General features: G+C 44.4%; 18 protein-coding genes, 1 long non-coding RNA gene and 1 other non-coding gene across 40 annotated transcripts; 12 read left to right on the forward strand and 8 right to left on the reverse strand.

The window, feature by feature from the left end:
* Positions 1-5,907: 5,907 nt before the first annotated feature.
* On the forward strand, positions 5,908-109,798 carry ECE1 (endothelin converting enzyme 1). 2 transcript variants are annotated; one of them, XM_074377250.1, is made up of 19 exons: positions 5,908-6,321; positions 60,419-60,505; positions 68,427-68,568; positions 73,587-73,799; positions 82,023-82,144; positions 83,348-83,494; positions 84,645-84,710; positions 85,685-85,876; positions 91,337-91,479; positions 92,732-92,846; positions 97,382-97,492; positions 98,733-98,831; positions 99,314-99,391; positions 100,874-100,977; positions 103,416-103,526; positions 103,977-104,044; positions 104,856-105,046; positions 106,484-106,579; positions 107,271-109,798. In XM_074377250.1, the coding sequence occupies exons 1-19, from the start codon at positions 6,319-6,321 to the stop codon at positions 107,445-107,447; spliced, it is 2,265 nt and encodes a 754-aa protein (XP_074233351.1). In that variant the 5' UTR covers positions 5,908-6,318; the 3' UTR covers positions 107,448-109,798. The 2 variants fall into 2 exon arrangements, with proteins under 2 accessions (XP_074233351.1, XP_074233350.1); XM_074377249.1 differs by lacking the exon at positions 5,908-6,321 and adding an exon at positions 60,045-60,195.
* A 26,690-nt stretch (positions 109,799-136,488) lies between these two features.
* EIF4G3 (eukaryotic translation initiation factor 4 gamma 3) lies at positions 136,489-464,428 on the forward strand. 9 transcript variants are annotated; one of them, XM_074377251.1, is made up of 36 exons: positions 136,489-136,990; positions 222,047-222,122; positions 262,740-262,868; positions 304,486-304,581; positions 305,926-306,039; positions 309,598-309,630; positions 320,473-320,652; positions 321,216-321,330; positions 328,432-328,529; positions 330,519-330,641; positions 343,199-343,307; positions 349,101-349,940; positions 376,804-376,892; positions 380,997-381,243; positions 383,362-383,495; positions 384,758-384,877; positions 385,258-385,368; positions 390,861-391,031; positions 396,954-397,151; positions 410,952-411,098; positions 411,536-411,772; positions 412,813-412,917; positions 414,467-414,599; positions 417,474-417,568; positions 419,446-419,539; positions 420,838-420,955; positions 422,693-422,913; positions 424,640-424,758; positions 429,277-429,449; positions 434,915-435,040; positions 436,193-436,274; positions 439,104-439,202; positions 447,668-447,814; positions 451,944-452,025; positions 453,495-453,641; positions 455,019-464,428. In XM_074377251.1, exons 1-36 carry the CDS (start codon positions 136,785-136,787, stop codon positions 455,198-455,200), a joined length of 5,496 nt encoding a protein of 1,831 aa, XP_074233352.1. In that variant the 5' UTR covers positions 136,489-136,784; the 3' UTR covers positions 455,201-464,428. The 9 variants fall into 9 exon arrangements, with proteins under 9 accessions (XP_074233352.1, XP_074233353.1, XP_074233355.1 ...); XM_074377252.1 differs by having other exon boundaries at positions 343,202-343,307; XM_074377254.1 differs by lacking the exon at positions 385,258-385,368.
* Positions 464,429-468,931: 4,503 nt separating this feature from the next.
* Positions 468,932-502,121, forward strand: HP1BP3 (heterochromatin protein 1 binding protein 3). Of its 7 annotated transcripts, none has more exons than XM_074377259.1 (13): positions 468,935-469,087; positions 473,919-474,114; positions 474,534-474,633; positions 477,296-477,449; positions 478,784-478,943; positions 481,345-481,488; positions 483,444-483,524; positions 484,390-484,544; positions 492,542-492,632; positions 496,802-496,961; positions 498,337-498,448; positions 499,776-499,889; positions 500,321-502,121. In XM_074377259.1, exons 2-13 carry the CDS (start codon positions 474,019-474,021, stop codon positions 500,613-500,615), a joined length of 1,662 nt encoding a protein of 553 aa, XP_074233360.1. In that variant the 5' UTR covers positions 468,935-469,087; positions 473,919-474,018; the 3' UTR covers positions 500,616-502,121. The 7 variants fall into 7 exon arrangements, with proteins under 7 accessions (XP_074233362.1, XP_074233363.1, XP_074233360.1 ...); XM_074377260.1 differs by lacking the exon at positions 468,935-469,087 and adding an exon at positions 469,492-469,641; XM_045518464.2 differs by lacking the exon at positions 468,935-469,087 and adding an exon at positions 469,663-469,748.
* An 8,437-nt stretch (positions 502,122-510,558) lies between these two features.
* On the forward strand, positions 510,559-522,940 carry SH2D5 (SH2 domain containing 5). Its single transcript, XM_074377263.1, has 10 exons — positions 510,559-510,637; positions 514,335-514,466; positions 514,795-514,875; positions 515,355-515,429; positions 516,470-516,616; positions 518,374-518,622; positions 518,785-518,959; positions 519,360-519,468; positions 519,911-520,070; positions 520,730-522,940. Exons 2-10 carry the CDS (start codon positions 514,380-514,382, stop codon positions 520,931-520,933), a joined length of 1,287 nt encoding a protein of 428 aa, XP_074233364.1. The 5' UTR covers positions 510,559-510,637; positions 514,335-514,379; the 3' UTR covers positions 520,934-522,940.
* Positions 522,941-524,175: 1,235 nt separating this feature from the next.
* KIF17 (kinesin family member 17) lies at positions 524,176-567,157 on the forward strand. Of its 2 annotated transcripts, none has more exons than XM_074377264.1 (16): positions 524,176-524,774; positions 530,138-530,284; positions 531,199-531,300; positions 536,579-536,768; positions 539,598-540,050; positions 542,095-542,204; positions 546,289-546,436; positions 547,997-548,532; positions 549,516-549,596; positions 550,034-550,132; positions 550,447-550,658; positions 552,821-553,052; positions 559,878-560,136; positions 561,218-561,288; positions 563,047-563,167; positions 564,330-567,157. In XM_074377264.1, the coding sequence occupies exons 1-16, from the start codon at positions 524,544-524,546 to the stop codon at positions 564,506-564,508; spliced, it is 3,171 nt and encodes a 1,056-aa protein (XP_074233365.1). In that variant the 5' UTR covers positions 524,176-524,543; the 3' UTR covers positions 564,509-567,157. The 2 variants fall into 2 exon arrangements, with proteins under 2 accessions (XP_074233365.1, XP_074233366.1); XM_074377265.1 differs by having other exon boundaries at positions 561,221-561,288.
* Positions 567,158-567,272: 115 nt separating this feature from the next.
* Positions 567,273-576,379, forward strand: DDOST (dolichyl-diphosphooligosaccharide--protein glycosyltransferase non-catalytic subunit). Its single transcript, XM_010957428.3, has 11 exons — positions 567,273-567,477; positions 567,688-567,798; positions 572,130-572,216; positions 573,081-573,184; positions 573,322-573,416; positions 573,696-573,789; positions 574,068-574,216; positions 574,620-574,767; positions 575,516-575,636; positions 575,755-575,861; positions 575,942-576,379. The coding sequence occupies exons 1-11, from the start codon at positions 567,324-567,326 to the stop codon at positions 576,089-576,091; spliced, it is 1,320 nt and encodes a 439-aa protein (XP_010955730.1). The 5' UTR covers positions 567,273-567,323; the 3' UTR covers positions 576,092-576,379.
* A 206-nt stretch (positions 576,380-576,585) lies between these two features.
* On the reverse strand, positions 576,586-593,465 carry PINK1 (PTEN induced kinase 1). 2 transcript variants are annotated; one of them, XM_074377266.1, is made up of 8 exons: positions 592,991-593,463; positions 585,824-586,111; positions 584,371-584,471; positions 581,447-581,629; positions 580,765-580,928; positions 579,734-579,861; positions 579,151-579,387; positions 576,586-578,327 (listed from the first exon to the last, which is right to left on the reverse strand). In XM_074377266.1, the coding sequence occupies exons 1-8, from the start codon at positions 593,384-593,386 to the stop codon at positions 578,070-578,072; spliced, it is 1,755 nt and encodes a 584-aa protein (XP_074233367.1). In that variant the 5' UTR covers positions 593,387-593,463; the 3' UTR covers positions 576,586-578,069. The 2 variants fall into 2 exon arrangements, with proteins under 2 accessions (XP_074233367.1, XP_074233368.1); XM_074377267.1 differs by lacking the exon at positions 579,151-579,387 and having other exon boundaries at positions 592,991-593,465.
* Positions 593,466-600,784: 7,319 nt separating this feature from the next.
* Positions 600,785-621,257, reverse strand: CDA (cytidine deaminase). The gene is made up of 4 exons (XM_010957430.3): positions 621,034-621,257; positions 609,670-609,781; positions 604,697-604,754; positions 600,785-601,038 (listed from the first exon to the last, which is right to left on the reverse strand). The coding sequence occupies exons 1-4, from the start codon at positions 621,185-621,187 to the stop codon at positions 600,922-600,924; spliced, it is 441 nt and encodes a 146-aa protein (XP_010955732.2). The 5' UTR covers positions 621,188-621,257; the 3' UTR covers positions 600,785-600,921.
* Positions 609,830-612,876, forward strand: LOC123617538 (uncharacterized). The gene is made up of 3 exons (XR_006725687.2): positions 609,830-610,589; positions 612,226-612,341; positions 612,613-612,876. It is a non-coding gene; the product is annotated as an uncharacterized LOC123617538 (long non-coding RNA).
* Positions 621,258-645,669: 24,412 nt separating the features above from the next.
* On the reverse strand, positions 645,670-648,606 carry FAM43B (family with sequence similarity 43 member B). The gene has a single exon (XM_074377268.1). It carries the CDS (start codon positions 647,723-647,725, stop codon positions 646,739-646,741), a length of 987 nt encoding a protein of 328 aa, XP_074233369.1. The 5' UTR covers positions 647,726-648,606; the 3' UTR covers positions 645,670-646,738.
* Positions 648,607-674,116: 25,510 nt separating this feature from the next.
* On the reverse strand, positions 674,117-674,280 carry LOC123617608 (U1 spliceosomal RNA). Its single transcript, XR_006725780.1, has one exon. It is a non-coding gene; the product is annotated as a U1 spliceosomal RNA (small nuclear RNA).
* A 2,105-nt stretch (positions 674,281-676,385) lies between these two features.
* On the forward strand, positions 676,386-683,603 carry MUL1 (mitochondrial E3 ubiquitin protein ligase 1). Its single transcript, XM_010957431.3, has 4 exons — positions 676,386-676,598; positions 679,734-679,821; positions 680,251-680,371; positions 681,648-683,603. Exons 1-4 carry the CDS (start codon positions 676,479-676,481, stop codon positions 682,375-682,377), a joined length of 1,059 nt encoding a protein of 352 aa, XP_010955733.1. The 5' UTR covers positions 676,386-676,478; the 3' UTR covers positions 682,378-683,603.
* A 12,206-nt stretch (positions 683,604-695,809) lies between these two features.
* CAMK2N1 (calcium/calmodulin dependent protein kinase II inhibitor 1) lies at positions 695,810-698,469 on the forward strand. Its single transcript, XM_010957433.3, has 2 exons — positions 695,810-696,683; positions 698,260-698,469. Exons 1-2 carry the CDS (start codon positions 696,518-696,520, stop codon positions 698,328-698,330), a joined length of 237 nt encoding a protein of 78 aa, XP_010955735.1. The 5' UTR covers positions 695,810-696,517; the 3' UTR covers positions 698,331-698,469.
* A 108,383-nt stretch (positions 698,470-806,852) lies between these two features.
* VWA5B1 (von Willebrand factor A domain containing 5B1) lies at positions 806,853-843,167 on the reverse strand. Its single transcript, XM_074377820.1, has 21 exons — positions 843,029-843,167; positions 841,328-841,480; positions 839,839-840,109; positions 837,386-837,531; positions 836,389-836,520; positions 835,484-835,608; positions 831,615-831,791; positions 827,364-827,474; positions 825,352-825,554; positions 824,800-824,914; positions 823,159-823,344; positions 821,065-821,248; positions 820,048-820,238; positions 817,639-817,840; positions 816,852-817,166; positions 815,103-815,240; positions 812,535-812,648; positions 810,387-810,461; positions 809,684-809,753; positions 808,943-809,060; positions 806,853-807,418 (listed from the first exon to the last, which is right to left on the reverse strand). The coding sequence occupies exons 1-21, from the start codon at positions 843,165-843,167 to the stop codon at positions 806,924-806,926; spliced, it is 3,660 nt and encodes a 1,219-aa protein (XP_074233921.1). The 3' UTR covers positions 806,853-806,923.
* Positions 843,168-939,833: 96,666 nt separating this feature from the next.
* Positions 939,834-949,351, reverse strand: UBXN10 (UBX domain protein 10). 2 transcript variants are annotated; one of them, XM_074377269.1, is made up of 2 exons: positions 949,211-949,351; positions 939,834-944,027 (listed from the first exon to the last, which is right to left on the reverse strand). In XM_074377269.1, exon 2 carries the CDS (start codon positions 944,011-944,013, stop codon positions 943,171-943,173), a length of 843 nt encoding a protein of 280 aa, XP_074233370.1. In that variant the 5' UTR covers positions 944,014-944,027; positions 949,211-949,351; the 3' UTR covers positions 939,834-943,170. The 2 variants fall into 2 exon arrangements, with proteins under 2 accessions (XP_074233370.1, XP_074233371.1); XM_074377270.1 differs by lacking the exon at positions 949,211-949,351 and adding an exon at positions 949,000-949,204.
* PLA2G2C (phospholipase A2 group IIC) lies at positions 948,366-970,859 on the forward strand. 2 transcript variants are annotated; one of them, XM_010957435.3, is made up of 5 exons: positions 948,366-949,056; positions 957,653-957,768; positions 959,704-959,848; positions 961,521-961,624; positions 970,472-970,859. In XM_010957435.3, exons 2-5 carry the CDS (start codon positions 957,729-957,731, stop codon positions 970,639-970,641), a joined length of 459 nt encoding a protein of 152 aa, XP_010955737.1. In that variant the 5' UTR covers positions 948,366-949,056; positions 957,653-957,728; the 3' UTR covers positions 970,642-970,859. The 2 variants fall into 2 exon arrangements, with proteins under 2 accessions (XP_010955737.1, XP_074233372.1); XM_074377271.1 differs by lacking the exon at positions 948,366-949,056 and adding an exon at positions 953,380-953,722.
* Positions 970,860-973,341: 2,482 nt separating this feature from the next.
* On the reverse strand, positions 973,342-993,019 carry PLA2G2F (phospholipase A2 group IIF). The gene is given in 6 exon segments (XM_010957759.3): positions 973,342-985,464; positions 987,584-987,693; positions 988,612-988,756; positions 992,187-992,236; positions 992,905-992,968; positions 992,971-993,019. Coding segments are annotated over 6 exon segments (615 nt in total). The 3' UTR covers positions 973,342-985,267.
* Positions 993,020-1,010,234: 17,215 nt separating this feature from the next.
* On the forward strand, positions 1,010,235-1,017,297 carry PLA2G2D (phospholipase A2 group IID). Its single transcript, XM_010957436.3, has 4 exons — positions 1,010,235-1,010,384; positions 1,012,975-1,013,119; positions 1,013,736-1,013,842; positions 1,015,185-1,017,297. Exons 1-4 carry the CDS (start codon positions 1,010,345-1,010,347, stop codon positions 1,015,328-1,015,330), a joined length of 438 nt encoding a protein of 145 aa, XP_010955738.1. The 5' UTR covers positions 1,010,235-1,010,344; the 3' UTR covers positions 1,015,331-1,017,297.
* Positions 1,017,298-1,037,680: 20,383 nt separating this feature from the next.
* Positions 1,037,681-1,047,932, reverse strand: PLA2G5 (phospholipase A2 group V). 2 transcript variants are annotated; one of them, XM_010957437.3, is made up of 5 exons: positions 1,047,903-1,047,932; positions 1,044,589-1,044,638; positions 1,043,275-1,043,419; positions 1,039,813-1,039,919; positions 1,037,681-1,039,111 (listed from the first exon to the last, which is right to left on the reverse strand). In XM_010957437.3, the coding sequence occupies exons 2-5, from the start codon at positions 1,044,626-1,044,628 to the stop codon at positions 1,038,987-1,038,989; spliced, it is 417 nt and encodes a 138-aa protein (XP_010955739.1). In that variant the 5' UTR covers positions 1,044,629-1,044,638; positions 1,047,903-1,047,932; the 3' UTR covers positions 1,037,681-1,038,986. The 2 variants fall into 2 exon arrangements, with proteins under 2 accessions (XP_010955739.1, XP_045374330.1); XM_045518374.2 differs by lacking the exon at positions 1,047,903-1,047,932 and adding an exon at positions 1,046,082-1,046,393.
* A 25,145-nt stretch (positions 1,047,933-1,073,077) lies between these two features.
* PLA2G2A (phospholipase A2 group IIA) lies at positions 1,073,078-1,078,785 on the forward strand. Its single transcript, XM_010957438.3, has 5 exons — positions 1,073,078-1,073,179; positions 1,075,416-1,075,464; positions 1,075,659-1,075,803; positions 1,076,160-1,076,266; positions 1,078,309-1,078,785. The coding sequence occupies exons 1-5, from the start codon at positions 1,073,168-1,073,170 to the stop codon at positions 1,078,449-1,078,451; spliced, it is 456 nt and encodes a 151-aa protein (XP_010955740.2). The 5' UTR covers positions 1,073,078-1,073,167; the 3' UTR covers positions 1,078,452-1,078,785.
* Positions 1,078,786-1,112,897: the final 34,112 nt, after the last annotated feature.

Genomic DNA, 1,112,897 nt, shown 5'->3' on the forward strand with positions numbered 1-1,112,897 from the left:
GCACCAAGCACCTCTTCCCCATGTGACCAGTCATGTTTGCTAAGTTGGTCCTGACATTCTCTCCCTCCTACCTGATCCACCTTCCCCAACCTTGGCCCAGTCCTGTGCCCTATCCATTCCTCTATGACCTGACTCTCTCCAGCTGTCAACCAACAAATTCACATTACAAAATGTTGTTTATGATCAACATCTCCTCATTTACAAAAGTGCAGTGAAGTGGCTGCTCAGTGTTAAAGCAAATGTTATAAAACTTGAATTTAAAAGACAGATTGAAAGCCATTAGAAAGAGATAAGAAGAAATCTATTAGGGTTCTGGACTGAATTAGTAATTGAGGTTGAATATATAATCTACCTGAGAGCTTCCTAGCAGTCAAAGCAGAAGGGGAAATATACTGGATTAGAGTCGTCTGATTCTGGGGTGACTTGGTCCCTTGAAAAAACACGTTCCTACTCCCTCAGTTAAAAAGGGCTGTATATAAAAGAGCTGCTATTGGCAGAGAAGGCCTTTGAGGAAATGGCTTTCTGCTCTCTCTGCACTCCTGTCCCCCAGCAGTCTCTGTGCTCGTCCCAGCTAATTCTCAGGCATTTCTTCTGCTTCACTGCTCCAGCCTGGCCTACTTCCCCTGGCTCTGGGTCTGCAAGAGTAGTGGTTCTCCCATCAGCAGAGGTGTTAAAACTTGGGCCAGGTGACCTCTGTGGGGGAAACGGCAGAGATTTATAAACTAAAAGAGTGACTAGAACAGGAAATTTCTATCTCACTCAGGTCCAGCCTTCAGGGTCTGTGAATTTGCACGTAGGTAACTGAGGTGCAGACCAGATCCCCACCACAGCTCCGGCTCCCGTATGGTCCTTTAGAGAAAATACAGTTGAGTTCAAAGTCCATGACACAAGTTAAAAGCTGCTTTACCCTGGATTAGGGACCATGTCCCACTCAGTTTTAGGTTCTTAATGCAGAAAACAGGGGGAATGCTTACCACAAGGAATTGTGGGTTCAACGACAGTGCATACCTAACTTTTATTTATGTATATCTCTACCTGATCACACGCAGGAAGGGATTTGAAGCTCCTTTAAAAAAATAAATAAAACTAAGCAACTGTGTTCACCAGAAGATTAAAATAGTAGAAAAGTTATCTCATTCCAGCTCCTCCACTTGCTGGCTGTGTGACCTTGGGCAAGTTGCTTCACCTCTCTGAGCCTCAGCTTCCTCATTTGTGAAATAGGAGCATAGTAGTACTTGCCCCATTGGGGTATTGTAGAAATAAATTAATTAATATGGAAGAGTACTTAGCACAATGCCTGGCATATAGTAAGTAGATGATACATTTTAGCAGTTGTTATTGTCATTATGTAATCTCATTTTTTGTATTAAAAAAATAATAACCTGGGTAAAGCTGAGCCACTTTGAAGCCAGTCTCAAATCCCATCTGAATTAGAAAGAAACACCCGTTTTCCTCCCCCTCCCTGAGAAAAACATTGAAAAGCAATTTAAATATTTATTCAATTCTTTTGAAAATGTTAAAGCAGTTTTCATTAGTAACCTCAGTAAAATTTCCTAACACTCCTTTTTCTCTGTTTCTTTTTTCTCATCTTCCCTCCCGCCCTCTGCACACAGCCTCCAAATCTGCATTCTGAATCCCTCAAATGCTCTCCCAAAGCTCAGGCTGCACTGCTCTCTTCTTGGCCCCTGCTCCAGCCTCTCCCACCTTTTCCCACCTGGCAACTTCCCTTTCTCTCCTAACTTGTTTCTTTCCCCGCTCTCCACCTGTTACTCAGATCCACAGGATAAAGCCTGGCTGAAGCTACCTAAACTACAAAGTTTTCTTCCTCAAAGACAGGGAGGAAAGGAGGTTATGAACAGGTTAATAATGTTTTTCCTCTCACAGAACAGACACACATCTGTTAATACAGCTAAAGGCAGAATCACACCAAGGAGTGTGCAGTGGTTAATATTTGAGGAGCCGGGTCGTAGGGGATTTTTTCCCTATCATATTCATTTCCATATTGTTTACATTATTTTACAGGGAGCACATACTAATTGTACTTGAAATCAGAAAAAAAAAAAAACCAGATCTACTTCATTTTTGAAATTAAATACAGGAATCAGGGCAAAAGGAGAGAATAGCAGGAAGAAGTAAAGCAAAAGCAGGGATAATGTACGTATCCAAAATGTATTCCATTGGTCCTGCATTTAAATCATGCCAAGTGCCAAGCATGGGGCCCAGGGCGCACTTGATAAATAGCAGCTGTTGTTGGTCAGGACTTAATGGACCTCCAATCCCTCACAGAAACTTAAACTGCCCCATTGAATCAGAGTAGCTGGTGGCCCAAGGGGGAAAGGGTCAGGCTAGCACATCCTGGTCCCCAGCCTCACCCCAGGCGGCCTCTCTGCAGGGTTGGATGAGTCAAGAAATAGTCTAATTGAGTCTGACAAGCTCTGCCTGCCCCTCCTGGACCAGCCTCCTACTGGGCTCCTTCCTGAATATTTCCTCTTAGACAGGCTGGTAGGTTGGTGCATCTGTCGGGGTGTGGAGGGTGTCTGTTCCTGGGGAGTCTGGTGATGCCTCTAGGTGCTCTAGACTCTAGCTTCCATTCAGTTATAGAAGGTAAAACAAAATAAAAAGTTAAATAGCTCTTATAATGGGTCTCCTTCTGTCGCCAGGCCTGTGGGCTGCCTCGTTTGTCCAGACTCTGTCTGACTTGGTACGTGGCATCAGCACACCTGCCTCCAAATCAGTCAACCACTAAGGATTCCTTGGGTACCTACTGTATACTAGACATTACCGAACATCTGTTCTGTACAAGATGATGACAGAGGCAAAGCGGAAGACGAATACCAATAATAGCTGTTGCCATTTATTGAAGGCCTGTGAAAAGGAAGCCTCCCCACATATTCTGGAGCATTCTTCTTGGGCCCTGGTGAATCCTGAGGCTGGGATGGCTAGAACCTATACCTAGACTTAAATGTCAGGTACCTCTGAAGTCCTCACTCTCTGCAGCCTGGCTAATCAGAAGCCTGGCCACAGTGATTGGCCAAGGAATGGACACACGTCTCAACAAGAACCAGTGAGACTCAGCTGGGGGAATGTTGTTGGAACTGGTGAGAAGAGAGTCCCTGTTTCTGTTGGAGCTGCTGAGAGACTAGGATGCGTGGCTGGTGTTGCTGGCAGCCACCTTGTGATTGTGAGGAGAGAGTCTGCCAGAGAATGAGGCCAATGGAGAGGGACAGAATCTTGAGAGACAGAGAGAATGACACTGAATCCTGACGACATCATCTGAGCTCCTCGATGCAGCCATCCCGAAAGCTATCTCCACCCCGTGCTTTCCCGTTTAAGTTGGGTCTTCTGCCAGTTTGAGCCCTGGTGCTCTGACTGCTGTGCCCAGAAACCTGAGTATTTGGAGGAATTACCCCTCGCCATTGAATCTATAGGCATCTGACGAGGAAAACATATTCTTTTGCCACCCAACCACCCACGTTTCTGTCAGAGAGTACAGTGAGCCCACAAATGCCAACGGAAGCAGCATGATGCTAGTGAAGGAGCAAATCCTCTTAGACTGGCTGTGCCACCTTGGGGAAGTCACTTCCCCTCTCTGAATATGAATTTTCCTCACTTGTAATATGGAGCTAGGATGGGAATCATAGCATCTATAGAACACAATTGTTCCCGGAAGGCTGTTTGGTGGAGGTGAGCCCTGAGGATCCCCAGAGAGCTGGGGGTTAGGGTCAGAGCTGGCAGCGAACCCCACTTGTTTTCCCCTGAGCAGCACAGGAATGGAAAAGATTCAGCCATGGCGTTGGGAGTCCTTGGTTCTATTCCTGGTTCTGCTGCCAGTCCAGGGAGTGGCTTTGGACAAGTTCCTCTCCTGCCGATGTACCCCTTTCACAAGTAAGAAAGCCACACCCTTTCTCCTCTGTTTGCTCCAGAGTCAGATCACATCTTGTTCACTGCTGTAGCCCCAATACTCAGCCTGGTTCCTGCCTTGCTCATGGAACCTTCGAGAATGCCCATCATGTGAGTGAATTAAATGTGGCCAGGATACTTGGCCTTTCTTTTTGGAACATGCTGTTGGAGTATAACATATACAGAAAAAAGTCACAGATCCTAAGGAGTTTTCACAAACTGAGCACAACTCCGTACCCAGCACCTCCATCCCAAAACGGAGTCCCCCTGGTGCTCCCTTTCCAGTCATTCCCTCCCCAAAGGTATCACTGGCCTGACTTCTGACAGCATCAATTAGTTTTGCTTTGAACTTTATATAAATGAAACAACGCTTAACGTTTTCCAGTGGTTCATAGCTTACAAAGGGCCCGCATGTATGTACACTAACTCACTACATCTTTACATCAGTACTGTGTGGTGGGCAGGAATTACAAATCCTATTTTACAGTGGAGAAAACTGAGGCACAGAGAGGAGAAGGGACTCCCGCAGGATCACACTGCTGGCAAGTGGAGAGCCAGGACAACTGGTTCCATTTTTGTGTCTCCCTGGATCTCAGAATGTCCCTCTAGGCATCAGGAGTATAACATATACAGAAAAAAAGTACAGATCCTTAGGATCTGTGATTCCCAGGAATGGTCAGGAATCAGAAACCAGACCAGGCCTGGGCAGCAGATGGTATAAGTTACCAGTCCTCCAGGATGGAGAGAGGGTCTGGGCCTTCAGGTCGAGAGGAGATCTGCTCACTTTTAGGGCATGGCCCAACCCTCTCTTCTTCCAGTCTGTGGCACTCAACAAGTGGTATGAATTCTGACAAGTGGTCCTTCTCTCTGTATCCTTCCCTCCACACTGGAGAATTCAGATTGTTGTTGAATGGAAACAGGGAGACTTCTCATTTCCACACTCACTTCCCTGCCCTCCAGGTGGCCATACATACTGCCCCCGAGCAGAAGGTCCACTTTGGAACCTGGCGCTGTGTGCCTAGACCTCTTTACATGTCCAGAGTCACTGTGGGCCAGCTCCTGAGCAGGGGTTGCTGCCAGCTACTCCTACTCCCCCTCCTGGCATTAGGTGCCCTGTCTTCCAGAATCTACCTCTGTCTCCCATGGCTGGTAGACAAGATTCCCCAGGTCTTTCCTTCTGGTCTCCTAAATTCTTACACATCCTTCTAAGCCCAAACCCCACCTCCTCTGGGATGTCTTGGTCTCTCCTGAATATCCAATATCATGCCCCCCTGCACATTAGTTTCTCTTTCTCAACACAGCAGAGATAATCACAAAATCACACAAACAAAAGACACACTTTCACCACACACACAACCTCTCTCGCAAAATGAGCTATATAACAGAGTTGCACCAAATAACAGCCATGGCCTTCTCATGTGTGCACATGTACACAAGCACAAACCGTATCGCAAAACCACAGGGGTTTGGTCTCTACTTGTTTATAGCAGGGACACAAAGTCTCTTTCTACCCACACCGACGTGCATGGACTACAGGCCACAGATATACAGATCACACATCATATAAATAGAGACACACACCTCCTTCACTCAGGCACTTACACAACCACATGTAGAGGCAGTTTATCCCCTGGACAAACAAACGCACAGGCCACAGGCATGATGATCCATGAGGCCTCTCTGCTTCCCTCCCACCTCCCCCTCTCGCCCTCTCTCACTCTTACACACACACACACACACACACACACAGACACACACACACACACACACACACGGAAGCACACAGTAACAAATCCCCAATATAGACAGTCTCTGTCTTTCTGGCACACGTAAACACACAGGCACGAGGGATCCAACCCTCCTCCGCTTTTCCTGTCTCCTCCTCTCTTCCCTCCTTCCCTCTTACACACACACGCACACACACAAATCCACATAAACACACACACAGCTGCAGCGCCCTGGGTCACACTGTGCAGGCGCCAGGCAGGAGATAAAGGTCGCCGAGGTTCCCGAAGCAGCGCACCGGACACAGCTTAGCCGCTCCCGGGGCTCCGCCTGTCTCTAGCCGATCTCATTGAGGTCTGGACGCCGCACCCCGAAGCCGGACACGCCGCCAGCACCCACCCTCGGGGGTCCTCACATCGCCGGCGCCTGGGCTCCAGCGCGCGGAGAGTTAAGCGCGAGAGCGGGCGGGGGAGGCGGACTCCGGGCGTGATTGGCTATTCTGCCCGGGCCCCGCGCCCCGCCATTGGCCACTCGGCGGGCCCGCCTCCTGGGACTCGGCGCCCAAGCCGCGCTCACTCGCGGGGGCCCAACGCGCCGCGGGGTAGCTAGCCGCGCCGTCCGTGGAGCGCGGCGGGCCAGGAGCAGGGAGTGGGGCCCGGGAGCGACGCGGGGCCGGAGCAGAGCGCGCGAGCTATGGTGAGTGAGGCGCCCCGCCCTCCTCGACTGTCCCCGGTGGCGGCTCCGGGGTGGGACGCGGGGCCTGCCCGGCTCGCGGGGGCTGGGCGCGGGCTGCACTTTCTGAAGGTGTGGAGTCGGGGGCGCGCGGGCAGGGCTCGGCTCGCCCGGAGATGCCGCGCTCGGTTCCGTCGGGGGCGGCCGCGCGGGGATTTGTTCTGGGCGGATGGACCCGGTTGGGTTTGGAGGGCTCGGGGATGGTTGATTCAGTTCGGGGACCCTCGATGCGGTTCTGGTCTGGTGCGTCCGAAAGTCCCTGGACCCGGCCAGGCTTGGAGACCCTCGGGTGGGTCCTTAAGGCGGTTGGGGACAATCCGAAGCAGCTGGATTTGATAGGACGTGAGTGTCCCAGGACGCTGAGGTAGGTCTGGGGCTGAGGCTCCGCTTGGGGCATCGTGGTTGGCCACGCTAAGGGCTTCCGGAGGGCTAGGTCGGGCACTCTGGACTGTGGCTCCACTGTGCCCTAAGCGGGTTGAGAGTGGAGACGGGGCGGCCAGGTTGGCGGCTGTCAGAAACCAGGGGACATTTGGGGGCCCTAGGCCCAGCGCTCTGGTCTCCCCAGCATCTCCCAGTAATGGGTCCTCAGAAGAGGGGGGTTGCTGAGGCTGAGCACTGACTCGGATGGGCGGTGGCACCAGGGAGAAGGGAGCTGGGCAGGGAGATTTCAGGGGGGTTTCTGAAGTCTCAAGAGAGAAACCCCATTTGGTTGGGCTGGACTTGCTGAGGTTGTTTTAGGGAGGAGGGTTGCCTCTGGAAGGAAAGCTAAGACCTTTCAGTCACCCCTCTGGGCCTGGTGATCACCTCTCCACCATGCACCGAGGCCACCTACTTGTCTGTGGCTTCCTTCGCATGGACGGGCCCCTCTGATTCTCTGGTCCTTTATGTGCCCTGTGGAGTGGGTACAAGTCACCATGGAGGGCCTGAGGAGGGCATGTGCCAGTGACGGTGGCTGCCAGTCCCAGGGATACAGCCACCTCCAATTCTCTGTGAAAATGCTGCCAAGCCTGAGGGGCCTAGGTGGGGGCAGGATAGGACCCCCTGTAGACTGATAAGTCCCTCCCCCCCACCACCACCCAGTGACTCCCCAGAATCAGCTCCTGCTCTGCCCAGGGCTGGAATCCCTTTACAACATCCCTTTCCTCTTCCCTCCAAGCCAGTCCCCTCTTTTCTTGCCCCATGTGTGTCTGTCTCTCCTGCCACTTGCCTCTCCAGAGTCAGTAATGATGAAATTATGACTTGACTCCACACCTAAACGTGCTTAAAGACCATCTTGGACCCAACCTACCTCTTTGATCTGAAACCTCTCCCCTGGATTGCTCTGCTTGGACAGTTTTGGTGGCAGGGTGCTCACTCCCTGTGGACTGACACATGATTTAAGGTCTCAGTATGTGGGCAATAAAAAGGAGTGAAAATTTGGGGTCATATCATTCCCTCTGCCTCCAAGCCCACCCAAACCTGAGTTACTCAGAGAGAGAACTTTATTCTCCTTAAAAGCCGGTAAAGAAAAGGTCACCTTCTTTTGGTGACATTTTTCAGAGCCTAACAACATGAGAAGCCTCCCTGCCTGTCCGGAAGATCCCTGGCTTTGGGATCAAACACATTTGGGTTTGAATTCTGGCTCCTCTTCTTCCCCAGAGGGACTATGGTCAAATCATGTCATCACCTCTGAGTATCAGTTTCTTCATCTGTGAAATGAGATGATAGGGATGGCGTGGGGATTCAGTGACATAACCCAGTGAGAGCACTTTGTTTCCTTTCTTGGACAACCTTAAGCTCAAGTTGGGAACTTCTGCCTGACATCTAACCTATTTGCTAAGTCTGAAAGAAGGATTAAAGTTTATCATGTTGTGGGGAGAAGTAGGGGAGAGTGGTACTTAGAGAATCATTCATTTGTTCATCATTCAGCAAAGATTTATTAAACCCTATATGCGAAGGCCTGTCTAGGGAGGAAAAACCTGCCATAAACACTGTGTTAAGACAGCTTCCACCGGTCCATAAATGTTCACACCATCCTTACACTAGGTGGCATATCTTTAGGCAAGGTAGAGATAGCCTGCCAAGTGAGGGCTTCCCTCTGGATAGAGAGGTGGGAGAGTGTCACTGCACAGGTGGCACCTGAGTTGGAAAGAGCATCCCAGTTGGGGGAACCATGTGAGCAGAGGACCAGAGGTGTGGGAGTACAGGAAATACCCTTGAAAAGGCCAGAATGGGGCTTGCCTGGCCTGGGCATCAGAGAACCAGAAAGGAGGAGAGGGCATGGGCAAGGGATGTTGCTGGGCCAGATGGTTGGAGGCTTAGGCAGACTGAGGAGCGGAGCTCCACTGTGGATTGTTGGTCCACTGTGAGTGGGTGGGGTGGAGACTGACGTCAGGCCTCCTTGGCCCCTGTCATTTTGGTTTCCCCTAAACACTCGTCCCTGTGCTCATTCCTGAGGTGGGGGTGACTCAGGGCTGCTAGAGTGTTTATTCCTTGGATCTCCTGCTCCATGGGTTTGAAACAATTCAGCGTTCCCTCCATCGTTGCCAAGTTTTCCCTGGCCCCTGGGTTCCTAATGGGGCTCCTTTGGAGAACGTGCGGGCTGTTTCCTGTTGTCCTGGCTCAATCTCCCTGATGGTCCCCAGCTCCCCGCCCAGGTCTCTCACCCCTTGGCAGGAAGTCAGTGCTGTTCTCAAAGGCCTCAAGTGGACCCCTCAGTGCAGGCTTGAGAGGAGAGTTCTACGGAAGCTTTTTGTATCTCCTGTCTCTGGTTGTCCCCATACCAACCCAGCAGCAGGCCCAGAGAGGTGACAGAGATTGCCCAGGGTCACACAGCAAGATAGTATTAGAGCAGGCACAGACCTCCTGGATGTTTAGAGGGTTACCGAGCAGACAGGCATTCCCAGTCTGCTCGTGTGGCGCCTTGAGAATGTTCCTTTACATTCTAAGCTCGGGGCTGAGCTCAGAGCCACAGCTGAGGGTTGGGAATCATCTTTATTGGAAGTGGCTGAGTTGAGGACAGGGCCCAGCTCCCTGGTTTGAATCCTGGCTGTACCCCCAACTTGCTATGTGATTTTGGATCAGTTATTCCCTCTCTGTACCTCCTTTCCTACCAAGTGGATTTGCTCCTTCGTAGGACAGCATGAATATACTGTCTAAGATACAATGTAGAAATGCTTGCAAACTATTAAGAACTTGAGGGAAAGTATTATTTGCAGGCGGGAGGCCAACCACATGCCCCCTGAACCAGTCTGTATGGGATTCCCAGAGCACAGAAATACCTTTCCTGGTGTGGCCAGAGCCTGTGCTGATAACTGGGTTATTGCTAAGATTTTGGTAAATAGGCATGTTGTTAATTTTTGTTGGAGAATAAATACATTGTTTCCCAAGCAGAATTGGAGAGACCAGGCCCTGTCAGGGGAGGAACAGGATTTGAGGAGTAGGAAAGTTACAGGGTGGGTTCTACAGAAAAATTCCAGGCATTAGCTAAGACATGGCAGCTTGACTAAAGTCCACACTTTGATGTCAGTGGTGACAGTGAGGGAGGAACCATCAGCAGATGTTTACAACTTTCGGTTCCTCTCAGTTTTGTTTTGTTGTATTTTTTCAGTTGAACAGGTAAGTACCTCTGCCCTGGTCAAAGTGCTTCATTCATTCATTCTTTCACAGACAGGTATGCCTGGCATAATACCAGGAGTTAGGGCTGTGGACAGTGTGAATGAGACCCGTAGGTCTGTCTGCCACAGTCTGGCAGACAGGTAGATCTGGAGTAGGAAATTGCAAGCGTGATTTCTGTTACCAAGGAGACATGTAGGGTGCTGGGGAGCAGATAGGGCAACCTGGCCTGGGGATCAGAAAAGGTTCCCTGAGGATGTGATGTTAAGGTTGTGGCCTAAAGAATGAACGGGATCAGGAAGAGCATTCTAGGCAGAGGAAGCAGTAAGTGCAAGATGGGACAAAACATGGTATAATTCATCAGCAGGCTCAGAATGTGATGCTTGAGAGGTGAGCGGGACCAGATGCGTGTAGGGAGGGCTGTGTTAAAGATTTGGGGCTAGATCCTAAGGGCAGTGAGGAGCAACTCAGGAGTTCAGAGTGAGGGGAGTGACATGGTCAGGTCTGCATTTTGAGATGATCACACAGGCTGCTTTGTAGAGAATGGATAGGAGGGACGAGGCTGGAGGCTGGGAAACCAGTTGGGAGGCTGCTCGAGTGGCCCTGGGAGATATGACAGTGGTCTGGACACCAGTCACTGCCCCATCCACCCCACACGACACCTCCAACATGCTGCCCAGAATGGGCAGTGAAGAGAGGAGGAGCTGTGACCCCAGAGGTCCCACGAAGCCCCCTGCCCTGTGGAGCTTCCGCTTCTCATCCTTTCATGCAAATAACCAGCGGGGCTCCTGGCCTCAAGGAACTTTGATCTCAAATGGGAGAAAGGCGAAGTTTCTAAATGGCTCTGAAACAAGGTAGAAAATGATAAGTACCAACCTGAGATGCAAATCCAGAGTCACCTTGGCCATGGGGGTGTATCAAGAAAGGCTTCCCAGAGGAGGTGGCATTTGAGCTTCCTATGGCAACAGTTAGTGGAATGGAATGTTTTCCTAGGAGCCAAGCTTTGGAGAGATGAAAACAAGGAGATATTTTACTGTCCTTAAAGTGTTATAATCTGGGGGCAAAGTTTAATGAACAACCAATGCTGACTGAACCCCACTTCCCAAGAGTGGTGCTGGGAGTCTAGGGCCTTGGGGTTCTGCCTTTTCCCCAGGGTTCCTGAGGGTAGGGGTGCCGGCCTTTCTTGGCTCCCTCTTCCCCACAGGACTCCTGGGTGGGTTCCTGAGAGGGAGATGTAAACAGAGGAACAAGTTTCTGGAGACGACTCAGCAAATTAGCTGAGGAAGGATCCAACTTCAGGGCCCAGAAACAGGAAGGTGGGCCTGGCTGCTGGATCTTAAAATCATGGAGTGCTTGTGTTAAAAGGGGATTTGTAACTGTCTAATTCAGCATCCCCATTTTATAGGATGGAAGACTGAGGGGTGAAATGAGCCTCTACCACGTACCTGGCACTTCAGATAACCTTTTTGATCATTACACCGACCGTAAGAAGTAGATTTATCCCCATTACAGAGCTGAGAAGGCTGGGGCTCAGAGACCACTTTGAGAATTAGGAACTAGAATTGATTCCTCAAGATTCTGGCTTCAGTCCCAAGCCGCCACCCAGTCTAGCAGAAACTGCCTTCCTGGGAATGCCCCTGGGGGACAGGGCTAAGACCAGAGGCCTTGGGAGCTAACTGGGGCTGGCCAGGCTGCAGTGTGGATTATTTACCTTTCACCTTTGCACAGCACTTGACAGTTAGTGAAGTCCATTCCTCCCCACTCACCAACCTTCTTGAGTCCCACTGCCAGTAAGTGGCAGAGCTAGGACTTAAACCCAGGCCCGTGCCTCCCAGCCCAGACCCGCATCTCCCGGCTTTTGGCACTGCCCCGAGAACCCCGGCTCAGGTCTCCAGTGACCCCATGACTGGAGATGTCCTTAGCTCCCTCACCACATGCCCCTGTGAGTGTGAGGAGTAGCCCCTGGCACCTAAGGCTCCCCTTTCCTGAGCTCCTCCCCACAAGCTCCTTTGCCTCCTTGGTGGGGAAGGCATGAGGGTGTAGGAGTAGGCGGAGTAGGGTTACAGTGTAAATACCATCATGTCAATATTTACCTCTGCCTGAGACCAGAGCCTCCGCCACCCTGCCCGCTGCCTCCCACTCGCTGCTGTCCAGGTGCACATGGCCTTGCTCCAAGGCTCCGATCTGGTCCCTGAAAGTGAGGCCAAGGGTGGAGATCTAGGTTCCAGACCAGCTCTGCTGCAAACTTTCCAAGTGGCCCTGAGCAAGATACTCCCCCTTCTCGGACCTTAGTTTTCCCATCTGTAGAATGACATGCCCAGAACAGACCAATTCAAGGGGTCTTTTCAGCAATGCCATGTAGGATTCCAAGCATAGTACTCTGGTGCAGAGCACGGCTGTGAAGTTGGCCAGACCGGGGTTTGAATCCCAGCTCTACCACTTCCTCACCATGGGACCGTGGGCAGGTCAGTTAACCCCTTTGAGCTTCGGTTTCTCCATCTGTAAAATGAAATCCTGACTACCTGTTTTGGAGGATGATTGGTGAGGATTAGTGGGATGACTCAATGTGCATAGCTTTTAGCACCCAATCAAGTGATGGTAATGGTGGTGGCGGTGGTTATTCCAAATAAACATTGTTGTGATTCTCTGGGTCCAGACACTGGGTTGCATCACTTGGGAACTGGAGCCAAGGGTGGGGACTCTAACCTCAAGCCTTCCTGATACTCGGGGCCACTGACTGGGCTGGGGGAACCCAGAGGTTGAAAAAGCCCATTGGTTAACACCACACACACACACACACACACACACACACACACACACACACACACAAAGCTTCCTACACTCTGGGGCTCCTTTTTTGGGGCAGAGGTCTGGGGCTGAGATGACCTCAGAGATTTGTGGCAGTAAGAGGGGTGAGGAAGGGTGGAGGAGACAGAGTGGGGAGGAAGGATGCACTTCCGAAGCAGTTATTTAACAGAAGCTCCGAGTCCAGTTCACACATGAGCTGTTCCCTCCAGCCCAGGAAAAGAGGGGGCGCGGGGTAAGGCCTGGCAACCCCAGGATGTGGGGAGGGACTGGGCAGGCAGGGAGGTTGGGGCTGCCAGTCAGCAGAAGTGGGCCCTGGAGACCAGGGGACCCAGGGTCAAGCCTGGCTCCCTCATTTTTTGCTCTCATTTTGGACAGCGTGTTACCTCTCTAAGCTTCGTTTTCCTCATCTCTAATTTGGAGATGCTGGGACATATTTTGTACGACAGTTGGAACCGTGTTATTAGATGCTCTTTCAGAAGAACCCAGCTCAACCCTGGCACATACAGGGGCTCAGCCCGATCAGCCTCTTTTATTATCATGGTCACGAGAACCACACGCCGGTCCTCGTTCTACTAGTTTGGGGGCTTCTTGAGGGCAAGACATGCGTTTTTGAAAAGTGTGGTATAATTTATGTGAGATGTAGATACACCTTGTACAGCTCGGTTTTTACAGATGTACACACCTGCATAATCACCACCTCGATCGACATACAGAACCTTTCCACCACCCCAGAAAATTGCCATGTGCCCCCTTCTATCAGTCCCCCTGCCACAGGCAGCCACTGTCCTGCCCTCTGTTACTCTGGTTTCACCTGGTTTTGAACTTCAACTGCATGAATTCATAAAGATGCACTCTTGGGTCTGGTTTCCTTCAGCGTCAGTCAACACTGAACGTTTTCAGTCTTGCCACACTGTTGCCAGTATCCATGCCTTTTTAGGTTCTATTGCGTCCCATTGGGTAGATATGCCTGTAAATGTCCATGGATGACATTTGAGTTGATTCCAGCTTGGGCGGCTGTGACATTCCCGCTCGTGTCTCTTGGGCGGGTCCTAGAGGTGGAACTGCCAGGTCGGAGGGTCGATGTGTGTTTAACTTTCTCGTAGAAACTGCCACGCGGTTCTGGGGGGAGTACAACTCACCTCTCTGCTGAGGGGCCTCACCTAAAGTAGTTTCTGGATGAATGTTTTTTGAAAGGAGGATGGAATTTGAGTCCTTTCTTTGTCTTACTGTGTCAGATCCACACTGTCGTCCCTGCCTCTGCCCTCAGGGGCTCTGTCTCGACCCTGAGCTTTATCTGGGCACCAGTCATTTCTCAAGGCAGGGAGGGAGTCCTGGCCCTGGAGACCTCAGGCCACTGATCAGCTGTGTGACTGTAGGCAAGTCCCTTCCCCTCTCTGGTCCTTGGTTTCCTCTTCTGCAAAACATGTGTGGATTGAATATTTCCCTGGCTCCCGGTTTCTGGTGGGCTCCCCTCCTTTGGGAGCTATTTGCTCCCAATTGTTCTGTGCTTTTCCACCGCTAGGGTTGTACCTGTGCCACTGGTGACCTCCAGCCATCCTGCATCTCTGGGGAAGGACCATCTGGGAAAGTGGGAAGGCTCTTCATTCTTGGGAGCCTCCCTAAGCACCTCATTGTGAATCAGTCCTCCCTAGGTGAGAGGCCCCCCCAGAGCCATGGGGTCCCCACCCATGGAGGCTTTGCAGAGACAACGGGGCAGACCTGGGTCGGAATTCTGGGCTCTGTGACATTGGGCATTTAGCCCTACCTCTCTGAGCCCCTGCATCCTCATCTGCAGGGTTATAAGGACAAAATGAGATCCTCCATCATTGTGTGGACAGAAGTGGATGGGACAGTAAAATCCCCACCCTTATGGAGCTACATTCTAGGGGAGGGAGCCAGAGACTAAACAGGCAAACCAGCCAACCAGAAAGATCACTTCAGAGAAAGGAGAGAAAGGAAAACAGTGATGTGCTGTGAAGTGGGGAGGGGGATATGCTAAACAGCCAGGGAAGACCCTCTGAGCTGAGACCTGCAGGATGAAGAGGGGCAGCCAGGCAAAGACATGGGAGAGGAGAGTTCCAAGGAGAAGGAAGAGCAAGTGCAAAGGGCCTGAGACAGGGATGAGGGATTGGAGGCAGGAAGGCTGATGTGGCTGGGCAGAGGGAGCAAGGGGGAAGTGAGAAGAGATGGGCACGGGGAGCCCGGTCATGCAGGGCCTTATCAGGTGTGGGGGAAGTTGGCATTTCATTCTAAGAGTCATGGGAAGCCACTGCAGGGCTCCAAGCAGGGGGATGACTCACTTTGGCTTATGTTTTAGTAAGGCCCTGGCTGCTGTGTGGGGGGAATGGCCTCTAGGGGGCAGGAGTGAGGCAGGGAGGCCAGCATCTGGTGAGAGTGGGCCCCGGAACTTTCACCTGTCCTGAGGGCAAGGAGGCTTCTGTTACTCTAGGATGTGAGATTTTAGCAGCTACCTCAGAGAATGGGAGAGAGGTAGTGGGGGGATCCCAGGTGCTGCAGGGTGCTCCTGACGGGGGGGCACGGTGGGTGGGCCACACGTGCCTTTGGAGCTGGCTAGACTGGTCTAGGAACCGCCACTCGAACTCAGCCTTTCGAGGTGAGCTTGGGATTCTCCCTAAGTGACCACTTTCCCACCACCTCAGGCCCCGGGGACCCAGGAAATGGAGCCAGAAGGACAGAGAGCCAGAGCCTGCCTCCCCCACTTCGGCACACCCTGGAGGAGGAAGTGATGGCCTCAAGGGCATGCCTGGCCCCTCTGCCCTCTGGACTGCTGCTCCCATGGCCCGGCTCAAGGAAATCCTGTGGCTTTGTGGTTTCTGGGTGTCCAGGGCTGGGCTGAGGCAGGAGGCAGCCACGAGAAAGTGGTACTTCATGTTTCCCTGCCGCGGAGTGTGTGGTTACTCGGTATCCTGCTGGGCTTCTGGGGGTTGTGGGCAGGGAGGAGGAGGAAAGGGCATGGGAGTTCACAGAGTCACAGAAGATCGGAGTGGAAGTGGGACTTAGACGTCATCTAGACCAACCTCCTGGGGAGACAAAGGCCCAGAAATGGAGAGACTTGCCTGAGGCCACACAAGTTAGAAACAGGACTTAGACCTTGATCTCTGACGCTCCTTATCTGCTACTCTTTCTGGTTAAGATGTGGGTTTCAGAGCCAGACTGACCTGAGTTCTAGTCCCAGCTCTGCCACTTAATCCCAGTTGGGTGATCATGAGCCAATGACTGTCTCTGAGCCTCAATTTTCTCCCCTGTGGAATGGGATGATAGTAATTCCTTTCTCTTGGTGTTGTTTTAAAGAGCGGCTGAAATGATTCATGTAAAATTGTAAAGCTTATAGGATGGTGCATGTAGTAGGTCCTTGGTAATGGGAGCAGTTTTTAATGTAATAATAACAGTAACATTACTGTTGCAGTTCTGTCGTTCTGAGCCTTGTGAAGAGCTGGAGAGACTGGTTGCATGCTAGGCTTCATTTGTGCTGTCTTCTAGTTCTGGTGAACCCAGGGAGGCTGGGAGGTGAGGAAATTCTCATCGTCAGTCCATCTCACTGCTGGTTTATTTTACTCCCCCTTGTAGTTGGGAGACCCTTTAACAAGGCCCTAATTACAACCACCACCCCAACACACACACACGCACACGCACACGTATATGCATGCAAGACTTAGATGGGCTGGAGCTGTTCTGTCTGCCTGCAGCCTGAATAGGGGGCAGACAGGCACTAAATGCAGGCTCAGGATGGAAAATTAGGCAGCTCCCACCTTCTGCACCAGGTCCTACCACACACTCACTGATTCCTGTTTATGCAGCCTGGCCTGGGGGGTCAAGAGCAGGGGCCATGGGATCGACTTGAACTTGAACCCTGGCTCCACCACTGATTTGTTGTAAAGGACCTTTGAGCAGGTAAGTTTTCCTCTCTGAGCCTTGGGTTTCCCATCTGCGGAGTGGGGTTAACAACCACTCCGGGGTGGTTGCAAACATTAAACAAGAGAAGATGTGCTGGGAGCATGTGTGGGGCATCCTCCACACTCAACTCTAAGAGGTGGGCGTCGCTAATTACCAAACTCATTAGCCTGTTCCTCCTTCCACAGCTATTCTCAGAAACTTCCATGAATATGCCCCACTCATGCATCATATGTTCCCACCGCCCCCTTCACTCCCCATCTCCACTGCCTTCTGTCAGGCCATAGGTCACCTGGGGTGAAATTTCCCACTCTTTTTTGTCTTCTGCACCAACACAGATGGAGAGCTGGGGCCAGCCCATCCGGCCCTCTCTCTCTGGGCTGCTGCTTCCATAGCCTGACTCAAGGAAATCCTGAGGCTTTGTGAGCATTTCACAAAACCCCACTCCGCATCACCTTGTGCCGGGGATGGGGTGGGAGACGGCACAGTCGCAGGCTGCCTTAGCAAGCTCCCGGTCCCCAGGGGAAGCTCGGCAGGAAGGCTCTGATCCAGTTCAAGCATGGACAGCAACGGCCGGGCAGGTTGCTTCAAAGAAGACTTTCTGGGGTTGGTGACACTTGATGATTCCTTGAGAGAAATGATATGTTAACTTCTGCCTACCTTTGGATTTTTTTCTCCCTAATCCTTTTGTTCTTTCCTGCCAAGTGCTTACCCATCTCAGCTATTATGTAAAGATAATCATGTTTATTGTTTATTGAGTATTTACCTTGTACCAGGCACAGGGCTAAATGTTCTATGATATCAATTCGCTTAATCCTCACATCAAACCTAGGAAGTATTTTTTATTTTACCCATTTTATAGGTTGGGAAACCAAGTCACAGAGAGGTAATATATCTCTCTCTGTCAGTAAGTGGTGGAGCAAGACTTGAGCCCCAGGCAGTTTGGCCACAGACCCCAAGTTCTTAACCACTCTGCGACAGTGTTTGTCTGTCACCAACTTTCCCCCACAGTCCTCATGACTTGTGGCAGCCTCGTGGACTCTGAGCACTTCACCTTCCATGGGAGTCCTTTGCAGCCAGCAAAGGTGAAGAAATTGATAGGAAGTCTTTCTGTACCCGCCTCCCTTAAGCATCAGCTCTGGAGAAAAAGGGATCTGAAAGTTGAAACCCTAGAAAACAAAGGGCCTGTATCTGGGAGAGGAACAGGGATTAGAAGATAGGCATTTAGTGGGGGAGAGAAGGGGAACTAAGAAGGAAGAAGTTGGAATTCAGGCTGAACCAATATTCCCTGAAAACTTCTTCTTTGCCAGGTGTCGGGGATCTCTGCCCTCCAGGAACTCCCAGGCCTATGGGAGAGATAGGCAAATCAACACACAACAAATCAAAGGTCACAGCCTTTAAAGGCTGGAGGAACGAATGACCCAGGGAGGTGATGTTTGAGTTGGGTCTTGAAGGATGTGTAGGAGTTTGCCAACCAGGTGGAGCCTGTAGTGGCAGAACCAGAATTTAAACCTGGACAGTCTGTTTCCAGAGTCTGTGATCTCACTCACCACAGCCTGACTTCACTGCCCTGCGTGGCCTGGCCTTGGGAGATCTGATTCTTTTGGTCCTTGGCCATTCAGTGCAGGGCCTGGACAACTGTCCAACCATTTCCCATCCAGCCCCTGCTTCTGTCCTTGCAAACCCTGCCGCCTGCCCCTTCTGTAAGGGTTGGGGGTGATTGACCAGCCTTCCATGGTGAGTCTCTGCTCTCTCTAGATGGCCAGCATGTGTGTCCTGAGAAGGACACACAGATTCCACCTCCAGTGCACCTGTTGCCACAGAGGAGGCATGAGGAGACAGTGATTTCCTGTTTCGTTTTTCAGCTCTCCCCGCCTCCCCACCCCCAGCACCTGAAACGTGCTTTGCATAAGGCACTTCCTCAGATCATTCTGACAACCCTGGCAGGTAGAGGTTGGTTGTCACCATTTTAAACTTGCAGAAGGCAACCAAGAGAGGTTGAGCCGCAAGGGTCATAAGCAAGGAGAGTCCAGAATCTGCTCCTCAGCATGTCTAACCCCAAGGCCTGTGCTCACGTTTTTAAGCTCAGGAGGAAGCAGACCAGTGCATGACAGGCCTGTGCCTTTCTGGTGAAGATGCTCTCACTCCCATTCCAGATAAGCTCTGGGCTTCTAATTCGTGCCCCAGGAATTGCAGGTTAGTGGTAAGAGTAAGACCACACTGTTGCAGTGCTTCTCAAACTTGAGTGTGCCTGAGAATCACCAGGAATTCCGGTTACAGATGACATTTCATTGCCCTTGCCCCAGGCATTCTGATGGGGTGGGATATGGGAACCGACATTTCCAGTGAATTCCCTGATTCTGAGGGTGGTGGGCCAAAAATCACACTCTGGAAATCCTGACTTATTACATATCTGCTCTGGGCCCAGCACTATCCTGGGCCTTTTGTTTTGTTATATCAGACATCAGAACGTTGCTTGGTGGAGGATGTTGGTGCAAAAGGAGGTAGGGGGTCTGGAAAGAGATTTCTACCAGTCATAATGCAGGCATTTGTAACCAATGTGTCTAAAGGGTTCATTTAATCTTCAGGTTAATCAGCTGAGGAAACTGATGCTCAGAGTGGTTCGGTGATTTGCCCAAAGCCAAAGAGCTCAGAGTAGCAGAGCTGGAATTAGAACCCAGATCCCTCAGCTGCCGATACCTGTGTTCTTCTCTGTACCCCACACTCCCTCTTTCGCACACTCCCACACACACAGTCTTGGAGGCATGGAATCCAGGTAAGTATGAGAAGATTGGTGGTGGTGGTGGTGGTAACTACCATTTATTGAGCAGCCGCTATGTACCAAGCATGGGGTATAGGATGCTGAGCACATAGAAGTGGTCTTAGGTAACTGCACAGACTTCCAATTTTGAGCAGGATGCTGTGTGAGCTTATGTCAGCAACCTGTCCCAGGAGGAGCTGGTGGGAGAGCAGTGGCAGAGAAGACATCTCTTAGGAAGAAACATTTGAGAAGAAATCTGAAGGATGGGTTAAGTATTAACCAGGTAAAAAGACAGACAGAAAAATATTCTAGGCCAAAAGAATGGTATGTGCAAAGGTCCTGAGGTGGGTGACCTGTAGCATGTTCAGCATAGTTGGAGTAGAAAGCAAGGAGCAAGTGAAAGTGACCCAAGGTGAGGCTAAGAGGTTGTCAGGGGCTGGGCCCCGTGGGGCTGAGTAAACCAGGTGGGAGATTTGGACTTCATCCTAAGAGCAGTGGAAAGTAGAAAGCCGTGTGTGTGTGTGTGTGTGTGTGTGTGTGTTTTCAAATCAATAAACTTTAGGCTTCATTTTCTTCTATACCTAAAGACCCCATTTAAGCCTGCTGAGGAAGAAAAGGCAAACATCTATTGCTGGCAGGGTGGAGGGCTCCCTGGCCCTGGAAGGGGTGCCAGCAGGGAGATGACAGTATCTGAATTGCCTTTTATTAAACTTTCTCTGGCTACCCAGTGGACGTGGGCTTGGGTGAGGGGGCAAGAATGGAGGTGGGAGATGGTCCAGGCCAGACTGGTGGTAGTGGCGGGGGAGAGGCAAACAGAGATACTGAGGGATGGAGTTGATGTGGCTTGGTGATTGATTGGGGTGGGGCAGGGGATCCACCCCATTTCTCTGACAGGTGAAAACAGAGCCCAGAAAGCTGTGTGAGCTGCTCTGGGTCAGGGTCACACAACTCGTTAGCTGGCCCTCCAGCAAAACTCTGACTCAGGGCCCAGATTCCTGGTAGCTGGTTTTGCAGAGTCCTGTTTCCAGGCCTTCTGGTGGCTGCACCCCTCCCTGTGGCCCCCAGCTCCCCCACTGTAGGGTCTTTTAGCTTCAGGAGAGGGGGAGGCTTTATGGGCACAGATTCTGTCTTTGAAGCATCTAATGGGGGAGTGGGCGGCACTCTGACCTCCCGATTCTTTCCTTGTGACCTCTGCAGGCCAAGGCCCTCCTCAGGCTTTGAAGGAGTCCACAGAAGTGGGGCTGGGGTGGGGGCTGGAGCCACTGTGCCCACAAAGCCCCTCCTTGGGTGGGGGTGGGGGCCTTCCAAGGATCTGAGGAGGCCCCCTGCTGTGGAGAGAAGGGACACACGAGGGCTGGGCCTCTGCCAATGGGGGTCTCCCCAGAAGTAGGAGATGCCCCCTCATCCATACCTCTTGGACACAGGATACTGCTGGCTGCCATTTAAGATTCCCACCTCCTCCCCCCGCCGCCTTCCCCAGTTAACTCTCTCTGGCAAATAAGACCTCTGAGATGTTTAATTAAATGAATTTCTAGCTCTGCAGGCCTCTCCCCTCCTTCCCACCCTGGTATAAACAATCCCCTCCTGGGATCCAAGACAGCTGTACTACTCTCCTGTCATGAACCTCACCCACACCGTATTACAGCCCCCTTTTCCTCTTTAGGATTCAGGCCCCCCTTTTTTCTATCTAGGTTCTAGAGCCTGCTCTCCCCTCAGGACCCTTCTCCCTGAGAATGGCCCCTGGATCTTGGACCCAGGCCTGATCTCTCTTTGGGGGCCGGGTTCCCTGCATCCTGGAGATGAGACACCTATACACACCCCCCCCACCAGTCTCCTGGAGTTCTGTACCCACCCCCATCCCTGGGAATGGGCCCTTCTCACCCTTACACATAGTAGGTGCTCAAGAAATGTGTTCTCTTCCTCCCACCACGCCCTCTCCGAGCTCCCCACTTTATGACCCCTCCTGAGCCTGTCCCCCACCTCACTGCCCAGATGGGTATTTTTGCTCAGGAAACCGTGTGCTTAGTGGCAGTTGAGCCCGGAAAGCAGCTACTGTTAACTCAGAACATCAGGTGGAAGAAAGATGAGGGCCGAGAAGGGCCAGGGAGAACACTCAATGCTACTGGCTCAGCCCCCTGGTCCTGATATCCTGTTGGGTCAGGATGAGGCAAGTTTGGGATCAAAGTCCCCTTCCCAAAGCCAGGAGTTCCGTTATGGAAATCATTGCACTGGCGGGAAACGGGCAGCAGGTCTGGAAATGAGGTAGGTTGGTGTAAGAGCCCTAGTGGCTTCTTCGAGAAGGAAGCCCGGATCTCCTCAAGCCTGTGGCTGCTGTCCGGAGGACAGTGCCAGGACCCCTGGTGTTAGTGCGGTTCTTTGTGTCACCCATTCTCTTTGTTAGCCTACCTGCCTGCTCCATGGAGCAGGTGTAGGAGCCGCAGTTTAGTGAGCATGAACTTTGCTCAGGGCCCTGTGGCAAACAGTGTGTGCACTGACTCATACCATCAGAGTCAGTCTAAGGAGATGGGTCCTCTCTTGTCCCCACTTAACAGGTGAGGAAGCTGAGGCTCGATGAGGCCTGGTGACTCAGCCAAGACCACACAGCTTAGAGCCAATAGCTCAAGAGTCAGAGTTTTTTGCAGGCTCCTCTGCAGCAACTAACTTCAGGGCTAGGGCTGGGTGTGCTTGTGGCTCAGAAGGGTTGTCAAGCAGTGAAGAGAGAGGAGGCAGGCCAGGGAGGATGAGAGGAAGGTTGCTGTGGAACCCTGACTGGAACCAGGGGGTCTCTGGAAGGAAGCAGGTGGTCCCCTGTGGGTTGGGGTCAGGCAGCTGGAGGCAAGATTGGAGCTGGATGAGGAGCTGGCACAGTTCTGTCCTCCGGGCACTCAGACGCTTTCACTGTGACTGTTACTCCTCTCCCCCGGAGGGGAAGCTCTCAAAGGCAGGGAGCAGACACCTGTGAGACGTGAATAAAGGGAGGGTGCAACCCCACAGGGTTAAAGTAGGGGAGGGGTCGGGATGGGGAACAGCCTTCCTATGCCAGGTGGATAGTCCTGGAGCCAGTGCAGGGTTCATATTGTCATTAGGGACATGTCTCTAAGTGTTAATGCCAGCTAATGGAGAAATAGAATTCAGTATATAAAATTGCACTTTGCACGAAATTCTGACCCCCATCTATTGGTTAATGTGTTTCTTTAAAGAACAAAACCTGGAGCAAAACGTAAGGGAGCATTTCTGCTGGTGATCAGAGATCACCACTGAAGAGGAATTTTTCCTTCTTTGGTGATTTGTGTTTTCTTGCTGTCCCCAGGTGGTGGTGAGCTCATTCAGGGAAGTCCAGAGGAATTTTTCTTCTCCATCAGGTTCCATTTGGGCAATGCCGGGTGACACCCAGTGACACACTCGAGGTTGGGTGAGGAAAGCCAGGCACACTCCACTAGCGGCTCGTCTCTGCCCCCTCCGCCTCCCGTTGTCTCCCCTTCCTGGGGCCCAGAGCCATCTCAGCCAGCATGGGCAGGCAGATGGGTGACCCAAGGGCTCGTCCAGCCTGACTCAGCCTGGCCCTGGCCCTCTTGGGGGAAAAAATGAGTCATTTCTGAAATGCTTCTCTCTATGTGGAAAGAAGGGGAAAGGAGTGGGGGTGGGGAGAGCCCCTCTTGGTTTCCTCCAAACTTGTTTCTCAGCCTATGAAGTGTACCCTGGCCACGGAGGGAGGGATTCCAGAGCGACTGTTGGATGGGGCAGCCAGACCCAGTTAAGTCAATCAGCTGCAGCTCCGACAGTGATCAGGGCCACCCTGGATGGAACTGTGCTGAGCTGAGCAACTTAGAAGGCCCTTCCCCTTGACCGAGGCTGACCCCTCACCCCTTTCTCTGCCCACGCAGCGCCCCGAGGGGGGCACGCTAGTCCTTTCTACCACTGAATCACTCTTAAACTTAATCAAGTTAAGAAGGGGGCTGTCAATTACTAGTTGATGAGTAGAGCCTCTTCTGAGGATTTGGAAATCTGGCTTTAGCAAGGGAGAGAGGTGTGACGGATTCCATCAATTAGTGATGTCTGCCAGGGCCTGGGCCCAGGGGTGCAGGGTGGAGAATGTGTTCCTAATCACTTTTCCTGGAGAGGAACTCGTGGGCCTGGGTTCACTTTTATGCTCTCCCCCCGCCCCCTGCCCCCCGGTTTCCCTGTTACTTCCTAGGCGACCTTAAGTAAATCATTTCACCTCTTTGAGACTCACTTTTCTCATCCATTAAACAGCAGATAATTCCCACCCACAATTGCGACAAACGAGAAAGGAGCAAAGCAGCCTTATTTCCTTTGAGTCTTTGCTCACCTGTCACTTTCTCAGAGGGGCCTTGCTGGTTACCCTACTGAAAATTGTCCCTTACCTCCCATCCTCTGTCCCCCTCCCTGCTTGAATTTTCTCCTCCGCCCTCACTACAGTTGAACATCCTCCCTATTTGATTCATTCATTTTATTTACTCGGTCTCTTCCCACTGACATGCAAGGATTTCTGTGTGTCTTATTCCCTGGTTTAGCCACCTGGAACAGTGCTGGTGCATGGCAGGCACGTAAATATTTGTAGAAAGAATAGATGAAAAAAGTAAATGGAAAAAAAAATGAATGAATGCCTCTGAGCCCAGGGCACAGTGGGAGCCATCATCCTCCTCCAGCCGTGGTACTCTGGACGGCCGAGCCCTTTCTGTGCAGGTCAGCTTGTTCACTTTGGAGACTTCATGATTTATTTTTATTTGAGGGTGTTTCTTACCAGAGCTTGGGATTGCCCTGGGGAATATCATGGGGACTTTTATAGTACAATTGAAAGGTGCCGTTTTGGAGTAGAATGCAAAATTGGCATGAATTTTTAAGAATTTTTTTTTTTAATTTGAGGCATCAGCAAAAGCTTTTCATCGTGTCCTCAGACTTCCCTGGCTACAGATTCACTCTCTGGGGACCTTTGGGAAAGTGTGAGGAGGCTGGGTTTTGGAAATGACTCCAACCTCGAAGCCCCACGGCCTGCCCTCCCTCCTGAGCCCCTGTCAGGGACTTCAGCAAGCGTGCGTGGTTTCCCCTGGGGCGCAGATCCCAGCACATCTCATCCTGGGGCACAGGCCAACTCCACTTCTTGATGCCCCCTACCCTGTTGCTTTTTCTCAAGAGACTCTGTCTCTGGGACTGGAATCCTGAAACCAATACCCTCTCTCGCTGCTTTTTTTTTAAATAAGCATTTCATTTTTGAATAATTTTAGGTTTACAGAAAATTTGCAAAGATGATACAGAGTTCTTGTATACCCCTCGCCCAACTCCCCCTCATGTAATATCTCACATGAGCACAGTATGGTTGTCAAAACCAACCATCATTGTTTCTTTCCAGTTCATTAAATCCACATTCTGTTTGGATTTCACCAATTTTTACACTAATGTCCTTTTCTGTTCCGGAATCCCATCCAGGGCACCACTGGTAATCGTCCTGTCTCCTTAGCCTCCTCTGGTCTGTGCCTGTTTCTCACTTTCCTTGTTTTCCATGACCTTGGCAGTGTTAAGGGTACCAGGCAGGTATTTTGCAGAATGTCCTTCATTTTGGGTTTGTCCTGTGGCCTGTTTGTGATGCCTTCATCTCTGTCCACTGCACGTTGGAGTGGTCCGCAAGGCTATCCCTTTTCCTCCACCCTGGACTCCACCTGTCCTCGCTTTCATCCCTGGTGAAAGCCACCTCTGCACCCGCCCTCCTGCCATCCAGACCCAGCTTTGCCTGCCCCAGTGTCCTCAGTCAGTGGACCTCTATTCACAGCTGGCTGCATGGAGTTCGAGGTGCCACCCAGATGCCTCCTTGACTGAGTTGTCTCAGTGTTCTGCCTCCCCTCCACTTCTTTCCACCCTCACCCTCTGTCATTCACCTTCTTGTCTGGATGAAGGCAGAGCCTCCTGCTTGCCCTCCCTGCCTCCAGCCTTGCTCCTCCAGCCTTTCCTCCTCACTGTAGCTCAGCCAGCTTTCTGAAACACACATCTAGCCCTGTCATCATCCTGCTTAAAACCTTTCCAGTGTGCCCCATTGTCCCGTGGGAAGTTGAATGCCTCCATAGGAATTCTAGGGGTTTTGTTACCTAGTCCTTGCCCGTTTCTCCAGCCTCATCTCTGACCTTTCCCTACCCTGTCCTCCCTGCTTTCTCCCCAGTGCAGCTTACTCTGCTCTCTACCACGTCCACCCCTTTGCATGGGCTGTGTCCTCTTTTGTCTGTTTCCTGCCATTAGAATGTGAATTTCAATGAATATATGTATATATGTGCATGACTGGGACATTGTGCTGTACACCAGAAATTGACATGTTGTAACTGATGGAATGAGGGAAGGAAGGAAAGAAGGAAGGAAGGAAGGAGAGAAATATAGAATGTGAATTTCAGGAGCGGAGAGATCTTAACCTGGCTCCATTTCCCTGTGGTACCTTGGACAGTGCCTGGCACATAGTAGGTACTTGATAAATACCTATTAATCAATGTGAGAAGAGCATGGGGCAAGAAAGCGCTTTCTCAAATAATCTCAGATACACATGAAATTGCAGCAGTGACAAATGCCATGAAGACAAGGGTCCTGGTGCTGCACGTGCCTGTAACAGGGAAATCTGACTTAGTTAAGGTTAAAGAGGGCTTCTCTGCAGATGTGACACTCTGACTGCTATCTGAGGGAGAGGTGATGCAATTAGGAGGGAAGGGAAGAGCATTTTAGGCACAGAGTGTGTGCAAAGGCCCTGTGGTCTAAGGGACTATGAAGGACTAAAAGAAAAGAGAGTTACGGGGGCCCAGGGTTGGGAAGGTGAGAACATGTGAAATGAGGCTTAACAGGGTGGCAGGGCCAGGGCCTGAGGTGCTTGTAGTTTTATCTTTATCCATGGAACAATATGAAGCCATTGAATGGGGTCTGAGAGAGAGAGAGAGAGAGAAAATCATGGTCATGTCTAAGCTGTGTGACCTTGGACAAGTCCTTTAGTCTGCCTGAGCATCAGTCTCCTTGTCTATAAAATGGGGACAGAACCACCTACTTTACAGGGTCTTTGGTGGATAAAAGGAAATAAACTTAAAGCACTTTACCCCATTGTGGTGCATGGATGGGGGTCTGGTTTCCTCCCTCCCTCATCAGCTCTCCCCTGCCCCTTGACACCCCAGCTGCAAGCAATGAAAGAGTCATTAACAAGCTCTGTTCACAGCCCAGCCATCCTCTTTGCTCGTGATGCCTTCCCTTTTCCCTCTCATCTCAGGAGCCCGGGGCTGTCCCTGCTGGCTCTGCCCAGCAGGGAGGAAGGTGATGCCTGACTGTCCCTCCCAACCCAGACCCACCTGCTGCTCCCTACAGCCTGCCTCTCCCTGACTCCTGCTGGGACCAGTGAGCTACAGGGAAGCCAGCCGATCCATTAGGCTTACTCTGGGGTTTATGGGTCTGGGTGTGGAAGGGCTGTTCCTGTTCTGATAACTCAGGAACCCTCCTAGCCCCGCCCACTAGCCCTCAGGGCAGCACCGATCCTGCTCTGTGGCAGTAACGCCGTCATTTTTCAAGCACCCTGCTGTAGGTGCTCTTGATTGCTATGTTTAAGCCACAGGCATTCATGCAAGGCACATATCAGTGTCCCCTGTTCACAGATGAGGAAACTGAGGCCTGGGGAAGGTAATATGATATTCCCAGATTCCCATAGCTTGTTGGTGGCAGAGATGAACTGAAAGCAGGTCAACCTGACCTGAAGATCCAGCACCCCATACTAACTCCTGTTGGACTTGGAGGTCAAGGACGCTGGGAGGGTCCTTTGAGGTTAGCAGCCAGTGTCTCTGAATGCAGGTGCTATTGGCATTTTAAGAGCGGTAGTTTTTACTATACTGCAGGATTGTCTCACATACAGCAGGAATTTAGCAGTTGTGGCCCCCAGAATTAAATGCTAATATTCCCCAGTCCCTTGACAACCAAAAAATGCTCCCACATGTATACAGAAACTCCTTGGAGAGGCAGAACTGCCGCAGATTGAGACCTGCTGATAATCCAATAAAAACAATGGTAAGAGAAGGCAGATTATTTGCTCCAGGTCACACAGCAAGTGAGCATCAGGGATGGGTTTGAACTTAGGACTTGCAGAGTCATGCTCTTATCACTCCATGTGATGCTTAGAAGGACAGAGATGAGCCCCACTGGCTAGCAGCTGACGAGGAAGCCACTGGCTGGTGGTCAGGGAGGATTTCCACCTCTGTGCCCCATGCCTTGGGTCCACTGCTGTCCCTGGCACCCAGACACCTTTGTTGGGTTTGCCTGCATCCCCTTTCCCTCGCCTCTTTTCTCTCCCTCCATCACCCATAACCTTGTGCCCTTGGACTGGGCCCATCATGCCCCTCCCCTAGCCTTGATTTCTCTCCTCAGTCTTGGAATTATCCTTATCTTTCATGGAGTGGGACCATTTAGAGGATCAGGTGACAAAACTAGTGTGAAGAAATTGCTGGTGTGATGCCAGGCATGTCCTACAGGCTCAGGGCATGTTTTCTAACTCTGAACCCTGTTGTCCTTCCCGACTCCATTCTCTGGCTGTCCCCCTGTCCTTCTTCCTCTGACTCTCCATCTCTTGAGTTTTTCTGTCCTCGCCTGGCTGGGTTTTTAGGCCAGCTTCTGATGCCCAGGGCCAAAACAGCACCACCTCCCTGTCTCCCATGCCAGCAGTTGGCACTATCATTTTTGTCACCAGGCCTGGGACTTTGGGGTGGATCGCATGGAAGGAGGGGGCACAGTCCCAGTTTGTGTCCTTGAACTGCCCTTTGCACTGGACAGAGGAGAAAGGCTAACTGGTCTTCTGCCTTCAGAGCATCCTCTGGTGTTTCCATGGTAACTATGCAGCCAGGATTCCTCGGCTCCTGCTGGTCAAAGGGCCACCAAATTCCCCCAAAGGGTGGCTACAGTCATGGAAAGGAAACATCTGTTAGGAGGCCAGAGATGGGCAGCACTGACCTGTCCCAGTTCTTAGAGAGGGAAGCAGTACTCGAGTCAGGTGAGGTGTAAGGTCTCCTGGTTTCATCCACATACACCCCTGTCCCCAGTTCATCTCACTGGGAAGCTGCCCGTGACTTCTCTCTGAGCCTTGGCATCCTCATCTGTAAAAAGGGGATGTAATGCTGCTCTCAGAAGTCATCCCAGCTTCCCCCGTGAGCCACGTGGGGCTAGTGGTCAGTGAGCCTGGGCAAGCTCTCCTGGAAGCCTCAGACAGAGAGGAGAGGGGCAGGACCAGACCAACGAGAGGTGGCCAGGGACACAGCTCTGTTTCGTTAGGACTTGGAAATCAGACAGATCTGCCCCTTCCAAGCAGTATGGTCTTGAGGAAACACTCTCCCTTCCTTCTCTCAGCTTCAGTTTCTTTTTCTCTGAAATGAAAATAATTCTTCCTATGTGACAGGATTGCAGGGAAAGTGGAATAAGATATTTGTGGCACGCCAAGCTGGGTGCCTGGCCTAGTATACAGTAGGTGCTCATTAAGTGTTGATGACCTGTGAAGGCCTGGCTGGCCACAGCCTCACAGGGAAGGGCATTTCTGGTGGTCAGCCCTGTCTGCCCAGGCTTAGGGCCCCAGAAGACCCTCTTCCTGGGCATGACTGCCAGGCGCCCCCAGGATGTACTCCTCCCATGGGGAGTTCCTCTTGCGTTATTAACACCGACTTCCCCCGGAAGGCCGAGCCCCTCTGTGTAAATGTCCCCAGCCCGTTATCTGGCCTTCCTTGAAGGCCCTTATCAATTTCTGGTTTGTGTTGGGCTGTTTGTGTCCTATCTTATCTCCGCCAGGAGACAGGGGCAGCCTGCTGAGTCAGAGTGACCTGAGTTTGTGTCCCCAGCTCTGCCACTGATTGGCTACGGGATGCTGGGCAAGTGACTTCACCTCTTGGAACCTTGGTTTTCTCCTCCATAAAATGGGGATAATAATGCCCCCAGCACCAGGTGGTCATTGTGGATTACAAGAGAAATGTCACACAGTGCCATGGCATGGGGTAGACGATGAGTCAGCGACAGTCCCTCCCCACTTTTCCAAACCAGGAGCCTAGCAGCAGCACGGTCCTACAGGCTCGAACCCAGGACTGGGGAATAGAATCACAGATGGTCAAGTCATCCCCCAAGCAATGGGCCGCTGAGCCTCAGGCAGCTGGAAGTTCCCAGCACCCCCATGGCCTAGAGGAGGCTGGGACCTCAGAAAGCCTACCCAGAATGAAGGAAGGGTGGGAGGGGAGACACGGCTGAGGCCCCTACAGGGACATGGACAAGCGTGGAGGTTAAGAGCACGGTCTCTGGACCGAGCACAAACTTCCTCCATCCACAAGGGCTGTGTGACCCCAGTAAGTGACGACCTCTCTGGGCCTCAGCTCTCCACCTGCGAAATGGGGGCTAATGATGCACCCTATCTCTTGGGGTTGCTGTGCAGAGGTGATGAGATAATGCGTGGGGAAAGCTTGGCACAGTCTGACCAAGAATTTCCTATTTATTTTTAAGAAGTGCTCTCAAAGGATCACCAACTACTTAGCCAAATTCCTCAATTACCCATAAAAACAAAAAATAAAAAAAATTAAGATCTAATTTTTCCAATACCTTACAAGAGGCAGGCACTGTGCTTAGCACCTTCATCATGTTATCCCATTTAATTGTCTCTGTCACCTGTCACCCATTTTGTAGATGAGGAAACTGAGCCCTTGAGAAGCTGGGCCACCTGTCCAAGCCCGCACGGCTCTTGACTGCCAGAGCCTTCTCTCTCTCACTTTGTCCTTTTCTGGAAAGTCATGGACTAGATTAGGGTGTCTTGTCAGGCGTGAGCTAGCTGCAGCAAACCCCAAACATGGTACATGGGGAGAATCTGTAAACAGAGGATCCGGAGTGGGGTGGAGGCGCCTGTGGAGTGAAGACCAGCCTGGGAGGCGAGTGGTCTGCAGGAAGCTGGAGGCAGGAGCCGTGTGACCGTGTGTGTTTATTCAGCCTGTTCCAGGCAGGCAGGGGGCCCTGGCTGGCCAGTGTAAACATCCGGACTGCTTGTTGGCCTGGTAGGGAGTTGGGCAGCTGGGGAACCAGCAATCAGGGCCTCTTCGTGCCAGCTTAATGCTGGGGTGCCCTGTAGACAGCATTTACTGAGCACCTAGTGTACGCCAGGTCATTTACACACATCTTAATCCCAGCTTTACAGCAGCCCTTTGGGGCTTCTTTTATTGTTCTCACCTCGCCGACGAGGAAATGGAGCCCTGGGAACGGTACAGCCACAGCTCATTTGGAAGCCCACGAAATTTGGCTTGCTGAGAGGGCGAGTTTGTGAAAACGTAACTGAGATGATACTCCTTTGCGCTGACCTCCCTGATACCAAACTTCCCGTGCAAACTCTGTTGGGACCCTAATTCGCTTTCTCTCCCGTTTGAGATGTGCCCACCCGGCAGCTGTAGTTCTTGCTGTAATTACCTCCTCTGGTTCAGGACTACTTAGCACATCCTGGAGTGTGGGACTGACCAGGCCGAGGAAGGCCAGTGTGACCCAGCTCAGGGGTGTTCCCCTTTCTCACCCAGGAAAGGAGATTTTGCTGTTTCGATTATGCAGGCTAGTGGAGTGGATCTGGTAGGTTGATAAGACCTTTGGTATCATCTCACCCATTTTACAGATGGAGAAACAGAAACCCAGAGAAGAGAAATGTCTGCCCCAAAGACTCACAGTGAGTGGCTGAGGCAGAGCTGGTGCCTAGGTCTCTAGGGAGAACCCCCCTGTCCCGGCCGGCCTTCGTTCACGGGCGTGGGACAGCGTTAGGAAAGCAGGGATGAGGTAAATATGTTTCCCAGATGCGTCACGATCTGAAATTGAAGTTCACAGCCTCCCCCATTCCCTTCTTCTGCCCTCTCCGAGCTGTGCCCCAGAAATGCCCTTGGGCTCTCAGAAACTCTGATAAATTCCTGTGCTTCTGCCAGCAGGGTAGTTTCACTTGGTTGGTGTGGCTGAGAGCCCATGCAGTGTCCCCTGCTCCCACCTCCTGCACTTTCTGTCCCAGGTCTTATCCTGCTCCCCCTTCCCACATTTCCCCCACCCAGATTCATCTTGAAGTCCAGCAGAACTGCCACTTGGGTTGTGTCAAAACTGGGAGGAATCGTTTAAATATCACAGTAGGCAGTGCCCGGGCACCGGAGTGAGCTGGCTGATGGCTGTGGGGTGCGCCTGTGAGGCGCAAACCCTGTGTGCATGTGTCCTCCACCCCCACTCTGAGAGGGAGGTGGCAGTGGCCCAATCGAAGGTTAAGAACATTGAGGTCACATCCCAAGCCTGGATTTGAACCAGGAGACAGACGCCCAGGTCCACACTCTCGGTTACACCTGTTAGAGCCTGGCCCCTGCCGAAAGTCGCTCCAGAGGATTTGTTTGGGTACAAGGTGGTGAAGACTCCACTTTGAGACTGAGGAGCAGGGTCTCAGGAGAGGCCAGCGAGAACTGGGCAGGGAGAGAGCCCAGCTTTCCTGCCCAGCTCACAGCGGGGAGGGATGCTGAGAAGGCCAGGGACAGAGAGGCTGAGGGGGGGTGGGGGCAGTGGAGGGAGTCTAGCCAGCCCAGGCCCAGGGCTTCCTTTATGTATCTTGGTCAAGGGACCAAGATTGCCCAACCTCCGGAGCCCCATATGCGTCACCAGTTAAGAATCACTGGCCTTGGGACAAGTAAATCCTTTTCTCGCCTTAATCTGAAGCCTGTGGACTGGCCCTTCTCCTCCAGCCGCTCACTTTGGGAGGGCACCACCCCCCCCACCAGCCCCGACAGCAGCAAGAACAGTAGCAGCTGCTGCGCGGCCCCCTCCTGTGCACCAAGCCCTACTGTGTGCCTGGCCCCACTGGGCACCAGGCCCTTTACAAACACAGCCTTGTTTGGTTCCCAGAAGAGTCGTGGGAGTGAGCAGAGGGTCTTAGGTAGGATCCCCACTTTACAGAGGAGAAAACTGAGCCCTGCAGCAGCAAAACATAGTTTTGGCTTTCAGTCCAGGCCAGTCTGTCTCCAAAACCCATGCCTTTTTTGGTGTGGGGCAAAATATTTCAGACACATAAAAAGCATAGAGTTCAGCAAAAACAAACACTGGTGAACCAGTGATCCATCTTAAGAACTAGAACATTCCAAATGCAGTTGAATGGCCCACACAGGTCCCTCCCTGATCTCATTCCTTACCAGCCCCTCTTCCAGAAGAAACTACTCTCTTAAATGACTACCTCGATTCTTTTACTAGATGTTTCTGCCTCCCCAAATGATACACAGCGTTGCTCATGTGTTTTGAAGCTTAAATAATCGGTACAAGGCTATATATTTACTCCTGCAGCTCTTCTCTCTTTGCATCGTGTTTGTGTCCAGTTTATCTGCAGTGCTATGTTGTTTGTGCAGCTGCGAGAGTCGGCCCGTTAGGTTGTTTGTCATTCACTCATCGGATGATGCTGTGGGGCTTCCTTGTCCCTGTCTCCTGGTGACCACGGGAGAGTTTCCAGGTATATGTATGCTATTTATGTTAAGGAGGGCCATCAGATAAGCCCACTGCATCACAGGACTCTTTGCTGAAAGAACTGACCAACAACTGGGGGCTTCTTGTTCTAAGAGTTAAAAGCTCCTTAATGACAGGAGTGTTAGTGTTTTGTTTGCTATAGCACCAAGAGCAGTGTCCGGCACAGAGCAGGTGCACCGTAAATATCCGATGACTAAGTGCCGGGCCCATTTGCCATCTTAGTCAATCTGCTGGGAGGAAGGGTTCCTCCCCCTTCACAGATGAGCTGACTAAGGGTTTGGAGGGGTTAAGTCGTGTTCCCGAAGTCCCATAGCCAGTCACCGCGTCCGTCAGCTCCAGAGCCTGAGCCATTTCCCAAGCCCAGGCATCCCCCCAAATTGCCTGTGTAGTCAGAGTGGATCACAGAGGCTGGGAGCTGCTTCTGATGCCTAGTTGCCTGGATACAAGTGCTAAGGGCTTTCAAGGTGGTCCAGAGCTGGTAGAGTAAGGTGGGGCCAGTTGGTTGATCCCCTTTGGCCTGCAATGTCACCACAGGGTTGGGAGTGAGTGACAGCTTACCTCTGGGGTTGACCCATGGGGGAACTACAGAGGTTGGGACCATGCTAGGCTCAGGATTCAGATGCAGTCAGTGGGAAGGACCCATCACAGGGGAGGCAGCCTGACCCAATGGAAGAATCATTTGTGTGGGGAATGAGCAGACCTGTATTCAAACCCCAGGCGTGCCACTTACTAGCTGTATGACCTTAGGTAAGTCTCCGAAGTCTTATTAGCTCCATCTGTTGAATGGGGATATATTGACTTTCTCTTACAGAGTTATTGATAGATTTAGAATTGAGTGTAACGATCTTGGCACAGTACCTGGATAGTAAGTATTAATTAAGAGTGAGGGGGCCAGGATATCCTGTTAGTGATACATACAAATCCTACAGGCTTACACTGATGGGGCAGCTTAGGACACAGAGGAAGACTTCATGGGGGAGAAGACATTTGATCTGGGTTCCGAAGGGTGAATAGGAGTTCTCCAAGCCAAGGGTAGACTATGGGTCAAGTAATTTCTGTGTCCTGACTAGCTGTTGAAAGGAACATCATAATGTTGCTTGCAAAAAAAAAAAAAAAAAAAAAAAGCAAATGTGAATTACTTACAATTTGATCGAAATCACAAGCCTGTGAAGTGGTACAGACCACGTGCTGACTACACAGACAAAGAGTCAAGAATCAGCGGTATTGGGATCAGCGGAACATGGGAAAACTGGGCCAGGGCAGTCAGGAAGTCTTGGGGATGGGTGGTGAATGAGAAAGGAAGACAACAGGGAGAGGGGCTGCCTGATTCTTGGTTTCCTGGTTGGGCTGGGTCAGGAAAGGGGCCTCCCCAGCCTGGCATGGGACTAGGGACAGATCTCACAGTTTCTGGCAGAAGCTCTGCTGTCTGTGTCACCAAGACTTGTGCTGTTTTCTCCTTTGGAAGAGAAGAAAAATTGTTCCTAATTGTTAATTGTGCAATTGCAAATTGGCTGCTGAGCTGGGCTGAGCAGAAGCCAACCCCAGAGGAGGGAGGAAGGGCCCAGGCTGCACGGCTACAGAGCCAGGAGTTCAGGGGCCCAGGAGGGGTTTTGGGAATGCCGCATGTGAGTGTCCCAGGCAGAGACACCGCCTGGCCTCGTCAGGCCTCCCTGCCCAGAGCTCCCACTCCATTCGGCAGCATACTGCAGTGCCTTAGAGTTGGGTGACCTGGGTTTGAATTATGTCCACTCACCAGCTGTGCAACTTTGGACTGGTTACTTAACCTCTCTGTGCTTGTATGTCCAGATCTCTCACTTGGGCTTGCTGTGACAGTAAACCAGAAAACACAGGTAACGTGCTTAGCACAGGGCCTGGATGAAGTCACTGCTCGAGATGGTTTTTGTTGCTGTTGCTGTTGTGGTGGTTGTTATTTAACAGCAATGGCAGCAGCAGCATTGTGGCCACTACCTGCCATCACTGCCTCCGTGACCCAGGCCACGCTATTGCTCAGGTTGAACCCCAGGGTCATCCCAGCTGCCCCTACCATCTCTCCGTGAGCCAGGACATTCCGGTGCCATCATGTTAGCATCCAGTGTCCATCATAGCCTTTCCCATTGACAGTGCCCCTCTTAGGAGGGGGTGGAACTTAAATTCCTGTGTGCCTTTTCATGGATTGTCTCCTTAATTCTCACCCTGTGAAAGGAGGTTCTCGTGTCCCCATTTTATAGATGAGAAAACGTGCTCAGAGAGGTGAGCTGCCTTGCCCAATATCACACAGCAGTAAATTACAGGGATCCAAGTCCTGCTCTCTCTGCTCCAAAACTTTTGCTTTTCCCGCTCCAGGATTGGGGGAGCCGCTTGTTTCTATGGACTCTGAGCCTGGCACTCTCCCTTCCTTTAGTCACCCTCCACTCCCTTTTTTGTCATGTCCCCCTGTCCCTGGTTCTCCACCCCCTCAGCTCTGCGTGGCACCTGGGGACCACTCTGGGCCAAGACTGCAGATGGGGCAGCTCATGTCCCCTTGAGCCAATACAGCCATCGCTCCCCCACTGTCAGCAGGAATCGCGTCCCTTCTCCCCCTAGGCATTTCCTCCCGGGCTCCCTGGGAAGCGTGACACATGTGCGGTGAGGGGGGTAATGGGGACCAGATGGGAGGCTGAGCCTGGGGTGGGCTTTGTTAGGCGGACATTCCTGGTCACTGAGGCAACGCCAGCTTAGGAGCATCTGGTCTGGCCGAGGGTCCACCCAGATGGGCTGGGGCTAGACTTGGGGCGCTGCCCTCCCAGGAGGCCTTGGTGTTGTGGCAGGTGGGAACAAGCACTTCTTGCTGAGACAGGATTTCAGGATCCAGGAGGGAATAATGGGGGCAGTGGGCACAGTGGAAACAACAGGGTGTTCAGAGCCAGACCTGGCATCCAGTCCTGGTTCTGTCACTTTCTATTACTGTAACCCAAGCAAGTCACTGCCCCTCTCCTGGCAGCAGTTTTATCATCTGCAAAGTGGGAGACAATGATAGCGCTTACCCCACAGATGCATGAGAGAATCGAGTAAACAGCAATGCCAGGCTCAAAGTGCTTTACGTATTTTATTTAGTCCATTCTCCTAGGCACCCGTGAGAATGGTGCCGTAATGATCTCTGTTTTACTGATAAACTGAGGCACAGGGGGTCACATCCCTTGCCCAAGGCAGGCAGGTAGTAGGAAGCAGAGGTGATTTCTGAACCCAGGCTGCCTGGGTCCGAGGTCCACCGCCCTCCTACTGCCCCGTGGTCCTGCCTCTCCTCTCGGTGACGTGTGTGATGACGTAAGAGCGAAGGACTATGTGGGCTGGCAATGCCACATGCTCTTTTTCCTGCTCCCCCAGAAGCCTGTGCCTTGGGTAGCCTGTAGGGCAGGTCTGCTGAGCTTATAAGTGGGTGAACGGAGGAGTCGATGGGCATTGGGAACATTCTTGCACGTTGGGAGAGAGGAGGCGCCAGGGTAGTGACCCTCCAGGCCTTGCGGTCTGGGCAGCCAGCCAGACGCCCCCCAACTCTGAAAACAACAGTCCCCACTCCTCAGGTCCTTGCTGTGTGCCACACATTTTGTCCACATTCTCTTTGTCTACAGTCTTGCCCAAGATCATAATGTGTGTCTTTGGAAGAAACTGGTTTGGAATGTACGTCCAACTGCAAAGCCAGAGCCCTTTCCCCACAGGGCACTGGTTTGGGGGCCATCTTCTGCTTCCTGAAGGATGGATCACAGTCTCTTTGTCAGAGAGTCTTCTTTTAAGATGACTTTTGATGATCGTGGTAGAGGGAGGAGGCTGCAGGGTGGTGTCAGAAGAGCCCAGACCAAGATTCTCATCCTGGTTGGCCCCTCTGGTGACCTCTTCTACTTTTTGAGCCTCACTTCCCTCATTTGTTGAAAGTGGTTTACAATTAGGGAGCAGAGCTCAGGGCTAGAGTGCCCAGATGACTGAGCCTTGGCCCTTTAAGATTTCACAGCTCAGTGCGTGGGACAGCCACATACATTGTCCCTGAGGTAGCGTAGCATGGTGGGATCTGGTAGCGTGGTGGAGGCAGAAGGCCAAGGAAAACTTGTGGGGCTGGGGTGTCAGGGGCGATGGCATGGACACACCCTGACTTCTATCTGCCAGCTGCCCTTCCACCTCCTCCTCACAGTGACCCCTTCCTTGGGAAACTGCCCTTCCCCAACACCTCATGGTATCAGTTGGGTGCCAATCACAGGATCTGGTCCCCCCCTCTTTACAGGTAGGGCACGTGAAGCAGGCCTGGCCAATCAGAGTTCTTCCCTGAGATTGTAATTCAACACAGGGAGAAAGAAGGGTCCTTTTCTCTAGGGCTCTCAGCTGCCAGGAAGCCTGGCCCCCTTCTCTGGGCCTGAAGGATGTCTAAATTCAGGAGATAAGAGTAAGGGTAACACACAGAGGGAAGGTGAGGGATGGGATCAGAGGGAGGGAGAGACCCCAGCAGCAGCATCTCAGCTCCTGGGTCTCCTCCTGCCTGTGCCTGATCCTCCTCCCTCTCCAGCAATTGCAAGTTCAGGAGTTTGCTTTGTTAAAAACTCAGTTCAAGTTGGGTTTCTGTCACTTACAAGCCTGAGGGTCCTGACTGAGGAGGTTTCACCCAGGAGGTGGCATTTGAACTACGAGTTGAGGGAGTTCTTAGGATACAGAACAATGGGGAAGTTGTGCCAGACAGTGGAAGCTGGTGGGAAAGACCTGATCATGACCCCCCTGGGGGCAGGGCAGAGGGTGATGTCTGGGCAGTGCCTGATCACACCCTTCTAACAACCCAATTAGGTAGGTACTATGGTTTTACCACTTTACAGGTGAGAAAATGAAGGCACAGAGAGGTTAAGTAACTTGCTTATGGTCACATAGCTTGTAAATGATAGAGCTAGGATTTGAACCCAAGCAGTCTGGCTCCAGAGTTTATTTTCTGAACCACAGAGTGGGAGTAACCAGCCCCTGACTGTGGTTCTTTCTGTGGAACTCCGCATCTCGTGGCCCAGTGAGGACGAAACTGCAGTGCCCATGGATGGTACATGGCCCAGAACCCCGGAGCCCCAGTGTGGCCTGGGCGATGGCGATGGCGAAGGGAGGGAGGGAAGGCCCTGTGGGTTCTTTCAGAGCAAATGGGGTGCTCCCCCGGCCCAGTTCCAGCCTAGGCGAGGCACTGGGGCCAGGTTCCTGCCAGGCGCCCTGCTGTTTCTGCGCGGTGATAATCTCCAGAAGCAGTGAGTGATGGGGCTCTGGCTGTGTCCGGCTAAGCCCTCGGCAGGAGGTCAGTAACTCTAAGAAGCTCTGGCTTCTAGCCGAGGTACTGGAGAGTTTTAAAACCACTCCCAGCAGGGGAGGCCCTGGGCAGGCCGGAAAGGGAGAGGTTCTCTGAGCTGCGGCCTTTGAGAAGGAGCCCTGAGGACCATCAGCATCAGTCTGCAGCTCCAGCCTGCCCCAGGCCCAGATACCTCCCAGGTGTCAACAGCTTTTACCTTCCCCATACAGAGTTAGGGAGCGTCAGCCCCACTTTACAATTGAGGAGGTTGAGGCTCAGCCAGGCTAAGTGGCGTGCCCAGCGTCACATAGACAGATTTCCTAGGTCTACATCCAGGACTCTGGACAGATTCACTCCTGCATCTTCATCCTCATCCCTGATCGGAAGGATTTCTGGAACACAGGCCAGAGCCCCCTCAGGTCTCCTGGCCCTTCTCACAAGACATCTTTCCTCTTCTTATCCCCAATTCCACAGCAGAGATTTTTCCTCAATGAGAGTGTACATTTCCATTACTCCGAGGGAGGGTCCCAGCACCCCTGAGAGTCCTACCCAGGTGGCCTCTGGGGCAGGGGCTGAGGATGAAGGCTTCCATCTGTGTTCCCGAGTCAGGGCCCTGGCAGGATATGTAAGGGGCAGCTGGTCTTGCTCGTTAGACTATAGCTCTGAGACAGGAGTCACTTCAGTTGGTGACAAAGGAAAAGCCATTTAGGCTGAGCTTCAGAAGGTTAGCCCCTTCAGAGCAGAGCAGGGAGCAGGGCTCTCCAGGTGGAGGAAACAGCGTAAGCAGAGGTGGGAGGTGAAGCAGTAGGCGTGCTCTAGGGGAAGGACTGTGGTTCCCACGTGGGTGGAGGGGCTGGATTACAGCGCTGTGTACAAGCGGGGCAGCAAGTTTCTAGAGGTCACCTGTTCTGATCTTCTTGGGGATCCAGAAGGTATGTGACCCATTGGGGTCCTAGGAAAACAGGCTCTTCTCTTCTGTCCTGGCCCTGATCTCGGCCACACAAGGATGCTCAAGGTGGGTTCAGGCCCCCAAGTGGGCAGGGGCCTCTCCCCTGGGCCTGGCTGCCTTCCACCAAGGCTTCTCTATCCCTTCCCATGTCCTATCGAGACTGCCACCGTGGAGCAGCAGCCCCCAAGTGGGCACAGCCTGGCCATCGCAGCGGGTCTGGTCTCTTGGGTCTTAGGGTAGAGCTTCCACCTCCAGCCCTCACTTGTTTTTCATCAGTGGTACAAAGAACCCCAAACTCAGTTCTAGAACCAGAGCCCCAGACCTGACAGGGACACATGACCAGAATGGCCCCTGGGGTACAAAGAAAGGTCTCCTGGGTGCCCCCGTGCCCCTGACCTCCTCCCATCAGTGATGGTAACACTGACATCTGAGAGCTGCCCTTTGGGAAAAACTCTACACTGGCCACTGTGCTTGGCACCTTCCAGCCAGGGTCTCATTTGACACTCATGACAACCCTGCAGGAAGCCACTGCTCTCCTTCTTGTGTAAGGGGGAACCGCGGCTCTGAGAGGTGACATGACTCGCTCAACGTTACCATTACAAACAACTAAGCTGAGCGTATTTGACTTCAAAGTCTATGTTCCCATCCATGACACGGTTATTCTAACTCTGAGCCCTCAGAGCTGCTGTGTGGAGCAAAAACGAATTAAGGGGAGTGATTAAGCAGGAGACCCAGTGTTCTATGTCAACAAGGACAGGAGTCCTGAGTCCAGGAGCTGACACACTGGACCTGGAAGGAAGGCGAGGATCTGGGTGCAGGGAGACAAGGGCCCATCAGTGGCCCTCAGTCATCCTAAGCCTGAGGACTCCTTCGCTACCACTGAGCCCTTAGCATCCAAGGTGCAGTCATGTGAGGCTTTGGAAGGAGAGTCCAGCAGCCTGACTTCTGGTCCTGTGTCCCTGGTGCAGCTTACTCAGGGGGCTTCCTCCTTCTGGGCCTCAGTTTATTCATCTGTAGAATGGGTTGGGATGGGAGTCAGACAAGTCTCACCCCTCCAGCCACACTGCCCTTCTTCCTGCTCCTTGAATTCTGCCCTTGGTCCTACCTATGGGGCTTTGCCTTGGCTGTTTCTGCCTGACACCCCGTTGGTCTTGTTTCCCTTGACACATCACCTCTCACAGAAGACCCCTCCACTCCCCAGCGTCCCCTGCCACACTGCCCTGCTGTGCTTTCTTGTAACACAAGTCACTCTCTGCAGTGAGGCACTTGGGGTACTGGTTGGATTTAGGGACTCCAGAGTCAAATTGCTTGGGTTCAAATCCCAAAGTCCACCCCTTAGAGCTAGATGATCTTGGCCATACCTCTCTGTACCTCAATTTCCTCACCTGTAAAACAGGGTCAGTAGTAACACATCTTATTATTTTTGTAAGGATTAAAAGAGAAATGCATTAAAAAGCATTTATAGTATTTGACATACAGTAAGCACTCAATACATGTTAGATGCTATTATTATAACTCTTAGCAACATTGTTTAGTATCTCCCATATTAATATTCAAGCTCCTGAGAGCCAGGACTTTGTCTTGTTCAGTGATGTATGTCAAGATATCAAGTATACCATGGAGCCATTTCCTGGGACACAGTAGGTGCCTAATAAATATTTGTTGAATGAGTGATGGATAGATGAGCGCTGACCTTCCCAGCTTTTAGGAGGCTCTGTCTGGCTGGATATAGAGAAGGATGGATGTGGGGAAGACGCCCCTGGGTCAGCCCCGCCCCGCCCCTCCTCAGGACCTGGCCAGCCCTCTCGGCTCCCAGCAGCCCCCACGGTGGGCCCCGTCCTGGCCTGCCCCAAAGGGAGTCCATCTCCTGCAGGGCAGAGGGGGCTCTCTGGGGAGGAAGGCGCTCCCCGTCCCAGCCACCCTGACCGCTGTAGTGTCGTAGGATCCTACGCAGTTTCCCAGCTCAGATTCCAGCGGGCAGGCATGAGGGCTAACGTAGATTTTCCCCTGTGCTCAGCAGCCCGCCCTCTCAGACCCGCAGAGCTGGGCCCAGCCTGCCTTCTCTTTCCCACTGCCCATGCCCCCACCCTCACCCTGCAGTTTTCCAGAACTTTTCTTACAACCAGAAATGCCCACCACTCCCATGCCTCCCTTCTGTTCTAGGATTCATTGTGGGACTGCTGGCATGTCACTGCCCCTGCAGGGTTCTTCTTGTTCCTGGTGGTCTGAGCACCCCTAGAACATCAGTGCCCGATCCTAAGAGGGAGGGAGAGATCGCTATGCCATCATCTGTACAGACGACACAGAGGCTCACAGGCGAGGTTCGCCGGAGGCCCCACAGTTGGAGAGGGCCAGTGTAGGGATTCAAACCCAGGTCTCACCATTTGCTGCTTCTGTTTTCATTCATTCATTCAGCTCAGTCAGCGTCAGGCACTGTGTGGCAGTGATCACAGCCATGTAGCCAGCATGAACACCAGCGCCGTCCAAGAGAACTTTCTCTGATAAGGGAGATGTTCTGTATCTGTGCTATTAACTGTGTCTGGCGGTTGAACCCTTGAAATGTGGCTAGGGCAAATGTGGAATTGAATTCTTAATTTTAATTTTATTTTAATTTCAATAGCCACATGTAGCTCATGGCTACTGGGTAGGACATTATGGGTCTGAGCAGTCATTAATGGCCTTGGACTGTGGGTCTCAAACTCAAATGTGAGCAAGGGGATGGGGTTGATTTCCCAGGGGGCACCCTAGGTTCTGCCTTCTTTCCCAGTTGTCAGTATATTAAACTCACAGTTGTTTGTTTCACACCCACAAAGGAGTCAGTCACTATTTTCTTTGAAACATGAGACCCTTCTGACCCATCTTTCAGTTTTCCACTTTTTTTCTTATTGAGGTGTAACTTTAATACAGAGTCAAATGCACAGGCCAGAAGCAAACAGTTGGATGAGTTTTGACAGATGTAGACACCCATGGAACCACAGTGGAACCAAGATATAGGACATTCCCAGAACATTCCCATTTCCCCAGAAAGGTCGCTCGTGCCCCTTTCCAGTACGTCCTGTCCTCAAAGGCAACTGCTGTTCTAATGTCTGTCACCATGGATTAGCATTGCCTGTCTTTAAGCCTGCCAGAAATCGTTTTCCCAATTTTGAAGGAGGGAAGGGTGTAAGAAATATTTCTCTTTTCTCTTTGTAAAGAAACAGAGCCCCAGCAGGATGAAGAGTGGCAGCCAAACCTGGGCCACAGTGAGGAGGAGATGGGGTAGAGTGAGGGGGGCATGTGTAGTGCCCCAGAGACTTGGCCGGTCCAAAGGGGGCAGCCGTTCCTCAACTCCAGCTGGCTATTGCCACTTGAGAATGTGGCCCTGGCATTGCCAAGTCTTTTTTTAAAGGAAGGCTGAAAAATACTGATTTTCATGTAAAATCTCCTAAATGTTGGCATTTCAAAGCCTTTTACAAAGCACCGCAGGCCAAATAATTCACATCTGTGGGCCAGACTTGACCAGGGGACTGCCAGTGAGTTCTGCCTTGAGATAAGCAGGACGTTAGTAACAATAATATTTGTGGAGTGGTTCCTTTGCTTTAGGTCCTGTTCTGAGCACTCGGTGTTATAAGTCATCTGTCTAATCCTCCTAACAATTTATTAATACATCCATTTTACAGATAAGTAAACTGAGCCGTAGAGAGGGATTAAGTGGCTTGCCCAACGTTACAGAGCGAGAACTTGGCTGGCATGTGAACCCCGACTGTCTGCTTCCCGAGTCCACGCTCCAGCCACTACTCCTCCTCCCCTTGAAGGGCAGGATGGGGGGTGCAGCTGCCGGGGATGGTTATGCCATTTAGGGTGCAGATTTGCCAGCCAACAATGCTCCCATCCTGAATGAGTGATGAGAGAGGCTCAGCCCCACCCACTGGGACTGCCCTGGCATGGGTAGTTTTCATGTCCAGGCACTTTGGCTGTCAGTTAGTGGAGCCCCAATTTTAGGAAGTGCTGGGAAAGCAGCCAGGGGTGGGGTTGGGAGGATGGAAGCCTGGCTGATGCTTGATGAGGATGTCAGGGAGTGCTGGGCAAGTGGGGACAGAAGCAGCAGGAACCTGGCAGGGAGAGGGAGAGCTCAGGCCCGGAGGGTGGCAGGGAAGAGGGGGAGGTGATGACAGAGAAGTCAGCCAGCCGGCCCAGGGCCAGGCCGGGCTGCCACTGTGGGGAGCTGATGGTTGGGGCATCCCCACCCTCTGGTGCTTCGTTCAGACAAGCCTGTCACCAGGGAAAGTTGGGAAAGGGAAGATGAGGATCACCAGGAGAAACAATGCTGCGTTTCCATTATCTTCCAGTACCTCTGCGGTAGAGGAAACTGAGGCCCAGAGAGGGCACAGCCGGGACCCAGACTTGCCTTCTGGCTCCCACTCCAATGCTCTTTCTGCTCCATTTGCCACATTCCTCAGGACCTGGAGTTGTGGAGAAAGAGGGTCTGTGGTCACCAGCAGGGAAGTATTCCAGAAGCCCGAGGGACATGACAAAGGGAGGCCAGACCTTCCCCTCTGCCCTTATCTGTGTCACTGAGCCAGGGCTTGCTGTAAAGAAGCGCTAAATAAATGTTTGCCTTTTTTTTCTTCCCCCAATTTGATCTCCACACCAACTTTTGAGAGATGTACTCTTACCATCACCAATGAGAAAGCCGAGGCTCAGAGAGGGGAACATCACTGCCAGAAAGTCATTGGCAGGATTGAGAGATGTACGTAGACCACTTACCACCATTCTGGTGCACAGCAAAGGATCCTGGGCTGTGGGCCAGAGGAGAGATGAGGTGGCTGGACTGGTCAAGGAGGACCTCTTGTATGAGGTAACACAGGGCTGGGCTTTGGGGTGGGGCTCAGCCTCTCAGGCTGCTGGTCCCCCGAGGGTTGTTTCCTGAGTGAGACTGAATGAGGGCACCACTACCTGCCAGAACACCAAGTGACCCGGGCTGGTATCCCAGGTCCCTCACAAGCCTTCCAGCCACCTCCACACCAGGGGAGCCCTCCAGGCCTGGCTCCAGATCCTGTGTATTATGAAGGGGCAGCCTCGCCTTGAGGTCACGTCACCTCTTAAGCCTCAGTTTCCTCATCTATCAAATGGGTACAGTGCTACCCACCATGCAGGATTGTGGCGAGGACCTGGCATATGAGAGGTGCTCAGTAAACAAGCATCACAGAACCCCTAGGAAATAGCTATTGAATTGAATTGGACTTTTAAGGACTGGACATGTCCCCAGTGTAACCCAGGAAAGCTTGACCCACCGTTTCACACAGAACTAAAAAATCCCAATGACAGCTTTTTAACTTGCATGCTTTAGAGGGTCAGGAGGAGCCACTCACCCCTCTTCAGCTATGTCTACATTGGACGAGAGTTCTAGGGAGCCAATTTGCCATTAGTTATTTTCTCCCCCACACCCAAGAGCAACAAGCACTTATCGAGCACTTACTGTGTGCCACTTGCTATGCCAAGCCCTTCCGCTACATCATTTACACAGGAGGAAACAGGCTCAGTAACTGGACCCTGGGCCCTCGGCCAATACATGGTGGCATCGAGATTTGAACCTACACAATCTGGCTTCAGGCTCTGTGCTCTTAGGAAGGGAAAATAATCTACTAGAAATAAGTGAAAATGTTAATTTGGGGCAGCTGTTCACAATTGAGAAGCTTTTACGTACATGTGATTCAGTTTGATCCTGACGTCACTGGATGAGAGTGGTGTTATCATGCCCATCTTACAGTTGAGGACAGTAAGGCCCAGAGAGGTGATGTGACTTGACTGAGGCCATGTGGCTGGGCTGGGATGTGGGTCCATCCACCTGACTCCAAGTCCAGTGCTTTTCCCCCTCATCAGCCACCTCTTGGGGAAACAGTTATATGGCTTGAATGATGACAGCCAGCAGGACCCAGTGAACTCTCCCATAGGCGTGGCCCTGCCTGTCGCACAGCTACCATGCACCCCACCACCCTGGGCGGGCCTCATCCCAGCCCCAGACCAGTGTTTCTGCATCCACCTCCCTTGGTATCAGAGCTTTAGAGCCATCAGTTCTCAGAGAAAATTACAGATGAGTGATTTTCAAACTTTATTCCTTGGAACCCCTGAGGAAACCAGGTCCAGGGTCAGGATACAAGGTCATTGAATTCATAAGTGGAACCTCCACTTATATCTCTTCTGTGTTTTGGGTTGCAGTGTGAAGTCTTTTTTAATAAAGGACTCTGTGGGACCTAGATCCACCCACCAACAGACTGGAAGCCCCTGCCACAACAAAAGGGCTCACACAACCCACATAGGGGGCATCCCTGGAGCATACAACTCTGGTGACTGGGTGGGGGGGTCTGCTGGCTTCATAGGACATCCCCTATGAAGGCCACTTCTCCAAGACTGGAAATGAAATCAGACTACCTGATGCATAGAAATAAAAACAGATTTAGGCAAAATGAGGCAACAGAGGAATATGTTCCAAACAGACAAACAGGATAAAACCCCAGAGGAAGAACTGAGTGAAATGGAGATAAGCCATCTACCCAATAAAAAAATTCAAGGGAATGAGCAAAAAGACATCCAATGAATTTGGCAAAGAAATGAATGAATACAATGAGAAGTTTAAGAAAGAGTTAGAAAATACAAAGAAGAACCCAGCAGCTGAAGAATACAAAAACTGAAATAAAAAATGCACTAGAGGCAATCAACAATAGATTAGATGATACAGGAATGGATCAGTGAACTGGAAGACAGAAGAGTGGAAATCGCTCAAGCTGAATAGACAAAAGAGGAAAGAAGTCTTTTTAAAATGAGGATAGTTTAAGAAACCTCTGGAACAACATCAGACATACTAACATTCACATTATAGAGGTCCCAAAAGGAGAAGAGAGAGAGAAATGGGCAGAGAACTTATTTGAAAAGATAATAGCTGAAAATTTTCCTAATCTAGGAAAGGAGACAGATAACCAGGTCCAGGAGCACAGAGTCCCAAACAAGATGAACCCAAAGAGGTCCACACAAAGATATACTGTAATTAAAATGGCAAAATTTAAAGATAAAGAGAGAATCGAAAAGCAGCAAGAGAAAAGCAGCTAAATTTAAGGGAACACCCTAAGAAGATCAGCTGACTTTTCAGCAGAAACTTTGCAGGCCTGAAGGGAGTGGCACAATATATTTAAAGTGATGGAAGGGGAAAACCTATAACCAAAGATACTCTATCCAGCAAGGCTATCATTCAGATTTGAAAGAGAGATAAAGAGTTTTGCAGATAAACAAAAGCTAAAAGAGTTCAGCACCACAAAACCAGCTTTACAAGAAATGTCAAAGGTATTTCTCTAATCAGTAAGAGAAAAGGCCACAACCAGAAATACGAAAATTAGAAAAATGAAAAATCTCATTGGTAAAAGCAAATATACAGTAAAGGCAGTAGGTCAACCACTTACAAAGCTAGTGGGAAAGTTAAAAGACAAAAGTAGTAAAATCATCTACATCCACAGTAAGGGACACACAAAACAAAAAGATGTAAAATATGAAGTAAAAAACATTAAATGTGGGGAGGGGAAGTAAAAATGCAAGGTTGTTAGAATGTGTTCTAACTTAAGAGATTATCAACTTAAAAATAATCACATATATAGGTTGTTATATATAAACCTCATGATAACCACAAACCAAAAATCTGGAATAGATAGACACAAAAAAAGAGAAGGAATCTAAAAATTAAACACTAAAGATAGTTATCAAGTCGTAAGAGGAGAGAGCAAAAGAAGAAGAACAAAAAGAACTACAAAAACAATCAATTAACAAGATAGCAACAGGTGCACACCTATCAGTAATCAATACTTTAAATGTAAATGACTAAATGCTCCAATCAAAAGACATAGAGTGGCTGAATGGTTAAAAAAAAAAAAAGATCCGTATGTATGCTGTCTGCAGGAGACTCACTTCAGATCTACAGACACATACCCTGAGAGTGAAGGGGTGGAAAAGGTATTCCATGCAAATGGAAATGAAAAGAAAGCTGGGGTAGCAGTACTAATATCACACAAAATAGACTTTAAGACAGGGACTGTAACAAGAGACAAAGAAGGACATTACATAATGATAAAGGGATCACTTAGAAAAAGATAAAGCAATTATAAATATATATGCATCCAACATAGGAGTACCTAAATATATAAGGCATATATTAACAGACATAGAAAGGAGAAATTGACAGTAACACAACAACAGTAGGAGGCTTTAACACCCTGCTTATTTACATCAGTGGGGAGATCATCCAGACAGAAAATCAATAAGGAAAGCCTGGCCCTAAATGACGTATTAGGCCAGGGGGACTTAGTAGATATATATAGGACATTCCATGCAAAAGCAGTAGAATATACATTCTTTTCAAGTGCACAAGGAACGTTCTCTAAAGTAGATCACATGCTAGACCACAAAACCCGTCTCAATGAATTTAAAAAGACTGTGATCATACCAAGCATCTTCTCTGACCACAATGCTATGAGAATAGATCAACTACAAGAAAAAAACTGCAAAAAACACAAACACATGGAGGCTAAACAATATGCTACTGAACAACCAATGAGTCACTGAAGAAATCAAAAAAGAGATTTTAAAAAATACATGGAGACAAATGAAAATGGAAGCACAATGATCCAAAATCATGGGATGCAGCAAAAGCTGTTCTAAGAGGGAAGTTTATAGTGATACAAGCCTATGTCAGAAAACAAGAAAAATCTCAACTACCCTAACCTTACACCTAAGGGTACTAGGAAAAGACCAAACAAACCCTACAGTAAGTAGAAGGAGAGAAATCATAAAGATCAGAGCAGAAATACAGACTAAAAACAATAGACAAGATCAGTGAAACTAAGCTGGTTTTTAAAAGATGAACAACAAAGATGGCAAGAATATATAACCAGGAAAAGACAGACTCCTCAATAAATGGTGTTGAGAAAACTGGACAGCTGCATGCAAAAGAATCAAGCTTGAACTACTGTCTCGCACCATATACAAGAATTAACTCAAAATGGATTAAAGACTTTAAGACCTGAAACCATTAAACTCCTAAAAGAAAACATAGGCAGTATGCTCTTTGACATTTTTCTTAGAAATATTTTTTGGATATGTCTTCTCAGGCAAGGGAAACAAAAATGTGACCACATCAAACTAAAAAGCTTTTGCACAGTGAAGGAAACTATCAACAAAATGAAAAGGCAGCCTACTAAATTGAAGAAGATATTTGCGTATAATATCTAATAAAGGGTTACTATCCAAAATATATAAATAACTCTTACAACTCAACATCAAAAAAACAAACAACCCAATTTAAATGATGGGCAGAGAACCTGAACATTTTTCCAAAGAAGACGTGCAGATGGCCAGCAGACACGTGAAAAGATGCTCAACATCACTAATCATCAGAGAAATGTAAATCAAAACCACAATGAGATATCACCTCATACTTGTCAGAATGACTGTTATCAAAAAGGCAACAAATAACAAGTGTTGACAAGGGTGTGGAGAAAAGTAAACCCTTGTGCAGTGTTGGTGGGAATATAGATTGGTATAGCTACTATGGAAAATAGTATGAAGGTTCCTCAAAAAAATTAAAACTAGAACTGCTATCTTATCCAGCAATTCCACTTCTGGGTATTTTTCTGAAGAAAACAAAACTTCTAATTTGAAAAGATATATGCACCCCTGAATTATTTATTCATTGTGACATTATTTAAAATAGTCAAGATATGGAAGCAACCTAAGTGCCCATTGACAGTTAAATGGATAAAGAAGATGTGGTGTATATGTATAATGGGGTATTACTCAGCCATAACAAAGAATGAAATCTTGCCATTGCGACAACATGGATGTACCTAGAGGGTGTTATGCTAAATAAAATAGGCCAGTCAGAGACAGACAAATACAATGTGATTTTACTTACATGTGGAATCTAAAAAACAAAACAAATGGACAAACGTAACAAAACAGAAACAGTCATAGATACAGAGAGCAAACAGGTAGTTGCCAGAGGGAAGGCAAGTGGGGGGATGAGTGAAATAGGTGAGGGAGATTAAGAGGTACGAACTTCCAGTTACAAAATAAATGAGTCATGGGGGCAAAATGCACAACATAAGGAATATAGTCAATAATATTGTAATGATTTAGTATGGTGACTGATGCTAACTAGATTTATTGTGATCATTTTGTAATGTATAGAAATATCAGGTCACTATATTGTACACCTGGAACTATCATAGTGTTATAGGTCAATTATACTTCCAAAAATAAATAAAATAAAGTAAGATAAAATAAAAACTGTATATGTTAACTTAAAAAAATAATAAATAAAAGTCTCCGTGGGGTTAAATATATACATATACTTTCAAACCACTGTTTAAATCCAGTAACTACCTCCCCATTTTACAGATGGAAAAACTGACTCAAAGCACATGATTTTCCCATAAATGATGATAATGTTCTACGCTTTTAAACTTACATAGCCCTCACAATCCAATGAGGGCAATACTTGCCTCCATTTTACAAGTGAGGACACTGAAGCTCAGATTGTCAAGTAGCTTACTCAAAGCTTAGAATCCCAGGAACCTACCTCCCAAGTTCACACTTAAGCAACTCCCAGCCTGACAGGCACACACCTTCCCTATTTATCCTGGAGAGAGGAAGTCATTTGCTGAGGCTCAGGGTAAGGCAGTGTCAAAACTGGGACCAAAATGTATATCTCCTGTCTGCCAGCCCAAGCTCTGATTACCTCCTACTGACCAGGACATCGCTGGGCTGGAAAGGGAAATGAGCAGGCCTGTATGAATCCTGGCTCTATTCCTCACTGGCTGTGTGACTTTGCACAAGTGAATGGACCTCTCTGAGCCTATTTCCTCACCTTAGAAAAGGGATAATAGGGCCCATATCACGGAGTTACCATGAAGGCTAAACAGAATCATCCACATGAGTCAGTTGGCATAGGTCCTGGTGCAAACGGTGAGGGCCCCGGCCACCCTCAGTTCAGGGATCCAAGGAGTCCCCCAAGCTTCCTGCCCCACCCACTTCCTCCTCCATCTTCCCAGCCCTCACTCACCCACCTGTGTAACACAAATAATAATTACAACCATTTCCATAATCTGCTGCCTGGTTGAGCCTAATTACTGGGCAGCTCAGTCATCACCATTATAAATATCACTGAGTAAAACAGATTAACTTTGTCTTAAGTTTCATGTGATTAGATCAGCAAATTGCTTGGGCACGCTTGCCCAGCCTAGTCATCCTGCACAGCTTAGGGCCCCCTGCAGGTTTCTGGTCAGTCTTGAGCTTCATGCTTGGTGGTAAGAGTGGACAGGAGGTGATGCCTGAGGGGTAAGGATGGAGCGGGTTGGGGCTGCCATCTTATTTGTCATAATTGCATATTTGGGGATAGATAAACCTGGATTCTAACTGGGCTTTGTTAGTTACCGGATGTGTGACTGGGCAAGTTACTGAGCCCCTTGTGTTAACAGTTGTTTTACACTGTGTAACGAGGAAGAGTGAGGGTGGCGCCTGACGTGTCATAGGTCCTCTCAGTTCCTCCCTTTCCCATCTTCCATCATCCTCAGGATGACGTGAAAAGCCAGCCCTTTCTGAACCCCCTGCCACACACGCTAACATCTACTGAGAGCTGCTTCTCTGTGAGGCACTGCTGTGGACTCTATGCATCTTACTGTATTTAATTATGTAAAAAGACCCTATGGAGTAGATACCATAATCATCTCCATTTGATAGACAAGAAAACCAAAGCATGGAAAGGAAGTGGAATGACTTTGTCAAGGTCACACAGCTGCATCTGGCTGCTGGTCACTCTCTTGGGATGAGATGCTAGAAGGCCATCCAGCTGCCGCTGGGGAGCACAGAACAGTGGTCACAGTAAAGTCCGAGAAGGCTGCCTACAGGAAGGTGCGTCTGAGCTGAGGGGTTAACCGGGGGAGAGGGAGAGAAAAGCCCTCCCAGGCAGAGGGCAGAGGCTCTGGAAGAGGAAGCATGGTGTGTTTAGGGGGCCAACTGTGCATATTTTGCTGAGGTTCGAGCACATGAGGGAGGACCGAGGAGGGAGGCTGGAGAGGAGCCAGGAGCCAGATCGGGGCTGGGGTGCGGGGGCTTGTTGGAAGCCCAGCCAAGGCTCTTGCTTTCTTTGGCCAGTTCCAGGGAGCCTGTGTACGAAGGAGAGTGACTGGATCGTATCACTTCGCTTAGAAAGTTCTGCTGGGAGCCAGCTGGGAGATGGGGGGTTGGGGGTAGCGATCATTAGGGATCTAGAGGGTCTAACCAGGGAAGGCTTCCAGGGAGAGGAGGTGGCAGAACCTAGTGGGCCTGGACAGAGGGGCAGAGATGACAAATGGAGGCTGTCAGGCAGGTGGGGTGGACAGAGGCATTGTAGGAGCTGTGATGGAACCTGGACAGTCTGCGGTGTGGTGGGTGGCCTGTGTTGGGGAGTAAGGAAGAGGATGCTGGCCAGGGCGGGGGCTTGGATGTAGGATTGCCTCCCCGGCAGGTGCTGAGGCTGTTGGTTGGCAGTACTAGTAAGGCTCCCAATGCCTCCCTGAGCCCCCAGGCAGGTGAGTCAACACCTGGCCAAGTGGGTGAGTGTTTTCCATCTCCCTGCATGTGTGGGCGAGTCTCCCACTGCCAGCATGTTAGGGGGAGCCCAGCCTGGGACTCGTGTCCAGACCAGGGTGATGGACTTGGCTGGAAGGGCTACCACCTTCTCCGAGGAGGTAGTTTGCAGTCTTGACCTCCCATGTATGCTGTGTGCCTTTGACCGTCTGGTCTTTAAGTCTCACCTTTAGGCCTCCCCTAACTCCTCTCTAACCTCTCCTAACAACCCCTTAACTCCTGCCCACCTTCCCACTTTGTGCTCAGGTCTCCAGTTCCATCTGACACAAAATGGCTCCTCTCTCCTCCACTCTCATCCCCAGTTATACCTCTCCCTATTTCCCACATCCCGGACAGGCAGCCTAGTCTCCAGAAGAGGTCAGCCTAGAGAACCAGGCCCCAGGGTGGCACAGGAAAAGAGGAAGAAGCCCTGAGAGGGTCAAGAAGATCTAGATTTGAGTCTCAACTCTGCCACTAACAGGCAAGCTGCCTCCTTTCTCTGGCCTCAGTCTTCTTATCTGTGAAATGGGGCTCCCTGGGCTCATTCCACAAATAAGATAGGGTATAAAAGAACCTTGAGAACTGGGCAATGCTGGCTTGTATTGGTGTTGATGACTTAGTTTTCTATTAGGGGACAGCCAGTTATCTTTTTAAATAAACATTTTATTTTGGATTTATAGCATTATTGGGAAGACAGTACAGAGAGTTCCTTTACATCCAGTTTCCCCTGTTGTTAATATATTATGTGCTTCATTTGTCACAGTGAATGAACTGATATTGGTACATTATTACTAACGAAAGTCTATACTTTAGTTTTCTTTTTTCAAGTTGCTGAAAAACTTTTTAAATTTTTTAAATTCATTTTTTAATTTACTTATTTTACTGAAGTATAGTCAATTTACAATGTGTTAATTTCTGGTGTACAGCATAGTGATTCAGTTATATATATATATATTCCTTTTCATATTGTTTTTCATTACAGACCATATAAGGTATTGAATATAGTTCCCTATGCTATACAGTAGGACCTTGTTGTTTTGCTGTTTTATATACAGTAGTTAGTATCTGCAAATCCTGAACTCCCAATTTATTCTTCCACCCCTCCCCTTTCCCCCTGGTAACCATAAGTTTGTTTTCTATGTCTGTGAGTCTTTCTGTTTTGTGAATAAGTTCATTTGTGTCATTTTTTTAGACTCCACATATAAGTGATACCATATGGTATTTTTCTTTCTCTTTCTGGCTTACTTCACTTAGAATGACAATCTCCAGGTCCATCCATGTTGCTGCAAGTAGCATTATTTTATTCTTGTTTATGGCCAAGTGGTAGTCCACTGTATAAATATACCACAACTTATTTATCCAGTCATCTGTCAATGGACATTTAGGTTGCTTCCATGTCTTGGCTATTGTAAATAGTGCTGCTGTGAACATTGGGGTGCATATATCTTTTCAACAGAGTTTTCTCTGAATATATGCCCAGGAGTAGGATTGCTAAGTAAGTCTATTTTTAGTTTTTTAAGGAATCTCCATACTGTTTTCCGTAACGGCTGCAACAAGCTACATTCCTACCAACAGTGTAGCAGGGATTCCCTTTTCTCCGCACTCTCTCCAGCATTTTTAATGATAGCCATTCTGACCGGTGTGAGGTGATACCTCATTGTAGTTTTGATTTGCATTTCTCTGATAATTAGCAATATTGAGCATTTTTTCATGTGCCTGTTGGCCATTTATGTGTCTTCACTGGAGAAATGCATATTTAGGTCTTCTGCCCATTGGATTGGGTTGTTTGGTTTTTTTGTTATTGAGTTGTATGAGCTGTTTATATATTCTGGAGAGTAAGTCCTTGTCAGTCTCATCATTTGCAAATATTTTCTCCCATTCTGTAGGTTGTCTTTCTGTTTTGTTTATGGTTTCCTTTGCTGTGCAAAAGCTTATACGTTTAATTAGGTCCCATTTATTTATTTTTTATTTAATTTCTATTGCTCGGTAGACTGTCCTAGGAGAACATTACTCAGTTTTCCTTACGTTTTTGCCTAATATCCCTTTTCTGTTCTAGGATCCCGCAGAGCATACCCCATTACATTGAGCTGTCATGTCTCCTTAAGCTCCTCTTGGCTGTGGCTGTTTCTTAGACTTTTCTTGTTTTGATGACCTTGACAGTTTTGAGGAGTCCTGGGCAGATATTTTGTAGAATATTCCTCAGTTGGGATTTGTCTGATGTTTTTCTCATGATTAGACTATGTTAATATGCTTTTGGAAGGAAGGCCACAGAGGTAGAGTACCGTTTTCATCACATTATGTCAAGAGTCCACACTATGTATTGGTAAGTCATATTGGACTCATTGTTCTTGATGTTAGCGTTGATCACCCAGGAAGTCAGTTGTTTTTGCCCTGAGTATAGCAGCAGAGCTCAGTTCATGCCAAATGTTGGCTGAACTAAGGCCAAGATCAGAAAACATGGACAGAGGCGGAAGCAAATAGGAAAGGTGTAGAAGGAAGAAAAGTGGGTATGAGGTGGGGGCTGTGGTGTGTCCCGCAGGGGCCAGTTCACTTGGGGATGGGATGCCCTATACAAGCAGTTTGTGTTTCAGCTCACTTAATTTTTACAATGACCCTTTTTTTTAAATGAGGAAACTGAGGCTTTAGAAGGAAAATGACATGGTCATAAGAGCTGGGGATCCTGGGGATGGGCCCAGGTCTATCTTCATTGCCTCGTTACCACTGCTGAATAAATACCTGGAAGCAGCATTCCCAGGAGAATAGATTTGGAAAGGGGTGTTTCTGATAGAGGTTGTTTTTTGCCTTTTAAAATTATTTTTTATTGACATATAGTTGATGTACAATGTTATATGTTAGAGGTGTACAATATAGTGATTCACAATTTGTAAAGGTTATGCTCCATTTATAGTTATGATAAAATATTATGTATATTTCTGATACAAGTTGTTTCTGATTCACTTTATTCCACAAAGGATTCGTGATGGGTTATGACTAAAACACATTTAATAAAATGGAAAATCAGGATCAGAGAAAATAGAGTGGAAAATGTGGACAAGGAAAAAGCTGAACACAAAGACCAGAAAAGTGCCCATAGTGAGTTTGTGATTTGTCCGTGAGCTTCCTGGCAGCCAAGGAAAAAGGGATCCAGGCCAGTTCCTGTGATTCCTGTTATCAGAAAGCAAAGAAGCAGTTCACTCCTCCAGGAACTTTGTGGTAAATTTTAAAAGAAATTAATCACATGGAAATTTCTCATGTAAACACTGAGCAATGTAATGAATAATGTAATAGTGGTAATAGATGTTACATGATCTCATCTTCAGAAGTGATAGCCATATTTTTATTATATGCCCCTTGACCCCAGTTGTCCTACTTGAATTTCACTTGATTGTCATCAAGCAGCTAAACTCTGCTGTTTCTTCTTTGTTGAAGTCGCAGATGCTTTTGCTCTAGTGAAAATCGTGGATAGAAATTAACCAGTTACCGATATACCCGGTTCTGTGCTGAACACCGAGAATGGAGGGAAGTAAGATGATTGTTGTCCACCTCCCAGGTCCCTTGCTGGGGTAAAGACACCTGGACAAAGGCCTGAATAAAATACAGGTGCTATGCCTCCCGTACACTTCTGACTGGGGAGGAGTGGGGACTTCATGGAGCCGGAGGTAGGCCAGACATGGAGAGCAGTAGATGGGGTGGAGGGGGCACAGTCTTGGAATTGGGGTTGTCAGTCACAGGACCCTTGAGGTAGAGGACCAAGTCCTACTCAGGGCTGCCTACCCCCCGCCCCACACCCCACCCCGGCTTGCAGCACAGGGCGTGAAAAACATCAAGGACTCAGCAAACTCCTTTGGAGTGATCCACACCTGCAGGGATAGATTGGGGGCAGGGTGATGGCCACACACCTGAGAGGTATGTGGAGGGTGAGCCAGGAGTGGTAGGTTGGGGCCAGTTGAGGGAGTCCTTGAATGTCAGGCTAAGGAATTTGGATTTTGTTCTTTAGGCAGTGGGGATCAATTGGACGCTTTTGAACCTTGTGTTTTATAAGTGATGATGATACAAATAATAGCAGCTAACAGTGGGTGCATGCTGTATGTGCAGCACTGTTCTAAGCACTTTATATCAAACTCATTTAAGTGTCACAACAGTCCTGTAGGGGAGATGCTATTATTATCATCCCCATTTTACGGATGAGACAGCTGAGGCCACACAGCTGGGAAGTGGCATAGTGGGAATCTGAACTGAGGTTTAGAACTAGAGCTTTTACTCACTCTGTTGTTGTGTTTGTTAAATATAAGTGTTTACATATAGCATGAGGGTGTACTGGGTGATATATAAGGATTTAACAGATCCCAGCTAATTGCTGGCATGAGAAGCAAGAATTGATGTGGTCTTTGGCCACAAAGGGCCGCATCTCTAAAGACTAAGGCTGAGAAACAGAATGTAAAAATGGCTCAGAGGATGTGGTCAAGGGGTCCCAAGCCTCCAAATTTCACCAAATTTCTTACAGCTGCTCTTTTTTTTTTTTTTCATTTTAAAATCAGGGTAATGTATTAAAGATATATTTCAGATATGTATTTTAAACTGAATCAGAATAAAAGAAAAATTATTCACTTTTAATAGATAGTATATATTTTGAATTTCAAATGATTGTAAATATTTTCAACTCTGTATTTTGAAAAATTGGAAACCTACAGGAAAAATGGAAAGAGTAGTATAATGGATACTCATATCTTTCAGATTTACTAATCATTAATTTGTTACAGCTGCTCTTTTTTTTGCCTCTGACAGGCTCCTAGATTCCTTTGAAGATCCTCCCTTTGGGCAAACCAACCACGAGAGGCATCTGAGCGATTAACGCAGTCAGGGCAGATGCCCCGTGGGGTCATGCCCGGTGCCACTGGGCCAGAGGCCTTTGTCATCGGAAACACATGAGTGTTTATAATACTTCTCATTTCTGTCCACCCCGGGTCTTTGACTTCCACAGGGTGGGGTTTCCAGAGCTGGGCACCATCACACTCTCATCTGGCTTTCATCACCTTCTCTGTGCAGCTGGGAAACTGGGGACTGACTGTGGTTCCTACTCTTCTATGCTTGGTCTCTGCCAAGCCATTCTCATGAACACTAGGCCCAGATTTCTTGTCCACGGCTCAGGGAGGCAGGGGGAGGAATGAGCAGATCAGAGACTCCCCACAAAACAATAGCTGTTCTTCCCTTTTCCTGAAGCTCGCTGGCCGCAGGTGTCCCCACAACCGCAAATGAGGCAATATGGGGGAATAGCGCTGGCCGCCCTGCCACTCAGGGCCCCTGGACTCCATGAGGTCCCTACCTGAAGAAGCAGCTCCCCCTCCACAAAGAGCACAGGACCAGGAGGCCAGGACCCAGGTTCTAGGCCCAGCCCTGCCACTTACTAGCCGAGCAGCTGGGGTCCTCTGGAGGTAGCATGGGGAGGTCAGGCAGCTAGGATTCACATCTGGCCCTCTCCCTCTCTAGCCAGGTGACCAGGAGCCAGGGAGGGGGCATGGCTGCTGCCTCCCTAATCCTCAGTCTTCTCATTTGTAAAGTACAGGTGATGACTCCCACCTCACAGGGGTCAGGAGAGATAAGTTTGGTCTGCCCAGCCCCTCGTCCCCTCCCACTTCTCCTGTGAAAGGGAAGTGACACCTGCTGAGGCTGAGGCTTTTGGTGGGTGTGGGGATCCAACAAGACATTGAATGGAAGGCCCCGCCCGGCTCTGGGCGGTTACAGAGATAGGGCTGCCGGTGTAGCTGGAACGTCACTGGCTGATTGGGGCCTCCTGTGCTCCCCAAGGAGCGGAGCAGAGCTGGCTAAGCCGTTCCCACGTCTGAGGTGGGTTCAGTTTCACTCCCCCAGCATGCGGTGTTTCAGGAAGGGCTCCTCATCTTTTGTGTGCTGAAAAATAAACAGTTCTCCTTCTTCGTGGATTTCTGCTTGGGAGGTATGTGAGCTTCCCTCCTCATCTGTCCCTGGACAGGCTGGCCTCGGCCCCTGGGATGGGCCGCCAGCCTCCTCACTTGCCTCTCACCTTCACTCTAATGCCTCTGGAGGCTCCAGCCTCAGACTAGGCCTTTGGGGGTGTAGGGCCTGCTGAGACACAGCCCCTGCCCTCAGGGTTCTCCTATTTAAGGTGCTGGGTGTTTAATAGAAGGAGGCAAGGGATGGGGGGCTTTGGGAGAACACACAGCAGGGGACCAGATGCCACCTGAGGTCAGCGGAGCTTCCCAAAAGGGGTGATCTCTGAGATGAGACGGAAAGAGGAGGCATTGCTTCACTGCCCCTGCGCCAGTTACTTCCCCAGCCTCAGTTTCGGGGGGGGGGGTTGCTGATACCTGCTTCAGAGGGAAGGGCCAGAGGCTTACATGAGACGACTGGTGTAAAAGAACAGATGAATACCTCATACCCCTAAGTGCCCAGGACATAGTATAACTGCTGCACCAGGCAGGCGTGATGTTTGGTGACTTGAATTTCTTTTTCAAGGGTCTCTTGCTTGGGCGGTTTACACCGGTTATTTAGTGTAGCCTAGAGTCCTGGTTTTCGAAAAAGCCCAGTTCTAACCCAGGGTGAAGTGAAGCAGCCTGGGAGCCCTTTCTCTCTCTCGGGCGGCTAATGGGAACTCCTACACCCAGTGGGAGAAGACCCCAGAATTTAAATTCTCCCCACGTACCCTGCCTCCCCGACTCCTTCGACATGTTTCCTTTGTCTCTGGGCGTTGCAAAATTAGATGCACAAGGATTTAAAGGCACTTCCCCAGAGTAATTTTCACTTCCCTTCCATTTGTTCCATCACTCATTGTAAGTTTATTGAGCATGTACAGTATGCAGAGTGATGGGGAGTCAGGGCCCAGCCCAGAGTAAGCTCACAGTTCTGAGGAGAGGGAGGGAGATGGAAGGAAAAACCAAAATACATAAATGAATAACAGACTGCAATAAATACTATAAAGGGGAAAATGGGTTGCAGTAATTGAGAATTTGGGGGGTCTGTTTAAGGCAGTTGGGACATTTGAAGAGATGACATTTAAGCTCACATCTGAAGCAGGAGCTGGCTATGGAAGGAGTAGAGATGAGGAAAGAATGTTCCAGATAGAGGGAACAGCGCTATAAAGGTCTTGAGGGAAGGAGAAACTTGGAGAATCTGAGGAACAGAGGGAGGGCCAAAGAAATTGGAGCCTGAGTGAGGTGGGGAGCAGCACCAGATGGAGATCAGGGTGCGCAGGGGTCATGGGGACTAGAAAGGGGACTGTCACTGCAGAGTTTTAAGCAAGGGTAACAAGATCAGAATTCCCTGTCAAAGGCTCGCCCTGGCTACTGAGAGGGCTGTAAGAGGGCCTTCACACGTATGTGTGCCTGTGAGAATTAAATATGAGAATGACCAGAAGCACACTTTGGAAAGCTGAAAAAAATGTGCAGGATTCCAGATCTCACTGGATAGGTGGGTCCTTTGGGAAATGGCTGGGTTAGGGTTTTCTGGCATCTTGGGTGGAAGGGAGAGTGCTGGGTGCCCAGAGTCCCTACCTGAGCACCCCACATCTGAGAGAGCCCACTTTTCCAACCTAGGTCACAGGGGCCCTGAGAGGCCTCTGGGGGTGGGGAGAGAGCACCTGATTGAAGCTCTTGACTCCTGTGAGGGAAGGTGGAGGGTCACCTTCCTAGTTTTTGACTAGCCCTGAAGCTGGGGTTCTTAATGTTTTGGGAGTAAGGTCACACCTTTCATCCTGGAGGCAAGCATGGGCTTCCCCTCCAGCCACCCAAATGCACACACACAACATTCTTCATTCTAGGTCAGGGGAGTTCTCTGGAATTTTCTGAAATCATCATGAACTCTGGCTTAAAGACCCCTGAGCTAGAGGAAGGGGGAAATGAGAGAGGAGGCATATGCCTTTTCTATTCTACCTTTTTTTTTTTTTTTTTGGCCCCTAATCTTTCTAGCTCCGATGGGGAAAACCCCTTGGCGCCCCTAAGGGACAGCGGTGAGAAGAACCTCTCTGTTGACTGTCGTGGGCCAAATTAGGGGCAGTATCCTACTACCTGACTTTTGGTATCTGCTGGTGAAGGCGGACGTAATGTTGCTTAGAAGGAGGGATTGCTGCGAGCCCCGTTCCTGCCCGCTAGGGGTTGGGGGATCTCTCTCCCGACCTCTGGGAAAGGGAGCAGCCTCCATCTCCCCGGGGACTCGCGGGCCTTGGGGATCTCCCCGTGGGGCTAGAGAAGGAACCGGGGCGCAAGGATCAAGCCCCGCCCGCGAAGGTGGCGCAATGCCGGGCCGGCCCCGCAGCCCGGCCCGCCCCAACCAGAATAGCGGGCGCGCGGTGGCAGCGGTGGGGACCCGGGCCTCGCGGGGCGCAGGATGCGGAACGTGTGGCCTCTACGCCCGGTGGCCACCGTGCTGTCGGCCCTGGGGGTAAGGCGCGGCGTTGCATGAGCTGGGAGGAGGGTGGTGGAGGGAGGCGGGACACCCCCACCCCTCTGCCGCGGGCCGGTCCGTGGGCCGGTCTCGGTGTCCCGGCCGGGGCGGGGCGGGGCGCGGCGGCGGAGGCAGCGGGTGGCCGCTTCCCCATTCTCCCCATTCGGGCGCAAGAGCCATGGAGACGCTGAGAGAGTCTGTGCTGCACTTGGCCTTGCAGATGTCGACCTACAAGCGGGCCACGCTGGACGAGGAGGACCTGGTGGACTCGCTCTCCGAGGGTGATGTGTACCCAAATCACCTGCAGGTAAGAGCCCCAGCCCTCTGAGAGCCCCCAGCCCGGGCCTACCGAGCATGCGTGCTGGTGCCGCCCCCGCCCCGCCCCCATCCTGCTGTCCCAGACGGAGGGGGCCGTGCCAGCCCCGCAGCAGCTCTGGGAGAAGCCTTTCTGGGGTAGAAGTGTCCCTGAGGCACAGGGCTCCCCTCACCGGCCTCCCCTCCCCAGCTCCGCTTGTCCCCACATTCTCCTGACCACCTGCTACTGGGGGTACAGCACAGGTGGCAGAGTTGAAGCATCCTTTGGAGGGAAGTTGGTCCAGTTCTCTTTTCACAGAAGAGGCTGTCCCTGAGTGCTGAGAGACTTGCCCAAGGCCACACAGACAATTACTGACAGAGTCTAAAACTGTCAGTTGTAGCCTGGAAAGCCTTGGAACCCCCCACAGCCCTGGGCTAACCGGAATGGTTGGTCACCCTGTCTGGTGGGCATTACCCCATTCTTCCTCTTTCCCCTCAATCTCCGAGTTTCCTAGGGGCGAGGAGAAGGAGACCATCCTCTGCCCGCTCTTTCCCTGCCCCTTTTCATTCCACTCAGGAAGCCTAATTCCTCCCCCACCCAAGGTGTGCCTCTGTGGGCCTTGAATATGCCCACTGCCTCCCTGCCTGGTGGCAGAGCAGTGAGTGTGGCTGCTTTCTGCTCTTCTCCCCCTGTGGAACTGAGCTGACCAGGACCTCAGCCCTGGTGGGTTTGTTCTTAGGCAGGTGAGTGGGAGCTAGTTAAGATATGGAGGATGCCCGCTGGGGCCCTGTGACCTAAGTCCTGAAGAGCCCGCTTAGAGAAGAGCTGGAGCAGATCCGTCTAGGAGGACTTCTGCCACGCTGGCCAAGGGAGGAATTGAGGAAAGTCTTGGGGCCACCCAGTGAACTGACACCAAATCACAGCTCCTCTGGAGGGCAAGCTTAGGGTGCGTGGAAACTTGGGCTTCCAGGCCCAGCTCTACTCAAGCACTCCTCTTAGAAGCTGGGATAATACTACTAATAAAGGGAAATAGCATTGATTGAGTCCCTCCTCCAGGCTAGTTAAGTAGTCCCAGGGAGATCAAAACTCATGGCTCCAAGTGGTCTGCCTGCTGGGATGTGGCATCCTCCCCTACATCATGCCACTTAGCCCTCAAGACCAACCCCATGAGCTGTGGGGATTACTGTTCCCACTTACAAAATGAGGAAACTGAGACTCTGAAAGGGGAGACAACTTGCTTTAGGTCACAGAGCTAGAAATCTGGGAGAGAGAAATCAAACCCAGTCTGTCTAGAACCTCTTCCCTGCGGACCCTTCTTAAGAGGCTAAATCCAGCAGGAAATTAGATTTCTGTGGCAGACACTTTTCACCAATCAAAGCAGAATCTAATCAGCAGTCTTTTGCAGTCTCATCTTTCACAGAAGGTTCTAAATATATCAGCACAAAGGCATTTCGGAATTCACAACAAAATAATATGCTGTGTTGTTATCATCTTAACAGCAGCCCACATGGGTATAGCCTTTTTCAGGCCGCAAAGTACATTTACCTGCCCAAGGCTGCCTGGCGGAGTAGAGGCAGCCAATCTCTGAATCCAGGGGCCCAGGTCTGAATTATGACTCCACCTGTGATCTTGGGCGAGCTGCTTTAATCTCTTTAAACCGCAATTCCCTCATCTGTAAAATGGGAGTTAGAGAAAATGGATGTAATTCGTATTACGGGGCCTGCTAGGATTGTTGTTGTTGTTTTTATGATCTGTGAGGTAAGGGCCCCTGTGGCTGTATTACACATGATGAAGCTGAGTCTCAGAGAGGTCAGGGACATTCCTGTGGTCACAGAGCTATCATGTGGGTTGGAGTGCAGTGTTGGCGCTCTTACACCAAACTGCCAAACTGGGTATATTGTCCCCTTTTACTACAGGAAAAGCCAACAGGCTTGTGCTGAGGATTTGGAGGCATTTCTTTGGGTCCCCAGCCTGGCTTTCCTTGAGCTTCCGCAACTTCCCCAAAGCAGAGGTGAACTAGCTAACAGTTGTTCTGAGAGTCAAGAACCTGTCTACCTCATCATACAAGGAGAGTTTTGTATTCATTTTATGTTTTTAATCATTGGGAATTTTTTTCCAATAGAAAAATGTTACATGCTTATTTGTGGAAGAAAATAGAGTCAAGGATAAAAAAAGATTTACAAAGAAAGAGTAATCCCACCACTCGGAGATAACCGCTTCCAGTTTTTCACATTTGCTTGTGTATATTTTAGAACATAGTTGGGCTCACTCTAGGTAGACAATGTTTTGTCCTGCTTTTTTTTTTTTTTTTTTAAGTTAATGCCACTTCATAAACACTTTTCTATGTTGTTAAAAACTTCCAAAACATGTTGCTGTTAAAAATCATAACACTTTATGGTACCAATGGATAAAAATACATTTAGTCTTCTGCTACAGTTGAACAATAAGCCGAATAACTATAACACTGTGAATGCCCACCTTGTAGCCTTTCAAATAATTTCCTTTGAGTGATTGCTAAAAACACAACTGCTCCCTCAATTGTAGGCTTTTTTTTAAATGGACCCAGTCCCCCCAAATCTCCCTCTCTTGACAGGCAGCCATAAAAATAACTACTTGATTTTTTTTGAGATTTTTAAGACCATTGTTTCTAGAAACTCCAAAATTATGATTCCAATAATAGTAAATGGAATTTTGCATGTTTCATCCAAATTTGCCACCTTTTTTCCTGAACATGCCAACGAAGTATTGTATATCGCTGGAGCAAAGTTCTACCTGTACCTTACCTGAAGGGGTTTTTCTTTTCATTTATCTCATATTTGAGGCACAAGTTAATTGCAATCCATGAAAAGTGGTCACTGTGGTCTGAGTAGAATTTAAATCCTGGTGTCTCTAACATGGAGCCCCAGCTTTGCCTCGCATGGGCTCTGAAGCCTGAAAGCTACTCTCTTAAACAGCTCTTTTTGCAAAATGGGGTTAACATTACTAAACCACCTCTCAGAGCTGTTTCAAAGGTTGAAATGAGACAATATAAGTGAAGGCGTTTGTACACTGCCCAGAAAATGCATTTAGCTGTTTTCAGGATTATTATCAAAGCTCACCAGGCGTGCTATCTCAGTGATGCCCTAAATATAATAGCTTTGCGTCTGTTCTGCTCAAACCGGCTGCCTGGTCTCCCCATGTCCCAGTACATACCATTTCAATGGCTCAAAAGGCAATAGCTAAAGTTACACCTACAGCCTAAACTGAGGAGCAAAAGGCCACAACTGTTTACCAGAACCTTTGAAACTCACCCAGTTACTCCTAAAAATTAATTTTTGCAAGAAAAAGGAAAGCTGAGATACTTAATTCTTAGCAGTGGTTTTCTCATTTTTTCCCCTCGCCATGCACAGAGCTGTCTTTTGCAGGCAATTTCAGGGACAGTCCCACTTAGTATTTTAAAAAGATCTCTCTGCTTTACCAGGAGACCCTTTCAACTCCAGCCACCTATTAGAGCCTTATACTTTTGGCCTTAGAGTTGTTCTAGGATCTGAGATGGTCAGACCTGGCCCCTAATCCAGCTTCTTCATTTAAAAAATGGGAGACTTGGGGGGAGTGGGGAGAGGGTATATAGCTCAGTGGTAGAGTAGGAGCCTAGCAAGCACAAGGTCCTGGGTTCAATCCCCAGTACCTCCATATGAATAAATCCATAAAACCTAATTGTCCCCTGCTAAATATGTACAGTGCTGTATGTCAATTATATCTCAGTGAAACCAGAAGGAAAAATTTTTTTTAAAAAAGAGACTGAGGCCTAGAGGCTGCCTAGCAACACATACAGGGTCTTGATAAAGTCGAGACTGACCTTTGACTTCTCAGGTTTGTGCCCTTTCTCCCGTGCCATTGGGCCATCGGCAGCTGGGTGTTCTGGGGAGCAAAGAGTGCAGGAAAGTGCTGCTTCTAACTAGTAGACTTTGATTCCCATTTAGTTGCAAGGTGACCCCTCACCTACAACAGGTACTACTTTAAGCTCTTTTCAGTCATTGGAGGAGAATCAGGCAGGGGCACAGAGGGGCAGGTGGGGCTCAGGGAGGAGGTGGGGAGGACAAGGAAGCATTCTAGTTTCACTCTGGCCTGGCCCCAGTGGCCTCAGCCAAAAGTCTGCCCCATGGAAACCGTACTAGAAACTTCCCCAGCCTAACACCCTGACGAAGACAGGATATCACGCAGGGCCAGGCTGTCATGGTCTGTGTACTCTGAAAGGCTGACTCTGAGGCAGGCAGGCAGGCAGCCTGGTCTCCCTGACAGCCATCAAACGGTGGTCTGGTCTTTGGGCAACAGGGGGTAGGCTCCCCGCCAAACCCTTGGCCAGACTGACTCCTGTTCATGGCTCCACGCAGCCCAGGTCACTGGGGGACCTGGCAATGGCTCAGGAGGAGACTCTGCCTTCCCTCCAGACCCCCTGCTTCCTTTGAAAACCAGGCTCCCCACACCTTCTGCTACTGGCTTGTCTCCGGGGCCCCAGGCGGCGGTGTCCCGTCCTCGCCGGCAGAACTTGTTCTTGCCTTGTTCTTGCCGTAAGCCTAGGTGAGCCAGGCCCTCACTTCTGTAACCGAATATTTATCCCTCATTAGGGCTTTGTTCCCTTGGCGGTGGAAACCCTGGGAACTCCTGGGCTGGACAGCTCGACTGTTTCTCTCTTTCTCATTCTCCAGCTCTGTCTATTTCCTTCTCAGTCTCTCTCGCCACCTCACTTTTGAGGGCATCCTTTCCCTTCTGTCCCTTTCTCTCTCTGCCTCACACAACAGTCCATACGATAACTAAGCCAGCCAGTGAGCTGAGCATTCACAAGTTAACTCCATCTTCCAGGCATCAGATCTGCTCCTTGGCCAATGCCACCTCCCAGTTACCTCTCTGGGGACACTAATCCTCCAACCCTCCAAGTTGCTGCAGACCCTTCTCTTGTGATCAACCTGCCCTCATTTCTAAAAGGCAGGCTCTGAAGGAGGAAGAACAAGGACAAGACGGGCTCAGAGAGGAGAAGGGACTCACCGAGCCAGACAGCAGCTCGGACCCGCAGCCCCAGCCCTGCTCACCACACCCAGGAATTGGACGGCCTCTCCTGGAAAGGCCTCTTGGTCCCAGCACATGCCTCCCAGCAACTCCTCCTGTCCCCAGGGGATGGCTCTGCTTTTCTTCAGCCCTCAGAGACGAGGCTTGACCAGAAACTACGAGACCCCTCAGCCTGGCAGTACAAGTCGTGCAAAGAAAAAACAAAGGCTAAAAACCCTATTTTCAAATTCCATTTGCCATTTCTGCCTGGAACTATGAATTTTTAATTTAATCCTGACTTAATCCTAATTAAATTTTGCAGTGAACACCCTCTGTTTGCTTGACATTAAACAGTGAGGCTCAGCTCGACTTTCTGCTTCTGGGGGGCAGCATGGCCATTGGGCTGAGGCTGTGGGTTTTCTCAGCTCTCTCTCCCTCTCACCCCCACTTCCTGTGTTTCTTCTGCCACCAATACTCATACCCACTCTTAGGGATGTTGTGAAGACAGAGTAGCATCCTCTAGCAACAGAATAGAATTAACACAATGCTGGACACACAGAAAACACTTAAACATTAGCTGCCATTAATTGTTACTTTTTTCCTCCCCTCCCTCTGTTGTTTCATCTTCCCCCTTTTATTTCTTCTTTCCCTCCCTTTCACCTCCTCTGGTTCCCCAACCTCTGTCCACAGAAGAGAGAGTTTCCTGCTTCCCAGCCATGACAGCTGTGCTCCTGGCCTCCAGGAGCAGTGGGTGCCTCGTCAACCAAGGTCTCTCCTCGGCTTAGCTTTTCACCCCTCTCCCCCGATGAGCTGAGCCTGGATAATGAGAGGCCTAGAGGAGGAGGCAGAGGGTGAGACTAGTTCAGGAGCAGGACAGCTGGAAGAGTGAGACTAGGTGGCCATGTCCCCACACAAGCAGCATCTGCTTCAGATCCTTTGGGGCCCCCCTGAATTCATTCCAGTGCCCAAGGTCAACTGCCTGAGAGAATTCATGCCTCTGAAAAAGCACTTTGTAAACGTCCAACGCTGGGACCGTGTTAGCATCGTCCCAGGCTATCTATGCGCTGGGCCCGCCCAGCTCCCAGTTGTCACTTAATGGCAGTAGCATGGTCAGAGTCTTTGTTTCCCACATTTTAAAGTGGGTTCTTAAGGGATTTCAGGAGGCGACACCCCTCCCTCTTCCTGACACAACTGCTTCAGTGTCCGAGCCTCCTGGACCTCCACAGAATTGTCACCAGGCCTCAGGTTCCTTTTCTCCGTTTTAGAACCCTTTTTCTTCCCCCCACAAAAAGTTCTTGTCTTCCTTTTTCTCTAGTGCAGCAATCCCCAGTCATTTCCTGTTCAGAAAACACCCAGGGCTGACCATGAGGCCCGTCAGTGCCCTTCCTGAAGGTGACCAGTCTCAGATCCCCAAGTGCCATTGTGAGGCCCCCTGAGGGCCGTGACCTGGCTCTCAGAGGCGGCCACCCCCTCAGCTGTTGGGGGGGGCACTTGCAGGTCAGAGGCTGGGTCTCCTCCTCTCCCCAGGCAGCCCCCACCTCTCCCCACCTCCTGGCAGGCTGTGTAGGTCTCCCTGCCTCCATGCCCTCCAAGCTTTGCTCCCTCCACCTTGGCTTTTCCAAAGAGTAAATCTAATGATGTCACTCCAGCCCTCAGGAAGAGATGCCTGGTCTTTAAACTGGCTTACGGTGCCCCTTAACACCCAGGGCGTGCCCCACTTCCCCTTCCCCATCCCCTCCCTGTTCACCTGGCCAGCTGCTACTTAATCTTCAAGACCCAGCCCAGGCACCCACACCTCTAGGAAGCCCTCCCTGACTGAACCCCTGCCCACCCCAGTCTGTTTCTTTATCGGCCTCCCTGCTGGGCAGTGAGCAGCTGAAAGCGAGAGGGTCCATCTTCCAACGTGGTCCTGAGTTCGTGCTCAACTGTTGGCACGTGGCCGCAGTGTCACTGAACTGGACCCCACCTTCAGGGGACCCTTCCTGTCCTGTGGCCCTGGCTTTCGCAGGAAGCACCCCGTGGAACAGAGGGGAGCCCCCAGCTGGCCTTGGGTGTGAGGGCCAGGCTGAGGCCTCTGAATGCTGTTGGCTGGTGTGTCCCTCCTCAGCCTGCAAGGCCCTGTCACGCCCTCCACTTCCTCTCATTGTGCCTCCTTTCCTGTTTAGCTGGACTGTTAGACTGGGGATATTTTTCCCTCCCTTTGAGGACCTGCCCAAATAGAGCTATTTCTCCATTGTCTCTCCCCTGACATCTCCCAAAATTCTCATCTCTGACCCCTGGGTGGGCTCTGGAATCAATACACTTGGGCTCGAATCCGAGCTCTACCCTTTAGATGTGTGATGAGAGGCAAGGATCTCAACCTCTCTGGACTTTGGTTTCCTCATTTGTAAAAAGAAACTAAGAGCACGGCCCTCATGAGATTGTGAAGGTTTCATCAGCTAAGGATGTCTGTGTCCCTGGGAAGTGTGAGCTGTGGCTGTGTCATCCTGGTGGTGGTTCCACCCCAGCCCTGTTGAAGCGGGGGCTCGGAGGAGAGCCCAGCTGGATGCTCACTGGATGCCTGCGAGTCCAAACATCCTGTTCTCTTTTGAACTCCTTACTGGAGAAACAGGGAAAAGCTGATCTTTTTTTTTTTTCTTATACCCGTATCGGGTGACACAAAAAACACAAGGCCGGCTGGGTTGAGCTTCTTGACTCTGATGTTTAGGAGCAAATCTGAGCTGCTGAGCAGAGTGGCGGTTCTCTTCCTGGATTAGGACTGATTCCGTGGGAACAGGACCACCCCTGAGGCAGGAGCGCAGCCCGGATGTCTCCCCGAGGCTGGGGCCTGCCACGGAGCCCCCTCCTCCTGGGCAGGGGGCGCCCATGGCTCACATCCTCCCCGCCCCTCCTGCCTCCTTCCCTGCAGGTGAACTTCCGAAGCCCCCGAAGTGGCCAGAGGTGCTGGGCTGCACGGACCCAGGTGGAGAAGCGGCTGGTGGTGCTGGTGGTGCTTCTGGCAGCAGGACTGGTAGCCTGTTTGGCAGCTCTGGGCGTCCAGTACCAGACAAGTAGGTGCCTCGTGGGCGCATCGTGGGCTTCACTCATTCCTGCCCTGGCCCTGTCCACTTGTTTAAGGGGCTTCCCCAATCAAGCCGGGCCCAGGAGAGAGCAAGGTCTGGAGGGCTGAGGTTTACCAGGACAGAATGAGACCTGGGAGGTGGGCGGATGGGCGGTGGAAAGGTTTTGGGATCAGAATGACATGAGTCCAAATCCTGGCCTGGCAACGTATTGTGCATGTCACCTTGGACAAGTCACTTCAGCGCTCTGAACCTGTGTCTTCTCTGCTTTAAATGGAGAAAACAGTGCCCAGTTTGGGGATGTCTCTAAGGACTAGAGTTACTGTATATCACATACCTGGTGCCAAATAGGACTGCTCTAACCTTAGCTCCAGGTACTATTATTGTTCAGATGTGGGCTAGTTGGACACAGACTGGCATCGTCCACCATCCACAGTTCCAACAAAATAGCAATAATGGCTTCCGTCTACCGAATACTTTCCATGTACCAAATACCGCACCTCTCCTGTACAGATGTAATCTCATTTCCTCCTCACAGCAACCCTGCGAGGTGTGGTTGCTTCTGGCCCCATTTTCAACATGAGGAAACTGAGGCAGCGAGACTCAGTGACGTGCCCAAGGTTATGCGGCTAGTGCGGGAGGGAGGGGAGCAGCTGGAATTCAGCCGCCAGCTAGCAGGCCCCAGATCTCAGACTTTGCCTCCTTTTGTTATTCATGGTACACCCCAATGTGTGTTAGTGACCCCAGAAAAGCTGTCCTTCTGTGATCCAGGGGGCCTTTGTGTACCTCTGTCCTACCTTGTATAGCAGCGTGATCCGACCCCACTCTGATCCTGCGGTCAGGGATCTGAGGCTGGTTCTCTGTGTCTGGCTGAGTGTGTGTTGCAAGTGCCTCACACAGAGTCTATGCTCAGTAAGCTCTCACGGAAGTGCGAAGGGCAGATCCAAGTTAAAACTAAGAATGGGAGTCCAGACAATTCCAGGATCTCTCGCTCCCCTGTGTCCAACATCCAGCTTTCTGGTGGCAGTAGTCCAGCTGGTTGAGCAGCCTCTGGGGCTTTGCTCAGAGTTTAACCCCATCGACTTGGTCACCTGGCACTTAACCCATCAGAGCAATGGTGAACCTTCACAGGATCTGGGAACACCAACCCCAGGCTTTGTTGAACCTTCTCCACTGTGAATTTGCTGACCTGAGTGGGTGGCCATGCTGGACTGGGATGGGGAAGGGCTTTGGGGGCCTGGAGAGAGGGTAGGACTCCATCTGAGTCATCCTTACATCCCTCCTGTATCATTTACTCATTCATTCATTCATTCTTCACTCCATAAACATTTGATGAGTGCTTACTCTATTTCAGGCACCTAGACGGTACCTGAGAAGCAAGTGCTTAATTATTTAACTCTAATGGTTTGTAGATGTTTCACCACATGTGCCTAGCACCGCCGGTACAACGCATATCTGATTGATTGATTGATGATTATCAGGCCCTTAACCCTATAAGCTTAGCTTAATTCCTGCGTGCCATAGTTGTGCACATACTTTGCAAAGTGAGTAAATAAATGACTGAATGAACAGAGAACAGGAAGGAGGACTAAGCTGAAAATAGCCTTTACTGATGACTCTTATCCTGCAGCCGCCATCTTGCTTCATCCTAAATCAGCTTCAGTTCAGAAGACCCTGCCGGGCAGTGTAGACGTAGCCAGCCTCGTCTGCCCAGCTCTTGGCGCTGTGCCTGGGGAGTAGGTGAGACTCCAGCAGGCAGCATCACCCTGAGATTGCCCCTAGGCGTTCCCAGGATGTTTCTCCACCAGAAACCAGAAGGGAGCTCCCAAGGGCTGGCTCCTAGCGATCGGGCCCCAATACTTCTGTCATTGCCAGACGGAGCCCACAGGGAGGAATCTCGCTTCTTTCTCTATCCCAGCCCTCGCAGGGCCTCAGAAGGTTTTTCCCAGCCTGGACCTGGCTGAGAGGAACTCTTCCTCTAGGGTGGAGCTGGGCTGGGGATCAGGTGACCCTTGAGCCAACCCATGTGTCTTTATCAGTCTTTATCAACTGCCTGGACCTGCGCCTGGGAAAGCCGTGGTCACCCCAGATAATGACAGTAACCTCATTACCCAGCAGCAGGTGCGGCATTGGCCACCTCTGAGCAAACATCGGGCCAGTCAAAGCAAACTCTGATGACTCCGAAAGAACTCACCTTTAAGTTATGTCTGGGCACTTAAATACCACTTTCCTGCTGTGCCTCCTTTACAGGAACTTACAGATGCTTTGCAAACAGTGGCAGAAAAACAAACAATAAATTGTCCAGAAAATATTCTGCATGACTTATGTAGTGTCAAGGCCAGGCACTGTCCGAACAAGTGTCTGTGAACTATGAATTAATTAATCAAATATACATTAGGTACCTGCTGGGCCAAGAATAGTTGGGAAAGGATCTACAGACCAATAATTAGTCAAATAATCAAGCAATTGTTGCTTAAGTACCATCTGGGGACCTCGTCCTGTGCAGACAGAGTATGTGCTCGGTGAAGTACTCAGACCTCTCAGACTAATTCCTGGGGACTGGTTTCTTATTTTGAAACCAAGTCCCCCTGTGATAACTAGAAGAATCAGTTTCTCTCTGTGTGTCTCTCTCTTGGACACACACATAAGCATGCACGCACACGCACGCGCGCGCACACACACACACACACACACACACACAGATTCTGCTGTGTCTTGCTCCCCGAGGATCACCCTCTTACAGCCAGCTGTACTCTGGGTTTTCCCACCACCCAAGATTTCAGCAAGCTTTACTTCCTGTAGTTTGTTGTATAAAAACAATAGGTATTCTTTTCCTTTTCCAAATATGAAGTTATATCATAATAGTGAATAGGCTTTTTCAGACTACTCAGAAATTCTCTTCCCCCCATAAAGATTCTAGTACATTCCCTAAGTTAGGAAGTGGGGCCTGCAACCCTAAGAGCTCATCTAGAGTGATTTAAAAGGGTGTCAGGCTCCCACCATTTCCGTTCTCTGTTTTCGTGTCTAATGGCTCAGTAATTTTTGTTGTATAATCATCTCAAAACAAGTAATAACCTCAAAATACAGTCACCCTGATTTTTTGTGCTGTTGTGCAGCCCCTCTGAGCCCTTTGTCAGCCTTCACGACTTTGTGTTTGTCATCTGATATTAATAAGCCCACAGGCCACCCAGCCCTGGCTGGCACTATGTTTCTGAGTGAGGCGAAGACCACCCCTGCCAGCATGTTCATTCTCTTCTGCTCTCTCAGGATTGGCCTGGGAACATCGGACCCTAAGACTCCAGGGAGCTGGGCCCCTGCCCAGTCGTGAGGTTGTTTCATCGCCGTGAAATTGGTCCTACTGTTCTCCCTCCAGTCTAGATGGAGAAACCATGAGGCTCAGAGGGATGAGCTCACTTGCGTAAGGCCAGAAGCAAAGAACCCTCTTAGAACCCAGGCTTAAGAAGGAGCCTCCGACGCCTGCCCTGCCGCACTCCTCCCCCTGCAGTGGGGAAACCAAATGTGCCAGGAGGGCCGCAGCAGCCCCGGTGTCCAGCCCAGGGGTGGTGAGGGAACGCAAGGAAAGCCCAGCCTTGGAGTTGCCGAAGCAGCATGGAGTGGGTTCAGCCTGGGCTCTCCGACGCAGCAAAGTGGCCTTGCTCCGTTCACTTGCTCAGAGCTTCAGTTTCCTCATCTTTGAGCAGGGGTGCCGCACCCCTATCAGTAAACAACCCCTCTTGTTGTTGGTCTGCTTGTTCCGCTGGGCCTGTGTTCTTAGTCACAAGCCTCCATCTCCTGTGGGCAGGTGCACCTTGCCACCTCGGACTAGGCCATGGCTAAGGTTGCCCACAGTTCAGTTCATGTGCTTGAGCCTACCCCTCAGCCTCACAGCAGGAGTCTGGCCCCTCCTTTTGCCTCTGGCCTTCAGTCTTCCCACCTCTGCCCCACAGCCTAAGAGAACCAGCTCAGAGGAAGCTGATTTCCCTGCTCATTGTGTGTTTCGGGGGCACTTGTAGGATTTGGCAGCCCTCCCACTGCCCACCTGCACCAACCGCCACTCCTCATGCTGGCATCTGGCAGGTGGGGCTGCCCTGCCTGCTGCCACTGGCGGCCAGTCATCACCGGAAGAGCTCCCTCCAGGCCCTTAGCAGGCACAGGGGAGAGAGGGTGAGGTTCAGTTCAGATCCCACTGGCTATTGGACAGGGTACCTAGCCTCTCTGGGCCTCAGTTTCCCCATATGTAAAAATGGCCTTAAGCAAAATGATCTCTTAAGGTGGTTTCATTTTTATTTTTTTGAAGATTCAGTGATTTTCCTGCCTTGTACTCAGTGGGAATGATTTTTCATAGTTTCCTTCTATTCCTAATAGTCTCTTGTTCTCCCTAAGTCCCGGCACCATATTGTCTGTATCACCCTCTTGGCAGGAACTAAATATCCTCAGTGTATGCTTGTAGAATAAATGATGGACGTTTCTCCTAATGTCGTCTTTTCATTTTTCTTGTATGATGTTTGTATCCCCAACTAAATTATTAGCTCTTGAAGGAAAAGTCTGTGCCTTTTATATCTCTCACCACACACGCACACACGCACACACACACACACACACACTGCACTCAGCAAAGAATCTGGAAGATAGTAATTATTTTGTTAAATAAATGAATGCATGAATGAGTGAATGAATTTGTTGAGCACCAGGAAATAATAATAATAAAAAAAAATCAATGAATATTTGTGGAAGGAAGGACTGATTTAAAAAAACACCTTGGTTCTGAGTACTTTTTAAAGCCATAGACAAGATTTCAGACAGCTAGACAGAAGTCTAATTTATAAGCGAGGAGATCATGAGTTTACAGAAATCTTTTCTCTGTAGTGGTCTAGTGATTGTCCAGTTCCCAATCTGGTCAGGGCTGGGGTGGGGTGTGGCACCCCAGGGTCCCAGGCCACCTGCACTGTATTCCCATAGCCTCCTCCCTGCTAACCCTTCACTGGCCTCTTGTCCTTGACCCCTGCCAGGAACCCCACCGGTGTGCCTAAGTGAGGCCTGCATATCAGTGACCAGCTCCATCTTGAGTTCCATGGACCCCACGGTGGACCCCTGCCAGGACTTCTTCACCTACGCCTGCGGTGGCTGGATCAAAGCCAACCCAGTGCCTGATGGCCACTCGCGCTGGGGGACCTTCAGCAACCTCTGGGAACACAACCAAGCCATCATCAAGCACCTCCTCGGTAAGCACTCAGCAGGGGACCAGTGGATGGGCAGCAGGGGACCAGTGGATGGGCTGCAGGGGAGGGCTGTCTGCTGGACCTGCCTGGCCAGGCCCGGTGAGAGGAAGACCTTGGCAGAATGGGGAGATGAAAGGCTTTCCTATGAGATAGGAAAAGAGTGAGACTGGGTTGGAATGTCTGCCCCATCACTCATCATGTGAGCCTGAGGAAGGTGCTTATCTCTGAGCCTCACTTTCTTCATCTATAAAAACAGGAGTAATAACACCCAAACGGCGGAGTTTCCAGAACTCAAGCACATGCACGTGAAGCAATAGTGTGGTATGTGTGGCACATAGTAGGTGCACAGGAACTGGTAGCTTTAGTTGTGGCTTTTGTGGCTTCAAGCTGTGGCTTAGTTTTGGATCAGTATTGCCTGTGAGTTTTACAAGTTGTGAGCAAAAGGAATCAAGGCTGAGCACACTAGATTGGATTTTAAGGTTGTGAGCTGATAAAAGTTTTAACAGTGGTTTATCTGCGCGTTATTCATCGTAGGCATTGTCTTCCTTAGCCTCATGGTTCTCAGGCTTGCATGATACGCCGTCTAGCCAAAGTTCTTCTCTTTATACCTTGTTAGGCCTTCAGCACCTCTAGCTGACCTTGGCGTTGGTGGTTTTATCCTCAGATTAGAATCCCACGTCTGTCTTGTTTGCAGCTGTAGCCCTGGTTACATGTCTGTTGAATTACCGTCTGCCCGTTGGGGTGCTCCTCCACGGGCAGTCAAAACGCCCTGTGCTGTAACCTCTAAACGTTCTGACTTAAACCCCTTAGAGCCGAGACCCTCGCCACCCCTGCTTCCTAGCTGACCCCCGCCCCATCCTCGGACCCTAAATGCCGGGAGAGGCTAAATCATGAAAAGCCAGTCAGTTAATCCATCAATGGCAGGACTTAGATGCAACAAATACTTATTAAGTTAAGTTTTTAAAAAACTCTCATAATACTCAAAGTAGATAAATTGAAGAAGACACCGAAAGGGGACAGATCTTCTCAAAGGGACAGAAACCTTCCTATGAGACAGGTAAAGAGTCTAATTTGATGATCATGAATTCCAGGCAACTGTGTCTTTTAGAAGAAAGTAGGAATAAGCAAACCAGGTTAAGGAGACTTTTCCTTTCTTTCCCGTCTCAGCCCCAGGGGTCATGGCTGCTGCAGGGTGACACCCACCCGCAGCTTCTCCTTGGCCCCCAGCAGCTCCTGGGTGGGCTCCTCGGCAGCCCCTGCTTGTCCTCCTGGGGGTCAGAGCAGGGTGGTGGGTGGCAGTGGGGCCGAGGGAACTCCATACGTCAGGAACAGCAAAGCCCCCTGCCGGCTTTATGCCATCCAGGTGCCTTTGGTAGGAGACCGAGACTTTCATTTCAGCAAATCTGTCTGTGGTAGCCTGACTGGAACTCAGGGATGTCCCTTCCCTAGCACCTAAAGACACAGGGGCTAAGCTGGGACCATCAACCGAAGCAGGAGGGTAGTCCAGGCAGGACAACAAGATGGGCTGGTGTCCCTGCTTTGGTCACCAGGACCTGGGTTCAAGTCCTGGCTCTGCCATGAACTGTGTGATCTTGGGTCAGTTACATAACCTTTCTGGGCTTCTTCTCTCATCAGTAAGTACAGTGAGAACCAGGCCTCCTCCAGGTTATGAAAATTAAATGGGAAAATATCTTTAAAGTGCTGTGCCTAGGCCGGCCATATTATGGAGGCTGCTGTCTGTGTTGGTGTCACTGTTCTTATTATCACCTTTGACCTTTGCCCGGCACTTGTCAGTTTACAGAGCTCTTTTGTAGATTCCATCTTACTTGACCCTGTGGGGTAGGAGCTAGGAAGGTATTGCTCACCCCACTTGACAGATAAGGAAACTGAAGTCCCGAGAACTCCTCGAGACAGGCTAGGAGGTGGCAGAGCTGGGGCTGCCTGACTCCTGGTCACGTGTCCTTTCCCTGTCCCACACCACCTCCTCCAGGTTCAAGGGGCGGTACGGCTCCCTGCCCATCTTGTTGGAGACGTCCTGCAGGAAGCAGAGAGCATTGAGAGCCCAAGAGAAAGAGGCTGACACTTGTTGAGTGTCTGCTCCCCACCCTGCTCTGTACCAGGCTCTTTATATCCGCTGCCTCCTTAATCCTCACAGCTACACTGGGACTGAGGAACAGTGGTTCCCATTTTACAGATGAGGAAACTGAGAGAAGTTAAGTAACTTTGCCACAGACACCCTGCCAGTACAGAATGGAGAGGGGCTCCAGCCCAGGGGCAGTTAGCACTGAGAGGGGATGGGAAGCAAGGCGTTGGGCCCTCTAACTCCCAGTCAGGCCCAGAAGCAGCCCTTTTATAGGGTACCCGTGGGTCCTGATCCTGCTGGTTCTGGGGCTGGGTCTTTTCAGGAGGACCTTGGGTGTAGACCAGGACAAGTCCATCCTCCTGCCCCTCTCCCCAGGTGGCAGGGCCTGTGAGGAGTGGCCTCCAGTTCTGGGCTCTGGCCTTACATCCACACTGTCCCTGAGGGTCAAGGTGTGGTGGGGGAACTGCACTGAGCTGGACATGGAACAGCCAGAACTCTGCGTTCAAGCCCCTGGCCCTGGGGCCACAGCCTGGTGGTTATCAGGAGCCCAGGCATGCTAGCTCACCACGTGTGACCTTGGAAAAGCGACCTGGCTTCTCTCCAGCTTAGCTTCACTATCTGTAAAATGGAGATAATGATGCCACCTGACACTCAAGGTTACTGTGGAATGGTCTCACATGTGATGGGTCAGAGTGCTTAGCACAGAGCCTAGCACCTAATAGGTGCTCAGCATAACAGAGCTGCCCTTCCCGGTGGTGGAAGGTGAGTTCCAGCCCAGACCTCTCCCTGCAGGCTGTGTGACTGCAGAGAGGCTGAGGAGCCTCTCTGGGCATCAGCTCTTCCCCTCTAAAGTGGGAACTCACTCAGAGCACTGGTAGGATTGTTCTAAGGGTTAATTGGATGACTGAAGAAAGAGTAATTATTGCTTATTTTATTTCCTGTAGAAGCACTGATGGACCCTGTTATCAGGGAAGGGGGTACAGGGCATATCCATAACCATGCTGGGTTGTTTACTTGTATTATTTTATTTAAATTATGGAATAGGCTGTATCTGCCCATTTTCTAGATGAGATTCTTAAATACAAAGGAAACGTATTTCCTAGGAAGTGGTAGAGCTGGGATTCAGCCCCAGAACAGTGGGTCCTCAGACCTGTATTTTTTCTCAGCTGTACACACTGAGGTCACAGAGCAGCCCAGAAATACAGTTTGCCAACCTCCTTTCCCCCGTGGCTGCATGACTGAGTTCTCCAGGCTGGGTGAGACCTGGCCCAGGCCCAATGAACACAGCAGCTGGAGTCACCTCCTGTCGTACTGACCAAGAGCTTCCTCACAAGACCTATCCTGGCTTCCCCTCCCCCTGGGCTCACTCCTGGGAACTGGTCTGGAAACAGCCCCTCACCTGTGGGCCTTCATACCTGGGGCTTTGATACCTGGAAACTCCTGAAGGGACAGGAAGCGGGTGAGTGGGTGACCAAAGTATGCAGGAACGTGGGCTGGTGCATTCTTGGGCTCAAGGCCAGGCTGGTTTCAGCTCCCCCAGACGTAGAGGTCAGCCAGCAGGCCTCAGGAGAGAGCTGGAGCTGAGGGGATTGGGACTCCAGGGGTACCTGGCTGTCCAAGCTGGCCTGGGGGGTGGCTTCTCTCGGAAGAGAAGGACCATTCAGAGGCTGAAGAGGGCTGGGTCAGCCAGCTGGGCGGAACAGCTATTACCAGCATCTTGCTGTGTGACCTCGGGCAAGCCGCTTCTTTCTGTAAACGGTGAATTCATTCTGGCTCCCTGAGAGGAAATCCAGGCAGATCTGTAGCAGGTGGGTTGAACCGGACCTAGTGCCACTGTGGCATGACCTGGCAGCCTCATGGCTAGAGGCGGGTGACCCCAGATGCATGAGACATAGATACCTCACCCAAAAGACACTGCACCCACCCGAGCTACCAGCTTGGGCTGTCTTTGTAGGAGACAACGGTGTGTCCTGCCTTTACCAGAGGAAGGATGCAGCTGAACCCGTCACCCCTTAGACTGGGCCTTGCCTTACGCTTTCCAGCTTGTGCTTTTAGCACAGACTGTTCCGCCATCTAGAAGGCCTACCCCACCCCTCCCTATCCTGCAAGACGTTTCTCAAACCTGCTTCTTCTGTTATGCCTTCCGTAGCTACCAAATGGCCTCTCTGGACTTGAGCTACAATTGTACGTTGTGTGCCTGTCATATTTACTATATTTTATGTTATAAGAAGAATGGCATGCAAAGAAAAATTGATCCCTGCATGTTGTAACCATGTGCACAACACAGATTCCATAAAGAATGTTAGCGGTCTCCCTTTCTTCTACCCCTGATGCCAGTCTCCCTGAGAAATACAAATAGCATCATTCCAGTAGCATTGAATCTGGCCACATCAATGACTTGGCAGTTAGTCATGTTGCCCTGTGACATCGCTTCTATTTTTATTTTGATTTGTTTTTCCAATATTTACTGTCTACAGTACTTTCATCTTCCTGTGCATGTTGGAATCTCTATGGACAAGGTCTGCATCTGAAATGCTTTCTATTCAATATTGTGCTGGCAGCAGTGGGCCTTTCTTTCTGTTTGGGAAATGGTCAGATGGATTGATTGATGGATTGATCCAAGGATGGGAGTGGGTATCCAGGGCTTCTTAGGGCGGCTGGACTGCTTCAGGTCTGCCCCTGGTTTTCAGGTGAACCTGCAGGAAAGAGAAAGGGAGGCACAGAGAGCTTAGGCCTCTCTTCTGGCCTCAGCCACTCACTGGTGTGACCTTGGACCAGTTACTCAGCCTCTCGCCAGTGGAAACTGTTAAGACAAGATTTACACCCACAGCCACACCCACACACAGAGGAAGCAGTTCAACTTCCCAGGGAGGCTTAAAACCATGTGGGTTCAAATTCCAGCGTCCTGAGTATTAGCTCTGCCTCCCTCGGCGAGTCCCTTCATCTCCTTGTATGTCATTTTCCGCCTCTGTGAAATGGGGCAGCAGTATCCACCTCAGGGCGTCAGTGTGGTGATGAAAAGATCCCAGCACATGGCCGAACCAGCAGTGGTCATCAGTAAATGGCAATGGTCTTAGCTTGATTTTTGTTCTTCCACAAAAAAGGCACCTCCTTATCAGCTCCTCCTCTTACCCTCACCAGGTGGGGCTCCCAAGGCCAGTGTCTGAACTGCTTCTGTGTTTTATCTGAAACAAACGCTGGTCCTGTCCTGATGTGGAGTCGGGCCCCACATGGTCCTGGCCAGCCAGCCCAGCTGCCGCGCAGAGAGGGTGGGGTGCTGCTGCTGCCGAATATGCAGTGACCCCCATCCCTGCAGCCCGCCCAGCTGCGGGAGCGTTTGTTTCCTCCCTGGGAGCGATGTGGGAAAGGGTGTTCCAATAAAAACTCCCAGAGGAAGAAGCGGGCCGATTAAACGGTGTGCTGTCTTTCCTCTCTGGGACTTTGGGGAAGTGACTGAGGAAGTTTCTGGAATTCTGGGTGCCTGGGAGGAAGTACCCAGGCTGTTGGGAGCCCTGTTGTCTGGCCCTGGACTGTCAAATTGTTTCCATACCCCTGGGGCCCAGGAAGTGCTACCATCTCCAAAAGGTGGCCCCTTGCTGGGTCATGGAAGCCGCCCAGTTGATTCCTCCTGGCCTGCTCCCTCCTTCGGGGAAGTAAACACAGGCAGGCTGTCTTAAAGAAAACCAGGCTTTTAACTGTGACTGATTTCACTCTGAAACCGTCTCCTCCCTCAGGCTGACGTGACTGATGCCTTTCTCTGCGGAGTTCCCAGGACACTCCTTCAGTTAACACTCAGCAGTTATGTACAGTCCACTAACTGTGCCAGCATCGTGTAAGGCATAACCGTCTTTTCTCACTGTAAGGAGCACAGCCAGGCTGTTTCTTGGGAGCCTTTCTTTGGGCCTCTTATCTAGGTGGCCTTGGGGCCACCGAGGAGGGAAATGCCAGCTGTTTCGAGGGCCAGAGCACACAGAGCGTGCCTCCCTCACTGCTGGCCTGGCATTTCAGGGTCATGGCCAGAGCCACTGTGAGCAGTGGGATGCCGCTTCTGGGGTCTGGTGAGCAGTGACGGTTCTTCAAGAGCCTAGCTGCTGGGGGATGTTGTTACCGAAACTAGACCCCTGGGAGGTGGGTGGGGAACCCCCTTTGCTTTCCCTGATGTTCTGCTTCCTGAATCTGAGGAGCAGGGAACAGTCCAGCTTCCGCCACATCTACCCTCCCCCTCCAGAAGGCTCTTCTCATGCTCCGGCAGGGCCTGGGGGACAGCAGGTGTTTCCAGGGCCTGGCAGTGGTCGCCTGTGGTCTCCATCCTAGCCCCTCAGCACGCAGGCCCCTGGACCTCTGTCTCCATATCTCCCTTCAAACTAGCCCCAGGCTAATCCCATCCGCTGTTCAGGGCTATCACTCTGACTTCAGCAAGTGATGCTGTTTATGGTAAGACTTGAGGGGCAGGGGAGCCCATGGAACAGAGCTGGGAAAGCTGATTAGACTGATCAGGAAATGACACTTGCCCTTTGAAACAGGCTGCACCAAATGGATTTCTTTTCTCCAAACAGCTTGCTCAGTTTTCCTCATACTGTCCATATTTCCCCAAACCTGCTGCCCTTTCCCCTCATTTCTACCTGGTGAATAACTTTTCATCCTTCAGAACCAGCTCAAACAGTGGAACGTCCTCTGGAGACACCCCCACCCCAACCCTCCTCATACCACCAATGGGTGTGACTTTTCTATGGGTCTCAAAACCATTGGCATTAATCAGAGCACTCTCCTGTCGTGCAGTCACACCTGTGTCACCTTATGACCAAGGGCTCTCTAGGGGCAGTAATGGATATTATTCATGTCCGTAAAGCCTAGTGCCCAGCCTGGTGCCTGGCACCCAGTGGGTGCTCCGCATTGAGGCCCTTCATTAATGAGCATCTGAGGAGAAGCTTCCCAGGCAAGAGGGCCTCTGAGGGGCCTTGAAGGCTGTGTGGGGTTTGACAGTGTCCCACGTAGAAGGCCAGGGTGAGTTTTCTCTTTGTGTGTTTACTTGTTTGTTGCCTGTGTCCTCACTCTGGAAGGGAAGTTCTGTGGGGACAGGGATGTTGTCTTTTGCGTCCCCAAAGCTTCCACAGAGCCCAGCACAGGGAAGGCACCTAGTATCTGTTTAGTGGATGAATGGATGAAGTTCTGCCAGAAGTCTTCATGGTGGAGGCAGGGTTTAGGGGACTCTTTGAAGGAAGCAAAAGAAGGAGTTTCAGGGTCCAGGAAGAATGAGTATGAAATGAGGAAAAGTGGCTGGAGCAGTGAGGAGCTCCCCAGGGTGGGGAGCAGAATGGACCGAAGGAGTGGAGGGGATCGGGGACCCCGGCGGGGTCTGGAGCAGGGCGCTGAGACAAAGGCTCAGGCCCAGGAGCCCTGGCACGTGGCAGATCCTTCGTGCCCTGAACTGTGGGGAGCGGTCACCTTCCCTGGGTGCCGACGGGACCCTGCCCCTGGCTTGTGCACGTAGAGGAACATGGCCCTCAGCACGTGGCATCCAGACCAGGGCACCAAGAATAAGGAGAAGGGACAGAGTCTCCCGGGGGTCCTGGTGTAAGGGATTGAGATGCTGCTTGCGGGGGTTGGGAAGGAACATGGCAGACGGCCTCTGCATCAACTCCAAGTCTGATGAACACACCCGCCCCTCTCAGGGAGAAGCGGAAAGTCAGTTCATAATGAATGAGGCCTTTAAAGCTTCCGTCCAAGTCCAGTCATTATCGCAAGAAAGGTCATCTGGGATCTGACGACCAAGATAGGTCCCTGTCCCACGAGCCGGGCGGGGGTGTTTGGGCCACGTACTGGCTGGCGGAAAAGGCAGGCTGTCCTCCTGCTGGGGGGCCTGTGCTGCCAATCCAGGGACATGTGTGTGGACCCATCCAGCAGAGGGGGAGAAACACGGTCCTGACTCGCAGTCACCTGAAATGAGGAGTGCCTCTGGTGTGCCCGGCCTGCCCACCGGCGGTCACATCCCCATCATGACTGGGTTCCTCACCTGCACCAACAGGCAGAAGTCCAAGCTCTTCTCACAGCTGAGAACACCGAGGCTCTGAGAGACACTTGCCCAGGGCCACCCAGTGTGCAAGTGGGAGCGTGTTGCAAACTGCTGTCCTCTGTCATTCCAGAAAACTCCACTGCCAGTGTGAGTGAGGCGGAAAGGAAGGCCCAGGTGTATTACCGTGCGTGTATGAATGAAACCAGGATTGAGGAGCTCAAGGCCAAGCCCCTGATGGAGCTGATCGAGAAGGTGAACCCTTGCCCTGCCCCTCCTCCAGCCCTCTCCCTTTTACCCCTGTCCCGTCCCCATACTCCTCTTACCCCTGCCCCCTGCCCCAGCTTCCGTCCCAGCTCTCAGCTACCACCAGGACCCCGCCACCTCACCCCTCCAGCCACCTCACCCACCTGGATCAGAGTCTGTCTATCTGCTGACGGGTCGGGCTGAGTGTGTGTGCGCATACGTGTGCACCTCGGCATAGCCGGGAACGTCTTGTGTCGTTGTGTGGGGATATATGTCACGTGTGTGTCTCTGGGCACCTGTGAGTGGTCCACAGGCCAGCTTTACAAGGAAAATGTTTCTCTATGTTGCCGCTTCCTTTTCCTCAGAGGGCATGTTTGTGTGTGAGGTGGGGTGTGTTCTGGAAGGACCAACAGAAAGCCTTGGATCAGAAGCAGAGCCCTCCCTGTGAGGAGGGCCGCACTGACCTGGGGCCTCCGCGTCCTGCTGAGCAGAATGAGTCTTTTTCTTCCTGGGCACCTTCCAGTCAGCTTCAGATGGACTCTGAGGGGACTGCCCAAAGCCGGCCGGGCTACCCAGCACACATGGAAGGGTGGCCTGGGTGTTTTCTGGCAGCCTTCTGCTCCCTCCCCCAATTCCTCTTACCCCTGCCCCTCCCCCTGCTGGGTGGGGCACTGGCAGATGGGGAGCTGTGGGCACTGGGGAGTGGACAGTCCCTCCCCTCTGGCACAGGCCTCACGTGCCAACACTGACCCAACCAGGGAAGACTGAGGAGATTAAAAAAGTCCCAGCTCTGAGAGAAACTCAAATCAATCATAATTCATCGACCTCTTAAAAAATATAGACCTTTTTTTTATGGACACAGTTGAATTTCTGATGTAATAGGAATTATATTCACTGTAGTTCATTGAGTATTCAAAAGTGAACAGAGTACAGGAAAAGTCTCCTTCCCATCCCCTTCCCCAGACACCTAGGGAGCAGCCACATGTGGCTTCATGACTCTCCTGTTTAGGCTAAGTCTTTGCTCCCTGGGGATCTCCGGCTCACTGGCTGGAAACCCCTAATGAAAACAGACAGTCCCTTTCATTTGCTCCTGAGGCTCAGATAGGCCAGGGGGCTGCAGAGGGTCACAGAGCAAGTCAGCCGCAGAATCAGAATCTCCCCCGGGGTCTCCCACCACCTCATCCCCTCCCCATTCCCTCTCCATCCCCACAGCTTGGGGGCTGGAACATCACTGGGCCCTGGGACAAGGACAACTTCCAGGACACCCTGCAGGTGGTCACATCCCACTACCGCACCTCGCCCTTCTTCTCCGTCTACGTTAGCGCCGACTCCAAGAACTCCAACAGCAACGTGATCCAGGTGAGCTGGCCTGGAGGCCCAGGAAGAGGACGGGGCATGATCTCAGGGCCTGCTTAAAGTTTAGCAAGCAGCGGGGTAGGGGGCTTGCCCTGGGCTGCAGGTTTCTGGTTTCTGGGCCTTGGTTATTTCTGCAGGCTCCCAACTGTGAGATTTTTGCAGGCAAGAGGTTGTGAAAGGGCAGGCTTGTCTTCCTTGAGTGGGTGGGCTCACTGCCGCACAGGTGAATCTTTGGGGTTCTGATTGGTCACTGTGTACCCCAAGAGTGATGTCAATTTCTGGGCACAGCTGGAGCCACCTCCTGGTCTCCCCACCTCAGCCCCCAAACTTCATGGCTCTGCTTGGGATGGCTTTGAGTCCATCTCTTCCTGCCAGAGCCTGCCCCAGACTGAGTATCAGAACACCCAGGGGAGCTCCAGCCCTGGTCTGCCCATCCTCAGATGCAGAGGCAAGAGACCCAGGCTGGGGGTCCTGAAGACTGAGTTCCCACCCACCTCTGCCACTCACTCACTGTGTGACCTGGGGCAAGTGCCTCAACCTCTCTGAGCTGCAGTTTCCCTATCAGTCAAATGAACTATATAACACCCACTCTAGGTAGCTCAAAGTGGTTCTGATAAGGGTCAAGTAGCTATCAGGGACTGACCCTCCCCACCCACCCAGCAATCAGCAAGCCCCTCGCTGGCACTCTGTCCTTGAATTTTCATCCCAGCTCTGAGGGTTAGATGTTATTTCCCCTATTTTCCAAATGAAGAACCTGAGGACCAGAAAGGTTCAGTAACTTGACCAAAGTGACAGAGCTTGTGAGTGGCTCTCAACCGCTCACCATCTTGGGAAGAGTAACGAGGTAGAGGTGCTCTGCTGAGCCTCGGAGGAGTTTAAAGAGGAAGGTGGCTCCGTCTGGCCCTTCAGAAGGGCCTGGAATCTCTGCGTCTGACCACGTGTGTGGGAAGGAACACAGCCCCACATGTGTCTGTCCCCTCACTGGGGGCCCATACTGGGGTGGCCTCAGCTACCAGCCTGTGCTCCTGCTGGGGCCTGAGCTAGTTCTCTCTTGCTATGTGCCAGCTGTCTCCACGGTGGGCAGAGGCCGTGCCTGTGCAGGTGTGTGCATATGTGACAGGTTATCCCCTCTCATTCCTGCCTTTCTCTCCAGGTGGACCAGTCTGGCCTGGGCTTACCCTCAAGGGACTATTACCTGAACAAAACTGAAAATGAGAAGGTAGGTGTGCCTCTTCAGAGAGAGTGGCTCCTGTGTAGCCACCTCTCTCCCTGGTTTGTCCCCATCAGGGTCCCCTCAGTGTCCACACCTGTGCAGGTCTTTAAAGCTGAAGGAGCATAGAGGTGTCACTTACCTAATAAATGATAGACAGTCCCTGGCAGGGAAGGGATGTCATTTGTCCCCATTCTAGATTGAGGCTTTTTCACATTCAGGCACCATGGACACAGTGGGCAGGGGACAAGTGTCATTTGTCCCCATTCTCAAGCAAGGCAGTGATAATGGCCACCACCTCTTATACACATTACCTCTGGCCTTCCAACTAACCCTGAGATTCTCATCCAGGTCCACTAACTCCAAAGCCCGCACCTCTCCCTCCCCCGGCTGTCTTTCGTGATGTCCTGGGGAGACCTGGTCTGAGGTTCATTGTCTGTGCATTCATGATCCCACCCCCTTGTACTGAGCAAGTTCCTACTAAGTGCCTGATGCTGGGGAGAAAACGGTGAACAAGACTGGCCTGGTCCCCGCCGCACAGGACTCTGAGCCTAGGAGGGGAGGCAGATGTTGAATAACTAACCACCGGATTAGCAGCATGATGACAAATTATGATAAGGGAAGGGTGAGCTGAGAAAGTAACCCAGGGACCTAATTCAGATGTGGGAGCTTGGTAGAGCAGGGTGGTTCAAAAGAAGCATACCCCAAGAACTGAGAGATGGCCCCATTGGTGGCTGTCCTGTGACAAGTGTCCAGGAGGGAGTGTGGGCCAGGGCAGGGCTTTATCCTGAGAGCCACAGGGAACCAGTGAAGAGAGGCACTGCCAGAATCATTCCTGAAGCTAGTTTCCAGCATGTTTTCCGGGGTCAACACCCAGCCCCAACGCTCCCTGCACTGGGCTGCAGCTGGCCTGCCCCACCCTGTCCCCCTTGTCCAGTGGGCAGTGGCAGCCTCTGATGGATGGGGGGTGCCGGGTCCCACAGGTGCTGACGGGATACCTGAACTACATGGTCCAGCTGGGGAAGCTGCTGGGCGGAGGGGACGAGGACTCCATCCGGCCCCAGATGCAGCAGATCCTGGACTTTGAGACGGCGCTGGCCAATATCACCATCCCCCAGGAGAAGCGCCGGGACGAGGAGCTCATCTACCACAAAGTTACGGCGGCCGAGCTGCAGGTAACTGAGCTCTGCATGGCGGTGGGGATAGCCATGGAATTCAGGACGTAGGGCGCCGGGCTGGGGGTGTTTACACTTACTTCATCAGACCCTCAGGACAGCCCCATGAAGCAGGGGTGGTTGTTATCCTCAATTCACAGATGGAACTGAGGCTCAGAGAGGTAGAGTTACCTGCTGAAGGCCACACAGCTGGTGACTCCGAAGGTAGTCTCTTGCCCTACGCCAGGCTGCTTCTCTGAAACAGCATTTACCTGGGAAGACTCTGTGGTCATAATAGCTCACGTGGATTGAGCATTTCTGGTCTCGAGCTCAGTTGCATCAAGTCTGGTGTACAGCAAATGAACGTGAGGGGTGGGTTCTGTCGTCACCTCCCTTTTCCAAGCCAGGGGGTTAGGTGACGTGTTCCTAGGTGGCAGTGGAGCTGGGCACTGGACTCAGGCTTGGCTCACTGAAGCTCTGCTCTTGACCGAGACCCCTGGCGACCTCCTGGAGCTGTAAAATCCGAATTGCAATGCTCTCTGTACTGAGTGTAACCCATCTGAGAAGACGGCCCCTCTGTAAGTCAGCCTCTACCAAAGGCTGCCCCCTGGTGGCTACTTGGGACTTGCAGGTGGTGAATTGATGGCCTGCCGGTTTGTTCCTTCTTTCCAGTTCATGGCAGGTTGGTGTCCAGCCTTCTCCCAGGTTCTGGGGTCACAGAGGAACCAGCACAGTGACTTTGGCCAATATTCCCATTTCCTGCCATGGGATGCTTGGCTGGGCTCGCTCTTCCACTGGGAAGGATGTCCACACCTCTCCACCAAAGTGCCTCCTCCCTTTTTTCTTCCTCTTCCCAGCCAAGTCCTGCCCACCCATTAGAGTTTGGCTCGTTTCCTCTCCTTTTGTGAAGAACACCTGGGCCCCTACCCCTTTGTCTCCTCCGTCCCTCCCTCCGACAAGAGTCTGTGGGGCCACCTTGGGGCTTGATCTTGATGTGCTTCCAGGCAGGTCGGGGGCACCAGTGCGGAAAGAACCCCAGTCTCATTGCTGAGTGCCTTGGGCAAGAGAGGCAGGACCCGGGGGCCAGGGGCAGGACGAAGTCGGGGAGGGTAGGTCTAAAGATTGGGTGAGCAGTAGCTGGGCAGACTGGGTGTCCCAGGCAGAGGTGCGGTCCACGCAGAGGCTGGGGATGATGGCAAGAGAGCCTGGCCTCCTTCTGGGGGCCAGCTGCCCATTAGGTCCCCAGAGAAGCTGGCATCAGGGTGAGTGGTGCTGGCTGGGTTGTTATGGAGATGAGCAGCCTGTGTTGGGCACCATCTGGCACTGTTTTTCCGCTCTGAGGCCAGGAGGTCAAGGGAGATGCTGTTTGTGCAACATGATTTGATTTCATCCAGTTGCCCAGTTCTCAGCCCAAGAGACTCTGGCCATCCCTCCCCACAACGGTGGCCACGATGCTGACTGACAGCCTGAGAGTGGGCGAGGAAGCACAGTAGCCCCGGGCACATCTGCCCCAGCTCGGGTTCCAGGTTCTAGCCCCAGATGTCCTGTCACCTTTACTTTTGCTCTGTTCTTCCAAGCAAGAAAGGAAAGGCTTTTCCTCCCACCCAGATGCAGAGCTGCCAGCATGGGGAGGCTTTTAGCAGAGGCAGCAGCCAAGCAGTGGTGTGAGCCCCGGGCTTGGAGTCAGAACACCACTCCAGCCCAGCCCCACCATGAGCCTTGGGCAAGTCACATAACCTCTGATTTGAGCCTTAGTTTCCTTCCTTGTAAAATTGTCTTCACTCACTCATTCACACCTGCTCTGTTCTGGAAGACAGAGAGAAATGAGGGGCAGCCTCTGCCCTCATAGGGGCAGTGGTTCTCACCTCCAGGGCACAGATTTCTTTGAGGACAGGTTGAAAACTACTACATTTCTCCCAGAAGAAATGGGCATGGGTACATAGAAAAAAAAAATTGTGTCTAGCATCTCAAAAAGTTCTGGACCCCTGAAGCCTGGTGCCCTGGATGGGTACTGGCTGGGCCTGCCCGGGGGCTGCATGATGCTGAGACGAGGCAGAGGATGAGGGCTCATTTTGTAAACTGCCGTGTGTGATTCTAACACATTACAGTGATTGTTACCAGTATTATTCCTTTGCTGTTGATGATGACAACCCACGTCTCCAGCCCTGAAGAATTTGATTCTCGGACAGAAAGTGTCTTTGTGTTCCCTAGTATCCGGAAATTTGGTTTTCTTCCTGTAGTCCAGGTGTCTCAGGGAAAGGTGTGCCACTTTTTTCACAATGTCCTTCTAGGCTCGCCCACGGAATGCCGGGTGGTTCTAGCCTGGCCCCCAGCAGCAGAACCTGAATTCAGAGCCATGAATCAGACATCTTTGTGTTGCTTCTCTAAGGGCCTGAGGACCTTCCCATGCCTTTCCAGGACCTTCCACACCAAAAGCTGATTGGGAATGAGCCCCACCCTCTGCTCTCAATTCTCCAGCTGAGACAGAGCCTAAGCGCATCCTCTTTTCTCTCCCACTTTGCAAGCCCACTTGAGCTGGGTGGTTGGTGACCAGCAGTTCTCTTTGGCTGCGGGTGTGGAAAATAGAGCTCATTGGTGTGCCCCAAAGGATTTGAGTCACAAGTGGAATGTCTGGTTGGTTAAAACAGCCATCTCCATGGAGACAGGCACACGTGTTTATTTTAGGAGTTCGCTAAAGCAATAAAGATTGAAAATGTGACAATCCTGGTATTGAACACACCTTATTTCAGAGTCGTGGAAATTTACCTGCACAGAACACCTGCTCTCCTAAAGGAACAGGCTTGGGTTAGGTATCTAGAAATTTATCACCACCTGGTATCTATACCCCGATCAGAGAGTTCTAGTCGCCTGCAGTTCCTGAAGCTCTTGTTAATTGTACAAACAACAACATTTTGTAAACTTAGCAATTTTCCCAGGGGTCTTTGCCAGCAGTCGTGCAGTTGGGTGGCTCTAAGTCCATCTCACCTGGACACTTTCAAATTTTGCAGCCACAGAAATTTGAGGAGGAGCTCCAGATGTTACCTGCTTGGGAGTGGCGGGGAGTGGCTCCTGCCAGGAAGAGAGGGTGGAATGGACAAGCCAGGGAACAAAGAAACTCAGTTTATTGAGTAAGCCATCCCGAGAGGCACAGAGCAGCCAGGTGTTGGCAGGAATCGTTTTCTCCATTTTAGAGGAAGGGTGCAAAGTGACTTGAGGTCCCAGAGCTGGTTCATGGTGGGAACCCCAAACCAGGTCTCACTCCCAGACAGGGCTCTTCCTGTCATCTTGCTGCCAGACAGGCAGGGGTGTGCTGAGGCTCCCTGGGCCCTGCTCTTCCGACCCCGGTGGGTGGTTTGCAGTAGGTCATGGTGGGAATACAAATTGTTCCCCATCACTGAGAGCCAATTGTTAAATGTTTACCGGCACACCACGGCCTGCAGGACCTGCCCTCCTCTGTCACCACGGCCCACAGGACCTGCCCTCCTCTGTCCTTTGAGGTCCTTGTTCCCCAACAGCTGAGCAGCCCTTTAAAACCAGACAGACTGTGAAGTGGAAGGTTTTTATGGCTGTCTCTGCCCCTGAAGGCGTTAAAAATATTTACCACAGGTTATGGATTCATCGATGTTACCGACTGACATGGAATAAGAGGAGACACAGTGACAGCAACTGCACTACTGTTGGTCAAGCCCCTCTCATGCCAGGCACCTGTGCACATTCTTAGTTGATCTTATGTATGAAAACCATTTATAACGCATCTCTCACTTCCTCCATTTGTCTTGCATTGGCCTTTTTTCAAGGGAACAGAGAACAGAGTTTGGAATCAGGCCCAGGACTGCTCTTAGGAGACCTTGAGCGATGATTGTAATAGCTAATCAATGATTATAATAGTTAACATCAACTGAGTGCCTGCTAAATGCCAGAGACCATTCTAAGCGATTGACATTACAGGCATTTTTGCTGTAACACAGTGCATGCAGTCCTGAAAAACCTTGCGTCCTGTAAAATGATGGACCAAAAATAACTAAAAATAACAGAACATATGGGAAAAATAGTACCAGAGCAGACCATTCAAAAGTTGTATAACTTTGCTTGAGAACATCATGCTGAGTGAAATTAGCCAGTCGCACAGGGACAAGTACTGTGTGGTCCCACTTACATGAGGTAGCTAGAGTAGTCCGATCCATAGACAGAAAGTAGAAGGGTGCTTGTCCCGGCCTGAGGGAGGGGCCTGAGGGGAGTTATTGTTTAATCAGTGCAGAGTTTCGTTTTGCAAGGTGAAATCTGGGGATGGATGGTGGTGATGTTTGCACAACGACTAGAAGGTACTTAATGCCACTGAGCTGTACACTTAGACACAGCTAAGGTGGTAAATTACATTGTGTGTATTTTACCATAGTTTTTTTTTTTTAAGTTATGTAGCTTGTAATCAAAACACTTACAAGACAGTAACTGGGACCTTGAAAGGTAGCTCAGTGTGGCTGGAGGCTGCCTGGTGGGAAATGGAACTGTGGGCTGTGGACACAGACCCTGCCCACGGACGGGAGCTCGGCACGGCGGGGCTGCCCTTAGGTGGGCCCAGGGCTGGTGCAGCCTGCTGGGGGCTGGGAGTGTGCCTCTATGGGTAGGGAGCCCCAGGAACAGGTGCTCGTTTTTAAATTATCTCAAAATAGAGCTGACAGCTTCCTGTGTGTGCATCAGCTGAGCTGAGAGCTCTTCCTTTCTTGCTGAAGGATATCATCCTACCCTTGCTTTTCCAGATCCCTTGCCTGAGAAAAGCCCCCCGTGGGAACACTTTACACACCCTACCACTGTCACCTTTGCAGTTACCAGGCATCTAGAAGGCTGATCGTGTAGAAGCTAACTGATGATAGGGAAGCACCTGTTGAGTAGAACAGACGGGATTAGCTTGTCTCATCCTCCCACCAACCCTGGGAGGTGGGTTCTGTGATGAAGACAAGCGTCACTTTCCAGATGAGACCCTGGAGCACAGAGGGGTTCATCCGCTTACTCCAAGTCACACAGCTAGGAAGAGTATGAACCCAGGCAGTTTGGCTCCAGATTCTACACACATCCATCACAGACCCATCTGAGGCTTAGTTTCTCCATCAATAAAGTGGGGATAACGGTACCTGCCGCCGAGGCTTGTCGTGAGGTCCAACTGAGAGAAGCTGTGTGAGTCTCTTGCAGTGGCGCCAGAGGGGATTGACCAACAGTAGCGGTGGCTGCCGTCATTGTGTCTCTCTTACTCCTTGTCAAGTGTCAGGTGGGTGTTTGGCGCCTTGCGGTTCTGTGTAGTGTCTCTGATGGAACTCAGGCAGCTGTGTTTGCCCTCTGCCCCTACCCTGGCAGCCAGCGCCCAGCTCTCTGCTTTATCTGGGGCAGGGGAGGCACAAGGACGCCTTCTTTGCAAGAATGCCTGGGAGACCTGGGCTCTGAAGAGCAACAGCCCAGCCAGAGCCACGCTTTCCTCTCCCCTTCCAGGCCCTGGCGCCCGCCATCAGCTGGCTGCCCTTCCTCAACACCATCTTCCACCCCGTGGAGATCAACGAATCCGAGCCTATCGTGGTCTACGACAAGGAGTACCTGGGGCAGGTCTCCGCCCTCATCAACAACACGGACAAGTGGTGAGGGCGCCCGGAGGCCTGGGGCGGGCCCCCGCGGTCACACACATTCTCAGCCCGGGAGGGCGACACGCTGACTCAGGACAGCAGGCCCTGGGCTGGCTTCCTAAGAGGCAGCAGGGCACTGCTCCCCTCCGCCCACCAGCTTGGTGGCCCGGGGCACATTTCTTACCCTTTTGTGGGTTTGTTTTCCTCATCCATAAAATGGGGATATAAATAGCACTGACCATGTAGGGCTGTTGTGAGAACTGAGTGAAATATTTGCTGTGAAGTACGTCAACACAGTGCCTGACACTGGGTGGGATGCAGTAAATGTTAGCTAATGTTTTTAATTAATATTTATCATTTTAATAATTTTTTATTTTATTTATTTTTGAGGGGGGAGAGGTAATTAGGTTTGTTTGTTTATTTTTAGTGGAGATACTGGGGATGGAACCCTGGACCTTGTGCATGCTAAGCACACGCTCTACCACTGGGCTATATACCCTTCCCCCCATGGTTTTTTTTTTTTGTTTGTTTAAAGATTTGTTATAGAAATTGTTTTGAACTACAAGGGAAAAAACTCCAAACTTAAAATTACCGAAAACACTCATGTTGCTCTTCTGGGATGTGTATTCATGTTTGTAGTGAAGCATGTTTGTGAAAGAGACAGAGGTGGATTTTCTAATACACGGTTCCTTTTTTTTCCCCATCATTGTGACTACATATATAGTCTGCTTTTCCCTTGACCTGAATCATAAGCATCTTCCCTATGTCATCCCAGACCCTCTGCAGGTCTCATTTTTCAAGGCTATCTAATATTCCATCAGATATAAATATGATTATTTATTCACAGTTCCCCTGTTGTCAGACATTTAGCTTGGTTCCAGTTTGAGGGTGGGTGTTAGCCATAGTGAACACTGTATCTCTGTGTGCTAAGGTGACTTATTTGCAAAGGTGACAACAGCCACAGATGGTTCTGTGTGTCCAGGGGGTGAGGGCAGTGAGAGCTCTCATTCACGGAGGCCTTGGCCCAGCTGGCCAGAGCTTCCTTTCCTGCCCTTCCAATTCTTGGGCCCCCTTTCCTGTCTCTGGCCTTCTGGTCAGGACATCTCCAAGCTTTGGAAATAGACGCCCCTTCCCCACTCCAACCCAGCAGCACACCCCATCCAGAGTGAGTCTCCATGGGCATCCCCTAGAGGTCGGGGGGCGGGAAATACAGCTCAGTATCCAGCCCGGGGCACTTCTGAGCCTGTCTGTCCTGCTCTCGCCCCAGCCTGCTGAACAACTACATGATCTGGAACCTGGTGCGGAAGACAAGTTCCTTTCTTGATCAGCGCTTTCAGGATGCTGACGAGAAGTTCATGGAAGTCATGTACGGGACCAAGAAGGTGAGCCTGTTAGCGTGCGTTTCCACCCACGTGCTGAGCTCCTCCTGTGCACCAGGCCCTGGAACTCGTGGCGGGTAGATAACAGGCAGAGAATGAAGAGGGCCACGGGAGGGGTCTGCCCTGGTGTTCCTGGGCACCCAGGAGGGACCTAAGCCAGCTGGGAGTGGGCAGAAGCTTCCAGGAAGAGGTGATTACACTGAGTCAAAGTCTAAAGAAGACAGCAATTTAGCTAATTTACAGCAAAAGGTGGCTTCTAATCTCTCCCGCCTCCTTCTCAGTGGTGATGTTGATACAGGCTTTCCTTGTATAACTCATGTGACCGTCACATCCCTGCGAGGTGGGTATGATTATCATCCCCCTTTTACACAGGAGCCCCCCAGTAATAGTACTTCCTCCCCATAAACATAAAACCCTTGGGGCAGTCCCTGGCTTCTGGTAAGTATGACACGAGAATTCACAGATGTCATCCTACCAGGCCCCAGACCAAGTGGTCTCCACCACCTTTAAATGCCGCACCGTGACCCCGGCCCGCCAGCTACTTCCACCTTCTCCCCAAGGAAGTGGAGGTCATCTTCTCATTTGTGTGTTCATTGACCCCCTTCCACTATGTGCCAGGCTCTGAGCCAGTGTGAAAACACAAGACACATGAGTGGGATCTGTGCCCCAGGACCCCCACATGTGTTGAGGATGCTGATAGAAACTGATCAGTCCGCATATGTGCTGATGGGTTACACCAAGCCAGGGCCCCAGAGCAGTAGAGGCTGGCATGCCAAGCCCGCCTGGCACACCCTGCCCCCACCCAGGACAGCCGCTTGCAAGACCCGGAGGGCGGACAGAGCTGGCTCCAGCTGGACCCTGCCCCAGCAGCCCCACCCAGAGTCCAGTGGAGTGGGTGGAGCCAGATAAGGGCTGGCGGAGACTGGCAGGATGTGGGCACCTGCCTCCCGCCCCGGAGTTCATCCTGGGAAAAGTTCTCCTTTTCTCTCCCTCCCCATACACCCACCTCTGGCAGGAGGGGACCTGAGGGAGAGGGTGGCTGGAAATAAGTCCTGCTCCTGACAAGAGGGGCTTCCGATGGCACCATGGGGCCTCAGCTGCAAAGGCCATGCTGGCCCTGCAGGAAAATGTGAGGGAAAGACTTGGCTGCCCTGCCCGTCTTCCTACTCCACCTGCTCTGACCTTAGACCAGCCCTGGGTCACAGACATAACAAGGCATGGACTCTGACCCCTGGAGCACTTGGTCTCCCAGGGGGCTTTATTCAGGAGGGGTCTGACCAGGACCCGGGATGGTAGTTATAGAGACGGCTCTGTGTGTGGAGCACACACCTCCATCATCGCATTCCCTCCCGGACTACAGATGAGGAAACTGAGGCTCAGGGAGTTAAGGGGATTTCCCAAGTCACCCAGCAAGGAAGCAGCCAAGCTCAAATTCAAACCCAAGTTTAGATGACTACAACTGTTAGCACTCTGGTCTACTCACTATTAGTAGTAGGTGGTGGCAGCAGCAGCAGTAGTAGTAGTGAATAAAATATATCATTAATGGATGTTTACCCTTTGTAGGCATTATCTCACCAAGTTCCTACAACAGTGCTGTGTGGTAGAAACCATTATCATCATCCCATTTTGCAGATGAGGAAACTGAGGCTCGATGAGGGGGAGGGACTTGTTCTGAGTCACACGGCTCGTAGGTGGAGACTCTCAATTCTAGCACATCTGATTCCACAGCCTGTACCCCTAAGCTCTGTGCCACTCAGCCTCTGCTCTGCAGGAACCAAAAGTTAAAATTGAGCTTCTTGGTGGTTGCCAGGGGCTGCAGGTGGGGAGGGGGTGATGGGAAGTTGTTGAATGGGTACAGAGTTTCAGGTTTGCAAGATGAAAAGTTCTAAAAATCAGCTGCACAACCAATTGACTTAACACGACTGAACTGTATACTTAAAGTGGTTAGGATGGAAAATCTTATGTGTATTTTACCACAATGATGGATGGACGGATGGATAGATAGAGAGATAAGGTGAATGAACTTCCCTGGGCCAGGCTCAAAGCGCAAGTTCTACTCTAACCAGCAAGGTGCTGAGAGCTAGTGGGAGGCCTTGGCAGAAGCAGGGGCAGCTGGGAGACCCTGGAGATGGGAGGCTCTGAGCCAGGAGTCACTAGCTGCCCCAGGACTGAGGGGTGGAGAATGCTGCTCATCTGTCTCTCATTCTCCAGCCCTCCTCACCCACCACGTGGCTGCTTCTGGGTCCAGGCCGGGTCCACCCAGCTTGTGTCCAGCACAACTCAAAGCACAGCTGAGCCGTGTGACCTTGGGTAGTCCTTGTGCTCTCTAAGCCTCAGTTTTCTCATCTGTTGTTTGGGATCATTCCTGACTTCATCTCACAGGACCCTTGGGAATGGCCTCCATTTGGGAAAACATTTTTAGTTTGTAAAGCCATGTAAGGCATCTAGTTGTCCATCCTTGTAGGGAGGTAATAGCACAGAACTTTGGGTCAGAAGACCTGAGTTTTTACAATGCTTCCTCTAACCACACAACCTTGGGCAAATCACTTAATTAGAGCAGGGGGCTCAGTCTTCCCATCTGTGAAAAGGAGTAACTAATCGCTGCCTTATGCACCAGAGGGTTGTCTGGGATTCCACGACGGGATCCCCATGGTCTGCTTTAAAGGCCAGCGTTCTCCGCACTCCACACACGCGAGTTCTCTGTCTGCAGAAAGGCCCGCAGAGAGTGCCTGCCTCGGAGGGTTATTGGGAGACTGCTACGGTGTAGGGCCCAGCAACCGGTAAATACTTAATTCACATTTACTACATTGCTGCTGCTGTCATGTTTATTACACATCTGTCTCTCCCCCTGAACGTTCTGGGCGTTTCAATTGAGCCCCTTGAGGACAAGGCCCACGGCCAGTTCATTTTTCGATTCCAAAGGCCTAGCACAGTCAGGGTGCAGCAGAACTGCTCAGAGAGTGTGGCTGTGTGAATTAATGAACGTTTGCATAAATGAGTGGGTTTATACAAAGAATCCCCTGAGAAGACCATGAATAAGAATTGGCCCGTGATTCAGCCGTCCCAGCCTGGAGCCTTCACAGAGCCCAGGAGTTAGACTCCACCCCCCGCCCCAGGCCTGACCTCCTGCGAGGTCAGCCTCAGCCAGATCCAGGCGCAGCCCCGGTCCAGCTGTAGACTTGGAAGTGGCAGGTGGTGTTGGGGGGAGGAGGAAGTCATCCAAGTGGACACATGGAGGGGAGAGTTTAAAAGAACTTGGGTCACTGAACTTTGAGAAGGCTGGTGTGCCTTTTTCTTCCTTCCTTTCTTCCATCTTGCCTTTAAGACATTTTTTTTTCACTACAGTGTAATTCGCATACAATAAAATGTATACATGAAGTCCACAGTTCAGTGAGTTTTGGCAAATGAAACCACCCATGCAACCAGCAACCCAATCAAGACAGAGAACATTTCCATCACCATTTACCCAGTGTGCTCTGCGCAAGAGTTCCCTGCACCCCTTTCTTATCAGCCCCCCTGACCCCGCACCCTGAGAGGTGGGTGTAGGTGGGATCACACACCGTGTGGGCTTCTCTTGTTCAGCATGACAGCTGTGAATTCGTCCATGTTGCGTACAACAGTAGTTCCTTCCTTTGTGTTGCCAAGTCGGGTGCTGTTGTATAAAAATACCATATTTTGTTTATCCATCTGCCTGTCAATGGCATTTGGGTTGTTTTCAGTGGGTGGCGATTATGAAGCAGGCGGCCCTGAGCCTGGGTGGTTTTGCCACCTGTTTTTCAGGGTGCAGAGGACTCAGCTTCCTCCGTGGCACAGGGGTTCATGTGAGCAGGGCCACCGCCTGTGTGTATGGACTGTCCACGGAGGCTGCCTGGGCAGGGGAGCGAGCAGGGCTGAAACGAGCCTGAATGTTTCTCATTGCGCCCAGCAACACGAGGCTGCAGTCCCAGGGGCTCCCGTCTCCAGCCACAGAGACGTCCTGGGGGCTGGTAGGTGGGCAGGACTGAGGTCAGATGACCCCACTGAAGTCCCGCAGTGTTACTGTGGCGGTTTTCTCTGAGAGGCTTTCGGTGGGGTTGCGGTGCGTCTGGGGAGGTTTTCCTGTTGCTCAGGGGGAGACAAGGTAATTTCTCAAGGTTCTTTGCCACCAGGATCCTTAGCCTCCGGAAGGCAGGACGAGGTAGGGGCAGGAGCAGGGGCATAGGATCAAGCACATCTCAGTTCCAGTTGCTGTGGGACCCTGACCAGCGACTTCCCTTTGCTGAGTTTCTGTTTCCTCATCTGCCTCCCAGGTTCACTTTGATGGCCCTGTAGGATACCATTACCATTTGTGAAGTGTGTGCAGGAAATAGCAGATGGTGGTGATGAGGGCTCTTCCGTGGCCTCTTGGTCCAGTGCCTTAAATAACTTCTACCGGCTCAGAAAAGGTCACCCTCCAGGTCTTCATGGAAGCACCGGCCCAGCTGGTGCCACCTTCCAGACAGATGAGGGTTGGGAAGGAGGACTGGGGCCAAGTAACCCCTCTGACTTGTGTTTTCCAGACCTGTCTTCCTCGCTGGAAGTTTTGTGTGAGTGACACAGAGAACACCTTGGGCTTCGCCCTGGGCCCCATGTTCGTCAAAGCCACATTTGCCGAGGACAGCAAGAACATCGTAAGTGCCTCGCACATGGGCCGTGACATCGCGCCTGCGACGGCCCCTCGCGAACTCGACAGCCCACACTCTGGGCTGCTCTAGACCTTCCTTGCTCCTCCGGCCTTAACTCCAAGGTCCCGTTTCCTAAAGGCTTGACTAATGTGAGTTACCCGCAGAAGCTACTTGGATTGAGCGCCAGGAATCTGATCTGCAATATCTCATGTAACCCTTGCCGCAGCCCAGCAAGGTTATTCCGGGCATCTCCACCTCCCAGGGGCATGATGTTGGCAGAGCACTGTGACCTAGAGATGGACATTTTTTTCTTACTCCATGGGTGACGAGCCGAGGAACCTCATGGCTGAGCTCCTGGGGACAGCCAGGCTCCAGCTCAGATCCTGGCTTCACCACTTCCTGTCTGGGTGACTTGGGACAGTATTCTCACTCCACACTTAGTGTCCATCCCACGGGCGGAGGTTAAGTGACGTGGTACCCATGGAGAGCACCTGGCACAAAACTAGGGCTCAATGAGTGGTAACTGTTATGTGGTTGGTGCAGGTTTAATTGCTGACATTAACTACATAGATATTATCTACAGGCAGGGTTAGCAAACTGAGACTCACATGACCGTGACCTGCCTGTTGGCGGTGGGTGCAGGTTCTGAGCCGAGCTCTGTGGGCTGTCAGCCCCTCTGCTTTTTCTGCCGCGTGACTCCACCTTCCCCACTCTAGATCCTTGGGCCTCTGGGACCGTTTGTGACATTATCACCCTTGAAAGCAGCCGTTCATCTCTAGCCTGAGCAGAGCGTTTCTGAAACTGCTCCTCAGAACTCAACTTCTCTGGGTTTTAAAGCCCAGTCCATCAATAAGGAATTCTGTGGTCCAATAAGTCTGAGAATGGCTGCATATCCCAGCATCTCTGTAAAGAACTGCTGTACACGGTACACATTAAAGGCTCTGAAAAGTCCTCCAGCAGAGAGACTTTTCCAACATTCCCAAAGCGTGCTCTGAGCGTACTTGACCAGGGAGCCCTGTTTACGGAAGTCCAGTCTGGTCTTGCAGGACGTTAGCGTTCTGAGGAACAAGGTTGGGGAAACACACCTGTGGCCCCTGCTCCTTTGCCCAGCACCTCGGAGCATGAGGCTTGGAGCCAGGATCTGAGTTTAGTCTCTGGCCCGATGTCATCCTTCTCCATGGGGTGCCCATTGCATTTAGGCAGATCTGGTGCCCAGACCTCACACGTTCAGCTTCTGTCACCCCAGGCCAGCGAGATCATCCTGGAGATCAAGAAGGCATTTGAGGAGAGCCTGAGCGCCCTGAAGTGGATGGATGAAGACACTCGGAAGTCAGCCAAGGAGAAGGTGAAGCTGGCCAGGGGTGCTTGCAAGGGTCCTGCACAGGGACAGCAGCCGCAGGTGGAAGAGGGTGGATGAAAGAAGGACTAGTTCTATCCAGTGGGTGCAGCAGGGATGCTGTCCTGCCTTCGGGCAGTGGACAGTCCAGCAGGATGGGGGGACAGCCTTGAACATGTGATCGGATTAGTGACTGTATGAAAACACACTGTGCTGAGTGTGCGAGGGAGGGGTGCAGGGAGATGTGATGATAGATCAGACGTGGTCCAGTGGTGGTGGGGGGGTGGCCAGGAAAGCCTTCCGTTGGGAAGTGACATTTAATCAGAGTTCCTGAGGATAAGTAGAAGTCAGACAAGAGAGGATTCTTTCCAGAAAGGGACTCAAAGTCCCTGAGGTACGAGGAGCCTGGCCCTGTTTCCCCTTGGCCCAGGCCCCGAGCCCGGCACCCACAGAGCCTCGCTGGGCACTCAGCCCTCTTTTCCCCTGCCCAGGCGGATGCAATCTACAACATGATTGGCTACCCCAACTTTATCATGGACCCCAAGGAGCTGGACAAAGTGTTCAATGACGTGAGTGGCCCCCAGCCTGCCCTCTTGCATTCTGGAATGCTCCTGGGGGGTACACACTTGGGAAAGGGCAGAGCTGAGTCTGGGTGGGCTGCTGGAGACACCACGACCCTCAGGACATCTCAAGATGATGTGGTGTGGGGCTTGGGGATGGGTCGGGCACTCGGGAGCTGTTCTCTGCTCCTTCCTCTCCTGGGCCACCCAGCAGCCCCTGCCTCCCTGGAGCCACCAACAGTCAGTGCCCCACAGTCAGTACCAGCACTTCCACTTAATGAGTGGGAAATACCAGGGGAGGGGAAACAGACCATAGGAGCTGCAGAGAGAATTGGCACCCCTGAAACATCAGGGGGCAGAGCACAGGGTGGAGAGCCCCTCGGATCCCTCCCAGGCCCCAGAGTTACCTCCTGTCCCTGGGCTCCTCCCCCACCTTCCCAGAGAAACCTGGGCCTCTCATTTGGACCTTGAAATGCTGCTGGGCAAGAGGAAGCATAAATCCCAAATGCACGTTTGAGCTTAATTTAGGCAACAAGAGTAGTTGAAATACCCCTGGTGGTTAGAGCTTTTGGCAAATCACTCCTGTAAATGGACTGTGCTTCTGCCTCAAAAGACAAAGTTTTATATCCTGTAATTGAAATGTGTGAATTCAGGCATTTTTGAAATTCTAATAACCTCTCAACATGGTTGTATTTAAAACCTAATAATATTAAAATTACTTCTGAGACTATAGGACTCATTCTGCAGCCTTCTCCCTTGAGAATAATTGTAAATGCTTCAGGATATCATGAGATGAGGGGCTCCTGGAGGCAGACCAGGTAGACACCCCCAGATTGCTGTCCTGCTTCCAAGGGCCTAGCATTTTACCAGAAAGCTCCGGAGCAGATCTAAGGGAGAACCTTGCACCTGTCAAGAGCTAAAAGGCCAGAGTGGTGAGGAAAGTGTGCACTCATGCCTGTCCCTTGGTGTTTCCCCATTTGATTTATGAGATCTGTGCTGGCCATTGTGGTAGCCACTAGCCACAGATGGCTATTTAATTAAAATTAATTAAAAGTTGCACTAGCCACATTTGAAATGCTCAGTATCCACATGTGGCTGATGTCCATACCTGACCACACAGGTGTAGAACATGTCCATCATTGCAGAAAATTCTGTTGGACCCCGCTGAACATATTTCCTGCCTAAGTCCCTGATGCTGCTACCAGGGCATCCCGCTGCCCTGAGACACTGCTGGGTGCTGGGCGGTCCTGGGCGAAGCTCTTACAGTGTGTCCTTGAAGTGGAGAGGGTGCCAGGCCCCGGCAGGTTGAGGGCCAAGGCAAAGGCCCAAGCCCGCATCCCTGAGTCCTCCATCCTAGTCTCTGCCCTGGGGACCAGTCCCCTAGCCTCATAGAGCCTCAGCTTCCTCAGTTTTAGAAGAAGGGGTTAGAAGAAGGGGTTTGCGTTCGAGGACCTGAGCTCTGACCCTGTGATTCTGCTCCCTTATGTCCAGTACACCGCGGTCCCAGACCTCTACTTCGAGAACGCCATGCGGTTTTTCAACTTCTCGTGGAGGGTCACCGCTGACCAGCTCCGGAAAGCTCCCAACAGAGATCAGTGAGTGCCTGGGCCTCACGGGGAGGGTGCTGGCTCACGCAGGCGGGTGCCATGGGCCAAGCTCACCCTCATCACGCACGAGCCACGTGCAGGCTGTCACTCTGAGGAGGGGGTACTGTTGTCATCCACTCAGAAACTAAGGACTGAGGATGTGCTGCCCATCCAGGAGCTGGGATGGCCCGAGTCCGTGTGCCCTTAGCGCCCAGCCCGTCGGCAGAGCCAGCTTGGCCTCTGTAGTTGAGTGGACCTGGCATCACTGCCCAGCTCTGCCACTTCAGCACTCGGATCCTTTGCTTCATCATCTGCAGATAGGATGGGAGGAGTTAACAGCCTCCTCAGAAAAAGTCATGCGTAGTCAGCCTAGTACCAGTTCTCAGACCTAGCTCCCTCCCTGCCTGAAACATTCTGCCAGAAACAGCTTACCATAAAGTGAAAGCAGCTTCCCTTTGCCTCTGGCGCCCCCTTGTGGACGACAAGGATTTCAGCTGTTTCCTGTCTTCAACCGGAGTGTCCCCTAAACGTACGAAAAGGCAATTTTTATCTCCAGAATATGACACAAGCCCTGCCCCAATGTTGTGAATTCACTTGAAGTCTTTTAATTTAGTTTAAATTTTTCTATTTAAGTGTAGTCTCCTACTCATTAATTGTATCCACCCCTTATCACATCTCTGTGGGGCTCACCTGGAGGAAACAGAGTGACTGTCTAGACTCTTCGAGAAAATGTCCTTCCTGTCTCACTCCACTCCTCCCTGGCCCTTCCCCCCAGCACCAGAAAAACCATTGAGAGGCCACATGTTTCATTACTGTATACCATCAGGGCCCCTTCTACACTCAAAAAAACCGTTGAACCCCAGGAAGCTCTTTTGTTTGTGGGATTCTCACGTCCACTTCTGCCTTCAGTCTGTTGCAATGTATTGCTTTGAAATATATAAAGAAATTCTGGTCTCACACAGACATGTAGTTGGAAAAGGGAGGGATATTTTAATAGTCTTCCTGATATTTGTGCACATCCTTCATGGATACTACACCAAAACGCGGCAGGTAGTAATTTCTCACAGGTTCATTGCACTGCGGAGTCTGATACCATATTCATAAACTTTTCATACTCTGTTATGCTAAAATCTATCGGTCTACCTTGCACTTTGAATGGACCTTTTACCCAAGCGTGATTCTGTAACACCATGCACTGGTCATTGGGAAAATAATGCTTCACTGATTTACCTATCTTTCAAATAGTGACAATTTCATTATATCAAAGAAAAAGAAAGATATTATATGAAAGATATCAAAGAAAAAAACCCCACATTTGTCAATAGCCTCGCTGGCCTCCAGAGAAAAGTCTCGTAAGTCTTGAGCAGCTTTCAGGTTTGCAGTGGCCAATATAAGTTTTTCAAATTCTTGCTTGAAACTTGTTTTTTTTGAAACCTTGAATTTTTATTGTTGGCAACAAAGAGTATCAGTAGTTTTCCTTGAGGTGATGAGGTTATGTTTTCCTTTATTTATTTTCAAGAAAACGTCTGTCAAACACCGGTCATCCTCTCGAGTACAAATGGTGCTCCGTGAAAAAAGCAGAAGTGCTTGCGAGTGCTTCCCATTTGGTCACACGGAACAGTGAAAGACTGGTGCTCAAGGGTCTAGATTTAATAAAATTAATAATTATGCTGCATCATCAAGAATGTTCTTAAGTGAAAATGGCTTTTTTTTTCTGGTAAAGAACATAGTGACCACTCAAACAGCTGGCGCCACCACCTTGGTTCAGCTTAAGGCTCCACAGTTTTACCCTCTGTTGCTTTTAGATCATCAGTGGAATGTAATGGTGGGAAAAACAATTAACATCTCAGTATTATTATGAAAACAGTTCTGACCTCACAGACCCTCTGAAAGGGAACTGAGAAATTCCTCCCGCCCCCGCCAAGTATCCACAGACCACACTTTGAGAACTGCTGATAGACACATTTTGAACCTAGACGGTAATGACGTTTCAGTATCTACTGGACCGTCTTGCTTTTGCAAGGGTCTCCGTGATGTGACATCATGTGATGTGACATCTGTAACTAATTCCTTCCTTGTAGACATTGATGTAACTGATTCTTTTTTTTTTTAAACTTTTTAAAACATTTTTAACTTCTTTTTTTTTTGCGGGGGGGAGGTAATTAGGTTTGTTTATTTACTTAATAGAGGCACTGGGGATTGAACCCAGGACCTTGTGCGTGCTAAGCATCCGCTCTACCACTGAGCTATACCCACCCCCCACAATTCTTTCGTTATAGACACTGGGGTGTTTCCTAGTTTTCCCTTCTCAGAAGCAGTGCTGCTGTGGATGCCCTTGTGCTTGTGCGCCCTTGGGCCTGGGGTCAAGGGGCATCCACAGTTTTAGGGCTTTCCCCACTTGCCCTCCCACCAGCAGCGCCCCAATCTCACGTGTGTGTCGCCTGCAGGTGGAGTATGACCCCACCCATGGTGAACGCTTACTATTCACCCACCAAGAACGAGATTGTGTTTCCGGCCGGAATCCTGCAGGCACCGTTCTACACCCGCTCTTCACCCAAGTAGGATGCTCCTGGTGCTCCCGCCCCCTCTCCTCCCCCCACCCCTCAGCGGCTCCCCCGCCCAGCCCAGCCCTGGGCCCGCAGCTGACCACACATTGAAGCCAGTCTCACTGGGCACTCTTTCCTGCTGGCCCGGGGAACTTGGGACTTTCAACCCAAGCTGGCCCTTGGGCAAAGGGATTGAACCACCCAGGCCTCTGTTTGCTCGTTTATAGGGTTGGTTACCAATGCCTAACTCTTTGGAGATGACCCCAGAGGGCAGAGTGGCTGGAGCATCTAACATGGTGCTTGGCATCCGGTGGGCACAGGCTGACCACAGCCGACTCACCAGCCTCTCACTGACTCAGGGGCCGGGCTAGAGCCCTGCAGACCTCTGCCACATCTCCAGGCCACGAAGCACTGGTCCCTCCCCTTGTGGCCTCACTGCCACCTTCTTGTCCTCCCCTCCAGGGCCTTAAACTTCGGTGGCATCGGCGTTGTTGTGGGCCACGAGCTGACTCATGCTTTTGATGATCAAGGTACGGGTTCCTTGGTGTTCCCTGCAGATGGGCCCCCACCAGCTCCCTGGCCCTGCTGCTTCTGCTTTTTCTCCCTTCACATCTAAGGGTCTTAGCCTTGGAGACAGAAGGATCTGGGTTCAAATCTTGGCCCAGCTACCTGCCAACTGTGTGAATTTTAGCAAGTCCCATCATTTCTCCAAGCCTCTGTTTCCTTATCTGTAAAATGGGCATGATGATCATGTGGTGGCTGTGAGGACTGGATCAGACCCATGCAGAGCACCCTGCTCCCTGAAGGTGTCCGGTGCTGGGATGGGGACTAGTTGTCAGTGGGGACCGAACATTTCTCCACCACTCCGGAGACTTCTCTGCTCCAACCACAATCAGAAGAGTTAGCTCCTCACCAGCTAATGTCCAGAATCCCCCTCATTGCCTCCTGCACTGGGGACCCCAAGCCAAGGAGGAGGAGGTGGGCCCTTGGAGGCTGGGCCCTGTCCTGTGACCCTGGCACTGCCAGCAACTTTCACCCCCTCCTGGATTCAGTGTCAAAGGCTCTGAAGCAGCCTTGACCGCGAATCCAGCTCCACCGAAACGTGAATGTGCTGGTTGTTGGTTGGGATCACTTTCCTCCATCCCTCCACCCCCACCCAGGCTGGCTCATTCATCCAACTCCTTTAGCACCCAGACTGGCCTCGTCTCCCCAGTGCCGAGTGGTACATGGGTGGTAGGTGGATGGACCATTTCTTACTGGGAGGAGAGGCACCACCAGCAGGACAGGGCCCGGCTCTACCTCTTCCTCCACCTGAGCTGATGCTTCCCTCTGACCCCGCAGGACGAGAGTATGACAAGGACGGGAACCTTCGACCCTGGTGGAAGAACTCGTCCGTGGAGGCTTTCAAGCAGCAGACCGAGTGCATGGTGGAGCAGTACGGCAACTACAGTGTCAACGGGGAGCCCGTGAATGGCCGGCACACCCTCGGGGAGAACATCGCTGACAACGGGGGCCTCAAGGCGGCTTATCGGGTGAGAGGCCCCCCAACCCACACACCCCAGGCCCAGGTCTGGGTCTGTCCAGATGCCTCTTGGTTAAGGGTCACTGCAGTGGCTCTGCGGGCCTCAGTTGCCACATCTGTGAAATGGGTGGCCGCGAGGACTGATAGAAAGGGTGTCCATAAGAACATCAGCCCAGAGCTGGCACACAGGCTTTCTAGTCTCAAGTCCTGACTGATGGAGAGGCACCAGACAGGGATTGGGCCAGGCCCACCTGAGGACCTACCTTACTTACATTTGCAGGGGAAGCCACCACTGATTCAGGCTGCAGTGGGCCTAGGAAGGGAGGGAGGGGACACAGGTCATGGAGCCAGTTCCAGTTCCAGCCTTGGCTCTGGAGTAAGTCACTCAGCCTCCTGGAGCCTTGGCGTGCGTGGCTGCGCCTACCTAACCCCTGTGTCTCCAGGTGTCAGAAAGATGGCAAGTGGCAGCTTGGGCACAGGGCCTGGTCCAGGGCGGCACTCAGAGATGTGAGTGGAGAGATGTGAGCAGGGCCCAGGGTGGAGGGGATGCTGGACCAGAGTTTTCTGTTGGCTGAGCCAGGAGCTTGGGTTTTATTCTGGCTACACTGGGAGCCACTGCAGGGTTTTTCAGTAGAGGAATGAGATGATCTCATTTATCATTTATAACAGGGGTCAGCAGACCTGCAGCCCATGGGCCACATCCAGCCCTCAGCTGGATAAATAAACAAAAATGTAGGGGGACCCAGCATACCCATTCGTTCCCATGGTGCCCATGGCTGCTCTCAGGCCGCAGCTGCTCCCCTGAGTCACTGCAACAGGGACTGAAGCTGAAAATATTTACTCTCTGGCCCTTTACGGAGAAGTTTGCAACCCCTGCTTTATGAGGATGACTTGAGCTGCTGTGTTGCGAGGGGATTGGAATTGAACAAGTTTGAGTCAAGGAGACTAGATAGAAAGCTGTTGTGAGATTGTCCAGGCAGGAGCTGGGATAGAGCAGGGGGCAGGGTGAGAAGTGGTCAGACTGGGGCTGTTTGGTGAATTGAAAGAGAAGAATCAAAGGAGAGTCCTGGGGTTTGGGCCGGAGTAACTAGGTGGGTGGTGGTGGTGGTTACTGTGATGGGAAAGCGTGTGTGTCTGTGCGTTTGGGGTGCAGCTGGGATGCCTGCTGAGCAGTTGAATGCACAAATCAGGGAAGAGGCTGGAGCTGGAAAGTGCATTTAAGAGCTGTCAATATTTAGATGTAGATGGTATTTAAAGCCACGGGGTTGGATGAGCCCCCTTCCGGAGTGAGTGCAGGTAAAGAGGACAGCTCCTCTAGGCTGAGCTGGGCCCCCAGAAGCCAGCCCCTGTCCCGACAGGGTGGACCTTCCGGGACCCCCCACGCAACCCCACCCCACCCTGCCTGCTCCTGTGTCACGGGGACCCTGAGCTCTGTTCCCTCCCCCAGGCCTACCAGAACTGGGTGAAGAAGAATGGGGCCGAGCAGACGTTGCCCACCCTGGGTCTCACCAATAACCAGCTCTTCTTCCTGGGGTTTGCACAGGTGAGTTCATCAGGGCAAAGCCACGCTCAGGCCACATTCTGCCGTTTTGATGTCCAGGAGTTCTGAGAGCCAGGAGGCAAGGTCCTCCAGCTTAGAAGCCCTCACACGTTGGTCTGTCCGTGTTTGCCCTGTAAGAAGACGAGCTTCGTCATTAGAGAAATTCAAGGAGGGGCCCAGAGTGCTGTTGAAAAGAATCCCTGCATCAGGTAGATGAGAGGACCAGGTGATTGCTAAGGGCCTGTCTAGTTCTGGGGCCCTAGAAATTTCTTAAACTCTAGCTGCCCCAGGGCGCCCCTTGAGTTGGCATTCAGCGTATAGCCTTCTGTTGGTGCCCAGAGCTACCAGGCCGTTAGACGTTTGTTCTGCCTGGGAAGTGCATGATCTGGACTCAGCGCAAAGTGTTCAAACTGGTTCCAGGGCAGAATCCTTTGTTCAGATGCAACATAACACAGATGCCCAGGACAGAACGGGCACTGGTCTGGCTGCAGGAGCACCACTGGGGGCGACTGTGGTAGAGAATGCTGGGGTGGGGGCACCAGCCCACTGTCCCTTCCTTACCCACTTGGCAGGCCTGCTCGACCCCCAGGGGTTTCAGAACCAGGTGCGTTCCCCTGCTGCTGTGATGGGGCCAGTCTGGTGGCCTCAGGGCCCTGCAGTGACCCTGGCCTCTCCCTTGTCACCCCCTGCAAAGGTCTGGTGCTCCGTCCGCACACCCGAGAGCTCCCACGAAGGTCTCATCACCGATCCCCACAGCCCCTCCCGCTTCCGAGTCATCGGCTCCATCTCCAACTCCAGGGAGTTCTCAGAACACTTCCACTGCCTGCCTGGCTCACCCATGAACCCTCATCACAAGTGTGAAGTCTGGTGAGGGGCGGAGCACCAAGAGCCAAGACGGAGGACGAGGGGGAGGGGCTGAGGACAAGTCCCCGGGGGTACAGCCCACAAGGCTGCCCCTCCATCAGTGTCCAGGGCATCACCCAACCCCCTTGGCCGCCTCAGGAGGGTTTTCAGCTGGAACCAAGCCTGTGATGTGGGTTCTCATCATAATCAGAGATATGATCCCCTGTGACGAAAACCCCTGTCATCCCAGGCACGCGTGTGTCAAGTCTAACGGGCATTTGGGCGTCAGGCTGGTTACTCACCAGGCCTGGGCCCCACGCCGACAAGGGCAGTGGGACAGCCCCCTGCCCACATTCAGTGGCAGATACACCACAAATACCACTGTGTCAAATGCTTTAATGATATATTTTTGGGGAAACTGTTTTTTAAACATTGTGGAATACACTGGAAGTCTTCAGGGAAATAATACATTTAAAACACTTTTTTTTTTAAGGAAAGGATTGGTATATTTATTATGCTCTGTTTTTCTAAATAACCTGTGGACAAGGGAAGCCCCACTGATTCGCCCCTCTCTCTCCCTCCCCTGCTGCGAGGTGGGGCTGAAGTGGGATCCCCAGCCACTGAGCAGGTCCCCACATGGAGAGCTGCTTCGTGGTTTCAGCGTCCTCCTCCTCTGGTTCTTGGTCCCATGATGTCAAGGAGAGACGGAGGGAGGCCTGGCAGGGGGAGGGCTGCCTCAGTGTGCCTGCCTCTGTCCCCAGGGTCCAGCCATGGGAACCCTAGCAAGGATCCCCAGAGTCGCAGCAGGGGACTGATGGCTGCATGAGGCCAGGTCAGGCCCTCAAACCCTGTCTGGAGGTGCCCGAGCACCCTGGATCCAGGACACAGGAGCCCTGTGAGGCTGCCACCCCCATCGGGGGTTCTCTGTCACACATAGTCGTCCTCTCCCTCTCTTCTGTTGACCACCCCATCTGAGTCCCGAGGCATGCTGCCTCTCTGCAGCATCCCCCATCCCAGCCACTTCGGAGTCTGCCTCGCAGACCCTCTTCCTCCAGGGAAGGAGACAGAGAAAGCAGGTCTCATCTCCCAAGGGCCCAGATCCTCCCTTCCAAGCTCCGTCCTCCAGCACCGGCCTGGGCCCGGCTCCCGCAGCCAGCCCCACTCCGTTCTCCAGTGCCTTATCTGAGGCTGCATCTGGGCTCCCCTGAAAGGAGACAGCCCTCCGCCCCAGGGGCCCCTTGGCCTCCTCAGTGAAGCCCCCAAGTGTCCTGACTGGAACACAAGGCCATACCCCCTACCCCCGTGCCCACAGAGCTGCCCCTCGCAGCAGCCCAGGAGCTCTGGCCCGCAGGGCAGTGGCACCGAGGGCAGGAGTCTGAGGAGCCCGCAGACTTGCACCAGGTTCAGGCCCACTGTCGGCCCCCTGGTATGAATCAAGACGACACTTGGATCCAGATGGACTCCTCTTCCTGGGGGATGCTTTCAGTCACAGGAGGCTGCAAGGGGAAGGTTCTCCAAACCTGGTCAGTCTGGCCTGAGGTGTCAGGGGACCAGGAATGTCGTCCCCTCCCTGAGGCCACAGTTTCTCGGGACCGCAGGCTCAGGGGCTCCCCCACCTGGTGGAGCAAACATAGCCCCGCTCCGGCCGTCTGAGGAAGCAGGCAGCGGTGACTGCGGCAGGACAGCCAGCGTCCTCCTCTGCTCTCCCTGGCAGCCCGGGCCCCTGGGACAGGCCCTGCGGCACAGCGCACTCGCCTCGGCCAGGAAGCCAGAATCCTGCTTGCCAGGAGGAGCGGACAGCTCAGCCCCCACCTCGCCCACCTTCAGATCAGCCCCAGAGCTGGGGCAAGGGTGTCGGGAGTAGCTCCAGATGAGGCGCCCGGTCCCCACGTGCAGCAGACCTGGTATCTATTCAGAGGGAAGAGATACTTGGTCCTGGTGCCCTCCCAGCACCTCCTCTTCCAAACCCTCCTGCCCGCCGGCCTTCCCCGTGGAAGGTCACAGTCCTCCGGTGTCTGTCGGCACCGTGAACTGGGGCCTCCCAGCCAGAAGCAGGTGTCCAAGGGCTGAGGGTCCAGCCAAAGGGAATGTCCACCGTCCTCATCGCTTCAGGAAGTGGCGAGGCAGGGGGAGGAGGGTCAGGCCCAGCAGGGATAGAAACAAAGGCAGCATCCTCACCCCCCTCCCCCTCCAGCGCTGGGCAGCTGTCCTCTGAGAGACCCCCTCCTCCTGGGCCCGGGGAGCCACAGGGCTGGCTTCTCCGCGGGGACGTGGATGTGGGGTTTGGAGCTGGGAATCTATTTTTTGTATTATCATGTTTTGTGCTACTGTAGTTTTGGTGTGGCACTATTGTAATTGAAATAAAGTACTTGTACTGAGGGCCGTGTGACCAGGTGTGTGTCCTCCCAGGGCCGTGTGTCCTGTGGAGCTGTGGGAGGGCCCCCGGGGCCAGCTGCACCCCCTCCCCAGAGCAGAGGCCTTGGGGCCTGTGGAGAAGGTCACTCAGCACCTGTGCCCACCTTACCGTTCTCCCTTCATCCAGACTATCGTGTGAGTGCCCCCGGCTGGGGAGAATTATACATGTCACCACATGGACTCAAGGGACCTCCTAGTAAAAATTTTTCTGTTACCTTGAAGCAAAGGGTGTCAGCGGTGGGTTTCTAGGCCTCAGATGCTTGGGCAGGTCAGACAGGAGTAGGGGAATTCAAGGAAGTTCAAGAAAGAGTCTCTGATTGACACTCATGCCTCCACCTGGGTTTTGCATATATTCTTCCCTCTGCTTAGAATACTCTTCCCTGACTTCTTTTGGCTGTAAACACCTATCCATCCTTCAATGCCCAGCTGGGCATCTTCTCTGGGAAGCCCTTCCTGACCTCCAGTCCAGATCGGGTGGCTCATACTGGCTTCCCTCTTCTACCAGAGTACTTAGTGCCAGGGCTACTGTAACAAAGTATCACAAACTTTGTGGCTTACAGAACAGAAATGTATTGTCCCACAGCTCTGGAGGCTAGAAGTCTGATGTCAAGGTGTCGGCAGAGTTGGTTCCTGCTGAACGCTGTGAAGGAGAGTCTAGGCCTCTCGCCTGGTGTCAGGTGGTTTGCTGGCTGTCTTTACTCCTGGGCTTGTAAAAGCATCGCTTCAGTCTCTGCCTTCATGCCACAGGGCACCCTCCCGGTCTATCTCTGTATCCACACCTCCCCTCTCTCTAACAAGGACATCAGTCATACTGGATTAGGGCCCACTTTAATGACCACATTTTAGCTGCATCATTATATCTGCAGTGACCCTATAAGGTTGTATTCTGAGGTACTGGGGGTTTCAACTTCAGCATATGACACAGCCATAACACAGAGGCTCCAACTCTAGGCTACAGAGGTGCCTGCACCATCTGCAGCAGCCCAGTGCCTGGCACAGGACCAGCCAGTGACTGTTGGATAAAGGATGGAAGGCTGGGGGGGTGGCTGGGTGGATGGACAGATAGCTGTAAGTAAAACATGACTGAGTGGACCATCTCCCAAACCCACCGATGCCAGAGAGAACGAGCGCAGTGGGCTGGGGTAACCTGAGAATACTTCCTGGAAGGGAGAGGTTTCAACCAAGCCTTGACTGAAGGGGAAGGATTGCAATTTGCACCCAAAAGTGGGTGGCGTGATGGCCTGAGCAAGCGCCTGCATAAGGGGCAAAACTCCACATCCTGCCTTGCTTTAAAAGGAGTCATTTCACTTCTCTTAGACTGAGTCATTCTAGAAGTAACTCTTTGTATGTGTGGGAATTAGCATAGGATAAAGGAAGTCCTTCAAGTCAGTTGCGAAACGATGAACCACTTATAAATCACATTAGGATATCCACTCAGGAAAACATGAATCTAGATCTGGCCTCCCCGACACAATTCGCCCACACAGTGATCACAACAATAAATTCTGCAGGTACTAGAGACCTTGTGGGGGGAGGGTATAGCTTAGTGGTAGCGTGCGTGCCTAGCATGCACGAGGTCCTGGGTTCAATCCCCAGTACCTCCTTTAAAAAAATAAAAACCTAATTACCCCCCCCACACACAGAAAAATGGAGACCTAAAGATGCAGTAACTATAAAAGTATAAGATAAAATACAACAGAAGATATGAAGACTTTGGATAGTCAAAGCCGTTTTTGAAAAAACAACTATTCACAAGTATGAAGCTAACTGTAGGATTTCTAAAAATATAAACAGTCAAGAAATGAAAATCTGCCATAACCCCACCACCCGAAGACATACACACAAAGATACAAGTGAAGGGAAAAAAAGCATAAAGGCAAAAACATACATTTGGCAACATTAAAACTTATTTTTTTTATAAACAAAGTACAGCAAGTAAAATTAAAGGACAAGTGACAGATTGGAAGAAAAAATTTGCAACCTGCATAGCTAATGATCCAGAATATACATAAAACAACTCACAAAATAAAAAACCCAACCAGCTGAAAAAGCTAAAGATTTAAAGAGATCATTCAGAGAAAAAAAAATACAAAAAGAAAACAAATTTTTTGAAAAGACAATCCCACTAATAATACAAGAAATTCATTAAAATTACAGTGAGGTGACACTTTTCACCCATCAGATGGGCAAAAGTGAAGACATTTGATATTAAGCATTGGTGAGGATGTAGGGAACTGAGTACTGCCACCCACAAAGGGCCAATTTGACAGTATTTATTCAATGTCAAGTGCATTTATCAGGACTTCCAGGCTTAGAGGACAAAAGTCCCTAATTTCAGGTCTACTTGCTCACCCTCCCCTGAAAAGAATGTAAATTGACAAGGAAATAAAATCACACACAAATCTCCAATTACCTGAATTAGAGAAATAATCTGAATTCCAACAGAACTCCCACCACATACAGCTGCAAGCCTGTGGGTGCAGAGAGTGATGGAGAGAAGGTTTCAAGAGACCCATGAAAAACAGTAGAGGGCGTGGCCATCTTAGATGAGCCACAGATAAAAATCCCTCAGGATGCTCAACACCAAATGTCAAAATGCTGGCCACAGTTGAGGCATAATAGCCCCTTGCAGCTCCAGCAACAGGGAGGACTTTGGAAAGAACAGAAGGGGTAGCCTTGGAGTAGGACTGCCTCTTGGAGAGAATCAGATACATAGAGTAGGGGTGATCCCTGTGTAGATGTGATAGTGAAGGAAAGAAGGGATTAAGAAGGGAAAATTAAGAATTATTTTTAAAAAAACGAGAAAACTAGTATAATATTGTAAGTCAATTATACTTCAATTTAAAAAAAAGATAAAATAATAAAAGTCAACTCTCCTCCCACCCCCACCACTACCGCCTCCTCCACACCAACTATAAAGGATGCTGAACAGAGGCAGCAGGACGCACAGCTTGAATAAGGAGACCTATCCATGAATGAATAGGACTGTAAAAAGGTAGATCACATGCATTCAAAACCACTGTTAAAAAAGAAAACAAATGCAGATCAGAGCATCTCAGCTGAAGAAAACTGTAATACGACACTCCAGACTGACTTAAATTTCCTCAAATAAGCACTTAGGGAGGTGGAAAACAACCTCAAATCAGAAATACGAAAACTAACGACAGAAACGGACCAAAAAAAAAAAAAAAAAAAAGGAAGAAATGGAATGAGAGTTGCTGTTGATCTTGGAGAAGAAAATAACAAAATGATATCATACATGTAGGTTAAACTAAAAGGTCCCCTAGGGAAAATGGATCCAAGTGAAAACTTAATAAAGGACACTGAAGAAAACAGAAAAACAACCAAGAGGGTGAAAATTAGATAAGAAGTAAAAACGGTCAGAGAGAAAATGGCTAAAATGAAAGACAGGCAAAGAGCTAACATTTAAAACTGTAATCCAAGAAGACTTTATAGAAATAAAAGACCTGGATCTACACATGAAGAGGGCTTGCTGGGTACTATGTAAATTGACACCGAGTAATCAACGCTAAGATAGATCCTGGTAAAGCTAGTGGACTTTAAAGACAGAAAACCATCAGGGCCTCCAGGCAAAAATGTGAAATAACTTAAAAAGGCAACAGAAGGAAATTTACATCAGACTTTAAAAAAATACATCATACATTGTACGAGGTACCTAGAAAGGACAAATGCATAAAGACAGAAAACAGAGTAGAGATTACCAAGAGCCTGGAGAGAGGGGGGATGGGGAAGTTACTGTTCAATGGATACAGAGTTTTTATTGGAGATGATGAAAAAGTTTTAGGTATAGAAAGTGGTGGTGATTACACAACATTGTAAATATATGTAATGCCACTAAACTGTACACTTATGAAAGGTTACAATGATAAATATTATATATACTTATATGTATTTGACACAATAAAAAATAACATACAAAGCAAGTCAATAGTGGAGCAGCATTCTCAGGAAACTTACAGAAGCAATCCAAGGATGTTACATTGAACCAAACTGTCCTTCATATATCAAAACTACAGAAAAACATTTGCACAGTGAAGGAAACGGTCAACAAATAAAAAGGCAGCCTACTGAATGGGAGAAGATATTTGCAAACGATATATCCAATAAGGGGTTAATATGCAAAATATACAAAGAATTCATACAACTCAACATTAAAAAACAAACAACCCAATTTAAAAATGGGCAGAGAATCTGAATAGACATTTTTCCAAAGAAGACCTACAGATGGCTAACACACATGAAAAGACGCTCAGCATCATTAATCATCAGGGAAATGCAAATTAAAACCACAGTGAGATACCACCTCACACCTGTCAGAATGGCTATCACCAAAAAGACAACAAATAACAAGTGTTGGCAAGGATGTGGAGAAAAGGGAACCCTTTTTGTAAATTGGTACAGCTATTATGGAAAACAGTGCGGAGATTCCTCAAAAAATTAAAAATTGAACCAACCATACAATCCAGCAATTCCACTCCTGGGTATTTTTCCAAAGAAAACAAAAACACTAATTTGAAAAGATATGTGCACTCTAGCGTTCGTTACAGCATTATTTACGGTAGCCAAAACATGGAATATGAGGTCAGGAAAAGTGTCTCCCAATGTCTCTCTACTGTTTACCCTGGTTCTGGATGGATGAGCCAATGTAATTAGCCAAGAATTGGAAAAGCAAAAATAAAGTGATCTCTACTTGCAGATGACATGATTGTGTACCTGGAAAACCCTAGGGAATAAATGATAAAATTAACTTAAAAGAATTCGTCAAGGTAGCAGGTTATAAAATTAACATGTAATAATAAATGACATTCATATACACAAATATTAACCAATTAGAAGACATAATAGATGAGGAAAACTCATTTACAATAGCAACAACAGAAAATAAGATTCTTAGAATAAACTTAACAGGTGTCAGTGCCCTTTAAGCAGAGACCCCCAGGAACACACCGATGGTTGGACAAATTGGAATTATTACTTGTATCAGAGAGCACGCACATTACGCGGACTGTAGGGTGTCTCAGTGAGTGGGTATTGGAAAATACTTATTATAGGATTTGGTCTTGTGGTAGGTGATCTGGAGGAGGGTTTAATGAATTGGGGCTTTGCTTGGGATTGGATGCTGTCAGGAAGTGAGAATACTTCTGTGAATGATATCTTAATAAATCTCATCCAGTAGGGAAAACTAGACTGAGGTTAAAGGCAATTTTTAATGTTTTGACAGATAAATTTTTTAAGCTCACAAAACAGTTTTAATTTTCCCCAATTTAGCTCCTCAAACTACACTTAATTTCTAAATAAAGACAATAACAAAATCACACATCCACACAAACATGATACTACTCTCCTGTATACAACCAAAACACACCAACCCTTCTCAAAAAGAGGATGCCAAGTCTTTGGGTAATGTTCACTTTTCACCTTTGATATTCTGTAACTTAAATTCTGGATATAAAATTAACTATTATTAATGCATCTTATGTTAGATTATAAGAGAATAAGAGCAGGAAAAAACCCAGAAATATTTGGGTAATATATATACAGATACATCTGTAACAAAAAGGAAGAAATGTTCATAACTATTTCAGTCCTTGTTTCTGCAACTGGTCATGTGATCAGAGCTGGTCGTTATAACTTCCTTCTTCCAATCCTCGTTCCGTATTTCCTTTGCCCTCAGCAAGCCTCTCAGTTGATCGTGATTCTTTGCCTGGTGGAGTGACCAAAACCTTCATTCTTGAAAGGTCTGGACCATTAATCGTCCTGCCTATTTTGGGTTGTTATGGTTTTTCACTGGCTTTAGTCACAGGACATGATGCCCTAAGGAAGCTCCTTACATCCAGACATACTCCTCCTTGTCACCACCGTGGAGCAGCAATCCAACTTCCCCTTGGTAATCAGGATCAACTGCCCCAACCACTACAGTAACCTCCTTCTCTGCCTGTTAATCCTGAGGCACAAGAAGCCCAAAGTGGCCAGGTGGTAGTCTGTTTCCGGTTCAATGTACTCACTGTCACATGACGCCTGGTGGAAACATTCCTCCCCTGGAACCAAGACCTCTAGACCAGCAGAGTCTAAGGCCACAGGGGACAGGAACCAAAAACGTTGCAAGTAGATGACCAGGCATAACAGTGAGACGAGCCGCTCTCACTTCCGCCCTTTGGTTCCTGGCCCTGTGAATCCTGCCTGTGAGGAAAACAGCACCATGTATTGGACACTGACTCAGAGCATACAGAGCATCCCTAGTCCTGCGAGATACTGCCCGCTAGGTGGTGCTGTCACTGAGTCTTCAAAAGGCCAGTACCCCACTCTGTCAAGCCAGCTGCTTCAGGATAATGGGGAACATGATAAGACCAGTGGATTCCATGAGCACGGGCCCATTGCCAAACTTCATTTGCTGTGAAGTGAGTTCCTTGATCAGAAGCAATACTCTAAGTCCATGGATGGTAAGTTTGGCAGAAGTATAGTGTTCAAGGAGGCAAATCCAGAGTAAATGTCTATTCCAGTAAAAACAAAGCACTTCCCCTTCCATGATGGAGGTGGTCCAATGTAATCAATCTGCCACCAGAGAGCTGACCGATCTCTGTGAGGAATAGTGCTATATTGGTGACTTAAGTGTTGGTCTCTATGCTGGCAGGCTGGGCACTCAGCAGTGGCAGTGGCCAGATGGACCTTGGTGAGTGGAAGTCTACGTTGCTGAAGCCATGCATCACCTCTGTCCCAGTCATGACGGTCACTTCGTTCTTGAGCACATTAGGAAATGACAAGACTGGGTGAGGGAAAGAGGCTGAATGGTACCCACAGAATGGGTCCCCCTATCCACTTGACTAATCAAATTGTCCTCTGCTGAGGCCGCCTTTGGAGAGCATTCACATGAGACACAAATATCTTCACGTTCTTTGCCTATTCAGAGAGGTCTATCCACATATCTCTTTCCTGACCTCCTTGCCACCAACTTTCCTATCATATTTTTTCCAAGTCCCTTACCATCCTGCTAACCACTGGGCACAGCCTAGGAGTCACTATAGATTCATACCTCTGGCCGTTTCATCTTCTAGGCAAGATGAATGATCAGGTGCCCAGCTTGAAGTTCTGCCCACTGGAAGGGCTCCCCTTCGGAGACGTCCCAGAAAGAGGCTGTACTGCTGTAGATGTTTACTTTGTGCAGAACCATCTGCAAACCAAGAGTGAGTTTTCTCTTCCCCAGTCAACTGGTTGCCAGGAACTCTCCAGAAGGCCTAAAGGGTGGGCTTGGAGAGTGAAGGTAATATCGCCGGAGTAGGAGTCATGAGGATTTGGGCCACTTCCTTGTGGAATTTACTCGTGCCTTCAGGGCCTCTTTAGTCACAGTATGGAAGATACCACCTCCGCTTGACAATGAGTACTGCCGTATTGCCCACTTTTATGGCTTGGTGGGTCAGGCCATACCTAGTTCATGATGAGCAGCAATGTGGTGACCTATGGTCAAGTGGCCAGTAGCAAGCCAAAAGCTGTTTCCCAAAAAGAGAGTAGTCACCTACAAAACCCTAAGGGTTTGGGCTGTGACTCACCTATGGGGACCTGGCAAAGGCTCCAAACAGCTCCATCTGCCAGTGACACCCCAAGTGCCACTGGATCTGCGGGATCTTGTGGCCCAAGAGGCAGAGCAGCTGACACAGAAGCCTGGACCTGTTTCAGAGCCTTCTCCTGTTCTGGTCCTACTCAAAACTAGCAGGTTTGAGGGTTAATTGGTAAGTGGGCCCTAGGAGCACACCTAAGTGAGGAATGTGTTGCTTCCAAGATCCAAAAAGACTCACTAGACGTTGTGCCTCACTTTTGGTTGTAGGAGGTGCCAGAAGCAACAACTTGTTCTTCACCCTAGAAGGGGTATCTTGACATGTCCCACACCCCTAGACCCCTGGGAATTCCACTGAGGTGGGAGACTGCTGAATGGCTGTGGGGTCTGTTTCCCACCCTCTGACACACAACGGTCTTACCAACGTCTAGAGTAGGTGCTACTTCCTGCTCACCAGGTCCAATCAGCAAAACATCCGTGATGGACCAGGACGATGTCTTGTTGAAGGGAAAGACAATCAAGGCCCCCTGGGGACTAAATCATGACCCAGGGCGGGGGAGTTGATATGTACTTGAGGAGGGACGATGGAGGTATATCACTGGCCTTTCCAGCTGAAAGAAAAGTCCTTCTTGGGGTCTTTACTAAGATGTATCGAGAAAAAAGCACTTGCCAGGTCAATGGCTGCATACCAGGTTCCAGGAGGTTATGGACTAAATGTTTGTGTCCCCCCAAATTTATATGTTGAAATCCAAACCCCCAGTATGATGGTATTAGGACCTGGGGTCTTTGGGAGGTGATTAGGTTATGAGTGTGGGACCTTGTGAATGGGATGAGTGCCCTTCTTTATTAAAGAGACCCCTATGGGGACACAGCGAGAAGATGACCCATCTCTGAACCAGGAAGTGGGCTCTCCCAGACACTGAATCTGCCAGCACGTTGAACTTGGGCTTTCCAGCCTCTGCAACTATGAGAAATAAGTGTTTGTTGTTAAAGCCACCCAGGCTGCGGTATCCTTGTTACAGCAGCCCGCCTGGACTGAGACACAGGGGACGTGCCGATTTACCCACGCCATGAAATTGGAGCAACAGCTGCAATGGAGTCAGCGTCTGATTACGTTTATGAGAATCCACTGTCGCTCTCCAGGGTCTCTCTTCTGCACAGGACAAACGGGCAAGGTGAATGAAGATGTGGTGGGAACCGCTGTTCCAGCACCTTTCCAGTCCTCGATGGTGGCAGCAATGTCTGCAGTCCCTCTGGGAACGTTACAAATTTGGTAGAGATGGTGCTGGTGGCTTCCATTTGGCCTTTGCTACCATAGTAGCCCTCACTGCACGGATCAGGGAACAATGTGCGGATTCTGCCAGTGGCTGAGTATGTCTATTCCAATTGTTCATTCCAGAACTGGGAGAATAGCCCCAGGGTGTAGTTGAGCAACCACCGGGCAAACTATAAATTGCACCTGAGCTAAAATTCCATTGATCACCTCACCTCCTCTGACCGGTGGACCACAGTGGCATTTTGGGGTCAGATCAGAGCCAGTGTCCAGGAATCCCTGGAAGGTTTGATTACTTCCTTTTCCCCAATGCACAGTCACTCCAGTAAACAGCCAGAGGCCCCCTTGGGGAAGGCTGGTAGAAAGATGATCAGTATAAATTTTTGGCAGCGGAGCAGGGTCCTTCCTCCAGGGGACCCATTCTTCCCTCAGTTCAGTGGGTTCTGGACCTCCGGGTCTGTACACTGGTACAAGTCTAAGAATTGACTGAAAGGCCGTGACTGTTTTGGTGATTCAGGTCAGACCTCCGTTCACCCAGCCTAGAACTCTTGTGCTTATATAGACCAAGTAAGAGTTCAGTAGAAGTCTTACCTTTTCTTTTCCTAGGGACAATGTGATCAACTAGCCAATGCACAGGTCTCTGTAAGTCAGAGGATTCCGGTTGCTGCTTCAGCTCTGCTGGCCATTTCAGTAACCATGAACATCTTGTCTTTGCCAAGTACGTGATGCCACTTGACCCTGCCACCCAGGATCTCATTATCCCCATGGATTAGGGATCCCAGCTCAATGGTAACAATTGCCACTGTCATTTCTGACCTAAAGAGAAAAGAGATCACAGCTGCTGGAGCTCCTCTCACAAATTTATTGACCATAGTGGTGAAATGTGTGTCCTCTGGGTTCTCCCATGCGGGTAAGTAGGTCTTCCATGACAAATCCACACTGATAGCTTCCACTCAGTATATCAAGGTAGTTCTGCCATCTCAACTCATTTACGACAGGCCACCGTTGGGTACCACATTTCACTCAACCAAATGCATCATTAGAGCCCCTTTAACTCCTTGAGCTAAAACACAGAATCCATAATCTCTGCTTAGTGGGGCCATACAGCAGAGGCTGTCACATCTCTCTTGTCTGTCGATGGCCAGAGAGTAAATATCTTAGGCTTTTCAGATCTATCTGTCTCTGTCACACTCCTCAGTTCTGCTGTCAGAGCACGAAGGCAGCAGCCACAGACAATACACAAATGAAAAGAGCATAGTCTGATAACATTTTCTTCATGGACACTGGAAATTCGAATTTCATATAATTTGCATGTGTCTTGAAATATGACTCTTCTTTTGATTTTTTCAGCCATGTGAAAATGTAAAAAATATTCTTACCTTGCAAATTGTACAAAAACAGCAGAGGGGCCCATAGGCACAGTTTGCCAATCCTTGCCTTGGGGTTTAGAATATACATATTTAATTAATCCCAATTTTCAAGTAATACGTTACTTCACATACAGTGAAAGAAACTTACAACAGTATATTCACAAATCCTCCCTCCCATTTTCTGGGTATTCTTGTCATACATTTTACTTTTAAATGTTCTATAAATCCACATTTGCTTTAGATAGTCAATTATGCTTTAAGGTGATTAAAATAATCTAAACATGCCTTTTATATTTACTTTTATTTTAACAATTTCTGGAGATCTTCATCTCCTAGTGTAGCTCCAGATGCCTGTGCACCGTATAATATTCTTCCACATAAAGAACTTCCTTTAAGATATCTTACTATAGGTCTGCTGGTAATGAAATCTGCCAGCTTTTGTTTATCTGAAGAAGTCTTTATTTCACCTCACTTAAGAAAAAATTATATTCAGTAAAATTGACTTTTTTTGCATAGAGTTCTATGAGTTTTAGGACATTTATAAGGTTCTGCAACCACTACAGTCAGGATGCAGAAGAGTTGTGCTTTCATTAAAAAAGAAAAAAAAAAGCTCTTTTATTTTGAAATAATTCATAGGAACTTGCAAAAAACAAGCTCATAGGAAGTTGCAAAAAATAGCATAAAGAGTCCTGCATACCCTTCACCTAAATTCCCTCAATGGTAATATCTTGCCTAACTGTTGTCCAATATCAGAACCTAACATTGCCAATTCAAGAAACTGACATTAGTGTATTATTGTTAACCAGAGTTATTAAGACCTTATTTACATTTCACCAGTTTTTATATGCACTCATTTATCTGTGAGTGAGTGTCTGTGTGTGAGTGTGTTGTTGTGTGCAGTTTTATACCAAGCATGGATTCATGCTACCAGCACCTTCATTTTGGAAAAATATTCTTGCTGCATATAGAATTCTGGGTTGACATTTCTTCAGCACTTTAAAGATGTCAGTTTGTTGTCTTTCTTTTTTTTCTTTTTTTTGGGGGGGGTAATTAGTTTTATTTATTTATTCATTTATTTTTAATTGGAGGTACTGGGGATTGAACCTAGGACCTCATGCATGCTAAGCACGTGCTCTACCACTTAAGCTATACCCTCCCCTCCTGTTATCTTCTGTTTGTATAGTTTGTCTAGCTATTAGCATAACTGACACCATCTTGGACCCGTTCAGTACCTCTTGTCCTTCCACTGGCCCTTCCTAGGGCTCTACTGTGTAGCAACTCTCTTCTGTGTTGTCAAGGGCTCTGTAGTTAATAGATACTGTTTAATAATGGTTAGGACCAGGTGGCTGCTATGCTCCATTCGTTCCCAAACAATGATGAAGACCTTTGCTGATGTAGTCCTCACACCCATGAGACTAGTTACCCATTCACAAATCTTGACTTAGGAATGTACGTCCTGTTTCCAAGCACGTAGCCCCACACCCTAGGTTAACTATAAAATTGTCCCAGAGGCCCCCTGACAGTGCGAAGTGCAGCTGTGAATGCTTCTGGATCACTGTCTGCTCAGTTCAACCCTGCGAGTAAGTTATCCTATAATAAACCGATCCATTGATTACATGGAGCTGCCTCCCTTGTTTTTCAATCTCAGGATACCTTTCTAGTTCGGTGGGCACTTTTTGTTCCCTCTGTCCTCCAACCTTGTTTCCCATAAGAAGTCCGCCGTGATTCTTATCTTCATTTTTTGTACATAATATTGTCTTTTTTTCCCCTCTGTCTGCCTGCAGGATTTTCTCCTTATCTTTGGTTTTCAGCAGTTTGACTATGATGTGTCTAAGTGTTTTTGTTTTCTTACCTGGGGGAGACACTGGTAATCCCATTTGGTGTTCTTTGTGATTCTTACATCTCTGGTTTGATGTCTTTTATCATTTTGGAAAAGTCTCCTTCACTATCTCTTCAAATATTTCTTCTGCATATTCTCTCTCTCTTTTCCTTCTGGGATTCCAATTACACATATATAGATCATTTGATCTTGTCCCACAGCTTTTGGATGCTCTGTTATGTGTTTTGTTTTTTCACCTGTTTTTCTCTTTGTGTTTCAGTTTGGATAATTTCTATTGAACTATATTCAAGCTTACCAACTCATTCCTCAGTTTTGTTGAGTCTATTGATAGAAAGCATTCTTCATCTCTGTTACCATCCTTTTCTTCAATTTCTAGAATTTCTATTTGACTCTTATAGTTTCCATCTCTGCTGAAATTGCCTGTCTGTTTATGCATGTGGTCCATCTTTTGTTAGCATTTTTAACATATAAATCATGATTATTTCAGAGTCCTTATCTAATAGTTTCAATAACTGCATCATTTCTCAGTCTATCTTGGTTGACTCTTTGTCTCTTGACAGTAGATTTTTTCCTGCTTTTTAGTGTTTTATAATTTTTGAACAAATGCCTGACATTGTGTAGAATGGTAAAGACTAAATTAAATAGTATTAATTCCTAGAAATGGACACATATCTTCTTCTGCTGGGCAATTAGTATAAGATCTTAGTCGGTTTAGTTAGGGGTTGAGCTGGTTTGGACTTTGTTGTTCCTTCAGTTACCTTCATTGCACCACTGGCTTCCAATTCTTCTAGCATCATCTCAAACTTAGGACAAGGACTGGGTTGCTGGAGGGATTTTATCAATGCTCCTGCTCTGCCTCTCATCTTTACATCCCTTGGGCTGGTGGCTATTGCTTGTTATTTGGCGCTTGCTATCCTGGTGGAAAGGGGCTTATCTCTAGTCCTGATCCAGCCTCTGTCTTTAGCAAACTGTATCAGGCGTGGGGCTTCTTCAGTGATCCTGCTCCTCCTCCCCATGGCAGCAAAATTCTGTCTTGTATCTTTGTCACATCCTATGTGAGAGAGTTTCCTGCCTCCTCCCCAATGGTAGGAGCCTTGTAATGGTACTGACATAGGATCCGGGTACAGGACGGTTTCCTTCCCCTCTGACTTCTCCAGCTACAATGGGTCTTCACGTGTGTCCTGGGGTAAGGGTTTGCTGCCTGTCCCCAGGAGCTTCAGATTTTCTTTCTACAGAGGGAAGGGTCCTGGTGAGGTTGAGACATCCCACACTCCTTACAGCTGCAGCCCCTCCCTTCCTCCAGGTCTGTACCTGATGGAGGTCTGTGGAGAAAAAAACCCACAAGACGGTACAAACTCATGTTCTGTCTGCATCTCCTGGGGGTCTACACATGGCCTGCAGCAATTTATTACAAATTTTCCCTGAATCCCTTACACTTTTGGCATGTAGTTGATGCACAGGGCATACTTATTGTCTATTTGGAGGAAATCATTGAACTTTTCTGAGTGTTTCTGTTCCTGTAAAACAAGACTGATAATGCCCACCTCACATAGAGCTCACATGAGGTAATTGTTCTGAAAAGGCTTTGTTAAGTGGAGAGCAGCAAACACACATACAGGATGACTGACCCGGGGGTCTCTGCTTCCTTAGCTGTGCTAAGGTTTGGAGGCAGAGTTTGGGAAGTGCTGTGAGAACCAGGATGGAGAGAGAGGAGGGTGTGGGTGGTGGGTACAGTGGGGAGAGTGGTGGGAAGAGGCTGCAAACCAAAAGGTAAGCTCCCATTCAGTCTGCTTGGATTTAAATCCTGACTCCCACAGTAAATCTCTATGCTATCTGTGGCAAGTTGAAGAACCACTCTGAGGCTCAGTTTCCTCATCTGTAATATGGGTTTTGAGATTTGTGATAATTTAATTAGTTAATACTCGTAAAGAGTTTAGAATAGTGCCTGGCATAACATACTTAATAAAATATCAAGGTTCTTTTGTTTGTTTTGTTTCATTAATTCCTTCACTCACTTATCCATCAACAAATACTGAGAATCTACTATGTGCTAGGACTTGTACCCAGTGCTGGAAATATAGCATTGAATGAGATAGGGTTCTTGTTGTTAGCTATAAAGCAAAAAAAAAAGGGGGGAGTGGGGTATGACACATCCAAGGCAGCAGGGAGTCTGCACCTGGACCTTGTGTACCATTTCCTTTTACCTCCAGAGCACCAGGACAAAAACCTGGTTCTAGAAGGGTGGTTTCCTAGTGAATTCAGGGAGCTGCTTCTTGCTAGTTTTAAGATATGACCACCAGAGGGCGCAAAAAACCCAGAGACCTTGAATCAGCCCTGGTTCCCCTACCGGCACTGAATCCTGGGACCCTTTCCCTTGCTCAGTTAGGTGGCTGACTCTGAGGCCAACAGGAGCCAGCCTTCAGGTCCTTAATTGTTTTGTTAGAAAGCGGTGAGTAAACTGAAGGAATCCTGGACTGGGAGCCTGAAAATGTGAGTTCTAATCCCTTCCCCACAGCTCCCTGCCTCAGGCAAGTTACTTCACCTCTCTTAGATTCCCCCACTGGTCCGTATCTGCACGAACTCTTGCCGCTGTTTTCCCTTTTGGTCCCCCATCTGACCCAGGCCCCTGGCTCTCATTTCAGAGAGAGCCTGTGTAACACAGGGGCTCAGAACCTGGTGTTTAAGTGACTTGGGTTAAATTCTCATTCCAACCACAAACCAGCTAAGTCACATTGGTCAAGTAACTTCACCTGTCAAAGCCCCAAGTTTCCATCTCTGCTCAATGGGAATCCTGGCACATCCCTTGCATGAGTGCATACTGATGTCTTTAAGTACTTAGTGCAGTTGCTGGTACATAATAATTGCTCAATATACGTTTATTATTCAGATAGAAATTTGACTCACATTCATTAAGTGCTTACTTAATGCATCTCCAGGACTGGGGCTTTCCTAGTAATTCCTTTTGTGGCTTTTGGAAAGATTCCTTCCCTTTTCTGAGCCTTAGTTTCTCCAATAGAAAAATAGGGGGTGAGATGACAGTAGATAATCAGTAGGAGCCATTCCAGCTTTCACATCCAGCTGTTTCTGGTTCCCTCCCTCCTACCCCCCTCCCCCTACTTCCTTCCTTTCTTCCACCCAGCCATCATTTATTCATTCATTCAACAATTATTTATTGAGTATCTACTGTATTCCAGATGCAGGAAACAAAACAGACCCACATCAAAACAGGTGTCCATTGCTGACAGCCAGTCTATTGGAAGCGTGTTTGTTCAAAACCTTCTTTGTCTTCTCTTCCAGCAATCAATCTTGCAGGTTATTTCATGTTTAAAACAGGGAAAAAATTGTGCCAAGAGTTTATTTCCGTGCATCTCTGTGGCTGTGTACACACATACATTTATATATAACATTTGCAGCAGCGTTGTCATGGGAACCATCTTTTGGTGTCTCTGGGCATGAAGGCTGCCTGTGAGTGGAGGCGCTTTTATGGAACACCCCCTGCATGCACTTTTGTGTGGCACAAAATCCTGCTGGGAGAGTTCCCCCAAGAGCCTTTGTCGGCCCTTTTGATCATTGCTGCCTATTTTTCTCATTGATCTTGTCGGATGTGAGTGAAATTGACTGGGGGAACTGAATGTCAAGCTCGGTGACTGGTAGAGCAAGATCCTCTGGGACACCTGCCAAGGAGCGGCGTGGATAGGTCAGCTTGGGCTTTTGTCTTTTTAAACCCTTGATTTGGGAATGTTTAAGGCTTTGGGGAAGACTTGGATGAAAAGACAAAAGCAGCCAGGGAATGTATTTTCAGAAACGACAGCTGCAGCAGCCGCTTTTGAACTTGGTAGGCAGTGCCAGAGCCAGGAGGGGCAGAGTGCTGGCCAGAGCGAGAGAAGGGACTCTATTCACCCCACGCAGTGCCGATGGGCCTGGCCTCATCCTGGGCACTTTGCATATGTTATCTCCTGTAATCCTCGAATCCGCCCTGTGAGATAGACACTGTGGTTCTTAGCAGAAAGCTGGGATGGAGAGGAAAAGGGGCCTAGCCAGGAAATGGCAAAGCTGAGAGATTCAAACCCCGCTGGGCTGACTCCAGTGCCAGGGTCCTGGCCACTATGTCATGCCACTGGACCACTCTCTGCAGCCAGGTTCCCCTCACCTCTGGGCCAGGGGTTGGGGGTTGGGGCATCCAGGAATGGCAGTCCAGAGATCCAAGTTATCACAAACCCCAAGTCACAGCGGCAGATCCAATCCTGGGCGGCCATGAGATGAACAAATCAAATCTATGCAAATATTACCTTCACCCTAAGTATAGGAGCAGGCTGGTATTTTGGTTTTGTGAGAGCTTACTGTGCACCTGGTATCATTTCACTGCTTTATTGTAAAGTCTGTTGAGACCAATGCCAGCTTATCATTACTCTATTACAGATAAAGAGACCGAGGTACAGAGAGGTTAAATGTCTTGCCCAAGATCACACAGCTCAGCTAAGGAGCTGAGATTTGTACCCAGGCAACCTGGTTCTGGCACCTGAGCTCTTAACTACTGTGCCTTCCTGGTCCGTGAGTTAGGGTTCTTCAGGTCTGCACAGCTCTACAACCGAGCCACAAGGACTCTCCCCTCCCCAAAGAGTGTCAGTCATCTGAGAGATAAGGAAGAGCTGCAGGGAGAGGGAAGAGGGGTCTCTTTTACTGATGATCTCCTATGTATCCAGTACTGTGCTTTCCACCTCACAATTTTGCTGGAACATTGGAAATACTATCATCCCCTTCATACAGATGAGCAGAAGCAAGGTCCAGCAGGGTGAAGTGTTTGCTAAGGTCTCAGAACTGGGATTTGAGCCAAGACCTATGTTTTCCAAAACCCAAGCCCGATGCTGCAGAAGAAAGACAGCACTACCCTGGGCCATTCTCCCATATTTCTCACCTATTTGGGGCCAAATAGGTGTTCAGATGTTCTCCTGAGAGCAGGGAGGGCCACTCCAGAGACCCTCGTCTGGCAGAGGAAGCTGATCTGCCCAAATACAGGTGCTCCCCCAAATCTGCCAGTTGGGTTACACCCAGTAACTCAACCAGCATCCACCCCTTAACTATTTTTGGAGCACTTCCTAGTGCCAGGCTCTGTCTGGGTGCTGGGCTTCCAGCAATGAAAGCGAGTCATGGTCCCTGCCATCAGGAGCTTACTTTCTAGCAGGGAACAGCCATGGTACAAGTGAGTACATGTGTGAGAAATGTAGGGCACTGTGGGTCTGAATAACAGAGACCACTGGGCCTGGGTTGATAACTGATGTGGGTGTTTATGTTTATTTCAGGGACACCTTCCCGGCACTTTGGCTTGAGAAGGACAGTCATATCCCTTAGTGCTGTGGGCTAAAGCTGAAAGCTGGCCACTTTTACAGCGTGAAATGAAAGAAGTTCCTATTTCCTTTATGTTCAGAAAACAGGTTGTGATACTTATCCCCAAGCCATTTCCAGCTTCGTAGAAGAGATAAATAAACTAATCTTTACTGAATATTTATTATGTGCCAGGTACTAGGCTACATAAGTCCCTTATGCATTACAGTGCAGTAGAATCACAAGAGAATGTCCCAGCACAGAAGTAGCAGAAGGCAAGGATAGATGAAGTTTGTGTAGGAAGGAGGTGAATCAAGGAAAGTTTGTCCAGTAAGATGATACTTGAGCTGGGTTTTGAAGGGTAAGTAGGAGCTGGCTAGGTAATTCAGGAGCAGGAGACAGTTCAGGGTACATGTCAGCAAGGAAGTGGTGGAAACTGAGGGTGCGGAGATTACTAAGGGCCAGATGCAATGGGGCCTTAAGTAGCTGGCTAAGGAACCTGGTGGCCTCTATACAGTCCCCCCTTACCCTGCATAAGGGTGAGAACTAAGCGTCTTCTTCAGTTTCTCTACTCAAGTGGAAGAAAAGGCTTGCAGCAAGGGTAGGGGGAAAAAAGCATGACTGCCAAATTTGGGAAGCTGAAAAATGTTCATCTGCAGAATTAATTCTAAATTGCTGCTATTTTCATTCTCAGGCTGGTGGGAAAGGGAGAGCATAGCAACGCGCCTCAGCCTTTTCCCAGGTGTCTGGAGTGCTAGCAGGCCAGGCCAGGCCAGGCTGACAGGCCAGCTTCCACGGAGATCACTGGAGTCACCCTGGTGCTTGGCACCAGCTGTGGGCATCTGGAAATACAGCTTCCTCTCCCAGTCATTAGATAGGGGGAAAATCAGAATCCAGGATTTTCCCAAGGCAATAAACACTGCAAGATGAGTAAATGGCATTAGGCTTGACAAGGGCCAGGGGAAAGCTGGACCACCCAGGGTAGAAGGACGTGGTTTCCAGATTCCCAGATTCAGGATGGGATATGTGGGTGACTGTGTGAAGTCCCTTGGTTTAGAGAGTGCGGGAGGCCTGCTAGGCCAGGTTTAGAGACCTTTCGGTAGGGCAGACCCAGTGGCAGTGCAGGCTGATCTCAGCAAACAGGGCAGCTCAGCAGACCTGGTGTGTAGGGGGTTCTGCTAAGGCCTGGCACCAGTGACATCAAATGCTGCCCTGCCCCAGGCCTAGCAGCCGCCTCCTGAACGTCTTGGGTGACAGCCAGACATGGGAGGAAGGGAGGTCCTGTTTTGATTCACCTCCTTTGTGCAGGCAGTATTGGTACCCAGACCTCCACTGGGGTGTTATGAGGGTTAAATGAGTTAATATGTGTAAGGTGCTTTGCCCAAGGCCTGGCACATAGTGAGTGCTCAGTAAATGTTAGTTATTGTTTTTATCAGCCAGATACACTAGTGGTTGCTTTCTGCTTGCTAGCTTATTTAATCCTTACAACAGCTCTAGAAAGTAGGAATTAATAGGTAAAAAGAAGTGTTTGCTTTTTACAGTTGAGAAAACTGAGGCCCAATGGGGTTATGTAACTTGCTCAAGGACATATAGTTAAAAGTGGCAGAGCTGCAAAGAACATCTATAACTCAACAGCAATAAAAAAAAAAACACCTAATTTAAAAATGGGCAAAGGACTTGTATACACATTTATCTAAAGAAGGTATCAGATGATCAGTAAGCACATGAAAAGAAAGATGCTCAACATCACTAATCATTAGGGAAATACAAATCCAAACCATAGCGCAATTCCACTTCACACCTTTTAGGAGGGTTATTATTTAAAAAAAAAAAAAAAGGAAAAATAAAATAACAAGTGTTGGTGAGATGTGGAGAAACTGGAACCCTTGTGCATTGTTGGTAGGATGTAAAATTCAGCCACTGTGGTAAAACAATATGGTGGTTCTGCAAAAAATTAAACTTAGAATTACCATATGGTTGAGCAATTCCACTTCTAAGTATATACCCCAAAGAATTGATAGCTGGAACTTGGATACTTGTATACCCAAGTTCACAGCAGCATTATTCAAAATAGCTGAAAGGTGGAAACCACTCAAATGTCCATTGACATATGAATGGTTAAACAAAATGTGGTATATCCATTAAATGGATTATTATTCAGCTTTGAAAAGGAATTATATTCTGACACATGCTACAAGATGGATGAACCTTAAAGACATTACACCAAGTGAAGTAAGTAAGCCAGACATAAAAGGACAAGTATCAAATGATTCCATTTATATAAGGTACTGAGAGTAGTGAAATTCGTAGAGACAGAAAGTAGGATGATGGTTGCCAGGGACTGAAGGGAAGGGAGAATGGGAGTTATTGTTTAATGGACACAGAGTTTCAGTTTGGGATGATGACAAAGTTCTGGAGATGCACAATGTAATGACTGTACAACAATGTAAATACCACTTAATCCATTGAATTATACACTCAATAATGGTTAAAGTGGTGAGTTTTATGTTGCGTGTATCTTACTACAAAAAAAAAATTTAAAGAAAAAAATGTGGCAGAATTGAGATCGGGATCCAGGTCTATCAGTCCTTGGGCCCCCTGGAATGGTTTCTTGGACCCACTTTCTCCTTTCTAGGAAAATGTACTCCATTTTTGTTCAAAACTTACAGGAGAGAGAAAAGCAGTGTCTTGATGATGATGGACACACCCAGTAGGAATTAGTTCTATTTTCCAAACAAGGCATTTGCAGGTGATGGCAACTTGAAGGACAAGCTAATTCTGAATTCGGCCCAAGCTGGGTCAGAGAATGGAACGCTGAAGAGTCAGAACATGGCAACTGTGCTCCATCCCCTCCATCCTCCTCCCACTCCCACTCCCACCACCTGTGCTCCCATAGCATTCATCATTTTGTGTCAGTCAGTCAGTCAGTCAACAAATATTTATTGAGCACTCTGGTATTCTGCAAAACAATTCTCAGACACTAGCTAGGTAGCCTATAATTTAACTCAATTCTGACACTATACCTGAAGATAGCTTCAAATCCCATAGCTAATTTATAAGGGATGGTCAGGGAAGGCCTTTCTGATAAGGTGAGCTTAAGAGCTCAGTCCTACAAGGTTGCCCCCCATGTCCCCCATTTCAGATGCCAGTCACAAGCCCAGGTTGCTCCCTGTGCTTCTGATCCGCTGGCTAGAGATTGGAGGTTCCCATGACCCCCTCCTTGGTCTCCATTAATTTGCTGAAGCAGCTTACAGAACTCAGAGAAACATTTTACTTACTAGATCATGGGTTTATTATAAAAGGATATAAATCAGAAACAGCCAGATGGAAGAGATGCACAGGACAAAGAATGGGGAAGGGGGCGAAGTTTACAAGCCCTCTCTCAGCACCTCCGTGCGTTCACCAACCTGGAAGCTCTCAGAACCCTGTTTTTGGGTTTTTATGGAGGTCTCATTACCTAGGCACGAGTGAATTCAATCTCCAACCCCTCTCCCCTTCCAGGGAGTCAGGGAGTGGGACTGAAAGTTCCAACCCTCCACTGGTAACCAGCCTCCTCCTTAGGTGACCTAGGGGCTTTCCAAAGTTCACTTCATTAACATAACAAATGACACCTTACTGCTCTCTTAGGAAATTCCAAGGGTTTTAGGAGCTCTACACCAGAATGAGATGAAGACCAACCTCTTATTATAAATCACAATATCACAAGCACACAGCACATGTCAGGCACTATTCTAGGACCTGGAAATACAGCAACGAACAGACAGAATCCCTACTCTCCTAGGGCTAACACTCTAATGGGGAGGGAGGGATAGATCATAAACTCATGAATATGTAAATATGTCACTTATCAAATGGTGATAAGTGTATGAAGGAAATTAAAGTAGGTTAGGGTAGGTTGGGGTTGGGGGTGGGTTGCTAATTTATAAGCGATGGTCAGGAAAGGCCTCTCTGATAAGGTGGCATTTGAGTAGAGACAAAGAAAGTGAGGGTGAGCAGTGCAGATATCCCAAGGACAGGAAGCAGAAAGTGCAAAGGCCCTGAGGCAGGGAGTATGCTCACATAAAAGGAACATCAAAAAGGCCAGTGCTAGGGGGAGGGTATGGCTCAGTGGTAGAGCATATGCTTAGCATGCATGAGGTCCTGGGTTCAATCCCCAGTATCTCCATTAAAGTAAATAATAAATAAATAAATTAATAAACCTAACTGCCCCCCCCTAAAGAAACAAGAAAAAAATAAAGAGTTAAAAAAAAAAAAAAAGGCCAGTGCATTAAAGGAGACTAGTAGGAGAGAAGCTCAGAGAGGTAAAGGTGGGGGTGGGAGACGGAGATCACACAGGACCTTGTAGTTCATTGAACAGATTTTGCCTTTTACTCTAACTGGGAAGGGAAGGCAGTGGAGGGCTCTGAGCAGAAAAGTGGCATGATCTTTAACTTTCAATGTAAATTATTAGGGGTATTATTTAACTTGTAGGCCCAGTTACCTATCTCTCTTCCCTATTGGATGTGGCCTCACGGTCCTCCCCAGGGGCCCAGTACAGTGCCTAACACAGAGCTATCACTCAGTAAATGCTTGTTAAATGGGTTACAAAGGTTGGTTGTGACTCCAGAGGCACACAGAGGGGAATGGCCTATGCCTGAAGTGGGAAAAGACGGGGGGTGGCATCCGACTTCTTAATGAGAGGATGATACCAGATTGTGACAAACACCTCAGCCAAGCAGTGAAAAGCGGTTGTGAGTGTCATTCCTGGTTCTGCTGCTCACTTGTGCATGATCTTGAGAAAAATCCTTTCCTCTCTCTGGGCTCTGTCCCTAAAACCAGGACACTGAGTAAGGCGATCCCTACAGCACCTTTGGTCCTGACTAGATTCTACTATAATACTTAAAAAGATACTGTGGTAAATACAAATAACAGAAAATTTACTTATTTGACCATTCTATGATACTCTTTGTTCCCTCTTGCATCTGAGTGAAGCTGAACCTCTGCTGCCACAGTGGCTGGTGGGGCTGTGGTCACCTCCAGGAATAGCTGAGAAGTGGAAGGCCATTACACACACTCTGGGCAAAGGGGTGGGACAACTTGGCTCTGGAAGTGGGAGTGGCAGCAAATTTTGCCCTGGAGGGAGCAGGGCAGGAATGAAGCTTTGCTGACACGCTTACCAGGTCCTGGATCCTGATGGTCCTCTCTACAGACCAGTTCCTTTAAGTCTTGCTTTAATCCTTTAAAGGCAGACCTCTTGTGTTCATTTTGCAAATGGCCCAGAGAAGTTAAGAAACTTACTTAAGGTTGATCAGCTACTCTGTAAGATTAGAATCCCAGATCTATCTTGAAGTTTACAATCTTTGAAAGGAACTACCACCCTCACAGGGCACTCTAGCACTGGGCCCTGTGATGCTGGGAGGGGCCTGCTGGCACAGCTCTTTACTGAAGAACATGGCTGATTATGAATGTGCCTGCAGTATAGGGAATGGGGCAAAACATTTCTTTACTTTTCCCACTGGGGCTTCTTTCTTTCCATCCATGTCCATTTCACATGGGGGCCCTGCAGTCACTCCTTCTTTGGTCTTTCTTCCTTCTCCTCCTCCTTCTTTTCAAAACGCTTTTGGCCTTCCACCTCTATGTCTTAACTGCCTAGGGTCTAGACATTGGGCCACGAAGGTCCACACCCAGCTCTACCTCATCAGGCCTTGGGGGATGGATGTTTGCATTTCTCAGGAGTGCCTACTAACACACAGCCCTTCTGTGCCTACTACAGATGGCTTCTGTTGTGCTAAAAGGCCAGTCCCCTCCAGGAGGAGAAAAATGTAAGGGCCAGAAAATTCCAGCCTGCAACAATATTTTCAAAAGTTTTCAATTAAGAAATTAAGGGGTCCCGCTAAGCCCAATCTTCAGTTCACTCAGAGAAACAGTGACCACACATGATAACCACTAAGCAAAGCACCATCACCTAGCCACAAGGAGATACATAAGCCAAGTCTTCACCTGTCTGCTGGCTCTTTGAATGAGGATGGAGAAGTATTTTGATTCTAGGAGGGAATGCAGGTCTCTGCTGGGGGCTCATGGTGCGCTGGCTGGTCAAAAATACAACACTCCTCCTGTAAGCTTGCATTGCCTGCTCCAGGGTCCTCTCACCTTTCTCTCTCCCTGCGCAGTCAGGTCCAGCCTAGGCTCTGCGGTACCCAGGACTTCTCCAGGGTGGCATGAAATCCTCTGGAAACACAATTATTCTGTCCTTCAGCAAGTTTCACATCCTATTTATAGAGTGCTAGATATCAGGGATATTTTAAACGGCTAAGTAATGTTCCTATATAAATGAATAATAACAGCTAAAATGTATCCAACTGTTACTATGAGCTCCGAACTGGGCTAAGTGCTTTGTATTTGTTGTCTTATTTCTCATGATAGGGGGTAGAGTCTCCATTTTACAGATGAGAAAACCAAGACTCTGAGATGTTCAATGATTTCTCCAAGGTCATACAACTAATCAGTGGCAGGGCTGAGAATCAAATTCAGATAACTCGATACTAATGGCTGTACTCTTAATTGCTCCACATTGAGCTGTAAGCAACCACTGCTGAGAGAGCTTAGAGAAGCGGTGCCTATCTCAGCCTGCGGAATGAGGAAAGGGTGCCTGGAGGAGGTAAGGCCAAACCAAGACTTGAAGCAGGAACAAGAATTAGCCAACAGGCTGAGAAGAGATATGATGGTTTGGGGTTGTAGTCTGCATACAGGCCCCAGGGCGAGGAGAATGGCTTTGTCTGCAGTAGACCAGCTCTGTCTGCAGGTGGCTGCAGCTCTGGATTTGAGGTGTAGAGTGGCAGGATGGAAGCAGAGTCCAGATCCTGAAGGATCCTGAGTCTAGAATGGATTCAAAGACAATGCGGAGCCATGGAGGGCTCTCAGCAGGCAAGTTCAAAAAATCAGCTTTGCTTATTGACAGTGCCTCTGGCCACTGTGGGGAGGTTGCTAAGTGGAAGGCAATGTGGCGAATGAGACCTGGAGTCAGACACCTCGTGTTTGAATGTCAGCATTTCAGGTTGAAAGTTATACAAGTTGCTTCTTCACATCTTTGAGCCTTTACTGGTAAATGGGGTATAATACCTTGTAGAGCTATTAAGGTAAGTAGGAGTTAATCTAAGCGAAATGTTTAGCAGAGTTGTACCCTGGCACCTAGTAGTGTTCAGTAACTATTAGCCGCTCTGTGTCAGATGGGAGGTGTTGAGCAGGGCTGTGCTTTTCAATGAAAGGATGCCTTCCTCATTGATTGCCTGGGGCCAGAATCTTTATCAGGGACTTTTACATTATTTTGCCCAAGGTCTATCCGATAATGCTCATAAAGTGCTTAGCAAGGACCAGACACACAGTAATCACCTGATGCTTGTAGCTATTATTAAGTTAGAAAATGAAACTAGCTCAGAAAAGAATAACAATTAAGCAATTATCAGTCTGTTATCACCCTAGTGTAAATGAGAAGCTAAATTCTTTCCTGGGAACCGGTTTTCATTGGGATAAGGAAGTTGGAGACCTGGGACACAGAAGGAGAATCTGCGGAACTGCAGGACCATTTGGAAATTTTTCCTGGAGCCAGTCATGTCTGGAGAAGAGCAGACAATCCAATCTCAGGTAACCAGGGGGTTACAAATCCAAATGGTTAGGATTCTAGAGTGTGAAGGAACTCCTGTCTTCCGGTCTGGAGATGCGGAATGACACTTCCTTTTTAATACTAGGAACTGTCAAGTGCTTGTCAGAAAGATACAGTGATGGGTTGTGGTATCACCCTCTTCCAGATGCTTTTTTCCAGAGGGAGCATTTGGGGCTCCTAGGGATTGTCAAGAATTAAGCACCCACTATGTGTAGAGCTTTATGTGAATTGGAAAAAAGAAAAAAAAAAAAGCAAGGCAGTGTGAAGCAGTATAGCAGGAGGCAAAATCTGACTCTTACTCTGATTTTGTCTCTGCCAACTGCACTCTCCAGGTGACCGTGAGAAAGCCTCTTGTCCGTTTTGAGCCTCAATTTCCTGAGCTCCTTCTGTTGTGTGATGGTATTGAGCCTCCCAGAGTCTCAGTTTCTTCATTTGTAAAATGATTACTACCTATTTCACAGGGCTGTGTGAGATAATGACTACGAAGTGCTCAGAGCTTGGAAACCATTATTACCTGGATTGCTCCCTGATCCCTGCAATTCCTTTGCACTCAATCTTCCTGTGCTTGGGCAAGATCCCCTTTGGGGATGGGGTGTGTGGGGAGGAGATGGGGTGGTGCTGGGGAGAAAAAGAGCTTATTAACAAGTATTACCCCGGCACAGGACACTGGGGAGCTGACCACTGGCTGCTGGTCAAAGGGCGCTCCAGTCTCCGGGCAGGCCTTGGAAGAATCCGTCTACAGAACCCTAAACTAAGGAAGCTGATTAGATAAGGCGGGTCGGATTAGGTCTCCAGGCAACTTGGGAGGGAGCAAGTTTCATTCGAACGAAAGTGAATTTCAAATTCAGTCTTGGCTCTGTCCTCTTCTGGCTGGGTGACCTTGGGCCAGTCACTTTTCCTCTCCCAGCCTCAAGGTGTTCTGGAAACGGGCTCCTCATCCCACTTACGCCTCTGAGTGGACAGGGCGAAATGTCGACACAATGGATGGGAACTGCGTTAAGGGCCGGCGAGTGCTGTTTGTTATGCTAATAGGTGCACGCCGCGGGTTCCTATGCAGCAGTTTCACTCTTGTTAAGCGGTTCCTTCCACCGTAACAGAGGTGTCTCGCCTCACCGCCTCCCAATCCTGCGGACCACAGGCTCCAGTGCCGTTACCATTGTTCTCTGAGGCTGGGCGGCAGGGGAGGGCTCTCGCGGACCAGACCTTGCCTTTAGTCTTTCCCTCCGCCCCGCACCCTCGCCGCAGCCAGCCTGGGAAGTCCCCCTCACCGATCTTTCCCGAGGAAGCGAGTCAACCCCAGAGAGATCCCGAACAGCGGCCGAAGACGCCCCCGAGTGTTTCCGAAGAATCCCGACCGCTCGCAGACTCCGGAAAGAGCCGAAGAGGCTTCCCACCCTCGGCCTCCCGAGCCACTCCGAAAAGACCCGAAGTTTTCCGAGCGGCCGTCCTGCCGGACTGCTGGAGGCGGCCGCAGCGCCATGTTGGATGCTCTGCTCGTTGAGTGAAGAAAATCCGCCGGCATCGTCTGAGCCCCGCTACCGAGAAGGGCGCCGCTTCCCCCGAGAAGGGGGATAAAGACCCCCCGCCGCCGGCCCATGAGGATATTGCCGTGAAAGGTCCGGTCTCTCCGCCTCCTGCCCCCGCCGGGTCCGGCCCCCCCCCTGGGGTCGCGTTGTCACGGAGACCGGCAGCCGGTGGTGCTGGCCCGCGGGGCGGCTGCTGCTGCCGGCGGCGGCGGCGGCGGCGGCGGCGGCGGCGGCGGCGGGCGTGTGTGACCGGTCCCGGCCCCCTCCTCCTCCTCCTCCCAGCCTCCCCTCGGCCCCCCGCTCCCGCCGCCTCCCCGGGTCTGCCCCCATCCCGCCCCCCCGCTGCCCCCGGCCCCTGCACCCCGGCGCGCCCGGTCCCGCTCTGGGGGGGTTGGTGGCTTCGCTTTGCCATGAGTTTACCGCAGAAACCGGCTCTGAAATCAGGCTCAGCGGCTGCAGCAGGAACCGGACCCGGCACCGGAGCGGCGGCGGCGGCGGCAGCAGCGGTACCGCCTCCTCACCCGGCGGCAGCAGCAGCAGCGGCGGCGGCGGCGGCGGCGGCAGCGGCCCCTCCTCACCCGAACATCAGGGCCCTCCAGACCCAGGCGCCCCAACAGTATCCTTTTCACCTTCTTGTCGGTCCTTCGGCTCTCTTCGCTGCAGACCAGGGGGCTGTGGCCCCCTCCCCCGGGGAACCCTCCTGCCCGGCGCCACAGCCCAGCCAGGGAAGGGACTGCTCCTTCAGCCCACGCACCCGGCTTGACCAGAGCTTTTGGGGGTGTCCCGGCAGCAGCACTGCGGGGGACCCCAGGACCCTCTGCACTACTGTGAAAACTAGCTCCACTCGGCCTCTCTTCTGCAGCCCTTCCCTTTTAGAACTGGGGGACCCTTCCCCCTTCTTCCTCTCCTCCCCTAAACCTCCTCCCTCCCCCACCCCCCCTTTATTAGGCCGAATTTGCTGGTGCCTGGGACCAGCCCTGCAGGGAAGGCTTTTCTCTGATTGTTGTGACTACACCCTCTTCTCCCTTAAGCTCCCCCTGCAGCGGGCATGGCGGGCTTCCCTAATTAATATTATTAATACATAATAAACTTTATTGGTAAATTTCCTGTTTGAAACTAAGCTCAGCTCTTTACTGAGGTAAGTTGGATTTTAAATCTACGGTGAAATTTTGCAGAAGGGACTCTGTCTGGCTAATGTTTTTAAGCGATTGGGGGAGTTGTGATGTGGTTTGTGGTGGAAGGCGATCTAAGGAGGAAATGTTACACCGGACACTTCCCTGTCTTTGACCTTTTTAAAGGAAGAGGAAGTTAACCGGCATTACCCATCACCCCCAAAAGTCTCACTTCTTGGAAGGCTTGTGTTATGCTGAATATGTTTAAAGGCCTTTAATTCACTCTTTATAGTCCTGATGTCTAGAGGATACCAGGGCTCCTGGAGGAAAGTCTAGTATTGAATGTGTTTAATTTCATGTTACTTGGTCAGTTGTAGAATTTTTGGACAGCTTTGATTGAAAAAACTTGGTGACGAGGTATTTTAAAGACTAGCTGGTGAAGGTAAAACATTGAGTTTATGAATTCCATGGAGGTTTAGAAAGGTATTATTACCTACCTGAGAGTAAAATTTCATCATTCACCCCCCAAATCTGTTGTATTTGTGTAAATCAATAAATACTGATTAGATGTTAGATGTGTTTTTATATTTGTGTAATCGTGTGTTTGACTTTTAGAGAGATGAGAAACTTAACTGCTGTGAGGTCCACAGATTATTTCACAGTCTGTAGTTTGATTCTTGTCTGTATCTATTACTTCGAGAAGGGAAAGGTATCTGTCTTATAGAGTCATTTCAGGTCATCGTTTTGGTTTCTGTCAAGTTTCATTTTCTCTGTTCTTTGAATATTGTTAGTCCACATTTTTTTCAGTCCAAGTGGTGTGGCGCAGAGTAAGATAAATTCCATTCCAGTGTGATGTGTGTACTGATTTCATAATGTTTAACTGCATGATTCTGTTCAATTAAGAATTGTTCTCTGTTGAGAATGCTTGCTTAGTGATCCCTTAGTGTTGCCCATGGAAAATCTGGTTAGTTTGATCAGTATCCCTAATTGCTTTACTGTGGGGGAAAAAGGTTGGCTAATATGCTTATTTACTTCAAGGTGGATTTCAGTGCTGGATCTCTTAAACATTATCTTCAGTTAATGCTTTGTGAATTCAAATTCCTTTCTGATTTCAGTCACTTTTTTTCGGGCTTGATTGCCCATAGTTGATTGGGGCTGTAAGTTTCTATACTGTACCACCAAATAAATTATTCATTACCTGCATCTTGCAGCTGTTTTGGAAATTAAACAAATGAAAGGAGTCCAGTAGTATGTGTTCTTGACTACAAAGTGATATGTAAGGACCACAGTGCTGAGTATGACAGTGCTTGGTGAGTTTAGTGGTGTTATTTGACTGGACACAAAGAGCTGTGACCTCAGTGTTTCAAGTGTGCTTTTTCCCTCAGTGCATTCCACAAAGGAAGGACTGTGAGTTGGTTGCAACATTAAAGTAGTTACTAATACTGCAACAGTTGTTAAAGGGGACAAATTTAAGATGTAATTTCCAAAGGAAATAATTTTTAGGTCTGTGTGTAGTAATAGGATACTTAGTTTTATGTGGCTTTAAGTTACTTGGTCGCATGTCATTGAAGTTAGAATTTTTTCTTTTTGATGTATGTGACAATTCTATTCTCTTTGCTTTCTTTACACAATGAAAGGTTACAGTTGCTAAAATCTAGAAACTTGTATATCTAATGAAGTATAGATTATAGATTTCATTAGAGAGTACCAATGGTATAATGCTGTCAGTTGTAATGGGGAATTGGTTAAAAATGGATTGAAATAGAGCATTTCTTTCCTACACTGAGGGAATGTGGAACTTTGCATTTGTTTTTGAAGAAAGTGGTTATGGTATGGTAAGTTGATACACGTTGAAGCATTGAGACTGGAATGCAAAGCTGGAGTTGCTCTTTCTGTGGCTTGATTAAATCTCCAGTTCCTCAAAATATACGGGTGCAGTTGTGTTTGAATTGAATTAGTAAGTTCAGATAGTATTTTAAATTTGTGAAACTATTAGAAGGAAATTCATGTCATAAGATGTCCTTCATTTGTACTTAGTGTTCAAGTGGCAAATCAGAAAGGATAGTGAATTTGAATTTAAACGGAACCTGCTTAAGTAGGCATCAGCATGGCATGGCAGGCTCATAAGGCCAGGCCTTTGACTGCTGAGAGGCAAGGGATGGGGCATGGTGGAGGGTGGGCGGGGATGGTGGGGAATGAAAGAAGATAAACCGTGATATGAAAAATGCTAATGGCACAGAAGAAATATACTTAGAGTTTTCATAACATAATCCAATATGAATAGTTTATGAAATTGGCACTTCAGGATACTTGCCTTGAGATTTGCTCACCCCAATATGAGGTTCCAGGAGGCTCTATTGAGAATCTTAACAGTGATTCTTAATCTTTTCTGGGTAACAAACAACTTTGACATTTTGATGAAAGCTTGTAGACTCTGTACAGAAAACTGTCCATGCACAGAAAATCTTATTTACGTGTTCAGAGGGTTCTTGGGTCGCCATTAAAAGCCTAGTTCTTTAGATGGAAATTGCTCACTCTTGAGATAATTAAAAATAAATGAGTTTGAATTCAGGTGCCCAAATAGTTCTGACTTAAACAGAACAATTTTGCTGTCTGTGATGAATACACAGTGTTCTATTTATATGAAAAGACTTCAGGATGTAATTTCTCTCATGGCTGCTGACACTTCTGGGGAGTCTAGTTACTCTTTGGGGGCAGTCGGTCTGGTTAAAATCAGAGCAGTGGCTTCTTTGAAGGAACTAAATTTGGTAAAAGCCAATGGTGACCTGAAAAAAACCTGTGTCCTCAACTGTTTTATCTTAGTTATGACATATATTAAAAACAAATACTCCCTTTTATTTGGTATTACAGTTTTACTTTTTTTGTATTGTGTTGATTTTCAGTTTTATCTTATAGGCTGAAGGCAGTAACTTTGCTTTCTTTTTTGCTTTTAGCAAAGTTAAATCTGAATAATAATAGTGTTCATTTATTGAGAGCCTACTGTTCTAGGAGCCGTACAGAAATGATTTTCTTTAATTCTTGCAAGAACTCTAGTGAGGTAGGTACTTTCCCTATTATACAGGTGAGGAAACTGAAGTTCAGAGAAGTTAAGTAACGTTCTCAAGGTTGTCTATGTAGTAAGTAGTGGACTGCAGTTCAGACCGTAGTATGAGCGACTCCAAAGCTTATGAATGTCTTTTCTTCTGTGTCACGCTATTTCTTACCAAGACTGCATGTGGAAGTGGGAGGAAGGATACCCTCCCATATTTAATAGCTAGACAAAGTCTGTATACAATTAAGGAGCTCTGTGGAGTAGTCTAGAATGCAGTGATACTGTACTTTGTTTTAATTAGTTCATAGCCACATACTGCTAGACAAGTAGGTTATCTTTACCTCATTGAGCCTTAAAGCATAGGAATAGGCCTGCCACATTTGATTCAGTGCATGTTTCTGCTTGTTTAGATGTTAGCAAGGCCTCCGGCAAAATACCTTTATAACTAGCAACTGGAACTCTATAACTCATTCAGTGGCCAGTATTCTATTTACTTCTGAGTCCCACCATCAACAAAGATGAATCTGTGCTTTTAAAGAGCAGATCCTCTTCTAGGATCTCCTGTGCAAGGTGGAGATAAAGAAGGATGAAAGTTAGATGCCTGAGTTACATCAGCTCTTGCCTCTTGCTGCTGCTCCCTGTCTTAGGCTTATGGGTATTTTCTGTCAAACTCTGAGAATTTAAACCACTTAAGGACTGATACATTCCTTTTCTACGTTGGGGTTTTTGATAAGATTTTTATGGAAAGTCCTGCTGAAAAAATGTTTTAAACCATATGATTGCCACCTTTTAGCCATTTATTTTGGGGCTTTAATCTAAGTGGCAAGTTTAAAAATTCATTTGCTCATTTATTCAGCACCCACTGTGTGCCATACTCAGTGCTCAGTCTGGAGTTGAAATCTTTGCCCTCAAAGAACTAGTTCCAGACAGGTAAATGAACAGAATACCATGAGGCAAGTACAGTAACTCCTACTCTGGGGGAAGGAGGAATTAGGACTTCCTAGAAGAAGTTGACATCTGAGCTAAATTAGAGGGATGAGTAAGAATTACCCATGGTTTACAGAGCTTTCTCCTTCTGCCAGCTGACTTTCCCCAAGTACACTGCTGTTGCTGCTGCATAGAATTTTAGTACTAAATGGATTTCAGGCATGTTTCAGGTTTTCATCAGGAGCAGAGAAACTAGAAGGAGGTACCAGAGAACATGACAATCAAAACATGACAGTTGCCATAGATTCAAAGTATCTTTTGCATCATAATAGGAAGATTAAAGTATGAGAAGATACATACCAGACTGCATCTCTTTGTTTGGCTCTTTGCTGGTCTCTTTGCCACTCATTGCATAATAACCCCCTCCCTTCTGACACTAGTCTTTGGTTTGGAAACAGTACCTGCTAACCTTAATACATAAGTGGATTTTGCTTGGTGTATTGAGAAGTACACCTGATTTGGAGTAAAAAAAATCTGGATTTGAGTTTGGCTTTTCCATTTTAACAGATGTGTTATCTTGGACTAGTCACATAACTGCTTTTGGCGTCGGTTTCCCCTTTAAAATAAATGGGTTAGGCTAGTTTACTAATGTATCCTCTTGACTTATAGTGGCTTTCAGTTCTGAAGATTATGGTTTGAGGTTTCTTTTGTTCTTGTGTGTAGATGGGAAGGATTTATAGAGACCTATTAATGGTTTCTTAGTCTGATGGTCAATAACACATTTCTGTGGTGACTCACTGGTGCTAGAAGCATTCTAAGATGGATCACAGGGAAGGCAACTTACTCATATAAGAAGCCACCTCTGTTTTTGTCTTACTAATGTTAGATTTAGCTAAACACATCTGAAATGCCTCTGTGACTTTAGTAGTGAAGACTACATGGCTTGTCGTGGGATGGCTTGAAGCCATAAAATAAGGTTGCCATGGTCAGATGCTGGCTTGCTCTGAGTGATGGTACAGTTAGTTCATTATGAGGTTATAAGGGAAAGTAAGTTCTGAAATGAACTCTTAGGATGAGACACAATCTATTTTTGCTTTAGGATTAATATTTTGAGCTAATATAAAGTATTTCTCGATTATTAGCCAGGCGCCTGACTTCAAGCAATGTGTAAACTGCAGCTAAGATTTACGTGGATGAAATATTGCAGGATCCCAAGCTTATTCTGAATTCTCATATGGCTTCTAGTTCTTTGGCTTACTGCCAATCAGAAGGAATTTTTCACTCCTGTAGCCTTAGCTGAAATTTGAGATAGTTTAAACTATTTAAGGTACATTTGAAATTTGTCAGTTTTTATGATTTTTATTGACTAATAGTTGTTTTGTACTTTTTTAAGCCCCGTGTGTGTGGGTGTGTTCCCTGACTCTTCTGAGACATTAAATTTTATTGATAGAGAATGTAAGCTCCATAAAGGCAGAGATTTTTGTCACTTTTGTTCACTACTGAATTGCCATCATCTATAACAGTGCTTAGCAGGTAGTAGAAAGTCTGCAAATATTTGTTCAATGAAATGTTGATTAAATTAGAGTCTGGGAATCAGTTTTAAGATAAGTTTTTGGATAATATAGATGGCATCACAACACTCTTAGCACTCAAAGCCACCCTAAAATTGTTTACACTGACGTGTAATTGAATTGAAAATAGTTCCATAATTCATTTGAGATGGAATAAGCATTGATCCACTTTACAAAGCCATCTAAAGTGGCTGAGTTGTATTTGAAGTATCGATACTGAAGATTAGAGTTGGTATAAAAGCCAAAGAGAAAAAACATTTATAGTCAAGTATTACTATTAAAATTTTTCTTTTATGATTTTAAGAGTAACACATCATCAAATCAGAAAATTAAAAAAATATAGAAAAGTGAAATGTCACCATAATTTTAGTACATAGAAATAACCACTGTTAATATTTTAGTATATTTCATGTCATTTTTTTCTGTAGACTTCAATTTTAATAGACTTAAAATTTGTCCTGTTTTGTAATGTAACTTAAGATCAAATTACATACAGTTTTGTATCTTGCTTATTTTGTTACTTAACTGTCAGCCAGCAAAAACTACTTTTTGAATAGTTTTATTCTTCATCAATTTGGGGTAAACTATTTTTGTTTCTTTGGAAAGGTTTTCTGGAGGATATTCTTTCACTTTTGGCTTATAGCTCAGAAGTTATGACTGTACATTAGAAAGAAAGGGGTCAAACCTTTATCAAGAAGTCAAACTTTTTGAGTTATAGCGCCTGTCATGTTTTGTATTATTTATGACATTAAAAGTTGATGTAACTTCATAGGTTTCCCCCCCTACAATTATGTACTTTTAAAAAATTGTCCCTTTGAATCCATCTTCATCCATATTTTCAATCATACTCAAAAAGAAAAAAAAAGACGTGGTCATGGTGGTGTTTGCTAACTATGAATTGTATACATATAATTGTGATATTGCCTTGATTTCTTTAATTGGGCAATAGAAAATAAGTACAGCCAGTTTTGAGGGAGAATAGAGTTTTTTACATTGAGAATAGAAAGGATTGAATCTTGAAGGTAGAATAGAAAGGGTGAGTAAGATGACTCCTGACTCTTTCTAAGTCCTAAAAGATAGCATGTAAGAAATAGAATTTGAACAGAAAGATGGATTTTAAAAAAAATTAGAAAAGTTTAAGACAATATTCAGGGTTTGGCAGGGCAGAGGGAAATGGATTGTGGGGAGTGAATGATCAGCATGAACAAAGATTTGGGCTTGAAATAAACATGATGTGTGCTGGGTTGTAAGGGTCCTCCTGATCATCTTGGAGTGGAGGATTCTTAAGGTAGAATGCTTGAGATAATGGATCTAGATTCTAGAGGGCTTTGAATGAGTATAAGAAGAGGTTAGACTTCACTTGTGTAAAACTGTTAACTTTTTTTTACACAGCTTTATTGAGATATAATTTGCATACCATATACAAGCCAACCATTTAGACTGTACAGTTCAGTGGTTTTGAGTATGTTCACAGACTTGTGCAAAACCATCACCACAATCAGTTTTAGAATATTTTCATCACTTCCAAAAGAAACCCATTAGATTTACCAGTTCCCCCCAGTTCTCTCTACCCTAGGCAAGTACCAATCTGCTTTCAGCCTCTATAGAGATTTGCCTATTCTGGGCATTTCATATGTGAATAGTATACAATATGTGGTCTTTTGTGAATAGGTTCTCTCATTTTGCATAATTTTTCATGGTTCATCTGTGTTGTAACATATTTTAGAACCTTTTTTATTTAATTGTTGGAGAATATTCCAAGTATTGTATTTTCTTTGTTCAATCACCTGTTGATGGACATTTGGGTGGTTTTAACTTTTTTTACTGTTATGAATAGCTATGCTATGAACATTTTTGTGTGGATCTATGTTTCCATTCTTGAGTATAAACCTAAGAGTACAGATGCTAGGCTTTATGAGGTAACTCCATGTTTAACATTCTGAGGAACTGCCAAACTGTTTTCCAAAGCGGCTGTACCATTTTATGCTCCTATCAGCAAAGTTTGAAGGTTACAACACTTGTTCATTATATGTCTTTTTGCATATAGGCCATTCAAGTAGGTGTGAAGTAGATCTCATTGTGGTTTTGATTTGCTTTTCCTTGATGGCTAGTTACGTTGAGTATCTTTTTGTGGGCTTACTGCCCATTTGTCTTTGAAGAAATGGCTGTTCAAATCCTTTGCCCAGTTTTTAACTTGGTTATCTTTTTATTATTGAGTTGTAAGAGTTCTTTATGTATTCTGGATACAAGTCCCTTTTCAGATAAAATATTTGCAAATATTTTTTGTCATTCAGTGGGTTTTTTCACTTTCTGGATAGTGTCCTTTGATGCACAAAAGTTTTTACTTTTGATGAAGTCCAATTTATTTATTTTTCTTTTGTCCTTGTGCTTTTGTATTGTGTTAAAGAAGGCTTTGCCTAACCCAAGGTCACGAAGACTTCCTTGTTTTTTGCTAAGAGTTTTTACAGTTAGGTCTGTGATTCATTTTGAGTTAATTTTGTGTATGATGTGAAGTAGGGGTCCGAGTTAATTCTTTTGCATGTAGATATCCAGTTGTTTCAGTACTATTTGTTGAAAAGACTGTTCTTTACTCATTGAATTGTTTTGGCACCTTGTCAAAAATCATTTGTATTTCTTCTTCTTTTTTTAATTGGGAAACTGATGATGAAAACAGTAGTTTTGAAGATTTATTTGTTAGAAGTGTACAAGATGAAATAAGGAACAGGAAAGATTAAGAGTAGGAATGGCATCACAGAACTACATGTAAAGTTTTATAATCCATTAAACATTTGAGATTTAGAGAGGTGTGCTATTTATAAAATGTGGCCTGTTGAATAAAGGAACTTTGTCTATTTCTGCCTTTTGTATAATACCCAGGAAACAAGAGAGCTGCTCGAGATTTTACCTGCTTCTGTTATTAAGGTAAATTCCTATTAGGCAGTGATAGCTTTGTAAGAAGTGAAGTATGGGCATTTGACTACTTTGCTGTCTGGTGAAGAATTGGAATTGTAAGTTACGAATTCTTGGGTCATTATTTTTCAGATAGAATGTTAGTTCTGCCTAAAGCATTTGTGTAGTTTTCAAGTTAAATTTTTTTTTTGTTTATTAGGTTATAGTCTCAGATTTTTCTAATGTATATATTATAAGGAAACAAAATAGAGAAATACTGCTCATCTCTAACAGGATTCCTTTTGCTGTTTAGGAAAAGACCATATTAAAGAAGAGGCTTTTTATAACCTTTCAGGTCTGATAAAAACAGGGTTTGTATGAAGATGTCCACATATAAGATATTTCTTCAGTGACTTGAAATATTACAGTGTGGGAATGGGTTGCTGATTATTAAAAATTATGTATCTACTTTTTAAAAGTTTTGTAAATTATGCATATCTTTAGCTTAGCTCTTACTAAAAATGCAAAAGAAATGGGTCTTAATCTGTGTAGAATTTTAATGGCATCAGTACCTGATTAATATTATTGAGTCTTTGAAGCTAATATGTCATATTCAGCTGACACTTTCAATATTACATTGTTGGTCTTTTTCAGAAATAGTTGAATTTGGAACTAGTCCAATTTCTTGAGGTAACTGCTGTTTCAAGAGCAGACAGCAGAGTACTTGACCTTAACTTATTACCTTTAATGCTGTGACTGGGTGGTACATTTTAGGCAAGGTAGTTAAAGCTGAATGCTGCTCTGAAAAGTCAGTGATTTCATTCTTCACGTTCTTTAAAAAAATCATTATTAAAAGATTCAAGCATATAATTATTCATTAGCTTATTTTCCCTCTATAAAAATCTACTTTGGGGATCTCCTGTTTCAGCTTTCTGGCCCCCTCCCTCAGGGGTGTTTGTTTCAGAGGCTAAGGGAGATGAGGATGACTTGCCTAAGCGTCAAGTTGATGACAGCTCAGACTAATTTGAGATCTTTACACGGACCACTTTGACCTCCTAGTAGGGTAACCAAAGATCCTTTTAGTCCTGCAATGATCCTGGTTTGGATAGTTAATTATGTGGTCACACTACCTGGTAACCATTATGTAGCTAAGAAAATTTGAAGTCTTTATGCTATGCTATTTCTAGATAAGCTACTAAAATGCTTTGTGAGGCAACAAAACATTTTATATCCTTTGGTCCAACAATTTGTATTTGATCTTTTGGTTATCATAAAGGTCTTTGACATTAGCATGTGAATTAAATAGGAGCAAAAGTATTGTCAGCCCGTCTTTAAAAAAATAGCAACTTATTTGAACTAATTTCAGACTTACAGAAAACCTGCCAAAATAGTAGGAAGAATTCCCTTATATCTCTCATCTCCTTCCCCTAATGTTAACATCTTCCATAACCACAGCATAATTATCAAGAATAGGAAATTAACATTGATAACAGTATTATCAGCTAAACTGCAGACCTTATTGGAATGTTTACCAGTTTTTCCATTATCTTTTTTTCTGTTCCAGAATCGCACATTGCATTTAATTGTTATTTCTCCTTAGTCTCCTCTAGTTTCTAATTGTTCCTCAGTCTTTTCTTGTCGTTCATAACCTTGATGTCTTTGAAGATTATCAATCAGTTATTTTGTACACTGTCCCTCAGCTTGGGTTTATTGGATGTTTTCTCGTGATCAGAATGAGGTTTTACATTCTGGGAAGAATATCAAAATGAGTTCTTTTGAAGTATATCATGCCAAGAAGTGCATGATGTCGATATGGAATGATTACTTTGATTATTGGTTAAGTTGGTATCTGCAGGTCTTTCTACCTTATAGTTACTGTCTTTCCCTTTGTAGTTGATAAGTATCTTGTGGAAGACTTTGCAAATAATGTTTCTTCTCAAATTTTGACCCACCAGTTTTAGCAACTGGTGGATCTTATGTGCAACATTTATTAAGTTTGTGGTTGCCTAATTGGGATTTTCTATTTTCTCTTTCCTTCTACGTTTATTAGTTGTAATTCTTCTGTAAGGAAGAGTTCTTCTCCATTTATTTATTTATTCTATTATATAGTTATATCATCGCAAAATCATGGATATGTATTTTATTCTGAGAGTTAAAGTCCAGTACTATCATCATGTATTTTGTTGCTCAGATTAATTCACGTGTGGTCATTAGGAGTGCCTTCAGATTGGCTCCTATGTTAAGCATTTCTTTACTTTCTGGCACCACAAGATGTTTCAGGCTCTTTTTTTTTTTTTAATTGAAGTACAGTCAGTTACAATGTGTCAGTTTCTGGTGCATAGCACAATGTCCCAGTCGTGCATAGGTATACATACATTTGTTTTCATATTCTTTTTGTTTCAGGCTCATGTTGTATTTTTCCTGCCTCAGTGCTGGGATCACCCACTTCTCTAAGAAATCCTGGTTCTTTTTATTGGAGAATGGCGTTAGTGACCAAGATCTGGGCCTACGTGTTTCATTATTAGTGGAATGTCATTGCTTCTAGGCCCTTTTAACAAAGTTAGGAAATATATGTATGTATACTAACCTACTTATATACACATTATCTGTATTTCTGTATTTGTATACACATTAAAAACGCTGAATTTACGCTGATAGCTCTAATTCTTCTGTAACGTCACTCAATTTAACATTCCCATTTTCCTTATTTATTAAATACTCCAACAATAAGAAACCTGGCTCTCATTATCTACAGTGTACTCATTTGTTTAATTATAGTATACACACAAAATAATTTGAGAATTGCTAACCCTATTCCTCTACTTTTGGTTTTGATTGTTTATTTATGGATATGTGATTCTAAAAGTCAGAGTTACGTAAAAAAAGATATACCCAGAGAAGTGTTACGCCTCCTATTTCTGCTTCCCAGTTTCTGTTTCCCCTTCTTTCCAACCGGTACCTGTTGGTAACCAATCTCTGTGATTTCTGGTTTATTTTTCCTGTGTTTCTTTTACACAAATGAATAGATTCCTGTACATTTTCTAATATACCCTTTCTTACATGAAGGTAGCTGTATGTCATGGTGAATCCTATAACCTCTTTGAGTTCTAGTTTTTCTTATCTATAAAATGAGGAAAATAATACCTCCTTCCTTTTCAAAGGATTATGATATGATTGAGATAATGGAAGAAAATTCTTTCTAAACTTTATGATGTAGTTTATAAGGCAGTAACCTTAGTGGTTTTTGTCCAGGGAAGTAATTCGACTTATTTGACATTTTAAACACAGTACCAGAAGCTTTTGTTACTGGGAAATAATTTGAGAATTAAAACATAGCTTTTTTGGTGGTGGTGGTTCTAATTTTTCATTTTCATTATTTTTACCAATTTCCAGTATGGTTTTAGGTTATCACAGTGTATCACATGTAATTACTTAATTTTTTGTTGTTAGGTTGGCCAGCATCTGAGTTCCCCAAGAATCACATTTCTAATTTATATTAAAACTTGGTCAGATTTTAAAAATATTCCTTCTTCTGTTAGCAGAGTAGATGAAGGAAGAAATGTGTAGAGGTTTTTTGTTTTGCTTTGCTTTTTTTGTCTTTTTTGCTCCCAGAGACTTGAATTTGAAGGGCTTTTTATGTTTAGGTTGTATGGGGACCTGCAGTTTTAGTGTCTTTCCTTCATATCAAACAATTTGATTTAGTCAGAAGATGTAGGTATTTTCATATTCTTTGAGTTTACCTAAGAATAAATTCTTTTGATGAGATTTAAGGTCAAAGATGTACTCTAGTTATCCCTATGGAACCCATGGATGAAGCGCCTCTATTTTTACTGGTGTTAAATTTTGAATGCCAGGTCTGGTGAGTTGTTTTACTTGAAGGAGCTAAATTGAAATAGAAATTTAGTTATTGTAAGTTATAATTAATATGTACTTTTAAAATCACAATCCTCTTTCTTCAGTAAACCATATATTTATCACAAAGTCTAGGTAAGTCTATGCATGCTTTTAGTGAAATTTAGGTTTCAGTCTGCTCATAAGGGGACTGTGTGTGAAAATTAGTGTCAATGATAAAGACAGTTGTTAGAAGCCTCCAACTGGCAAATGTTGGTCACTCTTTGTAATTTTTCTCAGAATATTTGGAGAGGAAAATCAGTTTTCTTTTGTATTCCAGAATCATAGTTATGGAAGTAGCTTAGTTGCTATTCAGCTGAAGCCTCAACTGAATAGAAAAGGACAACTGATAATGGTAAGGTTAGGATGCTCAAGGGAGAGGGAAAGAAGTATTGGAATCTTGAGAAAAGAATAAGAGAAGTCGAAAAGGGAAGGGAAATAAATACTGGTCATTGTTTTGATATCACAGATTAAGCTAACAGTGCGTGAGGCTTGGTAGACACATAATAATTACTTACTAAATGACCAGAGGAGCAAGTTTTTATTAATAATGATATGTGCTGCCTGTTCAAGGAGGTACAGAAGAAACCTGAAATATGCTGTCTGCCTCTTAGATACTCCAGTCAAACAGTTAAATATTTAAGGTGGTTTCTAAATGGAGGTAGGAGATGAGAGGCCAGAAAGACCAGTGAGGATTAGAGCAATGGGAAGTAGCATTTGGGTAGACATAGGGGGAAGAACATTTATGGGTGAGGGAAAATACATTTACAGCAGTTAGGAAATGGTACAGGATGTGTTTGGGTAGGCAGAAGACCTGCTTGGCTGAAATGGAAAACAGTGAATGTGTGGTGACAGTTTTAGAAACTTTTGGATATCTGGCTAAATAATCTGTACTTTTATCTTGTAGCAGGTGGAGATTTTTGAAGGCTTAAAATCTACTAACATGTTTGGTCATTAGAGGAAGATGAAGATTGTGCTGGATGGGTTGAGATACATAGGAAGCATGGAGACTGTATGCTAGGTCCGTTGGAGGTTTTCCAAGGTTTTACTGCTGCACGTCTAAGCTAAAGGGAAATGAAAAGGAAAGGATGACCACTATATCATGAAAATTATCAAAGGAAGAAACATAGAGGTTCGAATATCCTTGATAAAAGAAAGTAATGAGTTAAAAGTGGCTCCAGGGCTTTAAGACTGGAAAATTATGCTGTCACTGATGGAGTAAGAAAGATGCAGGATTTAATTTATGTCATGTTTTGAGATAGTGTGCAGATAAATTCAGTTTAGGACATGTTAGGTTTGAAATGAATGAAATGTCTTACTCATTTAACAAATGGAGACAACTGGACATGTTTGGAAATAGGGAAATGAACGTCACACGAACAGAAAGATCTAGGAAAACAAATCTGTGAAAATACAAGCATAACAGAGAGCGTGAAGGGAGAAGCAGAGGTTCTAAGTCCATTAAGTGTCCAGTGATTTGATGAAGATGATGAAACTGTAGAAGAGAGGAAGCTGCTGAGAGGAAAGAGAAGAAAGGACAGTCTTTTTAATCGTTCCAGATTAGATTCCCACTGAGCTTTGTGTAGTGAGAAAGTGACATTTAATACTTGACAAGTAGCCTTTTGATTTGAACTCCCAAACTCTTCTTAAATAATTGTTACATTTAAAGAATATTGGGGACTGAAGAAAAATTCCTTTCTCTTTCTCTGCAAGCCTAAAATTAGTCATTGATGGGCTTTGGTTTGGGTATTTATATTTGAATCTGTACTTTTGCTTATTTTCTATAATAATGGCATATTTCATAATAAAAAACTTAAAAAATATTGAAGTCACTTAACTACCTTGGCTATTCATAGGCTATTATTGGGGTTCCGGGCAGCAGTTATTACAAAATCATTAATTTGAATTCACATTTGTAATAAAAGATCTTTATATGCTAATCAGGAATTAAGCATAGCTAAATGAACTCAATGTTACCACCCTTAATTGATAAGTTTTAAGCAGAAGAAAAGGAACTGATCTCTTAGTTAGCTAGTCTTTGTCTTCTTATTGTGGATTGCTGTATAATTTCTTAGGCTTTTTGTAATAGTGAAAATATCTTGTGGATGATGAATTTGTGGACCTAAGGCTTACAAGTTGGGAACTTTGTTAGTCCAGTATTTGTACTAACTGGGAACTGGTGATTTGGCAAGCTGTTTCACATGGAATGTAGAACAAAGCAGAGCTGGGATATTTCCTCCATAGATTCTCTTTAGAAATCTATTTTCTTATTTGTGTATTCCAGCTTAATCATTCAGTAGATGTTTATTGAGTACTGACAGTGTGTCCTGGGCTCAGCACTGAGGAATTAGAAATAAATGATAGTCTTTGCCTTCAAGAAGTTTACGGTCCTAATGCAGGAAACAGATATCTAAAAGGGTAAGTAAACAGGAATCAATAAGTACAGGGCCTGTGGGAGCTCTGAGGAGGGTCACTTGACTTAAGGGGGTAGGTGGGAGGAAACTGGAAAGAATGAGGGGAGAGGCCTTCTGGAGAAGGGGATACTTCTAAATTGAATCTGGAAGGATGAATGAGCCATTTGAAAGACAGTGGTGGGACAGAGAATTTCAGCCAGGAATCAGCACATGCAGAGACTCAGGGCAGTGGCAGATGACTTGTTCGTCATTGCTAGAATAGTAGTATGGAGGGGAGAAGTGGATAATCAGAGGCCACAGAAAGGGCCATGCAAGCGATGCTGAGGAGCTTGGATTTCACTCAGGTGACAGTGCAGAGCCATCAAAGCTGTAGGCTGGGAATAATGTGGTCAATTCGTGTTTTAGAAGGACCCAGCTGGAAAGTTGTTAGGGAGGATCGGGGTATATATTTGTAATAAATAATTCAAATTGAAGATTGATGGATGAGTAACAACTTATTACTTGGGACTTTTAAGATAAATTGTATGTACTTTTCCTAAGGATGACTTTCAGTTTGTCTACTTTTTTCTCTGTTGTTTTCCGAAATGTGAAACGTGCATAGATATTTTTATTCAAGAAACTTGAGCTAGGTAAATCTCCATGGTTTTTTAAAAATCAACCTGCTTTTGAAGATAACTTGGACTTCATATATTTAAAAAAATAGATACAGTTCTGATTTAAATTTCAGCCTTTGTTTACAGTTGGTGCATGGTTAGTAGCAGATTCATAGCACATAGTTTGTAAGTTTGTAGTTGAAAAGGCATATTATTTTGGTATCAAATAATAGCACACTTAATAGTGAAAACATGCTGGCTAAAAGGGCATCTTTTGTCATAGTACTAAGGGGATATGTAGATAAAGGGTGTTGTATATATCTGTATCTCCTTGTTAGTTCAACTAGGAATATTAGGTTAATTTGACTGTGTTTGAAATGAAAGGGAAATTATTCAGATGTAATGCCTGGAGGGTCCATTGGATATGAAACTAGAAAACAGAAGTTGTTTTCCAGTCTAATTAATTCATTGTTGGAAATCACAACTTTGAAAAATATATTTGGAGGGGTCCTTAAGACAGAAAAATTCTTAGGATCTGAGAAGTGAAACTGAGTTGAAAATACTCTAAACCAGAACAGGAGAAGGTAATTCCATTGAGTTTCAGGTTGTTTGGCCTCTCTGGTTCTCTCAAATATAAAGATTAGCAATTCATATTTTATCCACTTGTTTTCATTTCCTTTAAACAAGCACTGAACTGTGCTTTAAATAGTTAACAGCATTGTATGATTAAAATAAAAGCCTTTAGTTGTTTTTCTTGTTGGAAGCACTTTTCCCCATGTCTGAGCATGTATAACGTTAGTAGTCTATGAAGAGACCTGGGTTATTGCAATCATAGGCACACTCCTAGTTGCAAGAATGGTTTTTGAATGTTCTTTTAGGCACTTATATTAGTTCTGCTTTGAGAAAAGAGATTGTTCACTGTGCTTTAGGAGCTGGTAGCTAAGTCTCATTCTTCTTAGCCCTTAACTAAGAAAAATGGAGCTTGCTGACAATAGGTAGTTTCATAGGCTTGTGAAACCCGACAGCATGTTCAGCATTGTAAACAATGGCAGCTGTCTTTTGCTGGCTTCTGTGTTGTTCGAAGTGTAATGAAACTGCTTCTCACAAATGGCTTCACCTGCTGACTCATCTTCCAGCCCCTAAACAACCATAGTATCCAGCATTATTTAATGCTGGGATTGAGAATAAAAAGAATCAGCATCTTAGAACGTGAGGGTTGGATTGGATCATGGAAATCCTTTGTGATTCAGCCCCTTCTCAGATGGCCTCAACTATTAGAAAGAAAGGTCATGGTGGTGGATACCATATTTTGATAGTTATAAGAATTAGTGCTACTGCTATTCATAGTGCCATTAGAATCTTCTGAATGATTGAGGACTTTTTTCTGTCTAGAAGTCTTTGTAATGTACTTTTTAACTTCCCTTCAGAAATAACACACAATTCTGAAAGTGGCTGTAAGGCACTGGTACAGGGGCAGCACACATTTAATGCCTGTTATATACTGCAGGAGGACTGTGGAAAGAAGTAAAATGAAAGATTGACATTGTCCCTGAAAAATTTCCAATCTAATTAGAAAATAAATATGAGAAAGAAGTGAGAAACATTTAGGAGTCAACTTACTAATGTGTGTGTGAGCTGATTTATCTGATACTAACATTGTGAAGGAGGCATATATAAATTTGATGTGAAAATATCTCTTGCAGAAGTGAAAACATCCCATATATTTTAATCCTGTAGATTGGAGATTATACTCCAGGAAACTGATGTGAATTTTCCATAGACAACACAGTGTTCACTGACTTAACAGTGGTTCTCAGATTTTTTTTTTAATCTCAGAACTTCTGTACATTATATTATTGAGGACCTTAGAAAGCCTTTGTTATTGGGCTTTATCTGTTCATATTTACAATATTAGACATTAAAAATTTAAAGGTATTCACTTAATAAAAGACAAACCTATTATAGATTAACTTTGTTTGAAAATGAAAAGTATTTTTCAAAATGAAAATTATGAGTGGCATTTTATATTTTTGCAAATTTCTTTAATGCCTCTATAATGCTTAATAGAATACACCTGGATTCTCATATCTGCTTCTGCATTCATTCTGCTATACAGTATTTTATTTGAAGAAAATTGGTCTCACACCAAATATGGGAAGGAGATTGAGGAGGAAAGGAGTATTTTAATGTCTTTCTTAAAGGCTTGTTTCAATTTGGAACCAGAAACCACATCCATGAACTTTTCATGCACTTATTTAAGTGGTTTGTATTCCATTGGCTTGTATTGTGCTTTGAATGAATCTTTTACCCATGGATGATTTTGTAACATCATACACTGATCATTTGGAAAATAGTAGTTCACTAAGTTATGCAGATTTTTCAAGTGTTGTTATAGTTCATTATACAGTATTTGGAAAGTTCTCGAGCTTATGGTGGTAGATACTGGCTCAGCCGTGACTTGTGAAGTCTGGAAGGGTAATTGAAGTTGCATTAGGAACCGGTCTTTGGGTTGGAGGGAGGTAGACTTCCATTTCTGTGAAGAAGCTCCATGTTGAAGGCCCTGAAAATGGGGAAATGGGGCGTTTTATTGTCCTTGTTATTTTTCCTAGCATTAGCATGTTTGACTCATTCCATTTAAGGGATACAGAACCGGAAATAGATGGCATTTCAAATAAATTTGTTAACCCAGAGGAATTTCTGTGATGGAATGTGCAGGTGTACTTTTGAGCATGGCTGCTCTAAGTGCTTATTTCCCTGTCAGTTATAGATCTGGGAGTCTTTCAAACCTCTTGTAAGCCTTTTACTCTCCCCATCCTCCAATCTGAAGATGGACTTCCGAAATGTCCACCTAGAGGCCTGGATCCATTTTACCTGACAGGATTGCTATCAGTTCTTCTCCAGGCTCTGCCACTGTCTTTTTTTGTTTGAAGTTAGTCTCTTTTATTAAACAGATATTTAAAGTGAGACAGACTAAAATGAATCTCTTTTCCAAGTGGGGTAGATGGGACAGTTTGACCTAGGATTTTGCTTCTTGTGCCCCTAGGCGATGTAACAGAAACTGGATTGTTGTTTTATTAAATTTTGTTAATATTCTAAGGGATTGTTCCAGTATATCTCCAAAGATTACTTTGAAATCAGTCTTTTTTTAATTTGTTTTTGTTTTAATATCATCTGCTTTTGCAGAATTGTACTTTGAAAGTCAGTGTTGAAATAAAATTCTGATTGTTATTTATAATAGCAAACCTTTTGAAACATGCTAAAGATCTAGTAGTAGGGTTCTTGGCAAATTCTGGGCTCAGTATGCATCTAAATTCTATGTAACCCTTAAAAATGTTGCAGAACATTTACTGACATAAAAAGGTCCATGTTTATTCTGTGGAAGCCAATAAAAAATAGCATATATAATCAAATTTTTAGTATTTAGAAAAAGTGCTTGCCAATACAACAGTGTTCATAGAGTTATTTCTGGTTGCTGGTGAGATTGGACGATTTTCATTTTCTTTTTGTGCTAAGTGATTTTGTTTATATTAACCATGTATCACTATTAAAGATCAGAAAAATAAAGCAGTTTCTATTTCAAAATGAAACTAAGCTAAAATAGGACTCCTTGCAAGTTCCTCATTCAGCAAAGGCAGATTAAATTATATCCATTATTTTAAGAGAGTGAAGAGCATTTAAGATACAGTTGCAGATTTTCAACAGGGAATCAAGGGAGAAAGGGGGCATTTTTTGGCTAACTATTAAGTAAAAACTTATTATGAATTTTGTTCCCCAAGCATTCTGATTAAGTTGGTCTTTACCATAATAGCAATACTTGTGTCTATTTCCCCGAATGTGTTTTCATGACACCAAGGGAAAGGGTTTAAAGAACTTTAAAATAGGCATCATTAAAAAAAAAAAAGGCCTTTTTTTTTTTTTTTTAATGATGTGACACATTAGTGCAACATTTTTTATGATGCCTGTTATTTGTTACAGAGTTGTACTTGCTGTCCTGACTTTCATCTGGGGCTGCAGCAGGGCTGAGCCAAAAATGGCTGCTGCTGCAGCATGGGCAGATATAGCATAGGACTCGGCTGCTTGGTTCCTGTGACCAGGCATGAGGAGGAGCAGCCTGGAGAGCATGCTCTAGGTCAGAATTCTCTTAAAGGTTGTTGCCAGGAGAATTGGGCTTTTCTTGGGAAGGAGATGCTATATTGCAGATTCTACTTTGCAGAGGGAATGCCACTGTGTATTGGGATTTATAGCCTTAGCAGGGAAACCACCCATTCTCGATTTCTTAGCATTTGCTGTCCTTCATGGAGCAGAATTTGCCATTTTTAGAAAGCAGCAAGGCTTACCTGTCTGTTTCAGTTGATGATAGACAAGTGTCCAGAATGACAGTGATTGCTGGCTTGGTGGGTAAATTTACTAAATGGGTAGCATTTCCCTCAGGGACAGAGTGGATGGCATATAGTAGAGGAGTAAAAAGGTCTGTTCCTGTGTGTAGCTTGCGTGAGGAGTACTGTACCATGTCAAAAGTAAACCTTAAATGTTAGGTGAGAGATGGGGTAATGATTTGAGTAGAGAATTGAAGTTGCTGTTTGTGCTGCTCAGGCCACTCCCTGGAATAAATGCACTGCCATTTGGATGGGCTGTGTTTGTGCCTGAGTTTCTGTCCTTTCTGCCTTTGACTGGAGATGGGCATGATGTAGAAACACTAGGATATGCTGCTCAGCAACCAGTAGGATATGGTATATCTGGATGGGCACTACTTCGTTCATTTCTCTTGTAATATGAAGAGAAAAGGCTTTTCTGCTTTAAAAACAAATAGAAATTCCCACAGAAAAGCCATATGTGATTACTGTAAAAATCACAGGAAAAAAAAATCACTCATAGCTCTACCACTCATTGGTAACTGTTGTTAGCATTTTGATGTATTTCCTTAGAGGAATTTTTTAATATATGTATGTATTTATCTATATATGTGTTGACATATATGTGTTTATGTACATATATTCATATTTGCATAGCTGCTAATCATACTGTGAATAACTTATTTTTTTGACTTTAATGTATTGATATATACCCATTTCAATAAACATTTTGAGAGGGCTTCTTTAATGGCTTTATAAAATTTTTGTACATGGCTGTACAACAATATACTTAAAACATCTCTTATCACTGAATTATTCAGTTCACCATTTTTTTATTAAAAGAAATGCTGATACTAACATCTTTGTGTATAATGTTTTTCAATATTTCAGATATTTCTTTAATAAAGTAAAATTTACTGGATCAGCAGTTGTGAATATTAGGATGATTAATGCATATTGCTATTTTTACCAGCATTAAATAGTCAAGTTTTTCAGTTTTTGTCAATTTAATAGGTGAAGATTATATAGTTTTAATTTGCATTTCTTATATTACTAATAAGATTCAGTTGTTTCTCCCACATTTATTAGCTTTTATTTACTGTTTTGAAAATTATCTTTATATTCTAAGTTCATGTCTTTATTGAGATCTTAGTTTAGGTTCAAAACTTACAATGAATACAAATTATATTGATTTATACCTCTATATTATATATTTAAAACCCTTCATTTCCACTTCCATCCTTAGAGGCTATCACAGTTGATAGTTCAGCATGGGGTGAGGGAGAGAGGTGGAGGTTTTTAGATGGACTCTGGAACTGGACTCTGTGGTTTGTTCTTACTGCTGGAAATGTGAAGTGATCTTGGAGGGTTTCAAGTCCCATAGATTATATATGTGGGTTAGTGGCTGTGTATTTTGGGAAAGCAATTTAACCTTTTCGTGTGCCTGTATCCTCATGTAAAAGGGGTTATTACAGACTTTAGTGCCTCAGGTTGTCGTGAGAATTAAATGAGTTATACACATAAAGTGCTTAAAGTAGTGCCTGGCACTTTGTGTTATATAGTAATATAGTAATAGCTATTACTTTGTTACGTGTATTGTTAAAACGATTGTAAGTGGGATTATACTGCATATGCTTATTGATTGCTTTTTCATGTATCATATAAATCTTTCACATGTTGATACATAGATTATTTTGTAGTCATGCCGTAATTTATTTAACTCATTTGCTGTTGATGGATATTTGTATAGTTTCTAGGGTTTTTTCTTTTTGTGTGTGTGTGTTAAAATCTGTAGTGTATATCCTTTTACACATGTTATTTTAGTGGAGTGGAGTCCTGTACATTGAATTGCTGAGTTGAAGGGTACGTAAATTAAAAAAATTAAACATTTAATGATTACCTTTTCAATGTGCAGTAACTTTTGTTTTCTTTTTAATGTGTGTGGCAGTTCTGTCTTATTTTATGACTGGAATATTATCTTGAATCTTTCCATAAGTACTAATTGGAAATTAAAAAAATATCTTTTCCTGTTCCCTGAACCATCCCTCTCCCTCTGGGGTTGGTTTTTTTTTTTCATCTTGGTTCTTTACTTTCTTAATGTCTGATGATTGTTAGTTTCCATTCATATTTGTGAATGAAAGATGAGGTGGATTAGTAGCATTAGTTGGCAGATGGATTCCCTGCAGTGGGTAATAGGCTTCTCCAGAAATGAATGTTGTCTTTAAGTTTTGTGGATGGGGTCTGACACCATGGACAGTTTACTATATTTGTGCCTTTATTTTCTCTTTGAATAATTTTTTTAAAGGAAAGTATTGCTAATAAAAGTGGACTGAGTTCTGTTAAGCTAGTTCATGTTGACAATTTTGCAATATAGTCAGCTTTTTATTATTTGCATACTATCTGCTTTGTGGAGTTTCTCATGCATAATATTTTCCAGATACATTTCAATTATGATTTTGGACCCATATCTTCTCACAAATAGATTCTGTGAAGTGGAAACCCTAAAATTTCTAAAAATATCCATCTCTTCAGGAAAGTTACTAATTTTTGAAGAATTGAGGTTTATTTTTGCATTACCGTTGTTGCATTGGTAGTAGTACTTTCTTTTTATTTTTTATTGAAGTACAGTAAGTTACAATGTGTCAATCTCTGGTGTACAAGATGATGTCCCAGTCACGCATATATATATTCATGTTCTTATTTTTTTCATTAAAGGTTATTACAGGGTATTGAACATAGTTCCCTGTGCTATACAAAAGAAACTTATTTTAAAATCTATTTTTATATATACAGTGGCTAACATTTGTACATCTCAAACTCCCGAATGTATCCCCTCCCACCCCTTTTCCCCGGTAACCAAAAGGTTGTTTACTAAGTCTGTGAGTCTGTTTCTGTTTTGTAGATGAGTTCATAGTGTCCTTTTTTCTTTTAAGATTCCACATATGAGTAATATCATATGGTACTTTTCTTTCTCTTTCTGGCTTACTTCACTTAGAATGATGGTCTCTGGGTCCATCCATGTTGCTGCAAATGGCATTATTTTACTTTTTATGGCAGAGTAGTATTCCATCATATAAATATACCGTAACTTCTTTATCCAGTCATCTGTCGATGGACATTTAGGTTGTTTCCATGTCTTGGCTACTGTATATAGGTAGTAGTACTTTGTAATTGGAATGAAAAACTCCTATGACTGTTAATTTTTCTCATAGTCAAGTCATTAGATAGTAACTATTGTCCTCGTCTAATAAACCAATTTAACATTTTAACATTTTAAGGATAAAGCCAGATTTATGATTTGTATACCTCAGTGTTAAAACTTTGTTTGCCTTTCATATACTGTAACTTTTAGCCTTTCAGAGTTTTGTGAAATTTGCTATGTTTTGATATGGAGACCTGTATGTAAATACATTATAACTGTGGTATTGAATACTAGATAATTGAATAGTTTCAGTAAGACCTTATCATTTAAACTTGAATATTTGTTTCCCTCAAGTGACATCACAATTTATAATTTTATTTCAGATGAATTAAATTTGATAAAATCTGAACTATAAAATGCACTTGATACTTTAAAAGATACTAGTGAGGAACATTTAGAAGAAAAAGCAAAACTTTGGAGTTGAACAAACTTAGGCTCTGGTTCTGTTGTTAATAGTCATATGATCTTTTGCAATTCCCTTAATTTAATGTTTTTGAGCTTCAGTTCCCTTGACTGTCAGAAGGGGCTGATGATACCTCACAAGTTGTTCTGCGGGTTGAATTAGATCCTGTCTGTAGAATACCAAGTATACTGTCTGGTTCATAGTTGGTACTCAAGAAATGATACTGTTATTAATCTAGTCTATTTTAACATTTTTTAATTTTAAAAACTAAAAATGGATCACATCATGTATGTTGTTTTATAGTGTTTTTTTTTTCCCCTTAATTATCTGGATCAGTTTTTTGTGTCAGTAATAATATCTGTCCCAATTTTTTGAAGTTAGAATTCCTTACTGAGAGTATGCCTTAACTTATTTTTAATTAATTTCCTGTAATCTGTTTGGGTTCTTTTTCTTTTTTTCTTTTCTTCTTCTTCTTCTGTTTTTTTTTGGTTTTTGGTTTTTTAAAAAATATTTCCCCCTTTTTTCCCCCATGGAAATTCTGGGGATTGAACCCAGGACCTTGTGCATGCTAAGCATGCACTCTACCATTGAGCTATACCCACCTCCCATTTGGATTATTTCTATTTTCTTCTGTTATGAAGTATGCTGCACTAAACGTTCTTATACAGATACTTTTTGTACTTGCAAAGGTATTTTTGGGAGATAAATTACAGAAGTAGATCAAAAGATATGAAGAGAAGTATGTTAAAATTTGAAGTAGATCATAGGTTATGAACATTAAATATTAGCTATTGTGAGTTTTCAGTAGTTTGGTTCCTGGTTCCATTTAGATCTTTATTGTTTTTCTTTTTTACCTTTTACTTTGTATTATTTTCCTTTATTAAATGCGTTCTAATTAGCTGCTTTAAATTCTTTATAGCAAAGTGGGAGAAATAAGTTGAATGGCATTAGTTATAAAAGGGAACCAGGACTTTTTTTTAAACCACAATTTTCCTATTTGGCCAAGGAAATAATACATTTAAAATCCTGAATTATATAGCTAATTTAGCTCCCCCCCCTTTCTTGTTAGCCATATAATTTGTTCATGTTTTCTATTTTCAGTAAACTTACCCATTTAAATTTTATTCCAAAAGAAGGTAGCCTTTAAAAAATACACGTGGGAGCAGCTGCTGCTAAGAAAAACTTGAGTATATTTTAGGTGGTAACCAGTGACTACCTGAGTTCACTCCTAAATTGAATAGAATTTGGTCCATTGGAATTGAGCATGCAAATTTAGGTAAGTAAAATTCATAGATGTTGAAATGGGAGCTTACTGGAAAGAATCTAGTTGATTTATTACTTTGTGCCTCATCTGTACTGATTGTCTTAGTTCCTAGCAAATGTCTGATACACAAATATAGGTGGAGTTATTAGGGCAGGCTACAAAACATGAGTCATACATTCCTCTGATCTCTTGTTAGGGACTGTGAGCTCATTCAGGACAAAAACTCTTCTTTATCTGAGATGATAATTAACAAATCACTGATGGATTTGAAAAATAGTAATTTTCTTGAAAATGTGTCTTCTTTCTTCCTGACATTGATTATTGTTGTGGATTGATAATAAATATTGAAAGTATTCTTAAGAAAGTAATCTATGAGTCTACATATTGCATTGCCTTTAAAGTTTATGTCATTAAACCATAGCTTTTAAAAATTTTTTTTGAAAACTCACACTTACTGTAAGAAATTTAGACAACACAGGAATGTATAAAATAGAAAGTGTACTATAGTATCTTAAGCATAATCTTAATTTTTTTTCTTTTGGAAGTTAAAAAATAAACTTACATCTATATATACAGAGGGGAATTTTTTTCTGAAATAGAAATGAGATTGTACTGTTTAAACACACACACTCACTATTCTGCAGCTTGCCTTTTTATTCAGTGTGTCATATAGACATCCTTCTGTATACCATTGCACAGAAAGAGAGGCAATTTGGTGAATGGTTAAGAGCCCTGGTGTCTGGAGCTCGACTGTTGGGGATGAATCCCAATTTTCCACTTACATAGTGTGATGTTGGGCAGACTACTTTGCTGCCATGTACATTGGTTTTCTGTTTTGAAAAACAGGAATGGTAATTGTTCCTAGGGTTGTTTGAGAACGTTAACATGTAAGTGCTTGTAACATTTGGCCCATGATATTTAGCTTAATAAATGTAAGCTGCAATGATTATAATACTGGTATTCCTCATTTAAAAAAGTATTCTGTAATACAGATTTACTGCATTTATTAAACCATCCTTAAATTGATGAGGAAGTGACTGTACTTTAAAGCATCTTATTTTTCCCCTGGATGATTTTAAAATGTTGTTTGGTTTTTATTTAAGTAACACAACTATTCTTGCTCTTAATTCCTTAACTGAAGAGCTTAATTGACGCTTCAAAGCTTTCATAAAACAAGGAAGTAATTAAACTGTCTTTCATTCCTAACCCTGAGTATGTCTGCTTTTCTCAGATCCCATTTTGTGCAGTTTGTTGATTAGTCTTGTTTTCAAATGGTAGTCTTCATGTCATCCGTTGTTAAAAATGGCATTCTCTTATTTTTATCCTTTTTTGTAACCTGCTGCATAAATAATTCTACCCGTGCTATTGAGACCTTGAATTTTAGTGAAATAAAAAACATTTTATCATTACTACTCTGCTCTTATTTTAGTTTATTGCCATCTTTGCAATTTGAAAGTCAGTTTGAAAACTATTTTATCATTGTATTGGTCATCCACAAATGTCCAGAGAACATTTTATTTTTCCTGACAAAGACATATTGTGATACACTCTTGATGAGAGAAGTCAGCATAAAACAGATTGAGAGAATGTGTTTAAGAATGTCAGAAATAATAATTTTTTAGTCATTGAAGACTAAAAATATTTTCATTGGACTTGATTGAGAGAAGTAATCTTTTACTTTCTTTAACTGAAGAAAATGTCAACTTAATTACCATAATTTTAGGGTTGTAGTAAGGCTAGGATAGTACTACTCAATTTCGGCTGCTTCTTGGAATAATTTTTGCAATTTAAGCAGTATACAGATTTCTTCTGAATCATAGTTTGGAGTTGGGGTTTTAGATATATAACTGAAAACTCCTGGCCTAGAAAATCGAAATGATCAATTGTTAGTTAATTGGTCTTAACAGATTATGTAAGGGACATTAAATTAGCTTAGTTGTTTGGATTGTACGTTTTCTGAGAGGTTTGAGTACTAGCACGATGCTTGTTGTTGGATATGGAGTCTGTTCCTTATTAAGATTCTTGATTTTTAATAATCAAGAAATGATTCCTTCTCAGTAGCAATGTTGTTTATGTTTCATTTCTAGATTCATACTGAACTAGGGCTTGGCAAATAACTAGTGGAAGATGTTCTTTCCTTTTGAAATAGATTGGTTCTGGGACCTGGTAAAAAGTTAAAGGGCAAACTGGGCATTTTGCATTTGACATCCTCTTAGAACTTGGAATATTTTATTACCAGTATCTGATTTAGTCATATTGATAAATGGGCACTGACAGCCTTTATCTGTTTTCTTTCCTGTAATGAAGTGAACTTTCATAATCCAGCAAAGTTTATCGTGTGCAGGGCTTTGTGCTAGCCCTGTGTGCAAATGAGCAGGGCGTAGTCCTGCTCCTGTTATTGCTGAGGATTATTAGGATTACTGTAAACCTGCCTAATGGTTTTAAACAATGATGTGTGCTGCAGAAGTGAATGTGTTAACATACTCTTGAGTGTATAATGGAGAGATTCCTTGATTTTAGTCGGAATTCTTCTTCTAAGTAGCATGTTACCAGATCCTTTACCTTTGTGGCACTCAGAGGTGTCAGAAATCTAAAATTCTGTCTTTTAAGCGTGTCCTTTGTCGGCCAGGTGAACCTTGTGATCCAAGAAGGCTGCTCAAGCTCTAGGCTGTAAGCTTGCATTTCAGGTAGCATGAAGGAGGGGAGAAAAGAGATGCTTCCTCTCCTAAAGGGCACTTGCCAGAAGATTGATATGCCATTTTTACTTCTATTGATGAAAGAGAGGAGAAACAAAAATGGGTGGCAACAGGCAGCCTCTGGCACATGGGGTTCTTATGAGGATATGTCCAGCAGAATGATGAGCTCATAGTGGGTACTTAGTCAATGGTAATTTATAATGTTTTAAAATTCAGTTCTTTGAGTACTAAACTGCCTAGTTTTTGCTCTACTGTATATACATCCTGGAGCTCTAAGAAGAGGGTGGCAGCTATACCTGTTAAGTCAAACAGCCTCTTTCTAAATTGGCTGTAATCTTTTTGACCACACAAATACTCACATGAGACAGTTAAACAGCAGTTTATTAAAACTAAAACAAGTCTGTTCTATATTTGCTAGCGGTAGAAAAGAAAGATAGGAATGAAGTAGGTTTCTTAAGGTGTAGTTTGGCCTAAATGCTTCTTACACCAGCCCACACACCTACATGCAAAAGAATTTTAAACAGTATAATTGAGTCATAACCCAAATAACAGAATTATATTTTGATAGTATATTGTATTCAACTTTAAGGTACTCACCGGTGAAATCTTTGTTAGATATGACAGAGAATGTTGAAATCCTAGTAATGAACTTAAAGATTAAAAGATAGTGGAAATGAATGTAAGATGAATCTTCATAAGAGATTTTCAGCTGTTTGCTCCCTCCACCTCCAAGTTCATTACTGTAAAATTACTGTTTTATTCTAGTATGAGTTTTTATAAAAATTAATATTTTTGAAATATAGTTTTTTCTTTTTATTGAAGTACAGTCAGTTATAATCTATCAATTTCTGGTGTACAGCACAATGTCCCAGTCATGCATACACATAATTATATTTGTTTTCATATTCTTTTTCATTAAAGGTTATTTCAAGATATTGAATGTAGTTTCCTTTGCTGTACAGAAGAAACATATAATTTTCTATTCATTAACATGAGTAGATACAAATATTGAAATGAATTAGAGAAATATGTAAGATGTATATAAAAATATAAATAAAATATTTTTATGATGCTGACCATTTGTTTTCTTTCCCTTTTTGTATTATAAGAGTTCTCATATCATTTCTCATACTTTATTGAAAGAAGATTCAGCTATAGATTTGGTATTTTCTGATTTAAAAGCTTTCTTGTAACTTAAGATATAAGAAATTAGATAAAATCCCTACAAAAGAGAGATTTGTACCCTTTGAAAAATAAAATTCAGTTTTTACCTAAGAATTTGAGTCTGAGAACAGCTCCTGGTACACAAGTATTATGTCAAAGCAATGTATTTGTCAGTTCTCTATTTTAATAACATCTTAGGATTTATTGCATTGAATTTGCTTTTCTTATAGTGAAGCAATAAAATTACTCTTTTTGTTCTATAGTTTTATAATTTATGACAATGAAAATATCTTAAGTAGGAACACTCTGGTTTTCCTTCAGGTAACATTTTCAGAGTGACAGAAGTGATTTCATTTTATTGAAAAGCAAATTATTTCTCTCCTCTTAGTTTCACTTTCAGTGTTTATGTTCTAACCTTGTCATTAGAATTATGTTTCCATTGAAAATATTAGTAAATATTTCTGCTTTCAGTTTTAGCTACCTGTTATTTGGGGCTTAACTGAAATCTATTCTGACGTAGGAATAAATAGATTCTCACTTTGAGAATAAATAGTTTATGTGAGTATATTATGGAAAGAAAAAGTAAACTGCCAATGAAAATATTTAAGTAGTATATTAGGGTTTGTAAGGACAAGCTTAGGATCTCTTACACAAGACAGAACTTTGGTGCCTAACTTAGAGTTTCTTGACCTCTTATTAATGCTTATCATTACTTTTTAAATGTAGACTATTTTGATATTTTGGATACTATACCATAATTCTGTAAAAAACGTAAGACTTCTGGCTTTTTGTGCACTCTGCTTTTTCTTTTCCCTTACCTACTTGGTCTGCTTCCAACATCTGTTCTTCTCTGTGGGTTATTTTACTTCTCTCCGTTCAGCCTCTTACTCTGTAAAATTGACTACATTAAATTAATTCCAAATTCCTTTTTGGCCTTTTAATTTTATTAGCCTGTGATTAGGGTAGAAATAGTCCTACAAAACCTTTTTTTCTTCTTTCTTGACTATTAAGCATCTTTTTGTTACTAAGCTTTCTTTTATGCACAGTAGGGAAATATGTGGAGGAAAGGGGTTGGTTGATAACTAAATAAACCTTAGTAATAATGAGTTATCAAAAAAACCTGAAATTGATATTAGAGACAGTCTTGCAGAAGAACTCCCTTACTTTGATTGTATTGCTTATTATTTGGATTTGGTGCACATTCTAAACATTTTTGTTTCTACCCCTTCTCTCTCAGAATAATAATTCTGTTAGGAAGAAGTGTGAAATAGTAGGCTATTCAGGTGCCTCCAGAATAAAGGAACATTGCAGACCAGAGGTGTCCAATAGGACTTTCTGTGTTATTGAAAACAGACTGTGTCTACACTGTCCAGAATGGCAGCCACTAAATATCTGTGGCGATGAATACTTGAAAGGTGGCAAATGTGACTGAGGAACTAAATTGTAAAATTTAAACTAAATTAAAATTTAATTTTAATTAACTTAAATTTATATTTAAGTAGCTACATGTGGCTAGTGGCTGCCGTATTGGATAGCATAGCTCCATGTTATCCATTCAACCAATAAATATTTTTTTGACCACTCAGTGATAGGCCCAGCATTGTCTTAGGTGCCAAATATATTAGGATCCCATAGTATGGTGAGGGAGAGACAAAGAGGTAAATGTAGTATGTGTGATAGTTGGTATATTAAAGAAAAGCACAGGATTCTGTAAGAGCATAGGTACTGGTTACCTAATCCAAGATGAGGGTGGGTCACGTTGGGGGTGCTCTTATGTCAAAAGAACTTGGGTCAAATATCCCCTTGTATTATTATTTTTATTTTTTTTTAGAGGAATGGTGCACCCAATTTTATTTTTATTTTATTTATTTCATTTTTTTAATATAAGTACAGTCAGTTACAATATGTCAATATCTGGTGTCCCAGTCATGCATATACATACATATATTCATTTTCATATTTTTTTATTAAAGGTTATTACAAGATAGTTCCCTGTGCTATACAAAAGAAACTTTTTTTTTTGGCTGACAAAAAATCAGAGAATGAACTCTTTATTCTCACGATTTGTAACCAGAAGTGTTTTCTTTTAAAGGCTTTTTATTTTATTTTATTTTTTTAAATTTTATTTTATTGAGTTATAGTCAGTTTACAATCTTGTGTCAATTTCTGGTGTACAGCACAGTTTTTCAGTCATACATGAATATACATGTATTCATTTTCATATTTTTTTTCACCGTGAGCTATTACAAGATCTTGTATATATTTCCCTGTGCTATACAGTATAAACTTATTTGTCTATTCTATATATACCTGTCAGTATCTACAAATCTCAAACTCCCAGTCTGTCCCTTCCCACCCACCTCCCCCCTGGCAACCAGAAATTTGTATTCTATGTTTGTGAGTCTGTTTCTGTTTTATATTTAAGTTCATTTGTCTTTTTTTTTTTAGCTTCCACATATAAGTCATTATCATATGGTTTTTTTCTTTCTCTTTTCTGACTTACTTCACTTAAAATGACAATCTCTGGGTCCATCCATGTTGCTGCAAATGGCATTATTTTTTTCCTTTTTATGGCAGAGTAGTAGTCTGTTGTATAAATATACCATAACTTCTTTATCTAGTTGTTTGTCGATGGACATTTAGGCTGTTTCCATGTGTTGGCTATTGTGCATAGTGCTGCCATGAACATTGAAGTGCATGTATCTTTTCAAATTAAGAGTTCCCTCCGGATATATGCCCAGGAGTGGGATTGCTGGATCATATGGTAAGTCTATTTTTAGTTTTTTGAGGAATCTCCGTCCTGTTTTCCGTAATGGCTGCACCAAACTACATTCCCACCAGCAATGTAGCAGGGTTCCCTTTTTTCCACACTCTCTCCAGCATTTATTATTAATGGACTTTTGAATGATGGCCATTCTCACTGGTGTAGGGTGATACCTCATTATAGTTTTGATTTGCATTTCTCTCATAATTAGTGATACTGAGCATTTTTTCATGTGCCTATTGACCATTTATATGTCTTCATTAGAGAATTGCTTATTTAGGTCTTCTGCCCATTTTGGGTTTTTTTTTTTTGTTATTAAGTTGTATGAGCTGTTTATATATTTTGGAAATTAAGCCTTTGTCAGTCACATCATTTGCAAATACTTTCTCCTGTTCTGTAGGTTGTCGTTTTGTTTTGCTTATGGTTTCCTCTCCTTGAATTATACACCGGTAGTGAGCTCACTGTGATTCTTGTTCTGTTTCAGTATCACCAAGGGATATGGGATCACCTGGGTCATTATTGTGTGTTTGGAGTCAGCACTAGTGTTTTTGTGCTTTAACTCTGGACTAAGTATAGCATTGATAGGTCTTCATCATTTGTGATAAGATGAACTATTTCTCTTGTGAAAATCTACACAAAATTCTGTAAATCACCAAGGCTGCAGTTTGAAGTGGTTACTTTTAAGAGGGTGCAGTTCAGGCAGCTTTTCTAAGGCTGCTTCTTGACCTCAGATAACATTTCCTTTGTGTTATTAAGATCTGGAGTGGGGGGAGGATGTAGCTCAGTGGTAGAGCCCATGCTTAGCATACAGAGGGTCCTGGGTTCAATCCCCAGTACCTCCTTTAAAAGTAAATAAATGAGTAAATCTAATTACCCGCCCCCTGACAAAAAAAAATAAAGTACTAGAAAGGAGATTTCCTTGGTTCTGTGATTCTTGACCATATATAATATGGAGATCCTTGGGGTCAAATTTCCTGGGCTTTGGGACTTTTACATATGCATATTGAGTAGAAGAGTAACAGTTCTTTGGCTTCTTTCCAACTGACCTTTATCTAAGTTCTTCTAAAGATGAGGGAATGCCTAGTCTTTTCTTGGGGCCTCTGGATGTCATTTATAGTCTCTTTGGATCCATTTATAGTCTCTTTGGTTTGATAGATGGGAAACCTTCTCAGCCATGTAAATCTTCTCTCAGGGAAGGAGGACCTTCAGAATTCTCTCTCCTTGATCTTACTCTGGTTTTCATTTTCCTTCAGGAGTCTCTTGAGGAACTTAGGTCGGTGTGAATCATGTGAATTAATTTTCATGGCTTCTCTTTAGATACTGAAGACCAAAAGCTTTGACTTTTAATCTCAGGGGACAGATTCTATAAGAATGCATTTATAGGTGATTTAAATGGATTGCATTCATCGGTTAAATACTTTGTTTTTAGGATGTTTTAAAGTTTATTTTTCTAATTCTTCTAAAAAGAGCTTGGGTTTGATACTCTGTTATTGTTTTGATGAACTGTGGTATACTGGGCTATTTCTAGTGTAATTCTATGTGATAGGAGGAGGAACAATTTTATTAAATATTAATCTAGGAAAGTAAAGTTTGTGTTTTCAATTTGTTGGGTTAATGAGTGTCATTGTCAGACCATAAACGTGTACCCCAGGTAATTAGAATTCTGACAACATAGATCCTTTTATCTCTTCATATTTGGTTTTTAAAAAGGTTGAATTGGATTTGGTTACAGATTACTCAGCTAATACTTTTGAAATTTCAGTCTGTGATTTCAATTCTGCTAATACTTACTGAATACTTTTGAGGTATAGTATGTATTCAGTTTTATTTTTTTATGGATCATTTGTTGAGTAGAAACAGGTAAACCAGCTATATAATTTTAGATTTTCCAGTTGCCATATTAAAAAGTAAAATCAGGTAAAATCAATTTTAATAGCATACTTAACCCAGTATATCCAAAATATTATCATTTTAAAATATGATCATTATAAAAGTTATTAGTAAGATACTGTATTTTACATTCTTTTTTGAACAAAGTTTTTGCACTCCAGTGTATATTTTACATTTATAACACATCTCTGCTTTAAGTAGCCATATTTCTAGTGCTCAATAGCCCCATGTGGCTTAGAGGTTACGTAGTGAATAATGCAGTTCTACAGTATATTATAAAGGATAAATACTGCTTTCCTGTCTGCTTTCAGAGAGGACCAAGACTAGCAGAGCTGGAGGCAAGGGAAAGGATGAAGGGGAGGAGCTATATGGCAGAGAGTACCAATCAGTAGGATGATACTTCACGCCTCTTTCCAGCTCGGTTAGTTGCTCTACTGACAGCTATAGATAAATTTACTATTTATTTTCTTTACTAAACTAACTGTTTAAGACAGGAACTGGTTTTTGTTTCTATTTTCTAAGATCTGCCAGTTCTAGGCACAAAGTAGATACAAATAAATGCTTACTAGAAGTCTGTACTGAGAACAGGGAGCTTTTACACATTGCCTGTTAAGATTTTTGGCCTAATTTATTGCATTTCTGGCAGCTCGATGTGTTTTGTCACTCATATTAGTTACACCTGTATTCCTGAGGTTATTCCACAAGTTGGGAGTGGAAGAAAATTTATACACTCTCAGGAGAAAGTCCACATGTGAAGACTTTACAGTTCCTAAATATTGACATAGACAGTGTCATATTTTTTGCATTTTTATACTTCAACAGTTGCCACTAATAATAACTAACACTTGCTGAACATACAGACTGTTCATTTTTTGGTCCCTTTTAATTTTCATAATACTGCTGTAGGTAGGTGAGATTGACTTCATTGTATAAATGATGGAAATGGGTTATACTGTCTTCTGTTACAGAAGACATTTACTTATGATAGAGTTAGTGTGTGAATTTAGTGTGTGTGGTGGGATATATTTCTCTAGAATCTATAGTAATAATATGATAATTATGTTTTATATAAAATTTACATTTGTGTTCAGGGAGATGCAGAGTGGGGTATCTGCTTTGAAAATGTATCTTGATACAATGCAGATACTGTATGAAAATACACCATATATAGCAAACCCAGGTATCCATCAACCAGCTTCACAAACAAAATATTATCAATATATAGTCAAAGACCTCAGTGTGTACCTCCTTGATCACTTGATTCATTCATCAGAGGTAACTGTAATCCTGAATCTGGGACTCGTTAATGCAATGTATTTCTTTATACATTTACTACACATTTATATTTGAGTTTTCCAGATCTTTTTAGTTTTAATTCAGCTGCAGAAGAAATCAGAATTATTAGATCTAAGTTGGTTTGTGTGTATTTTTTCAGCCTATGAGGATTTTCTGAATTTACTTCCAACTTGGTATTTCTGGATAGAGTTATTAAGTCATTTGATTGAGAAATAGCAACATTTTGTTTGAAAGAGCTAATCTAAGTACTATTGGCCAATATTTTGAGCTCTTAAGGTTTTTATCTCCTAAAGGGTAGAGATAAGACAATTTCAAATTATTTTGCACTGTGAATTATGATTCTTAGAGATTTTTTATTAAATATAGTCTATTAATAGAGCATACAAGAAGCAAGTGACATTAAAATACACAGTGGAAATCTAGGAATATTTAATGACTAGGCATGATGCATATGACAACAGTGACCTTTAAGGCTCTAAATTCTGATATCTCTACTTCCTTATCCATAAATGGCAATAACAGTACCTGTGTTATTAGGATAATGGGGAGGACTAGAGTATATAAAGCGCCTTAAACCATCCTGAGTGCTTTTTATCAGCATATCAGATATTTTTCAGAACTTGGTATTTGTGGCCTTTGGATTTAAATAACTGCCTGAAAACCCAGTTTATTATTAGCCTCTTATTTAATTGTTGGAGTAGGTGATGAGTGGAACATATAAGCTATAAGCTGCTCCTTTTTGATTGTTATTACTGTGAAAAGGTGGGGCTGTGGTAGAATGTAGGACTGTGTTTACTTCTTGTTTACCATGCATTCGCTTTCCTGTAAATAGCAGTAATACTGCAAACTGGTGTGGTATAGGCACCAGCTTTGAAAAAAGAAGGGTTTGTTTGACTTCAGCCCTATCTGTAAAGTGCAATACCGTTTAATTTTGGTACATTGTCATTTTTGTTTAATAGGATTTTTTTTCCATTTGGAACAAAAATAGCACTGTTCATAATGGGAAATTGGAAGCTTTAGATGATGTGAAGAAAAAAACCAAGCATAATCCCACCATTCAGGGAGAACCTTTTTTTGGATTTAGCATTTTTCCTACTTTTATTTTATTCTCTTTTAATTTTTTCAGTTTCTCTGTGATATTCTAAACTGTAGATTGGATAAGAAGTAATCAGAGTTAGCAGTAAGGGTTTTAGAAGGATGTTTAGAGGATAAACTTCCATTTGAGTGTTAAGGCAAATAAATATCTGAATGTTATAGAAAATAATCTCTCAGTTTTTTAACATTTCAAGGGAAAAGACACTTTTTACCATGTTCATTGCATTTCACATAAAACTATCTAGTAGTATTTATTTTTAGTTTGGCATGGAGAACATTGTTTAGATTGATGGTGATCTTTTTGTTGCCTTTATTATGAAAAATACTTTTCCTGCATATAGAATTATGGGTAGAGAGTTTTTTTCTGTTACTACTTTTAAGTAGTGAAAAACATTGTCTTCTGCCTTGCATGGTTTCTGACAAGATCTACTGTAATTTTTATCTTTGTTCTTGAGTATGTTATGTAATATTTCCCCCACGTCTGACTGCCTTCAAGCTGTTTGACTTTGATGTGGCTAGGAATGTGTGTGTTGTTATATATTTATCCTGCTTGGAATTTCTTTAAGCTTCTTGAATCTGTTTGATAGCTCTCATTATTTCTGGAAAATTCTTGGCCATGATCTCATCAAGTATTTCTTCTGCCCTAGTCTCATTTATCCTTCTTGAGACCTCATTTATATCTCGCAACATTGGATCCTCTATTTCTCCATGTGTTTCAGTTTGGCTAGTTTCTGTTAATGTGTCTTCACGTATCTTCAAGTTATTGATTCTTTCATCATCTGAATATGTAGAAGGAATTCTTTATCTCTGACATTGTATTTTTAATTTGTAGCATTTCCGTTTGACTTATAGAAGTATTTTCCATCTCTTTGCTGAAATTATCTGACTGTTCATGTATGTTGTCCACCCTTTTCACTAAGTCCTTTAACATATTAATCATAATTTAAAAACAATCTCTGTCTGCAGAATCATCCCTGAGTCTACTTGTATTGATTGCCTTTTCTCTTGACCATAGGTTGTTTTCTTTTTGTGTGTGTACCATAATTTTTGTTTTTAAGTGTTAGGCATTGTATACAGAACAACAGAGACTGAGCTAGATAGTATTTATGCTTGGAAATGGGCACACCCAACTTCTGTTGAGCTGTCAGTGTGATGTTGAGTCAAATTACTCATGAGTTTTACTGATTTGGGGTTTTATTGTAATCATTACTTTCAGTGCACCACAGGTTTCAAAGTCTTGTAGTGGTGGCTTCTCCTAGTGGTAGAATGCTGTTGCTTGCTACTTGGTATTATGATTGTTGTGGGGGCAGTAATTCTGCTGCAGCTTCAATCTTTTGCAGATCCTGTTCACCTGGGCGTCGCCAGTGGGGCTTTGTCATTGTTCCTTCTCCTTGTGGCAGCCATTGTTTGCCTTGTTTTTTGGATTGGGTTTCCTGCCTCTCATCTAGCATTAGGAGACTATTGCTTGGTGTATAAGTGTGGGATCCCAGGCCCAAGATGGTTTACCACCTCTCCCCACAGGGATAGAGGGATTTGCTTATCTCCTAATCTCAGTAACAACAGAGGTTTGCCAGTGTCCTAGGATAGAAAGGGTTTGTTGCTCGTTCTCCAGTGACCTAAGATCTTTGCTTCATAGGAGAAAAGGATATGGGGAATCAGGTGGGGCTTTGTGCCAGTTCCCAGCAGTGACTGATCACCTCCTGAACTCCTCTGCCACTGAGTGGGGCTCTCTCTGGTCTTTTGCCGTGAAACCAGTCTTTCTCATGAGTATCCTATGGAAGCCAGTGGAGAAAAACTTGCAAGTGAGTGCAGACTCCCACTGGGTCTAGGGCACTCAGTTAGGAAACTGGTGTGCCAGCCTATACCCTTTAGGAATTTAGTAAGCTAATAGCAGATTTCCTTTTTCTTCATTGTATTATAATTACCCCTTCTCTCCTGGTCTGCTATGTGTCTTCTGTCCTTTATTGGAGGGCCTTGTTTCTCTTTAAAATTCAGTTCATTTGGTTGCCTTGCAACTTCAGCAATCTCTGATGGGCTCAGGAAAAATTGTGGTGTTTTAGACTATCTGGGCTTTTCTTCTTTCAGAGTGGGTGCCATGTTTTTGTAGCTTTCTATATCTTAAGCAGAAACAGAAATCTAATAGTAATCTTTACAGTTAATTAACCTGCTAAACTTCATTTGAAGAAGGATTCAAAGTGGTTTACAGAAGTACTTGAAATAATGATAGATGGTAAAATTAGATAAAGGTCTTAGCAGTATCCTTTTAGATATGTTGCTTCAGGCAGGGGAAACAAAAGCAAAAATAAACAAATGGCATACTATCAAACTAAAAAGCTTTTGCACAACAAAGGAAACCATCATAAAATGAGAACACAACAGGGGGAGGGTATAGCTCAAGTGGCAGAGTGCATGCTTAGCATGCATGAGGCTCTGGGTTCAATCCCCAGTACCTCCTCCAAAAATAAATAAACCTAATTACCTCCCTCCTCCCCTGTAAAAATAAAAAAATAAAAACTTATTAAAAAAAAGACGAGATAACAAGTGTTGGCGAGGATGTGGAGAAAAGGGAACCCTTACACATTGTTAGTGGGGATGTAAATTGGTGCAGCCACTATGCAAGGCAGTATGGAGATTCCTCAAAAAATTAAGAATAGAAAATCATATGATCCAGCTAACCCACTTCTGGGTATTTATCCAGAGAAGATGAAAGCACTAATTCAAAAGGATATATGCACTTCTGTGTTCATTGCAGCATTATTTACAATAGCCAAGGTTTGAAAACAACTTAAGTGCTCATCAACGGATGAACAGATAAAGAATATGTGATACACACAGACACAGACACGCACTCACACAGTGGAATACTACTGAGCCATAAAAAATGAAATATTGCCATCTCTTACAACATTGATGAATCTTGAGAGTATTTTACTAAGTGAAGTCAGAAAGAGAAAGGCAAGTATCATGTGATTTCATTCTTAAGTAGAATATAGAAACTAATAAATAAAAAGTAAAAGAGCATCCAAACCAAATAAAAACAGATACAGAGAGCACAGTAGTGGTTACCAGGGGGGGAGGGGAAGGGCGAAATGGGTCAAGGGGATTAACTGTGTGGTGACGGAAACTAAATTTTTGGTGGTGAGAGTGCTGTAGGGTATACAGAAGTAGAAATATAATGTACACATGAAACTTATGTAATGTTATAAATCAATGGTACTGCAAAAAAAACCATAAAGAAATCAAAGGAAAGGGGAAATAAGGATAGGGATTAAAAAGTAACAACAGACAGAGTATAAGTAGTATATAGAAATGAATGCTAGACCCTGGATGGTTGTTGGTTGTGCATTACAGATTTGGATCTGGGCTTCATGATGACCAAAACAAAGTTGCATGATTGACATTGCTGAAACTTAATATAAAGATATTTTCATTAGTGCCTATATATATATACACACACACACACACACATATATATATATATATATATATATATATATATGTATATATATATACACACACACACACACACTTATTTATTTATTTATTGAAGTATAGTCAGTTTACAATATATCAGTTTGTGGTGTATAGCATAATGCTCCAGTCATACATGAACATATGTAATACTTGTTTTCATATTCTTCTTCACCATAAGTTACTACAAGATATTGAATATAGTTCTTTGTACTATACAGTATGAACTTGTTATTTATCTATTTTATATATATGAGTATCTGCAAATCTCAAACTCCCAATTTATCCCTTCCTACCCTCTTCTCCCCGGTAACCATAAGTTTGTTTTCTATGTCTGTGAGTCTGTTTCTGTTTTGTAAATATAGGTTCGTTTGTCTTTTTTTTTTCCTTCTTAGATTCCACATAGAAGTGATATCATATGGTATTTTTCTTTCTCTTTCTGACTTACTTCACTTAGAATGACAATCTCCGGGTACACTCATGTTACTCCAAATGGCATTGTTTTATTTTGTATGGCTGATTAGTATTCCATTGTATAAATATACCACAGCTTCTTTATCCAGTCATCTATTGATGGACATTTAGGTTGTTTCCATGTCTTGACTGTTGTAAATAGTGCTGCTGTGAATGTTGGGTGCATGTATCTTTTTGAATTAAGGTTCCCTCTGGATATATGCCCAGGAGTGGAATTGCTGGATCATATGGTAAGTTTATTTTTAGTTTTCTGAGGAATCTCCATACTGTTTTCCATAATGGCTTCACCAAACCATATTCCCACCAATAGTCTAGGAAGGTTCCCTTTTCTCCGCACACTCAGCGTTTATCATTTGTGGGCTTTTCAGTCATGGCCATTCTAGCTGGTATGAGGTGATACCTTGTAGTTTTGATTTGCATTTCTCTGATAATTAGAGATACTGAGCATTTTTTCATGTGCCTGTTGGCCGTTTGTATATCTTCATTGGAGAATTGCTTGTTTAGGTCTTCTGCCCATTTTTGGATTGGGTGGTTTGTTTTTTTGTTACTAAGTTGTATGAGCTGTTTATATATTCTGGAAATTAAGCCTTTGTCAGTCTCATCTTTTGCAAATATTCTCTCCCATTCAGTAGGTTGCCTTGCTTTGTTTATGGTTTCCTTTACTGTGCAAAAGCTTATAAGTTTAATTAGGTCTCATTTGTTTATTTTTGCTTTTATTTCTATTGCCTGGGTAGACTCCCTTAGGAGAACATGGCTAAGATTTATGCCAGACAATGTTTTGCCTATTATTTTCTTCTAAGAAGTTTATAGTGTCTTATGTTTAAGTCTTTAATCCATTTTGAGTTTTTTTTGTGTGTGTGTATGGTGTGAAGGAGTATTCTAACTTCATTGATTTACATGCAGCTGTCCAGTTATCCCAACACCATTTGCTGAAGAGACTGTCTTTACTCCATTTTGTGTTCTTGCCTCCTTTGTCAAAGATTAATTGACCGTAAGTGCGTGGGTTTATTTCTAGGCACTCTGTTCTGTTCCATTGATCCATATGTCTGTTTTTGTACCAGTATCATGCTGTTCTGATTACTATAGCTTTGTAGTATTGTCTGAAGTCTGGGAGGGTTATTCCTCCAACTTCGTTCTTTTTCTTCTGTATTTCTTTGGAATTCTGGGTCTTTTGTGATTCCATATAAATTTTAGGATTATTCTAGTTCTGTGAAAAATGTCCCGGGTAATTTGATAGGGATCGCATTAAATCTGTAGATTGCTTTGGTTAGTATGGCCATTTAAAGAATATTAATTCTTCCAATCCAAGAGCATGGGATATCTTTTCATTTCTTTAAGTCATCTTTTTTAAAAATTATTTTTTATTTTGGGGGGAGGTAATTAGTTTTATTTACTTTTGGAGGGGGTACTGGGGATTGTACTCAGGACCTCGTGCATGCTAAGCATGTGCTCTATGATTTGAGCTATACCCTCTCCCCTTTTCTTTAAGTCATCTTTAATTTCCTTGGTCAGATTTATTCCTAAGTATTTTATTTTTTTGGATACAGTTTTAAAAGGAATTGTTTATTTTCCTTTTCTGATATTTCATTGTTAGTGTGAAGAAATGCAACTGATTTCTGTATGTTAATTTGTATCCTTAGTGCCTTTTAAATGTAGGAAGAACTTTAACTTTTACTGACAGAGCTGGTAGAGTGAATTATGTAATATGTAAGACATATTTTTAATATAAATATTTGATATTCTTAATCTGTACTGTTTCTTTGTTTAGTGTATTGTATGTATTTTTCTCATGCTCTCTCCTGGAGGAGCTGGGTAATTTCATGAATGTTAATGCCTGACAGTTCATGTAAGATGCTAGCTCTATGGCAAATGGTTTTTGAGACAGTTGCTGTTTGAATCTTGGAGTCCTCAAAACAAGCCATTAATATATTGTTTCTCGGAAGCCAGGATGGCCTTATGCAAAAGTCGGATTAAGGAATTTATTTGTCTGTTTATTGGACAAACATTGCATACCAGCTAATATGCATTGTATTAAGAATAGAAGATAGAGCAGTGAAAAACAAAAAGCACTTTTTCCCCATACCTGTGTTGTAGCAGGGATATAAAGATAGTGCCAAATATGTAAAGTCATACGGTAATAAGTGCTAAGTGCAAAAATAATGCAAGATACAGAGAAGTTGGAGAGAGTTGTATCTTTACATAGGGTGCCAAGGAAAGCTTCTTTTAAGAGGAAATTTGAGCAGAGATGAAGGAAAGGGAACTTTCAGTTGTGGGGATATCTGCATATTTGCAGGTAGAGTGTCAGGCAGAGGAAACAGATACAAGGTCTCTGTGGTTGGCCCATGTACACACATTTGAGGCAGCTAAAGGAGACCAGTGTAGCTGAAGATGAGGAAGTCGGGGCAAGTTCATGTAGGCCCTTGTAAGAAATGGTAAGGATTTTATTCTGAGATGGGAAGCCATTGAAGGGTTCAGAGCAGAGACATATTTATATGACTTTTGTAGGAGTTATTCTGATGGAGAAGACCCTGTTTTCTTCCAGAATACTTATTTAGTTTCCTAGGTAGTATCTTAAATTTTACTTCTACAACATTTTTCTTTGAGCTTAAGGAATCTATTCTTGTAATAAAATAGGAATACTTCCAGAAGTCTCTAAATTATATTCGGTCATTTATCCATTAAGTTATGTTATTTGTGATTGAGGTCCTGTCTTTTGCTATTTTAAGATACTAAAGACGCTTGTTACCTATGGGGGGGGGGGGAGAGAATGCCACTAAGTGGGGCAAAGTAGATTAGAACAGAGGTGAGAGTTCCAAGGGCAAAATCAGCTACTTCATCAGTTGCCCTAGGGCCTTCTCTGTTAATGTGTTAACTCTGATACCTGATGCCTTTGTTTCCCTTATCTTGACAAATGTTTAAGTCTCTTCAACTTAAGAATTAATACTTTATGTAAATGCAGTGTAGTATTGTGGTTTAAGAGTAGGGACTCCGGAGAATTCTTAGGTTTGAATCCAGTCTTGGGAAAGCACTCCCATCCCCGCCTCACTCCTTTTCTGTACTTCAGTTGTCTCATACTGAAATGGAGCAAAATAATAGAACTTTTCTCCTAGATTTGTTGTAAATGAATTAATATGCATAGAGAAGGGCCTGGCTTAGTAAGTGCCTAATAATGTTAGCCATTATTATTATATGGACTGTGTAACCATAAGACTTACATAAGGAGCCTTTGTCATTGACAGTGTGAGGTCAGTGTTTCAACAATGTTTAAACACTGTTTCTAGGTCTTCCCTGTTTATTTTTATTTTACAGTAACTTTGTCAGCAATTGAATCATCTTGATGGAATGTGCTAACTCCCAGAATGCATCAAGATACGCCTGGTTCATTTTTCAATTTTGAAATAAACTAGTGACCACTAAAATTTTAAGTGTTACTATCTTCCTGAAATTGGTCTGATATTGGAAATACAGAGATAATTTGTTCTTGAATAATTAATCCAGTTAGATTTATATGGTAATGAAGCATCTTAATTAAAACTCCTGCTCTTTGTTTATCATATTAATCTGACTTTTGAAGATTGCTCAGATGTGTTAACATGTGATATACTATTGTATTTTAGTGTTAGAGCTTTAATACCAGTTTAAAAAAAAAACAACAAACTTTAAGGTAGTTAGATCTAATTATCGGAAGTTTTTGCTTTGCAAGCTCAGTTCTCCAGGTGTGAAGAACCGTCATGTTATCTTATCATAAGGTGATCATATTATTATACTGTATAATTCTATTTCTTCTTTTAAAAAGCTGTTTTTTATATCTCATAAGCTCCATATGCATAAGCCGGATTTGATCTTTTACATATTATCATTGTGTAATGGGCATATTGTTATTGTGAAATAAGTGGCTTTAAGTGGATATATAATTAAAGTAAATTACTTGACTCACATTCATATTTATAGTAGCTGATATTGCCTGGGTACAGTTTTTGGTAACGGTGTCACTTTGAATGTGGTCTTGTAGAGCTTGTTTCTTAACCTAGATAAGTTGAAACAGTTAACTGATGTGGAGATAATTTTAGATCTACTTGGTGTTGAAGAAGCACAAAATGAGAAAACACCATAGTAAAAGAAAATCATGACTAGTGTATTATCCTCTCTCCCTTTTTTTGATTAGCAGTTGAGAAAAGGAGTGCCTTAGTATGTGTTTTCATAAAAAATGAAGATCTTTGGTTTGACCAGTTTAAAATGGTTAATATTAATCTTACTCAAATAATTATAATATTTAACTTCTTAGGAATATATTTTGTTGTCTGGCCAAAATGAATGCCATTTTATGCTTTCTTTAAGGAGTGTACAGTATGGAGTTTCCTCAAAAAACTAAAAATTAGATCTACCACATGATCCAGCAGTTCACTTTGACTCCTGGGTATATCTGAAGAAAACAAAAACACTGATTCAAAAAGATACATGCACCCCAGTGTTCATAGCATCATTACTTAGCAGTAGCCAAGATATGGAAACAACTTATATGCCCATCAACAGATGAATAGATACAGAAGGTGTGTGTACACACACATACACACACACACAGTGGAATACTACTAGATGAATATAGAAGATAGGATATATGTGCTCACACACACACACACAAGGAAGTACTACTCAGCCATAAAAAAGAATCTACAGAGTGAAACTAGTGAACATAACAAAAAAGAAACAGACTCACAGATTTAGATAACAGACTAATGGTTACTAGTTGGGGAGAAGGGAGGGGGAGGGGCAAGATGGGGTAGGGGATTAAGAGATACAAACTACTATGTTTAAAATAAATAAGCTACAAGGATATACTGTATAGCACAGGGAATATAGCCAGTATTTTATAGTAATTATAAATAGGATATGTTATTTAAAAATTGTGAATCACTGTGTTGTGTATCTGAAATTTATATAACATAAATCAACTATACCTCAGTAAAAAATTAAAACATAACACCTTCAAAAAAAAAGGACTGTACAGAAAAACTTAAAAGCCAGCATATTGAGATTTCAACCAACTTTGGGTATGACAGTTTGAGAAGGTTTCAGAATTCTGAAGAATCTGTTTCTACTGTAGGCAGTCAAGTCTTCCAGTGAGTTGGCCTTCTGTAGAAGCAAAATAAAGCATACTCTTTAAAATTCCATAGTACATTACAGGCATACCTCATTTTATTGGACTTCACTTTATTGTGTTTCACAGACTGCATTGTCAGATAGTGGTTAGCAATTTTTAGCAATAAAGTGTATTTTAATTAAGGTGTATAGTTTTTTTTTTACATAATGCTATTGCACACTTAATAGACTACCGTATAGTATAAACGTAACTTTTAAATGCAGTGGGAAACCAAAATCTTTGTGTGATTTGCTTTATTGTATATTAACCATGTTGTGGTGGTCTGGAACTGAGCCTGCAATATCTCTGAGGTATGCCTGTGTCAAGATTTGCTGGCTTTCTGGTGTTTGAAATCATAGTGCCTATATAACACTCAGTAGCATACTTTTACTCCAGGTTCTTGGATGGTGGTTTGAATGTGTGCCAAATGAAATATATTTGTTGAAAGCTGTCATACACCTTGCATATTTGAAAGAAGTATATGATATTTGAGGTATTTGAGGAAGAGAATATGTATTTCCAATCCCTGAATTAATGCCTTGACCATCAGAAAGCTATGTATACCACAGCATTTCTATGTTGTAGAAATATGTTCACTATGTTGTCATTTAATGCATACTCTTTGTTATCACTGGATTAATAGTGATAGAAAATGATGTTTTTTCTCTTTTTCATGGGCCTTTGTGGAAGAATTTTACTTGATTATAATCTAGGAAAGAAAGTTTTTTTCAGGTAGGTTTCCTGCTGTTTAATAAGTTGTCCAGTGCTGTTTGTCTCCAGCTTTTTTTTTTTTTTTAACTTTAGTGCTAGTAAGTTTTAAGCCAGTTTTTTTGGACTCAGATGCTCTAAACTATTTCAGTTTAGGTACTGAAAGCATCAATTTGATTGATTCCTTTTTTTCCCCCCTCAAGTGTCTTGTCTTGTGTTATTTAAGTTCACCACCGTCTCAGAGTCATTGTGGACTAGGGCCGGTAAAAAGAATTGCAGGTCTTTTGAGACTAGGTAGATGTCTTCCAACCTTCAGATATTTTGATAATTTATCATTAAGAGAGAATGAGGAGGATCATGAAGACATCTCATAAGAGAAAAACCTGGGCATAAAACAGAACAGCAATTTCTGGAGGGTTTTATTTTTAATTAGAATTGGATTATATTACTCTTTTATTTACGTTCTTATTTCCAAGTGTGTAGTTTTGCCTTCATACATGATCTTGGCTTGTAAATAAATCCCTGGTCTCCAAAATCATTATGATTCATGTCTTGCCTGAGTCTGAATCTGGAGTTATTTGAAACTCATCACTGTTACCAGTGTAAACGCAGTTACGTATCATTCACATGTGTAATGCAAACTGGCAGACTAGGCCCCCAGCTGATGTATTAAATGCACTGTAAAGAAGTTTTTCACACATTTAAACCGTGTTATTTTCTTATATAAAAGTGTTCAGTATTATTGGCCTAGAGTATAGTAGTTGAATCACAGATGAACTTGAAGTAGCCCAGATTGAAAAAATCTGTTTTTTGACTTGGCAGGAGTGCATTCTGTATCTGTGTGCTAACTGCTGAAAGTATTGAAACATTAGGTATGTGAAAGCACATTAAATAATGAGATGTTTATTTTAAAAGCAGCAAGTTTTAAATTTGTAACTATTTTTCCAACTAGTTTATGATACATGATAAAATGTCATTCTCCTCTCTTACCTTGTACTTCATAACTGATAATAAATCAACAGAAAAAATAAGTTACATGGTTTGAATTTGTCTTTTAGTTTTTGGTTTTCCAGTACATATGAGGATAGAAATTATTTGGCCCCTTAAAATATTATGTGATTTTGTTTTTAATTAGTAATTACAATTTATTCTTTGGCATAAAGGAATTTTCATATAATGTTGTGGAAGAGGTACTGTTTCCAGAACTCATGTAAATTCCTTTATTCTTTCAAATTGAAATGTAGCTTTGTTTAAGCTTCTCTCCAGTCCTTAAGTTTGTTGTTTATAAATACATGAATTTATTCCAGCGGAGAAATAGAGCATGATGGCCATAGATTTCATTGGAACTGGAGTTCAGGTGACCTGGGCTGAATCTCTGCTCTAGCTCTGTGACCTTGGGAAAGCCACCTAACCTCTATGTTCCTCAGCTTCGTAATCTGTAAAATTGGTTTAATAATACCACCTATTTCACAGGTTGTTTTGAGTCTTAAGTGACAAGTGCGTGTGCATGCTTAGTGTGGAGCCCAGCTTGCAGGGAGTGCTCAGTAGTGTCTGCTGTTACTGTTGTGTTAAATTTTATCATTCTTCACCCAGTACCCTGCCAGTGCTGAGAGGCTGTTTTCTCTAAAGCAGCAGCCCTCTCTCTCTTACTTTAAGCATCCTCCTTCATCCCAGGAGCAGATTGAGGTAGAACAATTGGCTTTGGTTTTTATAGCATAGGTGCATGTTCTTATTGAGCTTCAACTTTAAAATATGAAACTTTTCCCCCTTTATTCATGCTAATTCTTAGCTTGGGCACTGATGTGGGTGTTTGAAATGGTGGAGTAGTTATCACTGATCCCTTAAGTATTAGGAGATGCTGGGGATATCCAACTAAAACACTCCGGTTATTCCGTGTTCTTTCTTATGCACTGTGAAACACATGGGGGAGTTGAAATACCATTCTTTTAAGGTAAATGAAACTTGTAAATATATACATTTATAATAATAAATTATATAGCTGTTTTTTGTATTTATAGTCAGTAAATACAGTTGATCTTAGAAAAGGGAAACCTGAAGGCGAAAGTAGTCATAAAATACTTCGTCAGAGAGGAAGGTTTTAAACTCAGTCTTGAAGAATGGTTAGGATTTGGGTGAGTATGGAGGAGCTAGATGTTGATGTGGCAAAAGTATACAAGAGAAAATTAATGTGGTATATTCAGAGAGAACTAAAGGAAAAAGAGAAAACGCCCAAAGCTAACATTGCACATCGACTCTATGCCATCTACAGTATAAGAGATTAATTTATTTAATCTTCACAGCAGCTCAGTTTTTACACATGAGGTTTAGAAACTTGGTCATACTTGGCCATAATGCTGCCTCCTAATTTTGTTATACTTGGAAGAATTGTATTTGTGCAAAGATGAAATTTATCTGTTGCTGTGTAGCAAACCACCAGTCGTAAGTGAATGTCACAATAAATTTCTGCATACTGCAAACAGCAGTATAGAATATGAGCAGTAGAATATTATGAGAACCACAGATCACCCCTCCCTCCCCACCTTCCCTTCCAGTCAATATCTGCTTGCACTGACCTACTTCTAACAACATAGATTATTGTGTTAGTTTTTGAACTTTATATGAATGTAAACACACAGAATTTTCTGTGTCTGGTTTCTTTTATTCAGCATTGTTTGCGAGATTCATAGCAGTTATATATAGTTGTAGTTCATTCATTTTCATTGCTGTAATGCTTTTTAAAAAACAGACTTAGCTGAACCTAAAAAAAGATTTTTTTTAAGAAAACAAAGTTGATTTTGTTTAGCATACTAGAAATACAAATGGATTTAGATTTTTTCCTTAAGAGACACTGAAAGTATGTGTAAGGTTCTAAGCTTACATGATTAAAAGTAATTTGTAGATGCTAAAGAATACTTTTTTAAAGGGCAAGTTATTTTTCTAGCTTATTGTTGACATAATCTGAAGTATTAGTCTTAGAAAATTGTCAACAGCTATTCAAAACAAGTACATTTTCTTTCCCATTTTTCTCTTTAAAAACAACAAAGAATTTTATGAAGACAAATGCTGTATGATCTCACTTATATGTGGAATCCTAAAAACAAACAAACAAAAAACCTCTAAAAAACAAACCAATAGAAAACCAGCCTCATAGATACAGAGAACAGATTGATGGTTGCCAGGGCTGGAGGGCGAGGGTTGGGTGAAATGGGTGAAGGAAGTCAAAAGTACCAAATTCCAGTTATGAAAAAATAAGTTACAGGGATATAATGTAAAGCATGGTAACTATAGTTAGTAATAATACCTGTAGTGCATATTTGAAAGTTATGGAGAGTAAATTAAAAATTTGCTTCAGAAGAAAAAAAACTATGGTGACAGGTGTCTACTAGATTGTTGTGGTGATCAGTTAGCAGTACATACAAATATTGAATCATTATGTTGTACACCTGAAACTAAAATTGTATATCAGTTATACCTCAGTTAAAAGAATTTTATGAAGGTAGTACAGGGGAGTAATTAGGTTCAGTGCTGATCTGAGCTGAGGTCGAAAATCTTGGAGTGAGATTTAAATTAACTTCATCCTAAGCCAGACAAAGAATACCAAATGGTCATTTCATGTATGTTATGAGTGAATGATTCTCAACTAGCTTGGTCTAGGTTCCACAGACCACCTATTTAAAAGTATATATTTTTTCTACCACAGATGTTAGTGGTGCTGAACTTTAATGGAGTTGATGCCTTTGATGATTTTTGTTAAAAAATGAGAAATGAGAGTGACCATAGTTGGAAGGGCACACACCTTACTATTTTTTAAAAATGTGTGGCTGGGAAATCAATGGTAGAGAACACAGCAAAGGGAAGGAAACTGCAAAATCTCCTTCCCCTCTGTTTTATACATTAAGACATTTTACATACACTAAAAGGTTTTAGTTTCCTCTCTTCATCTGTTTCTTAACCAGTACAGGTAGTTTTACTGACTTAGCTGAGAAGAGTAAAGCAGTGGGAATGTAAGATAAGGAAATAAGCATTCTCATTCCACTTCCTAGTTCTTCATGAAAATACTTCTGTGCTTGTTTCTATACTCAGCTTCCTTTGTCAGTTGTCCTTTTACAGAGCTCCGTCTCATCTTTTTGGTCCTTTCTCCATTTCCTCCCACTTCTCTCAAGGTTCCTGCTCCATTACTTACCTTGGCCTTCCTCTCTTTTCACATGCACATAGACTCTAGTGCTGAACCCTTCCCTTGTGTCCATAACCTGGTCAGAACTTTTCTGCACTAAATGTACCTTTTTTCAGCTGCTGCTACTGGGGGAGCATTTTGGCTAAGTATGTTCAAGCATTTCAGTGTTTTTGTTTGTTTGTTTTGTTTTGCTTTTTAAACTACAATATTGCAGAAAGATTGGCCTCTACTTGCTGTTTCCAAGTTCCTCATCACTCATTCAGATACCTTACTCTGTACCATTTGGCTTCTGTTCTTTAGTTGTTCTTAACCATGGCTATGCACTGGAGTTACTTGGAAAGTGTTGAAAACCTGCATATCACTTCTGGATTTAGTTCTGATTTAAGAATTAAATAACTCTAGAGTGCAGCCTGAGCATTGAGAGTGTTTTAAATCCTGTGCAGGTGTAGCTATGGCTGAGGACCAATACCTTGATTGAAATCACTAGGCATCAGATTGATTCCCTTATCAAGTCAATCCTTAGAACCTGACTGAATGAGTGTATTCTTGGTTCTATTGGTAAGAAGCCTTCTGTGCTTCTCTTCAGCCTCAGGTGAGAACAGAGTTAATAATTTGAAAGTCTTTGACACCAGCGGTGCTTTTCTTGCACTCTCTGTATTCCACTGGGTAGCTGGCTAGATACATTTCTGTTCTACTGATGCAACTGTCCCTAGGTACAAGTCCCAGAGTCTTGGACTGGATGGAGTAGGAAGCCCACTTTTTCTTGGGCACAAGCTGAATTTTCTAGTCTAGCTTTTTTTTTTTTCATTTTTTTAAGTCTAGCTTTTGTCAGTAGTAAAACTGGCATTTTAATTCTTCTCTCACATCTGTTTCTTCTTTGGAACTTTGAAGGGATAGGAGTATTGATTGCATGAACTCCCATCAAATCCCAACACATGGTGCTGCTTCATCCCTTCTACCTTCTTTGTTAGAGTAAGAGTTACCAGCAGAACTTGGGATACATGCAGTTTAGAACAGGGCTTGTCTTGCAGAGCTTACACCTTGAAGGAGAGGAGACAAAATAGCTTGAGCATGCACAGTGACACAATTTCAGATCCACTGATGTGAAGAAATGGCAGCAGTGCCTATTATATGGGGTAAGACAGGAATGTAGGGGGAAGAGAGCATGATCCCCCCATGTTGTTTGTCAGATTTGGTCTTTGGTTCTCACTTTCTTCCGTATACGTTTCTGAGATACGATCTGGTCCTATAGCTTTAAACTTTTTCCTAAGATGACAACAAATCTGTACTATTTCTTCTCCTGGCCCTTTGCCTGATTGCCTGCTGTGTGTTTTCTCTTGGAACATTCTGCAATTATTTCAGACTCAGTAAGGAGATAGTGCTCAGTCATAAGCATCAGCAAAACTTCAGTTATGATCTTGACTTTGCCATTGACCTACTTTGTGGCCTTATTTGGTGACTTTCCTGTAGAAAGAACATGGTAGAATTGGAGTCTTTTATAGCTCTGACATCATAGGACTTCTTAATCCTGCGTGGACCTCCTGTTTACTTGCACTACACATGCCGGTCACAATATGTAGTCATAGCTTTACCAGGTACATTCTTGTTTCCCTTACTTAGAATGTCTCTTGATCTTTTACTTCTCTATCTTAAACTTTCTCTACAATCCATTTCAATCTTGTAGGATGGTTCTTGATAATCACAGTCCACCAATATTTCCTTGTTTTATGAATTCCTACAGAATCATTGATATCATTGATTGGCATGCCTCAAAAAATTTCTTGGATGGCTGGTTATACACGTTTTTTTAAACCACATTGTACGCTTTTTGAGGATGACTGTGTTTTGTAGTATAATGCCTTACACAGATGAGCATTTAATAATTCCTTTTTACCCTCTTGTACCCTAGTTGCCTAGTGTATGCTTTGCTCATAATAGGCATTCACTAATAAGTCATTGCAGATTACTTTGTGGTCACCTTTGCTAACATTTAGAATAGGTGTGTGTCACATTTCAACATGAAATCGTGATTTGAAAGCCTCTAATGGAAAAAGTTATGTGTATTTTTTCCAAAATGTAATTAATGTGAATATTTTGTTTGCATACAACTTTGTGACTGTTTACATCATTTAATAAAACATCTACACCCTTCTTTCTTTTTCAGCTTTTGTTTTGTAATTTTTAATTTCTTTAGTACTTGGATATGTGAAGATTAAAGCCATAGAATGAAAATGTCATTTGCTGAGATGTTGACATACAGTCAGCTGGTTTTATTTAAGCCCCAAGAGGGTTGGAACTTTATGTTGTTAATCACTGTCTCTCGTGTTCCTAAAATTGATATCTGGGATGAAGTGGGCTCTTAGTAAATATTTGTTAAATGAATGAGTGAGTGAATGAATGAATAAAGCTTACAGAACTGGAAGTATTTATGCTCTTCTCTGTAGCTCTGCATTGCATTTAAACTTTATAAGCAGAGGCATGTCTTACTGTATCTGTTTTCTCATTCCTTGGTATGGGAAAACCAGATAAGCAGTGGGTTTCAACCAATAGAACCTCAAATTTGGCTTGTGTCCTCTTTTCTAATGGTGTGATGGATGGGACTGAAGTTTAAATAGGGTAGACTGGGATAGTGATTCCGATGGTGATGTCAGTTAAAGGGGATTGGCAAAGAGGATCAAAGGCCAAAATGGAAATGGTAGGGGGTAGTGTCATGGAACTAGGAAGGCTGAGAACATACAGTGGAGTGGGCAGGTTACAGCTGGTCTGGAGGAACTTTGGAGATGAGGAGTGGATATCCTGCAGTAACTTTGTCCTGGGCTCCATAGCAGACTTGAATGATCAGGTCAGGATCTGTCAGAGAGGTAACATCTTTTTACGTTAGAGTCACAGAGTACACGTTAATAAGAAGGAAACAGTAATAAAGAGGAATAAATATGTCTCCTCTTATTAACTCTAATCTTAGATTTGTGTTTCAGATTTCATCTCATTTTTCAAAATTTAAAGTTTCACTTTTGTCTTCTAGTTACATGAAAGCTCCCCTGAGAAGCAAAATAATCCTGTATAGTTTTTTAATCTTTTTTTTTTTTTAAAGGGAGTTCCAGTCTTTGCCAAAGCTTATATATCATTTGTATGAAAAGATGATTATAGTTTAGGGTTATTCTTATGGTTTGGAAGAAATTAATTTTCTTTCAATTTGATAGGCTTTCAATGATGCACTTTGTCTTTAGGAAGTTATCCCTAGACTGCTGCATGCTAGGGATTGTAGTCTTGAAGATGTACAAATGATGATCACTTTTTTTCTTTACCTTTATTTACTTATAAAATTGAAGTGTAGTTGATTGATTGAGGTATAGTTGATTAATCAGACACTTTTGAAAATCACCATGGTATTTTGGACTAATAACCTGATCAGGCCATTATTAGGGAAATTTCATATTCTGTCAGAGTTTCATTAGCATTACAGAATTGAAATCAGTTAATTTTTAGTACCGGAAGGAAGTAATCTAAATTGTTAATGGTGACTATCACTGGCTTGTGATTGAATGATTTTTAATTTCTTTTTATAATCTTTTATTTAAAAAATTTCAACAAAGCATACATATTTTATAATGAAGTTATTTTTGAAATACTGTAGTCAATACAGTTGACCCTTTATATCTCTGTGTTCTGTGTCTGTGGATTCAACCAATTGCAGATGGAAAATGTGCTGGAAAAAATTTCAGAAAGTTCCAAAAGCAAAACTTGAATTTGTCCCACACTGGCAGCTGTTTACATAGCATTTACATTGTATTTATAATTCTTTACTCGCAATTCCATTGTATTAGGTATTATACGCAATCTGTAGATGATTTAAAGTATATTGGAGGATGCAGGTATTACACCATTTTATACAAGGGACTTGAATATTTGTGGATTTTAGTGTCTGTTGGGGGTCCTAGAACCAGTCTTTCATGGGTATCGAGGACGATTGTACTAGTAAAATACATGATTTAATAAGGGAAAGGTAGGGTCGTAATTGTATGTACACTGTGTTAAATTTTTAAGAAAATGCATATGAAGGATAAAGGACTGGAACAAAATAGACGAAAGTGCTAATAGTGGCTTAGAGAAATGGAATTGTGGGTAGTTTAAAATTTTTCTATTTTACAAATTTTGGTAATATGCTTATGATATGAAAATCAGAGGAAGAGGTGGCCACTTACCTTTCTTAGGTAACATATTTTGAAGCAGTGGTTTAATTTATGAAATTGACAACAATTCAAAAAGCTTAATTAAAAGTCACAACTTAAGCCAAAGTAGTGGATCTTTCCCGTTTTCTATCAGATACGAAACATAGATGATGTGTAGGGTGAGGGAGAAGTTAAGATTGATTGCGGCTGCTTCATTGGGCTTCTGTACAGATGACGGTGCTATAAACAGCAACAGGAAGTACTTTAGGGGTAAACAGTAGAGTTGTCATAGATTATGGCCATGTTTGAGAATGGGCCATTTCAGGAGGACATGATTAGCAGACAGTAAGACATTTTATTACTTAGAACAATCTGGGTTTAAGTTACAGATTTGTGAGTCATAACTGTAAAGACAGCAAGTTGAAGTGTGGGAAATGCTAACTGCATTCAGAATCAAAGAATTTTGATGTCTGAGCAGTGAGGAAAGGAGTTGCTGCTCACAAATTGTTCTTTTCATCAAAACCTTTGTGTGTCATGATTGCTTTTCATAGTGACAGCTTAAAGGTTGGAAGGCAATGAAATGGTCTCTAATGGCTAATGTACACATGTTTGTTATAGTTAGGACTCGTCGTAAAAGAAGCTAAAAGTTTCCCTCCCCAGCTCATTGGGTTGAGGTAAAAGATGTTTCACAAGGCCAAATGGAAAAGTGAAAGTGTGCTCAGGTGGTATTTTTGATAATTTATGTTGACTCTTGGGTCCAAAGTTAAGTTCTCACATTTTTTGAAATTTAACGGTATCATAGCATGTGTGTACATTGATAAGTTGAGGAAATGGAATATATATGTACCTGTACATGTATATTTTTCAATTATGCTAGGATCTGTACTGCTTTGTCAGTAATTTTATTTTTAAATATTACTATATAGGAAGCATTTACATTTATTATAATGAATGAAAATTCTGTAAGTACTACTACTACTACTAGTAATGATAATAATTGCTGTCATTTGTTGAGTGTTCACTAGGTGCCAGACTTGTTATGAGTACCATATTATAGGTTAGAAAACTAAGCTTGGTTGTAGATGTGGGATTCTAGCTCAGGTCTTAACTGTAAAGTTCATACTGTTGCTCTTATACTGAGATGTGTGTTGGGTACAGTGAGTTGTTGAGATTTATATTCATTAGCGTGTCCCCCCACCCATCAGTTGGAATATGCATAATTTTACGTTCGTGTCTTGAATCTCAGCTCTATTAGGGTATATTTACTGAACACTGCATATATAATGTGTTGGATTTTTGTTCTTTGATTTTTTTCATCAGAACTTGAAGTGCTGTTGTTAGTATATAATTTGACCTAATTTTACTTATAAAGCAGTGATTACCGGATTGTCACAGGTTTAGTGAGATGTAACTGAAAGGAAATGGGGGAAATGAAATATGGGCTGCACTGATAAATAGTTGTACAGAATAATAGATTATATAATTTGTTAAGTGACATGTCATTTATCTAGCATGTATATTTTAATTGACTCCATTGTGTGAAATTAAATGCTGAAAATGTCTTCACAGATGGCATGTTAGACTAAATAGTACTGTTAACACTTGATATATGTATTCCCTCCATTTTATAACTTTCTTTCATCTAACAGTCTTTATCATTGTGTTAAATATGACCCATATTTAGAAATTTGATTCTCCTTTTTTAAACCTACAGGAATCTGACATGTTAGATAATTTTAGAACAATTACAATGATTAATTTTAGAAGCAACTTTTAAGAGTTGTTAAAAATGATAACGTACATGTGTAGAAAACTTCTGGAGAAATGAATGAGAAACTTGACAGTGGTTACCTTTAGGAGAAAAAGATTGGATGACGGAGGGTACTTTATTCCTTACATCCTCCTGTGGCAGTACTCTCTGCTTTGTATCCTCTTTACCACTTGAAAAAAATCTTTTTTTACCAGTGATCAGGTGATCTTAAAAGAACTAGTTATAGATAATAGCACAAGCAACCACAAATCTGTAGGCTGTGGATGTAGCTATAGTTACTTTACCCTGTTTTCAAAGTACATGATATTTACTTCTTCCTTTTGTTTAACAAATAAATTTGGCTGCTGTTTTTGTTCTTATTATATCCCTTTATTGTCACAGAAATACCGTTTCATTTCAGGAATCAGTATGATTTCCAGAAAATTATTTAGAGGCCATTTGAGACTAGTACAAGATTTATTTATTTGCAAATCATAATCCAGTAAAAATGAGGTTGCAAACTGTTACATGAATTCGGCTTTTTATTTTCTGCTGTCATTATAAAAGAACTTTAGCTGTGTGACCTTCAGCACGTTATGTAATTTCTGAGTCTTTTTCTTTTCATTTAGACATTCTTTTTTGTAAGATTATCTCCCAGGACTCTTCCAAATCTCTGATTTTATAATTTCATATCCACTTCAGCTGAAAAAATGCAATTCAGTAATTCTTAAAGGATATTACAAGCGAAATTTTTAGTTAACAGAACTCCACATGACTTCAGAATAAAGTTTAATTATTAAAATGCATTTGCAATCTGATTTGTCTTATAAGTGAATTCTAATGTATTGCTGCATAAAGTCAGCCATATGCATAATGAAATCTTAGTTGTGGAGTGGGATTTTGAAATGAAAATTTCCAGTAATGAAGACATACTAACTTTCTGTGTGTATGTGTGTTTTTAAAGCAAATTAGCATTTCTGTTTTTAATATTAATTCTTAATTCTAGAGAAATTTCTTTGTTTAGAACCTGTAAAGGAAACGGTGTCTTATGCCAACTATAGCTTCATAACTATACAATGGGTTATCAGTCAAATTTAATTAAGCTATGACAGCTTCTTTCACCAGCTTTCCTTCAGTTGGTTAAGTTATGGCAGTGAGGAAAATGGTTATGATCCATACCCTGAGGGTTTGCTCTTTTTGAAGCAAGTATAGTGTACTGAAATGCAAGGTCTCTGTTGTGAACCTGTGTTAAACCTTGAACTGTTGCCTTCATTAGAGATTCTCCTTTGGTTACTTGGCCTTTGGAAAAACATTTGAACTAAAAAATGAAAGGTCTTTCTTAATTTAAGAAAAAGGATTATCATTGCTGGAGTCTAAGTTGGGAGCCTGATGATTTTATTTCCTCTGTAGTTTTCTGAATGAATTGGATTGAAAGAGTCAATGTGCAAGAGAAAAGCAGTTCCTGAGATTTTGTTTAATAGTAAAGTGAGATGTAGTGTAAGCAGGGTACATGAGTCCTTTTTGCTGATTTGTGCTAATAGACAAAAGACTGGGTAGCTACATGCTTGGAAAGCTTTTTCTGTGCCCTTGCAGCCTTCAACCCTACTGTAACCAGGCAGCTGAGGAGATATCCCCTAAAGTGGCAGAACTCCCCATCCTCCCTCTTCTCTCCACCGCCCCCCGCCCCTTGCTATATAGTGGGACATTCAATGGCCTTGCATTGACCAGAAAGACAAAGAGTGCTTTCATACTCAGGGTTTAACCATGGCCGGTGTGCTGGGCCTTTGTTAGGACTTGCACTAGCCCTTTCTCTTTCACCACCCCCAGTCTTATTGTTCACACTTTGCAGCAGCAACAGTGTCATTTTTAGGATTTTACCTCCTTACTTACAAATAAACAGTTGCAAGAAGAAAATCCAATTTCTTTTAATGAAAAATGCAAAGAAGAGCAAAGGTTAATTTCCTCCTGTGGTTTTTTTGATAAAGACAGTGCCCTGTTACAGCTAAGTGCTATAGTGCAAGACTTGATCTTGTTGAAATTATTCTCTGTCATTTAAAAAGTAAAGTCAAAATGAACTTTATTTTTCTTCTCTTTTGTATGGCTGTATCCCTTCTAACTTACTATTGGTGCTTGATGTTCATTCATGAAATACAGACAATCTTTTTCACCAGTGTCAGATGGTTTTTAAATTACTCTTATGTTTTATTAGATAATATAAAGTGGAGAATTTAGATGGTTATGCGGATTATTCAAAGAATGTGTTTTGCCTCAGTTAACAGGCAAAAGTTAAGTGTTGCTTTTGTCCTACATTTTGCTTATATAGATGTAAACCATTGAGACAAAATAAACAAAAGTTATTTTTAAAAACATGCTACTTTTGGATAGATAAACATTAGAGCTGGACTATATTTTACAATGTTATTTTTAATTCAGTTTTATTTTTGATTTTTTTCAAGGACTCTTTTTAAACACATGTGATTCATCTTTCAATGAAATTTTATGCATGGAGAAAATCAGAGAATGATGTAACAACGAGTAGTGCACATACCACCAACTTTGTTGTATTTGTATTCTTGAGAGATTTTAGAGAATTTGTTGAACCTTAAAAGTCTTAAATCTGTGTCTTGTGAAAGTTTATGCTTTTTTTTTTGTTTCCTTATCTGTCACAAGTTTTTTTCTTAGATGAGTCATTTGTTAAGGTGAACCAAATGAGTGCCGTAGTTCATTACCCTTGATACAACACAGTAACTGCTGGAAAGTATTTGGGACCAATTTAGGTTCTATTTAATAACCTCAGTATTAAACAAGTAAATATACTAAATTTTTAGATGTTGAAAGCTTGGTTGTCGCATATTCTAAGAAGGAAGTGAAATATTAACATGATGAAAATATATGTTATGTAAGCTGCTATATAAATGTGTAGTTGAAATTTGAAGAAAATTTCTGTTGTCAATTGGTTCAGCTGCTACTGGTACCTCATTTTGACCTTTATGCTAGAAAGAGGAATTGTTCTTAGAGGTCTTAATATTAGTGGTGTTTTGTTGTTTGCCTGCTGTATATCAGGCACTGGGTTAAATGCCTTAAATAAACTGTGTATCAACTCTCTGAGATAGATAATGTTATTGTTCTCATTTTCCATATGCTTAGAGATATTAAATGTAATCCCCCTCCCCCCCAAAATTACACAGGTAGTAAGTGGAAGAACTCGAATGCTAAAATCAGATTTGTACTTGAAAACACTGAAGTGAATAAACTGCCTCCTGAGGTCAGTGTTGTTAGAACTGTTGTAATAAACTTTTTGACACAGTCTGAATTTGATCTGTTTCAGGTATATCCGGGCATCAAGTTGAAGTATATTCAAGTTCTTCGAAACATAGGTGTTGGCTGGAGTTACTGGTTCTACTTTATAGATTAAAGGGCTTGTGTGGAAGGTGTTTGATTCAACCCAGAGCTTTTAGATTGAATTGGTGCCATAGTCTCAGTCTGTCTCTGTTGCTGTACCCATTCCAGACAGGTATCTCATGAGGTGGATGTTTAGCTTCCTAAACCTGAAGCTAGAGAAAAAGAGAAGAGGGTTGGGTGAAAGGGAGAACGAAAGAGTCTTTGTTTTTCCAGTGGGTTGAACTGTATTAATGAGTGAGGGTTGTATTGGAAGAGCTTAGAGTGTAAGATCCTAAGGATGAGGTGAAGGAGAATGACATGACCCTGGCCTGAGGCCAGACAGAGTGGCTATACTGGGGAGATAGTAGAGAAGGCTGCCATCGCTCCATTTTAGAATTTTACTAAATATGGGCTTAACATAATATACTGCAGCATACATACCAGTTTGTTCTTTCTTTCAGAAAGAATGTTAATGAGTAATCATATTTCATTTCTCAAATGCACAGTAGTTCTCTGTATGAATGGAAAGCCCTTTGGATTTTTTTATGACCTCATTTGATGACCATTTTTTGCATTAATTTTGCCTAACTACGTTTATGGGGTTTTCTGGTGCCCTTACTTACTTGGAGCTCTGTGCTTCTGGCTCTTTCTAGATTTACTCTGTTCTAGGAATTTTATTCTGGATATTAGCGGTATTGCAATTATGTTCCTGCCATCAGGGGGCCCTGTGAGAGAGAGTATGATTTTCCTAGGGTAACAGAGGTAGAGATCAGAACTATTTTAATAATTATTCTAAGATATTTTTTGCCTTTTTCATTTTATTGACATAGTCACTGGTAGTGCAAAACCAATGGTGTGAGTCAAACTGCTGGTGCCCTAGCATGAATCAGGGTGGTGCTACCAACTGTTCTAGTAGTGATTGTATTCTTCAACAACATGCCTTCTCAAAAAAACAAAACAAAACAAAACAACCTCAAGTTTTACTTAATGTCTTTGATGAAACAGTAAAACTTACTCATTTTATTAAATCTTGACCCTTGAGTGTACATTTTTTAATATTCTCTGTGATGTAAGTACGCATAAAGTATTTCTGTTGCATAGTTGTCCAGTAATGGTTTCAATGAAAACCACTTGTGTGAGTGAGTTGGAGGCAGAACGATCCGCTTTTTTAATGTAACACCATCTTTACATTAATGATAAACTATGATTATTCAGACTTCTGTGGTTAGCAGACATATTTTCAGAAATAAACCAATATGTCTGCCTCTCTGAGGAAAACTGTAGCCAATGATAAAATTAGAGGTTTCAGGTGAAAATTAGAATACTGAAAACTAGTATCTGCCACCATGAGTTTGACAGATTCCCAGTATATAATAGACTTCTGATGAGAAATCAGTGGTGATATTAACAGATTTGATTTTTTAATAATTGTACAATGAAAATGTGTCTACATCTGGAAAATCTGCATAGCTTAATGTGCCAATATTTTCCAGATGATCAATGCATGCTGTTACAAAATCATGCATAGGTGAAAGATGCATTTAAAATGCGATCTAGAACAATTAATTTGAGTGTAATTGTGTATGAAAAGTTAACATGGTTTTTAGATTCCAGATTGCACATAACCTTTAAAAACTAACACTTGTCAAGTTTTGGTGTAATAACAAAAAAGAATATGCACAATTATCAAGAAAAACTATTAATATACACCTCTTTAGGTTCCTCAGTAATTTTTAAGTATAAAAGATTTCTGATGAGATCATAAAGTTTAGAATCCAAATTATATCATCTCAACAATTAAAGCTATCATTTCTTAATTCTTGTTATTTTAATGAGGTAATTGTTTTAAAGGAGAAATAAGCTTTGTTATAATTTATTAATAATTTAGTTACTATAATTAAATTATTTGTTAGTGATTATATCAGACATCTCATGTGTATAATTTTTCACTAGAATCTTGCAGAGTATAAGTACTATTATTCCATTTACAGATAAGAAAATTGAGTCTCAAAAGCTTAAGTAACTTGCCCAAGAACACACAACTAGTAAGTGGTAGAGCCAGGATTTTAATCTGGCATCTTGACATTAGGATTCACATTCTTAATCACATAAAGTGTTTGTCGAAATGACCTTTCTCTTAGATTTAATGTCAGTTAATATTAAAAATTGTATGTAAGATGATATTTACTTATGTCTTCTCAAATATTCTTTCATCTTTTTCCTCTTTCATAAAGTTTTTCTTCCTTTTATCTACTTTTTTTTTTCTCTTAAGTATAGCATGGAAGTCAAAGATAAAGGTAACAGAAACAATATTAGTTGAGTGTCTGCCGTATTTTAGATATATCCTACTTAAACTCTTAATAATAATTCTTTGAGACAACTGTTACCATTTATGAGGAAACTGAGGTTTGGAGAGGTAAAGTGACTTTCTTAAGAAGTAGAGAAATCAATATTCAGAGTCAGGCCTTATTTTTCCTTAAAGGGGTTGTTCACCTTCCATTCTTACCTGTTTCCTCCCAGGCAGCATGGGTAGGAGAAAAAGGGGGAAATCAGCACTTATTTCTCTGCCCAGGTCTTTTTCTTTTTTTCCCCTATTCCCTGTCTCTGCAATCCTACAGAGTTTTTCTTTCTTAAACTTGGGTCTCAGCGTTGTTGATGCCTTTCTGGACTAATTGTGATCTGTGGTGACTGCAGCATGGCTGCCTGGAAGAGAGGCCAGGTATTTACGATTTAGGTACTTTGATTTGATGTTTGAAGCAATATGTATACTCTTTTGGGAGATGCTTGGGCTGGCTTGAATGCCATGTCCTTTTTTCCATTCTTCACATGGGAAAGTGATCCTTTTGGTAATTTGGACTAAGACTTATATTTTGGCAGAGTAATCCCTACCCTAAAAGCCTTTATCAAGACAAAAAGAGAAGCAAACAACTTTGGGTTCTGATTAGCTTTGGAATAAATTTCCTTGTGGGAATTATTCAATCAAGGATTCTTATAAAAAATCTTTTGTCTAGTTGGAGAAAGGATGTTAACATAAAGAATAATGAGGAAGTGTCTGAAATGTTCTCTCATAAGATACCCTTTATTGAACACCTACTATGTACTGAGTTCTTTGTAAGGATTATTTATCTAATTTAATTAACTTAGGATAGTTTTCTGAGGTATTACTTCACGTCTCCTTTTGACAAATAATAAATAGGATAACTGAGGCTAAGTGAGAGGAAGCAACGTATGATCTCTTATTACAAAGTAGGGACACCTGGAATTTAAACCAGGTAGCAGTTGGGAGTTGAAAGGATTTAGATTAGTAGAGGGAAGAAGGAAAGGCATTCCAGGCATTGGGAGTTGTAAGATCAAACAGTCAGGAAAAAGCCTGATGTTTGTTATTTAGGAGAGTGGGAAATGAAAATTATATGGAGCTCCCATGTAGTGGTGGTAATCAAATCACAGGATTTGGACTTGGAGGTAAAAGAAAAAATTTACTGTTCATTGATGATCATGGTGTTTTCAGGGAGATTGACCTGATGGTACCATACTGTATAGATTGAAGAGGAAAAGACTAATCAGGAAACCCAGGCAGCTACTGCAGCTAGAAAGTAAAGATGTGAATTGAAGTGGTAGCCATGGCTTTGGGAAAGGGATGGTTTCTAATGGCTTCTAGAAAAATTACAAAAGTAGTATAGAGAGGAAATTGAATCAGTTTATAGGCTAAAATTGCATTAGCTTGCACATTAGTTAATAATTGGGCTGCTGCTATTTTGAATTAGAGGTAGTATATATTGACCCATTTTTAGCCAGTAGAATTTTTTTTCTTGAATAAAAACGTTTTAATGCAGTAGAATTTATGTAACATACTGACTTTTGGGCATTATAATTAATATGCATCTCTGCAGAAGTTATTAATAAGAATATAACTGGTACAGTGCTATAGCAGTTGGAAATTGAATAATAGGAGAGTGTGGTTGGACGTTTTGTACACTGTGGTGTACTGGTGGTGGTGAGATGGTGGTGGCTGCACAGTCAAAATTACTTATAAAAATCTATTTTAAAGGAGTCATGTCCATAGAGAACAAACTTAACGGTTACCGGGTGGTTAAAGGGAGTGGAAAGGGATAAATTGGGAATTTTAAAATTGCACCTCTTGGGAAGTGATGGAAATGTTAGCTATCTTGATTGTGGTGGTGGTTTCATGGGTGTATACATCTATCAAAATTCATCATTGTACATCTGAAGTAAGTGCAGTTTACTGTACATATTACTGTACAATATTACAATAAAGGTGTAAAAAAAAAGCAAAGGAGTCATGTCAAATACCACCATACTGTGTCTCAGTAAGTCTAGCATGGTGAATTTTTCTTCCCGGTTGTATTTCTTCCCTGTTTGAGCACAAGATAAATTCACTGTTAGTAGAGGCCAGGTTATAGAACAAGTACATACTCAACGTTAGAAAAAAATTTAGGATTTGGGGAACCAAAGAAATTAATAAGTTTAGATCTCAGATCTCATGCTGATTCTGGAGCATGTGCTCCTTGAGTGGAATTGTGAGAGTCAGCACTGTACACATTTCCCTGCATCTGTCTTCCCCTCTATCTTCCTTGTGGCATGGCTGAATTTGTGTAATTAAAAGCAGGAGCCATGAGACTCTGTACCTATATAAATATATACTCACACCCATACACATTGCGTTTTATTTATATATGATAATAAACTTGACAACTCTACTAATTTCCACATCAATTCTAAAAGGAATGTTTCTTTGTATGTTATATAACATGAGTTACTTAAATTTGAATTAAAGAGTGATTTGTCACTTTTGCATAGTCTGCCTTGAGCCCACTTCCTCCTCTTTCCAATTAAGTTGAGCAATAACTATTATGATGAGATGATATATTTGGGGCAAAGCATATTTCTAGATCTCAGAGTAGACACTTTATACGTACTTATAAAAATGGTAAGTATAATGTTTCTGTTAACTTCTATATTCACTAAGCCTGTTACAGACATCTTTTAACTTAGCTATTTTTATATTGTGTGTTAAAATACAATATTTGTAGATGGTAAAAAATTCAAACAGGACAAAAGACTGTATTACAGTGAAAATGAAAGCTCCTTCCTACCCTCAATTCCCTAGTTGTTTTTCTCAGAGGCAGCCACTGTTGGCAGTTTCTTTATGCTTTCAGAGATGTTTTGTGTGTGTGCAATCACATAATAAAGCGTTATAAACATTTAAAAATTGCAAAGACATCAAATTTATTAAATTTTGCTAGGTATGCAATAGAAAAAATTTTTCCCTTAAAAAATGTAACAGGTATACATTTTAACGGTGAGCTAGGTTATAGGTTTTAACTCCGGTTTTATGGTTTCCGAGTTGTGTAAGCTAGGACAAGATACATTTAAACTTTTACCTTTATGTAACTTAACATTTTTTTGGCCTCTCATGTATTTATAATTGTATGCAATTGTTTTATTGTTATTATTTTATTAATAGATGGAGAAACCATGTTGTTAGTTACAGACAGTAAATTCTGAGCATCTCGATGACTTGTTTTCATATGACTTTTGTTTACATTTAATTAGCAGAGCTAGAAAGTATCCAGAACCCTTAATTGATTAAACCATCAAGCTTAGAGGGAGGCCAAGTCTACTTTAGCCTAACTTGGAATTATATTAGTCTGGAACCTTGATGTAAATGGTGGAGGCTACTGGGAGAGAGATGGGGCAGTAGGACAGGATAGGAGTAGTTTTTGTGAATTTTAAGTATTCATAATGTGGTGGCATTGTTTGATTTGAAGCATTATGCAAGGTTAGAATTTCTGTATACCTATATCTATGGTTGTACATTAAGTACCAAAATATATGACAAGCAACTAGAAGTTATTTTTTATAAAATATCATTTGATCTTTTATACTAAAGTGTGCTATTTGTGAATAAAGAAAGGTAAATCTGTTAAATTCTAGGAGAGACAACGTTTAGATACCCCTTGATTTAGGTTTATTTAACACTTATCATCGAATACATGTCAGATAACAAAGGAGCTCATTTGATTTGGAAACATCATTAGAAAGATAAGAGCAGAAGTTTATTGGTATGTTTTATGTAGTTCAAATCATTCTCTCCTTTGCTCTTTTTGTTCTTTCTCAGTTTTCCAAATATTTGTATCTTTCTAGTCTTACTGCTCAAATTTATTTTAAAATCACTTTATAAGCCTGTTATCTTTGAGAAGAATGTGATTTTAAAACATTTTTTTGGAAGACTCTTAAATTTATACATGTGATATTGGATACATAGTAATTACTTTGGCCTGAAATTTATGGAAGAAAGTCATCTTGGCTATGCCCATTCTATGGAAGAACATAAAATCTGAAAAACTTTGTTTGATCATTTTTATTGTAACATACTTTCCTTTCAGAATATTATGTTGAAAAGAAATGCTGCTGACTGCTTTAAAAAAGAAAACTTCTTTCTCGGAATTGGACATGTCTAGAATGAGAAAGGGAAACGTTGCCTGCAGTTATTGCCGTACCTCAGAATCACCAAATAAAGTTACACTGACTTCATATGGGTCTGTGTCTTAAGAAATTATGTTTAGAGAGCTAGTAGTTTGTAGGATTTTTTTCTCTGTGAGGGCATTTTTATTGAATATTGAAAGTAAATTATAATGATGTAAAAATTGGTATTCTTCTTGTTGCTATTATTTTAACCAAAAGTTAAAGATAACTTAATCCGTTTTTTGGGTTCATGATTAAAAATTGACTTCTGTTATTATTTGTTCACTAAGTATTGCTAGGGGACCTGCTCCCTTGGGTGGCTGTGAGTAGAGGGAGATTGAGTTGCAGAATGCTTTGCTGCTTTTGTTGGCTTGGAATTTGCAAGTAGACGGAGTGTTGAAAAATATTTCCAGTCCACTTTGATATTATTGAGAATGATGACTACAGAAGAAGGAATAGAATTGTATTTTCTGAGTGGTAGTGGTTAGTATTTTTTATTGCCATTGATATTCATCGGATCATTTTTTAAAGGGGAAAATTACATTTAGTCAAAAAATTTCAAGTGGACAATAGACTTTGGAGATAAGTTTTGCTAGTAAAAGGATATTAATTTCTCCCATAAGTCTCCTTGATAGCTGGCATGGTGGGAAAGATATTTTTAGTAATTTGACTTCCGGCATGTGACAGTTTGGCAAATTAATTTGGCTAATGATACTAGTTCCCATATAAATACGAAAACAGTTTCCTCTTTCTGACACTCTTTCATATAAATCACTTTGACTTGAGAACTGTTCATCTGGTAAACTGCTCACCTTGGGGAGAACAATTAAGACAATTAACAAGTTTCATCTGAGAGAGAAATTCTTTGAAGGGGCGAGTAAATGTCTATCCAAATTGGTAAACCTCAGTGTCTTTCAGGATTTTGTCTGATATGAAACAGGTTGCATTCTTTTTAACTTCCTTTTTCATATCTCACAGTATCTGTCAGATGCGCCCAAAGACCTTTTCCTTACCACATCTTTCAGTTTCTCTTTTGTAAGCTCTAAAGAGTGAAATAGGAGACTTCTTGATGCTCTTAGCAATTGATAGGAATCCGGGAGAGCTGTCTTGTCATATGAATACAGAGAAAGAAAACCACAGTCTTTATGGAAGAGCTGCTTGAAATAATTAAATATTGCCTATTATGTGTCAAGCACATCACAAGCCTTGTTTTGTTAATTCTTCCCAGCATTCCCACAAAGTATAGATGAGGAAACTAAGGCTTGAGATGATGAGATCATTTCCCCCAAGATAATCTAGTAAATGAGGAAGCTGGGATTCAGTTCTGGTGTTTCACAGGTCCAAAGACTTTGCCCTTCCTGGTGTGTCACTTGTTTGTCATTAGTACTTAGGGATGTGCAACACAGTCTAAAAGTGACCTGAATAGTTCATTTTGTCCTAAAATGTATCTTGTGTTATTTTCAATGATGGATTAAAGAATTTATTGCCCATAACATTAAGTTTTCATTACATGATTTAATAGGAGCCCAAAAGCTCTTGCCCTGAACCTTTTTTTTTTTTTGCAAAAGATACTTCTATAAACTTGATTTAAAGTGAGATACTTGTATTTGTATTTTATTCTTTTATATTTGTATTTTATGCTTTTTCTAGTTTGAAAAAGTGTTTTGATACGGAAGCAGACAGTAAGGAAGAAGCAAAAGTGCATACTAGATATGGTAGTAATATTTTGAAAAAGTTATTCTAAAATCTGTTCTCAATTAAAGCATTTGAATCTTGAAATAAGAGCTACTTGCAGAGAATTGAGTGGATCTGAATATGAATCAACCTGCTTCATCATCAGATTATCATTTTCAGAAATTAAAATGTATGTAGGTTATCATTATGCTTGTTTGTGCCTTTATGTTTTAAAGTTCTGCTTTAAAATTTGTTATAGTCTGAAATAGGCCATACATTTTTCATTTTAATATTATGATAAATGTGTTAATTCTTAAAACTAGTATTAATTCCTAGAGGAATTTCTGTATTTAAACGCCAAGAACTGTGTAACTGATTTTTCTCTTTTCACTCTGGCCACCAGAAAGCTAAGAGCCAAATTAATGGCCTAACTTCTGCAATATTATGGGACCTTACAGACCCCTAGTCTGTCATATTTGCTTTACTGTCATTTGAATCCTTGGTACAATAAAGCAAGGAAAAAAAAAATGGCAAAACAAACTCTACCGTGACCAAAGCTGAAACAAAATAAGAGAATAAAAGCCTTGAAGTTTTTAAAAGAAAGATGATAAAGATTTGTTTCTTTAATGTGTTAATGAATTTACATTTGTACTTGTATTTAAGCCTTCATATTCATAAATTTATAATAAAATGAAATATTTACCTTATAAACTTAATAGTGTTCAACACTGACAGGCTGTAATGGAGTAATAAAATTGAGAGCTAATATTAACCTTTTCTTCTACCCTCTACTGTCCAATAACCTTACTATAATGACCAGTGAAACAGGCAAAGGTAGAAGTAGTTACATGTATTTATGTTTAAACTAGATAATATATATATGTAAACCAGGTATTCACTTTCTGAATAATAGAATTGACTGTACATCTGTTCTAAATACTCAGGGTTATTTTTATTATTTAAGAGATGCTTTCTTCAATAGCAGGTGGTGAGAGTTCCTTTGTTTTTTCTCTCTAGGATTGTAGCTCTTTTCAAGATGCTTTTTGTTATTAAATAATAGGAAGGTCTGAGCCATGTGTTTATACTTTTGAGGAGAAGTTAAATTATTCTCATATTTTGTGATTTTTAATTAGAAGTTTCATACTCTTGGGATTTAGTGTTTGGTCTAAATAGTGGGTTTGATTTTCCTCACTCATTTGCCTTTTAATCCACCTTTAAGGATTGTGTTAACCTCTTTTCTGCCTGTCTAATTCAGGGGTCAAAGTAAACCTTGATATTTAAGACCTAAGTTTGAGAAATGCAAGTAACTTACTATAGCTGTATACAGCTGACTAAAATTGAGCATAACTCTGCTTTTATCCAGTCCCCCTTCCTCTCAGTAGGAAAATATTACTCATTCCCTCCTCCTTTAAAAAAATTCTAGTAGTTTGTATATGTAGCTATAATGCTTACATCAATATTGTGACTTGTTTCATTAATAAAAGATAGCATAGCTATCTTGTTGTTTGCCCTGCTCTGGAACCTCAGAACTTAGATTATCTTTTAGCCAGTAAGACTTGTGACTGTAAACACTAAGCCATTTTCAAAATTAGATAATTTTTAAAATAACCACCATGATAGCTAATGTTTGTTGAAGTTTGCTGTATGCTAGATGCTTTTAAATTCCTTTACTGTATTATTTCATTTCTAGGAGGTGGTTTCCATTTATTCATACTTTATTTTTTTAAATGCTGAGGAGATTTTAGCCACACGTTGGCTAGAGTATAGCAGCCCATGTGGTCTGAAACTTTTGATTCTCAGTGTTTCCTGAAAGGCTGGCAAGTTGATTACCCTTGTCCTGTATGTCAGCAGTTAGTGTAAAGAGACTGTCATGGATGCAACATTCATTTCACTTCCCTGAATAATGATATGGTCCTTGGCTGCTACCCTAGTACTACTGCATATTGTTGATTTTCCTCCTACCTGGACAGGATCCTTTGCTGATTCCTCCTTTGTCTCACCCTCAGGACTATGGTCTTTTGCTTCTTTCTTTCTCTTCAGTTTAAATGCTATTTTTATGTTGATGACTTTCAAGTTTTTGTATCTTTGTATCAGATTTTTAGCCTGAATTGCATGTTCATATATCCAGTTTGCATATTTATATCCCTTCCTGGATTTCCAGTAGGCATTTCAGACCTTGATTTTCTCTTCACCACTGCTTCAACCTGTTCCTTCCCAGTTTTGGTAATTAATATTGCTGTGTACCTAGCAGTTCAAAGTAAAACATCTGTAAGCCATTCTTTGATTATTCTTTTCCTTTACTCTTTTACTCTTACACAGTAGCAAATCCTGCTTAAACTTGTCCTTTTCTCCATTTATGTCTACTATCCCACTCTCTTCCAGGCCACAGTCATCACTTACCTAGACAACAGCTAGTCTAAGTAGACTTCTTATTTCTTCTCCTACCCTTCTCCAGTCCATTTTTTCATAAATAATCAGAAGGGTCCTTAAAAAGTACTGTTAGTGTTATGCCCTTCCTCAGTTTAAACTCTGCCATTGTTGCCCATTGACCTTAGATTTCATATTGTTTATCAGGCCCTACACAACTTTGAATGATGTAGCTCCTGCTTAAGTTTCCAAACTTTGTCACTACCACGTCCTACATACTTCCTTCACTCTAGTCTCGTGATCTTTGAACATATAGTCCTTTCCCATTTCTGGCCTTTGCATTTGATGCCCACCTTCCTGGAATGCTCTTCTTGCTCTTTGTAGAATGAATAATTTGCATCCTTCAGATCTCAGTTTAGATGTTATCTCTTCTACCTTATCTAGAATACTGTCACTCATTTCTCATATCATTCTTTGTATTTCATACCACTTTCACCATTTTAATTATCTGGTTTGTTTACTGATTTTTGGTCTGTCTGTCCTGAATAGAATGTAAACACTATGAGTTTGGTGACTTTGCCTATTTTGTTTACTACTTTTGTAGGTACTCATAAAATACTTGTTGAAAATGAATGAATGAGGTTACTAGCTGCTTAAAAGCCAAATTCTTGCATTTGTCCTTCTAATAGCAGTTTCCTGACCATGGTTGTATCATATTACTTCTAATTTGGGGGCTAGAAGAGGGAATTAACAGGGATTGAATATCAAATACCAGGAATTGTGCAGAGAGTGTTTTGTTTAATGACTTAGTTAATCCTCAAATCAATTCATGAATTTTTAAAAATTGAAGTATAGTTGATTTACAATGTTGTGTTTCTGGTGCAACATTGTGATTCAGTTATACATATATAGATGTATTCATTCATACATACATATATATATATATATATATATGTATTCATTCTTTTTCATATCCTTTTTCATTATATTTTTACTGTTACCATTTTAAAATTGAGGAAGCTGTTGCCTAGAGGTTAACTCTTGACTACACACTGTACTGTGGACTAAAGCTAGGAATGGAACCCAAGATTGTCTGAACCCAGAGCCTCTAAAACACAAAGCATTAGGAAAATTCTGTGGAGAAGCTGCTAATAGGCAGAAAAGGAGGATTTTGATCACTTAAAAAAAGAGGAGGTGGATCTTATTTCTTCATGTTTCTTTCCTCTTCTATCCTTTCACTATTGTAAGCCAGTCCTTTTAGTCACCGTTCACTCATCCTGCACTAGTTGAAATGAATCACATTCTCCGTTCTCTTGAGAATTCTTTGTAACTTTCTACAGTCCTCTTAAAGTAGGATTTTTAAAAGTTGAGCAATAGTTAGGGAGCAGGGAGGATTTGATACTCCTTTTTGGCTGCCTCCCTGCTGTTTAAATAGTGAACATTAGGTGTAGGGGACTTAGAGTATCTAGTAGTCGTTGAAGTTTAAAGGGGACAGGGAAGAGGAATAGAACGCAGCACAGAAGCAGAGTGCAGCTGGCCATGTGGACTGAGCTACTGGACTGCTGTATTTCAGTCTATTATAGTACATTGAATCAAATAAACCACAATAATGTTTGTCTCAAAACATTAAGGAACATTAGTGAGGCATTGTACTATAGGGAGATCAGTGTGTTTTTATAAAAATAGATCTTTTTTTAGAAATACATGCAGGTATTTTCCCTTTGGAATAGTAAATTTGTCAGAATGAAAAGCACAGTGTGAAATAATTGACTTCCATAGTAATTTTTAGTATTATTGAAGATGGTTTAATAGGAAAGAGAATTGAAATGAAATAAATTTGTCTTTTTGTTTCTTTTAACAGGGATGGATATGTTAAAATTATCTTTTCTCTTGACATTTATTTGTTTTACCTTCTTTTGTTTTTATTATTATTGTTATTACTTGAGATTATGGAATAAAATTACCTAAGGATTCACTGTCATTGTTACTGAATCAACATTTTGATGTGATCATTGGCATATCAGAAATTGCTTTAGTTATTGAAAACTAGTCTGAGTTTAAACCATATGTACACTCTAGTTGTTTGAAATAATACCACTAAGTTTTATTAATGATAATTTCAAGAATCTCACTGGTGTCAGTCTTTAACATAGTACTGTATCTTCTTCCATCTACATCGTGGGTGAATTCAGTTAATGCTTGGAAACTCAAGGTTTGTGTTGTCAGAGATTATTGTATAACTGGGCATTTATTATCTTAAGTGGGCAGTCTTGTGTAGAATGTTGGGGAAAATGGTCCACTAGCCAGGGGCCTATTTTTGTAAATGAGTTTTAATTGGAACACACCATATCCATTCATTTTACCTATTATCTACAGCTGCTTTTGCATCACAACAGGGTAGGCCAGCAGTTGTGACAGAGACCATGTGGCTCTCGGGCTCATACAAATCCCATGTATGCATAAATATTTACTATCTGGTTTCATAAGAGAAAGTGTGCTAACCTGTGGGTTACATTATTAGCTTATAATTTACCAGAGCAAACTTCCATATTATATAGTTTTCCACCTTTGCCTCCTTATCTCGTTACTTTTAATAATTATTTTTCTTTCTTTATTCTTTTCCTTGGTCTGTTTTTTGATTCACTTACTCTTCTATCATCTCCATTCTATTATTGATACCACCAGTGATTTTTTAAAAGATACAGTATCATTTACTTCCAAAATTTCCACTTTCTTTTTTTCTTGTAGTTCGTATAGATCTTCTGAGGATTTCTCTTTTCATTTACTTCAAATGTTTTTACTTTTATCTCTTGGAGCATAGTTATAATAGTTGCTCTGTGTTCTATGATAATTCTAACAATTCCGAGTCTTTTCATGGTTGGCATCTATTAATTGTCTTTCTCCTAAGAATTGGTTACATTGTCTTGGTTCTTTGTATGTCAAATAATTTTGGGCTATGTCCTAGGCATTGTAAATGTTAAGCTTTATAAATTCTGGATCATTTGGAGAATATTCTTTGAGCAGGCCATTCGGCCTTGTTAGATTTGACTGCAAATTCCTGAGAATTGGTGACATTTTACTATGTTTGTATGTTGAGTAATTTCAGATTGTATCCTGGACATTAAAAATTTTGTGTTTTGTAGATTCTGTGTCCTATTATAATCCTTAGAGAATTGTGATTAAAACTTTTTTTTAAGCAGACAATCAACTTGATTAGGCTCAGGGCTCAAGTTTTGTCTCTGGGTAGGGAGTGGGGGCGGTATTAATCTTAGGTCATTTTCAGAGCTTTTAATATGTTGCTTTGAATCTGTCCCATTTATGTACAACTCAGAGGTGAATCTGGGGCTTGTGTAGGTTCATGCAAAGAATTAGGGATCCTCCTTCAGTTTTCTTCTTTGAAATTCCCTTGATATTCTTTGGTTCACGAGGACTCTTTCCTCCATTTCCTCTGGCCAAGAAGAAGGGGTTTCTGGAGTATCACAGTGCTCTTTCTTTAATTCTGACCTACTTAGTATTTTTCCCCTGCAATGATTTAAGTTCAGATGAAATTCTTATCCTTGCAGTGACCTCTGGGAAACTTAGATGAAAAAATTAAGCGTATGATTAGATTTCAAAACGAAATGAAATAGAATCAGCATGATGAAATTAAACCAGGTGCAAATGTATTTTGTTTACATTCAAATGATGGATTATTTATGCCCAGAATGAATCAGGTGTGACTTTGTGAGAATTTTAGATAGAAGGAAAACTCATGGAAAATAGTTTATTATAGGCAACATGAATATATTAATAAGCAGAGTTATGACGTAAAGAGAGCTTACACAATCTATGGTTGCACTGATGATAGAATAGTGTCTCCCTTCTATTTTGCTTTGATAGGATTACACCGCATCTGCCTCTTGAGGAGTAGTCAGAAAGAAGTGAGTGTTTCACCTGGAAAAGACTGAAAGGAGACTTATTTAACAGTGCTCAGATATTTGAAGGATTTTCCTGTCAGGTAGAGTGTACTAGGTGTATAGAATCCTTGCATTTGATGTTAGGTTGACTAGAGCAATGAGAGCCTTCTGAATATGATTTGGTGTGGTTTTTATTGTTGATGAATTAATGATGATTCTTTGTTTTGTGAAGTTATTTCTACATTTAAATGCGGATCTCTTTGTTACCGTTTTTTTCTAGTGTACAGAAGTATTTCGACTTATTTCTAGGTACTCTAACTAAATCTCCCCTTTGGTATATTGGCAAGCAGTATTGTTCCCCTGTTTAGCATAGGTGTCTTTGGCTTGGGTTTGTTGGCTATGGATAGAGAAGGATATTTTCCAGATATTACTGAAAAGAGAAGTTTGTCCATAGTAGTGTCAAGAAGCAAGCTGAGCAAGTTTCCATATTACAAGGTCATTAGGCAGTTTCAGGAGACTATAAGATCCTATATTGCTTTCTGCCACTGGAAGAAATTTAGTTTGCTGCACAAATCCAGGTATCCATTTTCCTGTGGGGTACTTGTTTTACTATATTTTGTGTAACACTTCTCTTTGTTTGTTATGTAGATAGGGTGAGCCATACTTCTTTTAAGTTTATAGGACTAGATATGATGATGAAGCATTTTGAATTTATGACTCTCTTCTGCAATGTGCTAGATTCTGGAGATAGGGTAGTAGACAAAACAAAGTGCTTGCCCCAACATGGAGTTCTAATATTATTTATTTTTAAAATTTGTTTGAAAATTACGTAACGATGTTATTCACTTTTTTGGTAGCAGCTTTATTGAGATATAATTTCACATACCATAAAATTCACCCATTGAAAATGTACAATTCATTGGTTTTCAGTATATCACAGACTCATGCAACCATCACCATAGGTTTAGAACTTCTAGATTACTTCAGAAAGAAAGCCATATCCTGTAGCAAACATCCCTCCTTCCTGCATTTCCATCAATCCTCTATGGACTAAGCATCCACTAATTTTTTTTTAAAATACTTTTTTGTCTATGGATTTGCCTATATAAATCGAATTATACAATATGTTGTCTTTTGTGACTGGCTTTTTTTTTTTTTTTTTAACTTAGCATTATGTTTTCGAGGTTCATCCATGTTGTAGCATGTATCAGGACTCTCATGTCTTTTTCTTGCCAGGTTAAATTCATTATATGGATATACCTCATTTTGTTTATCCATTCATTGGTTGATGGAAACATTGTTTCTACTTTCTGGATGTTGTAAATAATGCTCATATGAATATTCATGTATTAGTTTTGTGTGACTTTATCTTTTTATTTCTCTTAGATATATACCCAGGAATGAAATTGCTGAGACATATGCTGACTCTGTTGCTTAACCTTTGGAGAAATACAATAGTCATTTATTTTAGATACACAGTTCTATGAATTCTGACAATGCAGGGTTTTGTAACCCCACCATACTGAAGATACGGAAAAGTTCCATCACCAGGTTACACTTCTTCAGTGCCATCTCTTTGTAGGTAAACTCTCCCCTACATCCCAGCCCCTGGCAACTGCTGATCTTATTCCACCCCTATAGTTGTGCCTTTCCCAGAATGTCACATGAAAAGACTCATAGCCTTTTTGAGTCTCACTTGTTTCACTTAATTAGCATTTGAGATTCATTCATGTTGTTATATCAATAATTCATTCCTTTTTAAAGCCTGGTAGTATTCTGTTATATGGATGTACCATATTTCATCTCTTTACCAGTTGAAGATAATTGGGCTGTTTGCCCTTTTTGGGCATTGTGAATAAAGCTGCTATAAACCTTTGTACTTAGGCTTTTGTGTGAGTATAAATTTTCATTTCTCTTGGGTAAATACCTATGATTGGGATTGCTGGGTTGTATGATATATGTATGTTTAACTTTATAAGAACTGCCAAACTGTTTTCCAAAGTGGCTTTACCATCTTGTACTTTGCTGACCAGCATATGAGATTTCCAGTTGTTCCTCATCCTCAGCACTTGTTATTGTCATTTTTGTAAAGCCAGACTAATAGGCATGGTGATAGCTCGTTGTGGTTTTAATTTGCATTCCTTAATGACTAATGATGTTAAGCATCTTTTCACATGTTTATTTGCCATCTGTATATCTATTTTGGCGAAGTGTCATTTGTTAAAAACTTCTGCCCATTTAAAAAAAATACTAGGTTGTTTTCTGTTGAGTTTTGAGAGTTCTTTATATGTTCTAGATAAAGTCCTTAATCAGATACAAGATATTGCAGATATTTTTCATATTTTATGTCTTTGTTTTCTTAATAACAGTGTCTTTCACAGAGCAGAAGTTTTCAATTTTGATAACTCCAGTTTATCAATTTCTTTTTGTTTTATAGATCATGCTTTTGGTATCATATCTAAGAATTCTTAGCCTAATCCATAGCCACAAATATTTCCTCCTGTAGTTTCTTCAAAAAAAAAAAAAAAAGAGACACAGATGAAGTTAATTTACAAAACAGAAACATACTCACAGACGTAGAAAACAAACTTATGATTACTAGAGGGGAAAGAGGGTGGGAAGGGATAAACTGGGAGTTTGAGATATGCGGATACTAACTACTATATATAAACTAGATAAACAAGTTTCTTCTGTATAGCACAGTGAACTATATTCAGTAATCTATAATGAAAAAGAACATGAAAATGAATATATATATATGTATATGTATGACTGAAACATTATGCTGTACACCAGAAATGACACAACATTGTAAACTGCCTACACTTCAATTTTAAAAAAGTTTTATAGTTTAAAAATTTGCATTAGATCCATGATTTATTGTGAATTTTCCTGTCAGGATAAGATATAGGTTGAGAGGTTCATTGTTTTGCATATGATTTTCCAGTTGTTCTAACATCTTCTGTTGAAAACAGTATTGTTTCTCTATTTAATTGCCTTTGCACCTTTGTGGAAAAAAAATTTACTAGTTTTGTATGGCTCTATTTCTGGATATTCTGGTCTGTTCATTGATCTATTTGTCTATCCTGCTGCACTGCACTTGATTTTCAGATGTTTTAAGATTCAGATGTTTCTTCTGTGCTTGCTTTCGTTTTGTTTTTTTTTCAAAGCTAGAAACTTCATTTTTCCTTTCATTAAAAAACCCCCACAAACCTCAATTTTCTTTTATGTATGGATGACTTAGAGCAAGCAGTATTTCAAATGCATGAGTCATTCCTTCCTTCCCATCTGGTTTTGTAAGCCATGGTTTAACCACAGAGGTAGAGGATTTACCATGTGGGGGTAGTGTAGGAAATGCTGTGCCCCCTCTCCTAGGGATACATACTGAAAATAGTTGCACTGCATGCAGGTCTAGATGATTACCATTGTCTGCATCATCCTAGCACTGCACTGTATCTATGAAAATAAAGTTTCTCACTCCGTCTACCCCAGAAAGGAAATAAAAATCAGAAAGAGCTAGAGTCATTGATAAAATTTCCATGCAATTCGTACAGAATGGTAATGCCAAACCAGAAGAACCAGGAAAATCTTCTCTGGCTCTTCATAGTCAGAATTCTTTATTTACTTAAAAATTTTTTATTTGTTAAAAAATTTAAAAATTTAATTTATTTTAAAATTTATTTTTAAAGCCTGTTTTATTGTGGTAACATACACATATTCTAAAATTTGCCATTTTAATCATTTTTAAGTAGAATTAGGTGTCATTAAGTCACGTTGTACAGGTATCATCGTCATCCATCTCCAGGACTTTTTCACCTTCCCTAACTTGTCATGGTTTTTTTTTTTTTTAGCCTAAGTTCTACTGGAATTTTAGAACACTACACTTAACAATTTCATGTGCCTGTTACATTTTTAAAATGCTCTACTAGTTCAGGGAAATGTGAAAGCCTGGAAAGTTTTACAGAGCTCAGATTTATATCCAGAAAAAAACTTGGCAGCCAGCTGTAGAATGTCCAGTAAAGATTGACTTTTGTCATATGTGAATGACTAGCTTATTTAGTTCTTTTTTGAGGATAGTTTTGAAAAATCTGTCTAATGTATGTTCCCCACCTGTTATTACCTGTGTCTATAACCAGAATAATCTGGCACATGAGCATGTTTTATTATGTGGTTATTATCCAAGGCCATTTGAGTGGTTCAGATGATACAGATGGAATTGCTAACTTCATTGTTGTTTTTGAAATTTCTTCAAGGTGGGCATTTTTGAAGAACAGGGGTACTTTGTTGCCTTCTGCCTTTGCTTTGTCATGTGGATTGGACTGAATGTATTTTAATCAGAATTGAGTGTTTTAACACTTAAATACTAGTCTGTCTTAGAATTTGAAACTTGAGGCTAAAAACTAGCTTTGAAATTTGTGAGAATATCATTCTTTTTCCATTGTGTACCATTTTGTCTCACAAACACTGTATTTTTGTCTTGGGTAGAAATGTTGACAGCATGGTCAGCAGTCATTTTCTTTGTCAATATTGGTCTTTTTTTTTTTTTTTTTTTTTAAACCTTCTATGCAGAGTATGTTTCTGGGTAAACTTAAATGTGACTGTCAGGAAATCAATTTGCAGTACGTAGTGAGTTGTGCCAGAGCCGGAACAGGGGCATTTCCGGCCAAGCACTTTGAGACTGATGTCTATGAATTTGTTAAAAAAAACATGCGTTATAATGGTTCCTAGTTGTTAACATTCAAATGGTGATTTCCAGAGACTTTTACAGGTAAACTACAGTGGGAAAGAAGGTATAGGCTTGCAATTCCAAAATCAAAAGAGCTTAGGGAAACTAATTTTCTTTTTTGGTAAATTGGCTAAAAAGCTCTGGACAGAAAGTCAGTAGCTGAACATTCCTTTATTTTGCAGTAGAAATATTAATGTATTTGATACAGGGTGCTGCCTTAGACACTGCTGGAGATGTTATATGGTAGACAGAATAGCTACTGTATTAACTTTCTAACAGTGGAAAAGTTCTGAATTCCAATAAGGGGTTTTGCCCCTGAATTAACAGCCCAACATTAAATTGAGTTGGAAAAAAGGATTAAAATTGGCTAGTTTCATTTCTATGCTGTTTCAATGGTAAAAAGATAAGCGGCAATGAAGAAAATGTTGTATTTCTTTAAAAAAATTTTTTAAACACATTCTTGTATGGATTCCAAAGTTGAAATAGGAGGAGATAGGTCATTGCGTTTAGGTTTGAAAACTTAGTTTCTGTTTTGCTTTTGTTCATACAGAATTACTAAAGTTTTGACCCTTGAGATTTCTGTAGTTGCTAGGTAGGGACATTCAGTATGTTCTGCTTTTGGGGGCATTTTACATGCTTGATGTCTACACTTGACAACTTCAACCTCTAATTTAGTCCTATGTGTTTCATCTTTCATAATAACATGCATCAATCTAATCAGCATAGTTTCATGCTTGGGTTTGAGATGGTCTCTGTCTTTGGTGCCATTTAGGTAAGTAGAAATTCGCTTAGGGTGCTTTACTGTTACCAGCTGAAGGCTCCATTCTGAAGTTTGCTTCTCTTACTGATTTATAGTCTCTGGTAGTACAGCTCTAGCCTTTGTCTTTTATGAAGCTTTTACCCAGTGTAGGAAAAGTTTAATTTTTAAAAAACATTGTAATAAAATATACATATATAAAATTCACTCATTTAAAGTGTACAGTGCAGTGGTTTTCAGTGCATTCACAGATACATTCAGCTATTACCACAGTCAATTTTAGAACAATTCATTACCTCAGAAAGAAACCCCATACCTCTTGGCTGTCAGCTCCGTATCTCTCTATTCCGCCTAGTCTCAAGCAACCACTAGTCTTTCTGTCTTTATAGCCTATTCTGAACATTTCATAAAGATCATATAATACGTGGTCTTTTGTGACTGACTTCTTTCACTAGCATGTTTTAAAGTTCATTCATATTGTAGCATGTACTAATACAGTTAACCTTGAACAACATGGATTTGAACTGCACAGGTCCATTGTGTGGACTTTTTTCAGTAAATACTACAGTACTTGGACAGTTCTTGGTTAAATCTGAGGATGCAGAATCTCAGATATGGAGGGCTGACTAAAATTATAAGCAGATTTTCAGCTATGTTCGTAGGTTGGCGTCTATAATCCTGTATTGTTCAGGAGTTAATTACACTTCATTTCTTTTTATTGCCAAATAAAATTCCACTGTATATACCACATTTTGTGTATACTTCCATTTATCAGTTGATGGGCAGTTTAGTTGTTTCCACCCTTTGGCTATTATGAACAATGCTGCATATATATAAATACTTATATACAAGTTTTTTCCAGGACATATTATATTGGGTATATACCTATGAGTGAAATTGTTAGGTCATATTGTAACTTAATATTTAAGCTTTTGAGGAGCTGTCAGACTGTTTTTCATGATGGTTGTACTATTTTGCATTCCTACTAGCAGTGTATCAGGGTTCCAGTATCTTCACATCTTTACTGATTCTGGCTTTTATATTAAAGCCATTCTAGTGGGTATAAAGTGGTGTGTCTCTGAGGTTTTGGTTTGCATTTCCATGGTGAAATTGAGTATCTTCTCATGTGCTTTTTGACTGTTTGTATATCTTTGGATAAATGTCAATTCAAATCTTTTGCCTATTTAAAAAATTGTATATGGGAGGTGGCTGTAGCTCAGTGGTAGAGCACATGCTTAGCATTCAGGAGATCCTGGGTTCAATGCCCAGTACTTCCATTAAAAAATGTAAAAAAATAAAATATTTAAAAACCAAACAAAAAAATTTTTTGTGTTTTTATTATTGAGTTGTAAGAGTTCTTTATATATTCTGGATACAAGTCCTTATCACACATATGATTTGGAAGTATTTTCCCCATTCTGTGGGTTGTCTTTTCACTATCTTGATGGTGTCTCTTGAGGCACAAAAGTTCTTAATTTTGTTGAAGTACAGTTTATCTATTTTTTTCTTTTGTTGCTTGTTCTTTTGGTGTCTGTCATATCTAAACAGTTCGTTGCCACATATGAGGCTGTGTAGATTTATCAATATGTTTACGTCTGAAAAATTGATACTTTTAGCCTCTATACTTAGGTCTTTGATCCATTTTGAGTTGATTTTTGTATATGCTCTGAGATAAGCATCCAATCATTGTTTTGCATGTGTCTGTCCAGTTGTCCCTGCAGGAGAGGGTGGTTAGTTAATCAGTTTCTTTATGCAGCAGATCTGAAAAATTCCAAAGAATATAATTTCGGACTTTCTTAAATTATTTTTTAAACATCCCGAGTTAAACATGACGATTTTTTTTAACAATTAAAAATTGTATAGACTATTTATTCACTTTGACTAGTGCGTTTTCTTTTTAAAGGTAGGTTAAATTTTCTTTTGTAAGGATTGTTTTCAAAATATGCTGGTTTACTGAAATTGAATTTCTTTAATTTTTTGAAAGGCATATCCCTTATGGGTCAGAACTAGTGATAAAGGGAATATACCTATTTCTAAAGCAACTATATTTGAAACAATGTTTCTTTTGAGAAATCATGTGTGGTATCTTGTGAAATGGGGTATAGTTTAGAAAATCTGCCCTTATTCTTTTATGTTATGTAGGTTATCTTTTTCATTATCAAAACTATGTAGAAAGAAAGTAGAGAAGGCATAAATTGACTGACATAACCATTTTGCTTTAAAGCTTAAATAAGAAATAATGCAGAGAAGGATCTTTTTCATTTGTTTGCATCTCCTGAAATTAATTACCTCTGTCTTCTCTAAAGCAGTATTTGTGTACCGTTGCTTTCTCTTTCAGAGGCAATGATAACTTGAGGCCATTACTTTAAGAATATTGCTTGTACTGAGCATCCAGATAGCAGCTTCTCTTAGAGTGGAGTGGGGCGGAGTTTAGAAACATTCACTCGGAACTTGAAAATGGAACATGAGTATTCAGCAAACTGGAGGAAGATTTCTATTGACTTTCACTACTTGTTTTCTAATTTGTCAAAATCTACCTTTTGAGGAGTTGCTGACTTCTAATCAAACCCAGGGTCAAATATGATCATCATAGATCAAGAAGCTTCATCCTGATGAGAGCACATCATCCTTGAAATTTCAGTAAACATCCGAGCTTAAAAAAATTACTAGTCTCGTCCTTTTTTTAATAGTTTAAGTAGGAAACATTCAAATCATTATGTAATCTCCTCATAGATCCTTAGATTTCTCTGTTGAAATTTGGTCTCTGAAAATTTTTTATCTGCCTACTTGATGTTTAATGTGGAGAGCCTGTAGTAAGAACTATAGTAATCAATTTAGAGTCTGTTGTATTTTAATACTATTTAACTCTCAAATTTTATTTGTTTCTGAAATTTGTCTTTTGTTAATTTTTTATTAGAAAGAAAGTGGGGAATTAGAATTTTTTTTAATTTATATTTCTACTTAGTCTTATTAATTCAGGTATTATATACTAGCTGTCCACTCTTGTAATGATTATGTTTATATTTCCTAATGATGTATAAATCAGCAGTTTGAACTACAAAAGTGTCAAGTACTATATTTTAGTCATGAGATTTAAAAAACACAGTGTGTTTTGGAGCACTGCACATGCATACTACATCTCTCACTGATTGAATTAGAATTTTAAGTGGTACTGTGAGAGGCTGTTTGCTTCTTACATTGAGCTGAAAGGGAGGTAAGCATCTGGTGATTTATGTTGGAGATACAGAGCTTGGTAACCTTAATGGCAGGCAGAATTAGGAGAAAGTATGTAGTGTAAGAGCTTTACATGCATGTCATTTCTTTGAATTTGCCTGTTTCCGGAGAAAATGCCTAGCAATGCTTATCTCATACTGATTTATCTAGACTTTTAGTGAAGTGGGCTAAACAGCCTAGTTGCAAATTAATACATTAAAAAAATTGAGGTATAATTCACATATCATAAAATTCACACTTTTCAAATGTACATTTTTTTTCTTTACCGTATTTATGGAGATGTGTAACTATCAACACTAAGAATTAAAGGAGAAAATTGCTTCATTAAAATAAGTTCCCTTGGTATCCTGCCTTACGTGCCCAGTCTATAGTAGTAAGTGTTCATTTGCCAGTGGGCAGATGATTCAGCTTAGGCCAAGAATTTGGGACTTTTAGGAGTTTTAGAGTGACACTCCATTGACTCTTTTATGAGATGAAATACTAATTGAGTTCTGTCTTGCAGATAAGGGCAACCATATTTTGACCAGATTGTGATACTGCTTTTTACTATGCTATGAAGTATTCTGCCCATGGGCACATTGGTATCATAGGAAGAGCACTGTCTTTGGAATACAGAGAAACCTGGCCTGACCACTTAACTCAGTTAGCCTTGTTAACTTGGGCAAATTACTTCATCTTGCTGAGCCTCAGTTTACAGGAGATACTATAAAATGATTCATTGAAGACAGCATAATTAGGCTTACAGCATGCTCTAGATTCAGATCTCCTCTACTTTTGTTTTCAGCTTTCTTTTTTATAGAACTATATTTTTGTTTTAAAATATTTTTTATCCAAATGGTCTTGTTTTTTCTCTTACTTACTTAATTTTAGTGGCAGTACTGGGGATTGAACCCAGGTCCTCATTGCAAGCTGAGCATGCGCTCTGCCACTGAGCTATACCCACCCCCTATCCAAATGGTCTTTTAAGAAACAGTTAATTTATTAATCCACAGCATTCTGCAGATAGTTTACAGAGAGTGAAATAAATGAAGTCAATATTCCTTTTCTGTGGCCATGGAGAAGGAATGTTTGTTACTGGATTATTGGCCAAGTATGTGGTTGTCTGTTTAGAAATCTTGTAATTATAGTAATAATGTTAGCCAATAAAGTAACTAATAGAAATCCATCCCTTGTAAGGTTAAGTGGTATGGCTCAGCTTTTGAGGCCTAGTACCGGTAACTCATTTGAGAACTTATTCCCACACAGTGACAGTTAGCCCTAGTTCAAAAAAATACTAGCAGTTGCCTTTGCAGGAGAAAGAATGGTCTCACATTTTCTGCCATTCATGTGACTACAATGCAGAACTGTAATTCAAAGAAAGTTTTATTTTAGCTAGGGATGATCTTCATTCTGAAAGAACTAATTTAAAGGACTTGGTCCTAAAACCTGCTAGGCTTATGTTTTCTACATTGTAAACATATATGTCTAGTTTCTTTGGATGAAGCAGTTCCTTTATGAGATGTTTTAGCTTTGTTATTTCTCAGTGCAGCATTTTAAATCAATTCTTTGTGTGCAGGGGACAATGGCAATACCTTGAACTGTTGTCTGAGAGCGCTAGTTTAAAGAACTGTCTAGAGACTGTACAGTGTTAGTAATTTTTAATGACTAAAGCAAAGGGCTTTTTGTTTTGTTTTATTTCCCTCCTCCCACCTGAGTATACTGTTGCTACTTGGATATAAAGAATCTTACTTCCAATGATTCTTTTCAGACCTCTGCAACTTGTGGTCAGTCATTCATATAAAATTATTTGCAGCTGTCACTTTATCTGCCAAACCATTTCATTGAATTAGAAGGGAACATGGTGTGAGAAGTATTAAATATTTGTTAGGTTGAAGGAAGGATTGTGTCTCATTTTGGGTTTATTACATTTATAGTCTCTCTTTTAAAATACATCTAGATTATACAAATAATTTGTATTTGTTGCAGAAAAGTCACATGATACAGTTATGTAATCCTGTCATTCAGAGATAATTGCTATTAATCTTTTGGTGCCAGACTTTCGGTTGTCATTCTTAAGAGGTAAAATATTACCTTATTGGGTAGAAGAATTTACATTTTTCAGTGTTGAAGCTGAATAAAATGATAGTCTTTTGTCTTTTAAAGAGTGTTCTGACATGTTGAAGTATTTTAAACTAAATTATGGTGGAGAGCCTCTTTTTAAAAATGGGGAGTTGGGGGGTGGATATGGGGAAAAGTAGCAGCTGAAATAGAAAAACAAGGAAATAATTGTATTCACCATTCCTGTGTAGTTAGCAGAACAGACTGGGCCTTTGTCAGCGATTTCCACATTGATGAATTAGTCTTATCTTCCTGAATATCCTGCTTATGCTTCCTTAGTCTTTTGCTCTAGAAAGTAAAGGTGGTAGATTCTCATCATGGGCCTAAAGTTAGGAGGCTTGTTGTATAATTTTATTTGTTTTCAGTTTCCATGGAGTCTTTATCATGGGAATCACTTTTGGAGAGATTGATCTAATCACATTAGGAAATTTGAAATACTTTGTTTTCCAGTTTCTGTGGAGTAGTAGCTGTGTAATCCCACTAATAGGGTGACAGACCTTGGGTTATTGACAATAAATATAATGGTCGTAATTTTCTCTTACTGCTAATGCAGTCCATTTTTGCGTTCTCTTATCCTTAACTCGCTGTGCTAGAATTCCTAGAGGACCTGTGCAGCAGCCTCTGGAGGATCGAATCTTCACTCCTACTGTCTCGGCAGTGTACAGCACGGTGAGTACCTCAAGGTTGTTTGTCAGATTGTGTGTGTGTGTTCTTTGCGCATGAGCTGTTGATACTATAGCAATGTTTGTTAGACTGCCACGTGATAGGTTTTTGGCAAAAAGTTCAGTAAAATCTCAAATAGAATTAGATGTATATGATATAATAAAGTGAATAGATCTTTCCCCCCATCATCTTAATTTAAGAAGTAGAGATGAAACAAACATTCTGTTAAGATAGATTGACTCATACACCTGTGGTCTTTTCCCTCCCTTTTCCTCCTTCCATAAATACTGTGATTCTTTTAGGACACTGAGTTTTAAATTGGGGGGGGGGGTATTTTTTCTTAAATTTTAACAAGTATTGCTTTTTTTAACTTCAGTTTTTTTTTATTTTGCTTTTTTCCATTTCTGATTATATATGAAAGATGCAGAAAATTTGGAAAAGAGAACAGCGGTTTTAATGGGAAGAGATTTAAATTTTTATGTTAAATGATTCAAATTCATAAATGAAGGGAAATTTAAAAGTTAGAGGATGAAAATAATAAAATCAGAAGTAATTTTCAGGGATCTTAGAATGAGCTTAAGGGAATTTAGGGGAGAATTGGGGAGTTAGACATATCGTTTTAATGTTTCGTTTCATCATGCCATTTATTCCTAGGAATATAGACAGGGTGCTTTAAAGCAACAGTGTAGTGAGGGAGATGAGTAAAAAATTGTAATCTACAATGATATGATAAAGCAATAATTCTTATCCTTTTGGGTTATTAATTGTAGAATCTGAAAATAGTCACAATGCTTTCTCCTCAGAAAAGAGCATAACCTCAAAAAAGAGCAAAACATCCTAACCCAGTGTTTACATATAATTTCGGAACTTCACAGATGTCCATCAGGCCATTCATAAGGCCCTTATTAAGAGTCTTTGATTAACAATATGAACATGCTATTATATGGGAAAGGAAGAAGTCACTTTGTTGAAGAAGTGACACTAAGCTGGAAGGTATAGGACTTTTCTAGGCAGCAAAGGGAAGAAAAGGCTGCCTAGGAAGTGAAGAGCTAGGGGCATAGTTAATGGAATGGTCAGTAATCAGTCAAATATGGCATGTGTATTAAGTTTTGTAGCAGAAGTAGAGATGAGATAGGTGAGTTTGGAGGTTTTAAGGTTGACCTAAAGAGAGAGAACTTAATCATGCAGGTAATGGGTAAGGTGATTATTTTTCCTGGTTTGCTCAAAGCAAGTCTCAGTTTACATGTATTGTAGATCAACTAAACACCTGTTAATTACTTTTTGAGCCCCCTTTAACTCTTAAAATGGGTCCAGTTTGGATGATAAACTGTCTGGCACCCAACTAATTGGGAACCTTCAATTTACATTAAAAAATAAGCTTTGATTTTTTTCTGGCACAAACTTTTTCTACGACAGAGTTGTTTGTTTAAAGCACTGAGTTTACAGGCAGCAAAATTTTGTCAGGCATAACTCTTAAGATACAATTTTTCCTAATTATGAAAGTATACCTTCAACATTAAATTATTATATTCAAAATTAGGATAGGAAAAAGAAGAAAATGCTGGTTTATTCTTATTTGTTATTTTATATTATGATGTTAGCTTTTCGTACGCTATTTGAAACATTTCTTTAATAAATGGTTGTATGTTGTTTTGTTACAAGAATTTTAACATTCACTCAACATTTGACAGATCATTTCTTAAGCTTTTAGTGTGTGTCAGATACTGTTCTACGTCTTGAGAATATTGTGAGCAAACTAAACCTGTAGTTCTAATGGAGCTTGCTTTTTTTGCAAGATAGAAGATAGTAAAAAATATATATGTGTGTGTGTGTGTGTGTGTGTGTGTGTGTTTTGTTTTTTGTTTTTTTTTTGCAGTATACTGTTGGGTAGTAATAAATGCCTTGATGAAAGTGGGGTGTAAGGTAAAGGGATAGGGAATGACTGGACATCCTACTTTAGCTAGAGCTCCCAGGGAAGTTCTGTCTGAAAAAGTGGCATTTAAATAGACACTTAAGAAGTAAGAGAGTGAGCTCTGCAGATTTTAGGGAAAAAGCATTTCTGGTAGAAGAAACAGCAGTACAAAGACACAGAGATAGCATCTGGAGCGTCAGATTATGTAGGGCACTGTAGATCATGGAAAAGAATTTGGATTTTAATCTAGATGTGATGGAAAGCCATTGGAAACTTAGGAGCAGTAGATCTGAATTTAAAGGAGAATAAAAAGGTTACTATAGCTACTCTATAGAGGGTAGACTGATGAGGGCAATTGGTTGCGGTTGTGAAGTGGAAGCAAGATCAGGTAAGAGGCTACTGTAGTAATACAGGCAGAAGATAATGGTGGCTTGCTCTAAGTTTGTAGCAGTGAAAGACATGAGTAGTGGGTTTGGTATATGTTTTGCAAGGAGAGTCAGTAGGATATGATTATAGCTTGGATGTGGGGGAAAGAAGGGGAAAGGAAGATATCATGGATTGTGGCTTGAGCAACTGAGTGGATGAACATGGGACTATTTATAGAAATGAACACTGGGTAAGGAACAGGGTCTTTGTTGAGAAAAAATAATATGTGAACATTTTTGTGAAGAGTTAAAAGCATTAGGTTGTTTCTAGTTTTTCCTGTTATGAATAACTTATTTGAATTTAAAACCTTTTCTGTATTTTGGATTATCTTTGTAGAATAACTTTAGAAATGTAATTACTGAGCTAAAATGTAGGCTTATTAATATTCCTCATAAATAGGGACATGATGTGACTTTGTAAATTTAGTACTTTGGAGAGATCATCAAAATCCTGTGATACAGTGCCTGCTGCACAGTTTATATGAAATGTTTTGCATTTTAAGGTTTTGAATTTATTTTTTGAGTTGGGTCAAATTTGACTTTTACTGTTAAAAGCTACTGCCATATGTGTCATTCTTCAGTTAATTAAAAAGTGGGTGTGTCAGTTACATGTAGTGCCTATTGTGGAAGGCACTACAAGGGAGTTTTAGACAATAAGTTACCTTAAAATATAAGTCTGTGCTTTTTGATCAGTTTTTTCCATTCTTAGTAATTTAAGTCTCTGCCTCATTTTTACAATATTGTTGTGTACATTACGTGAATGAGTAGGAGGGTAGTTGACCGAGTGCTTAGTCCCCACTTTTCTCAGTCCCAGGGTTCTGTATTGGTCATTATTCCTCTAGTGTCTGGGTCCATTAGCATCATTTCTGTGTCATAAAGTAAAGGCTAATCTTCAGTTCACCACCTCTTGGCTCAGCATACGGTGCCCATATGTCACTGTGAGTTGGTTAAATTCCTTGAAAGGCAGAAGGACACCTGGACAGTCTTAAAAAGTTATACAAAGGTTTCACTTTTTAATGTCTAAATGGTGACTGTATGCCCTCATGTCAGCCATTTTAGATAAGTTCTCTGCTGATAAAGAAGTATCAAAAGTAGCTCTCAATTTTCATAATGCCTTCATATTATGTTTTAGCCTGCTTATTATTTATTATAGTCTGGTTTATTTAAGTTTTCACTTAGAACATTTATCAGAGATGAGAGGAATGCTTTTGTTATTATTCCTCATTAGCCATAATTACGTTAGAGTGATCATATGAGAAAGAAATAAAGCCAATATTTTTTAAACTCTAGTAAGAGCAGTATATATTACATGGTAGAGAGGAGATGACAAACTAAAGAGGCACGAGCTAATTTGAAGTATATTCATTAGTAACTGTCTTACAGGCATGCTTCTTAACAACAAATTATGAAATTATACCGTGTTGTATATTTTTATTTATGTAGTGTGCCCTCCATATCTGAAGGTTCTGCATCCTCAGATTTAATCAACCATGTATTGGAAATATTTGGGAAAAAAAATTCCAGAAAGTTCCAAAGAGCAAAACTTGAATTTGCCTTGCTCTGGCAACTGTCTACATATCATTTACATTGTATTTACGATTATTTATGTATCATTTACATTGTGTTAAGTATTAGAATAATCCAGAGATGATTTAAAATATTAGAGGAGGACGTCTATGTATTATATGCAAATCCTAAGCCATTGGATATAAGGGATTTGAGCATCCTCATATTTTGGTATCCGTGGGGCATCTATGAACCAATCCCTCTCAGATACATAGGGATAGCTGTATATCTTATCTAGAGAAATTAGATTTTATGACTGTTAAGTCAATATTTTCCATATTAATACAGAGATAAATTTATTAAATTTTTTTCTGAAATAGTAACTGTACTATATAAGAAGCAGCAGTCTGTATTCTGGGGTACTGGAAAGGTTGCCTTATTAATAGCTGCTTATGAAAAGTTTCTGTAAATTATTTAATTTGAATAAGTTACTCCTTAGTTTCATTTCATTTCACAGTCCTTTTCAGCCAGTTTGTAACTTACAAAGTTTTAGTTTTGTCTTCCTGTAGCTGTGTCATGTAATTAGAAAATCATGCTTTTATGTTTTTTTTCCAAGTCACTGTAAGTGTTGAGTAGGCCAACATGTCAGTGGAGACCCCTGCACAGAGACAGAATTAACATGGGTTGATGAACACTCCTTTAGCATTGGTGTCCAGCCAGATATAAATCCACTTAATTGACCTATAATCCAGCACAGAATAACAATCCGTTTTTTTTCCCTCAGTGGTAAAACACCAGTTGAATTGACAATTTGTTTATTTATACTTAAAAAAATAGCTTTATGGAGGTATGCTTGACATACAGTATATGTAGTGCTTATGATTTAAATATATGTAAAGGGGTACTATTTAAAGTGTATAATTTGTTAAGTTTTAACGTGTCTATACCAATAAAAATCTCTACCACCATCGAGAAAATGTACATACGCATCACTCCCAAAAGTTTCCTCATGCCTCTTTGTCATGTCAGCTTTCCTTTCTACTACCTTCCCTCATTATTGGTCTGCTTTCTGTCATGGATTCATTTGTATTTTCTAGATTTTGTTTTTTGTTTTTGTTTTGTTTTGTTTTGTTTTTTCACTCAGTTTAATTAATTTGTGATTATCTGTGTTTCTGTGTTTATCAGTAGTTTATTCCTGGGGGAAAAATTAAACTTTAGACTTAATATTTAGGGTTATCATAATCAGATAGTCCATAAATAATTTTTTCTCCTAGCAATAGAGTTTGGTTTTTGTTAAACATAATGTGAATCGTAATGATTATACAATTTTATAGGGTTTTTTATTAATATAACATTGTATTGTAAATGATTCCTGTGCTGTTACGTGGCATTTCTAAACAGTATGTTAACAGCTTAAGTAGTGTGTCAATGAGGTGAACCATAGTTCACATAATAAATTTACAAACTAGTGTTTGCTTTAAAGATTCCCTCTTCTTAATTTTCTAATAACTTTGTGATATGACTTTGTGGTATATAGATACATATGTATATATTTTTCCCTATTTAAATAGGATTGTTTCCTTTGGCCCACATTCCCCAAAAAAGCATTCCTTGGTTAAAATACATGTACTTTACAGATACTTCATATTCTTCACATATTATAAAGTTGTGGCTCTTTACATTGCTATAAGCAGTATGGGAGTCTGTCCATTTCATTTTATCTTGATAGTTTCAGGTCTTGCCATTTTTCTAATTTGATAGGGCAAAAATGCTGCTTGACAATTCACAGAAGAGGAAAATAGGTTAAGTGTGGGAGAAGGCTTATTTATATTGATAAAATAATGACATCATCTTTTGTTGATAAAATTAGCAAAAATTTAATTATATACCCATTTCTCACTTGTAAGAACATAATGTTTAGGAATTTTTTAGGACTTTTTTCTTAGCTTTTTAAACTTTTTTCCCATAAAATTTTTGAATTATTTGGTACAGAAAAGGAATGAAATTTTCCTGTTGTGGGAAGAAGGTTTTAAGAAAGATTGCATTTTAAAAATAATTACTGTCACTTTTCTCCAATAGCATTGCTTAATTATATTTGACTACAGTTAGAAATCCGTATTTTTATATTTGGAATTTAAATAAAAGATGAAAATCACATTCATATGTATATGTGTATATATATTTTTTTATTTTTATTTTATTGAGTTATAGTCAGTTGACAATTTTGTGTCAATTTCCAGTGTAGAGTACAATTTTTCAGTCATACATATATTCATTGTCACATTCTTTTTCACCGTCAGCTACCACAAGATCTTGTATATATTTCCCTGTGCTATACAGTATAATCTTGTCTATCTATTCTGTTTATACCTGTCAGTATCTACAAATTTCGAACTCCCGGTCTGTCCCCTCCCCCCCACCCCCTGGCAACCACAAGTTTGTATTCTATGTCTATGAGTCATTTTCTGTTTTATATTTAAGTTCATTTGTCATCTTTTTCTTTTTTTTTTTTTAGATTCCACATATGAGTGATATATGGTATTTTTCTTTCTCTTTCTGGCTTACTTCACTTAGAATGACATTCTCCAGGGACATCCGTGTCACTGCAAATGGCATTATGTTGTTGTTTTTTACGGCTCAGTAGTGTTCCTTTGTGTAAATATACCACAACTTCTTTATCCAGTCATCTGGTGATGGACATTTAGGCTTTTTCCATGTCTTGGCTATTGTAAATAATGCTGCTTTGGACATTAGGGTGCAGGTGTCTTTTTGAAGTAGGGTTCCTTCTGGATATAAGCCCAGGATTGGGATTCCTGGGTTATATGGTAAGTCTATTCCTGGTCTTTTAGGAATCTCCATACTGTATTCTACAATGGCTGCACCAAACTGCATTCCCACCAGCAGTGTAGGAGGGTTCCCTTTTCTCCACAGCCTCTCCAGCATTTATCATTTGTAGACTTTTGAATGATGGCCATTCTGACTGGTGTGAGGTGATACCTCATTGTAGTTTTGATTTGCATTTCTCTGATAATTAGTGATATTGAACATTTTTTCATGTGCCCATTGATCATTCATATATATTAAAACTGTATAAAATACACATAACATAAAATTTACCATATTAATAATTTCTGAGCATACAGTTAAGTCATTTTAAATACATTCACATTGTTGTGCAAACACTGTTACCATTTATCCCCAGAACTCTTCATCTTAAAAAACTGTACCTGTTAAATGACAACTTCTCAGTCTCCCCTCTCCTCAGACCTTGGCAAACACCACTCTAGTTTTTTCTATTTTGCCTACCTTAAGTACCTTGTATAAGTGGAATTATACAGTATCTGTCTTTTTTTGTGATTGGGTTATTTCACTTAGAATGAAATCCTCAGTGTTCATCCAGTTTGTCACGTGTCAGAATTTTCTTTTCTAAGGCTGAATAATACTCCATTACATGTATATAGCACATTTTGCTGATCATTCCTCTGTCAATAGACACTTGGGTTGCTTCTTCATTATAGTTACTGTGAAGAATGCTGCCATGAACATGGGTGTACAACTGCCTCTTTGAAACCCAGCTTTCAGTTCTTCTGGGTATATACTTTTTGTTTTTTTGTTGTTGAGTTTTAGTTGTTTTCTGTATATTCCGATATGAATCCTGTATCATATATATGAGTTGCAGGTATTTTTCCCATTCTGTGGGTTGCTTTTTTATTCTGTTGATAATGTCTTTTGATGCACAAAATTTTTTTCATTTCCAGGAGGTACAAATTGTCTGTTTTATCCTTTGTTAGTGGTGCCATTGGTGTCATATGAAATAAATCGTTGCCTTGCCTAATCCAATGTCATGAAGATTTTGTCCTATATTTTCTTCTGAGGGTTTATTGTTTTACATCTCATATTTAGGTCCTTGGTCCGTTTTGAGTTAATTTTTCTGTATGATATTAAGTAAGGTCCAACTTCATTCTTTTGCATGTGGACATCCAGTTTTTCCAGCATCATTTGTTGAAAAGACTGTTCTTTCCCCATGGAATGGTTTTGGCACCTTTGTTGAAAGTTGTTTGATCATATATGTGAATATTTATTTCTCAGGTCTCTGTTCTCTACTATTATCTGTCTTTATGCCAGTAGCACACTCTTTTGATTACTGAAGCTTTGTAGTATGTTTTGAAATCAGAAGGTGTGAATCCTTCAGTTTTGTTCTTGTTCAAGATTGTTTTGGCTGTCTGGGGTCCCTTGAAATTCCGTATAAATTTTTTCTTTTAAATAATTTGCAAAGATGTTTAATCAAAGGAAAACATGTAAAGGTGGGAAATAGGCAAGGTCAGAAATATACCAATACCAATGTTAATGACATTAACATGAGTCTTCTCCATTTTAGTGCTGTAACTAGTGTAGAAAACACATCATAACCAGTAATTCAAAATAATAGAAAAATGAACAGTGCTCTTAAATATAACTATAAGGAATTATAATTGGTAGGTAAAACTCTAATCTTAAATATTATAGCCATGTGATATCCATATAACTTAATTTTAATATTGCTTGGGAGCATATTCAGAAGAATAATTTTATTTCTATTTTGAGTATATAAAAATGTTATTATGTTATATTAACAAATAAGTGTTTTAAATTTATCCTATTCTACAAATCCATAAAAAAATTTAGAATGGATTTTTATATTTCTGCTAAAAAACATCATTGGGATTTTGATAGGAATTGCACTGAATCTGTAGATCACTTTTTTTTGCATTTTAAAAATTTTGATATTTTATTTTAGTTTTACTAATTCAAGTATAATCAGTTACAGTGTATCAATTTATGGTGTAAAGCACAATGTCCCAGTCATGCATATAACTGAATGAATATTTGTATGTATTCTTTTTCATTAAAAATTATTACAAGATACTAAATATAATTCTCTGTGCTATACTGAAGAGTTTGTTTTTTTTTTAATCTAATTTTTATATATAGTGGCTAACATTTGTGAATCTCAAATTCCCAGATTTATCTCTTCCCATCCCCTTTCCCCCAGTCATCATTAGATTGTTTACTATGTCTATAAGCAGTTCTCCAGTGAAGACATACAAATGCCTAGTATAGGCACATGAAAAAAATGCTCAGTATCACTAATTATCAGAGAAATACAAATCAGAACTACAATGGGGTATCACCTCACACCAGTCAGAATGGCCATCATTCAGAAGTCCAAAAACGATAAATATTGGAGAAGGTGTGGAGAGAAGGGAACCCTTCTACACTGCTATTAGGAATATAGTTTGGTGCAGCCATTATGGAAAACAGTATGGAAATTCCTAAAAAACTAAAAATAGACTTACCATGGGATCCAGCAATCCCTCTCCTGGGCATATATCCAAAGGGAATTCTAATTTGGAAAGATACATGCACTCCAGTGTTCACAGCAGTACTATATACAGTAGCTAAGACATGGAAGCAACCTAAATGTCCGTTGACAGATGACTAGCTAAAGAAGTTATATATTTATATAATGGAATATTACTCAACCATAAAAAAGAATAAAATAATGACATTTGCAGCAACATGGATGGACCTAGAGATCATCGTTCTAAGTGAAGTAAACCAGAAAGAGAAAGAGGAATACCATATGATATCACTTATATGTGGAATGTAAAAAAAGAAAAAAAGAGGACACTAATTAACTCATCTACAAAACAGAAATAGATCACTTTGGATGGTCCTGACATCTTAGCAATATGAAGTCTTCCTACCCATAAACGTGAGATGTGTTTCTGTTTACTTATGTCTTTAATTCCTTTCAGCAATGTTTTGTAGTTTTAATTGTAGAAGTCTTTTATTTCTTAAAGTTAATTCCTAAGTATTTTATTCTTTTTGATGCTATTGTATATGGAATTGGTTTTTTTTTTTTTTTTCATTTTATTTTAAGATTGTTCATTGTTTATGTATAGAAAGTCAACTGATTTTTCTGTGTTGACTTTGTATCCTGCTGTTTTGCTGAATTCATTTCTTGTTTCTAAGAGGTTTTCTGAGTGGAATCTTTAGGATTTTCTACATATGAGATTATATCACCTGCAGATAGTAATTTTACTTCATCAATTTGGAGGTCTTTTATTTTTCCTTCCTTTCTTACTTCCCCACACTTTTTTTCTTTTTGCCTAATTGCTCCGGCCAAAACTTCTATTACAGTGTTGAATAGAAGTGGTAAAAGCAGACATCCTTGCCTTGTTCCTGATCTTTGAGGAAAAGCTTTCAGTCTTTCACAGTTGAGTATAATATTTGCTGTGGATTTTTTTTATATATTGCTTTTAGTATGTTGAGCTAATTTTCCTTCCTTTGTATTCCTAGTTTGCTGAGTGTTTTTATCATGAAAAGATACTGAAGTTTGTCACATGGTTTTTCAGCATTGGTTGAAATGATGCAGAATTTTTTCTGTCATTCTGTTGATATGTGATGTATTACATTGACTGATTTTCATATTTGAACTACCTTTGCATTTCCGGAACAAGCCCCAGTTGGTCACAATGTATAATCCTTTTAGTATGCTGCTGAATTGTTTGCTAGCATTGTGTTCAAGATTTTTGCATCATTTTTCATAATATCTCTTATGAATGATCTGTGGTTTTCTTACAGTGTCTTTGTCTGGCTTTGGAAATGAAATAGAATGAATTAGGAAGTATTCCCTCCTTTTCAGTTTTTGGAAAAAGTTTGAGAATAATTGTTTGGTATTAGTTCTTTTTTTTTACATGTTTAGTAGAATTTACCAGTGAAGATATCAAGTCCAGGGCTTTTCTTTGTTGGGAGTTTTTTGATTACTGATTCAATCTCCTTACTATTATAGGTCTATCAGATTTTATTTCTCTGTGATTTAGGCTTAGTAGATACTGTGTTTCTAGGAATGTGTCCGTTTTATCCAGATTATCCAGTTTGTTGGTGTTTAGATATTTTCTTAGTTTGACCATTGATTTAATGTTTAACTCAGAATTCTCCAGTCATTTGGACTATCTAGATCAATGATTCTCAACTGGAGATGATTTTGCCCTCCAGGGGACATCTAGCACTATTTGGAGATGTTTTTGATTGTCACAGTGAGGGATGGGAAGTGGAACGTTAGTGACATTTAGTGGCTAGAGGCCAAGGATGCAGCTAAACATTCTAAAGTGCACAAGACATTTTTACAACAATTATCCAACCCAAAATGTCAGTGATGCCACTGTTCAGAAACCCTTACCTAGATTTTTCTTAAATGTTAGGCAGAATTATCAAGATTACTTATAATTTAAAAAATTCATTTGTTCAGCCATTATTTGTTGAATACTCACTATGTATCACAGTAGATTCTGGGAGAAAAACATTGATATAAAAGTAAAAAGTAATAAAAATTGTAGTAAGTGCTTTGAAGGAAATAAATAGGATATAAAGTTGATAACAGAATCATTCTTATCTGGTATGAGAGGAAAGTCTGAAAACATGGCATTTTAGGTGATATCTGAACCATGAAGAGAGAGGGTTCAGCCCTTCATGTGTGGGGAGGAAGCACTTTCCAAGTAGATGAGTTTAGTGCTCTGGAGATAGCACAGGATGGGATGCTTGAAACTGGTGCCTGCTGAGCACCATGGTAGAAGCATGCCTGTTGAGGACTTGAAATGTGGCTAGTGTGACTGATGAGCTGCATTTTAAATTTTATTTAATTTTCATTAACTTGATTTTAAGTAGTTGCTTATGGCCACCACATTGAGAAGTGTAGCTCTAGAAGGTGACAGGGTCCAGATCATGGCAGTATTTTAAGGTATTTGGATTTTGACATGCAGAATGAGTCACAGAAGGGTTTCAAATATCAGTGTCACATGATAAGATTTAAATTATAAAAATATTTTGATACTGTATTAGTGGATGAATGGGAATTTATAGTTTACATGAGGATGGAATGTATAGTGGTTAAAAGCAGCTATGTGGATCTAGAATCTGACCAAAGGGTTTCAGATCGTGGTCCTTCCTCATAGCAGCTGTGTCATCCAACAAATTACTTAACTTCTTTGTACCTCAGTTTCCTTCCTCATTAATAAAATGGAAATAATTATTGTACTCATCTCAGAAGGTCATTATGAAGGTAATATGAGACAAATCCATTTAAAACTAACAGAGCCTGGTATGTAGTCACCATTCAGATAATGTAGCGGTGGCTGCTACCACCATCACCACTCTACTTTTCCACTCTTGGAGTATGAAGAAAGGACTGACGACTCTTACCAGTCCTTTGAAACTACAACTGGAGAGGCTTGATGTGGTGTTAGATAAAATGCTTATGTGTTTCACTTTAATAATGTGGCTTTTAAAACTTTAGTATTTATCATAAATATCACATAAGGTTAACTTTTGGAATGTCTAACTTTATTAAAATAAACAAGTAAACTCTTTCCTTTAATAAATTAAGGGTACATCATAGAAAACTGAGAAAATTAGGGGAATAAAAGAATTGTATCATTACCCATGTGTAAAATACTGTTAACTTTTAAAAATATTTCCTCTTTTAGTCAGCCACTGCCTATTTTTAGACATGCTGTTTATTTTTAATAATTCTATGCTAATTTTTATGGTCAAAATAATGTAATTTATAGTCATTTTAATAGTGCTGCTCAGATACTGTAATTGTAAATTATTTTCAGCTGTTTTTATAAGTTATTTCCTTCTCTCTTTTTTTTTTTTTTTCGCTATGAATTTTTCTTTCATTATTTACAGGCAGACAGGTCCAGGATTGCGTATACATGGACAAATATAAACATACTTTATTTACCATTTTGCTAATTGGCATTCACAACCCAAGAACAAGGTTTACCTTCTTTTTCTTTTCTTTTCTTTTCTTTTCTTTTCTTTTCTTTTCTTTTCTTTTCTTTTCTTTTCTTTTCTTTTCTTTCTCTTTCTCTTTCTCTTTCTCTTTCTCTTTCTCTTTCTCTTTCTCTTTCTCTTTCTTTCTTTCTTTTCTTTCTTTCTTTTAAATTGAGGTATAGTCAGTTTACAATGTTGTGTCAATTTCTGGTGTACAGCACAATTTTTCAGTGATAAATGAATATACATATATTCATTTTCTTATTCTTTTTCACTATGAGCTACTACAAGTCCTTCTCATTGTCTTTGACTTATAGGGGAAAGTAGAATTTGAGAACTACCTCAAAACTGCTTTTCAAATGCCAGGTTTTATAGACAGTTGTAGGGGATATAGTTATTACCTTTGAAAACATCAGGGGGATGTCAGGACTATATGGAATTATGTGGATTAGTACGTTTCCTACATTAGTTCAGTCATTTATTTTGTACACTAAATCTAACTAAATTGAATTTTAAACTTAATATGAATTTCATTTTAGCTAGTATTGAAAATCAAACAGTTGTATTTAAGAACCGGTTATACTCAGGTACAATTGGTGATAGTGGTCACCAGAGTATGCCAACTGTCAAGTATAATGAAATAGAATAAATTAAATTTATTCCACAAATGATAAATACCAGCTCACTCATTTTCAGGTTCTTTGGGAATTTCTTCTGACACTTATAGTAAAGGTTCAATCTGTAATTCCTCTCTGGTTATTTGTGAATTATCATTATGCTGTCAGACATCTTTATTGAATGTGAATTTACTTTTAATATCCTAAAACTACCCTTTACCCAGTTTTTGAGCTGTTCTAATTTATGTTGACATTTCTGAAGGTTAGGAAATGATAGATGTTTTTCATTTTATGTTTGTGCATGCATGTTTGGTTTGGCTTTCAAGATAATAGTAGGTTTTCTTCATTAATAAGTTGACTTTTTAAAAATAATAGTTAAAAGGGATATAGCTATACCTGTACCATGGAGTGTAAGTGTTTAGAAGAATGAAGTAGATGTGTGTATTGATTTAGAAAGATCTCTGATGTGTTGATAAGTGAGGGGGAAAACATGTCAAATAATAATTATTATTGTATGGTTGCATTTATTTATGAATTTTTTGTATTTGTAAATGTGCAGAAAGATTTGGAAGAATTCATATCAAACTGCTAACAGTTTTACCACTAGGGAACACAGGGGCATTTGGGAGTGTCATTGGGCACTACTACTTTTCATTCTTTTTAAACAGGAAACATTTACATATTATTTTAGCAGTTAAAGACAGAAAGTAAGCTTTTAAGTCTTTTTTCTCACAATCTTTATGGTAGTGATCTGCCATGTGGATTGGTAGTAATTTTACCCTAATTCGGTCAATGGATGTAAATTTTTTTTACAATGATCTTAAAATTTTCCCTGAAAAATCTAAAGATAATACTGGATCAGCAGTAATAAAATGTGGCTTATAGTTTTCTATTGTGGTCTTTCTATTTTTTACCAAATTTTTAATATAAGAGAGTCAGCTGAGTCTTAAGCCTTGTATTACTTTGTTTTTTGGGTTTTTTTACTGCATGTATTTTAAGATTTACATATGTGTTTTGTTTCTAAGGATGTTTAGAACTTTAGCTTTTTAAACTTATGTAGTTATCAAAGGAATAAAGCCAACCACAAGGTAAGAGTTAATTCAAAAAGATACATACACCTTCTATTAGCAGCAGCATTATAATTGCAAAGATATGGAAGCATCCTAAATACACATCAATAAAGAATGATCAATAATGAATGAATAAAGAAGCTGCAGCATATATATGTAATGGAATACAACACACCCATAAGAAAGAAGGATTTGCCATTTTCAGCCTTTCATTCACTGTTTTCCTTTTCACTTCAAAAACCAGAATTTTATAACTGGCATAAACATTTCCATTGCATCAAAAACAACAAAATACCTAGAAATAAACTTAACCAAAGAGGTTGCCTATACTCTGAAAACTGTGAAACATTGATGAAGGAAATTGAAGATGATAACAAAGAAATGGAAGGATACATATCTTGTGTTCTTGGATTGGAAGAATCAACGTGATCAAAATGGCCATGTTACCCAAAGCAGTCTACAGATCCAGTGCAACCCTTGTCAAAATACGACATTTTTCACAGAACTAGAACAAACAGTTCCAACATTTATATGGAACCATAAAAGACCTCGAACTGCCAAAGCAATCTTTTGTAGGTATTTTTCCCCCTCTCTTTCTTCTTTTTGTTCTCTTTTCTTATGGTTTGATGACTAGAGAAGTTCTTTTAATATTTACTGTAAAGCTAGTTTGGTGGTAGTGAATTCTTTTAGCTTTTGTTTATCTGTGAAGCTTTTGATTTCTCCATCAAATCTTAACGAGAGCCTTGCTTGATAGAATATTCTTGGTTGCAAGTTTTTCCCTTTCATCACTTTAAATATATCATGCCACTCCCTTGTGGCCTGTAGAATTTCTTCTGAACAATCAGCTGATAATCTTTTGAGAATTCCCTTGTATGTTATCTATTGCTTTTCTTTTACTAATTTTAACATTTTCTTCTTATCCTTAATTTTGTCAATTTGATTACTATGTGCCTTGGTGTGTTCCTCTTTGGGTTTATCCTGTGTGGAACTCTCTGCATTTCCTGTACTTGGGTGACTGTTTCCTTTCCCAAGTTGGGGAACTTTTGGTTATTATCTCTCCAAAACTTTTCTCAGATTCTTTCTCTCTTTCTCCTCTTTCTGGATCCCTATAATGCAAATAATAGTGTGCTTCATGTTGTCCCAGAGTTCTCTTAAACTATCCTCATTTCTTTTCATTCTTTTTTCTTTTTTCTGTTCTGCAGTAGTGATTTCCACTAATCTGTCTTCTACCTCATTGATCTGTTCTTCTGCCTCATTTAGTTTATTCTTGGTTCCTTCTAGTGTGTTATTCATTTCAGTGATTTTATTCTTCAACTCTGGGTATTCTTTATATTTTCCAATTCTTTGCTAAAAACTTTGCTCTGTGCATCTATACTCTTGATTTCTCCGAACATCTTTGCCATCATCATTCTAAACTCTTTCTCAGATAAACTGCCTATCTCCTCATCACTTATTTCTTCTGAGATTTTATCTTCTGTTTTGGCCTGGGAGATAATCCTCTGCTGCCTCATATTGTCTCTTTTTCTATTTATATGTTTAGGTAGGTTAGGTACGTTTCTCAGCCTTGGAGAGGTGACCCTCTGTAGGAGATGTGCTATGTGTCCCAGCAGTATACTCCTCTCTTGTCACCCAAGGGCCAGGATCCAACTGGCCCCAGTGTAGAGTCTGGCCTCTTTGTGGATTGCTTCCACAGGTCTTAGGACTATTGTTTTCTTATTTCTGGTTTCTGCCCCCTGGTGAATGAGGCTGGACTAGAGGCTTCTGCACGTTTCCTGGTAGGAGGAGCCACTGCCTGCCCACTGCTGGGTGTAGCTTGGTCCTGGACCTCTGGTGGATAGGGCCCTGTATATAGGTGTTTGTGACTCAGGAAGTCTGCTGATGGGTGGGGCTGTGTGCCCATCCAGTATGTTGTTTGACCTCTGGCTTCCCTACAGGCTGTTGGGTGGGGCTAGGTCTTGGTGATAATGATCCAATCAAGATGTTAGTCTCCAGGAAAGCTCATGTAGATGGACACTCCTGGAATGTCCACCACCAGCTTTTATGTCTCCTGAATGAGCTGCAGCTATTCCCTACCTCGCCAGGAGAACTTTCAAAACCAGCAGGCAAGTCTGGCCCAGTTTCCTATTAAATCAGTGTCTCTGCCCTTCAACCTGGCACAGGTGAGAGTCATGCATGTGAGATTAATATTGTGTAAATTTAAGATGTACATGCTGATTTGGTACTTTTGTGTTGCAATATGATCATCCCGTCATATTAGCTAACCTCCATCATGTCACATGATTACATTTCTTTTTTGTAGAGGGAACATTTAAGATCTACTCTGTTAGCGAGTTTCAAGTATATAATACAGTATTGTTCACTCTGATAACAATGCTGTGCATTAGATTTCCAGAATTTATTATCTTTTTACTGCAAGTTTGTATCCTTTTACCAATATCTCCCCAATTCCCTAATCCTTTAGCCCCTGGTAACCACCATTTCATTTTCATTTGTACTGTTCAGATTTTTTAGATTCCACATATAAGTAATATTATATAGTATTTGTCTTTTTCTGTTAGATTTATTTCTCATAATGCCCTCAGGGTTCATCCATATTGTTGAAAATAGGAGGATTTTCTTTTTTTTAGTGACTGAACAATATTCCAGGGTATATGTTTATACACATACATAAAACATCTTCTTTATCCATTCATCTGTTGATGGACTTTTAGGTTGTTTTCATATCTTGGCTATTGTGAATAATGCTGTAAAGATGGGAATACAGATATCTTTTTGATATCTTGTTTTATTTCCTTTGGATTTATACCCAGAAATGGGATTGCTGGATTATATAGTTGGCTGATTCTACAAAAATATGTAAGATACCAAAGATTGAGTACATTTCATCATTTCCTGTTCTTCCTGGGCTCACCTTTTACTAACATTTTCAGGTTTTACTTTTATAAAAAATTCATTCTTACCCATCATGACAGTATCTTCCTTTCTTTAGACAAGTCTCATGATCAACATTATCAAATATTTATGAAATCTAGGTGCTGCTACAAGTGTATTATTTGTCTTTGTTAAAAATGTCTGTTAAGTAGACCTAGTCTATTTTCTATATTACTTTTCTTTCTAAATAAAAGTTTATCTGTTGTAAAAATACAAGACATTTAACACAGAAGTTAGATTTCTGTGGCATCGTAAATACAGCTGAAAAAGCCTCTGGCCTCTTGGAGCTTGCTATCAGGGCTTAAACAGTGGAGATACAGCAGAGTTATTAAGGATATTGAGACAAATTTAATTCATTAAGTGTTTATTGAATGATATCTGTGTGCAGATTTTTGTGTCAGATAGTATGGGATAACAGTGGTAGATAATATCCTATCTTTAAGAGTTTTCATTTTATCAGGTTAGATGGTAACACGTATTTTAAAGTACATATTAGAAAATGAGAACACATTAATTACTATATAAATTGGAACAAGTATATGTAAATAAATAAGATTTATTGGTATGGTTATCAAGGATTCTCATTAGGTAGAAGTACTTGGATGAGTGGAGCATGGTTGTAACTGTTCAATGGAGAAAGAAGATAACTTAATAAACTCTAAGAAGCCATATAATGCAGATGGGGAGAATGTTGGGACTGTATGTTAGTTGAAGTGGGGGTAGGTGAACATATTCCAGTTAAAATCCTTGGAGGTGGATGATCACAATATTGCTCCATAGTGTAATGAGTTATGACACCCACTCTCCATGCAGTCAAAAATGCATGTATGACCTAGGGATGTAAAAAATTCAGCATATGTGGTCAGAGGAGTTCATCGTGAGGAAACTGACAGGATACTTCATAGAACATCTCCTTCATTATCATCACTAACACTGAGCACTTACTACTATGCACCAGGTGCAATTCTAAGCTCTTCACTGATATTAATGCATTTAATTCTTGTAACAAAGGCATGGAGTAAGTATAATTATATCTCCTTTATTAGTTAGGGTAACAGACACAGGTGTGAAGTATCTTGCCTAAGGTCATCCAACTAGTAAGTGTAGAGGCTGGATTTGAACTCAGATGGATGTCTAACATTTATTGAGTGATACTGTGTCCCAGGCACTGTACTAAGCTCTCCATGCAGTGCATTATTTAATCCTTATGACAACCTTCATTTACAAATAGGGAAATGAGACTCAGAGAAGTTATGTAATTTGAGTACAGTACTGCAGTTTTAGGAGAGTTCAGGGATCCTTTGAACCTAGGCAAAGAGCCCTCATTGATAAGATTCCTTGCTCTAGTCTAGACCACGTTCAGCCTTGCAGAGGCACTATGTTGTATGCTTTATGATTCTGAGTATATGTGTATGTATATACATATATGTGTATATTTTACTTTATACATTGTATGTTAAACTGATAGATACCTTATGAAGATTTTGCTTTTCCATCTTGAGGTAACGTTTTTTTTTAAACATTGGTATATGTGGAGCTCATTTATATCCTGGTTATTAAAAATTCTGTATCTGTTTTTCTGCCTATCTTGGTGTCTGCTGAGTAATGACATTTATGAAAGTTAGGATTCCTTGTTGTTTATTTAATGTGGATTTGCTCGTTAAATGTTAAATCACATACCTAATTAAAATATTATTTAATATATATTCACTTGGTTTTTATCCTTCAAAAGAAGGATTAACTTTAAAGATGGAAAGGGTGTTCTGTTGTTAAATGTAAGTTATAAGTGGCTTTTGAATTTCTCAGATAAGCAAATGGTAGAAACAATAATTAAATCCTTTAATGTTAGAGAACTTGGAAAATGTGTTCTTTAAACTCTAGGATATTCCCTGTAGGGCTGTTTTACAAAGTATTATAGGTACTGCTATAAAAAGAAGAAACTACTGATAGGGACCAATTTAAAATAAAATGAATCATAGGAAATTAGTTTGTCATAAGTAATTGTTCGGTAAATGGAGTTGTAATTATTTTAAGGAAAAAGAAGCAAAGAACATTATTTCAAGATACGAATTTATTATTGCCATAAGTTGGCATAAGTAGAGAGGTCATTTTTGACTGTATGCTTTGATAGACATGGAAACATTTAACTTCATTTCATGGAATTTCCTTTTTATGTTTTAAAAGCGCATTCTGGCTGTCAGGGGAATATTATAGGCAAGAGATTAGGAAGAATTAGCATCTTTGTTGTGCCATTCTGTGGTTTCTTAATTGCTGTTTGGAATGCAGAATGTTCAATAGAAGGGTGTTTATTTAACTGTTGAAAATCCCAAAGAACCTTTATGTTATTAATTGTTAGATTTGTTAAATCAGCAGTGTATTTTTATTCTTTTCTTGTTCAGTAAGAATTTGTTTAGTAACTTTAAAAAAATTTAGAAAACTTAATTAGGAGCATGTGTCATGTATTTATTTCAGACTTTTAAAGGCCAATTCAGAGAGTTTTCTCTTGGTTAAGACATTTATAGAAAAGTAAAGGGAAAAGGTCTAATAGTGAAATATATTACTAAAGATTATTAGACTGACTGAGTCATCCAGTCAGCTAGGATGGGTGGGAATCTTTCTGGAAGTGGTCTTAATCTCATTAAAGTCTTTTGAATGTTGGTCAAGCATTTTATCAGGAGTGCTAATTATTTTTCAGAAGAAGCTAATAAATTACATCACACACAAAAATTTTAACACAGACCAGGTTTAAGGGTGGATTTCTTTCTTCATGTTTATTATGTGTTGGACTAGGTTATATGGAAGAAAATGTAGTAGGAGAGAGGGTTAACTTACTTTGTGTGCTTATACTTTGGCTGGAAAGAAAAATGTACTCACAGAAATTCAGCAGTTAAAAGAAATAGAGGAAAGGAATTTAACATTTCGGTGGAAATGAAGAAAGTCAAAACAGTAACTCTAAACAAAAGCAAACTCCTTAGACTTGACAATGCAGAAACTGTATAAGCACACCAAAGCTCATGTGCTTTCCCTTTAAGGAGTTTTTCAAATCGTATCTTGTTCATTCATCAAACATTTTTTTCAGCATTTGCTTGTAGAGCATTGTGCACAGCACAAGGGATACAGTACTCCTTGCGTTGAAGATGCCTAGTGGGCAAGTTGAAAGTGATCGGTAATTTAAGATAATTTATGATAAATGGTGATAGATGTAGACAGAGAAAGTCTTGCTGTTTTTGCAAGTGTGGAACAGCAGCGTGAAACACAGGCAGGAGACAGCATGTTGAGGAATTATCTTAGGAGTGGTTAGGTTTCGTTCAGTTTCTAAGGATAAGGAGAAGATACACAGGTGAGAAAAGGTATACATGTTTGTATGATTGGAGAGATACTGGAGAACTACCAAAAAAAAGTATCAGAATATTGTTTATTGAATTTTGAAGCCCATCTTAGATTAATAGAGTTAATTGTAAGATAGTTAAATTGCAGCTTTAGACTATAGTGCTGTATTAGCTAGAAGTCATAGCTAATTACTTGACAGCAAACGCAGATGCAGAAGAGAGTGTACACTGTTTGAGGGCTTACTGACATTCCATTAATCTTTATACTTTTATAAAGCTTGACATTCGTAATGATGAATTTGTGTAACCAAGAAAAAAATTTAGATTACATTTAATGTACGATATTAAAGATTTCCATCCAAAGTAATTATAGAGTAAAACACATTTTGCTTATTTCAAGAGATTCATTCCTAGCTATCTGGAAAATCTGGCATTGCAGAATGAATGACTTATTCTCCAAAGACTGCAAGAAGCTAAAGTTGTATCATAACATAGTATACAGTGTTCATTAAGTGTGATAGGAATGCAGGGTAAAGGAAGAACAGAGTGGGTTGATTAAGTCGAGAAAATGCTTTTTACTTGTTTTGGGAAGAAGGCACATTTTAGGGATAAAGTTATTTATAAATGATAGTGTTCTTTTGTATCATCATACTCAGCAATAATATAGCATAGATGCATATATGTCCAATAATCTGCCTTCTTCTAATTTATGTTGTAACTTGGTGGACTAAATAAAGCAGATGCAATCTGTAGGTGCTATGAATGTTAGTGAAGACTTGTCAGTGTTGTATTTAGGTTAGTGGTTCTTAAAACTTCAGCTGCATCAGCATTCCCTCGTGGGGCCCAGCCTGGAGTTACCGAATCAGTAGATCTGGGATGAGGGCGACTAATGTGAATTTTCAGCAAGTTCCCAGTGATGCTGATGTCACTGGTCCAGAGACCACAGATTGAGAACTGCTTGGTTAGGTATAGTGCATATCCTACCTGTGCCTCTCCCCATTTGTACAATGAAAAGCAAAGTAGCAGTTATTTGAACCCCAAACTGGCTTATGCTTATATGCTTAATACTAGGATATTAGTTTAAGTAACAGTTTAAATATTTGTAAATAATGAAATACTACAAAAACTACCTTTTAAAAGCACTTTGTATACCAGACATTATGATGTATTTTATCTCATTTAGTGTGTTCAGTGAATCTGCAGGATAGTCCTTATTTTTCCCTTTTACAGATGAAGAAACTGAATTTAGATAATTTGCTTATATAGTTTTTGTGTGACGGAACCAGAATTTAAACCCAAGTCTTGGACTGAAAGACCCATGCTCTTTTGTTACGGCTGTTATGCCTGCTTGTAAGATAACTTGAATTAGTTTACCCTCTGCTTATTTTCCTGGTTTCAAGCTTTTTATCTGGAACCTGATGATCTTTGACTCATCTTCTGTTATAAGAGCGTGTATCATGTCTCATGTGACTTGGACCTGTGTCAGAGCAACTTAATATTGTGACTTTGATAATGTAATTGAATTTATGTTTATTTCTAGTTGAATACCAAGTTCATAGTTCTGATACCTTGGAATTGAGAGCAGAATTCACTTACCTTTATCAGTTAGGTAAACAGTTAAGTAGCAACTGGATGAAGATCAGCAGAAAGAAAGTAGACCATAAGTTTAAATGAAATTAAGTTGTAAAATGGGAAATGACTAATACTATTACAGTTTGTTAAATCTATACCAGTAATCTCCCAACTCACATATAGCCTTGTCTGTGGTAGAAAGCTAAGAGCTTTGATAGCGGGACTTTTGAACATGTAAAAGCCATCACCCCTCAGGTCAGTTTTTAGTGGTTCCTATTCTGAGAGCAATGGCCTACAAAGTATGTATGTCTTGAAAAAGTAAGGAATTAATTTCTTATGCTTATGTGTAGAGTGCTATTGGTTTTTATATATAAAGATCATCTTAATAAATGATTGGGTTAGTAGAATAGAACTCCTTATCACTCTCTGTTCCTTTTATCAAGACTGTCATCCCTAATTGGTGAAGGTTTTACTGCTGAATCAGGAAAGGACCTTAGAATCTAAAGACAGTTCTCTGGGCTACTATCAGCAATGAAAGAAATAAAAGTCTGCTTACTGTCTTACCCTGCTTCCATTATACTACTTTAAGGCTCCTGAGGTATTCCCGGTGTTTATGATTTGATATTCTAAATCAGTTCTACTGCCAAATAGTTATATTATAAATAGTGAAATTTGGTAGAATTAATAATGTAGTGTAATAGTTATACTTCAGTGTCTGGCCTTTTATCTGTAAGCAGTGTCATAAGAACTCCTTATGTCCTGTCCTTGTCCAGATAATGAGAATCACAGTGATGATGATTCTGTCTGTGGGGAGAGAGAGGGTAACATGAACCTTGTCTTTCTCAGCAATATCATTGGCTTACGTAGGATTTTTTATACGCCAGTCTGGAAACCTAACTACCAAATTCCAAAAGCAGGTTTGTTCACTATAGAATTAATGTGTGCCCGCTAGATAAAAAATGAAACGCAGAGAAATGTGTAACAGGAAAAAATGACCCATAATGTTGCTACCAAAAAGGTCATGCTACTCATTTTGACATGTTTCTTCCAGTTGTTTTGCTGTGCACTTAAGAAAAAAGTACTTTTGAAATCAGTTTGTCACAATTTAATATCCCTCTTTCTTAAAATTATAAGCAACTTCTCATTAAAAACAGCCTTTCTAAATATGTATTTTAAGGATGCAATTATCCATTCCCCAAGCGGTTATATATATTTTTTACTGTTATAAATACAGTGTTTAAGCAGCTGACTCACAGCTCTAATTTTTTTAACTAAATAATACCAATTAAGAAAAAAAAATTTGTGAAGAGAATGAAAATCAGCCATTATCTTATTTCCCAGAGGAAGCTCTATATGTAGAGAGAATTCTTCCTATGCTTAATACTTTAATAGACATATGTAAAATATACACATATAACCGTAAAAGTTATACATATATAACTTTACAAAGACCTTTGTTGATAATTATGTGTACTGTTTGTAAGTTACATTTTACCTTAGCGTATATCATATATATTGTTTCATGTCAAGATAGGATTATACGTCTTTTGGTGGGCCCTGATTTGTGTCATTAAATACAGAACTACATCATAGTAAGATTTTTGGCTATATTGGTGCTGTGAAGAAAGCACTTTTAGATTTCTTATCAAGATGGCAGAATAATAGGACCATGAGCTCACCTCTCCTGGTGACTACAACAGAACCACAACTGACTGCTGAACAGCCATTGAGAAAAAAGACTGGAGCCTAGCAAAACAGATCTTCTTCAACTGGAAACATAGAGAACCACAGCAGGATGGTAGGAGGGGTGTACTTGCAATATAATCAAGCCCCATACCCCCCAGGTGGGTGACCCACAGGCTGAAGAACAATTAAGTTGCAGAAGCTCTCCCACAGGAGTGAGAGTTCTGAGCCCCACGTCAGGCTCCCCAGCCCAGAGATCTGGCTTTGGGAGGAAGAGATCCCAGGACATCTGGTTTTGAAGGCCAGTGGGGCTTAACTTCAGAAGCCCCACAGAACTGGGGGAAACAGAGACTTCATTCTTTTGGGAAGCGTACACAGAATCTTGCACATGCCAGGTCCAAAGGCAGAGACAGTGATTTCATAGGAACCTGGGCCAGACCTATCTGTTGGTTTTGGAAGTTCTCCTAGGGAGGTAAGGGTTGGTTGAGGCTTACCCAGGGGACATAAAAGCTGGTGGTGGACATTTCCAGGAGTGTCCATCTACATGAATTTTCCTTGAGGCTGACATCTTGATTGGATCATTATCACCAAGACCTAGCCCCACCCAACAGCCTGTAAGGGAAGCCTCAGGTCAAACAACATACTGGGTGGGAACACAGCCCCACCCATCAGCAGACTTCCTGAGTCACAAACGCCTCTATACAGAGCCCTATCCACCAGAGGTCCAGGGCTAAGTAAGGTTCACCCAGCAGTGGGCAGGAAGTGGCTCCTCCTACCAGGAAACGTGCAGAAGCCTCTAGTCCAGCCTCATTCACCAGGGGGCAGAAATAAGAAAACAACGGTCCCAAAGCATGTAGAAGGAATCCACAAACAGAGGCCAGACTCTACACTGGGGCCAGCTGGACCCTGGCCCTTGAGTGACAAGAGATGAGTGTACTGCTGGGACACATAGCACATCTCCCACAGAGGGCTACCTCTCCAAGGTCGAGAAATGTAATTAACCTCCCTGAAAATACAAAAAGGAAGACAGACAAGATGAGGCAGCAGAGGTATGTCCACCAGGATAAGGCAGAAGATAAAATCCCAGAAGAAGAAATAAGTGATGAGGAGATAGACAGTTTATCTGAGAAAGAGTTTAGAATGATGATGGCAAAGATGTTCAGAGAACTCAAGAGTAGTACAGATACATAGAGTGAAGTTTTTAGCAAAGAATTGGAAAATATAAAGAGTACCCAAACAGAGTTGAAGAATAAAATTACTGAAATGAATAACACTCTAGAAGAAACCAAGAATAGACTAAATGAGGCAGAAAAATGTATTAATGAGGTAGAAGACAGATTAGTGGAAATCACTACTGCAGAACAGAAAAAAAGAATGAAAAGAAATGAGGATAGTTTAAGAGAACTCTGGGACAACATGGAGCACACTAATACTCGCATTATAGGAGTCTCAGAAAGCAAAGAGAGACAGACAGGACCTGAGAAAAATTTTGGAGAGATAATAACTGAAAAGTTCATCAACTTGGGAAAGGAAACAATCACCCAAGTACAGGATGTGTAGAGAGTTCCACACAGGACCAACCCAAAGAGGAACACACCAAGGCACATAGTGATCAAATTGACAAAAATTAAGGATAAGGAGAAGATGTTAAAATTAGCAAAAGAAAAGCAACAAATAACATACACGGAAACTCCCATGAGGTTATCAGCTTGTTTTTCAGCAGAAACTCTTCAGGCCAGAAGGGAGTAGCACAATATATTTAAAGTGATGAAAGGAAAAAACTTACAACCAAGAATCATCAGTCCCTCAAAGCTCTCAGATTTGATGGAGAAATCAAAAGCTTCACAGATAAACAAAAGCTAAAAGAACTCACCACCTCCAAACCAGCTGTACAACAAATGTTAAAGGACCTTCTCTAGTCGTCAAAACACAAGAAAAGAGAACAAAAAGAAGAGAGAGAGAGAGAAAAGAAAGACCTACAAAAACAAACACAGGACAGTTAACAGAATGGGAATAACATATATAGTGATAGTTACCTTAAATGTAAGTGGTTTAAATGCTTCAACCAAAGACATAGACTGGCTGAATGGATACAAAAACAAGACCCATATATATGCAGTCTACAAGATAACCCGCTTCAGAGATAGAGACACATGCAGGCTGTAAATAAAGGAATGGAAAAAAGATACTCCATGCAAATGGAAACCAAAAGGAAGCTGGAGTAGCAATACTTATATCAAACAAAATAGATTTTAAAGACTGTTACAAGAGACAAAGACACTACGTAATGTCTAAGGGATCAATCCAAGAAGAGGATATAACAATTGTAAATATATATGTACCCAACATAGGAACACCTCAGTATATAAAGTGATTGTTAACAGAAATAAAAGGAGAAATCGACAATAACAATAATAATGGGGGACCTTAATACCCTACTTACATCAATGGAGAGATCATTTAGACAGAAAAATCACTAAAGAAATACAGCCCCTAAATAACACATTAGACCAGATGAACTCAATTGATATCTATAGAGCATTCCACCTGAAAGCAACAAAATGCACATGGAACATTCTCCAGAATTGACCCCATGCTGGCCCACAAAGCTAGCTTCAGGAAATTTAAGAAAATTGAAATTGTACCAAGCATCTTTTGTGAAAACAATGAAAACAGTGCTATACTTATAGCAAGGTTAGAAATCAACTACAAGGAAAAAAAAGTACAAAAGCTGCAGACATGGGTAGGCTAATCAATACGCTATTAAACAACCAATAGATGGCTGAAGAAATCAAAGAGGAAATCCAAAAATACTTTGAGACAAATGAAAATGAAAACACAACAGTCCAAAAACCTCTGAGATGCAGCAAAAGCAGTTCTCAGTGAGAAGTTTATAGCAATACAAGCCTACCTCAGTAGACAAGAAAAATCTCAATAAACAACCTAACCTTACACCTAAAGCAGCTAGAGAAAAAAGAACAAACCTTAAACTTAGTAGAAGAAAAGAAATCATAAAGATTATAGAGCAGAAATAAATGAAATAGAGACTAAAAAAAAAAAACAGTAGAACAAATCAATGAAACTAAAAGCTGGTTCTTTGAAAAGAAACAAAATTGATAAACTTTTAGTCCGACTTATCAAGCAAAAAAGGGAGTAGGTCCAAACTAATGAAATTAGAAATGAAAAAAGAAATCAACACCGTAGAAATACAAGGAATCATGAGCAGCTATACATCAACCAAAAGACAATGTAGAAGAAATGGACACTTTCTTAGAAAGGTACAATTTGCCAAGTCTGAACCTGGAAGAAATAGACAATATGAATAAACCAATTACCAGTACTGAAATTCAATCAGTAATTAAAAAACTCCCAACCAACCAAAGTCCAGGACCAGATGGCTTCACAGGTGAATCCTACCAAACATTTAGAGGAGAGACACTATTCCAAAAAACTGCAGAGGAAGGAACACTTCCAAAATCATTCTATGAGGCCATCATCACCCTGTTAACTAAAACCAGACAAAGATATCCTAAACAAAGAAAATTACAGGCCAATATCACTTGTGAATATAGATGTAAAAATCCTCAACAAAATACTAGCAAATTGACTCCAACAGTGCAATAAAAGGGGGAATGATCAAGTGGGATTTATCCTAGGGATGCTGGGATTTTTAACTATCTGCAAATCAGTGTAATACACCACTGTTATAACTTGAAGAATAAAAACCGCATGATCATCTCAATAGATGCAGAAAAAGCTTTTGATAAAATTCAACATCTATTTATTATAAAAGCTCTCCAGAAAGTGGGCATAGACGTGACATACCTCAGTATATAAAGGCTATATATGATAAACCCACAGCTAACGTCATACTTAATGTGGAAAAGCTGACTTCATTTCCTCTGAGATAAGCAACAAGACAAGGATGCCTACTGTCGCCTCTTTTATTTAACATAGTTTTGGAAGTCCTAGCCATGGCAATCAGAGAAGAGAAAGAAAGGGAATCTAAATTGGAAATGAAGTAAAATTGTACTGTTTGCAAATGACATGATATAATACATACAAAACCCCAATGAAGCAACCAGAAAACTACTAGAACTCATCAGTGAATTTGGTAAATTTGCAGGATACAAAATTAATATTGAGAAATCAATTGCATTTTTATACACTAACAACAGAATAGCTAAAAGGAAATTAAGGAAACAATACCATTTACTATCACACCAAACCTATCCAAGGAGGCAAAAGACTTGTACTCTGAAAACTATAGGACACTGATGAAGGAAACTGAAGATGACATAAACAAGTGAAAGATATATTATACCATATTCTTGGACTAGAAGAGACAATATTGTTTAAAAAAAGTTAAAAAATGGATTAAAGAGTTAAATATAAGACAAAATTTACTATAAAACTCATAGAAGAAAACATAGGCAGAACACTCTTGGACATAAATCCAAGCAATGTATTTTTTGAACCAGCTCTTAGAGTAATGGAAATAAAAGTAAACAAATGGAATCTAATTAAGCTTAAATGCTTTTGCACAGCGAAGGATACCATCACCAAAACATAAAGACGATCTACAGAATGGGAGAAAGTATTTACAAATGATGAAACTTACAAGGGACTAATTTCCAAAATATACCAACAGCTTATATGCCTTAATATCAAAAAACCAACAACCCAATCCAAAAATGGGTAGAAGACCTAAAGAAGCAGTTCTCCAGTGAAGACATACAAATGGCCAATAGGCACATGAAAAAATGCTCAGAATCACTAATTGTCAGAGAAATGCAAATGAAAACTACAGTGAGATATAACCTCACCAGCCAGAATGGCCATCATTAAAAAGTCTACAAATGATAAGTGCTGGAGAGGGTGTGGTGAAAAAGGAACCCTCCTACACTGTTGGTGTTAGTGTAGATTAGTACAGCCACTATGGAGGACAGTATGGAGGTTCCTTAAAAAACTAAAAATAGACTTACCATGTGATCCAGCAACCCCACTCCTGGGCATATACCCAAAGAAAAATATAATTCAGAGAGACACATACTCCCCAATGTTCACAGCAGCACTATTTAAAATAGCCAAGACATAGAAGCAACCCAAATGTCCTTCAACAGATGACTGGATAAAGACTATGTGGTACGTGTATATAATGGAATACTACTCAGCCATAAAAAATGATACGATAATGCCATTTGAAGCAACATGGATGAACCTGGATATTCTAAGTGAAGTGGACTGGAAAGAGAAAGAGAAATGCCATATGATATCACTTATATGTGGAATCTGAAAAAAAAGATACAAATGAACTAATTATAACTTAGATTATTGATCTCTTGAATATGGGTAAGCACATGTGACTGTCCTTTATGATGGGATTACTGCATTCTGTTGATTGTTATTTTGTGGTTGGCTTTATTCCTTTAATAACTAAGTTAAAAATGCTAAAGCTCTAAATTGTTCTTAGGAACAATGAACAATACATATACATAAATTAAAAAAATGTGTAGTATATTGTATATATGTATTTATATGCAATATATTGTATATATGCAGTCAAATTGTAACAGTTCTACCTAATAAAGATGAAAAATGAAAAACAGTTTCAGGAGTGGAAATGTTTATAAATAATGGTGTTCCTTTTGTATTATGATTTATATAACTGGTCATCTTTTGATGGACATTTGGGTTATTTCTCTATTGCTTTTATAATAAAGACTGTGATGAACATCCTTGCTTTATTAATCTTTGTTATTTTGTTAAATCTTTATGATGATTCTTAAATAGCTGATTAACATTTATCCATCTTTTGAATGAAGACAGAAGTATGGAATATATATGGGTTTTTTTGGTGAGAAGGTAGGGGAAGTAATTAGGTTTTATTTATTTATTTAATGGAGGTCTTGGGGATTGAACCCGGGACCTTGTGCATGCTAAGCATGTGCTCTACCACTGAGCTATATCCACCCTTGGAAAACATGATTTTTAAAAAGCAAATAACATGGAAGGGTTTATAAGGAAAAGAAAAAAAAAAAAACCTTGTCTGCTCTTCCTTCTCCAGTCTTACCCTTCAGAGGCAGCCACTTTTAACTATTTTTGCTTTTAGTTCCTTGGGCATTAACTCTGTATCCCTAAATAATGTAATTTTTCTACTGTTGTTTGATTCGTCATTATCCATTTATTCTTCGCTTTGATAGATGATGTTTCAGTTTTCTTATATAGTTCTTTCTTTTCTGTTTCCTCCCAACATAGGTAGCGGCTCGGTCCCCTAACAACTAAGCAAACTTTTAGAACATACAATTTGGACACTTGATGAAGAGATAGTTATACTCTAAAATGAAACAGTGCTGTTTTGTTTATAAATTCTTCATTCTTCCTAACTCTTGCTTTTTGATCTTTACTCTTTTGTCTGATTTTTTCCCTTTGTTTTACCTGTAAGAGAATTTATACTGTCAACTCTTATATTAAAGGAGAATGATAATCTCCATGAATCTTTCTTGTGAGATTCTCAGGAGCTCCCGAATGGCATCTAAATAAAACAGACTAAGCCTTGGGGAAACCATCTCTGTATCTAATCTGAATACTGTAGAGTTTTAGGTATGGTGTCAGTTTTCTCCTTTTTACTGTCTAAACTTGAATTATATTCATAATACTAAAAATCTGGTTCTAAAGGGGATGGGCATCCTTTTTGGAACCAGTGATGATTTCGTTGAAGAGTCTTTATTAGAGGATATAGGGGTTTATGTCATTACAGAATCAGTGAATTATTCATTCTTTGACTAGTCAATGATTCAGTGTTGCATTTTAATTTGTTAGAGGTTTCATGATCTGCTCTTAGTTCTGATGTACTTTTTGCTAATTTGTTTTTGTGGGCCTATCAACAAAGCAGATACAAGTGAATTAAAGAGCTTTGTTATCTCATGCATATGCCTCAACTGATAAAATCCCTTAGGTGTTATAAGTAATGTAAACTGACCCAAAACTCAATTATTTCTTCTTAATTTAATATTTTTATATTCTAAAAATAGTCATTGATCTTGTAACATATATAGTACAAACCCATGATATCCATGCTTAAAAATGCACTAGATATCTTGTTGAACTGTGTTTTTTTAAAAATAGTTTGTATGTTCATATAACGGTCTTTAAGAATCTAATATTTAATTTGTCGGTAGGAATATTACTAGCTTCCAACTTCTGTGTATCAAGCACTATGTTAGGTACTCTTGGAAATGTATCTCTAATCTTTCATTACATCCCTCTTAAGATTTCTTTATTTTGTAAAGTAAGAAAGTAAAACTCCTCAAGTTATTTGCTCATAGTAACACAGCTATTAATGACAGAGCTGAAGTTCTGTAAGGTCGTGTTTTCTCCTATGGTATTTTCAGTACCTCAGTTTCTAACATACAGAAGAATAGATTAAACCAAAAAGAATAGTAACTGAGATAGAAATGTTGAGCATATAGTTTGTTATTGTGTCACCAAAGCCAATGATCTGAAGTTAGGTTAGGTGAGTAGGATGGAATAACTTCTAGATCTGCCATGTCTTTTCCTGCAGTCAGATGTGAATCTTCATAACTTTCCTGTTGTTGCCTTTAGGTATTGTGATGTATTGCAGGTAGGAGCCATAGGTTAACTGTGAAACTCTTGGCTAAAGTTATTTCTTGAATTGGTCTCTTTAAATTAATTCCCTTGTGAAAATCATCTTCTTTCCCATAACTACCCAATTTTGGGACATTTTCATTACCCCAGAAAGAAATCTGGTGTCCCTTATTAGGTCATCACTCCCCAACCCACCAGCCCTAGGCAGCCACTAATCTATTTTCTGTTTATGATAGATTTGCCTATTCTGAACGTCTCGTATAAATGGAATCATACGTATCTGGTTCTTTGTGATGACTTAGTTCTCTTAGCATCATGTTTTTATTGCTGAATTTTATCTTTTATGTGAATATTTGATACTTCATTTATCTGTTCTTCAGTTGATACTTATTTAAGTTATTTCTATTTCTTGGATGTTAGTAATAATGAACATCCATATACAAATTTCGTTTTGGTGGACAAATGCCTCTCTCTTATCCTTAATATAAATAAGGTAAGATTGTATCCTCATTTAAAATTTTCAGTGGCTCTTCCTTACTGAGAGCAAAAAATAAAAAAATCTTAGGAAGGAATATGTAGTCTTTCTACAGTCAGGCTGTAATCAGGCTACAGTTGTAACAGCTTCATTTCATTTACCTCTCTCTTTCCCAACCCTTTCTAAGGAGAATCCCTTAGCTATTTGCAGAACATGTTTTCCTTCTTATCTCTGTACTCAATAATTTTCTTTTCAAAATAAGATCTCAAATTCTTGGTCTGTACTGAAGCTTTTTACTTCTCAAGGTGCTACTCAAATTTCACCAAACCCTTGCACAATTTCAGACCCAGTTACTTTGTTTTTTAGCAATACTTTATACATCCTTATAGCATTTATCAGATGATTTATTTACTGTGATCTTCTTTCTATTGGAGCTCCTTGAGCACAAGGGCTATTTTTATAGCGTAATACAGTGCCTTACGAGCGCTGATGCTTAGTCAGTGTTGACTGCATGACAGAGGAGGTAAAATTAGAAATTGTATCAAATTGGTTTGTATTACAGTTACTGCATGCCCTCTCTCCTGTCCTTTATATTCTGTCCTAACATCTGCAGACCCATTATTTAATAAAAACAATAACTTTTGTTATATGTCAATTACACTTCAATTTAAAAAAATAACTAACCAACCTAAAAAAATAGTTGTTGGGTCTTCTCTGTGGTGCTAGGTCCATATTGATCATAGGATTGCTAAAGTTAGATTGATTGCTCTTCAGTTACCTTTTGTTTTCAAAATTATGAGATTCTGAACTTGATTTAATTTTAATTCAGGACATTACTGATTTACTCGATGACAATGTTGTTTTTTCTTTTAGAGTTATAAGCAGAGAAATTAATCAGATAGATTCTGCTGAGAGAGTGGAGCACTGTCTTGAGTATGCAAGAATTAACACTGACCAAATAGATCCAGAAAGAAATTTAGCTTTGGTTTTTGCCCCCAGTTTATAAATTTCAGACTTTTCATATTTTCATCTGCTAGTTTTCATAATTATCTTAGAGACTACCTGAAACTTTGATAATGAACCTACTTCCAAATTTATCCTCTCTCGCCCTGACTCCTCTTCTGAACTTAGATTCATATATTCAACTGGCTACTTACCACTTTCATTTGGATATCTAATTGGTATATAAAACTTTACTTTTGGGGGAGGGTATAGCCTAGTGGTAGAGCACATGCTTAGCGTACACAAGGCCCTGGGTTCAACCCCTAGTACCTCCATATAAAAAAAAAAACTTAACGATTACCGCTTTCCATAAGTCTGTTCTCCCTATCTCACAGTAATAACCTACACCCACCTAATATTTCACACCATAAACCTAAAGGCCAACTCTAATTTCCGTAACAGTTATCACATTTAAATATATAATTATTTTATGTTATTGTTACCTTATTTCCTTCAGCTAGAATGTAAACTCCATGAAGGCAGAAATTGTAGTTTCTATCCACCTAGTTTTGTATCCTGTGCACCAGTGCATGGCATTAAATTTGTTCTCAATAAATGCATATTAAATGAGTGAATCAGTCATCATTCCCTTCTGTCCCTTTCCTTCAGTAGGGACAGAGGTAAAATTAGATTAGTAGCAATTTCTGTTGGCTCTGCCTCTAAGATACAATCCAAATTGGTCTACTTTTTTTTATCTTTATCTTTACTGTTCTAAGCCACCATCAGTTTTGGCCTAGTTTAATGTGATAGCTTTTAAACTAATCTGTTTCCATTCTTGTACTCTTCAATTCTTTTTTTTTTTTTTTTTTTCACAAAGCAACCAAAATGATCTTTGGAAAACATCAGATCTGGTCACACTTAGAATTTCCAAAAGTTTTCTATTCCACTTAAAACAATATCCAGGTCCTTACAATGCCTGTAAGCCTTTAAGTAATTTTGCCTCTACTTCCATCTCTTTTTAGCCTCATGTTCAGGGGACAACCCCCACCCCCCACCCTGCAGGTAACAATTTAGTCACTCCTGCTCCTTGACCTGTTGCTTGTCAAGATCTCAGGGTCTTATACCTGTTGTTTTCTCTGCCATGTGAGTTCTTACCCCAGTTTTTCTTCACTACATAACAAATCACAAAATTAACTTCTTAAAATAGCAACAATTTGTTATCTCACAGATTCTTTGGGTCTTGGGTAGCAGGGTCCTCTGCTCAGGACCATGCTGAAATTAAAGTGTAAGCAAGGACTGTATTCTCATGTAAGGCTTGGGATTCACTCCCATGCTCATTGGGATTGCTGGAAGAATTTATTTCTTTGTAGTTGTAGGACTGAGGTCCTTGTTTTCCTAGTGGCTTTTGGTTGGGAATTGCTCTTAGCTTCTAGAGACTACCTTCAGGTCCTTGCTGTGTGCCCCTCTCACAACCTGGAAGTCTGCTTAGTCTTTAAGAATAGCCGGGAAACATCTCTCTGATAATTCACTGTGTTTTAAAGGGCTCGCCTAGTAAGTTCACATCCACCCAGAATAATCTCATTCTTGATTAACCTGAAGTCAGTTGTTTAGTTACGTGGTCACAGGAGTGGTGGTCCATCATATTCACTGGTACTGCCTGTCTTAAAGGGGAGGAATTATACAGGTTGTGTGCACCAGACAGGAATATTGAGAGCCATTTTAGAATTCTGTTTACAACAGTTTGCCCTCTAGCCCCCAGGATTCGTATGTGGTACACTCTTAGTTACCTATTATACCTAGACATGTTTGGAGGGCAGATGTTTTTTTCTTATTTTTACTTCATTGTTACTGATCCATGGTAGGCACTTACAGTTAACGTTGAAAAAACAGCTAATTTCTTTGTCTTTCTCTTGTTTCTGTTGCCATTTACTAAATATGAAGAGAAACAATCCTCAAAATTGAGCCCAGTGCTAACAGGGTCCGTGATAGCACCGTCCATGATAACATCTGTTTGCTTGAGTACTTAAGTATTACTTGAATCGTACAAAATTGCCTTTTTCTAAAATATGGCCAGCAACTTATATATCTGAAGTTTCATATGGTTCAACCTAATGGAAGTGTGGCTATGAGTAGAGAAAAAGAGAAGTCATTTACTTTCTTTCTTTTTTTCTTGGTGGTTGGTGGGGATTGTCAGTGGTAATATCAGAGAGAATTTGAAAAATGTCATGATACATAGTAAAAAATTTTCTCGTATCCACTGTAGTGCGCCTTTTTAGTTGACTAGGCCAGTTTTTATTTATTTCCCAATATCTGTAATAAAAAATATCTCTAGACATTGGAAATAAATGATCTGAAGGTAGTGCGCCTTTTTAGTTGACTAGGCCAGTTTTTATTTATTTCCCAATATCTGTAATAAAAAATATCTCTAGACATTGGAAATAAATGATCTGAAGGAAGAACTAGCATGATATTGGAAGACTAATGAAAAGGGGAAACTACTTACCCATTCAGCTGCTAGAGGATCATAGAGTATTGAAGTTAGCCAAGGGAAGAAAAGCTTTGGAATCTTTCCAGTCTACCCCAAATTGAACTTGGTCATTTCTATGGGGGAGTTGCAGCTGTTGGAATGTTTTTAGATGACTTCACTAAATAAACTTTATCTTGGGATAAAAAAGTAAGTGATGGCATCTTAGAATAAACTATGTGCCCTTTTTACCTTTGTATGAATCTTTTTTTTTTTGCTGAAAACGTTACTATTACTTGATAGCAGTCCTTTGTAATCCTTTTAGTAAAGATTTAATTAGGGGGGAGGTACCACTCAAGAGATAGAGCAAATGCTTAGCATGCATGAAGTCCTGGGTTCAATCCCCAGTACCTCCTCCAAAAGTAAGTAAATAAATAAACCTAATTACCTTCCCCTCCCCCTAAAGTGTATTTTTAAGTACCATATATTTATCACACATTATATTATGCAGTATATGCATGTTATATGTGCAATGAATAAAAATACAATGCTCCATATATGTTTTATGTATAATATTTAACAATATATCTGTAGTCAGTCAGTCTAGAATCCACCCACAGTCTATACATAAGTACTTCATTAAAATTGAAAGTTTATATTTGGTGATCATTATGAGGTGCCCCTAGATACCAGATTCACACACTGGCAGCCTGTGTACTTAATCTGTAGATGTACTTTATTTGACTTGTACAATGTTTTGAAAGTCAGGAAAATTTCTTATAAAAATCCTTAGTTTTAGTTTTTCTTGCGAACTTGGAAAATACTGCACAACCTATCTGGAATTTCTCAATGGCAGCACTTGGCTACAGCTGAGTATCTTGAGTATTTAGTGCCCTCTGCGACGGTTGGGCATTCTCTCCAGTTCTCCATAGTCCCTACTCCCTATTGCTTACACCTAGCCCTACCCCCCAACCCTGTCTGTTTCCTGCATGGCATTTTCATTGCTCTGGGGTCATGACAGAATGATGATGTTCAGGAAACTTTAATTTTTAAATTATTATTTGAAAATTGTTTTTGTATGATAGCTCTTAATTGGCCAGGTATTTTATCAAATCAGGTAATTAAGTGCTGAATAAATCAACTTTTTATTTAATGGCTAATCTTAGTTTCCATGGTCTTTATGGTTTACCATTACATTTTCAAAAGATTCTTCAGGTTATACTAGTCAGCAACCACCAAATATCGTTGATTTTATAGGAGATGCTTTTAGGTGGAAATCTTGAGCGAAAATTTACTAGCTAGCTGAAGTTTTCACTAAGTCAGAAATTTAGAGGATTTCTCTCTTTCATCAAAATTTATTTTCTTTTCACATTCTTTTTACTCTGTAGAGCAACAATATAACTAATAAGAGTGTAACTAATATTTTACCTCAGGTCTTAAGTAGTTTGCTTGTTTTTTTCTCTAATCTTGCTTATGACATGAAAGAGGATTACATTCCTACAAGTGCGTAGAAAATAAATGTAGAGTTTACCAAATAATTTTAAAGCAGTAATTGTGTCTCACCTCCCAGGTGTAAAAAAAAAAAATTATGTGGCCTTTACGGATCACAACTCCTTCTCTTCCCAAAGTAATATATCTGCCTTAAGAAAAATTCCCTGCATTTATTTACACTATCGCCATCCATTTATGCATTTCTAAAGTAACATAGTCAAGTTTTGTTTGTTTTGGAACTCTTGACAGACATCACACTTTTTGTATTCTTTTGCGTTCTCTTTCACTCAGTGTCATTTATGAGAATCATTCAAGTTGTGACATGTTGCTCTAGTTTTAAAATTAATTTCCTTGTAGGAGAATATTTCATTATTAATCCATTTTCCTGTTAATGAACAGTCGTGTTATTCCCTATTTTTGCTACTAAGAACAATGCAACTATGAACATTTTTGTACATGTACTGTGGTGCACATTTTCCTGTTTCTCACAGATGTATACTTAGGAAGATCAATACCCTAGTCCACCTTTCCAATTATTGGAAAGAAATTGGGGATGAAGTAAGGGCACTAGGAACAGATGACATCTTCCTTCAAAAAGTAGAGGAAGCGAGGAAACTCTCCAGATGGGGAATACTGATTGAGAGGTGCTGAACAGGCAGGACCTGGAATCTGGCCCTCAAAGATAGTAAGCTCTATAGTGCCCTAAAAGCAAACATGTAGTGTGTAATGCAGTGTGATACTTGTAATAGGAGTCTTTTTAAATAAAATAGAGCACAGTGAAGTTCAGAGGCCTATTGCCTGTAGTAGCTTTTTTAAGGAAGAATTTTTAAGAATGACACAATTCTCCTAGTTCTCCTATTATTTAGATATACCTTATTTTGATACAGATTTGTTTTCTTTGGCTTGCTTTTATTAGTGGAAGCTCCCAAATTTGGGAGGGAGCACCCTACTAGAATATATAGTACCAAAGGATTCCTGCATTGGCTAACCCGTTAGGAACAGCAAAGACTGCACACCTCAGAGATATTTGCTTGTAAAGGTGTTTTTTTATTGCAGGCTTTAAGGAAATTTTTAATGGTAGCTATAGCATGTATTTTTGGCTTTGGCAAAATGCCTTTTCTCTTTATGTCAAAAATTTGTAGTTCATGGGGTGATAGAATACTCTTAGAAAGTACATTCAAACAGTTTTTAGGGAAAAATGAACCAGATGGACACTAATCTTTATCTGAAATCATTGATGTGTAGTTCTTTTGGTCTTTGTCAGTAGTATATAGAAGAATCTCTTTACAGTTGTGAAGAGTGTGTCTTTTCTTTTTTAATCCTGATTGTTTTACAAATTCATTTCTATTTTGTTACTTTATTTTCCCAAATTCCCATTATTTGCTATCATATGTAGTAGTGCTATATATAACTTTAAGTTCCTAATTTTTGAGGTAAGATTATTTCTTCGGGATATGTATCCTATTTTTGGAGTGTGGTTTTAAGGCAGTTGTGACACATTGCTCTGTAGTTCTGGGAATGTGCTAAACTGATTCACAGTATCCTATGTCCAGTTTCCCTAGATCCCTGCCAATACTGGAGTGAAGTTTTTAAAAATTTACTCTTGTTTATCAGTGACATGCATGCGATAGTATATATTAATATTCATTTATTCTTAATAGCAGTTTAAAAAACGTTTTTCCATACTATGATTTATTGTCCTTGGTAGGTTTAATCTTTGATCGTTTTATCAGGATGAATTGTAGAATTGATCTAACATGGCTTTTACATAGCTCTCATATTATTTCATTGTGCAGATTTTTTTTCCTAATCTTAAAAATATCTATCCATGTGATGCTTTGCTTTAGTAGAATATCAAGATAATCTTAAGCATGTGAAACAAGAATATAAATTTATAAAGCCTTGTTGGTGAGATATTTGCTTGTAAGTAACTTTATTTCTGGTTATTAATTTTCTAAAGTAGATGTTTAAATAGCAATCTGATTTTTTATCTTTGAAAAATTTCCCTGATGAGATTTATAAATGCTGTAACATTTCATGGTAAACCTCATTCCCTTATAAACATAATTTTTACTCCAAATTGGAAACAAAGTTTTTCAAGAAAATCATAAAACTATTTAAAATGCAGGGAAGAAGTTAAAGACAACATAAGTTTTAAACTTCAGTCACATTTTAGCATCATTCATGTCTCTTTTAGCCTGTGAACTTTTGACTGTAGTTAGTTCCCCACAATTCCATTTTGTTTCAACTTTGGGGACATGTAGCTGAGCCTTCAGGTGTTTGCATTAGACATGAGGGATTCTAGGGTTACGTTACCAAGGAGTAGAGCTTCTGACTGAATGAATTCCAGGGAAATCTAATGTCATTTGGGGACCACTTTCATTTCTCCCTGGGTGGAGGTTTTAACTCTGTGGTAGAATTTAGGGGATTTAATAACTTGGATAAAATATCTAATTGAATGCTATCATTTCTTTGAATTATGTATGTAGGCAACAGTTGCCATTAGTTCTTACTTATAATACATTCATAAAGAACACATATACTACTTTATCACAATTTTGTCTTAGTATTTTAATACCTGGAGTTCAACATAATTGGTTTTTGCCATAATTCTATGTATTTTATTCATTTAAAATGATTCTAGGAAGAGGCTTGTAGTTTCTACCAGATTGCAAAATGGTTCATGCCCCACCTCCAAATCTAAGAACCTCACAGTAGGAGAATGAATTCTTTCATATAAATGACAGCAGAATTGACCCCCTCCCCCCCAATTTATGGAGGTTTGCCACACTGTTAGTGCTAATGTGAGTTAGACTGTGAGAGAGCTGGCTAGGGCTGAGTGTTGGACTCTAGAAAGGGGCCTGAATGAGGTGGCTTCATATCCGTCACAGGCTGATGGGCAGTTTATTGCTAGCAAAAAGCGGGGAAAATATAATTTTTATTTACATAAAAACATATGCTAGTTATTTTTCTGTTGTACAAGTTTATGACTGTTGAACTATATTAGAAAATAAAAATGAGAGGAAAAAACACCTGTATGCTTTCTGTTAAGATCTTTGTGTATCTTCTTACAGATCTTTTTAATGTGACATATATCCTTGTGAGTATGTGTATATGTATGTATATATTATATATATGCACACATACGTAGACATAGATATACATATAGAAGTATATGTACATGGGCATGTACATGTATATTTAGATGTACTTTTTTAAAAACAAAAATGAGATTATGCTCTATAAGTAACTTCTTTTTGTTCAGGTTTATTGGTATAATTTACCTAAAGTTCGCCCTTTTTAGTATATAGTTCTGTTAGTTTTGACAAGCACAGAAACATGTAATTCTCACTACATCATGATATAGAAGTTATGTCACCCCTCAGAATCCCCTTGTGCCCATTTTATAGCCATCCTCTCCCCTTGCAATCATTTATTTCTTTTTTGTTCCGTTTACAAAATATATAAGTGGCATCGTACGTTATATAGTTTCTAGTCTGGCTTCTTTCATTTAGCATATTCTTTCCTTTAAGGTTTTTGGTTTTAGATTATGCTTCAAGAATCTTTTATCAAACTGATGAAAATATTCATGTCCATTTTTTTCTAGGAATTTCATTGTTTGGGTTTTGAAATTTTAAGCCTTTAGTCAGTCTGGCACTTATTTTAGTATAAATTATGAGTTAGAGAATTCCATTTATAAAAGTTATTTATTTTAGCAATATTTATTAAGATTGAGTTACTGATACAATACTCTTACTAAATATTGATTTCCTCACAGGTAACACAAGTAGCAAGACAGCCGGGACCCCCGACCCCTTCCCCTTACTCAGCACATGAAATAAACAAGGGGCATCCAACTCTTGCGGCAACGCCCCCGGGACATGCATCGTCCCCTGGACTCTCTCAAGTAAGAAAAACTTTTTTTCCTAAAAGTAATTTCTGTGTAAAAGCAGCATTTCTGTTTTTCTAAAGCAAACTTTTAAACAATAACATGCAACATTACTTGAAGAGTAACTTCTGTTTTGCCTGTTTCTTTTTTGTCTTTTACATTTTTTTTGACACACCTCTCATAATGGTGGCTACTAACAATTTTACACATTTCATCTATGGAGTCATTCAAACGAATGAGTGATACTTAGTTTTTTCCTTTTTGTTGTTTTAGAAATTAGAGTATGATTCTAAAGTTCATTAAAAATCCTACAAAGCACTTGTTTGCTTTTCACTGTGTAATCTGCTAGTCTCCCTTCTTGCTTTTTGGTGGAGTATTGGTGGTTATCTTCTACTTCCATAAAAGGTATGGGTGTCTTTCCCTCTTAGTAATTTTTTTATTTGTTGGTTTGGTTTTGTAAATAGATTATTGGAATTTATTCGGTTTAAAATTTTGTTGAACTTTTAAAGAATAGTGAACTCCTTAGTTTATTTCCAATTAATAGGCACGGCAGACATCGAAATGCTGTTTAAGAAGATGTCACTGTGTGTCCCCTGCATTTTAAGCCATTTCCAGCGGTTCACCTTACACCAGCTCACCATTATGTGCTTGTTTGGGCTTCCTTGTGGTTAAGAGTGGGCTAGAGTTATGAAGTCTTACTGGAATGTAGAGAGTCAAGCCAGTGACCTCGGTCCATGCTGTGTGAGATTGTCAGTATTTACCCTTAAGAACCATTTCTTTTAATAAGGAAAATTAATTTTATAACATTATTTTCAATTTGGGCTTTTATATTTTAGATCTTTTAGAGCTTGAATAATAAGAGAGATAAAGAAGTGCTTACTAAAAATAATGCCTAAAGCTGGTGATTATAAATCAGGGGTTGATTAATGATAGTTTAAACTATAGAATGTTTGGAGAAGGAGTGTACAACTTGCCAAACCATGATTGAAAAGCTCTATTAAAGAATATATAAATTAATTTGGGCTTGGTACTATGCTTAAACTCAGTCAGGATTATTCCCATTTAATTTTGAGTTTTTAAAGTAAAACATGTCAAAATAAACTCTTAGTTGTTCAAGGTGAGCTTCTTGTGTTGGTTTTTATGGCACTGAACAGAACCACCCAAGCTATTCATAAGGTATATTGGTCTGAGTCTCAAGAGGAAAGAAAAACTAGTGATTTAAATAGGGAAAGTTTAATATGAAGGAGTATTAAGTATAATAGGGGATTGGAGTAATAAGGAGATTGGCTAATAAGAAAGAGAATGCTGAATGATATAAAAATAACAAATATAAGCATTAGCTGCTTCTCCTGGCGCTGAGACAGAGTCCCTATGGAAGAGCCTTCTCCACGCTGTTCTCAGAGAGTGCATGATGTAGCACACCTAATAGTAGAGAAGTCATTGTAGTATCATACCAGTGCCACATGCTAGAAACCTGTGAAACTTGCTGGAAATTCACATTATGCCTTACGAAATACTGAGGAAAGCTGGCTTCTATAGCACCAGTTCCTTTAGCAAAGAGTTGCTGCAGTGCATAATGGCTTCAGGCTCCTTATAGCGTCTCTGTTTGCCACAGACACTTTAGATAATCTTGAATCTACAGGATCACAGGTCCCATGCGGTCAAGCAGCTTGTATGCGCCTAAAATTGCTGCAGAGCCTTCTTTTATTCTGTTCCTCCTTCAAAACTAGAAACCTCCCAGGTGACTTTGTAGGTAGGTCAAGGTGTAGCAACTACTCAACTGTAGTGTATGTTGTCTCCAAAATCTAAAAAAGGCCTACCAAACCTTGTGCCTCTTTTTTTCATGCTAGTGTTAGACAAGAGACTGCTTCCTCTATCTTGGGCTGAGATCCAGACCTTGTCAGATAGGGTGTGATGCGGTTCTCAGAATGGTACAGAAGTTGCTGTGGTGCCACGTCAGTGGAACTTACTAGAAATTCACCCTCTGGAACTTGCCAGAATTCTGCCCTCTAAGGTGCTGAAGGAAACCTCTTCATAGGGAGGTTTCTTAGAGGAGGCACTCTGCACAAAATGGCTCTTGAAGGTACTGTTAGTGGTACGTACCCATGGGTACTGCTGGCTGCTGCACACTGCAGCAGAAACCTGGCACTGAGGAAGCTGTGCCCCCTAGGGCAGTGGCACTGTAGAAGTCAGGTTCTGGAGAAACCAGGTTCTGGAGAAGCCTTCGTACCACAGGAGCCTGCTGTGCATGCCCATAGGAACTGGGAAGCAAAACCCTTTCCTCCTGCAATATCTTTACAGTGCCCTCTGCTGACAAAGCTTAACATTGTGCCAGATGCATTTTCACTGTACTGCCAAACAAGGTGAATTCTGAGCTGAAAGGCCAGCAGTTGATAGCTGGCACATAACAGGAATAGCTTAGCTTTCCATTGCAAATTCTTGCTGTTTAAAGTTGTGATTTGACCCCAGCAGTTGACACAAAGCTCTTAAGTGTTCTAAAAGACAGGGCTGCTTGCAGATGCATAGTTTGCATTTGAGAAAGGATGCTCTAGCTGTGGTCTCAGTTGTGGAGCCCACAAATGCCTTTCTGTATGCCATTTTATTAGTTGCCTTTAGAAATAAGACTACATGAATCCCAGGGAGAAGGGTCACCAAATATTATCTTGCTTTACTTTGTGGTCTGTTTTGTTCCCATTTTGCCTAATCTGATGGATGAACCCAGTAAATTACACCTAGTTCACTGCACGCCTTTTTATCCCCTGACAGAGGCAGCCTTGTATGGATTCATTTGTCTCCTAACAGTGTCTCAACTTCTGTTGATAGAGTGAGGAAGTTTTTCTAAATTGTCATATCTGGAGGAATGAGGAGTTCTGTGGGAAACTCAGTCTCCTTAGGTTTAATAATTGAGATGTTTGTAGATCATTATGGAAAACTGAGCCTCCAAAATAGAGGAAAAAAGTAAAGCCTTAGAGTCAAACAGACTCCAGGTTCTGGGACTTGGTCTGTCACTTTGTTACATCATATTGTGTAAATTATTTAATATCACTAGAAGTTGGTTTCTTCATCTGCTAAGGGGAGAATTAGAATTCTACCATTCTTTAAGAGGGTTGTTATGAAGATTATATAAAATCCTGTCTCAAAACAGGACGTGCTAATGCTTTCAGTAAGTGATATTTGTTATTTTCATGCCTGTTCATCTTGGTTCTCTTCAGGATGTGTGCGTGTGTGCATGTGTGTACGTGTGTGTTTGTCTAAGTCATCTAATTTGGCTACCTGAGTCTGGTATTAGTGTGAAATTCAGAAGCTCTCTCCTGCAGCTTGAGATGCCTTCCAGATCTTTGCTTATCCCTTAAGCAAAGGTAAAAGTAGAGGCCAGTTTTGGTCATTTTCTGCTGGCAATAGTGTGGTTTATTCTTATACACAGGACTATTACATTTAAATTAAATCAGCTGCAGAAAATATTAAACTTCTTTAGCCACATGCCCTTTCTGAAGTGACAGTCTCCCCTTCTTCTGTGAATCAGATCTTTTTGTCTCAAATAGCTACCTGTGTCTGTGACTCAATATTAGACACTAAATCAGTCAATTATGGTCTAAGTGAAAGCAGCTAAGCTGAAGAAAGGTGAATTTCATAGCTTTGAAACATAAAAGAGGGAAAATGTAGAAAATTGCTCCCAGTCTCTTCCTTACATCATCAGCGGCAACCTATTTACCTGCTTCTTTTTCTTCAGAATAGGATGTAAACATATGTGCACAAATGAGAGGTGGTTCTTGTCTCTGGCTACCACTCATCTGTTCTAACAAGTTGTGTAAAACCTCTCCCAGAGTTTCCCATGTAGGTTTACTTCTTTACCTCACTTACTTCCCATAGTTTTAGAAGAGAAACTCACTTTAGTGTTGCCAATCTTTGTTTTTAACCTAGCTGTGACATTCATTTTTTTTTAAAAGATCTTTATGGATTTGAAAATTGCACCTTCAATTCAGCTACAGAAACTTGCATTTGCCAGTAAATTTGGGGATAGGAAATAGAGCAGGTAAGTTTTAAAGAGAATCAGAAACTGGAGTGGTATCACTATTCAATTCAAAGTGCTTGTAACTTTTCCTGCAGAAATTTATATTCCACTTGTGTCTGTCAGCTCAAGCTTGTAAAACAAAATAGCATAGCCTGAGTGGCTTAAACAACAGACATTTCTCACATTTCTGTATTCTCGGAAGTCCAAGAGCAAGGTGCTAGCTGATTTAGTTCCTGATGAGAGCCTCCTTGGATTGCAGAAGGCCGTCTTGCCTCCTTGCTATGTCCTCACATGATGGAGAGAGAGAGGGAGGGAGTGAGGCAGGGGGTGGAGGGAGAGACAGACAGACAGACAAGTAAGCTTTCTGGTGTTTCTGAAAAGCCACTAATCCCATCATGAGGGCCCCAACCCATGACCTCATCTATATCTAAGGCTCTGTTTCCAAATATCACATTATGTGGAGGGGGATTAAAGCTTGAATGTATGAATTTTTTATAGGGGGCAGGAGGGACATAACCCCATCCATAGCACCATTTATGTGATTTAGAGAGCTGTCGGGGAGGTGGGCAAATAGGACTAAGGGAGAAAGGTGAGGAGAGAGGATAAGTACCATAGACATGTAGAATACTGTCCCAAATTTAATCAGGCATATGGGTGTGTGTTCTTATCCAGATTAATCAGGGTGGGGGGTTCAATTTTCAGAATGTGGAAGAAGGGAAAGGGTTAGCTTAATATAGGATAATTTGTTTTATCAGTGATCAAATGAGAAAGTTTACTTGAGGTATTTTGCTAACTACAAAGTGAAGTTTAGAAAAGCTAGCATCTTTATAGTACTAAGAATCATGAATTTCAGTGACTCAATACCCAACAAAAAACAGACAACACCACACATCATGTAGCTGTGTGGTAATTTTGATTTTGTCAAAGAAGAGTGAAGGAAAGGTTAAGTTATATTTAAAGCAAGTAGAATCAATTAACTGTAAACAATGAATTTTATAGATGGTTAGAATAATAAAATGTTATATTTACTTACCAAACTAACAAAAATTTCCACTCAATCCATATATTTATTTACTGTTCCTTTTCAATTCCTTTCTCATTTCTCAAATGTCTGATGATGCTGATAACTAGGTAACAGGGAGAGCTAGATCTGCATAAAAATTTTTCATTGGTTGATGGACCATCATTTTTTTTTTCTTTGTGAGGAATGATAAACTCTCAAACTACCTGAATGCTCTCCATCTTGTATGGTATCCTTTCTGTCTGCCTAGTATTTTGTTCCATAGGTACCTAAGTAGGTGATATAAAGGAGAAAGAAATTATGTTGCCAATATTTCATTATATTTCACAAGCAAAATAAATCTCCTTTTCAGTTCCCTGTCACTCCATTTTCAGGTCCTACACTGTATTACTCAAGACTCTGTTTTTTATTACTTCAAATCTTATTACTCTGGTCATCATTAAAATAACCCATCTTCTTTCGTAGTTCAGTTTCAAAATTTTGACCTGCTTGTTTAGTATAACTGACAGTGTGACGGCTTAATTAGTTTAGCAGAGCAACTGTTAAAGTATTTTCAGGACAATGAAAAATAAAACATACTAAGTATTTCAAATTGAGGGGATTTAGTATATGAATTTGTTATACTATCTGATTGATTGTCAAGGGGACACTGAGGTAATCCAGAGATTATTAACTGAAGGAAGCAGCAACATCCCAGAGGAATGAAAATGGTAGTCTTGTCAGAACCTAGGAGCTTAGAGGAAGGGCCCTTTATGGGACTGTTGCTTAGACTTTCGAGAAGGGAGCTATATGTGCAGGTTGGTCGTTAGAAACTCATGAGAGAGTGAGGTGAGACTGTTACTTTGAATATCAAGTGTGCATGCCTGTCTGCTGCTAGCATCTCTAAAGGGCTCTCAGAGACTAGAGATCTGAATGGAGCTAGTGTCTGGAGCCGCACTGATAGAAGGTGAGAGCACCCTCTGACTTACAGAGTGGATTAGAGCTGAAGGACAGTAGATAAGTACTGGCACAAATAATGGTAAAAGGATATATAATTTCTCTAACAATAAAGAATAAAGTGGGGTCATAAATTCCATGAATTTAACGAAAGGCAGGAAAGTAGATATTACAAAGTAAATGTGATAAAAACATATTGGTAACTATAATATTAATAATAACGTTAAATTCCCCTGTTAAATAGTGATTCAGATTGGTCAAAAACTGAAATCTAGGTATATGCATTTAAATGTCACAGAGAAAGAGTGAAAGCAAAGCACAGAAACATTAAAAGAAAAATGCTAATAAAAAGAAAGCAGGTATAAGCAGCTTTTAGAAGTCAACATAGACTTCAAGGCAAAAAACTACATGGGAGAGAGAATTTTGAACAATATAAAAATTTAATTTCTAGAAGATGTAACATTATAAACTCTTATTTATTTAATAATTGGTTTAGAATATATATACAGCAAATGTAAAAAAATTGAAAATGACAAATTCATAATCAGTGTGAGAGATTGACGTCTCAGAGAAATGAACAGTTAGTAATCATAGAGATCAGGGATTGACAAACTGTGGCCCAAGGGCCAAATCTGACCCTGTCCTGTTTTTGGTAAGTAAAGTTTTACTGAAGTACATGCATACTAATTTATTTATGAATTCTGCTTTTTTGCTACAGTTGTAGAGTTGAGTAGTTGCAAGAGACTCTGCAAAGTCTAAAATATTTTCTATCTGGACCTTTACAGAATAAATTTGCCACCCCCTGACATAGATTAGGAAACTGAAAAGACCAGACAGTGAATATTTTGGATTTTGTGGACAAGATGGTCTTTTGCATTTTCTTCTTCTTCTTTTTTAACCCTTTAAATTTGTAAAACCCATTCTTGGCTGGCCTTACAAAAGCTACATGTTAAGTGCCAGTTTGCCAATACCTGATGTAGATAAATGACACAGATAGTAAATTTGTTTTTATATAATATATATTTTAGCACAAGAATGTGTGTGTATATATCTCATATATATGTATGAAAGAAATTTTCTGCACAACGAACCAAGATAAAAATAATCGAGGATATCAATGATTTTCACATCGTAAGTATCAAAGTTAAAAAATATAGAGAGAATGTTTTACTGATACAGGTTAGATAAAATATTAAAAAGCCTATGAATAATTTGAATGAAACAATAAATTTGTTTTTATAAATTAAGAAGTTTTTCAATTTCAATTAAAACTTTTTTCCTAACTACTCAAGGAGCATTTATAAAGTTTAACCATATGTTAGGCAACAGAAAAATGATAAGTTGCAATCACATTTATATTATTTCTGAATATCTTTTTATAGAAGTTAAAGCCTAATAACAGAAGAATAACAAAATCTAAATAATGTTTAAGCTGAAATTCTGCAGAACATAATTGCTGTTTTTTTAAAAAACTTACCAGAATAATTTATTTTAGTTGAACATAATTTTAGATTTTTTATAGTCTTAAACATAATGTAGGGTAAAAAAATAATAAAATCAATTTATTAGGAAATTTTAGAAACTCTTGACTGAACAGAAAATGTTATCTTTAGAAATGAATGACAAATAGCACTTTGTATCAGAATTTGTGGGATGTGTATAAACTGTTACTTAGAGGAAAATGTGTAGCCTTACAGAGATACATTAGAAGATAAGAAAAATTGAAAGTAAATAAATCAGTGGTCTAAATGGAAGACTATTATGTTGTAATTTAAGGATTATAGGTTTTATTTTCATATGCATACAGACTGTAATTCTTGTTCTGATGGTGTTGACTGCAAAGAGTAGCTATAAATTTCCTCAGTGCTTTATCTGCTTTAACACCAGGAATCAAGAGCTTTTATATAGTAACAAATTCTCCTCAATAATATTTATAGTTTTGAATTTGCCACCTTGTCTCTGCTGTTGTTCAGATATGCTTCTTTTGATAACAGGAAACTTGATGGTGTCAGAGAAAATTCGTGTGTGTGTGTGTGTGTGTGTGTGTGTGTGTGTGAAACATTTACATTTCATTAGTGATTAGTGAGCATCTTTTCTTGTTCTTATTGGCCATTTGTATATATTCTTTGGAGAAAATGTGTTAAGTCCTTTGCCCATTTTTTAATTGGATTGGTTTGTTGTTGTTGTTGTTGTTGTTGAGTAGTAATGATTCTTTATGCATTCTGGATTCCTTGTCAGATAGATGATTTGCAAATATTTTCTCTCATTTCGTAAGTTGCCTTTTCACTCTGTTGATAGTATTCAGTGCACAGAAGCTTTTAATTTTGATGAAGTCTAATTTATCTGTGTTTTTCTCTTGTTGTCTGTGCCTTTGATGACATACCCAAGAAACCATTGCCAAATCAGCAGTTACTTTTGTATGCTAAATGCAGTATAGACTAACTATTGTATTTCTTCTTAGCTTTTAAAATTGTGTACACATACTGATTTTCTGTAAATAGTAGCAGGTTTAGAGAAAAATGTCTTGTTACCAAGAGGATAGGCCTATTTGAAAGGAACGACAGAAATACTTAACTAGTATGTGACCAATAGCTGCTAATAACAACCCCACTGGAGTGAGAGAAGTCACTGAAACCCCAGCTGCCATGTTCAGAAAGACAATGAAAAATTCCAAGGGCAATTAAGGGTTCAAAGAGTATATCAAGATTCACATTGAGAGTTAGGTAAGTGGGATACAGAAGTGATGACTCAGAAGCCACCTGGCTTATTTATATAACCATTTGGTAACATTTAAGACCGGAGTAGGAAAGGACGAGAGACTGGCCAACAGGCAAAGAAAGTAAGTATCAAGGACCTGGAAGGCATTATTCTACTATCTCCTCTTTGATTTAGAGTGATCGTCTTTTAACCTTAGCAGCAATGAAGTTAGAAAATATAAAACCAAAGGAGGAAAAATCACTGTTGAAGTACATATTAGAAAAGGGATTGGGGGTAGGGGATAGCTCAAGTGGTAAAGTGCATGCTTAGCATGCACAAGGTCCTGGGTTCAATCCTCAGTATCTCCATTAAAAAATAAACAAACAAACCTAATTACCTCCCCCAAACAAATTTTAAAAAAACAAATAAAAAAAGAAAAGGGGTTTACAAAACTTTGTACAACTTACAGAAAAGATCAAAGCTATCAAAAAGCTGGATGCATATAAAAGGCATAGTTCCCCAAATCTCTGTGTTCTCCTTAGTTTGAAAAAACCTTGAAGTATATAGATTTCTAGAAGAATGACCACCACTTGAGGGTCTTTGAAAAAGACAGTCTCACGCTAGAAGCTATTCCTGTAATAAGCTCTAAAAGTAGATCTAATGCTGTAGGAATCAGATGGACAGATTCTCCTAAAAAATACCCACTCTTAAGCAAATAAGGGACAGTGAGTGGTAGGAGGATCTTGACTGAAAACATTGAGAAATGATTTCAATTAAAAGCTGTCCTTCCTAATATAACTTGAATTATGAACCAGTATTTTATTATGTACTATTATCAGGTTCTGTATTTTAGGGTAATATCTTGATGGTAGATTACCTTACAGATTAGAGTTTTCAGAGCATTTCTCAATTACTTCACTGTTTATTTTATCATTACAATAACCCTGTAACAGATACGATTATCTCTGTTTTGTAGATTGGGAGGGTCAAGTATGAAAAGTGATGAAACGAGTTGTTTCAGGACCATTGGTAAAAAGATTGCCTCCATAGCTCCAGGCCCCAACTCTTGAAGTTCTTCCTAGTTTTCCCATAATTCACCATAATGCTTTATTTTAGGTTCATTTTAGACAAAGTAGGCTTTCATAAATAATTTTGGGAGTATAGCCACTACTTATAACAATGTTTTTAAAAGCAATATGTTGCAATTCTTAAACAATCAACATGAAACAACTTTGGGAAACATAAATTTGCAAAATTGGGCTTCATAAAAATCCAGCCACGCAATATTCAAATTTCTGTTTCTTAAATGTAGAGTCACATGTCTAAATCTGGAATTCAATAAACTAGTAGAGGAGGGAGTGGTCATAACAGGGAAGCAGCAGAATCTAGAGTGAAAGCTTTGTCTGGTGTGACAAGTAAGAGGAATGGGAACTCTAGGTGAGGATGTTGAAGATGAGAAGTTGAAGAAGAAGCTGTCAAGAAATCAGAGACTAAATAAAAGTGAAGGTAATGGGGTGAGAAAGTAGGAGAGATGATAGTGGTAGTTAGCAGTAGAAGATATAGGAGATGTGATGAAAGGCAGATACTGACTTTGGAAGCGGAGAACCGGCAATGCACAGATGACAGAATACCTTTGATGCTTGGGAAGTTGGTGAACCAGGCTCTGAATTCTCCTTCTAGGTAGATCAGTGCTGTTAGCCCAGCAACTTGCAGGAACTGATACTGGGGTTGTGGGGGGAATTGGGTTATTATGCTGTGTAGGGAAAAGCTAAGCTCTGAATAGTATAGTTACTATTGTAGGAACACTGGTAGCCTGTCAAATCTAGCTATATTGTGAAAGCCATCTTATTATATGAAAGGCAATAAACCAGAGCATTTAAATGTTGAACTAAGTATAAAGAATACAGAAATGGTGGTAGATTCAGTACATTATTTCTCTGCCGTATATAATGTCACTGCTCAAAAGTGAAAAAGAGATCAGTGGTTCTCAATTTTGTCTGCTACTGGAATCTTTTGATGCCTGAGTCCCATTCTTCAGAGATTCTTTAGCTTGGGAGAGGCCCAGGTAATTCTAATGTTAAGACAAAACTATGGAACAGGGAATACCTACTACCTAAATGAGACTTCTAGGTCTTCTCTGCTGGGAGAGGTTTTCAGTGAAAGGAGCAGAAATCACCCCCATTCTTAGACCACATACAAGCATAATGAATTTCTTAACTTGAGGAAAGTGGCTTTGGTGATTGAGAAGTCATTTCTATCTAGTATCTACAAGGGATTGTTAACTTTTTACAGGTAATATACTTAGCATTACACTCTGTACTCACATAGTTTTTACGGTGTTGATAATGTATGCCAATTTATTTTGATGATAGAATCAAATTTTCTCCTGACAGGTGTTGTATAATTGACCCTTCTAACACAAGCAGAGTAAGAGTATGTTGGTTGCAGGTGCTTTTGGCATCAGTAGATCAAATCTTTCTGGATATAAAGCTACAATAGAGTGGTTTTCAGATTTTTTGAAACATCAAGTTTTTTTCCTCCATGTAACTGGTACAGTGCTTGAACCATAAGTAACTCCTTAAATCTTGAACCATAAGTAACTCCTTAAATCTTTGGGATGAAAATGACTTTAAATGAAATTTCTGAAAGTATAACTTTTTAGCTGTTTGTAGTGCTTTATTTGGATAAACAGATAAGTTTTTTTTTGTGACAGGTAGTATTAATTGTTTTGTATAATTAAGTAGAATTTTATTTTACAAGTACAAGCTTAAGTAAAAAAGAGCCAAATATTCTGTTATTACATTCTTAGAGAGCTTATTCTGAGGAAGGCTTATTTTGAGGAAGCGTCTGTGAATCTTTTCTCAATATTCTAATGGTACTGTTGTCACGAATTAAATAATTAAGACTGAATTTCTAAATCAGAAAAATCTTTTGTTAAGATATGGCAGGGATTTAGATTTTTAAAAACCAGTTCAGTACTATATTGAATATAGAATTTATTATCTTTTCTGAGCAAGTGATTTCACTTTCTGGTCTGAATATTACCAAAATATAATCCACAGATAAATTTTATATAGAGTCAGGGTGGTCATTAGGTACAAAGAAATACTGTTGCTGAATAACTGATTTTATGTGTTAAGATATTTAAAGAAATGTAGTGTGAGAGGTTAAGTTTTACCATTCTTTGTACTAAGTATTTCATTTTACAGAGTGTAATGTGAAATCAGTTTACTTGTCAAAATTGTCTCCTAAGATTTTGGTATTGTTTCTACAGTAGGTAAATATTTCTAGAGTTGGATTGAAGGAGTGGCATGACAAGTACAGCTGTTGAGATGGGTGATGAATGACATTAAAGTGCACTTCAGTTTGTATAGGGTTAATGCTCATTAAATATCTGATTCTGAGGAAAAAAGAGTAATTGAATGGTCCTAATGCAGAATAAAGCACATGTTAAGACTTAATGAATGGTTGAATTGCCTAAAACATTCATTTAAAAAGTCCAAAAGCCACAATTAAGTAAGAGCAGTATTTGTGTTAGATAACATTAAAATACAGCCTTTTTAACTTTCTAGCAGCCACATTTCTGGTGTTGAAGAGAGACTCCATTCAGAAATGAATAACCTCTCTCCTGGAGTAGTCTTGAAGGGGCCTTGAGTACAGCCCAACAGTTGAACTGTGATAAAGTGCCAGAAAGATTTTCTGTTGATCTAATTTTAAAAAGAGATTGATCATATTGTCTTTTTTTTTTTAATTGAAATATACTCAGTTTACAATGTGTCAGTTTTTGGTGTACACCATGTTTCAGTCATACATATGCATACATATATTCGTTTTCATATTCTTTATAGGTTACTACAAGATACTGAACATAGTTCACTGTGCTATACAGAAGAAATTTGTTTTTTATGTATTTTGTATATGGTAGTTAGTAATTTGTAAATCTCAAACTCCCAATTTATCCCTTCCCACCCCCTTTTCCCCTGGTAACTGTAAGTTTGTTTACTATGTCTGTAAGTCTTTTGCTATTTTGTAGATAAGTTCATTAGCATCTTCTTTTTTCTTTTGTTCTTAGATTCCACATGAATAATATCATATGGTATTTTTCTTTCTCTTTCTGGCTTACTTCACTTAGAATGGCAATCTTCAGATCCATACATGTTGCTGCAAATGCATTATTTTATTCTTTTTTTATGACTGAGTAGTATTCCATTGCATAAACATACCACAGCTTCTTTATCCAGTCATCTGTCCATGGATATTTAGGTTGTTTCCATGTCTTGGCTATTGTATGTAGTGCTCTGTAAACATTGGAGTGCATGTATCTTTTCTAATTTGAGTTCCCTTCAAATATATGCCCAGGAATGGGATTGCTAGATCATATGGTAAATCTGTTTTTAGTTTTTTAAGGAATCTTAATACTATCTTCCGTAATAGCTGCACCAAACTCCATTCCCATTAGCAGTTAAGAGGGTTCTCTTTGCTCCACATCCTCTCCAGAATTTAACATTTGTGGACTTTTTAATGATGGCTGTTCTGACTGGTGTGAGGTGATACCTTATGGTAGTTTCAATTTGCATTTCTCTGATAATTAGCGGTAATTGAGCATTTTTTAATGTGCCTGTTGGCCATTTGTATGTCTTCATTGCAGAATTGCTTGTTTAGGTCTTCTGCCCATTTTTGGATTGGGTTGTTTGTTTTCTTATTAAGTTGTATGAGCTGTTTATATATTTTGGAAATTAAGCCTTTGTCAGTCTCATCTTTTGCAAATATTTTCTCCCATTCCGTAGGTTGTCTTTTTGTTTTGCTTATGGTTTCCTTGGCTGTGCAAAAGCTTATTGGTGCAGCCACTGTGGAAAACAGTATGGAGATTCCTCAAAAAACTAGGAATAGACTTACCATATGACCCAGGAATCCTGCTCCTGGGCGTATATCCAGAAGGAACCCTGCTTCAAAATGACACCTGCACCCCAGTGTTCATAGCAGCAATATTTACAACAGCCAAGACATGGAAACAGCCTAAATGTCCATCAACAGATGTCTGGATAAAGAAGATGTGGTATATTTATATGGTGGAATACTATTCAGCCATAAAAACTGACAACGCCATTTGCAGCAACATGGATGTTCTTGGAGAATGTCATTCTAAGTGAAGTAAGCCAGAAAGAGAAAGAAAAATACCATATGAGATCACTTATATGTGGAATCTAAAACAAACAAACAAACAAACAAAAAAAACCCATAAATACAAAACAGAAACAGACTCATAGACATAGAATACAAACTTGTGGTTACCAGGGGGACGGGGAGGTGGGAAGGGACAGACTGGGATTTCAAAATGCAGAATAGATAAACAAGATTGTACTGTGTAGCACAGGGAAATATATACAGGATCTTGTGGTGGCTCACAGTGAAAGAGAATGTAACAATGAATGTATGTATGTTCATGTATAACTGAAAAATTGTGCTCTACACTGGAATTTGACACAACATTATAAAATGACTATAACTCAATAAAAAATAAAGTTAAAAAAAAAGCTTATAACTTTAATTAGGTCCCATTTGTTTATTTTTTCTCTTGTTTCTAGTGCCTGGGTAGACTGCCTTAGGAGAACATGGCTAAGATTTATGTCATAATGTTTTGCCTGTATTTTCTTCTAAGAAGCTTATAGTGTCTTATGTTTAAGTCGTTAAGACATTTTGAGTTTATTTTTGTGTATGGTGTGAAGGAGTATTCTAACTTCATTGATTTACATACATCTGTCCAGTTATCCCGACACCATTAACTGAAGAGACTGTCTTTACTCCATTTTATGTTCTTTGCTCGGTTGTCAAAGATTAATTGACCGTAAGTGTGTGGGTTTATTTCTAGGCACTCTGTTCTGTTCCATTGATCCATATGTCTTTTTTTGTACCAATACCATGCTGCTTTGATTACTGTAGTTCTGTAGTATTGTCTGAAATCTGGGAGGGTTATCCCTCCATCTTCATTCTTTTTCTTCAGTATTGCTTTGGCAATTCTGGGTCTTTTGTGGTTCTATATAAATTTTAGAATTATTCTAGTTATGTGAAAAATGTCCTGGGTAATTTGATAGGGATCACATTAAATTTGTAGATTGCTTTGGGTAGTATGGCCATTTATCAATATTAATACTTGCAATCCAAGAGCATGGGATATCTTTTCATTTCTTTAAGTCAACTTTAATTTCCTTAATCAGTGTTTTGTAGTTCTCCTCGTATACATCTTTCACCTCATTTATTTCTAGGTACTATACTTTTTGCATGCGACTTTAAAAGGGATTGTTTCTTTACTTTATTTTTCTGATATTTTATTGGTAATGTAAAGAAATGCTACTGACTCCTGTATGTTAATCTTGTATCCTGCTACCTTGCTGAATTCTTTTATCAGCTCTAGGAGTTTTTATGTGGAGCTTTTAGGGTTTTCTATATACGTGTCATCCACATACAGTGACAATTTTACTTCTCTTCCAGTTTAGATCCATTTTATTTCTTTTTCTTGCCTGATTGCTAGGGCTAGGACTTCAAATAGTATGTTGAATAGAAATGGTGAGAGTGGGCATCATTGTCGTATTCCAGATTTTAGGGGGAAGATTTTCAGCTTTTCACTGTTGAGTATTATGCTGGCTGTGGATTTGTCATAAATAGCTTTTATTATGTTGAAATATGTTCCCTGTATACCCATTTTGGTAAGCTTCTTTGTCATAAGTGGGTGTTGAATTTTACAAAATTCTTTTTCTGCATTTATTAAGATCACATGATTTTTATCTTTCTTTTGTTGATGTGGTATATCATATTGATTGATTTGATTGATTTGCATATGTTGAACCATCCTTGTGTCCCTGGGATGAATCCAGCTTGAACAATGTATGATACTGTTTATGTGTGGTTGGATTCTGTTTGCTAATATTTTGTTGAGGATTTTTGCATCTGTGTTCATCAGTGATACTGGCCTTCAGTTTTCTTTTTGGAGTGTCTTTGGTTTTGGTATCAGGGTGATGGTGGCTTCATAGAATGAGTTTGGGAGTATTCCCTCCTCTTCAGTATTTTGAAAGAGTTTGAGAAGGATCAATAGGAGTTCTTCTTTGTATGTTTGTTTGAATTCCCCAGTGAAGCTTTCTGGTCCTGGACTTTTGTTTGCAGGGATGTTGTTTTTTAATTGCTGATTCTGTTTCACTTCTAGTGATTGGTGTGTTCAAATGATCTATTTCTTTCTTCTTTCTTCTTTTTTTCCCAAATGATCTATTTCTTTTTGATTCAGTCTTGGTGGACTGTATCTTTTTAGAAACTTGTTCATTTCTCCTAGGTTGTTGCATTTGTTGCCGTATAGTTGTCCGTAGGTTTTTTGTATTTCTGTGTTGTTGGTTGTAATTTCTCCATTTTCTTTTCTTATTTTGTTTATTTGTGTCCTGTCTCTTTTCTTCTTGGTGAGCCTGGCCAGAGGTTTATCGATTTTGTTTACTCTTTCAAAAAACCAGCTCTTGGTTTGATTGATTTTTTCTGTTGTTTTTTAAATCTCTATTTTATTTATATAATCCCTGATCTTTATTATTTCTCTCCTGCTGACTTTAGGTTTTGTTCATTCTTCTTTATCTAATTCTTTTAGGTGGTAGGTTAGGTTGTTTATTTGAGAACATTCTTATTTTTTGAGGAAGGCCTATATCTCTTTGAACTTCCCTCTTAGGACTGCTTTTGCTGCATCCCATAGATATTGTTGTGTGGTTGTGTTTTCATTGTTTTTTTGTCTCAAAGTATTTTTTAAATTTCTTCTTTGATTTCAACATTGACCTATTGGTTTTTTAGTAGCATGTTATTGAGTCTCCATGGAGTTGTTTTTTTCTCATTTGTTTTTCTGTGGTTGATTTCTAGTTTCATGCCATTGTGGTCAGGAAAGATATTTGAAGTAAATTCTGTCCTCTTAAATTTGTTGAGGCTTTTTTTGTGCCCAAATATGTGGTCTATCCTAGAGAATGTTCCATGAGTACTTGAAAAGAATGTATATTCTTTTTTGGGGGGATATAATGTTCTAAAAATAGCAACCAAGTCCACGTGGTTTATTGTGTTATTTAGTTATCTCTGTTGCCTTATTTATTTTCTGTCTGGAAGATCTGTCCGTTGGTGTTAGTGGGGTGTTAAAGTCTAGTATTACTGTGTTCCCATTAATTTCCCCTTTTATGTTTGTTAGTATTTGTTTTTACATATTTAGGCGCTCCTATATTGGGTGCATACGTGTTAATGAGTGTAATATCCTCATCTTGTATTGCATTTTTGATCACTATATTGTGTTTTTGTTTATCTTTCTTTATGGCTTTTGTTTTGAAGTTTTGTCTGATATGAGTATTGCTACTCCTGCTTTCTTGTCATTTCCATTTGCATGAAAAATCTTTTTCCAACCTGTCACTTTCAGTCAATGTGTGTCTTTAACCCTAAAGTTGGTCTCTTGTAGGAAGCATATGGTAGCCTCTTGTTTTATTATATATCCTGCCACTCTGTGTCTTTTGATTGGACCTTTTAGTCCATTGACATCTACGGTAATTATTGATAGATGTGTGTTGTTGCCATTTTGAACTTTGTTTTCTAGTTGATTCGGTATTCCTTCTTTGTTCCTTTTGTTTTTGTTTTTCTTTTTGTGGTTTGATCATTTTCTTTTGTATTAGCTTGATTTCTTTTTGGGTTTTTTGGCTCCATTGTATACTTTTGATTTGTGGTTACCCTGTTTTTCAAGTGTGTTAACTCATTACTGTATCTATCTACTATAGACTGATAGTCATATAGTCTCAAACACATCCTAAAAAGAAAAAAAAAACCCTACATTTTCTTGTTCCCCTCTTCCACCTTTTATGATTTTGATGTCCTCTTACATCTTCATGTTTATTCTCTTGCAGCTCATTGTAGTATCACATTTCCAATTATGTTTTTCTCATTTCTATAACTTCCTACTTCTTTTCTATTTAGAGTAGACCTTTCAGTATTTTTTAGGATAGATTTAGTATTGCTGGGTTCTTTTAGTTTTTTGTTGTCTGTGAAATCATTATCTCTCCTTCTCTTTAAAAGGATAGACTTGCTGGATAGAGTATCCTAGGTTGCAGCTTTTTCTCATTCAGGACTTCAAATATATTTTGCTGCTCCCTTCTGTCCAGCAGTGGTTGTGTAGAGAAGTCAACTGAAAGCCTTATGGGGGTTCTCTTGTAAGTAACTCTTTGTTTTTCTCTTGCTAACTTTAGAATCATTTATCTTTAACTTTGGCCATCTTAATTATATGTCTTGGTGTGGTTCTGTTTGAGGTCTTCTTGTTTGGGACCCTCGGTGCTTCCTGTACGTAGATATGTTTTCTTCTTTAGGTTTGAGAACTTTTCAGTCATGATTTCTTCAAATACCTTTTCAATCCCCTTTTCTCTTCTCTTTCTGGGACTCCTATTATATGTAGATTTATATTATAATATAGGTCCCTTGTATTGCTTTCATTGGTTTTTACTTGCTTTTCTGTCTGCTGTTCTGATTGGGTGACTTCTGTTATCCTGTCTTCTAAGCAATTTATTCGTTCTTTTGTATTAGCCAGTCTGCTTTTTACTGCCTTTATCTCGGCTCTTATCTCAGCCATCGAGTTTTCTGATTTTAATTGGCTCTTCTTTATAGTTCCTATTTCTTTTTTTTTTTTTTATATATATAGCATTCTGCATTTCTATTCATAGTCTCTCTTACTTCCTTCAGTGCTTTTATCACCCCCTTTTTGAAGTCATGTTAGTAGACTGTCAAGGTCTATTTCATTGATTGTTCTTTCAGGGGGCTTCTCTTGTTCTTTTATTTGGAATTGTTTCCTCTGCTTCTTCATTTTACTTAAATTTATGAATGTAGGAGTAACCGTTATCTACTGTGGTCTTCAAGGGCTGGTTTTGTTGCTGCTGCTGCTGCTGCTGTTGTTGTTGTTGTTGTTGTTGTTGAAGTGGGAACGTTCCTGTGTAGACTGTGCATGTCTAATAATTTTGTTGTGAGTGATTGCCATGTCTTTCTTCCATGTGTGTTGGCTGTTATTCCTTTGGTTGAGGGTGTAGTTGGTGTTTTGGTGATCAGAGCCTGCCCTGGTTGTTGTTGTTGAGCGGGGACTTGTTTTTTGTTCTGTGGTTGTCACAGCCCAGACAGGGGCCACAGCTGCTCCCCAGTTGTTTGAATAGGCTTCCAGACCTGTTTCTGAGCTGTAGTGTGTGGTGGGCAGGGTTGGAGCACTTCAGTTGGGAAAAAGAGCTGCTGAGTATACCTCCACAGGAGATGTTCACGGGGAAGTGCCCTCTGTGGTGTTGTGTGTCATTTGTTATGTGGGCTTACAAAGTACTCCTTGTTAATGCTGTCCTTGTGTCTGCCTTAGCCATAGGAATGTCAGCAGCCCAGTCTGGTGTCCCTCAGGTTCTATGCCTGCAGAGCCACCAGTGTAGATCTGCCAACTTCAGGCACTAGGACCTGCTGTAGTGAGTGTGCAGTCACACACCTGGATCTGTGGTGCGCCACAGGGTCAGTGCAGACCCAAGCCCCGCATTTGTGTATGGTACACAGGCCTCCTGTAAATGCTGAACCTGCCCCCACCATGCCTCAGAACTCCACTCGTTGTTTGTTCATCTTAGAGGCATGAGTCCAGAAAGGCACCAGTGGAGCCAATCTGCCCCTCTCTGCCTGGAGTTGTAATCAAATCTCAGACCTGCCTGTGAAGTTGCAGGGCCCCTGGGTGTGGATTCAGGTTTTAGCCCTGCCTCCACCCAGGAGTTGTCCACCAGCAATTGTGATGACTGTGACTGAGCCCTGCCTCTCTTCTCAGGAGAACGTGCCAACAGTGGTGCCTAGGAAGCCCTCTAGGCTAGCGGAGACAGTGGCTATGGCCCTGCTGTGTTGTGCCCCTCCCCTCCATGCACACCAGCAGTGTTGCTTTTCTATGGGGCTCCCAGCTGTTATGTTCTGTACACACTCCCAGCCACAGCCCATACCACACTCCAGCCCCCTGAAGCTGTCTCTAATCAGTCAGCCTCAGCCCCCTCCCTGGGCTCCTCATAACAGCTTGCCCCAGCCCACCCCCATCAACTTGTGGCTAGGGCTGGGGATCATAGGGACCCTTTATGTTGCCTTCTCTCAATTCTGCCTGCCAAACGGCTGCTGTTTTCTCCTCTGAGCCTTGGGAGCTCCCCCTCTGTTCCCACTGACCTCCCGGCTGGAGAGGGTGTGAACGCTTCTCCTCCTTTGCTATTCCCTCTCTGCAGAACAGGTCCTGCACTGATTCCTTTTTTTCCGCTACTGGTTTTTGTGAGGCATCTTCTTGTATTTTGAAGTAAGAGGTATTCTGCCAAAGTTCTGTAGATGTTCTGTGCAAATTGATGGTCTGTAGATGTGATTCTTGGTGTATTCATGGGAAGGGGTGAGCTGTGAGTCCTTTTACTTTGTCATCTTGGTGCTCCCCCCAGTCATATAGTCTTCACATTATTTTTTTTTAAGGTAAAGAGCTCCACCCCCATATCCAAAATATAAACCGTGAGAAAGAATTCTTAGTTTGCCACAGTATAAAGGCTGCATTATAGGCAGTGAAGTTTCTTTTTAGAAAGAGAGACCTGGCTGTGACTCCCAGTTCTACCATTTATTAATTATGAGATCTTGGATAAGTTAAACCTCTCTCCAAGTAGAATTTTGCCATCTATTAAGTGGAAACAACAATACTTACATCATAGGACGATGTGAGGATTAAATCAAATAGTAGATGCAAAGGCCTTGACAAATGCTGATGCTCAATAAATGTTCATTGCATTGTCTATGTTCATTGCATATGTCTTTGTAATATTTAACACTTTTTTTAAAGTTGAAAATTAATTTTAGGGAATGAATTTTTATCTACCCTTGCATTGCATTTCAATATCATGTTTCTCGGACTTTTTGTAAACTCTTTAATACCAGTTTATAACTATATTCATCATTACTGGAAACTAGACCTTGCTACATAGATGTTTTCATTTTATCACTTAATACTGTTAAAATTTTTATTGGTTTGACTGTCGCTGTATTTATTATCCTGGAAAAATTATATGAAATAAAAAACCTCACATCTCAGGCAAAGCTGATACATACAGTGGTTCAGAAATCCCAAGGTAATTACTCAGAAAGCCATGGTAATAACCTTGATGCTATCTAAAAACACAGGTTCATCTGTGAACTTTTCCAGAAATCGTTCATTAATGTTAACCGTCAAGTAAACATTATAGTACAGAAAATGGAAATAGCCTGTGTAGTGGGCACATGTTATTTAGTTTTTTGAGAAGTAGTCCCCATTTTGTTATGATTTATTTGGAAAAAAATTCCAAGTGTTAAAACAGATCATTAGTTTCTGGTTTATGTATACCATCTTTTTATTTTGTGAGGTATATTATGGCCTCCCACTGGTTCTTCTCTACCACCTTCTAACTCTTCTTTTTGCCACTTATTCGTTGCTATGTATAATCCTCAGAAAAAGAAATTATAGGTGATATTAATCCATTGTTGTTACTTTTTGTTGGTAACTGTTTTAGTGGAATTCAAAATGAAAGCATTTGAAAATCATACCTGAAATGATGACCTGGTATTTCTGCAAAGGTTATTTATTTTTGCCCTGTCTTACTGTAGATCAGTATCATAAAACATTTATTTTGATAGGCGAAATATTTTTTGCTAACTGTATCAAATAAAACAAGAATTGTTCTGCTTGAAGACAGGAGTAGGAGAAGGGATTGGAGGAGAGATGATGCACTATCTATTAGTATTGGGTAGATTAATTGTATTTTGTTTTAGCCGAAGCTTGATTCAGATTTATCCCAAGTCATCTATTAGAGCCATTCTTTGGATTAGAGAGACTTTGATTTATAATGTACATACTTTTAATTTATTAGATGAGCCATGTCATTAGGAGTAAACAATTCTGCCAATGATTGAGTAGTAGTAAGACAACCCTAATGAGAATCTGTCTGGGGAGAAATTATTGTTTTTCATCTTTGATGTTTATCATCTTGCTAGATATTTATGAGAATGAAAAATTATAAGAAATTAAATGATCTGCAGAAAAATGCCTGTGCTATGTTCCCAGTGTTATGGCTGACAGCAAAAGGTGGACCTAATAACAAAGAGGAGCTAGGAGTCTATATAGATTTATTGTGGTAAATAGGATTTATATAGTTTGAATACTCCTCAAGCCTGTTTGTAAAGGCATGTTATTGAATATACTTTTTTCCTATGTATCAGTTTTACTGTTAAGATGATCTGTTTGAATTAATAGCCAGATTTTCTTAGAAGGCCATCATTCCCACAGTACTTGGATGCCTGATATTTGTAGAGTGTATCCTGTGTGCTTAGGTACAAAGGGTTTATTTGAAAAAGGCTACCTCACAAAGTTTAAGGAAGATGGTCATTATCCTTAACAACTGCCAACTTTGTGCTTAATCCATTTATTTCTCTGAGAAGATTAAATATTCCAAAGTTTATGTGATATGTATTCTGAGCTCCTAAAGAGGCTTAGTCCTAGAATCAGGGAACTTGCCTTCTACTGTTTATTTGCTTACCTGTATATTTTGATTCCATGGTAGTTATAGTGCTTGTAGGATCTCTGGATGTTAATGGACCTTCTTGAACGGTCTGTTTCTAGGTCTGCAACCTCTGGATCAGGTTACTTTTGCATCCTATCCTTGAACTCTCTCACCCTTTCTGTCTCCTTACTCTCTGGAAATTTAGGTAACATGGCTTTCCTAAAAGTCCTTTGAAGTGGATATTATTAGTTTTTTTAACTTTCTTTATATCTTGGGAGGCAGGCTCAGCATTGTTCTGGTCTTCATTTCTCTCTCTCAGTCCTTGACCTATGACTCATGTAGCAAATGCATATACAGCTTTCCTTATTGCTATCATCACTGATTTTCCAGAGTAAATTTCCACATTCTTTAAGGATTTTAGCATTTGGTGCACAATTTACTTTTCCATTTTACTTTCTGGATCTACCATGAGAATGTCTAGCATTCATTTTTGCCACATCAAACTGTTGCTGTGGGCTCCTGGATTAACCCTCCTTTCTTCTCTTTTTTTATTTTCCCAGAGCAACCATATATGAACATATATTGAGCAACCCATATGGATACAGTCTTAACTTGCACTGTTTAATACAGTAGCCAGAAGAGCCACCTGTGGCTTTGAGCACTGGAAATAGCTAGTGCAAATTGACATGTAGTATAAAATATAAAATACAGTTGTCCCTTGGTATCCGCATGGGATTGGTTCCACGACCACCCCCATCTCAGCTACCAAAATCTAGTTATGCTTAATTCTCTTATATAAAATGGCATAATATTTGAATGTAACCTATGCACATCCTCCCATTTACAGGCATACTGTGGAGATACTGTAGGTTCAGTTCCAGAGCACCACAGTAAAGTTGAATATCTCAATAAAGCAAGTTGCATCAATTTGATTTCTCAGTGCATATAAAAGTTGTATTTACACTTTAGTAAATGTATGCAAAAGCATTGTGTCTAAAAAAAGTACTTACCTTAATTGAGAAATACTCTATTGCTAAAAATGTTAACCATCATCTGATGGTGCAGGATTGCCACTGTCAGTTTTAATAATATAATAGCCAGTTATTTTACCAGCAAAAGCAGGTTTATTCGGGAATAGCCAATGGCCAGTGGCATTGCAGTTTGGAAAATGTGCGTTAATGGTGTACCAATCGGCAAATTCAAAGAACAAGGAAGGGGGATTTACTTTTTATAGGGGAAAAGGGGGAGTTGGGAAGGGCTGTGATAACCAAGGAGTCCACTGGAGGAATCTGGGAGTCCAAAGTATGGAGGCTTCTCATCAGTTGGGCTACTCTACTCTGATTGGCTGGACTGTTGTGGGGAGAGAGGTATTTTCTTTCTGCTGGATAGTAAAGTAGAGGCACCTGTTTGTTGGAGTGGAGGCTTGTGTCTCTTCGTGTTTGGAGCAGTTGATGATGCTTGGCAGGACATGAGAGCTCCCCCAAATGGCCTGTCCTGACTCCAGTTTTAGCTGAAATTTCTTTAGTTCCATACCACAGACCTTAAATTGGGAAAAATAGCAGTATCTTTGAAATGCAGTAAAGTGAAGCACAGTAAAATGAGATATGCCTGTACTTTAAATCATTTCTAGATTACTTAATAATACCTAATACAATGTAAATGCTATGTAGATAGTTGTAAATACAATTTAAATGCCATATAAATAGTTGCTAGCCTGCAGCAAATTCAAGTTTTGCTTTTTGGAACTTTCTGGAGTTTTTTTCTGAGTATTTTCGATCCATGCTTAGTTGAATCTGTGGATGTGGAATCAGTAGATACTGAGGGCTGACTGTATACCAGATGTCTCAGGTTTTATTATTGACTCCAAGTTGAAATTTTTGGTATATTGGGTTAAATAATATATATTACTAAAATTAATTTTACCTCTTTATTTTTACTTTTTCTAATGTGGATACCAGAAATTTTTAAGTTACTTTTGTGGCTTGTATTTTATTTCTGTTGAAGAGTGCTAGTCTACATCTAGTTTCTCCCAAGAACTGCTCTGCGTTTGAACTTGAAGTCTGCAGTTTCTCTGATCACAGCTTCCTACATCCATCCACCTTTCCCATGTTTAGTCCTGTTGTACCTGTTTTGCATCCTGTGACCCTTTAATTCTTTCATCCCTTTCCATTCTAGATGTGAGAAGCCTCTTGCTTTCACATTTCTCTTGTTTAGCCTCCTTGATCTTATCATTAGTCATCATTAACCCTTAGTTCCCTTTTTCCCCTCAGTTCTGTAGTTTGCCAATTCCCATCCCTGAATCAGTCTAACCAAGCAAGTGTTTTCCTCTTTTCCAGCTAGAAGGATGAAGGGTTCTACTGTAGAGATTAAAATGCCTTTGCTGATGTACTTTATTAAGAATTTATGATTTCTTAGTATAGTTAGACAAAGCTTTACTAAGCTGTAACTTGGCTGTTTGGTAATCCTATTAATCATCATGAACTGACTTGTGAACTCAGTTATGTCCTGCACTGTACTTTGATTTGCACCAGGTTGACCACTAACAGCCTATCAGGCTCTATACATTGTATAGCTTCTGAAGTTATGCATTGTGTTAGTCTAGCTTCTCCATTTTTAATTCTTCCACTTACTTTTTTTTTAAAGCACCTATAGTTTTAATAATTATTATGAATATATAATTGTATAAAAATTGAGTATGTTACATGTTCAGTTTGAAAGAATAATAAATAAAATAACTACCACTCACCTTAAAAAATAAGTTATCAATAACTTTGAAACCCTCAAATGTGCTCTTCCTTTAAGCCACACCCCCCTCCTTTCTCTCTATAGGTAACCATTATCCGGAGTATTATGTTAATTGATATTTTGTTTCACTACTTGTTTTTGTTTCCCTATACTTTCACTGGTATCAGCAGATTGAAATTCACATTCTGAATTAACCAGGGCAAGTTACTTTATTTCCTCTGAACCTGTTTTCTTATTTTAAAAATGATTTACTTCAGGGAGGTTTTGTACAGTTAAAGTAGGTATGTGCCTGGTAAACAGACTTTAAAAAGGGAGTTTAAGACTCTAAGTAAAGGGAGTTTATGCCCCATCCTTCAGAGACTACATCAAGAATGTCTGTTTCAAATAATTTTTCATTATTTGGTCTTGAACACTAGGTGATCTCATCTACTGTGGTGGCAAAAAGTTGGTTTTACATTGTTGATTGCTAGATCGTAACTCTGGTCTAATTACTCTGTACACTTTTATATCTAGGGTTTTCTTTGACAGCTAAAAGTCAGCATAATACAGTTGAATTTATCACTTTTTCATCCAAAGCAAAGAAAATAGCTAATGCAAAGACATTAAGAGAAAATAAACTTGGTATATTTGAGGGAAATAAATAAGGCCAGTGTAGGGGAGGGTATAGCTCAGGGGTAGAGCGCATGCCTTAGCATGCACGAGGTCCTGAGTTCAATCCCCAGTACCTCCATTAAATAAGTAAATAAATAAAGCCTAATAAGGCCAGTGTGGCAGGAGAGTAATGGGGTATGAGGTGAGGTCCCAGGGGTAGCCTGGGGTCCAATCATTTTTGGCCCTTTATGCATCCTGAGCTACCCAATCCTCAGACCTTGGTGCATCAATTTCCTTACCCCTTATATCTAGTTACTTGGAAAGTCCTGGTATTTCAGTATACTAATTATCTCTGAAATATGCCTCCTTTGTCTAGTTTTATTACTTTAGACAAATCCTTATCATCATGTACCTAGACTATTATGAAGCCCCCTAAGTGGTATCCCTGACACATACCCTTTTTCCAGGACTCCATATTATTGTAATAGTCCATTTCATTTAACAAATCCACTGATATTGCTGACCTGTCCAACATATCCTGTGGTTCCTTTTAAGGAAAAATCCTTACTTACCTTGACACATCTTTTTAGTTCAGCTTTAATTTCAATTCTGTGGCCACACTCTGGCTCACCCAGCCCTGTGCTCTGCCATCATTGACCTTTTCAGAGTTCAGCAGACTTTTCCTGCTTTTCCACTCTCCAGGTCTTTGTACTTCTTACCCTCTTTGTTTTGCCTATACATGGTGCTCCTCTTCTCATGTGGCCAACTGCCCACTTACCTGTCCATTGATCATTTAAGTATTGCCTGTGGCAGCTCTCTAGAAATCTTTTCCTGGGAAGAATTAATCAGTTTCTGCTTTGCTTTTTGACATGTTACTCACCCTCCTTTAAGCACTTCCTATATTCTGTTAAAGTTGAGTTAGGTGAATTGTAAATTCCTTGAGCACAGGAACTTTATTTTATTTCCAGAACTTCTGTTGATGCTGGGGGAAAAAATTGTGTTGCTGCATTTTATATAATGTATGTTGTGAAGTTTATTTCATTCCAAAAAAAGTTTTTTTGTGCTTGATGTTTTCTATTGATGATACTATTAGTTAGCGTCCTCGAAGGAAAGAGAATCTCAAGCAGACCTTGTTATTTGTAGTTGAAGTCAAGAACCCAGAATCATGTCATTCAGGGATACTCTGGAAAGAAAATCTCGGGGATGTGTTGGTCATGTCCACAAAGAGCGTAAGCTGTATGGACAGTGCAGTAGTTAAGTACCGTCACCTCTGTGTCAACTGGAGAGACATATTCTTCTCCAGAGTAGATTGGCCTAATTGAGATGAAGTTTGCCAGCCTAATTAGCCTACTGTTTTTGCTTATCTTTGTTTTTGTATTGTCAGGAACACTCATTGTGTTAATTGGGGTGGAGGTAGAACTATGTGATTCCTAAAGTGAGCTTTATCGTAAACTGGTTGGTGTTACTGAGGGGAAGTTTTCAGGGATTGGGTGAAGAAGCCAAGTGTTGGGGTGAGACAGAAATTTCCACTGAGTTACTGAGAGCAGGAAGACTATTGGTGGGTGACTCAGCTGTTTTTTTCTAAACTGGTCTCATGTGGTAGAAAGTGCATGATGTCTGTTTATTATCAGCAGAATAAGTACTCTGAGAGTCACATTACACAACAGGCATAATGTTTATTTAACTAGCTCAGTGATAATCTAAAAATAGCTTGAGAGGATTTTTATTTTCTTACTACATTTAGCATCCTAAGATAGAAAAAGCATGATGGAGACTCATTGATGAGGGCTTTCCTTTACAGATAACTTTGAATATATAGTTGACCAATACTATTTGACTTCTTTCAATGCAAAGATAAAAGCTTTGGTATTTAAATATAAAAGATTAGGAAGAGAAAATGACTTTCTAATTATCCAGAAAATAATTCTACACAATTATAATTTAGCTTGTATTCTGGACAGATACTCATTTTGGTTGCTTCAGGGACATCATTGAATTATTTATGTGTTAAATTTTTACATAGGAACGTTTTTCCTTTTTGTGAAGTTAAAGCAAATGCTTTTTTGAAATAGAGACGTTAGTGCTGTATATTTGCTGGATTTTTTTTGTTAATATCAAATTATGATAATAATAGTTTTACTCTGATTTTCTTGATTTTACTTAACCTTGTACTCAGGGTTTTCACCACTGTACTGTAATTGAGTCTGTCAGTGTGTCAAAATGTGATTATTATTACCTGGTGTACCTATTTATATGCTTGGCTCTGAAAGAGAAAGCACTTGGAAGCCTGAGTGTATCAAAAAATCATAATCTGCTCATTTGTCTGTGAAGCAGTGAGTCTCTCTGATTTATTCTTTTTGACATTTGAGTGTTGCTCTTCATGGTGCTGCATATGCAGCATATGAACTTGAATCTGAGCTTATTTCAAAAGGGAGAGGGAAAATGGATTCATTAAGAAGAAATAAGTGCCAGCATTGTATTTACAATAATGTTTAACTAAGTGGATATTTAATTAGTTTAATAGTCAATAGAATTACATTACTTACAGTGCTTGATACTGTCTATATATAAAGTGAGAAATACATATCTTTTATGGTGGATTAAAAAATTGCTTTTGCTTTAAACATTATTGCACTGTTTAAATTTGTTTCATTCTGTGTTTCAAAAAATATTAAGCAAACATGAGAGGATTTAAGTTTTTATTTCAAATGTTTACTAGAATTTCGTATTTTAGCATCTTTCTAGTTAATACAGTCATTAGGAATTTAATATACCTAGAATGGTATATTAAGGTACATGCCTTCCAGTTCACTGCATGTAAATGGGACCTGACTTGAACACCATTGTGAAAGTAATTCTGAAAATTGCACTGGCCGTTTGTGGTCCCATACCTGCCCTTACCTCCATAGATAAATAAAAAATTGGTCATTTCTCAGTGTTAAAATTATCTGGGCCTGAAAACCTAAGGTTCAGCCGTGGTGCTTGGGCATACTCCAAAGAAGAAATAAGAAAATGACTTCAGGTGAACTCAACTATTCCAGGGGAGATAAATTCAGATTTGGGAAAAGAGAAAGTGGTTCTTTAGTTCTTGTCAGATTGGTAGTTGCAACATAGGAAAGATTAGGAAGAGAAAATGGCAACAGATATCCTACTGAATCCCAAATGACATGCAGAGACAATGTTTTCCCCTGTAATGGAGGAATGATTTCTGTTTCCTGTAGTCATTTGTAATGTGTTTTTGATGATATCTGATGGGGGAATTCTTTTTATATTCAATTAATACCTCTTTACGAAGTAGTTAAATATGTATTCTGCCTCGGTCTGATTCTTCTTGTTACCGTCCTTTCTTGGAAATAAAAGATAAAAACTTGATTTTTCCTTTCACTGAAATATAGAAAAAAAAATATATATATGCATTGTGTATTGTGCAGACTGTAAAATGATGATTTTAAAATCTGCATTAGGTTTTTTTTTTTTAATAGGTAGCTACCAGTTTCAAGTGGATTGCCTTGCCATATCAAGTTATCAGTGTTTAGAGAGGTCTACTTTATCAAGGACTACTTAAAATTCAACAATATATAAATAAGCAAATATATATTAGTACACATGTACAAATATGCATTAATCTGTCAACAAATTGATGAAGTTGAATAAATGCACTTGAAACAAACTTGTTTGTGATCAGACTTTGTGATAATGTTTGTTGACACTTAAAATGTTTTTAAATTATGGTGAATACACATAACATAAATTTTACTATATTAACCATTTTTAAATGTACAATTCAGTGGTATTAACTGTATCCACATATTTGTTCAACCATCACTACCATCTATCTCTGGAATTCTTTTCATCTTGTACAACTGAAACTGTACCCATTAAGTGATAACCCCAATTCCTCGCTTCTTCTACAATCTGGCAACAACTGTTCCATTTACTGTCTCTAAATGTGACTAGTTTAAGTACCTCGTAAGTGGAGTCATACACTGTTTTGTTTTTTTGTGAATGGGTTATTTCATGTAGCATAATCCCTTCAAGGTTCATTCATGTTGTCACACGTGTCAGAATTTCCTCACTCTTTATGACTGAATAATACTCCGTTATATGTATATATGCCACATTTTGTTTAGTCTCCTGTCATTGGACACTTGAGTTGTTACCACCTTTTGACTATTGTGAATACTACTGTGAACATAGGTATATAAACATCTCTTCAAGAGTGTGCTTTTAAATCTTTTGGGTATATATTCAGAATTGCTGGGCTATATGACAATTCTGTGTTCAATTTTTTGAGGAACCGTTACCCTGTTTTTCATAACAGCTGCATCATTTTACGTTTCTGCCTGCAGTGCACAGGGATTTCTCCACATCTGCACCAGATACTTGTTGTTTTATGTTTTTTTTAAGTAACCATCCTAATGGGTGTGAGATGGTTTGTCATTGTGATTTTGATTTGCATTTTTCCCAGTAATTAGCAATGTGGAGGATCTTCATGTACTTATTGGCTGTTTGTGTACTTTCTGTGGAGAAATGTCTTTTTCAAGTCCTTTACCCATTTTTCAGTAGAGTGATTGTTTTGTTGAATTTTAGGATTTCTGTATATTAACTCCATATCAGATAATACGATTTACAGTTATTTTCTCCAGTTTTGTGTTTCCTTTTCACTCTGTTTTTGTGTGTTTTGGTGCCTAGAAGTTCTTAGTTTTGATGTTATCCAGTTTATCTGTTCTTTTATTTCTTGTATTTTGGGTGTCACATCCAAAAAAAAAAATCATTGCTAAATCCCATATCAGAAAACTTTTTCCGTATATTTTCTTCTAAGGTTTTTATACTCTTAGCTCTTAGAACTTGGTCTTTTATACATTTTGAGTTAATTTTTGTATATGGTGAAAGATAAGGGTCCAACTTCCTTATTTTGCATGTGGGTATCCAGTTTTTCCAACACCATTGATTGTAGAGATTGTCCTTTACTGGGTAGTTTTGACACCCTTGTGAAAAATCATTTGGTTATACATATGAGGGTTTATTTCTAGAGTCTTTATTCACTTCCATTTGTCTGCATGTTTGTCTTTATGTAAGTACCACATTGTTTTGATTTCTGTAGACTTGTAATAAGTTTTGAAATTAGGAAGTGAGATCTCCATTTTTGTTCTTTTCCAAGGTTATTTTGGTTTTTCACTGTCACTTGAGATTCTGTACGAGTTCTAGGATGAATTTTTCTATAACTACAAAACATGTCATTGGGATTTTGATAGGGATTGCATTGAATCTGTAAATTGCTTCTGGAAGTATTGACATCTTAATAATAAGTCTTCTAATTCATGAACATGGAATCTCTTTCCACTTATTGTGTCTTCTCTAATTTCATTCAACCACATTTTGTAGTTTTCAGTGTACAAGCCTTTCATCTCCTTGGTTAATTTTATTTCTAAGCGTTTATTCTTTTTAATGCTATTATAAATGGAATTTTTTTTTTATTTCCCTTTCGTATTTATTGTCAGTGTATAGAAACAACTGGTTTTTATGTGTTTATTATTTATCTTGTAACTTTGGTGAATTCCTTTATTACTTCTAACAGTTTTTAAAATGGAATCTTTAGGATGTTCTACATAGATTATATTATTTGTGAAGAGATAATTTCATTTTTCTTTTTCTATTTTAGGTTCCTTTTATTTTTTTTTCCTTGTCTAATTGCTTCAGTAGGATTTTCAATTCTGTGTTAAATAGTTGTGAAGGCAGGAATCTTTATCTTATTCCTGATTTTAGAGGAAAAGCTTTCAGTCTTTCACCAATGAGGATGATTTTAGATGTGAGCTTTTCATATATAGCCTTTATTATACTGGAGTAGTTTCCATCTATTCCTACTTTGTTGTTGAATTTTTTTATCATGAAAGGGTGCTGAAGTTTACCATAAGTTTTGTTTGTTTGTTTGTTTTGCATCAGTTCAAATGATCATGTGTGTGTTTTTTTTCTTCTTTATTTTGTTAGTGTGGGGTATTATTGATTTTATTTTAATTGAAGTATAGTTGATTTATAATGTTGTGTTAGTTTCTAGTGTATAGCATAGTGATTCAGTTATACATATATATGTTTCATATTCTTTTTCATTATTTGTTATTATAAGATATTGAATATAGTTATCTTGTTGTTTATACATAGTAGTTTGTATCTGCTAATCCCAAACTCGTAATTTATCCCTCCTACCCTTCTCCCCCTTTGGTAACCATAATTTGTTTTTTATGTTTGTGAGTCTATTTCTGGTTTGTAAATAAGTTCGTTTGTATCATTTGTTTGATTTTACATATAGGTAGTATCATATGATATTTGTCTTTATTTGACTTACTTCACTTAGTATGATAACCTCTAGGTTCATCCATGTTGCTGCAAATGGCATTACTTCATTCTTTTTATGGCTGAGTAATGTTGCATTGTGTATATATATATATATATATATATATATATATATATATATATATATATATATATATATACACCACCTCTTCTTTATCCATTCATCTGTCTGTGGACATTTATATTGCCTCCATGTCTTGGCTTTTGTAAATAGTACTACTATGAACATTTGGGTTCATGTATCTTTTAGAATTGGAGTTTTCTCTAAATAAATGCCCAGCAGTGGGATTGCCGGATCATATGGTGACTTTATTTTTAGTTTTTTAAGGACTCTCCATTCTGTTTTCCATAGTTCGCCAGATTACATTCCCACCAACAGTGTAGGGAGAGTTCCCTTTTCTCCACAACTCTCTCCAGCATTTATCATTTGTGGACTTTTTAATGGTGGTCATTCTGACCAGTATGAAGTGATACCTCACTGTAGTTTTGATTTGCATTTCTCTGATAATTAGTGATACTGAGCATCTTTTCATGTGCCTGTTGGCCATCTGTATGTCTTTTTTGGAGAAATGTCTATTTAGGTCTTCTGCCCATTTTTTGACTGGATTTTTTTTATTATTATTATTGAGTTGTATGAGCTCTTTGTGTATTCTGGAAATTAAGCCCTTATCATCAGTTGCATTGTTTGCAAATAATTTTTCACATTCTGTAAGTTGTCTTTTCATTTTGTTTATGGTTTCCTTTGCTGTGCAGCTTATTTGGGGAAAAAATTGCTAAAGTTTATGACAGAGAATGTTTTGCCTATGTTCTTTTCTAGGAAATTTATGGTGTCCTGTTTTATGTTTAGGTCTTTAAGCCATTTTGAGTTTATTTTTGTGTATGGTGTGAGGGAGTGTTACAACTTTGTTGATTTACATGTGGCTGTCCAGCTATCCCAGTACCACTTGCTGAAGAGACTATCTTTTCTCCATTTTATAGCCTTTCTTCCTTTGTTGAAGGTTAATTGACCATAGGTGTGTGGGTTTATTTCTGGGCTCTCTATTCTGTTCCATTGATCCAAATATCTGTCACTGTGCCAGTACCATGCTATTTTGATTACTGTAGCTTTCTAGAATTGTATGGAGTATGGGAGGGTTATACCTCCAGCTTTGTTCTTTTTCCTCAGTATTGATTTGGCAATTCTGGGTCTTTCGTGATTCCATATAAATTTTAGGGTTATATGTTGTTCTGTGAAAAATGTCATGTGTACTTTGATAAGGATTGCATTAAATCTGAATATTTCTTTGAGTGGTATGGCCATTTTAACAATATTAGTACTTCAAATCTAAGAGCATGGGATAACTTTTTATTTCTTTAAATGATCTTCAGTTTCCTTTGTCAGTGTTTTATAGTTCTCAGCATATAAATCTTTTCACCTCCTTGGTCAGGTTTATTCCTAAGTATTTTATTTATTTATTTTTTGATGCAATTTTAACAGGAATTTTTTTTTTTTACTTTCTTTTTCTGATATTTGATTGTTAGTGTAAAGAAATGCAACAGATTTCTGTAAGTTAATCTTGTATCCTGCTACCTTACTAAACTAAACATACACAAAAATGTGTGTATGTAAAACTGGTAAAGCTGAAGAAGGTTGATGGATCATATCAATGTCAATTTTCTAGGTTTAATATTGAACTCTAGTTATATAAGATAGTACCATTTGGGGAAACTAGATTAAGAGCATATGGAGATTCTTTGTATTATTTTTTAAACTCCATGTGAATCTATAATTATCTCAATAAAATTTAATAATTTTTACTGTCACATAAATGACATTCTTCGGTACTGGCTTTTTTTTTCTTTCTTTAGATGAGTGTGGGAGTGAGGAATACAAGGCCTACCATTGCTTTGATTTTTTTTTTTTCTAAGGCACCAGTAGTTTTACCCATCTTGTTTTTCTATCACTAGTGCAAACTTCAACCTAATGACATTATGTTAGCATCAATATTGTGAGAATATTTTATCTCCTAGACCTGATAAAGTATCAGGGATGCTCGGGGCTCTGGTCCACATTTTCAGAATCAGTCTCAATAAAGCTTTAGTCATTATTTAGCTGAAGAACACAAGTACAGTTGGCCCTCTGCGTTGGCAAATACTGAACCTGCAGATATGGAGAGTCCACTGTACTAAACAATTTTATATGAGAGACTTGGGCATCTGTGGATTTTGGTATCTGCGGGCATCTAGGAAGCAATCTCCTGTGGATAGCAGGGGACAGCTCTAATGTGCTTAAGACTACATGTACAGTTCAGTGATATGTCTCTCTCTCTCTCTCCAGTGTTTTATCTTGTAGTCTTGTTTGTTAGATGTTAATGTACTTCTGTAAAGTTAGAGTTACATTTGTAATGATATAAGATGAGAAGAGTAAAACTTTGGAATTAACAGTTTTCTACATCTGTGCTATATAATATAGTAGCATCTAGCCATATCTTGATATTTAAACTTAAATTCTAAGTGATTAAAATGCATATAAGTACAATTTAAATTGAATCTGGTTGTAGAGTTTGTTTTACAGATGAAAATGTTCTAGATATCTTTTGCACACTATGCATATAGTTAACATTACTGTACCTTTGAAAATCGTTAAGATGGTAAATTTTATGTTATGTGTTTTCTACCACAATAAATTTTTTTTACTTAATAAATTTATTTAAATAAAATTAAACGTTGATTTTTTCAGTTGGGCTAGTTACATTTCAATCATTCAATAGCTCCATGTGGTTAATAGGTACTAAATATATACTATATTTATATTTATATCATCACAGAAATGTGTATTTACACTGATTGTAGAACACTCAGGAAGACAGTTCTTAAGGGGTTGAAAGTGCTTGGAAGCATTGTGGATGCCAGCATGGTCAAAGTGCTGGTCTAGACTTTAATGTATTGTCTTTACTTCTCTGGCCAGATTTACTTGTCAAACATTTATTTGATAGAAGAGTTTCTCACTATTTATATCCTGTAGTAGCTAGTTAATAAGAATGAACACAGATATATACATACATATATAGAGTATAGTTATAAAGAAAAATTCTGAAATGAAATTGACAACTTTTATAAACTTACGGTTTATTTAAAAAATAATTGGTGTATCTTTAGTTCATCTTTTTATTCAGATTTTAAAAAGCATTTCCAGCTCTAAGATGATAGAAATAGATTTGCCTCTGATACCTTTACAGTTTCATGTTTTACATTACAATATTTTTAATCAATTTGAATCAATTTGTTTGGTACTGTGAGTTGATTATATATATATATATATATATATCTCCACCTTTCCTCTTGGTTGATTAATCATTCCCACAATTTATTAAGTGATTTTGGTATTTCCTTAATGATTTGAAATGCTACCAGTATGTTCTGTATATACATGTGCTTATTTCAACATTCTCTCTCAATACCTTTCTTTTCCATATGATTAAATGCTCTTCTGTATCTTTTTCAAAGACTATGAAGGATTATACTCTATGGCTGAGTATAATCTGTATCTATCTCTTTATTGATTAAATTAAAAATTTCTTGAAGGTTAAAAAACCGGTAACTATTTATCCTTGGCCTCATTTATGTAATTAGCCCACAGCATAGTGTCTTCTTTGTGTTATACTTCCATAAGTATTGTTGATTTAGTTTTCATTGTGATTTATCAGAAGACATTTCAGTTGTTTCCCAAAAATATTTAGAACTTTGCAAAATACAGACCTACTGGATTTTGTGGTTTGCTTTGCTTTTTTCTGTCACATGAAGGGGAAGCTAGCTGTAGGACAGAGGTTATCTTCAGTATGTTTTTATTATAAAAGTAATCAATTCTTTTGATACATGAAAAAGAAAAAACAGACATAGGCATATATACTCAGAGATATTGAGGGTTTAGGTTCAGACCACTACAATAAAGTGAATATTGCAGTGATGGAGGTCACACAAATTCTTTGGTTTTCTAGTGCATATAAAAGTTATGTTTACATAATACTGTAGTCTATTAAGTTTGCAGTTACATTATGTCTAAAAAATAAATGTACATACCTTAATCAAAAAATACAATTGACCCTTGAACAATACAGGTTATTGGTTCCAGGACACACCACAGATACTGAAATCCATGGATGTTCAAGTCCCATAGTTGGCGGTTATCCTTGGTTTCACATCTACGGATTCAGCCAACCACAGATTATGTAGTAATGTAGTATTTATTTATTTCCCCTCAGTTTTATTGAGATGTAATTGACAGCACTGTATCAGTAAAGTGTATAGCATAATGATTTAACTGACATACATCATGAAGTGCTGTAGTATTCCATGTATAATTGGATTCACACAGTTCAAAACCCTGTTGTTCAAGGGTCAACTGTACTATATTGCTAAAAATGCTAACCATCATCTGAGCCTTCAGCGAGTTGTACTTTTTTAGTTGGTGGAGTATCTTGCCTCGTTGTTGATGTTTGCTGGCTGATCAGGGTGGTGGTTGCTGAAGGCTGGGATGGCTCTGGCAGGCTTTTAAAATAAGACAGCGTTGAAGTTTGTCTCATCAATTGACTTTTCCTTTCATGAACAACTTCTCTGTAGCATGGAACGCTATTTGATAGCGTTTTACCCACAGTAGAATTTCTTTCCAAATCAGAATCGATCCTCTCAAACTCTGCCGCTGCTTTATCAACTAAGTTTATGTAATATTCTAATCTTTTATTGTCATTTCACAGTCTTCACAGATCTTCACCAGGAATAGATTCCATCTCAAGAAGCCACTTTGTTTGCTCATCCATAAGAAGCAACTCCTCATCTGTTGGAGTTTTATCACGAGATTGCAGCAATTCAGTCATATCTTCAGGCTCCACTTATAATTCTAGTTCTCTTGTTTCTACCACATCTGCAGTTGACTCCTCGCTGAAGTTCTGAACCCCTCAAAATCATGCACGAGGGCTGGAATCAACTTCTTCCAAACTCCTGTTAATGTTACTATGGTGGTCTCATCCCATGAATCACAAATGTTCTTCATGGCATCTAGAGTGGTGAATCCTTTCCAGAAGGTTGTCCATTTACTTTGCCCGGATCCATCAGAGGAGTCACAATCTATGGCAGCTAATAGTCTTACGAAACATATTTGTTAAATAATAAGACTTAAAAGTCGACATGACTCGATCCATGGGCTGCAGAATGGATGCTGTGTTAGCAGGCATGCAAACATCATTAATCTCGTTGTACATCTCCATCAGGGATCTTGGGTGAGCAATGATCAGGTTCACTGTCAGCGAGCAGTAATGTTTTAAAAGGAATCTTTTTTTCTGAACAGTAGGTCTCAACAGTGAGCTTAAAATATTCAATAAACCATGTTGTCAACAGATGTGCTGTCATCCAGGCTTTGCTGTTTCATTTATAGGACACAGGCAGAGTAGATTTAGGAGAATTCTTAAGGGTCCTTGGAGTTTTGGAATGGTAAGCAAGTACAGACTTCAACTTAAAGTCACCAGATGCATTAGCCCCTAACAGAGAGTCAACTTGTCCTTTGAAGCCAGGGACTGACTTCTCTCTAGCTATGAAAGTTGTAGATGGCATCTTCTTCCAATAGAATATTGAAAAAGTCTGTAGTTTGGTATGGCCACCTTTATTCATTACCTTAGCTAGATGTCCTGGATTCTTCTGCATCAGTACTTGCAGCTTCACCTTGCACTTGTCTGTTATGGTGATGGCTTCTTTCTAAAGCCTCATGAACCAGCCTCTGCTAGCTTCAAACTTTTCTTCTTCAGTTTCCTCACCTCTCTCAGTCCTCATAGAATTGAAGAGAGTTAGGGCCTTGTTCTGTGGTAGATTTTGACTTAAAGGAATGTTGTGGCTTGTTTGATCTTCTAGCCAGACCGCTGAAGCTTTCTCCTTATCAGTAATAAGGCTGCTTTGTTTTCTTATCATTTGTGTGTCCACTGATTCACTTCCATATTCATTTCCCAAGAACTGACTTTTCCTTTGTATTCACAACTTGGCTAACTGTTTGGCACAAGAGGCCTAGGTTTTGGCCTGTCTTGGCTTTCGACGTGCCTTCCTCACTGAGCTTAATCATTTTTAGTTTTTGATTTAAAGTGAGAGACATGAGACTCTTCTGTTCACTTGAACACTTGGGGGCCACTGCAGGGGTTTTTTTAATTAAATTAAATTTATTTTTTAATTGAAGTATTGTTGATTTATAATGCTGTGTTAGTTTTGGGTGTACAGAAAAGTGATTCAGTTGTACATATACATGTGTATATTCTCTTTCAGATTCTTTTCCATTATAGATTATTACAAGATACTTAATATAGTTTCCTTTTGCTATACATTGGTCCTTGTTCATCTGTTTTATATGTAGTAGTGTGTATATGTTAATCCCAAACTCCTAATTTATCCCTTCTCCCTACCCCTTTCCTGTTTGGTAACCATAGTTTGTTTTCTATGTCTGTGAGTCTATTTCTGGTTTGTAAATAAGTTCATTTTTGTCATTTTTTTAATGATACCACATGTGAGAGATATCACATGATATTTGTGTTTGACTTACTTCATTTAATATGATGATCTCTAAGTCTATCCATGTTGCTGGGGGCAATTACTTTATTCTTTTTTATGGTAAAGTAATATTCTATTGTATATATGTATACATGTATGTACACACTACATCTTCTTTGTCCATTCACCTGTCGATGGACATTTAGGTTGCTTTTATGTCTTGAATGTTGTAAATAGTGCTGCTATGAACATTGGGGCTGATGTATCTTTTTGAGTAATAGTTTTGTCCACACTGCAGGGTTACTGGGCCTAATTTCAGTATTGTTGTGTCTCGGAATAGGGAGGCCTGAGGAGAGGGAGAGAGACAGGAAACAGCAGGTCAATGGAATAGTGAGAACACAAACAACATTTATGGATTAAGTTGCCAACTTATAAGGGCGCAGTTAGTGTCACCTCAAAACAATTACAGTAGTAACACCAAAGATCACTGATCTTGGGTCACTATAGCAAATATAATAATAATAACAAAGAGTTTAAAATATTGTGAGAATTACCAAAATATGACACACAGACATGAAATGATCAAATTCTGTTGGGAAAATGGGATTGATAGACACGTTTGATGCAGGGTTCCCACAAACCTTCAATTTGTAAAAATCTCAATACCTGTGAAGTGCAGTAAAATGAGGGGCAATAACATGGAGTGTGCCTGTAATACAGAAGTGTATAAAATAAGACCTCCAAGTTGTATCCTATACCCCCCCTTTCAGTTCCCATGTCTTTGAAGTAGCAATGTTAAGTTTGCTATGTCTTCCCCAGACATCTTTACTTTCTGAGTATACTCGTGCGTATATCCAAAAACCCCACACAAATAGGGTTCTTTTATACTTAACTAATTCTGCTTTGCTTTTGTCACTTAATATTATAGGTATTTTCCATGGCCGTCTATGTATATTTATCTCATTCTTTTTTAAGATTATACTACATTCTCTGTTTGTATATTTCATACTTTAATCTCTCTCCTATAAATGAAAATAGCAAGTCCTTTTTTTTTTTTTTTGCCATTGTGAATTTATCTTTAGGGTAAATTTCTTGAAATGGAATTTTGGAGTAAAAGAATAAATTTATTTAGAATTTGCTAAGTATTACCTAATAGCTCTTTGAAAGGCTCTGGCAACTTAATTTTTCAGTCAGGTTTGTGTATGTATGTTCACACTTCCACAATATTGAATTTAGCCTTTATGACTTTATTTACTTAAGGAGAACAGATTGTTTTGGAACAGGAGAAATAATCTTTCATCTCTGTGTTATATGTGAAGTGTTTAGAATGGTGTCTGAAACATAGTAAGAGCTATATAAATGCTATAATTATTTTTGTTGGCTTAAGTCCATTGTATTGTATTTTGAAAATTGAAAATCTTTATCAGTTTTTTCACATGTTTATTTTGAAAACCATCCATATCTGGACCTAAGATGCTGTTAGTGTGTTGTTGGTTGTAATGGAATTCACCCTTAGATTTTTCTCTTTAATTGTCCAAATCAGTTTTACAAATAGTTATAATGGACTTAAAGGTTATGTATGCAGCACAAAGTGTAATTTGATTGCCTTGTTTTCACTGACATTCTGTTAACAGATTGTCAGTTATAGTACCATTTGCTAATCCTTGTTGTTACCTCCAGGTGATAAGAAAGGGTCAGTGACTTAAGAGTGTTTGTTGAAACATGAAAGTAATGATAAAAATGAGAATATAAGTCTATACTTCTTCTAAACTTGTACAGTGAACTAGATTGCTGTGTAAATATAAAGTATTCATGTATATATCCTTGAAGAAGTAAATCTTTGTGATAATTTAGAACATATTTGAAAAGGGAAAGTACAAAATCTATGACGACTGTCAACGTGATACTTGATTGCTTTAACCCTAGTTCTCTGTGCATTTGGTGTTGTGAAACATGTTCATAGAATGTTCCCAAACTTTTGCAGTAGTTTTCAATAAAGCATAATAGTATATTAAAGTTTTTCCAGAATAACTTAATTAATAAACTTGTAATTATCATGTCATTAAATTCAGAGAAGAGATGAAAAGCATAGAGACATCTTTCAGTTTTACTCCCTGCAGTCACAGCAGATATGCCATATCATTTCTATGAAATTTTAAAAACCAGCCACAAAGAATGGAAAAACTTTCTGAGATAAAGCTGAGTGAGCTATTGGCAAAATTCTTTTATCAATGCACCTATTAATATATTCCTAATGGCACAATCACATACATTGTGAAAGAAACTCACTTCCATGTATAGCAGTCATCAGATACTATGGTTTGCATTCAAGTGAAATGGCTTGTCTACGGAGTAGAATCAGCTCTTGGCACACATACAATTTAAATATAAGAAGGAATACTTGATTAATTTTTGTGTTTAAAGGAGTAATTCCAGGCTAAAGGAAAGTAAGTTCTTTGTTTTATTCATAATAATTTTGAGAGCAGTGAGAGTCTCAGTACTGACAGGACCAGCTATATGTGTGGACAGTAAGGGTGGCATTACTGAGTGATAGAACTTGTGCCCAAATGTTATTTCACATACTTCTTTTGCAATCAATTATAAGTGTGTAGACTTACAGTCTCCAGTGTTGAAGACTTTAGTGAAAATTTTGAATAAGATTAAATATAGCTATCATGCACATTTTCAGTATATTCAGTGAAAAAAATTAATTGCTCTTCCTTTCTGTCATACACTAGCTATGAAAGGACAAAGTTTTCACTTAACTTTTTGAAGTGTTGGAAGAGATAACATTTCTCTGTGTTTTCACAAGTGGTATCTCAGTGCTGTATTTATCTAGATAGCCAGAAGCTTATGCTTCAACACACCACCAACTGAATGTTGAGAATAAAGTACAGTAGTCTTATCTTTAGGTTCACTTTTCAAGGTTTCAATTAACTATGGTCAACCACATTCCAAAAATGATAAATGGAAAATGCCAGAAATAAACTATTCATAAATTTTAAATTGCTTGCTATTCTGAGTAGCGTGATGAAATTTCTTCTCATTAAGAGATTTAAGATAACCTCTAATAAATGCACTGATTCTGAATTGCTGGATATTATGATGAAGATAAGTTTTTAAAAGTAAAGCTGTAAAACCACACTAATAAACACTTTCCTACATTTTTTAACACTTTGAATTTGAGTTACCATGCTAGATTTATTCAAATTATGATATTATTATGCCATTCTTTGACAGACCCCTTATCCCTCTGGACAGAATGCAGGTCCAACCACGTTGGTATACCCTCAAGCTCCTCAGACAATGAATTCTCAACCTCAAACCCGTTCTCCGGTAAGTAAGCAGAAGCTTGGTCTAGATAATATTCTCCATCTAAGCTTGTGTTTGTAGTAGCTTAGGTTCTTTTGGCTAATATTTTTACTTGATTTTGGAAATTCATTACAAAGACAATTTTTAAAAAATTACTGTTATTATTATTATTGGATAGCATTGCATTTTCAGGCCTTTCCTGTAGGAATAATTTAAATTAATAAAAAGAAGAAATGGAACTTTTTATCTTTTACTTTTCTGTGGCATTTAAGTTCTGGTTGCATTCAAGTTCATTTCAGATCTTAATTTCTTAATTGTACCGTTCAAAATTCAGGAGTGTAAAGCATGATCTTGAAAGTAAATTAAATTTCATTAATTGGATTTTGAAATTCTATTGGTTTGGGAGGTAAGACTTCTGAATTGGTGCTGTTAGATCAGTTCTAAACATTTGACAGTGTGGGCATATGCATGACATGTACCAGTGGTGTATTTATTTCTTCAGATGGTAAATACATTGTCGTACAAGTGTAAATGCTATCATCCTCTTTGCTCATCCTTTAAGTGGATTGCAATAAGCATTGCAAAGACTGAGAATTTACTCAGAGTTCTTCCTTCTGTTTCACAAAAGTGTGCAGTAGCTTCAGCTGTTCATTCCTTCGAAGGTTGTTTCCTGCCCTGCATGATTAGTTTTTGCTAGAAGGTGCTTCTGTAATATCTCACATTGTATGTCACGCTCCTCCATGTATCTCAGCTCTGTGTTTTCCTCAGAATACAGGGATCTTTTGGTTCTCTACCTCTGCTTTTGGCCTGTAGTACAGGAATATTTCATTGCACTAGCTCCTATTCATTTGGTTTTATGCATGAATTCAGAAATTTTGATATGTGTGACAATTTCTCAAAGAACTAGGAGATCATAGAGTTCACTGTTATCCTCTTCTATCTTCCTTTTCCCTATTGCCCTGTTCTCCAATACCTGTTCTTAGATCCTGGTTCTCCCTAGGGGGTGGAGGAACCATTCTAAAGAGGTGGGACTTTGGTCCTAGTTGCCTGTTTGCTTGTCTGTTTTTGTCATTGTTATTGTTGTTGTTGAAATGGTCAACAAGATGTCTGATGTAAGTTTTGTTCTGAGAGTGCTCGGGAATGCGGACCCTTGACTACTTGGAGTGGGCCTGAGATCTCGCCAAATTAATTTAGCCAGGCCCTGGTAAAACATGGAACATTATGGTAAACTCTTATTGCAAAGAATTCCATGGCCCTCTTTACTTCTCCCTCTTTATAATTATTGGAAGAAAAAAAGAAATTTACATGGTTAGAACTGGCTCGAAACCTGACTGAAGAGCTGCATCTCTAAACCAGTTTTTTTGACAGCCCAGCAGAACAGTGCCAATACATTGCACAGACAACTGGAAGAGGAGGAAGGTTTTGGAACAGACTCCCGTTTACAGGTCCTTGGCTGGAAGAGGCTGGATAAAATACTGCATTGTAAGCAATATAACAAACTGTACTTCTTGCAGGCAGTGGTGCCTCTGGCACTCATTATTTTTGACCACATCCATTTATTGGCTGATGAACAGAAATGCATTGATTGCTTCCTCTCTGAAAGTCTAACCTAGCATGGCAGTTTCTGCCAGGCATAGTGGGGAAAAGAATAACAAATTGGGTGGGTCTTCTCTATTACTGGGAATTAGACAGGAGTAATTTTTGGTTTAGATTTTTCTTTATTTGAAACTTGAAGAGGAATATCCCTTTCAGATAAATTTGATTTTTAAAACAAATTTCAAGGTTTCTTTTTCCCTCTTTCCATTTTATAATTGAATATCAAGGGGGAAACTGCCTATGATTGTCAGCCATTTTTCTGTGGTCATAAACTCTTCAGATACTGTCCTCTATGCAGTTTTTGCCATCTGCTCTGCTAGTGACCATTACCACCCCCATTGCTAAAAACCACACACATAACATTCCATTACATACCCCAAAACAAGTGCAAGACTAGCAGACCCCATACTACTCTTGCTTGTTGTTTTGGGTCCAATTTTCTTTATTTCATTTGTGTTGGTGCTGGGAGGGTGAAGCTGGGATATAGAATTCAGCAGGATTGCATTTTCTTTTTACATCCCAAGTTGCCATAGTCTAGTCTCATCCATCCCACAGCTCAGCTGTCCCAACTGGTGAGGAGAGGTAAGCTGTTGCACTAAGGAAGGGACCTTCCCATGGCTTTGTAGAGCAGCTAAAGCTTACTCCATTCTATTTCTGCATTAATGGGCCATTGGCAATTGCACAGTTTAGGCTTTTCTGTTCTTCCCTGGACAGCTGCCTTTGCAATCCAACTGACTTCAAATGGCCCCCCCTCCCTGCTTCAGGTGACCTTTGTGCCTGTATTTCTACATGATACTTAGGTCTTAGTTAAATTTATATTGTTGGAAGTCTTGTTTAAAAGTAAGAAAATGTTGATAAACTACTGCCTGTTCCATTTTTCTGGTTGTATTGGAAATCTTTAAACCATAGTTTATTTTTTAATGGCCTCCAAAATGGTGAAGCTATTGAATGCTTAATTGGGAGAGGGGGACAGTTTGGCATTTGCAGTAACCTGTAACCATGGGTTATTTTTATATTTTGTGGTGCCAGGTGCCAAAGTTACATCAATGTACGTTGGCCATGCTCAGTTACCAACTGTGCATGGAAGAGTGAGTGAGTGGGTGGGTGGGTGGCATTAAACATCAGATTTGAGTTCACAGAAGGCTGCTTTCCTTAATATCTACAGTCCTCACCATCTTAAAGACCCCTCCTGAAAAAAAAGAAAATGAAAAAAGAAAGAAAAGTTTCTGTTTTTAATAGGAGCCAGCAGCGACTACAGTTTGTTCTGTTGCTTACAGTTACCCATAGGATTAAGACTATTGTTCCAAATGAAAAACTCAATAGCCAATGGTGACTAGTGCAAAATAGACTAGGGTACTTTCCCACTAACTTGTGTTTTTTAAAAAAAATATGTGTATAATTTTATAAGGTATTCCTCTTGCTCACAGAAAGTTCTCTTTTGATTGCAACATTCCAAATCTATAAAGTTTCAGCTTTTATTTCAGAGCCTTAGAAATGGGGCCTTTCTGTGGAACAGTGATAAGACAGGTACTGCTGTACTCAGGTGAATTTTTTAACGTGGCCCTTCTCTCCCATTTCCTTCAAAAGTGCATGAAGAAACATCTCACTTCCACCCCCTACTTTAATACCACCTGGGTGATATTGCCTATTCTTGAAACTTGGTGTCAGTAGTAGAGGTATGATATATCTTCCTTTCATAATTGGAAAACTGAAAATATAAGACTTCAGTTTCTTTGAAGAGAAAATGTTCTGCAAGAACTATAGCTGCCATTATCATCATTCTGGAAAGCTATTTTACAGTGGTTATTAGCAAATATAATGGCTGACTAACGTACCCTAATCATATACGTCATCAAGAGCTTGTTAATTTATGCTGAGTAACTTCAACAAATGTGTTAAGGCACTTTTCATTCCTTGAACAAGAGGTGATATTTTAGCTTCTAAGGTAAATTTTTGATAGAGCTGTCTTCAGTCGTATCCTACGTTGTGACCTGTACATCACTACAATTTTTGGAAAATGTTTTATATTGAATAATGGCAATTGAGGAAGTAATTCCAAATTCTTACATATACTATTGCACATAACTTAAATTCTGAGTATAAGGGATTGTTTCTTAGTAATCTTCAGTCTACTTCTCCCATAGTAATGAACTAACAGAAGGAATGCTCTGTGGGAAATAAAACAACTGAAGGAAGATTTATATTTTAGCTCCTTAAATATTTTAAATAAAAGCCATGTATGGTTTGCATTCAAAACTACTTACTAAATATTTTCTTTTCACTGTTAAAGAGGGCGGTTAACATTTCAGTAGTTAATGTGTAGGTAGCCAGTATATGACATTACATGCCCAAATAGTTTTCTCTGTTTTTTTTAGAAAGTCACTTTTGGAAGCCCAGTTTTGCCCTGATGAAGAATTATTTGATGTTAGAGGTTTTGTATTTAAAATTTTATGGGTGAAAAAGCTTTTTCTTCCATTCTAAGTTAGGGAAATTCAGAGTTGGAATATGTACTATCTGATTTCAAGTGCTTTATGATTTAGCTAAGGAGTTATGTTTTCCTTTGCTGTTATTCTTGATATTAGATAGCACTAGGTACATGTGTACAGTGTTGTGCTGTTGTGTTTAAATAGTATTGAGGTTTTGACTTCTACTCTTTTTTTCTTCTTAAGTCTGTAATAGTACCACTTTGATTAATCATATTAGAGAGTGATATTCTTTAATACTATTTGCTTTGATATGCCTGATATTAAGCTTTTCTAGTTAATTGCATTTAAACATATATACATAATTATTTCTATACTTAAATATATATTTATACATTATAAACATCTATTTATATGTTTATAATATGTAAATTAAATTTTAGTCTTTAACTCTAAGGAATAAAGGAAGATACTGAAACTTCCATTTCATGTGTTTACCCTTTAAACTTAAGTAAATTTGAAATCAGTCCATTTACATTCTTTATTTTACTATTGAACATTTTAATTACCTCCAAGCTGTTTCTTGTAATGTAAAAGTATTTCTCATTCCCTTCAGCTATATCAGTTGCATAAGCATACTTGACTTTTCATGTTTGTCTTAATATAACCACTTAGTGTTTCAAACTTTCTTTTGCTTTATTTTAGGGTTAAAAAAATTCCTATCAGAGAAGCACCCTTATGTGCCTAACAGCTTAGCTGTTTCTCTCCCAGCTGATAGATGGCAAACTATTTTGGGTAGAGGTGTTAACCTGTTGAATCTTAGTACCTGTCTGTCACTGTCCTGCAGCAAAGCTTTGACTGTTTGTGTTTTTTTTTTTTTTTTTTTTTTTTTTTTCTTGTGGGTTTTTTTTGTTTTTTTTTTTTTTCCTTTTGGCATATTGTGTGACATTTTGGTTTTTGTTGTGGTGTTTCTGACTCTTTGTGCCTTTCCTTTTGTGTTTGTTTTCCCTCCTTTTCTCAGTTTGCAGCGGGGCCTCGACCTGCCCATCATCAGGTACTGTACCCTTGCCCCTTCGCTATTACCCTTAACTAATAGGTGGGGGCTTTAGTAGCTGCTGGCTCTTAGAATGCTGCCATTCCATGGAACCACTCTACTCTCTCCAAGAGTAGCTTCAGTCTGTTGTAATGTAGTTCTTCTTGTCTTTCACTAATTTCATAGCATTTTGTTATTAACAAACCAGTTTTGCTTCTGTTTATGACACAATTTAAAAATAATTTAGTTTTTTTACTTTCTGAAAAATAATTGCTCTGAATTTAGAGAACCTTAAAAAACTTTGGATATATTTAGCTGTCATAGATTTTGTGGATATCTATATTAAATTTAAATTTAACTAAATGGAACAGGCAACATTCTAAGGGTTTTCTGTTAACATTCTGATGTAACTTGTATTGATGTGTATAAAATTGTGTTAGTATTTCTAAAACCATTTAATCTCAGTTACTAACTTAGACCTAATAACAAATTGATTCACAATAATATACATTCATTTGCTGCATAGAATTATCTTTATTCTTAGGATACATAGAAAATAGATACCTTACTTAATTTTAGTATTTTTAGCCTATTGGTTCTTTTAAATGAAGCATTATATGAAGTAAAATTTCAAAAATGTATATGCGAATACTAGTTTATTTAATAGGAATATACAGAGGGCATAGTTTGGGAGAAAGAAAAAAGACTTACAGGGTCCCCGTCCCCCCCCCCCCCCCCGCATAGCTTTTTAATGCATTGTTCTGAAACATTTTCTCATTCTATAGTAGAAAGAGCCTAGGCTTTAGAATCTGACAGATCTGGGTTCATATTACCAGCTCTACTCTGTAACCGACTGAATCAAGTAGTTCTTTTTCTGAGCCTCAGGTTCGTCATATGTAAAGTTGGGATAAATACCCTTTACATTAGAGATAATATGCTTACATCATCTGACATAAAATAAGTAACCAATACGTGGTAGCTATTTTTAATATAGTTGTGCTACATAGTATAGTTTGATAAAGTGAGAGAAATGTTACCAATATTTTTACCTGTGGTGTCATATTTAGAATTCTTATTACTGAGTAAATGGATATTGTTTAATTGAAGACTTTCATTTTCTAGCAGTGATTTAATATGAGACTATTTCTCAAAAGACAGTCTTTCCAGTTTAGGTGATATAAAAGCCAAGCAAATTCTAAGATGTTAAAGACACTTTTCAGGAGAACTCAGAGGTGATTGTGTGAAGTAGATGGCAGTTCTTTGGATTTGATAAAGAAATAAAACTCAGGAGTACTTTTTTAGTATCTAGAGATAGGATTGTTAAAGTACTTTAAGAGCTTGGACTTTGGTGTCTGCTGGATCTAGGTTTAACTCTTCCTTATGAACTGAATATTCTTGGGTAAATTATTTACTGCTCTCAGCCTCAGTTTCCTCATCTGTAAAATAGGGACGATATTAATACCATCTCAGGACTGATGTGAAGAATAAACGAGATAATACAAATAAAGTGATTAGTAGAGTGTTTTGTCATATACTAAGAATCTAGGGGGTAAGATTACTAATAATTTAAAAATAGATAAATCCCTTAAGTAAAAAGATTGATTATAAATGCTTTTAACATGTATAGGGCCATCGAGGCCAGGTTTATATTTTAGTCAGGGATCAAGCCAGATACTCCTGACAGAGAAATCTGGATGATCTCTGCTTAAGAAGCAGAGTAAAAAGAAACTATTGATTAAAAAAAAAGGTTTCTGAGCTCCTTGATATAATAAGGCAAAGTGTTTCCATTATTTAGGTTCAGTAGCTGTGGTCCTCCAACAGGGATATTCTATTTAAGCCTTAATAATTATCAGCTTTGGGAAAATTTATTTTCTAAAACTTTCTTCTGAGCCTAAAGGCTTGTAATACATTTTATCTTTATTTAATCCCAACAACCAAGGAAAACTTTGAGGAATCTTTGTGAGAGAAAGTTAATTTCTGTCCTGAAATCATTTTTCACATGTAATACAACTCAAAGTACTGGCAGATGAGTCCTTCATTGATTTGTAGAATGCTTGCAAAATTATGACATGTTTCAAGCATTAAAAAAGTAGAACTATGTATGTGTATATATTTATTATTTATTCATTAGCAAGAAAAACACTTTCCCACACTAGTTCTTAAAGATGGGTTCTTGGGGTGCCACATAAATCCAGAGCATTGCTTTGGGATATAAAAGCTTTAGGTAGCTGGCTGCTTTTATTCTGTTATTCTTCCTTTCTAAATACTATTACATTTTTTTTCCCACTATACCTCACAGAATTAAGTGAGTAAGGAAATACATAACATTGGCTCAGGCTTCAGCAGTAGCTACCTTGGAGAAACAGAGGAGGGAAGGAGTGTGGTTGAAGTGGCTCTGCTGAGCAAGTAACTGAACCAGTGTTATGGTGTGACAACGAGTAAATTGTTAGGAAAAGTTTGCAGTTTTGTGTCCATGGATGTAGGGGTCAGTTTGGCTTGTTTCACTGCGGAATAGGTATTGGCATTTGGATGGAATAGCCAGTTACGAAAAACTGCCTTGTATATTGCAGTTTCTTCAGCAACCTTTGGGCTAGTAGAATTCCCCCAGGGACAATTAAAAAAAACAAAACAAAATAAAAACATCTTAATGCATTTCCCTCTATGGAGACGATACTGTTTCCCATTTGAGAATCACTGGCTGAAGTCTGTATTTAATAAATGTCCTCAAATCTAAAGCCAGGTAGAGACCTAAACCCTGAGAGATTCAAGGAAAAGGAGATGCTTATAATACAAAACAGGACATAGAGACTCGCATTATGGAAGTAATACAATTGAAAACAGACATTGAGTGGTACACAGACAATACATTTTTTAAAGGGAAACATCTATGTCCTGGGATATTTTGGTTTCTTGTGCTTAGGACTCAAAGTTGAATTGAATGTACAAAAGGTTTTTTCATCTATGGCTGTTTGCTTTGGCCAGAAAGAATTAACTCAAGGGTTAGAATTAGTCTTGAATAGTTAGAATTAGTGAATAGATTTCTCATTTCTCCTTTATTACATTGTTCACCAGTGGCTACCTTTCCAATCATATATCCTTTCATTATTTGCTCTTATTTTTTCTTACAAAATAATCTGATGCTGGGTGATGTTTCCTGTGATTGTTGTTGGTAAAGTCCAATAGTATATTTATATATCTTTATATATTTAATGTACCTTTTTGTGAATGCTGAGTAACAATTGGTTCTGTCAACATCTCAAGGAAAAAAATTAACTGCTATTTAGGCAAGCTATTTGAAGGTAATTGCTTGTGAGAAGAAAGCACTGTTATTCAGTTTAGTAATCTAGAACCTATGTATTTTTTCTTCTTTGTCAAATGAAGTTATCTGAATTAAACAAATAACAAGACTTTAGATAGTAAACATTTTTCATTTAATAGAACCGAGAAACTGCTATAGGGTGTGTTTATTTCTTAGAACAACTTTTATTTAGAAGATCTTAATGTATGGCCAGCCAAGGCTCTTTTTTAAGTCCCTCTAGTCAGGGATACCGTGTTCTAATTAGGATTATGTCACCACATCATCTTCCTGGTACCAATAATTTTTGGCTTTTGCAGGGATTCTTTAGTTTAGTAAGAATGTTCTATTCTTTTTGCATTTTATAACCTGAAGAGAGCTTTAGCTTAGTACACAGTTTTCTTCAGAGGTAAAAGAAGTAGTCCTAAGTTACTCTACATGCAGATACTCTTGGCTTTAGAATATGTGAGCTATTTTTACTCTGATGTTTGAAAATCCCAAAGTAATTAGAAACTGAAAGAACAGAATGTACACCCAGAATTAAAACAAGTCACCTGGTGTATAATGTAGATCTGGCTTGTGTTATTAATTTCATGTCTTTGGCCATCCAAATTTGTGTAGTTGTGGTTTAAAGTTACTTATGTTCCTGTCTTTATTTTACTTTTGAATTTCACAAGAAATCACAAGTGTTGGTTATGTACTGTGCCTGAGTAGCCTTTGCATTATGAGAAAGACCAGGGAATTTGTATTTAAAAGTGTTCGTGGAACAAAATATTCTGCAGTATGTTGATACATGCTTTTAGTTCACATAGTGTTAAACGCAGTTGGATTTAGTATAAACAAATAATAAGCTTCATAAAACTTAACAGTGTTTGGCATCAAGGAGTATGTTACCTAGTGGCAGGCATCGAAACTATGCATGTTTTACTCTTGTAGTTTGGTTCTTTTTGCAAAAAGATTTTAAAAAAGGAAACAGCTGGCTTATGCTGATCCACCCCCCCACACCCACCCCCGGTCCGTACCATTATGACCTTTAAAGATTTCTGAACCCACAGTTGTGCTGTTCCATTTGAAGTCCTAGTCCTTGGTAGAGAAATATTTGTATTGGTCCTAGGCATTTTGTTTGATTTGAAAAGTGAAATAAATGAAGGCTTTGGGGCCACGCCTGGCATATTAAGAGTTTAATGAATATTACTAGGAAGTCAAATCAAGCATCTATGCAGTCTTATCACCAGAACTCTTAGATTTTCAGAGATTGATGTGTGTCAGTGATGGGCCGTTTTTTCTGGTGCCTTACTCACAAGGAGTTTAGAGTTGTAGCAGAGACAGTGAAGAAAATACAGGTTGGGAGTTGGCATAACTGAAATTGTGTTACTTTTACTACGAACTAACCTTGGACTTCAGCTTTCTTATCTGCAAAATGGATAAAACATGCTCACAAATGTACTACTGAGGTGTTAAAATAACTGTACCTATCTCCTAAGGGTATTGTGAGGATTAAAAGTACCTGCCTGTCACAGTGCCTGACACATAATAAGCCCTTGATAAGTGTCAGTTTCCTTTAGTAGTGAGACAGCCTACCTTTCCCCTTTTCCCAAGCTATTTTTACCTATGATTGAAGTGTTCTATAAGGATGCTCATTTCCAAGACTCTACATTATAATCTGACAGAACACCTTCTTATTCCTGACAGAATCCTTAGAGTTTTCTTTCTTCCATCTGACATAATCCTCTAAGGTAGCACTTTCTAACAGAACTTTCTGTGATGATGAAAATCTTTTGTATCTGTGCTATTCACTATGGTAACTACTGGCCGCATGTAGCCACATTGAGTGTTTGAAATGTGCATTGTAGATGAAGAACTGAATTTTTAATTAAATTTTAATTTAAGTAAGTAAATATGACTAGTGGCTACCATATTGGATGGCTCAGTTCTAGGGCTTACATCTTCTAATTTTTAGTGAAAGAAACCTAAATTACACGATAATATAGGCTATGTGCAGGAAAACGCAAAGAATTTAAAATAAATAATTTATACGCAGGAACGCAAAGAATTTAAAATATAAAGACTTTAAATGAATAATTTATAATGAAATAAATTGTTGTAAGTCAGCAGAATATCTGGTTGATACATGAATAATACCCCATTATGTAGACTCTTTACTACTTGTCCCTTTGTAACTTGTCAGAAAATCATAGTACTATCATTTTTCCCAGGAGTACTTAAAACTTTTTAAAGATATTAACCAAAAAATTTCTTAATTGAGAATCTTACTGTTTATCCCTCCAGTAGGTTGAACTGTATGCATACCAGAAAGCTAGGGATTTCAGAATCATATTTTAGATATGGGTTTTATTGCTTTGCAAATTGATGAGTACTAATAAGTAGTTTTGTGACATAGGAAGAACTAATGTGATTAAATAAGATTTTTCTAGTTGCTAAAAATAAATAGGTGTTTTTAAAAGAATTTCTGATTATTATATAGTGTTTTAGAGATATCTTTGTCTTTTGATGATTTTAGAGAGCAAAGTCATGAGAAATGGTATATTTAACAACATCTTTAAAAAGCGTTTATTGCCAGTGTTATTGCTAGGAAACTTTGGTAATGGTATAATTACCTCATTTTTACAAGGATTTTCCAAGAAACGTTTTCCTTCCTACTTCTAGTGTATTTCTGTGAACATCAGCAATTATGAGTACCCTAAGTTCAGCCTCTGTTTTATTTAAATGTATCCTAGCCCTTTGGAGCTGCCCAAAGTACCACCTCAAATGAAGGCTCTCACCTTCCTCTGCCATTCTCCTGGCATACTAGTGGACCGTTGAAAGATTTAAAAAACTTTAAACAGAATGAGATCAAGTTTGGAGATAATACTTATGTTGTGCAAGGTTCTTCTCTGCCTAGCCCATTTCAGCATTTTAATCAGTGACTTGGATTAATACCATACCTGTCAGATTTGCTGATGGTCATGTAGTTTTGACATTGCTTAATATATTAAGAATCCGAAAAAGTCTGTACAATCTGAAATGATGGGTTGAAATTAGCCAGATAAATTTTTAAAGAAATAAAATACTAATCCCTATATGAGCTTCAAAACATAACAGTAAGAGTATATCTAAAAGTGATTTATGTATAAAGAAGATTTAAGAGTTTTAAATGATTATAACTCAGTACTAATTGATAGTAAAGTGCGGTTGACGAAAGAGCTCTTGCGATTCTTATTCATTGATGGAATCATAGGTAGCCAGAATAAAAGGGATATATTTTTCCTTCATTCAGCAACAGGTGTTTATTGAGTGGGGGCCAGGTACCTTCTGGGGAGACCTGGATATTTATGTTTGGTTCTCTATTTAGTGAGACTTTGAGCAATGGAAGCAAACTGAGGGGATAAAGCATTTAAAAAAAAAAAAAGAGTAAGCTGGTCAGGGTATTAAAAAATGTTGGTTGGAAGGACAAGGGCTGGAGGATGGTGGTTGGCTTGGAACAAAAAATAGATAGTGATGTAGAAGTTAGCAGTGATGGCAGTCTTCAGATTGCTCAGAGGTTTGTCACTTATGGACAAGAGGGATTTGAGTTCAATGTGATTTTTTGAGATAGACGTCAGACTAGAGGGTAGATGATACAGAGGGAAAATTTTGGAGCCAATGGAAGAAAGACTTTTGCAGTGTCAGAACTCAATTTAACGATGAAATGGAACTGTGTCTTGAGTTGCTAAAGTCTCATAACCCGAAGGCATTGTCATACAAGAGAGTCAAATTTCCAGTATATGATTAGACTTAGTGGCCTGTACTCTACTTCCAAAACAGGACAGTTTGATTCTTTTAATGATTCTTCATCACTCAGCAGTGGGGAAAAGGGATTCAGAAGCAATTGCAAGCAGTTTGAGAAAGCCCATTCACATTCACACATTCTTTTTAATAATCTGTGTTTTGCTGCCATGCCTACCCATGGAATCTTAATTTCCTTCACCACTATTAAATCTTATGCTATATTTACAATTGAATGGTTAGGAGGGAGTACAAAAAAGAAAATCCATATCTTTTTATTTCTTTTGCATATCCAGCCATTACACCTTATTATACCTTTTCTAGTCCTGTAGATACTAGAACTTTGGGGGGCGGGGTAGGGAGAGAGAGAGAGAGAAAAACAGAGAGAGAGAGTAGTGGTGTACTTTTTAAAGGGAAAAACAAGCTCCAAATGGCCTGTCATTGTAAAAATCTTATTGCATTGAAGTTGAGTAGAAATAGTCCTGCTAAATGTACCAGGAATAGAAAAGCATATGAACAAATTTCAATTACTCTAAGGGAGATAGAAAATTAGAGTCTTGTAGGTAGAGGAAATTTGTTTTCCCGAATGATAAACATGAATTTCGTGAGATAACTGATGGAATGTTTTTCATGCCAAGAATCGGTTTCGGTTGAGGGATGGGTACCCATTAGTGTAGTTTGACAAACATCCTTCCACATCCCTTTATTTTTTGGAGGAAAAAAAAAAGGTTTCTTCTGACTGACATCGCTTGTTTGAAATTATGAAGGACGTTCCATTTCATGAGAGGTAGAGTGTGTAACAGTTAAAAGTGCAGACCCAGAACCTAAATGTTTTTAAATTACACATGGGAGACCTTTAGCAAGTTCATCTCCCTGTCCCTCGATTTCCTCATATATCTAAGGGTGGTGTTAATAATAGTACCTGCTTTAGAAGTTTGTTGTGAGGATAACTTAACATAATGTGAAGTATTTAGAGAGGTACTTGGTAGCTAAAAGTGCTATATGAATCTTTACTATTGCTATTTAATGTGCCTGTGTAATACATTTTTCTACTTAGCTTCAAAGCTGAAATCTTAGTTTATAAAAAAAAATTGTATGTCCCCATAACCACAAATTTTGTGTTTTACTGGCTCAGCTGTATGTTGATATTAGGAGTATCATTAGAAACACCTAATTTTCTTTCAAAACAACTGAAGAAAAGAGTCTTATACTATTCAGAAATCTCCTTGAATAAGATGTAGTCTCAGTTATTCTAGGCAGGCTGGTTAAAAATTCCAGCAGAGCAGTTGGAAAATAGTGGCAAGAAAAGTATTCACATATAATATAATTAAAATTTATGGGAAAACTTTACCCATTTCTATGTTTTTTGCTCTGTATAAGTTACTAGATTAGTTTCCTTTCTCTCTCCCCCACAACACCATGTATCTAACCACAATGGATCATCCATTTGATACTCTCCTCGTCTTGGCTGCCCTCTAGAGTTTATGGAAAAAGATCTTATAAAATTAATCTTTTTATCCACTATGTCTAACATCTAGTAGTGCTCAGTGAGTTGAGCCAGATGAATGACCCTCCTCAATGAGTTGATCCAAATGAATGCCCCTCCTCTCCCTGAGTCCTGTAACAGTTTTGTGGCTCCCAATATATTAACCGAGTTATAAAAATGCTAAAATTCACTCCTGAAGTGTGTTTACAGCTCATACACATTGATGAATAATAGATTCTATTTGCTATGTAATTAAGAGACATGAAGTCTGGAATGGAAAGTTTATTAGTCCAGTGTTCCTGGTGGCAGCTGACATAAGTTCTTTTGTCTGTCACCAAAGCTGTGTCAGTGAAGATAATTTGAAGAATATTACTGTCATTGTGGCCCAGCTCAGGTGCCTGTGTTACCAACCTTGCCTCTTGTATTTTCTTTTCATCTTCACCAACTACTTTCTGTGGCTTCTGCCATCTGGTTCCCCCATTCACTCCATTCTCCTGCTATTCCTTGCTGTCTATTGCTTTTCTGTGACTTATCCTCTTTAGGGCTTTCTTTGCCCAGGAGTATTAGGGCTGAATGGGAATGAGCCTTGGGCACTGGATCCCAATTCTTCCAATTCAGCACAAGGTGAAAAGTTACTTCCTCTACCACCTGTGGGTAGCTTGATGCTTAAGAGTAGGACATGATAAGACCTGAATGGACCCATGCCTTTATTTGAATCAGTAACAACACTCATGTCTGGACTTGTGAGACAAATCAGGAGATTTTGAAGCTAGACCACGTTTTCAGACTATTACTATATTTACCCATTTTAAAGCTATAAGTGACCTCTTATATACCTGGTTTGTTGAAAACAGCATGTTTCTATCATGAAGAGTCTGGTGTATGTTGAAAAGTTTAGTTATATCTTAGGACTTTTGCAAACTTTAAAATAACAAATGGCACTTCTATTATTAACTCTCATCTCCATTGAAGATGGAGAGTAGATCACAGAAATGCTAGATAACTAATGCCGTATCACATAATGGGAAGTCCCTGAGAGTCAAGAATGGGAATCAGCGGTTCCATTTGTACTTGTACCACTAAGCATACATTTCCTTTCAAGCTGTTAAGACTTGTGGCTACTATTAGAATATTTTTGTTGCTGGACTTACTTACTTTGGATTAAATGCCATTTGATTCTTCAATTCCATGTGTCCTTGAATTCTCAAGTGGAGAATTGTCATTCTGATTTTCTAATCTTTCTTCTCCTATTTTTACTAAATAGAAAGGTATTTTTGTTGAGCTGCATGCTATGTCCTACCCCTTCCTACTGATCTGTAAGCTTTTCCATTGGCTTTCTTTCTGTTTCCTGCTGCTTTCTTGCTTCATATTTGAAGGGAGGATTCAGACCCATCCAGGTAACACACTACTGGTTCTGCATGGCCTCTTTATTACTCTATCCCCTTAGTATTATTATTAGAGTAAGACTGATTGTTTGCTGATGAATACATGCATTCATGGTGGGAATTTGCTATTGGTATATTGTTTCAAGGCTTTTAAGCCTGCAGTGAGAACCAGAAATAACCACAGATACTGGTTGCCGTTTGAGACATTTGAGCTCTGCATCTTCCAGACCATTCTCAATCCTGTCTAGATTCTCCACCTTTATTGCAAACTATTTGAGAAAGCAAAATTGAGTTCAGTTTAGTATGAAGTTGCCACTGTTTTGAAAATGCTTTTCCCATCATGTGACAATTAGCATATGACAACTCTACAGATAGTTTTAATTTAACTTGACCTTGATAGACTGAGATGAAAATTTTTATGTCCAGAGAGATTTCTTGTTCTTCTAAATATTTTCTAAATTACTTGAATGGTAGTTTTTTAGGGGACTACTTTAACTTTTAATAAGTTGATAATGAACCACCTACTCTTTATGAAAGAATCAATGCTTTTATACAACAGAAGAACTTTTAGAGAGATACCAACTACCCCTTATGTCATATTTTACCACACATTTTGAAATTCATAATTATGGTGTGGAATTTTTTGTTGAAATTAGCTGAGATTTCATTTTAAAAGTGAGGCTGCCCTGCTGTTTTCAAATGAATGACATTTATCAAAACTTGACCTGGTGTGCCTAAGCCTCATGTGGAATGTTTTTGTGAACCCAAATGTAGGCACTTAAGTCTGTTTTTATGTATATTGTATTTTTTAATTCACACTGATAAGATTTTTATAAGTGGAAAAAAGAAGAACGCACAAGATAATAATAAAATTCACATACTCCCATTTGTAAAAAAAAAATAATAATAAATATTTTTTTCTCCCTCCTTAGTTTTTCCAGAGGCCTCAAATACAGCCTCCTAGAGCTACCATCCCGAACAGCAGTCCTTCCATTCGTCCCGGTGCACAGACACCCACCGCAGTGTATCAGGCCAATCAGCACATCATGATGGTTAACCATCTGCCCATGCCGTACCCAGTGCCCCAGGGTCCTCAGTACTGTATACCACAGGTAAAGTATCTCTCAGATCCATGTGGTCCATCAGTAGAGTGGATCGGAGGGAACAGGGAGAGTGGGTGATGGCATTGGTTTTTAGTGATGTATGAACTTTTTTTGTTGAATATGAGTCTAGCCATTTTGTTAGTTTCTATAATATTGTAAAGAGATATTTCTATATCTTTACTTAAATTTTTCTAAGATGATAGAGAAATTGTTTTTAATCTCCTAGCTTTCCCCCAGTCTCTTACCCACAACCTAAATAGCTCTAAAAGAGACTCAGTAATTAACTGTTCCAATAATATCATTCAGTGTCATTGAAAGCTGTCAGCCTGAAATAATTTTACAATGATCTGATGTCTGCCTGTGCACTGATTTGCTGTATGGCTTTACCTAAGGCACATTTTTTTTTCCTTCATCCTCATTGCATCTTAATGGCAAGCAAGCATTTTGAGTATGTTTAACAAAGTGGCTTCACCTCATTTAAATGATTCTTTTACACACACACACATGCTTTATTTTTCCATAGTAACCTACCATCATATTAATTATAAATGTATGTAATTTTTCTCTTCTAGTACCGTCACAGTGGCCCTCCTTATGTTGGGCCCCCACAACAGTATCCAGTTCAACCACCAGGGCCAGGTCCTTTTTATCCTGGACCAGGACCTGGGGACTTCCCCAATGCTTATGGTAAGTGTGAAAAATTGAGCAATTTCTGTTAATTTGCTGTGTTTGTTCCATTGTGTTGTTTGCAGTTTAGTTTAGGCAGTGAGGTTTAGTGATGTGAAGGATTTTTAAATAAAATGTTGCAAACAGTTATGACCCAAAAGCTACTTTTTAGAGAGTGGCCTTACCAGGAAAGAATATTATAGAAATATACGTAGTTGGGGGAGAGTATAGCTCAGAGGTAGAGTGTGTGCCTAGCATGCATAAGGTCCTGGATTCAATCCCCAGTACCTCCATTAAAAATAAATAAAACTAATCCCCCCCCCCCAAAAAAAACCAAAATGAAATATATATCATTAATTACATCTTCTGAAGGAGCTGGTAATTTTGTTGCAAATAGCCCATGTCTCAAGGTTCTGATGTCTGCTACCAACTCATCATTACCTAGATTTTTAGTGGATTTTTGCTGATAACATAAATTTACCATATCTTCTGTCCATGATTTCTTTTGCTCTAAGTATTTACTACCATTTACTAAAACATTTGTTAATGTTTTCCCTCTAGAATGTAATACCCATGAAGGCAGGGAATGTTACTTGTTTTGTTTGCTGCTATGTTCCTAGCACCTAGAGACTGGTGGGCACATAGAGAATATATATGGGATGGTTAAATGTAACTCAGTATACCTGTTATTCCTTTTCTGCAGAATTGTGGTAAGGTCTGTGTCATGAGGAGGTTTTGAGGACTAATTAAATGAAAATGCCTTGATAAAAAAATTTTTTTAATGCCTTGAAAAATTGTATTTGTTTTTAATGTAGTGAAACAAGCACTGTGCTTATACTTGGTGTGTGAACCAATACTAAACTAAGGAGTAATGAAAATTCCTTATTTTTATTTAATAAATTTGTATCACATACTACACTTTTATTTTTACTCCATAGAAAGTGATTTCTAAGGGATAAAATCAGCAAAAGTAGAAAAATTAAGCTTTAAGATTCAGTCAGCATTGATCTTTTCCACTACAGCAAGGACTGATTAAAACTTTAATTTGTTATTTTAAGATGGTGCTCTGCTACAGATAAACACGTATCTGCTGACTAATTTCCTGGCATTGGGATTTAGTGTCTTAGTTAATAACCTTTACAGAAGAATTGATTGGTGTTAGAATAGCTCAAGAAGGTTTCTCTTAGTTTTGAGATGAAATAGGCAAAGCAACCAAGTGTTACCTAGCCTTTCCTTTTTTAGAAAAGGAAAACCTTTCTGTTGCTTGTATGTTTATTTAACACAGCTTTATTAAGTAGTATTTTTACTAAGAAATACTTGGTATTTTCAGAATAATGCATGTTACATATATATGAGTTTTAAAGGAAAATAGTATATGCATATTACCCAGCTTTGACACAGAAAATTGCCAGTACTGTTGAAGTACCTGTGCACCCCTTGATTTAGCTTTAAGGCACAGTTTTTGCACAAGTCTAGTGCTTTTGTATTGGTACTTATTCTGAAAACTTAAATCCAATTAAAATTATTTTTAAATGTAAAATTGGCTGTAGATATTATCTAGAAATTTTTGAATAGAAAAACTTTACGATGAGATTATCAGTCAGAGTAAACGTGGTAAAATTAACTTTCTTTTTTAATCTCATGTTGCAAAGGGAATGCAAATTGTAGTTTCGAATTTATGAAATCATTTTGAAAGGTGTCTCACTGAATTTTAGTCTATTTATTTACAAAATTATATAAATGATTTTTTGGCTTAGGGAATGTCATCATTATTATAGGTCTTTGCTAGCCCTCTTTCTTGCTCTTAATACTGCTGCTGCAATATATATAGAAACAATACAGATGAGTTTGCTAGTAGGGAAATATTTTGGTTGTGTGTGTGTATATATAAACATGGTATTATAACATTTATTTCTATTATATAAAACCATATTTGTATATTTTTGCAAAAAAGCAGTATGTTGAGATGCAGTTGTATTTCAGATATTGTCGATGTCTGTTCCTTTTGATAGATATTCTTTCTTTCCCAGGAAATTTTTAGGCAGATCCAGTAGATAATCAAGTAGGTAGTTGATCACCTGGGTTAAAACAATACTTCCATAGTTTCCTTAAGCTTAGAAAAACATCTTAAAATCATTTTTCATTATGAAAGTAACCAAGTTAAGGATGAAAAACACCAATAATGTAGGACATAAAACATTAGAATAACCAATTTTTCTCCCTCCCTACTCCCTAAAGAAATAATGATTTAGCAGATTGATACATATTTTACCATTCATATTTAAACAATTTTTAATGCAAATGGGTACAAACTATTTATAATGTTCTAAAACATCCTGTTTTTTCCCATTTCACAGTATATTCATGGACATCTTTCCACTTCACTACCTATAGAATTTTAAGTTACATGGTATTTCATTTAAAGAATGAATCATAATTAATCGAGTCCTCTACTGATAGAAGTTTAGATTATTTTCATTATTTGGGCAGATGTTTTAGTTTTAAAGCCTATTGCTAGTTAACATACTTTTATCAGAATCAAAAGTTGTAATCAAATAGCTCTTACCAATTGTAGGTCCTTCAGCTGTAACTCCTTGGGGCAGCTGTCCTGGTCTTATGTATGGTCTAGAAGCCTTCAACATTCCCTATTTCCTCTTCTTGAACTCTCCCTTTCTCTTACCTTTCCACTCATTTCTTAATTTCCCCTCTGCTCCTGATGCATCCCCTTTCCTCTTCCACCTTTCCTGTCCTAGTCTTGGGTTCAGGTTAAAAGTGGGTATGGGGATAGGATCCTAATTTTGTGTTCTGAAGCTGGAGTCCTCTCTTCTAGGACAGAGAACCTTTCTATATCTGAACTGGCAAAGAACAAATCTGAGATTTGTTACTTCTTGCCCTATTGTTGGAGTTTGTGAGTTGAATGGCATTTTCCCCAGAGTTCTTAGTTCTTCATCCTTAACTTTGCAGTTCACTCCAGCATACTAACAGTTTACTTCACTACTTGGTTTAAATCTTGAACAGTGGTTCTCAAAGAATATTCTTAACTACATTGAAGTTCAGGAACTAAGGTCATAGAATTCTATTTATACAGTATAGTGCTTGCAGTGTTTCTACAGTGTTGAGGAGAAATGTAAGTAATGAATAGTATTTGCTCAATGTCACTTTTCAGTTTTTCTCTTATTAATGTTTCTTAAATATTTTGATGCCTGTCATATCAGAAAACTACCTCATGGAGACTGAAATTATTTCTAAGCCAACCCTAGAGGGTGATTGCCTAAGATGAAAAATATAGTTTTGAGAGAAAAGGGGTATGGTTAATGGTAGCAGTGATGTTGAGAAAGAGAAAAAAAATCTGAGAATTTACAATTCTCAATGATGGTAGATGGTCCCATTCTGTTCTCTCTTGCTTCAAACCAGTATACTCTCCTTTTTTCTCACTGCCATGTCATTTCCCTTTCCTCTTGTCATCTTCTTTCTACTCTTTTCTTGAGTCTCACTGGGGCTTGGGCACCTCGTTCAGCTAATAAGAGCTGACGGAGTCATCGTTCTCCATGGCGTGTGAAGGTGGGAAATGTTTTTGGCATCTGAAATCAGTTTGTGTTTTTGTGGAGCAATAATACTGTATCTGGTGATATGGTTATATACCACATTATTATTGTTCTGGGTATATTATGGCATAGCTTGATTTCTTTGTGCTAACCTGCATATTTAACTACTATGTTTATCTTTGTTTCTATGGAAAACTGAAGGTTTTGAAAGGCTTTTGAGGATCTGCAATATGTAAGACATTGTGCTAGGTATTTTGTGGAATACAGATTATTGAAATAGTCTCCTTGCCTTTCAGGAATTTACTTGTGTGATATTTATGCTTGGGGTTTTAGCAGTGAGAAGAAGTCTAAATATTGACTAGACCAGTTGTTCCCAGATCTTTCAATATTCTAGGCAAGTGAAATAAATATAAAATAAAGTAAAATTAAGGAATAAACACACATGACTATAACATTTTAAATTTTGCCAGTAAGACTTTGAAGAAAACTACTATTTATTGTCAGTATCATAGTTCATATAGGAAGGCTGTTTTAACAACAAAGGAGTAGGACTGAAATAATTTCCAAAAAAGTGAACGATCCTTTCTAAAAATGTCAAGTTGGCAAGCCTATAGTTGTGTGTTTGTGTGTATATTTCATGGCTATTACTGCGTAAATTTTGCCGTATATCATTGACACCTTTCTTATACACTGAAGTTAGGGGAACCACTGATCTAGAATAGGGGTCAGAAAACTTTTCATATAGAGAGCCAGATAGTAAATATCTTAGGCTTTGCAGCCATATGGTCCCTCTTGCAACCATTCAACTCTGTCGTTATAATGGGAAACCAGCAATAGATCATAGATGAACTCTGTTTGTAGGTGTCTTCCCATAATACTTTGTTTGTAATAAATGGTATTAGTCCTTAGTTGACAGGCTCCTGATCTAGACAAACCTGCAACATTCCATGCATAAGAGGTTCAGAGACATTTAAGTAACTTGCCTAATTGATAAATAGTAATGCAAAAGTGATTCACATTTTTAATAGATAAAATAAGTGTTTTTAAATGTCCCTGCCTATAAAAGAAGTGGATTAGATTATAAAAGAAAACAATTGTTTGGTAGGGTGGAAGGCCTCCTCTGCTGGGGTCCACAGTTGACCAGATGTTTTACTAGTTTAGTGTTTAAACCCCCTTCCCCACTGTATTGAGATTATCCTATTCTGCCAAGTGTGTTCAGCAGGTATTTATTGTACATGTATTGTACATCAGCCTGTGCCCCAGTCATGTTGACTCAAAAATATTTCATTAGAAGAATCTAATTTTTTTTAAAGGAATGTTTCACCTTTTGGATTTTATAGCTTTAAAATGTGACAAGCTGAGCAGATTGTATTGCTTGTCTAGCAGCATTTGAAACCAATTTTAGGGGTTTGTTTTCTGAGTCTTGGAGCTAGTGACATAATATAGTAGCATAGAGATGCTTATTTGAGCTCTACTTTGATGATAGTTTACTAACTACTAGAGGATAACTAAGGATTTTTTTTCTTTTTATGTTGAACTTACTGAAATCCTAATCATGTTTTTAGATTAAATACTGTTTAGATCTTTTCCAAATCTGATTCTTGAAACCTAATTGATACCTGCAAAATTCTGATATTGCAAATCATACTGCTTCCAAGAAACTTCCACGTCAAGATTAATATGATGATGGTGGGGATGGTGATGATGTTGATGATGACAGTGATAATAAGAGCCTACAGTATTTGACTTCTTACTAAAGTACCGAGGATTTGATTACCTTCATACTCATTTTTTTCCTTCTTGTTACTCTGACTGCTATCCGTGTTCTCCCACCAAAGGCCAGTCTTCACTTGTACACTAGATCCCTTCATGTAGCCATTAAGGCTGTTACTCTAGCAGTTCTCTTCTCTTTCCTGCATTTTAATTTTTTTTTCTTTCTGCCAGATTAGTTCCATTCGGATATAGGTATATTGTTTTATTCCTATCATTTAAAAGAAAGGTTTTTTGACTCAATATTTTTGTCCAGCAATAGTCCATTTTTGTGCTTCCTTTTATGGCAAAACTTTTAAGAAAAAGAACTGTCTATATTCACAGTCTTCATTTTCTTTATCTCATTTACTATTGAACCTACCCTAATGAGGATGAACACCGCCACCCCCACTCACAAAACTTTTATCAAGATCACCCGTGAATTCTACTTCAAAAGGTGAAATCTTAGTTGACCTGTCAGCACCATTTGACATAATAGAGCACTCTCCCCATTCTTGAACCATTTTCTTCACTTTAACTGCTGCCTTAATTTTCCTTTTCATCTTCTTTGTTGGATTTTCTTCGTATCTGTGGCCTCTAAACAACATAAGGTACCCCCGAATTTAGTCCTTGAGCTTCTTTTCTATTTGTACTCATTTCCTTAGTTATCCAGTCTCATGGTTTAAATGTTGTCCATATACTCCAATTCTGAAATGGATACCAAATCTCTGACTCTGGACTTGTGTCTCTTTCTGCCTACATGATATCCCCTTTTGAAGATCTATTAAGAATCTCAAACATCACATGTGCAAAATTGAGCTCTTGATTTTTCTGCCTTAGATTCTATTCTTCTTCCAGTTTTCCTCATCTCAGTAAATAAATAAATAGCACAGTAACTTTTAAGTAGTATCTCCATTCATCCATTTGCTCAGACGAAAGACTGTACAAATTTTCCTTGAAATTTCTTTCTCTTACACCCACATGCAATCTATTAGCGAGTCTGTAGGTTCAGCCTACAGAAGTATCCAGTATCTGACCCCGTTTTATCACCTCTGCTATAAGCACTCTGGTTTAGTAGTAATTATAATAATAGTCAAAATTTTGAAAGTTAAGGATTCATTGAAGTGTGTAGGGTGGGTGGAGGAAGAGAATTTCAGGCAGAGGGGCAGTATAGTCAAAGACATGAACAGTGTTGAAGAGACTGGTGTACTGAAGGGATGGGAATAGGTTATAGGTAGAGCAAAGGTATGGAGTTCAAGAATGGTGGAAAATGTAGTTAGAAACCTGGAGCCTGGATTCCTAGAATCTGGACTTTATCCTTAGGCTGCTTGTCTCGTTTTTTTTCAGCCCCAACAACAGGACATTCGCCAGGCCTAAATGGTAGTTCCCTATGAGAGTGGTTCTCCGTTAAGTAGGATGCAGAATTAGAACATCCCCAACCCCCAGGATGATCAGATACATTCTCCTGCCTTTGACCAAGCCTACGCGCAAAACATATTCACACAAATCCTTGTTTGAGAATCACTGTTGGAGGCAGTGGGTCCCCAGGATAGATTTTTTTAAAGTGGTAACTGGTGGCAATCTGCAGGAGTTGGTTATTTAGTTGTTTTTTATACTGGATGCTGAAGAAAAGATAGGTGTTTATGACTGTTTAGGAATTGCTCCTTTACCACTTCAGTAAGGGGAGCTAGTGAAGTGAAATGAGTTAAGAAGAATGCTTGTTTTTATTTGACTTCTTAAAATTGTCCAGATTCACCTTGCCATTAGTAGTTTTATAGTGGTTGACAAATAACTGAGTGCTTCTTTTCATTCTTTTCTAATTCTTTAGGAACGCCTTTTTACCCAAGTCAGCCAGTGTATCAGTCAGCACCTATCATAGTGCCTACGCAACAGCAACCCCCTCCAGCCAAGAGAGAGAAAAAAACAGTAAGAAATTTTTATTAATTTTTTCATTTTAAAATAGAATGTCCACTTACTTATCAAATAAGTTTACCCACAGCTGTAATCATTATTCATGTCAGTTCACAAATGACTGCCAATTTTTATTCCTCCTTTATATCCTTACCACTATACCTAGAGAATTTGTATGGGCATATAACTAGATGTTGCAAGTACCCTTTGCTTGACGTCAGTTTTCAACATGTGCTGAGCTAGATATGCTGAGTGACAGTATGCCCTCCAGCTTTAGAACTGGGAAGGTTCATTGTGCTAGGGTCTCACTAAGTGGGAAGAATTTAAGCTCAGTTCTTACATCCTTATTGTCTTTTAATTCTGGTCCTAATTAGCTCTATATTCAAATATGAACTGACAGGGAAAAAAATACCACAAGAGAAAATGTATAGAATATTAAATGAGAAAAATCCTTCCTATGGAATAGATTTATTTGAAGAAACAGAAAGCAGAATTTAGAAAATTTAATTGTTTTTAATAAATTACAGAGACTTTATTTCTGTCTAGTAAGGCAGGCCCAAGAGAATTAGAGTGTGGTAATATGAAATTCGCATTGTAGAATATTTTGTAGAAGAGTGGCTTACAATCTGTTATCCATCAGAACACACAAAATGGGTGATGTTTAATAGAGACTCCCGTGGTCACACAAATAAAATAGGTGGGAACAACATCATAGCAACATTCTTGAGACTACTCTCACTGAATAAAAATTAATTAGGTTTAAACCTTTGGTTCTTTTTTAATAGAGACAAATTATTTGTGCACAGATTATAATTAACATGACATGCCAGTGTATTGTGACACTGTAGTTGAGAAGCTATGCTTTGGAAATGTTGAAACAGCATGGTAGAATGCAGAAAAACTAATAAAGAATGCAGAAAAACTAATAAAGAAGATAATGAAAATGAAAGATAGTATTAATAGTTATTACTGAAGAAGAAAGAACAAATGAATTGTAAAAGAATACTTAAAACTATAGTAAAAACAAGATTTCATAGCTGAAAAAATAGCTGATATTAGAAATCTTATTAAGGAACTACTTTCCCAGAAGCTTCTGAATCTGGATGGTTTTATTAGTGAATTCTTTGAAATTTTCAAGAAGCCAGGGCTACCTTGATTAAGCTGTAGATGTAATGACAAGCAGAGGGGGCTTTGATGTCTCTGCACTGTCCCAGGATGAAAGGCCTAGACCCAGGTACTTTATCTCCATTATAACACCATCTCCGCTGATTGATTTCTACAAGCATAAGTAGCCTTAGAAAAAAAGTTAAAAGACCATACACGCTGTTCTGTGTCTTGCATCTTTTCACTTACCAATACATCTTGACAGTCATTCCATATCAGTACATGTAGATCCATCTCATTTTTCCTACTGGCTGTTTCGTATTTAATTGTAAGGACGTAGCTTAGTGTTTTGATTACTGTGTTCTTAATCAGCCTTTAGGATCTTTCTGTGTCTTTGCTGGAAAAAAACAGTACTTCAGTGAGCATCTTTACATGCATGTATACGGCTATCCATAGCATAAATTCCTCTTCTAAGTCCTAGGATATGTATATTTTTTATTTTGTTAGAGAACCACTTAAAGCCTGTAAAACTTTAGAGTAACTTCCATATTCTAAGACTGTTTTATGAATCTTGTCTTATGTTAAGCATTATAAATTATGTCAGTCATTTTGGCAGTGCTTATAAGACAGTGTTAATACTTTGGCTTTTTGACCTAGAAATTCAGCAAACTAGGTTTCATTTTAGCTTGTTGTTCTAATTAGTTCAGGTCAGAACTAATGACCTAAATTTCTTTGAGCGACCCCATATGGTTCTGTGATTGAAATACAATTAGATGTGGTGATTATCAACTTTGATATTTGACAGGTTTCCCAGTTTGCACCTTTAATACATCATATACCTATAAATCTACTACATAGACACCCATCTGTAAATATGCCATCTTGTTTGTAACCTTATAGATAAGAATTCGGGATCCAAACCAGGGAGGTAAAGACATAACAGAGGAAATTATGTCTGGAGGTGGCAGCAGAAATCCTACTCCACCCATAGGAAGACCCACGTCCACGCCTACTCCTCCTCAGGTGAGACAAGGGTGCCACGATGGGTGATGGTGTGTGTTTGTTCACTAACCTCTGCTGAACTCTTTTTCTGTAGTCACTTGACCATACTTTTTATTTCCATCAGTTGTCTCATAACCTCGAATATCTAAATGATATTTAAACAGGCATGTCATTTCTCTTTATAAATTGTTATAACTTCCAAATTTTTATTGATAGTATTTTATGTATTATCTTCACATTCAGAGCATAGCTGCTGCCACTCTTCCTAATAAATTATTGTTGCATGGTACCAAAAGGAGCTGTGTTCCTTTGGAAACCTTATCATTTAATGAGTATTTTATGTTTTCAGTATGGAGTCTTAGGAATTAAATGGTGCATGCTATGTTGATGCAATCATTAAGGTTGAGAATTTAAACATTTTTATTGAACAGTATCATTTAAGATGATGGCCTGTGTTATTCAGAGCATATTTAGATGTATTATAGATATACCTCTTACTGTTTAGGACTATATAAATGAACTTTCTGAGTAGAGGAAATTATTTCTTTATTTATACTTCTTTAATTATTTACGAAGGTTATTATTAAGTTCTGTCAAACGTCTTTTTGTGCCTATTGCAGAATGTGGTTATTATGGTCTTTCAAGAGTTTACTTTCTCGCTTTTGGAAATCAAGACATTCCAGGAGGAGCTGAAGTTTAGTAAACTACCATAGAGAATGGACCCCCCAAATTTGACAGGATTCTGATTTCATCACTTGGTTACTTGAAATTTTGCTAAACCATTGAGAGAGGATGAGTGATTTTCAAATCTTCCAAATACCTGAAAGGAATGCCCAACATATAAAACAGATAACACCAAAGTTATGAAGGACTAGGGGCTGCTTACTTCCCTCCTCTTGTGGCTGGATGGTGAGGTATTCCTCAGAGCCTAGTTTACAAACAGGTGATATGGATGATCAAATATAAAGTGTTTCAGAATGATAGACTATTGACTTGATTTTCATAGTATGGGTTAAAAAGAAGTTCTTTAAAAATTGAAATCACAAATAGATTTCTGAGTTTAGAGCCCCTTGAAAATCTGTGAATTTTGAGTAAGCCTAAAACTTGGAATTTTGTGTAATGTTGTGTTTCACTTGGAAATGATAATACTCTCTGGCTGACATTTATCTCAACCTTCCATCATCTAGTTAAGTATAATATGTAATCATCTTAGATATATAAATTGTAAGATTATACTAATGATTGTTACTAGAACCTTTCACCATTCTTCATCATTTCCCCAGGGATATTCCAAATCTGGAATGATTAAAGAGGCCTTATACTTAATCTTGTCCCTGGAAGTGAATGTGGGGCAAAGCAACATTTACACATTTAAATTACTTACTTACGTGCTCTGTTAGGTAGCAGTATCCTATAGCAAAAATTTAGGATTGGTTGATCAGGGCAGTTCAGTTTTGGCCTGTATTTTCCCACATTAATTAAAATACTGTTATTGTCAAACCATATAGTTGACAGCCTTTTGTTGATTTGTGTTTAAATCCTCAATTTAAATATGTTTTAGTGTATCTTTTTGCATTTTAATTCCGTTTGGAGTTTGTTTTTCTTGATCTTACTTGATCCCACCTTCTTCCAGTTATCTCTCGGTCTTTAGTCACAGGAATCCTTTTGCTCTTTGTCTTTCCCTAGGGATCCCGGGCCTGAATACAAATATATGTGTTTGTGTAATCATAAAGCAAATTAAATGTACACTTTTAATTGATAAAGTTCATCAGGCACTAATTATAATGCTGATAGTTCTTTTGAGGTATAATTTGTAATGAAGCATCAGTTTTATTTTATTAGGTAGTTTGCATTTAAATCTATACTTAGCAATCTGTTGTCTTTCCAAATACATGAAATTCACAGAATGAACAAATAGCTTTTTAACAGAAATATGCACTAGAAATACTCCATTTTCCCCTTAAGGAAAACAACAGCATAAGCCTGATGATGGCAACTAATACTTGGCTTCATTTTCCAGAAATTCATAAAGAATGTGGTGCACATAGAATAGGAGAGGTCATTAATGCCCAATTGTTATATCGTGTAAAAATGTTTACCCAGTGTTTCAAAAGAAGCTAAAAATCTCTATTTATGTTAAAAATCTGCAACTTTTAAATGGCAACTAATTCTACTAATAAATAACACTATGCCAGCCAAATAAATCCATTAGGTTAGCCTAAAGACTATTAGTTTGCAGCTTTGGCCTGATTCTAAATAGATCCTGAACCACATTCTAGTTAGTAAGACTGCAGATGTTGTCAACCCTGTTCACAATTTATAACTGAAGAATAAATACTGTATTGCTTTTGGCTTTACAGAGCACCTGCTTTGGGTCACAGTTGCATGTGCTGTGAATAGCAAAGCCCCTTCCATGTCAGTAATTCATCACAGTCTCTTTAAGGGAGACAGAGGACACTTAGAGATATATGACTGATCCTCCTGTGAAGTGTATAGAGAGAACTATGAAAACACAGAGGTGACCAGGTGGGTCATAGTTACAGTAGACTCAAATGTGTTGGATCCCAGAAACATATTAATGGTGGTACAGGTGAGATGGTACAGGGGAGAGGTTTAAAGCTTTGGCTTAGAATCAGGTTTACTCGGTTTCAAGTCCCAGTTCCACAACTTAATTTTGTAACTTTAGCCAAATTACTTGTCTTCCAGAACCTTAGCTTCCACATTTTAAAATATGAGGAAAATGTAATGTATCATATAGAATTATTATAAGGATTAAATGAAATAAATACTTAAAATTGCTTAAGCTCAGGACATGAAAAGCATTCAGTAAATGTTATCTGTTATTAGTATTACAATTATTGTTATTTCAGGAGCCACAGAGAATGACTGGAAGAGTCTGGGAAGGCTTCACAGCAGAGATACCGCTTGTTCTGAGTTCCCAGATTAGTATTCACAAAATGGAAAGAAAGAGAAGCGTATTCCATACAGAGAGGCAGCATGTGCAAAAAGGCATATGGAGAATGGAAATTGGGTGAAGGGAGATTATTGCCATTTTAGTCAGTAAATTGGGAAGTCAGTTGAAGGAGAAGAAGCCAGTTACAGAAATACTCAGCAGTTGGTTACTAAGTAAGAATTATAAAAAGGGTTACCATATAATTTATCTAAATTGGGGCAGTTTTATAAATGAATGGGGATGCTATTAGTCATTTTGCTGGGACAACAGGCATAAACTGATACTGTCCAGGTAAACACATTGCATGGTTCCCCTAGATGTAAGAGAGAGGGAAGAGTCAGAGGTGACTCTTCTTCAAGCCTGGATAGCAGGATTTATAGTAAAACATAACATGCAATATATGTGGAGATGTTTGAAAAGGGGGATAATGAGTCTGATTTTGGCAAGCAATCATACTAGGAAGAGTTACTTGAGAGAAACTGCATTGAAGAAAGAGAATGGAGAAGAGAAACAAGTTTTGCTATTGCTGTTTTTGTCCTGAAGAGTAGACTGAAGTTAAAATTGTCCTGCCTCCTAAGTTTTAAAATGTTCTCTGGAGTAACTTCTTGAGATTTTGTATCTCAGATATATTATACACACACACACACACACACACACACACAATGTGCACATATGTGCCCATTCAGGTGATCTCAGTACACAGGCAGAGATGCAAGGCTGGACATCACAGTGTACTGGGATGCCTGGTGCTGCTCTCCACTCTGTCACTTAGACCTTGAGTTAGAACATTAAGCCCTTTAAACTTCTATTTTTCTCATCTGTAAAATGAGGGGTTATAGTAAGTAATCTCAGAGACCTCTTTTAGTTCTTATATATTGAAGTTGGAAAGAAGGAAATATTTTTGTTACTTTCCTTCAGCATCAGAATCTCTCAGCTATATATCTGTTGTTGAGAGCAATGAGGCACAAGGAAAATTTTCATATTAAGAGATATGTTGACACAACATTGTGAAATGACTATAACTCAATAAAAAAAAATGTTAAAAAAAAAAGAAATATGCTAGCTGCCTGAAAGTCATTATGGGATCCTGTAAGGTAAAAATAAATGCATGGTGTTGTACAGTCCTCCCTATCTGTGGGTTCTGCATTCACAGAATGCAAAAATATTCAGAAAAAAACATTCCAGAAAGTTCCAAAAATCAAAACTTGAATTTGCCATGCACTGGAAACTGTTTATATAGCATTTGTATCGTATTAAGTATTGTAAGTAATATAGAGATGATTTAAAGTATGTGGGAGGTTATATGTAAATACTTCATCCTTTTGTATAAGGAACTTGAGTGTCTGAAGATTTTGGTATCTGTGGGCTGTCCAGGAATCAATCCCCTGTGGATAGTGAGGCAAGGCTTCCAAAATTGCCTGCTTCCAAAGGGGTTATATATTATATCACTTAATTTTTTTTCCTGAACTGTATACCTTCCTTTCTCTTCCTACTCCCTTTTGTTTTCTTTTTTCTGTTTTAAGAATTACTTATAATAAAGCAGAGTTATAACTTGGGAGAGAGTCCCGTGCCATAGAGTGTAGGGACAGATAAAAGGTTATTGACTGATGGCACATCTTAGGGAAGATACAGCCTCTCCTGTCTTTTGGTCAAATGACCAAAGTCAGCAGATTATTCAGTCTTTTGAAGAGCTTCTTATATACTTGGTACCTGGAAATCATCGCCATTTGTTACCTAGTTCATTTTATAGTGTTAGCAGTAATAGTTAATTACAGTTAGGTTCTAAAGTTTAGATGATAATACTCATTTTGTAAGTAATATGTACAATAAGTAGGTAAGTTTCTGCATAAAGAATTTGGATACACCTATGTAATGTATATAAATCTAGTCTTAATTTTTAAAATGTCATTTTATCATCTTAGTCATAGGCACTGATGAATTAATATTCTCTACCTTGAAGCATATAGGAATTGATTTTTTAAAGTGATGTCTACAATAAAGACAGTGGTTATTGAATTAAATCACATCATTCTTCATCTTTAATTAAATCATTTTTCATTAGTAACCTCCTTTGACTTAAAAATGGTGCTTTTCAGTAGCCTAGAAAGCCTGTAAACTTTGAACAGATAACTAAGCTGAGGTGGACTCTCTCAGGGGTTTTTAATGAAACGTCATGATGAACTCTTGCTGACAGCAGTTGCATTGTTTAAAATGAGTTTCTACATGGACGGTTATAGAGAGGGCCCTACTTAGAGGTGTAGAGCAGGGTTGTTGATTTTATCAGGTCTGTCACCAACAGGATTTTGTAAAAATGTCCTGAGTTTTTTAATAAAACCAAGAGTCTCCAGCTTCAGTGCCTGTTGGAATTTCCTAAAGCAAGAAACAAAATTTGACTTAAAGCCACTTTTGAGATACCTTATCTTGGAAGCCAGTGGAGCAAGTGTATTTTCAGTATTTTTTTTTAAATGATTCTTTATTTTTACTTGAGCTATGTTTTTTTTTTATGAGTCTTCACCAAATTTTGTGAAAGCCTTAGTTATTATTAGTGGTATGACTTTACCTTAGATACATTAAATCTGAATTCTACTTATAAAGTATGCCTTGAATTTTTGCATGTGTAGTAAAATTCCTATCCCTTACCACCTACTGCCAGTCAGACATTGAACAATGGTGTTGCATCTCATACTCATCTAGCAACTGTGATGTTTATAGTTGTAGGGGATCACAAGAAGTGTTGGAAGAGATTTTAAGAAACTGTCAGGTTCAGTCTTATGTCTGTTATTAAAAGTATATTTTCAAAATTAGAATGACTTTAGTTTTGCATGTATAAAAATTAAAAATCTTCATTGGAAGAGTCATAAGGGAAAAATTTTAACCCTAAATCTTATTACTGAGAGTTAACTGTGTTAACTTTTTGGTGAATATCCTTCCATACATCTTTTAGTGCGTGTGTGTGTGTGTTTGTGTGTATCTATCTCCATGCCTATAATTTAATATAGTTGGGTTCATGCCATTTTATAAGTACTATTTTTTTCAGTGATCTTGCAGAAATACTCATGTTTGACTATAGGTATTGTAATTTTTGATGGCTGTGTGGTATTTCTTTGTTTGGATGTACCCTAGTTTATTTAACTGATGTGTATTTCTGTTCTTTCTTGTTTGTCACTAATAGTAACAATGCTATGATGAACAACTTTGTGTACTTATTTTGGGTTATGGTGTTGTTACTTACCCTCTAGAAATGTACCAGTTCATCTCCCAATAACGGTATATAAGGGAATACCCCTTTCCTTGTATTATTGCTTATTTGATAGATTTAAAAACCATCTCATGTAATTTTTATTTATTGATTTGTGGAGTTAAGAATTTTGATGTTCACTAGTTACTTGTGTGTGTGTATGTGTATGAATTACCTATTCATGTCTTTAGTACATATTTCTTTTGGGGTGATGATTTTTCTGTGATGTATAAGCATTCTTTAAATGCTAAAGGTCTCCCTTTACTATATGTAATTTTTTTTTTCTAGTTTGGTGATTGTGTTTTAAATTTGTTAATGGTGCCTTCTATGACGTAGAAGTTAAAAATTTTTTTTTATTAAAGTATAGTTGATTTACCATGTTGTGTTAATTTCTGATGTACAGCATAGTGATTCAGTTATACATATATATCTACATGTATTCCTTTCCATATTCTTTTTCATTATAGGCTATCACACAGTATTGAATATAGTTCCCTGTGCTATACAGTAGGACCTTGCTGTTTAACTGTTTTGTATCTAGTAGTATCAGCAAACCCCAAACTCCCAATTTAGTATTCACAGATTTGTTTTTCCCTAAGTAACTTACGATTTGGGGTTCATACTTTGAAAGATTTTCCCATCCAAGATAATAAAACTAATGTATATTTTCTTCTAGTATTTAGGTTTGATTATTTTTCTTTTATCTTTGATGTGGAATTAATTTTGATGTAGACATAAGTTTTTGATCCTGCTTTTCTATTTTTCTTCTTTTTTTTTTTTCTTAAACTGAATGGCTTGTCTCTGTTTCAGTATTATTTATTGAATAGTTCTTCATTGCCTCCTTGTTTTTAGATGTTGTTTTGATTATTTGCTGAACTATCATATGTACCTGGGTCTGTTTCTGGACCTTTATATTTTATTGATCTGTTTTAGTAGTGTTACTATACTATCTTAAATACTATAGCTTTATAATATCTTTTACTATTTTAGAGTAAATTCCATCCACATTATTCTCATCTTTTAAAGTGTGTTATTAATGTTTATCATCTCTTCTCCCCCTGCTCCCCGCCCACTGGAACTTTAAAGTCATTTTAAGTCCTCTAGTTTAGCCTGACAGCTTTTACTTTGAGTGTCTGGGTTTCCCTCATCATTCCGGACACATTAGCAATCTTTCTTTGCATTCAAGGAAGAGGCTTTCTATTGCAGATGTATGTTTTATCAGGTTCATGTTTAAAGAAAAAAATACATTTTCATCAATCTGAATGCCTTTAACCTGGGTGTTCATTCTTTAGTTTGTTACATTGTTCTATTATTATTTTATACCTTTTTGAATCACATATTTAGGCCACCTATTTGTTTATAAAGGCATTTGAGTTTGTGAACCCTGTTACTATTTCTTGAGGTGTTTGGTGTGCTCCCCTGGTACTTTGTTTGTTTTCAGTAAATTATACCACAATATACTTCACTTGCTCAGATAATAAACCATCTTCAAGTCATCTTTAAATGTTTATTTCATATTCCACAACCATGATATCAGCAAGTCCTGTCTGGCTCATTCTCACCACCTCTGCTGCTACTCTTACTCTCTAAACCACCTGGATCTCACCTCTGAACAACAGTAAATTTCTTACTCATCTCCTTGCTTCTGTCTTGCCTCTCTGTCTATTCTTTTTATTTATTTTTTTATTGAGATAGAATTGACATATCCCATTACATTGGTCTTAGGTGTACAACATAATGATTTGATATTTATATATATTGTAAAGTTGTTACACAATATCTAATTAACAGCTATCACCATACAGAGTTACAAAAAATTTTTATGACAACTTTTAAGATCTACTGTCTTCTCAAAACTTTCAAATATGCAGTGCACTATTATTAACTATAGTCACCATTCTGTTTATCACATTCCCTTGAGATACTTATTTTATAGTTGGAGGTTTGTACCTTTTGACCTCATTCACCCAATTTTCCCAGCCCTACCCCCTGCCTATGGCAACCACCAATCTGTTCTTTTTATTTCTAAGTTTGGGGTTTTTTTTTTTAAATTATTTATATAAGTGAGATTGTAAGGTATTTATCTTTCTCCATCTGATTTATTTCACTTAGCATAATGCCCTCAAGGTCCATTCATGTTGTTGCAAATGGCATGATTTCATTCTTTTTTATGGTTGAATAATATTCTGCTCTGTGTGTGTGTTGGGAGGCAGGGGGTTATTCTTTAATGTTTTCCTTGAAAGAGTATAAGCTCCAGAAGCTAAGAATTTTTCTGTTAGTCACTAGTGGGTTCTCAGTGTTTTATACATAGTAGACACCAGAGGGTAACACACACACACAGACACGTACACAACTTTCTAAAGAATGAGTGTGGGAGAATTCTCTCCCACTTAAGAAAGCATTTTTTAGTCCTTTTTCCTGGTGTCATTTATTACTATTTTACTTCCTAATCTTTATAATGTTTCTCAGTTGGAGGGGGATACTTGTTTGTCCCCAGGATTTATATATGTTAAACACATGAGATATTTATTACAGTGATTATTTTCAAGTCATTGAACGGGACTTTGAAAAATCAGTTATACATAAATGATGAAATACGTGAAGCATTCAAATAGCCTCTTATGATAATAGTAAATTACATCAGCAGCTTGCTTACATTTGTATAATTCTTTGGATTCTCTGGCTTGCTCTCCGTGAATTGTAATAGGGGTCAGCAAACATTTTCTATAAAGGGCCAGGTAGTAAATATTTTGGCATTGCAGCCAACAGTCTCTTTTCACCACTACTGAAACTCTGCCATTGTAGCATGAAAGGAGCCATAGACGATATGTAAATGACTAGCTGTGGCTGTTTCAATAAAACTTTATAAGTTTCCTGTAATTTTCATGTATCAAGAAATGCTGTTTTTCAAAAATTCCCCCAACTATTTAACAATGTAAAAACATTTTTTATGGGTAGCTCAAAAACAGGCCTGTAACCCCTGGACCATAGTTGCTTGTTGGTGGCCTCCTGTCTAAAATTACCTCTGTACTTAAGCATCCTATTATGTACAACTTTAAAATAGATAGTAAAGGAAGGTGGCCCCTTAGATGTCAATTCTATCTCAGTAAAAAAATAGATAAAAAGAATAGGCAGAGAGGCAAGACAGAAGCAAGGAGATGAGTAAGAAACAATGTGGGTTATAAAAAGAGAAACGAATTTTAAATTGTACTAAGAAGTATTTAAAGACAATTCCAGATTTTGCTGCTTGTTTTGCTTGTTGGTTTAACACTTTATTATTATTTTTTTTAAAAGATCTTCCAGTGTTTGGGCCTAAATCTACCATTATCCTTTGAAGCCAGTACTTCAGATTTAATATGTAAATCTTCAACAGAGTAGATGCTCAAGTAGAATTTATAAAGGAAATTCACTTCTCAGATACTATCAAGTATCTAATATCTTGCCATACTTTAAATAAGCTTCCTTATCATTGTATTTGAAAAGTGAGAAATGTTTTTTCTTCTGCCAGTCAGAGCTTTGATTTTGAAGTTTGATGTGGAGGAGAGAATTTAGCATTGACATAACTATGATTGCAACAATGTGATGTCACCAAGTCAAGCCTAACCTTTTAGCTCTGACTTCTTGAGCATCTTTATTATTTTATATTTTGATACCAACTGTCCTTCAAGAATGATTTTTATAAATTTTCGCTCCTACCAGTAGTGAAAGTGACTGAAGTGCAGTGATTTTGAAATCCCCTAAATATATTCTCAACAGTATAGATCGTGTTACCCAAGTTCTCTAGCTACCCATAGGTTTCATTTCCTTACAGGGATCAAAATGTGTACAGCATTGTATGTGATGTTTTGATTCACAATATTAAGTGTGTTTCTTGGTTTTTCTGACATCAGTTAGGTAAAATAAGCCATGATTGTGCTTTGGAAAGGTAAGGGCCTTCTTCATAACAGATTGTTTACAGTTATTTCAGTAGGAGAGAGCAGATGAAATTAGAGGTTAGCTAAAATTTGAGATTATCCTAAATAAATCTAAAACAGTAATAATTCATATTGTCAACATATTAATATGTTATTTTCTTAGTCCTTTCAGAGGCTTTGAGAATGTTAAAGCTGAAATGCACTGTAGGATCTTCAATCCCTTTTCATTTTACAGCTGAGGAAACTGAACTTTGCTAGCATTCTGTGGCTATGTAACTATGTACTGGATACTTGGATTTGGAATTGTGAGTTAACCAACATGTTATCTCACTCCTTTCTTATAAATCTTTATACATACAATCTTTCTAGGGTTTTCTTAATAGAAAAATGTCTGTGTAGTTATCTAATATGATCAAAGGTATTTTCATCTTAGATTGAGAAACTCTCGAATCTGTACGGATTTAAAGGTATCAGTAGCCTTTTACTGTCTTAAAAATCTCACCTTAACCATGGATGCCGTTTGTTTCGGTGATCTACTTTCAGCAGTTACCGCCCCGCCTTTTTTTTTGGTTATTAATTTCCTACACAATTGAAATAGTTAATATTTTCTTTCTTTCAGGTAAATGACACAATTTGCAGATCTTTCTTTCCTGGGATATGTGGATAACTATTTAATAAATGCTAAGTAATATAGAATCTTTCCTTTGTTCTAGAGCTGTTTTCAGCCATAGAATTGAACTGGGTCCCTACAGTCGTTCCTCGGTATCCACAGGGGATTGGTTCCAGGAGCTCTGCAGATATCAAAATCCGTGGATGTTCAAGTCCCTTAAATAAAGTAGCTAGTACAATTGGCTCTGTGTACCTACGAGTTGCACTTCTGTGGGTACAGAGGGCTGACTGTTATTTTCACTTACAGCTATGAACCTTTCCTAAATTTTGAATTTTAACAATAGAATTTTTTTCCTGTTAGAACTAAGGATTCAGAGTAATCACGGTACTTCTATCCATTTGGCCATGATTCAAAACAGTAACTCTTCATTTTTTTATATATGGAAATATAATTTTAGTAGTCTTCATTTAGAAGTAATTGTGGAATATGAATACTTTTCATGGTCTAATAATATGTGAAATAATAGTGTTTTCCCCACTCCTATCTATTACTCTGTACATCATATATAATCTTATGTAAACGGCATGTTGTACAATGTGAAAAGCATTATTTAAATGACATAAGTGATAGGTGTTTAAACTGATATATTTCATTTTATATTCCTACTCTTTGTGAGCCTTACTGACTTGAAAATATTTTTCATTAACTCCCACTTTAAAGTGGCCCTGTATACAAATTATGCACACATTAATTTCTCCCTCCTTTCCAAGAAAAAAAAAAATCAGAATTGTGCAGGGAGCTCTGCTCTGACAGCACTGATAGAATTCAACGTAGGCAATCATAGCTATCAAAAAAAATGATCTTAGATCTCCGAGGAGAGACACTGCTTTGTTGTGTGGCTTTTGTGTAACGCTCAAATCCAGAGCAAACACCCACCTGGAATGTGATGTAGAATGAATGTTCTTGTCCTTTCTTGTGTAATTTTGTGTAATTCTTGTTCCCTCTAAGTTGAACAATGGCTGCAATTTTTTCAACCTACTCGGCTACAATTCTGATGGGCATTTTTGATTCCATATACTGGTTGAATGAAAATGAGAATTTCCTCTTAGCTCTGAAAATCGAGGTATTTTACTTAGATTTCTGACTCTGAAAAGATACCATCCTTGACCCAGAATCTAAAGACATCTTAAGGTGAAAGTGCCCTTAAAGTCTTTCCAAATTGCATTACACCTATGTGGTTACATGGACAAGTGACAAGAATCACCCCTCACTGTTGTTTTCTTGATCAGTAACTGGTTTTAAAACCTATCATGTTTTGTTTTTCCTGCTTTTGACAACTGCTAGATGAACTACTTTGCTAGGTAGTTTATAAATGAAGTTGACCAAGTCCCTTTGGTCTTTGACTGGGAAGATACTAAATTCCCTCTCAGACATGACACCTATTGGTAGGTTGAAAGTCTGTCCTTAGAAGGAACACTGGAGAAAGCATTGTACTAACGATTGCTGTGCTGTCTTCTCTTGCTGTGGTTAATAATAATCATCTCTTTTCCTTCCCCTTTCCTGCTGCCTCTTTTCGTTTTCTTCCTTGTCTTCCCATGTACTTTTTGAATTTAAACTGTCCTATATATTTTTTCCTTGCTTTCCTTTATTTATTTATTTATTTATTTATTTATTTATTTATTTATTTATTTATTTATTTATTTATTTATTTATTTATTTATTATTTATTTATTTATTTATTTATTTATTTTCAATTTTGTGATCTCCTGCCCTACTTTGTCTTCCCCACTTGCTTGGGTTCCATGTTGCTAGTTTTTATGTTCGCACGCTCATTATCACCCTTTTTTGTACTTCAAATCCCAGCAGCTGCCCAGCCAGGTCCCCGAGCACAGCCCTGTGGTTTATGGGACTGTGGAGAGCGCTCATCTTGCTGCCAGCACCCCTGTCACTGCAGCTAGCGACCAGAAGCAAGGTTTGTGTATGACTGTTTTCCTCCCTCTTACCTTTAGTTCCCCTTCCCTTTTTTAAATTAATTACATTGCCCTCAGCATTTAAGAGTAAGAATAAAACATCTGAGGATTATTTAGGTACCCACTGTTAAACAAAGCTTTGAGGTGAAAAACCAAAGTGTTCTTCTAAGAAAGTAAAGTATGGATGATTAGAAATGTTTTTTTACATATTATTAATGCCCCACTGTCAATATATATTTATAGGTAAAAGCTTAGCTGCCTTAAACTATTTCTTTTGGAACAAATTGGGGGGAATAAGTCGATGTATATAATTGCTTTAAAAGAACAACAGTTTTATTTATATATTCAACATATTCATGTATATCTTGTTTTTAAAAACATAAAATGTTTCTTCTTAAAACTTTGGCTTCTGTAGGCTCAGTTGGTGATAGTACTGAGTTTAAATCCTGGCTCCATCATGCATTGTTTGGTCTTGATGAGTCATTATGCTGTACATTTTAATTTCCTCACCTGCAGAATGGAATGAAGAATACCTACCTCACAGGGTTGTTGTGGGGACATGCCTAGCATTCAAAAAACACTTAGTAAATTTTAGCCATTATTATTGATGCAGGAATCATACTAAAGTCTCTACTGTTGACCTTGAACGTGAAGTGCCAATGTTTGGTAAAATAAGTGCACATATTGCCTTTTGGATTATAAATAGAAAACTTTAAGGGATATTTCATGCCAGAAGGTGGAATGTTACAGCCTCCTTTTCTTCCCTAATTGGATTTAGGTTGACCTTAGCTAAAATTGGGAGACAGTGCTCACTAGGCACGTGGAGAAGCAAGTGACTTTGACAATGCTTTTATAATGTTTCTGACTTCATTCTAAGAATGAGTAGAAATCATGTGTTTTTTGTTTTCTTGAATTATTTATTCCTGCAAACACCTTAATATTCTTTAGCTGATGTTTGCTTTCTATACTTTCTAAAAATTATTCTTTAAAAAGCACTCAGAAATTGACACATAATCAAAGTGAAGGTATTTAGTATTACTGTTTTGTTTTTTTTAAACTGGGCTGCAAGTCAATCATGCTTATAAACACCTAATGTATGGTTTCAATTTTTTTATGGCATACAAAGAAAATAAGGTGTTTTTTCCCTTGCATATTCAGGAATTTAGTAAACTTGAGGAGAGACAAGTCCCAAATTTTGTTTTACGAAGTAGTTTTAAACCACAAGATAGGTAATGAATTCTGATCTGGCATGCTTCTAACAGTTACACTGTCGAATACTTTTTTCAGCAGTGTTCAGAGTTAGAGACTCATACATGCTTAAAGCTAAATTTTTTAATATTAAAGCCATTCACCCTGCAGGAGTGCAGTTCATAAATATTATGGAAGACCACTTCCTACCCCGTGATCAAGCAGTTTTGAGTCAAAATTCAGAATGTTTTCTGTCTGAGTGGAGTATTTTCAGGGTATCCCCTTCAAAACTTTACTTTATTACTTTCGCACAGTTGCATCCTTTTTGCTAGTTAGAATTATCCTAAACATATTGAATACTTACTATGCAGAGAGTTCTTTATGCTGACCTTCCTCATAGCTGGGTCACAGTACAAAGAATTCATAATATGTCGTGATGATGATAACTCTGATCTGCTGAAGTTAGGAGACACCTACATCTTCTCATATTCAGGCCTTGATTTACAAAAGGAGGAATGCAGAATTCTTCATTTCCTCTCAGTTTTTTATTCCTCAGTGGAAATTTGAATAATAAAATCAACATTTCATACTGATACTTGATAAGATATAGGTGAATTGGGAAATGTTTTGCATTACCTTGATGAAAAAAAAACCTTCCATTTTAAGTATATTTCCTAGAGCTTATAAGTAACTTTTGGGGACTACTGCTGTCTTCCTCTTAATAGCAACTATTATCCAGAAAACTCAGTAATTCTAATTTCTATTTTTAGTTCTGCGTATAGCTTCTCCATGTATCGGATAGTTTTCAGAGTAGTTTTCTTTTTTAAACTAAATATGTGTAATTCAAATAATATTAGAAAGGGTTCACCAGTTTTCAAGGAATTTTTTTTACAGTTAAGATATTTTTGAAAAACTTCCTTTTAACTATATATTCCTTTTGAAATTAAAGTAGGATACAAAAATGTGCTGTTTTCAAAGATTGCTGTGTTATCACCAGAAACAATAAGTTCTGCATTCTGCAGACTGGTTTTTCTCTCTCAGTGGCGTTGTCATTACTGAGGATTTGCACTGGGTCACAGATCCATGTTAGCCCCAAAGTCCTCTACTACCTTGATTCACCTAAATACTTCATTTTCCATAAGCCCCCCACCACATTGTAAGAATTTAGGATTTGAAATCATTTCCAGGTTCTAGCACTTGCTAGTTATATGACCTTGAACCTATGACTTAATCTCTAAAACCTTCAGTTTCCCCATCTGTAAAATAGGAACATAATAGTTTGCTTTATTTTATTTTACTTTTTCACTCCCTGAAAGTCTCAGGACCCCCAGGGTCCCCAGACCACACTTGGAAAAGTGCAGATTTAGAGGATGAACTAAAAATCTTTCAGAGTCAGGTCTTATAAGGCAGGAACATAATAGATTTTATACCATTGGTGATTCTAAGGACACTATATATGGTATTTGACCCATTTTCCTGGCACATATTAAGGACTTAGTAAATGTTAGCTGCCATAATTAAGCTTCTGATTTTCTCAATTTTTGATGTGAATAACTGGAATGGTTACACGAAGACAAAGTTTCCAGACAGATATGCCATATTTGTTTTAGTACTTTCTAAAGATACAGGGAAGACCTCAGCTTGGTCTATAGAAAGACTGTTGACTGAATTAAAATCTTCAGTTGGTGTTGATGGTGTATAGACATAGCTTAAATGATTGTTGTCTGGTATTTGAAAAAGTGTATTAGCCCAGTATATTGAGAGTATGGTTGGGTAATTAAATACAAATAAAAGTTATTTGTGCCAATAGTCTTTTATCTTTACTACCTTTTGAAAACACTTGATGTAGAATAAGTATTCAGGGAATGATGTTCTGTTCTGTTTTTACCAGGGTAGCTCAGTTGGGGCTTCTTTAGAATTTAGGACAGTACCCTATCAAGTGAGACTGTCCCTCAAATTGCAGGATGCTTAGCATTCCTGGTCTTTCCCCATTAAATGATAGTAATACTCTCTCTGTCATGTGAGGCTCCTGACAACCAAAAGGCACCTGTCTAGAAGGTTGATTCCATCACTATATGAGAATAAAAGGGAGCAGTTTTTTCCTTCTTATAAATATGACATCCATTATAGAAACTACAGATAAGTGGAAAGAAAATTTTTCTCTTATCTCATTATTCAGAACCATTGTTAAAAAAAAACTGCATGTAATTCCAGACTTTCCCACGCACATATATGTTAGTATTATGTTTTGTTTTTGTTGTTACCTGTAGGTTTTATGCTCCACATCAGTTTTGTGCCCTGCTTTTGAAAGAAACATGTCTTTTATAATAAACAACTTCCCATATCATTAAATACCCTTCTAAAAGCCTATTTTAAATGATTGTATACCTTTATGTGCCCAGGCCATCATTTCTACAGTAAATCCCTCATTATTAGACATTGTTTTTTTCTTTTTTTTCTTTTTCTTGGCTGTTACAAATATTGTTGGCCTTAAATATTCCAGACCTCTATCTTTTCTTATTTTTTTAATCTTTGCTTATTGTTGAATGATTATTTCCTTAAAAAAATTCTTAAAAATGAAATTCCCACAAGTCCTGAAGATAACAAAAGGTATAAGCATTTTTAATGCAGTAGATTAGATTTAAAACTATTATGGCTCTGCAAAGCATACTCTTAATAGAAAAAGTGCTTAGAGAAATAAAATCACTGTTCTTTATTTAGATGTACTCTATTACACATTTGAGCTTTCTGTATTAAAACTTCAGTGAATTAATTAAAGGACTTGTTTCAGAATAAGGTGCTCTCAAAATAATTACATTTTTTGTTTCTAATTTTCTCTTAATGTTAGATATTTCTTAAGAGTGCATAGAAGTTTCAGTCCTAGATCTGCTTTTTTTTATTTTTTAGTATCAGGAATATTATTTTCCAAAATTAATAATTGAATCAGCATGCTCTTACTAGATTGTTAATGTGAGAATTTCTATTTTCTGTTGTTTATTTTAATATGTCTAGGTTTCATTCAGTGGTCACAATGGGTAATATTCTGATGTGCTCTCACAGTGATACCTTGTAATGTAGGTAACCCATGTAGCAGTTACTCCAGTGAGTTGGAAATTATTTTCATCAGGGATATTTTAATGAGTGCATATTTATTTTATATGTGTCACATATATGTAATACATATCATAGATGTATTTCTCTGAAATGTTTTGTCTCTTGCCCTGGCAACTTAGTCTGAGGGATTTGGCATTGAGAGCCTATTGATCTTATTTCTCCATTACAGTAAATAGGCAGAGTTCAATTTAAGAAGCACTGGCCTCAAAGGCTATAAATTAAAGTGAATTTTAAAACTAGTAAAAGTAGTTGCCGTGAATGAGTTAGCCTTTAACAGTTTAATGGTAATATTTACCATCTGTTTATCTTGTTAATGGATATTTTTCTTTGACACACTTACTTAACTAAAATTTACTGTAAAGACTCATTTTCAGTGGTGCATAAAGACTTCTGACAGAGAAAGTAAACTCCTTTTCAGTTTAGATTGTTTTTTAGCAGTGCTTAAAATTTTTGTTTGCATTTAATGAACATACTCATGAATATCTGCTTTTCCACTGGAGCCTGATTTTTGTGCTACAGAAGCACAAGGCTAGAAACCAGCCTAAATTTCCTTTGGTTTCATCTTCCCAGACATGAATCACATATCAGTTAATCTGGAATTTTAAAATACAGAAATTTTTATGAGTTTGCATCCCTTTCATTTTTCTGTTACCTTTATTATGATTATCGATTTATGTTTCTCACTCTTGCTCTGATTCTTGTGTATAAACACACACATTTTATGTATTATTCTGAAATATTTCAAGCGTATATGTTAAGTGTTTTTAAAATGGACTTGATTATCTGAATGTTAGCTTTGGTTTCTCATTAAAGAATTTTTTTTATAATTGAAGAGACAAGGTAAATTTCCATTTTTATTCCTTAGCATTATTGTTGTTATAAGCCTCTTAAGGAATGAATAAAATTTTATGTTCAGGAACTTGATTTCACTGATAATAAATTTCATCTAGAATAAATGACACCAGGATAGTTTTTCTTGAAACAGTTTTTTATGCATGTTCTTTATTTTAAAAAAATCCCCCAAATACAGAAATACTTAGAATAAAAAATATCAGTCTATAATAATTTAATCTCCAGTTATTTGCCCTTGTACTGGCCAGTCCTGTCACTGTCGTGCATCCTTGGTAGAAAAATTTTCTACAGATGAAGGTCTCTACCTTAAAGAAAAGCCCCATTCGCACCCCCAAAGTGGTTTAGATTTAGTTTCAGTTTTGATGAGCTTTTCCATAGCATTGACATAATCATTTGGTGAATTAATTCCTTGGAGTAAGACTCCAAAGTAAACTGTATATGTATTGGAAGTCAGCTAATAGTGGGTATAACTAGAAAAGAAAATATGACAGTATTTTTGGACTGGCAAAATAAGTGATATTTTGATCTGTCCTCTGCTGCCCGTATTTTAGTATAAGAGATTAAAAGAATTGGCCCAAAGTAATACAGTATAATCTCTGATCCAAGAATTATTAAAACTCTTTCAATTTTTTCTTCCCCAGAAGAGAAGCCAAAACCAGATCCAGTGTTAAAGTCTCCTTCCCCAGTCCTTAGGCTAGTCCTTAGTGGAGAGAAGAAAGAACAAGCAGGCCAGAGGTCTGAGACTACTGCAGTAGAATCCATACCAGAGCTTCCCCTGCCTCCATCACCTACCACTGTTTCTCCAATTGCTCGAAGTACAATTGCTTCGTCCACCTCTGCTGCTCTTAGTAGCCAACCAATATTCACCACTGCTATGGAGGACAGATGTGAACTCTCTTCCTCAAAAGAAGACACAGTTCCTATATCCAGCCCCACATCTTGCACAGAAGCATCAGATCCTTCACCAACAGATGAAATTGATGATGATATATGCAAGAAATCTTGTAGTGTAGCACCTAATGATATTCCACTGATTTCTAGTACTAACCTAATTAATGAAGTGAATGGAGTTAGTGAAAAATTACCAGTCACAGAGAGCATTGTGGAAGTAGTAAAGCAGGAGGTGTTGCCATTGACTCTTGAATTGGAGATTCTGGAAAATACCCCAGAAGAAATGAAAGTGGAGTGTGTTCCAACTCCCATCACCCCTTCCACAGTTCCCTCCTTTTCTCCGTCTCCTCCAACTCCTCCAGCTTCTCCTCCTTCCATACCAGTCATTGTTCCTGCTGCCACCACTAATGCTAGTACTGCTAATGCTCCCACCACAGTCCAGAGAGTGCTAGAAGAGGACGAGAGCATAAGAACTTGCCTTAGTGAAGATCCAAAAGAGATTCAGAACAAAATAGAGGTAGAAGCAGATGGGCAAACAGAAGAGATCGTGGATTCTCAGAATTTAAGTTCAAGAAAGAGCCCTGTCCCAGGTAAGCTGTTTTACTATTATCTTATGTTTGCTGAACATGAAAAAGAAGCAGTGTTTGAGTTATTTTTTAATCAGCTACTTTCCTTGACTTCCAGAAACATCAAATGAATGCTGAAATTCCTAGTCTGATTTCTTCAGTGGTGTGTTTATGTTTTAGTGCATCCTGCAAAGAGTTACTCCATTGTCTAAAAATGCAAATGAAATTTCAAATATACAAAATGCGTCCAAGGTATATGTCACTGTACATGTGTTTTTTGTTTTTAATTTTATTTTTTGCCTCGTTCATTTGAATCTGTTCCATGGTGGTTAATTTTATTGCTTTGGGGCTGGAAACCAATCAAAACCATCATGGTCTATAGTCCCTAATCCTGTCTTCTCAGAATTTTAAAGCCTGGTATCCTAAACTTAAAAGAATTCCTCTATTCAAGGCCTATTCTTTAATCTTGGATTAAGGAAAATAGCAATCAGAATGTCAGAGGTTTATAATCAGTTCTGAAAAATGAAAGTGCCCTCTCTAATCAACTCACAGATAAGTTTAATACTTTTCCACTTTTTCATTTTAAAGTTTCATCCTTCCTAATATTCGTTTTACTATTACTACTTTATCATTAGTATTATCAAAGTACTATGTTCTTCCAAATTCAAAATAATTTCTTTTTAATGTAGCATCACCTAGAATCTTGAATCTAACCATTAGGTTTTAATAATTTTAATCAAAAGTTATCTAAGGTTTGTCAACTATTCTTGAGTCCGTAGTCCATAAGAATTTGGCTTTAAATAAGTTAACATAGCTCGTCTTCTAAAATATTGCCATACGCTATATACTTTACTCTCTGTATACCTGTCAGGTTAAATTGTGCAATTTGATAAATGAGTGCTCCCCCAGCAATTGATCTAGATATACATTGGGGATGATTTAGTCGCCAGTATCCTCCGTATTTATTGCCTATTCTGGCCTATCTAATAGACAGGGAAACTTGACAAATCAAAAACCTGATCCCTACTTTTAAGATGTGGCTTTCCCACCCAGCTCAGTTCTTGAGGTAATTTCCTCATGAAGGTCTGTGGCAGGTGTTTGATTCCTTGGAACTGTAGAACATCTAGTTCCACAGTGAACCAGAACAGAAAAGCAAGCAATGCAAGTTGGAACTGGGAAAAATTTATCATAAATGTTTGTAAATCACCTATTTTCTCAACAGACTGGCCTCCATAAATATCAGTCTTCATCAGTGTCATCACTGTTTTAGGAATCTTCTTCCTTGGTGGGGCAATGACCTGGGACTTTTTTGTAACTCTGTGAAAAAACAATCTTAGTTTTGGTGTGGCTGCAGGTGAATCTCCTCCACCCACCCAGAGAACATTTGCTGGAGAACAGTAATTTGTTCTACCTTTCATTTTTCCCCTTAATTTACCCACCTGTCAGTTGTCATTCAACAACTAGTGATGTGGTAGTTCTAAAAATAGAAGAAGCTATTGAAGACAGATGTTTAAAAAACAAAAAAAAAAAGCAGGAAAAAACCCAAACAGGCGTTGGGAATACTCGTCAAAGATACAGACCATACCTCAGAACTGAAGTAAGTGTAAAGCAAAATCCTGCACTAAAGTTCTGTTTCCACTCATCCCTAACATTCATTCATTCTTTTTTTCATTTTTCAATTTTATTAGGTAAAATTGTTACAGTTTGACTGCATATACACGGTATATTGCATGTAAATACATATATACAGTATACTGCACACTTTAAAAAAATTTACGTATAGGTACTATTCATTGTTTCTAAGAGCAGTTAAGAGTTTTAGCTTTTTAAACTTACATAGTTATTAAAGGAATAAAGCCAACCACAAGATAAGAATTAATTCAAAAAATACATACACCTCACTATTAACAGCAACATTCTCTATAATTGCCAAGATATGGAAGCATCCTTGCACATTGATAGATGAATGGATAAAGAAGATGCACTGTATATATACACACATGTATATATGTATCTCTCTCAAAGTACTGTATTCTTCCAAATTCAACATAATTTCTTTTTAATGTAGCATCACCTACATATATATATGTATATGGAATACAACTCACCCATAAGAAAGAAGGATATTTTGCCATTTGCAGCCCTTCATTCACTTTTTTTTCACTTCAAAAACCAGAATTTTATAACTGGCATAAACATTTCCAACAAAATATCTAGAAATAAACTTAACCAAGGAGGTTTCCTATACTCTGAAAACTAAAACTTTGATGAAGGAAATTGAAGATGATATAAAGAAATGGAAAGATAACTTGTGCTCTTGGATTGGAAGAATCAACATTATCAAAATGGCTGTACTACCCAAAGCAACCTGTAGATCCAGTGCAGCCCGTCAAAGTACTCACGACATTTTTCACAGAACTAGAACAAACAATTCCAAAATTTATATGGGACCATAAAAGACCCTGAACTACCAAAGCAATCTTTTGTAGGTCTTTTTTTCATTGTTTTTCTATTTGTTTTTTGTTGTTGTTGTTCTCTTTTCTTATGGTCTGATGACTAGAGAAGTTCCTTTAACGGTTTGTTGTAAAGCTGGTTTGGTGGTGCTGAATTCTTTCAGCTTTTGTTTATCTGAAGCTTTTGATTTCTCCATCAACTCTGAACAAGAGCCTTGCTGGATAGAGTATTCTTGGTTGTAAGTTTTTCCCTTTCATCACTTTAAATATAACATGCCACTCCCTTCTGGCCTGTAGAGTTTCTGCTGAAAAATCAGCTGATAATCTTATGGGAGTCCCCTTGTATATTATCTGTTGCTTTTCTTATGCTAATTTTAATATTTTCTCCTTATCCTTAATTTTTGTCAATTTGATTACTATGTGCCTTGGTGTGTTCCTCTTTGGGTTGATCCTGTGTGGAACTCTGCACTTCCCAGATTTGGGTGACTGTTTCCTTTCCCAAGTTGGGGAAGTTTTCAGTCATTATCTCCAAAGATTTTCTCAGGTCCTTTCTCCCTTCTCTTTCTAGGACCCCTGTAATGCGAATATTAGTGTGCTTCATGTTGTACCAGAATTCTCTTAAACTATCCTTTCTTTTCATTCTTTTTTCTTTTTTCTGTTCTTGCAGTAGTGACTTCTAATCTGTCTTCTAGCTCATTGATTTGTTCTTCTGCCTTGTTTAGTGTATTCTTGGTTCCTTCTGGTGTGTTATTCATTTCAGTGATTTTATTCAACTCTGGGTATTTATGTTTTCCAAACTCTTTGCTAAAAACTTCACTCTGTGGATCTATACTCCTCTTGAGTTCTCTGAACATCTTTACCATCATCATTCTAAACTCTCAGATAAATTGCCTATTTCCTCATCATTTACTTCTTCTTCTGGGATTTTATCTTCTGCCTTGCCCTGGGAGATAGATATTCCTCTGCCATCTCGTATTGTCTATCTTTCTATTTATATTTTTAGGTGGGTTAGTTACGTTTCTTAACCTTGTAGGGGTGGCTCCCTGTGGAAGATGTGCTGTGCGTCCCAGCAGTACACTCCTCTCTTGGCACCCAAGGGCCAGGGTCCAGCCAGTCCCAGTGTACAGTCTGGCCTATGTTTGTGGGTTCCTTCCAGAGGCTTTGGAATTGTTTTCTTATTTGTGGTATCTGCCCCCTGGTGGATGAGGCTGAACTAGAGGCTTATGCAGGTTTCCTGGTAGGAGGAGCTGGTGCCTGCCCACTGCTGGTGAAGCTTGATCCTGGACCTCTGGTGGGTAGGGCCCTGTTTAGAGGCTTAGGAAGTCTGCTGATGGCTAGGGCTGTGTTCCCACCCAGTATGTTGTTTGACCTGAGGCTTCCCTTAAAGGCTGTTGAGTGGGGCTAGGTCTTGGTGCTAATGATCCAATCAAGATGTCAGCCTCCAGGAAGGCTCATGTAGATGAACACTCCGGGAATGTCCACCAGCTTTTCTGTCTCCTGGGTGAGCTGCAGCCACCCCCTACATCCCCAGGAGACCTAAAACCAGCAGGCAGGTCTGGCCCAGGTTCCTTTGACATCAGTGCCTCTGCCCTTGGACCTGGCACACTCAAGATTCTGTGTATGCTTCATAAGAGAATGAAGTCTCTGTTTCCCCAAGTCCTGTGGGGCTTCTGGAGCTAAGCCCCACTGGCCTTCAAAACCATGTGTCCTAGGGTGGTCTCCTCCCAAAGCCAAAACCCCAGGCTTGGGGAGCCTGATGTGGGACTTAGAACTCTCACTCCTGTGGGAGGGCTTCTGCTACTTAATTATTCTTCAGCTGTGGGTCGCCCCTCCACCCCCCAAACAGGGGTATGGGGCCCAATTATATTGCGAGCACGCCCCTCTTACCATCCTGCTGTGGTTTCCTCTTTATGTTTCCAGTTGAAGATCTTTTTTTGCTAGGTTCTAGTCTTTTTTTCAGTGGTTGTTTAGCAGTCAGTTGTGGTTTCGTTGTAGTCTCAAGGAGAGACGCACTCGTGGTCCTACTACTGTGCCATCTTGACCAGAAAAATACTCGTTCATTCTTTTTAGCAGTTTGTCACTTTGTTGGCCTGCTGTTGCCAGACAATGCCCAGGGAGAAATGGACAAACGGATTTTGGAGTTAAGTAATCTTTATGCGATGGTACTTTTTTTTTGAATTGCTAATACTCTTGGAATTAGTAATACGAGTCACCAGCACCTTAGTAAAAGAATATAGATTTCTTCAGCGGTAGACCAGAGGATAGCTAAAAGAAACGACTGTCTTTTGCATGACTGGGAATAAGGTAGAGGTTGGCGATGTCAGGAAGTAAAATGTCCTGGCATTTTTCTAGTTTCATGATTTTTTTTAACCTATAATTGTGTTTTATAGAAACTAGAAGTTCTTTAATTTCCCTTTATATCTTACGCTCTTCAAAATCTGAAGTAAATTAACCTCAAGAACCCTTGTACCACTAGCATTTTTTAAATTGTAAAGCTACCAGAAACATTCTTGACCCTCTTATTTCTGTATAGTTTTAATGTTATTGCTACAAAAGTTAACAATGAAAATTAATTCATCATCACCTGAAATTGTCATGTTCAGGTCTTATTTGCACTTACTTGTTTACTGTACCTTATTTACTTTGAGAGGTTATTAAATCATAAGTTTGGGTTTGATATCACTCTTTTGTTGTTGACTTTTGAGAATAGTTCTTACTGTTTTTTCCCTGAGGATGAAATACTTTAAAGCTGACTTCAGAAACCATTTGCTTTCGACAGGTGTGATGCATAGAAATACGGAGTAGTGGAGATACTTGTTTAAAGCAGTAATTAAGTTAGACATAAGGGATATAGTCCCTTCTCTTACTGCTGCTGGAAAACATTTTCTTGCAACTATTCTAGATCATATTTCTGACTGGAGCAAAATGTAGCAATTCTGGATGCTTAGGAATTGAAGAGCAAGCCTAATAAAACAAGAATTGTGTATTTATCTTCAGTGTACTCTGAAAAGCCTCAGAGATGGGCCATACTTTTGATTACTTGATTCGTATGATCATTTCAGTAATTAAATGTGCAAAAATCTGTATTAATTGAATTATTTCTTGCAGTCTTAGGAATTTTTGTTATAGTTTATAGTTGGTGGGGAAGAAGAGAGAATTTCAAAACTTGTGGAAAAAATGCTTTTCACTCATTCAGAAATTCATTTTGTACTATTTCATCAATGTATATACTATGTAACATGCATATTGTGTAACATGAAATTTTCCACCTTATAAAATAATAGTGGGTTTTTTTTATTATTTCTATTTGTTATAAAACTGTTATTTGAAATTCTTTTGGCAGAGAGAGGTTTCTAATCTTTGTCTTGTGACTGTGACTTTGCTCACAGTGCATTGTTTCTTTATGAACTTATCTTCAGCTAGACTTTTCTGGATGTAGATTGAGGGCAAGTCCTCCCAAAGTAAGTTTTTGTTTATTTATTACCACATGTCTTGGGAAAAGCATTAGCTGGAACTTAATCTGAACCTAATGTCCTAAACCTATATTTTCATACCTCAAGCAAAGTGTAAAGCCATTCCCTGTATATGCAGATTTTCAGGATGGTAGCAGTCTCTCTCCACCTAGTCGAAACCAAACATCCTTCTTTGTTATCATTCTGTGTTTGTCCACTGGTTTATTTTGTTCTGTATCTTGCTTTAGCTTCCTTTTCACTGAAGCTGTCATTCTGTTAGGAGTCTCAGGGCTTTTTTTGTGAGAATCGTAGTTTCAAGTCCTTACTCTGTAGGGATCCAAGATTTCATATCTGCCATATAGGTGTTAAAATGTAAACTCCTGGGTTATAGAGACTGGCACAGCGTCCTATATCCCCAGTAGTGTAGTGGCTACAGTGGAAGCAGCAACTGACCTTGTTTATGTGGCTTCCAAGAGTGTCTTATATTCTTGTAGGCTCAGCTAAAGTTGAGGGCTTGTTTCCAGTTTCTGTAGGTTGCAAGATGAGAGATTCATTTCTCTAATGGAGATATGATTGTATGCTTTGGGAGATGTTAGTAGAATTCTGATTCACTCAGCTAATTGAATTGCTGTTTTTGCTTTTGATTTACTTCAGTATAAAACAAGCATAGTTTAATTCAGGAAAAAATATTTTAATAATAATTCAATTTATTCTCATCTGTGAATTTTGAAAGTACTGTAAAAGAAATAAAACATAAGTAAGCAGAAAACCAAGGAGATAAAATAAAGTCTTTCAGTTTGTGTAGACTAACCTAGAAAAGACTCATTTCTAAAACCGTAATCGAAAGGTCAGCATCAGGAATATGGAGTTTGAAATTTATTCTTGCCTTTGCTGGACTTATATCTTCTGAGAATTATTTGAAATATCCCTGGAAGATATAGTTGCTGGGACTGAAAATGGGTCACCAGTGGCTTGAGTATCCCACAAGCCCAGTCATTCCCTTAATGTGCACCGCTGTAGTTCAGCTTCTCATACTCCTCTGGAGGACTACATCTGGAACCTTGTGAGTAGAACTTCTTACGTGTTCCTGGTTCCATGTTATCTGTCAACACTAGCAGAGCAATACTTAAAAGAATGAGGCTTGAGTCTGAATAATCCTTAGAGATAAGTAAATTAAATTGTCTGAATTTCCCCATCTTGTTTACAAAAATGTTTTCGACAAAGCTGTCTAAAAATTACATTTCTGCTATGTCATTCCTATTGTCTTTTAGCTTTTGGAAGTGAAATCTGAAGCGTTCTCTAAAGAATACTGGTGGTAGGTCAAATTCTGTCAATATTTGTCTGTTATGGAATGAGTCCAGACACCTGATGGTGGAACTTACCAACAGGCTCATGTGTCAAGCCTCTGGCAAGCACCTTACAGAGTTTTAAGTGGTATATACTTCCCCACTATTTAAGTAGTTTATTTCTTTGCAACATGAGCCTTGAAGTTTCATTCATTGGATATTAGTTAACTTAGTTACCGATATCTACATGAATAGAGTAGATTCTTTGTTCAGAATTTAGCCCCCTTCCCCCCAAACTTAGTAATTAATATGCCTCCAGAAGAAACCATTCATTGTACTTACTTCTTCTAGATGGGGTAATCCAGACAGTGTAGGGAAATGCTGCTCTCCTTCAGGCAAGCGTAGTCTTGCTAAAAGCTTTCTCTTCAATATCCATCTTCACCTTGTATACAGTCCTCTTGAGAACAGTTTCCAATATCTTTGATATGGTAATTTTCACTGCTAATGTAGAAAAATATCCAAAATGTTTTCCATTCAATACGTCTTTTCTCCATTTTCTACTGTTATATTAATAGTACTTGGTAATTTAGTTGCAATCATAATAAAATCTTTTTTATGTTTACAAGGCCTTTTCTCGGGCATCTCAAGCATTAATCTTATGATTTAAAGATTATTTTTTACTTTCTGGGATATGATTATTCCTATTTTGCTGATAACAGAGATAAGCCATGGAGGTAAATTGGGTTTCTCAGGGTCACAGGAAGAGTTACAACCCAAGCCTTCCTTTACTTCACATTTATATTATTCTTTCTACCATGCTTTTAACATTGACATAAAGCTCTTACAACATTTTCAGGATTTAGAGAATATACTTAATGCATGTTCAAAGGGAATTGTGAAAGCCCACTTGTTTCAGTCACAAATAGTTAATGAGGGTCTACCATGTTCTACATTGTTCTGGGCCCTTGAGATTCATCAGTGAAGAATCCAGTGATCCCTGCCGTAGTTGTATATTAGAAAGTTTTAAGTGCTATAAAAATAATCTAGCAGGGAAAGGCATGCTGGAGGGGCAGTAGGTTGTAGTATTTAAATAACATGATTAGAATTTAGGGCTCTATAAAAGATGAGATTTGAGCAAAGATGGAGAAGGATGATTATCTGAGCTACACTCTTACCCAAATTCTGTAATTTTTCCTATTCCTTTTTCCTTTAGACAAACAATGCTATACCCTATCTCCTCTATTCTTAAATTTCAGTAGGCATAGCACAAGATTACACCACTGTGAATGTGACTCTACAAACATGCGTTTTCCACCAACAGCCGTTCCTTTTATGAATTTCCTATTGTAAAATCCTGTACTCAGTCCAACCCTCCTCACCCTCAGCAGATGACCTTGTTTCTGTCTTTTAGAAAACTAAGTGCACTGAGTATGCCTTTTTCAACCTTCTGCCAGAGCTACAAACCTGTCACTATCCAAACTTTCATCAGAGTTTCTTAGCTTTCCCCTTGCAGTTTTATTCACCACCTTTCCACAGACTTCTCATTATAAATATGCTGAAGTCTCTCTCATACCACACACACTCCTTCAGTGTTATATGTCCATTTAGCTACCATTTACACTCATTCTTTCTCTTATCTAAACCTCTCAAGAGTAGTGTACCATTTCTGCTTCTACTGTGTTCACTGTTACTAATACAGTCTTTTATGGGGGGGAGGGGGTAATTTGTTTTATTTATCTATTTGTTTATTTTTAGAGGAGGTACTGGGGAATGAACCCAGGACCTCCTACATGCAAAGCACACACTCTACCACTTGAGTTATACTCTCCCCCCTTAATATAGTCTTGGTTTATGCTCCCAACGTGCTATATTATTGGCCATTTTACCACTATTAATACTGTTGATTACCCTCTCTTTTCTTCTTTTTTAGTTAGATTTACTGAGTATAATTTATGTGTTGTGAAATTCACTAATTTTAACATTCATTTCTGTCAACTTTCACAGGCGTGTAAAGTCATGTAACCACCACCACAATCAAAATATAGAACAGTTTCACCACCCAAAAAATTCTCTCATATTTAGATCATGTTTTAATTCTGTTTTTATTCAACACATTCTTCACAGATAATTTCGTCTACTCTAATGGTAGATGGCTCCAATGTATATGCTAATGAATTCTATTTTTTGTCTCCATCCCAGCTTCTCTTCTGAGTTTCAGTCTTATATTTCCAGTTGCCTGCTGAATATCTCCACTTGGAAATCCCAGAGTAATCTCAGATTCAACATACCTAATACCAAACTAACCACCTATTCCCCTAAACCTGTTCTTTTATATCAGTTAGTGGCACTGGCTTTAATTAAGCTAAAATCCTGAAGTCACTGTTGATGGGCTTCTTCCTTGAGTCACTCCTTTCATGTACAGTCATTTAACAAGACTCTAATTTTTACATGATACAGTGTTGAATTTGTCACCTCCCCTTCGTTTCTTCTACCGCTGCCTTAGATCTGCACTTTTGGATGGATACCTCTCATTTCACTGTCTCCAGCTTTGGCCCCCTTCAAGTTCATTCTTTCCCATGCAGTCATCTCTTTAAAATAGAGATCTGGACTTTTCACTCCTCTTTCATGTCTCTGCTCAAACCCTTCAGAGTGATGGATGGCAGTGGGGGGCATTCACTCTCAAGAGGAAATCAAAGCTTCTCACTTTTTACTATAATACTTTCTTGTTACATTTAGTTATAGTAGCAATCTTCCGAATATATATGCATAGGATCTGAATATAACTTTTTATGTATTTGGTTAGTCTGAACAGCAGCAGTAAAATATAGTGGTCAAGATCAAGGCAACAGTCAGACACTCCTGAGTCTTAGCCTTTCCCTTTGTCTGTCTCTGTAATCTTGAGTTTCTTAACCTCTAAATCTGTTTTCTCATCCAGAAAAGGAAGATAATAGTATCTACTTCAATTTGTAGTGATGGTGAAATGTAATATATGTAAAGCACTTAGCATAGTGTTTGACACATAATAAGCACTCTATAAATGTTAAATATTAATTATTCTGTTTTCAGCTAGTATTAAGGGCCGAAATATTCCCTTTGAAGTATACTAATATTACAGAGAGCAAATGGGTGTCATGATCTCTGCCCTTAGGAATTTATGTTCTAAAGGAGAGAAGCTTAGGAAGAGGATTTCATCTGAAAAATTTTAATTAACTACTAGGCAGTAGATGGTAGAAAATCCCTTAGAATAGTCCCTATATGCATGTATAATTTTGACTAAAGGATTTGTACTATTATGTCACTTAATTTTCACAATGGTCAGACACATCTCAGTGACCACTGCTGTCATTTGGAAGGGAGAAGTTCTGCTTAGAACATGAGTTTTAAGGAGAGTCTGTACCATTGAAAGCCTTAAGAAGCATCCATTAGAGGGTAGTAATAACATTATTATTTTCCTCCTTAGGTCAGGAATAGAAGATTAGGAAGAAAGGCAAGAGAAAACAAAAAGATTGGGGAAAAATAAACAGGACAGCCCCAAAGCAGAAATAACCCAAATGTTCATCAACTAATGAATGAATAAACAAACATGCTATGCGTATATCTATATAAAATATGGAATATTATTCAGTCATGAAAAGGAATGAAATATTGATAAATGCTACAACATGGATGAACCTTGAAAATATTACACTAAGTGGAAAAGCCACAGGAGATCACATATTGTATGATTCCATTTCTATTAACTGTCCAGAATAGGCAAATTCCTAGAGATAGAAGGTAGATTAGCAGTTGTCAAGGGTTCAGGAGAATGATGAGGGAGTGCTAATGGATATGAGGTTCCTTTTGGAGGTGGTGAAATGTTCTGAAGTTTGACAGTGGTGATGGTCGCACAGTTCTATGAATACGCTCTTGTGAGCTATAGGCGTATCTCTTTATAATACACTTCACTTTATTGCACTTTGCGGATACTGGTTTTTACAAATGGAAGGTTTGTGGCAACCCTGTGTCAGGCAAGTCTGTTGTGCTATTTTCTCAACAGCATTTGCTCACTTCATGTCTATGTGTCACATTTTGGCAATTCTCACAATATTTCAAACTTTTTCATGATTATTACATTTGCTACGGTGATCTGTGGTCAGTGATCTTTCATGTTAGTATTGTAATTGTTTTGAGGCGCCACTAACTACGCCCATTATAAGCAGGTGAACTTAATCCATGAATGTTGTTTGTGTTCCGACTGTTCTGCTGACCCATCTCTCTCCCTCTCCCATGGACTCCCTGTTCCCTGAGATGCAGTAATATTGAAATTAGGCCAATTAATAACCCTGCAGTGGCTTCCAAGTTTTCAAGTGAAAGGAAGAGTCTCATCTCTCTCACTTTAAATCAAAAACTAGAAATGAGTAAGCTTAGTGAGGAAGGCACGTCGAAAGCCAAGACAGGCCAAAACCTAGGCCTCTTGTGCCAAACAGTTAGCCAAGTTGTGAATACAAAGGAAAAGTCAGTTCTTGGGAAAAGAAAAGTGCTACATCAGTGGACATACAAATGATCAGAAAACAGAGCAGCCTTATTACTGATAAGGAGGAAGCTTTAATGGTCTGGCTAGAAGATCAAATGAGCCACAACATTCCTTTAAGTCAAAATCTAACCCAGAACAAGGCCCTAACTCTTCGAATCTATGAAGACTGAGAGATGTGAGGAAGCTGAAGAAGAAAAGTTTGAAGCTAGCAGAGGCTGGTTCATGAGGCTTTAGAAAGAAGCCATCACCATAACAGACAAGTGCAAGGTGAAGCTGCAAGTACTGATGCGGAAGAATCCAGGACATCTAGCTAAGGTAATGAATAAAGGTGGCTACACCAAACTACAGACTTTTTCAATATTCTATTGGAAGAAGATGCCATCTAGGACTTTCATAGCTAGAAGGAGAAGTCAGTGCCTGGCTTCAAAGCTTGAAAGGACAAGCTGACTCTCTTGTTAGGAGCTAATGCATCTGGTGACTTTAAGTTGAAGTCTGTACTTGCTTACCATTCCGAAACTCCAAGGACCCTTAAGAATTCCGCTAAATCTACTCTGCCTGTGTCCTATGAATGAAACAGCAAAGCCTGGATGACAGCACATCTGTTGACAACATGGTTTATTGAATATTTTAAGCTCACTGTTGAGACCTACTGTTCAGAAAAAAAGATTCCTTTTAAAACATTACTGCTCGCTGACAGTGAACCTGATCATTGCTCACCCAAGATCCCTGATGGAGATGTACAACGAGATTAATGATGTTTGCATGCCTGCTAACACAGCATCCATTCTGCAGCCCATGGATCGAGTCATGTCGACTTTTAAGTCTTATTATTTAACAAATATGTTTCGTAAGACTATTAGCTGCCATAGATTGTGACTCCTCTGATGGATCCGGGCAAAGTAAATGGACAACCTTCTGGAAAGGATTCACCACTCTAGATGCCATGAAGAACATTTGTGATTCATGGGATGAGACCACCATAGTAACATTAACAGGAGTTTGGAAGAAGTTGATTCCAGCCCTCGTGCATGACTTTGAGGGGTTCAGAACTTTAGCGAGGAGTCAACTGCAGATGTGGTAGAAACAAGAGAACTAGAATTATAAGTGGAGCCTGAAGATATGACTGAATTGCTGCAATCTCGTGATAAAACTCCCAACGGATGAGTTGTTTCTTATGGATGAGCAAACAAAGTGGATTCTTGAGATGGAATCTATTCCTGGTGAAGATTGTTGAAATGACAATAAAGGATTAGAATAAAGCAGTGGCAGAGTATGAGAGGATTGATTCTGATTTTGAAAGAAGTGCTACGGTGGGTAAAATGCTATCAAACAGCATTGCATGCTACAGAGAAGTTGTTCATGAAAGGAAAAGTCAACCAATGAGGCAAACTTCAACATTGTCTCATTTTTAAGAAGTTCCAGAGCCATCCCAGCCTTCAGCAACCACCACTCTGATCAGTCAGCAGCCATTAGCATCTACGTATACCAGCAAAAAGATTGTGACTCATTGAAGGCTTACATGATGCTTAACATTTTTTAGCAATAAGAGTATTTTTAAATTAAGGTATGTACTTTTGTTTTAGACATAATGCTATTGCACATTTAACAGACTGCAGTACATTATAAACCTGATGTACTGGGAAATCAGAACATTTGTGTGACTTGCTCTATTGCCATATTCACTTTATTGTGGTGTTCTGGAACCAAATCTGCAGTATCTCATAGGTATGCCTGTAATAGAAAATATATATTGATCTCTACCTCGGGTTCCTGGTACAAAACTCCTAATACTCTTGTAATTTACCAAGTAATAAGAATACTTAGAGTGTCTCTTGTTGTAATATTGGCTTTTGACCTCTGTCCCTGACATAGGGCTTCTCAAAACCTTGTGAATTCTTATGTGATGAGAGTAGGAGCATTTTTTGTTCTATTGAGGTGACTCTATATGGGTTTCTGGATGACTCCTGGATGGGTGCTGGTAACTGTAAAAAAAAAAAAGTCATGATTTAAAAGCTTGGGCTTTTCAGCCCCACCGCCTTTCATTCTCTGGAGAGAGGGGAAGGATTACAACTGGAATTAATATTTGGTTATGCCTACATGAGGAAACTAAAATCCCAATAGTAGGGAGTTTGGAGAGCTTCTAGGCTGCAAATACATCCTCACCAGGAGGGTGACGCACCCTAACTGCATGACGACAGGGAGCTCCTGCACTTTGGACTCTCCCAGGCCTCCTCCCATGTATCTCTTCATCTGGCTGTTTGTATCCTTTATCATATCCTTTAGTAAACTGGTTAACATGATTGTTTCCTTGAATTCTGTGAGCTGTTCTAGCAAACCTGAGGGAGGGGGTCGTTGGAACCCCCACTCTATAGCTGGTTGGTAAGAAACATAGGTAATATCCAGGATTTGTGACTGGCATCTGAAGTGGGGATGGGAGGGTAGTCTTGTGGAACTGAGCCCTGACTTGTCATATCTGACACTGTCTCTGGATAGATAGTGTTAGATTGTATTAAATTGTGGAAACACGGCTTATGTCACAGAATTGCTTATTGTGAGGGAAAACCCCTACATATTTGGTGACCAGAAGTGTCAGAAATGAACTGTTCTGTATGAACAGAAAAGGAAATACACAGTAGGGAAGAACTAGGTTTTTCCCTACATAGGAAGGTGGAAAGACTGAAGTTTTTTCCATTACAGCTACAAATCACTGAATTGTATACTTTTAAAAGGTGAATTTAATAGTATGTGAATTATACCTCAATTTATTTTTTTAAAAAAGCTTTAGCTTTTATTTTTGAAAAAATGAATAGGACTGTGAGTGGTTGTGCTAGCAGCATCTATATAAGGATCTATCAGAGGCATCAGCCAAGAGCTGAAAACCCTGAAGATAGAAGTTAATCAGGTGAGGGAAGTTATAGCTTAGAAATTTGGGAAGTAGCTTCCAACAAAAACACCATAATGTACAGTACCAGATATAAAGGAATGTTGGGGTACAACCTGAAACCGAATTGTCTTTTGATGTATTTTATGCCTGAACTATGTATTTATTCTATCTTATTATTTTATTAGTAGTTATGTGTTACCTGAGTTTGAGAGGGTGTTCTCAGCTAGGTAGTAAATGTACTACTATAGTAACCATTCTTGGGACATTTTTTGATGTCACAACTATGGAACACCAACTGGCCTGGGAAAGCAGAGTCGTTATTTTTGGTTGAAACATAAGGGATCTGTGTTTTATAAGTAATGGTTCTGAATTTCCTTTGATGTAAATTAGTTCTTAATCTGTTTTGGCTTCAATTGAGTCACCTTCCAGGCCTTTCTTATCCTTCTAGCTAGTCATCCCATTCTTTTATCCATCCATGTGTTCAACCTCCTGTCCTTTCTAGTTCATTTTATAGACTCTCAAATTACTACCTCAGCTGCTGCAATTCTCTCTGCTTTGATACTTACCAGTAAAAGTTATTTTCAGCACCCATTTCACTGAAAAGTCATCCAGAGGAAATATTGTTTTTGGATGTATCTGTCCTAGAGTTAGAGAGTCATTGTTGTCAAAGGTATGAGATCCTGGCTGCCAGGTTAGCCTTCAGGTCCCCCTCTCAGTCACTCTCTGTCCCCAACTTTACCATTTAATTTTTTTAGCCAATCCTCCACACCTAGGTGCTAATGCCCACATTGTTGCCTTGATGCTGTCTTCTCAACCAAGGCCATATTAAAAAGCTTGCTCAAAATTTAGTTTGTTCAATATGGCTATCTTCACATATTTTTCCATTCTGATTTCCTTGACTTTTAACACCTAAATATAAGTTTTATTGATTTAGAATACTTACAGGGCTTTATGAATATTGATATGTATACATTTTATCTCTCTAGCTCTCTTACACCTTCTTCAAGATTAGTAAAACTCTGATTTGTTTTATACCCCCACAGAGCTTTTATTAAATATTTGTTATTTGTTTACTCATTTAAGCAAAGGTTTTTGTTGATGTCAGTTTGTTCTTGGGTGGGGGGGTATTTAGGGCATCTAAAACTCAAGTATATTTAAAATAATCCATACCACCCTAGATGGAAAAATTGTTGATTTTCACTAATAGTTGTCATTGGCCAAGTGCATACTGTTTGTCAGGCACTGTTGCATTAATGTCTTTAGTCCTCACAACAACCCTGTTACCTTGTTTCACAGAAAAGGAGATGGAGACAGAGAGGAAATAATACTTGCTGAAGGCTGTACAGTTAGTAAATGGCAGAGCCAGCATTCAAACTCAGCTCCATATCCAATGCTCATAACCACTTCTCTGTATTGTCTCTCATTTCAGAAATTTTTTTATTTAAATTTTTTATTCATGTATAGTTAATGTACAATAATAGTTTCAGGTGTGCAACATAGTGAATCAGTATTTTTCTAGATTATATAACATTTAAAGTTATTATAAAATATTGGCTATATTCCTTGTGACTTATAATATTTCCTTGTAGCTTATTTGTTTTATACCTAGTAATTTGTGCCTCTTTATCCCCATCCCCTCTCCCCTCCCCACTGGTAACCACTAGTTCTCTATACTGTATTGCTTCTCATAATTTAAAATCATTTAAAGTAATTTGTAATGTAGCAATTTATTTTATATTGGAGATGACTATAATATTCATAAAAATTAACAGTTGAGTAAACAGGTAGATGATGACAGGGGTTTGAATGTACTCACCTTAAATAGGACAGCAGAAGCACAGATGGTGTCATCCGCAGCCCATTAGTTAATAACTGCCCAAGTTTTTACTGATACCAGAATCCATTCATGTCATCTAGACTATACCTTAGTACCTAATGCACCATTTAAAAAATGAAAAAGGAAGTCATTATATGTGATAGCATTCAGTGTCAATGAAATACTTGATAACATCCAAAAACCGTTAGTGTTTTTATAACATAACACCCTCATTAATAGTTGTCATTTATTCAACAATTACTTAATGAGTCCCAGAGCTGTCATAATTTTAATTACTAGTTATTATTTTTTAGCATAGAATTCAAATGAGATTTGAGTAATATTTGTAATGTTTAAATTTGTGTATCTAATCATATAGGGAGAAACTCCCTTTGAAATGTGATACTGTATATATGTATTTCATAAATTGCACAAATCACATTATTAAATCGTGTTACAACCCCTAAAAGCATGGCTTTCCTGTACATGTTACAAATGGAGTATACTCCAGTCATTGTTCAATAATACCAATTAGAAGAATGGAAGTATTCAGGAATTTTTTTTGTATGTAGTTTTAAAATACCTTTTATATCAGGTCAGTTTTTCAGAAAGAGTGCTTAATAATTCCACATATTTGAATTTAAGACAGTGCTATCCAACTCAAAAAACATTTAAGCAACTCTAGGTGGAATATATAGATGTTGACATTTTCTGTTTCAGATTTCCAAGATAAACTCTAGATCTTCTCTAAAATTTGAATTTATTTTTAGATGAATTGTAACTTTAAGTAACTTTTGATAATATATTCTGATCCATATTTTGGGATACAGGGAAGAATCTTCAGATTGGGAACTGTCATAGAAAATGAAGAATTATGGATGTGTGGACTGATGATGGGTCTTTCATAATGTGCCAAGAGAGGTTTTGATGTATTCATATTTAACTATTTGGGGTAGAAATTCAGAATTAAATTGAATAATAGCTTGATTTCAGTAGTTCAGGCAATGTTAATTTGTACCTACTTAGCAAGCCCTCCTCTTCTGACCTCAGGGACTCAGAGCTGACTTTCCACTGGGAATTCCATGACTCTTACAGAGAGACAGATATGTTAACATAGGGTCGGGTAAGGTAAAGAAGGTGAAGAGGTAAGGGATAAGGGATCACATCTGTTAAGGTGTGTTTTATTACTTCTAGAGGTTCCTCCAGATGAAGGTTTTTGTAGACTGCTCTGCATTTTGCAGAGCACTGGCAGTGTGGACTTCACTAATGATCAGATAGGAGGGGGTTTTTTTCATCTGGGTTTCAGTATTCAAGGCAGTGAGCTGAAGTATTACATTTAGAAATGGAAAGCTTTTAGTAGACAGAAAGGTAATTACTTGGATTGTAGTCTCTTCTCTAATTAAATTACATATTTGTACTATAGTGTTTGATTGACATTTCTTTATCTGTACTAAATTTACCTTAAATTGGAATCTATTTTGATCATGGTAGAAGTGGTGCAGAAACATTTATTAAAATGCGGAAGTGCCTGTGACACTGTAAAAGAGCAATAAAATACAATACAGAGCCCTAGAAAATCTAATAATGGTCTCATTGGAGTCATCTTTGTTCTCAGAATTACATAATGAACTTGTCCTCTGCTGAGCTTGGAAGAAACCTACTTTGAGTCACATTGTCATTTTATTTTCCTAATTACTTGACAGAATGTAAGGGTAACAGATAAACAGCATTCTTCACACTACCCTCTCTTGTTTAACTCCACATCTTTTCTTGCTACACAAACAAAAGACTGCTTCACTAAAATGAAAATGAAGTTACTGATTAAAGATAATCAATAGAAAGTGATAAGAAGCCAGGTGAGGAATTCAAGAAAGACTTTATTGGGACTCTTGCTGCAGCAGGAGGGAGTGAAAAAACGAGTAACAGGTGCCTTGTTTGCTTCCCAGTGAGAAGCAAGCTGGTTCCTTAAATGGGGGTGAGGGTAGGGGCAGATTGGTGGGTGGGTGGGAGGGGTGGCTTAGGTAGTCTGCCCACCCCCTTGATGGTGCTGTGTGCAGGGATCATGCGCAGTACCCTGCTTTTGCTCCTGGCACCTCAGAAGTGGCGATTGGGCTTTGGCCTTTGGCCTTTTTGTATCTTATTGTTCATAATTTGCCCCAGCTGCACATGCATGCAGTTATTTTTAGTCCATTATAGTTTCTTTGTTTTCTGTTGCTTAAGGAAATGTTTGTCCAGGTGCAAGCACCACAGCAAAGGGTTGCAGATCTCAGCTTGTCTGAAAGTTGGATTAAGATGAGAAATTACAGGAACAAGGTAGAGTTGAGAGGCAAAGTATTGTGCTGGGAAGACAGGAGCTTTGGAGTTAACATCTGTGTTTTAATTCTAGCTACAACCTTTATTCTCTCTGGGATTGGGATGATTTAGTTAACCTTCTTGTATTTCAGCTTCTTCATCTCTGAAATGGAAATAGTAATACCTACTTAATACAGAAAGACTGAAGCAGTGTTTTTTATTATAGAGAGACTGGGTTTAATTTTGATTGCAGGGTATTTGTTGATTGAGTTTTAGTGAACATATTTATTAAATCCTGGATATACAAAGAACACCAGTAAGATACAGTTCTTATCTCCAAATGACTGAAATTCTAATAATGCATTCTTAATTTGTATCCAGGTCTTTGATTGTATAGAGTAGCAATGGTATGTTAAGTTGGTTGGTGGTAGAATTTTTAGCACTGGTCGGGCAGGAAATGGTCCTATTGTTGACCAGAAGGTAGAATTTCTAGGTTTAATATGCCTCAGAAACTAGAGAAATACATGGTTTAAATTAAGATTATGAGGCTACTAGTGGTTTCATTCTCATGCAAGTGAATCCATTTTAAAATCTTTGGATTTTAAAGTGACACACTGATAAGTATTTGAGACATTATCAAAAAGGAAGATTTTTTTCTTGCCTTTAGTTCAGATTAATTAAAATTCATGTTTTCTTTCAAGGCTTTTTTGTTGTCTATAAACATAACATGTATTCATTAGAGAACATTCATTATAAAATTATAATAAATAAAATTTTGAACTTTTGTCTTGGCAAAAAGTAAATTAAAGACACAGTAATAAAAGGTTAATCTGTTTATAGAGTATCTGCAGGTTAAAAAAACAGTCTAACAGAATATTGAGTAAAGGATAAAATATGAAATTCACAGAAAGAACAGTCAATAAAAAATAGGAAAAGATAACTCACCCTTATTAGTTGTGGAAATACCCTTTTTTAGCTATTAGTTTGACAAATATACTAATACCCATGAGAATGGAAGAAATTCAATACTGATGTATTTATGATAGAACTGTGAATTGCTTTTATCTTTTTGGAATGAAATCTGGCAGTATCTATTAAAATGAATGTGTATATGTGCACATGCTTTCTTTTTTTTAGAAGTAAAGGTAGATAAGGATTTAAAAGTAGTTCTGTGGCAAGAAAAACAGCAAAAAATATAAGGCTTTTCATTAGGAATGGTACATGTATACTGTGGAATATTGTGTAGCTGATGTATCAATGAGCTAGATCTGACAACCTGAAGAGGTTTCCATAATAAACTAAGGAAAATTAAAGCATTTTGCAAAATAACTTACATAGTATGACCCCATTTTTAAAAAAAACAAACCTATGTTTGATAGTGATTATTTGTATGAACCATAAAGGTATGGCAGACTGTGTACCAAAGATTGTTAATTAACTCTTGTTTACCTCAGGCAACTAGAATTGGCTAGCTGGCGGAGAGGAATATTACCTTTATATTTGTGTGTTTCAACTGATATTTTTGTCATTTTTAAAAAGAAGAAAATTACAAGATAAAAAGCAAAAGTTAAGAGTAAGAAAAAAAGCCTTTGGGATACCATTACTTGAATAGATTTATATTTCTTTTCATAAATAGAAGAATACTATTTATATGCTATTTTAAAATCTTTAAAAAGCACTTCTTTTTAGCAGGTTCATAACAGATGTATGCATATGCTTATTGATTATTTACTTTAGAAACCACCTAGACCATTTTAACACCTTTATTGAAGTATAACTGACATAAAATTAACCTGTGCATATTTAAAGTATTTAATAGTTTTGACATCTATATATACTCATGAAACCATTACAGTCATCAAGATAATGAACATATTTATTAGCTCAAAAAGTTTCCTCCTGTTGGTTTATAAATCCTTACGTCCTGATCTACCCTCGCCCCAGTCCCCAAGCAAGCACTAATCTGCTTTCTGTCACTGTAGATTAGTTTGAATTCTTCAGAGTGTTACGTAAATGAAATCAGAAAGCATGAACTGTTTTGTCTGGTTTCTTTCACTCATTAGGTTTATCCATATTGTTGCACGTTAGTGGTTCATTTTAAAAAATTGCTGACACACTATGGATGTACCACAATTTGTCTGTTCACCTATTAGTGGGCATTTGGGTTGTTTCCTGTGTTGAGCTTTTACAAATAAAGTTGCTATGAACTTCTGTGTAAAAGTCTTTGTATGGACATATTGTGTCATTTCTGTTGAGTAAATAACTAAGAGTGGAATTGACTGGGTTATATGTAAGTGTGTGTTTAATTTTTTAAGAAACTGCAAAACATTTTCCAAGTACTTGTGCATTCTGTATTTTCACCAGTAATATGTGAGTATTTCTGGTGAATTTCCTTTACACCTTTTCCAAAAATATGTCATGTATGGATCTGTTTCTGAATTTTGTTTTTTCCATTGATCTAGTTGTTTTTCTTGATGCCACACTGTCAGGATTACTGAGGCTTGTAATAACTCTTGGAATCAGGTAGCGTTAAGTCCTTCAACTTTATTCTTTTTCAAAATTGTTTTGGCCATTCATGGTCCTTTGATTTTCTATTTTAATTTTAGAATTCTTTTTTCTACAAAACCAATTGGAATTTGATTGAGTTTGTATTGAATTTATAGATAAAATTGATGTCTTGTGATAGTGTCTTCTTGACCCATGAACATAATGTACTTTGACATTTAAGTCTGTCTTCTTTAACTCTCTCAGGAATATTTTGAAGTTTTTAATATATAGAGCTTTTGTAATTTTGTCAAATTCATATCTTTTGATATTATTGTCAATGGTGTTTTTATTTCAACTTGATTTTTTATAGCATATATGGATATATAATAGACTTTTTCTGTCTCATATCCTACAACCTTGCTAAAATTCACTTACTGGTTTTATTAGCATTTTTTGTGGAGATTCCTTTTGATTTTCTATGTAAATACTCATCATTTCTGAAGAAAGACAGTTTTACCTCATTTCTAACTTGATGCACCTTTTATTTCTTCTTTTGGTTACTATTTTTATTGAAGTATTGTCGATTTACAATGTTAATTTCTGGTGAATAGCATAGTGACTCATATGTGTGTGTGTAATATATTTAATCCTTTTCATATTCTTTTTCATTATAGGCCATTACAAGGTATTGAATATTGTTCCCTGTGCTATACAGTAGTACTTTGTTGTTTATCTAGTTTGTATATGATAGTTAGCTGCAAATCCTGACCTCTCAGTTCATCCCTCCCCCTCCCAGTTTATTCCTCCCCTATTTCTTTTTCTTGACTTACTACTCTAACTGGAACCTCCAGTACAGGGTTGAATGGAAATGGTGGAAGTAAACATTCTTGTTTTGTAATGGTCTTAGGGAAAAAGCTTTCAGTCTTTTTACCATGAAGTATGATATTAGCTATAGGTTTTTGAATTGTCTGGTTGAAGAAGTTTTTTATTTGTAATTCGCTGACAGATTTGTTACTTCAATCAAGAATACATATTGGATTTTATCAAATGCTTTTCTTTCATTTCTTGAGACAGTCATGGTTTTCTATTTTTGTTCATTAATTACTTGGTATTTGAATGTTAAACCAACTTTGCTTTCTTGGGATAAAAATTGATCATGAGGTATTTTTCTTTTCATGAATTGTTGAATTTGATTTGATAAAATCTTATTTAAGTTTTTTTACATCTAAGTTCATGAGGGATATTAGCATGTCATTTTCTGGTATTTTTCACATTTGGGTATGTGGGTAATGGTGACCTCATAGAATGAATTGATGAGTAGTCCCTCTTCTTCAATGTTATGGAAAAGTTTGTAGAATTGGTGTTGTTTATTCCTCATATGTTTGCTAGAATTAACCACTGAAGCCATGAAAATACATGACCCATAATGAGCACAAAAATAAATCAATCAAAACTGTTTTATAACTGACTTAAGTTACTAAAATTAGCAGGCAAAAATCATTAAATAATTATTAAGAACAATTTTAACTGCATTTCACATTAAAAAGTAGTGACATGGAATTGACATAATTAGAAGAACAATTGATAGATTCATTAGAAAATTAGTGAGGCTATACAAGACTTGAACAACACAATCAACTAACTCGACCTAATTGACACTTACTAAACACTCAAACAGCAGATCCAGAAGTGCAAATGTCAGATTTGCCCAGACAGACCATATTGTGGGTCATAAAACAAGTCTTAATAAATTTCAAAGGATTTAAGTCAAAGCAGGTGTGTTCTCTGACTACAGTGCAATTAAATTGAAAATCAGTAAGAAAAATATCTCTGGGAAATCCCTAGAATATTTGGAAACTAAATAATATACTTGTAAATAACCTAAGGGTCAAAGAAGAAATCAGGAGGGAAATTACAGTGTTTTGAACCAAATGTTTTTTTGTTTTACATTCCACATGTGAGTGGAATCGTATAGTATTTGTATTTTTCTTTCTGACTTACTTCACTTAGTATAATACCTTCAGGGTCTGTCCGTGTTGTCACAAATGGTAAGATTTCATTCTTTTTTTTATGGCTGAGTAATATTCATTGTTTACACACACACACACACACACACACACACACCCACCCACCCACACCCACCCACCCACCACATCTAACCCATTCATCCATCGATGTATTTTGTTGCCATATCTTGTCTATAGTAGATAATGGCTGCAGTGAACACAGAGGTTCATATATCTTTTTAAATTAATGTTTTCACATTCTTAAGATAAACATACAGAAGTGGAATAGCTTGGTTGTATGGTAGTTAAATTCTTAATATTTTGAGGAATTTCCTTAGTGTTTTCTATAGTGGCTGCAACAACTTACAGCCTCAACAACAGTATGCAGAGGTTCCCTTCTCTCCACATCCTCTCCAAGATTTGTTATTTTTTGTCTTGATAGTAGCCGTTTTAACAGATGTTGTTGATATCTTGTCTTGATTTGCATTTCCCTGATAAGTGATATTGAACATCTTATCATGTGCCTTTTGGCTTTCTGTTTGTCTTCTTTGGAAAACTGTCTATTCAAATCCTCTGCCCATTTTTAAAATCAATTTGTTTTGGATTGTTTGTTTGTTTAAACACCTTTATTGTGGTAGGATTCCTGTGCAGTAAACTACACGTGTTTCAGATGTACAGTTTTGAAGAATTTTGATAGGTGTATACACCAGTGAAACCATCACTGCGATCAAGATAGCTAACATTTCCATCACTCTGGGGTTTTTTTTGTTGTTGTTGAGTTGTATGAGTTCTTTATATATTTTGTGTATTAACCCCTTATTGGCTATGTGATTTGCAAATATCTTGTCCCACTTAGTAGGTTGCCTTTTCATTTTGATGATGATTCCTTTGCTTTACAAAAGCTTTTTAGTTTGATGAGGTCTCATTTGTTTATTAAAACCCAATTATTAACCTTGTCTGTGTCCCCAGTATTTTTCAGAATTTGTTAGTCATTTCGTAAAAGGAACTCTAAGGGAACACATGACTTTTCTGCAAATAATGGAAAATTTTTCAGATATCTTGAAATCATAGTATTGCTTTATTTTGCATTTTTTATTTTAAAGTGGTAGAAATTAAATGTGCTTATAACAGTTGAGTCCTTTTGGAGAATGGGATTCTTATGGAGAATTCCTTTAAGCATCTCAGTTCCAATAATTAGGAGTCCCATGCAGAGATTGTCACTTGTCCTGTGATGCTTTAATGCAAGACAAGGAGGAAGGAATCTATGTCTTTGTTTGGGAATGTCAGTAATACCTCTTTATCAGAGAGCTGCTGTTACTTGTTCAGTCAACAAATATGTGTCCACCCTGTGTAAGAAACTGCATAATTCAGGCAGTATTGAATATGATGTGTTAAATAAGTAAGAATTGGAGGCAGTGGGTTAAGAGACTACCTCATAGTTAAATCACTGCAGTAATAAGGGTCTAATCTAAGGTGTAGGCATTGGGAATGGACCAGAAAGGAAGGAACAAATCTGAGGCAGCATCTTAAATTTGATTCCCTTATTCTAGCTAATTTGATCTTAATTGTCCATTAAATCAGGGAGTTAGTGTTTCTGTCTCTCTCTGTCTCTCTCCCTCCCTCACTTCCTCCCTCCCTTGTCACCTACCTCTTCTCCCCACTGGAATACCCAAAGTTTACAGCACCTTTCCACCATCAGTAATAGTAGGAGAAGGGATGTAAATCACAATCTCACTAGACACTAGGTGTGTGTGTATCTGTGTTCAATTTTTAAAATGGCTGAGAATCTCCTAAAGCAGTGTGTGCTTTCTCTCACCTCTTCTTGTGATTACTGCTTTAAATCAAAACTTTAAACAGCCACTTGGATATAGTGAGGAACAATTCTTGTGTGTAAGTAACTGATTTGAATAAAGAATGTTAAATGTGTTATGTTACCCATGGAAGAAATGTTTAATGTTTTGGGATTGGGTACATTTGATATAGTTTTGAAAGGAAGTTTATCTACATCTTTGGTTTTGTTGTTTAGAAGAAACTGCTCCTAAGTTTATATTCGATCTTAAAGAATCCTCCAGAAAGTGGTCTTCCCTTTTCCATGAATGCAAATTAGAACTGAATCCATGCATATATGAAATACAATTTTAGATGTACAAGTTCACCAGACTGTATAACTCTTAAAAAGGATTCTGCTTTGAAAGGAGAATTAATCACAAGCATTTTGGAGAGATGCACATAAAACATACTGGTTACATAAAATCAGAAGATTTGTAAAAAATGAAGAGAGGCTACTACATACTACATACATGAATATACATGTTCATTGTAAGACTGTAAGGCAATAACAAATTTAAACCCACACATAGTTACCATAATCTGAGTTCCATACTTGGAGAAAATGTATGGTTTACCTTGGGTAGGCCACAAAGAAAGAATAACAGCTGGTCTTACAGTGTTTTCTTGTTCCTTATGGTCTGTGAAGGAAAAGATAAAGAAAAATTGGCTTGAGAGTGTGTGTAACAAAGGAGAGTTACAGAATATTTTTATGAGGGTGCAATAATTTTGAGAAGAGTGTTAAATGTCTCTTTTTTTTCCTTATTCCCAAAACCAGTGAGTGTTCATATTATACTGTTCTTCCAAAAAAGATTTCAGCCTGCCCCAGATAGATTGGTTGGTTTAGTAAGATCTAATGGATCTTGTATTTCTATAGGAAATTAGATTAGATGGGTCCCTTCAGATTCATGTTTATTCATTTTTAATAGTGTTTATATTCATTAAGTGGCCTTTCTTTGACTCTTTCCCCTACCTACCCATCTGTCTTAATACTTCACTTCTTTCTGTTGACTCATGTGTTGCCTTCTGTGGCATTCTTTTAACACATTGACTGCCACAGCACACAAATCTGGGTGACAGTTGTGTTTCTTCAGGGGCACCTAATCCACAGTAGGCAATCAACGTATTAATACATTCTATTTGCTATCTGATGTTTAAATTGTCTTTAAAGTGCATACCCAAGTGTTGAATGATTTTGTGGAATTTGTAAGCCAAATGAGTAAAATTTTAAAAATTCTTTGTAAGCTTAATTTTCCATCTAGAACTTCTGGTACGATATAACTTACCTGTTTCTTCCTTAGTTTTCATCCCAGCAGTATGAAAGGCCAGGCCAACAGCACTGATGTGAAATGAGAACTGAATGAAATCTTAAAGTGTCCTTTTGTTGTCTAGAAAGCTTAAAAAAAACAGAATCTGGAATTTAATATTTTTTGTGGCTTAATGGAATCTTAGGTATCATCTAATCTTACACTTTATAATTGATTATGCTGGTGTCTAAGAGTGTGACTTGCTTAAGATCACATAGTTGATTAACCAATAGAAGCAGACCCGACTCCAGAATCGGCTGGTAGGCAGGTTTCTTACACAGATGCCCATCACATATGGAATTATTTGCCTAGGTATGTCCTAACCATGAAGTAGTAACAATTGGGGCTACTGGTTGAAGGCTCTGTGAGCTGATGTGAACAATTTGTGCCTAAAACGTTTGACATTGTAATCTCTGGGCCACAACTACACGATCGTTCATTTTATCCTCCATCTATCTCCTGCGTATAAATGAAGCCCTCTTTTTTTCTGCTAAATTTGAGAATTTAGACTGAAAATTTCCAAACTTTGCAGGGAAGTAATGGCAGCCTGCTCTTATATTTCAGCTCAGACAGCTATAACTGCACCAAAGATGTGGAAGAAACCAAAAGATCGGACCCGAACCACTGAAGAGGTATTGGAGGCAGAACTGGAGGTAGGGGGCAGCAGTAAATCTCTTTAGCTCCTCTTAAGAACAGTAGTGCCATTTCCTAAGAAAAGTGTGGATTTATAACTTTTTCTTGAGATACTCTTTTCTAAGCGAGACTTTATATATTAAGCTCAGAGTCTTTTTTTTTAAGTTCATTTACAGAATTTTTAAAAGATTAATAGTATTTCAGTTTCATTGAATTCTTGTCTCTTTTTCAAAATAGCTCTCCTCAAATGGCAAAAATAATTTATTTATCAGTTTTTTCCTTTTATTAAGCAGATGGGAACACTAATCTGGTTTTTAAAAATGTTGGCGGGTTTTTGTTTATTTTTCGAGAACCTGTTAGCAATGTTGGTAGAAATCATCTGGTACATTTTAGGGAAATTTATTTTGAATCTGTTGTCTTTTAACTACACCCAGTAACATAACTTTCCACATATGATTTGTCTATTTAAACTAAGCCACACCAGATTTTGCTGTAGATTACAGCACACCAGGTCCCGGACGTAACGTGAGGAGTCAAGGGCAGATTTAGTCCTAAAGAGTACACTAACAATTTCATAGTTTGTAATCTCAGTATCCTTCGTGTTAAGTACTGAAGCTTTGAAGAGTAGTATAAACAGTCTCATCTCTATGTTGCTTTTTTCTTTTTGAGCTCTTCTTCTAAATCTACTTTATTAAAGTAATTTTTATTGAATGTTTAAGATGAAACATTAAAATGTAGAAATTATTTTTAAATAACTTTAAGTGCATTTATTTCATAAAGATTTTCTATCTATTTATAATTCTTACCCTCTTCAGGCAGCTTCAGTACCCCTTTATTACTTCTCCCTGTCCTGTCATTGCTCTTACATGATGCTCTGTTGATGTCACAGTTAGTCCCATAGCAACAACTAAAATGTTTCATGGGTATGATTTCATTGTGGTTTTCAGGGGGTAAGAATTGGCAATAAGTCATAGAGGTGCAAATAGTTGCTGCACTTGTTTTGCAACTGAACAAAAAAAAATGTTGCTCCTACAGAGAATAAAATACCTTCCAGAGCCAGGGGAGTCTCATACATTCCTGGTATGGCTGTAAGAACTTCACAAACTGGTTTCTCTTTAGGTTCAACTGTTATTTATTTGTTTTCTTCTATTTTACTTCGTGTTCCTTTGCCCTGTGACTATTTTTCTAAGCATTATTGAATGCTAAATGGGTAGGTCACCATTCCTTTGCTTCCAAGTATTCATCCTCATCTTTGGGTCAGGGGTTGACAAACTTCCTGTAACAGTCCAAATAGTAGATGTTCAGGCTTTGTGGACTGTGTGATCACTGTCACAATTTCTCAACTCTGCTGCTGTAGTCAAAAAGCAACCATAGACAATGTGTAAATGAATGAGTGGCTATATTTTAGTAAAAATTTATTGAAAAATGGAAATTTTATGTTCATTGAAATTTGAATTTCATATAATATTCATATGTCATAAAATATTCTTTGGAATATTGTTCAGCCATTACAAGTGTAAAAGCCATCCTCAACTTGCACACTGTACAAAAACAGATGATGAACCAGATTTGGTCTATGAGCCGTATTTGCTAAAACTTGCTTTAGATTGTTATTATTCATACACGAGAACTGTTTGGATTCATTTTAAACCAATCGCTTTTTTCTTAAACATATAGTTCAAAAGTGTAATAAAAAGATATTTGGTCATTTATACACAGACTTTTTCCAGAAATCCTGGTCTGTTGTCTTTCCTAAAATTGAGCATTTATTAGAGTATTTTGGTAAATATTGGTTGCCATTGTCTTCTTTTTTCACTGGTTATCAGACTCTCCTTTTAGATTTTTCTCAGCCTTTAAAAGAATGTTTCAGGTACCAGCATATTTTAAAGTTACATATTGAGTTGTTTCATCATTGCAAATATTTAATCAGATTCTTTAAAGCCAAGAAAGATAGCATGAAGGATGATTCATCTTAAAATTACTGGTCAAGGCATCTTAAAATTTGTTTTAAAATTTTAGGATATTTCATTGATCATTACATACATAGTTGTCAACCTGATTTTCTAGCACTTTAACAGCTCATGCATTAAGCAGGCAGTTTTATCAACTAAATTCTTCTTTTAACAAGTTTCTGTAAAAGTTTCTGCTTTTAACAGTCCAGCCAATGAGGTGCTTTCCTTTTTCAATCTGGTTTTCTGAGTAAACAATTTAGGAACTATTAGACACTTAAAGACTAATTGAATAGAGCTGCATCCTGCTGTGAGAAGAATAATCATCTTAAATATTTAATGCAGCTATTTTATGGATTCCCGTGAAATATATCCCTGTAACAATATGCCTCAGACACCTCAGTGATTCTTTGTGCTCTTAATTACAGATTGTCATTGATGGAACCAGGTTCTTTATACATTTTTTTCCAATTAGAGATTTACTCTGCAAGTAATACATAGTCTGTTTATACCCAATCAATTGTGTGTTGATTTTAGGTACAGAGAAGAGGACTCAGTAAATTTTTTTCTCTAAAATACTGTTTTTTCACATTTTACAGTGTCTGAAATAAGAATTCTATATGATTGTCTAATGTAGTAATACTTCTCTTTAATAAGTTTAAGTACCATTTACAGACTAACATACCAAATTATTAAAGATCTTCTTGATGACCTATACTTAATTATAAGGTGTTATTACAAAGTTATTTTGAGTTAGACTGCTGTAGATTATCGAACAAGAAAAGCAAAAATAAGAATTAGCAGTGAGGCTGCTAATTCATGATTCAAACTTGGCAGATCATTTTTTTTCTCAAAGTCTAAAAGATGCCTACTTTCTGCCATGTTTTATTAAAAAAAAATTCTTTTTAGCCTTTATTTTCTTGGAATTTTTATATCTTATCTTCCTTTTGGTGGTTTCCATGCTCTATCTTCCTATTAGGGGAGCGAGGAAGTATGGGTATGTGTCTTTGGATGAACTTTTTATTGCTATTATACAAACAAGCCCTAAAAACCATCTCTTTCTGTTCATAACATTTTAAAATTTAGTTTCTTTCCCCCATGATCTGATTTTATGGTAAAAGAAAATTTACTGGTACTATACCTGTTACAATACTTCACTCATGTAACAAAGTAGAATTTTTAACTCTCAGAGAATTCTAAGAGCCAATAAATATTATTTTTCATTAATTAGTTGGGGTAGATACTTCCTGGTGTATATGACATTCTTTTATACAATCCTCTGTCAACCCAGTTCAACGGAGTCTCTGTTTTGGCTCTCCTAGTGTGAATTTATCAACTGGAATTTGGTAAACTTCTATTTCTTCTGAGTGCTTTTTCCAGAGGATTGTTTTCAGTGTTTTCCTTCATGAAAAAGAAAGACTTAAAATTCATTGAGAACTTTGCCTCAGGTTTTGATAGTTCATATGACCCTTAAGAAATATTTTCTTTGTTTGTTTTCTGAAACTGAGATGGTCAAATATAATCTGGTGAATAACTTTAATTGTGTTTTACCTTTTAAATATAGACAAGCTGCACCAGAACCCAGATTTCTCCCTGGGGGCATATATTTCAAGCATTTTTCCATGTATGATTTGAATATGATTCTCAGAGAATTCTAGGAACCAGTAAACAAAAGTAGATTTTAACTAACAAATGGCCTCCTTATAAAATGAGAGATGATCAGCTTTATGGGGCTCAGATTCTTTAAACTTTTCATCGAACTCTCCATTTTGCAGCCAGAGATCAGCACAAAAATACCCTCTAGTGTTTCTTTTTGTATTTGCTGAGTTTAGTGGCAAGGGTAGGAGTGCTTGATTTAGATTCTGACTAGGACTCTCATATCTGTCAGGTTCCAAGGATTAACAGTTCTTTCCATTCTAACCTTTGGTATATTTAGATTTCATTAGTCATGTTAAAGCATTTCAGTAGCCATTTGAATTGTCTGCTTTATTCCAGGAGATGAAATGAGAAAAGTGTTTTAAATAAACTTACCATTCTAGTCCTGTATGCTGAACACAGACATCCTTATCTTGAGTGACATGTTTTCCTATGCTTTTTGAGGCGATAGGTGTAGGTCTTCATGTATATTTACACACTGTGAAAAAAAAATAACCTCTGTGTTTACTTATGCTTTAGCCTAAAGCTGAAGAGGAGCTTTCAGGTGACAAACTACTTGAATCTGAACAGAATAAAATGAGCCAAGGGTTTCATCCTGAAAGAGACCCCTCTGACCTAAAAAAAGTGAAAGCTGTGGAAGAAAATGGAGAAGAAGCTGAGCCTGTACGTAATGGTGCTGAGAGTGTTTCTGAGGGTGAAGGAATAGATGCTAATTCAGGCTCCACTGATAGTTCTGGTGAAGGGGTCACATTTCCATTTAAATCAGGTAAGTTTATCCTTGCCTTCCTGTGTATGTCTTTCTTTCTCCCCTTCACTCTTCTGCAACATGGAGAGATGTTGCCTCCTCATAGAGAAATAATTGGACAGAAGAAATAGGCTAATCACAATGTAACATTTACGGAGTAGATCAGCAGGCATAAGTTAGTGACTAGCAAATCCACAGAGTCCTGTGTTGGCGAAAGTGATGATTGATGCTGGTGTTCTGCTTTTACTGGCGTTGGAAGAGCAGCTGGCAAAGGGAATCAGTCAGTGCTAGGCTGGTGGAATTTGACAAGAGAAATTTAATTTATTAATTTTAATTGAAAGGAATCAGATATGACCATGTTCCTTGAGATAGTATACCTGTCATTTCACAAACCTTGAATGTAGTGGTTGTTTTTGTTTTTGTCTTGACAGAAATCACTGTAGAACTGAACTCCAATAGGCAGTCAGAAACAGTATGACTGAGTTATTAAGCACCTGTGGTATGGGAAGTGCCCTGTGAAATATATGATAAACCCTAGGGGATCTTTCACCTTTAGACACCATCAAACGCATTAAACCTCTGTCCCAATACTATGTAAATTATGGTTAACTTTGAGATTTATTGGAGAGATTTGATATTGATATTTGGGGTAAGGTAGTTGCTTTGGTGGAAAGTTTGGGTTAGATGAGAAGTTTTTCTTAGTCTTCCAAATCTAGAGTGACTTCTGCATGACATAGGGTTTGAATGTAAAATATCAGGTCTCAAAAATAATCTAGACCAGCATTTTTTAAACTTTTGGTTTTAACCCATTTAATAGGCTGTGAAATTAAAACCAAAAATTTTTTAAAGGGAGGATAGAGTAAAAATTGTCAGTGCATTACATGCAGTAGGGGAAATTATTGTTTTAAGAAACTTTTATTTCATTTATATATGTGTGTGTGTTTTTTCTGAGCCACGAAGTCATTATATTTCTTCCTGTGAGTTGTAGTAAAAAATGTTTGAAAGCCACTGGTTGATACCATATATTGATCATTAATATTCAGTGAAAACACTACCAGTAAACTGCTGCTAATGGGCTTTATGAAATTGTAAATTTTGTTTTTAACCTTAGGAATCAATATACTGAAATTTCTTCTGAAGTTCTAGGCTTCTTTCATATCACCAAGCACTTGAGTTACCACCAGTCCTTGTTCAGGAATTGAGACACTATTGTCATTTTTAGGGCTGTGTAAATTATATTTTTATCCTTTATTTTGACAAGGAAAAAGTACACAACTATAGGCCCCAACTATGTTAAGTATGTTGACCAACTAACTGCTTTTTACCCTTATACACTGGCAGTAATTGGGAAAAGGGGCGATTTAAGATTTAGATCCCGATAAACTGTCTAGGTTTTAATAAATATAATATGGTAATAAAGTATCTACAAAATTCTCCCAGACCATCAGTGAGTCTATTACCTGTACATTAAGAACTACTAATAAAAAGAAGGATCCAGTGTGCTGTTGTGAAATGATCTGGGGCCTGGTTTTTGATGTTAATTTAACATTTATATTAAAAATATTAGCTAAGAATATATTTAGTGACAGGATTTTTGGAGAAAGGTATATGCCTTCCCATTTTAGTTGGCTCAGCAAGGAAGTACATTATTTTCTTCAGATTAAATAGTAGTTGGCAAAATTCTGTATCTATCTGCTTTAAGGCGTATAGGAATTTTAAATAAGTTATTTAGTTTTGTGTTTTACATTCTTTTACCATATTTCTTCTTTGAAAGTAACATTTCCAAGTGAACATGCAAAGTATCCTTTTTTTCCATGAAGCCTAGAGTATTATATTAAGACTTGGTAGTTTATTTAATGAAGATTATTATATCGCCCGGCCAAAGTCTGCTTAATGTATAAATGAAATGGTTCCTATAGCACCTACTTCAGATGACTATCCAAAGGTATCCAGAATGGATAAAACTATTAACAGTTTAAATCTTTACATGCTGTTTTCTGACTGCAGCTCAGTGTTTTCTTTGTGTTTTTGTTTGTGTATGATGAGATAAGGTAAATATTGCAATAGGCTTGTATATTACTGGATGTATACATATAATGACCTTATAGACAGTTGTCTGCCTGACATCCCTCTTTCTAGAATCCTGGAAGCCTGCTGACACTGAAGGCAAGAAGCAGTATGACAGGGAGTTTTTGTTGGATTTCCAGTTCATGCCAGCCTGTATTCAGAAACCAGAGGGCCTGCCTCCCATTAGTGATGTGGTTCTTGACAAGGTAAGCTTCACCATCAGAGAAAGCTGTGTCTTTTTGGTGGGAAGTGGTTTTAATTATCAGTGCAAATATGTGAAATATGAGCAGTTTTTAGGAATTGCTAAACCAAATGGCATTTTAATTAAATGTTTAACTAATAATGTTTAGGAATTAGAGTTTTCCTAAACACTGTTGAGTTTGGGGGGTATTATTGATTATAGTAATCGTGGAGTTTGGCTTATATTTGAGTGGTAAAGTTTTAAAATTTATTATTGGCTTATTATGGCTATTTCCTAGTAATGTGGTGGGAATCGTATGTTTGTTGCCTAATATGCCTAAAGTGATACGGGGTTCTTTTCCCACTGTTCTGCAATTTTGGTACGGGATTAGGATGGCATTGAGGGATAGATCAGAAACCCAGGAAGGTATTTGGCAGATCAAACTTAAGTGGAAATTAACATAATTCGAATTATGTATAACTCAAAATTTTCATAAAAGGTACTTGTAGGACAGTTAGTCTTTAATCCTGTGTAAATAAATAGGCACCCTTTCTCTTTATATCTGATCTTAATGGGGGATACAGTAAATTAGTATAGTCTGTGTTTATTTCATCTGTTTATTCCTTCCTGTCTTCCTGCCTTACTTTGACCAATCATTAGTAGATTTCTCCACTGAGCTCCTTAGCTTTTCTGAGTCTGTAGTTAAGTTGTATGTCTGTGCAGAGTCAGATATCTCCAGTTAACAAGGCAGACAAAGTAAGATTTTAAATAAATTATCACACATGAAACTACATAAACCTTGTATGTAAACTACATAACTACATAAACCTCCTTTGGAGATTTGTTGTCCACTCAAAATACATGTTTTACTAACCGTAAGTCAATACATCAAAATTAAAATGAGCAATAACAGGATTCTTATAAGGAAGTCCTCTGATCTTGGAAAAAGATTCCAAAATTTGGCCCTAGTTCATAAGATCTCAAAATAGCTTGTCTTGTGCCATTCTACTGGTCCTGAGTGTCTAGTGAGTCATTCCACTGATTGTATGTAGTCTCCCCTTGGGAATTGTAGGCCTCATCCTTCTCAGGGAACTAAAAAAATCATTGTTGACCTAAGGACTCTATGGCTAGCCCAGGAGAATCTATCATGATTCATATCAGACTTCCACTGGTTCAAAAAGCCAGAGCTTACCATTTCAGCTGACCTAACTTCAGTCTCAGTTTTTATCTTTGTGGCACTGAATGCTCTGGAACTCATGTCAAGCTTTCCTTTGCTTCTTCATGCAGATCAACCAACCCAAATTGCCAATGCGAACTCTGGATCCTCGGATTTTGCCTCGAGGACCAGACTTTACTCCAGCCTTTGCAGATTTTGGAAGGCAAACCCCTGGTGGAAGAGGTGTACCTGTAAGTGCAAGTTTCCTACAACCCAATTAGTTAGAAACTGTCATAGACTTCATGACATCTTGTCTAACGGCAAGAGAGCGGCTTTTATTCACTGATTCTTCTAACCAAGAAGAAGAAATAGAAGAGGCGAAGACTATCCTTTCCATCCTAATATTAAAATAAATAAAGAATACACTTGAGTCATTTTTACTTAAAAGAAGCTGGTCTGCATTAATTTGGTCTTGATTTTTTTTGTTTTTTTGCTGATATGACCTGCAAATGGGTTAAAAAATAGAGCCAACCTTGAGTAGGATTCCTGCTTTGTTTTGAGGTGTCCTGCTATACTAGAGCTCTCTGATGACATTCAGCTAATGGTCATCTGTTTGTCTTTGTTTCTACAGATTTGCAAAGTGCAGAGCAGGCATGGATTGTCAATTCTGGAACAGAGCAAAGCCCCAGCTTGTACTCCACTGGCGATGTCGCACCCACCCCTGAAGAGCCTGCCTCTAGGGGTGCGCTGAATCCTTTTTTGTTTTAAACAATGCTCTATAGTATTATAATTTCTGTTTTGCTCTTCTCACTTACTGTAGGTTGTGAAGTCAAAATATGAAAAAATGATATGTACAAAAGAGTGTGGTATTGGTAAACTGCAGATTGCCTTTATACCCCCAGTGGCAGGCTCTTCAGCGGTGGAAGTGGCATCACCAATGGAGTTATGCTGGGGCACTGCACTGTGCAGATTTCGGCAGCCTCTGCCTACTCCATCCTTTGTAAACTTGTAGAAAGCATGGGGTAAAGTTGCCAATGATGTGAATACCTCTTTTTTCCAAAGTTGGAATGGTGTAGAACACACTTAATCTAAAGTTCTGGAGGAGCTTAGGTTTTGATGTACATTTGCAGGTCACCCTGTTAACACTATTATATGTTTGTAAAAAAATTTATATAAGGTGACACTTTTTATTTCCTCATCATGTTTTTATTTCTGGATGGCAACTTTTGAAACCTGCTTTGAAGTAAGAGGACACCATCTGAAAACAAATGTCACTTTGTAGATATTTTAATTATTTGCCTGTAGCCAAATGCTGATTGAAAATACGTGAATATCTACACTGTGTTGAAGCTTTTGTAAAACCTACAGAAAATCTTAATTTGCAGCATATTGTTTATTGGCCATCACCATCTTAAAGACCTCTGTGTGTCTTTAAATTTTCACACAAGTTTGAAATTTAACCTTTGTCTAATTTCTCCAAATACCAAATAAAAATTTTTTCCAAAGTTTTAATTTCCTCACCAGAAAGTCTTAGAAAGCAGCTTTCTAGAAACCATTTTATACCTTATTTTTCAGCATCAATTTCCCTTGTTGGTAGTTTAAGTTTGTTTTTTGTTTTGTTAAGTTTGTTAACCTTTGTTTTAGTTTTAGTTTCATTTTTTTCTATGATTTTTTTCATATTTTATTTTATTTTATTTTTAACATTTTTTATTGAGTTATAATCATTTTGCAATGTTGTGTCAAATTCCAGTGTAGAGCACAATTTTTCAGTTATACATGAACATATATATATTCATCGTCACTTTTTTTTCAGTTTGTATTTTTGTTTTGCCAAACATTTGAAATAATGTTGATGCCGTTTTGATTATTCTCTGGTTAACAGCATCTGTGGTTATCATATTGCTCAATTTGTTCATGTGTCACTCGCAGAAGGTATGAATTCATACCTGTGTCTCCTCTTCCAGCATATCCTGTCACTTTTCATTACAAGCTTGCTGTTGTCTAATAATCAAGTATAGCAAAAAGGAAATATTATGAATTAAGAATAGCTATATCTCCCTTAAAATAGTGAAGTTAGAAAATGAGTTTTAAAAGTAACTGTCACAATGTATGTTTGTCCACTAATTTATGTGCCTGCATTTTTCAGATACATTGGTTACTTGGTGCAAAGTAATATGACAGGAAATGAGCCATTATCAAGAATTTGTAGTGTCTCCAAAAAAAAAAAAAAGTTTTATTTAACTTACTTTCTTTGCATAGCTCTGTCATGTGCCACAAGCTAATTTTTAAGTGGAATTATTGTGATCTATCAGGGTAATAGTGATATATTAAGCTTTTTTTTTTTTTTTGATGTATTAAGTCTTAATGCAAGTAATTATTCTTCCAGCATCTCTCTTTGCTAACAAACATTCTGCACTTAATTTGTCCAGCTTACCTTGGTATACTGGTGAAGATAAAGATGGGAATTTTAAAAGATATATATTATACATACCCTTTATATTTATAATAGCATGTAAAGGAACAATCAATATGCCATTTGGAAAAAAGCAGCAGCCCTCCTCTTCATAGTCTTGGTTCCATACAGCTTCCAAATTGGCTTATAAATAATTACCACCGAAAGATACTAAGATCTTCTAGGTGTGCTTCATAGTATAGCTTAAGTTGCCAAGACTCCTGGTATGAACTTCCCTGCAACAGATTGTGACAAAATATTTTAAATGCATAGCAATTGTTTTAATGCCATAGGCAGTTACAATTTTCAAACATTAAAGTAGGTCTTTTGATGGACAGTAAAGGGTATAAGCACCCAGGTAGTATCATCTCTCTGATTTTTAAAAGTCAAATTACTTGGCTATTGTGATATTAATTTTAATAGTAATCTCTTGGCAGACATCATAGGAAGTACCCCAAAAGAAATGTATTGAGAGATAGGCTGTAGACCTAGAGTAGTAACTTGCCATTTATGTTCATTGAAACTAACTTTGAGATTAGCTGAGCTGTTACAAAAATCCTAGGTGCAAAGACGTTTCCTGAGTTTATATCATCCTTCCCTCTCTCTTAAAGGAATCCTTGGTTATCTCTCTTTAAAAAATGCTAAAATGAATACTGGTCCTGTTTCCTTTGGTTATCCAGGTAAGCAGCGGAGTTTGAGGTTATAGTCTCTGAGTGAGATAGAAGCAATGCATGTTAAATTCTAAAACGGAGATGGTACAGTTTCTTATTTAATACATTAAAGAAAAAGAGTGGATAAAAAATTTATATTTTCAGCTCACCTGGAATAATTGTGGCTCACTAGTTAATCAGCCTCAAATTTTGCTATTTTATCTTAGTTCTGACATTTGTGGACCCTGTGCACCTTGTACCCGAAAGTTCCTCATTTCGCCGTTAGTCAGACTTCTCTATCCTTCAAGCAAAGAGACCAAGCTTTATTTCTTTTTATGTATTTCATAACTCTTAGCACAAGATCCTAGATTTTGTTTATGTTTAGTAAACAAGTTATTCATTCATATATGGTGCAACTTTTGAAAGATACTGTAAATCTGACAATTTATATTAAGTTTTTCACACACAAAAAAGGGGACACAAAGTGTTTCATTATATCAGCCTACATACCACTTTTTTTTAAAGTTTTCTTCTCTTCTTTGGTATTGATGATGATACCTGATTCCATACCTAGTTTTCACAGTCCTTTTATACAGTCTTATTATATGCCATGATACTCATAATAACTTTTGTAGGTAAGTTAAGCATTTGATATGTGAGAAAGTTGAAGTTCAACAAAGTTGAGACTTGCTTATGGTAACTTTGCTCATAAATAGCAGAACTGGATTCAAGAGTCCATAATTCTTTTGTTTTCTGATCTGCTTCTCTTGTCCACTTCACCTCAGTCCTTCCAGGCATTGATGTTCCAACAGTAGATCATTCTCAGTATTAGCATAAGAATGTTAGAGATTAATTAATTAAGCATGTTAAGCATTTGTAAGTATAGTAATCTGTTGAGGGCTCAATACACTTAGATAAATACTTGTGAACAGTTTTATCCAGAGATACAGGTAAATTTAAATTTGTCTTGGGAGATTGCACATGGGTTACAATTTCAACTTTAAATTCTGGACTAACAGTTTATATTATCTGAATTTCAAACTTTTTTTCCTTTGAAATACTGATGTTATCTAGTAATATCTGCACATCTCTATACTGCTCATTTGAAATTCACACATATTTATCATGGGGCAGGTAAAGAGTTGTAGCATAAATCATATTTACTTTTTAGAAATCTCAAGGCATATTCATTGGTGTTTGTAGTATTTTTCTGGAAATAGACATTTTCAGACTTTATTCAAACATAATAAAATTACATCCCCAAATTATGCATACTATAACTCTTCTGTGATTTTGACATAATCACCTTTTATTACACCCACCAGCCTTTGTTCTTGACAAATTTTTATGTATAAATGAATGGATTAAGTTAAATGTCTTACACTATAACTTTATTTGAATTAAAAAAATTTTTTTTGTTTATTTTTTTGTAGGGGGTAGGTAATTAGGTTTATTTCTTTAATTTTTAGAGGAGGTACTGGGGATTGAACCCAGGACCTCATGCATGTTGAGCATGTGCTCTACCACTTGAGCTATCCCCTCCCCGCTGTTTATTTGAATTTTATCCAAACATTGAAAGAGATAGTAACCCACATGAATTAACTCTAGAATATAACCTGAATTATAAAAACCAGACAATACTTGATTTTCTTAATAGAATTGTTTTACCTGGGCTACCATTTCAAGGTTTCAGTTATAAATAATATTCTTACGGTAGTATTGACTAGTTTAGCAACAGTTCCCTATTGTTACTTTTCCAGTCTGATTATCCTCTTTGGTTCTCTTTCAGTTATATCATGTCATGCTTGGTACCTCTGGGTTTATTTGACCTCAGTTTTTTCATGTTTACCAGTCTTAAAATTATATCAGTACTGAGTCCTTAGCCAGATGTATTTGACAAGATTGGTGTGTATTGCCCAGAAATTCTGTCTTGATCCTGATACATTTTTGATACTGCCACTTCTAATTAGGGCAGATGGTGAAAGGTAAGAGAATAATTAGTTCTGAGATGAATGATATATAAAGGCTTTGAAGCTTATCAAAGGCCTCAGACTATGTCTCTCTTAGAATGTCTCTTTTTATATAAAAATTGACCTTAAAGTTTCTACTTCCTTCTCTGAAGATTGATAGGAATTCAAAAGGACCGTGTTGGGGCATTAAGTGAGATATTATTCTGATCTATATGTCTTGTGAAGTGTTTTTTCTTCCCTTTTGAAATCTAATTGCAATGTCTACTCACCATTTAGAGAATGACATGTCAGAAAAAAGTAAAGGCTGTCAATATGGTATATATCTGGGAGGAGCAGAACTTACTATCAACCCATATAGTTAATCTTGAAAAATTACGTCTAAGCATTTTGAGTAGCAACTATTACGAATATTTTAATATACAGAGTACAACTTTTAACTTGCCCCATTACTCCTGCAGTAACAGTTTTTAATTTGATGACTAGTCTAACATGCTAACATATATTGGTTTTAGCAGAATGCATTTAATGGGACTCTAGCAGGAACAAAGAGCAGAAAAAGAGACGAAGGCATTTTTTTCAGGGAGCATTTTAGTTGCATTTCATTGATGATATAAGGAAGACTTATTTTGGTATTTCTGGCCCAGCAAATTTGGAGGGATCCATTAAGATCTACAGCCAGCCTGGGTATCTGTGTTACAGAAAATTGTCATGGTAAGGGTGTATGTATTTTCATTTCACACTGAAAGTTTACAGACCCAGTTTTGAAGCAGTTTTGTAACTGTGATGATTTCTGCCTGTGAATTTTTTTAATTGTTCAAATGACCAGTCCAAAGTCACATAACTAGTTAAAAAAAAAAGGTGGAGCTTCAGTTAAGGGTAGTCTTTTTTGTTAAGAACAACAGCTTTATTAAACATAATTTTCCATCACTTTAGTTATCTCATTTAGGACTTCAGGATCAAAAATTGTGGTGGTGGAGAACATTATGGTGATGATATTCTAAGACACCCACCCCCCAAAAAAAGATCTTATCTGAATTGAGTGCTTAATACCCATCTTTGCATCTAGAAATGTTTGGTGTGACCATTAGTCTTGAACAACAGAGCAGAGACAGTAAATTGTAAGCACTCTGTATGGATATAATAAAGAATATTCTTGTCCTAGTTGTTGAATGTTGGACCACGGAGATCTCAACCTGGCCAGAGAAGAGAACCCAGGAAGATTATCACAGTCTCTGTAAAAGAAGATGTGCACCTGAAAAAGGCAGAGAACGCCTGGAAGCCCAGCCAGAAACGAGACAGCCAAGCTGAGGATCCTGAGAACATTAAAACCCAGGTGAGAACAGAAGCGCATTCTAACGTGGTTTTAGAATTATAATGATGTTGTTTTAATTTGTCATTTTCTCTGTTATATGTAGAGATTTTAGTTTAAGATTTTTTCTAATTTTATTATAAGCATTCTAAAAGTTATTCTAGGTGCCAACAACTTACTGTTTTCTCTTGAAATTGCTTTCTATGTGCTTTTCAAAACAGACACTATATTTAGAGGGCTCATACATCATAGAAGTCTATCATTCAGCCTTAGATCAATATTTACTTTCCTTAAAAATGTGTTTTTAGATTCTCAGTCATCACCCTTTGCTACTCTAGTTAGCATATTGCTTTATGGTTCATTTCTAATAAGTTAGAATTTAGAAACCCACCTTGTTTACAGTCTTCTGTAATAAAATTGAATTTGTTGCATCTTTCTGCACATATCCTGCCCTCAGAAGTCCTTAGGGTAAATTGAATGAATTCCTTTAGTCCAGACAAAGTTACTATTTTTGTGTGTCAAATGGTATAAAGTCTTTATTCATTTTTTGTACGCACAATGCCAGTTCCTGTCCCTGGGTTATCTCTGCTGTATCCTTAGGATGTTTTCGCTTCTAAGCACTAGTTTCTTCTTGAACTTGGCACTTATACCAGAGACAGGCATCAGAAGTCACATACCAACTTTTCAGTGATTCCTTACAATTTTTCCTCTCACCAAGAACAGTTTAGTATAGCAGTCAAAAGCTCCAGCTCTGGGGACAGAGGCAAGTTCTTAATCTCAACCGTAAAATGCAAGTACTAATATTACCTACCTCATGAGGCCATTGTGAGGATTTAATGAAGCAATAGAAAGCACTTGACATGATTTCTGGAGCCCAGTGACATACTCAGTATGCTAATGTTCCTGGAAAGAGATGTAACTTACAAATCATGATTTTGATTCAGCACCAACACAGAATCCCATACATAGTAGACTCCCAATAAATACTTGTTAAACGTTAAACTAACCAATAAAGTTCTTCATTCAAAGTCAGAACCAAGAGGAACTGATCCATCACAAAGCCATGTTGTCAAACCTTAATTGGCTGCTTGCCTTTGTTCATCTTTCTAGTAGTTGCTCCAGACATTTGTCCCTAAGTACATCCTTCTCCAGATTCACTAAAATCAAGTACCTAGTCTTCTCTCCATTTCTTCTCAGTGTATCTCAACCTTTTTAAAACAAACAAATAAAACACCTTCCACATCTCTCCCTCCAGTCCCTCTGAGAAGTGCTTAATGAATAGGGGCCTAAATGGCTTACAAAGGTATTTAAAATTCCTGCTGGATTTTTATCAGTAAAGATGAAGGTGTCTTGTTTAAGTATTTAAGACACTTGTTTTAGTGCCTTATCTCATTAAATTCTTACAACACCTATGAAAGAGGAAATAGGAATTGTCTTTTTGCCATTTGAGCAAACTGATGCTTTGAGAGATTGTTACTCACAGTGTTACTGCTACTGAATAGTCCATTTATTGTGATTTATAATCTGCCTTTCTTTACTCTGTAACAGAGTTCTCCCCAATATTATTATTATTATATTATAATAATTATATTGACTTCTTGAGGTATCGTTAATTAGCTGTTTTCTTTAGTGAATAAAGGAAATCCAGTGCAGAATATAGCCTTTTTCTTGACACTTTTTCTTCTAAATACAGAGCATCTTTGCTTCATACCCCAGTTGACCTGTTGCTCCTACTAATTATTATTCTAGTTCTTTCCTTTTGTCAAAACAAGTTTTATTGTTGCCTTCACTTCCAGAAAACTCTTCACCCTGACTTTTGTTTCTACCACTGTATTTATAACATTATGAATGACCACAGTGACCTTATTTTTCCTACATTGTACGATTTCATCTCCTTCTTGAAGCATTTCTAGAAAATCATTGCCTCATGACCTGTCTAGACTCCTACCACCTACATGTACTGCTGCAGTGGTTCCACAGCTGGGACCCGTGCTTCATCTCTCTTCGCTTGATACAGCATCCCCATTGCTGCTGCCCGACTCATCTACCTGAGGGACTGATTTTTATCTCTCCACTCTAGCTTTTGACCTAACATTTAAGACCTCATTTTCTCTCCCAAGTAGTGCACACTATCCTTTTGATCTTTCCTTGTTGTTTTCTATTCCTAAAATAGAAAATCATCAGTAACAATTCCTTTTTGTTTTCCCCTTTCTAAAGTGTCGTTTCCTTTTTCTTTCCATTTAGTCGGGGGTTTTTATGTGTTTTTTATTTTGTTTTTTTTGGAGGGTTTTGCTTTATTTTCTCTTTTTGTTTTGTTTTTTGGCCCTTCATAATATGACCCAATTCTCATTTCCTTCTAAAGGTATTTCCTGACTAACCCATTGCCACTGACCTCTCCTTGTATTTAAACAACTCTCTTCTCTGGTTCTTAATCAACCTCATGTTTTTTTGCTCTCTCACTTTTCTTATAACTTTCTTGTCTTTGCAGCTAAATTTTGATGATTTGGAAGTCAGTTCCTGTGCCTCTTGTTTCATTTGTACTTAATACAGAATTTGGAGGGAATCACGTAGATAGTCAGTTATAACGAATAAATGGTTTTCAATAAACTTTTTGTTTTTCTGATGCTGGAGATTTCTTTTTTTAAGTGAGCTATGAATTGTCAAATACCATTATATTAGTTTCAGATGTACAGTATAATGATTCGATATTTGTATATATTACAAGATGATCACCCCAATTAGTCTAATTAACATCCTTCATCATGCAGGGTTACAAATTTTTTTCCTCATGATAACTTCTCAAATATGCAATGCAGTGTTAACTATAGTCACTTGCTGTACATTACTTCAGTAAATGACCTTTTAATTATCATTATTTTTCTAAGCTTTAATTATCTTCTGAAACATTTGAGGATCTGAAGGCTGGGTTTTGTTTTTGTTTTATTTTGTTTTTATGTAAAGCACAGATTGAAGTTTTAGACCTAAATGATACTGTTTCAGTTGATACAGGTAGTGTAGAGAAGTGCAGTGACTCCCCCATCCCTAATAAACTTAAAGTTTTTTTCTTTATAAAAGTGACACTGACTCATTGCTGGAAAAGTTGACAGTATAATTTTTAAATAGATTTATTTACTATCTTGTGCCTAGAGAAACCTGTTAACATATTGGTACATATTCTAAAAATTCTTATAATTGGATACAAATTTCATAGGGGTCAAACAAAACATTTTATGATCCTCAGTTATTATATCATAGTTTCGTGGATTTTTACAATGTCATATTTTTACTGAGGCCTAATTTACATTTAACAAAATTTGCTTTTTTATGTATATAGTTGTTGACACTCACAGTCATGTAACTACTACCACAATCAAGATATAGAACATTTCCATCAGCCTCCCGAAATTTTCTTGTACTACTTTTTATTTATCCTCTTCCTCCCCATGCCCACTTCTGGCAATCAGTGATCTGTTTGCCCCTATGTTGCTCTTTTCAGGATATCATTTAAATGGAGTCATTATGAATATAACTTTTTTTAATCAGCATATGCATTTGATATTCATCCATAATACTACATGTATTACTAGATTATTCTTTATTAAGCAGAAGTATTCTGTTGTTTGGATATACTATAGATTGTTTTTCCAGTCACAAGATGAACAGATTCCAGGTTTTAACAATTATGAATAACATTGCTATGAACACCCACGTATAGGAATTGTGTAAACATACATTTTTGTTTCTTTGGGGTAAATTCCTAGCTATGAAATTGGTGAGTTGTATGGTAAATGTAAGTTTAACATTATTAGATAATTCCGAGCTGTTTTCCAGGATGATTATCATATCATTTTGTATTTCTACTGGCAAGGCATGACAGTTTCAATAATTCCACATTTTCACCAGCACTTGTTATTTTCTGCCTTACAATTTTTAACCATTCTAATGGATGTGTGCTAATATCTCATTGTAGTTTTAATTTGCATTTCCTAGATGACTAGTATGTTAGATGAGCCCCTTTTCATGTGCTTATTTGCCATTTGAGTATCTTCTTTGGTAAATTTTTTGTTTATATAATTTGGCCTGTTTCACTAGTTGGTGTGCTTTCTTATTGAGTTTTGAGAGTTCATTATATATTCTGGATACAAATGTGTATTTTGCAAAAATTTTCTCTCAGTCTGCAGTTTGTCTTTTCATTCTCTTAATAATGTCTTTTCCAAGCAGAAGTTTTTAACTTTGATGGTGCTCAATTTATCAATTTTTTCATTCACAGAATATGCTTTTTGCTGTCTTACCTAAAAAAGAATCTCTGCATACAAGAATACAAAGATTTTTGTCCTGTATTGTGTTCTATAAGTTTGTACTTTAAGGTTTTACATTTTATCCTGTGATCCAGTTTTACTTAATTTTTGTGTTATGGGTAAGGTATAGATCAAGATTTTTTTTTTTTTTGCTAATGGATATCCAATTGTTCCAGCACCATTTGTTGAAAAGACTATCCTTTCTCTGTTAAATTTCTTTTGTACCTTTGTTGAAAATCAATTCATCATATATGTATGAATCTATTTCTAGACTTTTCATTCTGTTCCAATGATCTGTGTGTCTGTCCTCTGGCCAATACCACACTGTCTTTGCGTGGTAGCTTCATATAGAAGTGCTGAAATTAGGTTATATGAGTCTTCCAAATTTGTTATTTTCCAAAATTGTTTAGGCTATTCTAGTTTTCTGTTTTTCCGTATAAATTGTAGAATCAACTTCTTGATTTGTACCACTCCCCCCCCCCCAAATAAAACCCCCTACATATTAGGATTTTTATTTTGATTGTGTTAAATTTGTAGATCACTTCGGAGAAAACTGGCTTCTTAGCAATAATGAATCTTCTAATACATGAGCAAGCTATGGATCTTCATTTATTTTGGTCCTCGATTTCTTTCATTTATAGTTTTGATTTATAGTTTTCATCATACAACTCTTACGGATATTTTGTTGGTTTCTTAAATAAGTACTTCATGGTTTTGTTGCTTTTGTAAATTTTACTCTTTTTAATGTAATTTCTATCTGTTGCTAATATGTAAAAATTAAATATTTGGATATTTGGATATTGACTTGTGTTCTACAACCCTGCTAGATTCACTTATTAATTCTAGTGTCTCTTTTTGTAAATTCTTTATGATTTTCTATGGAGATAATCGTATCATCTGTGAATAGGGAGTTTTATTTCTTCCTTTGAGATCTGTATGGACTGTGGTTTTTCTTTGCATTATTGCACTGACTGAGGACCTCCAGTAAGATTTTGAATAGGAATGGTGAAAACAGACATTTTTGCCTTGTTCCCAGTTTTAGGGGAAAGAATTCATTCTTTCATCAGTAAGTAGGGTTATCAATGCCCTTTTCTTAATTGAGGAAGTTCACTTCTGTTCCTAATTTGATAGGATTTCTACAGCATCGTTTTAAAAGACTCCTGCATAGTATTTTATACAATTTCTATTAAACCATAATGTAGACAAATTCCTATTTTAGGACATTTAAGTTATTTGCTATAAAGGGTTACTGATGGAAGTTATGATGGCTGAAGTCTTTTTTACCTAATCCTAGGTATGAATAAATTTCTAAAAGTAATTGCTGGTTCAAAGAGCACTTTACAGTTTTATGAATTTTAGTACACATTGCCAAATTGCCCTTAGAAATGTACCAAATGATAGTCCCACCAGTGAAGTATGAATATAGCTAGTTCCTCAGATTCTCACCAGTAGTGAAAAAGATGTGGTATAATTTGTTTTACTGTTAAAATAGATGAATTTGATTATTTCTCTGACTAGTTTAAAATCCTTGTTAATAATTTAGGAAATCGCACTTACAAATCGTAAACAAAATATTAATCCTTACAGAAAGCATCATGTTGTCACAGTTACTACAACGTTCTTTTCTTTTTTTGTGTGACCCTTCTAGGAACTTTTTAGAAAAGTTCGAAGTATCTTAAATAAGTTGACACCACAGATGTTCAACCAACTGATGAAGCAAGTGTCAGGACTTACTGTTGACACAGAGGAGCGGCTGAAAGGAGTCATTGACCTGGTCTTTGAGAAGGCTATTGATGAACCCAGTTTCTCTGTGGCTTACGCAAACATGTGTCGATGTCTAGTAACGGTAAGAAGAGAGGAAGGAGTAAAACCAGAAATCTCAAAGAGGTATATTCTCCCCTCACTACACATTCTTCCCAGATGTGTTAATGGGGCAAAGTAAAGGGGAGAATATATTTTTAGTGCTTATTAATATAATAGTCATTATATAAAAAGAATTTTGCTTTTTTTTAATATATAATCACCTCTGGAAGGAATATGGAGATTAGACTGAAATAGGCATGATATGGTCCTTCCAGTGTGAGGGAGATTAAATAAGGTTTGAATGAGTAATGTGAAATTTCTGTCCAATTTTTCCTGGGGTGTCATCTCACAGAAATAATGCAAATACTTACATTCACATCTAATTAAATTCAAAATTGAAAAACATGATTCTAATTCTAGCCTTGGTGGAAGTGACAGGGTAGTTGTGGTCATAAAGGGTTCAAAACTGATGATACTCTCTTAGAAACTATTAGACTTTTTTCTCTTTACATTGTCCACAGCCATTTAATCTCCACAGCCTGTCACATCTAGGGCAAGAAAGAATGGGAGACCAAAGAACTTCTGGTTAGTGTTCATTGTCTTCTATTCTGCAGTCATAGAACTGCCATGTACCATCTGTGTTTTCTCTGCCTGTTACTGTTACCAAGGTACTTTTATCAGAAATGTGTGTCCTTTAACATTTGAGTTTTTTCTTAATTATCACAACTTACTGTCTCTGTCCCTTGCAATGAAATGCAAAATTCTGTCATTCTAGCAGTGTTTTTGAGTACCTGTGTCAAAGATAGGTAAGTCTGTTGAGACTTGGAAAAGGTACATCTTCTGTCTTTAAGGAACTAAAAATCCATATTGGAAAAAAAACAGAATTAAGAAAAGAATCATTCATAAGGTGTTCTGTGATATTACAGTGTGTTGATGTCTGCATGGATGGTTTAGCCTGAAAAATCAAGTTGGAGAAAAAAAGAAATCACTGTATTCGTGGGAGAATGACAAACTTTTATGAAGCAAGTAGAGTTTGAGTTCAGCCTGGGTGGAAGTGGGTTGGGGGTACAAGTATAGAGAAGAAAGAACATATTCCAGGTAGGTTCAATCCTGAGGCAGCAAGCATGGCATAATAGTTACAAACACTAGCTTTGGAGAATCTCTTAGTTCTAGGTTTAACATTTTAACTTTAAAATTTAAATTCCAGCTCTGCTATTTGCTGACATAGTTATAGCCTCAGAATAGTTATATAACTTCTTTAAGCCTCATTTTTTAATCAATAAGATAAGATTAATTCATGTAACTTAAAGTTATTATAATGATAAAATTAAGTAAAATAAATGAGATTGTACATGTACAATTCCTAGCTTAATATTTGGCTTGTAGTAAGCCCTCAATAATTCAAAACTAAATTGATGGTGAAAAAATTGCAAAGGTCTTAAAATGTTGGCTATAGACTGAGGATGATTATAATAACAGAAACCGTCTATTTAGCACCTACTAGGCTGCAGTGTGGATAGGTGCTTTACATATATTATTTTTAATGGTTATTATAGCCCTGAAAGTTCAATATTGTTCATTAACTCCACTTTACTGAATGAGTAACTGAGGCTTTAAGAAAGGATAACTTGCTCAGGGTCACATAACTAGTAAGTGGCAATGTTAGAATTCAAATCTAGGATTACTTAACTCAGTCACTTGCCATAGTACCTTCTAATTAACATACCATAGGTGTTTGAGAGCAAACTGATTCTCCAGCTCATGCCTCTCATTTTCATTGTGACAGCCATGACATCCTGTAGTCAAAAATTAGAACTGGGACTAAAGCCCAGGTCTTCTGGCTCATACTTTTGTATTCTTTGCCAGTTTGGGATTTAAAGCCACAGGCAATGAAGGATTGTTAATTTTTTTAATAGAAGAGTTATTCTTGATGAAAATGATCTTTGAAAAGGCCTGGCAATAATTCAGGTTGCATTGGAATAGGAAGAATTCATGGATAAGCCAGCCTTTTATGTGACTTTTGTTGTGATCTGGCCTTTATAATAAGATTTTTTAAGCTTTACTCAATTATTTAAATTACAAAATAACAACCTATTGGAGTAAGTCAAACAATATAGGGATATAAACAGAAAAGGTTAATGCTCTTCACTTGTAGCCCCAGCCAGTTAAGCTTTTTTTCCTTCCAAGAGAATCCTTCCACAGTTTTCTTTATATTCATGATCATATAAAAACATACACAATACATATGTATAAAGAGGATATTTCAAATTTTTGTTTGAATTATTTCATTATTTTGCATTTTGCTTTTTTTTTTCCCCCCCAATTACTGTGTTTTGGATATCACCTTAGGTCATTTCAGATAGATTTTACTCATACATTTTTAGTGGTTGCATAATATTCCATTTTACACACACACAGTTTTTCCAGTAATTTTCCCTGCTTCCCCCCAACTACCACCACCATGTTTTTTTCTAGTTTTTTTGTTTGAAGGATTTTTTTTGGCACCCACAGGCAGCGCTGCAATAAACATCTAAGTGTATTTATTCTTACCTGCTGGAGCTTTTACTTCTTTAGCATAAGTTCCCTCAAAGTTACTTCATATACCAAAACATACATAGATGTATGTTTTTAAACAGTTTTTAATATATGCAGTTTGGAAAAAGAGAAGTTGCTTGTTTGTAGTTTTTGTCAAATTAATGATATAAATACTCTCTTCGTGGCTGATTTTAAGCTACCAACAGTTTGACATTTGACTCACAAATTCCTTTTTGACAGTTGGCTCTCTTGAACCAGGATGAACCAACTTTAGCACACTACTATGACAAGTATACAGAAATGTGTATATATCATTAGTGTACATAGAGCTCATTGTACATCAGCAAAGTGAATACATCTACCACCTTGGTCAGTAAATAGAATTATACCTTTCCCTCTTCCTTATACAAGCTAACCACTATCCTGATTTCTAACACCATACCTAACTTACTTGTGAGATACTGAAATAAAAGGGTGGCAATGGGAATAGAGTCATGGATTTCTTTTTTTTTTAACCAATTTTTAAAAGTTGAATTACAGTCAGTTTATAGTATTGTATCATTTTCTGATGTACAGCATAATGTTTCAATCATACATATACATATATATATTCCTTTTTATATTCTTTTTCATTATAGTTACTACAAGATACTGAATATAGTTCCTTGTGCTATACGGTATAAACTTGTTGTTTATCTATTTTATATATAGTAGTTAGTATCTGAAAATCTTGAACTCCCAGTTTACCACTTCCTGTTCCCATTCCCCACTGGTAACCATAAGTTTGTTTTCTATGTCTGTGAGTCTGTTTCTGTTTTGTAAATAAGTTCATTTGTGTCTTTCTTTTTAGATTCCACATACAAATGATATCATATGGTATTTTTTTTTCCTTTCTGGCTTACTTCACTTAGAATGACAATCTCCAGGTCCATCCATGTTGTTGCAAATGGGATTATTTTATTCTTTTTTTATGGCTGAATAGTCTTCCATTGTGTAAATATACGACAACTTCTTTATCCAATCATCTGTTGATGGACATTTAGGTTGTTTCTATGTCTTGGCCATTGTTTATAGTGCTGCTATGAAAAGTGGAGTGCATGTATCTTTTTGAATTAGAGTTCCCTCCAGATATATGCCCAGGAGTGGGATTGATGGATCATATGGTAAGTCTATTTTTAGTTTTTTGAGGAATCTGCATACTTTTTTCCATAATGGCTGCACCAAACTGCATTCCTACCAACAATGTAGGAAGGTTCCCTTTTCTTCACCCCTCTCCAGCATTTGTTTGTGGATTTTTTAATGACGGTCATTCTAACTGGTACAAGGTGATACCTCATTGTAGTTTTGATTTGAATTTCTCTGATAATTTAGTGATAATGAGCATTTTTTCATGTGCCTATTGGCCATTTGTATGTCTTCATTGGAGAGTTGCTTGTTTAGGTCTTCTGCCCGTTTTTGGATTGGGTTGTTTGAGAGTTTTTTGTTATTATATTGTATGAGCTATTTATATATTCTGGAAATTAAGCCTTTGTCAGTCGCATCATTTGCAAATATTTTCTCCCACTCCATAGGTTGTCTTTTTTGTTTTGTTTATGGTTTCCTTTGCAGTGCAAAAGCTTTTAAGTTTAATTAGGATTTCATTTATTTATTTTTGCTTTTATTTCTGTTGCCTGGGTAGACTGCCCTAGGAAAACATTGCTAAGATTTATGTCAGAAAATGTTTTGCCTGTGTATTCTTCTAAGAGTTTTATAGTGTCTCATGTTTGTCTTTAAGCCGTTTTGAGTTTATTTTTGTATGTGATGTGAGGGAGTGTTCTAATTTCATTGATTTACATGCAGCTGTCCAATTTTCCCAACACCACTTGCTGAAGAGACTGTCATTACTCCATTTTATGTTCTTGCCTCCTTTGTCAAAGATTAATTAACTAAGTGTGTGGGTTTATTTCTGGGCTTTGCTCTGTTCCATTGATCCGTATGTTTGTCACTGTGCCAATACCTTGCTATTTTGATTACTGTAGCTCTGTAGTATTGTCAGAAGTCTGGGAGGGTTATGACTCCAGTTTCATTCTTTTTCTTCAGTATTGCTTTGGCAATTCTTGGTCTTTTGTGATTCCATATAAATTTTAGGATTATTTTTTCTAGTTATGTGAAAAATATCCTGAGTAATTTGATAGGGATTTCATTAAATCTGTAGATTCCTTTGGTGAATATGGCCATTTTAACAATAAACAATATTAATTCTTTCAATGCAAGAGCATGGGATATCTTTCCAGTTCTTTAAATCATCTTTAATTTCCTTAATCAATGTTTGTAGTTCTCTGCATATTAAGTCTTTCACCTCCTTGGTCAGGTTTATTCCTAAGTATTTTATTTTTTTGATGCGATTTTTAAAAGGGATTGTTTTTTACTTTCCTTTTCTGATACTTCATTGTTAATGTAAAGAAATGCAGCTGTTTTCTGTATGTTACTCTTACATCCTGCTACCTTGCCAATTTTTTTTTTATCAGCTCTAATAGTTTTTGTGTGGAGCCTTTAGAGTTTTCTACATATAGTATCATGTCATTCACATCTAGTGACAATTTTACTTCTTCTCTTCCAGTTTGGATCCCTTTTGTTTCTTTTTCTTGTCTGATTGCTATGGCTATGACTTCCAGTACTGTGTTGAATAGAAGTGGTGAGACATCCTTGTCTTGTTCCAGATTTTAACAGGAAGGCTTTCAGCTTTTCACTGCTGAGTATTTTGTTGGATGTGGTTTTGTCATGAATAGCTTTTCTTATATTGAGATATGTTCCCTCTATATTCACTTTGGTAAGATTTGTTATCATAAATGAGTGTTGATAGAGTCGTAGATTTCTAACACACATGAAATACAAAAATCAAACAACTGTAAGAATAATGAAAATGTAAATATGAAAAGCTAATTTATTAGGAGAAAAATGAAGAGACTATCTTCATAAACTTTGAGTGGGGAAAAACTTCAAGATTCAAAATGAGTAATCTATAAGAGAGAAACATACCAAATCTGATTGCTAAAATGTATAATCCTTGGTGCAGCAAATGATGCCATAAATAAAATAAAAAGATAAAGCATTAGCCTAGGAGAATCTATTTGGAATACATATAGCTGCCTAAATATTAGAACCCAGAATTGAGGATAAAAGCAAATTGGTAAGGAAAAAAAAAGCCCAATTAAAAAATGGGCAGTTCTTAGAAATGAAAATTAATTGACTCATGAACTTAAGAAGTGATACTCAGTGATATTCATTATTAGGGAAATGACAAAATAAAAATACAGTTCTATACAAGTCACACCCATTCTATACAAGTCACACCCATTAGAGTGAAGGGAAAAAAAAAGAAACCATTTTAATTGTTGACAGAGATGAATATAATCACTGGAGAGTATTTGGACAACAGTGGTGAGGATGTTCACATACTATTCCCCAGTAATTTCACATCTTGATAGATACACCAGAGAAGTTCCCAGTTATGCACAAGGAATCATATATTAGAATGTTTATTTAGGTATTGTTTTTAATAGTAAATAATATGAAACAACTGTAATAAGCCTAAATAAAGACAATACAAATATACCACAATTTATTTGATCAGTGGATTTGAATACTAATTTTATATATATATAATATATATATAATATATAATTTTATATATATATATATATGCTGTGTTGAAATGAGTAACATAGTATTAAATGTATCAGCATAGATTAACCTCAAAAACAGTACTGAATTAACAGTATGATACCATTTAATAAAATTTTTAATGTGCAAAATAAAATTATTATTCATTAAATATATATATAAAATCATAGAAATTGGAAGTACTAAAACATCAAATTCAAGGTAAGAGAAAGAAGAAAGTGGGATTAAGGAAAAATATTATGGCTTCTGGTATTGTCAGGTTAGGTAATTTGGACCACCCTTCCATGAATAACAATTAGAAAAGCTGGTCACAATATTTTATAAAAATATAGAAGTCATCAGAGAGCTAAGAGATAGTAAAGAATTGCTAAGACTAAGTTCCTAGAAAAAGTGTAAATCAGAAGAAAACTGAAATAGTTGATAAAACTTCAGCATTGAAGAGGCAACTAAGAGTCTTGAATAGCTTGTTTTTCATAGATTAGTTGGGCAAGGGGGACAAAGGTTGAGACTAGGGCCCACCGAAAGGAATAGTGGAAGAGATTCTAGTAAATCCTCCTGTATTTTGGTTGGAATCTGATAGGACTGCATGGTTGAAATAAGGGTGAACCAGAAATTGTGCCTAGTTGTAGTTGAGGTTGACTGTCCTAGTATGAATATGCAACAGTTTATCCATTTTATTGTTGATGGGCAGTTTCAAGTTTTTACATATTATGAATAATGATACAAACATTTTTATGTCTGTTTTTTCGCACCTAAGAAATGTTATGTTTATTGGTTGGGTATATACTTAAGAATGCAAATGCTGATTTTTTTTTTTTTAAGGTGGCATGTCCATGGGCCAGTATTGCCCAAAATAGAAATGTTAGTATATGTTCCACTAATGCCAGCTTAAGCAGACTTTCCTTTAAACTTCTATTTACTATGCTGATGTTTCTGATGAAGTCAAACAAGACGTATCTACTCTGCAACATTTTTCTTCTTGACACTGTTTGGGTTTGTTCCTTTTCTTTTTTTAACATCATTATTTTGAGAAATAATTATCTACCTCCCAGTTGAATGAGAGAAATTGAAGACACTGAATAAAAAATTAAGCTGTTTCCCAGGGTAGGTGCTCCTTTTCTATAAATTGTAGTCATTAAGTTATTAACTTCATTGTTACTTATCAATATGTTTTACTGAAACACATCCACAGGTCAAATTGCAAGGTCTTTGGCCTGATTCATAGTCATGAGAAATGTATCTATCATGGATCATCAGTGTTGGTCTTTTGAAATAATAGAATCTGGTTATACTTGCCCACACAGTCATATTATGGTCTGTAGTAGTAGTAGTAAGAATAAGGAGTAGTGGGAATCATAGCAATAGTTTTTTGAGTTATGTGCTGAAGTGGTTACATCTAATTCATCTAATCCTCACAACCATTCTGTTATCCCTACTTCACAACTTTCTCTGAAAGTTAGAAAATTGCCTAAATAGGGATTTTATACATGTAGAGGTTTTGAATGTTAAATGATAGAACTTTATCTCAAACAATGGCCGAGATCAGTGGTTCTCAACCAGGGGTGGTTTTGTTCTCCAGGGGACCTTGGGCAAAGTCAGGAGACATTTTTGGTTATGGCTACTGGCATATTAGTGGGTAAAGGCCCAGGATGCTGCTAACCATTCTACAGTGCACAGGATCATTCCCCTACAACAAGGAACTGCCCAGCCCAGAATGCTAATACTGCCGAGGCTGAGAAATGTAGTAAAGATTGTTGAAATATAAATCTATGATTTAGGAGAGTTTTTTTTTTCATTGTTCAGAGCAGTTTTTAAATCTTTTTCCTGCCTCTGTGTCATTCACCTGGATCAGACATCCTCCATTTTAAAATCTCTTGTTATTTTGCATGCATTTTCTTTTTTGTTTGTTTGTTAGAATTCTGACATTTTTAATGACTTTCAACAAAGGGGCCAAGATAATTCAGTGGGAAATTCAGTAGTCTTTTCAACAAATGGTGCTGGGACAGTTGGATATATACAGCTTTGCATCCATTTTCTAGAGGAGGGCTTGAGAATACAATTATGTTGTGTGACATTTTCCCACAATATCTTAAAGGGTAGGTTTTTAAGAAAGGAATTTTTTAAATTTACAGAGAAAATTGATACAATAGTTTTGGCTTTACTAAGTTGCTCCGTGCCATATTTATTATTCACACAGACCCACTTATTTATACATATATCCAGCTGCCTGCTTCTACCAAGCTCAGCTAAGTGCAACCTCTGGTACGTAAAACTTAAGGTCATCAGAAGAGATAGTAAGTGAACTGTGCCTTTGGAGGATGCTGCTGCTTCTACTAAGTCAGCTCTTCGGTCAACGAATGACCGAAAAGACCTGCAAGACCCCCTTCACAAACTGCAGGGCATTTAACTAGAACTCAGTACTTCTTTTAGGAGGAGGAGGACATCTGAACTGAGAGACAGACAAAGAAAGGTAGACAAAAGAAATTGCTATCCTGTATCAAAATCTGTGCTTAAATAAAGCTTTAAGTTGGATTATTGGTAACTTTAAATTACAGTGCTTTTGTTTTAATCAAAATATAAAGAAAATCCCCATTTCAAAACCCCATTAGAATGTAAACTCCTAAGGGCAGAAACTTTTTCTGGTTTTTTTCCCACTGCGAAATTCCTAGTGCCTAAAGTGGTTCCTGGCCCATAATATACCCTCAGACATGTGTTTTGAGTGAGTAGGTAAATGCATGAATAAAAGAATAACCAACAGCTTGAGTTCATTTTATGCCTTAACTGTACTTTTGTTACTTCTTATCTCTGCTGTGGCAGGCATGCATACCTCAGCTATAAAGAATGGCACTAAAGGTAGATTTTTGAGCACTCTATGTCCTGTTATGCCAGATCCGGAACTTTCAATGTTGCCACTTTTTAAGTGCTTTAAAACAAGATGTGAAAAGAATGATAAGACTGTTCACAGGAAGAGACACTAAGAGAACAAGGGAAACAGTTAAATTTCATCAGAAATAAAGCCTGGAATTACAGACATGAAAAATTGTCCTTAGGCAGCAGCAAGTGGCTCGAGTCAACTGGAGGAGTAGGGATGTGCAACTTGCCTGATGAAAGATGAAAAATGTTTTAAAGGAAAGATTGATGAGAAATGATTACCCTTTCATAACTTGACTGCCCCCTTTTCAATCTTGTGGGCATCCCTCAGGACTATATATCTCTTTGGATGTATCTAGTAGAGCTGCATACTGATAGATGTGTTCATAATACATACAGACTGTTATGTTCAGTTTTAGGTGGTGATTTACTAAAGTTGGGACATAACCACTGATTAATGATAGTATGTCACCATGGACCCATGAGTTACAGTCACACAATTGATTTATTGCTGTTCACTACATTTTAGAGTTAGTCTGGGGGTACCACTTGTTTATATTTTACTAGTTGTTCCAAATACTTTACCTTAGAGCAGTACATGCTTCAAGGAAAATGACGACTGGGCCGTGAGTTACCATTAGCATCTTTATGTTCTGGGAGAGCGTTGAAAATCTTGAGTATGCTGAGCAAGGCTGGGGTTTGTCCTTCTATTTTCTGCTTTCTTATTTGACTACCATAATTAATGCACAGCTGACAGCCCTTGATGATTCTCAGGGAGTTTGATCCTTTTAGGGATAAGAAGTATCTACACTCAACACTTAACAAATATATTAGCAGTACAAGTGCTCTTGCTTGAAGAAAATGACTACTTGATGGTGACAATATTCACATCCAAGATTGCTGGCTGCCCAGTATGTGGACAGGTCTTATCACAATATGAGATGGACACTGTTACTTGACAGTGTAATATAATGTTGCACTGTTAGTTTACTACTATGTAATAAACGAAAAGGTAGGTGCTCTCCAATGAATATAGCTTGCCAGTCTTACTATAAAATATTTCCCCTTGACTGCCTCACTCCCTGAGAAATCATCTCCCAAACAACCCATTTGAAACACTTATAAATTTTGTTTTGATCACAAGAGTACTATTAGATGAAAATTATAGTTATTTAGAGAGATCTTTTTCTCACTGTTGTACATTTCCTTTCATTTTTCTTATTAATCCATGATCACATCTGCAAACATGTACTTTGTCTGCTGCTTTGAACTGAATGTTTGTGTCTCCCCCTAAATTCATATGTTAAAGCTCTAAGCCTCAGTGTGATAGTATTTGGAGACAATTAGCTTTCGATGCAGTCATAAGGGTGGAGCCCCATGATGGGATTAGTGCCTTTATAAGAAGAGAAAGAGGTACTAGAACTTCCTTTCCATCACATGAGGACAGAGGAGAAGGCAACTGTCTGCAAAGCAGGAAGAGAGTCTGTATGAAGAACCAAATCTCCTGGCACCTTGATTTTAGACTTCCAGCTTCCAGAACTGAGAAATAAATGTCTGTTGTTTAAGCGACTAGTCTTTGGTATTTTGTTACAGCAGCCCTAACAGACTAAGACACCAACTCTTCATATTCTTACCAGTTTTATTAAGTCTCCTGACCATTGTCCAGCAGACAACACATACTGCCTTAATAATGTCATAATCCTGTTGAATATATCATCTTCTAAGAAGGAAAAAATCACCATGCATCACAGTCCTCAGAGTTTATTGTCTCCCTGTCCTATTTCCATATTTCCACAGTCCTGTTAACCATCCCCAGAGGATATTAAGATCATGTTCCAAAACAAGTCTTTAGGGAGTATTGTACCTAGGCATTCATTCATCTAGAGACAAATGTGCTTACAGATCTGTGGCCATTCTGCTAATTATTTGGTTTTAATCCTTCCATGTGAATATCTCTAAAAAGCTCATGCACAATCACGTGTTCTTTAGGTCCTGTACATGTGAAATGTCCCATGACTATCATTTGGGGATAGCTGATAATCAATTCTCTTGCCTTTTGTGATTCTCTCCCTAATTGCTTTGTGAACTAACTTTACTTATATACTTTGATATCTATGTTATTACAATATAGGTTTCTCTTAATTTTTAATAATAAATATGCCAAATACAACTCTGTATTTAAATATATTAGTTTATTGGACTCTTAACTATGTGCTGGCCTCTATTATTTTTTTTGCTTAGACTATCTCATTTAATCCTTCAAACAATCCTAAGAGACAGATGTTATCAACCCTATTTTAGAAGGAAACAGAGGTTTGGTGAAGCTAAGTAACTTGGCCAAGGTCATATGACAGCTGGGATTATAACTATCTCCAAAGCTCCTATTTTAACAGCTACTTTATAATGTCCCTCAATCTGCAGTTGTTGGGATGTCTTCTTTTGCAGATGAAAGCTGAAAGGCTTAATGAGGTAACTTGCTCAAGTTTATGTACTGATTAGTTACAGAGTAGAGATTCAAACCCTGATTTTATAACCCACAATTCCAGTACTTTTTCAGCTTCACTGTTCCGAATGCCCCATTATTCTCTGTGACTTACAAAGTGCTCCCGTCAAAACAATTTCATTGGATGCTTAAAGCTGCACTCCAGATTAGATGCAGGGATTGTGCCTCCCTTTTTTTGGATGATGAAACTGAAACTTGGGTTAAAAGAATTGCCTTTGTTTAAAATCAAGTAAGCAAATCTTTTGATCTTTAACCTAACCTTTTCAACATAGCCTTCCCTACGTGAAATGTGTAAAGGACAAAGCTTTCTATACATTTTATATAGGGAAATTCTCCCTTACCTTATGTCATTTCTACTTGTTTCTATAAACCAAAATATCACAAGTTGTATATATTTAATCTTTCCGACTCATTTTTAATTCTAGTCCCTCTCGCCGTAAGACAGTGGCTTGGATTTTCATATTGTCCACATTGTCCCCATTTTCTACACAGTAAATCCATAGCGCAGGAAATATCCCTTTAAGGTGGACAAATTGTGTTCCAAGTGATTTTTATCTTATTAGTCTGTTTTGTCCTTAATGTTAATATAGATGATAGTGGTAAATATGCCAAGAAACTGGATAGGACCTTTTTACTAGTTTACTTGTGTTCCTATACAGTAGCAAATTGGATATAACTGCTGATTTTTAGAACCTTTAGTTTGTTATGGAAACTAATGCCATGTTGGTGCTCTGTTGTGTACCATCTTGCTCACAGATAAGCTTCTTACGGTGCATCATTGTATATTCTGGATCCTATGTAGTAAAAGACAGAGTCTACTTTGGGCTTTTGCTTTGGAAAACCTTCCCTTTCGTGTAGCGTTTCTTTTCTTTAAGGCTTGATTAAACACCTACTGTCTTGTGTGATTATAGGATAGGCCTGACTATGAAATGATCCGTGGTGGCTTGCATTTTATGGCCTGAATTTGGAAATGAGGGCATGTTAGCTTTTCTATGGTTGTCTCAAAAGTGCTTGATGATCTTCCCTTCTAAGTTAATGTTTCCTGCAGAAAAGACAGTGTTATGAAACACTAGGCCCTTGATTAACAAGAACTGGACTTGTTTAAATGGTCTTCCATGTCTCATTGGAATATACTGGACAGTATGTCATCTATTTTAGCAGAAATACAGTATCATACGCCTCAGTTCTGAAGAAGTTTCTCTAGCCATTCAGCCTTGATCAGCAGCTGTACAAGTCCATTTGGTTGATAACATTAACTCTTTTGTGAGTATAACTACAATGCATCCCATCTTTTACCAATTTCTCCTACTAAATCTAGGGCAAAGTCCATGCATCTTAGAACTTGGGGAGCCACTTTGTGATTCTAGAAAAACCATTTTGCTATATTATGCAATAGCTGTTCAGAATGGTACTTTGGATTTTATGTGTGAAATGGAATATTTTGGTCAACCACTGCACCAGTCCATTTTTTTTATATTCTAAATAAAAATATCTCTGTGTTTGGTTACAAGTAACTTTGAATATATGCACTGTTGCAATTACCAGAAAGCAATTATTATTGGATTTGAATAGAAATCTTGTAAGCATCTTGCCTCCAAGTGGCCCCTCCCTTCCTCTCTGGGTCTTTATATGTATCAAAAGAATGTTTCTAAGGTGGGCATTTATTAGACTGAACTTTTAGAGTACTAGTATTTTCTTCTGGCAGAGAAGAAATAATCAATAAACATAGTATATTGATAGTCAAGGGAAATACTAGCATTACAGTGTTATGATATCCCCCTGAGGAAAAGATATCTCAAAAATCTTCAAATGTATACCCCCTTCTGATTTTCTTCTAGAATAAGCATCTCACCGACAGTTTTCCTATGGCCATGAAATTCTCCCCTGGTTTGTCATTTTTATTTGTTCCTTTAAACCAAAGTACCTACAGTGGTAGTAAGAAAAGCAAAAGTAATAACCCTTCAGAGTTAAAAAGATCTAGACGAGGTCAAAGTCATAGTTGTAATAATGTTACATGGATTTCAAAGTCAGCTAGAGGTACAACCAGCCATAAAGGATACAGAGGAATGTGTATCTTTCCTGTATAAAACTGAAAACATCTTAGCATTGAAACATGAAATGCCTGAAGCTAAATGGTGTACCTCTTACAGAATGCTTACCTGTGGTTCAGTCAGCATTATTTTGTACAATAAAGAAAACAGCTATTCTGAGAAAATCGTTGAATTTCTGTAAGTAATCTTGCTGCTTTTGCATTTTCCCATCTGGATGCAGCTGAAAGTACCCATGGCAGACAAGCCTGGTAACACAGTGAATTTCCGGAAGCTGCTACTGAACCGTTGCCAGAAGGAGTTTGAAAAAGATAAAGCCGATGATGATGTCTTTGAGAAGAAGCAGAAAGAACTCGAGGCTGCTAGTGCTGTAAGTATTTTCAAGAAAGACAGTGCTTTTGCACTTTGAGTGCTATCAAATAGATTTTTCATGAATTTCATGAGCCGGCTACATCTTCCTGCTACTTCAGTAGTGCCTGTGGCCTTTTCTTCCTGTGGAGATATACTGTATTGATGTTTAGAGGAATGCTTTATTCTTTTTAGTGCCACATGTTAGAGCAACTAAACCTTCTAAGACAGGAATTCAGAACCTAGACTTCAGAGAATTCACTGAATTCCAAAGATCCCTTGAAATGCATGCGAACTTTTAGTTTTCTGAGTAGGTCTGTAGTTGGTGTCAAAATCTCAAAGGCTATCCCTTGACCCCTAGAAAGGGTAAGGACCATGAATCTAAGTGTATGTTTATAACATCTCTTGTGCAGTACCGTTTTCATCATCAAGATTCTGTTACTCTTCCTTCCACAACAGCCAGAGGAGAAGACAAGGCTTCATGATGAACTGGAAGAAGCTAAGGATAAAGCCCGGCGGAGATCCATTGGTAACATCAAGTTTATTGGAGAACTCTTTAAACTCAAAATGCTGACTGAAGCCATCATGCATGACTGTGTGGTGAAGCTGCTGAAGAACCACGATGAAGAATCCCTCGAGTGCCTGTGTCGCCTACTCACCACAATTGGCAAAGACCTGGACTTTGAGAAAGCCAAGGTAAAAGTCCAGAATCTCCGAAACCTCCATCTGGAACTCTTGTCGGTTGCAGAAGAACTCAGACTGTCAAGATAGGTGTCCATCTTGCCCCAGGAGTCCAGGCTGTGTATTTTTCTTCTTTTGTCCTTCTCATTGTCAGTGCTTGGCTAACATGCTCCTTAGCACATTTTCATTAAAGTCAGAAGTGAAGAGGGTCCCTAATTGTATAAAAGCCAGTTTATGAATTGTTCAGATTATTTATCCCTTGTCCTTTTTCTGCATGACTGTTTCACAGGTCATTTGTATGTATAGCAAATTGTGAGCAGAAATAAGGGCAGAAAAGCTACTACAGGCCAGGACAGAAGGTGAGACAGAAATGAAGACTCAGTAGCTTTCTGAAATTTATACTTTAATTAATGACAGAGTATCCAACCATAGTATAAGAAGTCATTAAAAATATTGTAATTCAAACATAACATGGTACTCTCTAAATAAGGGTAAGGAAACTAGAAATGCTTCAAAGAAATAATGTCAGAAATGTTTCATAATATCAGAATCAGCCAAGTTTACATTTAACTGTGACAGAAAACCCCAAGTGTCAGTGTTTTATACAAGATTGAGGTTTATTTCTCACTCATGTAAATGAAGTTCAGAGGTAAGGAATCTGACATTGGTTTGATGGGTAAGAGATCACAAAAAATTTCAGTTTCTCTGGCTTAACAGTTTGTCATCCCTAAGGTGTAGCCCTTGTCCTTATTGACCTCACAACAGAGAAGGTTGGAAAGGGGCAAGGAACACAGTCACCTCTCTTTTAAGAACGATTCCAGGGAGCTGCAGCATGACATTTCCATTTATATTCTGTTGGCCTATAATTAGTCACAAGACCATGGCCAGCTGCCTGGAATATGTAGCCTTTATTTTGGATGTCATGTTCAATGAAAAATTCTACCACATTGCCTTTTGGCTGTAAGTTGTATTCCTAGACCACTTTAAAATTCTACGCGGTAAAACTACTTTTGAATTCCTTACCCAGGAACGCTAATGATTTTTGTCTCTTGCAGCCACGTATGGACCAGTATTTTAATCAAATGGAGAAAATTGTGAAAGAAAGAAAAACCTCATCTAGGATTCGATTCATGCTTCAGGATGTGATAGACCTGAGGCTGGTAAGCAGAACAATAAGCCTACTGCTCCATTGTCTTTTTAGGAGTTGGCTTGTGGAGGATGTCCTGGTACTCACATGTGTAAAAACTTAATGCTTTTGCTATATGACTGTCAGACTTGAACTGACAAACTTTATGAGAGAGCTGTGTGAAAGGACAAAGGGCGTATATACCTCCCTGTCTGTTACGTGTTTCTTCCCTTTATTCTGGTTATCAAACCATATTGTAGTTTTGAAATCAGCCATTCTGAATTCAAACTGTGGTCAATTAAATTTAGTCTTAGATGCTAAATTATCAGGAAGCCTCATTTTCAAAATGAATGTATTTAACTTCCCTGAGCCTTACATTTTAGTCTCTAAGTGAGGATGCTGCCTACCTTGTGGATGTGTTGTGAAGATTCAGTGTGGTGATTATGTAAAGTGCCTGGCTCAAAGGAGATGTTGATGTGTTCTTCTCTGTTGTTTCTCCTATATACTTTCTTGTTCTGCTGCTTTTTTTTTTTTTTTTTTTCTCATTTCTCATACCAGGTACAGTTTTTTACCAATACCATATCCTTTCCCTTTTCCTCTCTTTAACTCCTTCAGGGACTATACTTGCAGCTGACCGTAAACTAGAGAAAGTGAATATAGGCCCTGCCTCTTCCCTGCCCTGCACCCAGACCAAATAGCATTGATGATGGTTCTCTGTCTTGGTTATCTAAGCCCAGATGTGACCTCAGGATCCTTTTTGTTATCAAAGCCACTACCAGTTGATCAGAATTTAGATACTAATTTAAACCTATTTGCTATCCTTGCCTCAAGCTAATATAAATCAATGTTTTAAAACCTCTCCAGGGAGATAGGGAGTATAGCTCAGTGGTAGAGCATATGCTTAGCATTCATGAGGCACTGGGTTCAATCCCCAGTACCTCCATTAACAGAAAAACAGAAACAAAAACAAAACCTATTCATCCATTCTTTCAACCACTGGTACTTGGGTCAGATGTTGAGACTATAGCTGGGAAGGGGAGGAAATGGAGAAATATAATTACAAGGAGACAACCTGTTTTGTGCTTAGTAGAGAGGATAACGAAAAAGTAGAGTGTTATGGCATTTTGTGTAAATACCAGAACCTTGATATGAGAGGAAGAAAAATGCTAGTCATCCCCGATTTAGAGCCCCAGTGGGGTGTGCTATGAACTGAGTAACAATATACCAGACTTAAGTCAAGGCTAAAGAATCTTAATATTTCTTGATTGCTGTTCTCTCTCCTCCTTTCAAAAGTACAAAATGATTAAAAAAAAATACACTTGGGCCAGTCTTTCACTCTTTTTATCCATCAGCTGTTGGAACACTCAGTATACAGTAGCTCAGAATTGACTGAGAAGAATGTAATTCTTTAGCTTTAAAACTGAAACTGTACATAGTGCCATCTGGAAGATGAAAAACTGCCGTAGTACCAGATTTTTATATGTATCTTATAGTTTTACAGCAAAATGTATAAAACAGATTTTCACAAATTTCCTTTTTATTTTTAGTTATCTGGCTGATAACCTTATTTTCTCCTTTTGTAGTGTAATTGGGTATCTCGAAGAGCAGATCAGGGGCCTAAAACTATTGAACAGATTCACAAAGAAGCTAAAATAGAAGAACAAGAAGAGCAGAGGAAGGTCCAGCAGCTCATGACCAAAGAGAAGAGAAGACCAGGTGAGGGGTGGAGTCCACCAGGCATTAGAGAACTTGGGAGTTTGAGGGACAGTTATTCAGAATTCTGTGTTTAGATGTGAAGTGAGATCAGAAGACTAACTTGTAGAGTGGTAATTGGTAAGTAAAGCACCTTACCTGGAGACTGGTTATTGAGTAAAAGCAGAGACTACAAGAACTGAACATGATCTCTTCAACTACTTCTAAGTCAGTATTCAACAAGACTTGAGTCAGTAATCAAGAAGACTGAGCATCTTCTGTATACTCAGTGTTGGTGACAGATATAAAAAGAAGTGGAAGATACAGTTCCTTCCCTCTAAAAGCCTACTTCATCTGGGAAGTCAAAACTAATGAAACATTCGTCAAGCAAATGGAAGATACTATCAATTATGAAATGTATTCTTCACTAAAACTGTTAACATTTAGAGGAAAAGAGATAGAAATCTGGAAGAAATTCTTAACTTGAGGAAGGGACACTTGAACTGGGATGGAAGATATTTGGAAGGAAAGGGAAAATTTTGGTCATGAAATTAAAATGGACATATGCTATAAAGAGGAAGAAATAAGCCTCGTTAGAGTAAAATTTAAGTGTTCAGAAAGAATGGGAAAATGTTTGTCTGGAAAAATGGAGCCAGATTAAACTTTTGGCTTGATTTGACATTAAAGAGCCATTGTATGTTTTTGAGCAAAGGAGTAATATACTAGAGGTATGTACATGTCTGTTGTTCTTCACATGTTGAATCAAGGGGTACACTGAACTCAGAAATGTTACTGTTACCTGAAATGCTAAGTGGAAAGAGGTAAGACTTGATAGTGATAAGAATAAAAAGAAGTAGAAAAATATATGAAGGATGAAATAGAAGGCATTTTTATACCTGAGAAAATAGAAAGTCTGTTGACTAAATTTTGAAACAGTTAGAAGAGGAAACCTTTTTCAAAAAGGAGACGGTCGTTTTCTTTTAAGCTTATCTGAGATGACATTCAAATGAGAGTGCTCATTTTGTCCACTTTGCAATTAAGTGACCAGAGTGGTGACTGGGTCATATTAGCATAGTGCTTGAGAGCATAGACCTGGAGCCAAACTGTCTAGGTTTGAATTTCAGCCCTCCCACATCCTAGCTGTATGACCTTGCACAAGTCACTTAATCTATAAAATGAATCTAATGATAGTACCTAGGATTTGTGAGAGGATGAAATGAAGTAATATAGGTAAAGTGTTCAGCATAGCAGTTGGCACATAGTATATACTTAGTAACCATTAGCTATTTATCACAGACACCATAGAGCTCATAGTGAAGTTCTGAGAGATGAATCCTACAGGGAAGAAAGTGTACTTTTCAGTTTCATAGAGTACCACACTTACCTCCCTCACCCTAATACCTAGCACAGTGCCTTTCAGGTAATGACTTTTATATATTATTGCAGTAGATTGAGAGGGAAAGAGATATGAAAGCCTAATCCATGGAGGATGTCTACAGATGACTAAAGAAAGAACTCTGGGAAAAGTGACAGATAAAGAACAAATTGAGAGGAAGGCATATTGGATATAAGTGTCATATAAATAAGGAATAAGCAAGTCTGTTCATGATCATTAGTATCATTTAGCAAACCGAAAATCAAGAAGTACGTGAGGATGGGAAAAGCTTTTGGATAGACAGTTTAGTGGTTTTTCATTCATTCATTCAATAAATATTTATTGAGTGTAAGTTACTTAATAGGAGAGACAAAGTCCTTTTCCTTATGCAGCTCACATCTTATGGGGCGTTAGGGGGAGACACATACTTAAGTAAAATATATAATTTTATCTGATAGATATATTCTATAGAAAAAATAAAACAGAGAGGGAGTGAGGGTTGCAAGGTTTGCTGGGTAAAGGTTTGCAGTTTTAAATGGGGAGGTTGGAAAGCCTGTTAAAGTTGGTGTTGTTTGAGCAAAGACTTGAGTGAAGCAAATGAAGGAGTTAAGTCATGTGGATATTTGGGGCAAAGGAAATAGTGAGTATGAGGCCCTGAAGCAGCCTTTTTAAGGGTCAGCAAGTAGGCCAGTGTGGCTGGCGCAAAGGGCATAGGGGAACAGTAGTAGAAGATGGGGCCTAAGAGGCAGCGGGTTAGATTATTTAGAGCCTGCAGGCCATTTATAAGGAATCTGTCTTTTTCTCAGAATGAGATAGGTAACAGGAGTGTTTTGAGCAGAGAAGTGACAGGACCTGACTTGTCACACGTTACTAGAGTCACACTGACTCGCCGTGGTGAAAACAGATAAGAGTGAAAGCAGGGAAGCCAACTCCTCTACCAGTCGAGGAGTGTTGCTGGCTTAAACCAAATTTGCAGTGTTGGTAGTAGTGAGAAGGGGCTAGGTGCTGAGTATATTGTAAGGGTTGAACTGACAAGATTTACTGACAAATTGCTGCGAAGTTTAAGAGAAAGAAGAGTCATGAATTTCTGCCTAAGCAGCTTGAAAGTTTGGAGAAGCAGGTTTTGAGGAATGATTGATGCATACTGTGTCATACGACACCATTTAGTGAAATAAACTTTGGGATAAATTATTTCCATCTGATTTTTCCAAAGTGGTCTAATCATTAGCTCTGTAAACACTAGATTTGACCTACACTTGTCTAGCACTAAATCTCTGTTCATTTGTATCAGTTAATTTCTTCTAAGTGAGTAATGTTTCATGAGAAATCGATAAAAGCAGAGTGCTTCTACTTGATATTTTCATGTTGTGGGTATTAAAAAGACTGTCAGCAATGCTTTAACAATTTCTTTTGTCTTTTTCCTTAGTTTTGATTAGAGCTGCTTAATTGAAAACATACTGCTCAGTCTTTCATTGTCAATCTGATCTGAAACAGATGAGAAACTGGCTCTGTTTTCCCTGCAGGTGTCCAGAGAGTGGACGAAGGTGGGTGGAACACTGTACAAGGGGCCAAGAATAGTCGGGTACTGGACCCCTCAAAATTTCTGAAAATCACTAAGGTAAGTGTGTCATTTTAAACACAACTTAAAACAGCCTCAAAACATGACTCTCAAAATTACTTCTCATATCAAATAGCCATATTTCAGATTTTATGGGGTGGTTGTTTTCTAACGCAGATGTATTTCTGCAAGTCAGCATCAGTAAGTGTGTTCTTACATACTTGTCCTAGAGTTCATTTTATTTCTGTGAGGGCTTACTAAGGAGGACAAGGTTAATTAGGAGGTCTGCTAAGGTTTACTGAGTGACTAGGTTAATTCTTAAAGGTATGAGATGCTTAATATAAGAAAGATGATAACAAAACTTAAGAAGCAGTAGTCAATTGCAAGTATGTTCTTAGTTCTGGGGAAGAAGCAGCTACCTGTTAAGGTCTAACCGTGAAAGGAATGAAGGGTTTGCTATATCCAAGGCATAAAAAAATCTACCAGAAGATCTACCAGAAATTATTCTGTGCTAAAGATTTAATATACTCTACTTTCCTCTCTTGAGCATCCATGGACACAATAAGAGGAAGGAATTTGCTCCTAGCAAATGTTTTCATCAGCAGAAGTTGATCACTATAAGCTGAGTGAAGAACCTTGGAGAACATAGAGAAAGCAGAATTACATTTTGTAAAAGTGAAAACGTCTACAGCCCTCTAGGTTTTGCAGATCATTTGCAAGTCTAGTTTGATCCTTCCTTATAATATATTTTCTATAGTTCTGAAAATTGGCAACCTGCCAGTAGAATACTAAAGACAATCTAAAGCTAATGTGAAAATACCAAATGGAAGAGCATGGGTTATGTTGTTTGCATCTGTATGGTTTATCAGAGCACTGCTTCAGGATAAACATTCTCTCTTGATGTCAATCAGCTAGGATTCTGTTGTCTAAGATTCTGGTACATTCTTCCAGTTGTTTATGTCTCAGAGAAGGAATTCCATTGCTGAATACAGCTTGATTCCAATCCACTTCCATTTCCAGCAAGACAGTTTTAACCAAAATCATTTGTCTGTGTTTTAAAATATTGATTCTGTGCATGGGCATTATAAAAAGGGATTGCTGGTATTAAGCCTACATGACTTCCTTAATAGTTTGAAAACTATGTAAATTTTTAAAAATTAGTATATATTCAGGTAGTTATACTGTAGGTACTCTATATAAATATCTTAATAAAAGTTCAAAACCATTAAGCAGATTCATTGTTAACTGGAAGAGATTTGTGTGAAGGCATACCATGTAGCAAGACTACCTTTGCTATGAAGAGCTGCTTTATAGTTTTTGTGTTTTGTGTTTTATAATAACTTGTCTTACATTGTAATTCTGTTCATTTGTACTGAAGTTGTGCTCAAAGGATTAAATCTGAGAGATATCAGGTACCTTAGCTCCCTGTCTGACATTCTGTTCTCTTTTTTCTTATTCCCCATTATTGAGTATTCCTTTTCTACCTTTCCATCCCTGGCCCCAACCTATTTTAGACTTTGCAAAAACGTAAAATCTGTCTTTTGATCTGTTTTCACACAGTCACTTGAAGAGATTAATGAGTTAATTTTGTGGTACTTGTGTATTTTTTTTTTTTTAATTACTGGGCATTATTGTAAGAGAGAAATCATTAGAAACTGCTTACGTTTAGCAAACTAGCATACCATCTTAGAGGACCTGAATGCTTTCTCCAGACCACTGGTTTCTAACTGTGTTTTGTGGAAGCCGGATTCCAAGGAGTCCTTCACAGGCCATAGGAATCTCATTTTAATGTGAACAGCTCCAATTTATGTTTCTTAAATTAGCATTCCAAGAATAATTTTGTTGCTGAAATTGGTTTTATTGCACTGAAAAAAAAAAAGATAAATAATTCTTCCAGAATATTTCCTATAGTTGACTTGTGGTCCCTTGTATTACAGCCCACAATTGATGAGAAAATTCAGCTGGTACCTAAAGCACAGCTGGGCAGCTGGGGGAAAGGCAGCAGTGGTGGAGCAAAGGCAAGCGAGACTGGTAAGCACAGAGTGTCCCTTCTTGGGAACCTGGATGTGGTCTGTTGCACTCACCTTACAGTGCATTTCACAGTCATTTCGTAAATAATTTTAGGAAAAGATCTATAGACTAATCATGCTCAAATTTACTGGTGTTCTAGTCTAACATAATTTGAGGGTTTCTTCCTCAGGAAGAATTCTTAGGTATTTTGAGTATTTAAAACATTTTTTTAAATCATGGTTATTGGGGGAAAAGAGGTGGAAAGGGATAAATTTGGGAGTTTGAGATTTGCAAATGTTAGCCACTGTACATAAAAAGAGATTTTTAAAAATTTCTTCTGTATAGCACAGGGAACTATATTCAATATCTTGTAATAACCTTTAATGAAAAAGAATATGATAACAAACATACGTATGTATATGCATGACTGGGACATTGTGCTGTACACCAGAAATTGACACGTTATAGCTGACTATTTCAATAAAAAATAATAACTTAAAAACATTTTTTTGAGTTCAGTTAGGCTATTTAAAACTTTAATCTCTTAGGTTCCTTTGTTATTGTTCAAAAATTCAACATAATTAGAGAAATTACTGGGAACCCAAATTAAAAGGGAAAAACTCATTTTGCTGCGAAAAACTCATTTTGCTGTGAAAAATAATCTTAATACCCAGAAGCATTTAATTTCAGGGAGTTGTAAAAGAAAAAAGAATTAGATTGAAATATTTTTCAAAATCTTTATCCGAAGTAGATTTTGAGAGATTTGACTTTAAGACTGAAATGTTTGGACCATACAAACACATCTTAAAAACTAAAGAAGCCCACCCAGTGGAAAAAATGTAAACTTCATTGTTAACCTTCTTGCCATATTTCTTCTCTTCTATGTAATTTTGACCTTTTTTAAATTAAAAAAAAATTGTTCACTTAAACTCACATCCGTAATTTTACATAAATGACATCATAGCATTTATGTTAGTTAACTTTTTTTAAGTGAAATTCTTTGTTTTGTTTTTGCTTGCCTCCTTCCTTCCCTTATTTACTACTCTCCCTCCAATTCCCTACCTAGGATAAATTAATTATATTGTTAAAAGAGCAAATGGTTGTAATGAGCAAAGATTCCTAAATTCTTTTTTTACATACAGATTCCTTCTAACAATGTGCTTCTAAGAATATGGTCTATGGACCAGGAGATTGACATTGCCTTGTATTAGGCTTATTAGAAATGCCTAGTCTCAGGCCCCACCCCAAGGAGGCAGATCAGTTAGAAGCTGCATTTTATTCATGTGATTTGTTCTTTTTTCAATCCTCAATACCTATAGATGCCTTACGGTCAAGTGCTTCCAGTTTAAACAGATTCTCTGCTTTGCAACCTCCAGCACCCTCAGGATCGACGTCATCCACACCTTTAGAGTTTGATTCCCGACGGACGTTAACCAGGTAAGAAGCGCCATCTCCATGTTAAGTCAAGACTGACTTGCTTGTCTAGTGGGTCTGTCTGTCCGTCTGTCTCTTGAGAGAGACACACACACAGACACACACACAGGGAGACACACACACAGGGAGACACACACACACAGAGACACACACACACAGAGACACACACACACACACACACACACACACACACACACACACACCCACCCACACCCACACCCACACCCACACCCACCCACCCCTACAGATTATGGTGATAATTCCTATGGATGTATTCCTTTCAACTCTGAAGTTGATCTCCTCTAAGGTGAGGAAACTATAAATTTGGGATGAGGTGGAAGGGAAGCAAGTTACCTGACAAATATCTAATAGTTGGCTCCGCTAAGAAAGCCAGGGCCACCTGAAGACACCTGGAGGCTTGTAGAGGGCTCTCCCAGCTAATGGCTCAGGGTGCTCTAGATGAATCTAGCCTCTCCTGCTGTGACTTACAGGCTATGACAGCCCACCTATATATTTGTCACACTGTTCTTCCTGTTATAGTTGAGGTTGTCTTTTTTTTTAAATATTCTTTATTCTGTTTTTTGTTTGTTTTAAATATTTTTTATTTTTAATGGAGGTACTGGGGATTGAATCTAGGACCTTGTGCGTGCTAAGCATGTGCTCTGCCACTGAGCTATACCCCCATCCCCTCAGTGTTTTTTATTTTTCACTACTCTCTGTATTCTAATATCTTTCTACTTCCATTTTTGTAGGATTCATACAAGTGTTCTGTTGACTGGTTTATGGAGAGTGAATGAGAACATGTGGTATAGTGACAGAGAACAAAATTTTTGATATAAACACTTTTAGAGCTGAGTTTCTTTAAACTCTCAAACTTTGTTTTTTATTATTATTATAATCAGTATGGCTAGGTAGATTTTTTAAACTGTGTTACTGCTCCCTTGGCTTTTGAAGCAAAATAGGCTTAGCACAGGTCAACTTTGTAACAGTGATGTAGACTAGCATTGAGCATCAGTTGTGCTATTTGAGGTCTTTGTGGCTCTTTGCTCGGCTATAAATTTCCCCTGATGGCTCTGCTTTTTGAGTACTGAGTGTTTTTTCACGGTAGTTATATACCGTTGTGATGCCTCTAAGTCTTTCCTCTTTTCTCCTTTTCAATTTGCTGATCTGCCCTGGGCCAAGGAATTGTTTGTCTAGCTGGTTAGAATTGTCTGAAAGATGACTAGGGAGATAGGAAGATTCTCTCTTAAAATGAATGAAGTGTGTGACTGGCTATTCAAAAACTGCTTCTACTATTTGGTTCTCAGATATTTTCCATGTATTTGAAGTTTCTGAATAAAGTATTATTGTAAAGTTTCTAAGATGGTCATACCATGTTCTTTTGGCATCCTGCTTTCCTTTCACTCATTTAGCTCATACGTTCATTACTGTCTTCTTTTTTCTTAAATGACTTTTTAAAAATTAAATATTAAGGAATCTCTATTGGCATTTACAGTTTTCAAATGGTATCCCTTTAACACTTAAGAAGTTAAAGCACATCTTAATATCCTCTTTAAAGCACTGATTTTACTTGTTTATATAAATAACTACATTTTGGAATATAATTGGTGCCTCACATCTAAAGTTATCTGTGAAAAATTCTTCTGCATATTTCTAGAACTTCTTAGTGTTATTTTATGGTTTGAATACATGGAGGATGAGGTAGTGTTTATTTTGAAAAGTGTTATTTTGTCTTTTAAGTCGTGGAAGCACAGGCAGGGAGAAGAATGATAAGCCCCTTCCATCTGCAACAGCTCGTCCAAACACTTTCATGAGGGGCAGCAGCAGTAAAGACCTGTTAGACAATCAGTCTCAAGAAGAGCAACGGAGAGAGATGCTCGAGACCGTGAAGCAGCTTACAGGAGGCATGGACTTGGAGAGGAGCAGCACTGAGGCTGACCGAAACAGGACCAGGGAGTCAGGTGAGAGACTTGATATGAACAGATGCAGATGAAGATTTGGGCCTTAAAAAAGGAGACTTTGTGCTTGAGTAGATTTCGGAATCAATACATGTCAACAATATACACACCATTGCCTTAAAAGTTAAAGATATCTTCATAGTCTTACAGTTCTCACTCCTCAAGTATCCCGTGTTCAGCAATTTGTAAATTTTTCCCTTTCACTATTAAACGTGATGATTATGAGGTTCTCTTGCTGTATATTAAGCAATATTAATTTTTTACAAGTTCCCTAAATTATACCCCACTGTGCATTAGAGCATATATCCTTTGTAGAACCCCTGAAGTACATGAAAATTCTAACATTATTGAGCCACTAAAAGGCAAACCAAAGAGAAAGTATCAGATTGTCTTTTGTTACCTTCATCTTGAAGCCTCTGTGGTATTTAACATATGTGTGCTTAGAGGACCAACTCAGATAATGCTCTAAAAATTGCCTCATGTATTTAACTTGTCTATGTTTCAGTTTTCTCATCTGTTATCCAGGGATAATAAATGAACCAACCTTGTAGAGTTATTGTGAAGATTAAAAGTGAAATTAATACCTGTAAATACTTAGAACATTACCTGATAAATACAAAATTTGCAAAAGGTGTTAGATGATGATGATGATAACGATAGTAATGAAAAATGGTTTTAAATCTTAATCCTAAAGTCATACTGGTTCTGTAACATTTTCATAGCTTTCAGTTTTGTTTCACTATTTAAATTGTGTCTTCCAACTGATAAAGACTTCAAATCTTTTAGCTTTAAGGACATGTGGCTCTTATCTGTGCTAGGTATTTGGGGAACATAACAAGATAGGATATGAAAATATCTTGTGTGTAATAAATAATGTAGCACAGCTGCCCTCTGTATGTTTACTGTCTGGGTCATTTGTTCATTCACCACATGCACCTGAACACCTGGTGATTTCTGGGCACTCGACCCCTGCTCTGGGCCTTCAGTCTGCTGGATCAGAAAGAACTTTATCAGATAACTCCACAAGAGATTAAATGAAAGTACAAACTAGAAGCATGCTATGAAAGAAGGAAATATAATTCTAAGAGCGTACTTAACAAAGGAACTGACTAGAATTGACAGAGAAGGGTATTAGGGAAGGCTTCCCTCTGGTCTAAATGACCAACAGGAGTCAAAAACAGATTTGAAGGAAGGAACAGGTGTGGAGCAGAGAGAAAAAGCATTCCATATAGGAGGAGCACCGTGAGCAAAGTGTTAGAGTATCAGCAGGTAGAACCATGGCGTGTTCAAGCAACTGTACCCTATTGTGCAGGTCTCGTGTGCTCTTTTTCATTGAAGCCATGGAGAGGAATCAAAATACAGAAAGGAAATGGAGTATAATCTATAGAAATTTTGAATCATTATGTTGTGCACCTGAAACTAATATTATAAATCAACTGTACGTCAGTTAAAAAAAAAGAACAAAAAAGCTCTAATTATAAAAATGTATCATATCCCTGTATCTTTCAGTTGCTGTAGATTATGAAATTACTTAGTGTATATCTATTCTAAAATAAATGTTTCTGTATTCTGCTTTTAGGTGGCTTGCTCTGTCAAATCTGTATCTACTTTAATGCTTTTACTAAAAAAAAAATAAAGTAACAATACATAAATATTATCCACCATAATCCCACCGTTTTAATGATAACTTTTGTCATTTTTACTTTCTTATTCTTTTTAACCTCACTAGTAGTGAAACCAGAGATTCCAGCAACATCAGTCCCCGATAAGCCTACATTATCAGAGGAAGAGATGGAGAGGAAGTCCAGATCTATCATTGATGAATTTCTACACATTAATGATTTTAAGGTAAATAAAAAATTTTTTTAAAAAAGTAACAACAACACAGAAAGCCCTATGACAAGAGATACAGTGACTTGGTTCTGGTCTGAATCAGTTGGTATTGTGAACTGATGAGATTTAGAGGGAGTAATCCAAGTTCTGTGCAGTTCAGTTTGCACAACTCTGATGCATTTCTGCCAAGTACTCTCTTTTAAATTGATACTGTAGTTCATAAGCTCAAATGGCAGGAAGGGAAAGTGGGTATTAATCCGTTCCCACTATGGAATAACGAAATTGACTTTGGTATTAATGAAGACAAACAACACATTATTGTTATGAGGTATTTTTGGCTCCCTATATATTACCTGTCATGATCTTTACAGTCATTTTATCATCATTCTCAAATTAACTTTAAAGTACAACTGACATTACTTTTTCTTTATTTCATAAGTGGAAAACTGAGGCACAAAGGAGTCAGTCATTTCATTGTAAATTGGTAGATTTTAAGATCCTCATTTTAAGATGGTAGTGAGTAAGGTACACATACTACCTGACTTCATGAGCCCTGTAGTCTAAAGGGAGAGACAAACCATGAACAGATAGACTCCACAAAGAATTATTCAAATTGTAGTTATAATAAGTGCCAGTAGACCTAAGGGGTCTTAGGAGAGATCATATAATAGGGCCTAGTTTAGGGATTTGGAGTCAGCAAAGGCTTATCTGTTAAACTATTTGTCACATATATTAACTACTTTTGCGTTGACAAAAGCTTGCTGAAATTACCCAAAATTTAGAAGTAGGAAGAAATTTTGATGATGAGCAAGTTGGAGAGAAGTACTTTGCAGAAGCCCTTGAAAATGCAGCAAATATAAGTGAACATTAACTGCAAAGAGCTGAAGAATAGACTTCATATACTGTGGGGGTTTTTTTTTGTTTGTTTTGTTTTGTTTTGTTTTGTTTTGTTTTAGTTAGATTCCTGGAAAATGAGGAGTATTCTTGTAAATTGGCAGCACAGATTTTTCCTTGCATGGAAGTAGGGAAATGTGAAAGACTTACAAGAAAGTGGAAGGACTAAGAAAGATGAAAAGCAGAAACAATAAGAAGAAAGCAGTAGAGATTAGCTTTAGAAATAATTTGAAGGATATACAAAGTCAGTGAGCAACAAATACTTTGAAAGAGGAGAAGTATGACCCTGTAATGAACCCTGTAATATTACACCTTAGTAACACTTAAGTGCAACGGGAGGATCCTTTGAAGATTCTTTAGCCCTAGGCCAGGCCTGCAGTATGAAGGGACAGAGTCAGTTATGACTCATGAATTTCATCATGCAGTGTACAAGGCAGCTTCAGAGTGGCAGTAAGAACCAGGTAATAATGTTGGGCATAGTGAAGGCTTACTCTGTGCTAGGTGCTGCTGTTCTATGTATTTTGTATATATTAGTTTATTTAATTCTCATAACACTCTCTAGATGTTAATGTTATTATAGTGGCCATTTTTACAATAAGGAAACCGAGGTGCAAAAATACAGAGTAACTTGCTCTAGGTCATACTGCTGATGAGTGGCAGACTTAAGATTCAAAGTCCACTTCTAGTTTCAGAATGTAAACTTTCTATACTTTTTCTTACTACCTTTGGGGTATTAGTGTGCCTTGCTAAAGGCTTACAGAGCTTATCCTAAAGAAGTTTTTTATTCTAACATTTTAATAGGTGGCATTATTATTGACAGTAATGCAAATTAATACATATTGAGCCTTTGTTTTGTGTTCGGCAGCATATCAAGTGCTTGTGTACACATATTATGTGCAATCCTCACAGTAAGTCTATGATAGGAAGTCAAGGCTGAGAGATTAAGTTACACCCCTAAACTCACACAATAGTAAGTAAGTGGCAGAGCCAGGATTCAAACCTACATTTGTCTGACTCCACAGTCTGTGTTTTTAGGCTCTGTGATATGTATTTATTGAGTACCTGAGATGTACCAGACACATTTTAAGGACTACTGCCTGAAATATTGTAGTATATTCAGTGAAGAACATAGTCTGCTTTTATGGATCTTATGTTCTGGTGGGACAAAACTGCCCTGAAAGTAGGTAATAAGTAAACTACAACTACAAAAAGAAAACAATGTTTCAGTGCAGAGAAGTAAAATTAGGTGGTATCATAGCCAGTTACTGGGCAAGTCACAGAGACTAGATGAGGTGTCATTTCAGCTGAGAGCTCAAAGGAAGAATCAAACCATTAGAAGATCAAGGAGAAGGGCAAGATGCTGAACTGCTGTGACACTGGAAGTACCACAATAGAGTGGGTTGGTGCTTATGCAGGTTCAGTGAATAAATTCTCATTGGGAGACTCAAATACTGAAGACTGAACTCTCTCCTGAAAAGGCATTATAATGATGATGACAGACAAAATGAGGTAAAAACCCACAAGGATAAAGAGCATTTAAGGAATAGACAGCAGCACATTCTGGAAGTTGGAAATTAGACGGACGAGTGGTAATTTGCTTAGCAGACGATGATGTACATGAGGTGCAGATGGGGCTGGCAGCAGGATTGATTGGTTAAAGTGTATATAAGAAACAGTTTTGCATGACAACTATTTCAAAAATGCAGATGTCATGAAAAGAAAAGAGAAAGGACTGATCTAGATTAGAGTCTAAAGAGGCATGATGACTTGTGACGTTGGGTTTTCAGTTGGATCCTAGAACAACAGCAAAGCTATATTGGACACTTGGGGACAGTTGTAGAAATTCGAATATGTATGGTATTTCAGATAATATTTTTATTGACATTATTATATGAACGTTAAACTTCTCAGATATATATAGTGAAAGAAAACTAATAATTGATTAATTTGAAATAAAGGTATATAGGTGTACTTTATGTTACTCTTTAATTTCTCTGTAGTTTGAAACTTTTTTAGATAAAAAATTGATGTGGGGGAAGATGTTAAAATAAAGCAGTGGTGAGACACCTAGACATGCCTTACTCCCTTCTTCAGTCAGGAGGCTCCCCTTCTCACATGCATCTTCCCCCTTAGAAGAGTTACTCTTTTCGGAAGTTGAACCAGAGGATTTTGGACTCAGATAAAGTTGAGATAGCTGAGGGCAGGGAGGCACACTGCTGTATTGGTGATTCAGTGACCCTGGCTGCGAGGCTTTTATCCTCCAGATCAAAGATACAGACCTAGACAGATCATCCCTGGTTCCAGTTTATAAGCCCCACACCCCAAGATCTTCCTAGAAGGTTTTTAGTACTTAAGCTAACCATGTTAACTTTACTATTTTTTAGTGAAGATTTTGCAAATATTTACATACCCAAACTATTCTTCAGTTGCCACTAAGGCCTTTGAATCATGACATTGAATTTCTGTTTCATAATATATACCTTTTCTGGTTTTCCAGTGATCATAAGATAGGTAAATATTGTATAGAAAAATACTTTGTTGACTCTGGTCTTTTGTGTGATCTTTAATAGAATTGTTAACCTAAACACATTGGCCTTATAAAGATACACTGTTCTTTTGTTTTTCAATATGACTAATAATATTGTCCATATTAACCTACATTTTACTTAGCTGTAGTAATGTTTAAAAATTTATATATGAAAACTCAGTTGAATAGCTACTTACTAAGACTCTTGCTATATGTCAGACACTGTGATAGTCACCTGTTAAGAATTATTAATAAATACTTAATAGTACTGGAAATATTTTCAAATTTTACATTATTTCTGATGGTATGAAAAATATCACTAGACCCTTGTATTGAAGAGGAAGTGGTGCCAGATAGCTTTTTAGCCAGGAGTTGGTAGATTTCTTCCTAGTGACTTGATTCAGTTTGCTAATACACTTTCCTAAAGAGGAAATGGAGCATAAACATCCTTCTTTTGTATTTCGATAGTTTACCTAAGTATTTCTAAATGTAAATTTTGACATCTCTTACCACTGCTCAAAGTAGAAACCACATGTCATCCCCAGTATTTCTCTCTGTCTTATAATGATTTTCATTACCACGTTGATACACCCTAAGCTAAATAAAATGTCACAAATATTACTGACAGTTATTCAAAAGTATGTTATCTACTTAAAATCTTAGTTTATTTTTCAATCTTACACTTACCAATGTTTCTTAAGATGACAATTTTGTCCACTGAGGAGCTAGATAAATCTGCTTGCACCCAGAAGAGAAACCAGCATTGTTGAGGGGACAGGAAATTGCACATTTCATCACAAACCATTGAGGAAGTAGCATCTTAATGAGAAGGATGTACATTATCCAAGTTTGAGCAAAAGAGGTCTCTTAAATATTTTAGAAGGTGTTTTATTTATTATTTACTGCAGTATAATTTTTATAACTCACTTTCCTCTTTGCATCTTAATTACAGTTGTATATCAATATTATATTGCTTTATTTAATAGAAAAATATATATATATGAAAACTGTCTTGTTCATAGAACTTTCTGCTGACCTTGTCATAAGTAAAAGATGTTATGCTTATTTTAATACTCTATTTTGGAGTAAGCTTTTATTTGCTATTTGAATAGGAAGCCATGCAGTGTGTGGAAGAGCTGAATGCCCAGGGCCTGCTACATGTGTTTGTGAGAATGGGAGTGGAATCCACCCTCGAAAGGAGCCAGATCACCAGGGATCACATGGGACAATTACTGTATCAGCTGGTACAGTCAGAAAAACTCAGCAAACAGGACTTTTTCAAAGGGTCGGTATCCTCCTCAAGAGTAGTATTCAGTCACTAGGCTCTTGAGTAGTAGTTAATTTTTGAAGTACATATCTTTGTAAGTATTTAACTGTTTCCATATATTAAAATTGTGTCCACCATAATATGTTGATAATATGTTGGTTGATATGATGGCATTTTATAGATTGTGCTGGGGCATCATAATTATTTTCTGGTCTTCTATATCTTATTGTTAGACATATATTATGATGTAAGTAAGGTAGCAGAGACCCCTTGATCATGGCGAAGTTCTGAGGCCCTCTTCAGCCCATTTACATGTAAACCCCTGCATGTTCTCTGAAGAAAAAGCTTTTCTTTGTGAAAAAAATTCTGGAAAATTAACTTAAACTTAAAAGCTTTATCCTTTCAATAAACCATGGTTCATTTTGGCCAGGAAATGCTCATCTGTCCACCCTACCCCGCAGAAGGATAGATAACTCCCAGTGGTTAATGATTTAGTCTATTCCAAGTTGGTTTCATTATGATTTCTATTGATGGTGTGTTTGATGAAGTCTGGCTGTCGCTGGTGTTTTATCCTTATTTGATCACATTCTGATTATCTTTGTGATCACAAGTGCATAGATCAGGTTCTTTGTGATACAATCACAGAATCTTCTCCAGGCTTAGGTTCTAAAATCAATATTTCAGGCAAAAACTGCATGTGATAAAAAATTTTGCTTTAGGAGCCTGTTGTGCCAATGTAAACATAGAACCACACCCAGCACTGGCAGGTACCCACTCTCTAAGAGGACAGGACCTAAGACCCCCTGACAGATAAATGTCAGATTTGCATCTCCCATCTCATACTCACTCGATGTATGCGCTCATTGAGTGGGATGGCAGTTAGAATTCTGCACTATTTATTTTTCTCATTGTAAATTTTTTTTGCCAAGCTCATATTGTGTTCTTATAAGTACACACGTGATGAAATGCCACTATATATCTTTCAGATATAGCCAACCCGTTAGAATAGTGTAACCATTAAATACTAAGGTTGAATGTACTTAGGAATAATTACTCACTTGATTTTGTGAGGAATGATGACATTGTCCTCAAGGTTCCAAAAAATATATACCACTTATTCCTAGGATCATTAAAAGTCATCTTTCAGCAATAAGCTAGATTTCTCTCGAATTCAGTGACTTGACTAGATTAAGGCCATCTGACGCAGTTAACTTAGTAAGAAACTTTGGCAAAAGTTGCTGTGGTTGTTGGTCTTCAAGGCCAAGATGTTTTCTCAGTTTTAAAAGAGAAATCTGTGATTCACTCCAGTAACAAGCCAGTGTAAAATAATAATAGCAAATGAGGGTATCTACATCCCCACAAATTGAGGTCTGCCCGTAGCCAAATTGAAGCTATAGTTTCAGTAGTAACTATTAATTTATAAATATTTGCTTTTTACCCTGATATGATATATTCACCAGAAAATTTTGGAAATGAGAATGCTGGATTACTATTTATGAGATTCTGTCTATCTTCATACTATACTCAGAAGTTGATTCATATCTGGAAAGCCCCCTAGAAGTGTGTTCTAGATCCATTGACCTTAATTGGACTCATGAGGTGCTAGCTTGGTTTCTAAGCTATCTCACAGACGTTTTCATTTCCCTTCATGGGATTCCCTGAGGAAAATATGTCATATCTAGACATGGCGTCACACTTTCATTGGTAGTGGTGCTGCTGCTGGCAATACTACCACAACCACAACCTTTTAGACCAAAAATGAGATAACACTTCTGTGTCCCAGTAACTACTTCATCTTTCTCTATCCCTATTTCCTTCTGCAGCTCTAATACAGTGACTCCAGGCCTAGCTTTTGATATTTAGTTAGACCTAACCAGGCCATTCTTAGACCAAGAGCCCTATCAAAACCCCTATTTCTTCCTAAATGGAGAGGCCTGGCAACTTTTTTCTTAAGATGGAAATAAAGTGATAGCCCCGTGTTACTATCCACCAAGAACCTTCTTGCAGGTAGATCATAGTTTCCCAATTATTTCTGAAGCCTAACTTATAAATAGTTCGTATTGTCCAGAGAGGCCATTTCATTGGAGCCATGGAAATGTCCTGTCTTTTGTCTCCCTAGTTCAAGCATCTGAAGATCTCTGTCCTTATGTAGCATTGTAGGGGAGCATCTAAGGTCAGCTTCCTTGGATGCTGATACTGTTTAGATGCCAACTTCTGAGCAGTCATTACAGCTGTTTCTGCCTAGCTCCCCAAGCCAGTGATGATTCTGGAAAACAAAGTACAAGACTTCCAAGTTACTGGGCCCTGGTCAGCCAACTATGAATTTGCTATTTCTCCTACAGTTCCTTTCAAACCATACACTACTACTTAAATAGTGGGGTAGACTAGACAGAAGTTTCAAATAAACTCATTGTGTCAGGTTGTTTATAAATAAAGCTTAGATCTTTTGGAATTTTCCTTAGAAGATGTTACATCAGCATATCACCTCTGAGCTGAATGTAAGACGTACATCCACAACATCAAGCCATCTTCTTGGAATTTTTAGAACTTGAATTTAAATATTTATGATGCAAATTAAATAGACAGGTGGATGCATTATTGTCCGGGTAGATACATTTCAAATAGTGTGGTACAGTCATTTTATAGCATGGCTTCAGAAGGCTTCTTTTTAAAAATTGTCTAGTAAAGGTAGTTGAGTTCACTATTCACCACAGAATTGAAATCTCTTTGAAAGTGTAATAAATATAAAACAGGATGACTTTCACTTGCAAAAATGAGGGCTGACAATAGACATAAAATATGTGCCCTTTAGGAATCTTGATATATTAGTATTTCACTTTGGAAGGTGCTTGTTGGACAGGAAATTCTTACCTCTTCCTTGACCACTTTTTTGGAACTTTTATTGCCACTTAAGGCAATTCCACATTGATAAAAAGATACTTTTCAGAGCTGATGCGGACAAGCAGACTAAGTTTTTTATGTAAAATTGTAGAAATGCTAGTTAACAAGTGAAGACCCCTTTTGCTCGCATAGATAAGATTTAGCTTAAATAGTCTTTTTTGTAGTATTCCTTTGAAGATGATACTGGAGAATAAGAAGGCTTTTCATCTTCTTTTTATTTATTCGTTCCTTTTACCTGTTGTCAGATTCTCTTATGATCAGTCATAATAATACATGATCAGTCATAATAATACATGACCAGTCTGATTTTGAGATGTCTTCACTATCTTTTCTTTCTTTATCTACAGTAAGATTTATATTTTTATTAACTTATAATAGTGCAAATTGTAGAAGACGCTGCTGATAATATAATTTCCGATTGTGGTAGATTATTTTGTCTTTTTAGCAGATTTCTGATGAGAACTTTACTGAATTTTTAAAAAATTTCTAACTTTTAACAGTTTATTACTTCCTTTAATTACATGTTAGACAGGAACTCAATATATATAATAAATGAAAGTAGAGTTCCTGCAGTTGAAATGAAGAGGAAGAATGCTTAAAGTCCCACTTGTGGACTTCACCAAACTGCAGTTTGTGAGTGTAGTGGTCCCTCCACACCAAGAAGCAATGTATGATATAGCTCTATTTCATTTATTCAGCCAGCAGAAATGTATACTATACAAGGCATTGTTGTAGGCTAAGTAGTAGTCCAAAGACGTATCTAGCAGTGCCTGCACATCTAGGATTTTTTTTAATCATACGAAGGATTTAGGAACTATAAACCTGAAAGAAATCACTCTCTTACAGGGTTGTTCTGCAGATATCCTATGTTCAGCCAAACAGTGTGTTTTAAATCAGCACTATGGATTTGATCAGTGATTGTGTTCTGTATGCTCTGACCATGATAAACTGACCTGTCAGGAAGTTGAAAGCTGGGGCAAGAACATGGGTATCTTTTAGTTGTAATATGAGATGAAAATAACAGTATACTGCTGCAAGACCAGGATGGCTAGGGTAGTCTCATGGGCTCCTTAAACAGTTTAATAATCTATGCTACTAACCCCTGGAATGTGAATAAGCATTATAGGTAATTAACCCAGAAATCCTGGAGTTCAGCCAGATTATGTTCCATCATTGGCACATTAACTGAGCTGAAAGTGCACATGAGAGAACTGTCAAGAATCTGTTGTATAGCAAATAGATGTCAAGTAATTGCAAGCTGTGAGGTGACAAAGTTGGCATTAAGGATTCATGAAGCCCAGAGTTAGATAATGTGGCTAAGCTGCAAACTGTTTTGAAATGGCACTTTCAAAAAAGTGACCCTACCTTGTAGTGGTACCTCTTCTTAAATCAAAAATTTTAGTGATGTGTAGGCCTCTGACGTAGGTAAAAAGAGTAGCACACTCTGGCAGGAAACTGGAACTGCAGTGAAAAAGCACACATTTTATGTATGCAGAGATCCAAAAGGAAATGTAGACTAATACCACCTGTCCTTGACCCCTTCATTCATTCACCGTTTCCTTCTGATGACTTGTATATCCTTGTAATTATGTATATGTCTCCTGTAGTTAAATTCACTTTTCTTTTTGTACCTTTTAATATGCTTTATATGGGAATAAGTAACACAGTGTTGAGTTATGTTCTTATACTTGTAAATGAATAGCTATGTATTTCAGCGTAAACAAGACTATGGTGATAATTTTGTATTGGACTTTGCTGAATTTTATATTTAAAATCCCATTTTTTGTTTGTTTATTTGTTTTATGAAAGAGAGGTAATTAGGTTTATTTATTTATTTATTTATATTTGGAAGAGGTACTGAGGGTTGAACCCAGGACCTTGTGCATACTATGCATGTACTCTACCACTTGAGCTACACCCTCCCCACTAAAATCCCATTTATTTTACTTCACATTGAGAAATATTTCATAGCATGTAAGCCTGAAACCATTAGCTTTTCTTTAGAGGTTGAATAGTTTGTAACATGTCATGATAATGATGTTATATAGTAATGTTGACAGGCTCTTTTGTATTCATCGAGTTTTTCCCCCTTGTAAGCTCCTCAGTGACAAGGATTTTTTTGTCTTTTCTTCTGTTTGTATCTGGTCTGCATTACACTAAGTTTTTAGTCAGTGCTTCTGACTGATTCAGAGGATGTGAGTGGTGACCTCTTTATAGTGTGGGGTAGAATTGAATAGCTTGTTACCCTAGAACTTCCCATAATTGCCTCATTTTCATCACTGAAGTCTTTCAAATGTCACTTCATACAGAGGTATTTTCTGATTACCGTCTAGGGATATCCTAGCACCATAGGTCATGTTCTTCAGAGTATGAGCCCCATCTGCAAATATGCTTTTGTTTGTTTTCTTTTTCGCCCTGCACTAACATAATCTCTTTGAGAGCAAGAACTTGTTTACTTTATGCCTAGAACAGTACCTAACATAGCAGCTGTTTAATAGGTATTTGTTGACTGACTGATTTTTGGTCTCTTTGTTTGTTTTGAATTATATTTGCATGTGAATTATTTTCCTGTTCTTTTTTAGTTTTTCAGAAACATTGGAATTGGCAGATGACATGGCCATTGATATTCCTCATATTTGGTTGTACCTTGCTGAACTGGTGACCCCCATGTTAAAAGAAGGCGGAATCTCCATGAGAGAACTTATCACGTAAGTTGTTCTGGTTTCTCTTGATGTGTATGTAGTTAAACTGACACAAAACTTACCAGCTGGCTTTTTAGTGTAGTGCTCTTTCTTTAGTGCCTTTGGAGACTCTGGGACACAGCCTGTGGCTCTTTAAGACTTTTGATTTCAGTACAAAAATGTTATATTTTACTATATTGGAGAGATGATGGCGATATAATAGTCCTGTGGTCCATTAAGGTTAGCAGTGACTGTAGATGTGGCTCCAGAATCATGTAACTAGAAGGTGATTGCTCCTGGAAGCATAATGTTAATCTGACTTCTGTGTCTGTCTGTCATTGTTCCAATGTGGTAAGAAGTTGTATTTCCATATAGTAACTTGTCAGACTGTGGCACCTGTGTAGTATGTGCTCTGGTTGTTATGAAAGGAAACTGAGATCTTAGGCATTCCTAGGATTGGACTTGAGTAGGAAATTGTTGTTACATTGTATAGACTAGTATTTCCCAAAGTCTCCTTCAAAACATTATTGTTTCCCCCAAAACTGTTCACATAGTTTAACTCTGCATACTATTATGTCCCTTTTCTTTGAGATTAATAAAATGTGTCATAGCAAATTAAAGAATATGAGAATCCTATGGTAAAACAAAACAACAAATAAAAACAGTTTAGCTTTGTTTAATTCAGCATTGCTTCACTTAAATTGACCGTAGAATCCTTTTTTGAGGAATAATTATTGATATCCTGTGGAACACAGTTTGGGTAATAGTGATTTGGACTATGAAAAAATTGATTTCTTACTCTTTCATCCATATTCTTAAGAAAATCTTCCTCTCTTAAGAACAATTCATAACTAAGTTTCACAGCTTCCCGTTACCTAAGGTGCTTCTCTCCTCTCAGCTTAAAGTGGAGCTTATATAAATTACCAGATTATTGAGTGAGACTGGTCTTTGCATTGCTCCCGTCACTGAAGCTGTTAAAGAAAAAGGAAAAATCCAGGAATTCTTAAGTGTCTGAACTATTTCTGCTGAAAATTATTACTGAGAGCATATTCTGGATAGCTCTGGCTCCCCAGTATTATTGAGGTTGCACAATATTATCCTGGCACATATTCGTTGCCTCCTGTTCTACAACAGAGAATTATTTCAGAGGTACTTACTCACTACTCCTGTCTTTTACAGAGAATTTAGCAAACCTCTGCTTCCTGTTGGAAGAGCTGGAGTCTTGCTTTCTGAAATATTGCACCTTCTATGCAAACAAATGGTGAGTGTTAAACTGAGTTTCAGACTTAGCAACATATTAGGAAGTGTAGTGATTTTGATCTTGGGTTATCTGTGAAAAGCTTAGGTATCACTGTGCAAGTAATTTTGTTAACTTTTAGTATTTGGGTAAAAAGAGTGAAGTCTCTTGTTCAGTCTGGTTTTTTCCAGAGGTATATTTGTCCTTCTGTTTCCTAGTAATTTTGGAAAGAATTATCTAATCTCAACTAGATCTGGTATAATTCTAAAGAATCTCAAGATGTGTTTTATTTCTGGCTAGGGATTTTATCTTCTCTTGAAACAGAATGGCTTTATTATTTATACTTTTTAATAGATTTTAATTAAAACTGCTCTCAGAGAAAGATAGGATTCATAAAATGATTAATTTTATTATTTTTGGATCACAGGCTAGGTAATCTGTTTTGAAACAGGTGGTGATTCTGCAGGATTGTGAATTTCTATCTTAAAGTTACATTATTTTAGTTTAATAAATACTGCATAATTCTCTGCAAAGCCCTATGCTAGGATCTGAGTCTACAAAGATAACTAAGCCTTCAAAGAATTTATAGACTGAAGAGGGAGACAGATATGTATAGACGACCAGGGGTTTCAAAAGAGTATGTCAGTGCTGTATTAGAGGTGTAGGAGGTTTGGGAAAGTGGTGTAGCATCACAGAGGAGATGTAACTCCTAGGGTGAGAAACATCAAAACAGAACAACTCACATGTGAAAATTCTGGAGTGATTTCTGACTTATTCAAACCAGAGGCAAAGATATTGGGACAACCGATTTCATTGTTTTGTAGGCATTGATTAATAGGGGGAGGATATAGCTCAAGTGGTAGAGCGCATGCTTAGTGTGCACAAAGGTTCTAGGTTAAATCCCCAGTGCCTCTTTTAAAAAAATATGTAATAATAAATAAACCCATTACCTCCCCACTAGAAAAAAATTCAGCATATTGTTTCTCCCTCTGAGTCTGCAGAAGTACTTTTTTAAAATTTACAATATTATGCAACCATCACCTCTTTTTAGTTCCAAAAATGGGTGTCATTTTAAGTCACTAGGTTTATGGTAACCTGTTACACAGAAATAGAAAACTAACACAGATTTGGGGGCCTAGTAGACACTGCTAGAGAGATGATAGATTAACTCTAACAAATGAAAGGCAATGAAGGTGACATGAATTAATGTACATATAACACTTAAAAATTTTTTTGGATAATTATGTTCTATAGCAATTAAAACAAAAGGGAAAGCAAAGGGAAAAGATGAAAACTCGAATTTAAAAAGATAGTTGCACCCCAGTGATCATAGCAGTACTATTTACAGTAGCCAAGACGTGAAGGCAACTCAAATATCCATCAACAGATAAATGGATAAAGAAGAGGTGGTATATATACACAATGGAGTACTACTCAGCCTTAAAAAAGAATGAAGTAATACCATTTGCAGCAACATGGATGGACCTAGATATTATACTAAGTGAAGTAAATCAGACAGAGAAAGACAGATACCATATATCACTTATATGCAGCATCTAAGAAAAATGATACAAATGAACTTCTTTACAAAACAGAAACAGACTCACAGACATAGAAAACAAATTTATGGTTAACAAAAGGGAAAGGTTAGGGGGGAGGATAAACTAAGAGTCTGTGATTAACAGATATACACTACTATATATAAGATACACAACAAGGACCTACTGGATAGCACAGGGAACTATATATAAGATCTTGTAATAACCTAAAGTGGGAAATAATCTGAAAAAGGGTATATATATATATATATATCATAAATGTCATTGGTTCATAGTAAATTGCTTTCTCTTTTGTTCTAATAGCTATAGCACATAACTATCTAGAAGTCCTGCTGTGTCACATTTGTGGGATAGTTATAGATAGGTATACTAAATAGCCTTGTCTCTAGTTCTAGTTGATTGTCTATTTGTTATTAATACTCCTTGCTTGATGGCACTAAAGATTTTATTGAACCCTAATTTGTAAATCCAAAGTTTTCCTCTCCTCTCCTACTTACTTGATTCTAGTCCTTCAAATTCAATTTCTTGTTAACTTGTATTTGTAGAAAATTTTAGGCTTTGAGGCTGCAAGTGTCATTTAAGGAATATGTACTAGTTATTTCATAGACTACTTGGCTAAGGTGTAGCTGATAGCTCGGCAGAGCCAAGATTTAAACTCAGGCTCATTCCAGAGTTTATGTTCTATGAGAATTTTGTTTTAAAAAATTTTCTTTATCACTGTGACTTTGTTCAGGCAGTGGACTTGCACCTCGTCATCTGGAAAGCTGACAACAGCTCTTCTTGGGCTCAACCTTGAGCTTCTTGCTCTTGAAATAATTGTCATTCCTGGTTTAGGGGCAAAAACTTCCTCCTTAGTCATTCTCATGTTAGATAGCATAATCATGATCTGACATGAAGAGGGATTCTCGGGAGGCTTACTGAATGGCTTTAATAGCAGGTACATATAGCACTGTCCAGGATAAGAGACGGTGTTGAATTTATAAGCTCTGCATTGGACTCATTACATGATTATACTCAAAAACCCCAAACAACCAGTTTTCAGATCCTCAGATTAGTCATCTGGTAAAATAAATTATTGAACCTTAAGCTATTGAACGTTTTACTACTACATGTATGTATATCCAGACATCTCAGTTTGAAAGCTAAGGGGGTCTTAAGAAATTAACTTCATATCAACAAAGAATAGTTTTGGTTTTTCAGTCTTCACAGTTCTGCACTATTGACTTCAAGCAAGGCTTTTTTTTTTTCTCCTTCCAATGTAAAAGTAAATGGATTGGACTTATCTCTGTTTTAGAGCCATAAGAAAGTAGGAGCCTTATGGAGGGAGGCTGACCTCAGCTGGAAGGACTTTTTACCAGAAGGGGAAGATGTACATAATTTTCTCTCGGAGCAGGTGAGTAAGAGCAAGGCTTATGCTTCCTTTGATAGCAGTTGGTTTGTTACTTAGAGGAAGTAAAGGTAATTTTTTAGTATTCCAGTTGTTAAAATTAGACCAAAATAGGAATCATGCTTAAGATGTCATTTCAAATCCATACTGTAAGGCCACTTGAACTATGCATTCACTAGATGATAGAAAAAAAAATTTTTTTTTAATTTTAAGGACTTAACCCCACTTAAGAACAAGCTACATATCTCCATGAACCAGAAATGAAATTGATAAATAAAGCAGGGGTAATAGAGCTAAAGCTGCAAGTCTTCTGAGCTCTGGATCTGAAAACAGAGATAGCCAGAAGTTATTTCTCTGCAGTAGTGGGGACTAGAATGCCCCTTATAAGGAAGGAGGTTGGAGACGGGCTTACTGCATGACACTGACTGGGAGCACAATAGATAAGTAAGTACAAAGAAGTAGATACAGTCTTACAGTCAGAACCTTAGCTAAAGTGACAGAGAAAACAAACAACACCCTCTCAAAATGACCCTGCATATCAAAATCCTGAGGAAAATTAAAGCTAAGACAGCCAACAAAATCAGCAATAAGAAGAAAATCACTCTTAAGTAAAAAGAAAATAAAGCGATCTGTAAAGTAAGTATATTTTAAGCTGGATAAAACATTAGGTTAACTATGAACTATAGCTTCCTTTTGGTTGTAGTCTAGATACACTGGAGAGCATTCTTGTCACAATAATGAGAACCTACATAAGGCATAATTTATACTGCATGGCTGGGCTCATAGAAAGTGGAAGAAATTTCCAAGTAACAAAAAGAATAATGAGAGAAAAAAGATGAAATCTGAACTCTGAGCAGTAGGCACACATGTAGGGGATATTGTCCAGTACCATTGTAAGTGCTGCCAGAGATCTTGGAAGAAGTTGAAATGGTCCTAGTTCAGTATTACCCTGGCTCCAAGAGGCAGCAAACCAAAATGCTCTTTGGAGAAAACATCCTCAATTTACCTCTTATTTTCTACAAATTAACATTATCTAAATACAGGAGTTAACACTTAGAATTCATGTAACATATTAATCATGAGAGAGTAAGCAGACAATAAATGCAAGATTTAGACTCCACAGGCTTGAGATAATGGAATTATCACCCAGAATATAGAATAACACTTTTTTAAATGAACAAACATGAAGAGACTAGTCAAAATGACTGAGCAGAGATTGAAAAGAGAGGAAAGAGAAACTAGGTGGAATACTAAGAGATATTATGAAATTTAGAGGATAGAATGGGAGTCTAGCATGTCTAATTAGTCTCCCAAGGGGAAAAATAGAGTGAATGAAAAAGAGACAGTATTTGAAGAAACTGTGGCTGAGACTTTTCCAGAATTAAAAAATATATATATGAATCTATATTTAAAGTACATGTATACCACATAGGATAATTATATTTTAGTGAAACTGCATACTATCAAAGACCAAAAAAAAAAAAAAGATTTTAAAGTAGACGGAAAGCAGCACATTACCTACAGGAGAAACAGACTTCGCAGTAGCAACGATGAAAGCCAATTGTTACCAAAGTATACAAAGATAGCAATGAAAGATGGTAGAATAATCTTAAAGTGCTGAGAAAATAGCAGTTAATCTAGAAATGACTTCCAGATAAACTAACCTTTAAGAATAAGAGCAACATGTATTTAGAAACTTACTTCTAAATAATTAATGAGTCAAACAAATTGAAAAGATAGTTTAAAAAAAACTGTTTTCAACTGAATGACAATGAAAACACATCAAAATTTATGGGATGCAACTAAAGCAGTACTTCAAGTAAATTTTTAGCACTGAACAGTTCTATGTAGAAAAGAAGTAGGGTCACACATCAGTGACTTCACCTTCAAGCTTACAAGATTAGAAAAAGAAGAGCAAATAAAATTCCATGTAAATGAAAAAAAGGAAATAACAGTGAAACAGAACAAAATAGAGAAAAGTCATTGAAGTCGAAAGTTGGTTCTTTGAGAAGATAAAATTGATAAACCTCTAGCCAGACTAATCAGGAAAAATGAAAAAAAGAAGTTATAAATTTCTAATAAAAAGAATGAGAAAGATGACATTGTACAGATTCTACACATAATAACAGGTAAGATAATTTTATGAATAATCTTTATACCAACAAACACATCAACTTAGTTGAAATGAACAAATTTCATGAAAGACACAAACTACTGGAGCTGACTCAAGAAGAATAAATAAGCCTAAGTATCTTTTAAAGAAGTTGAAGTGGATAAAAACATCCCCACAAAGAAAACTCCAGGCTCCAATGAGTTCGCTCGTAAATTCTACCAAACATTTAAAGAAGAAATAATGCCAATCTGCAAAGAATTCTACATCAGTTCTTTTAAACACTGAACAGGAGGGATTGTTTTCCAACTCATTCTGTGAGACTAGCATTAGTTTGGTAACAAAACCAGATAGACATTTCAAGAAAAGAAAACTATAGACTACAGTATTCCTAATTAACAGAAATTTTTCTCAACAAAGTTTTTGCAGACCAAATTCAAAATATATTAAAAGAATAATACATAACCAAGTGGGTTTTATCACAGGAATGTAAGGTTAATTTACGTTTTTAAAAAATCAAGTCTACTCTAAATAGAAAAGAAGCAGGATGCTACAAAAATGAGAAACTCATAACTGGAAAGATGATAAATATCATGAATTCCAAGTAGAATAAACACAAAATTGTGAAAGAAGACATCTAAATCATTAAGAATGGGAGAGGGAAGCAAGGAAATACAGAGTATTTTTTTTTCCTTTTTTAAATTTTTTGTTCTCCATAGGATGGGTTTGAGATTATATTACTATCTGTTTAATACAAACAGTTATAGTAATGGGTTAATAGACTTACAAAAAAGGGTAGCCACAAGCCAAAATCTTACAAATGAGTCACAAAAACTAAATAAACACCAAGATAATACAAAGGAAAATTACTAAACCACCAAAGGAAGAAGAAAAGAACAAAGAGGAAATACCAAATCAACTGCAAAAATAAGTTCAAAATGGCAATAAACACATATCTATCACTAATTACTGTAAATGTTAATGGACTAAATGCTCCAGTCAAAAGATGTAGAGTGGCAGACTGGATAATAAAGCAAGAACCTTCAATATGCTCATACAAGAGACTCACTTTAGGGAGAAGGAACCTTACTTCAAAATAGCACCTGCACCCCAATGTTCATAGCAGCACTATTTACAATAGTCAAGACATGGAAACAGCCTAAATGTCCATCGACAGATGACTGGATAAAGAAGATGTGGTATATTTATACAATGGAATACTATTCAGTGATAAAAACCGACAACATCACGCCATTTGCAGCAACATGGATGTTTCTGGAGAATGTCATTCTAAGTGAAGTAAGCCAGAAAGAGAAAGAAAAATACCATATGAGATCACTCATATGTGGAATCTAAAAAATTAATTAATTAACTAAATAATACAAAACAGAAACAGACTCACAGACATAGAATACAAATTTGTGGTTGCCAGGCGGGCGGGGGGTGGGAAGGGACAGACTAGGATTTCAAAATGTGTAATAGATAAACAAGATAATACTGTATAGCACAGGGAAATATATACAAGATCTTGTGGTAGCTCACAGTGAAAAAAAATGTGACAATGAATATATATATGTTCATGTATAACTGAAAAATTGTGCTCTACACTGGAATTTGACACAACATTGTAAAATGAGTATAACTCAACAACAAAAAATGTTTAAAAAAAATCAACATGTGGATGTTGTGGGAAAGAGGGTGGAGTGAGAAACTCCAGAATTAATCCCTCTACTGAAACAGCTATTGAGCTGGGGAGATCTGTTGGGAATCAACTATTTTGGAATTATGCAGTCTAGTCAAGCACATGCACTACCAACACCAGGAGATTGCTTGATGAAAAAAGAGCATGGTAAATGTCAGGGATTTTGGCATTTTGCATAGAAAGCTGCCAGCCCTGTGGCAGACAGCTGATGAGACAGCAGCACCTTTTTTCTGGCACCAGGTTGAGCAATAAAGACCGTGTTCTCCAAAGATTGATGTTGTGTCTTTTCATCTGCCTGGTAGTTTACTGAGGGTTCAGTGCAGGACTTTGCTGTAGTTTTGTCTCCTCACTCTGAAGCAGCTTCTTGGATGGGGCCTGTCAAAGGACTTAAACAGAGCACATTTGTGTCTTTCCCATGCCCCTCTCTTTTTTTCTTGAATCCAGGCTTTCACTGAAATCTCTAAAAGGTCACTGACTGACTGCAGACATAGTGGATCAGAGACTTCAGTGATGATACACAGGAAGAATGTAGTCCTTGTCTAAAGTCAGTAAACAAACTGATGACTGCAACATCAGCAGTTCCTGGGGAAGGGAGAGAATCTGATGCCCAGACTTACCACATTACACTGTGCAGTTTTCAATTAAAAGTTATAAAGCATAAATATAACAGGAAAATACAGCTCACTCACAGGAAAAAAAGAAGCTGACAGAAAGCATCCCTGAGGAAGCCCAAACATTGGACATACTAGACAAAGAATTTAACTCTCTTAAATATGCTCAAATTGCTAAAGAAAACCATGGATGAAGAACTTCAGAAAGTCAGAATGACTAATGAACAAGTTGAGAATCTCAGTAAACAGGCAGAAATTATAAACAGGAGCAAATAGAGATTCTGAAACTGAGAAGTTACAATGGCTGAAGTGAAAAAATAACTAGAGTTAACAGATTTGAGCAGGCAGAAGAATCAATCAGCAAATTTGAAAAAAGCGCAGTTGAAATTCCTTAGTCAGGAATCACTGATTCAGCATTAATTTGCTGCAGTGAAACTCCATCTTCAATACAGTTACGCTCTTTTATTGTTTTGTTAATGAAATTTCCAGTATTATGTGAAACTGAGTACAACTGAATTTTTAATAAAAATTCCCTATAGTTAGTTATTTTTAAAGGAAACTTTAAATTATAATAATAGATACTGAAAAATTAATCCAGTTAACATATAAAGAGGCTTTGAAAGAAGAAACTGCTCAGTTTGAGGAGCAGAAAGAAAAAAGAATCAAGAAAAATGAACAGAGCGCAAGGACCTAGGGAATACCATTGAGCATATGAGTATATACATAATGGAGTCCCATAAGTGGAAGAGAGAAAGGGGCAGGAAAAAATGATTTGAAGAAATGATGGTTGAAAACACACTGGAGTGATATCGTTAAAGTACGGACATTTAAAAACTGTTTATATCTGACAAACAGGCCCTAATGGAACTTAAGAGCCTTTGCACAGCAAAGGAAACCATAAACAAAACAAAAAGACAACCTACGGGCTGGGAAAAAATATTTGCAAAAGTTTCAGCCAGCAAGGAGGACTCAATTTCCAAAATATACAAACAGCTCATACAACTCAATAACCAAAAAAAAAAAAAAAAAAAAAAAAAACCAATCAAAAAATGGACAGAAGATCTAAATAGATATTTCTCTAAAGAAGACAAACATGGCCATTAGGCACCTGAAAAGATGTTCAACTTCGCTAATTATTAGAGAAATGCAAATCAGAACTACAGTGAGGTATCACTTCACACCGGTCAGAATGGCCATCATTAAAAAGTCTACAGATAATAAATGCTGTAGAGGTTGTAGAAAAGGGAATCCTCTTACACCATTGGTGGGAATGTAAATTTGTGAAGCCACTGTTGAGAACATTATGGAAGTTCCTTTAAAACAACTGAAAATAAGAGTTACTATATGATCCAGCAATCCCACTCCTGGGCATATATCTGGAGAAAACTTAATTCAAAAAGGTACATGCAAATACAAATTACTATATATGTAATAAACAGCAAGGTCCTACTGTATAGTGCAGGGAACTGTATTCAATATCCTGTAATAAGCCATAATGAAAAAGAATATGAAAAAGTATGTGTGTGTATATAAAATGGAATCACTTTGCTGTACACCAGAAACTAACACAACATTGTAAATTAACTATACTTCAATAAAAAATAAATGAATAAATGAATAAAAATAAAACCTTTTTATACCTGGCAAAATTTCTTTCAAAAATGAAGAAATTACTGACATTCCCAGGTAAAAGCTAGATGAGTTAGTCACCAGTAGACCTGCCCTACAAGAAATGCTACAGGGAGTCTTCAGGCTAAAGCAAAAGGACACTAGACTGTAACTCAAAGCCATACAAAGAAAGAGTACTGGTAACGATAACCACATAGGTAAATGTAAAAGCAAGTGTGACTGTGTCTTTGGTTTGTGGCTGTTCCTTTTATTTACTATGTGATTTACAAGATAAATCCATAAAATAATAATTATAAACATATGTTAATGGGCACACATTGTATAAAGATGTAATTTATGAAAATAACAACATAAGGATGGTTTCTCATACAATTCCCAAAAGACCTGGCAATTGCACTTCTAGATGTATATCCGAGAGAAATGAAAACATACGGCATCCTGGTTTGAAGTCACATACACCTGGATTCAGATTCCAGTTTTCTACCACTTAATGTGACTTTAAACAAATTACTTTATTTCCCTAAGCCTCAGATTCCTCACGTATGGAATGTTGATAATACCTACCTTGTAGGTATTAAATGAAATGTTTTAAGAAGCAATGAGCACAGAGAGGTACTCAGTCAATTATGGATGATGATGTTATTAATAAAATGTTTAAAAAGCAATTAGGAAAATGAGGTTCCAGAAAATTTGGCCTTCCATATCCAGACTTTAGCTTTCTTCTAAAAGAGTTGGTTTAATGCCTTTTTTCTTAAAACTCTAGTATGTTCTGCAAGAGGTAGTGATGAACTGATCCATAAATTTGAACCCGCCTTCTAGTTCTAGGAAGATCAGATAACATATACAGAAATACAGGGTTTCTGAGAAATGTTTCTCTCTAGTGACCAGCATAAACTTTACAGCTCACCACTGATCCCCTTAGGCAGTGGTAAAGGCTTTCATTTTCACAGTTTTATGTCATATTTTATTAATGAGCAATGTACTTCATGTTTGACTTCATTCTTGTTTGTTCATTGCTCTCAGACCTTCAGTTTATTTATGTAAGTTTGGCATAGGGTTAAAGAGGTATTCCCTGTGTAGGTGTTATAACACCTTGGAGTGTTAGAATAAATTTGGAGGATGTTTCAAGGTTATGAAAAATTGATTGCCTATTCTTAAAAGAACGTACTGCCATCATCTTGTGCCTTTGTATGGACATTGAAGTGTGGTGGTTGAGGTATTTCTCAACATTGAATCAGAAAAAATTATGATATTGAATCATGTTTCTGAAACTTTATAGGAATGTATTGTTTAGAAATGCTATATAAGTAGTAAAGACAATTAAAACAATAGAGTGAATTTTTTTCCACAAAATTCAAGATAATTTTTTCTTTGTGGATCCAAGGAGGGTATAGGAATATATCAGGGTCTTTGAAGTTATTAGAGAAAGATTTATATTAATAATCTTTAATATTTTATTTTTACGGTTTTTGCTTAGAGAAACTTCATAAAGCAAAGCATACTTACGTACCTCATTGCCTTACATCCTTGAAAATTAAAAAACATTTTGATTATTGATCTTTTCAAACAGTTACGCCATCATTTCTCACACTTAGATTCCGAATGGTCAGGAAGTACTTGAAAGACTAAACAAAACCAAAAACTATAGAGTTTTTGACAGCTACTCTTGGTGATATTAAACCATAGGCTTCAGAGAGAGAGTTGTATTGTACTCTTGCTAGTACTCCTGCCCTGCCTTAGAGCTATGTCACAGCTAAGAGTAAGACGAAAGCACCCAAGGGTATTATGTTAAGTAAACTAAGTCAGAGAAAGACAAATACTGCATGATTTCACTTACAAGTGGAATCCAGAAAGACAAATCAAAACCCATAGATTCAGAGAACAGGTGGTTGCCCAAGGGGAAGGAGATTGGGCAGGACTTAAAGAGGTGAAGGGGATCAAGAGGTACAGTCTTCCAGTTATAAAGAAGTCATGGGGATGTAATGCACAGCATGGAGAATACAGTCAATAATATTGTATTAATTTTGTATGGTGACAGATAGTGACTAGATTGATTGTGATCATTTCACAGTGTATACAAGTGTATACACTTGAATCACTATGTTGTATGCATGAAACTAATATAATATTGTATGTCACATGTACTCTAAAAGAAAAGACTGAAGCTCAGAATGAATTGGAAGGAAGGTAAGCTTGTTTGTTTTTGAGGAGAGTCAGAGGTACACATTAAAAAAAAAATGGGGGAAATATTTAGAAGGGTAATGGAGTGAAAATCTTTCAGAACTATGAATATAAAATAGCTTCTGCTGATCATTTTGACCCCATGTGAAATAGAAGAGATAGCCCATGACTTTGTTTTCCTCTCAGGGTGATAATAATATTGGATCATTATTAATATGTTTAACATTATATGTTTCAGAAGTTGGACTTTATAGAGTCTGATGGTTCCTGTTCCTCTGAAGCACTTTCAAAAAAAGAACTCTCTGCTGAAGAGCTATATAAGCGACTCGAGAAACTTATTATTGAGGACAAAGCAAATGATGAACAGATCTTTGACTGGGTAGAGGTATAAAGACTATGTCACCTTCCCTGATATCTCTGCAAGAAAGATTCTTGTGGGATCCACTTAATTCACATATTTACCCTTTCATTTAAAGGGAGTTTTTAACTTTAGTGAAGTTAGCTGTTAGTCTTACATGTATGTATACTTGAAACTCAACGCTTTTTTCCCCATTTTTATAAGATTTGTAGTCTTCTAAAAAGTCAAGTAAAAATATTTCAAACATAATCTATTTTTCGGGATCTCTCATTAGTTTAGGATATACCTTAACATTTTACCATTCAAAAACTTGCATTTCTTTCTAAATGATCTCACATTTTAAATACTATCTTGGATAAAATTAATAAGCAATATGTAGTTATTAAGAAATGTGTTGGCTTACATTTTCATAATAATGCTCCCTTCTGAAAATTTGATACCTTGTTTTTCTGTGTTGTGGAGTCTATTGATCATGCCTGTTTTTAATCTGCTACTGTATTCCTCTACACAGTAACTTTTATTTATGTAGATGTGTTTTATTTGTGCACATTTTCATGGGATCATATAGTTACCCAAGTTGAAAGAAAGCCATGGAGGGCTAATCTAGTTCTCTCCCTCTTGTGTAAGTCCTGATTTGTAGTCCTTCTAATGGTGTGTTGTTTCTTTAACCATTTCTAGGCATTGAGAAATAACGAAGCTTCTGATAAGTTGGTTTTTAATCTGTTTTTCCCCATGTCTGTAGGATAAAAAGTCTGTCTTCTCACCTAATTGGAAATCTTTTGATTAACTTTAATAGTCTGTCATTATATCCATATCTCTGTCTCTAGGTTCTTTTATTCTTTCTTGAAATCTTGATGTCCAGACCTTGTCTGGTCACTCTCATGCAAACATAACCTGGATTTTCAACATCCCTCTCAAAGTGACATGTGCAGACTGAGCATGATCACCAGATGTGGTCCAACAGTAGAGTTAGGTGGTGCTTTTGCATTTTTTGTTTTGAACTTTGTGCTTCTGGCAGGCTCACCACACAGAGCTCAAATTGCTCTTTCAGTCTTGCAGTACCTATTTCTTTTGTGTTCTGTAGGCTAGCCGTCTCTCCCACCCTGAATTTAGTGCATTTGGTTTTTGAACCAAACTGGTACTTAAAAATTTATTTCTGTTTATGTTTATCTTCTTAAATTAGACACTTTTTTTTTCCAGTCTGTGAGAAATTTTAGATTCTGATTTGGTCTTAAAATTTGCTTGCCATCTTTTTCACTTTGTATCTTCTTTGTATTTCATTAACATGTCAGCTTTGTCCTTATCCAAATTATGGGTAAAATTTATGGATAGGAGAGGGCCAAGACAAAGCAGCATACTTTCAAGGATCAAATCTCAACCCCACCCTCATGGACACTTCAGCTGTTAACTTGTTTATTATTTCACATCATTCTGCTGTCTAGTTCACCTTTTCATCTTGCCCACAAGGGGATATCTGTGATTAGATAATTTGTCAAATGCCTTGCTAAAGTTCAGAGAAATTAAGGCTATATCCATCTGAGCTGCCTTATACTAATCATATGAGAAAAGGAAAAAAGTTAGTTTAGCATGATTTATTTTTCATGTACTTATTTATTCGTCTTAGCATAACCATCTCTTTCCTCTCTAAGACTTTTAAGCCATTCATATGATAGTTTGTTGTAGAATTTAGCATAGAATCAGCATCAAGCTTTCTGATATATTATTGACATTAGGTACCTTCTTTTATGTTTTAGAAGTCAGGTCAGTGCTTACATATTTAACATCATTCTCCTTCCTCATGGTTTTTCATAAATCACCATCATTTTGGCAATTTTGGTCTTCTATTTTCTCATGTATTGCAAAATTATGCTGTTTTTACCTCTTCACCCATGTTGGGCTTCATTTTTAAAGTATTAACATCTACTCTGCCTACTGCAGGCCAATAATTATTCTCTTTAAAGAGAAGACAGAGGGTAAGTTTTACTGAATATAAATTATACCTAATAAAGATGACCTTTAAAAAAAAGAGCAAGAAGACAAAAACATAATTGTCACTGAGTTCACAGTGCGTATAGGTGTTTGTTGCTCCGTGTCTGATACCAGTACTATGTAAATCTGATTTTGCTTATTTACTCCAATTAGCAGACCCATTTTCCTTCTTGTTCTTGGCCTGTTTTCATCTTTGCTTAATTTGTGCTTTAGGATTCTTGACACTTTTAATAAGGTCTTTTCTACTCTTGAATATTAGAATAACAGTATTTGGCTTTATTTGGTAGAAGAAATACGCAGTTTGTTTCTTTAAAACGGAAGAAATAGTCAGATGGTTTGGAAATGGTATTTATAATCTAATTACATTTAGCTAATTTGTTTATTTTTTTCTCAGACTCCATTTGAGATCTAATCCTTTGGGGATTTCAAATGATATTCAGTTGAAATAGTTCTACAATCTGTTTGTAAGGTATTCTTGAGCCAAAAACGTAATGGTGTGTTTTTATTCTCTCCTTTATTCTTTGAAAGTAATTGTTCGGATTTTGCAGAAGTAATTTCTTGGGCTAGACTAAACTTAGCTTCAGCCTATATATTTTTAAAAGAGGTATATCAGCAGCTGGCTATAACACATAAGTCATCATGAAGTCTTTTATGCATGGCTTTTGCCCCACCCCATCCCCATCGTTATCTGTCAGCAGTGGCACCACTTGTTTCTGTTCTGTGGGAAAGATTGGTAATGAACAGTCTCACTGTAACAGCCCTCTGTGTTCAGCTCTGCCAGTATCCTGCAGAGCTGGCCTTCTGACTTGTTAACCACTCTTAACTCTGCTCTCAAGAAATTGCCATTTCCTCCCCAGTGATGTGTGAGGTTAGGTATTCAACAAATAGAGCTGCTAGTTAATCTGTGTCAGTTCAAAAAATTCATAAACATTAAACTAATCTCTAAATATTCTTAGCTTTATAACACATTAGTTTAGCTTACACTTTTTTTTTTTTTTTTTTTTATGGTGGAGGTACCAGGTATTGAACCCAGGACCTTGTGCATGCTGAGCACATGCTCTATCACTTAGCTATACCCATCCTCCCAGTAACACATTAGTTTACCTATTCCAGATCCATAGCTTATCTCTGTTGACATATCTGTCTCCCTAAGGGTGTTTCTCTCAATGCTGTTTTTGGGGGGGGGGTGGTAATTAGGTTTATTTATTTATTTATTTATTATAATTTATTTATTTAAATAGAGGTACCAGGGATTGAACCCAGGACCTTGTGCATGCTAGGCCCACACTCTACCACTGAGCTATGCCATCCCCCCAACACATTAGTTTAAAATGACATCCTTAATTTTTTCCTAATTTTTTAAGGCTGACTCTTTCAGTAGAAAATACCATGCTAATCTATTAAAAGAAACTGAGATAAATACTAATTCTGTTCACTGGCATAGGGAACATACACTCTGAACAATATTTGAAATATCCATCTAGAAAATGGCCACTTCTGTTTCTTTTCCTTTTTCTAGTCATCTGGTATAGCATTTTATAGCTAAAAGATAAAACAACAAGATCTTAAGAGAAATAAACTAAAAAATAAATTTGGGGTCCATTTATTCTATTTAACTTATCTCTAATTCATTTTTTTGCCATTTTTAGAAAAGAGTAGCAGTTATGTCACTACCTGAAGTTTGAGGCAATGCTTGAAATTAACCTCTAATTCACATTAAAACTGAGATGAAAAGGCAGCGTTAGCACATCTAAACATAGTTGCAGGCTACAGAGAAAAGTAGTCTTTAAAATATTCTGTAGTTGTGCTGTAGTTGTTCTTTCAACTTTTTAGATTTGAATAGATCATCTCAACATGGCTTATTTATTTAAAATGTTTTTAAATGGCTGCACTTTGAATGTATACGGTACACAGCACTGTATAACTGAATGAGCAAAGGATAGCGAGTAGTAAAGCTCCCTGAAAACAGAGTACTGCTACTTAGAACATTTTCAGACAGAACTGACAGTAGCCCCAATATTCTCCAGTGAATCAGAAGATTAATTTTTATAAGAAAGTTGAACATGTTCCCATTTGCCCTTAGTCCCAGACAAAGCCTGGTTTAGGGGAAAATAATTTCTTTGATGTGCAAGGGTACCTTAAACTATTCATTTACTTTTGATTTCAGGCTAATCTAGATGAAAGCCAGATGAGTTCACCTACATTCCTTAGAGCTTTAATGACAGCCGTTTGTAAAGCAGCTATTATAAGTAAGTAATATTTCTGAAGGTACCTCTTAACATCTGAAATTTCCAGTATGTCAACTATTGATGATAAGGGTCAGAGTTTATATTGCCTTCAAAAGTTGCCCTATAAAGCTCAATTTCTGGGCAAATGAGGGCAGTTTCTGTCTACAGTGTCTGGCTTTCTCAGGCAGGGGGACGAACAGCTGCTCTGCCTGCATCAAGCCCAAATCTGAGCAGCTGCTCCGTGCCCTGTGCTCTTCAGTTCAGTGGAAGTTGGTGCGTGCTCCTTGGGTTGTTTTATACTCTGCTGCATGTGACTTTTCCTTTACTTTTCATCTCCAACATTCAAAGCCTCCTCCTTCTTCCATTCAAGAATTATAATGAGCAGTTTGAATGTTCTTATGTAATATCAATGAAGGGCTAATCTCAACAGAAAAGCCATTTTATTTGAATACATACATGAGGAAAGAAAATACCAGTTATTTATCCTGCTTTATGTTGACTTTAAATGATAAGACAATATTATTGAGTGTTTATGAATTACATAGATGGGTAGGATTGGGATTGGTAGAAACCCTAAGTGTTCCAAGCCACAGATAGTTTTTAAGAATATTTAATGAGATCGCCCATTCACTTAGCCTCAGATTGAAACCCACATTTCTGAAACGTCACTGAAATAGAAAAAAAAGAATTCATCAGCTCAGAAGGTGTTCAGAATTTCAGGTCTGTCTTTATCATTATAGCAATAGCTACAGAATTTTAAGATTTTTTTGTCAGATGAATTTTTTTTAATGTTAGTTTTTTAATGAGTGAAATAACAAGCTAAGTAGAAAGTCTTCATTTAAAATTTTTAAATAATTTGCAGTATGTACAGAACCAGAAGGCTTTGGTGTTTTAAAATCAGAGTTGGAAAATATAGAAGCTGCTTTTTAAAACAAGATTGTGTCCCAGTGCTGACTTACAGAGGAAATTAAACTGTGTCCTTCTAAACACTGGGCATGCTTTCCTCAGCCTCTTTTTATTGTACCTTTCCTGCAAAAGGCGGGATGTGTTAGATATGTTATTTGCCACTGTCACAGTTAGTCCTCATCCTCTTATTAGTAATAAAATGGTTCTAATTATACCTTTTCAAAAGATTTATATGAACTATCACTTTAATTTCCTTTTAAATGTTCCTTTTGTAGTTTGAAATGTCATGAAACCACTGTCCTTGTTTCATTATGATTAAAGAGAAAGAATTGGGTGTGCTACTCTGGAGGGAACCCAGCACTCTTAAATACATTTCCCTACCTATCCCATATTTTGTTTGTTATTTCAGAGAGCATATCCCATTAAAAATTCCAGAACATTTTGGATTTCAAAATCTTTGCCTTGGACCCCCTTGCTTCCTCTTTCCTTGCAGAGTCATATGTGTTTTATCAACTCTGAAAATTGAAAATGGCTCTGTGTGTTAATGCCTTAAGTGTAACGCTTAGTTCTCCTGTCACCTCTAGCCGACTGTTCTACCTTCCGAGTGGACACTGCTGTTATCAAGCAGAGAGTGCCGATCTTACTCAAGTACCTAGACTCAGATACAGAGAAGGAACTGCAAGCACTTTATGCACTACAAGCATCAATAGTAAAACTCGATCAACCTGCCAGTAAGTTTTACCTCTTCCTACAGTTACCTCAACCCCGGTGGGTGAGATTTATCCAGGCCAAGACTTGAGAGATGGTTTCATAGATTGAACAGTGGATAACAGAAGAATCACTAGTAACAAAAACTCAAGATAACCAATAACTTTAATAAATTTGAATTTTTTAAGTACTTGACTTTCATGAGAAAATGGTAACAAGAAAACTAGTGGCTCACAGTGAAAGAGAATGTGACAGTGAATGTATGTATGTTCATGTATAACTGAAAAATTGTGCTCTACACTGGAATTTGACACAACACTGTAAAGCGACTATAACTCAATAAAAAAAAAGTTTAAAAAAATAGAATAAGTGAAGAAGAAAAAAGAAAGAAACTAGTTCATATTAAAGATTTAATCCTAATTCTAGGGCGGGTCTGTCTAATAAGACTCTCTGCAATGATGGAAATGTTTCTCTGCCATGCATTATGGTAACTATGAGCCACATGTGTCAATCAAGCACTTTAATTTGGCTACTGTGACTAAGGAACTGAATTTTAAATTTTATTCAGTTTACATGTAAATAGCCGCATGTAGTTAGTGATTTAAATATTAGCTTGACTAATAAAAATCACAAAGGTAAATCTAAAGAAAAGTTTAATATGACTCATTCTAGACTGAATATTTATTAGCAATTATTCTTTATTCCACTACCTCCCTCCATTAATGTGAATGATCAGTGAGTTGACTTTAAATGAATTTTAAGAACCCATAATGAAGGAATTTTTTTTAAAGAATATATAAAACCCTCTGTCTGTAATATCTCTGTTTTTTTTGAACAATAATATAAGGTAAGTTTCCATTGTGAGAGCAAAACATTAAAATTGCCCAGATCGTCTGGGCATTGAAAACAACAAACAGTGACTATCATTTCACTGGATAAAATCCGAATGAAATAGTTTTCAGCCATGTTTTTCATATAAATTAGTATTCTTTTCATTTTGAAAACAATAGTAGAGGGAGAAAAGTGCTTCCTACCTTTCCTCCTAAAATATCTGAAAACAATATAGTTTTATTGTATAATTTTAAACAGTGTAAAAAGAAAGTTAAAAAATAATTCTTTTTTAATTTACAAGTGTTTAGGTTGAGAACTACATACAAACAACTCAGCAATATCAGAAAAGTTTAAATTGAACACAGTAATAGGAGTAAGAAATAATTTAGACTGCTTAATATTTTCCCATTCTTTAGACAAATTGTTTTGCTGTTGTACTATCACAAGGGAGTATGATGAATTGTCTTATCCAGAGAATTCATATGCATTCATTCATTGCTTGGAAATACAATCTTTTCTCACAACTACAATGCCCCCAAAACTGATGGTTGATTTTCACCTCCTTGCAGATTTGCTACGGATGTTTTTTGATTGCCTATATGATGAGGAGGTGATCTCTGAGGATGCCTTCTACAAATGGGAAAGCAGCAAGGACCCTGCAGAGCAGAATGGGAAGGGTGTGGCCCTGAAATCTGTCACAGCATTCTTCACATGGCTGCGGGAAGCAGAAGAGGAGTCTGAGGATAACTAAAACTTCAAATACACAAAACGAAACAAAAGAAAAAATTTAAGTATTTTTTTAAAAAGTTTCACGTCTTCGCCAATCACAGTGCAGCAAGGCCAATTCTCGCAGAAACCCCCACATGTGCACAAGTGGGAGAGGGGAAAGAGAAAAAAAAGGTGATCATGGAGTGAAAAAGGTACTGGAAAAAGTAAACTTCAAACCTGAGGGCGGGAGCACTAAAACCAAAATACATGTATTATTTATAGAAAATATTTTCTGTTTTAATCTTTTCTTTTTAAACGAGGACTCATACTTTAAAAAAACACATCTGTTTAGCGAAAAAAAGTTGAGAACTTTTAATTTATTTTAAGGACTGCAAATGCCAGTGTAATTTTTTAATTTGCAGTTTCTGTAAACAACTTGTATAATAGAAAAGCAGAGAAATAAATTTCCCTCCCCTTCAGATGCACCTCACGTTTGTTTTAAAGCATAGTAGTTAGTCCAGATTTAAGAAGGTTTGGGGTGAACAAGGTAAGAAAGATTTTGGGGGGGGGCATCAAATCTTTCTGCCTGCCTCTCAGCTTGCTTCAGAAAATAAAAAAATCACAATAGTAATCAAAACATACATAACCTTGAAACAGAAGGAAATGCTGTGGACCAGAGAACTCCAAGAACTGTTTAAAAAAAAAAAGTGCTACCCTGGGAAAAGTACTCTTAATACTTTTGAAATCTTTAGAGCAACTTTAAGGCTTGTAAATACATAGAACAAATATTTAAAAAAACAAAAAGAAATTGACTCAATACTATTTCTTTTCACTTTCAAAATATAAAGAACAAAATAAAGACAAACATTGCAAGTTTAAAGAAAGTAAAGTGACTTCTCCTTTGACAGCTGCTGCATGTGCGCCCATCTCTGGGAGGTGCTATCTGCCTATTCGTTGTCTAATCTGAATCACTCCTGAAGACGGGAGAGAGAGAGAGTATGTGTGTGTGTGTGTCTGTCTGTCTGTCTGTCTTTCTCTGTGTGTCTACAGTTGGAAAAGGCAAGCTGCTTTGTGGGTAAAGGAGGGCACTTGTGCTTGGGTGGGAGAGCTTCTCTGGAAGTCCAGGGGAAGCTTTTTTCTGTCACCGACTAGATAGAAATTCATTCAGGGCAGGAGCAAACCTAAGGGCAATGTTTTAAATAACTCAGTGTTCCACTGCATGTGTTAGGATTAGGGACACTTACTCAGTTTGATACTACCACTACCACTGATTTTAAAATCATCATTGCCTCTGATGCTTGAGAAACCCAAAGGTATCCTCTAAAGAATAAAAGAAACCAAAGCTAAATTATGCTTTTGAAAAAGTGGGTGTGGGATTTAAAACCAGACCAACACCATGTATAAAAATCACATTGTTCCCCAACTTCAACTTAGCTCAAGCCATTCTGGTGAGTATAAAACAAACTGTGGTTTGGGCCTCTTTCTCCTAAGATATTGAAGTGCTGTGCTTTGTTTTGTTTTGTTTTTTCTTCTTTGATGAAGTTGTAGTCTCTACAGATGGCTTTCCATTTCAGTTGTTTGTAGGCCATCACACTACAAAATATATTTATGAAGAAAGCCAGGCTGCTCCCAAATAAACAGTCTTGAACTTTGTATCTGGATAACCAAAGTGTTCTTCTGGCTTCCATCTCTGAAGAAGTATCCACACTAACAGACCTGGCAAGACTTGTGACACACAAGAACAACATTTTCCACAGTTTTTCTTCAGGATGTAGTTGAACACAATACAGGATCCCACTACATGAGCCCACAGAGCCCACTCCGCAGTGGTGAAAGGCTGTTCTTGAAGAACGAAGTCCTGGAAGTCTTATGACAGGCATATGACAGCATCTGTCATAAGAGATGGGACATGAAAAGCTGTTCCTGGGGTCTGACTGCAGGCTCTGCCTGGGATCCCTCAGTTGGAAGAAGCAACTTGATTTTATGATATACTGAGTTTTAACAGCTGCCAGAATCAAAGTACAGAGGATTCTGATCCAGGAATCTCCTGACTGATGTAGTTTTTAAGTGTTGGCAGCACTCACAGAGGGTGAAGGGCAGAGGGATTGGGGAAAGCAAGGTGGTGACTGCCTCTTAGGAATCAGTGGCTGTCGTTTGCAGGGGTCTAGCCAGGAAGGAGTTTCAGGTAGGAGTGATTGCCTGTTCATCAGTATTTTGGAAATGGACAAGTGTAAGAATTGGAAAAAAGAAAATGATATTTGGAGAGAAAAAATTCAGGGGTTGAAAAATCTTCAGCTGTAAACACCTGTAGTACAATAACAGAAATAGTGTTTGAAATCTCACATGAAGTATGAGAAAACTCCGAAGCAACTTTTGCGTATCTTGTTGCTTGACACACAAAATGTTAGCTGGAATTAGTGGGGTTACCTAATGGTAAAATATGAACAAAGTGAGATAATTGATTCCTACTAATATTAGCTGAATTGCAAAACATTGTCATGATTCTTATCCTCTTCACAGTTTTATTGTTGGAAAGCAGGGTTTGGCTGTTTTGGGTTTAAAGTGATATGTGACATAGCCAGCCCTGACATGCCTGCAACGCCTTCAACCTATCATAAGAGCGGTTTCACCCATTTGAACTTTGGGAGTAGGTTCATTAGTTAAGGTTTATTTAATTCATTAATTAAGGTGCTTTATGCCATAAGTATTCAAACCAGCTAACATAGCTATTCAGTAAGTTTAAGTGAGAGCTTTTCTCCTTTCTAGCAAAAGAACATGAAGCCAGTTTCCAAAATAAACTCATTTTAGATTCTTTCGTAGACCAACAAGCCAGTTCATAGCTACATCATGAACTTAGTTCATTCAACAGATATTTACTGAGCATCTACTGTGTTCTAAGTGCAAGGAATAAAACAGTAAATAAAACAGACTTCACTTTCATGGAACTCCCATTCTTCATAAAAAAGAAAACTGGAGGTTTACATGCCGCAGCAGCATTCTGCCCCACTAAGAAGTGTCTGCCCCTCGTTACCCCGGCAGATCTTTGATTTGGTTTTTGTCTTTTTTTATATTTCCAGATACATTCTAGATTATTTGCAACAATTGAACCTAAATACAGTTTTATCTGTTCTAGAACCACTCTTCAAACAGCTTATCATTCTGGTGGTTTTGATATTTTTTTGTTTCAAATGGTTCCATTCAAGTCAAAAGGATTCTAAGCTAGAAAAAATAGTCTTAGGCTATTAGATCTAATTCTGTGTTTTCATTACTTAAGTTTTATTCTTAAAAAAAAAAAGTGTAGGGATCCAGTTTTTCAGTTTTGACCATGCCATTGGACCTTGTGCACTCCTATATCCCCTATTTTGGAGAGAGGAACATTTTGATTTATTTTTGTGTTTATTTTTTCTCATTGAGAGATAATTCATATACCATAAAATTCACCATTTTAGAATGTACAGGTCAGTGATTTTACAGTATTCGTAGTTGTGCAACCATCACCACTATCTAATTTCAGAACATTTTCATCATGCCAAAAAGAAACCCTACACCCTTTAGTAACCTCTCCTCATTCTCCACTCCCCTCTGCCCCTAGGCACCACTTAAGCTACTTTTTGTTTCTGTAGATTCATATAGATGAAGTCATATGTTGCATTGCTTTTTGTTTTGACCTACAAGCCAACATTTAGCAAGTGATCAGGTTTCACAGGTATTTGCAACATCAGGGATCTGACAGCAAGGTTTAGATCCTGATTTTTCCCTGTTTTTGATTTAATTTTTTGTTCTCTTTGTGTCACTTCTTTTAATATAACTTGGCAATATGCTTATAACCATTAGCTAACTCTGAACAGATTCCTGAGAATTTCCTTCTGTCACTTGAGGACTTGATGTATGTGACTGGGGATGCCCAACATCCTAGCACTGGCAACTAGGGTCTGGTCATTCGACCTCTCATTTATTGCTACATGAGTGATTTTTCTTTGGGATTGAAATCCTGCATGAATTAGAAGCTACTACAGTGTACCCTAGAAAAGTTGCCCTAGAAATAGATGTAGCTTGACTTGGAGTCTGAGGTCCTCTTCATTGAGGCACATTTGGACATAGTGATTATTTGTTGAACAGCTTGAGGCTGTTTACTTGTCATGAGAGTAAAATTACTCATTAAGGAATAAAAATGACTGAGACAGAATCTCTACCACTCATTAGTCCCAATCCACTAGTCTTAATAAAAGATCACCTTTCCTATTCAGTAAGCTTGAGCTATTAAGTCTCCACATCCTCCAGTAACTAGTTTAGGGAGAGAGACACTATGTGCGCACTATCTTCAGATACCACTTGATATCTTCAGGTATCCCTCAGAGGGAACAATAATCATTTGTTAGTGTTGGGACTAGCTTTACCCTACCTCCCACCCCCCACCAAAAAACAAGACATCATTTTGTATTACCAAATCATGAAATGACTTACATATCAAAGAAGCTACAGAGAATCACGTGCCAGACTATTTTAAAGTCAGTGATTTATTTTGAAATAATTTTAGACTTACAGAAAAGTTCCAAATTTATTGGAGAGAATTCTAAATACCTTTCACCCAGTTCCTCCTATTATTACTAATGTCTTATATTATCATAGAACATTTGTCAAAACTAAGAAACCAGCATTGGTACATTGCTGTTAACTAAACTCTAGACTTTATTAGGGTTTCACTAATGTCCCTTTTATCTTTTTTATAGTCCTGGATTCTATCCATACGCCACATTGCGTTTAGTCATCATGTATTCTTAGTGTCCTCTGGCCTTTGACAGTTTTTTAATCTCTCCTTGTTTGGCACGACTTTGACAGTTTTAAGAAGTACTGGTCAGGTATTTTGTAGAATGTTCCTCAGTTTGGATTTGTCTGGTGTTTTTCTCATGATTAGACTAGGTTTATGAGTTTGGGGTAAAAATACCATTTAAGTGATGTGCCCTTCTCATACGAGGGGTTATGTGAAACCCCCCATGACATCACTGGTGATGTCTAACGTTGACTACATGGTTAAGGTGGTATTTGCCAGTTATTCACTCTAAAGTTATTTTTCTTTTGTTTCTTTATTAAGTTGTGTGTCAATACACACACATATACAATTACTATATTATATAAATATATATCAGTACAGACTGATGTGTATTTATTTTATACTTTGAGTTGTAATTAAATACCACATTATTTTGTTGCTCAGATTGTTCCAGCTTTGGTTTTGGGAGCTTTCAAGTTGATTCATGTGTCTCCTTGACATTCCTACATTGTTTTTTAGAGCACTTACTTTGTTGACCATACAAGATGCCACTGGTATATCTTGTATTTTCCCTGCCCTAGCCATAGAATCAGCCATTTCTTGAAGGAGCCCTGGTTTCTTTTAGGAGAATAGTATTTAGAAACCAAAATCTGGGCACTGGGTAAAGTCATTACTACTGGGGTGTCTCTCCTTCTAGGTCTACCAGCGTTTTAAACTCTTTTTTTACTGAAGTAAGATCTCACCAGGTAAGTAAGCCTTTTTCACAGGAACAGTATAACTTTTTGAAAATACTGCTTCATTGTTTATATAATAACTGATACCCAAAAGACTCCACCCTGTAAATATAATCATACTTCTGCTCAAACTGTATAATAAGAAAAAAGGGATTGGAACTATTCCCTCTTTCCCCAGTACGATGATTTGTTTTACTGTCCCTTAGCTAACAATATTCACAGTCTATTAAAGCACCGTATAGGGCGGTGTTAAAATGTTACCTGGGTGACGAACTCAGTTAAATAATAATAGAAATTGTTAAATAACCAGAAGTTAACTGACAGTGGAAATACTGCATATCAAAACTTGTGAGAGATGCAGCTAAAGTTGTACTATGAAGTAAATTAAAGTCAGATTTATTCAGAAAACATGAAAGAGTTAAATAAATTAGGCCATCAGAGGAACCAGCTGGGGGAAAACATGTTACCTAGGTGGATAGCAAGAGTTCACATGGGAAGAAGTTGTATGCTGTAGTGGAAAAGAGGTCTTGACTGAAGTTGGGAGTTTTATGTTCTAATACTAAAGCTACTGTTCGCTGGTAATTGGCCACTGTCACATGTATGAGCCTGCATTGTTCTCTCTAAAAAAGATTCACTCATGCCAACTATATGAGCACATCCAGAATCACTTTAAATACTACTTACCAAGCTTAACAATGAAATAAGTCTTGGTGAAATAGGATATTAAATTTTTCAAAGATGTGAATATCATGATTTTCTGAAATTTCCAAAGCAAATGACCACCCAACAGTTGAATTTGTTCCACTGATACATTCTTAATGACATCTCTGAAATATTTACCTCCTGTTGATAAATAACATGTCTTCTGACTTGAAGTCCTAGGAAACTATCTTTGCCAAAAGTTAAATAGCTGTCCTATCTCAACTGCTTCCTAGAATGTGTAGAATAATGGTGCTCAGCATTGCTGCAGTTAGAATCACTTGGGAGTTTTAAAAAATACAAATCCTGGGACTCCACCCTGACCGCTTATTTTAGAATCTCGGAATGAGACCTGAGCATCTCTCTCTTTTTTTTTTTTTAAGTTCCCTAGGTGATTCTAATATGAGGCAGGGTTGAAACCACTGTGAAATGGTGAAAATAACCTGATTAACAGTTTAGAGATCAATTCATATTTTCAGATTTTTAAAAATATTTTTTAACTGCAAGGTGTTGTACACACAAATACGGCATTACAAATGGCACATGTCTTGAAAGTGTAGTGCTGTGAAAGCATATAATGGGGACCCTGGGTAAACGGGGGGATTTTGGGATCCTTCCCTCAGGAAGAGAATTTCGAACTAAGAAATCTAGAGAATTAAATAGTTAAGGTGTTGGGTTCAGATAGAAGGGCTCATGAGTGCAAAGGCTCTGTGGTAGGGGGTATGCATGGTATATTTGAAAAATGAAGAAACAGTGGCAGAGTATGGTGAGTTCATTCTCAACATGCAAACGTAGAATTTAAACAATCCAGACAAACCTTTTCTTGACAAACGGGTGAAAATAACTTTTTGAAACTTGTCTTATACTCAGTTTAGTAGAATTTACCAGAGACCAACCTTGGTTGACTGGTTGTTTTTTTAATAAGTTCTCACTCAGCAAAAGGAATGAACGGCAGGTCTTTTAATCATTTCCAATCCCAAAATTTAGCAGCACAGTTAGTGGATTGAAATAACTTCTGACTCTGGAATGAGCAGTTACATTTATATATAAGATCAAGGTCATTCAAAGTATGAGCCTTAGACAAGCAGCATCAGTATCACCTGTGAGCGCATCAGAAATGCAGGTTCACAGACCCCAGCCTGCTAACTCTGAAGGAATGGAAGACGACTAAGAAACTTTTTTTTTTTTTTGATTGCCTACTGTGCACATACTCTTCAACAGTGAACAAAACAAAATCCTGTCTCAGGGAGCTTACATTCTAGGAGGGGGAGAGAAGCAATAAATCACAATAATTAAGTACATGCCAGGTCAGAAGGGGATATGTGCTAAAAAGAAAAATAAGACACGATAAAGAGTGAGAGAGTAAAGGAGGACAAGGGATGGGGTTTCTCCCTTGGAGGGCAGATGTGGAAGACCTCTTTGGCACCATTTGAGCAGGGACGTGAAGGGCATAAGGGATGAACCATGTGGCCATCGGGGCAGAGCATTCCAGGCAGAAGGAACAGGCAGTATGGAGCCCTTAGTGGGGGCGTCCTTGGTGCCGAGCTCAGGGAGGAGTATGTTGCTACCATCTTTGTCTGAACTACATCATCAGGTCCCCCTTACCTGTGGGCTTAGGTGGTTGGGTTTGGTTTGTGGACACAAGAGAGGAAAGACAGGAAGAGAGAAGGGCTGATGTATCTTGTCCCTATTACTCCTTATTCTCCTCACTGGACTAAGAAACTTTTAACAACCTCTTAGGCACACTGAAGTTTGAGAATTTCTGCTTAAGGAGTACTTCATATCCCTGCCACAGTTTATAAAGCTCTTCACCAAAAGCTAACCAAAGATAAGTACTGTTTTTCAAATATTTAGGCTTTGTTTTCTCGTCTATATTACAAAACCAATAATCCCTTCCTACATCATAGCATAGTAACAATGAGATAATATGTGTTAAAACACTGTAAGCTGTAATTTGCTATGAACTGCATGGTGTCATCTAATTCAGTCTTTACATCAGCCCTATGATACATATATAAGGTGGTACCGCTTCCTTTCAACAGGTAGGGACCTACATGCCACAGAAGTCTTGTACCTAGCAAGTGTCAGAGGTGAGACTTGTAACTTGGTTTTCTGGGAGGCAGTGATTTCCAAAATATTTTCTCTTTCACCACCAGAAGTGTTCATTCCATACCGGAGCGTTGGAATTGGACAAACGGGCTTTAATACAACCCTCCCTGAGTTGTTTAAACCTCGGTTTCCTCATCTATAAAACACCATCCGCCTCATGAGGTTGTTGTGAGAACTAATTAAAGGAGATCAGACAAAGCACCTAGTATTCTGCCTGGAATACGTGCAGCACGTCCTCCGTGTCCAGTATTCTTTTTCTGCCACACTCTACAGCCTTAGTCATGGCCACATACAAGATTAAACTACACTATCTTCATAACTATAGAAGATCATGGTTTGCCTATCCATGTTTCTTTACTATTATTCTTTGTACAGTTCAGAATTATTGTTTGCTTTCCCTAGCATACACTATGAAGTCTCAGGCTTATCCTTTGACTGCTAACAGGCCTAGGAGCAGTAGCTTTTAGCTCCCACTTTTCCCAGGATTCCGTTTTTTAAAATGCACTACAAAATCTTGTGGTGTTTTGTTTTGGTTGGTTTTGGTTTTGGTTTTTGCACAAAGATTAATGTTTAGTGTTTTTTGTTAGTTACACATTGCCTGACCTACAAAAGAAAATTTTGACTCGTTTTTGCTACAAAACCATAATGAACTCCTAAAAATACCAAGTACTTAAAAACGCATATTCTGTCACATCCTATTGTAGGAGATGCTAACTACTTTGAATAAAGAGACAGCTGTACCAAGCAAGCTTGCCAGTTGGTTAGACTAAATTTCAGGGTTTTTTGTTTGTTTGTTTGTTTTAAGTATCATAGACTCAACCAAGTAGAATGTAAAGCAGAGACACAAAAATTATGTCAAATTTGACCATCATCATGTAGGACCTTTTTGGTCAAAACGGTTTTTTCTGTTGGGAAGAACAGGGATATCACTAATAAAATTTGTATTTTGAAAGTTGAACTAACAGTCTTAAGTCTTGATATGTATGCTAATCTTTCCAAACTTTGGGTTGAAACTTTGACAGCCTTGCTGCAAGTATTTTAGGAATATTTAAAGCTAGTGTTTTCTGATTTTCCCTTTTTGAAAAGATTCCATTTTCTCATCAGCATTCAGTTTCACTTTATTTTATAACAGGAAAAGATTGTTTCCATCACCATTTTTTTTTTTTTGGAACTTCAGCTTTATGTTTTTGTTTTGTTTTTAAACAAATGGATCCAATTTCATAACTCTGACTTTTAAAATTATCTTGTTTCCAATCCTAGATTTTTGACTGATGTTTTCCTTCAAATTACTGGGTTTTATTGAAAAAATAATCTTCCTCTTTAAACTTAAACTTTCTCAAGCTTCCCAATAACCATGAAGAAAAGATGTATTACAGTAACCAACTCATTTTGCTGGGACTTTCCTGGTTTAAAAACTGAAAGTTCTGCCTCCCACTAACTCTTAACCTCCCAACATTAGGTAAACTAGGACAGTGGGCCACCCTGAGTATCACTGATGTGACTCTCACTTATCTCTGGCCACCACCACAGGCCTGGTTCCCCTGTAGGTGTCTTCCTGCATGTAAGATTTGCCCTTAAAGCCACAAAGTAGGAGTAGAGGGACAAGAATAGTACTGTTGGCAAATTTGCTTCATATTACACTGTCAAAACAAAACTAGATCTATTTTGATTTTTCAGTAAATCTGGCAAATAAGTGTATCATGTCTAAAATGCAGTTGTCTTGCCTCTGGTGTTTAAAAGAGAGAGGACAGTTCAACAGGTACAATTCCCAGAATCTGACATGAACCAAGCCTGAAAGCAAATCCTGTTGCTTTCCCTGGAGATGGCACGACTAAGTATCCTAGGGACCTTGATTCTAGCTTCTATTCTCCTCTGAAAGGCACTTGTAATAACATTCCCAAATGTTTTTGTTCTTTAAAGGCTGAATTGTAACTCCATCCAATATGTCAGATGCTTTAAACTAAAGGACAGTTGTCTTTTAAAACCCTTATCCACAAAATAATACTAAACTCTTGGCACTAACATTTTTCAGACCCCTCAAGTAGCTAGAAACGTCAGAACTCCAGTTGAACACCAAAGGGCTAATGACATCTAGGACAAAGGTTCTCAACTGTGAATGGCAAAATTAATGGATTTAAGCCAGCATTAAAATATATAACATATGAGAGTAAATGTTATTTTGTAAAATTTATTTGGCTTTTATATTCTGAACTGCAGTCCTTCAACCAAAACCACTGGGATCAGACATATTTCAGGTTCAGAATTTTTCAGAGTTTAGAAAAAGTTTTGCAGTTCTATGACAGCTGGACTGAACGGAGTTAACATTATCGCCACCCATGAGTAGAGAAAAGTGCAACGTTGGCAAAGGGGGATCCAGGGGTGTTGCTTATCTCTAAAGCAGGGTCTTTGCCTCAAGTAACAACAAACAATAAGAGGAAAATCATTAAGGGGTGGGGGGTGGCGAAGTAGGATTAAATCTCTTTGTCAGCCTCCATTTGTTGCCTAATAATATAAATTGTTAATTCTCTTGCCATCCCTTTCCAAGCTGCAGCCAAATGTAAAGCCATTTCCAGTCTTTCTGGCTGGAAACCAAAAAAGTCAAATGACACCCAACCCTGTCAAGACCATACCTTCTTAAGGGATCCAGGCTCTGGCCTGGCTTTTGATTACTTCCGTATGAAGTTGCAATCCCTCAGCCTTGATTTGTGGGAAAAATAAAGGATCAGTTGTGTAGGAATATAAACTTCTTTCCCCACCAGGCAATCAAGAACTATTCTTCAAACATCTGTTTGTTAACACGAGGTAGAATGTGAGTAAAATAGATGTATCTTCCAATGCTCAGCCTCGTGATGCAATGTCATTGCTCTGGTCTGGAATATTCTTGGAATCTGCAGTTGCTTCAACTTCTGTCCTTATACCTAAATCTCCAAAGTCACATATTTCGGTTTTCTATACAAAACAAGACCTTTTAGCCTAACAGACTTGAGTATCACTCAGCTTTAAATTTGAGGAATGGCAAAAAAATTATTGCATTGACAATAGGCTGTGAAGTCTACCAAGTTTGCTGTATGCTGAAGTTTCAACAGGGACTTGACCCCTGAAAAAAATAGTGTTTTTACTGAAAAGTAGAGATGATGCAATTGCATTTTGGGGACTTCTTAACACTTGCTTTTCTAGTTCACACAACCCTACGTTCCCTCATGTTTCTGGACTTCTGAGTCACTCCTCTAACCTGGATGGCCCTGGCACAACTCTGAAGTCACCACAGACCACAGCACGCTTACTTCTTTTCTCTCTTCTTTTCTCCTCTAGTCAGACACCCAGAGTTCTTACTCTTCTGACTTTTTTTTTTTTTTTTTTTTTTTTTTAGTATTTATTAGTGTTTTATTCTTATCACAACAATCCATGAATGCAGAGGTACAGATAAGGAAATGGAGACTCAGAAAAGCAAGTAATTTACATGAAGTCAAATATATAAGCTTTAGATTCTCAAAATGCAGAGGTTAAAACAACGAATTCTCAATCATCAATTTGAGGTTTGTATGGTAGCTCGCTTTGGTGTTAGCATTTAAAAAGTACTGTAGAAGAGAGTGGAGCTTAAAAGGAATGAAAGGTGGAACTTCAAGGACTTTGATAGCAGTGTGAGGGTCTTACTGGTTCTCTGACCATAACCTCCATACGCTTCATAAGAACTGACCTGCTCCTAAACTTGACAAGGTGCACGCTCCCTCCAGTGGAGAATGTCAAACAGCCTAACAGCTTAAGCAAAGTGTACAAAAATTGTCGTGTAACTCTGTTTTTAACAAACAACTGAATGATGTTTTTACTAGTATAGCTCAACGAAAGCCAAATGAGATAAACTATAAAAACCATACCCCTATGGAGTCTTAACTCAGATGCAGCTAATTACAAAAATCAAAACTGACTAGATGTTACATTTAGCAGAGGTAAAAATGCCTTAAGCAATATACATGTACAATAAAAAATTCAAATCCTTTTGTGAGTGAAAGCTTCAGACTTCAGTAGTAGCTTTGGTGCATGTTTGGCGGGGCGTGCACCTGCCTCCATGTGCTCTCTCTCAAAAAAGAATTTTGTTTCAGGGTTTCCCCTCCTTGGGTGTACATGTTGTAAACGACAGAGTAAGGGGTGTGTGTGTGTGTGTGTGTGTGTAGCAAAATTCTGTGGAGAGGAGAAATCTAGTTTGCTCTTACATGTGCAGCTTCTTGCATGAGATGAGGCTGAAGACATTTTATGGGAAGAGAAGAAAGGTAAGATGTTTTAAGCATATGAATACATAAAAATGGAAGAGTATTTTAAAAGGGAGACAGAAATGTTGATAAGAAAGGAAGTGAGCAGATTGAAGAAATGGCAGAAAATGACCAAAACCCCTTCTGAACACGTTTAATAAGACACCGGAGTGCCAGGGCATTGCTAATCCCATTGGGACATTAATAACCCCCAACCTCATAAGGAATTTTTGGTGATGGTGATGAAGTTTTCATACAGCTGACTTCGGAACTGACAGAATGGATGGCCATGCCTGGGAAAACTGGTGAGACAGTGCTCATGGCAATGGCAAGAGCCCGAGGACTGGGCTAGCAAGTGCTTAAAGGGTTTCAAAATAAATCTTTAGAGTGACAGGCACATGGATCTGAGTGTTGGTCACACTGCTGTGAGTCTTAAGGCAACTGCAGTGTTTATTTCCCTATATTCATTACCCGAACTCCCTCTACTCGGGACAAAGACCTGCTACTTTAAATACATCGAATTTTCCTACACCGACTTTGAAAAGCTACATTTTTCAGCAGTACATACATAGCCTAAGCACGCTGATACCAACGTAGTGTGACAATTCAAAGGGATTTTCCTGTTTTCTAATCCCCAAAATTTCCTTGTTGAATGAACCGTCCCTGAGATTGCGGATTAGGGAGCCAGGGAAGATCGTTTCACTGATTAGAAAATCAATCAACTTTTACAGTTCTCTTCTTGAGTCATTTATCTGCCCTGTACTGTATGGATACTTAATTGGGAACGAATGTGAAGTACTGAGTTTTCCGCTAGCTGGGTTTCTAATTATTCCACGGTCTTCAAAGAAGGGTTAGTTCTTGTGCCGTGGCTAAAGTGAGAAGCGGGAAATGCCAACCCTTCTAAAGGCAGACGGATCGCCAAAGCCGAAACCAGTTAAGACCAGGGACTGAACTAAAAAGTAGAGAAAGAGTAAGTGGAAAGAATGCCCTTGCAGGGAAACCGAAACTGCACCACCCAAGCTAACGGGCGCCGCCCGGGCAGCGCGGGGTGAGAGGTGCGCGGATGCACAGCCCCGCCCGGGCGTCCTCGCGTCCCGGAGCGCCCTCTCGCGCCCCCGCGCGCCCGACCGGGGAGGCAAGGCTCGCGCTCTCCCCCCGCTCCTGCGGGCTGGGGGCGCGGCCGCCGGCGCGCGCGAGGGCGGGGCGGGCGCAGGGGGCGCGCGCGCGGGGCCGCGGGCAGGGGGGCGGGGCGGCAGAGCTCGGCGGCAGGGCCTGGAAGACAGCGGCGGCGGCGGCGGCGACGAGCGGCAGCGGGACCGGCGCGGAGAAGCCGCGCGGGACGCGGGCGCCAGGAAGGGGGGAGCACAGAGGTAACGCAGGACGGAACAGGCGGGCGGGGAATGGGCGCGGGCTCGCTGGACCCCGAAGGCGCGTGGCGGAGGCCGCTCGCCCGGAGCGCCGACACGGCTCCCGGAGAGGAGGGGGCGGGGCGCTCGCGTCCCAGGAGGTGGTGCCTTTTGTCTGCCTTCCCCGGCCGCTCCGCCCCCTCCCCCTCCCCGCCTCGCGACCTTTCCCCCCTGCTCTTCTAGTTGAAGCCTCCTCCGGGGCCCTCTGGCGCGCGCGCTCCCGCCCTTGTTTTGTTTGGACGGGGGGAGGTGGGGGAGCTCTTTCCTGATGTAGGGCCTTGCGTCCCAGCGCGCCTGCGCCCTCCCGCCGCACTCCGATTGGCTGAGGGCTTGCGCATGCTCCCGAGGTCCGCGGCGGGCCCCGCTGTTCGCCCCCGCCCAGCCCCTCACCCCACCCCCTCAGCGGTTTTCGGAGCCGGTTCGAAAGATGCCGGCGGCGGTGACTGGCTGCGGCGGCGCCGCCCCCCGGCTTCTCCGCCCCCGCCGCCGCCGCCGCCGCCATTACGGAGCTCCCAGTGGTGAGTGCGCGGAGCGCTGGTGCTGGCGGTCCGCCGCCGCTTCTTGCGTCGCACGGGCGGCCGCTGCCGGTGTCTTGGCGTCGGCCTCCCGCCGTGCATCCCCGAGCGTGAGCCCGAGCTGTCAGCCGCGCCTCGGTGTCCGCCTCCGCTAAGCCCGCCATTCTCTGCCTTGCTGCTTTCGTCTTGGCGCCGCTCTCCCCCTGCGGTGTGCTCGCGCTCCACACCGGCCGCTCCCTGCCTCTTTGTGCTGCGGGTCTTTTTGCCCGGTTCCTCTCGGCGGTCTGGGCGCCCGGTCAGAGCTGTTGGCGCCCCGAAAAGCCTTAGTAGTAGTGCTGCTGCTGCTGCTGCTTATGCTGCGACGCGGGCCTAAGCTTTCGTTTTCCCGTATGGCTTTCCTAGAGCTTGTTACTCACCGCTCCTTAGACAGTGTGGTTTTAGTTGATAAAGACAATTTTGTGCATATGAGCTTTTATAAAGAGGTGGAGGCAGGAGTGGTGAAGTGACAGCCCCATATCTCAGTTTTGATACCGAATTGACCACTATCTGTAACCGAGGACGAGTCACTTAAGCTTTATGAGGGAGTGTTCTCTCCACAGAGGACTGGACAAGGTGAACTTTACCGCCCTTCCTGCATATACATTTTCTCTCTGGTGTTTGTAATGCTTCCTGACTTTGTTATTTTAAAAAGTGAGAATCTGGGTAGAAATAGACCTAGAAATTAATTCACCTGGGACTTCATGGGCAAGCTGGCTTGTCTTAGAGTGATGTTAGACGTGACTGGTTTTCTTCTGGAAGGTAATTTTGTTTAATCTGGCATAGGCATAAAATTTTTACGAGCTTTTACATTTTTTTGTTGCTTCTTTCAAAAGTTTAGTGTTTCAAAGTAGAAGTAACATTTAGAGGGTATTTTTGGCTTTGTTTTTAAGCTTAATTGGAAGATTGAAGGCGGGAAGTTGGAGGAAATATCCTGAACTCTTCGTGTATAGATGAAAAATCCTAACTCTTTAGCCAGTTAGATCGTGCTTGACTTGTGAGGAGGGCCCCTGTAAGTGTCCATTGCGTCTGTGCCCAAGATAGACACTAATTTAGTAATTAAGTAGATTTATTGAAATGCAAAAATGAAAAAAGTTGCCAGCAAATTATAGGCATGCTTTTCTTGACATAGTGAAGTCTGAATATAATGAAAGACTTGAAATTGAGAACAGTTTGATGTATTTAGTGCATAGCTAATAACAATGTATAATAAATTGCATGCATTTTATGGTAAAATATGAAATAGTACTTTTCCTAAAATACATATTTTTCAAGGATATCAATAAACTGACATATATTGTTAAACTACTTATTATTTTAATGTTTTCTCTGTGGAGAGAAAGTAAATTAAAACTCTGAAGTTAAGAACTTCGTACTTTTACAGACTTGTCTTTATTGCCTGCATTTAAACAACTTGGCCTTTCCCCTGCAAAAGCAAATCTTTGTATTGTTAATCTAACATTAAATTTAAAACATAAAAAGCGAGATTGATGACCATCGAAGACCACATAAACCACAGGTAAACTCAGATTGGTTTTGGCACATGTAAGAACCCAGATGAAAAACTTATTGAGCTTTATCTGTTCATTCTTGCATTTAACAAATATTTGTCGAGCACCTAATCTGTGCCTTGCATGTTTCTTAGGCACCAAGTTTGCAGCAGTGAACCAGCCAGATAAGATCTCTGTCAGGGAACAAGTGTAGAAGCCTACAAGTGTGATAATTCAGAAGTGCAACAACAAAAGTTAAATTAATAGGTACATGTGATGTTAAGGCAGTGTGAATTAACTATCCATATAGTTTTGTTAGCTCTGTAATGAACAGTGAATTTAGGAAATAACTCATTAACCAACCTATTTTAGAGAAAGTGCTATAGACAAGCTTTAAGTTTCATGACCTTTACTAGGGAAATTCAGAGGCAAACATTTCTTAATATTTATAGTAAGTTTTAAATATTTAGTTTTATTTTCTTAAGTGTTCTTCACACATTTGGAGTATAGTAATAAGTACTGTCAGGTGTCAGTATTCATTCAACTATTTTCCCCCAGTATTTATCCAGCACCCAGTATGTGTTGAGCATCATTTTAGGTTCTGTGAATACAGTGATGAATTAGTCCTGGCCCTAGGCATGCTTACGTTCTGTTGGGAGAGACTCATAATAAACAAGTGAACAGACATATTGAATTTCAGATGATGTTAAATGCTATAAAGAAACCTGAAGAAGAATAACAAGGGTGGAAGGCTTTCTGAGGGGTGACATTGAGCAGAAACCTGATTGAAGTGTTGAGGAAAAGAATGTTCCAGTGAGGGAACAGCATGTGCAGGGATGAGCAAAGCACAGCCTAAGGACCAAAGGAAGACCTGTGTTTTTGGAGTCAAGAGAGTAGAGTGATGGATAGAGTGGTAGGAGGTGAGATTACTGAAAAAGGGGGTGGTGATAGGTTTTAAGGAGGAGAATGTCAGGATCTCTTTTGGTGGATGCAGCCAGGAAGATTGGCAAACCAACTTATTTCTCAGTTCTAACCTGGGCATACTTCTTAGGTGGCCTAATTTAAACTATCATTCTTGCCCTTAGGTTAATGGTCTCTGATGTCTTTATGGACCATGTACTTGTTGCCCTGATTTTAGTCAATTTTATCTTTTGGCATTGAATAGCTTCCTGTGCACCCCCACTCCCTTTTTTAAAACTTAATTTTGAGCAATTAGTGAATACAGAGTTGATTGAAAAGGTTTTGACACCTTTTTCAGTATTTTATTTACAGGGAAAATATTTTTTAAAGGTACTCTGAGCAGAGACTCCTGAAGGTTTTGTTGACTTCACGGTACCGTTTTCAACTTAGCTAGTGTTAACATGGGTTGAATTCATCAGCAGTATCACTTTACCAAGAATAACCTGATCATGAAGTTTTACTTCTGTATGGTATTTACGTGTAAAAGTATCAGATTTGCTTTTTTTTTCTCATCAAGGGAAATATGTTTCTATGTAAGTGCTAGTTGGATGAATGAGGAGGTTTATATATTGAAATTATTCCAAGATAGACTTTTAGCTTTCACAAACCTAAATAATGACCTTAAACCCAACTTTTCACAACCAGAAAACATCTGTTTTTATTTTTATTATTTTCTACTTCTTGAGTTGGATTGGCTATGTGAGCATTTTAAGTAGTTTTTGTAACAATAATTTTTAAATAGTCATGATATTCCTACTTTACTCTTGATAATAAGTTTTTAGTGTATTATACTATCTTGAATTCTTTCAGCTGCCTTTCATTGCAGTTGACTGGATAGTTCACAAATCTGACATTGCTTTTGGTGTTCCCATAAAAAGATTTTCGCTATAAATGTGAAAAGCATTCTATGTTTAGAGCTTGAAACTATTACCTGACAAATTGAAAGCTCTTAAACTTCTAGAGAGGGTTAGAGTTTAAAGAAGTTGATGACTGGTCTGCTCTTCCCCACCTCTTCATTAATGCTCATCAGCGCATTAGCGCAGAGATCTAAACACTTAACTGATCATTTTCTTATATTTTAGAAGAATTTTTATTATAAAATGTCATTGAGTCCCAGATGAGATTGGGGTGGTGGAGGTGGGCAGAGAGTGTGAATGATCAGATGAATTTGAGTAGCTTACATGGGTTTTATTTTTGACTATTTAATTTTCTTCTTCCATGCTAGTTTTGTTTAACATTAAAAATATGACAAGGTCTTAGAAGCATACTTGTTCTCCTAGGTGATCGTCTGAATTTGCTTTACTGAGTCTGGAGGCTCTTAGTAATGTTTTTCAGCATTATTTTTGCCCTCTGATGGAGATGGAGTTAAGGTTACAGTTAAGTTTCCTGACCCCTTTGAAAACAGTAACAATAGCTTCTCTCTTTACTGAACTGATCTTTGAATAAACATTGACTAAACTGTTCATTGGTCTCATTCTGTTCTTTCTAAGTTACTTACAGTCGCAGGAGGGGATGGGCTTAGGTTCCTTACGAGCTTTCTTGTCCTTGTTGCCTTTGTTCGTGTGGAGGGTGCAACAGCTGCTGTGGCTTGTGCATTTGTCTTGGTTGCTGCTTTACATAGTCTGTATTTTGATAGTGATTTTTATCTTTCAAAATAACTGACCAGGACATCTGTCGCTTAACTATAAATTTTATAGTTAATTTTTGTTTCCCTTTGGGTGTGTATTAAATTTAGATGTTCTAGTTTAGTTTTGTTTCTGTTAATCTTCACACCAGGTCTTTTCTGTGCTTTAGGTTGATTCTTCACCACACTGAAACCATTAGGAAAAATCCTTGTGGTTAACAGCAGAGGCTTCAGAGTGTAACCTGTACTCGGGCCTAGAAATTATTTTAAATGGCGACTGATACGTCTCAAGGTGAACTCGTCCATCCTAAGGCACTCCCACTTATAGTAGGAGCTCAGCTGATCCACGCGGACAAGTTAGGTGAGGTAGGGGCTGACACATTCTTGAAGCTCACTCTTGGATCAGTCCCTGACTTCAGGCCCTTCTGGGTCCTTCTTGGTTCCTGTTCCTTCCTCTACTTTGGGGAGTCTGGGTTGTGAAACTGAACAAATCAAGTAGATACAAAGTTCTTTTCATCTTTCCTTTCCCCTCAAATTCCTGAGAAAAATCTCCAACCTTCTAATTTATCCCAAATCAAGTATAATTATTTGAAATTCTAGCTAAAATACAGTGTTTTGAAAATCACTTCTTTAAAATCATATTTTATTTTTTTTAAAACTTGTTAAGAGTAATTTGCATCAGATCCTGGAGTCGACTTGAAGAATTCTCCTACATCTGACACCTGCCCCTTGAGAAAGAAGAGAATTTTTTGTGCTCGTGTGATTATGGCCATCTCTTTTCTTAGAAGGTAGAAGATAACACCATGCCGATTCGCCGAGCTGTGAATTCGACCCGGGAAACTCCTCCCAAGAGCAAGGTCACTGAAGGGGAGGAAGAAAAGCCAGGTAAAGTAAAGCAGTGGGCAACTAAAAAGGCGGAAGTTTCTGCTCCAGTTTGGAGTGTCCTATAAATTCCCTTGAACTTAATTGTTCTTTTGTCATGCCTCAATGTTTGGGGGGAACATTTAGAGAGAGAAGTGGTACCTGTTGGTATTTCCAAACCATGTGGGCAAAGAAAGAATTTCATTTTGTCTCTCAAGATTTTTAGAAGGTGAAAATTTCATGTTCTTGAAATTAAGAACAGAAAGATGGTTGGAGAGAACAGGAACAGTTGAAGAGTAGCTTCTGGGCATACAGTGTCATGGGGATGAAGAGTGGAGGGCTTGGGCCTTCAAGATGGACAGTGGAAGGCTCGGCCAGAAATCATCAGGAGGCCTTCAGGAAGTGAGTGGGTGATCAAAACATTGGTTTATGACAGAGATGTTGGTGGAGAGGAGATTGACCAGATAGATATGGGAACATAATAAATCAAGAGAAAGGTAGAACCGCCAACTTGGAGTATTTGTGCTTCTCTGTGGCATCGCTGGCCACTTTTTCAGGTGGAACTGCTTTCCTTGTTCTCACAACCTTTTTCTTTTTTTTCTTACCCTTTTCTCCTTTCTCCCTTGCCTTTTATGTCAGGTTTGCCATGGATGAGCACATGGTGCTGCTCCTGTCATGGCCGTTAGAACCAAATATTTGCTGACCAGCATGTATTACACATAAAATAATACGTGCACCCTTGCGGCCTTTATCCTTGGTGCCCCAGGGATATACTCTTTTCCATCTGAGCCTGGATTTTGTCTCAGAATCCTCAGATGAATACTATAAGTAATTTGGGTACCCTGGCCTAAGGCAGTAAGGAGACATGGGAATCAGCATATTTAAAAAAAAATAGGTGCTCGTGGGTCGATGATAGGTTATTTTGTCCAACACTGAGATGAGCCACACTTGATGGCCCATCTTGGTCCACGTTTGTTTAACAGCCCCCTGAAGCCACTAAATCAGTAATAACATGAGTTTTCAAAATATACCAGAGTGTTAAGGTGTTATGGTATTAGAAAAGTCAACCCAGAATTTGTAAAGGACCAATAAGACACTTCACAAGTTGTGTTTATATTATCTCTGTCCCATTATAGTATTTTATACATGAAAATAATTGGACTCTACTCATGTTTTAAATTTTATAAATAATGCATTTAATACAAAGGCAGACAATAGTTTATAATGAGTTAGAAAACATCATATACATAATGCATAATGTCTATTGAGTGATTGAACCTTTATTAAACCATCAACTATTAAGAGAAAATAAAGTGGAATTAAATTTATACCTCTTGTTAGAGTAAAACTCAATAAATGGTTCTTAGCTTTTCATCCATTCATCCAGGATAAGGCAATGTATAAATAAGTAAACATGACTGACTGAAAATAACTTCTTACACAACCAGTTAGGTTAGCCATTTAAGTCACATTGTTGGGGTGGGGCAGTAAAAAATGCATCATGATTAAAAAGTATATCTTGTAGTTGTCTGTATCACCAAATACCATTGATATAATGAAGTTCGAGTCTTAATACTTGTGAAACGTTTCTGGAAGCAGTAGAAGAGGCCAAAAGAGGATGGGAATCATCCACATAGTACAAATGCTGGCCTACAGGTTTCCCCTAAAACACTTCCTATAATGCTAATATTAACTCTAGAAGGTAAGATTTCTGAGACTTGAAGAGGTCAAAGAACTTGCCCTAAGATACCAAGCTAGGAAGTTACGAAGTCTGAACCTGAATCCAGATGTATCTGACTCTGAATGAAGCCTTGACTTTGACTGAACATATATGGGGGGATTTTTGACTTCATGCAAATCTGGTTGAAGAGCATAATCCAGGGTGATTTACAGATGATAGTTTACTATCCTGAAATTTATGGTGTAGAATTTTAATTTGTTGAGAAACTAGAATTCCTTCAGCATTGTATGTGTGTAGTTAGGCTATAAGAAGGAAGTGGCATTTTTAAGACTTCTCTTTTGTTTATGTGAAGGCCCCAAAGAAGTCTTCATTTGCCAGTAATGAGTTCACATAATTTAAATGACTAAACTCTTCAAGCATTTACTTTTAATTTTTTGCTTAATTTTGGCCACTGAAGTCCTTTGAAGTCCCAGCCTAACTATTTCCTGGGATTCTGTGTTTTATAGTAGCTGATTAAAGAGTCATGCTGAGAAAAGACACAAGCAGCTGCAGATCTCAGTGTTCCTCCTCTCATATTTCTACTCTTGCCTCAATCATTTCACTTGGAAATACATACTAACTTTTTATTACTTATTTTTATTAACTTTTTATTACTTATTTTCTTAATAAGATTTGTCAAATTATGAAATGGCTAATTTCTTCCTGTGAATCTCATCATTAATATTATAAAGAGGTTTGATTTGGGGTAAAATGAGTTCCCCTTGCTGTGTAAGTTCCTGGTGCTTCTCCTTTTCTCACATAATGGTCTCAATAAGTGACCCCTGTATAGGAAATTTGAGTGACATAACGAAGGAAAGAAAACTGCACTCATAGTCATTGTTCATTTTAGAATCCAGCTGTTAATTGGAACATTTGGTTTATCTGTTTAAAAACATTTATCCTTTTTATTGACTCAGGCTCTAATGTATTTATTTCTCACCTGGTTTATTTATTTATTTTTTATAGAACCAGATGTAAGTTCAGAGGAATCTATCTCCACTGTAGAAGAACAAGAGAATGAAACTCCACCTGCTACATCTAGTGAGACAGAGCAGCCAAAGGGAGAACCTGAGAGTGAAGAGAAGGAAGAAAACAAGTCTTCTGAGGAAACCAAAAAGGAGTAAGGAGTTAAACCTTCTTGCTGTTTGTACTTGAAGACTATGTGAAAGGACTGTAGGTCAGATTTTTTAGTGGTATAACATTGGTTTTTGCTAGATATGTGCTGTTTGAATTTACTTTTTTTAGAATTATCTTTTGAAATAGGCTTGCAGTGTAGTTGTATGGCCTATTAGAATTTATAGTAGTTATCAGAACAGTGGTTTGCATAATCCAAAATTCATTCCTTTTGGCTTTGGAATGCTCTTTTGTGTGGTTAGAATTCATTGTGGGAGTGTCTGCTAATTGTAAGCATTGATGTAATTTCGGTGAGAAATGGAACAGGACTATAAAAATCTGACCTGGGAGATACTTCCCTATTTTATTCCTGTCTCTGTGCTGGGAGTGGGTCATTTTTACCTGCTTATGTTAGAAAGTGTTAATCTATATCAAGACGTTGCTAGAGTGACATAAAACTCTGTATATATTTGATGAATTATTCAATTGGAGGGTGACTTTGAGAATCTGAAAGCAAAATTTGGCATTGATAATCTGTACAATGTGATGATGATTCTTTTTTAATTTAAAAGTTATTTTGCAGGACAGCTGGTAGCATTCATTCTATTCTTTTCATAATTGGTGAGAACAGTTAGGAATTACTTTTTAAATAAAAGAATAATTTAGAAATAACTATAGCTTCTGGGTACAATCCTCAGGGAATCCTTCATCTCAGTTTCATAGGGATATGTAAGGTCTGGAATTTTTAGCATCTACCCTGTATTTCAGATGCATGGAATGTTATTACTTAGAATAAAATTTGTATAATGCTTTATGGCTCACAAAATTATTTTTTTAGTATGCTCTCATAATTTCTTGCAGTACCTTGTGAAGTATTTGGTGTTTTATATGACTGCTTTACTGCTGAGGAGGTTGAGACTCGGGTCACTTGCTTGAGATCACATAGCTAGTAAATACAGAGTTAGAATTCAAACCCAGGTATTTTGACTTCAGAGCTTGAGTTCTTTGTGCTATACTAAATTGCATCTATTGTAGTTGTTACTAGAATACGTTTTAAAATTCTGGTTTCTTTTGTGTACTGGCCTTTGATGCCAGTGCTAATTTGTATGACTCCTCTCTCTTGCACCTGAGAGAGAACACCTTTTTGGTTCATTTATAGTACCCAATTTTTTTAAAAATGTTTTATTTTGTAGAATTTTGCTTATTTTACCGTATCATGTTAGTGTGGAAATGAATTAAAACATTGATTTTTTTTATCCCTCTCTGGTCTTTTCTTCTTTCTGACTTTATATCTCTTTCTGAAGAGTTTATCTTGCATAATAACAATTCTTTGTTTTAAAGTGAGAAAGATCAGTCTAAAGAAAAGGAGAAGAAAGTGAAAAAAACAATACCTTCCTGGGCTACCCTTTCTGCCAGCCAGCTAGCCAGGGCCCAGAAACAAACACCGATGGCTTCCTCCCCACGTCCCAAGATGGATGCAATCCTAACTGAGGCCATTAAGGCAAGTTTTTATTTCAAGCAGTTCATCTTAGATTTATTCTGTTTGTCTTTTGCTTATTTGAACATGGCATACTCCTGTGCTCTGCTTCCTAAAGAGATTAAATAGAAGACAGCCGTTGCTAGGTTCATGTTTTTATAATATTATTACATTTGGTGAGCACTTAATTTTTTTAAAACCTCAAATTTACTGTAGCAAATATTTTTAACTTATCTTTAGATTTATTAATTTTTTTTACTCAGTTTATTTTAAATATAGTTTTTATTTGAAGGTTGAAAATGTTTATTCATTCAACAATTAAGGACTCGCTTCTCTGTATCAGGCAGTCCTACTAGTGCTGTAGCATAGAGTAAGACAGACAGGATCCTTGCCCTTATGAAATCTAGCTGTGACTCAAGGAAACTGTAAACAGCATTGAGAATTTTTATTTTAAAAAAGTATACTATCTTTAGGTCCTTTTTCAGAGCTTAGTGTCTAATAGTAATAGTTGGTTATCTTTCACACCTGAGCTGTAAGAAACCCTTTTAGACACCTTACTGCTTTGCTTCATCACCTAGTCATTCCAAAATACTTACAAAAGCTATTCTTCTTCCATAGCTTTATAACTTTGCTGTAATTCATTGACTCTCATTAGTTTGTGTGATCATCAGATATTGTTTTTTTGTTTTAAGGTTATCTTCTAACCTGACGTTGCCTTTTTTGTGTATAAATTTTTCTGGTTAATTTTGCCTTGTTTATCTCACGTGATCAGATGACAAGAGGAGTTAAAATAGAAGCCATTAAAAAAATAAAACAGGAGCCATAGATTCTCTAATTTCAGGGACCCTGTTGCTAGGATCTAAGGGAGAACTGGGAAGAGAAGGCTGCAGACGAATTTAACCAAGGGTGGTGTGCCTAGGAAGGAGGAGCCTGGTGGCCATTATTAGAATTTGAGAAGACAACACTGACAAATAAACGGGGAAAGGGTTTGCTTTTCAGCCTCTCCCGCCCTCCTTCAAGAGCACTCTTAACTCATTAAGAAAAGTTTCTTGGTCTAGATAGTTGAACTATAGTGAGATCTCTTTGTGTGGCCTTTCTTCAGATTTCACTTTGTGACCTCTCAGCCTGGGTTTGGAGGAGCAGGGTTACAGTGTGGGTGGAGAAGGGACTAAAATTTTAAAATAATAAAACAAAAAATTTAAACAGTGCAATTTGGCCTAAAGAAAAGTTTATATATGATTATGCATATTTGTACAAATGAAATAGTATATATGTATCTCATGTGTATTCCACACAGTGTGACAAATCATGATTTCAGACCACTGATACCATTTGCTGAATCAAACAGAAGTCCTGATGTCTACTTTTATGTCATCAATTTGGTGGGAAAAGGGATTGTTGTAGCATTAGCATGTTTTTTTCTGCTTGATTTTCTTTGCTTTGTGTTTTCTTATAAAATCAGGAGTAAACATCAGTCGGTTGTAATAGATCAGAGACATTTACTTGAAGTGATACATACTAACACAGCTCCTGTTAACTTGAGTTGATATCTTCCACATTAAATCATTGTGTTGTACAGTCTTTGCTGGTCCATCTGTCTGTGACTTACTTTTCTTTATTGCGGGTATATAAAATAATGTTCAAGTCTTTATCCAATGACAATGAGTAAAATCTATGATCAGTTTATAGACAGTGACTACAGAAAATTGGTAGACTAGCCCATTAGGTAAAAAACAAGTGCTGCTTGTGTGTTTCAAAATGTAAAGCATTTGAAAAAAAAATTGCTGTCTTTGTGACATAATGACTTACTTGAGTCTGCAGTGGGCATTAGAAAATGGAATATAGGTAAATAGGAGGGATGTGGAAGAGGGTACTTTAAATTGCAATTGAGTGCTCTCGTTGTTATCCAGAACTCCCCTTCAGATTTGCCATCTGTAAACCCAGTTTTATGCCATTTATTGAGATTATCTCTGCTAATGTTATCTGTTGACATTCACACAAAACCTGCATAGAAGTATTGGTTCTGGTGTGCCAAAGTGTATTCCATAAAATGGACCAGATCTGCAAGCAATAGAAATGTCCTGCTTTCCTCCCTCTAATGCTTAAGATCTGTCTTCAAGGCATAGAAAATAATTAAAATAGAAAGAGGGTCTTCGTTAACACACAGAATGTTGTTCACATGTTATATCTTCTCTTTGGCTATTTTGAACAGTTTAAAATTGTTGCAGAAATATTGTAATTCTGTATTTCTCTGCAGCCATGATGAACTGAAGTTACCCGAAATACTGTTCATTCTTCTCTGCCATTCTTATCATCCATTATCAGGTTCACTTCCAAAATAACTTATTTTGAAAACGTGTCAGAAAATACATGAAAAACAGCTAGTTTAAATTAATGTGTATGGTTTGATAAATGTGTCTCCTAGGCATGCTTCCAGAAGAGTGGTGCATCTGTAGTTGCTATTCGAAAATACATCATCCATAAGTACCCTTCTCTGGAGCTGGAGAGAAGGGGCTACCTCCTTAAACAAGCACTGAAAAGAGAGTTAAATAGAGGTGTCATCAAACAGGTATTCAACAGTTGTTTGTAATTAGAACATTTCAACATATACTAGCTATAAATCCTTATTTAGTAACATTTAGGCTTTTGATGCTTTGTGATTTTCTTTGCTAAAATAAGTTAACATGATGATGAAATGCTTAAGCTTAACCTTTTTTATTATCTGAGATTAGGTTTCAAAATCATGGTGCCAGTTACCTTTAATAAGATAACTGTTCCACAGAACAGAAGCAATATGATGGTGTGTTGTTTTTTTTTTTTTTTTTTCCTAGCTGCTTGTACTTTTAAGTGGATTTTCTTTGGAGGCTGCTTGTGCTTGAGATTATGTAGTGTTGAAGATGAGAGGTGGGGTTGAGGAATCCTGTTATTGCGAAAGCAAAAAAGATTATTATTCTTGTCTAAGGTTTGTTAACTAACTTATGTGGCTAGACTGGTTATCATTATAAATTAGCTTTATAAATAGATTCAGCTTAACTTACTAGTATCTAAAACTATTAAAACTTGTGGGAGCATCAGATAAACCTGAGTAAATTGAGAATAATAATAAAACCAAAATGATTTTGGGCATAAATCTGTGTTACTTTGCATAGTACATCAAAACTTTACTTGAGCTACGAGGATATATTGTACAACACATAGCCAGTATTTTATAATAACTTTAAATGAAATGGAATCTATAAAAATTTTGAATCAGTATACCATATATCGGCAACTAATACAATATTATAAATTAACTATACCTCAATTTTTAAAAATTGCTTAAAATCTAAATCTGGCATAAACTTTCTTATCTCAGTACTCTTCAGTGGTCTAGAGGGATGAAGTAACTAACAAGGTCCCATGGTAGTGGCAAAGACGGTTCTAAGAATCTGGTTCACATTCCCAGAATCCTGTTGCCTTTCTTCTATACCTTTCTGCTTAGTTTGATTAACAGAGAATTCCATGCCACTCGGGCATTTAAACTCCTCTTAGGAACTTCAGCAAGTACTTAATTCCACAGATACATTATTGAGTGTCACCTGTGTGCCAGGTGTTTGGGGGTCCATCAGTAAGTAAAACAGATTCCTGCTATGGAACTTATGCTCTAGCTTTCTCAAAATGTTATAAAACTGATACTTTAATGGCCTTTAAAATACCATTGCTGAAAAGGTATTATCTAACCAATATAATTAGAACCAAAGACCTGTCCTATATCAGTATACATCAGCACAGTTCATGAGCTGGATTTGCATTTTTCTTTATGAAAATACAGTTTGTGACCTATTTTGCCTCATAGGCTGACCCTCAGTTTGATGCTTCAAACAGTTTTATAGGCTGAAAGCATTTCAGTTTGCTTGCTATATTCATAGCAGTGTAAGTAAAGCTAAGGTATGGAGGACTCAGGTTAATGTGAAGTTCTTTGTAAACTGTGGAAATGTATGTTAAGACTTACACGTATCATCATGTACAGTGTCTAAAATTATTAAATAATCTTCCCCACAGGCAGTAATAATCTGTAATGGGCAGTCTGCAGGAAGCATTGTGGTCTGAGATTAACTAGGCTCTGAACTTTTGCCAAGGAGCTGTCTTCCTCACTTTCCCCAAAAGATAGTGTCCCTTCCTTCCTTCCATGACTTCTTTTCTTTCTTCCTTCCTTTTTTTTTTTTTTTGAAAGCTTGTAGTAAACTCTCTTTAACCTAGTATCACAATAGCATTCTTCCCCAGTTTTGTAGATAAGGAAACAAAAGCTCAGAGGGTTTTCAAGGTTGTCCAGTATTGAATAGCTAGATGGTACCATAAATAGGATTGGATCCTGTCTTTTGACTCATTTGTTGTTCTTTTTTGTCTGAAGAGTTCAGCAGCACTTTGCATTAGTTCTTGTATCACCATGCCCTGTAATTCACGTAGTCTAGTATAAAGTTATCAATATGAATACCAGAATAATTTAAAATAATGGTTAATACAACTAAAGTTTATTTGTTTTAGGTGAAAGGAAAAGGTGCTTCCGGAAGTTTTGTTGTGGTCCAAAAATCAAGGAAAACACCGCAGAAATCCAGAAACAAAAAGGTAGGAAGTCTGTACCACAGTTTGAGCACTGTAATACTACTGCTACTAAAAGTAGCTTCACTGAGTCTTCACTGTGTGCTATGCATAGAGCAGCCTGTCTGTGGAGGCCTGGAGAGATCATAGTTAACTCGCTCGTTATTGCTCAGCTAGTGAGTAGACTGGACAGTGAGTGACTCCAAGCATTTCGGCCCCAGAGCCCGTGCACTTAGCTGCCCTGTATTGAGTTATGGGTCAGCTGTATGAATTACACTGCTTTTTGTGAAATATTGTTTAAACTAGAGGAGGCATCCAAGTACATTTTTAGCCAATATTAGACCCTAAAACTATACTTAGAGCAAATTTTTCTTTTTTGTAAATGGTAATACTCACCCCCACCAAGACACATAATTTTATTTATGAAAAGTGTTTATACAGTAATAAAGTGAAGTATGTAGTATTTTCTCTCAGTAATTGAAATCATCTACTACATCTTTATTTTTACAGCTCTGAAGATTTTTGTACCTTCTTTATAAAGCTTTCGGAGACTTTCAAAATGAACTTTGGTGCATTGCTGTCTGGTGCTGCATGATCCTTTTCATTCTTTGTTATTGAAGGCTAAGAATGAACTAAGATCTTTAATACCTTTTAATTTTTATATATATTTTTAACTCTCCCAGTTTGAAATTTTTATTTCAAAGAAGTTGCCACACAAGTGACACTGTACCACTGTGGCATGACTTGTTTGAACGTACAAAAAAGGGATAGTTTTCTATTAGTTAGTTGATCCGGCAGTCAACTGAGGAAAGCCCTTGAGTTGAATATAGAAGCTTTTGAACAGAAAGCTCTATATCCTGTGATGATGATAATTTTTGATATTACATTTCAGAACAGGAGCTCTGCAGTGGATCCAGAACCACAAGTAAAATTGGAGGATATCCTCCCACTGGCCTTCACTCGTCTTTGTGAACCTAAAGAAGCTTCCTACAGTCTCATCAGGAAATATGTGTCTCAGTATTACCCTAAGCTGAGAGTGGACATCAGGTATGAACCACAGGCCTGGACTTCAAAGCACAGATGTCTGTTACTTCCTTAGCCCTATTTTTTTTTTTTTTTTGTGAGAAAGGAGAAAGAGTAAATATTCAATAAGAATTACTTTTAGCTGAACTAGGAATAAGACCCTTTTTTGTGTGGGGTTTTTTTTTTGTTTGTTTGTTTGTTTGTTTGTCCCATTATGTTTTCCTTTTCAGGTCTCAATATGTAGATTCTTTTTGAAACTCAAACCACATACTGACTTTTGTAAGACTGATCGGGTAACTCTTTTTCATGATGTCAGCTACTAGAATATTCAGCGTTCAACTGTTCTTTCAGCTACCTATTTTTTTAATTTTGTTTTTTCTAGTTTTTTATTGTGATGAAGTATACATAATTATAAAACTTGCCTCCTTAACCGTAAAGGGTACCCTGTTCAATGGTACTAAATATTTTCAGCTACCATTGCCACCATCTATCTCCAGAAGTCTTTTTATCTTGTAAAACTGTAACTCTGTACACTTTAAACAATAACTCCCCGTTTATCTCTTACCCCCAACCTCTGGCAACTACCTTGCTACTTTCCGTCTCTACGGTTTTTGACCACTCGAGATACATACCTCATAAAAGTAGAATTATACAGTCTTTTTGTAACTGATTTTATTTCACTTAGCATAACGTCCTCAAGGTCCATTCGTGTTGTTGCATGTGTCAGAATTTCCTTTCTCTATAAGGCTGAATAATACTCCATTATATATATATACTACATTTTGTTTATGCATTCATCTGTCATTGGATGCTTGGATTGCTTTCACGTTTGAGCAATTGTGAAATAATGTTGCCATGAACTTTGGTGTACCAGTATCTCTTTGAGGCCCTGTTTTCACATACCTAGAGTGGACTTCTGGATGATAGATAATTCTATTTTTAACTTTGTGAGGTTCCACCATACTGTTTTCCACAGTGGCTATACTGTTTACATTCCCACCAACAGTGCACAGGGGTTCTAATTTCTCCAGATCCTCGCCAGTTCTTATTTTCTGGGGTTTTTGTTTTTGTTTCTAATAGTAGCCATCCTAGTGGGAATGAGGTGGTTGGTAACTTATTTTTTATTTAGCATTATAACTGAGAACACAGGAGAATTCAGGCTGCTGTAGCACTTACTCCTACATAGAAATAGCATTAATATTTTCATCATTTAAACATATAATGTAAAATTCCGAATTTTGATAATTCATCTATTAAAAATTGCCACTTAAAATCACCTGGACTGATTAGATTGTCGTACATGCTTATTTGTGGATTCATGCAGCCACATTAATTTGTTTAAATTTCGAATTCACAGAGTTTGTGTTTTGAATGTGTTTGTGTGTGACCTTTGTTATACTGACTTTTGGAAAATTGTGTTTAATCCAGAGTCCTTTCTACAAGCAGTCTCTATATGAGATGTACATTGTCCTGATATAGATTAGTACCAGTGTTTTCTTGAATTACTGAGGCGCATATAGTTTGAGGTTTCAGCCTAGAAGCCACATTTTCAGAAGAGCACTTAGTGGTCTTCAGAGTGGCTAGTTAAAGAGTTAGCAAAAAGGCTAAAGAAAAGGGAATCATTGAAACAAAATTTGAAATTAATATCTTGATTTTTTTTCATGCTTCTTATGCCCTGATTATGAGCCACCAATACAACTTTGGGTCCAAAATGCATTGTATACACATTGAGAGATGGAAACACATTTCACTTTTATCTCTTTTTACTGTTTTTGATGACTGGAGACCACATTCTCCCCCAGCTCTTTTCTCTCCACATGGCTCTGCTCATATAAGACAGGCTATTGGTAGCAGCGTAACTTTGTTTCTTGCCTTTGGGAACATCTCCTGTTGTCATTTTATGTTGAAACAGAATTTGCCTGATAATAGATGGATTGTCAACCCAGAGATGTGATGAACCTGAAAACCTTCTCTTACTGTCTTATTAAATGGTAGCTGCTGCTTTGAATCTCTTTTTTTCCTTTACTGTGATTTTCTGTACCTGTGAGTGTAGTGGAGTCTTGTCAGACATACATTTAATATGAAAATTTAGCCATACTTAAACTTGCCCAAAGAAAATAGCAAGAAAAGCACAGTTTTAAAGCATGAGTTGTCTGTCCTTGCTGTCTGTAATTTCTCTCCTCCTACTGCCTCTTCAACCCACTTTTGTTGCACTCCCCCTCACACACCATTTTACCTGAAGTATTTCTTCCTGTCATTGTCACCGATGACCTCCACATTGCAAATTTCAGTGGTCAGTTCATAACGACTCCCTCCTGCTTAAAATACTGTCTTCACTTGCCTTCCAGAGTACCACACCTTTCTGGTTTTCCTCCAACTTCACTACCCATTCTTTCTCAATATCCGAAGGATTCCTGATTACCCATCTCTTGATTCCTTAATGTAAGACTGCCCCAGGGTTAGACTTTAGGCCTCTTGTCTTTTCTGTCCACATTCACTTGGTAATTCTTTACATTCTCAAAGTTTTAAATACCATATATATATATTAGTATACAGATACATAAATCTGGCCCATACCTCCCTCCTGGCTCCACATTCATAATACAGATGCCTGTTTGACACCACCACTTGTATGTCTTACTTGACGTGCCCAAACTAAACTCTTGATTCCTCTATCTCCCACCCCACCAAAGAGGCTGCGTACCCCCCCCATACCTCCTTCATCTCAGTTAGTGGCAGTATCATCTTCCCAGTTGCTAAAGCCAAAAACCTTGGATTTGAGCTCTGGTGCCTTCTCTTTATCCCACACCTAAATGTAATCTATAAACAACTACTTTGGCTCTGTCTTTAAAGTATATCCCTAAACAGACCTCTCTTCATTACCTCCACTATTACCACTCTTTTCCAGACCACCATCATACCTCACCTGTGCTAGAGCAATAATCTCTGAACTGCTTCTCCCATCCTCCTTCCCTTTCAGTCTATTCTTGACATAGCAGTGAGAGTAAGACTTCTTAAAAATGTAAGCTAGATTATATCTCCCTGCTCCTCGAACCTTCCAGTGGCTTCATGGTTCCCTCACAATTAAAAAGTTTAAAGCCAGAATCTTTAAAATGGCCTGCGAGACACTACACTGTGATTGCGTCTCCTACTGCTCTTCTCTCCCTTACCAGCCTCGGAGACTTCACACTTGCTGTTCCTGTTGCCTGGGTGGTTTTTCCCCGTAATCCATTTTACTCACTCCTTCACTTCCTTCACGTTTTCACTCTACTATCACCACATGCCTGCCTTGACTGCCTTACTATTTTTTAACGTTTTATTTTGAGAATTTTCAAACATACACATAAATGTTGAGAGAACGTTCATTATATGAACATTATTCCTAACTAAATTAATAATTCCTTACCGTTATCTAATACCCAGGCCATGTTCAGATGTCTCCAGTTGTCTCCAAAGTGACTTTTTACAGTTGTTTTTTTTCAAGTCAACATCCCACCATGGCCCACGCATTGGCATTTTGTTGATAGGACCACCTAACTTACATTTGCAACCTCCCCCTCCTCTCGCAGCATGGAGAATTCTACTTCTCTGCCTTGTTTTTCTCCATAGCACTCACTACATTCTAACATACTACATGTTTTATTTGCTTTTTTTTAAAAATTACCTGTTTTCACCATTAAAATGTCAGATTCCTGAAGGCTGGGATTTTTATATTGTTCACTTCTATTTTCCCCAAGCCTAGCACGCAGTAGAAGCTCAGTAAATATTAGCTGAATGAGTGAATTTATATGGGCCCTTCACCTGGCCATTCTGCTTCAAGGAACATATGCCTGGCGCATGAGATGAGACATGAACTTCTGCCGCCGTATATCAGGCTGCAGAGCACCGCAAACAGCGCAGACTTCGGAACCAGACCCCTTGGGTTTAAATCCTGATTCTGTCATTTTCCACCTTTATATCCCTGAATAAGTTATCTCTTTGTGTCTCTTTGTTTCCTCATTGATGAACAATATATACACCTCATAGGGTTGTTAGGAACCTTAGTACGTGTTAAGCACTTAGAACTGTGCCTAGCATGTAGTAAGCACTCAACAAGTGTTAGTATTATTGGCTAGTCTCAATTCCAATGTAATTGTCATGGTTTGAGTATCACACCATACTAAATATGATTCTGATGTTTAAAGACTTTTTGTTTTTTAACATTTTCTAGGTGACTTTATTTATTTATTTAGTTTTTAGTTTTTTCTTGGGGGGGTGTTAATTAGGTTTATTTATTTAGTTTTAGAGGCAGTCTTTGGGATTGAACCCAGGACCTTGTGCATGCTAAGCATGTGCCCTACCACTTGAGCTATACCCTCCTCCTAAAGACTCTTTATATAACACGCAAGTCATCTCCTTTATTTGATAACCATGATTTTTTTCAACCCTAGAGAAAATGGTATGTTGGCTTTACATAGGCTTTGGCTTGGCCTCTAAGAAGGTACCTTTAGAAACTTTCAAAGGAAATTCTGTCATATGGCATTAGAAACCAGATTTTAGTATCTAATCCTTGTGTATGGTGTCACTTCATCACACTCTTTGATTTTTCTCTTTCTAAGCATACCAAAATAGGAGCATAGCCCAAGATTCAATTTTCTGCCCTATGCTTTTCTCTAAACGTATTAATTTCTTTATAGGCCCCTTAATTCCTTAACAGTTTAAAGTCTAAGTAATTTTAAGTCTCTTTAGTTTCTTAGTTCTGTCTGTGTATCTCTAACAGATTGATGTCACTCTCTTATTTAGATTCCTGCCACTCGGAACCCTTGCTATGCCAGTTGCATTTTGCTTTCCATCCCTTGGCTTTGATTTTTGCTGTGCATTGCTTTCATTCTTTCCTCTCAGTGCAGACTGAACGTTCTCCACAATTGAAAAACATAGCCACCAACAATCACTTATTCCCTGTTTTCTCATTAAGCTGGTCTAATGATCTTACTTAAAAAAAAAATTTGTTACAATAATGAACAGCCCATATATCCAGAGAAGATGAAAACTAATTCAAAAAGATACATGTATGCCAGTGTTTATAACAGCACAATATACAATAGCCAAGACATGGAAGCAGCCTAAATGTCCATGGACAGATGAATGGATAAAGAAGGTGTGTATATGTGTGTATACACACACACACACACACACACACACACACACACACACACACACACACACACACTAGACTACTACTCAGCCATAAAAAAAGAATAAAAAAAAAACAGCCCCTTAAATTTGTATAGGTCTTTTAAAAACACTTTTGTTTAATTACATGGCTTTGTTATTCTCAAAATAGACTTAAAAATATATATTTCTAGTTGAGTTTTGCTGATGAAAAATCTTACCTAGGATTACCTGGCTATTCACTGGTGAAGCCAGAACTTTATTTCGTTTTTCAGGTAAAACCTCTTGCTTTTTCCAAGTTCAGGACTGTTTTATATTGGAAAAGTGCAGGCATAACATAGTGACTAAGAATGCAGAATCTGGAATCAGACTGCTCAGGTTTGTAACCTGGCTCGTCCACTACCTAGCTTTGTGACCTTGGAGAAATGACTTAAATTTACTGTCACCTAACTTTTCTGTCACTTAACTTTTCCCCTTAGGTAAAGTGTGGGCAATATTAGTACCTATTTCTTGGAGTTGTTGTATTATCTTGTTTATTCCACACATGTAAAACATTTAGAACAGCACATGGCACCATACTAAGTACAAGATGGTGTGATACAGACTAGAATTTTTCAGAAAAAGAATTGTGTCTGGGAGTTAGCAGTGAGTTAAAGAGATTGGGCTTGATTGGGTCCCATCCAATTAAGATGGGGCTCCAGTTGGGTTCCATCCCATTGAGGTGGGTCTAGAATGTGTAGCATTTAGATAGGATGATAGAATGGGAAAGGCATTCTTAAAGGAGCTTTATGAAAAAATTTCTGAAGCAAGAGTTGGCATTCTTTGGAAACTGAGAGAAACCTGTGTTTGAGTACATCTAGACTAACAAGGCTTTGAAGCTGGGTTGGAGCATTAAGACCTGTCACCTGATCAACTGAGTAACAATAGAGGGCTCCTCTATAGGGTGTTGACCTAATGATGGTGTGCGCTGTGAAAGCAGAAAGAACAGCACCTGGAAGGGAGAGCTTGGCGGCTTGTACTAAGGTTGTAGCAGTGATGAGAGAGGAAGGGCCAATCTGGGCTTTGAAGCAGTTGGTAAGTGTGGTTTTACCTGAAGGTAGGAGTGAGTGATAGAGCTCTGAGATTTCTAAAATCCCAGGACAGGGTATATGCTAGTGTAATGATTGGTATTGCTGAGAACATGAAAATGTTAAGAAGGGAATTGATTTAACTGATAGCTCATTCCTAGAACATTTGAACCTTAGTTAAGGTTCTCCTCAGATTAGTTATTTAATTTGATCAAAGAGTCTAGGGTTTCAGTGTTTTACTTAAGCTATGTGATCCTCTATTGGAAATCAGCTTTTAAGCACTCTAATGTATAGAGCAACTAATAGAAAAATTGTATGACAGCTAAATCATTCTTTTAATTGTGTTCCCAAAGCTGTATGCCCATACTTCAACCTTGACCCTTATCATTCTCTACCATAAATATTATGTATTCATCATCTCTTCTTTTTTAACTGCAACATATATTTAAAAATACAGCTTTACATAGAATAAAACATTACAAAGTTACATTCATCTCTTAAATTCCTTGAGTTTAGTGATCAGATCTGTGTGTTTATTCCTGCATAGCAATAATAAATACTCAGTAAATATTTGTGGGATGAACAATTTTGTGTGTGACCATGTGTGTTTTGGTTTATGGCATAAATCATATTTGTCTTGAATGAAATAGCACTGGCTTAGAAATACTTTTATTGGGATTTGAGGGGGAGGGAGTATCTTCATTTGGAGTATCAGGAAATAAGATTTCCCCAAGCATATGTATAATGTAATTAATAACTGGTGTAAGCTTAATCTGTAATGCTTAGTGGTTAGGTAAAAGATTCAAAATTCAAAGAAAAGTGTCAGAGCTTGATAAAGCACCTCAAAGGGTAATAGTTTGGCCTTCATCAATTCCTCAGTGGGCTGCCAGGTTGTTATTTTCAGTTTATCAAGTAACCAGTTTCAAATAAATCTCATGATTTTCTGTTCATTGAGTGTTATTCTAGTAATTCTTGGGAGGTGTGGCAAAGCATATTACTGAACTTTTGGGTTATGATTAACCCTTTCTTTAGATGTCCTGTTGTTGGCCTGGAAGTGTAGCTTTCCATTTGACTCTGTCTTGTTCCATATCACGGAGCCTTTAAGCCCTAGCTGAACTTGATTGATTTCCTCCCTGCACCTGAGATTCTCCACCCAGCGTTTGGACCATTGCTCCTTGACAGAGCGGCTTCTGCTTTAACACTTTGTTCTTGCGTTTTTAATGACACTCAGTTTCTTCTTGCCTACCGTTTGGTTTTGATGAGCTAGTTTTTTGATTTTTGTTTTTTAAACTACAATCCTCTTGAAGCAGGGCTACTATGTTAAGAACAATCTATTTGCTTTCTCAAAGAATTGTATTTTGTTAGGCCACGTTTGGATACTGGTTTGCAAAAAGTGACTTGCTTTTTTTGTTAACGTGTATATGTTTTTAAAAAATCTAGGAATTTTGTCTCTGAGAATATCAGAATTAGATGGGACTTTAAAAATATCCATTTGTTGCTTGGTTACAGAGTTTGGTTGCTGTTGTGGTCTGATGATAATAAATAATGGATTTTTAGAGTACCCTGGCAAGTTGGAAATTGGCTTGTATGGTACATGGTTCTGTATGTACAGGTACTGATTTAGCTTCTTTGCCTGAAGAAAAAAAAGAATGCCACTTATTAAGGGTGCCAACAATTTATTACTTTATTGTCCATTTTAACAGTATTACACAGAACTTTAGTTCTTTAGAATAACCCTGGATCTTTTTTTTCTTTTCTTTTCCCTCATTAATATATTTATTGCTATTTTTGTTTTCTCTGCAGGCCTCAGCTGTTGAAGAATGCTCTGCAGAGAGCAGTAGAGAGAGGCCAGTTAGAACAAATAACTGGCAAAGGTGCTTCTGGGACATTCCAGGTTAGAGGCTAAAAGGGCTTGGTTGTAGAGAAGTTTTCAAAAGTTTTGGTTTCAGGACTTTCATTTACTCTAAAAATTTATTGTGTACCTCCAAAGGTTTTGTTTATGTGGGTTATACCTATCAGTATTTACCATATTAGAAATTAAAACTGGGGAAATGTTAAAATATTGATTAATTCATCTAAAAAATAAACCGATTATATGTTAACATAAAATTTTTATGAAAACTATTTCTAAGAATAAAAAATTTTTTAATGAGAAGAGATTTACTATTTATTATATTTTTGCAAAAATCTTTACTGGCTAGCTTCATGGAAAACAGCTGGTATCTGTTTCAGTGTATTTTGGGTTACATCTGTGAAGGAAAATCAAGCTCACACAGAAAGTTAAATAAAGGTGGAGTATTTTAAGATAATTTTCAGATAGAAGTTGATAATATTCTCTGATAGTATACCAAAACTCAACAAATGATAGTTTTTGAGGTATAGCTATATTGAGGTATGATTTATATACCATAAGATACAATCCTTTTATGTTACAGTTTATAATTCAGTGATTTTTACAGTGTTGTACAATCATCACCACAGTCCAGTTTTAAAGCATTTCCATCACCCAAAAAAAACTCTTGTGCCCATTTGCAGTCACTCCTGTTTCTATCCCCATCCCACCTGTTTTCTCTATGTATGGATTTGCCTTTTCTGCGTGTTTCATATGGATAGAATCATACGGTGTGTGGTCTTTTGTGTCTGACTTACTTCACTTAGCATAATTTTTTTTAGTTTTATCCATGTTGCAGCACAAATCAGTACTTTTATTTCTTTTATTGCCAAATAGTGTTCTATTGTATGGATCTGGCACATTTTGCTTATCCATTCACGAGTTGGTGAGCATTTGGGTTATTTCCACTTTTTAGCTTTTTTGATTAGTATTGCCTATGAGCATTTATGTCCAAATCTTTGTGTGTATATGTTTTTATTTCCCTTGGGTGTATAAGTAGGAGCATGGACCTCCTGGAATATGTATCATATTTGCTTTAAGAAACTGCCAAAGTGACTGCATCATTTTGCATTCCCACCAGCAATGTATGTATAAGGGTTCCAGTTTCTCCTTATCTTTGCCAACACTTGTTACTGTCTTTTTAAAATTATAGCCATACTAGTGGATACAAAGTGGTGTCTCATTGTGGTTTTGGTTGGCATTTCCCTAAGACTGCTGATGTTGACCATCTTTTCATGTGCTTAATGGACATTCATTTATCTTCTTTGATAAAATGTCAATGTCTATTCAAATCCTTTGCCTATTTTTAAAATTGAGCTATTTGTCTTACTGAGTTATATAACTAGATATATCAGATATATGATTTGCAAATATTTTCTCCTGATCTGTGGCCCATGCTTTCACTTTCTTAATGGTGTCTTTTGAAGCATAGAAGTGTTTATTTTTGATGAAGTCCTGTTGATCATTTTTTTAAATTACTTATACTGTTGGTGTCATATTTAATATATCAGTACCTCGCTTAAGGTCAGCAAGATTTACGCCTATTTTGGTTTTAAGAGTTTTACAGTTTTAGCTCTTACATTTAGGTCTATAATCCATTTTGAGTTAAGTTTTGTTTATGGTGTGAGGTAAGGGTATAAATTCATGTTTTTCATGTGGACATCCAGTTGTCCCAATACGATTTATTGAGAAGACTATCTTTTCTTATTGAATTGCCTTAGCACCTTTATCAAAACTCAGTTGACCTTGAATGTAATGGTTTATTGCTAGTCTCTCAATTTTGTTCCATTGATCTATATGTGAATCTTTATGCCAGGATCACACTGTCTTGATTGTAGCTTTGTAGTAAGTTTTGAAATTGGGAAACATAAGTCCTCTTCTTTTTCAAAATTGTTTTGGCTATTCTGGGTCTTGTGTATTTCCATATGAATTTTAGGATTCATTAGTCAATTTTCACAGAAAAATCCATCTTAAGATTTTGGTAGAGCTTGCAGTGAACCTGTAGAGCAATTTAGGAAGAGTCACTCTCTTTACAGTGTTGACTTTGGCATGAACATTGAGTCTCTCTCTATTTTCTTAGATCTTTAATTTCTCTCAGCAGTGTTTTGTAGTTTTCAGGGTACAAGTCTTACATTTCTTTTGTTAAATTTATTCCTTTGTGTTATATTCTATTTCCATGCTGTTGTGAATGGAATTTTCTTATTTTCATTTTCAGATTGCTTATTTGCTAGCCTGTGGAAATACAGTTCATTTGTCTATTGATTTTATATCCTGTGACCTTGCTGAACTCATTTACTTGTTCTGGAATTTTTTGGTGGATTCCTAGGATTTTGGGGTGGATTCCCTAGGATTTTCTGCATATAGGATAATGTCGTCTACAAATAAAGACCATTTTATTTTTTTTCCTTTCAAATTTGGATGTCTTTTTTTTTTTTTTCCCTTGCCTGGATAGAACCTCCAGTGATGAGTGTAGATGTCTTTGTCTTGTTTCTCATCTTAATGGGAAAACATTCATTCTTTCACCGTTGAAGCTACAGGTTTTTCATAGATGCCTGTTACCAAGTTGAGAAAGTTCTCTGTTACTAGTTTGCTGAGAGTTTATTATAAATGCTTTTTCTATCTCTCTCGAGATGATCATATGGTTTTTTCCTTTATTCTGTTAATATGTGTATTACATTGATTTTGTGGGTACTTCCATAAAGTACATTATAGTTGCCATGTGAAACCTGAAACCATATCTGAACTTGTACTCTGTTACTTTGAAATCCTTTGGTCTGTCTTGAACTTTGAGTGCATCTTTTAACCATAATTTTGTGTAACAGTCATTTGGAAAATAGTAGTTCACTGAATTGTGCAGATTTTTTTAATGTTGGCACATTTCATCAAATAGTAACAAAACTCATATTCACTAATATCACCCACTGATCTCATCAGAACAATATTTAAGTACTAGGAAATTACTGTGTTCATGGTGGTAGAATCAAGTTTTCCACAATTTATGTTTTCTCTTGAGAAGTTGAATTTATCATTGGCAACAACTACTGTTAGTTGTTTTCCTTGAACTGACAAGCCCACTTAACTTATTTTCAAGAAATTGTCTGCTAGATGCCTGAGTCTGAATAACCACAGTTTATCTGTTAATTCTTCCTTCAAGTTAAAAGGGTATTACTGCCTGAAAAATGCAGCTAGTTGAGCTCACAGTTCAATCACTGGGTGCTTTTCCTTGAGATTACCACCATCCCTCTGTAGTTGACATGCTTTATACATTCTTCTCATTTTGCCCCATGAAATATCAAAAAGACATGGACTAGGGTTGAGATTTAATAAAATAATTTTTATATCAAGGACATTGTTAAATGAAACACTTTTTTTTAACCATAAATGTATAGCAGTAGAGAATGCAGTAACTATATTTTTGTGCCTCCACCTTGATTTGTTGTGAGGTAGCAGTGGTTTTACCCATCATTCCTTTTCCATCATCAGTGCAAAATGTCACCACAGTGAAAAAGGCAAATCACATCTTAGTATATTATTATGAAAATAATTTTAACCTTGCAGATCCTCTGAAGGGGTCTCAGGAACCCCAAGGATTTGTGGATCTGTCTTTAAGAATCATTGTTGTAGACTATACCTCGCTTTGTCCTTTTATTTACCTTTTTGCTTATTGGTGCTACCCTTTGTTCCCCAGCCTCTTGTCCTTGAAATATGCTATATAATTTTCTATTGTATGATATCCTAAATATCTATCAAACTTTTCCTTTGCTATTTTCCTTGCAGGATTAAAAAGGCTATTGGCTAATTTTATAAGTAGTCCATTTTTCACATTCAGAAAAGAGGAGTATTCTCAAAAGCGTTAATTTATTGGGGGTATAACAAGTAACCTCCTTATTGGAGTAGCACTGTCACTCTCTTCGGGTTAGGTCAACTGTTGCTACTTGAGGTTGGTTGGAGGGGTAGATGAAAGGAGAAAAAATCCATAGGAGGGTTGGGACTCCTCAGCTAGGGTGAATACCTGTTGAATGGGAAGAGAAAGTCCCTAACCTGACAATTTACTGTAAAACATATCTGTGCTAATGCAGGAACTCCGACCCACCTGGTGCAGAGGAGTCTTGTCTTGACCTGCTTTGGGAGAGTGTTGTCTTGATGCTTTTCTCTTCCTCCTTGGAAAACAGCTGAAGAAATCAGGGGAGAAACCCCTACTTGGTGGAAGCCTGATGGAATATGCAATCTTGTCCGCCATTGCTGCCATGAATGAGCCGAAGACCTGCTCCACCGCTGCTCTGAAGAAGTATGTCCTGGAGAACCACCCAGGGACCAATTCTAACTATCAAAGTAAGACTTGGAGTTGTGCACGTTTGACAGGATCGGAGGAATTATCTTGTGAAAGATCCCTAGAGATCATGCTATTAATGACAAATCGTTAACTATTAACTGAAAACCAAGGGGGAACAACTTTACAAATTTATTATTTACAGATAGACAGACAAAAATAACCAAGGCTTATTAATTTACAGTGTGTGCTAAACATGAGAATTTGATTTTACTTTGCTGTAAAAATGTTTCTGATATTTATTTCTATTGTAATTTAGATAAATTTCTAGGTTCAAAACTCTTCTCAAGTGTAGTTATCTTTTTAACCTACTTCTGAATTTTCATCAGAACATCTTGAAACCAAGCTAGTGTTTTAAAATACTTACTGCTTAGGTTACTTCTTTTTGACGTAAGCCCTGTTTTTCAGTAAAGTATATTAACCTTGTCAGGTGGTGATTTGAGATTAGAAACCTCATTTTAGCAGCATTATCACATGTGGATTAGTGAGATTGTTTTCTCAGTGAACTGCGGGATTGGGCACAGCGGTACAGGGTGAGGAATATGGAAATTAGGTAACAGAAAATGCCAACTAGAATATATTGCTTTAAATGAAAAGGTAATTTTGAAATCTTAACATTGACTTTTAACACATATGAAGGAATGCTTTCTCATTGTTTTATGTACTTTGTCTTTTTTTTTTAAGTTTTTGTAAAGTAGTGGTTATGTGTATGACTTTTTTCTTTCCTTACATAAGATATATACTGTGTTTAACTATGTATATTGACTCTTACAGACTTTTCATGATTTTCTTTTTTTGACAACTGTTAGAAGAAAAGATGAATTTGGTTATTAACCTTTTCAGTGTCACTAATATTGCAGCTATTTTGAGGGTACTGAATCACTGTAAAATATATTTTTATATGTTTTTATATGAAAGTTGATAAGGCCTTTTTAGAGGCCATGATGTTTTGTTACTATTTGCTGATTCAGGAGAAATTGGTTTTATCTTTATAGATACTTTACATGCTTATCAATACTTATAGGTCCTCAATAAATGTTTGAATGAATAGAAATAATGAGAGATGTAGATTTAAGTTGGCTATTAACCATTTATGTGCAACTGACTGTAGGGCAAGTCACTAGCCACTCTGGGCTCATTTCCCTTTCTGTGAAGTAAGGAGTTTGATGCAGTGGTCTCTGAAACCCCTTGCCATTATAATTTAACCCTTGCCAAATTTATGGGCACTTAATAATAATTTTATAATAATCCTTTGACCACAAAGGATTCACTTAGCACGTGACAGGACATTAAATTGATGTATAACTGACTGTGGTTGAGGGAATTATCAAATCTGAGCAAATAAATACTCGCTTCATTTCTGAATTTTTTGTTCAGTGCACTTACTGAAGAAAACCCTGCAGAGATGCGAAAAGAATGGGTGGATGGAACAGATCTCTGGTAAAGGATTCAGTGGCACCTTCCAGCTCTGCTTTCCCTATTACCCCAGGTAAGCACCTAGCCCATAATGGGAAGTACTGGTCATTGCAAACTTAAAATCTGACTCTAGGTTGCAGGCTTGGCTTTCCTTACTTCACTGCTATTATACTGAACTGGGTATACTCGAAAATAAAGACTACTTAAGATAGTATTTTTTAGAGCAGAAGGTTTTCATGTAAGAATAGGGAGATTTGGGCTATCCTGCTGGAGCTTATTGTTAGACAGGTGTTCGGTGTTCCTGAAATTAAGCACTGATTATTTTTTAATTGTCCAGCACCAACTAGGGAGAGCACTGACTACTTCCAAGAATCCTAATCTGCCTTCTTCATACTGTAGAGACAAGGACATTAATTTAAAAACTTGTCTCTTATACATGCTTTATTTTTTTATTCATTGAACCAAGAAAAGTATATAGCATCTCCTGTGAACTAAGCATTTTTCTATGTACCTGTGCTATGACTTCTTATACTTTCATTTCTAATAAAGTGCAATGACATGTACCACTAAAACCTATTTTAGCAGAAGCATAGTGTAGCTTTCTTATATTGTTCTTTGTGCATAAATATAAGTAAGTGTTACTTGGTTGAATGTATGTTATTTGAATTTTTCAAACAAACTTTAAATCTAATTCTTAAAGTCATGCACTGCATATACACTGTGATAATTTAAGGACCTATTGATCAATGAGATCAAGTTTTCTACGTAAGGTAAACAAGGAAAAGTTGGAAGATCCTTGCTGAATTTCTCTAAAACTTTGAAGAGATTCAGTCTTTATGATACTTTGAAGTCTTTTGCCAGTATCATAAGGACAAAAAATACATACTGCTGTGCAGACTGTTCACCACCGTATAGACCATTCACTACTATATATTCAGTGGCTGTTACAGTGCTGAACACATATCAGGAGTGTAAATAATTGTTTAGTAAATAAATGAGTAAGAGAATGAGGATAGAGCACATGCTTAGCATGCACAGGGTCCTGGGTTCAATCCCAGTACCTCTGTTTAAAAAAATAACCTAATTACCTCCTCCCAAAAAAGAAAATTAAAAAAAAAGAAAAACCCCAAAGCTAAATAAATGATTAAGTATTAATTTTATTAAATGGAAGGGGAAGGGAATGAGGAATGGTCTGGGGCATTTATAGATTTGTCGTAACTTCATATGTGTGTTCGACATAGATTAAATTGTAACCTGATATTTGCACCTAACCTGACATAACTGGGGAGTAGGGGCGGAGGGGAGTGGATAATGTCCAGGGAAGAGCGTATCTGGGTTCACATTCTTTTCCTTGTCCTCTCCTGGACTTCTCTTTTACCTAATTTTTTTTTCCTTAATAGTCCAGGAGTTCTGTTTCCAAAGAAAGAGCCAGATGATTCTAAAGATGAGGATGAAGATGAAGATGAATCATCAGAGGAAGACTCTGAGGATGAAGAGCCACCACCTAAGAGAAGGTAGGGCTGTGTGGAAAACCCTTTTTAGAGCTGAAAATGGCAGTAATAGGAGAGGCTGTGAAAAGTGGACAAGTCAGGATCCTTCTCAAGCCTTTTGTGTAACGTTTGAACTTATCGTCTCAAGAGTTTAGAGACTCTGAACCTGTGACACACTGAATATGTAATTATTCTTTGGTCAAACCTGTATATTTATATATCCATAGTTTAGTTATTTGAAGAAAAATAAGTCCATATTTTTCTAGGAAAAACATGATGGAATTACGTGTATACAATTTTAGTAAAGCCTCAGGGTAAATAATCACCCACATTCCCCTTCTTAACATAGGTGACTTCTACCTGTGTTATTTCTTTTTTGACAGAGTATGTGGTCATCCTGGTAAAGTGAATCTCTCAAGTACTAAGTGATCGCCTTTGCTCTTTGGTTCTCACAGGTTGCAGAAGAAAACCCCAGCCAAGTTGTCAGGGAAGGCTGCACCCGTGAAGCAGAGAGGGTCCAAGCCTGCGCCTAGAGTCCCAGCTGCCCAGCGAGGGAAGGCTCGGCCCCTGCCCAAGAAAGCCCCTCCTAAGGCCAAAACTCCTGCCAAGAAAGCCAGACCCTCCCCCTCAGTCATCAAGAAACCTAGTGGTAGCTCTTCAAAGAAGCCTGTGGCCAGTGTGAGAAAGGAAGTGAAGTTGCCTGGAAAGGGCAAATCCACCATGAAGAAATCTTTCAAAGCAAAAAAGTAAATTTTATAGGAAAAAAGGGTATCATGATGAATTCAAAATCTTATTTTCTAAGGTCCGTGTGCATTTGTTTTAGTTTTGATGCTTTTGAAATTACATTTTTTTTCCTCCCCTATGAACATTATGGGGAGGGAATATAAATAAACCAATTTAGGCATTTGTTAGCTTTAGGTGCTGTTCTTGGTGCCTGCCCCTCTCCCGGTCATTTTAATTTCTGCACTAATTCTGGACTTCCCTGAACTGTATAATCTATACTTGTCCTTTTTTCTCCCTCCACTCCAACCCTCCTTTTTTTTTTAACGTCAGCTTTTGCTTTTTTTTTTTTTCCCCCTCCAGCTGTATCTAAACGGTTGCAAAACAGTTTATATTTGTTAGAAAGCATCAAGAACAGGACGCTGGTCAGGTGCTGGAAGTGGGAGGAGGCAGCGGAGCCCTGACTGAATTGCAGAGCCTCCTGCCTGGAGACTTCAGCTGTATCTCTAATAATTAATCTTATTTATAAAACCACTCCACTAACCCTTTCTCTCCAGCTGTACACACAGAGATGTCTTAGCTTTGGGAATAAGCCAGAAGCATTATGATCTCATTTGATTCTGAAGATGCCGGACTCCTTTGGGCCACTTTGCACGTTGGTCAGTTTGCAGGTGTTTTTCACTGGCCCCAGGGCATTTGCATTCCCTTAACAGCAAGCACAAGACCTCTGGCACCCCTTGGTTTTTGACTGAAGAAGAAATATAGGAATATATTGAACTTGTGGTTTCTGGTGTCACCTGTGTTACCAAAAATCAAAACATACAAAAACCTTCTTGATCAAATGTTCAAATATATTTTTTAATATTTGGAGCATGAATTGTCACTTCTTGTTTGCCTTTTTTATAAGGAAGTGTTGGAGAGCTACACCATTGCTAATGTAGAAATGTTAAGTGGAAAAACGTACAGTTTGCTAAAATAAACTTGATTCCAGATTCATCCCTGGGTTTTTTCCCCCTCCTTTCTTCCAGAGCACTTTTGATAAGGAGCAAGTGGCTTCCTTTTTGAGATATTTTAAAAAAGAAAAGAAAGAACAAATGAAGCCCGACTACCTATCCCTTTCTTATTTGTCTTTGTTTTAGTATTGTGAAGTTGTGTTAAATAGTACTAGCTTTCTAAGAAATAATTGATTTCCAGTTATCATTTATCCTCCCTGTGGCACTTGACATTTTAATTGTCTTAAACTTTTTGGTGTACATCTTCTGGCCCCTTGAGTGCTGCCAGAGGCAAAAGATGTTTGTTTCATTCATTCCATTTGCATTGTCTCCTGGGATCCTGTCTGCAGCCTGCAGTGTGGCTGGGAAATGGACTTGAGAAGATTGGCTTGAATTAGATCCATAATCATGTGTGATCCCATCATGAGTTCATTGGAATTTGTGTTGCATGTAAGGCAATCTTTCCTGTTGTAAATCTTCCTTTTTTTAATGTACATATATTTTGAAAAATATGAATAAACATGAAATTTTAAAAGCTGCTGAACCGTAGTTCACATTTAAAAGTTTCTAGTATGTCCTGAGACGTAGCTGTAAGCGCTGCACGCACTCTGAGTCTTTCCTGCGCCTTGCGCTAGCCGCCATCCATTTTCCTTTTTAAATACAAGCTCTGGTTTATTTGCTTTTTGAATTCTTATGTGGATGTAAATGTTTCTAGATATATTGAACCTGATTATTTAGTGAATAAGTTTTTTTTTCCCATCATTTTGTATTTTACTAAGGTTCTTGGGTTCTTTTCAAGATTATAGATTCCAGTTTTTCATGTTCGGTGCTCACGTATGTCCTTGGACTAGGAAAAAAAAAATACAGCACTGCAAAAGGATTGATAAACCCTAGAAACCTAATTCTAGAAAGTAATTCTCATTTTCTATTATGCTGTTTAGCAGATAATCTTAATAGTGTGGGTATTAGGTACCTGTGCTAAAACTTCTTACTCTTGGAGTCAGAAGTTGGAGGATTCTGGATGGTTTCTGTGTTTTATGGTAATGCTTTTACCTTAAAAAAGGTTGCCTGAACCTGGTGGCTATATTGTATATCAGGCATTCCAGCATAGAGAATGAGACAGTTAGGTCATTTAGTCCCTTCTAACTCCACAAAGTTCAAGTCAGGGCAAAGCTGTCCTTGCTTTAGCATCTGTAAAGGGAAAAGACAGGAGGGCATTGCATTCTTCCAGGGAAAATCCCCAGCTGTCAAAGACATGCACCTTCCTTATGTTGAGGTAAAGGAATGTTTGAGTTTTTTTCCCTTCCACGCATTCTCAAGGGGCAGAACACGTAATTTTTACTTCCATGAAAGGAAGTAGTTTTACATTCCAAGAAAGGAAATGATTTTACATTCCAAGAAAGGAAAACAGCGAACCCAAGAGGTAACCCAGCAGCCCCTGGCATGGATCAGTGGCTTCAGTACTCTGCTAGTGACTTCTAGTGAGCTCATGACAGTGTTTCATGTCTCCTTAAACCACCTACAAACTTCCGTGGATAAACGAATCACAAAGTGCAGGGAGAGAGATTGTTGGCTCCTTAAAGCCAAAATGAGAAAGGAGATACCAGCGCAGAGAAACGTGGAAAACCTTCCTTTAGTAATCATGACAAAAGCATTCAATACAGGTAGAACCATCCATGTGGACTTAAGGAGCCTGGTCCAGTATAGATCTTAGAACAGATGCATGCTTTAATCATGTCTTATTAGCTGTTAACAGGAAAATTACTTGAAAACGAGAGCTGGGTAATATGCTAATACCTGTGACATTTTCTCCATCATTCCTCTTTTATAAAGTTCTGTCGTTCTTGGCTAGGCTTGCTACCTTATTCTTACAGAACCTGTGAAGTTATTCTAGCTCAGGCTAAGATACCCTTCCCATCCTGACGTGCCAGAAGAAAAGTTAAGCCAGCCTTACGCATGAACTGCTGTATTTTGCCAACTAAAGGTAACTTGAATCCAAAAATTTAGGATTACAGTTAAGGTTTCTCATCTATCAAACCCTAATAAATTGTTTTAGTTACTTTATTTGTCTTTGGGTTAAACAAAAATTCTATCTATGAAGAGAATTTTTTTAAATTTTTTAAATGAAAGTATAGTTGATTTACAATGTTGTGTTTATACTTAATTGGATAGACTGTTATTAAACTGTTCCCCCAGGGGTTCTGACTGACATTACTTCCCGGCATGTGGAGTTGCTTTTGCATTTTTGAGGTAGAACAGATAGTCACTCGGTCGTGCATAGCTGAAGCCTTGTAGCTGCCGAAGCTCTTGGCAGAGGGACTCCTTGACACAGGTGCACGCAGGAGCCACGGGAGGTCGCTTGGCAGAGCAGCATCTCTCAGCTGCACTGTTTTCCTTTTTTAAGAAACTGACCGCTACCACCTTCATTACTATATTCTTTTCTTCTATTGTTTTCCAGAAGATTCTTAACTTCAATGCCTTTTTGTTATTGGAGAAATTTTCTACCTTTGATTATTTAAATTTATTAGTTTTAACTGTTTCTAATTTGTTTTATCAGCAGTTGGAATGTCAAAAATTTCAAAACGTATCTTCCCAAGCCATTTTCCTCAAACATTGCAACTCTTTCTCTTGATATTGTATGTAAGTGTATAATTAACACCATTTGCTATTAAATGTTTGCCTATTAGCAGAGTCCTCTCTCTATGGTGCCTTGATTTTGACAAAGTGTAGTTCTTAGTTTGACTTGTTACTTAACATAAATGATAGTGGCAATAATAGTTAACACGAATTGAATTTTTCCTGCATGTCAGGCTCTGTATATATGTATTAACCTCGTTTAATCCTAGCAACCCTATGAGATGGTCATTATTATTCCCATTTTACAGAAGGGGAAACTGAGGCACAGAGTGAGGCTTAGAAACTTACCCTGGGAGATAGTAAGTGGCAAAGCCAGGCACTCTGAATGCAGAACCATCTCTAGTCTGCTTTGCTCCAGTGTCTCGCCTTGGGAATTTTTCAGGCTTCTGAATTTTCCCCTTATTCGGCAGCCCAGTGACTCTGTGTTCTATTCATGGAAAAGAAAGGACTTAGAGTGCAGAGGATTTGGAAATGAGATTAAATTATTACATTTGCTAATAGGAGTCAGTGTGGCTTTTGTTTTAAGAAGTTTGGTAGGAACTATTAAAATTGGGTCTTTTTAGTTACCGGGAAATGTTAGCGAGGCTGCCCTAAATTTTGTTTGTCTGTTTAGGACGCTACGCAGGTACTCAGTCCCTTTCAGGTCCTAGCCGTGGGACGCATTTCTGGTTTCCTCACAGTTACTTACTCCAGGTAAATTCTTCAGTTCACAGGATGCCGACACTTGGGAGAGCTTTCCCTCCAGGAGCCACGGCTTCTAGCAGAACTTTGATGTTGCTAAGTGAGCAGTGTTCTTACTGTTTATAAACTGCTTTCTCACTCTTTATAAAGTTGTGTTCCATGAAGCCAACCAAGAGAAATTCCAGAATGGGGATTGTCTGACAACAATTTTTGGGGCATGATAGCGGCTTAGTAATCATGAACTGGAATATCAGAAATCCTTGCTCTGGATTCTGAAACAAAACTTACTCATCCAGTCTCTCCGTCTGCCTGTGTCTGCTTTGTTCACCTGACTCCAACAGATAACTCTTTTTCTTAAAACCCAGAGAGTTACGTAACATCCTTGGTCACCATTTTACTGTTTAAGAACTTCTGCTCTGATGAAACTCTCACCTAATGCCTTATATTACTTATATTTGCTGGTATAAGTAGGTGGAATAAGAAACTTTCATTCATTCCAAATTGAGATTGACTCCTGGTCAGAGTAAGTCACTCAGCCCAGCATCCTAGCATCTATAGCTGTGGTCGTGCACAGTGGTGTTTGGGGGCTGATGTGTCTCTTACCAGCTGTGTCTGACCTCGACCAACATACTCAATCTCCCTCAGCCTTGATTTCCTCATCTGTAAAATAAAAGGGTTCGAAATCCACAGTTCTTGTTGGTTTTTGTTTGTTTTAGAATAACCACCCAAAAGCCATGTGAGATTATCAAGTATCAAAAAAAAGATTGAGCCCTGTTCACTACACTGAGGTTACTATGGCATTTTAGAATTGTAGGAAAGATTGTTTTTTAATGAGACAGAACACCCAAGAGTTTCACAAGAGTTCAGTTTTGTTGTTTAAACTGCCATTCATTGTAGTTTCCTGTTTGGCTCTTTAATCACACTATCTCAAATCCTCATAAATAGATTCTCAAAAGTATGTGAAATTACCCCCAACTTTCAGAAGCAAGTTTTGCTAATTTTCCCCCAATTAAACATGGAATAAATGACAGAGTTAGACATTAACCGAGACTTGGTGGACATGGCCAATCTCCTGGCCGCCACACCTTCCTTAGCGGGTTTATACACTGAAAGCTCAGGTAGCATCATAGGACGAGTTACAAGAGGGGCATGCCATCAGACTTAATGGGCGGTGGTTCACAGATTTTTTTCAATTAGATTTTAAAATCACTAGGAGTTCACTTGTTAAAAGATGAGCAAGAAGAAAGAAACACAGCTATAAGTTTCAGATGCCAGGGAGCAGGAGAGAACAGCCAGGTGGACAAGAGCTGGGAGTTCCTTCTAGGCTGAGGTCACCAGAGGCCTAGGCAGCTGCCACCTGGGCCCAACCTGGGGCCTTGGCTGGCTGTGGATGAAGAGTGGGGCCCCAGAGAAAACTGCAGCAGCCATTCTTTTAAAAAATCTCCATTAAATTTTATCACCAGCTTATGTTTTCAACGTAGATGTTATTTGAGAGAGTATTACCTGCCTTTCTTTCTGAAATACATCCCTAGACTCCTATTTTATTTGTCTCTGCAACAACGTCTCTAACAAGTGTTTCTGGGCAGGGATCCTTTTCAGACCTGTATCTGTTTTCAGTTGGGCAAGTACTAGGAACTATTCCTTGTTCCCCAGCTTCTCAAATGGAGTACAGACAGCAACAAGATAACTGCCTATTTCTGGGGTGCTCGTTTTATTCCAAAGTATTGGGGGGGTGCATTATGTTAATGGTAGTATCAAAACAAGCGGAGGGGAGTGCAAAGTCTCCAACAGTTGCTAAGGTAAAACATGATTTCCTGGAAATAAAGCAGCAGTGGGACTTCGGCTCTACCAGGTGATCCCCAGGCAGTGCCCGTTCACTCTCCTAACCATGCCTCTGAGAGGGTGAGTGGAGGTGCCCGCAGTCTGTGCCCCTTTGGAACTAACAATGCAACCTGCCGCAAGTCACTTACCCTCTGGTTCTCAACTGGAAACGAGAGACCTGAACTAGATTAGATAACATTTCTCTGATTCTGCCACCCAGAAAACACTGGGAAGAGGAATCTGGCCATAGAATCTTGCAGTCTGCTCCGCTATGTGAACGGATGAAAAGGAATCTTATTTTAATCACTGTATTAGTCAGCTTGGGCTGCCATGACATAACACCACAAACCGAGTCACTTAGACGATAGTAATTTATTTTCTCACGGTTCTGGAGTCTAGAAGTCCAAGATCAAGGTGTCAACAGGATTAGTTCCTGCCGAGGGTAGAGGGAAGGCTCTGTTCCAGGCCTCTCTCCATGGCTTGTGGATGCTGTCCTCCCCGTCTCCGCATCATCTTCCCTCTGTGTGCGCCTGTGTCCAGATTTCCTCTTCTTATAAGGACACCAGGCATATTGAATCAGTGCCCACCCTAATAACGTCATTTTAATTTAATTATCTCTTAACAGACCCTATCTCTGAATATAGTCACTGGTATTAGAACTTTTACAAATCAATTTGTGAAGAGGAGACACAATAACACATCTTAGAATTACAGGTTTTAAAAATTCTGTTTTAGGTCACTTAACTTGGGGGAGGTGCAGTATGTTGGGGGTTGGGGTAAGTTGCAGGGACAACCTTCAGGACACACCTGAGAGCACGAACTCATGGTGCTCAAGGCTGAACATAGCTACCAACATGAGACGCTGTTACTGAAGAAACAGGTGGAAACGTGTGCTGTGAAAACATGTGGATGAGGTGCGGTGCTGAGGCCTGCTCCAAGCTCACCATCTTGGCTCCAGTTTTCAGTCTTATGCTTGGAGACGGGCTCTGAAATGATGTGATGTGTCTGCCCACTCACACTCGTCAGCCGGCAGCTCCAGCACCAGATTCCGGAATTTTAGTGAAAAGAAAAGATTGGGATAGCAAGCTCACACCTATGTGGTTGAGTCATTGTCACTGAGTCATCAGGAAATCCCACGACAGGGCTGTGCGCCCTAACATGTTCAGAGATCATGACCACCCCACCACCCTGGCTTACCTTCTTTGTCATTCCTTTCCTGCAAAAGTGAGTCATTAATCTAATGATTCAAGTTCGATACCTGATGGCTCCCGAGAACTGGGCCGTCCTGAATGTAGGATCAGATACGTGGGGGCAGCTAAGGATGCAGTGGTGGCTGTTTTATGCTGCAACTCCAAGCTTTTGGCTCACCCAGGAGATGGCTGACACCCACTGAAGTTTGTTTCCCGTGATGCAAACTTCTGAGCTTGTACATCGAGGTACCGTAGTAAGGCTACATGCATGGCAGAAGCTCAGCGTTTCTGGGCTTTTAGTGGAGGTAGGGCCACTGAATTTGGTAACCAGAGGGAATAGCTCAGATAAGCAGTTTCATTACTTTGATCCACAAATGAAAATGAAGGAATGAGCTTCAAATGTATAAATGCATTTGGTTTTGAAACATATTCCTGAGTGGGACGAAGACCAATAAAAAGAGGATCCTTGGTGGTCACAGGGTCAGGAGTCAATGTCACATACACTGTTCACATGCTTATCTTCCCAGATCTTGTGTTGGTGGTGTTTTGTGTGTTTTCGTGTGAATCTCTTTATCCCTGGGACTTAGCCCATGCCCGACTCTCCGTCCCCTTCTCCTGACAACGATTTAGAAAGCAAAAATTCTTCAAGTTTTAACTGTTTCATCATTCAAATTTAGTTCCTTGGTCTTTTTTCCCTTTTGATCTGAAACAAATGTGCCACTATTTTTTGAATTATAGGCATCAGAATTAATTGCATGCATCAGGAGCTCCTTTGGGGGGGGGTAATTAGGTTTATTTACTTACTTTTGGAGGAGGCCCTGGGGATTGAACCCAGGACCTCCTGGGTGCTAAGCTTGAGCTATATCCTCCCCCTTATCAGGAACTCTTTAGAGCCAGGAGTTCATACTTTTGTAGCTCGTGTTGTTTTCTCAGGAGAGCCTCAAAATGGGGACTGTGCTCTAGTAATTGGCAAGTCCTCCATTTAAAATTTACATGCTCTTTTAAAGCTAGCAAGAGTTAACCCGTCATCCTTTGTGTACCCTGAGTTTCATACATTGGAATGTTTGGAAAGCAGGACCAACTTGTTTGACTCTTCTCACCACTGGCCTCAAGCCTGTCACGTGGCCTTGGTGAAGGGTTTCCCAGAGCAGATGACATGTGAACTCAATGAATACTTGTCTTTCACTCATAGACAAAAGAAACTCAGGAATAACAGCAAAGTCTAGAACCAGCTAATAGTCACTGAACACTCCACGTACTGTGGATCCGGTCCTGTGCCAAGAACTTTATCCACATTAACTCATTGGAACCCTCACGTCCCTATGAGTCAGTCAGGTGTTTGTAAGGCTTACGGAAGAGGCACTGGAGGATTAGAGTGATTAAGGTGCTTGCCCAAGGTCCCCTGTCTAGTCAGAGGAAGTGCCCAAATTTGGGACCAAGCCCCTAAGCATTACACCTCACTGCTGCCTCTGGAAGGGCAGCCAGGGGCTCTGGGGAGACAGGGACGCCCTGCAGGGCAGCATGGCTCCACCTGCCTCCTTCTGGGCTCGCCTGAGGCCCTCTGACCCAGGCCAGTTGAGTTCCTCTCTGCTGTGCCCACCCACCACTGTCAGGGCGCCCATCTGCTGGGCTGCAGCCTCGGCTCCCCGCTCCCCCGCTGGCCCGCAGCCCCGTGTGGCAGGTGCCGGGGCTCCCTCTGCAGAAGTCAGGTGCAAAGCCTGGGCTGACTCGGGCTCGCTGTTTTCTTTTTTGGCACCTACAGGGTTCTGGGCCCAGTGGGAACAAAAGTGCTCTCCAGTTCAAAGCTGTGGCTGCCATTTAGGGCTGGATTTGCTCACCAGTTTCCCCCCTTCTCAGTGGATTTCCGTGTAAAACGAAGGACAGGGTCACGGCCGTGCTGTGATAACGTTTGTGCAGAGATTTCTCGGAGTGGGCTCTGAGATGGGCAGGCTCAGTTAACTCACAACAAAGGCCCAGAACGGTCGGCAGGATGAGGGCAAGGAAGAGGCTGCGTCACAGTCCGCTACCCTCTGGAAGGAAGGGTAACACTGGCCGTGAGACTGGCCAGGGTGCCCCAGAGGCCCGGTCCTGAGCGCATTCATTCACATATCAAGACAACAATCACCGGATGCTTCTACCGGCCAGTCTGTCCTGCTCATTGGGGATGGAGGGCCTTCCTGACCGATGCAGCTTGCACCCTAATAAGAGGAGGAGGGTGACAGGAGTGGTGAGTGCTCTGCAGGCGTCACTGGTGGTCAGGGAAGGCTTCTCGGAGGAGGAGGCTGCTGTAGCCACCGCTGGAATTACGAGGGAGTATCCAGTGGGTAGGAGGGGAAAGACTCTCCAGTAGGAGAGAACGGTCGGCGAGCCCCGGTCCCGAGACAGTCAGTTCACCCAAGCCGGGAAGAGGCGTCCTCGGCGACCAGGAGCAGCCCCTTTAAGGAGGAGCCGGCGGGGGCGGCACCAGGACCCTTCGCCGGCGCGGATTGGACGTCGCGGCCGAGGGGAGCCGCTCCGCGGGTGCCGATTGGTGGGCGAGGGTCGAGCGCCACCGCCTGGTGATGGGGGCGCGGGTTCCCGCGGCCACGTGGGGGGCGAACGGGGAGGGGGACGAGGGGAGCGGGGCGGTGGGGGCGGGGCCGGCACCGCGGCGGGCGGTGGAGGCGCGTGGGGCAGCTCAAGGGTAGCGGCACCGAGCCGCAGCGGCGGGACTCGAGAGGCGGCGGCTTTGGTGAGTGAGCGCCTGGGAACCAGGCGGGTACTGGGACCGGCGGATCTGGGGGAGCGGGGCTCGGTCCTTAGGCACAAAGATGGGGGAGGGTCTCGGATGGGGAAAAGCACCTCTGTCCCTCCCCTCATCACCGTCATCATCCGTCACCTCCACCATCATTACCTACACCGCCCCTCCGTCGGTCTGGGGAGTTTATCTGCCCCGGGGCCGGCTAGGGACTGTCAGGCAGCGCTCCCCAGGAAATCACAGTAATAGCAGGAATGATTTATTACCCCCGCTGTGGAGCGCTCTGGACCGCCTGGGCGATATCCCAGTACGTGACTTCGGCCCCACTTAACCCTGAAAACGGCACTTTCCGCTTATGTCGTCTGTGTGGAGAGACCACCCTGTATTTGATAGCACCCCCTCACCACTACCACACGCACATCTCATATCCTCTTCACCTTGCTGTATTTTACTTCAAGTCACTTAAGCCCCCTGAAATGTTAATTTCCAGTACTGTCCCCTCAACCCAGCTTGGGTGCTCCGTGAGGGCTGGGACTTGGTTTTGTTCACCTGGCACATAGCGCTTGGAAATATTCTCAGAAGGAACAGATAGATGAACAGGTCCAGGAGGCAGCTGCTATTTTAGCCTGACTTTATGGCTGAGGAAATGGAGGCTGGTAGGCTGTGACTTGTTGGTTACATCAGCCAACCTTGCGGGACCCCCACCATCTGGGATCTTGACCCCAGGCTGTGTGGTGCAGTCTCTCCCACCCTGTAGCCTAGGGCAGGTAGTGGGGGCACCAGGGGTTGTAATGGAGTGATGTGGGGTGGAGGGGCTTCTCTGTGCTGCTGAGCCAAAGGCAGTGGGGGTGAGGCAGGTGACTGGAGTGGCTCAGGCAGTCCCAGACTGCCTGGCCTGGGAGGCAGTCAGGGAAAGCAGCTGTTTTGCCAATCAGATCCGCCCCTGGCACTTGAGGTGTCCAGACTGCTGCTGCTGCTTCCTCGCCTCGCCGGCCTCTGGATAGGCTGGGACCCACGAAACTGCAAAGGTGGACACTCTGCTTACTTGGGGGAGGGCACCGCCATGGCCTGGGAGAAGGGCCCCAGAGACCCGAGTTTGCTTCCCAGCTCCCCCCCTATGTGTGTGTGACCTTGGGCAAGTGACTTCACCCCCTGAGCCTCCATTTGCTAACGCCCAGAATCTGCAGGCTGAGTGGTCTCCCACGATGCTGGAAGGTGCAGTGCAGCAGAGGGCTTCTGTCCCTGACCCTTGAGGTAGTCAACCCATCCAGTTCCCTGTCTCTAAGCAGGGCCACCTAGAAAACCTCAGAGGAGCAAGAGCAGAGCCCCAGCCTCATTCTAAATGTGTCCCCTTAGGAAAGTTCTGGCCCAGGCAGGGTCCTGTGCAAAAGCTCAGAAAAACAGGTCTGCACCAAAGGGATAAGTGGGTTTTTGTGCGTGGAACAAGCAAGCAGGTCTGTTTCCAGGGATAGGGTGAGCCTGTCCCCTCCCTGGTTCCCTAGGTTGCCCCCAACTTGAGGCCTGGGGCTGAAATACACTGTGCCCCTCAAGCTTGCGGGGAGAAACTTCCAGTTTCCAGGGGAGAGGGGAAGGATCAGGTGATGGAGAGTGAGGTGGGACCCATAAGAGGGCCAGTAGCCTGGGCTCCCCACCTGCATCCCCACAGCCTGGACCCTGGGGTGTCCCCAAGAAAGCTGGGCTCTGAATCTGGAAGGAGGTGGCTTTCTCAGCCTCAGACACAGCTGTCCCAGCCTGTGTGAGTGTGTGATAATCCATGTGGCTCCTTTCCATCTTACACTCTTAGCATCTGTGGGGCTATGTCAGCAGCGCAGGCAGGATGTGAAATGTGTTCCCTACCTCTCCCTCCCCCACCTCTCCTGTATCTCTTCTTCTGCTGTCTTTCTTCCCACTCTTCTGTTTCCACTTCCTTTGGCTGCCTTTTCATCCTCTATTCCTTCCCTCTCTCCCATTTGCCTCGTTTATTGTTTTGGTTTTTTGCCTCCTCTGTCCCCACCGCCTGTGGGTACAGGGCATCCCAGCTCATGATGTGATTATAAAGTCAAAAAGTGAGTTCCCTGGAAGCTCGATCTCCATACCTGGAACTGGGGCCATGTAGCTTTTGTGCCAGTTACACACCTAACTTTGCTGTATTTAAACATCAAACGAATAATAGGCAATGGACACGATGTGAAAAATAATTAGGATCGAAAAGTGGAGAGGTGGGAGGACCCAGAAAAGCAGGAGGGTGGAGCCAGGAAGGCTTCAGGGGGACCATGCGATCTTTATTTGCTGGCTCCGCCCTTATCCGGCCCTCACGGGGAGTGGTAGAGCTGCCGGTGCCCCCGCCTGGCCTGAGCCTGGGGCTGAAGGTCATGCGTAAGCTGAGGTAGGGGCCGGCCGTTCCTGGGCTCTTGGCGCTGAGTCAGTTCCAAAGCACCCTCCTTTTCCAGGACTCCTACAGGTGCGAGAGCACACCCAGGACTCACCCATTTCCTGCCCAGCGCCCTGTCGGGTCCCTGCTTTCTCGCGGCAGGAATCACGGCTCCCAGGCAGGCCTCCCCTCCTGCCCTGCCCTCCTGGACTGGGTGGTCCCCTCTCAGGTGTGGCCTGGCACAAGGAAGGTGCTGAAAGTGGTCAGACCTCGCTGTCCTTTCAAGCTCCCTCTTGAACAGTGGGTTTTGGGGCCCTGTCCCCTGTGAGACAGGACTTGAGCATCATCTCCAAGTCTGGCCGGCATCATGCTGGGTTCTGCACCTCCATTCAGTTCTCATTGACTCCTCATGTTATCCCAGGTTTGGGGAGGAGGAAATGGAGGCTCAGTGAGGTGAGACAGCTTGCCCAAAGTCACACAGCATTTGGACCCAGGTCTCTCTGAGGGGCCACAGGAAAGACCACAGCTTGGGCTGGGGGCAGGATTCCTCACCCCTCCTCCCTGGGGCAATTGTCTATCCTCCCTACCTCCCGACTCAGCATCTGTGCATGGTCTAGTTGGGGTTGGGGGCTTCAGGCAGTGGGTGGCATCAGGCTGGGCCCAGGGAGCCAGGGTCCTGTGATGCAGCCTTGGTCATACAGTTCATGGGCCGCCCCCGCCCCCAGTAGACTCAAGAGCTCCTGCCCTAGAACCTGCTGTGGCTCCCCACTGCTCATGGGGCAGAGCCTCCATTCCTCAGTGTGACATTCACAGCTGATTCCAACCTGGCTGCTGCTCTGGTAAGTTCCACCTTAGGACCCCAGTTGCCCCAGCTCCTCTGTGCCTTTACAGACTCTCTTCCCGCCGCTGTCACACCCCTTTTGGGTGGTGCCTTCCCAGGCTGTCCCCTCTCCCTGGCACTTTGCACAAGATGGTTATGTGTCCATTCCCCCTTCCTCCAGCTCTTTCCCGAACCTCACTGCTCAGTGAGGCCTTCCCGACTATAGTCAACCCCCAGACTGCACCTCGCAGCCTCTTCTCTGCTTTATCACCGCCTAGCATATTCCATATCTTACTTAGTGTTTAATTTAATGTCTTTCTCCCCCATGAGAATGTCAGCTCTATGAGGGCAGGCAGGGAGTTTGTCATTTTGTTCAGGGCTGTGTGTCCCCTCTGTCCCCCGTGCCCGGGACACTGCCTGGCATACAGTGAGTGCTCTGTCAGGGTTTGTCGGATGCAAGAGCTCAGCGGCCTAACAGATCCTCCCCCTGCTTTTTGCAGCCTTCTGCCCCGTGGAGCAGCGTGAAGCCGCGCACCCTGGGGGCCATGCAGAAGGTGGGGGCGGGGGGCCGGAGGGCCTCCGACTGCGGCCCTGCCCCTCACCGGCCCAGGTGCATCACCAAGTTTGCCCAGGTGGGTGGGGCCGCCCCTGTGGGGTGGGCGCTGGTGGACCTGGACAGGGCGGCAGGCTCTGGGGGTGGGGCCGTGGGTCGAGAATCTATTTTGAACCCAGGCTGCGGAGGGTGTGTGCACAGACAAGGCAATAGGGCCTCGACAGGGCTGAGTGGCTTTACAGGAGATAATAGCCAAGCCTGGACTGGAGTACAGTGCTCTGTCACAGTGCACAGCTCCCCCGACAGGGCAGAGTGTGTGTTTGGAGGGTAGTTTGGAGGACAGGGATCAGGACCCCTGGGCCTGACTCCCTGGACACCCTCTCACTGCCCACCCTGCCCCCAAGCAGTACGTGGGCTCCTTTCCCGTGGACGACCTGGACACCCAGGAGAGCGTGTGGCTGGTGCAGCAACAGCTGTGGGCACTGAAGGTAGGGCGGCTGGGGGCTGGGGAGGGCACTGTCCTGGCAGGGATCATAGCCTTGGAATGGCCGGCTGGAAATGGCCCCAGAGACCATCTGATCTGCCCCATCCCCCATTCAGAGAGAGGGAGTAAGTGAGGCCCAGGGAGGGGCAGGACCAAAGGTGCAGTGAGAGGTGGGCCCAGGCAGGACCACACCCCGGCTTCTGGAGCCACGTCCCTTATGCCCAGGGACCCCCTTCCCTTGGGCGGTCGTGACCTGTGCCCCACAGCTGGGAGATGTAGGGGCTGGTCATAACGTGGCCCAGGGGCCAGTCTGCCAGGAGCGGTTCACACTTCCCTGGCTCCTGGGTGTCCACTGTCCAGGACTCAGTCCCTGGGCAGGTGGGGTGGAGTTGGCTGTTACGGAGAGGTCCTGAGGCTGGGCTGGGCTGGGCAGGGGATGGCCTGGGAGGTAATGTCACCCTCCACCAACTCTCTCCCACCCAGGACTGTCCCCGACGCCGGGCTGTCGTTCTGAAATTCAGCCTTCAGGGCCTCAAGATCTACAGCGGGGAGGGTGAGGTAGGAGCCTGTGTGGGTGTAGGTGAGGACTGGACGGGATGCACTCGCCCCCTCCCGGGCCCCGTGCCGCCCCTTGAGCCTCCCCAGCTTCCCAGCCTGCTCTGGGCCTGTGGACATCCTCTCTCCAAGGGCCCTCCCACCAAGGCAACCTTGGGCAAAAGTTTCTCCTCCATCTCAGCCCTCACCCCCAGCCCTCCAAAATCTCTGGGGGCCACCTCCTGGCCTGAGCGTCAGGACCAGCCCCATGAGGTTCTTGCAGGTCCCAGTGGGCTGTGTCCAGCCTCTCATGACTGTGGAACGGGGCCAGGTAGGCAGGAGGCCAGTTGGGCACCCTTGCCTGTCCTCCTCCTGGTGCAAGCCAACATCCGATGACCACTGACTGCGTGCCAGACTGCGCACTCCGTGACTCTGGGCACCACTCACCTGACTGGTGCAGACAGCGTCCAGAGCTGTGCTTTGCCAGGGCCCTGGGGTCAGGGCCTGTGCCACTTGCCTGAGGTCTCACTGACCCCAACTAACAGCCCCATTAGAAGGGACTATCCTTCCTTAACACTTGTCACAACAAGGACTCAGAGGGCTGTACTCACCTGCCCAAGTCACCCAGAGAGTGAGTGGCAGAGCCAGGATTTGAACCCTTGGTCATCTGACTCGAAAGACCAGGTGTGCACGCCCAGGGCCAGCCACCACTGCCTTTCTCTGTGACCCCGCAGGCCGTGGATGCTCTGCCCTTCAGTCCTGTAACTTGGGCTCGACCATCGCAACCAGCAGGTCGGCAGCAGGTTGACATCAGGGAGCAAGGGATCCAAGCTCATGGCCCATGTGAAGGATGAGGGTTCTGATGTGAAGCATGGTTTGGGACAGCCTGGAAAGAGGGCAGAGTTCTTCACCCCAGGAGTTGGGTGGGGCCTAAGCTGGGAGAGCAGGCTGGGGCCTGGGAGGCCTGCCAGCGGGAGTGTGAGGCCTGGGGGGCTGGCACACGCCTGGCTGGCAGCTGCAGGCCACGTGGTGGGTCTGATGGAGAGCGGCTGCTGCCTCTCCAGGTGCTCCTGATGGCTCACGCCCTGCGGCGCATCCTCTACTCCACTTGGTGCCCAGCTGACTGCCAGTTTGCCTTCATGGCCCGAAACCCCCGGAGCCCGGCCAGCAAGCTCTTCTGCCACCTCTTTGTGGGCAGCCAGCCTGGAGAGGTACCAGGGGCCCAGGGCAGAGGACTCAGCACTGAGGCTGGGGTCAGGGGAGAAGGGGATGTGCTGTGTATCAGCGTGGGTTCCAGGGACAGAGACCTTAGATGGCTTAGCCAAGCTGGCCTGAGCCCCCTCCGAGCATGGATCCCTTGTCACTGAACCAAACTCGGGTCCGCTCGCCCATGCACAGTAAAGCCAGTCCACTGACACTGGGTCGTGGGGAGGAAGATGCACTGTTTATTGTAGGCGCTGTACAAGAGCGGGCGGCTTGTGCTCAAAAACCCCAAACTGTCCGAAGGGCTTCAGCCAAGCATTTTTAAAAGCAAGGTGGGGGAGAGGCGTCCCAGGGCATGTGATCAACTCGGGCACAGCCCTCTGGCTGATGATGAGGTAACAGGGTGGCATCACAGGGGTTAATAGTATCAATCCTCAGGCTCCATTAGGTCTGGGGGCTACGGGCGGGGCGGGCGCACGATTAGCAAGTGGTTAGTTTCTTCTGTTTGATGGTGGTTTTAGCATCTGTAAAACAAGTCAGGACATGTGCCCCAGGTACTGCTATCTCGGTACTTTAGAGAGGAGCTACAGCAGAGGATATGGGGCAGGGGTCCGTCCTGCTCAGTTACACCCTCACCACCCTGGCTCCTTCTGGACTCCCCCAGAGCAAGTCAGTGGCCTCAGTATTCCCTGGATTCGAAGGTGAGGACTAGGCTGTGCCCTTAGAGATCAGAGAGTCACACTGCCAGGCCTTTGCCCCTGTTATTCTTTCTGCTGAATCTCCTTCCCCTTCTCATCCTGGCAAATTCCAACCTGCCCTTCAAGGCTCAGCCCACGCGTCTGTGAAGCCCACCTTGAATCCTCTGGACTGCCCCTCTCTTCAGCAGTCCTGTGACATGAACTGCCCATCGGTCTGTCCCTAACTACAATCACTGAAATTCTTTGAGAGCAGAGGCTATGGCTGGGTCTTGAACTCTTCTGGTTCTTGGCCCGGGGATAGTGGGTAGGCAGGTAGATCCCGAAAGTCAAAGCCAGTGTGACCACGGGGAACAACAGATCCTTGGCAGCCAATCTTTTGGCAACTGGAGGCTGGGTTTGGTTCCATGCAGCAAGCATTTTGTCATCAATCCTGTATGTTGAGCCCTGTGCCAGCTACTGCAATGACAGGTGGCTGAGACATGGCCCTTGATCTGAAGCTCATGGTTCTAATGTGCTGGGCTGGATGATGAGTGTGATGGGTAGAATGTGCTGGCCCCAGAGTGCAGGGCCTCTCCTGGGGGTTTTCTGTAGTCCATTTCATTTAAGGGGCACAGGGAAGTGGGGATGAGGAGACTGTGGCACAGAGATGCCATGCTCTGCCCAGGGTCACACAGCAGCTCCTAAGCGGCAGAGCCAGGATTGGATCCCAGGTTCTGTGACTTCAGGGCCTGGGCCTTTAGCCACTCCTCTAAAAGGGGACTCACAATGCACAGGGTGGGGGTAGTCAGTCCAGGGGTAGGAGTGCATTTAGCCCATGTATTGCCAGCTTCAAGCATGATGCCTAGAACAAAGTAAATGCTTGCTGTTGGTTAAATGAATAAAGGAAGCTAACATAGAAGGCTTCATGGTGGTGAGGTTTTGAGGGATCAGTAGGAGTTTTCTCAGGAAGACTAGGGAACAGCATTCCCAGCCAAGAGGCTGCATGCCCCACTGGTGAGTGGGTTGATGCCTAAGGAATCCCCCAGGAAGCCTCCCCCAGCTGAGCCTGCCTCCCTCTCCCTCCCTAGGTCCAGATCCTGCACCTGCTGCTCTGCCGCTCCTTCCAGCTTGCTTACCTCTTGCAGCACCCAGAGGAGCGGGCGCAGCCTGAGTCCTGCCCGGGTCCTGCGGAGGACGTGCCCCTGAAGCCCCTGTCCGGCCCTGGGGGCCCCCATGGCCTAGTACGGGAACCCTTTGGCCGTGATCAGCTGTCACAGAATGTTAATGCGCTGGTCTCTTTACGGCGGCTGCCAGCAGAGGGGCCCGGGGGCAGTGGGGTATGCAGCACCCCAGCCGGGGAGTGGGCAGTGGACACAGAAACTGGGCGGGGGCTTGAGGGTCAAGGGGGGATCCTGGACTTCCATGGGAGGGGCTTTGCCTGACCAGACACAACCGGGCCTGAGTCTGGCCGCCCTTGCTGGCCCCTCTTGGTGCCCTAGAAGGAGCTGCCGGAACCGGAAGGCCGTGGGGGTGCGCGCCATGCCCGCCTGGGGAACCCCTACTGCTCGCCCACACTGGTGCGCAAGAAGGCCATTCGCAGCAAGGTGATCCGCTCGGGGGCCTACCGCGCCTGCACCTACGAGACGCAGCTGCAGCTGTCGGCCCGGGAGGCCTGTGAGTTGCAGGGACTAGTGCGCGTCTGTGTGTCAGCCAGGGTGGGCCTGAGCGTCGGTTTCTGCGAGGCTGTGACTGCAGGTGCCTGTCCCTGTGCGCCTTGAGGCCCCGTGTCCCCTGGGGGGTGTGCCTCCCGGGCTGCATGCCCAGGTGCATGCAGAGGTGATCCGGTGATCTCCATGCTGTAGGTATGGTCTAACTGGCGAGTGGGTGTGAGTGTGTGTGGGGGTGTCCGGGTGTGGCTGTGTTTTTCCTGGAGCTGGATGTGTGCCTGTTGGGCCTGGAGAGAGAGGCTTGGTGAAGACACAGGCGTGGGGGTGATGGGGCCTGTGAGGGTGGGGTGGACTGGGCATCGGTGGGGACAGCCTCTCTCCTTCTGACCCCTGGGTGGTCTCCACAGTTCCTGATGCGTGGGAGGCCTGGCCCCGGGGCCCTGGGGGCCCCTCTTGCCTGGTGGAGAGCGAGGGCAGCCTGACGGAGAACATCTGGGCCTTCGTTGGCATCTCCAGGTAGGAGGGGGTGGACGGAGAAGTAGGCTGTGGCTCCCCCACGTCCCTGTTATGTGCGCATTCCTGCGCATGGGCAGAGGGCTCCTGACCACGGGGCCTCAGGCCAGGGACGGCATCACCTTGGGCCTCAGTTTGCTGAAATGTAAGGACCTTCATCACAGGGCTGTGGAGAGGATCAGATGTCATTATTCTGCAAAGCCTTCAGCGCCCGGCCTGTCACTGGGACAGTTCCCTAAATGCCAGCTTTTTCAAAGTCTCTCCTGATTAGGTTTGAAGTTGTCAACAAGTACGGTCCTCTTGGAAACCTTTTAGATAGTCTGAAAGCTTTCATCTGCTGAGCACCTGCTCTGGAGCAGGCACTATGTTTCCGATGCTGTGCGGCGAGCTGAGCCTGGGTCCAGATTAGGGGCCTGCCTTCAGCCTCTCCCCTCTGCCCTCCCAGGCCCAGTGCCGTCGCCCTGCTGCGGAGAGACGTGCTTGGGGCTTTCCTGCTGTGGCCTGAGCCTGGAGCCAGTGGCCTGTGGTGCCTGTCGGTGAGGACACAATGCGGTGTGGTGCCCCACCAAGTCTTCCGGAACCACCTGGGCCGCTACTGTGTGGAGGTAAGAATGTCCCTGACCCCATCCCTCGCTCTCAAGCCCCGTCCTTTTGTACCACTGAGGTTCTGAGCCCACCTCACCCTCATTCTGGTTCCCCATGGCTCTCTCTGGCCCCACCCCTCATTTAATTCTCCACCCAGCTCCTTAGTCACTGGCCCTTGTGGCCCCACCCCTACTAGCTTATTGGCCCCACCTCTACTCTGTGGGAGGAGGGTATCTCTAGTAGACTCTTGGACCAGAGTCATGCCTCACATTCTATAGGAATACTACCTTTAAAAGTCTTGCTTTCCCACACCCTAACTCATCTTTAAGCAGAGGAGGAAATTGAATATGAGAGGGTAGAGGCTTGCATAAGCTCACATGGCCTCAGGGTCTCCAGGTCTGGAGTCTTGATCTGATCACAGGTTTCCAGGGACTGGGGTGGACAGTGAGGCTTTTTAAATGTGCAGCCTTACTTCCATGCTGAGTGCCTCAGTCCTGTCCAAGCTGGGAGGAGAGAAAGAGAGGGAATGGGGTCTGGTTCTGCTGTAAGCAGGACAGTGTCCTCTCTGGCTTGAAATGCCTCCTCTAAAGTGGGGCAGGATCCTGGGTGAGGGGATAGATGACGCCTGCGGGAGCCATGGGGAAAGGGCAGCTGGAGCTGAAGCCCTTCCCTCCCTCAGCACCTGCCCGCCGAGTTCCCCAGCCTGGAGGCCCTGGTGGAGCATCATGCTGGGACTGAGCGCAGCCTCTTCTGCTCCCTCGACATGGGCCGCCTGAACCCTGGCTACGAGGAGCAGGACTGCGGGCCTGAGGGCAGGCCTCCCCGGACGCTCTGGCCCCTAGGCCACGCCAAGTCCGAGGCAGAACTGCAGGGCCTGGGCTAGGAGGCCAGGCCTCACGCCAGCAGGCCCTGCCCCGCTCTGGCTTCTGGGTCTCAGCAGGCCGCTCTGCCCTTCTTCCACCCCGCTGGGCACCAGTTCCATCCAGTCACTCTGCCCCTTGGACCAGTCTTCCATCACTTCCCTGCTTGTGGGGGGAGCCCTGAGAGCGGGGACTGCCCGTGGCTTCTCACAGGACGGGGCCCTGTCGGGACTGCAGGAGGGGCAGGCGGAGCTCCAGGCATCCATGAACCTGTGGGGTGACTGTGCAGGCTTGTCTTCCCTGCGCTTAACCTCACTCCGAGGAGGGGGAGCTTTCCAAGGTGGGCAGGAAGGGTTGTTCACGATGAAGGTGTAGCCCTCTCCTACGGAGGCAAGGCCCAGTCTTGGGGCCCTGACTGCAACAGCGAGACACATGAGGGAGAGGTGTTCAGGGAGGCAGGAGTGAGTTCTCGCTTAGGGCGAAGGCGAGAGGACAAGCCACCTTTCCCATGAGAGAAACAGGGATGACGCGCCGGAGCTCGTGGGCTGCATCCAGGCTGACAGAGTGTGCGGCCTGTTTTCCACATCCGTTGAGGTTAAAGGAGTCTTCCCTTGAGTTCTGAGGAGTGAGGGTTAGGAGGGTGCAGAACAGGTGGATGGACCCATACGCAGGTGGACACCTGTGTGCAGAAAGGGACGTGAACGGGCCAACAGGGCAGACTCTCAAAGAACCTTCAGATTAGGAAGGCTGGCTTGTCTCCACTCAGAACTGCAGGGTTGTGATTCCTGCTTTACTCGGAAGGGATGGCCTAGTCTCTTCCCCTCCCCTACAACCCCCTCAGGACCACCAAGACACACATACACACATCCCCAGGCTCATTTCCTTTGGTCATCTGACTGGGAGGGGCCAACAGCGAGCCGCAGGCTTAGAGAGTGAACAGGGCCCTGCTCCACTTACCTTGCAGGCCAGACTGGGTTTGGTGGCTGCCTGGGAAGCCTCCCAGTGGTGGTATTTTCCTTAACGTGGCATTGACCATGGCTGTCAGGGGCCACTTCACTAGGCCAGCCCCACTGGGGATGAAGGTCAAAGAGGAACCACCTAAAGGTGGAAGTGATGTGGGCCCTGCCAGAGGTGACTTGGCCTCAGCGGGCAGTGGGGGTCCATCCAGGGAAATGATTCTAGTCTAAGGCAATGGCCCTGCGATGAGGGACAGATCTGGGTGTCCCCCTTTATGAGTAAACTTGACAGACAGATGTGAATCTACCAGATTAAGTTAGGGAGCAGGTTCACTTTGGATGAACTTCTCTTCCTCAGGCAGCGGCCTACTCAGGAGTCTGGGGGCTGCCCTCTACCCCATCTGTGAATGGGGTACGACTGCTCTGTGCCTTGAAAGTAGCAGACTTCTGACTCCTGGAAGAGGGCAGTGCCAATGGAATAAAAAGGAGGAGCCTCAGAAGTTGAGGCCTGATGTTCCCAGCTTCCAACCTCTAGCTGGGGAGATGGTCTTGGCTGGGGCCTTGTCACTCTGTCACACCGGATAGGAGGAAGCTGTCCTTTGAGGGCTCTTTTCACTAGAACCACAGCACTGATTTTTTACTGAATGTGAGTGGGAACCTGGGACTTATTTTATAGCCATTCCTACCAGAACCCATCTCCTCCCTGAGCAAAGCCCTGGTCCCTCGTGGGAGGCAATGGCCTCACATTTCTCTGGCAAGGAAAGGGGTTTGGTGATAGGGTGCCCAGGATTACAGCACCGGAGTCGCACCCATTTAAGAAGACCTGATAACTGGTCTTACCCCTACAAAGGATGGGTTTTGTTGCACAAGTTATCTGTGTGGACAGTGTATCAGGAGTGTTCCCAAAGTACTTTAACATTCCTTCACACAGCATTTATTGATCACGTGGTACAAATAGGGCAAGGTTTTTGACCCAAGTGTGCAGACGCCTCAGTGTCTTAATTGCAGACCACAGTTTTCTCTTTGTTCCAACCAGTGCCACCTGGGTAGCCCAGCTTTCCTTACTGTGTGGACTTGAAACAAATAAAATGCATTTCTTTGGATTGTCTAGTACAGACTTTTCCTTTGAAGAGTGAGGTCTTTGTCCAGTTTGCCTGCTTTGCTTTTGTTTGCCAACCATGCTTCCAGCTGGTGCTAAATGATGAACCAAAGATCCTGTCCTCAGGGGCTCAAGATGTCATGAAGGAATTGGGTAGGAAGAATTAAATAATGGCTCTCCTGCTAAAAACCTTCAGTGGGTATTTCTTGGGAAAAAGACTCAAGCCCTTATGTTCTAGCCATTCGGGTATTCCTTCTCCTGTAATATGCCACAGGGCCTTTGCACAGCCTGGACCGGCCCCCTTGTCCTCCTCTCCTCCCTTTACCTGGTTAACTCCTCAACCTTGCCATTTCAGCTCCTCTCACTCAGGAAGCCTGCCCTGACCGCTCCCCACCCGCACCCCCTCCCCGGGCTGGGTGAGCTTTCCTGGCTAGATAGTCCATAGAACTGATCCTTTAGTTTGTAATTATTCTCTTATTTATGAGATTTTTGTTTGTGGGAAATTTATTTCCAATGTCAGCCTCCCCGCCTAGACTATGGGCACCAAGAGGGCAGGGATTGGACTGTCTCTCAGTGCCTATCAGCACGCCTGGTACGTAGATGACAGTTTCTGTGCAAAGGGGAGGGTAGAGGGAGTGTGAGGGCCACCATTCTGGCTGGAGGGACTTGTGCCGAGCAGAGGGAGATAGGCCAGGCAGCCTCCCCAGCCAAAAGACTCTCAAAGTGTTTTGTTTCCTAAGCTCGAGACTTAATGAAAACGAGGGGCAGCATTAGAACGAAGCTTTGCTCTGTCCCAGGAGTGGGGCAACCTCCCCTGAGGCAATACAGGGATGTGGAAAAAGGGCCGCAAGGTTCCTGTTGCCTTTCTCAGTAGGTCTCTAATCCCTGCGTCAGGCCCCTCCTCTAATATCTCTCTCCGAGGTGGATTCAAGGCTGGCCTCCCTGTCCTAGCTAGGCCTCCTCGAGCAAACTGCTTAACCTCTCTGAACTGGGGCGGTGAGAACTGCTGTGCAGCGCCTGGCACGCAGCAGGAAGACGCTCGGGCAAAGCCACTGCGGGTCCTCCTCGACGGCTGCCCCGGCGCACTGGCCTCCAGTCGGGGGACGCTCCCCCGGGCCCAGCCCGGCAGGGAGAACGCGCGGAACCGCCAGCTGTGACGCCGCGTGCGTCGCCGAGCAACCGAGAACGCCGCGGCGGCGTGCGTGCGAGCTAGCGGGCGGCTGGGGCGGCTCGGGGGGCTCGGGCCCTGCGGCGGCGCCTGCAGCGCGGATACCCTGCTGCCCCCGCCCGGGCCGGGCCTCGGGGACGGGCGAGCCCGGGCGCGGGAGGAGGCGGGCGAGCCCGGCTCGGGTACTGCGACTCCCCCGTCGCCCCCTTCCTCCTCTCGGGGAGCCCCCCAAAGAGTCCTGTCCCCGCGCCACGGCCCTGCCCCCGCCGCGAGGCCCCGCCCTCTGCCCCCCCTCGCCGCGAGGCCCCGCTCCCTGGCCCCGGGGGCCTGGATTCCCCCTCCCCGCGGTCGTGTGTCCCGGCTGCGGCGTCCACGTCCGTCCGCAAGCCGGGGACCCCCGGTGCGGCGCCATGGCCTCGGAGTCGGTGAAGGTGGTGGTGCGCTGCCGCCCCATGAACCAGCGGGAGCGGGAGCTCAACTGCCAGCCGGTGGTGACGGTGGACTCCGCGCGCGGCCAGTGCTTCATCCAGAACCCGGCCGCCGTCGACCAGCCCCCCAAGCAATTCACCTTCGACGGCGCATACTACATGGACCACTTTACTGAGCAGATCTACAACGAGATCGCCTACCCGCTGGTAGAGGTGAGGGCGCCCGCGAAGCCATCTCCGAGGACTTGCTGGGCAGAACTTGGGGCCACTCGGAGGGGTCCAGAGGGACAGCCCTCCCCCTAAGCCGGGCGGGAAGCGCTCTTCTGCACGTGGACAGCAATAGGTTAGGCTGAAGACTTCTCCAGGCAAGAGACAGCTGGAACAAGCCCACAATCTGTCCCGGTCTACACTGGCCCACATTCTTACAGCCCCTTTCCTACAGGAACTCCTGCCTCCTAGACTGCTTGCCCTCCACCCTCACCTGAGAGCTTCAGGACTTCTCTAAAAGCTCTAGCCACTTCCCCCAGCCTCCCCCTCTTCTCCAGAGAGCCCTAGGTCTCCTCCTCCCCACCTTCCCAGGCCATGGCCTCTACTTTCTCCCCTCAGCATCCAGAATCCTCTCCCTCATCCTCCCTCCAGCTTCCCAAGAGGCCTGGCAGGTACAAGCCTATGTAGGGGTGGGGGGGAATCTCACTGGTTCCCTGCTTCTGCAGAGAGAAGGCTGCTGACCTGGCCTTGGTCTTGGAGGAATGGAAACCCTTTACCTTTGGTCATCTTCCTCCCTGGCAGTTGAAGAAGAGGGAGGCACCAAAAGTTTCTGGCCCTTTATATGGCTTTCACGCTTCTCTGCACTCTCACACTAGGTGGCTGGTTGGACTTTTCATGACGGGGAGGCTCACATTTCACAGATGGGGAGACTGAGGTTTCTGGCAGAGGCAGGGCTGATATCTCCTGGCCAAGGGTTCTTTCCATTCTGCCAAAATCTCCCTAGCTGTCCAGCAAGTCACCGGTTAAGTGAGATAGCACAGGTTGTTCCAGGAAAAAAGGAAAAGTTCAGGAAGTACCCTCTCTCACCTGTGAAGCTGTACATTAGGAGACTCTGGGAAATCTTGCAGCAAAGAAACTTTGACTTAATTTAACCTGGTGTTTCCAAAATGTGTTTGCCCAGGGAACCTTTTTTTGTGTTGGCTGGCAAGTCAGTTGACACCCCCCCAGAACACCTCCTTTGGCCACCTCATGTCTTCTCCCAAGACTTAATCAAAACCCTTGTGAAAGTGGAGGTGTCCTCGGGCCCAAAGCTCCCCAGTGGCCAGGGCGTGACTGGAAGTGATGCAACCCTCCCCAGGAGGTGGTCCCAGGCTCTGGGAAAGGCCAGGCTATCCTACCATCCTAGACTTCTAGGCTGGAAGGGACCAGAATGGGTCATCTGGTCCAGCCTCCCTCCCCCATGGGATCCTTGAATGTCCACCCAGTGATGAGAGCTCACTCTTTCCAGGGCAGCCCATTCCACCTTTGCTTCTCAGCTCCTAGATGACCGTTCTGCACAGTGAGAGTCAGCCTCCTTGATGCTCTCAACTGCCTGCCCTGGCTCTGTCCCTGGGGACCCACTGAATACCTCTGCTTCTTCATCTAGGGGTGGTCCCTCAGAGATCTGAGGATTCCAAGATTCAGTTCTCCTTGGCCTTGCCTTCTCCAGGGCCGAGATTTGCTCATGGGTCACCTCCTCATCCTGGGAATAATTCCCCTGAGCAGGCCTCCCTTGTCAGGGTCCCCAGGAAGCCCCAGCCCAGAGGGGGAGACACTAAGGAGGCAGTGGCCACATCAGATCTCTCCTTCAGCTCTCACTTCTGTCCCGTGTTCACTGCTCTATGGGATCCTCTGTCAGACCCCTGCCTCTGGACATCCCACAGAGCCTCAGACTCCAGTGACATTCATTCATTTTCATTCATTCAGGTAACAAATAGTATCTCCATAACAGATGCTGTCCTAGGCATGGAGAGCGTTGCTTTCAAAGAGGCGTGGCCTCTGCCCTCAGTGAGCTCGTGGTCAGGTGGAGGAGCAGCTAAGCTAGTAGCTACAATCCAGGGTGATGAGTGGGAGGAGAAGGCTGGGTGACTTTGGCAGCAGAGAAAATGCTAGCAAACCTGGGCTTGGAGGGGATGGGAAGGCAGGGAGGACTTCCTGGAAGGATGAGGCCAGAAGGCTGAGAGGAGATGGCCAGGCAAGAAGGTAGAGGAAAGGGCCTTCCAGATGGAGACCAGCTTATAGCATTTGCTCTTCACCAGACTCCGTGGATGTATGTAGAGCTGGAGCCATCATTCCTGATGAGGAAACTGAGGCCTGGAGTGTCACAGAATAAGTTAGGGGCGGCTTTGATTCCTAGCACAGTGCCAGGTCCCCATGTTCCATCCTACCACCTCCCATTAAGTGATTTTCAAAGCACAGCTCAGTGACTTGGAGCCAGGAGTAGCTGCACCCTTAGGCCAGGTGGCTGTGTGTCTGTCCTGCTGGGCTCTGACCCCGTCCAGGAGGCCTCCTGCCCAGGCCCTGGTGCAGGAAGCCCCCAGCACTTAGACTGCCCCTTCCTGCTTGCCTCCCTCCCCCCCCACCCCTCTCCCCTTCCCTTCTTCTCCACCCCTTAAATCCAGGCTCTGTTTCTGATCTTCTCTGTTACTGGGTGACCTCTTCAACTCTCCTGTGTCCTGTCCACCCCAGACCTACCTTTCAGCCAACTTTACATGAGCTCCTCACCTCCACACCTGGCCCGCTGCCTGGTCTATGGGCTCTTTCCCAGACAGTGGCTTTGCCATCTCCATCCTTTCCCTTCACACCCGTGGCTTTAGAGTCACCTCTGATGACCCACCGCCCAACCCACCCACCCAGGAGCCAGATACCCTGGTTTCTACCACGACCAGACCAAGGACAGTGGGCCTGGTTTCCAGAGACATTGATGTGGTACAAGCCATAGAATTAGGACCCTGGGTGGGACAAAGAGCTGCTCTTTTGGGAGAGGGCAGAAAGGGGACATACATTAGGCAATTTAGCATGGATACAGTTTATTTCAGCTTCAATGGCTATGCATTTATTTAATGTGAAGTAGAAAAGATGTCGAGCACATCTAACCTGCAATGCAGTTTCGGGGGAATTATTGCTGTGAAATGACACCAGTTAAAAAGAGAGTCAATGAACAGTTTGACTTCATGCAAATCATTTAGTAAATAATAGTAAAGGGGACGTGGCAGAACCTGGGGTGAACAGTGTCTGACGTCCAGGACCAGCTCCATGTGTGTGCACGTCCCTGGGTCTGGAGGTATCAATTGATGGGTGAAGCATTTTTGGAATCTTATGTTTTGCCTTAAAATGCACGTAAAGTTGTCTTCTGCTTCACTGCACGGCAGCGCTGTTCTGCAGAACTTTCTACAGTGGTGGAAATGTTCTGTAGCTGGGCTGTCCAATTAGGTACCACTAGCCACATGTGGCAGGTGAGCCCCTGAAAAGAGGCTAGTGCTATTGAGGAGCTGACTTTTAGTTGTATTTAATTTTAAGTTAAATTTAAGTAACCCCGTGTGGCTAGTGGCTACCACGTGGAATGTCACAGCCTAAGAGCAGTGTTTTCCAATACGGATGTCACATGAGCCACATACCTACTTGAAACTTTTCTAGTAGCCATTTTTTAAAAAGTGAAAGGAGACAGGTGAAATTAATTTTAATAACACATTTTATTTAACCCTATAATATCAAAAATATTATCATTCCAATAAAACATGATAATAGATACTATTATGGCTTAATGACTATTAGTGAAATATTTTACATCCCTTCGTCATACTAAGTCTTTGAAATCTGGTGTGTTTTACGCTTATAGCACATCTCAATTCAGGTGTCAAAAGTTCAAATGAAACACGAAGAACAAAGTTGCGTTTAATGAGAAAATATGTTACACTGCTCCAGGTTTTAAATGTAAATCACTTAAAATAAATTCAGTTCCTCAGGCGCACCAAGCACACTGGTAGTGTGGCTGGTGGCTACCTTACTGGACAGGGCATATAAAATATTTGTTTTTATATCGAATCCCTTCTCCATGTTGGGGTGACAGTGATACTCCAGGCACTGCCCGTGTTGTCCCTGGGGCTTCGGGTGACCCCAGCTCTGATGCTCCTGGTTGGTGACTGGTCTGCCACCACCTCTCCCCCACCTCAGGGGCTCATCCCTGTGTGCAGCTCCGGCCCTTGGGGGAGCTGCACTGCATGGCTGTCAGTGTTTCCTCATCAAGGGAGGGGGTGCTTGTCCAGTTCTGCCCGTAAAAGTGAGACCTGTCTCTCAAAGGAGTGACTTCGGGTCTTCCTTCCCCAGCAGTCCCTGGGAATAACAAGCCCCATGTTGATCTCCAGAATGGGCCTTTTTTTTGGGGGGGGGTTAATTTTTTTTTGAAGTGTAGCTGATTTACAATGTTAGTTTCAGATATACAACAGTGATTCAGTTATCCTTATACATACATACATATTTTCTTTTCAGATTCTTTTCCCTTATATGTTATTACAAGAAATTGAGTATAGTTCCCTGTGCTGTACAGTAGGTCCTTCCAGGATGGGTCTTTGCCGTGGAACCAGGTGCAGATGCTGGGCCTTCGGGGGCCTGGGAGCAGCTCTCTGGGCCCACGTTCTGACACAGGATCCCCCCTCCCCCATGCTAAGGTCTGGAATCTGTGACCTCAGAAGCTGCATGAGGGCAGGGACTGGGGTGTCTGCCTGGTTCATGGCTCTGTCCCCAGCCAGAGCACAATGCCCGGCACAGAGAAGGCAGCCAGTACCTGTGGAATGAATAATCGCATCAGTGAATGGAGAACGCCTTGGGGATGCCACCCGGTTTGCCTCCGACTTCTGCCCTGCTTCATCTCCATCCTCCTTGCCCCAGCTCTCAGCCTCTCACCTCTCTGCGTCTGTCTCCTCAGCCTGGAATGCCTTCCTCTCCCAGCCACCCTTTGAGCTCCCCCGTCTTCCCCTGACCTGCCCGGGAGCTTTGCCTGGCTCTTCCCGCACCTTCTGTTCCCCTTCTTTGCGCTCTCTCTCTCTACTTGCCTGCCTGAGCTTCTGTCTCACATACACCCTCACCTCGTAGGAGAAGCCCATGTATACATCCATCTCCCCCATGTTCCAGGCAGGCAGTTAGGGAGCACCCACCTCTGTGTGCCAGCATTTCACATGCCGGTGCGTGTACACCTCGCAGCAGGTTCAGAGGAGGTGCTGTTCTTGCCCTTTGTTTCAGGTGAGGAACCCGAGGCTCGATGTGCCCAGGTAAACACAGGCCAAGGGCACACGGTCGGTAAAGGACGGTGGCCAGGCTCTGAACCATACACAGGACAGTCTCCTACCCCACCAGGCAGTGACCTCCTGGAGGACAGGGCTGTGCCTTATTCATCTTGACACGGCCCCCACACCCACCCTAGCCCAGTGCCATCGCGGTCGGAGCCCCAGGGAGGGGCCCTGAGTCTGTGAGTTAGGAGGCAGCCCTGGCCTGGCCCTGAGCCCAGCCTCTCTGGGCCAGCTGAGCAGCGGGGTTGTGGTCCATCCATGCAGGGCGTCACCGAGGGCTACAATGGCACCATCTTTGCCTACGGCCAGACCGGTAGTGGAAAGTCCTTTACCATGCAGGGCCTGCCGGACCCGCCCTGCCAGAGAGGCATCATCCCCAGGGCCTTCGAGCACATTTTTGAAAGCGTCCAGGTATGGGCCTTGTGGACGGAAGGGCCAGGGCGGGTGCGTAGGGCTGGTGGACTTCCCAGAGCGTTACCATGAGTGGTCCCAGAGCAGTTCTGGCCTGGACATCCATTGTGGGATGTAGTCACCAGACAGGTGAGCAGAGGCAGGCTCTGGTTTCTGAAAATGTGATGGGAAAAGAACTTAAAATTGAGAAAATTCTACCTTCTGGTTCCATGTTTTTCTCCTGCCATTTTTGGATTGTAACATTTCATTTAACATTTCACATGGAAATGATGACCCAGAGCGCTGGCCTGAGAAATGATTGTACCAAGCATAGCTTCCCTTTTAAGTGGGCAGTTGCTACAGACCAAACCTTGTGCAAAAGGCCTTTGCAAAATCACCTCACTACCACCTTGGCCCAGGAGGTAGCTATAATCCTCATTTTCAAGCCAAGACTTGGAGTCCTTATGGGCTGGGCCTGGACCAGTTATCCAAGTGTCTAGGCTGCAGGTGAGACTTGCCCTGGTGACCATTCATGACAACACGTAGAAATTGCTGCATCTGGGAAATGGCAAAGCAGGGACTGGTCAGCTGCAGCCCATGGTACTGAGCCTGGGACTCACTGTGATGACCCATAGTCAGTGCTTGGTCCAGGCCTCGGTTTCTCTATCTGAACAATGGGGAGGCCTCTCCCATTTCCGGTCCCATGAGGCTTGTAGAGAGAGTGTGAGTCCATAGTAATATGAAAATGACGCCACTCTAAGAAGCTTGAGGGCCCAGCGAGCCGGAGAGGAGGGGAGAGCCTGCCATGCAGGCCGGGCCAGGTATGGTTAGAGATTTCTCTCCCCGTGACGTCCCACCTCCTGCTATGATGTCCTCCCATGATGTCCAGGCAGCAGGTGCTCAGGTGTCTTTGCTTTCCCCGTCCACCCCTGCAGTGTGCAGAGAATACCAAGTTCCTGGTCCGGGCCTCCTACCTGGAGATTTACAATGAAGATGTCCGGGACCTGCTGGGGGCTGACACCAAGCAGAAGCTGGAGGTAGGTGCAGACCTGACACGGGCAGGTGGGGGCTGGCGGAGGGGAGGTTGGCACCAGGTGGTGCTCCCTGAGAAATGTGGGGACGGTATCCTGAGGGCACAGGCCCTGGTTCGGACTAGAGCAAGAAGTTTTGAACTTGAATTTTGGGGTGTTCCCAGAGTCCGTGATGCTGCGGAGGGGTTAATGGGCCTACCCCCAATGCACAAAGGGAGGTGGGCCTTCCCTGGAGTAATGCCACCTCTATCTGTTGAAACAGTTGGAGTTTGGTGATAGATTTCATTTTCATTCCACTTCTAAAACACCATTTTGAAAAAGTCCAAGGGTCTTTCAAAGCTGAAAAGGTATTAGTGATGATCATTTTTTGAGCACTTACTGTTTACAGACGGCTTTAGACGCATTATCCCGTTTAATACTCCCAGTCACCTTTTAGGTAGATACAGGTTTCCCTCACTTTCGGAAGGTAGAGTGAACCTTTTGTAAGCAAAATGGTGTAAAGGGAAGGGTATCCCCTGCTTTCCGAAATCCTGTTTCCGCTTTGCTTTCAGAAAGACTGACATTAGTACAGTAATGGCTTTTTTTGTAAAAGTGAAAAATCCACTTTGATTTCTTTCTAACTTGAACTTTTGGAAAGTAAAGGACACCTGTATTATTATCGCCAGTTTACCGATGTGGGAAGGGAGGCTCAGATGGGTTAATTAACTTGCCCAGGCTTCACACGGCAGTAAGTTGGCCGAACCTTCTATTGAACCCAGGTCTTTCCGACATCAAGGTCCTGCATCGCAAACATCCCATTTTCCTGCTGCAGATGGGCTCAGATTCTGGGACCTGGTCCCCCTCTGAAAGGGCTCTGGTGTGGGGGTGCCCACAGACCGATGATATGACCTCGTGAGGTTGTTGTGAGGACTGAGAAGAGTAACGTGTGAGCAGCTTAGCAGAGTGCCAGTGCACAGTAGGTGCTCGAGGAGCTGTTTCATAGGTGCGCTATTTCATGCCATTGGGATTCTGAGACAGGATGGTGAATATGACCAGGGGGTTGCAAAGTGAATAGATGGATAGCTCATGACAGAAAAAACTAGGGCCGGCCCAGCTGATGACTGAGCATCGCACACGTTTCGTAAATTGTCCTCAGTCTCCTGAAAGTCTGGAATCAGAATGAAAGAGCATCATTTCCCAGCTGGGAGAAGCAGAATTAGATGCTTTGAGGGTTCTATCAAGTTAGGCAGAACTTGGTGGGGGAGGGTCTAGCTCATTGGTAGAGCATATGCTTAGCATGCACAAGATGCTGAGTTCAATCCCCAGTACCTCCTCTAAAAATAAATAAATAAACCTAATTACCTCCTCCCCCCAAAGAATTAAAAAAAAAAAAGATAAGCGGAACTTGGCTGACCCTTTGGGAAGCCCAGTGAGGTCAAGTGACCTTCCAGGACTGGACTACCAGCTGGTGGCAAGGCTGGACCAGGTCTGGGACCCTTAGGCCTTTACCTTAGTGTAAGGTTTGGCTACATCTCCTATCTGAGACTCTTTAAATGCTAGGTGGACCAGGTCAAGTCCAAGGAGGAGCCCAGTGAGGGGAGGATCACCCAGCTCTGTGGCCAGAAGGCTGGTGGCTGCCCCCAAACTCTGGTGCTTCTTATCTGACCAAGCAACCAGTGGACCCCCCAAGGGGCCGACAACCAGCGGTGGAGGTCAACCTACCTCCTTCAGAGTCAGAATGCGTGAGCTGGGGGAATATCAATCATCAGTGAGCATCCCCAGAGGTTGCTATGGAGACTCCTATGAGGAAAGAAGGCTGGGGAAGAGGAGGTACTTACCTGAGGCCACTGGGTTAGGAAGCCACAGAGTCAGTGTTGGACATTTTCTGTGGCCCAAACTGCCTAAACCTCCCCAGGGCACAGGCCTTGACAGCCATGGGGAGTGGGGCAAAACCAGATAAAGGGACTGCTGTTGAAGCCTCCCAGTCCTCTGGACTCTCACTGACCTCTGGATTGGACCGGATGTTGGGATCGCCTGGTTCTCACCCCACCCTGATCCATGTAGGGCAGTGCTGTTTCCCTGCTCAGCTCCAGAGCCCTTCACTTGCCCCCAGGCCCCTCACTTGTTCTGGTTTCATGTGGAGGGGCTGTGAGTTCCTCTCTGACCAACAACCATTGTAAGGCCCAACTGAATAAATCAGACCCCATGCAGCAGCTGTTTTGAAAAAGCTTGTTCGGTTTGGTCATATGGTGGAAAAAAGTACTTAAAATTTTGAGCCAGAAAGACCCTTAGAGGGCTTCTAAGTCCAGTCCTTTTGTGGTACAGAAACCGAGTCTCAGGGAAGGGAAGGGACTTGGCCAAAGTCACACAGTGAATTACCAGTAATGGTGTTGGTACCAGAAAGTTTGGGATCTGAGTGGTCAGAACTTTTCTGGGTGGGCAATACAGGAAACTTGGGGGGCAGTGAGAAGCCAGTAATGGGGTTCCATTCGAGGGAGGGACATCTAAGAATTGATTCATCCATTCAACAGAGACTTACTGGGAAGACCTTGGGGTGCCAGGTTGTTGCAGGCCCACATGTTGTGGACTCCTTCCCAGTCCCCATCTGGACCAGGACCGGCCCCCAGCCCCCTCCTCAGCTGCTCACAAACACAGCGGGACTTTGCCCTTTCTGCGCAGGAGCCTCCAGCCGCCCACCTGGAGTCTTTCCACTGCTTTCTCTATCCTGGAGCTGGAGCAGCTGAGTCATAGCTCAGCCCCCAGACAGGGAAGTGGGGAGAGGAGGCAGGCACATGGAGCTGCTCCCACATGTCAGCCCTGAAAGGCCAGCCTGCAGCATCAGGGGCCCTGCCAGCGGGCACGGGGGCAGCAGGGGCCCTCCTCCACTTCCTCCTCTAGAATGGGCTCTGTTACCCAGACCCTGAGGCCAAGGGCTGGCAGCTGCAAGCACTTGTCCCAGCTGAGCCTCAGGCTCGGTGAGCCAGGCTGCCTGGGGTTGGGGACACTCCCCATGGATGCTCGGGGCTGTCTTGGAGGAGGTGCTACTGGGTTCTCATTAAACCTCACAACAGCCTTAGGAGGCACTGCGGTTCTTATCCTTCATTCTGGAGGGAACTGAGGCTCAAAGTGCCTAGGTAAGATCCAGCCCGAGGGCAGTCAGTAAAGGGCAGAGATGGGATTTGCATCCAGGTGGCCAGGCTCCGCAGCACAACACAGGGCCTGGTAATGCTGGTAATTAGAGGTGGTTAGGTCAGCCAGGGCCAGCAAGGGATTTAGGAAGCAGATTACACCTTCTCCCCCCATCCACCTCGAACCACTATCATAGAACCCAGGTCAGTACTGGGCAGTGGTGGTGGGGCCCTCAGGGGCCTCTCCAGTTGGTTCCTGCAGCAGCTGTGTGGGGCCAAGATGCAGAGCCCCCTCCTCCATGGGGCCGTTTTCTGTCTCTGGACCAGCCAGCCGCGGTCATGTCCTGCACATGCGCCAGCTGCATCCCAGCTGGTTGCCATGGCGACTGTGCATGGCCTTTCATCCGGGAGGAGCAGTTACGAAGGAAAGCTGCGGGGCACAGCTGGCTGCTGTCAATCTGAGTGTGGGTGGGGGCAGGAACAGCCAGGGAGGGGCGGAGGAATCTAGCAGATCGTGAGGTGAGGGGAGCAAGCCCTCCTGGGCTTAAAAATAGGGTGGGTGGGAGACCCCTACCTGAGGGGTTGCCTCCCTGCTCTGCTTTCCTGCTGGAAACATATATCCTTCTCCTCTTGGTATCTGTGCTCACTGAACCTCCCCCCCTCCAAGTACCCACAGAACTTCTTTTAGATCCATTCTCTTAATCTTTACAATGATCTTGTGGGAATAGGATCTATTATCTTCATTTTAGAATGAGGAAACCGAGGCCGAAGGAGGCAAAATGACTTCCCCAACTCAGAAGTCACAGAACCAGGTTTCTAACCCTGGTCCTGTCTGACATACAGTGATATTCCTCTATAAGGAAGCTGCATTCTCCCTGAAGCCAGGAGCAACCGTCCACTCACCTGCATGTGCCAGGCAGGCTTCTAGGTTCTGGGAGTGAGGCAGTGACCAAAACAGTCCACTCTCCAGGCTTACAGCACCCCAAGCTGCCTTCAAGCCCTGCTGAGTTTGCAGGGTCTCCTGCTTCTGTCCTTTGTGCTCCGTCCTCACAGCCACCTCTGAGGTCAAGGTCGGCCCTTTGTCGTATCAAACTTCAGCTACTCCAGGAGGCTGCAGCCTCTCTCCAAGCCCTGCCTCTGGAGTCTTCCACTGCCTGTGACCACTGTGCTGCCCTGCCGCGAATAGCTGTGTGACTTTCAGTGGGTTCCTTAACCTTTCTGTGCCTCAGTTGCTTATCTGTTCCATGAAACCCAAACCTCAGTCTGAGTCTGGCTCCTTCTCCAGACTTGGGCAGATAGGGCAAACCTGAGCTTGCCACCCCTGCCCCCCAACCCTCCCTACTCTGCAGCAGGGCCCCGACCCCACCTAGGACCCTGAAGCTGCCCGGGGCAAAGCATCTGAGCCTTCTGTGGCTCTGACCAGCAGACAGGTGACTTTTGTCCTAATTCATTCTGCTTTTGCCAGAGTGGCTTTATTTCCTCTCACACTTGAAAAATATTGCATTTCACAGCTCTGTGTCAGCAGTAAAACAGCTTGGCTGCCTGGAGAGCAAGCAAGGAGCAGTCAGAGAAATTAATTTGCTTGCTGCCATCACGCTGAGGGCTGGACAGTGGGAGTTATGGGCAGCAAATGACCCTTCACCCGCTGTGATCCAGGGATCTGGGAATGGGCCCGTTGCCTTGGAGCCGCAGCAGAGAGGGGAGCAGAAGCCACATTGACAGGGCAGGGGAGATGCACTCAGAGCCCTTAGGTGAATGACTACAGGGCCAGTCCCTGGGGCACTGAAGTGCCCAGACTGGAAACCATCTTCACAGCCACAGCACAGCAACACTGAGGACAGGGGCTGGTACTTGTGCAGCACCTACCACATACCAGCCACCGCGCCGAGCACTGTATGGGCTCCGGCATCCTCGCCACCTCCCTAGGAGATAGGTATCTCATACCCATTTTACAGATGTGGAAACTGAGGCTCAGAGAGGTTAAGTTACTGGCCCAAGGTCCCACAGCAAGGAAGAGACCGGGGTGGGTTTGAGGCTGGTTCTCCCTAGAACAAACTCCAGGCCTGTCACAGGGAATTTGAGGTGCCAATCCACCCGGCAGGGGGGCCGAGTTGGTCAGAATTGGGCCCTTCCCTCAGGTTCCTTGGGGATCCCTGACCCGCCCCTCATGCCCGCAGATGAAGGAGCACCCGGAGAAGGGGGTGTACGTGAAGGGGCTCTCCATGCACACGGTGCACAGCGTGGCCCAGTGCGAGCACATCATGGAGACAGGCTGGAAGAACCGCTCGGTTGGCTACACCCTCATGAACAAGGACTCCTCCCGCTCCCACTCCATCTTCACCATCAGCATCGAGATCTACGCGGTGGGTAAGTGGGGCCAGGCGGGGGGCAGAGAGGGCTGGACCACCTGCACCAAGCTGGGTGCCCACTCCTGGTAGCCCAGGCCCTTTACCTCTCAGAACCTCAGGGGCCCCGTCTGAAACTGGGAAGAAATGCTGGGATTGCCGAGAAGAAACACAAGAAGATCCTCCCTGCGCCAGGACCCATGTTTCTGGGATTAACAGCATTAACAACAACAGTGATAACACTGGTGGCTGCCATGAGTACTTACCATGTGCCATGAAGTTTATGTGCATTAGCCCACGTGCTCCTTCCAACAACCCCATGAGATGGACACTAACATCATCCTCATTTCACAGATGAGGAAATTGAGGGCGCACAACTAGAAAGTCTCCGGGTGGGACCTCTATCACAGGGGTCTGTCTGCAGAGTGTGTGCCACCCAGAACCCTTGGATTCTCCTCTTCCTCTGTAAAGCACTCTACTCCTGAGTCCTGAGTCCTGAGAAAGGAAATCATTTATAGATGCTGTGCAAGGACTTCTAAGTGCTTCATTCCGCTTAAACCCCACAAAGGTCCTAGATGCAGGCATTATAATTCCTACTAACAGATGAGGAAACGGAGGCTCTGAGAGGTCAAGTGACCTGCTTGTTCAAGGTCGCACTTAACAAGTGCTTCAGGGTACCGCTTGGCAGTTAGAGCTGGGATTTGAACCCAGGTTTCTCTGACATCTGGGGGGTTTTTTGCCAACACTGCAGCTGCCTCCAAGTTGGTGGTTCACCATGAACAGAACCAAGAGCAGTGGAGCAGGAAGCAGCCTCAGCCCAACAATGAATATAATTCTGGAGAGATCCCAGCCCAAGGTCAAGGCCTGGGTTGATGGGACCTCCAGCAGCACACTTACCCACCTGTGTGGTGACCTGGCGCCAGGCCAACCCCCTGGTGCTGGCTGGGTCAGGGTCTCGCCCAGGGGTGCTGATGTGGGGTGGTCACTTCCTCATACAATGACGCTGTGGGACGGGGGCAGGGACTGGGGCAGGTGAGGACAGATGAGGAGGGAGGAGGAGAGAGTGGCCCTGTGCAGTGCCTCTTGGTCTCTGCAGAAGGGTTTGAAGGCTGAGGCAGGCTGCCTGGAAACAGACTTTTAAACAATTTTAAAGATGTTTATTATTTTCATTATAAAATAAGTTCAACAAAGACATTTAGGAATTAGAGAAAGGTAGGGGAAATTACTCATAAACACAACTAACTGTTAACATTTAAGCATATGTTCTTTTGGTCCTTTATTTCCCTGTGAAAATTTTAGACACAACTGAAGTCTTATGCTCTATATAGTTTCTTCCCCAAGTTTCATTTCTCATGCTACCTCTAAGCATTTCCCCACATCATTCCTGCCTTGTCTTCCTGATTGTGGGAGGTGACTGAAGGCCGGTGTATCACTCATGGCACCCCTCCAGCCAGCCCTCTACAAGGTCTTAACACTGTTTCCGGTTTCCTCAGTGTTGTAAATAATGCCATGATGAACATCTTTGTGCACCAAGTCTTTTTCTGCTTTTAGAGTCATCTCTTCAGATTAGATTCCCTGGAGCAGGCCTTCTGGAACAAGGGTACAAACCTGTTTAAGGCTCCTGGTACATTCTGGAAAGAGCTTTCCAAAAGGGCCTTTCCAAGTCCCTTCTGCCTGCTGCTGCTTTAAAAAAAAAGCCCAAAGAATTAAGCCCCTTACGTGTCCAAACCTCTGCTGGGTGCCAGCCAGACTTTTAATTTCTTTACTTCAGGTAGCGGTGCTCATGGGTAAAACTAGGGCCGATTCCGGTTTCAACCACTGAGGAAGCCCCGCCCCGCCCCCCACCTCATTTGGAACTGTTTACCGTGTTGTCTAGTGACAGTAAGAATTACTAATAGTACTGAGTGCAGCAAGCTATCATTTGAGGCGCACTTGCTGTGTGCCAGGCAGACCCCTGAGCTCCGTGATATCCTCACAACAGCCCTTCAGGGTGGGTCTTAGATTCCCACGTTACTGCGAGACCAAGGCTCAGAGTCAAGGGAAATTAGTCCCCTGAGTTTCACAGCTGCTGAGGGATAGAATCAGGATTGCCCCCCCTCCCAGGTCTGGACCTTCAGAACCTGTGCTCTGAGCCCCCAAGTCCCTGCCGGTGCCGGGCTCCCGTCACCCGCAACACCTGGTGCCTGGCCAGCACGGCCTCGGTCACCACAGAGCTAGGCTCATCCTCGGGGGAGATGACACCTGCAGTGTGCTGGGCCCTCTGTGGACTCTGTTAAGACATGCTGTCCGTCTGTTTACTCTTTCCAACAACTAACCCTAGTGGGAAGCTGTCATTGGTCTCACTTTTTGAGGTGAGAATTGAGGGTCAGAGAGGTGCATGGTTCTGCCAAGGTCACACAGCAAGTAGGAGGTAGGACTTGGGTGGGAACCAAGCCCAAGGGTCTTCAAAGCCAGTGTGTTTTGCATTGAAGGCTAGAGCTCTTTGGTGACCCAATCACGTCCCCTCACCCCTGCCACCTTCACCTTTGGTCTCATGGAACTGTGGTGGCAGCCATAGGAAATCCTGCTGCGCTCAGAGAACAGTCTGCACCTGCCGGCCCCTGGAGTCAGGTAGCCTTGGGTTCTGATCTTGGATCCGCCACTTAGCAGCTGTGTGACCTTGGGCAAGTTAAGTACCCTCTCTGAGCTTTCTCATCTCTGACGTGGGCACAATCACAGCACCTCCTTCATGGAACTCCTCTGCAGCTGAAATGAGACCCTCGGTGGGTGGTGAGCACCCAGAGCCTGGTGGCTAACTGCCCTCCATACCACAGGGGCCTCACCCTCACCCCTCTGCCTGGTCTGTCTGCAGATGAGCGGGGCAAGGACCACCTCCGGGCGGGCAAGCTGAACCTGGTGGACCTGGCGGGCAGCGAGCGGCAGTCCAAGACGGGCGCCACAGGGGAGCGGCTCAAGGAGGCCACGAAGATCAACCTGTCGCTGTCGGCGCTGGGCAACGTCATCTCGGCCCTGGTGGATGGACGCTGCAAACACATCCCTTACCGGGACTCGAAACTGACGCGGCTGCTGCAGGACTCGCTGGGCGGCAACACCAAGACGCTGATGGTGGCCTGCCTGTCGCCCGCCAACAACAACTACGATGAGACGCTCAGCACCCTGCGGTACGCCAACCGAGCCAAGAACATCAAGAACAAGCCGCGCATCAACGAGGACCCCAAGGATGCCCTCCTGCGCGAGTACCAGGAGGAGATCAAGAGGCTCAAGGCGATTCTGGCCCAGCAGCTGAGCCCCAGCAACCTGTCAGGTGGGCAGCTGCGGGGGGCGCCGGCAGAGAGGGCCAGGACCAACAGACGAGAAAGCCTCTCTCCCTTTGTTTTCTTGCTTCCGGTTTCCCATCTGAGAGGCATGGAAGCAGTGTCCCACCTCCTCTCAACTTCACATGAGCGTAGCTTTTGAACAGTCAGGGAAGCCCTGGTGGGTGATGGCCCAGGTGCTGGCTGATGCCCCAGGAGGAGGCCTGTCTGCCTGGCCTGGCCCATCAGCTGGAGGCTCTGTCATCGGTTCCCTGCCTCCGGGCTGCACATCCGCCATCCCACCTGTCTGCCTGTTGTCTCAGTGGCAGGGTCGTGATGCTGTGCTGCTGAGCAGTTGGGTGACTCACCCCCCATGTCCTGTCCCCACTCCCAGTTAGGCACCATGAGATGGCAGCGCTCACACCCAGGCGTTTGGCTGTCATCTGGCAGGTGGAAACCCATACCTGGGGACAGGCCTGCAGGTCCTGCAACTGAGGGGTTCCAGGGTTTTCTTGATCTGAGAATCCCTTGGGGAAGGGAGCCTGAGTCCATCTGTCTATTCATCCACCTCCCCACCCACTTCCCTCTCTATCCATCCATTCTGCTCACCCATTGATCTACTCCTCCACCCATCCGTCCACCATCCATCCACCTGTCTATCCATCCATCCATCCATCCATCCATCCATCCATCCATCCATCCATCCACCTACCCTTCCATCTACCCAGCCACCCTGCCATCCATTCCATTATTTGTCCATCTACTCACCCATCCATCCATTTAATCCACTCTCCCATTCAACCATTCTGCCCACCCACCCCATCCATCCTGCCCTCCACATGCTCACCTGTTCATTCACTCCATCCTGTCATCCATCCCTTTAGCTGTCCTTCCGCTCACCCACCCATCCATTCACCCAGAGTTCACTGAGCACCCTCTCTGTGTGTGGACCCTGGGGAGGCAGAGATGAATCAGATCCAGGCTCTGCCTTTTGGTGCCCTAGTCTCCTGGGGAAGAAGGACCCTCCAGCAGAACATCGTGTACCTCTGGGGCAGAGAGCTGTACAGGGCACTGCAGGGAGAAAGGGAACGAGTGGCCAAGTCTATCTGCGGGTAGGGTGTGGTTGGTCGGGGAAAGCTTCACAGAGGAAAAGGGGTGAGGGAGTAGAGTCTTGGGGTATGAGAAGTCTCCCTGTTAGACAGGGTGGAAGTGGTCAGTTTGCGCAAAGATGCACAGAACTATAAGGGGACCTACAAGTAGTTCTGCCGGCTACCCGGGGAGTCGGGTGGTGGGAGGTGGCCAGATAGGGGTTGGCAAGGGCTGGAATGGAGGGAGCCTTGAACACCATGATGAGGGATTCCACTCAGACAATCTGCTTTCCCCCTCTTTCCCTCCTTCCCCACCCCTGACCCTGCTCACCTCCAAGATCATTGAGGTGCCTGGGACTTTTCCTCTCTGACCTCTTTGCTCTTGCTCTCCCTTGCTCACTCTGCTCCAGCCTCGTGGCCTCCCAGCTGTTCCTGGAACAGTCACAGCCCCCTTCCTGCCACAGGACCTTTGCACACACTGCTCCCTTCTGTCATCCACAGGATCTCTGCCTGCCCCTCTTCCTCACTTCCTTTGGATCACCGCTTTCCTCATACCTTGTCCAAGAGGTCTCCCCTGTCCACTCATTTAAATTGCCACCTTTCTCCCTGAATCTTAACTTCTGAGCATCCTCCTTGCTTTCTTTCTCTTTTTAGAAAGTATCACCTTGTAACATGTTATGCATTTTGCTTGCTTTTCTTCCCCAGTTGAAAACAATTCTGAGTGTGGAGTCTTGGCTGTTTTGTTCAATGCCAAATCCCACCCCCCAGGGCCTGGAACATGTAGGTGCTCAAGAAGTATTCGTTGGATGAGTGTATTAGAATTTTATACAGAGACATGCTTGACGTAAGTTCAGTGCCTTGAAGTTTGTTTGAATGAGGACATAGTTGTCTTTTTATGGATTTCTGCTCAGTTCCTGCAAACCACATGCACCTTGGTCACAGCCCCTCGTTTCTGTTTTTCTCCCAGCCCTGCTGAACAATCAGGCACCCCTAAACCCTGTCCAGATTGAGGAGAAGCCTCTGTCCCCACCTGTGATCCAGCATGACACAGAGGCGGAGAAGCAGCTGATCCGGGAGGTGAGACCCTGAGCATGTGGGAGAATAGGCAAGCAGCCAGGGCCCAGGCGGTGACCACCTCCAGGACGATGTCATTTCCCCTCCGCCATCACCTTGGGGTTGGTACTCCAGTCTCCCTTTTGGAGCGCAGCCAGCTGGGGCTCAGAGAGGTGCTGTGATTTGCCCAAGGTCACACAGCTAAAGAGAATCTGACCTGGGATTCAAATTTGGTTTTTTGACTCCAGAGTGCAGTCCATCCCACACCAGTGCCTGTGTGTGTAGTGGGGGGAACAAAGAGGGGTGTGGGGTGTCTGCAGGAGCGTGGTCTCTCCTCAGTACTGCTGCAATGAGTGGCTGTGGATTGATGGCAGTGGCGAGGGCATCCCTGGCTGGGCGCATGGCCTGTACCTTGGCGAGGAGGTCAGAGTGCAGCGGTTGGGGCTGGGAGCAGGGCAGCCTGGGTAGGCTGTGGGGAGTCCCCAGGCACCCATTTGACCAGTGGATAAGTGGGGTGTTAGCTCCCCAGAAAAAGCTGTCACCTTGGGGGACCTGGGTCCTCCCACATATGTGCCTTCTAGCATCACTGGGAACCAGCAGGGCAGGTAACACCGCAGTTTACAGATGTGGAGCTGATTCCAGAAGTACTTACACCGCCAGACACGCAGAGCCTCCTAACTCCTGGCTTAGGCTCTGTCCCAACTCCAGGCTCTGTTGGTTTCTGGGGTTTCTGCCATGTGGGAGCTGCATTCTGAGACCTGAGCACGTGGTGGGGTTTGACATTTGATGGTCCCTTTAGGGCACTGGCTTTTTCCTAGTGGAAAACCTAATGCCAAGTGGGGACAGCTCTGCAGGGCCTGGAGCCTGGACGTGTCTGCAGCTGGGCCTCTGCCACTCAACTATGACCTCAGGCGGGATCAGCCCTGGGGCCCCCAGAAGCCCTGGTCAGGCTGGGAGGGCCTGGGGCCCAGCCTATGGGAGGCAGGCTGGGTAAGGCCTGGGGGAGTCTCAGTCCTGTGGGCTGGAGGGCTGGGAGGAATGGATCAAAAGTTCTGAGTGCTGCTCATGACAGGTGGAGGCTTTTATGGTTTGGGGAGAGGCTCAGTTGTGGCCCCCAGATGGACCCCCTGGGGGGCCCCAGTGAAAGTTCTGGGAGATCAGCCGCTCTCTCTGCCTTTCCCCTGCTGCTCTGGGAGCCCCTGAGGCCAGGTGGGGTGTCAGGCCTGTCTCTGGAGCCCAGGGCCCACCTCCTGAGGGGGTATTGGGAGAAGGGGCCTTTAGGGGTGGCTGAGCACAAGCCCACAGGATAATAGAAATCATGGTTTGAGAGTTCAGGGTGGGTTTTGGAATCACACAGGGACAGGTGGACGGATGTTGCTCACAAAACTAGCAGGAAGGTTGGCCTGGGGCTGGGCTGGGAGCTTCCTCCCTGAGATTGGGTGGGCAGGTAGCCTAAGTATTTAGAAAGCAGGGCGCTGCCGCCCCCTAGTGGTCATCCTGGAGAAGAGACGCTGCTCTGGGCTGGCGGCTATGGGGATGGGGGTCACCTGCCTCCTCCTCAGGGCGCTGCCCCCCGAGACCACCACCACCAAGTGTGTTTTCTGGCTCTGGACTTTCTTCTGTGAGCCACACTTGGAGGAAGAGCTGAGGTGGGGGGAGATCTGTCCTTCTTCCCTCCCTCCTGTTCTTTCACTTATGATTCGTATTTATTATGCACCTACTGTGTGCCTGGACTGTGGTTCCCTCCCCACTCCGGAGCCAGTACGGACGCTCAGGATGAGGGAGTGGCCCCGTGTGTGGTAGAGAGGGCGCCGGGCCAGGAGTCGGCTCAGCCACGGGCTGGAGGTGCGAGTCCACGGGCTTCTGTCTCCTGCCTGTACCCCGAGGAATTCGGACTAGAAGATTCCTTGGGTCCACCCAGCTTTTTCATTCTGCGAGTCCAGTCCTTACAGGCTCTGTGCCCGGGCAGGTTGTTTAAGCTCTCCAAGCCTGTTTCCTTATCTCTAGGGTGTGCATGGAGCAGCTCTGCTACTGCTGGACGAGGGTGAAATGAAGGCATCTTCTCCCCTCTGGGCTGTGTAGCAAGCACCAGGCGGGGCTCGGGGGTCTGGGTTTGCACTCTATCCCCCCGTGCAGTCATCAACAAGCGTTTTCTGAGCACCTACTAGGCGCAGGGCGTGCTAGGTGCACGTGGAGCCGAGGAAGAGTGTTACTGTTTTTAATATTAGAAGTGACAACCCGTTTTGTAGACTGTGGGGGGTGATCTGGTATAGGGGGAGAAGTCTGTGGTATAGGAGGGTGGGGGGATTGAAAGAGCAGGGTCCTCCAGTGGGGTGGTTTGGCTCCTGGTGGTTCGTCCTCTCTCTACAGGTGGACGGGAAGCTGTGGGACTGGTGGGGAGGGGTTCATCACTGACCTCTTCAGTGCTCTCTGTGGAGGACGAGACAGGGAATGGGGGAGCGGAGGGCTGCGGAGAGACGGAGGGCGGAAGGACCGGAAAGGGGTGCTCCTCACTTAGAGGTCTTCCTGAGGTTTGGGGGTCACACATTTGCAGGTGAGAACAGAAGCCGGTGCTGCGTGCATGGGGGCTGCTGTGTGTTTACACACGTGTGTGTATCTCCAGGCAGGTCTTTCTGGGGTGTAGGTGCCACTGGGCTTTGGCCTGGGTTTCACTGAGGTCAGGGGTGTGCTGGGAGGGGGTAGTGGGGGGCGCTGGGGTGAGGGATGGGTATGGTGCTGGCCCTGGGACCCCAGCTGGGTAAGGAAGGTGGAGCCGGGGCGGAGGCAGGAGAAAGGGTGGACTGGAGGTCTCCATGAGGCCGTCGGAGAGCTTGTGGTCCTGGCAAGTCTGGAGCCTCTCCGGGCCTCAGTAACTTTGCATGTATTGCCCTGAGGCTGAAATGCATCTCAAAAGTGTCACAGAAACCGTTACATTTTAATGATTCTCTGTCTCCTTTGCTCCGGCCAGACAGCCAGATCATGCCGTCCGTGCCGTTGTAGGATTCTGTGCTGGCTCTGTACTTCCTGAGGATCTGGAGAGGTGGGCGTGTGCAGGGCTTCTCCCACCCCAACCCTGTCCCGCCCCTCCGGCTTACTGCCTCTGCGGGCCCCTCTGTCAGGAGTGGCTCCAAAAGACAGCAGGTCAGAGACAAACATTAGTTCACAAATGCCCGGCCCTCCCCATGGGAGACGCCCCTCTAGTCTGGGTTCCCCTTCAGCCCAGCAGTTCTGTTTCATCTCTTGCTGATTCAGTGGCTGTCCTCTGATTCCCTTGCACTGAGGCTGCGAGACGGGATGGTGCTTGCTCTCTGGCAGGGAAGCTGGATGATAAACCCATAATCAAATAAATGTAGAGAATGATGGAACTTAGAATCCGTGCTAAGAAGCAGTATGCAATGTGACAGAGTGGTGGGCGGGCGTCTTCTGAGAGGGTGATCAGGGAGGGTGGGGTTACTAAGCTGAGGCCTGAAGGGAAGAGCTGGTGAGGGAGCAAGAGCAAAGGCCCTGAGGTTGGGGGAGGGAGTGGGTGTGTCTCAGAGTGGAAAGCGGCTGGCGTGGCAAACATGGGGTGGACAGGCCAGATCACTGGGGATTTGAGGTCAAGTTGAAGAGGTTAGATTTTATCCTTGAATCTGGGACGCCATTGAAACATGATCCAATGGATACGCATCTGCTGTGTGGAGAAGGGTTTGAAGTGAGAGTGGAGGTTGGGGACCAGGTCTGGACCAGAGCTAGTGGTGATGGCCAAGATGGAGAGAGAGGCAGGTGCATAAAAATATATTTCATCTTTGATGGATTGAGGGCCATTTGGTTAAAAGGCATTAGTTGATGTGGAAAGACGTTCGTGGTCTATTGCTTTCTGAAAAAAGCAGATTACAAATATGTATATATATGCATATTATAAGCCCATGATAAATGCATAGAAATAAGTTCAGAGGGGTCTTCACCAGCCAGTAATTACCCCAGGTAGTGGAGGTAGTTTGAATTTTGTTCTTTTGGCTTATTTGTATTTTCTGAATTGTTTGAATGACAAAAAAGGAATACTGAGAGCTGGGTTTTGCAGTGGTGATAAAATGCTGCCCCTTGCGTGTCCCCCCACCACTCCCAGGAGTACGAAGAGCGCCTGGCCCGGCTGCGGGCCGACTATGAGGCAGAGCAGGAGTCCAGGGCCCGGCTGGAGGAGGACATCACTGCCATGCGCAACTCGTATGATGTGAGGCTGTCCACGCTGGAGGAGAACCTGCGAAAGGAGACAGGTGGGCGCCCCCCTCGCCCCGCAGCTCTCAGGAGGGAGGCCAGCCTGCTCTCCTCCTCACCCGAATAACTGTTAGAGTGCATTCCACGCACCAGGCTCAGCTCTATTTACTCCTCACAGCAGCCCAGCAAGGCAGGCACTACAGTTACTCTCATTTTATAGATGAGGAAGCTGAGCACAGAGAGGGTAAGTAACTTGCCAATGGTCACACAGCTAGTAAAGTGGAGCCAGGATTTGAACCCAGGCAGTCTGACCCCAGAGCCAGCATTCTTACCCACAGCACTGTACCTGAGGCCTTGGCCACTGGCTGGGCCCCCGCCCAAGGCTGCCTTAGAGTTAGGATGTATCACCCATGTAAGTCCCTTCTCCCAGTTTCTGCATTTTCTACCGTCTCCTTTCACTTTTGAGCCCATTTGTTACCAAAGCAACCACACCCCAAAGTAAGCATTCAGTCATTAGCAAAAACTTTTACCTTCCTGAAAATCTTTGTCTTCTGTTTGACATTCTAGAATGTTCCACCTCGTCACTATTTTTTAAACCCCTGTGCTGCCAGGCAGCCCAGACTTCCTAGTACTCACTCAAATATTATAAAATCCATCGTGTAATGAGGACCATGTTGGTCCCCTCACTGGTACCGTTTATTGGGCATTGCTGTTCGCCAGGGACTGGCTGGGGGCTTCCCCCGAACTCCCTGAGTGACTCAGGATTCACTGCACTCTCACGTTGCAGGTGTGCAGACTGAGGGCAGAGAAATTCAGGCCGTGAGCTAGGGAGTGGTTGTCCTATTTCAGCAAAGGGGACTGCAGGGCTCTCTCAGGGAAGCCCAGGACACGCGACAAAGAAGGGGGTGGGATGTAAAGGAGGCGGTCGAATGACCGTGAGCTGGGAGCAGGAGGCCTGCACAGCCATCATCCCATCCCAGCTGGCAGAGAGATGCCCCTCTTGGTGTAGACCCAGAGGAAGAGGGAAGGGGAAATTCTAGCACTTTCTATCCTTCAGAACGTTCCCTGCAGCCCAGTTTGAATAGCAGGCCTCTGAGGGGTTTTATTTGATCGTGCTAAAATTCATCCACGGCATTCATTTAACTTCCAGGCTCATGCATATCCTGTGGACAAGAGCCCTGAGCTGGTCACCCCAGCGTGGGCCTCTCAGGGTCTTAGGTGTGAAATCTGATGATGGGGAGCTCTTGCCTTGGGCGCAGAAATATATTTTTATGCACCTGCCTCTCTTGTGCGAATCCAGCTGTCCTGCAGGGCAGTCAGTTTATGTATTAAGAGCAGTCCCAAGGCAGGGTGGTAAGAGCCCAACATCTAATGGGTGGGAGGTCAGAGAATGGAGAAATCATGGAGCTGATCAGGGAAGACTTCCTGGGAGAGGTGGAAGGAGGCAGGGCTTGAGTTCTGATGGGCAGAGGGGCAGAGATGGGAAGCCAGTACTGGGGGGCTTGGGAGACTCTGTTCTTAGGCTAGTCTCTTGGAGATGGTGGGCTTGGGGCCAGCTTGCAGGGAAGGGTCCCCCCATTCTAACCTGTGAAAAGCTAAAGGCAGGTCTCCATTGACAGAGGCTGTCCTGAAGGCAGAAGTCCTCTACAAGGCCGAGGTCATGTCCAGGGCTGAGTTTGCCAGCAGCTCTGAGTACTCACCTGCTTTCCAGTATGAGACAGCTGTGAAACCCGAGATCTACTCCATGCCTGACACTCTGCCCAGTGAGGATGTCTTCAAGGTGGAGGTTTCTCCCAGGTTTGAGGAACTGCCCAAGGTGGAGACCCAAGTTTCTTTTGGGTCTGAAGAGTCTTCCATGCTCAATGAAACCTCCATCTCTGTGGCCTTCCCTGGGCCCGGGGAGCCCTCCAGCCTGGGGTTCTCCGTGGCCGAGGTGGAGGCCCAGAGTGGATACTTCCTGGATGAGGATGTCAGCCAGGAGGCCACGGAGCCCCTGTTGGAAGAGGAGCCCTTCCTCCAGGAAGAGGAGCCCCAGCTGCTGGCCCTGGAGCTGTTACCAGGCCTGCACGACCCGTTTGCTGAAGTGGAAGCCAAGCTGGCCAGGCTCTCCTCCACGGTGGCTGGGGTGGATGTGCCCCACGCGGACGTACCCAAGGTCAGCACGCAGGTAGCTGATGTCGTGCAGGATCCATGCAGGAATTCAGGGGGCAGAGCTCGGCTGGGGCACAGAGGTCACTGGGCATGCGCAGACACCTAACCTCTGCTGCTCCGGCGTTGCCGGCACCATCTCTGCGGTGGCTCTGGCGTGGTGGTGGCTCAGGTATTCAGGGGTCTGGGGAAGAGAAGCTCTGTCTAATGCTCTGTAAATCAGTAGGAAGGTTAGGATCGAGATCCCAGGTGATGCCAGGTGGGCACCTGTTTTGCTGAGGGAGGAACATCTGCTCGGGAAGTTTGCTGGTTGCCATGGTTACACTGCACCCCAGGCCTGAAAGAGCCAGAGGCAGCCTTGGTCAACCCTCCTGCTCTCAAAGGGGGGGTCTGTGCGAATCCAGCTACCTCTCGGGGACCACCCAGGGGTCCTGAGATGCTGCTCTTCCTCCATCCAGGCCCTTTGCCCAATGCCTTCTCTCTTTTCACCTCTTCTTTTATGTTTAAAATTCTTTTTTCTCTTTTCTCCCTTTTGTTCCTTTCCTTTCCTGTGTGTGAGGTTGTGTGGGTATAAAGATCACAGGCCTTTGAATCAGACAGACCTGGGCTCAGATCCCAGCTGTCCCACTCACTCGGTGGTGTGACCTTGGCCAGTCACCTTTATTGGCCTCCGTCTCCTCGTCTATAAAATGGGGATGCTGATGCGGGTTACACATGAACTCACGCGGGTAACACCTCTGGGGAACATAGCAGGTGCTCAGAACGTGTGGGTCTCTCCTCTCTCCCCCATTTCCTCTCTCTTCTGTCCACCCCCCCATTATCTCCTCTCCCCTACTTCCAGCCCCTCTCTCCCCAGTGACTGGCAGGGGGAGGAGGTGGGGTGGGTGAGCAGTGTGGGGAGTTGAAGGAGAGGGCGGGGCGGGGCAGCAGATGATGATTCTGGCTCAATCATCCCTCTTCCCCACTTCCTGCTTCCTGTTCTCCTGCCAGCGCCCCTCTCTGACAGATCTGCTGGAGCCCCATGACCTCAGGCCTGAAGCTGAGGCAGCTGACGACCCTCTGCCCAGGACTGTGAGTCCACTCCCCCACCCTCCGCTGGGCCCTCCATGTGGTGGGGATAGTTCCAGGGGCGTGGTTCTTCCTGTGACACTCCCACTAGCCTCCTCCCTCTATGGCCTCAGTTTTCTCCCCCAGAAAACAAGGACAATGACCCCAGTTCTCCCCCTGGCTTATCAGAGACTGCAAAGCAGCGTCCAAATCAAAGGAGCTGTCACACTTCTTTTTATTGATGTGTTAATGAGAGGCCACTGTTCTACAGTGATTTTCAAGCTTGCCTCTGCCACGGAACCCTTGTCCAAAGCATAGTACTGGAGTGTGTGGTGGACAAGGGCTGTGGGGCAGGGGCTGGGGGCCCCTGAGGCACTGTCAGGGAACTCTCGCCACAGTGGGGGACCCATTTTGGGCCCTGCTGCTCTCAGACCCCGCCTTTTTCTTCTCTTCTGTTTCAGAAAGTACAACCAGTCAAGGGGAGTGGAAGGAAACCTTTAAATCTACCCACGTTCATGGAGAGAGAAAGCGATCTGCCGGCCTCTGTACCTGATTACTGGGTAGGAGCCGGCAGGCACTGAAGGTTCTCAGGAGATGGTAGATGGAGAGGTCTGGGGCACCCTGGCTAGCAGGGGGCATGGAGCTGGGTCCCAAGCAGGAAGGAAGGGACCATTTGGGGGGGGGGTTGCTGGTGGAAATGGTGGCAGCAGGAGCTTGATTGGGCACATTTTTGTGGAAATGGTGTCCCCGAGCCAGAAGTGAGCTGTCCCAGACAGCCAGGGGCCAGGATGCCCCGTCTAGGATTGAGGCTGCTGTGAGCTCCCGTCCAGGACTTGGCCTCCTGCCTCCACCTTGGTTTCTCTTTGTGCTCAAGGAGGTTGACCTGGGCCCGGAAGTGACCGAGGAGGTGGTGTTGGCAGCAGAGCCTGGTGCAGGGGCCGAGGCTGAGGCTCAGGTGGCCTTGGAGGCTCAGCCTCAGTCCCTGCTGGCCATGACAAGTGCAAGAAGGGACAGTGTGGGCGTGGAGGTGGCAGTGCTGACAGATGACCTCCTGCCCATCGTGGACCAGCAGCAGGTGCTTGCCCGGTAAGCTCCTGAGCCTGGGGCCAGTGGGTGTTGGGACCCAGTGTTGGGGCTGGAGGGAGCTATGCCCTGGGCTCAGGGGTGGAGGTGTCCATAGATTCTTCCTGAGCCCTACCCAGATCTCCTGATGTGGCTGAGGTGGCCCTGATCCTCTCCAGAGGTGGGGATGGTGCTCAAGTCCTCCAGGCAGGCAGGGTTTTGCTCACGAAGCTGCCTGGGTGCCCCCAGATCCCATCCCCGCCTGGAGGTGCCAACTAGGGAGCAGCTGCTCCAGGAGGAAGGGAAGGGACTGTCCCCACCTGGTCTTTGTGGGGCCTGGCCTGCAGGTTTCAGGATCCCAGGGCAGGTGATGCAGGCTTTCCCTAGGTCCCAGCTGAGCCTCGGGTGCCCTCCTGATGGATGACATGTTCCCCCTAAGGCTAAGCCACCCCAAACACCGCCTGTGGCTGCCTGGGGAGCTGAGCTTTCCTCACTTGCTGTGCAGTTTTGTGCAAGTCACTTAACATCTCTGAGCCTTGGTTCTCACCTCTGTAGATGAGATTAGTGTCAGGCCCACTTCCATGACAGAGTTAGCCCCATGGCTTAGGGTTCAGCTCCTTTCTGGTCCCACAGTCCATGGTTCAGACATTAACTGAGCAAATGCTACATGCTGGACACCAGGATGCAAGCATGCATGGATGTCGCCTTGGCCTCCAAGGGGCTCTCGGTCCAGGGGGAGCCAGGTACGCGAGACCTGGGGAGGCAGGTTCTGGAGCAGTTAGACGTGAACTAGCTGTGCAGTTGACTCCCCGGATTCTCGTCCGCCTCCCCCACTTCCCAGCTCCACCACCTGGACCAAGGTTAACCTCTCTGTGCCTTAGCTTCCCAGCCAAACAGTGGGTGATAGAGTTCCAGCTCGAGAAGCTTGTTGTGAGGGTCAAATGAGACGATGCCTGCAGAGGTGGCAGCTTGGTGTCTGGCGCACAGAAAACACCCAGCACATGTGACAGTTTTCAGGGTGTGGTCTGGAGTGTGGTCAGGGAAGGCTTCTCAGAAGAGGGGACACCTAAATAAGGTTTACACCACAGATGCCTCAGGGGTGGCATTTGAGGTACAAGGCACACACAGCCAAGGTGGCCCAAAGGTGCAAAGGGCAGAAACAGTCTGGGTGTCTGGAGAAGCAGCAGCCCCGAGTTAAAGCTGGAATGAGTTAGGGGTGGTGGGGTACAGGGGGAGATTCCAGGGAAGCACTGTGTGCCCCTGGGGCTGGGGCTTCATTCTGATGGGGACCCTAGAAGGGTATTTTTGTACTGAAGTCTAGTTAATTTACAGAGTTGTATTAGTTTCTGGTGTACAGCATAGTGATTCAGTTATAACCCAGGAAGGATTTTAAGTAGAGGAGTGACTTGGACACGGCTCCCCTGTTACCTGGGTGCTGTCGAGCTCAGAGCCAAGCCTGAAGCAAGTCTAGGCTGGACTGATGGGTTTGCATGGCCCCGTCTTTCCCTCGAGCGTGATCTATCCTGTTACGAGCCCCTGTAACGCCTGTGGTTATACGCCCCTTACATCCCTCTGGGAAGAGGCAGAATCTAAAACACTTTTGTGGTGCTTTATTGGACAGTGGGGAGCTCCACGTGAGCCTTTCTTTGTCGTTATTTAAAACGTGTACCTTCAGAAGGTTCAACTCTAAACATTTGGGAGCATTTTAGGCATAAATATTTAAAAAACACACTGTGCATGTCCCTGACTGAGCATTATGCACTGACTGTACTGAGCGTGCTCCACAACCCAGGGTTACTCTGATCCCTCAGGCTGTCCGGAGCACAGCTGCGAGCCTGCTCCGCTTCGCAGCCATCAGCACGGGGAGGCGGGTGGACCAGGAGCGGGTGGACCGGGAGGCGGGTGGCGAGTCGCAGGTGGCTCAGCTCTTGGTCCAGAGGGAGACTCCCGCCCTCCCCTTCCTGGGGGCAGAACCACCGGGGCAGCTGGGTGTACAGGCCTGGGGTCAGGTAGATCTGGTAGGAACCCTGGGTCTGACCCGGAGCCGGTGGCTTCGCCTGTCTGGGCCTCAGTTTACGTCTCTGTGAAGTGTGGTTGTTGGAAGGAGTGGGTGACATTAGGGTGGACAGCCTGTGCTCAGTGATCGGCAGGCTTTGTTACGTTTGCTTTCTCCTCCGTTTCCGCAGCTTGCAGCTGTTGGAGCAGCAGGTGGTCGGGGGGGAGCAGGCCAAGAACAAGGACCTGAAGGAGAAGCACAGGCGGCGGAAGCGGTATGCGGACGAGCGCAAGAAGCAGCTGGTGGCAGCCCTGCAGAACTCCGACGAGGACAGCGGGGACTGGATGCTGCTCAACGTCTATGACTCCATCCAGGAGGAAGTGAGGGCCAAGAGCAAGCTGCTGGAGAAGATGCAGAGGAAGGTGAGGCCCCGGACTTAGGCCCCGCCCCGCCGGCCCCTCCCCGGCACGCAGGCAGCGCTGGGCAGGGATTCATCCCTGATCTAGACACCTTGTGTATTTAGCGCCTACTGTGGGCCCTGACCTGTGCTGGAAGCAGTCCCGGTGACAGGTGCTTCTCTGCTGTCGTGGAGCTCACGGTCCAGGGGGAGTGTGCGTATGTCTAAGTAATAACACAGCAGTGAAACAAGCAGGAGACTGTCACGGAGGGATGGCTCAATGAAGAGAATAGGGATGGAGGCTGCTTTGTTTCCATTTTTTCACTTTTACTGAAGTACAAATGCACAGATCACAAATGCACAACTGAATTTATTTTCACAAAGTGAGTGCCTTGTGCCGCCAGCACCCAGATGTGCCTGGGCCACCTTAGATAGGGGGACAGGGCCATTCTCGTGGAGGCGGTTACTTCTCAGGCGGGACCTGAAGGTTAAGAAAGAGCAGGCGTGTGATGACCTGAGGGAGGAGCGTTCTCGGCTGAGAGACCGGCCAATGCCTGGAACGCGGTTCATAGTTCCAGGAACAGAAAGGCGACTATGTGGCTGAGCATGGAGAGTGAGGACAAGAGGAATGAGGTTCTGCCACCTGTGACAGTCACTTAGATGTCCTTCGGAACGTCCTCTAGGTGATCTGGGCCTCATAATGTCTCCCTTGACCACCTGCAGGGTTCCCCCCTCCTCATCCCCACCCAACACTGGTTACCAAGGGATCTTGTGAAAGCATAAAGCGGATACTTTTTCCTCTTTAAACCTCTTTAGTTTTAATTTTTTGGGGGCTATTTTCATGCCTTCCCTTAATACCGTTTGTTATATTTTTAATTGAATTAATTCTTTTTTGGATTTCTTGTAATTTGGTCTACGAACCTGTTAAAAAAATTCCTTCCTGATTTTCTGCTAATGTTCCATTTCTCATCTTCATTTTTGCCCATTTCCATTTTGAGATTTTTAGATTTCTGATTTGAAATTTTCATATCAGTGAATACTTGTTTAAGGAAATTTTATTCATGGTGGGGTGTTGGTTACATTTTAAATCTAGTTCTGTGTGCTTGTGTTTTACGGGGAATTTTCTTCTGCTGAAATGCTTTGGTTTTCATTTTATGTTTCTTAGAGTAGCTTTGATCAGATACATCTGCTTTCTTCTGTTTATTTCATAATCTCCTGTTTTTTCTGCACTCTCAGTAACAACTGAATGCAGAGATTATTGAAGATGGAGGGAACAAAAAGTGCCCACCAAACTCAGGTAGCTTGAGACTAAAAAACGGGTCAGGCATCTCCATGTAACCAATGGATCAGTTTATTACAGGGTAACCTACTCACAGGGTAGGATCGGGCAGACAGGAATCCCCGAGCATTAGCAGCTGCACTCTGCAGCACTGAGGGGCCATTGGGACAGTTCTGTGGTTAACCTAGGGGTCGGAGTACGTGCTTGGAAACAAGAAGTACATTCCTAAGTCAAGATTTATGAAAGAGTAACTAGTCTTGTGGGTCCTGGGACTACGTCAGCAAAGGTCTTTGTCATTGTTTGGAGACTAATGTAGCATAGAGGCCACCTGGACCTAACGATCATTAAACAGTGTTCATTAACTACAGAGCCCTTGACGACAGAGTAGAGATTTGCTACACAGTACAGCCCTAGGTAGGGTCAGTGGAAGGACAGGAGGAACTGAATGGGCCCAAGATGGCGTCAGTTATGCTAACAGCCAGACAGAGGTAAAGGTTTGGGGTGGCTTACTAGATTTTTTACTCAATAGCACACTCTTCTGACCATACAGCTTTAAATAGAGCTCTTCATACATTTCTTATCACAGCTATAGCAAATTACCACACATTTAGTTGCTTAAAACAGCACCAATTACACAGTTCTGTAGGTCAAATTCTAGGTATAGTGAGGCTGGTTCCTCTGCTTAGGATTCCACGAGACTGAAATGAAGGTGTTGGCAGGGCTGCATTTCTTTCTGGAGGTCCTAGGGGAGAATCCATTACCAGGTTGTTGATAGAATTTAATCCTCTGTGGTTGTAGGACTGACATTCCTATGTTCCTACTGGCCGGTAGGCTGGGCTGAGGATGGTTTTATTTTTTCTCCTTGTTGTTCTATGTGACTTTCTGAGGATCTCTCTGGAGAGATTCAGATTTAGGTAGCTACCATTATCTTCAGGTACCCAGAACTCTGTGTGTATTTTTAAATATAAGTTAATGTGTGGGTGTGTGTACACATCCCCCTCACCTACACATACATATCCTCCCCCTTCTTGGATAAATGTAGTTACTATACAAACTTTCCTCCACATAGCTTTTTTTCACATAACGATATATCCCGAGAATCACTCCATAGCAGTATCTGAAAATAGTTCTAATTCCTTTTTACTGCTACATGGTCCTCACTGTTTATTCAGTCAGTCCTCTCCTGATGGACATTTGGGTTGTTTCCAATCTTCTGCTACAATAGAGATCTCTAGTGAATAGTCTGTATACTACTTTTTATTTTGGTAGGTTTCTTTGGAATCAGTTCCTCCAACTGGGATTGCTGGGACAAAGAGTAAATACATATGTGATTTTGCTGGATATTGCCAACTTCCCTGCATGGGGACTGTATCTCTGCATTTCTGCTAGCATGCATGTGTGTTTTCTCACAGCCTCACCAACAGAGTAGACTGAAAAATTGGGTTTTTTTGCTATTCTGATAGATGAGAAGTAGTATCCCAGTGTAGTTTAAAAAATTTTTTTTTAAATTGAGATATAATTGATGTATAGCATGATGTTGATTTCAGTATACAATGTAATGATTCGGTATTTATACTTATTGCCAAATGATCGCCACAGTGAGTCTAGTTAACATGCATCACCTCGCGTAGTTAATGGTTTTTTCCTTGTGATGAGAACTTTTAAGATCTACTCTCTTAGCAGTTTTCAAATATACAACACAGTGTTATTAACTATAGTCCCCATGCTGTATATTACATTCCCAGAACTTATTTATTATATAGTTCAGTGTAGTTTCAATTTATGTGTTTCATATTGTGGGCAAGATTGAGTATTTTTTCTTATGTTTTAGGGACATTTGCAGGTTTTATTCTCTAAACTGTGTTCACATATTTTGTCCACTTTTTGATGAGGGTGGTAGTTCTTTTTCTTCTCTGCTTATAGTTCATTATAGGAGAAGTATTATAATTTATATTAGAAATATTAACTCTTGGTCTGTGATATAAGTTGGAAATTTTTTTTTCTAGTTTGTCTTTTTTATGATGCTTTATGGCATCTTTCCCATACAAAAATCCAAAAAAATTATTTTGTCCAACTGATCAACTTTATTATTGCATATAGATCTTGAATCGTAGTTGGACATGTTCACTTGTGTTTTCTTCTAGAATGTGTGTGGGTTTGTTTCTACATTTAAATCTCTGATCCACTTGGAATTTATCCTGGTGCATGTGTGAGGAGCTGATTCAGTGTTATCTTTTGTACCATTTTTTGAAAAGTCCATTTATACTGACTTCAGTGCTGCTTTTATTGTATGCTAAATTTCTGTATGCACTTAGATATAACTCTGGATTTTCTATTCATTTCTCTTACTCTGTCTATTCAAGTACGAGTGCCAGCCACTTTGTTTAAAATTCAGAGGATTTATAACTTGTTTTATAATCTCAAAGGGGTAATCCTCTCTCTGTGATTTTCTTTTTCAGGTTTTTCCTAGATATTCTTTCTTGTTTGTTTTTTTTCCAAATTAACTTGATAGACAATTGGACAAGCTCAAAAGAAAAAGAAAAAAATGGATGGAATTTGGGGGGGAACTATATTATATTTATAAGTTAGCTCGGGAGTACTGATTATCTTTACGAAGTTGAATTATCTGGTCCAGGAACATCCATTGTATATCTTTATATTAGCTCAAATTAATTTTTGTGTCACTTAGAGGAGTATTTTATAAATTTCCTTATAGAGGTTTTGGACATATCTTAATTAATTTAAAAATATTTTAAAATACTTTTTAAAAAATAGGTAAAAAAATTTTTAAAAAATCATTATGAAGTAGAAGAGAATACTTCTCAACTCTTTCTATGGGGCAGTAACACCTGATACCAAAATCAGATAAAGACGTAAGAAAACTATAGACCAATATTAATTATGAATATAGACACAAAATGCTCTACAAAATACCAGCAAACCAAATCTAACAATATATAAAAAAGATTATACAGCATGCTGAAGTGGGATTTATCCCAGGAATGCAAGGTTGGTTTAGCATCCCAAAATATCAATTAGTGTATTACATAATATAAAGGACAAAACCCACATGATCATCTTAATTGATGCAAAAAAAGCATCCGATGAAGTTCAAAACCTGTCATGATAAAAACACTCAACAAACTAAATGGAAGGGAACTTCTTCAGTCTGATAAAGGGCATGAAAAACTCACAGCTAACGTCATACTTAATAGTGAAAGACTGAATGCTTTTCCCTTAAGATCAGAAACAATAAAAGGATGTTTACTCTCACCACTTCTAGTCAACATTGGACTGGTGGTTGTAGCAAGAGCGGTTAGGCAAAAAAATGAAATAAAAGGCATCTAGATTGGCAAAGAATAGGTAAAACTGTCTCTAGTTGCAGGTGACATGATCTTTATATATGGAAAGTCCTAAGGAATCCACTAAAAAAACCCCTACTGGAATCAATGAACAAGTTCAGCAGTGTTGCAGGGTATGAGATCAACAAGCAAACAGTAATTGTATTTCTATACACTTGCAATGAACAATCTGCAAATAAAATTAAGAAAACAATTTATAACACGTCAAAAAGAATAAAATATTTAGGGATAAATTTAACAAAAGGAATATAAAACTTATATTCAAAATGAAGAATACCTAAGTAAATGGAAAGACATCCTATATTCATGGATTGGAAGACTTAATATTGGTAAGATGGCAGTACTCCTCAAATTGATCTACAGATTTCAAGGTAATCACTATCAAAGTCCCAGCTGGTGTCTTTGAAGAACTTGACAAGCTGATCCTAAAGTTCACATGGAAATTCAAGGGACTCAAAATAGCCAAAATAATCTTGAAAAGAACATAATTGGAGGACTCATAGTTCCTGATTTCAGAATTTACTACAAAGTCACAGTAATCAAGACTGTGGTTCTGGTGTAAAGACAGACATGTAGATCAATGGGATGGGACTGGGGATCCAGAAATAAACCCTCACATTTACAGTCAGTTGATTTTCAACAAGGTGCCAAGATGATTCAATGGAGACAGGACAGTCTTGTCTTTTTTTCTTTTTTTTCTTTTTTTTCTTAGGACAGTCTTTTCAACAAATGGTGCTGGGACAACTCTAGATACCCACATGCCAAAAAATGATGTTGCACTACAACCTCACGTTGTATACAAAAATTAACTCAAAGTGGGTCAAAATCCTAAATTAAGAGCTAAAACTATAAAACTTTTAGAGGAAAACACAAGTTTAAATATTTATTACCTTGAACTAGGCGATGCTTTCTTAGGCATGACACCAAAAACATAAACAACAAAGAAATAAAAGAAATTGGATTTAATCAAAATTAAAACTTTCGTGCTTCAAATACTATAAAAAATTAAAAGACAAGGTGGGGCAGATATAGCTCAAGTGATAGAATGCATGCCTAGCATGCATGAGACCCTGGGTTCAATCCATAGTGCCTCCATCAAAAAAATAATTAAATATATAAATCTAATTACCTCCACCCCCCAAAAAACAAAAACAAAACCAAAATGAAATGGTAGCCCACAGAATGAGAGAAAATATTTTCAAATCATATAAAATGATAAGGTGCTTATATCTAGAAAATATAAAGAAAACTTACAACTCAAGAATAAAGACAATCCAGTTTTAAAATGGGTAAAGGATCTGAGCAGCCATTTCTCCAAAGAAGATATATACAAATCACCAGTAAACACATGAAAAGAAGCTCAACATCACTAGCCCTTAGGGAAATGCAAATCAAAACCACAGTGAGATATCATCTCCCACCCACCGGGACAGCTGTAATAGGAGAGACAGAGAATAACAAATGTTGGTGAGGCTGTGGAGAAATTGGAGCCCTCATATACTGCTTGTGGGTCTGTAAAATGGTGTGGTAGCTTTGGAAAATAGTCCAGTTAAACATAGTATGACTCCGCAGTTACACTGAAGAGAAATGAAAACATGCACACACAAAAACTGTACACTGATGGTCATAGTAGCGTTATTCATTATAGCCACAAGTGGAAACAATCATGAATGAAAAAACGATATACTGATATATCCACATAATGGGATATTATTTGGCAAGAAAAGGAAAGAAGTGCTGATACGTTCTGCAACATGAATGGACCTTGAAAACTCCATGTTAAGTGAAAGAAGCCAGACACAAAAGACCACATATTGTATGATTACATTTATATGAAATGTCCAGAGTAAGCAAATCTGTAAGAACAGAAAGTAGATTGGTGATTCACAACTCTGAATATGCGAAAAGCCACTGGACTGTAGACTTTAAGTGGAAGAATTAGATGACGTGAATTATATCCCACTAAAGCTGTTACAAAGATCATTGTGAATGATTACAAGTGTACAGAGCTATATAGCTTGTTACCATGACTGTGTCTACTCTCCAGCTCCACACATGGAGCAGAATTAACTTAGGTGAAGCTCCTGTGTACCCTCTCCTCCCTGATGGCTACCTGCCCACCTGTGTCCTGCCAAGTATCCTCTTTTCTCAGTTGGTTACACATGATTATCATTCCCACGAATTTAAAATATCCTTCTTTTGTTTTCAGCTTCGGGCAGCAGAAGTGGAGATCAAAGATCTGCAGTCGGAGTTTGAGCTAGAGAAGATCGATTACTTGGCCACCATCCGTCGGCAGGAACGTGACTTTATGCTCTTGCAGCAGCTCTTGGAGCAGGTGCAGCCCCTGATTCGCCGGGACTGTAACTATAGCAACCTGGAGAAGATAAGGCGTGAGTCCTGCTGGGATGAGGATAATGGCTTCTGGAAGATCCCCGAGCCCATCGTCATCAAAACCAGCCTCCCAGTAGGTCAGGAGCTTTGGTGTCCCCTTGGCTGTCCCTGCCCTTCTCCACAGTGTGCCCTCCTGCTTTCTGATGGAGCCATGGGCCTCTCCCAGCTGGCTGTGGGTGCAGCAGACATGTGACCTTGGGTACCCAAACTGTTGGGGACCTAAGGGTCAAACAGATGTGGGTTGGAATTCTGGCTGCACCATTCCCTGTGCGAGCTTTTTGTGACTCAGTGTCCTCATCTGTGAAATGGAGATTAATAACAGCACCTTCCTTAAAAATTGCTGGGTGGCTTACATGTAAAACCCTTAGAGCCATGCCTGGCACATTTTAAGTGCCAGGCACATTTTATTTCAAGATCACCATTGTCATTATTTCATCCTACAATAAGCCAGTGAAGGAAAAAGATTAGTGCACCCATTTTACATATGAGGACTCTCAGAGAGTGTAAGTGACTTATCTAAAGTCACAGTCATAGCAGTGTGTTGTGGGCCAGGGTAGAAATGAGCTGTTGTTTCAGGCCTTCTGCTTTTGCCACTGACCTCCTGTATGACTTTATGATGGTCACTGTCCCTCTCTGGGCTTTGGTCCCCTGATCCTCATGAAGAAGGGGTTGGATAAGATGATCTTGAAGGCCCTCCACCTGCACTGAGCCTCAGAATAGGTCAGACTCGCAGTGGGTCTTCACCAGCCACACGCTGGCTCTGCCCATTCAGGGAGAAGCAGGCGCCCACATCCCACAGTGGCCCCCACCAGCCCTCCCCCTGGCCAGAGACTCCCTGAGCACCTACATCTCTGACGACTGTGGATGGCACTGGCACCATCCCTGCTCAAACTCCAGCCGCTCCAGTTCCTGCAAAGTGCAGGCAGCAGCCTTTCTGCCGACGGGAAGCAGGGAAATGGCTTCTTTCGTCTGAGTGCTTCTGCTGTTTGTTTCCCAAAGCCATCGCTTTGCTTGGGTTGGGAGGTGTTCTCCCCTGGCTCTGAGTCTGAGCCTGGCCTGACCCCCTGCTCTGGGGGGGAGCACCCCCCCACACCCCCGGCCCTGTCCCTCTGGCCCTCGTTCCTGGCAGCAGTGACCTTAGCTTCTGTTTTCTCATAGCAGTTTCAACAGGGCCACAGAACAGACCAGCCTGCAAAACCTCTGCAGTGAACACGGGTGAACCAGGCATGGTAAGGTTTCTGGGCGAGCGGGCAGAGAGTGGGGAGCCATGGTGGGGCGGGCTTGGCCCCCAAGTGCAGTGGGTCAGCGCTGTTGTAGGGGCTGGACTCTACCTCCATCCACCTAAGGATTAAAGCCGAGGGCGGAGCCTGGATCCTTTCTGTGTAACTCCGTTAGCACCCAGACCCTCCACCGACTCTGCCCCTCATTCAGAGGCACTTACAGTCGGTCATAGGGACCAGAGGGAAAGCAGAGTTTCCATAAACAGGCATTGGGATTCTAAAGTCACTTTATTTCATATTTCCTTTATTTTGTATTACAACAAATATATACCCTTAAAGCAGAGGTCAGCAAACTTTTCTCTAAAGGACCAAACAGTAAATATTTTAGGGTTTGGGGGCCCTCTGGTTTCTGACACAACTTCTCAACTCTGCCATCATAGCACAGACCAGCCAGACACAATACGTAAATGAATGAGCACAGCTGTGTTCCGATAAAACTTTATAAGAACAGTCTGTGGGCTGGATTTGGCCCGTAGGCTGTAATTTGCTGATCCCTGCCTTAAACCATTATAGATATTTTGGAAAACCTACATAGAACATACCTTGCAGTCATGATAAGGCCACTCACAGGTTCATGAATTCCAGCCAAGCATTTCTGCCTGAGCAACTCAGGCTGGTCTTAAGCTGACTGGCTGCTTTTGATAGCGTTATTTAAAAAAAAAAAAAAGAAAGTTGTTCCTAAAAAAAAGACACTTTTAACCTGGAACCACAAATGGGTTATATTAGAATGCTTTTAGCTCTAAATGATGGATACTTACCCATAAGCAAAATAGGGAATTCACTGGTTCATGTTAAGTGCAACAGTTTCATGCATGACTGGATCTAGGGGGTCAAACAGTCAGGGTTCTGTGTGTTTTTTCACTTCTTGGTTCTGCTTCCCTTGGAATCCTAGCTTTGGAGTCAAGCAGGTTTTCGCCATGTGGCAGGAAAGATGGCTGCTAGCAATTGGAGATCCAATAGGAAGAGAGACCTGGTCTCTTAGAGCATCCTTAAACCAACGCTTGTAGAAAGATTCTGATTGGCTCTGCCTGGATCATGGGCCTACTCTTGGACCAATGACTATATCCAAAAGATGTAGTTTTGTGACTGATCCAGTCTGGGTCACATGTCCAGCTGTGTAGCAAGGAGACTGGCTGGTGGGAGTGGTGGTATTAGGGCGCTATGAGTGATCACCCCCACCAGGAGCATGTCAAGCAGGAAAAGGGTAGTTTCCTGAAAGAAGAGATTCAGGTTGAAGAAGACAGTCCACTAAAGCAGTGAAAAATAATAGTCCTTGGTGATAAAAAGGTTGGAACTCCAGTTCTAATGATCATAAATGGGCCCGTGAGCCACGTACTGTATTATTACCTAATCCTATGAATATACTGTGATGGGTTTGGGGTGTTTAGTATTGTCCCTGCCTCTGATGGAGCTGGCAGGATACCTTGTTTTGAGCTTTTCAGGAGGAACAAGGCACTTCCCATCCCAAGGAAGGTGGAGGTAGGGGTCAGGGGGAGTGTGTGTAGGCTTGGCTGGAGACTGACTCTCCTACCCTAAACTGCCTGGATCCCACCCCAGGAGTCTGGGCTCTAAAGTCAGGTACACCAATGTGGGCAGTGAGGCTCAGGGCAGCCCCATCACTCAGGCCTGCAGAGGCTGCTGAGCCCTGCGTAAGGCCCAGAAACTGCACAAACAAGGGGTGTGACCCATGAGGATTTGGAATCCCAGCAGGAAGAAGACCGTTACAAGCTGATGCTCAGTCGGAGTGACAGTGAAAATATTGCCAGTAACTACTTCCGGTCCAAGCGGGCCAGTCAGATCCTCAGCACGGATCCCATGAAGAGCCTCAGTGAGTGCCCCGCCCACCTCCTGTCCTCTAGCCCTCTGGCAACTGGGATGGATTTGGAGTCACACAGGCCTGGGTCAGAAACCCCTTTTCCTCTCTGAGCCTCAGTTTCCTCAGCTGTAAACTGAGGGGTATAGACCTCCGTCTCAGGACCAGGTGAGATGAGCTGGAGAAATGGCCCAGCCCAGGGCCTGGCGCACAGGACGCTGTGGAGCAGGTGCTCAGTACACAGCCTCCCCTTTCCTCTACCCCTCTGTCTCCTGGGGGAGAGGTGCTGAGTCGGATTCCTCTGTCTCCCCTGACACACAGTAGGCCCTCAGCACACAGCTCAGGCCCCGGCACGGGGTACTCACCAGCTTCCTCAGATGCCAGTATTATAACGTTCTCCCACTGAGCCAAGGGTGGGCTGGGGTGGAGGGCAAAAAGGACAACAAAAGCAAAACATGCTTTTACAAGCGAGAATCAAAAAAAATCACTTTGGTGGAGGGAGGGTATAGCTCAGTGGTAGATGTGTGCCTAGCAGGTCCTGGGTTCAATCTGAAGTATCTCCATTTAAATAAACAAACAAACAAACAAACAAACAAACCTAATCACCACCCCTGCAAAAAAAAATCACTTTGTTATTCTGCTTTTAAAACTAAAATCAAAGACCACAGAGTTTTCAATAAAATATCAATAAAAAGCAAATCTCAGTTCTCTATTGATGTTATTTGAGAGACAGAGTGGGTGGAGTTGAGGAATAAGGAGCGAAAAGCTGGGCAGGAAAGAAACTAACATCAGCTGAGTACTTGGTGTTGTGCCCAGTGTTGCAGATGAGGAAACCGAGGCTCAGAGATGAGGAGCAGCTCCCCAGGGTTACACTTCCAGGAAGTGGCGGAGCTGGACTTTGAACCCAGGCTTGTCTGGTTTGAGATCCCAGACTGCCTCAGCCTGAGACTCTCAAACTCCATGCTCCCAGCCCAGACCCTTTGGACACAGATGGAGCGCTGGGTCTGAGGCCTCAACCAGAGCGGCTTCTCAGAGCTTGGGGTCCCCGCTGCAGGACCAGGGCCCCTGGCTGGGTGAGGGGTGGGCCAGACTCTCCACCCCTCCACCCCTCATGGAGTCTCTTCTCTCCATCACCTGCACTCCTGGCTCACCGGCGCTCCGCTCCTCTTCTCCACAGCACATCACAGCTCGCCGCCAGGCCTCAGCTCCCCGCTCAGCAACCACTCTGCCATCCCGCCCACCCAGGCCCCTGAAATGCCCCAGCCTCGGCCCTTCCGCCTCGAGTCTCTTGACATCCCCTTCACCAAGGCCAAGCGTAAGAAAAGCAAAAGCAGCTTTGGCAGCGAGCCTCTGTGAACACACTGCCTGCTGCCACCCTGCCTTCAGGCTTCCGTGAGATGGCCAGGCCCTCGCAGCCCCAGCCAGGCCTCCTCCCACCTGCCCCCTATGGTGATCAGTGTGCCCCCAAGGGTTCCCTTCCCTGCTTCCCAGAAAGCCTACTCTGCCTGGTGCTTGAGCCCCCTTGGAGGCTGGACCATCCTTGGAGAGACCCGCTCAGGCTCTCCGCCCACATCAGTGTCTCCGTCTGCTCACCTGCTACAGAGCCGTATGTGCCCACCAGTGTTGTTTTGTGCCCCGCCGGGCTCAGAAACCTTAGCTCTGCCTCAGGGCCTCCACCAGCAGCCCGACAGCTTGGGCAGCAACTTCCACATGGATCAAGCTCAACGTCTTGGCGATTGAAAATCGTGCCTCCGTCCAGTTGGCCCCACTTGGTGGGGAAGCGCGGTGGGACAGGCACAGGAGGAATCCTAGAGCAGTTCGTCTGCGGCCCAGAGGAGGCCACTCCACATTAAGCTGCCCCAATAAACTGCCTTTTACTAATGAAGTACTCTGGTCCTCTGACTGCGTCACTGGGGCCCCTCACTGCCATGGCCGAGCCTTCATGTGGAAGCTCTTTCCGGAGCAGGGGTTCTTACCTGCGTGCAGGCTCCCGGGTTCCTGCAACTCCCTGCAATTGTGAGTACAAGTGCATTTTTTTCTGGAGAGAGCACGTGAACTGTCGCTGGATTCTTGAAGGATCTGTGACCCAGGAAAGCAGAGTCCTTATTTTGGAAAAGAGAGGCCACATCTTGCTGAGGTCCAGAGAAGACCCAGGTCTTGACAGTCCACAGGGGCTGTCCCGGAACCGGGTGTCCTAACATGGCCAGAAATTAATCCGGGCCTCCCCAGCTGCCTAAGACACACTCATCCCTTTGTCCATTGTACCCCAAGCCTGCCCTGTGGAGGGAACCATGATCTGAGGGAAAAGACTTGGCCTTTGGTGCTGTCCTGAGCCTTTCACTCTGAGCCTCATCTGTGAAATGGGAATGACACCAACACAGGGCTATTGTGAAGGATAAATGAGATAGTGTGTCAAGTGCCTGGTGCATAGCAGGTTGGTCCCCCTCAGTAATTTTGTATTAATTACTGTGGTACCTGCCACAAGCCACGTACCTGGGCCAAGGAACTCACGGTCTGTAGAAGCTGAGGTGGAGGGTGCTTAGGTAACTTCAGGGATCATCTAAGGGAGGCAGGCTGTAGTGCATACTTTTGAGTGAGAGGACACAAGATCAGGTCTTTGTGAGGAACAAAGTACCCCTGTGAAGGGAGTGGCATCAGATGGGGCTACCATAAAGGATGAAGATCCTAGGGGCTTAAGATGGGAGTGTGGGCAGAGGGAGGATTCCTGGTGGAGGGAGCTGTGTGAACAAAGGCTCAGGGTATGTTAAAGGTAGGAGACTGTTCCATGGAAACTCTGAGCAGGGACTAAGAGGAGGATGAGGCTGTCAAGATGAATTTAGGTGGCGACCTGAGTGAAAAGCCTTTGCGTGCCTCTGAGCTGTGGCAGACTGCTAAGCTACTGGTTGGCAGCATTAGGTCTGAGCTAGAGGTGGACTGATGTGGTATTGTATGCAGGAGGGCAAGAGGCTGGGCTTCCGGTTGGGAGTTAGGGGTGAGAGATGTGCAGCCAGTGGGGATGGAGATAGAATCAGTTAAGGAGATGCATAGAAGGAGGTTCTGACTTTTGCCCCCACGTTCTTGGCTTGGTAGGCAAGTATAAAAGGTCAGAAGAGAACGGCCACCTTCTCTCCAGTTACCCCCACCATTTGCCCCAGGATTGTGGTTGGGACCAGAGAAGAGTTAAAGTCTTGGAGGGTAGCTTTTACTTAGACCCGTGGTGTGACTGAGGCAGGTCTGAGGTGAGCTGGTGGCCCCTGTGTCAGTTTAGAAGGGGTGGGGCCAGCAGTAGAGTGGAGGCTCAGCCTGGCTCTGCACTATGCGCTTCAAAACCCGCCCTAGTCTTCCCAAGAGCCCAGGCTGTTCCAAAGGCACACAGGTAAGTAGGAAAGCTGGGCTTAGCTATTTTTATTGCCAGCCTAGGAGAATGGCCTGGAGACAAGTGAAATGCCAAGGTAACAGGGCTAATGGGAGACGGACCTTGGAAATGAACCCAGCTAGAGTTTCTGACTGGTAGGTCAGTCCGCCACCCATCCACACTGCTTCCAGAGTGGGCCACCAGGCTGCGCAGGACAAGTCCGTGCCAAGACCCTGGGCAGGACAAAGTGCCCGCTCGTCTCTGAACTTTTTCCAACCACTTCTTCCCTGGAGATCGTTGAGGTGGGGCCTGGTTTCTAGTCCCGACTCTGTCCTGGGTCAGTAAAGACCGAGAAGCTGCCCCCGGGTGGCTCCACCGCCGCCCCAGACCCTGTGCTGAGCACGACGGCCCACAACAGGACCAACTGGATGAAGAGCCGGGATCTCGCTCAAGCTCCGGCGGGAAGCAGGCTTCGGCTCCGGGCGGGAGCCCGGGATGGGCGGAGCCAAAAGGCGCTCGACCCTGTTGATTGGCCGCTGCAGCAGAGCTGTCTCTCTAGGATTGAGCCTTTTCATTTCGGGAGGCGGAGCCGCACGCCCCTTCCGCCAATAGCGTTCAGAGAATCCGCCTCCTACCAGGACACTTCCGGTGGTGCTCCTGGATCCTCACCGTCGGAGAAGCGGCTACGGACTGCCAGCCCTGGCTTACTGGAATCACTTCCGGGTGATACTCCACGACCGCGAGCTGCGATTGGGCGACCATAGAAGAGGCACTTCCGGTGTCCAGGAGCTTGGGTTCTTTGGCAGGAGCGGGAAGATGGAGCTCGGCGCCGCGGCCCGTGCTTGGTCCCTCTTGTGGCTGCTGCTGCCTTTACTTGGCCTGGTCGGCGCTAGCGGTCCCCGCACCTTAGTGCTGCTGGACAACCTCAACTTGCGGGAGACGCATTCGCTTTTCTTCCGGAGCCTGAAGGGTGAGACTGGGGTGCGAGGGGGCGGCGGGTGAAAGTCTGGGGTTGGAAGCCCGAGAACATCGGCCACCCTCTCTCCAACTCGTTTTCCACGAGGTCTGGCCTGCTGCTAGTGAGGCGGGAGGATTTCGGGGGAGAACAGTCATGATCTCTGCATTGGTGATTTCCCTTTGCGTCCCGTCTGCCTCAGCTCCCTGTTTTCTTCTCGTCCAGATCGGGGCTTTGAACTCACATTCAAGACCGCAGATGACCCCAGCCTGTCCCTTATTAAGTACGGGGAGTTCCTCTATGACAATCTCATCATCTTCTCCCCTTCGGTAGAAGGTAAGGACTGTGAGTCGCTCCTAGAACTGGGATTTGAGGCCCAGGACTGATTTATCACTTCCTTCAGGATCTTGGGCCTGCTCTGGGTTATGGTATGGGTCGCCAGCCCTGGGCATTGCTGCTACCAGAGAAAAGGAAACTGTTAACTTCTAACCTGGGCTTAGGTAGGGACGTCGTCTTTGCAAAAGACACAGCTGAGGATTGTGGGATCAAGTGTTGTTGCAGACTGTAGCGGTCCCACCCGCTGTTCTGTGAAGGGAGTTTTCTCTGGAGAGGACCTGATAGGAAAGATGGACAGCCCTCTGGTTGGGTTTGCCTCTGTGGAAAGAGGATATGCATGCTGTTAATATGGTTTGCTGTAAAGGGGCATTGGTGGTAGTTGGTTCTAAGAATTCAGAGGGAGTCATAGTTAGGCTGAAAAGAACCTTTAGTGATTATTTAATCCAACTCCCTATTTGAGGCTGGATGGATATGCCCAGGGCTTAGCAGAGGGCTAGTTATTGAACAGAATGAATATCTTTGCTAGATTTTTCCAGTTGACGTTCCTATGACAGAGAGCTTATTGTCTTATGAGGCAACCCACTCTGCCACTAGACAACTCTGTTAAGAAGTTCTTATATTAAACTTGGAGGAGGGTATAGCTCAGTGGTAGAGCATATGCTTAGCATGCACAAGGTTATGGGTTCAATCCCCAGTACCTCTGTTAAAAAAATAAAATATTTAAAAATTTAAAAAAAATTCTTATATTAAACTGATCTTTGTCTCCTACTTCCTGCTTTGTTTATTTAGGGAAGGGGAGGGAAATGGTTTCTTATACTCCCCAGGGCCTTAGAGAATAGGTCTAATGCTTATTTTGTTTATAGACATAGCCTTCACATAAGCATGGCTTATTCAGTTGTTTCTTCTCCAAACTAAATATCCCCAGTTCCTTTGGTGTTTCTCTTCTGCTGTGCTGTTTTGGTGAGCACCCTGGCCATTCTCTTCTTCAGTGGCTTGTTTATCTTTTTCTTCAGAGGACACCAGTTGTTCCTGTTTGGAGTAAGACAGGACTGCTCTCTCTTCCTTCAATTGATGAAACTTAGGAAGTCTTTCATGTCATTGGCATCTACTTTATTCTCTGTAGTTCATGTGGGATTTGGTTCTACCAAATCCCCTGGAGTATTTTTCCCAGATTCCCACTACTTATCAAGGTACCTCCAGCTCCTCTGCATAGTGTGCCTTTGGAATTGGTTTTTTGGAGAGAAGTGTAGTTGGAAGGATGTGACCCCAGATTGTACCAGTTCAAATCTTCCAGTCACTAGGCAGGTGAATGGAGCTCTTAGCTGGTTAATTGGCATTTGTCAAGTTGCTGCTGTGTTGCAACTCCGAAATAGGTGCTGAATAGTGACAGCCTGTCCTTGAGGAGTCTTTCAGTCTGTCTTTGAGGAAATAAAAATAAGGGCTTGAGATAAGTTACCAAACCACGTGTTGGGATGTACAAGATGGAGTGGAGGGACTGTCCATGTGCTCAGGAGGAGGATGGGGCGTGTCACTGGGAGGGAGGGCAGTGGTGGGAGGTGGACCAGGAGGAGGCTGAAATAGGCTGTTGGTGGTGGGAGAAATAGCAGCGAGCCTAAAACAGTGTTTCACAAATCTTAGTCATTTCCCTACCTCCTTCATGATTTTTATCATATTCCCTATTGTTTGTGCCAATAATTAATATTTTTCTTCCAATTGACCTGCTTTAAAAAAAAAAAAAAAACCTAAAATAACAGTTTAAAAGAAAATGGTAATGAACCCATTATCACTGACAATGGAAAGCCAGTACCGTCGCTTGCTTTCAGCAGGTGGTAACTGTGAACAGGATGAATGCAGGGCTGTCAAGTTCTAGCCGATTCCTTGCCTGCTGAAGGCCTTGGGCCCGGGGCTTCCTCTTAAGAGAGGAGACGAGTGAGTTTAGAGAAGCATTAAGATGAGTACGGAGCTGTGACCATACTCTGTGATGGGGAAAGCTGGACAAATGGGAGTAACTCGCTCTCTCTGAGAGTCAGTGTTACTTGAAACCCTGCCCCACATCACTGCTGCCACCTTTTCTGCCCCCAGCGGGGTGAGAAAGCCTCTCAGGCACCCCAGGGGAGAAGGTGGTATGTGCTGGGGGAGTTCAGGGTAAGGGTTTAGCCCCTGCTCTGAGGACCCTTCTGTGTTACTGTGACCACTGTCGCCCTCCTAGGTGTGAGGACCCTGGACTGGCTGCCTTCTCCACGCGTCAGTGGGTTCCTTGCTCTCTCTGGGGCACTGAAAGCTCCCAAGTCACATGCAGCAATGGCCACAGGAGGAGGATTCTTAGCACATCCTCTGTCCCCGGGAAAACTGGGTCCTTGTTTGATAGATGGGGTGATGGGCTCAGAGAGGTGAAGGGATTGCCTGGATTTAAGCCTGGGGATCTCAGTTTCATAGCCTGTGTCACTGTCCAGGAGTTCCAACAACAGCACTCTTTACGCTTCGGGCTGGATAATTCTGGGCAGGGGGGCTGTCCTGGGCAGGGTAGGATGTTTAGCAGCATCCTGAGCTTCTGCCCACTAGATACCCCTCGTCACCTCCCACCTGAGACAGCGAGAAACATCTCCAGACATTGTTACGAGTGGCAGAATCGCCTCAGTTGGGAACCACTGTACCGTAGCAGGAAGCTGTCTTTGAATTGTCTGCCTGGCCTCTCTGTAGGAAGGTGGGTAGATGGTGAAGGGTTGGTGGTGTGAGAGGTTGAGTCCCCACGTACAGGATGTTCTGTCTGTGCCTGAAGTTCAGGTCAGGTGCTTTTATTTGTTTCCTGAAAATGACTCCTCAGAAAAGAGGGCTGTTCTCATGTTCAGATCTTTACAAAGTCATATTATGGACTCATTTCTCACTGCCCTGTGGATGTGGTGGACAGACTTCTGTGTCCGTTCTCAGTCAGTGGCACATCTGTCCTTCTGGTGGCTCGGGACAGCTCTTGGGGCTGTCCTCAGTGCCCCCTCAGACACCCCACATCTTGTTGGTCAGCAGGCCGTGCAGGCTCTGCTGTCAGGTGAGGTGGGCCCACCTCTCCTCCCCTCCTCCTTCTGCTTCCGCGGTCTGGTCACCACCCCTCACTCCTGGATGGTCGCTGTGGCTCTCTAACCTGTCACTTTGCTGCCACCCACAGTCCCGGTATCCCGTTCTCCACCTCGCCACTGGAGTCATCCTTTAAAAATAAAGATAGATCATGTTGGCCTCCTGCTCAAAACCCTCCAGTGGCCTGTCCCCCCGGCCATGGTCATCACAGGGCCAGTGGAGCCCTGCAGGATCTGCCCTCCTCGCCCCCACACTCTCTCCAGCTGTGCCACACTGAGCTCCTTGCTGGTGACGTGCCCACCGCCTCGGGGACCTTGCAGCTGTCCTCTCAACACCTGGAATGCTCTTCCCCATCTGCCCGGCTCACTCTCACACCTTCCCAAATGCCACTTGCCTGGGGGCTTCCCTGACCAGCATATATAACAGCCCTCTCTCCCCACTTTAGTTTTCTCCTCATCACACAGGAAGTAATCTTCCTGTCACGAATACATGAATTACCGAGCCCTCCCTCCATTACTTTAGGGCACAGTTTTGGGAAGACCCCAGTCAGTGCTAGATCTGAAAGCTTGTGGCCGTCACCTGATCCAGCTGATAGCCCAAAAAAGGGTATGACCTCAGAGTTACAGATGTTGGAAATTAATGCGCCTTTTTGGTGATCACTTGAAAACAGTGTATGAAGTGAGTGTGTTAGGGCTCTCCCGGGTGGAAGTCTGCAGGGTTCATAGGGGAAGAGCCTCTCACGTCCGGCAGGTGAGTACTGGTGTCAAGTGACACCTTCCTCAGATCAAAAGTGCTCTTTCTCAGGCAGCTTGGACACAAGGGAAGCTGGTGGGCTCTGGGAGACTGGTAGGTGACCCCAGAAGTGGCTCAAGTGGTGACAAAGATACTGATGTGAAAGGTGCAGTTGAAAAGTTTGAAGTTGTTTCATGAAATTAGTTGAAAAATATACCATTTCTAGATAAAAATTGTATGTGTGACTTCAAATACGTATGACTGACTTGGCAATTATCATTGATAGGTGTCTGAGAATTTCATTTGTACCTCTAAAAATTTATACATTTGCCCATTATTTTTGGATTGCCACACGAGGAAAAATGGGAGACTTGCCCTGTGTCACAGCATGTACTGTAAAGGTCCCTCTCGTCTTGGGCCTCCAGAAGGCGCTATTCTGTGATGGCTTGTGGCTGGTCCCCTTCCCCACCCAAATGTCAGGGCAGCAGGGAGAGGAACCTTCTGGGTTGTGAGCCTGGTGCTTCTTTCAGATTTTGGTGGAAATATCAACGTGGAGACCATCAGTACTTTCATTGACGGCGGAGGCAGTGTCCTGGTGGCTGCCAGCTCAGACATTGGTGAGTCTGACCTGGGAACGTCTGGGGTTTTCCCTCATTTCTCTGGGGAGCTTACTGAGCTTTACAAATGGAAGCTGCTGAACTGGCATCCGTTGCAGGGGCCTTAGCCGGCAAGAGAGGGAGGGAACCCCAGAGCTGGTCCGCCCCTCCTGTGCTTTCACTGTGACCAGAGCCAGTGAGATGAGAAGCAGGCCTTTTAAAGGGCTGGGATCCCTGTTAGTTTTTCCTTTTTCTGTTTTTTTTCTTTTTCCTTTGTTTGCTTTGTTTTGTTTTTTGGTGGCTCTTCTCTTCCAAAAAGAAGGCAAGAGAGGAGGTTTGACAGATTTTTTTGTTTCCTGTTTTGGACATTTTCACAGATACTTAGAAACAGGGAGAGGAGTCTCCTGGACCCCACCTACTTACCGCCCGGCTGCCCCAGTTAGTACCACGTGGCCAGTCTTGTTTCATTGTTTTCAGTGTTGACGGTTTTAAAACCACATTGGGTGGGATTCTTGGTGAGGTGATGATAGGGAAGAGAGAAGCCTTCTAAGCCCAGGCTCATCCAGGTCAAGTTTGCCTGAGATCATTACTTTGTTCAAGGGAGGTTTTTGTGCAGAACCAAGGTCACTGTATTCGTGGAGGGAGAGGGACAGGTGGTGGTGTTCTGTCAGTTCAGACTGCTGATCCCGCAGGCACAACACCTTGCTGAGGTCTGGGGTGCATCTGGGGCTGAGCCCGGCCTGGTAAAGCTGCAGGGCCCTTGGAACGACTGGTAGAGAGGATGTTCCTGGTAGAGAGCGGGTCATGGGGATGCTAGGATGGGGACACTGCTTGGCCCAGGGCCCACCTTAGAGGCTCAGACAGGCATCTCTTGGGGCCGTGCAGGTGACCCTCTTCGAGAACTGGGCAGTGAGTGTGGGATCGAGTTTGACGAGGAGAAAACGGCTGTCATTGACCATCACAACTATGACATCTCAGACCTTGGCCAGGTAATCAGGACTGTCACCTCCCAGGTTTCATGCCCTAACAGCAGAGCTCAGCCTAGAAACCGGGGGGGGGGGAGTTGGACGGACTCCCCGGCTTGGGGCACCTTTTCCTGACCACCGTCTTCCCTCTGCTCCTGCAGCACACGCTCATTGTGGCTGACACCGAGAACCTGCTGAAGGCTCCAACCATCGTTGGGAAATCGGCTCTGAATCCCATCCTGTTTCGAGGTGTTGGGTGAGTGAGCAGGGAGAGGCCAGCAGAAACCTGGAGGGGGAGGAAGGGGTTGCTTTGTCAGGAAACTATCCCAAACTTGTGGTTATTTGGGTGTATTCTTCCCCCAGAGGACGTGGATGAGATTAATATGTGACATTGAGTCAGAATTCATTGTTAGAGCAAGGAGAGAGCTAGGTGTCTGGCTGTTAGAAAGCAGGATTAATTCCTGTGAAGAAATGGCCCCAGTCCTTTGCGCTGTTCTTGGGGTTAGAGTTGGGCGGGTCTCTTTTCCTGCTGCAGGATGGTGGCTGACCCTGACAATCCTTTGGTACTGGACATCCTAACGGGCTCTTCCACCTCCTACTCCTTCTTCCCGGATAAACCCATCACCCAGGTGAGTGGCCTTTGCAGACTCGAGGCCTCCAGCTTGTCGACCTGGTAGCAGAGCACTCTATTTGAAAACGAGAAGTCAGCAGGCGAGCACACTTCACCGAGGCAGTGAAATGAGCAGCTGGTGGGAGGGGGTGGGGGTGGAGGCCAGGGGGTCTGAGGTTCTGCCCTCAGGTGGGGCCTAGGTGGTTCAGGTCCAGCCTGCTGGCCTACTGCCCCAGTGGCCCAGCTGCTGGTCCTTTACCCTGGCTCTCCTGGATGATGGCCTCGTGTCGCCCCCAGTATCCCCACGCGGTAGGGAAGAACACCCTCCTCATCGCTGGGCTGCAGGCCAGGAACAACGCCCGGGTCATCTTCAGTGGTTCCCTCGACTTTTTCAGCGACGCCTTCTTCAACTCAGCAGTGCAAAAGGCCGCGCCTGGCTCCCAGAGGTAGTTGCCAGGGCCTGGGGGTGGGGTCTGGGCGTGGGTCTGTGCAGGTGGGGAGGAAGGAGCCTTTTAGCTGAAAGCATCAGAGGCTAATTAAGTACCTTCAGGTGCTTTAAAATTATTTGAGGACTTGACTGTATTGCTGTATTGTTGGCGTTAGCAATCCAGGCTTTTCAAGGGGTAGTAATGGCTTATCTGCAGACGTTTTGATAATTGGGTATTTATTGTGTAGGTGACACCCAAAGCAACACCTTTTATTTTTCATTTTTTTTGTGTGTTCCCATTAACCAGGAGACCTAGACATGTGGGGCCTCTAGGCAGAGGCTCGCTGAGTGTGGTTTGCCTTGGCGGGTAGTGGTAGGTCTTGTTTACCAGGCACAAAAGAAGCCCGTTTCCACTCCTGCAGGTATTCCCAGACGGGCAACTACGAGCTAGCCGTGGCCCTCTCCCGCTGGGTGTTCAAGGAGGAGGGCGTCCTCCGTGTGGGGCCTGTGTCCCATCATCGGGTGGGCGAGAAAGCCCCGCCCAACGCCTACACTGTCACTGACCTAGTGGTAAGAGCTTCTTGGAGCTGGAGGGCCCCAGGGTTTTGGCCAGGTTGATTCTGCTCTCAACACTTGTGTTGGGCTTGAAAGGCCTAAACAAAGCTAAGTTCATCTTCACCCTAAGAAAGTCAGCTGAGGTGCAGAGAGCCTGTCTGTAAACCCATATCCTAACTACCAGGAGTCCTATTTTTCGGTAGGGGAGGTAATTAGGTTTATTTAATGAAGACAGTGGGGATTGCACCCAGGACCTCATGCATACTAAGCACACGCACACGCTTAACCACTGAGCTCTACCCTCCCCACCCCCAGGGGGCCTTCTTTGGAGGAGGGTGGCTTTGCTGTGGGAATGCTGTGGGAGGGGCTGTGCTGATTCACTCTGCTGGGAGTGGAGTTCACAAGAGATAACACATTTAATTCGGGTCTTGGGGATGAATCTGTCAGGAAGTGGGGAAAGGCCAGAACGGCGTGTATGGACGCAGGGGGGCCCGAGAGTGCCCGGTGCGTTCGGGGAGTGGAGCGTGGTTCGGATGCAGACTTCCACAAGCTCGTAAAGGGGCGTAGCTGCGAGTCAGAGGGGTCAGCCTGCTGGGTGGTGTCCTCTTCGATCACTGTCCAGGGTGGGCGGGTGAGGCTTGCCCGGGTTTTCGGAACTCCTGGGGGTTCCCGCCCGACTCAGGAGCGGGCACTAAGCGCAGCTCTGGTGGCGGCGTCCCTCCAGGCACTGGCCACACCCTGGCTAACCCGCCTCTTGTCTCAGGAGTACAGCATCGTGATTGAGCAGCTCTCAAATGGCAGATGGGTCCCCTTTGATGGTGACGACATTCAGCTGGAGTTTGTCCGCATCGATCCTTTTGTGAGGACCTTCTTGAAGAGGAAAGGTAAATGCAGTTCTTGCGAGAAAGCCCTGGGAGGTTGGTCCTCAACTCTGGCTCGCTCCCGTGCGGCTGACAGATGCCGTGGGAAGCCGCCCTGGTTATGCGTCTTGGCTCTTCTCAGGTGGCAAATACAGTGTCCAGTTCAAGTTGCCCGACGTGTACGGCGTGTTCCAGTTCAAGGTGGATTACAACCGGCTGGGCTACACGCACCTGTACTCCTCCACTCAGGTGAGTGGGCCGCGGCCCCCCACCCTCATCCAGCCTGCACCCCTCTGAGCGCCGGGGCTGCCACCTCTGTTGTGTCGTAGGTGTCAGTGAGGCCGCTGCAGCACACGCAGTACGAGCGCTTCATCCCGTCGGCCTACCCCTACTACGCCAGCGCCTTCTCCATGATGGTGGGGCTCTTCATCTTCAGCGTCGTCTTCTTACACATGAAGGAGAAGGAGAAGTCTGACTGAGGGGCCGGGGCCCTGGGACTCCTTACAACGGAGATGGAGGGTTTTTAGAGGATTGTTTTTTTTCCCCTTTATGGTGGGTTTGTTTTGGTTTTTGTTTTGTGTTTTTTTTTTTTTTGAAGCCGTGGACAATGGCACAGCTTACCTCAGTGGCAGATGCAACATTGAACACCAAGGAGGGCAGATTAGAGAATAATTTCTATGTAAGTTTTTCCACCTTGAATGCTAAGTGGTATTTTTCATATGTGAAGTCAACTTATTTCTAAAATAAAGAGAAACATTACCGTGAAACTTCCTGTGGCTCCTGTTCTGCTCTGCTGATGCTGCTGAGAAATGACTAGATTCAAAATAGTAAAAATTCAAAATTTTAAAAATTTTGCTGAAGACTGGACTGTATTTCCTTTAACTATGAAATGGTAGTGCTTCCAAACTTCAAGGGATAAAACCAGGTCAGTGGTACAACACTAAGGCAGTGGAGAAACGACTGAAATGGGAAATCTAGGGTAACAGTGCTGGATTTAATAGAATCACACAACTGCTTCATTGAAAACAACCTTAAATATATGTTTACCTTGTTCTAGGCAGTAGCTGTGTTCCTAAAAAGCACGTTTATAATTATACATGAAATCTCTTCCCCAGTGATCTTTGGCCACAAAATTTTCTTGTCTTTACAATGTAAGAAACACTCTTAAAGCCAAATATTCGGTTCAAGGTACATACGTATTGTGCAGTTGTAAATACGCATTTCATTCTTCACAATTCTGTAAGAAATACTAGTCAAAAGGGTAAAATCAGCAAATTTAAAACACTGCACTGCTAATTCCCATCCCAGCAGTCACTTTTGCTCTGCTAAACTCAAAGCAGTAACTGGAGGAGCTCTGTGGAAACACTTCCTCAAAAACACCCCCAGAGCTGTTCCAGAATGCATGGCTGAAGCGCAGAGGCTCCCCACTTCCCAGGCCTCACTTAAGTGTTTTTCATTCTGAAACCTGAATACATTGACCTGTGGGAACACTGGCCTCAGCTCAGGTAACATGCAGACTGACGTCATGGCTGCCTCTGGCAGACGAGCCCCAGTCCATTCCTGGAGCTGGAGATGAACGTCAGGGTCACAGTCTGCCATGAAGCCAGTGCCCTGGCCTGGATCCTCTCTAATGTGGAACACAGGTCCGACCCTCTTCAGCTCAACCTCACCTAACAGACCAGCTTGGCCACTAGCTTCTCAGACGTCTGTGAAGACAGGACACGAGCTATAGGTGGCACGTTTTGGTCAGTAGTATCTTCTCCCCTGGCACAGAGAACTCATTCCTTTGGATCTGTAGGTGGAGAGCTGATCACAGTTTCCGCACTGATACACCAGGGGGCCTAGTGATTAGGGAGCATTTCTTGTTAGAGTGAGGCCCTCTCCATTTAGATGAGGGGCTGGCAAACTCCGGCCTGTGGGCTAGTCTTGCAGTCCCTGCAAAGACAGGGAGGGGGCCAGCTAAATACGTTTTAAATGGAAAAAGTAAAAGAATATTTAGTGACACATGAAATCCAAATTTCAGTGTCCATAAGTAAAACTTTATTGGAAAGCCGCTATACTGATTCATTTATATATTTAAGGCTGTTTTTGTGCTATGATGACTGAGTTCAGGAGCTGTGACCGCCTGAGTACTTCTTTGGCCCTCTATAGAAAAAAAGTTTGTCAACTGCTACCAAGGCCAGCTCCATCATTTTATAGGTAAGAGAACTTCAGTCTGCACAGATTATATGATGCATCGAAATCATACAGCTAGAGCTAGTAGCTACTGACCGTGAACTCAGGCTGTTCCTTCCATTTGCCAAACCTGAGACCTTCTCTTCGGCTGACTAGCCCTCCCTGCGCCATCTTTTCTCCTGACTCCCACCCCTTACCTAGGAGCCCCTCCTTCAGCATTCACAGACCATCACAACACAGATACTGTAAGTTCTTTTAGTAATTCACCAGCTACATCAACCATCAGGGGGCTGCCCTCCAGGAGCAGAGGAGGAGGGCTGCCTGGCTCAGTGCTTCATACTCCAGGTTGGCCAGAAATAACATCTTCATTTTCGTTTCCACACAGTTCTTCTCTGTAAGCCTATTGGCCAGCAAGGTGGCAGCCGATTGTTGGAGGAGCCAGCCAATCATCTTGTCTAGTTTCAGGTTCTTCAGGGCTAGAGTATGTTCACCCCAGAGGCTTAAATGAAGCACGTTAGCAGCCACCCGGGCAGATGGTCTCTGTAACAGGAAGGGGAGCTGATGCTTGCACGTCTGTGAGAAAGTATTCACCCGCAACCCGCCTGGTTAATGCACCCTCATTTCAGGGTCTTTCCTTGTCTGGCCCCAAGCAAGTTCTTCTCCACCCTTCTCTCCCCTACAGTACCCTGCACTCACCTAACATACTGGCTGACCTCTACCCATGCTCCAGGCCTTTCCATGGGTATGAACTTGCCAGGGGACAGTTTGCTAGGACAGCCTCCCCATCCTGGAAGATGCAGGAAGCTGCCGCCCGTGTTTGAGCACTGTCTGCGGTGAGGGGACTTGTCTCATGACTTAGTGACGGGCAGCAGCGAGCAGCTCCTGTGACGACGACAGCCTGCTGCGCTCGGTTGAGATGTGTGGCCAATAGTAGTGCAACCCTGCTCTGTTGTGCTCTTTCCACTAAATATGCCCCTTGAACTGGACCTGCCACTGCCATTACAGTTTCAAACACGTTAGCCTTTGGAGTAATTTCAAAATGTCCTCACACCTGTCTGATCAGATCCCAGCTATTTCTTTAAGCTGTATCTTCATTAAACATTTCTTAAAAATGCATCTTTTTCCTCTGAGTGACTTTCAGCAACTAAAGCCAAGAAGAGTTGAACTGTTGGAATCCTGACTATCCTGGTGGCCAGCTCTCCTCCTCCCATTTATGTTCAAGTCTATGTTGTGTTCTCTTGAACCTGGCTTTACCTTTGTAAGACAGGCGCTGTCTAGTGCTTGCCCAAACCTGACCTTTACTCTGGAACATGAACTGAGGTTTCCATCCACATAATCCCTGCAAAACGTGGGGATGCCTCACCTTGCTGGCCTCTCGCTGGAGCAGTGACCTCACCAGCTGTCTCACATCCAGAGGCACTGACTCGGGCAGCGCTGGCAGCTGAGCTTCTTGGTAGCTGCGGCTTTCAAGGTGGGCCCTGCCCTGGCCGTAGAAAGGGTTGGGGAGCCCGAAGATTTCATAGGTGATTGCTCCCACTGCCCAGGCATCAGCCTTGCTGTAGTCAATCACTGCCCTGGGGCCAGGGCAGGCCGTGCACACCTGCTCGGAAAGCAATGGGCGAGCAGTCACGCTGCTGTGTTTCTAACCTATTCGTACTCCAGCACAGACAGCACCTGATTCGCACACTAATCTGAATTCTGTCCCAAGGAACCCAGAACTTGAGTGAGCTGGAGGTCAGATCCAGGAGAATCTGCTTAGGCTGCCTACTTTGGCCTGACAAAACCCACAACTCCTGGGAACATCTGATAGACCAGATTATAGCAAAGAGGCAGGGAAGGGACTTCTGCCAAATTCTGGGTCAGAAAAGATGGAAGTGTTGAGTAAATGATGAGAAGCCGTGGAAGAGGTTCTGCTGATGGTGCCTGACACGCTCAGCAGGACTCACCTCAGGAGCCATCAGGCAGCCGTTTCCACCTCGGTCCACATACCAGCTGGTGAAAGGCAACTGCAGGCCGATGTGCTCGTCAGCCAGGCAGCAGCCGAAATCCGTGATCACCAGCCAGGGGCAGCCGTCTGTGGTGTGACAGGCAGAGGTAAGTGCCTGAGCCTCCCTGCCACCCTCCAAGAGGCCCTCCTATGTCTCCACTAAAGATCAAGCTATGTTGACCAAGAAGCGCAGGCCAGCACGGCCTGGACAGCTGCTCGCTCTCCAGGGAGCTGAGCAGGGCCAGCCACACGAATATGGCCGTGCCTCTAGGAAATCAAAGTCCCCAAGCGAAGAACTGGATACAATTTGGCTCGATCTAAACAGTCTATTAATTGGAGTTCTCCCAAGACCGAAGGAGCTACTTTTGATTTACTCATCAGATGGTGCCTGGCTCAAATGACCTCCAAGGGTCTTTGATTTGAACTTGAAGTTTCAAAAGAAACAGGTACATTATAGAATAGTTATTTGTAAAAGGGTTCATTCAGACTTCCTTTAAAAAGCTAGGTCCTCTAGAATTTAATTGCATATTTAGTTATTTTAAACCTTCTAGTTCAAACCTGACTAGATGTATGACTCTCCTTTACAGGACCCCAGGCAAGTGGCCATCCAGCTTTGCTTGAGTGCTTCCTGTGATGGGGAACGACTTGCCAGACACAGCTCTTACTGTTGGAGAATCCTTTCTTGTATTAAGCTAAAGTCTACCTCTCTTTCACTTTAAGGAGACTTCCATCACTGTGGTTTTTGTTCTGCAAGTGAAACGGGCAACTGAAAGGACCTTGGGAACCACTAACCATCGCTCCACAAATCCCACAGAGACAACGACCTCCATCTTGAAGGAGAGAGTACTCAGCTCTGGTGTACAGAACTACATTAAGACACAGCAACTTAGAACAGAAGCTATAAGCCAAAAAAGACCCGAAGGCTCTTAAGTGTCCAAGACCTAAAATCAACCGCACCCTGGACAGCCTGGAGGTGTGGTGGGCACCTACCTGCATCCAAATCCACAAGAATGTTGTCAGACTTCAGGTCTCTGTGTGCGATGCCCTGTTGAACCAGGTGATCAACCCCTTCCAAGAGCTGCAGCGTCATGACAGTGGCGAGGCGGGGGCTCGGGGTGTTCTCGCAAAGGTACTGGCGCAGCGTACAGGGGTAGCTGGTGGAGAGAGGGCGACAGGGCCTCTGGCTACTGCGCATCAAGGAGCTCTCCTTGTTCACTCTTAGGCTGACGGCCTTTCCTCTTCTTCCTGGAACTGACTTCTTTTTTCCCCAAAGTATCCTTTCTGTTCCTACCCACCATCGTGAAATTAGGAAGAGGGGGACCTCACATGCTCAAAGTAACAGTACGGATGCTCTTTCCTTCAAGCCCCCACACGGCAATGCAGAGACAGGAGAAGGAGAACTGCTTATGGTAAGAAGGCAAACGGAAAATGGGCAACGGTCAAAGGTACTAAGAGCACTAGGTGAAAAGCCTGTTCTGATGAAGATGAGATTCTGTTTTCATGAAAAGTTGTCTTAAAGGAAAACTGCTCTTTAGGGCAGACAGATGCCCTCGGCATGGCCTCGTCTCCCAGAGGGTGAGGCGCCTCTTCCCTGCAACCCCAGGCTCCTGGTGCGCAGAGCCAGGGACCAGCTCCCACACGCTCCAGGTCCTGCCACACCCCTGCCACTTACTTCTTCATAACGAGGAAGAGTGTTCGCCCATGGCCCAGGCCTCCGGGGTGAAGACGCGGGGGCAGCACGTCAGGGTAGTCGACCAGGGCCCCCGGCAGCAGCGGCACAGACGAGGTGAAGGCTCGGAAGACCCGGATGATGTTGGGGTGAGGGGCCAGCTGCTTGGGACCGCCCTTGGATTTTCTATTTCAGCCAAGTGGGACACATGTGAGGCCAGTAGCTGATACGACACTTGGAAAGATAATAATCTAAGGCCACAATTAATACTGACATTCATTTATCCACCCATTTATATCAAATATTTACTGTAGGTCTGCTATGTGCTGGGTGCAGAGCCTGGTGCTGGAGGGAAAAAACCCGCAATGACAACTCATCACATCTGAGTCCCATGTGGCAGAGCCCAGGGTCAGACCGGGAGTCTGACTGCCCACAACTAAATTCTAGATTCTAAGTCCTTGGCCAGGTTACTGCTCTGGGCTCAGTCTCAAGTGCAGAAGGGCAATAAGGTAGGAACATGCCTCATAAGGTCGCTAGTACTTGTAAAGGAACTGGAATCGTCCTAATTCCAAGTTCTGGCATTAACACTTGGCACGGAGTACAATCTCACTAAACCTGGGCTGAGGGAGTGAATGGATACAGATGCAGTTCACAGCGGAGATGTCCTCTGCTGGCCTGCCCACACCTCCTCCTCCTCCAGGAGCCCCACACCCATGCCCGCTCGGGCACAGTGGCCATGCTTGGGACTGAGTGACCGCTTGTTGTGTACCTGACCAGAGCAGGTGGGGCTCAGGGTGGGCATCTGACCCGAGGGCAACGAGCCTGCAGTCACGCCTGAGACCCCAGCAGTGGCAGGAAAAGGGGAGGGGCTCCTGTTAGTCTCTCCGAGGAGACTGTGAGTGTAGAAGAGTGGTGGCACCTGGGCCGTCAGCAATGGGGCTGAAGGTGAAAGGACGTCCTGAGGCCTGCCTGGGGCTGCAGGAAGCCAGGGTAGAGCCGTGGGTAGGAAGTAAGGACGCTGGGAGGCAGAGAGAGGAGGACAGAGCAGAAGCCCAGAGACATCGAGACAACAGAGAGCTCAATGCCCGCCCTGTCCTTGGAGCTGCCTCAGTTCCAAGCTCTGTAAGCCAGTCCCCGTGAGGCTTTCTATAGCTCCTTGATCCGCCCAGTGCGCCCCTGTTCTGTGTGACCCAAAGAGTCAAAGCATCGTTCCCAGCCTGAGGCACCAGGGCCAGTGGGAGAATCAGGACTGCAGCACAAGGCTGTCCGTGGCACAGGGAGGAGGCAACGCCCGGCCGTCAGGGAGCCTGGAGGAAGCACGTGGCTGTGCTGGGGACACGTGTGTGGGTCTGAACAGAGACCTAGAACAGGACAGGAGGCTGGGGCATGGGGACAGCCCGAGTGTAACTAACTGCAGGGACAGAAGAGAGTCCTGGAGGAGCCTGGTGCCTCTGGGGAGGGTATATGAACACAGCAAGGGGGAGCGAGGGAGTCATCAGGGCAAGGTCAGGAGTCAGATGGGAGAAGCAGCCGCAGGAGCAGATCGCAAAGGGCCAAGCCTGAGGTCCCGAGATGAGCGGCGGGCAGGAAGCAGTACACCCAGGGTGCTCTTGGGGAGAGCCCCTCTCCTGAGACAGGGCTGAGGTAACAGAGGCCCTGCCGTGCTCAGCTAACCATTCGGCAGACCTGCACTGAGCTGTGGGCATGCACAGGGGACAGACAGGGCTTACAGAGCAGCCAGAGAGATGATGAATGAACACACAAAGATACCTATGATTTAAGGACAGATGGAGATACACGCTATGGAAAAACTAAAGCAAGGTGAAGGACTGGAGCGGGGCAGGGACTACAGACGGGACAGCGGGGAAATCACAGTGCTGGCTCCCGGCTGCACAGCAGAGCGACGTCAGCTGCTGACGCTCCCACACAAAAGGAGGCCGCGGAGATAACTTCAGCCCCTACAGAGCAGCTGACACCCACCCTTCCCTAAAAAGGGGTCAGGAGAAGAGGAGGACACTGCTAAGCCCACCGCGCAGCTGCCTCGCAGGCCTGCACTGACCTCAGTCATACTGGGGCCCCCTGAGCCCTGGAAGGGTTTCCACGTCTATTTCCTTAAGTCCCCATTTTTACCTTCCTACTTCTCATGGAAAGTGACCTACAAACCAACCCTCTAATAAGTCACTAAAAACGCAGCAGGCCACCTCTTCCTGGTGGCCTACAAATACTAAAGTGAGCACAGCGCCTCCTCCGCCACCAGCTCAAGCTTAACCTTCAGCGCCCTGCGCGCAGGCTGCTGTCCCCACCACCTGCCTTCCCGCTGCAGGGAGAGTCTCCTGTCCTACCTCTTTGCTGGGCTAATGCCTGTGCATCTTTCAAAAGGCAGAACAAGCTGCCCCTTCAAGAGGCCTTTCTGAATGCCCCCTGCAACACGCACACCGCCCCTGCCTCTGCACTCCCTCAGCCCCGAGCAAGTGCTATTCTAGCACCTTCCGCACGGGACTCTGCTCCCGACTTCTCTGCCACATGGAGGACTCTTGGGGATCAGGCCCCCCCTTTAAAATCTCTTGGCATCATGAGGTCACTGCAGCTATTAGTGAAGTGAGTGCTACCTCTGCTGGGGACGGAGTTCAGTTTGCACAGAAAGGTGGCGTTCTACCTGGGTATTACTTAGGAATCAGAAATCAGAATCAATAGTTTTGAACTGGGTGTTTTTAGACAGCCTTCTCTCCCTGCTCCAGCGTGAACCAGCCACCTGCATCTTCAGTTGTAACCAGACCATCTACAATCTTTTCCAATTATCTACTAACTGAAAATCCATCACAGACTGCATCAGTCAGTAAGTGTTTACCACCTACTGCACATCATGTCAGACCCCGTGCTGAGTGCCTATTTTGCTCTGTGTGGAGGGCAGGCAGGTGGGCGCTTACCTGTGAATGACAGCTCCATACTCCCCGGCCAAGGCCACTCGACTGGCTGGGACGAGTTCCTGGCTCATTGTGCTAAAGATGGCTTCGCTGGACGAGCCCGCCTGGAACACATCCGTAACAGATCCACGGTTACACGGGCCTACACAAGCCCAGGCCCTCCTTGTAATGTGGACCAGGACAGCTACTGCTTAAAATTGCCTTTGACCTTCAAGACAAGGTAAGGTCTCCGAAGTGGCAAGCCAACAGTAGTTTCTCCCAGGAGAGAGGGGGCAGAGGCGCCATCCATGCCAGCTCAGAGGATGCTTCCCACACCTCAAATTCCCACCAGCTCAGGTGCCCAGGGAAGGAAGAGATGTCAGGATGATCATGGAATGGGACCCTCTTCCTGCCATGGATGCCTTGGTCACCACCAGGCTCGAAACTGACCATTAAAGATTCACCCTGAGGCTCCCTCAAGCAGAGAGGCCAAGCCTGACAAGCCCACCAAACCTGTGCTGGATCACAGAACAGCCTTCCCCATCACCAAGTGAAAAACAGAAAACGAAAAGCACCTTATTTTCCTCGTTGAATTATGAATGGCAGTTAGGACTTATGAAACCTGCTAAGAATCTGGCAAGAATCCTCTAAGAACAAGTCTTTCATGAATGCACTTACTGCCACGCCCCAACCAGCGGAAGCTTTGATGCTAAGACTGGATGTTTCCCAGGGAAAGGAGTTGGCTACTTGCTAGCTATTAACCCAGCTGGGAAGTGCAATAGTTTAATAACCTTCATTCCCACAATGAAGACCATGGAAAACCACTCTTCCATGTCCAGCATGAGCTGCACGGCTGTGTCCCACCTTAGCCTTGGACAGATGATCTGGGCAGGAGAAGACACCACCAGGTCTTGATGAATTTCCTAACTACCCCATCCCCACCCCAATCTAATGGCAAGGTAAAGAAATTACTGTATGTGGACAGAAATCTTTGTTTTCAGGAAGAAAAAATATTCAATTTTCCAAAGTACTGAGCTCTGCAAGAGCTGAGCAGGGAGGTGACAAGCCGGCCTTTGGCCTGGAGGTGAGGTGGAAGGTGAATTCAGAGGAAGGAGTGTGACTGGCACTACCCTGTGAGACAGGTCAGGGAGAGAGGACGGTGCTAACTGCAGACCCGAAATAACTGGTCAGCCCGGACACTCCAGGCACTGGTGACTGGGCGCCGCCTGGGGCTTGTTAGAAAGCTGGCATCTCAGGCTCCACCCCACACCTGCTGGTCAGAATCTGCCTCTTAACCTTATCCCCAGGTGATTGGTGGACACGTTACAATTTGAGACATGCTGCTTCAGACTCTTGAGTGAGAAGGTGAGGCACCTGTACTGTGGAGAATCTGTGTCGTTTCCTATTTACCTCCTGGGAGGAAGTGCCGTCAGGCCCCCCAGATCGGCATTTTGAGAAATGCCAGCTTCATCCTTACCGAGATGTTCCACATCATCTTGATGGCCAAGGGGAAGGTGGGGGCCCGTGGTGCCTGCTCCTCCTCTTCTCCTCGTGGAATGATCTCTGGGCTGCTCCCTGGAAGAAGCCTGATACTCTTCACCACCTCCAGGTTCTGGGGCAACACAGGCATGGTGGCTTCATAGACGGCAGCGCTGCAGCCCTTGCCAATGGACTGGCCTATCAGATACTCCTCCAGCCGGAAACCCTGCCAGCGTCTAGTGTCCAGTGGGTCAGGGAGCAGCTTGTTTTTCTGGGTGAAAATTGCCTGTGGAGAAGAAAGCAGGCACTGTGAGCTGGGAGCCCAGCAAGGCTTCAGTGAAGGGAAACGGGAGATGGGGAGGTACAGCGAGGCAAGGCTTCACCTCGACAGGCGGCTCCTGGATGGCTACCAGGAGCACGTGGTCAGCAGCCATCCCTCCACTTGTGAATGATATCAGGCTGCTTCTGCAAGCAAGGGGGTGAGATCAGGAGGCTCCCTGGAGCTAAGTCATCAAGTCCTGTTGTTGGGCTGCACCCCGCAGGCCTGCAAGCCTTGTAGTTACCCAGCCTTGAGACTGAGGAAAGAGCCCGGACAGTGACAGAGACATCAACGGTGTGCTGGGTAGGGGATCTGACAAGTCTGCAGCAGAAGGTCCTGGAGAGACGCCCCACCGTGTACGGCAGACAGGACATGGCAGCAATCTGCTACCCAGCGGAGGAGGCTACCATTTATAGGGGGAAAACTGACGTCATGTGGGCTCACTCAGTCACCAGGGAAACCAGCGGCTGGAGCACATCCCCCACAGCCCCTCAGGTTAACCACCATCATGAGGGCAGATGTTTCCCTTGAATAAACTAGCAGGTGGAGCCCTCTGGCCTAAGGATTAGAATAATCTCTAGCTGGGGCAGGGGGCAAACACGTTCATGTGAGTAGGATGTAGCTGAAGCAGGGGCTGGCGAGCAGGAGAGGTACGAAGAGTGAGAACGGCCACCTTGAGGCCTGACCATATCCACTCCTACGTACCCTGCATGACTCTGCCAATCTGGGTCCACCCCTCTTCTGTGATACCCCTGGGGTCAGGTAGGTAGAGGTGCACTGCAGCCAAAAAATACCACAAATGCAATGCAGACAAGAGCAGCTAAAGAGATCCAGAGTCCCAGAGGTGAGCAAACTTTGGAGCCAGGTGTTTATCAGGTCAGTTGTTCATGGAAGTCCAGAGGAGGACAACAGCTTCTCACTGTGGACCCAGAACTCAAGACTCATTTCACAGTGAGGCCACTGTTGTCACCCAGTCCCCAGATTCCCTCCGCTGAGGCCAGGGATGAAATGTAAGACGTTTAACAGGCGCAACAAAGGGAAGATCATGACCATTAAGCAAAATACAAGCAGCAACAGCATTCTGAGACCGCCCCCACCCCACCTGTGGTCTCTGTCCCGGCCTGCAGTACCGTACCCCTGTGCAGCCTCAGTCCCCACAGCGGGTGCCGAATACTGGAGAAGCAGGTATGAGACCACAGGACAGGTACAGTGGTGCCTTTCTCCAGTAGGAAGCCCGGATTGATTACCTGAGTACTCTCAGGTGGGGCCGAGTAGAAGACAGGTGAAATCTGTACATCCCTTTCTACTCCCGTTCCCCACGGGGCGGCAAACCCAGACGGCGGGGGACTTACCTGCCAGTTTACAGTGTGTTCCCTGGGGGTGGGTCCTGTGGCAAGGGCAAAAGTGAGTTACTGTCCTGAATGATAGTTGGCGACGTTCCTTCAGTGGTCAACAGTTGAACCTATTTGGTGTTGACTGGTTGCCTCTGGGCTAACCTGGGGTATGGGCCTGGGATGACTGCTCCTGGGCTGTTCAGTTATAGTTCAAAGGGCTTGAGTTGGTCTCCTCATCCACGTTGAGAGAGCGGGTTTCCCATCCCAACTGCTGTCTAAGCAGTCCACTCGTCCTCTCCGTTAGCCCGGCAGCACTGGGGCTGTAAGGCAGGTGGAAATGCTGGTGTATGTCATTCTCTTTGGTCTGTTCCTGAACTTCATGGCTGGTAAAGTGATTTTGCTACGTTGCCTGACAGCTCGGGTGGGCCTTTTGTAATGTCTCCCACCTGCTGTAACACACTGTAGATGGCAGACAGCTGCCGTTCCGCCACACTGCATCACTGCTCTGCCCACTTTCAGAGCTGGGACCAGAAGCCCGAGGGTACGCTTTTATTATTTTGCCATTGCCACAGGCCCAGCCAAGCTTTTCTGGGTAACTGGACACGTCCAATTAATAAGCCTTCCCTGAGTTAATAACCCTAAAGCCTGTGTCTGTAATTGTTTAGAGGTGGTGGGTCGATGATAGGCTTTTGTAGATAATCCAGGTCCTTGCATTTTGTCTGTATTCATCAGCCAACCCCCAGCCATCAGATGAACCATGAGCACAAGGCTGCTATTTTTAAGCTGGAAAGAGACTCCGAGGTTAACAGGATATCATCAGTAGAATGGAAGAGAAAGACATCTCTCATGTAGACAGCTGCAGCAGGGCCCACATGCTGGTGGACGGCCGCCTCAGGATCACCCCAACTTTCTGTTTCCCGTCCTGTTTCCCAACATCTCGGCACTCACAGGAGTTTCCTCGGCCTCCTGGCTGGCTCACCAATTGTTGGGCTGCACCCCGCAGGCCTGCAAGCCTTGTAGTTACCCAGCCTTGAGACTGAGGAAAGAGCCCGGACAGTGACAGAGACATCAACGGTGTGCTGGGTAGGGGATCTGACAAGTCTGCAGCAGAAGGTCCTGGAGAGACGCCCCACCGTGTACGGCAGACAGGACATGGCAGCAATCTGCTACCCAGCGGAGGAGGCTACCATTTATAGGGGGAAAACTGACGTCATGTGGGCTCACTCAGTCACCAGGGAAACCAGCGGCTGGAGCACATCCCCCACAGCCCCTCAGGTTAACCACCATCATGAGGGCAGATGTTTCCCTTGAATAAACTAGCAGGTGGAGCCCTCTGGCCTAAGGATTAGAATAATCTCTAGCTGGGGCAGGGGGCAAACACGTTCATGTGAGTAGGATGTAGCTGAAGCAGGGGCTGGCGGAGCAGGAGCGGTAGAGAGAGCAAGAGAATGGCCATCTTGAGGCCTGACCATACACCAGTCTTCCTGTCTCTACCACTTATGAATCTGGTGGGCCGTTCTGTTTTCAGAAATGAAACAAGAAGAGTTCTGATGGAAATGCAGGTGTTGTGGGGATGCACTGGGAAAGAGGCCATTTCCCCAAAACTGGCCTACTTCAGGCAGATGACATCATTTCTCCAGTCGCCCAAATTCCGCCTTCCTCCTCAAATCCACTCTCATGTGCGGGTCCCTCCCTTTCCACAGTTGGTCGCTGACCTCTAGACTTTCCCACTCTCACGCCATCCCTTCACCGGCTTCTGAGCCCAATGAAACCACATTGCTTTCACGTGTCACGCTTCTGTTCAAGAATCTGACTGAAAGGTTACTCAGCACCTTGTCCTGCTACTTCCTACACCTGAAAATTGTTCTGTGGGCTGGTCTGCGCCCTGCCGGTACTTGTCTCTCACATGCCCCTCCCTGAACCTTTGCTCACACTGTTTCCCCCACCCCCTTCTGTTGTCTTTGCTCTGCCTACTCATCCCTACTCATCCAGCAAGCCCCAACTCAAGCTCCTGCTTCCGCTATAACCAGCCCTGACAGCCCAGCCCATAGCAAGCTTTCCTTCTGGAGGATTCCTAAAGCACTTACAATCTATAGGCTAATACACCTTGCGTGACAACTTTTAAAAGAACGAAAGCCTGTTCTGCCTTGCCAACTAGCTTCTAAAAATTCCATGGAGTGGAAGCAATATCTTAGGGTAATCCTTTATCAACCATAGTTTTGAGAATGAGAGAATTCTTTTAAACTTATTATTTTGAAATAAATATAGACTCACATGAAGCTGCCAAAAAAAAAAAAAGTACAAAGTGTCCTGTGTATCCTTCACCCAGTTTCCCGTGATGTGACATCTTATGAAGCACTAGTACAATATCAAACCCAGGAAAGTGACAATGTACACTGCTGTTAACTAGACTACAGATCTTAATCAGTTTTCACCATCTTTTTAAACTTGCATTCATTCGTGTGTGTGTGTGTTAGCCATATGTGATTTTATCCCATGTACAGATTTCGTGCAATCCCCACCACAATCAGGATATAAACTTTCCCGTCACCACAAAGGAAGTCCTCTGTGTCACCTGTCTGTATCTGCACCACCCTCGCCCTGTCCCTGGCAACCACTGCCCTGTTCTCCATCTCCAGGGTTTGGTCATTTCAAGAATGTTACATACATAGAACCACACAGGATGTACCCTTTTGGATCTGACTTTTTCCACTAAGCGTAACGCCCTCGAGGTTCATTCAGGTCGCCACCTGGATCAGTGGGTGACTCCTTGCTATTGCTTAGCATCCCACTGTGTGGCTGTACGGAGTCTGTGCAACGATTCAGCCTGCAGAGGGATGTTGGGTTTCTAATATTTTGTGATTATGAGTGATGCTGCTATGAATGCTCATGTACAGGGCTTAAAAATTATTTTTAAGAATTGCAGTAAAATATATACAACAAAATTGGCCTTTTTAACCGTACAGCTCTCTGGCATTTAAGTACATTCACATTGTTGTGTAACCACCACCACCACCCATCCCTAGAACGTTTTTCATCTTGTAAAACTGAAATTCTCTACCAATAAACAGTAACCCCTCATCCCTTCCCCCCAGCCCCTGGTAGCTCCCATTCACTTTCTGTCTCCATGAATCTAAACACCTCAAACCGGTGGAATCATACAGTATTTGTCTTTTTGTGACTGGCTTATTTCACTTTGCATAATATCCTCAAGTTTCCTCCATGTTGTAACATGTGTCAGAATTTCTTTTTAAGGCTGAATAAGATTCCATGGTATGTATACAGCACATTTTGCTTATTTTTTTCACCCACTGATGGACACTTGGGTTGCTTCCATCTTTTAACTATGGTGAATAATGCTGCTATGAACATAGGAGTACAAATATCTGTTCAAGTCCCTGCTCTCAATTCTTTTGGATATATACCCAGAAGTGGAATTGCTGGATCATATAATAATTCTATTTTTAATTTTGGGAGGAAGTGCCATGTTGTTTTCCACTTGTGTACATGTTTCTGTGTGAACATTTTATTTCCCTGGGTAAATGCCAAAAGACTGCAGTGGCTGGGTCATACGATAAATGCATGTTTATTTTTGCAAGAAACTGCCAACTATTTTCCAGAGTGGCTGTACCATTTTATGTTCTCATCATTGGTCCAGTTTCTCTGCATCCTCAACAAGCATTTGGTATTATATTTCTTTTTAAAATTTTAGCTGTTCAAATAAGAATGCAGAGATAACACATTGTATTTGTAACTTGCATTTCTCTAATGGCTAGTGATGTTAAACATCGTTTTATATGCTTCTTTGGCACCTGTACCTCCTCTGGGTGAAATATATATTCATGTCTTTTACGTATTAAAGGGTTTTTTTCCCCCAAATGCTTTCCAAATGCATCCAAAGGGAGTGGTCACTGTTCTACTCCAGGATGACGCCATATGGAATTTTAGTACTAGAGCTGCCATACCTGGTGATTTTCTTTCAAAAGAAGTCAAATGCCTGAATTTTTAAAATTAATTGGCAACTAATTAAAAACTTGGTGGGGAGCTCAGTGGTAGAGCGCCTGCTTAGCATGCAAGAAGTCCTGGGTTCAAACCCCAGACCTCCATTAAAAAAATTATTTTTAACTGTTAAGACACAGGAGGGTGAAGTGTGAGAAAAGGACATGTAGATGGTAAGCTTAGGAGGGTCAACCTCCTCAGTGTTAAAAAAAAAAAAAAGGCTCCATAATTTTAAGTAGGATTTGTTAAGTTTGCCACCCTTGGCTTCTGCCAGTTGAGCCGTAGCAAAAGACAAGGACAGAGGCTGGGGACTAGGCCAGATGTCACCTGTCCCCTCGAACGGGCCAGAGCACAAACATGAGACACTCTTGTGATGCGTGACAAGAACTGGGCTGAAAACCAGGAAACATAGGAGAGACACTGCTTGGTCTTCAACCAGCTGTGTCCTTGTGCAAGTCACCCCACCTTCCATCACCCCAGCACTAAGCTGTAAAATGCAGGGGCTGCATTAACCCAGTTGAGTGGTTCCAAACCCCAAGAAGAATGATCTCCCTGGAAGAGGAGGGAATTCTGCTAGCAGATGGCCTCCAAACTTGAACTCAACAATGGTTCTTCCCTGGGTCTCCAGCCTGCCTGCCCACCCTGCAGATTTTGGACTTGCCAGCCTCCAGAGATGCAGAGCCAATTCCTCCAAATAAATCTCTCTCTTTACAAACATATCCTCTTGGTTCTGTTTCTTCGGAGAAGTCTGGCTAATACCGATTTTGGCTGAATAGAAACCAAAGCTATTCCAAGCATTTAAAAAGCCTAAGAACTTCCATGTACCTAGTCACCCCTGGTAACTCTATACAAGTTAACTAAAAACCATTAGGTAGGTTTGCTGTTTTCTCTCGCTACTCTTGGTTTTTACTGCAGCTTCGGCTATGTCACTAACTAAACTGTGGAGGCAGCCTGGCTGGCCCAGTGGTTAAGAGCAGGGCTTGGCTTTGGAAAGTCAGACTTGGAGCACTGCCCTTTATTAGCTGTGTGACTTATAGCAAGTTAAAGTTATCTCACCTTTCACCTCTTTGAGTATGTTTCGTCACCCACAAACTGGGGATGACAACGACCTCAGGGATAGAAGTGTTATGATTTAGCTGACATTAAATTTTAGGAAATTTACAGAAAGTCAGTGGCCATTGTTCAACAGGGGCTATAATCAGCATATCTTCCAAAACAAGGTGTTCGAGAGAGGGGAAATAGTTAAGACAAAAGTAAGGTGCTGGCCCCACATCAGGAGATCAGTAATATCGAAAATGAGCCTTAATTGGTTATTTCCAAGGAATTTCCAGCTCTGACAGAGATAAATCTTGACCCCGGGCCCCAAATCAGTAAATGCCTCCCAACCCCGCCCTCGCCACGCCCACACCATAACCCCGCCCCCACCCAACTCAGGACCCCGCCCCCGAAGTAGCCCCGCCCCCAGCCTGACTGTCCGGCCCCGCTCCGACCCCGGCCCGCGGCCAGTGCTCACCTGGATCTCCTGACAGGCCGAGGCCGCCCGCCGGCCCTCCGCTTGCTTCTCCTCGACAAGGCCCAGCCCCAGCCCGAAGGCCAGAAAGACAGCCCGGCCGCAAGGGCCCGCGCTGCCCCGGGCCCGCACCACGAACTGCCGCTGGAGCCGCGCCGCCAGCCCGGCCACTGACTGGCGGAAGAAGCGGTAGCGGCCGGGGAGCCCGAGCCCGAGCCTGCGCGGCTCCGTGCCGGGTCCCGCGGCCTGGCCCGGGCGCTCTCCGCGGCCCCAGCCCGCCGCGGGGCCCGGCCGCTCGGGCCGCCCCCAGCCGTAGGTCGGGCCAGGCTTGGCGGTGAAGCGAAGCAGCAGCGCTCGGCCCAGCTGCAGACCCCGGCCCAGCGCCTGTCGCACAGCCATGGTGGCGCCGCGGCCGGGTCTCCCCGGAGCCGCAGGCGGCCGGTAAGCCGGTCGCAGCAAAAACAAACTTCGGGGTCGGCGCCTCTGCGCAGGCGCGGGCGCCAGTGGGCGGGGCCGCCGCCCCGGCGGTTTCCTGGCCTGGCGTGCGAGGGCGCTGGGCGCACTCCTGCGTGGCGGGTAGATTTTGGTTCTTTTGCACCCAGGGTTTAGGGGTTTCCTGTCAGGGAGCTCTTGAATCTGAACATCGCTGGTTCTGGGCAGAATCGAGAAACAGAAAGGAAGCTAATATTTACTGAGTATCACCCACCGTGCCAGACTCTTTACATTTGCTAATTGATTTTCCCACCAATGAGATAGGAGTATCATTTTTATGGATGAGAAAATTTAGACATAGAAAGGACAGTGACATCCGAGGTCAAATGCAGTGTCAGAGATGAGGTTAAAGCTCACGTTGTCCTGATTTGTTGCATCCTTGCTTTCCAATGCCCTTACGCTCCTCTCAACAAGCCCACATTCCCTGCGTACTTCTTAGAAACCCAAGAGAAATCTCACACAAGGGCCACATTTTTCAGATTAGTGAACAACTGAGTTCCTGGGACGTGGAGCGACTTGCCCAAAGTCACACAGCTTGTTAGTCGCAGAACCCTGTTACCCAAAGCTGCTGTTAGGAATGGCAGAACACCAGGAGAGAGCAAGTAAAAGGCTTCACATCCCTTCCTTCCTGCTAATATGAAATTAAGGGACATGTAAATAATAGCTGTTGCTGGAGGGATCTTCAGTCATCTGAAGAGTTCTGGCCCCAGGCTTGCTTGGCCATGGAGCGGACCCCTGTCTAGGGACAGGTGGCCAACTGTTTCAGCAGTGTGTGTGTTCTGATTTTTCCTATGGGGAGATAGCAAGGTCTTTGTCATATCCAATCATTTATTTGGGAGAGACATAAAATAGATGAATTTCTTTCCCATTTATTTATAGAGGCACCTGGAAATCAGATATTATCTTTAATTTTTTAATTGATCTCAGAGAACTTTAAATTTCAATTATGAAATGCTCCACTGACATTGTCCTTTGGAAAAAGAGAAGGACAAGAGGTTGGAGAAACTTCACACTCCAGTGACCACAGTCTGATCCATGGAAACTTGATCAGTTGGGGCAAAGGTCTCATTTAAAGTTTAAATCTACTCATCTGCTGTGTGTCATTAGCATGGCAGCTCCTCTCTTTAATGTTTACTGAGAAGGAACAAAAGGTTCTCTGAGATATTTAATATTTTAACTAAAAGAGTTTTCTTTACTCTCCTAGGAATGTAACCTTTTACCATGAGGTTTTTAATGACTACGCAGCTTGTAAGATGTATTCACTAAAGGGACATTGAACTGGTGTTTTTGAGTTAAAGAGTGCATTTGTTATCAGCTTTTGGATTTGTTCCCCTAAGCTGCAAATAAACTTGCTGGACCTTTGATGCTTAACCTACCCACCTGCAGAAATGAAATGTCCAGACTGATGTTAGTTACCCTTCCATTGTAGACTGTGCAGTTTCTTGTTCAACAGGGAGCCCTGAACTGGTTCCTTTCTCTTTCTGCAGAAAAGTCTAAATTGCTCGTGACAGGTCGGAATCCAGCACAGCATGAAGCTTGATTCTTTATCAGACTTCCGTATGGAAAGGGCAAGCAGGTGGATTTCTACACAGAGAAGCTTCCAGCAGGAATCAAAAGGTTCTATGTTCTCCCTTCTCAGGGCAGAGATTCAGCCTTACTGTGTGCGGCACAGGGGCTGCCTTTCAGAGGGTTCACAGCTTCGATTCCATCATACCTTATCTCTTCTCCTGATGGTGTCATGTCTCAGGTCTCAGGGGAATCATCCCCAGGTTCTCCAATAGCATCTTCTGTCTATTGATATCCTATGCCGGTGAATTGGAGATTTAGCATATAGTTTTCTGCCAAGATATCTGTTGATACTTCAGATTTAATATTCGGTCTGAGAGTCTCATTCATTCAGAGAACATTTATTAAACATCAACCACATACCAAGCAGGCTTTGATATGCTCATAGGCTCAGCCATAAGAACTAGAGGAGAATGGAGGGGGTTGCTGGGAAGCCACAGGATTCTTCTCTGGTATACACACTGCTCTGTGGGCATGTTGTGTCTTTATTGTACCTTTTTCCCTCCAGGTAGCAAGACTGCACAGTTTTGATAAAGTGCATAATATTCCCAAGAAGCATCATTTAACCTTCCCCCAAAGGACACAGGCAGGGGGAAGCTGATGCTAATGGAAAAATGGAAAAAGACACGACTTTAAAAAAAAGACATATTGAGGACTGTTTGACCTTCCCTCGTGGACGATGTACTTTGGCACCATTTCAATGCTCTCTGTCTCCTCCTGGCAGGAGACAGACACATTTCCCCAGGGCAGCAACATCCTTTATCCACAGACCATTTCAGAAATGCTATCTCTAAATTGCCAGCAGAGGTGGAAGGAGTTTTTGCTAAAACTGTTGACAGAGCAAAGCTGCTGCCAGATCAAAAGCCAGCAACTTGGAACTCCTGGGCTGTAGTTTTTGGAGGTGAGAATCAGACAGCGGTAGGCAGAGTGTGAGGTTTCATTGGGAAGAAGTGTCTCTGTTTTGCTTGGGCAAGATGGAAGAAAATGTGGTAGTGATGGATTGTAGAGATGTTGTGTTGTCGAGAAATTCAGTCCATGTTTTATGCAGCCCAATAAATTTGCTGCCTTGCAGTGATGATTCAAGTTACAAATATGGCTATGTCACCTGCTGCTTAAAGTCCTTCACAGGTGCTTTGCCCATGCTCATTGCTCCTGGGATGGAGCCTAAGCTCTTTAGCCTGGCAGAGAAGGTCCTTCACTCTTTGGCTCTAGCATCTTTCTTGCTATCCCCCTTCCCTGCCCTTTGTGGTCCAGCAGTACCAAATTACCTGCAGTTATCTCAAGCACCATGCAGATCCCTCTGTCTTAATTTACCTCTTTGAAAGAATCCCCATTCATACTTGAGGTCATCACCTCCAGGAAGCCTTCTTTGACCTTTCCTAGACTGGGCTAGATGCCCCTTCTCTATCTCCCCCTCTAAACTGTGAATTCTGTAAAGATGGGGATTGTGATTTTTAAACCTTAGATCCCCTAGCATGGGGCTTGATGGATCTTCAGCCTTTGAGAGCCACCTGGGAACACAAGCTGTGAGTGGGTAGGCTCACTCCCAAATGGGAGGAGAGAGGAAGAAGCTGGGCTATCCTTTCAAACTCCCAATCACATGACTCACTCCTTCTCCCCCGGGGGTGAGTCAGAGGAGAGCCAGAAGGAAATAACAGGAATGTCAAATAGCTCACCCTCAACCCCCAACAGAATCAACTACTACATTTGCTCTCTAGAATTTATACTACATTATTCCTAAATGAATTTCCTTTCTACATCTTCTTTCTTTTTATTCTTTCTGATTTTTTTCAATTAAAAAGTCCTTAAATAAAAGTAATACATATACATAATTTAAGAAACACTAACAGAAAAAAAAACAATAAAATGGAAAATTATACTTAAAAAAAAAGAAACACGAGCAGAATATAGAGATAGTCTCATCATGAAGAGTAATTGTCTCCTGTTTCAACTCCCTCTAAGCCCAGAGGCATGATCTTTTACTTTTTCAGCTATTTTGTCTATGATTTCCTTCAGTTCTCTAATATCTCCTGATTAAGCAGACTGAGCTATTGAAGGCACAAAGCTGTCCATGTCACTCACCTACCACCCAGTCTAAAACTGATGGTGGCCCTTTGGAATAAGGTCAACTCCTTAACAGAGCAAACCAGTCCTTTTCTTCTGGCCCTCTTGCCACCCTTACCTACTTTTCTGTTTTCTTTTCTTTTCCTTGTCCATGTGCATTTTCAATTTTTACATCTTTAGAGTGATCACCTCCTGGTATCCATGCCTTGGCAGAATCCCCTCCCCTTGACTGTTGGTTGGACTTCATTGACTTGCTTCTAAGGAATAGAATTTGGCGAAAGTGATGGGATATCACCTTCATGGTTAGGTTACCAAAAAACTCGGGCTTCTGTCTTGCTCCTCTTCTTGCTCTCTTGCTTCTTGCTTCTGAAGGAAGTCAGCTGCTATGTTGTAAACTGACCTGTAGAGAAGTCCACCTAACAAGGAACTGAAGAGTAACAGCAACAGCTCATAGGAATCCTGCCAGCAACCACACACGTGAGCTTTGAGGTAGATCCTTCTCAGATGATCCTGCAGCCCCAGTAGATGCCTTAACTGCAGCCTTATATCAGACCTTGAGATGAGCCAGATCAGCCCAGATTGCTGACCTGCAGGAACTGTGTGATAATAAATTTTTGTTGTCCCAACCTGCTAAATTTTGGCATAATTTCTTATACACCAGTAGGTAACTAATGCAATTATTATGGCATATTATTTTTCTGCTCAGTTGTAGGGTTTTTAATTTCTCCTCCCCTAACTTCCCCTTCCTATACCCCTCAAAAATTATGAACAGACTTGGTGTTCCTTCCATGCCTGTTTCTGTGCTCACATAATCATATAAAAATTTTTATGTGTGCGTGAGACTTATTAGGCCATTTCATTTTTTCTTCTTGAACAGCATTTTCTAGCTTCATTTGTGACATGGGCACCCAAAGTACCCCTAGCATCCGTCAATCATAGTTGGGCTCTCCTCTGCTCAAAGGAAATTCCAGAAGAATCTTGTTGATTCCATAAGCAATTAGCAGCAGCTGGCAAGAGCAGCAGAAATATACATGCTTCCGTTTACATCCATGGGAATCTGGGACTCAGCTTCAGGGTCCTTAAAAACACGGACAGCCCTGAACAATAGAGCGTGTGCTGCTCTGAAATCACAGCCCTCAGAACAGCAGGACTGCAAAATGAAAGTGCTTTTATTTTAAACAAGCAGCCCAGCCTCTCGGCAGCCAAATGAATGTCATTCTACCAAGGGGACATCGTTCAGACAATTCCTGGAATCTTTCTTTGCAAATGGCCTTCCCCAGTCTGCATCCATGAAGGATAAGAACACTGGGCTTAGTCCTCCAGACAGTCCTCATTTTTTGCTCCTCTCCAAACCCTACTCCTTAACTGGCTGGCTTTTCTGGTGCCCTGGCTGAAATCTCCCCTCCTCAAGGCTGCCCTGCCCACTCCTCCTGCCACTTGCCCCCAGAGCACTTTCTTCCCCTTGAGTGACCCTTGTCATGAAGTATAGAATCATTAAAAAAAAAAAAATACAGAGAATCATGTAGATGTCATTTCCCACAGGTAGACAGAACCCTGTGAGGGGAGGGATTTTATCTGTTTACTGTCACATTCTCAAGGTCTGGTCCCTGCCCTAGAACATGGTAGGCACTTCATAAATAATTGTTAAATGAATGTAGAAACCTGTTTGCAAAAAACAAATCCATCCTCGGAGGACCCAAATTTGTTACACTTAATGAAAGTAACAGCTGACATGTATCGAGATCTTCCTGAAGACCCAGCGCTGGGCTCTTAGTAGTGTCTGATTTCCTTCAATCCACCCAGTAACGTGCTGGGAACTATCATCCCTGTTTTACAGATGAGGAAACTGAGACTCAGCTATGTAATAACTTGCCCAAAGCCACACAGTTTGGAGGCTGTTCATCTCCAAAGTTCAACCGTTTAACCATTATGCTATACCATTTTTTCTTATTAAATTTTAAAAGATGTTTTGGAAATTTAAAAATACAGATATGGACAAAGGGAAAAAGTCACTAATCTGCATTCCCATTGAGCAGAATTGTAACAGATGTTGTTGGCCTATTTTCTTCCAGCTTCCTTCTTTTTTTTTCTCCACTCTTCTTTGTTGAGAACATTCAGAAGAGTGTGCTGAAGGTCCCAACAGCCATTTCTAAAGAAAGGCAGGGTGGAGTTTTGCATCATGCAGCAATGATGGAAATACTTTCCTGTCTCTCAAGACGGCAGCCGGTAGGTCTGGATGTGTTACGGGAAAGCCAGTCTTACCAGACAGCAACCCCTGCAGGTGCTCTGATCTCAGTGGAAAGGACTCCCAGGGAAGGGATGAATTACCTGTCCACTCCCTGTGCCCCCAGCGACTTGCTTGCCTAGGAAAGAGGAAACCTACACTCTATTCCTACCCCAGGCACTAAGGCTGCTCCCAAGGCCAACTCCTCCAGGGAGGACACCCAGAACTGTCAGCCCCTTTTGGATGGCCAGCCTGGCTCCTTCCCTTATTTAGTCTTCACCTTCCTAATTGCGCCATGAAAGACAGTCCTCTCCCTGACCCTCCTCACTTCCCAGAAGGCGGCTTCTCCACCCCACCCCACCCCCGCCACCTCAACCATGCCCACCTTGCATTTGGTACCCGCCTGGATCCCAGTGTGGGTTTCTGTGCATTAGTCCCGTTGACACCTCTCTCTCCCTGCCAGACTGCAAGTTCCTCCAGGGCAGAGGCTGTTTCTTACACATCTTTTCCTCTGCAGTATTTGGTGTATAAAAGAGACTCAATAAATAAAGGCAGTCAGACTTCAGCTGTGGAAGAAGGAAAAAAACAGGGAGAGCCAGACAGACCTGGTTCAAATTCCAGCTCCTCACATCCCAGCACATGGCAAAGAGAAGGCTCCTTTTCTAGACTATGGTGGAAGTTACAGGACCTAGATTCTGGTTTGAAATTTGCTGTAGTCCTAAAGCAAGTTACTCAGCCTCTCTGAAGCCCAGGGAGAAGGGGGAGATACTCTTGGCCGAGTTGTTGAATACTTTAAATACAAAATAATCCACACAAAAGTGCTTGACACAGTGGATCCTCATGGAAACACTTGCTATGCTGTCTAGACAAATTCACACCTCCTCCTTTATACTTTGGAATCTCTCAGCCACAACTGACGTGGTGACGGCATCTGGTCCCCAGGTCTAACTGAGCCCAAAATAGAATCCAGAAATGGCTTTTGGCAGTTCGACCCAGCCCAGCGGCCTACCATCTGGAGAAGGCAGGGCTAAGATGCCTAAAAGTCAGCTTTCCACACCAGCTACAGTTCCAAGGTGCCCATTTCCTCTCCCGGCAGAAAGAGTCCAGGTCTTTCTATAAGGACAAATCACCCTGTCCCTCCTAAGAGCTGTAAAGCAAGGCTTGAGACAGAGCGAAACATGCTCTCCTGAATCAGGATGTTCTGTTATAATTAGAAAAGTCGCTCAGAGCGGGATAGAACTTTGGGAAGGCTGACGGGGAAGCAGCACAGTCTTGGCTGGAATTTTAAAGAGGGCCCACAGGAGGGAAAGACAGGGACAGGGTGCTCTGCGTCCCGGGGAGGACAAAGCAAATTACAAGGAGGGGCTCTGGTCCAGGCTGGAGTGAAACCCTTTCTCACTCCAGTAGAAACCCCAGTGCTTGTGTGGAATTTGGAAAAATCATCTCTGCCCAGTGCCTGCGGGGTTGGGGCCCATTTGGCAGATGTCCTTGGGTCTGTGAAAATGTCTTTGTGAAGTTCTCTGGGTGGCTGTCCCTTTAGGCACGTGTGGGAACCCAGGGTCTCCCAGGCGGTGGTGCTCTCCATTCTTCACTGGATTTTCTGCAGGTCCTCGGGCCCAAAGGAGGAAGGCAGCAGCTCCTGGACTGTCCTGACAACATAAGTGCCATCTGGCTTGGTCATGTAGACAGCCCAGTTGGTGCCAAACTGGAAAAGAGGCAAAGCCGGTGTTAGGGAGGGAGGCAGTGTGGCCAAGGGGTTAGGGCGGACCTCCTACTGTCTAACGTTCCTCTCTGTGCCTTGGTTTCCTTACCTATAAAATGGGAATGACAATAATCGTACCTGGTTTGTAGAGCTTGAGGGAGGAGCCAATGAAAGATGGCACGTTAAACAGTTAGCACGGTGCCTGGCACATTGTTAATGGGTAGTAAATGCTCCATTCTGTGATCAAGGACCCACGCAGGGCTTTATAAGAATGAAATCTGTCCACTGACAGATGTCTGTATGAAGAAGTCGTGGTGTATATATATAAATACACACAATGTAATACTACTCAGCCATAAGAAAGAATAAAATAATGCCATTTGCAGCAACATGGATGGACCTGGAGATCGTCATTCTAAGTGAAGTAAGCCAGAAAGAAAGAAAAATACCATATGGTATCACTTATATGTGGAATCTTAAAAAAAGGACACAAATGATCTTATTTACAAAACAGAAACAGACTCACAGACATAGAGAACAGACTTATGGTTACCAGAGATTAAAGGTGGTGGGAAGGGATAAATTGGGAGTTTGAAAATTACACCTCTTGGGAGTGATGGAAATGTTAGCTATCTTGATTGTGGTGGTGGTTTCATTGGTATATACACATATAAAAAGTCATCAAATTGTACGGTTGAAATATATGTAGTTTACTGTACAGGGACCATAACACAATAAAGGTTAAAAAAAAGAGAACAAAATCTAACCCCTGGGACCAGACTCCTTCTGCTGTGACAAAGAACGAGGAACGTCAGCTTCCCTTATAGCCTCCCGTTTACTCCCCACGGCCAGGAGAAGTCGCGGGCCTGTCTCTTCACAGACCAGACTTTGAACATGCAGGATTTCACTATCTACAATTTGAGGTAGGTGGATGTTATCCCCATTTTACTGATGAGGAAACTGAGGCTTAGCAGGATAATGCCCACAAAGCAGAATTTTAGCCCAAATCTGTGTCTCCATCTTTCTCTTACAGATCAGGACTTGCTTACTCTTACAGAGCAACCACTTGGTTGCTGTGTGATGTTGGGCAAATGATTAAGCTCTTTGCGGGGGAGGGAAATAGCTCAGTGGTAGAGTGTGTGCTTAGCATGCACGAGGTCCTGGGTTCAATCCCCAGTAATTCCATCAAAAAAGAAAATTTCAAAAAAAACAAAACAAAACAAAAACTCTATGAGACTCAGCAGCCTTGATCTGTGAAGGAGACAAAGAAATGTTTTAGGCAGGAAGAGAGTGTCCTCGGTGGAGAGTTAAATCAGCTGTGGCTAATGGAGAGTTCTGGGGTTGGAGTCAACAGACTGAGGCTCTACCTGGCCAGGTGTTGTGAGAATTAGGGGGGATGGGTATAAATTCCAGGCATGCAGTGCCTGCAACACAGTAAATACTTCATTAACGGAAGCCACTGCTTTTGACGACTAGTGGTTACTAGTCACCGCTCAGGTTTGCATCCTGTCTTCCTGACGCTTCGGTCTGAATCACCACATTATTACCAGGCACAACCCATCTCCTTGCTTTTTAAAATTAAGGTTTTTAAGGAAGGAAGTCTGCTTGGCAGGCTCTGCCTGAGGGTATGGGTGAAAGCTGAATGGAGAAGAGTTTAAGTGCCAGATCCCTGGCCCCCGAGCTTCAGCTCTGTTTATTTGCATTTTGGTTTCCGTTTTGCCTCTCTTTCAGCTTTTCCAGTTGCCTTCTCTGGTTTGCCAGCATCTAATCTATTTAGAGAAAACAGCAATGAGCAATTAGGGCCTCAGGAGTCAGGGAGCTGGCGTCCTGATGCGGTTTCCTCATGTGGCCTTGGACATACCACGGTGCCGGGCAGCCATTCCTGCCCCTCTAAGGGGAGAGGAATTCCCTGTTGTGAATTCAGTGCCTTCGCGGTGGCATTTTTCATCTGGGTTTGGGAAATGAGTTCTGTTAACTGTGTCTGCAGTCCTGGCAAGAAGCAAGAGGCGGATGGAGGTGTCTGCATGTTCAACAGATACCTTAAACCCCGAGGTACAAAAGCATAACTTCAACAGCCCCCACTCCCCCACAATTCAAACAACTCCCAAAGCAGAAGGCCTCATGGAATAAGCAATGCCTATTCTGCAAAGCACCATTACATCTCCTCTGTGGCCGGAAATAATTGGAACCACAAAGGCAGGGAGGCAGCTGTGCGCTTTGCAGTTCAGCCCGAACCGACCGTGAACATCAGCTCACCACCGACCGGCTGTGGGACTCCCACCAGGTGATTTCACTTCCCTGGGATTTTGGGGATAATGACCCACACTCCCCTCATAGGCTGGATGTGGAGGTTAAATGAGATGCTGCATTTAGAGGGGTTGATGAAGTCACAGCAGAGCTCCAGGGCCTGGGGAGTCTTTAAACTGTTGGCTTTAGCCTTGGGAGATTCTGGGGGACTCAGCCCCTCTGTGAGTCCACCAAAGCTACTGACATCTCCCTTCCCTGAATGTCCATATACACATCAAACACTGCACTGAGCCTGGATTCAGAGCCCACGACCAAATCCTCCCCTTTGCTTTTAGAGTTGAAGAAACCGGGGCCTTCTGCCAAGAAGACCTTTCTAGAAAGTGCATCAGCCGGTTCTTAAAAACATCCAGCGAGTTCCCTTTATTCCTTTCTTCCCCCAACTTTTGTTTTAATATCGTAACCTATACATAAGATTTACCATTTTAACCATTTTTAAGTCTATAATTCACTTCCCTTTATTCTTGGAATAAAATATACCCTCCATCCATGGCCTCCTAGGCCCTGTGTAATCTGGCCCCTGCCCGCCCCTCTGACTTCACATCCTAACACTTCCTCCTCCTCACTCACCGTGTTGTAGTTTCTCTGGCCTTCACGTGACTTCTCTAACTCCAACCCAAGTGTATGGGCATTAAGCTTGCTGGTTCCGGCTGGAAACCTCTAGACCTCTGTTTGCCTCATCTTTTCTCATTGTTTATATCTCTGCTCAAATGTCATCTTCAGAGAGGCTCTTCCTGGCCATCTAAAGGAGGGGTTGGCAAACTTGTCTTCCATAGAGGGGCAGAGAGTAAATATTCTAGGCCTTGTGGGCCATGAGGTCCACGTTGTAACTACTTATCTCCTCCGTTGTAGGGTCAGAGCAGCCAGAGACAATATGTGAATGAATGGGCGTGGCTGTGTGCCAATAAAACTTTATTGACAACAAGCTGCAGTCTGGATTTGCCCGTGGGCTGCTATTTGCTGACCTCTGACCCTGATCTACAGTCAGCTGTTCCTTCTGTCACTCTTGACTCCTTTTTTCCTGCATTTTTCTCTCTGTAGCCCTCATCACTCTCTGAAACTCTACTGTTTATTTCTTTTGCTCCTTGTTTATTGTCTGTCTCCCGCACTAGACGTTCACTGCTGTCTCCCCAGAGCAAGGTCAATGTCTAGCACGGAGCAGACGCTCACTCAGTAAGTATTTGTTGAATGAAAGAATAATTTCCAGTGACTCATGCAAGCTTGGGGAGGCCTTAGCAGTCAGCCAACCCAGCAAACAGGACAGTCGCTGTGTCTCCCCGCCGGCAGCTTGGCTTGGCTCCCATAGCCTGGGAAAGCGGGGAGGCGTCTGTTCCAGGAAGAAAGAGAAGCTGCTTACCTCTCTCATGACTTGCCTGCAGGCCCCACATGGTGAGATAAAATCATCTTGCAGGTCACTGGGGAAGGAGAGAATCAGACATGGATCAGTCTCTTCTGAGGCATGAGGGCAGTTGTTAAAATTCAGGCCCTGCGTCCTGCCGTGCTCCAGATTAAGTCAAATCCTGCCAGGCAGTTCCTAGTTCACAGATGTGCTGTGTCTTGGAGGCTGAGAAGACGCGCACAGAGCTCTCCACACTTGCAAGAGGCAAGGCTGTGGGCAGGACCATTATTTTCATCAGTGTGTTCAATACACATTTAGTGAGCACTGGCTGTCACTTCTACCCCAGGGACACAAAGGTTAAGGAGAATTTGTCTCTGGCCTTCGAGAGATTGCTCAGCCCAGTGGGTGACACAGAAAACTAGATGAGTTATTATTTTAAACAAAATACAGTAAGAATGCATGGTTAGAGGGGGACAACCCCTTCTTAGGGAAGGAGAGAGAATATTTAATGGAGCAGGTGTAGAGTTCCTAAGTCACCATGACTGAGCCCCTGCTATTGTACCAGACACTCTATATACATTATTTCATTTAATTCTAAGTATAACCCGAGTATCAGAATGATCATTTTACCTCCAAGGACACAGGTTCAGTGAGATAAAGTAACAGAGGTGCTATTCTTTCTTTTTTTTCCAAAAAAAATTTTTTTGTGGGAAGTAATTAGGTTTATTTATTTTTTAAAAGGGGATATTGGGGATTGAGCCCAGGGCCTCATGCAGGCTAAGCACACGATCTACCACTGAGCTATAACCTCTCCCCCAGAGGTTCTATCCTGAAGCTCTGAGTTTTTCTGTGTTGCAGGCAAAGGAAACAGTATGTGCAAAGGCCCAGAGGCATGAAAAAATAAGACAAGTGTCAGTAAATGAGAAAACTGAGCTCCTTGCACCTGGGAAAGTCAGAGCAGAGAAGCTTACAGCCTAGGATTCGTCTCTGAGAATGAGGGCACCTGCAGGCAACCCTCCAGCTCTGAGCAGGACAAAGGATGGTGCTTAAAGAAAGAGTAAACTGCAAGAAACTCCAAGCCCGATGAGGCACCAGAGGTTAGGCCAGTGGCCACCATCATCTTTGCTCTTCTAAGACCCACACCTCGGTGATATCTCTGGAAGATGGTAGGATTTAAAACTGGGTTCTTGAACGGCTCCTCCTTTTGTTAGGTAGTTAGATTAGTGGGGGCAGCAGGCAGACAGGTGGAGGAGAGGAAGGATGGTCTGGAAGATGATGTTGTGCCCTCCTCCAGCATAAAAGCACTTTACTTCTAAATGAGCGCCAGCAAGAAACCAGTTAGAACCCAACAGCCACGACTGCGTGGTAGCAGAAAGGACTTAACCCGACACGACCCAATGTTCATTGTGTTATAATTAACATTGTGGTTTAGGGCCCCCCATGGGTTTTTCTGTGTACACCATGGTGAGGACACGCCCAAAGGGGCCAAACATGACTAAGCATTCCAGGGACAAGAACTGTCACTCAATCAAGAGACGACATCTAAGCGAGGGTATGAGGAGGGGGAGACAAAACCTGCCGCTCTTCCTCCCTTGGATCAGCCCGCCCCCCGTTCTTGAAGGTGTGCTTTTCCTTTTCTAAATAAACCTTTAAAAGTCTTTCAATACACGATGCACTGTCTCCCAACAGTAAACTTATCTTTTGGGTAAGACAAGAACTGGGGTCTTTACTTTTTGGGGTAACACTTCTACTAACTATGTGTGACTCTGACCAAGTCATTTTTAACCCATGCAAGGCTCATTTCTTTGCCTACAAAATGTGAGGAGTAATAAATGTTGTCCACTTTGTAGAAATGCAGGAATCTAAAATGAGCTGGGCGTGCGAAGGGCTTTGTAAACCTCAGCGTGCTCTGCATCTATTGTTGTTGCCTCTACTAATTACTAGGCACTATTCCTTTACGTATAGAAGCTCTGTCATAATTTTAGTACCTTATCGTATACAGTATTATGATATATTAGGTGATAACAAGAGATGTGTGAGTCGATGAGAAAACCGGGCTCCTTGCATCTGAGAAAGAACTTGCTGTCTGGAAGGGAGATAAAAATCTGAATGTAAATGCCATAACTCAGGCAGACTGTGGTTAGGACCATGCGAGGGGTGCTTTGAGTGAAATTCAGCCTCCCTTCAGTGGCCTGGATGGCTCTGTGTGATCTGGCCCCTACCAAGCTCACTACTTCCTTTCTGAATCTTGTGACACGTGTGGGTAACTGCTCAAGGGACAGCTCCTTCGACAGGGTGAGCTGCATTAGGGTTTTCAAGGTAGGATGTGAACATGCATTCCACTGGGATGTTGGATTTGGCCTCAAGTTCAACCACCAAAAGTCACAAGATGGTGGTGCATCCTGGTAGCGTGGCTCTGAGAACTGGGAGTCAGCCCGATAGTAAGAATGGTTCACATTTAACATTGCCCTTGTGTGTGCCAGGCACTGTGCTAAGGACCATACGTGATGTAACCTATCTAATCCTCCAAAATCCTCTAAGATAGGGGCAATATAAGTACTCTTATTGTCTACGTGTCATCAGTCATGAAAGGTGAAGCGGTCTGCCCAAGGTCACAGAGCTGGTAACCATGACTGGACCCAGGGTCTGTGTGCTCTGACGTGGATAGTTCTGCAGCCTGCAGAGTAATAATGATAATGTTCAAATGATAGTTTTAATTTATTGCATCCTCAGAGTCTTCCCAACAGCCCAGTGGGTAGGTGTTACCCTCCTTCGCTTTATGAAGAAAAGCCGGGTTCTGATTGCTGAAGCAATGTGCCTGAGGTCAACAGCGGAGCAGGATTTGAAACCAGGTCTCACCGATCCTGGAGCCTGGGCTCTTTAGCATTACTCAACGTTCCAGCCAAGAGTAAGAATTAAAAGCTTGGGAGAAAGAAGCATCCCAGAATGCGCTGGGTGCAGAGGGACCCTCCCTCCTCACGCCCCACCTCTTCTCCCTCTTCTCTGCCCTTTATCTCTCCTGTTTTGTGCTGGGACGTGAGAGTTCCCTGTGGTTCGTGCTGACCTTGATCCACACGCCGAGGCCAGCTTATCAGACTTGACAGGCTGGAAACCTCTTGACTTGGAAGATGACAGCGGAGACCCCAGCGGGGGCAAGCTTATCTCCCCATTAGCAAAATCCCGCCTGAGCTGCACGCTCTCCATCTGACAGATCTCGAAGGGGGTCTCTTAGACTCCTCACACCCATCAATGTTAACAAGGGGGCTGCTGCTTCCCACTCATCCTTTCAATGCACACTCTCAATTTAAAAATCATTAGTGCAGTAATGACTGTGTTTCTGGCTCAGGGATGCCGGCACCGGCTGAGTACCCGGAGAGGAGCAGTTGGGTGTTGGGAAAATGCAGTTTTTGTATAAACAAGGACATTTGCTAATCATCACTAGCATTACCCAGTCATGTTTCAAAGTAGATAATGACCAAGAGAAAAAGTCTTTCATCCAGAACATTCTAAACAGAGCAAGGCCACCTCGCCATTATCCTTTCGTTGACTTTGGCCTCCTTTCCCCCAGAATATCATTATTTTCTTGGATCAGCTTTGAAACTGAGTTATTCCCCACCCCACCCCCTTTTTATAAAGTGTAATTCACATCCTGATCTCGGCTCATCTGCACAAAATGTTCCCAGCGCGGCCTCATTTATTCCTTCTAAAAGCCGGAGAGAAGCCAGAACAGAACTCGGTCACAGGGAGAGCTCTCGGAAGCCGGAGGCCCTCCTCCAGAAGGGCATCCTCAGCTCCAGGTACTCAGGGAAAAAACCTTCAATGATGTGGACCATCGGGCCAAATTTAGAATCTGATAAAAGAAATGGGGGCTGGTTTCTGTCACTCGACCCCTATTGGCCTTGCTCTGGGCCCCTATATTTCTGCCAGAAAGACCCTGCCCCTCTACCACAATGAAGAGCTCATTCACTCCTAGTCCATCACCCGTGCGCCCAGATATCCCTTAAGACCAACCCTTTGTCAGCCATTCAGTCTCTTTCTGGGTGGATTCAACATTTCCCGTGTTTTATTTTCTTGCAGCATCACTTGCTCAGAGAACTCTCTCTCATAGACAGTGCAACGGTACACACAAGAGCAATCCATCATTAAATCGGAAGTGTAATGGGGTCCAAATGAACCAAAGAGCCCGTTCACATGCCTTGAATACTGGATCCACTAAGTCTGGGTCCAGGGCCAGCAAGAATTCTCTTTGAGGGTACACATGTGGGAACTTGGATATTTATGTTCGGGCATGCAGAGAGAGTTGATAAGAGCTCTTGTTCAGCCAGAACTCAGGCTGAAATCTGGTTAGTTCAGCCCCTAACCTGGGTTTACCTGGCTGTCACCCCACCAGCTTGTCCTCGTATCCTTGGTTCTTGCCAAGTGAAGGAACAGGCTTGCACAGTGAAGGAAAGATCCCAGTACCAGCTCAAGGAGGGCAGGGAAGAGAGCTTCCTTTCCTGGCCCAGCAGGGCACAGTGGAATCAGCCCTGGTGAGATTCCAGACATTTGTCCTGGCTTTGCCACTAATTCCCAGGAAAGTTGCTCAACTTCTCTGGGCCTCAGTTCCTTCAGCTGTAAAATGGGTATAATGGCCAAGGAGTCAGTCTATACCAGGTGATCTTTAGGTCCCTCTAGCTTTAGGTTTCTATGCTGCCTTTCTGTCGTATCTTGTAGGGATTCTGCTGTACTTTGTGCTATTATTAGAACCACAGCACACCTACCCTTGTCTTAGAGTTGTCTTGGTTGTTTACCTGCTCTTCAAGCTCACCAAGGGCAGTGTCCACTTCTTATTTATCTTCTACCCTCAGCACTCAGCCCAGCCCTGCAGTGCCTGGCACATAGGAGGCACAGAATAAACACGCTAGATGAATGAATGGATTAATAACAGGTGTGTGATGGATGTTGGCTGAACAGATGAATGGATATTGCTACGACCTGCCTTTTGCACTCACCTGGCGATAGCAATTGCCCTGAACTCTTTGTACCCTTCTGAGATGGCCTTCTGGATAGCGGTTCGTTCGGCACAGACGCCCAGCGGGTAACAGGCATTTTCTATGTTGCACCCTGAGAAGAGAGGAGAGCCCAGCGGTATTTCCAGCAGAACCACTTCCTGTTGCATGTGTTGAGTAAAAGGCTTGTCCCATTCCAGGGCAGGGAGGGACTCGCTACTCTGAACAAGGTGGTAAGAAGGAGAGGGTAATTTGACCGGAAGCATTGGGAGGCTCTGTGACCCCACTGGTGTGGTGGCCCTTCCCAAGAACCTCCCACTCTCATCACTTACCCAGTGCCTGCATCTCAAAGCATAGCCTGGGAGCAGCGGGAGCATAAGAGGGCACATGAACCCAGCCTCATCTCCCCAGCAGAGGTCAAGGCCAAGGGAGATGCAGAGGCTTAAGATGGTGAGCAGAGCCCCCTGGATCTCAGAGATAGAAGTCACAGGGTAGGGCGTGGTGGTGATTCAGATTCAAAGATTGGGCCTGGGTAAAATTTTTGGTGTAGATACCAGCTGTCAGAGTTTAACCTGGGTTGTATTGCAAAACAAACTGTCAAAACCAACAAACTAACAAACAAAAAGTCCCCAAGCTTTGCAAAAGGTGTCCATGATTGCATAAGCCTCAAGGCAATCAATCTCCAGGCCTCCGGAGGGAGGTGGGCTACTGCGGCTGCACAGCCTACAGTAAGCGGGTCCTCACCAGTGTCCCTGTCCGGAGAGTCCCTGGGGATAGTGGGCAAGAGCTGCTTCCAGGAGACGAAATGTTGGCATAACCAGATTGGCTGACTAACAGACTCTCCATTTTTAGGGAGGTGAGACCATGAAGAAATGGTCACAGGAGCTGGACTTTCTCCCCCGACCATCAGGGTGTGATACATGGTATGTCACTCTCCGTAGCATGCCCTGCTCCCTGAGGCAGGATATTCATTGTTCCCCAGTGTTCATTTTCTCCTTCCTTTAAGCAATGCCAGTGATGCCCTTTCCGACATGGCTGATCACATGGCCACTCAGAGACTACATTTCCCAGCCTCCCTTGCAGCACAGTACGGCCATGTGACTAAGTTTACTTAATGGGAGGTGGGCCAAAGGGAGGTGGGAAACTTTTAGATCACATCTTTTGTAAAGAGATTGCTTGCCCTTCCTTTTTTTCCCTCCTCGCCACAGGCTGGGATGGGGTAAGACCGCTTTGACCATGTGCTTTATGGTCATCGGGATGGAAAGGCAACAAAACAAAAGGAACCTGGGAGACCCTGGTTAACGCATAGAGCAGAGTGGAGTTGCCTATTTGCCCCGGACCAGCTGCCTATGCCAAATCATTATGTGAGAGAAAAAGAGAATTCTGTCATGTTTGAGTCATTGTATTTTGGGATCTTTGTGTTAGAGTAACTGAACCTATATCTAACTAATACTGAGATTTGTGCTGAAAATAAGATGTAGCTCTAACAACAACAACAAAAGATTGAAAATAAGTAGCCTTGGCTTAGCGGTTGGGCAACGTGAAAGGAAATACAGACAAGGCAAGACAGAAAGCTAGTAGCCCTCGCTGCTCTGTGGCAGACCCTTTGGTACAGCCCTGCCCTGTGATAACCTGGAAGGCAGACCATGTTTCCTACCACCGGATTTCTCTTCCTGGCAATGTGAGTCAGCCCTGTGGCAGAGATCTGATTAAGGCTGTCATCTCCGCCCAGCCATTGTTCTGGGTCCGTCAAGGTAGCCACCACTAAAATTAGGCAGTAGGGTTGGGCTGGGCAGGAAAGCCAGTTATTGCAAAAGGGGAGTTGGCACATTTAAGAACTATCCCCAGAAAGGATTCTTTGGGTGTGGTACTCCTGTATAAAAGTGATTGGAAGCAAACAGACCAGAGGTTTCTAAGGTTTTGATAGTGTTGGAGAGCCAAAGAAGCTAAAAGTCTGGCCCACAAAAGCCTGTGATTGTTCAATCCCTAAAAACATCCCTGGGCCCTCAAAACTCTACCATCAGAAGTAAGTTGAGAGGGATGGGGAGGGTATAGCTCAGTGGTAGAATGTGTGCTTAGCATGCACTGGGTCCTGGATTCAATCCCTAGTACCTCCACTAAGAAAATAGATAAATAAACCTAATTATCACCCCCACTCTCAGCCAAAAAATCAATCAATCAATCAATAAGTTGGGAGAGCTGTGTGCCCCCAAGGAGGGCATCCTCTTTGACACTCACTTCAGGTATTTGGCCGAGGATGATAATGGTCAACCAAGAAGCTCCCAGAGGGCAAAGCCAGGGGCCCCAGCAGACAGAGGACAAGAGGGTTACCCCCAGGGCAGAAAGGGAAGGCAAGGTGTACCCCAGGGCAACGAGTCTTCACACTTCTTGCCCGGCAGGTTTGATAACTGCCTGGTCTGGTTCACCAGCTGTTCTGTCCTTTCCTTTTCCTATTGGGAGATTTGATGACTGTTAGCCTTTCCTACTCCGCGTTGAATATAGCAGGATTAGGTGTGAAGTGAAGGGAAGGTGATCATTTTTTAATTTTCCGGCCATTAGATTAGCAGGGCCACATCTGGACCCAAGAAATGGGGCTGTGCACCACCTCAGGATCCCGCTCTTAGACCTCGATGTAGTGACTGGATAGATCTTGGACTGCCATCCTCAGGAAAGCGGTAAGTGGGTAAAGAGATATACACAGATGCTTAAAGGCCACAGAGGGTTTTGTGGTAAAGACTAATTGTTCCCAGTGGTCACTCTCCCAATAGATGCTTAGCTGGGCACATGGCTACCTGCTGAAGACTACATTTCCCAGCCTTCCCGGAAGCTTCCGGTAGTCCTACAGGTTGAGCCAGTGGGATGTGAGCAGAAGTGCTGGGTGCAATTTCTAACTGGCATTTTCGTAAGAACATCGCTTGCCCTTCACTTCGTCTCACCCTTTAACAGAGGCTGAAACATGGATCTAATGACGTGTGCCAGTTTTGAACATGAGATGCAGACACTCCTCTAGAAGACGGCAGTACATCAAGACGGAAGGAAGCTAATCTTGAACACCCCTGCGAGCAGAGCAGAACAGTCCATGCATCCTGTACTCCAGCCCACCCCTGGTCCGTTAGACGAGAGAAAAGCAAGCAGCCATCTTGTGCGAATCACTGTATTTGGATCTGTTTCTTCAACTTAGCCCATTTCTTGCCTATTACACTTCCTTTTTCTCTGAGTCTTCATTGTGATTATGCAGTATTTTGTTCCTCCTGTATTCATCAAGTTTGGAACTTGTTTGGCCACTATCTCCTCCTATATTTTCCTCATGTATTTTTCTGTCCCTTCATTATTTATATTGGTGTGTTAGGAGGCGAAGATTTAACCCATTAACCATTGTCACGGTTCTCAGGCTCACAGGCTTTCATATCCAGAACTCGTGGAGAGGAACGGGTGTCACTAGATGGCCTGCTTCCTGGGCCCTGCTCTGGCCACAGGTCATCTGTTGGGAGGAGACTAAGTGCGTTCTCTGTCCAGCATGAAATGGCTGCGTGGTATTAGGTGGGAACACGTTTGACATTCTGCTTTGCGGAAAAAGGGTGTGTGCACAGGTCACCAAAGGGTAGACCATAGTGAGCATTTAAGTTTTGGAAACGTAGTACCTCTTCCTCCTTTTTTTTTTTCTTTCCTGGAGAATAAGCCCCATCTAATTTCTCAGCGTGTAGTTGAAATGGGAGCTGCCATCTTTCCTCACACGCCTTTGTTATTGGCCTAAGGATGAGTATCTGACCCACACTGGGCCAATCAGAGTTGAGCACCTAACCACACTGGGCCAATCAGAACTGAGCACCTGACCACACTGAGCGAATCAGAGATGAACACTTGACCCACACGGGGCCAATCAGAATTCTTCCCCATGAGGGAACTTCAGTTCCTCTCCAATACTAGGAGCTGGGCCTGGTGGCCTGGTTTCCTTCTTCATGGAGGAGACCAATAGGAGACAATGAAATGGACACTCAGATGAAAGATGGCCAGAAAAGAGTCTGGTCTGGTGCCAGCTGCCCCTGAAGCTCAGAGACACTCCAGCTTTTCCACAGTTTAGTTCTAGGAACCAATACACCCTCCTTTTTGTCTAAAATAGTTTATAGGTACTTCTATCATTTGCAACCCAACAGGAATCATTTAAAACAGTTGGGATACAGGGAGCGGTCAGGGAGTTGCACCCCTGAAGGAGTGGTTGGCACTGATTGACTGCCTGCTTTAGCCAAGTGTTTGTTCATGTTCACACGTGAGTTACTGTAGCCTGAACAACTGACCCCTTATTGCTCCACCTCTCTGCTGGGTCAGCGAAAGTTAAACAAGTCAGTGAATGAGTCTCTCTTGTTCCCTACCTAGTCTAGCCCTGACTAGGTTCCTGACGCCTGCCTGAAATGACTTCCTTTAAACATACCCTGGCCTGTTCATACCTGCCTGCCCATCCCACCTTTGCTGATCTTTGACCTCGCTGCACTTAACTTCTGCCTCTCCCAGATTCAGATCCCTGCCTGCCTGGCTCCCCACTCCACTCCACTGGCCACCCTCCCAGCCCTGCCTTGTCCCTGACTCAGGGACACAATTCCCATTAGACATGATTCACATAAAGCTTGGGTTTTGCTGATGCGCTGTTAAAGCAAATTGCCAGATTGCAGAAGACCCAGTCTCTCAGGATGATTGCCTGTGTCTGCTTTTGAAGTTCAGAATGGCCTCATATAAAGAAACCTTCCTTTACTGTGTGTTAAAATTTAAAGGAAAGTGAATATACAAAAAAAATTTCAGTGGACCAGTTTAGGAGAGAAAGAGGTTATTTTGGATGGGTGTGCGTCCACACAACCCTCTGTTCAAACAGAATTTTGTGGAAAGAGCCCGTAGCTTCCCTTCTGCCCTCCTGGCTCTGAGAATTTGGGCGAGGGACTGAACCTCCCTGCGGCTCAGTGTCCTCATTTGTAAAATGAAAATTACAGCGTCTTCCTCGCAGGCCTCCAGTGAGAATGAGTTGAGATCATGCATGTAAAGCAATTAGCACAAAGCCTGGCACAGAGTGAGTGTTCAGCGGCTGCTAACTGCTGCTATTAATTGCATGAAAGTCAAGGCTTTGGTGGTGGTCGGCCTGTATGACTGAGCTTCTACTAGATGAGATGTGACAGTGGCCCTGACTCTGTCCTTCAGGCAACTTTGAAATCCTTTCCATGGCTACAAGGCCTTTGTAACCTGGTGTTAACCTGCCTACCTCTCGGACCTCATCTTCAGCTCTCCAGGCCCACTGGCTTTCCAGTTTTTCCCCTAAGATGCCAAGTACACTCCTGCTACAGGGCCTTTGCACTGGCTGTTGTAACTGCCTGGAACTCTCTTCCCATTATAGGCACATGGTTCATTCCACCCAGGTCTCTGCTCAAATGTCACCTCCTCAGAGAAGCCTTCCCTGATCACTCTTATGTAAAATTGCTTCCTCCCCCCACTGCCTGCAACCTTCTCAGTCTGTTTATCCTGCTTTAGTACTTTTCACAGCATTTAACCCTTTCCTGAAATAAATGTCTTTGTTAGCTAATTCCTCCATTATCTCCCAAGTATAAACTTCCAGAGGTCAGGGACTGTCTCTGTTGTGCATTGATTGCAGTGTGACCAGGGCCTTGAATGGTGAGGTCTGTGAGGTTCTCAGTTACTTATTATCGAATGAGTGGAATTTCCCACTTCAGGGCTAGATCTCTGAGATGCAAAGGAATAACCTCAGGGCCTATAGCAAGTTCAAGTGTAATTCCCCAGTCTTGCTTTAAAAAAAAGAAAAAAAAATGAGGAAGAAAGGAACAAGGAAGCCCTTGGCCATGAACTGTGATCCTGAAAGGCAAATTTTGTTTTGTTTGCCTAAGCCCAGAAAACAAAACGTCATTTATCCGGGCAAACCAACTCTGTTCCTGGTGTGGCTGTCACTTACTCTGAAACACACAGGAGAGATGGGCTGGACTGCAACCAAGATAGGAATCCATAATTATAAGATTGGACCAAAAATAACACTATGATGGTAGTGCCATTATTACTAATTGCTTTCTCTTAATCTTTTATTGCTTTCCTTCTATCTGCCAGGCACTCCGCGGAACACTTTGTTGGCATTATGTTGGTAATCTTTTTAACAGCTCTGTAAGGCAGATACTATTATAACCCCATTTTACTGAAGGTAAAAGCTGAGGTGAAGGCCGGGAGCCAGGACTCACATCTCGGTCTGTCAGCAAATACAAAGGACTGTCCTTTTTCTCTGTGGCATTTCATTGAGGCTGGGTTTTGAGGTGGTTTGGTGCTTAAGGCAGGGTTGGGGTCGGATGTCATCAAGACATCAGCAAGGAAAGAAGTTCACAAGGAAGAACTTCACAAGGAGGTGATTCACAGCCAGTCCCCATCTCTGCGTCCACTCTGTCTTCTGAGGGCTCTTAAGATTCGAGCAGTGGTTCTTACACTCAGGTAAGTAAGTGGGCATAAGCTCCTTCTGGAGGGCTTCTTAGAGCAGACTTCTAAACCCCAGCCCCGGAGCTTCTGCTTCTGTTGTTCTGGGCAGGAGCCCAAGAATTCACATTTCTAACAAGTTCCCGGGAGGCGCTGAGGCTATGAGTCTGGGGCCACATGTGAGAATCACTGGACTAGAGAATGTCACATCCATGTGCTGGAAGAAATACTCCACTCTCTCCCCGTTCCTGCCTCCCTGCCCACTGCAAATACAACGCACAGGTTCCTGGATGAATTCTATTCTAACTCAACTATAGAGTGGAGGGGTTTTAGAGGCGGCTCATCGCTGTACTGAGCCACTTTTGAGTGACAGTGGAGGGGATGGTGGGACTCGGGGCATGGTGGGTGGGCGGGCAGGGCGGTGAAGAGAGGAATCTGGTTAGGGAGGCCTGCTTTGACTCACCTGGAGGTGCGGTGGGTGGGGCGGGGGGGCCTGCAGCGGGTCAACCGCCATGGAGCAGGGCCATAGAAAGCACCAAAGAATGGTCACGGAGGAGGAAGGAAGCCCAAGGGAGGGAATATGGAGGGCAGGGGTTGGTCTAGGGGAAGACGGATGAAGGATCAGGTTTGAAGGTTAAGCCAAGACAAGCTAGATACAGTGATTAACCAGGATGTCCTGTAGTGGGTTGTTTTTTTTTTTAAGTTTTTTTTTTCCCCTCCAAAATTAATTAGAGTTGATTCAGTAAAGTGCCCTTTCCCATAAGTGGCAATGAAACATAGAGAGTGCTGAAGTGCCCCTAGAGAGAAGAGGAAAGGGAGAGACAGACCACTGTCCCAGGGCATGAGCTGAAGAAGAGAAACTCCCCCACCCCTTGGGTGGGCAGAGAGTGATCCCCCATGATTCTCCCCCACGCCTCTCCCACCTGGCATTGCACAGATGCTGGCTGGGCACTGTCACGTGGGAGGCACTGTCACGTGGGAGGCCCTGGGCTGACTCCAGTTCCCCTGCCCAGTCCCCCTTCTGTCCCATTTTAACGCTTCTCTCTGTGTCCTCACCTCCCCTTCCCCAGCAGCTCTTTCTTCCCCGTTAGCTTCTCCTCTCTCCGCAGCTCCCCTGACAGCAACCACAGAAGGCAGGTGTTGTATATATCACCATCCTGGTGGCCCACTGGCGAGGGGCACAAGGCTGGCCGGGGTCAGGGGTGACAGAGGGAATATGATCATTATTACAAGATTGTGACAGCAAGGCTGTCAGACTTGCTTTTGAATTGCCTGTAAGGTGGAATCTCCAAGGAGGCTGGTCTTTTGTGCAGCTGGAGAAAGTCACTGAGCTGGGCACACCTGTCCCACTATAAACTCACAGTGTCTTAAGTTCAGTTGTGCCCTCTCTGCCTCCTAATAGTCTTTAATTCACCTCCTGGTGCACTATCAGGTTTCCTCTGGTTGTTGACGCTCCCCTGCTCTTCAAGCCCTGCCTTACTGCCATCTACCCTCCTTTTCCTTCTAAGTAAGGAGATCCAGGGATTCTGGTCAATGCCCTCCATTTGTTCCCCCTCCTCAGCACAAATCTCTCTGCCCACGTCTGCATATCCACCCTGTAGCGAGGGGCAGCAAAAAGAGCATTTAGATTCAGACAAAACTGATCCTCAGTTATCTTTTTTAGATAATATGCCTTTGGCTCTTGGCTTGGTCTGCTTGGCACACCCACACTCCTTCTTCTGGTAACAGACCCATCCACCCTGCACTGAGGAGTATGTGTGTGAATCAGCTGGCCCAATCCAGCTACCCCATCATGAGAACAGTGATTGGCCCAGGGATGGGCACGTGATTGGAGATGGACCAGTTAGAGCCCTTCCCTGTTATTTTTCCATCTTGAGCTAGTGGGAAAGAGTTTTTTCCTCTGTGCTTTTGAGGCTGTAAGAATATAAACTAAGGGCTGCCTATGTGCATGTTCCCTGATGCCTGGAGAAAGCCCACATTTAAGATAAGAGAAAGAAATCAGCACCCAGAAGGATAAAGAAAGGGATGATAGTATTTGAGTTCCTGGATCCAGCTGTCCCTGAGGCAAGATCTACCTTTGCCCATTGTAGTTCTGGTTGGTTTCTGGCGTTTGCAGTTGAAAGTGCTCCAATGCATGTAACACTCACTGTCTCCGCTCATGTGGTGGCTGTGAGATTACAGATCTTCCATATCCAGTGCTTGGGGGATGCTCAATCCATTGTTGCTGTTAATATTGCTGTTGGTCTCTGTCCACCATGTCCTCGGTCAGTGCCTCATCATTCTCCTGTTCTCCCTGGCTGGAAATCTCGGAACCATAATCCTTTTCTTCATTCTAATGTTGTCCAGCCCAGGCTCAGTCCATTTGTCCTGTACAATCTCAGATGCTTCCTTCTTCATCCTACCTGCCCCTGCCCTAGCCCATACCACTCATTCATGCATTCAGCAAACCTTAACTGAGGATGTGCCATACGCCAGGCAATGTGCTGTCAGTGAGCAAGACAGACATCGTCCCCTGACACTCTTTCCTCTGCCCTAGCCTTCCTTGAGTACCTGTCAGACTCACTGTCCTCAAACCCTACTTCGTGTTACTCTTCCTGGCTTCCTGTTTCCTACCTCATCAAATCTCAGTGTTTCTACTTGGCCTTCAGAAGTCCTCTACCACCTGCCTCCAAATCACCACCATCATCATCATCATCATCACCATCATCACCATCACCACCACCCTGTGAAGAGCAGTAGTAGAAGCAGCCGCCATTTGTGATACTCTTATTGTGGGCCAGAAGCTGTGCTAATCACTTCAGCTCCTTAAAGGCAGTAGCTCATTTAACGTCTCACAACCAGGGGTGAAATTCAACATATTTAGTGACTGATGCAGCACAGGTGCCAACAACCAGGGAGGACCGCCGGGCCAGGCGCACCAGCTCTGTTCACGGCCATCCTGAGAGGCGGACGCTGTGATCCTGTTTACCAATGCGTAAGCTGAGACTCAGAAGGGGGAAGGGTCTTACCCAGGGTCACACAGCTGAGAAACAGCAGCACCAGGCTGCAAACCCTGCAGGAGGCCCTAACTCCCCCAGGGCCTGTACCCCAACCCAGAAGGCCTCCGTAAATGCCCACTGCATGGCCCTTTCTCTGATGACATCAGGTCCTTCCCTGCAGTTTAAACAGGCCTCACTCCAGCTCACCTCATCCATTCGCTCCTACAGTCATTGACTGGGACTCACACTTTGAGCCATGGCCTGTGCAAGAGGAGGGGCCCTCCATGGGGGCAGGACTGTCATTTCTGCTCACAGTGCTATTTTCAGCACTTGGTACGTTACCTAGCACATAATTGGTGCTTGGCAAATATTTGTTGAATGAAGACATCAATGCCAGGATGAACACCATCTGGAGGGGATATCGAGGTGCTGGAAACAATCGAAGGCCCTGGAGCCATGGGGCAGTATGGGCTGCGATGTTGTTTGTGGTGTTGGTTAATGTTTAAAGCTCATCTAAGCCACTGGGCCAGGCCTGAATTTCCACATGACACTCAGAGATTCTTTATTCCCCACAGGAAAGCAAACTTGGGAGTCCAGGGAACTCTGGGTTCAAATCTCAGTTTGTGACCTTGAGCATTTAACCCTTCTGAGCCTCAGTTTCCTTCTCTGCGGAGGAGCAATATAAGAACGGCCTTGCAGGGTTATAAGGGTTAGATGGATAACATTATATACTAGCAGTCACTCAAGGTTACCTCTCCTGCGCAAAGATGTTTAAGACCCAGGTAGATTTATGAAACCAGAGGGAACCTCAAAAGACAAGAGACAACATGAAACATCAAAGGACAGTCCAGAAGGGGCCCTGTAGAGGGGGAGGTGCGGGCCCCAAGGCAGACTCCCAGCTGAGCAGGGGTGGGGTGAGTGGTTGCCACCTGGCCCCGGGGCTGCTGATGTGCACATGTGAGCCTCTGGTCCTTTAAATAGCGGCTGCCAAGCGCAAGGGGGATTCTAGACAGCGGGACTGGGCTTTCCCATCCATCTCTCTGTGCCAGTTCTCATCTGGCCTCGGGGTGATGGTGGGAATGGGAGGGGTGGGGAGAAGCATGGCTTCCCTGCCACCTCCATGCCACGTTCCCCACGGTCCTAAAAGAGGATGTCCCTAAGCTTAGCAGAAACAAGTTTGAATTTTTGTTCCAGTGAGCTCTTCTATAAAACTAGCAAACCAAAGAAGAGGAGCTTAGCAACAGATTAGTGCCGACTCAGATTCCAGTCCCCAGGCTCCCCAGGCCGGCACTTGTAGCTGGTTCCCAAACCCTGCCTGGCTTTTCTCCTCCAAGACCCTCTGCAAGGCCCACACCCCACTTAGGAGTCACCCCTGGATTCCTCATTGAACCCCCCAACCATCCCCCAAGACACTGGGTGGCAGGAAGAAAGCAGGGTTTGGGGGATCCTAGCCCTGTTCACAGCAACCTGTGTGACCTTGAGCAAGTTGCGTCACATCTGGACCTCAGTTTCTTCATTGAAATATGGGCATGACACCTCGGTGGGTAGGTGGGAGGTGGGGACTTGCTGCTGTAACTATGGGAGCCCTAGCAGGGTGCCAGACAGAAGGGGGCTCAGCCAGTGTTAACCCTCTCCCTCCCGGCTCCCAGGACTGCTGATGCTCTGCATTCATGGCCTCACCGCCCTACTTCCCCTTCCAACTTCCTTCTCTATCTCTCCTCCTCTTCCCAGTCCTCCAAGAATTGAAAGCCACTGGATTTGAGCAGCATACTCATCCCCACAGTCTGGGACAGCAGGCAGGGCAGGGGCGAGGGGCAGCGTTACAGGGGCGGCCCAGGGAAGCGGGAACAGAGTCCACTCCTCCTGCCCACCCTCCTCGCCCTCCCCTGACCTCCCGCCCAGGCTGCCACGGATCGGGACCCCGGGGCACCGCCCTTACCAGAGAAGATCCTGCCGTCCCTGGTGAGGAGGGCGGCCCCTACGGGGAAGCGACTGTAGGGGCAGTAGGCGGACTTCTTGGCCTCCCGGCAGGAAAGCAGCAGCCGCTGGAGGTGCTCGAGCTCCAGGGCGGGGGTGCAACGCTCCTGGGCCATGTCGGTCCCCTGGGGCCAGCAGAGGAGCGGAAGGGGACCAGCCAGTGTGGGCTGGGCCCCACCGCGACAACAGCTCCTCCCCCGGGGTGTGTCCCGGCCGGCCGACAGGCTCCCAGGTGGGAGCCTCTGGGGATGCTGGGAGGGGCCAGGGCAGGGAGAGGAGCCCCCCTTGATTTGGGGTCAAAGGATATAGTGTGTGTCCCAGTGTGGGAGGATGCCACTGTGTCCATGTGTGCTTCACACTTTCCCTTGGGGACCACTCTTAACTGCTGACACACTGATGGGTGAGAGGGGATGGGTGGCACTGTGTAGTAGGTGACTGTGGCCATACATGCTGCAGGGAAGAGGCTGCTGGGTGGTCAGAGTGAGGTTTAGGAAGTCCAGCTGCAAGGGTTGAAAACCCTCAGTTTGTTAAATGACTCTCTCCTTCACTGAGGGATGGGATGAAGCTGAAAGGGCAGGGCTGGGGCAGCCACACTAGCTTCCTGAGTCATGGAGTAGGAGGTGCAGCAGTAAGTCCAAGTTACTTCTTTATTTTCACCCATTCTCCTTCCAACTCCTCTCTCTCTCAGCCAAGGGTTAAAAAGTATCTCAGCTGGAGGGAACCTCTGAGATCATCTACTCAAGCCTCCTCATTATTTTTTTTTGTTGTTGTTGGCAAAATAGACATTGGGTTGCCGGTAAAAGAAAAGAGTTTACCTCCTGGTTGCACCATTTCTCACATGTATAACTGTTGGCAGGTTGCTTGACCTCTCTCAGCCAGGTTCCTCACCTGTACAATGGGGACAGTGATCATCTCTATTCTGCATTCTGGGATCATAGAAGAGCTGGAGCTTTGGAGTTTAGTAGACCCTAGTTTGAATTCCAGTTCTGCCATTTATTAGTTTTATGACCTTGGGAAGTTAATACCACCCCTTGAAAGCCTCAGTTTCCTCATCTGTAAAATGGGTGCACTAACAGTATCTTGCTGAGTTGTAGTGAGGATTGAACGAGATATAATGTGTATACAGTGAGTGTGGTTGGGGGATCCTGTGATGTCGTGATGCCAGCACACTTTGTGACTCTGTGCATTTTGGATTATTGTTATTAAGTGGCTTGGTGAAGATTACAATGGAAGGGCAGAGTGCCAGTTAGGGTGTCCAGAGGCATCCAAATGTTCCCAGACCCCCAGTAAGCAGGAGTGAATCAGTGGCTTCTCTGAGGGCTTAGATGGGAGATGGGGAAAAGGAAGAGGGGAAGGTTGAAGGGGATGGGGGCTGAGGCAGCATCTTCATATCCTGGGCCCGGAGCTCTCAGCCACATAGAAACACAGGCAAACACCCAGCTGGGCTACTGTAGAGCTGGGCAAAGTTTGCCTCATTTCCTCTTCTCCTCCCCTCCCTTCCCTCCTTCAGCTCCCCCACCCACTTCTTACACATCCAGCCCTCCGAGAAGCAGCTGGTTCCCTCCCCTGACTGTTGCTCTCTCCTCTTGGATCTATACGTTTGGCACCTAGAGCAGTTTCCTGCATCTGAGGCAGGGCTGGTGGAGAAGCCAGCGAGAGTGCTCCCCTGCCTTCTCTATCCCTGTACAGCTCAGGCACCCGAAGGCCCTTCCCCCAAGGCTCCAGACAAGAAAGCAAAGGGTGTCCTGGGACCACGTGTGCCCACTCACTCAATGTGGGAATAACTAAAGCTTTTGGCAGCCAAGTATAATCACAATAGGGCAAAGGGTTATGGTGCCCTGCTGGCCTGCCAGGCCTATCAGAGACTTCAGTAAGCAGTCCTGTTCCTGTCCCCTGCCCTGTCTTGACTCACACCAGCTCAGCTCAGCCCAGCCTAGCAGGTGCCAGGAGAACATGGATAACCTCCAGGCTGATTATGGTCCTTGGCACCTTCAGAGTTCTTCACCTATCCATGGCCGTAAATGGGGACATTGCCTTTTGCAAACCCAGCTGTATGGAGCTCGAGAATCAGCAGTAGCTCTAGAATTCCTTATAGAAGGGACTCGAGGTGGTTGTCTGGATAGAAGGGGAGAGAAGGGTCTGGGAATTTGCTTAGAGCTCAGTTATAGATCAACAATATCAACAGCTTTTGCTAAATATGCTTTAATCTCCGCTTTACATAAAATTAAGAAAAGCTAATTGCCCAGCTCAAAGAATAGGAATATCCAAGGAAAATGTTTTGAGTGGTGGTAGAGATGATCAAGGGTCCAAAGCCCTCTCCAACCATCCCCCTACCCCCCGGCCTTTGCTCTGTAAAGAGAACCACCGAGAAGCTCCGTGTTGGAGCGCAGATACTACTCACTCACGTATTCATTCAATGAACAGTTAGTCATGATAATAGCTAACGCTGATTTAGTTCTTTCCATGCATACGCCAGGGCCTGTGCTGAATGCATGATTTGGATTATTTCACAAAATTTATAAAACAAGGTAGATACTGGCAATATTATTGCTCATATTTTACTGATGAGGACGCTTGAGCTCCTGGAGATCAGAAGTGGATCTCAAATCTGAATTTGTTGGGCTCTCTTCCATCCCAGAACTCATGGGGAGCTGGTACAATGGACATGCAGGGGGTGCAGGCCTTGGCATCAGATCAATCAGCTTAAATTCTCCTTCTGCCTCTTATGACCAGCGGTCTACTTAGGCAAGTTAGCTCATCACTCTGTGCCCTCTTCCCTCCTTTACACAATGAGACAACACTGGTATCTAGGGTGGAGTGTGGTGACCAGAGTCATATTCAGCTCAGGAAGATTTCCCATTTCTTTTGTTTTGATTCTTTTGCAGGGAGAGACCTCCTGGTGAGCTACCAATTACTGTGCTCCCTCTCCCTGGGAGATCTAGGCACTTGAAACAGGAGATGAAAAAACTGGGAGAAAACTATCTTTGTAATGTCTAGACGATAGCAAATGAATAACATAGTGACTGTGTAAGGAACTCATAGGAAATCAACAAGAAAAAAGATGGGAAGTTCTATAGAAAGATGGACGCTGGTTATGAATAGGCAGTTTACAAAAAGGAAGTGCAAATGGCCAGAAAGTATTTGCTCAACCTTTTTATAGCCACAGAAATAAAGTTAAGACAATGTAATGTCACTTTAGATCCATTAAAGTGGTAAAAAGGAAAAAAAGGGTAAGATGAGGCTATGTGTTGGCAAAGATGAAGGGAGACTGGAACCCTCAGATACTCCTGCTGGGATTTCAAAGTAGTTTTCTGGAGAGCAGTCTACAGGACCTGATGAAATTATGTATATGTTTACCTTGAGATTGATTCACTGATCCTAGCCCTAGGTAAACAGAGAAACTCTCACATGTATCCATTAAGGGATTTGTATGACGATGTTTTCTGAAAAGTTTTACTTTTAAGTCTTTCATCTGGAATTAATATTTTTTGTAGCTTTTCTTTTTCTTTTTTTAAGTCTTTTTTCTTGTTTTTCTTTAGTGGAGGTACGGGGAATTGAACACAAGACCTCATGCATCCTAAGCAGGCACTCTACCACTGAGCTATATCCCTCCGCCACTGGAATTAATTTTTATTAATTCTGGTGTGAGGTCGAGGTCCAATTTATTTTTTTCCCTATATGGATATCCAGTGATGCCTGCATCATTGATTGGATACTCCTTCCTTTCCCCAAAGATCCACAGTGCCAGCTATGTTAAATTTCAGTTCTGTAGGTGAGTGGGGATGGTTTTGGACTGCCTATTGTGTTCCATTGGTGAATTTTTTCACTCCTATACTCATACCATACCTGCCTGTATTATAACTTTATAATAAGTAATGATTTCTGGAAGCCAAATATCCTCATCTTCGCCCCACCCCGACCTTTGGGCTTTTGCCCTTCTGTATATATTTTACAGTCAATTTTTCAATATCCACTGAAAACTCTTATCTAGCCTCTGAAGGAATTTGTAAAAGGTTGGAATAATCTATTATTTGATGTTTTGGAAGAATTTTACAGTAGAACCAACTTTTTTTTTAAGAAAAAAGTTGAACTATCAATTCAAGTTCTTTAAATATTGTAGAGCTATTTGGATTTCCTATTGCTTCTTGCTTCAGTTTTGGTGAACCAGTTGTGTGTGTGTGTGTGTGTGCTTAAAACTTTTGTCAATTTCATCCAAATTTTCAGAATTGCTGGCATAAAGTTGTATATGTTATTCCATTATTATCTTTGAAATTTCTGATATTACCAATATTGCCTGTGACTTAGCACATGGTTGATCTTCGTGAATGTCCCATAGGTACAGGAAAGTTTGTGTATTTTAGGTTTGTTGGGCAGAAAGTTCTACAAGATGTTTGGGACTTATTAATCATGCTCTTCAAAAAACTATACCTTTATTATTCGTGTCTAATTGATTTATCAGTTTTGGAGAGAGGTTTGTTAAAATCTCTAACTACAATTATTCAATATGTATATTCATTATGTATATTTCTGTGTGTTCCTATCAGTTGTTGCTTTTTAATTTTTAAAGCTATATTGTTAAGTGCAAATGTATTTGTGATTATATCCTTTTTATTTATTGTTTATTTATATATAATGTCTCTTTTGTTTCTCATGATTTAAAAAACCCTGTATCTTTTTTTCCTTATATTAATGTTAACATTCTAGGAATCCCCTTTACTTTAGGAGTTTATTTTAGGAGTCTATGGTGCCATAGACCCCTTTGACAGCCTGGTGAGGACTATAAACCTCTTTTCAAAATAGTATGTTAAATGCTTAGAATTACAAAGCAAACTAGTTGTATTGAAATACAGTTACCAGAATGGTTAAAATATTTGTGTACTTTTAAATTAATGCATTAAATAACAAGCTCTAACAGTAAGCCTAATAACTACTGTGATTTGAATGTCATGATAGGAGTAAAAGGTATTTTGGGATACTGCAATAAAGTGATGTGGAAATATTTATGATTGGTATTGGTGACAAAGTCACAGGTACTGCTAATATTTCTGTGATTTTTTGGTCTACCTTTATAAATGATTGTTTTTTTAATTAGAGGTTAATTTTGGCTAGAGGTTAGTGAAAATAAAGGCATATTTTTTCCTTCCAAGTTCATGGACTCCCTGAATCCTATCCAAAGACTCAGTTGGAGGTCCATGGGCCCCAAGATAAGAACACTTGCCCTGTTTTTTAATCTTTCGGTTCTTTGTTGTAAGTAAGTGTGTTATTAATAACGTATTATTGGCTTGAAAAAAACTCTTCTAAAGAGACTTCAGTACTTCAATCCATTTATACTTACTGTAATTATTGTTAGATTTTCCCCTGCCATCTTATTTACTATATTGATGTCAGTTAGAATGAAGTTTGACTTAAAGACAACTCCAAATAATAGTGGCTTAATTAAGATATAATTTTATCTCTCTTTTAGTTTAGGACTCCATAGTCATCAGGAATCCAGTTTCTACCTTCTGAGTTGTAGCTTACATCTTCAGGTTCATCTTATGATTCAAGATTGCTGCTGGAGCTTTAGCCCTCACAAACGCATTCCAGGCAGCAGGAAGGAAGAACAGTGGAAGAATAAAAAGGTGCACCTCCACTTACCTTTCTATAGCCAGAACTTAGTTATGTAGTCTCCTCTAGCAGCAAAAGAAACTGGAAAATGCTTTCTTTTGGCTGGGTATATTGATGAGCTGAATAACATCAGAGTTATTTTACTAAGGGAGAAGAGGATGGTGGGCATTTAGTGACTATTAGCAGTCTCTACTTTTGTGTCCCCACCACACTGAGTGGCTGTCAACAGCCATGGCTCTGAACCTTCAATATGGTACCTGACCTGGAGAGGACCGGCCTGCCATCTGGTGGCAGGTTGGTTACACTGGATTCCTTTAACTACGCAAGTAGCATAGATTTGCCCTCACTGGAATAGACATTTATTCTGGCTATAGTTTTACATTCTCTGCTGGCCATGCTTCTGCCAGCAACATCATTAGTGGATTTATTGAATGTCTTATTCATAATCATGAAAGCAATAGCATTGCTTCTGATCAGAGACCTCATTTTTCAGCAAAAGAAGTCAAGGAATTGGCACTGGTGTTGTCACATATTCTTTATTATTATTATTTCTTTTTGGTGGGGCAGGTAATTAGGTGTACTTATTTATTTTTAGAAGAGGTACTGGGGATTGAACCCAGGACCTTGTATATGACAAGCATGTGCTCTACCACTGGAGCTATATACCCTCCCCTGCCACATACTCTTCTCACCAGAATCATCTGGCTTTGTGCGTTGGTGACCTGGCCTGCTGGGACTTGGTTAATATCAGCTATGGAAGACCACCTTGTACAAATCTGAGGTGCTGTCCCAAGTTGGCATATGCTTTGATTCAGCACCCAACACATGTTGATGCTTCTCTCTTTTCCAGAATCCATGGATTAGGGAATCTTGGGCTGGATAACTTACACATTTTTTGCTCTTCTTCCCTAAGGTCTGCTAGTTTAGAGGTCTTGGTATGCAAAGGAAGAATGTTTCCACCAGGGCACCATGGAGGTCCCAGTGATTTGGACGTTGAAACTGACATCTGGCCAGTTCAGACTTCTCATGCCCTGGATGAACAGGGGAAAAAACGTGAATGGGAGGGGTGGTTCTCTGTTGGCTGGAGTGATTGATTCTGGTTATCAAAGGGGGAAATACATTTGCTGTTGCATGATGGGAACAGGGAGAAGTGTGTCTCTGGATCCTGTGAAATCTTCTAGGGTGCCTTCTAATTCCACAGCTGATGGTAAAAATTCATGGAAGATGCCAGCAACCCAGTATGAGCAGGTCACCCATGGGCTCAGCTGCCTCCTGAATGAAGCTTGGGTGATCCCACCAGGTAAAAACCTTTGACCTCACAAGGTCCTTGCTGAAGGCAAAGGACAAATGGAATGGAGAGTAGAGGAAAGGTGTTATAAATGTCTCATGACCCGTGACAGGAATGAGCATTTACCTCTATAGTCTTCCTTCCTTGCTATGCCATGCATATATTTATTAATGGTTCTAGTTGTCCCTTTCTTCCTCTACTATTTTGTGTAAGGTGATTTGTTGGTGGCAGACTTTACAATCTAGTGCAAAAATTACAGAATATCAAGATGGGATTGTGGCTAGAGAGTAACTGAACACACCCAGGCTCCCTGGAGTGAGAGCTGGGTGCAGTTACTGCTGGGGCTTTGGAATTTTTTTCTTAAGGAAAGGAGGAGGCAGCTGACCTTGTTAGTTTGTGATTATCATCAGAAACCAGAGGTACATCATTTCTAACACATATCTTTAACTCTTTAAAAAAACTTAATGAAGAACAACTTATCCCCCAATTTTTCACAGATGAATGTTAATGCATTGGAGAGCGCCAATATTTATTTAGTGGGGGCCACAATTAACTTGTTTTTCTATAGATCTTGGAATCACATTTCTACTACCTTCCCTGTGTATACAATAATTCAACACATATTTATTGAGTAGCTACTATGTGCCAAGCTCTGTTCTATAGTCTTGAAATGCATCAGTGACCAGCATACAAGAATCCCTGCTCTCGTGGAGCTTACCTTCCAGCAGGGGAGAAAGGTAATAAAAATGACCATAATACATGCATGTACCATATAGTATGTGAGAAGGTGATACGGCCTATAGAAAAAAGAATAAGCAGAATGGGGTCAGGGGAACAGGCAATACCCGAGAAAGAAGAGGCAGGTCTTGGTATTAAATCTGACCATCAGGGTAAACCTCAGTGAGAAGTAGACACTTGAAGCAGGTGAAGGAGTGAGCCAGTAGCTCACAAATATCTAGGGAAGGGAATTCCCAGCAAAAGGATTGGCCACAGGGAGGGCCCTAAAGCCTGGAGCAAGCCTGGGACATTTCACTTCTTTATGCACCTTTCTTCCCCCTTGAATTTCTCACATTTCTGCTTCTGTAAAATTATACAAACGAGTACATACTATTTAACCATGACCTACCATACTTAATTAAATACCAGGCAAGTCTTGGCCATTACATCTTGAAGCCGGAAGCCTGTACCCAGCAGCACAGTGGGCCGAATACTGCTCATTGGCACTTGATGTCCATTCTGACTCCTCCTGTGGTCTGCCTTCTATTGCAGAGGCTAAACGACTGAAAACGAATTTTTCTGCCTTTGCAGCTAGGGTCTGGATGGGATATAGTTTCTGCCAGTGAGATTCACCCATATGAGAGATCGAACCCTCCCTCACATGGGACTGAGCTCTCTCCCTGTTGACACCATAGCTGGTGAGTTCTGACCAGCGCAACTATGTAGCTGGACTCTATGTTCCGGAATCCACTCACCAGCTTCATTGGTGTGGGACAGCTGGGCAGTGGCGGCGGAGGTGTGGTGACCTTGGCAGCTATTGGGGTATGATCTGGAAACCAAGGGGACCCCTGACTTCCACCACTCCAGCCTTCCTGATGATTTTGTAAGCATCAGTTCCCTCTATTAAATTCCTTTCTGCTTGAAATACCTAGATAGGTTTCTATTTTCTAAATTCTGGGTAATAGAGTTTTGCAGCATCTGGTGACCTGTTGTCTAATGTGCCTTTTTGGAGTACCCCGGACCCTTGTTTCTACTAGGACTGTGAATGGCTTTTAGATACTTGATTCATCTTTAAAACACAATGTGCCTATGACAAGTCCTTTACACTTCTGAGTCAGATAAATTAGAGTATTCTGATATTGCAGGACAGCTGTCCACAAACTTACTTTTTTCACTTCTCATCTATATGAATGAGGATTTTCTTTTTTTTTTTTTTTAAGTTTTTTTTTGGAGGGAGCAGGTAATTAGGTCTATTTGTTTATTTTTTTAATGGAGGTACTGGGGATTGAACCCAGGACCTCATGCGTGCTGAGCATGCACTCTACCTCTTGAGCTATGTCCTCCCCCCAGGATTGATATGGATACTGATACTGCTCATTCATATAAAACAGAGAAATCAGATGGATGTTGTAAGACTGAAATACCAGCCATGACCTCCAACTCCAGATTTCAAAAAAATTACAACAGCCTCATTGTTCTCAATGATTGACTTTAGAATAAATAAATTTAAAAGTTTGAACCAAAAAGGACACAAGCACTAATAAAGTACAGTTAGCCCTCTGTATCTGCAGTTCCCTCATTCGGGGATTCAGCCAACTGTGGATTGAATGAAAATATCAAAAAAAAGAAAATTTCCAGAAAGTTCCAAAAAGCAAAACTTGAATTGGCCACTTGCCAGCATCTATTTTAACAATGTAGCATTTACATTGCATTTACAACTATTTAAACATTTACATTGTGTTAGGTATTATATTGCACATAATCTATAGATGTGTGTAAGTTACATGCAAACACTATGCCATTTTATATGAGAGACTTGAGCATCCATGATTTTGTTATCTTGGTGAGGGGAGTGAGGGGGTTGGGGGTAGGAGGTGAGGGTAGGGGAGGTGGTCCTGGAACCAATGCCCTGCAGATCCCAAGGGACAAGGATACTGCTTTCTTGTGTTTTATGTGTAGACATACACTTTTAGTTTTAAAATAGTGTTCACTGCTAAAACACATGGGAACCAGTCGACCAGCTGTGTGACCTTCACCATTCCTCAACCTCTCTGAGCCTCATTTTCCTCATCTGTAAAATGGGGGTGACAATAGCACCTCCCCCACAGGATTGTTGTGAGGATTACATGAGATAATGCAGGTGAGGCCCTTAGGACAAGGCTAATGTACAGTGAACATTCAGTAAGTGTCAACTGCTATTATGATTGTTGTTGTTAATGATGATGATTTTTTACTTATTATAAACCTTGGGACTCTGAGACCTACTTGGCTGAGATCTTCCTCTCCCACCTGCTCCTTCTGTGAGTCGCTATCCTTCCTAGCCTGACACCCAGGGACAATAGCCCCCATGCTCCAAACATTCCAGGGGAGCTCCCAGGCCAGTCCTTTCCCTACTCAGAGCCCGGGGACAGAGGAGTGAGGGCAGAGCTGGTGGGGGAGGTACAACTTCTTCTGGAACTCTCTGCAGAGTGGCCTACTCCGGGTAGCACCAGCCACTTGCAGATTAATTTTTAACATGGCCCAGGGTAGTCCAAAGGGCTGAGTTCCCACCTCTGAGATCATGAGGTCCCGTTCCCTTTCAGGGGTCCCTGGGTGGGGGAGGCAGCAGAGGCTCCCCCCGTGGTAACCCTCCGGGCAGCTCTGACCAAGGTCAGCCAGGATGTGAGTCTGCAGTGCTTCCCTCCCCTCGCAGGTCCTGGCTGCAAGGACACAGGGGAGGAGGAGGAGGAGTCTGCCTGTGTGGGGCAGGGGCAGTAGGAAAAGCCCCAGAGAGGAAGCGACACTGCAGTTGCATCTTGAAGGATAAGTAGTTCCCCAATGAGTTGAGTGGGGAAGGGCATTCCAAGAAGAGGGAACAGCTTGAACAGTGGCTCAGAGATGCTGTCCGCTTCGGTTTCTCTATAATGATTAATGGTAAAATCTTTATGTGGGCCTGTTCTGGGGACTGCAGAGGAGGATGCTAGGGAGGATATTCTCAGACATGGCCAGGCCCAGATAAAACACATCCCGGATGATTGACTGGATAGGGCAGCGGTGAAAAGGGGAACATCAGAGTTTGACGAGTGCCGGTCAAGTTTGAGGCCCTGAGCTGAGCACTGTGACACATCTGCCATCCTCACAGCCCCCCTGCAAGGGAGGAGGGCTGCCCATTGTACAGATGAGGAAGTCGAGGCTCTGAGCAGTGGAATCTGTTGCACAGGGTCCTTCAGCAAGCAGGAGAGTGGTAGAACAAAGATTTGATTCAAGATTTTTAAGGCCCTAAATGCCATTCAGGGAGAAGACAGGAGGTTAAACAGAACAGACAAAAATGGGCAGCTGCGTTTTCCTCCTGCGTCTGCACAGCTCAGTGGGAGGCTGGGCCGTTCATTCCCACAGCAAGCCCGGGTTCTTCAAAGAAAAGGGCCTCCTGCTGTCCCTGGGGTGGGGCTCTGGGGGTGAGTTAGGAGGCGTGCAGAGAGCTCCTTTGATACACCAGCTACAGGCCGGGCACTCAAAGGGCCCAGGACACACCGTGCCCGCCTGCCCTCAGCCCCCACGCTCGGGGAGACCACATTCTCCTGGTTTTCCTCCTACTTCTCTGCCATCTCCATCCTTAGCTTTCTCTCCGCTCAGACACCAAGCACGGTGGGGTCTCTGCCTTGGTCTACATTCATTCCTCCCCTCTCCCAGGGGAGTCCATCCAGAATCATGACTAGAAATGCCATCTAGGATCATCCCTTCCAGACTTACACGCCTCGCTTTTGGAACTAGTCTCTCATCTCCAGCTGCCCACTTGGACTCTTGGCTTGGATGTTCATTAGCATCTTAATTTGAGGAGATCTAAAACAAAATGTCTGTCCTCACCCAAACCCCAACCTGTCCCTGCTCCCACCCTGGTCTGTCTATGCCTCAGTTAAAGGTATGATCAGTCACCCAGTTACTCAGGCCACAAACCTAGAAGTGCCCCTTTTTTGTTGTTGTTGTTGCTTTTGTTTGTATTTTTGCAGGGGAGTTGGTAATTAGGTTTATTTATTTTTTAAATGGAGGCACTGGGGATTGAACCCAGAACCTCTACCACTGAGCTATACCCTCCCCCGTAGAAGTGCCCCCTTGATGCCTCTCTTTCTTGTGTCCCCCATTCACTCTCTCACCAGGCTCTGGCTCTGCCTTCAAAATAAGTTTTGAATCCAGTCACTCCTCCCCATCTTCACCACCACAGTCCTAGTCTAAGGCACCAGCAGTTCACAGCTAGACCTCTCATTGGTTCTCCCGCTTCCTCTCTTATTCCCTCTCCCAATTCCATCTTGTAAAAAGTGGCCTGCATGAGCTTTTAATGATACAAACATCCCAGAAGTTTCCACAACTTGGAATAGAACCCAAAGCCTTCACTATGGCTCACGCAGCCCCTCCCAGCTCTCTGGCCTCCAGCCCTGCCAGTCTCCGTCACCCGCCAGCCACATCCAACACACCAAGGGCGTTCTCATCACAGGATCTTTGCACAGGTTGTTCTCGCTCCTGGATGTCCCTTCCTGGGGGCCTTCAAATGGCATCTGCTTTAAGAAACTTTCCTGCTGCATTGCCCCTGTCACTCTGTCCTGTCACCTTACTTAACTTTCCTTCTGAGTGCTTCTTGCTGTCTGATGACATTAGTTACGGGTTGACTGTGTCTGTGCAGAACGATGGATGTCTATGTTATCTCCTGGGTACCTAGACCATGCCTGACACACAGCAGAGGTTCAAAAGAAAACATATGTGGAAGGAAAAGAGGAAGCCCCAAAGTACAGTTCAGGGCAGATGCTGGGACCCCAGGAAAGACCCAAGAGTCCATAACAGAGTTGCCACAGTCATGGTTACTTAACCTTAAGTAACTGCCTGCTGAGGTCAGCTGGTCTCTGTCTGAAATTCCTTTCTTTCCCCATTCAAGCGCGGTCAGGCTAAAGTCCATCCAAGGCAGCCCTTAACCTCCCAGGCTGCAGCCAGCACAGGCAGATTTAAGGTAACCTCACAGAATTCTCCAGTGTCAATTCACTTCACACTTGGATAACTGAGAAGCCAACAGGGAGAATTCGTGAAACAAAGAAACTTGGCTTCATAGTATAATAATAATAAGGACTACATTTTATTGAGCTATTATTTCATGCCAAACAAGATTTTAAATGCTTTCCATGCATTTTCTCATTCAGTGCTCAGAGACATGCCTTGAGGCAGTTGTATTAGCTACCCACAGCTGTGTAACAAACCATCTTAACACGGAGTGGTTTAAAGGAACAACCATTTTGTTTGCTCACAATTCTGTGGGCCAGGACTTTAGGCTGGACTCAGCTGGGCAGTTCTTCTGCTGATCTTGCCTGGGGTCACTCAGGTGCAATCATCCAAGACAACAACTGGGGGCCAAATGGTTTAAGATGGCCTCACTCACATGTCTGGAGGTGGATGCTGACTGTCACTGGGCCAAGTGTCTCCAGCGGTCTGACTTGGCCTTATTCCAAGGGATGGCAGAGTTCCAGGACAGCAAGCCCCAACGTGCAGCTTTTTTAAAGCCTTTGCTTGAGTCACGTTTGCTGATGTCCCACGACCAGAGGAAATCACGTGGCTTCCCAGAGTCAATGTGAGAGGGACTACACAAGGGAGAGATTATTCATCAGAGGACATTATTGAATGATCTACCACCGAAGTTAGTTCTTTATTATCCATGCTTTACAGGTGAGGGCATGGAAGGTCAGAAAGGGCAAGAAACATACTCCAAGCCATATGGCTACTAAGAGGCAAGTGGAATATAAATCCTTGACTCACAAACCTCAGGACCTCCACTGCCTTGCAAAGGCAGCTCAGTCCCCACCATGCAGAACCAAGTCCCCACTGAGGGAAATAACAAGATGTCAAGTTCATCTTCACCAGGCTCCCAGGTACACTTCTTTTATTACAGTCTGTCAAAATCACATCAGCTTAAGTCATTGAACCTCTGCTCCTCAGGCTGCTCACCTGTGAAATGGGTCTAGTAACAGAGCTCTCTTTTCTTATCATTTTGTTTGATGTCTGTTCTTGCTCTACTGGAATGGAAGCCCTGTGAAGGCTGGGATTTTTGTCTGCTTTGTTCACTGCTCTATCCCCAAAGCCTAGAACTATGCCTGGATTATAGTAGGTGGTCAATACTCTTTATTGAGTGAATAAATGGATGGATGGGTGAATGAAGGATTAGGAGTAGGATGGGTGGGAGAAGATGAGGGAAGAATAGAGCCATGGCTTTGAGAAATTGTGAAAAAAAAAAAATCGAAAAGCCACTGGCTTCTCTTCTCTGCCTGAAATGGTTTGCAAGCCACCTCCTTGGTCTTTAAGCCCCATGGTGAAACTCCTCATCCCGGATGCGCAGTCTAATCAGGTGGGGCAAGGGGGTGGCCTCTCACTGGGGATGCCCGATTTTCAGGGGCCCGGACCCCTTCCATCTTGTGGCTCTGCCCTCCTTAGTCCTCGGTGTCCTCTCCACTCAGCCGGCAAGTGGGGAAAGCGAAAACAAGGCTCACTTGGGGCAGGGCTTGTGGGCCAGGCCTGAAAGAGGCTCCCATTCCACTGGCTAGAAGGTCGTCATGTGGCCGCACCGAGCAGCCAGGGAGGCCGGGAAACATGCAGCCATGCCCCTGGAGGAAGAGGGTGCGGCTTTGGTGAGCCTCTAGCCAGTCTGCCATGGCTATTTCTAGCCCAGAGATTTCATAACCTTGGAATTTTCCATCTTGTGTGGCGCCAGGGGAGGGCAAGGCACCCACTTTCCTTACCTCACTCTACTTTTCCTTTTTTCTTTACCATTCAGAACTTATTCACTTATTATGTTTCTTATTTATTGTTGGCCTCCTCTCACTAGGATGTGGGTGCTACAAGGGCCAAGATCTTTGCGTGTTTTGTTCACTGTTATCTCCTCAGGGCCCAGGACAGGACCTGGCATGCAGAAGGCACTCAATATTTATCAAAAGAAAGTCAAAGGGATGTGGGGTATGGTCCCCTGGCCTGCAGCCCGATCCTGAGAACACAGCAAGCCCTGGATAGATGGTCAGTCTCTCCTCCACCTCTGGGAAACCCACTGTGGGGCAGCTGGGTCTCCCCAGGGCCATACTTGGTAAACCCCCTGCTGCAGGCCAGCAGTCCTCTTCCCTGTCACAGTCCCATGTCCAGGATGCCTGATCCCCTTCTGGCAGGGACCCCTGACTCCATTCCAGCCAAGAGGCTTTCTTCTTCGGAGAAGAGGCCATCGTGGCCAAGCCACTTGGACCCTGTCCTATCCTCATGCCCAGGGCCGCCTGTATCAGTCCATTTTCCCACTCAGAACCTGATTTTTTTTTTCATGTAACATACAGGAGGGAGACTATCTCCTCTTTTCCAATTTTAGGGGACAAACATGCTGGTTACGTGGCAACTTCAGAGTGTCCAAGCTATACAGCCATCCAGCATCTGTAGCTTTCCTGGGCCTTATTTTCAAGAGGAGGAGATAAAGTCCAGAGAGGTAAAAGATTTGGCCAAGGTTGCCCAGTGTTCTGGTGAATGAGAACTCCCGGGCAGCGCCCCACATCACACTCCTAGAGGACAAGGTATCTAGGTCCCCTGCCTGGCTCATCCTCTTCCCTGGGCAGGGCACCAGGAATGCCTGTGGGCAGGAGAATGGGCAGCCAGGGCACAAGGAGACAAGAAGAGGTGGCTTGGGGCAGGGAGGGGAGGGGAGATGAGGAGAGATGACTCTGAGCGCCAGCTGGAAGCGCACAGTGGGCTTGGGGACCAAGCGGAGAGGAAGGCGGAGGCAGCAGAGAGGGGCCCGAGGGCTCAGAGAGGGGCTCTGGTCCTGACTTGAAGGTGAAGAAAGGACATCATCCAGACTTGTCACCTTTTAATCCTTACAGTAGCCCTGCCCCCTCCCAACCTCTGTGGTCGCCAGCAGCCAGAACTCTCTCCAGGAGCTGGGGCCACCAACCTCTGCAGTCCAGACACCTCTTGGTGCATAGGAAGCATCACTGGACTAGCAGTCAGGAGACTTGGGCTCTCGCAATTCAGATCATTACTAAGCTCCTACTATGTGCCAGGCACTGTCCTCCGCCAGCAAGGTGTCTGCCTCATGGGATTTCTGTCCTAATAGGGGAGACTGCTGATGCACAGGCAAACATGCACATGATGGAGATCGTGTCAGATGATGACAAGCACTGGGAAGACGACAAGCACTGGGAAGACAGCAAGCAGGATAATGGGATAGATGCTGGCTGGATGGGTCAATATAAGTTTAAGCTGTGGGGGAGGGTGGAAACCAGGAGGACCCCTCTGAAGAAGAGGTGACATTTGAGCTGAGATCCATGTGTGTGAAGGTGGCAGCCATGGAAAAATCTGAGGGAGGTGCGGTTCCTCCATGGAAAGTGGCAAGTGCAAAGGCCCTGAGACAGAAATGAGCTTGTGTTTGGACAAATCTAACTGGTGAGAGGGGCAAGAGGATAAGTATTAAAAAAGACCCTTTCTCTTTGTCATCCCTGTGGGATTTAAGTACATTTTATCTTCTTTTTTGACTCCTAAATTTTGGACATCTGTAAGTTTAAGCAAATCTTTCTTGGCCCTATTTCCAATTTTTAACAGCTTTTTAAAAAATATTATTTAATTATTTTATTTTGGTGGGGGGTGGGGGGGAGGTTATTAGGCTTATTTTTAGAGGCGGTCCTGGGGATTGAACTCAGGACCTCAGGCATACTAGGTATGCACTCTACCACTTGAGCTATACCCTCCCCCTTAATGGTTTTTGTACAGAGGACAGGATATTAGTCTGGGAGTCAGAAGACCTAAATTATGATCCTAAATTTTCCAGTAGCAAGCGGTGTGAACTTGGATAAATCTTTTTCATCCTGAAACCCAGAGATTGGGCTACAAACTCTAAGGGCCCTTCCGGCTGAGATATCCCATCCCCGGGAATTCATGTTAACTCTTCTTGATCCAGTTTGTTTCCAGCCCACACGTGGATCCGCTCAGCAAACATCTGCTCACTTCTTCCGGGAAGCATAGTCTGGAGATCAGCACACAGCAGACATTTATTTGATGCTTTTAAAAACCCAAGACAAGCTGAACATACATTAGCAGGGATGGCCAAATCCACTGTGCAGCTATTAATAGAAGCTTGAGTTAGACTGAAACCCACGGGGCCGGAGGGAAGCGCATGATGTAGGTGATAAAGCTGGCTGCAGGATGTGTTAGAGAATGACTCCATTTTTGTGAAAACCAAACGACAGAATCTCAGCGTGTGTGTGTGTGGGTTTGTTTATGCTCACAAGTCAGGAGAAAGGTGGGAGAGAATAAACTGCAGTCTGTAACATTTGTTATCTAGGTGTGTGGGCGCGCGTGTGCAGGGGCGTGCGCTTCCCCTAAAGCCAGCGGCACTTTCCAGGACCCATCCCGCCATCTGGGCCTGTTTATCAATAAGATTTTGGCAGAGGTGTGATTTGATGCCAATCTCCAAGTTTGTGTCCTTTGCAGACTGAGGGAGGTGGAGAGGGACAGAAGTGGGCAGTGTCCACTCTGATCATCTCGAATGTCCCTCTCCCCTCCTGGCAATGGCACCTCTATTTCAAAGGTTGCTGAGTGATCACAGTCTGAGGCTGGCTCCTGTGGCAGGAGACACACCGGAGCTGTCCGGGGCCCGTGAGTTCCAAGATCACAGGCGTGGTTATAACACGGCCCGTCCCTGTTCTTGTACTAGGGCTTCAGAGGCATCTTGCGCTGCGAGGGTCCTCCGGGGCCTCCCTGGCCATACCTCTGACAGCAGATGGGATGCAGCCAGCCATCCCTCAAGGCTACTCTGCAGGGCAGTTTATGTGTGTGGGGAGCTTATTATTTGAGCTCCAGAAGTTGCTTCCTAGTCATGGTGCGCTCCCCTCCAGGGAATCCCTGCAGCTGTCTATTTTAAGCCTCCCTGCTGCCGTCTGGACTCATTTCTTTGCAGTGGGCTCCTTCCCCCAAGCAGGAGCCCTTCAGCCTGGATGTTGTGGAGTTGTCTCACTCCAGCTTTCCTGTCTGTGAGTCAGTAAGGAAGCACCCTGCTCTTTGTATGGTTCTTGATGCTTTTCAAAGCCCTCTCACGTTCCATCCCATTTGAATGGCCCCTTATAGTAATCCCCCGAAGCGGAAATGGCTGGGAGTTTTGCCTCTTTATTACAGAGAAAAAGGAGACTCAGAGCCATTAGGTGACTTGTCCATGTCCCAGAATGAATAACAGGCAGTTTCAGGCCTTTGACTCCAAGCCCAGCCTGCTCAGCCCACACTCCATCATCAGAATTGCCCCCTCCCCATTGAAGGTTTCCTGAGAGATTGGCTTAGGTGGCCAGATTGACATCTGATGAGCCGACTCCCTCATGGCATGTGAGTGGTCCAGGATGGGTTTGTGATCTGGGGTGACCACCTAGAACCTGGGCTGCACTCATCAGCCTTGTACCCTAGCACTTGAACGAAGGCCGGGGACTGGTTAGTCTGAGGCATATGGACTCTGGGTCAGAAGCAGGAGCTGATTGGAAGACATGGAGGGACAGACTCTGTGAGCCAGGAAGGAGGCAGGTCCACAGAGGGAAGACTGGGAAGGTAGGTGAGGGGCCGCATGAATGGAAGACCAGGTGACCCCAGAGAGAAAGGGCCTGGGGACTTTGGGATCCCGTGAGCCAGCTGGCTGGCCTACAGTGGGGCGCAGTACAAACCCTGAAGCCTTTCAATGATCCCCCTTTTCTAGAGCTGGGGACCTGATGAAAACAGAGATGGCAGGGCCAGGGCTCTCTTGGATGCAAGCAACAGAAGGCCCACCTCTCACAGGCCTAAGCAAAAAGTGCAACTTACTGGTTCAGGGCACTGAAAACTCAAGGGGGTGGACTGGGGGAGGCCCAGTGGGATCCAGGGGCTCAAGTGATGCCATGGGACTTAGTCTTACTCTGTGGCCTGCTTTGCTTTTCACTGCAGGCCTCTCAGGCTCTCTCTCCTCATGGTGGCAAGATAGCTGCCAGCAACACTAGACATGCTCCCTACCTCTCAGCAACTCTGGCAGATTGTGAGCATCTCTCTTTCCAAGGTTTGCAACAAAAGTCCCAGAACTAAGTTCCACTGGTTCTGACCATGTCACATGCCCATTCCAGAACCAATCGCTGGGGCTAAGGATATGGGATATTCTGATTGATCAGGCCTGGATCACACATCCTCCTCTGGAGCCCATGCATGTAAAGTCAGCTGCACCAGAAGCCCAGGGACCAAGAGCGGAGAATGATGGTTTCACCAGGAGCGTCAGGGCAGTGGGTCTCCAGAAGAGTGTGTTAATCAAGGTACACTGTGTGCTGCAATAAACAGCCCCCAGCTGGTCAGTGGCTAAAACAATGACATTTCATTTCTTGCTCCTATTGGTGGCAGTTGGGGGCTCTATTTCATGTGGTCATTCAGGGGCCCAGGCTGGTAGAGGCTCTGTCATCCTCAACACATAGCTTCAAGGATGCCCCCTGGGTGATGACATCCAGCAGGCCGGCAGGAGAAAAAAGCAAAGGTTTTATTTTGTTCGTTCCAGGTCCAGGAGTGACACGCATCAATTGTGTGGGTCAGAACTCAGCCACATCTCTGTGCAGGGGAGAATGGGAGAGTTTCGTTGTACCCAGGAGGAAAGGGGAAGCAGTTTCCACCATAAAGGGGGAATGGATGAGTGCTGGGCTGGTGAAAGCGAGATCGACCTGAGCTTTCGAGTGCAGTCCAAGTCCCTTAGCCTTTGTCAAGCGTTCCCAGCACGAAGCAGTACTGGCCCAGTCTTCCTGGCTGCGGTCTCCTTCATGATGGCTTCAACTCCACCGTCCCCCTTAATCCCTTGCTTGCCCAGCCTCCTGTCCTCTCTTAAGTTGAATGGTGATGAGGCTTAGTTATTCTGGATCAGCTGACAAACCCTATGTGCTCTATGGACAGGCAGGCAGTTGAGCAAAGCAGGAGAGAGGGCAGTTCTGGCTCAGAGATACACCAGATCTGTGTGTCAGCCCCCTCAGCCCTTTGCAGCTGCCCTTGACTGGTCTCTATGTCAGCATCACCTTCCACTTCTCCACAGCCTGTAGCTAAGGACAGACAGGGACTGGAGGGAAGCTGACCCATCACTCCCAAAGGACTGGCATCCCAGCTTTCTGAAGACCTTGGCTGGGAAGGCTGTGTGCCAACATGGTGGCCGGCAGGAGCTAATTGTCCCCTCATTCATTCACTTACTCATTTACCTCTGCGTGCTTACTGTGTGTCTGACACTGTGCCAGGTGCCAAGGCAAAAAGGACATACAAAAGCATAAGGTATTAGATCTAATCTAGTGTTAAGGCGATCAGGCTTGTGTCGGTTGAACAACGAGATGAAAATGAGACAAACTGTAGTGGAATCTTCTACCATGATTTAGAGAGAGCCACCCCAGGGCGTGAACAAGCAGTATATTCAGTGTCTCAGAGTCCAGGCACCTGTTCTCCTCATCCCAGAGCTCCAAGTTGGATAATAATAAACATAATAGAAGCAGCTACAACTTATTATGTGCATTGGGCACTGTGCTAAATGGACTGTTCAAGTACAAAGCTTTCATTTTCCCAAAAAGTGTATAAAATCTAGACTCACCCACCGCTGTTTTTTTACAGATGGAAAATCAAGGCTCCGAAAGCCTTCAGAAACCTGCTCCAAGTTATAAAGCTGTCAAGTGGCAGCTCTGGGACTGGCCATCCGGTCTGTCTGACGCCCAAGCCCAGGTTCAACCGCCTGTGTGTTAAATTAGAGATGGCATCTGGATGGTCCTCCCGCTGCCCAGACAGCGCACCTGGAGGCTAGCTGGCCTGTGCCAGGAGCTGCTCTGTATTGTGAGTGGCAGCCTTGTGCTGGGGCTGGATGAGATCAGAGAGTGAGAAGGCCCAGTCCTGAGGCTCTGGAGCTGAGAGCAGACCCTCAGAGGGACAGAGGCTTCAGTTTCTTCCCCTGGCCTCATCTCTCGGGCTGCTGCTTTTCTCCCCGAGAACAGCAATCCATCTGAGCAGGGCATCTGAGGATAGTTCTCCTTCAGCATCTCCAGGCGGAAGCCTGGCAGAGGAAATACATCTCCACCCACTTGGTTTCCTATCCCATGATGGCTCTTCCATCTGGCTCATTCATTCATGTGTTCGTTCAACAGATGAATATTGAGCTTCATCCTCTGCCCTGCGTGGTCCAGGTACTGAAGGGAGGCGAATACAAATCAGTATGAGAGACAAGACATTTACACACAAACAGGAATCCTGGCTGTAACCTGATGAGGACCGAGAGCGAAGCATAGGCCACATCCTGCGTTAGATTGAGGCGAGAGATCACACCCAGATCTGGCCGGAGCAGGGGACAGAGTGTGCATTTTTTTTTCATTTTTCAGTTTCATTAGGTAAAATTGATACATCTGACTGCACATAAACAACATACTGTGTAAATACATATATACAATATACTGCACGTATTTTTGAAAATTTACATGTATGTACTGTTCATTGTTTCTAAGAACAGTTTAGAGCTTTACTTTTTAAAAAATATTTCTAAAAAAACATACTTCTATTGAAGTATAGTCAGTTTACAATGTTGTGTCAATTTCTGGTGCACAGAACAATTCTTCAGTCATATAGGAACATACATATATTCGTTTTCATATTTTTTTCACCGTAAGTTACTACAAGATATTGAATGTAGTAGAGCTTTAGCTTTTTAAACTTACATAGTTATCAAAGGAATAAAGCCAACCACGAAGTAAGAATCAACAGAATGCAGTAATCCAATCATAAAGGACAGTCAAATGTGCTTACACATATTCAAGAAATCGATCATTTAAGTTATAAATAATAAGTAATTCATTTGTATCCTTTCTCTTTTAAGATTTCACATATAAGTGATATCATCTGGCATTTTTCTTTCTCTTTTGGGAGGGGTGTGCATTAAGGAAAGTTTTGAGGACGTGGAATTTCTGCTGGGCCTTGAAGAAAGAGTAGGATTGAAAATGTGCAGCCCAAGGTGGGGTGGAGGGGAGGGCGTAGCTCAGTGGAAGAGTGCGTGCTTAGCATGCACGAGGTCCTGGGTTTAATACCCCAGTACGGCCATTAAAAAAATAAATAAATAAAAGTAAATACATAAACAAACCTAATTACAGGAAAATATGCAGCCCGAGGGAAGGACATTCCAGGGATGGACATTCTAGGTGGTGAGAACAGCATGAGCACACGCCTAGAAGTGGGAGGGGGAGCTGGGAGCACATCCACGTGTGGAAGAGCAGGGGGAGTCGGGGTGGCACTGGCAGGTGGGCCAGCCGGCTTTCTTCTGTGAGCATTGTGCTGTGGTATCGTCACCCCAGTCACAGCCCGGCTCCTCTGGAGTGGGATCAGGAGAGCGGGAAATAAGGCCTTAGGATCCTGGGAAGAGGCCACCCACTCTGCCCACATTGTGCTTGGCTGCTTGGTGTTCTTGGAAAGCCCTCCATTGCCACGTTCATACTCCAGCGTTAGTTCTCAGGCCCAGACAGCCCAACAGACATAAGACACACACAGCATTGAGGGTAGAAGAAAAATTTAAAGGGCATCTCACCCAGTGTTTAAAACTCAAGTGGAATCCCAGAAACCCCAAAGAAGAAACAGAGAAGGTACTCCAGTTAAAGCAGGTTGTGGGGGGGGGGGGGCTCCTCATCCCATCTCCCCATCACTCCCCACAGCAGATCCTGGGGCACCTCTGGGAAATCTAGGGCTCAGAGAACTCCCCATTTTTACTTTACAGGTGGGGAATTTGATGCTGGAAAAGAGACACAGGGGCACCAGATGGCTTACCCAGTGGTTCATGGTTTTTTTAAAAAAAAGTTTTTGTAGTTTTTTGGGGGGTGGGTGTGATAATTAGGTTTATTTTTTTATTTTTAAATTTTTATTTATTTATTTGTTTTGGAGGGGGAAGGTAATTAGGTTTATTTCTTTATTGATTTTATGGGAGGTACTGGGGATTGAACCTAGGACCTTGTACATGCTAAGCATGCGCTCTACCACTTGAGCTATATACCTCCCCCCTGTTTATTTTTTTTAATGGAGGTACTGGGGACTAATCACATACTCTACCACTGAGCTATACCTCCTCCACCAACTCCTCCCACCCCCTAGGGCTCTTTTGATCTTGTGCCTAATATCAGAGGAGACAGTCTATGTCAGTGCAGAGATGGAGGGGTGTGGTTTCCCAGGATGCACCCTCCCTTGGTAGCAAAGATGCCTGGGGCCTGGTGGCTGGAGCTGCCCGGAACAACCCACTCTGTGGCCCAGGCTCACCTGTGGCTTATCTCCTCCTCAAGCCACTGAGGGAGGAAAGTTGGACCAGGTCCTTCCTCCATTATAGACGTTGAGAATGGAGATGTGGCCAGTAGGACATGTTATTGTTCTTGACATGTGCTGGGCATTTGATTATTTGCCAAAGCTTTTTCACAGACATCATTATATTTAATTCTGTTTTTGGATGGGGGAGCAATTAGGTTTACTTTTGGGGGAGGTTCTGGGGATTGAACCCAGGATCTTGTGTAGGCTAAGCATGTGCTCTACCACTTGAGCTGTACCCTCCCCCCTCTATTTAATTCTTACAATCGGCCTTGTGAGATAGATATTAGCCCCCACCCATTTTACCATTGATAAAGATGAGGCTGAGAGAAGCTGAGTTGCCTAATATCACACAGCTGGTAAGGAGGCAGACGGTCCTCTCACTCTGGTCTTCTAACTCCAGACTAACTTCTAACTCTAGGCTCTGGTCTAGAGAGTGTAGTGTAAGCAAAGGAAGGAAGGAGGAGGTTCTGTGTGTATGTGTGCGTGTGTGAGTATTTATGTTTTGGGAGGTTGCCTGAGAAAAGTAGAGAGGCTCAGCTGGGAGTGTGCTTGTAAATTATTATATTGCAACTGTTCCTTTAATTACATGCATTTCACTTGAGGATGTAGAAGCCACAAGGGAAGGACTCCCAGGCTGATAAACCTAGCTCAGTGCTTGTCCCAAGGCAGGTGTTTAGTACATTTCTGCTGCATGAATCTGATTAAAGAGGATGTGTTTGTGACCTTGTTTCTGGGTGAGATTGTCTCAAACACCAGAGGCTGTCTTGCAGCTCATCCTCCTCTCCCAGGTCTGACATCTTCCTACTTCCTTTTCTCCTTCTGCATATGGGGAGAAACACCAACAAATCCCTTGGCAATGCATAAGAGGGAAGCAATGAACACGCAGGGCATCCTTGCCCAGTGGGTCCTTGTCCCCCCAACTCCCAAACATGTGGAGTCAAAGCTTTCCCCTTCTAAATACCCTGACCCTGCCTGGGTTCCACCAGACTGAAGTAGCAGTGGTACCCTCTGTTCCAGCAGCTCCAGGAAACAGAACAATCCTGATTGCTGGTGATGGCAGAGGCTACTCATCTGGGCTCTGGACAACTCTGGGATCAGTGCCCAGCTCAGCACAGAAATAAAGAAGATATCCAAGCTCAGGACTCACACTGTCACAAAGGTCCAGGCAGATGTCTTCAGTTCCTCTGAAAGCAAATTCGGTTGCCCACCTCTCTCCTTTCATCCCCGAGGAGACCCAGTGTATACCACTTGCTTTGACACACACACACACACACACACACACACACACACACACACACACACACAGGAATCTTCTCAAAGATACGTGGCTGATGAGAAGGCCCCAGCCCAGTGGTCCCTCCCTATCAAGTGTCCCAGAGACACTTGCGTCTGAGTGCCCAGGCAGACAGACATTCTGGGAGGCTGAGACAGACAGCTGACACCCCTCCAAGGCTTGGCACATGTGATTTGCGGGCGAGGCACCTGCTACTGTCTCCCTTCCAGACATGAACAGCTTCCTGGCAGCAGCCACCCTTCCCCCAACCCTGAGAGTTGGCTCCAGCTGCTAAAGGGGACACTTTCTGGGGTCTTCTCCTGCCCTCTAGGATTCTGATGATAATCTTTTCACCCTCAGCAGGCCTGGCATCAAACACAGCACAGGAGTGGTGACAGGCTGAAAAAGCAGAACACTTTATTTACAATGATCATTTGGTGACACATAGATCTTTGGGCTTTTAGTGGCCTTGTTGAGACACACGTGGGCAGGGGCCCACTTCCTCTGTTGGGTTACCGCACCCTCCTGCCTCATCCTGCTGTGAGAATCCCGTGGCTGTCAGGACCCTCCTGCTCTGACAAGCCTCGACTTGGGGGCATCCTTCCTGTGTCCGTTTTCTGGATAGTCAGTGGCCTCAAGCACCTGCCAAAGGTTCCCCTTGCCTCCATTGAAGGCCCTATCTTGGTCCCGATTCAAGGCACCTAGCAGGGAACCACACACATCTGTATGCAGAGAGATGGGGTGGGTGAGGAGTCCTGTGAGGGTGGCAGGTGCCAGGGCACAGGCTTGGGCAGCTGCCTGGAGCAGAGAGCTGTTACCTGGACTAGCCTGTTCTTTAGGTTGGTAGGACCATCTCAGTCTTCTCCAGAGGAAGAGCAGTGAAGTCCCAGAAGTTCTCCAAGAGGCAGAGAGGCCAGGCAGAGGGCCTGAGAGTTTCTCCTGGTGTGTATGGCAGCCGGCTTTGTTGCCACTTCGGGCCTGGCCTCAATTCTCCACGGCGACTACTCTTCCCCCTATTGGTCTCATCCCAGGGAGGCAATCTAGACTGGCCGAGGGCAGGACCAGTGCCTCCACCTGGCCAGGATCCAAGCTCACCCTCCTGGATTTCTGGAAATGTTCCCCGCCTTCTCTAGAGAGGATGTTTTAGGAGAGAGGGTGTGGTCTACGGGCAAAGAGACTTGGTGTAAAGCACAGGCGGCGATTCCACGATTGAGGGCACCGGGAGGCTCGGATGGGGCCGTGAACACTGAATACTGCGACCCCCCTAACTCGTCCCCCAATACTCAAGGGCATATCAGGCGTCTCCCTGAGCCAGGATGAGGTGCGGGGCGGACAACAACAGAGACCACGAGGGAGACAGGGGCCCGGGGACCAGGGAGAGACGTAGCGGGCAGGGCCGGGGTTGGAAGCTGTCAGTCAGGCCGGCCGGGTCTGGGGCCGCGAGTCCTGCCCCCTCGGCTCTCAGCGCGCCTGGGCTGCCCGCTCCCGGGGGCCGGCTTTCCAGCGGCGGAGCTGCGAGGGCGGCGGAGGCGCCGGGGCGCCCCGCAGGCTGCACGTCCTCAGCTCCCGAGCCAGGCTGAGCACCTCGGGCCGCTCGCGCTGGGGGTCTCCTTCCTCGCGCTCCTCTGCCTCCTCGTCCTGGTCCTCGTCCTCCTCCTGGATGCTGCTGAGGCGCGGCGCCCCGCGGCCGCGCTCCGCGGGCGGCGGCCGGTAGGCGCATTTGGCGTTGAGCAGCCGGCGCAGCGGGGCGCGGGGCACCGAGGCGGCGGCGCCCCCAGCGCGGAGGTGCTGCTGGCGCACGTGGCGCGCGTCGCTCTGGCGCTGCAGGCGCTTGAAGTCGCTAAAGGCCGCCAGCGCGGTCTGGCGGAGCAGGCGGGCCAGGGCGCGCGCCTTGTGCGCCCGCGCCAGCAGCACGGCGTGGCAGCGCAGCACCACGGCCTTGTGGCGCGCCTGGTGGCGGTAGACCCAGGCGAAGACGCGCGGGTGGCGCCCGTCCGCCGCGCAGTAGGTGATGCGCGGCAGCAGGTAGGCGTGCGCCGGCCTGCGGCCCCCGGAGCCCCCTGAGCCGCCGCGCTCGCACGGCTGCATGCGGATGCCGTGCGGCCCCAGCGTCAGCTTCATCTTGGTGCCCCCACCCGGCCCGCAGCGCGCCCAGATCTTGCCCACGGCGTCGTCGGTGCAGCCGTCGCCCTTGGCATGCAGGGTGACGGCGTTGCCCAGGTACCACACGGTGTAGGTCGGGTCCTCCTTGTTGAGCTCCATTTTCTGGCGCCGGCTGCGGAACACGCGGCCCAGGCGCTCCAGCGGCCAGTCGGGCAGCAGGTCCGGGCAGGAGCGCAGGAAGCTGGAGAGCAGCGACGTGTAGGCAAGCCCCGGGCTCAGGCTCTTCGCCTTGCACTTGGCCTCGTCCTCCACTAGCACGAATTTGTTACGTCTCCAGGGCAGCATCGCGGCGGCGGCCAGAGGGCCTGGGGGCGCCGGGAGCTCACGGGCGCCCTGCCCGGCGGCCGGGGGAGGGGAGGGCGCGCAGAAGCCCGCGGCCCCGGGCTCGCGAGAAGCTGGGCGGCGCCGGAGACAGTCGGTGCCTCGGTGCCCGGAGATGCCCAGTGCCAGGCAGAGCTAGCTTCACAGATGCCTGGTGCCCAGCCGGGCTGGCGGCCGAGATGCCCGGGCGGCGGCCGAGCGTCTGGGAACAGCTTCCCCCGGGAGTCGCTCCAGCCGTCCGGGAAGCAAGGAGGGGCCGGGGTTGGGCGGGGTGGAGGCGTCCCCTAGGCCCGAACTGGGGGGATCCCGCGGTCCCCGCCGCCCAAATTGCGGCGGCAGGGAGGTCACCGAAGCCGGGGCTGGCGGCTGGCGGCTCGAAGGGTTAGACCGAGAGCGCGACTGCGGTGGGGACTCCTTCAGGCGTCGCGACTCCACCTCCCCGGGCTGCCTACATCACCGGGCGGGACCGCTAGCTCTCTTGTCCCCTCCTCTCGCCCTCCTCTCTCTCTCTCTCCTCCCCCGCGCAGGCTAGCGCTGCTCTTCGCCCGAGACCCCGCACAGGCGCGGTGGAACGGGTTTAATCATTATAGTCGGAGGGGTAGGAGTGGAGGGGGAGGTTAAGGAGCAGTCATCTCCTGAAACGTACCAGAGGGATTTGCCAGTGCAGATTTCTCAGGCCTCGCTGGTGGTCTCATCTCCTTCTGGAGCGTTGGGTTCCCCCCTCTCTCTCCTTCTAGATTCCCACCGCCCCTCACCCACAGCAAGTCCCTACCCTCATCTCTGAGTGAGTTCGGGTGGGTTCCTGATGCGGCTGGCCTGGCTCACTTTGCCTCCTGTCTGCACAGCGGAAAGCCAGCTGAGGTGGCCGAGCAGTGCAGTGGAAAAATACTGTCGCTTGGGGAAGCTTTCTCCCAGGTTCTCCCAAGGTCGTGGGCCAGGCCACTGGGCCTGAGCTGGGAGGCCAGTCACTGCTCCAGCGGCTGGTAGTGCCCCTCGCCTGGACTAAGCTGGGAGGGTACTCTTTGAGGGTGGGGAAACTTGCAGAGCAGTCCTGGGTCTGTAAGAATTGCAGATAAAAAGCTCCTTCTGCCAAAGGGCAGCCTCTGGCCTCCCAGGATTAAGTAGATAACACTTTTGTTTGTGAAGCTTCTGTTCCCTACCACCTCCTGGGTTTTGCATTCATTATCTCAGGATAGCCCAAGCTGGGTTAAGCGACTTGCCCAAGGTCACTGGGCTGGTAAGAGGTGGAATTAGGGCTCCAGTGAGGCTTAGGTGACCCATGAGAGGGCCCTCACTCTGCTGAGTGCATCGTATGCCCTATATGGATGGGGCACTCTCCATCCTCCCCTGAGACCCTCCAGCAGGGGCTCTCACTGGAGAGGGGTTCTTGGGTGCTAGGAAAGACACTCTGTCCCCGGGTGTGGAGACACATATCCCCTTTTAGGATTTGTTAAGTCACAGGATCCCTAGAATCCCAGGATGGCTCTGATAGGAGCCCAGGAGTCTCCCACAGAACCAACACCCAAGTCCTCTCCGTGGTTTCAGAACAGCTCATTTGGGGAGTCTTCCAGATCAGGAATGAGCCCAGAGGCTTCGGCTGGGCCAGGCCCAACCAAGTGACCTCTCAGAGTTGGAGCAGTGGGAAGATGATATGTTCCACAGCCAGGCGATACTCATCCTAGGGCCAGCCGGCTGGGTTCAGAATCCTCGGGGGGAATAAGAACAGCCCCCACCCCAAGGCTGCATCACAGAATGCTCCTAGGTGACATGCAAATCAAGAATAGGAAATTACCTAGAATCGCAGAGTCTTAGCTTTCAAGGGGGCCTCACAGATTATCTGGTTCACTGCAGCCACATTTTATTTTATTCTCCAAATGGAAATGTCTTTATTGCTTGTTGCTGATTATAAAAGTAATACAGGCTTGTGGTAAAAAAAAAAAATCACTCAAGAAGGACATGGAAGTCTCCCACTGTCCCCACCTTGTAGCTGTGGCCTCATTTCTCCACGAGAGAACAGGCTCCAAGCAGTACAATGATCCACCCTTTGGACCTCACCGCCTTGCGGTACTCTTCCCGGCAAAGGTCAGGAGGCTGGTGGAAGCGGCAAGCAGCAGCATCTCAACTTGCAAGGCTGAGATACCTCCAAGTTTTTGTGAAGGCACACAGGTTGCCCAGTTAAATTTGAATTTCAGATGAACAACCACTTTTTTTTTTTTTTTACTGTCAGTGTGTCGCAAGTATTGCTTGCATTTGATCCTGCCTCCCAGAGAACAAGAAAGGATGGAGGCGCTGCATGGGGTGTGTGTGATGCAGTTAGGTGCCTCCTTAGGCTTACTCTCCTAGTCCTGCTTCTGATCTGTTCCCATTGCTTTTGCAATATCCTTGGGGCGAGGCGGGATGGGTCACCTGGGACAGTGTGAGATCAGTGTGCAATAGTCTGTTTTTATATTCAGTCCTCTGGACTTCAAAGTAGCATTCGACATTGTTAGCCATTTTGTTCCTTTGTTGACCACTCACCTTGACCTCCTAGGCAGGGGATCCCCCCTCCCCTATACATCCTAGGATCACTTTTCGCTTCAGAGGCTCCTACTTATACCCTTAGGCTTGGTGTCCTGTCTTCTTTTCTTCCTCCAAACCTGTTCCTTGGAAGGGCTCAGCTGCTTCTATTCAGAAGAATAGAAAGGCCCGCCTTGGCCCATTCATCCAGGCTGAGCTCAAGGCTATCTCTTCCCTTAAGCTTTTTTTCCTTCTCTTCAGTCCACAGTGGTGCTACCAACTTTGTACCAGTCATCGCTACTTCCTAGACTGGCACGCAGTTGGGTTTTTATTTTCTTTTTCCAATGTGATTTTTATTTCTAGCATACTTATACTTGCATTAGTTGAAAAAGTCAGATAACTGGTAGAAACCATAAACACAGCTGATACGTAATTTATAAAAAGCAATCCCTCGCCTCATCCTTTCCCCAGTCTTAATTTTTACTTCCAAGGACAGTCCCTCTTTTACACATTTTAGATGTGATGTGGCTACTTATTTTTAAATTACACACCGAATTCAGATTTTCCACTTTTTGAGACTTTATCTATTGCCTTCCTTTGGTGGAAGATGAAGATTTAATGCCCTTTCATCCACCCCCACCACACACATTATTTTCCCGCCCTCTTAGCTTAGTTAGAAATTTTTGTTGTTGCTTCCGTATTCAATGTTTAATTATTATGACTACGTAACTGTTGTCCAAAGCTGAGCCTTGAAGTATGTTACAATTTCATGTTTCCGTATTGGATAACACTTTTTGCTGTTCTAGAAGTGTGTACCCACCTCATTAAAACAACAACAACAAACTCCCTTATGTACCTATCACTGATATATCCCCCATCTGTCCAGCAGTGCTGTAAAACGCTACTCTGCCTGACTGAGCACACCAGGTGGGTCCTTCAAGTCTGTGTGTTTCTTAGAGACAGCCCTCCTGGAGGCATCCTCACTGGGCTCCAATCCAGACTGGTTACCCTGCAGCCCTGTAGCCCTATTGCCCTGGGACCTTGTTTCACTGCCACCCTGGGAGTTGTCTGTGCTTCTTTTCCTGTGCTGGTTCCTGTTTTCTGGATCCTTTGCTTTCTGCCTCCGACCCCTACCCCCGGCCAGGATTTATTTCCTTGTTTTGGCCAAGCATATGTTCCAGTAACTTTGATTGCTAGTTCTGCTGTGTGTAGAGTTCTAGACTGGAAATAAATTTCCCTCAGAATTTTGCAGAAATGATCCATCATTGCTGTCGAAAGCCCGACGACATTCTGATTCCTGATCCTGTGTGTGTGTAACCTGATTTCTCTCTCCGGAAGCTTTCAGGATGGCTCAGAGATCTAAAGTTTCAAATGATGTGCATTTACGATGGGCACTTGGTGAGCGTTTCAATTTGGAAATCAATCTCTTTTAATCTGGAAATCAATTTGGGGGACATTTCTTTGTGCTAATTTCCTCCATTTTGTTTTTTGTTTTTTCCTGTTTTAATTGGATGTTGGATCTCTTGGATTGATCCTCTAATTTTCCAAAATGTGTGTTCCCATTTTCCATTTTTAAAATGGATGCATGCTAAGAACACAGTCTACCACTGAGCTATAACCACCCCCATCTTCTAGTTTTTCTATATAGATTTTTAAAGTCTTGTCTCATAATTTTTCACTTCTAAGAGCGATTTCTTTTTTAATTTATTTTATTCTTTATTGAAGTGTAATTGATTTACAATGTTAGTTTTAGGTGTACAGCAAAGTGATTCAGTTTTATATATATATATGCACATATATATACACACACACACACACATATTTTCAGGTTCTTTTCCATGATAGGTTATTACAAGAAATTGAATATGGTTCCCTGTGCTACAAAGTAGGTCCTTGTTGTTTATCTATTTTTTATATAGTAGTGTGTATCTATTAATCCTAAACTCCTAATTTATTTCTACCTTCCCCTTCCCTACCTTTTCCCTTTGGTAACCATAGTTTGTTTTCTATGTCTGTGAGTCTGTCTCTTTTGTAAATAAATTCGTTTATGTCTTTCTATCTTAGATTTCACATATAAGTGATATCATATGATATTTGTCTTCTCCGTCTGACTTACTTCACTTAGTATGATGACCCCTAGGTCCATCCATGTTGCTGCAAATGGCATTATTTCATTCTTTTCTATGGCTTAGTAATATATATATATATCCCGCATCTTTTTTACCCAGTCATCTGTTGATGGACATTTAGATTGTTTCCATGTCTTGGCTATTGTAAATAGTGCTGCTATGAACATTGGGGTGCAGGTGTCTTTTCAAATTGGAGTTCCCTCCAGATATATGCCCAGGAGTGGGATTGCTAGATCATATGGTGAATCTATTTTTAGTTTTTTGAGGAATCTCCATACTGTTTTCCATAGAGGCTGCACCAATTTACATTCCTACCAACAGTGTTAAAGGATTCACTTTTCTCCACACCCTCTCCAGCATTTATTGTTTGTAGACATTTTAGTGATGGGCATTCTGACTAGTGTGGGGTGATACCTCACTGTAGTTTTGATTTGCATTTCTCTGATAATAAGCGACGTTGAGCACCGTTTCATGTGCTTGTTGGCCACCTGGATGTAAGAGCAATTTCTTGTTCTTTTTTATAGCGTCCTATTCTTGTTCATAGACGTATTACCTCCTTTGTCTCTAAAAATGTTAATTATAGGTTGCTTTAAAATTTTTAGAAGTCTTAATTGAGGTAAAATACATATAATATAAAATTTACCATCCTAATCATTCTTAAGTGTACAGTTTAACCTTGTTAAGTATATTTACATTGTTTTGCAACCAATCTTCAGAACTTTTTCATTTTGCAAAATCAAAACTCTATATTCATTAAACAACAACTCTCCATTTCCCCCTTTCCCCAGCCCCTGGTAACCACCATCTGCATTCTGTTTCTATGAATTTACTACTCAAGGCCCCTCGTACAAGTGGAATCATACATTTGTCCTTTTGTGTCTGGTTTATTTCACTTAGCATAATGTCCTCAGTGTTCATCCATGTTGTATCACGAGTCAGAATTTCTATCCTTTTTAAGGCTGAATAATAATCTGTTGCATGTATATAACATTTTGTTTATCCATTCATCCACTGATGGACATTTGAGTTGCTTCTACCTTATGGTTATTGTGAATAAGGCTGCCATGAACATCGGTGTTGAAATCTCTCTTGGAGACTCTGCTTTCAGTTCTTTTGGATGTTTACCCAGAAGTGGCATTGCTGGATCATCTGGTAATTCTGTTTTTAGTTTTTCAAGGAATCACTACACTGTTTTCCATAGTGGATGCACCATTTCACATTGCACGAGGGTTCTACTTTCTCCATAGCCTTACCAAAACTTGCTATTTTCTGTGTTTGTATTTCTTTGTTGATTTGTTTTTATAGTAGCCATCCTGATAGGTGTGTGGTGGTATCTTACTGTGGTTTTGATTTGTATTTCCCTATTAGTGATGTTCAGCATTTTTTATATGCTTGTTTGCTATTTGTATATTTTCTTTAGAGAGATGGCTATTTAAATCCTTTGCCCATTTTTAAATTGGGTTATTTATTTTTTCTTGTTGCTATTGACTTGTAGGAGTTCTTTTTTGTTTGTTTGTTTATGAGGGGGAGGTAATTGAGTTTATTTATTTATATTTGGAGGTGGTACTGGAGAATGAACCCAGGACCTCGTGTATGCTAAGCATGCACTCTACCAGTTGAGCTGTACCCTCCCCCATGTAAGAGTTCTTTATAGATTGTGGTTATTAACCCCTTATCAGATATGTGATTTGCAAATATTTTGTCCTGTTCCTTCAGTTGCCTTATTATTCTGTTGATTGTGTCCTTTGATGCACAAAAGTTTTAAATTTTGATGTAGTCCAGTTTATTGATTTTTTAACTTTTATTGCGCGTGCTCTGGCATCATACCCAAGAAATCATTACCAAAACCAATGCCATGCAGCTTTCCCCTCTATGCTTTCTTCTAAGAGTTTATAATTTTAGGTCTTATTTTTAAGTCTTTGATACATTTTGAATTCGTTTTGGTATATAGTGTAAGGTTAGGGCCCAACATCATTCTTTGCATGTTTATATCTAGTTTTCCCAACACATTTTGTTGAAAAGACTTTCCTTTCCCCATTGATTGGTTCTGGCACCCTTGTTGAAAATCATTTGACCATATATGCAAGTGTTTGTTTCCATCTCTATTCTGTTCCGTTAGTCTATATGTCTTTCTTTATGCCAGTACCACACTGCTTGGATGACTGTAGCTTTGTAATAAGTTTTGAAATCAGGAAGGGTGAGACCTCCAGCTGTGTTCTTTTCCAGGGTCCCTTGAGATTCCATTTGAATTTTAAAATGGATTTTTCTTTTTCTGCAAAAATATGCCTTTGGGATTTTGATAGGGTTTATATTAAGTCTGTAGATTACTTTGGGTAGCGTTGGCACCTTAATAGTATGAAGTCTTCCAATCCACAAACACGATTGTCTTGCCATTTATTTGTGTTGTCTTTAATTTTTTCCAGCAACATTTTGTAGTTTTCAGTGTTCAAGCCTTTCATCTACTTGATGAAGTTTATTCCTAAGTATTTTCTTCTTTTTGATGCTATTGTACATGGAGTTGTTTTCTTAATTTCCCTTTCAGGTTGCTCAAGATAAAATGAAACTGATTTTGTATCCAGTAATTTTGCTGCAATTTGTTTATTCTAAGTTTTTTGTGGACTCTTTAGGGTTTTCTAATTATAGTCATTTTTAAGCTTTTTTTTTTTTTCAGTTTCATGCATTGCTCTGTTCCCTGCGTTCTTTTTCCCTGATTTATAAACAAAGTAATTAAAAGACGTACATCTCTGGCTGTCATGCTTGCAGCTTTCCTCTAATGTCTGGTAATCTCTGTTGTCTCATCCTGAGAAGCACAAACACGGTTTGGAAACTCCATGTATGGGAGGTGGAGGAGGATGAACAGGACTCATTATGTACGAGCCTCCTTAACTGAGGACATGCTCAGCCAGGTTACAAAGAAACCAGGACAAAGATTCTCTCCTTGACCAAACTTGAGTCAAGCTCCTCTGAATCCTTTCTTCACAAGGCCCCCATCCTTGCCCATCCTGAATCACCCAGTTTTAACAAGAACCGTGTTAAGTCAGTTTAGACAGAATCCCCCACCCTGGATAGCTGAGCAAATGCCTCAGCCTGCTGTCATTTTCCCGTTGAAATCTGATCACACTGGCTGCCTTCAGCAAAGACCCTGTGAAGTTTTGTCAGGATCCCCTCTTAGCTCCAATTTCCCCTCTTAGTAGTTTTCCCTCCGCTGACCCCCACCCTGCTCCTTGGCTCTAAATCCTTGCTTATTCTCATTGTCTTTGGAACTGACCCCAGTTCTATCCTGAGGTTTCTCCATTGCGGTGGTTCCTGAATAAAACCTGTTTTTATCACTTGAACCACCATCCAGCTCTGGTTTTCTTGAACAACTCTTAAATGTGAGGTCTGTAGGTCTTGTCTTTTGGTCTGGCCAGTGTCCCCTGGGGGCACAGCTAAAGCCTCCTTCCCGGAGGTAGAGGGGGCGTATAAACCTGGCTGCCAGTGTCCTGGGAGCAGAGTGGAGGTGGGGCATCCTGGAGGTCTCCCTGATCAGGATGTGGACTGCCCGTCCATCCGTGTTCAGGATGCTGCCTCCCTCTCGTCCATACCTGAGGTCCTCAGTCCAGAGGCATCTTGGGTTGGTCCCCCCCAGAGAGGAAAGCTCCTGTCTTCTGGTGCAGGGGATGGGTGGGAATCTCCATGCTGCTCTGGAGAGGGGAGAGGAGGGTATCTGAGCTCTCACTGCACGCTTTCGCCAGATCATTGGTTTTTACACCCAGCTGGCTCCCACCGGAGATGCATGCTGTGTGAAACTCTCTGGTTTCCAGGGCTCCTCAGCATGATGTGACTGGGCTCTTGGTGGGTTTTCATCTTTTCTGCTCCCCTGAGCTTGCTTTCCCATGTCCACGTGCCTTCCATCCTACAAAATGTTGCTAACACCTCTCAGTGGCTGTCATCGCCTCTTCCCTTTTCCTTGTCAGCTTATGCCACTTTTGTCCCTTTATTGTCATTTTAGTGCGCCTTGGGGAAGGGATGGGGACTTCATCTCAGTTCTCCATGTCTAACGGGAGTCTCTCCTCTGTCGTTTTCTGATGGTTCCTTATTGGGCTCGAGATTCATGGATCACATTCGCTTGCTCTCATGATCACTTGTTCCTGGGAATGGAAAAGTACCTCAGTGCATATTGATCTGTTAATTAATCCATATTTATTTATGTATTCATTTTTATCATACATATGTATTTATGTGTTCAACTTCGTTCTGCTAAATGAGGAAGCTGGCCTAATTGCTCTAGTCCCTCCTGGTTTGGACATTCTGCCAGCACAGGAGTCATTTTATTAAGTAGGTGCATTCAAAACTAGACACTGTGGAGGCACTGCGAGATGGGCAGAGACACATAAGACACTCCTGGGGTAGCCAGCCTCTCAGACGGCTGCCAGTGATTCTCGCCTCCCGGTCTTCATGCCTGTGTGTGGTCCCCTCCACCCTGAATAGGGCTGAACTTAGGAACGACAAAGGTGTTGTGGAAACGACACCGTGTGATTTCTGAGGCTGGGGCATGAAGGACATTGTGGCTTCTGCCTCGTTCTCTCCTGGGTTACTCTTGCTGGCGGGGACCAGCAGCCATGTTGTGAGGACACTCAAGCAGCCCTGTGGGGAAGTCCTCACGGCAAGGGGCTGAGTCCTTCTGCTAATGCACCATCTGGGTGAGGGAGCCATCTTGGCAGTGAACCCTCCAGCCCAGTCAAGCCTTCAGAGGACCGTAGTCCCAGCTGACATCTACACTGCCACCTAGTGAGAGACCCCGAACGGGAACCATGCAGCCAACGAGCTGCTCCCAAATTCCTGACCCCCAGAAACTGTGAGATAATACGCGTTCAGCCTTATCCTAAGTCACTGACGCTTTAGGAGGATTTTTTTTTAAGCAAAAGATAACTAATACAATCCCTAATCTGTCACGCTGGCCCCCAAAGCTCTGTTTGGAGCCCATCTCCCCCCCAACTTCAGCATCCCTGTGAGGCCCTCTCTGCCTGCATCCCTTTGCTTCAGCCCTGCTGTACCAGCCTCCCTCTTGTCCCTCAAACCACTGAGCATCTTCTTGCCCCAGGTCCTTTCCACATGCTGTTCCCTCTGGTCCCCATCCTTCTTTCTTATCTCTTCCAGCTTATTCATCTTTCAAGCCAGTGCTTAAATGTCACCACTCTTAGGGAAGTAGTTCCCTGAACTGTCCTAACTTCCTTGGTTGGGCCCCTCAAAGCACCCTTCAAAGCATTTATTAGAATTGTCATCAGTTCATTCTTTGGGTAACCATTTATTTAATGCCTGCCTTTCTCTAGACCCAAGGCTCCGGGCACTTTGAGGGAAGGGAATGCATCTGTCCTGTATGTTGCTAACTCTGCGCTGCCCTGGACGGCAGCTGGAATGTAGTAGGTACTCAGAAGATGGTTGCTGACTAGCTGAATGAGATGTGTCCCCTCCATCTGACTCTGTTTTCATCCTTTCCACTATAAAAAAAAAAAATTGCTTAGAGCAAATCCCTAATTGATGGCAGGTCGGTATGCTATTCTTAAAGGGTAGCACATACACTTTTATTTAAAAAAAAAAAAACCTCACTTCCGACAATGACTCATTTTGTGCCCTTGGGCTGCCTGCTTTTCGCCTCTGAAAAAGGTGGATAGCAATTGGTGCGATACTTCTCTTGAAGGCTGGGAACGCTTCATTTAGAGAGACTTTGGCAAGGTTTTCAATGCTCTTAAAGGACAATTTTCTTCATATCCAGGTGGTTGTAATGATTTTAAAAGTGATGAATAGAAATGAGCTGTGATTTACCATGTGGATGTATTTCAGTTTTAAGGATGTGTGTGTGCGCACGTGCTTTTGGGTGCTAAATTGGTAAACATTTGTGTGAGCATATTTCTTTTAAAAGAAGAGTTTGCTCTAGAATGCTCATGAACATCCAAAATTCTGCTGCACATTTGTTTGAAGCTGTAATTGTTTGACTTTGTTTGAAGCCATATTTATTTCTAATTCCTTTGGCTTCATTCATTTCTAATTATAACAAACCAATATTTACTTAAAGCTTACATTATGCAAAATCTTTTCCTTTGTCATAGCCAATCCTCATGATTACTTCTGCAAGGTAGGAACTATTATAATTCTCATTTTACAGTGAGGGAGCTGAGGCTCAGAGAGGTTAAATAACTTCCCTAAGGCCACACAGCTAGTAACTGACAGAGCAATAACTAAAATCCATTTGTCATGTTCTTAACCTTTGGAAAAACTATGCATGTGTATTTGTGACTAAAAAATAAATAAAAAGAGGAATGTGACCAAAATTACTATTCATTCTGAAGGATTTTAAGCACAAAGGAGTCTTTGGAATAGCATTAGTCTATAATCAGATGCCCAAGTACTGAGTAGTATGAATGTACATTATGAGGTGAGCAAAGGTGATGGATGAAGATGTTACCTTCAGTGCACTTGAACTCATGAGATAAGCTCGTGCATCCATCAAATTACAGTCCAGTGCAAAGCAAAATCATGTTTGCAAAGCAAACAGAACAGTCTAAAGAAAAGCTGGTATTTGGATACAGCTGTATCTCAGGGATGCAGGCAAGGGGAGACACCTGCAGCCCTCAGGCCCCGAGCCAGAGCAGGTGGGAGCGAAGACAGGGTCAGAGGAGGGGATATTGAGGTTGGCTCCATTTTGTACTGATACCGATCTCACTGTGAACGGCCCCGCTGGACCCCCTCATCTAACCACACATAGTCACTCTTCACTTGGTCAAGCAACCATTCAACAAACAATTTCTGAACACTTGATGTGTAGGCACAGGGTTTGGAGGAGAGCAGGACATACGTGGGCCCTCTCCTCCGGAGCTTACAGTCCTGTTTGGGAGAGGGCTGTGTGTTGCAGATTATTAAACAAATGATTATGCAGATAATTATTTAATTGTGTGGCTAGAAGGAGAGAGTGCTCTGAAAGGGGGTCCTGATTTAGGCAAGGGGATCAGAGGCGGTCTGCTGGAGGAAGTCACTTCATTTGAAACGTGGAGTGTTGCCAGAGGAGGGACTACTAAATAGTAAAGAACGAGTGTGCTAGTTATCTGTGGGTAACACATCCCCCCGTAAGGGAGGACCTTAAAACAACCATCATCATTTCAATACCACTCCTGGTTTCTGTGGGTCAGGAATTTGGGAGCAGCTCAGTGGGGCCATTCTTGGGATCTCTCGTGAAGTTTCAGCCAAATGTTGGCTGGGGCTGTGGTCATCCAAAAGGTTGACCTGGGCTGGAGGGTCCACTCAGACACGGCTCGCCCGTGTGCCTGACAAGATGGTGTTGGCCGTTGGCTGAGGCCTTGGTTTCTCTGCAGGGAACCGCTTGAGTGTCCTCATGGCCTGGTGGCTGGTTTTCCCCAGAGTGAATGAGCCAGGAGGCCCAAACAGAAGCTACCACGCCTTTTACGATTAGTCTCAGAAGTCACGGGGTGTTTCTCATATTGTTTTGGTCACACAGGGCCAGTCCTGGTCCAGTGAGGGAAGGGGCTATGTCAGGGTGTGAGTTCTGCGGAACTGGATCTTTGGGAGGCATTTTGGAGGCTGGTTAAGAAGGGCAGATCAATAGAGGTTAAATTCTGGCGTTCCCATGTGATGTTTTACTGCAGTCTTTCCACGGAAGGGTGGCTCCTGCCCTGCACCCTTCAAACCACTGGATCACAATTGGGACAAATATTCTTGCTCCCATATCAGAATCTTTACATCCTCCCTAAAATCTCCCGTGTCACTGGACCACACCACCCAAAGCTCCTCTTTGCTATGGTCATCTAGCATCCCCAGAGCCTAAGGATTTTTAAACTCCTGGCTTACTGTCCTCTGCCCTACCACTCCTGCTTAATTCTTGGTGATTTCGATATCCACAAAGTGATCCTCCAACATCCCAACCCCCCAGCCCCTCCTCTGAGGAGCCTGTCTTCCACCCATCTCAGCACTCATCCCCACTGTCATACCCTTGACCTTGCCATTATCAAAAACTGCAAATACAGTGTAATGTCAATTAAAAGCATCCCACAGTGTAAGAACTTACCATCTAGTGTCCCATCTCCAGTGATGCTTCAACCCCACCTGGTCCTCCAGTTCACAAATGTTCTACATTTTCATCCTTCTTGTAGCTCATTTCCCTCCTCCCTCAGCTTACATCCCATGACTTCTTTGCATATCCCTGTCTTAGTTTCCTGTTGTAACAAATGACCGCAAACCTAATGGCTAAAGACAACACAGTTCTATTCTCTTACAGTTCTAGAGGTTAGCACTCTGAAATAGGTCTCCCTGGGCTAACATCAGGGTGTTGGTAGGGTCACATTCCTTCTAGAGGCACTAGGAGGAATCTGTTTCCTTGCCTTTACCAGCTCCTAGAGGCCACTCATGTTCTTCGGCTCCTTGGTCTTTCCTCCATCTTCAAAGCCAGCAACGTTGGGCTGAGTCTTTCTCATGCTGTCATTTCTCTGGTTCTCTCTTTCTTTCCTTCCTCTTCTGCTTATAAGGACCCCTGGGATTGCATTGGGCCCATCCGGATATACAGGATACCCTCCCCATCTCATGGTCAACTGATTAGCAACCTTAATTCTAATTCCTTATTCCTATCGACAGCCTTATTTCTAATTCCCTTTGCCATGTAATCCAGCATATTCAGAGATTCCAAGGATTAGGATGTGGACGTCTTTGGGGGACCATTATTTTGTCTCAAACCCCTCAAATGCTTTTCCCTTCCCCCAGGTTATTTTACTAGCCTGAACAAAATCCCAAATCTGGTTTCATCCAACTGTCTACTCACTCCATGTTTGCACCCTGGCTGGAGAAAGACAGAAACCACAGCTCGCTCTGTATCCATGACCACTCCTCTCGAGAAAACCTTCAGACTGCCAGGCAGTTCTGCTACATCCCCTGGTCCATTCACTCCCCCCTCCTGCATGATGACTTCACACCTCCTCCTCTCTTCAACCCCCTACGCTTCCTTCCTTGTCCTTACTCTCAGCTGAGGTTCTGGTTTCCTACTTCCTCGAGAAAACTGGGGCAGTAAGAAGAGAACATCCTCAGACTCAGCAGCGCATCCACCCGCCCACCTGCATCTGTGCTCATACTCTGTCTGCCTCCTTCTCGCTGCTGTGGACCAGCTGCCCAAAGCCAGCCCCTCCACCAGAGCCGGAGCCCACCCCTGCCTGCTCACTTCCTCAAGGTCATCACTCCAGAGAGCCCCTGCATTTTCTTCTGTGTTATCAGTCCCCTCCCCCTTCTCTTTTGGATTATTTTCCCATCAGTACACAAACATGCTATCATTTCTCCCATCACACAAAAGCCAACCAAAAGAAAACCCTCTCTTCATCTGACATCCTCTCTCCGGCCAATGCTGATTTCTCTGCTTTTCTTTACAGAAAAACTTGAAAAAAAAAATACTTTCTGCTTCTCGGGTCCAATTTCTCCCCCTCTCCCTTTCTTGGATCTGCTCACATCCGGCCTTGGCTTCACTGTGCTTCTTAAGGTCACTGACAGCCAAGTTGCTAAATCCAGTGGTGGATTCTCAGCGCTCACCTTACTGAACTCTCAGCAGCATTTGATACTGCTCACCCCTTCCTCCTGAACACACTGCCTTTACATCCTCCCTTGGTGTCCTCCAGTCTCAACAGCCACTGGTCTCAGCCTCCTTTGCTGAGTTTCCCTTATCTCTTGACCTTGAGATATTGGAGTGCCCCCATGCGCTCCTGGTGATGTCAGCCAGGCTCTTAACTTAAAATACCATATTTTTTTTTTTAAACGAGGGGGAGGTAATTAGGTTTATTCATTTGTTTGTATTTGGAGGAGGTACTGGGGATTGAACCCAGGACCTCATGCATACTAAGCATGCGCTCTGCCACTTGAACTATAGCCTCTCCATCCTGAAATGCCATCTTATAAGCTAACCATCTCCACATTTTATCTGTGGCCTGGACCACTCCTCTGAATCCAGACTCTTTCTTATCCTCCACTCGGAGTTCAAATAAACTTCTCAAAATTAAAATGACCAAAGCCAGGGATGGCCATACCAGCCTCCCAGTTACTCAGGACAAGAATTTTGGCACCAGTCTTAAGTCCTCTCTTTCCCTCACACCCTTAACCCATCTGAACCAGTTCACATTGGTTCCACCACTGCATATATCCAGGATCTGACCCCTTCCCGCCGCATCCGCTGCTCCCACCCTGGTCCAGCCACTCCCATCTCCTTCCTGGAGACTGATGCAACAGCCTCCCCTCTGCTCTCCCCACCTCTACCCTCAGCCCTACTCAGTCTAGTCTCACCACAGGGACCCTTTTAGAAGGGAAATCCAATCATGTTCCTCCCCTACTCAAAACCCTTCAGTGGCCGTAGATGGTGTGGCTTCTAAAAAAACAGAAATTAATTTCTCACAGTTCTGGAGGCTGGGAAGTCCAGGATCAAGGCACAGGTAGATTTGATGCCTGGTGAGGGCCCTGGTTCACAGAGGGTCATCTCACTGTGTACTCCCATGGTGGAGGGGGAGTGAGCTCCCTGGGGTCTCCTTCATAAGGGCACGAATCCCATTCATGAGGGCCCTACCTCCTAGTATCACATTGAGGATTAAGTTTGAACACATGAAGTTTTTTGTGTGGGGATGCAAATATTCAGTCTATAGCACCTCCCATGGGCTATCGGGCCCCTAGTGAGCAGCCTGGCTGACCTTGTCCCCCACAGTCCTCCCCATTGATGTGATCACTCCACACTGGCCTCCTTGCTGGTTCCCTAACAGGCCAGGCACGCCCCTGCCTGGGAGTCTTCACACCGGCTGTTCCCTGGGCTGGAATGTTCTTCTGACACCCACACGTCCCCTTATCTCCTCCTCCACACCTTCACTCAAATGCCACCTTCTCATCAGAGCAGCTCGCTGACCACTCCATCTAAACCCGAGACCCCTCCACCTGGTACCAGCTCTCTGCCCTCATCGTCTGCTGTATGTTTCTCCATGGACACTTGTCACCATCTGTGTTCATTTTCTGTTGTCACTGTAACAAATGACCACAAGCTTAAATTAACAACACAAATTAGTTATCTTACAGTTCTGGAGGTTAGAGGCCTAAAATAGGTCCACATGCTGTGTTCCTCTTGGAGGCTCTCGGGGAGAATCTCTTTCCTTGCCTTTTCCACCTTCTAGAGTTGCCTAAATTCCTAGGCTGAAGGCCCCTTCCTCCACCTTGAAAGCCAGCCGCATAGCATCTTCTCGCTTTGACCTCCTGCCTCCCTCCCATCAAGATCCTTGTGAGTACCTTGGGCCACGTGGGGATTCTGGGGCAGTATCCTCACCTCAAGACCCTTAACTTAATCGCACCTGCAAAATCTCTTTCGCCACCTCAGGTGACACATTCACAAATTCACAGGGATGAGGACGTGGTCATCTTTGGCGAGGGGAGCATTATTCCACCTACTCTACCTTATTTTGTTTTGAATTGAAGTATAGTTGATTGACAAGGATATGTTAGTTTCTGGTGTACGGCATAGTGATTCAGTTATACGTATATATATGCATTCTTTTTCATTATAGGTTATTACAAGATATTGAAAATAGCTCCCTGTGCTGTACAATAGGACCTTGTTGTTTATCTATTTTACATGTAGTCCGCCTACCTCACCTTCTGATAAACCATTTTTTACTTCTTTATTTGTTTATCATCTCTGTCTTCTTGAGGGCAGGATTTGGACTCCTCAAGGAGGATTTTCATCTGTATCCTTAGTGCCAATCCATGGGACTACCCGTGGCTAATAGTAGGTGCTCAATAAATATTTTTTTGGAGTGAGCATCTGTTGTTCTGCCTGTGGCTGTGTTTGCCTGCTCTTGTGAGATGTACCACCAGCAACAGCGACTCTGTTTGAAGGCATCTACCCCCCATGTGGCAGGCAGCGTCAACAGTGCCTGGGGTGGCTTTGGGGAGTGCGTTGGGCAGCCCCCCCAACCCAGGCCGCCTGATGGGATCTGCATCTCCCTTCAATAAGCCGTTTTTTTTGGAGACTGCTTCAGTGCAATTTGATTTAATTCTTTGATGTTTATCGAGTCCCTGAGGTGGAAGGCTTGGTCCCGCCCCACCACTCCAGGAGATGTCTACAAAGAGCCTCGTCTCCCTCTGATTTGAGACAGAGATTCATCTTCAGTCGCGCAAATGGTATTTTGTTACCGTGGCAACTGAACTTCTGAAAAAACGGATGTTAAGTAACCTGCGGATCCCAGTGCTCATGGCAACTGCCATTCTGCATATTTTGGGGGAGAAAATGTGCCTTGCCTTCTTCCTGCCTGTGAATTGAGGAGGGGGCGGTGTGCTTAGCAGCATCAGGTTTTCTTCCGGAATTGATGAGACATTGAGGTTTTTGGCCGTAGCAGGGTCAGAGGCTGGATCTCCCCCCTCCCCCAGTGGAAGAGCAGCTCTTTCCTACAAGGTCACATAACCAGTGCCTTGCCCCCACCCATGCTTGGAAGGAGATCTGTCTTCCGCCCTGCCTGTCTTTGATGCTCAAATCCCTGGAGACTTGCTTGGGTTTTATCAGGGAGATACATGGGAACACACACACACACACACACACACACACACACACACGCACCCTACTGTGGGCTGAGATCTGACAGGTGTAGGCATCACCCTTCACCCATTCTTCCATTTAGTTGCTCATTGATTCCTTCTGTGTCCCCTCGGTAAATATTCACTAAGAGCCTACTATGTGCCAGGGCCTCTGAGGCCAGTAGGACATGATTCAGGATGTGGTTCCCATTCTCCAGTCCAGAATCTTAACAAGGAGATAAGTACAAATTACTGTGCAGCTTGAAATAAAGGGGAATGCACGAGGCATGGGAAGGAAGGGAGTGATTAACTCCAGCGGAGATGTAGGTGGGAGTGGAAATCAAAGAACTCAGCCTAGTTTTAAGTTCTTTTACAGAAAAAAAAAATTGGCCAAACTAGATACATTTGAAAAAGCTTTAAGAAAAGATCTCTACCAAGTTTCTCAAAGGCATTTTTGACTACGTACTTCATCGCCTCAACTGAAGACGTGCATCTCCCCCACTGTAGTGTGTCTGAAATCAGGGTGTGTTTTATGATCCAGTATATATGCGATGCAATGTTTCTTTTCCTGCTCCCAGTTGAGTTGATGGTGTGTCTGAGAATCGAGGAAACATGAGATTTCCCTTTTTTTCATTCCCAATGTTCATTAGTAACTGAGCCTGAGACCTCAGAGAATCTTCTTGACCTTGGACTCCTGCTCACATGTCTTCCCTGAAGAAGTGCAGCCTTTCCCAGTAGAGACAGGGGATGGTTCCAGTTTGAAGCATTTGGAGGGTCCTCTCCCCACTGGATGGCAGGTTAGTTAGTGTTTGAGAGGGTGGGTTCTGCGGCCAGATTGCCTGGGTTCACTCCCCAGCCAGGCTCCATCACTTTCCAGCTGGGTGGCCCCCTCGGAGCCTCAGCACCCACATCAGGAAGGCTGTACTACGTACATCAAGGCTGGTTATCCTTCAGTTTGTCCATTCTGTCAAAAACCAGACTCTGCACACTGAATAAAGCAAAGCAGAAAGATGCAGGGGTTTTTGCAAGGCTTTCAATTTGCAAGCCGGAAACTCAGGCTGTGGGAACAGTGAGTTCCAAGTTACTCGCAGAGTAAGAGATTTCTTAGGGGTAAATGCTGAAGCTGTTTGGCTTTTTCTGCTTATTGGTTGCCTTAGTGGTCTTTCCCCCTATTTGGATCACGGGAGCTAAGTCAGGGGAACAAGGAAGTCCAGAGATGGGGTGAACAGACTCGGCATTTGGGAATTGGCTGGTGTCTTCTGCCGATTTCTGAGAAGAGCTGTAAATCCCTGTTAAGGTTAGGTTAAGTTTCCCTTACATGCCTGCATGAACCATCTCCATTTGGTCCCTGACATAAATAACTCCATTTTGTTCTACAATTCAACAAATATTTATTGAGCATCTACCATGTGCCAGGTACTACTGCAGAGCTGGGGGTGTGGAAGTGGACAAAACATAAAATCTCTGCCCTCTTGAGCTTACAGTCTATTGGGGGGGGTACCAATGATAAACATGCAAATTGTTTAAATATAATACATTAGATGGTAATCAATGATCTGGAGAAAAATACAGCAGGGAAGTGGGTAGGGACAGCTAGTGCAGGGGAGTTAGGATTAACAGCTGAGACTAGGTTCAGTTGGGAGTAACAAAAGAACCAAAACAACTGTGGCTTAAAAAAAGTCAAAAGTTCTTTCCTATTATTATAATAGATGTAGACACTGGGGACCCAGGCCCCACTTATCCTATTGCTCTGCCATCCTCAACACCTGGCTTCTACCTCATGATCCAAGATGGCTGCTGAAGCTCTATTTGACTGCATCCCAGCCAGCCCAAAGGAAAAAGAGTGCCAGAGGATGTGCCTCTTTCTCCTTAAGAACATTCTGTAGAAATCTAATGTGATACTTTCCTTTCCTCCTCTTTGTTCAAAACTTAATCATGTGGTTATACCCCTGCAAGGAGGGCTGGGAAATGTAGTTTTTATGTGTCCAGCTAAAAATTAGAAGGATTTACCAGGAAAGAATGGATGAAACAAATGTTGGGGTACCACTGGCTGTCTCTACCACAGGTTATCACAAGGATTTGATTAGATAACACATGCAAAGGATTTGGTGTGCAATGAGCACTCAGTAAATACTAGCTTTATTTCAACACAAAGGTTTCTCAATGTATCTGTTCTTGGGAGCTATTTATAGATGGTAAACATTCAGCAAATGGGGAAATGGGGGCTCAAAGTTCTTTAGTGACTGACCTGTGGCCACAGAACTGAAAGGTGGCAGATCCTATCTGGTGGGCATGGAGTGGGTTTCCCTGGAAAAGAGCAGAGGGTCATATGGAGGTGAGGGCGTATCAGGGATGACTCTGAGGAGTCCTCACGATCCTGGGGACTATACCTCATGTGATGGCATAGTCAGTGGGGCCAGGAGGATGTGCTCAGTGACTGCAGTCCTCAATAGTACGTGGGCTTGTTACCTCTTTTCCAGCCCTGAGAGCCGATGGCCGCATGGTTTGGGGGCTTTTCATCAGGTTCTCTTACTCTGACATGCCTCTGCTCAAAAGCTTGCTGCTTACAGAATTGAGTGCAAACTCCACTGTTCCTGGCACCTAAGGCTTTTGATACAAATTTATTGAAATAATTAAAGGACCTCCATGATCTTTCTCTAATGTATCTTTTCAGCCTCTTTCCTCACGATGTCCTTCCTGACCCTGGGTGGAATCTATTTTTCTGTAACTTAATTGGTGTTTTTTTTTTTTTTAGAAACCTCAGGTTATCAAACTATATTATTTAAAAATAATTGTTTCAATAGAAAAATAATAAAGGCTAGAGTGTTTCAGATTTAAAATACTAAGGGTGTCTCTGTCTGCTCATCAGACCCTCCCCTCTTCTGGTCTCCACCTCCAGCCTCTAGACCACAGGGGTGAGCACATGTGATTGGGCAACCATATGATCCTACCCCTTGGCCACAGTGATTGGTCCAGGCATGGACATGTGACCCAAGACAGCCAATGCAAGGTCTTCCCTGAGATTTTTCCTTCATGGTCTTTTTCCTCCCAGTTCTGTGCTTAACCTGATGCTGCTTGTGACTATAATCTAATTGTAGGGAGAAAGACTAACGGTGGTAGGAGAGACTGAAGCAAACAGAGGAAAGCAGAGGAAAGGAGGAGGGAGAGGAAAAGGGGAGAAAAGAAGAGAATGAATAAATACTGGTGCATTTGTGTCCTAGAGGCTGGCTTCACCACTGTGCCTCTCCTAGTTAGAATATCAGGTCTATAATTTTTCCATTTTGGCTAGTTTGAGTTGGGTCTGGCTAGGACAAAAGCAAGGCAGGCTTGCTTGTATGATGCTGAGAATGAGTGCCTCCTTAAATTTGCACCCTAGACTCCTCACTGGTGCACCTTAGTCTTGGCCTGAGTCAAGTTTCAATGACTTGTAACTGAACGAATGCTTGGCTAATAAAAACTCTTCTTATATGTTGTATATTAGTTGAAACATATTAGTTGATCAAATTGGCCAAATATATTTGAATATAATGAAGAACACTGACAACCGGATCAAAGCCATTGGGGTTCTAGGCTGAGAAAGTAAACCGTAGCCCATTTCACAACTGACAATAACTGGCTTGGTTATAACACAAGCTAAGAATTAGGGAACATGATTGTGATGGTTATGACTCATTCAGATGTCGTTTGTAATCTCAGATCTCCTGTCACTCTGACTTGTTTTATGATTCATGGAACAGACGCTGAGAATTCATTCCCCCTTCCTCGGTTAACAGTGCCCAGAATAGTGTTTGCTGCATAGAGAGCGCTCAATAGATACTTGTTGGATTGAACTGAACAGTAAGTACCCTGACCTCTGGCCACCCCTCTCCTCATACACATCTAATAGTGGGTATGTCGCTTCTTCTTGGCTAGTCAGTGTTTCTCCTCCCCTGGCTTCAGTGATTAGCTCAGATGTGAATATGTGACCCAAAGCAGTCGTGAGACAAATCCCATGTTTTTTATTGAAACTAGTGGGAAAGAAAAGTCCTCTTCCACTGGTTGCAAAGCAATGAGGATGTGGGTCTGGGGCTCCTAGGGGCCTCAGTATGACCTGGGGAGTGACTGTCTAAGAGCAGAACTAATAGAGGGGTGAGATGGAGAAAGGGGAGTCCTGATGCCATTGATTTGAGTCCCTGGATCCAGCCAATCCTGAACTTTTCAGTTATTTGAACCGTGTTCTACTTTTTGCTTAAGTGTGTTAGAGTCCAGCTTTTGCACTTGTCACTGAAAGATTCCTCATTAATGCGGTTAGTTTTTTAAAATCTGTGTATCTGTTAGGATGTTCGTGGTGGTGGTACCAATGGCCAATTTGCTGGGATTGCACAGTGAGGTTTATTATCTCATTGACAAGAAGTTCAGGGATGATGAAAACAAATTTATGTATATATTATATGCATGATTGGGACATTATGCTGTACACCAGAAATTGACACATTGTAACTGACTATACTTAAATTAAAAAAAAAAAATTCAGGGAAGGAGCACTTTCAGGCACAGTTTGATCAAAGCTCTGGCTCCATTTCTCTGTGGTTCTCCTTGCTTTGCTTTTCTCTGTGTATTGGTTTTGGTGGCAGCAAGATGGCTTCTACAGTTGCATGGCATCCAGATACATTAGTTGGAGACAGAAAAGGGCCCATCTTTTTCAATCTGTGCTCCTTAAGAGAAGACTTCCCTGAAGGTCCTTATCAGACCTTCCATCCCAACTTATTGGTCAGAACTGGGTTACATGCTCATTCCTAGGCCAATCCCTGGTAAGGGGAGTGAGACCATCATGATTGGCTGGGGCGGAGGCCAAGGTCTGCCTGCCTCCCTGCAGCACATCGTCCCACAGTGGGTCCTACATTTATCCCTTCCTCTCCAGTAACTACAGTCTGTTTTCTTTTCAGGTTCCACCCCATCTGCCTCACACATGGACAACTACCTCCCACCTTGAGGAAAATCTCTTCACTTGACTTTGCACCCTTTCTAGCCACCATGTTTCTCTTTTGCCTCCCATGAGAATTAGGGCTCATGGTTGACAGAACTCTAAGGAAGTTACTGAGGTGTGCAGAAGGGCTCTATAGTCAACTTCTTCAAAATGGATAAAGGCTCAGGAAGGTAGAACCATGGCCAAGGAGGTGAAGTGTCAGAGATCCAAGATGGCAGTAGACTCCTTGTGAGGTAATGAGTTCTCCACCAAGGGAACTAATCAAACAAAGGCTGGATGATCCTCTCTGAGTCAATGTAGAAGGGCTCCTCCTATTGGGAGTGAGTTTGGACTGGGTTTATTCATTAATTCATTTATTTAGTCAATACCATTTATTGAGCCCCTGCTGTATACCAGGTACTCAGCTAAATACTGAGGGCGCAGCATTTAACAAGAATATACAGCTCCTGGGGGTCATTCAGCTTAGAGATTAGCAGTAGGGAGGAACCTTAAAGAAATAATTATACACATAAATATATATTTACAGGTATTGTAGCATGACCCTCAAAGTTCCTTCAAATAAAAGATTTATGATTGTCTATGTAAAATGCTTAGCTCAGGGCCTGGCACGTAGTAGGTGTTCAATAAATGTTACTACTACAGTTATTCCCTGACCATAGAAGCCTCTGGCAATGTTTTCCTCCTCTGAACCTCTATATTATTTACATGTGAATATTACTCATTTGCCGTTCAGCCACAGTTTTATTATATTGTTAAATTTTGAATTTGTTTATCAGTAAACCACAGCAAACATTTTCCCCCCCAGGAACTACAGTATTAAGCTACAAAATGACGCTGAACAGATTCAACAGGTTAAAATGCAAGACTTGCCTGGCAAGGGTATAGCTCAGTGGTTGAGTGTGTGCTTAGTATGTATGAGGTCCTAGGTTCAATTCCCAGTACCCCCACTTAAAAAAAAATTAAAAAAGAAAAAGCAAGAATTGTTTACATTCATCCCCTTCCTTGCATGTGTTTTGCAAGCCAAAACACAAATAGTAATTAGAAGGAGAATTCCTATCATATCTATGGCCGTTTCCCACACATCAGCTTATCTGGGCCGACAGCAGTCCTGTGCAGAAAGCAGAAATATTACCCCCTTTTTCCAGCTGAGAAAACTGAGGCTTAGAAGTGGGAAATGGTTTGCCCAGTGCCTGGGGAGGAGAATGTTTCTTCCTCCAATTTTCAACCAGCTTGAATAGAACTCCTGCTGGAGGACACCTGGGGAACCATCTACTTCTATTTCCCCATTTTATAGATGAGAAACTGAGCCTCAGGAAGGTGCTGGGACTTAACAGTAATCACATGGCTGGTAAGTGGGAGAGCTGATCTAGGACTCAGGGCATCTGACTCACAAGCCTGTCCTCATTCACGCTTTCCCAGTACACAGGGTGCTGGTCCTTCCCACTGACCAACAGGTGCTGTTAATAATTAAGGTGGGGTTAGGAAGATGGTTGGGGAGGGGGATCCTGCATTTCCCAGGTGAGGCTGGAGGTAAAGGTAATCACAGAGCCTGCTGACAAATAGCAAGCCTGAAGCTTACCTGGGTCCCTGGATACAGCCCAGTGTGGGGCACAGTTAGCCTCCGGGCTCCCCTTAAATCTCCCTGCCCTCGCCTTTCCTTCATCTCCCTTCTCTAGGCACCAGGCCCGTCTTCCCTGTTTGCCTTCTGTATCTTGTGCTCTTGGTGCCTCCTTGTGGCGAAAAGTATCCACTGCAGCATTGACCGCCCCTGTTCGCGAGAACATCCCAGAGATCATAGAATGCGGAGATTGAAGTAACTTTAGAGATTATTTTACAAATCATTTCCATTTTTCTTGGTGGAATCCTATCTTCCAGACTAGTTTCCCAAATGGAGTGTTATGTACTAAATCTTTGAATAGAAGTAACCCGTGTGGTTCAGGGTAGGAAAGGATTCCTATCAATCACTAAGTTGTTTTTAGGGCCAAACAACATGAACGAGATAGAAGTCGGCATAGTTGAGCGCTGAGGCATACAGCTCTGCAGAAAGATGGAGTTGGATACACTCTGCATCTTCACCTCACTGAGCCTCCTTTTCCTCATCTGTAAAATAGGGAAAAATAGTACCTAACTACTTTGTAGGGAGATATGGGAACAGTACGGAAAACACAGTGCCTGGCACAGCATACACAAAAATTAACTTGTCTGATACGTAGGACAGTTGTTAAGAGAGCAGTTCCTAAGCGTTCTCATCACATGGGGACTTAGTTCTTTTATTTTTATTGTATCTATATGAGATGATAGATGTTAGCTAATTGTGGTCATCGTTTCACAACATGTAAATTACACCACCATGCTGTACATCTTAAACTTATACAGTGATGGATGTCAATTATTTCTCAATAAAGCTGGAAAAAAAAGATATTAATTCAAAATGGACTACAGACCTAAATGTAAAACCTAAAACAATAAAACTTTTGGGAGAAAACATAGGTGAAAATCATTGGGTTCTTAGGATAGGCAGATAAATGCAACACCAAGAATATGATCCATAAAAGGAGAAAAATGGATAACTTGGACCTCATAAAAATCAAGAGCTTCTGCTCTTCAAAAGACAAAGAGAATGAGAAGTCAAGCCACGATACTGAAGAAAATATTTGCAAGTCACATATTTTATATAGGACTTGTATCCAAAGTATATAAAGAACTCTCAATAATTAGAAAATAAAACAACTTAATTTTAAAAATGAAGAAAAGATCTGAGCAAATATTTCATCTACAAAGATATGTGGGTGGCAAGTAAGTACATTAAAGATGTTTGACATCATTAGTCACTAGAGAAATGCAAATTAGAACCACGATGAGATGCCATTACACACCTATAAGAAGGTTTACAATATCATTTATATGTAGACTCTAAAGAATAATACAAATCAATGTACATGCAAAACAGAAACAGACTCACAGATGTGGAAAACAAACTTGGGATTGCCAAAGGGGAGAGGGAAGCGGGGAGGGACAAAGTAGGGGTATGTGACTGACAGATACAAACTACTATATATAAAATAGATAGGCAACAAAGATACACTGTACAGCACAGGGAACTATAGCCGTTATCTTGTAATAACCTATAATGGAGTATAATCTGAAAAAATACTAAATCACTATGCTGTACACCTGAAACTAACATAATGTAAATCAACTACACTTCATTTTTTTTTAAAAAGAAAAAAATCTCTTTTACTTAAGAATGATGGCCTTTATTTATTTTTAGGGTGAAGGTGCTGGGGATTGAACCCAGGACCTCATATATGCTAAGCACACACCCTACCACTGAGCTATACCCTCCTCTTGGGGATGATAGCCTTTTAATGAGCTCCCAAGGAACTCATAGAAGGGCCTGGGGACTAAAACAAGAGGGCCCAAGGTAGTTAGAACCATACACACGGTTCCCCTGCAGTGGAGACTCCACTGGTTTTCAATTTTATGGCCTCTTTTTTATGCTCTCCCTTGCTATGATCTAAGGATAGGAGAATTTTGATGATAAAAAACAAACAAACAAACAGGCCAGATCATGCCCTGCTGGTTCTCAAACAGCTTTACTAGATCCCAATCCCAAAATGATGAAGTTAAAATTTTTGGTCTGGCATTTAGGGACTTACAGGATCTGATCCCAACCTGCCTTTCTCAGTTACTTGCTCCCTGCTCTCTGTCTCATGCCCTAGGCCCAGACTCTTGGTGGCTTTGCACTTTGCTTGTCTTTTTCCCTCTGCAGGAAACGTCTTTCCAACTCCCATCCCATCACTGCACCCTCTATTCTGCTTACAGAACTCAAATTCCTTCCCTAGCAAGGAGGGTTAAGTTGAATCACTCTCCCAGAGGCCTTTGTTGCCCTAATTCCATTGGACCAGGGATAGTAGACAACTCTGCCCATGTCCGCTTCTCCACAGTCTCAAACAGCCAGAGGTTCTACCTCCTGGTGCCCAGACCAGAGCTTTGGGTGTAGGAGGGCGTTGGTTGTGGAGTGACTGGTGTGTTCATCTTCCTCTTTGTAATTTTATTTTTATTCTTATTTATTTCCTAATTTTTTTTTTTTTGGTAGGGGTAGGTAGTTAGGTTTACTTATTTATTTTTAGAGGAGGTGCCGGGGCACTCTACTGCTTGAGCTACACCCTCCCCCTCTTATTTATTTATTTAAACTAGGGGAGCGTTCGAACGCAGTCCCCCACTACCACAAATTACACAGTCAAGTTTCCCGCACTTGGGAAAATCACAGGGGTTAGCACATCCCGAGTACAATGAATGAACCTCGCCCTGGGAAAAACACCTTTGTGATCATGGTATGTCCTGTTTCAGGTAACTATCATCTCCCTCTTTTTTAATATTTATTTATTTATTTGTTTGTTTATTTATTTATATTGAAGAACAGTCAGTTACATTGTGTCAATTTCTGGTGCACAGCACAATGTCCCAGTCATGCATATACATACATATATTCATTTTCATATTCCTTTTTCACTAAAGGTTATTACAAGATACTGAATATAGTTTCCTGTGCTATACAGAAGAAACTTCTTTTTCTTTAATCTATTTTTTATATAGTAACTAACATTTGCAAATCTCAAACTCCCAAATTTATCCCTTCCCACCCCCTTTTCCCAGTAATCATAAGATTATTTACTATGTCTCTGAGTCTGTTTTGTAGATGAGTTCATAGTCTCTTTTTCCTTTTTTTTTTTTTAAAGATTCCACATATGAGTGATACCATATTCATCTCCCTCTTTTTTAAATTCAAGTTTTATTAATTTGAAACATCTCATACATTCACACTAAAAAAGTACAAAGGACTGAAAAGTCCCTCTGTTCTTTAGCCACCTGATCCCCTTTTAAGGAAATAACCAATCTTATTAGCTTTTTATGCAAACATGCATATTCTTCTCCCTCCTTTTTAGAATAAGTGGGATCATACTCAGACAGTTTTGCAGTTTGCCTCTTCACTTTAGTATGCTTATATACACGTTTAAAAAATTTGCTTAACCAATTGACTATTGATAACATTTAGGTTGCTTTTATTCTTTTGTTATTAAAAACAATGCTGCAATTTATAACATATATTTGTCATATTCACATGTGTATTTACGTAGGAAGAATTTCTCGAGGTGGGATTGCTCTGTCAATGGGTGTGGTCACTTTTAATCTTGGTCAGCATTGCCTAACCATTCTCCATAATGTCCAATTTTACACCCACCAGCAATATATAGGAGTCTCTGTCCCCACACTCTTGCTAACGCAATGTGTTATCAAACTTTTGGACAAGCTTCATTTAAAAAATTAAAGTTAGATCTTATTTTGTATGTATGTAGCAAGTTCATGATCATCCCTTGGGTTGAAAATCATCAAAGGTATCTGGTGATGTTGACAATCTGGAGATTCTAGCCCTATGTTCTCAGAATATAATTCTTGTTTGACTCCTAGCATAATTAAGGAATGGGGTAGGAAAATGTCATGGATCGCCAGCTGCTTTAATGAAGAGATTTTACTTTTGTGGAGCAGTTTACAGTTTTTACATTTTACAAACATTGATTTTGGTCAATGGGTACATCCTTGTAGTTTCAATTTAAAGCATAACCAACCTGTAGGAGACAGCTGGATGAACATAAGCTTTGCAGGTTGATGTTTTGGATAAAATTCTGGGTATCTCTTGATTATTTTAGGAAGGAGATCACTATAGAGTTCAGAAAAAGAGTCTCTGAAATCTGCTGTATAGCTGTGTTGTGAGGATTAAATGGTATACTGTTCGTAAAACTTTTTGTCACAGTAATAGGCCCTTAATAACTGTAGTTTTAACTATTAGTTGTTAAAAAGTATATTGTATGTGGTGATGGCAGATTAAGGGGCTACTTGGGTGATATAACCTGCTGTCTTGGAGGTAATATCTCTGTAGTCCGGTAAATTCCTCTCTGGTATTCATTAGCAGTGTGACTTTGGGCACACCCCGTAACTCTCTGGTCTCAGTTTTCTCATCTGTAACGTGGAAGAATAAAATCCAAGACTCAAGGTTTGCCCTGAAGCTTAAATGTGTAATACTCATAAGTGCTTCTTAGACATTAATTCTCTTCTTTCCTCCCAACCCAATGGCGGAGACAATAAACAACCCATCAAACGCAATAATCCCAGGAAACCAGAAGGACCGAGACCGGGATGACGCAAGCAAGGCAATTATGGCCAGTGCGCCGCGCGTCGAAAGGGTAGTGGAGCGACGAGCTATCACTCCCTACCGGCGACGCAAGAGACTGGACCCAGCTGAAGCCGCTGAAGCTCAGCCATCACCCTGGCAACACCGCCTTCCGGTCTACTCTGCCCCTCCCGTTTCCTGTTCCAGCGTCTTGCGTCATCGCTGAGCGACCGGCTACGGGTTTCCCGTAAGGACAGTCCCGGGGGTGCGGTTCCGGGTGGAGGGAGGTGGAAGGAAGTGGAAGGAAGTGGCGGGAGGCGGAGGGTGGGGTTCGCGGGTCGCGGGGATTGACCGCGGGGCTTGTTAAACCCGGGGCTTGTTGCAGTCATGGAGAGCGGAGGGCGGCCCTCGCTGGGCCAGTTCATCCTCCTGGGCACCAGCTCTGTCGTCACCGCCGTTCTGTACTCCGTGTACCGGCAGAAGGCCCAGGTCGCCCAAGAGCTCAAGGTCAGTGCTGGAGTCCGCCTGGCCTCAGGCGGTCATCCTTCCCGGGGTAATGGTGAGCCCCGAATTCGCCGTGGGCCATTCCACTCTCGGCAGCTATCCAAGAGAGGAAACAGGCTCTGAGGGGGTGTCACCCGGCTGGTAGACAGAGGAGCTAGTTCAGAATTCGGGTCTCGTGATAACTGCTTCACTGCTTCCTTTCTCCTAAATCTTTCTCATTACTCAGAATGAATCTTGACCTAAATACTTTTTTCGACAAATCTTTATTGAACACCTGCTATGCTTCAGGCACTGAGGGTATCGCGTGGATAGAACAGACACTAGTCTCTGCCCTCATGGAGGTTCCATTCTAGTCCACCCAGACAAATAATAAACGAGTCAATCAGATTTTATGACACATGAGGGTAAGTACTACAAGGTAATGCAGAGAAGAGAAGAAATGGGATGCTGGAGAAAGGGAGGTTTGCTGTTTTAAATAAGGTGACATTTGAGCAGAACCCAGGAGGGGCAGAGGGGGTCCGTTCAGATGTTTGGGGAAGAGCAGTTCAGACAGAGGGAACAGCAAGTACAGAAGCCGTAGACTGTACCCATTTACATAATTACTTTGCTCCTTGCTTCTATATTCTTTTTATATTACAGCCATTTAAAAAATACCACTCACTTTCCTGAGCTACACTTAACCACTTACACATTTCCATCTTGGTTTTAATTTTTCTTCACAATAATTTCTTGGGAGTAGATAAAAGGACACCTCCAGATTGCAAATCAAGAAATTGAGACTCCAAGGAAAGGCCTATATAGCTTGGAACTTAAACTTTGGTCTTTTGCTTCCCAGCATAGGATTGTTTTTCTGGTTGACCTTGCTCTATTGTGAAAGTGTGGGCCGCTCATGAGAGATGGACTTCATTAGGTCAGAGACAGCATCTTACTTATCCTTCTTCCCTTCTAGGTTCTAACTCAGTGGTTCACAAGCAGTAGATATTTAATACATATTTGTGGATTTGTTTTGGCTGAAATTTCACAATACAACGGTTAGGGCTTGATTTGACATTTATTTGGAAGATGGATTCCTAAACCTAACTAACTTTATTATCATCAGATTCTTTTCATTAAGAGCTTAGAAACAAATGTGTGAAATCTCTACTGTGAAGGGAGTTTTGGAGCCTGGCTGGAATGAACCTAATTACCAAGGAATTGAATTTGTGGTGTGAATGACATCCTGGTGAGATTCCAGCTGCCCTCTTGTTTGCTTAATTAAATAACTAAGTTACTCCTGAAGTGATTGGCTATGAGTGTAACTGATACTTCACTTTTTGAATCCGAATCAGAAATCACGTTGGCATCAAGTTGGCTGGAGGTGGGATCCTTTGAAGCAGCGAGCTCTCCAGGACCCATCTTCGGGTATCTTAAAAGCTTTGCCAATTCGTTCCTAAATGAGGATGAAATAGCCACTTTCTGGAAAAAACAGTTGAGATTCCTAGTATGTTAGGTTCTATTTTCTTGATCAAATTTCAAAACTTCCATAGTGGGGTTTGTGTCTTACCGTTTTACATTTCTCATAGTGATGGGAATACATGTTTATTGTATGCCTACTATGTGCCAGCCCCTGGTCTGTATTCTTTGACATCTTAAGTTTCATTTAATCCACATGAAAATCCTGTGAGGTTGTTTTCCCCACCTTGTACAGAATTTGAGACTCAAATTAAGTTCACAGTAGATGCGTTGAAGCTTGATTCAATCTCAGGTCTTTCTGACTGAATTCCCCCTCTCTTCCTTTTTAAAAATTTTAACCAGCTATCCTGTGATGGATACTTGACTGGCTGTGTGACTTTGGGCAGATCACTTCACCTCTCTGAGCCTCAGTTTCCTTATCTAATTGGGGATAGTGATGTCTACCATATAGGGGTGGTATGAGCATTAAATGGGGTTATACATTTAAAGTGCTTAGTAGAGTGCCTGGTATGTAGTATATCTAAGTGCTTATTCACTGATTTATTTATTAAATACATATCAAGTGCCTAATGTGTGTCAGGCACTATTCTTGGCACTAGGGGGACAGCAGTGAACAAACAGGGTCATAGCTTTCCTAAGTTTAACAGCCTGGTGGAGGGAGAGACAGATAATAAACAAGTAAATAGAACTGTTTAAGTGTTAATTGTTGCTATTGCCATAATTTTTATTATCTTCACAGTAGGTGAAAAACCACAGTAGGTGGTTAATACATTTTTATTGACCTTGCTCCTGTCATTTACTGTGTCACAATGGCTTAAACTTAAAGTGACCTTAATAGGTATCCAGCACCTCCTCACCTTCCTTGTCTGACCCCCTTCAGATTTGTTGACAGGGATACCCTGAAAGCCAGAACTGTCCTTCATTCATCCCTGAATCCCTAGCACCCAGGACATAGATGCTGAGGAAATGTTCAGTTTTTTTTTATTATTATTAATTTTATCTTGCTTTTGATGCAGCAGTGACGGGCTTGGTTGGTTCCCAAGCAAAGCACAGCAGGTTGGAAGCTGAATCAGCAGGGATGGGAGAACTGGGGGACGTTAGAGGCAGGCAGCAGCAGAGGGAACTATGCTCACCTGATTACGAGAGGGAAGAAAGGCACAATAAGAAGCAGACCAATAGTGTTTGGCCCAGGTCCTCGACCTTGTCCTGTAATGCAAAGCCACCTGTTTATTGTAACGTCTGATGCAGAGCATGATCGGATAAGGAAACAGTGATAATAATACCTACCGTTGCCCGGGCTCTACCGTGTACTGGTTTAGGTGCTTTTTCACATAAGCGCCTTGGATGCATGGTTCCATGCTGTCAGGAAGAGATCACATTACGTTCAGTCTATGGTATGCAAATTGATTAATACCTTTTATGTTTTCTTAAAGAGTTAAAATGCAAAGGAGTGAATGCTTGGTTAACTGGAGAAAGAGTACGTGGTGCCCCTGTTTGAGGCGCTGCCCCATGCCTGTTTATATGGTAAAATTTTCAGGATGCAGCTTTGGAATCTGATTCTCTGCAGTCTCTTTCCTGCCTATTTCCTTATTCTCTCAACATGAAAAGTGGAAATAGTCTTTTTTTTTTCATTTGTTTGATTGAGCATGTAGTATTCAACAGTCAGTTCAGTCTGTTTACATTTAGGGTGCTAAAAGAATCCACCTGGGTGAAGACTTAAAGAGTATTCTTTTGGAAGCTCCAGGAAAATGTGTGCCTTATGCTGTTATTGAAGGTATGCTTCTTTATTGGTAAAATGAAAAATAACTCCCTCTTCTGAAAGTTTGATAAAGATCTTGGCTGACATTGAGGGCCTTCTTTAGCCTTGGGGCACTGGTTCAGAACTTGGACTTTGGGATCAGAAGGACCTGGGTTATTGCTGTGTGATCTTGGGGAAATTACCCAACCTTTTCAAACCTCCATTGCCCCATCTCTGAAATAGACATTACAGGGTTGGTGTAAACCCCAAACGATGCAGTCTGTGTCTGTGTAACTGCTTAGCAGAGTGCCCACAAAGTGTACCTCGTAAGTTACATAAGTTAAATGATGGCATTTTTATCATTTTGATTAATGAAACCAACTCAAACTGAAAACAAAACTTAAATTACTTCAAAGGAAAGGGCAGAATAGTTCCTCAGAAATAAAACAATTTGTTTCCGTTTAGGCGCTGTTCGATCTGTTAAAGAAACACTTAACAGCCAGTTTGTGGAAAATTGCAAGGGTGTGATTCAGCGTCTGACGCTGCAGGAGCACAAGATGGTGTGGAATCGGACAACCCACCTTTGGTGCGTATCCTGGCTCCACCGACCCAGCCCTCACAGGTGGTCAGGTCAAATGCTGGTGAACGCAGGTCAAACCTTGGCAACCACCATTTTACTCTGTTTCTGTGAGTTTGGCTCTTTTAGATCCCTCATATGCATGGGATCATGCAGTGTCTGTCCTTCTGTGACTGGGTTAGTTCACTTAGCTTAATGTCCTCCAGAATCATCCATGTTGTCGCATGTGGCCGGATTTCCTTTTTTTTTCTAAGGCTAAATAATATTCTCTCTTTCTTTTTTTTTTGTATATATATATTTTTTATTGACGTATAGTCAGTTTACAAGATTGTTAATTTCAGGTATGCATCATAATGCTTCCATCATACTTGAACATACATATATTTGTTTCATATTCTTTTTTCACCATAAGTTACTGCAAGATGTTGAATATGGTTCCGTGTTATATAGTATGAACTTGTTGTATATCTATTTTATGTATATTAGTATCTGCAAATCTTGAACTCCCAATTTATCCCTTCCCACCCCTTCCCTCACTGGTAACCATAAGTTTGTTTTCTGTTTGTGAGTCTGTTTCTCTTTTGTAAATAAGTTCATTTGTCTTTTTTTTTTTAGATTTCACATATAAGTGATACCATATGGTATTTTTCTTTCTCTTTCTGGCTTACTTCACTTCGAATGACATTCTCCAGTTCCATCCGTGTTGCTGCAAATGGCATTGTTTTATTCTTTTTTTATAGCTGAGTAGTATTCCATTGTGTATGTTAATTTATATATCACAACTTCTTTATCCAGTCATCTGTCGACGGACAGATTTTCTCTTGTATATATATTCCACATTTTCTTTATTCATTCGTCAGTGGATATTTTGGCGGTTTCCTTGTCTTGGCTATTTTGAATAATATTGCAGTGAACACAGGAGTGCAGATATTTCTTTTAGATTCTGATTTCAGTTCTTTTAGAGCTATACTTAGAAATAGGATTGCTGGGTCATATTGTAGCTCTGTTTTTAATTTCTTTGAGGGATTTATTTAAGTTAAATCGATTTCTCTTACGGAGCAAAGGGAAATAAACAGCGGTGATCTGTGATGGTGTTTGTTGCCCACTCGGAACCTGAAAAATGAGCTTCCGTCTCCCGGGGCCCTGGATGATTGTGAACTCTGTTGTGCTTTTCCCCTTGCTTCAGACTTTATCCTGCCCTCCTGGTGTATCGGTGAGCTCCATCCCTGCCTGGGCGTGAGGTAACTGCTGTCCTTCGTTTTATCCTGAGTTCTCATTCTTGTAGGAACGACTGTTCAAAGATCATTCACCAAAGGACCAACACGGTGCCCTTTGACCTGGTGCCCCACGAGGACGGCGTTGATGTGGCCGTGCGGGTGCTGAAGCCCCTGGACTCGCTGGACCTGGGCCTGGAGACTGTGTACGAGAAGTTCCACCCCTCCATCCAGTCCTTCACGGATGTCATCGGCCACTACATCAGCGGTGAGCGGCCCAAAGGCATCCAGGAGACCGAGGAGATGCTGAAGGTGGGGGCCACCCTCACAGGCGTGGGCGAGCTGGTCCTGGACAACAACTCCGTCCGCCTGCAGCCCCCCAAGCAGGGCATGCAGTACTATCTGAGCGGCCAGGACTTTGACAGCCTGCTGCAGAGGCAGGAGTCGAGCGTCAGACTCTGGAAGATCCTGATGCTGGGCTTTGGCGTTGTCACGTGTGCCACCCTCTTCTTCATCCTCCGAAAGCAGTATCTGCAGCGGCAGGAGCGGCTGCGCCTCAAGCAGATGGAGGAGGAGTTCCGGGAGCACGAGGCCCGGCTGCTGAGCCAGGCCAAGCCCGAGGACAGGGAGAGTCTGAAGAGCACCTGTGTCGTGTGCCTGAGCAACGTCCGGTCGTGCGTCTTTCTGGAGTGCGGGCACGTCTGTTCCTGCGCCGAGTGCTACCGCACCCTGCCGGAGCCCAGGCGGTGCCCCATTTGCAGACAGGAGATCGCCCGGGTGATTCCCTTGTACAACAGCTAACAGCCTGCCAGGGCCCCGCAGTGAGACGTGGGAGGCCCCCCCTGCCCGCTCAGGGGTGTTTATCTCGAGGCCTTTAGAAGAGCAGCGGTGGGGCAGCTGTTACCTCACACCCCCACCTCAGGATGCTGCCTGTTCGACCTGCACCCAGCGGGGGACTCACAGCCCCTCCCCGGGGTGGGCCTGGGGGCGCTGCACCCCTTCCGGGAGCCTGGCCGGCATGTGTGCGGCTGAGACCACCTCATCCATCTTGCGCCAAAGCCAGTGACTCCAGCTCTTCTGCTGCAGCATCTTCTCGTCCCTTCTGCGAGCTGTCAATTCCTGTGGACTTGAGCCTTGAGTGACTCGGCCAGAGAGGAGGCAGAGCTGCCCCCGAGGAGACTCTGTCACGGCCTTCCTCCTCTTTGCTTACACCCCAGGAAATGTGTCAGGCAGGACACGTCCCTTGAATCCCTTTCCCCTCACCTGCTTGCCTCCTAAATGTGCACATGTGTGTGTCAGGACGACAGGGAGTGAAATCCCACATCTGCCCTCTACCTAATGGGTTGGAACTCCGGTCAGCAGAGTGAAGAGAGGTCATTTGCAGGGACACTTGGAATGGTGCTCATTCTCTGATCCCCTGGGGCAGTGGTGACAGGGCACCTTTGCTGCCGTCCTCCTGAGGGCTCCACAGACCTAGAGAGAGGGCCACCGGAGCCTGCTTCCGGCCCTGACTTGGAACTCCTGAGGCCTGAGAGGCCGAAGGGTGGCTCCAATTTTTCCCTGCCCGAGATGCGCTGGAAAGCCCCCTGCCCCCACTGCCCTGGGGAGCAGTAAGGACGCCGCTGCCCCAGCCTCCTGGCTTTCTCAGCTCCTCACCCAGGCTCTCACCAAGGAAAAGGAGCAGCCGGCATCCTGAGTGTGGGGCCTTTTCCAGGCTTCTCCCCTCACCCCCTGCCCCCCACTGAAAAGTGAACATCCTATGGGTGTGATCACAGCGCCCCTTCTCATTACGGTTCTCCCCCTCCCTCACCTGTCCCGCTTGAGTTCGTGAGTGTAAGCAGTGGGAGAACCTCTCTCCACCTCTGAGTAGTCAAAGGTCTGTGCACAGCGCCGTCTTCTCTCCCTTCTTTGGCTTCAAATATCCATCCCCCAATCCTCCTTTGTGCAGGGGAGGTGGGGGTGCTCTCAGGGGGCAGACACCTGCAGTGTCCAGTGTGGACAGCACAAATAAAACGCATTATAACTGAGTGTTAGCCTGTCACTTTGAACAAGAGCTCAGTGGCTAGGCTTCCCCAGGGTGGGGTTGAATCCTGTTTTGGGGGAGGAACTGAAGACCTGGAGGCCTCTGTGTGTCCTTTCTCAGCCACGAGGTGGCTTTGGGGTCCCCCAAGTGGGTGCAGCTTAGTGATGCTGGAGCTGGGGGTGGGGTGGAGGAGTCTCTGGCCAGCCTGAGAGAGGGCCCTCCAGAAACATTCCTGTGGGTCATGCCTGGCCTCACTCAGGGTCATCTCTGTAATAAGTCAGTCCTGGTAGGCTGAACGCTGGGGCAGTGAAGTTTCACCTGTTGAGAGAAGGGGCCGGACATGGGGTGTTGGGGACAGGAGGGAGGAAATTAACATGTAGCGTGTACCAGATACTCTTTCAGACTTTAATTTCAGAGCTGATCCTCACCAGACACTGCAGGCACTCTTGGCACCTCGTCTTACAGAAGAGGAAGCAGGCGTGTTGGGGGCGTGTTCACTGGGTCAAAGGTGCAGTGCTAGTAAGGGGGGATCCACATTTAAACCCCAAGCTGTGTCAAACTCCTGACCCTCCTGCTCACCAGCCATGGGGCTGACCCCTCAGTGCTCACATGAACACCCCACAGGGTGCTTGTCCCCACGTGAGTGGAGGAGACCATGCTGGAGGAGCAGGCAGACGTGATGAGAGCCCCCTTGCCGATACTGAGTCCTGTCCAGGGAGGTGTTCAGACCCTGGCTTTACAGACAGGTGTCCGGAGGAGGGGTAATGGGGCTGACCTCTGAGCACCTCAAAAGCATCTGTCCTTTTCCCCATGTCCTTTCAGCAGATTCTTTGTAGGAGTCCGGATGAATGAACCACCTCTGGGGGGTTATCTATCAGATTCCAGCCCTTGGCAGAGATTTCATAAGTAAATCTGATCAAATGATTGAAAAGCAGGGAAGGCAGCCTGTCTCAAACCCTAGCAGATTCTTCTATCTTGATTGTTCCTCCAAACAGAGTTGAGTTACCCATCACGGGAGACCCAGGAGCCGCACACCGTCCCTGCCCCAGGAAGTGGCAGCTGGTTTGAATTCGGGCACACATGCACCCAAGTTCTGAATCTGAGGTCCACACTTGGTCCTAGCCTGGTTTGTCGGAGACTACCTCACACTCTCCATCACCCGTGGCAGCTCCCAGCTTCCATTTAAGGAGCCTCCTTGCCAGCAGGGTTGAAGGGGGCTTAAACTGATCCGTGGGACCAAGGCTAGGAGCGGGGGTGACGGGAGACAAGGAATGGACGGTGGGATTGTTGTGACTTTTGACTCAACCCCTCTGCTCAGCAACTCTCACCCTAGGCAGACAGCATCAGGCAGGGGTCATCTTGAATAACTGCTCCAGGTGTTTTGAAAGTCTGCTCTGCACCTGATAGGCTTGAATGCTTGCAGCCCTACCAAGTGGCTGCTGTTCCCCACTTCACCAGCGAGAACAGCAAGGCTCAGCAGGGTTACGCGTTGCTTACAGCCACATGTCTCCACAGCTGGCAGACACCAGGCATGTCACTAAGATTTAGGGCGAACCAGCAGGGGAGGCCTTATTACCCCTTCTAACAGCTTCTGTGATTTGTCCAAGGCTATCAAGGTAAGACTGTGAGGCCACGCCCTTTGCCTTTCGGCATATTGAACCTGCCAGGCCGAGAAGGGAAGTTGTCCAAGAGGCAACTGAGTCGTAGAGACACTGTTTTTGAAGCCGGTCAGCACCTTGAAGATCACCAGTCCCACCCCTGGTTGGCTTTGAGGTTCCCCAGCTTATCCTGGTGGAGCAGAGGCCAGAGGGCAGGTCTTGGGAATCTTAATTCATTCAGAATTGCAATATAAACTTCGAAAAGCAAACAACAAAATCAGGCCAATCTCTGACACCCTTTACAACCCTGGTCCTAGGCTGGGTGTGGGTAGAGCTGCCATGTGCGGCCTCGGGAACACTCAGAGGAAGAACCTGTCAAGTTGGTATCGTTGGTGAAACGTTCATCTAAGAAACGTTTGCTAAATGCATATTCTGTGCTTGGGGCTGCAGATCGCAGTCTCTGCCTTCCAAGGGCTCAGAGTTGGCTTTTAATGTGTCCTAATTGTTTGAAAGCAAATAAGCCCTGCGGGGACAGGTCAGATGGGCTGCTCTTGCTGTTGGAGTATTTGTGGTTCACAGAATATTGTAGCTCGGAGGACCTTTGAGATTGGCCTGGTTAATGCAGATTCCCTGACCATTCAAAATAAACCTACCAAGGGCAGTGTATCATTGCTGCAGGGGAGCCGAGCAGAGAACCCCTACCCCGCAGAGCCTAGAATGATATATTTAAAACACCAATCTGACCCTGGCACCTCCAGGCCCAATCCCTGGCTCCTCCAAGGCATACAAAGGCCCAACCCCTGGCCACCTCTCTGAGCCTCTCCACATCTCTCTCTGCGTCTCACACCTGTGGCTCCAGCCACACCTAGCCTTTGAACTTCCTTAAACATGGATGCTTTGCTATCGCTGAGTCCTGCCTCTGGAATTCTGGTCCTTTCTTCACCTTTAGGTGTCCCCTCCAGAAAACCCTCCCTGACCCTCCCCACCGAGGTGGAGTTAGGTGCCCCTCCTCTGAGATTTCATAATCCAGTCTTCCTGCTCTTACCCATCTTGCCTCTGTCTCTGGCAAGAACTGTATCTTATTTCTGCTCCAGCACAAGTTTTTAGGTCGTCACTCTACACTAATCAGAGCTAACATTAGGGCTTGTTCTTGGCAAGGTACCTGTTCTTGGCAAGTACTGGCCATGATTGATGTCATTTAATCCTCATCAAGAGCTGTATGTTTGTATTACTCTTACTTTAAAGAAAAGGAAATCAAGGCCTAGAGAAGTCAAGTGTCTCACTCAAGCATCCAAGAAAGACAGGATTTAAGCCCAGGCAGTCTGACTCCAGAACCTGAGCTCTTAACCACTGAATGTATGGAGAATGAGTGAGGAAACTAGCGAATGAGATAGTGGCTGTGGGGCCAACAATCCTGGACGGCTGCCTGGAGGAGTTAGTGATCAAGTGAGAGTTGAGGGTCATGGCTTGGTTGTAAACAGCGAGGAAAGGGCCTCTCTTAGGACCTGGGGTCAAGCTGGATTGTGTTTCTCACATAATTTCCAGTGACCCGCCCAGAGCTTTGAGGACTCCAGGCAGGAAGGAGAATACTGTCATTGCGTGGTGGTAAATGGTTGGGAATGGGAACACAAAGACTGGCTTTCCCTTGGGTCCTGGCTCTGTTGCTGTGTGATCTTAATAGAGTGAATGAACCTCTCTGGGCTTCAGTTCTATCTATAAAAGGAGCAGGTTGAATTAGAAGCTCTCCAAGTCTCCATTGAGCACTGCCATTTTGCACATCTACAACAGAGCAAGTGGATGAGGGAGGAGGGAGGGCAGTTTTCCTGAAACCTTTCTCGAGGCCGCTGTCAGAGGGATGAGACAGGACCCTCTTCAGGCTCGCCGCCTGCCACAGCCTCGGGACCACGTTCCCAGGAAGCCAGGGAGATCAGCACATTTCTCCCTAATGAGATAGTGTTAGCTTATCAATTTTGAATGAGAGAAGTTTCCATGTACTATGTCCTGAATTGCTCCCCGGAGTGCTCATTAGTCACTTCCCCTGCAGCTGCTGCCTTATTGTTTTTCAGATGCCAGCCGAGGGACCTGGCATTTCCCTTCCCCGAGAATGGGGCACTTGAGTCCGACCCAGGGACAGTGGCACTGGGAAGAGGGGCTGCCGAGGCCTGAGGGAGGGCCCTCAGCTCTTGACCTTTACCCTCTGTCCCAGCCAGAGCTTCACATTGGGTGCCTCAAATCGAGATTCCTCTAGGATTGGGCTGTGACTCTGGAGGGCCATGGCTGATCTCAGCAAGAATTTAGTAAGCACTGAGGGCACCAGTCACCTTGTATCTGTAACCTGAATGGCCTCAAGTCTGGGGAGAGGGGGATTCCATCTGAGGCCATACTAATATTAATGTCCAAATTCCCGTAACTTCAGGCCTCCCACCCCATCATGATCTTCCCTAGTATTGAAGATGCTTCATAGGATGAGGCTTCGTTCATACTTGTGATGCAGGAAAATGGGACGCAAGAGGATGTCCGTGTCCTAGGTCTCGGGCGAGCCCCTGGGACACGCCCTGCCAAGTGAAGGTCCTTGGCTCACTCCCTTAGAAAGAATTCAAGGCTGAGCCATAGTAGATGGAAGGTAGATTTATACAGAAAGATACATACTCCATAGGCAGAGTGAGCAGGCCATCTCGAAAAGCAAGAGAAAGGCCATGAGGTGGAAGTGCAGCATTGTTAGTTTTTATGGGCTTGGTAAATTCATATGCTAACAAGTGGGATGGCTAGTCCAGCTACTTTGGGGAAGGGGCTGGGAGTCCCAGGAACTGGGCCATCATCCACTTTTTGACCTTTTATTGTCAGCCTTCAAACTATCTTGGAACCTGTGGGAGTACCATTTAGTATGCTATTGTATTACCATGAGTGTATAAGGAAGCCCAAGGGCTACTGGGAGTTGAGTTTTCCGCCATCTTGGTGCTAATTGCTGTGTCATTCTTTTAATGGCGGTGCCCTGCCCCCTCCCCTCCTTCCCTCCTGTCTCACTTGCTGTAAGTTGGCTCAGAGTCTTGGTTTCTTCCTATCCTTCCCCACCCAGGGACTTAACGATGAGGGCCCTCTAATGCTGCCATCTCTACCATGACCTCCAGGTGGCGCTATGCTCCTATGGTTGAGGCTGGCTGGAGGCCTTGCAGGAGAAACTGAGGTGACACTTCCAAAGGCAGGTGCAATTTTCTCTTCCAAGGGATGGGGAACAGACCTGAGAAGGATGCTGGGCTGCTGGTTTCAGGTCCAGCTGGGCACAGGCTGGAAAGATGAGAAGCAGGGAATTTTCTCTACAGTTCCTTTCTCTGACTAACCCAGGAAGCTGGGTGCAGATGTGAAAGTTCTGAGAAACCCAGAAAATTCAGGTGGGAAAAAAAATCTCACATGTCTCCTATAATTTTCCAGGCATTCACATCTTTAAATATACTAACCATGATTTCTTTCAACAAAAATGAAGCATGCATAATGCATCACATGTTCTTAAAATACCCAGATGACTTCACACTAGTAAAAGATGCTTAAAAAAATTGCATGGAATTGATTTTGACTTTCTCCCCAGAAGCTTTTGCTCAGAGAGGCTGCTTCTCCCAGCCTGGCCTGCCTCCCTTGCTGTCATCTCCTCTGCTCTGTCTTTGCTTTCTGCTCTCTCCTATGTTAAGTTTTTCCATCCTCTTCTATGTTGCCTCTTGTAGGAGAAGGAATTGTCAATTACCTTACTTGGCAGTTCTGCCTCTTGTCTAACCTGTTTTCCTCTTGCCTTTGAGTGTGTGTAAGAGTTTCATCTTGTGTGTGTTTGTGCATCTGCCTTCCTCTCTGAGACTTTTCTTTTTTAGCCTCTCTGCTTCTGCTGGATTCTGTCTGCTTCTTTGAGTCTATCTCTTCTCACATATTCCTCACCTGTGTCTGACATCTGCCCTTCCAGACTGGTCTCTCTTCTTTATCCCCTGCTCAGCCCAGGGTCTGGCAGGGCAGGGTGGGGAGGGCCTCCGTGACCACGCATTGGCTGCTCCTCTGTCTTCTACCCTTCCTGTTACCCAGGGAGTTCCCTTCCTAGGAAGAAAAAGCCCTCTGTCCACTCCTGCAGGCCCTGGAGGGCTCTGGGTGGTGGGATTCACTGCCTGGAGTGGTTCCCTGCTCTTAGTGACTCAATCAGCTCCTCATCTGATCCTCACAGTCTCCCCTTGAGGCTGATCTGGTTACCCCAACTTTACAGCTGAGAGGAATTCTGGCTCAGAGAGTGAAGTGACTGCCTGGAGGTCACGCAGGTAAGAAGGGGTGAAGCTGGGATTGAACTTGGGTCCTCTGATTTACCCTCATTTCACCTGCTCATCACCAGGCCCAGTGGACAGAACTCCAAGTTGGTTGTGGGGAGACCTGGGGTCTCGTCCTGGCTCTGTTTCCAGCTGGGCAGCTCATCTTCCTCATTTGAGACTGACTTCTCTCCACAGTGCAGTGGGGAAATGCCCCTCTCTGCCCTGCCAACCTTACAGGTTATCACGGACATCAAATGACCCTGCGTCCGTGGGGTGGGAAACTGCTTGAATAACAGCATGTGGGAACCCAAGGGTCCAGAGCCACACACAGCCCCCTTGCTGGGAACCTAGGCTCAGAAGTCAATGGCCACATCTTGCTTCCCAGGGTTCAGCCCCTGCAGGTCTGACCCCAGGTCTGGGGGAGAGTCAGGGTGACGGCCTCTGGGTTTAAGGTATAAAAACTCTTCTGTTGTCACAGGATACTGGTGGGGAGTGTCATTCGTAGGATCCAGCCCTGCATTCTTTATCTGAAGGGCCTTTGGGGCTCTGAGATCCCCTGGCAACTATATACATGATTTTCTGCATCTGGGAAAGAGAATCCGTCTCCTTCACTAGATCCCCAGAGGGGTCCTTGGCCTGCAAGAGGTTTGGATCGAAATCTGCAGTCCCTCCATGTGTGGGGAGGCCGAGCTGCAGAGGCTAGAAGCAGCTTGTCCCTGGTCGCCTGTCCTTCCAGCTGTCCTCAAGGAGGCAGTGTCACTCCACAGTTGAGAGCTCAGCCTGGAGTCAGACCTGCTGCTTCTCCTGGGCTCTGTGGCTTTGGGCTTGTTCCTCAACTTCTCTGGCCTCAGATCCCCTGAGGAGGCCATAGGATAGAGATGACAATCACAGCCCGCTTCTGCGGTTAGCGTGTGTGGATGTGTATTTCCGGGGCGTGGGAAGCTCTCAACAGAGCTCGGTGGTGAGAGTTTGCGGTCAGAGGGCCTTGCTACCCTTGCTGAGCTCGGTGGGGTCAGCTCCTCCTTAGTCCCCTTTAGAGGTCACTGTTGGCTCAGCTTGTTGTCTGGTGAGGTCAGGTGCTCTTCAGTCAGGGGACTTCAGGCCTCTTGGGGCCTGGACAGGAGAAACCCGACAGAGGGTGAGGTATCCAGAGCCAGACTTGGAGCCAGACCCCCGTTCCCAGCCTCCTGGTCCTCCACCCTTTGTCCATGAGGCCAGCATCCTACCATCCTTCTCTGCCTCCCTCACCCCCCTGGGGTCATGTGGGCACGCCGTGGTGCCAGGCCTGTCTGCTGTCCTCTCCTCCTTGCCTGGGCCTTAGAGGACAATTGTTTTCCAGGGTGACAATTGTCTTCCATCCTCTGTGGGAGGATGGGCAGTGGTGGGGGTGGGGAGCACAGTCAGGGCACCAGTTCTCTGCCCCTCATGTCCTGGTGAGTTGAGGCCCCTCAGCTCCTCCCAGCTGTCCTCACTATTTCTTAAGTTTTCCTAAAGAGCCCATGGGACTCTCACTTTGAGGGTTGTTGGTATAATAAAAACTTTTAAAAAATTATCCTCTGATCTTTCTCTTTATTCTATTTTAAAGAAATATAGCAAACTTCATTGTTGAAAAAAAGCCCTTTTATTTTGTGACTAATTGCGTGCATGGCCAGGGCTCCCCTCCCGGTCTGGTCCCCAGAGAGCAGTGAGATGCAGGCATGTGAGTGGGAGACCTGGGGCAGGAGACCTGGGCCCAGCACGCCCTGTCTGCGTCCCTGCTTCCCCACCTGGACTGGATGAACTCTAGGGCTGGTTTCAGGTGGAGCCTTCTAGAACTCTGGGCATTCTTTGGAGACCCTCCGGGGAGTATGAGGGGCCCAAAGGGTGAGGTCCTGAGTCCCCATCTCCCCAGAAGTTTGTCCTTTATCTACCTTTTATCTATTGAGGTTCCTTGTAAGATTTTATTGGAAGAGGGGGTCTTGATGATTAAAGAAATAAACAAAGAAGCTAACACTCCTTGCGGTTTTGAGGGGAAGGGCTGTGTCTGTCTTGGACGTCCTCAATAAATGCACGCTGACTGAAGGACAGGTGGGTGAACTCTTGTATTGCTCCTTGATTCTAGGTCTGAGCCACCTGCAGTCAGTTAGCATGCTTTTCTCTCACTGTGTGTGATTGTGCATGTGTGTGTGGTGGGGAGGTGGGCAGCAGAGGCTCTGCCTTTCTCGGCGGGTGGGGAATGGGCTGCACCAGGTTCCAGTCACCCATGTGAGAGGCGTGGGGGTGACGTAGGTTTTTATGACTCAGGACAGTGGTTCCTGCTGGGAGGCCACTTAGCCTCTCTGGAGGTGACCAGCTGGCCACTGACACAGCCCTGCATCCTGGCCTTCCCTGCTGACCAGCAAGGGTCTGAGCCAGCCCTGGCAATGCCCAGCGTTCCCCATGCTCCACCCTGTGGGATCCTTGGCCTGAGCTGCCGGCAGATGCCCTGCATCCAGGGCTGTGGTACCCAACAGCCACCATCTTCTCTAAGTCTCACCATTACTCTCTGATGCTGCAGCCTGGGTCTCAGTTTCCCCATCCAGGTAGGAGAGAGGGGAAGGCAACAAAAGGAGCAAGTGTGTCTGGAGCATCTATTTCATGCTGGGGCCCACCTGGGGTGGACTTTCCCTTTTTCTATCCCATCAACACTGATGCAGGGCTCAGGGCACAGCAGGGCCTGGCAGATCTATTTTAACCCTGGAATGTCTGCGCTAAAAGGGCTACAGAGATGGTCCAGTCCTGTGGGCCTCAATTCTGCAGAGTTCCAGGGTTTGGTGAAGGTGCTTTCAGGTTTGGTTTGAGGGGGGAGCCCCCCCTCCTTGGCCTCCAGCAGGTTTTATCTACTTTAGATTTGAGAGAACTGGCTGATTTTGCAGCTGGAAAAAAAAAAAGATGCGATTTTTCTCCAAGTTTCCCATTTTGTGATGTATAGTCAAAGGCCGGGAGGAGAGAATCAGCCTCTTCAAGGTCACAAAGAGAGTCAAGGAGCTAATGATGATAACTGCTAATAATGACGACCGCATTTACTGAGGACTTACTGTGTGCAGACCTGTGACACGTGTACGATCTCCTTCCTTGGAACAAACCAGCAAGTAGGAATAATTATTAGCCCCATCTGACAGATGAGAAAACTGAGGTACAATGAGGTTGAAAAAAAGCACAGAGTTAGGAAATAACAAGGCAGGAATCTGAACTTGGCTGTCCCCTTCACCCTGGACTATGTCCTGCCAGGCTACCCTGCTGGATGGCGTGGAGGGCAGCCTCCACTCCTGCCGTACTTGGTCCATTCCTCCACCTGGACCCAGCATCTTCAACACAGCCGTGGGCATCTGGTCCAGAGCCAGGCTTTGTACGGGTGAGGCAGGAAAGGAGCCCCAGGGCATGTGTCTGCATCCAGGCCTAGGGCTTCAGGATAAAATGATGCCCGCACTGAAGGCTGGACAAATGGAGGACCACTTGATTCACACTTTCCCTTGCAGAACTTGTGTGAATTTGGAGGCATCACTCAACCTTTAGGAACCTTATCTGTAAAATGGGACTGATTGTCCCAGCTTTCACTTCTGAAGGCTAACGGAAGGCTCTAAAGGGAATAGTCATGGAAATGCTTTTCTAAGTGTAAAGTGCCGGATGTGTGGTTTGGTGAGTGGTGGGTATTGAGTTGGGAAGGTGTGATGCTGCCACCTTTAACCTTATTTGAAACAAGGCAAGGTCAACTTAAAACCAGATGAGGGTGTAAAATTCGGTTTCTCTTCTTGGTCTCACTTGCTGTGTGTGCAGGGATTTGCCTGCCCTCTCTGTGCCTTTCCACTACCTTCTGCACAAGTGGGACTGTGGTAGCTGCTCAACGTGTAAATTGCTTTGTTATTCAGCAGTAAGGAAGGAGCCGGGCAAGTATGAGATGAGTGAAGTGGTCCCAGCCCTGCATGCTGTCACCACTGCGTGCATGGTGTCCCCTATAGGGACCTTGAATCACAGCTGGGAAAAGTGGCTTCTCTTGGCTCCATCACTAGCCTGTGACCTTGGCAAGTCACTTACCCTCTTTCTGCTAACATCAGTTAAACAGGGATGCACTGTCTCCTCTTTCCACCTCAAAAGGCATTTGTTTTGAAAAGCAAGGTGAAAAATGGATGTGAAAATGCTTTAGGGGGAGGGAAATAGAAAGCCTGATACAAATGGAAGAGCTTCTTGTAACTTTATCATTCTGCTTACTACGCTTTTGTTTTCTCTTCCAGCACTTGGCCTGGTGCTAACCTCAAAGCAGACACTCAGTAAAGCCTTAATGAATGGAGATAGGTGGCTTGTGGAGTGGAGCAAAGGAGGCCAGAGACCTGCTGCTTCTGACACTGACAAGCTGTGGGATTTGGGGCAAGCCCCTGACCCTCTCTGGGCTTCAGTTTCCTCATTCGTAAATGAGGTGGTGGCACTGGGTCATCTCTAAGGCTCCTCTCAGCTCTGCAGGCTCTGGAATGGGACTGAGTGAAGTGCTACTGTTCTTTCTCCCTCATTAAGTCATTTCTCAAATGTTTAATGCACATCCACGCTCAGCCAGGCACTGGGAGCCTGATGTCATTTTGTTTTCATAACACAGCCCTGAGAGGCACACAGGCAGCTGGCTAGCTACATAGCCCATTTTACAGCTGAGATAAAGGAAGTTCAGAGAGGGGATGTGACTTGCCCAAAGGCACACAGCTATCAAATGACACTGGGTGGGATTCAAACATAGGCCTGAATCTACAGGTCATGCCTATTCCATCCGCTACATTGCCTCTATCCCCATTTCTCAGCCCTCTTCCATCCCTCTCCCCAAGGTGTCTGACCTCTGGAGGCCAGATGTCCCCACTACACAGTTTGGGGGGAGGGGAGGCTGGGCTGGCTCCTCCCAGACAGCCCCTCTACCATATGTCTTGTCACTAAAAAACATACCCTCCTTCCCCATAGCTTACCACCCACCGAGAGTTCTAGATTTAAGGGGAGAGTAGACCTGAGGACACTCTTTAGCTATTGGTGGGACCTCTTGCAGGGCAGTTGGTTGAGCCAGATGAGACTCACCAGGGAACCAAGATGTGTTTCCTTGCCTGCCTTCAGCAAGTTGCATGACCTTGGGATGGCTACCCCTTTGGTGGTCAAGGTGGCACTGCTGCGCGAAGGCGGTCTCCAGGGAGAGAGCAGGTGCTGTTGGCTCTCAGCGAGGATAACGAGACCTCCTCACGCACCTTGCCCCCTTGGAGTTACCATCTGCTCGGCAGATGCGCCTCCCAGGCCTCTGGGGCTGCCCCAGCCTCCCTCCCGGGTTTAGGAGCCCGCTCCTCGGCTCAGAAGCTGCAGTCTCTCCCCAGGGCTTATGACTGTTGCTGGAAGGGAGGTCCCCGAGGGCAGAGGGCTGCAGGCCCGGGACGTCCCCGGTGGACGCCAAGAGTCGGGCATCCCGGGCGAGCCCGGCGTAATAGGGCGCTCCCCTCTCCTCCAGGAGGCGGGGCTGCCCGCCTCCCCGCCATCCGCCTGCACTGCCTGGCCCCGCGGGAGCCGGAGTCGAGAGCCGGCAGGGAGCAAGGCCTTCCAGGGCAAACCGAGTGGGGGAGGGAGAGCGTGAGGCCCAAGGGGCAGGGCCTTGAGAGTCTGAAGTGGGGCGCAAGTGCGGGGGGTGGGGCAAGGGGATCCCCAGTTGGCGTTAGGCCGGGGAGATCGTGTCCTAAGGGCACCAGGTGCCCTCCGACTTTTGCCCCAGCATCTGGCCTCCAGGGAGACCAGCAGTCATCTGTCCTTCCGTGCGTGTGCGTCGTCGGTCCGCTCCCTACTCCCGCTCCTGGAACCCCCAATCCCCACCCCCGCTCCCCACGGGAGTCAGAGCCCGTGGAGGGTCCCGTGCGGAACCGCCGCGTACCGGCTCCGGCAGGGATAAACACCCCGCGGGAGGGGGCGCGGGGGGAGGAGGCGCCCGGAGGCCGCCGGGCCGGGGCGGGGCTCACCGGGGGCCCCTCCGCGCGGGCGGGACGCGGGTGCTGGGGGCGGGGGCAGGAAGCGAGCCGCGGCCCGGGCCGGCCGGCCCGGCCCCGTGACGTCGCTCGGCTTCCAGGGATCTCTCCCCGCGGCCCGGGTCCCCTCCTCCCCGCCCTCCTCCTGCCCTCCCCCACCGGGCCTCGCCTCCGCGCCGCGGCCGGCATTTCTCGCTCGCAGCTCGCTGGGTGGCTGGCTCTCGGTCCTAGCCTCCTTCTCCTCCCTTTCTCTCCTTCCCTCTCCGACCCTCTTTTCTCCCTCCCTTCCCCTTTCCTTCTCCTCTCTCCCCTCTTCCTCTCCAATCCTGATCTAGTCGCTCCCCCTGCCCTTTCTTCTCCCTCTCCTTTCTTCTCCCTCTCCTCTTCCTCTGTCCCTCTCTTTTCTGTCTCTTTCTCTTGATTTCCCTGCCTCCCATTCTCTCTCTGCTTCTCTCCCCGTCTCCCTCTCGGTTTCTCTCTCCCTCCTCCCTCCCTCCCTCCGGGTATCCTCTCCCCCCCCACCCCGCCCCGTGCCCTCCCTCCTCCCTCGCTCCCCTCCCCCCCGCCCCTCGCAGCCCCGCCGCTCGCAGCTCCCCAGTCAGCCTCCCCGAACCAGCACCGCTGCCGCCCGCACTCGCCGCAGGACCAGCCCGCCGGGCTCCCCGGGGTGCGCCCTCCTCGGCCCCGCGCCCTCGGGGCTCACTGGGACAGCCTCCTCCTTCGGCTCGTAGCCCCGCCCGGCTCGGCCCCAGCCAAGCGCCCGAGCGCGCCGAGGATGTGAGTCTTGCCCGCCTCTGCCGGAGCAACAGCCACTCGCGCGCCCAGCCGGAGCGCAGCGCAGCGCAGCGCAGCCGCGGGCGCTCGCGGGGTCGCTCGGGCGGGCTGCGCGCTCCTGCCCCAGCGGCGCCCCCGGCCTCTCGCCGGCGCCACAGCCGCCGCAGCCCGCGGGCCGTCCCCGGCCGGCCGCCCCCGGCCCCAGCGCCGCTGACCCTGTCCGCCGCGGGCGGGGACGCGGGCGGAGGAGGTGCCGCCGCGGAGCCCCCGGACGCGACCATGTCGGAGGTGCTGCCCTACGGCGACGAGAAGCTGAGCCCCTACGGCGACGGCGGCGACGTGGGCCAGATCTTCTCCTGCCGCCTGCAGGACACCAACAACTTCTTCGGCTCCGGGCAGAATAAGCGGCCGCCCAAGCTGGGCCAGATCGGCCGAAGCAAGCGGGGTGAGTTCGCGGCCCCTTCCCCCGACACCGGATTCTCGGGCACCTAGGCCTGACGGAGGTTTGCGGGGATCTCCCGCACCGGGGAGCCGGTTCCGAACCACTAAAATCTCATCGCACAGAATTGGGGGGATCCCGCACTGCGGGTCCAGCTCTGGCTGGTCTCAGAAACCCCTCCCCCTCAGCCGGATCCTCCTTGGGGTCACCCAGGGGGCGTGGCGGCATCTCGCTGCAGCGGGGGCTGAAAGGTTATACCCTGGTCCCCACCTATGCCAAAGTTTGCCTTTTCATTTCTAAATACTCCCCTCCCCCTTTTACGCAGTGTAGTTGCAGCTGCACTCGATCTACAGCCCGGGGGAGGGGTCCCAGGGCTCCCCAGGGGCCGACGTGGGGAACTGCGGGGGAGAGGACCCGTTCTTGCAGGGAAGGCTAGGGGCCTTCGGGTCGCACGGGCTTTTCATTGTTACTTGGGGTTGGGAGGGGGGCGGTTATTGTCGAGCCTGGGCGCTAGGCGCTAGGCGCTAGACCTGGAAAAGCCCCGGAGAGACTGGGACACGGAGAGGCTCCGAGAGGAGCTCCAGAGGCGCAGGGACAATGAGGGAGATCGACAGCTGCCGGGAGAGACTGAGACGCAGAGATAGGGAGGGGGACGGCGGGGGGAGGTGGCGGGGAGACCCAGGTGGGCAGAGACCGAGACAAAGCTCCGGAGAGGGAGCCAGAGCCGGAGAGATAGCGAGACGGGGACGCAAGTCTGGGGAGGACAGAAAAGCAGTTGGAACAATGAGGGCGACCGACATCCCAGACACTGAGAGGTCCAGAGACCTCGGCAGGTGACCGTCTTGCCGAGAGACTGATGGAGGGACGGAGGAAGGCGAGGCTAGGTAGAGTTGGTGAGAGAGGCGGGGGACAGTGAGAGGCAGACGCCAAGAGGCGGTCGATCCCCAGGCGAGCAGCAAAGGGAAGCTCTGACCTCTGCATCGGCCGCAAGTGCGGAGAGGCCGAGTCCGCCCGGGGGCCTCGCGGAGGGAGGCGCGCAAGAGGGGAGCCCCCAGCCCAGGCGAGGCCAGAATCCTCGACGGGCTGCGCACCGTGGGACCCGCTCCTGGCGTCCCCTTTCGCTCAGCGCCCCTCCGCACCCAGCCCAGGCTGCTCGCGCCACTCGCGCGGTGCTCGAGGCACCCCCGAGGGTCCCAGACTTGAAGACCGCGGCTCCTCCTCCCCTCCCTCCCCTGCCCCAGAGCCTTCTTTCTAAATAAATGCGCCCTCGGGGGTGGGGGATTGAGGTCAAGGCCAGTGCTTACCCTGACTGCAGCCGGGGCTGCGGGATTTGCTCCCTCTCTGCTTCCTTTTCTCAGAAGGGTGCTGGGACGCAGCCTGGGGGTAGGGGAGTGGTTCAGAGGGAAGCAGCAAAGGGACCCCTCGCAGAGCAGGAGGGTATGGGGCTGTGTCAGCGTGCGTGGAGACCCCCCTCCCTCTCCTTCCCCGCAACCCCCGCCTCGCCTCCTCGCGTAAAGCGAAACTTGAGAGACCCCTGCGAGGCCCAAGCGCGCTCACCTCTCCTTTTCTCCTTTTTTTGCAGTTGTTATTGAAGATGATAGGATTGATGACGTGCTGAAAAATATGACAGACAAGGCACCTCCTGGTGTCTAACTCCCCCAAAGACAATGAGTTAAGGGAGAGCATAAGAACGGCGATAACAGTTGTTGGCAAAAAGAATATGAAAAGCGAAAGCACTTTGAAATTTATTACTAGCTTGCTACCCACGATGAAATCAACAACCTGTATCTCGTGTCAGGCCGGGGGACAGATGAGGCGTGAGAAGGCGAAGGCTCTGGGCTCCTTTGCAAAAATAAAAATTTTAAAAAAATTTTAAAAAATTAAAAAAAATCACTATATACACACATATAAAGAAATAAAAAAGAAGTCTCAGTTGCAGCTATTTGTCAAAATTAATATCCATTTCTTTTTATATACAGTGAATATTGCACAATTATAGATCTGGATTTTGAACCACTTAAATAATGAAGCGGCAACACCGAGTGTTTTGAGGTGTTGGCATTCTTTGCTGATTTGGCTGTTCCCAATGTTTACATTATTTAACCTTGCAAAAATGATTCTGTGCACTTGGATGTGAAATGCTGTCCAGTTTTATTTTTTTATGTTGCTATCCTTGGATGTACAAAAAAAATCAGAAAATGATCTCTATAGATGTTCCATCTTATTTTGGTCATCTTTTGAAGTTATCAAGAATGTGTTTAAAACAAGAAGAGAACTTTTCTAAGGAATGATACAGAGAAAGAATCCTTGTTTTATTTTAAAATGAATTGTAAAGCTTGTGTTTCTTTGTTGCTGCAAGCTCTTTGCCCAAGTTAATGCAAATGGACACATTTTATATGTCAGGAAAAAAAAAACACTAAAAAACAAAACAAAAAAAATGCTTGAGCTTTTTCTAACCTCTCCCTGCAGTCTGTTGTGTGAGCAGCCTGTTTTTTTTTCTCTAATATCGTGTCAGTTTATTCTCTTTAATGGACTGTAAAAATGTAATCACAAGAGTGCCAAATATCTTGAAATGCCAAAAGGCATTTTGGTTTTTTCTCTTTTCCCTGTGCTCTGAGTCCACGTAAAGGAATGCTTGGAGTGTCTTTTTCTGTTATTTATAGGGGTTCTCTTAAGGCACACCAGCTGCCTGTTTTGCATGGTATTTGCAAAAATGCCTCTTGCGTGAGGAAATCTTTTACCATTTTTTGTTTGCAACTCTGGACCTCAAGAGGTTTCTTCCTTTTCCTACCCTGTTCCCTCTTTTCTTAATTCGATATTCTGTATGTTGCACCTTTAACCAGCACACAGGGCTATTTCTCCAATGTACAATTAAAGAACTGTTCCTGTGTCTCACTCCTCTCTTCTCTGCTTTGGTTTGGGGACTTGCTTTTTGTCTGCTGGTTGCAGACAGGAAGGAGGGAATGGAATGGTAGCTTTGGTCTGTGAGGCAAAAAGGTATGGAGGCCTCTGTGGCTTGGGTTCAGATGGTGGCAAAGAACAGCTGGATTGGCAAGTTCATCCAATTTGGATTCAGGTTGGGCTCTGCCTGCTTCCCTGAGGTTTCTGCCATCCCTGGTGGGGTTCGGAGAGAAGGAAGGCAGGATGTCAGCAGGGAGTCTGTCTTGTTAAGAGCAATGTTTGGAGGCTGGTAGACTTGGATTCAAATCCCAGCTCCTTCACTTCCTAGCTCTATGGACTTGAGTAAGTCCCTTCACTTCTTTAAGCCTCAGTTTCCAAATCTGTGAAGTGGGTATAATGCAGCTCCCGCCTCAAAGGTTGCTGGGAAGATGAACTTGACACCTAGCACAAAGTAGCACTCAGCATCAGATGCCCAGGTAACCCCTTCATCCAGGGCCACCTGTCCTCAAAGGCAGGACTGGGGAGGAACTTTCCCCTGCACCTTTGCCTTCCCAAGTATAGGTCCTTGCTGGAGGGATGAGCCTGCTTCACTGGGGTCCACCACCTGAGTCCATCCTCTCAGGCTTTCTCAGCAGCTCTCCTCCAATCACTGCTCAAAAAGATTCGTTATGAAAAATAAAAAATCTAAGCCTCTTTTTGGGCTCAGGATGCTCAATGACTGTGGAGCAGGCCCCTGGGGAAGGAGGAGTTGGGAGAAGGATTTTGGCTGAAGAAAGACCAGGAGAATTTTCTTCTGCTGGGCTGTTTGGCATCTGGGAGTCCCAGTGTCGGGAGCTTTTAATGTGTTTGTGGTAAAACTGTCAGCCGGGGAGTCACAACACAGCTCACAGTGACAGGAGCCTGAGTGTGACTCAGACATCAGGTAAGGCAGGCTCGGGGGTGGGGGAAGGGGCTCCAGAGGGCCTGTGGGGAAGGGGGTGATGTCTCATCCCCCTTCTCAGGAGGTGGGGGCCCAGAGCCGCAGGGGGACCCAGCAGCATCTCTGTCAGTCATCATGGCGGGCCAGCCAGTGTGCTGGCAGAATGGTTGGGGGTGCTGGCTTGATTTTCCCAGGCTTGTGACCCTGTTCCCAAACCTGGCCCCAGAGAATCCCAGTGTTTGGAACCAATGGACCTTTAGACACCACGGAGCCCAGCTCTCCCCTGTGCTCTCCCCATGAGAAGGTTGGGGGCAGGGCCCATCCTCTGTGCAGCATCAATTTGCCAAGAAGGGGAGGAGCCAAAGGAAAAGATTCCTTCTGAAGGCAGCTCTCTGTGCGCACCCAGGAGTAATTACCACTTAACCTGATCAGAGCACTGTGCCATTACAAAGTGCTCTCCCTTGTGCTCCCTCACAAAATCGGCCCAGCGACCCTGAAACCCACACCTTTCTCTTCAGTAGCTGAGGAAGTCGACACCCCAGAGGGGCAAAAGGGACTGTGCAACATTCTTTGAGCTTTTACTCTATGCCGGACTCAACAACAGTCCAGTGAAGTATCTTGATGGTGCAGGAGAAACCTGGGCTCCGAGGCATTAAGGAACTTGCATAAGGTCACTCAGCTAGGAAGTGGTGAAGTCAACTTGAGCCCAGAGTCCAGGCTCCAGGATGGGGATACAGAGTCATCTGACCCCACACCCAGGCTCAGTCCCAGCTGCAGCCACTGCCTTCCAGCCTTGAAGAGCCTTTGGTTGGCTTAGTGTTCTGAGCCTGGGCTCTCCAGCTATTCTGCCAACAGACAACTGCATAAGGGGTCAGAGGGAGGCAGGGCTTGGATGTGGTCAGCGAAGGGGGGAGTGCGGGAGCCCTTGGCCAAGGCTCAGGTCCATTTTGATAAGTGATGTATTAAAATGTTCCTGCTGGAGGCCACCCCAGCAGCCAAGGCAGGGTCCTCTGCCCAGGAAGGCAGAATCCGCCTTTCCTGAGCACTCCATTCAGCAACAGGGAATATAAATCTTTTAAATATACTTGAACATTGGGGTAAACATTTGTTGAGAAGGCACTTTGGGGACTGGGCAGATATCAAATTATACCAAGTGCAGGATATATTTGAAGTATTCGGTTAGGTAGCAAGAAATATGGAAAAGCCCGTGCAAAGTCCAAGGTGGGGGAGGGTGTCTCTAAGCCTCTAGGCACTGATCAGCATCCAGGGCTGCATTATTCAAACTTCACTAATTGAATGCTTGTCCTAAGCATCCATCACCCTGGAAGCTGCTTCCGTGGCCTGTCCAGGCTGACAGCCTGAAGGAATCTCAAAAAGCACCTCTAAGGAGGAAATTGACAAATTAAGTTTTAAAAGAAAGAGCCTTGAAAATCGCTGCTGTTTGGAGGCCACAGATGAAGGCGTGAGTGTGGGTGCCTCTGTGGACAGCAGGCAGCCGGTTCTGGGTCCTTGGGGCCCAGCAGAGGGGCTAGACTTCAGGGTGGCTGGTGGGCAGGTGGAGCACACGGGTTTGGGACTTAACAGGACTTGGATTTGAAGCCTCTCTTACATACGTTCTAGTTGTGACTTGGGGCCAGTTTCTCAAGCTCTTTGGGCCTCTGTTTCTCTTTTTGTAAAATGGGGATGGTGGCAATGCCTACCACACAAAGGATTAAACAGGAACTCCCTCTCCTCCCAAGCACAGGGCCTGGTGCCTAATAAATGGTAGTCATCATGTGAACATACATGAGGTGCCTACTATGTGCCAGGCAGTGGACTTTCAAGACCTAGCAAACAGTTTGTGGTGCATGAAGCTTCTCTGCAGACCGTTTTTTTGGCAATCCACAGCTGATGCCCGGAGGGGCCAGAGGGGCAGTGGAGGTGGAGGAATCAGCCTGTCTCTCATCCCTGTCAGTTCTGCAAAGCCCTCAATCAATATGATCCTAAGTAAACCAGTGCGCTTGCTCTCCAAAGGCAGTTGAGAGAAGACTCCTGCCTGCTTCCAACCAGATTGCTAGAAACCTTCCTTCTCTGGATGGAGATTAGCAGGTACTGACTTCTTGCCCTGGGAAGGAAAGAACTTGGCTTTCTGCTTGGATCCCCCTCCATCAACAGGTCCTTCTTGAATTTCGTTCATTTGACAAATATCGACTTAGCACCTACTTTGGGCAAGGCGAGGCTAGGCTAAATGGGTAGACAATGGTGAAGAAATGGGAGTTGCTCCCTGGGCTTGAAAATGATGATGGTTGCTATGGTAATGAGGTTGGGAGCGAGGAGCTTGCATACCCCCAAAGTCAGCAGCTCAGATCCTTCATGTTGGCAAAAAGAGAGAACCAAAGAGAACTGGGTCTTGGGGACTGCCTGAAACCCAAACGTGTGACTCACTGTTTAAAAAAATAAACTTTTAACTTCAGAATAGTTTGATGTTTACAGAGAATTTGTGAAGGCAGTACACAGTTGCCATATATCCCCGACCCAGTTTCTCCTATTGTTAACATCTGACATTTCCAAGGTATGCTTTTCAAACTGAGGATGCAACACTGGTATAGTACTATTAACTAAACCTTATGGTTCACTCGGATTTCCTTAGTTTTTACCTAATGTCCTTTTGCTGTTCCAGGATTCCATCCAGGACACCACATTGCATTTAGTTATCGCGTCTCCTGAAGCACCTCTTGGCTGTGATCATTTCTCAGACTTTCCTTGTTTCTGGTGGAGTACTAGTCAGGTATTTTGGAGGCTGTCCCTCAATTGAGAGTCTGTCTGATGTTTTTCTCATGCTTCAACTGGGGTTATAGGTTTGGGGAGGAAGACCGTGGAGGTGAATAAAGTGTCATTCTCAGCACACCATGTCAAGAGTACATATTATCGACATGACTGATCACTGTTGATAATGACCTTGATTATCTGGCTGAGTTGGCATTTGTCAGGTTTCTCCACTGCCAAGCTTCCATACTGTCCTCTTTGGAAGGGCCTCATTACAGCCCACTTAGAAGGTGGGAAGTTGTGTTCCCCTTCCTTTAAGGGGGGAGTATCTCTAGAATTGATTGGGATTTTTCTGCCCCAGCGAGGTGAGTGACCCACGTTTCAGCCGTTAACTTTGCCCCTGTGTTGGGCAAGCCCATTGTGGTTGCGATGTAATCACAAGTTCCAGGCAAACCGGGGAAAAACAAAATGCCCACAAGGTCCAAGGTGCTGCCTGATGACCGATAGATGGAGCCTTACCAAAAAAAAAAAAAAAAAAAATTAAAAAATTTAATAAAAGCAACTTCCTGTGCAGGGGGAACTGTCACCCTGATTAGAAACTGTGCAGAATTTTCTCTTGGAAACCTTCAGGCAGCTGCTCTGGTTTATAAAATCTGCCTATTGGAGGAGGGGAAAAAAAAAAGATTGTCATTATTCCAGCAACAGAGATTCTCCCAAACCATATGCAAAAATAAATCCTCGGCGACCGGGCTGTATCCGGGGAAACCTGGCAGCTGGGCTGGAGATTGTGAGGTGGTCCCTGGGGACAGACAGCCTGTGTCCAGGGGCCCCAAGCCACTTTTTTCACAGCCCCACCTTGTCGGCACTGGGCCCCCACCCCATCCTACCTACCCCCCCCCCCCGAGATGAGGACTTGGTTGGGCTTGTTACCCCTCATGTTGGAAGGTCTGCCCTCAACCCAGGGTAGTACACACCCACGGGCTTAGAGAAAGGTTCTCGACCCAGAAGCAGCTGTTTGAGGACAAAGGGTCACTAGAAGGGAAGGGAGGTCAGGGAGGCCAGGCTGAAGGGAGGAGGAGGACCTGGGAAATGGGCCATGGGAAATCCTAACAGAGTGGCAATGGGGGTTGGGTGGATGGGGTCAGGCAGTGATGGCAGAAAGTTGTCAGGGAAAGGGGTGTCCAGTAAGGCAGAGAGCCTGTGGCTAAGGCTTAAAGAGCTTGGCCTGGGAGGGTGTTTGGGTAGAGGAAATTAACTAATAATGAATTGCATCCATATTCATTCAAGGACTCAACTGTCAGGCGTGGGTGGTGCGGGTATTCTGCTGGGTATTGGCACTGAGGAGACGGTGCTGCCTAAAGCAAGGTCTCCTCCAGCCTTCAGAGACCTCACTCCCTGGTCAGTGACCATTTGATGACAGCTGAGCTTCAAGAGGTCAAGAAGGAGGGAGGGGTGGGCTCACAGGAAGTTTAGGAAACCCTTGGAGATCCTCAACAGAATGCTGCCAACATCCACAGTGGGTGTCCTGGAAAGGACTGGCGATTGCATTCCAATCCCAAATGTGCCAGTAGCACACTGTGTGACTGTCGCCGTGCACAGGTATTTCGCTTTCTGGGGCTCCTTTTCCCAGTATGGAAAATATTTACAAGGTGCTTGTTATAGGCACTCCTTGTATTTAATTCATTTAATTTTCACAACACTCTGGGAGGTAGTTATGATCATTACTATTCCTATTTTCTAGATCGGGAAACCGAGGCACGGAGCAGTGAAGTCACCTGCCTCAGGTGGCACATCTAAAAAGTCGCGGAGCTGGGATTGACCCCAAGGAGGCCGATCCCCAAATCCTTGGTTTCAGCTGCTCTAATATAAGGAGGGGGTCGGACAAGACGTCTTTCTACCGCTTCCGGTCCCTTGGAGAGCGCAGGGTTCTGAGCCTAAAACGCCCATCCGCCCGTGGGGGAGGGGAGAGTGAGGATCCGGTTGGCGGTGAACCCTGGACCAGGCCAGCCGGTTGCCATGGGGACGGCTAGGCGTGGCGGCCGGCCGAGGCTGCTTGCCCCGCGGGGCAGTTCCGGGGAGCTCCCGCCAATAGCAGGGAGTGGCCCGGAGCTGGCACCTGGGGCCGCGTATTCCAGGCAGACAGAGCGGTATTAATTCTCCCCTCTCAGACAAGGGAGACCACAAGTCCCCTGCAACCGTCTGAGCCTCTTCCGACCTGAACTCAATCCCCAACGAAGCCGCACTTATCTCCAGTTCATCTGTGTGAATTATTTACTGTGTCTGGCGGCCTCCCCGGCGGCGGCCTCCCCGCCCGCCTGCCTTCGCCCTCCCTGCCCCCGTGGCCTTTTCACATCCTGGTTTGAGGCAGCCCCTCTTCCTCACTATTCAAGGAGTTCAACTGTCCGGCCCCTGGGGAACTTCGGGCAGGAGTGTCCCACCTCCACGCGCCCTCACCTGGGCATCCGCGCCCTGTGTCCAGAGAGCCCTGGGTTAGGAGTCCAGAGTGTTTGTTTAACTCCCCCAGCAATCCCTGCAAACAGGAGCACTGTATGTTATTCCCATGCCACATATGAAGACGCTGAGGTCTAGAGGATTTGAATAATCTGTCTACAATCAGGGAGGAGCCAGAGGTGGCAACAACAAGCCAGCAGGCTGGCTCCTGCTTTTAGGCTCCTAAGCCGGATGCTGTGAGGCCTCCTTAGCCTGGTCTTGGGTGCCAGTCACATCTGTGATGCACCGTGTGCCCAGGGTAGTGAGCCAGCCCTGTGTACTTGGCCCTGTGCTGGCGCTGGGGCCACATGGGTGAGTCAGGCACAGCTCCTGCTCTCAAATCGCTTCTGTCTGGAGTTGGTGGGGGTAGGGGACAGAGAGCAGGCAAGGACAGACACGTTCGTGACTAATTATGATACGAGCTGGAGGGCTGGGCACAAAATAACAAGTTCTGGGGCGGTGAGAGACCCATTCAGCGAGCAGGTGGGACTTCAGCTGGGCCTTGGATGGGGGTGGGGGTGGGTGCTCTTGGTGTAGGGAAGACTGAGCAGAGGGACAGAGGCTGGCCCATTTGGGGTTTGCTGGAGGAGGGGCAGGTCCTCAGGGAGGGAGGTGGGAACTGGGCATTTATGATGGTGCCAAGGTTGGAGGAGGAGGGGGCTTTGGGTCAGATCCTGGGGGGGGTCCTTGAAATGTGAACTCAAGGGTCAGTTTAAAGCAGTGCTTCTGATGGAGTGGGGAGATGGTGGTGATACTTTTGTCCTCCAGGGGACATTTGGCAATATCTGGATACCTTTGTGGTTGTCACAACATGGGGAGGAGGGTAGAGCTATTGACATCTAGTGGGTAGGGGACACCTACTAGGGGACATCTAGGGATGTGCTGAACAGAATTACCCAGCCCCACATGTGCCGGGGTTGAGAAATCCTGGTTTAGAGTGTATTTAAGAATCTTTACCACTCACCAAAGTGAGATTTTGGGCAAGTCACTTAACTTTCCATGCTTCACTCAGTTCCCTCCCTAAAGTGGGCTGATTAAGTTGGCTAATGTTTGAGAAACAGCTGTCATCTTTTTCATTCTACTGTGTGCTGGCCACACCCTAAACACCTTACATATATGAGCTCATCTAATCCTTATAACCCAGTGAGGAGTAATGCTACTACTAATGGCACTATTATTTATGTTTTTTAATATGTATTTTTATTAAAGTATAGTTAGTTTACAATGTTGTGTCAATTTCTGGTGTAACGGCAGTATTATAATCTCCATTAAACAGCCAGGGAAACAGAGGCACCAGTGGATGGAAGCTTCTCGGGGACAATGTCTGTCTTATTTTCTGCTATCTCTCCAGCATCTGGATCAGTGTCTAAATAAATATTTGTTAAGGAGAGAATACATAAACCCTCCATGGACTTCAGTGGGCCCAGGCACCTCCTGCAGTGGTGAAGAAACTGGGGCACAGAAAGGTTGAGGGTCTTGTTTAGAAACACACAGCAGGACCTTTACTCCCTTGCTTTCTGGCTTTGGGAGAGCTACTGGGTGGTCTCTCTGGGCCTCTGGAACCTGGCTGTGATGCTGGCAGGAAGGTTTGTGCAGGGCATCTGAGATGCCCAGAGGGCAAGAGGGCCAAGAATCTCCCTGGACTCCTAGCTGAGCCAGAAAGAACTGGCATCTTGGACTCTGACCAAACCCGGAACTCAGTCAATGTGAGAATGTGTCTAGCGCCTGGGATTGGATTTGTCCACTTCCTGGGTGAACATGGAGAGATTTCAAATTTAATCCAACTCTAGTCCCGAGCCTGGGAGGGTTAGTATCTGCCGGGCACTGGCAGAGTCGGACGCGGTGTTGGACGGTCACTGAGCACCTGTGCCATCTCCGTGCTCCTTGCTGGAGGTGCGCATCTCAGCCGGTCCTCATGCCAGCCCATGGAGGAGGCACCCCTGGACAGGTGGGAAATCGACTTAAAGAAGTGGTAACTTGTCCAAAGGCAACAGCACAGAGGCTGCTCTAATGTTTACATCACCTGGAACCCAAGCACACGTTCATTCCACAACTGACCACAACGGGCCTATTAACTCATCTGTGAAATGGGACCATGAATCCACACCTCTGAGGATTGCTGGAAAGGGTTAAAGGCGGTAACAGTGATAGAATACGCAGAGCCTAGTGGGTTCTTTCCCTCAGCTTCCTGGGGAGCCACCAAGTGTGAGCTTTGGGGTAGCCCTGGGGGCTGCAGTGGAGCCAATATTTGAGGAAGGGGGCCAAGGGTGGGCAGAGGCTTGAGGGGAGGCCACTAAGCACTTCCCAGTCCTGCTCCAAGAAGAACAGCCCCACTCAGCTTTCTCCCTGGGTCCTATCCGGCAATGCCGGCTGCCCTCAGGCTGTAAAGTGGGTGATGCGGCTTCCTGGGAGTGGGCAGCGCAGCACCTTCTCCATTCCTCAAATGGTTAATGGATCAATGGAAGTTAAAGGAGCAGATGGGGGTGTGGTCTACACCGCAAGCCTCCTCTCCCTCCACTTCTCCACAAACCTGCTACACCCTGGCCACACTGTTCTCTCCAGAATGTCATACTTTTTCTGTCTCTGCACTTTTGCATATGCTGTTCTCACAGCCTCCCACCCCTTTTCATCTTGCCAAATCCTACTCATCCTCCAGGTTTCAGCTGAGTTGTTACCTCTTCCAGGAAGTCTTCCCTGAGTCCCCTCCACCTGAATTAGTTCCCTGACTTAGGCTCCTGCAGCCCCGATACTTCCCCCTAAGCGCTCACCCCAGTGTGTGTCACTGCTGGTCAGTCCTCCCCCATCAGACTGTGTTTCCGTCTTGGATGGCCCTGGGGCTCTCTTGCTGGTCTCTGTATCCCCAGGGCTTCACGCAAATGCCTGGCACGTAGCAGTTCCTCAGGGAACATTGTCGAATTAATGTTACAATAATAACAACCTCTTGCATATGGAGAGCTCTTTTCCAGTTTCAAAAGCCTTTTTATGGCAACTATGTCATCAGAGCTTCACAGGGAACTTGTCATTTGAGGTAGGCAGGTTTCGCATTGGTATTTCCGTTTTGCAAGGGGGAAAACGAGGCTGGAAGAGATTAGGTGTGCTGCCCAGGTGGCTGGTGGGACAGGTGCGCTGCCCACACCGTCCTGCCCCAGGCAAGCCTGGAGATGTAATATATTTGGTCCAGGGTGTAATATTTTTGGCTCAGTGTTCTGATTCCAGGCTTTCCACCTCGGGGGAGGGAGTGGAGAGTTGGGGGCTAGGAGTTGTTGCTTTCAAGTCCCTGTGAGGAGCTGGAGCCAGCTTTGTGTGGTGGTGCTGGGGTGGGTGGGTGTAAACTTATTCTCTGGAAGGGAAAGGGTGGGAGGCAGTAGCATTCTTCTGAGAAGGCTCGTTCACCACTGTGCTGGGGACGGTATAGAATGCTGAGAATTCGGGAAAAAGATAACCAAAAAAGGGGAATGGCTAAGTAAACGGTAGTCTGTCCACTTGGTGCATTTAGCGACCATTAAAAATAATGTTAATGGAGTTCGTGCATTGACATGGGAAAACATGTAAGTTATAATGCTCAAGGCAAAAAGGAGACTATAAATTGAACCTCTGATAGGAGAACGGTGTTGAGGAATGGTCTGAATCCCATCTCTGCCCCTTCGTGGCTGCAAACTCATGCAAGCTAAGCTCTCTGTGCCTCAGTTTCCTCACCTGTAAAACAGCCATAATAGTAGTCCTACCTCATAGAGCTGTTGGGAGGACCAAATGAGTTAATAGGGGTAAAGCACATAATACAATGTCTAGCATATATTAAGTGTAAAGATTTAGTTATTATTATTTTTTTAAAATTTTATTTATTTATTATATAATCACTTTATTTTGGCAGCAGGGGGAGGTAACTAGGTTTATTTATTTTTAGAGGAGGTGCTGGGGATTGAACCCAGGATCTGGTGCATGCTAAGCATGTGCTCTACCATTTGAGCTATATCCTCCCCACTTAGTTATTGTTATTAATTATTGTCATCTCAGCTATGGAAAATATATGTGAAAAAGTAAAATGATGGAAGAAAAGTTCAATGGTGTTTTGGTGGGGGATGAGGGTTACTGGATGATTTTTTCTTTTTTTCCACTTCCTTGAATTCTCTAAATATTTTACAACGGGGATATATTACTTTTATTATCATGAGAGGATAACTACTTCCCCCAAACCACAGTAGTGGGGAGACAGACTCAGGAATCCTTTCCTTTTGGCCTCAAGAGGGTTGACCCCAGGGAGTCACATCTATAACTAACATCTGGGACTCCCGGAGAACACACACGTGTCAGTGTTTTTCTTTTGCCTGGGTCAGCAGCTCCCGGGTAATCTTTCTCCAAACTGATCAAGCTGCTCCTTTTGTCTCTCATCTGCTTGTTTAATAATTTTATATGATGCCTATCGGAACAAATAGCTGAGCTGTTTAAATCCCCACAGCCATCAGCTGTCACCACCTGATGACAATGAGAATTCCCCCTGCAGGGTGCATCAGAGATGAAACGAAATCATTCTGACCACCCCTGTCATCATCACACTCTCCCTGTATCCAGTGAGACAAGGACATTTACAGTCACGGAAATGCCAACTGCTGTGTAAGCTGATCCGGGCTCCAGCGGTCGGCTGGCCAGGCCGGCAGCCTGCCAGGGGAAGCCAGCCAGCTGGCCAGCTGGTCAGCAAATGACTGAGCTGAGCACACAGTAGGTGTTCAAGAATTATTCCTTGTCAAAATCAATGGGAATTTGGTTAGGTCTGGCTGATGTGTGTGACTCTCTCCTGGGCGTTGATGTATCTTGGTAAGGAGAAGGGGTGCAAAAGGATGGTCTTCATCTGTAAGGAGGAAAGGCCCATAGATTCTTCTAGGTTCTTCTACTAAGAACTGCATGAGTTCTAGGCTTTGGGGATGGTGGTTCCTGACCTTGGGGGTCTATACTAGACGTTGATTAAATTTTTTCCTGCTCCTCCTTAGGATAAGGGTTTAAGTGACCAAGATGACCGTGATAACCATCATTGCAACATCTTACGAGCTCTCACCTCCCTATCTCCCTGTTTTTCGTCTATCTATCCATCAATCCAACCATCCATCTCTCCATTCATCATCCATCCACCCATCCATCTATCCAGCCAGCCAGCCATTGTGAAGTAATATAATGGTCGATAAATACTTAGATCCTAGGGGCAGAGTGCCTAGTTTTAAATCTCTTCCTGGAGGCAGAGAGATGACCAGACACTGAGGTGACAGGGCAAGATCAAAGTTCTGTGAGTACAGAGAGGAGGAATCTGACACCCAACTGGAGCCTCAGGGGAGCCTGTAAGTTGGGCACCACTATTGCAATCATCATCACTGCCGGGATCCCTTTGACCATTGGTAGGTCCTCAGTCAACATTGGCAAAGCTGGCCTGTAAACCTCGGCCTGGTCCCTGGCATGTCTTCTCATCCCTGGCACCCTGACCCTTCCCCTGGCCCCTGTTTTCTACTGTGCTGCCTTTCCTGGCCCTGTTCTCCACTCTCCCCTCACTCCTCCATCCCTCCCCACCACCTGTCAAACATACCTGTCCCCAGAGCCCTGATTTTTGCTAGATGACAACTACTTAGGTTGATAAACCAGCTTGTGTAAATGGGCCAGTGGGTGTTAACATGTCCCCCACCCCGGAAACATTTGTCATCACCATCGAGATCTTGGAAGGGCATCCGCCGTGCACTATGGGACACCGATTGTGAACACTGTGCGTTATTCAGCACCAGTTGTGTGTCATTATCAAGTATGTTGAGCACCGGATGGAAGTATTGACTCCATTACTGAACATCTCGTGTGGGCCTTTGTTGTGAATTTCCACTGGGTCTCGACTTCAGCTTTCTTCAAAAGACAGTGTGTTGGAGTGGGGAGAGGGAGGTCCCGGTCAGACAGACCTGGGTTCAAATCTCACAAAACCTCTTGGTAGCTTTTGGATAAGTCGTTTAACATCTCTGAGCCCCGGTTTCCTTATCTTTTAAATGGAGACATAATACCTCCCTGGATGATGGGGTGGTTGTAAACAATCAAGCATCATGTTAGTGTGACAGTCATTCCCGGAGCTTTAAGTGCCCCGGACATGTCACCCTGCAGAGGGGCTGGAGATTCTGGGAGCATTTGGAGTGGGCCAGGGTCTCAGAGGCTGCACCCTGGGCGTGGTGTCCGAGGGAGTGGCCTAAGACTTGCTGGTATCTGATTGTCCTCCCCTTGATCTGATTACACAAGGCCTTGCAGGAAGTTTTATAAGCCGAGGGTGAAGATTTCACCCACTCAGTGTCCTCGGGGCCTCAGTCATCATCTCTGGGTGCCTTCCCTTACTTTCTCCCTTGGGGATTTATGTCATCCACCCCAACATCTCTGTGTTCCTTGCCTGAAGAAGTGCTTTGGCCTCCCACAAAGCCCTCCAACCTCCTTCCTTGTTTTTTTTTTTTTTGTTTTTTTTTTTAACAGAGGAAAAGAAACTAAAGTGTAGTAACATGTATACCTCCTGCACACATGGGAGACACTCAGGAAAACTAGTTACTTCTTTTCCCTTCGGTTTTGAATCAGCAAAAAAGATAGCCCTCATGTAGTGTGACCCCTCAGAGAGGCGTCATGCCCAACGTGCTGATCCATCCACGCATTTATTCTGCACATGTGTACCGAGTCCTACCGTGTGCTGAGCCCTGCGCGTGAGGCAGGGATGGTGCTGGCTTGGATGCATCTGATGAGTGATTTTACGCCTTCTCCTCCCCTTCCCAATGGTCTAGTCACAGGACTCAATAGGGTCAGTGATGTGGGTTGGGAATGATACTTGATGGTAAAAACATGAACTTACACTTGAACATATCAACCTGCTGCTTCTGGGTTCAAATACTGTGTCAAGATGGAACTATATTCAATACACTGTAATAGCCTATAATGCAAAAGAATATGAAAAGGAGTATTTATATGTAAAATGGAACCACTATGCTGTACACCAAAAATTAACACAACATTGTAAATTGACTATATTTCAATTTTAAAAGTCACAAGTCTCACAGACCATTGGAAATGGGATTGGGAGAGTTGTTGCAACTGGGAGACAGAAATTTGAGATTATGGTCTAGGAGGCAATGGGTCAAATGATGGGGGTGGGTGTTACTGAACTGGGGGCTAGGGGCTCGGGGGTGTACAGAGGGAAGTGGGGGGAAGAAGAGAATAGAGGAGGGGACGAAGGAGAGAATCCTGGGAATGGTCCGTTGAAAGATTTGGGAGGCCAGAGGAGGCCTATTCTGAGAGTTGGGATGAGAGCTGAGGAAAGCATAGGGTGAACAGTGTCAGAGGAGCTCCAGGGTCTGATGGTACCTGGGCACCTCTGTGACCATGAGGCAGGAACTGGAACACAGAAAGTTGGGACCTAGAAGAGGTGGGGGAGGGGAGGGGAGGAGCCTTGGCCATTCTTTGGAGGAGGTGGGCAGTGAGAGGGAGGGGGTGCTCTTGGGGTGGAGGACAGCTTTGGATAGGATGCAGTTAGAGGCAGAGGGAAGGGTCTCCTTGGTTCGATGCATATACTTAGTGTGTACGGTGTTGGCCGGTCATCTTTTTATGTCTGTGGTACCTTCGTCTTCTTCACCAAGTCCTGCCAGCTCATGGCAGCTAGTCCATCCCTCAGTAACAACTAAGCACCTGTTATGTGCAGGATTCTGCTCCATGTGCTGGGGGTTCAGCTGTGAGAAGATGGACAGGATTCTAGCCTTCAAGGATCTTCCTTGGGTGGTGAGAACAACAATGAGCAATTGTAACTCACTAGCTTTCAGGGCTGATGAAGGGCTAGAATGGAGATAATATCCTTCAGGCTTTAATCAGAGAAGCAGCATCCTTAGAATGGTACAGAATCAGGCTTTGTTATAGGGGTCAGGCCTTATTCAGATGCGGGAATGCGTGGGGCTGTCTGGGTGGGCTGCTCCTCTGCCTCTGGGGTTTAGCCTAGGGGTAGAGCCTGGGAGGCTATGGTTGGATTTGATGCTGGTCTCAGTGGGAAGAGGTTGAAGGAGGGCAGTGTGTAGCATGACTTAAGCTTTTGAATGCTTACTCATGCTGGCTACTGACGGAGGAGGGGCTGTAGCGGGGTGGGAAAGACGGGCAGTGCGGGGCTTGGATGGGGGTGTACTACAGTGGTCTAAAGAGGAGACGATGACAGCCAGAACTGGGGTGCTAGCTGTGAGAAGAGAGAGAGGTGGTGAAATTCTGGGTCCGATTTGTGGACAGAGGTAGGATCGAAGTGGGTTGGCGATCACGGACAGAGTGGTATTAAGGTCCTCAAGAGTAACAGTTACTATCCTTTGGTCCAGGCTTCTGAGAAAGGCTGTCCTTTTCCTAGTGGCTTCCTTGCTAGTGGCCCCTGCCCTCAATGGCTATATGAATCCATTCCCCCCAATTCCTTCCAACATGCAGTTTCGCCCCACCCCCAGCTCACCCCCCCACCTTGACAGTTCTCTGCCTTTGGGCTCCAGTCTGTTGTCAGCACCCACAAGTGTCCTGTGCCTTTAAGATGGGGACAGACGGGCCAGATGAAATCTATCACCTCAAAGTCCTGCCTTAATGAGAGGCAGAGAGAGAAGATAATAAAAGCAAGAACCAGCCTGGGGGGAAAAAGAAAAGATTTTTTATCCTCCCAACCCTGCAAGTTCCCCTCTGGCTCTGAGAAGCCTCAAAAGAGTTCTCTCCGAACATATGAGTAATACCCGGCAAAAACGCTGTCCTCGGAGCAGAGGGAGAGATGGAATGATTCTGAGTTTGATTAGATTTTATTTCCAAACTGCAGCCTCCCTGGTGCCAACCTCCCACGCTCCCCACCCCTGCAGAGCTTGGCGGCCAGAGGAGCAAGGCGAGGCAGGGAGGGAGGAGAAGGGGAGTGGGGAAGAGGGGAGGCAGAGGGATCTCCGGGCCCTGGAGAACTGCCAGGGACAGGGAGAAGAGAGGTTCTCCTCCTGCTGCCTCCAGAGAAAGTGGCCAACAGGCTGCTGTTCTGCGACTATGAAAAAGCACCAGTTGGATTTCCTGGGGTCCGGGGAGGGATGGCTGATTGGATCAGCCAGTCAGGCTGGGCTGCTAGCTTGCTGTGTGATCTTGAGGAATTCATGTACCCTCTCTGGTCTCAATTTCCTCATCTGGCTTCGACAGGTTTTTAAGGACCTTAGTGGCTTTGATTTTAGGACAATTGCAACATGCCTATCTGGAAGCCAGTTTGGTTCTCACGGGGTTGAGTCCAGGGGAGTTCCCTAGATGTCAGACTGGGGAGTGATGTGGGGCAGAGGGGTGGGGCCAGGATGAGACTGGAGAATTGAGACTCTGGGGCAAGGGTTCATGGTTTTTTTAGGTCATCTCTAGGGGCTGGGGTAAATCTCTCCAAGTGACTCTCCCTTCATCATCCATTCATTCATTCATTAATTCACTGTTTATTAATCACAGGCTACATGCCTGATGCTGGCTGCACGCGGTCCTGGCCCTGACCTCACAAGGCTCTCAATGTTGTGGGGAGGGATGAGTATAAGGCACTGGAGACACTGAAGAAAGTCCCCTGACCTGGGCTTTGAGGGTCCTAGGCTTCCTGGGGAAGTTGACATCTAAGCTGGGACCCAAGGAGTGAATCGGGGGAAGTCAGGAGAGGAGGTGGGTAAGGGGAGTGCCAGGAAGGGGGAAGGGGCTACGCAGAGGTGCAGGGTATATGGAGGTGGCTGAAACAAGTGGTGTGATGGGAATGGGGCCCAGGGTGGGGCAGGGAGGGGTTCAGATTTCATCCCGGGGCCTTGGGGGCCATGGGGGAGGGTGGCTGTGAGCAGCACCTCTCCAGGAAGGCATCTGGCCAAGAGCATTTCACATGAGAAGACATGGGGGTGGATTTATAACTCTTGGCTCTTTAAGGCCCCACTCCCTGGGGGTCCCTTCTCTCACCCTGGACGTGGACAGTTATGGTTGATACATGGGTGAGGGGGAACCAGACTTCTTTAGTGTGGATCTAATGCTTCAATGAGTTAAGGCTTTAGAAAGACAGGCTTTGGCTCCATTATGGAGTCTCTCGGTACTGGATCTGGCTGTCCTGGTGGGAGTGAACTCCCGTTTGTGGAGTTGGTGGGTGGCTATCCCTCCAGCTCTGGAAGGAAGGGTGATTGGGACAGACTTCATCTTGGAGTAAGAGGCATGAGCACTGGAATAAACACAGCCAGGTCTGGTTTCCCAATATTGGCTCTGTCATGCGCAAGCTGTGCTTCCCTGGGTAAGTCAGTTAACCTCTCTGAGCCTCACTTTCCTTATTTGTAAAATGATATTACTAACATCCACTTCCCAGGGTGGTTTTGAGTGTTAAACAAGATGATGATGGTGGTAATGATACTGACAGTGGTGGTGATATTGATGGCTAATGTTTATTGAGTCCTAAAACCTTTTTAGTGATTGGTGCAGTGCACTGTTGAAGTCCTCCATTCAGGACCAAGGCACTTATCCCCCCTCCATTTCCAAGAGTGTTGTCAGTTGAAAGCTCACTGCTGAGTGCCTCTTTGGAATTGCCCTCAGTCCAAGTCAAGGTCACAATTGTCCCTACGGCGCAGCTCCCTGGGCTCAGCGTGGGAGAACTTGAGGGCCATCCCTGCCCCAGCACTCCAGATTGTGGCAACTGTGGAACAGGTCAGCTCCTCCATTTGCCGAATCCTGCTTCCTGCACCCCGTCACAGGTGCTTTCCCGAGGGCTCCCCTGACAAACCTCCTGCATCCAAGTCTTCATCTTAGAGGCTGTTTCTCGGGAGTCTGGTGTAGGATAGCCCTTTGCTGCACTGTCTTATATCATCCTCCCAACAGCCCTTTGCAAGAGACACCATGATTAAACCATTTTTATACACAAGGAAACTAGAGTAGAGAGATGAAATCTCTGCTTGCAGCTGCATAAGTAGTAAGTAGCAGAACAAGGACTTGAACACAAGCTACTTGACTCCACAGTACAGCTTCTAACCAGCCTCAGGAGCCTGGCCCATCACAGGCAGGCGGCAAAGGGCCATAAGTAGTTAACACCCCTTCCTGCCTCGAGTTCCTAGGGGGATGGCTCTGGACCATTGCCACTTACTCTAAACCCCCATCTCCTCGCCTGGTCCTCATCTTGCCCGCAGCCCTGATAGTGGCAGCAGCAGCAGCAGCAGCCGCCTTCATGAGCCTCCCCTGCACGCCTGCTTTGCACAGTGGGAAACAACACCTCTCTCGGCCACCCACTCCCCAGCTGCCGATGTAACACCATTGTTACCACCACCAGGGTGGGTGTCTTCGCCTGCGCCACCTCACATGTGGTTCGTGCCGCTGAGGGAGCTGCTGGGAGGAGAGATGTGGAATCTGATCTTGCCTTACCCCGAGTTGGGAGACCCCGGAGGACCGAGGCTCTGGCTGGGCCTGGACCTGTGATGAGCAGTATCTTGGTTGTAGGGAGACTGGCTGTAGTCTCAGGAATCCCTCGACTCATTTGGGGTCCCTGTACTTCTCTGGGTCTCGGTTCCCCACCCTAAAATGGGCAGGGGACCCTAAGGGCCCTTCAGAGCTGGTGTGATGCAAAGTACCTTCACGTGGATGCCTGTGACTTCTGTGTCTGTCCCCCTCAGTCCTGAAGGCCTGGAAAGCCATGTTCTTGCTCACTGGTGTGGGGCATTAGAGTTTAACACCTTCGCAGAGGAGGTCGCATTTGAGGCTCACAGCACTGCTGTGAGGCTGCGTGACGGCCTTCCTGTGTCAGATGATAAACAGAGACTCAGAGTGGGGCAGTCACTTGCCTCAAGCCATTTGATCTTTTAAAAATTCTTGAAATCACATCCTTTGTAACCTACACATAAAAAAAATCATTGCTCAGTATGAGACCTGGGAGCTTAGAAATCACTCCATCAGATCCTTTTTTTTTGACAGATGGGGACCCGAGGGCCCCCCGCTCCCCTAGGTTACACAGTGACCAGCGGCAGAGCCGGGGCCAAGGGCATGTCTGAGTTCACTTAGTTACACTTAGTTGGGTATTTTTCGAATTTCGTGCCATGAATTATTTCCCTTTTAAGCCTTAAAACCTAAACCGTGAATGGGAAGGCACACACCACACAAGCCTGTGGACATTGGCCCCTGTTTTGGGGAGGGGGGCAGAGCTCTAACTGCGATGATCGGGCCCGTTTCGCCTTGTAACACACAGCCGCGGGCGGGCACGGTGGGGATGACTTCGTGTGTTTATTTTCCTGTCACGGTAGTGCACGCGGCCCTGGGAGGAGGTGAGGCTGAGGAGCAGAGACAAAGAAATGTGTGTGTTCTGGCAAATTTGGAGAATTAACTCTGAGGTTGTTCCAAGGAGAAAATGATGTTTTGAATCGCGAGTTATTATACATCTGAGCTCGCTGCCTTTTAAAGAACACCTTGTTTATTTAACTGTTCTGTTTACAGATTTATTTATACCTGGCTCAGTTTGAAAAAGACTCTGAAGGGGCAAATTATTTAATTAGATTGTGAGTTTCTTGAGGGCAGAAACTACCCCCATTATTCTCTCCTCTTCTTTTGACAGGCTAACTTCTGGGTGTCCCTCCCCACCTGCCCTCCCCTAGCTGGATTTTCTGCCTCTCTCTGTTGTAATAATCTGTTCCTGTGTCTTTGTTTTCCACTGAACTGTGAGGGCAGAAATGTGTATCACACATTTTAGTATCTCATCCACCCATCTATCCATCCATCCAACAAGCAAATATCTGTCCATCCATCCATCCATCTCTACAATCATCCATTTGTATAATCATCTGTCTGTCCATCATCCATGCATTTATCTCTCCATCCATGTATCCATGCAACCATTCATCTATCCTTTCAAAACCCAAGAGAGTTGCACAAATGAAGCCAAACCGGATGAGCTACAAGCAATTATCCTTTACCCAGTGCTAATTTTGTTCCCAGCACTGTGCTAAGTGTAGCAGATATATTGACTAATTGAGTAAATGAAACTAAAATTTCCCAAAGACTCCATGAGGTTGGATAATTATCACCATATTTCAGATGAGGAGGGTAAGATGGAGGGAGTTTTAGTAACTTGCCTGTGGTCACATGGTTGGTCAGTGTCAGAGTGAGCTTTTTAAAGCTGGTCGTCTGACCGTAGAACCCATAATCTTTTGCTTCCCCAAGGTGGGAAATATTTCTGAGGGAACGATTTATGCTGACTTGTACACCCTCCCCGCAACTAACTAACCTCTCTCCTCCCTAGTCCTCATCTCCACAAGCTCTGACCATCTCCCCCACCCTTGTCCTGCCCCCTATTCCCTCTACAAAGGACAGAGGTTCCTGATCTTAACCGGTGGGGAGAGAGGCAGGGAGTGTGAGAAAGGCCTGAGGGGGCATTCCATCCGGGCCAGGTCAGAGGTGAGGAGGAGGACAAACTCTCCTCTCCACGGGCAGCCCAGCCCTCTTCTCCCATCCCCTCCTCTGGGGAGGATCGGAGCAGCATGAGGTGTGCAGCTCTGCTGTGAGTGGGCAGGGATGAGTCAGTGTGTCTAGGAGGGCCGGGGAGGGCCAATCAATGCTAAAAGCATTTGGCCCCAGAAGCCCTTGGGATTTTGGGGAAAGGAAGCACAGTTGTTCCAAGTTCATGGGAAGCCAAATGGAATTCGCAGAGAGGACTCCTCCTGAGCTTCGGGGATTCTCCACTTGATGACCTCCAGGCACCTTAAATCCCCCAGATCCAGAACAAAACCCACCTCCTCCACCTGCTTCTCCCTGCCTGTCTCTCTCACTCCAGAAGTGACAGCACCATCTCATGCTTTTGTCTGTCTGTTCCACTTCCCTTTCCCCAGTTCTTCAGGTAACAGCACCCTTTTACTTGGGATAATCGTTCCTCTCCCATTTTAGTTCTAATGGGACCAGCACAGCAGCATTCTCCCCTTTCTGGTTGAGGGGGTGGAAAACATCCAGATTAGGCCAATCGTATTTCCCCAGGCCGCAGGCCGAAGCACCAGGTACAGCGATGGACACGTGACCAAGCCTGACCAATCAGAACTCTTCCTTGGGATTTTCCTAAGTGGAGCTGATGGGGAAAATGTCTTTTCCAGGCTAGTTCCAAGGCTATAAAAATATGAGACTTGAGCTCTTTGCAGTTGGATCAAGAGTGACACCAAGACACAGAGAGGAAGAGGGCATCCTGAAGCTACCTGAGGCCCAGGTTCTAGTTGCTCCTGAAGTCAGCACCACCTCTGACTTCCCCTTAGCTGGTTTTCAGGGCAGAGGTGAGTGGATGGGTAATACACATGCCCTTTTCGCTCATGGTTTGATTGTGTTTTGGTTACTTGCAATCAAAGAATTCTGGCGATCACATTGTTTAAATGAGCAACTCCAGTATCTTCTTTGGTTCGGCCCTCCCCTTTACCTCTTCATCCATCAAAACCAAATTTCTCAAACTCTACCTTCTGATAAGTTCTCACTTCTGCTCACTTCTCTCCAGACCCACAGCCTCCTGGATAACGAGTGACTCTCTCTCTGGGTCCAGACTTACCCCCTCCTGTCTCTCACTTTAGGCACACAAATCTGACCTGGTTATTCCATTGCTATAAACCATTCAATGGCTCCCCCATTACTCCCAGGATAAAGTTTTAGTCTTTTTTTTTAAAAAAAAAAAACCTTTTTATTTTGAAATCTTCTATTTATAGGAGAGTTGTAAAGATATTACAGAGGGTTCCCATATATCCTTTACTCATCTTCTTCTAATGTTAACATCTCATATAACCACAGTATGTTTGTTAAATGCAAGAAATTAGCATTGGGACAACATTATTAACTAAATTACAGACTTCATTCAGATTTCACCAGCTTTTTCCTGTATTGTCCTTTTTCTGTTCCAGACTCTGATCCCGGATACTAGATTGCACTTAGAAGTTTTAGCTTTTAAACAGGGCCTTTTGTGATCTTGGTCTCTGTTTACCTCCAAGCCCATCTCTAGCCCCTCCCCCCACCCCTTTCTGCTCAGGCCACCTGGATTACCTGCAGTTCCTCCAGGGGCCAGACCTTTCCTTACTCCTGGGCTTTTGTATACGCTGTTCCCTTTGTCGGAAAGAGTGCCATTTCCCTTTCTTGACCTCACACTTACTCATCTTTGAAGATTCTAATCAGTCAGCTCTCCTTCTAGGAAGCCTTTTGGACCAAACCCAGTTGACCCCTGGTTTTCTCCAGCTGTCCCATGCTCTCTCTTTCCCTGTACTCTTCACCCCGGATTTTGATGACCTTGTCCTCCCCATTGGGTTGAAGAACCTTGGGGCCAGTGCCCTGTTTTATTTTTCTCGGTGGGAACTCAATGAATGCTTGCGAGATGGATGGAGTTAGGAAAAAGTCAATACCCACATAAGTGTCAGTGATAGCTCAGAAGGAGAGATCTGCTGGCCAGGGCAGGCTTCTTGACTTGACTCTTGCAAAATGGAGTGGTAAGCTAACATTTCTTGAGCACATACTACGTACCAGGCACTATTCTAAGCACTGTACACAAGCTAATTGAATTCTCATGAACACTCTATGAGGTATGCACTGGTTTTCTCCCCACATGACAGATGAAGGAATAGAGGTGAAGCAACTTACCAAGATGCACCGCTACTTGAGGGAGAGCTGGGGTACACCCTGAACTGCTTCCTCTTTGCCAGACTTTGGTGTGTGTCTATGGCCTATGGAGGAAGGTAGGAAGGAGTATTCCAGGCTGGAGCAACTGGTAAACCAAAAACATTTTGGAAGGTAAGCATGAGTGACCCAGGTTCTTGAGAAGTTTCTGTCTCAGGGGATGTGTTGTTGGTTACCCCTGAGTGGGACAGATGCGAGCTCGGATGGCTGTTTGGAAATGTGAACCTGGAGAAGAGGAGTGGCTGCATCCCGGTGGCAGAGGCCACTGATGCTCTCCAGAGTGTAAGTGGGCCGGAGGCTAATTAATTAGAAAGCTCTGAGAACTGGGAGCAACCCAAGAGAAGACTGTCTCAAGGAAGGAAGAACATAGAGGCCCAGGGAAAGCAGAGCCACCTGGGCCAGGGTGGGCGCGGAGTCAGGGAGAACCTGCTAGCGTGAGGTCCTCATAGTGAATAACTGCGAGATGGAAGCTGTGGTTCAGCTGGGCACCTGTAAACTGCCGCTGTGTTTATCGTTTATAGCCTGAGATTTCCTCCGGCTGAGTTGTACCGCTTTGTCCCCTAAATGGAGGTGCACCTCCTCACATGAGTAATAGCTACTATTTGTGCCGTGTTTATGAAAAACCCCTTTTCTTCTCTGTTGTTTTCAATCGATCCTTCCAGTGCTTAAACAAGGTAGGCAGGCATCCTTTCCAGGTCCTGTTTACAGATGCAGAAGTGGCGACTTAGTGAGGAAGATGACAGGCCTGAGCTCATACAGCTAGAAAGGGACACAATAGACAACGAACGAATGAATAAATAAGAACCGGAAACTGGACTATTTGAGTCTGGTTTCTGTTCCTTTTCTGTAACATTTGAGAAAGGGTATTTCGTGCCTGAAACTGGAGCACCTGGCACATGATGGGCCAATAACGAATGGTTACATAGGTGAATGTAAGTGGTATGAGGAAGAAGAAGGAGAGAAAGGCCCTAATAACATAACCTCCTGTCAGTTTGTATCTGGAACAATGCTCATGAGACATCAGTCAGTCAGTCCTCACCACAACTTAGCTGATGGGAGGACCACTCTCCCCAGTTCACAGGGGAGGGGAGAAGACTCAAGGAATTAGGTGACTTGGTGAGGGGTCCCGCAGCCAGCGAGCTGTATAGACAGAACCAGAACCCGGGACTGACATGGAGTATTTGTGCCTGTCAGAAGCCAGGGTCATCTCCCCACACAGCCACACAGAGACACAGAGACACATATATACACATGCTCACATACAAACATGGCCACACACACACTCAGACAGACACAGGGACACACTACTGACACACAGAGATATACACGTGGACACACATCTAGACACACACAGATACACACAGACACACACCCACGAGTTGTGGTCTTTGGAGAAGATACCTTAATGCCTTGGGTACTGTCTTCACAGGAGCAAATCCTGGGGAATCTTCTTTTAGGGTGTTCCCTGGCTGGTTCCAATCCAGTCTCTCCAAAGCATACAAAGGACCAAGCTTTCTGGAGAAGAAGGATCTCCCTTCCCCCACTCCCTTCTAGCTTTTCTGAGATGAGGATGAGAAATCCAACAGGGAAGGGGCCGGAGGAAGGCAAGAGTGATGAAACCACAGGGAATTGGGAGGCTGTTCCCGCTGGAATAGATTGCTTTGCATCATTTTTAATTCTAAAAAGGACAAGTGATGTTGCTCTAGCTGGCTGGGCTGCGGGGCTCCCTGGTCTTCAGGGGCCATCAGCTCCTTTTCCCCCAGGGAATGTGACCGCCTTCTAACTTCCTCTTGCACCCTGGGAAGAGTTACAGCTCCATTCTCTGTGGAAGCAGAAAGGACCCTGAGTTTGGAGTCATATCCAATTTCAAATCAAGCTCAACTCCTTCCTGACTGTGTAACCTTGGGCAACTCACTTGGAGCCTTAATTTCCTCATCTGTAAAAGGGGGGCAGTAGGACCTCCCTCACAGGCTATGGGGAGGATTCACCAAGATAAATTATCTGAAATGGCCAGCACCGAGCCTGGCGCAAAGCAGACGCACAGTCAGTGGGGTTCCCTTTCCTTTCTCCCACCAAGCACTCTTCCCTTCCCCTTCTGGTGTGGCTGGTTCCTAGACAGTCATATCTGGGTCATGGTCATCGCCCTAATTCCTGGTTGAGGCCCTGGCACATAGTAGATAATCAATAGATACGTGTTAAATGAGTTTTTCCAAAGTCCAGATCAGCTCCTGACTCTCCTGTGTCCCCAAATTCATCAATGGATGTTCATTTCTTTCAAAAGAGCAGGCTCAGCTCTTTAGCTTGGCATTTGAAACCTCTTGTGACCTGACCCCAGAGTCACCACCCCTCAAAGACTGCCCTTAGCCCTTAGCCTTGGGCAGCTGGGCCCCCTGTCCAGGCCCTGTGCTTTAGAAGTTCGGGATCTGGCTTTCCTCTGGCCTGGCCCATCCCCACGGGGCAAACAGTCTGCAAGGCCAAGGGGTCATGTCCACCCAGAAGCCATACCTCCTCCTCTGGACTAGGCTTTGGGACCCAGGCCCCCCAATTCCCTTCTCCCACGTTTGCCTCCAGGGCTTGCACGAGCCTTTTCCCTGAGTCATCCTCCTATAGTTGGACCACACTTTTGGTGTTTGTGTCCCTAAGTCCAAAGGTTGGTCACTTGTCAGACTTGTGGATGGTGCTTGGCCAGCCTCACGAGAGGCCCCACCTGTGCATGTGAAGCCCTTGCAGAGGAAGATGGAATCTCTGTTGGGAAAAGAAGGGATGGGGGATGCTCTGGACCCAGACCTCCATTTGTATGCTTGCCTTGGGCTCCAGAAATGTTGGTTCTGCCCTTTGTAGAATTTCACATAGTTGGGATCATACGGTGTAGGTCTTCTGTGTCTGGCTTCTTTGGTTCAGCACAATTATTTAAGACTCACGCATGTTGTTGCTCTGTCAGTACTTCATCCCTTTTCGCTGCTGAATAGTATTCCATTGTATAGAGGTCTCACATTTTTTTGTCCATTTCACTGGTTGATGGACATTTGGGTTGTTTCCAGTTTGGGGCTGTTACAAAGAAATCTGATGTCAACAGTCACATAGAAGTCTTTGCTGGACATCTGTTTCCGTTTCTCTTGAGTGAAATTGCTGGGTCATATGGTAAGTGGATGTCAAGTGTTTTGCAAAGTGGCCCTACTATTTTGCATTTTCACCAGCAGTGTGGGAGAGTTCCAGTTCCTCCTTATCATTGTCAACACTCCAACCCAAGACTCCTGCGCCTAAAACCCAGGCAGTGCGGAGGCCATGAATTAAACAGGACAGGTGGGTCTCGGTTGGGCTGCTCATCTCTGTAAGGATATTTGACTATCAGAGCAACAAGAACCTCCAGGGATGCTGAGCTGTGTTTTTGTCATTTTACAGATGGGAAAACAGAGACCCAGAAGGGGAAGGGAATTGTCCTCCCCTGAGAGGGATTTGGTGCTGGTAGAGCTGGGAGGAGGCAGTGGAATGGAGTAGGATTAAGAGCAGGGATTTTGGAGTTGGATTACCCCCAGATTCTAGTCTTGGTTTAACCGATGACTAACCTCTCTGAATCTCCACTCTTCCTTCTGTAAAATGGGGACAACCACAGCCTCATAGAATAGATGGGCAGGATGAAATGCCTAGAGCTTGAGAAGTTCCAGAAACATTTTATTGAGCACTTACTATGTGCCAGGCACTGTTCTTGATGCAGTGGACACAGCAGAGAATGAGACAGAGATAGTCCCTGTGCTCTGGGAGCTGACAGATGGTGGGGGGAGACAGATTATAAAGGAGGAAACAAATAAAATCAATAATCATAAACTGTGACAAGTGCTGTTTGAAGAAGCCAAACAGTGATCTATATCAGACAGAGCTTCTCCAGCCTCTCCAAAGAGGTGCTGTTTAAGTGGGCTGTGAATTATGGAGAGGAGCTGACCATGCGGGGAGGTGGAGGTGGAGGTGGTGGTGGTCCAGGATATGGGAACAGCATATGCAAAGGCGCAGAGGTTGGAAAGGAAGGACTGTATTTCAGGCACAGGAAGGGCGGTGCTGCCCTGGTACAGAGGTTCAAGAGCGAGCACTGCAGAGACACCGGAGTGCTGGCCTGGGCTTGGTCGTGCTGGGCCTTGCAGGGGTTTAGATTTTACATGAAGAGCTGATTTCTTTTAGACACAGTGAATGTTGGCTGTTATCATCCTTCCTCTTATTTTCCATCACAGGGGTCTTAATTCCCAGCTCAAGCCTCTTTTCCAAAAACCCGATGTGGGCAGGTGCAAGGCTGGGGTCTGCAGCCAGCTGGGCCCGGCCTCCATCCCGACCTCTCCAACAGGCCTGGCAAACTGAGTAGCACCAGCTGGCGGGGTGGGGGCTGGGAGAAACCATCTGCTGTTCCCTACTGTCCATCAACCCATTGTCTGGTCCACGCCCTCTGCTCTGAGGACAACAGGAGGACAATGGGGGAATGTGATCTTCAGGCTCATGTTTCCTGGCCTGGCCCCTCGCCCCCACGATGACACCAGGAGAATGCCCCCCTGGGGTGGAGGCAGGGGCTCTACCAAGCCTGCATCCCTCATCATCTCCCTGGCAACCGCAGCTGCCAAATTGTTGGTTGAGGGGTTTTTTTTTTAGCATCCTGGGTGGGGGTTTTCTTCTTGCCTCTCCTTAGAGGGTGGGATGCTCTTGGGAAAGGATGCTTCCTGAGGGCCCCTGCGCCTAGCCTGGCGTCTACGGATTCCTCAGGCCACCTGTGAGCCCAGCTCAGGAACACGCTAAATCAGCCCTGGCACAGGCTTGAGATGCCAGCAAGATGGAGGCACCAAAATAAACTCATTATATTTGAGAAAAAACGTCAACGTTGTCATCATGCAAAGAATCAGACCATTGTTAAACTTCTTTGTGCTCGTTTGATGGTTTAGTACTGTTTTTATTTGGACTTACATGGGCAGTGGAGGGGTGCACCACCCTCTCCTCACTGCTTGGAATCTCTAAAAGTCTGGACCCAGCCCTCAGGGGACATAAAGGGAGGGGAGCAGACCTGTGGACATCTGCCCTCTCATCCCTTTGGTGGAGAGATTCACGACTTGCAGGGCAGCGTTGAGAGCTAGCTGGCTTGTCAGCAGCCAGTGAGGTCACTCTCTAGCATTCCAGAAGCCAAAAGGGTGATAATATTAGAAGGGTGATAATAAAAGAAGCCAGACAGTGATACTAACAGCCAGTGTTTATTGAGCACTTACTGTGTGCCAGTAATTACCTTATATATGTTAACTCACTGAATCATCACAATAAACCCAGGAGGTGAGTACTCTTGGCATCATCCCATTTTATAGACTGTGACGCTGAGGTACAGAGAGGTTAAGTAGATTGCCAACGTCACACAGCTATTGGGTGGCAGAACCGGGATTTGAACTTGGGCAGCAGAATCAGGATTCGAACTTACGCCCTCTCTCTCTGATTCCTGGTGAGCTCATGCATAGCTTTTCTTTCCGGAAATAAGCCCCACCCCCAGCCGCAAACCAGGCCAGAACTCTGGGGAGATAAAAATAAAGAGCTCAGGCACGGCCTCTCCAGGCTACCCCAGTGACTTGGCATAGCCTGGGGTTGGGAGCTGGACCAACGTAGGTTTGTGCCATCACTTGGATACTGATTAGCTACGTGGCCTTGGGTACAAAACCACTTCACCTCTCTGAACCTCACCCTCCCCTCCTGTAATTAGGATAATGATCGATCGTACCTTGCTCACTGTGTTGGTGTGAGCATTGAATGAGTGAATACACGTCAAGGGCTTAGAACAGTGTGCTCAGTAAACAGTCAGGCTGATTGTTATCTTTGCTTTTGCTCCCTTTTATGGTGATGGGGGGGGCTTGAATACTGGGTGAAGACACTTTGTATGTGGAAGACAATTACACAAATGTCAGGTCTTGGTGTGACTCATATAAATACGGAGTGTTCAGTCTGGAGAGCATGAGGGGGTGGGGGCTGGGAGGAGAGCCATCTTCCAGGGGGACGGAGTGCCAAGTGTCAGCTCAGTGGGGTGGTAGTGAGGGCACCAGCAGCTCTGAGGCGAGGGAAGGTGGCCAGTCTGCGCCGCTCCCTGAGCCAGAGGAGAGTCTTGGGCTGGGACCCCGGGCACGTTCCTTTCCCTCTCGGGGCCTCAGGCTCCTCATCTGTAGAATGGGTGACTGGGGACTAGCCGATTTCTAAGCCTCCCTGTCCCTGCCCTAATTTTCGATGACTCTGAGATAAGAGGATGTGTAACAATGAAAGTGGAAATAGACACGTGGTGTGGTAGGTCAATTGCAAAAATGTGCCCAGCTCTCTTCCTTTTTCTCTGTAATCACACCATTTACAAAATGACTTTGCAGCTTCTCCCTGCAAGAGGTGGAGTCTATTTTCCCTCTCCCTGGCACCTGAGTCCCGGGGTCCTGGTGATTTGCTTTGGCTGATGCAAGGGGGATGAGGCTATGTGCTGGCTCCACGCTGAGGTCTCTAGAGGACTTGCTGCTTCCTTTCTGTCTCCTCTCCCTCTTTCTCTTTCTCCTTCCCTCCCCTCTTCTCTCCCTCTCTCTCACCTTCTCTCACTTTCTCTCTTGTGACTGCTCTGTCAGCAATTCTGGGCTGGCCTCCTGGAGGAGGAGAGACCCGTGGCCCAGTCACTTCCATCATCCCAGCTGACAGGCAGTTAATTGTCAGACAGTTGAGCGTGAGCCCATCTTAGACCCACCAGCCCCCAGCCCACCTGCCAGCCGCCAGCAGACCCATGAGCAGGACTAGCTGAGATCAGCTGAGCCTGACCCAAAGCAACAGAACCACCCAACTGCCTTGCAGACTGGTGAGAAAATAAATGTTTATTGTTGTGTGCCATTGAGGTTCTGTGGTTGTTACACAGCATTACTGAGTCAGTTGATAACTGATACACATGGTCAGTGGAAAGCAGTGTGGGCACAGTCTGGTGCTCTCCTGGGCTGGGCTGTGTGTGTGTGGGGGCAGGCAGGGTTGGTTTAGTGTAATGGTTGAAAGGTTAAGTTCTGGATGGAGTCTGCCTGCCGCACTTCAGACCCCAGCTTTCCACTTTCCAACTGTGTGGCTTTGGGCAAGTTACTTAACAGAGAGGTCTCTGTTTTCTCCAAAGTCTAGATAATCATAGAACCCACTTTGGGGTTGTAGATAGAGTTAATTCATGTAAAGCACTTAGAAAGACTCTGCCCATGTGTAGTTTTCCTGGGTTTAAGATCTAAGACAAATGTGAGGTTGAATCTTGATCCTATTACTTACTGGGAATCTGACCTTGGGTTATTCCTAAGCTGACATGTCCTTAACTGTAAGTTGGGGATCTTCCTAGCACCTTCCTCATAACTGAGATTGTGTGTATACAGGGCTTGACCCAGTGCCTGACCCAGAAGCTGCTCAGGAAATCTCAGCTTGGGGGAGGGGCCTCCCCCGAAGATCTTCTCCTTCTTTGCTCCAGCTTGGCCCACCTGCTGCTTCTGGTCATGGAATCTCAGAACCAGATGTCCCTGGGAGACCAGCGCTAGTTCAACTTCCTTATTAAGTATGGGCCCAGAGTGGGGACTTGCCCAGGACCATACAGAGTCAGTGCTAGAACCTACTCATTCTGACCTCCAGCCTGGTGCTTCTTGCATGATGCTGGGGTGGTCGTGTCCCCAAGTGGTACATGTCTCAAAGAGCAGACCAAGCTAGACCTGGCACCTTGTTCCACGGGCCACATGGGAGGTGCAGCCTCCTACTGGTCTTTCCCATGAGCCCATCCCATGCTGGTGCTGGAGAGTTCCCAGAGGGGTGGGGCCCGGACCCTGACCATGGCGGGTGCCACCCAGTGAGTCAGATGCTTAGATGACTAGGGGACCCTGGCCTCAGTAGGAGCACAGAGGGCAGCTAGCCAAGGGTATTCCCCGGGTACTCAGTGGGGAAACCATAGCCGAGTTTGGTCAGGGGCCTGCCCGGGATGTCCATTTCAGCAGAGAAAGAGCCAAACCTAGTACCCAGGCCTCCAGATGCCCACCCTGTGGCTCTAGGCTCATCCTCCCTCTTCCCCCAGCTTGGGCTCCTGGCCCTGTGGGTGTAACAGAGACAAGGCCAGAGTCAGGCAAGGTGGAGCCTGCTCCACCCCTGGCCTCAGCCTGGCTCAGGGAGCCTCCCTGGGGCTGCCCCACCTCTGCCCCCATTGATTACAGGGCTGCCTGGCCTGACTGTAGCCTGGACACTCCCTCCTCTCAGGGAAATGGGTCTCTGACCTCACCGTCCATCGCTCGTAGTCCATCCCTCGTAGGGGCCGGCACACCTGCTGAGTCAGGCCTGCCCCAGGCCCCAGGCTACCTCTCCAGGTCTTAGCTTGTCTCTGGGGAGGAGGCCTGGGCTTCCCTGCCTCTTTCTGCCCCTTCCCAGGGCCGGCCTGGCCCGGCTGAGGGTGCTGTGTGTGGAGCTGCTGTGCGCGTGCATGGCCGTGCGTGTGCACTGTGGATTTCCTCTCCTGGAGCACTGCATGGACACATGCCCTGATTCACACACAAGCCGCCTTCGTTCTGTGTGCTCGCTGTGTACGAGGTGGGGAGGCGTGTGGGTGTGTTTGCATAAGTTCTTGCTGGGCGCTTTTTCTGCCCAGTGTATGGGTGTCCTGCGTGTGTGTTGTGTGCACAAGTTGTGCACAGTGTGTCTATATGCACTGGCAGATAAGGGGGCCCTTGGGGCAAGTGCACAGCACACTCACCCCTGAGCACTTACTGTGTACGCTGTGTCACTGCATGTGAACTCTAAGGGTGTGCATGTTGTGTGTGTGTGCACATTGTGTGTGTACACATTGTGTGAACGCACATAGTGTGTGTACACATTGTGCGCACACACTGGGTGTACACGTGTGTGCATGTTTTGTGTGTATACATACGGTGTGTGCACAGCCTATGTGTACACCTTGTATGTGCACATTGTATGTGTACGTGTGTGTGCATGCTGTGTGGGTGCACACAATGGAAGGTCCTCTGAGGACCAGTGTTGGCTCCGGGGGTGGGCTGGGGAAGGGCTTCAAGGTTCAGCCTTGGGTGCGTGTCCTGCCAGCTCCTGCTAGCTTGTCCCAAAGCCTGCTTCCGAGGCTCCTGTTCCTGAGCTTGGCTCAGGCAGGCCCTGGGAGAGAGAACTGCCGACAGGGACCTGGAGGTGGAGGGGATCACCTCGGGCTGGAACCTACACTGGACACTGGTGCCACTCGGAGACCTCAGCACTGGCATCTCCTCTGGGTAGAGACGAGGAAGACAGGTCCTGGGGACCTCTCTTGCCCTTTGATCTTTGCTTCCAAAAGGTCATTTTTCTCTGAGACCTCTTCTGTCTTTGAGGGTCCTATATATAACAGGTCCTTGAACCTCTGTGCAGGGGTTGCAGGTCCCTGGAAGCTCCTCGGTTGCCCCTGACCTTGAGCCAGTCAGGTTTTGAGGATCTGGGCAGCATGGAGCCCAGATCTGTTGGCATCCAGGACCTGGGCCCCTGACCACTGCCCCACCCTGCCAGGGCACATCCAGGGACTCCTGCAGCCACCCGATGGGGTTGCATCCATCTACCCATGTGCCCTCCTATAATCTAGGCATAAGACACAACGCTGCCTCCTCACTCCCGTTTCAGGGCTGCCATGGCAACGCAGAAGTTGGCTCACCATCTGCTGCCTGTGGGACCTCAGTCAGGCCTTTACCATGCTAGGAATTAGTGTAGGGAGGCACCTGACCTGCTCTGGGGCAGCCATTGGCCACATCTGGTGTCTTTCAGCTCTGGAGTGTTTGGAGACAATGCAGCCTTGAGTCCCTCTGGCTGCTGGAGAAGTGTGGACGTGGAGAGAGCCCATGTCTCCCCGGGGCTAACCTCTCCTAGTAACATCCTCTCTCAGGGAAGTGTCTGAGACTTATTCACACTATAGTGGAAATGACTGACCCTTTCTGGGAAGGCTGTGGGTTGGGGGTGGTAGGAATCTGGACTTTAATAGCAATTAGAAGCTTAAATTATCAAATTATCAACAGGGAAGATTATAGGCATGAGAGGGAAGTGCAGGGATATTAAACACTTGAAAACTTAGTTGGTAAGGTGGTTCTAGGTATACACTGGGGTCATGGCAAGTCTAACTTGCCCTTTGGGTGTCAGTGGGAGTTGGGGAGGGACCATGGCTCATCTCTGAGGCCTTTACCTCTGTTGGGAGCTGAGTTTTTCCTATGGGGCTCAGAGGTTCCCTCTACCCCTACTTCTGGCTCTTCTACATTTGTTTTCTTTGGAAAAATGTTCTCCCTTGGATGCTCTGTGCTTAGTATAAAAAGAGCAGTGGAGAGGAGGAGGGAGTCAGGATTCCAGTGGAGTGAAGTTAGGGGTAAGTTAAGGTGGCTGGGAGGGGTGGGTGAGAGAAGAGGAGAGAGAGGGAAGAGAAGGGAGGTCTTAAGGAAAATGAGATCAGTTGCAGGGTCTACTTGAATCCCTGAACTGCCACTAGAGGGCGCATGAGTGTGGGTGAGTGACTTCCCCTCCCTGTGACTCAAGTCTCCTTATCAGTGAAATGGGTACAGTAACTTCTGGGGTGGCTGTGAGGACGGGGGGAGAGGCATGTAGAGGCCTGGCAGGGGGAGAGCACGCAGCAGCGGCTTTGAAAAGAGTGGTCTGCATCCCTTCTTCCTTTCTGCCATGGATTCTGTATCAGAGAGGGAAGTTTCTAGACCTTGTCCCAGGCCCTCTCTCTCAGAAGGAAGATGCTCTGGCATCTGAGCCCATCTGCTGCTGACCTGGGTCTCTAGTCTGCCTGAGAGAGGAACCACCTCCCGCAGGCCCTGGGCAGGTCCCACCCCCTCCTTGCCAGGCGACAGGTCCACAGGCTGGGAGTAACCCACATAAATCGAGGTCGATGTACTGTGTGGCGCTGGGATGCCGGAGTCCTCCACCTCAGGGGCTCCGGGCCCAATCCCAGGCCCAGGAACTGGGACAAATCGGGAGATAAACAGAGGAGTCATTCTCAAAGGTGGAGTCCACCTCCTCGCCACACCCAACATCAGAGCCAGCAAGGCCCCAGTAGCACCCAGCTTGACTTGGTAGGGAAGCTAAAGGGTACAGATAGGGAGAGGGGAGGGGGGAGCAGGGCAGGCTAGCAAACCCTCTCCACCAGCAAGCTCCTCTCTGTGAAATTCTAGCATCTGCAAATTTATTTCTGCCAGCAATTTACCTTTTCTGCAAGCAAGAGAAATCTGTTCTTGTTTATGAGTCACTGCTTTTTCGGAAAGATTAGAGAAAGAAGCATCTGCGGTTGGGAATAAGACAGTGGCGGGGCCAATAAAAATGAGCCCTGGCATAAAGTCTAATGTGGTCTCACTCCCATTCAACCAGAGGCGATTATTTTCTTGGCTGGAGGTACATGGCTTTATTAATATCCACACAGCATCCTTTTTTGATAAAGCAAACATTTTCTAAGTAAATAAACTTTGAATCTTAAACTGAAAGCTTTACTTGACATGATGTAATAAGCTGGAAAATATGCTCTCCATAGAAACCTGTTAGGGAATGTGAAGTTGGGATAGTCTGGGTAGGAGTTTAGCATTAGATCTGCAGCTGGGGCTGGAGAAGGGTGGCTGGACCCTGTTTTGGGGGAGTAAAGCTGGTCGACTATCCTGTTCTCTGCGGGGGGACACTGCCACTAGGCAACCCTCTGGGGATCTTTCCAGGGGCTGCCCTCCTCCTCCTGGATGCCCTGGGTAGGCCCTTCAGGCCACACACTACGTGGTAGTGTACAGTCTGCCAGTTGTCCCCAGTATTTGTGGTCCTCCAGCTCAAGACTACATTTCCCAGTGTCCTTTGCAATCAATCCAATCATGTGATGGGATCTAGCAAATAGGATGTGAGTGAAAATGACTTGAGTAATTTCCAGGTTGGGCCCTTAAAAGGACAGGAGTGAACTTTCCTCTCCCCTTCCCTTATTCCAACTGCTGGAGCAGAATCCTTGGACCCCAGCACGGAGGCCACATGTGAAGGCTGGCAGAGCTGCCCTGGATATGTACCTCTGGACTGTCATATGAGGGAGAAATGAACTTGCATCTCATTTAAGCCAATATATTTTGGGGTCTATTTGTTACAACAGCTTATTTTGTACCCTCCTTTCTTCATGTGGCAAACACAGCCTGATAACTTGCCCAAAGCCTGTGGTGAGTTACTTGCGTGTAGTTCAGTCACAGTCAGTGTCGCATTGTGGTTCAAAGCCTGTTGGACCTGCTTTCAAATCCCTGCTCCCCTACCTGGTAGCTCTGTGACTTCGGGAGAGTTACTTAATCTCGCTGCACTGGGGTGGTTTCAGTTAGAAATGCCTTTCCCATGGTGACCCTGTGTCCACATGCATATGTCACTGGAACAAAAGTTCCATGGGCCAAAACACTCTTATTACTACCAGTATACTCTGATATTTTCTATTCCACTGGTTCTCAAAGTGTGGCCCCTGGACCAGAAGCATCAGCATCACCTGGGAACTTAAAATGCAATTTCTTGAGCCCCATCCCAGACCCGCTGAATCAGAGACTCTGGGGAGTAATGCCTAGAAGTCTAGGTTTTAACAGGGCTTCTGGGTGATCCTGATGTGGCTAAAGTTTGAAAATGACTGTTCTACTTCATCAACAAAATGGAAATGATCACCTATTAAACTAACCTTACGACCCACGAATATGAATCATGACTCATGTAGACTTAGTGGATGTCTGTTTCCCTCCTAGCATTCGTTTCTTCTCCTTCACCTCCCATTCCCCTCCCACTCCCCTTCCCCCTCCTTTTCTCTCTCCCCACCCCCGCTTTCCTCCTCCTTTTTCTCCCCCACATTTCAACAGAGAAACTAACTCTGGTCCATGACCCCAGGGATAGGTGGTCAAGACAGGCCCAGCCAACTGAAGCAGCGGTTGGTTCAGGGATGAGCATGTGATCTTCGTTGTCCAAGGAAATGCAATCCTGAGACTTTTGCTGGAACTATTGGGAAAGAGAAACTTTCTGCCCAGGGGTTGCTGAGCTTTGGGGAAAGAGCCGGGGCCGCCCGTGCCGCTGGAAGGGTTTGGAGGAGGCTGTCTGGTGCTGCAGGCATCTCAGAGGAGGGAACTGTGGGGCAGAGGATAGAGCAAATGTTTTGGAATCTTGCATCATCTTGATCCCAGGCACAGCTGCCAGGGTCCACCTCAAGCATCTCTGGAGCTGAGGAGCGATGGAGCCGGAGCCTAGGTGCAGCTCTGATGTTCAGGGAAGTTGACACCCTCAGGGCTTCCTTCAGTTGGTGCAGTGAGGAGCTGGGAGTGAATGCCCGGGCTCCTGTGCTTAGAAGGACAGTACTGGGAGGCAGCAGGCTTCTCAGAGGTTCCAAAGGAGTCCAGCTTTTGTTGCTTATGGCAGCAAATTGGAAAACACACCCTTAATCACCATTTCCTTCTTCCTTGTCTCAATCTCCTCTCTCTCTCTCTCTCTCATTCTTGCTTCCTGCAATCCCCTCGCAAATAAACCACCTGCACCCAGATCCTTGTCTCAGGTTCTGTTCTCATGGAAAACCAAGACAGATTTCTGTTGATATTTGAGCATTTGGATCCAGCTAGACCTGAAACAAACTCTACTCCTGGACTTTTCAGCTAAGGGAGCCAAAAAAAAAAAAAAAAAAAAAAACCCAAAAACCCACCTCCTTTTGTGTATTAGTGATCTGTTACTGTGTAACAAACTGCCCCCAAACTTGGTGGCTTTCCACAATAACATTTAGTATCACATTTTCTGTGGGTGAGGAATCAGGGGCGCTTTGCTAGGTCCCCTGGCTCAGGGACCCTCATGAAATTGCAATAAAAATGCCAGCTTAGGCTAATTCAGCTCAAAGCTTCACTGAGAAAGGATCTGCTTCCAAGCTCACTTCTCTTGGCAGAATTCAGTTCCTGATGGCTGTTGGATTGAAGTCCTCAGTTCTTCGTTCTCTGTCGATCAAAGGTGGCCCTCAGTTCCTTGCCATGTGGGTCTCTCCATTGGTTAGCTCACAACATGGTGGCCGGCTTCAGCAGAGCCAGCAACACAGAAGCCAGTGTTTTGCCGCCTAATTTAAAAAGTGATGTTCTAACATTTTTTGTACTATTTTACTTGTTAGAAGCAAGTCACTAGGTCACCCTAACCGTACCCCTAACACACACTTAAGGGGAGGGGATTACACAAGGAAATGAGTACCAGGAGGTGGGCGTCATCAGAAGCCACCTCAGAAGCTGCCTACCCCAAGCTATGAGGAGTATGAGACCCAGGTCCACAGCACAGAGCCGAAGAAGCCTTGAGCATCAGAATGGACTGTGAACTCTGGCTTTGATTGGTCCCAAGGTAAGGGGAAGTGACAGGCACCTTGGGGACACTCATTGGGTGGGAAGCCTGCAAAGATTTTGGTGGCAGGAAAGGGAGAAGGAAATGGAGTGTGGAGGTCCCTCCTGTGACTCAGGGAAAACCTGCAGAAGTTCACTGCCATTCTCTTCATTAAGGGCTATCTTTCCGTTGGATTCTCTCTATACTATTATGGTACTAGCTAACCTTTATTTAACATTTATCCTGTGTCCATCCCTGGATAAAGAATTTCACCTATATGATCTCATTTAATCCTCCCCCTACGAGATCAGACCTGGACGTATCCTCATTTTAACAACGTGAAGAAACTGAGGTACAGAGAAGTTAAGTGACTTGCTTGAGGACACACATCTATTAAAGTGGTGTCACTGGAATTCATCAGAGATCAAAACCATGTCAGCTCAGTGACATAAAAGCATTCATGGAGGCTTGAACACATTCACTCACTCAGAGCCTTGGTCTCCCTACCCTTTCATACAAGGTCTTAAGTTCCTTACCCTAACTTTCCTGTTACTGAATTTTCATTACTGCCAGCATTTATAGACCTCCTTTGGGATCTGGAGACTTTAGAGAATGTATTGAAAGCTATGTACCTTCTTGCCCACCAAAAATGCACTCATGCACTCGAACTCACATTTGCCATATGATCACAGGTGGCAACTAACTTTCTGAAGGGCCTCGGGAGCCCCCAGGATGGACTCTCATTGGCTCAACTCAGGTCATGTGGCCACCTTGGAACTTCGCAGTCTAAGGGGTTTGGTGCTCTGATTGGCCAGATCCTTAGGGACCACGGCATCCCATCCTGGAAAAATTGGAGCCTACATGGGGAGAGTGACTTGCTTAAGGTCACACAACATTAGTGGGCCCAGGTTGGACTCACGCAGAAACACATGCCAGTCCCTTGGCCTGCAGGTTCCTTCCAGGCTGGGATGTGACTGACTCATCCATGCATTCCCAGCCACCTGTTCTGGGCCTGACACTCAGGGGGCATTTCATAAGCACTAGATCTGCAAAGGCCCCTGCAGGGAACAAAGAGTAACTCAATGGAAGCTGAGGAAAAGGTAGCGTTTGTCCAGGGAGACCCTGGAACATTGTCCTGCAGGATGTTAGGTAGCCCATGAAAAAAGAAACTGCTCCATGAGGATGTAAGTTCGTGGAACACTGGACTGAACAAAGTGAATTGGTTTCTTTACGTTAGAACTTCTCAGAATTCTTAATAGGCTCATGGCAGTGAATCCCCTCAAAGGAAGATACAGCATGCAGTGTTTCCCAAGCTTGTTTGATCATACAATCCTTTTTATTAAGTGAGATTTTTGAAGGATTAGCATTTAGCGAAACATATTTTGGGAAATGCCAGGAACACAAGGAGCAACCTGGACCAGGGTGGTCAGGGAAGGATTACTGAAGGAGGAGGAGGAGGCACTTCAGCTACATTCCAAGATACGAGGATAAGAAGAATCAGATGAGGGCAGGGGAGACATCTCACATGAATCACAGGAGAAAGCACTAAATATTATAGCACGTATGAGTTGAAAGACTTATATAGGTCAAGACTCCGTTGGAGACAAGCACCAGAAGTGCAATTCAGACTGGCTTAGGCAAAAGAGGGAATTTATTGGTCCATGTAACTGATTTCAGGCATGGCTGGATCCAGGTGCTTGAACCATGCCCTCAGGGATAAGTATTGACTTTGCTTGCAGACAAACCCCTTTCTGAGGGAGGGGGGCCTGGCATCCCCAGGCACACATGCTGCCAGCTAGCAACCTCAGCAGGAAGTGAAATGCTTTTGTACAATAGTTTCCACCAAAGTCTCAGGATGGACTTTCATTGATTCAGCTTGGGTCACGTGCCCACCCTGGAACCAATCATGATAGCTCAGGAGATTTGGTACTCTGATGCCCAGACCCTTAGGAATCAGCACCCCAGCCTCTCACTGATAGATGGAGAAACAGTTGGAGCTCAGAGAGAAAGTGACTTGGTCAAGGTCACAGAGCAAGTGAGTGGGAGAGTGAGAGAGGGACTGTCAGTTCAGGGCTCTTTCTGGACAGCTGGTGCCTGGGGGCCACTCAGATCAGTGTGGAGAGAGCAGAATGTCTGCCGGCATCCTTGTGTTGAGTGCTGTGGTGGGGCTCTGCCTGGAGAAGAGTCTGGAAGGGACGAGACTTCCAAGGCCCTGAGGCACCAGAGAGGCTGCGAGAACATCCCAGTGCCTGTGTTGGCTGTGAGCACATGTGAGGTGGGCTGTGGTTGGGGAAGACAAAGAGAGCAGTTCAGAGGCAGGTAGAGGGAGTGGCTCCCTGGCTTCTAGCGGGGATGGGGGGGTGGGGGGGATCTGTCTGAGGTCTGCGGTGTCTAGCCAGCTCTCCCTTCTCCCTGAGTTTTTACATCCAAGCTGTTGCTAGGCACTTAATTCTACCTTCTAAGTATCTCTAAACAATCCACTTCTCTCTGGTTCTACTGACTCCGCTCTAGTCTGAGTTATCGTCATCTGGCACCTGGCTGCTGGCAACAGTCTTTTAAATGGTCTCACATTCTCATTCTCACTTCCACCCAGCCCTTGATCTGACCGCTTCATAGCAGTCTGAGGGCTCTTTGAAAAACTCATATAAGAGGTCATCACTAAAATTTTCAATGGCTCTTCATTGCCTTCAAGATAAAATCTGAACTGTGGCCCCTCAGCATCTCTCTGGCCTCTTCATGGGGAATTGTCCCCACTGCACTCCAGACACACGAGTTTCTCCTTTGAACAGGTTTCTCCTTGAAAGAGCCACATTTCCTTACCTCTGAGCCTTTGCACATGCTATTCCCTCTGCCTGGAACTCTCCTTTTCCCTCTTCCCCTGGCTAAATACTGATCTTCCCTCAGATTTCAGCCCAACGTCTCTTCCTTTCCTTTAAGAAATCTTCCCTAGTGCCTTCCTTAAGACCGAACTGAGTTCACCTACTACAGACCCCAACAGAGCCATCTTCCTGGAAGATGAGGAAAAAGAAGTTCAGAGAAGTCATCAGAGGTCACATGACTAGTAAATGGCAGTGCTGAATTAAATTCAGTTCAATAAAGATGCATTGAGCGCTGACTAGGGACCAGGCCGTGTGGTTATGGTTACGGTTATGTGTGGTTATGGTGACAAATCAGACCAGGTCTCCTGCCCTAGAGGAGCTCTCAGACCAGCAGGGGAGACAGACCTGTAAACACAGGTCAGTACTGCGGGAGCTGAGAGATGGGGCTCCAGACCTAATCTCAGTGAGACATGGAAAGTTCCAGGATGGCATGATGTCTGAACTGAGATTTGATGGAAAGATGCCCAAACCCATGTGCAATAATTCATTTCCTCACTGACTGAATGAATGAATTTGCACACCTGCATCTTTTGGGATGCAGAAGCCAGGGGTAGGTGCACGTGTGTGAGGAGACGTTACAATGAATTGACATCCACTACTATGTGTGGGAATGCCATTATGCATGCAAATAATGCTGTGTATTACAGCAGCTGGGGGACCAGAGCACCAATAGCCTTTACTATACCCTTGCTTCTCAAAATGAGGACTTGGGATCCAATGCATCGGCCTCCCCTGGGAGTCTGCCAGAAATGCCCTACCCTAGACCTGCTGACTCGGATCCTGCAACAGGACCCCCAGCCCTGAGCACGTTAAGGTTCAGGAAGCACTGTATGAACTGGCCTCACAGGGTTTTGGTGAGGGGCATATGAGGTTAGGGTACAGAAAGCACTTAAAAGAGCCTTTGGTCCACAGAAGGTACTATTCGTATCTGCATCCAGGTGTGTTGTGCTTGTTTGCTTATCCAGATTCTTCACATGTGTAAGTAAGAGTGCAGGGAGGAGAGGCTGTATAATTTGCAGGATTCAGTGCAAAATGAGATGCAGGCCCCTTGTGCAAAAATCAGACAGCAGACAGAGCTTTAGACCAAGCACGGGGGAGCCCTTGTGAGCTAGGGATGCTGTGTGACCACTCAGGTGGCAGGAGAAAGCAGCCTGGGGGCAGGCATATGGACATGGATGTGTTTGAGGCCCTGATGATTCAAGGGTTTCCCTTCTCTGGCGATTTGGCCCATCCCTCTGGTTTTACAGATGAGGAAAGCCTGGGTGAAGGGTGCCAGACTGGAGATTGGACTGCCGTCTCCCATTTCCCAGAGTTCCACCCTTACGGTCCACCAGCGCGGCTGTGTGTGTCTGAGCTCGACTTTGGGGAATCGTTGAGAACTCGTAGCCAAGAAATGTTCTCTCACGTTTGCACGTTGTGAAGAGACGTTGGAAGTATGTTCTCCCATGAATCGTGGGTATCCATTCCCAGGGAGCTCTCTCTGCTAGGGAAGGGGTGTGAAATTTAATTTGCACTAATTATCCCGAAGTGAGAGGAGCGGGAAATGAGTTGGCTCTGCACATTCGGCCTCTTCCAGCAGCTCCATCCAGTTCCCTGGGTGGCAGTTTATTTATGTGCAAGGGCTGGGCAGGTGGGGGGTGCTGTTACCAAGGCAACTGCAGCTGTCGGGATTTTGGGGCGGCTGGGTGGGGGGAGGGGAGGGAGTGGGTAAGGGCTGGGGCGGATCTGAGGCATGGAACCCTGTGATTGAGGGGGGTCTCCTGCGGGCCCGACTGTCTCTGATGGGGGAGGGGAGAGGGAGGAGGGGGGAGGGGAGGGAAGAACTCCTTCTTGGCCCCTTGTTCGCTGGGGAGGGGAGCCTTAGCAGCTCTATCCCAGGAGACAGACGTACTGTCCCAGTTTGGTGGGAGAGAAGGTTTCCGATGATGTTTCAGTGATTCTCTGGAGCTGGGGTGGCCCTCTGAGGCCCCCAGGGCCTAGGCTGAGCTGGAGGGCAGAAACCCAGAGATGCAGCTGGCAGAGGGAACACTGGAGGGGGAGAAAGAGGGACTCCGGAGCCTGGGACAAAATGCCCTGCCAGTCTCCTCTTGCTCTTGTCCAACCCCTTTCTCTGCTCCAACTTTCTCCCCATCCCTCCCTCTCCCCCTCTGCCTGCCCTCCCCGTCCCTCTTCCTCTCTCCGTAGACGCTCTTTCTTGCCACCGCTAGAGGGCGCTGAGGCGCCACGGTCGCCCCTGGTTTATCAGCCTAGGACCGGCTGTGGGCGCCTCGATGGGGTGGGTGGGGCCGGCGGAGAAGGCCCCACAGCAACTGTGTCCTCGGTAGAACTGGGCTGATTCTAGCCTCTTTGGACCCAGGGGCAGGTCTGGGCTGTCCCCAAGGGCAGAGGATGTCACAAAGACCTCCCCCTAACAACTGTCAGGGGAAGGGGTGTTGGAGGGGAGAGGGTGCTTCCTTGGGACCTGGAAGGAAGGAGCCTGGGTTTCCATCCCAGCCCTCTCACCTCCTGGCGTGTGGGGTGACCTGGGGAAGTCACATCACCTCTCCAACCTACTGGTTCCTCTTTTGTTAAATGGGGGCAACGGAGCCCACCTCGGTTGTGAGGATTAGACAGAGAAACATACAGAAACGGAGGTGTAGTAAGCACTCCAATGGGAGCTCAGAAAATTTGTGACTTTCCCAAGATCACATAGTTACCGAATGTCAGAATTAGACCCCGAATCTGTCTGAATCCAAACCTGTCCTCCTAATTGCTGATCATGTATGTGGACCCACTGCTTTCCCCAGTTGTCATTGGAGTAATAATAATTCAAGCTGAGTATTGTGTGGAGCGTTGAGAGGAGAGGGAGAAGGGTTCTAAGGTTCTTTTACAATATAAAGATTGGGAGAGGTGCATGCCTATCAGGCACTCTTTAGTGAAAATTAGTAGCATCTTTCCTGGCCCTGAGACTGAGTGTAAGAGGAGAAAGTAATACGAGAGCATGTGTGACTAGGGGGAGCAGATGTCCAGGCTGCGGTGTTGCTGTGGGTGGCAGGAGGGCACTGGCACCCACGGCAGGGGAGGGAGCAGGCTGGGAAGGCATCAGGGGTAGTGCTCTGGTTAGAGAGCTGGCCTTGCTACTCACTTGCTGTGTGACCTGAGCCAGTCCCTTTCTCTTTGAAGGTGTTGTCTCCCACTTGTACAATAAGGATAGTGGACTGACTAAATGATCCTAAGGTCTCTTCCAGATTAGAAAGTTGATGCAGCTTCTTTCTCCCAGGGCTTTGATGTGGGGCAGCTCTAACTGGCATCAGAGGCCCAAGAGTGCCCTAGGGTCCTAGTCCACATCTGGGTGACCCCACATAGAAGTGAGCAGTGATGGCTGAGCTGTCGAGTGACGAGCGGGAAGTAGGGGTGAGGTGAGGGGAGTGGGGCTGGGCCAGCCTGTTTTAAGCCATCATGCCCAGCTCCAGTGCCCAAACTTGCTATCCCTCTTGAGTTAGAGCCTTCATCATTTCATGATTAATTTGAACTTTTTATTGTGATCCACTCAGAAGCGAAAATGGAGAATCTTGGAGTAAACTGGGCTCAAATGTAGCCTCAGTTGCCCTTCGAGGAAAGGGCTGCCCTTTCTCAGACTCCTTCCCTGCCTCGCCCCCAGCCCTGGAAAGTGCTGTAGGCAAGGGGAACTAGACTTGGGGACGGCCAGACCTGGGACATAATCCTGGCTCTTTTTAGCTTTATGGCCTCAGATAAACTGCAAAACCCCCTTGAGCCTCGCTTTCCTCATCTGGAACATGGGGATAAACCCACCTGCCTCTTAGGGTTCTTGGAAGGATTCCAAGAGGACATCTGTAGAGGTACCTGGTACACCGTAGGTGTTCGGTAAACACCAGGGGATTCTGGGTCAGTGCCAGCCCGGACAGACATTGATGGTTTCCCTGGCAACAGCCCTGTTTCCTTTAGACCATTGTAGTTGCTGAAGGATTGTCCCTTGGGACAGAGGCTCAGATCTGCAAGGCAGTGGGCAGGTCCGGCAATGTCCGCAGCCTCGGAACAATGCTGTGTCCCCACTTGCTTCTTTACTTTGGGGCCAGACCCTGGCCCTTGGCCAAATGCACAAGCTTTCAATTCTGTGAGATAGAATCTAAGGTATCTGATCGGCTTTCCTCCCTACCCCTCCCCTCCTCTCCCCACCTCTTTCTCTTCCAAGCTCTGCAGTGGGCTGGTTTAGGCCTCCAGACCAGTGGTTTGAAATCTAGAAATTTTAGTTTTCATCCAAGTTATATAAGCACACATTTGAAAGAATCTAAACAATTCTACAAGATTTATTATAAAAATCAACCGTCCCCTGACTTCACACCAATTCCCCACCCAGAAAGGCAAACACTTTGACTTCTTTTTGATGATTATTTTAGTATTTCTATTTGTATTTCTAAACAATATACTTGAATCACTGCTGCTTGAATTTTCCCTTTTTTTTTTGCTAGTCTTTTGATTTTTTTGAGGGGTAGCAGTTTTGAGGTATAACTCACATATCAAGTAATTTACCTAATTTAAAGAGTGCAATCAAATTGCCCCATTGCCCCAAGCTCTGAGCAACACCATCCTACTTTCTGTCTCTATATATTTGCCTATTCTGGGCATTTCATATAAATGGGTCATACAGTATGTGGTCTTTGGTGACTGGCTTCCTTCACTTAGCCTAATAGTTTCAGGGTTCACCCATGTTGTAGGACATATCAGGCCTTTGTTCCTTTTTCATAGCTGAATAATATTCCAGTGGATAGATAAGCTGCATTTTGTTTATCCATTCATCCGTGGATGAACATTTGTGTTGTTTTCAGCTTTTGGCTATTATGAATAATGCTATTATGAACATTTGTATACAAGTTTTTGTGTAGACATTTGTTTTCATTTCTCTTGGGTGTATTATATGTAGGAGTAGAATTGCTGGGTCATAGGATAATTTTATGTTTAGACTTTTGATGGACAGCCAGATTGTTTCCCACAGCAATGTGCACCATTTTACGTTTTCACTAGCATTGTTCGAGGTTTCCAATTTTTCCATATCCTTGTCAACGCTTGTTATTATCTGACTCTTTGATTATAGACATTCTAGAGGGTTTAAAATGGTATCACATTGTAGTTTCTATCTGCATTTCCATGACTGCTGATTATGTTGATTATATTTTCATATATTTTTGGATATTTGTATATCTTCTTTGGAGAAATATCTATTCAGATCCTTTGCCCACTTTTAATTTGGATTACTTAGCTTTTTATTATGGGGTTATAAGAATTCTTTATGCATTCTAAATACAAGTCCCTTATCAGATGTATAGTTTACAAAGATTTTCTCCCATTCCATGGCTTTTCTTCTCACTTTCTTGATAGTGTCCTTTGGAGCACAAATTTTTTTTAATTTAGATGAAGTCCAATTTACCTATTTTTTTTCTTTTGTTGCGTGTGCTTTTGCTGTCACATCTAGGAATCATTTGCCAAATCCAGGGTCGTGAAGATTTACTCCAATGTTTACTTCTAAGAGTTTTATAATTTTGGCTCTTACCTTTAGATCTCGGATCCATTTTTGGTTAAATTTTTTGTGTATGATGTGAGGTATGAGTCGAACTTCATTCTTTTGCACGTGGCTATCCAGTTGTCCCAGCATCCATTCATTGATGAGATTATTCTTTCCCCCTTGAATGGTCTTGGTACTTTTGTTAAAAATCAATTGACCATAGAGGTATGAGTTTATTTCTGGACTCTCAATTCCATTCCATTAACATATATGTCTATCCAATGCAATATCACACTGTTTTAATTCTTGTAGCTTTGCGGTACATTTTGAAATTGGAAAGTGTAATTCCTCCAACTTTGTTCGTCTTTTTCAAGATTGTTGGTTATTTGAGGCCTCTCGTAATTCCACATGAATTTTAGGACTGGATTTTCCATTTCTACAAGAAATGCCACTGGGATTCAGATAGGCATGGCACTGAGTCTACAGATCAGTTTGGGGAGTAATGCCAGCCATCTTAACAATATTAAATTTTATGGTCTGTGAACATAGGACATCTTGAGATTTATTTAAGTCTTCTCTATTCTTTCCAAAAATGTCTTGTAGTTTTCAGATGATAAGTTTTGCACTTTTTTTGTTAAATTTATTCCGAAGTATTTTATTCTTTTCAATGCTAATGACAATGGAACTGTTTTCTTAATTTTAATTTTGGATTGTTTGTTGCAAGTATATAAAATACAATTGATTTTTTAAAAATTGAAGTGTAGTTGATTTACAATGTTGTGTTAGTTTCTGGTATACAGAATAGTAATTCAGTTATACATATATATATTCTTTTCCATTATAGGTTATTACAAGATATTGAATACAGTTCCCTGTGCTCTACAGTAAGACCTTTTTGTTTATCTATTTTATATATAGTAGTTTGTTACAATTGCTTTTTGTATATTCACCTTGTCTCTTGGGACCTTGCTGAACTTGTTTGTTAGTTCTAATAGTTTTAAGTGAATTCCTTAGGATTTTCTTTATACATGTTCATGTCATCTGCGAACAGAGGTATTTTGCTTCTTCCTTTCTTCCTCCCTCCCTCTCTTCCCTCCCTCCCTTCCTTTCCCCTCCCTCCCTCCCTCCCTCCCTCCCTCCCTTCCTTCCTTCCTTCCTTCCTTCCTTCCTTCCTTCCTTCCTTCCTTCCTTCCTTCCTTCCTTCCTTCCTTCCTTCCTTCTTTGCTTCTTGACTAATTACCCTGGCTAGACCTTCCAGTACAATGCTGAAAAGAAGTGATGAGAACAGATAGTCTTATCTTGTTTCTGATCTTAGGGGAAAGATTTCCAGTATTTCACCATTAAGTATGATGTTAACTGTGGGTTTTTAACAGATGCCCTTCATCATGTTGAAGAAGTTTCCTTCTATTCCTAGTTTTCTGAATTTTTTTTTTTTAATTATAAAAGACTGTTGGATTTTGTCAAATACCTTTTCTGTGTTTATTGAAATGATTGTGTGGGTTTTTTTTTTTTGCATCTTCAACATCATTGCTCTTTTTAAATTGAAGATAGTTGATGTACAATATTATATGTTACAGATGTACAATTTAGTGATTCACAATTTTAAAAGGTTATACTCCATTTACAGTTACTATAGAATAATGTCTATATTCCCTGTGTTGTACAATAGATCCTTGTAGCTTATTTTATGCATAATAGTTTATACCTCTTAATCTCCTACCTCTATATTGCACCTCTCCCATTTCCTCTTCCCATGGATAACCACTGGTTTGTTCTCTGTGAGTCTTTTTTTTTTTTTTTTTTGTTATATTCACTAGTTTTTTTTTTTTTTAGATTCTACATATAAGTGATATTATACAGTATTTCTCTTTCTCTGACTCATTTCACTTAGCACAATGCCCTCTAAATGATCATGTGATTTAAAAAATTTATTGATATGATGTATTACATTAATTAATTTTCAGATGTTATACCAACCTTGCATTCCTGAGTAAATCCCACTTGGCATGGTGTATGCTTCTTTTTATACATTGCTGGCTTTGCTTTGCTTGCATTTTGTTGAGGATTTTGACGCCATATGCATAAGAGATACTGGGCTGTAGTTTTCTGTTTTTGTATGATGTCTTTGGTTTTGGTATCAGAGTAATACTGGGAATATCTTTATTTCTCCTTCTTCTTTGAAAGATAGTTTTTCTGGTATGGGATTCTTGGTTGGCAGTTTTCTTTTTTTTTTCTTTAAGCATATTGAATACATTATCCCAGTGATTCTGGTCCCCATTGTGTCTGATGAGAAGTGAATCTTACTGGATTCTTTTGCAAGGGATGGTTCATTTTTCTCTTGCTGTTTTGGAGATTTCCTTCATATGCTTGACTTTCAGCATTTTTGCTACTTTGCATTTATCCTATTTGGAGGTTTTTGAGCTTCTTAAATCTGTAAATTAAAGTTTTTAATCAACTTTGGGAAATTTTAGTCATTATTTCTTTCTGCTCATTTATATGTCTCCTCTCCTTCTGATACTCCCATTATGCATATATTGGTTCATTTAGTGGTGTTCCCTACTTCTCTGAAGCTCTTCATTTGCTTTCATTCTTTTTTCTGTCTTTTCTTTTGAATTGCATAATCTCTTTCAATCTGTCTTCAGGTTTGCTAATTATTTCTTCTGACAGTTCATAGCTACTGCTGAGCTTGTCTAGTGAAATTTTCGTTTCAGTTATTGTACTTTTCAGCTCTAAAATTTCCATTAAACTCTCTTCTATTTATTTATGTTCTCTATTCAGTAAGACATCATTATCAAACCTCCCTTTACTTATTTAAGAATGGTTTTTAGATCTTTGATAATATTTATAATAGCTACTTTGAGTTCTTTGTTAAATCTGACATCTAGTCACCCTCACATACAGTGCCTGTTGCTTGCTTTTTTTTTCTCATGTCGATCTAACTTTCTTATTTCTATGCATGTCTGGTAATTTTTTTTTGGAAATTGGACTTTTAAAGTAATGTAGCAATTTTGGCCTCCTTTGTGGGTATAGTTTTTGAGGTCATTGTTTAAGATTTGTTCTGACCCCAGGAGGGCTCTTCTTATCTGTCTCCCCTGATTCTTCCTGGTGAACTAGTCAGTTTATGGGTTAGCCTGTGTCTCAGGTGAGTGTACCAGTCCCCTTTTAGTCTTTTTTGCTACAGTCTCTATTGTGTTTGAAAGCATCCTTAGGCTTTCCCCAAATCTCCCCAAACTGTTGCCAATGAAGTCAGTTCTTTTGAGACAAGTTTTGGAACTCTCTCTTTTATGGTCTGTCTTTACCCTTGTGTAAGATCTCCAAGCCAGGACTCTGGATCTGGGGGTGGAGACAATGGTACCCTTCTCTCTGAGTGACATCCTTGCTTTAGGAGCTGGGCATTTGATGGAGTAGCTGTAGCCTTTGGTTTTTTTCAGCTTGCCACTCCTGGCATGGAATATCTGCTTTATGAATGAGCCAGGATGAGGGTAATTGAGGTCCCAGTGTTTCTCAGTATTCCACTCCCAAGGTAGCTCCTCCATTCCACTAGTGGGCACTAGGAAGACGAAGGGAGCCTCCATATCTCTGCTATATTCCCCTGAAACTTAGCCTTTGCAACAGTAAGTTGGGATAGGATGAGAAATGCTAATATCCTGCCCTTCCTGGGAAGATACTGCAGGCCTCCAACTGGGAGCTAAGGGGACAGAGCCCTGTGCTATTGGCTGTACCCAACTGGAGTAGAGTTCCATAATGCTGGGCTGGGAGGAGAAAGGCAGGAAGTAGATTGTAGTTCAAATGGCATAAACTTTTGCTGTTCTTATAGAGTTTTATTAGGTTTACTTGAATAAATGTTTCTTCATTTGCTGTATGCCCCTAAGACCATTTCTAAAGACTTGAAATGATTCCAGAGACTATAAATAATTTTTAGCAGTTTCACTGGGGAACAAATCTGCAGACTTCTCTCATTCCTATGCCAGAAGTAGAACCCTAGGTATTTGACTTTACACTAAGGAAGATGAGAGTTTAGCTCTCTTTGCTCTCTTCCCCATCCTTACCTTGCTCTTCCCATTCCCCTATCCTCCCAATAATGCTGTGAATCTTTCCTTTTCTGTGCAAGTTTTTGTTTTCCCTAATTGCCTTTTTCAAAAAGTATTTTTATTTGTTTATACTTATAACTAAGTGAACCCCAAAGTGTTGGTCAATAGTGTGAATCTTCTCTCAAGACATTTGAATGCATCAGTTTTTTTTTTTAATTAATTTCATCTTCCTGAAGAAATCTTCCAGAGCCTTCCAGTCTGCTTCAGGTTAGACGGGTTGCTTTTGACACCTGGTACACAGGTGTCATCCTGGGATCCATCATTATCAGCTTGGAGGATTTCTCTGTCTCTCTCAGCTTCCTGAATCCTAATTCTTCCTCTTTCTTGGTTTATTCCTTTGTTTCGGTGGAGTGCATCCTCCAGTAGTTCCTGAGAAAAGGTATATGAGATGATTTTTTTTTTTGAGATTTTGCACATCTGAAAATGTCTCATCTTTGACTGGATGTTAGAATTCCAAGTTGGAAATTATTTTTTCCTACAGAAAATTTGAAGGCCTTGCTCTATTGTTTTCTGGCTTCCAGTATTGCTGTGAAGAGAAGGAAGCTGTTCTCATTCCTTGTTTTTTCAATTTGGAAGTTCAGAGAATCTTCTCTTAGTTCCCAGAGTAGTGACATTTCACGGCAATGTGCCTTGGTCTGGGTCTACTTTTATTTATTGTACTGGACCCTCTGTGAGTCCTTGAAATCTAGAAAGCTGTTCTTTAGATCTGTGAAATTTTCTTAAATTATCTTATTGATGATCCTCTGTGCCCCCCCCCCATTTTTTTCTGTTCTTTCTAGAACTATTATTTGAAAATGGAACTCTTGGACAAGTCCTCTGGCCTTCTCTTTTTCTCTCCTATTCTCCTTATCTATCACTCTAGAAAAACTAAAACTTATCTTTCAAGTTTTGCTTTTTAATTTCTGCCATTATATTTTAAGTTTTTAAAAAGTTTTAAAATTTTGTGCTCTGTCTCTTTTTAAAAAAGGAGAATCCTACTTTAATTTTACCTGTGCATTTCTTATGTTATCTCTTTGATGATATTAAGACAGGTTTTTTTTTCCCCTTGCTATTCTCTGTTACCTTCAAGTTGGTCTTTTCTGTTTGTTTTATTTTTATCTTTCATTAAGTTAGAGGTATTCTTCTTCTTCTAGTTAACTCCAGTTATCTGTGCGTATTTTACAATAGAAAAGTAGAAGCTGACTGAAAGCTCTGAGTACATGGGTACGTCTTGTGGGCTGTGGGCTTCTTTGCAGGATGAACTGGCAGGGATGTTCAGTTGAAAAATCTCCGATATTTGTATCTCTAGGGTTTCTCTAGGTTTTCTCTTTGGTTCATCAAGTTCCCCTGAGAAAGCTCTTCTAATTGTCTGCCTAGAGGGTGTAAGTCTGGCTGCCAGTGTCCTGAAAGCACAGTGGTGGGAGCTGACTGGGGTCTTGACATCCAGCTTGCTCACATTCCCTGAATCTCCCTGTCATCAGTAGAGTAGCATCCCATGCACCGTGCCCGATGTCGCCTGTCTAGTGGTGTCTGCTCTGTGATTACAGCTTCTAAAAACAGCCTCTCAAATAATCCTCTTCATCTGAACTGTCCTTTACCCCAACTTCCAGAGTCTTTGGGGATTTTTGTTCCTGATCCAATTTCCTCAGTTGTCCAGCTCCTGAAATTTTGTTTCCTGATGTTTCCTCTCCCATTCTCCCCATCCTTCTGGGCTCATACCTTCAAACATTTAAAGAAATCCCTTTACTATTGATTTAGCATCCGAGAGGTGGGGAGAACCAAAGTGTTTAGTGTGTCCAGTCGGCCATCTTTACATGGGCATCCTCTCTTCTCGTTGCCTTCTCCATCGGAGTAAATGGAGACCCCACACTTCCAGCTGCTGATGTCCCAACTTTGGAGCCATCCTTGACTCCTCTCTTTATCCTATACCCCACATCCAATCTCTCAGCAAATCTTATGAACTTTACCTTCAACATACATCCAGAATTCACTGCAGACACTGCGAGAACCTCCTCTCTGGCCTCCCCCTTTCTGTCTTTGTGCCCCTTGCAGGCTGTTCTCCACATGGCAGCCTTTTCATCTGTCATGTCCTGTCCCTCTTCTTCCTAAAGCTCTTCTGTGGCTCCCATTTCACTCTGAATATGAACCCAGATCCCAATAAGGTTAACAAGAGCCTGCACGATCAAGCCCCACACAAGTCCCTTCTCAGTCACACTGGCTGCCTGGCCATCTCACAACACTCAAGCCAGCTCCCTCCCTGGCTCCTCCCTTTGCCTGGAGCATTCTGCCAGATACCTGCAGGGCTCACTCCCTCTCTTCCTTCAGGTCACCTGGGAGCCTTCTGTTTAAAAGTAAGTCCCTCTTCCTCCCTGGGCCCTCTCCATGTTTGTTACCCCACTTTATCTTTCTCTATAGCAACTCTTGAGATTGGACATATTTATATTTCTTGTTTAGTTATTTATAGCTTATGTCTCTTCTCTAGGATGGATGGTCTTGAAGGCAGGGATTTTGGCTTACGGTGTTCACTGCGATATGGCCAGCACCTCGAACAGTGCCTGGCATATAACAGGTCCTCAGCAAATACCTGTTGCCTGCAAGAATAAATGAACGCTTGGCCCCAGCCCTGACTCTGGGATTGACCTTATTCCGGGGAAGAGATGTAAGGAACTCCTCTACAGCCTTTCCCTTCATCCATTCACCCATTAATCCATTTATCCATTCATGAATTATTATTGCTGCTGTGGGTATTAATATTTAATAGCTAGAAAGTGGCAGGGGGGGGGGTTTGGTCCCAGCCTGTCTGACTTCAAAGCCCTGGCTCTCCAGCATGCTGCTAAGGCAGGCCCAACACAAAGTTGGGGGAATAAGGCTAAGACCCAGTTTCTCATCCTGGGGCAAGAAATTAGAACAGAGCGTGGCCCCAGGCTGCCTGTGTTCATGGGCGTCTCCCTGCTGGATGGGCAGTCCCTTGAGAGAAGATGCTCCCTCATGGAAGCCCCCCGGGGCTGCCCAGGGCAGATCAGCTGCTCCTTGCCTGCTCCCTCGGGGCTGTGTGCATCCTTCCATCAGGATGAAAACCCGATTTCTTTTAATTGGCTGCCGCATTCTGTCCATCCTCAACTGTGAACTCTTTGGGGACGGGGGCTGGGTCTTATTTGGCTCAGTGTCCCAAGAGCCCAGTACAAAGGGCCTGCAGCTGGGGAGACACTAAAGGAGCAACTGACAGCGCCTGGTAGGGACTAGGCGTACTATTAGAAATTGCTTCTCTTATGAGCCAGGCCTCTCTGGCCCCGGCCCACTCACTCTGCGCTCCTATCCCCAACACCGGGTGCCTCCACCTGACTTCTTTCTGGTGCTCAGGGCAGTTGGCTGAGTTCCTGGCCCACCAGCTTGGCCCTCTGCCATTTAGAGATTGGCCTCTCTGCACTTGGTCTTTGGCCTCCAAACATCCTGGCTTTGACACATCATATCCTTACTTGCTGGCCAAACTGGAGACAGTCATCACTGGGGCAACTGAGGCCACCCTTGGTGTACCAACGGGACAGTGGACCTCGGATGAAGAGGAGGGCCTGGGATGCCCACAGGACCGGGGATGCTGCAGGGACAAAGACAGGCAGGGGTGTCGGGCAGGGATGTAAGGGAGAGGAAGAGGGCTGATCGGGGTAGGGGGGCTGCCTTGGGGATTTGAGGATGTCTGTATTTGAATTGGATTTTTAAAGAGTCAAAAAGAGTTTAGTCAAGGCATGAAGATTTCAAATGCCAGTCTTCTTTGGTTAAGTCATCAACTGCAGCTAAAGTCAGGGTCTTTAAACTTTTGGGGAGGCGATTGTACGATTCTTCTCTGGAGCCTTGCGATATGGGGTCTGTTCTGCTATGTGCCCCTTTTGTGACCAGAGCAATGCTTGGCACATAAGCATAAGTATTATAGTTATCTTTTTTCTCAGTTTTATTGATGAATAATTGACATACATCACTGTATAAGTTTAAGGCATCCAGCACGATGGTTTGATTTCATATTGTTACCTTTTGACAAGCACACCAATCCTGAAGTGGGTGCTATACTGTTTTCCCTATTTTGGGATGAGGAAACAGGCTCAGAGAGGTTAAGAGGCCCAGCCATGGTCACACAGCTGGACGTGGCACAGCTGGGATCTGATCCCTCTGAGGGCTGTCTTATGAACTGTGTCAGAGGCCCTCTGCCATACTGAGCAAGAGTTTGTTGAATGACTGACAGTGCTGACATGTGGTGATGGGTGGATGGGTTTGAACAGCTGGCCTCTGCCAGCGGCAGCTGTTTATCAGGGACAGGAAAGGAAAGGGTGAGCTGGGGCCAACCCACCTGGGGGTTGGGGTCAGCCTTGGAGATCCACCAGAGATTCAGATATTCTGGTGGGGACCAGAGCCATCCAGGGTCATTTGCAGCCACCTCTTCGGATGGTAGAATCTGCTCTGCAAGGCAGAGGGTTCTGCAGCCTCTGTTCAAGCCCTTCCCATGCTGGGGAAGTGCCTTTTCAGGGATGAATAGCTCGGATTGTTAGGGAACTCCTGCTTTCTACTTTTTGTTCCTCCCCTTGGGATCCTGCAGAATAAGCAGAGTTGGTGTGTTGCTCCTTTACATATTTGTTGAGTGAATAATATAAAGATACCAGTCAGTCCCTGGGGGAGTTTAATATTAGCTAATATCTCCGCCCACTCACCTTGTTTCCCCTGTTGTGAGCGTCTTACACAACCATGGGGTACTTGTCAAAACTAAGAGACCAACATTGGTATGTGACTATTAACCCAATTCTAGGTTTTATGTGGATTTCACTAGTTTTTTCCCACCAATGTCCTCCTCCTGTTCCAGGACCCTATCCAGGATCCCACATGGCATGTAGTCCTGGGTGTCGTCTGGTCTGTGACACTTTCTCAGTCTTTCCTTGTTTTTTATGACCTTGAGAGTGTTGAGAAGTAATGACCAGGGATTTTGCAGATGGTCCCTTAACTTGGGTTCGTCTGATGTTCTTCTCATGACGAGATTGGGGTTATGGGTTTTTGGAAAGCAGACCACAGAGGTGAAGTGCCCTCCTTGTCACATCATATTGGGGGAAACGACCCCCATGTGGTGATGTTCACCTTGACTACTTGGTTAAGATGGTGTTTGCAGGTTTCTCTCCTGTAAAGGTAAAAAGCTGACATTTAAGTGCTTAATACGAACCAAACATTGTTATGGGTGTTCACTCACTGAACTCTTACAGCTACCCCAAGAGGAAGATATTCTGACTAGGTCTGTCTTAAGATGAGGAAACTGGGGCACAGAGAGTTAAAGTAACCCGTGCAAGGTTATGTAGCTGGTAAGTCTGGATCCCAGCAACTTGGTTCCAGAGCCCATGTCTTAACCAGGACTCAGTGTGTCTGCTCTGATCTAAGCACTCTCCTTGGTCACCTGGATTCCTGCAATGGCCTCTTTTTGTTTCCCCTCTGACCTTATCTACTACCCTACACCCCTCAGTCACTCTGTTCTGTCCAGCCATACTTGCCTCCTTGCTGCTCCATGAACATGCCAGGCATTCCCACCCCAGGGCCTTTGCACATACTTCCCCATTGTTCAGAATGCTCTGTGTCACCCAGGTGGTTTGCCTGATTTGCCTCCTTCAGGCTTTTGCTGAAATGTTATCTCAGTGAGGCCTTCCCTGGTCATCTTTAAAATTCAACACCCCCCCACCCCAGCACGCTCTAGCCCTCCACTTTATTTTTTTCCATAGCACTTATCAGCATCTGACATTCTTTTTATTTTACTTATTGATTGATTGATTATCTGTCTCCCTCAACTAGAATATAAGTCCCTTGAGGACAAGAGATTTTGGTCTGTCTTGTTTAGGGCTATGTTTCCAGTGCCTAGAACAGGACCTGATACAGAGCTTGCTGCTTTGTAAACATCTGTGCCTGAATTCCCTGAGCTTGCTTGAATCCAAGCTCTCTCATCCTTGATGAGTTGGTCCAAAGGCAGACTCCCGTGGTACACCCTCAGAGACCTCCTGCAGACTGACACTGATTCATTGATTAGCACCCTTTGAACTGGGTCATTTGACAGATCTACTTAACGAATCTACTTAACCATCCAGTCCCTTGGCCCTGATATGTAAGCTCCAAGGGGAAAGAAGGTGGGTCTGTTTTGTTTGCTCTTATGAACAAAATGTATTTACTACATTGCCTAGCACACTCTAAATGTTCAATACATGTTTGTTGAAAAAAAAAACATCAAAAAGAGCTGACAGTGACAAGGTCTCCTCTACAGTAATCTACAAACTGTCTCATTTCCTTATGGTGCTTGTCAGTTTCCACAGACCCTTCCCGTCTCTGCCCCCACCCCCATTCCAGTCTTGGTCGGGGAACAGCATCTGTTTACAGACAAATATCTTGGTGGCCTGACTGATTTTAAAGGAAGGAACAGAGAGAAATCAGGTGATACTCTTCAGGGGAAGCCTTGAAAGTGTTACACAATTTAATGTATTTATGCACAAATAGTTTGCTCTGACTAGGCTCTGGGGAAACTGGAGGGAGTCTGGTAGCGTGAGTAGGGAGTTGAAAACAGGGAGACTCCACCCCTCTCGCCCCGTGGAGGTCCCGTGGAAAACTGGGGCTCCAGGTGCCTTTAAAAAATGGTATGTGTTTGGCACCTACTATACACGGGAGCTTTATACCAAAATATCTCATATCAGCCTCCCAAAGGTCATTTCCCCTCTTTCATAGCCGGGGAAACAGGCACACAGAGGGTCAGTGACTTGCCCAAGGCTGCAGAGGTGGGGAGGGGGCCCCAGGCTACCTGGCTTCCATGGTTCTCCCTGCCTTTGCCTGAACTTTCTCTCTGGGTTTGGGGCTTGTTCCCTTCTGTGCTGAAGGCAGTCAAGCCCCGAGACAGTGGGATGGACTAAATGATCTCCCAGACACTTCCCTCGTGTCCTTCCCTCCCCAGAATCCCTTTTGGACCCTTGATTCCTGGGCTGGGGGCCTCAAGATGGTGGCCCAGGAGGTCCTGCGTCACCGTGTGAGCTGTGACCCTGGCCAGGGGGGCTGCATCACCGACAGAGGCCTGGGGACGTGGGCAGAGGGTGGGGAGGAGAGCAAACAGGGAGGGACGCGTTCTTCTTCTGCGAGTGTCGGCCTTGGCTCTGGAAATGAAATGCCTTTTAATTCCATCCTCTGCTTTTCTTTTTTCCCTCTGTGATGCCGTCTGGTGCCAGGAGGCCCTTGGCCACAGGGTGCGTGTTTAACAAATCCAATAAAGCCTTTGTTTGGCCGGTTGCTTGCTCCCTGGAGCTCGGCTGGCCTGGGAGACATTATCTCATTCGTGCTGCTCACCTGTGTGCAGGCTGGGGCCGGGCAGGGGCAGGGAGCGGGGTGGGCCGAGGGGGTGGGAGAAGCCGAGGCTGAGGGGAGAGGCTGCACTGCTCACGAGGGGTGACAGATGGTGCCTGGGGCAGTGTCCTGAGACCTGAGTGTTGGTCCGAGCCCTGCCACCAACTCTCAATTTGACCTAAGGCAATCCCTGGACACACCGGATGTCTGTGAAGTGGCCCGATTAGACTAGGTAAGTGGATTTTATATTTTTTTTAAGCAGTAAAACCCAATTTCCCAAAGGGGAATAGGCTATGGACCTTGGTTATTACTCCCTTGATGTTTTGGTGTTTTTTTTTTTAAATGGTGGGTTTGTTTCTGCCTCAGGACCTTTGTACTGACTTTTCCTTTTTGCATGAATACCCTTCCCCTAGAATGATCTGTGCACAGCTAGTCTTTCTCTTGTCATTTGGGAGTCAGCTCAGACATCACTCCCTCAAAGAGTCTTCGCTAACCAGCCTGTCTAACGACGTCCTGCACCCCTGCCCCAAGTCATTCTGTGCCCCACCCCCTTTTGTGTGTCCTCAGCACTTATCACTCCTTGCTGTTTTCTCGTTTCTTTATTTGTTAACATGCTTGTGGTCTCTTTTCCCCTCTAGCTTAAAATTTTCACGAGAATAACTTGGCCTTTTTCTTCACTGCTCTATTGAAAGCAGCAAACCCAGTGAATGGACAATAAATACCTGATGGATGGATGAATGAATAAATGAATGCTTATCTAAAACAGGTGAAAATGAGGCTGCTCTGGGTGGGACAGGTGTGGAGGTCTGTGTGCCGCACTGGCTGGACCTCCATCCTCCCACGGTCTTTGAGGTCCCTCCCTGCCCCACATTGGGGTGCCGCAAAGCCCACTTTGGAAAGCGCTTTTACTTGGTTCTCTCTCAGAATCTCCTAGCAGTTCTGACAATCCATAGACAACTCTGAAAACGTGGTACAGCCAAGAAGTGCTGGGTTTCAGAGAAGCACAAGGTGAGGGCTGGTTTCAGTTGTCTCTAGGGAGGTGGCCCTTAAACTGGTTTGGAGATTCAGCGCTGGAGCAAAGGACCTTTGATGAGGAAGAAGAGAAGTAGAGGCTTGGGACCGGGGATGGAATGGAGGATGGGAGCCTTCTCCAGACAGACAACCGTGAACCAACCAGGTTGGCGGGGGTGGGGGGAGATTAAATGGGAAATGTTGGAGGCGGACAGCTCGCAGGGCCTTGAATGCTAAGGTGAAATGCTTGTGCTTGATTTGTAACATGTGGGAGTCGGTACTGAAGCTTTGAACAGGACAGTGGAACCATCAGGGCCTTGTCTGTGGGCTATAAAAGGGAAAGGGCAGAAATGGAGGCAGGGGGACTGAGGAGGAGGCTGAGAGAAGATGAGGCCTGGGCCGCAGCAGTAGGAATGGGGAGGGGGTTGCGATTTGGGAGAGAAAGGGAGCTAAGAGTGGAGCCGATCTGACAGTGAGTTCGTGTGGAGGGAAAGGAAGAGGGAACCGGCTAAGGTAGTCTGAAGTTTCCTACCAGCATATGGGGATGATGCTCTGGTCCAGGAATCGTCCTAGAGGACTGTGTTGGCAGGGATGGTAGGGGAGGGCTGGGCTGGTGGATAGCCCCTCCCCCATCCCAAGCTGGGAGACTAAGGCTTCTCAGCTCAGCTGCTCCCCACCTCTGGCTTCCTGGGCAAAGAGGAGCCTTTGGGGCAGCCCTCCAGTTTGAATCCCTCCCCTCAGGCCCCAGGATTAATGTGCTAATGGTCATGGGAAGGACTCAGTATAGACTTATCCCCACTGCAGAGAACAAGGCATGCCGTGGAATGCACTGGATGTGTCAGGCCGGGGGAGCCCCCTTTGGTTGAGGTTTGGCATGTGATGGGCATGTCTGTGATGGTCTGAATTTCCCAAGCTATGAGGACAAGTTCATCTTCTCAACCGCACAGATCGTCCCCTGACCCTGTTCTCCAACACGAGCCCTGAGCTCCCCACAGTCCTCCCAGTTCAGACAGAAAAGGAATAAGAACTTAAGGGCCTGGTCTACTGAGGGGCTTGTTTAAGAGTTTGGGGCTGCTGCCTGGAGAGTGTGCCCTGGCTGCCAGAAATGGAGGGTGTTCTTGGATGTCTAGAGAGTTCTGGAGCTTGGGGAAAATATTCTGGAATTCGAGGACAGATTTCAGAATTCTAGGCTTATTCCAGAACTCTGGGCACTGTTTCAGAATTCTCGGGAACATTTGAGAAGCCAAGGGTATATGCTGGAATTCTGGGACACATTTCTGAACTCTGGGGGCCTGCTGGAATCCTGTGCTGGTTCCCTATCATTCACCTCCTTGGACTTGTCTTATCTGCTGTGATCTGCCTGTACACATGGTTACAGGGAGGCAGTTGCTATGGCAACAGTAACCGCGGGGTGTATCAACTCCCAGAATTTACTCTGAGCCTGTGACATTTTAGCTGGTGGAAAACCAGTTAGCTCCTGCGAGCCTGAGGAGCAGGGATTCCTGCCAAACCTGCCTCGGTGCTTCCCTTCCCCCCAACCTCAAATAACCTCCCTCTGGGCCTGGGGATCTGGCTGCCTGGCACTCCCTTGGGCAAATGAATATTCAAAAGCAGCCAAAAAGTGTATTCAAATCTTATAAACTTCCGCCTGCCTTGCTCCATTTAAATGCAACAGCCTCCTCTGTTTTGCCCCATTTATCTGCCAGGAAAGTGAAGGGCAATTCCAGGAGCTGAGAATAAGTGCTTTTCCCAAGTTGCTTTAACCTCCTAAGTGGGCTAAGCCCACCCCTCCTAGAGGGGTGGGGCTGGGCTTCTCACTCTATCCGATGGGCCCCTCAGACGAGTCTCCCAGAATCCTGAGATGCTGGAGTGCATCTGCTGAAACTGTGGTCCAGCGAGGGGGGTGACAGATGAGTGGCAGAGGCCCCCCAGGTTAGTGGCTGTGTTCTTAACCAGTAGGCATGGCCCCCTGCTTCCAGCCTCTTCCCCCCACACCCACCCCTAAGGGGGGCCTCTACAGGAGTAGGTTTTCTTGGCCTGAGCCCCTGCTGCTGTCTGCAAAATCACAGACTGTCATGTGTAGAGAGGACCCTTGAGAATCACTTGGGTTCTATGGATGGGGAAACTGAGGCCCAGAGACATCCCTCAGACGGTTGGTTAGTGGCAAAGCAAGGACCTGAATTTCAGGCTCCCAATTTGCAGCTCAGAGCCTTTGCTGTCACACTCACCTCTTCCACCCCATATTATTAATTCATCATTTGTCCATCCATCATCCATCCATCTATCCATCTATCATCCATCCATCATCCATCTCTCCATCCATTCAGAAAGATATTAAGTACCTACTGACTGTCTTGTACCACCTTAGGCCTGAACAGGACAGGAAGCTTATGGTTGTCTTGTCTAAGCCCCTTGTTTAGGATCAGGGCTATGCAGTCCTCCCTACCTCATTCTTCCCTTCTGCCGAAAAGACATTCTCCCATTTAGACCAACAAGTGCCCATCCCTGCCCCCACCCCCACTGCCAGCACATCAAGCTCCTTTTAGTCTTGGGCAGACTTTTACTCATCATGTCCCTCCTGCCTGGGGCCCCCAGGCTCACAGTTTATCCAAACCTTACTCAACCTTTAAGGCCGCAAAAAGCCCCCTCATCCTCCACAAAGCATTTCCTCACCACCTCAGGCCGTCTGAGCCCTCCACTTTCTTTGGATAAAGAACTGTGCAAATGAGCCCCTATTCCCTGCTTTTGGGTTTTGTCCTGGTTCACTCCTCGAGAGTGAGCCCCAAGCTATTTTACTACTACTGTTACACTTGGGCAGTGCTGTGATGTAGAGAAAATGCTACGAGCTGTGGAGTCAAAGAGTCAAGTCAGTTTCACAGACGAAATGCTGTGTGACCTTGAGCAAGCTGCTGAACCTTTCTGAACTGCAGATTCCTGAGATGATAGCTTTGAGAATTCCAAAGTGCTGAACAAACAAGAGAGGTCTTCCTCATCGCGGGATCTAATTTCCCCTGTGCTGCTTGGGCTTGTAGTCTTGAATGACTGCTGATAGCACAGGGCACAGATGCCCTCCTCCTCGCCTGTTCCTCACCCCCTGTGGAGGGGAGACCTTGCATCAGAGCAACCTCCTGAGGGGCCTTGCAAAGCAGAGTTTTCTTTTTAATCTCTTCTTTCCAGGTCAGATCCGAGGTGGTGGTGGGGTTGGGTGGGAAATTGTTTTCTTCCAAGAAGACTCATTTCCTTGATTGGTTGAGGATGAGCAGGATCTGGACGGGCCCTTGTGTATTTCCACGGGGCTGTGGCTTCCCCAGGGACCTCCTCCTGTCTGGGGAACCCGTGAAGCACTTGGTGGCGTCTTGATTCCCACTCTGTGGGCTCCTGACTTTCATCTTCATCGTGTTTCTCTCTCCTGAAGTGTGGCTTTAGCACTCTCTGGGGGCCTGTGGGAGGAGGTTTGTGCCTTAAGCACCTTTTATCTTCCCTCTGCTGACTGATCTTGTTTTCTAGAGCTGAGATTTCTTTCCATCACAGTGGTTCCAGGAGACAAACTCAGCCAGTTCCTTCCTCGCCTCGATATAAATCAAAACACGTATATATGTAACATGTGTCGGCCTCAGCCATGCATGTGCGTGTGCCCATCGTGTGTACAGGCCCAGGTGTGGTGTGCACACAGGAAGGCAGGTATTCACGTGGGGATGCATGTTCAGCCCCCTGCAGGCCAACAGCAAGTGTCTGCGTCCCGAGACTTTGTGCTTAGCTGTGTCTCCCTTTCCACTCATAGCAGGTGTCCACTCGAGTGCGTAGGTCTACACATGTGCTGGCACAGAGGGCTGCTTCGTCATGGGTGTGCCTTCACCGTGTGCACGGGCTTGGACACCCGCATGCACCTATCTGTGTAAAGCCGTAGACCCGGGCGCGTTCCCCTGCCCCCAGGACCATCATAACAGCGGGTGGTTCGACACCCTGTGTGCCAGACACTGTGAACTTGGGGGTATTAACACTTGAGCCCTTGCAATAATGTTGTGACATACATACATGTGACTGAATGATCATCCCTGTTTTCCTGGATGTGGAAACTGAGGCTCGGGGAGGTTATATAACCTACCTGGGTTCCCACAGCTAGGACGGAGGAGGCTGGGCTTGAACCCAGGCAGTCGGCTCCACACGCATGACCACTACACTAACTTGGTAGTTACCGTGTTTTTGTAGGCAGTCCCTAGCCTGGGCCTGCCCTTCTCCCAGGAGTGTAAGTGCAGGGCAGTAAGTATGGGGTGTGAAGATAGGCTTGTGGTGTGACACTGCCCCCTTGGGAGCCGCCAGGAGCATTTTCGCTTTCTCAGGGGGCCAGTGCCCTGTGGTTCCTGACCTGGCCTCTCTAGAACTGACACCTTCCATTGCATTTTTTTTTTCCCTGAGGTCACGTGTCCCAAGGCCCAGCTGAGCCCCATCAGGCAGGAAGCAGAGAACCAGGCCACTCCCCCATCTCCGCCCCGTACTGTGCTTTTCCCAGAAGTCAGGAGCTCTTAGAGCCCCTGCCGCATATTGTTCCCATCCCCAATCTTATCTCCTCTTGTTGAGATCACTTTTTAGGACAGAGTCTTTCCCCAGCAACCCGCCCTGGACCAGTCTAATCAGGTTAGGAGCCCCTTCCCTGGGTACCTACAGTGTGGCTTGGGATCTCCCTAGGTCCTACTTCTGGCTCTTCTGATTCTCAGCTGTGTGACCTTGGGCATGTTTCTTGACCTCTCTGAGCCTCATCGGTAAAATGAGGACATTGACATCTACTCCAAGAGTTAATGGGAAATTACATGAGGCAGTATGTGGAAAGGGTTAGGACTGCACCTGGCACTAAGCCAGTCATCGGCACTGTTGTTCTGGCCTGTACTGTGCTGTGTCTGTATTTGTCAGCCTCCCCAGGCAGGTGGTGTGCTCTCTAAGGGCATGACCACGACTTCTTTCTCCTTCTGTCCCAGGGCCTGGCTGGGTCCCTGGGGCATTGTTGATTCTGCTCCACGTTGATTGAATGTCTGAATGAGAAAGCCAGTTCTTTCCCCAATGGGACCAGTTCTCTCCTGGAGTGGGATAAACCCCATCTCTCTGTCTTAGGGGGTGGGGTGAGCCTGTCTCCTCTATGCCAGGGATGCAAAGTAGGGCAGGCCTCCCCAGGGGGGTTGCCGTGGCAACAGGGAAAGTTCTGCTCAGAGGCAGACACACACACACACACACACACACACACACACACACACACACACACACACACACACACAGGGTTGGTTGGGAGGCATGGTGGTGTTGCGTGCCTAGAGCAGGGGGACAGGCTGTTGAAATGGCTTTCAAGCCTCAGAGACTCATCTGTAAAATGGGGACTAGGCTCCCAGCTCATGATTAGGGTCATTTTTAAGGGGGGCATTGATGGGAAAGGCTGTTAGAGTTGCAGAGGGTCATGCCGGTCTTCTGGGAAATATCCTCCCTACCAGCACAGAAGCATCCCAAGAGAAAGGACATTGATTTATTCGCTGCTGTTCCCCCAACACCTAAAACAGTCCCTGACACATAGTAGGTGCTAATTAGTATTTGCTAAGTGAAGAATTAGTCAAGTAAGAGGATGGGAGCATCTCAAGGTCCCGCTCCAACCCAACATCTAGAATTCTACCAGGGCCTGATTCCAAGCTGTAGTCTGTATTACAGATCCCTCGATGCCCTCCCTGACCTAACCTAGACCCTCATGGACCCACGAGTACCACCTTCCACCCTAGATGGGACCTCAGTGAGGGGCAGGCAGGGGACTGGGTCCCATCTGGCTTTGGGAGAATTATTCTAGACTGGGATCCCCTGACTTGGCTGATGATGGAAGCTTGGGGTAGGGGTGGGGGAGGTCGTCATGGTGGATGTAATGAATTCAGGTTCCCGGGCCCCTTCCTAGTCCTACTAAGTCAACCCTTTGGGGTGTGGCCCAGCCTTTGGAGTTGTACCAGGCACCTAGGGGATTCTGGGGACTTCGGCTCAGGACACGTCCTCCTGCAGCTTGGGGGCCTTTAAGGGGTCTCCCTGGCCATCCCAGGGTCTGGAACTTCTTATGCACTTGGGAGACTGAGGTCCAGAGAGAGATGTGACTTGGTCCCGTCCTAACTCTGGCGCTCCTTTGCTTGTGGCTTTGGCAAACTGATTCGCCATCAACACCCAGCCTGGCTTCTCCTGAAGGAGGGAGCTGCCTGTTAGAGCATCCTAGTCAAGACACCAAGCGCCGGGGAAGGGGCGAGACTCTCACACCAGACGGCCCTGAGTTTGTAGCCTGGCTCTTTTTTGGAGCTTCTTGGGCAAGTGCCTTAACCCTTTTGAGCATCAGTCTCTTCCGCTGCAAAATGAGCATAACACGACCCATTTCCTGGAGAAGTGGGGTAGTGAGGCAGTTAAGAGCGTGGATTTTGCAAGCAGGGAGTCCTGATTTGAATCCTGGCTCCACTGGCTTTACAGCTGTGTGACCCCAGGCAAATGATTTTACCTTTCTGAGCTTTCACAGCTTCATCCGTAAAATGAGGGAGACAAATCCCAGCTTCATGGAGGTCATTGTGAAGATTAAGTGTGAAGGTGCTCACGAAGCACATAGTCGGGGGCTCAGCTAAAATGACTATTTTTTAAAATAAAGGCAAGAAGGCGGTGATTCAGATGTCCAGCCTGGTCCACTTCAGTGCTAGAGAGACGCTAGGGAGTAGGCTGGAAGCTTTCCGAAGGACGGCCCAGAGCAGGGGCAGCGGAGGGGAGAGGTGTTTGTTTGAATAGCCAGAGATGCTGAGAGGCCCCTGGTGTCTGTCCATTAGCCGGTTCCTGCTGAGTCGGAGGGAGCTGGAGGCTGGGGAGGTGATGAGCCGTCGCAGCTGGCAGCACTTTCTCCGCTGAAAAGCAGTTTCCATCTCGTTATCTTAATGCGTCCTCACAATAACCCCGGTAATTGTTAGCCCAGGGATCAGGCTTCCTGTTTCGGATGGGGAGGTGAGAGCCCGAGAGGTCGGCTGGCTTGGGCAAGGTCACGCAGCGCAGCAGCAGCCAGAGACAGCGAAGGTGGAGGGCGACTGTGTTCCTGAAGGATGGTGACAAGCGCAGGGGCGCCCCTCCTGGCTTCGGTCCTGCTTGACCGCTCCCTGCTGCGGTGCTCTGAAGCCAGATGTCTGAGTTCAAATCCTGGCTCTTCCCTTTCCTATGTGTGCCTTGAGGGCATCACCTAACCCTCATTAGCCTGGGTTTTTCATCTGTCAAATGGGAAGAATAATAGTACCTATTCCATAGGGTGTTTTTGGGAGTAGCCCAGCCAATATATGTAAAGCCTGTGCCTAGCACACGATGGGTTCTTTATCTTAGGCATAGCTTTCCTGCTGCCACATATGGGGCCCTAAAGTCACATCACCTGTCCGGGCCTCAGTTTTTTCATCTGCCAAATGGGCACTTATCTGGTACCAGGTATTGCACCAGGCCCCTGTGAGCCAGGATTTTATTTAATACAAGCAGCAACCAATGATACCAGTCCTTTTAGCCCGTCACATTCTCCAGATAAGGAAACCAACACGCAGAGAAGTTGACTGATGCGTCTGTGCTTACTTAGCTGGTGACCAGGTTAATCCAACTTAAACCCAGACCTGAGATGCCGGAGTCCATGGCTCCGAAATGTGCTGCCTCGAGGTTTTCCTCCGGGGAATTCTTTAGGGATGCTAAACTGTCTCGGACATTGAGTCTGGGGGTGGTGCCTGCTTGGATGCTGGAGCGGCAGAATCCAGCCTCAGATTCATACCTTCCCGTGACCCCTGCAGGCAGTGACCTCCCTCTGCACCCTGCCCTGGCCTGGGGCTCCAGTCCCACCAGGCCTTTCCGCTTCTCTGGGCCTGGGGTTGGGGGAGGCTGGCAGGCCCCAGGCCATGGCGGGAAGGCCATTAGCTGGCACTGGAGCGCGAGCGCCAGTAATGACCCTATTTTCATGTGGACGCAGCTCCTAGTCTCTCCCCATGCTCAAATCTGCTCCCGGAGCTCCCATTCTGGAAAGCAGCAGCAGCAGATTATGTAATCGGAAGTGGGTTATGTAAGGAAGTAGCACGTCCTGGTGGGACTGAGGGAATGGAGCATCCCCCCCGCCTCCCACCACCAGCCCCTGCTCCCAGCCCCCAGCGGAAGCCTCTGGAGCCCGGCCAGGCTCCTGCTCCCACACTGCTCTGTCCATCCTGGGACAGAGAACTGCAGTCAGGACGAGAGCAGGAATGGAAGAGCTCAGCAGGGGGACGGAATAAGATGGTGCTGGTCGGGGAGTCAGGAATCCTCGCCTCAGTCCCAGCTCTCCCGTGAAGTGGACAAATCTCCCCGCTCTGGGCCTCGGTTTCCTCTTCTGGAAAACCAAGGAGGGGTGGCCTGGGTAACTTGAGGGGTCCTCCAAGTTCTAGGGGTGCTGTTTCCCTCACCTTGGAGAACAAGATCCAGATTTCTAGGTTCTGACTCCGGCTGTGGCCAGCTTGCTGGAGCTGGGCATCCTTTGTCTCTGGGCCCTAACAGGATGATGAGCCTAACAGGAAGATGAGCTCCACTCTCAGCTTCGTTGGTGCCAGATGTGCCTGGACTTGGGGTTCTGGAGGTGGGCAGCAGAGCGGTGCCAGGGCATCTCATCCCTGACTCTCTCCTTTGCTCCTTGGTCGAGCCCTGGTGGAGACCAACCCATCCTGGTAATAATACCAGTGATGATGAAGACAGCCCCCCTTGATTGATCAGACCTCGTGCTCAGCCACTTTTCATGCACCACCCCATCTAATTCTCACGAGAATCTTAAGAAGTGTGTACTTCTAGTAGTCCTATTTTACAGTTGGGGGCTGAGGCTCAGAGAGGGCAAGTCACCTCCCCAAGCTCACACAGCCAGTCAATGGCCAGGCTAGGATTTGATTCCAGGCTTGTCACACTCTAGAGCCCCTGACACTGTGAGTCTGTACAGAACTGGCCTGGTTCTCTCCGGAGACCAGAGAACTGGGTATGGCCAGATGGTGTAAGCAGCCCTGTTCTGTGGTCTAGGCTCTGAGGAGTGTCTGTCCCCCTCACCAGCCACCCCCAGGCCTTTCTGGACTCCCTACCCACTGTCGTTCCCTTTGTGCCACCCACGGCGGCCATGACGGCATCTGTGAGGTGGAGCACAGCCTGCAGGCTGCGTGGGCAGTTGGCACTGAGGGCTCATGGGACCTCGTATTTTTAAACCCCAGCTCTGGTCAACCTCTGAAGTTGGCTCAGAAGAGGCCAATGGGTTTTCTTTGGGCAACGCTGACCCTGAGTTGGGGGTGGGCGGGGGGTGGCGTCCTTGGCATCGGGAGGCACCGGGGCTCTTAACAACCAGGGAGATGCCCAGCACCGGCTGGGGTTCTGTGTCCCTTGGACCCTGGGGGCTCCAGGCAGTCTGAGCCAAGATCATGGGAGCAGCAGCAGGTCCGAAGCTTGGATGGAGAAAACCAGGGCCAGCAGGAGGGGAGGGAGGAGGGTGGAACGCAGGCAGAAGGAGCCACAGGGTGTAGGTGGGAGGGCACTGAGAAAGCTTAGAGCCCAACCCACTTACTCTGAGCTGGGGAAGCTGAGGTCCCAAGAAGACAATATCCAGGTCACACTGTTAGAGGCAGAGCCAGGACCCGAACCCAGAACTCTTGATCGCCAAGCAAGAGTAATTTTGTACTAGCTTTTCATCTTGACTCCCAGGGAAGTCTTGCTCCTGCATAGGGAGTTTTACCTGCCCTGGAGGAAGGTGAGGGAGGAGAAGACCCCTCCTGTGCCCACTGAATGCTGCCACGTTAAAGGAGCCATGGCATGGTTTCATGATCAAGGCCAGATGACAGCAGAGGATGTGACTGGGGGTGAAGGGGAATTCGCTACGCACCTTGAGCCCACCAGGGCTGCCCCTGCTCCCTCCTTCTGATACTTGGGGCGTTGGTCAATTTCCTTGCCCCTGACCCCTGGCACCAGCAGAGTCCCTCATACAATAGTACAGAGCAGGAAACTGAGGATTCGAGGGGGCCGTTTACGGGAGAAACATGATGAAAATGAGGCACACGAGAGAGAGAGTGGGAAGACCCAGCCTGCAGCCCCAGCTTGGATGCTCTCAAGATGTGTAACTTTGTCACAGCGTCTTTCTGGGCCTCAGTTTCTTCATTTATCAAATGGGGACAATCATCAGCATTTACCAAGTCCTGATTTAATGCCAGGCACCGGACTAAACACTTTCATATGTTATTTTACTCAACTTTATGATGATCTATTTTGCAGATGAGGAAACTGAGGGTCAGAGAGGTTAGGTGGCATGTCCAGGGTCACTCAGCTGCTAAATGGCAGAACCTGGGTTTGCCTTTAGAAGACACTGGGCACTTCACCAGTATCCACTGCCTCCACCTAGGGTGCCAGGTTGCTCAGATCAAAGACGAGTAATGAGAGAAAGGGATTTGGAGATGACGGCTGGAGTCATGCACAAGCCGAGTGTTTTCAGCCCCCTTCACTTGCCCCTAACCACGGAAAGCAGGCTCAGACCCGTTCTAGGTCCCTCTTCAGGTACTTTTTTGCTTACCCTGCCTAATCCATTCTCCATTCTGGTTGCCACCAATGCTAACCTTCTGAAAACTCAAACCTGATTATCTCACTCCCCAATTTGAAACCCTTCCATGGCTCTCTGCTGCCGCTGGGGGAAAGTCTAAACTGTCTAGGTTGGTATTCAGGGCCCTTTCGTAATCCAGCCCCTTCCTAATCCTCCAGGGACTCTCTACTTTGGCTACATCATTTCCTGGACAGATTTTCTTCTCCTGCCTCATGACTTTGCTCAGGCAGTTCTCTCTGCTATTTTTACCTTATCCTCAAACTCCTATTCATCCCTCAAAACCAACTTAAAGTCACTTCTTCTGTGAAGCTTTCTGTGCCTGTCCCTGGTGGAATGTTACTCCTTCTCGGTGCTCCCATCACCTTGAGGGTGGTTCTCATCACCAGGTTTTGCTCCCCATCTCATCTGACACCTATCTCATCCTTAGAGAAAAGGGACTCTATGAGTCACTCCAGTGTCCCAGCCCCAAGGTTGGGCACAGTAAATATTTGTTGCTGAGTGAATGAATCAAGAGAGTAGATCAGGAAGCTGCAGAGGGTGGAAGATCAGAAAAAGTTCTTTCTGGGTAGAGTCCAAGTTTTGTGTTCTGGAACAGCTTCATCTATATCCCACTCACTAAGGATGTGTTCAGATTGAGAGCTAATGTCCTATAGTTGGACAGATTTGGAATTGAGCCATGTGACTTTGAGTAAGTCACTTAACCTCTCTGAGCCACTAGTTCCTCATCTGTGAAATGGGTTAACAAGATGGATGATGTGAGGATTCAGTATGATAATGCTTGGAAAACTGCTAGAACAGAGCCTACAATAGGGCAGGTGCTCAGTACAGGTCTCTTATCTATCACCCCCACCATCATTACCAACATCTCCATCATCATCATCATCATCATCATCATCATCATCATCATCATCATCATCATCGTCATCATCTCCATCAAAATCATCATCCCCATCATCATTCCCATCATCATCACCTGCATCCCAACATCGTCATCATCCCCATCATCATTATCACCACCACCATCATCATAACATTCATCATCCCCATCATCACCATCATTTCCTAGATACCTGCCCCTGTATTGGAGATTCTGCAAATATCAGCCATGTGTCAGGAACTAGACTAAGTCCTTTGCTTTCATCATTCCATTTGCTTTTCACTCTGAAATAAAAACACAAATAAAAATCCCTTCTTTCCTATGGAGAATCTTCATACCCACCAGATGGGTAGCTACAATGATCCCCATTTAGAGATAGATAAATGGAGGCTCAGAGAAGTGAATTAACTTGCTATGATCAAATGGTAGCTAGTAATCAGAGGAGCCCCGTTCAAACCTTGGTCAGCCCTGTAAGCAATACCAAGTTGCTTGGGGCTCCTGGTTCACTTGTCCTTAGGGTTTTCCAGATTTGCTTCTGCGGCTAGTGCTCCCTGCAAAGGGTCAATATGAGTTTTTAGCTCTTTCCTGAGTCCCCTGGGCCAAGCAGAAGAATACTAGCATTTTCACTGAGAGTTTTACTTGAAATCTAGGGAAACAAAATAGGGCATAAGCAAAGACGCCAGGAAGCTGGGTTTGCAGGCTCAGAAATCAGAGTGTTGGACTCTTACCAGCTTGTTCACTCTGGACACGCATCATCATTACTCTGGACACACAAGGCCTATCCAGAATCTTCCTGCCTGAAGGTCCAGTCCTAGGGATCCACTCCGGAGAAACTCCGCCCCCATCCCCATCACATTTCTGGTCCCATTCTCATCCTTGTCCTTCTCCCTTCTGGAGAAACGTCACTAGTGTCTCTAAAGTTAGAATAAAAATGTCTATGTTGGCTTTTTTTTTATTAGGGTAGGTCTAGTAAGGCTCAAAGGAGAGAATTATGGATTCATTCACTCTTCAAATCTTTATCGTGCAACTACTGTGTACCACAATTGTGCTGGGCATGAGGACTTAGATACAACTCAAACACGGCACCTGCCCTGGAGGGTCCCCTCCTGATTTTTACCTCTAGGATTAGCTGAGACTTTTCCACTTCCCCGTCATCTGTTCTTGAAGGACCTGAGGGCAGGGGCCCATCTTTAATTCTACAGAGCTAAACACAGGCAGGCTTTCAGAGAATGTTTGTAGAACGGAACTAAGCTGAACCCAGTGAGAATTAACCTCAGTGTGTAATTCTCCCCGATTTAAAGCATGAAGCTGGGGAAGCTCAGCCCTGACCTGCCCTCTTTCCCATGGATCCACCCAACCCCTCTGTGTGTACCCTCTCACTATAGAGCTCCTCATGCTAAACCTCACTTTCGACTCTGAGATTGAATCTCTTCTATGTGCCAGGCATAGTGCTGGGCAGACATTGCTGTATCCTTACAGAAATTGATGATGCCAAGCATACACATACCAGGACGGCAGTAAAGGTTTATTAATCATATAATGAGGCTCTCTAGGAAGAGCAGGGCAGCTCCCAGGCAGGTCCAAAAATGATTTGAAAGAGCAGAAAAAAGAAGACTGGCTTGAAGTCTTTTATGAGTGGATGATCCTCAAGGACATTATGGGATTTTTGTATGGACCTCAGGGGTTGGGGCGAGGGTTCCTGGTGCATGAGCAGGGGCCTTTCCTGCTGGTACCAAAGGAGGGAGCAGCTGGGTTTTCTTCTCAGCTTGCCCAGATGTGAAGCAAAAGGGGAGGGGGGAGTGGCGGGCTTGAATGCTGTCAGCAGAAAAACATCAAAAGTGGAATCAGACTCTATATTACATAGTCAAACCCAGCCCCTCCTCCTAAACCTTGGCAAACACTAATCTGTGCTCCAGATCAACAATTTAATAATTTTGAGAATGTTATATGAATGAACTCATATAGTATGTGACCCTTTGAGAATGGCTTTCTTTTTTTTTTTTCTTTCCTATTCCAAGCAATAATGCCCTTGAGGTTCATTCAAGTTGTTGCATGTTATCAGTAGCTGGTTTCTTTTTACTGCTGAGTTGTATTCCATGGTGTGGATGTGACACATTTTGTTTAACCATCCACCTATTGAAAGATATTTGAGGTGTTTCTAGTTTTTAGCTATCACAAATAAAGCTGGTGTGCTACTTTATCTGATATTAATGTAGCCACTCCTGTTTTTTTTAAATCATTATTTGCATGGTATATTCTTTTCCATTCTTTTCTTTCAACCTATCTATATCATTATATTTGAAGTGGATTTCTTGTAGATACTATATAGTTGGATCATGTTTGCTTTTTAAAAAAAAATCCACTATGCCTTTTAATGGATGTATTTAGATTATTTACACTTAATATAATTGATATGTTAGGGTTTACATCTGTCCTTCCACTTTTTGCTTCTGTTTGCTTTCTTTGTTTTTCATTTCTGTTTTCTTTTTCTTGCCTGCCTATCAATTACCTGAACATTTTTTAGAATTCTATTTTGATTGATCTATAGTGCATTTGAATGTATCTCTATATAGATAGATTTTTTCATGTTTTTTCTAGATATTACATCATACATACATAACTTACCACAGTTGTTTACAGTTTACTAGTGTAAAGTAAAAAGTTACCTCTTTTCAAATCCCTTTCCCTCGTTTTAAATATCATTGTCTTAAATATTCTCTCTAAATATATTGAGAACACATCAGATGATGCTTTATTTTTTGATTCTATCACCAAATATAATTTAGAAAACTCAAGAGGTGAAGGGAAGTTTTATACATATATATATGTGAAAGAACAACAGAAAGAGTATATATATATGTAATATTATATACATATTTCCATATTTTTGCTTATTCTGTTGTTCTTCCTTCTTGATGTTCTAAGATTCCTTCATTTCCTTAGTGTCTCAAGAACTTCCTCTAGCCATTCTTTTAGGGCAGGTCTGCTGGTGACAAATTCTCCTCTTTTCCCTTCATCTAAGAATGTCTTGACTTTTCCTTGTCCTGAAGGATGATTTCACCAGATACAGAATTTGAGGTTGACAGTTCTATTCTTTCAGTGCTTGAAAAGGGTCATGCAAGTTTCTTCTGGGCTCCATGGTTCCTAATAAATTCCTATCATCTAAACTATCTCCCCCATAGGCAAAGTGTCTTTCCTCTCTCACTATTTTTAATTTCTGAAATTGTCTTTAGTTTATTGAAATCCTTTGTGATGTGTCTTAGTGTAGATTTCTTTAGGTTTATCCTATTTGAGATTCACTCAGGTTCTTAAATCTCTAGGTTTATATCGTTGGCCAAATTTGGGAAATTTTAAGTCATGATTTCTTTTTCACTCCTTTCCTAGGATTCTGATAACATGAATGTTAAATCTTTTGTTATCGTCCTATAAGTTCCTGAAGGTCATTTTTTCCCTGTCTTCTCTCTTCTTCAGATTGTACAATTTCTATTGTTCTATCTTCAAGTTCACTGCTCATTACCTCTGTACTTTCAATTTTGCTGTTAATTAAGTGCATTCACTATGTTAAAATGATTTTCTTATTGCATTTTTCAGTTCTAAAATTTTCCATTTGGTTCTATTTTATATGTCCTATTTCTTTCCTGTTCTTTCTATTTTAAAAAATTCGTTTCAAGTTAGTTTGCAATTGCTTGTTGAAAGATTTTTATGATGACTGTTTTAAAATTTGTCAGATAATTCCAACAGCTGTGTCTTGGTGTTGGCATCTGCTGATTGTCTTTTCTCACTTAGGTTGAGATTTTCCTGGTTCTTGGTATGATGAATGGTTTTCACTTATATTCTGGACATTTTGGGGATTGTGTTATGAAATGATGGATTTTATGTAAATCTCCTGATAGTGTGCCAGCCAGGGAAGGGGAGTGTCACTTCATTATTGCCAGGTAAATGAGAGCCTAGGTTCCTTACCCAAACTTTGACACCCCAGCGGAGAGGGATGGCTTTTTACTGGTAGGCAGAGGTGGGATTTCGGGTTCCCTGCCAGGGCTCCACTGATACCAGCTGGTCTGGGAGGGGTAGGGGTGCCTTGTTACTGCTCCCCACATAGCCTCCACTGACACTGGAGCTGAAGGAAGCTTTATGAATGCTGGATAGCAATGAAAGTCTTGACTTCAGCTCAGTCTCCTCTATTGTCACTGTAGGAAGGAGGGTAGGGGCTTCCTCATTACCACTAGGTAGAGGTAAAAGTCCAGGATCTCCATGCAGCCTCCATTGACACCATGATGTAGTGGGGGAGAGCATGTTACCACCTGACAGGCATGGAAGTCCTGGCTCTCCCCTGGTCTTCTCTGATACCATTTTGGTGGAGGTGGGGGTGGAGTGGAGGGGTGCCTTCTTATAGCCTGATGAGGGTGAAACTGTAGGCTCCCCACTTAGCCTTTGCTGATGGGGTTGGGGGAACGGGGCCATGTGTTTTTGGTAGTACTTGGACAAAGTTGGGTGGTTATTGTTTAGAAATTTTCTGTGGGCTAAGTTCTTAGTCTTTCCTGGTCCTTTGGCTAGGGAGAGCAAGATTTCTTGTTTTTTTTTTTTTTTTTAAAAAAATCTGCTCTCAATGGCATTTCCAGGTTGCTGGCTTCTCCAGCACCCAGTCTGAGATATATAAGACAGAAGGAAAACTCAAAGAACCCACCATCATGTCGTTGCTTAGGTCCCTAGCCAGTCTGCCTTCTTCTCTCCACCTTTCAGGGCCGATTTAGTCTTGTTTTTAGACAAAGCATCCAAGGCTTTTAGCTGTACTTAGCAGGAGGATTAGGGAGAAATGCATCTACTTCACCTGGGTTTAGAACCAGACGTCAGCTTGGCTCTCTTTAGGTTTTTTAAAAAAATAAGTGGATCTATTTTGTCTACTCGGTTAGAAAGAAAAACAAGCCTTGGGTAGAAAGTGAAAACAGATAAACCAGTTAAATATAATTTGGCATCTGTAGGATGAAACAAAGTAAATGCCTGATTGTTTGCAGGGTTTGATCAGAGAAGCACGCTATGGTTGGCACACCCTCGGCTTTAGGGCTATCACCAGGAGAGCAGAGCAGCCCAGCACACCCACCACTGCACGTGTGATAATGATGTAATGATAGGAGGTGCTGAGTGGACAAGCTAATTTACACCTAGAAGAGGGCAGCCCTATGCTACCACCCAGGGGGAGTACAGACAACCCTGAGGAATGCACCTTCCCTGGAGTTGGCTTGGGGGAAGTCTGAGTGGAATAGAGGAGGTGGGTGAGGAGTTGGGCATTTTGGATAAATGTGCAAATCCAAACATGTGGGTGAGAATGTGGAGGAATGCAGGTCTTTGTTTCTTCTGCTGACCCTGGTCAGGTCCCTGAGGCCAACAGGTGGATGGTTTATCACTGTTTCTAACAGAGTACCTGGCACATAGTAGGTGCTCATAAATATTTGCTGATGGAATGAGTGGATGAATGAATGAGTGAGGGAATGAGTGTTTATTTGAATCACCTCCCTTATTTCATGAAGTGTTGTGGCTGACTAGAGATTCCCCACTGATGGGGGAAAATTGGAAGCTTATTGTCCTGGGGGTCTGGGTAACCGGCCTGTGGGGAATCCACAAGGTACATAGGTTTTCATGCTTACGGGGTAGGCCAGCTGAGAGGGAAGGGGAGATCAGGGAGCTGACATTTCGTACACCCACTGACTTACTCATTCGTACTCGTCCACGTTGGGGCCAGATGTTGCAGGTTTCCATGGCCAGAGGGGCAGGCCCGTGAGAAGGGAGAAGTGGGCAGAGGGTTAACATTTTATTCCTTCATCCATTCATCTACCTACCCATCCTTCCACCCACCCATCCACCCACCCATCCATCCACCCATCCATTTATCCACCCAGGATTGGGGCCATACTGTTAATGGTCATTAAATGCCAGCTTAGGACTTTAGACTGAGAGCTATTTTTTGTGACAGCTGTCAAGGAGGGGAAGTTAATTGGCATGAACAGCCCAAGTGCATGTTGGAAGCTAATTAGGGCTTAAGCAGGGATAGTCTGTGGATCCTGAAGTAAGTGGAGCCTAGCATTTCAGGAAGGGACCTTTTCATTCCTCATGTCAGTTTTAGAGAGAGATGGGGACCAGATGGGACACAGCTACTCTCGTAAACAAAACACCTGGGTTGTGTACTTATTAACCAGCTTTACGAAATCTCGAGTATAGGGCAGCAAATGGAATGATCTGGATTGGCTGTTCTCAAAAATTCTTGAAAGCGAGAGTACCTAGTTAGGCTTTCTGGCATCCTTGTTGGGTTCAAGACTGAGTAACACATTACTTTTTATGAATAATCCGGAAGAGGGTGACTTTCAAATGCTCCTGCCTTTCAGTAGAGACCACAAGTATCTCCTCAAGGTCAAAGCCAAGACTGGGACTGCGAGAGGGGCCAGGTCTCTTGGAGGAACCATCACCGTTCATTTTATCTCTGCCTTTGTACTCCCCCTTCTCCACAGGCTGTGCTTGGTTTCTCTCTGTGCTCAGTGTCTGAAACATGGAAGATGCCAATACTGCTTACAGAATGAGTGGACGAATTAGTCTCCATTAGTCAACTCGTATTTGTTGAGTTCCTGCTATGCACCAGGGATTTTCCTAGGAGCTGAAGGTACAGTAGACAAGATTAATGTTTAATGCCCAATGTATTTAAAACACACAAGTGCATCCTACAGCTTACAGCCCATACACTGCTGCCATTGTTTCCCGAGGGCCTGTGCCAGGTGGTGCTTGCAGTTGCTGATGGGTGAAGGTGTCTCGGAGTCAAGGCCTGATGGTTGTTTCTGGGGAAAAAGGGTGAAGAGAGGGCAGTACTTACTGAGGAGTCAAAATTGGTGGAAAATCGTAAGGGCTATTTGTTGAGCATGTTGTGTGCCAATATATAGGTTATCTCTCTGAGGTTTCCACCCCAGGAAGTAGACCCTTTTATTTGCTCTGCTTTACAAGGGAGGAATTGAGGCCCCAACAGCCACTGTGACTCACCGAAGGCCATGTGGGAGAGGGTGGTAGAACCAGGATTGAATCTAGGTCTATTTGGTTCCAAAGGTCAGGTTCTTACCCACTTGGCTCAACTGCCAGGGAGAGTGGAAGACGGTGGCAAGAGGGGTCCTCGGGAGCTGATGCCTGGCCATGGAGGACTTTGGAGGGCAATTTGGCCCTACCTCTTGTTCTTGAGTGTGATGCAGTCATGGCTGACTTCAGGCAGAACCCCCAGACCAGCCTCCCTGTTGCTGGCCCACTAAGATGACCATTCTTCAATGCAAATCACGTCTGCCCATGCCCAGTATGGATCCTATACGCTTACACAAATCACTAACTAAAAATTACATATTGTTGAAGTTTCTAAACGTCACCTGCCACGCATCACCTGTAGCTGCAGGAGGAGGTGCTGAGTGCCTGGGGGGAAGCTGTTATGGGCTCTCAGCCCCGCTGGGTGTACTGGGGCTCTGGTAGGTAGAGTAATTCTGTAACTCAGCCACAAGTGGTAGGAGGGAGAACCTGATTCTGCAGCAGCTTCAAGGGTTGACTATTTGTCCAAATCTGCATTGATTTCTCCCCACATCTAGAGGCCAATCCAGAAACTAGAGAGGATTATTACAATAAAACAACAGTCATAAGCAACTCTCATCGGACACTTTCTATAGCCCAGAAGCTTAATTTTACCACTTTTAGAAGTAGGGACTTTGTCATCTCCATTTTTTGAAGGTGGAAACAGGCCCCTAGATGTTAAGCAACTCACTTAAGGTCACCTTGCTAGCAATTGGTGGAGAGGATCACAAACCTAACTCTGATTGACTTAAATGTCTGGCTCTTAGCTGTGGTGTTGCCCTGCCCCCACCTGCCTCCTCCCTCTGAGACCCACCAAGGGGGCTTCCTTGGCGGGGGGAGGCCAGCAGCAGTAGGCTCAGAGAGAATCCATGAGAACAAAGCCAGGCTCCAACTTACCACGTGTGCAAAGGTCTCTGAGGACCTGTCTATTTGTGTGTTCACATGTGGGTCCTTATATGTGTCCTTGAGATTTTGTACAAGCCCAAGTGCTTGAAGATGCGCTGTGTGTTCTGCATACGTTTGCATCCTCGCATGTGTGTTTGCGAGTGTGTGACTGGGCGCTTTTGTGTTTTTGTTCGCAAGTATCAACGTATATGTGTGTGTGTTCATGCTAATGTGCATTAAATGTGTCTAATTTTTATTGGGTGCTCACTATGTTCCAGGCACGATTCTAAGTGCTTTATGAATATCAACTAGTTTCGTCCTCACAACAATCTTGTGTGGCAGATATTACTATCCCCAAATCACAGATGAGGAAATTGAGGTACAGGGAGGGTAGTGAGTTGCTCAAACATCTCTTCTTGTGAATATGAACCTGTTTTCTTCCTTTATGCTGCCTTCCCTCATTTCCGGTCCAGGTGGCTTAGGTATTGGTCCCTCACCTTCCCAACACCTGAGTTGGACATGGAGCCCAGGTGTGGCGATCAGAGTCACTGAGGTTGGTTCAAGCATCTGAACCAAGCGGCTCATGAGAAGCATCTGGGCGGAGTTCAGTGTTACTGAAAGCGTGGTCTGCAGATGGCAGCACCACACTCCTGGGCCCCAGTCCAAAATTCCTGAATCAGGAATCTGCTTTCACAAGCCCTCCAGGTGACCCTTGTGCACTTAAGAATTTGGGACTTGAAGCCAAACTGCCTGGCTAGGGGTTAGAATTCCAGCTCTGCCATTCATCAGCTATGGACAAGTTATATAAACTTTCTGTGCCTCAGTCTCCTCATCTGTGAAATGGAAATAGTAGTCCCGACATTTTTGAGGACCAAATAGGTCAATACACACAAAGTGCCTAGTGCCCTGGCATGTGACTAGTTGCTGGAGGGTTTACTGTCACTGTTATTGCTCAGGAACAGGCATGAGGGGACCCAGTCCTGCCCAGTGAGCATCAGCCCTGAGACTTTCGCTGACACCGTCAGGAAAAGTCTCCTTCCGCTGAGATAGGATGTAAGCCCCGAGCTGCTTGCAAAAGCGCACCACCCCTAGGGGGAGAGCCTGCCTTGGGATAAAGCAGCAAAGAAGAAATCAAAAGGGAGAGGGGCCCTGCGGACATTTTTGGAGCACCTGGTGCATGCCCAGTTTCGTGAGTAAACACATTTCATTTTGGCCTTAGCCACTTGGAGCTGGACTCCTATCCCTCACGTATGAAAGACTCACACCGAATGCCTGATCTGACCCAAACAGTTTACAAAGAAGTGAGTCCAAGGCCGGACAGTGAGTTGGGGTCGTGGTTGAATGTCTGACCCCCAATGTGGCCTCTTCCTGGCTGTCCTGTCCCAGCAAGGCGACTCCAGGACTCACCTACCAGCCCTCAACTGCCAGTCCTCTCTCTGGGCAGCTGAAGGCTGACCCTGCCTTCATCAAATCTCCCCAGCCTCCTTTAACTGCCTCCATCTGACCTCTCCCTGTGTCTCCCGGCCTCCTCAGCTCACCTCAACTTGCCCTGGTGTCCCCATGGTTCTGGGCTTTTCCCTCATCCCAGGGCTCTCCTGATTTCCCATCCTCTCTGAATCGCCCTCCTTCCATCATCTCCCAGTCTCAGGCAGCAGCCTCACACCTGTCTCCCCCTCCTCCCTCCCTTTCTCCAGGTGGCCCACTGCCAGTCGGGTACCAGTTGGGTTGCCATGGGAACCGCTGAACTGCTTAGGAACCTGCCATAGATCTAATCATGGCTGTGAGGTTTCAAGGAACAGCTCAGTTTCTGGACGAAAGATGGTGCTGACAGCCGATTAGACTGATGCTGGGGGGTGAGACGAGGGGGAGCAGGAGCCCCGGAAAATGCCAGCCAAGGCACGGCCAGGCCCCCGAGGCACCTGGGGGCAGGAGGCCAGATCCACCCAGCCCAAACTGCACTGTCTGCTGCCTCACTGGCACTCTCAGACCTTCTAGGACTTTCCTGAAGAGATCACTAATGCTCCATTTATCCCCTCCTCCTCCTGTCACTCATACTCATTCATTCATGCATTCATTCACTCACCAAATGGCTCCCCTCTTTCAGTCATGTGTTCCCAAGCCCTTTCCAGAACAGAGGGAAAAGACAGATCCCTCCATGGGAACCTTCCCCCAGCAGACCAGGCTCTGCTGGAGGGCATCTGGGGGCTGTGGGGGACCCAAGGAGGGCAGGAGGTCCATGCTGGGGGGGGGGTCAGTAAGGGGACTAAAGGTGGTCTTCACAGGGGATCTTTGAGCTGAGTCTCAAGGAGGGACAAGAGTGTGTCAGCTAAGCAAAAGGGAAGGTTTTTTCTGGACCCACCAGTTCTGTCTCTGAAGATGGGCCATGGAATGTGTTTCTGAGTATGCTTGAGCAAGGCCACGGGGAGCCACCACCTCCTGCTGGGTGGTCCCTTCAGAGCAGACCTTTCTTACAGCCGTGCCGAGGAGGGGTGGGCGGGGGAGACCCCACTCCTGAAAAAAGCCTGAAGTCCCCAGGGGACTTGGGGTTGGTGGTCTATGTCTTGGGAGGGCAGGAGGGTGGGGGATTATATGGGGGAGATGGTCTCACCTGCTAACACCCCTGGTCCCTTTGGTTGTGCAGCCAACGGGGCAGCATCAGAACTCTATGGCCAGAAGGGCCTGCCAGCTCGGTCTAGTTGTAGATGGCTCCCCCTGGTACCAGGCTGTTGTTTCTCTCATCCAAGCCAGAAACTGTGTTTGCACATAATTTGCATATATTTGCATGTGGTGAAAGCTGGGCCCAGCCTAACATGGGAAAACACATTTTTCTCACTAGGGTGCTTGCAGCCTGAATTAGAGCTCCCAGTGCACAGAGACCAGGCCTATAAAATCCTTCCCTCCTTTGGCCCTTGAGCCTCCTCTAGGACACCCCTTCCTGCACTCCTCCCCGCACTGCGGAAGGTGTCAGCAGGCGGAAGGTGTCCCAGTCAGGGAGCCTGGATTCTCCTGGTCCAGGCTCAGCTATATACTTGCTGTGATTTGACAAATCACTTTTCCTCTCAATGTCTCCACCTGCCTTTGTACTAGTCTGGATTTACAGAAGATCAGGAAGTGGAGGGTGTGTCCCTGAAGAGGTATCACGCCATTCATTCATTCATTCATTCATTCATTTAATTCTATTCATTGTGTGCTTACAAGGTACCAGTGCCCTCTGTTCTGGAATGAACAATACCAGCCATGATCCCTGCCTTTGGGGAGTTTCAAAGAGACTGGCATTAATCAAATGAACACACAAATAAATATACAGTTGCAACTGCAAAAAGTGCTACACAGAGACAAGCAGTGCTTTCTGGGAGCCCAGAATTAGACTGGAAAGTCACAGAAGACTTCCTGGAGGAAGTGTCCTTCAGCTGAGCTGATAAGTATAAGATGTTTTGTAGGTAAAGAGGGGCTAGAAGAGCCTTCCGGGGAGAAGAAAAAGCACGTGCAAAGGCCCTGCTGTGGGAAGGAGCAGAGTGAGTTTACAGAAGGGAGAGGAAGGTACTTTGTCTGAATGAGAGGATCTGAAGTGAAAATAGATGGAAAGGTGAGGCCAACCCCAGAGGACCTTTTTGACCCATTAAGGACGGTTGTCTTTAAAGCAGTGATGCCTTTATTCTAACAGCAATGGAAGCCATTAAGCAAGGAAGTGACATAATCAGGTTTGCATTTTACAAAGATAGCCTGGACTATGGTGTGAAGACCGGGTGGAATGAAAGCAGGAACAGCTGTCAGGAGGCTGTGGGATTGTCTAGGAGAGAGGAAGCAAGGGCTTGGGTTAGGTCCTGCAGGTGGGGATGGAGGGAAGGGGAAGACACTGTGAGATCATTAGGCAGTGACACAGACAAGGCTCGGTATAGATGGAATATAGGGGGCTGATGCGTATGTGTTGGGGGACAATGACCTCTAGATTTCCACACAGCCTTTGAGCCATTCATTGACTAAAGAGGTAAATATGGGGCTGGGGGAAGCCCAGGTTTGGGGATAAAGAGCAGGAATTGAGTTCTGATCTCGTTGAGTTCTCATTGCCTTTGAGGCATCCTAGTGGCAGGGGGGCAGAGGGTCTGGAGCTCAGGCGAGAGGTGGATAGGGTGCTGTGTCTTCCCAGCCCCCAGCCTCAGGAAGGGGGCCTCCTCAGGAGCCCCTCTGCATCTAGTATTTTCCTGAAACAGCCAACCTCAACCTCAGCCAACCTTAGATTCGTATTTTAGGCTTAACGTCTAATCCCAGCGTAGGCAGAACACTGGGGAATGTGATAAGCATCTTCCCACACGATGGGTATTAAACTTGCACCTTCCCTGTATGGGGATGGTATTTTCTGAACCTCAAGTCGGCCCCGGCAAAGGAATTCCAGGCTGGTTCCAGGAGTGATGCACATCCTGGGGAACATGGTTTAGACGCAAAAGCGTTACAATTCCTGGAATCTTTTGATGGTTTGTGGGGATGAGGGGACAGAATATTTGAAATTAGGACAATCTCAGAAAATTGAGGCTGTGTGGTGTCCTCTGGAAGGCAAAGAAGGGGAAGGGAAGGGAAAGGAAACAGAGGAACTGGTATTTAGGAACGTCTACTGAATGCCAGACCTTAGGCTAGTTTTTTTTTTCCTTTTTAATAGTATCATACTATTTACTTCTCACAAAAGTGAGGTGGGTATTAATCAACCCATTTTACAGATGAGAAAACCGAAACTCAGAGAGGTTAGAGAACTTGCCCCAAGTTACACAGAGAGTATGGGCTGGAGCTGGAATTCTAACCCAGGCTCGAGCCCTTTCAACCACATCGGCCACCTCTGAAAGTGGAGTTTTAATCTGGAGCCCAGGAGGGATTTGGCTGTCTTGAGGACCAGGTGCCAGGAGGACAAAAAAATCGCACTTCGATCCTGTTCTTTCCAGCAGCAGCCCAGAGCTCAGCTGTCTGGGGATCCCGACGGCTCTGCTCTTGGTCCAGTAGTCTGCCTGGGGCTGTCACTCCTCGCTTAGCAGTCTCACTCCCCCTTTGCCTACAAGAACTTTCCACCCGACACCCTTGCTCTTCTCACTGTCCCCTGGGAATGCCCTGTGCTTTCTCACCTCCACGCCGTTGTCCCGCCGTGTCTCCTTTTAGAACGCCTCCTTTAGTCTGCCCAAGCCCTGCCCGTCATGTCCCAGCGCCTGGCACATTCCTCCTCGTTCTTCATGACCCAGCTCTCCGGCCCCCTCTGAACCCTCCCTGATCCTCTGCACAGAGCTGAGATCTTCCTTCTTCTGGGCCAGGGATTGCCTAAGAGCCCAAAGGCCAGGTTCAAATCCTGACTCCTCCACTTAGGAGCTCTGTGACTTAGGGCAAGGTACTCAAGCTCTGGGTCCCAGTCTGCTCCTCTGTAAAGTGGAGATCTTAGCAGTCCTGAATTCACAGGCTCATGGGCTTGGCACGCAGAGAGCCCTCAGTGAGAGGCGGTCATTGTATGGCCCACTCTTTTGTATTTATTTACTTGTCTATCTTCTCCACCTGGCTGGGAGCTTCCTGAGGACAGAGCCACTCCCCCAACCCCACCCTTTTTTAAAGTATTGCCAGGACCTACCCTAGGCCTGATACATAGTAGGTGTTCAGTGGACATTTGTTGAATGAATGGGCAAATGCTAGTGCCTTTTTCTATATATCTTGCTTCCCTTCCCTGCACCTGGCTTTTTAAAGTAACAGTGGGGTTTCATGCTCAGTGGTAGCCTTCACAGAGCCCAGCCTACACACAGGAGGAACTCAGCAAAGGTCTGTGCTTTATTTCCTAATGAGCCCTTTCGCAGATGCACGGAACCCAGCCTCTGACCCACACATCCAGCAGCCGTCCTCTGGGGTGTAATAGATATGAATTTCTTACTGCCCACGTGTCTCGCCTTCCCCGCCGAGCACTATATTAAATGGCTGTTCAGGAGCTCAAATAAACAAATATTCCTTTCAAAATTATTACATTCACCTTTTGTTGGCAGAACATGCCATAGGAAACATCCCAACCCCATGTGTGGGCGTCTGCTTTCTGCTTCTGCCTCAATGGCAGTGCTTGAGGCCAAAAGGCCTTGTCAGGGTTCCAAGTGCCTGCTATGCCAAGCATTGGCTGGACTCGGGGCCAGTGGGGTAGCCGATTCTGCGTTAACCTGAGCTGACCTAGGCAAGGCTGTCATCATCATCATACTGTCATTGTCTTCACCACTGACACCACCACCACCATCAACACAGCCACCACCACTGATTGCCACCATCACCACCACCATTATCACTATTGCCATCATCACTGTCACAATTACTAATACTATGAATTATCAACTTTTATTGAGAGTTTCTCTGTGATAGACATAGAGCTAAGCACCTTACGTGCATAATTTTATTTAATCCTCAAAATGACCCTGCAGATAGGTACATTTTTTTATTTTCATCTTACAGATGAAAAAACTGAAGCTCAGAGAGTTTAAGAAACTTGCCTGACATCACACAGCCAGCAGGTTAAGAAGTCAGTTTTTTTTTTTTAAACTCAAGTCATCAGGCATTTAATGAATGTCCATTGGCACATAGGATACTATTACCAGGGACACAAAAATAATTGTGCTTCCTGACTACAGGGTATCTTTACCCTCTGAGATTGGACCCATATAATTAATACAAAGGTGTGTCTAGAGAACACAGGCAAACTACCCTGATGGCCATGGGAAAGAAACATCCCAGGGCGTGGGAAATAACTCAGCAGTAAAGTGTGTGCTTAGCATGCATGAGGTCCTGGGTTCAATCCTCAGTACCTCCATTAAAAAAAAATAATAATAAAATAAAATTTAAAAAAAGAAAGAAAGATCCCATGTGGTTAAGACCTATACCTAGAGGTACTGCTATACTATGTATGTTTTGATAAAAGCTGTCCTAGGCTTTTTGGTCACTTGAAAGCCTTGTGGTCTTTATGACTGCCCTAATGGTATGGCCAACTCAAGGAAAGACTTGGCTGTCTCTCTAACTCCATGTGCCAAAGCCCTGGGCCAGTTGCTCTTGCTGTTCTAGGTTTACCGGGACCCCATCTTGGTCTCCAGGTGGAAGGGAGTTTAGTAGCCTTCTCGTAGGTGGAGAAAACAGAAACTCTGAGAAGGGAAGGAACTTAATGAAGGCTCAGAGGAAATTAATTTTTCTGTCAATTTCCCTGAAAGCGCAGACATTCTGTGAGGACTGGTCGGACTCTAAGTTCATCAAGGATGAAAAGGAGAAGCACTCACTTTAGGACTGCCTTTGCTCTGCCGGTTTATGCAGTAAGTGGTGGGGGAGGGGCTCCTCCCTAAGTCCCTTCCAAAGGGACCTCAGGACATGCTGGTTGAGCCTGAGGGGAGAGGGCTGACGGCTCTTGGTCTACTAGTCCTTCAGGGCTTCATATTCCCCATGGCTGGCCAGAATCCTTCCTTTGGAGAAGGAAGATTCCAGAGCTTATGGTGGAGTCTCCAGATCCCTCATCAGAAAGGTGGGTGAGCAGCACTTCAATTCAGACCTCCTTCCTGGAGGAGCAGCCTGGCTCCTTCTCCCCAGAGGCTGGGGCAGGCCAAAGAGAGAGTTGAAGGGATTTAAAGATCTGAGTGATTAACATATTCCCTGCCCCTTCCCCTTTGTTATGCTCTCAAGAGACTACAGTTAAGCCTTCAAGTTGCCTTTTGATGATTTCTGGGTCTAAGACTAATGTTTCTTTGTGACTCATGCTGAGCTTGACCTGAAGGAGGAGGCAGGATGGCCTGGCTTGAAGAGGGTCACATTTGGTTCCTTCATTTGCTCAGACAACAAATACTTTTTGACCTCCCATGAAGTGTCAGGCATTGTACTGGGAATGGGAGTCTAGCAGTGAGGACCAAGTAGAAGTGGTCCCCACCCTCACGGGGAAGACAGACACAACTCCGATAGTTATGAATGGAAATGTAATTACAACCAGTGTGAAGCTCTACCCCCAAAGCAAGGATGGCTAAGAAAACACGAAACAGGGAACTAGGAGTGGTTTTGGGATTTGGGGCTTCCTTGAGCCGATGAGGACCAGTGGCTATTTTACAGATGGGGAAACTGAGGCACAGAAAGATGGAGTAAATTGTCCAACATATACAGCTAGTAAACAGCAGGGTAGGGATCTGAACCCAGCGCCTCTGGCTTTGGAATCCAGCTTCTGAGCCATTTTACTTCAAACGTTTCTGGTGGATGAATGGGTTTAACAAGGCAAAGATGGGGTGGGCATGGGAGTAAGGGTGAGTTCTGGGCAGCTGGAACAGAGCTGCATGGCTGGTGGTATAAAGAGTGCAGAGCATTCCAGGAGCCAGATGAGGTCCAGTGCAGCTGGGATGATGGGGTGGGTGGCAGGAGGGCAGCAGGGAGATGGGCAGGACCAGATTGCTTGGGACCTAGTAGGAGCTTTAGGGTTTGGGTCAGGGTCCTGGTAGAAGTAGCTCCACAGGGCAGGCATTGTGTCTGTTTTCTTCAGCTGTGAATACCCAGCTCTGAGCACACTGCCTGGCACGTAGTGGGAGATGGTGAATGACTGAATAAAGACCACCCCACCCCCATTAGCTTCCTCAGTTCCCACTGTCCGTCAAAATCCCTAGGGATCCTGTGGAAAATATAAATACTGGGGCTCCAGGCCTGGAAAATCCAGTTCAGTAATTCCTTTTTTTTTTTGTATATATATTTCTATCGAGGTATGGTCAATTTACAGTTTTGTCAATTTCTACTGTACAGCTTAATGCCTCAGTCATGCACGAACATACATATATTCGTTTTCATATTCTTTTCCACCACAGGTTACTACCAGATATTGAATATAGTTCCCTGTGCTATACTGTATGAACTTGTTGTTTATCTATTTTATGTATATTAGTTAGTATCTGCACATCTCGAACTCCCGATTTATCCCTTCCCACCCTCTTCCCACCCTGGTAACCATAAGTTTGTTTTCTATGTCTGTGAGTCTGTTTCTGTTTTGTAAATAAGTTTGCTTGCCTTATTTTTTAGACTCCACATATAAGTGATATCATATGGTATTTTTCTTTCTCTTTCTGGCTTACTTCACTTAGAATGACAGTCTCCAGGTCCACCCACGTTGCTGAAAATGGCATTATTTTATTATTTTTTTTTATGGCTGAGTCCAGTTCAGTAATTCTTGACTGGACCTTCAGATCTGTATTTTCAACAAGCTCCCCAGCTAATTCTGACTTTGCCTGGCTGTCCCCGGGGTGCCACTGGAAGTCAGTAGTTCAGCTTATAATGGGCGGCATGAAGCGGGGGAGCAGCCCTGCAGACTCTTGCTGGGGGACACACCTCGAACTCACTGCCTCTCACTGCAGTCTTTATCTATAGCACTATGAAGAGAAACACTCTTGGTAGAGGGTCTTCCATAGACCAGGAGCCCTCTCTCCCTTTGGGAATGCAAATGTCAGCTCCTGGACTGAGCCTGACCACCTGACACTCAAGAACCTGACCTGGACCAGTGTTGACCTTGAGTTTTATGTATCCCTACAAACTCCCTAGAAGTCTGCTGGGAACAAGGAGAGAGAGAAACCAATCAATCACCCACCCAACCAACAATGAGTCAGTCCAGAGACAAGAGGCCCAAGAGAGTGGGGTGGAGACCCAGAGAAAAGGTGAAATAGGAGATGGAGAGAGATTGAGGATGGAGATGAGGAGCGAGAAGAGACAGAGGGAGAGACCAGAGAGACTGAGAGGGGAAGAGAACGCACCAAATGGGGATGGGGTGGTTCTGGGAGGATGCTCCTGAGCAATGGCCGTTCTGGGCATTTCACAGCCAGGCAAGAATTTCCCCAGCCATTCTCGGAGGGGCTCTGAGGGGGTCACCAGAAAATGTGAGCATAGCTCACAGGTTGTGAGGGAGGTGGTGGGCAGCCCTCTTCCCCCCTTACCCCACACTCTCCCCTGCCCCAGAGTTGAGGGCTCCAGCTGCTAAAAAAAGGTCCCCCTTCCCTGCAGCTCCACACACTCAGTCCGGGATTCATTGCTTGCCTGGTTGGGATGGCCCGGCTATTTCCCAGGGCTCTCCTGGACACAGGGGCCACTGCTTCCTGGTTTCCATCACTCTATGGTTTTAGAGCACAAGAGTCAGGTGAGGCTGGAAGTAGCCAGGAAAGGCAGCCACGCCAGTCCCGGTGGAGTCTGGGGCTCCACTTTGTCTTATTCAGAGCTCAAGACCTAAGATGTGGTGGCCCGAGGCCATCTGCATCAGGACAGGCCACTAGGCCATTAGCAGATGAATTGGCAGTCACGTAGGCCGCATGGGGGCCCCTATTGGCAAAGACTGAGGCTGATGGGTCAGCCTGTCTCCCCAGCTACTAAATGAGGGCCTGTGACCAGAAGATCATACCTACAGGTATTGCTCTTGAGTTCCTGCTATGTGTCACACTCTTTCGCAGGCAGTCTAGGACCTCATCCTGACCTGGACAGACTCAGCGCTCCAACCTCAGCCCCCACTGCTCTCCCCATCACTCTTGGTCTTCAATCTCACCAGTGTCATAGACCCCACGCCCATTGCCCCCTCAGAGCCTTCGCACATGCTGTTCCCCGTCTGCAGAGTGTCCCTCCAGGTCTCTGCATAGCTGGCTCCTTCTTGCCATTCATCTCTTCAGAGAAGCCTTCTATCCACGATCACCCTGTCTCAAGCAGCTTCCCTGTCTCTTGCCCTTATGTTACCCAGTTTTATTTTTTATCAATCTGCTCTCCCTTCCCCCCAGCGTGTGCAGACCATTAAAGCAGGGACCTTGTCATCCTTAGATGCTGGGATTATCCCACCCCCACCCTCACGGCCAGCTCAGTGCCTGGTGCACATGGACCCTGTACGTCTATTATCTGAATAAAATGAATGAATGAATGAATGCAGCTCAAGTAGCTGGGGCTTGTTTGCTATTTCATGCAGGTATCAGGAATACCTAGTTCCATTAGGTACCGAGGGGGATGTTATTGTCAGCTTGCTACACCTGAGCCCACTGAGGTTCTGAGAGGTTCTGGGTCATACAGCTGGGACCTGGACCCAGGATTCTGCCCCCAAAGCCATCAGTTCTTCCCTTCCCCCAGGTTGCCCCCTCCTCCACTTTGACAAACCCAGAGGAGATACCGGCAATGAGAAGGTGGGGGTTATTATTTGCATTTAGAGATGGGGAGGTGGTGGCTCAGGGTTAAGTCACAGGCTCCTGGCTGCTGGTACTCAGCACTGCCACCCACAGGCCTTTGGTGGTGATAACCTTCCTGGATGTTCATGGTTCCCACCTTCTGTATCTCTGTGATTCTGGGAAGTGCAGGGCAGGGCTGGGGGGAAGTGGCTGCAGCGTGGTCCACCCACCGCCTACTGCAGCTGGCTCCTGGAGGTGCCAGGGGAGGATGCCCTGCCTGAAGGAGATGCTGGGGCATGGGAGAGAGCACGGCCCTTCAAAACTATCTGGTACACCAGAAATTGACACAACATTGTAAACCGACTATACTTAAATTAAAAAAAAAAAAAAATGAAGGTGGTGCATTTGGGCTTACTTTTCAGCCAGACCCTGCACGATGCTCTGAATGGGGAGAGGGCAATGTCCTGACCTGCTTTCTCCCCAGGGGGACAGAACAGCATGAAGCCTCTTGCCTACAGGGCAGCAGAGAAGTACCTCGTGTGCCCTGAGGCTGCAGAGCAGGCTTCATCAGTCACCTGTTGGGGGTAGCCGGCAGCTTTGAGAACCACTAAGCTGAGGTGTATCACGGTCAAGAGGCAAGATCATGGCCTTTAGAATCACCCAGGTCTGGATTCAAGTCCCAGCTCTACCATTTATTGGCTGTGTCACAGAATGCTCTGAGCCTCAGTTTCCTTGTTGTAAAAGGGAAAGAAAGTGCGGTGCTGACACCTCTTCCTTGCCAGCTTCTGTCTGCCTGTCATCAGCAGAGATCTTCAATTGCCTTCGGCTGCCACAAAATATTCATTGTTCTCTTGTCTGCTGTGCTCTGTCTCTCCCTGCCTCTTAGGTGCCAAAAATGGTGGAATTATCAAAGGTAAAACATGTCTGTCACCAGGCACGGTGGGTGGGGTGCTGCTACCGGCTGATTCATTGAAAGATGCTCCTCTCCCTGGGCTCAGGGTGCAAGACTGACTCAGATTAGACTGTCTACCTTAGGGGACCCAGGGAAGGTGGCAAAGGCTATGAAAAAGGACAGTCCTTGAGGCTGGAGAATTTCTTTTAGAGCAACTTGGATGGAGACTCCTTGGCCAGGGGGCAGATTCCAATCCACAGGGCTGGAGGGGGCTGGGGAGTGGTCCAACTTGCAGCGAGGGTCTGGGGGAGTGTGAACCCAACTGGACGTCCCAGAGGAATTCTATGGGCAGCTCCATGGGCACAGTTTGGGGCGACTGGTGTGTGGGAATGGACTCGTGCTGGAGACAGGGGACAAACTCTACAAAGGAGACTGGAGACAGGGCTGAGAGAGCATTCAAGAGTCAAGACTGCAGGATGAAGAGCAGAGGCCAAGATTCAGAAAGGCTGCTGAGACCTCAGCCAACTGGTGTCTGAGATGATGGCTACATGGAATCCGGCTAATCGCTGCTATTTACTGTGCACCTAAGTGCTCGGTCCTGTGCTAGGTGCTCTGGGGATCTTGTCTCATTCCACCATCACACTCGGTGTCATCACCATGTGAAGAAACCAAGGCACGGAGGTCAAGGAAATCAGACCCATGTCAGAGGATGTCAGAGTCAAGATTTGAACCAAGAGCTGTCAAACTCTGTTGCCTCCCCCTCAAGGCCCACTTTAACAATGATTTATTTATCTTCCTAGAATAAATAATACACGCTAGCTGTAGAGATTTGGAAAGTAGAGTTCAAGAAATAAAACAGAATTTACCCTAAACCAAGTTTTTCTTTTCCTATGCCCTTAAAAAAAAAATCATACAGCACATACCACTTGGCATCTTGTTTTTTCTACTTAACATTAGAGCATATGAAAATTCCTATGTGAGTAGAAGATCTCAGTAAATATAATGATTAATGACTGTCTCAATATTCTGGTGGGGGATATATACTGTAATTTTCAGAGCCATTTCCTTACATTTGGACATCTGGATGGACTCTAAGTTTTCCCTGTTGTAAGCATCAAAGTGATGCATTTCTTTGTGTTCAAGCTTTTTCTGTGCTTCAGGTGATTTCTTGAGCATAGATTTCTGGAAGGGGAATTATTGGATCAAAGGAAGAGCTGCTTTTAAGGATGGATAAATGAGAAGAGGACTACAGGTTCCTGGCAGCCCCAGGGAGGGTGGTTTTTTTCTAAGAGAGACCAACTCATGAAGGAAACTGGCTTCCCTTGGACTAGCATGTTTCTGATTTCTGCCTGTGGGAGTTAGAGCTGAAACAGAGCTTTTGGTGATACCCTTGGGACTGTTCTTTCTTTCTTCTTCTTCTTTTTTTACCTTCTCCCAGGAGCTGATGGGTGGGTGTTGAGGGGACCTTCCTGTAGTCACCTAGCTACTGGAGGCACCCACCAGTTTAGAGACCTTGGAAATCATCTCATCTGACTACCCCCACATTGACAGAGGTGTGCATTTGACAGGCTGGGCAGCTGGGTTCCAGCAAGGACAGGGAACTTGTCAGAGTCACTCTGCTTGATGACAACTTTGCTGTGGCCAGAAGTGGGCCCCCTGACTGCCCATTTATTTCTCTTTCCACAATGTTAGCTGCTTCTCATTTTTTGATTCCAGGTCATATAATTCTATACGCTGAGTGTAATGAATACCAATCGCTGTTACCATGGTTACTGTGGCAACATTGGCCCTGAATTTCTTCCCAGAGGTGCCCTGGGCTGTGAGAAGCCTAAGGCTGGGGTGGGAGCTGACCTGGATGGGGCTGGAGTCCTGACCTGGATGGGGCTGGAGTCCACTGGCGTCTCGGGCCAGTGGGATGACATCACCATGATAACCTTAAGGAAGCCCCAGGGCTGGGTCCTGAGCAGGGACTGTCACCAGTGGTGCTCCAATTTGGTGCTGATACTCTGTGTGAGAAGAGAAGCAGGATCTATGTTTCAGATTTTTTTTTTTTTTAAAGACTGGAAGATGAGCGGTGCAGCTGAGTCCTGGAGCTGACTGAGCCAGCTAAGCAGGGAGGAGCCACTGGAGAGAAACCGTGTCAGGCCCTTTTGAAGTTCCAGGGAGACAGTAAGGGAGCAGGGGTTCCTGGCAGGCAGGATGGTTGGCTCTGGGGAAATAACACAGAAAAATGCCTGGAGAGAGGGCTAGGCCCAGAGTAGGGTTCCAGGGATGAAGCGGCTCCCAAGACACAGTCCTGAAGCTCACTGGCAGGACTAGCCCCAAATTCTGCTCCGGAGCTGTCCTCAGAGCACTGCCCAGACCAGGGGCCTCACCTGAGCTGTGAAGGAGGGAGGCACTTCACAGGGGAAAATGGGAAAAAGTGGGAGCCTGGGAGGCAGTGGGGGAGGACCCCCGGTACAGGAGTGAGGGGAGGAGGTATTTTTCTGTTCCCCTCTTTTCTCCTCCTTATTCATCTCTCTTTCCCCTTCCTCCTTTACATCCTTTCCTTTCTTCCTTCTCTCTTGCCCTCCTTCTTTCTCCTCTGTCCCCCTCTTTCTCTCTCCTTCACCTCCTCTCTTCTCCTTTCCTCCTTCCTCCTGCCCCTCTCCCCTTCTCTCCTTTCTCCTGCCACCATTTTCTCAGGGAATCTAAACATTAGCTGGAAGCCAGCAAAATTGAAAAGTAATAATCAATTGCTGAAATTTTCCAAAGCTAAATTGACGTGTATCTAGGACAGCATTTCACAAACCGTGGTCTATGAATTCCAGGTCCTCAGGGCGGAAATATAGTTCAGTGATGTGGTTAAAGCATAGACTCTGGAGCTTGTCTGCCCAGGTTCAACTCCCTGCTCTGCGGCACACTAGCCATGTGACCTTGGATAAATATCTAATCCCTTTGAGCCTTGGTTTCCCTTTCTGCAAAATGGTAGTGATAATAACATTTGCTTCATAGGTTGTTGTGAAGACTAAATGCCTTAAAATGGAAAGGTCTTAGAGCAGTGCCTGGTACATAAAAAGTGCTATATAACTGTTAGCTATGCCTACAGGTGTTCCACAAAAGAAAGTTTGAGAAACACTGTGTACTTCTCTCCCAACATCTTGAAAAGAATCAATATTTCAATAGTGTGTTAGAGGCCCTAGAAATCCTAGGGCAAAATGATCTGTTTGCCTTTGCTTTCCTTTGTACTTCTCAAAGTACTCCCTCCTCCTTCCTTCTTTGTAAGCACAAAACACCTAGTCTCTTAGGACACACCCACTTTTGAAGGTCATGGTTTGAGAAATACTGGTTTGGGATTATTCACTGTTTTGAGACTGAGGAGAGTGAGGCAGAGAGGGGAATCATCTGAGTCATCAAAAAGATCTGAAGTCAGACCCCAGCTTTACCCTACCAGCCTCAGGGCTCAGGAAGTGTCACAGGAGGGGGAAGTAGCTTTCCCAAGGCCATGTAGTTAGCTAGAGGGAGACTCAAGACTAATATACAGGACTCCCAGCCCAGGATTCCCCCCTTTGCTTCTTCCTCACTGTCAAGTAGAAGCAGGAGGTCTTTTGGGGGGGAAGGGGGGAGAAGTTGCCCTTAATCTTTGAGACTGACGTGATCCCCTCTGCCTATCTGCATTAGCTTTTCATGCCCTGCGAGTCTTGGGCCACAGTGATCATAAAGAATGTATGCTTTCCTCCCCAAAAGGGAGAGGGAGGAGGCGAGAAGTTCCCACTCTTCTTCCTGCCGAAGAAGGTTAAACAGCTAAACTCCCCCAAAGGCCGATTGACGTGGCTCTCTGTAGAGAGCCAACACATGTGTGCCCCTGTCCCTGGTGCTGAAACATGGCTGGCACCTGGGCAGTGGTCCCCAAATTCAGACCTGGCTGAAATGGCTGTTGCAAAATCTCCTGGAGAGAGTCCATCATCACTGCAATTCCCAGACCTTGTATCTCACTAGATGAATCAAACTCTCCTGAGGTCAGTGCCCAGCTTCTGTACATTTGAAAATTTTCCAAAGGGTGGTTTGGGATTCCACCACTTCGGGGAATATTTGTTTATCCCAACCCTAGCCCTCCTCTCCCATGGATCATTGTTTTTCAGTGATGTTATTTTCTAGTTTTTCTTAATAAATTTGTGATTTTGATACTTTCACAGAAAAACAAATCATTTTATATGTTTCATATTAATGGAGCAGATTTTATGGGTGGTTGGCAGTTCTATAATTTTTATAGCCATAGCAATTTTTTTTTTCCACCCTGGGAGTAGGAGGGTGCATATTCCTTCCTGATCCTATATTTGTGGTCCTCGGAAGTCCATTCCATTCTTTCCCTCTGTCTGCATGCCTGGAGATTTAGGGCGCTGGAGTGGTTTTAATTATGTTCATGTGCTCTCTGTCCTCACATTGCACTGCTCCAGGCATAGATGAGATACCTTTATTGTGGTATTTACTCTTTCAGATACTTCTCTTTCCTTCTGAGACCCTGAGGTAAATCCTTGGTGGAGAAATAGTCTCATTGGACATTCTACCAAGACAGATGCCAGCAGGATGGGACCAGAGAGCTTCACTAGCTTCTGACAATCCCCTTTGGCTCTATTGCTGTGAGGGAGTGTGATTTGGACCCTTGCGGCTGCATCACCCTCTTATCTGATTTCCAGATTCCAGAGATGCTGGCTTTGAGGAAGAGAAGAGTGCTCACAAGCACAGACTTTGTGGTCACACCTGGCTTCAAAGGCTGGTTCTGCCTTATGCTAGCTGGGTGATCTTGGACAAAGAGCTTCCACTTTCTGAGGCTCTGTTGCCTAATGTGTAAAATATGGACAGCACTATCCATGCCTTGATAAGCTTGATGTAGAGATCACGTGAGAAATTGGACATCGAAGCGTCATCCTCTGAGCCACCATGAGTTATTATAATCATGCTAATAAATCTCTACCCAGATGATGACTGCAAACCTAAGGAAGGCATTTGCATTTTATCATGATATTCTTGCAAACTTCCACTTCTCTTCCCGTCCTCTGGAGATCAAGTTCTAAGCATGAAGTTGAAGGTAGATGTCACTGGGGGCCCCTCTACCCGCTTTTTGCAGATGGGAAAATGGAGGTCCATGCAGGTCAGGCGACTTGCTCCCGGCCACAGAGGTAGTTGGCAGAACCAGTGGAAAGAATCAGGTTCCCTTTCATAATGCCACATGGCCTCCTGGGCACAGTGCAGTGAGTCCGGCCGCTGCTTCTGTCCAGAGCCAAAAAGAAAAGACCTGAGGGGCTGTGGGTTAGTTTCTGGGAAGATGGATTGGGTTAGTTCTCTGTGGCCCCCAGGGGGAAACAGTAAAGCTTAGGTGCTAGGAACATAGATTCTGGCATCAGACAGGTGAAATATGAGTTCTGACTCTGCTACTCGCCACTGCTAGGAGCTTGGCCTCTGAGAGGCACAGTTTATTCACCTGTGCAGCGGAACTAATGGAAAATGCTGCCTCAGTGATGTTGTGAGTCCGTAAGACAGCCAGCGGCAATGTGTATGATGACATACTTTGCTCCTTTTGCAAATGGGACTTTAGTTCCGTGTCTATGCATACGCTAAGATGTTGAGTGAGAAAGTAAAGAGGTTATAGCACAGCCAGGAATAACCAAAATTGTATGCAAAATTGTATGTGCAGATTTCCAAGGATGGAAGGAGCTGCCTGTGTGATAGTGAGCTCCTCATCACTGGAGGTAAGAAAGCCCTTGGTGTGGGTGCCCCTGAGAGGATTCAGGCATCTGCTGGAGAAGTGGACCAGCGCCTCTGCCCACTCTCTCCCTTCTCAGTTCCCTGGTTCCTGCTCACCGGGTCGGCGGGGGGGGGGGGGGGGGCTCTGTTTTCCAAAGCAGCAAGCAGCCTGCATGGTAATTACTTTTGGACTTATTAAGCATAATTATCCCCTAATCGCATACAACCAGCAATTACTATGGCTGTTACCAGGGGCCTACCCATGCAGTACCGCCCGCAGCCCTGGGGTCCAACACCCAGCTGGGGCCTGAGGTGGAGCTGGTGCTCCCTAATGTGGGTTTGGGGGCTCGGCTGAGATGGGGCTGCTGCCTCCCCCATGGTGCTCCTTTAGCCTGAGTACCAGGCTGGTGAGGAAGATGCTCAGACATACCAGCCCCAGGGCCTTCCTTCCAAGTACTCCCCATCCTGTCATGCTGGCCAGGCCACCCTACATTTGCCAATGCTGCTCCCTTCTCCTGAGACTCGCTTTCTGTCTTCTTATTTCCCTTCCTTCCCTCTAACCAACTACCCTCTCTTCTTCCCTTCCTTCAAATATTTTTGAGTCTCTTTTCAGTTCCTGGCACTAGTCAAGGTACTGGAGACACAGCAGTGGGGGAGGGGAGAAGGACAAAATCCATGCTTTCATGGAGCCAACTTTCTTCTGGGGAGACGGAGAAGCAAAGAACAGTGTAGATAAGTTCTGGAGCATACCAGAAGGGGCTGAATGCTGTGGAGGAATAGAAAGCAGGGTGATTAGAATGGAGGTTTTCTTTGTGGGCAGAGAGAAATTCACAGTTTTAATAGAATGGCCATGGTAAGCTTCATGAAGAATGGGACACTTGAACAAAGACTTGAAGAAGGCAGTGGGCTAAACAGTGATGCTATGTGGGGAAAGACTGATCCAGGAGGAAGGAACAGCTGGTGCAAAGGACCTAAGGTGGGAACAGGCTTGGCGTATTTGAAGCACAGCGAGGAGGCCAGGATGGCTGCAGCAGAGGGATCAAAGGGAGAGAAGTGGGGGAGGGAGTCAGCGCCTGAAGAAGGAAGTGGAGGGTGGGTTGCGTAGGGCCTGGTGGGCCATTTTAAGGATGTTGGCTTTTCCTCCGAATGAAACATCTGCACAGAGGAGTGGCTTAATCCAACTTGTATTTTTATATCTCTACTCTGTCCACAGAGAGACTGTGGTGATGTGGGGTGGGAACCCAACTGGGAGGTGGTGTTGCAGCAACCTGGTGAGAAATGACTGGGGCTTGGGCTAACATGGCAGCCCTGGAGCTGGGAGGCATGGAAAGATTCCAGAAGTTTGAGAGGACAGGATTCCCTGATGGGCTAGATATGAGGTGTGAGAGAGAGGCAGCAAAAATGACTGCAAGGTTTTTGGCCTCAACAGCTGGAAGGAGGGAGCTGTCACTTACCGAACTGGGGAAGACTGCGGGGCAAAGCAAGTTTCAGAGGGGAGGGCTGATGTTCGGTTCCAGGCATAAGGGCATGTTTGATTCTGGACATCCAAGAGAAAGATTGGTCAGTGATTCAAAGGAGACAGGTCTGGCTGGATTGTGCATATGGCAGGCCTCCACACACAGATGACAGCTGAAGCATCCAGATCCTATGTGCTCATCTAGTGAGTAAGCGAGGACGGAGAAGAGGCCTTGGGTCTGAGCGCTAGGGCCCCTCCAGGGTTGTGGGATTGAAGCCAGCAAAGGACTGAGAAGGAGCAATCAGAGAGGTAGGAGGGGAATCCAAGGGAAGAAAGGGATTCAAGAAAGGGAGGGGAGAGGGAGCTTTCACCTCCACATCTTTGAGGCACTAGATTTTGCTTCTAGCGCTCTGCTACTTCTGTCCTTACTCCCCTCCGTCAGTTTATCCCCTCTCTCCTCCTCACCACTCCCCCTTTCTCTTTCCCTGTCACTTTCGGTGTCTTTCTCTGTGTGTCTCTCTCTCCTGGACTCCTTCCCTGGGACTCTCCCTCCACACCTCCCCGCTCATCCCCTGGCGGCGGGGGAAGGCTCTGGGGCTCGGAGATCCCCCGGCAGCCGCCGGCACATGCCAATCTCCCCGTGTCTCTAAACCGCTTGAGGGCCCCGTGCCGCGCCTCCTGCCCGCGTAATGCGCTCTAATATTTATTTACATGCCTTTCAGACTATTATTTATTAAGGTATCGCTGCCTGTGAGCGAGCTAATTGCTCTTAATGTGCCCCCTCCCTGTTCCCACGGCGACACCTTTGTGACAGCGGAGGCGGCGCCGCAGGAGCGGGGAAACCGAGGACCAGCGCGCGGAGGGTGCCGGGAGTGCGGGTGCCCGCGAGGGCCGGGGGCGCGGGAAGTGCGCGGTCAGGGCGCAGCGGGGACGTGGGGAGCGCGGGGCTGGGGGGGGGGCCCGGAGCCAGGGCGCGAGAAGCGTGCCTGGAGCGCAATTTGGAGTGGGTGGGGGTGGGGATGTGAGGGTCCCTGAGCGCGAGGGGACCCAGCTAGGGGTCTTGGAGCAGGTGAGGGACCTCCGGCTGGAGGGGCGGGGCAAAGGGACTTGGCTGGGGGTCTTAGAGCAGGTGGGGGACTCTGAGCGCGAGGCCGGGTGGAGGTGAGGTTCGAACCGGCTGAGCTTGGGCCTCGCGTGGCTCGCTTGCTCGCCTGGCTGTGGGCGGACAGAATGACGATCGCGAGGCCCCGGGAGGGGGCCGTCGCCTCCCCCACCCCACCCCACCGGGCGTGGGCGGCGGCCTCGCCTCGCCTGGTTTTCCCGACGTCAGCAGCAGCCGCTGAAGCCGGAGGGAGCGGTTTAATTGGCAGGATTTTGGGTTAAGGACAGATGTGGCTTCACTAAGTTTGAAGGCTGGGCGCGCGGGGGCGGGGGACAGGGCTAGGCGGAGCGCGGAGGGGAGCCCGGAAAACAGACTGAGAGAGACCCCGGCTGGCTCCCCTGGAGAGAGGAGACAGAGACAGGAGTGGGTGAGATTGGGAAAAAGAGGGGCAGAAAATACAGCTGGGCAGAAACAGGCGCGGGATGGAGGCTGGAGAGGCAGCCAGGACAGGGGCTCTGCCGGGCTGGCTTCTGCCTTCTGCCAGGTGGAGGCGCACCTCTTTCTTGCCTGGAATCACCCCCTCCCTGTATTAGCACAGCCCTGTCCCAGGCAGCTGTCTTCATTGAGAGGGGGGCCTAACTTGGGAACATTTAGTCATTTAATTTTATCACTGGTACCGTGAGTACAGTGCCAGCTCCCAGGCATGGTTGTTGTTACCCTGAAAATTCTCTCCCAGATGGGAATTGCAGTTTAATAAAACCCAGGGTACTGTGCCCTACCCCGGCCCCTGCCACCAATGAAGGCTGATTTAAAGCAGCTGTGCAGAGGCCTCTTGGGTCCTCTTCTGAGCTGCAGTGGGCCAAGTGCATTTCTCCCTGTGAACACCACTGAGGCAGGTGATTTTCCAGGTGGGCAAACAGGGGCTCTGAGAGGTGAAGGGACTCCCACAGCTAGTGACAGGCAGAGGCTGAGGGGAGAGGCCAGTGCAGAAGCTCATGCTTTTCCCACCACCTGGGGCGAAATCTCTGATGGTGGCTATAATTTTATCAGGCCCCTGGCCTGAGGGACGCTGTTGTGGTGGCTGCGGAGCTTTCTGGAACTGAATCCGATCGATTTTCCTGGTTGGTTGTTGCTGGAGGCTCAGGGCTTGCTGTGTGCCCGGCACGTTCCCCAGGCTCCCAAAGCTCATTTCCCCAACCCTGGCCCAGATGTAGCCATGCTGGACTCTGCCACCTGAATGCTGGGAGCCTTATGGCCCAGGGGAAGACTTCCTGTCTCCAGGACAGCTGGCACAACCTCATGGAGGCTGGGAGTGGGATGGGGACAGTCCCCACCACCCTTTCATCCTGGAATGTTCTGGAGTCTGAAATCAAGATGTTAAACTCAGCAGCCTCAGAGGTGGAGGGAACCTTGGGAATTATACAGTCCACCACACAAATGGGGAAACTGAGGCCCAGAGTGAGGGAGGGACTTATCTAGGGGCACATAGTCTACGTACCCGAAATGACCTCTGCCTTCACTGAATAATTGTTGGGAGGTGTGGATGGCCCCTCCCCCATCTCATTTTAGCATCGAGGGGTCTAGGTTTTACTACAGAATGGGGAAGGGGGCAAGATTTGTTTTCTGTGCACCCCAGCCTTCTTTCCACCCCGTCTCACCCAGTGCTCTCTGCTGCCCTAGGACCCGACTTCCCCAGTCACCTGTCTCTAGTCCTCACCTGCACACACATATTTCCTAGGGGCCTTTCTAAAGACATTATCTTAGAGTAGCTGCAAAATGGGATCTTTAGACCCAACAGGAGCAGGTTTGGGGGACTGAATGACCTTGGTCCAGGCCCTATGCCTCCCTGGGCCTCAGTGTCTCCATCTGTAAAGTGGGGATAGGGTGGACATTTGGAGGTTCCTAAGCACCCTTTCCAGCTCTGACATCTCAGGACTGCCCACAATAGGAGCAGCTGGGACCTGGGTTCCAGGCCAGGGCCCATCTGCTGCTTCTCCTCCTTGGGGCAGGAGAAGGAGCAGGTAAGGGGGAAGAAACATCCATCATAAGCAGAGAAAATGTGGCAGAGATATGAATGGCTTGCTTGGGAGCACTCAAACGCTGTCTCTGCTCCTATGTCACCTTCTCAGGAAGTCCTCTCTAACTGCCCCGGGATGGATGGCACCCTTTCTACCCTGTTGTTCGCTTCCCCCTAGTACTGCAGCATTTTTCTGCCTCACCTTTTACCCTAATATATGTTTGTTTGATTTTGTGTTTCTTGTGTCTCTTTCCACAAGAACATCAGCCCCATGAGTGCAGTGTTATGGATTTAAGTGAGTCTCCCCCGCCAAAAAAGTATTCATATGTTTAATTCCTGACCCTTGGTATCTCAGAATGTGACCATATTTGGAGATAGGCTCTTTACAGAGGTAATCAAGTTTAAATGAGGTTATTAGGTGGGCCCTGATCCTTATTAAAAGAGGCAATTTGGAGGCAGTCACATACAGGGGGCGGATGCCACATGAGAATGTGTGTTATGATACCACAAGCCATGGCACTTCCAGAAGCTGGGAGAGAGGCCTGGAACAGATCCTTCCCTCGGCCCTCAGAGGGAATCAACACTGCTGACACCTTGATGTTGGACTTCTAGCCTCCGTAACTGTGGGACGATAACATTTCAGTTGTTGTAGCTCCAGGTCTGTGGTCCTCTGTCGTGGCAGCCTGAGCAAGCTGATAGAGGCAGGGACTTCGTTCTGTTCACTGCTGTATCCTCAGTCTAGAGCAGGGCCAACATTTCGTAGGCAACACAATTGATCGTTCTTGAATGAATGAACCTTGGTTGTGACACTCAGGGGTGAGGGCCACCTCTTGGGTGACAGTGCAGACGGAGCAGAGGCCCTGCAGGAGGAGGGGCAGAGATGTGGTGCAGACAAGGGGGTCTGGTGTCTTCAGTCCCTTACAAATCTCACCTGCCCAGTTTCTGTTCTTCCGTCCCAAAGTGGTGATCTTTTGCCTGATCAAATCCTGTCTTTCTCTTGCCCAATGTGCAAAGCTCGTGGAACTTGGGGGTATCTCAGATCCCTGCCTTGGGGAGTGGGAGGAGAGCCACCTCTGATCACTGTCTGTGAACATAGCCCTAAAACAGGTGCTACAGGAGCGACACCAGAGTTACCTCAGAGAGTGCGTGGTCTGATGGAGGACACGGAGCCCTATTTGGGGAAACGCCTGGTCTGATGGAGGAGATAAGATCTGTGCCCTTGCGGAGCCTCCAGTCTGGTGTGGGGACACAGCCCCTGTCCTGGGAGAGACCTCCAAGTGTGACTGGGAACTTCCAGTCTGATGGGGGAGGCTCAACACCCGTATGGACGCTGACAAAATATCCCATAAGGAGCTGCTGCTGGGAGGCTTGGGGAGGCTTCTTGAAAGAAGTGGGTTTACACTGAGTTTGGGGAAGTTCTATAAGGGGGTTCTATATGGTGGGGAGAAGGAGGAGTGGGCAGAGCAGGGAGGGACCAAGCCATCACCTCTCCTTTCCCATCCCAGGTGAGCTGGCCTGGTGTCTGGATACACTGGTGAATATGTAACCAGCACAGCCTTTCAGTGGGCTTCCTAGCCATCACGAATCACCCATTTTTAGGAGAAAAAAAGACTGTTGACGGGGACAGGAATAGCTTCTAAAGCCTCCCTTCATTCCTGCTGCTCCTCTTTTCTGCAGGCCCTGGGTCTGGAAGGCAGTGCATGCCCACAGCGCCCTCTGCTGGACAGTGTCAGAACAGGCTCTGCGTGCCAAGGCTTTTGTACAAGCAGCCTGGTTTCCTGCTTGGTGGAAGACATTTTGAACCCAGGAATGAATGATGGGCAGTGTCTGGAGGTCAGTGTCTGGGAGGGTCCATATCTGCAACCTGGAGGATCTTGGAGCTTAAGAGTAGTGTAGAGGGAGGATAGTTCCGCTTGGGGTGACTGTGAGAGCCATCATAGATAACTTCCCCTAGATCTTATTGGGGGCTCATCAGGAGCTGGGGTGGCCACCACCCTGAGTTTCCAGGACCCCTCCTCCACCCCGGGCATGGGAGGACCGCCCCCGCCCCCGGCAGATTACCTATGTCCCTCTATATGGTAGATGACATGTGTCCCTTTCTTCCACCAACCTGGCATCTGGGGTGGCTGGACTTTGGGTGCGTGGTCTGGATGCTTCCAGGAGAGACTGGTGACTGGGATATTGTAGGTGACGTTCAGATGGGAATGAGGGCAACTGCTGCTGGATGGCAGAACGAGAGAGCTTGGCAGAGCTAGGCCGGGACTCAACTTAGTATTTTCTCCCCTTTTCAGACCTGGATAAAGATTAATTGAGCGTAAGGAAGCTCAGGTTTCCCAGGGGGCCAGCAGTGCCTTGGAAGGGAAAGAAGACCCAGGAAGCTCAGAGACCTGAACCACTGAGCTCACTTTATTCTGTCCTTTTACAGAGTTCCTGGGGAGAGCCTGAGTTCCTGCTTTCCTGAGTGTGTTTTTCATGGCGAGAGGGGTGAGGAGGCCCTATTGCCATCCCAGCAGGATGCACGTGTGTGCGTGTGTGTGTGTACCCCCCCCCCCCCCGCCGCCCTGGGCTTTTGCAGGATGCACAATGGGAGAAGAGGACAAAGCAGTAGGTTGCAAGTTCCTTACAAAGGTGGAGCGAGTGCCCAGCTCATGTGCTAAGGGGACTTCAGTTCCCCCCAGCAGCCTAGAGCTGTGGTGGGGGTCAGAGGAAGGGGTTGTCTGTCTTAGTGAAAGCCATTACCAGCTGAAAATCAGCCATATGGGCCGCCTGTGAACAGTATTTCTATTGCCCATTTAATCTCAGCCTGTCAGCTCCTAGAATTGTTTCCATTAGGGGCTGTTAGCACGTTGAGGGGATGGTTTTGGCCTCTTGGGAATTCCTATTTTGGTCAACTCTTCCCCATGAGCACTGCAAAAGGAAGATTGATTTTAAGGAAACAAGGCAGCCTGCTAAAAGATTTCCCAATGAGTCTTATGTTTGATTTTGGGGGGTCAGTCTGTGCAGATTCTAAGACAAAATGGTAGCCGGGGATGATTTTCAAATAAATGTATTTTTGTGGGACCACTAATTGCTTTGGAGAAAAATCTGAAATGTGGAAAGCGGCTCTGCAGAGATGCTGTAGCAGGTGCTGGCGGTGCCTGGCCGTATCCCCTCAGCTCATCTCAGTTCAGTGCACACGAGCTGGACACCTGCCAGCACCTGTCCTCTGTTAGGTGGCTTTCTCTAGCTGCAGAAGTCAGCTCGGCTGGTGCACCCATGGCCAGCCAGAAATGCCAAGGAATTAGTGCCCCTGGGAGGGACGCTCAGCCAGTGGCTGAGTGGAGCTGGTGCACATACACCCTATTCCTTCCCTGTGAGCTCTGAGATGTGTTTCTACTCTTGTTTTTAGAGTTCCCCAGGGGAACGAAGTTCCACGCCCCTTGTAGTTACCTGGTTAGTAACATGCCCTCTGTGGGTGTCTGTGTAGCTAATTCAATTCTTGGCTTGCCTATTGTGTTTCCTAGAATGACATGAATACACTGTTTGCACTGAATCCTTATCTCAGGCTTGCTTCTGGGGAACTACTGTGACCAACTAGTCCCGATTTTCCTGGGATTGTCCCAGTTTTAAAACTCTTAAGTCTCACATCCTGGGAGCACCCCCTCCTCTACCCCAGGCAACTGGGAGACTTCTGGTCACCTGAGGGAGAACCCAAACCAAGACAGATTAACCACACTGAGGCAAACAGATCACTGAACCACTCATTTGAAAGGCAAGTATCGGCTTTGAGAACAGTAGAGCGGACACGTTATAATTTTGTCACATCATCAGGTTTGACAGTTTTTATGAGCTAAAAGCCTGTAAGAGGACAGTAGCTACCATTTACAAAAAAGCCATTCCTTTGAGAACAGACACACTCATACAGCCCCAGGGTACGATTTGCTAATTATTTGTGGACTTTAGATGGCTGATGTCCAGGATTCCACGATGTCTGCAGAACTGGCTACTGGGCAGAAAGGTGACATGTATTCCAAAACCAAGAAGTGTCACAGGCACCATGGGGACATTATGGGTGAGCAGGCAAAGGAATGGGGTAGCATGTTGTAGGCACTTGAGGCTCTGAGGGGGACAAGCACCGGCCATGCCGCTTGAGCCAAAGCCACCTGGGCAAATAGTGAAGCTCTACGGCGGGTGTGCCCACACTCAACCACATAGAGACGAGGCGCTTTGCCTTGGGAAGCGGCTGTAAGCTCAAGACAGCTGGCTCCAAGCCAAGGAGATGTGCAGCATGAACAGGAGAAATATCACTTCGTCAGGTCGCCTGGGAGGCAGTGGTGTTGAGAGGCTGGGGGCCGGGGGGGACATGTGGGTCAGGGAGCTCCATAGTGGGGGCTGGAGGACTGGCCGGGAGATGCTGCCAAGCTCCTGACCTTAGGACGGAGCCCTGCGGATCAGATTATCCAGCTGCAAAATGCCACACACGCCCCTGCCCTGGTTATTTTTACACTGGCACCACGGAGCCTGCTATAGCCGAGGAATGTGCCCATTTTGGTTGTTGATTTCTCTGGTCCCTGCTAGACTGGTAGGGGGAAAAAGATCTTCTGATTACCATGGCGGTGAGCACACAGCCTGTTTCCTGGGGTCACAGAGCCCTTCTCTTCCCTTTCCCAGGACACTAAGGATGCAGAATGCGTTTGTGTCTGGGGTCCACATATGTTCCAATATGCAAGTAGTGAGAGGCAGCATTTGGACTCTGCAACGACGGGTGGTGGCGTGTCACACAAGTTCCAGCCCAGGCAGGTGAACAGGGGGTGCTCAATCCCCTGGGCAGGCTGCATACAGATCGGGGAGACCCCTCCAAATAAGAGTGGGGACGGTTCAAAACTTAGAAGAAACTTCCAGAGACCTTTCTGACAGCTGGAAAGGAAGAAGAGGAACCCCTGCTTTCTCAAACATCTGAGGAACAGGTGGAAACCCACCAGCAGTTAGTCCTGGAACCAGCTACTCCATTCATCGGTCACAGTGGTGGAGGACAGCAGATGCCACTGGTTTGGCCCACAGGCAAGGGACAGGTTGGGAATATACAAGCGCTGACTGGAAATTGATGCTATTTACAAGTCCAGTGTAAGTCTGCTTACGTGTGGGGCCCAGTTTTTCCGGGATCTGGAGTTGGTCTTCTCAGCTGAAGGGGACTCAGAGAGAGGGCTCTGCCTCTGTGTGTAGCAGCAGGTTGGACCCTTGGGGGACTTTGCTGCAGGGACTCCCGCTGCTCCGCTGGACAAGGAGGCCACAGCACGAGCTCCTGCCAGAGCCCCACGCTGCTTCCACTCTGGCCGCAGGGGTCAGCTTGACTCACACAACGGTGAGTGTCAGGAAGTTCAGGGCAGACTTCAATGCCAGCGGTGCCTGAGGCCACACCCACAGATGGCAGGACCCCAGGGTGGGGGTGTGGCCAGTCAAGACACACCCCGCCTGGAGCACCAGGAAATTCACAAAGCAGACAGCCTTCAAATACTTCTCACCAAGCTCCAAAAAGCTCCAAAGAACACCACCTAATATGTTTACTACACCACCCCAGTGTGCCTGGCATCCAGTCGGCTCTCAGTAAAGGCTTTTTGAATGTCAGTGCCCAGAGAACTCGAAGGGAGATCTAGACCAGCATTTTCCCAACTGAATAACCTGGGGAGAAACACCTTCTGAGTCACCTCGTGGAGACTGGCAACGCTCATTTATATATTCATGGGACCGAGTCGCCCTGACTTCAAGAAATCTGTTTTCCTAGTGTTTCCCCAACATATTTGCCCTTGGGGTAGTTTCTCATGAATTGCTAATTCACCAAGAAACATCAACCAAGAAGTAGTGCTGGACATGCTGATCTAGAGTAACCTCATCATTCTACCAAAGATGAAATGGGGCCCAGAGAGAGCCAGCAATTTGCCAGGAGTCACACAGCACACTAGTGGTGGAGTTTAGACCGACACTTAAATTCCCCAGCTCTCAGTTCAGTGTTCTTTCCACTAAAGGCCACGTGTTGTTGGACAGTGCCGTTAAGCATTTGTACCCTCCTGATTCTTCAGCCAGGCAGGGCATCAGTGTCCTTCTGCGTGACCTAAAAAGCAAAGGCCCAGTTAACAAAGAATCCGGATTCATCCAAATCAATCCCGAGTGCAGGGGCAACTCTTCATCTACTTGAGAACCTTTGGAGCTAACCACTTGAGCTTCCATGCATGTGCTTATGACCTAAGGTTCTTCTCTCTTCCTTAAAGCCAGTTCCTTTGGACCTCGGCTTGGCAGTCCTGGAGGCACATTCCTGAGACTGCATGTCCTTTCAATATCACTGAAGTTCTTTAAGAATATATCTCTTATCCAGATGTCCCCCAAAGCCCTTCAGTTATCTGAAATCAAGGACTTGTTCCTCTGCACCTTGGGGCTCTGGGCAGCACGGAGGTCAGCAGTTGCTTGTGCATCCAAGTTGTCCAGGGCTCCAGCAGCTGCTGCTGGGGCAGGGTCTGAGAAGAGGGGGTGAGCCCACTGTCCTGCTGGGCTTCTCAGTTCCTCCTTCCAGGGGTTCTTGCAGCACTGGTTTTACACTGGGCAGGCAGCAGACCACCTTGAGCCCTGGTCATTGTCCACACTGAGCTTGGAGACCCAGAATCAGGCTAAGCAGGAGGCTGGCCAGCCCAGTCCAACCTGGTCATGGTAGAAGGGGAAGGAGACCCAGAAAGCACATGGGACTTGTTCAAGGTCACACAGACAATCAGAGCAAGTCCATGGTCACTAAGAGGGAAACACATCAGAGACAGAGAATCTGGGAAGATCAGAGCAGGGGAACCCCCCACCTCCAGCTCCAGGGCCCCCAGAGAGGAGAAGCCCCTGGCCCACACTAGTGTCAGGCGTGCCAACTCTCACCCTGACAATATTTCCATTCATGGTGGGCCCAGAAAGGGCTACTGCTACCTCCTCCCGCTGCAGCTGGGCTGCTGGCTGCAGTTTCGGGAGTGTCATGTTGCGGGGCAGGGAGGTGTGCGGGGAGGTGACGAGGTCTGGAGCAAGGGTCTCCTCCCTGTTGGTGTGGGTGACTGCCTGGCTGGGTTCCTCCCCAAAAGGGGAATCTGAAACAGAAAAGCCAACCAAGCAGCTGACAGGATTTGCTATTACGACTCCAGCGCCTTCCCCTCCTGGCTTTTGGGGGGGAGCCTCGGAAGGGCTGGGGAGGTAAAAGCCCCTCCCCGGAGAGTCTGCAGCACAGCGGGAGGGCAGGGCAGGGCTCTGCACTGAGGCCCAGCCGCGTGCGGGCAGGGTACCGCGCCCTGGCGGCGCTGCCTTTCTCCATGCACGATGGGTGTCCTGCTGGGGCCCCTCTCTTTCTCTCACTCCCTGCTGAAGACTGGGCATTTCTTGAGTCTTCCTGAAGCTTCAGAGCCCGCAGCTCCTCCACAGGTGTGTGTGCTCACAGGGCCCTCCAGATCTCCCTGGAGGCGGGGGTGGACGGGGGGTGTGGATTCAGTCTGGGGTCCCAAGCTGGTGGGCTTCCTTGGTGAGGTCCAGACCCACCTCCAGGGGAATCCGCAGGGCAGAGGAGACTGAGACCCAGCCCTGAGGGAATCTGAGGCTGCGACACACCTGTCCCCACATGGTGGGCCTGAGAGAAGGAAGGCCCTAGGGGCTCTCTGCTTTGAAGCTTCAAGAGTCTTTCATTTCACTGAAGCTGCCATCCCCAAAGGCACTGCAGCCAAGCACAGGTCTCTATTGCAAAGAAGGCCCCCCTCTCTCAAAGTGTGCTGTGGCAGGAGAGGGCCTCCGCTCTCCCAGAATGCAGCTGGCACAGGGCGCCTCTCTAGCCCCTCGACACAAGTGGATAGAGCTTGCGTTATGTAACTCCTGCAAGCGCGTGAATTATTAACGGTATCCTCTGCTTTCTCCACTGACTTCTGTGACCATGTCTCTTCTTTGGGGACTATTTTTGCACAGACTGCAGCTTAATTCTAACACCTCGGCTTGCAGGTGCCTCCCTTCAGCCTGCCCACCACCTCTTCTTAGACGGGAAGTCACAAAGAGTCTACAGACCAATACTAAAATATACAAAGGGTTTCCAAGCCAAAATAAAAGTTCCCCCTGGTGATTCTTGTAAAGTGCAGAGGAGAAAGGTTCTCCAGGCAGTTTGTAAGTGGGATTCAGGGTCCTGCACGGTTACTGGGGAGGCAAGTGCCTCCCTCACAGTGCAGCTGGCAGAGGTGGTCTCCCCAGGCCTAGAGGCGAGCTCACAGGTCTGGTTACTTTCAACCTTTGGGTCTGCTCAACCACCGTTTATTTGAGGGGGCACTGTCCATGTGATCTTGTTCCAGGGAGAACTCAGGCTTAAATTGCACCTCTCTCCTGATTCCCCAGTGGCAGTAAACCCCACGGCTGCCCAGATGTCTGAGCAGAAAGGAAACTGAACCTTCTAGAGGCTGAGTGCAACCTTACCCATGTACTTTACAGGTGGGGAAACTGAGACCCAGAGGGAGGCAGGGGCTGGCCTAAAATTGCACAGTTCGGTGATAGCAAAAAGTCGGCATTGAACTCAGGCCTCCTGATTGCCAATCTAGGGCTCTTTCTAACAACCGATATATTGGCTACAGTTTCAAGACCCCTCACAGACCCGCAGGGCCCCCTCCTCTTTCCCGCTGCCCCAGCCCCTCTCACCACCCTCCACTACACATAATTCGGGTTATAGCAGAGCATGTTGAACTCCAAGTTCTCGTCCCAGTGCCGCAGGAGCACGAACAGCTGGCGGGCGGCAGCCTTGAGCATGCCCCGCGTGCGGCCCTCGGGCACCTCCTGCTGCTCCAGCCACGAGTTGGCCTTGGCGGCCACCAGCTCCCATTCAACGAAGTAGGAGGCTGAGCTGTGCTCCAGCCACGCCAGCGCCACCACCGTGGCCCACAGCTTCCCCGTGTGCTCGATCACAGCCCTGGGCTCCCAGCCTGGCTTGCCCTCGGCCAGAGGCTCCAGGGAGATGCTGTCACAGGACAGGTGCCGAGGTGAGGGGCTGGTGCCCATCTGGGGGCTTGGGGGCTGGCGGGTGGTGAGGGACACTCGGTGGCAGGTGAAGGGTGAGGTCCACTTGAGCTTCTCCATGGGGATGTGGATGGCCTTGCAGAAGGCTTGGTTGAGCAGGAAGGCTCCAGAGGCCAGCTGTAGAGACACCTGTGTGTGGGGGAGCTCCTCAGTGGGCCTCAAACTTTTTAGCCTGTGGAGCCCCAGGCCACGCCCAAGGTAGGGTGCACACAGCCCACCCGTTCATCTCCCTCAGCTTCCCCTGCCAACCTGGGGGATTTGCGGGCGACCCAGCCCAGCTGAGCACCGCCATGCTTTATCCCACTAGGACTTCCAGCTGATGAGTTTCCAAGCCCAGCTCAACACCTTCACTCCAAACCTGTCTCTTAGCCTGGGCAAGTGGGCCCAGCTCAGCCACTGGGACCGTCTACCGCCACCCATAGTTTCTGGGCAGCTTACCTCCCTCTTCCTCCCTCTGCACCAGTTTCCAAGTCCCAACTTTCTAAACAGTTCTGCAGTCTACCATCTGCCACCACATGTGGTCCCTGCTCTACTTTTCTCCCCCTCCTCCCCCCACCCCCGCCCCATCCCCACTCCATCTTTTCTGCATCCTGGATGGTCTTTGTAAGTCATAGGCCATGATACTTTTTGGAGGCCATAAGTTCAGTGGTTTCAGTTTTCTCCCAGCATAAATCCAAGCTATGATTTCCAAGGCACTGATTTATCTTTGACTTTCCCCTCTCAAGCCCATTCTCAAGCTCCCAAGCTTTCTCCTCTGTAGGCTGTCGGCCGTTAACTCTTTATTCTTCAGTTCTTGACTTAGCCATCATATTCCTTAAGAAGTCATGCTTCATTCCTCCTTGACCTCAAGTCTGAAGTAAGTGTCTCCCCCCTTTTCCATGCTTCCCTCTCCCAAACCCGACCTCTCCTGTCACAGAGCCCAGCAATCAGAATTTCCTGGTTCCTTGTCGGTGTCCCCACTAGACAGTGTGGTGAGTTTATATGTTCACCTAGTTCAAGGTTGTTTCCCAGGGTCTAGCGCTGGGCCTGGCTCATCAAATACATGTTGAGTGAATACGTGCATCCTACTTGGTCACCTGGGATATTTGAAAATTCAAAGTGACACTGTGCACTTGGGTATGCAGGGACTGGAGCTGGGCAGAGAAGCTCAAAGCGTGTCCCTCCTTCTAGCACCTTCTAAGCCCCAACCCTGCTGGGCTCCAGATATGGCAGAGCCAGGCTCGCTTGGTCCTCAGTTCAGACTCACTCACTCCCGACCTGGGCTTCTGACCCTGCCCTGCAGGCTGGGGTGTCTGCAGAGCCACTTGCTAAACATGGTGCATGTCCCAAGGATGTTCATTTTACTCGCTTGTGAGTCATTTCAAGGCTTATCTTTATGTATTGAAAAACAGACAGACATAGGTGGTGGAGTAGAATGCAAAATTCCCATGAATTTTTAAAGCGAAGATGGCAGATTGCAGAGAATTTTTGTGGCGCTGGCGCAGGTTTCTAGCAACATTCCTAGACCCTGGGTGGGGGACTCGGGCAAACTCCCTCTGCCTTGCTGGCTATGTGGGTGAGAAGGTCTAGGTCCTCTGCCCTTTGTGGATAGGGTATGGCGGGCAGCCCCTGTGCTGAGTGTCGGGGCTAGGGTCTGAGGTCTGGGGCACTCACCAGTGGGATGTAGTCGAAGCTCTGGCTCCCCGGGACTGACTCCGGAACCTTGGTCAGTGGCTTGCCCAGGAAGCCCCTGGCCGCACGTGTCAGCAGCCTGGACTTGTTGAGGTTCAGCCTGTGTGGATGGAGCCAGGGAAGAGTGGGCACAGCTGCCCTGGTAGAGTCCCTGGTCACCCCCTCTCCCCCTCCCCCCAGCCCACTCAACAGCCTCAGAAATTCAGGGCCAGAAAGCATCTGACAGATGGCTTCCTTCCACCTCCTCATTTGACAGCTGGGGAAACTGAGGTCCAGGGGAGTGCACTTCCCCCATATCACTCAGTGAGTTAGCAGCAGCCTGGGTGAGGAGCACGGTAGAGTTCTTTTTAGGACCCTCTTTTTTGGGGGGACAGGTGGGTAGTTAATTTTACTTACTTATTTTTAGAGGAGGTGTGAACCCAGGAATATGCTCTTTTGAGAGCATATTCTTATTCAGCCCAGTGGTCAGAGAGTCTGATGCTCGCCCCCCAGGGGTACTTGTATTTGCAAACAAACCGTGGGCCTAGGGGAGAGGAAGCACATAGGAGAGGGGTTGGCAGTGGGATCCTTGAAGGCAGTGATAGCTCTGGGCCAGGGGCACTTCTTGGCACCCTTCAGATTGTTCATGACAGGCTGGGCCTGCCTTTGGCCTTCTAAGCCAGGAACAGTGCTGGGAAAACCGGGGGCGGTATAGAGCAGAACCCCAGTGGAAATCTCACATACCTGGATCCAAAGAGAGTCTCTGAGGCCTTCAAGGAAGAAAAGGTATTGGTGGCCAGACTGCGCAGGGGACCTGGAGAGCCACAGAATGACAGTTAGGGCCTGACAGATGGCCCTGTCTAACTGCTTACTGCCCAGAGAGGGAAAAACAGAGGCCCAGAGAGGGGCAGGAGCTTGCCTACATCCTTCGGGATCTGACTTAGTGATCAGGCTGCATGGATGTTTGGGACCCAGTTGGTATGGGGAAGGGTGAAAATATGTGGGTCTGAGCGTAAAGAACCAGGTCTCCGAGTTCGCTTGGCTGGCAGCCCCTGGCATCTCCTGGAGGGTTACCTGTGGGGATAGTGACAGCTTTACATCCTCCCTCATCCCCAAGTAGGGACAGTGAGTTTCCTCAGTGGGCACATTGCTGGAGGACCCTAGGCAGAGTGAGGTGGTAGAGTGGGGATAGGAACTGGGAATTGACAGGCCTGATTTCAGGCCTAGCTCTGTCACCCACTTGTTGTGTGACCTTGGGCAAGTCACTTCATCTCTCTGAGTCCCAGTTTCCTCATCTTTAAAGTGAGGATACTCTGATTTATGTTGCATGGGGCTGTTTTGAGGAATAAATGAACCACTGAGGACTTTGTTGGGTTAAGACCCTCCCTTGGCCCAATAATCAATCACTATTTCAATGAAAGAGAGAACTGGCAGGCTGCGCCCTCACCTTCAGAAGGCGTGTACTTCTCGTGGCCTGGAGATGCGGTCTCGCTGAAGGGCGCCGTGGAGCTTTCCTCCACATCTACAGCAGAGGAAGCCAGTGAGGCCTGAGCTCCCCTCTCCCTCCCCGTCTCTCCTTCATTCTCCCAAAGAGAGGGCTGGTCCAGATTCACTGTACCTGGGGATGTGCTGGCAGAGCAAGTTCAGGGGCCCCACCTGTGCTTGGAGGGGACTTCATCCCCCAGAGATACCACTGCTGCTCCACCACAAGAGGTGAACATGCCTGGGTGCAAATCCCAACTCTCCCAAAGACTAGCTGTGTGACCCTGGGAAAATTACTTTCTTTATATGTTTCAATTGCAAGGATGTTGTAAGGATTAAATGAGATAATACACAGACAGTGTTTAGTGCCTGGCCCACAGTAAGTGCTCAATAAAGTCCTGAGCTATAGACACAGCAGGGAAGCAGGGACAGGTCAGGGGCCTGAGGGTGAGGGTTGGGGCTTAGGGGAGAGATGGGTCCATGCCAGCTCTCCAGAAGACACCACAACATGGCACTGACCTGTCAGAGGGCTCTGAGCCTCAGTCTCCCCATCTGTAAACCTGGCGTAATAACTGCATATTGTTTGTTCAAAATGTGGAATCGGGTTATTATTCACACAATTATTATTTCCAGGGCTAGAGAGGGATGGGCAATTGTTCTAAAGGAATGATCCAAATTACGGAACAAGCTCCATGTACAGATGTGTTCCACAGAGACTCTGTCTTCCCTCTGAGCCCCTTAGTAGCTCTGTGTGGGCAAGAAGCTCTGTTTTACTGCTGGGTGCTTGGGGACAGCACAGGAGTGAACTTGTGACTGAAAGACTGGGGACCAGCAGGCAAAGAGCATGGTGGTTAATGCACCTCCTGGGCTCTGGAGCCAGACATGGCTAGTTCAAGTCTTGGCTCTACTGTGCATCAGCGGTGTGATCTTGAGTAAGTCACTTAACTTCCTGGAGCCTGTTTCCTCATCTCTTAATGCGAAGAAGAAACAAAACTCTCAGTGAGTGTTAGCCATTGTCATGCTTGGGGAGGGAAAGGGCTTGGGATAGACTCAGAGTTTAGAAGTCATACACATTGGCTGTGAATCAGAGGACAATTGGAAAGAAAGGATTTGTGATTTTGATGGAAGCCATCAGCCATCAAGGGCTGAGCTACAGAGAAAGGAAAGGGTAGACCAGAAGTCTTCTCTAGACTGGGGGCCCCAGCTTGGCTCAGGGGTAGAGAAGTTTCCCCTTGGTTTTGGAGGCTCTGAGGGACCAAGGGGTTGGTAGAATCTTTTAATTTGGAGGAGATCCTCCTCTGGATCTCTACCCCTTCACACACTGTTCCTTTTTTTAACTCCTCAATGTCTGTGAGCACTTTCTAATCCTTCATATAAAACGTTGTTAAGATCTGGATGTTGGGGTTGGTGGTGAGGTGGGACCTCTGATGTCTTTCCCATGCACGGAAGAAGGCAAGAGACCCTCACTGTACACGTGAGGGCACATAGGTGTTAGGACTAATGCAGCATTTAGGCTGTCTTTAGTGGGACGAAAAGATGTGCAGACACCCCCGGACACAGAGGGCTAAAACTATCCTGTGAATTAGTGCAAAGTCACCAAATGTCAGATCACAGATCTTCAAGGACCCAAGCTGCAGGCACAATGAAATCAGGTGAAGGTAAAAAGAAAACTTTTGGGAATCCTGGGAGAAGCAGATGGTGGGACCCAAGCAGATGAACTGCCTCTTCGTGCTTTGCTTTGCCCCTTGTTTGTTAGGTTTCCTGGCATTTGGTGCCTGGGGGACTCAGAGGTTGGAGGCAGGCAACAGCCCCTGAGGTTGGTGGACTTTGAAACGGGAAGCGTGGGCATGTGCGCAGGGAGGCCACGCTACTCGCTGGCTCCCAGCCACTCTCCCAGCAAAGCTGTGCTAATGGTGGCATGACTGGGCCAGGCTGAGCCCCCATCTCAGGCCTTGGAGGGTCCAGGAGGCCTGGCCTTGCTCTGGCCCTGTAAGGCCCCGAGTGCAGACTCAGAGAGAGGCCTCTGGGATCTCGGACACGAGGTTGTGGTGACCCAGGGGCCCAGGCTTCAGAACATACCAGAGGTGGCTCTTACTTAGATTCTGAAATTTGCCATCTCCTGCTGCCGAGTCTTCCCTGAGCGTTGTCTGGGACCGTCTGAAACCGGCAGAAGTGCCCCTCCACTGCCGGGTCAGGACCCGAGAGCTGGCCATCTGCAATGCAGCACCTTCAGGAGGACAAGGAGAAGGGGACAGGTGGGGACAACTGTGCCCATCTTTTGCCTCTTCCCCAGGGCTGGCAGGGACGCTTCTGGTTTCAGTCTGTCCATTATCCAAAGGCGGGAAGACATTGTGGAGGGTAAGACCATGAGTTGTGAAGCCGGAATAATCCGGGTTTGAACCACAGCCCCATCTCTTACTAGCTGGATGGGGTGCTGACCATTCTGAGCCTCAGTTTCCTTATCTGGGAAATGGGGGTAATAATACTTACCTTGCCAGGTAAATACTATTGCTGAGATAATGTTCAGAAACCAGCAATGCTTGCTAGTTAGTTAAAAAGCTGTTTTTTTTCAGGAACACTCCTTCTCCTTTCTCTCCCAGTTTGCTGTCTCAGAAACTGAGGTCCCAGCCCCACTTCCCACAGGCAGGCCCCTCAAGTCCTAGGGTATCACCAACAGTGGATGGATGGAAGGAAGATGAAGTTATAGCACCTTAAAGTGTATTTTGGGAAACCCCACTGTTGGAGAACACTAGTTTGTAAATTGTCCCTTAAAAAACGAAGAATTCTTTTGGAAAATAAGTTTTGAAGAAGCTGCATCCTGTAGTCCATTCTCTGAGCCCCCTGATGAATAGTAACCCCCTAAAGGCTCTGAGCAGTTCTGCAGCAAAGAAAGCTTTGGAGATTTATCTAATCCAGTGGTTGGGAATATTTTTTCCTAATCTGGTATTTCCTGTTTTTGTGCTGAATGGCCATTAACAGGACACAGAACTAGGGTTCTAGTTTCCTGGAACACACTTTGGCTTGTGCTAATCCAGATCTTAGGGGGTGGTGGGATTTGGGTTAAGATATGGGCCTGGTCCCTAAAACTCCCAGACTGTAGCTATGGAAGCAAAGAAAATGGTCAGAGATGGGTGGGCAGGAGAGACATTGGGGATTACCATTTGGGATGACAATGCCCACTGGCAAGAGAGTCTGGGCCACTGGCCAGAACTCGAAACCAGAGGAATTGAGGCAGAGAGGGAGGGTCGTTGAATATTTTTGTACCACGGATTAAAAAAAGGGGGCAGGCAAGAGGGATAAGGAAAGGCACATTTTGTTTCCAAACACAATTCTTACAGGAAGTCTGCTTTAAAAAGAAAAAAAAAAAACTGATGCAAAGGACAGAAAATGTAATTCAGGAAAGAGAAAGTACAGATGGTTCATAAACATATGAAAATGTTTCAACAAAGAAGCTACAGAAATTCTCCAAAGAGAGAGTCTTTCCTCCCCTATCAGATGGGTAGGTTTAGAAAGATAACCAATTTTCCATGTGGATGAGAGTGGCCATCAGGATAAATAACTTTTGGGGGCAGGACCAGTTTGAGAACATACACAGTAATAGTTTAAAACCAGGAAACCCTTTGATATGCAATCTGAGTTCTAAATGTCGTTTAACCCTGAGGAGATAACCAGACAGGTGCACAAAGATGTTCTTTGCAGCAGAATTTACAGTAATCAAAAGGGGGGATAAACAGAGGGTCTAACAGTTGGGCGCTGGTTAAATAGGTTCTGATAAACCTTTAAGAGGCAGCGAAGAGGAGTGGGAGAGAGCAGAGACTCTGGAACCAGGCCGCTGGGATTCAAAGCCTGGCTCTGCCCCTCTCGGCTATATGACCATGGACTAGTTACTTAACCCCCTCTGCCTCTGCTTCCCCACCTGTAAAATGGGGGTAATAGTATCTTCTTTCCAGAGCTGTTTTGAGGGTTAAATGATTTAATATATATAAAGGGCTTTGGAATACCATCTAATTGGCTGTTTGATGATAATTGCTCCCTGCAGTGGGATACCTGTTGCTATTAAAAAGAAAAGATGGAAAGATATTTTCCATACCCATAGTTTGTAAGATATAGCACACATTGGTATGATCCAGGTCATGCAAAATGATCTGCCTTTTAGATTCTAAGTGATGTCATATGATCTCTGTCAAACAACAAGGTCCCTGTATAGCACAGGGAACTATATTCAATAGCTTGTAATGACCTATAATGAAAAAGAATATGAAAATAGTGTTCGATTTAAAAATTTTGTCTTTTGATTTCTCTACATACAGATATCCCTAGAGAGAAGTCTTGCAAGGAATGGTCACACCAAGGAGGTAATTAGCACTCTTTCTGGATGACTGTCAGTTCCAGTCACTTTTATTTATGTCTTTCTATATTTTAGAATTTTCTAGAGTGAGCAGACACCAACTGGAAAAATATTCATTTAGTGGGCAAAAGGGAACAGGATGGTTTTGCAGCCCTCTGCAGAGCCCCTCACCCTCTGGTGGCCAAACCATCTTCTGGGGGCCTTTCAGCTTCTAGGACCTTCCCTGCACCCCTCCCTGCAGGCCTATGCTCCTTTGTATCCCAGTCTCCCTCCTCCGGCCCACTTGGGGGCTGCTTGGCCCTCAGAGGCGCCCTGGCCGTACACCTGCCTTACCGGAGTTGGGGTAGCTCACCACGGTGGGCAGGTAACGGCTCTTGCTTATATCCACAGGCACAAAGGCTGTGTACTTGCTGATAACATTGCAGGCCTTGCTGGTGTGCACGGCGTTCACCTGGTAGCGGCGGCTGGACCCTGCAGAGGGAGAAGCCGGGGTCACTGTGTGGACTTGGAAAGCCCTCCCTAACATGGAAGCTCTGGAAGCTAAAGGGAGGGCTAGATCAGTGGTCCCATCTTTGAAATTAAATAAGCCCTTAAAAGGAAGGGGTTACCAACTTGCCATTAAGGACATTAAAAAAAAAAACAAACCCTCAAGATTATTCAAACCTTCACCATCATTTCATAAAATAAGGACATTTTAATATGAAAGAGGTAAGATAGCTAAGAATAAAAAAAACAGTAACTTTCTTTAAATAACTTCAGTGTTATTTAAAAAAAAGCCCAAATCTCTATGTTTTCTGTATTCTCTATTTTCATTTTGCAGCTGTCTGATGAGAATCTTGCTGGAGGATTTCACAGGTCCCCTGGCTGCATGGGGACCATTGGTCTGGCCCATTGGGACAATCTTGCAGAAAAGATAGAAAGCCAGAGATGGACAGTGGTGAGCACAAGGTCACACAGCAAGTTAGGAATGGACCTGAGATCAGGAGTGCGGAAGATCTGACTCTAAAGCCCAGGCTGGCTCCACCGAACAGGTGAGCAGTGTCTGGCTTGCTGCCGCCAAGGGCTGCATGAGGTGCCAAGGACATGAAGGATGGACAAACATCTTACAAACTGTAAGGTGAAGTGCTCATGGGAAGAAAAAAAATAACGTATATAAAATACAAAAAATGTGAAGTATAAACAATAAAATGCTATAATATAAATAAAGCATAAACTATAGCAGATAATAGACATATTCTGTTTGTATCTCTATCTGTTCTCCAAGTGTGCTCCATCTAGTTCCCAGGAATCACTTAGGAAAGTGTGCCCCAATTTCTGAGCTAAATTAGCCTCCCTACCACCCCTGTTATACAATTTCTTGGATCCTTGTGTTTTTTCTTAATAGCACTTAGGACAAATGCACTCAATTAATTGTGTGTATAGTTATTTGACTAATGTCAGCTGGCTTCCTTGCTAGTTCATGTCAAGCACTCACAAGTAAGGACAGGGATGGTGGTGGCCCCTGCACTGGTGAGCCGAGAGTCTGGCCCCCAGCTAATCTGCACTCAGTAAATGGTGTTGATGGGTGACTGAGAGGACAGATTAGATCTAGGGGGTTTTGTGGGAAGGCAGATGTGGTCCCAGAGGAGCAAGGCAGGTGGAATAGGGCGGTCCTCAAAGTTCTGTCCCTGAAGCCCTACAGCCCTGGAAAGGGAGGAGTGAGGGACCTGGAGCAGAGGGGAAGGAGTGAGGAGTGAGGAAGACAGATCACAGGGTGGGTGGAGCAGCCCAGGGCTGGGAGGAGTGGGGCTCCTGGAGGTAGGGGGATGGGGACAGATCAAGCAGGGGGTGGAGCCCTGGGCTCTGTGTGTGTGTGTGTGTGTGTGTGTGTGTGTGTGTGTTGGGGGGCAGTTGGGGGTCAAGAGAAGCACGGGAGGCAGAGATGGGGGACGGCAGGTGGAGCATTGGGCGGTGGCAGGGCTGTAGGGAGAAACAGGGTTGAAGCCCGGGGAGGTGGAGCCACGAGGTCCTTGGGGGCGGAGAAGGGGTGGGGCTTGGGGGCGGGGCTGTGAGAAGGGGGCGGGCCCATGGCTCGGCGCTCACCTTGCTCGATCTCGTCCTCTCGCTCCGCCAGCTGCTCAAAGTCGCGGATGATGGCGCGGGCCGCCAGGTGGTGGAAGGTCTCGCTCCACAGGTCGGCCTCGCGCGCGCCGCCCCTCTCGGGCCCCGGAGGCCTCAGCTCGAAGCTCACCTCCCACTGCAAACGCTGACTGTCGCGCAGGCCCTTGACCACGGCCTTGCCCAGCACAGGGCCTGGGGTGGCAGGCCTGCTGGGACTGGCCCGCTCCTCGGACTCAGCCAGGGGCTCCCAGTCCGAGGACGTCTCCGTCTCGAAGGCGGAGGGATGATGGGACGGCTCTATGGGTGGAGGGACGAGAGACTGTGATCTGAGCTTCAGGACAGAGGGCCCAACCCCAGGGGACATCATCCTTCCCCAGGACACAGACACCGCGAAGCAAGTACAGTCCCCCACCCCCAGGGAACACATGACTCTTTCCTTCGGAGAGCAGGCGTGGCATGGGCTTGTCCCCAGGAGTGAGGCAGACCCACCTCCCAGGAAGCTGGTATCTGAGGGGGCCAGATAGGGTGGGGTGGGGACACTCTGCAGGGAGGACATCTGGGAGCCTCACAGGCAGCCCAAGGGCCACGTTGATTGAGAAGGAAGGGTTGGTGAGGTCCTCTGGGAGCCATGGGCCGTAGCAGACCGCCCCCACCCCTGAGCTGCTCCCCAGGGACAGGCGTCTGCCCTCCAGCCTGTCATCTGAAGCTGGGTTACTGCCTAGGATTCCTTCCTGTCCCCAGTCAGGTTTTGGAGCCTGTGGCCACTTACCCAGGTCCCCAGGGCTGCGGCTATCTGAGGCAGGCTTCAAGCTGGACCCAAGATCCAGCTCTTTCATTGGGCTCCAGGCCTGGGTCTCCTGGCCTGAGGGCAGGAAGGGCTGGCAGCCTTGGGGCAGCAGAGAGGGCCTGCGGGCCCCTGAACCCCGGAGTCTGAGGCCCTGACCCAGGTCCTGGCCATTGTTCAGCAAGGGCTAAGAATGCAAGAGAAAGGGGAGGAGGCTGAGCTCCTGGTGGCTGGGCCCTGCCCTCCACCCCAAGGCATTGCTCTTCCCTGGGTACCCCAGCTCCCCTGAGCTCCTGGGGGGACTGCCCCCTTAGTACCCAAGGACACATAACCTACTATTCACTACCGATGAGAAACATCAACACAAATAATCCCAAACCATGGATAAAGTCCAAACCACAGAAAACCATGGAAAATCATGGAGAATCACATACCAGGGGTAATATTCTAAATCCACTTTTTTTTTTTTTTGCCAAAAGTTAAAAACTTTTTTTGTGTTTGGTTATAATTATCAACCTTGTGCATTCACACAAGTGTGTTGGGGAGCATCATACTGGGGAAGAAGCCAGGCAGGGATTGGGGAGAGATGAGCAGAGCTGGGTTAGAAGCAAGCAGGAGAGAAGAGATCATAATAGGATCTTTTTCATCTCAAGTATTTACTGGGAAGAGGACTATACCTCCCCATTAGATGGGGGCTCCTTGGGGCAGGGGCTGGGGCCCTCCTTCCTGTTTCCTCTGGGCTTGCAGTCCTAGGAATGGTACAGGGGTGTGGGAGACAAAAGGGACTGGTCTCTCTTAGGTTGGTCTCAGTGGGAACTGGTACCCAGCCAAGGCTGCCCTACCCCATTAGAGACTGGGTTCCCTTCACCCCTGCCCCACCATCACCACCACATTGAGAAACAGAAGCTGCTACAGTTTTCATAGCAACAGATTAGTCTAATACTGAGCCCCCTTCACCCAACCACAGGCTGCAGGGAGTGTGTACATGTGTGTGCATATGCATGCGTGTTCATTCATATAAGTGTGTCAGGGAGCATCAGATTGGGGAAGAAGGCAAGCAGGGGTTGGAGAGATGAGCAAAGTTGGGTCAGAAGCAAGCAGGAGAGAAGAGAAGCCCAACTGCCTAGAGCTCGCACCAAGTAGAGCTGCATTTAAAGGACACTGACTGTGTGCCAGGTGCTGCACTAGGCACTTCATCTCTTAGCTGATGCCCGCAAGAGCCCTCTAACTGCCGTTATCTCCCAGTAAACATCTGCTGATGGCTGTTAGCTCAATCATCTGATAAGCTATTCTCCCCAGTTTCATAGATGAAGAAATTGGGGCTCAGAGAGGTTAAGCAACATGCTAGGGGAGCAGAGTCTGCCTGGCTCCAGGGTCAGTGTCTTCTAACCACATCGAGTGGTCCCATGTTAAGCACAGAGAAGAGTCTTCAGGGACAAGGTGGGGGTTATCTCCACCCTTGGGGATCATAGAGGACTTATGTGTATGTGAAGGTGGGGAGGGATGTGGTTTATAGGTCAGAGTGGGAGGGTGGAAGGCTGCTTTTATGCAATCATAGACACACAGTGACAAAGCTACATAAAGCCCATTCTTAAGAAAATGGGATAAGGCATACAGTTCATAGCAAACACCAATTTGATTTAGGACACTATTTCTTAACCTGGTGATTTTGCCTCCTTCCCCCGGGAACATTTGGTAGTGTCTACAGACATTTTTGATTGTCCTGACTGGGGATGGTAGTGTTACTGGCATCCGGTGGATAGAGGCCAGGGAAGCTGCCCAACATTCCACAACACACAGGGAAGCCCCCACAACAAAGAATTACCATGTCAATAGTGTAGGGTCTGAAAAACTCTGGTAAAGCTGGTCATTGGATGACTGGTCCTACTGTGGCTCTAACTTTGAGATGATCTTTGCCCTGGGTGAATGTACACCCCTTGGGAGTTGAAGAAGTTGCAGAAGGTGATGCAGTGGGGAAAGCAAGGGTTTTGCAGGCAGAAGTTCCTGGGTTGCAAACCCCTGATTGACTGTGTGACCCTGGTTAAGTCACTTTACCTCTCTGATCCTCAATTTCCACATCTGTACAGAGTGGGGGTGGCCAGCCCCCACATTCCCTCCTTTCCAAGAGGTGCTATAAAATCAAATGAGATGGAGGTGCTTCTTGCCAACTGGGAAGTTTTATGAGCTGAGAATGGGTGATGTCATTGACCAAAGGGTATCACTATTAGGAAGGTATCACTGGAGGTCAGGCAGATGAAGGTCCAGAAAAAGAAGGAAGAAGTGACTCACTTCAGTGTAAGTTGTGGTCAAGCTCCATCCTTGTGGTTGAAACAGGAGACATAGCCCTCCCCCACCCATGGCCTCCCTCAACTCCAACATGCCCTGCTTGGGTACCTGCAAATCAGTCTGCCACCATGGACCATCCAGGCTGGTCTGGTTGGTGAGGTCTTGCAGCTTGGCTTTCCGCAGTGGGTATCTCCTGGCAGCCATTGTGGGGTCGCTGGCAATGGGGGCCCTTGGGGAGGGCTTGTGGTTGGTGATCTGGTTGGTGCTATATGCTCGCCGTCGCTGGGAGAGGTATAGACCTGGGCAGAAGGGGTGACGGGGAGCCATCAGGGAGGAAGAATACTGGGGAAATAAAAAGGGGCTTGAATATCCCTTTCTTTGGAAACTTCTTGAGTTTTTCACTGCTTGCCTGCTGAAATATGTGCAGGTGCCTCACCTCACCTGGAATTCAAAGCCTTGCCTCATCCAGCACTAATTTGTCTACCCAGCTACTCTCCTTTCTGCTTCCTTTTCAAGGTACTATGTACTCCAAACATACCAGTTGTGTATGTGTCTTCTGGGTGTCACACCTCCACATCTTTACTCAGGCAGTTCCTGTTGCCTGGACTCTCCTCTCCATTTCTGCTTCTAAGAACTAGTGCCCTCGTTATGTTTGGTTAATATCCTCTGCCAGATGTGCCTTTTCCTGGGATCCCCACAGTTTGTTAAACTTTCCTGTGGCCGCTGTCACTCTGCTTTCTATCAGAGTTAGGGCCGATTGTGTCTTTCTCACTAGATGGAGAGCTTCTGAAGGACAGGTGCCATGTTGGAGTCATCCTTGCTTCCTGCACTGCACATACATACCCTCTGAAACTAATATCATAAACAGGCTTTGGAGGAAGACAGGACTAGACTCTTTCTCTGTACTGTACCTCTTTCAAGTTCCATGAGTTTAGCCAAGTTGATGAAATTCTCTGAGTCTCAGTTTCCTCATCTGTAAATTTGGTATAATAGTACCCGCCGCCACAGCTGCTAACAATTCAATGAAATTGTATAAAGTGCCTAGCACATAGTAAATGTTCAGTAAATGTAGCAATCATAACCTCCCTGGAGAAGGGAGTGAAGCACAAAGAGCAGCAGACTAACCAGGATTGGTGGCAGAGTCTCCGCTGGATGGCTGGGCATCTTTGGCCTGCCTCAGATTGAAGGGTGCCCCCACGCTCTTGGCACAGTCTCCACTATCTGGGCTGTGGCCCTCATCCTGTGAGTGGTAGAAGACAGAGCTGCCGGACTCCTGAGAGTGCAGCATGCTGTATCGTCTTCTCTTGTCCTGGAGGGAAGGATGTAAAAGAGGGCTTGGAGTGAGGCTTGATGTCAGGAAGGACATCCAAAGGGCCGGGAGGGGTGTGTGTGGGGGGGATGGTGGAGGTCCCACCCTTAAAGAACCAGAATAATAGGAGAGTTTTTTGCTTGTTTGGGCCGTTTAGGCAGACTTCTGTTTAAGGGATGGTGAATGGAAGTGGGTTTTTTTGTATTACTTATGTTGTTTATATTTTTAATTACATTCTTTACTAAATTAAAAAATGAAATTCTAAATGCTACTGGTGCTTCCAAATAGGTAGCCAAGATTAACAACATGAATCGCCTGTTCCTTTTATTCCATTCTCCATAATATAAACATATTAAAAAAAAAGGGCTTTTTGGGGTCATTTTGTTTTACAAAAACTGGACCATATTACTTACATTTATCAGTAGCTTGAATTTCATGCTTAAAACATTTTGGAAATCTTGCATATCAACTATTCTTTTAAACATTTAGCTGTACGATATTCTATGACCCTTAAGTGTTGTTTAGCATTCACTTTGTGGCCATTTGTTTTTTTGCCACCATAAAAGAATGCTAAATAAATCCTTGGACGTAAATCTATTACATCACTTTTATTTCTATGTGTTTGATTCTTAGAAGGCTTTTCTGGGTTGATAAGTTATGTATGTCTAATTTCATTAGTTATTTCTAGATTGCCCTCCAGGAGGGGAAGTCATGTTTACACCCTTTACCCAGCAGCTCTGCTAGTAGCAGGAGAAAGCACTGCCAGTCTCGTGGGCAAGGAAAGGAGAATGGATTTGATAGTCCTTGCTAGTAGTAGCTAGTTGATGATCTGCTATCTCCCAGACCTCCAAGAAGAGCCTAGACTGTGCAGAGACTTGACCAGCATTTTGTTTAGCATTTTCTCCCTGCAGTTGAACACTCTACTCTCCAAAACACATTGACTATTACTGACCGTGGTTCTTACTAGATTCCATAGCATTCTAAAATCTGGAAATTTCAAATAAAATTCTAACTTCTCTTGAAAGACTGGAAACACATTTATCACAGGGCCCGCATTCCTGCCTGGCCACAATTTGTTAGAGCTGAGTAGGGGCTGACCATTTTAGACAAGGTGTGTGCTATCCAGTTTGCTATATTCCTCACCACTCCTCATTTCCTCTCTACGAACTCAAGGATAACGGCTGTCCCTCATGACATTGGCTATCTCCTTTCATTTTTACAAGTCCATTTCATTCATTTCATCCCTGTCCAATCCCTCTAGGCATTGAGTTTGTAGCTCCTGCTTAAAAACAAAACCAGATGACAGATCCTTTAAGGGGAAGTGGAGAGACTCACTAAAGAGGGAAGACAGGTGAGGAAATAGCTTCTCAGGTAATCTTCTACATTTTAGCATGAATTCCACCTCCTTCCGAGAAGTTCTTCACTTTTATGCCACTTTTGCCACCACATACAAGAGAATTATCCTCATAAATAAATAAGGCACAAATTCATCTAAGGAGATATGAGCTGACTAGAATATATGGAGAAAGAAAGCTGAGTGCAGTTGTTCTGAACTGAATTGTTCATCAAAATCACTTTGAGGAGAATAGGTAAAATGCAGGTTCCTAAGCCTTATCCTCAGAGATTTTTTTGTTCAGTAGACCTGGACTGGAGCTAGGGTTCTGCATTTCAAACATGTTCCCCAAGTTCTTCTGCTCCAGGGGATCTTGAGAACCACATATTGAGATGGTAGCATTTACCCAGATGGTGTTACCATGACCAAATGTTCATGGCCTGACAGCTATACCGCACAACAGTAAACTCAGATCCAATTAGTTCCCAGCTGCCATGAATATTCTTTCCAGCTAAGAATGGATTTGCGGGCAGGGTTCTGGACCCCCACTGATCCTCGGAATTTCTAAAATACTTACAGTTCTGGGATTGGAGACATATAAGGAGGCATCACATACAATGCCATACCCCACTAGCCGTTCTCCGGGGAAGAGAGAGCTGGTGCTGACAGGTGAGATCAGGACCTCGGTGGTCTCAGGGAAGACCCACTCCACAGTCACATCACTCAGGACTGGGGCCATGGCCTTCTTCAGGGATTTGACCATCTGTTGGGTAGGGTCAGAACGCAGGTTGAGGAGATATGCGAGCAGGGATATGTACAGATGAGGAGCATGAAGACCACGTGGGTATGAGCATGAGGCGATGTGAACATGCAATAAATGACAGTGGACCCTGGGGTGGCTTGCTCAGCGGTGAACATGCCTCTGAGCTTCTTAGACTCCTAAAATGTCAGAGTTGGAGCAGATCTTTGCTGTCACCTTCTCTAAGCTTAGCAATTTATAAATGAGAAAATCCAAGGCTCAAAGTAGAGCTGTGATTAGCCCGGGGCACACAGAAAGCCTGTGTCAAAACATGAACTAAGCAGTGTTCTTGAGCAAGTCAACTTGCCTTCCTGGGCCACAGTCTTCCCTTCTGTTAAAGCGGGCTCATAATTCTCAACTCTCAATACAGTTGGGAGGATTATCTGGGATCCTGAATTTGAAGTCTCTGCCTCATGATAGGTGTTCAGTAAATGACAGCTGGTTTAGCATCTAGACAGTGGTTTAGCATCGCCTAGGATGATTTCCTCAAATGTACTACAAAGCTGGAGAAAAATGATTTGGGGATTGTGGCAGCCATAGAGGGGTCCTCTCAAATCTCCCTTTGAAAAAGACTGTGCTTTTTTGCTGCAAGGAATGCAATTAGGTGACAGTCTCCACATGCAATGCCTCAGCTTTCAAACCAAAACCACACCTCTCCCTGGAAGTCCCCAGAGAACAAGTAAGTGTAACAGGGATACCAGGCAGTGCTTGATCTTTCCACCCAACATAGACTACCTAATGGGCAATCCTTGCTCCAGAGATCCCTGTTGAGTTGGTTGAGTCCTTGCCAGACCTGCATTGCAGTCTGAGGCTCTCCCTGCCCAATCCTGCTTCCGTCCTTTCCTTTTATAAGTGGTGCATCTGCACATGGATTGAAGAGTTTTTCCCTTCCTGTTTCTTCCTTTTTTCCCTTTCATAGAGTTTATCCCTCAATAAACCTCTTGCAGTCTTAACCTCATCTCTGTCTCTTGTTCCTGGAGGATCTAGGCTGACACAGGGACTTCCTAAAGGCTGGATTATTTGTGCCAGTGATGCAGGAAATGGAAGGAAGACTACAATTACCTTGATTTCTGGGCCTTTTAGATTCTTCTGAGCCATCATTTGTCCTTATCAGGGACATGGCCAGAAAGGACCCCAAACATAACTCACGTCCATAGAGGCAGTGACTCCTTCAGGATCTCCAGTTCTGCCCAGCCAGTGGATGGAACGTATGATCCAGTGGCTGGAGACCAGGGGATCTGGTGTCCTGTACTAGCTCCAAGAACTGCCTCTGTGGCCTCTACCTCTGATCCTCACTGGCTTGCAGTGTGGCTTCGTGGAGCTAAGACTTGGGGTGAAATCCCTTCTCCACCATTGACTATGACCAGTCTGGGCCTCTGAGTTTCCAGCACCAGGAGAGACCAAGGCCCTTCCGCCTACCTTGGGTTGCAGCCGCTCCCCCTCCACCAGGAACTCAGCACTGCCCTTGGACACGGTTGCCAGCCCTTTCACCAGTCTGTGGCAGACGTTGGGTCCGATTCCAAAGCTATAGCACCTGGGGGAAGGGGAGGGGACAGGCTGCTGCTTCCCATCCTCTCTGCCATTTTTGTCCCCTGATGGGAAAAGGGACAGATCACGATCCAGCAGAGCCGTCTCAGAGGGTGAGGGAGACGGAAGAGGGCCATCTGTGAGTGCTCACATTCACAGACAGCTCATAAACTCCCATCCCAGCGCCAAGTCAGAGCGGCAGGAAGGACTTCCTCTGCCTGGGCTGCTCTTTGGGACATGTATGCAGAGGTGTGGGCATCTTATCCCCTCTGAACTCTTGAGTGGAAAAAGGCCAACTCTGAGGTCAGCCAGACCACTGTGGAAGCAAAGCACAGTAGAAATTGTGGGTTCTCTCCTCTGCTTCTGGCATTTTCCACATTGCCCCAGTTCTTGCACACCCCCATCCCAGAATAACCAAGCCCCAGACCTTCAGTGTGTGCCCACCTGGTGGAGAAGGCATGGTTTCGCACCAGCTCCAGCACCTTCCCTGTATTGTTGACGGCCCCATCAGTGATCAGGAAGAGCAGCCTAGGGTGGCCTTGGAGCACTGGCTGCCGAATGATCCACTTGAGTGGGGAGAGGATGTTGGTGCCACCCATGTCAGCTTGCATTCTCTGGATGTTTTCACAGGCCATGGCCAAGGTCTCCTGCAGAGAAGGGCCATGGGCAGGGAGGTTGTCCCCAGGGTCATTATATGGTGCAGAGAACAAAAGCCCCCTGGAGGATGAGTCCTTTGTTTCTCCAGATCTTAATTCAACTTCAATGGAGTTGACTCATGTTCCCAATCTCTGCCCCATGCACAAGAAGAATAGGTGGCCATTTTTTCGGCTTGATTCTGTCCAATAGCACCACCTACCAGTGCCCTAAATGCCACCATTCATGGTGTATTAACTTCCTGTTGTCCTTTCTTTGTTCCTTTTTAAGAATAGAAACAGCCCTGGAAAAGGTAGCACATCAAACCCTAACTACTCAACACAAATGAGATTTCCTTTTCAGATGAGGGAGGTAGGAGGTGTGGTAGAAAGAACTCTAGACTAGAAATCGTGAGACTTGAGTCCTGGCCTGACTGTGGCACTAAATTCCTACAATGCTTTGGGGAAAACATTTCCTCAATCTGAGCTTCAGATTTCCTCCCTCCTGGGCCAACACCGTGGACCCAACTGGCCAAGGATTATTGGCACTGGATGGATGTCACTGTAGCAAGGACAGATTCTCACTGGACACCAAATGTTCTCCTGCTCTTGGCTCAGGAAGATGCTCTTCAAACATCTAGACTTGGAGTAATGGCATATGTCAAAAGTCTTAAAATGCATATGTACTTTTGAACCAGCAAGACTAGGAATTTATCTCAAGGGAATCGTTAAGGATGAATGCAAAGTCTTTGCTGCAAAGATGACTAAATAGAAAAAAATGGGGACAACTTAAATACCCAATTCTAGGGGTTTAGTTAAATAAGTCACAATCTATCTGTGTAGTGAAATACTAGGCAGCTATTAAAATTATGCTGCAGATTAATACTTACTGGCATGGACATATGCTCATGATAGGCTGTTGTGTTAGAAAAATAGGTTACAGAAAGTGTGGAAGGGCTAATCCTATCTTTACTGAAAATGTGTGTAAATGCATAGAACAAGGAGGGATTTATACTAAGCTCTTAACTGTGGTTTTTCTATTTTTTTTCCTGACTGATGTAATCACGGGAGATTTTCAAATTTTTCATCTTGATTATCTGGATTTAACAATTGTGGGACAATCAATATATATTATTTCTGTATTAAAAATCCATAAAGAAGTTATTTTAATTGAAAAGTGCCCCCTCTGTCCTTCTTTCCTCCCTCCCTCCTCCCCTCCCTATCTCTCTCCCTCCCTCCTTCCTTCCTTCCCTCTCTCCCTCCCTACTTCCTTCCTCCCTCCCTCCCTCCCTTCCTCTATTCCTATTCCTAGACCAGGATAAGATGCTCCAATTTTGAACATGCTGCTGGGGCCACTGTCCTCTTTTTCCAAACTGTACCTTAAGCCATGTGAGCACCACTCTTAACCCACTTACTCACCTACGCACTCCTCTACCCCTTAATTCATTGCTCTGCTCCTTACCATTCACTCCTTTCACTCGTCCTTACATGAGTCTATTGTTCTCATGAGACAGAGGCTTCAGTGAGTGGGAGATCTAAGGCATATCCTCTCCCTACCCTTTCCCTGTACCTCTTGCTGTACACACAATTTGCCTGCTACCCCCTGCCCAATGTTCTTTATTTCAAGGAGGAGAAAGGTCAGAAGACTGCCTACATGGAGGTCGCCTCCCTTTGGTTCTCTGCTCCCAGCATCATTTAGGTTCTATATGGGTGGACAGGTTCTATACGGGCAGACCTCAGGGCTCCCTCCTCTTTCCTTTTCCTTTCTTCCGTCTACTCCTCACCACCCAACACCTCTTGGTCCCAGCCATGTCCCCTCCTTACCTCACTGTAGGTCTGACTGGAAGGGAAGAGGGTCTTAAACGTGGATCCAAACCCAATGACATTGAAGAGGCAGGCTGGCATGAGGCTCTTAAGAGCCACCAGCATGGCATCCTGACAAGCAAGAAAGGCATTTTCAGGATTCAGGAAGGAGCCATCATCTTGCCTGCCACACAGCAGTGGTCTCCTACCAGCACAGAAGCAGCCTCCAAGTGGACCTTTCACCCCTTGTCTGCACCCAACATTGCTTTCTCCCCCAGATCAAGAAATTTGCTGATGTCGACCAGAGCCTGGACAAAAGCCATCATCATAAAACTCCTCATCTGTGTAGCAAGACTGATTTCTCAAGGCTATTCTATTATGGCTTGCCAGTTCCATTCTCTGGCAACCCATCTTCAGAGCCTGAGAGTTAAGGAGAGCAGGGCCTGCCTGCTCCCTTCTGCCAAAGCAAACTTGATGTCTAAGCGGGGCATGTGACTTGCTCCAGGTCACACTGCTGATGGAGCAGGTTTCTAGCTCTCATCCAGGGCCTTGTGCATCAGAATCACCCTCACTAACATTAACTAGGCTCACATCTCTTAGGAATAGTCTCTTTGGCTCATATGTGTTGAATGCCCAGCATGTACTTTACATGTATTACCTCATACGGTCTTCATAATAACCCTTTGAGGCAGGCATAATGTTATCCCCATTTTATTTGAGAGAAAATTGAGGAATAGAGAGGTGGAGTGATTTGTGGTGAGCATCCAGATAGTAAAGAGTGGAGCCACGACTCAGACATGTGTCACTCTGCCTCCAAAGTCTGTGACCGTCAGAGAGTCTTAACCTATTTAACTATGCAACACCAGGAGACCTTGATAAAGGTATATTAAAAAAATAATGACACAGAGGGAAGGTGGTGGGGGTGACAAGAAGGAAAATGATGATGTTGATGATGATACAATGCAATGATAAATATCAAGCAATTACTATGTACCAAACACGGTACTAAGCACTTTTTATTAATTATCTTTAATTTGATCTCTATAACATGTATTACAGCACAGTGGTTCAGAAGATACCCTTTGAAGTTAAACATATCTGGGTTTCAGTCTCACCTTTACCATTACTAACTTGACCTTGGGCTAGTTATGTCACTCCCCTGAGTCCCAGCCTGGCACGTGGTCAGCATTCAGTAAGTGGTTATTATTACCAACCCAATGAGATACATATTAATATCAATACCTCTATTTTACAGATAAGAAAACTGAGGCTCAAAGGGTTAAGGAATTGCACTGGATCATAAAATCTAAGAATAGGACTGATGCTTTCACATAGCTCCAAGATCTTTATCCACGTTGGCTCTGCCTTGGTACGGAGCTCAAGAATGAGCAGCTCTCCCTCGTCCCCATATAGTTTATTGGTGGCACCTAGGGATCTCAGCGTAGCTTCAGGGGAACGAACTGTGATACCCCCAAATCTAGAAGGAAACAGCTGCAAGTAGATCCTGGCAACTTTTACACAGTATGGTGTTCTAGGCTCCACAGACCAGCAGCCCCTCTCCCAGACCTCTCTGTAAATATTAACATTAACATTAATGTCCTGTCCATCTCTCTGTTTTGCTTGTGTCGGTACATTTTGTTTTTCTACAAAAGAAGTCAATATCTTTATTTTTTCATTAGCCACTAATGTGGGAGACTCTGCTGATCCATACAGATTGTCTCTGCTCACACCTATTAGAAATTTTAAAGCCATGTTTCTGGCAGCAAGTGGCAGCTAAAGAATTAGACCAGCTGCAGGAAATTAAATTGGCTGAACTTTCCCCTTTGGCATGGCTGTTTGGATTTCTGTTCTCTCCTACCTCCCTAAGCCTGGTTTTTCCTAAAACTTCAACCTAATGACTCAAGGAACACCTGCCCCTGCAATGGCCTCATTGTCAGTGGGCAAAGAGGTACATGGCCTGAGTAATTTCTGTGACTTTCTCTAAAAGGAGCATGTTTATCAGAATGGATTGTGACAATGCAAAATCACTTGTGAAGGAATGACCTTGTGCTCAGTGAGCTGAACTGGAAAAGAGAGCAAGAGAGACTCCAAGGGGAAAGGGGCTCAGACATGAGCCAGAAAAAGTTATTGTCAGACAATTCTGGAATGAAGAGGTTGGAAAGGTCTTCAGTTCAGGAACTGGAATTCCACTCATAAACCAACTCCACTTAACTGATAGTAACTTCCTGGAGCACCACAATGAGAAAGATATAGAGACTGAGCCCAGGCCAGCATGAAAAATACTGTCGTGATCAATTATTGATGTCTGTCTGGGCTCGGGGAAGGGGAACAGAGGGATGTGTGACATATGTTTGCCCTCCCTGAATTAATCCTTCCTTCTCACTTTACAGGAAGGATAAATGAAGCCCAGAGTTGACAATCAACTTGTCCAAAGCCACATAGCGAGTCAGTGGCAGAATCGATCCTGTGACCCAGGCATTGCTCTTCCCACAGAGACATGCAGCAGGAATGCAAATAAGAGAGGAGAGCTTTTCTCAGTGGAAAAGTAGGCTTAAATCCCTATCAGCAATGTAAGGGAAATGAGCACTGAATCAGGATACAGAAGGCTTATGTTCTTGCACAAGCTCTGTGATGTGGGGAAGAACACTTAGCCTCTTGGGGACTCAGATTCCTTATCTGGAAATTGGTAGGGGAAATGGATTAAATGCTCTCTAAGAGATATTTTAGGTTTATGGTCTCGTGATACCTTAGAGTAACTGAAGAGATGTCTTACAAATCGGTAAGGATATGGAATGGAATACACATGATCACAATGGCTTGGAGTGTGCGTCAGCACTCCAGCACCTGGACAGCTCCTCATTCCTATGCTCGCCGTCGGTAGTGGGCAGGGGTGGGGAAAAGTCCCAGTCCTGCATCCCAGTGTCAGGAGGCATCAAAGAGGAACTCGGGTCTCATATGTGACTACTCTGTCATACTTCAAGACCAAACCTAGCACAGCAAGGCTGAGGAGACAGCTAGCATCACAGATCCCACCTAACTCCTTCCCTCCTTGCTGATCCTGTTGCCCTGGAAACAAGTTTGCTCCAGGGACAAGCTAGGGGGAGAGATAAAATTTCAGGTGACAGCAGAGCCAGCCCTCTCCCTCCTTGTTCCCTCATGCCTCATTCTCTTGAACTACAATCCTCTACCCAGTTCAATAAACAGCGACTGGGGGCTTTTTATGCATAAACACAGAGCTAGGCCCCATGGGGAAAGACAGAAAGATCTGGTCCTTTCCCTTAAAGAGTGTATAATTCCAGAGGAAGAGATGGACATCTGCATAACTAAAAATAAAAGGGAGGGTTGGATAATGCCATTATTGAGGCAAATAATCTCCCAAGGGAGAAGGAAAGCTTCTGGATGTGTGGGGGAAGGTTTTATCACTCTTTCTTCTACACTCCTTCAGAACTCTCCATAGCATCAAGACCATGCTCCCAGGCATGCTTGGCTGAAAGGGCTGCCCCCCCTCACTTGACGGTGGGCTCCTTGAGGGCAGGAACTATGTTTACAACCTGTTTTACTTCCAGATGGCCAAGCACAGGGTTTTGCACATATTAGGAATTTGAAAGAAAAAAAAAAGAAAGGATGAGCCAAATCATTTCTACTGGATTCCACACATTCCTTGATGGCAGAGGTCGTGTCCAGTGACTGTTTGATGTCATGTGGTAGAAACAATCAGACAGATATGGGTTTAATTTTAGACCACACTAGCTGTGTGACCTTGGATGTATTGCTGAAACTCTCAGGATGAGTTTTCCCATTTGGAAAATAGTGACAACAGGACTGAACTCATAGGATTACTGTCTGGATTAAACACCAAGCTGTGCATTAAGTGGCTGCACAGTGTCTGACCCATAGCAGGCCCTCGGCAAATGTTAGCATCCTTCCTCTCTTCTCTGTATCCCTCTCCGTTTAGTACCTAGTGAGGGGTTTTAGCCAGATCAGGCGTGCAACAAAGGTGTGCAGAACACCAAGGGAAGCTACTGATGATTTCATCCCTTATAAACAGGCAACAGTTAACCTCTGCTCATATCACTTCAGGGGTTTATTCTGGGAGCAAGTGAGTTTGGGGGATCTTTGTTTAAATTGATAAAAAAAAATGTTGTTGTCATTTCTCTAAGCCATGGAGAGTCATTTAAGGTGGTGGTTCAGGTATGCTTGGAACAGAAAGTGCTGAGAAGCTGGTTACCCTGAAGCCCTAGATCCTGGGGCAAGGGGTCCTCTTAGAGGTACCTTGACCTTGTGGATGTTGGTCCCATTCATGCTGCCACTCCTGTCGATGAGAAAGATAAACTCCCCATGGGTCTTTCTCAAGTTCGGCTGGACTGACTGGAGGTCAGGACAGAAGTTGAGCATGATGACGGAATGGTGGGGGATGTCCTTGTGGAGACGTTTCCGGATGATTTCTGTCTGGAGAAGAAAGGAAGATTCTCACTTGGGCATTCACGGGGTCCAGAGCTACTGCTGGGGGCTGGTCCCCCATGACTCGCCATGTTTTGTCAGGATCCCACTCATCCTCTGTGTGAAAGACTTCTAGGCTGGCTGTACCTGGCTCCTCGGCGAGGCATTCACAGGCTGCAGCAGCAACGTGGACTTTGGAGGCAGAAAGAACTGGGTTTGGATCCCAGCTCTTTCACCGTCCAGCTGTGTGCTCTTGGGCAAGCCTCTCCTCTGGGTTGGTTTCTTATTTGTAAAATGGGGCAAATAATATCCACTTCTCAGGGGGTTCTGGGGATGCACTGAGCTGGCACACAAATGGGAAGGCGCTGGCACCCACGCAGACCTTGTGTTGGATACTGATTTCTTTCCCTTTCACACCCAGTGCATAAGCCACTCTCCGGCTCATCTTAGCCGTGAACTTGGGGTTTCCCTAGTTTACTGATTCTCTCCCCACTGATAACTTCCTACTCATTCTTCAGATTTTACCTCTTTGGAAAACCTGCCCCCATCTTCCCGGTGGGCTTAATTATCTAGTTTCCTCATCCCTGGGGTGAGGACCAGAGTACCTACGTCACCAAGTTGTATGGACCAAACGCAATGCTTGTGAGGCCCGCTGGCCAGCAGAGTAATTGTGTCTAAACCGCAGCCATCGTTGCTCTTGCCACTGTTGTTTGCCGTGGGGTCCCAGGCGCTTCTCTCACTGCCAGCTTTTGCCCACACCTCTGTCTCCCCTCTAGCTCGTGCGCTGCTTGAAGGCCGGTCGTGCTTGAGTCTCTTGCACCTCCAGGGCTTAACATAGAGCCTGGCACAAACATGGGCTCAGGAAACATTAAAGGGAGGAAGCACCATGGTCCTCTGTCTTCTCATGTGTTCTCTTAGCTGGCCCTGCCACGTGGCTGCTTGAACTGTCCTTGAGTCTCCCGGTCACTCGGCACCAAATCTCATTTCCTCTGTCCTCACTCTGCCGCCCAATCTCTCCACCCCGACTGTCTCTGTCTCTTTATCTGATGGTCCCTGCGTGTACGTGTCTCTCTTTGTTTTTCCGTTTCTGTCTATGCGGGTCCCTCCTCCAGTTCAATGGATGACATCATCACCTGCCCAGGTGTTCACACTAAAGACCTGGGACTTGCCCTTGACTCCTGTCTTTTCCTCACCCCACACATCTGCTCCTTCAGCCGAGACTGCAGGTTCTGCAGCTAAGGTATCCTGAACTTGTCCTCTTCTCTCTGTCCCCACTGCAGTAACTCAAGTTCAAGACTATATAGCATCTCTTGCCTGGACCTTTGCAACAGCCTCTTACTGGCCCCTTTCCTCTACTTTGATCTCCCCATGGTCCATTCTACTGCGAGCAGGCAGTGTGATCATTCTGGTTATTCCTTTGCTTAAGCAATAGTTTCCCCCCATAAATTGCAGCAGGGCTTATGAAGCCCTCTATGGCCTGACTCCTGCCTACCTGTTCATCTCATGTTTGCTCTATATTTCAGCCACACTGAACACCTCTCTGTTTTCCATACATGTCACCATTATTGTGCCTCCTGTTCTATGCACGTTCTTCCAGTGCTTGACAGCCTGCCAGCTCACGTTCTCACACAGGCTCTCTCTAAAAACCTGGCTAACCGGCACCCCATGCTGATCACTCATTATCTTATCATCCTGTTTCATGTCTTTTACGTCCCCAGCCCTCTCCAAACTGATCTTGCTCATGTGTTTCCTTCTCGTCTGTCTCCCAGTGCTAGAATGTAAGCTCCAGGAGGAGAGGATGTGTCGTTTTCAGCCTTGTCTCCCCAGTGCCTAGACCAGAGCCTGACATCTATTGGGCACTTAGTGTTTGTTGAATGAATAAATGAGAGAATGAATCTGTGTGGATCTCTTTGTCTGCTGCTGGCCTGTGTGCACATCACTTTTTTTTCAGTCTCTTTATATGTCTCTGCTTCTCTCTGCATCTCCATTTCTTGTAATGGTGTCTCCCTCTGTGTCATTTGCCCCCTCTTTGCTAAATCACAGGTTTTGACAGCTCATCCCACTGACTCTTCCTGATTGATATCTGCCTTCTGGATGCCCCTCTCTCTCCCTGGCGAGGGATTGTGCCCTCCCTCCCACATGGAATCCTTTGCCAAAAGCCATTGCCCAATCTGGCTGTCTTGATGACAGAGCCCAAGGCAGAAATGCCCACATCTGGCAATGATAGGAGCCTGATTTTTGCCTCTCTGAGGGGTGGGGTGGGGCGCCTGGCTGAGGATTTTTCTGATGTCTCCTCAAGCTGCCATTATCTAATTACAATAAACTCATCACTTCTTAGCAGCAGCGGGTTGATGGCTGTCATCCCTGGGGCTCACGAGAATACCGGGTATTTGCATAACCAACCCAAGGTGGCAAATTAATTCTCATTTGCTTCAGCGGTCCCAGAGCTAATTGATTTAAGGCTTGGCAGGCAGGCCTGGGAGGCTCATTGCCGACCCCCCTCGCCCACATGCTGTAGTTCTCAGAGCTCAGTGGCACCCCTGGCATTGCCACCCCCCACTATGAGAACCTGGCTCCAGCCTCTTCTCCCAGCTGACTCGTCTGGGTGGGTGAGGGGGCACCTCTGGGAGGGAAGGTGTTTCCAGTGGGGTCTCTAATGAGGGGATGATATGATGGAAATTGAGCCACCTACACCTCCTCTTCTCCATCTCCCCGACCCTCCACCAAGCAGGTGCTTCCAGTGGGATCTCTACCAATGGGGATGATGTTAGCTATAAGCCGTCTACACATTCCTGTCTGCTCCCCCTGTGCCACCGTCCTCCGCCAGTCAGGCCAACAGGAACAGGAGAGCCTCTTAAATCCGGCACAACTGTCCCACATGAGCTTAGCCTTGTCATCAAAGCCAGCTCCCAGAGAACAGTCGTCCCCTTTCCCCAGATCACCAGTTATTTTGGGTGCTAAACTTCAGTTTTCCCATCTAAAAGGGGAGACAATAAAAAGAAATGTGTCATGATGCTTAAGCATACCTTGGCCCTCAGCTCGGTGTACAGGGCCATGAGCAGGAGAGAGACTGCGGGGCCAGCTTGTGGCTGGGGCTCAGTGTCCTCCTACCCGCTTTCCCACCCCCAGCCCCCTGCTCATGGTCTCCTTAGCCTTTAACTTCACGGGGGGGGGGGAGCAGGCAGAGGGAAAGGAGCTTTCCTGGCTCTGCCTTTATTCTTTACATAATAGCAAGCAAAGATCCCAGAGGAAGGAAGAGCAAGAGACCCATTCAGCAGGTGGGGAGAGGGAAGCTCAGGAGTAGAGATGGAGCTGAGAGGGGAGGGCTAGGCCCTTGGCTCTAGGGTCCTGGGGACCTCTTAGGGGTGGATGAGCCTGGAGAAGACCCAGGGTGTTTCTGCCACCAGCCTAGAATTTTGCCTGCTTTAGGCACCTTGGGGGCACGAGGAGAAGGTAACCTGGCAAGAGGTGGGAGAAAAGTGCCAGGGTGACTCATGCATCTGAAAGTCCACTTTCCCTCTGCCCCGCGGTGCCCCAGCCCCTTGAGGAAACCTCAACAAGAATCTACCACCATCTTGCTGTGCGACCTCGGGAGGTCACCCCTCCCCCACCTCAGGCTCAGTCTCCTCGTTGGTCCAGGGAAGACCAGGCCCCCAAGGCCACCCCAGTTCCACCACCACTGATCTGCTTGTCACCCTCACCTTTCGCTCTGCGCTGCTGTACTTCTTCATGCCTTTAATGAAATCCGTTCTTCCCTTCAAGTGCTGGTCAAACTCGCCCAGGGTCATGTCCCCTTTCTCCATCAAAACATGTGGCATGTGGGGCTCTGCAGAGACGAGATCAACTTTTGGCACTTGTCCTAGGTTGAGGGGCAGTTTTCACAGTGGGGAGGACTCCCAGGTGGAAGAGGAGGATGGAATCCCTGGCTGCTTGAAGGAGTGTGAGGCCATGAGAAGTCTATTAGCTGGAAGGCAGGCGAGCTTAGTGGCTGTGATTCACTGCTCCTCCCTGGGCCTCAATTTACCTAGCTGTAAAATGGGATTGGTTCTGGGCTTTCTGATCTTTTTACATGTTGCTATTCTATGAATTCTTTTATTTTTATTTTAGATGTTCAAAAATTTTAGTTGTTGTTTTTTTGGGGGGGTAGGGGGAGGTAATTAGGTTTATCTATTTATTTATTACAGAGATACTGGGGATTGAACTCAGGACCTCACGCATGCTAAGCACACACACTACCACTGAGATATACCCTCCCTCTATGAATTCTTAAAAAGACAAAAGAGTTGCTCCTTGAAGTTTCAGAGCTGCCAGGGTCTCATTGAGCTTAGGGTTTCAAAGATCTTCTGTTCAGCTGGCCTAGGGGCCAAGTGCACCACTGGGTAGATGAGACCCTGAAGCCTCAGGAGCTAGAATTGGGGCAGGAGACACTCAGTTTTGTCATTTAGAGATAAGTTTCCCAAGAGGCAAGCAGTGGGCCTCCTTCCCTCTGCCATGTACCTCCACCCTCTCATTGGCTGTGGGCGAGGGGCCCCTTGTCTGTGCCCCACAGGCTCAGCACCTTCTCCCTCCCACAGGCAACCCGGGGGCCCCGCCCATCACACAGTACCGCTGGGGTGGATGAGGATCTCCACGGGCCGGTCGAAGGTGTGCCTGTTGGCCAAGGTGATAATGATGCTCTTGGCTGAGCGAGCGGACGGGGCGGCATCGGCTCGGATCTCGTGGGTGGGACTCTCCACCCCTGAGTGGCACAGAAAGGTGGGATAGGCTCAGGAGTCCCTGGAGAAACAGGGGCTCGTGGGGGACCCTGGGACCCAGGCCAGAGATGGCTAGCACTCCAGCCCCATGAGGGGCTCCTGACCTGCTGTGTAACCATGGATAGGCCTCCTCAATTTCCCCATCTGCAAATTGGAGGCTTAGATAGAGGGGGTCTAATGGTCTTTCCTGCTGATCTCAGGATCCAGTGTGGGGGGGTGTCAAAGGAGTTGCTTCCTCATAGGGCACAGAAGGATAGAAAGAGCTCCACGCTCTATCAGTGGGCACTTGTAAGTGTCTGTTGTGTTGGAAGGTTGTGTAACTCACTGACAAGAAACCACACCCTAGTGTCCTTTTAAAACCTTGGCTGGGTGGCAGAGGGGAGCCATCAGAACCATGGTTCTTGACTCTGGCTGCACATTAGAATCACTCGGGAGCTTCTAATGTTCCAATGCCCGGGAAGTACCCCAGACCAATGTCATCAGAAGCTCTGGGGTGGGATCTAGGTGGCAGGACTTGGAAGCTCCCAGGTGATTCTACTATGCAAGGGGAGGACCAGGAAGCAATTTTATGGCTTCTTGGAGAGAACGGAAGACTGCCACGCCCCCACAGACATTTCACCAAGGAAGCCATTGAGGTAGAGGTGGGGACAGCCTTGAAACCTGTCCGTGGGAGGGGCTCATCTTGGGCTGCATGATGGGGAGTGGGAAATAGGGGTCCATAAGCTTTATGAGCTTAAGATCATCTTCCCTCTGGGCCTGCTGGCTTCCCTGTCCTCCCCTTCTTCTCCCAACCCTGGGGCCTTGCATCTTCTTTCCAGCCCCATCCTGGTCTGAGCGGCCCCCTCTCACCTGCAAGCAGGCACGGCCCACGGATCTCCAGCTGGAAGCTGAACTCGTATTCCATGGGGTTGGACACCTCGGTGTCCAGAAGAGTCGCCAGACACAGCTTGTTCCAGGAGTCCAGGGTCCGAGTGCCAAAGCAATGCCTATCTTTGCTGGGAAGGGGGCGGCAAGGAGGGGGAGAAGGAAGAGGCAGCCAGGGCCAAGCAGAGGGCCAGAATGAGAAGACATGGAGAAAACAGCAAGCCCCAGGCAGCCCAGCCCAGAGGAGCTTAGGAGCTTCCTCCCACGCCAGACCCTTACCTCCCACTCAGCCTGACTGCAGGGAGCGCCTGGATTCAGACCTAAGGTATTGCTGCCTAGGATGGATGGGCCAGGTACCAGGCACAGGGCTCCATGGCATTTGCTCCCATTGTTCTCGCCATGCCCCCAGCAGAAGGCATCAGAGCCCCCAGCTCCCTCATCTCCCACGTGGTGAAACCGAGGCTCAGCAAGAAGACGCTGCTGGCCCAAGTTCCCACCATCAGGACTTAGCAGAGTGGGTGTCCTCACCCAGGTCTGTCTGGCTTGGTGGTGGAAGCTGGTGCTACATCACATCCCTTCTGGAACTCCTGCTCTGTCTCTGCAAGCTGGGGGACCCTTGCATAAGCCACTTCTCTGCGTCTTGGTTTTCTTATCCATTAAGTGGGGATGATAATGACACGGCTTTCTTGAGTGAGTGCTTAGCAAAGTGTCTGTCCTTTGCTGAAAGCTCGCATTTCTGGTCCTCCTGCTGTGTCATCCCTCACCCTGTCTCTGATCCTGCTCTAGTCTCCTCCCCTCCACGGGCACGCCCATCTGAGGTCTTTGATACACGTCCTGAATACGCACGTATCGTTGTAAAACACGTGGTGATGTTTGATTGTGAACGTGTTTCTTTTCTTTTTTTTTTTTTTGTGAATGTGTTGTGAACTGAAAAGATTGCATTGTATTATGAATCTCACTCAGTTGCTTTTCTTTCTTTCACTCAGTGTTGTGTTTTTAGGCTCTGTCCACGTGGCTGTCTGTGAACCAAAATCTCTGCTGCTGACGCGGTATGGCTTGGGGGCATCTGTTATAGGGTTCTTATTTGTTCCTGCCTCTACCTCCCTGGGTCCACAGATACCACCACCACGAAGATCCTCATCTGTGCTCCCTTTTTGGACGTATGGAAGGATTTCTCTGGGATCCCTGGGTCAAAGGGCACATGCCGTGTATTGACAGATTGCTTTCCAGGGTGACTGGGCCAGTTTCTACTTCCACTAGCAGTGAATAAGAGTTTCTGTCTCCCCTCATCCTCACTAACACTTGTTATTATCTACCTTTCTTATTCTTACTCATGTCACTCTATCTGAGCAACTTTGAGATTCACTGGAATTTGATGCAGGCATCTCCCAAGAGCATCTCTGTTAATTCCACCTGCTGGAACGGGCAGGTAAGCTTATTAGGGCCACCTCAGGGGCACGAGGGCCTCCCAAGCCTCTTGTTCCTTGATCCCCTGAGGTCTTGAATGTCCCAAGATCTGCTAGGTTCTGCCTCTCAAATGCACCAGGCTTGACGCCTATGGTGGCATTTACAAAGATGACACATGAGCTGGTGTTCCCCGGTGTGAGATTGGCTAGTACCACCAGCTTCTCTGTTGCGCCAACAAGTGTCCTCACCCTAGGCTTTGAGGTCCTACATAGTCTGACTCTCCAACACCCTGCTGACCTCTCTCCTTCCTTCTCCCACTCAGCTATAGTCACACCAAGCCCATTGCTGCCTCAGGGCCTTTGCACTTACTGCCCTTTCTGCCCCCTGCCCAGAATGTTCTTTCTCCAGAATATTTCCATGGCTTGCTCCCTTCATTCAGATCAGGCCTCAAATGTTGCCTAAGCCCTGTCTATTCTAGCTAAAAATTGCACCCACCCCACTGTATCCTGCCATGGCTCAGCCCTCAGCTGAAATGTCACTCCTCAGAAAAGCCTGGCCTGGCCTCTGGATCCCCCTGTTTGGGTCCCTCTTTTATACTCTTAGCCAATGAACTTCTCCTTCATTGCACTTTTCACATAATTAATCATGCATGCAAATTCAGTTGGCTAATGATATTTCCCACCAAGTTCAGAAAAGGCAGGAACCACGTGGGTCTTGGGTCCTCTGTGTCCCTAACACCCACTGCAGTGTCTAGCACATAGTAGGCACTCCAAAAACACCTCTTGAGTGCATTAAAGACTCAAGCCTGGAAATTCTGATCCTCAGCTGTCCAAATCCCAGCACTTCTGACTGATACCAACACAGGGCATTTCAGAGAGATCATTAAGTGCTCTAAAAATGAGCAGGGCACAGTTTGAGACGGCCACTAAAGAGCTCAGTCTTGCCTTTATTCCTTATCTTCCCCGCCCCGCACACCCCTGACTTCCCTGTACTGCTCACCCAGGGCTCTTGTCCGGGCAGGGGATCCTTACCCTTGGGCCTGCTGGCTGGAGAGGCCGGTGCTCTCAGTGCGGAACTGGGGCACCATCGGGGCGCAGACAGCAGGCAGCAGAACCCGCACGGCCCCACTGGGCAGTGTCGGGAGCTCCGAGGAGGTGCTGACAAAGATGGTGACGTTCTCCATAGGAGCGATGGTCCCCAGGTTGACCACAAACAGGATCCGCTCCAAATCCTCATCCAAAGCCACCTTTCCTGGTGTGCAGGAATGAGGGATGATTGAAACTCCCTCTTGCAGAATGTTTCCTAAGTGCCAGGCCTGGAGTCAGGGGCTGTGACTGCATGATGGCTCATCCCCTCTAAGCATGCTGCGTGTGAGGTTTGAGAGCCTGTTTTGCCGATGGGAAAACAGGCTCAGCGTGGAGATGCAACTTGCTCAAGGTTAGGCAGCAAATAACTGATTCGTTGAGCCAGGATCTGAACCTCTGTGGGGCTGATGCCAGGCCTGTGTAGTTTCCATTGTGCCCTACAGGGAGGGGGAGACTGGGACCCACAGGCCCCCCACAGAGGGTCACATCTCCATCTGCAGACTCTACTTCAAGCATCCCTGTATCCAAGATCCATGCTCTCTCTTCTTATCTGAAAGACCCATCCCTCGTTCCTTCTTAGTCCTTCTTACCCACCCATTCAACCCTCCACAAAAGCTTCCCTGGTCCCATATGGACCCCTCTTTCCCTCCACTGTTGTTATCTGGACCACTTTTGGTACTATCAGCCTCCTCTCATGGTCGCTCCTAGGCATGTCCTAGCTATTCTTTCAGGCTAAGAGAAGTCCTAAAATCTTGGGGGCAACTTCGCATCTTACACATCATAAGCATTCACTAAAGAGATTCTTGAACTTCTCGATGTTCAGGTGAAGAAACTTCACCTCTATCACAGATCCAATGGTAAGACTCTCTTACATGATATTCGGTCTGGATTCAAGCCTGGCTCTGCCACTAACATGCTGTGTGACCTTGGGCCAATCACTCACCCTCTCTGAGCCTCTGTATCCGCAACAGCAGATATCAGTGGCCATGCTTCGAGTACTTACTCCGTACCTGGGACTATGATGAGTGTTTGGCCTGAATGCTCTTTGCTGAGATGCGGATGTGTATGATTAATAGTAACATTTCACAGATGAGGTTTGATTTCTTATCTCACACGGGTTGCAAGCAACAGGATTGGGAGTCAAACCCTGGTGTGACTCATTCCACAGCCTCTGAGCTCAAATGACATGCTATTCTGTTCTTTAGAGATATCTTAAGAACCCTTCTCTTGCCTCCTTTGATCTTTGCCACTCTTTCCAAGTGAGAAGAGAAACAACCATCTCTATTGTACAGACAGTAAGGTGAGGTTCAGAGAGGTTAGTTACTGGCCTGCAGTCACACAGGATTCCTGTCTCTTACCTTGTCCCACGGCTGCCCTTTTAGTCCGCCTGAGACTCCAGCCATGCCCAGGCCCTGCCAAGCCGCACTGGCCTTACCTGTGACAGTTGCCGCTCGGATTCGGGTGGCATCAAAGTGGCCGCTCTCCATCTTGGCTTTGTCCTTGATCTGTACCGTCACGACACGGTCAGCTATGACCGCCTCAAAGCCGATCACCGTGGTGTACTCATCCAGTGGGTATACAAAGAGGCCTGTCAGAGCAGGGCCCAGCATTGCAGGGTGCCGCAGCCCCCTCTGCAGGCCCCACCCCTGGGAAGGAACCCAAGCCTTTGGTATTTCAGATGGACAGACGGCCTGCTCATGGCCCCGGGGCTGGGCAGGATAAGGACAGAAGGCAGGCTCTGTGGAGCTGTGGGACAGCTGGAAAGGGACAGCTGCTCCCCTGTCCCAGCCAACGCTTACTATGTAGGCCTGGGAGGCCGGCATGGCCAGGGCTTCCAATTTTTCAAGAGAGAGTGGAAATCTGGATTTTCATGTGACCTGTGGTGTGGATGTATTAAGACATCTCTGTGTGGTGGTTTGCCACCCTTGGTGCCCGTGACCTGGGGCTTTGGAGGAATAAGACTAGGATAGGGTTCTAATCCTGGCCCTGACCCCTTCCCCAGCCCAGTGACCTTGGATTAGATATTTAGCATTTCTAAGCCTCACAGCCTCTTCTGTAGGATGGGGATAATAGAGACAAACTCAGGGTCATCATGAAAATGAGAATAATGGCCACCATGATGTCCCCCATGGTGTGTGTCCTACATTTTGATATCTCAGTGCTTCTCAAACTTTAATATGGTGAGCTCGCCCCAAACTCCAGCTTCCCATCCCTCTGAGCCTCAGTTTCCTCATCTATAAAATGGGACGACTGGTTCTTTCTGTACATGGAAAGCCAAAAGATTGTCCTAAAGCTGTTCAGTAATTTAGTCTCCATGGATCCCACTTTAAGCCACCTTCTCTAGGTTTCCTTAAATAGTGAAACAGAGTCATTTGCTTTGCCCAGATTTCTGCGGGGAGGAAACTTTCCCCTGCAAGTTCCTCTTGGGAACTGAAATGGTTTTAGAAGCTCAGATCAGGCTGCAGGGTGGTGCCCTGGGCCATGAAGTCTGGGGATCAGGAGGCCCCCATCACTGTGCATGAGACGGGATCCCAACCATAACAAGCTTTTAAACAGAACCCTCCTGGCCAGCCTTCCCATAACCCCTTTCCTTAAGTGCAAAGAGAAGCGTGTGGTTTACGAACGACTGCTGCAGGTGAATGTCCGTCCACGCTCCTGACTGCCTGCTCGGATGGTGCATATTTGCAGACTGGTTTTCATTCCACGCCGCCCTTCCTCATGCATTACCTCATCTGCTCCTCTGGCAAGCCCAGGCACAGGAGCATCCTGATGTCGAGAGGGATAGTGGCTGCCCCAAGGTCACGGGGACAACAGCCACGCCTAGGACCGGGAGCTCCTGGCTTCCACTGAGTCTGGACACCTCTCTTACTGTGAACTGGGCGTGTCTTCTGGAACATATGTAGGGTTGGGACTGTTGGCTGGGGCTGAGCCCAAGCCTGGGTTCAAATCCTGACCCAACTTGCTATCAGCTTTAAGACCTGCAGGGCGGAAATGGGATTCCTATTTTGCATGTAAGGAAACTGAGACTCAGAGGGGTGACATGACTTGCCCGATTCCTATCGGTTAATACTTGTGAGGATGGGGATTCAACATGGGGGAGGGGGTGGCCCCAGGGAAGCCCAACAGGCGTCCTCACCCTGGAAGGGCTGGGCTTCTAGGTTGCCATAGGTGAGGGAGGCGGTGAGACCCAGGGCGTAACCGCTGACAAAGGAGGTGACATCGGATGCAGTGAGGGGCAGGGCTGCCCCTGTGATCTGGTTCAGCAGACCGGGCATCTCGCTGGCTACTCAGCCTTCAGGGTCTGCAAGAGACAGGAAGGCAGGAAGTGCGGAGAGGTCCCCCCATCCCTCTCCCACTCGGTTCTCCCACTTCAGCCCCCACGGGTGGTCAGAGAATCATTCTCACCATCTTCATGAAGGTGACCCACGATGACTCTCACCCACCTCTGAGAAGAGAAGGACTAGTAATCCCATTTCTTTCCGTGTCATAGTAGAGAAACTGAGGTGGAAGACATGTGACCCTCCTGGACTCACTCAGCAGGTGGGAGCACAGCCAGGGTCAAAGCCCAAGCAAGCTAACGTCCACCTAGGATTCTCCCCAAGGACAGGGCTCTCCTAGCTCCGGAGGTGAGTCCAGGGATGTGGGCTCTGACCCCATCCCTTTGTCGTTCCCATAATCTCTGAGCCGTGGATGCTTCCCCGGCAAAGTCAGAGGACTGGAATAGCTCACCAAGTCCCTCCTTCTCTGACTTCAGTGCATCAACCCACTACGGCCAACACTTGGGGTGTAAGGGGAGAGAAGCACCTTCCACACAAGATACCAAAGTGAAGGGAACCACCACCCCTCCAGGGGTGCAGGCCAAAAGCCCGAGCCATGCCTGATACCACCCCCCCCACCCCCCACCCACACACTATTGCCAAAGACCAAGACCTATCTCTGGAAAAACCCTGGCATCCATCCATGCCTTTCCTTCTCTGCCACCAGCATCCTTGTCCCAGTCGCTGCCGTCTCTGCGTGGACCACAGCTCTTAACTGGCCTCTTGAATCTACTCCTTCCCACGCCATCCCCTGTGACCCATTCTCTACCCAGTGGCCAGAATGATCAGACCCACACACAAAGTGGACAGGCCTGTTTCACCCTTGCCACCTTCGCTCCCACGCCAGTGGTTTCCCATTCATCCTAGGATAGAGACCAAAACCCTTAAGATTTTGGCCTAGGGCCCTGTGTGGTCTGGCCCCGCTGGCCTCTCCAGCTCATCTGTCACCATGTTCCCAAACACACTTTGTGGGCCTCCCAGCTTCCATTCCATCCCTCAGATGTGTCCTGTGCTCTCTCCCTCCTTGGTACTTGCCCTGCTTTACCTGGAAGGCCCACCCCATGACCCACTTGTAAACTAGTAACCTCCTACTGTCCTTCAGGGTCAACTCAGGTCCCCTTCTCAGGGAAGCCAGTCCACCCATGCCCAGTGTCCTTCGTCTGCCTCTCACAGAGCCAAGTTCCTCCCCCTCAGAGGACTTCCATTAGTTTGTAGGGACACATCTTGTTTCTGTGAGATTCCTTTATTCATGTCCACCATCCCCTTTGGAGTGCTTGCTTCTGAAGGCTCTGTCTGTTTTCGCTTCCCGTGACAACCTCAGTGCTGACTGAATAAACCAGAGAATGGGCGACTGTCACCATTCCAACACCAAGGACTTCATAGCACTTCCCAGGGCCTGGTATCCATTCTCAGTGAGATTCCTGACAGCCTCCCAGGCCATCACGTACTCTAGAGAGGTGGGGGTGGGGGTGGGGGTGGGGAGTGGGAAGCAAAGTCAAACAAAGGAGTATAAACTTGTGGTCAGATTCTCTCTGGGGTTTCCTCTGGGCGGTGTGCGCGCCAGGCAAAGCTGCCGTGGGCCGGCAGCCTGCTGCCATGTATTCGCAAGGCTATTCACTGAGCGCTGACTACTCTGCCTTTTCTCCGCGAAGGGAACTCCCCAAGCTAGGATGCTAGGATCCTCAGGATCTCCAGGTGCTCCTGCCCCCTCTGCAGGGCCAGCGTGTCTTTTAGAAAAAATTTTTAGCTTTATTTTTAATTTTTGTAGGGGTGGGGAGGTAATTAGACTATTTATTTTAATGGAGGTACTGGGGATTGAACCCAGGACCTCGGGCATGCTAAGCACGCAGTCTACCGCTCAGTTATACCCTCCCTACTGCAAGCGGTGTCTTTTTAATTATTTTCTTCCGGTGGCTCTGGCCCAGACTGCTCTCAGCCCTGGCTTATCTGCAGCGGACTGACTGACGGCAGGTGGCAGATAAGGAGCCAGGAGGGAGCTGCTGTATCCCCAGCTGCCTCCTCTCAGGAGTTCAGTGTCTCTGGGCCCCAACCAAAGCCTGGCTACTCCCAGGGGGCAGGACTAGCTGGCAAAGCTCATTTCCTGACAGAGCCACGTCTCCTGCCATCCACACTCCCGCCCTCCTCCTCCTCAGCCCGGTTCACTCCCGTCTAGAATACTGACGTGGGCACCCAGATGCGTGATGAACCTGGACTTCAGCTTCAGTTCACCCTGGGGTGGAGTTTTGCCAAGGGTCATCCCACTCTGCCCTTGTGCCCAGCCAGGCTTCCTGAGGTGGCCCCTCACCCAGGGAGTGGGGCTTGGGGGAGTGATGCTGATAACACAGACAGACTCGCTCAGAACTGACTCTTTAACGACATCAGCCCCCTTGGGAAGAGTAAACTTGCGATTCTTCAGGGCCTCATCCATGCATATTTGTCATCAATTCATCCAGCATTGATAAGCATCTACTGTATTCCCAGACCCTGAATTAGTGACTGGGGATTCAAAGATAAGACACAGCTCCATCCTTAAGGAACTTTCAAGCCAGAGGCAGAGGAGCTGGGGAGTAGGGGAAGACAATAGGAACAGCAGCTGGAATTCGGTGAAGATTGAAAATGTGTCGGGCACATGTATTATCTCATTTAATTCTCACACCTTATGAAGTGTCTTGTTCTGCAGATGAGGACATTGAGGCCTCAGAGAGATGTGTTTGGCTTTGCACATGACTGCGAGGTGCCCGGAGGACAGCGGGTACCATGGGTATGTGGGGGACTTTCTCCTGGAGGAAGCCAGGGGCATCCCTGTGAGAGATGGGGACCAGAGCAAGTCTGCTGCGTATCCTCCCTCCAGCCGTCCCACCCCGGGCCTCCAGGGGCTTCCGGCCACAGGAAACACCCAGGAGAGACCTAGGAAGCCACCAGCATTGTCCCTAGGACGGGGGGAGAAGCCAGGCTCAACCTCAGGGAACAGTGTGGTGTGAGCAGCTCTGAGGTGTCAGGGTCAACAATTTCTAGGTGTTTACCCACTTCACCTCCTTCCCGATTGGCCAGACCACCTGCCTTTGCCCAGGTCCTTGACTTTGGGGATGCAAAATCTGGAAAATGGGCTGGTGAGGAGAGAGAAAACAGAAAGGGCAGACTGGCAGGGCTGCTAGACCTTAGAGCAGCCACGGAGAGAATGGGCCAGGCTTGAGGGGAGGGCAGGAAAGACGTTTTTAAGAAGGGCTGCCCTGAGTTACAAGCTTGGTTCCATTTATTGTTCTTTAAAAGGCACAAAGAAGGCTTCAAGTTATGCAGGGTGTTGGACTGTGTTTCTTTGTTCTTTGAGAATTAGGTTTATTTATTTGTTTACTTTTAGAGGAGGTGCTGGGGATTGAACTGAGGACTTTTGCATGCTAAGCATGCACTCTACCACCCTCACCCCCTTGGACTGTTTCTTTGAAAGAGATGCTATGCTGAACCTGAGTCCAGAGAGGTCGATGCAGATTAAAGGAGGTTCCCCATGTGACTGTTAATACCAAGACTGTTTCTGACGGTCTAGAACCCAAATGATTGCTGTCCTTCAAGCAGGTCTCTTTGGAGCCAGACAAGCCTGGAGTTGAATCCCAGTGGATAACGTACTACCTCACTCACCCTGAGGGAGTCACTTTAATCTCTGAATATTCCTCTCTTGTCTATAAAGCCGGGTGAGTGGAGGGGCCAACATTTCCCATCTCTTAGGCACTTGGAAGATTAAATTGAATAATGTGTATAAAGTATCCAGTACAGTGCCTGGCACATAGTAGGTACTCATAAATATTTATAAAGTGAAAGTAAATGAATGGATGAATGAATGAATGCTGGCAGCCTTCCCAGGACACTGACCTTTAGGGGTCACCTAGGTGCAGGAGACAGTGGAGAACAAGGCAGATGTAGATACAAACTAATGGAGACAGAGTCAGTAAGGCTGCAAGCCAGCAGACTCATAGCCTGACTCCTTGCCACCTCCACTGCTGCCACATTTTGTCCCCCTCCAGTCTAGTCCCAGTGGAGCAGCCAGAGCGAGCCTTTGCTGACATGGATCCGGTCATGTGACTCTACAGCTCAACCCCCTGCCAGCTCCCCATGCCTCTCAAGACCCCCCGATCTAGGCTCCACGCCCGTTTCCTTTCTGATTTCCCCACTGGTGACTCTGCTGTCACTCTTCTCCTGCTGTAGGGTTTTGCACTGGCTGTTCCTGCTTTCAGGAATGCTCTTCCCCGGGTATCCATGTCAATTGCTCCCTCATTCTTTCAAGTCACTCAATTGGCACCTTCTCGGGGAGGCCTATCCTTATACTGTGTATTTTTTGAATCATTTCCTTTTTAAAATTTTTAATTTTGATTTTTTACTTTGAGGGGAGGTAATTTTATTTATTTATTTATTTATGTTTTTAATGGAGGTACTGGGGATTGAACCTAGGACCTCGTGCATGTTAAGCACGTGCCCTACCACTGAGCTATCCCCTCCCCCTCTTAATACTGTATTTCAACTTGCAACCTGTTCCCCCACCTCCACTTCCAACCCTTCATCCTGCTCTTTTACTTTTCCCACAGCACATAGTACTCACACACTCTCTGTAAAGTATTTATTATGTTTATTACCTATTATCTGTCTCCCCTCCACAAGGGCAGGGATTGGGGACCTGATATGTCCCAAGTGCCTTGAATAGTGCTGGCACTATTAGTAGGTGGTCAATAAATATCGTTGAGGGAATGGATATGTATAATCAGAATGGAAAGCAGCCCCAAGGAAGATGTTGGAGCTCAATCCATCATTTAGGTTCTCATCCTCGTGTCTATCAGTCTGGGTCCCAAATACACCCTCCCCAACAGTGCATAGGTGCCATCTATCTTTGAGCAGACCATCGGCCCATAGGGATGCTCTGTTCTTCTGTGCCCCTGAGCCTGCCCCTGGCCATCTTCCTCCTCTCCAAACCTCCCACTGTGCCTTCTGCAAACCACCACTCGGCAGATTCCCTGAGATTCTTTCTGTGTCCCTGCCCGAGGACCTGCTCCCCCTGCTTCCACGAGAGGCTGCCTATTCCTTGCCCCTCCAGGTTGGGAAGCTGATGCCTTTCAAGTACCACCCTTCTGCTTTGTCGCTTGCCATCTTCAAGGTCCTGATAACACTCTCCTTTAAGCCCACCTGGCTCCCGGCTTCTCTGTTCTCTGAGCGCTGCCATCACCTGGGGTGACTTCAACATCCATAGGAATGGGACACCCAACTCCCTGGGCTCTTCTCCCCCAACTCCCACATCTCAGTAACCTTTGCTGCCCCTCCCATTTCCACTCGTTCCTTGAACTTGAGACGCCGCCCATGATCGCTCCATCTTCAAAACCTGAGTCACTCAGACACTTAGATTGCTCTTAAAATCGCAGCCTCTCAATACTCCCTGGCTTTCTTTTCTTGCTTGTTTTTTCCTTAACAGTTACCACCATCCGATAGACTATATATTCTTGTTTATCTTGTTTGACGCATCTCCCCAGCTCTCTAGATGGAGTATAATCCCCAGCGAGGGCAAGGATTTTGTTCTAGTTTGTTTACTGCTCCATCTGCTACCCACAGAATAGCATCAGGGGATAGTAGATGCCCCGTACATATTTATTGATTAGATGTCATGTCATTCCCAGTATTTCGCATGTACAATTGGGCAGCACTCATCAGAGGTAAGTACACTTACTGTCCCTGTGTTATAGAAGAAAATACCAAAGCTCAGAGAGGTGAGGTAACTTACCCAAGGCCACCCAGCCAGTAGGTGATGGGGCTGGGAGTTAACCCGAGCAGAAGGACCAGAGCCCATTTCCTTCACCACAAGGCTACACTGTCTCCTGCACTAAGCTTCCTCCCAAGCGTTGACACTTCTGCCCAAATGCTCTCCTGAAATCCTCCTCTGTTCTCCATCTCTACTGCTGCTGCCTCGTTGCTGTCTCCTGGACCACCCTACCATCCCCTACCTGGTCCTTCAGTCTCCAGACTGTTTCCCTTCTGGTCCTCTCCGTCAATCCATGTGAGTGCGTGTGTGCACAGACAACCCCCAACACACACCCACACACATCTGCCCACGAGCCTCCCTTTCTCCTGAGCTTAATGTCTCCCCATTGCTTTGGTCCAACTGGGCAAGTTAAACTCTCAGCATGGCATTCAAAGCTCTTCCCCAGCAGCTCCTCATCTCTGTCCAGTGTCACCTCCTGCCACGTCCTGCATGTTTACTGCCCTCCAAACACACTGACCTTCTCACCATGCCCTGAACAGGTCAGGCTCTTCCCCACCCTTGAGCCTTTTCCTGTAATGATCATTGCCTTCTTCTCTGCCTTTCAAAGTCCTAGTCACCATTCAAGACCCAGTTCCACTGTCACCTCCTCCCTGAAGCCTTCCCTGACACCCCACTCCATCAGACACGCCCTCCTTGGGGCCTCCCCAGCCTTTGGGCGCGTGTCTGTCACATGGCACATCACGAAGCGCTGTGACTGCCTTTGTGTGATGGCTTGTCTCCCCCACCCAGCTGTAAGCGCTGCAAGAACAAGGGGCACACCCCCTCCTTTGCTGTGTCCTGTCTCCCTGCAAGGACTCAGGTCAGAGGAGGGATTCTACATGGAGGCACCCACCAGGGTCCAGTGCCTCGCGGTCTTCACTAGCGCTCACACGCACCCTCACTTCACAGGTAGGGAAGCTGGTGGGGAGGGGGTCCTGATAGCCAGGATAGCGCAGCTGGTGAGTGGTCAGGCTGGTTCCTCCAAAGCCTGGACTTTCCCTTCCCCAGCTGCTTCTGGGGCCATGCCGGGCACGGACGGAAGGGGGGACGGGGAGGGGGACGGGGGACCAGGACCCTGGTGAACTGGGGCTGTGGGCACCGGGGACACTGGGCTTCCTCGCTTCTGATGCCTTCAAGGTGCTGCTGTGCTCCTGTCCCCCACGCACCCTCCAGATGCCTCTGGGGAGGCCTGTAGCCTGGGCCCCAGTTTGTCCTGGAACAGCCCGAGTGCAATGTTCTCGGCTGAGAACAGAGGCTGGGCTGACAGGGGCCTGCCGCAGGCGCAGTGTGACTTCATTTAGATGAGATGCAGAAAGGATGTGCAGGCGAGGCAGCAAGGACGAGAGTGCCAGGCCCTGCCTGTCTTCAGTCGTCACAACAGGAGTGGAGATGCCTGCATCAGGGGTCCTGGGGGCAAGGACTGGGGCCTCACGCTTCCCTTGCCAGGAGATGTTTACTTTTCAAGAGACTGAAGAAGTGGAAACTTGCTTATGGGGCAGCCCCCAGGTCCCAGGACCTAGAGTACTGCCAGGGGATAGGCTCCTTGGATGGCCATTTTCTGGGGGCTCTGGGCCAATTACTTGCTGGGCTCTACCACGTACATACTGTGTGACCTTGAGAAAGTTACTTAACCTTTTTGTGTCTTAGCTTCTGCATCTATCAAAAGAGACCATAATGGTGCCCACTCCTAGGAAATTGGGAGGAGAAGGAGAAAATGCCTGTCATGTGAGTGGGCGGGAAGCGGGCGGGTCCTGATGGGGCTAGGGGCTCCTCTCCTCTGCCCTCCTCCATCAGCCCTCCCTGAGAGGGCCACTTCCTGGGCTGGGTTGACCCCCACACATACTGGCAAGTTGGGAAGGTCCTGGGGTGTCTGCTGAAGGGCCCACCTCAGTAGCTCCCCTGATTCTGCCCTTGGAGCTGAACTCTGCCCCGTGGCAGCATGGTGGGCCTCCTCCCTCCAACCGGAAAGCCTTTCTGAAAGCCTTTCACCCTCCTGCTGGTCAGCTTCCCACAGATGGTGTCCACAGAGTCAGAGGCCTCCGGCTGAGTGATCTCGGCCAGGCCTGGGCGAGGTGCAGACGGTAAGCCAACCAAGCAATTCTGGCCTTACCCGCCTCAACTCACCTGGGTCTGGGGGTCCTCATCCTTTTCCCTGTCGCCGACCCTTGTAGGAAGTCCATGCTTTCATGCCGTCACTGCGAGCCTGTCCTCCAAGGACCACCCCACCCACAGACCAACACTGACACTTCCACGAAAGTGGGGGCAGAGTCGATGGGTTCTCTGGATCCCATCTGACTGTTCTAAGCTTCTAGAATTCTGGGGCTCTCAAATTCTGTTCTCCTTTCTCTAAACTTCCCCCACCTCTTGGGTTCATATCCAGCCAATGTGAGTCAACAAACCCATACTTCTGATACCCTCTCCCCTCACCTTATTCATCCCGTGCTCCACCGGTTAAGACCCCTTCCTTTGCTTTCAAACAGGCCTGACTTTTCCTGGTTCCATATCTCTTCTGAGTCTGCTGATTCTGCCAAGACTGCCATCCCCACCTCAAATTCCTCCTCAAGAGGAGACTTTACCCATCCTTCAAGGCCAAGCTCAAATGCCACCACCTTCCTGTAGCCTTCTCAGGGTCCTGTGCTGAATAGGAAGATCCTCCCACCAGCACAGTCTCTCACATTAGCCATCTCATTGTCCATGTGTTGTGTGTCCTTTTGAGAACTGTATGTGCGTGGGATACTGTGCTGGGCCTGGGCCACACAGGTGGAACAGGCAGGCAAGGACTCCACCCGCCCCAGCTCACGGCAAGAACTCTCTCTCCCCAGTGTCTGGCCCACAGTCGGCGCTAAACAATGAACTGAATTAATGTGTGGTCTGTGCTCCATGTGTCTCATAAATGAATGAGTGAGTGAGTGAGTGAGTGAGTGAATGACAAGCATGGATGTGTCAGTGGTGGGAAGAAGCCTTCGCTGTGGGTTCATTAAAAGAAACAAATAGTAGAGGAAATCCTTCTATTTTAACCCAAAGCCTGTAGGATTCCATCTCAGAGATGGTGCCTTCTGGGTGGGGAGCCGGGGGGACAATCAGAACAGAAAATGCGCAGGCGTCTCGGTGCTAAGTGTCCCTGTGCTGTCCGAGGGACCTGGAGTGCAGCCAGTCTGGATGCCCGAGACAGTCAGCCCTGCGTGTGGCTGAGACCCAAGCCGCCCACGGCTTCCGAGGCCTCTAGTTAAGAGGATGCATCTGGACCTGCTGAGGGAGGGAGAAAGAGGCATATCCAAAATTCCAGGTAGGTGAGGGCTGTCTGTAGGGTTACTGGTAATAGACTTTGTTGAGGGAGGAGGATAATAGCTCAGTGGTAGAGCACGTGCTTAGCATGCGCGGGGTCCTGGGTTCGATCCCCAGTATCTCCATTTTCAAAAAAAGACCCGTCTTTGTCGTATGACATTAGGGGGAGGGTGCTTTAAATACACATAAGTGGTGCTGGCTGGCAGGTGGATGGAAGCCTGTTCCCTGGGGGTCCAGTCATGTTCCAGCACTGGCAGCTCTGCCCACGGAGGCTCACTCAGAAAATGAGCCCCCCCCAACTGCTGGGAAAACTAGACTCCATTTACACATATTCAGTTTCTGCCCAACTTTCCCAGGGCACATTTGCAAGGTGAGCTCCCCTGGCTAAGCTGCCAGCATCCCTGTGGCCCTGTCAAAAGGCACTAAATGATTCTCCAAATTCTAATTCGAAAAGATACATGCATACCAATGTTCATAGCTGCACTATTTACAATAGCCAAGGCATGGGAACAACCTAAATATCCATCCACAGATGACTGGATAAAGAAGAGATGGTATATATAGGCAATGGAATACTACTCAGCCATAAAGAAAGAATGAAATAATGACATTTGCAGCAACATGGATGGACCTAGAGATGCTCATACTAAGTGAAGTAAGTCAGGTAAAGACAAATATCATATGATATCACTTATATGTGGAATCTAAAAAATGATACAAATAAACTTACTTGCAAAACAAAACAAAAGTCAAGACATAGAAAACAAACTTAGGGTTACCAGAGGGAAAAGTGAGGGGGGAGGGATAAATTAGGAGTTTAAGATTAACAGATGCAAACTGCTATATATAAAATAGATAAACAACAAAGTCCTACTGTAAATTCAGGGAACTATATTCAATCTTATAATAATCTATAATGAAAAGAATATGAAAAAGAATATATGTATTATATATAACTGAATATATATAGAGAATATATATATGGAATATATATATATATAAAACTGAATCATTATGCTGTATACCAGAAACTAACACAACATTGTAAATCAACTATACTTCAATAAAAACAATTTTAAAACAAATCAGTAAGTAAATGGATTCTCCGTATGGCTTCAGCCTCATCCATGTCCCCGCCTCCAGCCCGTCGCTCCCTGACTACAGAGAAGCTCATGCGATGATGGCACAGAGGGAAGCTTGCTTAGATCCTCCTGGCAGACCTTTCTCCTCTAGAGCTGCGCTCTTGCCTTGGAGGCTCCTAGGGAACTGTCCCTGGGGATCTTGAGTTGTACCCTCTTCAGACACCTCTAAGTGAAATGACAGACTCGGAGGCTAATTCTTGCTTCTGGAACCTGTCTTTCCTCCTCGGGATCCAACACTTCCTCACTGGATACAGCTTTGAAATTCAATCTCACCCTCTGCAGAATGGACATGTAAAGTGGTCGCTTACTTCCCGGAGTAACTGTGAGGGTCACAAGTGAGATACTTACTGCACATGCAGTGCTCACCCCAGGGTCTTGTCCTCAATATTTGACGTCTGCCTGCATGTCCTTTTCTCTTTGGGACTTCCTCCTCGTCTTACTCTCCCACCAGCTTGGACTGCATCTGGGCACCTGCATTTTTTGGGCATTTCCTCATGGTGGCCATGGCCACACACAGCCCCGGGACCTGCCATCCAGTCCCCCCAGAGACCGCCTTTCCCAGGGCGCCCCACCTAGGGGTTGGCTGAAGAATATATTCATCGCCTTGGCCTCCCTCTGAGGTCTAAGGTCAGTTTATGCCGAGCTGCAAGGCTGCACCCCCCCACACACTGTCCCCTCAGATGGCACAGAGAGGCTGTGTAAGCTGATGCTACTGGATAGGTGGTCAAGGCCCCCAGGCCTGGGTGGCAGCTCTGCCACCCACTCCATGTGGGCCCCGGACTGGGATGCTGCTGTCACACATCCTGCCAGCGCCCACCTCTCAGGCCTGGCACACAGCACAACTGGTGGGATGGAAAGGCTGGGGCCGCTGGCTGAGTGTCTTTGTCCAACACCCCTGAGGATGTCAACCCCGGGAGAAGGGACCAAAGCTGTCTGGTTCCTGGTTATAGTCCCCAGCACACAGGGCAGTGGCTGAAACAGTTCTTTAAAAAGAATAGCAGCTAGCATACATCGAGCAGTTAATACCTACCAGGCATTATTCTACATACTTTTAGGTATGTCTATCACCCCCATTTTGCAGATGAGGAAACTGAGGCCCAGAGTGGATCCATCCCTTGCCCAAGGTGATGATATACTCATAAGTGGTGGAGCTGGGATCTGGACTCTGGCTTCAGAGCCTATGTCTTAACCACAAGGCCTTCTCACCCACTCAATACTTATTTGCAGGCTGAAATAAGAAGTCACCTCCCAATTCCACCAGAGTCTTGGCGGCTTCATCTAACACCGTGAAGAGGTGGGCCTGGAGAATTAACTCCTCCCTTCTTCCCAAATTGATAGTCCACAGTCCACTCCAGAAGGAATCGAGTGCTCCCAGCTGTTGCAAGGCAGCTGAAGTGGGCGTCGGCTCCTCATCTTAAGGTTCCTTTTTTAAGGGGCCCCCGTGTCTGACAATTGAGTCCACATTCAGAGGCAGCACTGAGTGTTCCTGGAGAGCCTGGGGGAATATTTTATTTAATCCCCATAAAGACCATATGAAGCAGATCATCTTCACTTTACAACAGAGGACACCAAGGCCCAGAGAGGTTAAGTAAATCTCCAGGTCACACAGCAAGTCATGGTCGAGTTAGGATTTGAGCCCAAGCAGTCTGGTTCCAAAACCTGGGTTGTTAACTGAATCCCCTTGCTGCCTGCTAGCCAGGTCCAGGGGCCAAGGCCCAGTCTGTGCACCTGGAAACCTGCTTGCTCTTACTCAGGGGCTGTGATCCCTTGGCATGGATTGGGGCAAAATCCCCAGGTTCCACATCTCACTGGCTCTTGCCTTTCTGATGTTCCTTTCAGGAGTTGGGGGATAAGGATGGGAGTGGGGAGTAGGGCAGCGTCCCTCCCCACTTGAGGAGTGGAGCGCATCCCTCCCCATTTGAGGAGTAGGGCAGCATCCTTCCCTGTTTGAGGAGTAGGGCGCATCCTTCCCCATGCGTCGAGCACAGATGATAGATCAGTGCCATTGCTCTCCTCCTACAGAGTCGGCACAATTGAGGCGATTCCCACCAGAAATCATCTGAACCAAGAGGCAAATAGACCACAGTGGAGAGGCCGCCAAATGAACTCAAGGGGCAACTTTACTGCAGGAGAACCTCGGAAGAGATTTGCAGTGTCTCTTTTCTTGTTAGGACCCAGGTGGTGAAGAGGCAGCTGAAAGTTAACAGGGGATGAGGAGATGCTGAAGAAGCTGGGTCTAGGACACAGAGTTCCCCACTGTCAACCAGACTCAAGGAGACAGGATTTGGTGGTTCCTGACACTTGTAACAAGCTGTCACTGAGTCAGGCACTGTGCTAAACAATTTATGTGGATTATCACACTGATTCCTCTGACCCTGTAAGTGCCTTTTTTTTTTTTTTTAACAGATGATCTGGGTGATCGTAAGAGGGGTTAAGAAACTTCCCCAAAGTCACAAAGTTAGTAAGCGGTAAGTCTGGAACTTGAACTGTGGCCTTCTCATTCCAGCACCTCTGCGTTTCCTGCTCTGCCACAGCCAAATCCACAGAAGTGAGAGAAAAGCCTGTCTGAGGTACCACATGGGGTTGTCAGCAACAGAGACTAAACCAGCCAGGGGCAAGCAAACAGGAGTCCCCAGCCTGATGGTCAAGAGCTCAGGCTATGGAGTCCCAACGGAGTTGGGTTTGAAGCCAGTCTCTTACTTGTATCTCTGAGTAATGTGGATGAGTTACTTCATCTCTCCGAGCCTCAGTTTTCTGATCTATAAAATGGGCACATCTGCACGCCTACCTCCTAGCATCATTATGATCAAATGAAGTGATGTATATCAAGTGCTAAGCCCAGTGCTGGCATGAAGTAAGGGCTCCTCAAATCTGAACCGTGTGTATGACTCAGCTAGGGGGTCAGGGGCTGAGCTAAAGCTGTGTGACCCAAACGGGACTGACTTTTAACGGTGAGTGGACAGCTTTGGCCTGTGTGAGATGGGATGAGGGGCAAAGCTGGTCAAGGCCAGACCTCCCAACAGACCTGTGAGGAATCTCTTAGAGAGAGGCTATCTTAGAAAAGGCTTCACGGTTCAAAGAATTGAAACGATAGAATCAAAAGCAGTGAAAGGGGTTCTAGTCCCTGAGCAATTTACCCTCTCAAATCCACCACTGAGCCTTAAAAATAATACTAAGGAGTAAACATGCCTCCTATGAAGCCATTTATAATTAAAGCACGTTCATATTCATGAATTAACCGGCATTCTCTTAGTAGGGGCAAAATAAAGATTATTATCCCCATTTTAGGGATCAGGGGACGGAGGCTCAGAGAAGAAGTAACACAACAGAACTGAAGCTCCTGTGACAGAGCTTTATGCTATGGACGGAATGCGTCCCCCTTAAATTCATATTTTGAAGCCCTAATCCCCAGTGTGATAGTGTTTGGAGGTGAGACCTTAGGGAGGTAATTAGATTTAGATGAAGTCGTGAGGGTGGAGCCCCTGTGATGGGATTATACATACCAAAGTAAGAAACCCAAGCTCTCTTTTCTCTACCATGTGAGCACCAGCAAGAAGGTGCCTGTATATACGGTTTATACTAGCATGATATGACATTTTTTCATTTCATAGTTCACCGTCGCAACGTAATAAAGTTTCCTATCATGAACTCATTCTGGCCAATGTTCTCTTCTTGCTTTGCTAACTGGCCTACCTCTCCCAGGTTCCTGCTTGTCTATGACTTTGTGTGGGATTAGAAGAGTCCTCCATCGTCTCCTTTGATTGGCTTCATTAAACCCCACAATGTTCACAAGATTGCAGTTTTACCGTGCATTCTATTGGCATCGAATATTCAGCGGCTGATCCCACCCAATAACCAAAGAGAACCTGAACCTGACAGACATAGATGTTCAGGGATGGGCAGGGATCGATGCTGCTGTTCAGCAAGGAGAGATGTTCGTGTAGGGGCTACTTTTTAAGTGGTTGGTTCATTCCCATTCTTCTGTTATGATTTTTTAAAAACCTACAACCTCACACATGTGGGATCTCAGATAGTGATTACTCAGACCCCTGCATGGGGTCTGAACAAGGAACAGGGGATACTCAGCAAACCAGGGAGACCAGTCCCCTGTCCTCCAGCCACTCTCACCCATGGCCCCATTCAAGGATGTGCTGGGAGCATCCACTGCAACTGCCCATCCTGGCCTTCAGTCTTCTACTGTCTCCAGAGTGGTACCCAAGGAAGAAACCACTTAGCTGGTGCCCTGGGACCAGCAATTTGATCCCCAGTGTGGTTATAAGAAGAGGGAGAAGAGCTTTGTCCTGAAGCCACCTGGGACCCTTGCCTCAGGAACATTCACTGAGTATCAACCAGCAAAGGGTTTTCAAATGGGGGACTGGGATCCTCCCAGATCCCAGTGAGGACTCAGGAAGTGAAATTTCAACTCCTCAGGTTCATTGATTTGTCTCCGTTAAGTCTGGACCTGATCACAGCACTCTTTGATCCAAGACTGCCAATAGTCTTAACTAAAGCCCAACTCCACATCAAATCGAGCCTCCCTGATGGTCACCTCCAATCCTCTGAAGCCTGGTCCCATATTATTCCCCCACTCTTACTCATGTTCCTGAACAAACAGAACTTTTGCTCCTCCCTAGACACCTTTGCCACGTCCTTGCTATGCTCTTCCTTCAACCCTTGTGCCACCTAAACCTACTTATCCTCCTGGCCCTTTCAAGCCCCACCTCCTCCCTGAAGCCTTTCCTGATCCCTTTATCTGGGTGTGATTGCCCACTCCTGTGAGCCTCCTAGGATACAGCCTCACTCAGCTGTCTCCTGCTGTGATAATCGCCACCCACGGAGTGGTCCCAACTTCTCTTCCAAAGGATGGTCTCATGTCAGTTCCTCTCGGGGCACCCAGGATGCAGTGCATACTCAGGAACCCTGCTGACATCTCTTACTTTATTTTGGTGAAATGGCTCTGCCATTTGCTATGTGACCTTACACTGAGTTCTTTGAGCTCTCCAAGACTCAATTTCATCATCTGTAAAATGGGGATGAAATAAAATACCACGGGTAAGGTACTTGGTAAGGAGACGTCACAAGGCAGGGAGGACACTAGGTCCTGGCCCCTCCCTCCAGCTACCTCTTGTCTGTTTCTTTTGTAGGCCCATCTCTCAGGGCCAGGGCTAAAGTGAGGCAGGTGACTGGTCATTGGGGGTAAAAATTCCTCAAGGGCCAGTCTCTGCATTCAGCTCCCTCCCGAGGTGGTTGACCCCTGCTCCAGTGTCTGAGCAGGTGACTCACAACTGCCTATCTCCAGCCTGGCCCTCGTCTCTGGGCTTCAGGCTCAGGAATTTTGCTGGTGGCTAGCTGGAAGAAAGCTAAGAGCTCTTGTCCAGGACGCTGTTTTATACAATCTTGGGTAATTGATGGATGTTGGTCTCCCCACCTAGGCTGCAATGCCCAGCAAAGAGCCTGGCGTAAAGCAGGCACCCCGTGGTGGGTGGTTCTCATTCTTTTCCCTCTTTCCACTCTAGGTTGTTCTGTTCATTCCAACTGACCTACTTGGTACCAGCCGACCAAGACCTCCCACTCCTCCCAACCCTGCCTGACCTCACATCTCCGACCACGTGCGAAACCTCTTTATCATCCCTGTAACCGCATCCCTCCACTGCTTCCTCCAGGTCCGCACTCTAACGTCGCCTCCTCCAGGAAGGCTTCTCAGCGCACACTGAGCACTCCTAATCCCAGCCCCTTCTCCTTATTTTGTGGGCCAGCCACTCTGCTGGGTGAGGAACCCCAGAGAGCACAAGTTAGGGGAAGTTTCCAGCTGGATGTTCACAAAGCAGTGCCCGGTGGGCATACTCTCTTAAAGGAGTTTAATGGGATGAAAAGATCTGTGCACCCCTGGTGCCCTGGAGCTATATTTTGTCCACTGATGGCACTTGGCTGTTCCCAGTGCCCTGAGGGAAGTCTGTTCACTTCTTGTTTATGGTGATCCTCTGCTTGGCGTGGTCTGGCTGCACTGGGAAGGTCCATGAGACCACAGAAACCTGTCTGGCTGTTGGTTTCCCACGTCATGTAGTTGGAGGGAGTCAGCCAGGAGGGGCTAGGAAAGACCCACTTGCCCAGCAGAGAAGACAGTTTGAAACTGAGCAGGAGCCAAAGGCCAGGGTCCTGGAGGAGTAACTGACCTGGAACCCTTGGGTGTCTCTTCTACTGTCCCCATTCCCCTAGACTGTCCCTTTTCCCCATGGAGCAACCTCCCCCAGAACTGCAATCAGCATCTTATGCCTAGTAAGAGGCCAGCCAGCGAGTGCCGGTGCCCACTCAGAGCCAAGCGCGTTGAGGGAGACCAGGAGGGACAGAAACGCTGCTCTTCCCTCTGGGCCCAGGACCACTTCACTAGCAGCCCATCCACCCAGCAGCAAACCGATGGCCAGTGGCTGGAGTCCCTTAGAGCTTTATCTGACCCAAATGTGAGGCTGGTCCCCTATGGACCCCGAGTGACCTAGGGCTGGGGAGGACGCTCAGCACCTTGGCCACCCCCAGCCCAGCAGCCTTGGCCTGTCTCATGTCAGAAAAGCAGTGGGATCTGCAGGCCGTTCATCAGGGCACAGTGCCCCCCTCACTCGGGGTCCTGGGTCATCACCTGGGGTGGGGGGTGGCTGAATTGGAAACAGCAGAAGCACTGTCCCTGGAGGAGGATGCTAACCAAGTCTGGATAAGAAAGAACTGCATGCAGCCGACACATCAGACCTTGGGGATCCTGGCTGGCAACCCCTGGGTCAAGTTCAGTCCACAGCTGCCTGCACATGTACACACACACACACACAAGAATGCCCCATACTCTGCAGTCCATCCACACCAGCGGACACGGCGCATCCCTCACAGGCACCCCTGTACATGTTAGCACATCTACACGCATCACAACCCCACTTTTCAACAGGTGGAGCCACTCCCTGGCTTCCCCACCCTCCAGGGACACACAGCACCCTAGAAACTTCTCGAACACACACGCCCACAGCCACCACATCCCCATGAGCTCAGGCCCCCTGGACCCCCAGTTTCAGCTAATCGAGGCAGCCTCCGTGCCCTCTGTCCTCCACTCCTGAGCAGGAAGGTGGGAGTTCACTTAATGCCCTCTGAGCCTCTGCTTGGACCCCAGGGCAGGTGAACCCAAGAAACGGGCTTCCATGCCAGCAGAGATGGAGAGGAAATGCACTCTGCCTCCTCTGAAGTCTTCCTTAAAAAAGGGAAGAAAGAAGGAAGGGGAGTAGGAAGAGAGACAGGAAGGTGCCTGGGGCTCTTGCAGAGGAGGTGGGGTGGGAGAAGGCTCTGGCCCTCCCTCGCCCCCCCCCCCCAGCTCTAGGCACCACCAAGCCTCTGTCCGCACTGCCTGGCGAGCAGTGCGGAGGGAGCGTTGGGCTGGGACTGTTGGCGCTGCTGCAGGAAATGTCATGACGGGACTTCCAGCGGGGGCTTGATGTGTTAGCAGACGCCACTGCTGCACGCAGGTGCCGGTCCCCTCCATCCACCCCCGCACCTGCCCGCCTCCTACCTGCAGACCCCTTCTGCCTCCTGGCGCTCAGCTTACCTGGCAGGAGCTGGGGGTGCGGGGCTCTGAGAAGGGCACACGATCAGCTGGCGGCTTTGGGGACAGTCACATGCCCGAGACCCAGAGGGCAGCAGGCAGGAGCTCGGGCGGGAGCCAGGGCTGGACAGCCCGCAGAGCTCCTGATGGCCCAGGGGGCCTGGAGGACAGAAGAGACTGTGGGGGACAGAGAGATGGTGGAACAGGTGTCAGGGAAGGGAGGAGGGGAGACAGGGAATGGGCGAGGGAGGAGGCAGAGACAGAGAGGAGAGAGAGACACACATAGCGAGGAGATGCAGAGAAAATCACACACAGAAAAAAGACAGAGAACTAGACAGAGGGAGAGAGAGAGACGGAGAGAGAGCGCGCTCCAGAAAGGGAGAGAGAGGGGAAGGAGTGGAGAGAGAGAGGGAGAATTCGAGCAGCAACATGTGGCAGTGTTATCTCTCACTTCTAATGCCCTGCGTTCAGCATGTCCCCCACCCAATTAGAGCAAGCACAAGCTCACACAAACACACAGACACACAGAGACACACACACACACACACACACACACACACACACACACTTGGGACAGCCCAGCTGCCAGGTCCTCATTCTCACCCAAGCTGGATCAGCCCTTACCTTGCCCCAGAAGCAGCACGTGTCGGGCAAACACTCCCTGGGTCCGCAGCCCCAGCAGCTGCGTCCCTGCGCCCAGCGCTGCTGGAGGGGTCGCCCAGGGCAGGGCTCCAGCGCCAAGCCCAGTGCCCGCGGCCCTGGGAGCCAGCCGGCTTGATCGATGCCCACATTGCGATGGCTGTTTGGGTGGCCTGCAGGAAGCAGAGCCATTTGTTTTGTCAGAGCGTAACCATGACAATCACCCCATGCGCACACCGCTGTGCCGCTCCCCCCTCACCCCTTCCCTCCCTCCTTCTCGGGAGCACAGGAGGATGCAGGAGGCCACTTAGCAGCCTCTGCTAATTCCTGCTGGGGTTGATGGAAAGGGCCTGGCCGGCGATGACAGGCCTGCGGGCAGCACCACCCCGGGGAACCGGGCTAGTCAGCGCCAGACAGAGCCCGGGCCCCGGGGCCCCCGTGCCTGAGACCAGAGCCAAGTCGGCCTCTTCTACATCTCCTTGTCCCCCAGCACGTCCATTTTAGGACCAAGTGATAAAAGCCATCAATCCATTCTTTCCCCTCACCTCCCACCCCACTTTGGCCGTGGGGCAGCCAAGCAGATGGCGCTGGTGGTCCCGGACATGTTATCTGCCAAAACCTTCGGCCATGCCCGTCCAGGTCCTGAGCCATTACCTCCTTCCCCGGTCATGCCAAAGCCACAAGGGAGGTTGCCAGGCTTTTAGAGGTGAGCTCTGGGAGGCGTCAGACTGGAGGCCTGACCTCTGAGTACAAGGCTGGATGGCCCAGAGAGCCAGAGGCTTCTCAAGATCAAAGACAAGCAGATCTGGAAGCCGAGAGGTCTGCCAGGTGGGAGCGTGAAATGTAACTTTGGAGTCTGGATGAAGGAGAGAGAAGGTGGATATCCCTGGAGTACAGAATAAAGCTGACAATCACATACCTACACTTCCTGTTTAATCCTTAGAAACACCCAAGGACAGGGCTTTATCCCAATTTTACAGAGAGACTGTGGATCAGAGAAATGGAGTGATTTACCCAAGGTCACACAGCTGGAAGGTGACTGAGCAGGGATTCAGACTCATGCCTGTCAGCTTCCAACTCCTGGGAACCTCCTATTACACCCCCACTGGCCTTTTATGGCTGTCACTGTGGGCCTGGCACTTGCAAGAAAGGCCTGGGAGAAGTGCATGCTCACTTGTTGTATACCAAACACTGAGAGGTAGAGGCTATGTTCCTCATTTCAAAAATGAGCTCAGAGAGGTGAAGTAATTTGCCCAAGGCACACAGCAAAGAGATGAAATTCAAGGCCGGGTCTGTCTGACTCCATCTTTCCACACTGCCTCCTTCACCGCACCTCAGGCTGCACGCAGGGCAGATGACCTACCCCTTTTCTGGACTCTCTGCCTAAGGAGGGTGGTGTCTGAGGATGGGATGGGGACAGTGGGTGGATGACATGGGGTAAGAAAAGTGTGAAGGGAGGAGAAACATCGTGTTGGGTTTAGGAGCTCCCTGCCAGGGTGACAGATCCCAGCCAGGAGTCTGAGAATCAATGATTCCACCATTAGGGAATTGTATCTTGGGGTCCTCAAGGGCTTTCGGTCTGACCAGATCTTCATTAAGTGTACCTAAAACCCAGGCAGACATCACTGCAGGGGTCAGCCAGCTGAGAGGGAGGGGTCAGCCAGCTGAGAGGGAGGGCTCAGCAAGAGAACTTTGGAGAAAGTCTGGAGGGAGGGATTTTGCATGTGTGTGTCTGTGTGTGTGTTGTGGGGAGGCTGGTTATTGCCGGGCAGAGGGAATGCAGGAACAGGGGAGCGGAAGGGGAGCTAGGCTGTGGGAAAACGAACTTCTCCAAGTGGGTTGTTTTGCCTGGATCACCCCTGAATGTCTGCTGGGGTGTGTGATCGATCAGTCATGAGTAGAAAATGATGGTTTGGGGGCTGGAATGCCGTCTTCGTCATAACGGGGACTAACCAAGAGCCAAGGCAAAATTCACTTCAGTTCGAAAATATGATCTCCCACGACGAGCCAGGTTTTGGGTCTAGTGCTTCGCGAAGGGGCTGATGAGCGAGACTGAGATTCCAGGAACTTGGTCAGGTGGGAAGAGGCACAAGGGTTCCCAGGCAGCTTTTGTTCCCCTCAGCAGAACCCCAGAGCCTTTCTACAACCGCTGTCTCACGTTATCCTCACCCTCACCCCGTGCAGTAGGCAAAATCAGCCTTGATCCCGAGAGGCTGGGAGGCTGAGGTGGAGAGGTGATGTCCCTGGCACCCGGAATGCCTTTGAACCATTTTTTGGCTCATAGAGTCTCAGTTTCCTGTAGGTAAGGGGCTGGAATTCAAGGGGCGTGGCCACTTAGAATTCCAAGACTACCCCCCCCCCAGGTTCCCAAAGCCCAATTCTCAGCCCCGAGGAGGTTCCAAATCTCTGTTTCTCAATAGGTTCCACCCTGGCCCCCGCCACCATCATTCAGGTTTCATATCCACCAGCCATCTTTTCACTCAGTCAATCCCAAGCTTAGGTTCGCATTTCAGGACCAAACTTCTCTGGGAATCAAGGTCAGCCAGGTTGAGTGGTTACAGGAGAGGTGGCAGGAGACACAGGATCTGAGACCCGACCTGGGAGGAGAGAGAAGGCTGCCAGCCTGGAGTTACTCTCCGGACTCACCTCTGCTTAAAACTTTCAGGATTTCCTTACCCATTGGGTTGGTTTCCCAGGATTTGTTGCAACAAATGACCGCAAACTGGGTGGCCTTTCCTTAGCTGCATCACTCTAACTCCATTTTCACATAATTATCTTCCCTGTGTGTCTCTGGGTCTTGATGTGTCTGTCTCCAAGTCTCCCCCTCCTTTCTCTTAAAAAGAAAAAAAAAGCAAAAACAAACACCAGTCACTGCTGATTAGGGTCCACTAGAATCCAGTATGACCTCATCTAAGCTTGATCACATCTGCAAAGACCCTGTTCCAAAGGTCACATTCACCTACCCGGAGTTAGGACTCGAATGTATCTTTGCGAGGAACACAATTCAACCCATAAAACCCATTTCAAAGGAAATAAAGAAGGATCCGGGTCAGGCATGACTCCAAGAGGCCAGTCCTCTGGGTTTCCAGAAATTTGGAGAGGAGGGAAAAGCAAGTAGCAGCATTAAATGTGGACTCTGGGGCTGGATTGCCTGGGATGAAGCTCTGACTCTGTCATTCCCTGACTGTGTGACCTTGGGAAAATAACCTAACCTCTCTGTGCCTCAGTCTCCCCGCTGTAAAATAAAGATGATGAAGTGTTGTTATGATAATTAAATGAGTAAATATTTGCAAAGCCTTAAGATAGCAGGGCACTTAATAAGCATTATATATGTGTTTGTTACACATTGAAAGTCCGCCAGACCACTGCTACTGTTTTAGAGGTGTGAAAACTGAGGTCCAGAAAAGGGAAAGGACATCCCCCAAGTCACCCAGTTGGGTCAACCAGGGTACAAGTCACCTCTGCTTCCTTCCTTCAGGGTCCCCCCCGCCAGGGGGGAGATTAAATCTCCTTCCCATCTGTTGTGCAGTTGGAGAAATCAGGAAGATGGTCTGGGGCGGGGGCGCAGCCAGCAAGGAGGACGTGTGCGCACAGGGGAAGAGGGGGTCCCTGGGAGAACGAGAACGGAAGGAGGAGACTCCCCCCGCCCCCAAACACACACCTCTTTCCCACCCACCCCTCTGTTTGCAGGATGGAAGCAGTTGCACGACTGTTTCTGCCCACACGGAGGAAAACAAGTCTCCAGAATGTGTAACCAACACAGTATGAGTGAGAAGGGAAAGCTAGCCCTTCAGGAAGGCAAGCTGGGGGGCCCAGGGCAGGGCTGGCAGAGAGACCAGGGCTGGTCCGGTTAGGGTATGGGGCTGGGGGTTGGTTCTTTCCCTTTCTGTGCATGGTGGACCGGCTGCATTGACATTGCATCTGAGATGATTGTCTCTGGCTTAATTCCCGATAGGGCTGTGAGGTCCAGAGGAACAGTCCAAGCTTTGAAGGTGGGTGGGTTGACATGTAATCCATCGGCAAAAAAACAAAACAAAAAACCCCAAAACAAAACAAACTCATGAACTCCCCTCCTCTCTTCCCAGCCCTCACTGGTGCAGGAAATAGCTTAAATGGCCCAGCTCTTCACCTCTCCCTGAATCTATGCCCTGGGCCATGTGACTTGACAGTTCTTTCTCCAAAAAAGGTGGACTACAGCTACCATGCCTTCACCTTGGGCTCAGCCCCATAACTTACCCAATGGGTATGATGTAACTAAAGGCTTGTAAAGTGCTTGCCTGTTTGGGCTGATTCTCTTGTGCCTCTGTCCTCGTTGCCATGAGAAGAGTGTGTCCACTGGTACCAGGAGGAGGGTGAGAGACACGCAGAGCAGGACCAAACTGCTCCAAGTAAGCCCGCTGAGATCAGCCAACAGCAGATGTTCACGCAAGTTCGGCCAAGCCCAGCTGAGTCTGGGGCAAGATCAATTGACTCTTAGCTGATCTGAAATCAATGGTTGTTTTAAGTCACTGAGTTTGGAGCGGTTGGTTTGCAGCATATTCTGGCAATAGCTAAGTGATAACCCGCCTCTTGTAGATTTCATCTTCCTGATGTCTTTTGAACACAACCCTCCTCTCCATCCCCTTGCCTCAGTACCAGCCTCCTAACAGCTTCCCCCCGGGCTCCCAGTCTTGAGTGTCATGTGTCCCCATCCATTTTCCCTACCACAGATTTTTGTGAGATCTGATGATGGTTGTACCTACCTGTTACCCCTTTTCTCAACCCAGCCTAAGATCCTTCAATGACTCTCCCCTGGCTTTTAGTAAAAAGTTCCCCTTCTTAGCTTAGCATTCAAGGTCCTTTATGATCTGCCCTGTCCTCTCTCTGGCCCTGCTCCTGCTCAGTCCCCTCTGTGGACACTTCCTCCAGCCACCTAGAACTATCTGCAGTTCCCAGAACTTTAAGTTGTTTCACACCTTTGGGGTTTTACCAGTGTTGATCCCTTCAACTGGAAGATGCCTTTTCCACTCTTCACGTGGCTGTTCTCCACTTGTCCTGCAAAGGAGGGCTGAGCGTCTTCACCTCTCCCTGAGAAAGTCTACTCATCCCAGTTAGATAACCCGACCGAGGGGCCACAGTTCCCATGCCTGGCATAGTAGGTGCTCAACTAACGTCATGTTGCATGAATAACAGAATGAGGGAATGAACGAATGCCCTATCCTCTCAAGGGTAGTATCGTGTTGAACATATCCCTGTGTTTCCAGCATCCAGTGCTGATCCTGACGTGTAGCAGGACTTCATAAACATTTGTTTTATAAGTGAATAAATGAGCACGTGGCCCTATCACCTCAGTGTCCCAGAGAGTCCTGGTAAGCGAACCCTCTCTTCCATGAGACAGTGGCAATGGGAGAAGGGGCCTTGGCCTCTGGCCTAGCCAGGAAGAGGTGAGAGGGAGGTCGTGGCACAGGAGGGGCAGGGTGGTGAGAGCCATCTTCTTTGGGTCCAAACAAGAGAAGTTACATTGTCTGTAGAGAGTTTAAAAACAGTAAGACTGACTAAATCAGTTTTCATTTTTTATCACCGTGCACTGGGGAGTTAAAACAATGCTGTGATGAATAAGTCCTCCCCACTGAGCAGACCACTCCGTCTGCCTCTGCCTTGGTGTCTTGCCGTAGGGGAGATATCCTCCCTTCTGTCTCCGATGCTCATCATCTCCACAAAAGTCAGCCCCACCAGAGGACATCCTTGGAAAGACAGGGCAGCTGTGTCTCCAGTGAGCCCCACCCAGGCTACAAAGGCTCACAGTCTTGGTGGAATGCTCTCTAGTTCAGGTCAGACACCAGGAAGCCACTGGCAGGTTCATGGGGCCCACAACTAGAAGGCGGCCAAGACAGGATCTGTACCCAGGTCTGTGTGCCTCCAGAGCTGGTCATCTTCACCTCGCCTGGGTCCTGTCTCCAGCTGGCCCTCGAGCTTCATTTCCTCCTGCCCACTGCTGGTACCCTTGGCTTTGGCTGAGGACCAGGCATTTGCTGAGAATAGGACTGGGTCAGCCTGGAGGCTACCCTCCTCACCTTTGGCAGCACAAACTTTGGGAAAGAGGCCAGCCCTGGTCTTGGAGGACAGTCTTTACTCAGCCACTCGGCACTCACCTGAATAATGATACCTGACACTGGTCCCCTGGGGATCGAACGTCTGAAGTTCCTGGAAGACTGGCTGTGAGTTTTGACCTACTACTTGCTGTTGGTGGGGACCACTTCCACCTTCTGAAGCTTGAGTCTCCTATCTCTAGAGTGGGGTTGGTGATTCCTGCCTCTGCCCCCCTCCCCAACTCTGCCCTGAAATAGCAGCCTTATGCACACCACCTGTGCAGGCAGCTGCCTGGACGTTCTCTCCAAATCTGCTGCCACCACCATTACCAACCAGACCACTCTCATCTTCCTTCAGGATGCTAGCCATGCCTCCCAGCCCCTACTTTCCCTCAGGACTCTCCAATCTGTTTTCCATACAGCGGCCAGAGTGAACCTTGCAAAGCATTAAACTTGATCTCATGACAGCTGGATTAAACCAGCAAACCTTTTCCATTGCTCTCAGGATGCAGACACGATTCCTCTGTACCTCTGACAACAAAGACCATCAGGTCTGGTCCCTGCCAATTTCTCCCACTGCATTTCCACTCTGCACCCCAAGAAACACTGGATTCCTTCCAGGCCCTCATGATCTCTGGGCTACCTCCTGACCCACGCTTTGCCCAAACTGTTCCCTTTTCCCAGAACATTCTTCCCTCCTCTCTTAGTTAACACCTCTACTTCTTCAGATGTCAGTTCAAGCATCACTTCCTGAGGGGATCTTCAAGTTCGAATTCCCCAATTACAGGCTCTCTATGTCCCAAGTACCTGTCCTTTGTAGACTTTACAGAACCTATTATGACTATAACTTAACATTTTGTTATGGGATAGTTTCTCCCCTACAATGCAAGCCCAACGAAGGCCGATACCTACTGTATCTGCCATGCCTAGCGTGGTGCCTGGTGTGAGTAGACTCTCAGTAAATATTTGTTTTACCAAACAAGTGAAATAAAATGAAACCATTAATGGGAAAGACTTTTAATCAAAAATAGAAATCCTAGGTATCCATTTGGAATTATTATTATACCCACTTTACAGATGAGGAAAACTGATGGTCAGAAAAATTAAGGGACTTACCCAAGTCTCCTGGCTTAGCAGCAGAGATGGGGCTGGAACCCAGACATAGTTCCTGACACAGGGAGCAGCTTGATCCCTGCTTACCAAGCTCAGGTGGGTTCTGCCTCCACCTGTGGTGCCAGTGCCCTGCACCCTGCTGCCTCTCCAGGAGGTGGGCTGCCTGCAGTTTGCAGATGCCTGCTGGCAGAGGCCCATGCTGGCAGGAGATGGCTTCTGTGTCATCAGGGGCCTGATTCTTATTCATGATCTGTTACCACACATGGTGCCTTGGTACAAACAAACAGGCAGTGACAGCTCCTGGCTTCAAAGCCTTCCCAGGGGCAGGAACACAGCCCAGTCTGGCCAGGGGCCCCTGATGCAGTTCAGAGCAGCAGGGAGAGGCGGAGGCTGAAGCAGATGCTGGCGGCTTGGAACAGGTGGCTGCCTGGGAGCGACTGGAAGGAGGGAAGGGAGGGCTGCTCAGGGGACAGAGAAGGACTGAATCTCTGAAGCCATTATCTTGCCGCACTCGTCCAGCTCTTTAAAAATAGATACATTGCAGAGAGAGAAAGAAGGCAAACAAAGAAAATAAACTCTTTCAAGTGTGGTCAGGAGCACTTTCTTATGTTTCTTACCCTCTCATCTCTCATGCTTTTTTTCCCAGGAAAAGAGGTTAATGCATTCCTAGTCCCTGAAATCTGCAGGCCAGCCTGGGACACTTGGTGGGGGCATGGAAGGCCTACAATGAACCTGGTCCTGTGCCAGGGGCTTTCACAGTTTCCTGCAATCCTCAGAACAGCCTAGGGAAGCTTTTGTTGTTGTTGTTTTGTTTCAATTCAACAAATACTTGAGTGCCTCCTCTGTTAGACACATGGCCTCCACAGTGAAGACGGGCACTAACTCTATCATCATGAATCCCACATTCCACATCTGTTACCTGAGAGCAGATTCTTGTCCCATCCCAGAAAGAAATCAGAGAGAACGCACAGACGTCAAGAAAGTAAAATGAGGATTTATTAAGATACAGGATGCTCTCAAGGGGGAAGTGGGCAGACTCAGGTGAACAGCTGCCCTGAGTTTCTTTGGCCAGCTGGGTGTACGGGATATAAAAATGAATGGGCAGAATATTCATTGGGGAGAAAGGAGTTTATGGTCATATTCTCTGATTTTCATCCTGGCTCCACCTTCCCAAGGGGAGGAGGGATTTTTGTCCTTATTTAGTCTTTTTTTTTTTTTTTTTAAATTGAAGTACAGTCAGTTGCAATGTGTCAATTTCTGGTGTATAGCATAATGTCCCAGTCATGCATATGTTCATTTTCATATTCTTTTTCATTAACTTATTTAGTCTTTATATATATATATATATATATATATATATATATATTTATTGAAGTGTAGTCAGTTTACAATGTTGTGTCAATTTCCTGTGTACAGCATAATGTTAGTCATACATACACATACATAAATTCATTTTCATATTCTTTTTTACCGTAAGTTACTGCAAGATGTTGAATATAGTTCCCTGTGCTATACAGTATCAACTTATTGTTTATTTTATATATATTAGTTGGTATCTGCAAACCTCAAACTCCCTGTTTATCCCTTACCACTCCCTTTCCCGTCTGGTAACCATAAGTATGTGTTCTATATCTGTGAGTCTGATTCTGTTTTGTAAATAAGTTCATTTGTCTCTTTTTTAAATATTCCACATCTAAGGGATGTCATATGTCTCTTTCTGGCTTATTTCACTGAGAATGACAGTCTCCAGGTCCATCCATGTTGCTGCAAATGGCACTATTTTACTACTACTTCATGGCTAAATAGTATTCCATTGTATACATATACTACAAATCTTTATCCAGTCATCTGTTAATGGACATTTAGGCTGTTTCCATGTCTTGGCTATGGTAAATTGTGCTGCTGTGAACATAGGGGGTGCATGTGTCTTTTTGAATTAAGGCCCCTTCTGGATATATGCCCAGGTAAACCTATTTAGTCTTGATCGGAAGTATCATGGTGGCTTCCCGTCAGTTCAGAGGTTCCTGCTTTTCTTTGTCTGCCTAAGGATCCTGTGTTTAACAACATGTATGGTTTCCTGCCATTTGGCCTGTACCCACCTTTCTCCGCTCATATTTAGCCACCTGCCTGCTCTAACACATCCATGAGACCATGAAAGATTGGATAGATGCTACCGAGAGGAAAATTGGAGTGATATGTCAGAGAGTCACTAGGTTGGGTGGTGCTTTGGATTAGGAAGTCAGGGGAGGCTTCTGTGAGGAAGTGACATCTGAGCTGAAGCCTGAAGGATGAGGAGAAATCCTGATGTTGAAAGAATGGGGTTGGGAAGGAGCAGTCAGAGATAGAGAGGGCAGCAGGTGCAAAGGATGGGAAGGGGTACTATGGAACCAAGGAGGAAAAAGGAGCTGTGACTGGCTGGAGCAGTGAGAAAGACCCATTCAGAGAGGAGGGGGCAGGCGGGAGGTGATGAGGACCAGTGCAAGTTACTGTGGAGTTGGAATTTTACTCTGAGAGCAATGGACTCTCTCTGCAATTCTATGAGAAGGGGGCAAATATGCTTTTGTTCACATTTTATGAGATCAACCTGGCCACTGTGTAGCAAATGGATTAGAGCAGGGTCAGCTGGGAGAAGGTTAGTGGGAAGATATTGTGGTAATAGAAGTTAAAGATGGTGGTGGCGGTGGTGGTGATGGTGGTGATGGAGAGCAGTGGATAGACTGGGTGTGAGGGTCAAGGGAAAGGGAAGAGTCAAGGGTGCTTCCTAGGTTATGGGTCTGTGGAATTAGATGGGTGATGGTGCCATTCATAGAGGTAGGAAAGCTATGGGGAGGACCAGATTGGAGTTGGCATTGGTGGAAATCTAGAAATGTGTCTTGGACCTAATGAGTTTAGGGAAAATCATGTATCCAGGTAGAGTTTATAGTTGGATATATAAGTTGGAGCTGAAGATAAAATTTAGCAGTCATGAAACTATGGATGGTAATTAGTACCGTCCAACAGGACCCTCTGTAGGCCGCAAGTGGGTTGAAGGCCAGTTATAAGTTCCATGACAGCAGGGACCATGCCTGTCATTGTCATGGCTCTCTGCCCCCAGCACCTACAACCCAGCACATAGCAAGTGTTTGTTAAGTCAGTATTGAAGACTTAAAGGGAAAAAAAGCAAAGCCAAAGACAGAATCTCTTTCTTCAAGGAGCTTATGTCATGCGAGACCATTCCGAGGCAAGCACACAGCTCGAATGCACAGAACAAAGAGCTGCATAACCAGGTTGGGATCTAGGGCCATCTGAGCCGGGGCTGACATTTACCTTAACGTCACAGAGCCTGCCCTGGTGGGTGGTCCAAATAGGCTAAGTACACTTGCGGGGGAAGCATTTAAAGAGCTTGGGAACAAGCATTTCCAAGCCCTTGAGAAGTGTTTAGCACAGCCTCAGAGGGTTTATGCACTGTTTGTTTTTACTTTCCTGTAGCACGTTTTGTGTATCTTGGTGACTGCCCTTGTCCTGTTGCATTGCAGTCCTTTACTTTGCAGACATCCTTACCATCCTCCCACCGATCCACAAATCTGCAAACTTTGCAAGGGTAGGGGGCTTTATCTGATCTAGCTTCATAACTTCAGAGGCTGGCTGGGTGCTGGGCATGTGACAGATAATAGATAACCAATGTTCATAACAGATCATAGAAGCTCAAAAGGTTTATTGAATAAATGAATTCTGAGTCATTTATTGAAGCAAGTTCTTTAAGGATCTCTCTTAGGTAATGCTTCTTGGAATTACTGTATATGATTTAATGGCAATAATGGTAATAGAATTACTATATATGATTTAATGGCAATAGAAGTACATTTGGGGTTTTAAAACTCACTACCTGGTAGCTGTGTGATCTGGAGTAAGTCTCTTAACCTCTCTGGGCCTTGGTTTCTTCTAAATATCCTAGAAATGGTCTGTAATGCCTGGTTTCTTGCTTTTCGTAGCATGGATGAATTTATATGTGTTCTTTTGGGTGGCCGGGTGCTCCTGGCTGAGCTGAAGCTAATGCAGGACACTTAGGTGGTTGCAAACTCTGCTTGGGGAAGGTAAGACTGTGCAGAAAGCTTTGGGTGCTGGTGCCCGGGACCAGAGGTGGAAAAATTGGAAAAGTGCCTGGTGGAGAAAAGCACTGAAACAAAGAGTCTGTGTTATTTTTTATAACAAAAAATAATCAAGGTATCCATGAAGGTCAGTCCATCAGCAAGCGTGGTTGATTCTCCCTCCAAAATATCTCTCAAATCGACCCACCTCTCACCATCCCCTCTGGCCCCAGCTCCAGTCCCTCCCCCACGCCCATTCTGTAGCAGCCTCCTCACTGCTCTCTCTGCCTCCCCAGTTGCGTGTCCCAACGGAGTGGCATTTTAAAAATATAAATCAAATCACATCCCTGTCTTGCTTAAAACACTTTGGGGATTACATCACGCTCACAGTAAAATCCAAACTCCTCGCTTTAGTCTTAAATAAACTGGCCCAGCCTGCCTCTCTCACTTCATCTCCCACCTCTCTCTCTCTCTCCAACCCGTGTTCTGGTCGTTTCCCCACTTCTCACTCCCTTGCTTTTGGCAGGATGGCTCTTAGGTCTCAGCATAAATTTCACCTCCTCAGAGGGGTCCTCCCTGACTACCTGATCCCAAGGTACAGCCTTCCATTAGTTTATATAATTAAACAGCATCCTCTTTCTTTCCTTAGCTATCATCACAATTTTTAATCTGTCTGTTCATTTGCTTGTTTATCACCTCTCTCCCCTACTAGACCACAAATTCCACAAAGAACAAATACCATGTCACATTTATTCCCCACGTCACATTTATTAATCTCCTGGCACATAGCAGATGCTCAAGAAATCGTCGTAGCATGAACAAATTCTCTCCATTCAGCATGGACCCCAGCATGGCTCCGATACAGCGAGGACAGAGGGGGAAAGAGGGCTATGTTGGCATCTTGAGGCTTCAGCGTGGGAAGCACTGGACCACAGCGCCCTAGCAGATGCAGAAATTTGATCACCCGCAGAAATTGCTCCCAGGCCTCGGCAGGCAACCCCAGTTTGCCTAGCATGGAGTGTGCAGGACTACCTCTTCCCCCGAGACTTCCAGAAACACTTAAAGGAAGGAGCTTTGTGGGGCTCTGAGATCCTATGCAGTTGATGGAGCCCCACGCTGGCGGGTTTTGTATATTTATGTTGATGACACTTGCTAGTGGTTGCCCACCTTCCTTATGGCCCTTCCCTGTCAGCGGTAAATAAAATTGCACCCGGATTTATTAAGTACAATCTGCGTCCCTGCCAGAGTTGTAAGCTCCAACAGGGAGTGCCCTTGGAAAGTTGGCTCTGATAGAGGCCGAGGGCCTTCGGGAAACAATATGACTTAGTTCTGGGGAAAAGGCATGAGCAGAATCATCTCTCACAACTGGTTCTTTGTTCCTCCCATTTGCAACTGTTCAGTGGCCAGTGTAACACCAGCAAGAAGCATAACCTTAACCTGGCTCCTGCAGGAAGTTTGTGGCCTGTGCTCAGCCCTCTGTTTCAAGGTAAAGAAGAGGGGGATGGTACTTAAGAACCAAGGGATGCTCATCCACCTACTTCACTCCTGGGTGCCCCAGACATCCCCACGGTCAGTGCTTGTCGGCTCCAGTTCCTAAACCCTCACCATGGAATCAGAGGGAACAGCCATGTTGGCAGAGTTGCCCAGGGTCTGGCCAGGAACGTGGTCCAGAGAGAAACAATGACCACTCTTCCTTCTCGCCAAGGAGCATTTCTGTTTGGGGTGGGAAGAGGTGCAGGGGGAGGCTGGGGCTTATGGCTTGCAGGCCAAAGACAGCCCACCGGGGTCTTCTGGGGCGCACGGGCTGGCGGCTGTGGCCGTCCCTTCTTGTCTTCATTTGTGAGAATATACAAACTCATTCTTTGATGGAGCTTGGACCCAGAGATCCTCTTCTGATAGTGGGAACAATGATCCCCACCCCGTAGATGGTTGTGAGGACAGATGAGATCAGGTAGACCAAGGGCTCGGCACAGTGCCCGGCGCTGGCCCGGCTGCCCCTGCCCCTCCCCCACCTTGGTTTCATCTCTCATAGCAGAACCAGGACCTTGGCAGGTCACTCTCAACGGGCTGCCAATCCAATTTACTAAAGTATCCACATGAGAACCTATCACACATCTTAACAGCACCCTGTTCGCATTATCCACAGTGATGCTAATGAAAACAGCTGTGATTTAGCGTGCACTCTCTGTGTTCCGGGGCATTTTCATCTATCAACAGATCTGGTCCTCGCAACAGTCCTGCAAGGTAAGTCTTTATTCTGATCCCCATTTTGTAAATGAGGACAATGGGATTCCAGAGAGGTGAAGGGAATTAGGGGGTAGAGCCAAGACCTGAACCTGGGACACCTGCCTGTCTCCTCAGCACTGTGTTGCCTCTCCCTGACCTGCTTGAGGACTTTCCATGACCTGCTTTAACTGTGATCCTCCCTCCCCACTCAGGAGCCTTGCCCCAGTGGTGACAGTCACTGTAGACACGTGGACAGGTCTATCAATAGGACTAATTGATCTGTGGCTCCCCTGGGCTCTCAGAGGTGATTAATTGCAATGACACATTCCCAGCAAGTTTGAAGGTGGTTTTTCTCCCTCTGAAACTTTGTCTCTCTGAGGTTGGACCCTGGACTCATTCCCCAGAGAACGGAGAAGCCTGATTTGGTAACCCCAGGAGCAGTCGGGGGCCTCCCAGGAGCTAGGCTGTTGCCATGGCATCTGTCTGCCTTAGCTTCTCTGAGGCCGGGCCTGGCCGGCGCAGTCCAGCTGAGCATCAGATCATGCCAGGCTGGTGGCAGTGTTGCCAAGGTGATGCCAGCCTCTGAGATGCTCTGGTGTTGTGCATATTGGAGGAACGCCAATGGGAGGCAGGGACAGGGCTTCAGAAGGACATCTCCCTCCTAGGGACTGGTCTTCAGCTCCTGAAAATTCCCTGCCTGGGGATGTCTCCCTAAGAGCCCAGCACAGTGCCTGGCACACACGCTCACTCATTTACTTATTAGTTCAACCCATGTTTATTGGGCACACTTGGTGCCAAGCACTGACACTGATGCAGGGAGGGAGTGAAAACACATACAGGGCTGACCCTCACAGGGCTTACATTTTCGTGGAAGAGGAAACTGCTCATGGACGCCAAAGAGCAGCTGTGACAAATGCCACCAAGAGAGTCACATGGTGCTTGTCTGACGTAGGGGAATTTGACCTAATCAGTGAGATCGGAAAGTCTACTTGAGTTGAGATCTGAATGAGTAGGTGCTAACTAGAAGAGAAGCAGGAGGAGGAGGAGGAAGAGCAGAGTCAGAGGGAACAGGATGTGCAAAGGATGTGCAGTGGAGACATCTGTATGGGACAGGATGAGGACCGGACCAGGCAGGGCCTTGCAGACTGTGCTAAGGAATCTGGCTTCCATCTCAAGGGCAATGGGAAGTCATTGGAAAGCTTTAAAGCAAGGGGTGATGTGATCGGACCAGTTTTGAAATGAATGCATAGCTGCAGAGTGAAGCTTTGGAGGGACGGCTCCAAGCAGATGTGGAGAGATCACCGGTGGTGGGAAAAGTACTCAAGACGTATTTTGAAACTATTTTCCAAATCTGTCCCCTATGTGCCTTCCTCACCGACACCACCTTGGCTCAGGCATCTTCATCTCCTTCACGCAGTTCTAACCAGCCCCTAACTGGACCACTGGCCTCTGCTGTTTCCCACCTGTCATCCACCAGGCAATGGCTGGCAGAGATCCCATTCAAAACTCTAAGTCTGATCATGCACCACCCCGTGGAGGCCACGGTGGTTCTCTGTGTCTTCTTTCAGCCTGAAATGTGGGGATTTCATTGTGGTCACATTCTCTCCCCTCCCCAGGTTCCCCTTGGCTTCCAGAACACAGGGTGACTTTTATCTCCAGGCAGACTCTCTGCCTAGAATGCCATTTTCTCCTCCCAGTTCCTGGCAGGTCTGCCTCATCCTTCAAGAAAACCCTGGGGAGTCCTCCTGGATGGCTCCAGCCGCCTATCTTTCCCATACCTTGGTCCAGATCCTGATTTATTTCCATGCTGCCTCTGTAGGTAACAGAGAGAATGATGTCTTGTGGAGCATCTACCCAGACCAGGCTCTCAAAAGCATATTAATTCATTTCAGCCTGATAACAACTGGCACATAAAGAAAATATTATTTGCATTTTAGAGATGTGGAAACCGAGGCTCAAAGAAGGGAAAGAACTCCCCCAAGGTTATGCTGCAAATAAGTGGCAGCAGTGGGGTCTGTCTGCTCTGAAAATCCACTCTGTTTACACCACAGCCTGGGATGGAGGGGTGGGGGGGGGCATCATTTGACCTCTTGGAGTTCATCAAACCAGGGAAGGGATGGAATCAGAAAACAATGTAACTAAATGGAGGTAAGTCTCTCGCTCCCTCTGTGACTGCTCCTTGCTCAAGGTCACTCTGTCTCAGACAATGATATTAATACTGAGTGTTCATATGTTATAAACATCTACAGGTTATAAATGTCTATGTTATAAATAACATGAATGTGTTTATCACACATGTGTATGTGTCAGGCTCTATGCAAACTGCTTAGCTAGCATCATCCCAACAAAAACTTGACAAGAACCCTGGAAGAGAGGTGCTGTGATCATGCCCTCCCCACTCCAGTGGAGGGGAAACTGACGCTCACACCCTGCACCGAGCTGGCCCCCAAGCCCACAGTCCCTGCCTCTATGAAATACACCTTGAACATCTACAGGGAATGGTTTACCCTGGGTCTCAAGGTCATTAGGGGTTCAACTACTCCTGTGGTCCACGTAGCTTTTCCTAGAGCCTGAGCCCCACTGATTCCCCTGATCAGGCTCTTCATGTGCTCCTGGAATTCCCTGGCAGGAAGGAGGCAATCTTTGTTTCAGTTTACTGTGTTTCATATATTCATCCACCCATCCAACCAACAAACATGTATTAGTACCTACTGTGTGCCATGCCCTACTATGTGCTGGGACTATGCGGATCAAAAAGGTCTGGCCCTGGGGAACCCGCAGGCCAGTACTGTTTCCTGCCCACCAAGGCTATGGGTGACAATGCAGGGACCAATTAGAAAGTCTGATTTCTGGACATACCCAGTGACTGTCAAAGTTCGGTAGCCTGAGGGCATGCCAGAAAATCTGTATTTTTTCCACCTCTGGTAAAGTCTGGAGCAGAGGCATCCAATTGATGGGAAAAGGAATTAGCTCAGCTGTTGCTTATCCCTCAGGAACATCGACAATGAGGAGACAGCTTGCAGAGTCTGGGCAACGTCGTCATGGTTGGATTTCCCCTGCAGGCAGCTTGCTGAGATTTTTCTAGAGGCAGATTGTCGCAGCTTCTCCATCCGCATCAGCTCAGGAGGCATCTCTCAACATCTTGCCCTTCCTGTTGGCGCTGCTGCCAGTGGGCTGGCTGTAAGGCAAGTGCTGCCCTCCTGAAGAAGCTACTATATCAGCGGGCATGGATTCTCTGCCTCTGTACGCCAGGCTCTTCGTAGGCGATGTCACCACTCCCCACAATGACCCTGGAATGTAGGGGCTATTGTCCCCATTTTACAGGTGGAAACATTGAGGCTCACTGAGGGAGGACACTCAGCCCAAGATCAGACAGCCAGGCAGTGGAGCACCAGGCCAGGAGCCCGGGTCCCTCTGATGCAAACCTGTATCTTCTGCATTATTTCATGGTCCTGCCTGCAGGTAAGCACTATACTAAATGGTAGTGTCTTCTAAGTTTATGATTCTTTTGCTTGTGGGAATTAAGGAGGTCTGAGTACTTCAGAGAGCACAGAGAGGAAACATGAGAGACCATGAAATACAGCTCCCAGCTTACATAAAGATAGTATCTAAAAGCTGGGAATCTGGAATCCATTTGCCTAGTTAATGTGGTGGTTGGATTTCCAGACTGGCCCACAAGTCCCATCTGACCCTTAAAGACTTGGAGGATTGCTAGCTGTATTTCAATTACACTGAGCTGTTACTTATAATCCTGTTGCATAAAGAAACGCATTTCAAGATTTCACTCATAATACCAACAACAGGTCTCTCTTCTTCAATGCCCCGCACCCGCAAGCCACAGCCTCAGAGTTCCTCCAAAAAGGCAAGGATAAGGCTTGATTCCTTTATCCTGAAGGTAAAGACCCCTCTGCGTACTGGTGAACACGCCACATCTAAGACAGTGCTTAATGCACAGCAGGTTCTCAGGACATGTTGACTGGAGAAAAAATAAAAGACTGAACGTGAGAAGTGCGGAGGATGGTGGGCAGGAGGGAAAGGGAGCAATCAGGACGGGAAAGAGTGATGGATAGACAGGAAGGCGATAGTTTCGGTCATCGTGCAGGTGTTTTCAGGGCAGATTCTGCAGGTAAACCGGCCAGACGTGTCTGTGCTATACTTGGTCTCCACCTATATAATTTTGCTTCCAGCTGGCTGGCCTGTCACAAAGATAGAGTTCTTCAGTGGCAGGGAAGGCGGTCCTGGCTGCCCTCCATCGGGGCACCTATGCTGTTAGACCAGCAGCTCCCCCAGGCCCTGGCTGCCAGTGTGGGGCTGTGAGGGCTGAGCTTGTGCCTCACAAATGCCTCCTCATGCTGGGAGTCCATTTGCCCTTTCCTGATGGAAGAGACTTTGTCTGGCAAACAGGCATTGCTGGGTGTTGCCATGGTGATGGCTATGATGTCACTCGAGAGTAAATCAAATTGCAAGTCTCACGGTAGAACAGCTCTACATTGGGAGGGTGGTCAGGAAGGAGGAAGGGGAGTCGCAGGGTCGGTCTGCGCTGTGTCAGTCACCCACCTCTCTCGCTGCTTGGTCACCTGAGATGAGGCCCGTTGGTTCATTCTTTCATGCCAATTGTTTTTGGAGCACTTACTATGGACCAAGCTCCGTGCTAGGTACTGGGGATGGACGTGCAGATAGAGTGATGTGGTGCCTGTGTGTCTGCACAGTTTAGTCTGGAGGGAGGGACAGGCACATAAGAAATCACACCATAACATGTCACCACCATTGTGATTAGTTTGCTCTGGCCGCCATAACAAAGTCCCCCTGACTGGGTGGCTTAAACAACAGAAACTTCTGTTCTCACAGTTCTGGAGGCTGGAAGTCCAAGATCAAGGTGTCAGCAGGATTCGTTTCTTCTGTGGCCTCATTTTGGCTTGTAGGTGGCTGTCTTCTCCCTGTGTCTTCACACGGTTTTCCGTCTTAAATTTCTGTTCTCATAAGGACACCAATCTTACTGGATTAGGGCCCACCCTAATGACCTCATTTTAACATAATTACCTCTTTAAAGATCCTGTGTCCGAGGGGGAGGGTAGAGCTTGTGCTTGGCGTGCACGAAGACCTGGGTTCAATCCCCAGTACTGCCATTAAAAAGAATAATGATACTAACTACTGTGTATAAAATAGATAAACAGCAGGTTTCTACTGTAGAGCACAGGGAACTGTATTCAATATCTTGTAGTGACCTATAATGAAAAAGAATAAGAAAAGGAATGTATGTATGTACATGTGTGACTGAAACATTACGCGGTACACCAGAAATTGATGCAACATGGTAAGCTAACTATACTCCAGTAAAAAAACAAACAAAAATCCAAAAGCAAAACAAAAATAATAAACAAACAAACCTAATTTCCTCTGTCCCCCCAAAAATGATTGAAAACCAAATATTCTTAGAAAAAAAGAGAAAACCAAAAATTAAGAGTGACTCAATAACTTAAGGAAAAATAGACTCTGTGTCCAAATATAGTCAGACTGTGACGTACTGGGAGGTGAGGACTTCTGCGTGTGAATTTCAGCCCATCACAGGAAGTTGGGAGACTATATAAGGGAGGATCCAAGCTAGCGGACTGGAAGAGGGGAAAGGAAGTTCTCCCTGATGAACTGCCATTTCAATAGAGACTTGGAGGACAAGAAGGAGTTTTCCAGGAAGGGAGGGGGAAGATGAGATGAACTTCTAGGCAGAGGAAACAGATGTGTAAGGGCCAAGAGCTGGGAAGTCTCCTGATGAATTCTAGGAATTAAAAGAAGACCAGTGTGGCTGGCATAGAGTGAATGGTGTAAGAGGTAGGCGGATGCCAGATCACACAGCACCTTTCAGGCAACGGTAAAAATCTGGACTTTTTTCTATGAGCAATGGGAAGCAACTAATGGGTTTTAAGCAGAAGAGCAACTTGATTAGAATCTTTGGAAAGACAGCTCTTCCAATGGTTTTGGAGGGATACCCAGAGGCTACCAGAGGGAGTGAGTAGGGAACTTCAGAATTCTTCTTGGTCCTCTGGTCACCACCAAACGTCCTGACAGTTATCTGAAGATACAACCATTTGAAGGCCAAGATATTTCCCCGAGAGTTTCCTCTCACCCTTTCTTCAGTCTGGCTAGTTATTTGAGGACACCCATTCTGGAGCCTACTTCATTTTACAGCTCTGATAGAGAGTTAGAATTGCTTTGAGTGTGAAATTGATGGACCCTTCAACATCTTCTAAAGGCAATGTGTTTGATGACATAGGATGCCTGTGTTTTGCCTGCCAGGCCCTGTCCCTCCTTTTTATGGTAGAAGATTTGATGCTTCTTTTGTGAGTGATCCTTCCTTAACCATGGGCAGGTCTGGTGGGGCTGTCACTCAAGATGTCTTGCCCATCACCCAGCCAAGAGATGGACACAGGACCCAGGACTGCTCCCAGAATCTGAGTCTAAAGGAGAGTAACATGAAGACAGTGACAGGTGAACATGATTCTGGCAGGGATTATGTTTTGGTTTCCTGCCCCATGGATTCTTGGTTTCTCATTCTCTCTGAGAACTAGTTTGTGTGTTTGTTTCACTTTTTTCTTCAATCTGTAAGCTCTCCCACATCTTCCCAGTAAATTTCATTGCCTGAGTGAGCCAGTGCCTTTTTGTTGCATGCACTCAGATCCCTAACATCAGTCTTGGCTGCTGAAATCTGACATGGTGGCATGAAGAAGCTTGGACTCAGGAAAAGCCTCTTTTCCAACTGTCCTTTGGAGGGGGGGCATTAAACATGCTCCCTTAAGACAACTCAGAGGCACCACATCACGTGGCTTTCTCCCTTGCAGTGTCTTGATCACATGAGGGTGAGTCAAATTTCCCAGCTTGCTTTGGATTTCTTTTTTTTTTTTTAACTGGCATATGGGACTACCTCCCAAGCTTTAATTTTTTAATTTTAATTTTATTTTTTAAGGAAAACAATGGTTTTTATTTTTATTTTTAACACCTTTATTATGGTATGATTCCTGTACAGTAAACTACACATATTTCAGGTGTACAATTTGATAAATTTTGATAGATGTGTATACCAATGAAACCACCACCACAGTCAAGATAGCTAACATTTCCATAAGTTCCCAAAAGGTACAAATTTTGAATTCTCAAATTATCCCTTCCCACCCCCTTTACCTACTGGTAACCATAAGTTGCTCTCTATGTCTATGAATCTGTCTTTCTTTTGTAGATAAGTTCATTTGTGTGCTTTTTTTTTTTTTAGATTCCACATATAAACAATGTCACATGGTACTTTTCTTTCTCTTTCTGATTTACTTCACTTAGAATGACAATCTCCAGGTCCATCTATATTGCTGCAAATGACATTATTTTCATCTTTTTAATGACTGAGTAGTATTCCATTATATATATATATATATATATATATATATATATATATATATATATATATATATATCTCACATCTTCTTTATCTAGTCATATGTTGATGGACATTTGGATTGTTTCCATGTGTTGGCTATTGTAAATAGTGCTGCTATGAACATTGAGGTACATGTGTCTCTTTGAATTATATTTTCCTCCAGATATATGCCCAGGAATGGGATTGCTGGATCATATGGTAAGCCTATTTTTAATTTTTTGAGGAATCTCCATATTGTCCTCCATAGTGGCTGCAACAATTTACATTCCCACCAACAGTGTAGGAGGGTTCTTTTTTCTCCATTAACTTCTTGTCTTTGTCTGTTCTAGGTTGACACGGAGGCCACAGCTATGAGGGAGGGTTCCTGGATTCTGCATGACAGCATCAAATGCTGCAAAGAAATGGAGCTTCAAATAGTGGGAAAATGAGAAAGCTACTGGTGGCCCTCCTGATGGCAGCCCCAGCAGAGCAGTAGGCCAAAGTCACTGCTGGAGATGCAGGGAAGCGTTGGTGGAGAAGAGACTGGGCCACTGAATTTTTCAGGGAAGAGGGGAGAGATGGGCATCAGTAACCAAGGGACCTGGATCCCCCCAGCTTGCTGGCTGTGTGACTTTGAGCAAGTTCCTTGGATACTCAGTTTCTTTACTTGCCAAATTGAGAGAAATGTTAAGCCTACCGCTTCAAGGTTGTTGAGAGAATTAATTCAGCACATAGAGGTCAGAGTTTTCAGGAATTTGGTCCACATATCACTGCTGAAACATTAGATCATGTCAGTTGGTACCCAAATAAGCCAATTCTCTTTCTAACAGTTGTGTGTTTATGTGTGCAGACATCGATGTGAATGGTGAGCACCCCACGGCTGCAATTCTGTGGATGTTATTCTTCAGGACAAGGCCAAATTAAAAGCTAGTCACTTTAAAGAAAAATTATCAAGTAAATAATAGGACAGATAAGAAAAGGGTGCGGCCATCAGACAAAGGCAGCTTTGGACATGGCACTTACAGAGGGAACGTCGTGAAGATGGATGTTGCTGGTGAGGGTGGCAGGGCAAAGGGAAGCAAAGGCTGAGCTGGGCTGGATCTGGGCCCAGGAGGGTCAGAGATCCCTGCAGAATATTCTGCCTCAGGCCATGGTGAGGAGGTGTCTGAAGCTCCCCCTGAGCTGGCCTTCTGGACGGGATCTCTGTGTACCTCCTGATGTCCTAGGTGTGGTTGTGGTACCTGCTATATCTTGGGAAGATGAACTCTCGTCCCCCACCCCCAGGGGTGAACTGTGCTGTGGCCGCAGGGGCAGAGGAGAGTGGCCTCCATCTCTCCTCCCTCTGCTTCTAGGCTGATTCCTTGCTAAATTCCCTCTCTCCAGTCAGGCATCGGTGGGAGCCATGGGTTTGGGGATCAGATAGGGCTGGGTTTAAATCCTGTCTCTGCCATTCACTGGCTTTGAAACCTTAGGTAAATTCCCTCCTGCTCTGAGCCTCGGTTTCCTCATCTGTAAAATGAGAGTGATACAATTTTTTTTTTTGAAAATGTGTTCTCTGCTGAATTCCCAAAAAGATTTGGAACAGCAGCAGGTAGAGGTTATAATGGCCTGGTGACTCATGCAGCTGCTGAGAGGACAGATGGGATGCCCTGCTAGAGCACCCAGCACAGGGCTCTATAAATATGTGGGTCTTTACCGGCTCATATAAGGCCCAACTCACCCCCAGGCCTCCGTGTGTCTACCCGTGGGAGGGATCGGCTGTGGGAAAGTTGGGTGGGACCCTCTCCAAGATTCCACCTGGCTCAAACACACCCTCTTCTCCGTGCCAGGCTTTGTCCTGTTCTGAAAAAAGCTGGCAGGCAGGATGGGTTTTATGCATCTTCCCATTCTGCTTTCTCTCCCGTCTGTCTCAGGGAAGCGGGTTTAGAATCAGAGAGACCTGTACTGGAAGCTCAACTCTATCACTAGCAGCCAGGTGACTTTCAATCTCTATATGCCTCCATTTCCTCATCTATCAAGTGGGAATAAAAATAAGGACTTCGTATGGGTTCTTATAAGGAGGAAATAAGATGAGGAACGTGAAAAGGCCCAAGAGGGTCCCCAGATCATAGCAGGTGGCCCTGAGACTCTCATCCCTTCCCTTCCCAGCAGAAACTCAGGATCTCGTGTTCCAAAAATACATCCCACGACCTCAATTTCCCCCCAATGACAACCCCAGCTCCTTCTCCTCCCCTCTCTGTTTGTCTCTCTCTGCTGTGGATCCTGCACAAGGTGACTGAAGGCAAGAAACTACTGCGTATGTGTGTCTAGGGCTCTTGGCTGGGAGTGGAACTGGGGCGAGGGGCAGCTGGCTGAGTGACAGCAGCCTTCGGGGAGGGCCTTAGCATGGGTGAGTGAATGCAATTAGCACTGACGAGGCCCAGGGTTCCCTCTCCATATGGGCCCATATGGGCCACTGCATTCCACTTAATAAACACTGATGAGCAGCGTTTGAGCAGGGCACCGGCCCAAGGTGGGTGGGTGGGAGACGCAGGGATGGGCCCCAAAGCAACAACGGCAATAACAATAGCCACCACTGCCCAAGAGCTTAGCCTGGTTGTTCTAAGAGTTTTCTGTGATTACTTTATTTAACCCTGATCTTTGCTCTTTGAGAGTTCATACTATACCTGTAGTAACCTATAATGAAAAACGATGTGAAAAGCAATATATGGATGTATATGGATGACTGAAACATGATGATCTACACCAGAAATGGACACAACGTTGGAAACTGACTGTATTTAAAAAAAAAAAAAACTGAATAAAAAGAGTTGATACTGATGTTAATGATGATTCTAACTTCCATTATTTAGTACTTACCCTGCTCCAGGCACTGGGTTGAGCACTGTCCACGTATTTTCTCTTATTCCCCAGCAACCCTGTGAGGCAGATACCATTTTACAGGTGAGGGAACTGAGGCTCCTGTAAGTTCCCAATGCTGGATCAGTGCTTCTCACGCTTTTGTGTACACATAGAACAGATGACGACCTTGCTCCATTCCAGGTTATTCTGATCCAGAAGGTCTGGAGCGGGGCCTGAGATTCTGTGTCTCTAACTGGCTCTGGGAGATGCTGATGCAGCTGTTCCTCAGCCCGCACTGGAGGTGGGAGGTCCTAGATCACCCAGCTGCAGAGCGGCTGATCTGGGATCTGAAGACACACCGTCACAAGCTAAACTGAGCATGGGACCAACTTTAAACAGCACATAAGGACAGTGAAAAGAGAAAGGGACACTTTCTCTTTTTATAATTGAAGTATAGTGAGTTTCCAACGTTGTGTCAGTTTCTGGTGTGCAGCATAGTGTTTCAGTCATCCATATACATACATACATTCCTTTTCATATTCTTCTTCATTGTAGGTTACTATCAGATATTGAATATAGTTCCCTGTGCTGTACAGTAGAAACTTGTTGTTCACCCATTTTATATATAGTAGTTAGCACCTGCACATCTCAAACTCCCAGTTTATCCCTTCCCACCCCCTTCCCCCACTGGTAACCATAAGTTTGTTCCCTATGTCTGTGAATCTGTTTCTGTTTTGTAAATAAGTTCATTTGTGTCTTTTTTTATTCCATATGTAAGTGATATGATACGGTATTTTTCTTTCTCTTTCTGGCTTACTTCACTTAGAATGAACATCTCCAGATCCATCCATGTTGCTACAAATGACATTATTTTATTCTTTTTTTTTTTTTTACAGCTGAGTAGTATTCCATTGTAGAAATATATCACAACTTCTTTATCCAGTCGTCTGTCAGTGGACATTTAGGCTGTTTCCATGTCTTGGCTACTGTAAATAGTGCTGCTATGAACATTGAGGTGCATGTACCTTTTTGAATTGGAGTTTTCTCTGAATATATGCCCAGGAGTGCGATTGCTGGATCATAAGGTAAGTCTATTTTTAGTGTTTTAAACAGTCTCCATACTGTTTTCCATAATGGCTGCACCAAATTGCATTCCCACCAATGGTACAAGGAGGGTTCAAGAAAGGGACTATTTCTGAGGGATGAAGGAAAGCTGCATGGAGGAGGCAGTCTGAGTAGGACCACAGAGGTGGAAGGGAAGGGGCGTCCCAGGTTCAGGGAACCCGTGAACAAGAACACTGAGCAGGAAGAGAGTGGGATGTGTTTGAGCGATACCAAAGCATATGGCATGTTCTGAACTGAATTGTATCCCTCCAGATTCGTATGTTGAAGTCCTATCACCTAGTAATTTGGAACGTGACCTTGTGTGTGGAAAATAGGATTGTTGCAGATGTGATTGGTTAAGATGAGGTCCTATCGGAGTAGAGTGGGCCTCTAATCCAATATGACCTATGTCCTTACAGAAAGGACACATGTCTTGCCTCTTAGAGAGAGCAACATACATACAGAGCTAAGGCATAAACTGAAGTATTTCTAAGAACTGATTCAAGTTTATCTCCTTACCTGAGGTCATCAGGGAAGAAATGGAGCAAGAATTGGAAGGTATTGTGAGTCCTGCTATGTGTCAAAGACTGTGCTAGGCGCTCTCCATGCGTAATTTCATCTTCACTGCACTCTTAGAAGGGAAACCTTGCAATCTTCACTGCACAGAGGATAAGACCGAGGGTCAGAGAGTTTAGGTCACTTGCCCAAGGACCCACAGATAAGAAATAGCACAACAGACATCAAAACCCAGTGATCTAACTTCTGCCATCCCTTCCACTATCACAGAACACCTAGTGATGGAAAAGATGACCCAGAACCTGGCCACCATTCGAGGGAGGAAATGAATCCAAGATCAGAAGGTTGGCAAAGAGATCTGCCTCCAGAATTCTTACCATCTGAAATAACAGTATCCTTATTTTTTGAACTACTTTAGTTGGACCGTCTGTTGTTTGCAACCAAAGGCATCCTAACAGAATCAACCATTTAAAATGGGCCAGGTCCTGAGGTCTAAGATATATAGCAAGAGTTGCATGCCAGGAGGAGCTAATAAGCAATACTCTTGTCTCCCCACCCACATTCTGAGCCCACTGAGAAATAAGAACCACAGAAAGGCAGATGGAGCCCCCAAACATCACCTTTGCTAAAGATAAAGCTGCTATTAGAGAACATGGCTCTGTCTGTAGGGAAGTGGGCTGCCTTATGTTGCACCCAGAACAGGCAGACTCGCCCACCCGGCAGTAGGCAGAGTTGGGCCACGGCAGGGACTGGAAGAACCAAGCAGAACCTGGCTTCCCGTGGGCAGCTCTCTTCCAAGAGAGTGGGGAGGAAGGTGCCGGGCTCCTGTCGCTAATTTCCATATCCCAGACTCACCAGTGAGCCAGGTCACTCGGGGGGGGGGGGCGTGTGAGAGAGTCTAGCCAGTGTTGCTTCTAGATGACTCATCAAGAATGGGGAAGAAATTTTTTTCCAGGAGGGTAAAATTGAAAGAAAGAGAGAGAGAGAAGGCAAGAAAGCAGAATAATTGTGTATTTTGAACACATTTTTGTTTAAAAAAATGGAAGAAGAAAACTCCTACATGTGTGTATGTGTTTGTCTAAGCACAGACAGGCATGGAAGCATATACAGCAAGGTTGCCCCAAGGGCTGAGGGTGGAGGAGGGAGGGAAAGATGATAAAGGATGTTTGAGGGGTTAAGAGGGCAACGAGGTATAAGGTTCTTGCCCACTAGGAGCTGCCAGTCCTGCAGGGAAGCTCAGGCGACGTTCGGGATCCCATCCAGAAAATTAGATAGTGTTATAGGTTCAGGTTGGAACTGGATCGTGCAGACTGTTCTTGGGAGATTGAAGAAGTCAGAGGAGGGTTCATGAAGGAGATGAACACTAATTGGAAGATTAAGAGTGCCGGCCAGTGGTTCTCAAAGAGTGGTCCCCAGACCAGCAGCGTCCACATCACCTGGAAACTTGTTAGAAATACAAATTCTTGGGCCCCACCCTAGATCTACTGCATCAGAAACTTGGAGGATGTTATAACCAGCTCTCCGGGTAACCCCGATGCTTGCTAAAATGTGGAACGACTGATGTAGAAGATGCAGCTTTGGGTCAGATGACCTGAGTTTAATCCTGGCTCTGGTTCTTAAGAGCTCTGGCCTTGGGTAGCTCAAAAAAACTTCAGAGAGTCTCAAGTTCCTTGTTGGGGAAAACAGGGATATTGTCCTCTCTTGTGCAATGATAATTACTAGGTATATACAGGCACCATTTTTGATAATGAGGTCCGGAGTTGAAGAGTCACAACCTCTGGCCTCAAGAAGCTAGCAGTCAGTGGACTGTATTAAGAGCAAATATTTATTGGCTTAATTGTGCCAATTAAGTTGAGTGCTTTACATGTATTGTCTCATTTAGATCTCCCAACACCCCTACAAGGTAAGAACAATGATTATCCTTCTTTCCAGATGAGGCTGAGTGACCAGGAAAAATGCACATGGCCACTGTGTGGATAGGGGAGCCAAACGCAGGTTGTCTGACTTCAGAGCCCAAGGGAGAGAGACCTCCATGTGGCTGAACAAGCAGGAAGTAAGCCCAGTGTGGGACCCCCTTTCCCAGAGAGGAGAGATCAGAGCTGAGAGAGGGGCTCCAGGTAGAGGTGAGGGCAGTTTTATCAGGACCCCCTCCTTGGCCACTTACGTGTGGAGATAATTTTGTCCACAATTCCACACCTACTTCCGGTTTCAAAGGGTCTATGTTTCAAAGCTTTAAAGCTTTTGTTTCAAGATCATTGCCAGAATTCTAGACCAAGTAGCAGGTATTCTGTTCCTTGCTCTCCAGAAAAGTGAAAACAGGAAAGAAAGAACTGAGTTGTGGAGAACATGCAACAATACAGCGGCAGCATTTCAGGGCTAATGGCATAAAAGTACCCTCGCACCAAAGCATCACCACCATATTGAATTATTGGTTGTGTTTAACTTTGGTTAATCTCTGTTTGCCCCTTTCCCGTCTCTACTACCCCTTGCTGGGTTTGTTATCTGCTCTTCTCTGACCTGTTCTATGTCCCCAGAGGCCAACCACTGCAAAGCCCATCAGTCAGCTGCCACTGGCCTCTGGCTCCCTGATGGACATACCAAGAGGAGAGCGGAAGGCAGGAAGAAAGAGAGATGGGGTCTCTATTCTGCCCACTTCTTCCTGCCTGGCTATGGGGTGTCTCCTAGTGCTTTTCTCTGTGACTACAAACCCTGTGGAGCGTCCTCTTCTATGGTCCCAGCTCTCACCAGCAGCTAGCCCCTTCCCTTGTCCTTTGAGGTCTGGAATGACGGTAACTTTCTGCTATTGCTGGCTCCTCACCGTCCTCCATAGCTTCCCTTAACCCTGCCCACAGCTCATAAACAGCCACTTCCTTACAGTCTCTTTCTGGTAAAACTTTTGAGCATTCCATCTGTTTCCTGAGTAAGACCTTGCTGATACAGACACCAACACTAATAACGGCTAGCATCGATGGGGCACTTACCACATGTGTGACCTTATTCCAAAAGCGTTACATGCTTTAACTCATTTAAACCTTCCTGGGCATTAGGTGCTATCTGGCATCATTCTTAAATGAATGCTAGTTACCTTTGGCCAATGAACTTCAGGCATGGTCCCAGATGAAAGAAACAGAGTGGTAAGTCAAACAGAAGCTCTTGGAATGGTGTCTGACTTTTATGACTCATCTTGCAGACGCCGGGTGCCTCTGTCAGTGACAGCCTCTCACTGGGGTTTATTTTTCCTCCCCAAGCTCTTTGAGTATTGGAACTCTTTCCTGTGCTCCTGGGTCCCTCCAAGCACCCAGCACAGGCTGAGAGGCCGGCAGCAGATGCTCCGTGAGCTCCTGCGGACTGATTGATCGGCTGATACTGTGTGGCTGAATGAGTAGGTGCTTTCAGAGCAGCTGCTGCCAGGGGAAAATTCCAAGTGCAAAATATTGTTATTAATTATCACGATTGCTCTTTCGGCTGCAGGCACTGTGTCTGCTTAGAGGAAAGAGATAAGGCATCCTTGCCAAAGTCAAAAGACTGATTAATGCTGGTGGATTTTTGTCCTCTGAGAGGAGGCTACAGAACGTTATGGTTTTGTTTTTAATGACTTCTAAGACTAAATTGAAAAAAAAATAGCGATGCCTGGATTTGAAGCCTGGCTAGGCTTAAGGCCGTGTGACCTTGGGTGAATTGTTTAACCTCTCTATGCCTCAGAGTCTTCACTGATTAAATGAGAAGTTAGGACTAGGTTATGTCTAAGATCCCTTCTAGAAGTTCTCCAAAGATGCTGGGCAGTGCAACACCAAGGCCCCAGCTGACTGGCTCTCTGTGCTCATCCATCCCTTGTCCTACTAATGGCGTAAACTCAAATGCCAATGCCTCTTGCCTTTTGGGTTCCTTGGGGTGTCAGAGTTGAATGTGTTCTCCTTTTGCTGCTGTGAGAGTCATGGGCATAGTGGGGAGAAGCGACAGACCGACAGAGTCTCTTTTTCCTCCTCCTCCCTCTTCCTCCTTCTCTTTCCCGTCCTCCTTCAGGGTCACAATAGGATCAAGAACAAGAATGGCAGATGACAGCCACCAGTTCCCGCGGCGGGAGGCTTTGCATGGTGCCCAATCATTGTTATCAGCGCTTTCTGGGAATTAATCCTTTTTATCCTCCGTAACACCTCAGTGAGGGATATGCTGTTATTCCCCTTTCTTTGCTGATGAAGAAATAAAGGCACAAGACTTTCGAATCTCCTCTGTGAGGTCACACAGCTGGAAGTAGCACCCACCCTCAGAGCTGGAAGGACCCCATCAGGCCCACTGTTTCTCAGCCCACCTGCCCCTGGGGAGCTTGCAAAATGCTGCTGCCTGGGTCCCACCCAAAGGTTCTGAGTTTGGGGTGCAGCTGAGTTTTTTTTTTAATCTCCCCAGATGACTCTAACATGTGGCAAAATTCAAGAACCACTAATTTCACCTAATTATCTATTTTGCAGATGAGGGAATTGAGGCTCAAAGAAGGGAGGCAGATTCACTTGAGTTGCTCTGGTATGTGTGGCACCCCCCATATCCCTCAGGTAGGCGTACAGGGGAAGTGATGCTGGAGGCTGAAGAGCTGGTCCTGCACTACGTGGCCCTGTCTCACCCTGTATGTCTGAATCTCCCCCGGGGTACCACTGGGGATGGTCTTCACTATACCTCCTTCATCCCTCTATCCAGATCAGCATCAGTCAAGTGTCGAGGTAACTGGGGACCCTAAGCAGGGGGCTGAAGAGAGGAGATCAGAGATGGAGACCTTATTGTGGTCAGCCCTGGGGACTTAATTATCCTTCACCTTGACCTAAGCCTTGTTCTTATCCTCTCCCAGCACATGATTTCCTGAGCCGAGTCCTCACAGGTTTGAACTGGCGGAGATCAACAGCATCTGATCTATTGTGAGTGCTGGTGTTGAGCACACTGACCCCAGGCAGAAACAGCCTAGGGGCTTGGACTGAAACAAAATCATAACAGCAACCTTCTAAGAAGTGCTTTCTATGAGCCAAGCACTATGAACATTATTTCATTTAAGCCTAAGTGGGAAATATTATGAATCCTATGTTTTAATTGTGGAAACGAGGGACTGGAAGGATTAAATGATTTGCCCAGGGTATGTTAGCTAGTAAATGACAGAATGGAGATTTGAATCCAGGTCACCTGTTGATGTTAGCCTAAAAGCCACCTTCTCCAGGAAGTCTTCCCTGAACACCAAGACAGGCTAAAACAGATCCTTTCATCATGCTCCAGCATTCTCTAGTGCTACGTATCTCCCTTAATAATTAAGTATTCATCAGTGCTGATATTTCATGAGGCTCTGTCTCTCCCACAAGACCATAATCTCCTTGAAGGGTTTGTTTTTGCTCAACACCCCCAAACATATCCCCAGTTCTCAGTGTAGTACCTACCACAGTGGCAGACCAATTGTTTAATAAGTATTGAAAGAAAGAAAAATACAAATGGTCCAACTGACCCCCAAAGTCAATGTTTATACCCACAGCACAGTCTGACAGATTTCCCCCAAATTTACATCAACCACTTGGGGATAGTCTCCAAAATTAGCCTCTTCTAAGAAAGGAGGGTGATCCAGAAGTAGGAAGGTCTCGGGTCCTTGCCATAATAAGGATACTGGGAATATTTGAGAATTTTTAACCTAAGAAGAAAAAGGATTCCATCACAATTGTGCATGCCTTGCGCATCATTATTGGCCCAGTGGAGGCCAAGGAGCCTGAGCTGAGCAGGGACAGATCTGGCCCTTCAACTGGATCATCAGAACTTACTAAGCTTTGCCTATGTGCCAGGATGTCCAGGATGTAGCATGTAGGATTGCATTTAGCTGCATGTAGCAGAAGTCTGTCCAGGAGGTTAACCAAATTGGGGTTTGATTTTTATACCTGACAACCAGTCCAGAAGAGGGAAGTCCCAGGCTCTCACAGCTGTTCAAAGAAGTCCTTGATGACTCCAGATGCTTGCTCAGCTATCCCCAGTGTGATTTTTTTTTTTTATCCTCATGGTCACAAGATGGCTGCTCCACCTTGAGGTATGGAGTCCAAGGTTCCAGATGGGAAGATGGGGTGAGGGTGGGTGGGAATGAAGGGCCAAAGGCCAAGAGCCACCTGGAATCCTTTATCAGGAAACCCATCCTATAGAATTCAACTTGGATCTTATTGGTCCAAATCAGGTCATGTGGCATCTGAGCTTCAAAGGGGTCTTGGGCGGGGGTGAATGTTTTTAAATAAGCATGTTGCCCAGTTGGGATTCTGTTAGAAAGGAAGATGGGAAGAATGGATATTGAGTAGGTCACTGGCAATATTGGCCATATTAGGCTCTGTGTTCAGCGTGCAGAATATAAAGATGAACAACACAGCCTCCTCCTACCTTCGGGCATAGCGCCTGGTAGAGGAGCCAGACAACCTTTTACAGTACAGTGTAGACATTATTAGAAGAGTGGTGGGAGCACAGAAAAGAGAGAGTGAGCAGATTACTGGGAAAGCTGGAGTAGGTATCACAAAGAAGATGACATTTTGCCAATTGGGATGGATGACAATGGGATAATAGTTTTCACATAAAGTGAGGACCTGACCTTTCTAAAGCTGATCTCAAACTCCCTGTTAGCCCTAGCTCTTGGGATTATTCCATTCTGAATGCTTCAGACCCACATATAACTAGATCTATGTTTCCTTCTTTGGGATGGGTCTTGAAGGATGAATAGGAGTTTGGCAAATAAACAGTGAGAGCCTGGCCATTCAAAATTGGATTCCAATCTGTTGTTAGGCTCAGCTCTTGGGATTACTGTACTCCCCAGACAGCTTGCTGTTCCCACATATCCCATAGTCCATTATTCCTCTTTGCCCTTCCTTCTGTGCACATGCTATTTTTCCTGCTTGGAATGCCCCTTCTCCTTTATCCTCTGGAGTAGGCTCTCCTGTTCTGGTGACTCATCGTTGGCCAGCTGTTTACAGGGCAAGAAAGAACTTCATTAGAGTGAGATGTATTCAGGAAAATGGATCGCAGTCACATGGCCCAGATGCAGACCTTGGCTTTGCTGGTCTTAGGAATGAAGGAAAGGGGGAGACTAATGCTTTGTGAACCCCAATCACATAAGGGAACACATCTTCTGATCCCGGAAACAACCCTGTGTGGTAGATATTTTTAGGTACCCTTTGTAGCCTGGGAGACTGGAACTTTGCAAGGTGAAGCAATTTGTCCTCTCTTGTAATAAGTAATAAGTTAAACATAGGGATTTGGATCCTGCCCATCTGATGTCAAAGTCCGTGCCCCTTCCATCAAACTGTAGTCTTCTTGGTGGCTTTCCTTGTCCTGGGTTCCTCCTTGTTTCTGGTGGTCATCCCTTCCATTTAGAAGTTTTACTTCTGGGTATTCCAGATGAAGAGCTTCTACCTTGAGTTTCCCTCCTACTCCTCATGCTCATTCTGAGCGAGAATAGTGGTTCTCAGTTGGGTGGTGTGTGATTTTACTCCCTAGATGGCATTTGAAAAGTCTGGAGACGCTTTCAGTTGTCACAACTGGCATCTAGAGGGAAGAGACCAGGGAAGCTGTTCAACATCCTCCAGTGCACAGGGCATCCTCCCATAACAAAAAATTATCCCACCCCAAATGTTGGTAGTGCTGAGGATGGGTAACCTGAGCTCGAATCAGCCTCCTTTAATATTTCTGAGCACTGGGAGTGGGCTCTTTCTGGAAGATTCCCTGAGCAGTTGTTGCCACACTTTCCCCTCCCTCTCTTGACTCAATGCAAAGCAGCAAGATGACCCTGGGCAGGCTGCATTTTCCGTGCACAGGGATCCTCCCTTCTCCAGCCACCTCCTAAATTCTTGTTCATCAAATTCCATTATTTACCACAACCTCTTTATCCAGTCATCTGTTGATGGACATTTAGGTTGTTTCCATGTCTTGGCTATTATAAATAGTGCTGCTATGAAAAATATATGTATAGTGGAATACTACTCAGCCCTAAAAAGGAATAAATTAATGCCATTTGCTGCGACATGAATGGATCTGAAGATTGTCATTCTAAGTAAAGTAAGCCAGAAAGAGAAAGCACTTTATAAGTGGAATCTGAAAAAAAGCATTTATATGTGGAATCTGAAAAAAAGACACAAATGAACTTATTTACAAAACAGAAACAGACTCACAGACATAGAAAACAAACTTATGGTTGCTGGGGGTGGGGAGGGTAGGGGTGGGAAGGGATAAATTGGGAGTTCAAGATGTGCAGATACTAACTATTATATATAAAATAGATAAACAACAAGTTTCTACTGTACAGCACAGGGAACTCTATTCAATATCTGGTAGTAACCTATAATGAAAAAGAATATGAAAAGGAATATATATATGTATATGTATGACTGAAACTTTATGCTGTACACCAGAAACTGATACAACATTGTAAACTGACAAAAAAAATTGAAATCAGATTTCTACTAGCAAAATAAACCCCGTAGTATCTTAAAAAAAAAAAAATTCTGTTCTTTGCAGTGATCTCACAAAGAGCTTGGCATCCAGAGTCAGGCCACCTGGGATTTGGATTGTGAGTCATGACTTACCTGGAACAAGTCATTCAACTCCTAAAAGGTCCATCTTCAAAATGGAGATAACAGCACAAACCTTGTTAGGGTGGTTTTGAGGATTTAATGGGATAACTCCCATGAACTGGAGTGCCGAGGCCGATGGGAAATACTCAATACATGTCTGGCATTATTGTTACTCTTAGATTCTTCTCTCACCTCTTAGCTCGCTCTTTCTTTCTTTCTTTCTTTCTTTCTTTCTTTCTTTCTTTCTTTCTTTTTTTCTTTTCTTTCTTTCTTTCTTTCTTTCTTTCTTTCTTTCTTTCTTTCTTTCTTTCTTTTCTTTCTTTCTTTCTTTCTTTCTTTCTTTCTTTCTTTCTTTCTTTCTTTCTTTTCTTTCTTTCTTTCTTTCTTTCTTTCTTTCTTTCTTTCTTTCTTTCTTTGTCTTGAGCCATTTCATTTGATTGGAAAGCATCTGGTAGAGTGGGAAGGACATAGACACCGGAGTGACACACCCCAGAGTTCTGATCCCAGCTCTGCTGATTTGCTGGTCATGTGACCTTGGACGAGTTACTCCTCTGAGTCGACTTCCTCATCCGTAAAGCCTGGACAATAATACTACTTTATAGTTCTTGTAAAGATTAAGCTAGTTAACTGTCTGACACTTAATAGATGCTCAGTAAATGTTAGCCACCCACGCTTTCTATTTCTGAGTCTTCCTAGGCATTGATAAATGAGCAGTTTTGAAGCACCTTACTCACGCAAAACTTGCAGAAGATGAATCTTGCCTGAGAGAGACTGGGAAGGACAGTCTTCACAGCGGGGGAACCAAAAAGCCTGTAGAGTAAATGTTTTGGGGCTCAACTCCATGTGATGCAGGGACGGAGACTGCTATCCTTCTCAGAACATGTTCCCAAGAAAGCATGGGGAAAACTCAATCCAGGGGCTCATCTGGAGGTCTTCAGTGGAATTCAGTGCTGAGAGCATTGTTTAGAAATGACGTTCCTAGCCTGCAGGGGGTGAAGATGAAAGTGGATTTGCTGAAAAACAATATGAAACCAAATACATGCATGTTCATGCATGACTGAAGCATTATGCTGTGCACCAGAAATTGACACAACATTGTAAACTGACTAACTATCTATCTATCTATCTATCTATCTATCTATCTATCTATCTATCTATCTATCTATCATCTATCTATCTACACATACACAAAAGGAAAAAAGAGAGTGGATTTGCTTCATTTTTCTGCAGGAGTTAGCAAGTAGAAGAGGAATGTAACAACAATAGTGGAAAGAGGGTTCAGCGCTGGAATCTTCCGTTTGGCCCTCCAGACCCCCACTCCATTTTGCTTTCTGCCCCAGAAGCCTGGACGGCATGGACCGCATCTGTGAGTTCTGCCATTTTTGAGCCTTGGCTGGTTAAGGAGGGAAGAGAGAGAGTAAAGTGGGGATGATTTTTCCTGCCTCCTCCAGGCAGTTTCACGGCCAGCTGGCTGGTCTCCAAAGGTCACAGCTTTCATTCAAGCAACTGTCTCCACAGAATGTTCTCTCCCTTAGGGTTCCTGCTAACTGCTCCCTGCCCTCTCCCTGGCAGCCTGTGGTTTCCAGCCCCAGCATGTTGCACCCTCCCTTATGCTGCCCCCAGCCCTGCCCACATCTCTACAACTGGTTTTTTTTTATTAAATTTACCTGAAATTACCCAGTTTGCATATGCTGCATATTTCCTGCTAGCACCTTAGCTGATAAAGAGGAACTTGTCACAGACCCTCCATCCAGTGTTTTCTTGTAAGTTCCTGGTTCTCTTTGCAGTGATATGTACCAGTTTCTGGTGTAACAGAGTACCATAGACTGGGTAGATTTACAGCTGAAATTAATTTCCTCACAATTGTGGTAACTAGAAGTTCAGGATGAGATCAGGGTGTTGGCAGGGCCCTTGTGAGGGCCATGAGGGAAAGACCTGTTCCTTGGCTTGTGGATGGCCATCTTCCCCCTGTGGTCTTCCCTCTATGTGTGTCTGTGTCCCCATTTCCTCTTCTTATAAAGACATCAGTCTTACTGGATTAGGGCTCACCCTAAAGATCTCATTTTAATTTAATCACCTCTTTAAGATCCTATCTCCAAACACTGTTTGTTACATTCTGAAGTGTCGGGGTTACGACTTCAACATGTGAGTTTTGAGGGGGACACAGTTCATCCCATAACTGGGTGGTTGAGATATGGGGGTGTGATTGCCAGGTAGGAATAAGACTTATTGAAGGCAGTGGGGACATAGCAGCATTCAAAAGGGATGAAGTCCTTGCTTTCAAGGGGCTGACATTCAAGCTGGGAGGGGAAAAGCAAAGGAGAGACAGATCACATACAAATCAATAAACAGAATTATTCCAACAGTGATGAATGCCAGAAAGACAAACTTGGGATATGACAGAATGACTGTGCCAAGTCCGACGGGTCAAGGATGGTCTTTCTGAGGAGGATACTTGAAAGTTGACACATGAATGAGGCAGAAGAATTGCCATTTGACTCCACCCATGAGGTGTGGGGCAGTCCTGGCAGAGAAAAAGTGGGCAAATCATAAGCAATGAAGTGTTTTCATCCAGAGAACAACTTTTGCTGGTGCAGAGAAAGAAAGAGAGAATTTGACGGACATTTTGTTTTCATTGGAGAGATTTTTATTTTATTTTATTTTATTTTATTTTATTTTATTTTATTTTAGTATCTAAGGGTACCTAATAAGATAAACTAAAATTAAATAACATTTAAGCAAAAGTATAAGAAAATGCTTCACATTAGCAAACTTCAAAGTTATTAAATGCCCTTCACAGCAAAATGGCTCTTTGGCATCCATTTAATGTTGGGCTTTAAAAAAGATTCATTAATATCTGGCTGAGGAGATAAAACTAGATAAAAACTCGATAAAACTAGGAGCCTCGTGGGATTTTTGATTCATACATATTATTAGAGATAATACATAAATTCATACATAAAATTAGAGAGAAATTTTAAAAACTAGATGAAACAAGCCTCATTAGAGCAGGCCATTTTCCAGGACATTCTGTCACACAGCAGCAGTCTCTATACTTGGACACTATCCCCTCCTTTGCTGGCCCACCCAGGAGCAAAGTTCATCCTGGCTCCGTGGGATACAGGCGATGCAGGATACAGAGATGACTGGGCAGTGCCCCCAAACCAATCCCAGTTTCCCCCCATGATCTGCTACGTAGCACAGAACAGAAGATTACTCTGCTGGAGTTAGGCTCATATTAAAATATTAATCTACATTTAAAATGTTTCCATTGTGCCATGAGGATCTCCATTCCATATGTTTGCAAGAGCTCTGGGGCCAGCAGTGTGTTTGATTTTGAGTGCTTTAAAATGAAGGCTAAAGGTGACCTGCAGTAAAGCAGTGCAAGTAATAGCAGAGTGATTATGACACCCCCTTAGTAAATATTGACTTCAAGGCTTTTCTTGCCACACAGAGCATCGGAGGCTGTTAGGCTGTAACAGATCCTATAGACCATCTCCTTTAGCCGGTTCAGCCTCCCTCAGTTTAACCTCTTCCCTTCCCTCCTCCCTTCATCTCTCCCTTCTTCCCTTTCTTCCAAAAATGTGTTAAGCCGACTGCCTGTATTAGTTTCCTTTGGCCGCTATAACAAATGACCACAAACTCAGTGGCTTAAAAAAACACAGCTTTATTATCTTACAGTTCTGGAGGTCAGAAGTCCAAAATAGGTCTCACTAGGCTAAAATCAGGGTATTCGCAGAACTGCATTCTTTCTGGAGGCTCTAGGAAAGAATCCATTTCTTTGCTCTTTTTGGCTTCTAGAGGCTGCCTGCATTCCTTAACTCATGGCCCCTTCTTCCATCTTCAAAGCTAGCAATGGACAGTCAAGTTTTTCTCATGCTGCATCACTCTGACTCTGATTTTTACCTCCTTTCTTCACTTATAAGGACTGTTGTCATTCTGTGGGGCCCATCGGGATAATCCAGAACAAACTCCCCATCTCCAAATTCTTAATCACGTCTGTAAAGTCCCTTTTGCCGTGGAAGGTAACATATTCACAGGTTCTGGGGATTAGGACATGGACATCTTTGGAACCCCGTTATTCTACCGACCACATCCAGAACCCTAAGCTTAGAGCATTTTATAGAAACACTAGGGTTACAGGTCTTTTAAACAATTCACCACTTGCATCATACGTTGGGTGTAACTTCCATTCACTGAAAGAACACTGTGCCCAAAATCTCTTTCATATGGCTTGCAACAAATACACATCTAATATGGGAACAATTCTTTACATATGGACCTAGAGTCTGGCACATCCATACATGCAGTTTAATTTCTAAGGTGCAGAGGTCCAAGGTAACCATGTAGAGCACTGGCTCACAGTGGGAGAGCACTGGCGAGGAAACATACCATACTAATCCACCTCCCAGCTCTCACTTGGCACTAAGTAAGATTAATGTGCTGAAGTATTGCACATTTTTACGATGGTCCCAGCAATAATCTCCCTGGGGAAATGGTCCAGCATTTATTTATCTTTCTCTCCTCTCATTCTGCCAGAACAGTATCCCACGGTAAATGCCCACTGTCTGGGTGAATGAAGTTCAGCTATTGAGAGAGGTGCTGAAAGAACAGTTCCCTGGCATCTCCAAAACTTTGGACAATGACTACAATTTTTCTGCCTTGGTAATTAGTTCACTTATAACACTGTTGTTTGAAATGGGAGGCCTCCACCTTCGCCCATCACTCTCTATTTTCATATTGAGCTTTTTGTTCTTTCGTGGCCTTTATCACTATCTGACATTATGTTTACAGAACTATTTTGTTTTGGTATGTGTCTCTCCCACTTGAGGGCAGGGATTTTGTCTTGGGCATGACTGTATCTTTAGTGCCTAGGACTGTGCCGGACACAGGAATAGAGGCACAAAAAATATTTGTTGAACAAATACATGATCAGATGCTGAAATACTCTCAAAATGCTGAAGAACCCTCAAAAAATTATGACCCAGAAATTAGATAGTCTGTTAATTATCTGTTGGCTCAGTAAGAAAGTGGGACTAAGCTTTCTTTTATGGTATGGGGAGAATCCATGGGCAGAGCAAAAAAGGTGGTTAAGTCATTGATGATTCTTACTGGGATGGGGGGAAAGACAATATGTGACCAAAACTGTGGGGCTTGGGCTTACCAGCACCTCAATATCATAGCCCTTATATTTATAAAATGTATTTCCATTTTACAAAGCCCTTTCCCATACTAGCCTACTTAATACTCATCCCATCTCTAAAAGAAACAGTACTCGATATGAATTATTATTTCCTTTTACAGATAAGAAAACCTAGGTTGTCAAGATTTAATTATTTGCTGAAATGGATTTAGGTGTTCTGTCTTCTAGTTTATCAATCTGTCCATTTAGCATGGTTGCCTCATAAGATGTCTTTAAGAGAAGGCAGGTGGGGCTAGACATGTTTTGAAAAGCTGGATGTGGGTAAATGTGTTTTAACTTCACTGTGCCTATAAAGCTCTGCAGGATTGGGCTTCTGTCTGCATCTCCAGTTTCATTTCCTGCCTCTTCTTCCTCCTCCTGAATCTCAGCTACTATACCCTACTCATCAAGCTCCTTCCTGATCCAGCACATTTTCACTTCCTGTTCCCTCTGCCCTGAACACAGTTCAACATAATTTTACCTGGATAACTCTACAGAAGTGAGTATAAATGCCCCTTCTTCTTCCTTTTTTTTTTTTTTTAATGTCTTGCTGTTTTATACTCCTCCACTCCAATTTAAGTCCTTTTCAAATCACCCTGTAATTTATAATTGTTCATTTAGTATCTGTATCCCAAACTGAACAAAAGTTTTGAGGGCAGGTTACCTATCTGCTTTGTTCATTACCTGATACTAAGCACATGCTACAGTTCATGGAACATAGTAAGCATTCAGTAAATATCCTTTGCATGGAGAAAGGAATGGTCAAGTGGTGGAAGGGGGCCACTCCTTAGAGTTGGAGTCTATTCCTTAGGTTTTTAGCATAATGCCCTGTAGTTAAGGAGTTACAGTAATGATCACCTATCTGTTGCTGCATAACAAGCCGCTTCAGAATTAGATGGCTTAAAACAACGACCATTTCATTTACTCACAATGCTTTAGGAGAGCAATTTGGGATAACTTCAGCAGGGTCGTTCTGCTGGTCTCTTTGGATTTAACTCATGGAGTTGCTACCATCTGGCAGCTAGACTAGGAGTGGAAGAGCCAAATGTTGGTGGAACTGGATGTTGACTGGGCCACTCTCTTCTCAGGATTTTTCATGCTCAAGGATGATTACAGCCTCAGGGAAGCAAATAAAGTGGCCAGCCATACTGCTTTGTCTGGCACCATTGGGATTTTAGCAATGAAAATCCCATATCCTGAGAAACTGCTTAGGAAAATCAGGATGGTGCGTTACCCTAGCAGCAAGAAAGGAGTGAGAGTTACAGCCAAGCTCAGAACTTCCACAGTGAGACTTCTGTTGCATTCTAGTAGTCAAAGCATGTCACTAGGCCAGCCCAGGTTCAAGGGAGTAGAGAACTGAACCCCGTCTCTTGATGGGAAATGCAGCAAACACAGACTGTAAAGGAGAATGCATACAGGGATAGGAGGATTTTTGCAGTCTACTACAGGTAAAGAAAGTAAGACCATAGACTCAGAAGTCAAAGAAGGCTTTTTTGTTTATTGAAAAATCTGTACAAAGGAAGGAAATATAGGGAGAGCCATCACTACCAAATGTTAAATGACAACTCCAGTTGAGTGTCTTAATACACTATGGCTTTCTTTTATAGGCAAGTACAACCTAAAATACTCCTCCTTTGGAAAAATGCCTTGAATTAGCAGATTATGAGGGATGTTGAAATATTCAAATAAAGGAGAGAAGACTTCTTGGCAATTAAGAGAAGAGAACAAATCTCCTAATCACACATTAATAATATCAAAAAGGCTATTTCAAGGGTAGTATTGATAACCCGTTTGTCCAGCAAAATACTTGGGATAATAAAACTTCACACTTATACAAGGCTTGCTATTTGCCAGACACTGTTCTAGCATAGGTGATTTACATGGATCAACCCATTAACTCATGTTTATAATGAGGAAACTGAAGCCCAAGTTCCCCTAGATAGAAAGTGGTGGATTCGCATTTTGAACCAGGCAGTAGCTCTTAACCTGTCTTCCCCAAAGCTTCTATTTTGCTGAGAGGTTAACTTCCTTTTCCTAACTAGCGGTTTTGGAAGAGTAATCAAAGATCTATCTATCTCGTATGGAGGTTGTTCTTCCTCGTTAGAATTAGAGGGAGGCGGGGAGAGTTTGGCCCCGGAACGGAAGACCAGGGCTTGGGTTCCCACCCGGGCGGGAATGGAGGCGTCTCTTGCGCAGGCGTGGTGGTCTCCTCAATACCAACCCCGGGTCTGCACCTGCTTAGAGTAGCCTGCGAGCCAGTCGTCCGAGGGTCAGGCCGCCGTCCCCCTACCCGCGGACGTGGCTGCCGGGGTGGGCGAGGGGAGGCTCGGCCTCGAGGGTCCACAGGGCGCGGGTGGGGAGGATTGGGGAGCAGAGGGACCCAAAGCAGACCTGAAAAGCGCGAAACCCCCATGTGGGCCCAGGTGCCCGAGGGGCCGTCACCCTGATCCGCGCACGCGGCTGAGTAGAACTTCTCAGGTGCCGTGGAGCAGACCAGCCCTTGAAGAATCATCTCAGTGCACGCGCATCTTTTACCGATAAGCAGACCGAGCCCTGTCCCCTTAGGAAGCCCTGGAGGGAATTTAGCTTACTTCTACCTCTCTGAGCCTGGGTTCCTCATCTGTGAAATGGGATGAGCAGTTCCCACCCCGCCTTCGTCCGGTGAATCTGATTAAGCTCTTACCAGGCACTGCCGTAAGTGCTACTTAATCACAAGATTATTGTGGGGAAATCAACTGAGATGATGGAAGTGAAAGCGCTTGGCACGCTTTTAAGCGTGTTAACAAATGTAAGCTCTTAGGAACTCACATTTATGTTTGTAGTTCGTTTCTATTAAGAAAGAGGTCGAGCTTTGCTGTTTCCTGGCCTCCGGTCACCCCACTTTCCCTGGCCAGATTTCTTGCAAATGGATCCAATTAGCCACTGGAAGAACTGAGAAAAGGGTTGGCTCCCTGCAAATAGATGGCTACGAGTTTGCCCTTGTAATGCAGAATATCTTTGCACCTTCAAATGGATTAAAGTGAGTTGGTAACTTGTAACTGCTCTGAGTGTAATTCTCTGGCATGTTCAGAATATATTTCAATCTCCTAATTAATTTGGGAGGTTGAAAATTGTTGATGTTGAAATGGAACTTTTGGCTACTGATTCCCTTCCCCTTTTGGTTGATAAAAACCCACTAATAGAGAAAATACCCTTCGTGTGCTCCTTGCTCCCCTTTTTCATTCACAAGGCTCAGTGTTCCATTGATGGACACATAGTATAATATTTATTTTCTCCTAGTTTAAAACATGTTTATACAACAACTGACTTGGACAAGACATTGTAGTAGGTCCTCAAGACATGAGAAGATGATTATGAAATGGTCCCTGCGCTCAAGGAACTTGCAGTATTGAGAGAAAAGAATGTAGTGGGAGATCTCATACAAGTAGAATTAAATTAGGACAAATAGGGGTTTCACAGACAACCACCATTATTTTATTAAAGGTAGTGTTGTGTCTGTTTTACTCATGACTGGTACATCTTTTGGTGAATGCTGTTTAGAGCCAAGGTTATGTGCTTTTCCAGGCCTTTAGTTATCGTGAAAAATAATTTAAGTGCTTGACCTGCTCCTGGTCCAGTATACATCATCACAGACATGCCCCTGACTCTGGGAACATATTCTCAAAGGACCTGTGTGAGGCACATAAAAGGAAAATTTCTAAAGGTTAATGTTGTTTCTTGTGTTAGCGCTGTGGCTTTGAGATTTGCTGCCCTGTCCCATGAAGATGCATTCCTGAGTCTTGAGCTCTCTTCTCCTTATTTCAAGGTACAGCTAGTCTACCACACCTTCCTAACCATCTGTATCATATTGAGCTTCTCTTTCTTTAAACTGTGGCACATGCAGTCCACTGCTCTGGTCTTGACATTTAATCATAAAGCACCTTGCATTGTTAGTAACTTTCATTATAAATCGTGAATTATTGAGCAGGGATTCAGGGACAACATACAGTAGAGGGAAAAGCACAGGCTTGGAGAGAAACAGATTTGAGTTTGAATTCTGGCCCCGCTGCTTACTGGCTGTGTGATCGAAACTTTGTGAACCTCAGTTTCTTCAACTGTCACACATACAAACTGCCTTCTGCAGGCTTGTTACTCTTAGGTGTGTAGTGAGAATTAAATAAGATAATTATTAAGGTGGGAAGCAGCATTCTCTCCTTAAGCCCTATACAGTGTTAGTGTGTATAGGTTCTATTTAATACTAGTTGAATGAATAAGGGTCTGTCACATTCAGTTAAATTATGAGTGTGGACTAAAGGTTTTTTCTTTCACCTAGAATCATAAAATTTTAGAATACACATCTTTAGATTCTCAGCCTCATGTTTTGCCCTCTATTTGGTGTAGTCCACAATGAGTATTTCTTTAACACTTATTAAATTCAAAGCACTATCTCTTCAAAGACATAGACCAGGCAGAGTTCCAGTTCTCCAGAAGTTTCAGTCTATCTGGGAAACTAGGGCTATCTATTTCTTATGTGTGTTGCCTCTATGCCAATAGCTCAACTTCTGAAAATTGGAATTCTCTAGGGTATGGTCCAGGTCATCTTTTCACTTTACATTCTCCTTGGGTGAACCCATTCACCTCCATGGCTCTAAATACCTACCACTTGCCAGAGACTTCCAAATTTATATCTGGAGTCTAGACTTTTAAACTTCAAACCCATATATCCAATTGTCTACTTAACTAATGCATTTATTCCACAACTACTTCAAATTAAACTTACCTGAAGCAAGCCTCCTTTTCCTCCAAACTTGCTTTTCCTTCCAGTGTTCCCTATCTTCACAGAGTGGCTGAAGCCAGGGACCCAGGAATCATCCTTGTAGTCTCCTGTCTCTCATAGCTCCCTGCCCACATCTAATAAGTCACTGAATCATACAGCTTCTACCTTCAAAATATAATTGGAATTCATCGGATTCCATCTCCATGGATAACACCAAAGTTCAAACTATTGTCATCTGCCCTCCATACCACTGTGACAGCTGTCTCTCAACTCCCTCCTCTAATCCATTTCCATGTGACAACAAGAGCGATCTTTTTAAGCATAGAGCTAGACAAGCCACTTCTCTGCTGAAAATCTCCCGGTGCCTTTGCTGATAGATTAAGATTCAGAGTCATTCCCAAGCCCCCTGACAGTCCACAGACTTTGCCCCTGCTGATTCCGTAATCCCAGCTCCCACCATTCTCCACCCAGGTGCCTCCTTCTGGCTGTACCAAACTGCTCTTGTGCATCAATGGTCACTTTTTTAGGGAAGCCTTCCATGCCCCCCCAACTATTTAGATGAGGTTCCCTTATGATGTCTCCTTACAAAACCCTGACCTTTTTTTGATTCTTAACTTAATTGTAATTATATAGTACTATTTGCATGAGGATTTGCTTACTGATTTGCCCATTAGTCTGCAAGCTCCTTGAGAACAGACACCGTGTCTCCTCAGCACCCAGCAGTGTGCCTAGCATACATAGATGCCCTATAACTGATGGTTGAGAGAATGAGAGCAGTAAGATAGCTTATGTCAGTTACCAAAGAAAAGCTTAAGACAGTGAGTGTGATGAAAATTCAGGGGAAAGAAAAGATCATTGGAACCTGGGGTGGGTGAGACTTGAGTTCTTTCTTAAAGAAAAACAGAAGAGTCTTCAAAGGTGCTTATGAGCTCTGAATATTCAGGGGACAAAGTGTGTACCAGTTTGGCAGAAGAAGAGTTTCATATAAGGTAGCAATTTGAAATAAAGGTGGGGAAGTGAGTCGAGGCCATCTTGTCGATAGCTGTGGGGGCCAGACTAAGAGATTTAAACTTATTTTTTGCCATTGATAGTTTTTAAGCATGGGTGGTAACATTTGCAAATCTGTGGCCTGAGAAATATATCTTGGGGGACTCTCAGTTGCCAATGAAAGAAATCTATGCTAAATAGGCTTAACCAAAGGGAATTTATTGACGACACATTGGGAAGTCCTGGGATAGACCCACTTTAGGCAGAGCTTGATCCAGCAGCTCAAATGATGTAACTGGTTTCTTCCTGAATCTCTCTGGGCTGCATCCTTTGGGTAGGCTCCTTTCTCTGCCAGGCTTTTTCCTCATGGTGATAGGATGGCTGCTGCAGCTCCAGGGCCACATCTTTCAAGGCTGAAGTCTAGGAAAAAGAGATCGTCAGCTTTCTGATAGCTCCAATAACAGTCCTGGGGTTGCATCTACATGGCTGGGACTGACTGGTTTGGTTCCTGTGCACCTCTCAGGACCACTAGAGGAATACAGTGTGCCAGCTGGCTTAGGCCTAGTTCAAATCACAGCCCTCCTTTCCCAGCTCAGGGAGATCAGCAAAATTTGCCACCCCAGAATGTCTCTTTGGCATGTAGATTATTTTGAGCCGTAAACAAACAAGGCCCAAAAGACCTAGGAAGAAGCTTTGACCTTTCCCCTAACTGCCTAAAGAATGTAGATGGAGGACCTGTTCCAGGAAGGGAGCTATCACCATGGATAGCTGTAGTATGAACTAGGTGTGTAGGCAGGAGGAACCCAGCAAAGGCGGTTATAATTCCTCTCTGTGTCCCACTGCCTCTGCAGGGCCCAGCGATCATTTATCTACCATCTTCCTTCCCTTTGAGGTCCTAAACCACTACCTCCAGCATCCTCTTGTGCCTTTAGCTGACAATGGTATTTGAGGTGAGGGTTTCAGTACAACATTGTGGTGAGTGACTCAGTTCTCCTGGGTCTCTCCTATGTACACATATTATTAAATTTTTGTTTGATTTTCTCCTGTTAATCTGTCTCATGTCAATTTAATTCTCAGACCAGCCAGAAGAACCTAGAAGAGGAGAGGAAAATTTCCTCCCCAACACCACATTGGATGAGAGCACGGGAGGAGCAGATTTCCAAAAGAGAAGAGGATCGTTGCTGGAAGCAGGGTACTTAAAGGCTGGGCCCCAAATCAATACACGTCCACAGCAGGAGGGAAGGTCGGCGTGGCGATGTAGAGAATAGAGTGGAGCAGAAAGAGACCGCTGCTGGGGGTTTTTCATTCTTCTGTTTCGTGCAGTGGCCTGAGAGCATTGCACTTGACCGCTCAGTTCTTTGCAACCATCACTGCCCCTCTTATAATGCTCTGCTGGCCAGAGGTCCCCACAGAGCTACTGAATTGTCTCCGTGGAGGTAAATCAGAAGGGAAGAAGGATTTATGATGGATAAAAGGTGTCTGGGGGGCCGTACATTTATCTCATTGTCCGTAAATCAGTCATATGCTACCGTTTAAGAAGAGCCTCACTGCTTCACTTTGGCAGCTACTGCAGCAGTGTGTTTGGGAGGCAAGGCTGCTAACTTGGCAGGATTGTTTATCTATCTAGGCTTCTGGTGATTTAACTTTTTCTGAATTTGTTATTAAAAAAATGGGTTAAAAAAAAAAGACTGGATTCTTTTTTGGTTTTCTCCTAGTTTTTATTTATTACACAAGTAATATCACAACAACAGTCAAGGAAGAAAAAAAAAGGAGGGAAATAGTAGGCTACTGTAAATGTCTTTTTAAAGAGACAGACAGTCCTTGGCAGATGTCTAAATACTGACTTCAATTTATCTTTTATCCTCTAAATGTTGACTGGTCAAACAAACAAACAAACCTCATTCTGTAACAGCACCATGAGGCATATTAGTACAGAGCACAACAGTGCTCTGTTGAATTTTTAAGTAAGTACTGGCTGGGTAGGAAAAAACTATGGTCCTTACTCATTCAATTTTCAGACGGAAGAGTTTGAGGAAATTGGGACTAAAGGAAGGAATCTGTGTGTTTGTTTACCTTTTGCCTGGAGTCATTTCTTCTGTGGCACAGTCTCGTATGTGAAGGAAATGTAGCTTCTGAAACATCTTCAGTCTTCTAGTGTAATCTCTTGAGAGCTGGCTGGGTCATTGAGTTTTCAACTTTCTGAAAACCCCATAGAACCAGGAGAGCATTAAATACATATTTGAGAACATGAGTAATGAATCCTTTTGTTGTGTGCCTGGCTGAGAGGGGAGGATGGCTGATGTGATATTGTGATTTATAATGAGAAATCTATATTTGGTCTTTCTGGCACAGAGCTCCTAAAATCCTTGGAATTTCCTAAATGATGAGAGCCTTAGAGGTGTCTTTTGTTATGTTAATGAAGGGACTTTTGGACCCCACTTAAGGTTGAGGGCTGGTTCCCAGAAGACCCAAATCTGTGATTAGTGGGTTGGAATTTGCAGTCCTACCCACTGCCCTCCAGGAGGGGAGAGGGGCTGAAAGTTGAATCCATTACCAATGACCAATGATTTGATTAATCATGACTCAATGAAGCCTGCTTAAAAACCCCAAAGGACAGGGTTCAGACAGCTGAGCACTTGAGATCTGGGGGAAGTGATGGGCCTGGAGAGGGCATGGAAGCTCTGCGCCCTTTCCCCAGACTCTGCCCTGTGCGTCTCTTCCATCCAACTGTTCCTGAGTTACGTCCTTTTATACTAAACCAGTGATCTAATAAGTAAAATGTTTCTCTGTTCTGGGAGCTGCTCTAGCAAATTAATTGAACTCCAGGGAAGAGGTCATTGGCACCTCCAATCTGTAGCTAGTTGGTCAGAAGCACAGGTAACAACCTAGGCTTGCAACTGGCATCTAAATTTGGGGCTAGGGGTGGCAGTCTTATAAGACTGAGCCCTCAACCTGTGGAATCTGATGCTTTTTCTGGGTACTGTCAGCGCTGAGTTGAAACCTGCCGGTGCCCAAGAATTGCACTTGCTCATTGATGTGGGGAAACCCTCCTCCCGACATTCGCATTGATCTCTGAACGCCAAAAGGGCTGGCGTGGGACTGTCTCGTGGTAAGATTGTCATCTGATGGACTGACCTTCTCTGATACAGGATTTTTCCCTCCAGCATTTGAAGTCTTTTTAATAACACATGACTCATCTGTTAATTTGGTGTGATTGAGACCATCAAATGGCACCATTTTAAGACCCATAACTGAAAAGAGCATAGCTTGTCTAAATGAGTGGGGGAGACTAGTATCTGCTGAGCCGTTGGACATCTGTAACATCTGACAGATACGCAGGCGGTAAATTGAATAACTAGGCTCTCTCATGTATCGAAAGTGGTTTCTGTAAATAGGAAATCAGCGTTGCCCACAATGAGTCAGATCTGAAGTAATGGTATTCAAAACTGGTGACTCCCACTCAGGTATTTTAAGGACTATGTCAGCCGTTCTTAACCCTTTTCAAAATGCAAGGTACTAGAATGTGACAGGTGGTGACCCTGAAGTATTATCTGTCCCCTCTGGGTTTATCTGCATAACGCACACACAAGCCAGTACAATCAACATTTATCAGCTCATGCCCATCAAAATGAATGGAGCCATTTCCTAAATGCTTCTGTGGAGTTGTGGTTTTCTTGTCTGTGACACCGAGCCTCCAGTTGCCCAGTCCTCACTCCTCTCCTGTTCCCACGAGGCTTCTCCTGTATTCATTCTCTCCCTAGCCAAGCAGACGGGAACACGGCGCTGGCCGCCCCAACCCTCCTTGCCTTCCCACACCCACTTCAATGTCCTGCCCACTTCAACTGGGTGCTGCCTCTAATGAACTATTTTCAGAGCTAGTTTTCAGGAAAATTGAAAAATCATCACCATCCTATGGAAGTTTTAAGGCACTCTTTCTTTTACAGTGATTTAAAAAAAATATGTATTTAACCTCATAAATAATAATGTAATCGATTATACAGTACCAGCACCTGATATCTGGGACCAGCAGTCTGAACCTCGCTTTTCCTTTAAATCAGGGCAATTCTTTACGCCTGTGGATGCCTTGGCGGGTGTAGGCAACGGAGAATTGCACCACTCTCAACTCTCCCTCTTAATCGCACTGTGTTTGCTCTTCAGAGATACATGGCTCTGATGCAGCCGCTCCTGGCCTCTGCTGTGCCTCTCAGCCCCTTCCACCTGCCAGCACTGCACAGCCCTTTGCAAGTTGGTCCCTGTGCTGGGTTGGATGTGGGTAATTCCTCCCCTCAATGCTCTCTTTGTCAGCCCTGAGCATCTAAAGCGAAAACATGGTTGGCAGGAGCAGATGCGCTGCTGTACACCCACCCATGCTCATCCTCATTAGCTGTCTTTCTTCGAGGCAAATCATCAGGGGAATGCAAGTTCTCGTCCTCCTGCAGATGCCAGAAGCCGGATGTTCACTGACTTAACTCCTCCTAAGCAGCAGCTGGGTCCTCCTTCTTTCCTCCTGTGTGTCTCTTGAACCCAGTTTGAGGAAAGAACATTCCTTTGGTGCCTTGGCCAGGAATGTTCTAAATATATTAAGCCACAGCTCTTGGATCAAATGCCTATTATGCAGAAGGCAGGTCCTCTTTACTGTATCTTTCAACCCTCATATCAACTCCGGGAGGCTGGAATGGAGCCAGAAAGACCTGGGTTTGAATGCTGGTGCTGCCATTCCCCAGCTGTGTGACCTGAAGTACCTCAGATGATGTCTCTGAGTTTTCTTTTCCCATCTGTAGAATGAAGACAGTATTCCCCTGTCCTTAGGTCTGCTGTGAGATTTAAGCAGGATTGTTGATGTAAAGCCCTTACCACAAGGCCTTGGCATGTCGTAAGTGCTTAATAAAGGCTAGCCATTATCACAGAGAGGTTGAACTGAGTCAGGTTACTTGACTTATCCGAGATTATACACCTGGCTAGTGATGGAACTGAGCTGTGAATTCAAGTTTTCTATTTCCTTTCCTTCCTCTCCTCCTCTATTAGAAAGGATGCCGTGTTAGTGCCAGAGCACTGTGGGAAAAAAATGGGAACTCCTGGGTACTTTGGCAGTGTGCTATGCAATTAAACTCCAAGGCTAATAATAAAAAATTATAATATGATGGTTAATATCTATTGAGTACCCAGTATATGGTAGGAGCAGGTGAGGCATTTGGCATCTTTTCAACAGTGTTCTCCAAAACTCTGTCATTTGTGTTCTATCGTCACAATTTTTGCCATTTCTGTATACCACCTATACCATTATATTACTTAATTTTCTTTAAAAATTGGCTCTTATTATTACTTAAATAAATGTCTTTCGAAAGAAAAGCTGTCAGTATTGTAAGTAGTTAGGATTATTCGCCTTAACTAGAGGATAACCAGGGAAATAGATGCAGTTAAGGCAAAGCCATGTTGTCCAGTTCCAGCTGGATAATTCTCTGGACCTGAAGCCTGTTCTTTGTCAAAGAGGGAGATTAGCAGGTGTTAAGTCTTTAAGACTTACTGGATCCAAACAGGTATTTCCTCTGTCCATAGCTGGAACAACTGAAAAGGAATGGGGAAAGAACAACATTCTAATGTGTGACCCTGTGTACTTTATTGCCAGGTCAACAGGCTACCTAATAATCTCAGTGGTCTCAGTGTCCCCGTTTCCCCCCGAGGGAAACACTGCCATGTGACAAGCTGGCAGGGAGATGTCACCACCCCATTTTACAGGTGAGGACTGAGGCTCAGAGGGTTCATGTCATTTACTCAAGCTCAGGCAACTATCAAGCGGTAAAAGATGGGGTTAGAACTCAGGTCTTTTTTGAGGAAGCGTGGGAAATGTGTTGCACTTCAGTGGGCTTGATGACTGGGCCTGCCCAGGAGCAGCAGAGTGCTTGCTTGAGTTTTCTGTTATGAGTTCCTGGCTGATGTCTCCCTCAGTGGCCTGTCATGAGTCTGTCCTGCGTGAATTGACAGCAGCCCCCTTTCTAGCTTTGCTTTTCTTCACCGTGTTCCTTCTCTGCAGAGTATTAGATTCCTCCACAACTGGGGAGGAATCATCTGCTTAGCCATGTGGCCTTACGTACACAATCTCATGTACTTCTCCCCCATCCTGTGGAATGGGCTTGGTTGTCTTTGTTTTACAGCTGAAGACGTGGAGACGCTGAGAAGCTGAGCAAGTTACCAAGGCTGTACATCCAACAAATGACCGAGCTGGAAGGCAAACCCCAGCGTGTGACCAAGCCCCTAGCAAATGCCCTGTTGGGAAGCCACCCTTTCCTCTTACAGTCTGTGGTGAGTCCCCCAGCCCCATCCCCAGCCTCCAGGACTGAAGCACTCATTCCTCCAGCTGCTGGGAGTGTTGGTGGCTGGCTGAGTCCCCTCCACGGCCTGCTTGCCTCTGCAGCACAGCTCTGCGGGGCCAACTCAGCTCCAGGCTCCTGGTGGGATCAGCCAAGCCTTTAGCCGTGACTCCATCACTGTCCTATCCCTCTGCCCACTCTGTCTATGGCCTTCACTCTCCCCACAGTGTGATCCAGAGCACACTCCCCAGGAAACTTGGAAATGTCCATATTCTAGTGCCCGACAGTGAGCGCATTGGCCTGCACCCTACTGGTGGGAGAGGAGAATGGCTTGCGGGCCACGTGGCCTGGATTAAACTCTCACCCTCCATCACTTACAGCAGTGTGATCTTGCAGACTGATTCTCAGAACCTCGGTTTTATTATTTGTAATCCAAGCATGGTAATAATATCTATGCCATCCACTGTGGCAGTCGAGATAACAGGTCCTGTATTTAGAACAGAGCCTGGCACGTGGTGACGTGGCACATGGCAGTACGTGCTGGGCATCAGTAGTGAAGGACGCCCTCTGCATTTCCCCACTTCCTTGAAATCACACTATTTTCTCAACACTTGTCCTGTTTGCTTGGCTGGCTCTTCTTCCTCCTTCTCTCCTCTTCATTTGGCTAGTCTTCAGCGTCTGTCCCGTTCCCACTTTCTCTTCCCTTCTTTTTCCATGTGTTATCTCCCCAGCCTCCTCCACTCTGCCACTCCCCACTCTCCACTCTGAAAGTGGCCTACAAGCCCTGGAGTGCCTTGAAGAGCCCCTGAAGTGGGCTGCATGTATTTTTTGTTTTTAATTGAAGTGGTTTTTGAGGAGGATGGGCAGACCTGTCATTTGCATGACTAACTGGAGCATGGCCCATTTGGGCTGCTCCAAAAGTCAGTCTGTCAAAGCTTGTGAGTTGTGTGAGCGATTTGGTTTTCAACTTCTGCCCTTGAGTAAGGGCATCCGCCTGTCTGTAATAGGTGCTATTGTCAAGGCTGATAACGCAGAGAAGGCAGGAGGGGGCGTAGAGAAGGGGGAACTGCCATTTGAAGTTCGGTGACAAGACACGGAGAAAGGGATTCTGCAAAAGTCCCAGAATAATGAGGACAATGATCCATTGTTCTCTGGGCTTCATTTTTAGACTTGTTTTGATTAGTACCTTAAATCTCGGTTGTTTACATGTGAATTACAAGACTTCGAGGGAAACATAAAACCCATGAAAATTATATGCGGAGGAATTCCACCGATGGCTTGTGTTTTGGATTCAGTTGATTGACAACTAAATCAACGAAAAAATATTTTCTGATGTCAAAGGTTAGCGTTAAAAAGCGTGGTTCTAGGAGGAGAGGGGACTGGGAGAGGAGAGCCAGCACCAGAAAAGTTGAAAAGTGGGGAGAGAGCTAACATTTCCTGGTCAACACCATACGCTCTGTACCTGACGTATGTTTTCTCATTCAGTATTCAGAAGACGAAGGAGAGGATCTGTTACCCTATTTTATAGATAAGGAAATGGGGACTCAGGGAAAAAAACTCTTCCTCAGGCCACACTCAGGACGGTCTGACCCTAAAGCCTGTGTTCTTAACCCCCACCCCTCCAGAAGAACTGACTGACTTAGGAGTAGGGCACCATGATGCTGTGACTTTAAGGTCTTCAGGCAACTTTCATTTCTGTCATTAAACCATGTGACATGTAGGGACAGTGCTATAAGGTCATGGCTAAACAAGATATTCCCAAGTAGTGACCTTGCTTTGTTTATAACACAAACAAATCAGAGTCTTACGATGGATTCACAGCCCTCCTCCCTCTACACCCATCCTCCCCCAAACACACACACACACACACCGTGCACTCGCTCTCCTCGATTCAGAAGAGTCTTGGGCGAGCTTCAGTTCTGTTCATTCTCATACTAGCTTAGCTATGGTTCAACCCATTATAGCCAGATGGATTGAGCCTGCTTTCAATCTGCTTTCTGAGTTTAGGAAATTCTGGAGGCAGGTGGTGTGATAACACCTGGGTACTAAGATAAGGCCTCGTATTGCCCAGTGAAATCCTTTCATCACACGTGTGTGAAAAATTCTTGCTTCTATGAGGAGCTATTCCAAATGATTTCTTATCTGATGCCTTTTTATGACTGCTGCAAAGGCAAGAGAAGGAGAAATTATTTTGAAACAGAGAGTTTAGGAAAGAAAGAAAGATGTTTCCTCTCCTCTGTGCTTGATTTTTTTTTTTAATAACTTTTGCGGTTGAAATTTGATACTTGTGGTTTTGAAGAGTGAAATTCCCAAGGCTTTACATTGGACTTTTGTGGGGCTCAGGTCTGGCTGCCTTCCCACAGCCTGAGCTGAGCGTGATCGGAACTGTTAATATTGGCAGTTGAACTTACAGCTGATAAACAACTGCCACTAGTTCACAACAACATCTCAAAAGTTAAGTAATTTAAAAGTGGAGTGCGTGTGAGGGTCACTGCTGGCCTCATCGTGGTGTTACAAGAGGTGATGCTGGGTGTCCCTGAATCTTGGGTTTGAAAGGTCTTTCCAAGATTCTTCTTGGTTGCCTACAGTCCAAGGATTTCATAAGGTCAAAGAAAGGCCCCTCAGAGAACATGTGAGCAAAGACTGTGAGCCCAAAGCATCAATTTTGCTTTTTCCCTTTACTCCTGCCTGTGAAATATTTTCCAACTATTTTCCCACATTGTTGTTAAGCAAGTAGTTCTTCGTGCTTTACTGCCTAGACTTTCAATATAAGGGGTTGAACCATTTGCTTCAGGAATAAAATGTTCACAGGACTCCCCCACTGGGAAATCCACTTGCAAGAATAAAGCTTATGCCATGGCCTCAGGTTAAGAAACCCATTTACATTTCTTGCAAATGGTCCCCTCCAACCTGCCCTCACCTTCACTTCCCAGCTCACACCCTCTGGGGTTCTGATTTAAAAAGCACTTAATGAGGGTCCTAATTAGAACCTGATCGGGTTGCTGATGAAGTAGTTGACAGCCCAGATCAATTAAAAAGGGGGAAAGAAGCCTCCCTGGCCTTTTGTTTGCAGCCTCTCCAGGAGATGACATTCTCTTTTTAATTGCTTCGAAGCAGGCTTTGCTGGACCAATCGGCCTCTGTCTTCGCCTCTGGGCCCCTGGTCACGTGGCCTGTGCCAGCGAGAGGCTGCACTGCAGCAGGAGGGAAGCATTTGGACTTTGGAGAACAAGGTTTCTCTTTCTCTGTGCTTGAAGCTTCATAAACCTTACACTTGTAAGGGGATTGTTCTGCCTACCTGTCCTCGCCCCTGATCACCCACATAATAGCTATAAACCCCGATTAAGCTGAATTACCATTTAACCAGCACATCCCCCGTAGTGTATGTATGTATATATCTGAAAAAGTAGCAGGGAGAATTGAAACCAGAGAGACATTATAAATAATATTTCTTCTTTTTTCTTTTTCTGCTTACCTGGATGCTGGACCTTAGACACAGAACTCTAGAGTTTTGACGATTATTTTTGGAAGAAATAATAATAGTGGGTGAATTCTGGCATCGTAGGCATGACTTGGGAGAAAAGGAAGTTGATTTCTAGGTTGCATGCATCTCACACAATGTGTGAGGATTACTGTGAAGCCAGGCCTGCAAATAAGATGGGAGAGCCTGCTGATGGGAAGCAGACGGTGAGATGAGGGAGAGGGGACCCCTGGAGAAGGGCGGTGGGTGGTGTCCGGGTGTTTACACTGAAGAAGAGAAGGGTATTACAAGTGGTTTAACAAAATATTTTTAAAAAATACATATTGAGCATCTGTTATATGCCAGGCACTATAGTGGTCAGGGGTTCTAGAGCACTGAATGAAACATGACTCTTTGGAAGACAGACCAACCAATGATTGTACATGAAGTGCGTAAAGTGCGGCAGAAGATAAATTCTGAGCGCTGTGGGCAAGTCCTATATGGACATTGCAGAAAAGAAGTTTCAGCTGAGACATGAAGTTTAAATATGAGATGGCTAGGCAGAGGGGCCAGAACAGAGTCTCCACTGCAGGGATGGCACAGAGGAAGTGGGAGGGAGCGAGGGAGAGAGAGCACAGGTTTTGTTCTAGGATCTGAGAAAAGTCCCACCTGTTGGAGCAGAGAAAGGAAGGGAAGGATTTCATGAGCTGAGCCTGGAGCGGTGCCCAGTCATTCACAGCCTTTTAAGTCACACGAAGGATTTGGGACTGTTCTTGCAGTGAGGAAGGCATTAGAGGGTTTTAAGCAGGGGATTCTTATGATCAGATTGTATTCTTGAACTATCCCAGCAGCTGCGTGGGGAACTGAGCAGAAGGAGTCCAGATGGGAAGTCGGGGGGCTCATTGGGGTTTTTACAGTGGTCCAAATGGAAGTCACCGCTGGCCTGAACTAGGGTCCCGACAGCGGGGGTGGGAGAAGTGGGTAGGCTTGAGACACCTTTAGAAGTTAGAATGAGCAAGAATTGCTGGTTAATTGGATGTTGGTAGTGAGGAAGAGGGCATAGGCAAGAATGGTTCCTAAACATATGCTTGAGCACTGGGTTTTATAGTGGGACCATTTACTGAGATTAGGAGCGATGGGGAGAGAGTAGAACTGGGGCGATTATAATTCAAGCCCTGGCCATATTTAGTTTGAGGCATCGAATGGCAGGGTCAAGTAGGCCAGTGGGGTTGGTGGGTCTGGAGCCTGGATGAGCTGGAGAAGCGGGAGCACTCAGCCCACAGCAGGCTGTGAATCTGTGGCATTCCATGAAATACCCCTCCTAGAGGGCGCTCAGACCTGCAGCAGAGCCCTGAGGAATTCCATCGTTTAATGAATGGCCTCTTAGAGAAGGAGGAATGGGGAGTCGCCAAGACAACTAAGAAGAAGCTTCCAGAGACAAGAAGAGAAACCTGGAGAGGACCTCGCTGTGACGGTTTTCACGTCCAAGGCTCTCTGGGAGGAGATCACGGTGGACCAATCACCACTCAGGCCCGAGAGCACTGATTTTCCAAAATGTTTGAGTAACAGAACTCCTGAAAGTAAAATCTTACATAGATGACACGGGGAAGAGTGGGGGCTGGGCTTGGGGCCCTGCTCGCCCAGCCTTCCTCTTGTCAGCCCCGCTCCTGAACCCCAAGGCTCTGAAGAAGGACGTTGGAACAGCCCTACCCTAGAGGACAGCCACCTGGCCCACTGAGCGAGGGCTCCTCCCAGCAGAATCATCTCGGACTGTCTTCCAGGGCCACACCCACTCCGCCCCATGAACCCACCGAAGGCCTGGCTCCTTTGCTCCCTGGAGCTTACGGAGATCTGTGTTACTCCAGGTTAGGAAGTATCAGGGAGCCGATTACCAGACACCTCCCCTCTTCCCCCATCAATAAATGCCTCATAATCCTTTGAAACCCATCTTAGACGTCATTTACATCACGAACCTGCCGGGGCCCCCGATTCAGAACGGATCCTGCCCCCACTCCACGCTGCTTTTCGCTGCAGTCATTTCACAGACAACTTGGATTATTTGTTTACACTCCCCTTCCTCCCAGACTCTGAGTTTCCCTAGGGCAGGGACCAAGTCTGTACATCTTAAAGCCAGGATAGTGCCTGGCACAGTATGGGTGGGGAATACATGTTTGCCCCATTGGATTAAATCACATTGTATTAAACTTGAAAGGGCCCTCAGATAGTCTCCAGTCCTGCCTTCTTGTCAGTGAAGGAGAGGATAAGCTCCAGCTCATCGCTGGCAGAGCTGGTTCTGAAATCCAGACTCCTGACTTCCAGTCCAGTTTTCTTAGGATCCTTCCTGCCGTGCTCAAGAGTTAGCAGCACTGAATAAATATGTAAATGTTGGGGGAGAAACTCCCCAGTTTGCAAGCTGCGGGTGGCTCCTGCTGGCTTAAATGGTGCTGTCTCAGTATCGCCCACCAGGCCCATGGCGTCAAGTGACTTTCTGCGGAGTCGCTTGCTTTTCCTAAGTAGGAGTGCGCTGGCCTCTCCCGCTTGCCCTCACCACCTGTCATGGTTCTGGCTCCTTCATGATTTCCTGTCACTTTAAATTCTTACTTTCAGAAACAGGGCCATTTCCTAGGGGAAATGCTTTGTTTGTTTGTTTTTAATTTCCTCTTACAGGATTTGGCCCAAGAATGGTTCCAATATAAAGGCTCTGGCGCTTTCTGTGTTTGGACGGGGGTTAGCAATTCCTCGGGGGAAAAAGTAAAATTGGACTCTGTTCCTTAGAGACAGAGTAACAGTTCTTTTTTTTTTTTTTTTTGAAGTTGAAGAGCGGGTTCTCAAGAGGCATCCTTGAGTGTAAGAGGGGCCAAAACTTCTCTCTCACCTTCAGTACAGGCGATGCTGTGACCCCACCCCACCCCCAATTTAGAAAGAACTGGCTGACGGGGCCGAGAACCTGCCTGTTCACTTCTCTTTCCTGTTTCTCAATTTCCTGGGGCAGCTGTTTCCCTTCAGGTCCCCGCCTCTCGCACTAGGCCACCTCCACCTCCCAGCTTCTGGCTACGAATTATTGTCAGCCTGACCAATTTTGTTGAGGAAGTGGAGAAGGCAGTAGGAAGGAAGAGCAAAAGCTCTGGACTTGATGCCGTGTTCAAACCCCAGCTCTGCCGCTTACCAGTGTGCACTCTGCCCCTTAACGTTAGCTCCATGAGCCTCAGTTTCTTCCTTTGTAGACTGGGACTGATAGCACCTCCCTGGGGAGGAGGGGTAGTTGTGAGGACTGGTGAAAATGAATACAAAGCGCCTGGCCAAGTGCTTGTCCCACGTAAGCCACCTAATGAACATTTGTTGTTAATTAATCACATTACTTTAGGTGAAATCACTCACTGTACTTGCCTTAATCCTGGTTGCACAACAGAAACGGTTCTGACTGGTTACGATTGATCCGTCTGCTCACCATTTTCATGGACGTGAGTGCCTGGTGCGGTAGATGCTTTGCCGCTCTAATTACTGATGTCGTTAACATCACCATCCTGATGCTTTTTGATGGACTTGCTCTTTTAAAGATAGGTTCTTGTAACCGGATGCAAACAAAGAATGAAACCCGGATCACGTTATGTATTTTGCCTGTTTTGAATTAATATGAATTAATCTGTCAAAAGAAAGAGATAAAAGTGTTTAACCTATGGGGGCACTTGGACTAATGGAGCCCCGATTCTGCAGCTGCTCAGGGTATCCTTGGCAACTGGTTAGGCGAGAGCCAAGCTTCCCAGAGCTCTGCTTTTGGATGGAGGACACACAAAGGTTATATTTTCAAAGCTCTTTGTGTCTGTCAGCTAATGTCTGCAGGCAATATGTGGCTTTTAGAGAGCCTGTTGAATCACGAGCAAGATGTGGGTAGCCAGATTCTTTCCCTTGAACAGAAATATTATACTCTTTACACAAATGTCTGATTTTGATTTAATAGCTCTCTGGTTAAGAGGTGCCATATAACAGCATCTTAACCCTAGTTTAAGAGCATCCGGAAGGATTTTTTCTTTCTTTGTATCTTTATACCAGAATCCATCACTTTTCTACTCAGAGGCACTCCCTGAAGGAGCCCAGCTACTTGATAGGCCATTCGTAACATCAAATACAATGACTTGTTTCTCTTCACTCTTTTTGCAGTATTGGGGATTTGCTGGAAACTGTTTTAGTACAACCTAGTGGTACCCTAAGGAAATAATTAGGAGCACCCCAAAAGCTTAAATCCATCTCAGCATTACTCATAGTAGGAAAGCATTGTCAACACCAGAGATGTCCAGTAGTGAAGCCTTGGTGAAGGAGATGAGCCCACACCATACAAGGGAGACTGATGCAGCCACTAAATGTTGCATTTAGGAAGGTTTTAATGGCAGACATGGGAACATTTTATGATGTCATGTTAAAGTAGGACATAAAATTGTATGTTATGCCTGATCGTGACTTAAATTTTAAAAGATACATAGATGAAGACAGTCGACTGAAAAAAAAAACACACGCATACAATCTGAAAGTTGAGAGTTATGTTTTATTCGGCGGACATTTCTGAGGACTTAGACCCGGGATGACAGCCTCTCAGATCACTCTGAGGGGCTGCTCCAAAGAGGCAGAGGAGGAGCCAGGATATATATGAGTTTTGCAACAAAGACCAGGTAGTTGAAACATTGAAAGATTACTGTTAATTAGAGAAAGCCAGATATCTCAAGTTAAGGAATTTAGTGCTCTTCTGTGTGTAGGAAGATGCAAGAGTCTGGGCGCATTGAAATCATCCCTTTAATATGCACCTAGCTAGCTAGGGCCAGTACCCTGTACTTCCCATACTGGGTCCCCTTAGGTGGCACCACTGGGGGTGGCTGCAGTGGCAGAGGGCTTGGCAGCAGGTGGCCTGCTTGGTTAAGATTTCCTGATTTCCCTCCGGCTCACCATGGTGGGTGGTGAAGTAGTGGCTGATGACTTGATGGCCGCAGCATTCTGAGTTCACTGATTTGGCAGGCGATACTTTTCATTCACAAGACTGAAAGGAAATGTTCCAAGATGATAACTGTACTAAAGTTGTTCCCTGGGAGTGGGCCTATAAGTGATTTTTATTTTGTTCTTTGTATTTTTCCATACTTTCTAATTTTTCACAGTGCACAGTAATAACTTCAATTTAGGTGAAAGTGTTATTTAGTGAAAGTCAAGACAAAAGCTCATAGGCCCAGGGAGGTGATGGTGGTAGAACCTTTAAATTAGAAATTGGTAGCAAGTGGCAGAGGCTGGATATTAATGTTTAGCACTGATATAACATCTCATGGGAGGCTTTTATGGTCTTTTATTGCACTTGAGCTCATTTTCATACCATCCCTGTGTGGCAGGCAGTAGGAATTGTAATGATTTTTGTGGGTGAAAAAAAAAAAAACAGGGACAGAATGAGCACTGCATTTTGCTTCTGCTGGTGTTTTTAAGCTGTGAAATTCGGGCCCACATGAGGACATGTTGCTACTGTTCCTCATTCACAGACACATAGACATTTAGGATTGGCAGGAACCGCAGAAACAGCGTGCTGTCCACTGCCCTACAAAAAGGAGACCGAGGGGAAACAGTGAGTTGGCCTAGTACGTGGAAAGGTCATTCCCGTGCTCACTTGTTCAGCACAGGGAATCTGCCCAAGGAGCCTTCTGCTTTAACATATGACATTATACCTGCGGAGACTCCTCCAAAGAAAGGGGAGGGATGCTGGATTTTTACCGAGTGGATTGGAGATGGGGCAGGTAAGGAGGCTACTGGCAGCCAGAGAACGTGGGCCAACCTCCTGCTTGCTGAGTTCTCCCCAGGTCAGTGTATCTGGGGTTCTTCTCATCCCCCTGTAACAGTCTGACAACCTAGGCTCCTCCTCTGTGGCCCTCCAGTCTCCTACCACCGATGTCCCCAGCATGCCAGTCCATCTATGAGAATTCTCGTCTTTGGGATTCAGAGTATATTCCCCTTAGGGCGACAAAAGAATTCTAAGCTACTCTCCCTCCCAGTTTTCTGATGTCATTTTTTAAGGTGGTCACAGTCCAGATTCAGAGGAGGCAAATACACATATGCCCTAACAGTTACCATCTCTAGTGTTTTCATCAGTGCTTAAATGGAAGATGAGTTTTTTTCTGTAGCATCCAGGAGTTTCCCAGAACTCCAGAAAAGGCAGATGTTAATGTGAAGATGCAACTTTTGGAGTTTAACAGATACCTGGGTTTGAATGGAGGTTCTTTCTTTGGCTAGTTGACCCTTGGTTTCTTCAAAGTGTAAAAAGAAGGAAATCAGAATAACATAACAGTGGCTGTGTTAGTTGGGATAGGGTATGCTATGCTGCTGTAACAAGTAAATCTGGAAATATCAGTAGTTTAGTACAGGGAAAATTGAGTTTTTGCTTGTGTGAAATCTGATGTGTATTACCTGGGCCCTCCTCGATCTGGTGAGTCTGGGATGCAAACTTTTATTTAGTGTTGCCACCATATAACATGTGACTTCTAGGGTCACTGAGTTCTGGAAGAAAGCACTAAAAGGTCATGCACTGTCCCTGAAATGCTGTGTCCAGAAACGACACATGTCACTTCCTCTCATATTTCATTGATTGACTCAAACTCATCATATGGCTTTGCTTGACTGCAGGGGGATTGGATGTTTAAGGGAACACAGGGGCCACTGAGTGCGCAGTAAATGTCTCTGCCACATTACTAACATTAATCGAGCCCTTCCCATGTGCCAAGCGTGCTATAAATGCTTTACACGCTGATCCCACTTACCCTAAACCTTATCACGTAGTTGCTAATACCTCCATCATATATAGGATAAACTGAGCCACAGGGAGGTTAGGCAACTTGCCAAAGTCTCACAGCTAGTGAGTGATGGAGCCAGGATTTAACACCAAATAATCTGACTCCAGGGACTGAGTTCTTAACCTCAACACCCATTGCCTCCCTAATAATACCTCTCCTGGTAGGGTTTCTGTAAAATTATAAGCAAAGTAAATAAAACACTTGTTATGCAGCGTCTGACATGTCAGAATTACTCACAAATGACAGCTATTTTTTTCTATCATCATTGTTGTTGTTGGCTACCTCAGATCATTTCTGAGTCAAGGCAGAGTATAAATAGACGTCGATGTGATAGAGCTTTATTAAAAGGTATCTCTTTTTCTTGGCATCTGGGGTTCCATGGACTGCTTTAATATAACCTTGCAGAGAAGTATCATGTAATTACCGTGGTGTGGAAGTATTTTAGCAAGTCGTGTCCATTCTTACCCTGTAATGGCATGAAAGCAAAGTCTACGTTTTAATTACTGGCTTGCCATGTCTCGTTACTGGTATCTGCTGGGCTGCTCTGAGCAAAATTTAAGGACACAACAGTAGTGTATGTTGTATTTGTTTTAATTAAACATTAGCACTGTTCTTGACTGGTTCTCTGGGTAGTTAAAGCAAAGAGACTGTGCTGTAATGTGATTTCTGCACCGTTTGGGGTAGCCAGAAATACATTTGGTGTTAAAGTGACTCCCCTGCCTCTTTCCTGCCAGGAGTTAATTGATATCCCTCCTGCCCTTTCTCAGGGAGCCTTGGCCGCTGAAGACGGCCTGAGGGATGGGCAAGTGGGTAGGCAGGATGATCCTGAGCAATGAAACTGTTTGGGATTCTCTAGCTCTGCATAGGCCAGTGAAGGATATCACTGAGTTTGTAGAAGGACCGGGGCAATCAGTGACGCAAAGAAATATGACTGTGCTGGCTGGTGCCAGTCCTCGCCAGGTGGGAGATGGAAGGCAGAATCTTGGTACTGGAGAAATATCTGTAATTCTTCCCTCACACTCGGAGTTGGGGGATGACTTCTTTTTATTTCTTACCTTCTTTCAGAAGCCCAACTTCTGCCATAGATGGCAGCCCACTGCCATCTGACAAAAGAAGATGTACTCATCGGAATCTCTTACTGAACTGTCGATTGTGAGGTGGTGCTGTGCTCAGCAATGGACCAAGATAGAAGGATCAAGAGATGCACTGCCCCGGCTCATCACACAGAGATGGATACACAGTAAACTAAACAAATCAGAACCGCAAATGTGCTAAATAGAGATACGCAGGGGAGTGCAGAGGAAGGGGTGATTCACTCTGAGGGTCCGGCTACGGGATTGCTGGCCACCTCACAGACCACTTGTACTAATCAGAACCCACAAGTACCATTATTTCTAAGAACTAAATAGGTTGCGATAGGTAATGTAATTCCCCAATATCATTTTAGCTTTAAGTGATTATCATCTTGATTGATCTTTGGGTTAAGTACTGATACTTCTGACATTTTGGAAACTATGTCAGCCAGATATTGGTCACATTTTAAAATAAGTCTTTAAAAATAAGCGTTCTGCAAAATAACATGTATTCTGTGACTACAATTATACGAAAATACCCATATATGTGTCCACCACCCAGATGGGAACATGCACGGTGAAGTAGTTATTTTCCAGTGGTGAGATGATGACTTCTTTTTTATGGAAAAAAATTTTTTTTCAGTATTGCATTGCCTTCAATTTAAAGAGAAAAGAGCAAATAATTATTTTGTTCTAGCCAAAACATTCCTTTTTTTTAAAAAAAAATCAGTTGGAAAAGCATCAATGGTGAGGTTGAGAAAGGGAATCTTTAAAAATAACTCAGGAACAGTCACACTTGATGGAAATTCTGACCTTTGGGCAGAGAACTTGAAAGGGGTTTTAAAGCAGAAACACAATTTTAGGGAAATACAGGAAGCTTTTAGAAGCCAGCAGATCCCAGTCTAATTACAGATTTGCTATTGATATTTTTTTGAAACATTAGAGCAAAACTAAGAACATGCTATATGTGAGGAAAATTTCCCCGTAACACACAAATGCCATAAACCAAACCATATTTCTGTTTGTTCTTTATGTTCTAATATTTGCTCACATATAGGCACACAATTTTGACATAGCTTTAGATACATTTATTCAGTTTTTTTTTCCCACAAAAGACTCAAGTATTTTTTACTTACACTGTACAATACTGTATTGTTTCAAACATGCAGAGAAGGGTTTACTGACTACACTTTAAAACATCAATATTCTGGAACATTTATTCACTTGAACTATTTGACCTTCTCTTTAAAAAAAATAGCATTGAGATTGTAACTAAAAGGAAAGAGGTGTCAGTCTTGTCATCTTTGACTTAAACAGACATGAGGAAAGGTGTCGGTCAAGGTGACCTGGATCCCCACCACTAGGGGACTCCATGGCCAGGACTCTGTGGCAGAGAGCCTTTGGTCTAAGGTTCTTCCTAATGCTTCAGAGCGTCTGATCTATGAGGCTGACATTCTAGAAAGCTGAGCCACAAATGAAGATCCAGCACCGCGCCTGCAGCAGAACCCTGTGGTATCTTGTCCTGGTGAAAACAGGATGCATATGGCCACACAGGCGATGCCGTGAGGTTCAGAGTGCAGGACCTGTCTCCAGGAACGTGCCTGGCCTGTCCGACCTTAACCTGGGCTTCACCCTTTAAAACCACATTGCTTTTTGAAGTGTAAGCTCCTGACCATTTCCTGTTCTGCCCTGATTCAACCTGCAGAGCCTGATTGCACCATCTCAGTCTGGTCCTGGCAGAGCTGCAGCCAACCTTGCCTTTGCTGCGCTGGGCCAAGTGGAAACGCTGAACAGATACCCGCGGGATGGCTGCAGGTCTTGGTCAGCTGCAGTTAGAGACACAGCGCCATCTAGTGGAATGAACAAAAAAGCCCCTCATTGCTTTTTTTCTTTTCTTTTTGTTTTTAATTAGCCGATTCATTGAAGTAGACCAAAGAATCAACTGTCCTCATTTGATACCAAAGGAGCCTGAGAACCAGAGAAGGAAATGGATTTCCCAAATATCACACAGTCAGCTAGGGGCAGCTTCGACACTACAGAAGCTGGTCACTGGAGCCTTGGTTCAGCATTCCTTGCCCGACACTGAAATAAAGAAACCAGAAGATAAAAGAGCTTCTAGTTTTGGTTGAGGGGCATTTCAGCTCTCTTCTGAGGTGGAAGTGAACATGTGTGGGAGTCAACATCTGAAGAGAAGTCTCAGTTATTTATTGTTCTTGGCCAGACTCCTGGTGATGGGTGCAAGGCTAGAGCAAATACAGTTGTCCACCCCTCTCCTTCTCCCCTACCAATCTGCCATGAAACTGCACAAGATAAGACCACATACGTTGCACTGGGTTACAGAGCAGAAGATGCCACAGGTGACCTGTGCCCAGAGGAGAGAGAAGAGAAACAGCATGTGGGCTACCAGAACTAGTCTTTCCCAGCACTTTTCCCTCCCACATTTTTTCGACCTAAGGAGAATGTTGCACCTTTGTGGTCCCCAGGTGCTTCCTGGTCCTTCCAGGTCTCCAGATCCCAGAAGAGGGATGGGAGAGGGAGGTGGGGAGCAGCACCCTTGTTTCCTGCACTCTAGAGGCGGCCATGAGGAATTGCACAGTATGTGCGCTTCCCAGCCAGGTCTGCAGCTAAAAGGCATCCAGGCTGGGTAGATTGTGGAGGGAAAAATGCACGCTGCATTATTCAGTGTCAGTTTGCAGGGTGGAGGGAAAGGTGAAAGCCATCGCCTAACTTCATTCCCTCGAAATAAAATCCTAAATGTTGACTTGCAACAGATGGCTAAGCTTTAGGGTAAATCTTCCTCTAGTTTCTCATGGATAACCTAAAACAGCAAAAGGATTTCTTGGTGGCATTCTCTTCCTTCAGAGTCTGGGCCTTCCCTTGACTCCTGGACCATCATTTCAGCAGGAAGGATGATCCATCTTGCCTGAAACTGAAGGTCGTTGGTGGAGACTTAAACCGTGAATGTGAGTATTCTGTTAACCTTTAAGCTCATGCGTTTCATTTAATTTCTTTAAATCAGATTAGAGGAAGGGGAACGATTCATGCCATTTGTTTTTCTAACCCAGGGAATCTGACTCGGGGACTTCTGTGGATTGGAATGTCCTGAATTGGCCAAGACTGGACAAAACCTTCGGTGCCCAGGGCCCTGGCAGAGTCACAGGGCAGTATCACGTGGCCCCATTCATCCCAGGCAAAAATGTTCTGGGTTCTCCGGATGACAGTGTGGCTGATGCCGAGCGCTGAAGGCCTGGGCTGCAGCCCCCAGACCGAAAGCCCACCCCCAAGCGGGGTCCTGCTTCCACCTGCTTCAGTCCCCTAACCATCGCTACTGTCCTGCTCTCCCAAAGTCATCCTCCTCCAAAAGTGTGTGGTTAAAACTGGGCTCTGTGGCAGCATCCAGGAGTCTGTTGAGATGGAGAAGCACAGACTGTTCTTCTTTTCAGCCCCATACATCCCTGAAAAGGGGGCTATAAAGGGTATCTTCATGATGGAGATCACATTTCCCGCAGGAACACTGTTGTAATTGGGGTGCATTTCTAACCAGAGTCCTGGCAGCGAATGAATCACAGCGCTATCCAGCAGCAGGTCACAAAAGCCAATATGTCCCCAAGCCTCTGTAATCGTACACCAGAAGGAAATCTCTGACGAGCCTTTTTCCCTTGATGCTGGCGGGGGCCCCCAGCTCATGACTCAGCGTTCCTGAGCCGAGCCGTCCCTCCCCAGCCACGCACGCTGGAGCCCCTTCATCTCCTCTCCTGGCCTTGATTTTGATCCCCAAGTTGCTCCACCCTGGCTGGCTCATCTCCTTTCCTCACCAAATTCACTGAACTCAAAGACCTCTGAACAGTTCACAATTTCATACGCCCTCCTTTCCCTGCAGTACCCCACCCCCCCCACCGCAGGATGTAATCCACGCGGTGACGAGCAGCACCCCGATCGTCCTCATCACCTCCCTCTTCACGTTATTGGACCTGGACCGCGATGAGCGTGTGAAGAAGCCCCCTGGGTAACGCACTTACGGGTCAGAGCTCTAAAACAGCCTGAACCACTACGCTTCAAGAGGAAAGGGGAGCTAAAGAGGGCACTCCTTGGTGGCAAAGGTATTTATTGTCCTCTTTCTAGGCGCCAGGCTCTTTCCAAGGCACTCAGATACAGCTGTGAATAAAACAGATGAAAACCCACACAGAGCTCTAGAGGGGAAGGCGATGGCATCGGTCTGATGACTGGAAAGACCGTTGGCGTGGGAGCCAGAAAGTCTGAGGAGCTAGTCTGATGCTTCCCCTAACCGGCTAAGTCACTTCTCCCTCTCTGATCCAGACTCCTCACCAGAGTCCTTCCCTGTGACCATCTAAGGGTGCTTTGATTTGTGACCCATCTTAAACTGTAGAGTCCTTGGCTTCCCAGCCGAGAGAGCGGAGCTCCCCCGCCTCTCCATAAGTATGGCTCCCCTCCCAGCTCTGCCTTGCGACTCTTTTCTGCTTTGAGTATTCTTTGGTCTTAAGAAAGAAAGAAAGAAAAGGAGCACCTCTCCATCGGGTTGCCCTGCCTGCCTTCCTCCGTCATTCCCCTGTAGCCTCCCTTCTCCATTTCTACGTAGTCACAAATATTTTTCAAGAACCGTCAAATGACCCCTTCTTGAAAGATGGTGGCTGTGGGAAGATGCCTCTTTGGGGTCAGTGCGATGCCTTTGGGGGCATCTGTTCTCCTGGGCATCTCAGGGAAGCCAGCAGACAGATCACAGGGAGGGATTCAGTACAGTTGGTGCAACAGAACCACTGGAAACCAATTAACAGGCTGAAAGCCAGAGAAAGGACGGTGGCCAAAGAGCAGGCACCCCGTGGTAAACAATTACCAGTGTGGGCAGGGACGGCCATGTAGGTCAGCTCTCAGCCAGGAAATAGTTTTACGAGAGCAAAATGCGAATCCCTTCTGGAAGCACAACCTAGGTAAAGGTTTTCTTTCTGTCTTTGGGAAGGTGACCACCTGGTCGCCATGCAACCCTGCCTTGGTTTTGGAGACAGCTGGTCTGGGCTTCTATCTCTCCACCAAAAGTGGCTCAGGGACCTTTTAACCTTGACCTTCTCGGGGATGACATGAGATGGGGTTGGATCCTGCTTTATAAACTAGGTCTGGACAGGGTGCCTGGACTGTAGTCCCACATTTTCTGGCCCAGGTGTGGGAGATTCTTTCTTGTTTGTTTTTCAGAGCTCACCTTTCAGCACCTATGGTGCTTGTAAAGACCGGCCAGTTTTAGACAAATATTCAGGGAACCCAGAAATTCAAATCAACAGCCAAGTTTTAAGGACTATTCTGCAGGGATTTGGTGAAGTGAGACAGGAGGCTCTGGGTTTCTGATCCAGCTGGGGGTGAAATTGAGTCCCAGGAGCCCGTGGGTGCTCAAACCCAGAGGTTCAGGTGACCTTTCACCCCTGTGACCTTTCACCTCCTCACATGGCGTGGGCACAGGCTTCTATCGTGTACAACATGCTTCCACGTTTATTCTCTCCCTTCAGTCCCTCAGAACAGTTTGGAAAGTGAACAGGGCAGGTGTTAACGCCTCCGCTTTGTAGAGAAGGGAATCGAAGCTCGAAAAGGCTGTGGGTGTGTTTGCTGAGCTGGTATGCGACCTGCCAGCCTGGGGCGGGGGTCCGGGGCTGTCTCCTGCGGAGGCCGGGAATCTTGGCACCACACCATAGGGTGTCGGGTGTCTCCTGAGAGTTGGGGTCCGACAGGCGGCTGTGCTCACAGAAGCATCAGTCTGCTGTCTCCTTTACCCTTCTTCTGGGAAGCTCTTTAGGTTTACAAGTGACTCATGGAGGCTGCTCCCAGCACGCTGCTCGGTAAGGCCCTTGGCTCCCTGGATACCTTTTTCCCTCAGAGGTCACAGAACCCTGATGGGCATTTTTCTAGGCAGTTCTTGACTCTGCTTCAACAAGACCAGAGGGGAAATGCATCCTCTAAATATCCATTGCTTCCCAGGGGAGTGACAGTTGCCATTTGCCCAGGGCTTCAGAGGTAACTAACTACTCTTTGGTCCCCACTCCGATACAGCTTCGCCCTTTGGCTGTTTCTGTTACTTTGGGCTCTGGCTTATGAGGACACGTTGCACAAACCCCAAGACCCTCCCCTTCTCGGGCACTGGGTGCGGCAGCTCTCTGGCGTACAGCCCTCGTGCTGGTTGGACTTTCTGCTAGTCTTTTCACAGAAGAACAAAGAGCTGTCATCCTCAACTTAGCGACATAAGCCTCCGCTCGTGAAAAACACCTGCTCACAGCTAGTCACGCAGCCTTCCTTAAAACGGTACATGAGACACTTGGCCAATGCAGTTGTCTGGGATCCTGGTCTTAGTTAACTTTCCCAGCTGAGTTGTCTTCCTAAGTGAATAGCAGGAGAAGCTTGCCCGGACTCATCTCTAACCAGCTGGACCAGCTGTAGCTCACGCCAGCCTCCCCAACTATTGTTCCAAGCAGTAAATGCCTGGATGAAATGGTCCACCTCCCAGGCACTCTCCAGGGCCTGGTTATAGAGGGGCAAGTGTTAGGGGCGATGGAATCCGTCGTGTGCCTGTAGGAATAGAATGTCTTTTTAAAACCAGGAATTGAAACGTGTAAGTAATGAGCACACTGAAAAAACCAGAGACCACCTCATGAAAGCTCAGGGCCATTTCCCAGGTTGGACAGAAATGAAAATCCCCAGAGAAAAGCCACCTCATCAATTAATAAAGGACTTTAAAAAAGAAAATGTGACAAGTATTCAGCAGACATCTTGATAGACAAAGAGCATTCACCAGCCTTAAAGAAACAAAAGCCCTGATTTCTGGCTCCGTGTGGAGGGCTGAGAGGGGTAAGGAGGAAGGTTTCTGATGTACTGTCCTCTGTTCATCAAACAGCCGCTAGTTTGGGATTTCAGAGTTCATATTGTTCTGAATTCTTCCTCCCTTCTTGGCAAGGACCCTTGTGTCATGTGGGCATTTACTTCCTCTGTGGGAGCCCACCCCTGGGGTTGTGTGAGGTGAAAAGAGAGTCCATGGAAAGTTTGTATTTAAGGGCCTGGCACAGAGCATGTGTTTAGGGCATTCGTTGCCTGGGTGATGCGTGATCCTACCATCCTGGGAGGAGGTGTGTCCCTTTCTGTGAATGGGGAGGGAGCAGCAGGTTAAGGAGGACCTCTGCCCATGGCCACTGCAGAAGGTCTCCCCTGTCTCTGGCTTGTCCATCAGGGCCGGTAGGACTTTAGCCCCAGTGCTGGCCACTGGTCAAGGTCACTTCCACGGCAGCCCAGGCCCCCTTCCCATGCACTCTGGCCATCTGGGTTGTGCTCAGACCGTGAGGCTGACCTACCAGCATGGTGGTAAATCGAGAATTTCCATGCTGTCCTTTATAAAGATGCTTAGTCATTGCCAAGTGGCTTGGAGCGAGGCTGTACTTCCGGCTGCCACAGCCTCAGGCCCTGCAAGCCGGTCTCCTGGCCTCACCCTCCTTGACCCTTTAGACAGACACCGAGAGGCCTTTCTGGAACCACCTTCTGATTTTGGTCACGAGACACTCCAGTTCGAAAATCTGTGGCCCTTCCTGGCTCCGTGCTCACCCCGCTGCCTAGAAGGCTCTTCCCTCCCCACTTCTCCGCCCTCTTGTTCCACCATGTAAGACTCGGCTGCAGGGTGACCTCCTCGCCATGGCCTCCCCTGACTTTCTCAGGCAGAGGTTCACGTGCTGCCCAGCAGTGAGCAAGAACCTCGTGCCTGGTGAAGGCCAAGACGTTTCCTGTTATTCAAGAGCCAGCCCCTGCCCACCCCCGCCTTCTGTGCGGGGCTTCGGTATCACTGAGGCACGTAGGTGTCGCCTGGCCTCAGGACACAGTCTCCCAGACTTGTCACGTGCTCTCCTTGGGAGACGGAGGGGAAAGATTTACCCCAGACGTTGTCCTGGATGGGGAAACTGTGTTCATAGCAGTTGCTATGCTAACTCATGTCTGTGTTCGCATCCTAGTTGCAAAATCTGTGCCCGATCCGCTGGATTTCATCACTAGGGTGAGGATGGGCCTGGGAACCTCTGAGCGGCTCCTCTAGGAAGGACACCAGGTGGCGCTGTGGAGTAACTGAAGGGCCTGAAGGAGGGACCTCAGACGGCGCACTTGGGAGAGGGTAGAAGCCAAGGTGATGCAGACAGGGAGAAGCCTGAGGCCAGGGGACCCTTGGGTTGGACAGAGAGCCCTTGGTGGCCTGATATCCATCAGGCGCAGGCGCCCTGCTCAGAAACACCTCTCTTGACTCATTTGAGCACATGCAAGAGCATCTCCATCCATTTCCCTTGCAGAGTTTTGACAAGAGTGGTGACCACATACCACATTCAATTCTAAGTGCTTTGTGTGTATTAACCTGGTTCATTCTCACAGCCCTGGGAGCCAAGCACGCTCACCACCCTGACTAAAAACCCTGGGCAGCGGGGGCACAGAGAGGTTAATAACTTGCCCAAGGAGGCCTGGCTGGAAGGTGGGGGGCCTGGGATTGGGCCCAGGTGGTCTGGCCACCTTACACAAAGAGCTGCGTTTGCCCTGGCAGCTTAAATAACTTTATGGGGTTCAGGTTACCTCCAGTTGTTTGAGGTTAAATCAGCCACATCAGCTTAGAGAAGGTGCTTCAGGAAGCTGAAAACCACTTCCTCTTGGATAATGTACCCTTAGGTTGCCATTTCCAAGAGGCGCCAAACTGGTGTACCTGGGATGAGCTCTGGGCCCTGGGGCTTTCATTCACTTGTTCAGCACAAGTTTACCAGCCAGACAGGCAAGGTTGCAGTTCTCATGGACTTTATATTGGGGTTAGGAAAACAGCTATCAAACAAATCCATAAATAAAATTTCAGGTAACAATAAAAAATGAAGGAAAGTAAAGGCAGGTTAATGGGGTAGAGACTGAGCAGTGGCTGGAGGAGGGGGAGAGAACCGGCTGGTGCAGCAGGCAGATCATTCTGTATGAATTCTGAACCGCACGTGTCCTTCTTCTGTGATCTCCTGCAGGCAGGGAGAATGTCGTCTGGCTTGAACCGCAACCTCTACACACACCCACCTGTATAACCACCCTCTACCGTCACAGTGCCACGCACAGGCTATGCATCAAACGAGGGAAGACTGACTCTCCCAGGGCTGGAGGTTCCGGAGCTCGGTCAGGCTGTCTGCACACCTCGCTGGCTCACCTGGCCCCGGATGTAAACGGTGGAGAAACGCAGTCCCATTCGGTCCGGGCAGCTGGCCGTGTCAGAGAGCTCTGTGGCAGCTGTTGAACCTGAACTTCAGTTGTGAGCACGTTGCAGGACAGAGCTGTTTGTGCTTACAGCTTGGCAGTCGTGTTTGCTTTTAGCAAAAGCTCCAGTTCCGTGTGCTGAAGACCCAGCCCCCTGGTGGGCTGCAGGGTCATAGAAGTGACAGGACCCTGAGAGACTGCCCAGCCAGGGAATGTGTAAACCATTCTGGTCTCAAGGCTGCATTTCTATTCTTGAATGTATCCAAGGACGAAGATCATAGATGCATTCACCCCATGTCCTCGGGGTGACAGCTCTGTCTCAGAGCCATTCTCTGAGTCCACAGTTTTCAATTCAGAATCGTGGTCTCTGAAAGGCACCCAAGCAAGGGCCATGAGAGTGTTTGATTACTGGTCTGATGCCTGTCTTCCCTGCAGACTGGGCTTCTGTTCTTGTGGAAATGGGAAGTACTGAGAGAACAGGGTCCTCCCTGTCTTCCAGGTCCCTCACTGCTAAGCACGTATTATCTTGATTAAGGTGAGGAGAGACGTGCTCTGAAATATGTGGATGAGGACCGGAGCAGATGGACTGAATTAGCCTGTGTTTGCCAGCTCTCCCCAGAGCACTGCAGGGACTTGGAAAACCCTGCCAAGCTCTCTTGGCGTCATTGAGACATGTCACTGTGAACTGGCCAGAGGGCTTGAGTGACCCAAATGACCTAAGTCAGTTTTAGGCTGCTGATGCTGAAGATTCATTTTGTTTCGAAAGCAGACTCTTTAACAATTTCACTCTGGGGACTTTGGCACCTGCTCAGATGCCCCACTGCTGAGCACCAAGAGGAGCAGAGGATGAATGAGTCAGAGGCCAGTGTCGAAGGGCCTCGCAGCCTCGTAAAAGAGGCCAGCTTTGTGCTGGTTCTGGGACATCGCTCCTCCCTTGGCTAGTTCTCTCCTACCCAGCCCTCGGAGCCTCTAGAAGCTTCCTTCATCCTCCATCTGTGATTCCATAATATCCTTTAATGTATTCATTAAGCCCACAAACACTAACTGAGCACCTACTGTGTGCCAAGCACTGCTTAGACACTTGTACTGATCTGGTGATGTGACAGTTTTCTGTGCACCGATCGGCCTCCCTCACTGCGTGGGGAGCTCCCTGAGGGCAGTGAGCACGTCTTCATTCGTGTACCCCTGGTCCCTGGCGCAAAGCAGCTGCTCAATAAATGTCTGTGGAACAAATGAAGAGAGAGATGACAACCATATAAGACAGGTAGTTACGAAAATAAAAAAATGAGCACTTATACATATATTTACATGTGTCAAAACATTCTCAATAAACATTGCTTCTCTTCCCCACAGCCCCTCGTGAAGTAATCATTTCCGTTTGCAGGCGGGAAGATTGACACTTCGGCCAAGCATGACCCACCCAGTAGACGATGAGGCCTTGATGCTAAATCCTGTGCTCTTTCTACTCCATATAGGAGTATTTTTTCTGAGAACTTGGGGGGATCCTGAGCTGGAGAAACCCAGGGAAGGGAGAGGTTGCTCCCCACAGAGAGCATTAGAGAAGGCTGGGCCTGAGGCTGCAACTCAGAGGGGACTCCTGACAAGCCGAGCTGGATGGCCCAGGGCGGGCTGGGAGGCCAGTCGCTGGTCTGGCCTGTTGAGACTGAGATGAAGTGCCTCAGAGACCACAGGTGTTGGAAGGGACCTTGACATGACCTAGCACAGCCCAGTGGTGCTCAGTCTGGGGAAATTTGTCATTCCCTGGGGCTGGTTCCCAGGCTCCAACCCAGGAGACTTTAGTTCAGAAGACCTGGGGTGAATCTTTTAAAAAATCTCCAGAGCTTTTGTATGCTGTGGCCCCCTTTTAAAATCTGTGCTTCAATTTTTGCCTATCAGACACAGTCTTAGAGTTCACTGGGAGGCACTGTGTCTCTGCTGAGTCAAAGGTATATTGGGGATGGTCTGAATTTTCCCCAGTGCTTGCAGCCTCACCCTAGTCTGCCAGCTGCATGGCACCCACCACCACCCTTTTACACACTGGTCTTCCCACTCCTGTGCCTGAAGAAGCTGCAGCCTCCGGGGTTGACTGTGAATGTGTGTGTTGATTTGTCCTCTCTTGAGCACGTACGTTACACTTGAAATTCCTAGAGGACAAGACCAAGGAATCAAGGCTGGTTGGTGCCAGATGCCTTGGTGGCCTGGCCTTTGGGGACTGATTTGAGGAGCACGGGCCAGCCTGGACAGCCAGGACCAAGTCCAAGAGCATCTTCAGTAAATCCCAGGAGTGTGTCCTCAATGGCCCCTTTCCAGTGTATATGCCAGTGGGGCAGACGCTCTCTGCAGAGTGGACTGACTTCTGCACTTCCAGACCGGCCTCTGCCTCAGTCTGCCTCTTGTATCTCCTCCATCCACCCTCTTTTTAAATCCAAATTAAAAGATGTTAGAAGACTGTGGTTTGGTAGCCCAGGTCCTCAGACCGATCATTCACGGCTTTGAGAGCTGAGCATTCAGGCTTCCTTCCAAGACTGTTTCTTTCAGATCAATAGGACTATTTTCTGCCACTATGGTGCTTAGTTGGTTTTAGGCCATTGTCAGATGAGATAAAAGACTAGCATACAACTTACCACATAAGATTTTTTAAAATGTACATGCCTTTTCCCACTAGACTGGAAATTCCTTGAGAGCAAAGACCTGCCTAGTTCCTCTTTATGCCCCATGGCTGGTGCATGGACATGTTCAGTTTTCTGGCTCAGTGAAGAGATATGTATGCTCTACACTGGAATTTGACACAACATTGTAAAATGACTATAACCCAATAAAAAATGTTAAAAAAAATAAATAAAATACAGCTGCAAATCTGAAAAAAAAATGAAGAGATATGTATTTAACCAAGATTTGATTCATAAAAATCCAACATGCATACAGTTCAGTTCATGACTACATATAGTTTGAAAAGTGTAATGCTTATATCAACTATGATGCATGTATCAACAAATACGAATAGTAAGAACAAATTTCTCTCTTAGCACCACCCCCCAGTCTCCTCTTTCCTTGGCTTTACTGGAATGGAGTGTCTCACATTATGACAACAAATTAACTGCCCCTTGAGTTTTTAATTTTAATATTAAAATTATTTGAAGGACATGTAAAAAGTATTAATATTTAAGGTACTCAAAGACATGAAAAATATTTTTTAAACTTTTAGGTTCTATTTTACACAAAAATAAAATATAAAAAGCAGTAACCTTAAAACTGAAGATGCTGTAATGAAACTGTTAGGTGCTTGTTAAATAACCTGTCAAAAAGCAAAGCAGAATCCATAAAGATATATATATAAAATTTGACCTACCTATACTATTCCTGGAAATTTGTTCTAAAGAAATAATTCAGAAGATGCAAAAAGCCACACAAATGACGATTTCAGCATTAACTTCTATTGCAAAAAATGGAAATATGTAAATGTTCCCCAAAAGGGAAATGACTTAATAAATTACAGTTATGTTGAAATATTACTCAGTCTTATAATAATGATGAAGACTATAGAAATTGGGGAAAAGGATATAAAACTGCTGTTTTTGCTAGGGTTACAAATGTTAAAAATATGCAATGTGTGCCTCCTGGCAAGAAAGTAATGTGCAAAATAAATGTAATCTTTAAGAATGAAATAATATATTCCAAAATATTAACAACTGTTATCTCTGACTGAAAGGATTATAGGCAATTTTTAGTTTCCTTGTCAATCTTCTCTTTATTTTTCAAATTTCCCATTATTTAAAAAAAAAAGTGTGTTTTTTTTGGGGGGGGGCAGAGTGTAATGGATTCTGTAGGGTAAGCCTCTTCTGCCTGGAGAAATAATTGATGATGCCGTTGCATATTATGGGTTAGCACTTACTTTAATATGATTTTTACAATAAAATTAAGTAATACTTCTTTAAAAAGTAAATGGATTAGATTTACCCAGAAGCTGACCGCTTCGCGTGACCTCTGTGGCTACCTCCCTAGTCTGCATCTCTCGCTTGGATTGTAGAAGCAATAGCTTCTACTTGGTCTTCCGTCTTTTACCCTCGCCTCTTCTCAGCACAGCAGCCAGAGTGCTGATGTGAACATGTATGTCAGGTCTGACTCATCCGCCCAGCACCCTGCAGCGGGCCCATCCTACCCAGGGTTACAGTGCCTGAAACGTCCCATGTGATCTGTCGCTCTGCTTCCATCTCCGACAGCCCTACTCCTTCCTCACTCTAGTCGCATGGACTGCCCTTCCCTCTAATAGGCTAGACATGCTCCTTCCTTAGGACATGTGCATCACCTCTGGCAGGAGCATGATCCCTACCCCCACCAACCCCCGCCCCTGCCCCCAGCCAGGAGCTCGGCTGATTCCCTCAAGTTCTCCACTCAGATGTTGCTTTGTCTATGAGGTCTGCCTTGACACCTCCCACCCCCCTGCCATGTAAGATTTCATCCTCTACAAACCCCACTCCGCACCCTACAACCTCCCCCTACCCCACTCCCCACTCCCCTGTGCTCTCCAGCTCCCCCTCACCCTGTTCTGCTTTTCCATTTTCCATCAGGTGTATTTTTTTTTTTTACTATATTATTTACTATGTACATTGTTTCTTTTCTGTCTCCAGGCATTAGACTGTAACCTCCATAAGGGCAGGGAATTTTGGCCCTGTTCACTGACAGACCTAATATGTGCCTGGCATTCAGGTGCCTGTATACATTTTTGAACTATTTTGTTACATACCGCTGATCTGAATAATATGAGGGCCTGCTGGGAACTCCATTAAGAAGGAAAAGAGCCAGCTGTGGCCCAGGCCTGGGCTGGGGAAACCAACAAACCTCTACAGGGTCTGGATCCAGAGTCTCTGGGACATGGCCCATTCAGGTCTGGTCCGGGTTGACACTGCAGTGTTCCAGGACTGGGTGCAGGGCTGGAGTGGGGACAGCAGGTCACTTCCAGACTGTACTTCCCCGTGGGGAGGGTGAGAGTCGCTGCCATTCTCCCATGGTCTGCAGGTGGCTGGCCTTGTTAACAGTGGGCTGGGGCTAGAGCAGACCCAGGATGCCTGCCGGTGGTACTCACCAACCAGAGAAGACCCATGACCCCCACCTCTCTGCTAGAGGGCAGATGTCAGAGGTGCAGCTCTGAGCTGGTCACACAAAGGGACCAGGGCCCTCCTGCACAGATCTCATTGTAAAGCAAAGAACATGTGGGCATGGAAATTACGAAACTAGGGGCTTTGTCAGTTATACCAAAGGACAGAGGTTTTCTTTGCCTGCCCAAGTGGAAATGCACCCCAAATCAGAGCTGCTGGATTTGGATGAATAAGGGAATGAAGGGAGGCAGGAGAGGGAGGGAAGGAAGAGAGAAATAAACAATGTGTTATTTTACTGGAACAAGGATTTCTCCTAAAGTAACCTTGGCCAGTAATCATACCCCTAGAGTGAGATGGTAATTGATTTAACCTATACATTATGTGAAATAGTGACCTTTTTAGTTACATCTCTTAACTGAAGCAATTAATAGCTTTGAAAGTCTCTACACATTTGTCCAAAAACATTCACACATTTCCCGCGTATGAATGTTGCTGCTGGTGTGTTTTTCCCTTGCCAACCATGTATTTGTCTTGTTGCTGTCATGTTTGTTTCTACAGAAACTCTGGTGGCATGGTCGAACAAAATCCCAACTTGTCAAACTATCTTGCCTTTTTGTTTTCCTTAAGAAAGTGGATTATGTGTCCATGACACCTACGGCTACCACCCTGGCCCAAGCCACCACATCTCTCCTCTGGTTACTGTCAGTGTCCAGTAGTTGGCCTCCCGTCTTCTGCTTTGCCCCCTACAGTCCACTCTCAACACAGCAGCCAGAGCGCCCCTCTGAGCAAGACCGTGGGAATGAGGGTCCCCTAATGACACCCAACATCAGTTGTTCGACTTCTTGGGATAAGGCTGAAGTGTGTCCAAAAATACCCCCAGAGATTTGTGCTTGTGCATCAGCTGTTCAGGGCTGCTGATTTCTGAACTGTTTGTAGGGAGAGGAACACAGAGGGATGTCAAAAAGGGCTGGTTGAAACTACCCTCATCGGGAAGGGAAAATGTCATATCACCTATGTAGACACAAAATAAAACACCGGATTTTATTTTTATAATGTGAGTGACTGCCTTGTGTGTTGGTGAGTGAGTCACCAGAAGTCTGCTCCGCAGGGCTGCTAACTCCTCCGCGGTGGCCTCCGACCCTCTCTGCGTATGAGGTTGGGGGTTGGTTGGTTCTGGTTTCAGGGTGAGGGTGAACATGCTCAGAATTTTAACTTTGTTGCGGTGTGCTGCCTTAGTGGACGAAGAAAACAGGTATTCCTGCTTCAGTTCTCAGAATGATCGCCAAGCTCGCGCTGAAGTAAAAAAATCTCAGGGTTTCTTTGCAATTCTGTTTAAAAGGTGTAAAAGTAGATCCTCTGACCATATAAAAGGCTCATGGAAAATACACCCAAAACCACAGGCAACCGTGCACACTTTTCTCTCCATTTATTTTGAAGCCTTGAATGAAAACCTGTGTAAAGAGAAGCTTTTTTGCCCCTTGGGGCAGGATGGCTTTATTTGACATTAGACACCCCTCTAAAATGGTGCTAAAAGCGTGAACAAAAGCAAAGCCTAGGGCGTGGATGGCCTTACTTTTGTCATGCATGACAGTGACAGTGACCTGTCACTGGTCTTTCAAGCTTTTAATTGGAGTGGAAACCTCAAGGCTTGTCTTCGTTTCCTCGTGAAGTGTGTTCGTGGGGCAGTTCTGGGGTGACTCCCGGCCCACAGTCCTGTTTACCTCGCCTCTTCAGCAGGGCCTCCCTGGACTGATGGCTGTTGGCTGAGTCCCCAGGTACTTTTGGGGCAAAACTGTTATGTTAAAACCACCTGCCATCTGTTGGTGAAAATGTTTTGGATACTGAATGATGAGTCACTTATTCGTCCTGCTGTTCCTTCTGCTGCCAGGACTGATTTACCCACTGGACTCCGTCAGGGGTACAGTAGAATAACTTGTCATGAAGCTCTGTCCTATGCAAAGTTCACATCCCTAATGAGCGATCCTGCATCGCTAGAAAAGGCTGAGGGGGCGGTGGGGAAGAGTTCCCTTCGCGTTTCCACAAGGTGGGGTGAAGAGTGGGTAGTGACCTGGCCTGGTCCTCGCCCCAGGATCCTTCCGGGTAAAGTTACAGCTGCCGCCTTCAGCTGGTCCGAGTCCAGAGATGGTTCCACATTTTCCCGCCGATGTTCCTTTGCTAGGGTGCCCACGCCTGTCACCAAGCGTGTAGCACAGGGTATGCCCTTCCATGACTGTTGGTTAAATGAGTGACTCAGGTCTGTGACCGCACAGTGGGCAAACTTCAGACCTACCCCGGGCCACCAAGAGCAGTGTGCAGGGCCCACTGGACCAGGGCACCTGATTGGCAGTGCCACACGCAGAGCCAAGAACTCTGAAATTCTCACGCAGCCTGTTCTTGCCAACCTCAAAAGGGGAGTACGTGGAATGATTTGGGGGAGAAATTCAGGAGCCTCTCCCCACACAGACGGGCTCAGTGCTCTGACAGAAGCGGGGAGCCGGAGCTGCGGGAAGGGTGGGCATCTGGGCACCTGGGGAAGGCACTGGGATCTAGCAGCAGAGCCAAGTGCTTGGCCAAGAGGGAGAGTGAAGCTGGGGTGAACAAGTCCCTCTGTCCACGAGTGTGCGGTGGCTCAAGTCTTGGGCTGAAATAAGAAGACGTGTTTCTCCACTGACTCAGTTTCATGCAAATGGATTTTTATTGTTAGTATCATCATCTTTCATCCCTGCACAAATGTGGATTAAAGTGTTTCAAATCTAGCTTTGTTCGCATATCCCAAACTATCCTAAACTATTTCTATGCTCTATGCCTTCCATTTTTTCCCACCACCGCAAAGTCTAAGTTCAACAGCAGTAGCAAAACCCCAAGTGTGAACAGTCTGCCTCTTTCAAGCATGCTCCATTTCACTGCGATCTAAAGATTTCCTGCCTGGAGAAGTTACCGAGTCCCAGGTGGGTGGGATTTTATTCTTACCGCAGAGTAGGTGTGAGTTTGTGGGAGGCTCTTCCCCCAGCCTCCTAGATCAGAGGCAGAATTAATGTGCTTGAGTCCTGGGTGGGAGGTGAAACTCCTGTACTGTGAGTTCCAGGCTCAAGTCACCAGGCCCTTCTGCGTGGTCAGCAGCGGGGGGATGTGGCCCATCGCGTGGGCCTGCCCAAGGCACCACAAGCTGATCTTTGCAGACAAAGGAGCGGCTGACCAAATGGTATTTGGTATCTTAATAAGAAACTTGGCAAAATGTTCCAAAATAACCTATTCTAGAATGATCTGGGCGGCGTGGGATGCAGTTGGGACAAGATGAGCCTTCTTCAGAGGGAGCGATGTTGCGATTCATCTCCATGGCTAAGTATCGATTTGCTGGAAGTAACACTTCCAACCAGAGTCCTAATCTGTGCACAAGATGCACGTGTTGTAGAGGTGGCAACACTAGGACGCTTCTAGACCGCCTGCCTCCACTGGGTACCTAGGAGGCAGGGTTGCGTGTTAGCACTCAGGGCTGTGTGATGGCCGGGCTCGGGGAGGACAGGTCTCCCCTACCCTGGGTGGTGCTTTGGCCATAAACGGGATCCAGATGAGACGGGGGAGTCTTGCTGAGCTCACAACACAAGAGAACTTTGGCAAATGTCCATATCACCACTCTGGAGTAGGAGAAATGCGACTCTGAGGTCTGCAACACAGCTACAGGCGTCATGCTCATCAACCAGACGTTTGGGCACATGGACTCTTAGCACAGGCACAGCAAAGTGACACCAGCCCGAGGAGGCCTCTTCCTCCAGAGGATTCTAAATCAGAGAACAGGGTACCGCCATCCTTTCAAGGGAGCCTCCGTGTTGGAAGTAGAGAAGACACTGAAACTGGGGATCAGACAACGTATCCACACCCAGGTAAGCCAAGGGGGGCTTTCCTACACACTCTGCAGACTTGCAGGTGTGTGCAATTTAAAAACAAAAGATTCCATTACTTACAAAAGCAAAGGACGTCAGATTACGCTGGCTTTTCTCAGTCTGGGAAAAATTTTGTACACAGGGAGTAGCTACCAAAAATTGTAGACCTGGTCAATCTCTACTAAAAGTAAAGTAGCTACTGGATAATCTATGCTTGTGGAAGGGATTTACTTTCCAGCTCTCAGGCTCTTTTAAGAAATGTATTGGGGGGTTTGTATTAGCTAAAGGCCTATTATTTCCTCAGAAATGACCTCACACAAATGGCAATCCCCAAGAAACTCGGGCCACCCAAGCCTGGCAAAGAGGCTGCTCCCAAGATAGGGTCAACTGCCTGTTTCTTAAAGATGCTGGCAAGAAACACAAACGCCAGTGCAGTATTTCTGGTTATTGACCAGAGCAGAGTCCTCTCTGTGAAGTGTTTAATCCTACATCAAATACAGAAAGGCAAACCACTGGCTTCAAGAGAGCATGAGTTCACTGTAAGGGCAGGCAGCTGCTTCAGAAAAGGATCCAAGGAGAAAAGAAAGCCTGGTCACAGCTGCTCCAGGAACAGCCTTGCTAACTTGACACTTCACTCCAGCGGTGGGGAGAATTTAATGGCTGGAGGAGGAGAACCTTCTTAATGAACTTGGGGCATGTGCCGATTTCACTGCTTCAAAGAAGCCGCTCAGAGGGCGAGCATCCCAGGAGTCACAGTGGTACCAGGTTCATATGGCACTTGGAACCAAGCTGCCTGGGAAGCCATGCCACCCAAGCATGCTCCTTGCTCAGAGACCCAGGACCCCAGCTGGGTGGCGGCGGACTCAGGGCCACCCCTCTCCATCTTCCTGTGAGATGCCCAGCACTGACTTGTGGGGGATTCTGCACTCCTGCAGAGACTTGGTGAGGTCAGAGAAACGTCTCCTGGGCACTTCCATAGTCTCAATGCTGCAGCGTTGGTAGGTGGCCTTGTTCTTGTGTTCTGCCACAGCGACAACAGTTTGCAAGGCATCGGTTGGCCGGAAATGGCGGACGAACCTTCGGCCTGATGGTGACCTGACAGCCAGCAGCAGCCTTGGCTCCTGATCTGATGGTTCCTCCAGGTCTCTGGCCCTGTAGGAACTTTGTCTCATGGTCTGGACGACAAATTTCCTCTCCAGGGAATGAGGTTGGGCTCTGGAATCTTCTTCGCTCGTCTTCACAGTGCAGGTCTGCTCTTGGTAGGGAGCCTGGATGCTGCTCAGCTGCAGGGAGCCAGCCTTCTTAGCTATGGTTTCCACGGCCCCCTCCTCCACGGTCTTCCTGTTGATGGAAGGAAGGACTGGGTATTTGTTGAGGGAAGAGGAAGCCCCGATGGGCGCTTGTTGCCGCAGCTCCGGGATCTCATTGGGAGCTCCCTGACTTGGAGATTTGGGCGTGCAGACCCCCAGTTTCTGGCTGCTTGGCGACTCGCAGGGAACAGCTGGAGGCGGAGAGGATGGTGTGCGGCGGGAGCGCCCCTCTGGGCCCTGGGGTTTGTGCAGACTTGGCCGAGTCCGGCCCTTGGCGGATTTGGGCCTTATGACGTGCATGCTGGGCGAGTTCGGCTGCCAAATGAAGCTGTCAGCTGCTGTGCCAACAACAGGGCTGCATTCAGGGGCAATATTCACAGGGGCTTCTGTGGCCATTGCTTCTCAAGATTCTAAGGAAGCAGGAGAAAAAAGGAGGCTGTAAGTTAAACTTTCTGGGACTTCTGGATCCAAACCATCCACCCCCAGGGGCCAGAATAAGGATTGACCACAATGCCAGGGGGTGGGGGGAGCTTCTCTCTGAATTTCTGGCATCTGGAGAAGCGCAGCAATTCATTCATTCATTCATTCATTAGTTCATTCATTCATTTCCAGCACTGGAATGTATCAGTGAATCAAAGTTCTTGCAGCTTGAATTATCACAGTGAGGAAAGACTGGTGTTAAACCCACAAGTAAACAGCTATTTTCAAAGAGTAATAACCACTATGAGGAAAATAAAGCATTGCACTGGAGAGTGACTAGGGTGGGAGACTAACTCGTATTCTTACGGTGGCGGGGGGGCATGGGGTGGCTTTAAACTGAAAGACCAGAATGATGAGAAGGAATGAGCCGTGTTACAATACAGAGCCGGGGTCGGCGAGCTTTCTCTGTCAATAGTTTTGGCTGTGGGAGCCACGTGGTCTCTGACCCAACCACTCAGCCCTGCCACTGTAGCCTGGGACGGCCGCAGACAACAGGTAGACAAAGGACTGCCACTGTGTTCCGATGAATCTCTATTCACAAAGATCAAGGTGGGCCAGATTTGGTCCACAGGACACAGTTTGCCCACCATTGATGGAGGGGAAAGTGTCTGTTGAGGGAAGAGGGTCAAGTCCTGAGTCAGGGCCTGGCTAGATGCGCTCCCGGAATCTGCCGGGCCCCGGGGTGGGGAGTACTCCCTAGGGGTGGCCTATTCCATCTGACGGACAACAGACGTGGAGGCACAGCCTTATCAGGCGCTGTCTTTGCTCAAAAGAGCAGAAGTGACCCTGTTAAGTTACTCAGCAGGGAAACCAGGCTCAGGGTTACTCAAGAGCCGAGCGGCAGACCCATGAGGCCCCCTGCACAGAGCTGGAGAGCTTCCTGCACCTGACAGCGCTTGGCTCTGGCCGGTGATCCCTGGGGAAGAGCCCCCCTCCAGATCCCCATTTTCCCTTTCTCCTCTCACTGTTTCCTTCCTCTTTTCCATCCACCCAGAGCTTGTCCTTACTTTATTTCCCTCTCTGCTATCCTTTCATTCAGCCTGGCTAGGTGTCTCTGCACAAATCACTTCACTCAGTGTCCCCCACTGCCCTCACCTTGTCATCGGGCGGGGGGAGAGGGGCAGGAGACCCCGCTGTTGATCCTCCCATTGGCCAGGACTCACAGGGAGGTACTGAGGTTCTGGACCAGGGCGTGGCAGTCCCTCTCCATAAGTGGCCAGACAGTAAATACTCTGGCTTTGGGGACCACAGTGTGTCATAACTACTCACCTCTGCCTTTGCAGTGTGAGCCGCCAGGGGCAGGATGTAAGTGAGTGGGTGTGGCTGTGTTCCAAGAAAACCTCCTTTATGGACACTGACATTTGAATTTTATCTAATTTTCATGTGGCACATGATATTCTTCTTTTAGTTTTTTTTTTTTCCAACCATTAAAAGTGTAAAAGCTACTCTTAGCTTATGAGCCACATAGAAACGGGTGGTGGGCCATCATTTTTCAAACCCTGTCCTAGGCCAACACCAAAGGGGACTGTGGGCGCACACGCATCCTATAGATGTGAGAGCTAGAAAGGCAGAGCAAATGCCCCGAGGTAACCAAGCCAGCTAGTGGCAGAGCCTGAAACAGACCTCAGGTCCCGACACCCAGTCCTGTTCTTGAGGGCTGGGCTTCGCCTTTGCCCCAGCACTTATCCCATCTGTCTCTCTGTTAGCTGTTTGCATTTCTTCTTTTCAACCACCTTGTAAACATTTTGAGGAATGCTGGATTTGTCTCTCCCACACCCTGGGTTTGGGGGTGCTTGTGAAGTCACATAGAAGCCATGCTCTGAGGCCCCACGGGAAGCGTGAGCATTTCTTGGTGCAGGCGTGGAACCGCCAAATCGGGTCTGCTCCTGTTTCCTCGCCACCGTGGTGGCCCTGTCACTCACACAGTTACTATCACCATTTCTTCCCAGTCCCCGGTCCTGTCCTTCCCAGGATTCTGTAACGTCCTGGGCTCCCTGCCTCCCTCTGAATTCTGACCACTACTGTGACCATGGCGCTCTCCATCCGCAGGCTGACCAGCTCTCTCCCGGCCCTCTAAAGACCTTCTGGTAGCTTCTCAGAGCCTTGTGGTCTACGAGAAGCAGCATGTTTGGGAGCAAAGGGCACGGGCCCAGTGACATAAGACCTGGGTTCCAGTTCAGGCCCTGTGGAGAGCTCGCTGGGTGACCATGGCACAGTCATTCTCCCTTTCCGGTACGTCGCTTTTCCTCATCTACAGAATAGCAATATGACCTTGAAAACATTATTTAACCTGCGAAATCCAAACATCAGCCTCTTTATCTGCAATATGAGGATAGAAATACTGTAGGTAAGGCTGTAAGCGCCAGGCTTGGTGCATAGCAAAGACTTAATTAAGTGGTAAGGTTTTTATGCTTTGGTTCTGATTTTCTGCTTATTCAGTGCTTCCTATTATCTTAGGTCCAAAAGTCTTACCTGTTGCTTCAGAGCTTTCCCCCAGGGCGTCTGTGGTGGGTCTCCTCCCCGTCACCTGGAACCAGCTGGGTGAACCAGGGACTCCCACCTGCCCCACCCACTGCCCAGAAGTGCCAGAAGGTGGGCTTCAGCGAGCTGCTACCTATGAAACTGCCTCCAAAAAGGCTTTCTGATATATCCCTTCCAATTCCACACTTGAATTATATACTCATGTCACATTCACTTACTCCAAGCTGCCATCCTCACACAACCCTGAGCCATGCAACTCACGCCCCTTAGCTCTACCCCCCGGCATGACCACTCTGTGCATAGGACCACAATGGCCAGAGCTTAGGGTGCCTCCCCTTCCTCTCCATGAAAACCACAGCTGAACAAAACACAATGTCCCTATGTGTTCCTGAAGTCCTACTCGGTTCAGAGTCTGCCTTCTCTTTCTGAACTGAAAGGCCTCTCTGTTTGCTCCATTCTGCTCCCAGACCAAGTCTGCATCCACACTCACACTCCCATTTTTCCACTGCTTGTCTTTCGCATCCAGTTTGGCCGCCGGCAGTTCAGGAGCTGTCTCCTTGGTGTCCACAAAGCCTATCCAGCTCCTTGTTATTTTCGTCTATTTTCTGATCAACTGTGAAGAATGTGGGGTTTTTTTTTTTTTCCCCTTTACTTTTAGTTGAGTGCTAAAGTCTTTCACTTGTAATTAAGCAGCTTGGCGCTTGAACTCAGGGAGGCATGAGAAGCTCATAACTGTCCAACTGTTCTGTCCAAGATAAACTCAACTGGTAAACCAACTCCCCCTCTCCGCCCACCCTCCCTGCCGCCCAGGAACGGCTATTAATTTGCCACAGCTTCGACAGAATTATCACAGACTTGCCTTCTAACTCCCACACATGCCTGGGGAAGGCTCAACTGTCAGTAAGTTTGGTAACTTAGAAACCTCTTCCTTAACAACTCTGATGGGGAAAGTCATGTGTTCTCACAGGCTCTCTGCTGGATTATTTTTAGCCGTCAAACTTGAGTGTGTGTGTGCACTTTCTACACCTTTTGGTTCTATATAATTATCCACGTTCAGGGGGTGTCATATTCAAGACACCCTGGTCATAAGATAACATGACTGCGAGCTATCTCAGAGAAAAACCGCAATTATGACTAATTCCGACAAGCCCACTCATGGTTATTTAGAGACTAACACCTCCTTCAGGTAGAACCGTTCCATAGAACCTGCTTTCATCACCCGCTGCCTCCTCCCGAGTGCAGGGACCATCTGCTACATGGAGGGAACACCAGCTCTCCCCAGCCCTCTATCACATGGAGAGGGGAGGTGGGGGAAACAGGTGTTTGGGGACCTGGGCCAACTGTGCCTCTCCATTCACACGATGGGTCTCGAACTCTGCCTGCCCTCCTCCGTCTGGGAAGGCTTCTGTAGCACCCATTCCCCAACCCTGCTCAGCTCACTTCACCACCTCTAGGCCTGGCAGACTCTCAACCACAAAGGGATTTGACAAGATCTAGGCGTGGGCTTCCATCAAGCTGCCAGCTGAATGGGCAAGTGGCCTGTTTACTTAAACATAATAGCTGCACCCCAGAGGCCTGCTAGGAGTCAGGAAACAAACATTGATAGTGGTTTCCAAGGAACTGTCAAACAGGCAGGTGCCTTATTCCTTAAGATAAATCGCCAAATCGACTGGAAAGAAGGAAAATTTGATAGGAGCTGCTAAAGCCATATTCCTGCTTTCCAAAGGAGCCAACCCCCCACCACAGGGTCAGACCACCCTATTTAACTCACAACCCAAATCTAAACCTACAGTAAATGCAGTAAAATACAACCACCCACATACCATCTGCTGGCATATACCAAGGCTGCATACACTTGCATTGGTCTTTTAAAAATGTTTATCAGTTAATAGTATCCCCTGCCAATCCCCACCCCTCCTTGTGAGGCTTTCAGGATGAAAATGCTCAGAAGAACCCACAGGAGATGGCAGTTGGCCTGAGAATGAGAAAACTTTGGTACCATTCCCAGTTCTACCCAGGACTAATGGTTAGAATACACTGTCCTATGCGGAGTGCCAGGTTTAAAAGGGGAGTAGAGAAATTGGACCACAAGCCACCAAATGATCAAAGGTTTGGGAAAGGAATTGGGGACGATTCCAACAGCAGTGGGGGAGGGGGGCTGGGTATCACGGGTAGGTGGAGGGGAAGAGTTCAATTATTTCCAAGTACTGGCGGCACTGGAAAGAAGTAAGCTTGAGCAGTTAGAGGGATGTAGGGGGAGGAGCAAGAAAGCCTCTAGAAAGCGAGAGTTGACTTGGGTGAAGGAGCGCTGGTCTGGGGGAGGCTCAGATCTGGTTCCGGTCTCAGTGTGACCGGACCTCCCCTTGGCCGTCTGGGTCTGAGGCCGGTCTGTGCTGCTCAGGCAGGCGGGCATGTCCCTACCGGTCCCTCGGCCCCTCCGCTTCCGCAGAGCCCGGGAGCTGTCCCACTCCGACAACGGTGAGCTCGGGCCAGGCTGGCTTTGCCCGTGGGGAGGAGCCGCTTCCCTCCTGGCCCCTGTCCTGTCTCCCCCGTTCGGTTCTCCTCCTGGGGCCGGGCCTGGCCTCCCCCGGCCCCTCCCAGGCCTCGGCAGGCCGGAGCCAGACGCGCTCACCTCGCTGCTCAGCTCCATCCGCCGCCGCCGTCGCCGGGCTCCATCCGGCTGGTAAACAGCCCGGGTCTCCCGGGCAACCTCGCCGGTGGGCGGCCACGTGCTTCCGGTGAACGGGCCTGGCGGGGGTGGGGTGGGGTGGGGGCTGGGCGCGGGGCGGAGGCCCTAGGAGGCGCCTGAGACCCAGGCCTGGCCTCCCCTGCCTCCTCTGTGCCTCCCCTCGGCCTGACTCGCTGCTCCCTCGTCTCCTGGGGGAGAGGGAGTCCTGGGGGCGCAGACCCCTGGCCTGGGGTCCGGGGGTATCAGTCCCCCCTGCTTCAAACCGTTTTGTGACCCTCTTCGTGCCCTGGGTTTCCAGAAGTAGCTACTGGCCTGTGATTCTTGCGAACTCTAGAAGGAGTGGCTGCTTTTAGGGCATCTGGTTGAGTCGGGGACCACCCATCTGTGCTCAGTGCAACCGTTTCAACACCAGTTCCTTGACCTCATTTCCACATCAGCCTCCCACTCCTGGGCCACATCCGAAACCTTGTCGACTACATCGACACCTGCTTTGACCTTCTAACCATGACCGCTTACACTTCCAGCAGCTCCAGCCACTTCCACCACATTTGTCTGTCAACACCTTCCAGACTCCCTCCCATTGCCCTCTCTGCTTTCTCCCTATCAACCTGCTTCTTCCCTAACCTGTTGGGTTCAAGCTTCATCACCTCAGCCACTCTCCTGCAAGAATCCATGCCCTTATCCTGCTGTTTTTCCATCACTCCCACCTGGTGAAACCCCAGCCGGTACACCTACACCTACACCACCAAGGTACTGCAGAAATCCTGACTGGCAACAGACATTGATGCAATGGAAACAGAGGGACCTCACTGGGACTCTTAACCCTACACAGAAATCCTTTCTCTTCCCCAGCTGAGTTTTGACTCCTTTCTCCTCAGTGGCTATTTCAAACCTTGTCCTTCCTCTCTCCTGAAGTCTCTCATCTCTCCCCATTCCTTCTCCAACTCAGAAGATATCCTTACGTCCCTCTTCAGAGAGAAAATTGAAGCCATCAGGTGGAAACTTTCTCAGCTTTCTGCCATCAGACCTTCAAACTTGCCTACTTTTATCTCCTTACTTTCCTCCCTTCCTCCTGGTCTAATGGGAGGAGACCCACCCTCTGATTCCATCCAAGACTGACTGCTGCCCTCCAGGGCTTCCCTGAAGCCACAGGGTCACCATGTACACACCCTCATCATATTCCAGGCCTTTGCTCCTACTGTCCCCTTGCCTAGAAGATTCTTCTCCACCCTCCCCAACCCTTCATCCCCTTCCTTTGCCTAATGCCCACTTACCCTTCAGATCCCAACTTAATGGATGAAGACTTTCTTCCAGGAAATAAGGTAGCTTCAGAAGGAGTACTAACTGGACTCTTGTCTGCCAGGCACTGTTCTAGACTCTTGGGATTTGCAGATGAATAACTAGTAACTATATCATTAGAAGATAATGTTAGTAGACATTCAGGAACCATGGTATTACAGGAAAGAATTCGAATTCACTACCTAGTGTTGTGGCAGAATATTTGCTATCTTGTCTATCCCAGATGCACCGACACAGGATTGTAACAGCCTAGCTCCAACCCTCCTACAAGATGCTCACAATTGGCTGAGGTGACAAGTCGCATGGCCATAAGGAGGTACAAATGAGATTCTTTTCAGGTCAGTTTGAGCCAAGGGTAGAAGAACAGTACAAGTTGGACGTGATTATGTGCCACGTGATCGGCCCGGACAGGAAGCCCTCTGGGGGTCTGGGAAGGAGGGGACCGTTTCAGCAGTGGCATTTCTGCCCATCTCAGAAAAGAAGCACCTGATCTGTGGGAGCTGCTAGTGATGGGCTGGGCTGGGTGGGCCTTCTGCTAGGGTCACCCCCTCACCCACCCTGGACATCTAGAGAGGCATCGAAGGACGCGAGAAGGTGCAGGAGGTAGAGGTTTGAGGAGCTGATGGTTTTGCAGCTTTGTGCTGGCGGCTGGCTTCTTGTAAAGGGTTCTGTCAGAACTATCTAAGCAAGGCTCTTCAGCCCTGCAACACCCACCCCAAAAAGACTAAAGTGGATTCTTCATCAGCTATTTTCATATCACCTAAGAATTATGCAATCTTTTGGGAAATCAAATTGGCTTGTCACCCCGTTTGTGTGTGTGAGTGTGTTTGAGTGCGTCTGTGTGTGTGTGTGTGTGTGTGTGTGTGTGTGTGTATCCCCACGGGGGCATGCACTGAAATGGTGCTCAGCCTGGGATCTGTTTAATATTCAGCCATGTGTGCTTTTTGCTCCCAGGTGCCGTGTACTGCTCAGCCCTAGGGGGAGGCTAGAGGGAAGAAAAGGAAGCTGGCCAGCCAGTTGCTTTGCCTGCGGGCTCCTTAAAGAGATGGCTGACTCTCTGCCTTCCTCCCTCCTCCTTTGAAGAGGCTATCTTTAAAGGATGACCCTGTAATGCCAGGTCTCTGGCCCTCATACACGGTGGATTCTCAGTAAACGTGGCTGGAGGGCACTGCCCTGCCAGCTTCAGGGTAGACTCACCTCCTTTCCAGCCGTGGGTCTCTCTACCCCCTCACCTCTCTCCCTAGGCTCCAGTTAGCTTGTTCCCCCAGTGGGTCCTCAGCCGTTTCATCTCTAGATTCTGTGCACCTGCATGCCTGACCCTGCTCCCTTCCTTGAAGTTAATCCAAATGTAGTGATCCTTCAAGGCCCGTCTTTAAAGTCACCTGCTTTCTTCAAGGCCTTTCCTGACCACCCCCCTACCACACAAACAGACACACACACACACACACACACACAAACTTACACCCATGAGTTTTCTCTGATCCCCTCTGGTCCGGTGGAACACACCCAAGACGGCACCATGCGTCCTCGCTGGGTCAGCTCCTCTGACCTACGTGATTTTCCTTCTTGCCAATGTAGTTGTAGAAAACAGTTGGACCTCAGGGTTCCCCATGTTAATCAGCGGCAGAGCAGTTTCAGAAACCCAGTCTGGCTGATTCCGATGCCCACCCTGGACTCCAGAGCCCCTCTCCCACCCTGGCATTCCCACCTGCCACTTTGCCTGTCTCCACCTGTTGTGTGGATCATGGGGTGGCAGGCACGGCCTCTGGAGTCAAGTCTTGAGTTTGAATCCCAGCCCCACCACTTGCTAGCTGAAGACCTTGAGTAACTGCTTTAACTTCCCTGGACCTCAGCTTCCACATCTTTAGGACGGGGAGGATAAGAATAGGATTGTCGTCAGGGTGCACGGAGATAACACATGTAAAGCTCTCAGCGCAGTGCGTGGCACGTGGTCAGTGCTGGGTGAGGGTTAACGGTCAGTATCACAGTGTTTTTCTCTTACAGATCACATCTCCTTCCGCAGGTTATGCACTCCTTGTGGGCAGGGACTTGCCTGAGTCCCCTGCTTTGCCCACACAGCCCCTGCTTGGTGGTCGGTGCTTAGCAAATGAGAATTAAATTGATAATGATGGTGACATTGATTGCACAGCTGGCTTTTCTATGGGAGATCCAGCAAGCCGCCAATTGGTATCCCCCAAGGGTATGTGGCTTGAAGTCTAAATGACCTCTCCCGGGGCTGGGCTGAAGGCAGGAGCTTCATTTCTTTAGCAGCTTGTCCCCAAAGAGCAATTGGCCTCTTTTAGAACTAGCAAATTCTAGATTTTGGAGTCTGTACTCAGTGTCCTACTCTGTCCTCAATCCCATTAGATGTGTCCACTGAGATCATAGATGACCTTCAAGCAGAGGGTGAACTGGGTGGATCCTCTGGCAAAGAGGCCAAGAGGCTGGCACAGCTGGTCAGTGTCTCCTGGTGAATCAGCTTCGTGAGGGGATGGCAAGAAAGACATTTCCAGATAATGACATTCGCCCCTTGAAGCACTGCAGTTGGTTTTTTTTTTTTTTTTCATTATTATTATTTCTGCTGTGTTATTGGAAAACATCCCAAAAATGTATTGCCTGCTTGCCGGTGTTCTTCAGCAAAGCACATCAAACATGGTAACTCACCTTGGCTACTGTTGACTAAGTACTTTCGCCATCGGGAGCTTGTTGAGTCTTGCCGGGAATCCATGGGGGGCCAGGATTATTGTCTCCTCCTTGCAGATGAAGACACTAAGGCTCAGGGAGCTTAAATGTCTCTGCCAGGCTGTGGGCCCTCTCTTTTCTCGGTGCCTGGAAGTCACTCACTGTGCTCCAGGTGCAATGCTGTTGATGTGGCTAGAACTGGCTCCCACCCTCAGTGGCCCCCGGGCTCGCAGGCTTGGTCGGTTACCACTGTAACCATTCCTCCCTGTCCCTTGCCTTCCTGCTGAGAGCAGCGGCTGTAGTTCCATTCCTGTTCAACTTCGGGGTCTGAGAGAAAAAGAGGCTGGTACCTTGCTAGAAGTTGGTCTCAAATAGGAGCATGGAGGCGTGTCCCTGGATGCTTGGGGCCATCTTTGGTTTTGTTTTCTCAGCTGTATTTCAGAGAGGTACAGTGCTTGACTCGGGGACCCACAGGTAAGCAAGAGAAACGCTTAGGGGTTAGAGGTGCTGCCTTTGGAGTCAGACACACCTGGGTTAAGTCCTGGCTCTGTCCATTTGCGGGGCAAAGTACCTAACCTCTGCCGGTCTCCACTCCCTCATCTGCTAACTGGGGTTGATCCTCTGTGCCTCTTTGGAAAGACTGATAGAGGATTCAAGGAGAGAACCCATGTGCCGTGCTTAGCCCCATTCTGGTCCTCAGTGGTTGTAGCTTTCTTTTGATTTCTATGACTTGAAGCAGGATTGAACTCTGATCATTCATTCGTTCCTCAAATTTTTACTTGCTGCCCGCCTCTCCGCACCTAGGTTCCCTACCTACAAAATGAGGACACTAATAGTACTCATCCAGCTGGGGATATGAGGGCTTAATGAGTAAATGTGTGTGAAGCGCTCAGAAACCGTGCAAGGTATAAAATAAGTGAGACAAATGACACCCATCCTCATCATTCATATTAGTTGGTGCCGAGTACTGTGCTGGTTAGACTCCAGGTGAACAAAATAGAGTGACCTTTGACTTACGATCTTACAGGCTCTCTCCTTCTCCACGGGGAGAAAAGCCAACCAATGTTTCATCACTGTCCACTTAAGATGAATCGATGGGAGGGTAGGTTTCAGGGACCCGTCAGCTTGCTGGCTGCTGCCCTGGAGGCTGGCATAGGAATCATGCCTCATTCCCTACCATGTCTCCCCTTCATTCAGTCTCTGGGCCTCTGGCCCGGTGCTCTTGGTTAGGTTTGGAACATTCTCAAGCACCCTCGAAGGATTAGTCAAAGGGAGAGAATTCTGTCCATCTTGCCTGAGGCATAGCTGTGAAGGTCGGTCTGTGAAAAGGCTCTGCAGCCTTCCAAATGCCACAGGGAGCCAGGAGGTGGGGCAAGCCCTGGCCTTGGAGCTCCGGAGCAGAGGTTAGTTCTCGTCCCACTGCCTGGTAGCTGCATGGATCTTTTCAGGTCACTTCTCCTCTCTGAGTTGGTTTCTCAACTGTCAAATGGGGAAGTGATAGGCCCCACCTGGTGGGGTTATAATGCAGCAGAATACAAATTTAAGGTCATTCAAGGTCCCCTCATATTCCTCCTTCCTTTCAGAGGTAAGTTCCCCGCTCCCATCTCTGAGCTCAAAGGCATTTATTTACACAACCACCAGAGCAATGCTCATCACTATGCGTCAACTTAGATCGGCCTTCCTGGACCCAGACTCTGAGATGGAGAAGTGCATAGCCAGGAGGCTCCCTGGAGAGACACCTTGAGGAAGTGAACAATGCAGGATTGGGGACAGGCGGCAGCTGGCACACAGGGGTAGTTGCTGAGTCCACAGCTGGTCCTCCAGGATACTCTGGGCCTGGGATGGCCTCTCAGAGCTGCCCTGAAGGAGGCAAGGGGAGACCCCTTTATTTTATTTTTATTTTTATTTTTATTTATTGAAGTATAGTTGACAAGCAATATCATGTTAATTTCAGGTGTGCAACATAGCAAGTGACTAAATACATTAAGAAATGACCAACATGGCAGATCTATTAACCATCTGTCACCGTACAAAGTTATTACAAGATTATTAACTATATACCTTATGACTTATTTTATAACTGGAAATTTGTACCTCTCAATCTCCTTCAGCTATTTTGTTCAACCCCCCCACTTGTCTCCCCTCTGGCGACCACCTGTGTGTTCTCTGTATCTATGACTCTGTTTCTGCTCTGTTTGTTCATTTGTTTTGGTTTTTAGAAACCACATTTAAGTGAAATCATGTTGTCTTTCTCTGTCTGGCTTATTTCACTTGGCAAAATGCCCTCTAGGCCCATCCACGTTGTTGTAAATGGCAAAATATTATTCTTTATGGCTGAGTAATACTCCATTATATACATATACATGTATACATACACCACATCTTCTTTATCAATTTATCTATCGATGGACGCTCAGGTTGCTTTCATAGCTTGCCTATTGTAAATAGTGCCGCAGTGAACGTCGGGGCTGTGTATCTTTTTGAATTATTGTTTTTGTTTTCTCCGAGTAAATACCCAGAAGTGGAATAGTTGGAGCGTATGGTAGTTCTATTTTTAATTTTTTGAGGAAACGTCGCACTGCTTTCCTAGTGGCTGCACCAGTCTACATTCCCACCAGCAGTGCATGAGTGTTCCTTTGTCTCAGCGTCCTAGGAGGGTTGGGGGTTGGCCATTTAAATCATCACCTCAGCCAGGGGCTACTCCTCTCTCCATCACTGGGAGGGGTCACGACCTCTGACCAGACAGTTCCCTGCAGCAGGGGCAATTCCCAGTGAGCGATGAGAGTGTCAGGAACAGCTGGTATCCCATCCCTAAAGCAGGGACCTGGCAGAGATTCTGCCAAGCATTCAGAAAGCAATGGAGAACCAAACATAGAATTTCTGCCCACACGGGGCTTTTGATCTGTATATATGGTCTGTATTTACCTATTTGTCTCTCCCGCCAGCTTGGAGACCTCCTCGGGCCAGAATCTTGTCTCATTAGAGGAACACATAGTTGGTGTTTAATCAGCGCGTGCCATCTCATCCCCAGTAGTGCACCCAGGTCCCTTTCTTTGTCTCTCCCAAGTGTCATCACTCGCTCTTTTGAAAGATATTAGCCTTTTATTGTGGGCTAGATCATCACATCATTATTTTTCATATTCAAAAGAGAAAAAGGAAGCCAGCCTCTAAAGAGGGAACTTCATTTTAGAACATCCCATGCAGCATTTGAAACAAAGGCTGGCTGGGACCTGGCCTGGTCAGGGCCCAGCCTCTCAGCACCCACCAGAACCCTGCCTAAGAGGACAAAAATCACAAAGGCACCTGATTAACTCTCCCAGGACTCTGCAGCAGGACGCTGTTTTGGAAATTTTCCTGGGAAACTTGACCACAGAGTGCAAATCTAGCTGAAGCCCTATACCTGCCAAGTCCTCTAGGCTCGGCCGAGCTATTGTTCATACTCCAAGTCCTACGTTATCAGATTTCACCTAGTTTATGATGGGATGCATAAAAACCACTTGTGTTTAAAGAGAGCTGTTGACTGATCAAGGGGGCTGCACGTGAGGACTGGGACCCTGAGCCCACCTTCCCCTCTGTCGTCCGGTGGGAAGTGTGCCGGATATGGTCACCACTACCAGTGCTAACAGCAGTAATAAGGGTGCACTCACCTGGCCCAGCATCCTAATAGTGCCGAGCAATTTTACCTGCATTGTGCCAGTTGGTCCCTAAAAGTCTGTGCGGCAGCAGGGGGCTGTGCGAGCACAAGGAAGTTGTCCAAACTCTCCAGGCCTCAGTTTCTCTGTCTCTAAACTGATAACAGAGCCTCTCAAGTTATTATGAGGATTAAATAATGTAATAACCAGGCAGCCCTTAAAGAAAATAGCACCTGGCATTTACTATTTCTAACTAAATACATGTTTGGAATTACTGATAGGCAATTTTAGTGTCACTCGTCAGGAGAGGAAACTGAGATTCAGAGGCACTAAGTTTATGAATAAAATGTTTGGGCAGCAAGGAAGGACAACATGGGACTGGGTTGGGGGTGAGGGTGGGATGCCATGCAAATGGGGCCAGACTTTCCCACACTGGATTTCATCACAAACCATTTAGCATTTGCCTCTCAACCTGGGAACAGAGGAAATACAAACTCCCCAAAGGGGGAAAAAAAAGATGAAGGAATAGTGTTGCCAAAGAAAGAAATTAAAAAAAAAAAAACAAAACACTTGCACTTTTCAAACAATTGAACCCTTTTTACCTTTATATGTAAGTCTGAATACCAGAAGGGGTATCATATTCAGAGATAATTGGGTTTAGAAAAGGTCTCTTTGCTCTGAACGTCCACTGAGGGCTTCAAAGCCCTGTGCTATAGTTGGGCTTTGGCGCTCACATGGTCTCCCTCATTTTGGTCTTTTCCTCCTCAAACAGGAGTTCAACTGGCAGAGCCCTGGGGAGCCGAGGAAGGTGTGGTCCTGGCGCCTCGGACCCCCTGGTCTCCTTGGGAATGAAGATCTTCAGGGTTCTCGTGGTCTTTGCCTCCTGCCGTAAGTAGTAGCATCTGGGGAAGGTCCAAGGCACTGTCGTCCTGTGTGTCTCTGTCCGGGGGGTGGCCCCTCCTCATGTGGCATCAGGTCGGGGGAAACCAGGTGTCACTCAGAAGAGAACCGGGAGTGAAACGGGCTCCCACCAGAGTCCTCCTTCTTCTGTTTCTTCTGCAAAATGGATCGATCCCAGTCCTGGGATCTCACAGAACATCAAGGAAAACAGGTTGCTAACCCTTTGCTAAGAAAAAGGGCATTTGACTACTGTTTTGCCCCCACCCCCATCCCCCGCAGGAGTCCTTTTTTTCCCTTTGGATGACAGTTGCCTTTATTTAAAGTCATGTGGATTCCAGACCAAAAATGCATCCATATATCTAGCTAATTTAGAAATGATTAATTCTCATCAGAAAGGCATTCTTCTGGTGATTTATGGAATACTTGGTAATCATAGGGCTTCGCTACCAGGAGATGAGATTACGTATCTCTGCAAAGTGAAAGAAAATTTACCAGGAAACAGTGATGGGTCTGTTGGAAAACCCTTCAACTCATTGGTTTCTTTGATTCGTTGAGAAGAGATTTGCCCAGGTCCATTTTTCTATCTGTTTCAGAGGTGATGCAATCACGTTTGGGTTCCCTAAAGTCAAAAGGTCAGAAATGGGGTTCCCGTTTCCTGTCATCAGTGGTAGAATTTACACTTTTCAAGATTGTGCTGTTAGAGGCGGAGAGCCCTGCATAGGAGGTCATTTCTGCAGGCAGGCCCCACAGTGTTCTCGGAGGGTGAGGGTGAGAGCGGTGCGGGAGTGTGGTCCCGCCCTCCCTCCAGGGGCTGCTCCAGCAGCAGGGACCCCCCGCCGGGCTTCAGCATCCTTTGCGGTGCTTTGTGACCTCTAGGCATCCAAAACCCACAGCATGAGATGGGAAGGCTCCCCAACGCCCCCTGCCCCATCTTTGATATTCTTCTTCAAGTTCATATTTTATTTTACTTCTACTGTAAAATTATTATCAGCTTGTAATGAAAAAAGTAAAATAAATGAGTATAGAGTGACCAAATAATGTCCCTTCTCATCCTTCCCAGACCCCGATCCTTTTCCTATACCCAGACGTAACCACTCTGAAGAGTTTGACATACATCCTTCCAGGCCTTTACACATGTAGGTCGCAAACATTCCAACAGAAAAGCAATACCTGCACATTGTGGGAAAAAAAAAAAAGAAATCCAGACAGCATAAAAGTGTTTAAAATAAACGTTGCTTGTTTTTTCCCTCCACCTACTTCCTCCCCCCCACCATTGCCTAGTGATATTGCTATTAACAGCAGGATACTTTCAAGGCATCATTTAGTTATTATCTCCCTGTCAGTGGGCATGTGGGTAGTTTCCAATTTTTTGCTGTCACAAATAACGTTGAAGCAAAACATTTCTGTGTGTGTATGTGTATATATATATATATTTTTTCCTCTCACTTTCCTAAGTGAGTTTTGTAGAAGTAAAAATTACTAGGTCTATGTGTATTTGCGATTTAAAAAAATGGACTGAGGGCAACTTTTTATGCCTCTTAAATTATTTTGTTTCTCCTGCGAGATTGTAAATGCCCAGTGATGCTCGCAAGGATTGGCACTTCTGTCTTCCAACGTTTCCCATTAGTGTTTAACATCAGACCTGAGGGTGTTCCTGCCTCGGATGGTGGGGGAAGACTGTAGTGGACAATATTGTCGTGAACATCACGGGGACTGGGTTCTCATCCTGCACCAGCAAGGAACTAGCTGTGTGCCCCGGGAGAGCTGGTCCTGTCTTCTCCCCGCATCAGAGGGGTTCTGATGCCCAGGCACCGCGTTTAGGGGGTCTCCTCATATCCGAATGCCAAGTGCGCTGGTTAGGAGACGCGAAGGCAGCATCTTTCTTATCACATCTTCTCTTCTTCCTTGTTTTCTCGTTGGCAGTGATGGCCCCCACCCACAGCAGCTTCTGGCAGTTCCAAAGGATGGTCAAACGCATCACTGGGCGGAGTGCCTTCTTCTCCTATTACGGATATGGCTGCTACTGTGGGCTTGGGGGCAAAGGGACCCCCGTGGATGACACTGACAGGTGAGTGCAGCGGCCCCGAGAACTCCCGTCTTTCGATTTGCATTGAAATGCAGGCTTGAAGAGAGAGCAGGTATTGGGACTTGCATTGCAAGGAACCAAAACCAATTCAGGTGAGCCTGAGCGTAAAAATAAAATTGAATGGGAGTGGGAAGGCGGTCTGGATCAAGCCACGGCCAGGGCTGCGCAGAGCCTCAGAGCCTGCACGTGGTTCATGGCTCTGCTGTCACCCCCTTGAAATGCCTCATAATGGTTGAACAAGAGGCCCCGCGTTTTCGTGTTGCACCAGGCTTTGCAGATTAGGTGGTCAGCCCTGCCCAGAGCTCAGAAACATTTTTCATTCCTCAGTCCTCATGTTAAAGGTGGTCTTCTCTCCCGGCCCCCAGTTTTAGAATTACAGGAGCAGTAAGACTGAGCCGCTCTCTCCCAGTCCTAATTCCATTTTCCAGGAGAGAGATTCCGAGTGGCCCAGTTTGGAGAAGATGTCCATCTGGGTGTGGACACATGGCACAAACTTGGCTGCCAGACCTACTTCCAAGGATGGGGGTGGGGGAGTGTGAGTTCTCAGAAAAGGTGGAGGTTGGTGTAATCCGGGGAGAGAACAGGGAGGGAGGAAACAGGATGGTTTGTGTGTCTTTTCATCTGAAGAAATAAGAAGCAAAATGTCCCAGCAGGGCCTGAATATCACCCCTGGAGCTGGATTCCTCTGGGTTGGACTCTTGGGACCACAGACTGTTCCAGCTGGAAGGACCCTAGAGCCCTGGAGGGGACTGACACTGACGAAATGCCCATCACATCCTGAGCACTGGGATTGGTGGTTTGCATGCAGGGACCAATTCAGTCCACCCAGTGCGTAACCAAGGCCGTGCCACCCTCCCATTCTACAAGTGATGACAGTGAGGACCCACTAGACAAAGTGGCAGAGCCCAGACACGCAGCCCCCAAGCACAGGGTCAGGGTTTGAACCAGAATTTGCAAGTTTCAAAGTCCAGGCCCTTTGACACTCTGTGCCTCCCCTTCCCAGTCCTAAGGCTGATGAGAATTTCAACACTGTTAGCCAAAGATAAAGACGGCAGAGAGCCCAAGTGCGGCTGGGGATGGGGAGGCTGCCAACGTATCGGCCAATAGTGGCTCCTTTCCGTGTCTTAGCATCCAGCCCCAGACCCGTTTGGAAGACAGCCGAGGCTGTCCCGCAGCTGTTTCCTCTCCTCCTTAGGAGGGTTCTCCCTCTTCCACCACCCAACTCTGAGCATCAAGAGAGCAAAGACTAAAGGAGTTTGTGTGATGTGCTGACCCGGCTCCTAGAGCCTCTCCCAGGGCTGGGCACAGAGTGGGTGCTCAGTCAAAAGTCATTAAATGAATGAATGAGTCACAGGGACCTAGATTCGAGGCCCGACCCCATGACTTTCCAGCCATGTGATTCTGGGCCATTCACTTCTGAATCTTGTTTCCTCCCCTGGAAAATGGGGACAGCGATGGCACATCGTAGGGTTCCTGTGAGGGGCTCATGCAGCAGCTGGAGGCAGAGAAAGGGCTCTCTCTCTGCTGTTTAATATCATTAGGAATTTACCTCCCGGGCTTCCGCACCTTCTCCCCCAGGGCGAGTCCTTCCCAGCTGGGTCCCCGGGGCCACCCTCAGGGACAGCCCCTCACCTCCTTCCCGTCTGGCCCCCAGGTGCTGCCTGGCCCACGACTGCTGCTACGAGAAGCTGAAGCGGCTGGGCTGCCAGCCGGTGCTGAACAGCTACCAGTTCCATGTCGCCAACGGGACCGTGCTCTGTGAGTCGCCTTCTGCTAGGGGTGTCTTTGAACCTGGGCCTTCTTTAAGGTCTGCCTCCTCGTGGACCCAGAGAACTTTGGGGAAATGGGATTTTTCCAAGGGCTTTGGGAAGGGAAGCAGCAATTCTGAGGATCAGCGCTTCCCAAAAGAGTCCTGGCTCGGTCTCTCCCTGTGGCCCCCCCGCTCGCAGCTGTGCGGCGCCACCGCCCGGAGCGCTGTCACGGGGCACGGTGCGCAGCGTAGACAGGCGTGGACTCGGCACAGAGCTGTTGACTTGGGACTGCGCTGAATCTCGCAGCTTCACTTGGCAGCTGCTGCTGCTGCGAACTCTCTTCCTGATGTCTGTCGTGCGTTAACAAGGCAGCTCGGCTCTCCTTCAGTTGCGCAAATATTTGTGAAGGGTGATTGCGTGCCAGGCACTGGGATGGGTGCCGTGGGGGACACCAAAGTAAATAGGAGGGGATGGGGAAGGGAACCCACGTGTCATCGAGGCCATTCAAGGAGGAGGGCAAAGGACAAGGGTGGGTAAGTGCTAAGAGGCCAGCACATGGGGAGGGGCCCCGTACCCCACAGCGTGTCCTGGGGCTGCTGGGGTCTGGGTGTGTCAGGCAAGTTCCATCTAACAAGCAAGCAGGCGCCGGGCCCAGCCTTCTTGTGGCCGCTCAGCTCAGCGGGGCCAGTGGTTTGCATGCCCCGTGGAGCGTGTGACTTGCCTTCTGCTGGGCTTTGTGGAGCTGGTGTGAACCACCGTTCCCTCCCTGTGTATTTATTCACAGCTGTGAGTGTGTCTTGGAGACCACCTGTCTCCTCCCCCCAGGTCAGGAGACCATCTCCCTTCAGCCATCCCAGTGCCCCCCACCCAGGGCTCCAGCTCCGGACACAGAGAGTCAGGGCGGAGCCAGCTCCCTGGTCCCAGTGGTGAGACCTGAAATGTGGTGGGCTGGCAGCTCGGAGCCCTGCGAGTGCGAGGCTAGCTTCAGTGTGGTCTGCTTCTCAGCGCCCCCAGGCACACTGCCGATGGGGAGGAAACCCTGTTTTTCCCGTGTGAGCTCGAGGAGACTTCCTGTGCTGGAGCTCTCTGGCCATGACCACCCTCAGGCCTAAAGCAAGGTGTCTCTTCTGTGAGGCCCCAAGGCCACGTCCAGGAGATGGGAAGGGAGTGGGACCTGGTAGAGGGGCAGGGGGTGCGGGACCAGAGGTGATTGTCGCCAAAGCACTCTTTGCTTCAGCACTTGATGCCTGCCGGAGGCCAGGGACCGAGTTTCTGACTGCTTCCTCCCACCCGTCTTGGCCCCACGTGGTGGGGGGCCAGGGGCAGGCCTGGCTGTTGGTTGGTGAGGGAGGGGCACACAGAAGAGGTGCCCCCGACTCTCCTCAGCCTGGTTCATAGTCTCGCTTTCACATAGTTTTTTCTCACCTCTTTTCATCTTGTTCTTAACATCTGTCTTGGCAAGTGTTACCTTTAAATGGTGGAAGACCATCACTTTTAGAGAAAATATACTCCAAGCTCTCTCCTCTGATCCCCCAGAAAGCACAGGGACCAAGGAAGGAGGGAAGCAGTGGTCTAGGAGGGAAGTGGTAGCTGCACAGGACCTCGCCACCCTGCGATCCCAGGCCCAGACTAAGCCTCCGCCCCTGCTCCTGTGGGCTGGCCGCCCTCCCGAGGCCTGGCCGGGCACTCTGCACCAGGAGTAGATCCTTAATCAGTCCTCTTCACCCTCCCAGGTCGGGGCCAGAGCCACAGCCCAGGACCCCAGGGGACGGAGGGGATGGAGGAAAGTGAGCTGCTGGCAGAGGCTGGATGGAGCCCCAGGAGGTGGTGATACAGGAAAAATGTGGGGCGAGAGGATGGCCGTGTCCCAGGTTTTGGCTGAGTCCCTGGCATGTGCCCCACCAAGTGTGGGCCCTTGGTTTCATGCAGGAAAGAATTCAAGAGTGTGCCACCGTTGAGTAAAAGTAGACTTATTCAGGGAGGTGCACACTGCATAGACAGAGTACAGGCCATCTCACTCAGCAGGGAGGGCGGCCACAGGTGTGCGGGCTGTTAGTTTTTATGGGCTCGGTACTTTCATATGCTAACAAGTGGGCGAATTATTCCAACTACTTTGGGAAAGGGCAGGGATTCCCAGGAATTGGGCCATTCTCCACTTTTTGACCTTTTGCGGTCAGCCTCAGAACTGTCATGGCACCTGCGGGAGAGCCATTTACCATGTTAATATATTACAATGAGCGTATACTGAAACTCAAGGTCTACTTGAAGTCAAATCTCTCATCATTCTAGGCCTCAAGGTCTGTTGGCGGTTGAGTTTTCCACCGTCTTGGTGTTAGTTGCTGTGTCATTTCTTGAATGTGCCCTGCCCCCTTCTTTCCTGTCTCCAGTCGTGCAGGATGAGGTCTCTGCTTGGCACAGCATGCTGGGGGGTGGTGGGAGGTGCAGGCAGGGGCTGAGAGCTGGACAGGAAAGCTCGTGGCCTGGGCTGCGCTTTCCGCAGATGCTCCCCCTGCCAAGCAGCAGTGGCCAGTTGTTCCTGAAGCTTGACCGGGGCTCCCAGAGTCCGGCTTAGGGGTCAGCGGGGAGGGATGCTTCCCCACCCCCACCAGGACATCAGCGTCCCCTCCTTAGCTGACCCAGCCAGTGAGCACCAGGCTGACCTCGTGTTCCCCACGAGGTAAAGTGGGTACTTTACCAAGCCCCGGCCTCCAGGAGCAGGGCTGGGAGCTGGGTGATCTGGCTTCTAATCCAGAGTCTGATACGTGCTGAGACTCCAAGCGAGCCCCACACACATCCGTTCACGCGCCCAGTATCAACTGAGCACCCACTGGGTGTCCATCCCGGCCCAGTGCTGTGCCAGGAGCCAGACATACAGAACAAGGCAGCCCCAGGCCCTGCTGTCTTGGCGCTCCCCGGAGCTGAGAGTGCCCTTGAAGACCATCTAGACCCACCCCTCACTGCAGTGATGAGGAGACTGAGGCCCAGAGAGGGGAAGGATTTGATCCAAGTAACAGGTGAGGTTAAAGCTCCTGTGTCTGGAGCCTTTCCAGTGCTCTGGAACTGCTGGCCTGAGTTTTCTTGGCCTCAGTTTCTTCATCCATAAAATAGGCGCACTAACAACAGCTGCGGCTCATGAGCGTCTGTGACAGATGCTTTACACTCGGCGCCTTGAATCCATGGTAAACCTTGGAGGTGGGCATTATTCTCCCCCTCATCCAGGAGGACCCTGAGGCTCAGAGAGGTTAAGTCAGATGACCGAGGTCACACAGCCAGAGAAAGAAGAGCTGGGGTTCAAATCCTAGTTAACTGACCCCAGCGGATGCTCCTGCCTTATGCTACCCTCCCCAGTGTCACAGGGCTGTCGGGAGGGTGATGGGGATGCGCTTGACCGGAGAGCTCACACCAATGCCAGCCTCATTATCTCCAGCACACTTGTCAGAATGTTCTGCCCTGGCCCAGGGGACAGGAGAAAAAATGCTGAAAGAGCTGGTCTGACCGTAACGCCCCAGACCTTTCAGTTCTAGCTCTATGCACCCTGCTAAGGGGCCCAGAGAGAGCGCACGCTTTGCAGTCAGGCAGCCTTGACCTTTTCTCGCTGGATAATTACACAACCACCCTGGGCCTTAGTCTCCTCATCTGTAGAATGGAGACACTAAATGGAACTTCATAAGGCTGCTGCAAGGACTGACCAAGGTAACCCAGCTCAGAGGTCTGACCCGTAACAGGTGCTCAGTTAATGCCCTTCCTTTAGAAGTTAAGGTTTCTCTTTTCATCTCAGTGTTCTTTTCCCCTTTACTTTGTGGAAAAGCACTGGGATTTTCTTTGTTACTGTTGAGAGATTTCTTTGAAGCATCTCTGCACTTGAATCTCCTCAACCTGATGTCACTAACCCCTTATAGGATAAAAGCTTTTCCCTCACCCCCCAGTTATACTGCAGTTCAAAGAGCTGCCCTGCAAGAGTTAACCGTCTCCCCAGCCTCTGAGTTCTGAAATCCTGCACCGGAGCCTGGTCCCAGGTTGCCTAGCAACCAGCGGCTGCTCCAGGATGCAGTTGGTGTGAGCAGGGAAGGGAAAGGAGAAAAACAACTTGGTCTGTCCATGTCTCTAAATGTCACTGGGAGATCCACGCAGAGAAAGGCCTGGGACCCAAGCCCTGGGGCCAATTTACCAAGTGGTGAAGGCCGCCCTCGGGCAACCAGGGAGGTTGTTACCCCTCTTTTGAATGGGCTTACATAAGTGCTTGGCATTGGCAAGGGACTTTAAGATTTGCCTGTGGTGACGCCCCCTCCACCCACACATGCATGCATATATAGTTCTGGGAGGAGCCGGGCAGCCGTGGGCGGCAGAGCCCGGGTTCCAGCCAAAGGTACCACTATCACCTCCATCTCTGAGCCTGTGACTTCTCCCTCTGCCAAAGTGGGAGGGTGAACAGGGTAACCACTGACATTTATTGTTTGCAAAGATTTTTCTCCTTTGCAACTGAGTTGACTGACACATCACCCTTTTTCTCTCCTGGCATTTGTCTCTACCTGACATTACCTCATTTACTTACTTATTTACTTAGGCATCAACCCGATGTGAGTTTTGGGAGATCGGGGAGCACCTGTCGGTGGTGGTGGGGCTCATTCTCATAGAGCCACAGAGAAGGATGCCCAGAGCTATGCAGTGTGGGGTCCTCATTCAGATCTACACCCCTGCTTCCTAGCTAAAGACCAGGCTAGGAACTCAGTATCTGTTTGTTTGATCAGTGAATGGAGGAAAAACCTCATGAAATAGTGAATGCAAGTATCTGTACCCTCACTTGAAAACTGAAGAAAGAGTCTCAGAGAAGGGTACTTGCCTGAGATGCTAAAGCAGGCAGGGGGCAGATCTGGACCGAGAGAGAACCTGACTGCCTGTTTCCTGGGGTGGGGCTCCGTTCACTGCCTCACAGGCTATGTTAAGTCCAGCCAGGGAGGCAGCGGCAAACAGTGATAGGGAGTTTATAACATGTTTGAGGTTGAAGATCTGAAACGAAAAGACAGACTCCCTGCCCAGAAGGAGCTTGTGTTCAGGGAAGGAGACGGATCATGGAATATTCAGAAATAAAGAGACACTCAGGTAGTAGCAAGTGCTGTGAAGCCTCTAAGATAAGGCAGTAAGCTAAGGGATGACGATGGCCGTGGGGGGGAGGGATGGCTACTTCAGGCGGCCGAGCAAGACCTCTCTAAGGAGGTGGCACTGAGCCGGTGTGGTAGGATCAGCGGAGACGGGAGGGAGGGGATGTGAGGATGGGCGTCGCGCCGGGAATGAGTCCCATGGGGCCTGGCGGATGGGGTAAGGAGCTCGCCTTCTCCTTTAGCTGCAAGGGGAAGAGGTAAAACAGGAAGTGATCTGCTCTAATTTTACTTTAGGAAGATCACTCCAGACCCGGTACAGAGAAGTTGGGGAGCAAGGGAATAAAGAGGGGGGGACCATTCAGTCACCCTGGGGAGAAGCTACCCTCTTGTGGCTCAGTGGCTGGGAAGAAGCGTCGTGCGCTGACTGTGTTTGGCAGGTAACTGACAGGACCTGCTGATGGATGAGTTGTGGGACTGGAGGCAAAGGGAAGCCAAATCTGATGTTCTTGGTCTGAGCAGCCATGGCTAATGGGGTCACCCATGAGCTCGTGCAGATGGGAGACAGCAGACTCTGAAGACACAGCAAGAGCCTGGCATGAGCCGTGTTGAGGCTGAGACGCAATCAGACACCCAAGGGGGAGTCAGGTGGACACGAGCAGATTGGCGTCTGAAGTTCAAAGGAGGCGTCTGGTTTGGGGTGAGGACTAGAGCGCCGTCAGTGCTCATGTGGTATTTATTTATTTATAAACATTTTACTTTTTATATTTTATTTATTATTGTATATTTTATTATTTTATTTTGGCGGGGGTGGGAGAGCTAATTATACTTATTTATTTTTAGAGGAGGTACTGGGGACTGAACCCAGGACCTCATGCTTGCTAAGCACGCACTCTCCCACTTGTGCTACATATACCCTCCCCCATCAGTTGGTATTTAGAGCCCTGAGCGTTGAAACGTGAGCACTGGAGGAGAGGGTTGAGAGACCAGGATGGGGATCAGGCAGGCAGTCTGGGTTAGCCTGGGCGGGAACGTAGACTTTCTCGCGTTGTCTCATGGAAGTATATTTCATGGAATGAGGAAGAAAATCCTGAAGCTGTCAGTTCCCTTCTTCATGCCTCAGTTTCCCCACAAGCAAATTGGAAGATGCAGGATCTGGCTTTAGGGTCCTACATCTTGGCCTAGGGCTGGGTCCTTATACTTTGCAAAGATTTTTCTCCTTTGCAGCTGAGTTCACTGGGTTGGCTTGGTCCATTTCTTGGCCTAGGGCTGCCTCTTCTTCCAGCCCAGGACAGGCCTGATCCTACCACGGCTGTGGGGGGTCCACAGCGATGGACCGCAACTCCAGATCGGTCCCAAATGCCTGGGGACTGGGCAAAGCCATTAGATGCAGGACTGGATGTCAGGAGAGAATTGTACCCCACAAAAGGAAAAGGTCCTTTCTGCTTTGGGAAGGACCAGAAGACAGAACGAGAAAGGGAGAGGGACATGTGAGAAAAGAAGAAGGGGGTTTGGGGAACTAAGATGGACGAGAGAAGAGATGGAAAAGAAGAGGAACAGGAGACAGAGGGATAAACAGGAAGAGAGATGGATGAGAAAGAGGAAAGGTGAGAAGAGTCTCACGTCTGGTTTCCACCCGGATGAGTGACTGCACGAGGTGCCAGGCCTTTTGGGAGGGAAGCGAGGTTGGATAGGGTGAAGCCCTGTGTCCAAGAAGCCCTTGGCCCCACCAAGACCACCAGCCACATGACCTGGTGGCCTCACAGAGGTGGCCATCCAGGGAGGGGAGCAGAGGGCGCGCTGGGCACAGCAGAGGTGAGAGATCCGGACATGGATGGGGATGGGGCTCTCAGGGAGTCCCTGGGGGAGCTGGCGCCTGAAGGATGTTGCCAGACAGACGGAGAAGGGGAAGTGGGAGGGCAGAGGTGACCCAGGCACCAGGAACAGCGGGAGCGGCCGGAACCATACCCTGGCGCATCTCCTGAGGGTGAGTACCGCTGAGGCATACGGTGGGTGTCAACCCGTCATGAGACATCCAGTCTCCAGCGAGATGTGGGAGGACAGCTTCCTGCAGGAGCTGTGGACATCAGAGAGGGGAAAAGGCAAACAAGCAGAGCACCGTCAGCGCTGGGTCCGGCTCAGAAGTCCCTTCTCTTTCCCACCTGTGAGGCTGAGCGCGCATCATCCTCATAAATCCAGCGTCACAGGGCACGCCCAGGCCGCTCCGCCTGTGACAACAGCGAAAGTCCTCCCAGGGATCTTGTGAAGTGGGCACCATTATTTATTTTGGACACTGTTGGGTTTTTATCACCATTTTATAACTGATACTGAAGCGAACTTGCCCCAGGTCAACACACCAGAATCTGGTACACACACATACACACACACACACACACACACACACACACACAGCACCACAGCTCCGACTACTAAGTGAAAGATCACCCTCTAGTGGTCACTTGGCCACAGGGCAGACGTTCGACCCCAAAGGCCCATTGAGGTTTCTTTCATTTAGTCAGTGACATCTGAGCACCTACTATGTGCCAGCATGTGCTCTGCATGCTGGAGATACTGGGAGGGATGAGACAGACAAAGCTCCAGCCTCAAAGAGCTTACACTTTGTCCATGAGAGACAGGCATAAGCAAGTAAACAAAGAAGAGAAGTAAGAGATGTGAAAAGTATGGTGAATCATCAGACGGGGGTGTGAGGGAGAGTGGCTGGGGAGAGCTTTAGGAGGAGTGGTCAGGGAGAGCCTCTCTGAAAAGGGGAAATTTGATCAAGACCCAAAGGGTGGGATGGATCCCATCATTTGATGATCCTGGAGAGAAGTGTTTCAGACAATGTGAACAGCAAGTGCAAAGGCCCTGGGGCAAGACTGAATGAGACATGTGACATAGAGAGGCCGGCATTCCTGGAGCAGAGTGAAGGTGAGAGAGTGGAGGACCGTGGGGATGGAGAGGCTGTCAGGGGCCCCATCATGACCAGCCTGCTTTGGAACCTGGGCAAGGATTTGGAACGTCTTTCCCAAATAGAAGGGAACCACTACAGGGCTTTCAGTAGGAGAGTGAACCTAATTCAAGTGACACTTAAAGAAGATCCCTGTTTGTTTCCTTCCATTAGGGAGGAAAATCTGGTGATGACATGGATTGGGTTTGTGGCCAAAAGGTAGAAGAGGGTGGGGTGTGAAATATTTTGAACATAGAGACATCAGTGGAGCTTTGAGGGGACAGGATGTGGTAGAGAAAGGAGGGGAAGAATCGAGATTAGCTGTTAGTTTTCTGGCTTGAGTGGGAGGTGGTACCACTTCCTGAGCCGGGAGTGGGGGTGGAGGACCACTTGGCAGGTGAGAGGAGCACTTCCGTCAAGAGCTTCCTTTGGGGCGTCTTACACTGGAGATGCCTGTGACGCCCACGTGAGACGCCAGGCAAGCTGTTGGAAATAGAAGATGTGTTCTGAGAAAATTGGCCCCGTGCCCTTGGCCTGTGTGCTGCCCAGGTGTGCTAGGTCAGGGCCCCTCCGTGCAGCATACACCTGCCCCTTCTCTTGTTTCCTTCCAGGTGCCTCTTCACGCCAGTACTCCCGGCATGTCCAGGTGTGGTAGGGGAAGGGCTTAGGGATGAAGGAAAAGGACTCCTGGTTCCTTTCTTTTCTGTTTGTTATCCTTGACCCCTTGCAGTGAGCTCCCAGTTCTCCCCGATCTTGGAACCAAAAACTGGGGGTGGCCAGAAGCTCCTGGTGACCCTCTGTCTCTCTGCAGGTGAATGTGCCCTTGGTCCTGGTGTCGGCTGCCTCTGTGGGCTGAGGGCCTGCGAGTGTGACAAACAATCTGCATACTGCTTCCGAGAGAGCCTGCCCACCTATGAGAAAAACTTCAAGCAATTCTTCTCCAGTCGGCCCCGCTGCGGCCGCCGCAAACTCCAGTGCTAGCGAGGCCGTGTGGTCCCTGCTGGGCACCAGCATCTGCCCCAGTACCACCCTTCCGGGGAGCCTTCTCACTGTCCCCAGCAGGCTCCAGTTCTCACAGCTGACCCTTCAGCATCTGGCCTGGGCTGGAGGTCAAGAGTGGGCAAGACAAAATCCTGACCTTCTAAGGAGGGAGATAGACCATAAGTATACACATAAATAAATGATATATTCCAATAGCAGTAAGCTCTAGGAAGCAATAAAACAAGGTGACAGGGGAGGGAGATGTCCCCATCTCCCATCTCAGGAAGTTTCCAGGAAGGGAGAGGCCCCAGGATCCACCTTAAATGCTCCGTCCATCCCCACCCCCAAATCAAGATGTGGGGTGGACTTGGGAACCAGGCCTGCAACCCAGATCCAGCTTGAGGGCTGCCATCTTGGTCTGAGCCACCCTCACCTCGTTTCTGGGCTACCACTTGCCCTTCATTGTTCTCTCTGCTTCCACCCTCGGCCTCTGCAATCCCTCGTCCACACAGCGGCTGGTCAGCAGAGTGCCTGGTGTCTGACCGTGTCACTCCTCTATCACACCCTCCACTGGCTCCCCATTTCCCTCTGAGTAGGAGCCCTGAAGCCACGCATGATCGTCCCCTCCCAACCTCACCTCCTGGACTCTCCCCTTCCCCACCCTGGCCTCCATGCCATGTACTGAACACACCAGGGACACGCCCTCCTGAGGATCCTGCCCCGGAGGCTCCCTCTGCCTGGAAGGTGCTTCCCACGTGCCTCACTCCCTGCCTCCTTCAAGCACATCCAGGTGCTTGCTGGAATCTCAGCTTCCTAATAAAGCCTATGCCGACTACCTCCTTTAATACTGCACACCCTCCCCTGGCCTCTCCCATCCCCACTGTCCAGTTCTCTTCTCTGTTACCCGATGAACTGTGCACTCACTGGTATGCACTGTTCATTGTCTGCCTCCCCCCATGGAAGATGCACTCCTGAGGGCAAGGATCTGTGTCCTTTTCCCTCGCTGATGTATATGTTGAATGACGTGAGGTCAGGGCAGGATGTGCAATGTGAAAGGACAGCATTAGCTCAGCGCAGGGAGCATGGAACATGGGGGTGGATTTTAGAGCAAGCTGAAGTGATGCGGAGAGCAGGGCTAGGTCAAGGAGAGCCTGTGGCCACTCTGAGAAATCTGGGAACTTGACCCTGGGAACAGTGGGCGTCCCAGGGTTCTGAGCCACCCATCGCTTTCCACCTGTAAGGACTCGGCCAGCTCAGTGTCCTCATGGGCAACATGGACAGCTGAGACCAGGGCACGTGATGACTCACATAGGGAGGGTGGCATGGCAATCATGGGGACACAGTAGTGTTCATTCCCTTCCCACTTGGCACTGTTGTTGGAGCGAGCGCCCTGCCTCAAAGGGGACAGGCTGCGGGTGTAGATGTATTTTTACGGACAGCTCTCTGTCTGCAGATTTTCCTCCGTCACATCTCTTGCCATCTGGTTGAAGCTATCAGACAGCCAGGGAGGTGGAGCGGTGGGCATGCCTTCCACCAGGGGCGGGCTTTGGGCTCAGTGCCCCACAGGGGAGAGGCTGTCACTGCTTTGAGGAGACTGCATGCATGGCAGGCGGAGTCGCTGTCCCCCAGCCCGTCTCCTGGGTTCCTGCGAGGCTGTGAAAGGCTCAGGGATGAGCAGATGTGGGGAATGCAGCTAAGGAGGCGTGGGCAAGCCTGGAGCAGGGCCACCGGCTGGAGTGCGGCGGGCAGCGAGGGGACTGGGTTTCTGCGTCAGTGACTACAGGGGTTACTAGTGTCTCCTGGGATGGGCCAGGCGTCACTGAGCGCATCAGGAAGCAGAATCACATCCAATGGGAGAACAGAGAGAGCTGGGGGAGGTGCATGGCCCCGGCCCCAGGTCCTGAGTGGGGAGAAGGGGAATCCAGATGTGTCCCCCAAGCTTTGGCTGTTGGAATGGGAAGCCTCCAGTACTGAGGCTTCCCTCGTCCTGGCACAGGGCTACCTTTACGCAGAGTAACCCGCCCATCTTTAGGCAGATGCTCTTAAACCCCCAATTTACTGAGGCTCCAGGCCACACAGCTAACACACGCGGCAGAGCAGGGACTTGAGCCCGGGCTGACTCTCCTCACCCTGAGATTTCCTGTCCAGAAGGAATACAGGGCTGGAGAGTCTTGGGGGAGGCGGTAAGTGAGGAGGCTGCTCCTGGAAGTTAAACACGTGCCTTGGAGGGAGGCCTAGGTTCCGATTCTGGCTAAGCCGCTAAATCATTGTGTGGCTCCATTCATTCGTTCATTCATTCATTGACCCTGTATACAAATATCCAATGTGCCGAGACTGGGCACTGGGGCTTCAGTGGAAATAGGAGATGCCTCACCACCACCACCTGAAGGGCACAGCTGAGCTGGAGACAGGTAAGCAGGTGATAACTGGACAGTGAGGAGTGGGGAGCCTGGATGCAGACACACCTGTGGGGCACCCCATCCAGCCTGCTGGTTAGAGGAAGCTTTCAGATGTGAAGGTTAGGTGGGAGTTAGCCAGGAAAGGCAGAGAGGAGGGAGAGTGTGCCGGACAGAGGGGATGGCCTGAACAAAGCCCAGGAGGAAGGTGAGGGGGAGAGAGGCTGGTGCCGGGAGGGCAGAAGCAGAGATGAGTGTGAACCAGGGGTGGAGCTGGAGGGGGCTGGAAGGTGGTAAGCAAGGAGGCTGGAGAGAGGGCCTAGGTCTCTTGTGAAGGAAGCTCGAGTGAGGTCGACCTCACATAAGCTCCTTTGTCTTTCTGGGCCCCAGTTTCCTCATCATAATGAAAAACTGATATTTGTGTACATCTGACCCTTCCTGAGGCTCTTTTTCATCTGATGTCTTGTTGAGCATCAGCAGAATCTCAGGAATTAATCATCCCCATTTCACAGATGAAACTGAGAGGTCTGAGAGGGCGGGTGTGGGTGGAATGGAAACTCCTGTCTTCCGATTCTAACTTTCTTGTGTCCCGTCCCCTTTCTCAAAATGAGGAAGTTGGCGGGATGCTCTCTGAGGCCAAGGCTCTGGAGTCGGGGTTCAAACCCTGCTTCTGCTGCATGACCTTGAGAAACATCCTTGGTGTCCCTGGACCTCTGTTTCCTCCTTTTATAAACAAAGCTATTAATAGACTCCACCTGCTAGGGTTGAGAGAGGGTTAAACGGATGGCACACACAGACCGCTGGGCCCAGAGCCTGGCATCAGTAAGTGCTCTGGGGCAGCTGACAGCAGCGTTGCCGTGTCAGCCTCTGGGGAGGCTGGGGCCACCTCCCTGCACCCATAGTCCTGAGCATGGAGGGTGGTGGCTCCCAGGCCCGGCTGAGACTAGGGCCCAGCAGGCAGCAGGTGTCTGGCTGTGGGGTTGGGGCACTAAGCTGCCCCCTTCCACTCTCCCGCCTCTCCACCCCCATCTCCCCTGCCCCAACACGCACAGGCAGAGAGTCAGATATTCTTGCTGAATCGCAGCTTTGCTCTGCCAGGTTTCTGTTCTGGGGAGAATGTCACAAGCCATACACCTCCATCTGCATCTTCCTTCCGTCCAGCTACTGCCATTTGCTGATCTGGCCCTGAGGACCTTTGCCCCAACACACAGCCAAGGGCTCCAGCCGCCTGCATTGACGGTCTCCATTCTCCGCACCAGGCCTTGGCTGGGGGCGTTTTCCTCCATGGCCTCATACAGTCCTCAGATCCCACCACAGCCTCTTCATTATTATCCACATTTTACAAAGGGAGCGGTCAAGACTGGGAGGCGTGTGGTGACTAACCCAGGGCCGTGGGGCCTGTGAGTGGCAAAGCCAATGTTACACCCAATCTGTTCTTTGTGAGAGGAGGTGTTGATGGCAATGATAAGGTGGAGGTGACAGTGATCATTTCCTAGTGCCCTCCTGGGCCTTGCCAGTCTGGGGAAGGGTCTCCCACTGTGGGTTCAGAAACAGAAGGGCAGGAGGTCTGGAGCAGAGCATTGGTGGTGACCTATATTGACCACTAGGTGTCACCCAAGTTCTAGAAAAGAGTTGGCAGTCACTTCCAGGAGGAGTCTGAAGAATGGGGGAGAGAGGCGGTGATTGTCCGAGAATGCAGAAGACTGACCCAGGTCTGGGCAGAGGTGGTGGTGTAGAAATTCAGAGCTGGAGAGAAGTTAAAGTGGTAAAAGTAGATTTTATCCAAGAACTATTGCAATGGGAGGAAAGAGTAGAGACCCAGTCTCAATTCTTAACAGAACAAAGAAAAGTGGGGATTTATAACTAAGGAGCAGAGTGGGGGGGGGGGGGTTGGTGGATGGAAAATTGCTAAGAGAGTAGGGGATTCTTGCTAAACTGACCTAACAGGATTCTTGCTGGAGGCAGGTCAGGACGATCAGTGTCGACTGAAATAAAATGCACAACCTAAAAGTTAAGAGCTATGTTTTATGCTGTGGGCATTTCTGAGGACTCAGACCACTTGAGTCTGGGATGGTGGCCTCTCAGACCGCTCTGAGGGACTGCTCTGAAGAGGCAGAGGAGGAGCCAGGATAGATAGGAGTTTTTACCACAAAGACCAGCTAGTCGGAGCATCAAAAGATTACTGTTAATTAAAGAAAACCAGGCATCTCGAGTTAAAAATTTTAGCACTTTTCTATATGTGGGAAGGTGCAAATGTCTGGGCTCATTGAAACCACTCCTTTGACGTGCACCTGGCTAGCTAGGGCCAGTGTCCTGTTCTTTCACATGCTGAGTTCTCTCAGGGTGCTCGATGCAGTGGCTGCAGAGGCCGGCCTACCTGCTTATCTGCATCCTGAGCTCACTGTCGGGGGTGGCAGTACCAGCTGATGACTTGATGGTCTCAGCATTTTTTGTGTACTGTTATGGCTGGCAATATTTTTCATTCACATCAGCTATCACCTGGACATTGGTGGGAGGGGGTGAGGAATTTGTTATTGAGGGAGGGTAGGGATTCTCACTAAACTGATACAGCAAAATTCTTTCTAAAACTGGGTGATGCAAAGACAAGCCCAAAGTTTGAGGCCAAGTTGAGAAGAGGTCTCAGAGGAGCCTCACTAAAGTCTGGTCTAGGAGAGTCTTTGCCAATCCCTCCTCTTGTTGAAGGAAAAAAGAGAAGACTTTCTTTCCTCTGAACAATGAGTGCATTTCTCAATCGGTCATTTTTTGTTCATTAGTGGCCTGTGGCACCATCTGTTGAGACTTGGTGGTAGAGGGTATTTCGTGGATGGTGTGAACTATCAAGCATTTGAATGAGGTGGGGGGTTCCATGGGGAAAAAAAAAGAAAAAGAAAAACAAAGATTAAGGATTGGAGCAGACTAAACGCAGTTTCTGAGTCCAGAGGGCAGCCAGTTGAGACCTCTGGATGTTGAGCTTCAGGCATCTTTAGACGGTGTGGTGAGGACAGCAGTGGAAATCCAGCGGTCTTCCTGGTTTGCAGTTTGCATCGTCTTTGGTGACGGTACAGACATTGCTGCCACAGTCCTGTTTGTTTCTTGGAGAAGAGCATAGGGACATCCGGCTTCAGCTTATAGGGCTTACAAGGTCGCGGTAAGAATCCAGGTACATGTGTGGAATCTTAAAAAATAAAAGAGAAAAAAATACAAAACAGAAACAGACTCATAGACATAGAATACAAACTTGTGGTTGCCAGGGGGGAGAGGGGTGGGAAGGGATAGCCTGGGAGTTCGAAATTTGTAGATACTGATAGGTATATATAGAATAGATAGACAAGATTATACTGTATAGCACAGGGAAATATATACAAGATCTTGTGGTAGCTGACGGTGAAAAAGAATGCGACAATGAATATATGTATGTTCACGTGTAACTGAAAAGTTGTGCTCTACATTGGAAATTGGCACAACATTGTAAACTGACTATAACTCAATTAAAAAAAAATGAAAAATAGAATCAGGGAAGTTGGGTTTTAGTTCTCAGTGACTCCAAGTCAAGAAGGTGGGAGGAAAGCTGGAAACATTAATTTGAAGAGTCATAGCCAGATTTTGGAGGCAACTAGTAGAAAACGTGCAGGATGGCAGGACCCATTGCAGTGGACTGGCAGATGACAAAGCAGAAAGGGAAACGGAGTCCGACTGAAAGGTGAAAAATAGCTGAATGACAATGACCAAGACTGATAATCCATGACGGTGCACTGTAGTTTCCCACTGAAGCATGGAAAATGGATCTTTGTAGTCACCCTTCTTTTGGACTTCTGCTTACAAAATGAATCTGATCTCATTAGATTTGGTATGATTATTTATATAAGGGCAGTCAGAATGATAATTGACCATTTTGAGTTTGCTTTGCTGGAACTTTTCATAAGGAATCTCAGACTGGACTTTTAAAAGCCTCCCAAGGCTAGGAAGCCAAGCCAGAAACTCACCACCAGATGTTTCTTGTAAAACCTATAGACTTGAGTGACATCCTCTCCTCCTTGAGGTCCCCAGGGTACCCTAAGCTTCCTGGGCCTGCAAGGAAGTAAACGTCCTTACTCACCTGCAACTATGGAGCCCTGTAAGCCAGGTATGAGGCTGGTTTTTCCAGGAGAACTTTGTAAGCACTGGCTCCAAAATGTCAACAAGTCAACCCTAGGTCCTTAAAACTGTCTGGTTATATCTGATTCTACGCCCATCGTTCCAATACAACATTCCAGCCAAAGCCTTGGTAATGGCAGTGGTAATACAACCAATGTTTCCAATTATGTCCTATTAGAAGGAAAACATATTCTTATTGAATTTATGCAAATAATTGTATTGCCACGAAAGTAAGAATACTCAGTACTCAATAAAAGTTTCCAAATTCTGGAGAGGTCAGGCAAGAAAAAAAGATAAATGTTTCATTTCTGTTTGTGAAAGTATAATCTACTGAATTGTCATGAGTTATAGATATCTTAAGATAAAAGAGGAGGAAGTCCCTAAAATTCAGAAAATAGAACGTTAGAGAATGAGCAATGTTCCCAAGAAAAACCGTAATTATCCTTCATTGGTTCAATCAGTTCCATGTAGTTGATTTTTGCTCCGCTTGATCTTGGGGGTTAGCAGTCTTATGAATCACGGTCAGATTCTCTACTAGTTCTGGAAGTCCTTACTCAGTCCAGTGGTATTATCTGAAATGTATTCAATGTCATCAGAAGCCTGTTCCCCAGAGTACCTGTCACAGTCCTTTCCTTGGGTGTCTGAAACAGGCCTTTCTGATGAGGATGGAGCATTTTAGCTGCTAGCTGATTGTATGAGCTTTCAGGAAGACGCCAAAGGAAAAGAATAACTATCTGTTAATGACAAAAGGCTTAAAATATCTGTGGTTAAAGGTCTGATGAAAGTCGATTATAATGCAATTGACAAGGAAACTTATTTGATTGTCTCTGTGACATACAACATATTAAGATAAGAACTGGAATTTTGACTGATAACATTATACCAGGAGAGTTCATGAATAACAAGGGCATTGATAAGTTTCTATAAACTTCATATAATTTCTAAAATATTTACATTAATTAAAAAGATTTACCTGTCCACGTATAACTTAGGAAAAATTCAAGTATCTCTTCTTATTTGACAATGCCTGTCATGCAATTTAACATTATCATATTATCATATAAACCAAGTTATTTTTAACTTCTCTCTTTATACAGGGTGAAAGAACAAATTTTGTGATGTTCCAAGGCCCTTCTGGAAAGGGCCAGTTTGAGGTCAGTTTGAGATCGAGAATTCCTTCAGAATTTGATTTTGGGAAAGCAGAATTGTCAAAAACATAAAAATAAAACAAAACAAAAAAGTTAGCTCTTTTAAAAGTGAGAAGCTTGGGTTCTCTTAAATAATCAGTGACATGATACAGTTAATATAAGTGCAGGAAATTAATCTGATAAAACACAAAATCTTCATTTCCTAGGCAGTTTATAAAACACAAAATCTTCATTTTCTAGGCAGTTTACTCAAAAAGTAAAGAAAAACACTTTATAATCTCTTTTTAAGAGCAGACCAATAATCCAAGAAAACTTTGCTGTTTTAACAGAGAGGAAACCAAACTCTAGTTTTGCTTCAGTACACTATTCGGCTTATTTTTTAAAACCTTGTAAATCAATCAATTCAATCTCAGCCAGCTTGACAACACATAAAATTCCTTTCCCACAAACCCTCTACGACTTTCTATATCTATTCTAATTCTTTTTGGTTTTGTATTTTTCTCTTTCTCATTCTGGAACAACTTTTAAACAACCTCTTAACAACTACTTTAAGACAAAAATCACAATCCTTTTTCCTTAAAAATATATCCTCCATTTTGTATATTTTGCATAGTTTTTTTCCTTCGCCTTTATTATTTGTAGTAACTTCATTTACATATACTGATTAGAATCCTTAACCCTTAGTAACCTTAATTTCCAGTGAAAATGAGGAAATAGACAATTATTAACAATATCAACATTCTACAATAAATTAGCAAATTTTGTGAATATGCCCATCTTATAATTCCTGGAACAGTGTGCTTCCTCAAGTGCAACTTCTCATGTTTATTTAACAGATCCAAATATATGTCTCTATACCGTATAAAAATAAGAACCAAAAGTATATGAAAGTAAACTTGTGCTTAGTAATTCATGTTTTAGTAGTTTATCTTAGGAATGATCTAGACAGTGAATATCTATTACTTAATTTAGCATAACTCTAAGGTTGCAAGTTACTAGAAAGATTTAGAAAGTGTTTTTTGGCAGATACATTATAACATTAAACAAAGCTAGCCATCACCCCAAGTTATTTCCCTCTTAACTACTTTTACAGCCCATGCACGTTAGGCAAGTTCCATAACAGCAAAAATCTAACAAAGTTAAAGACAGAGGTTCTCTGTTTTACTGCTATGCTTAATCAAGATGAAGTCATGGATATCAAGCAATTCATTTTTACTACATTTTTACTTATGCATTTGTTTTTAGGCTGAATTGATCATTTTTGTTGTTGTAAACGTTTAGTGGATAAGACATTACCCTGTTTAACTACTAACCCCAAGTAGAATAAAACATATGCTCATGTTACACTTTAATGTTGATGACTCGAAGACACAGCTGTTTTTATTAAATCAATAATATGAAACTGGTCTTATTTATCAAAGATTTGCTCAAATCATATGAACTTTTAAATTATCTTGGTTAATATCTACATTTCAGGGTGTTTTAGAAATAGTTAAGTGTTTATCTCTAAGCCATTTTTGAATAGGACTCCTTTAAGAGATTAATTTGGCAATACCATCTTGAGTAGAAAAATATCACATATACGTTACATATATACATAAATACGTACACACATGCACACACATACCGACAGCAGAGTCCTCACAGGTTTCATTCCAAAATTTTAGCCATGAATCAATAAAACTATGATACAAACCACTGGTTTCTATACAATAGTTGGATCTCATCTTTGTTTCACTTTGTATTTTTATCTGAATTGTGTTTCTGGCAGATACGGCGAGCTGAGATTACTTAATCAGTATGAGCGCTAAAGCTTTGTGCCAATAATTGTGGAGGAGGCCTTTAAGGTTTTCATTTGCCCTGATATGTAATCTTAAGGAGGCTATGGATTACATTTTAAGTGAGAGATGGGAGACATCAAAGCAGCTGCCTGGATGTCTCCAAAGCCCATGTGAGTGGACAATATATGCCACCTACTTCCTTTTCAGCCCCAGTTGCTTATAGAGGTCCCTGAGTCCCTTGAGAGCCCCCGATTGAGAGGCAAGGGAGCCAAATATTTAAGGGACTGAGGGTCTGGAGTGTGATGGGAAGGTCTGGCAGGTAGACGGAGGGTTGGAGAGAGTAGCGATGAAGGGGGTCTCAAAGGAACTGAAGGGAAGACGGAAGGTGTGAGAGGGGGAGCTGGGAAGGAGGAAGCCTTGGAGGAGCCAGTCTGGGGATACCTCAAGTTTCCCAAAGAAGCCAGTGAAGTTCCAAATTCCGCGGAGTTTCAAAAGGAGGGTTTCAGTCGACTGAGGAATTCTCGTGGGAGAAGCAGGATCAAACAGAGAAAACAGAAAGGCCTCACAAAGAGCCACGAAAAATTCTCCAGCCTGAGGAGTCAGAGAGTGAATCCTGGCTCAAAGGAAAGAACCAGAAAGAGAGTCCCAGCCCAGTGGGTGCCTTTCAGACAAAGCAGCCTGGAACTCCAATCAAGCTTCAGAGACAGTAAACTCAGAATCTTGAGAATCAGCCTCAGCAGACAGTCATCCAGAGCACGGGCTCCGGAGTCGGGCTCACAACAGATCCCTGATCAGCCCACCAGGAGTGAATACAAAGGCGCCCACTTAGGGTCTTGGGTGGGAGGCGTCGACTGGGGAAAAAACACACAACCTGAGAGCTGTGTTAAGTTTTATTTGGGGGCAAAATAAGGACTCTAGCCCAGGAGACAGAGTCTCAGATAGCTCTGAGGAGATGCTCCGAAGAGGGAAGAGGGGTGAGGGAAGGTCAGCAAACAGTGTGATTTTGGCGAAGGGGGAGCCATGCAGTCAGGCTGACATTCTGGCAGAAGGTTACTGCTTGTCACAAGGAGCAGACTTCTCCGTGAACGATTTTAGTGCTTGTCTAGATATGAGAAGAGGCAAGAAATTGGGCTCATAAAATCTTCTCCTGAAAACATCTAACCATCTGAAGGCCTGTTCTGCCAGTTTTTCCCAGAGCACGGAGCACCGCAGTCCTGTCCTCAGCCCTGAACTCCCTTCAGGGGGCGCTGAAGGTGACTTGTGACTTCATCCTTGCAGAACCACATGACAAGAGACAATTTTTATTTGGCAGAGGTCTGGGGGTCCAGTGGTGCATCTGATTCCATCTGAGCCATGACCCCTAAAAAACCAGAGCTGGACAGTAGTTTAAGTGGCAAAAACAGATTTTGTTCAAGAATTATTGCAATAGGGGCCAGTACGGAATTGGGCTTAATTCCAAATACGATTTCAAATGCTCACTTCTCTTAAGTGGGGATTTATAGCCGGTGAGGGGGTGGTGGATTAAAAATTGCTGAAAGGATAAGGGATTCTTGCTAAACTGGCCTAACAGGTTTCTTGCAGAAGGCAGGTCAATGGGATCGGATGTCACCTGGGGAAAAGTGGAGGATGAGGCATTTGATCAGATATTGAGGGCGGGTGGGGATTCTCACCAAACTGATGTAGCAGGATTCTTACTAAAACTGGGCAGTGGAAACCCAAAGGCCGAGCTGAGAGAAGGTCTCCCAGAAGCCTGAGTAAATTTCGGTCAAGGGGAGAGCCTTTGTCAGTGGCAGCCCCCAGAGCAGCACAAAACAAGCATAACCCCCTCCTCAAGCTTTAGCATGAAGACCCCACCAACTTGCAAGGAGTCTTGAGGAGGGAGAGGCCACCCAGACTGCAGAAACAGAGACCTTTCCCCCAAAACTGTGACCCCACTTCTCCTCACCACCTCCAGAGGCAGCAAATATGCCATCCCAGGTCCACCCCGTCCCCTTGGAGACTCTTCCAGGACTGCCACAGACACACTGGCAGCTCTGTCCTCTGTGCCCCACCGACATCACTTGGCACCATGTGTCAAGGTTATCGGCCCACACGTCTGCCTCCCCCTCCTAGGCTGTGGGCTTCCTGCGGGCAGAGGCTGTGTCTGATTGTGGTGCCCAGCCCGAAGCCCAGCATCATGTCTGGTCCATAGGAGACCATGGCGATAGGTCCATTGAATGAATGAACCAATGAACAATCGTGTCCAGAGGTTTTTAAACTTTTAGCTGAAGAGTCTCTTTTTTTCCTTAAGTAGCTCATGTCAAGGCACAATATGTAACACAGGAAAAGCAGGACTGCTCACGGGAGAATGAGTTGGGGGCACAGACCCCCATCTGCTCGGCCTCCCCTTCCCCAGACATCACCCTTGAATGTCTTCAAGCAAACGCACAGCTTTGGGGAGCATCTGAAAAGGCTGCTCTGGTCATTCTGCATGTGGGGAAACTGACGCCCAACCCAGGGAGGGGCTCTGAGTCAGAAAAGGGGCCAAGGCCAGGACCCAGGACCTGGCACCTTGCTGGACTCTCAGTTGCTTGTCTCACTGGCCCTAGCTGCCCGAGTCACCATTAAGAAGCCATGAGGAGATGACATTAAAAGTCAGATGCTGAGGATTCTGATCCTAGCCCCACCACTAATGACCTGTGTGATTTTGGGCAAGTTCCTTTCCCTCTCTGGGCCTCAGTTATTCAACAGAAAAGGATAGGGTGGAGGGCGAGCATTGTGGAGAACGATGCCTGGCAAACACTCAGCCCAGTTATTGTTATCATTGTCCTACCGCCGGACCCCAGCCCCACTTTCCAACCCTGAAGGAGGGCCGCTTCGCACAGGAGGGGAAGAGGAAGGGGACAGCTGCTAGGTGTCGCGGAAGTCACATCCCCAGAGCTGGAGAGCCAGGCAGGAGTCACTGTGCCCTCCCCTGATGCCTGGCTGGTGGGTGCCGTGCCAAGGAGGACCCAGCAGGGGGCAGCGGAGGCAGAAGGATTTATTAGTTTAAGGAGGGGAAACTCTCTGGGGGTCACCGCATCCAGGAGAGTCTGGGGTGAGGTGGAGGGGGCAGGCAGAACCCCTTAGCAGCATAATCTCATCCCAACACCCAGAATTTCAGGAGAGGGTGTGTGTGCATGTGTGGAGGGGCACAGCCAGAGCCCTGGGCTCCCACAGGTAAGGGGCCGAGGCCTCTGCAGTCCCCACCTCCAGGGGGACTCCGGGTGTACCATCCTGGCTCCTCTCTTGCTTGGAAAGGCCTTTAGCTCAGAGAAGGGGGTCCGCCCAGGACAGTGAGGAGAAGGTGGTTTGTTAGCTGAGTTCTTGAGAGGGTCTCAGTGACTGGGCAGGTCGGGTCAGGACACACAGGGGACCACAGCCATCACACACCATAGCCAGTAGGACAGCAGGAGATGAGCAGCAGAAAGGCCCCCTCCCACACACAGCGACAGGTGACCTAGCCAGCAGCCTCACCCTCAGTCCCTAAGGCTGGTGTTCTGGATGCTGCGGTTTGGCGGAGCTCCGTCCAGCCCTGCCGTCTTTTTCATAGCTGTTTTCTCCACCCCCACACCCGTGCTGGCCCCCACTCTTCTTGGCTGTCCCTTCCTCTGAGCCGGTGGTCCTCAGGGGCCCCGGGGCAGGCCGAGCTTCCTGGTGGATGTTCTCAGTGTCCAGGTGGGTCACAGCGCTGTGTCAGTGGGTCCTTGGGGTTGACACCAGATGAAGGCAGAAGGCGGGGTGAGGCAGGACACGCCGGTGGCTTGGAGGCCGCTGACCCTGAGGTCAAGAGGTGAGACGAGGAAGGATAGGGGAGGGCGCACCTGGGGAAACAACAGTGCTGGGGCAGAGTCAGGAAAGCTGGCCCACTGAGGCCTGATCCTCCTCCTCTCCTGCCCGCAATCCCACGGGTCCCAACGGGAACCCGGGCCCCAAGGGACCCCTGTACCCCAAGGCTCTCTACCCGCTTCTCCTGCTGAGACTGCTCTGGCCTGGATGTCTAGTCCTCAGCTGTCTCACCAATCTCCCACTTTCTCCCCTCCCACCCCTCTTCACATCCTGCCCCCTCCCTCCTGCCTTCTGGAATCTTCCCCACGGGCCTCCTGCCTAGACCTGGGCCCTCCTGCCTTTGTTTCAGTCTTCACTGAAGCAGGTCTCAGCCCTCGGTCTCCTCCCCATAGAGAGGGCTTTTGTCGCCAGCTGCCCAGGGAGGGAGGGTTCTGGTCCTTCCATCCCCTTGCCTGGCTGCCACCCCGGGGGTCTTAGGGGCCCGGGCCTTTCTCCCCTCCCGAGTTTGTCAGGGACTCAGGGAGCAAGCAGTCAGGGCTCTCCTCAGAGAAGTTCCACGTTGCAGGGCGGGCCGTGGCCAGGCTGTGTCTCTGACATTAGTGGGTGGGCAGGGGAGGCAGGAGGACCCGAGTGATGGGGTCATATTTGGGCGGGCCTGCATTTCCGTCCCCGTGTACCTAGGGGAGTGCATGTGGGTTCTGTCAGTGCCCAGGAGCCTGCTCTGAGGCACTCTGGGGAACTGAGGCCAGATGTCAGGGCTGGGATACTAAGCACCAAGGCCCTCCTGTGTGTGTAGGCCGGGACTTCCGCGCCACCTTGGGAAGGCCAGGATGGGGCCACCTGCTCTTTAATGGGGCTCTGGAGAGCTTCGAGGCCCTCAAAGCAGGGGTCACTCTGAGTCATCCTGTGGGAGCAGCCAAGGGGACCCCAGTACCCAGGCCTTGTGAGCAGCACTCTGTCTGCCTGGGAACCTGGATCCTAGGATGTCCCAAGCTCTGGGCCAGTGTCGGCTGCCCTGGGTCTGGGTCTCTAAGACCGGGGACCTAGCCCTGATGGCCTGGCTGTGGAAGTCAAGCTCAGAGGCCCCCAGTCCCTCTTAGGCCTTGCTTTCCAAACTCTGGAGAACCCCCAACAGGCCACATGCTCCCTGCCATGTCCAGGATGAAGCCACCCCCGGTGCTGGGCTAGGGGACCCAGGTGGCCACGGTCAGGGCCCAGGCCTTTCTGAGTCCTCTGAGAGCCGATCTCACTGGAGGGCTCCAAGGTGGAGGCAGCGGGGTAGCCTGGGGACTCCCGCCCTTCCACCACCTCCACCTGCTCCAACAGCCTGCACCCTTTTCTCTGTCAGGCCCCGGGGGCACTAGGGAGGTGTGGGGGGCGCCAGGGAGCTGTCCTCAGGGGGCGGCTCATAGATGCTGCAGTTGGGCGTGGGGCCCTGGCAGTAGATGTTGAGGTAGTTGCGATGCTGTTCGTTGTACTTCTGCTTCTGGAGGCACAGAACCACGCTCTTGTCACACTCGCACGTCTGCTTGTCACACTCCGTCTGGTTGAGCTCGCCTACGGGGAGCGGAGCACATGGACTCGGAGGCTGCAGAGGGCCTGGGAATGTGGCCCCGGGTCGGCGGCACTGGCCACCCCCCCCCCGGCAGGCCCACCCCGGGTCTGCAGCGTCTGCAGGCCACGGCTCTGCGTTGGGGCTCAGCCAGCTGCGTTCCCAGCCCTCCAGGTGCCCCTGGTGCATGTTGAGCAGAGAACCACTAAAGCCCAACGTGACAACATCGTGGGAACGCTGGGGAAACTGAGCCCCGAGAAGGGGTAGGGTTTACCTAAGTCACCTGGGTAAACCCAAGGCACAGCTGGGACAGAAACTCAGGTGTCAGGAACTCCCCACTCCAGGCCAGTTACTGTCTACCATTCTAGGCCATCTCTCTTCAAGCACAGAATCACAGAACACCCACCCAGGAGGGAGTTTGTGGTAAGGACAGAGTGAGAAAAACATTTGTAAAGAGCATAGCTCAGTGTCTCGCACGGAGCAAATGCTTAATACCTGGTAACTGCTTTTATTCTACTGGCCTTGAGAAAGCATCTACCCTGGCAGTTTGCAGCCTGAGATGGGCCTTAGAATCAGATGACATGGCGCGACCCCACCCTTAGAGCTTCAGATTCCGTAGGTCTGGGCGGGGCCTGATAACTGTGTTTCTAACCAGTGGTGCTGATGCTGCAGGGTCAGGGAACACCCTTGGAGAGCCACCCACTCGCCCAGTGATTTGCAAACTTTCAAACTTTCCATCAGCAGAATCCTCGCTCTTAAATGAACCTCTTTGCAAAAGACTAATGTATCAAACAGTTGAGAGAGAAGCCACTCGAGCTATCAAATACTTCAAAGAGCAAGGACCACTCAGGGACACCCACCCGTCACTTCTTGCAGCAGCTGACCTGATGCCCCTAGAAATCCCCAGAGCCCTCCATGAAAACCGCTGCTTAGGTCAGTCCACTGTTTTGGGCGAGGAGGAAGATTCCTCTCCTTGAACTGCTTGAATGAACCCCTCCTGAACTCCTCTCTCAAGCCGGCCCCTCCACCCACACTTGAACATACGAGGGGCACACAGCCCTGGGCTGCCAAGGCGCCCCAGATGTGCCCAGTTCCCCTTCCAGACTCTTTCCCAGAGAACAGGAGTCTTGAGTTTCTTTGCAAAGCTGGCCTTGCTTGGGAGCTGTTAGTGATGGACAACACAGAGCCTGGGTGAGACAGGGAGACAAAGGGAGGCCCGGCTGCCTGTGGGGCTGCGTCAGGGGGCACCTGCTGCCCCAGGGAAGTAGGGCAGGGCAAGGACACCTGGGCTGCCAGCTTGGCTGCTGCGCCCCTCAGGTGAAGAATGACTGACCATGGAGAGTCCACAGTAAGGCAAGGAGTCCCGCCAGGCCTGACTCCAGCACCTCAAACCCCTAGGTGTCCTAGGTTGGGACCACCGCACCTGGTGGGTCCCAATGACAGAACTAAAAGGGAACGGGTCTGCTCAGAGTCAAACTCCTCAACGTGCCCATGGGGAGACTGCAGCCAGGCGAGGAGACGCTGGCAGAACTGGGCTCCAACCCAGGTCTCCCGCATCCCAGTCAGCATGACACAAAATCTCAGAATCACCCAAGGATCTGATTAAAGACAGAGAGTCCTGGGCCCCACCCAGAACTGACCCACTGAACCCAGATCACTTCCTAAGCTCTCCAAAGCTTAAGCAGCTCTGGGACTAGGGAACAAGGGTGCCAACTCAGGCCTGGGGGCTCAGAGCACATCAGGGAGGCGTGCCAGAGCCCAGCCAGGGGTGTCAGATTTAGTGACCAAACAAACACAAACAAGATGCCTGGTTAAATCTGAATTTCAGACGAGAAATATTTTAATGTAAGCATATCCCATATAGTGCGTGGGATCTACTTACGCTGATTCTTAATTTTATGCTAACATTTAATTTTTGGTATAAGTATATACCATGCAATATTTAGGATATAATTATATGAAGACATTTTTCATTGTTTAGCTGAAATTCGGATTTCACTGGGCATCCTGTATTTCATCCGGCAGCCCTGCCCACAGCCCCAGCACAGGCTGGGTGGGCTGGCAGTCCGCGCCTTCCTTGGGGTCGGGGCCTGGGGTGGGGGCAGTGGCGGGGGAGGGACTCACTGCAGATAATGTCGGCGTTGTTCTCGATGGTGTAGTCATAGTGGTCAACGTAGGTGTGGCAGCCCAGGTCAAAGAGCTTCTGGTAGCAGCAGTCGTGGGCGTGGCAGCACCTAGGGGCGGGAGAGGAGAGCACGCCGGTGTAGCCTGGCCCACCTCCCACTGGCAGTGACCCCTATCATGAGCATCTCTTCTAGTCCCTCATCAGTCAGACCTTCAGAGTGAGGCCCAGAGAGGGCAGTTACTTGCCTGAGGTCACACAGCCAGGCAGAGCCAGGCCAGCGCCCCGGGTTCTTGCCCATGATCGTGTCTCTTTGTCCTATGCCCAGAGCTCCAGCTCCACCCCCACCCCCCGACCCTGGCTGCAGCTGCGGTGGGAGGGGGGCTTGTGCTCAGGGTGGGAGGCAGCAGCCTGGGTTAAGTCAGCGTAGGAGGAGACCAGCTGGATGCTGCTGGCCAGGGAAGGACAAGGGTCTGGAGGGTTAAGTGGGGACTGGGGGCATGGGGGACAGGAAGCAAGTGTGGTGTGGCCGCCCGTCCCCTGGTGGAGGGCAGGCAGTTAGTCAACAAGCATTTTTTAAGCCCCGGTGATAGTAGACTTGGTGCTGGCTGCTTTGCAGGGAGAGAGGGACGGGAGCTAAGCCATGGCTTCCGGGAGCTCGCAGTCTGAAGGAGGAAGCACAGGCCTCCAGAGCCTCCAGTCTGAGGGGGCAGAGGTCACGGCCCTTGCCTGTGTCGAGCACGAGCTGTATGAGTGTTCTCACGTGTATTTAGGATTTAGGTCAAAAGTTCCCTCCAGTGAGAACGGAAGTTGAAATGCGTCCAAGACCGAGACCTTGGAGATGGACAAGAGGAAGTGTCCTAGACAGTTGAGAAGGACACAGGTCGAGTGTCAGGCTTTTGGCCACTGACTCATTGACGAAGCCTCCTCCCTGGGGAAGGGCCCCCTCCCACCTCTCAGAGATGGAGGAAGTCTGACCTCCGCTGCCCCCGCCCGGTTCTGACAGCAGCCCAGACACCCTGGGACCTACCAGTCCACCTCGTCCATGGGCAGGCCGTGCCCCCCCAGCCCGCAGTAGCAGCCGTAGCCCACGAAGGATAGGATGGCGTTCCTCCCTGTGATGGCTTCCACCATGGACTTGAGGTTTAATAGGCTGCTGTGGGTCTCGGGCAGGACTGCGAGAGAGGACGAGAGAACGGAGGGGATGCTGTGAGCTCCCCGCCCCGTGCGTGGCTGCTCCTGTCTGACTGGCTGCCTTCCCAACACCCAAGGGCAGGGGCATAGGGGAAGGGAGACGGGGAACAGGAGAGAGAAGCAATCAACAAGCACCCTGTGCGACGTACACATCCTTACGTTAAGCACCATGACCCTGAGAATATAATAATAGTTTTTCCTGAGGGCATCTCTGTGCCAAGCACTGTCCTGTGCCCCTTCTAGGCATTAAACTCATCAAGTGTTCCCCATAACCCTACGAGGTATGGAAATTAGCCCCATTTTACAGATGAGGAGACTGAGGCCCAGGGCAATAAGTAACATGCCCAAGAACACATTGTTGAAAAGCGGTGGAGGTGGAATTTGGACCCAGGCAGCGAGAGCTGCAGTACTTGGTACACCCTGAGGGGTTTGCAAATGCTACATGCTCCTCTGAACACGATTCTGGGCCCTTCTGGCCTGGCCTGGCTCCTCTGCTCCCCGTGGGGACTCAGCATCCTGGGGCCGGTGCAGAAACAGTTATCCAGAGACAGCTGGGTGCTCTGCACAGCCAATGAACACACACACGCATGTGCACGTGCACATACACGCATGTACAGATGTCTTTCTGCTCCTTTGTCCCTGTCTCACAGGAAGCGGTAGTGCACCAACCCTTCCTCTGGCAGCAGAACCACAAAGTCAGTTTTCTGGCTCGTGCCAGGCCTGCTCACCCCAGCAGCACAGTCTGCCCTCCCCTGCTTCCCTGCCTCCTGGGCTCTCGGATATGCTGGCTCACTGCTTAGTCGACACCAAGTCTGGCACGTAGGTCCCTATCTGGTTGAGCCCCCCCCCCCACGGGCAGGAGGGCTGCTCTCACTCCATTTTATGGATGAGCAAACTGAGGCTCAGAAAGGAAGTTTTGCTCAGGCCATAGAGCCTGGAAGTGGCAGAGCCCAGACCCGAACGTGGGTTCGTATGCCCCAGGGCTGGGATGCCAGCCGCCACACAGTCTGGCTCCTGCCTGCCCCCGCTGCCGGGGGCTCCTCTAGCTGTGCCCAGGGCTGGGTGCCCTGCTCAGCATCCTGCCCCCTGCTCTCTCGCTGCTCCTCACTCTGCCTGAAAGAGGGAAGGTACTAGGAGAGGGAGGAAGCCAAGAATTTCAGAAACCGGAGGCCAGATGGAATCCCAAAGGCCGCGATTACTTGCTTCTTGAGACGTGGTTGTCCAACGCCACTAGTGACGACGGGGACTCACCACCTCCACATGCCTCACTGGGAAGAGCATAGACTGTGGAATCCGGCAGGTGTAGGCCCAGAACTAAAGTTCCCTGGGACTCGGTTTTCCCATCTGTAAAATGGGAGCAACAATCCCAACCTCCAGAGATCAGGCAGGCCGGTGCCCGGCTCGGGGCCCTGCACTCAGCAGCCCCTTGCTCCCCTACAGCACCCCCTCTCCAGGCTCGTGGGGAGGCTGGGCCAGGCCTGCCCTCCTCATCAGGGGACTGAATTGGGGAGTCCTGCTCCTCCTGAGTCCTCCTGTCTGTTGGCTTCGAGAGTTTTATCACGACAGAGAATGAGCAGCAAATGAGAGCAGGAACGAGGAAGGAGCAGGGAGAAATGACAGACGAGTTTAAGAGGGTGGTTTACGGCCTATGAACGTCCACGTTGGGGTCCGGGGCAGGGAGAGAGAGGCTTCTGCATTCTGGGGGCCTGGCCTGTCTCCTGGGCCACACAAGGGAGACTCGGCTGCAATGGCTGTTGAAGAAAATTGGGAGAGGGGGGCCAAGAGGGGGTCCCCGGGAACGTTAGGTCTCCCCCCACCCCTTCCTCCTGCTCCGCGGGGTCCTTGATGCTGGAGTCAAGTGTGTGCCAAGCAGCCGCCGGGTCGGACAGTCTCAGATCTGCAAACCCATTTCTCCATTAGTGCTGTGGGGCCGGGGGAAGGTTGTTTAACCTTTTCCACTTCAATTCCCAAATCTGAAGAACATCACGAAAGACATCCCTGCAGGGCACCGGGACACGTCACCCGCTGTGGGGTCCTGCCTCCTCAATCCCCCAGCCCAAAGGAACCCCTGCCCCCACTCCCCACCCCCAGCCATGGAGGTGCTGGCCCTGGGGGGCAGCTTCCATCCCCGGGGCCCCCAACCATCAGCTCCCACACACAGGATGGATGCACACTCACACTCTTACACTCACACACACAGGCATAGACCCACTCGCCCACTGCACACTCACCTCCACACACTGCAGAATTGTGCACGCACATGCAAACACACAGCCACACATACTTCACGCACCAGCACACACATCACACACAGACACACGCTCATCCTTGCCAACCTCACGTGCGTAGTTGCTGATACACAACTGACACATCACACACACACCCTCACAGGCCTCACACTCACAGACAGGCCCACACTGGTGCCTACTCCCAGTCTTACACATCACAGACGCACTCACACACCTGCTACACCCAGAGTGGCCACGTCCACACTCACACTTCGAGCGGAAGAGACCAAACCTGCGTTCACTCAGGCTCTGCTCCCCCCACACCATGGTCTGGGCCGAACCCAAGAGGTTATTTTCTAAATAACAGGTCACTTTGCCCGAATTCAACCAACAGTTTCTCATGTCTGGTCACATTTAGCCTTATTTTATTTCTGGCATTTTTTTCCTTTGCCTCAAGCCTGGCGGTGTTCAGGAGACGCCGAACAAGTGGACCGAGCGCCAGTGGCACGTCCACCTTCCGCTTACATGGGGCACCTGCCACCAGGATGCCCGTGTGTGTGTCAGAAGCCTCACCTGTCCTGGGAGCACCACCCCCAGGAAAGAAGTCCCCAAACCCCACCCCTGTCGTCTCCCAGGACACTTGCACCCAGACAGCACTACACACACGCGTGTGCCCATGTGTGCGTCCTACATTCATACACGCACGTTAGAGACACACATGCCGGGATGAACACACTCACACACCTTCCTGACGTGCATTACACCCCTAGACATCACTGCGTGCTCAGACACACCCACACACACGTACATATACGCGGATATCCGCATGCAAGCTCACTAGCTCCCACCTGCACGCACACACATACACAAACACGCACTCCTATGTACACAAACCCCCCCGTGTCGCCGGGTGCCCCGACGCCCAGCCAACGCCACCACTTTGGGATGCTTGCTCAGCTGCGGCCCCTGCCCCCTTGAGGCTCGTAAATTATAAATGCTTACCTACTGCCCTGGGGTCCTGGGTGTGTTTACAGGTGGCTGGAGGAGTAAACAGCCCCAAAGAGGGGAGGAAGCAGGCAGGGGCTGAGCCAGGAAGCAGAGGCCCAGGGGGAGGAAAGGCAGGCCAAGGTCTCAGGGCCCAGGGGTGGGGGCAGAGGAGGAGTTTCCCAGAGCCTTCACTCACCGCTGCTGGCCAGGAGGGCGATGGTGATGAACTTCAGCCCCAGGCGAGATCTGAGAGAGGAAGACATCCTGGTGCTGAGCCCATCCCTTCCACCTGCGTGCAGTTCCAGGCCTGCTGCCCCCCCCCCCACCCCGGGCCTCATGACAGGCGCAGTCAGTGTCATCAACGCTATCCCTTGCTGCCCCAGTTCCTGCTACCCCTGTCCTGTAATTAGCTCCTCCAGGAAGATCTGGGCACCTCTCGCCTGCCTGCAGCTCCAGGAGGAACAGCCCCCAGGATGGCAGAGCCAGGAGGCAGCGGGAGCCTCCTTCCCTCCCACCCCGAGCAGGAGCTCCCTATCTCGTGGCGTTGGGCCACTGTCACAGATTCGAACAGCCCCCCTCCATACACTCACCGGGGAGTCACAGGACCCAACCTGGAGGCTGGCTTTTGCACGCAGAGCCAAGAGACCTGGGTCCCCGGGTGCTAGTCGCAGCTTTAGTTCCAAAATACCGTGGGACCGTCGATAGATCCCTTGGCCTCTCTGCGCCTCAAGTGCCTATAAGGACTGACTAGATGACCCCAGGGCCCTTCTAGTGCTGAAAATATGACATATCTCAGCCACTATCGGAGACTCAGAGCTCTCCTTTCTGGAGAAATGGATTCTAGGAACCAGCTGCCCACCCCCATCCCTGCTCCTCTCCACGGAGGGTTCCATCCTGGGGAAGCGAGCACGTACCTGGAGGTTCTCAAAGGAGAAGCGGCCCTGAGGCTTGGGCCCCTCCACCCCGAGGGGTGTCTAACAGCACCTTCTTCCTGAACCCTTTGGGGTTGGCCTGAGCCCCATCTGCCATGTTCTGGTTTCTGGGGGGCCAGTGACATAGGGCTTGCAATGTCCTCGATCCGCTCCGAAGGCACTGGGGAGCAGGCCCCAGCTTCCCGTTGCTGCGCAGGCTGGCAGGTTAGTACCGGGGCAATGCCCCTGGGCAGGAGGCAGGTGACACATGGCCTAGAAAAAAGAGGCTCCACCTCCTCCCACCCACTGCCGCCCTGCCCACAGCTGCCAGGTAGTGTCCCACGCTGCTGGGGTGACTACAGGGGGTGGGGGTTGATGCATCTGACAGGGAGCTGCCCTCCCCCCACGCATCTCTCTCTTCCCATCTGAAAAGGATGTCAAAGAAAAAATTATTCAATGAAACTTGTTGAAGTCCAGCAAGGCAGACTTTATTCAAAGGGAAGGGCCATTGGATAGGTGTAGGAACCACTACAATGGGGGAGAGAGACAGGACTCAACTCCAAGTGCAACAAAGAAAAGTGGGAATGTAGAGCTGAGGTGCGGGTAAGGGTCCATGGACGGGAGATTACTAAGAGGACAAGGGGTGGATTTGGGCTAAACCCACCTAACTGGATTCTTGCTGAAGGCAGGCCAGGGTGATCAGACATCACCTGGGGAGGGTCGGGGCGGGGGTGAGGAACCCCATCAGATATAGGGCATGAGGGAGGCTGGCCGAACTGACTTAGCAGGATTCTTGCTAAAACTGGGCAACGGAAGCCCAGAAGTGGAGGCCTAGTAGAGAAAGGGTTCAGGGAGCCCAAGCAGGGTGGGGAGGCCCTGCCTGGGGATGTGCGCCTGTCTGTAAGGCATTTCTCCATGTCTGGAAGGGCTGTAGTCCAGGATCTGCAGAGAACTCTCCACCCACACCTGCAAGCTGTTGGTGCCCACATGTGGCAAAGACTGGAGGGGCACAGACACATGCATCTGGCAGGAAGCCCCCCACGCACACCTGGCAGGGCGAGCCTGCGGGATCTGGAGCAGGGCTACTCCGTCCCAGCGACACTGTCATGTGGCCTCTCTGGTGGGGGCCGTCCTAGGCATCCTAGGGGGTGGGCAGCATCCCTCACCTCCACCACTAGACCTGGTGCTTCTCCTTGCTCTCCTTGCTCTTCCTCCCTCTCTACCCCCCAAATAATGCCTCCAGACATCACCAAATGTGCCCTGGGGGGGGGCGGGCACAGTCATCTCTGGTTGAGATCCTGGTGGCCTGGGGGTTGGTGCCATTTGTCTCTTGTTTGGGGTGGTGTGTGCGGGAAAGATGGGGCTGGGGAGAAGCTGAGGGGGCTGGAGTCCTGGCAGCCCCTGGTGGTTTGGGCAGTTGCATGGATAGGGGCTCCAATCCCAGCACCCCAAATTCCTGACTGTGAGATCCCAGCCAGATAGCTCCCTTCCCTGGCCTCTGTGTCCTCAGCTGTAGGGTGGGTATAACTGGGCATCACTGAGTAAGAAAAATGCTCACAGATAATAACAGATAACAGGCGTTGTGAGCTGCGGGGCAGGTGCTCAGTTAAAGACCTGTTTGTTACCAAGCGGAGGCCTTTCTTCAGCCTTGAGGTGAACTGAAATGGTGGGAGGGGAACAAGGGGGCGGGGAGAGAAGAGTACTATCGGAGATGAAAACTCCAAATCATCTACCACCTTCACATTGGCCCTTCCCTCCCAATGTCCTCAAACTTGCTGACAAGGGACAGGAGAGATGCCATTCCACTCCCCGCTTCGAGAGGCGTCCCTTCCTACCCTTAGCTTTTCCAGCTTCCACTTCTGGCTGGACCAAATCAGCTGGCTGGCCAATCCCACGTGTCGATGTCCTCTCCTCCCAGTTCCCACCGTCCCCCTGCCCAGCTCCTTCTCTGTGGGTCCAGGCCCTTCTCTTTCCCCGGAAGTTATCCTAGAAAAGCCCCACTGCATCCAGTCACACGTCCCTTCGTGGACGGTGTTGATTGCCACTTGCTTATTCAGTCCTTCGTAGGCACCTGCACGTGTTTTGGCTTGTGGGTCTTGACACCGCACTCAGACCAGGGGTTTCAGAGAACAGAGGGACTACAGTGTCTTCCAAAAAAGCCAGGGGTTCCCAATGGGACAGAGGCTGCATCTGCTCCATCAGACTGGGAGCTCCCTGAGAACGGAGGGTGGTGATGTGAGGATAAGGCTGGTCTCTGCCTTCACTTGCCTGCACAAAGCTTGGCTTTGGTTCTAGCTTCGATTTTTGCATACGTCTCTTAATGACATCACTCACTCCAAAGGAGGAAGAACCAAGAAGTAAGGCCCAGTCCAGTCCACATACTGAAGATATAGCCACCAAGATGCAGGTAACCAGGAGCCCCTTAGATCTGTGCTCAGGGGACCTCGGCTGGGGCAGTGGGCCGGCTGTGGGGGGTGGGGGAGGGGAGCGGGGCTCCAAGAGCCTCTGAACAGCCCTGTGCCATTTTCTCGGCACACATTCCTACCGGCTGCGCTGGTTCGGCTGGTGCCTTGAGAGGAGGATGAGTACTTCCTTCCGCCCTCCCACCCCCTACCCACAAGCACAGGGTGCTCAATATCAAAAGTCAGTAATAAACTGGTCGAGCCAGTAATTCCACTTCTGGGACCGTAAACCAAGATGCCAACCTGAGTTGTTCCCACAGACAGATGAAAATGGGTAATGACTGAGGCATTCTTTATGCACACACCCCCGCCAAAATCAGAAGCACCTTAGTCTGGGGAATTAGTTAAGCAAATTATTAACCATCCATCCAAAATTATATTTTCAAACAACTGATGACACAAAAACAAAAACCTTAGATATTAACGGTAATAGCAATTTTGTTAAAGAAAAGAAAAGGAGGAGGTGGTGGTGAGGGATTGGTGTGCACATGTATGAAAATTATCTGGAGGGACATACAGCAAAACATTAGCAATGGTTGTTTTTAGACAGTAGAATAACTCGTGGTTTCATTTTCTTATTTGTAGGGTTTTTGGTATTTTTTTTTTTTTTTGGTATTAAAAATTGAATGTAAGGCAATGCATTCAACAACTAAGATGGAATGGTCAATTTCCTTGAAAGACACAGACTCACTCAACTGGAAATAGCCCCTATATCTATTGAACAAATTGAACACGAACTTTAAAACATTTTCATAAATAAACGCCAGGTTAGATGACTTCAAGGGTGAATGCAGTTGAACACTTAAGGAGTGAACAATACCAGCTGTATCAGGCTGCTAGGGCTGTCATAACCACGTACCACAGACCGCGTAGCTTACATAACAGAAATCCATCTTCTTACGAGGCTAGAAGTCCAAGACGAAAGTGTTGGCAAAGCTGGTTTCCTCCTGAGGCCTCTCTGCTTGGCTTGCAGACGGCTGCCTTCTTGCTGTGTTCTCTTCTGGTCTTTCCTCTGTGCGTGCACATCCCTCCCGTCTCTTTGTGTGTCCAAGTTATATCAGCTTCAACGTATAAAGTTTGCAGGGACACAGTTCAGCTCGTAACACCAATTACACATAAATTCCTCCAGAAGATTTAAGTGGAGGAAATTCTTCCCAAATCAGACTATTAAGCCACTATGATTCTGATACCAAAACCAGCTAAAGACATTACAAGAAAACTACAGACTAATATCCCTCATGAACACAGATATAAAAATCTTTAATAAAATTTTAGCAGACAGAGTCCAACAAGATATAAAAAGGAAAATACCTTGGGATCAAGTGGGGTTTATCCCAGAGATGAAAGTTCGGTTTTACATTAAAAATCAATCATTGTAACACACCGTATAAACAGACTAAAGAAGAAAAGCCATATAGCCATCTTAATAAATGCAAAAAAAAAAAAAACCATTTACTTAACAAAATCAGACATCTGTCCCTGATTTTTAAAAAACCAAAAAGCTGTCAGCAAACTGAGATAGAAAGAAACTTGCTCGGCTTGAGAAAGGGCATCTACAAAAACAAACCAACCAACCAACCTCCAGCTAATATCACACTTAGTGGGGAAAGGCTGATTACCTTTCTGCCTAAGATTGGGAACAAGACAACAATATCCACTCTCACCACTTGTACTCAACATTGTAGTGGTGGTTTTAGCCAGTTTAATAAGGCAAGAAAAGAAATAAAAGGCATTCAGTTTGGAAAGAAAGAAGTAAGATTCTATTGACATAAACATGAATCGTCCATGTTAAAAAAAATCCTGTAGAACCTACCAAAAAGCTGCTAGAACTAGTAACTGAGTTTAGCAGCAAGGTCGCAGGATATAAGGTGAAAACACAATAAAACTAATTGTTTTCTATTTACTAGCAGTGAACAACTGGAAAATGAAATTGAAAAAATATGTTTACAAAACGTTTCATATTTCCAAAATATGAAATATTTTGGGATAAATCTGATAAAATATATAGAAGGCTTGTACATTGAAAGCTATAAAACAATGCTCAGATAAATCAAGAAATACTAAGATAAATACAGGGACATACTGCCTATGAGTCAGAAGGCTGAATATTGTTAAGATGTCAATTCTTCCCATTTGCTCCATAGAGCAATGCCCTCTCGATCAAAATCCGAATATACTTTTCTTATTGAAATTGACAAGCTGATCCTAAAATTCATATGGAAACGAAAAAGACCTAGAATATCAAATCAACTTGGAAAAGAAGAACAAAGTTGCAGGATGTACACTCCTTGATTTTAAGGCTTATAAAGTTGCTTTTATCAAGACAGTGTGAGTTGGTATAAAGACAGACAGATAGATCAGTGGAACAGAATAGATGATCCAGAGTTAGAACTATATATCTATGGAAGCTTTATTATTGACAAAGTTCCAAAGGCAAGTCCATGGAGGAAGAATAGATCCTCAACAATGATGCTAGAACAATTGACTATCAGTATGACGAGAGAGACAGAGAGAGAGAGAGAGAGCAAGGAAGGAAAGAAGGAAGGGAGGAAGAAGAAAAGAAGAGATAAAAGAATTTTCATCCACACCTCTCACCATATTCAAAAATTAGTCAGAGTGGATCTTAGTTCAACAAAGGTGCCAAGACAATTAAATAGGGAGAGACGTCTGCAAAAAGTGATACTGAGGCTACTGGGTATCTACATTCAAAAGAATGAAACTGATTCCCTTCCCCACATAATACACAAAAGTTAACTTGAAATGGATGATAAGTTTAACAGTAAGGGTTATAAAACTCTTAGAAGAAAACATAGGAGTAGATCTTTGATCTTGCTTTAAGCAATGGTTTCCTAGATAATACAACAAAAGCACAGATTACCAAAAAAAGATAAATTGAACTTCATCAAAATTAAAAATGTTTGTGCTGCAAGCTATATCACCAAGAAAATTAAAACGCAGTCCACAGAATAGGAGAAAATATGTTCAAATCATATGTCTGCTAAGGGGCTTGTGTCCAGAATGTATAAAGAACTTTTATAAGTTAACAATAAGGATAACACAATTTAAAAATTGGCATATGAACAGACATTTCTCCAAAGAAGATAAACAAATGACCAATAAGCACATAAAATAATGTTCAACATCGCTAGTCATTAAGGAAACACAAATCAAAACCCTAATGAGGTACCACTTCATACCCATTAGAATAGCTATATATTTTTAAAAAAAGGACAAATGATAACAAGGGTTGGTGAGGATGTGGAGAAATCAGAAACCTCATATATTGTTTTTGGGAATGTAAAATGGTGCAGCCACTTTGGAAAACAGTTTGGAAGACAGTTTCTCAAAGTGTTTAACATGGAGTTACCATATAGGACCCAGCAATTCCACTCCTAGGTGTGTACCCAAGAGAAATGCAAACATGCGTCTGTACAAAAATGTGCACACACATGGCCATAACGGCATTATTTATAATAACCAAAAAAGCAGAAAAAAACCCCCAAATGTCCATCAATTGATGAATGAAAGGTGATATATATATATATATATATATATATATATATATATATATATATATATAATGGAATAATATTCAACAGTTAAAAGGAATAAAATATTGATACAGGCTGGAACATGAATGAACCTCAGTAACACTAGGTGAAAGGAGTCAGTCACAAAGACCACATACCTGATTTCATTTATATGAAATTCCAAAACAGGAGTTGCCTAAGTCAACAGAGACAAAACGTAGATTAGCGGTTGCCCAGGGCCTGGGGGAGGGGGTGGGTGTGCCAGAGGGGAGTAACAGCTAACAGATAGGGTTTCTTTGGGGGATGTTGAAGATGTTCTAAAATCTGATTGTAATGATGGTTGTGTAACTGTGAATATAAAAAAAAAAATCAAATTACACACTTGAAATGAATGAATGGTATGGTATGAAAATTACATTTCAGTAGTTATTTTTTAATAAATCATATTACTCAGCTTTAACAAGGATGGAAATTCCAACACAGGCCATAGGGATGGACCTTGAGGACATTATGGTAAGTAAAATAAGTCAGTTGTCAGAGGATGAATACTGTATGATTCCATTCATATGAGGTGCTTAGAGTAGTCAAATTCATAGAGACCGAATGTAGAACGGTGGTCTCCAGTGAGGGGATGGGGAGACGGGGACTGTTTAGTCGGTACAGAGTTCTAGTTTTGCAAAAGGGAAGGACATCTGTGAATGGATGGGGATGATGGTTGCACAACAGTGTGAATGTACTTAATGCCACTAAATTGTATACACTCAAAAATAGTTTAAGTGTTGGGTTATGTACAATTTTACCCAAATTTTAAAATACGCATATTAAAAAATGGATCATAGACCAAGATGTAAAACTCATGTTTATGAAATTTCTAGAAGAAAACATAGCAGAAAAATATTTGTGACCTTGGATTAGGCAGATTTCTTAGGACAACACCAAAAGCACAATATGTAAGAGGGAAAAACCCATAATAAATTGGACTTCATGAAAATTAAACATCTGCTTTTTTAAAGACTCTGCCAAGATAATAGAAAGACAAATCACAGACCAGAAGAAAATATTTACCAATCACACATCTGAATAAAGGACTTGTATCCAGAATATATAAAGAACTCACAAAACTCAATAATAAGAAAACAAACTACCCAATCTTTTATAAGTGAGCAAAAAATTTGAACAGAATCTTCACTAAAGAAGATATAGATGGACAAATTAGCATATAGAAAAGGTGCTCTGAATTGTTAGTTGTTAGGGAAATGAAAATTAATACCACATGAGATTTTACAAGAATGCCTGAAATAAAAAGGCTGACCATATCAAATTTTGTGTAATTGTACCTCAATAAAGTTGAGTTTAAAAGAAACCAAAAATTCACATTTCTTCTATATAGCACAGGGAACTATATTCAGTATCTTGTAATAACCTTTAATCAAAAAGAATATGAAAAAGAATATGAAAATGAATATATGTATAAATGTGCATGACTAGGACATTATGCTGTACACTAGAAACTGACACATTGTAACTGACTATACTTCAACAAAATAAATAAATAAAAGAAACAAAAAATTAAGAAACACATTATTGCTTCTACATTTATAACAAAAATGTTTTATACATACAAGCGTATATAATGACTATTTGACCAAATAATTCCTAATCATTAAGCAGGGGACTCCAGAGGAGGGGGACGTCCAAGGACATTATTCCCATCTTATGGAGGTGGAAACTGAGGCAGCAAGCTGGGAAGCCAGGTGGCTCAGCCTTGTGAGTCAGTGGTGGCTAGACTACAAGCAGTGACCTGAGGACCAGGCCAGTCCTTCAGACCAGGTCTCTGTGCTGCAGGCAAGGTGTGTGTGGACATTGAGGGGAGGGGAAGGGGACCAAGCAGAAGAAAGAGGACCGTAACTAACGGCTGCTCACCTCCTCCAGGAAGCCTGCCTCTGCATCCATTATTATCACTGGACTCTCTTAACACCTGTATTAATCAAAACACCACAGAGTTGGGGGCTTAAACAACAGAGTTTTATTTTCTCACAGTTCTAGAAGCTGGAAGTCAGAGATCAAGGTGTCAGCAGGGTTGGTTCCTTCTGAAGCCTTTCTCCCTGGCCTGCAGATGGCCGTCTTCTCCCTGTGTCTTCACATGGTCTGTCTCTCTGTCCCTGTCTGTGTTCCAATCTCCTCTTCTTATAACGACACAAGTCATGTTAGATTAGGACCCACCCTCAAGACCTCATTTTAACTCAGTTATCTCTTTAAAGATCCTATCTGCAAATAGTTACTGGGGCCTAGAACTTCAACATACAAATCTGTGGCGGTGGGGCAGACACATTTCAGCCCATAACCCCACCTGTTGCCCACGTTGTCCATATGGCCCATGGCTACGGCCCACTGGAAAAGAATCAGACTTGAGAGTGAGGCGGCTGGGACTGGTCAGTGCTCTGCTTGAGAAGTGACTTCGACCCTTTGGTGCCCCACTAACCCCATCTGCAAATGGGACAAGTAATACCATACAAACTGTGAGATCAGAGCCTTGTGCAAGGCATTGCTGTTCCTTATGGAGTTAATGGGGTACCCCTTGGGGCAAGAGGCTCTGGGCCCCTCTAGCCTCTTGTCTGGCCCACATAAGTCAGCACCTCTGTAAACCCCCCAAAATAAAATCTTGCTGTTATTTTGGGGAGTCTCTGGAGGAGCCTTGGGAGCCCTCGGCTCTGTTCCATTCCCCCCTCCCCACCTCCACAGCTGTTCATGAAGGCCTCAGCACCCAGCGGGGTCTCCCTACCTTCCAGCCTCAGAGCCACACTGAGCACTGCACAGAGGAGAGGGCATGCCCCCAGGCCCATCCCATGCCATGGATTCACCCCTCTGATCCCCATGCGCTACAGAGCCCCACCCACTGACCACGGGCTCTGCCTGGAGCATCTCCAGGTCTCTCTCCACATGACTCAGGCCAAAGCCAGACAAATATCTTGGTGTCCACAGTCATCCCCCCATTCGGACTTTTCAGGCAGATCAACCCATCCCCCCTGCAAATTAACTTGTGCGAATTGGCGTGAAGTCCTCACCCACACCAACTAGACGAGCCACTGGGGGTCTACACAGCCCAGGTTCCAACCAGCTCAAAAGTGTCTGGTCAATCCCGGGACACGGTAAGTTCCTGGCAGGCTGGGGCTTGTCTTACTCCATCCTCTCTGCACCCACGCAGCGTGCTGGGTCTGCCTCGGGGCTAGGGAATAGTGGGTGTTCAGGAAATGCCGGTCGAATGGAATCATTTGCCCGGTGCCTATGGGGTTTCCTAGACATGCGGTCTTTGTCTCTCATAAACTAAACTAACAACAACAACTACCATTACTGAGCACTTCCTGTGTGCAAGCAAAGCACTGTATGTGCCCCATGTCTTGGAATCTTTACAAGAACTCAGATAGCTGGGCATTCTCATTTTTCTTCACCCCACTTAACAGACGAGAAAACAGAGGGGGAGTCACAATCCACATTGTGAATCTGACCCCTAAGCTTTCTTCTGAACATCTAGGCTCCGCTGCTTTCCAGCCTGATGTGGCCTTGAGGAAGGCAGCGGGGGACCGAGCCAAGTCTGAAACCCAGATGAATCTTCAAGCAATGACCATCTTGACGCTTCTGGGTGTGGAGATTTTGAGTTATTTTGAAAGTACACTCTGGGCCCCTTGTCTGAGCTTGGGTCACTCCAAAGGAACTGAGAGGTCAAATTGGAAATCCCCTGCTATGTGAAACCAACTCTTACCATTTAGAAATAAGAGTCTCTAGGCCCAAGGTGTGGAGGGAGGTCAGAACTTCAGATTCCTTTTTCCTGGGAGGAGGAGTCACTAGATGCCATGAGTGACTAACCACCTACTGTGTGCCAATCATTCCACCTGTAGTCATGACAACAAGCAGGGGATGTATGATTGGTCCCATTTTCAGGTGGGAAGCCTGACATTCAGAGAGACGAAGTAATGTAATCAATGTAATGTTAATAAGCTAGAATTCGAAGCCAGATTTGTCTGACATCAAAGTAGAAATTTCTTTCTAGTACACAACCTCAGATGTTCATAATCTAGAAGGATATCTTATCATCTAGAAAGACACTGGATCATCTAGAAGGATAGTGGATCGCCTAGAAGGATAGTGGATCGCCTAGAAGGACATCTGATCATCTAGAAGGCTATCTGAAATACTTCAGAAATTACTGAAGTTTGAGTCCATTTGTTTTTCTCATCATCATCCTCATTATCATTTGTTATTATTTAAATTTATGGATGCATGATGTATATAGAGAGGAAAACACAAATCAAAAGTGAACTGCTGGATGAATTTGCACAATGTGAACAGACCAATGTAACCAATATCCAAAGACAGAACATCATTAGCACCCCCAACACCCGCCTAGTAACCCCTCCAGTCACCACGCCCTTCAATGGGTAGCCGCTGTCCTGACTTGTAAAAGCACAAATCAGCTTGACTGTTTGGGAGGTCATATAAATCTCTCTTACAACCTGTACGCTTTTGTATCCAGCTTTTTTCATTCTGCATTATGTTTGTGAGACTTTTCCATGTTGTTGTGTGTAGCTGTGGTTCGTTGGTGTGGTGTTACTGAAACAGAGCAGGACCCTAGGGGGCTTTATCCCAGGACAGACCCCCCACTGCCCGCCATGTCCTCCATCTGCCTCTTGTCTGTAGAAAAAACTGTAGTCAAAGAATAAGTTTAATCAGAGAAATAAGAAAATACAGAAACAAATGGAAACAGTCAAGCAAAATAAAATAATAATAATAATAATTAAGCAAAGCCATGATTCCTCCTCAAAGGCTGTAGATAGTATTCTGAGCCATATCCTTGGAGCTGCTTTGTAGATACTGAAACCCCCACCAGGTGGAAGAAGTTAATTCCACGATGACCAGACTGTAGCCATGACATAAGCTGCCACAATTCTGAGCACTGGCCTCAAAGAAATGGGAACAGACTGATCCTGGAGTTGAAAGTTAACTGTACTTCAAACAGTCACGATGATGCTGACCAGACCACCACATGACCAAGTTCAGGATGACTGTCAGAGCTGACTGTGCTGTTCTGCATGCAGCCCCCTCCCTCTGCCTGTACATCCCTGAAACTCCCTTTGAAAGCTCTTGCCCACTGATTGTCAGTGGCAGGGATGGGGGGAGGCAGGCAGAGAGTTGGCTTTTGGTTAGGAGTCCGCCCAAATCCCACCCCTCCCCCTCCCCCATCCCATCGGAAGATGCCAGCCTCCGGAATAAAGTGAACTTTCCTTTCTAACAACATGTGCCTCTTTTTGTACTGGCTTTCAAGTGGCGAGCAGCTGGACCTGCATTTTGGTAACATTATCCCAGAGTAGCTTCACCACCATTTACATTCTCAGTAGACAGACATTGGGTGTTTTCCAGTTGTTTAATCCATCTGCTTTAGTTCTGCCTTGGTGCAGCTGGAGAAAAGTGGGTCACTCTCCCACAAAGGTATCTCAAATCTCTCCCTCCCACTTCTCCCTCTGCCAGAGTGGACCAGAGATGCAGCTCAGAAGACCCAGAGGAAACCTAGCTTATTTAAATTTCCTCTTATCCTGCAAACCTTCAGTCATTCTGAGCTGTGTGGCTAATCCCCTCTGGTAGGTTTCATCATGGATGGAATCCAGGCAATGGGACCACTTGGTACATGGGGCTTTACAGGGAGGGATGTGTTGAGGGGAGGACTCTGGCCACTGGCTGAGAAGACTGCTCTCACCCCATGGGGGTGTCTCCTGGGAGGTGAGGGTCCACTTCTTCTCGGCAGTGAGGCTTGGGGTGGCAGGCTCCAAGCTCTGCCAGCTCTTCTCATTTCCACCTCCATCTATACTGGGAAGGCAAGAAAGTACCGCAGAGCCCCTGGGTAGCAATGACTCATCTGTAAAATGGGGATTAGGGCAGTACCTACTCACATTTACTATTTGTGAACCACTTAGTACAGTGCCCAGAACATAGTAAGGGCAGATCTGGCAGACCTATATACTAACCCACATTCTGACATATGTCTGCTGTGTGACCTTGGGCAAGTTTCTAACCTCTCTGAGCCCCAGTAGATGGTAACTATTCTTCATAGAACTTGCACTCCAGCATCTAAGCCCTTTCCTGCTCCTTTGTGTCCACATCTGGAGATCTTGATGGAATGCGGCCTAACAGTGTCACCAAGTGTTTTTCCCATTGTTTCAAGGGACATGAAAACACAGACTTGCTGACAAATCTCAAGAATTGATGAGGCCCAACTATTATACGTTGTTGATGGAACCAGAAGCAAGGGGGTTTCTAAATTCCTACTAACTTTAGAAAAAGGAAGTCTCCTAAGAATTCTTCTATCTTCTGATTCAGCAATTTCACTTCTGGAAATCTACTCTAAAGAAATCCTCCTTTTAAAAATAGACAAAGATTTATCATCATCGTGCTATCAACAACAATGAACAGTGGTGACCTAAAATTCATAATTAGAAAAAAATCAATCAGTAGAAACAGATCTAGAAATGACCTGAATGATAGAAATAGTAAAGATACCAAAACAGTCATTATGACTATATTCTATATGTTTAAGAAGATAGAGGAAAGTTGAATGTGTTAATTAGAAAAATAGGCATTAAAAAAAAAAGTCAAATTTCTAGAGAGAAAAAAATACATGAAGATGATAGAGTAGATAGGATTGATACAGGAAAAAAATGTGGGGCGAGAGGATGGCTGTGCCCCAGGTCTCAGTTGAGTCCCTGGGATGCGCCCCACCAAGTGTGGGTCCTTGGCTTCGCACAGGAAAGAATTCAAGAGTGAGCCACAGCTGAGTAAAGGTAGATTTATTTAGAGAGATGCACATTGTCATAGACAGAGTGCAGGCCTTCTCTCAGAAGGCAAGAGAAAGGCCACAATGTGTGAGGGTTGGTGCTCAGTTTAAAGTAAAATTAGATACATAGTCCATAGACAGAGTGTGGTCTGTCTTACTCTGAACGGAGAGTGGCCATGAGATGTGGGGGTTGTTAGTTTTTATGGGCTCGGTTATTTCATACGCTACCAAATGGGAGGATTATTCCAACTACTTTGGGGAAGGGGCTGAGATTCCCAGGAATTGGGCACCGCCCACTTTTTGACCTTTTATGGTTAGCGTCGGAACTGTCATGGTGCCTGTGGGTGTGTTATTTACTGTGTTAATATATTACAATGAGCGTATAATGAAGCTCAAGGTCTACTGGAAGTCAAATCTCCTGCCATCTTGGGCCTCAAGGTCTGTTGGGAGTTGAATCTCCCGCCATCTTGGTGTTAATTGCTGTGTCATTCTTTGGAATGGCCATGCCCTGCCCCCTTCCTTCCTGTCTCAGGATGAACCACAGCTTTGACAATGCAAAAGAAGAGATTAGTTATTTGTTCTGTTTATTATAAGCTGTGATGATACAGATGAAATGATGATGGTGATGGGAGGAACCATAGATAACATTTATTGATCTCTAACTACAGACTAAGCTCTATTCACATATCATCTCATTATTAATCCTCACAACAAGTCTATGAAGTAGGTGCTATTGTAACTGAGCAGGACCCTATGGGGCTTTCCTGGGACAGATCCCCTAATGACCTCTGCCTGCCTCTTGTTTGTAGAAAAACTGTAACTTCCTTGGCCTTTCCTGAATTCCAAAGAATACACTGAATCAGAGAAGTGAGAAAAGGCAAAAATAAAGGCAAACAGCCAAGCAAGACAAAATAATCACGGTTTAACCATGAAACAAAGTCAAGGACCTTTAGTTCCTCCTCAAGGGCTATAGATAATAGTCCGAGCCAAATCCTTTAAGCTGTTTTGCAGATATCGAAATCACCAGGTGGAAGAAGTTAATTGTAAGCTGCCCACAAGCATGTAGACACCAGGCAAATTGGAACCAGAAGGTTGGTGATGTTGACTCCTGATGACCTCACCACCAACCAGTCAGAAGAATGCCCATGAGCTGATCACACACCATGCAACCCCCTCTCCCACACCTTGTCTTTCAAAACCTTTCCCTGAAAGCCATGGGGGAATTCAGGCCTTTTGAGTACTAGCTGCCTGGACTCCTTGCTTGGTGCCCTGAAATAAATGCTGCACTTTCCTTCACCACAACCCGGTGTCAGTAGATTGGCTTTACTGCAAGCGGGCCAGCGGACCCCAGGTTGGTTCGGTAACACTATTGTCACCTCATTTCACACAGGAGGGAGCAGAGGGCATGGAGCTGAGCAGCTTTTTCCTGGTGAAGCTACTGGAACACCAGGGTGGCACACTGGGTTTGAGTTCCTCCTCCTGGCCTCTCCATCTCCACGTGATGCTATATAACTCTATTGCAGTCACCATGATGGCATTGTCTCCATAGGTGACACTTGGTGTGGTGTGCTGTGTGCACGTGGCCTCTAAACTCCACTATAATCAGAGGAGGGAGGTACTGTTGCCCCCTCAATGTCCCTGTTCTGCAAATGAGGAAACCAAGGCTCATGGAGCGGAAGTGATTTGCCCAGGGTCCCATAGCTGGTAAGGGAAGGAGCGAGGGTTTGAACGAGGTCCCTTCCATCTCAAACTCAGCCCTTCAGCTGCACCACAGGGCCTGTGCAGGTGTCCAGGACAGCTGTTTCTGAAGCACCTTCGCAGCACTGATATCATGTCTTCTTTCCTGTTAGGGAAAAGCCTTCTGGAATCAACAGAGGTCCTGGCTACTTTTGCGCCTGCCCAAATGATGCCAGCTTGGGGGAAGCTGGGGCTCTGGAAGGTAGCCAAACACCCCACCAAGAGCCCAGATCTAGAAGACTGTACATGAAGATCCCACATTGGTAAGAGCAGAAGGGAATGACTATTGAGCACACATGGGAGGCATGTCAAAGAATATGCCAGAGACATTTTGTTTGCCCGCTGCTTAACTATTTTGCATGCGAATTCTTTTCTCATGTATGAGGTGTCAGTTGGTGACTGAGTCAAGGAACAAAGGAAAACTCTACTGAAAAGAGAGAGGGAAGGGAACCCTTCTACACTGTTGGTGAGAATGTAATTTCGTGCAGCTATTATGGAAAACACTACAGAGCTACCTTAAAGAACTAAAAATAGACTTAGCCTAGGGTCCAGCAATCCCCCTCTTGGGCATATATCCGGAGAAAATTCTAATTTGAAAAGATACATGTACCCCAGTGTTCATAGCAGCACTATTTACAACAGCCAAGACATGGAAGCAACCTAAATGTTCATCGACAGATGACTGGATAGATTGTGGTGTACATATATATATAATGGAATAATACTCAGTCATAAAAAGAATGAAATAATGTCATTTACATCAACATGGATGGACTTAGAGATTGTCATACTAAGTGAGGTAAGCCAGAAAGAGAAAGAAAAGTACCATATGATATCACTTATATGTGGAATCTTAAAAAAAAAAGGTCACAAGTGACCTTATTTACAAAACAGAGACAGACTCACAGACATAGGAAAAAGACTTGTGGTTATCAGGGGGTAAACGGGGTGAGGAGGGATACATTGGGAGTTTGTGATTTGCAGATACTAACTACTATATATAAAATAGATAAACAGCAAGGTCCTACTACATAGCACAGGGAAATATATTCAATACCTTGTAATAGTCTATAAGGATAAAGAATATGAAAAGGAACATGTATACGTATGTATATAACTGAATCACTATCCTGTACACCAGAAATTAACACTATATTGTAAATCGACTACACTTCAGTAAAAAAGCAAAACAAAACAAAAAAGAGAAAGAAAAGAGAGTGGGAAGAGGGCTGGGGAGGGGGAGCAATCCCCAGCAGTGACACACTTTTTGGGGTGAACTGATTAGATGGCAGTAAAGAGCTCTGTCTGTGCACAATGTCCTTGAATAGCCATCTAACAGGCGTGGAAGAAATCCAGTTTCTGCTCTCATGGATTCTCCGTTACACCTTGGAGATTTACCAGTGGAGCTCCTGTGACACAGACCGTCCCTTTGTAATGCCATGTGTGTCCTGCCATCAGCACCTCCACCCTAGTCAGGCTGAGTCCACACCATTTGCCTCATTACGACCTGTAAACCAGGTCAGAACTTTTGCAGGGTAAGTTGCCAACACACGTCACTTGTCTTCAAATTGTGTGTGTGCTTTGACTCAGCAAGTCCACTTAAGCAGTAAATCCTATAGAAACAGTTCTGGACAGGAACTGAGATTGAACCTCAAGGATTTCTTTCACTGAACCACTGTACAATCTAGAATAGTACAAAATTGGAAATAACTGATATGCCCAGCAACAGGGGATTCAGTAAATGAATAGCATAGTCGTGTAATGGAATACAAGGCTGCCTTTCAAAATGTTTCTGCAGAAGAATATTTAACATAGAAATATGTTCAAGTTATATTAGTAAGTCAACAGACAGTGTGCTTACCTTCAAAGTACTACCTGTAACATTTTCCTAATTTGGTCAGGGAAAAGTGTGGAAAGAGATATATAGCAATAGAACCAGAAGAACATACACCAAAATGTTAACGGTGGAAACAGCGTGAGTGCCCAGCAACGGATGAATGGATAAAGAAGACATCACATGTGTGTATATATATATGTGTGTGTGTGTATGTGTGTGTGTGTATATATATATGTATGTATGTGTATATGTGTGTATATATATATATAAAATCACAAAGGAACATTATGCAGCCATGAGAAGGACATTCTGCCATTTGTGACAACATGGATGGGCCTTGAGGGCATTATGCTAAGTGAGACGTCAGATAAAGACAAATACCATATGATACCACTCATATGTGGAATTTAAAACTGCCAAACATATAAAAATAGAGTAAAATGGTGGTTACCAGGAAATGGGAGGTGGGGAGGGACAGGACAAATGTTCTTTAATGGTACCAACTTGCAACAAGCAGTAAATAAGTCCCAGAGACTTATTTCATAGTGCAGTGAACACAGGCAACCACACTCTATTACAATCACCAAACCTGCTAAGAGACAAGAGCTTAATTATTCCAACCACTAAAAAGAAATTGTAATTATGTGACGTGATAGAGGTGCTAACTATTGCTGCAATGGCGCTCGGATTATATGTAAATTATCAAATTAATATGCTGTGCACCTTAAATTTCCACAATGTTACACGTCAATTAGATTTCAAATTTTAAAAAGTTAATGGTGCTTAATGGAGTCACAAGTAATTTTAGATTTCTTCTTCTTGTTTATGTTTTCTAAATCTTCCATGCTGAACATTTTGTTTTGCAATCGCAACGTTTAAAAAAAAAAGATATTAAAAACAAAAATAGTAAAATTCCCCATTGCCAGAAAGAGGAAACAGAAAGAACATGGGTGAGCTTTACCGGAGCTGGAGCTCAGAGGGCTGCGTCTAATAAAAGGGGCTGCCAGCAGGGAGGGGGACTTCCAGCTGCTGCTTCCACTGCTCTGTTGGGATCATGGAAATTCCCCTGCTGTGTATGCTGGCGGTGTTTGCTGGTAAGTGGGGACAGGACCCGCAGCTGGGAAGGGAGGGAGGGAAGTAGATATGCCCTATATCTCTTTCCTATTCTGAGCTGCTGCTCTGGTCCCCACTGGCCTGGCTTCCCAGTCCCCAACTCTTTGGCTCCCTTGCAAAGAGTCATCAGCAGCTGTCAGTCCCCTGGAAAAGTGGCTTTGGCCAGAGAGCTCTAGGTGGCCAAGCTGTGTGACATGCCTCTGGACTGATGGGAAGGCATGAAACTGGAAGTTCAGAAACTGGGGTCCTGCTGAGCGGATGCCTTTGGTACTTCGAATGCAAATTACAGAAATGGATCTGCATCTCTCTGTCCCTTTGACCAGACAATCTATTGCATATGCTATGTTTTTAGAATCCTTTTGTGTTTATTATCTTCCTTGAACCTGGGAAGAGGGTTCTGTTGATTGTTGGGCAGTTTCCATCTGAATGGAAACTTTTTACAGTTTTACAAATGTAAAAATGTGTCCCCTACAAACTGGTGGTTTTGTTTCTTGATCCATCATCTCCAAATATGTGATTTTAGAAAGGATTTTCATTTTTAAATGTGGTTTTATGTTATTTGGAGACTCCCAAATTCTTGAGAGGAACACATCTCCAGGGTTACAGTGAAAACAATTAGGAAAGTTACACTCAAGCTACAGAAATTCATCTCTCAGACCCTAAGAGACAATACAGTGTGGAGATTAAATACACAGATGTACCTGCCTTCAGACATTGACCTAACCCATCATCTCCTGGCAGTATGACCTTGGCCAAGTCACCCTACCTCTCTGTGTTTGCTTCTGTAAAGTGGGCCTGATAGCACCTTCTTCACTGGATTGTTAGAAGGACTTCAATGAGAAAACGTATACAAAGTGTTTAGCAAGCACTGGTAAGAGTAAGCGAGTGATAGCTTAGCGCAGAGCACGTGCACGAGGCGGTAGTGGTGTTGCTCCTGCCCCTGTGGCTAATCCTTGGGAGAGCATTCCCCTCAACATCCCCCTCAGTGGCAGCCGAGGATGGAAAAAGCTACCAGGGAAGGAATTGCTGTCAAGCCAAACCAGTGCACCAAAGCCCTCCTGACCACAGGATGATTTCCTTAATTTCTCAGGGCTGGGTTGACCTAACTGTAAAATTTTAAGAAGTCAGACTACCCCAAAGCACTCTGAATTAAGGCTGAATTTGTTTGCCTGGCAAGGGAAAGCTGCATGATTCAGCTGTAAGTTTACTTGGGTAGATGTTTCTAAGCTGAAATAGAAAGGACTAGATTTAGGGCAGAAGAGGGGATGGAGGTACATCCAAGAGGTGAGATTCTCAGTTCAGGTCCCTGGTTGGTCCGCGTAACTGTCTTGGCAGTGGACTGCTTTCAGGTGCTTCTCGCCGAATCCCAGATTCCAGAGGGCCTGGGATCATTCCTCAGCGTGGTCAAAGCTTAGAAAGATTTCTCTTTAACACCCGCACAGCTAGAGCCACCGTGTCAAACAGGAGTGGTAACAAGGATCCCCACACACTGGGGACACGACCTGCCTGCAAGTCCCAGACACCACCAGTCACTTTTAGCTGCAGCCCAAGACAAACAACCTGCCTGTGATCTCACCCTTGGTCCACTGCTCGAGTTCATCCCACCCTCCCCTTCCCACCCCACCGTCCCCCAAATTTGGGGCTCACCTCTGGTTTATTACTTACTTCATTTGCAAATGGAGCTTTCATTATAACATCATTTACTTGAGATGGGGGGGCAGGGCTCCAAAACTAGGGTCACCCGAAGGGGCCTTCCCAGCCCAGTCTCCCCGGGACCCTGGGGTCCATCTGTGCTCTTGGATCGTCACCCGATGTTGCATGCGAGGACATTCCAGTCCTCTTCTTATCTTGTCTGTTTCTCCCAAACTCTCCCCTGAAATCATTGACTTAATATATTTTATTTCTCCTAACTCAACATAATACATTCCTCTCCCCCCATAAAATAAATTCCCTTTATGATCAATTCTAATCAACAGATATTATGACTAAAATGAAAAACATCCATAAAAATCATTTCCAAATTACACTGCTTCCCAGGGAGCCATGCATGCTTTTTAATGTGTGGATTTCTCTGCAGTGGGGGAAATGTAAGAGGAAAAATGAGCCTTCCTATTACGGAATGTGAACTCAATGCCCAGAGACAGAGAACAGAACCAGACTGCCTTGGGTTTCCATCCTGGCTCCTCAATTTACCAACCACTAAGACCTGGAGCAAGTTTCTTAGCCTCAGTCTGTTCATCTCTAAAATGGGGATTAGCAGATACAAACTATATTATATATAAAATAGATTAACAACAAGTTTCTCTGTATAGCACAGGGAACTACATTCAATATGTTGTAATAACCTATAATGTATCACTATGCTGTACACCAAAAACTAACCCATCACTGTAAATCAACAGGTCACTGCATGACAAGATGCGTCATAAGCATTCACCAAATACTGTATATTTTTAATAGCCATAGTGTTTGTTATCCAAGGTCATTGGTTTGGTCCAGGCAGGGCAGAGGTGCCAGGCTTGCGGCCCTCCGAGATTCATACCCTCTCCTTGTGGCCGGGCTCCTTGGCAGGTGTGATTCCAGCCCAGAGCAGCATCCTGAACCTGAACAAGATGGTCAAACAAGTGACCGGGAAGATAGCCGTCTTCTCCTACTGGCCTTACGGCTGTCACTGCGGACTTGGTGGCAGAGGCCAGCCCAAAGATGCCACAGACTGGTAACCCCTTCCTGGGCAGGCCCCTGGTGGGCAGTCCTGCCCTGCCCCCGCCCGAGGACACGCCCCTGTCCTCTCCACCCATGTATTCATTTTGCACTATGTGCTAGGAACTCAGGTGAGCTCCAACACAGTCCCAGCCCTTCTGGAAGGTTCTCCAGGGTCTCTGAAGGCCCCCCTTGTCCTCCCCACCCCTAACCTTTGTGCATTGTTTTTAAAAAGTCTCACCTCTTTTTACCATGGTCTTATTTTCACAACAACCCTAGGGATCAGCCAGAGAAGGGATGAGAGCCGGCCAGGCCCAGGGAGAGCCCCTCATCCACCACTTACAGGCTGTGTGATCTTGGGCCAGTGGCTTGACCTCCCAGTCTCAGTTTCCTCATCTGTGAAACGGGGATAATACTTGTACCTCCATCACAGCAGGGTAGAGAGGACTCAGAGAGAATTCATAGATAGGGCAGGTACCTGGTTCACAGGAAGCACTCAATAGTTGTTAGCTAGAAAAAAGACTAGATCCCTGCGGGCCTTGACTCTTCCAAGGTGGGCACGGGGTTTCTGCTCTGGGGCAGGGACAGCCAGAGAGACCCAAGTCAGCCAACCTCCTGTCTTCTCCTTCCAGGTGCTGCCATGCCCATGACTGCTGCTACCATCACCTGAAGTACCACAAATGCCATACCCACTGGGACCACTACAGCTACACCTTTTCCCAGGGGAACGTCCAGTGCTGTGAGTGTCCTAGCCTTGGGGTTGGAGTTGGAGGCCAAGGAAGAGAGTTCTAGCACACATTGCCTTCCTATGCTGTGTGACAATGCACAAGATACTCGACCTCTCTGTTTCTCTCATGTGTCTGAGGGCAGCAGCTGGGCACTGGAGGAGGGGCAGGAATGGGGCTGGGGGTATGGAGAGGTCCAATGGAGAGTTTGACCCCTTCAGGATCTGGAAGGCTGGCTGATCTCAGCTTGGATCCCAGACCCACCACTGACTGCCCAGCTGTGTGACCTTGAACACATTGCTTGACTTCTCTGAACCTCAGTCTCTTCATCTGGAGACTCAGGCTGATAACAGTACTCCACCCGCTAAAGTTAATTCAAGGTCTATAATGAGAGCAGACAGAATGAGCCTCAGAGACGCCCGCTGCTGATGCACACTCGATAAGTTACCCGGGGTTACTGCAACTATTTTCATCATCATGGGTCCTCATAGCAGCCCTGCCAGGAGGCAGCACTGCTCCGATGGTCTCCATTTTACAGACAAGGTAACTGAGACTAGAATGAAGTGTTTGCTCAGGGTCACAGAGCTGCAAATGATGAAGCTCGGGCGGTCACCCAGGTCACCCGACACCCGGGTCCATGCATGGAGAAAGGCACCAGGTCCCAGGGCTGGGAATTGAATGGGCTCATCACAGCTGCCACTGTTAATGATAATAATAACAGTAACAGCCAACATTTATCGAGCACCTACTATGTGCTGGAAGCTCTGCCTTCTTACCTGAATCCTCACAACAGCCCCTAAGGCAGCATGTCTTATCCCCATTTTACAGCACCGGGGTCCCTCTTTCCTCAGAGTCTTGGCACATGCTGTTCCATCTACCTGGAACAGTCCCCTCCTTCACCCTGGCTTTCCGTAGTGGGAGCAGACCCTTCCCATCTCAGCTCAGATGGCTCTTGGCACTTGGCATCTCGTAGCCCCTGCGCTGTTCCTTACCTCCTCGCGGCACAGTTGGCAACACTCATTTCTGTGGTTCTCAAATATCTGCCGCCCTAATGGGAGCGTGACCCTCGCATGTCCATTTTATTCAGTCCTCTCCCTCCAGTGCCTGCCACCAGAGAGGTGCTCAACTGTTTTTTAAATGGATAAAAAAATAAACAAAGGAGCAATGGCCCATGGGGACACATCGTGGCACGTGCCCAAGGTCACGCAGCTCACGTCAAAGAAGCTGGGAAGGGTGCGCGACAGCTGAGCAAGGGCCAGGCTGCCTTCAGAGGCTCCCTCCCAGGACCCTGACCCACCCCTGCTCTGTCCCGGGGAGGGACGGTCGGTCGCTGAGCCCTCCTCTTCTATCCCGCAGCTGACAAGGGGGGCTGGTGTGAGCAGCAGCTGTGCGCCTGTGACAAGGAGGTGGCCTCCTGCCTGCGGCGGAACCTGGACACCTATAAGAAGCACCTGCGTTACTACTGGCGGCCCCGCTGCAAGGGCCAGACCCCCAAGTGCTAGCAAAGCCCAGTCTGCGGTGCCGCGCCCCCTGCCCTGTTCCTCCTCGGCATCTTTAGTTCTGTAAGTCCAGCAAGGTTGCTAGCACCCCTACCCTCGGATCTAACCCCTGAACCAGCCTGGATCCTTTAAAACACTCCCAGGAAGAAGGACGGTCTTGGCTCCCCCCCTCCCCCCCACCCCTCAACTTGCCTCTTGGACCTTCTAAATCTTCCCAGTCAAGGCAGCAGCTGTCTCCTCTGAGGGTGGATGGGGATCTTAGGAAAGGCCAAGTCCAGGAGCCCCCAGGGATGGTGCCAAAGCAGCAGGTGCTGGGGAGGGTGGGGTCTGGGGGCCAATGTGTCACAGGCTGTCTCTCCACTGCTACTCACCAGGACCCCCTACCCAGGGTCCCATCCCTCCAATACACTATCCTAGCTGCAGCCCACCTGGCCTCTCTGAAGGGTGATATTGATCTTTCTGCCCACATGATCCTACTTCTTAAAACCCCAAGGCCCTGCACGGCCCAGGATGGGGCTTCTCGCAGGAGTCTGGTGCCTTCACTGGCTGGCGCTGAGTCCCTCTCCCGCAACTGGGCTTGAAGGTCCTTGTGGGTGGGGCCCATGTCTGTCTTGGACTCATTTGCATCTCTGGTGCCCAAAACAGTGCCTGGAACTCAGAAGGGGCTTGGCAAATACATCTCGAGGGAAGGGCTGAAGGAAGACGCTCACTTCCATTGCTTCGGTCACCAGGTCCCCAGGCACAGACTACATGTTCTCCAATCACTCTTTCCTCTCCTGCTGCCTGGCATTTGCTGGCTGGACTTCTGCAGAATGTTCCACTGGCCTGCTGTCTCTAGGTGGCTAAGCCTGTGGCTAAGCCCGCCCCAGGCCCCTCAGGTCCAAGGGCTCCCCCAGTCCTTTATGGGTCTGTGATTGCCAAGCTCTAGCTTGAGTGGCGTGCAATTGCCTGGACTTCTCTGACCTTCTGCAACTAGGCTGGAGCTCCTGGAGGAAGGATGGAGGCCGGGTCAGTCTCATCTTTGCTTCCTCTGTTCCCCCACAGAATAGGTGCTCAGTCAAAGCTTTTGGGTCCAAGGATCCCATAATGGAGAGATGGAGGTGGTGGCAGGTGATGTTGGTGTCCCACCCAGACCCCTCCTGGCCCAGTCTTTCAACCCCCAGCTAAGCCAGGTGCTGGCTGCCAAGTGCTCACATCTGCATCTTCTCTTGAGGGTTGCCCTTGACTTCGGGGAGCTCCTGTGCCCATCGCCCACCCCACCCCACTCTGCACATCTCTAACCGATGAATAGGAAGAACAACACCACGGAGGGCATAACTGCCTCCCCCGCCCATCCCATGCAGGACCATTTGGTGGTACACTTCGTGCCCCAGAGCTCCTCGAGGGATCAGGTAGTTGTCTGGAACCACCTCTCTGCTTGCTTTGTCCCCTGGCCTGGCCTGTTCTCCTTGTTCCTGTACAGGTTTCTCCCAAGAGCACTCCCTCCATCAATCATTCCCTTGCCCAAGAATCCCCACCTCAGGCTTGGCTTCTAGGGAAACTGCCTTTAGATGGATGGATGGATGGGTAACAATTTCATATAAGGAGCCCCAATCTGTCATTCATCTGTGATTAGCCATGTTTCCAGCTACAGGGCTGGGGCACCGGGAGCCACCCTCACCCTCCAGCCCATGACACGCATATGTGAAACAGCCAGCTGAGTGGTTTTCCTTCCTTGTGAAGTTCAGTGGCTCATGCCAGGCAATGTAATAGGAATTAAGAACTATGGGCATTGGGTTCAAATTCCAGTTATGCCACTGACCAGCCATGTGACCTTATATGAGAAATCTGTTTTCTCTTGTGTGATGTTTAGATGGAAATAAGAAGAACATATGTATTAAGAACTTCATGTATTAAGATTAATGAGTATTATGCTCCTAACACAGTGCCTGGCACATGGTACTCCCTCTTTAAACGTTCATATATTACTATTATTGTTGTTGTTGTTGTCATTATGCAGTGACCAAATCTGGAGTCCCCCCACGATGCAACAGGATGAGAAAATAGGTCATCAGTGTTCCCCCTCTTTCCACCTAGTTCCCACACGACCAGCCAAGCTGTGTATGTTAGATCCTGATGCACGATGTCCATTTATTCAAGACACACGGGCAAGAGCTGGCGACCCGCCTTGCCCATCAGAGCTCCTGTGCTCCAGGCTCTGTGACTTTGTGACGATGTTAGCATTGGCAGGTATAGACATTATTTTTCCCATTTTACAATTGAGCTGCCTGAGGCTCAGAATAGGGACAGGAATTCCACAGTTTCCACAACCAACAAAAGGCAGAGCCAGGATCCGGCCCTGGACTCTTCCGACTCTGCTCCCTGGTTCCCCGTCCCATTTGTACTAATCAGGAAGCTTCCAGCCAAAAACTGACTCAATGAATTTCAACAACGAGGGCATATATGACCTCACATGATAAGACATCCAGGAGGAAGGTGGCTCTTTAGTGGTTTGATGATGTCATCAGTGCCAGTTTCTTTCCTGGTCTTGGCCGGCCACCCTAACTCTGCTGGTTTTGCCCTCTGGGCAGCTCTCCTCCCGGCTCCAAAATGGCTGCCAGGGTCCAGCCCTCAAGCCAGGACATGATAACATCCAGCAGAGAAAATGCTGGCTTTTCTGTGTCTCTTTTTAATAAGCCCTACCACCACCACCCAGCAGACCAACCGCTCAGGACTGGCCAACTTAAACCCTGGTGGCCCCAGACAGTGGGATCACCCTGATCGGTTTAGATCCCTCAGGATTTATTTACCCCTGATAGGGGACAGGGCCAATGTCCCTGAGGGGCAGGGAGTTGCCAGAATCAGGGCTCTTGGGGTTGTTGACCGGATCGGCATTGGGTGGGCAAGTCCAAAGCTGGGTGAGGTGTGGGACTCCCTGTCGCACCCTATGTGCACCAAGCACCTAATGACTCCATCAACAGGTAGGTGTTGAATGAATACACGAATAGATGAACGAATAAACCCCAGGTTGGTAAAGACATAGGACTTTGGACCAAGAGGTGGGACGAGCAGGTGGAATCTCAGGGCAGCCAGGACCAAGTCCCCAAAGTAAGAGTTGAGCCTCCTGCCCTGTGTGTTCTCATTCTGGGCGAATTCCCAATGACTGCAATTGGATAAAAGGCGCAAAGGAAGGAGAGGCTCACAGGCAGCTTCCACTCTCGTGTTCCCCTGGCTGAGGGGGGCGGATGGAAGGACACAGCCCGTGCTTCCTCTTCCCTCCGGCATCTGACTCTCAAAGGCAGGGCGGGCCCAGGTGGACAATGAACACCTGATAGGGAGCGCCCGTGCAGCCCACTCTCCCGCTTCTCTTAATCCCCTTGGGACCTTGGAGCCGTCACCTGCCTCTTGCAGCCACACCAGCTGAAACTTGCGGATGAGTCACGTGCTGGTAAGTGCCAGGGCTGGGATTCGAACCCAGGGCTCTCTGGCTCCAGGGCCCTGTGTCACCTTACCTCCTACACTCTCCTGGGACAGCTGTTGACTCAGCCCTGGATGCCCCTCAGGGGGGAACAGCCACACCCAAGGACAAGGAGGTGAGGCTGGGGCTCGGACAGGCAGGATCCTGAGGGAAGGGATAGTGAGTACTCATACTGATGATAATAGTAGCGCTCAGATCAAGGCTTCACATCTGGAGCACTTTATCCCGAACAAATCCCCTTTCCACCTTGGCTGATCCCACCCTCGGGCCACCTGGAGGCGGGCTTCCACCTGCGTGGGGTGGGGGCTCAGCCCAGGTGCAGGGATGGGTGGATGACCTCTCCCTGCCTGTTTTTCCAGCTGGATCCTGCTCCCTCCCTGTTGCTGGGAGGTGCAGGTGGGGCTGGGGGCCCTGTCCCCACCCCCATCTCAGTGCCCTCTTGAGAGGAATAGGGGCATTTGCTCTTGGGGGTCCCTGGCACCCTTGCTCAATACTGCAATCAGTCCGAAAGCCAACCTGTCCCGCAGGTAGTCTGGATAACCCGGAGTCAGAACCTGCTGGCTCTCCCCAGCTTGGAGTCCTCTCACTTGTTTCACTTAAAATACAGGAGAGATTTTAAAACAGTTTAGGAAACTGCAGGTCAGAGCAGGCTGGCCGAGGGATGCCTCTCTGTTATTTCTGCTTTAGGTTCCTGGCCGAACCTTGCCTGCTTTGGAGCCCCTCCTGGAGGGCACTTCCCCAGGCTCTTGGCAAGACCGGCCCCTTTCCTCATGCAGAGCTCAGCTTGAGAAGGAAAAGCCGGGCTGGGCTGACAAGCTAACTCACAAATCTAAGTGTAGCAAGTGTCGGGTTACTGATCTGAGTTCTGCTGGGCTAACTTGTAAATCTAAGTTAACAAGTGTCGGTTTGCTGATTCCCTGCTCATGTGTTTTTGCTAGTCAGCTGGATTTTCAAAGAGACATATCTGGCCTTGAAATGTTGCTTTGCTGCCTCCCTGCCTCTGCTTTTGTGATAATGATGCTGCTAAAGCTGTTCCATGCCTATTGGCCAGATACCCCAAGCTTGTAATTAACCCTATAAAACCTCATGCGCACGTCTTGGAGGTACTCAGAGCTTCGGAGCAGAAGCCCCTCTGAGCCCGCCGGCGTAATACATCTGAGTACTCCAACTCTCCGAGTGGTGCTTGTTTCTTGGCTGGCCTGTCGTTTCCGTAACAAGCTGACAGTCACCCCCTCCCTGCCCTCTCAGCCTGAAGCAACCACCTCCCCACCCTTGCTTACTCCCCATCTCCTGCCTTATTTTAATTCTCTGCTTCGCACTTTCGGATGGTTTCCCTCATCTCTTATTCATGCATTTGTTCCTCTCACCTAGCACACCACTAACATGTAAACACTTGGAACACTGGGACGGATGGCAAACTTCCCTGCATCCAGAACAATGCCGGTTGAGGAGGGGAGGGGAGGGGAAGCATGTGAAATGTCTACTGAATGAATGAATGAATGAATGAGGATTGATGGAGAAGCTCATCCTATTTCTCTCAACTGGGCTACTGCACAGCGGTGTGACCTTGGGCTAATGGTTTTACTTCTCTGATCCTTAATTTGTGATCAGTAAGATGGGGTGGGGGGTGACAACATCTACCTCTGAAGATTGTTTATGGTTCCCAGGAAAGGAAAATTTTGACCAAACCTTCATCTCTGTTCTGATGGGCACTTCCGGTGGGTGAGACGTCTGTTGGGACAGAGCGAAGAGGGTGAGGTGTGCAGACTGGAAAAGGGGCCTGTTATCACCTCCCTGCTTCCTCCCTCAGGACTGTCAGAAATCAGCCCCCCATCCTCTGCCAAGAAAGCTCCCCTACTCCCAGGAGGTCAGGGAAGCGAGGTCAAAGGTCATTCTCCAGGTGGTCTGCGTCCTCTGGAGCTGCTTCCAGGGGCTGGGCTGGCTGGAGGGGAGGCAGAAGTGGAGGGTTCTCCCTCCACTCAAGGATCCAGCTGGTCCTGACTCTGCTGCTCGCCTGCAGTAAGTGCCCGGCCCCGGCTCCAAACGCCCTAGGTCTGGGAACCACAGAGAAGAAAAAAAACTTCACCTTCGGTTGCTTCTGGCTCCCTAAAAGGGAGGTGGGAAAATGCCCAGCAGGGTTCCCTGGGCTAAGAGCCTTGCATATACATGTTCTCATTTACACCTCATTATACACGGCCCTGCCAGGTGGGTATTTTGATCTGATTTTAGAGACGAGGACAGTAGCTCATAAGTTAAACATCTCGCCCAAGGTAACTCACCCAGCAGGAGGTGGCAAAGGCTGAGCGTGGGCAGGAAAACCATCAGGGGGCCGCCTTCTCCAGCCCAGATGGTACACTCCTTACGACAGTGGTTCTAAATCATAATGGTGGACAAGAATCCCCCGGGGGTGGAAGAGGGAGCTTACTTAAAGTGCCATTTCCTGGGCCCCATATTCACAGGGCCTGATTTTGTAAGTCTGGGGTAGAGCCCAGGGACCTGCACTTTTTACAGATGCTGCTGGAGATTCTGAAGCATCTGGCCAGGAATCACACTCCGAAAAGGGTTCAGGCCCCCCTCCTCTATTAATGGGCCCCCATCACCCCCACAGTCCCTATGCCTGGCACCGAGATCAGGCAGAGTCCATCCTATGGCCAACTCCAGGGCTGATCAGCTCATTGATGTCAAGTTTCTTCCTCCTGGACCGGCACAGCTCACTGGGCTGGGAGACTGGAGACCCTCATTCTAGCTCAGATGCCAAGCAAGCCCTGTCCTCTGAGCCTCCACTGCCCCACCTGTCAGACAGGAGGGGCTGAGGATTACATTTCACACATCACCTTCCTGATGTTTGGCTTAATATTTCACTTTCACTTTACTTTAAAAAAAAAAAAAAACTTCTTAATCTAAATAAATTTATTTTTTAAATAAAGCTTACATCACTCTAGCATAGGGAAAACTAGTATCACTTGTCACCAACAGGTGACCCTAAAATTAATGCAATGAAAATAAAACTCTTCTTAGACACAGGAGATACACAATCAATAGTTGTTGGATGAAACAGCAAGCATTCAAGAGGACACACAGGCTCCAAACTGAGACCACCTGCACCTTGTTGGAGTCTGAAGGATTGAGAAGGAACCAGAAAGGGAATGACTCAGGCAGCCTGTGAGCTATTGGCCCTCTTCTCTGGGAAGTCCCATGCTGGGGGAAATGCTGGGCAGGGTGATGCTGCAGAAGGTATTGGAGATGAGGGATGAGGAACATGGGGTCTAGTTCTGGGGACCCCAAGCATGGCAGGGGAAAAGGGCAGTCAAAGAAAGCTGAGCTGGGAGCCAGAAGACTCCGACATGAAGCCTGCTTCTGTCACTCCTGCTCCATGGCCTTGAAAGGGATCAGAATATGCCATCCTAAATATGCCACTTTGGCGTAAGAATTATTTTGAGCAGAAGGGGATTGAGAACTGAGAGATGCATGAATGTTCTTTGTCCTCCTTTCATCTGCCTAAAAGCAGGACATAAATTTCAGAAGTTGCCCCCCCAGCCCCACTCCGACTGTCCTTCTACTAGTGATCATCAAAGATGGGAAGTCAACACCAAGATGAGTTTGCACCAACAGACTTTACTAAAATAGCTCTTATCTTCCATGAGTCCCCTCATATAATTCCCAGTCATTTCCTCACCATTTATTGTCCCTTGAAATATAAACCCTTTTTCCTTTGTTAAAAAGGTAGATAAGCCCCTGAGTCTAACCATTTTTTGGAGTTTCACTTATTTTCTGTGAACTCCTAGGTGCATAATATTAATATATATCATTTGCCTTTTCTCCTATTTATCTGTCTTTTCTTAGCTTAATTCGCAGGCCCCCAGGAACTAAACCTAAGAGGGTAGAGGGAAAGTTTTCCCTCACCAACACTGGCCTGCAATTCCCCATTGACACCAAAGTGATCAAGGTGAAAAAGCTCATGTTCACTGGAAAAATAAATAAAACAAGATGCACAATGGTATGTCCATCTTGACCCTATGGGGAAAATGTGCCACACTAAAGGCTGGCAGGAGAAATGCTCTAACATAGTAAGTAGTCAAGAGTGTGGGCTCAAGGTCCCACACACCAGAGTTGTCAGCTCCGAGGTGTCCTGACTCCTGGACATGGGATTTTTGTCATTGAGCCTCAGTTTCTTTATCTATAAAATGGGAATTATGATACCGTCTTCACAAGTCATTGTGCAGAATGAATGACGGAACTCCAGAAAGCACTTAGCACACTGTCTGGCATGTAGAGACCTGCCTGTGAAGCACAAACCAGCTGTTATTGTGATTGTTGTGGTTGTGGGTGAATGAGTGTTACCACCCATAGCAACAACATTGCCTTTCTGACCTTTCCTTTCCTTGTTTCCTTCCTTCCCCGCAGGGCTTGTCCTCCCCTAGGCCAGCTCTATAATATGATCAAACAGGAGACAGGGAAGTGGCCCCTCCAGGCTACCTCACCTATGGATGTCACCGTGGCTTTGAGGGGCCAGGGGCAGCCTGCGGATACCACCGATGGGTAACTGTCCCCTCCTGGGACACCAGGCAGGCTGACCTAGGTCTACACTGAAATCTTGCCTGGACACCATCTTAAGCAGTGGGGAGTCACCTTGATTCAACACACATTTCCTGGGCAAAGAGTGGGCTCTGGGCTTCATGCACGACTTACCAGCTGTGCTTCCCGGGGCAAGCTCCTTGACCTCTCTGTACCTCAGCTGTGCTTCCTGGGGCAAGTTCCGTGACCTCTCTGTACCTCAGTCTCTTACCACACTGGAGAGGGTATTCACAGTACTTCCCTCATGAGTTTGTATGAGGGTTCAGTGGAATCAAGGTGAAGCACACTTCAGACACTGTCTACACTGCGATCTGCTCCATTGTGCCAGGCACAAGGCAAGGCAGTGGGATTCATAAAGTAGCCCCAGTCAGTCCTCAAGACGTCCCCATTCTCATGAGGAGCTCTGACGTTGCTACAGGGAACCAGCTTGGGCTAGGGAGACTGCCCGAAACTTCAGTGTCTAAGAACCTGGTTCAAGCAGCACTAACTTGGGTGTGACCTTAAGCAAGACACTTTTCTCTCTGCCTCTCAGCTTCCCCGTTTGTAAAATGGGATGTTTTGAGGCTATATTTGATCATGGCTTTGAAAATACTTTGAAGAGCATAAAATATTAAAAAGCCTGGGGTGCAGAGAAGGATAAATATTGTATGATATCCTTGTATGTGGAATCTAAAAAAATAGTGCAAATAAACTTACTTACAAAATGGACACAGACACACAGACTTAGAAAATACGCTTATGGTTACGAAAGGGAAGAGGGGGAGGGATAAATTAGGAGTATGGGATTAACAGGTGTACATGCTACCATATATAAAATAAATAAATAACGAGTATTTACTATAGAGCACAGGGAACTATATTCAATATCTTGTAATAACCTATAATGGAAAAGAATCAAAAATAATACATGAATCTATACATGTTTAGAAGAGCCTGACTCTCTCTCTATATATATATATAAATACATATCACTTTGCTGTACATCTGAAACTAACAATATTGTAAATCAACTATAGTTCAATTAAAGTCTGGGATGTTCTGTGTAGAAAGGGAGTCTGCAAGCTAAAACATGCCAGAACTTTGGCTGCTCATATGATAGCACCACTGTCTCCAAATGGAGAGATCCTTAGAGAAGATAATAACGGGTTTAAGGTTTACAACCAAGTTTTTTTGAAACCTGAGTAATCTCAGTGTCCGGCAGCTGGCTCACATTAATTTATAGGAAACTAATTATGCAACATTCCACGGTTATTAAATCAGCTGTTGAGAACTGGTGACTCAGAAGAGTTTTAGACATGGGGACAAACAATTTTCAGATTCTCCAAATCAGGGGTTCTCCAAGTTGATAAATGGGTTGTTTGCCAATTCCCAGAATCTATTATTTTTGGAATGATGGATCAGTGAGTTTGAGATGTAACTTTTCTTTCTATAAGATTCATCTCAGTTTCTCCCCAGCTCCTTGCTGGAATGGGAATGGGGCAGCTGAATATAGTGGGAAGTTCAGTTCTGAGGAATTAACACAATGACCAGGAATCTTCCAGAAAAAGGTACGGTCAAAAGACAACCAAAGCTGGACAGTAGTTAAAGCAAGAAAAAGTAGATTCTAACCAGGAATGATTGTAATAGTGGAAAACAAACCTCCTATAGAACTGGGCTCAGTTTAGAACACAGCATGGACAAGTGGGGATTTATAGCCAAGGAGCAGGGTAGGGGTCCGTGTGGATGGAAAAATTACTAAGAGGAAACATCAGAGGTAAAGGAGGATTCTTGCTAAGCTGAGTCAACAGGATTCTTGCTGAAGCCAAGCCAGGGTGATCAGATATCATCTGGAGAATGGTAGGGATGAGGAATTTGATCAGATCTCAAAGGTGATCAGATATCGAGGGTGGGAGTTCTGGCAAAACCTATTTGACAGGATTCTTGCATCTTGAGGACAAAGCCTAGTCAAAAAAAGTCTGAGAGGAGCCTGACTAAAGTTTGGTCAAGGAGAAGCTTTGTCCAGTCCCCTCTTGTCCAAGGAAAGAAGAGCTACACTTTCCTCTGAAAGATGTCCATTTCTCGTTTGGTCACCTTTTGTCCATGAGGGTCAGCTAAATCATCTATTGGGACTTGGCTGTAGAGAATATTTGCTGGATGGTGTGAGCGGTCACCATCCAGCAAATATTTCTATGAAATTTCTATGAAAGTAAAAGAAGAGCAGAGATTAGTAGTTGGAAACCCAGTTTCTGAGTCTGGAAGGCAGCCAGTCGAGATTTCTCATTGTCAGTCTGGAAGCATCTTTAGATGATGGAGTGAGGACAGCAGTGATAATTAACAAGTTTCCTGGTTTGCAGTTTGAATGTCTATGGTGAGGGCACTGGCGTTCCAGTGAACTTTCCGAGTGGCCCACCCCACAACAGACATGAAGGCTGCCCGTGTATTATCTGCTGTGACGATTTCTCTGAAGTTTATATCAAGTCTTCCAGCTTCAGCTTGCAGGGCTTCGGGAAAAGGGTAGCTTCAGTTTTCAGTGATGCCAAGTCAAGAAGGTGGGAGAAGAGGTGGAACCCTAAATTTGGGAAGTTGTAGCCAGATATTGGAGAACCCACAAGGGTATACTGTAATTTTCCATTGAAACACATAACTTCCCTCTACAATCATACCCTTTTTGCAATCAAAGATGCGGGGAAGATACAGTTCAGTGGTAGAGCACGTGCTTAGCATGCACGAGGTCCTGGGTTCAATCCCCAGGACCTCCATTTGAAAAAAAAATGAAGTGAATAAATAAATAAATCTAATTACCACCCCCCAAAAAAAATTAAAAATGGAAAAAATCACCAGAGTAAGCTTACTCCTGTTTACAAAATAAGTCTGGTCTTATTATATTTGGCGTGATTATTATGGCACAGCAAAAAGAGTAATTGCTCACACAAGCCTTTTTGAGTTTGCTTTGCTGGAATGTTTCATAAGGAATCTCAGGCTAGACTTTTAAAAGCCTCTCAGGACTAGGAAGCCAAGCCATAAACTTACCACCAGATTTTTCTCGCAATACCTATATATTTGGGGGAACGTCTCTCCACCTGAAGTCCCCAAGATATCCTAGATTTCGTGGGTCAACCAGGAAGTGACCTTCTTTACTCACCTGTAAGGCTAGGAGCCCTGTGAGCCAGCTACCAGAATAATTTTTCCAAGAGGACTTTGTAAACATTGGCTCCATAAAGTCAACCTTAGGTCCTTAAAACTGTCTGGTCATATCTGAGTCTGTGCCCATCTTTTCAAATATGACATTCCAGTCAAAGCCTTTTCAGTACAGCCAATGTTTCCAGTTATTTCCTGTGCAAGGAGAACAGATTCTTATTGAACCTATGCAAATCATTACATTGCCATGAATATAAGAATAATAAGAGTTTCTGAATTTTGGAGGAATCAGGTAAGAAAAAAAACATTACATGTACAAAATTATCATCCACTAAATTGTTACAAGTACAGAAAACTTAAGAGACAGAAGAAAAGGGTTCTTTATACCTGGGAAGTAGAACATTAAAGAACCAGCGATGTTCCAAACAAAAACTGTAGTCATCCTTCATCAGTTCATTCAGTCCCACATCATGAATTATTCTTCTACTTGATCTTGGGTCGGCAGCTTTATGAGCCCATCAGCTACTCCATTAATTCTGGAAATCCTTACTCAGTCCAGTGGTATGGGCTCAGTTACTGAAGCAATGACCTCACAAAGTATTCTAGCCTGTGGCTGATGGCAAATATTTTCAGAGAATAATCAGAGTGAAACAAGAATGAAAAAAGGTTTCAAATGGCTGCGGTTAAAAAGTTGATAAGTCATTTTAACAAGGAAACTCAGTTACTTCTGTGGCACCCAACATTTTTGAAGAGCTGGAATTAAGACTGATAACATTAAATCAGGACCATATCATGGACAGCCAGGACATTGACAAATTTCTAGGAATTTCATGCAATTCATGAAATAACATTTTACCCATACAAATAACACTTTACCCTTACAATTTCTGAAATAACATTTTACCCATAACCTCAGGAAGGTTAAATATCTCTTCTTATTTGGCAACGCTTTCCATGAAATTTAGCACAGTAAATAAACCAAGTTATTTACAACTCTCTTTTTACAAGATAAGAGAACAAATCATCTGAGAATTGCCAAGGGTCTTCTGGGAAACCTCAAGGTCAGTTGGAGAACAAGAGATTTCATTTAGTATTTGATTTTGGGAAGGCTAGATTGCCAAAAATGGAAAAACAAACAAACAAACAAAAAACCTTAAATCTTTTAAAAGTGACAAGTCTCATTCTCTTAGATAATCAAGGACATAATGAAGGTTAACATAAACTACAGGAAATTATTCTGATAAGACAAAATCTTGGTTCCTACGCAGATTACCCTTTACAATCTCTTATTCAGAGCAGACCAACACTCCAAAAAACTCTTTGTCATTTTAACAGAGAGAAAACCACATTCTAGTTTTGCTTCAGTATACTTTTGATATCAGAGTTTGTTATTTAAAAATCTCATAAATAAGTCAATTCAGTCTTACCCACTTGACCACATATAAACCTCCATGTTCTGCAACTTTCTATACTCATTTAGGTTTTGTTATTTCTTTTTTTCTCTTTCTCATTCTGGAGCAACCAGTCATCTTATTTTAGGACAAAACTACTCTTTGTCCTTAAGAAAAACACACCCTTTGTACCTTGTATATTTTTCCTTATCAAAAACATATCCTAATTTCCTTCCATATACTGTTTCCCTTATTATTTTTAGTAGTTTTTTATTTCTATTTTTTTTAATTGAAGTATAGTCAGTTTACAGTGTTGTGTCAATTTCTGGTGTATGGCACAATAGTTCAGTCATACATATACATACATATATTAGTTTTCATATTCTTTTCCATTATAGAACACTGCAAGACAGTGAATATAGTTCCCTGTGCTATACAGTATAAACTTGTTTTTTTACCTATTTTCCTGTCACATTTTGATTATAACTTTTAGCTATTAGTAACCCTCCTTTTACAGAGAAAACTACGCAGTAGAGAATTGTGAACTGTGGTACTGCGGCATTCTGTAGCAGACTAGCCCATTTTGTGAATACACCTCACAGTTTCTAGAGATATGTTTCTTTACAGGTGGTGCCAAACTTATGACTGTTTGACTTACGGTTTTTTTTTTTGTTTGTTTTACTATGCTGCTAATGCCACATGCATTCAATAGAAACCGCACTTTGAATTTTGATCTTTTCCTGGACTAGTGACATGTGTTACGATTCTCTCTGGTGAGGCTGGGCAGTGGCGGCAGCCACAGCTCCCAGACAGCCACGTGATCACGAGGGTAAACCACCACCATCACTTAACAATCATCCTATACCCAGACAAACATTCTGTTTTTCACCTTCAGTACCGTATTTAATAAATTAAATGAGATATTCAGCATTTTATTATAAAATAGGCTTTGGGTTAGATGATTTCACCCAACTGCTAGATAACTATTACAAAGGCAAAAAAAAAAAAAAAAAAAAGGACCCAAAACCTAAAAGCAGTTAAATACATGGATTTTTTGGTTTGTTTTACTGCTGTGTTGTACTGCTTGGATAAATAATGGATATCAAGCAATTTATTTCTATTGCATCTTTACTTATACATTTGTTCTTAGGTTGAATTTATAATTTTATACTCTTGAATATCTAGGAAATATAATATTAGCCTATTTGGCTGATCAACCCACATAAAATCAAAATATATGCGCCTTTTATATTTAGTGCTGATTACTCAGGAGACATAGCTGCTTTTATTAAACCAAACATTTTAAACTAATTTACAGAAGTTTTACTCAAGTCATGTGAACTTGAAAAACATTTGAGTTAGTGTCTGTATTTCTGGGAGTTTCAGGAATGTTTAATTTATATGAGTGCTTGTCTATCTCCTTTAAGGGATTTTGTAAATGAATTTGATAATACCACCTGAAGGTAGAAAAACTATCCCACATGCATAACATACACGCAGAAACATAAAGACAGACACAGATAAGAGATTTATAACTTTCATTCTAAAATGTTTGCCACGAGCCAGGCAAGCACATTAACATGCTGTCACCTTTGCTGAACTTTATATTTTAACTTGACTTGTGTTACTGACCGATGAGGTGAGCTGACATTACTTATTCAGTATGAGGGCAAAAGCTTTGTATCAGTAATTTTGGGGGAGGCCTTTAAGGTTTTCATTTGCCCTGATATGTAATCTTAAGGAGGCTGTGGACTACAGTTTAGATGAGAGATGAGGGGACATCAAAGCAGCTGCCTGGATGTCTCCAAAGCCCATCTGAGTGGACAATATATCCAGCCTGCTTCCTTTTCAGCCTCAGTTGCTTCTGGGGGTCCCTGAGTCCCTTGAAAGCTCCCTATTGCGGGGGGCAGGAAGCTGAATAGTCAAGTGACTGAGGGTCTGGAGTGGGATGGGGAAGGTCTTTGGGTGGATGGACAGTTGGAGGGGGTAGGAATGAAGGAGGTCATATGAAAGGACACAAGGAAAGACTGAAGGTGGGAAGAGGGGGAGCTGGGAGGGAGGAGGTCTTGGAAGACCCAGGTGGGGAGATTTCAAGTTTCCCAAAGAGGCTATTGAAGTTCCCTGTGACTCTTAGTAAAGTCGTGCCACCAAGAAGGGAAGCAGACGGAATTGGTGGAGCATCTAGTCAGCAGGGGTTTGAGAAGGGAGCTTTCAGTTGACTGAGAAGCTCCTATGTTCTTTTTTTGAGGAGGTAGGGGAGAGGAAATTAGGTTTGTTTTTTAAATTAATAAATTATTATTTTTAATGGAGGTACTGGGGATTGAACCCAGGACCTCGTGCAGGCTAAGCGTGAGCTCCACCACTTAGCTACACCCTCCCCTCTCCTATGTTCTTAATTAATGGTACCTGTAAACTTATGAACAGAGACGCTTTAGGTCTCCAAGCCAGCCTCTGTGTGTCTGCAGCTCCAATGCAGCTTCTGGAATATACTCAGAACCTTGGGAATCAAAATCCGTCCTTACTGTGCCTTCAACGGACTTTGACCTGGAGCACGGGCTCGAGAGCCAGACTCAGCAGTGGATCCCCAATCAGTGAGCCAGGAGTGAAGATAAAGCCTTCGAAGGTGCCCACTTAGGGTCCTGGGCGATTCTATCTGAGTCTCAAGCACATAACTGTTACAGAAAACCAGAGATGGACAGTAGTTAGAGCAGGAAAAGCAGATTTCAACCAGGAATGATTTCAGCAGAGGAAAAGAGACTTCATACAGAGCCGGGATCAAGTGCAAATACAGCATGGACGGTGCGTGGTGGGGACTGACAACCAAGGAGCAGGGTGGGGGTCAGTGGATGGAAAATTACGAAGAAGAGACATCAGGGGTAAGGGAGGTGGTGGGGGATTCTTGCTGAAAGCAGGCCAGGAAGAACAGCTGTCCCCTGGGGGTGGCGGGGGATGAGAACTTGATCAGATAACCAGGGTGGGAGATTCTCGCTGAAAGGACTTAAGATTCTCGCTCTGCAGGACTAGTGAGGTCCAAGGACAGGGCTGGGTTAAAAAAGAACATAGAGGACCCTGACTAAAGTTTGGCCAAGGAGAATCTCCGTCAGTAACAAAGTTACAGGGGCTGTACTTGGTTTAAAAGGTGGGGAGATGAGCAACGCATTTGATGAAAATATTCTGCCATCAGAGATGAAAAATATTGTAATAAATTTTTAATTAAAAGAGAAAGTTCTAAAATATACACGTTAGGGGAACAATGACAGTGGTACAAAATTCTATTTTATTTGTGTCCTTTTCTATTAAGAGAACACATCTTTACCCCTGGGGGCACTGTCCCAAATTTAGAATGTATAAAATCAGGACCAGGACCACAGGTCGTCCTGGCCTCTGGTCAACCTCAGGCTATTCCCAAGGAGACATGTAAGTATATCAGGTAGGTTTTGCTCATCTTTTGTGACCGTACAGCCTCCTGGTGTCCCCACACCTGACCATTGTCTGCATCACCCAGGAGCTGGTTTACAAATACAGACTTCCAGTCCCCAGACCAGAAGTTCTGAGTCAGCTTAGAGATCTGTATTTTTAACAACAGATAATTCTGAAGCAGCCCTTCTGCCTCAGCCCCTAAGGGCGGCCTCAGGAGGCATCAGCTTCCACCTGTGCAGACCTTGCTTCTCCTCAGCAGGATGAAATGCTTAACTCTTTCTACCCCAGTGGAGAACAATGCTGGGAAGTTGTGGTCCCCGAGCCGCAGTCACGAGGCCCCCCTGTATTGGCAAGTAGGGCCGAGTGACCTCTTCAGGCCCTGAGAGTGTGTGAACTGGGTCCTTTGTGCGCAGTGCCCATGCTCTTTGCTTGCTCTGGTGGAGATGGAGTCAAATCTGTGGGGCGGGGGCTGGCCTGCCACGTTAGCCCATCACCTTCCTGCTTAGATGACAGCCTCCCGATTCAACTCAAAACTCCTTCATCGGACATCGCATCCTCACCTCATGTGGAGTGCTTGTCTGTTGTGTGTCTGTCTCCTTCCCTAGACTGAAGGAAGAGATTTGTATGTTGTCGTTCAGTCTCTGTGCCCCCGGGGCCCAGCGAGGCCTGGCATGAGCAGGTACTCCATAAATGTGCGTGGAAGGACTAATGACCGGTGTTTGAGAGGACAAATGGCCAGGCTTCTTTCTATGGGGGCCCAGAAGAGGAATGACGCCCTCTGCTGGGGAAGCTGGGACAGGTGTTGCCTGGAGGCAGCGTCTGAGCCAGGCCTTGGCGGATGGGAGGAATGCAGGGAGAGGTGCTCCGGGCTCAGGGCACAGCCCAGGCGAAGGATGGAGGTGCAGAAGTGCACAGCCCCTGGATCGGCTGCAGGGTCTGCTTGTTCTGGGCCCACTTTGGGTCTCCCCACAGGTGCCGCCTCACACACAACTGTGGCTACTCTGTCCTGAGAGCCGGCCAGTGCTCCCCCAAATGAGACTGCTGCAACGACAACAACACCAACGACCACAACCCGTGTGGTAAGGGCTTCACAGGGCAGCCTGGGAAGACAAGGAGAGGGGCCACCTTCTGTACTGGACACCGGGCTCGGCCCCTCGGGCTTCTGTTTGAAGTCAAAACTCTTGGGCTTGGGTTTAATGGTCCTCTCCCGTGGCAAGTACCATTTATTGAGTGCCTACTGTAGGCCAGGCACTGCAGGGGGTAATTTATGTGCATCCTATCATCAAATATCCCCAAAATCCTAGCGAGGAAGGTGTTATTAGCCCACTTGACAGCTGAGGAAGCTGAGGCTTACAGAATGAAATCACAGTCCTGAAGTCACATGGTGAGGAACTATGCTACAATATGAGTCCCTGTCTGATTCCAAAGCCCTTAAACACTCTCTCCCCATGATTTAAACCCAGTGGCTTGGATCTGTTTTCCAACAAGGTGCCAAACACCCTTGTTTATGTCCTGTTCTTCTGCTGGGTGGTTATCAAACATTTAGGGGGTGAAGCTATCCCAGGCTTGGAGATCTGCAGCCAAAAGCCCAGTTCTGATTTAATATTTGGAAAGAAGGGTGAAGGAGTCAGGCATTGAGCCCTCTGGGAGTCTTTATGGGGTTTCGTATAATTAAGGCTAAGCCACTTGGAGGTCTGCAACTTCAGAGACTGGCGGGCGCTGAGAAGTCATATGAACAAGGGTTTCTCAAGCCCTTTTGATGGAAACCTGCATAACATGATGAAATTGACACCTGGACCCTGTCACCCCACACATTCGCTCCCTGGATAGAAACACGATTTGCCGAAGCAGCGCTTTATGACTTTCAGATCAGCGCAAGCATGCGCACACCGCACACAAACTTGCGCGCACGCGCCAGACGCAACCCCCTAAACTCATGTCACGGTCCCCTGATGTAGCAGGGCTACAGTTAAAATCCTCTCTCAGACCCGCTGTTGTAATGTGGGAAAGCTGAGGCCAGGAAGGATGGAGGGCTGTGCAGGGAGGGGACAGCTCAGGTGGTAGAGCGCAGGCCTCGCACGCATGACGTCCTGGGTTCAATACCCATACCTCCATTTAAAAAATAAAGAAAGAAACCTAATTACCTCCCCCACAAGAAAATTCAAAAAATTTCAAAAAGAAAGGGTGTGAGGGGCCTGCCCAAGGGGCCCAGAACATGTGCGAAGTTAGACTAGAATCAGGTGTCTAGTTCCCAGCACTTTGTTACCAAAAACACTCATAGCATGTAAATGCAGCTGAGTGGGAGGTACTTGGAGGTTTTAAGGGACAAAATCCCTACAGCAGACATGGTCATTCTGTGCTCCTTAGAGGGCTCAGAAGCACTCGCAGCAGTGTCTCTGGGTCACGTCTGTGGCCATCAGATTTCCACCAAGCCAGGGGAGTCTCGGTGGCCAAGCTCCGAGTCTTGTGAGCAGTGGGGCTTAGGCCCGGCCCCTAGGAAGCTCAGCCTCTGGATTTGAACATTCTCAGGTTCAAATCCCCTCTCAGCCTTTCTCTGGTTATATGGTCAAGGTTACACACTCAGCTTCGATTGGCTCACCCATTAAATGGGATAATTATATCTACCTCTTGGGTGATTTGAGAAGATCAAATGAGATAACCTGTATGAAAGTCCCTAGTACACAGTAAGTGGTAGCATTACTGAGAAGAGAAAAGTGCAGTTCGTAGCTAGAGGTAAGGGATGAACATTTTAGAGGGGAGGAAGCAGCGTGAGCAGAGGAAGAGTGGAAAGCATAGGGCAAGATCCAAGGAGCAGAGGTTTTTGGAAATTGGGAGATAATTGAGAGATCAAGATGGAAGTGCACTATAGCCAAGAGCAGAAAGATCTTAAATGTCAGGCTGAAGAACTTGGCAATGGGGAGCCACTGAAAGTTTTAGAGGAAGGGGGTAATGTAACTGGAACTCATGAAAGAAAAGATGGCTAGGGGACCCTTGATTGATAATAACAAACCCTGCCAGAGGTTCACATATTGTATAGACCTGGGCTTTCTGAATTTAGCAGGAAATGAGATTCTGTCACCACCTTGAGACGCTTCCAGGAGGTGGCAGGATTTCTAAGTTTACCCAAGGAAGCTCCTGCCACCTAGGTGGAATGGGATGGGTGTCTCTGATTGGCTCACCAGAGGTGAGCCCTCCAGTTTCCTTTCTGGGTCAGTACAGGCCTCAGGAGCAAGTGCCCAGAACAAATCTGCAAGAGTAAGCGGAAGTTGGCCTTGCGTCTGCAACAGCACCTGGACGCATACAACAGCTGGAACCTCATTTGGAAGAGTAAGCCATGTAGGCAGTCCATGTCCTCCTGCTGGACACTAGGGCACTGAGTGATCTTCCCCTCTCCTGCAGACCTTTGAGGATACCACCTAGCATGGCTATCTAGCGGAGTGTCCATCCCCTCACCCAGAACAGGTCCAGACCAGGGGGACATCTGTGACTGGGCGGCCAAAGGGCAAGCCCAGTGCTTGTCCACATGTCCAATTAGGGGGGTCAAAGTGCCCCAACCACTGTATTGTTTGCCCAACTTCTCAGTTCCCTGTTCCCACATTGATCTGTGATCTCCTGGAAAGCAGGGACTGGGTCTCATTTATTCATGTGTTCACTCAGTCACTTATTCATTCAACAAACACTTGTTGAGCACCTGCCATGTGGCAGGCCTGCTTTTAGGTACTGGGAGGCCTGATGTATCAACCAGGGTTCGATCAGAGAGGCAGAACTCCTAGGAGGTACCTATTTATAAAATGAGGGATTTTTTTAAAATAGGGATCTAACTTTCTGTGATGGTGGGAGCCAATGAAACAGTCTGTGAGAGGGTATTTTTTTGTGTGCTGGTGCTGCTAACTGAATTCTTGCAGTCCAAGTGGCCAGGCAAACCAGAACGACAAGGATGTGTGGAACCTAAGAGAACAGCCTAGAACACCCTTAAGCATCTCATCACCTCCAAGTCTGAAGACAAAAAGCTAAAGGAGGTGACCTGGCAAGACTCGGAGTTGCTGCAACCCTGGCTGCTTCATCCCAGCAATGCGATGAGCCCGCAGGTGAGGGACAGCATGCATTAGCCACAGTGGCATCCCGTGCCCCGTGCTCTGACTTTCTGATTGTATAGAGCACATGACTTCGAGTCCACATCTGCTTTCAAGTCTCTGACAAAACATCTCTTGAGACCCATGCAAATCTGGAACTCTGCAGGGATGGGAATTCTGGAAAAAGTAGTTTCAGCAGAGCTAAGCGACACAATGCAGATCCATGACAGCCCACCCGTTTTGACTTGGCACCTGTCTACACCTCTGCTAACCATTCTTAACCTCCAAAGACAAGAGCAAAATCCTGTTTCTGCTTAACATAATGCAGTACAACCAAAACAAACTAATCTCTCCCAAAGAGGATGCAAGGTCCTTTTATCCATCTTTGAGTCATGCTCATTTCTGTTCTAGCTGAGTCATAACCCTCTTTTGATATTCTCTGATTTACTGTTACCGAGATGTAAGGTTAATGACGTGAACACATCTTCTGCAAGATGGTAGGGCCACCCGAGAGGGGGCTGTAATACTGCAACCGTCCACCTCCAGGGACTGCCAGCATATCCTGGAGGACTATCTGTAAGGCTGACCCAGGTCTTTTTCTTCCTCGGCCATCTAATCATAGGGAACTCGCCCACAAAGTTATTGGTACAGATCAAGAAAGAGGAGACAATACGGCGGGTATAGGGATTATGGGTCTCTGTGCCCCCTTCTCATGCAACTTACCTGGGCCTTCAGGACCTGTCTAGGTCCAATAATGATGGAATTGTTGCTGGGCACACCCAACTTTGTGACTTGGTGGGTCAGATAACAGCCAGTTAATGATAGGCAGCCCTGGTTTTGTGATAACTTGGTAACCCGAGGTCAAGAGTTCAGTCTCTACAAAGACCCATTAACAAGCCAGATTGCTGTTTCCCAGAAGGAAAACTGTTATCCGCAGCTGATGGATGGGCTTTGCTCCAAAATCCTAAGGGCCCGTCAAAGCTTCCGTGTGGAATTTCTAGCCGCACACATTCAGGAACCATTCGATCTGCTGGCTCTCTTGTGCCTTTTCAGTTTGGTTAACAGCTACGAGTAGACCCCTCCCCCATGTACACATGCTTTATAGATGATTTTTCATATGTATGTAGGGGTCCTGTTTGTATCTGAAGTTCAATTTCAAACAACAGTGAGGGCCTGTATTTATAAGGCCATCTGTCCGATGAGTGTCTGTGTATCATGTTATCTGCCTGCTTGATATAAAGATCAAGAGGTATCTACCATCTGGTCTGTACATTTCGGTAAAGGGTGGGGGTGATGGGAAGGAGGCCTTTCTGATGGTTCTCTTTCCAGCCAAGAGACAGTCAAACGGAACAGTCAAGGAGACCACCTCTTCCAAGGTTTCAGGGAGCACGTGGCTTCATCACTTCCCCAGAGCTGTTGACTACAGTGAGAGTGGGGCCAGGGCAGCACCATGGAGGACTTTGGTGGGGTCCCCTCTACTGAGGATAAAGCCCAGTGCCCCAGCCAGGCTGACCATCCACAGACAGACTCTGGAATCCCCAGAGGCAGCCAGAGCAAAGAAATGGAGTTGGCTTTTGGGCTGAATCGAGGGGGTCCTCCTGAGAACCCCCAATGTGGGTAAGTCCCTGAACCTCTCCAGGCTGTTTTCTCTCTTCAGGGGCTGAGGTTGAAGACAATGGGATAGTGGTCAGAGGCCAGGCTTTAGAACCAGGATCTGAGGTCTAATCCTACTTCTGCTATTGATGTACTGCGTGACTTTGGGAAAGTCTCCTAATCTCTCTGGGCCTCAATCTCCTGGTAGGTAAATGAAGGTTCTCCTTGAGTCCTTCCAGCCCAAATCCATGTCAGCCTGACGTGTTGCTCTCATAACCTCCCAGCATCCTTCTCGCACAAATGCCTGTCTGAATACCAGTGCTTTCAGCTGGGATGTCCCAGTAAGAGGGGCCTGAACACAGCCCTGCCCTGCCCTACAGAACTTACCAGCAGAGCATCACTCTGCCTGTCACCTGACCCTGATGGGAGAAGGGAGACACTTGGGCTGAGGTCTCTTCTCCATCATCTGGAAAATCACAATTGAAGAGAAATGGCATTAAAAGTGAAGCTCCACATTTCCTCTACATACCTATTTGAAGATGGATTTGGAGTGGGGATGGTACAGCTCAGTGGTAGAATGCCATGCTTAGCATGCACGAGGTGCTAGGTTCAATCCCCAGTACTTCCATTGAAAAAAATAAGAATAAAAATCAATTAATTAATTAAATAATTAAATTACCCCAAAAGCAAAATAAAATAAAATAAAAATGGCTCTGATCAAAAAAATTTCATGAGCAAATTGGAAATTCGAGCCACATTCTTTGTTACATTGTCAAATTAGGCATAAGTCCATAGCAAACTTTCTAAAACACTAGTACATTCAGAGTATTCTCATAAAGTTCAATTTTATCTTGAAAATATTCAACATTGGAGGTTTTTAAATATAGATGCCATTTATCATGCGGTTATTTGAGGATTTGTCAGTGTAAGGAAGTCAAAGGTCCTTTCTTGGAAAGGACTCTCCTTTGTTTTGGGACGTGTCCTTTCTTCCTGCAGCCTGGGTATTAGAACACCCTTTCTTTTATGACTTGATAAATGAGGTGGGCCTTATTTTTACCAAGGAAGGACATTAAAAAACCCATTTTTAATGTTTGCTCTGTGAAATCCCAGAGCCTCAGCATCCCCAGGTCAGCATCAATGCAGCTTTGGGATTCCCAATTTATACGCAGGAAATGCAAGAAACATAACAGTTTCTTTTTTCAAGAGATCAGAAATCAGAGGGGTTCAGTAATGAGCCTGAGGCCACACAGCTGGAGAAGCCAAGCTGGGATTGAATTCAGCCGTCTCTGGCCTGGAAGCCCAAGGTGGCATGACTGCCAATCATCTCCCCACCCCCTGGAGGAAGACTGAGTCTCAGCGCTGGGCTCAAGAGGATGCCCAAGGTTTAAGGAGATGAGCCCTGAAGAAGGTTTGGTACTCATCCCAGGAAAACTTCTAGTCACTAATCGCACCTTTGGCCCCTGAGAGAACGTGGCTAATGTTGGCTTTAGTGCCCTAATAGCAAAGAAGGAGGTGCAGACAGTCCCCCACAGCAGGTGAAATGCCTGTGTGGTTATTATTAGTCTTAAGAAGGAATTTTATTTAAAATCCAGATGATAGATGTATGGAGTCAATGTTGCTTCTACTTGAGCAAAACTTCTCTACAGGGTAGCAGTGATCCTCCGACTGAAGAGTTGAAAAGTGAATGCATCCCAAGAAAGTCTTCCTCGTAGAGAAGCAGGGCTGTCTTCAGGGGCGAGGAGACATACGGCTGGCCTGGAGCGAGGGGCGGGCTCTCGGCACCAGAGCAGCCGACCTTGCATCCGGCGGCCAGAGACCCTGACCTTACCAAGTCCGATGACCAGAGTCACTCCCATGGGACTCTCTGGAGGGTGAGGTGTGGCTGTGGGGCTCCTTCAAGCCCCGTGGACCATTGAAAAGGAAGGAGCTCACAGAACCCGGGAGTCTCTCTGAGGAACCCAGCAGCATAGGTGAGCTCCGTGCTGGAGAAGAAGGGAGTAAAATTCGTGGTCCAGGAGGAGCTCAGTGGACAACTAGATGCAGAGGAAGTTGGGGAAGTATTGGTAAAGAGAGCTGTAGCTCCTTCTGTTTCTCTTCAGGCAGTGGACGAGCTTCTGGTCACAGGCACAGAGCTCCATCTGGCAGTGGGACCCGAGTTCTGCAAACAGGACGCCAAATGGAAAATGAGGAAGGGAAGATGTGCTCCGTGACAGACTCCGGGCTTGCTTCAGGCTGGACTTGCTGCTAGCCTGAGCGGACGCCCCGGTCTGCATCCTGCTCTCAGTCTGATGGGGGAGTCACAGCTTCTACACGTTGGGGAGGGGCAGTGCATAATCGGATGGCAGAGGCACAGCTGCTGCCCAGGGTGAGGTTTCAGCCCAGGGAGACACAGCTCCTGCCTTCAGGGAGTCCCCAGCCAGATGGAGGACACACATTCCCTCCCCTCCGGAGTCCCCAGTCTGATGGTGGAGACAGCCCCTGCTCTGGAGGGACTCCAGTTCTCATATAGGAGAGAGATGCTATTTTTAGACTTAGCTTTGAACTCAAGCGGACCTGAGCTTGAATCTTGATTACCTTTTTGCACTTGGTAAGCCTTTGAGTCTGTTTTCTCATCTGTGAAATGTGGACACTGAACCCACCGCACAGCAAGCAAAAGGACGTATGCGAGGTCTTGGCGCCAGGTACATGCTGAGTCTAAGATGCGTCAGCCCTTCCCCTGGGGGTCGGATCCAGCTACAATCCTACAATCTCCTGTCCCTCTGGCCCCCAGCTTCCCCCACAAGAGATAGACTGACTGACCTCAGAGCCAGCAGAGACCCAGCCTCTCCCAGTGGCCTAAACAGGAAGCCCCAGCCTTACCACAGGTGACCAGGCCCTGTCTGACTCTGTATCTGTACGACTGTGTCAAGACGTTGTAGCCTTTCCTCTCCAGCTCCGCATAGCAGACGTCATGCCACCAACAGCACCTGTCAATGCAAGCGACTTAGATCCCGAGTAGAAGGGGCCTGTCCCTTGAGCAGAGGCCACCAGGGCAGGTGAGTTCTGACCAAGAAAGAATCTAATAACACGGCTGAGTCCTTCTACTCTTCTACTCGGACTGCCTGCTGTGCGTACCAGCTCACTGGCCTCCTTCCTCCCGGACCTACAGTGAGACTACATTTCCCAGCCTCCCTTGCAGGTATGTGTGGTCACATGACTAGCTTGGTGGCCAGAGAAATGTACAGCACTTCTAGACCAACCCATATAAAAACCTCCCACACTCTTTCACTCTCTCTTTCTCCATCTCAGCTGGATGGAGATGCTGTAGCCAAGGACTCTGAGGCCATAGGGAGAGCCACAAGATGGGAGAAACCTGGATCCTGGAATCAATACGTGATTCACATTGTTAAATGAGCGAAAACTAAATTTCTAGTATGAGAGGTGTGAACAACTGTTTTTTGGGTTTTTTTATTTGGATTTACAGAAAAATCGAGACGATTATATAGAATGCTCCCTTTTACCTCAAACCCAGTTTCTTCTATTGTCAACATTGTATATCAGCATGATATGTTTGTTGCAGCTAACAAACCAATATTGATACATTATTAAAAAATTGTTAATAACATTATTACTAAATAATAACATACCATTATTGATTCCTTAATTGTAAAAAGTCCATAGTTTATTTAGATTTTCTTAGTTTCTACCTAAATGTCCTTTTTCTTTCCTTTTTTTTTAAATTGAAGTATAGTTGATTCGGAACATTGTGCTAATTTCTGGTGTACAGCATAGTAAGTCACTTATACATATATATATTCCTTTTCATATTCTTTTTCATTGTCAGCTATTACAAGGTATTGAATATGGTTCCCTGTGCTATACAGTAGGACCTTGCTGTTCATCTATTTTATATGTAGTAGTTAGTATCTTCATATCCTGAACTCCCATTTTATCCCACCTACCCCCTTTCCCCCTCCCTCACCAACCGTAAGTTTATTTTCTATATCTATGAGTCTGTTTCTGTTTTGTAAATAAGTTCATTTGTATGTCTTTTTTTTTAGATTCTCCATTTAAGTGATATCATATGGTATTTTTCTTTCTCTTTCTAGCTTACCTCACTTAGAATGACAATCTCCACATCCATCCATGTTGCTGCAAATGGCATTATTTTATTCTTTTTTTATGGCTGAGTAGTATTCCTGTGTGTGTGTGTGTGTGTGTGTGTGTGTGTACCACAACCTCTTTATCCAGTCATCTGTTGATGGACATTTAGGTTGCTTCCATGTCTTGGCTGTTGTAAATAGTGCTGTTATGAACACTGGGATGCATGTATATTTTTGAATTAGAGTTTCCTCCAGATATATACCAGGAATGGGGATTATGGATCATATGGTAGGTCTATTTTCAGTTTTTTGAGGAATCTTCATACTGTTTTCCCTAATGGCTGCACCAAACATTTCCACCCACTGTGCAGGAAGGTTCTCTTTTCTCCAGACCTTCTCCAGCATTTATCGTTTGTGGTGAATGTCCTTTTTCTATTCTAGGACCCAGTGAAGGACACCATGTTACAGTTAGTTGTTCTGTTTCTTTAGGCTCCTCTTGGCTGTGGCAGTTTCTCATACTTTCCTTGTTTCTGATGACCTTAATAGTTTTGAGGCATGGTGGTCAAGTCTTTTGTAAGTTGCTGTACTATTGGTATTTCTCTGATGTCTTTCTTATGATAAGACAGGTTGTGCATTTATTTTCTTGCTCATGTTGTGCCAGCTTTGGCCATTGGGAACTTTTTCAGTTGGTTCCTCGAAGTATCCCCATCAATGTGGGCTTTGGTTTGGGTTGGTTTTATTGGAGCCCTTCCTAGCTTTGGGGCACTGTAAGAAGCTCCAGGCACCTCTTGTATGTTTCCTGCCCTTGCCCTAGAATCAGCCATTTCTCGAAGAAGGCTGGGTTCCTCTTTTTGGAGGATGGTATCAGAAACCAGATCTGGCACTAGGTGTTGCTTATTGCTTCTGAGGTATTGTTTCTCTTAGGACCTCTCAGCTGACAGAGCAAAAAAAAAAAAAAAAAACTGTCTATATTAACCCGTGTATACACACGCATCTCTACATATTTCTCTATGTAACCATCTTCATCTATATTAAGCTAAACAGAAGTTCATACTGAAGTCTCCAACTCTAATCCATCACCATATAGATCATTCTAGCTTCCTGTCCTTGTTTGTCTGGTCTGTAAACTCCCACTCCAGCAGTGAGAAGCTTGACTCCAACCACATGCCATCCATCTGTTTAAGTGCCTCTATTCTATTATACGCATCTAGCCATGTAAGAATTGTTCAACCCAGAAAGTTGCATTTTCCAAGAACCATCTCTCCCATCTCCCATGTCCTTCTAGAATGCTGACACCTCCCAATCAAGGGGTGGGAACTAGGCCCCCTCCCTCATAAAGCCTGTGTGACTACCTTGACCAAGAGGACAGTGGGAGTGACGCAGTAGAATTTATGGGGCTGAATCACAGAAATGCCGTACTCTTTCGTCTTACAGTTCTAGAATACTCATTCTTGGAAACCAAGAGTCACGGTGCTGTAGGGAAGTCCAGACAATCTTGGAGAGGCTGAAGTGAGAGGAACTGAGGTCTGCAGCCTCAGCTGAGCTCCCAGCCAGCAGGCAGTGACAGCTTGCCGGCCATAGAAGTGAGGATTCTAGAAGGCGGATGACCCAGTCTCGGTGGAGCTGCCCAAGCTGAAGCTGGGAGGAGCAGAGCCCAGCCACCCAACGAAGCCCTGCCCAAGTGGCAGGATCTTAGCAAGTTAAATGGTTGTCATCGCTTTAAGCTACTACATTCTGGGGTGGTTTGTCACGTAGTGAAAGATCAGCTGTTACATTAGGCCACTGAGATTTGGGGAGTTACTAGATGTATCTTGGGCAAGACAGTTAACCTCTTTGAGACTCATCGTTCATACAAAGGAACTGATTTACAAAACAGAAACAGACTCACAGGCATACAAACAAACTGATGGTTACCAAAGGGAGAAGGGGGTGGAGGAGGGATAAATTAAGAGTTTGGAATTAACAGACACATACTACTATATATAAAACAGATAAACAACAAGGTCTTACTGTATAGCCCAGTGAACTATATTCAATATCCTATCATAAACTATAATGAAAAAGAATATATATGTATAACTGAATCACTTTGCTGTACACCAGAAACTAACACAACGCTGTAAATCAACTATACTTCAATAAAACATTTTTTGAAAATTTCAGACTTGACATCGAATTAAATGAGATATTGTGGGTGCTGAGCCTAGGGCACAAAAGGCAGTCGTGATAATTAGCTCACCAGTCAATAGCATCCACAGGGGTCCCTTTGCCCCCCCAGCCACAGTAACAGCCGTAGAAGCCAAAGCTCTCCAAGGCAGGCTTCCCAGTCACATCCTCAATCATTGAACTCAGGTCCAGCAAGCTCCCTGGGACAGCAGGCACACCTGAAAGACAGCCAGTGTCCCCAGATGAAACCCAGGCGCACCTGCTCCAGACTCCCGTTCCCAGGATGCTTCTGCCCTTCCTTTCACCCTGGGGCTCAGAGGGACCAAGGTGTCTCTTTTTCATTCTCCCCATTAGTGGGTTAGGAATGAGAAAGCTGAGGGCCAAAAGTATAGAGAGGTGGGTTGGAAGTTTGGATGTGGAGAATGAGCAACCGGGTTCAAATCCCGGTGCTGCCACTGATTCACTGTATGGTGTTGGCTAGCTCACTTGATCTCACAGAGCCTCAGTTTCCTCATCTGCAGAATGGGGGCGCCTAAAGTGACCACTGACCTCTTGGAGTTGTCATGGGGGTTGAAATAAGGTACAGTTTGTAAACTTTGAGCACAGTAGCAGACACATAGTAAGTGACCAAGAAATATTAGAGATAATTAATGGGGTATCTGTGTGAAGCAGGCAGATAGGCTCTTCCTGTCTCTCCTGGTGATACACTCTCCTCTCCCCAAAACTAACCCTGTTTGGAACAGAAGGCACAGAATCTTAGAGAAGTAAAGCCAGCTCCCTCATCTTACAGTTGAGATGCTGTGACAGGGAGGGGAAGGTGCGCCTTTCCCAGGGTTTCACACGCAGCCAGAAGCCCTCCCTGCACCGGGTCTCCAGGGGACCTGGCCAGACACCAAAAATTAGGACAGCCTGTCAGGGGTGGTGTACATGGTTACGGGGCTGCAGGGGAGGCCTGGAGCCCGGCTCCCCTGATGCTGCGTAGTTGGCTCCAGGTGGGAGGTGACAGCAGGCAGGGTGTGTAGAAAACCTGAACAGCCTTGAGCAGAGACTATTTATATAAGGGTCTTGTTTTAGTTTAGCTTTATTTTGTTTTGCGTCTAAGTGAAAAACCCACTTCCCACATCTGCAAGCCCCATGTCCTGCACACAGCACAGCCTTCACGTATCACCTCTAAGCATCCTGCCACAGCCCAGCCCGTCCACCTTTATCCTGTGTCACAGATGAAGAAAGAGAGGCTGGGAGAGGTGTAGGCTCTTGCTGAAATTTACATGGTGAGTGCAGAGCCAAGATTCAAAGTCAAGTCTCCCAGGCTGGTCTCCTTCGCCCGACCCTGTTGTTTCAAGGGTTGGAAGGGCACCAGTTCAGAGGTCTTGGGGCAAGCACTTACTACAAGCCAGGAACCAGGCCAGTATGAGAACGCCCTTCATCTCCAGGATTCTGGAAAAGAAAACACATCCCATGGCATGCCGATCTGGTGGGGCCATCATGGCCTGTTCAGACCCACCCCTGGCTCCCCACCAGGCCCCACCCTCTCTTGCCGGGCAATAAACTGAGATCTGCAGTTGGAAAAGACAAGGCAAAAACCTCAAGGAGCAGACCCAAGGGGTCCCTGAGGGGAGAGGGGCATCCTTCGGGGCATTGTCTCCAGTAGAGATGGGAGAGAATTTTCCCACCACAGAAGCCCCCAACACAATTGCTCCATCCTCCAAAAAAAAAAAAAAAAAAAAAAAAAAATCTTTTTCAATTCTATTTTACAACTGCTTTGGTATAAAAACAACACAATCCAGGCTGGATTCATTCTCATACATTCATTATATCATATTCATTTTTTTCTCCTGGCTTTCAAAGAATTTAAGATCAAAACATTTTCACGGGCTCCAGGCACTAGGTATCCCTAAAAAATAAGTCAGTCCCGCGTGCTCACAACAGCTCTGCAGGGTAGGTATCACTGTTCCACAGGAGAGAGAAATTTGCACCCTAAAATGTGTCTCTTTGGCATAAGGATTAACCTAGGCTGATTATTTTTAAGAAACTGAAGATTTGAGGAGTCTTTCTTTTTACCTCCACCTTAACTGGCTAAAGAATGTAGATAAAGGGTCTGTTCCTGGAATAGAGCTATTACCAGAAAATACCTGCTGGGAATACGAGAACAGGTGTGGTGGGGGACACTAGGCAGGGCCTAGAGATCAGAGTCCACTCTGTGTCCCCTTGTCTCTTCCTGGCCCAGCAAACATTTGTTTACCAAATATTTGCTTTTCCGCCTCCATGTGAATTACTTTCCTCCCCTTTGAAATCCCAAACCGCTACTCCCAATATCCTTTTTGGTCTTTAGCCAAAGATGGCTAAAGTAAGGGTTGAGTCATTTTTGTGAGTTGCTCAGTTTTCCTGGTTTCTCCCATGTATACATGCTATTAAACTTTTGTTTGATTTTTTTCCTGTTAGTCCATCTCTTGTCGATATAAATCTTAGACCAACCAGAAGAATTTAGAAGGGTAGAGGCAAATTTCTCCCTGCCCTCAACAGTTCCCATTTAGCCAGTGGACAAATGGAGGTTCAGAGAGCTCAAGCAACTTGCCAGAAGTCACAAAGCCAGTAAAAAGTGGAGGCAGGGTTCAAACCCGGGACCTATGCAACCCTCACTGCATCACACAGCCTCTCTCCCCAGAGGGATGTGTTCTCCTTTGAGCTGAGGGGACTGGGTTCCTTCCCATGCTCTTCCCCATAGGCTGGAGGCCCCAGCTTCCCTCCCCAGAATCTGCCTTTGGCAAACACATGAATCACCAGCTTGGAGTCAAAAAATCTACACCCAAAAAGCAGGTGGAATTCCATGTGTCTTGGGCCAGTGATGGATTCTAACTTGGCCTCTTAGAGGTTCCTTACCAGTGGCTGCCTGCGTCCCTTCTCTCTGTGGGTCCCAAATTCCTTGTTCATCCAGAGCTGCTTAGCTGGCCTATGGTCTGCCAGGATTCTGCTCCAACACCCTGTGGTCTCCGGCCCCTGAGTTCAGTGGTCACTCTGCCAGAGCTCTGCCCCGGGGCCCCTGGCACCGCCCAAGACCTGGCCCCAAACACACAGCCTCCAGCTCCCTGGAGTTCCTGGCTACTGGGCCGGCCTTTCCATGCCATCCTTCATCCAGCAGCTCCTCTGAGTTCCAAGAACATTCCTGAGGGTTCTGTCTACCCGCAGCTTCTGCTCTGAGGGCTCTAAACAGCCAAGGAAAATGGTCCTGTATCCTACCCTTCCGCACCAATCTTTCTTACTGCTTCCTGGAGTGTGACAGGCAGAAGACACCAGCAATCATGCACTGTGCATCTCTTACATACCAGACACTGTTCACTGTCTTCTTAAATCTACCAATGGCCCCTTAACAGGCAGGTATTGTTAAACCTGCCCTTTGACAGTCATTTGCTAACTGAGTGAATAACAGTTGTTGATTTCACAGATGCAGAAATTGAGTCTCAGAAAGGGAAGTGAGTTGCCCCAAGGATTCAGCCCAGGACTGTGAATCTCCTCCTTTGACTGATGCTACTCCACTACCTCTGAGCAGCCCCTGTGTACCAGCCATGTTGTGCACTTTCTATATTTTATGACTCTCTGACATCTTGGGGACCTTGCTGGGCTGGGAAGAGACAGCCTCTCCAGGACTGGCTAATTCCAGATAAAGCAAAAGCCTCCCCTGTGAACGTGCCTTTCAAATGCAAACCAACCAATCCTAAACTCACATGCCCAACCTCCTCCTCTGTATAGCTCTCACACTCCAAGCCAACATTCCCCCTGGCCTAAATCATCGCGAGGCCAGGCAGATAACAGAAAACCGGGCTCACCCCTGCAGCCTGGAGTCTGCTGAAGCTATTCAAGCTGGCTAGTCCTAGGCTGTCCCCTGCCCTGTCTTGCCTTCCCCACAGAAAACACAACACAGGCTCCTGACCATGCTTGCCCTCATTTATTTTGCCTCCTGATCAACCCTGGTGCTTCCCCATGAGGCCCTGCAAGGTGTGGTGTGTCCCCTTCTCTTGAAAACTGTAACAAACTGTCTTTTACACAGCATTCATCTCCTGATCTGTTGGCCTCACCAGACCTCAACAAAACCCAAATCCCAGGTGGCATTTAGAGCACCTCAGGACATGGTTGTTGACATGAGGAGCAGCACGAGGCCCCACGCAAAGAGGTCTGAAAGTGCACAAAAGGAGCTTCACGGGGGCTGTGGCAGAAGCATTGAAACAGCTGTTCTGGGAGCTAGGAAGGCGGACCATCAATGGAGCCCAAAGAAGGCTCCCAGAGGGATGTGGGTTGGCTATTTTTATCAAGCAAACAGCAGAGGGAAATGAGTGAGGCCACAAGATAATTGTGGAGTAGAGCAGTGGCTGCGGGAATGAGAAGTGGGGAGAGTGGAGACAGCCATCCAGACAGAAGCATTGAAATGTGGGGGCCAGGGAGTGGAGGGTCACTGAAGGGACAGGTCCTCCAAGTCCACATACAGCAGCCGACCCCCTGCTCCCAGGACCATCCTCCACCCCCCATTCCAGTTCACGTCTCCTGGCTCGAAAGGATGGACAGCACCAAGCTCCTTCTATACAGAAGGTGCTGCTAAGACCGCCTCCACATCTGGGGGTGGAGGGGAGGGGGCCCAGCTCTGTGTGTACCTTGCCCCCCACCTCCCCTCACGCCAGGCAAGGCAGCCCCCAGAATGAGATTCCTCACCAGTGACACCTTCTCTTCGTCCTCAGGGCTGGAGAACAGGCTGGGCGCGCCTGGTTTTAAAGGCCCCCTGCCTGCCTCCCACACCCCACCTGGACCAGCTCCAGGATTCTTGGGAACTCACACAGGAAGTCTTACTTCACCCCCTCAAGACCCCTGGGGATTTTTTTCCTCTCTTTTCTGTGTTCAAAAGTAGCTATTTTCGGAAGTGCATCAGGTGCCTGGGTGGCTTTCGGGAAAGACATTAAGGAGGATCTGGCCTGGGCCAGCCAGGGTCAAGGTTCTTCTCCACTGATGGCTCCTCCCTGATGCACACCCCCCCCCCACTCTTCTGAGAAGATGTGGGTGTGAGCTCCTTCCTCTCCTCGCCCTTGGCTTCCTTCTCAGTGTCTCCCCCTTCACGGCAGCATCAGAGAGAAATTCCTCCCTGTGCCCTCATGAACCCTTATCTTTCCAGGACCTAATCACCGGGGCCCCCTCGGAATCCTGTGAATTCATTTCAAAACGGAAAGTGCTTATTGAGTATCTCCTCTGTCAGGCACTGCCAGGGCTCCACTGTGAGTAAGACAGCTTCCCTTCTGGTTGGGGACACAGATAGGAAAGGCATCAAATAAGTATGCAGTGTGTCCAGGGGCAGTAACTGCTGTGGGGGAAAAATCCTCTCTGCTCTGTATTTTCATTGCTCTTTATCAACCAATCTCTTCCTCTGCCTACAGGTATACACGAGCCTGGCCATCCTAGACCAAACAAAATCACGCCCAAAAAAGAAAAAGAAAAGAAAAAAGGAAAACATCCCTTGCCTCTGCCTACTTCTTTCCAGCTTTCTTTTTCCTCTAAAAGCCAAGTGTGGAGGCAGAGAAGCCTCCTCTTGTTCATCACCTGCTCTCTTCTGAACCCCTTGATGCCTGCCTTTGGCTGTGTCCTACATCAGCTCCCAGGGAGCCCCCAAAACCTGGCACTGCTCAGGCTTGGTCTTCACCCCCTCAGTTTCTTGGACACTCCATCCCACTGGCCACCTCCTCCTTCTCAAAACTCTTTCCCTCTGGCTTTTGAGTCTGCCGTCCGCCCTCCTGTGGCTCACCCTCCATCTCTCTTGGCCCCGAATGCAGGTGTTTTCAAGGGACCTGTTCCTCCCTCTCTTCCCCTCTCTAGGGGTGAGTTGTCCGTGTTCAGGGATTTAGGTCTTATTTCCATGCAGATTGTCCTGGAGATATCCTTGGCAGAACAGTGTCTGGCACTAACCCTCACTCAGCAATAACACTGAGTGGAGAATAAATGATTGAATACCCGGATGAGGAGAAAGCACAGTGTCAGGTCAAAGAACCTGAGATTCAAGTCAGACCGACTCTGACTATTCATGACACCTGACCTCATCAGGTCTCAGTTTTACCATCTGTAAAGCAGGACGGTAATCGAACCAGCTTCATTTCGTAATCATGATTATTCAATGAGATGGCCGGCAGAGGGGCTCAGCGCTGTGCCTGGCACCTGGCAGGGGTTCACTGCATCATAGCTACTATAAATATCATTGCTATTATGTCTTTCCACCAAATGGAGAGCCCCACGAGGGTAGGCACTGGGTCTGCTTCATTTCTGCACAACCCACACCTGGCACATAGTAAATGTTCAGGTAGGTTTGTTGAATGAATACATAACTCCTCCAGCTTTAGCTTCATTCTCGCTGCATTCCTCCAGCCCACACTTCAAATATAATTATTAAATATAATTTTATAATTATATAAATTATATAATTTATATTCACTAATATGTATAAATATAAATTATAATTTATGATTTTATATACTTTATATAATTTTATATAATATAGTTATATATAAATTATACAATTATATTTAATTATATAAATAAAATATATAATAAATATATTTTTAATGTATAGACTTTAATATATATTTAAATAAATATAACAATTAAAATTCAAATACCTGCCTGATGTTTTAGCTTGATGTCTCACAAGAACCCCAGAACTAAACTCACTGTCTCCCCTACAACCCAGCCCCTCGCAGCTCCCTTGTCTTTGGTGAAGGATCCAATCATTCACACATCAGCAGTTGAAGCACCCCAACCACTTCCAACCCCAGCAGAGTGGAGACTCTTGAGGGTAAGATTTTCCTCTAGTTCCTTTCTGACCCTAGCACCTAGAACAACATCTAACCTGTGGGAGGTCCACCAGAAATATCTGTGAAATGAATTAAAATCCCATAAGCATGCTTGTTCTTTGGCACTTGCTGTGGCTGTCTCGTGCAGGCTCGTCCCAGGGCTGAAGCCCTGCTGAGGGCAGCCGTTGCCACCTGGATGTTCTCTCGCCCTGAGACCCTGGGCGGCTGAAACTCCCTTGGCCTTATCAAACCATCTGATGCCCCCCAGGCTGGCACCTAGAACAGGATAGCCTAGGGCTCACTGGCAGAGAGCCTACACTGAGTCTTCCTCCTCCAGGAAGTTTTCCCTGATTGCTCTTTCCACAGGAAGCACGCCTGTCTCTGGAATGTTATAGAACTCATCACACATACTGCACACTCTGGCCTTTCCTGTTGAAGGAGATTATGAGGCCGATAGCTCAGGAAGGAAGGAGAGAGGAACTCAGTATTCAGTGAACATCCATGGTTGCCACAAGCAAAAGGCAACTTCAGCATTTATGACCTCAGTGCTCACAAAATCTCATGGGGCGCTATGATCCCATTCTGTAAGTAAGGAAACTTACTTACTTACTTCCGTAAGTAAGTAAGGGGCAGATGTTAGGCAATTTGCCCAAGGCCACACAGCTAGTAAAAGGTGAACCCAGACTCTTAAGCCTGACCTGTCATCCAAGTTCATGTTCTTTCCACTACACACAGAGGTAGAGATCCAATAAAGACACAATGATTGGGATTTTCCCAGGACATCTGACCAGAGGGTCACATGATTTCCTTATACATAAGATAGAGAAGTGGAAACTGAGTTAGAGTTACAGCTAATGTAACTGATGAGTCAACCTCATCATTGGTTATAAGCTTTCACCCTAGGGCAATACACGGCCCTTGGAAATTCTTTCTTTGTCCTCCAGATTGCCTTTAAAAAATGGATTTAGTAGCTAATGTATAAACGTTAAGAGATCTCAGGAAGAAATCCAAATTTCCAGCTTCTCTTTAAAAAATCTCGCAATCCTGGCTCTGAATTCCTGTTTGATGAGCTACACCCATAGACTGGATGTGTGTTTAGCTTTGTTCTAATCTCCCTCACTCCTGCAGTCTTATGCCCACCCTGCCTCACTGGGGCTCCCTGCTTGCAGGGCTCTCCAGTAGCCTGCCATAGAACCCAGTCTTGAGTTCGAGCCTCTCAACCTGTTCATCAGGAACAGGACAGTGAGATTTCTGTCTTGAAGCAGAAATCCTCTTTTCTGCAAACTTGTGTTTTAAGTGCCAAGCTCAGAATCTAGTACATTGTAGTTGCTCAGTAAATATTGTATCAGCACGTGAATGGAACCCATTCCAGGATGAAGCGGTCTCTGAGAGCTTTCTGGAAGAGGAGCCACCTGGACTGAATTTTTAAAAGCGAATTGAAGAAATTGGAACCCTTGTGCACTGTTCGTGGGACTGTAAAATGGTATAGTTGCCTTGGATACAGCATAGCAGTTCCTCGAAACATTAGGAATAGAATTAACATATGACCCAGCAATTTCCCTTCTGGATGTTTGCCCAAAAGAATTGGAAGGAGGGTCTCAAAGGGGTTGTACAACCAAATTGACAGCAGCATTCTTCACAAAAGCTAAAACATGGCAGCAACCCAAGCGTCCACTGATGGGTGAACGGAGAAGTAAAATGTGGTGCATACACACAATGGAATATTATTCAGCCTTAAATAGGAAGTAAATTCTGAAATAAACCAGTCACAAATAGACAAATATTGTATGATTCCTCTTACATGAGGTACTTAGAGCAATCAACATCATAAAAACAGAAAGTAGAATGGTGGTTGCCAGGGGCTGGGGTGCGGGAGATGGGGAGTTAATATTTAACAGGCAGAGAGTTTCAGTTTTTCAAGATGAAAAGAGTAATGAAAGTTGATGGTGGTGATGGTTGCACATTATAAATGTATTTAATGCCACTGGACTACATACTTCAATTGGTTAAGATGGTCAATTTTAGGTTATGTGTATTTTATTATAGTAAAAATATTTTTTTAAAGAGAAAGAGTGGATTTTAGAGTTCACCAACACAAGAATGCAAGGAAGGGCATTCCAGGTAGAAGGAACTGCCTGTGTAGGACTCGTGGGCATGCATTATAATGGCCCATTCCAGGGACTGCAAACAGATAGGGTAGCTGAGGGTGTAGACAGTAGTATTCTAGTGGAACTGTGCCGGGCAGGTATCAGGGAAGGCATCTGGAAGAGGTGGCACCTCCTCTTAGGCCCCGGGAAGGAGCACAAATGTTCTACTAGGTGCCATAGGCATGCTAGTGGCCTATTCTCATCTCCCCCAACCTAACAGGCAGATCTGACCGTGATCTTTTTTTTTTAATGGTGGTACTGGGGATTGAACCCAGGACCTTGTGCATGCTAAGCACGAGGTCTACTACTAAGCTATAGCCACCCTCCAATGTCCTCTTGATTTAGCTTTGCGTTTGTTTCCTGGGTGCCTCACTGGAGCTCTGCCCACAGGAATTGCTCAGGAAATGATCGCTGGGCTGGACTGGGATTGAAGACAAGTGGAATGTCCTAGAATTGTGAGTATCTCAGGATTACAAGCTCTGAACCTTGAATCTTGGCTCTTGGATCTTGCCGGTCAGAGCAATGGGCTGGTCTAGGGTTTCTCTCTCCTCCAAAAAAAAGAGGTGACGTTACAGTATGGGAGAACAAGTAGGCTTTTACCAGGTGAAAAAGAGAGTGAAGAACATTCCAGAAGGAGGGAGCAATAGCAACCGAGACAGAAAGGAAGACTAGTTCAGGGAATGTTTCTTGAGAATAAACAGTTTGATTTTTCCTAAAGATAAAGCAAAACATGTACTTGCTGTCAAGTAGGTGTTTGCATTTGCATTTTTAGCAAAAGTTTTGGTGAAAGTTAGAGTTGAGCCTGTCATTTAAGTACAAAGGGACTGAGACCAAGACAGGGCTGGCTGTGTGCATCTACAGAGCCAGCTGCCAGCCTACAGAATGGCTGAAATCCTGTGAGGCTGCTGCTCCCTCTGGACTTGGGTAGTTCATCCACCCAATCGTTCTGTTACTCCGCAAATACGTATGGACCACCAAATACATACTCGGCTTTGTGCTAGTGACTAACAGGATGAAGAGCAAGAATGACAATTTCCCTGCTCTCCAGTGGAAGGAGGAGGAGACAGATGCCATAAACAAGGAAAGAAACCCATTAAAGAGAGTTAAAGATGATAGTCAGTGCTGTGCAGGTGGGGGAGGGAAACAGAATGATAGGGAATCAAGGGGAGGAGAAGGAGCTACCTTGGCTAGATGGTCAGGGAGGGCCTCCTGGAAGAGGTGGCATTTACGATGAGATCTGGAGGATGAGGAATCAAGAGTAACAGATCTTGCCAAGTATTGGTATTCTAGGCAGGGGAGCAGTCCTGGAACAGAAGCACGCCTGTGAGTTGGAGAAAACAATAAGGAAATTAGGTCTACCTTTGCCAAAAAGCTTTCTTTTGAACCTTGCCCCCAGCTGGGTAAGTTCCCCTTCTTTGTTTTCTCCCAGCACCCTGTGAGTGCCCTCATCATAGCATCAATAACATTATATTACAATATCTCCTCCCCGGACTGTGAGCAACTTGCGGCTTTCATTTTGACATTCCAGTGCCCAGCGTAGGACTTAATACATATCTAATGACTTCCTACCTGAATCAATCAATGAATGATCAAATTGGGCTATGAGTCCCTGAGGATGTTTCATTCATCTCTACCCCTGGCAGCACCTAGTATATGATATGGCACAGATTGGGCCTTAGGGGAAAAAAAAGTTTGTCAAATGACTAATAGAAATAGCTAATGCTTATTAAGCACAGACACCATGCTAACTTCTTTATGTGGCTTATCCCATTTTATCCTTAATGTGATCCCATGAGGGAAGCATCACTGTCAGATGCAGTCTGCAGATTAGGACAGCCAGGCTCAAATTTGGGAAAAGAAAAGGCCCGCACAGCTGGTAAGTGGCAAGGCTCTAAGTTGAACCTGATCAGTTTGACTCCCAAGGCCACGTCTACTCAGCCCAAAGCTAAACTGCCTTCCAGAAATGGGGGCCTGGTGTAAGCAGCTCTTTGCAGGAGACTGCCCTCAGCAGGAAACCCCTTTCGTCTTGTCACTAACTTTAAAGCAAACACTCCCATGCTGTATACATCCCTGGCCCAAGCTCATCCTTCAAATCGTGATCACACAATATCTTGCTTAGTCTGTCGGTTCTTTTCATAGATGAAAGAAGTCGAAATGGAGAATCAGTAATTAACAGATGACCAGATCTCTTCCCTAGCTTCCCCATCAATAATCTTTCCAACAAACTGTACGAACGAGAGAGAATCCAAACAAAAGATCACGAGAAGTCGACAAGCCTGCAGGCCGTGGGGGATGGCGGCAACTTTGACCCTCATCTGAATGATTAACTGAGATCACTTCCCCTCTTCTCTTTAAAACTTTCGTGGCCGAGCAGAATCCGCAGAGTTGGCTTTTCCACCATCTCCCCAGATTGCCAGCATTCTGATTAAAAGCAACTTTCCTTTCTGGTGTTGAGTTTTGAGCTGCCTGTGAGCAAACCTGAGTTCCCCAACACTAGGAGTGGAGGGGGAGGAGGGCCAGGGAGAGACAGAGGAAAGGAGGATGACCTCCTTCTAAACGCCTGCAATGGCATCTTCCCCAGCTCTGTCTCTTTCCACATGGACCAAAGTGTCTGGCACACAGAGGATGTTCAGTGCAAGTTAAGGAATGTTAAATAGATGTTGACGATTCCTCATCCCAAAGAAGAATATTTTCGTGTGGTTCAAGTTAAAAAGTAATGCTGGCAAGGCCTCAGATTAACATGATCCCAAGTCCCAGCTCAAACCCTATTGACAACCTCTGCCCAGGTTTGCCCCCAATCTTGGGAATGATCTTCTGGGTAACCACCATCTTCCCTTTACATGTGGCCTTGGCTCATTAAGAATGACACAGCTCACAAGGTTTGATGTTTTCTGGGTAAAGAACCCCACAGCCCAGGGGATCTCCTCTGAAATGTTCTGTGCCTTGCCCACCCCTCCCAGAGACCCCTCTTTGGTTCCCCAGACCCCACAGTCTCCAGCCTCTCCCACTCCAGCTGCTTCCTGCAGCCCCCATGCCCGTAACTGACCTCTCTGGCCTGGCTTCAGCTCCTGCTCCCGTGAGCAGCCTCACCAGGCAGGGCCGGAAGCCCCAGGCCCTGCTGGCCTCCAGCCGCAACACTGGCGTCCACGGGCTGTGGATGCCAACAGATTCTAGGCTTCTAGAATCTTAAAGCCGAGGACAGTGAGCAGTGAAGACAGACCTGGGGGTGGTGAGGAGACACTTCTGCCTGGACCAAGCCAGGCATTACCCTGCTCAGGCCCCAGCTGCCCTGGCAGATGCAGGGAGTCCAGCAAAAGCCCAGAGCCTGGGGCCAGCTCTCCTGCCAAAGGAGCCTTGGGCAGTCACCCAGAGGATTCCAGCGGGGGTGGATTTGAGACCTGAATTATCCAGGTCACAGCCTTATCTGGCTTCTCGGGCTTCGCTAATCCCCTCAGCCTGGAGTGCTCACCCTCCCCTCGGCCCTAAGCCCAGAACTTTCTTAAGGCCCTGACAGTCTGCTGAGTATCTTGACTGTTTTAGCGCCTGGGTCCTCAGTCTTGACAGAGGCAGGAGTCTGAGCGCAGCGCCTGGGGATGGGATGCCCAGAAGACAGGGCGGGTGGAAAGCCGTCCAAGTGCGAGGTATTGGAGCTGCCAGGGAAGCAAATGCAGTGAGTTCTGAGAGTCGGGGCCAGTGGCCAGAAATGCGACTCTGTCATTCATTCAGAAGTGATTTCCTGAACACCTATTGTGTGACAGCTGCTGGGCTGAGAGGCAGACAGAAAGATGAATAATGCAGGGGGCAGTGCCGGGGGAGGTCCTTGCTCTCAAAGAGCTCAGAGTTCAATGGTGGAGGCAGCACTTGCAACCAAAAATGGCAGGACTGCAGGGACAGATGGGCCCAGAGCAGCAGCAAGGAGAGGGCCGCCCCGCCCAGCCAGCAAGGGCTGGGGACTAATAACAACTCAGCTGCCACGACAATAATGCTGGAATTAACATCTGTGGGGTGCTTACTGGGCACCAGACACTATGCTAAGTGCAACACATGATTTATCCCGCCTAATACAGACATTAACTCTATGGGGGAAAATCCTATCCAGACGGGGGTCCAGGAACCTGGCCAGGGTCACACAGCTAACCAGAGCCTCCCGTGAGCTTAGAAGGACTCTGTTTATTCAGATTGGCAGCCCCTAGCTTCACTGATATAATCCGGAGCACAATACAGATATTAAGTCTTTTTTTCCTCATGAGCAGTGCAGGGAAATAAAAGTCTTCAAAAGCAATCCAGAAATGTATGAAGTTAAAAGTGAACTTTTTCCATAATCCACCAAAGGTAAACACTTTCAGAATGATTCCTAATCTATGAAGAATATTTAACATAACCATGATTAAGAATAACTTTTTAGCTCTTTCTTTTAGTTCTTGACCATATTGGCTTTTGCTTTTGTTTCAGATTTTTTTTTTTAAGAATTAAAGCCTTAAAGATTAAATTCCTCTTTGTCCCCTCTCCTGCCCTATTTCCAGCCTTCCTCCTCTGCCCCTCGGTTACCAGATTATGAGACTGATGTGTGTCCATAAACAATATATAACATTATTTCCTTCTTTTTGTTTCTACAGGAATGGAATGATAGTGAAACATAACATCTCGAAACTTGCTTTTTTTCACTCTATCCATACTGATCCCTATATAACTAACTTATTTTAAGATATATATTGATAGGGGCAATATTGCATCATAGGGTATCCACATTTTTCCCCAAATTTTTATTTTGAAAAATTTGTAATCTACAGAAAAGTTATAAGATTCATGCAATTAACACCCATAAACGCTTCAGTGCACCAATTGTTGACATTTTGCTTTCATTGCTTTACTTTTCTCTCACACATTTGAGGGTCAGTTGCAGACACTTCGTCCTAAATAATTCAACATCTATCACCTAAAGACAAAACATTCTCCTACATAGCTTCATAAAATTATGACACTCAAGAGAGTTAACATTCATAGAATGTTATTATCTAGTATATAGTAACAATGTCTAATATCCAATTTTCCCCTCTTGTCCTAGTAATGCCCTTTATGTCCAGTTTGTTTGCTTTTTTTCCAATCCAGAATCCAGACAAGAATCAGGCATTGGTTGCAGTTGGTTGTGCCTCTTCTGTCACCTTTAATCTAGAACATTCCTTAGTCTTTTTTGTTTGCTGGTTTTTATGACATTGACATTTTCGAAATCAGGCCAGTGATTTCACAGAACCCTCCTCAATTTGAATTTGCCTGATCGTAGCCTCATGGTGATGAGGTTAAACATTTTTGACACAAACACTTCATATGTCTGGTAGGGAGGTGAGAATTTAATTTCGTGTCTCCATAGGGAAGGTCAGTTATCTCAACACCTTTTGTTGAACAGTCCAGTCTTTCCCCTCTGATTTTAACACTCTTTCTATCACCTAAGTTTCCACTTATGCTTAGATCTATTTGGGGGATTTCTTCATTTTACTTTGATCAGTTTGTCTACCCTTGACCTAATATCACTCAGCCCGATGACTATGACTTTCTAAGTCTTTACATATATTAAGAAAGTTCCTCTTCTTCCTCCTTTTTCTTTAGAAATTATTCTTAAACCCTTACTCCTCCATATGAAATTTAGAATCAGTTCTTCAATGACAGCTCCCACGGGGATTTTTACTGAAATTTCATTGAATTTTATAGGTGATTTGATGATAGTCTTGCCAACTGTGAAAAAGACATGATCTTATGCTGTATTTATTTAGGTCTTCTTCAATGTTCTTCAATTATATCTTTATGATTTTTCTTCAAAAATGTTTTCACATATATCTTTTAGACTTTTTCCCTAGAAATCCCATATTTTTTGTTCTTATTGTGAATGGCATTTTCTTTTTAACCATTACATTTTCTAATTGATTATTGGGACATATGGTGATGACTTAGGTTCTTGTGTGTTCTTATATTTAATAACTTTGACAAATTCTGTTAGTTTATAATGGTAATTGTCTCTTTGGATTTTCTACAAAGAAAATCATTGTGTCTGCAAATGACAATTTTGTCTCATTTTCCTAAATTTTACACCCATTTATTTTTGTTGTCTTATTCCATTGTCTAAGACATCTGATAAGATATTGAATTCCAGGTGTGATAGCAGGTATCTCTGTCTTATTTTTGACTTTAATCAGTTCATTATTTCATGTATTTATTGAGTGCCTACTGTATGGCAGTTACCTTACTAAGAACACAATAAAACAAAATAGGAGGTTATTGTCATGTCAGATTGCATTTGGTTCTGAAAAATGCACAAAATGTAATTATTACTTATGCTTTGAATGATTTATATATTTTCAAAAAATCAGTTGTCTGAAATTATAAAAGCTTCTAATCTTCTTTATTGAATTGGTTCAGTTAAATCATGTACAATTATTAATTTCAGATATGAGCTTGCTTTTTCTTTCTCAGATAATTTGTGAAGAAATTCTATCCATAGTCAGGATTTTGTCTAATCATAAATATCAGTCATTTATAAATAAATAACATGGTCATAATTGAGAGAAAACTATTTGTATTATTTAGGAATTCCTACTCAGACTTAAAAAAAGAAAAAGGTCTATAACCATATCTCCTAAGTGAGTGGGGAAAATGTGAAAAATAAGAGCAATTAAATAAAAAGAAAAAGAAAATACCAGTATTTGACATTCATATACAAAATAAAAAACTTCCCTGGTATGTAAAAAAATCATCAGTAAATGATTTTTACTTTCATTTCTATCACTATCAGTAATAGACCAGCTGAGATGATTCAGTTGAAGGTTAGCAGGAGGCAGTGGTAGGCTGCCAAATGTTTTACAACCAATGTAGTGAAGGGTGGGTGGGGAACCTTGACTTATAGAGTTTGCCAACTTCTGGGGTAAATATACCCAATGGCTAATTTCAAGCTACCAATATGACACCACTGAATGCGGAAATGGGAAAGAACTCTTAAGTGGGAATTTTTTAAAAACAAAAAAAAACTTCTGCTCTGTGAAAGACACAGACTAGGAGTAAATGCTTGCAAAACACAGATCTGATAAAGGACTTGTATCCAAAATGTACAAAGAACTCCTGAAAGTCAACAATAAGGGAGCGATCCAGTTACAAAGTGGGCAAAAGATCTGAGTAGAGAGCTCACAGAGAAGACACACAAATGGCAAATAAGCATATGAAAGATGCTTATTATGTCATTAGGAAATTGCAAATTATAACAACTACTACACACAGTTAGAAAGGCTAAAATCCAAAAAACTGACAACATCGAGGATGGGAGGATGTGGAGCAACAAGAACTTACATCCATCACTTGTGGGAATGCAAAATGGTACAGCCACTTTGGAAGATAGTTTGGCTGTTTCTTACAAAACTAAACATCATCTTACCATACCATCCAGCAATTGCACTCCTAGATATTTACTCAGTAGAATTGAAAACTTACGCCCACAAAAAAAAAAAAAAAAAAAACAAAAAACTGTACATGAATGTTTGTAGCAGCTTTATTCACAATCGCCAAAAAAAAAAAAAAAAAAAAAAAAGGAAACAACAAGATGTCCTTCAGTAGGTAAGTGGATAAACAAATGGTGAATTAACCATACAGTGGGGTATTATTCAGCAACAAAAGACATAAAGTATCAAGTCACAAAAAAACATAGAGGAACATTAAAGGTAGATTACTAAGTGAAAGAAACCAATCTGAAAAGTCTACATATTAAATGATGCCCACTATGTGACATTCTGGAATAGATAAAACTATAGAGACAGTAAGAAGATCAGTGGTTGCCAAGAGTTTGGGATGGAAAGAGCATATGAGTAGGTGAAACACAGGGGACATTTACGGCAGTGAAACTATTCTGTAAAACACCGGTGATGGTAGATACGTGACATTACCATTTGTCAAACCCCATAGCATCTACAACACAAAGACTCAGCCTTAATGCAGACTATGGACTTTAGTTAATAATAAATCAATGCTGATTCATTCATTGCAGCAGATGTACCACATTCATGCAGAATGTTAACAGCAGGGGAAACTACGTCTGTGTTCAGACTGGGAGGAGGTCTATGGAAATCCTGTACAATTCTGTAAATCTAAAACTGTTCCAAAAAACAAGTCTATTAACTTAAAAAGAACTATTGTTGCAATAAGTGCTTTTACATGGTTACATATATTGTTTTTAAAATTAAAATATACTTGACATACCATATTATGTTAGTGTCAGGTGTACTACATAGAGATTTGACATCTATATCCATTATGATACGATCACCACGATAGGTCTGGTAACATCTGTCCCCATACAAAGTTATTACGGTATTACTGACCATTTTCCTTATGCTGTATATTACATCTCCGTGGCTTATTTATGTTATAACTGGAGGTTTGTACCTCTTAAATCCTTTCACCCATTTCATCCAACCCCTCAACCCTTCCCCTCTGGCAACCACTCATTTGTTCTCTGTATCTATGAGTTTATCTTCATGTGGTTTGTTTTTTACTTTCCCCATATAAGTGAGATCATAGAATATTTGTCTTTCTCTGTCTGATTTATTTCACTTAGCATAATATCCTCTAGATCCATCCAGGTTGCTGAAAATGGCATTATTTCATTTTTATGGCTGAGTATTATTCCATTGTGTGTGTGTGTGTGTATGTGTGTGTGTGTGTGTGTGTGTGTATCTCACAACTTCTTTATCCAGTCATTTGTTGATAGACATTTAGGGTGTTTCCACATCTTGCCTATTGTAAGTAATGCTGTGATAAACCTTGGGGTGCCTATATATTTTTGAATTAGTATTTTTATTTTCTTTTGGTAAATAGCCAGAAGTGAAACTCCTGGATCATATGGTAGTTCCATTTTTATTTTTTGAGGAACCTTCGCACTGCTTGGCTGCACCAATTTACATTCCCGCCAACAGTGCCGGAAGGTTCCCTTTTCTCAACACTTATCATCCTTATCAACACTTGTTATTTGTTGTCTTTTTTTGTCGATAACTATTCTGACAGGTGTGAGATGGTATCTCCTTGAAGTTTTGATTTGCATTTCCACGATGATTGATGATAACTTTACGTATTTGATTACAAAGCAAGCATGGCAAAGATTGTGTTTTCTTTCTTTGCTCAGAGCCTGTTTGTGTTGGACTGGTTTTCACGCTCTTGGGCAATGCTTCTCAAACCTTATGGTGCCTATAAATCACTCAGCGATCTTTTTAAGGTACAGGTTTTGATCCATAGGTCTTGGGTAAGGCTGGAGATTTTTACCTACAAACTCTCTGGTAATTCTAATACTGCAGGCCTGTGGTCCATACTTTGAGTAGCAGGACATGCAAACAGACAAATAAACAAGACCAGAAGTCTTTGCCCTCTGTAATCTGGTTTCTAAACAGAAGGGGAAGAAATATTGAATTTCATGACAAGATTACTCAGGGTTTTTTGTGGTTACTTTTTTCATCCATCTTTAAAGGGCTATTTTCACTGCCCTTTCTTTTTGAATCATGTTCAGTGTCTGTTTCCAAAGGCACTGGAACTCCTTACTTCAACAAATGAGTCAGCTGAGATTGGAAGTTCACATATCTGAGTGAAACTCAGCAAAAGTTCCATGACAGCCAACAGAGCCACCAGATACTTGTGTTTGTACAAGTCAAGCTGCATGTCTCCTTCTGGAGGCTGTGAAGGTCACTGCTGGGGTCGCCTGGACAGTGGCTGTTTTGGGACTAGTAAGAACATGCTACTGACTTGAAGGAGAGACTTTAAGCCAGATGGCAAACATGATGAGAGGGAGGTGGTTATGTTATACCTCTTCATGCCTCTAGACAGCCGCGGTGCACTGCAAAGTTCTGCCCCTAAATGTTCTAACCCTCACCTGTAAAATGTATGGTTGAGCTCCATTCTAGTTAAGGGTCTTTCTAACTCTGCATTCCTTCCTTTTATTCTGAGTACATTCATTCCAAATAAGAACCTGACTCTTCCTTTTCCAGGGCAAAGTTTCAAGTTTCCAATGGCACCCTCTCCCCTGCCCCACCGCCTCACTACCCGCCCCCACCCCGCCATGATCACCCCCCACCACCACCACCACGCTCGTCCCAACTTTGGTCCACTGAGCAGTAGTCATACGAGGCTCTGGCCTTCCACATGCCTGACTTCACAACTCAAAGCCAAGAGGAATCCAGTCCCAGAGCAAGTGGCCTCTCCTGGGAAGACCCCAGGACACCGATCACAGATAGAACCCCTCTTCCCCACACCCCTGACTAGTTTCCACTGACCTCGGATGGCCTCAGGGAGATCTGGCTGGAGAAGTTCCTGGCTCCATCCTGGAGCCAAAGAAGATTTTGCTACAATTGAGTAGATTCAGAAAGTCAACTAAGGAAATGACTATATAAGTAGCCAGCACAAACCAGAGCATTTATTTGCTGTGGGGAAATCAAACTCTTGATTTAAACCAAACACAAACTCTTCAAAAAGCCATGAGCAGGCATTTTCCTGAACATTTCTTGGACCAACTCAGCTGCAGGTCCTGGGTCTCTAGAAACTTTTTAGACCACAGTTTTGCCCAGTTGTGAGCCAATTATGACCCAGACAAGCATCTTGACAGTTAGCACAGAGCCTCCCTCAGGGGTGGGGCCTAGAATTAACCTTGTTGCCCTCCTACCTGGTGTTGGGTCCTCTGTACCTACAAATTTACCCTTCATTCACTCATTCACTCACTCGACACATATTATGGAGCCGAATTCAACAGGCCCCGCGCTATGTGTAGGGGGGTGAGATCACAGCAGCTTACCATCTCACCTTGTCAGCCCATAGCAAGTCCCCTCTGAGTTTTTAGCACAAGAGAGGCGGGGGTACTCAGCTTGGTCCCCCTGATGCTGACAGAGCTTTTCCTCTGCATAGGGCTTCTCTGCTCACCTCTGGTGTCCTGGCACTCTCCACGTGGTTTGAACCGAGGGGACGAGCTTCCTACACCTCCTTGGAGCATGACACAGGGAGATACAGGACTAGGAGATGCAGGGAGTTTCATGTCTGATAGGAAGGACCATTCCACATTCCCAAGGAGTTCTCAGTCTGCAGGGAGAGACACAGCTCTATGCTTGGAGAGCTCTCAGACTTCGAAGAGCTCCTTGTTTGGTGGGCAGATTGGATATGTAAATACTAATATCCAAAGATTTGCAATACCTTATAAAAAAAAAAAAGCAGTGGGCTGGCTTATGGTTGAGGAAAGGAAGGGAGGTGGCTTATCCCTAGGAGATGCTCTTTGACTAAGATATATGGAAAGCAGCATTCCTTTAGGCCCTACTCATTTCAGGAGGAAGGAGAACCCCACATTTGCAGTTGTGCTGAGAGATTTATGACATGAGTGCACCAGGCAGGCCAGGTGGAGCAGATGTGAGATGGCCATGCTGAATGCCAAGTTTTTAAAGTGGAAAACAGAATGAAACATGTTCTCTGGGTAAGATGAGGTAATTTGATCTGTGTCCCTAGATCAAATTCCAGAGAGAAGTCTGAGCAATGGAGAGATGCAGCCAACCCAGAAAGGAGTTAAGGAATCACCAAGTTGTGTGGTCCATGAAGGGTCATCAAGTCCAGCCCCTGCTCCAATGAAAGGCTTGCTTTTATTCAGCTCCTAAATGGACTCTTGCCCTCTTTCTAGAGATCATTCCAGCACTAGCCTCTGGCTGCCTCTGGGTCTTAAAACCATCTCCAAAATGAGTTTCCCTTCACATCTAGCTTAAACTTGCCCCTGTACTATCTCTCTTTCTTGGAAATACTAAATTGATTGAAGATAAAGGTAGGTCAATAATTCCATCTTTTATAACATAGCTTCAAAGTGCCATTGGCTGACCCAAGAAGGTCAGAAGGCCTGCAGTAACCTGGCCCCCTCTGACCTCTCCACCTTCATTTTACTATCTGCACTTTGTCCGATGGGTCTTCTGTCTTCCTCCAAAAACGCACTCCCTCCTCTTCCTTCTGTACACAAGTCATAAAACTTACAGCTTCCTCTACCTAGAATGGCCCCAACAAACTACCCCTAGGGCTCCACTCGGGATTGGAGGTCTGCCTTATTTAGAAGAAAACTCTTTACAGAAGGGCAGTGCGTCCTACAGAATCACTGAGGGGAAAAGTGCTGGAAAAGCAAGTTGAGTCTCCCAAAAAGACTCCCACTGTCACATCACAGAACTAGCTTGCCAAGGGAGCTGCTGCTTCTGCCACAACAGGAAGTTGCTCATCAAATTGTGAAGCTGTCATCACAGCTTCCATGACCAGAATCATGCCTCCACTACAACACTGTAAATTGATGCCTTACATCCTGCCCCTTTTCCCATTCACTCAGTTCTGAATTCAGATCTCAAACAAATATATCTTTCTGATAGGCAGAATCTTAAAACACATGGAATCTTTTTTTTAAATTGAAGTATAATCAATTTACAATATTGTGTTAGTTTCTGGTGTACAGCATAGTGATTCAGTTATATATATATACATATATATTCATTTTCCTATTCTTTTTCATTATAGGCTATTACAAGATATTGAATATAGTTCCCTATGCTCTACAGTAGGACCTTGGTGTTTATTTATTTTGTATATAGTAGTTAGTATCTACAAATTGTGAACTCCTATTTTATCCCTTCACCCCCTTCCCCCTAGAAACATAAGTTTGTTTTCTGTGTCTGTGAGTCTGTTTATGTTTGTAAATAAGTTCATTTGTGACTTTTATTTTTTAAGATTCCACATGTAAGTGATATCATCTGGTATTTTTCTTTCTCTTTCTGGCTTACTTCACTTAAAATGACAATCTCCAGGTCCATCCATGTTGCAGCAAATGGCATTTTTCATTCTTTTTAATGGCTGAGTAATATTCTCATATATATATATATCACATTATATATACAATATACCATACACATATATATACCATGTATATATATACCACAACTTTTTTATCCAGTCATCTGTTGATGGACATTTAGGTTGTTTCCACATCTTGGCTATTGTAAATAATGCTTCTATGAACATTGGGGTGCATGTATCTTTTCAAAATAGGGTCTTCTCCAAATATATGCCCAAGAATATGATTGCTGGATCATATGGTAAGTCTATTTTTAGTTTTTTGAGGAATCTCCATACTGTTTTCCATACTGGTTGCACCAATTTAGATTCCCACAGCAAAATTAAACTAGAAATGAACAGAAAGATAGCTGGAAAACCTCAAAATACTCGGTGATTAAACAACATGGCTCCAATTAACATATGGATCAAAGAAGGAGAAATTAAAAGATATTTTTGAGCTAAATGAAAATTAAAACACAACTTATCAAAATCTGTGGAATAAAGTGAAAGCAGTGTTTGGGGGGAATTTATAACACTGAATGCCTACATCAGAAAAGCAGAAAGATCTAAAATCAATAGTCTAAGATTCCATCTTTGGAAATAGAAAAAGAAAAGCAAATGAAACCCAAAGTTAGCAAAAGAAAAGAAATACTAAAAATTAGAGAAATTAAAGAAACTAAAATCAGGAAATCAATAGAGAAAAGCAATGAAACCAAAAGCTGGCTCTTTGAAAAGATTAATAAAATCAATAACCTCTAGCCAGGCATCTAAAAAAAAAATCAATATACAAACACAAATCTTAGAAGAAAGAGGGGAAGAGGGGCTATTACTACTGATCCCATGGTCGTTAAAGAGATAATAAAGAAATATTATGAACAACTCTATGCTCACAAATTTGCTAGACGAGGTGGAATGGACCAATTCCTTGAAAAACACAGTCTACCAAAGCTCAAGCAAGAAGACATAGATCATTTGAATAAGTCAGTATTTATCAAAGAAATTGAATCAATAATTAATAGCCTTCCAAAACAAAAACCACTAGGCCCAGGTGATTATACTGGTGAATGCCAAATATTTAAGGGAAAAATTATACCAATTTTCTACAGGTCTTCCAGAAATCTCCTTAAGAAATTCCCTAACACATTCTATGAGGCCAATATTATTCTGATACCAAATAGACCAAAACATTACAAGAAAGGAAAACTATAGACCAACATCTATCATAAACATAGATATAAAAATCTCCAAAAAAAAAAAAAAAAAGCAAAGCAAATCCAATAATGTATTAAAAAATAAATAAATAAACTATACTACACAATCAACTGGGATTTATTCCAGGTATGCAAGGTTTTTTCAATATTTCAAAATCAATTAATGTGTTCCATCATATCAACAGGTTAAAGAAGAAAAACCACATGATCGTAACAATAGATGCAGAGGGCATTTGACAAAATCCAGCACTCATTCATAGAGATAAAACTCTCAGAAAACTAGAAAGAGAAGGGGACTTCCTCAGACTGATAAAGAACATCTACCAAAAAATCTACAGCTAAAGTCATACTTAATGATGAAAAACCAGATGCTTTCCCACCGAGATCAGGAACAAGACAAAAATATCCCCTCTCACCATTCATTTTCTACATCATAATGGAAGTCCTAGCTAAGGCAGTAATAAGAGAAAAGTATACTGATTGGGAAGGAAGAAATAAAACTATCTTTTTCCACAGGTGACATGATTGTCTATGTAGAAAAATCCTAAAGAATCAATAATAGCAAAAAATACAAAAAACAAAAAAAGTGGAACCGATAAGTACAGCAAGATTTCAGGATACAAGGTTAATATATACAAAAGTCAATTGCTTTTCCAGGGGCTTACAGCCATTATCTTGTAATAACTTTTAATAGAGTATAATCTATAAAAATATTGAATCACTATGCTACACACCTAAAATTAATATAGTAAATCAATCATACTCAATAAAAAGTCAATTGCTTTCCCTATATATTAGCAATGAATAATTGGAACTTGAAGTTAAAAATAATATCATTTACATTAGCACTAAAAAAAATGAAATACTGAGATATAACTCTTACAAAATATGTTCAAGACTTACATAAGGAAAACTACAAAACTCTGATGGAAGAAATCAAATAATTAAATAAATAGAGATGTCCATGTTCATTGATAGAAAGTCTCAATATTGCTGTCAGTTCTTCCTAACTTGATCTACAGATTCAATGCAATCCCAATAAAAATCCCAGCAAGTTATTTTGAGGATATTGACAAACTGATTCTAAAGTTTTTGTGGAGAGGCAAAAAAAATCCACCAGAATAGCCAACACAATATTGAGGGAGAAGAACAAAGTTGGAGGACTGACTCCACTTGACTTCAAGACTTACTATAAATCTAGAACAATCAAGACAATATAGCATTGCCGAAAGAATAGAATAAATCAGTGGAATAGAATCACGAGCTCAGAAATAGATGCACACAAATATAATCAATTGCTCTTTGACAAAGGAGCAGTGCAACTCGAGAGAGAGAATAGTCTTTTCAACAAACGGTGCTAGAACAATTTGACTTCCACATGCAAAAAAAAAAAAAAAAAGAAGAAGAAGAAGAAGAAGAAAAGGAAAATAAAACAGAGAATCTACATACAGACCTTCCATGCTTCACAAAAATTAACTCAAAGTGGACCATAGACCTAAAGGCAAAACACAAAATTGTAAAACTTTTGGAAGATAAAATGGGAGAAAATCTAGACAGCCTTGGGTTTGGTAATGACCTTTTAAGTATACTGGACTTTGTTAAATTGAAAACTTCTGTATTGCAAAAGACACAGTCAAAAGAATGGGAAGACAGGACAGACTGGGAGAAAATATTTACTAAAGTTTTAATAAAACTTTTTTCTCCCAGAGTCTAGGGTTTGCAATTTGGAAACTACCTTATTTGTCCTAGAATTGAACAAATAAGTAAATATGTTGTTAATAACGAAGCTTCAGTTAGAGAAAAGAGTTCTTTTGTTGTTGTTGTTTTGTTTGTTTTTAAACATTTTTTATTGATTTATAATCATTTTACAATGTTGTGTCAAATTCCAGTGTTCAGCACAATTTTTCAGTCATACATGGACATATACACACTCATTGTCACATTTTTTTTCTCTGTGAGCTACCATAAGATTTTGTGTATATTTCCCTGTGCTATACAGTATAATCTCGTCTATCTATTCTACAATTTTGAAATCCCAGTCTATCCCTTCCCACCCTCCGCCCCCTTAGCAACCACAAGTTTGTATTCTGTGTCTATGAGTCTGTTTCTGTTTTGTATTTATGCTTTGATTCTTTGTTTGTTTGTTTGTTTTAGATTCCACATATTAGCAATCTCATATGATATTTTTCTTTCTCTTTCTGGCTTACTTCACTTAGAATGACATTCTCCAGAAACATCCATGTTGCTGCAAATGGCGTGATGTTGTCGGTTTCTATCGCTGAATAGTATTCTATTGTATAAATATACCACATCTTCTTTATCCAGTCATCTGTTGATGGACATTTAGGCTGTTTCCATGTCTTGACTATTGTAAATAGTGCTGCTATGTACATTGGGGTGCAGGTGTCATCCTGGAGTAGCGTTCCTTCTGGATACAAGCCCAGGAGTGGGATTCCTGGGTCATACAGTAAGTCTATTCCTAGTCGAGAAAAGAGTTCTAGATAGGGAAAAACGGAAGGTTAGAATGAACCCTGTAGTGTTGGATCGGAATTGGAGGCATCAGTATAAACTCATTGTGTGTGTGTGTGAGATTTCTCAACTTTGCTGAGAAGGCCCAGAAGCAGAGACATCCCACTAGCAGTGAGCATCTAAAGCTCCCAGATCTTTGTTTCTAAATACTGTTATCAAAAAAAAAAAGGAAAGAAAGAGAGAGAAGAAGGAAGGGAGGAAGGAAGAAAGGAAAGGAGGGGGGAGAAAAGAAGGAAGGAAGGAAGGAAGGAAGGAAGGAAGGAAGGAAGGAAGGAAGGAAGAAAGGAAAGAAAGAAAGAAAGAAAGAAAGAAAGAAAGAAAGAAAGAAAGAAAGAAAGAAAGAAAGAAAGAAAGAAAGGGAGGGAGGGAGGGAGGGAGGGAGGGAGGAAAGGAGGCAGGGAGGGAGGGAGGCAGGGAGGGAGGGAGGCAGGGAGGGAGGGAGGAAGGAAGAAAGAGAAAGAGAGAGAGAGAAAGAGAGAAAGATTAAAGAAAAGAACCAGGGCTTCTTGGAGAAATGACTGATTCCATTCCAGGGCTTGGAAAGATAAAATATAAGTTTGGAACACCTTGTGGGGCCAGAAAGGAATGCTAAGAAAATAAAAATGATGAGGGCATGCCAAAAGGATATAGGTGTCAACTTGAAGGTGCTCTCCATGGCCAAGATGGAACAATTTGAGCAAGAAAATAAATAATGGTGGTATTAATCCATAGATGAAAATAATGAATACAGACTGATATAAATAACTGAATAAATAAATGTAAGGAAAAACCCTGACCTAGAGTAGAATTCAAATTCTTAATGTAGAAGGAATGAGGGAACTAAAAAACACCAATTATTAAATTGTTGCCAGCAAAAACCATGTATTCATGCTAAAATTAGTCAGTAAAAGATTAGGAAAATTGGTCTCAAAGTAATTCCCCCCAAGATACTTACTAATTATAAAAGACAAAATAGTAACTTTCCAGTGGAGAAACGTGGCAGACACCACCTTAATCAAGTGATCAAAATGAATGTCAATAGCAATGAGATCTAGCACTATCATGTACCATAGATAAGATTTCCCGAGAAGGGTGCAATATCATTTCTGTGATATTCTTGCCAAAAATGCATAACTTCAGTCTGATCATGAGAAAATATCAGACAAATCCAAACTGAGGGGCATTCTACAAAAACCTGAGCAGAGCTCTTCAGAAGTCTCAAGGTCACAAAAAGCAAAGAAAGACTAAGGAGCTGTCACAGACCAGAGGAGACAAAGAAGATGTGAAAACTGCATGCAGTATGGGATCCTGAATCGGAAAAAAGACTTTAGTAGGAAAACAGGTGACATTCAAATAAGGTCTGTAGATTCATTAATAATGTTCATTTCCTGGTTTCTATAATCATACCATGTAGAATGTTAACATTCAATAGATGGGAGGGTACTATTTTTGCAACTGTTGAACTGAAACAAATATCTAGATATTTACCAGATATTTTTCTAGCAATGACAGGTTTATTTGGATTCAGAAGAAAATGGCAATTTAGGGTTTGCAACCATAATGAGCCACGTGCAAGTCCCTCCACAGGAAGGGAAGAAGAACTCTTTTATAGAGGGGAAAAGGAAGTTGGGAGGGCTATAGGCTACAGAGTCCATGGCTTTTCGTTGGCTGAGCCCTCACCGGGAAAGAGTCTTTCTTCTCCCATTGGGTTCGGCTATTCTCACAGGGTGTGAGAGCTCCCCCTTCTGGTCACCTAACTCTATTTCATTGACGTTTCTGTTTATTATTATTATTTTAATTGACGTATAGTCAATCACAATGTGTCCGTTTCTGGTGTAATGGATAATGTCATAATCATGCATATATATATACATATATTCATTTTCATATTCTTTTTCATTAAAGGTTATTACAAGATATTGAATATAGTTCCCTGTGCTATACAGAAGAAATTTGTTTTTTAAGCTATTTATATATATATAGTAATTATCATTTATTATTTCTTACACAACTTTCCTATACAAATATTTCAAAATTAGAAGGTTTTTTTTTTTTAAAAAGAAGAGTAATGAGTCATTTTTCCTCACCAAGGAAATGTTATGAAACAGAGAACACAGAAACATTTTCAACCATAATCCTGACATTGAAAACAACACTGGTAATAGGCTGACTCTTTTAATTATTAATAACTGAAGAAAAGTTTTCTGAGTGCTGACTGTGCTCAAAGAACATTTGGTTTGAGGACATCCATCCAACGGAAAATACCAGTCCACTCTTCCTCCAGACACACTCCTGCTTCCCTTATCCATCTCTATTGCCTCTTTCCCCTTGGCTTTATCACCATTCAAGGGTCAAGGTGTTGACCCTTGAAAACAACACAGGTTCAAACTGTGCAGTTCCATTTATACATGGATTTTTCAAAATAAGTATACACTACAGTGCTACACAATCGCAGATTGGTGGGATCTATTTCTGCAGAGCCATGGATACCAGGGCCCACTGCAAAGTTACACACGGATTTCTGATGGCTCATGTTGTTCAAGGGTCAACTGTAAATCATTTATTTATTGTGTCTTTTGTTTATTGTCTGTCTCAGTCCACTAAAATGCAAGCCCCACAAGAGTAGAATTTTTGTTTTGTTCACTGACACACTCTAAGTGCTTAAATTCATCCTTGATGAAGAAGGTTGGACAAGGAGCCAAATCACGGACTTTGAATTCTTGTGGGAAATTCTGAAAAGATGGAAAAAGGAGAGGCAGTGTGTGACATCACCAGAGTCCTTGGGCACTGGGGCCTGGATGCCACCAGGATACACAGAGGGGGTGGCAGTTTGCCTGTCCTAGAAATGACAGTGTTCCAAAAGCCGAGGCCTTTAAAAAAGGTCAACATCTAGCCCATCGCCTCTGAACCTTCATTTAGGCCTAAAACAAATGGACATGAGAGCAGGAATCTCAGCAACTGAAAAAAAAAAATGCAGAACCTAAAAGTTGAAAATGAGATTTTATCTGAGGCATTACTGAGGACTTAAGCCTGGGACACAGCCTCTGAAATAGCTCTGTGGGACTGTCCTGGAAAGGTAAGGGAGGGGACAACATCTATAGGAGTTTTTGCAAAAAACCAAAACCAAAACAAAACAAAAAGGTGGTCAAACATCAAAAGATGACTGCTAATTAAAGAGAACGCAGACATCTCAAGTTAATGAATTTAGTGCTTTTCTCTGTAGGGGAAGATACAAGAGTCTGGGCTTAAGGAAACTATTCCTTCGATATGCACCTTCACTATGGAGGGCCAGTATCCTGTATTTCTCCATCTCGAATCCCCTCAGGGTGTACCATAGTGGGTGGCTGCAGGGGTGATGGCTTGATGGCTGCAATGTCTTCTGTTTACTGATATAGCTGGTGACATTCTTTGTTCACAAGTCCCACACTACAGAGACGCACAGAGATCTCTGGAGGCTGGATTAATTTGCTAAGAATTTGTACCAGGTACAAGGTACCACAAATTGAGCAGCTTAAATGGTAGAAATGTATGGTCTCACAGTTCTGGAGGCCAGAAGTCTAACATCAAGATGCCAGTGTGGTTGGCTCCTTCTGAGGGCTATGAGAAGAGTCTGTTCCATGCCTCTCCCCTGGCTGTAGGGGTTTCCCCACCATCTTCAGCCTTCTTTGGCTTATAGAAACACCCCCTCCGTCTCCACCTTCTTCTTCACATGGAATTCTCCCAGTGAAGATGTGTGTGTATCTCTATGCCAAGATCTCCCCTTTTTATAAAGACATCAGTCATGTTGTCAGTTAAGGCCCACCCTAATACCCTTATCTGAACTCCTCACTCACACAAAGACCCGGTTTCCAAATAAAGTCACATTCTGAGGTCTTAACTGGAAGTTAGGACTTCAACATAGGAATTTGGTGGGGGACACAATTCAACCCAAAGCACAAGCTGAGCACTTCAAGGAAATTGTATCTTCAAGATGAAAGCTGCCTGGATGGCTGTTAGTATAGATTAGATTATTGTAGTGTAAACCCTGACAGCTATTTAGGGGGTTTGTTCATTTTCTTTCTAATGTAAGTGCCTGCCAACCTTTGATTAGTGCCTGCTAGCCTTTGATGGATTGCCGACGTACCCACTCTAAAGGCTATCTTGAATAAACACGTAACAGCCACACAAGTACATAAAGAACCAAGCCGCCTCCTCTCACTGAGGCTCCTTTGTTTTCGAAATTTTGGTTAATTCTACCATGAAGCCATCTGTTTGTTCTCTTCTTGCTGCTTTTAATTCCTGCTCTTCTGTTTTAAATTCATCAATAAAGAGTGAGTACACAAAACCCTAGCCACTCCCTGCCTCCCCCCTCTCTGCCTGGAAGCCAATAAAAGCAGAACCCCAGGCCCACGATCTCAGGCTCTCTCTCTCCCCGCGACCTCGCTATGTGGACCCAGGTGTGTATTGTCATTTCCAGGTCCTGTAAGTAGTAAACCTTTGTTTTTGTCAAAGTTTTCTAATGGTTGTTGCTGCAGGGCATCTTGCAAACACAAGAACCATAAGGGGCTGGTTCAGCCACAACACTGGTTATTGGTAGGCTGAGATCGACACACAACATCAGTGATTTAACACAACCACATTGTATTTCTTGCTTACACCAAGACCGCTGAGGCTCTGCGGGACTCTCCAGGACACTCTCCTCCATGCTGTGACTCAGGGATCCAAGCTGTTTCCGTCTTCTGCTTCCAGCACGAGGGGCAGAGAAAGACGAGGGCATTGCATGGAGTTTTTACTTAGTTTCAGCCTGGCAGTGGCCCTCAGCACGGATGCTCACATTTTGCTGGCCAGGCTATTTCCGGGGCCCAGTTACCTGGAGAGTGTGGGGAGCAGACAGAATGGTGATAAGGATCACATCCTCTGCCTCGCTTGCTTCTGAGGGGACTGGTGTTGGGGAGTGGTAAGGCCGTGGAAGCTAAATTCTTAGTGTTGATGGGCCAGGATAAAACACATGTCTTAGAAATGAAAGCTGGAGTCACTGTGTCCCTGAGGCTGAAGAAGAAAGAGCAGTAGACCCCAGGAGCCTTGGTCAGCTCCGTCTCCAAACAGGTGAGGACTGGGGATGAGGCGGAAGCAGAACTTGTGGGGGAGTCTCCAGGACGGTCTCTGGCTTTTTCCAGAAGGGGAGCGAGATAAAGAGGAACAAGAAAAGGCAGTGGAGGCGCTGATCCAAGTCAGTGGGAAGGGACCGTCTGCCCCATTGTATGTCTTTCTGTGCTGCAGTCCCTGGGGTCCCTGGGGCAGGACAAGTCCTCATCACCTCCTGAGAGGCTGACGTGGGTCCTGGCCCTTTGCAGAGGCTTAGTATGTGCTACCTGGGAAAGACTGATTGATTGAATGAATGAATAACACTAAATGCCCTTTTTCTTGTTACTGAATGTCACATTTAGCAGAAGAAAGGGCAGTCGTTTGTGACCCGCTGATGGCCCCTGCCCTCTCCTGGAAGTGGTTGCAGGGAGGTGACTGCTGGCCATCCCCAGACCCAGTTCTGGGAATTTATTCACTCGGGAGAGAGGCCCAAGAGGCCCATAGAAAGTAATCTAAAATTCTGGCATCTGCTAATGGCACAAAGTTTTTCCATCCTCAGCTCTGTCCTGCCAGCTGATGCGAGGAAGAAAAGAGGATTGTTTAGGGGCACAGGTGTGCCGAACTCTGAGTTCCCCTACTGGCCATACCCCTGCTCCCTTCCCCTCCCAGCCCAACTCCCAAGCTCCCAATGGGAGCAGCCATTTAACTGGAGTTCAGAATAAACAAGGCAGTCACTTGGAAGTATCAACTCCAGCATCCTCTGAGAACTAAATACCCAGAAATTAATGCCCGGTCCCTGCTCCTTGGCTGCCTTCAAGTGTGGCTATGTTTTGTGTGTGTGTGTGTGTGTGTGTGCATATATGTGCATGTGTATGTAGGCACACTTGAACACAAGCCTGCACAGGCATGATTTGGTTTGTACAAGAGAGTGTGTGTGCACAAATGTGTTGTGTAGGCACATGAGTATATTATATCAAAGGATGTCTGCTCTAGGAGATGAACTCGAGTGTGTGTGTGTGTATACACATGTGTGCACACATGTGTGAGTAGGTATGTGTTTGCACACATAGGTGTATAAGGGGCCGGGAAAGTCTTTCAAAGAGAGGACTGCTGCTTTAGTTCTGGAGAAAAACACTGGGGATCGGACTCCATGGGTGAGACTCCCAAGCTTTGAATCCAGTGTTGGGTGGAGGCGAGTTGGATATGTCTAGAGAGGGACACACAACCTAGGACCTCAGGGATCTCCTGGTTTGTTAGGATGATCTGGTTGCAACCTTCCAGGAACTGTAAGTCTGATGAGGGGCATGGAGTTCTCATTAGTGCATTATGGGTGGGGGAATGGGTCTCAATGTGTGAAACGTTCACCGAAGATGGGAAGGACCTGGAGGTCGTGCGTGCGCACATTACTTGTACACTCTGTGTGTGATGAAGGCAGTCACGCTGGACCCCACCTGGGATTGAGGAGCCTGTCTGTGTGCTCCCTTGAGGACTCCTTCACCAGGGTTGTTGAGTGTGAACAGGAGAACAGGGGCCAGGGCGGAAGAGTCTAGGAACGGAACCACCTGGGAGAGGAGTCTAGGCCAGGCTATCTGCATCTCTCCCACACAGGATCCCAACATGAAGACCCTCCTGCTGTTGGCAGTGATCATGGCCTTTGGTAAGAGTGGACCCTGACTTCTGGCTGCAAGGGGGAGGGAAGCACCCTCATCCCCCAGCTTCCCTTCCCACTGCGTCATGCCCTCAGTGGGAGGAAGAGAGGGACCATTATAGGGAGGGGGAGGGGGAGTAGCAGAGAGAAGCAGAGGGAGGACCCAGGGCCGCAGCCCCCAACACCAAGTGATTTCCTTCCAGGCCTGCTGCAGGTCCGTGGAGACTTGCTGGGTTTTCGGAAAATGATCCAGTATACGACAGGAAAGGAACCTGTGTCCACTTATGGCTTCTATGGTTGCTACTGTGGCCTGGGTGGCAAAGGGTCCCCCAAGGATGCAACAGATCGGTGAGGCCACGCCCAGTCCTCCCTTCCCTCTGCCCGCCTGTGGCCCCAGCGGGGCTGGGAGCTGTAAGCCTCATGCTGCTGTCTCATCAGCACAGAACCCCAGCTGAAAAAGCAGCCAATTTTTTTTGTTTATGCATATAAATGTGTAAGGGGTGGAAAGTCTTTCAAAGAGAGGGTGCTGCTTTAGTTCTCAAGAAAAACACTGGGGACCGGACTCCCCTAGAGCAGAGGAAACTCCACTTTAAACTATTGCAACATCCTTGGGTCCCTGCCTAGGGTCAAAGAGGTAAGACCACAGAGCGCCAGGCTCCCTGGAGCCACAGGGGGACAGCCCCAATAGCGTGGTCTTGTCACAGGTGCTGCATGGCGCATGACTGTTGCTACAGACGTCTGAAGACAATCGGCTGCGGCACCATGTTACTGAGTTACAAGTTTGCTTACCTCTGGGGCCAAATCATTTGTGGTAAGAAAGAGTCCTACAACCCCGCCCAGCCTCCTTTGTTCATTTTACTGAGTGTCCACTGCGCCGGGCACCAGAGATGGATACGAAGGGACAGTGTCCCTGCGTCAGGATGCTCACAGTTGAGTGGGAAGTGAAGAAGGTGAAAATAAACATGGCAGACTCCAGGAGGAAGTAAGAAAAAGGACAGGGCCCTGAACACAGCCTGAATTTCAAGGAAGTTTCCTGAGAGTGGTGACCTCCATGCTGAGTCTTCAAGGCAGTGAGAAGTCAGGCCGAAGGAGGGTTTGGGGCACCACAATGGGAGGACAGAGCAAGGTCAAAGGGACCCAAGGGAACGGCAATAATTCCATGCTGCTGAAGGGAAATGTGAGGATAAGATGGAGCGGTGAGGGATGATGCTGGAGAGATAGGAGGGGGCTAGATCAAGACTCCAAAGCCATATTCAGTTTAGATTTTGTCCTAAAGCAGTAGGGAGCTCTTAGGCAAAGGAGTGACATGATCAGACTGGCATTTCAGAGGACTCACGCTGGCTGAGGGTGGACGAAGACAGATGGAAGGGGGGAGCAGTGAGAAGGCCGTTGCCATAAGACAGAACATGAGACAGTAAGAGCTTGACCTATGGCAATGGTGGTCAGGATGGAAGGGGTGGAGAGCGACATTAAGTTACATTTAAGATAGAATCTGCCCAGCTTGGTAGTTGACTGGCTGGGGTGATAGGGAGCTGTTGAGTGGCTCTACAACTGTGTGGGCTGTGTAACTGAGGAGGTCCTGGTGGGTGAGGGGAGGAGGAGTTCTACTGGGAGCATGTTGAGTTTGGAGGCTTCCAGAACACCCAGGGAGATGTGCATCAGGCAGCCGGATGAAGGAACTCATCAGCTCAAGGGAGGGGTCTGGACTGGGGCACAGGTTCAGGAGGTGGCAGCAGAGAGGTGGGTATATTCACCCATTTCATGTTAAAAGGCCCAGAAAAGAGACAGAGGAGGGAGAATCAGAGAGAGAGGAGAAAAATCAAGAAAGTCAGGGAGTTGGCAAGGAGGAGATGATTAATGGCAGCCAGCTTAACAGAGGAGTCCTCCAGGATGAGGGCTGACAAGGCTCCTCGGATCTAAAGGCGGGAGGACCACTGAGGACCTCAGTGGGAGCTGGTTCCATGAGCTGGTGAGGGTAAAGCCAGATTAGAGCAGATTGGAAGGTGGGTGGGAGGTGAAGCAGAGGCAGCGAGTGGGAAGTAGACCCACGAGTGGGATTTTGAGAAAGCGTGGACTCTTGCCCAACAGCCTGAAAGATCAGAAATTACGTCTCCCCATCATGACCTCTCCATAAGGTCATGCGTCTTTCGCAGGCTTTGGGTGGCAAGCAACAAGATTCCCAACTAAAAGAGGCTCAAACATAGAAATTCTGACTCTCACATAACTGAAGTCTGGAAGGGGGCAGTGCCAGGGCTGGGGCAGCTTCTCAACTTTGTCTTGAAGGACTCAGCCTTCTCCCAACCTTCTGCTCTGCCATGTTGGCAATGTGATGCCAAGACATGCTACAGCTCCAAGCATTATGGCTTTACTCTCCGAAAGAGGCTCTCCTTTTGTATGTCTCTCTGAGGGAGGAAATTAATACTTCCCAGAAGCCCCCAGCAGACTTTCCCGTGTGGCTCATTGGTCAGAGCAAGGTCACAGGCTACCCAGAAACCAAATCACTACAAAGGAAAAAGGGATGACTGTGGTGGGTTTACACCAATCATGACCCATTCCATGGTCCCAGGGGCCAGGGGCTTTGCACCCTGGATGCATCTGCTAGCAAGGAGAAAGACACAGGAAGGCCTTTAACAAAATACCAGTGCATGGCTGCTGGTGTTCCCATCATACTGGAGGTAAGGGTTCTGAGGGCAGGAATTCTGTCTCCCCATCAGTCAGAAATGTCTGGAACATAGATGCTTCCCAGGCTAGAAGCCCCTGGAAGACAGGGGGGCTTCTCCCCCTGACTTCCCACAAGAAACCGTAAAATATTAACAAACCCCTCATCCTGTGTTTATTTTCTTGTGATTTCAGACAAACAGGAATACTGTAGGAGAGAACTGTGTCAGTGTGATAAAAAAGCTGCCGATTGTTTTGCAAGAAACCAGAAGACCTATAATAAAAGGCTTCAATACTATAGTAACCTGCTGTGCAGTGGGAGTGCCCCCAAGTGCTGAAGGTCCCCTGATCCCAGAAGCCTTGCCACTCAGTGCTGAGTTTCCTTTTCCAGCACCTGCCCCCCTCCCCTAGCCAAGTTTCCTGGCGAATGAAGGAAACCCTCTTTCACATCCTAGAGGCAAGCCAGGAGTCCCTCCCTTCCCAGACAGAAGCCGTCTATCTGGAATGAGAAGCCCAAAGCCTGAGCATGTATGCCTGGCCCCTTCCCTCTGCTTCCTTGGGCAGCGGGGGATTTTCCCATTTCCATGCTCTTTTAAGTCAGACTTCATGCTTAGCGTAGCAGCTACACTTCTGGTGGGCTCTTCTGAATAAAGCAATCCATTTGGCAAGCTAGATGTGAGTGTGTGTATGTGTGTGCACGCACTGCTCCAGGCACTTTCAGTGTGAGAATAAACTGGTACTGTTACGGAATCGACAGGCCAGCCGAGAAACAAGCACCACTCGGAGGGTTGGAGTACTCAGATGTATTACGCCGCAGGCTCAGAGGGGTTTCTGCTCCGAAGCTCTGAGCACCTGCAAAACGTGTGCATGAGGTTTTATAGGGTTAATTACAAGCTTGGGGTATTCAGCCAAGAGACATGGAACAGCTTTAGCAGCATCATTATCACAAATGCAGAGGCAGGAAGGCAGCAAACAGACATTCCAAGGCCAGATATGCCTCTCTGAAAATCCAGCTGGCTAGCGAGAACAAACATGAGCAGGGAATCAGCAAACCAACACTTATTAACTTAGATTTATGAGTCAGCCCAGCAGAACTCAGATCAGTAACCCGACACTTGTTACACTTAGATTTACGAGTTAGGCCCAGCTCGGCTTTTCCTTCACAGTACAAGGCAATATAGTATAAGACGTTAAAAACACAGACTTTAGAGTCAGACTGGCTGAGTCAAATCCCCACCACCATCACTTCCCTAAACCTTAGTTCCCTCATCTAAATGGAGATAACCAAGTGCACAGGCTTGTTGGAGAAGTAAAAGGGTTAATGAATGTAAAGCACTGTAAAGCATGTCTGAATTTTTTATTATTATTACAATAATAATACCCTCTCCTTCCCTGGGCAAGAGCAGCTCCTGCTGGCCTGTTAGGGAAAACAGGAATGTGGTTCTTGATGTTTGGGCAGCTATAGCTCATGTCTTCCACGTGGTACATTTTTCTTGTATGTTGCCAGCCTGGTGAAGGTGGGTCAGTGTAATGCTGGCCATCAGCTGGATTCTCAGGGCATTTGTCCCCTCACCCAGGGCTGGCTCCCTGGACTTGCAACCCATGCAGAGTCCCAGTGGGCGCTGCACCTAGTTGAATGCACTGCCTCAGCCATCTCAGAATTCTTAATGATGTGGAGTCTTGCATTTTGTCTCTCACTGGGACTCACAAATTATGTCGCTGGTCCTACCCTCACGTGGATGCTACTTCCCCTCCCATCATCCAGGGTTCTGCTGAGATGTTCTTACCTGGACCAGCTACAGCCCACCCAATTCTTTAATAATTATCATCAGGGCTGCTGGGTGTGGATCTCAGAAAGGTACCCTGCTTACAGAGCATGGATGGGAGCTGCAAGCTCTGCATCCACCCAGAAGTGGTGCCTTTCTGTAATTCATCCTGGAAGGGGTACTTTTTTCTAATTCTGCATAAAGATGCTTCAGTTGCTAGCAGTAGCCCTGATCACATTCTCACTCTCATGATAAGAGGAATGTAAATTAAATCTCCACTGAGATACTATTTTTACTGATCAGAATGGATAAAAATCCAGAAGAGTGACAACCTGCTCTCTTGGCAAGGCTGCACGGGGAACCCGGCCTCTCAGAGGTGGTTGGTGGGAGGGTAGAATGCCCACAGAGGGCAAACTGGCAATATCGACCAAAATGAGACATGCACTGCGGAAGGGTATAGCTCAGTGGCAGAATGCTCGCCTAGCATGTATGAGGTCCTGGGTTCAATCCCAAGTAACTCCATTTTAAAAATAAATAAATAAACCTAATTGCCTCCCCCTCCACCAAAAAAAGTTAGACATACATTTATCCTTTGGCTCAACAGCCTCACTTCTGGCAATGCACCCTATGAAGGCATATTGATTACGCAGATCACTACTTCTAAATTTTTATTTATTTATTTATTTATTTATTTTAAGGAGTAATTAGGCTTATTTATTTATTAGTTAGTTAGTTAGTTTATTTATTTAAATAGATGTATTGGAGATTGAACCCAGGACTTCGTGCGTGCTAAGCATGCACTCTACCACTGAGCTATACCCTCCCTCCTTCAGATCACTATTTTTGCGAAATAAAATACATACAAAATATCAACCCAGGTGTTTTATTATTTGATTCAATGAACATCAAATTACTCTGTCAAATTTCCAGGACCAGATAATTTCATAGGTGAATTCTACCAAACATTTAAAGCAGAGTTAGTACCTATGCTTTTCAAACTATTCCAAAAACTTGAAGAGGAGGGAATGCTTCCAAACATATTCATGAGGCCAGCAGCATAACCCTGATACCAAAACCTGACAAAGACACCACACACACACACACACGCACATTACAGGCCAATATCACTGATGAACATAGATGCTAAAGTCCTCAAAAAAATATTAGCAAACCGAATTCAATAATGCATTTAAAAGATCATACACCATGATAGAGTGAGATTTATTCTACAGATACAAGGATAGTTCAATATTTGCAATTCAATCAACATGAAATATCACATTAACAAACTGAAGAATAAAAACCTATGATCATCTCAATAAATGCAGAAAAAGTTTTTGTTAAAATTCGACATCCATTTATGATTTTAAAAAAAGCATTCCACAAAGTGGGTATAAAAGGAGCATACTTCAACATAATACAGGTCATATATGACAAACCTACAGCCAACATCATATTCAATAGTGAAATCTGAAAGCATTTCCTCTTAAGATCAGGAACAAGACAACGATGCCCACTCTCACCACTTTTATTCTACACATTATTGGAACTCCTAGCCACAACAATCAGACAAGAAAAAGAAATAAAAGGAATCCAAATTGGAAAAGAAGTAAAGCTGTTACTGTTCAAAGATGTCATGATACTATATATAGAAAACCCTTAAGATTCCACCAAAAATCTATCAGAACTAATAAATGAATTCAGTGATGTTGCAAAATATGAAATTAATGTACGTAAATATATTGCATTTCTATACAGTAACAATGAACTATCAAAAAGAGAAATTAAGAAAACAATTCCACTTACAGTTGCATCAAGAGAATAAAATACCTGGGAATAAATCTAACCAGCAAGGTAAAAGACTGGTACTCAGAAAGCTATAAGACATTGATGAAAGAAGTTGAAGACAACACAAAAAAAGGGGAAAACATATGGTCCTCATGGATTAGAAGAATTAATATTATTAGAATGACCGTACTACCCAAGGCAGTCTACAGAGTCAGTTCAATCTCTATCAAAATATCAAGGAAATTTTGCTCACAAAACTAGTATAATTCTAAAATTTGTGTAGAAACACACAAAAAAAAACCCTTAATAGCCAAAACAATCTTGAGAAAGAATAACAAAGTTATAGGTATCATGCTCACTGATTTCAAGCTATAGTACAAAGCTACAGTATGGTAAACACTGTGTGTTTCCAAAAAGTATGCTACTGGCACAAAAACAGATGCAAAGACAAATGGAACAAAATAGAGAGCCCAGAAATAAATTTACACTTTTATGGGCAATTAATCTACAACAAAGACGGCAAGAATATATAACCAGGAAAAGACAGGCTCCTCCATAAATGGTGCTGAGAAAACTGGACAGCTACATGCAAAAGAATCAGACTGGACTACTTTCTGACACCATATACAAAAATAAACTCAAAATAGATTAAAGACTTCAATGTAAGCCTGAAACCATAAAATTCATAGAAGGAAACATAAGCACTATGCTCTTTGACATGTCTTAGCAATATTTTTTTGATATGTCTCCTGAGGCAAGGGAAACAAACAAAAATAAATAAATGGGACTACATAAAACTAAAACATTTTCACACAGCAAAGGAAACTATCAACCAAATGAAAAGGCAGCCTACTGAATGAGAAAATATATTTGCAAATGATATATCTGATAGGGAGTTAATATCCAAAATATACAAAGAACTCATACAACTCAGCTTAAAAATGATAAACAAACTGATTAGAAAGTGGGTAGAATTTTATCAAATGCTTTTTCTGCATCGATTGAGATGATCATGTGGTTTTTGTCCTTTCTCTTGTTGATGTGGTGTATTACACTGATTGATTTGCGTATGTTGAACCAGCCTTGTTTCCCTGGGATGAACCCCACTTGGTCATGATGTATAATCTTTTTTATGTGTTGTTGGATTCTATTTGCTAAAATTTTGGTGATGACTTTGGCGTCTATGTTCATCAGTGATATTGGCCTATAATTCTCTTTTTTTGTAGTGTCTTTGCTTGGTTTTGGTATCAGGGTGATGGTGGCTTCATAGAATGAGTTTGGGAGTATTCCCTCCTTTTCAAGCATTTGATAAAATTCAACACCCATTTATGATAAAAACTCTCGCCAAAGTGGGTATAGAGGGAACATATCTCAACATAATAAAAGCTATATATGACAAACCTACAGCCAGCATAGTACTCAACGGTGAAAAACTCAAAAGCTTCCCACTAAAATCTGGGACAAGACAAGGATGCCCACTATCACCACTCCTATTCAACATAGTCCTGGAAGTCCTAGCCACAGCAGTCAGGCAAGAGAAAGAAATAAAAGGGATCCAAATTGGAAAAGAAGAGGTAAAAGTGTCATTATATGCTGATGACATGTTACTATATATAGAAAACCCTAAAAGGTCCACACAAAAGCTACTAGAGCTGATTGAAGAATTCAGCAAGGTAGCAGGTTACAAAATCAACGTTCAAAAATCAGTTGCATTTCTTTACACTAACGATAAATCAACAGAAGAAGAAAGTGTAGAAACAATCCCCTTTAAAATAGCACCCAAAGTAATAAAATATCTGGGAATAAATCTAACCAAGGAGGTGAAAGAATTATACACAGAAAACTATAAACCACTGATGAAGGAAATTAAAGAAGACTTTAAAAAATGGAAAGATATTCCATGCTCTTGGATTGGAAGAATCAATATTGTTAAAATGGTCACACTGCCCAAGGCAATCTACAGATTTAATGCAATCCCTATCCAATTACCCAGGACATATTTCACAGAACTAGAAAAAAATCATAATAAAATTCATATGTAACCATCAAAGACCTAGAATTGCCAAAGCATTACTGAAGAGAAAGAAAGAGGCTGGAGGAATAACTCTCCCAGACTTCAGACAATACTATAGAGCTACAGTCATCAAGACAGCATGGTATTGGTACCAAAACAGACATACAGACCAATGGAACAGAATAGAAAGCCCAGAAATGAACCCACAAACTTTTGGTCAACTCATCTTTGACAAAGGAGGCAAGAATATACATTGGAATAAAGACAGTCTCTTCAGCAAATGGTGTTGGGAAAACTGGACAGCAGCATGTAAAACAATGAAGCTAGAACACTCCCTTACACCATATACAAAAATCAACTCAAAATGGATTAAAGACTTAAACATAAGACAAGATACAATAAACCTCCTAGAGGAAAACATAGGCAAAACATTATCTGACATACATTTAAAAAATTTTCTCCTAGAAGAAATAAAAGCAAGAATAAACAAATGGGACCTAATGAAACTTACAAGCTTCTGCACAGCAAAGGAAACCAGAAATAAAACAAGAAGAAAACCTATGGAATGGGAGAAAATTTTTGCAAGCGAAACCGACAAAGGCTTGATCTCCAGAATATATAAGCAGCTCATACGACTCAATAAGAAAAAAAATAAACAACCCAAACCAAAAATGGGCAGAAGACCTAAACAAGCAATTCTCCAAGGAAGACATACAAATGATCAAAAAGCACATGAAAAAATGCTCAATATCACTAATTATCAGAGAAATGCAAATCAAAACTACAATGAGGTATCACCTCACACCAGTCAGAATGGCCGTCATTCAAAAATCCACAAATGACAAATGCTGGAGAGGCTGTGGAGAAAGGGGAACCCTCCTACATTGCTGCTGGGAATGCAGTTTGGTGCAGCCACTATGGAAAACAGTGTGGAGATTCCTCAGAAGACTAGGAATAGACTTACCATATGACCCAGGAATCCCACTCCTGGGCTTGTATCCAGAAGGAAATCTACTTCAGGATGACACCTGCACCCCAATGTTCATAGCAGCACTATTTACAATAGCCAAAACATGGAAACAGCCTAAATGTCCATCAACAGGTGACTGGATAAAGAAGATGTGGTATATTTATACAATGGAATACTACTCAGCCATAAAAACCGACAACATAAAGCCATTTGCAGCAACATGGATGCTCCTGGAGAATGTCATTCTAAGTGAAGTAAGCCAGAAAGAGAAAGAAAAATACCATACAAGATCGCTCATATGTGGAATCTAAAAAACAAAAACAAAAACAAACACAAATAAAAACAAAGCGTAAATAAAGGACAGAAATAGACTCACAGACAGAGAATACAGACTTGTGGTTACCAGGGGGGTGGAGGGTGGGAAGGGATAGACTGGGATTTCAAAATTGTAGAATAGACTACACTGTATAGCACAGGGAAATATACACAAAATGTTATGATAACTCACAGAGAAAAAAATGTGACAATGAGTGTGTATATGTCCATGAATAACTGAAAAATTGTGCTGAACACTGGAATTTGACACAACATTGTAAAATGATTATAAATCAATAAAAAATGTTAAAAAAAAAAAAAAAGAAAGTGGGTAGAGGAACTGAATAGACATTTTTCCAAAGAAGACATGCAGATAGCCAACATCACTAATCATCACAGAAATGCAAATCAAAACCACAATGAGATATCACCTCACACTTGCAAAATGGCTATTATCAAACAGACAAATATGAAGGTGTTGGCAAGGACATAGAGAAAAGGGAACCCTTGTACACTGTTGACAGGAATGTAAGTTGGTGCAGCCACTATGGTAAACAATATGGAGGTTCTTCCAAACGGCCATACAATCCAGCAATCCCACTCCTGGGCATTTATCCAGAAGGAACTGTAATTTGAAAACATACATGCACCTCAATATAGCAGTATATACAATATAGCAGCACTATATACAATAGCCAAGACATGGAAGCAACCTAAATGTCCATCAACAGATGACTAGATGAAGAAGTTGTGGTATATTTATACAATGGAATACTACTCAGCTATAAGAAAGAGTAAAATAGTGCCATTTGCAGCAACATGGATGGACCTGGAGATGGTCATTCTAAATGAAGTGAGCCAGAAAGAAAAAGAAAAATATCATATGATATCACTCATATGCAGAATCTCAAAAAAAGAAATAAGAGGACACTAATGAACTCATCTACACAACAGAAACAGACTCAAAGACATAATAATCTCATGGTTACCTGGGGCAAGGGGATGGGAAGGGATAGATTTGGGAGTTTGAGATTTGCAAATGTTAGCCACTATATATCAAAATCAATTTAAAAAAATTTTCTTCCGTATAGCAGCACAGGGAACTATATTCAATATCTTGTAATAACCTTTAATGAAAAAAATATGAAAACAAATATATGTATGCATATGCATGACTGGGACATTATGCTGTACATCAGAAATTGACACAATATAACTGATTATACTTCAATAAAATAAAATAAAAAGATATATGCATCCCTATGTTTATTGCAGCATTATTTACAATAGACAAGATATGCAAGTAACTGAAGCGCCCGTCAACAGATGAATGGATAAAGAGGTTATGGTATATATGTACAATGGAATATTACTTGGCCACGAAAATGAATGAAACCTTGCCATTTGTGACAACATGAGGGTATTATGCTAAGTGAAATAAGTCAGACAGAGTAAGACAAATACTGTATGATTTCACTTAAAAGTGGAATCTAAAAAAACAAAACAAATGAACAAATATAACAAAAACAGAAACAAACTCATATACAGAGAACAAACGAGCAATTGCCAGAGGGAAGGTACGTGGTGGGATGGGTGAAACAGTAAAGGGAATTAAGAGGTACAAACTTTCAGTTATAAGACGAATAAGGCAGGAGGATGAAATATACAGCATGGAGAATATAGTCAATAATATTGTAATAACTTTGCATGGTGACTAGACTTACAGTGATCACTTAGTAATAAGGCACAGTAATATCAAATCAGTAGGTTGCACACCTAGAGCTAACATAGTGTTATAGGTCAATTGTACTTCAATTTAAAAAAAAATTTCCCTCTTTGTCTTTGAGGTTCTTAATTTCACTACAGTGTGTCTAGCTGTCAGTTTTCCTTTATCCGTTCTGTGTGCATTCTTAGATCCTTTCAGCTTTCTTTAATATTTTCTTGAAAATTTCCTTTCCTCCATTTTCCCTCTCTCCTTCTGAGACTTCTATTATCCAGATAGTTAGCACATTTATCCTCTGTATCTCTTAGATTTTATTTTCTATTTTCAATATTTTATCTTTACACTTTCTCCTAAAGGATTTCTCGATCTAAGACCCTTGTGTCATTTTGCAGCTAGCCGTCCCATTTCAACAATTATATTCTTCATGACTAACATTTACACTGAGATTTTGTTTGAATAATTTCTTATTCTTGGCTTTTATAACTAATATCTTCCCCTACCTACATACATGTGTTTACCATGCTTATTTTAATTTCCTGCTCATCCATTCTGACAATTCTGTTCAGACGGTATACTTTGTCAAGTAAAATTCTTTTCCTTTAGTGGGTGTGGTCTGTGTGCCTTGAGGTAATTTAGGGCGAGAAGAGAGGTGCTCCGGGCAGGATTTCCTCATTAAACACCTGGGAAGCAGCAGCACTGGCAGGAAGCTGCATCCCGAGGTTGAAATCAGCCATCCCCGGGATTGGGGAGTTGCTGGAGGAGGAATTAGTGAAGGATGAAATGAAAAAAATGAATGCCTGAGGGTAGATGAAGAACCTGTATTGTTTTTAACAATTACTCACCCCAGCAGGATTTTGGACAGCCCTAATATTTCCTCTAGAACTTGAGCATCTCAGTTCTGGCATCTAGGATGAAGTGACAAAGGGAGAGGCATAAGAGAACTTAAGAAGCTTCTTTCTAGCCTATCCAGTCCTTGCCCAAACTGGCCATCCTCTGCTCCAGGGCACAGCTGGTCCCTTTTCAACATCCACTCCCAGCTGTGGAGATCAGCTTCAGACCTCCTTGTAGGTCCCTGTGTAAGTTCTTTTGTCAGTTCTTCAAATCCTAGATTCTCCCTCAAATCTGTAGTTTTGCCAGATTGGATCTGGCAAAGGGAGTCAGCAGCCTCTGCAAATTTGCAATCTTGGCAGAAGAAAAAGGGAAAAATACAGTGCAGAATCTTGTGTATAGCTGAAAAGCACACACAGCAGAATCACTAAATATTTTTCAAGGAAACCATTGATCTAAATAAACATATGAAGGATAATTGGTAGTGGAAATGAAGGAAGAAGAGAAAAAAATGAAGAAAATAAAATAAACCAATGCACAAACCAATGATAACAGCATGCTATGAGGAGAAATCATAGGACAATTGGTCTTTTGTAAAAGCACTTATCTTTGACTCAGCATCCCCACTTCTGGAAATGTATCCTATAAACACATCTGCGTGCACACACAGAGTGATGCACGTGCAGCATATAATTGATGGAATGAGAACTCAAATCCAGATCTATCTTGATCCAAAGTCTGTTCCTTCCACTGCTCATGACTTTAGGAAGCCTTGCCTGGGATGTTGGTGTGAGTGCCAGGTGACACACAGGCCAGCTGGGCCTCTGGGTTCTTATTTATACCATCCAGCCAGAGTGAAATGAAACACTCAGTTCTCAGTTATGGCTCTCTCTTGGCTATTTTAACAGAAATCGTACACAGTCCAAAACTCATTTTCATTTTGCTTTTGTATTCAGTTTTAAGATGGAGTTAAAATGGCACATACTGCCTGAGCAGGTGGAATAGTCAGGTCCATGCTGAGTGGCAGGAAGGTGACCACCTGAGACTGCAAATCTTCTATACATGATGCAGTGGGACACTAGTTAAGTAAATAAAGGAGTGAATGATCACAAGTCAGTGATAGAAGCCACACCTGGGGGCCTGGCCCGGATGCAGCAACTGCTGCGGGTCCAGGACACAGGCGGGGCGGCAAGAATCTGGGGGGGCACGTCAATGGCTCCTCACAGAGTTCACCCCTTGAGTCATGCAGCTCCGCTCACGCTTTTCCATTGGACCCTGCTTCTTCTCTACAACACGAGGCCTCTGTAATCATGTAACAACAAGGTGCCCTCACTTCTACACTGAGAGGGAGGTACAAGGCCAGTGGGTCACAGAGCTCTCCAAACCCAGATCTCCCAAAAGACTTCCATCAAGAAGGTTGGTGAAATCACAGTCACAGTCCCTGCTGCTTCAGCTGCCTCTAAGGTCTTGGCTGACACTCCCCATGCCCGTCCAAGCCCATTGCAGATTTCCTTCACTCCCAGCCAACACGTGAGCTCACTTCTTGCTCATGTGGCAAATGTCACCTTCACTGGAGAGGACGAACCTGGGCAAGTGACCCACACAGGTCCAGGCGGTGACTCAGGGCCACTCGGGCAAGGACATTCCAGAGTCACAGGCACCCCGATCGTGGTCCAGAAGGAGGCCCACAGGCTCTCGGCAGGTGCTTTCCGTGGCCTGCAGAGTCCTCACCCCAGGGCAGGGGTCTTGGCTACCCAGGTCGAATAGTGGTACTGCTGCCCATCGTGCCTCGAGAAACTCTGGGAAGGGACTCGGCAAAAATGATTTGTCTCAAAGAAGAGGAAAGGGGAACTTTTAGGGGAAAAAAATCAGCCTTTTTTCTAGTCACCTTCCCAAAGGCATATCTTTATTTCCATGGCTTTTATTTGGCCAGTGAAGTGACGAGGCTTCCACTGGTCTCTGAAGACCTGGAAAATCAAATTTAAACCATCTGAGCTTCCCATATTTAGTTCAAACCTAGCCCAGGAGGCATTTCAAGGGCAGAGCCGCTGCTGAACTCCATCCCCGAAGGGAAACAAATCACACCAACTGCTTTGTGCAGCACAGAGGCGATGAGAGCCAGCTGGCTGGCTGAGGGACTTTCCCACTTTTCAACTGGGTCATGGCCTGGGAATAATTTCCATCCAAATGAGAGTGTGATGGAGAAAGGTGCTCAGAAGCCGGGATAATGACAACACAATGACAGCATCAGCAAAAACAATGTGTCTCAAAATTCCCACTTACTGGCATTTAATTTGCAGCAGGCAGGTCCCGGGCCAAGCACTTTAAATGCATTTTCTCATTCAATCTCTTAGCACGCCTATAAGGTAGATAATCTTGTTATTCCCACTTTCCATTCATTCATTCAACAGGACATTTATTGAGCTTTCAGCGTTCCAAGCACAGAACCAGGCACTAAGGATTTATAGCAAAAGCCAGTCAGGCAAGGTCCCTGCCTCTTGGCACTTATAAGCTACCAGGAAGAGACAGATGCAGCCAATAAACAAATTGCAAGGGGAAAGAAGATAGTAGTATATGATATATGGGAAAATAAAATAGAAGATTAAGAGAGGGGAGGGGGCAGGTGGGGTATGTATTTGGGATACAGTGCCCAGGGAAAGTGCTGCATAAGATAAAGCATCTGAAATGAGATCGCACATGATATGAAGAAGTCAGCCCTAATACAATCAAAGAGGAAACTGGTCCAGGCAGAAGGAGCAGCTAAGACAAGGGCACAGAGGCAGGACCAAGCTTGGCATATTTGCAGACAGAGTGAAGGAGACTGTGGTTCAGAACAGAAACAGAAGGAACCAAAAGAAGGTGCAGTTAGCAAGCAGAAGAGTATAAGACGTCACCCTGAGGATAATTAATCTTACCTATGTGTGAAATCTCTTCTCAGGCAGGTAATCAAGACAAAAGAAGAGGAAGGAAGAAGAGAAGGAGAAGAAGCAAGGTCTTTTAGGTCTGAATAAAATGTGGGGAAAAATGCATAGCTAGCTGAAAACTTTGGGAATTAATAGTAATAATAAGGACGTGCCTCTGGATCAAACCTTACCTGAAAGCCTCTAGTCTTTTCCTTACACAAGCACAATAGATTTCTTTAATTGTTTAAACCAGTTTGAGTTGGGGTTCCTATTACTTGTATTGAAAGCATCCTGAAGGAGGAATCAAAATGGCAGAGTAGGAAGACCCTGAGTTCACCTCCTCCCGTGAACACATCAAAACTACAATTACTTATAAAGCAACTCTCTCTGAAAACAATATGAAGACCAGAAGAATGGCTCTTCCACAACCAAGGTTATAAAGAACGAACCGCACAGAGTCTGATAGGAGGGGAGGAGAAGCCATTTAGTCAGGACCTACACCCTTAGAGAGTGACTCGGAAGAAGAGGGAGGTATCAGGGGCTCAGGGATCCTCCCTAAGGACTGAGGAGGTCAAGACCCATATTAGGCCCCCCAGCCCTGGGGTCTGATGCTGGGAAGATGAACCCTTGTCTGGGCTGAAAGCCAATGGGGCTTACCAGAGGGTTGTAAGAAACTGAAACTCTGCCCTGGAAGATTGTGCAAAGGATTTGCTTGCTCCCAGTCTTAGCAAGAGGCAGCAGACTGAAAACCGCCTGGTGCTCTGGTTGGCCTGCCCGGACCACTCCAGTGCATACCCCACCCCATAGCAGACTCCTACTCCAGCCCCATCTGCTCTGGCCCTGCTCCCCACCCAGACAGAGACCACCGTCACACACAATGGGAAGAAGCAGAGCCAATTCAGAAGTGCAATTCTAGCCCCTCACCCAGGGCAGTAACCGCCATCGCCTGCACCAGGGAGAAGTGAGGCCAGCTCAGAACTGCCGCTCCAGCCCCTCAGGCCCTGCCCTGGCCTCCGCCCTCAATCAAAGCGGAAACCTCCCTCTTTCCAGGGAGAAGGCCAGCCCTCTCAGGGCTCCTGCCGCAGTCCCTCAGGGTCCAGTCACACACACACACCCCTAATAGAGCAGTGACTGCCACTGAGCCTGGGGGGAGCCCCAGCTCACTCTGTGCTCCAGCTCTAACCCCTCCAGCTCCAGCCCTACCTCCCACCAAGGAGTTGGCTGCCAGTGCACCCCAGGAGAAGGCAGCTCGTGATTTCTTCGGATCCATTTCTTCCACTGAAGCCACTGGGCACACACAGATTGCACAGGGACACTCCTACACAAGGACACGCCTTGAAGGCCGGGTAACTGGTTCACCTAATTTCATAGCGACAAAGAGAGAAAGTGAAACAAAATGAGAAGCAGAGGAATATGTTCAAAGTGAAAGAACAAGGTAAAAACCCAGGGAAAAAAAAAAACCCTAATGAAATGGAGCTAAGTAATTTATCTGATAAAGAGGTCAAAGCAATAGTAATAAAAATGCTCACTGAACCCGGGGGAAAATAGAGGAACACGGTGTGAATTTCAACAAAGAATTCGAAAATATAAAAAAAAAAAAAAACCAAGCACAGCTGGAGAGTACAAAAACTGAAAGACTAGAAGGAATTAGAACAGATCAGGTGTTACAAAAGAACGCATAAGTGATCTAAAAGGGAGAATAGTGGAAATCATTCTATAAAAACAGCAAAAAGAAAAAAAAATTAATGAGGCTAGTTTAAGGGGCCTCTGGGGAAACACCAAGCATACTAACATTCATATTATAGGGGATCCAGCGCAGAAGAGGAGGGAACATTTCCAAACTTATTCCACCAGGCCAACATTACCCTGACACCAAAACCAAAGACCACACAAAAAAATAAAATTACAGGCCAGTATCACTGATAAACATAGATGCAAAAATCTTCAACAAAATATTAGCAAACTGAATTCAACAATACACGAAACGGATCACACATCATGATCAAGTGGGATTTATTCCAGGGGTGCAAGAATGATTCCGTATCCACAAATCAATCAATGTGATACACCACATTAACAAAAGGAAGGCTAAAAATCACACTGTCACCTCAATAGATGCATAAGAAGCTGTTGACAAAATTCAACATTCATTCATCGTAACAACTCGCAACAAAGTTGATATAGAGGGAACACACCTCAACTTAAAAGGTCATTTATGACAAACCCACAGCTAACATACTCAATGGTGCAAGATGAAAGCTTTTCCTCTACGATTGGAACAATATAAGGATGCCCACTCTGGCCACTTCTATTTAACATAGTATTGGAGGTTCCAACCACGGCATTAGAGAAGAAAAAGAAATAAAAGCCATCCAAATCGGAAAGGAAGAAGTATGACTGTCACTATTTGCTATATATATAAAATCCCAGAGATGCCACCAAAAAACTATTAGAACTAATCAATGAACTCAGTAAAGTTTTAGGATGCAATATTAATATATAGGAATCTGTTGCATTTCTGTACACTAAAAATGAACTACCAGAAAGAAAAATCCAGAAAACAATCCCATTTAAATCTCATCAAAAAGAATAAAATACCTAGGAATAAATTTAACCTAGGAAGTGAAAGACTTTACTCTAAAAACTCAGGATACTGAAGAAGGAAATTGAAGACAATGCAAATAAATGAAAAGGTATCCCCTGTTCATGGATTGGGAGAATTAATATTGTTAAAATGTTCATACTACCCAAAGCAATCTACAGATTTAATGCGTTCCCTCTCAAAACGCCCGGGACATTTTTCACATTTCCAGTTTGTCATAATAATTCTAAAATTTGTATGGAACCACAAAAGACCCTGAATAGCCAAAGCAATCTTGAGACAAAAGAACAAAGCTGGAGGTTTATTTTCTGAGGTACTAGGGGCTAGGATTTCAACGCATGAATTTGGAGGGCGGGGACACAATTCAGCCCCTAACTCTGGGAAAACCACTATTCTTACCAATTCCACATTCGATTAATTTGCTTTAGAACTTCCTAGTTGGAAATCATATATTGTATGTACTCTTTGTGTCTGGCTTCTTCCATTCAGCACAGTAACTGTGAGATTCGTTCATGTTGTTGTGTCTGTCACCATTTGTTCTTCTTTACAGCTGAGTAGCATTCCAGAGTAGAAATGTACTACAATTTGTGTATTCATCATCCTGACAATAGACATTTGAGTTGTGAACAGTTTGGGAATATTTTGAATAAAACTGCTCTGAAGATTCTTATACAAGTACTTGTGTGGGCATAAGTTTTTCATTCCCTCGGATAAATATCTGGAAGTGGAAATGCTAGGTCAAATGGTAGGGGTAGTTTAATTTTATAAAGATCAGACAAAGTCTTTTGACAAAATGTCTGTCCCATTTACGTTCCCACCAGCAATGTACGAGAGCTCTGTTGCTTGACCTTTGGCACATAACCTTTCAATGCCTGAAGACCCTTCCACCAGCAAAAATGGTCCAATCAAGTGTCCAAGCATTTGACCAATCCAGAGTAACCCCTCCAGTGACAACCTTGGAGGTGCACCCTCATTGCTCCCTTCCAATGAGAATCTGTTTGAGGAGTGTAGTCGGTGGACAAGTCCCCAAACTCCTGCACCCTTGGGAACCACCACCTGCTCATGACCAAGCCATGTTCTTCTGAGCTGACCTTATCCCTGAGATGACAGGGGACTAGAGCCAGGCAACTCTTACCATTGCAAGACTCCTCTACTGGGCATTCCTCATTTGGGGACGCCCATCAGATTAGCTGAGACTTTCCTCAGAACTGCCCTGCAGTTTGAGGCTCTTCCTGCCCAATCCTCCTTCCTTCCCTCTCTCCTTTCAGAGGTGTCAGATCTACTTTGGGATCTGAATGCCCTCTCTCCTTACTTCTCTCCCTCTCTCTCCCCATTGTCTTTCAGAGCTCTTTCTCTCCATAAATCTCTTGCACTTCCAACTCCATCTGGGCATCTGCTTCCAGAGGACCTAAACACACAGGCCTCCTCTCAGGAGGAAAGCATGAAGAGGAGTGGAGAAAACGAGATAAGGTTTTGACGCTTCCCCTAGCCAAGAAGCCTACCAAGCTCCACTTTTCATCCGTCTGTTCATTAATCAAATAATAAAACATATATGGATAAATAAGATGCTCAAGATTGTAGTAACTGCCAAGAAGGACCTAAACAGGATGATGTGGAAAAGAAAACACCTACTTCCAGGTCATCCTTTGGTTTAAACCCTTCAGACATATCTCAAGGATGAAAGGCAAACCTCTTTCTGGGACCTCCAAGGTCTATGCCTTGGTCTCCTCTTTGGCCTCAGGCCTCGGGCTTGTCCCTGCACCACCTGCCTTACACCCATCACTCTGGTCCAGAGGATTGTTTCTTTTAACCTTCTTGCCTCTGCTCTTGCTGTCACTCCAACCTGGAAATCTTCTTGCCTCTGCTCTTGCTGTCACCCCAACCCTTCTCTTCTTCCCCTAGGTTGCTACTATTCTTTTTGTAGACTCAGTTTTTAAGAGCCTCCTCCTCCAGGAGGGCTTCCTGGATGTTCCCAAACAGGGTTTGAAGATCCTCTCTCCTCCCACTGCACTATGTGCTTTCTTGTGTGCACTCAGTATGTTTTAATTTATTCATGGGTCAATCAAGAAGCCAATACTAGACTAGGTTCCTTGAGGACATGGGCTGTGTCATATTTATCTGTCTCCACCCAGTTGTCAGCAAAAGAGCAATTGCACACTAGTACATCAGCTTGGCCGATGTGCACCAAATAAATGAAGAGGTTGAGTGGACTCTCTCTTACCACACATAAATTACATTTGTTTAGCGTGAATTGAAACTAAAGCAATATTTCAGGATTTGGGGCTGGTACCCACTTGCTTCCAAATGGCCCGAGCAACAGTCACACTTGAAACAGCACCTGCGTGCTTCCCCCAAGGCCAACCCTGGCTCCCCAAGGCTCTCCCCACTCACTCTCCCCGCCCACCCAATCCCTGCCATAGAGTCCATTCTTTCAGAATGCTCCAGACCAGCACAGCCCAAGAAAACTTTCTGCAGTGATGGACACATTCTATATCCCCACTGTCCAGTATGGTAGGTAGATATTAGACACACGGGGCTGTTGAGCTCTTGAAATGTGCCTGGTGCGGCTGAGAGACTGAATTTTTAACTTTACTTCATTTTAATTCATTGAAATTTAAACAGCCACGTGTAGCTAGCAGCGACCGTATCAGACAGCATGTGTTTAGAATCTAAACTTCAGGCTTCTCTCCATCTTGGTCCCCCTGTATTTTCAGCATCCAGTGCAGGGCATGTCTCAACAAATGCTTGTTGAATGACTACAGGGCCAGACTCGACAGCGTGAACAAGGAGAGCGCCCCAGATGCCCTCATCCTCTTTCCTCAAACTCTCTCCCCTCCATTCTGAACCACACTATCCTGGTTTTTCTCTCATCTCACTGGCCACTCGTCCATCTCCATTGTAGGCTTCCTCCTTTAACTGACCAGAGTTCCCCTGGGCTTGGCCCTGGGCCTTCTACATGGAATATGGACACAATGGTTGGCACTCAAGCAACCATATTTAAACATGAGGAACTACACTTAGAAAACCCAATCAGCAAAACAGAGGATACCCAGTCCTTGATGACTGTAAACTCATTTTCACACTCAAGACTGCCTACTTCCAAAATTCTTTTCTGTGAGAGCAAAATCAACTTCCGTGTTGTTTAAGCCACCATTATTTTGGGTTTTATCAGTCACAGCTGAACCTAATCCTGACTCACCACCCCAAAACCAAAGCTGAAAACCCATTTCATGTTCTGTTTCCTGTTTCATGTTCAGGCTCATTGTCCAGCACAGCCTATTAGAGGTCCTGGGAGATGCTCAAATGACATCAGAAAGATACTCTAATGGCAAATTCCAACAGTAAAGTGCCCCTCATTTGAATATGAATGCTCTCCTATAATCACATTCCCAGGAAGAAAGTAAAATCTGAAAAGTAACCCAAAATATTTATTCTAAAATGCACGTTTTCCACTGGAATTTGACACAACATTGTAAAATGATTATAAATCAATAAAAAATGTTAAAAAAAAAAAAAAAAAAAGAATGTGGCCCAGTGTGGCCGGATGTTTTGTTTTGTCAAGAGAAAAAAAAAATGCACGTTTTCCCCCTTCCTTTTAAAGTATCCAGATTTAATGCGATCCAGAAACATCTTAAAATCAATATCATTTTACAACTGACAGGTAGAATACTTCATCTAGTTGTGTAAAAACCTTCTATTGACCACTTCAGATAGGAAAAACCAGCATCAGGGCATATTAGATTAAACAGGAGATTAATTTACCTTCCAAGCTAACATCCAAGGGAATTATGGTTCAGAATTTATCCTCCCTAATTTTCCATTGGCTTGGTCTCAGCTAAAGGATCCAAGATCTCATTTTTCCTTTTATGTCTCTAGGGAGCCTCCCAGTATCTAGCCTTTCTCCTAAAGCAGTGGTTCTCCAACTGCAAGGAGCATCAGAATTACCTGGAAGGCTTATAAAAATGAGTTTGAGGGCCCTACCCCTAGAACTTCTGGTATAGAAGGTCTGGGGTGTGGCCTGAGAATTTGCGTTTCTAACAAGTTCCCAGGTGATGCTGCCACCGCCCCGCAGGGGACCACGTTTTGAGAACTACTATTGTAAAGAAATCTCTCCCCTAAATTAACCTGCCTGGTTTCTTTTATTTTGTTTTCCTCCTTCTACTGCTCCTGTTCAGACTGAAAACAAAAAACCCTGAAGCATACTTGTCAAATAATTCCAGCTCCTTTTTTAAATTTCCTGAGCAATTGGACACCTGGAGACAGAGTATTACAAACGCAGGCCACTTTAATTGCCTTCTTAACCCTCAAGTTGACAATGATTTAATTGCATCATTTATTTCTATACCTCACCACAGGTAGATGGCATGTTATGTTTGTAGTAAAAGTGTCCATTCCTTTTTTATTTTTTTCTCTGTTATAAAATCTACTATCTTTCCATGGGTGGATCTCAAAGTTGACCATGGCTTGACTTCTGTATTTAATAAATCCAGAGCTAACTTGAGACTTTATGTGGGATTGACCATGTTGGACAAGCCATCTAAATTCAAGGCTGATCCCTCTGCAGCAGGGTTTTCAACCTCGGCCCTATCGACATTTGCGGCTAGGTTAACTAACTCTTGTAGGGGCTGTCCTGGGCATGGTAGGATGTTTAGCAGCATCCCTGGCCTGCATCCACTGGATCCCAGTAGCATCCTCCCAATTGCAACTAAATATATCTCTAGGCATTGCCACATGTCCTCTCAGGTCCAAGTCACCCTTAATTGAGAATAGTCCTCTACAGTTTAGTGCCTTGTCTCTGAGGTCATTCAAAGCAAATTAAATGGAAAGGAATTTGCGTGGTCCATCTATACCCTCTACAGAGGACTTTAATGCTAAAAGCTAAAGCCCTCATGCTCCAGAGCAACTCTTCTTAAAGTGCAAAATGCCTGAAAATCTCCCAGGATATCTTGTTAAAATGCAGATTCTGGTTTCCGGTCTTACATTTAGGTCCACTGTAGAAAACAGTTTGAAAGTCCCTCAAAAAACTAAAAATAGAGCTACCATATGATCCAGCAGTTCCACTCCTGGGTATAAATCAGAAGAAAACAAAAACACTAATTCAAAAAGATACATGCACCCTAGTGTTCATAGCAGCATTATTTGCAATTACCAAGATACGGAAGCAAACTAAGTGTCCATCAACAGAGGAACAGATAAAGAGATGTGGTAATGTATACAACGGAATACTCCCCTCAGCCGTAAAAAGGAGTAAAATTTTGCCGTTTACAACATGGATGGACTTGGAGGGTATTATACTTAGTGAAATAAGTCAGACAAAGACAAATACTGTATAATATCACTTATATGTGGAATCTAAAAAACAAAACAAACTAGTGAATATAGCAAAAAAGAAACAGACTCACAGATATAGAAAACAAACTTGTAGTTAACAGTTGGGAGAGGGGAGGGGGGCATCTATAAAAAGTAGGGGATTCAGAGGGACAAACTACTATGCATAAAATCAATAAGCTACAAGGATACACTGTACCACACAGGAAATACAGCCAATATTTTGTAACAACTTTAAATGGAGTATAATCGAGAAAAATAATGAAGCACTATGTCATACGCCTGTAACTAATACAGTATTGTAGATCAATAATACTTCAATTTTAAAAATAATTACTTCATTTTATAAATGCAGATCCTGATTCAGGAGGCCTGGAGTGGGACCCACCTCTGTACTCAAAGTCCAGTGCGATTCGAACTAAGTGAATCAGAATCTGCATTTTAAGAAAATCCCAGGTAACTTATATGCCCATTAAGGTTGAGAACCGCTGTCCTGTAAAAACGTACTCAAATTTAGCTGGAGCTCGAGTCCTGGTTTCCGGACCTGGCTGAATGAACCCAGGAAATCCAGCAAATCATCATTCTGCCCCCAGTGTCTGTAGGGTGTGCCTACGGGAAGCCTCGTTCCTCCCACAATGAGTCCTTGCCTCAGCTGTGCACACCAACTAAAGCTCCCACAGCTCTCTGGCATCTGCTAAAGATGTCTGCTATCCCACGGACATGTGCTAAGGCCGGCTCCTAGTTCAAGGTGAAGGTGAAGTAGCCCATACAATAAGGCCTGCATGGTCCATGCTTTTACTAAGTCCCTCCCCATAAACCTGCCCATGTCTGCTAACAGTGTCACCTGAAGCCCCACCTGTAGGGGAACAGCAGCTTGCCTCAAATGCCACCTGTATTTTGCCTCCCTAGTTCTATTCCTTTTTTTTTTTTTTTTTTTTTTTTTATGTTCCTTGCAGACATTAGCTGTGAGTTTTGGAAGAAGGGCATTAAATAATATTTTTCCCTTCCCACGTCAGTAGCTTTTGTAGTGAACTTCAAATCCTGTCTTCTACTAACCCAGATCCAGAAGAACATCTTATCTGACCTGGCTCATTTTTTTTTTTAACAATTTGAAACATTTTAACACAAATACTGTCGAATTTTATCTCTATCGCTCCTAATGCACTTACTAGATTCTACTGAGTCAAAGTTATTTCTGCACCGGCTTGTCTCCTCTTTAGGACAATAGACCTGGAGGATAGGCTACTTATCTGATTTGGTCTTGTACCAGGACATAACCCTGCATGTAAGAGATAATCAACATTTATTTAATGATCGTGACTGTTTTGCCCCCTTAGTCTGTTTTATAATAAATTAACTCTTCAACTCCTTTTAGACGTGATGTAGAGCCTGGCCAGACCTCCTCCCTCATATCAGAACTCTGAAACTGTGTCTTGCAGATCTTATGCCATGTTGTCTAACTCACTGATGGATTTTTTTCCTTGTGTCATTCTGGCCTTTTGTTAATGTTTGAAAACGTTTAATTGCTTTCATCTGTTCTTGTTCCATTATCTCAGCAGCTAAGGATCTGAGGGGCAATTTCAGGTCTTGATCTGAAAATGTTCTGTGTCTAACATCAAAGTTTAGCAAGGTGACCCTGGGTAGGAACAGACTTGAAGCTGCTTTAATCCTTGGTAAGGGAAAATGAGAAAGGGATGGGCCAGAGCTTGGCTGTTGGCATTTCACACATGGTGTCATTTAACACGAGCAGTGTAGACTTGGGAGATGTGATGATGGGGAAGGTGACAGGTAGATGATGATGATGATGATAAGGATAAAGAGGGAGAGTCATCAGCATGGTCTTTTCCATGACACTCAAGTACATGAAATTGCTTTAACTTTCCGAGTCAAATCCATTTGGCTCACCTGATGCAGGTTGGTGGGAAATTTAAGTCATGCTTTGGAGGAATATCTTCCCATTCCCTTAAAGCTGTCCAATAGTCCTCAGGATTTATCCAGCCCAGAACATTCTGGAAAGGGTCTTGGTTCACCATGGCTGCTCTTCCTGGTGGTCACTTGGCCCATTTGAAAAACTCGGGCTCTTCTCTCTCTAAGCCATGGTTGCACCCATGGATCTTTGATGAGGTTTCTAACCTCCACACCTGGTGTTCAGCCTCACCTCCATGTACCACCCAGACACCTCCATCCTGGGGATCTCCTGAAAACAAGTAGGACCAGATTTCTGCTATCCATGGAAACCTCCTGGGTTAGTCTGGATTCTTCTGAGTTTCGAATAACAGAACCCAAGTCAAACTAGCATAAGTTACAAAGAGAATTTCTTGGTTCACATAATTTGAAGGTTCAGAGTAGAAGTCAAATGATGTTGGATCCAAGAATCTCAGTCTCTAACTCTCTCTCCCTCCATCAGCATATTGGCTTCATTCTCGAGGCAGCTTCTTCCATGTAGTCAAGAAACATGGTCACTGACGGCTCCAGATGTACATGGTCTTTATTGCTGAGGGCCCCAGAGAAATAAATTAAAACTAATGGAAGATTCTGATTGGTCCAGTTTGGGTGCCTATTCCTGGAAATATCCCTGTGGCTAGGAAAAACAACCTGTGCTTGGACATCTTGGGTCACAAGTCTACACTAGTGATGGAAAATACAGGGCACCATGACAGATAATCCTACAGGATCTTATGAAATAGAGAGGAGAGATGGTTTCTGAGGTAAAAACTGGTTATTACTAACAAAATGGAAAGGAGATGTTAACACAAACCCTCTCCACTACACACACATAAACACACATACACACGTAGAAAGTCTAGTGGCTGGGCATCCAATCTCCCCATCCCCTGTCAGACCACCACCACACTCAAAGCAAAAATAAAAAATTCAGAGGACTTCTCTATTTCAAAAAGTTGTCCAGGAATAATTAGGGTAAGTAATGTGGACTTCCATGCCTAAGATAAAAGAGCTCTTCATTTTGGCATGAAGACTGGCTCCCTATGCATCCATCTAAAAGCCTGGATGGCAGGCCCCACCCATATGCATGGAGATGTTTATTGTCTTGTTTGTAAATATCAGCAGCCAATCAAGGACCACCAGAAATGTTAAAAAACAAAAATGTAAAATGAAGGAGGCCAACACAGACAAAGTGAGGGAAGGTGGGGGAGATGACCTGGAAGAAATAGAGATAATTCAAGGAACAGAAGATATATATTTTTTAAACCTCTAATTGTTACCCTCAGAAAGATTCAAGGAAATAATGCATTCATAAATTGCCAGGAAGTTATGTTAAAACAGTAATTGGATAACAAGACAGAAGTTTTAAGAAAAGAGATGATTGCTGGAATTTATAAAATCAAGAGTTGGAAGGTAAAGACAAGGGAATTCTTAGAAAGTAAAACCAAAAGAATATAAAAGAGAAAAGATAACAGAAAAGACAAGGGACTCAGAGAATCAATCCAGGAAGTCCAACAGTCAGCTTACAGGAAATCTAAAAAGAGAAAACAGAGCAAAAGAAATTCTCAAAGAAACATGAGAATTCCCCAGAGCTGCAGAATAACAGCCCTCACATTGAATGACAACTTTTGAGTGCTTAGAAAATCAGATGGGGAAGACACTCACACCTGGCCACATCACTGTAAAATGTTAGAACAGTAAGATGAAAAAGGGAAACAAACGATTTATCTACAAAGGAATAAGAATCTGGCAGAGGGCTGGATTTGGTCCATGGGCCATAGTTGCCAACCTCCGGACTAGAGTTCTAAATCCAGAGAAAGTGTGAGGCAACCAAGATATCTGGGGACATGGAAGGATTTAGAAGTTTACTTCTCTTTTCTAGAAAATTATCTGAGGATGCACTCCAACAAAAATAAGAATGTAAGCTAAGATAAAGATGTAAAATTAAAAAAAAAAAAACAGGGCATCAAACTCATAAAGATAATAAAAGAAAGTTCCAGAATGAAAAACAGCTGTGCCTCATGAAAATCTGTGACAGTCTGAGTCTCCTTCTAATTTAGAAGAGACATTCTGATAGGCTCCTGCACCCTAAGGAACCTCATTGATGTTGAGATGCTATCTGTTCACCATCTTGTCATTCAAGTGTGTCAATGACTCAAATCAAATAAGACCTCAGTGGGATACCAGCCCATTTCATTTCTGATGACTTTCATGTAGCTCAGCCCATGCTCTGAGATCACCTCACTCACCAACTACCTGCCATGATGACCCCACTCAGTTTGCCCCTGGTGATTGCCTGCTGCCTCCTGGCTGGGCCACCCAGGAATCCCTCAACCCCACTGAAGTAATGTTACCTGGAGCCCCTCCCACTAGCATTGTCAGACAAGAAAGAAAATCTCAGAACAAACTTTTTAAAAGTTCTGATGCTCCCCCCACCAATCAGGTTCTCAAAGTGACAGGAAGACATCGGGACCCTCTCAGAGGGACAGTAGGAGGGTGGAGGGGAAGCAGGGTGCACAGAACAGATACCACCAGGACCTCATGTCTCCTCAGCGTTGTTTCATTCCTCTCCACTGTGAAAGGAAAACCAAAATGGAGTTGGTACTGCTAAGAGAGCTCGCTAAAATGAAACAAGGGGGGAGGCCACTGAAGAAGCACAAATTAGGCATATCTCAGCCTCAGTGGACTCTGACCTTTTGACCACTTATCGTCCTAACAAAGGCACCTGGAACATCTGCCAGAAACTCAAGATACTGATTGGACCTTACCCTAAAACAACTCGTGCTAGCCATCCCTTAAAGGACAAATATTTCCTTTCTTGTTTCAGAGTACAGCCTCATGGCTTCTGCCTTTATAAGCCCCTCACTCTTCCTCTTCCCCAGAACACTCTTTCCTTTTTACTAGAATCTGTGTCCTAAATTGCAATTCTTAAAACTCCAAATAAACTTTTCTCATTTGTAGCCTTCTGCAGTTTTTTTGGTTGATGCTCCATGTTAAGGCAATGAGTTGTGGCTTTCCACGTGCTGTGAACCAGCGTATGAATTCACCAACCCAGGCAACATTCGACTCACAGAGCTGCCCAAATTAGCACATTGAACTGTAGAAACCTGGGCAAGGGCATCCGTAGTAATGAATTCAACCTGACCCAACATATTATTCTTGGTGGAGGAGCCTCAACATCTATCCTCACAGTGTCTCCTTAGATCTTTTATTATATGAATGAACAAATTCCTTTGATTCTTTCTGGGATAACACTTCAGTTTCTTACTCTAAGTGCCTACTGTGCACCAGGCATTGTTCTAGGCACTGGGGATGGAGCCAAGCCCAAGACAAAGTGTCTGCCCTCAAGGAACTCATATGCTATTACAGGAGAACAGAAGAAATAAACAAAGAAACCTGACATCTAATATGTTGGGTAGTTCTGGGGTAGGATAAATATCTCCCTCTTTAATTAACCAAATGCTGTCAAAACCATCACCCCATCATGATGTCTCTCCATTCCTCATCCCCTTTAAATTGTTGTGTCCACAGCCACCCAGTGCCCCAAGCTTTGCCCTTGGGGAGTAGGTGGCTGTTTAGCGACCCTGAATACCATGGACAGCTCCTGTCCCAAATCGTGGTCCCATCTCTGCCTAATAATTCATCCCAGATTCCCTATTTCCCTCAGGGCCTGTTGCTTACAACCTTCTTTCTGGTGCCAATTTCAATATGAAATATAGATCTTTGTTTGCAAGCCCAATGAATTGTTACAGAAATCTATTCTGGTTAATCAAAGCCTAAAAGGAATTTGATGAAAGGAAACTGGATGACTCATAAAATAGAAGAGCTGGTCCAGGACAGAGTCTCAGTAACAAGATCTCATGAATGGTCTCTTTAGGACACTAAGGACCGGATGGCTCTGTTCCATCTGCCTTAAGCTAGTGCATCCTTCTGCTGAAGATGTAGACTCTGAAGAGAGAGTCTGATTGGCTGGCTTGGGTTATGACCTTGCCTCTGGGGTGGGGCTTCACTGTGATTGGCAGTTCCACCAGGACCACAGAGAATGAGAGAGAGAAAAATGGGGTGACAATATCAAAGGAGAGGAGAAGGGATTCTGAGCAGAGAGAAGCTAAGACATCCACAGAACTTCCGAGCTCGTGGGCTTTCGTCCCTATGGCTCCTGCTGCATTTCCCTCCTTGGGGCTATTGTCAGCTGCATCCTGGTCATGCTTCCAGGCCCCACTGCAGCTGACAGCTCCTCTCTGCAGCTCTCCGTAAAGGCCATCCAGGCAGAATGAATTATCCCTTCCTCTGTGGCTCCCTTGTGCTTTGTTCCACACTCTGTCCTAGCCATTCACACGTTTGCTTATCTGTCCACTGAGGTCAGCGGGAGTCTTTTCATCTTGCCAATCGACACAGCATTAGAACCCTAAATGTCCACTAAATTGAACGTGTTGAATTCTGTTCTCTCTTCGTAAGGACTTGGTAACCATTGATTTGCACCTACTTTGGGTATCTCCAGGCAACCCTGGGGGGTTGCTGCTGCTCTGGCATCTTCTCTCTGACTTCTGGCAGCTCCTTTATTTGTGCTCTAAGACTTGCAGGGAGCATTAGAGCTGCCTTGCTTTGCTTTTGAGATGTGCTCTTTGTTCTTACATTTTATCTTTCTGGCTTTTTGTCCTAGGGTTCTCATTTCTCTTTGTCTAAGGGAATCCAATTGTTTGTTTTGTGTTCTGGCTGACAGGGAGGCACCTGGGCCATCCTCAGTGTGCTGACGTCCTGAATATAACTCATGCATCTTCCAAAACCTTAGAACATCAAACATCATATCTTTAGATTAAGACTCTAGGGCTTAGAGCAAATATCTCCAGAATTGCCCAAATCCAGTGTGGGTTCTTCTAGATTTTCCTCTGGGAGTAGTTTCAGCTCCACAATTTTACTGAATCAGTTTGGCCTTGATATTTCTCCCCAACCTCATGATAATGGGCCCTTCTGTCTACCTACCTCCAATTAAATAGGCATTTCTGGATTTACTCTAAGTGGTTCTAGAAATGCCCCCATTTCTGGAAACACAGTAGGGAAAGGGACATGCTCTGTGTTTCTGCAGCATCCATTTGCCCTCTTAATACTTTCCTAACAGAACCCAGATTTTCCCTTTGGGGATCCACCCCTTCCCCATTGCATAACATCATTTACTTGAGCCAAAATTCGTGGTAATGTGTGAGCAATTCTTTTTTTTCTTTTCTGTTCCTTACAATCAGTAGAATGTAAGTAAGCTCCATGAAAACAAGTGAACCTCTGTCTTGCTTGCTCAGTGCCTAGAACAGTGCTTTGCATTTAGCTGGTGCTCAGCAATATTTACAGAATGAATGAATACGCTGAAAGTAATCTGATCGGTACTGTTAGTGACATGGGTTTTAGGAGTTCATTGTGTCTAAAAGCAGGAACCACTTCCATGAAACGCTGTCCCTGACCTCAAGATGCTTCCGGGGTAATCATCTATGTGTGTGTAAGTCAGGGGTTGGCAAACGACAGCCCACAGGCCAAACCCAGTCTGCTGCCTGTGTTTGTAAATAAAGCTTTATTGGCACACAGTCATGCCCTTTTGTTTGCATATTGTCTATGGCTGCCTTTGAGCGACAAGGGCAGAGGTAAGTAGAGTGAGGGACCATATAACCCATAAAGCTTAAAATATAGACTATCTGACCCTTTAGAGAAAAATTTGCCAACCCCTGGTATAAGTTAATCTGAAATTACCCCCAAGGATGGTGCTATCAGTCTGGGATAAATTATTTAATAACCACAAATTCCTCCCACCCTAGTGTGTAGGTTTCTTCATAACGTGACATTGTCAGTTCTCCCATTCAGAGGTGGAATCTTTTTCTCCCCCCCCCCCCCCGCCACCCCCTTGCATCTGGACCGGCTCTGTGACTTGCATTGACAAGTAGAATGTGACAGAAGGTGTGCCAGGGGAGTAGGGGTGGGGGGTTCCAGGGCCGGAGCCTCAAGAGGTGGCAGAGCTTCTGCCGTGGCCCCCTTGGAACGCCAAGACTCCCATGTAAGGAAGCTGGTCAAGCCAAGTGGAGACGAATTGTCACCTCTCTCATCCTAGGGGAGGAAGAGAATTGAGGGGTCCCAGCTGACAGCCAGCTCTTTCTACCAGACACGGAAGTCCGGCCATCTTGGACCTCCCAGCCCAGTGGGCCGGCCAGCGGACGACAGCCTCGTGAGTAAGCCCAGCAGAAACCAGCAGAGGAGCCACACAACCAACCCCCAGATTTATGAGAAAGAGTAAATTGCTGTTGCTTTGAGCCACTGTGCTTTGGGGTGACTTGTCACCAGCAGTAGATACCTGGAAGTGGACATCTTTCACATCTGGATCCCTTGCTAAGAGTCCCACCAGGTCCAGGGCCACGGCACGAATGTGGTGTGGCACAGCGAGAAAACAGAACAAACATTGGCCCGGGAGGTGCTGGGGGCTACGTGCAAAGCCCAAAGCCTGATGTCTCACCTCCCCGTTTGGGGTTCTCTCCTCCAGCCTGTGTCTCAGGCTGCTTAAGTGCTGAACGAGTAGCATCCCTGAGCATCAGGGCACTGGTGACATCTGGTGATGGATTCTGGGAGGGAGGAAATTTGCAGAGTTTCAGGAAATCCAGATCATAAGCCAAAGAAGCTCCAAGGATTGGGTTCTGAGTAGCAGGGCACCTGCAGGGAGGGCAGAGCTGCAGGCTCTGAAAGATCAAAGCACAAACGGTGAGAGGAGGCTGCTGAGGTCAGCCTCAGTGCATCCACCGAACTACCACCAATTCCTGGGACCCTGGGCCTTGGGGACTCTGAGCGAGCAAGGGATATCAGGCCTGTGCCCAAACTCACCACTGGGAGGCAGCGTGGAGCAACAGCAGCAGGCATCTGATGTCCGACCCATCCTGTGGCCCTGCCCATCCTGGGTAGCTGAGTGGCCTTGGCTGATTATTTCCTCGGAAGGATACTGAGCCTAAGTGCCATCATCTATAAAACAGAAACAATAATGCCCACTCCACAGGGCTGTGGTGAAGGTCACATGTAGAGCCCCTAGAACAAGACAGGAGGCGCTGAACGGATGGATGGTGGCGTCACTGTGAAGAGCACTGCCCTGAGATGCAGGCAAAGGAGGTCCTGCCCGGGCTCCATGCTCCAGAGGACCCCACATGTCACACACATGCACACGCACACACACATAGACACACACACACAGACACACAAAGCCACGCATAGGTACACACAGAGATGTACAGACACGACAGTCACATATGCATACGTGCACACTTAAATACACAAAGACACACGTGCACACAGAGACACGCAGGCACGCAGACATGCACATACTTACATGCATGCACCCTGTCAGACGGACACACAGGCACGTACAGACACAGACATATACACACAGACACACACACACTAAACTTATTCCAAGGCCCAGGAGTGCCTCTGTCCCCCGAAGAGTGCGCGACTCCTGGCAGGACAGTCCCCAGCGTCCAACACTCACTCTCACATCTAACTTTGCTCAGGCCCCAGTGAACTGCTTCCTCACATCTCTTGCCTTGTGTCCTCAAAACAAAAGGCAACTGCATCAAAGTATCACGAAGGCTGCAGGCTGTGCTGTGGCCACACCGTCCACGGACGCTGCTTCACAGGGAGGCTGGGAGCAGCAGGAGCGCTTAGGGTGAGCCAGCCCTTCAGATCCTTCCTCTCGGAGGACGTGGATGAACTGGTTCTTGCATAACAGAGTGTCAGTTCCCATGGGTTTCAAATATCTATTTCTTGTGTCTGTTCATTTCCAATTCACAGGTCTGGAAGGGCTCGTGAATTAGTGGGGTATCCCCCGAGGAACATTTGGCAAGATCAAACAGTGCATATCACTCGTACGTTCATATACATGTAGGTCTACACAAAGACAAATATCATATGATATCACTTAAAAATCTTAAAAATGATACAAGTGAACTTATTTACAAAACAGAAACAGACTTACAAACATAGGAAACAAACTTATAGTTACCAAAAGGGAAGTGGGGTGATAAATTAGGAGCCTGGGACTAGCAGATACACACTACTATACATAAAACAGATAAACAACAAGGACCTACTGTATACATATGTGAATATATATATGTATAGCTGAATCACTTTGCTGTACAGCAGAAACTAACACAACATTATAAACCAACTATACTTCAATTTTTTTAAATAATTTTAAAAAATAATAAAAATAAACCTAGGTCTGCACATAACCCTGTGTCACAATAGTAGTTCTTTACATTGGCAACTAAATGACATTGAGCATTAGAATTACAAATAGTTTTATTTTTATTAAAATATTTGGCAAGCGTGATTAAATTTCAACCAAAAAGAAAAACTTTCAAAGATTCAACTTTATTCAAATACTTTTATTTAAAATTTTTGGTATTCATCAGCTATCATTTATATTTTGCCTATTCATTTTAATAGAGAATTCAGAGTGTTTTAGAAGAAAAAATTTTAAAAAACATGTATTAAAATAATTTTAATTTTTTCTCTTTAGATTTGCTTTTTGATGAAACATAACTCAATTGCATATACTTCATATACAATTACGTCTTTTAAAACTTTTAGATCATTACTGTCAGAGGAACAAAAAATTACAGAAGATTTTGATTATAACATAATTGGAGATTTTGCTGAAATGAAAGCAAAAGAAACACATTTTATGGAATAAATGTACAATAATTTGTGAAGTATGTATGTCTTTGTAAGTCATTCAAACATCACCAGCCTATCAACAGAACACCCAGACACACAATAATAATTAAACTCAATCGACCTGGACGTATTTCTGACTTTCAGTCTTCTAAAAACTGTGGTTTTCCAAATATTCTTTAATTTGTTGTCAGGAAAGTATATTCAGATAGAATGACAGAACGTGCTTTATTTCTCAATCCGTCAGCTTGATTAATAACTTTTAAATATTTAGACACACAGCAAGAGGACCTCCCAGCCCTCACTAAAGTTAAAATGTTAGGGTGAGCCCCACCACCACCAACCAGGACAGGGTCTTGAGGCCTCAAGGAAAGAGGGGAGGAGTCCAGGCAGGAGGGGGCTTTGCAGGGGAGGCCCCCAAATCTGTGTTAACTAGCATGACTGCCACTAACAGCAAGAAGAATCTTAAATATTGTACCTGCCATCTCCTCTTCCATGCACTTTGTAAATACTGTTTTATGAACTTTCCCAACAACCGTTATGAGATGGGTACTATTCATATCCCCATTGTACAGGTGAGGAAACGGAGACTATGGGAAGTGAGGTCATTTGCCCAGGGATACCCAGTTTGCCAGTGGTAAAGCCAGGCAGCTTGACCCCAGAGCCCAGAGTACCGTCTGAACCAGGACCCTGGGGCACCCGGGATCAAAGGGGCCCCTCACAGTGGGCGGAGCCTGCACGACCCCACCCCCCCCACACCCACGCACAGGCACATACAGACACACCCCAAGCAACACGCAAAGGTGTTCATGCAGTACACCTGCCCGTACGTGTGTGAGCATCTCTGTTCCCCAGCACCTTCCCCCTGCCTCTCCCTTCTTGGGTCAGCTTGAGGACCGAAGCTGTTGTGGAATGAGGATCCTCGGTTTCCTCTCCCTCCCCATGACCCTCGCACCCATGAATGCTCAGTGAAGGGGCGGGGAGGGGGCGGTGCCTGAGGCTCTAATTATCCCTCTTCAGGCTCCACCACCCACCTAGTACATCCCAGCAGGGCCCGTCCCCATCACCTGATATGGGGTCCTGGAGCCTGGGATACCCTGCTACCCTCCTATTCATTCTCCTCTCAGCAGCCAGAACCATTTGAGCAGGACACCTCCTGGTTTCAGACCTTTCATTGGCGTCCCATGGTTCCCTGGACAGAAATCAGCAAGACACGGCGGTGCCATTTTACAAGGATGCTGGCAACCTTATAAAAGATGACGACAGACCCAGACCGAGGATGCTTCTCTTTACCCTCCATCACAAGTGGGAGAGCCCAGCTGTGGAAGGACAGCTGCACAAAGCCTGTTCCTGCTGGGGGACAAGCCTCCCTGTCCTCTGGTTACTCACAGAGGCTCCTTGTTGGGATGAAAACGTCACCAGTTCTTTCAGAGAGGTGCCTCATTCTCATGGGGGACCACCGGGCCCTCTCCAGCCTCCTGCAAGCTCTAGGCCACCTGCCCATCAGGCTCAAGCAAAAGGCTTACTGTGAGGTGAATGCGAGGTCATGGTCAGCTTCCCAGTGAATCACACCCTTCAAGGCCCGCCCACCACCAGCCCAGCTACCGCAGACTCCTTTCAGCCCCATCTAGGTGCCATGTCCCTCAGACCACAGGGCCTTTGCACAGGCTGTCCCTCCACTTAAACTCTCTCCACATCCCTCTTCACCCAATTAACTTCTTGAGATCCCTGCTAAATCATTTCTTCCCCAGAGAAGCCCTCACTGCCCCCTGCACAAATCAGACGCCCCCGTTAAGTACTCTCATAACCCCTAGAACATTCTATCAAGCTACCTATCCCTGTTTAAAAGTTGCCATTCAGTACATAATTCCTTATGTCGGTCTCCCTGTTGGACTGCCAGCCACATGAGGGCAGGAATCAGGTCCAGTTTTCCTCCCCAGTGCAGCCCCAGCACATAGTACATCCTCAATCAACTTTATTGACTGCACAGCAATGAATACTTTCTAAACTACAAGGGACTGGTTTACACCAAGAGAAAGACGACATTGCAGAGACTGGGTTCTCTTCCTTCTGATCTTCCTCCAGCGTGGAAGTTAAAATCTGTCAAGTAGGGGCAATAATCCCACTGAGATGCTGGGGGCCCACCCAGCTCCAGGCGCTACTCCAGTGGAGGGAGGGCTTCGAGTTTCTGGGACAGCAGCTGCCTCCTGTGTTGCCAGGTAAGGAGGGAGGAAAGGAGGGCCCCAGTGTTTACGGGTTCCTCCTGTGGGCATGGCATTCTGCAAAGAGCTTTAAACATTCCATTTCCTTTTCATCTGGTCCCAAGCTCTAAAAGGGAGGTCTAATTATCCCCCTATTACACATAACAAAGCCAGGCTTAAGCGGTGACAGGACTGGCCAAGGTCACACAGCCCCTAAGTGGTGGAGCTGACACTCAAGTCCGTGGCTTGGTGATGGAGACCCAGTGTTTTTGGCTGCATCATGCCACAGGCGAGAAAAACCAAAAAGCTAACCCCATTTCCTGAATGCCTGGAATTCTCCTCCAAGTCCAAGTCCTCCCAAAGCTCCCACTTCAAACCTCAGCTGAGGACACCTCTGCGTGGAAGCCTGCCTGGATTTCCCTGCCTGGCTCTGGCCTTACTTACAGTAGTTGGTTTTCTGCTGCAAGTCCACACTGGCAGGGCTCACAGGGGCCCCATCCTGGCCAGGCCAGAGTTCAAAGTGGGTCAGCAAAGGGGTTGTCTCAGAAACCTGGCTCTTCCTGGAAAACACTCTCATGCTGCTGGAGGAAGGGCTGTGGCCCAAACCTCCCCAGGAATCAAAGCTAATTTTCAGTTGTTTAGGAGGTAATTTCTCAGTGACTCACCGTTTGGACTCTCATGACCCAGGCCAGGAGCCAGGGGCTGCCAGGAGGCACCCTCGTTAAAATCAAAAGGCAAAAGTGAGAAAGGGGACCCCTCTCTCTGGACACCATGACTCACCGCTGCTGGGTGATTCTGGCCAGGTGAACTCACCACTCTGGCCCCTCCCCCAAGTCTTCTCCAAAGTGGTGAGCAGAGCCGAGCATGAAGAGTCCCAGGAGGGGTGCGGAGCAGGAACCGGGAGGGGCAGGAGGCAGGGCCACAGCACAACGCTGCACTGTGTACCCAGCTTTACTCGCGTGCTAAAAATCCTTTAATCCCAAATCTCTGCTACCAGCCCGCCCACCCCACCCCAGTGTCACCTCTCCAGAGACTCTAACCCTGACTGGGTAGGATCGGGGAAGTCGTGTTGTAAATCCTCCCTGTCTGCGGTGAGACCCAGCCGCCTGCCCTGGAAAGGAGGCCAAAGCCAGACCCCGAATCAGCTCCTGAAGGGGAGGCCCTAGGCATGGTGGTCAAGCTCAAGGCCGCAGCATGATTTTTGTCATGGACTCTGTCCGCTTGGGCTTTTGTGGGCCCTTTCCTCCATTAAAAAAAAAAAATGAAAAGCAAATGTTAGGACCACATTGATAAGAAGAAAAATGTTAATCCAAGTTGGGTTATAGTCACTCTGATTTTAAAGAAATTAAAGGATTTGGGGGGAGGGTATAGCTCAGTGGTAGAGTGCCTGCTTAGCATGCACAAGGTCCTGGGTTCAATCCCCAGTACCTCCATTTAAAGAATAAATAAATAAACCTAATTATCTCCCCCCTCAAAAAAAATATTTTGAGGGCCCCTAAACCTATCATGGGTGCCTGGCACCCTGCATACTGTTGGTACTAGCTAAGTCCTTTGAACTGCCTGAGCCCAAATTCTAGCTCACCAAACACTGAGCCATGTGCCTCACTTTGCTTCTCTGTAAAATGGGGATGATTGCAGCTCCTGCATCACGGGGTTGTTTGAGGGCTCCTTGAGATCTTGCTCGAGAAGAGCTTGGCACAGGCCT

The sequence above is a fragment of the Camelus bactrianus genome, chromosome 13 (genome assembly GCF_048773025.1).
Source record: "Camelus bactrianus isolate YW-2024 breed Bactrian camel chromosome 13, ASM4877302v1, whole genome shotgun sequence".
Lineage (NCBI taxonomy): Eukaryota > Metazoa > Chordata > Mammalia > Artiodactyla > Camelidae > Camelus > Camelus bactrianus.

Coding starts and splice junctions, on each gene's coding strand:
- ECE1 (XM_074377249.1), top strand. CDS start 60,142: ATGCGGAACGTGTGGCCTCTACGCCCGGTGGCCACCGTGCTGTCGGCC. Junction 85,877..91,336: donor TTACGGCGGCCGAGCTGCAG/GTAACTGAGCTC, acceptor CTCCCCTTCCAG/GCCCTGGCGCCCGCCATCAG. Junction 92,847..97,381: donor TCATGTACGGGACCAAGAAG/GTGAGCCTGTTA, acceptor TGTGTTTTCCAG/ACCTGTCTTCCTCGCTGGAA.
- EIF4G3 (XM_074377251.1), top strand. CDS start 136,785: ATGAGTTTACCGCAGAAACCGGCTCTGAAATCAGGCTCAGCGGCTGCA. Junction 343,308..349,100: donor AGCTAGCGACCAGAAGCAAG/GTTTGTGTATGA, acceptor TTTCTTCCCCAG/AAGAGAAGCCAAAACCAGAT. Junction 453,642..455,018: donor AAAACTCGATCAACCTGCCA/GTAAGTTTTACC, acceptor ACCTCCTTGCAG/ATTTGCTACGGATGTTTTTT.
- HP1BP3 (XM_074377259.1), top strand. CDS start 474,019: ATGGCGACTGATACGTCTCAAGGTGAACTCGTCCATCCTAAGGCACTC. Junction 483,525..484,389: donor AGAAATCCAGAAACAAAAAG/GTAGGAAGTCTG, acceptor ATTACATTTCAG/AACAGGAGCTCTGCAGTGGA. Junction 498,449..499,775: donor TGCTTTCCCTATTACCCCAG/GTAAGCACCTAG, acceptor TTTCCTTAATAG/TCCAGGAGTTCTGTTTCCAA.
- SH2D5 (XM_074377263.1), top strand. CDS start 514,380: ATGCAGAAGGTGGGGGCGGGGGGCCGGAGGGCCTCCGACTGCGGCCCT. Junction 514,467..514,794: donor GCATCACCAAGTTTGCCCAG/GTGGGTGGGGCC, acceptor GCCCCCAAGCAG/TACGTGGGCTCCTTTCCCGT. Junction 516,617..518,373: donor TGGGCAGCCAGCCTGGAGAG/GTACCAGGGGCC, acceptor CTCCCTCCCTAG/GTCCAGATCCTGCACCTGCT.
- KIF17 (XM_074377264.1), top strand. CDS start 524,544: ATGGCCTCGGAGTCGGTGAAGGTGGTGGTGCGCTGCCGCCCCATGAAC. Junction 548,533..549,515: donor CCCACGCGGACGTACCCAAG/GTCAGCACGCAG, acceptor TTCTCCTGCCAG/CGCCCCTCTCTGACAGATCT. Junction 560,137..561,217: donor CAAAACCAGCCTCCCAGTAG/GTCAGGAGCTTT, acceptor GTTTTCTCATAG/CAGTTTCAACAGGGCCACAG.
- DDOST (XM_010957428.3), top strand. CDS start 567,324: ATGGAGCTCGGCGCCGCGGCCCGTGCTTGGTCCCTCTTGTGGCTGCTG. Junction 567,799..572,129: donor CTTCTCCCCTTCGGTAGAAG/GTAAGGACTGTG, acceptor TGCTTCTTTCAG/ATTTTGGTGGAAATATCAAC. Junction 575,862..575,941: donor ACCTGTACTCCTCCACTCAG/GTGAGTGGGCCG, acceptor GTTGTGTCGTAG/GTGTCAGTGAGGCCGCTGCA.
- PINK1 (XM_074377266.1), bottom strand. CDS start 593,386: ATGGCTGTGCGACAGGCGCTGGGCCGGGGTCTGCAGCTGGGCCGAGCG. Junction 584,472..585,823: donor AGATGATGTGGAACATCTCG/GTAAGGATGAAG, acceptor GATGTGTTCCAG/GCGGGCTCGTCCAGCGAAGC. Junction 580,929..581,446: donor CTCTTCCTCGTTATGAAGAA/GTAAGTGGCAGG, acceptor TCTCTCCACCAG/CTACCCCTGTACGCTGCGCC.
- CDA (XM_010957430.3), bottom strand. CDS start 621,187: ATGGCCCAGGAGCGTTGCACCCCCGCCCTGGAGCTCGAGCACCTCCAG. Junction 604,755..609,669: donor AGGGCAATTGCTATCGCCAG/GTGAGTGCAAAA, acceptor CTCCTTCCCCAG/TGACCTGCAAGATGATTTTA. Junction 601,039..604,696: donor GCAGGCAAGTCATGAGAGAG/GTAAGCAGCTTC, acceptor CCTCTTTTCCAG/TTTGGCACCAACTGGGCTGT.
- FAM43B (XM_074377268.1), bottom strand. CDS start 647,725: ATGCTGCCCTGGAGACGTAACAAATTCGTGCTAGTGGAGGACGAGGCC.
- MUL1 (XM_010957431.3), top strand. CDS start 676,479: ATGGAGAGCGGAGGGCGGCCCTCGCTGGGCCAGTTCATCCTCCTGGGC. Junction 676,599..679,733: donor AGGTCGCCCAAGAGCTCAAG/GTCAGTGCTGGA, acceptor GTTTACATTTAG/GGTGCTAAAAGAATCCACCT. Junction 680,372..681,647: donor AATCGGACAACCCACCTTTG/GTGCGTATCCTG, acceptor TCATTCTTGTAG/GAACGACTGTTCAAAGATCA.
- CAMK2N1 (XM_010957433.3), top strand. CDS start 696,518: ATGTCGGAGGTGCTGCCCTACGGCGACGAGAAGCTGAGCCCCTACGGC. Junction 696,684..698,259: donor GATCGGCCGAAGCAAGCGGG/GTGAGTTCGCGG, acceptor CTTTTTTTGCAG/TTGTTATTGAAGATGATAGG.
- VWA5B1 (XM_074377820.1), bottom strand. CDS start 843,167: ATGCCCGGTCTGCTGAACCAGATCACAGGGGCAGCCCTGCCCCTCACT. Junction 821,249..823,158: donor ATGTCTCCAATCCCAGAACT/GTAAGTATTTTA, acceptor CCTTCCCTCCAG/GACAAGAGAAGACGATACAG. Junction 817,167..817,638: donor CCGCAGCCCTGGGGACCTGG/GTAAGTGGCCAC, acceptor CTCCACCCATAG/AGCCGTCCCATCATCCCTCC.
- UBXN10 (XM_074377269.1), bottom strand. CDS start 944,013: ATGGCCACAGAAGCCCCTGTGAATATTGCCCCTGAATGCAGCCCTGTT.
- PLA2G2C (XM_074377271.1), top strand. CDS start 953,628: ATGGAGGCGTGTCCCTGGATGCTTGGGGCCATCTTTGGTTTTGTTTTC. Junction 959,849..961,520: donor CCCGTGGATGACACTGACAG/GTGAGTGCAGCG, acceptor TCTGGCCCCCAG/GTGCTGCCTGGCCCACGACT. Junction 961,625..970,471: donor CGCCAACGGGACCGTGCTCT/GTGAGTCGCCTT, acceptor GTCTCTCTGCAG/GTGAATGTGCCCTTGGTCCT.
- PLA2G2D (XM_010957436.3), top strand. CDS start 1,010,345: ATGGAAATTCCCCTGCTGTGTATGCTGGCGGTGTTTGCTG. Junction 1,010,385..1,012,974: donor TATGCTGGCGGTGTTTGCTG/GTAAGTGGGGAC, acceptor GCTCCTTGGCAG/GTGTGATTCCAGCCCAGAGC. Junction 1,013,120..1,013,735: donor CCCAAAGATGCCACAGACTG/GTAACCCCTTCC, acceptor TTCTCCTTCCAG/GTGCTGCCATGCCCATGACT.
- PLA2G5 (XM_010957437.3), bottom strand. CDS start 1,044,628: ATGAAGGGCGTTCTCATACTGGCCTGGTTCCTGGCTTGTA. Junction 1,043,420..1,044,588: donor GGCCTGGTTCCTGGCTTGTA/GTAAGTGCTTGC, acceptor GCTGTCTTTCAG/GTGTGCCTGCTGTCCCAGGG. Junction 1,039,112..1,039,812: donor ACAGGGCCTGGTCACCTGTG/GTAAGGCTGGGG, acceptor TCCTGTTTGCAG/AACTCGGGTCCCACTGCCAG.
- PLA2G2A (XM_010957438.3), top strand. Junction 1,075,465..1,075,658: donor GGCAGTGATCATGGCCTTTG/GTAAGAGTGGAC, acceptor ATTTCCTTCCAG/GCCTGCTGCAGGTCCGTGGA. Junction 1,076,267..1,078,308: donor CTGGGGCCAAATCATTTGTG/GTAAGAAAGAGT, acceptor TTGTGATTTCAG/ACAAACAGGAATACTGTAGG.